This window comes from Buteo buteo, chromosome 8 (assembly GCF_964188355.1).
Source record: "Buteo buteo chromosome 8, bButBut1.hap1.1, whole genome shotgun sequence".
Classification (NCBI taxonomy): domain Eukaryota; kingdom Metazoa; phylum Chordata; class Aves; order Accipitriformes; family Accipitridae; genus Buteo; species Buteo buteo.
In genome coordinates this window covers 4,265,604-5,419,036 of record NC_134178.1, presented here as the reverse complement: position 1 = coordinate 5,419,036, position 1,153,433 = coordinate 4,265,604, and the positions used below count along the sequence as shown (strand labels likewise).

General features: G+C 38.0%; 2 protein-coding genes across 3 annotated transcripts; one reads left to right on the top strand and one right to left on the bottom strand.

Annotated features, from left to right (window-relative positions):
* Window positions 1-98,735: 98,735 nt before the first annotated feature.
* Window positions 98,736-102,125, top strand: NR0B1 (nuclear receptor subfamily 0 group B member 1). 2 transcript variants are annotated; one of them, XM_075034680.1, is made up of 3 exons: window positions 98,736-100,235; window positions 101,523-101,615; window positions 101,933-102,125. In XM_075034680.1, the coding sequence occupies exons 1-3, from the start codon at window positions 99,650-99,652 to the stop codon at window positions 101,944-101,946; spliced, it is 693 nt and encodes a 230-aa protein (XP_074890781.1). In that variant the 5' UTR covers window positions 98,736-99,649; the 3' UTR covers window positions 101,947-102,125. The 2 variants fall into 2 exon arrangements, with proteins under 2 accessions (XP_074890781.1, XP_074890780.1); XM_075034679.1 differs by lacking the exon at window positions 101,933-102,125 and having other exon boundaries at window positions 98,738-100,235; window positions 101,523-101,922.
* A 129,469-nt stretch (window positions 102,126-231,594) lies between these two features.
* IL1RAPL1 (interleukin 1 receptor accessory protein like 1) lies at window positions 231,595-872,480 on the bottom strand. Its single transcript, XM_075034677.1, has 10 exons — window positions 872,381-872,480; window positions 564,411-564,690; window positions 502,113-502,299; window positions 500,618-500,771; window positions 395,723-395,797; window positions 261,533-261,665; window positions 259,449-259,594; window positions 248,308-248,451; window positions 234,941-235,111; window positions 231,595-233,629 (listed from the first exon to the last, which is right to left on the bottom strand). The coding sequence occupies exons 1-10, from the start codon at window positions 872,460-872,462 to the stop codon at window positions 232,911-232,913; spliced, it is 2,091 nt and encodes a 696-aa protein (XP_074890778.1). The 5' UTR covers window positions 872,463-872,480; the 3' UTR covers window positions 231,595-232,910.
* Between the last annotated feature and the right edge of the window lie 280,953 nt (window positions 872,481-1,153,433).

The window sequence follows — 1,153,433 nt, the reverse complement described above, 5'->3', positions numbered from 1 at the left end:
AGCAATTCAAGATAGATAATTTCTGGCATATGATACCTCTAGACTGTGATCAAATGCAATTTACAAATAGAAAAAAAATGCTATTTTTAAGAGAAAATAACATTCATGGTAATGCAGAGGCATACATGTGTGCTCTGCATGCAAACTCCATTACCAACAGATCTCTCAAATCTCTTGAAACTCTCCTAGAATAAAAGGATACACTAGAATCTATGGAAATACAAAAGGATACACTAGAATCTCTGGAAATAGATTTTTGCTTGTTGAGGACAGCAAAAGCAAGCAAATAGAGTAATTTTTATGTCCTACAGGTACAGATTCAGGCTTTTCAAAACATGGGGCTTTTGTTGCTGCCTACTGACATTCACATCACCGAATTGTAGTAGCAAAAAGACGTAGCAGAAAGCAGCTTGCGGAGCTGAATGCATAATCAGTACCCTTGCTGCAAAACCCGGCACCTTCATCAGAGAACATAATCGCTTCTAACACTCAACTCTTCCCACTCCCCAGACCGCGTCCTGCGCCAACAAAGCGCAAAATGCAAAAATCAGAGGTCCAGCCCGTGATTTCCCCCCCCGAAATGGGTAAGCGAGACCCGCAGGCAGCCTCCCTTCTCAGAACCCACGCGGGGAAAAGGCGAGGGCAGCCGGAGAACGGGGACCCGAGGGTCTGCCCGAACCTGTGTGGAAATGTCTTCTCCTCCGCTGGGCTCCCCCCATAGCTGCCGTGCCAGAGGGCTGCAAGGCCAACTGGGGGGGTCGGCCGTCCCAGGACAGAGCGGCGGTGAAGAAACACAAATCTTAAGCGGCCGAAAGCACAGCTCGTGCGTAGAGGGCTCGTTTGATACTTAGGTTCGATTCAACAATCAACTACAAATCATTCCATTCTCGAGCAGCTTTCTTCCAAGCAGATCACTTAATGTAATCACTCCTACTTTCAAGTAAAGGTCTTACTTTGTGTTGTCAGGCTGACATTTATGAATTTTATTCGTGGAAGGGTCATAATCACTGCAGAAGCTGATTTATTCCAGGAAGACGGCATCAACCACACCGTCCCCACACGTGGTTATTTTCATTTCCCTGCCTAAATATAAATCCCCGTTTCATTTTGAGCCCTGTAGCGTAGCCGCTTCTCGCATGAATTACGCACCCGCCGCATCCCGGTATCTGAAGCGGTACAAAGTAGCTCTTGGATTTAAGGCAGTTTCTACGTACATAAACAACTATTTCTTACTTTCCACTGCGCTCAGCTGAAAATGCATTTATATCTCTGTCCTTCCTCCATTTAGAACTAATCTTCCTCTGCACAGGTGCCTCTCTAGGTGTGGCTGTTTCCTGCTAAAAGCACTTGGATAGCAATTAGGCTGCTATTACCGTGAGTCAGGTTGTTATCTAAAGCGATTATCATCTTCTCTCTCCTTCTCCCCCCCACCCCTCCTCTTCTGCCTCGGGGTCAAACGTTTAAAGAGAGAGATCCCAATTTTTTAGTAGCTCTGTTAAATAAGTCATTTTTAGCCAGGGGCGCATCATTTCTTGACACGAGCTTATCAAAATGCTGATGGAGTCCCAGTGGCAGGGGAGTGCCTGTTGGAGAAGAGAATTTGAATTCTGCCCTCACAATTCTTCCTAATAATAAGGCTATTTTAATATGACTAAGATCACTTAAGAAGGCAAAGAAAATTGTAATGAATATTTCAGTAACTGTTTGGTTGATATTGTGACCAACTGTCAAGAGGCTGATCTCAGAAGGATAGTTTATAACCACCTTCAGCATACTCTAGTAGCGTCCTTAGGCATTTTTTACAGAACATAGTACTCACTGCTGATAACACGATTACAGCAGCCAGGAGTTTTATTGTTTATACGTAGCGTGACTGTGCCCCCAAGAGTCCGAGCCCGTCGCTGTGGCAGATGAACACTACCTGTGTGCCTGCAGGAAGGCTGGGTGTGCAGCCTGACCAGAAAAATCCTTGGCATGGGGGGAGAAAAGAAAGAGAGGGAGGAGGAGGAGGAGGTTGTCAGATTTGTTCCAACCTGCAGCTCCTGCTTTTGGGTTTAACCCCTTTGCAGGCTCTGATTTCTTGTCCGTACCAAGAAGCGGCGGGGGGAAGAAAGAGGGATAGAACGTTCAGGCTGGGCTTTGTGCTGAACGTGAAAGTGAGCATTTCATGCTCCGGTTGCCGTGGTCAGATGAAGGCAAAAAGCTAAGCACTGAAACCGAAATACATGCAGTTCTGCAGCGCGTACTGGTGGGGTTTCACCTCAGGGATGCTGCTGCAGGGCAGGAGCAGGCTGGGACCTCCCGGCACCGGCGGGTGCGATGGAGCACCCCGACGTTCAGCTCATTCCCCTTCTACTGGTCTTTCGAGGGCTGAAGCAATGGGGAATTCTTTAGGACTAGCCCTTCCCTGAGCTTCTTTCTACCATGCCTTTCTCTCGGAGACGGGACCTGCTGAGGAGGTAACCAGCTGCCGGTACCAAGGTTTGGGCAGATAAAGGGACTGCAGGGTTTGTTACCATGTTGATCAGAATTGCTGTAAAATACCCTTGGTACTGGTGTGGACGGGGAGGCATCTCTTCTTCTCCCAGATTCAGGAGGGACCATTACCCATTTAGAGAGATCACCACGTTACGGCGATGACTGACTATGGGTTCTAAACCAGTATCGAGATATGAAAGGCCTTTTGCTGCACTTTTGCTAATTGGTGAAGCTGGTAACTTGCCACACGGCTAATTAAATACAGCCTGCGTGCCTACGACAGCTGCTCTGCGGCCGCTTGGCATCGCCACGTTCAGAGAGGCAACCCGTCTCTGACAGACTGATACGACGGCTACGGACGGTGCTCAGAAGGGGCAGGAATTTCTCCAGCTGCATTAATTACACCCAGCGCGGACACACCGGGCGGCTTCATTTGGTGCATTGATATCTGCCCGTGCAAACGGACAGGGCTGGCCCGTGGCAGCCGGCACGGACCGAGCCCCAGCTCCCGAGCTGTCTTGTGCCGGGTAAAACCATCCCTGTCTTAGAAGAACATTGACAGTTTAGAAACGTATAGCAAAAAAATGACTAACGTGCGAAGGAACGGAATTTTAGGGCAAACCAGAATTATTCTGTGCATTGCAGCGTTACTTCTGCTTCTGCTGTACCGGGAAGAGCTGGCTTGCCGTCTCGCCGGCATTAATGCTGACAGGATTAGGTTGACTTTTCGGAATATTAAGCAGGCTTTCTAAGGGCTGAAGGGAACAATGTTCCTGAGGCTCATTCTCAGACCTTCTTACATCTCTGTCAAGGCAAACGTTGGCCGAACTACCTTGTCTGAAGTGGAAATCCCCTCAAGGAATATTAGCAGTGCCTCATTTTGAGTTAAAATCTGATTATTACTGAACTCCATGCTGCCATTCCCTGCCCTCCCCCAGCATTACCCTCCCACTTTATCTTTCCACAAGGCTTCTCACTGCCGGCTCCTGCACTTCTGCCATACCAAACCCCCCCGGGACTCCCCCGAGGTTCCTCTCCCCCCTCCTGCCACGTTACCCCCCGTTTGGTGGTTTTACACGCTGCGTTTGGGCTGCTCCTGTCCTCCCTAACCTCCTCTCGCCCCTATAAACCCCCTCGCAGAAGATGACCCTGGCTTCCCGGACCACCAGAAGGACCAGTAGGACGGCACAGCTGGATACGGAGCATCTGGAGGGAAGCGCCGAAAAAGGGTGAGGACGGGGGACCCCCGCGGAGGCGGAGGAAGCCTTTGCCGAGCCGGGTTTGCGAAACGTTCTGGGAGACGGCCAGGAGCAGAGGAAAGAGGTTTCACAATTTTCCCGGTGAAGACAAGCCTGAGGGGCGGCAGCGTTTCCAGCCACTCCCTGGCTGGAAAGGAGCTCCTCCGTATTTAAAAGAGGACAGCGATCCCACCAGCTCCACCCGCGACATTTTTCAAGCTTAAAGCGTTGTAGCATCCCACGTGGGGGTTTCATTCCCTCCCTCCGCAGCCGCGGCTGAGCGGGAGACGTGAGGGACGCGGCTTTTTTCCAGGTTCATTTTTGTGCAACCAGCGCTAGAACTATGAGAATAAAATAGTAGACGGCAGAGTTGACCTTGGTATTTTCGTTGATGCGATTCTCTGGTTTTCATCTTCACGTGCAAAGTCCCTTGCCTAAAAGTGGATCCTGCTTGTAGAGTAGGAATAGAACAGAAAAAAACCAAGTAATCATTTGAACAGCACCATTCTAACACAGGTGACAAATTCCCATGCATTTCTACGTAGAAACTATTTATCAAAAGAAACATATTAAACATGTTAGAGATAGGCTTAGCATCAGTAGGATCACCAGTTTTAAGAAAGAAAGGTTAGAGGTTTTCAGTTCTGGCACTTTAAACCAATTAATCTCAAGGTGTTATTGACCTATTTAGCAAAAGCTGGCTCAAGTGCCACTTCAAAAGCACAACGCTTGACTGAAGAGGTACACCTGAGAAGTTAAAAAAAAATAAAATCTACTGAGCAGTCAGTTTTTCCATTAATAAGGTCATATTAAAAATGCACAGCCATGTTCCTTAACGTCTGGAGAATTCAAGCAGAAATTTGATTATTTGCTTATATGCACCTAGCATTTATTATTTCAGAAAAGCATAATCTAACAGGTAGGGAAAGGTTAGTCTATCAAAAGACTTTTTCCAAATATCAGCCCAGAAAAGACCAGCAACTGATCCCGAGAGGATCTAGGCAATCGCAAATCAATGCGAATTAATTGTTCAGCATCAGAACGTACGTAGCATGGTTTCAAAAGTGGCCCCTGCTTTTGCATCCATCCTTGGGAAAGAAAAGTGAACCGGGAGCGGGTGGAGGAGGGGGTAACAGCTCTTACCGTGCCTCAAAGATGAATTTTTTGCTGCTTCCTTGGCAGTCCTTGCGGAGATCCCCTTGCCCCCCGCGTGCGCACAGCTCCTTTCACCCAACGTGCTTTGCCGCCTTAGCAGTCCCAGCGTTGGGAAACGCTGCCGTTCTTAGTGCCAGCAATCCTGAACCTTTCTAAAAAAAAAAAAATAAAAAAAAAATCAATCGCCACAAGATTCGTGGTGTATTCCTGAGAAGCAGCATCACGCTCGTTGGCTGTGGCTCCCGAATTGAGAGATGGGTTTAACGATAAATAAGGAAGGAACGGGCAGCGGCAGCCGAGAGGCGGGATGAGCTGGCAGATGCAAACAGCTGGTGAGACAAAAGCTCATGTGGACTTAACCAGCATTACTGCTACATTCTCTCTAGCATGTTCTGACTCTCTTATTATCCTGCTTTTTGGATAAGCATCCAGTGTCCCCAGATTCTCTTCTTTATATGTTCATAATCCTAGTGAAATTCCAGATTCCTTCTTCCAGTGCCTCTTCCCAGATGACACTTATCCATCTTCTAGACATCTCAGCATCTTCCGAACTCAAGGAGAAATTTCCATACTTGTCATAACCCTGGCTCAGGACAACTTGTGACATTCACAGCTCACATCTACCAATACTGCACGTATCGCTACTACATCCCCTTATCCTGGCTACTCCGTGCACGTCTCAGAAATGCTTCACCTTGCTTCTGCAAAGAATTTGGACCTCCCCAGCTTCAGTCTCACAGTAGCCAAATTTTATCCAGACCTATTCCAGCCAATGTCACGAAACCTGTACACTCAAGGCCTTATGCAAATTATTTGGAAGAATGCCACTCAAATTGCTATTCAATTTCAGATGAAGCTGCACAGTTCATAACAGACAGCTATGAGACTAAGATTGGGCGGAAAGGTAGAGAGGTATTTATTAGTAGAAAAAAGAACTAGGGGAAGTTATATTTAATTCACACAACTACTTTTGTTTTCCTTCAAACTATGTTCTAAACCCCACAGTGATAAGTTTATAGTTTTAAATCCAATGAGGGTACCAGCTCTTAGTAAACATTCGCTTTATCAACTTCTCTTAGCAGCCTTGGTCTGTGAGCACTTATTTAATTTCATTTCATTTCCTCTAGTCTTGCCATTTTCTTCTTCTTTTACTTTGCCCTTTGGATATACCCCTTTGGCCTTGGCAACTTTTAATGTGCTCTTCTTTGAAATAAGGATATCACAAGTACATTAGACAGTTGAATCAATGATGATATACTGAGCAGCCCCAAGGTAGCTTTTTTTTTTCTTCTTTTAGTTCAGGCCTTGGCCAGCTAAACTTAGAAAAGAAACTAGAGATTTAGTAATTGGAAAACCAATTAAAATTAATCAATTAGAACAACATACGGTTCTTAGAGTAAGTATGGTAAAGTTTCTTTATTTCTGCTAGCCTATGGTCTATCACAAAAAAAAAAAATAAAATTCCAGACTAGACACATAGTCCAGAGGACCCCTATGGAAAACAGGACGTCTGGTAATAAATATACTTCTGAAGACTGGAGCAAAGGAGAATGGTGCCTGCTAGAATCACATTCATTAAATCAACTTGAAACAATTAAAATAATAGATTCAATCTTTTGTAAAATAATACATTACCTTTCAGGCAGGAACATGATCCTTTCCTAATGATTTCACCATATATCTAAGGTACTTGTGTAAAAGTCAATTAATGTGATGTCAGTTGTCATTACACACACTATAAGGGTTATTGAACCATTTATGTATACAAAATACTCTATTGCATTTAAAGATCGAAGGCAGTTGTAAGAAGATAAACCAGTCTGAGACTGCATTCAGTTTGCGTGCCAATTGTTGTATACTGGGAAATGAAGTTCATTGGCGACCTGTTTCTTTATTCTGCTCACAACACGATCAGCAGCATATTGGAAAAATCCATGATACATGTTCTTTTATCTAATGAAGTCATACAGCCTCTGATCCTTGTCTATTAGATGTGACCAACATACTTTAAACTGCAATAAAGCAAAAGAAGATGAAAAAGAATGTGTGATCTTTCAAACACAAATTGAAAAGACATGTTTTGTTATAGGCAAGTTGTATCTTCTTTACTCCAATTAGATAGCACTTTTCTTTGCAAGTCATTAGCTCAATGGACTGACTCATGAAACAAAGTATTATTCAGTTTAAGTAAGGGCATCAGATGCAAGCCTTTAATAAACGAAGGAAGAAAATTTCTCCAAAATATATGAACAGTAACTTCAGTGATGTGGTCATATCTTAGAGAGAAGCTCTGCGTTCAGGCGCTCCTACGCAGATTGAAGTTCCCAACATGAGACATCCAAATCTGATAATTTTGGTGGTAGCATGTTCCCATGCATTTGTTGTTGCTGTTGTTGTTATTAATTTATTTATTTATTTTGCTTTTGGTAGATGGGGTGGGGTTAGGCTGTGAGGAGATGGAACCCTATTTATTTTTATACAAGTTTGACGACATGGAGGCGGGATAGCAATGGAGGAATGAAGAGAGAAGAATGATGTGGTCAAAACAAGGAATTAGTAAAACAATCCTCGTAGAAGGGTGGGGAAGGCAGGACTGAATTTGTCAAGGCTGTTGTAGTGCTTGAGAATGCAGAAGCTGAGAACTTGGACAACAGCCATCTGTATCTGTTGATGGACAGCTATTGTAAATGGCACGCAGAATAAATTAAGGTAAAAAGAGAAGTGAAAGATGTAGGTGTTGGGAAAACAAATACTATTGAAGGGGTTTTTTTATTGTTATTTAGACAGAAGAGAATAAAACATCTTTGTACTGTGAAGGTAAAGACACAGAGGAGTTCAGAAGAAATGCAAAAGAAATGCAAAAGAAATGATACTGGGGATATGAAGCCATGGAGACAGACAGAAGAGATCAAATTAAAAATGAAAAATTGTAGGAGAACAATGAGAGCAAGAAAAGTTATAGTGTCCTGGAACTGAAAGGTTGAAATATAATTTTAATTTGGGGTCCTCAACAGTTCTTTTATGAATTAAAAAAAATGGAGAATTAAATAGGAAAAAGTGTGATGGCAAGTAAAAGATGGGAAAGGGTCTGGAGATGTGGTCAGCTGAGTTGCAAAAGGATAGTCGTTTATCCAGGAAGACTGAGGAGTCGTGACTGAAGCACGGGGAAAATCAACAATTATGCTCATAGGAGAAAGGAAAGAGGGTAGAAAGGAGGTATCTTAAGATGAAAAATTGTCATCGAACTGGAAGAACTGGGTAGCCATAGAAAAGTCGTGGTACTGTTGGCTAGGGACAAGTGGGAAAGAAGCCCAGGCAATGACTAGATTGGAAAAACACAAAGAGCGAGAGATCAGAGGAGGACCGTGTTTGGTGAGAACAGCCCTGGAGAGGTGATGGAGCTGCCGAACGGTGTGGTGAAACCACAGCAAAGGGGTCGCCTGGATAATTACCACGGGAGCTGTAGGCAGGGATGAGACCGTGGAGAGAAAAAAGTGAAATTAGAATGAAATTAGAGAAAAAGACTGATGGGTTCAGATCACAGGAATCGGGAGGTATGAGGAGAGAAGAGCGTAAAAAGTTGCCTTGAGATGAGGAGAAAGAGTGCAAAGAGAGAGACTGGAAATGTTGAATAAAAGAGAAAAACCAGAGAAGCCCAGGACGTGCTTTGATCCAGGATGCCCAACGTAAATCTGCAAGGAAAGGCAGCTACATGAGTAGTACCAATTTTAAAGACATGATTCCTTGAGACAGCTAAGAGCTGAAGGAGATGTCTAGAGGCTCCAGAGACATACTAACTTTTATAAATGGAGTGGTCATTCTACAGACAGTAAGAGAATGGGAGGAAATAGAAATGGTGTAACAGTTCTGATGTAACTTGTCATTCCTCAGATGCATCTTCCACTTTTTGACTAAAATGCAGATTACCACCTTTCAGTATTTCCTCTAGAGATTTCTCTAGAGATTTTCCTACTGTGGAGTCCAAATATCAGACTTGCAGCAAATCGAGTAAAGAGGTCATGATATCGTGCCAAAATTCTCCTGAGCTACTGAGAATGTGAAGTCATACTTTCAATTTTATATTACTATTCCAATTTTGTTTTACAGAGTGAGTAATAATAAAGGGAAAGGAAAGCCGTTGACAAGTATACTAATGTTACGTGGAAAAAACTTGATGTTCTGGGATGGGGATTTTCTGCAAAGTTTAAATGGATTTTTGGATCTGAGGAACGGTTTCCCAATGGAAGTGTGCCTAGCCCCGATGGCTGACTCCCAAGTCCCCTGTGGACAGGGAGAGCTGGCAACTTTCCTGCCAGTCTCCTTTTCCTGGATCTCTCCTCCTCTTCCTCTTGAAAATGAAGATGGAGAAGAGAACAGAAATAGCTGGTCATTTCTCATTCCTTACTCACACTTAAAAGAGAACAGTCACACTGATGGGAAAGCTTTTCCTAGGCAGAATGCCCCGGAGACTATTTTTAACACCTTGGAATTAGTTAAATTTCTTTTACATGTATGACATACCATGCCTGACTTCTCCACTTCTTAATTATCTCACTCTGGCCTGGGTGACCTGACTTGTCCCACATGAACTCAGCCGTAGTATTGCTTGCATCTGCTGCAGCGGGAGCCAGAAATAGAAATGCTTTTAAAAATCAGGCCTCTGGCTTTCAGCTGGCTGTGGGAGTGGGACACGAAGAGACAAACAAACAAACAAAAATGCTTCGGAGCAGCTTGTCCTGATTAAAGGCACGCTACCACAGAGGCCTTGGTATCCATTTCATGGAACCTAATCCAGCAAACACACCGTCCTTACAGCCTACTGTGACTGCATGCTGTTTTACAGCCTTTGAAAGAACAGATTTATTCAAAGCATTGATTTTGTGTTTGTCTTCATTTCTACATTATAGACAGCTGTGGCAATGCAGTCTGGAGGCAACGAAGTGAAAGGCACTATGTCCAGACCCACTTGCAAAAGGAAGAATTGAATTTGCTTGTAAGGTAGAGAGAACTGAAGACTCTTTGACACTATATTCTTTCATTGTTTAGGCTGAATGATGAGTTAAACTAATTCTGGGATTTCTCAGCACTTGATAAATAAAGGTCAGTATCTTTGACAGAAAGAAAGGTCGCAATTTTGGTGTTCCTTGTATGGCAAGCCTTGTAAGGGGAGCAGATATTCTGCCGAGTACTTCTGAATTTTAATAAAACTAGAAGCCGTGGTTGCTCCCTACCTTGCCAAATACCTGATATAGATACTGAAGAAGGAAAACAAGATAGTTCATTGCCTTTGAGCTGTGAGCTCTAAGGGAAAAGAATAGGTATGCAGCACTATAGGCAGAAAGCATGTAGAAGTTACCGAATTTTGCCTTTTCTTCTCCCTGCTATGAATTTGTAGCTGGATGCATTTTTATATAAGCTCCAGAGAAGCTGTACTATATGAACAATATTTTGAAGCCATATTTAGTACTGTTTCTTCTCCATGTCTTGACCTAAGGCTTAATTTTGAAGTCTTCTTGATGCACGTTGTTAGAACTAATTTGAATCAATTTTGTATCCTCATTCGGTTTGTCTGTAAATGAACAGAAGAAAGGCCTACTACTTCTAGCATGACATGTTTTGATGAATGTAAAATGTCAGCTGGAAAGCTTGTAATTTCTTCAAAGTGGAGTTAAATGTTCAAAAATACTCTCTAGAAACAGAAGACCTATTAGAGTGTCTATAAAAACAAGTAGGAACTCAGACTGATCCATAGCACCTTGGGGAATGAAAAGCCTTTGGATCACTGAACTGTCATCTCATAATTTTATATCCCTGTTCCAGATCTCCCTATGAAAAAAGACTAGATAGCTCCTCATTAAAAAATAATTATTTTAGTAGTATCGGTTAATTTCTTCATGCAAGTGAAATACGAGATGGTGTGGGAATGGAAGAGCGCTTTGACAGCCTTCCATTCTGTTAAGCAATTCTTCAGCCGTGTGTTGCAGTATGGAAAAGTAGATCATTCAGATTGGCTGACCTCCATATTTTTTTTTGCCTCTCATTAAATTTAGTCATGAGTGCAGTTTCGTTTTGCAAGAAATAAGGTGGGACAACAATCTAAAAAAATTATTATAAGGTGAAGATTGTGGGTGGGCAAAATGAAAAGTCTCTTCATCAGAATATTTAAAGCAGTTTGGTTTTATTCAGGTTTGGGGGATTTCTATATTTGATCTTTTAACTTTTGTGCCTCATGAACACGTTGAACAAAGGCCATTAATATTAATAAGAAGCAGAGTTATTTGGGTACTTCTCAGAAATGGAAAAAATATATTTAAGGGACTTTAGCATTAATATATGCAACAGCCACAATTGAATTTGGGAGCCAAATGACTAATCCTGAGGAAATATGTAAATAGTCTTCCTCACATTAACAGTCTGATTTAATATTGTGGTTATATTTAGGGCAGTGAAAATATATCTCAATGCATAGCTAGAAATGTATTAGTTTTCATGGTTCAAGCAATTTGGTTTTAAATTCTTTTTATAAGGTTTAAGTCATAATGCATTTAGGAACATGTTAGCTAAATTGACCTGTGCAGCAGTAATGTTAGTCTACAGCTCCTGTAATTGAAACATATTGCATAACACGGTTTTAAAGATGGAATATTTCTTGGCTTAGACGTGTCCTGATTGTAAGATCTGATTCAAGGCAATTTCCTTTGGGAGCTTTAGTCTCAGAAGGATCACAGTTTTAAAACAAACCTCTCGTCCTCCCAAAGAGCCGCGTGAATTTGACATAACTTTTCATTAGGCGCAAGTTCGTAAAGTACGGAGATGGGCATGCTGCTGCGATTGATTTATCGATTAATGTGCAAGTTTGACTGAGGCCAAAATAAATGTTTGAAAATGAGCAGCGAATGCTTGAAGTGAACATAGAGCTAGAGACAAATGAACACATCTTAGCCGCTGGTGTGATCATGCAAGAATTACAGCTAGCTAACTGAAAAAGTAATTTTTTTGTACAAAATGGCTGTGAAGGGAAGTTTGAAACCTGATGTGATCATAAGCAGTATTTTCTTATCTGAGTCTGCAGAGAGTCTAAAACAATGGCTCCGAGCAAAGAAGCCAGCGTTACATTTGCCAAGGGTAAGCCATTTTCAAAACTCGTTTTTGATGTGTAGAGCAGAAAAAGAGAGGAAGAAAGAGGGCAGCGAAACAAAATCTCCTCTGTTGCTGTTTCAAACCAGCCCAGCTTCAGTGCTGCGGATGCTACGTGGGGGTTCGGGCAGTACCTAGTCCACATTTCCAGTCTCTTCAGCAGCCTACCTGCCTTCGTTTCTTACTGGTTTCGCCTCGATGAAGACCGATGGACTCATGACATTGCTTATTTCACCACCAGCAAAAGGGTGTTCTCCCTCCCTCTGGTCACACGTGCTCTGTGGTCGTGTTGGTGGGGCAGGCAAGGCGAGTGCGTAAGCAGGGATGACGGGTTGAATGTCAAGGCGTGGAAATGGAGAAAGAAAAAGAAAAAAGTGATCATTACGTTTTGAACAATTTCTCTGCCCTACTTCAAGATGGGAAATCTGAGCCCGTGCCATCTTGTTACCTGCCAGATGCTAATTTCACCCAGGATAATTTTCTGGAGCTTTTCCCGTGCCTGTATTTTGATGTGAGGATTTCTGAGCTCTAGCAGCCCTTAATTCTAGTTCAAATACTAGTGCCAGGCAGCCCATGGAGAGGAAAGATCTCGTTATTTTTCTTTAGGATTCCACATTTGGCAGGAGCTATAGCAAATGAATTGTAAAAGGCTGGTAAAAGGGTGCATCATCATTCTGACATGCAGTTCACACACTGCTTATGTTAAAATGCTGTTACTTCTCAAAAGGGTTTTACTAGGCGGACGGATTTTGGAGGCTTTCTGAGTGGATGACACATGGTCTTACTGATGCCTGAAGCTTGCAGCTTCCAGATATTTCCAAAACCAGACTTTCCTGAACCTCCGGTTTATGTGGTGGAGCATTACCCTTAGGACTGAAGTGTCTGCAAATCAAAATGTAGGGACCCAAGGAAGTAAAAGGGCAGAAGAAACAGAGGTATTTGGGTACTTCTCAGAAATGGGAAAACATAATTTAAGGGATTTTAGCAGATTCAGGATTTCTTTATCTGCTCTTGTTTTTAAGGTGGTAAAACATTAAAAATGCCACAGATGTAGTTCACAGCAGGGCCAAAGGGAGGTTAAATTAATCTCCAAACTCACAACAGGGACGGTTAATTCTCATTTGTGAGCCGTGGAAGTGCCAGGTTTTTTTCATTCCTAGGACTTTACAAACAGAAGGTGAGAACAAAGGAAGAAAGGAAGACTCATTTGGTTTTTTTTGCTGATGTAGAAATTAATGTTCATCAACTCACTTTCTCTAATGACTCATTGAGACAGCAAGAAAGTAAAAGCATCTCATTTTCTCTGCAGATAAGGACATAAATATTCTATCTCCATGCCACTGTAAGAAAGAGGCATTGCACATCTCTTTTTTTGGAGTTGCCTGGCTGTGTTACTGTGCATAAGCATAATAACTGTTATTTTCTGTCATTTTCCAGTGTTTTTGTGTTCTCCTAAACACAGGCGCGCAGGCAGTTGAGCTCCGTTGTTTCTACTGCGAATGCAAACCCAGAAATCTTCACTGAAGTCAGCGACCTGGTGTAAACCAAGATGCACACAGAACAGACACAACTTAAAGACCCAAGATACAGGGTGCTACAAAATGGCAATAAAGCACATGTACGATGATCGTGGAAAAACTCCCCTGCCTGTCACCTTCCTGGCACTGCTGGATGCAAGAAAAATTCCAGCACCCAGGCGAGCTGGGATGCAGGTGGGGTGAGAGTTGGCATAAATATTTGGGAGGTGAGAAGGGGCTCGGCTGTGAGGAACTTGCCCTTGGCTCTTCTGCGCCTACATGAGCGCCAGCAAAGCAGAGAGATAACTGACAACCGGTTTAGTCTTAATCTGCGGAGCAAGTTTACAAGGACTGAAAATGGGAGGTGTAAACTGTGGCATCGTTGCCCCGCTGACCAGTAGTACCGCTCCTATCAGACAAGAAATGCCCCAGCAGCGCTCTGCCTGCTGGCCCCGCGTTGATGATTAGGCGTGGGATGCCCCGTGGCCGGCTACGAAGTTTGAAAGGTGGGAGACGTGGCCGAGCAACGCGCCACAGCCCGTGCTGCGGTCCTGAGCGCCGCGCGAGGGTGGTATTTTGGGTTTAATGTGTGTTAGACAAGCTCTGTGATTTTTTTGGATGTGCACTGCCCACAGCAGCAATCGCTTAATGCATCATTAGATTTTGCAATAATTGGCTAGTACGGGCTCCTTTACAAGAGGAGAAGTGATTTTCCTGGCATCATGTTTGATATAAGTGCGCTATTAGTCATATGCCGTTGCTGGTATATTTGACTTGTTTGTTGTCTAATGTTTGAGGTGAATACCATTTAAGATTTATTTTGTAATTTTCACTATGCCAATGCAAAACATACAGCTTGTTGCCATCAGGTTGGAAAAAAAATTACCTCTTGATGCAAAAAGGGTGTCAAGATTTGAACCTTCCCAGTGATAAATGACAGAGGCACCAAATATACCTTGTTCCTGTACATCACTTCTTTGACTACGATGTGCTTTTTATATAACGTTGTGGGTTTCATTCTTGTCCCCAGAATACCCTTGGAACTGAGGAGTGCTGTCCCAGCAATGCTATTATGCTGACAAAAAGATTTTAATTTTTAGACAGGTATAAAATATATGAATGCAGGCATAATGTTTTAGTTGCATAATGTAATACCAAGAATAGCTCACCAGTCATCTTAATCAGACCATCATTCACTCAAAATCCCAATAATTTGCGGTATAGCTTCCTTGCCTAAATGGAGGTCAGAGAAGACACTGGTAAGGTCAGCAATTAGTGCTGATACTGAAAGCTGGCACTCAGTAGATGGGATAGTAATTACAAACTGTATAAAACTTAAAATATTTTACATGAGAGGCTGCTACGATCTTGAGGTCTTTTTTGGCTCCTGTGAACTCTCATCCACTTACACTCATTAATGCTTTCTGATTTGAACAGGTCCACAAATTAAAGGAAGAGCTGTCTTCACATCATTAGCTCTCCGGTCTTTTTGAGTTAATACTGTTGATGTAAAGTCACTGTTTGCAAACCTTCCAAAATCTAATCAGAGCTCTAAAATGACATTGCACCACATCTGTTCCATTCAGTTATGCCTGTTTAAAATAATTATAATAGAAATTCCTCCTTGCTGAGAAAGCTCTGGACAGCTGGAGTCTTCCCTTTAACCTGCATAAAACTAACAGGCATCACATCTTTCGTGCTAGCGATTCTGCATAATATTTCTCCTGCCAGTGCAATTTAAAACACCTGGTTGCCTGAAGTAAGGTCAGGAAGATTGAAAAAAACAACAATTATGCTGTGTGCTTTCTTAATAATATGAATATATTAGATAAGTGAAAACGTTTATTTTTTCATTGTAAGAACAGTTACAGAACTAACTTGGAGATTTGCTTTATTCCTGAATAATGATTGTCTAAATTACTCCCATCATTGGAAAGATGCTTGCAAACGTTGTTAAACATCAAGAACAATTTTAGGTTAAAGATCTAAGAAAAAAACTGGTAGCTGAAAACTTAGCTCATCAATACTTCAAAATAGTTCTGGGGAATGTAATCTATTTATTGGCAATGCTTTAGCTAAAACTGTGTGGCTGTATGGGTTTGATTGCTCTCCTGTGCCACAAGGTGTCATTGTTTTACCAGGATCAGCTTTTAAAAGCCACACGGCAGGAAAAGATGCAAAAAATGCCTTTGCCTGGCGTTTTAAGAACTTGGAAACATACACAGATAATTATCTAGTTTTTAGCTGCTTGCGGAATGTAGAAAATGGCAACCTGTCAAAGACTAAATCAGAAAGATCTCCTTGACACCCGCTAACGCCCCAGCAAGCTCCCGAGGTCTTCAGGCTGGTTTGGTTCTTTCCTTCCTTGAGTAAAGGCCGTTGGATAGGCGGTAAGGAATTTTATTTTCATTCCGTTTCGATGGCTCGGAGGACGCCACGTGGCATTTTGCCCAGCCCAGGTTTCTCTCCCCGCCGCCTCAAGGCGAAGGTTGGGTTCGCGGGCTCCCTGCTCCACCGCTCGCTTGACGCCAGGATTATTAACTGGGATTATTAACGCAGCGCTTCGTATGATGCTGAGCCTCTTACGCAGACATCAGGTGGGACACTGCCAAGAAGAAATTCTACTGTTAAGCACACATAGGGGCAAAGGGGCTCCGGCGTTAGTACTACAATATTTTTTTTGCAACTGCATCAGCCAAATGAACCCCCAAGAATATTTATCCATTCAGGAGGTTTTCCAGACAGATACTTAGTTGGCAACACATGGATAAGTTTCTCAGAGAAAGCCTGGGGGTGGGGGGATCCATCACTTCTACGGGGCTTGGCTGGCGCGGTGCTGGGAGCTGGCTGCTCAACTGGGATTTCCCCTCTGTTCTGAATGGGAACCGCAAAGGGAGCTGCTCAGCCATTGCGCTATTTGCTCTGTGCTCAGGGCAGCCAGAAAAACTATTTCAAAATGAGTTCATTAGGCAAAAACCTTCCAAAAATCAAGGGGATGAAAGAGAGAGGGAAAAGGATGAGTTGAGACCTGGCATTTACTTGCAAGGCTGAGAAGAAGTGCTGGGAAAAAGGGATGTAGCAAGGGAGTTGTAAGGGAATGAGACCAAGATGATGGGCTGTGAGTTAAGAAGGCCAGATACAGCCATCCTGTGTGTATCCATAGGTTATAAAGCTAGCAAGCTATTGCTGTAATAAAATAAAATAAAATAAAATAATAAAACAGATATCCTAGGTATCCTAGGCATTAAAACATATCACTGTCAGCTGAAAATGGATGTTAAAGATGGTGAGTAGATCCTTCATTTTGTAAATCTGTCTTGGAAATCTCAGTGGACCTTCCAAAACTTCAAAACCATTGGAAATGTTTCTTCATCCTGGGATGAAGATTGCTGACAGAATGGCATGTGAAAAGCTTGCTGGAAATCGCTGCCTGAATCATTACCTTTTCTATGCATAAATAGTGACAGTCTCTGAAGAGCATTCAAGTATAGAAAAGAGGGAATTTATCCCCAGGAGTCTGCTGGATTATAGAAAGACATTAGACTATGTGCTTGATATCAGTCAGATTGCCATAGGCAGCGGAAAATATGGCTCTGTTGCCTCAACTTTTCTTGTGAATTTTAGCACCGGTTAGTTAGAGATATGGTTTTTGAGCAGCCAGAGAGCTAAGCTCTTAGTGAGGGTCCTTTGCGTAATTCAGTATCAATATTAAAAAAGTTAGTAGTAAAAAAGCACACTGATTCTTCTCTCTGGGAATCCTGCTTTGCTTTTCTTACCGGTGAATGTACCAAACCTATTTTATTTTTTTTTTTACTTTGATTTTGTATGCACAACAAACCACGCTTCTTTACACCATGTCTCTTACCAGGCTCTTCTGCGGGTGCGTGGCATCCAGTGCACTACGTGCTGGTGTCTCACCTGGTCCTGCTTTCGGCTCACACGGATGCACATCTTCTCAGGCAGGTTTCCGTGTGTTTAGCTATTTCACCCTGCTTTTATTTCTGCTTTCATTAGGTTTCACTAGCCAACATATGTATACCTTTAAGTATTTGAACTGAGAATCAGTCTTCACAAAACCAGTGTTTACAGTACTGGTAGTTAAAGCTCGTACTGGCAGAGAACCTGACGCCTGTCTCTGGGATGGAAGGTAACGTAGGATCTTTGTGAGCTGTGTAAAAGCTGTCAAGGGTGCCTATCACCTTTGCTAATGAGTCCCCAAGTGTCACCGTGTTAATGTTCTCTTTTCAGCTCAAACCGTAAGCCGCCGACTGTCTATTTCCAAGGAGATAGACAGCGTGCTTTGTGTATAAACGGCACCTCAAACCAAATGGAAAATAATAAATAGCAATAACATTTCTGATGGAAACTGCCTTCCACAGAAGGGCTCAAAATGTCATGTAATAGTTACAAAGCTAATGTCTCATCCATTATAAAAAACCCCCCACCAAACCAGGAGCTTTTACGGTGCACTTTTTTTGGTCAGCCTAGGAAGAGGTGAAACTTCATCCATCTCCTTCGCCTCCCTGGGTGCCAGTGCGGATGCAGCGGCGGTGGCTCTGGCCACCATTCCCAGCGGTGGCTGTGACAGCGTGGGGGGGATTTCTGGAGTGGGACCTCAGAGAGCTCCATAGTCCCAACCCTTTCCGGTGACCCCGTCTGCTGCCGGCACAAGGTCGGAGCACGGCTTTTCTTCCCCTGCAACCCTGGGGAGAACAGCCCAAGTGCCCCAGTGTTGCTTTGGCCTCACTGGAAACATTTCTCTGGTGTTCAGAGCAGCAAGGCAAAGAAACGCTGGTATTCTTTTCAGGGCTTGACAAGCCTCATTTCATAAAGGCTTTTTTGCATTTGCCAGATTTACAGTAGCTGATCAGGAGCTGTTTATGCAGGCGCAGCTTGGTCCCTGAATACCTTCCAGGCAGTGTGTTATCATGTACTCGGTTTGTATAGCCTGCTTTTTACACAGTGGGTATTCAGTAGATTCACTGAGTACAGTCAAGCTGTCACGCATCAAAGAAAGGGACAAAAAAAATCAAAGTATTATTTGTCTTTTCAGAGTCCTTCCAGGCTAAACAGGCTGCCCCCAGCAGCAGGCAACGACAACGCTCCATGCTCAGTCAGATCTTGCTCTTGAAACACGTATCCACGTACAATTACCAGGGACCACGGCGAGGGCTGGCGTGAGTCACGGTGACACGATGACAGAAACACTGGGGCAGTCATTCTGCCCAATTTTGGTACTCCCTTCATCATGTCGTGCAAACCAGAAGAGAGCTGTGTGGACCCTAAATGCAGAATCGGGGGGGTAGAAGTTAACTTCAACGTGGGGAAGAGAAAGTCAGTAAGGTTTAGTGGGGGCTGCCCCAATAGTCAAGTGTTGCACTCACTAGGTTTAACTTGCTTTTTCAGCTCCAACCAGGCTATTGATTGACTGGATGGGTGAGTCAAGTGGATGATTTTAATCTGTGGGAAAGATAAAGAGGAAATGAGGTGACCCCTTAGAATAACTCTTCTCAGTATGAAAAGGCTGTCACTGAAGACCACTTAAAAAACAGGTGTCTAGTGACTAAATTATTTTAATTCTATACTACTGTCATTATATTAATCAAAAGAGATACAGATGCTCATCTACCAACTTCTCACTAAGGTCAAAAGCACTTAACTCCTATTTTTGCCTTTAAAAATCTTCCCCCATGATACTTAATACATTTCCAGCAGTTCTTCATGCTCAGCATTTATCACATACCCAGTAATCCCTATCTTCTCCAGCTTCTGTGCTGACAAATGTTAGCCCTATATTTCAAAAAATTAATAACCACAGGGACACATTTCAACTTAACAGAAGCTTAAGATTGTCTTGGTTTCCCACAGCAACCATCAGGAATCCTGGAAGAAAATGGGTCAAATGAAAACATTATATGGCAAAACAGTAGGCAGAAGTATTATAGTCTTATTTCTGGAAGATGGCTGCACAGTTGCTAAGATGGGATGTGTTTTACACACCAAGTCCTCTAAATTATTCTAATTAAAAAAAAAAAATTCATACTGTAGGAACACTTGACCCATTTTGGATAGAGAGCAAAATTAATGGCTCAAAGGAAAGCAGCATGCACTTTCACTTCTTCATGGCATTTTAGCGATGCATTTTCTAGAAACTCAATGCACAAAACTAATTCTGTTTTTCCTGATTGGGGCATTGCCATAAAAATTATAAATTGGACAGTTAAAACAATCTATGGTGCAGATAACAGCAAAATATTGATCTAGGAACCACAGGAATTTGATTTTAGGCCAGCTTTCTCTAACACTATCCTTGGTTAGTAACACGTGAATACCTTACAGTTTTCTATTGCTTTTATTGCTGCTATCTGTTATTTCATCACAAAGTATTTGGGAGAATCTGTGATGCTCTAGAGAACTACTGTATAAAATACAGAGAGCAGGGAAGATTTTTTAAGTTCCTTATGGTCCTTCCCCAACGACAATCTGTTCTTTGCAAAGGATAAGCTAAATACATTAGCAAATGATGCTAACTTTTGAGAAAGCGTGAAACTAAACAAACAGGGTTTAAATAGATCAGGTACTTGGACAGAAAATAAACTAGGACTAAATTTAGAAATACGTTGGTTAATAAATCAAGAGAAAAGCCCAAATTTTCAATCACGTAGAACAAGCTTGAGAAAATATACGGGTTTAACATTGCCACCTCATTTTGAGTAGGAATTGACCGCAATCTATTGAATTCAATGAGGAGAGTAAACGTTCCTCTTGATAAGCTGACAAATTGAATTTCAGAACATAGGTGCTGTCTTTATAAGCTCAGGAGAGCAAAACTCTTCTCTCCATATAGTATATTGCTTTGGTTTTCCTCAAAAACCTTCCCATGGGAGAACACAACCAAATGCCCTCTGTAGAGTTTCTCATTTCTGATACATTAGCTGCTTCTGCACTGGATTGAATAGGGTGAGGCATTATCAAAGATTGGTTTTGTTTTGTTTCTTTTTTTTTTTTTTTTGGCTGGAAGGCATCATAATACCCAAGTCTTTTATTTCCAGTTACACGCATTATGAAACGAAGCCAAAGACGACCTCTTACTTCTGCTGATTCTGTTCAAAATTGTTGCAGGGGAGATGTGGCATTGAAATTCTATATTTGTTCATTTTGGTTTTGCTAATTGCTTCCTCCACCCTTTCTACACCTTTCTGTCCTCTGATGACAAACGCTAAATTACTGTCTAGGGAGTTCTTCCTCTTCGCCTTTGGCCGGGTCTTGGCTTAAAGCCTATTTCCCACTGGGGACCAGTCTGGACTGAGAGGTCCTCTCTTATGGCACTGAGTAACTCGTGCCCCAGGGCACATTCCCCTCCATCACCGGGACCTGCTCAGCCACCATCCCAGCTCCAGAGAAATACTGCCACAGGTCTGAGTGGAGGTGGGTGAACCCTCTTGCTTCTCACAGGCTCTCATGTCCCATATCACAAACGGGAGTCTTTGTTCTGATCCATGTCTTATGAATTTGAGGGTTACGAATTTGAGATTATTTTCTACGCATGATTTAACACAAAGAGCACGGTATTCTGCTTTTACAAATAAACAGGAAAGAAGTTAAACATTAGATACCAGCTGTTGAGCGTACCATCAGCTATTTTTGGAACAAACTGTGACTAAAACTATGTAACAAGGGGACTTGCATAATAGAATTTACTTTATTCTGCATTATAATGTAAATCTCTATGTTCTATGACTCCAACCACAGTATTTTATATCGAAATAGCTGATGATGCAAACCAGGTTTCACTATGGCTGAGACCTTGCTCTCTGATCCTTCTTTCATTCACCGGGGGAAAAAAAATACAATTTCCTTCCAAATGTCTCCCCCAAAAGCTTTTAAGAGATAAACATTTCCCCCCTCCTTTATTCTAATGTAAACTTGAACCCATAAAGTTTCATTAGAAGAGTGTAAATCTTTCCCCTCCAGAAGTTATCTGCCATGTTTCTTCTTATCCTTTGGATGACTGCAGTAATTTTTACACTGTGCTGTCAGGAGTGTAATGTTAAGTGCTTCATTAATGATGATTTGTGCCATTGAAAAGTTTAAAATGGGCAGATCCTGGCAAGGGCCTGACATTATTTATTTTCGCTCTTCGTATTAAACTCTGCAAAGAACATTTTAAGAGCAGTTTTGCTTCTATTTGGGGATGCTATAAGCAATATTTCACATGCCATTGCCTCAGAGACAGCATTAATCGGGAGAACAATAATAATGGCTGCACACATTGCTAATAAATATTTGCATTTATTTGTAATAAAAGGGATACATTTCACGGTGTGAAAGGAAGGAGATAAGTAGAGAGATGCTTGTCTGCATTTGGAAACGATGATGATTCCGGAGATTTGCTGCTTGAAGGGTTAAGAAATAATAATTGGACCTCAAGGACCCAGGCCCTGCAGAGCGTGGTGCAGCGGAAAGAAAATAGAACTGGGAGCTGGGGATTGCCCTATGGGACAGACCGGGGCTCCCTGGGGTACCTCAAGTAAAAGAAAATCAGGGGATCACACTTTCCTTTGGAGATAGGGAGGGATAGGATGGAGCCGGAGGTGGGACGGGATGTCTCAACGCTCTGACGTGCTGATGGGTTTAGCTCCTCACCTGACTCCTGGATTGGGACCTGCTCCTGGGTTTGGGGGTTTCCAGCTTGTTATTTGCCTGGAGAGTGAAGCAGGGGGCAGAATTCATGCTAAAATACAGGTGGGATAAAATAGTCACAGCACAACTTAATGTCCGGAAACTGAAAGACTTTTTTAACATTTCACTGTCTGTTGGAATATTAACTTTTTTCTTTTTTTTTTTTCTCTCCCCACAGTATATTCTAAGTGGAAACAGAGGCTCATTTGCTAAGCAAAATTCTTTGCACAAAGATCAACGCAGGGTGGTGTAAAATGCATATGTTTTTGTTGCTTGACTACAATTTTTGCAAGGTGTTGTAAAACCATGAAATTTATTGGAATTAAATCTGAAGGAAATGTAAATTTTGGTCTATTTGATCTAAATAGACATTTTACTACAGCTCAAATTTCACATGACCTCATTTAAACACCAGGCATAGGGAATGTCAAATGCTAGGTAATTTCATTTGTGTGTTTTAGTTCACTCTGACTATATTTCTCTAGGCAGACTAGGGCTTAAGTATGTACATTAGTAAACTGGAGAGAATTACTTCTGAAGATTTGAGGCTCTTGTCTGTGAACTCCAAGATGGCTTCTGAAAACAAAGAATGGGAATAAGCTGCCTTTCACAGTCAGAAAAAAAAAAGGTTAAAAGTGCCGTGTCCCAAAAATCAGTTTTAGGAGCAGTATTAAATAACTTTGCAGGAAAGAAAAGGTCAAACACAGTATTAAAAGGCTCTGAATTAAATACCCTAGAGAAATTAAATTGTTAATAAAGACTCTTACAGCCCCTTTACGATTAGTGTTCCTTGGAACTTCGAAGAGACCAGATTGCTTGTGCAATGTAAAATGTCACTGGAAAAATATTTATTTAATCAGCATGGACTAAACTATATGAATCTTTGCCTGGCTCAACTCAGCTGCAATAATTTTCCAGCCCACATCTGCAGCGGTCAGATACCAGCCTAGCTGGGTCTGTGGTTCATAGTTCAGTCATTCATTGGTTCCCCTGTACCGGAGAAACCCAGCAATCTGTTTTATAGAGTGAAATTCTACAGAAATTACAGTTGCCACAATAGAAATAATAACACAAAGTTAGATGTAAAGGGGCCCTCACCAATTTCAGTGGCCAGACCGCTATTTATTTCAGTATGACTGGGAAAAAAAACCCCTGCATGAATGGGCTAATGACAGAGGAATTATTTACTGCAGATTGTATTTAATTTTACACTTAATCAACAAGCATAATTTAATTTAGGGGTAGAGAAAAAGAGCCAACAAGGAGGTACTTGCCATAGGAGGAGTCTGCAGGGGGGAAGAGGAAGGAGGGATGTCCAGCTGGAAGAGCAAACTGGTGCCAGTGCCCGCGAAGGGGATAGAAACTGGGACCCCTCACAGCTACCGCACTTCTCCTCACAAAAAAGAGATTAGCTTCTCACTAGGTTGCAGGAAGCGGCAACCTTGACATGCTGCTGGTCCATGGGATGATATGAAAGACAATAAAAGAAGGGAATGCATTCAGTGTAATTGATAGGGAAAAAAATTAACAAAGAAGCAGCAAAGAAATTTTTGTGAACTACAGCTTGTCAGGGACAGGCCTGCCTTACGAGTTGTCCAGGCAGTGCTATTCCCAACAAATCCAATTAATCTGAAGTAGTGATGTTTATATCCAGGATTATGATGACCTCATGTCAGCAACAATTAGCTGGCAGCGTTAACAATGGCAGAACCCATACTCAAAAACTCCCAACACATTTAAAGCAACACAGATGTCATATGTCTACTCCCAGTGAGCAATACAAGATGTTAACAGGCTCAGCGATCAGTTTTTTAAAAGTTTTATAAAGCCTATGTACATCCATTTGCTTTTTGACTACTGAAACTGCCTTGAGGTTTCCTTTTCCCCTCCTGTTTTCTCCACCTAAAAGTAGCAGTTTAGGACTCCCATTTCCATTACAGATGCTGTTGGTGCATAAAAGGAGAGTGCTTGTGGAGAAAGCTCCGGATTAGACATGCTCCCTGTGGAGTGCTCAAAACCCATTTCTGATAAAACATCCTATTTGAGTTATTTTTCCTTTGTAAAGAATCTTCTGCAAAACCGTGCTGCAGCTTGGTCACGGTACACAAAGTGTGCGGTGCCCAACACTTGGTGTACAAAGAGAAGCTACAGCCGTGATGGGTAACGGCCCAAGCGCAGGGTCTGCTTAGGAAACTGCACAATCACCAATAGAACCATGTGGAATGTTTCAGATTAATAAATTACTCTCTTGAAATATATCTATCAATAAATCAAAATAACTTGTCAATGTGTGCTGAGTTTCCTAAGTAGTTTAGCATTCCACACCTTCCGTCCTCCCCAACTAGTACACGAAATTGCGATTTTTTTAAACCGATTTTTACCTTGTTCTTCTCCCACCATAAAGCTGGATCTGTTTGCATATTTCAGATTGACCATGCTGTGGAAATCTCGGTTGTTATATTTTAACATATTAGGGAGGTGGCTAGATAAGGCAAATCCTGTACAGGTCCACTTTGAAAAAAGGCTGAAGTAAATATTCAGTTTGTGTAAATTATCTAAGGGTCCACACACAGAGAAAAGAGGATGCATGTCCTGAAGGAGGGAAACATTGGGGGGGGGGGGGTTAATGCCTCATCACCTTAGTCATCAGAGACTCAACTATAATAAATGAATCCTTAAGAAACCAAATTTCATTAGTTCCAGTCCTCACGGCACTAGAATCTAAATAAAACTTCCTGACTTTTATGTGTCAAATGATGTTTTGAGGTTAAATGGATCTCCCCCTCTCTCTCACTGCCCCTGCCCCCCCCGCATGTACCACAGGTAAATATCCTGAAAATTAAAGAAAATGTTGAGTCTCAAATGCAATCTTCCTTACTTTAGGAAGAACACTGAAAAATATTTCTTTAGGGTCACCCAAATGTATTTTTTTTTTCCATTTTGTATTTCTTAACCATGATTTAAAGTATTTTATTTTCAGAGTTTCAGCCATAAACTGCAGTCCCACCTGCTTTGCCACAGTTAGTGCAGAACAGCATGTGTGGTAAAACTTGTCTTTTATTTTGTGTAGTGTCTGTAAAGAAATACCCATTTCTTCCCGTGACACCAGACCAGAACTGCTCCTTCTTTCCGAATCCAATGATCCAGAAGAGGTGGGGAGCACAGCATTACTTCGCGTGCAGTCTTCAAATTTGGGCAGGACTGGGAGCGATTATAGCTGCTCTGCCAGATCTGCCTCCTGTCTTCTGGCAGACAAGGTGATGCTTTGCAAAACTGCTATGTGACCGGAGAAATAGAGGCTGAAAGAAGACAGAAAACTCTGCCTTTAACTCTGATGTGAAAAAGAGAAAGGAAAGAACAAATAGGATTGGCGATGTGCTGTTTTAAACCCCTTTGAAGGCTAGTAATAGAAATCATGAGGCCTTTTGAATCCTGTATTTTTTGCAGAGAACACATCGTGGCCTTCTACAGGTAGACGTAAGGGTGCTCTGAAAATGCTGTTTAGTCTGGGAACTGTGTAGGTTCACCCGTCTCCTTAAATTAGCCAGCCTGCCCGCTGGAAGGGTCACTGCCACACTGATGGCTGCATGAAGGTGACAGATGATTTTGGCTCACGCCAAAAAATAGGCAAAGTAACATCATGCCTGTCTGCAAAAACTGTGTCCTTTGTCACCTTCATGCAGGCATCATATATCAATCTTAAAAATAATGAGGGTTTTTTTGTCCTTATCAACAACGGGAATATTAGTCCAGGGTCTCACCGCTCTGGAAAAGTGGGAGGAAAGCGAGCAGCAAACAGGTAAAGCAGTAAAAAAATGGGAAGAAATCATTAAAACAAAGGCGGGGGGTGGGAAAGGAGGAATGTCATCCTCATCTGAGAGGAAGAACTTGGAGAAACTGAGAAAGGTGCTAAAGCATGACATAGCACTAATGGGGGGCAAATGTAGATGTAGGTGTTTCTCCTACACCAGGAGAAACTTTGGGAGGTGACCTTCATCTCACCAAGTTGTGTAGAGGGGACAAGACAAAGGAACAAAAAGCAGTGTGCTGTAATGTGGCCTAAATTGGATATATATAATTTTTTTTTTTTAAGAAAAAGTATTTCTGAATCTTCATTTCCTAATCAGGGAATGTCATTGTTCCCTGGCAAATCCATGAAATACGACTTTGTCAAGACCAGTGATGATTTTGATAGCTGGGCTGAAAGCTTTTCAGTCATATGTTAAAGAAGGGGAAGAAGTTTATTAAAGGAATTTTTCTTCCAACTTTTTTACTGAGTAAAAATGAATTCAATGTTTTGTGGCAGTTTGAATAAAAAAGCCATATACTGTATGAATCAAAGTCATGCTCTCTTTCAAAGACTGGGTGTTTTTCTTATGAAAAGTATCTATATCTGTGAAGCCTGAATACTTTCCCATACTTTGACTACAGAAAATGGAGAAGACCATACAGATCTGGTATATCAACACGCCACACTCATGAAATGACTGTGTGTCTACTTTATATTGTAGTTTGAACCACGATCGCATTTTTGCCTCCGCTTACTACGCCTCACATCAGAGAATTGTCTTGGAGGACACAACCTAGATTCCTCGATGAAAGTGAACTGGCAGATACTGTCCTGGTGTCTACGTAAGGCACTTCAGCCGCTAATGAGCAATTAATCCATAAAGCCAGAGTAAAGCTCGTCTGGCATAACCCCCTCTGAAATGCTTATGGTACGTACGACAGGTTCGGGGCATCATCAGGAGACCCGCTCCCATTGCTTTGCATTATTTGCTAATGTAGTCATAGCTTAAAAGCGCCAGCACCCAGTGCCTGAGGGAACATCTAACCCACCCGGCTAAAGCACATTTCCCAGCTGCCCGTTCTGGATGCTCACCCTGGTCCTTTTTGGTCTGTGTGCCACGGCGGGACCTCAGCGTGCGACGTCTCGGGGGGATCTGGACCCACGGCCGGGGGCTGAGGTATGGTGTGTCTGAACAAGTACCTGGGCTGGAAAACTCAGGAATCAAGACGGTTGGGTGTGCTACGCCAACAGAGACCAGCGGGCCACAGCGGATGAGAAATAACTGCTCCTGTGCTGAGTTGGAGGCGCAGAGGATGAGTTATTTGGGGCCAGAAGGTTTGTCTTTATGTGGAAATATTTCTCCTGAGAGTCCCGCGTGTCATTCTGGATGGTTTCTGTCTGACAAATGTAAAGCTCTGTGCTTGCTGCTTTTCAGAAGTCGCAGCTGCCCTAGGCGAATAGGATATCTGTTCTGAACGTACATTAACCATTCCTCTAAACTCTGCTTGAAATTCAAATGAAACAGATAAAGTATGAGAAGCCATAAGTTACCGGTAATGTGTACAAGAATGTTGTACCTTATTCAAGGCAATCGCAAAATTAAGGAAAAACACAACAGGTAATACAGGGAAGGCCCCAATTTACTAAAATAATATTTTCTTTTTTTCCCCTCAGAAAACCCAGTCTGCCTCCTCAGGTGTAAGGCCTCATTCCAAGGGCTTTATTTTTAATGAAGAGAAACCACCTCAAGGTTAGCCTTGAAAAAACACATAGTAGTATATTATCGTACTAGACAGACAGCTTTGTTAAATGATTTTTCCCTTCATAGATTTCTCAGGCTTCTTAGACCGTATGTGTGAGCAATATAGCACATACAGAAAACAATTTCATTCTGGCCATAGAAGAAGGGGTCGGAATATATCACCATATAGACACTTGTACTCGCTCATAAACATACATGTATACTCACATGCACTGCCAAATAATCTTAAGCACCTGTCTTTTGCCATTCTGGCGTGCATACAGCTACAGAAGTATCAGTATCTATATCATTTTGACCATCTATATTTCTTTCTGTGAATGATAAATAATTAGTGGTGTAGCTATAAAGCTTATGTATTTCTAGCCAATGACACCTTCAAGGTCCCTCTGCTGCCTACTGCTTGACCTTGGTTTAAAAGCACACAGAATGGAAACCTTGAAACCAAGATCAGCAGGATTCATTCTGACAGAAAACAGATGCAGCACAATAGAGAAAAATACACATTTAATTTTAATCTTTTTTTAAACAGCCTGACTATTACCAGTTCTTAAAAAATTCTTAAGGTACACACTGTCCTTCACACAAGTAGCATACATTTTAATACTCCAATTACATTTGGATCGGATAACATCGCAACTACAATAACTATAGCAATGTCTGTATTATTCCTCCCTTTAGACACGGTAGCGGGAGAACACATACGTACCTGCGGAAGTAACATAACAAAGGGCTATGGCCTTAAGATGAGCCTTCTTAATGAAAGATTCCTGACTTCATAAAAGTACAATAAGAAGCATTTTATTTCATAATATTTGGACAGGAAGGTTACGAGGCTTCGATATAGACAGATGATACACAGTGATGTGACCTTAAAGATACCGCTTTTGTCTTATGTTACTTTTCAATTTTATGTTCTGTCTCAAGCCAGCTAATCTTAGACAGGGCTTAATAGGCTCCTCGTTTTCTGAACGGAACAAAAAGAATATCTTTACAAAGCGGGGAACAGAATTTGAGATCACGTGACACCACACCGGTGCCGGTCCATATGAAATGGACAAAACCAAGCCCGGTTCTCCAGCTGCGCTCGTCCGTGGGCAATGGTCACCGAGTAGAAGGCTGTTTCAAGTCTTCCCACCAGGACGACTGATTGCCCCTGCATTATTCCGTGCTTTTATCAGGAAGAAAATATAAACTTTTGCTGATATAGGTTTACAATGTCACAAAGATGAAAGCGGTGCTTAAATAATAAAAAGAGGCAGATCACTCGTACAAAGCTGCCTGGATTGCTTAAACTGCAATCCAAAGAAAGAATGTCTTAATATTGCTAGAGCATAGGAACGAAGAATATAGGACAATGTTTATGAGGTTATCCTGGAAAGCAGCAACACTTAAAAGAATTAACTTAGAATAACGGTAAAAAGGACTAGCATTCTAGTTGGATGAAAAAAGGAGAACATAATAAAGGAGTAGAAAAAGATACTTATAGTGGCATCTATAGGAACAATACTGGAAGCCAGTGTACATATCCAAAGTTTATTCTTCATAAGAGTATGTGGAGATGGTTTGTAAAGACAGGAAGGTCTTGAAGACCATTCTAATGATTTGGGTAATTTAAAGAATGATAATGTGAGCATCTGATTTTTGGAGGCACCTGAAAATTAACTACATTCCACAAATGGTTGAAGACTCAATGTAACAATGATTGTTGATCCTACTCTGGCAAAGTAAAAGATGGCTAACAAATTGAAAAAGTGGGTGGAATGGATCACTATGACAATTGAATCTTTCTGTCACGCCATAAGATATTTTTGCAACAGAAAGGACTATTCCTTCTTTTTACATGGGTAAGCATTGTAGAATCTGCTAATCCATGACTCAACCTTTCTCAATTTGTTGACATATAACCATTTTACAGCATACAGGCACAACCTTTTAGAAATTTCACGTATGCAAATGGTTAAAGAATTTCTGGACTTGTTCCCTTCCGTGAATTACACAGAAGCAGCACACAGGCTTCCAGAGGTTTCTTCATCACACTCTAAATATCACAACATTCTCTTTTCTGTAATGGACATCTTTATGGACCTCAAATCACCGATGTAGTCTCTTTCCAATCTCTCCATTTTTCTACTTATCCAGTTCAGTGCTAGCTTGATGACAGTCTTAGCCCTATAATTCAGCCCAATTTTTGCAAATGCAAGAATTGCCTGATGTTTCGTGACTCCTTCTGGTGTTTTCAGGCATCACCATGTCATGGCTGGTCTCCCAGTTTAGCACGGAACAAACTTCTCTTTTTGCCTTTTAATAGGAAAACAGAAACTTTAATTCTCCATTTCTTTAGGGATCACTGTCTTCAGGTATAGCCAGAGAGTTCTTGTTGTACCTATTTGAGTAAGCTGGTTTTCATCTTTGTTTCCATTCCTGCATACACACATACACAACATACATTCACACCCATACCTGGATATTTCTGAAGCTCAAAAAAGTTTGATTGTAAAGCTAAGTAGAATTGTGGAAAGAAAGTGCTTAATTTATTCTAGGAATATGGTTATGTATAGTTGAACAGGAGGCTTATCTGCTATGTTACTATACAAGGTCTTTTGTTTTTTCTTTTTATTTTCTTCTTTATAAATTGAACTTTTTTGTGGGAAAAAGTGCGGATAATAATGAGATCTTTAAGCACAAAATGTCTGATAATGACAAGAACAATGAGAAGACAAGCAAGATGAATAAGAGAATAAAGACACTGTAAGAAAGGCAGAAAAAATCCTGGAAATCTGCACACAGGCCTGGGAGCATATTATTGAATCTGAACCATAAACTGTATTTAATATAATTTTATCCATTGCACCTAACTACAAGGGTGAACACAGGCAGAGGTAGGAAATATTTCTATGAATTTTTACGCTTACTGTTTCTCTCTTCTATTTCTTTTTATTGTTAACCACTTGAAACTAAATTAACTTTTAGTTAAGATCCTTTTGTCTATAAAACTATAAATGCCCTATAGCATGTTTTTGAAGGCAAAATAAGCTCCTAACCTGAGAGACAAGTAAGAGGAGCCTGAGGTCTTTTCATCAAAGCAGCCTAAGAAATGGTGCATTGCGGACTTCAGCTAAGATGGTGCAGTTAAAGGGAAAGTCAACTGATCCCAGGAAGAGAAGAACTAATATCAACATTCTTTGTAAATTAGATTTCTAAATTATTGTGGGGGATTCACAGTTCACAGTTTTGGGAAAAGGTTAAAGCAAGAGATTTTGTTATGCAAGAACAAATCTCTCTTGGGAAATCCATTGCTGTTTAAATGATCCTCTGACCAGTTTTCCACCATTAGGTTGCTGGAACAAAGCCTGGGGACCAGTCTCCTCACCAGTGCTTACTGTGATACTGGTTAGGATATGTCATTACTTCTGCCTGTACTGAAGCACCCTAAATTAGCTAGCAAATTATGTATTTCACCCTTTAAAACAATGAAATCAGGTAGAGGTGGTGTTGTTTTTTGTTGTTTTTTTTTTAACATGAACTGGCCTTCACAGGCTTAGGCACTTGGCAAAACCTTTGTTTTATATTTTAGATTTAAACAAAACCTTTGTTTTATATTTTAGTTTTAGAGTGCTTCTTTAAGCTGCTTAATCATAAGTAGAACTTTCCCCTCAGAAGCTGCTTATGTTGTTTTTGAAGATTTATTCATGAATGGGGCAGGTGTCAACTTCTTATCTTTTGAAGTGGTGTATCTCAGGGAGTCTGTTTCAGCTTTGAATTAACCTGCAGCTCTTGCAGGCAAACACAAAGCACTGACAACTCTACAAATACAGACAACTCTATAAATAAAGAGAGACCAAGTATTCATACACTCCAAAACGTGTGCTGATCACTGAGAAATAAGAAATGGACTTCAGAATATTGAAATACATAGGAGACACTGTCTTAATTAGGTTCCTGTATCAATTTAGAGCTTAGAAGAACATTCTCAAAAGGCTTGATTCAAAAGGAAAAAAACAATACTTCTGATTTTCTAAGTAAGAGCTGACAGTTTCATTTTACTGACATCTTCTAGATTATAATTTGGTAACAGGTTGTTTTTTCTTTTTTTAAATGAGGGTCTATAATAAGTCCTACATTACAGTGAAATAAAATACGACTTTAGCTTTGGCTTTGTTCCAGGTCTTAAGCCAGAAATTGAGTTTTTAATAATATTTATGATTTATGTTGAAATTAATATATTCAAACTACTGTTTAAACATTAATTAATATTAACTTTGCTTCCAAAATAATACTATTTATCTAATACCTAAAAATACGGAGCAGAGCATGAGGCTCCTGCTTATCAGCTGAGTTAAGCTGTTCAGCGAGTTACACTTCAAGCATTTAGAAATTTTTAAGAAATTAACAACTCGACTCTATACTTCTCAATCAATGTGTACATATGGGTTTTGTCATACCTCTTTACCGATAGTGCAATTGTGCTGAAACTGTAGCAGCAGCTGAGTTAGAATCGGTATGGAGGCTGGCTGAAAGCTACCGAGTGGGCTTGTTGCAAGAAAAGAGTCCCCTTCCCTCCTTCTCTCCGCCTGGCTCGTGGTGACATCTCGTCTGGTCCTTGCCAGGCAGCTTCTGGGACTCCAGCATGTCGCCCTTGCGCTGCTTGAGAGCTTAGAATCATAGAATCATTTAGGTTGGAAAAGACCTTTCCAATAATGGAAAGAAATATAGCGGAGAAACTACAAAATATCAGCTTCCTCTGAATATAGTTAATGGGGCAAATGGCTACTGCATGCCAAAAAATTTATTTTACATGCTTCCTGAGAATGTGGTAATAAGATCAGCCTGCATGTCTTGAGCCATCAAAGAAGAGATTGTGCAAAATATGTCCAGCTCCTCTTTAGGTCCACAAGACCTGTGAGTGCTCAGCACCTTCCTCAAGTCCAGAGGGGATGACACAACCTGCAGTAGACTTCTGGTGATTAAATACAAATATTTAAAGTAAGTCTAAAATGCTTTCCAAAATCTACTTTTACAACCTTAATAGTTCTATTCAAGGCTGAAAATAACTTTTGTTCTTTCACCTGAAATTCATTAAGATGCTAATTAACAAATCAAACATAGCTCATTAAACAAGAACATAGTAAATGTCATTTTATTCAAAGTTTCACCTTGGAAAAAACCAACAATCTCTTCAGATGACACAGGACTTGCAAGTACTAGAGAATACAATAAGAGAGAACTCACAAAAACCATGCAGATATACTCTTTCACCACGTGCCTTCCCTAACTGAAAAAGAGGATAGAAATGAAGAGTCCTGTTCTCTCTTCTAGTATTAAACAAAGACTGATGACAAATATTATTGAACTGCATAATAAATAGTACTCCCTGTGATCTTAAAAATATTTACTTCAATGTCATAAAACATTTATTTGAAAAAAACCTTATTTTCTTTTAATTCTATGGGATTTTTCTGAAAGGTGAAACTATTTTGATACTATTTAATACACTTCAGTGAAAAATTATTCTTTCTCAGTAGAAGTTTCAGGGGATTAAAAGCTATCCAAACACTAATCTTTCATATCATGCATCATTAGCAGAACTAAAAACTTATATTCTACAAGGTTTTGGAGCACAGCTGTAGAATACCCAGAGCACACCTTCCAGCAGCAGAAATTAAGTAAGCAGTTGCATGGTTTCATACAGACCTCAGCTCTCTTATTCAAAGGGTTGCTTACTAGACCAGAAATTTCATCCTTTCTGTTCCAGACACCAGCAAATCAGGTAAGCAGATAATACTCACTTTAAACTCGTACTTACATTGTTTGCTGGATCAGGACCGTAGCTGAAGTTCTTGATCTTCAGCAGAGGATTATTGCTCAGAGGCACATGGAGATTCAGACAGCAGTGCCAGTGAAGTAGTATTGTATTTGTAGGAGCTGTATTTATTAAAAAAAAGCTGTTAAAGTCTTTTGTGATCTGTGAAAAAAAAAAATTTTAAAAAATCAAGAAACTCCCCCCCAGGAGCCTTTTTCTTGTTAGCCCAGAGTGCTGTGATTTGAAATATGGTTTCAGTAATGTACTCAGCATAGAAAATTCTGAGTATTCCACTGGATAAAATAAATAAAAACGCTAAAAGCTTCCTGCTAAACAATGAGATTTTTAAAGATATGAGGAGCATTCAGGCCTTGTTTATGAGGCTGAGGAAAAAATATGTGAAGGAAAATGATTACTGTGTAACTGTTTTTTTATAGGTCGGAATAATCTCCCCAGCCTTAAATAATTACTTGCACATCAGTGTAGCCTGCTTACGATGGAGGAGAGGGGAAGAAGAGGGAACTGGCTGATCCATCCCTTACAGCTCCGTGTAGGATATTTCCCCTGCCTCTGCTGACCATGTGAAATGGATTTGGAACTCCTCATCCTCTTCCCACCCAACACAGTGAGGACCCTGTCCTGCCACTCAAATACAGACACATTCTTGCTAGCTCAGGTAGCACAATTTGAAGCGGTATAAAACACTATCTCCAATGCAGTCATGTCAGCAGGACTTCCTAGTGAGTTGCACTTATACTGCCGAAACTGCATTTTAAAAATATAGCTTCCTTTCCTCAAAATTCATAGCTTTACTGTGCTGGCTGTTCTAATAGAAACAATCCACAGACCTACCGGTATAACTGCAACTGTTTTCTGCCAGGGAAAGCAGCTCCTAAGATAGCTTCCCTAAGATAAACAAGACAATTTATTCTAGGAAAAGAATGCCTACGTGGAAAATTACACTGATGTAACTATACAGATGGAGCAGTAAGTTTCCTCAAGACTGATCCTTCACTGTACTTTCAGGACTGGTTGCCTGAAGTTAGATCCCTAAATCTATTTTCTGGCACACAGACAAGTGACCTGATTTTCAGGAGTGCTCAGTGCTCGGCAGATTGCCCAGGAAAGAGTTTACTTTTTAGTCACTACTGCTACTTTCAGAAATACTGCAAGACAGATGAATCTGGGTTGCAGGGTTTCCTCCAACTATTTATATATGGTAAATTTTTTTTTCCTCTCACCTTGCCTAAAAGTAGAACAATGCTACCAATTTCATTAATTTTCATTCCTTTAATTAAAAAAACCTCCATGCTTAAACAGCATCTCACGTTATGACTCTTCTCTAGCATCTGGGAAATGGTACAATCAAAATGACATTCCTATCCCACGTGATATATGATTCCTCCAGAGAAAGAAAGTTGAGACCACAGATAATACATTCTCCCTTTCTAGCTATTACAGACATTATTTAATACTGCGCGCAACTTTTTGTTCAAGTATTTATAAATGTCTTCAATGAACTTTAACCCAGAATGCTTTAAAATGAAAGATACAGTCGTTATGGTTGGGCAATGGAGAGAAAATTAATAGTCACAGATAAAGAAAAATACGATTTACGACCTGTCGGTTGTTAACTAACTAGTACACGTGCCCGCACACACACGCACTCTCTCTCGGGAAGCACGGCCCAGGAGTGACGGTGGCGTGGGAATTGCTGCCTTCTGGCTTCTTTCCTGCTACGGGGCACCGGTCGGATCAGGGAATTTGCTGTGGGAAGGGAGGCGTTTGGGCAGTTCAGACTGTTTTCCCAGAGGAGCACTGGGTGATGCCACAGCTGCTTCGACATGGTCGGGGTCAACGATTTGCTCTTCAGTTGCGAACATGACAGTGCTAATACACGTTGCTCTTCATTTAGGATTTGGGGCACTGTCGCAGCCTAGTCCTAGTAAAATACGAAACAGTGCATTGTAGATTGTTACTGTGCTGAGATTTTTGGAATGGAACATTCACATCTTTTTATATAGTTTTACTTGCTGCTATTTGAACACAATGAAGAAGTCTGTCTGCTTGCTCTAGTTAACATTTGCTGTGGTTTTTTTTTTTAAGTCATGTCTGACCTTGCTCATGTTGTTTTGTTTAGTGTCCTTGAGCTTAGCTTTAATCTTAAATAAAAGCACAAGAAATGCTACGTTTTCAAAGACAAAGCTGCAAAGCCATTGACAACAAATATTGTAATATTTTTATTGCACTTTACTAAACTCTTCTACTTGTTAGGAGCTCTGATTGAACCAAGCTAACAAGGTTATCAGATTATATGTCTGTTGTCTTGTTATGACTTCCTTGGCTGAGTTCCTGCAGTAAACAATGCTGATGTGATGCTTTGTTCAAGTAGCAGAACTGGAGGGAGCTGGAGGGAGGGAACGGTGCGGGGACGAGGGTCATGGAGCTGTCAAGGCCTCCGCGGCGGTGGTGCGGCGGGGAGTGCTACCCGCGGTCAATATTAATCAGTCTCGCTACACGTGCTCTAGGTAGTCACTGCCGATCTGTGACAGCCAAGGACCCAGGTCTGGGAACCTGCGAAACATCCCCCAAGATAACAGAGACGCAAGCAAGCAGGACATTGCAGATATTATTTATCCGAGCTGACACATGCCAAAAAGCTTTGGAGGGAGGTAATTAAAACCATTTAAAGGCATTAAACCTATGCATTAACTTAAAAATACATTTCTACTCGCTTCGTCGTATGCCAGAGTGCCCGAGTTACAAAAGGGACTGTTTAAATTACCAGTAAAAAGGAAACATCATTGCACACTACCGTTTCTGTTCTGTGTAAATGTCACGTGCATTCAGATTTCCTCTAAGCACTGTCACAAACTTGCTGTCTCCCTGCCGGTGTAATTCATATATGCAACTATTGCTTTCTACATACCAGAGAATGCCAGGGCAGCGGCTGCACGGTTAGAGAACTCGCATTAGCGTCATGCCAGTTGGCTAGTAATTCCGGTCACTTTTTGGACTGTCACGGCACTTTGAGAAACAGAAGAAATATTAACCCTTTCTATAGTATCAGTTGGTAATATGGAAGTAACAGGAGTACCTCACAGGACTATGGCAGGATTTACAGCAAAATTCAGTATTGAATTTTTTCTGGAATGGTGTATGTGGAAGTAGAGGACACATCCTGGAAACCCTTGGTGCTCTTTCCCCTTCTTCCTCCTGCTCCCAGCAACTTTCAAGCAGCTAATGTTCTTGTTCACATTCTCGCCAATAATTAGTGATTAGTTGAAGACTCCAGTGAGTCCCTGTGCAGGTACCAAATAGAGATAGGAGACCTTGATTCCTGACGTCCTTCCACCCGCGGGGAGACCTCCTGGGGCCGTACCTGGCCGTCCTCCCCATCTCCCCCAGTCAGGACCCATCTCCTGCCCGTCCCCTTCTCTCCCCACGGCTGGGAAAGAGTCAACTGTGCTGAAACAGTCCGTGTCCATGCCCCTTGGTAGGACAAGAGCTCCTGCAGTTAGTATTTTAAAAAAGCCTGCTGTAAAATGCGCTTCCAGACTGCTTTTTTGGGTAGCAAGGTCCTCGCACTGTGTGCGTACCGTGCACAAGAATAGCGTTACGGTTTCAAAAAAATCCTCTGGCTCCCGACAAAGCCTTGCTGGGTCACATTCGTTTCAGGCCATTGCAGTAAGGTATTTAACTCTCAGGCTGTTTGATGTTGCTTGCTTCCTAACACTTCAAAATCTATTTTACTTTCAGGTCAAATACAAACAGGGCACTTACTATTCATTATAACTAGGCATGTGTTACTAGCATTGATAGTGAGTCAAATTTGACTTTTTCAAAGGGAAAAGTCACAGGATCCAGAAGGGTTTGTGTATGTATTTTTCTTTTAGATGCTGGTTTTCATCTGACCTTCACCTTTGGCAGTTCTCTTTGTGCCAGTACAGTTTCAGTGGATAGAGCTAAAACCAACTCACATGGGGACTTCACCAAAACGTCTTATCCCTACAGGAGCAAATAACTGAGTCCAGTCTTTGTGATTCAGGAGATGGTGATCTACACAAAGGGCACCAAATGCTTCAGCAGAGCCTTTAAATCTCCAGACCCTTTGAAGATTTGGTTTTCAAAACACAGGAAAATTGTGGCATTACAATTAGAGAGGCCTGGGTGAGCAATTCATGACTGCAGAGTACAGAGACAGCGTAGTCATTTGGGTTCTACAGCTTGAAATCCCTCCTGAAGAACCACACCTCTAACCTTTCAGATCAAATACTATGGCATCCTGTAGGACTACCCGTGAGACACCCACCCCCCCAAAAAAATCAAAATTGAGAGAGAAAGAGAGGGAGAAAGAGAGAAAAGACCATGTTTCACATGGGAACACCTGGCTAGTAGCAGTCCTTCAAAAAGGATCTGGGGACTACAGTGGGTGACAAATGGAATGTGAGTCAGCAATGTCCTCTTGTGAAAAAGGCATACTACAAATTAGGATGCATAAACAAGGCTATTGTTTTTAAGGCATGTCAAGGACTCTTTGCTCAGCATAGCGGGGAGTTGGTGGCATCCAACTCCAGACACTGTGCCAAAAGTGTAGAGAGTGTGTGCAGAAGAGTAACAGGATGATCAAAGTGGTTCTTGCATTGCTGGTAAGGAAAACCACAGCAAGTGGGTGCATTATTCTCCTTTCTGGAAATGACGAGAAGTCACAAGCTTAAATTGTCACCAAAAAGGTGAAATACAAGATGGAGGACTGTGCAGCAGTAAAGCAAATTGCCTTGGGAAGTCGAGTGATTTCTGTCCATGTAGGATTTTAAGAGCAGGGTAGACACACCTCTGGGAGGAGTGACATATAAAGCTTTGGTTTCCTCAGGCAGAAGAGGAAAACTAATCTGTGCAATTCCCATTTTGCATGAGAGTTTTAACCACTGAACTTCCAGGTGAAAGGGAACAAGCCGTGTTCTGTGAAGTCTGCTTCACGTGCTCCATTGGGTGTGGAAAGGGAGACAGTTGGGACATTATTTGTTTGCTGAAGTGAGTTTTCAGTTTTCTGCTTGGCACTGTCCAACCTAGGGGTTTTTTTCGGCACATCCTGAAGTGGCTTCTATGTTCCTGTGTATAAGTATTCATGAAAGCTAGTAGTTTTAGATGTCCTCAGAGGTAAGTTGAAAGCAAGCAGGAATTTTGGAGATCTGAACTTTGGATGTGGATACTTAGCAGCTTTTGGTCTCCCTGCATCCTTTAGAGGAAAGACTGTCTTGCAGAGATGGCGGGCAAGAAGGAAGATCTGCTCCCCTGCCTCCCTTCCCTCTCTCACTTCTATTATAGAACCAGGAATACACAGCATGAGTCCATAATTTATTTAATATTATTACATATGTTTCACAACACAGTCTGGCTGGCTTGTCATAGCTAAACTACTAATCTTCAGGGCTCACCAACAACAAAATGTATCTTTTACTTGAAACAAGTTTTAATTTGAATCACAAATTCTTTCATGTCTGATTTATCAGCAGTGTGTTGTATGCTAAGAGTATCCAGGAATGAATCACTTTCCAATTCAAGCTCTACAATACTACCAGCTTATTGAAATTATGTATATCGTACCCTTCAGGCATTTCAAGTGTACTGCTAAAATTTCAGTAGACAATTCCACAGCTGCAATATTATTAAGATGAGCTGGTGCTTTACTTGAAGTTCATGCCTATCAGCCATAAGGCTGTGCCAGGCACACAGTTCTGATTTTTAAAATAATCCTTTTTTAAGTTTTTGAAAGATGACTACCAGACTGAGTCATTTGCAGCTGGACAAGATGACATGCCATGACCTGATCAGTGAAGGTAACTTCTTCGTATACACCTTATAGAGCCCAACATAATCTTAACTGGGACAACCAAACCTTTAGGAGCCATCACATACAGGGCTCATGAACTAATTAAGAATAAGCTAACAAACTCTGGTGAGACCTGAGCTCCTGTCACATCTTAATCAAAACTCAAACCAAAGGAAAAATAACCATCATTCATGACACTAGAGTTTGGTACATTTTTTAAAGTCTCCAGCACAGTTTCCCAGCAGAACAAAGCTTTTGTGAGTTTGCCATCTGTCTGTTAGTCCTCCTTAAACACTTTTTAAATGTTGGACAATTTCAACAACAGTGATAGAGATTTGATGGCCTCAGAGATGTTGCATTTCTGTATCTGGCCCACATATTTTATTGTTCCAAGCTATCATTTCTGATTGGTCTCATGCAGGATGTGCTTCCTGGGCCAAGAAATGAAAGAGCAGAAATTCCATTTCTATAACATTTCTTCCCAGAATGAGATAGGGGAAAAAAAAAAAAAGTCCCACATGTATGCTATTCTCTAAGACTCTCAGCATAATTTTGTAGATTTCAGACCTTCATACACACCAACGCATCCACACACATCCACACACATGCAGATTTTAGTTATTTTCAGTGTTCAGTGGAATATAAAATATAAGCTTTAGTTATTAGTGTTCCTGTTTTTAGATCAGAGCTGCTGTTGGAATTAGATACCAATAAATATAATAATTAAATTCTGCAAAACTCTGGGCAAATAAGTCTTTATTGGCAGACCTCCCCTTCTGATTTCTCTCTTCTCTACTTAAATTGTAAGCTTTTCAAAAAAGGGACTGTCTCTAAATACATTTTTGGACAACCCTTAACATCTTGAGCTTGGTCCTCTGAGTATGAAAATAATAACACCCACACCCACACCCACCCAGTAATAATGGTTTTTTCAGACTACTATGTGGGAAAAAAGTAAAATCAGTTATACAGGTAGGATTAATATTCTGTTAGGGTGGTAGACTCATATCTCTATCTTGTGTGTGGCTGACTCTTGAATAATGTGTTTTCTCTATTGAGAACAAAACAGAAATCTTAATTTAAACCTCAGAAAAAAAAAGTTCTTATTTTGCCTATTCATTCTCCCATCTCATTACAATTCAAATCTTTAGGAAAGCCAAAATATTTCTACGGAGTCCACATTGTTTTGCTTAGCACTATTACAAAAGAAGAAACTGAAGAACAAAATATTTAGTAAGGATTATCTCTAAGAAATCAAAGTAGTTTAATGAATATGTTTAAACCCTTTAAGGCATTACCTCTGAGGCATGCCTTTTGCAAGCATTATTAATTTTAATTCTAGGGATGTGACGCATATATGTTTGACTCGATCATCTTTTTATAAATTACTTAGCCTTAGCCTGCAGACTCTGCGGGATGAAAACTGTTTTGGAGTCCAGTGTTTGCAGAGCCTAGCAATAAGCAATACAAATAATCATAATTTAGCCTGATCTATGCAGTTATAAATAAAGGTGATAGCTGGGTCATCCTGTCCCAGAAACATTTTCCTTACCACTGCCAAGCATTTTTGGCATTTCATTATTACTTTTTTTCTGTTTTTCTTGGGATTCATTTGCCTGGGAAAGCTTTCTTGAGGGGATTTGGCAGCAGGCTTGACTGCTGGGCGCTGGGAATGACTTCTTTTTCCTATCAGGGAGATAAAGGAATGGGACAATATAATTTCACATCATCTCAGTTTTGTGGGACCAGGGCTTGGAAGTGCAATATTCAGGTGACCTTCCACGGCAAATTAGGAAATAGTATTGTGGTCTTTCACTCTCTCAAGTGCCTAAGAAATTAAACTAACTTTGTGTAACGTATTAAGATATCTTTGGCAGTTATGATGAGTTAAAATATAGTACCCATGCGTACCTTTTGACTTTGGCCTTTTTTCTTTGGAATCTGACATGCTGGACCATGACTCAGACTGAGTTAAATCTCCTTCCTTGCAGCACACAAAGTCAAAGGTCAGGGGATCTGTGTACATTTTAAAAGGTGTTGAAAATGCCTGTGATGTCACTGCATGAGTGGGATGCATTTTTCTGAGATAGCATGCTGTAGGTCATGCTGCACTGTTATACTCTGTGTGATATACGCTGTAATATCCTATCTTGTCCTTTGTCACTGATTACCATGCAGGCCAGTAGAGGCAGGTGGGAGGCTAAGTGTATAGTTAGGCAATAACAAAATGTTCTTTTTAATTTTTCAGTGTGTCCAGTCTGTCTCTGGTGATGGAAATATGGTGATGAATTGTTTTCCTTCCCTTCCCTTCTGCACTTCTACTTATGTCGTTTTATAAAGAGGTATAGCCAGAGATGGACCTGAAACTCTTGCCCTTTTTCCCAGGTCCAACACTCCTGAATTTTGTGCATGTTTAAAATCAAAGCTGTATCTAAGAATGATAAACAATCCTTATTTTTAGAGGCCTTAAGCTGGAACTGTACACCACTGTTACTGGAAAGCATGGAGTTGGGGTGAGAAATGCTACCTTATACTATCTGAGGACCTTGATCCCATGCTGAAATCCATCAGGTTTCATCTTGAAATCCAGATTCATATTTGGTGGCTTGTATTTGTCTTATGCTTTCTGTGAGTAGAAGTTTTAAAGAACAGAAAACTACTACTTGGCTATTTACACCACAAGTTTCTTTAGTTTCTTGCCTATTATTAAACTGAACACTAACAGTGATTTTGTGAGATGCAAAGAAATCCTACATCTTACAGTTCAGTCCCGAAAGAAGCTCAAGAGAAGCACACGCAGCCTATCGCTGTTCTTCATATCAGTAGCTATATACGTTTGCATAGGTCCACTCACCTATGGCAGGTTAACAGCAGCTTCACAGTGTCTTAGTACTGGAAGGAAAATGACATTGATGTTAGATTGTCTTTCTTCCTTTTTTTCTTTTCTTTTTTTTTTTTTTTAAATTTCATTTAGTGACCTTAAAATTCCTCCAGAATAACATTTACTTTGGATTAAACTGTGAGTAAAAAGTAAAAGGTTAATGCATTAGCTCATTCTACCACTTATTCTAAGCTTTTCAGTTTTAATTATCTGTCTCCTGCTTCTTACAATTTTAACCAGAAATGAATGAATAGAAATACCAAAGCTGAATAGATAACGTTGTCAATCAGCTGACTTTTTTGCTTGTTCTGCTTCACAATTTTTATTCATCTTAAGAGGATGAAAACTCATACAGGTACAAATCTTTAAGGCACTAGGCCTAGCCTGTGATTGGGAGACTCATTCAGTTTCTTGCCCTGAAACACACTTCTTGTATGACCTCAGGCTCTTGTAAAATGAAGATAATGGCACTCTGTAGCTCACACAATGTTGTGAGAATGAATACACTAAATATTTTGAGATGCTTCAAATAGACGGGGATTAGATGGGTAATGAAGGTAAACCGGCAGGTGAATTTATATCTTGTTTTCTAAGGAGGAAACTAACGTTTAAAAGCACTGAGGTGATTACCTAATAAATCAGTAAACCTCAGTTTTGCAGTTTCAAGTTCATGTAAAGAAATTGGGAGCACAAATTCCATAAGAAGACAACAGGTTTAAGTTTTCAAACCTGTGGAAAAATATACCTTTTTTCTTTCTCTTGTCCCTATAAAATGTGAAAGATGGCTTTATTGCAACATAAAAATAATTATCAAGATTTAGAAGGAGCTTAATACAATTTCAGTTTTCTCAAGTAAGTTTTTCTGTAACACCACAGGTAATTTAAAATGTATTTGGACTTGTGTCCTGATAAAATAAGGTAAACCCTGGGTCGGATGAACGTGCAGAATGGAATACAAAAGTCAGTGTATTTGTTCCTTCGAGTACTAAACAGCAAAGTTTGGAGTATCACAGGAGACTAATGAACAGCATATTACATAAAAATGAGACCTCAGTGCAGAAGCATAAGACAAATGACACAATACACTGAAGAATCACAATTTGTTTTAGAGACAATTTCATTTGAAGGAGTTCTGTTAGTACTTGTAATTGATTAAGTATGGCCTTAGCATATTTGTCAGGAAGAAAAAATAAGCAGCTTGTTTTCATGGTATCTAGGTGAACAAGGTCAAACCAAAGCACAGAATAAGATAATACCAATCCTAGTGTAAATATGAGAACACTTTAGAAGCTAGTTAAAATATTATAATGACTTTTCCAAAACGCACCTCTCCTATGAGAGGTTTGAATGATATTTCTCTGTTCTCTTTTAGGGTACATGTTATCCACAATAAACCCAAGAAATTGTCCATAATAAACCCACAAAGTTGTACTTCTAAGAATAATCAATATTTATTGTTTAATCAAACCTAGCTTCTCTTCCTTGGAATGGGGAAATGCTATTTTTTTCAAACCCTTCAAATTCCTTACTAAGCAATGCCGCTGTTGACGCTGTTGCAGGATGTGCCTACTGTTATTAAAAAAAAAAAACAAAACAAAATAAGAAAGGAGACGGTTTCCTAAAATTTACTATTGAGTACTGCTGCTGATTGGGATGGCAGCCGAGCTATAGGCACTGCAAAGCGTGGCAACGTGCAGCTCTCCCCTTTGTTACCAGTGTGCTGGCTCTGATGATCGCTCACTCCGTGAAGTGCTTCAGATGAAAGTCCAGCGCTTTATTCTGTAACATGGCTAATGCTAGCCTATAATATATCATGGTGAGGAGGCTGACTTTTTGGTTCATGGCAATTAGTTTCTTCTCCAAATTATTAAGATGAATAGTTACTGTATTTGCTGGCTCAGCTATGGCAACTGCAGATGCTGTTCTTTGTACGTTGGAGCCTTTTAAAAACCTAAGCCATTTGCCTCAAGTATTTTCTATTTTCTGTTTGTTACCTTGTGTTTTCAGAAACTGCCCTCTTGTCCTTCAAAACAGGAAGGCTCGGTTGGCCCTCTCTGTTCTCTGCATTCTGTCATATGCACGTATCTTTTCTGTGCTTTCTTTTCCCAAACTGAATAATTAATCTGTTTTTTTAATCTTGTTTTTAAAGGGAAAACATGCCCCCTTCATTTCTGTTCATCATCCCACAGTCTTATTTTGCCTTTTTTTTTTTTTTTTAGCTCGGTTTCCTAAGGCTTGCATGTGCACTCTCTTTCTCTGTAGACGTCTATATACCCTTATATGTCAATTTATAATGGCATTCAATTCACGGACCAATTTTATCTAAATTTGTCAGGGGACAGAGTTCCCAAAGACAATTAGCTCCCTATAAATAACTTTTAAACAAGTGGTTAAGAAAATGCAGCAATGCGACCTCACTTTAGCAGACGTCAGAGAATTCACACCTGACGGGGCTTGAGAGCGCTCCTGGGGAAAGTCTCCTTCCGAGAAACTGGGCTGCCCACCTGCAGGCACTTACCAGGACCTCATGGAAGTACCTGGTTTTAATGAGGGGCATAACTGAGAAAGAACGAGGAGCTGCCAGCACATCTGGGAAATGAGCGCGTGTTTAATGCGCAAGCGTTAGGAGGTGTTTAAGCACCTCTTGAAATGAGTGCTACCTCCTAAACATATACTTATTTAGATCAAACCAGATCACATTTTTCGTTTTTACACTCAATCTAGTCTTCTGTTAATTCCGTAATAATAATATTACCTCTATTCTGTGTGTGCAGGAGAGTAAAAAGGGTCCAAATGGAGACATCTATCTTGTTAAACAACAGCCAAACCAGAAATACTAGAGGAGGTCAAAAAGGATGATAATGGTCTCTGTTTTGCCTATATGCATCCTTAAGGAATATTTTGCACTTCTTTTTTGCTCTTTTCACCTTCTGCCTTTTATTCTTACTACTATGAAATTTCAGCTTAGGGAATATACTTGATTATTCCTGGTACCGCTACATGCTTCTTTGTGTTAACCTTCTACAAGAGATGGCTCTAGTAAAAAATAATGCAAAGACAGGGCCTGTGAAACGGAATAATCCTTACTCATGTGAGCAGTCTCAGTGAAGAGAATTTTTCTAACAGCTGACTATTCAAGTACTTTTTGCTTTGTATAAAAATAAATTATTTTGTTTGCTTACGCTTTTTTCCATACAAAACCTGTTTTAACTGCACATGCTGTTTGACAAGTAACTTGATGCTTATTGAGAGAGGCTAATTCCCACAATACAAGCAGATCACAGTAAAGAATATGCTATTTTCATATAATTGGAAAAAAAAGTTTCCTATTTCCACTTGAAACAAACAAACTGCTTTCACCTTTCCAGTTATTAGTACTCATAAGGCGACTTCATCAGTTACTAAGGTAACATGGATCAGGAAACATATTTACTTATCTTTCAAGGCCACAAGGTTTTATCATAGTTAAGAGACAGTGTAATATTAACCTAAACATCTGCTGTGCATAACAGAAAAAAATCCAAATTATGTTTTGAGTGTTTACTATTAATTATAAATAATAACACAGCTTTTATTGTAATGACATCAGCTGTGATGAGGACTTATAGTATAGGGTGTATTTAAAACTATTCCACCCATTTGTATATATTTGTCATTGATTTTTCTTTAACATTAAATGGCTTTTAAAAACACATAATTCTGGTGTGCATTCAACTCCTATTGTGCAAAATTTGCCAGATAGGCCCCTCCTCAAATGCCAAGGGAGGTTTAGGACTGGTCTGGCAGGCCCTGCCAATGATCTGCTATCTGCAAGGGTTCTGCTGAATTCCCAAAGGAAGTCAATATTACCAGCCTGCTTAAGTTGGTAAGACTGGCCCTCCTAGGAAAAAGAAGACAGGTTTGACTTCTCTAGCAGTAGCATTGAAACAATTTTCAATATAATTTTTTATTTTGACAACTCCAATAAATGTCTTGCCTTGCTCAGAGAGATGCTTCTGGAGCAACATTCCCTTGAAGAGCCATTAGAATGACTATACCCATCAGAGGACCACATACATCTTCCCAACAGAAAGCAAAATTCATAAGAATAAATATAATTATCATGGCAACATCTTTGCAGGGCTCAACAAATCAAAGGCATTTTCTTGAAAAAATAACATTAGGGTCATATGTATAATCGAAGCAATATTTTCACAATTGGAGACGTGAATGTAGGCTTTTTTTCTATAACTCAATTTAAGTGATTTTGCCTTACATCCACAGCATTTAGAAGAGAGTCACGTACAAAAACCATCATACAGCAACAGATTTCTTTGGACCTGTTTCCAGAACTTGTCTTCATTTAATGTAGTTTTGTAGAGACAAATGCCCTGCTGCTAAAATGTCACAGCTCTCCTAAAGCCAGTGCTTCTGCAGTGGATTCCTGTTGAGGAAATATTTTATAGCACAAGATTCTGAGCATCTTCCATACACAAGTAGTAGCTATCTACATGGAGGCCAAGAGGTATGCAGTCCTACAGCTTTCCTTTGAACAGGAAAACCGTTTGTCTGAAGCCAGTACTAAATGAACCAGACAAATTCAGATCTATTAGGAAGAGCTTATATTTCAAAATGTGGCCATGCGCTTTTTTTGAAATTTATGAATACAGCATAATTTTATGTTATAATGATTTAATTATATCTATTGCAGAAATTTTGCTTTAAAAATAAAAATGTTTTAAAAGTTGCTGTAACAGAAAGACTGTCCCTTTCCAGAGTCAGTGGTAACACTCATCTGGTCATTGGGTCAACTTGTCTTCTGACAAGTTAGAATTTTTTGCGTTAGTCAAAGATCTGGGGAAGCGGATCATGGGAGAACAGTGGAGTGGTGATACTGTTCGGTGTCAGTGAGGGAGCAAAAATGTGCATGAATCCAGCAGAGACTCCAGTAAGGCTGCAGCTGGCCTGCCAAATGGACTGGGATCGTGAGCCTCCTGCCCCCAGAACAAGGTCTAGGCCTACCAGGAGCAACGTGGCCCTGAGAATAACATCTGCAAGACTCTTGTATCACTAGGGGAAGCTTGGCCAAGACACCAGGCAAGCCGCAGAAGGAACAAGGTGAAATACCTTGAAATGAGAGGTCTTGATCCAATGACTAGAAAGACTCTGCCTTTAGGAGTCTGTGGTCGTTAGAAGATTTTGTTATTTTATGAGAGGAGGCAAAGTCTGGGATGCTCCATGGACCAGCGCTCAGATGTTGTGCTTAGCAATGCCTGAAAACCACCGCTGGTGTTGGATGTGCTTTTTTAACCGAGTCTGTGATTTTTCCCTCTGAAGTTCAGAATTTGACACTGTTGGGTGTATTACAGGACAATGTATGTTGTGAATTACACCCAGCCGGGGGGCTGTAAATGCAGAGGCTGAATATGTGTGCTGCTCAGAGTAAATGGGTATTCCTTATTTGATGCTCATATGAACTGTATTTTTATAAGAATAGAAAGAAACACAGGTGATTCACAGAGCCACACAAAGATTTCCTCCTCTCAGGGCTTCCTGTGAGCACAGTGACAAGAGCCTGAATCCTGAAGCATTTTTGGGGGGATGAGTCACGGTCCTCAATTACCTGTGAAATGTCCACAGCAGTCAGCCCTCCACCACCCACCTTGCATGGTCGCAGGTGTGCCGTGGGTGGTTCCTGAAGTGGAAGGGTAAATTGAGATTTGGTATTTACCCAATCTGCTTTTGACACTTGAACTGGCTTAATATCACTACCTACAGTGGATTGCATAGTGCATGCCCACCCTCAGGCACTGAGCTCAGACCCCTTTTCCTTAGGGGATAGAAGGACCTTTGGTTCAGATTTTTCTCTGTTGTTTCCAGAACAGCATTAACTGCAACAAAGTATTATATTTCAACGAACCATTTTCTGGCCACTTTTCTCTATTTCCCATTTGATATTGTGGCCACCACTGAGGACAGTATCTTTTCAACTTATTTTTAGTCATAGGGTCCCCACCAAACTTATTTAAATTTTTCAGAATGCATCCCAACAGGTAAAAGGGCACTCAGAGTTGAAAATGTCGCACCTATTTATGATAAAAGGTTTCGTACACTCGTTTCCAATCTATTGTCAGCAAAGGCGAAAGGACCTTTTCTCCGCCACGCATCTACGTGTAGAAACACCAAGTACCAAACATCGAATACAAAATAAGATATAAAATCAAGATATTAATTACTATGCCTGCAGGGCTTCTAAATGGAGCAACAACCACACCCCAGAGTAAACTTCCCTCTGTACTCTTCTAATACCTCCATTTGGCATTGCACCGTTGAGTTGCTGGCCACCCCGGTGTGGAGAAGGGATCGTCCGGAGTCCCCGATCAAAAGTTTGGTGCACGCTAGAGTCTTCGTGCCATTCCCGCTGCCGGGAGTCAACCAGATGAACCGGGCAAGGCCTATGACTGTCCCATTTGGGGTGCCAAAACGTCGTCCCAGAACTGTGGGATCGTTCACCCGGTGTGCGAGCCAATAACGCACAGAGTCGAGGTATTAGCTGTTTATTGCCGGTTCTGCGCAGAAAGCGGTGCTAGGGGGTATCCCCACAAAGCTAGCACACCCAGCACTAAATCAGTCATTCATTTACACATTGCAAATTAGCATGTTTACCACACTCATCGTTTATCAGCCTTTTACGGGTGCCCATAATTCAGTATTTTAAAGCTGATTGGTGTATAGTGTCCTCATCTTCATTTAAAGGTGCACTGTCTTTCAATGTTACTGCACGAGCTCAGTGGGTGAGGGTCTTCAGGTGGAGGTGGGTATCCTAATTTCTAGAGGTGTGGTCTTCATATTATTATTAGTTAAGTTCACCTAAAAGGCATGTTTTTAACTGATTCATGTGGTATAGCCAAGCTTCCTGGACAACCAGCCTATTGAAGTTTCTGGTTCCTAGTTTTAGGTCAATTTGTTCCTTCTAATTCATTGTCTTGTCAAGAGTTACTTATCCAAGTGATTTACATTGATCACTTATCTTTTGTTCCCTAAGTTTGTAAAAAATTACGACCATAAAGATTTCAATATCAATGTTGTGTAAGAGCTTACTCTAGGATACCATGGTTCGTTTTAGCTTCTGTGAACTTATGAAGCTATTACTTAGAGTTGTAGTACTTGGTAAGACAGCCCTGTATTTTCTCTCATTAGCTGTTTTTCAATAAATATCAATGGTTTTGTGATGGATGTTACCCCCCTGAAGAATTAAGCATTAGATTTTTCAGTTTCAGTACAAAAGTCAGGGAAGAGGAAAAGCATACTGTTATGCCTATATTAAAATACTTTTACAGCTGTTTACTTGAGATGATTTATTGTTTGGGTCTTAGAACAGTGACTTTAAATGGGGCTGGAGGGCAGCTCTGCTGTCAAAGCTCTGCCTACCATGTATAGTATTCCCCAATCTGGATAAGTTTAAACAAAAAAGAAATCACATGTGTATGTGTTTCAAAGATGTGCTAGCCAAATTGACTTCATTAGAGATTATCAGAGTCTGGAAATTAAAATTTTTTTGAGGTTTCTTTGCACATGGGACACTGCTGCGCAGAGATTAGAGCACAGGCCTTCCTGATGGTGCTCACCTCTGGCTTCAAGCATCCCTCTGCTCTGGATAACAAAACTGGAAAGAGGATGTGTATCTCCGTTATGTACTCATCCTTCTCCCTGGCAGGACTCCAGCAGTATGGAGGAAAAGCAAGCAGCAGTTCCTCATGTTGCACTGTTTGACTTTGACTTCTACAAATAGCAGAAGTGGACATTTAAAGTAAGGAACACTGGAAAGGCATAAAGTTATGAAAAGGTAAGCTAGCACCATTCCTTCTTTTTCTTTTTGTCTTTTACCATAAAGCACTAGCAAAGTGCTTCTTGGTTGGTGATATTGCTCATCAATCGCTATTGAAAGTCTGATCAGGTGGTGAAGATACCCTTCAGCCTGCAAGAAGGATTGCAGTGACAATGACTGCTTTTGGGGGACAAAGTAAAATTAACTTCTAGGTTATCCCCGTCAAGGACCATTAAGTCCTGAACTATGAGGGACACTGTGAACAAGTCATATTTTAACCTCCCGTGAGCACAAAAGCAGGCAGGTTCTTCTCCTCCCCCCAACAAATCTGACCTTCGCTGAAATTTATGTGAAAATGAAAAAATAAAAGAAGGCTGTAACCCTGCCAAACTCTGATGATGTGACTCATTTTAATTACTGGTATTTGGAAATTAAATGGCCTGAGTTCCATTGGGTAGTTTGTTTCAGGAAGAATGATTTAAGCAAGCTCCAGAGTTGCAGCACCTTTTACAGCAGGTGTGAAGCAAGGCATTCATTTTCCTTTTAAAGGTGTCCTTGTAAGCATAATAACAATTAGGAAGCTAGGTCTTCACATCAGAATCTCCTGTGCGCTCTGACATTACCTCCTTGGGCTACTTCATCACTTCTAATTTTCTCAACAAGTTTCTCAAATACCAGTTTCAGTAAAATGACATTGAACAACATTAGACGTACATGATTTCTCTAAAATCAAAACATGTAAGAGACATAGACAGCTAGAACACATGCACTGATAATGTAAGCTTCTTAATTAACTGAACTTCTTTCCCTTTGAATGCTTTCCCCTTATCAGCTTCATTAAGCCAGAATATCCACTACACCTAAATAGTAATTCTTCATTCTATGTACAGAACAGCTGAGGAAATAAGAGCTGTCTTATGAGCGCAGTGGTGGGTTTCCTTGCTGTTGCTTTTTTTTACATAGTTTTCTTCAAATAGATAGAAAAAGAGAGAGAAAGGATCAGAGGAATACCTGGTAGCAATAGTAACACTACCAGCTAATTCTTATAGAAGTCACAATACATTTATTCTTTTTACAGCTAATCTAGCTGTATTTCAATGGAACGACTTTTCATATATTTAGTGTGTCTTTAAAAGAGCACAAATCAGCTTCAAAAGATACAGGAGTCTGCAGTGCTATCTCAAAGAGAGATGATGGACTCTCTTGAAGAGAATTTTTCAGTACCGTTCAGTGTTTCTGATAATTTTTTTTTTGCAGAAATATGAATTCACACATTCCGGAATAAGTAAATGAGGCACAGCTTTCAGATTTAGTGTGGAGCGGGGGGCTTAAAATGTTAATTTGTGATTCTTGAGTTTACTCAAGAATCCTGGAATTATTCAAAATATTTTAAACATGTTTAGACTATAATTTACACTGATGTTTTCAAATATGATCGTAATGACTATTAGTATTTTTATTACTGAGGAAATTGCACCAATTCAGACTGTTAAACACATCTTGTTGTCAGCTTTTGAAACTGTATTCTGTACATCATCCAACAACAGCAGAGGATAACCAAGGTATTTCTAACTGTTTGTTTTGTAAACTATGCTTTAAAAATCATTGGAGAAGTGAAGTTGGTACTTTTTATTAAAAGTCATGTTTTCCTCCTTGCATATCACACTGAAGGACAAGACCAAAGGACTGAAGTACATTTTTTAGACTGTTCACTAAAAGGAAATTCTTAAAAAGCATCAAACAACAAATCAGATTATAAATACAAACCATGAAGAAATACTGAGAATCTCTAGATATGAGACAGAAGTGAATGTATATGTCTGATGTGTGTTGTTATTTCATTTTGGCAATGTTATTGTAAAAAGAACAGCATATATCACAACAACAAGCCATATATATTTTGATATGGCTTATCTCAGCTGTGCACTACAGGTACAGGTTTTGCAAAATAAACTCATTTCCTCATTTTCCCATGTCCCCATTTCTGTGAGAACAGGAGGCGAAAAAATGTCATAAAAACTAAAAAACAGGGAAAGATGTAAAAGTGAGCTTTGTAAACAGAGGTAATGGAAGAATTTCAGGAAGACATCATTATAGTATATTAGTCTGTATGTTCTTAAACTTACATTTTGAGGACCAATTAGGAAATATTTATTAACGGAAAGATTTTATGGAAAATCAAACACATTTTACTGACAATACATAATTAACCCATTATAAAGAAGGACCTTTCATCCTCAGTTCCATATAGATTAAAACTTATTTTCTTTAAATGTTCTTCAATACTCTTGAGCCATTTCAAGTTAAATTCTAAGGAGGAGTTTATGAGGGTCATACTGGCTCAAGTAGAAGCCATGGAATAGTACACATTGCATATGACTCCAGTAAACTGCAGAATCCTGGACCATCTCCCTTTAAGATAATTTTTGTCCGCATATTTTAAAAATATTTTAAACAATAGTGCCTGGCTGAGATAGGTACTCCCTTCCCTGGAGTTTCTTCATAGGTTTGAGGAACTGCAGTTGTACTTTGGAGGAACAGCAACTCAAGCTAGTATTTAAAATGGAAATACATGCCTAACTATTGATCAGAAAGGAATTAAACCACACCTACTGTTCTTTTGGATAGACAAAATTTCTACTGTTATTGCTTCTTTGGGAGATCCTCCTCATAGCACATCTATTTGAAGGCTAATACTACCAGACTACATTTAAAATGGTAGTGCTACAGTTCCAATAGTTATGCTACAGAAAACTTCAGAAGTGAAGTATACTGTACCTGATCTCAGTTACGGAGCTACCCAGTAATTCTAGACCAAAATTCTAAGAGAGTCCAGATTTATTGATGGTCTAGTTAACCAGAGCAACAAATGGCTGAAAAACAAAGAGTATGCAATATGTACAGATTAAGGTAAGGTGCTAACAGCTGTACTCTGAAATGAGCAAAGTACATTGTACACTTAAAAAGGGGGATCAATACTAAATGGTCAGCAAATGCATAAGATGCCTTCTTTAACTGAAGTATTCCTTCAGTTATTGGAAGTGAAGACTATAATAGGAAAAGGTGGGAAAGAGATGGATATTGCAGCAGTGTTTGCAACTACTTTAGTTCTGAATTCAAACTATACTCAAAAATTACCTTATTTTCAGCGAAGGAAAAGCTAGGAAATGGAGCAGCAAAAATATGTTGCAATGGTTTCTAAGAGAGAAAAGATCTCCATTTCTCTGTAGAATGGTTATTTGCACTGTTATAACTACACTCACATTTCCATTCCTGCATTTCTGGAGAGCTGACGTTTTCCTGGTGTACAGTATGAATTGTGGGGAGGGTTAGCAAATAATCACAGAGGAATACACCCATGAAATGAGGTGAGTCTGTTATATGGTAGATCTTATGTTGGGTTGAGGGCTCTCAACTCCCAGTGAGCATCTGGTCTGCTCCCCATCACTACCGGGCTTTGGAAAAAAACAGAGGAGGGCATTACTTCATAATCCCTTGGGATGGAGACTGATTAAGTAGGAGCTTAATTTCCTTTATACAAAGAGTAGCTTAATCGTTGTTCTGATGACTCTACTCTGACAGCTGCATGCTCCATTGATTCATATTTTACTTGTATTCTTTGGCAGAAAGAATTTGATACTCAATTTTGAGTTGAGTCTATAGTTTGGAAAAAGAGTACTGAGCTAAGTCTGATGATTTTGTTCAGCTAGAGATTCATTAGTGTCAGGGGCCCTGTGATGTACACACCTGTCCTCTAAAGCTGTAACTCTGCTCTCAAATTCAATAACTGCATAATTCACAAAAAGCCACTAATACAAGTATCGATGGAGAGGATTTCTCCTTTGGTGACATACAAATTAAGGTATCTTATTAAAAATCATGCCACTGTGTATCCTAGCACTGGGAATGTCAAAAGACTGATAGATGTAGCTTTTTCCATATTTTCTGTTGAATTTTGAAAGATATTTAATTCAGTTCTTGTAATGCAAACTGTATCAGGAAGAAAAAAGTAGGGAAGAGGACTGGCCTGTGTTTATTGACACAGTGCTATGATGAGATATAGCCTGTCAATGTTAGGTGCATACTTATGTGGCCATTCCGATGACATGCACATGAAAAGAATGATTTTTCACATGAGGTAATCACCTTGAATTATTCAAAGTGCAGCTTCTTCCTTCTGTATCTATCATATATTACTGCTGGGTCAGATAAGTCGGTGTTAGATGGTGGTGACATATTTCAGTCCAAAGTAGGCTTTTAAAGATGAATTATAAACCCCTAAAAATAAAATAGGAGTTTATCATGGGACCTTCAACTACAGAAGCACTAGTAAGCATAATTAATACTGAGCTCAAGAATGGGCAATCTGCTGCAGTCCTCCACTGGAGAAGGAACATTACATGAATTAGAGTGCCTCATGTAATGAAGAGAAAGAGATCTATTATTACCATAAACTCTTTCTGGTTCCATTATCTTCACCTCCAAATCTGTATCAACTACCGTAGTGGTATCTATGGAAGGAATATGATAGTTGCCTCAGGAATTCTGAAATAAATACAATCTGTGCTAAAGCTACAATATGTAGTGAGATACCAGCCTTTAGTTAACGGTCAAAAAAGATACAAGCACCAGAAATTAATGAAAGGTTAACATCAAGGATGAAATTGGGATAATTCTACCTGTGCTATAGCTTTATGGAGGGATAAAATTGGACTGGCCTTGCCACTCAAGCTACAAGGACACTGATTAGACAAGCTGAGAGCAAGTAACAGGAGAAGAGCTCTTAAGATCAGACTGAATCATAGCTCTTTGGAGAAAACACGTTTAACAGTGAAGAACTCGGTAGAGCAGGATTTATAAAAGAGGAGCATCTTTTGTTTGGCAACAGCGAAACACTGAATGTCAAACCTACCTTGATCCTCAACCATGGATTCCTGAACAGTGGATTCCACTCATACTTTGACGCATAAAAACACAGCTCTGAGTTTTTCACACCCCTTGCATTATTTGTATATTCATATCTATAGTTCTTGTGTACTGTCACATATATTAGTCACAAAAGACAGAAGCAGCATTTTGCTGTGTTTCTAAATAGAAGCACAACTAAAGTTTACTGCCGATGGTATTTAAGCCAATAGTAGATCTTTAGTACCATTCACAAATATCTGCACAGGCTAATTGAAATAGCTGTCTAAAATGCGGGTAATTTTTCTTTGAAATAAAGCATACACAAAATATGAAAAATTTATTTTTAAACATGCCTACGTCTTATTCCTCTTTTCTTCTAAAGTGTCTTTAAAAATTAAGCATGGAGAGAGGGAATAGTAAATCTTACTATTTGTAAAAAATGATAATACAAAAAATGTTTTCACTTCTTTTTTAAGAAGATCCCCACCAGCCTGTTCTTGTTTCTTTAGCAATCTCCACACTAGGGCATGTGGTGCAGCTGTCCCTCACTTTCACATATTTGTCTATTTTAAGCGTCCTTCATCCTTTTTTTTCAGTTCTCATTTATACTTTCCCTGGCCACAGAACACCAGGATTCTCTCCACTGCATCATTTAAAATGATATAGCTTTCTTTGTGTGTAGGGTTTTTTTGCTGCAGTTGATAGCTATGGGTCTTAACTTTTTAAGTACAAGTTGTTTCACTATGCTTTCATAGTAGAGAAGGGGCAAGGTTTACAGGGAGAGGGCATATCTTTTACTAGAACAGCTGGAAAAAGTGTATGGATTTTCAAAAATACAATTCTCAAACATAATGTAATTGAAGAAAATTTCCTTAGATCATTACAGCTGCAACAACATTAAAACTGCAAAAATGCAAACATCAAAGTACAAGAATATGCATAAAGAACAAAGAATCTGAATCAAGTATCTTATTTCTGAAGGACGTCTTTTATATTTATGTTATACTCATTGACAGGAAAGTGTACCTAAAAGCTTATTTATTTTTTCCAGACATCCCAGTTGCTTTTAGTAAAAAAATTTTCCTTTAGTACTTATACTATGCCTTGCTTTTATCCATTGTGGCTGTAACAATGCTACTAATTTTGAAAATAGCCTTCACTTTGACTGAGCTTCATTCCATTGTTCCTCCTGTTTTCTATATTCTATAACTCTTACTGTACCAGTAACTTTGTAATGTGTTATTGCTATTTCATCTTGCTAAAGCATCTACATTTTTTTTCCTTCCTTTAAGCCACCCAGCACTTGAATGTATGAAGGCTGAAGCTTGAATTTTGGTACAGTTTAGTACAGTGTCCTTTTATCAGACAAGCATAACCTACTATAGGCATATGCAACTATATTATTGCTGTAATAATTCCTTTTTATCCAAAATATAGTGAAATATCTGCAGGTCACTGCAAGAGACTGAATGCCAAAGGGTGATTTTGAACATTTAAACATCTTGCAATGTTTAAAAGGTCCATTCAGCAGTCTTGCTCATATTGCACCTCAGAGAAGAGGAACTGGGGACAGAGCTTTCTTATTTTAGATCTATTTTACCTCCTAAAATGTCTTAAAAGTTTGATGAAAAAAAAAAAAAGAAAAGAAGCCTCAAGCTTATTATTCTGCTTGTGTTATGTTAGGATGCCTTATTGTGGGCCTTAGAAACAAACAAGGAAGAAAAGACAGATGCATGTTCCGTTCTATCTGCCATTTCATCTCAAAGTGAAACAACTCCAGGTGAAGCAGTAACTTCTCTTCTCTGCAGATAACATGATCTCAGCCAGTGCAAAACTTCTGTACTGGCCAGAGATTTCATCTGTCTCTGGAGTTTTAATAAGACGGTCACCGGGTCCCTAGAACTGCCACTCTGCAACACCTCTGTTCACATCAGCAGCAAATCGAGTTTGTGCAAAGCCTGCTGGGGATACCACACTGGGCCAGGTGATGCTCCATCATAAGACAGGTTAGCCAAAAACTGTTCTGCTTCCAGAACAGGTTCTACAAGTCTCCTCTCCTATACAAAATGTCTTTTCACCTGTTTTTAAAAACAGTTTAAGTCTGTGTTGAACGGTAAGAGCATTTATTAAATTGCCGCACTGGAAACTTAAAAATCTCTTCTCCTTGATGAGATACATGAAGTGAGCGGTCATGCCCTGTTACTGTCGGCCAGATGAGATCTGCATGAGTGAGGCTGGAAACTGCAGGAGCAGCTATACCGGCTCATTTGCCTCTGTGAAACAACAGACATTACTCCCCTGGCCATTACCTCCTTCTCAGAGGCAGTACAAAAACGTAGGCACCAAAAATACTTATGGAATGAGGAACCGGCCAGCAGAACGGGAAGCGAGAATACAAGCTCGTAGTACAAGAAGGAGGGCTGAGACGAGAGATGTCTCAAGGCTCCTTCCAAACTGAGTGTTGCAGAGTCAATGACAGCTCTACACATGCGGATCCGTAGTGGGAATGCTGCAGCACCAATGGACCCGGGCAGGCTGGACTGACTGCGCAGATGAAGCTGTTAAAGCAGATGGAGTCCTATCCTTACCACAATTATCAGGACGGTAGTGAGATTGCCCACCCAGGTAAAAAGGAAATTGGCACAGGAAATTGAGCATTCAACATGCGCTGTATGTATAGAAGGCATTTCACCTCTAGAAGCAACAGAATACACAATTTTCCACTTAGAAACACACATTTAATATCATCTGTGATCTTGGAGAGATTCTGCCGCTTGTTGCTGATGAGTTTATGGATGGTACTACTCCACGGACCCACCTGTGGACCATTTTCCTATTATCTACTGCTTTCCCCAACATTTTTTTGCTGAAGCTACTGGTACCTTTTTATTTGATGTCATGTTTACATTTCTTGACACATTTTTCAACTTCTAGCCACTGTTCCATCTTCCCCATCTAACCCGTTCTCTCCTCCACCAACAGATGTGTTAGTTAGCATTTACTTTCCTTCCATATTTCCCCCCTCCAAAATATTTTTGTTATTTTATATCAGTTAAAGCTTGTTTAGCTTGCTTTCAAGGAATTTCTCTTTTTCTTCCACCTTTTCTCAGTAATTTTTCAATCCCATCAGGATGTCACAAAGCCAGTTACATAGAAGGGTTACAAACGTAAGGAAGCTGTTTAACTTGTCACCCTTCTGAAAGCATACCACCACCTGTGAGAACATATTGTGTAGACCATATATGGCTGCAATACTGTTCAAATTTTATCATATTGCAGGTAAGATATCGTAGGCCACAGCCTTGACTAGACCATTCATAATGAAATGTGACAGAGGAGATGGAGAACCCTGTCATCCTTGTATTCTATATTACGCATTGTCATCCTGTCAAGTCAAATCTAATATAAATGAATCACATCAATCAGAAAATGTGAATTTCTGTTTGACAAGCTAAAGGAGCATAACATCTTCAATTAGACTAGCTACCTAAAATTAGCTACTGACACAAGCAAGTATACATGGTCAATTTGCCTGCCTGAAACTGAAAATCAAGTAAGACATATTAGATAATAGATAGCCCCAGAGTGAATGCAAGGCTGTAACTCATCCAATGGACCATGCTGACGTCACATGAAACCAAAATTAATTCAGCTATATATTCAGTTTAGGGTCATCTGCTGGTGTATGATTTATACTACATATTTTAACCTTAAATGCTCCAGGCTTTGTTCATCAATAATTCAGTTCTTTGGTTAGAAAAGGTGGTAGAAGCTGAGCTCCATCTTGCAGGTGTATTCTTAAATCTTGTGCTGCTCTGGGTTCCCAGCTATGAAAAAAAGATAGCAGGCTGGATAGGCCTTCTGTTTTTGTTGGTTCGGTGCACAGTAGAAACGTATTTTCCACAAGTTTATTAGGATGAAATAAATGGAGGAAAGAGGAATAGGGAGAATATACACATGAGCAAGGGCACAAGAGGCTTGAGTGTAGAAGATAAGGAAGGATGGTTTCTAGATGCACTCCCCCTGAAGCTGAGGGTAGGAATTGCTGAGAACCTCCCAAGGCAGGGTGCTAGCTCATGATCAGATGATTGCCCTGTGGCTGCCAAGTATTCTCCAGAGCCCTGTCCTTGGAGAGCTGTGGGTACGTGTTCCCTTTTCAAATGGACAATACAAGACCAGTTCTTGGCACCCTGTGCTCCACAGGTATCAGTGTTTAGACTATTGTTACCCAATTACTGACCTAGAGATGTGTAAATCTGCTTCTCAAGGCTATGTTAACTCTTGCTATCAGTGTGGCAGAAAGAAATTAAACACACAGTAGACTATTAGCAACAATTATCAGATATTTCTAACCTTTTCCACAGGGAGCTAGAGCTAAATTCAGAAGATAGATGAATTGCTTTTCTTACCACTTGCCTTCTGGATCTTCAGAAACTAAAACAAAATATATGAGGCTAAAAATCTGTAATATTTCCAGGTTTGAAAAAAATCTATCTTTCTTTCCATAAAGACCAGAACTATAATAATTATAGAAATAATAATTATAGAAATAATAAATATCAATTACAAACCAAATAATACTCCAGCACTTGCAACATCAGCTTCCTTTAGGCTTGTGCAGCCATGACTGTGTCTGATCAACACAGAAAGCTCTGTACCACAGCTAAATAAGTATCTGCTCTCTCCTTCTTCCAGCTCTCTTTCTTTCTAGGCTTCTTTTCCTTCTCTTTCACATATTCCTGGTGGCTCACTGTTTTTCATGTATTTTTTCTCTTTCTGAGAGTAAATTCCTCCAAACTGCCACAATCACTTTGATCTAATATAGGCTACTTCCATTTCCAGTAACAGCTCAAACTCCTTGATTAACCTAAAACTCAATTAGGCTGGCAGCTTAAGCACTTCTATAGAAATCTACTTCCAATAGAGAAGAATAAGCAGAATAAATACGTATAGATTTTGAGACCTGAAGAGACCACAATGATCTGCATCAGGTACTTTATCAAGCTTTAAATCTCTCGCTGTAGTCATGTGTTATAGAGTAAAGAGTTTTCTCTCTAGTTAGCTCTTCTAGTATGTCAACACCTCTCCTTACTGTGTGACTAGCTACTCATCTTCACTTTAAAAGGGAGGTTGATAACTACCACAACTTGTCCTTTGACTTTTCCAGAATGGTCCTGCTAATACATTAGGAAAGAAAAATGGCCACAGGCAAAGATTAAATACTTTGGGCAGAAGGTGGGCAGGCAAAACATTGCTTTCCTTATTGTAATTGGATAAAGACAAAAGAGAACAGACGAATCAAGAGACAGAAGTTCAATACACGATGAGACATCACATGTGTATTGGGCAGATGAACATCCCTTTCAAATGTCTGGCTGCACCTACCATAATACAGAAATACAAGAATTTTGGTCACATAACAGAGTAGAGGACATCAGGAAGTAACTTCAGACGCCAGAAGTAACTTATTAAGCCACCTCTGTCCATTCCAATACAATGGTGAAGGTACACCTGGAGAACAGAGCATCAGACCAGTTGTACAACAGACAAGTTGTTCTGGAATTCACCCATTCTGCAGGTTGCAGACCAGTCTGAAGAACTGCTTCAGGGCTCAGGCACATGAATGACTTGCAGTAGCCCACCATGAAATTTTCCAGATTGAGTTCATCATGCTTATCCCAGGACAGCAGTCTAGGATGAGATGAATGACGGCAAGGGTGCCTCTCTCTGCACTGACTCTCTCTGAAGGGAGCCTAAATTACTTTGATTAAGTCTGCCTTTTATCTGAGATGAATTTCACCTCCTGCTCACATGAGATGTGAGCTCAAACCTGTTGCACTGCTCAACTTAAGTATCAGAGGTTTGTGCTGAATAGAGGAAGGGTATCGTGCAGTTACGTTGACCCAGGTGATGAGCAGTAATATAGTAGGAAGCTACAATCAGACTGTCAGATCCTTACAAAATGGAGTTCTTACAACCCTTTAAGAATTTGGACCTTTGTCTGCCGTGTCATCCTTGCTTTGAGAGCAGCAGTTCTTTATAGATAGCACTTTCAGCCATAATTCATTTGAACAGTGTACTAGCAAAATACATAATGAAGAGCTGCAAAACTATATTTGCGATCTAAAACCAGAAAAAGACCTCTACTAACAACATCACTTATCCTTTTCTTGGCAGGGCTATGCAGTATCTTTGGAAAGCTCCAGAAAATACCGCAGCTACGGGAAGAATTTGACCCAGTTTGGATCCCATTGATAAATCATTCAGTGGGGTTCAGAGGAGACTGAAAATCTCACTGGGAAGTTTGCTTTAATCATGGGGAATATTGTTTTTCAGGTACTTGACTGAGAAACAAAGACTAATTGTATACATAAAAAAGGAGCGTTATCAATTTCCATTTTCAGTATCTTTACAGTTTTTAATCAAATACCTCCAGCATCTTTTGTCAGTTTTGCTTATGGTTTTTAACAAGTTAATTGAAAACAGAAACAAGCTTAAACAATGTTTTTACTCCTTTAGACTCTATCTTTTGTACTTTCTTCTCTCTGTATTTCTCGTAAGGATAGTACTACTATTATGAACTTATTTCTAGGGCTTCCTTGGCAGACTACTCCCCTCTTAGTTTCACTTAAGTTACAAGAAACCCTATGTGGAAGTGTGGAAGGAAGTGCCAGAAAGCTAACACAATTTATTTGAATTACGTGTGAACGATGCCATTTACTTGTGAATTATATAGCAGCTCATGTGAAGAGTAGGCTGCTCAGGAGTTCACTGCTGTATTACATTCTACCACAAAAAATCAGTTCCGGCCAAAACTCTGGGACATTGTCCAGAATCTTAATTACCTGCGTTATTAGCAACTAAAAGGGATTTCTACTGTTTTTATATTAATTTCTATAAGTAGCAGAAGAACTTTGTCATGCCTATTTTCTGACTGATGTTGTAACAGCCAGCCAGAAACATTTGCAACTCTATGCTGTTTGCATCTGTCGAATGATTGCACCTAGTTGCATTTACATACTTTTCTGAAAATGGGATAATAGATATGGTAATGTAAATAGGATGCTTTACAAGTTTTCTTGCACTCTTCACACACTCATTTTATATTTCATTAAAAGAAAACAGACATCATTGTTGTTGTAATGTGAGTTCCTGGTTTTGATTTTCATATTTCTTAGACTGATAGTGCAATTAAAATTACATTAAGAAAAGGAACAGTTAACATGAATCAAGGCCAAATGATGTTTGGGGCTTGGTTGTTTGATTGTTACTATACATAGAAAGGAGAGGATATTGTCTATACAATAATTCATGCTATTATTAGCATGGATCATTAAAACATACATTCATTACACAATCTTCTCAACCTTCACTGACATTAACAAAAAGAATTCCCCACACCAAAGACAAAACAACATCATCACAACACAAAGGTGGTGTTGTAAAGGTAGTATTGGTTTTTTTGGCAAGTTGACTTCTCCATGACAGGAAAGTCAAAGATCTTCATAAGCTAGCAAATGATGAGAAAATCATAAGGGCTCTTACAATAGGGATCTTCTGATTTTCAGCATCTGTGGATTTATCAATTACTAATACTTCACAGAACTGCTAATAATAAAAAGGAATGACTATGGAATGTTAATTCCATATATCTAAAGTGAACATTGAAAAAAAAATCAGAAAATATCATTTTGAGGATATAACTTATCAGCAGTGTCATTTCACATAGTTGCTGGAGCTACTATGAAGACTGGGCAATGGGTGTGATAAGTATCACACTAAACAATAAAAATCTCCATAGAATTTCAGCCTCTTGAGTGACACAATCTCATCTGTACACAGTATGGAGGATCTACTACTTCTGCTGATATCAACAGGAATGCAAGGCATGAGCACGTTGCCAAATAAAGCCTCCAAATCTCTACCTTGTCTGCTTATAAGGAGAAATGGGCAGGCCTGCCCTATTCCGGTCAGGTCTCTATGATTTTAGCTCATGTTTTAGAAACCTCTCTCTCCTGGAGTTTGTGTGGAAGGATTGCTCTTCTGTGGATTGCCTAGGTTTCAGAACACTAGGCTTATTTGGTAATAAAACCCAAATTTTCCACCATATTAAGACAGCTGTTAACATTCAACTTTGTATTCACAAGTATGGGTTTTTACAACCTTGAGAATAAACATATCAGACTGGAAACAATTAGAAGTTAAACATACATTCCTTTAAAATTGGTAATGACTGTACTGCTCAGGAAAAAAAGAAAAAAAAGGGACTTTAACTGCCTGTATGCCGATTATGGTTTTGAGAAAAAAATAAATACAAGAAAAATTATATTCACTTGACTGGTATTATCAGGCACTGAGGACAAAGGAAGTTTATAGGCTCATTCCAGGATAAGAGAAAGTTTGAAGAATTTGAACTACTGCTTCCATGACCAGTTTGTCAGATTCTGAATGCATGGTATTGTGCCAGCATCTGGCCTGAATGAAAGACAATACAGCTATAAAATTTATTAATTGGAGATGTCTGAGTGAGTCAAGAAATCTCATGTTTATAGAGTGTTTTTATTATGAAAAATGAAACATCTTTAAGTGTATTGAACACTATGCTTTCCTTCTCCCTTTTTCTTCTGGAAATTTGTCCCCTCTGGATCTCAAATTCCAGGGTTGAAGCGAAAAAACCCCAAACATTTGGAGAGGAGAATTCAATATATTCTTTCCCCAGAATTCTCTAATAAGAGAGAAGAGATAATTCTTAATCAGATACAGTCTCTGGTTTTAATCAAAGTTCAAAAGATAAGCCTGAATATTTTCAATGGCCAAACAAACAAACAAAAAAAAAGTAATTCAAATAGAAAGTAATTCAAATAGGACATTGAGACATCAGATTTTAAGTCATTTTCTTTCTTCCACTTGGGTACTGACTATTTTGCATAGCCTCACCTAAAGAGGGAAACACCTAAGGAAAGTGCTGGGCAGCCCTCCAGATCAGCAGTTGTTCTTGTTTTCCTGACTGCTGCAATTCTGCTCATATTCTTTTTTACTACCACTCAATTAAGCAACCTGTGTTTCAATTCCTTTACTTCAAAGGGATTTCCATTACAGCAGTATGCATCTGAGGATCTTCAGTTCTCACACAAACTCTGGAATCCACTGTCAGTGACCTCATGGATTAAATAAAGAAAAACAAAGACTGATAAAGCAAAAAGCAAATCAGCAACAGCCACCAATATCAAAATAAACTGTCAGACAAAGGAATTGCAAGCCCTTGAGCTGGAGCCCACAAGAAGCTTCAGAGCTCATATTGAACTGAAAAATTAATAAAACTCAGTGGGTATTTCAAAAAGGGTGATGCAGGTTTCACCTGTGTAAGACCTCTGTGACTTTAATGATGTGACTTGGTTTTATCTTCGTTACTGCTGGATCTCTGCTTACATGTAGCCCAGAGAATCAGGATATACTCTGATGCCTAGTTCTGTTCCACAAGTTTCTCTCCTCTGCAATATTACCCACTTTTCAGACAACTGCAAAAAATTTAGACCTCCTTGGCCTCAGTTCTTTGAGTGTACAGTTCCAGCTGTGACCCGTTCATTGATGACTGCAGCTTTGCTCTCAGCCTTTACACTTTGGCAATAAATTTTGTTATGCAATTTTTGCCTTTTTTTCAGGAACCTTTTGTACCTATTTAACTAGGCTTACAACAGGGCAAGGGTTGGAGGGCCGAAGCTAAAATCAGGCATAAAAATCTGTCCAAAGTCACAGGAAACCTGGAACACTGCATGCTGATGAAAGATTACAAAATGAGCTTCACAGAGTGGATGCATCTCAGCCACTGATAATGCTGAAAAGGTACTGTGCCTGTTTGCTGAATAAACATCACATGGAAGTCATAGAAAGCCCTGATATGGCTTATGCAAACACATCCCTTGCCCAGGGATTTTCCACAGTAGGTTTGACAGGAAATAGATCCATTTAATGAGCTTTCCATTCATTTACAATGTGATTATTAAGGGCAAATGAATGTTTCATTTTCTCAGTCTATGTACTTCAGGTAATATATCTCACAACAGCTGTCAGCGCCACTTAGAATATAATCTTTAATTCATAGGCGAACAAATAATGGAGGAGAGGTGTAGGTAACAGGTATAAACTTATTTTTGCAACTGATAGTTTGTCTGTCTCCAGGCACTGCAACTTCTCTCACCTCTTCATCCCCACAAACCCCATATATTCTTTGGTGTACCCTCAGTTTTCTCTTGCTGCCTTTCAGGACAGAGGGCTGCTCAGTAATGGTTCTCCATAGGATGCCAGTCCTTTCTGCAGCTGCCCTGCTGCTTGCTCAAACTGTGGTTTCACTCACTTTTAAAATTTCTAACAAAATCTCACTGGTTGCTCACAGGATCTCAGCTGCAGGAGGAGAAGCTGATTTTGATTTTCTTTGCTTTGAAGGAATTCTTGCAAGATGCAGAATTGCTGAAGCTCAATTTCTGCTTTCACTTTGATAAAAGCACTAGGTCAGTGATGTTTCCTAATGGCAAGGCTATTATTAAAAATCACAGGAGAGGTTTTTACATGAAGGCATTTTATTTACCTGCAGATTAACGGGAATTTTTTTGGCAGCTGCTCTCTTCCTTCTCACCAATGGCTACGAATGTCTATACAAATAGTTTTGCAATTGATAGAATTTATTCAGCCTTGCAAAAGCAAAGCAATAAAGTTAAACCATCTGGTTAAAACATATCCTTTCTGCTGACCACAACACGTGGTTTATCTTAGAAAATAACAATCCACAAGTAGTCTTCTGTCTCCTTACTCAGCCTTCTCATCATACTATCCTTAGCATGCTGTTCTCATCAGTTGCTGAGGAATCTGGCACAGAAGCATGTTGACCTGAGAGTAGACTGAAGGGGAGAGGAAATGGCAAAAATATAATGGACATATTAAGACTAGTATTGATGTGTGAAGAAATTATGCTCTTGTGAGACTTTGGCATTATTGCTCTTTGCAGGTAGGTTCTGTGGCAGTAATTTTGAAAGCTTCAAAATACAGGTTTTCATATGTTAATTTTTAGACATCTTTAATGCTTAATAAAGACTTCAGACCTACTGATGGGAATGGATAAAACAGATGTTGTGAGTAGCTTGGAAAAAAAGAGCAATGGCTGCCTGGAGATATATGGACCAACAAGATTTGCATATAAAGTCTATGTGAAGTACTTAAAAGACTGTTCTGGTACTTCTATCCAATGACATAATTCTGTGTGAAAATTCACAGTAAAGGTTTTTCAAGAAAAGAACTAGATTTATGTTTTGTAGAAAGCCTATTCTGAAATGTAACCTTAGCTGTCAAATCACTCTCAGAACATTTTGATACCTACATATCTTTGTCAGTCATCCTTCTCAGCATATTGAAGAACATACATCCAATCCCTTTATTTTAAATAGGATTGTACAAGTTCTCGCCTCTTTTTTTCTTCCTTTGCAGAAGTTTGGTTCAGAGAAGACAGCAGAGACTCAGTTGCCTTCTCAGAGGAAGTTGCACAAAGAAACTTAAGAAAAGCTTCTTTAGCTAAAACTGAGCCATTATTTTTGTTTCATGCTTATTACTGAAACAGTGTTCAGCATTCATTTTCATAGACCAAACAGGATACTTGCAATCTATTTATGATTTTCCACCTTGCTTCTAAAATTTTTTTAAAAAAAAGGACCCTTCAGAAATCACTAGATTTTTGCTCACATTTTACTTCCCCCCACCATCATTAGCTCTGGCTTTGACAATAAAATATATAATGTATTGAGAATATAAGATGGCAGTGTAAAGAAAACATCCTCATTTGTTTGCAAACTGATGTACTTCCACTGAAGCCAATGAAGCTATGTTAGCTTCCTGTCGATCCTAAAGACTTTTCAACTGAAATCTAGCATGAAATGAGATTACATACCAATTGGAAAAAATAATGTAGTGTTATTTCTTTCAAATAAATAGTATTACCTATCCTTAAAATGGAAGGTAATCTGCTTTTATACCACAGCAGAGAAAGAGCTATTTTAAGGTCATTAACAGCAGGCAGTACCTGATATAACACAAACTAATGAGGCTAGCACCATAAGAATGGCACAATCCTGGCAAAAGGCACCCTGTAGTGTTTTTTGACATTATATACGTGAGTAACAGAAGTAGGGACAGGTGACTTTTGAAGGACACTGCTGCTTGCAGGAATAGTTTATCATATATATCATATATATATCATATATAACCTATTGAAAGATAAGAATATGCAGCCTCTCACAGCAAAATATAGGAGCTATTTTGATTAAGTCCTGGGCAAAGTAAAATTACTTCATTATTTACTCATTGAACGAAAATCAATTGCTGCAACATAATCCTATTGACAAAACCTGCATGGACACATGGCCTATCAACAACATAAACAGTTACAACACTAAAATAAATAAGCATTCAGACCTTGAAAAAGACAAACTAGTCATTTTGGGTTTAGCATTAGAACTATCACACTCCTATGCCAAGCGGTCACCAGGTTAACAAGCTTTTATTTCAATTAATTCATGAGAATGAAAAGAATTCTGATTCATCTCTGCTGTCCTTCAGAAGTACTCCAAGCTACGACCAAAGGACTCTTAACACTGGTTGCTCTTAAAAGGAATACTATTATTGGTATCACTAGTGTGTAGCACAGGAAGCAGACAAGGCTATTTTTACTAAATGCATGCTGAAATAACTAGCACTTTCCACATTAGAGCTGTCACTATAGCTTCTGGAGTGGATGATCCAAACCAGCTCGGCAGCGCACAAATTTTTTAAGCAACGTAGGACTTGGACATTACAAGTCAGATCCATGAGCTTATACAGGAACATGCTTTAAAGTAGAATAAATTTGGCTATAATCCAGGGAGAGAGATGTGTGAAATATTTGATAGTCCATTATCAACTCTCACTCCACATGCATTTTAATCTGCTTCCCTAAGGAAAAAAATAATAACTAGGCAATCGCCCTAAACTTGCTCACCAGTCTGAGTGGCACTACCCCATCTCAGTAACTTTTAACTGTTTGTCCAATTTCAACCAAAGTTGACACAAGTCACAAAAACACTACATTCCTGTAATATGTGAAGTAAGTAGGTGGGAGCAGTGGGAAGGATCTCTGTTAATGGTCACGCTTCAAAAAAGGCTGGTTTATGTGTTTTTCTCTCTTTTGACATCAGAAAAATCTGTACTAGTACTTTACTGCTGAGACCAAGAGGCAGACCTTGTTTTATTTTTAGCTCACACTGAGAACACTGTGTGGGACGCGTGTTTGTGCCACAAGCAGGAAGTATTTAAACTCTTAGTCTTGGGGCTTTTGCCTTTCTGAACATTTCAGAAATGCCTCGCTCTCTGATAATCCTGAAAATGCTTTTGCAGTATCTGGATGTCCTCCAAGAAACAGTTCAGGCAGTCTTTGAAGATGCCATCCAGAATTTAATTTTGCAAGACAGATTCATTATGCTACTGAATACATTTTTTAATGCATTAATTTTAGCAATTCCCAAGAACAGCAATTTCAGAACCATACCCACAGTATTAGAGAAGCTAAGAGGCAACACTGTAACTTCATCTTCAGAAGTATAAGATGACTGGAGCAGCACTTTGGGAATTCCATCATCACAGGCCCCCGGAACTCATTTGCACTGTACAGCACCTATACAACGATCAAGTGTGTATGGATTTCAAAACTGTCTTCACTATAGAATTCTGGTTTGAATGCGTGATCACAATTAAAACATTTCTTGCCTTCAATACAAAGATCACAGTTCTTGGTAAGATTTCACTGTTCTCTTTAAAGACTTTTGAAAGGGAGTAGCATTATTTTTTGTCACGTAACAATTCATAAAAAATCAACAGAAGTCCATCAGCTTTTGAACAAATGATGTGAAGGAATCAAATTCAATCAGCTGTGAGGGATTCTTCAAAAGCCTCGTGAGCCATTTAAGTGCTATCACAAAGGCAAATTTCTTACAAACAGTACATTCGAAGCATAATTAGATCAAATCACAGAATTTACTGTAAATCTAGTACTCTTATTCTTTCATTTCCTTGCACTACCTGTTCAATGACTACATTTTCTGGATAATTCAAGAAAGCTAAGTACCTCTGTGTTTTTCACACCATGAAGGGTTTTTGGAATATCATACATATGTTCATCTTGCAATAAAGTATAACAGGTAGGAGAAAAAATGGTATTTAAATAGAAATTGGAAGTTGGTGTTGCATCCATCAGAGATTGCTACAGCATCAATAAGAAATATAATAAGATGAACAGGACAGCTGAGAATGCATGAGCACATGTACAGTGTTGGATATCAGAAGTTTCAAAGCAGAAATGGTGTGGGTAGTGTAAGGGTGACTTTGAGAGTTAACTTTCTTATTAACTTTTAAAAGTAAGCTCTGCTAAACTGATTAATGGAAAAGTTTTTAATGGCTCAGAAGTTTAACTAAATTATTTCAACGTGCTGTAATACCAATTTACTTTGTTGTGATTTATTTCACCTAAGAAGCCTTTATAACAAAGACTGTCAGTGTCTGTTGGATCAATCATTGGAGGAATAATATAATTAGGGGAAGAATCCATTTAGAGAAAATACTAAGTGACATGCAAATCTGTGCTTCAGACTTTTAAGGCTGTCCTGAATTTTGAATGCAGCTAGAGTTCCAACTGCTGTGCTCTCCAGAGCTGAATCTAAACTTGCATGCTACCAAAAAATATGAGAAAAGAAGGATGTAGATGAAATTCAGGAAAATTAAAACAAATTTTAAGCTGTACGCTATGGTTGGAATTCTTCAAACCATCTGGGCTAACCAAACTGGGCTAATTCTGTTCTCATTGTAAGGAATGCTGGGGATAATGAGGGGAAGGGATCACTCAGGCAGTGTCCAACTCCTGTTGCAGAGGACATTATTATACAGCCCCATATGTATCTGCTAATGGATGCAGAGTTAGGCCAATGCCAATGTCAAGGAAACCATTCCTAATGAAGATTGTGTATGAATCTCGAGGGAGAAATTTATGCCTATGAATGTTCTGGCTCTTCGTGGATTTGCTAAAATTAGAATTTTGTTAAGGCTTTTCACAGTGTCAGTGTCTTTTGTTGACTCCACACATTAAGGTTGTCACAAACCTGTCCAATCCAGTAAGCTACTCAAGAAACAGTATAACTCCCGTATATGTGTTTGTCATTGTGTGCAGATTCCTTATAAACAAGCAGTAACTGTTCATCTTATATATATTTGTGTAAAATGTGGTTTCTATAGGTGGGTTACAAAATATTATATAAATATATGGCAGCTGAAAAAGATTAATTCTTAGGTCGGGAGCAGAGTTTTACTTGGAGAAGATATGTTTTGTTTATGATAGTCCAAATGCCATTAGTTTTTTCATTAGCATCAAGTAAAAGTGCATTTACCATTATCTAGCTACTGTATTTAGCTGAGTCTGCCTAGCAGAAAAGAGCATTTCAAAGTTATTTTTATGTAACAGACATTCCCAGTATTACAAGACAAAGGAACTGAGACATGAGTTGATGACCTGATGAAATCAGTTATCAGATCTAAACAAAGGAAAGTCTATAGGTGTAAATTTCTCTTAAAAAGACCCTCTCAAGAAAGGGGTACCTAAAAGACTCCACATCATGTGCTTTCAGGAAAGAAGGAGGATTTTAAACATTATCAGATTTTCTACCATTAAACACTGTGCTTTTATTACCCTCTGGTAAGATACAAGTGCATCAGCCAAGCAGAAGCAAGTCAACCCTCTTTCACCTGGCCCCCAAGAGAGATCTTATTTACCTCCTAACTTAAGAAGCAAAGGCAAACCTTGAGGCAGGAGTTGAACAAGATGGAAACAGCAACATCTGCGATGACAAGAAGTGGGTTCTGGGGAACATTCTGGATGTTTGGGTGAGGAACAAGTTACCTGCCACAGAGAATCCTAGGAAGGGATCTTTCCTGCATCCTTCAACAATACATATCTCTGGATTTCACCACAGTATTAAGTGTATTAAGCCAAACCTAATTCTTTACAGTGAAGCCAGCCAATTTCCCTTGCACTTTCCCTTCCCACTAGTGTATCAACTGTGCCACTCAGCTTGGTGTCATCTGTGAACTTGCTAATGGTGCACTCAATCCCACTATCTACATCATTAAAGAAGTAGCTAAATAATAATTGGTCCCAGTACACATCCTTGAGGGACACCACTCATTACTGGTTTCCACTTGGGCATTGAGCTGTTGACTGTAACTCTCTGGATGCAGTCCCCCAGCCAATTCCTTATCCATTTAATAGTCCATCCATCAAATCCACCTCTGTCCTCATTAGAGGTAAGAATGTTGTGGTGGACCAAAGGCCATTCAACCAGAAATGCTCCATTCATGTAGTTCCAAAACATTGTTAACTTCATCTATGAATAGGAGCACTACCAAGAAGAGCGATCTTCATATTGATCATTCTGTATCTTCAAAATTTACTGCACTTACCACAGAAACATCCAAAGACAAGTGTTAGGTTTCACATTGCAGTCAGTTGATGATATTGTGAAGGTCTTAGTGATGTCGGCTTTGCTCTCCTGGAGAAATGTTCCATGTTTGGTTTTGCCATAAGGCTCTTGAGGGTAGTACAAGTGCTCTGGGACTAGGCTACAAGCATTTCAGCACTATGTGATATCTGTGGCTTGGCAGGTCACCACACAGACTGACTCCGTGTCTGCAAATGGTGGTACTTTTGTCCCAACCTTCAATTCAGAATCTTGCTCAACACCAAGTAAGTTATTTTTAACGTACAGTGAAGAAATATATAAGAAACTATGCCACAGAGAAAAACTGCATGCAGAGGAAGAAGCAGTGCCCTTGTGTGACTGTCTCTTTCCTCTAACAACTTTATTCTTTCCAAAGCCAAAATAGAAAATGTCGGAGAAAGCAAAGACATTGCTGGCCTCTGCCTGCATCTATGCTTTTTCTATTCAATCTGTTCCTGAACCCTGGTCTGGTCACATAAAACCCCTCCTTTTCTGAAGAGTTGTCTCCTACTGCTGATTTGTCTCTCATATGGGAGTTCAGTTTACTCTCTTTTTTCTCCCAGGGCGCTCTATATAATAGAGTTCCAAGAGCATCCTCTACACTGAGCAATTTTAATTGTTGAAATGTAGCCTTAACCTTCCTTCCCCTGGAATAATTTTGTTTCTCATGTCCATCATACTGGGATCTGCTACAACAGCTCTCAGGCAACAGCTGTGTGAGGGATGGATAGGCAACATTATACGAAGTAGAAATACAATCACGCTGTATCTACATTAGCAAGTACTGCAGTGCAGCACAGTGGGAGCCAATGTGCAGAACAGAACAGTTAGTGCTGAGGATTCAGCATCCATACTATATGCATTTCAGGGGTTTTACTTTGGGCTAGCTCCAGTTTGGTCTGGAGAACCAATCCCATTAGCAGCTGGAGAACTTCAGGTACATTCCTGGGGAAAATCTTTTCGTTTAGGTTCACCCAGAAGAATCTAGTTTGCACAATCCAAACCCACACTACAATGCAAATCAAGACATAGTCTGTGGGGATATTGAGGAGATGCATTTTGAGAATGTCCTTCTGAGCTAAACTAAAATACTGACTGGACTGCTGTATTAAGTTCCTTCCTTGAACTTCTTTTCTTCTTCCTTCTCCCCTTCTTTTTATCCTTCAGAACCGGGTGTGAAGTAAGCTCTCTAAGATAAATCAATGCAGTGTTCTCTTTAGCAATAGCACTTGTAATGGTGGAAGGAACAGCTGAGGTAATATTTTCAGCTCTATTATACTCTTCTTCTCTTGATTTTCTGCTTAATATTTGCAGAAGCACATAGTACAGCACTGTCTCAAAGAACATTTTCTTAAAAAGTATCAGGCAAAGACACATCACAAAATACTAGAAGAAAACAGCTAAATCATTGTGAAAGAATTTGTATACAGAAAAGCAAAATATATTTCAAATACCATCTTTAAATTTGACATTTATTGTGCCTATATACTATTTTGAATATTTCTGAACTGTTAGGGATGGCTTGTTCATTGGTATCAGAGAATTATCTGTTTCTTAAGAAATGTCATCAGTAAGTTCAAGTGAACTAGCAGAGCTGTTTAAGTTAAAAAGAAAGGAAAATAGTCAACCCATAACTGTCAGCAAAATTAAGTTAGGAAGGAATGGAACAGCATCAGCTATTAAATGAAGGTAGATTTTTTAAGAAGGAAAGCAAGCCAAAGATAGTAGGTATGTATTCATACCTCTCTGCCATCCTGGACAAGACAAATGAAGCAAAATTTGCATTTTAGCTGACACGCATGGTAAGAAGAAAGTAGAAAAGTGAGCGTGACTTGAAACTTGTCACTCAGAAGTTCCAGAAACCACGTACATCAATTAATATGCAGACAAAGGTAATTTTTAAAGTAACAGTCTGTAGACATGTAAGAAAACATATTCCCTTTAAAAACAGACCGATCTGTAGCCTCAAAAAGGGGCCTCAAAGCTCGCCCCTAAAGGGGTTTGCTGTTCTTACTGGAACTACTGCTTTTACTTTTCATCTCACCTGCACTCAACCACCTGTGAACCCAACAGGGAGAATGGCACAAGAAAATCCCAGGACACACTACAACTAAAGTCGCCATTTTTCACCTCAAGTCACTAGAATAAATTCTGAACAAACCAATTAATTAAAAATGAAGTTGATGACTTTTTTCCATCATAAATGTCACTGGCTTTATTACAATGTTACAAAATTCTTTATTGAGAATTGAATTTATTGAAAAAGGCTTTGTGAAAAAAAAAATAAATCAAAACTAAACCAAAACAACCTGCACTCTGACCAACTCTACTAGCTAGTCATTAAAGGATAGGCTTTATAATGCCCATAAAGAGTCTGCTGCAGAAGGAGAACAAAAAGGCAGAAGCATTTTCCATAAGGAAATATAACCCTTTTCATACATCTGGTTGCAACCATGTCACCTGCCTGCTGCTGCCTGCTCCCTCTATCAGAGGTTATTGCCCCCAGTAGCCTGGGGGCTCAGCTCTTATCCAAGCATTTGGTCCAAATCAGGTCAAGTTCTTTTTATGTATATCAATTTGCTCTGTAAATTCCCTAAAGAAACTAAGATTTCATATTCCTAATCTTTCATCATAATTACTTTTGAAATGGGGAGAATTAAACTAACCACAACCAAGGAAAATTTTAGAAAACATAACTCCTTATCTACAAAAGACTTGGGCTATTTACTAATTTAATAATCTAAAAACTAACTTCCCTCAGCAGTTTTTAGACATTTTCACTAGTGCAGACCTTAGTCCATATGTCCACATATTTTGAGGAAAAATGTGGTCAAACTCTTCAGAAATGCTAGAGCACAGGAGAAGGAAGTGCTATGCACAGATATACGCCAAATAGCTCTAAATGAGCTACCTTATACAATGAAATCCGTAACAGTTTTGATGGTGCAGCTTTTCAATCTGCTGCTTGGCTGAGCCATACCAATACAATTACACTGCTCAGTGCACTGCTATCAGAGATAATCAAGTGAGTGCCCAGATTAGCTCTGCCCATGTTAAACTGTGCTATGGAGACTATTTCACATTGAAAACCTTAACTCTATTATGGGAAACAGTTGGAACCCTACATTCAAATTTTGTCCAGTTCTGGGGAATTTCCAGAATAAATTCTGAAACCAAGGTGGATTCAGGCAAACTCCATCTGGATTTTCAGTAAAATCTTATTCACTTCATTATTTTCATTGTTTTGTATTTTGCTCAAAGACTGGTACTCCCTGCTAATCTTTTTCTTTTTCACTTAGATCTGTATCTTTTTTTAGGAAACAACAGTATTTTTGACACTGCCACATAACAGTTTGCTGTGCAAATACTGCCATCTTTAAACATGTTTTGATGGAAGTCAAAGGTGTGAATTATGAGACTGATAGCAAGAATTTAGGGAATGCCAAGGGCTATTAAAGTAGTAGTAGATCTCATGTTCTCTGACAGGTATGCAATTCTGAAAGCACTATTAGCAGCTAAAGGCACTACTGGATTAAGGTTAGTATTCAGCTCTGCAGCTGTGATTAAATGCACACAGAATTGAGCTGTTGAGTGCAATTATTTTTAATGTAGTCTTTCCTTATAGCAGACTTTCACCTTGAACTAGGCTTCCTCCAGAAAGTCTGCTGAACGGTTTTCTCATTATAACCACACAGCCTAAGGGGAAAATAACCATAAGTTCCATCCAGTCACAGTCTGCAAATATTAAACAGCCAAAATTCTTAATGTAACCACTTAAAATATTTCAGTCGCACCTCTTCCTATGTCCTACTGGCAGCTCATGAGCAATACAAACTGTGGATATCACAGTGAGCCATGACATCTTTTGCCTAACTACTGATGAAAGAAAATTGTGGCTTACAGATACAAGAAAAATTTACAATAATAAAAAAGCAATGAAGAAAGGGATCTGGTCAGGTTATCCACTGTCAGCTACATTTAGAGCATCTGGGCACATTATCTTTTACCTGTGTTTATCAGAAGACATGAACTCTTCCCAGATTTGCTTGTAATGCTTAAAAAGAAAGGTTAATGAAAACCAGAGATTGGTAGATATCAGTAGCTGAATTTTCTATAATTAATGAATCTTCTTCTTTAGAGATTACTAGTGCATAGTTTAGAATCATACTTCCAGTTAGAAACCCTCCATCAAACCTGTGCATTGCAGCCTTCAGACAAAGTCCTAGCTGCAAACAAACTTTCTATTTCTAGTCTCAAACATTTGAGAGCAAAGACTGTAACTGCTCGTATCTAACATCAACAAAGTGGAAAATTTCTTGAAAAAGATGCGTCTCCTTCCTTCCCTCTTTCTACTGGGTGTCACTTCTGACCCATACTGACAGACCAGCACGTACTTAATTTTAGTAGTAAGAGATGATTCTTCAGCACTGTTTGGAGTCAATCCTTAACCAAGCACAAAGTGTAACACTTTGTAGTTCCTGTCTGGAGTGTACTCTACAAAGACGTACTTTTATATTTTGAAGTCTGCACATGTACTGTTATCACAAGAACCTGTTAATAGTTGCCCTTTTATGTTCTTTTAAATATAATGCAAATCCTTATCCCATTTGGGATTATTCTGGTGATCAGAAGCTAGTAACACAGCCTGAAAATAAACTTTTGAAGTGCCATCTAATTCTGCAGTGTGGCAATATTTAGGTTTAAATTCATTCCTATAATTGGTCTTTGTATGGAATACCCATTTTGGATGGTGTGGTACCAGCTGAGGCCTGTACTAGTATGACCGTTTCCATTTTATACAGCACCGCAACTTTCTTCTTGCCAACAATAGCATCTCTCATCCTCTTGCAGCTCTTGTTATACAAGATGCTGGCTACCCAAAACATGAGGAAAAGCAAACAGAGCTGCCAGAACATGGACTCCGCATAGCAGCTAAAAACTTTGGGATGCTTAGAGAACTGCTCTGAAAACGAAAGAGAAACCCTGCATGTTAAAAAAGCCGTCATGTTCAGAGATCAAAACTGTTGACTGATGCCTACGAAAAGGCAGAGGAATACCTACTCCACAGTTTATTTTTAGTCACTTGCATTAGCCACCACTGTCTTTTACATATTTCAGAAGCTGGGTGTGAATTAGTCTCGAAGCCCAATACTGTCTGTCCAGGTTCTTTTAGATATTCCACACATGGAGGGTGTAATGTTTAATATCAAATTTAGTTAGTTAAAGGTTATGTTACATGGCATTTCTGATTTAGCAGAGTGATACAAAATATATTGCGTAACACAATACAAATGTAAGTTACACTTAGCAAAATGCTTATATAGCAATTGCAATACACAGTTCAATCACAATACCAATTCCCGTTATCACCAAATGGTGATTCCCACTACCAGCCTCTATAATATGCTCACTATCATGACGCTGGGTATTCCCAGTCACCAGGAAAGCATATGTAGGCTGAAGCCAGCTCAAGCCCATTGCTCTCTTCAAAATTCTTTTGTTAGTTTTTCAGGTTTTACACTCTGTGTTGGGCTGAGGCAGGTATTCCCTCCCCCCATGCTGGTCTGGCTAACTTAGGGAATCATTCACACTCTTCTAGTGAACTCAGGGAGAAACGTTTACACTGCCAGTTGATCTGCTCAACTGTTGATTGCTGTGTACCTAAAATAAAGGCCACCCTCTAGTCCCCTTAGTGTTGAGATAAGTCAGCTTCTTTGCAACAGCTGTGGTCAGTCACATTCTGCATTATTCCCTGAGCTTCATGGGCACAGCTCCTTGCCCATCTCCTCTGAGCCTTCTTCCATTGTAAGGCCTTAGTGGTCCATCACGATTAGTCTTAATTTGCAGACTTTAAAAAAATCATCAGGGACACTAAATTCAAATCCAATTGAAAAACATGGAACAGAAAGTGCTTGAGTCAGTGGATATGGAAAAAAAAAGTACGACTATAAAAAGATAAAGCTGGAACTTAGTCATGCTCTGAGGTGCTGTACAGGAGCAACTTGTTCTAGTAGGTGGAATACCTCCTTCCTAGGCACACTATTCATAACCTGTGTCACCGCCCTGCATTACAGCTGGCAAAACTATCAAGTACCTATATAAACATCACTGAATAACTGTCTCACTGTCATGAATAGACATTATTTTGAAAACATGCCTCTGTGGTAGGAAGGTATTCATCCCCTTTCACAGACTGGAAACTGAAGTCTGAGACAGACTGTTTTATCCAAGGTCAGTCACAGTATCTGCTGTCCAAGCTGGGAAATGAACAGAGATCTCCGTTGTGCTACACCAGTACTCTGCCAACATCCCACCTAATGCTATCATTATGTTTATATTGAATATGACCTTAATTTAGATTTCACATCAGCTTAAAATAAGCTGCTGCTTGCAAGCCTCCTTGCAAGCTTGTAAGGAGTTAACACGGTTGAAGCTAAAACTTTCAGTAAGTGCAAGTCATTTTAATTACAGCCCACAACAGTATGGTATTTTTTTCTCCAAACAACAAGGACATAAGTCTCTATACAATAACTTTTCCAAATAATTAAAGAGAAAAATAGGTCAATATCAAGGATTAAGTGGTACAGCAACACAAGGTTAATCAAAGTTAATATTTAATTCACCAGGAGAATAATCCCGTTTTGTTGTTTTCCAGGCTATACTTTTAAATGAAGTGCTAAAATGGAAATACAATAGCGTTTCACTTTATTCCTTTTCAGTTCTTAACAATTCTAACATGAGGTCTGTAACATCACATCTTCCACTGCTGTTAAAGCATGTAATACCACAGGGGTCCATGACTCCTATAGCACAGTAGAATGTGTTAGATCTAAAATCTGAAAATTTATAGTGCCAAATTCGTATCATTAAGCCAACTATATGGACCTTTATAATCAAGGTAACAGTTATAACGCTTTCAGTTTGTATATGCATAATTTTAATTTTCTTTGCATGAAGAAAAAACTTCACAAATAAAAATAGAGAAAACCTCTTACTTTATGCTTTAAGGTGCTGATTAACTAGAGAACCATTAATACATGGGAAAAAATACAGCATCTAATGGCAAGCGGAAAGATGAAACAGGTGGTAAACAGAAATAAAGGTACCATTAGGAAAACACAATAGGCAAATTTAATTCACTATTATATTATTGTGAATTTCTTTAATTCCTTCAATGCACTGCCAGCATTTTTGTTAAACAATACCTTTTTTTTCTCTCTGAGGAACATTATATTTCTATCGTCCTTGGTATCTCTTCAGATTTTGTTATTATGAAATCATTTCAGAAGAGTGTTTCCAGTGAAAAGGACACTTGGTTTGTCACTGTTCTTTGCTTTCTGAATAACTTACATCATGTTTTCAAAGGTCATAGATGGAACTTTTAATAAACAAACTTTTCTTTAGACCAAATCCCCTTACATAGGTGTACAAAGTCGTAAATATTTTTATCATTTTTGTTCACCAGACAGTCAAACCATAGACACTGAAATAGAAGCAGAGCTGTTCTGCTTAAGTTTTTGAGCTGACCATAACCATTTTAAATCTCAGAAAAATACACTCATAAAGCTCTCAATACAATCATTAAGTGAAGGAAATCAAGGAAACCAAACAATAGAAGAAGTGGATACAAGACACCTTTTTTCATTGATGAGTTACAAGGAAAAAGGCAAATCACAATACTACCAACAAAGTCCTAGTCCCTGTTGTCGCTATATGTTATGATGATGTAGCTAATGAAAGTCAGAGGAACTTAGGAACTGTTATGCACACTAGCCAGGCAAAGCTCCATTAATGCTAATGGAGCTCAGAGTAGCCTGGGACACCTGCAACAAATGCTATAAACTCCTCTAGACAGAGGTCTACACTTCCACAATTCAGTGAATTACCATACACATTTATAACATATTACAAATTATCAGTACCACATTTTAAATATAAAAGGCCTCTGCTCTGAGTGATTGCTTTTCCATAAAGAAAACCTATCAGTCTATTGTGTACTTAGATCTCTGGACCTTTGCTCTTTTACCTTCGGAGCACATCACAGTATAATTGCACACAACAGTATGTGTCTGTGTGGTATACTTGGAACCGTTCGACTGACAACTATGTACTGCTGTCTAAAAATATCATTGTTAATGTGCTGAAACATTATCTTGTTGAGGTAATTTAGAGCTATAACATGTTTCCCTTCACCTTCCCTGTCTCTACACTCTGTGGTGCAGCTCTCAAGCACTGTACTTCCATTGTCCAATGATCACCACAAAAGCAGGTATACAAAAAGGTGAATTTCAAGCAAACAGAAGTGAAAAATTCACTCACGGAACTGTGTCATAAAAACAATGGATGTGGTGCAATAGACATTTATATGATTCAACAAGGACCTGTGCAAGCTAATCAGAAAAAAAGTGATTTTACACACAGTTCATGCAGTATGGATGGACATAAAATTGAAGAAGTGGCTCTAACATGTAATAAGAGTTTACTTGCCTATTCTATTGCTTAAATTCTGATTCCCAAGCTGGTGGATAAATTTGGTTTTAATGCCATTCTACAGCAGATACAGTTTAAACTATCTGCTATTATTTTCCAAAGCCAAAAGAGACTATAGTCTTAGCAGAGCAGGATTTAGCATATTTAAAACTTTAATGATCTACTCTGAAACAGTATTTGTGAGTATCTATCTGGAGGGTTTATGTACTGAGAAACATGAAACGCTGCCGTATCCTTAATTCTGTTGTTGACTTGCTTGGAACAGTAGATAAACCACACATACCTACTTCTCTTTCTGTAATTTGTTATAAACAATAACGAAAAGGACAGGCTTTGTGTGTCCCTAATTTACAACATGTAAATAAGGAATTACAAGCAATTAGCAAAATGAGGCTCTGATTTACAGTGAAAAAAAACCCAAAACAATGAAACAAACCCCAACAGAAAAACAGAGGGGTAGAATTCCAGGATATGTTGGTTTGAGTGAAGAGAGACAGATTTTATTTCATCTTTAAACAGATACTGAGCTATTCACCCTCCACTGGCTATGCTGAGTATTTTTTCTAAATATTACTAGCCTTATTACTAAGACCGCAAGTTGCTCATGGTATTTTAGGAGGCATATTATCCTCTAAAGAATCAGCTCCAATTTTCATAGGGGTATGGGTAAATTCTTCTCTACAAATGGAATTTCAACAGGTAACTTACAGACAATAGGTATAGAAGACTGGGTACTCAGAAAGGGTGCAAGTCACCTACAGCTGCCGATATGCTAGCACCATGCAGTTCAGTAATGCTGGTTTTGTGCTTACGTGAATAGAATTTGCCTTTTCTTTGCTGATGTTCTGAGAAAAGCCTCACAGGCTTGTAGGAAAAGTAAGAGAAAGCCAGCACAGTTTCATAATGTGCTGCTGATAAGAATGTCTGAACTATTACAGTCTATTTGAAAATGTCCTTGGAGCTTTAATTTAAGCGTCTCTGGGGGAAAGAGAAGTTCTAATAGATCATTCTTCTAATAGTAATGATAGCAAATAGAACTGATATCAGTCAGCTGTTGTATATCAGGAAAAATTGCCTCCTGTTTATTTTAAAATGACATGGTCAAACCACATCTGCACTGTCTCATCTCACACATTTTCTGGAGAAAGGGCTTCTCCTGCTTGTTATTTAGTAAGGGAATAATAATAATTTGAAAAAAAGGCAGTGGAAAATGGGCACTAGAAGCCTTGCTGAAATAACATGTGGAGATTCATAGCGTACCTATGACAACACTAAGTTGTTTGAGACAGTAAGTGAAACGCACACTGTAGTCCCACTTCAACAGTGATGCATGATGTAGTCTGCATTTCTCTTTACCCAGTAATGACAGGAACATCCTACTGTCTACTGACTGAAAAATAGCACAGGCATTTTTGTTTACAGATGAAATTTTTTTGAAGGAGTAAAAAAAATGCTCCATAGTGTGGTAAGACAAATGGTTTTGAGTTAGGCTGAGTTAGGCCTGGCTGGAACAAAGTAGGGAAAAGGAAGCAAGAGCTGCAGAGAACCCTGAACTAGGAATCATAAGCGAAGAGAAGGCTGAAGATAGGGTTACTGTCTTGCTTTGTTTTCTGATTATCACTAGAAATTTCAAGTCAAAATCCAGGAAGCACATGTGTCCGACGCAAGAAAAAGTAGGGCTTTTTCACAATACTTTCTGCAAAGGCTGTTTGTGACGCACATCATTCTTGTTGAGTTGATAGGGTAAAAATGAAGAAACTTAATTCTACTACAGGTTTTCCAACAAAACAACTGCATTAACGATAGGAAAGAGGAGTCAGACTTACTTTTTATTTGTTTGAGCATGTAGAGAAGACTTATCTTAAATATAAGCAAAAGATTTAACAAATTAATATAGAAGAGCTTGAAAGGAAAAGAAATCCTCTAGGCTTCTATTAAATCCACAAGAAAAATGATCAATTGCATCACTAACACAATTGTCCCTGCTCAGAACAGAACTCTGGGACAGAGTCCAATCCTTCCTTGTGTGGAGGAAAACAAATACTCTTTGTTATTGAAAAATCACATAACTCTGCCTATATTTTTGTCCAGTAACATGCAACAATCTTGCCCAGAGGTTTATATCCAGTGAGAAGAAAGAGAAGTTAGTTCATTTGCTCTTTGCATGGAGACTAACTAAAGTATATGGCTTTTATTTTCCCCAAACCTGAATACAGGAGCAATCTGGTTTTACTCTTTACAAACTTCATGGCAAAGTCTTGCTCATCTCAGTACATCTTTTCCTTCAGATGAAATGCTAAATCAAGAAAAAAAACCACCATAAACCAAGAGCACAAAAAAATAGTGAATTTGCCTCATGAATCTTCTTGGTACAATTTAACCATCTGCTGATCAAAACTAATTGTTTGTGTAGACAGGAAAGCTAAAGACTAATGATAGAATATGAAACTGCATCAACAGATTCTGAGATATCTTCTGCCTCCTATAGGTCCTTACCAGTACAAGCAGTACTACAGATTTCAGAAGAAAGATATGGAGCACAGGTTACTAGATGTGACAAAATTCAGCCTTAAAAAAGAGAAAGGAAAGTTAAGGTTTTGAAATATGATAATTCTGTGGGACAAAAAGTATACTGAAATGGAATGGATTTCATCTATACACATTTACAAAGTATGTATATCTATATATAATTATGTACAAAATATATGAACATATTTCAGAAAACTGAAAATAAAGTCCAGTCAAAAAATCATCTAAGAAGAATGAAGTGCTGTGAAGACAGAATGGGAGCAGAAGAAGCAAGACTGAACCCTGAAGTGTACAAAACATGCAAATAAGACAGTTACATTGCCTTTAATAGCAATAAGCTGTAACAGCAAAGAACACAGAGAAACTTGTAGGCTTTGTCATCCGAACTTTGAGATGCCAAGAGTGTTTTCAAGGTCCTCAGCGTGGATGCACACTCCAGCTACACCCTGAATCCGAGACATGATGCGGTTGTATCAAGACATGATTCCATCCTAAATAATCCCCTCATCTCCAGTGCCTGGGCTCGGTGCTCTGTGGCACCAGAACTCAAGGACATAGAGGAATTTGTACTTGCTGCTCAATGTAGCTACTGAAGCTATCATCACCTCGTTATTTCTAATCTGTCCAATGTGTGGCAGAACCAAGGCAATTTGTGTGTCAGACTCTCTGTAACCGCAGGCCTGAATGTCATAAGGATGATAAACTTTTCTAAGTAGCAAAAGAACTATGTGCATGAAACCAGTTTCTGCCAGCAGTTCTGCAAGTGCTGCAACCTGTCAGCTATAGAAATGCATCTATTATTTTAAATAGTTAAAAAGTTAAAAATCAATACTGCCAACCATCAGGGTGGAGAGCATCCAGTTAAAACAAGTGAGAATGTACAAGACAGTACATTATTTCATTTTAGTAAATCACCCTTTTTTAAAAAATGAACTTAATACCCCAGTCAGACTATTTAGTATACACTAGACACAGTCTAGTGCCACATAAATATGGGGTGGGGGAGAAAGCAAAACTGCTAAGATCTCTAGCTTATCTGTTAGTGATCTTGGATTTTTTCATACACAACATATTGTACTGTTTCTACTGTTCTGAATTCTAAGTAACAGGATGGTCTACTGTTGTAATGAATATGCAAGCTATGCAGAATGTGTCTTCTGCATAGAGCTTCTGTTGCTCTAAGATCCTCTTTGTGCCATTCCCATCAGTTCCCAGTGAATGAAGCCAGGGCAGAAAAGGCCTGATAAGACAGTTAGATTTTCTCTGTTTCACTGGTGAAAATGTCTGTTAGCAGAACTGCAGCCAAGACATCAGGAATAAACCAAGCAAATGTCCAAAACTGTTTGAATCATTTGGTTTGACTTTAGGTATTACAGGACTAAATTGCAAGGCTATGATAAAGAGTTGACCTGAGAGAGAGAGAGATTCAATTTAATTTCATTTAATTTAATTAAGTCACAAAGGCATGTTCTCCAACACTCTAAGTTTGCAAACATTATGCTCAGACCAGATTTCTTGAATCCATGGAAAATAATCATATGCCTGAAGTTAAGCACTAACAGAACTTTCCACTAGTTTGGACCTTAAGTAATGCAGTTAATAATTGTGATAAAATGTAAAATGTGAAATGGAAAACTAGCAACTAACTTGACCCCAAAAGGTAGGATACAATTTATCTGAACACTGGTCAAGCTTCTGCTCCCCCTGATTACTGGCTGAGCACCTTTTAGGACTTGGCTCACCTATGATCTTTTTGTACTGTACAGACTCTGAATAAATGAATTAAAAAAATCACCATAACTGGAGGATTAAGTAGAAACTAATTCAGACATCAAAAATATTAGGCATAAAATAAAAAACTAGTTATTAAGGGAAAGGAATGGATGGATGGATGGATGGGTGGATAGATAAATGGATGGATAGATGGATGATGCATAGCTCTCAGAGTCAAAATAAAATGAGCTAGGGGACAAACCAAGGTGTTCACAACCTCTCAGAACAACTTTCTGATACAACTATTTGTCTGAATCACACTGCAGGTCATGAATTGTTTTTCAGTCACTCTTGTTATCCTGATGTTTTTTTCCATCACTTCTGCAACTCTATTTTCTGAGTGTTTTTTTGTTTGTTTGTTTTGATTTTATTTAATTTTTTTTTTGGGGGGGTGGTGTTTTTTCCTAGTTAATTTCCAAATGAGTGGATTTGATTCAGTCATCTTATTTTTTAACCAAAAGACTTAGGGCATCCCCAGACTGGTAAATTTAACATTGAGCTACCAGTTCAAACCATTGACGTATTAATTTTCAAAAATACTACTCCTGTAACCACTGGAAATGGACTTGTTATCTTATTATACACTTCTATCATGTAAATAAAAAAGAAAACCAAAGCTGGCAGAGAAGGTTTTATGAAAATCTTTAAATCTGATAATCAAATGAATCTGTGTTGCTCCATGATCTTCACTCTAATTGATTAGAGTGTTTTAAGAAAGCAATCAACTTTTCAGCAGTCATCAGATCTTGAACTTTTCAATTCATTAATACAGTCATGATCTGCTTCAGAAACACCTGCATTCAGAATGAATAAAGTACATCCATATGGTGAGATGTATGAATACATATTTCTGAGGCAAATTTAATATCATCCCTGGCATATAAATCTGAAATTTATGGAAATTGCTTTTTTTCTTTTGGCATAAGCAGAAAAAAAAAGCTGGTCTGCTTCTTGAACTAGATTTTCTCCATTGCCCTGAGTTAAGCACTTAGTTCTCAGCATCAGACAAAAAGGACTAAGCATGTAAGAACATATGACCATAGAGGTAATAAAGCTACTTAAAGGAGAGCATAACTGTACCAGTTTACTGAAAAAAAGTCAACAAAATAATTCAGTCAGAAGCACTCATTTAAGGGTGAATTTAATGGAACTAAAAAATTGCACATATTTTTCCGACTATTTGGTGTTTAATTAAAAATAAAACAAACACATATCTCTTGCATAAAATTAAGTACCAAATAAATTTTTTTGATATTCAGCAAACAGTCTTCTCTACTGGGAAACTGTAGATATGCTTGCTTGGACTATACAAATTTTGCTCTGCCTACTTATTCTACCTATCTTGTTTCCATTCCCTTCTGCATGGCTCTTCGCCTGCAATGAAGTAGCTAAACAAGTGTAAAGTTGTTAAAGCAAAGAGCAATGTGTTTCTCTGTACTTAACTCCAGGGTTCATTATTTTTATACCTGTTTTCATTGGTTCACTATGGGACTGTTAAGCTGTACTGTTTCACTGACCAAAATTGCTGGGCTAAGCAGAGTTACATGCCCTGATAGTAAATATGTAATATACAACAAGGTTATCACGCAGGTACAGCTTTAAATTGGGAAAACAAAGTCACTCCTCCTTCATTAAGCCACTATTTATCACTAAATTAAAACACTGAAGTTTTCACTCATTTTTAACAGTCAAATCAAGGATAGTAGAATGCAAATGGTGTGCATTAAGTTGGAATCTCACAATGCTGGCTTTTTTTTCCAGATGGTGTCTGTGAGTATATTAAGCATATGCTTAATTTCAGCATAATGCTAGGTTTCTGCATTGGAAAATCTCTGCCTTCTTCCTGTTTGTTTATGTTTTCATTTAACTTAAACAATTAACACAAAGAACTAAAATACCACTCTGATAGCTTTTGATGATTATGAAAGAACAGACCCTCCTATCCAGCTTTTCTAACCATATTTACTTCTTCCCAGCCCCAATTTCCCAGAAAGAGTGCATGTGTTCAAGAAATGTGACACAGATGTGAGATAGTATCTTCTATGTTTTGGAGAAAGCTACTATAGATATGAATGGATCCTGAAGTTAGGGGCCCCGTAATGGCTACAGAAGCATTTTCAGAGAAAAACTCAGGCTTTAGAGAACAAACACCTGCACGAAAACACCATACAAGGAAACAAAGCAGATTAAGTAAAGTGGAAGAGGAAGTTTTGCAGAATTTAATCTGCCCTGGAATATTTACGGGGTGGAAAGGGCTCTGGCACTTCATCAGCAGAGGACAAATAGGCCAATGTTGCCAATGGTGGTACTATAAACGTTGATTACTCCATTGATGTTAACTTCCACTATTTCTCTGAAAGTGGCACTTTGATCCAGAACATTCAATAGCCAGCATGATTCAGACCTTTGTGAATAGTGCTCACATTTCTCAATGCTTCATTGATGAGGAAATTGGCTGACCTCTGTTTCAGCTGATTAGAGAACCAAGTTTCCAATTTGTTTTTGTATGTTCAGCCAAATGAACATACCGTATTGAATGTGGCCTGTGGTATTTTAAAATAAAGTTGTATACTAGGCCTGGTGTGGAATGGGGAATGAAGCAGGGAAGCCATAATATGTGGGATGAATCTTAGCCTCATTGAATCTAGGGGAAAGTTTGCTGCTGGCTTAAACAAAGCCATAATTCCACTGATAGATTTGCTCCCAATTCTGTTTTTGATTTCCTAAATAACCTCAGGCAAATAATTTCACCTCTTTGTTGCTTGTCCTCTCTGGCTTTGATTCTCTTCAGTCAATTGCAATAGTCCCTGTGCCAAACCGTTGACAGTCTCTTACTACTAGCTACAGAGTTCCTAAGCACAATGGCACTCTTATCTCAGTCTTTAGTTATCATCATCCTACATAAATGACAATATAAAAGCCGACTGTGTCAGGAAATCCATGAGCACTCAGTATTTTCACTGGGGCCAGTTGCAGAATTGCTGGGACTAATGATGAGTACTTACACATGAACCCTCACTGAAGAGAATCTTTTGATAGCTACAGACAACAGCAAACACCTAATACAGAAAACTGCACTACTCTGAGACACATGGCATTGAAAACAGCGTATTGATACAGAGTACCTATAAACCAGACAATGTGAGAGAATTTAGAATAGGCTCTCTCACTACATTCTTTCCCTTGCACTTATAGCACAGATTACACATGATATGTCTGCTTCTGTGTCACAAAGCCTACTGCATGTCAACACTTACTCAGAGCAGGGCAATTTAGGGTGACAAGTACTACTTGAGGTATGTCCTTTAACTTTCCTTAATTGTCAAACTTCAAGAGTTATCTTAAATTTAATTTCGTTGCATTTAAGGTCCAGCTTTATGATGATATAATTTATTTTGGACATTACCAGTGACATTGTTCTGCCTGTCAAAGGAAACATGAAAGAATATCATTATAATGAATATCCATGGACTCACATAAATCACTCAAAATACTTCAGATATGCATGGAGATTTTCCATTGACCCTGTAATGACTTTAATAAAACTGTTTCAACATGAGCTGTGTCAGCAACAGAGAGATGAAATGATGGTGTTTCAGCAACACCACCTCAGCTTTTAAATATTTTAGAAAAACACTGTTAATTTTCTTTTAGTAGTGTATCATCCTTCCCAAATTACAGTCTCACACTATAGCATAGACACCATATGCCAGGAACACATGGGATTTCCTTTTTATGTTGCTTGATAACATCAGGGAGCTCTAGTTATTACTTGGATCAAATCAAAGGTATTAGAAGTATGTCTACTCATCAAAATGAAGATGTGAAACCACTGTAGCTTTAATTTAGCCTTAGGAATGAAGGTGGTATAACTGACAGCCTGGAGGACTTGGACAGTGACTGTCATTTCCATCACATCAGTGCTACTCCTTCTAGACTTACTAAAACTACTCTTGTTTAATTTTGCAGGGTGGATAAAACCTTAGAGGACTTTCTTTGAACAGTCAGAAGCACTGCAGTTTTACATCAGCCCTAACACTGGTGTAATTCCAGTAATCAGAGAAGAATGCCACAAATCGGGGTGGAGTTCAGCATCTGCCACGGAATGGAATCAGACTCTTCGTATCCTTTGGTAAACAAGACCTTGGAAAAAAACCCCACTCACCCAGTTTCAGTTACAGTAAGGTAATGTTTCTCTCTCTTCTTTCCACATTTTTAATTATAGTCTGACCTGCTTCAAAATGAACTGCTCTTTGCTTACCAGGAAAGACTGGCAAAGATTCAGGCTGGCTATGACATAGAAACTTTTATAAGAACTAAACTCCTCTGGGATTTGGAGGTGGAAGGGAAGAAGACTGTTGAGAGGAAAAGGAGGTCTCCAGGGAACTTCTGGGATCTGTGTGTGTAAAGGACTAACCCTTGTCAAGTCTGGTAAAGAAAAGCACACAAGTTTGCCTTAGGAGAAGTAAAAAGAAGCATCAAAAAATCAGATTAAGATTTCTATGCTTTATGTGGGAACTATTATTGTAAGGACAGAACACAGCTAATTGAAAGTAAGAAGTCATACTTCAAATCAGAAGTAAACATGGCTGTTTTACTCCAAACTATATCCCTCATGTAATTGCTAAAAGTTTTAGATATTAACATCTACAATCAGCAACATCCTCATTTCTCATTCTCAGACCATGCTCCTGATGTTCTGAGATTAAAAGTCCAAGGTAATGATGTGATTTACTGCATTACAGGTGTACAGAGAAAACTTGTCCTTGAAAAGAGTGAAAGATTTAAACTGAATATGGTTCTGGATGCAAGAAAAAGACAATGAAGTGTCAATGATGACATTTTAGTTGGGTTTTTTTTTCTCCTTCTAATGTGGATCCTCTGCATGGTGCACACTGGTAAACAAAATAAATTATGAAGGTATGAAAGAAAGAATTCCCAATCTTCCTCTTCTAAGGCTTTCCACTTCCAGTTTTCTAAGTTAAAGTTTTCCTCAACATGCCCACTTACTGTCCCTCATTTTCTATGTCACGTGTACATCTTACGGCTACTCTATCACCATCCAGTGGCAGTGCCTTTCATCCTTCTTTGCAGGGACCTATTCTTTTGCTTCTTCACACACTTCTCCGTCATGGGTGCTTCTCATCTAGCAACAACATACATGTGTTTCACTTGCTTGCCCCTCTGAACTAAAGGTGCTAGTATGGACATTGGAGACTAACAATTTTTTGCTCAGTAACTTTTCTGTTCAATGCTTTGCGTTTTCCTCAATATCTAGAAAAAAACCCTCAGCAGATGATTCAGTAATGATAAACAAACTTCCTCCTCTTTTAACTCAGCATTCAGTGTCTCTACCTTCTCCTTGTCATGGTCACTGAAAAACCCACAAATCCTTCATATTCACCAAATGTAGGAGTGTAACACTAGCCAATGCTATTAATTTGAAGATGATTAAATCATAAGAAGATTTTATTTCTTACTTCAGTTCCCTGAATCAAAATGAAATGAGAAAGTTATATATATACATCAGTGCTGTAGGCTCTTTTTCATCTTTGCTTCTAAGCAAATAAAAAAATCCTAACACATAACATGCGTTATCCAAAAGTTAACATAATATAAATGGCATTCTCTCATGGGCACACACTAAATTCTAGTTCTAAACGAAGTGCCTTTATTGCTTGATTAGTATTCATGGCAGAACATTCTAAACATTATTAAATTGATTGCCTATGACACCCTTATTGAACAATTAACTCTGAAATACCTTGATTCATGTGGGGGTTTAAGTGAAATCTATACTATTGATTTCAGTATTACTATCCCAGTATTTAGAGGTTTCAGAATGTTCTGAGAAGTGGACCTAAAAAATGCAAGCCTAACCACTCAAGTCTGTAGACATGAGAAGCATCAGAAGATTCAAACTCTCACAATCTTCTTTCCTGTACTTTTTTCTTTTCTTCTTTTCTTTTTTCTTTCCTCTTTTCTTTTTTCTTTTTTCTCTTCTTTTCTCTTCTCTCTTTTTCTTTTCTTCTCTTTTTTTTTTTCTTTTTTCTTTCATCTTTATCAAGTCTGTCTTCTAGAAGCATAAACTGCTAGCTCTTTAGGTGGTTCATACTTACTGCTCTGCTAAGACAGTTGTGTGGGTAAAGAGACCAAACAAGGGTTTGACATGAGGGAGAGAGACACTAAAGAAATGCACACTTATGAAAGTAAAAAACTTCAGTACTAGCCCTACAACAGAAGTTGTTTACAGAATCAAATAGCTTCAGTGCACGCCCTTCTTTAAACTGTTAAAGGAGTCTGAACTAGGTAGGCTACAACAAGGTAACAGCCAGGCACAGATCTCTCTCCTGTACTCTATGATCAGTCTCAGACACTCAAAAATGTAACCCTTGTTATTAAAGTATCATGAACAAGCCACAGCTTATTCACATATCTACCACTCTTTGAGAAGATACTGCAGTGTAATAAAAATGGCAAAGTTTTTGAAAGATGACAAAATGAAAAGATTTTAAACTATCAATGTATTACTCCCATTGTTTAATTAATATGAAACAGTAGAGAAAAGAGGGTGTATGTAGTCCAGCATGTAAACAGGACATGAATAAACAAAGACTTCTAAGTCCTGTCATTTTCTCCTGCCTTGTTTTTGCAGCTAGTGATAATGAGAAGCAAAATTATCTGTCCACATGACTCTGCTGACCTGGCTAATATTTTTTTCCTCAGAAATACTGCTTATGATGCTCTCTAATGATGCAAGGTCAAGAGTAAACATTGCAAGGTAGTATCAGTGTAAAGTTTGGGGTGCACATCTGAGATGAAAGTGCCTGGTGCAATAATACCTACAACCACCCATATTAGAAGCCACACAGTAGAAGACAATGTGTCTTAACAGCTCTGGAGATGCAAGAGGAATTATACTAAAATCGATGTACTACTGGAAAAGTGAAAGAGGGCATCTGAGAAAAAAACACATCTAGAGCTATTGCCAGGAAGTATTAGAAAGGTGGTGATAATAGCTAAAAAAAATAATATAGAAGTCAAACAATTAAAGGATTAGAGATAATGAAAGAAAATGACTGTAATGGAAGACATACATTTGAGTACCGTAGTGAGTCACTGTGTTCTACCAACATAAAGGTATTTTTAAAAATAATCGGCAAGTGTTGAATCAATGTTAATAGTTTTGCAATACTATTCACAGTATCTTAATACTTATCGCCTGTTTAACAGTTGATGATTACCACTTTAACGTTCTGAAATGGCTTGAGTATCCATATGGATCTTAATACCCATCACAAAGTGGGAAGAAGTTTGCAGCTTTGCCTGCATTCTTTACCAACCAAGGCTGATTTACAATTCAAGTGCTTCACTAGAGGCTTGCAATTCTGCTTGTCATTACATTTCTTAGTTACACTCTACCTGCAAACCTACCCAACTGCATCTTTGTCTAGCTGATTCTGAGAATGCCTAAATTGTCAGAGCCAAGAGTACTTCCGAGCTCTTTCACCAGCAATGTGCAGCTCTTGATTTGGGTGAACGCCAAGCATGCTGCACTTCTTTTTCCCTTCTTACTCCTGTACCTTGGTGCCCATGGGAAGTAGCCTTGTGCCAGGAAAGAGCAGGAGCAGCCTCCTCTGCAAGGGAAGGTGAGCCAAAGGCTGAGGATCACAACAAGGTGGACAGGGGCCATTTCCTCATTGACAAGGTGTGCATTCCCACAGTACCTCAACAAGTAGAGCGGAGCAGGTCCAGTGATGATGACTAGGGTCGGCCATAGTCCAAAGATCAGCAGGTCCAAGGCCAAGCCAGGAAGTCAAGGCAGAGGGGTCAAAGGCAGGTTGAGCAAAGTGCAGGGCCAGGCACAGGCATACCTACAACATAGCTCAGACAAGGAGCAAGGGTCTGAGCATAAAAGCAACTCCTGAAGAAAGCAACTCCTGAACAAAGCAGGGGAGGCCCCCAGAGAGGCTTCTCACAGCTCTGTCTCGCATAGCTCTGGCCTAAGGTTACACAAATGCACATATCAGAGCTAGCTTCGAGCACAGGCAGCTAAACCCTAAGGGTCTGGAGAAAGATGTTGCAGAACAGAACCTGTGCACCTCACTTACAGCCATGGCACCCTGCATGCATGGATTCTAAGAAAAGTACAGGGTGTTATGGCCAAGTCCCTGATCTGGACAAAGTGAACAAGGGGATGATGGAGTACAGTATAATATATCACTCTGCCTAGGTTCAGCCAAAAGTAACCACTCAGATACAACATTCTTTAGATTCCTGGTAAGGCATTTTCCTGAGTGATGTGACATACCAATTCAAACATCAGCACTATGCAGTATTAAATGGACAAAACACACTTATCAAGAAGAGTATTTCCATCTCTAACTCACAGGATGCCTAGGCATTCTTGGATGATGATGATCAATGGCGACGAGGAGAAGGAATCCTAGGCCAAGAAAGCTCTCCTCTTGGATTGCTGGACCTGTTCATATGAAATGCATTATAATGCAGACAAATGCAAAACTGAAACAAGAAAGGCATCCTACGTCTGTTAATAAACAGCTCTCTTGTGGAAAGAAGGAGATCAGAAAATTATTCAGGGAGTCACAGCAGGCAAGCAATCTAACATGAGTTCCCCGTGAGATAATGACTCAAAAAAGTTTATATGATCCTTTAATGTATAAGACCTAGAGTAATGAATGTGAGTTGAGGAATGACTATGTATCTCTCTATCGCACTGTTGAGAACAGCATAATTGGAATATTATGTGCATTTCTGATGTCCACTCTTCAAAGGGTGTTAGAAATTGGCAAAATGGCCACAAAGGACATCAATGGAATGGGCCTTCAGAGAAAAAACATGTTCAGAGTGTTAGTTTTCAAGCTCTGCCTGTAAGCTAAAAACTGTTTCACTTATTAAAAGATGAGTTACTACTGACAGGCATAATTCCTGTGTTCTTAAATTAGTAGGGAAAGGTGTATCAGGAGCCTAGAAGTTATAAGCTGAATCTGGAAAGTAGTAGTGCAGTGTTAATTTTATACAGTAAGAGTGATAAAATCCTGGATAAACAGACAGTGAGGTGGTGGGCTTTTACCTCTGGGACTGAGTTTTCAAATCAAAATTGAATGGTTTCCTGCAGAGGCATAGAGATGGGCAGAAGTTGCACTTCAGTCAACAAAAGCTCAGTGTTTAACAGTGCCTTTAGGAAGTCCAACAAGGGGAGCTGGTGGTTCCAGCCAGCCTTAAAGTCTCTGAATCTCAGACTAGCCAAGGATGTTGTCTGGCTGCAGCTGAGATAGATTAAGATGTTAGTACTTCTCACTGTACTTCGGGCTATCAATGACTGCAAGTACACTAGATGTACCAACATAACTGCCGGGTCACTCCCTAACCCAGTTTTGTTGAAAAGATCTAGGTTAGCAAAATCCTGTCTTTAAAGAGGGTAAGCTAACCTGATTATTTTGACAAAACTGAAGATGTAGTCTATCTTGTCTGCCAGCAGAACAGAATGCCAAATGATTTTCCTGCTAGCTACAGAAGTGTGTATTTTAGAAACCTGGTGAATTGTGATTGAAGCAAAGAATGTAGCTAAAGAACTGCAGATGTTATCTGAAGATTATAAATATTTGAGATACAGATTTTAGATTTTAGGATGAACCTATAAAACATTTAGGCATCTGTCAAACTCATGTATGAAGAATGGTAAAAAGGAAATAAATAATTTTCTAATACCATAACATGAACCTGATTTAATGAGAAATTATATCACTGATTCACCAGAAGGATGGTATTTTAAAATATCTAACTTGGGTGAAATATATCTGAATTAAAATCTATGGAAAGATGTATAGATTTTAAAAGCCCTCACATTGCTTTTCAGGTAAAATGCATGCTTACTTATAAGCTTATTTAAATGTAAATTTTTTATTAGTAGCATAGCCCATGATATTACTCACAAATGTAAGTGTATTTGTGAACCTGTCAGTCTCAGTCAATGGGCTGCAATAACATATGTATTTATACAGAAATGTCAACTTAAGAATTGGTGTAACGGATACATAGTCTCCTGTTGCCACAGTAGTGCTAGAATGTGTTTTATTCTTTATGCCACAACCTTGAACAGTGTATTAAAGAGCTTAATTTACCAGCTTTTTGCCTATTATTCATCTGTTGTTCTGTATCAGCAATGTACTCCTCAAGGCAAATAAATGTAATAAGCTCAGTAATTCAAAAGTATTTCTACACTAGTATTTTATAATACAATTCTCTTATTCATGTGTCATTAGGAGGAGTACAGATCAATTTCAGATGGCATTTAAAAGATTAATTTAAACCCAAAGATTGCTACAAGCCCTCTCCCTCCTACCCCTAGTTTTTCTGCTCTCAAGGTTTAGGGTTTTACCTCCCTGGGGGAGCAGTTCCACATGGTGGCTGAGTGGAATAATGGCTTGCAGCCATGGTCCTGCTCTTTCCCCTTTCTCCTCCCACTCCTGGAAGGGAGGTCAGGCCACTCCTTTCCACCTGCTCCGACACTGGTCTGATCCCTAGCTGAATGAGTTCAGTTCAGTGAACTGGCAGAAAATTGCATGTTTTTTCTTGATGGGCAAGACTTTTTGCTGATTCAGCCAAGCAAAATTCTGCCATATCACAAGTGTTACAGCTTGTCAGGTTGGGCAGAAACTTCAAAAGCATCACGGGGGAAAATAAAGCAAGGAGAACAGATTTCAAGGCTACCTTTCTTGTAATGACTGTTACAAAAATTCTGCCAGCTTAATAAAAGGATTTGGCTTACCTAGGAGTCACGTGAGTGCCAGAGCTGGCACAAGGAAAGCAAGTGCGCCTGTGGGAGTCACTCTTTCAGCTCCAATGAGCTCCTAGATTGGCTCGGCTGGTCTTATGGGACTGCACCCCTAAGATGCCACACTGGCAGATGTTTGGGAGCTGTATGAACTCACTTTGAACAAAAAAAAAAAAAAAAATTACTTATATTTAAACACTGAAATGGCCAACCCCCAATAGCATACCTAAATGGTTTTAGATTGCTGGGACCCACAGCTCTTTACAGAGCCCAAAGATCAATCTTTTTTTAATGAGGAGCCGAGTGCCTTTAACTGGAAAAAGTTGATAGTGTTGCTTCTCTTCCCCTGATTTTGCCTCCTCCAAAACATAGTTTCATTAGCTAAGGTAAATTAGCATGTGGGTGCAACAAAAAAAGGTCAGGGATATGTGAAGGCCTCCTTAAATTGGCTATCTGCCAGTGGAAATATGACAGTGAAGTGCATGGTCCAACAACAGTAAATTCAAATTCAGGATTCCTACTTCTGTATCCAAAATGCCATGGCTCAGGGAGCATCAATCAGGTTCTTAATATGATCCTCCCAAGGAATCCACTGCCCATCAAGAAAGGAGACAACAGTGCCATCAGGGATACATGGTACAGCATATAGGCAGAACATTACTCATGGCGATACTTTTCCTTTAATCCCCACTTATTTTCAAGTAAACACTCCAGTATAACAGGGGAACTGTGAATGGTGGTCAGTCTAACAAATGGACAGTCACAATGAGAAACACATGAAAAAGAGCAATATACTTAAATTCCAAAACCTTGTTTTAATGGAGGATCTCTTATACAAAAGACATCTTGCTGATCATATCCTTGTAACATATTCCACACTCAACCCTTTTTTTCCAGAGAAAAAGTTAACTTCTCTTGTGCTAATCACCAAACTGAGTCTCAGTTTTTCATCTGATCTTAAGATCAAATTTTATTTTTCAGCACTTATACTGGAAGGAATAGTAGGTATTTAGAGGATATCAGGATCCAATTCCCCATTGGAAAAAAGCTCTCTCTCAAGCTAATGATGCACTAAAGCACTGACAGCATAAAAACAAATGCTTGTTTGGTCTTGTTCTGAAACTGAAGTCTTGCCCTCTGGCCAAGAACCAAATGTGCTACCAGATGAGTGATACAGAGACACTGAAGAGCAACATGGAACAGTAAGACTGCCAAGACTGCACTATATCACCCTCACATCCAAGGCTTTTGTCTGAGTTTAAAAAAAAATGACCCACAACCCCCCCCCCCCCCCAAACAAAAACAACCAAAAAAGTCACGAATAAGTACTCCTTTGTCTGGAGGAATGTAAATCTATACATGACTGTACCATAAGAAGCTTGGTAACACTCATGTAACATTAGATCTTTTAGCAGAAATCTGACACATCCAGTTTTTGCTGAAAGTGTTTGTGTGCATTTTCCATCACAATTACCTGTCTGTGAGTTTTGGTTTTTTTTCTTTTTGGTTTTAAATAGAAAGCTTTGTTGCCTTTAATTTAGCTTGACTGCTATGGTCAGGCAGAACTCAGACTTGAAAATAAAGACTGTTCAAATTGCTAAACTTCAATGTGAAAAACACTAATAAGTATTTCTAGGACATTCTTCATCTTTTAGCTGGGAAAGGGATGATCTACCCTGAAAAAAATGCCATGTACATTAGGATACACTGAGATACATGAAGAGTTAGAAAGAGAGAAATGAGTGGTTACATGCAGTCATGAGAAAACTTATACACTTATAACTACAGTGATGTAATTTCTGGCACTGCATAGTAAATCAAGTTTCAGTTTCAGTATGGGATACCCATGTTGACATAGTTATCAAAGACAAAGCCCTTCTGTGTACGTTGGTTTAGAAAATAAACTGTGTCAGCAAAATCACTATAGGACAGTAGAACTGCATCTACATTTGAGACTTGGTTGAAAGAAAAATGCCTTGAAAAATTAAACACCTGCAACCAATACAGCTACATCAGGAAAAATTTCTATTGTAGACCTGGTATAAAAGCTAAATATCGCCTGTGTCTATGGCCCTGTGTAAGCAGCATCCTCCCATAAGAAGCAGAATGTTCCCACAATCGGAGTCCAAGGTCGAAACTGCAAGGGCAATGATCCGAGTCTCAACTGTACGCTTTCCCATAGATACCTTCCAAGTCACAAACTCATAAAAACCACAGTTAGATTCCACAGTTAGTCTAGTAATATGTACCTCATGGGAGAAGTGCTAGTCAAACCAACTAAAAGCTTAGGGATACTCATTTTCTAAAACTTGGCAAGATTTACCTCTGAAGTTAGTGGAATCCACCCCCTCAAAAAAAACCCCAACCAAACAAAACAAAACCCACCAGCAAACCCACAAAAAACTAAGAAGAAGGAAGAAGACTAAAAAGGTAAAAAGAAACCCTCTACAATCCCAACATAACAATGTTGAGAAAACACTGATGAATACAACAGGGAACAACAGAGAATGGCAAGGAAATGTTCTAGAGAAGTAAATGAGTGTTTTCCCATTACCAGCGATACCTTTGAATTGAAAAATTTGGTAACACTTGGTATTATTAAATTTCTTTTGGAATTCTAAGCATTTTTTTTTCTTAAAGGATGTTCGGTGAAACGTCATTGCTACTCCAGGGACCCAACTGACCTGTCTGCAAACTGTAGACATCACCTCACTGATGCAGTATAACAGTTCTCCCCTACTGCAAAGCCAATAAAGGGCTTTATCATATTTGGGTCTGTGGAAAAAATGCATTTCATAGGTAAAACCAAAGGTATAGTACTCCAGATTGTGGACAACCTGCATTTGGAAAACAAGGTTTACTTGAGGCAGATAACTCACCAGTGTTTTATATAAAAGTGCCTTTTGAGCTGTTTGTAAAGAATAGCCCTTCTGAGTCCAATTGTGAAGAAATACTTGGAGAGAAAGAACTATATACCTACGTAAGCTGATAGGGTGGGACTGACTTCACAGGGAAAAGAAATTGCTGAGATTCAGCCTGAAGTCATTCTGTTTCTAAGAAATCCAAAGCACTCAATGATATTTGCTTAAAAAACATGCATACTTTTATTGAAAGAAAATGTGGCTTTCCAGGGGTCATTTAGACATCCCTTGGTAGCAAATAGTGATGGAGCAGGTACAGAAGGTTGCTTGCAACTGGCTGCTTTCTCTACATCTGTGCCAAAGTTCTTCCAGATCACATGAAGCATAAAATGTTCCTGTTTTAACCAGCATGCAGCACACAGAAGTAATTCTTTACTGTACTCTTCTCTGCTGCACCTACTTTTAGTTAGGCCAATTGAGAAAGTAAATGTGCTTATTTTTCATTCAAGAGTAAAATGACATTTGGACAATCACTGTTCCCGTACCCCTCCTGTGTAAACATCAAGCCTGAAAGGATTATTTCCTTGCTTTGGAGTCCATATGCCACTCAGAGAAGATAGGCCTCAGAAAAGTAGGTATCTGAGTCTAGAAGGAAAGATTCACTTCAGGACAAGCGGAGCCTGAAAGGAAAATCAAAATGTTTTAAACCGATGGATGGAACAACATAAGATCAGAAAGATGAGCCATACATTGCAAAGCAGAGGAAGGGAATTATTCACGGGGGATGGTTTCATAGGGGACCCACATAAAGGCTGCAGGGGCACAAGCCCCACGACACTCTGCCGGAGCCTTGCTTGCCCCCCAAACTCACAGAGCCTCCCTGGTTGGGGCAGGAACGCGTCTGCTTCTCCCTCCCCGCACAACAGCCCTGAGGTGTTAATTAGGCGCACGGGAGAGCACTCCTTAGGACAGGCACATGTAAAAGCCCTTGGCATCATTAGCAGCGTCTCCTCTTTCCCCTCCAGCGGGAATTACATTCCTCGGACCAATTCCGCCCTCCCTCCCCTCAATACCCCTTCTCCTTCTCCCGCCTCAGACCGCTCGGCCGCACGCCGGCCGCCATTTTGCGACGAGGCCCCGCGGGCCTCTCAGGGGGCGACGGCGGAGGGCAAGAGGGGAAGGCGGCGCGAACTGCCTTCCTCGTCCCACCCTGCCCTGCTCAAAAAAGCCCGGCATAACAGAAAACGGGCCGGAGGGGGAGAGAAGGGGCGAGAAGGAAGGGGGAAAGAGGGCCGGCCGAGGAGGGGGGCGTTTGGCCGCTCGTCGCGCCGCAGCCGATAGACAGGGGCGGCCGGCTCGCCGGCTCCCTCTAGGCATCGCTGTGTCAGGAAAGGAGGAGGGTTTTCTTTTTTTTTTTTTTTCCTATCCCCCCCCTCCCCTCTCTCTTTTCCAGCCAGTAAAGAGTGTCTGCCCCTTTGAACCGCTGGTACAGCGCCTGCGGCTGCACACACACACGCACGCACAGCCGCCGGCTATAAATTAGTTACGAGCCGGGCAGAGGGCGAGCAGTGCGCGTCTCCCAGCGGGCCGAGGCGGCGGGGACCGCTGCCGCCCCTCCGACCGACCGAGGCTTCCACCCCGGGGTGCCATGGCGTGCGTGGAGCGCTGCCGGTGCTGCGCGGAGAGCAGGCGGCACGGCAGCATCCTCTACAACATCCTGAGGAGCGAGGAGCGGGCGGCCTGGCCGGCGGGGCAGGGGCCGAGGCGGGGGCAGGCGGCCGGCGGTTGCCCCTGCGGGTCGCGGCGGCGGGTGGCCCTGAAGAGCCCGCAGGTGGCGTGCAAGGCGGCCTCGGCCGTGCTGGTGAAGACTCTGCGCTTCGTCCAGAACGTGCCCTGCTTCCAAGAGCTGCCCCTGGACGAGCAGCTCCTGCTGGTCCGCAGCTGCTGGGCGCCCCTGCTGGTGCTGGGGCTGGCGCAGGAGCGGGTGCACTTCGAGACGGTGGAGAGCGCCGAGCCCAGCATGCTGCAGCGGATCCTCACCACCCGGCGGCAGGGCGAGCAGACCCCGCCGAGGGGACCGGCGCCGGGCCGGCCTCACCACGGCCCCGGCGGCCCCCACCTGCCCTCGGCCGGCGAGATTCAGGCTATCAAGGGCTTCCTGGCCAAGTGCTGGAGCCTGGATATCAGCACCAAAGAGTACGCTTACCTCAAGGGGACGGTGCTCTTCAACCCGGGTGAGTGACCGGCCGGGGCGGGGGTCTCTCTCTCTCTCACGGGCGGCGAGCGGGCTGACGGGGAGGGCCCGCCCGTATCCCCCGCGAAACGCGGCGGACCCGCGGCTTTTCCTCAGGGGGAAAGAGGTGGCGGAGGGGGGGGACGCGGAGGAAGGTTTCACCCGCTGTGCCCTCTTCAGGGCCGGCAGAGAGCAGTTAGCAGCCGCCCCCCCCCCCCCCCCCCCCCCCGCCGCCTGCCTTTACCTCCTGGAGAGCGTCCGGCTGCGGCTAGGTCGGGGGTCCCGGCGCCTTCCGCAGAGGTTTTCGGCGAACAAAACAAACCCCAGGCAGTCGCTTAGGGAAAGTTAGGAGTCAGGAGCGGTTCCCGGCTCGTTTCCCAGCGGGGCGCCTGGCGGCGTCTCCTCAGAGGCCGGGGGGACGGACGACGGTCACCGGCTGTGGCGGGTCTCAGCGTGCTGTGCCCGGGAGGTCTGCCCGCCGTGGAAAGCGAGCAAGGCAGGGCTCCGGGAACAAAGTGCTGTTTGTAGCATCTAGGATGGGGTTTTTGGGGTTTAGCCATCGTCTCTCTTTGTGGAGATTTCCATAGGTGCAGCTCTGCCAAGGGATTGATGGCCGTGCCGGTGACCTGCCTGAAAGGTAGCCGGCGGGTTAGATACGGCAATTCCGAAATATGCCACTACCGCGTGGAAGTGGGACGCGGCTTTTCTGTGCTCCCGCTGTCAAACTGTTAGTTAGACTGAAAAGGGGATATCCTGCACGCTCTGTCCTTCCGTACCCTTACTGTGGTTGACCAGGAAACTTTCTGTGGTACGCTGGAGTTAATGCTGCCTGCCAGCTGTAATCTGGAGCTACTCAGAAACAGCTGTCAAAAGATGCCTTAAATGTGAATGATGCATTTTGTAGGAGTGAACAAGTTAACAAGTTATTTTTATTGTCTTCCCCGCTGTTTACAGATCACATCTGTCACTCTACAGGTGTCTCGGGGAACAATCTTCAATCAAAGTTTTTGTTTTATCAGCTAATCTATTTAACGCTTAAGTGAATGTTGGCAAACATTTTTGTGTAGTGGAGTATTATTCAGCGTCCAGAACACCAACATGATAAGATTTTGAACTGCCCTGTAGAACTTGGCGTGTTGATTCAGCGTACAAGAAGTCCTCTAGCCATTTCATTTGTTTCATTCCTTGAGTGATAAATACAATCTGTAAGCTGTTAGTTGTTCTGTAAGAAGACTGTTATTTTGTAGACAAAACCTATGTAAGCAAAATAATTTATTTTTCTTTTCAGATCTACCTGGACTGCAGTGTACACAGTACATTGAAGGACTGCAGAGGGAAGCACAACAAGCTCTAAATGAACATGTCAGACTCATTCACAGAGGTGATGAAGCCAGATTTGCCAAGCTGAATGTTGTTCTATCCTTGTTAAGATCTATTAATGCTAATGTGATTGCTGAACTATTCTTTAGGCCTATCATTGGAGCAGTGAACATGGATGACATGCTTTTGGAAATGCTTTGTGCAAAATTATAAAGGCATGTAAAATAATGAAAATAAATCCAATGCAAAGGAAGCCCTAGAGCAGAATAGTGTAAAGTACTGTAAATAAACTAACTTATTGTTTTTACATAGATAGTATTTTTGTATTCCATAATAAAATATTCTTTGAGTTCTGAAATTAATTTTTATTTAACACAGTGTTTTTGGAATAAGATTACAGTCATCAAAGCAAGCTTTACGGTTGTGGAGAATGTTCATATCCAAAGTCAACTGGCTGTTCTTTTACCGTGTCTCTGAATAAAGATCACGCTTACGATATTGTACTTTCAAGGTGAGTAATCGCTGCTTTTTCAAAATAAGCAGCAGTCTAGGTTTACATTTTAAACATAGTTGGCATACAGAAGGGGGAAAGAACAAGCCATTTACTTCACATATTTCAGTAATATTAAAATAGGGTACCATAGTCAGCTCTGCTCATAGTTGGGATGCTGGCTCTGTCAAAGGCTTACTGCAGTCAGTGAACTACTTCTATTGACTTTAACAGAGTTGAAGTCTATAAAGAACATTAAAATATTCACCTAAGGCTTTCTTCTGTATGGGGAAAATGTGTTAGTAATATTTTGAGACTTAAAGTAGCTTGGCCAAGTTGTAACACTGGGAGTAAAACATTCTATTCCACACACATTGGGCTCCAGGAGAGGACAGTAACTCTATTCCCCAAAAGAGCAAACAAACAAAAACGCCTCTAAAAATATCCAAACAGCAGATGCCTAACGGGGTCAGAACTACTGATATGCACTCAGTGTTTTTCTTTGCTTTTCGTCTAGGTAATTGCTAGGTAGGAGTTTGAAAGCCAGATTCTTCAGGCTACTTTATTCCTACAGAAATACAAAATTATTATGCTGAAACATGGTGTACTGCTGGCACATCCATCAGAATTTGTCAGCTAGCATGAAGATGTCTTAATTAAGCATCAAGCTTACACGTTCTTTTTTCTTTGTTTTGTTTTGTCTTGGCCTTGATCCTTTCTCCCAAAGCAGTTGTGTTTATATTGAAAAAAGTCCTATTTTAAAAGGGAAAATCAGTGATTTAAGGGAGATTTCTCTCATGGTTTTCCTTTCTGTGTGTGCAGTTTTCTAGCCTTTCCCCTGGGGAATATTGGTAAAAAATGGAGAGAGAAGTGTGACAGTGTTCCTGAAGTAAAAGATACCAGCAACTCTATGTATCGTTCACATATACATTAACTACTAGCAATAGGAGGTGTTTTTTAAAACACAATTAATAAAAGTTGAGGCAGTTACTCTCCTTAATAGGAGGTGTGTGGGGAAGAGAGGAACGTGTTTGAAGAGCTTTCTTTTGCTGCCACCTTGCGCAAAGGATAATCACAGCTCCTACACTGAGGTAAGGAGCAGGGGGGACACTTGTTATCTTGTACCTGCCCTACCTTTGGAGGAGCAGCCAACCATTCCTAGGGGGACAAGTTCACCCATAAGTAGTATCACAGATGTGGATTGCCATGGCAATAAAAATCTCATCATGGACTAGGATACTGTCACTGAGCAAACAAAGCAATAAACACAACCTCCATCCTGAATAGCAATGGCATAGCTTATATGCACACTCTTTGGTGCTCACATAACTGGGTAGGGCTGCATGCCCTGAGGAGCTCCCCAAAAATGCCAAAGAACAAAAAGTATGTAAGTAACATGCTCTTCACTACCAGTCCAGACTTCAGACCATAATACAGCAGGCTTAGTCTTTATGTTGATGCCTTTATATGTACACACACATGCATGTAAACATACATAGCAAAGATAAACATATAGAGAATATTTACTGTGTATGTATAAATGTTTCATGAGTTTACAATAGCTTCTGAGCTTATCTAACATCTCTGTAACGTAAATATATGTATATGTTTCCCTCTGTGAACAGCATATAAGCTTACAATAGTTAGGATGTCAGTTTCAAGGATGCTGACAAAGCTCTTCACAAAAGCACAAAGCATGATGATAAAACTTTTAAGTAGTGGTTAATGGCAGAAGATGAATCTGTGGTAAAGACTAAAAAAAAATTCAACAGCCTCAGATTAAAACAACTTCATCTCCACTGAGAATTTGTTAATATGCACACTAGCGTTCAGGCTTTTCTGCTGAGTGGCAGAAGAGACTTTGTGGGAGTACTCCTAACAATGAATTGTAATAGCTAAACCTTGGTCACAGGCACGGATTTTCAGCTGAAGAGTCACTTTGAGACAGTTTGGATCTATTGTGCCACTAAATACAAAAGTTCTCATGACTCAGGTGGACCTGCTTACATCTCTAGGTTCGATATCTGAACAAATTCTGTATTCTGCTCAATTTTCTGAAGGTTGTAATGAGAAATGTTGCTTCTGTGCACAATGAATCCACCTTGAACTCTCTGTACTCATCATATTTTTCTTGGACCAGCAATACTGTTAGTCATTTAGCTGTTGTCTATTCAAATGGAAGCACCTGGGAACAGTAAGTAGGAAATCTGAATGGGAAAACCATTTTATCAAGGCTTTCCGCAGAGAACTGGCAAAGGATGTGTCTCTTCATAGGTCAGAGGAACAGGAATGACAAAGCAAGAAATTAAAAACAGACTTGTAGGAGGAACCAAGCTGAAGGCTTGGAGATCCACGCAGGAATGGGAGAGAAGAGACTAGTATGGTTCTGGAAGAGAGTGGGGAAGGGTCTGATTTTAGTGTGGGGACAATGTGCCAAGAGCTGACTGGAAGCAGGCAGAGAGAGATTGTAACTCGCAAGACGAGGCAGACTTTGGGCAAAAGGGTGCCTGTGGGAGGACTCTGTGTCAAGTCCAGAAAATATTGCAGAGCAGGGAAGAACCTACCCCAGGAGCTGACCCAGAGGAGGACACGGGCATCCTCACCAACCGGTCCAGGTGGCCTGTTCTCTTCTCCACCAGTGCCTCTGGTGAAGAAGGGGCCACAGTGGCAGCTGTGACGAGCGAGCTGCTCGGTCTTTGTGAGCAGAAGTAAGCAAAACTACTCTGTTGCCCCAGACTTTTGACGCTGGGTGCTCTACAGCACAGTTTTCCACTGTTTTCCACTGGCAAAGACCGCTTTCCAGTTCAGATATTAACATGGCTTTTGAGGATTTTTAAGCATTTTCTCTGCTCTCTATCCCCGGCATTCTGGGCCTGAATCTTCTCACGAGCACGGGGTTTTTTCAGCCCTCCGGGATGTTAAGAGACTTTTTAACTTAAGAGCAGCCTCCCAAGCAATTTAATCCTGCAATCCCCACAGTGACTGTCCCAGATAGATAGAAGCGGTGCTGTACAAAAAGCCATTCCCATCCCACCCCAGCGTAGATGCCCGTCGCTTGTGGTCAGGACCACCACGCTGGCAGTCCAGGCACCGGCTTCTAATCACAAAGCACCATTCGGCGGCGGTTGCTGCTGCGCGATATCCTTCCCTCTGAAGAGATCTGAGAAAGGATAATACAGAAGCAAACTCGCATTTTTTAGTTAATGTGGTTAGGAGTGTTTCTTTTAGATAAGAAAAAGCATGGCATTCATTTATAATCTCACTTTTCCAAGTTTAACATATAACCTTTGTTTGGGTAGTCTTTCTAACAGTTTATTTTAAACTTTGCAGCAGTTTGCTGTTGTGGATAGACTGTGAATGCTGTTAATGCCTAATAAACAGTAACTTTGCTCCCAAAGGAGGGGTTCTGCAACTTAAATTTTCTTGTTTTGATGTGACCTCATATACTGGCTTGAATTTATTATACTGTCAGTCATTTTCATTTCTCTTCAAAGACAGAATTTATTCCTCTAGTGGACCTTCTGGGAATTGCAATATATGGCAAAAATAAAAGTAAAATAATACAATAATAAAATAAAATAAGACAAAATAAAACAAAATAAAACAAAATGTCAGAAAGCCAGTGGGGGATCTGTTTTTCTTTCATTGAAAAACATCCCAAACAGTGTAAGCAAGTGTTATATCAAGACATTTTGAAATTTTGAGATGCAGCTTGAGATCTGCGCGTACATATTAACTTGGCACTCTTTAACGTTTGTTTTAAATTATGGAAGTCTAGTATTTTAAATCCAAAATGTACACAAGTAAGATTCAATAGCCAAAACAACTCGAGACTGGCAGAGGAACTTGGACAAAAATGTCCTTAAATCAACAAGCACTGTGAGGTCACAGGGCTATAACTTGTTAGTTGGCACTGTACGCAAATCCACAAATCGTTCACATTGTTGATATAAATCAGTAGTCATTTCACTGCTTATGTCAGCAATGAAGTTGGCCCAACTTCTTTTAGATATTGACACCCTGCCTAGATGTAGGTAAATAACCACAGGAGTGCTTATACAAGCACACGTGATACACAGACACCTTTTCTTCGGTGTGTACTTAGGTTATATAAGGAAAATTGCACTAGTTTCAGGTTCAGAAAAAAGAACTTGTCCTTTCATTTTATATAACCACTCACCGTTTTGTCGCATAGGATGAATTTCACCTTGCTTAAACTGAGCTGTCTGAAAAGTTGACATGCAGTCTAGCCAGGGAATCTAGGCTCTGCCTGGAGCGGGTGGAGAGGCACAAAGACCTCCCGATGGCGCTGGATCCCAGAATACCTCTTTTACGGCAGTGTCGTTGATTCGTACTTTGCAGAATAAGGCTCGATTCAGGTTATACACTGACCTATCAATCGCTACAGTTTGGCAAAGTGAAACCTGGAGCCTTTGGAGTCACTTCTGGCAACGCATTAGTCGTCTTCTCTCAGCTGAGACTGTAGTCCAGCTTCTCACATAGACATGTGTCCCTACACAGGTGCATATGAGTAGCAAAATATAGCAGGACAATTCATATCTTCTTTTTCTAATGGGGCTGGGTTAAGAGAAAGAACAAAAAAGTCAGTAAAGCCTACAAGAGTAGAAGAGAGGTATTTAGAAAGAAACTTTTCTACACATAGCAACGTTCATGCTAGGAGCTAGCAGGCCTGCTGCTCCAGGTTTTAAGTACGCAACTAATATCTGCCATCTTTAAATAAGAATTAGCCAAAGAAAATGAATTCATTTCTCAAAGAAAGAGAGAATCCAGTTTATTTTGTCTCAGTTGACAGATCTTTTTCTTATTTTTGAAACTGAAATGAGCAGTTAGGACTCAGTGACCAAATGACCAAAATGATCAGTACTGGAATAAGGATGCTTTTTTTTTCCCCTTCTCTCTCTTTTTTTTTTTTTTCTTTTTTTTTGTCTTTTCCCATCTCATCTTCACTGGATCAGGAAGCCGTAGGAACAGACATGACTCTGTGTTCAAAAGATTGCAACTTAGCAGGCAGTCATCCAGTGTGCTACTACTTTGTCAAGAACTCTGGTATCCCGGTGAACCAGAGCTGGATATGATCTTTAGGGAAGATTTCTGGAAAGCTGGGGAGCAGTGTTGCATTTCTAATGTCTGGAATGATTAGGTAGAAACCCTGCTTCTCAATCAATTGACTCTCCAATAAGGTAAAGAGAGCAAAATCCTGTTGCAGGTGGGATCTGAGCTGGGAACATCAGCTGTTCTGAAACAAGGTGAAATGGCTGAGGAAGCATTTATGACCTGTAACGTGTAAGTTATTTCTACCTAATTTCCAGACAAGCTAAACAGTGCTGAAGTTGAGGGATGTAAGAATGACAGCTGAATGGGCTCTGATAAAAAAGTCCCAAAGCTCAAGAAGTTACCACTTTTAAACTGATTTGCAACAGCTTCTTTCTATCACTTCTGTGATATTTGAGTTATGAATAGAAAACTTTCACCAGCATTTGCTGTGGACAAATTATCACAGCCCAGTTAATATGGAGTAACTCTTTAAATTAAGGTTAAGTGGATCATGCAGCTGAACTTTAAAGCACTTAACGGGAATCAGCTGGAACTAGTTACTCTATCTAGAAATTCTGCTCAGAAACAGCTCAGATGTTGAGAGTCTGGCTCAATTGGAAGAACTGTGCCCTCCTGTGCCTGAATGCACACCCCAGCTCTGCTCTGGGGTGAAACCACAGTGTGTATGCTAGCAGTTTCCCCTCTTGGTTCTCTTCCTCACTGCCTCACGGTGCTTTGGTTTTCACAGGAAGGTCATCAGGTATGTGGGCTGAAAGTAAGTTGTGATTTCTTCCAGTTAGGTCGTTGAGTTGGACAACTGTAGAAGGGTAATTGAACAAAGAAACCCTTTTTCCATCAGTTATTTTTGTACAGAACAGTAAAGGTGACAAGAAAAAAGATATGAAGAGAAGCAGAAAAGCTAAAACAGGTTATAAATTATAGTGGGTATATATTCTGTTCTTCTAAGTAGGTGTATGGCTGGAAGGGATTTCGGGTGATCATCTAATCCATCCTCCTGTCCTGACAAGATGAATTATATACCATGTTATACCTGACAAGAGCTTATCTAACCTGTCTTTAAAAGTTTCAGTGATGAGGTCTCTAAGACACCCCCATTCAGTCTATTTCTGTGTTAATACCCTTAAAATTTGAAAGTTGTCCGGGCATCTAAGCTGACCCTTCTGTATTGTAATATAATCCCTCATTTTCTTAATTTATTCACCAGCCACACAGATAAACTTTGTGGCAGAAGACCCTTGCATGTTTGAAGGCTATTCATCTTAAATTTTGTGGAAAGCTACTTGCCTGAATTCTTTCATTACCATTTTGGTAAAGCAGAACACTTTTCTAACCTTGTGGTTGTAGTACTTGACGTTAAATGCAGATATATTTGAAGTGTCTCTTGGATTTTCTTTTTTCAAGGTGGTCTTGACACTTGTGAAATTTTAAAACTTGACTAATCTAAACAGTTAGAAATACCGTAGAGGGACTGTTCTTAAACTGTCAGTGTGGGTGGGTGTGCTGGTTTTGGCTGGGATCAAGTTAATTTTCCTCACAGTAGCTGGTATGCGGCTCTGTTTTGGATTTGTGCTGAAAACAGTGTTGATAACCGAGGGATGTTTTGGTTACTGCTGAGCGGTGCTTACCCAGAGCCAAGGGCTCTTCTGCTCCTCAAGGGCTTTTTTCTGCTCCAGCGAGGAGGCTGGGGGGGCACAAGGAGTTGGAGGGGACACAGCCGGGACAGCTGACCCCGACTGACCCCAGGGATATCCCAGACCATGGGACGTCATGCTCGGCACATAAAGCTGGGGAAGAAGGAGGATGTGGGGACTTTGGGAGCGATGGCGTTTGTCTTCCCCAGTCCCCGTTCGTCGTGCTGGAGCCCTGCTGTCCTGGAGATGGACGAACACCTGCCTGCTCGTGGGAAGTGGGGAATGGATTCCTGGGTTTGCTTTGCTTGCCTGCGCCACTTTTGCTTTATCTGTTAAACTGTCTTTGTCTCAACCTATGACTTTCCTCACTTTTACCCTCCTGATTCTTTCCCCCATCCCACCGAGGGGGAGTGAGCAAGCAGCTGCGTGGGGCTGAGCTGCCGGCTGGGGTTAAACCGTGACAGTGGGGAAACTCGGTGGATGGGTAATTTTGAGTGCCTAATTGCCTTGAGTCTATGAAATGTGGTGCATTACATCAGTTCATTACAATATCAGCATGTGCCATTGTCTCAATGACCATTATTATGTTTTCCTGAGAGAAACAGGTTCCACTTACCAGTGGATTTTAATTTACTTCTTTAAACTGTCTTAAACAATAGAAGGGAAAGAAAAGAGGAAAAGGAACCAAGTGCTTGTGTAACATAGCAGGTCTTCTGGAATTAGTATGCAGAGAATATGAAAGGAAAGCCTCTAATCTTGTTTGCAACATGCCCAAAGAAGAATGCTTTACATCAAAAGTTAAACACTATCATTATTGCAGACCTTTTACTTCACAAATAACACAGGCTTTTATACATCAGAAATTTTGCTGGAGCAGAGGAAAAATGAAATAAAATAGAAAGAAAGCAGCAAGATTAAAGGAGCATATGATGGCTGCTATAGAGCCTGGCAAAATCTGCAACACAGCAGGTCTTTCTGTGGCTTCTATGCCATGCTCTGTCAAAAGCAGCTCCCAAATGTGGTGAAGGAAACGTTAACATTTCTAATCTTGGAAACATTCAATGGTGCCATCTCAGTTTCATCAAAAGCCTGTAATAAAAAGCATCCAGAATGCTTTCTCTCGTGAGAGCTCAGTGAAACACAGATGTTGCTGCTGTGTTTTCCCAGAGACCCTCACCAACTCCTTTCACAGAGACTCTGGGCTCCCCATAACCCCATTGCTGCCTCTAACAGCAGCCTGCCATTTCCATCAGCATTTTGCTCTGCAGAATTGCTGACGTTGTGCAACACCGCGCTTTTCTGCACATTAAACTCCTTAAAACTAAGGCAGTAGTAGCATATCATTGCTATTGCTGGGGAAGAAAGCAGATACTGCTCGTATGCATCCTAAGAAAGGAGAAGGAAAAAAACCCAACTGAAGCCTGTTTCAGAACTTCCTTACAGAAATGTAAAAACAGCACAGCCCAAAAGGCAAGGGAATTACACTAATCAATATTCACCTTATGCCCGTGAAAGAGCGATTGGGATCCATGCTGACATTATCAAAAGCTTTCTTTCTTGCTCATGTACTTTTCAATAACAGGCTTATTTTCCCTCTCTCTTGAGACTGGAATAGCCAATTAAGGCTTTTAAACATCTATGGATTTTTCCAGTAATCTGCACAGTGAATATTAATCATCTTCTATATTTTACAATGCTGCTTCATGAAAGTCAGCATTTTTAGCTATTATGTTCTGTGACATCCTTCAGTTTTCCTTGAAATCTGATTCTTTTTTTTGATCTCTATTGAAGTATTATTTTTTCCTAGTTTAAATAGTTTCCTCCCTCAAAATATTTTGCATATGAATATTGGTATAACACAGTGATTCCTGTTGAACAACACTTTCCAATACTGTCATATGCACATGCAATCACACAAATTTTGTGTATCTAAGCAAGTCCTCATTAATGTGCCTAGTTATTAATTTGGAAGAGCAATCACCGCTTACACGTGGAGTTTTGAAAGTTAGACGTACAAGGCAGTCTTTGTACCTTGAAGAACCTTTGTCCATTTGTAACTCAGCTCTGTCTGACCTTTCACAATCTAACACTTAAATGGCAGGATGTATTAAGATGTATTGCTGTATTTGAGTAGTTTTAATGGGAAATTTTAAATCTGCACGTTATGGTTGCCAGCCCTGATTGAGGACCTCGTGGCTATCATGGTGACCAGTGGTCTCTCGGGGCAGACGTTACTTTCGACAAGTGAAACAAATCTGTCCTGTCAAAGGGGAGAACTGCGTTCAGGAAGCTAAGCAGCAGACCTGCTTCAGACTTGTTAAAAACTGGTGTTCATTCTGTTAGAGGAATTTGGAATTGGAAATTCCGACTATATCATGATAAAGTATATCACGCCGGATCTGACAGCTCAGGGAGGTGAGGCTGCTGCCACTCTGTGTCCCCAGGTCCAACTGCTAGTGAGGCTGAAAATGTATTCCCAGCAGGCACACGCGTGCACCCCATGTATACAGATACAGACAGACAGCTGGCCGTGCGGGTCACAGACAGATGCTCAGGGCATTCACAAAACACAGGCAGCACCAGTGGCCTCATCCTGCTCCCCTCTGTGGCTGAGCAAGATGGAGGACCGTTAGTGGGAGTACACAGCCGTAGGTGCAAGGTGGATCCATCCAGCTCACTCCGTCTCCCCAGCTGATGGCATCTGGATTTATGAGCTCCCAAGACTGCAGCCCTGCTCCAGTTGCTGGCACCGCAGATCCCCAGACAGACAGACACATGCAGAGGGTAAAGAGCCCCTTACTGGAAAGCAGCTGAAGGTGGACTTTAATAAGGAGACAGGCAGACTGCGATGATCAAGGGCAGGGCCAGACAACTGCACTGACCATCCCTTGCTTACGTGCAAATGGCCCCTCCGTTTGTTCCTCCCCAAACTGCCTAAATCCCTTCCTTTTTCTCACCTCTGATTCCTCCCTTAAACACCCCATAGTAAATCCCGTGCAATCCTAAAATATTCTTCCCCCGCATCCCATAGCGTGTCCCACCCCTAGACAGCAACCACCCTTAGGTGATGCAGGGAGCTGCTCCCAGTGCCTCCTGGTGACGGGTTTCACGCCTGGATACTGGGACTGGGGCTTTGCTGGGGCAGCTCTGGGAAGGACCTGGACAGGGTTATACCCTTCCCGTTGAGTCTTCAGTTGGGGTTCCCCCCTGCCTGCTGTTGTGCCCTGGTGCTCCTCTGGGCTTTGATGGGCTGATGGCTCCTGGGATGGATCTGGCAGTGGCTGGGCAGGGTATTATTTGGGGTCCCCCCCTCCATTGTCTCTCTGACCCCCTTTGTGGGTGCACAGATGAGCTTTTAGAAGAGAACCTCATGCGTTCAGTTTGTCTTGTAACTACAGTGACCAAAACCTCAGTAAGACTGAAAAAATAGCTCAGCTGCAAGGGAATAAAAGAGTTAGCCCATCCTAACCACCTGCCTTCTGAGACAAATTTGATATCCCGTGTGCTTTTGTTTTAGTGATATACGATAGCTATAGCCATTCTATTACAGCTATAATTTGCATGTTAGGCTGGTTTATCTCCCATCTTTCAAAATGTACTCCCATCACTACAGAAAATACTTTTTTTTCTGTATTTCTTTGAAAAAGTGCAGGATGACAACATCTCTTGAATAAATTTTGGTAGATCATAGATAATTTCATCACCAAAATTACATCAGTTATCATCCTGTCTACATTTGATAGTTTTGGGGGCGAGTTACTGAGGAGATGTGATGATGGTGTGTCAATGTGTGCAAAGGCAGCTTTTGATTCCTAAGCACTTCATAAAAGTAATGTTCCTCCATGTAACTTCACAGTGTCATTCTTACCTCCTCCATTGTACTTTGTCCAACTCATTTTACCTGCAAGCGATGTGAAACAGAAAAAATTCAATGATCCACTGTGTAGTTTCAAAGCAATGTCAGTAGGTTAGTGAATTCAGGCTAAGGCGAGACCCTTAGTATGCATTCATTCAACGCCACTGATTTTTCTACAGGCAGAAGTAACTTGAGCAGAACTTGGCCCACAGCATGACCAACATTTCGCACAGCCATGGTGCCGCATCGCCCACCCCCCCATCCCCAGTGGTATTTCAGCATCGCTTCTGAGCACCAAACTCACTTTCCAGCTTCCATGCACAGTTGTGGCGTGAGAGAACTCAGTAAAAACCTCCTTCGTGTTTGAAGAACTTAACAGAGTTTCCTAAGCAACAAATGTGCTAGAAGTGGAGCTGAGAGCCACCTATCCCAGACTGCAAAGTAGTGTTAAAACTGATGGGTAAGACGTGCTGTCAAGCACCTGAAGAATGGCCTTTTCTACTCTGCCCCAGAGCGGTCCCTGTTAGTTCTTGTTCAATGTTTGTCTAATGGGTGTGCAAATGCTTTATAGGATGGTAAATTCTAAGTCATGTTATAGTTACCTACATAACATGCTGAAAGTATTCCTAGCTGCAGTGCAGCTTGAACTTGTAATTGAGGTCCTCTAGCACAACTGAAGTCCTAGTTTGAAAAATAAAGCTTGATTTGAACCGCAAGACTCAGGGTAATTTGAAGGGATTACAGAGATTATACTAACAAAGTAACAGTCCTAAAGTTATCTCAACAGATATGTATAAAAGTGAGCTTTTGCAGTTGATCATGACTAGTACCCAGAACAAAACCCCCTTTCTTCTAACAGAGGTAGCCTCAACTAATTCTCTGCAAAATGCAGTCATAGCTGTTTTATATTGACAGCAGTTCTAATTTGCTCCTTTTGAAAATGAAATGGGAAATAGCAGACAGAATATAATGGAATCGCTTGAGCTGGAAGCTAGACACGGTATCAAGGCTAGTACTAGAGAACATATAATAGGATTTTCAACTGATAAGGAACTTGATCTTATCTCTTATCTTCAAAGGAAATACTTCTAGCGAGCTGGCGTTTGCTACCGTGGTGAAAAGCACAGATGTAAGGAGCAGACCTGAGGGAAGCATACTGCCTAGTGAGTTACCAACACCTACACATTGCAGGATTTAGATTTTTTTGGAAGCTTCTCACCCAGATACTATCCAGCCCCATCTGTGCTCAGCTTGAGAGCTCTGCTGTAGCCAGAGCTCAAAGCTGCAGGCCAAATTGGAGATGCATGAACTGATCAAAATTTCCTCTAATCCTACCTCAAGAATAAGTGACTGAAATGAATTCCATCAACTCTATACATTTGCAGCCGTGCCCCTGGTGCATTTAAGCTGATTGGCTTATTGCCATAATGGTTTCAGAAATATACTGCACTATAAATGCATGAGTTCTTCACAGTAGCACGTTACAATCAAAATTCCTACACATCTACACCTGCCATTATTTAAATCACTCACTGCAACTCCATTGAACATGGCACTTTATTACAATGGATGCTTAGCAAGAAAATCAAATAGGAGAGGACAAAGGGATAAAATCGCAAGAAAGTGAGAGCACATAATCAAAGAAAAAATATATAACGCTTTGGGATCTCCACTTTTATCCTCACAATATTAAATCATTCTCTTCTAGTCTGTAGGGGAGAATCTGAGCGACTAAGAAGGCTAAATACAAGTTTGCAATGCTGAAATAGACCCTGACGGATGAAAGAAATCATGACTACTTAAAAATCATGATTGAGCCTCTCAGCAAATTCAGCATATCTAGGATTTTGTTCCAAGTGACTACAAGTGTTCAAAAAGGATTCCAAATAAGTTTAATACATTTTCTTCCTCATAACTTGGAGCACCATGTAAATCATACCCTGCCTCTAGAGAGGGAGGATAGATTCAAAACCATGATATATATCTACTGTATTTTTCAGAGTAAAATGTTTCTAGGGGGCCCATTCAGCAATCCAGCTGCATGAAGTCTTCTGCATCTATAGGTAGCACAGGCCTGTGCCTCAACTGATACTTTTGTTTTTTCCTAACATACAGGCCCTAGTGGCTACCTTTCTTAAGATGGAGCTTCTCAGTTGGAAGAGCTGAATCCGCTGAGAATGTGCTGTTCTATCAATATTAAAGTTTCAAGAATTGTGTGCGTTCTGAAGGAATTTTATTTGAAAAGAAATCCATGGAGTTTTTTTAATAGTCAAACATCCTTCTCAAGATCATTGAAACAAGAGATCCATTTTTGTTTTCAAATTGCTTGTCTAGTTTTGTCTTTAACTTTATATTTTAACTTTGATGAGCACCAATATGAAGTAGCAAGAAGCAGGATGGATTGACAGACAGCATTCTTCCCCGCCCCCCAATGAACTCTTTTGCAGCTTGTGTAGAAAAATGCTGTGTTTCATTCCAATTCAAAACAAAGACAATTTTGAAATTATCTGTGAAACAGAATTTCCCTATGTAGTACACCTTTTTCATTAGATATCTCATTCACTAATGGCAGGTGAAATGTTTGGACACGTTTGGAAAGTATTTCCTATTGGATATTCTTCCTGGCTAATGATTTTCCAGTTAGCCGATATATTGCCTTGCCTTGGCCTCTCTCAGGCATTCTAATCTTGGAAGAGACTCCTCAAAGTCCCACAGCAAGAGAAATTATTTGGTTTAAAACCTGTGGTGTTAAGGTTTCCAATGGCACATTAATACTTAGACAATAATAACCATCTTCATAGTCCATCTGACTGTGCTATTTTCCATTTAATTACCCAGTTGATTTATTAAAAAAAAGTTAGTGAAATCTAAATTCTCTAAATATCTAATTTCAGTGCTCTCCTTACACTGATTAGCAGAGAACTTCATGGTTGTGTAATAACCTGCTGCATGCCTCTTCTTTTGCTACGTTCACCCCCCTCTTTTAGGAATTCATCCACATTCTCAGGCATATAATAGGAACATATCAATTTCTTGATATCTTTGTCACTGTTACATTTCCATGCCGTCTTCATTGCTGACTGTTCTCAAGGGCCACAGTTGCTTTTTGCCTGTATTGTAATTCTTAGGCTGAAAGGACTAAAGCCTGAGATTTTGTCTATCAGGAAAAACATTTTGTTCCTATCTGGATATGAAATGCAAACAGCGTAATATGTCAGACTCTTTCTCAATTACTAAATATAAACTCTTTCTGTATCATATACAAGCTGCTCTGTATCTCAGCCCTTTCCAACTCTTTCTCTATAGGCAATCTGTATGGTATTGTTTTTCACAGCTTAAACTGCAGGCATTTATGTCTCAATAATGTTCAAGTAATCAACTTGAAAACTGGAATACTTCTCAGTTTTAGTATAAGTCTCTCTCCAGGAGCTGAAGTTATGCTAAAGTTAATACTGGGGAAAAAAAGAAAAAAAAAAAAAAGTGAAGAGTTGCTCTGTTGTCTTTGTATTCAGTAAAATCTTCGCTATAGTCATTTGCCCCCAACCCCGCCCCACATTTGTAAAGCACTTGTGGATGAATCAAATACTTGACATCTGAATTCTTTAAACTTTGCTATGAAAAAAGGTGATATTATTACTTAAACAAATATACTTTGTGACTTGGCAATACAAAAGGGCTATAACTGAGATCCATGAATTGCTAAACATCATTTGAATTATGCATGCAAAGTTTATGGGACAGCCTATCAACTGATCATCTCCTTTTTGTCATTTGATGCATATTAATTTTATGCTCTACTGCTTCAGCTGCTATTTCATTAGAATGTTTACTGCCGTTTAAGGTATATTACTTCACAACAGAAATAAAAGTTGTTGTTACATGCACATATTCTTTTCCCCTTCAGCATTGTAACCTGTGTAAAATTTATTTCCTTCAAAATTAAATACAAGAAGATAATGACTAGAGTGTTGTAACTTTTGTGATTATGCAGGTATATTGTTTTCTTTTCTTCCAAGTTTTTTTTAAAATTAATTTAAAAATCAACAATGGAAAAAATCCAGGACCTCCTTCGTAGGTTATGGTCTGAATATTTTTTTTTTTAAGACAGGGGGTAACGGGAAAGTTGGGAGCCAACAGAATTGACTTGAGCCAGGCAACACATAGACAGATGACATAAATATTTCACTCAGAGCTCTTGGATTTTTTAGGACTAAAGATGAATTAAATTAGAGATGTGGGATTCATATATATATAGCCATACCCTACCCAAACAAAGTCCGCCCCCAATCCGTCCTCAGACTAGTTTAAAATATCTGCAGTTTTTGAAGTGATATTGCAAGAAACAAGTAATTTTGCTGTGCACCTAAAAATCTCTTATTTTTCTCAATATGGTGCTGGGTCCAATTTTCAAAAAATGACTTTAAGTGTCCCTGTGCCTTCACACGACATAAGAGTGGTCAACGTTAGCAGTATTGTTTGGATTGGAGTGTACTTTTGAAGTGAATCTTCCAGTCGCTCCCATTTACCATGCCTTGGCTCACACCGTGGACTGGTCTCGAAGAGCAGGAGCTGGGTTCCCTTCAGATGAAACTAAGCCAGGAGGTGAGTTCCAGCTGCTTGCAGGCATCCAGTCCATGGGCCTAGGCTAGAGTTAGTTCAAAGTAAAATATCTTTACGGCCTATGGTGTGAATAAAAGGTCTTCAACATAGTGGTTTACTCCTCCTCTGCTGCTCTACTTCTAGTCTAGGTTTGGTCTTTGACCCTGCTGTGTCTTCGCTTCTACCCCGAGCAGGTTTTGCTGCAGTCCTGGCGCTTTCATCCTCTCCTGACACGCTCTTGTCAGCCATCCCCAACCATAATCCTAGAGAGCTGGTGGGGAAAACCAAACAAAACCAAACCTGGTGATAATTGGTTAGGTTAATGCTTTACTGAATCTGTTTTGGAAAAGCCAACGTTTCACATACTTGATGGTCATAGACATTATTTCTCTCTCTAAGCTCTGATTTTGATGCTATACCACAGAAAAGGAGAATGAAAGATCCTTTGATCCTTATTATGTCCTTTTTGTGGGAAACAGAAGACAATCTTTGCCCCGTTCTTTTCCTATTGCCTTCTCAGAGTGCGTGCACTGAACAGTCCTTGCGGTTGATACCTTGAATAATCTTCAGGATGTTATGGTCCATCTGGCTTTATAAACAGGCTGGGTCAAAGCACTTGCAAATTTTCTCCTTTAGTGTAGGTATGATCTCCTCCATTTTGTTATCTCCTTAGCCTGATGGATGGAAGCTGACGCTTCCAACTAACAAACCTACACATCCACAGGGAAATGCAATTACAAAGCCTGCATAAAGAGATGACATCTACATTTGCATGCCTGCCATAAGAAATTAAAAAAGAGAACTATCGGCTACAGAAAATACATAAATAAGATATGTAACCTGGAAAGCTGAGATGTCTTGGGGAAAGGAGGAAAGGGAACGCAGCTTTCGGTAATTGAGCACCGCCGGTTCTGGGGGTTACGGGGCAGGTGCTGATGTGGATGGGGTCAGTGGTCACCTGCAGGTCACCCCACGTTGGGCAGAGCGGCTGGGTCACAGTGGTTCCCTCCCCAGGAGGTCTGTTGAAGGTCACACAGGTTCCCAGACCAACAGAAAGTGAATTTTGTATGGCACACTGAGGCTAAAGGTCCTAGGAGAAGTAAAAAAAAAACACAACAAAACACCAAACAAAAAAAACCAAAAAAAACAAAAAAACTTTTCAAAACTGCTTTGTTTTGATAGTTATGCATAAACTAGCAGTGTCCTGTATTGCATATACTTCTTTTAGAATATTAGGCGTATTCCTGTAAGAAGAAGAAGGTATGCTGCAGCTATCAAAAGATACAGAAGAAATGAGGAGCATCTTCTTAAAAACAATCACTATCCTCAGAGGAAATCTGTGGTATTTTACTGTCCAGGTTTAAACCAATAAGAACACGGCTTCTCCTCAAGCAGTGTAATTTGTCACAAGGGACTTTAACTTTTTATTTTGTTTTCTCACACAGTATTTCATGACTGCTGTTTCCCTTACTTCAGTGGAACACTAAATTTCATGGAAGTGTGCCTTTTCCTTTCCAGTTGAAATATTAGGCAATGTGAATCACAGACTGTTTCAGAAAAATAAGCAAACCAAAGAGCTTAGAATTTTTTTTAATATAATACTTTCTATTTGTGAAATAAAACTTGTATTTTTAATTTGTTAAGGAATAAGGTGTCTGAATTTTCTGTTGTGAGAAAAAAATCTTCTTGAAATATTCCTTTTTATTCCAATAACGTTAATGCAAATGGGAACCACAAAAGGCATGAAAGGCGTAGTGAATCAAACTGCATACCCAACTTAGGAATACTTCAGTTTTAATTCTGTATCCTATCGTAAATTTCCCAAATGATCAAACCTGACATGAGATAGTTCTGTCATGGCTGCTTCTAATACAGGGAGATACCTCAAATACAGTTTACTAGATGAGTGTCCTGTGGAATATTTTTTTTTTTAAAGTATGTGGAAAACATAGCTCTGAAATTTCAATCAGTTATTTCAAGATAAGCATTTATATTTGTAAACTTGTATTTACTTTTCAGAAATACAAATATGTAATGCATTTATGTAAATATATAAATTTATTTTAATACAGCTATAAAGTTATGTGTTTGCATATATTTATATGATACTCTTGTAGTTAGTTTTTATGCTGGACTTGGTTTGGGCTCTAATACTGTACAAATAGTACCTGGCAGGAATAGCAAAATAGCTGAGCTTCTTGTTCTGGCTTTTGCAGCCCTGACCTCATGCTGCTGCACTGTGACGAGGTCTGGCCCCTCGCAGGAGCAGAGCTGCGGCACATCCCACGCGCCTCTTTTAATTGCTGAAGATGTGCCCGGTCCTGTCCACTCACTCTCTTTAAGGTCTGAGACCTCTAGTTTAGCTGCAGTGTAAATTTGGCTTTGATTTCTTACTGGAGCATCATATATATTTTAGGTCTGTGAAACAGCGGTGCAGGATAATGTCACTGAACGCTTACCCTGCAAGTAAAACTAGAGCAAACCTTCTCTCCTGCTTTGGGAAACTAAAGCTGCGTATTTTGTACACCCGCATCTGAAATTTTGATTCACGTCTTGCTCTGAATAAGAGCACTACCTTACACAGCCAGCTGGGTCCCACAAAAATATAGAAATGAGCTGACTGCATACAGGTGTTTGCTGTTTGAAGGGTAGAATAACCTGGCTTTATAACACAACTTTACTACCTAGTCGTGGTAAGGATCTGCCGGTGGCACCTCGCTGCAGACACGCTGCTGAGGAGCGGGGTACTTTGGTGTGCGGGTGGGAAGGGGTTAGAGGAGGAGGTTGGAGGATGCCTTTGAAATCCATGTCGAAATTGAGGACTAGTTCTTGTTTGGCATCCATTTATTATCATTATCAAAGCCTCCCTGCTTATGAGACGCCGTGCTCTCGTGTCCCAGGTCTAAATTCCATTGTCTTGCCCTCTTGGCAGATTTTGGACACTAATATACCACCGAGCCACATTTAAGACACTAATTTTCTTGTAAGCTATCTGTAGCCTACTGAGAAAGTACAACGATCCTTGCTGCACTTGTAGTAAAGAAAATAAAAATGCATTAAGGAGGTGGCAGGGGAGAGAACAGATCACTGCTTCTGGGAAGCACAATTAAACAGATTTTCTTCTCTTCTGCTTCGGTGTGGCAGATGTGAAATGTGAAAGTGGTAAAAAGCAGGTTTTGTACCGTAGGCGATGCTTTGAAAACCGAGCGGGTGTAAGAGGCAATGGGACGCTGCTAAAATATTGGGACGCAGGGCAAGAAGTGGGAGGATTTGCAATATCAACTTTTGACTGTACTTGAAGGCCCGGTAAGTACAATTTTGAGATAAGGAAACAAACAAACATATCCTGAAGCATGAAATTTACTGGGGACTGACAAGAAATTCTCATTAGCATATGGAAATGAGAACTTTGCAGACACATGGGAACAACAGCAGCAGTAAATGGTATTATTAAATGGATTGTTTATCTATCATCTCATCTCCTGTTCACCTTCCTCAACGTTTTTAGATGGCTTACTACAGCAATAAATAAGAGTTCCGTGTGCTCAGAAGGATACGAAATGTCTCCTTGCCTTCCCAATCTTAAGACTTAAGGATGTTATTTAACATAGACAATAGTATTCAGGTGCTATTATTCGTCAAGCATCAGTAAAATATTTGACTCCTCACAGGTAGCTCTCCAGATTTTATGCTTATTACTGGCTTTAATCTATTTTGTAGGGTAGGCAGGACAATTTTTGCTTTGTATTAGCTTCCTAAAGCCTCTGTATTTTTTTACCATTTGATTAATTATTCTCATAATTTTTTATAGATTTTCTAAGAAACGGTTATTACAAATTATTACAAGTTATTTTATTGTCTTCCTTGTCATTTTGTTAGGGTAGCTGAATACTTTTATTATTTTACCTCAAAGCCATCCTGTTTATGCTAGTAAGCTCTCCTTCCCCTGAGATAATATTGTCTCCATATCTACTTTTTAAGTCTATAATTTTTATTTTTTAAAAAAACAGAATTTGCACATGCCAGGAACATTTTCGGAACGCATTTCAGAGCAGTGAGAGAAAATGTCAAAATGTAAGAGAAATTTAAAAATAGCTTACCGTTTCGAAGGAAGGAGAAGCAACCCAACCTACAGCAACCACAGAGGGCAATCACCTTGCTGGCTGCTAGATTTAAAAGGCGCCAGTGAGAAAAGCATGCTGGGAATATCCTTGTCAGAATACAAAGCCATACCGAAACGTTCAGTGATACCTGCAGGGAAAACTAATAAAAGAGACATTACTGGGGCAGAGACAATCTAAGTTTGACAAATTGAAAAATTTGAGATGATTATGTCACTTTGCTTCTAGGTGCTATTATGATTGTGTGGTAATAAAATCTAGGTTATTTTAAACAAGTTTTTTGTAGTTAAAATTTAGTAGCATAGTAAGTCTCTTACTTTAGTATATGAAACTTTCATTCAAATACAGAACATATCGAAGTCCTTACCTACTTCACAATATGCTCAAATATAGGATAAAAATGCCTACTACAATACTGTATCTGCTCAAATACGTCATAAAATTGGATTTGTTTTCTTGTTTCTGCAAGAATCTTTAAAGACTTTAAAAGACCTGGCAAAATAGTTTACTCCATTTTAAGTAATTAACATTTTATAATTAAAAAAATCCTGTCTATCTATATAATTTACTATAATTAAGTAATCTAACAACTTGATTTCATCAATCATAACCATGATCCTGGGCGTCTACACAGATGAGTCTAAAAATCTAGTAGCATATTTGAAGAAATATTATGGTAAACAAGGAAGCTAAATAAAACTGGATGTTGTCATAGCAAGCTTACTTTTTTTCCCCAGTAGCAACTGAATTGTAAAGAAAATTAACATTTCTTCCATCATCTGAACTTTGAACTTTTGTTCCTGAATATTTCACTATTGGTTAGTTATGACTGTATTGTTTTTATACACTGCAGTACACAAAAGTTTTTCATTACCTATTACTCCATATATTTAATGATTCCCATCTTTTGGCAACCATAGACCTTCTAGCTTTTCAGTTTTAAAGGTCCACCATACTTTGGCAAATTATAGTCAAATACCTAATCTTCTGGAGAAAAACATAAACAGCCTGCACTGTATATATCATTATCATAACAAGACTTCTATTTGCCAGTTGACCTATTATGCAGGCTTACGAGATTCATTGGTAAGTCTTTTCATACAGTAATTACCAAAAAAAAAAAAGTAAATATATCAGCAATGTAAATTTATTGTAGGTTGAAAAAGATATAAATTATAGCCTACTAAACTATCCAGAAAGATTGCTAGGTAGGAATATGTAATTTAACAATAAAGATATGTAATAATAAGGATATGTAATAACAAGGGGAAGTGCTGCCTCTATGACCCTGTACCTTTTTAATTTCATCTTCAGTCAATTCCTTAGTGCATTCAAAACCCCTTCTTGGCTGGCAAGGGTTCACACTACTTTCTGATTCAGAGCGGCTCAGCTTCTAGCCTGTGAACCACGACCGGCTTACGAAAATGCACCCTTCAACCCCTGCGTCGTTTCAGCTTTCCAGGGATGTATAAGCACATGCCAGGGAATAATTATCCATTGCTCAGGTGGCACCTGAAAACTAATTTTTGAACAGCCTCCTTTCCTGAGCTCTGTTAGTACAGGGTTGGCAACGCTGCATCCATATGAGAAGAAAGGACGGTAAGGATAGTCATCATGTGTTTCTGAATGTGTTCCTAAAAATCTTTGTACTAGTTGTAGTCCCTAGTAGTTCATACTAGGTGTTGTTCCTAAAAATGGCACCTAGTTCCTACTAGGTGTAGGCAATTACTGACAAATAACATGGACTTGTATAACCCAGAATGCGTAGCATGCCTTGTAAAATACGAATAGTGTTTGTTCAGTCCTTCCTATCTTTGTGTTTCCAGTGTAAGGAGGGCAAAATCCTGACGCTGTTGAAGCCAAATAGCTGTTTTGCTTTTTCTCCAGCAGTTAGGCTCCTTTTTTCCCTTAGGAATGCAGCTGCATTCCTGCCTGGAACCAAAGCGCAGATTTTCAGCTTAACTTTGAGATAAAATTTCAGAGAGAACATGCATTCACCCCCACACATGCTGTAAACACCCCCACAAAACGAGTGTATATTAAGCATGATGGTGGTGTCATTTATTTCTGCATAATGAACAATATTTTAAAGAGGGAGATTTTCTGCTATAAAAATGGAATTATAATAATGACAGGGGAATGGAAATAAAAATTGATGACTAGTCAGGAACATATTTGGGTGTGGTGAAAAGATATTCAACTACCATTTATTTCAAGGTTAAACTATCAAATGCTCAAATATGTCTGCAACTGACTCAACAGCATTATAGCTGAATAGACACTATGCGATCAGAATACATTAGATCCCTACAGAGGCAGCCCAGGAGGAGTGATGCTGATAAACATGCCCAGATTAAGAGGAGTGACAGAAAGACTAAAAATAAAGCTTTTCGACAATGTAAAAGTGCATTTTTTCTAAATATTTTATTGAAAAAGGCCATATTGGATCTGCCAGCATAAAAGATGGTGTAAAATTCAGGGATTTCAGGTTCTGCTGCTTGTTCTGACAAAGCATCTGACTAAATTACAGCACCAAGCAAGTATTTCAGGACAGAAATCAGGCCTCAAAACAGCTTAAATTGTCCTGCAACGCTTGGTGTGATTCTTCTCGCTCTTCCCCCACTCTTCCACTCGTTCCCAGGGAGGTTCAGGAGAAGGCTGTGCGAGGCTTTTTCAGTTGACTGTAGGCAGCTTCCATACGCTTGGGTTTTCTTTCAATCCAAGCTTCCCTGAATGACAACTTGTGCTGCAAAGGCTCGAAAAGGGCAGAATCAACTTCTAAATTTTCATGTTTTCCCAGGCTGATTCAATAACGTTATCATCTCTAGCCTGATAGAGAGTATAAAATGAAATATTTATGGGTAATTTTGGCTAGTGTTAGCTTGTGTGAAAAGTGCAGCAGGAGGAATGTAAACTCTCTAAATTTTCAATGTTTTTTTTTCCTCCATTAATTTTCCGTTCTGCTATAGTTTAGTGTCTCATAGGTCACTTATGCAAATTTTACATAAACCAAAATGCTGTTGCAGTTAATTTGATAGAAAAAAAAAAAATAAAAATGGACCAGTCAAAGGAAAGGTATTAGATGAGAACAACCAGAGCAAAATGATCGGAACATCAGTGACTTTATAAACTCGTCTTGGGAATACATTCCTGTTCTTCAGTGTCTGAGCTCTGGGGCTCCCATAACAAACACCTTTGCCCCATTGCAGTTTGGATTCAGCTGTGACTGCAACTGTTTTAGTTTCAGTTCCATTACAAACCCATCAGAACTTTGAAATACGGTTTGCTTTTTGTTCTGGCTCAAGCCAAAAAGAAAGAAGGAAAAAAAAGACTGTTGCTTGTTCAGCTCCCTGTTATCCATTACTCTGAAATTTGTCTTTTCAAAACACATATATTTTTAGGTGCGATAAGTGGTAGGGCACTTTACTACTTCTAACAATGTTACTTTAAAATTTGAGCCTGTGGATTGTGTATTTCCAAAGAATACTTTGGGTGAGAATCAGTGTGTCCCGGCATAGATGAGATGAATAGGTAAGTAAAAACCTCTTCCATAAAGCAGATTTTATCATATTTGAAAGTGGCTGGCATATTTGTCAATTTGAGGAAAATGGAAGATCCATTCACAGCTCCTGTTTTTATCTCAGATTTTTATTCCTGTGGTAGGTACACTGAAACACATCCCTGATTCATCAATAAGAAGCTGAGTTTACACAAGTTATTTACTGTCAGTTCTAATATTAGGGATTTACCTTTGCATAACACTGACTACCTATAGTGGTACAAATGGTACTATGAACATGGAAAGGTCTAAGTAATACTGAAGAAAAAACGCTGAGCTTTACTTAGGTCAAATTCAGTAGACTATTAATCATCTGCTTCTGCCCCCACAGTCTGGTGTCTGAATAGTTGATTCTCTTGCATATCTCCATGTTTTAGCTATCTTCAGTTAGCATTCCCATCCAGAACGGTTGCTATGCTCTCATTCATAGCAGCTAGGGAATACGTGAACAATATTAAGGACAGCAGCAGGAAATGCAGAAATACAGGCAGAACATCTTCCTTGAAAAAGCAGCTTTATTTTTTAAGTAACCAGAAGCATGCATCAAGAATTGAACAAGTACACGAACAGCAAACAATGTGGCACACCATCGCCATTGATTACCACTTCCAGACCAGATATATGTGGCTCACAATAGAAAACATACCCTGCGTTAAATTTCAATTTGTTCCTAAAGTCCCTAGCAGGGACAAAACAGTTAGGGAAAAGGATATATATAGTCTTTGCAATAAAAATGGTCATTCAGTACTACTACTGTGCAATCTAATGATAATGGTGAGTCAAACATGAACATTATCAGTGATGATGAGGAGGAGGAAGGGAAATAGGGTGGCATCTTACAAACTGTGTAAAGCTATAAAATTTTTCTACCCTGGAAGAGCAAACTTAGCATAACCCTTGTCCCTAAGTAGTAATCAGTCCTGCTGATGTCAAACTGAGACTGGGCAGTAAAATTTGCATTCTTTTGATTAGGAGAACTGAGATTAACATTGGAAGTCTCCTCTGATTATATCTGAGAAAACGGGAAGTCCTGTGAGAACTCCAGAGGGAGTGTGATAGCCTCTAAATGAGCACATTTTAAATGGAAGCTATCAGGTCTCTCATTCCTTTGAAGGCAGAAAAAACAGAATAACTTGAGACTGGTACCATGCGAATCTCATGCAGTTTATCTGATGTTCACTAACCACTTCAGGGCTGCTGCCATTCTAAAGGCCAAAGGAAAATGCGATAGTAAGAAGCAAAAGAAAGTGGAAAACACTGGTGGTGGAATGTGGAAGAATCCTGAAATGAGTAAGAGAAAAATATAAAGCTACTTTCATGACTAGTTGTGCTGCTGTATTTCATGAGTAACAATGAGAATTTGCTTTTAGACATAAAATGAAATGAAAGAAAATACATAAATCCTACCCAACAACTTTTGATGAGAAGGAGTGGCTACTTTTCTGTCTCTTACAAGGCCAATTACAGACTCCTCACAACTTTAAAGAGCTGGGTTAAATGTAGGAAGATATCTATTTGAGTTTCCCAAAAAAGAGGTAATAGGCTTATTGACGCAATCACTTTTATCAATTCCTTTTATCACTATGCAATATAAATTCAGAGTGACAAAATCTCTTTACTGATGTCCTGATATCTTCTGTTGTGGCAGTCTTCTCAGGCTCCAAGCCTGCGTGCCTATCTTTTGGGGTTTTGGGGGAAACATCTAGCAAGATATACTGTTTCTTTCTGCACATGTTACAGCAGAAAAAGTTCCATGCATAGCTCATTATTTTGCTTAACAGGAATTATGGTTTACTAGACCTTTATTGGCTTTTTTTATTCCTTTGCATTTGAGATTTTATATTGTATTATTATTAGTTCCTGCAAGCATGCTCAGCTTTTTCTACAAATACAGGTGTAATGGATGCACTGACGCAGGAGAAAGTCCACTGTACTTGGGTATCTTGTCCCTATTAGCAGCAAATACAGATGTCTAGAGAACGAAAACAAGCAACAATGCACAAGAACTCACAAAGAAGCTCAGAAATTTAGGGATTTCCTTAAAAAAAATTGCATCCAGACTACTCTTTTTCATAACATTTAAGGACCAGCTCCTCCCATCTGTGCAGTGGTCTAACTCTTTTCTGAACCCATATGAACCCACAGAAACCTCTGGCAGTAAGTTCCACAAATCAGTTGTGCTTTTTGTTTCTTTGAATATTCTTCACAATCATTGCTTTGATGCCTACCAGGGACATTTTTTCTCCTGGTAGGAAATCATGGACACATGTTACAGGTTTGACGTCTCCTCACTGCTGAAGATTTGTTTTTTATTTTTAATTTGTGTTATGGAAAGAATTATTTTTCTTTCAACATTGAAAACTCTTGCTCAGAGCACTGTGCAGCCCTCCAGACATTTCAGTTCAAACCCACAAAGTAAAATACTCTTCCTTCTTCAGAGACACCCTCAGATTATTGGGCATGCTAGAAAGACCCCTGAGCCAGAAGAAACAATGGAAAATACAAAATTTATTCTGCGCATCCCCAAGAGGTATTCAGCTACATACTGCAGACTGCTGAGAGACATTTTTTTAGTCATACGTGGCTGTGCCTGAAGACGACGACCATGGTAACTATCCTGCTCAGGGATGCAGGAATGTAGTCTGTAGATGGCACTGCTCCCTCACTAGTTCTCTTTTCAAGTGAGCCATGACTCGCAGTTTGTATTGAAGACATTATTTTTTCTCCTAGGGACATGTTTACTTTGTGCATCCTGAGCCACAAACAGAAAAAATGAGCTCTCATTCAACGTGATATTAGGAATGAAAATGCCGTTAAACCTTTAAAGATCGGTATGGGCCATGTTTCACTTACCTTTTGCATCAGACTGCTCGTACGGTTTTAATAAAATTGCTCTTCCTGGTTCAATGGACTAAAGCCCTTGCTTTCTGTCCAATTTAGTGTGGAATTCCTTTGTTTCTAAAAAAAAAATAAAAGGCTTGCAGGAGCCCACTTTACAAATGTACAGACCTTGCAGTAACATGAAGACTTGAGTGTTTCTTTAAGAAAAAGAAAAATAAACTTTCGATTGATGAGCAAACAGATGAATTAATGAAGGAATAAATTTACAAACACACACAAAAAGAAAGAAAAGTAAACAAATGTGTCCTACTTCATGCAGCAGCTTATGTTTGATCAGGCTTTCACTGGAGATACAAAGCTAGCAAGTAAATTGGACAAGGAAGAATTTTTTTCTCTATTCTCTGCAGTGTGGCACCTCGGTTAAAAATGCTGGCTAAAATTTAACACTGGACTGTGGCAAGGGAAGCAGCATACTGTAGTAATTTGGTGGCTGCGTGCTCTCCTTTTATTTATCATAAGCAGAAATAGCAATAATGCTTGCAGTTAATGTTTCATAATGTTTTCAAGACTTGTTAGAAAAAGAGATGGTTTGCCTGAGTTACAGTATCTCCAGCTGTTTCTTCGAAGAGCCCTGTTGTCTCTGTTTGTTAGACAGTGGATTTCAATTTTCGCAGAGGACTAATCTTGAGGACGTAAAGGTGGCCATTACTTCTGCTTGATTATTTACACTGATTTGACCAGCTTATAAAGCTGTTCAAAACCCGTGTTCTTACATGTTTAGCAGAACTCTTCAGAGACTTGCTGTAAAAATCTTGCAGCATTCGATTTGCACTAGGCGTACACTCAACTCTACAGAAGGCTCTGCAGGTTGCCTGTCCTGAGCATAGCTTAAAAAACAGGAGCGACGCTTGCCGCTGCAATACAGCTCCTGACGCCGCACAGACAAAGTCTGCCGGCCTTAAGTGAACGTGCACGGGGCAGGAGACCCGCGAGGGATTTCTGTACCACATCCACATCTCGAGGGGTTGATACCACTAGTCGCGTTTAAGGGCTCCTAACAAGGCAGTGACAGAGAACCCGTTTTATCAGGTGTAACTGGGCAGATACGCGCTCTTTTTGGTCCCCGTATATGCGGTACTCAGTTCTGAGGCTGCAGCCACTTTACCGTGCTGTTTATCAGGAGTTTGCCATGCCCAGGCAAATCCATCGCTGCTTCTGCTCCTTCAGGTACCCAGAAGAAGAAAGGGAACACCAAACTCTCAACTTGTCACATTTCTTCCATGTCCAGTAAATTGTAAACCGCTGGCAAATTGGAGGGCATGTCTCCTGTTGAAGACAAACTCTAATGATTATTTTGCCCAGCCCTTCCTTAGCCAGCCACAACTACGGCTGAAGTTAACTAGCAGAGTAAAGCTGAAAGCAGATTGAATCTGAGATATTCCTGAGGAGTTGCTGAATATTTCCATCCTTTGCCTTTTCTCCTTACACTCCTGCTACTCTTTTTCTGCTCCCTGTTTGCTTACTGATGGCAGCTATTTCCCCTCTCCCCCCTCCTCACCACGAACAAACAAGCTTACTATTTTCTTTAATGTTCCTATTTGAATTGTCGCTGTGTAAATTCACCAGGACAATAGAAGTGTTCTTGTGCTATCTACCCCAGCTGTGAGTCTTACTGATTTAAACTCAAATATGCTAACATGAGTTTTAGATGATGATTCTTTGTTCTATTGTCTCTACAGAATTCACTGTTCTAAATGTGTTACTTTAGGAAGGAAAAAAAATTAATACCTTGTGCTTGAGGCACTCTTGGAAAAAGCCAGTGCCCCACACGTATAACAGGGAGATACTAATCTGAACAAAAATATGTCTGTTAGACGTATGAAGACATTCTCTATGCATTCTCCTTTGAAAAGCTGTCCTAGTGTCACCCACCCCACCTCATTTCCCTCTGGCTCATTCTAATCTGACTCCTCTGAAATTTCCCTGACCCTTCCTTACTACTCTGTCTTGTCTTTTCCATTTCATGTCTTTATATATGGTAGACAAAAAGTTTTCTTTGTACCTCTGACAGCTTTTTTTATAGCCACCCCTGTGGTTTTGAACAGCATTTATCTCTGGGCAAAATGGCTTTTAACTGTATTATTTAAAAACAACAAACCAATTTATATGATGTTCCAAATGGAGCTTTTTAAGCAAGAAGGAAAAAGAAAATATTTAGCAGGACTGAAAGGTAAGCACTTCAGATAATGAAAGCTGATTGACAATTACTGTTGCCTTTTAAAGGGAACAATTGGACTGAGGTACTGGGAACAACTATTGTATCAGCTAATATTATAAGGAAGAGAAAAGCTTGACTTACTGATGCACTAACAAAGGTAAGTGCTAATTGCCTTTTAAAATGAGTAGGTTTTAATACTGAGCAAAAGAAAGTTGACAGAGGACTTGACAAACTACAACACGCACAGAACTATGTACGTTATTTTCTCAATGGTGTATATAGGGTTGGCTTCAAGCATAAAGGAAAAAGACAGTTGAGTGGGTCAGCAGGGTAGGAGTAGGGAAAAAAGAGAATTACAAAGTGGCCATCCCCTACTGACTACTCTGCCTTGGTCGAGGACCTGCAAAGACGAGCTGACTTCTGCTGTGACTGTGGGAAAGTTTGGGGGATGTAGGGCAGCAAGTGTGGCTGTGAAGAAGTAAAGCTCCTCTTGGAAGTATCCGTTGTTCTTTCCATCTCTCCTGCCTTACTGCAGGTTGCAGCAGGAGCAGCAAACCTGGTTCTCCAGGATCCATTCAAATCTGATGCTTCCAGAAAGGAAAAAGTTTTTCTTTCAGCCCTCCTCTGAGACCACCCTCATAGCTCTGCCTTCTCCTCTGGCTTCTTCTGTCCCTGTGGCAAAGCTTGGCTCCACCACCTCGCAGAAGCAATTTACCAGTTCAGCTTGACTCTGGATTTTTCTCTTTGAAACTGCTGTGAATGCATTACACACTATATAGAAATAGATTATCAAAACTAGCAAGCCAAAGGCTGTCAAATGACATAATGAAAATTATTGGCTATTTTTTGACATGAATCGTTCTAATGTAAAGTCCAGAGCTTTCTGTAGAAAGCTCTGGTTCCTTCTCATCTCAGCCACCACTGTGATGATGTGAACACAACTGTCAAGCACTGAGATGCTATAATGCAGATAGCTATAGAAAACCCTGTGAGGAAATTAATAATGCTTTATTTTCGTAGCAGGGATTTAATAACATGCAGTAAACAAGACACAAGGCCACTGTTAAACAGCGAAGATAAATATATAAATACATATAAATGCACACAAAACACACGTAAATAAATACATAAATATGTCTGTAAAATAGTTGATTCAGTTAAGCAATCATCTATTGCTGTTAGTGAGGTTGTTCCTGTGGAAAAAAAGAAATAGTGTGCAGCATGTAAATAAAGATAACCATATCTGCAACATCCACAGCTAGCAGTAGGCAAATTAAAATCGTACACGGTACTCAATTCTTACCCAATCATTAACAACAATCTTCTGGATTTTTTAGGTTCTTGAGTTGAAATTGTCATTGTATAAAAAGAAAAAAAAAAGAAAACAAATCAGCTGGCTATCGCAGTCTGTATCTCTGTTCCAGAGACCTAGGCCCTCTGAGCTGACAGAATTGTGGAGGGAAGAGTTATCTCCTCATTGGCACAGCAACACTCAGCCAGGGGCAAGATGCTTTGCAGCGGGTTTCACAGTTATCAGCTGATAGCAGAGACACCTAAAAGTGGAGTCCTGTTTTCTGTTCCAAGCTCTGGGCATATGTTCTGCTGGGTTTGCGTTCCTCTGCTTGTTCTTCTCTCATATCATCACCTCTCCCCTGCCTTTTTCAAAATTTCCCTCCCCCAGTCCTGCCTCCTGAGGTTTAGGGCAAGAAAGTGCAGGGTTTTTAAATCACTCTCACAAAGTTTGAGAGAGAGAAAAGAGGGTGTTGTGGTTTAACCCCAGCCAGCAACTAAGCACCACGCGGCTGCTCACTCACTTCCCCCAACCCAGTGGGATGGGGGAGAGAATCGGAAGGAAAAAGGTAAAACTCGTGGGTTGAGATAAGAACAGTTTAATAGAACAGAAAGGAAGAAACTAATAATGATAATAATAACAATAATAAAATGGCAATAATAATAATAGGATTGGAATATATAAAACAAGTGATGCACAATGCAATTGCTCACTCACCCAGTTAGTTCCTGAGCAGCAAACCCCCCAGGCCAACTCCCCCCAGTTTATATACTGGGCATAACTTCACATGGTATGGAATACCCCTTTGGCCAGTTTGGGTCAGCTGCCCTGGCTGTGTCCCCTCCCAGCTTCTTGTGCCCCTCCAGCCTTCTTGCTGGCTGGGCATGAGAAGCTGGAAAATCCTTGACTTGGTCTAAAACACTCCTTAGCAACAACTGAAAATGTCAGTGTGTTATCAACATTCTTCCCATACTGAAGCCAAACCACAACACCATAACAGCTACTAGTAAGAAAATTAACTCTATCCAAGCTGAAACCAGGATAGAGGGTAAGTTTTCCACATTTAATTTCATTACCCAAGTTTCCTCCAGTGTACCTGGAAAAGTCCCTGCAGGAAAGATGTCCTCAAATCCTCCTAGCCCTTTGCTGCAAGCTGCTTCTCTTCCTGCAGGGAAGGTGCACTCCCTCGCTCCTCACCCATGGGGGTTGAGAGGGGACAAAGTTATTTCCAGCTGAACAACCTAAGTAATTCTTCACATTTTCAAAAGTTTATGTTAGTCCAGATGTCAGCATCTTTTCATGAGAAGGCTCATACAAATCACAAAAGCCACTCTTGATATTGACAAGTATGAAACCACAGCATAGCCACAGCATTTCAAATAAAATATTTCCATATTTTTTAACATTTGCTAAATAATATGTTTGCCGTAGCTGGGAATAGATCAAATTTAGAAAGAATATTACAAGCACCTGAAAAAGGGCCATCTTAGAGGAAATGCTGGACAAGTTTAACAGCAGAGGTTTTCACCTCCCCTGTGGTTGTTAATTAATTGATGACATATTTATTGTCTTTACCTGCATACCCTTTAACATTTTCTTTGGATTTGGAAGACATATTTCTAAGCACAGCTCTAAAGCTACTGGTGCTGTCCCATGGAAAGAAAAGGATAGCTTTGTAGGTAAAGGACTGAAAGGAGCACAGGAAATTAAGTTTTTGGAGCTCCTATCAATATAAACTTAAAGACAGCCTTTAATCTTTCCAGTCCTTGTTTGCCAAAATACAAACATTCTTCTGTTTACAGTTTATGCTGTTCTTCTAAATTAAAGGCCCCACTGATAAAGGAAAAAAAAGAAAAGTCATTAAAAACTGAGCTTACTAGCCAAAGTTAGATGTTAGACACCTCGTTCCTTTAGGCTCCTTTGGAACTTATAGATTTAACTTGCGAGCTTTTAACAGGACTTACTTTTTGTGTTTATTTGTATTTATTTATTTGGTTTTATTGTCCACTACTTTTTGCATTCACTGTAGTAGAGAAATGCTAAGCTAAGCTTAGACTGACTCCTATTGCAAAATAAACAATAGAGAACTTGCAAGTGCAAATGGGTGTTTTGATGTGTGCCTATATAAAATCTGCCTAAAAATAAAAATGTATGGTTTCTCACAAGCATATGTACATCTTCAAAATGCTGTCACAATTTTAGACATTCCGCTTGTAGTTATGTCCTCATTATCTTAGGTCTTTCAGTCTTCCATGTTTCAAAATAACTTGCTTTCCTATCTTAAATTACAGTATGAAAGCCAACTCTACAGCCAATCATGTTGTGAACCTATAAACGGTGGTCCCAAATGAGGCCCTTTGAGCTCTCCTGGACCACCACGGGCTGCCACCAGCACCTCCCTCCAAAGTGGACGGACGCCTCTCAGAGCTCACGAACTCTCTGGTTTGTGAAAATCAGAGGACCATGACTGAAAGCTGACGATGGGACGTGGGCTGAAACCCTTCACTCCTTGAGGCTCAACCCTCGCCTCTTGAGAAATGCAGAGACATTTGAAGTGAATATTTCAAAGACCTCCAGGGGAATTTTTAACAGGTATGCCTTTGTTTATATATATCTATATATCTCTTTGCATCTATGTGCATGCATGTGTGAATTGACCTAGGTGTCCAGCAGCTAGTGTAAATATTGCCATTTCAAATCTGTAATTAAGTCACTGTTGTGATTGTAGTAAATTCTACTGAATCATTTTGTAAATGTGAAGTTAGTCAATGATTAAGTGCTGCTAAATCTTGTGATCCAACATAAACTGTGAATGACCCTTAGACTGCTGCTACACACATATAATCCCTTAAGACACAAATGGTTGACCAAGTCCGGGACTAGGAGTGGATCCACCGCACCTAAGCTCCATCGGGAGTTTAGAAAGCAAGGGGGTCTTCTCTGAACCTCGTGACTCAACGGGAGGGTCTTCCTTATTCTTTTGCATCTCTGGTCTCTGTATAAATCATTCTAGTTTGATTCTAATTTGATTTTCCTTTGTATGCTTCATCCTTGATTAAGTAATAGAGTGAACCTCGCCATCGAACTTTGTGAAGTCGCGCTTTTATAAACTCCTGTTAAATCTCTTTTGCTCATAACCCTTTATGGTGATTCTTTAAGCAGCCCAAACCACTCATTCATGACAAATTGGCATAGTCGGCAGGGTGGAAACTACTATCACTGATTACTTATGAAAGCACAATATTAACCGAAACCACATCTTTTCAGGAGAATATGGGTCCGTGATAATTGGGATGAATGGGAAGCGATAGAGAAGCAATGGAATGATGCAAGGGATATGACCAAGGATGGAAAAGATAAAGTAATTATTTATAAAATGTTAGGCACCTGCCTAGAAGCTGCCTGTCAGAATAGGAAAAACCAAAATAGAGAGAAACAAGATCTGAGAGAGGAAATAGAAAGCAGAAAGGCAGCTGAGTTATTACTGGCCCTGAAAATTGAGCAGCTGCAGAAGCAGTTACAGGAAGAAAAGGAGAAAACACAAAAGTTAGAAGAAAAAATCAAGATGCTGCTTTGCGGGCCCCACACCAGCCTAACCCCATGCAAATTAAGATATTAAGTGTCCCCAGAGGACTGGGATGGTGATATTTGGGTGATCCTGACGACTACGATGAGGGAAATGATAACCCCTTGTTCCACTCAGATTCCTCTGAATATGAGGCAAGACCCATCATTAAAGCAGAATGCATTCCGATTCCAGCTGGTCTTCGATGACAACTACTGAAATTTCTGATAGATATGGAAGCAGAAATTTCAGCACTAACACAACGGGATGCTGAGAAGCTGGGTGTGCGACCCAGGCGGTAGAGAGTTAAAGTCACCGGAGTAAACAGAGCAAGTGTTATTTGCCAAACCGCAAAAGTTAATTTATGGCTCCCGGGCGAGAAGCGCATGCTGCCTACTTGCTTTGTAGTTAAAGATCACAATGAAAACATTTTGGGGTTTGATGTTTTAACTAGATGAACCTGGCGCTTGCCAGATGCCAGCGTGTGGCTCGTGGTACAAGTCCCGACCCCAGCCCCAGTAGAAACTGGGAGGCTGCAGTGTGTGTACCCTGTGCAGCCCCTGCGCTCCTGGATTTAAAGATTACTAATGTGCCGCAATACCCAATTTCTGCTGCAGCATGAAAGGGAATTTCTGAGGTAATAGCAGACTTGGAAAAAATGGCATATTATTTCCAGGACACACTCCCCATATAATTCACCAGTCTGGCCAGTCAGAAAACAGGGTGGGAGACAGCGACTAACAGTCAATTACTGGTCCTTAAATGCCAACACAGCCCCACTAGTAGCTGCAGTACCTGATATTACAACCCTAACAGCCACCCTACAAGCTGCCGCACACCCATGGATGGCAGTGCTGGATGTAAAGGGTATGTTCTTTATGATCCCTTTGCAGGAGGAGGATAAAAAGAAATTTGCTTTTACTTGGGAAGGTATACAATATACCTTTAACAGACTGCCACAGGAATATAAACACTCACCTACAATTGCTCGTGCTGCGCTTGCTGAACTCTTACGAACAGTCCCATTCCCTCCAGATATGAAACTGTACCAGTATATAGGTGACATCCTAATCAGAGGGACCTTCCCTGAAAAGGTGGGGGAAGCGGTAGCAGCAGTGTGGCAAGCACTATACAAAGCAGAAGTTGAGATCCCACCTGAGACATGTCAGGGACCAAGCAGAGACATAAAATTTTTAGGTACTAGGTGGAGAGCAGACAATGCAGTAATTCCTCCAGATACTTTAAGTAAAATAGAGGAGCTGCAGATGCCCCAGTCTAGGAAGGAATTACAACAGCTTATGCATACTTTAGGATATTGGAGAAAACACGCACCTGGTTTTCTATCATTGCTTGCCCGCTATACTCACTTTTATGAAAACGAAAACCATGGAGATGGAACTCAGAACATGAAAAGGCAGTCAAAACTCTGATACAGGAATTAAATGCTTCAGTGTACGCCGTATCCCCAATCATTGCGCTGGGGTTAAATCACAGCACCTGTGCAACTGTACTCTCTCTGTTAGAACATAGAGTATGGGCCCAACAAAACGGAAACAAATGGCAAACTGTCGATGTTGATGCATGCGTTGTACAGGAACAACAGGGATTCATTTGTGAAAGTAATACCCTTAAGGTCCAAGATATTTGTCTTGACACTGAACAAATCATTTGTCATTTTGAAATACATCCTGATGAAACCCCTGAGACTGTACTTTAATATATTGGAAATGGATGTATTTGTATGAGAACCCTTTGTGAATCTATATTTATAGACAACACCACTGTAGAGACAAATAATCACTCAAATATCTGTATGTATAATTTTACTGAAATTATGGGATGCAACTTTAAATGTTCAGCTCCTGTCACAACCTATCAATTGCTACAATCTAATGATACATCATATCATGACTTACTACCTACCCCCACTGGAATGGATTTTACATTGATGACAAAACTGTTGCAACATGATGACCTGAGTTGATTGCTAGAACAAATTCAGAACAACGGAAAAAAAACCCCTAACTACTGTCCATCATGATGCAGAGGAGATACACCATACCCTGGAAAGAGCAAAGAAAGATGGGGAACACCACTGGTGGGATACCTTATTCGGATGGTCACTGACACCAACAGGAACTTTGAATCGAATGTTACATACCATCGTAATTTTACTAATTTTTGTTACATTATGCTTGTTATTGAACATTGTTCTATATGTTAGAGTGTGGAGGATAACTAGACAAGTATGTCTGTTAAGAAAACCTTCTCTCATACATAACATTGCTTAGTCACAAATGTAACAAAACATTAATAATTAAGCAGATCGACCAAAAATTTCCCTCAAATTGCAGTTGGAATATGGCATCAATCTGTTATAGGCACAGAGGCAAGAGGTGACTACATCGGTACTCTGTGAGATAAAGACAGATTGACTTTGGTCACGGGATGGAATGTGGTGGTGCAGCCCCCACCCCAGGCCACGTTGCGATGTCAGGACCAGCCAACATTGTGTTCTCCTGCAGTGAATTGGGACAAGCTGGGACTTTCTTGTCCTGGCTATGGTACAGAGAGTTCAGATGATTAGGGACTCCCTAACTGCACCTGAAACTCCTGCTGATGGGATCATGGCCTGCCCTGGAAGGTGCCAGAATTACCTGACAAGAACTGTGGCCGGAATGGAAATACACTGACCAAAATCAATCATCTTGCGAACCTAAAACAGCGGTCCTAAGTGAGGCCCTTTGAGCTCTCCTGGACCACCGTGGGCTGCGACCAGCATCTCTCTCCAAGGTGGACGGATGCCTCTCAGAGCTCATGAACTCTCTGGTTTGCAAAGCTTGGAGGACAGTCGCCAAAACCTGACGATGGGACCTGGGCTGAAACCCTTCACTCCTTGAGGCTCAACCCTCGCCTCTTGAGAAATGCAGAGACATTTGAAGTGAATATTTCAAAGACCTCCAGGGGAATTTTTAACAGGTATGCCTTTGTTTATATATATCTATATATCTCTTTGCATCTATGTGCATGCATGTGTGAATTGACCTAGGTGTCCAGCAGCTAGTGTAAATATTGCCATTTCAAATCTGTAACTAAGTCACTGTTGTGATTGTAGTAAATTCTATTGAATCATTTTGTAAATGTGAAGTTAGTCAATGATTAAGTGCTGCTAAATCTTGTGATCCACCATAAACGGTGAATGACCCTTAGACTGCTGCTACACACATATAATCCCTTAAGACACAAATGGTTGACCAAGTCCGGGACTAGGAGTGGATCCACCGCACCTAAGCTCCATCGGGAGTTTAGAAAGCAAGGGGGTCTTCTCTGAACCTCGTGACTCAACGGGAGGGTCTTCCTTATTCTTTTGCATCTCTGGTCTCTGTATAAATCATTCTAGTTTGATTCTAATTTGATTTTCCTTTGTATGCTTCATCCTTGTATTAAGTAATAGAGTGAACCTTGCCATCGAACTTTGTGAAGTCGCGCTTTTATAAACTCCTGTTAAATCTCTTTTGCTCATAACCCTTTATGGTGATTCTTTAAGCAGCCCAAACCACTCATTCACCGCAATGCCCCACTAGTTAATACCTGAGTTTCCAGAAAAGCAAAACATTTCTATCACCTATTTGGTCAATTATACAATGTCTGATGTTGTGATATTGTCCTTTGTAGTTGTATTTCTCTATTAGCTGCAAATTGCTTTCTTTTCTGTGCCTTTAATAAGCCCAGTACAAATAATGACACATACTGTTTCTCTGAGACAGGCTGAGGCTGAGAAATATGCAGAGCATGATTAATTAGCCAAGTGAAAGAAACTACCCAGCTGACAAAAGTAATCATTGGCCCAAATGACCTTTGATGTCTCGGTGCTTTTGGCCAGAGGGTTTGGCAACTGCATGAGGGGGAACACTAAAATAATCTACAACTAACGCACATATTAACATTCTGAAGATAGACTATTTTCACTGCAGAAACAGCCTGTTTTAAGAGAAGCCATTTCAGTTGTTATAAAGCCTGGTGGATTTAGTATTCTGGTAAAAGAAAGAAGAATCGGTACCTTAGTTTTTAATAATATATTCTCCATCTCTACAGTAAAAAAGAAGCACCTACACTTTTTAGTACAGTCAATATATTTTCAGGCTCTGACACAGTGTTAAGCCTATGTGGTGGTAAATCCCACCATATGGCAGTCATCTATGAGAGTGATACTTTTTAAATAATGGTAAACCAGTTTTCACTGAACTGAAATATTTGTAGAAACAAGAAAACTGAAAGGCAGGAGCTTTGAAAACTTAAATAGTCAAGATAGTGATCATTAGCCTCTGTGGTTAATGAGACAAAAAAGCATTTCTGGAGGATGTTTCAATATACCTGTCTTAGACACACTTTTGAGAGTGGACTGAACAGATTCCTCGCTGTGCTGCTTTTCTGCTCCACTGCTACGGAAAGACTAGATGGCTTACCAAGACTAGCTACCTGACTTTGTAGGAGTTAACTTTGGTGAGATGAATCCACCCACAAGTACATTGGTGCAGTGATGTCTAATGTATACATGTATATACACATATTATACATAATTAGTGTATTGAATTAGCATCACAAGGCCTATACAATGGGGTCATGACTCTTAGTTGGATCTCTTGTCACCACAATACAAAGGAACAGAACCACAATACGTAGTATGTAGAGGGGTTCATATTTTGCCAGAACTTCTTAAAGGAGTTTGTGGGAATTGTGCTGGGAAACGGCTGGAGAATCCCAGTGGCTGCTGTTCCCATTTCAGGCATCTCAAACCACTACTGCTTCTCACTGAAGTTCAGTTTTGGTTTGGGAGTGTGGTCTCATCACATGAACTGGGTTCCTTTGGGGTGAAATTAAACAGGAGAAGGTGCTCCAGCAGTGCACCTAATGTGTTCCAGCCATTACAGGGCTGGAGTAGACGTAGCCTGAAGTAAAACTGCAGAGCGCATCCCATGTGGGTGCCATCCAGCTGGTTTTGCTCAATAGATCTGCTCTTGCAGGGCTGAGCAAGCTGATAACGTAGGCATAGCCATTACATACTAGAGATCATGCTTGTTCGGTCATGCCCATCCACAAAGTTTTACTCAGCACTGCATGTGTCACTTAAGCTTGTTTTATTGGAGGAAGCATGGTGAGTAGGAAGGTTATCATTCCGGTGATCAAAAAAGAGCCAGTTTGTACAGCTGAACCAGTCACTTGCATGCAAACAAAGGTCCTGCTTGCTTATAGAGGCTTACCTGATTATTTCAGTTCAATCCTGACATGCATTCAGTGCTTGGCTATCACCTCCTCTCTAGTATTCGTCATATATTTCTTAATATTTTACTCAGTAATTTGCTTAGCATACAGTCCAACTAACACCATGTGATTGCTCATGCACTTGCCACGTCTCTCTGAATGACACATTTTTGTCATTCCCTGGTGTGCAGATACCCTTTGACCCCTTCTCTTTCTGTGGCTGAAAAAAGACATTACAGGTACCCTTACGGGATTGGTACAGGCTCAACTTTTGAAACTCAGTTTGCTGTAGTCAGTGCCTTCCCTACTCTGTCACTCAGCTGTAAGCAGTTAACCACAAACATGACTTAAATCCTTTTCCACCCAATGTATAAGTCTCATCTCCCTTCTGCCAGTTCTCTATTAAATCGCAGTTGTGAGAGTAAAGTGCCCTGGGCTGCTGTGAGTCTGTATAGCTCACCCACCATATGAAATGAGACTCTTGGCTTTTATGTTGCTGCTGGCCTTTGCCTCCTAGCCTGCACGGTGTAATGGAGCAACATCCTAATCTGTAAGTGTTGAAAGATGGGAAAATGATAACGTTTGTGACAAGTGAGATAAAAAGTGCATCTAGCTTAGATTTGGACTGTGAGAAACAGCTGGCCACTGTTAGTACTCCAGCACCTCCTCCTGTACAAAATTGGTCCAGGAATGCATGTACCTAAGTATATACATGTAATGACATATACAAAGTTCAACAGAGTTAACCTCGTATTTCTTAGGAACAGCTGACTTACAAAGTACAGCTCAGCCTCATCCTTCCCTGCCACACACAGCTTAGAAACCTTTCTGCTAAAATAAAATTTAATCCAAGCACCTAAATCAAGTCCTACCGAGGCAAATGGCAGACTTTGAGAGAAGAGAGTCAGGCTGTATTTTTACTTTAAAGACTGTAACAAGCATCAGCTTTAATCTTTGCCCAATGTACTGAGGGACTGTATCACTGCAATGCCTCCATCGGAGAGTCCACTGACACAATTATATAGTCTGTGTCATCTTCGTTTTACATTCCCCAAGAATATAGATACAGTCGGAAGGCCAGCAGTCCCGGAGATATGCAATGCAGGAAATGGTGCCCATTAGCATGCAGCAAAGAGCAACAACTCTTTTACTTGCTTTGCTGCAGAACTCACAACTCTTTAAGACTGAAAATGTAAATGTTGTATTAGACACTTGCTAATAAACATAACGTATATTGTTGCTAAGATCCTGAGTAGACCTGCAGGTATAAAAATCAGATGGCATGACTTGCGGATGTTTTAATGAATCATGACTTGAGAAATTCTGTCTTATTTTAATATCATTAACTGACATTTTGTCTAAGGAGGATTTTTAATCTGGAAATTAGAGAAATTAAAAATGCCATGCACCAGCTATTGCTGTCCAACACAGATGTGTTTGATTTGTTGGAAGCTGACCTTTTTTGGAGGACTTACGACTCTCATTTGCTACCAGGAATGACATAGCGACCTCCTTGGTATTTAAATAAAGGCAAAGCATTCAAGTTTATATGGAGGTGGTCTTCTCAAAACTATAACATTTTCATCAATACTTTTGAAACTTGTGGCAGAGCTGGCAGATCAGCACCATTATGCTAACAAAGCCATTTTCTTCTCCCAACTTGTGTTGTCTTAGAACCACAGCCCTTTTTATGCTGCCCAGTTGGCCTTGCTCCTTTTTTTGTTTTTAGAAAATACCTGAAATTCTTTAAGTATTGAGGGTCAGAGAAAGGCCATTATTTCACTTACCTTAATTGTATCTCTGAACACCTATCATTAATTCCTTCCTTAAACAAACTGACCCACCCCAACCTACTGCTCAGATTTATTTTTTTTTTTAAATTGTGAGAAGGTTCTGCAGAACATTTGATGTTTTGATGGTTAACCTGAACAATACTTTGGACATTCTTCCTAATATACCTACAAAGAATCTACCTTGTGAAGCAAGTGAAAGAGCAGAAGGATAATTAGGATATAAAGAATTCCACTATGCCGGTGTTATTCCAGACAGCAATGTCTAATGAATGAGAACACAAAGGCATGCAGCAGCTGTCAGTTGAATGCATGCCACAGTGCAGAGAAGCTCTATAAATGCTTCTGAAAGATTTATAGACTTTTATTTCTATTCTGGTATTCTGTGAGTGCATTTTATTTGGAGGAAAACGTAGGGGGAGATGGGATAAGGGTGGAAGAAAATGAGATCCCGAATTAGATCGCAGATTAAGATGAGGGGTAGAACTGCTCATGAATTATCATGGGCTCATAATAGAGCTACTGTATATTCCATACCCCAGAAAAGCACTTAATACGTTCTCAGTGCCAGGATGTTTTTGGCTAAAAAAAAAAAAATTAAAAAAAAAATAGATGGTCTTACAGCTCGCCTTAGCTAAGTAGGCATTTAGTAATTAATGCATATTGGGAAGTGTTGCTCAGTGCTTCCTTACACTTGTGAAGCTGTTGGGCTGTCGTTCTGGAAGCCCGTGTGCTGGGATACACATACATGTCGCAGTATGTGCTCTCACAGATCAGAGCAGGGGTCTATGCATGAAGCCATGTCTGCAGGACCATTAAGGCGGTGACTATGACTGAAGCATATGGCTATGGAAGATATATTTGCTTCTTTTGAATTTTTGTTTCTTCTTGTTTCTGCCTGGCATTCTCTGACAAGTTTCCATGCTTAGCTTTGTCGGTCTTCCTTTCCCTCTTAAGGCTCACTGGGAGGAATTCAGCTCTGGAAATCACTCTCTAAAACTTGTTAAAATAGAGCTCAACTAAACCATGTTCAGCTGTACCTCATCTTTTTCGTGACAATCACTGAAATAGTAGCTCAGGAAAGGTTACCAGGAGTTATCTAGTTTATTACTCTGCACTAGGGTGGGATTTTCTCTCATTATGAAACCTATGCATGTTTTATCTAGTCTACTCCGGAGTATCCTTAATGGTGGTCCCCCAATTACCCCTCTTGACAAATCTCTCCATTGTCTAATTGTCCTTGCTTTTAGCATTTTTATTCTTTAAATCTAACCTAAATTAATTTTCTTTCTCCAAGTGTCAGCCCATTACTTTCTATTATATTACTCTTAATCACTTGAAGTAATTCCTCCCCATATTTTATGTTACGTCTCCTGAAGTAGTTAGACACAGTTATCATAGCTGCTCTTTGCCATTTTTCTCTCAGCTTACAGGTTACATTCCTTCCTGTCACTTTGTAGATCATGCCTGCTAAACTATGTATTGTTTTTGCTCCCTTTCTTGCCATTTTCTCTAATTTCTTCCTGTCTTTTTATAGTCGGGAAGCCCACCATACACAGCCAAAATAAAACCTGTTAAATAAGGAAAAGTGAACATGGTATCTCATTTTGTAACAGCCATTTTAAGAAAGTGTTTTGAAGGTTTATCAAGGTATTACGCACCTAATTAGTCACTTCTGTAAGTACTGAGTCACTGTGTTCTGTGTCAGCATAATTAACTTATGTTAATGTATCTAATAAGTAGTCTGAATAATCAACCTTCTTAAAAGTGAATATATCATTTAAGACATTAAAGTTTTTGTTTGGTGTCCTGGCAGAATCATTCAAAACCTAATTTAATCTCATGAACATTGCTGGATTTGTAATTATTCTGAGTTACACAAATAGTCTTGGAAAGAACAAAAATTTATGAATTAAGTGGGTTGCAGAGGACATTCAACAGGAAGAGAGCAAATTCACAGGTGACAAAAGTCGGCTGATGGCAGTAGAGATAACCGCACCTATGGCAGCGAGGAGGCAGCCCTCATTTCTGTCGAGAGTGTCTTTCATGCCGCTTCAGCTTGAGAAAGCCATATGTCAGAGAAGTCTTTATTAAAAAATAAGTGTTATATGAAAGTAAAGCTTTGATCATCTTATTTTATATGACCTTATTTTGCCCTTGGGCAGGCAATTTCAGAAAGCCGCTTTACATTTTAAAGCTGGTAGCTGTGTTTTAAAACCACACCAGAACTCCAGCCAACACAATTGCAGAGAGGGTCCGGAGCCCAGGCGGTTGTCTCTAATGCTTCTTGAGCAGTTTCTTATAATCCAGAGTGAACTTGGGAAGGTTTGGTCAGGAAAGCTGCAGCAATTAGGAGCTCTTCGGTGTTACCGTTGGACACTATCATCAGGACATTCTCTTCACTGAAGAGTTTATAACCTAAATATAAGACAAGGGACGATGCTCAGGAGACATCAATGGTTACATCTACTTTGTGTTCCCAGGTTCTGGTGCATGATGGATTATGTCTCTATTGTAGGGGAGGAAAGAGAGGTGGGCGCATGTGTCTTCCACTTATAATCTTGGTTTCCACTGCCAGAGAGAAGCCATGGTATAATCACAGTATCCTGGTGCTGGAGCATGACAGAGCTCAGCCAGGGCAGGAGATCTGGGCTGTCATCTAGGAGAGTTCAGAAATGCCACCACCCGTTGCAAAGAGCACTTGCTAAATTCTTCTTCGCTTTGTGTAAATCCCAGTGAAGTTTGTTCAGGGATTTCTTTTTCTTGTACTCCAGGAACAAGAATGATAAGAAGAAACCATCACAGTTTTACCCCAAACTGTTGCTTCTAGTGACAAGCTCCAGGATGCTTCATTGCATGGCTTTGATCAGACTGTGGTTTATATTTTAAAGAAACAAAACCAGCAAGACATACTAAAGTCAGAATGAGTTTTATGAATATGCATTTTGATAAAAATAGATTGTGTTTTCATAAAAATCTTTGCAACAGAAGTGGCTTTTGGCTTGGGTATTTTGGTTTTGGGTTTTTTTTCTTTTTTTTGAGACCTAATGCACATGGTGTCTCCCACGTTGCCTTTTTTTTCAGTGGAGTCATGCCCTAAACAACATCGCTTAAATAGGCATCTCTTATAGAGCGGTGCAATTACATGGTCAGTCTTGCAGCTCAAAGAATTTGTATATCCTCATTAGGAAATAAATTATAGCTTTATTCTCAGGACCATTTAATACTGCATTAGTTACACTGCCCAACCCTTGGAAGGTGCCAACTGTATGTGACAATATGTGATTTCTTAATTGAAATCTAGCCTATTATATTTGCAAATGCTATGCATGGCACTATAGCACACTGATCATTTTCCTCCAGCTGAAGCAATTCATTCAGGAGCCACGTGCCTGTTTGGCTGCTCACTGGAGCTGGCCTGACCCGAAGCATATGCTGTGTGGACGAGGGAAACAGGATGAGAATGCGTGGGTGGGAGACCAGACTGAAATTTTCCCGGATTCAGGTCCTTAGAAAAGCAGGGAGACCATTTCATCTAATTTAATGGCAGTGTACCATGCTGGCAGCTTGCAGTCATTTCATAAAACACAGTTGAGAGAAATGAAAAATCAACAAATATTATTGTCCATTTGAAAGCAACTATAATTCAGACAGAGCTCAGCAAATGGATTGCTGTTATTTAGGATCTGGGAAGAGCTGCTTATAATGCAGAGCTGAGCTATACAAGCTATTAATCCACACTAGTTGTGTTTCACACCTGACCAGGTCCAGATTTACTTTCAAGAACAGATAATTCTATCTGTAACCATCAGTCTAACTCTCCTTGCACATATGCCATTAAAGAAATAATGTATTTCATCATGCCCATCGGAAAACCTTGTGATTTGACTCAGAAATGTAGGTCACAATAATGCCCCAAGAACATGCTGTTTGCCTGATAGTCAAAGTGAGCATTCTCAATTAGTCTGAAAGAGAAAAGCTTAAAAAGAGGAACAAGAATTCCAACGTTCAACAAATAGCATGAGAGGAATTTTAATCCACACCAAAGTTAGGTTTCAGTAGGGCTACTGAAATAGGAGGTATGGCTAGAACAAAATCACTGTCATCACACTGTTTTGAAAAAAAAAATCTCTGCATGTGCCTCTATATGTAAGTCTAAGATAGAATACATCATGGAAAAGTCTGAAGGAAAAACCCATACTGGAGAGGATCTGAATATGGTGCGTGTTTCACCAAGAAATGCTGACAATACTTGGCCTCCCCTCTGTTAAAAATAACTCATTTGGCTAACCGCTTCATAAACTCAATATATAGAGAAAGTTGGTAATAAAGATTTTTTGTAGATTCATAATTAATATAAATAATTTTACATGAGAGAACAGATAGCAATTTCTGGATTAAGAAAAAGAAACGAAGCAGGTCTTGCTGGATAATGTTCTTAGAACTTCTCTAATTATTACCATTAATTCCTTCTGTCATTGTGATCTGGCAACATATTTAACAGTGTTTCATTGTGTAATTTCCATGGCATTGGCCCATGTGTATTTCAAACATATCAAGCATATTTCCAACAGTTTGTATTTGGTAATGATTTTAAAATGATTTTACTGTTGGTGGGGCCACAATTTTTCCAAAATTTGTTCTATTTGGAAATACAACCTCGACTTAATTGGTATTTGGATATTTGAAAATCTAAGATGGTCCTGTCTTTTCAGTGCTATCAGTAAAGCCACATTGGAATTGGTTTCTTCCAAATTTTTATGCATATATTTATTTATCTTGTAGTCAACTGCTGTAGTTCTGATAAGTAACTAAATTTGAATTTAAAATAATCCTTGCTGAAGGCCTTCGGTTGGCAAATGCCTTTTATATAAATAACAACTGGTTCAATTTAGGTTTTCATTATTTCTGATGGAAAAGAACTAGTAATACGCTGGAGCTGTGATAATGCAAATTGAACAGATGGAATTGGATGAAAATGGCATAAAATTCTGTTTAATTATATTTATTCTTTTTTTTTCTTTTACATGGAAAGAGCTTAGTTGTTTGTCCTTTAAATAAAAATAATGAAGAGGATTTTGTAGGAGATAATAAAATTTAATCATATTTAATATGAAATAAGGCATTGCAAAGTAACTCAGTTGTCATTGAGAATAACTTTGTAGGGAAGTCCTTCACTGTACTCTCCCTCAAGAATACAGATAGGGTACAAAAGAAGCAGTCTGTATTCTTGCAAAGTTTGTTGATATATCCACAATAAATGTTAATGTGTTCATCAGTCTCAGAATGAAGTATCTCTTGTTTTCTTTTTCATGTTCCACAAACTTGAAAACAGCAATAAACAGAATCATACTTAGATAGTAAACTCTTTCAGAATGATTAAGTCATGACTGTGCTCTCATTTGCGCCTTTATAACAACAAATTTATAAATCCAAATATTCCAGTGTGCATTATTCCCAGCTTACATTACAGAAGAAAAATTAAAAAGATCATTTACAGTTTTTCTTTTTCATACGGCATTAAGTAGAAGCCTTAATGATCTGTTCCACGGTAACATCTGGAAGTCTCAGTTAGATAAAATGCTTTTGTGTTAGGTCCCCTACAAACATACGGTTGGAAAAAGTCCAACTCCGAAGGAGCTTTCACTCTCAGAAATGCTCGAGGAAGGGAAAATAATGACTCACTTTTTGTAGCTGCAGACACGAATCACAGAAAGGTGATGTGACTTGCCCAGGGATATACATGCAACCTCTGGCAGAGCTGGGATTTACGCTTTCATCTCACTGCTCAGTGCCTTAATCAGAAAACCTTCATTCCTCTTGCAGCCTGAAAGTGACCCAGCTTTGCTGCAAAACATTTCTGGTTTTGAGGAAAACGTGTTGTCCAGCCATTCTGAGCCCTAGTGTTCCTTGGGAACTTTCGGCACGAGTTCCCAGACCCAAAATCTCCCTAGCTGAATTGGGCAGAATTTAAATTTGAGGGTCGAATTGCAGGACTCACAATACACATTATTAGAGACTGAGGGGCTTTAGCACAACTGTGAGAATCTATTTACAGCTGCCATCACATGCATCAGCTGTCTGAGATCTCTCAGTCATTAAATTAGAAAAAGTGACTGAGTTTGTTTTAAAAGCATTTCTTTGTTTATACTCACTTGTATAGCTCTTATCCTGTGTTCTTGGCAAGCTATCCTGTTCTTTTGTAATTAATAAATTTGTATTCAACAGAATATAACAGCTGGGTTTAGTTCTTGTTATTACAGTATTTCCGTTGGTTACCAGCCATTGCCATGCAATGAGGTTTTGATATCAGATCGGGGTGAGCGGGCTGAATTTCTGTGTGGTTGACATGTTAACAGCAAGGTTTGAAAGGGCAGATTTTTAAAACAGTGAGCAAAATGATTAACGTGAGACTGAAGGGCAAAGTAATAAAACTTTAAAACCACTAACTAAGCCTGGAGGCCATGTAGGAACATTGTAGTAGAGGCACAGATGGCGTGCATACCGATGAGCAGGAAAACATAAAAGAGAGAGCAAAACTGTATGGCTAAATGAAGAATTACGTAACTTTTACTGGGGCAACAGATGCATTATTTTCTAAAGCAAAACCCCACTGTAGACAGCAAAGAGAAACTCAGATGGAAAGCTGTAGTAGGTTCACTACCAAAAGAAAATCGGGGAGTGAAGCTGTGGAAGGAACAAATAACAAAAGATGGAAAATAATGAAGTGGCAACGGGAGATTTTGAGACACAGAAAGGAGTTATGCACCCGGTTAGCAATCCTGGGAGCCAAGAATCTCCATTGATGGTGTTAAATCTCAAGGTGTCTATAGTCATCTTGTTGGGTTGTCTTGGCTGAATGCTGAAGTATTGCAGACATCAGCCTGTGACCTCTTTTATTCTCATCTCCTGAAGCTTGTGAGCTTCTTGTCTTCTGCCTTTGGCACTGAACTATGTGTGTTGGTCAAACTAATGACACACAGAGTAATCACTCTGGAGGGAAATTTCTAAATCATTCCTTTATTTTCAGTCCAACTAAAGAATGGATACCTCCAACCATGTTATAACAATAATAAAACATTCTGCCCTCCTATTCTCCTAATAGTGGCATCTTCTCGATTTTAAGGTGCTAGCTTTTGCCATCTGCAGAGATGAAGCTAAAAGTACAGCAGATAAAGATGCAAATTTTCTCTTACTGCCTTGGAATAACTGCCACCGAACCTGAATTTTCATTCGAAAGATCATGGATACCTGCAACAGTTACCATCATATATACTCCCAGGTGATTAATAAAATGGTATTTTTTTCTGAATCCATGCTGCCAGAAAATCCTGAGAGCCACATTATTATGCAGCACCCTTTTCTACCTGAAAGGCTCAGGTCCGGATGGGAATACAGCCCTGGGAGGGTCAGCTGGGCATGTGGGAAGCAGAGCAATGGGGAAGGTCAGGCAATCACAGAGGTTGCTGATCCAGCATTTCCCTTGTTTCCAACAGATCTTCTGAAGCACCTAAAAAGCCTCTACTCATTGGTTAAGCTCTTAAATCGTTGCTGTCTCCAGGGAGCACCATCAACAGATGCTAATTACAACTCTTGGGTTGCTATTACTTAATCTAGCCTATCAAATGCATTGCTTCACAGCAATAGAAAAAGATTTTCCATAGAAACTGAGAAAATATCCTCAGTCCTCCTGTCCAACTTTTTAGATGCAGCCTGGCTTGCTTCACAGTCTGTCTTTGAGGCATCTCATCCTGGTCACCAGCTGTGTTCAGATCCTCAGTCAGTTCCTAAGTTTCCTTCATTTTTAAGTTTATTGCTATTCTGCCCAAACTTAATCAGTTCTTTTATCCCCCTCTTCACTGTTCGGTGCCTACATACGTGGAGCTCTTTTTGCATCTTCAATTTAGAAAACATTAAACATTAGCAATATCAGCCCTTCTGTTCTCAAGCTGACACAGTACTCCTTGACCCTCAGGTAGTTTCGGAGCTTCTCAGCTCTGCTTCTGAACTCAGCATGAGGAAGTGCCACGCACTATGGGAGAAGCAAAGAAAGGTGAAATTAATTCCCTTTCACATTTGTCTAATATCATACTGATAGCAATTGACTCGTGTCCTTGTGGATGCTGCACTTGGGATCTGCAGCTGGACTGTTACCTTATAAAGATGACTCCTCTTTTATTATCCATTAACTCGCTATGGTTGCAAAATAAATTGTCTAAGTATATGTTTGTGATAAACAGTACTGCTGAAATGATGCAAAAGCTTTAAAGATGTCATTGCAGTCTGTGTTAATGGACATGTTTTCAGTAGAATTTTGTTTTTACGTGTGGCTTCAAATTTCACAGCACTTTAAAACAGATTAACAATGTTAGAAATGTGGGTGAAATACACTTGACGAGGCTATTCTGTGCCAAAATGAAATGTCTGCCCTTAATTCAGTGGCTGTAACTTCTGAATTCTTTCCATATTTTAGGCAGGAGTGATGAGACCCAGTGCCACAACTGGGCCAGTGGCATTTATTGAGCTTTCTGCTATTGTGAAGCCATGTGCTAGTGTCTGAGGTCTGAACACCCTCTCTGATCCCTCTCTTGAGAAAGTCCGGTTATCTATAGTCCTCTACCTTCCACGTATAGTGGAGATACAGCTCACTGGACTGTGGCATCAATACCTCTCTGGACATTGTGGAGGGCTTTTAGCAAAACCGGGGCATGTTACCAGAAGCCTGCTATGAGATACGGTAGACAGCAGTATGAGTTGGGCTGAAAGAGCTGAGGTACTTATTAAAATGATAAACATAACTACATAAGTTGCTTGGTCCTTCCGCATAACATTTCTGAATTCACTAAACTATACTCATTGGGTGCCTTTTAACAGGCAACACATTTCTATTCATAAGCACGAGGTTTTAATAGGAAATACAGAAAACTTTCTTAGGAGACAAAAGCAGCAACAGTATATCTGAATGATTGCTAGGTGAATCACTCCTCCACCGTAATATTGACAGCAGTCTCTCCGTCTGTTTCCCCACCTTGCAACAGGCTTTTTATCACAGGCTTTCTCCGTTCTGTTTATAAATCACCACATACGAGCCTATATCTCAGGCGTCTATCATCCCAGCACCTAGCAATACATTTGGGCAATCCTGCTCTGTCGGAGCTCGCTGGGCTCTGCGGTTGCGGCGTAGGGCCGAGCGTGAGAACCTCCTCCTCGCCCTCCTCCGTAGGAGCATCCTCTCGCTGCCGCAAGGCCATTAGCGTGGGGAGAAGGCGGTGAGCACGATGCTCGGAGTTACAGAGAGTGGCTTTTTGCCACTTCATTTTTTTTCCTTCCCGATGCGTTTCTACTCGCTGACCAGTATACGGTCGTTTACGTTGACTCCCGAAGTGGTTTTGAGAAATCCTGGCTCGAACTCACTCCTGTGGGCACTGACACATGGGAAGAGCTCCTGATGAGCCCTGTCACCAGCCCTGGCTCAGCTCTGCTCCTCACAGAGGGACAAGGTCTGCCGGAGAAGGTCCCACGGTCCCTGCTGCACCCTGACAGGACACTCCGGGGTTGCGGGTGGGAATCCAGCACGGGTGCTGGTGGCTCCGTGCTGCTCATCGACCCTGAGGCTCTTTTCACAGTGGATCAGAAGAATACCCTGCGGGACAGTCGTATAGATTCGCTGTGTCTTAACCTTCCTTCCAGAATTCCTTCTTACGGTGACAGGATGATGTAAGCAGGCTAGTGATCATAAATACCACACAAAAATAAGAGAAAAGCATCACGGGCATAGATTCTGGTGGTTATTTATGGCAAAGGAATGGCATTTTAGAGTGGATTTTGCTGCTTAGTTCATCCAGCTCATAACCTTCTTTCCCTGCTTGAGTATCTTTCCCAAGAGCTCCTCAAAAACCATCTGCAGGCTTGACAAACTGCTCTGCTGGCAGCGACATCTCATTCTCTGCCTTTAATTTTTCCTGGGGGCCTTGTGATTGCATTCGATTGTACGACATGCCGAGACAGGTAGTCGTAAAGGAGAAGGGAATAAAAGGCCTTTGGAAAAATAAAGTCTAGGAAGGAGCTGCCTCTGCCGTTGCCAAAGCAATTATTCTGGGTCTTCCCTACATTGAGTCTCCGAGCAGCTCCCAGGACAGAGCGGGGCTTGTTGCAGATCACCTGGGTTGCTCTGCTGGCTGCAGCTCGGTTTTGGTTGCTCTCTGCTCTGGTAAACCTCAGATGTAGGCAGGGATGAATACCAGGATGAGTGGACTTTGCATGGAAGTTCTGGAAACGTTATGGGGTCCCTGTGTCCAGGGTTCTCCATAGAAAATGGTCTGTGAGGCTTTTAGATGAAAACTGAGCACCACTTGCCTCTAGCAACCCCTAAGAGCTATCTCCTGTTTAGACCCCTGCAGTGTCAGGTCCCAAAGACACAGCCCAAGGTCAGCATTTCCTCAGTTTGGGAGGGGTCTGCTAAATACTTCATGTTGAATTCCCTAGGTGAAAAGAAACTGCACCCTAAAATGTTTGTCTTCCATAAGTTACTTGTAATTGCTTAACTATTTCCCAAGCACTTTTTGTTTTTATGAAAATAACTGTCAGGTTCCTACCAATTTGGGGTGTTTCACTTTTATTGTGCAGTGATGGTTACTCGGCTTTTATAGATTGGCTAAGTGTTGATCCTTACTTGTTAATACAGGTGTTATTTAGCATACATAACATTAAATTCAATGTAACTACAGTAAGAGCTGTATCTTGCTGGGGGGGGGGGTGTCTGTATTATGTATGTATGCATCTAGTTATCTTACAGCAGATATAGTATAGTATATCTATATAGTTTAATGTGCAGATACTTTATAGAGGTCTCATATTCATGGTTTTCTTTTTCAAGAGAAATTAATAAGCCACATAATAATAATTCTAAACACATACAGCAAAACAACTCAACAAAAGAGGGTTTCATGACTAGAACTGATGAAGATGCAGCACTGTGTTGCTTTGGGGGAAAAAAAAAAAAAAAAGAAAGACTTGGAGTGAAAATTATTCCTGGATCAGAAAAAAGGCACAAGGAAACATGCTGATTAAAAAATGAAGTGTGCTCCATTTTTGATTGTTCAAAATTCTTTATGACCAAAAAAAAAATTTACATGCTTAAAAATTCTAAATATTCATCATTAGATAATATTATCTTCTGCAGAACACAACTACTGTTTCCAGCTGGTTCATACCAGGACTTCCTAAATGTTCAGCTCCCCACATCTTCATTTCCTCCTTGGCCAAACTTTAATGAATAAATAGAGTTAATATTTCAAATATTTTAAGCTAAGTAAACTAATTAACTTTGTGTAGTATAAAGTCGAGATACCTATACATAAAGCTGTAACTACTGTAAACAACATTAGTGGTACCAGGCGGTATGTCTTGGAAAGCACTTTGCTTAAATTTCATCAGTAACATTAATGAATTGCTTACCGAATATTACAATTGCCTAAATATTCTGCAGCTGTACAACTGAGAGCCTGAGCCTTCTCAGTTCTTGTGTTCCTTTGAACAGTGTATCTCCTCTTAAAATCTTCTAAGATTTTGAAAAAGCAGAATAAAATATTCAGTAGGAAAAAATCTTGAAAAATATTGGTTTATGGTAACAATATTAATAATTCTAATACTAAACCAGATCTTTTCATCTCTTCATGAAGAATTTATACATGAAAGCAACCTTTTTGATTATGCAGTAGTTCTTAGTCCTGCCAATGAAAATTCAGTTTGTGCTTTCATGTTTTTACAAGGTACATGCTGTGTATCCAAATATTTGAATACATATCTTCATCTTTTATCTGCATTGACATTATTTTTATATTTATTTTCAACCTTCATGTGGCACTCCTTTTTTATTTTAGACATTGGGGAACTAATAAAAAAGCTTAGCTTGTTCTATATGCTTAAGGACATTATTGTTAACTTCATTAATGCAATTCATAAAATCTTTAGCTTTTTGCCAAGAAGTGAATTTTTTAATTAATTCAGAAGTATTCATGGAAGAAGAATTGCTTTTCTTTGTATGTTGCTGCAGAAATTCCAGCTCCATTTGCAAAAATTGGACCATTGTTGTCTAAAATTTTTCATTACCCCTACTTTTAAATCTTGTAATTAGAAAAATCAAACTCTTCTCCCACTTCACAAGCCAAAATATTATTATCTTCTATTTTTGTGATTACTGTGAAAAGCATCTTCAATCCACTTCAAAGAGATAAAGTACAGCCACAGCAGGATTCTTGAACAACTCAAAAATCTTGGACACCTATCCTGTGAGGGGGAAAAAAATCATGTACGTCAACATGACTCTTAGTTGCAGAGATAACCATCCCTTTTGATATTTTTCAAGCTGCAGGGGGACCTGGTTTATAGCAGTTAATGGAGTTGTGGGGTTTGGGAAGGAGTACCTATTGCCGCGCTTCCATGCCGCTGACGGGAGCGACCCAGAAGACCAGTTAGAAAGACCCAGAAGACTGGTTAGAAATCCAGCCCACAACAGACCTGTTTGCATTGAAGTTTTGACGCAACACAAGGATGGGCTTGACGAGGTTACACCCTACCGGACCACAACTTATAGACAGCGTCTCTCGGTCAGCGCATCTCGCAACAGCTGAAATCCTTATCCCAGTGCTGGCTGAAGATGGAAACTGGTATTGTATACTGGGTTACAGACTTAATAGACTGTTATAATTTCTGCTGCTGCTTCCACCTCTGGAAGGGGACTGTGCCCCATGACAGAGCCCACGCTGTTATTTGAATTGGCATGTTGCGTGTAAAGGTTTGCTAAAACTAAGTAAACCCATCTGTGCGGTCCCTCAGAAGATCAGTGGGCTCTCAGAAGTATTTTTGGAAGATAAATGAGAGCAGTGCTGGACACGGTGGTGACTGAAGAGACAGCTAGTGAATGGCAGGGATCCCATCGCTGATGACTGATGCCAGGACAGCGTGGTACAGCTCAGCCCCGACTGAATGCCGATGACACCAGTCCATGCCCCACAAAATCACAGAGTGATTCAAGCTGGAAGGGACCTCTGCAGGTCATCTAATCCAAACACCCTGCTCAAAGCATGCCTCGGGATAGACCTCGTATAGACATATGGCTACAGTGAAAATAGCTTGTATGCTGAGATTCCTAAGGAATACCTCCTCCTCTATTTTGTTATACACTATGAGTTTCAAAACAATTTTTACCCTACCTATGGGTGTCTTGGAGGTGGTAACTGGCAGAGCACCATGCCAGGGAGTGGACCAATAAATAGTTCCCATGTTATATTTAAGTCAGAAACTCTTTCTACTTGACAGCAAAACTATTTACATCGTCTCCCAAGTAAAACATCCACGGCAATCATGGATTTTGCATGATGTTGGTAGCTGGATTCCATGAAGGATATGAATGACAGAATTATGAGCCACCATATTCATTTATGGTCTGACAGCAGGCAGGGCAGGCAAACCAGCACACCCGTTATAGTACTTTTTCGTTAGAAGAGTTAACCTTACAGCCACCTCTGAGCTGAGAGTCTGAGTCTGGGACACAAGCCACGTAACTCCATGCTGCTAGTTCAAATGTTGCGAGATACACGGCAATTCAGGCTGCGGGTGGTCGGTCGGGCATGCGGTGGGCGACCCTGCCTATAGCATCCCCCAGCCAGCGGGGAGAAGCTTCCACCTCCAATGGCCCGACCAAGTCCAGAGCAGGGAGAGGGCTGTTGCACTGAAAGGAGAAATTATCCTAGTTCTTCTGGCAGTTCTGATAAAGTGATCCCTACCAAGATACTAATTTTCAAGTTCTTGTTTAGTTTTGCCAATATGCCTGTTGTGTTCTTTCTTCCTGACCTGTGGAAAATTGGGTTGAGATTGTCATCTTAAAAGGCAGCAATAAAATCTGTCAAATAGCTTTCTTTCCAAATTTCTGTAGCATATCTTCTGCATTCTCACAGTTTAAATCTGCAAAGTAAAAAAACTCAAACAAACACGCTTCTCTCCCAGGAGTATAGGACCTGGGTAGGTAAGCTGATGCAAAAATATCTAAACATGAGCTGAAGCAACATTAGGAGGGGAGTGTATTTCATAAGCCAAATCATCCCAAACATCTTGCATAGCATACAGAATTAGTATGCTTATATCTACACTTTCAGTTTTAGACTAAAGTCTTTCATCACCCTTCCGATGCAGGCAAAATCTTTTTTTTATTATGTGTTAGGACCTAAAGTGCGCGAGAGTTTTGAGGTGAATCCATGTATATCTTTCCCATACAGAGAGCTATTTTATGTTCTAGTAAAATATGGCATTTTCCTTTATGCTTAAACTAGAATGATTAGCTTTCTGAACAGAGAAAACTAAAACTAACCAGTACGAAAAAGCAGTAACAAATGTCTTAAATGTGATTCTACCTCTATCCATTGTGTCCTTGCTTCTAGTCTTATTTTCAGTCAGCTTATTGTCTTGCTGAGTTTCAAGAGGCTCTACGTGCACAAGCTTCCTCTTGTGCCTAGAGAAATTTGACCTTGAGACCTGGTTTGCTTGCTACTTGCTGAGAATTTTATTCTCCTGCCACACTCTGCAGCACCTAGAACTGTTTCTCTCCTGAGCAAGCTCATCTACCCTCCAGGGTATACCAGCTGCTAATTTTTTTTTTTTTTCTTCAAGGGAACCAAGAGCAAACAATCCAGACTCCATTCATCCCACTCACATTTTTTGGAATAAAATTAATTATGTGCTGACTGCTGAGCTTATTTTTGTTGCATTATATCCAAGTGACTTCCCTATTAAAACCAAAAATATTCCTATTTCATTGAAGTCTAAAACTACCAGAACAAAAGTTCAGCAATTAAGATTTCAGTAAATTATCACATTAGGATTTATCTGTGTTGTACTGAAAAAGTGATAATAAACTGACAAACATACAACCAGCAGTCCAAGTAAGGCCCACTCCCTCAGAACCACTTACAAAGAGCTGCAGAAGAAAGAGCAAATGAAACAAAGCAAAACCTTCATTACAACACTCCCAGTCTGAATACAAGCATAAAACCCAATCATCCTGCTTTTTACATCTGTAGATTTTGGTATCATGCCAAGATAATCAAGATAATTGCCAGCTCATTTTTTTCTAATGTTAAAATAAAATCGTTCAGCAAGCTTCTTCACGGTAATCAGGAACACCTCACATCCGCATTATGAAATGGACGATTTAAAATGTTTAGCTTAAAGCCACAATGCAAGACAAATGGCATCCTGTATTTCACTCATCAAAACAGCAGGACACCTGACTGCAAAAAACCAGAGATCATCGCATCAGACAGGACAGCTGGCCATGTTTGAGTCGCAGATATGCTTCTCAGATTCAGTATTATCAGGTAAAGGCCAGGAATGCCTTCTCTGCCTTACTTTAGCTTTGGAAATGAGAAGGCTTTATCCGGATTTCTGATGAGAAATATTTCTTGATATCCCCTTTAGGGACTGCCTCAGAACATTGGCTGTGTGGAGGCAGAGGGTGTCTGATTCTATCAAAATACCAAGCATAAGCTCTCAAAATGATGGCACCTCCTCCCACTTGGAAGCCACCATCCCAAGCTGAGACGAAATCTCTAACCTTCTCCCAACCAGAGGGACATTCCTTGGTGCTATCAGACAACGCTAGCTCTCGCTGAGACATTGCCCCAGTCCTGTTTTGGGGGTTGGAGGGGGATGTCTGGGCTTTTGTGCTCTTCCAGATCCCCTGTCGCTAAAGGGCAAATGAAATGTCCACCCGCAGAGGAAGGCTGTAGCGTGCCTTTGGCACTTCTCCGTGCTGCCTAAATACTTAATTATTTCTTGGGTTTAAGAGGAGCCGGCACCTACTTGCTCCATATCCTGACGATACACAAAATAACCCCTGGATGTGGATGATCTGGGTTCAAATCGCCATTCCAAACCAGAAAGAGTGGGTCAGCCCCAGCCCCAGCCTTCTACATGAATGAGTGAGAGCCAATCGTCAGCCACGCCGGAGCTGCCTGAAGGCTTTTTTTGACAAATGTTCATGGAAAGTTTTAGCTGTTCAAAATTTCCACGTCTAAGGGACTATAAGCGTGGCTGGGGCAGGCAGCGGTGGGGTAGTGGGGCAGGGACCTCCTGCAGTGGCCCCATCCCAACGGAGGTGGGGAGCAGAATTGGGCTGGGGATGGCGACCAGGGCGAGCGAGGCAAGGGCAGGAGAGGGACTGGGCTGGGTAGAGGGCTGGGACGGACATAGCTTGGGCCAGGACCAGGGAAAGGCCTCAGCTTAGAGGCAAATCCTGGGCAAACAGGACGAGGGCATGAGAGGAGGTCACTGGTGGGGCTGGTCAGGGTCAGCAAGACCAATTCGGGCCCTGATAGTGAACTGGGTTCGGAAATACTCATTAAAGTCAGCACCAGACTAAACGTCCTTTCATCTCCTACCAAAGGGTGGTGGTGGTAGGGAAAGGAAGGGCGCAGAAGGAAGACTGAAACCTCTTGCCACAAATGCAAATTAAAATATGTTCAAAGCAAAACATGTGCATTAATAAAACATATCCTACTGAGATAATTCAGCATATGAGATTATCTATACAAGAATGCAGCTAACAAACTGTCTTCTTCATTTTCGTGTAAAATGAAATAAAGTAAAATTTTTTCAGACCAGTATGTAAATCAAAACCTAAATAAAATCATGCAGTTGTTGACCATCTGCTTGCAGAGAACGTTTTTGACTGTGATAAGCTATTTAATGATGTTGCCCACACTAACAATGCCTATGAATTAGAGGAGTCATGTGCCTTGCAACGATGTGCTCTTATGTGTCTTTTCCTAAGTACCTTTATTGTAGTTGTTATACACTGGAATTTATCCAAAGTAGAGAGTAATTAAAGCTGGCTGAGAGCTCGGTTCTCTGAGCAGAATGTCGAGCTTGGTCAGATGAATGCTGTTTCAAGCTCTGCCAATGACCACTGACTGGTATTTCAGCAAAAGGCAACATTTAAAGTAATATAATGTACCTGGTCATGTTTTGCAATACTGTCCACGGCTTATAAATTCTTACTTGAACCCAACGCGATTTACTTTATCCTCTGTCGCATGAAGTTTGATTATCCAGCTTATCATGCGTAACTGCAAACATTGCCCATAAGATTATTCACTTCTTTTCAAACTCAGCTGTAGCGTATGAAGGCTTGAGCTCCTCTAGCAGTGGATTGTGGAAAGCCTCTCTAAAACTCATAAGTTATATTCACTTTAAATACACACATTTGTTATTAAATGTATAGCATGGCTTACATGGTTGCAAGAGAAACTGAATAAGAGATTTTGAGTTTTCATTTCAGGACACAACATGAAAGAAGGTGATATTACTGTCAACACATGGCAGCAGCTGAAGCAAGCCCCAGGCTCAGGGACCTAACTCCCTGGGAAAAAGAGGAATGTCGACTCTGCGTAGCAGGATTTCTGAACTTGTGGATTGTACGCAGGATGAAATTCTCCAGACTTGTCTCAAATATTCCCAAAAGACTTGGGTTTGTAGCTGTAGAAGTCAGATTAGTGGGTTTTATGAAAGGGACGGTTCAGTCACCACATTACTAACAAAGGGGAAATAAAACGAAAATGAAGGATCCAGCAAAACTCATCTCCAGAAGGGTTCTGGGGCTAACACCATCTCATGGCACACTACAGTCAAGTCCTTCTGTTGTTAATTACTTGCTTGGCTTGCAGTAGAGCTGAACAAAATGTTCCTAGTAATACTCCAAATGATGTGAAATATGCTTGTTCCTCAGGTTTCGTTGCAAATGATATCATTACAGTGGTTTTGTTCAGATTCACAAAAATGTTTTGAGTGAAAATCGGTCTTTGTTGAGGAGAGAGGAATTGGTATTTATAGCAAAAGCATTGAAAAAATGCTAGTCTTTGCCATTCTGATGTGAAAGACAGTAGAACTCGCCTGAGCTTTATTTTATATTCTCTGATCCTTAAGATGAACCTCAGGAGTTATAAATATAGGTGGAAAAATGAAACATGAGACTAAATGATAACTTATCATGTTTCACCTTGCTTTGTTCCTACTACTTATAGCTAAATTAGTAAGAGAAGAGAATTAACTCATTAAAGGGGTAGAGATGATGCCTTACAGAACTTGAAAAATCTCATTACTTGCATGCAAGATAGAGTGGGCCTAATTTGCATTTATGTAAAACCACTGGAAGAAATGCAATTATACTAGCATAACTTAATGTGAAGATGAATCAAACTTGATGTCTTTCTTTATAGCTGTGGGGAAAAAAACTGGGTTTCACAAAGACCCTTTAAGGTGAAACTTAGGTTTCTAGTTGATGGGTTATTTCAATGTTTCTGCCTCAGGAAGGCAATTAAAAAAAATCCCCCCCCCCCTTTTTTTTTTTAAAGGTGACGTGGGGGATTTACTGGGAGTTGCTTTTGGGTTATGCACATATCCGTCACGTACACTTTGTAACTGAGCTAGCTGGTCAGCAAAGCTCAGGTTTGGTTGGGCTACCCTGCAAATTCCGCCCTTTGCAGCTAGTGACATCAGGCTCTTTTAGCAGGGACTCAGAGATACCTGGCCTGCCTGCCATCCACCCCACGGTGTCCCCTCAAACCCCGATCAGAGACCGCACAGTGCAAATGCCCTTCATCCCTCACCCAGCGCTCCCTCCCTCCTCACAGTCCCGTTTGTCCCCTTCCTCACAGCACCTTCCCCGCTGGGCTCTCCGAGCATCCTCCCTGCAGCCTTTTGCATCCAGAGCCCACGTAACATCAGTGATTATATCAATGCAGGGGTGGACAACCATCCAGGCAAATTTTTGTGCAAGTAAGAACCCATGTTTTATATGCTTAAAATAAATTTTTTCGAGACCAGATGTTTGAAAACAATAATCTACGAGATGCCTTTCTCTTCTCTAAATTGTCATTGCCAGGAAACAAAGCCCGGGAAACCTTGATCCCTGTTTACTGGTCTGAATCTCACAGAGGACTAGTTTTTTAAAAGAGGAGCTCTTCAGGACATTCCTCCATATTTTTTGCTTGCTGGAGTTATTATATGGTGTTCGTAGTTACAGCCAGTTCTCTGGGGAATTTTTGAGATGGGGGCAGAATAGGAAGAGCTGTCACTCATTGAAACGACTCCTTAGAGTCAGTGAGAAAGTAGTTATCTGGAGCTATATTATTTTCTGCATTTCAGACCAGACTTCTAAACCAGCATTTTGCAGAATGACTATGTTATCATTCTATGTCAGAAGCAAACATTTCAGTAAGTAAATTGGGCATTCTGTGTTCTAGAAATAAGGGTCAGGAAAAAGATGCATTGTCTCCAAAAGATCTAACCTGAACTGACACTGATGTTTATCTGGCTGCCTTTTTAATATATATCATATATATATATATTTTATATAGAAAAATGTTAATATATATAACAACATATATGAACAATCAAATATATCAACATTTACATATATATGTACCTGTATCAATATTCCAACAGAGGTATAGTATATTTATAGTATAAGTGAGAATAGAAGCAGCTTCTCGGAGCTGGTTATTTTACCCAAACAGCAATTCTACTGTTTCATTGATTTTAAGACCAGAAAGAAAGGCCATTAAGTAATCTCCAGCATAACACAAGAACATTCAGAAGCCACCTGTGAAGCTCATAAACATGATTACAACAAGAAGCTCTGTCTATGTTCCAGTGTAGTCAGCTTTACATTAGTTTAGCTCAGGTACCAGAAACAATCTCGTAAGATACTGAGCACATTTTGGGGTTTCCTCAAGGTGTGTGTTGCTGAAGATACACTATTTTTACGACTCATACTGGTGTGTTTATAACTAGCTCAGCTGTCTCTAGGTGAGGGAGAGGCATAGACAGGTTCCATCCTTTGATATGCTTGGTTTAATGCATTAACCCAAGAAAAAGAAAACCTAATGGGCACCCCCTCCCAATTGCCACAACACTGCAACAGCATCCTTGAAGGTGTTGCAGAATCCAACTGGAAGTTTCTTGTCTATGTTACTAATTCAACCCCATTTTTTTGGCAGGAAAATTTTAACAGGTAGGTAGGTAATCCTGTACATGATTTGTACATAATGTCAGAGACATAATAAAGTGTATAAACATAACTAGAAGAGTACTGTAGTTTACTGCAGTCTCAGAACTAAATGGGTATTAAATTAAGTAGCAGCACAAAAATCAACAATAGGAATGTACAAATCACCTGATCATAAATTGATTTTCTTACTACATTACATCTCAGCACAATCCCATAATCAAAATGCCAGATTTAATCAAGTTACACTAGATTAAAACTTCTATCAATTTTATATGTCCTCTTAAACTTATTTACCACTCAAATATAGCACACATGATTATGAAATTTTCATAGGGACTTTCATGTACTGCCTTATACAAGTAAACACACTGTCTTGTTGTTGTGACTTGTAAAATAAGAAAATGCGACGCAGAAATCATGGTGGGAGAATAAATATGGTGTCCTGCAACGCCATTTCTACTGCCACTTTTCTGTTACTGAGCTTTAAGGATGCCTTGGTTTTGATCTGTGACAGAAGAACTGATTTAAAGACAAAGTTTCTTTCCCCAATGAAATTACTTTTTTTAGGCTATTCTCCTCTGGCTACCAGGCTGGCTGTCCATATGTAATAACATGTGATTCAGGTCACCTGGGAAACCAGTATTAGCAGATGTAAAGGTCTACCGTTTTCCAGCTTTTCCCATTTCTTGTCTTACCTCATCTCAGAACTGTTGATACAGTACATAATACAATTCTTGCTACTGAACCAACAAATATAAAGATGTTATAATACTCAGGCTACTGGGGCAGAAAGCTTCCTTCTCCAGGTGTGCAGAGAAGATATGAAATGCACGAGGGATTCAGAACACACACATCTCTACAGCTGTCTCAGGAATGAATAGGGAAGATGTTTTTAGGATAGCTGCAATCAATGACAGTTCCAGCTACAACTAAAATGTTGAAAGCAGGGAACAGAAAATGGTGTTATGTAGCTATACTACAAAAGAATGGGTATAGGCTGATTAGTGTGGTCATCACACGCTAAACTTGTGCGTGGGTGAAAATACCTTCTGGTTGCTACAAAGACAAGACTCCGTGGTGCGCAAGTTAAGAGTCAACCAGAACATCGGTTCAAACACAACTGCTCTTGTTGTAACAAGAAACAGCTTGGAAGTTTGATTGCGGGACCTCTTGCTTTCAAGGGGAGGTGGAGGGAAGGGAAGCCGACAGATCTGTCGTTCTGCCACTCCTCGCAGAATGAGTTGTTCAAGAGGGGGATAGTGACAGTGTGTGTGCAGAAGAAAAGTCGCGTGTCCCACCATGAGATTTCTCTGGAAGCCACCGCATCTCCACAGCTATGTGCTGACCAGTATCTCTGTACTTCTACTTACCATAGTAATTACTGTACAACCAGGCATTGACAAAGTACAGATCGATCTCAAGAGCACACCGACCAATTGTGTTGCAAACAGGTATTTTTAATGAAATTACTGTTGGAAACTGGCTGTTCAATCTTCAGTTTGAACCAGTGACAAGTACGTGATATTAGCTAGCACATTAATAAGCAGTTGACCAATATTGGCTCCAAAACTTAACATAAAATTAAGTTAAATATAATAAAGAAGGAAAGAAAATGAAACTTTCTATAAGTAAATATAATTTTCTAAGTGTATCTGATATCTGTGGCATTGTGTTACATTTTTCCTGGTATAGTTTGTTGCATATTTGAGTCTTCTTGAGTGGGTGTGTGAGAACTATATAGAAATTCATTGAGTTATCCAGGCTTACTAAAATATAGCTCTTGCTACATGTCATTTCCTAGTGACAAAGGGTACATAGTAATTCTCAAGGCAATAGGAAAAGATTCATGTAGCCTATCTATGGCCGTGATTCCTGTGTGGATTTGATCTCCCAAGAATGCCTACAGCCCTGTCAGCATCTTAGAGTCAAGCACCACTGAGACTTAAATTTATAATTCAGCACATGACTTCCTGTCGTAGCTTTGATCTGAGATCTATTGTACCAAATACTGTACAAACACAATTTAAAACAATTCACAGAAGAGGTAAAATGGACATGCAGTGATGGAGTGTGAACTACACGGTAACACGGTGGGTTTGAGGGCTTCCCTTTCTATGTAGTCTGTCTTTCAGGTATGTGCCTTTTCCACTACTGGGGTTCCCAGGGCTCTGCCACTAGCCCAAGTATGAGCCTTCCCTAAATTCATTGTCAGTTGTGGGTGTTTATTCCATTTTTTATGCCTGCTTCCCTCACTCACCCTTTGTCTGGATGATTTAAAGGCCTAGTTCTCCCTTGCTAGCTTTTCCATTTCTCCTGCTGACACCTAATCTCCTCAGCTCCTCCTCCCTCCTACAACTTTAGCCTTCTTAGCAGTATGAAGCACACATAGCTGATGAAAACAGAAAGGGAAAATGGAGATGCAAACCACTAATTTAGTATCATCTTTTTTCAACTTCATCTTTTTAGAAACTCATCAGGGAAAATCATAGTGCTTAGGCAGAGTTTAACATAATTTTCAAACTACCCTAGCACAACTGAGCTGCATGATATATTCTGATATCTCCAGAGCCAAAAATGACCCAGAAAAATTAAAGGCCCAGATGGGGATCATGGCTTGGTCTTGAGCAGACTGTGGATTGAAATGTGGAACTTTACAAATTTGGGATTTTTTCTTCAACCTGAAACTTGAGAAGAAGGACACCCACCAGCATACTGTTCGTATCCCAGAAAAGATCTGAACTTTCCTTGCATCCCACCAGGAAGCTGCTCTGCTCCAGAAAGACTGGATTCCCAAGGTTTTCAGTTCACCTTAGGAGAACATGCTAGTCAAATACAGGGGAAAAACCGAGTTCATATAACAGTACAATACAAACCCCTGGTGCTTTCAAGTTAAGGGTCTGGCCACAAACATCTACCACTCCATACCTACAGAGCTGACCAGTGAGATCTGTTCGATGAAGGAGAGAGAGCACAGACAGAAACCTACAGCACTCGTGGTACTCCTTCACAGGAAGACCAAATGGCCAGTACCGGGGCTTGTTGCTGCAAATGAGGCTGAAATCCCATTTCTGCTCCTCCAGAAATCAAATACAGCAGACTCATGTTCAGCAAAGCAGCAGAGGGTTTCTCTTTTTTGGTAAGAAAGGCAGCTGAACCAAGCAATGAAGTGCTGTTGGTCTACTTTATTTGACAAGGAAAAAAAACCCACCCCAAAAACAGGGAACTTGGGGAACCTTGTAGAACAGTGCCAGAAGACAAGCAGGAACTAGCTTCAGAATAACTTTGTCTGCCCCCCGTCTCAAAAAAACCCACCCCACAATCCAGTAAGAGGAGACTGTGGGAGGAAAGAAAGGTCTGAGTCACAGTAGAAACAAAAAAGTGATGCAAAAAAACCAGCCTCCATATGCCATAATAAAGAGACCTCTTATGTCTTTAATTAGCTCATTATAGAAGGGTGTAAAGCAGATAAAGGAACCCAGTATGGAATTATTAAATCAAAGGGTATTAAAAAAGGAAGCAGGGAGGAAAGAAGTTGCTCGTGATACAAGTTGTCCTGATAGTGTGTCGTTCTAAGCAGAAAGGAAAAAGAAGGGATCTGTAAAGGGTAAGGAAGAAGGATGAAATGGAATAAAAAAGTTTGGACAAAATCTGCTGTACTGGAATTGTCCATAGGAAGTGAATGGCGACATTATATTACTGCCAACGTTATTTTGCTTAGATGTCTGTATTCCTGAAGAGGCTTCTCTTTCCATATCCATATTCACTTTCAGCTCTCCAAACACGGTAATACCCCAGGTTAAAGAAATGTTAAAAAATTATGTGGTGTAGCATGATGTGTCAAAATGTAGACATCAAGTGTAACATTATCCTGACATTTAAAGATAAATTACACCAATTTCATGCTGTATCTACCTAGCCTCTGCTGTTATATGATCTGCAATTCTGTAGCAAATGAAAGGAGAAGAGCACTTTAGGTACTATAAGTGTTCTGGCTGCAGCACACCATCAGCATAAGTTATACTTTTCAGCTCTATTGTCACAGAAATGACCTGCTAGATATTTTGGCACATTCATGCTTCGTGCTTCTTTATATTCCTTTGAGTTGCCAAAACAAAGCAAAAAAGGCAAATAGGCTTTAGAGACCATGGCATAATGCACTTAAACAAGTTCAGCAGCTTTTGGAAAAACAAGCAATCACAGAATAGCGTCGGAAACACAAAGAGCTGCCTTTGAACTTAGTCGTCTCCACTCAATGCAGATGGAGTGGGAGGGTGTTGTAGTAATGTCCTCTGTGCCTCTCGGTATGAGCTATGCTAGATAGTGGTTGGCATGACTTGGATCCTAGACGACAGGTATTTACTGCTTTGGCCCTTTTGTGGCTACACAAGGGATTGCGGGGGTTGTACTCTTTTATTCCTTTGGCCTGGTGAGCTCTTGCATGGGGGAGAAATGCAGGAGTTCCCTCTTCCAAGCAAGAAATGTCCTACTCATGGGTAGAGAGATAGGACTTCTTCCAATACCTCCACTATACAGTACTCTCTGCTGTCTTCATTAGCAATCAGAGTAGCTGAAATTATGGATAATACTGAAAAAATGATCTAAAAAGGGGAAGATGTAAAGTCTCAGCCTGAGGTGGGGCAGAGCAGGGGAAAAATTAGAGGAGTTCTCCGCTGGCAATATAGCCCTGGGTGCACCAGATCAAGATGGATGATGCAATGCTAATCTCTCCCTGTTGTACCCTATACTAGCTAAATTACAAATCTGACATCTTCCTGGAAGGAAACATAGAGCTTTCCAGTCGTTTTGGGTGTGCACTTAACAATAAATAAATGCTGCAAATATTAATACCTCCGAGACTGGCTTGTGAGGACCATCTCCTACCTTTCAGCATCTTTGCCCCTGTCCCTGTGATACATCCCATCTTGCAGAGGGACAATTTCTGGTTAGTTATTGAGAGAGTAAGCTACACGTGAGACAAGTGGTTTCTTATGAACATATGGTATCTGTATCAGTAGTGCAGGGACTTTGGTATAGAGTTTACGCTAAGCCACATCGAACTGCAAGTATGTGACAGCCTAACACTTCCCGTAGCTCTGCGGGTACCCTACAGTCTAACACTTCACATTTGCTCTGGTAGGAGCCGGATACCGAATAGGCAGTTGCTGAGAAATGGTGAACTCGATGTTACCCGCACATAAATAAGTGAAAGGATGCGATGCAGGTGAGAACAGGATCTCACAGTCCACAGTCAGGACTTGTGAGTCCTTTGCAGTTCTCTACACATTGCGTTTCTAAAGAATTCAGATAGGCGAAGCACCACTTACCTCTTGGCTTCAGTTCTATTTTCGTGTTTCTCTTTCCCCACTCCCTAGTCTCATCAGACAATTTATCCAACTGTAAGAAGGCCCAAAAGAGGTAAATTCACCCTAACATAAAAGCCATAAAAATTTCACATGGCACATAAAGCTGTTATTTAAATTGTATATGCAGCAAAATAATTTAAAATCAACTCCAGTTGTGAATTCAAAGTGTTGCAGTTAAAAATAGCATGGGTATTAAATTTCAGAATTAAAATATCATCAATTTGTTTTACACTAATTTACTAAAATTTTAGGTCACTGTATTTTGAATACTGAATTTGAAAATTGTTATATCTTAAAATTCCTGTCTTTGTTTATTTGGATAAATTTTTCTGATACTGCCTGGATAAGTCTGGAATTTTTATTCATTCCTCACATAAGGAATTTAATTTAGCTTTTAACTAAGCTGGTTACGCATACTTCATGACTTTCAAGAGAGAAGAAACTCTTCAACAGGAAAACATATTCCGTGGAGCTGCCTATGAATGTGACTTTTTGCTCCCTTCTTTTTCTTCGCTCTTGTATCTGCCAGAAAATGGAGACAAATGGGACTCTTCCAGTTTGTTCCGTCACCGGGAACTAGTGTTTAACAGGTGCCCAGCCATGGCTGAGAGCTTCTGGTGGTTTCCCATCTAATTACTAGACTGGCCTATCACCCCTCCATTTCCCCCATTCATCTTAGTGCAGTCAAAACCACCAACCCTTCTTATGTAGGACATTATAAATCACTGTCCGCATTTTCTGCAGCTATAGGACTGATAAACATAGATGCGTTTATTTATACAGTTCAGTGCCAAGAGCGCGGACCCAGGTTTGCGGCAGCCCAAAGTGTGGGCAGTGAGGCAGCCCCATTTCCAGCCCCCACTGAAAAAAAAGGCACAGCCCCGTACCTACACATCTGAATGGTGCTGAGCTGCATCCTCTTCGTTTGGAGTTTGATTAGGGCTAGCTTGAAACTCTACACACCCCTTTGGGGAAGAAGCTTGTTACGCTTCAGTGGCTCTTACCCATATTTATGGCTTATTCTGCCTCTTGTCAAACAGCATCACAGACCTCAAGGTCGGAGGAGCCTGTAGGAGGGTACCTTGCTCACTTCTCACCTGTCCTAGGCTCTAAGGCAATATCTCATTTACCTGGGGAAAAAAAAAAAAAAAAAAAAAAGAGAGAGAAAGAAGCATAGAAGCATAACTGCTAGTCTAGAAAAAGGAAAAAGCCCAGATGCTTTTAGACATTCAGAAAAAAACCCAAACCCAAACCCATGCTTTGGCATGTCAACTGCTAAAAGACCTCTTCTTTAAAATGTGCATTTCCTGGGGAAATGCTAGGAATTTGTAGTGTCTTTTGAAACCATGTCACACAGTTATCCTATTTAACTACCTGTGACATTCAGAACAGCAATATGGAAAATGTGAGATAAATATCAAGGGCTTGATCCTGCCCTTTGGTACAGCAGTTGAACATCATTTCCAGTTGTTTAAAATCAGCTTCTGACTGCATATGACCTCTAAATGTGGGAGGCAAAACAGGAAAAACTCCTTTGGCTGTGCGTATCTCAGCAGAAAAGGTGATGGCATTTTATTCGGGAATTGCTGCAAGTGATTTTACCTTAGTTTGTTATGTGAGAAATGTGATGTTCAGTTTTAATTTACGCTGCCAACACAGAGCAATAATGCCACCACAGCAAAAACGTAAGAACAGACTTTGTAAAGAAAACGAATCCACCGAGCCAAGTGAACAGTGCCCACGCAACTCAGTATCTCTCAAAACCACTGGCATTGTACTCATTTTCTCTCCAGAATTTTTCAGAGGTGTTGGTTAGGCTTTTTTTTTCTTTTTTTACACAATGCTCATTCCTGGCACCACTGAGTTTCACAGAGTTCCATATTGTCAGAAAAATAGTTTTAAAACAACTCATAAGCATAGTTTGGAGGCAAAACAGATTTATTCATATACCTGAAGATTCCTTCTGTGTCTGACTCTATTCACCCAAAAAACTCCAGAAAATTATGCCTTTCCTACATGTGGCCAAGAATCCATAATATCTGATGTAATGGAAGAAATATAGAGGGAGGGAGGAAAAAGGAATGAATAAAAGGAGAAGTGAGGCAGGACAGATTCAGAGAAATAACACTAATAAAATACCTAAAGAAAATTAAGGGGAATGGGATGAACAGAATAGAAGGCAGAACAAATGATGTACTGAAACAAGCTAAGCAAAGGAGTTAAAAATCTGATAAGGGAACAGAGATGACAGAAACAAAAAAGAAAAAGGAAAGAATTAAGTTAAAAAAATCCCAGAGGAGAAGCAGAAATCCAAGTGCCTGTTCCTTCATTTGTGACACAAGCATTATTTTTCCACTTACTTTGATGGGAATGTGATAAAACTCTTAATGAAAAGTAGAGAAATAGAAAGTTTTCTTGAAGATGAAGGAAGGGCAAGGAGAAAATGCTCCTAGAGAAAAATAATGAGAATTAATTCAACATTTTGAAGATGAAAAGTACTCTAAACCTGATATATATTATTATTGGGAATTGTAGAACTCACAGAAATTGGGAAAGAGAATTTATCACTCTCTTTTAACAACTTACAGTGGTTTCTCTTCTTGTCATAGAAAAAGCTCTCTGAAGAAGTGCTGAATCGCAGTTTACATTTCTGCCTCTTGTAAAGTTTTTGCCTTTTGTCTCTTCTTTCCTCCCTTCTTCCTGATAAGATCAACTGGAAATGGGTATCACTCTATGGAATTTGCCTGGTACGTTGATCAATGGGGTATGTGGCATTTTTATGCTCCTAAAGTATGCTCAGAGGGCACAGGAGAAATACTTGCCAGTTAAAGCTGCTTCTCTGTAGCCAATCTGGAAAAAGACCAGTCCCTGCCACAGCTCTGGGGCTGAAAATATGATTTTTATGATTACCCTCCTATGCAACAGTGTGGCATCTAAACATGATGAGGGAAGGGTGTTTTGTCACTGTCGTTGTACGGGTGCTCCATGTCTCAGTGCTCCCAAAAGAAGGGAGAGTGTAAGGACAGGAGAGGGAAGAAGTAAAGGGGTACATCCAGTTCAGTGGGGAGTTCAAAAGACACCCCAGCACAACCCTCCCTCTCACTCATGGATGTATTGGTGTCTGTATATTTCTTTATATTTTTATATTTTTTTAATTTATGTGTATGTTCTTCTATGTATATGAGACTTCTGTCCTCCCCTTCCCATTAACTTTGCCTCTCCATAATCGCACTTTCCTCTTTTGTAACTACTTTATTTCCTTCATAAAGGGTGATCGACCCCCCAAGTAATGGGGAATACAGCTAACTGACCACACGGGGGAAAATATAATGATTTGAGAAGCCCTGCAAGATTGCTGTGGGAGGGGAGGAAAGCAATGGACATCACCTGCAAAGGCAGAAGCGTGGAAGGCAGCAGGGTCTGAGTTGCAGAAGGAGGCAGAGAAGACAAAGAGGAGTTTGAATCAAATCCTTTTGCTGAGAGGAACGAGTATGAGCTGGGTTTAATGACAACGCTATTAAGTGAAGTGTTTCTGCTGCAGCAAAGAAGCAAAATGTTGTGGGAACACATGTTTTGCTGGTAGGGACAGAGAGGAATGACTGGATTTCTCAGATACATAAGAAAGAGCAGCAGGATTTAATGGCAATACTGAGGGGAAAAGAAATGAAGAGAGAAGTTAAAAAAAAAAAAGCACCGACTTTGTGACACTGATGACTACAGGAGATGAGAGAGTTGCCAGTGGTGACAAACAAAGCGGAGGATTTATGTGAAAAATGTGTAAGTTAACCTCCAGCAAAATGCGAAGTATCAGCAAAATCTGGGAAAGGAGGTAGCTACTGGATGATTTATCTTGCTGAGGATCATCTAGATGTTGTAGTAATTAACTTCTGAAATCCTCATCTTTGAAACATTTCAGACACCTGCATTCCTGGGTTTTACATTATTCCCCAATTAACCAGCAAAACTGGAACTTGACTAATTTTGGTTTTATCTGTGTGACTTCCTGGGAGCTGAGTGAATTGATGAAAGGAAAACGACATCACATAGGGTTGAACTTGAGAAAGTTCAGTCTCATTGTGAAAGTAATCACTTTAAAATAACTCCCACTGTTTTCAGTACATTTTAATCTAACTCCTGGCTAAAAGTCAGCCTGTCCTCAGTGACTCAGTTTTGCTGTGTTTCAAGTGCTCCTTGTTGGCTTCCAGCTGCCGTTATTCCTGCATGAACTGCTGTCTCATGATAGGAGGGGAAAGCAATTATATGGGAATGTCTCAACATGGCGTTCGCCTTTCTTCAAGACGCGTTTGCGAGAGGGACTTTGTGTTAGGTTCGGGTAACTAACGTCTCATGTAACGAAAAGACCTCAGATGTGATCGGCGCTTTGGGCTCTGATCCCTGTCCTAGTATGCCGTGCTGGAGAGGTACGAAAGCAGTCTAAAATATTATAATCCTTCCCAGGGAAGATCCCTCTAGAGCAGAAAGTGTGGAAATTGCCAGCAGCTCTGTGGAGTCAGAAGTTTTAATGACTCCTCCTGCCTCAGTTTGCCATTTGAAAAAAATGAATGCTAATTTACCTGCACTTTAGAGATACTGCGGGAGGTGACCTACTTAAAGTTTGCAAACCATTTTCCTTTATAATTTTTAAACAGTGTTATTTAGCTAGATTGAGAGCACTCGTGAACGATAGTAACCATGGGCTTGAATTCGTAATTGTAAGGCATATTTTGTTTAATAAATTCACAGTGAGAGCATTTGTGGCACCTTCACTGTTTTCAAGTACCTTAGCGAAGGCTCCAAACCAAATATACGGCTCCATCTTGGTGAAAGACCCTTCTTCTCTCACTGTTAACCTAAGATATAAATAATAATAACAACAACAACAACAATAATAGTGGCAATCATCATCATCATCATCATCATCATCATAATGAAGCACTCTGGTTTTGGTGACTAAGAATCTTCCCATTGATTCAAATGGATACTAGATCTAAGATCAAGTCATCTCAACCTCCTTGACTGGATCTTTGTATGAAACTTTGTGTAGAACTGTTGATGTCACTGTTGTAGCAGGAATTCACAAAATATAGCTTTCAAAGTCTAATGACCTCCAAAGATACTAAAAGCCACAGAGTCAATTGAGATATTGGGTTTGTGGCACACTGCAGTTTTTCCCAAGCCATTTCCCGATAACTCAGTGTTCCATAGGTGATAATTACTAATTTCTCTTTTTGTCCCGCAGGAGCCGATGACCTTATCATCTCTTCCTTTTCTAACAAACATCCCTTTTTTCCTGACTGATGCCATCCACATTTTTCTCTCAGATTGTCTAATTGAGTAGCATAATTAAATTAAACTCAGAGCAGTTATTTCCAGTCTGGAACTGCTTTGAAATTGCTACTTCTATTTCATACCTAAAAAATATCTATTATTTTCCTCTTTTTTTCCCTACATATTTAGCCATGTGGTAGTTCAAAAACAGTTATCACCTTTCTTAAAAATCTTAACTTGCTGAAGTCATTATCACCCTCATTATATAAAAGAAGAAGAAAAAAAAGAAGACATATGTATCCATGTTTTAGACTGTATTGTGAGTTTTTTGAAATGTTTTCTATAGTCGCAGTTGCAGTTTGAACAGTGTTGTTACAGAGAAAAATGGGAAGGTCCTGTTCTGTAAATAGTCACAAATCGTATAATGCTGACAAAAAAAAGAAAATGGAAATACCTGGGGACGGTCAATCAGGGCATCAATTTTCTGCTGAAACCTTCAAAACTCTGTGCCTGAATGGAAGTGGGGTTTTTTTCCCTACAGTTGTGGAAGGAAGAAAAGTTAGAACATATATCTAACCCCCAAAAGTCATCACACCCACTTTAAATCCAATGAGCACTTCTGACAGAAGTCTACATGTATATAGGGTAGGTATCATTTTATTATGCTGTATTACGTTACTCATTGTGACCTGAAATAAATATTTGCAAAACTTTCTGCTCTGGCTCAAGGACAGGACCAAAAATGAGAACGTAGGGAAATGTAAGTCTTGTAGAGGAAAACTACGTTTTGGACTAGGAACTGTTTGCTTGTTTGTTTGTTTGTTTCCTCCAAATTACATAGCTTTTTTTTTTTTTTTTTTGCTACTATCATATACAAATTCTGAGTTAGTAAATCATCTGGTTTCCAAGCTATGACACTTACATTATTAGTCGTCTTGGTTTCCAGGAAATATTCTTTCTCCACTGTTCCTCAGGGAAGTTAAAGAGCAGCCAAAAGAGAAGCCGCAGTTACAGTTTCTTACACCAGAGCCCACCCATGCAGCTGGTGGAAAGAGCCTGGCTTGAAGGAAACCTCTGGGAGCAGCACTGGGCCCAGGGGAGGAATTGCCCAGAGCTTGTTGACACCCATCCTGGCAGTTTCTGCTGTCAGCAGATCTCTCAAGACTGAAATACTGCCCCGTGATTACTCTCATTATATCTATTATCCCAGATCCAACCAGCTCAACACAGGAATAGAAAAAAAGTGATGCTAATTACTCCCTAGTTATGACTGTTGTGGGGTAACAAATTCTTTCGCCTAAGAAGACGTATCAGGAAAGCTGGTGAAAGTTTAAGAGCATATCAATAAAGTGCTGACTTCCTTAGCAAAAAGAAATTGTGTCTCATTCAGCTTTTAAAAGAGCAAAATTAGCAAGAGCAGAGAATCTCTCCTGTGTGTCTGCATGCCAACTCCATTTGTTTATTTTTCTGGCATGACCGAATATCCACTAACCCTGCTTCTGAAATATATTTTATTTTGGGATGAGAGTCTAGATCACAGACCTCGTGATAATTTTTCCAGTCTACCATGAATGACGAGTATCAGCTTGATATGCTGCCAGGTAATTCAGATACAGGTAAGCCCACCTATATCAGCTAGGTAATGTTTCCCTTCTCCCTTTTAATTTTACAACATTAACATAAGAAAGAAACTGTAATGCAGAGGCACGGGCATGTGCAAAACATGCTACGGTATATGAATTTACAGACAAGCAATTAATCTATAGTAACTGCCCTGGGCAGTCTCCTCTCCCACAATGTATTCTGGGGTAGCAAATGCTGTTTTCACTCGAAGGCAAACAACATGAATTTACATTTACCAATGAGTAATTGTGACCTGACTCAGTAAATTCACTCTCTACCTTCCTTTGTGGTAGATTGTTCATAATTTCATATACTAAAACCTGACTGCAAATGAACCTCCACATCTTCATCTCTCTTAGCAACGCAAGAAATTGCTTACATTGGGAAAGTTTGTTTGAGAAAGTGGGCAAGTTATGTCAGTAGGAAGCACTGGTACACTGGTATAACTGTATTTACACTGGAATTGTAGCACTATATTACTAGCCCCTTTCATGTGGCAATCAACGCAGACTAATGCAAAACTTGTGCATAGATTTGGTCTCATATATATGCTAATGTACAATAGAAAACTGCCCCTCCTCTGCTCAAAATGATGGAATAATAAACACACAGATCACCTCTCTAAGGAAAATCCTAGCATTTGCTTTTGCGTGGTCCCATGATTACTAGAACAAAGATGGATTAAAGCTAATTTGTACTTTGTCACCTTCATAGAATTAACTGCTTGTATTTTGCATGTGCCAAATTTTTTTGTAGATTAGAATACAGACTAATTTCTTAAAAATTGATGCACGTTATATGACAGTAAATGAACAAACAACTAATGAGCAGGTATTTTTTCCTCACTGAAAAGCAAACAAATACAAAATACATTATTTTCTTTATTATTTGAAGGGTGACTAATGAACCAGTTTCTTCTAGATTATTTGAAAGGCAAACAAATAGTTTTACTTTATGTGCTCCAAGTACCAGCAATTTAATGGTAGACATAGTCCTAATTTCAGCCCTGGTATTTTGTCCGTCTAGCACAATGTTCTCAAATGGAGGATTATAACCTTTTCAGGGATCAGGAAAAAAATGCAAAGAAAGAGCTGCAAAATACTAAAAAAAGCAGTACTTTTCTATTTGTCTAACACCTACTCGTATCAAGAAGAGGAGATGCTGCTGTCATTACTAGCTACAAATATTTATATAAAGATATGTCAAGGGTAAAGCAAAATGCCTTGGAGTGCTGTCCCTAGTACAGCTCCCACAGGGCAGAGGAATGAACACTTACACCCACGCTGCATAATTGCAGAGTTCTCACTTTCCTGCCCCGAGGAAGTTGATCTCCAGCCATCCCAGAGATTAGCTGAGAAGGGGCTGCTCTTCTGAGAAGTCTGAGATGCTCCAGTACATCCGACATAGCCCGATACTCAAAAAAGCCGGGCGCACGTAGAAGCAAAAAGTCAATGGCAGTGGCAAGGACTTGGCACCTTGGGCAATCAGGCCAGAAGGCATTCTCTTAATCTTCTCACAGGTGGATCAAGTGGGACAGAGGCCATGAATAGTTCAAAGCTCTTAGAAGAAGGGGTGTATTTTGTCATTTTTTTCAGTTCTGCACTCTCTCTCACCTTGCATTTCTGACATATTTTCTAACTAAAACAGCAACAGAAAGAGCCTGCCCTGTAGCTGGTCTCTCTAGTTTAATTAAAAGCTTTATTTCAGCTTTGTACAGATTGTGTGTGCTTACTCGCAGCAGTTTCAGCAAAGAAGAATACTGTCTTTGGTCCCACCGGTCATCTCCAGGTCAACAGCAGAGGTATGGTCCAGGGGACAAACAAGGACAATCGAGATTACTTTCCAGCTCGTCACTCACATACTTGTGTTTCATCTTCAAATTTGTTTCACTTCTTCCTTGTCCCTTTCTCTAAAGGGTAAAATCTTTCGCTCTGCATTTTTTATAACATGTGTAGTGGTTTCTATATAAATGGACACTCATTTCCCTTGTCACTGCCCAGCAACAGGCTCCCCTTAACATGAAACCGATGCCGTGGTTAAATAGAATTATTTCTCCAAATTCTCCCAAATAGCTTGGAGTGGCTACAGTCTTTGACGACTCTACAGCTGCGTCATACTCACCATAACTCTATCATGCAAAGGTGCCTCTTGCTCTTCTGCATCTCTGAAGGTTTAAAAACAAATTTACCAGGATAAAAAAAAATTGTATATAAAAAGCTCAACTGTGTTAGCATCCTAAATTCCAGTCAGCCATAATGGAATCTAACTGGCATGAGACAGTGCCCCACAAGGACTGCATGTGTTAAGATCTGAAATATTTGCAACAATAATAACACAAATGCCAACGACAGTTCCACATTTCAGCCGCTCACCTTCATTCCATTGCTCCACTACAGCTCCATTTTTTTTGTGGGCCATGCCAAAGTGCTCATTTTGCCATTCCTAAAGCAGGATGCCAAGTATCATGGACTAGCTTTCTGCTTGGATTTGATATTATCTCTCTCACAAGCACTCAATGTTTACTGCTAGCTTTGAATGGTAAGCTCAGTATAAAATGATAATTTTTTTGGTCTCAAATCTGTTTACTTTCTTAGTTTAAAATATGCAAATTTCACCTCGATCCAACAGATTAGTTTGAATAGCATTTATTTTCAGATTGAGCTTCTAAAATGCAAAAAACTTTAGCTTTGTGCAATACATAATAGATTTTATAACAGGTTCAAGGGGATTTAAAATGAATATTTTTTGCTGGACTAAAATTAAAATCAATAATATGTTAGTTATGCAATTCTTTCTGTTTTGTAACCCATTCTAAAGACATCCAGATGTTGTCCTGGGCAACCAGCTCTAGGTGGCCCTAATTGAGCGGGGAGGGTGGACCAGATGACCTCCAGAGTTCCCTTCCAACCTCAACCATCCTGTGATTCTGTGGTTCTTAAGGATTGAAAGGCAGCACAAGAAATGAAGGGAACATCTCAGTATTCCGAAGATTTTTTAAAAGAAATTGTCAAGACCGTGAAGATATTTGGTTGTTAGAACATAATGTCACTTTTTGTTGGTGGGACCCAGATATTGATGGGTTTGGGGAAGCAGAATGATGTTAAAAACAGGAGGATTAGGGCACTTTTTTGTATTCAATGAGCATTTTTAACATCAAGACTGTTTCTGTTCTTATCGCAAAAAAAACCCCAAACCTTTTAAAGATTTTCTCCCAGGCAGCCAGAAAGAGAGAGGCAAAGATCCTACTGCTTATAATTTGCAGCTGACATATGAGCATGTGTAAGTTCTATGCTATATTAGGACTTACCACCTTATAAATTGATATACTGAGGGCTTCTTTTGGGTTAGCCATTTCTTTTGCACAAGGCTGCAGAGCACGTTTAAGTGGATGTTTTCATGTGATACAAGGTTAACTGCAGGTAATGGTTCATCCTCTTCTATTTCCTCTCATCCTTTCTTTCCAGTGAAGGCATATGGCTGATGTTAAAAGAGTTCCAGCCAAGAAAGTCTTTGATTTTTGTCTCCTGAAAAAGTGAATGGGATTTCTCACTAGCAAAATTGTGTCTTGCCCCTAAAGGTGTTGGCGACATGGGGCACTTTATCACATAAACTCAAGAACTAAAAGCTGCTCCTGGATTTAGTTAAGTTAAACAGCCATGGATAGAGGACACTGAGGTTCAAGACCCTGGTCTGATTGACAGAATTAATTGGGAATGTCAAACTGTAGGTTTCCTCTCTTACCACTAAGCTACTGACTACTGTGGAGGTGTCTACCGGTGGGTGGTTGGGTGGAGGGGAATTCCAGCAGCTCAAATATCAAATTGGGAATATTTTCCATGCACTCTGAAAACAGCTAGGTTGTTTTTGACACATCAGCATTTTCTGATTAAAGATTTATTCAATGTTTTCTAATTGCTTCTAAAGCTAAACAGTTGGGACTTACGGGATAATCATATTAGGAGATTTTTACAATGATCATCAGTGTTAATTACTATTCTAAAAATTAAATGTATGCAATTACAATTCAAAACTAAGATCAACAGGGCATTTCCTACTACTACATGATATTTATTTAAGACACCAAACAGGTTACTATTGGAAGATATTTGAAAGGATGTTCTCCACAATGACAAATTCTGCAGTAACCAAGAACAAACAAAAGGATTCTCTGACAAAGAACAGATTTTAGGGCAGCTGCAAAATCACTAAGGACAGGGGTAGACACACATAACAAAATTAAACAATTAGCAGTAATTGTTTAGAATAATTCTGGAGTAGCCTTTTCTGATTTCCGACTTCCCTAGTGATTTTGCCTGAACAAAACCCCCAAAACCCCCAAATAATTACTGAAGAATCTCAACTACTTGCTGCCAAAACAAGACAGACACAAAAATGCCATCATGAGTTGCATCTTATAGGTGTCTTCTTCAATGCAACTGCTATGGCTGAAAGCCCTAAGTGCAGCAGACCTTAACTAAAAATATAAAAAAGTAATGGCTGCAGCTGCATATGAAAAGCAGACATGTCTCTTAGGTAACAGAGTGAGGAACAAAGCAATATAAAAAAGCATTTGTGACTGAGACTGTATCTTACCTCAACAAATTTAGTCCCTGATGTATAGATTCGTTTCAGAGAAGTCAGGGAACCAAAAGCTGACATTACAGCTTGTTCTGTCTCCTAGTCACCAGTCTGTCCTCAGCCCTTGTTTCTGCTGAAGCCTTGTTGTCAGGCCCCATTTTGCCACTTGAGCTGTGATAATCTGCTTCAGTTCTACATCCAAGACAGTGTTGTTTCTTCAGTTTCAATATCTCCAGGTGAGCAAATCCCTATTTCCATTCCTAGTTATCTTTCGCCTGTCCATAACACTAGCTGGAAGCTACCTTGATAGCAGTTTTTATCCAGGGCTTGGAAAGCAATTCTCTCAGCATACAGGCATCTTCAGGGCCACCAGAAGTGTAACTGTGAGAGCCTTTTACCTCCTATTGGCTTTTTCTCCCTAATAAAATCCTGATAAGATTTATATGTTGTCCCCGAATGATGTTGTCCTGGTTTCAGCTGGGATAGAGTTAATTTTCTTGCTAGTAGCTGGTATAGTGCTGTGGTTTGGATTCAGTATGAGAAGAATGTTGATAACACACTGACATTTTCAGTTGTTGCTAAGGAGTGTTTAGATTAAGTCAAAGAATTTTCAGCTTCTTATGCCCAGCCAGCAAGAAGGCTGGAGGGGCACAAGGAGTTGGGAGGGGACACAGCCAGGGCAGCTGACCCAAACTGGCCAAAAGGGTATTCCAGACCATGGGATGTCATGTCCAGTATATAAACTGGGAGGAGCTGGTCAGGAGGGGTGGATCGCTGCTCGGGAACTAACTGGGCATCGGTCGGTGAGTAGTGAGCAATTGCATTGCACATCGCTTGTTTTGTATATTCTAATTCTTTGATTATTATTGTTATTATTATCATTTTTTCGTTATTGTTATCATTAACATTATTATTATTTTCTTCCTTTTCTGTCCTATTCAACTATTCTTATCTCAACCCACCAGTTTGACTTTTTTTTTTGCAATTCTCTCCCCCATCCCACTGGGTGGGTGGAGTGAGTGAGCGGGTGCGTGGTGCTTAGTTGCCTGCTGGGGTTAAATCACAGCAGATGTATGTATTTCATGAGATGGATGGGAGCGAGGAAACTATTGGAGTCCTCTCTCATCGGTCCCTGCTCTGCATTGCTGGCGAAATCAGATGATCATGGTGACAAGTTCACTGTCTCCCTCCCTCCAGCACACTTGGTCCCCAAATCCCTGTGTTTTCTGGAGGAAAGTTTTAGTAAACGAGGGATCCGCTCCTGGAAGAAGAACAGCGTGGAGACAGCCCTCAGCTGAACCTGTGGAAACCAGCTGGGGAACAGGGAAGGAGCGTGGCAAGAATGCTGGCCTTGATGCATCATTCACAGGGAAGTCCGTGTGGGGACACTCTGATTCTGTGAACACACAGATGCTGGTGTAATCAGTGACAAATGAAGGCTGGTAATAACAATTATAATTGCATTCAGTACTATTTTGCTCAGGTGCAGTAACTTTTCACTTCCCCAAAACAGCTGCAAATGACTCTATTAATGAAGTGATTAAAAATGCCCCAAAAAGATCTGTGCATAATATGAAGCTGTGCTCAGAGCGCTGCCTGCAATCACAGGCAGGTTCAGTCCGAGACAAATCATACTGAAAAACCACTCTGATGGCACCTGATACTTCTCATAGTGTTTGGGGAGACAGAAATGACTTTGGACATTGGAATAAACATTTTTCTCTCTCTTTGCAATATAATTTATTAGTCTTGCATATACCCACACATTCATACATGCATATTCACATCCTCCCTGTCAGCTGTGGTGACACAAGTAAACCAACTTTATGATTAGTGAGACAGATTAACTGTATATAACATGAAGAGAGGAATTTGCCTGATCAAGTGGAACAAGGAACAAAGGTAATTTTGCCAATTCAAGGAGAGAATCTTACTGCACTTAGTATATTAGATAGGCATTTTGTTCCACCGTCTCCTCTATAATGCAGCTAAGTCTGTAATTGATTTATACTTGGAAGTGTCAGAGTTCATTTAAATAACAGTATAGAAGGGGGAAAAAACTTTACAGAGACAGGATTTAAAAGCATTTACTGGATTAAATCAAGGAGGGATTGTTAGTGAATAGGATCTTCTACAAGGAACAGTAATTTCAGTTCAAACAGCACCTCCTGTAATTGTGAAAAAAGAACACTTTACAGAGGGAAAGATCTTCTACAGTCCACAAAACCAGTTTTTAAAATTGAATCTAAGAAGTTAAGTGTTTTGGTCTGGGAAAGTTGCTTGGTAACGTCTGAGGTTTCCCTGACCTTTACTTGCTTAAAGGAAAGTTTAACTGGAATAAGTACCAAACTGTGCATGTGTGCACCATCATATATTATGAAATAAAAGCTTCCTTTTATCCTTTTATTTGTGCTTGTGAATAAAACATTTATAAAAAAATATACTACTTGATCTGAGATGTGATTTGTGTTTTGTTTCATGAAAGAGGCTGCAGCTCAATTCATCCTCCATAAAGCTGCCAGATTTGTTAATAGAATCAGCAAATATAAGACCCTGGTACATGCCAGCAGATATTTTTTACAGTGGCATGGGAATTTGAATGATAAATCCAAAAGAAATCTTCCTGTCCTGCAGATTGAGTAGATATTACAAACGAGCTCCTTAAATTTGAAGACCCGTTTCTCCCAGGAGAACCAGTGGAATCCCCAGTGCTCAACCCACACCAGATGTGGTCAGCAAAACACTGGAAAAGGTTGTAGGGTAGGGAACAAGTCTTCACAGGCCGGGGAATAGACTGGTGGACTGAATAGTCTTTGCCAACTCTTCTTTGATGAGATACCATCAAAAATCTACTGGAGAAATCACAATGGATTTAGCACCAAAATAGAATTTTAAAGAAGCTTTAGTGAAGAAAAATGTAATAAAAGTCCTTAAATACTCTTATCTTCTTGGCCTATGGATGAAAATTCAATGTAACAAATGCAAGTCTATTATTACATTTTTCTTCACTAAAACTTCTTTAAAAAGTGTAGGTTAAAGTATCAATATTTTATACTTCAGGTCGCATGTCATATCACTTAATTTCTATGAATGTCGTGGTTTAACCCCAGCCAGCAACTAAGCACCACGCAGCCTCTCACTCACTCCCCCCCACCCAGTGGGATGGGGGAGAGAATTGGAAGGAAAAAGGTAAAACTCATGGGTTGAGATAAGAACAGTTTAATAGAACAGGAAGGAAGAAACTAATAATGATAATAATAACAATAATAACTTGTCAATAATAATAAAAGGATCGGAATATCCAAAACAAGTGATGCACAATGCAATTGCTCACCACTCCCTGACTGATGCCCAGTTAGTTCCCGAGCAGCGATCCCTCGCCCCCGGCCAACTCCCCCCAGTTTATATACTGGGAAAATAACCTCCAAGTCCACATGCCTGGGTGGGAGCGGGAATTCTCCTTTTGTCCCAGAGCAACCCCTGCTCCTACATCCAGCCTGCCTCCTGCCACCTCCTCGAAAGCCCCAAATCCTTTCCAAAACACCCCAGACGGGCACCCCTTCCCCCTCGGAGGCTGCCTGCATGCCCTGAGCTTGGTCATACCCTCCCAGCCCCGTAGCACCCCTCGCAGACTGTCCTACCCTCTTCCCAAAATCCCTCATGCTTCCCGTGCCAGTGTCACCATCCGGGGATCTCCCCCCGGACCTGTTGGCCTGGGTCAGACCTCAGCGCAGCACAGAACGTCATGGGTGGGTGGTCTTGTGCATTTTATAAATGTGCTTATAAATCACGGTATATCAACTTAATATATCAGCTTAATCACACTTAGGGGGTGAACTGGAGGCTGGGAAGAGGAAGCGGTCTGGGTAACAGAAGATGCGTCCTAGCTCTGCTTTCACCGATGCTATGAGGCTGCAGCTCCGACTCTTAGGATGCTCAGTGTCGTGGCTTTTAATATTCTGTTACGCTCTTGAAAACTTTCCGTCAGGAAGAATATTAATCTGTATTTTGAGACTTTCAGTCCAATGCGGTTAGACGGAGAGGAGGGGAACCGTGAAGCATCAGATACAGTCAATCATCGTTGTGCTGGGGCAGATTTAATTTTCTTCACCGTAGCTGGTACTGGGCTATGGTTTGGATTTGTGCTGAAAACAGCCTCGATAACCCAGGGATGTTTTCGTAACTGCTGAGTGGTGCTTATCCAGCAGCAAGGGCTTTTCTGCTCCTCACCCCACCAGGGAGGAGGCTGGGGGGGCATGAGGGGTTGGGGGGGACACAGCGGGGACAGCTGACCCCAAGGTGTGACAGTCCGCCGGAGAGGGAATGGTAGGTTACGGCTCCGTGAGCACCTCCGCGCCTCGCAGTAAATTCATGCTTGCTTCCTGACGAACTGGCACAGCTACTTTGTACCAGGCTTGCAAACCCCGGGGGACCTACTCAAAGGAAATTTTTCTTTATAATCCAAAAGAATTATCATATAAATTCTACTATAAGGATAGGGCTTATATCCTCACATAATGTGTTCCTTTTCCTTTGGGGTTCCCCTGAATCACTGAAAGTATGTTAAGTATCTTCTAGTAACACTTTTCAAAATAAAAGTAAAGTTTTCTTAAAAGAAGTTTGCTTTTTCTGAAAAGCATGGTGGAACATTTTGGATCAAAACACTTAGCCAAAAAGGCCTACTTTTTTCTCTGTCTTAAGTCTTTGTACTTCAGTGCTTTCAATTCTTCACCTTTGGAAATGAAAGGAAAACAACTAAAATAAAGGTATGGGGAAATAAATAAATAAATAAAATACAAATCAGGAAATAATGAGTTGGAAAAGTTTGAATTAAACAGGGTTGAAGTGGTTTTTTTTTCATTTGCTTCATTTCTCTTAGGAAATCAACATAAAATCTTTCTGCTTTAAAGGGAAAAATCACTACAAATAGTAAAATTTTCAGCATGTTTGAAAAGTTACTTTCCAGCAAAGAAATCATTGATGGAAAAACTATAAATAATTCTTATTCCACTAATGTCTATAGCACTTAGCTGGAATCACAACATGCATTTTACAGATTAGCTGTAAATTGTCTAAAATAAACATTTCCTTTCATCGGTTTAGAATCTGACACTTGCAGTTGTGTAAGTTGGAATAAAGAAGAGTTCCAAAATGATTTGTTTTGTTTACCAATTCATTTTTATCTTGTTCGGTTCATTTCCGCAGTAAACGGTCTTAATCTTCTTAATGAATCTCTTTGTGACTTTTTTATGCTTATAATAATTCTTATTGTTTGCCACCGAACAGTCTCAATTGCTATAATGTTATATTTACTTTGGATAACCAGAGCCAAATACAGTATTCAATGTGTTGTTGTACAACTTTATTTGAAGACTTTATAGTTTGAGGATTATTTCTCTACCACTATTTATGCTCCTTGCAGATTCCCATGTGCATGTAAGTGCTTTTACTGCCACAGCCACAACTGGACTGAGGTTTATTTGGAACGTGAAATGGTCCTTTACGTTTAGCGAAGAGGTTAGTTAACTTAGACCCCACCAAATACACTGGGGTATGTCAAATTATTGTCTTGCGTTTATCAATATCGAACCAAGGCTGCCTCCACGCTCTGTATGAGATCTAGCCAAGCAGCTCCGGGGTGTCCCTAGCCTTGAGGGGGATGCTTCACCTGGGACTGATCTTGTCTTGCTCTCTGGTCCCTTCTCTAACTCAGGAACATTGCTACTTGGGTGTCTGCGATCACACCCCACTGTTACCCTTTCGCCTTACTGAAAATTGACCATTTTTTCTGCTTTGTTTTCTGTCTTTAGCTTTTTCTCATCCCTGACAGTACTTTATCTTTCATATCATGACAACTTACATTCCTTAATAGCTTCTTGTAATGTACTTTTTCGGAAGCTTGTGAATAATATCTGATGAATCACGGATTCAAACTGCTCTTTGAACGTGCAGGGGCTAGGAAACAAAAAGGGAATCGGTAGATGAAAGTAATTTTGCATTATGTCAGTAAATCCAAAACTGATTAGACTGCTTGCTTAAAGAAATACTCTGCCTGCTGCAGAAAAGACAGGCTCTGAAACATGAAATGGAGTCTGAGGATTTTATTTTGACATGGGCAGTAATGAACCAAATTGTTGACCTCTTTCAAAGCCAGTTGAAAAATATCTCACCTAAATGTCCAAGTTGGGTCTCTGTTTTTAAGGTTACAGACCTAGTGTCTGATGGGTGGTGCTGGGAAGGGAATGAAAACAGCACGTGAAACTGAAGAAGATTAAGCACGGTCCTCATGCTGTCAAAGGCTTAGCTCCACAGATATTAGTGACCAAGAGCCTTTGACAGGAGAAGATTTGCAGCAACACAGTGGGAAATATGATTCCTGCTAAGGACAGGCTGTACCTGACTGCCATGTGATGAACTGTTTAATATTTACGTTATTGTAGTGCTTGGGGCATCCAGGTAGAAGCCAAGTCTGCATTTCACTGGGTGCCTGCACATAGAAAACAGGAGTCTTGAGGAATGTTTCAGCCACCTGAGATCATTTCCTTCTCCCCTGGCAGAGAAATGGGAGCTGTGCACACTGCTGGGTTCGGTGGGAAGCTGAGGGTCACTAGAAACCAGAGTGACAAATTGGGCTGAACAGTTCCCTCCTTCCTTCATCCCCTTCTCTCACACGTCGCAGAAACTGTGGCATTTCACTGAAAAACAGAACACTTAAATCCATGAGGAAGTAAAGCGTATTTTACCATGAGATGATTTATCACCAAGTCATCTGACAGTTGTAGCTCATAGACTTGAGAACCTAGGTGTCCCTCAAGGGAGCAGTCAAATGTTAAGCTATCTTTTCCCAAATCCACTGTAGTTTCCTTACCGTGGTGGCCTCTGAGACATTGTCAACCCTGGGGTCCTACAACCAGCGTGTGTGAAGGAGAGGGAAAACCAAACCTAGAACAATTTGTTCTGGGAATACACTTGTCTTTCTTCTATTTATCCTTCAGGATAATTTAAGATTTCATTTAAGCCTTGAAAATGGTCTTCATCTCCCTTCCACTGTTCCTTTTCTTTTTAATGTTAATTCTGTAATGAGATCGTTTAATGCTCCAGCTCTCTTCCTAGATTTTTTTTTTTTCTTCTGGTTTCCCTAGTATTTATCAATGCAAACTACAAAATGAGAAAAATACAGACACGGCTGCCAGAATAACATCTGCAGTGGAGAACCTCTAGTAGTTGCAGATTACATATGCATACTCAAAGTAGCTCTAAAATTTGCAAGTTTGAATGGTAATAACAGCTGCTGCAGCTGCTAAGACCTATTGAACATCTTTTTCAACACCTGCAGAGTCCTTTGCTGCTGCTGCAGACTCACCCTCGTCCAGCGCTAAAACCACGATGAGTATTCAACTGGTCGCTGTGATTGCATTTCTGGGAGGTGCAATGGTACCTTTGACTACGGTGTAGACATAACCAACAGAGATGATAAATCACCACAAGTAGTAATATTGTCCATAAGTTAAGAATACAGAATGAAGCTGTTCTCACCTGCAAATTTCCATTACAAGGATGAGAGCTCTTCTAAAACAATATTCTTGAAGGATGAAAAGACAGTGGTTCCCATGGTGATGAGAAAAAGGATATTGGAATGAACATGTGGAGGTCTTTTGAAATAACTAGCAAACAAATGATCAGTCATGTTGATGAAATGGTGAGTAAACACAGAACTATGGAAATGTATGGTTGAATCAAAAGAAAGGCACAAGCTATGGGCTGCTCTGAGGGTCAGGAAACGCTTTGTTTTGTGTTGGTTAGATATATATGACTTTTGTGTGTGGGAAACCTATGTTCACTTCAAAATAAAAAGCATAAACCTCATTTTTATTGCTAGATATGGATGCATTTTTTTCCCTCTAAGTATATTTATGCTGAATTGTTTTGGTTTTAAAGAAAGAAAAATCTTAATTTTACATTAAAGCACTTTGGATTATGCTATTAAGGTCCTATTTTAACAACCTTTCAGAAATTGCTGGAATTATGTTGCCTTTTTGAAGGTCGTCAAATATATTGAGTCTGAATTTACACATCCAGGATTTCTAGAGATCATAGTAGTGGTATAAAGTTTAAGATCAATCTTGAATTCTTCAATCTACTAAAATTTTCAATATAGCACATCCAGACTAAATGTCTGTAAGCAGATATGTTGTTAACAGAATATTTCTAATAACATTTCTCCCCCTGGTTCTCCCCAAGGAGTTAGTGTATTTTAGAGATTGTATGTATTTGGACTTTTAAAACATATGGCTGCAGCATGGTAAATCACCAGCTAATTTTTAACTTTTCAGGCATGTTCAATCACCAGATTTGAGGCATAATGAAAGAACAAAAAATCGTTCTGTGGTTTTGCCAAAGAAATCAGGCAAATCAAATGTAGATATAATATTATTTGGTAGAAGGAAAAAAGTCTTTTAAAGGAAATGTAAAATCCTTTCCAGTGTAGGTGAGAATGTAACTGAGAAAAAAAACCCAGGGAGCTAGAAGAGAAGAACAACCTGAGATTACATACCCATATCCCTAACTGATCAAAAACTTTGGGGATTAATCTGGTTTTTGACACAACGAAAGAAAACTGTTAAAAAAGCACATCTCTTCTTTAAGTCTCTAACAACCTGGGGAGAGCACTGCAGGGATTTGGGCTAGCATGGGTGCTGTATTGTGCCTTTTAACTGAAGCTGGATCAAACTGCAGCCTCTTTAAAATACTACCAGCTTCCTTGCCTGCCTTTTTGTTCCTCTCCTGTGAAAAATGCACCTGACTTTGTCTTGGACTCTGTCAGCTGCTGATGGATTTAACCAGCCAGCCCTATTCACATCTTCCTGCTCGTCTGTTCTCCAGCTTTTAGGATCTCATGCAATTCCTGAGAGAGAGCATTTAGAAATAAATCTATCAAATGACCTCACACAGGAAATAATCCATTTTATTCAATTTCCTTTGCCATGGATTTAGCTTGCAGACTTGATATACAGAATCCTCATTTTGGTGTACTAAACAAGATCAAAGGTGACTGACTATTCCAAATTCCTTTGAAAAGCTAATCTGAATCATTATGCTTTAGACAACTTCTCTCCTAGGAGGCTTTTCTTTAATGAACCATTATTCAACATAGCACAGGATCTGCTCAACTAAAATAAACCCAAGCATCTTAGAATTTTACAGCTGCTGCAATTAAAGAGACATTGTCAGGCCAAACTTTTCTAAAACCATGGAGCAGAGTATATTTTTGTTAGATGTTTATATATATATATGTGTGTGTGTGTGTGTGTGTATTAAATTCAGTGTATCAGTCAAGAACGTTTTCAGAAATACTTTAAATCCAGATATAATTGTCTGTTGCCGATATGCAAAAACTGAATAGGGAACCTGATTCAGTGATCATTATGACCGAAAGCACATTTGAGTTCCTTGCTTTGTTCAAGCAGAAGACAAGAAATGATCTTATGAAATGTTAGGGCTTGATCCAGTGGAAGTGAATTAAATAGAACTGAAAATTAAAGTGAATGGAAATCTTTAAGCTCTTTGTCTTTCAGCAGGTGAGGCTGCAGTTAGTGGTAGCATTAAGAGCATCTGATTTCTTCTGAAAATATCTCTGGGCAGGAATATCTCTTCAGTACTCCAAACATGGTAGTTGTAGGTACTAAAACATTCAAAGTATTGTCATGAAAATATTCATAAGACTAGTGCTTGAAAAGACAAGAATCCATTTTCCATAAGAGAGGCTGATTCCATTATCTGATTTCCTTTAAGAAAATATGTGGGTAAGTTTTCATGTTTATTTATAGCTGCTGCTTTCATTATATCTTTCTTTCTTATGTGCCATTTCATACATTATGCAGGAGCAAAAATGAAACAAGACCCAGTGAAAATCTGGCTACAGAACAGCCCTGAATTTCACCAACTGAAATCCCCCGAAGTCTTTGGAAAAGGGAATATTTTCCGCTGCCGGTGAGAGAGGCATGGGCTGAGCCAGGGTGGTACCCAGGAGCGGGCTGGGCTCCCCATTGCCCGAGAAGGAGGAGGAGGAGGAGGAGGAGGAGGAGGACGTCAGCGCCCACATCTCTGTGGCGAGAAATGGAGAGCCATGTCTGAAACGTGGCCGTTTTCACGTACACAAGGGAACAGAGCACAGTGGCTTTCGCTCTCCTTATCCAGACAACCTTCAAGTATTACTGCGTCTAATCTCATGTACAGAATTTCCAGTTGCAGGCAATTGATGCCTCCTCGGGCATGCCATTGATAAGATGCCTTCACAGATTAACAGCACTGGGTATGATTGACCAACTCTTACATCCCCTTTAAAAGTCTAGGGACACCCTTTGGTTTTAACATCTTTTAAAATATGTATTTTCTCTCTATCTTTTCTTTGCTAGACTTCCAGGAATTAAAAAAAAAAAAAATCAAAAAAAATCACGCACCCTAATTCACGTGACTATTTCTAGTCCTTTTTAATCCAGCCAGACTTCAACCATGAGAAAGATAATTTTATTCTTTTAACATTTGGTTTCACCAGTGTTCTGTAAGTTTTCTGTTAGCTGAGAAAGCTCTTTAAGGCATTTTATTACAGGTATTAATATGACAACTGATTAATACAGCCACCATTATAATTACAAAGCCCTTGTTCCAAGAGGATAATTACATTTAATTTTCTTTTGATACAATTATATTAGTATATTACACTTGCATTTTAATTTTCTGTTTTTAAAGGGTTACATTATGATAGGAAAGTTTGCTTTCTCCGAAATTTTGAATGTTTTTAAAGATTATATTTGGTCTCAATTATTAGATAAACAACAGAAAACATATAGCTGTACATAAAAGAACCTGCTGGTTCCGACACTACTATATTTTTTTCTATAATTTGTTGCTTCCAGACTTTGGCCAAAATCCACGAGAGTAAACGAAGTGCCCAATAAAATGTTAAAAATTAGTCACTTTCTGCTACGTGGCAACTGATACTGAGCTGGCCAAGAGAGACTGGCTGAGGATATGGCAACCTTTGGTGTAGATTCTGTGAACAGAATGTGTCCAAATAATCATTTGAGTCACTTTCTGTTAAACACAAGAACATTATCATTAACATTTTAACCTAAGCAAAATGGTAGAGTTACCGAGAATGATGTGTCATCTTCAGCTGACATCTTCCCGCTATAGTTACTTGTCTCAGGCAGAAGAATGATGCTCGCCTTCAAAAGGTACGTGCACACACAAGAAATTTGGGGAGAACCTTTAACATAAATAACCTCCCATGAAAAATGTCATACATGCAACCTGGACTCAAATCTCACTCTCAAGGTGCTTCTGGCTGTGGCAAAGCTTTAAAAGCCAGACACCTCATGAGAATTTCTCTGGGCAGAATTAACAATGTCAAGATTTTCTGAAGTAGAACAACAGTTAGTTGATTGATGAAATTAAGGTTGTAAGCGTCATATGCAAGTTAGATTTGGGGTTTTTTTTATAACTTGAAGGCTTTTCCTTTTCCTTCCTGCCCACACAATCATTTTTGTTAAAACCCTTCCATAGGGTGTTCTGGAAAAACACCAGATTGACATTTTGGAGACATTCTGGTCTCGGCATGTGCACAGAACAAGGAACAGCACAGAAACAAAAGTACAAATATCAATGTACTGGCCCAGAAATGAAGTGTCAGTCTGACTCTGAACATTTATAAATCAAAGAAGGGTGAGATTACTATCCACTTGGAGTTTTCCCCTCCAGGGTACCCAAAAGCATGCCAATTAGTGCCAGTTGTGCTGACAGCTATTCATTAAGTCTATCAGGAAACTGCTCTGAGATTTAGGGGTTTCATTAATTCCTCTAAAAGCATCAGAGCTGGCGCTTTATCCATAGTGGGAAATCCGACTGCTTCCTTTTAAGATACCTCATGTATGCTTCAGTGTGGTCAATAATAATTTTGGTGAGGGTCATAAATGGCAGAATACGCTGCTTGCTTTGCTCTTGCCTGCTGAATTAAAGCAGCCGGCACTTTCGGGCAGTTCTGGCCCTGGCGGCGAGTCCTTTCTTCTCTACTCCCCGTAGCAGAATCTCACCACGCACCTACTCTGCCCCAGCCCGTGATGCGATCTGTAGTTTTCAGGGATAAATTCAGATGATACAGGCAAGCAAGAAGAACAACAGGAAGAGAATTGCCACTCTCAAGGATTTTCCTGCACTTCAGAGGAAAGCAGCTGGGGTTTTCCCCCCGTCCCACTCCCCAGATGGGTGCCCTCAGCACCAGCCGCCTCACCCTGCAGTCACTCTTCTCTCGTGAGGCAGTACTTATCCGTGCAGACCTCGACCGTCTTGTGTTCTGGGATTCAGTTGGCTAAATTCTCCCTAGCAACAGAAATTACTATGGATGATCTTCCTTTTTAGCTTATGACATGAAGGACGAGAGTTCAACTCTTGATACTTTTTTTCCTGACTGACACAGTATGGATGCTGTTATTATCCACGTAAAGCTCAAAGTTTCTTGTACGGCAAATTTTTGAGGTTTGAGTCCCAATGACTGCATTTTCCTCTAGAAAGAAAGAACCTCTGAACACTGTATCCAATTTTTACTTAATATCTTTCCATTTTTTGTCACCACTTACTCTGTTTTATCAAACCTGTGAATTTGTGATGGCAGCTGCTATTTTATATATCTCTATCGTTATGTATGCCTTGTATGTATCTCTATCATATAGCCTTTGTCTCGTAAGCACATTAAACAGGCTTGGCCATTGAAGTCCTTCACAAATTAATTTTTTAAATTATTTTTTATTTCTTTTCTCTTAATTAATTCTTTTTCTATGCTATAACTTAAGGGAGGATGGCAGAACTGAAAATACTCTCGGTACTAGAAAAGCAACAATAATTGATATAATCTAATCATCTCCATCTAAGTCCATCTCTATTTTTCTTTTTTCTTTCTTCATGTTTGCAGAACATTAGAGTTAAGACTTGAGACAGATAGAATAGAGTTTGCTTCAATGCAAATCATGTATATATGAGCGATATTTTTTCTTCTCATTTTTTTCCTTTCTAACAAAGGCATTTCAATTTACTTTTACTCACTCAAATTCCAAGACGTGTTTTAAACAAAATGATTCCCATACTGTGGTTTTGAATTCTCATCTTTCAAATCTTTCCAAATGCAACTGGCATATTTATTATTAATAAACCTAATTTCACAGCCTCCCCATTTGCACATCGCTATGATCTTACACAGCCTTAACTGAAATATGTGCGCGTATACCCATATACACATATGCATTACATGAAATCAAGAACTACTTAACAAAGATGATTTCTTTTTCCCCTGAAAACATTAAATATCTATCTTGATGGCATAGTTTCAAAAGGCATTGTGTAACTCTTCAGGATACACTGTGAAATTCCCATTAACGCTAATGGGAGAAGAATTAGTTTCATGAACCAAACACTTCTGAATTCCTTGTGAAGACTCCACGGGTACAAATGTTTGCAGGAACTGTAGAAGGGATCCGGGGCTTTTATATTCTCCATTTGCAATTTGTTAATGCATTAGGCTGTATTAACTCTGAATTTTTTTTTTCTTTCTTGATTTTTATGACAGACTTTTCTGTCACTTTTGCTCAGCGCTGGAAAAATAGATGACTTGAGCAAACATTTTACCATTCAGGCGAGTGTAACTGGTATCTTTTTTTTTTTTCTAGAATTTAATAAAACTTTGAGTTGAGCTGCTTAGCTCCTTCTTTCTTTTCTTTGTTATTTTGTAATTATTTATGCCCTTATTTCTTTAAGTGATTCAGAAGGTGACCTTGAAAACTAAAAGAGTACGGATTTGGAAAGAAATAAAAGCACTATATAAGCACTAAAGCCTTGTATTACGTATTACTATTATTAAGCTGGGCAACTGCCTTGCTATCACAGGTCTAGACCGGCCCTAGGGGGGGGAATGGGATGCCAGGGATGGCTCAGCTGCCCCTGGGTGCATTCCCCCTCCAGGAACCACTGCTTTAACTCTTTATTACCTCTAAAGTAGATTGTCCACCCAGGCTGCAAATAACCTTGCCCATCACGTAGCCCCAGGGCAATGCCTTTGACTTTCTCTAATTCTAAGACCAATTAGGGCCTGTCTCTGGCTTTTCCTACCTTCTGGCCTCCCTCCCCAAGCACGTTACAGAAGTGTGAAGTTAGGGACAGTTACTCGCAAAACTCATTCATTGCTTCTCTGTTTTTCCACCTCCTGTTGGACTCACCTCTCCAGTAAGACCCGAGCAGATGCAGTCCAGGGTCCACTTTCCTGAGTGGTGCTTTTGGGTGGGTTTTCCCACATGGAAAATGCCTATGAGGGTTCGGAATGGGACTGTGGCCATTTCTATCCAACTAACGGTAATTTATGTCCATTCCTTGATGGCGTTTGTTCAATGGTATCTGTGTACCCAGGTGACATCATGTATCCCCAAAATAATTTGTAATTCTTACAGGAAAACTGTTCCTACAAAGAAATGTAAAAGCAGGAACTAGCCCTGAGACTGGCAATATTTTGTTATAACCCAGATCTTTTCCACTGTAGAACAGTGAATTTCAGCTGATCAATTTATCTGTGAAATGCTTCCTTATGCCATAAAGTACTATACAGGAGGATGGACTCTTCAAACAACACAAGGGTACTGCTGCCAAAATGTCTTTTACTTAAATAGAATTAGAGTCCACATTTAATGATGAAAGTGCTTACATGTGATGAAAGGGCTTCTACAGCTGCATTGACTTTCTGATTAACACTTCCCAGCTACAAACCAAACTAACCAAAAGTAATTAATTTTATTTAACAGCTCCAAAATTATGACAGAACATAAGATTTACAGCGTTGTAAATCTTTCTCCTTCTCCTAAAAGAATGAAACACTTTGTCTAAAGTACTAAAAGCAATAATTTCTTAAGTTCAGTTGATAATGGGCACTTGAACAAAACATAACCAGAAAAAAAAAAAGGGGGGGGGGGAAGGGGAAAAAAAAAAGAAAATGAAGGAAGTTCCCATGACAGTTGTAGTTTTCCATTCTTTTAGGAACCACATCCCTGGGTCAGGTGTCTGTGTCCTGAGCCCCCCTTGCCAGAAAGGACAAAAGAACAAGCAGAGAAGTCCAAGGCAGCTAATAAGAGATTTTGAAAAGCAGGCACCTCGTTCTGACTGCGGTTCTTTCTCTTGAATCTGGTTTGAGGTTATTACCTTATGTTGGCCCTGGCTTATAATATACGGACAGTTGCATATCTTTTGAGGTAGAGAGAGCAGAAGTGGAGACGGGCAGAGGAATGATGAGTTTAGGAACGCGCACCACCGCGGTGCTGTTTACTCAAGCAGGGACGCTCTGCCTGCCTGTGTGCATGTGCCTGACTTTATACACAAGAATACTTTATATATAAGAATACTTTATATATAAGAATAGCTGAAGTTTTGGCCCCCTCGTAGCCTACCGGAGTTTATGCACCAACTTTAATGAAAATGGGTTTTCGGTCAGAACTAGGGAACGTTTTTCACAAGCACATTTATTATATTGGAATATAGTTTCTCATAGGAAGTGTCAAAGGCAATAATACTAATTCACTTCAAAAGCTTTTTTCCATTCAGCTTCTGTGATCCTATGAATATTTTGGTTTCCATTTCACTTACACTAATATATCTTTAACTTCAGCTTCAAGACTAAAAAATTACATGTGTTAAATGCCCTATTTGGAGAGACTCTTCCTTACTAAATATCACATACTTCATCAGATTAAATGAAGCAACATTTTGTTTAATAATCATGAAAATAATGAGAAAATTGGTGGTGCATGTTTAAATATGTAGCCAGAGCACTAGATCCATCTGATTGATAGAAGAATGTAATAAAATAGCATTTAAATTCTCAGTCTTATAGGCAATCATGGTGACATTTCTAAATAGATGTTACTAAATGAAGGATTTCAGTTTACACTCCCCCCCCAAAAAATCAAAATTTTCTGTAGAGGAAGTAATAGGTCCAATTTTCCAACTAGCACTACTTCAGAAAACTTCAATTATGAAGACCATTAGTCTGACCTCATTTACCAGCACAGAATTCACTTAAAACTGATTGTAGAAGCAACTTATCTGTCATGCTCTTTTTAAATACAAAGAACAAGAAAAATTGAATCAATGTAGTAATTATACTAGAATATCTTCATTTTTCATAATTGTTTTTACATGTTAACAAGCAAGAACAATGTAACCAATGAAGTAATTACTTGTTTCTATCTGATCCCCATTTTTGCAAGAAAAAAAATTAAAACCCTGACTAATTATTTTAAAACTCTTCTTTTACCCTGCGTTACTTTTTATATCCTGGAAACCAGAAATTGATGTGTTCAGTGAAATAATTAACCTAAATGCTCCTCTTTTCTGCATATATTCATGTAATGTGTGCTGAAGAGAGGAAACAACAAACGAGTCAATGAATGGACTACTGTAGAAACTGAAATCTTTCTATTCTCTCCTGTTTGGATGACTTATCCTGGGCTGAAAGGAAATACAATTTGATGCCTTTTCTAACACGGTTGTAAATAGGATTGCAGCTGGGCCTCACCAGCAAGGCGCTTAGAGGCGTTTGTATTCTGCTGCCTTCCCTCCTCCTATGAGCTGATGCTGTCGGAGTAGAGCGAAACACCGCAGGCGATGCTCAGACACCAACGTGGGTGGGGATCCGCGCAAATACTGCTCAGGAGAAGTGCATCCCCTGAGGTCAAGTGGCTACAGTTTTACAGGCCGTCACTGGTTTAAGCTGAGGTTAAAATGAGGACTTGCCTTAGACGTAGGTTAAGGGAAGAAACCTGCTTCAGGAGGACGCAATGTGGAGGGTAGGATCGAAGTCGGTGCTTGCATTCGCTGGTTTGTTGAACTGTGGGGTTGTCTTCTGCAGCGAACAGAAGTCTTAACTACGGCTAAAGGCAGTGCCAAATTTTACTGCATCTACAGCTGCACGGTTATAGCCGGATGCTGTACATCTTAATATCAGATCCAGGTCACCCCTCTTTATCTTCCAAAGTGTACGTAATCTATTTGTGTCGCAGAGACATGGTAGGACATGTAGTAGTGGGCATGGTGGTGTTGGGTTGACGCTCGGACTCGATGATCTTAAAGGTCTTTTCCAACCTAAACAATTCTTTGATTCCATGATTCTATGACTTTTTCAGAAGTCAGCAACAAGTCTGCATTCTGTGAAGGCAGCTGGCTTGAGTTCTACTTCCACGTTTACTAACACAGCCCACCTCAGAACCACTTCTTTCTTCAAGAATTTAAGGAATTACAGATACAATACGCACTGATTCAGCTCCTTCAGTTTGGAACTGTTCCTGAAACCTAACTTAGATTCAGTCCTAAGTCAAGATTTAGCTATGTAGATACATATATACATGTGTACATATACATATTCTACACATATATATATATCTTTACATATACACACACAAAGAAACACACCCACTCATGCAGCAGTGACCACTATTACCCTGGAATGACAACAAGGTATTCAACTTACTGACAATTGCTCTCACCCAGTCAGGACCAGCAATGAGCCTAACTCACTCATCAGTTCCTGCTCCCCCAACGAATCCCTAATGTTGAATTTACTGACATAACCTTGTGACGCCCATGTCCCTCCCTTAAACATTCCTGTTGTCACTAATCCTCATTCTAGTATCAGAATGTAGAGTATTATCCATGTAGGCACTTCTGGCTCCAGGCCTGACTGCAATCCCCACTAAAGCCAAATTACCATTACAGCAGAGGACCTCGTTATCCCCTTAGTTAACGGTAATACATCTTTACAAACCCTTACCCTTGCCCTGTGGTACTTGGGCAAGAAACCTAATATTTCAGGTTCTTCTGAGTCCTAACTCCAAATCTAACACCATCATCAACATGAAACTCGATTGCTTCCAGAGTTGCAGTAAATCCTGCCTGCTGTCAGAACTGTGCCACTACTTTTTGCACTTTCAAACAGGCTTCATGTGAGCCCTCAGATCCTTGCACTTCCCAACAGAAGACTGAGGTCTCTTGCATTTATCCTGAGCATCACCCATAATGCAGCTTTAAACATAATTAGTCTACAACTTTCCATGGGTTACTACCATATCTCTGAAAATCAGAACTGCTTTTAAATTATTTACTTCTGCCAATGTTCCTGATCCTAGCATTAGCAGCTTGAGAGGATCTCGAAATGAATGTACCTGATTAACCGCTGCTTTCAGCCTGAGACATGATCCATGTTTTTCCAGTATCATAGCCTAGTTGCACCAATACAAACTAGCACCATAAATCATAATCTCAGCCCCTGCTGACACCCAGACGGTTAACTCTATAAATTTAGAAGGATACAGATACAAACCTAACTCCTGAACTGTAATCTATATCTGAACGCCAAGTACCATCCTTTGCTTATTTGTACTCCAGCAACCTCTTCTTGTCCAGGACTACCCTTCAAGTTGCAACTACACCAGTGCAGCTCAGCCCAACCCTGCAGACCTTGTACCTTGCTTCAATCAAGAAGCAAAAACTTTTTCCTCTGCCCTTAGACCAGAGATTGTCATATTGCTTGTTACTAAATGTAAGCCTTTGTTTGACCAGCAATAATCCTAGATATTCAGTCTTTCCTGCCCTGAATCCTGAACTGAAGCTGAGCCACAGCTTCTTCATCCAGAAATTATCAGAGATGCATTACGATTTTCTGTAAGTTTTCAATGTCTTAGCCACGAGGATATAAGACAATTTAAGCAGTAAAACTATTTCTTTAGACATTAGTGCCTCAAACTCTAACTCTAATATGCTTTGCTGACAAGCGGACCCTGCCGGGTCCAGACAACAAAACCATATTTATTCCTCTCAGCCAGAGCCTTCTCACCAGCCTTGCATGACCCAGTTTATTCATTATTCTTCTTTCGTCTGGATTGTACTTCAAGACACAAACCTAACTGCAATATTTAACATAGCCCAGTGACCTAAAACCTCCTAAAATATAAACCTAGCCTTATCCTCACCCAGAAACAATTGCACATTTTAAACCAGTAATTGTTTTTCACATCTGTGAATGCTCTTCCCTCCTGCTTTGGCAAGCAGATGAGCATGTGGTGAGATCAGACAAGGTATTACTGTTGGGACTGGCAAGATTTGAGTTAGAACTACATTTTGCTTTACCATTTATGACAGCAGGGGTTGGGAGGGAATAAGCTTTAATATATGAAGGCCCTAACCTTCAAGCTAACCAGCATCAGAGGCTATTTTAGCTGGTGATGGCTCAGAAGATGAACAGGTATAAACATATAATCATGTGTAAATTGGAAAGTTGTGTAGATGCTTGTTTTTGTTGTTGTGTTAAACAGAAAAATTATAAGTTCTCTTCCTTTTTGGGGAGGGATTGTGGTTAGACTGCTATTCTTATAGCTATTTATATAAATTGTCAGACAAAGTGATATAAGTGGAAAACTAATGGGGAAAAGTCTGAAAAGCTCATCTAACTAGGAGTGCCTGCGGCTTGCTAAGGAGTAAGAATTATACTTCTATATATAAAACATCAACAGGGTTCAATATTTGTTTAACTTTTGCCTGAACAAAGGAGGAGTTAGCTGTTTGACTGGAAGAATGGTTCACTGAGCTCTGGGATTATTTGGGAGGCTGTGATTTGACAATCCAGACACTACTGTTTATTCATTAAATAAACTTGACTACCACTTCCGTTAAATATGCTTGGCTCCTGTCTTTATGAATGCTACCTGGGCCTCTCCTGAAACTGAAAAAACAAAAGCACATGTTTCTGATCCTGGTAACCTGTTTAATTCTATAATGCCAGTACGACTGCCTCCGGGCTAGCTGAGGGCTGTGGCTAACATGAAGTCTGAGGACTGGTAGAGAACTGGAGATATTAATGATAATGCTAGGATTTCATCAGGCAGAATTTGTGTTAGAGTTCATGATTAAGATTAGTTCTTATGGCTTCTGCCCCTCATGGGGGCAGAAGCTGGTTTCCCCCCCAAGTCTGTAAGAGCTAGGAGAAGGGACTGGTGCTATAAGCATATAAAAATTACATCCTCGCTCTGTGGGTCTGGCATGATGTAGAAACACTTGGTTCTTTAAATCCTGTTGCTTCTAGTCTTAATCCTAATGAAATTATAGTGCCACCACCCATCAATTCCTAAGAGTGTTTTAAAGCATTCACTTGTGAAAAACTCCTACCCTAGCCTCACAGGCGTGAGCAATAAATCTCCCAGTGCCTTCCTGCTCTCCTGTCCCCTAACTCTAGTCTTAATCTATCCATGACAGTGTACAGCAGAATCTGTCACTAGCTCAAGAATTAACATTAAAAGTCACCCATGTTAGTACTGTGACGGACTTCTTGGCAAACGTCCGAGTACTTTTTGTCAGGCCAGGAGCTGGCAAGAGATACCTGCTACCGCTGTTAGAGCTGAAGTAAGATTTAGAACAGTGGAGCCAGCTGTATATTTTGGTCCTGCTAAGATCAATAAAGGTCGTTGCTGGTACAGACAAATACGCTGAGTTCGGGAGGACGATGAATAAGAATGGGTTTCGTTACGGTTGGGGTTAGATGTGGAACAATCCCACTCTTCTGCCTGCCAGTGCTGCACGTCTAACTACAAGGAGCAATCTTGGAGCAGGGAAAGTTAATCCTGGGGTGTTTGAGGACTTCCAGATCATCCCTGGAAGAGGAAGGAAGGGTGGACTGGATCTTTCAGGATACAGGGAGGGATGTTTTTTAACCCAGGGTTAGAACTAAGGATAGCAGAGGCTGAAGAACTAGATTAACTCCTGGATTATTACTGCCAGGTTCAGTTTATAATTGATTCTGAGACTGTGAGGGTTAGTGCTTTATTCCGTTAAGGCTACGTTTAGGCTTGTAATAGCAGTTTGGGGCAGCTGAGTTAGGAGAATTAATGTTAAGTATGAATTCTGCATGGCACACGGAACTGGTCCTTTTAGAAATATTTTGTGATAAGGTCCAGGTTAGATGGAGATTATAAAGTGTTATATTAAATGTGAGTTTGGCATTAGGCTTTAGGACTAGAGGGAATAAAAATTATTGTATTGTATCAGGCTAAGTAGGAGTGAATTCCTACAGAGGTAAATGCACTGTGATTGCTGCCAAAGAGAGGATTGCTGGTTGACTTTGTTGAAGGCAGGGTGACATCTGAGTCAGACTTAATGTCAGTCTTTAGGAAGACAGGCTGAATTTAACTAGGGGTTAGCTTAATCGCTTGCCTGTATGCGAATAAGCTAGCATCAGGTGAAAACACAATTTGGTCTTAAGATCCAGATAACTGCCAGTGGAAGAAGAGTATGACTGGAAAGTGCTGAATAAAGGTGAGCGATATGTTTGTGATTACTGCTTGGGTTAATCGAGGTCATTATAGTATTATGTTCTTACATAATGCCCGAATTTGATTTAGGATTAGCATCAAGTCTGACAATTGTGGTTCACTGACAGATCCTACAAAGCCTGAAGAGCCAAGATGAAGGTCAGTGCCAGCAGTGGCATTTGGCTTTTGATTGATATTGGGACTCAGGAAGGTCACTGCAGTTGTGTGTTAATGGTTGTGTCAGGGCAGGCATTTGAAACAGCAGAGCGAGGTTTATTGATCAAATTCGCAAGATTACCAGGGCTAGGATGGTATTTTAAGCAGGTCATGCTTAGTGCAGGGTCTAACAAGAATTGTTGCTCTACTGTGTTAAGTTTGTAATTAGAATTTGCTGTGTCAAGGACTAAAGAGCTGAAGCCAGCAGACTGGAGAGGAATCAAACTGAGAAGATAGGCTTGTTGTTTGTTCTGGACATAATTATCCCTGGGCTGTGGGATACCTGATAGGATAACTATGTAGATATGTCTCCATTAAAAAAAAAAAAATAATAAGGGGGTGGGATAGTCCAGCTGATGGAATAATTCTGATAATAGCCATGCCCTGAAACTGATTGCATAACCTTACTTCTAGTCTATTACAATTTATAAAGCTCAGACTGCCTTGAATCCCCTCCACTTTGGAGCTGGAAATGTTGCCTAGCTCAAGTATAGTGTAGCAAAAACAGATTTATCCTGCTCAGGTACAGCACCGAATTCTAGCTAATAAGCCTTCTGAAATTCAGAGCAATGGACAGCTCTGGCTGAGCACAGACTCATTCTGCACCTGAGGTACATCAGGACTTATTATTTCAGATGTAGCTGAGATTGCCCTGAAATATTTTTCACTTGTAAAGCGTAAACTTCTGGTGAGTTATGGAGCAGATTTTGGGGAAAAACAATACAACACAAACCACCCAAAACTAAAAACCCTATGATACAAAAGTTGAGAACACATTTGCAAGTAACTAAAGAATAGGTTACTTTATAGCCATAGTGTAACTATTCTAACTAAAATACTACACATGTGGTAATCAGAGTTGCCTTCTACATACATGGAGTTGGAAGAGGACTTCTTTCTTAAAGTCTTCTGTGAAAGTAAAGTAAACAACAAGAAGAATAAGTGATATTCATAATTCCATTACTAGACATATTAATAAAATATTACTTTCTGTTTCAAAAGGAAGTTTCACTTTAAAAAAAATAAACCAAATATTACTAAAATCCTAGACATTTTTAGTTTTGCTTTGGCATAAGTATTCAATATATAGCCATATAGCAGTTGAAAGGATCTGAATTAATCTGTGAAATCATATAAAAGGAGAAAAAAATAAAGGTCCCAAACACTTTGCAAAATGATTTTAAACACTTCTCATCTGAGCATCAGAGAGCAGCTGATGTGAGCATTTCCAAGCATCTCAGATTATGAAATAGCATCTATAATGATGTTTGGTTAACAAGGTCTGGGCTCATTCTAGCTGTAAATGACAGGGATGAGGCTGGCAAGGAAGAAAAAGCCAGTGGTTAATGGTGAATGGAGTGATATTTTACACATGCATCCCTATTAAGTAAAAAAGAGGAAAGAATTAGGACTTGAAAACAGAAGTTAGAAGTGATAGATTTTTAAGGGAATTTTCTCATCTGCCACAAAAATTTTAAGTAGACACTGAGAATGGGCATTTCCTTACTGAACTATGGTTATCTCACTATTCAGCATATATTACAAGTTATGCTCCCTTTTCAATTAGAAGAGAGATAGGCATCCTTAGAATGGTATTAATTCCTCCTGGTTTAGCTATTGCATTATGTTTGGCTGGATTACTCTTGGAGACACCTTGGCCTCCAAAGTTTGTTTAAGATAATAACAGAACAGGGAAGACAGTGTGTATGTTTTTACATGGAATTACCTGTTTGATTGTTGGAGTTGAACCATAATGTTTCAGTTGCAAGTACTCCAATATTAGCATGGTGACAAGTTCAAAGAGGTCATAATCCTGTCTGAGACGTTTAGATAGTTTCCAAATTAAAAAAAATAAAAATAATCTGAGGACCAGGATATATTGTTTTGCTCTTTAATGTAGAGAGCCAGCTAGATTTTCTGCAGTGTGCTTCACTCCTCTCTCACAGTGCATTCATCATCTTACAAGTGCGTGCAAGTGCTTTTGAAAACAACATATGAGGGTTGATGAGGTCTGCTGTCTCTATAAAATCATTTTGTCTGACATTTTTATAAAACCTGCATCAAAAGTGCTCTCATGAGGCTGTACCCAGTTAGGTGAGGTCAGTATGTTCCTGCTGTTATACGGTAAACCTACTCACCTTTCTGAATATGAAATGATTTTCTAAAAATAGTCAATTGTAAACCAATCTTAACTGGGGTAATGCAGCCTGTGGTAATGATGGCTGTTCTCCAAATTTGTGTAATCTTGCCCACTTAAGTGAAAAGTAACATGTGCTCTTTCAAAAATGCCAGTCCAACAGATACTAAACAATGCCCAGTCACCCTAATTTTATGAACGGACATTTGCATTTCATTACATGTATATTAGTGTAGAACGATTGGCACTGACGCTGTCCAGAGTTCATGTTTGCAGGCAATCTTGCTCCCATTTCGTAACAACTTTATTTTCTGTAAGCACAAAGAAGGGAAAGGAGCGGCTGTGTGTCCGTTCCTCAGTCAGGCGCAGCAGCGGGAGCAGAGCCGGAGAGCAAAGCGGCGGGTGGCGGGCAGCCCACCGCCACGGTACTCCCATCTCAAGCAGGGGGAGGAGGAGGTTTCAGGCCAAGTCTTCTCTGGTTCCAGGGACTGACCCCCCCACTCGCACGTGGGGCACATTAAGTGAACTCCCGGAGAGTTCGCTGAAGTTCAGTTCCATCCAAAGGGAGTTCAGATCGAGTGCTGCGAGCCACCTCTGTGATGTGCACTAAAGCATAAAAAAGAGGGAGCATTGGAGGAACGCTTTGAAAGAGTACTCCTGACCCAAGGAAAAGACTAATGCAGACGCTCAATGCGAATAGGCCTCAGGAAAGTACTAATGAGAATAAAACAGACATTGTTTTCATCCCCTTTCAATTATGGAGATGTAAGAGTCAATTTACCTCTCACCATCACCAGCTGGCAAGTGAGATGAAGCAAACAGATTCCTTTCCTGTTTGCCTATAAACCTTGAATTATCTTAATCTTCTTTTAAATTCTGCTCTCTGGGATTATCATGGGAGATTTTGAGACTTAGACTAACGCTTCTAATTGCAGGCATAATACCAACACGTATCCAGATGTGGAAATACAGTCCTTATTAAGTAAACAGCTGCAGGAATAGTCCCTTTCTTATTGAACAAATTGCGAATGCAGAGAGTCAGGTTACCCTCTTCTTTCTTTATCAGCAGGAGAAGTGCTGGGGGTAGCAAGGCAGTTTGGGACAAAACTGGCAGGCACCCAAGGAAAGGTTTTTCCTTTGCGAACTACTGAAAAGTCAATGCTACCTATTCTATCTGTTCTCGCAAATCTTTGGTGAAATCATCAAACTGGTAGCGACTGAAGCAATGCGTGATGTGAGAAGCAGAATGTCATTCCAGTTGCATATATAACATCTGGCCTGAGGGAAAAATAAAATATGAGAAAATGAATTAAAAATAAGTTAAACAGAATAAATACAGAGCATGGAAGATGTCAGTGTGAAAAGGCCTTTTTCTGATTAAAAATTTAATTGAATTTCCAAATGCTCCTCTCCAGCCAAATGCTGAGGAAGCTCTGTTGTGTATTCACAATTTCCTGGATGTCCTAGAACTGATTGATGACAAGCGTGCTATCGTTTTGTCACAAGAGACAGTTATATATGGAAAGAAAAAGGAAATATTTTCTCAGCATGAAATCTGCAGGTGTATTGAAGAAGAAACTTGTTTTTAATACAGTGCCGTTGCATTTTCTTAATAGGTAGGACATCTGTGATCAATCACTTAGGCCTGAACACTCAAATAGATTTCAAAATGCTACCATTCAGCAGACTAGCCTGTAATTACACTGGGGATATGAGTTTAAATGCTCTCATTTAGTTAATAGTGACAGATTATAATGTAATCAATACACAGAAGCAATTGTTTACTGTTTGTGATAGCTAATGATGTTTAATTCTGAGAACTAATGACTTGGATAAAATGAAGAGTAAAAGTAGAAATCTAATTTGTGAGTAAGGCAAGTTTCAGTTTCGTAAAACTGCACACTGTTCAGAGAGTGAAAGACAAGAAAATGCCACTTCAACAACTACAAATATGTAATTTCAAATTGAGGGTGTTTTTTAAGTACTGCAATAAGCAACAAAGAATGATGAAAATTTGTGTTAGCCAAAGCACAAACCAGGTTTTTACCAAACTGTAACAAAGTCTCACAGAAGCCACTAGAAGGTTGTTTAAAATGTGCAGTTTTGGTTAATTAAATTTACAGCTCTCAAGGACATTTATTTTAAAGGATTTCATGTCACTCACAAGTCATGTAGTCAGACATAGTCCATCATGAAATTATTTGAAGTATTAGCATCTTTATCAGTTAATATTGGAGCCAGAATCAAGGGGTTTACCATCAAACAAACACCTGGGGTTTTTTTTGTGTTTTGTTTTGGTTTTTTTTTCTGCTTTGGGAAGATGTGCTGAACAGACCATAACCTCAAATGAAGAAGAAAATAATATTTTTGTTTTTATAGCTACTAAATCACACTTGCTAGTCCTCCCATGTCAACTTCCATTTTCTCATCTACAACCTACTGCATTCAGTTGTGATTTGCTATGAGCTTGGTTAGCTATCAAAATAAATCAAATATGTGATAACTTATTGGCACTAGATTGTCATTGTAAATATCAGTTAGAAGTGTGCTATTTTTAATTTTAAAAGGGTAAATCAATAAAAGCCAACTTCATGTTCTACTGGGTGTTCAGAAAAATAGGCAAACTGACAAATTTTTGTCTCTAAGGCAGAAGAAAAATGTAAGGTGCCATTGTGGTTAGTGATCTTCTGATACACTCTATGCCTGTGCTTTTCAGGAACTAATGGATCTGAACCTCTTTGCTATTTTAGATTTAAACTTTGGAAGAATAGAATCTGAGGGAACATAATCAAACACTGAAATTAACAGGATTCTGATTTATTTTCTCCTAAATAATGACATTAACATCTCTTTACAACAAGCACACCATTGGAACTTGTCAAGTCAGCCTCCTCTTAGGAAAAAAACTGGATTGGTGACATGGTACTAGGGTAAGTTCTCAGTATCACTTGCTCCATCTAGATGCTGTGCATGTCCTTTGTAATGTGGATGGTCATAAATGTCAAATTGCATTGGAAGTTGCCTCTTAGGTGGGGTAGGCTGCGGAGGAGGATGGGTGGCTGTGGGCAACCCCGACCATCACTGTCAATCTTGCTGAGATGCACCTGGGGCTTTCTTCAGAGTCCTCAGCTTTGACATAATACCCAGCGGCTGGAAATAAGTACCTCGGAAATTCACTGTGTTCTAGGAAATTAAGGCAGGTAGCTTTCTATCTTCCCATATCTGCCCTAAAGAACTAGTTATACAAAATCTAGTAATGAGAACTTTTTTTTTCCCCCAAAGCCTTACATGTAAATGCTACGTTCTTAGATGTAAAAGCTATATAACTATTCCCATCGGTCTTGTCTTCAGCAGGAAGGATGGAGTCGTGAAAATGAGTAAGCAAACACAAGACAGCACAATTGCTTTCATGATGATGAGGTTGTTCATGTTTTTAGAGACTAGTTGTACCTACAGCGAATGCAAATCGAAGCTGAAGAGGACTGGGGAAAAGAGGAGAGGAGAGGAGAACTGCACGGTCCCCGCTGCTCTTCCCGGCAGCCGCCCGCATCAGGGAATGGCAGAAACAGGGCTTGTGCCTCTCCAACACCCTTACGTGGATATGCGCTGTCTTGGCATCCAGTCTGCAAGACCTTCTTCAGGGGCCACAAGAGAATCTATGCAGGCTTCTGTGCTTTCGTATTTGGCTGTTTCTGCTCTAAATTGTAAGGATGAAGGCAATGGGTTAAAGACATCCCTCCTGTAACTGCTCCGAAGCGGAAGCAAATTCTTAGCCAAGGATTTGCAATGACAAAGATTTATGCTTTCTTGATAGTCTAAGTTCCTCCAAAAATTTGGAAAGGTATTTTTTACCACAGATTAAAGAGAAGCTAGTCCTGGAGACAAAAATCCAGAGGTGGCAGACTGAAAGGGTCAAAAAAAAAAAAAAAAAAAGAAGATTGGCATTGAGCTGGGGCTTCCATTCTCTGCAGTATGTATTTCTGCCTCAGCTTATTTTTAGTTGCTTTTTCCATTACTAATGTTGATGTTCCTGTTATTCCTGGCAAAACCAGAAATATTACCTTTGTCTCAGCTTCGTCCTTATCATCAGGAGTTCTTGAGGGATAATTGTCTCTCTGAGCTCTCCATAGAAGATAAACAGAAGGCCACTGCCACTGGAGCTGAAAGTCTCTTATATTTAGTCTGGTTATATCCGTGATATACTAGGAAAGTATCTTAACCAGCTAGATATATAGGCTGGTTTACAAAGACATTAAAGAAAGTACTGATGTACGCCCACTGTTGTTGGGAACGTTCCCAAAAAGACTTGTCACATTAGATCATTTATTCATGGCATGCAGCCTGAGTTCAGCTGAGTTCCAGCTGCTGACAGGTCCGACATTGCTGCAGCCAATATCAGGGGGTTTCTAGGAAAGGCTCTGACAGTCTTCTGCATCGGGTGCCATCACTGCAAGGGCATTTGGAGGTTTCACACAGCATCAGGAAAAACTATTTGGTATTGCTGGAAAACATCCCAAGGGACACAATACACTGGAGGTTTTCTCAAGGAGCTACTAGCATGGATTACTCCAGAATGTGGCAGGACCATAGGCAGGACAAGATAAAAAATGTAGTCCATGGAATTAGATACATATTTCACCTGAACCATACTCCCTGTTAATTCGCCTGTGTGTTAGGTTGGACCCTGAATGGCTGCATAAGCAGTAAGGAGGTTAAGAATCAGACCCACTGCGTTTTATACTTAGTATAGTTTTTGTTATTGTTATATATAGCACAACAGGGGCATCTGATGCTTGACAAGTAGGGAAAGAACTACTCTGTTAAAACTGTCAGCAATTTCCATACAGCTTTTTAAAAAAGTGTATGGAATTAAGCCAATAAAAAGCAGAAGTTTCAGAAACTTGGCGGTCGGTACAGCCTCGTACTGAAGATGACTCCCCATTGCAGATCCTTTGAGAGCTTCTGGCATGGCCCATCACCAGGCTGCTCACAGCCCTCCCTCTGTTTCTCCCAAACCGAGACCCTAGTGTTTTAATCTAGATGGTGACATGGTTTATGGTAATAGTCTATCATGGTGTTCATTGCTTTTCTGAATTTAGACTCTCGTCAAAGTTGTGCCATTACGTTCTGGTGACTGTATATCACATCTCCTAGTAAGGGTCAGGTCTAGAGTGTTGTGGTGACCAAATGGGATGGGGATGTCTACTCTGTTGCCTCTCTCTGGGTGCAAACCAAATGACAACCACAAAGTACGATTTAGTTTGCTGCTGTTTTTTAAAGGAATACGTGCACATAAATAGATAACATCTAATACCCCTGGCCACTTAAGGTAATTGTTTTTAGAGATATGCTATGTTAGTAATATTTAAATTCAGTCTGGCTTTAGTTCCATTTTCTGGACTACTCAACTGAAGTTTGGATTCTTTATTGTTATTGAAAACAGATATAAACTCCGATGATAGAAAGTGATTAAGCTATTTGTCTAGGGTAATTTAACATTTTGGAATTTTAGATAGTTCAGGTTTTAAATAGCTATAACAACTTCAATTCTTCTTAAAGTTATATACTTTTACATTTAAAATTCTACCAATGTTTAAGTTTCAAATAATAAAAACAATTAAGTTTTTTTAATTTAATAAAAGTGATGAAAGTGTTGTATTTTAAAAGATAATCTTCTAAGTAAACTCTAAAAACATGAAGTTTGCTGTTCAGTTAAGTAGGACCACTGAAAATTGCTTAGGTCACATATGCGTTATAATTTGGTAATTGCTGCAAAATTAGTTTGAGACATTCTATTAAAGATGCTCGAGAAACACAATGTACTGCTCATTCATGTGAACGCAGGAATGATCACAGAAAGAACTTAAAACTTTCGTTATACTTCTTATGAGGGTGCCGAGTTAGGTTATGCTTTATGGTAGCCTGAGAATCACTCTCCCTCTGTTACCAAAATAGATTTTTTCTTATGGGCAAGAAGATGACATTGGCAGATATGGAATAGGGAGGGGGGAACAAGGGCCAGATCAGCATTATATAAAAAATCATCCATCTGAAAAAGGAATGAACACAATTCTCAACAATATTCTCTTCTGAATTACCTTCAAAGCACATAGCCTCTTGTGAAATTTCACTCTGACCATCCTAATCGGCAGACTCCAATGCCAAGCGTGCTCCCGGGAGGTGTGTTCGGATTCATTACAGCTGGAGCAAGGACCGTCAGACAGAAGAGGCAATGTGGATGCTGAGGCTGAATGTGCACCATGAAGACTAGAAAAAAAAATAATTTTAAATTTATGTGGGCATACATTTTTAGATTTAGTTTTGCTGCTGACTTAATCTAACAAGAAGTAATGCGTCCATACGTAGTATTACTTAGAGCTACTTTGGAGTCCTTTTTAATATTCAGACACTTACCAAATGATTGTTTTATGCTTACGATGCTTTAGGTTGGTGCTGCATTTGCTTAAATCAGTGTCTGTTCTTTTATTCCCTTGGATTTTCTCTTTCTTTTTTATGAACCTTTCATATTTGCGGTACAATAAGCTACTTCTTGCAAGGTACGTCATGCATTCTGCACCCAAGAGATGCCAGAGAGCTCCAGCTGAAGGATGCTATGCTTGGTGTAAACATTGCTGAAACCACTGTGCCTTACTCATGTTAGATAGCTGTCAGATCTGAGATTGCTTGATAGCATGGAGCTTGGGCAGACCATGTTTACAAGGCTGTGTACAAAAGATATGCAAAACCTAACACGAGAAACTTAAGTCTGAATACAGACTTTACTTGATTTTCAGTTCACTATTTGTGGTACTAGTACAGTAGTCACCTCTAGTGTCAGTGAAGTACTATCCCAGAAAACAAGAAGCTAAGGATAGTAAAAATACGGGGTTTTCTGAAGACAAATACTAAGTCAGAAGCAAGAATTTTTGTCCTATTCTTGCTGTCCATACCATTGTCCTCTTTAGTGCTTCTGCCATCTGTGTCATGGTAAGCTTTAATAAGTTATGATTGCTGTGTTTTCTCCACTTATCTGAACATAAAAACAATGAAAAGCCCATTAAAATATGTATCTGACTCACAATAATTTACAAATTATTAGGTAGTCATCTTCACCTACTTTCATGTATCAGTTCTTGTGTTTGTTTGCATTATTATTCCTGTCATATAGTTATAAACTCTTTGTTCCTACTGGGCATGCTTTTTGCCCTTTAATCCTTCAGGAAATTCAAGAAGGAAAAAAAACCCCAAACATTAAAGTCAACCTGTTTACTTCTGTCCAAAGAAAAGAGCTAGCAAGAGATTCTGAGGCATTAAAGGCAAAAGGCACCTATGTCAGGCAAGGAGAGAACAAGAAAAAGTTTTTTATTAATGGATGTGAAGCATTCTATAGTTTTCTTTTTAATGCCTGAACAACTACAGAGTTTTTCTCTACTGTAAGGCCAGTAAATTAATGAAAAAGTACATTTGCTAGGTTTTTATGAAAACCGTCTACCTTTCCATAAGAACAAATAAATTAAATAGAGGAAAGCACAATAAAATAGTACGAGCAAAGGAGAAGGACTCCAGGGAGATTTTAACCTTTAATCAAGGCTGTAAGAAATCCCACCTGTTTGAGACAGATTCTGACATGCTTTTCAAGAGGCAAAAAATCCCACCTATGGGATTTTCTAGATCCTCATCTCCCGTTGAAATCTTTCCATGTTTAAGTATCACTTCTCAGGTATTAATCTCATAGTTTGTCCCATCCAGGCATATGTTGCATGGATTTACAATGAAGTCAGGAGGGACTTCTGGAAACTCAGCAATAATCTGGTGTCAAATCATTAAAGAAATTGTGTCTAGGTTTCTAAATCTCCACATAGAAACAAACTGGGGGGGGGGGAAACAACAAACCAGCAGTATTTATTATCTTGTCTTACAGAACTAAAATTTACTGCTACTAATTTACTTGTTTTGGAAAAGTGCATGTTTTCCTGTGAAACAATAAGTGACTGGAACAAAGAACATTGCAAAAAAACCATCTACTAAAACAAGAGGGCTAAACTCACTGAAAAAACCCCAATTTATTCTGGGATACAATGCCTTTGGCTGTCCCACATTTCTTGGGAAAAATCTAATAGTTAATTTGCCGGAGAGAGTGAACCTGCAAACTTTAAGCAAAGTGGGAACGGGATGAAGGTAAAAGGTATGTGAATTTAGACATCCTCTTCATAAACAAGCTCCTTACCCATAGGTTCCAAAGTCATTTTACCTATTCTTTCTTTGGACTACTGAATATTTAATTACCGTACGTGAAGTAGAACAGCTTCAATGGAAGGGATTTATCCTGCCTCAGAAATCCTTACCTGATAACACCTAAATCAGTGCCACCACCCTAGGCAGGAATGGAGGAGGAAGAGGATGAAGCCTTCACAACCCTCGCACCAGTCTGAGTTTGAGAAGGAGTTTCCATAGACGCTCAGCTCAGGCGTTGAATTTCTGTTGGGGACAGACAACCCGTGCTGGCCTGAAGGGAAACGTCTAACTCTGAGAGAGAGGTACAATTTATTATAAGTTTGTTCTCATCATTTTGTATCCTCTGGTGTAGACGTTCATTACTCCGTGTGCTATTTTCTGTGATTCACCTTCTTAAACATGAGGTTTTCTTCCTGCACGGTGCAAAGAACATAAACCCTTAGGAAGGGCTGTGGATGTCTCTGGGCAACTGTGTACCGTAAAGATGGGCAGTGCATTGTCAGTCTGCACTCTGAGACTAATTTTTCTTGACCAGTCTCAAATTCCTCCGTGAGGACATGACGTACGCCTGTGTTTTGACAGGTGGCAGTGACCCTGGCATTGAAAGATCCGGTGACGGGCAGACCATGCTAACAAAACTATACTTTTGGTTTTCCTTCTCCATCCAACTTGAGAGATCAAAATCAGTCCTTTCCAACCTCCTTTTTCATTCTTTGTAGTAAATGCTCTCCAGGTCAAATCATACCCCCCGTGTATATTGCTGCAACCCTACTGATTTCCCCATTCCCTTGGTGACAGCTGTGTAGTCACATTATCTTCATTTTATGTCAGCTGTGGCACCTAGGCAACCCGAGGACATCAGTAAATTGGATCATTGCCTCAGATTGCCTTAAACTGCAGCCAGTGTTACTTATTTGAGGAAGCTCCCACTTACACCCAGCTGTAGCTGGCTCTGCAGGACTGATAACAGCAGAAGCAATAAAATCTTACATTTGTTACCACATTTACCAGGTATTACCCTGAATAAGTATCAGAAATGATCCTGCTTCATAGGAAAAAAGAAACGTTTTTAATTTAGGCACTTTGCAGAGCCACCTCCCTGTTCTCCGCCCCAGTACATTTCAAAAATTTGATGTAAGTTGACAGAAGATAAGAAGATTTAAAATAATGCCTGACACTTCATCCATAATCCTCACTGTGGTGCCATCTTCCTGCCCTCTTTTAATTTAGTTTAATACAGTGGCAGGTGGCAAGGACATGTTAGGTGCCTTCACTTCAGATTTCCTGATTCTGTTAGACCACTGCATTCATTTGCATGTCATTGGTATACTTCATAACGAGAAACCTACTTCCTTCTGTGTGGAAAGACAATGAACAGAGCCACAAAGAACGAACAAATGAATTCTAAACCGTGGGCAGGGGGTTAAGCTAAGTAGGAAATTAGATAATTGAAAGGTGCTTCACCCAGGTGAAACAAACCAAGATAAAGTTGAACCACCTGTGCAGAGATTTTGTAAGGGAAGTATTGAAGAGTTAAAATTCAGTTAAAAGAACCTTAATTGGACAGACCTGCTGCTGGCCGAAGCTGAGCTGATCAGCAACGGTGGTAGCGCCTATGGGTTAACACATTTATGAAGGGTAAAAGCTGCTGCACAACAGCAGCTGGGAGAATGGAGTGAGAATGCGTGGGACAAACAGCCCTGCAGACCCCCAGGTCCCGGGGAAGGGACCCACGCTGGAGCAGAGGAAGAGTGTGAGGAGGAAGAAGCGGCAGAGATGAAGCGTTATAGACTGACCGCAACACCCGTTCCCCATCCCGCTGGGCTGCTCGCAGAGAGGAGGTAGAGAAGTTGGGAATGAAGTTGAGCCTGGGAAGAAGGGAGGGGTGGGGGGAAGGTGGGTTTAGATTTGCTCTTATTTTTCATTATGCTACTTTGATTTTGACTGGCAATAAATTAATTAATTTCCCCAAGTTAAGTCGGTTTTGCCCATGATGGTAATTGCAGCCAGCCAAAGTCAACTCACGATGTGCAAATATAGAGAAAACCCAAGATTCTACAGGAATAGCTCCACAATAAATAAAGAAATAAATATAATCTCCATAGCAGCATGGATAGAGATATGTGAAATAAGGGAATGATTCAGCAATACAGCAAATACAGTTCAAATTGGAAGAAAATATTTTCTGTACTCTGTCCTCAAAACTTGTCTTGAAAGCTACTGGTATTGGTAACAGTTGCATGAAATAGCATCTCAAGAATTCCACACTACAGAGGAATGCCTCAAGATAAAGAAACCAAACCAAAACAAAGCGATAGTTTCATTTTTTGGAAATCCTTTTTATGTTAATCCAGATCAGGAACTTTCTTAAGATATTCAAAATTCTTTTCAACAAAATCAAATAGTATGACTAGAAAAACATGGTATTTTTATGTAATGGGAGGCAGGGAGGCCTAAATCATGTCTTGGAAAAGCTTGTTGGATAGAACAAAAAAAATCAACCCAAACAAAAAAAATCAACCCAAACAAAAAAAAACCCACTGACCGTTGTTTTAGAGACAAAGTGCAAGATTTACTAATGTGTACCAGCTTTTTCTCGCTTTTTCTCATATTATACTACTAATAATGTATCTTTGTTTCAATCTGTGATCTAGCTGAATCTCATTTTTAGATGGCACGAAAGAAATCTCATGTTTTGCTTTCTACTTTTTTTGCTTGTAGTTGGCTGTTCTTTCAAACCCATGAAAAGCACGTTTCCAAATATTACTTGGGTTGTTGTTTTGTGCTTTCAGTTAATACATAGCCTGTCACAGTCTGATATTTCACATCAGAAGATGCTGCAGACTTTGAGAAGCATATGCACTGATTCATGTCCCAGTCCAGTTTTCTCTGGGAAAAGCTGAAGATCATAGTTAAATTAGGTTAGTAGATGGACTGAAAATGCAGAAGAAACTACTGAAAACACCTTTCTTATTTCTTCAGTCTTGATTAAGTCTACTGGTATAGAAATGAGGAGAAATAACAATCAGAGTTCAGAATACCATTTATGGAAAGTTTTGTGTGTATGTAGTAAGTGATATTTTTTTATTTCTCCACTGGTAAATTAAAAAAAACCCAGCCTATCAATTATATTATACTATTGAGCTGAAGGCAGCTACATTCTATATACTTTTGAATATAATATAACATTAATTCTTTTCGTCAAGTCAAAATATGTTAAAATTTTATTATGATACAATTTCAGCTCCTACGAACAAGGAGAGAGCCAAGGGTTCTCTAGGCCGTTCCAGTTTCCTTGTTATCTATTTGGGGACAGAAGATACTACGACCTTCGTACTTGACCCTACATACACAAGTAGGTTGACTGTCTAAGAACTCATCTGAAATCTGCTTGGTTGCGAGCCAGGGGATGCTTTGCTTAGCAACGTTGAAATTATATGAAGTCTGTAGTCTAAAGTGGTCTACAGTATCAAGTATTCAAAGTTCTCATCAAATTCACAAGACATTTACTATTAAATATGGAAATATTTCAGGTCTCTAAACCTTTAGTGTGTTGCTGCTTAGTGTTTTCCAGATGTTTTTTGAAATCGTGAAGATTGGGCCTTTTTTTCTAAAAAGGATGGTAAAATTATCCCAAAATTTTTCTTTCTGAGTGCTTAAGCTTTAAGACATGCTCCAAAATGTGTGAAACTCATTATAAGATTGTGAGAATTAGCAACTTTCTGCCCTCGTTTGCAGTGAATGCGAAGGAAGAGCTGGGGAACACAGTGACTCATCTACACGAGTTAATTAAACATTGCCTGTGGTGCTCTATTATCTCACTCTCACGTTGTTAAAAGGTTCTCTGGCGTGATTTTGCTCTGGGCCACCAAGGGCTTTTCTAGTCAGTGCCTGAGCAAGTCTGCGTGACCGTTCCTAATAGACAATTTGGATAAGGTACCTCTTTCAGATGCCAAAAGAGTTTAATAGTATCAATGCACCAGTTGGCCCCAGGGCCAAAGAATGGGCCCAGTCACTGTTTGATTTGCCAGTTTCAAGGTGACCAAAGTGAGGAAGACTTGTGAAAACGTACCTGGAAAAAGTATAGGGAAGAGCAGCAGACTCATTGGGAAAATCCCTTCCTCAAAAAGAATAAAAAAAAACCTCACTAAGGAATGGAAAAAAGAGACACATACTTACAAAGTGAACTTAGAGGTCTCTGGTCAGATAAAATCAACAATGGCAAAAGTCAAACTGAGAATTTGCAAATGAACTTATGCCATAAAAATAGTCATATAAAAAAACAAGAAAAGACATCCCACCTCCACCCCTGCTACACAATAAGGATGGAGCAAAGATTAAAGGCAGTGTCGGCATGAATCCAAATGTAATCCAAAGCTTTGCCTTTTTTCTGATAGGTTTGATGAAGGTGGCTAGCCAACTATCCCAAAAGATAATGGGAAAGATGGTAGGCAAATGGAATTACTAAGTCCAAGAATGAAGCAAAACTCAATTTGGAGATATCCATCCCAAAGGTCTAAAACCACTGCACACTAAATCTAGGTCAAATAGTAAGAGTTGTTAATGCATTTATGAAGTTGATAACTGTACCTCTTGGCTAAAGAACTGGAATTGTAATATCTACATTTAAGAAATGGAGAAAAAGTGAGAGCTGAGTACAGACTCCTTTATCTGACTTTAGCAGTAAGCAGGATTTTGGAATATTTTAGAAGAAACTACTGAAAGTTATGGAAGCAAATAAAAAGGAATTTGAACAGTGTGGGTCTATCATCTATGCATTGTGCAACACCATCCAGGTAAGCCCTCTCTAGGAAGGAAATAGAAATAAAATAGATCTAATCAATCCAGGTTTCAGTAAAACATTTAATATGATGCTGTATGGGAAATTATGAGTCAATAAAGAGAAATTGGTAAAAGAATAGATAAAGGAGATTATGTTGAAAAGCAAATCTTTCAGTCAGGAGAGGCTGGTGATGGAGCTCTTCTCAGGTCAGTCTTGTGGACAGTTTTATAGTCAGTGTCTGTTCTTAGCTGTGCTAAGGAAAAGTTCTGGTTCATGACTTTGGGATGCACTGTCAATAAATAAGTCTAAGAATAAGATGTGTAAACAGCAGAAGGCCTTAAGACTTAACTAAAGGCTGGAAATTGATAAGGGATTTTAACAACTGCATCCAAAAAACAAAAATGAAAAATAACCGCTAACCCCAAATCCTTACATATAGAGTTCATAGTTCATCATATGGCAGTTCTGAGTCATTGTCCTAGACATCCATAAACAAAAAATTATTGTAGTCAGGAAAAATATGTCCAAAATAGAGATAGACATATCGGTGACATTTTACAAAGCATTGGTGGGAGATTTCTTGCAGATATTAACAGGATACTGCAGGCTCAACCGTATTCAAGAAAGATGTTTTCAAACCAGAACCATCATGGAGAAACCTTAATTATGCTGAGGGGGCGGAGTATTATGGGAAGACTAGACTAGCTTGTCTTGTTTATCTTAATAACAAAAAAGGCTGAGAAGAACATGGATGATACCTAATATCCTATTACTCTGTGTGTAAATGCAAAGAATGAGAACCATTTCAGCATAGAAACAACACTGTCACAGAAACAATATATTTAGGATAAATGTTTAATGACTTCTGAACAGTAGAAAGTGATGGTCTGGAACAATATACCTAAGAAAGAACCAAGAACAAAAATTATCTGGATTTAAACTTAAGAAAAGCACCACACTGGGTACTTATAGTAAGGACTGGACTTGACAGCCAGTAGTGTTTGTTCTAGTGCAATATTTATAGGACTGTCCTTTATTTCTACTCAGTGGCACCTTCTAAGAGCTATCTGAAGTACGTACCAAGCCTTTTTTGGACATCTCTGGGCTTCTTTCGTGGAGTGTCTTTTTCATAATTAATAGAGGAGATTTACACTTCTACCCCACAGCTTTGCAACTTATTTTCTACAGTGGCCACATCCTACAAAGTATTTTAAGACAACAAGGATCTGAAGAGAGAAAATATTTCCCCAGAAATAATTTCCCAATTGAAGGAAGGGTGGGAAAATTACTTCACACCCACTGTAAATTCATTCGTAGTTCTGGGAAGAGGGTGAAGGTCTCTCCCTCCCACAGTTAAGGCACCTACAAGTAGGAGTCAGGAGGAAAAACCAAATTCTTTTCTGCTGTTTCTCAGTGGATATTTTTTTACCAAGTCTAATATAAGGATGAACAGTTGCATAAATTCCTCATCTGTGAGCATAATCTCTCTAGGAACAGAGCTCGCTCTCTCCACATTGAAATACAAGCTCCATAAGACTATAATTTGTGCTCCGGATTCTGCTGATGTATAAAGACTATTAGATGGCAAATCTTAAAAATTATCTACTTAAAAGTTAATTCAGCTCCAGACTACAATAGCTCTTGTAAAGTGGTCCATGTAGGTTTGAAGGCCAGACCTCATTTCTCAGCCCCGCAGGACAAACTCTGAAGGGAACCTCCAGCAACTGACATTTTATTTTAGCGAGAAAAAACAAAAATCAAGGATCGACTATCCTTCTGGTTTTTTAAGTCTGATGGCTTTTGTCACTTTTGAATCAAATCCTTGATGGTATTTAAGTATTTGCTTAAAAGAATTTCCACTTCTCCCATTTTTAATTAAAAGTTATAAAATTCATTATTTACCCAGGAGATTAGATCAGAGCCATTCCATCCTATTTACAACAAAGAGAGCCTATACTAAGTCCTTGAAACCCCTTCTAATCTATTATATACATATTTATTTAATCAGTTTAAAAATGCTAATTATTTACCAGAGAGACTAAGCCAACTTCTACAAAGTTGCTATGGATGAAAACACAGTTTTTGAGTTTTTTTTGAGAGTTTCATGTACTTTATAGCTTGAAACAGTTCCCTTACAAGATGCTCAAATCTTTTTGGCAAATGTATATTTAGATTGCTATCTGTTTATTGTATTTCACTTAGCTATAATCTAAGGAGAGTTTTTTTCCATGCATCTATTGATTACATTAATTGCTATTTGCTTAGAAGTGTATGTTCTGTGATTTCAGTCATTAGAAGAAATGCTGCTCTTCACAGTTACTTACCATTTTAAACTAGTCTCTGCTTTCATACTCCCTGTACTGGGTTTGCATGGCAAGGTTTTGGTAGCAGGGGGGTTACAGGGGTGGCTTCTGTGAGAAGCTTCCCCCACATCTGACAGAGCCAGAAATTAAACTAATTTCCTCAAGTTGTGTCTGTTTTGCCCGTGACGGTAACTGGTGAGTGATCTCTCCCTGTCCTTATCTCGACCCATGAGCCTTTTGTTATATTTTCTCTCCCCTGTCCAGCTGAGGAGGGAAGAGAGATCGAGCGGCTTTGGTGAGCACCCAGCATCCAGCCAGGGCCAACCCACCACACCACCATATCCCCACTTTTGCATACCCAAACAAATATCCACTCCTTAACTTTACAACCATTTTTCCATGAGAATGTCCTCTTAGATGTATCAAAACAAGCAGGATAGCAAAAGCAAAAACTATCTTCCCAGAAGACACCAAAATAATGTGGTATAATGATAGTAGATGAAATACTATGGCCAAGTAGAACATATCATTAGTAGTTCCAGCCAGATGAGTTTTGGAAGTTAACTTGGAAGAAGTCACCTCTTGCAGTAGGGAGTGTGGAGGTGGCCAAGCTAGCGCTGCGTGGAGGAATTCAAACAGCGTGGCTCAGCATTGTCCACCTATATCTCATCTGTCTGGGGCCACAAACTGGGATGAAGCAAGGTCTGGTGGAGGCAACAAGGAATTTATCGTGTGGGGTGAGGTGTCAACCAGCATAGGAGGAAAAGCTCTTTTTCTTGCATCCTCTTTCATGGTATGTTCCTTCTTTAGTGCTTTTATATTCTTTCCATTCTCTCCAGTACATGTGGTGCTACTGTGGGGTGCAGGATGGTGCTCGCTGGAGAACAAACAGCCTGTGGTGGTTGTTGGCAGCCTATCCAGTGCTGCTGACAGAGAAGCCACAGTATATTCCCACATCAAATATTTGGGCTATGTTGCATCTGACAGCTGCCTCCACTACAGCCAGTACTAAATCTGATGATAGTCAACACCTAATTTCTCAAGACAGAAATGAGAGTGCCATATACAGTAATCATAAAGGGCACAGGCTTTGTCCTGGCTTTACCTTGCTCAGTGAACATTCCTCTGCAATGTAAGTATGGAGAACATATTGAATTGGCTAAGGTTCATCAGTGTTCATAGCCTAGAAGAATAGTTATTTGATTTTGTTGCATGCATATTGATTTCAAAGAACAAACCCATTCTGAATGTAACTGGAAAGTCAAGCACTTTAAAGATCTCTGACTAATTTTCTGGAGCCTGTTTTTCAACCTCTAGACAATGCATTTAGACATCACTTCTATCTTACTCTTTTATCATCTCCTCTGTTAGCATTATTCTTAGTACTGTAGTTCCTGTTCTGCTGAAAAATATGCTTACTGTTCATTTTACTTTTGACATTTGCTTTCAGTGAGCTTTGAAACTAACCTGTCTGTCTGTAATCCATGGGTCTGTTTCAGGTGAGGATGCCTTTCCCAGACCTTTTGGAATCCATTTTGAAAACTCAAACTGCAATTACAGATCTACCTTGCATTGCAACGCCTCTTTTTTTTTTATTCTCAGCATCACCTTTTGTCGTATATGACTACCAGGGTGTCTTCTGTGATTCTTAGCAGGTTGTTTAACAGAAGACCTTGGATATAGTCCTCCAGTTGAAATAAACCAGCTCTTTACTTACAAACAACAGTTTTATTTGCAGTTCGGTGGATACCATAAATACCTGAGCATTTAATTTTCAGTTATGTATGTATTACTTCAAATGACATTCTGATGTCCCTGATGCAGTAGTTAACATATAAGCTCACAAGCGTGTGAATAGTCGTATTTCAGAGCTCTGTTCAAGAACGTATGTTTCAATTAGATGCCACAGTGAACTCCTAAGGCGGCAAACCTAGTACTTAAAAGATGCATATTTTTTCATTAATTACCAAATTCAATTATCTATGCAAAATAAAGTAAATAAAAAAAAAGAACACGTAAAAAAAGCACACTGGGAAAAATATAAAAGGGAAGTAAGTACTCATAAAGGAGAGGGAAAATCTACGATCTAATCAATGAATGAAGTTGATTATAATAATAATTTGGTAATCCAAAAAACCCTGGAAAGCAGAGATAGTTTCCTATGCTCAGGAACTTTGTTTCCAGTATTTGAGTTACAGTGTGCTGAAGGGGAGGGCTGTGTGAGGGCGGGAGCTCCTAGCAGAAGAAAAGAAACCATGAATGGTTCTGTGGTTTTGTCAGGAAACAGCCACCATGAAATGGAGTTCCAGATAACCACTCTGCGTGGTGGTGCGGGTCAGGAGCACCCAAAAAAGCTTTGCAGATGTACTCCAAGTATTTCAATCAGTACTGGAGCTTGTTGGTGCTTTTTCTCTGTCTTTCAGTTTGTTTGGCTCTGTCTCTGTCTTTATTTATTTTTTGGCACCAGGACTCAAGTGCTCTTCCAAGCAATCTTCTTGTTTACTTACTTTTTCTTGTGATTGCCTCTCTTCAAGCATGCAGCCCTATGTGGCTTCCCAGTCTGTTTACATGTGCATGATTTTGGGAAGGAATACAGCAATTAATAAAATTTCTGCATTTGTACTTGTCTCAGCCATGAGTCTAAGAATTGCGAGTAATGCAGTAAAGAATAGAGCATTGTGTTCTTGAATTTTTTTTATTAATGTCTGTTTAATAGCAATATTTAAAAAATGTAACTAAATATACATAAATATTTTTTGAATTTACAGTGGATACCATATTTCTGTGCACTTGACATGCTGGTAGTTAAGTAATCATAACTCTTACGACGTCTAACAGAATGCTAAATGCATTTCCTCCCACCATACCAGGCCAATGAATTGTGGTGATATTGGTGAAACCATGATCACTTAATCAGATGATCTTACTGATCTTTCATATAGCAAAGACAAAAATCTCATGAGAAGTAGATGCAGCAGACCGCTTCAAAGTTCGAAAAGGTGACTGTCTGTAGAAACAATATTTTGTAATCTAGGTCACCTTGACTCCACGCTTCGGACTGCAGGTGCAAAATACAGTGGTTATATTAAAAATGCATTTAAATATGAATTGCTGCAGGTAAACAGATCCAGTTGTCATGTCTTAAGTCTTGTGATACTCACCAGCTACAAAGACACAGGGTGGTCTGTGGCCTGGGAGCAAGAAGATTGCCAACTCTTTTGCCAACTTCAGCTCTAGCTACAGCATATGCTCAACCTTCGTAAGAGCTGCTGTGCCCTGGTGCCTGTCTGTTATTGCAAGACCCCAAATTCTTGTGTCACAGAGGTTCAAATTTGGAGCAATTCCCCTGGAATCTGAGGGGATACACAACTTAAAAAAAAAAAATACAACAAAACAGTGGGAACAAGTTTCTTGCATCTTTCAAAGAGTTGAGGAGATGAGGGTCTTGATAGGAAAGCCAAAAAGAAGGTGATTGCAGCTCATGCGACTGGTATAACGTGGTTATAAACCCGTTGCCTTGATTATCGACACTCCTGATTTATGCCATTGCAGTTGAGAAGAGAACCACAGAGCTCACAGTCTCTTCAGAAAACCAAGGACGGAATTTGTCCTGACCCAGGCATGATGCCATATTCAACAAACTTAAAAGCATTCATCCAGGCTTTCAGTAATGCCTTTTTGGACATTTTCTTGTTCGCTTTCATTTGTACAATGACAAGATTGCGTGATTTGAGCTATTTCTGTTCCAGAACGGTTCCTGTATCAGTCAGTGTCTTCCACTCTGCTCACACACACCACACACACTGCTAAAAATAAGTTATTCACTACCATGTTACTCTATTCCCCTGTCACCCTGTGGTTCCAGCAGACCTAAACAGTCATAAAACTTGAGCAATGCAGTAGTAAATCAAACACATATGTGTGCACCCATACATGCACACAAAATCTTTCCCTCAGAGAGTTATGAAACTGCACTACTTGCTTTACTATGAATAAATCCATAACCCTCCTTTTTTTTTTTTTTAAGAAAAAAGAACACGCATAGACTATATATATCCTAAAGAAATATCCTTAAGAAATTAAACAGCAGAACAAGAGGAAACAACAAGAAAGGAAATATTAATGGAGGGATATTTACTGTTAAAAGTATTTTTAAGCAAAAGGTCAGGTTCTCAGCTGGTGTAAGCTGGAGCAGCTCCATTGCCTCCAGTGGAGCTGTGCCAGTTTATCCAGTGCGTATGCTCTGGCCCAGTACGTCCTGCAAGTCAAATCACTGGACTGGAATCTTCAAAGCCTTCCCTATCATGCTGTTAAATTTGTACTGCTATTAGCAACAATTTCTTTTAAAAAAAGTTTGCATACGCAAATTATTCACATTGCTTTATTTTTTCTTTGTCAGTTCACAAAAAAGTATTTCAAGTTGTCATAACCTTGCATTTAGCCAGTGAAAGAATAATCTTGAAAGGAGAACATTTTTTTACAAACTGGACACATACCCTGTTTATTTTTCTCTAAAATTTGCACACCATAAAGCAAGTAGGGTTTTTAGTTTTGTTTTAAAACCTTCTTCAGATATTATTATACAAAAATATTCATATGCAAGTAATAAAGATTTTTGTTTTAAACATCCAACTTTTTTAAACCTAAAGCAAAAAGTCACACCAAAAGGATTTTTTTGTTTGTTTTTTTTTTCTGTGGTTTTTTAACCTAGACAAAGTACACCTTGTGCTTTAACAAACCTACGGCATCATGTGCTCTTTACAAGGATTCTGGTGAATATGCTCATGTGTCATTATTCATTAAATAATGTAAAACTTGCCTACTTTTGTGGATTTTATATTTCCCTTAATCATCTTTTTTTTTTTTCCCCCTCTGTGTTATTTGTGTTTGTATATATGTGTGGAAAAGTTAAGGCAAGTGCAATCAAAGTTACAAAAAAATCAATATTTCTATTGCTAACATGTGCAGCATTCATATTTACTGAGTGATGTCTTTTCTCCTGTAAGAATAAAAATTGATGAAAATACAAAAATGTTTAATATGTTATAGTTGTTACAATAAGCTGTTCAGTTTTATATACCAAGCTTGGTGAATTTTCCAAAAGTTAGGATAACATAAACCGTGTTCTTTTTAAAGTAACATACACTAAAACTAGGTAACATTTTGATCACAACTCTCTTGCTTCTCAGCAATGTGTATAATATTACTACAAAAATGCAGTTGCTTTTAGCTATGACCCATCTAATTTTTTTTTAAAAATAAATATAAGGTAATCTCTTCAGGTAAATTATTTAATATACAGTAGGCATAAATATAGGTTGATGACCTCTACTTAACTTTAGTGCTTCTATTTTAACTTAAGTGATATTGAACAACGTGTATAAAGGAAGAGGTGTATTTTCCAGTTTTGAGTCGTATCTGTAGCCTTAAAGAAAGCCTTGATAAGAACGCCTATGTTAATCTATGGTTTATATGGCAATAGTAATGAACATTTGGAAAAGGCAATGATGCTGAATCTTCAATTAAATTGTAGAATAACCAGAAATCCATGTTCACAAATTCTGGGCCTGATTCTGCTCTTTTTTGCACCAGTTATACACAGCCTTTATTCTGCTGACTCGAGTAGGATTATTTTTGACTTTTACCAACCACTAAGCAAATTGAGAAGAATGATCCCAAAGCCTAGCATGGCACTTGCTTGTTTCATTCCATCAATGCAACATGTTTTAAAGTTGGCAAGTAGATGTTTATACCTTCAGTGTATGTGCATGGATTTAAAAGGAGCTACAGAGCATTTCAACTGTGGTTGTTCCTAGGATTCCAGAAGGCCAGCTGAGAGCTTTATTAACAAAAAAGTGCTTTATCAAGATGCTTATCCAGCTATTAACTTGGAATAGCACGCTCCCAAGACATTACTGCTTGAGTTGTGTTGCTGTGCTGCTTATGGACAGCCAGCTCCTCCTGAGCTGAGTGAAGTAACGGAATAAAATTAAAGAAACTAAATCCCCTAGACAAATTGCCGCTGGTAAAAAGATGCTGCAGTTGACATTAGAATCAAACAATCCTCTACAGACCTTTGTTTCTTTATTTGTATTACATTTGCAGCTTTTTTTTGTAAAAATGAAGGTGGTGAAATTTTCCTTCTACTACCACAAGTAGGCACATGTTCTTTCTTACAAAGGTCTTTTTGGTCATTTTGTTTTCTTACCTTCTGAAAAAAGTGCAGTTATGTACAATATGCTAATAAAAATATACACCTATGAAATGGTGCATATGCTAAAGTTTATATATTATGAATAGTCACACCACACTAGTAACTGCACAGACTTTATAGGATGCTTTTCTTGCAAAATTGATGTGTGACTCAAAATTGTCAGCAAAATTGCAGTCAAAAGTGACAGCGGTGGATATTTAGATGTAATGTTGGGAGGATAATTTAATTCCATTTTACTGTAAGAGCTAAGATGAATATTTTTGCCTTTTAGCACCCTCAGCTCCCTAACTGTGTTGGCTGCTTCACCACTGCCCAGCACGGGGCAGCTGCCTACTTTATTAGCCGCTGAACAGGTATAAAATAAAAACGATTAACAAATCTGCAAACCTTTATGATGAAACCAAGATGTTATATTAAACTATTTCTGAGTTTGCTGACTAATATAGTAATAGAAAACCCCTAGATCACAATTTTACAGGGCCTGTAAAATAAAGTAGAGCCGGTGACTAGCTAGGGCAGAAGGACAGGAGGAGGTGTGGGACGAAGGGGCAGGTATCTGCGTTCTAGTCAGCTATTTGAAACAATCAATGATGACATTATACATTATTTCCATTGATTCACCTTAACTTTGAAACATCTGATTTTATTTTATTTTTTGAGTCTTAGGAGAACATTAGCAAGCCAACAGATGGCAATCAGAAGGCCAAAATGAGAAGGAAACCTCCGTTTTCTCACAGAAATCTCATCTCTTAGTGGCATCAGATTCACTGTGTCTGAGACTCCAGGTATTACGGCACCTGAAAGCACCATTTTCCCTTTCAAAACCTCTTTGTTGGAGTGCCTCTGAAGTGGAGAACTGCCTGACGTGGGAGCTACGGAAATCCGGCAGCTCTTTGAACAGGTAGGAGACTTTCAGCCTAGTTTACGACGACTTTTCTCTGGAGCTCAACTCCATTCTTTCTAATGTGGCTCTGCCATCACTAAACTAATGTAGTGCTATGGTATCTCAGTCCTGATGTCTGTTATGAAAACAACACAAAATAAAGCTAAACAACCCAAAAACCAATACAAGGAGCAACAAGGAATGAAAACATCCTTGAAAATTATATGCATGTGTGGTTCAGTCTGTCTCCAACCCCTTATGCTCTAGAGTGCTCTTCGCCAGGATTTTGAAAGCAGCATAGCTGGTAAGGTGCCCAAAATGACTGAGAAGGGAATTTTTCTTCAACATTCCCTAAAGAACAACTTTGCAAGTGTCATTTCAAGCAGATAGTGTCTTTGCTGCTGTTTCTCACACATCAAATATCTAACAGTAAAAAAAAAAAAAAGAAAAAAAAAAGGGGGTAGGGATGCTATTTGCTATATGTCACTGAGAGCTATTCACGATCTCTTTTGTTTAGGAGAGTGAAAAGGTAAGCGGAGAAAATAGGAGATGAACCGTACTGACTCTAATTATTATTTACAATGATAGGAACTCTGGCAGATGATTCAGGTAGATCCTGTCATCTAGAAAAAAAAACATTTCCTAGCTCTAACAAGCTTATATAAATGGCTTCAGATAGCACCCAGGAGGTGAAGGCAATACCTGGTAAATTCGGGTATCTAGTGTCCTACAGGCAAAGGGTGGCCGTGATCTCCCGTGGCAGCAGGACTAGATGAGTGCTAGTCAGGTACCACCCACCTGGCTGTGACACGACCAGGAAAGATCTTCGGTGTCCTTCGCCCACCCCGTGTCACCCCTAGCAATGGCCTGGTTGCAAGTTTGTCGTCTTCTTGCAGCACATGGAGAATGTTGTTCTGTGAACAAACCCAGGTTTTGGGGACCTCCTTGAATTTTTAGGAGAGTGCTACTTACTTTATTTTGTTGTACTGTTCTGGGATTAAATGATTAGAAGTTAAAATACCTATGTATAGGCATAAAAATGTATAAAGTGCTTTTTGTGATGTAACGAAGATTCGAGAGTGCTTATTGCAACAATTTTTCCGCAGGTATCTGCACATTCTGCAGATTCATGTGTTTTGCTGAGGTAGGCGTAGGTTAGTGATCTCAGAGAAGGAGCCTGATGTCACTGAACTATTTTGCTAAGATAGATGGAGAGACAATTTTGTCGCCGTTTTCCTCTCTGCTTTGTGTTTATGTAAATGTTCCATTCGAAGTTGCCTGGGTTTTAAGAAGATAAATGTACAATGTTCTAATGTGATGCTGAAGGTAAATGTATAATACTAATTGTTTAAATTTTCTACTGAAATGTCCCTAAGAACTTAATTAGGTCTGCAGTGAGCTGTTCGCCAGAGAATATTAACTCTGGCAAACAATTTCTTCTAAGTCTGTAAATTCATTGCCACTTGTGCTTTAAACTTAAAATGAAGAATGGGACTTTCTAAAAAAATAAATAAAATCTCCCTGTGATTTACCTGTCATGCAAAGAATTAAAAGAAAATTTAGAACAGTCTCTCACATAACTTCCTACAAAACAGCAGGAGAAAACAACCTTCCCTGAAAAAAAAATAAAAAGCAGCCCTTAAAACCAGGTTTAAATAGGGTTTAGTAATTGCATTGCTATTTTGCATTTCTTTGTTTATTTTTGTTTTTCGAGTCTGTGTGCAGACCCTGCAGCTCAATGGCAGATGCATGGGTGCAAATATTTTTTGCTCATGACTGATCTTTTTAAGACTTCCTTTTTACTTCACAGAAGGTTCAGGACAGTATCAGGATATGCCTTCACGTGAGCACTCTGCAGGGATGCGAAAAGTGGTGTGCGAACTGCGAACAAAAAGAAAAACTTTTTCCAAATCAAAGCTTTGCTCCTGTAAGGGTCTTCTCAGGAGAGAAGACATCTACTCACCCCAAACATCTCTGCAAAGAGTTTTTGGATATACCCCAACCTGAGGGCTCACAGCTAGCTTTGTGTGCTTGTACTTTCAATACAGCCTGCAAGGTAAACGGTGGGGAGAGGATGGGGTGGGATGGGATGGGATGGGATGGGGTGGGAAAGGATGGGGTGGGGATGGGATGGGATGGAGTGGGATGGGGTGGGATGGGGTAGGATGGGATGGGAAGAGACGGGATGGGATGGGATAGGATGGAAGTTGCTGTGAGGCAGCTCAGGTGTGGTACTAGCTGACTGAGACGGCAATTTCCCGTAACTGTCATTTAGTGGACTGCACTGCACGCTAACCCAGCAAACGAACCTCCTTCTATGCTCAGTGTTGGCTTTTATGGGAAACACTGCCATCTGTTTCTACTCTTTCGGCTGCTTTGCAGTAGCGTACCTGTACTTAGCCAGCTGACGGCACTCACGTTTACTGTCACTAACCTCAAGGCTTCCTGCTCACCTTCTCTGTGTGTTGCCTATAGCAGGTGGAAGAGTCGTGATGTATTGAGCCTATAGTTCCTGCTGCACCCACCTGACACAGGAGGAACTCAACACGACGGCCAAAGGGCCCTGTGCTCGCTCTCTCCGCGCACACGGTCTCCCCACTGGTGAGCTTCTCAGCTGCGGCCATGAGGTGCAGCCCCTCACTCGGGTTTGCACTTCTTTATCCGTCACCAAATGCGTTTGAGAGCATGGGCTCGGTAGGTATTCATTTTTCCTGGATGATTTTTGAGGGGGGCAGAGGGAGAGCTAATATTTGATAAACAGAGAAAAAGAAGGTTAAAAAGGACAGGCATTTTATTTTTGGAGTAATTTGTGTGTTCCTTCTGTCATGCCTTGACGGTTGAGAGAGATGTCGTTATAAAAAAATATTAAGAATATCTCCATCAAGTTCTTAGATCTCAGATTTTGCTTCAAATTGTTTCTCTAATAATAGTGACCCAGCAAAGAGATGTTTGTACTTTCTGTAAGGTCAGTACTAGATAGAGATTATCCACTTTATTTAACATATAGATCCTAAAGAATCATGTTACTCTTAATCCGCCAAAATAAAAATATTTTAACTGACTACTGAATATTTCTGAAATTACATTATATCTAGGGTATTGGCTATTAAATGTAAGAATGCTGATAGGCTTTTGAAGTGAGGCTGGTTGTAATAACAAACAGAATCATTTCCTTCAACAACCCTCAGTCTAAATGTATTCATTTTTTAGTAATCTGAGCAGCTTCAGAATTTATACATTTTCCAAGTAAGGTACCAGGCGTGCCTTTGTAATTTCTGCTCTGACTACTTCATGACTCTCTGGACTCTTGACCTTGCACTCGCAGAGCTTATTAGTCCAGAGCAAAGCTCCAACTTTGTCTTAAACAGAATTTAAACAAACAAAAAGCATAGGCAAACTCTTAATAGCTGAAGCGCTTCTATTAGTTTCTCTCCCCAGGGCAACATCTCCGAGTTCTGGAACAGCAACCCAAGGCCAGCTGGAGAAGTGTGATGCTGCCAACACGTCTTCTTGGAGGGTATAGCCAGAGTCGATGGGAAATAGCCCAGCAAAATTACATCACAAATGACAGCTCAGCATCCATCCTAAATTCAGTGAATCTCAAATGAAAGACACGATAGTGTTCTCCAACCTCCACTCAGTGGGCTATTTAGGACGTGAAGAGTTGTGATAATACAGAAAAAATGCAGAGGAACGTGCAGCGTTCATTATATGAGGCTCATTGTTATGAAATTGCTTACATTTTTTCTGATGCCAGTCATTAATCTCTGGCTCAGCTGAGAAATAGGTTAAAAAAAGTGTTCTAATAACAGCAAATCAGATAAGGGGTGGGTGTGAAGGAATCTAGTTACTCTGGATAATAAACTAAGCCTGTTACGGAGATTTTTTTAGCACTGACAGATTTCTGCCATCCTCTGTTTCATGACAATGGAAGACACACCAAAACCTCTCTGTGCTAGACTATCAACAAGTACAAAATCATTCAGAAGTGTATCAGACATACAGGGACATGTTTGTGTTGCCGATCTGTCTGGATGGGCCCCAAAAAAGCCAGTTGCTTGATGTAGGTGAGCCAGGGTACGGAGCTTTGCATGACAAAAAAAGCCGCGATACAGTCAAAAAACAGGTGTGTATTTTGACCTTTTTTCTCCATTGGCCTTTATCCTATATTTGAGCTTACTTTGCTGCGGTGATTTTTTTTTTCTTCTTTGGATTTTAATTAAACTCTCCTTAGGTTTGCTAGCTTGATATTTTCTTCTTTTTTTGTTTTCAATTTAAGAATGAAGAAAGCCTGTTTACCAGGCCAGTTTTCCCCAAATCTCACTGCTTTATCTATAATTTAAATGTGTCATTAATGCACAATATCCAAGTAAAACTTTGTGAATTTTAATCAGGCGGGTGTAACAAGCTTTCCAATTATTTTGGAGCTGATTATCACCCATTATGTAACATACACATGGTTCTCACAGCTGTGCAGTAATAGAAAAATCTTAGTTTGCATCTAAGCCTAACAGTATTTAGCGCTGAAGCAGATCATATTGGAAGTGTTTGATGTTGGCTGCCAGGTGAGAACTGGGTCCCTAATAAAATGCAGAAGACATTTTGCTGCTGCTTTCCTTGCGGCCAAGATTTCAGCTTGTCACAGACTGCAAATATGAATCCCTTTGCTTTTCCAATTTTCTTCTCTCACACAAATCAATCTTACACTCATTCAACTTTATTAGATTTACTCTCAAAATCATACTGCTGCAACTGAGAACAGAATCAGACCCAGCAATGCACTTTGCCTTCAAAATAATTAGCTGCATACTGTACAGTCCCCCATTTCTGTCCAGTGATATGTGCTGTCTGGAGAACCTATATACTGAATTTCCACAGGTTGTGCAACAGAGTCCTTTAGTTTTATATCAAGGACTACCCTGATTAGAGAGAGCCTTATAAAGACAAAGCACCGCACCTGGATAATTCATGTGCATAGACTCCACATACAGACCCGAAATTATTGACCAGGCAGAGTAAGTTGTTCCGATCATCACACTGTGCAGTTTTTAAAATAAAGTGCTATTTGTTTATGGCTAAACTTTATATGTGACTATTGCATACGTGCTTCAGGCTGCATTGTCAAAAACTGGAACACCTTCACCAGAAAAGGATGGAGCCTAAGCACTAGGGCAATGACAGGTTTGGTTGAGGTTTTGCTTTTTTTTTTTTTTTTCATTTTATTTTGTGTTCCAACAGAACTTTTGTCAAACATAAAGCACGTGAACACGCAACAGTTTCCTTCACTGTTCCCCACACAGAGCTGTTCGTAGAGATGGAATACTAAGGAAGAATGTTTCTGAAGCCATAGACAGCTTCTCCATTTATTTCAGGTTTCGTTTTGCAGTTTGTTTCTTTTGTTTGTTTGTTTTTCTTTTGTTTAATATTATGACAAAACATAATAAGAAAAACTTTTTTAAGTAGTGTGACTATCAAATAGTATCCATCAATCCCTGAATCATGCTATTCAAAGTGCTTAAATCTACACTAAAAACAGAACAACAGAAAAGTACTCCCCATGTGGCTAGGGAAACACGTACCGATCGTCTAAATGTGACTGCGGTCAGATAGTTATATCCTACATTTTTTCCACATCCCAGTCTTTACCCCAGGGCATGTAATGGGGAGGGAAAGGGGAAAAATAATGCATTGCTTTCAGAGGATACCAGGGTATTTGGCATCCAGGCGAATGAAGGAAAATGCCATCAGTGTCTGACAGGTGTCTGTAAGAGCAAATAAATAATAGCTTGCTTACACTAGGAAAATAACTAAATGTGCAAAGCTCTCTTAAAATTTTATCTGGCCTGGCAGCTTCATTTCCATTTTGTGGATGTTTTGGCACATGTCCAGAGGGAGACACCGTAATAAAGAGCAGATTGTAGAAAAGGACTTGAGCAAATTGTCAGAGAAATAAACATTTTTAAGCAAATAAAAATCAGCGCACATCCCAAAGCTCTATTAGCTTGTTATGCAGATACTGAGATTTCTTGACTTTCACAACAGGAGCATAGTCATTTCCTCCCACACTGTCAGTTCTGGATTACTCCCACAAACATCCCCCAAACTGCCGTTTAACCGCTCTCTACCCATCACTTCTCATTAAGAAGACCAAAATATTGTAAGCTGTACCTTTCTCATTGTGACAATCAGGATGACCGAACCCCACACATCCATTATATTGGCCAATATCATTCAGCTACCATAAAAATACCTAAAGCTAATTAATTACATAAATAGACTATAAGGTCTGTTTGCCAGGATACCTTTCTGCCAGGGTAAATCAAACCCGTGACTATACGACCGTGTGCTGCAACCAGTAACTCTGCCCCAGCTCCTCTGCTTCTGCTAGCAGAGACCAGCAGAGAGCTTGGCCTGAATACGTTGTAGAGCTACAGCACCGCTCCTCTCTCTTTCTAAAACCAGAAAGGACTTCTCCATTATTTAAAACATAAGTATGAGTAAGATGCTTATTTCATTTGTCTTAAAGATGCCCAGATGTAAACATAGTGTTGGTTTTTTTTTTCTTCCCTGGCAGCCATGGTACACGCATTATTTGCAACTCCTCAAAGATAGAATCATACATAAAAAATAAAACTAATTTATTTATTCATTAAAGTGAATAAATTTTTTTAATACTTCCAGGTCTGATTTAAATATTAATTTCGTATAAATAAAGTTTATTCTGAAAACAATGATATTTGTTGGTATTCATGTCATTTTTTTTCTGCCTGAGTTCTTACTGAAATCATGTTGAAATTAATAAAGTTTTACTTATTGTTACAAGCTAAAACCAAATGAAAGCAGATTTCTTAATCCTGAATATATCATTTTAAAGCAAATACAGTTTTTGGAACATTAAAATACAAGGGGACTCTGTAATCCACAGCAAAATAATGTTTTGCTCTTACTCTTTTAGAAAATAACACTTTCTGTAATACAAAGTGACAAACCATCTACAATACTGTCTTTTTATTCCCCTTTGGTTTGGAAGTCATCACTGTAAATATCAGCAGGACTCTCTGCACTTCAGTGCCTATTGCCTCACTTGTCTTACTCGCCTGACGATTGCACATGATCTTATTTGCAGGATTTTGAAAGGGGGGAAAGAAAAAGTTAAATGCTTAAAAATAAAATCCACAACCACATTAATATTTTTCCAGGAAGTGTTAAAAATAGGGTTTGCTTTTATATTTATAAAAGGGATACAATCAACTCATTCTCAAAATAATAATTAAAAAAAAAAAAAAAAAAACCAAACCCAAGAAAGCAAAAACCAAACCGTCTCTAGTTTCTACACACTCTGTAGTGACTACTGTGAAGCAACCGATACAGATTGGGTATATTCTGTTGTTTGACAGGTATCTACCAAGTTACATGTTAGATGATCAGACTGTAGTGTTACCCCGACAGGGGTCATTGTAAGGGCGGGGAAGGAGCAGTGTACATTACGGGAGTAGAAACGAAACTGGAGCTCTCAGTGAGGGATGGGGTCCTTCTAAGAACAGATATTCTCCAAAAGAGGTGAACTGCAGCAGGCATGGCCTTCAGGAATCAGGCTAGGCAGGCCAACAAAATGGATGGTGCTTCTGATATCAACATAGCTTTGTCCAAGCATTCCCAAGAAAGGTTAAAACCAAACAAACCAAAAGTCTAAAACTATACTAATGAAGCAAAAAAGTTTCCTATCTATACAGCAGTCTCTTCATTTAAAAAAAATGTAAATATACAAATTCCAATGACATATAAAACAAAGTCGAAAATGTGAATGGGAAGAGACATGGGTAAAACAGGAAGACTGATGCTACAAAGAAATTGCAAAAACCGTATGTACAAGACCCTGTTTTTCCTCGTATGTTATCGATTGTAATGCATGTTTAACAGCAGCAGTCGAGGATGTAGTTCCAGGCACTGGACTGCAGACTCAGCTCCTACTCAAGGGGGGTTGACGGCCCCTTGCATTTCGGTCACCAAATGACACTCGATATACTGGTCTCCCGTGGCAAAAGGGGCAGTATCGCACTGTTTGTGTGAGCCTCTTCGGGATTCTGCTCCCGGTTAGTTTTTGTCTGTGGCCGCTGACCGTTTATAAGTGTCATAGGGATGTTGCAGTAGGTATGCTGGTTACCTATTGAGGTAAGCGGCAGGGTGCCGGTAGGAGGTACATCGTATTCATAGCTTCGATAATAGTGTTTCTGGCGCATCTGTGAATGATATGTGTTATGAAAGGTGGAGCGCAGGTCCGGATGGGCAGTGGCAAGAGCAGTGGAGGTGGCAGCAGCCATGGAAATTGCGGAGACTGTCTGCAGTTCCCCAAAGGGCCCCTGCTCACTGACATCTAAAACCTGCTCGTGTGTGATGGGTTCAATCCTCTTAAAAGGCATTTCGTACTGTAAACGTTTCCAGAACTTGGAATTCAACTTGTTGCATTTTGGTCCGTGCCATTTAATGACAGTGAGGAGCTTGATGGTATGTTTCAGGGCCTCGACCTCCTGGTAGTTCATAACTCCTCGTAGTTCACTGCATTCAATCAGTATCACTTTGATTTCGCCCGTGACTAACATGTTTCGAAGCCGCGTTTCCAGTTCAAAGATGCTCCAGCCTCTTCGTACCACGTAATTTGGAGTCATGACGATGATCAGTCGCTTGCTTTGGTCTACACATCTTGCCACGTCTTCAATGTAGGCTACAAAATAAGACAATGGCTCAAAAATCAATCTAAGAAAACACTCTGCTCCCACAGACTGGGGAGAAACAACAGAGGCAAATCCCCGCTCCCAGAAGAGCTCACTGATATATGTAAAACCATCACTTGCAAACGTGCCAGGTTTGCTTGCCAGGACATGGTCCTGGGCAACCTGCTCTAGGTGGCCCTGCCTGAACGGGGAGGTTGGACAAGGCGACCTCCAGAGATCCCTTCCAACCTCAGCCATTCCGTGATCCTGCGAAACTTCTATTCCCTCATGCGCTATGGATTGTGAGTGTTTACGAGCTGTGGTTTTGTATCAAGATCTGTATCTTTATTGGAACATGTGTGTCCATCACCATTTTTTTCTTTAAAGAGGCAAAGTCGCCCAGGCAGGTAACAGAGCAGCAACTGTGTGCTTCAGGGGCTCAGTCTCAAACCCAAAGGATACTCTAAGGTCTACTGTAGCGTTAGATTCTACTTTTCCTTTCATGCCCCCACCACACACATTCACAAACCCAGTGTTGCCTCCTGCAAATTAATGTTTAATTTGCTGTAGATTCAGAAAACATCCACGTGATCATTCGATGTTGTGCTGTGCCTATACCAAGCATCCTTTCTTATCTTTAGGAAAAGGTACTGATCTTAGTAGTGGTCTGTATGGTTACACTGAAGTTATGAAGAATGCTAGAGCAACTTACAAAAAATCACTGTACGTGGGTTGTAATATGTGAAAGAAACATGAAAAAGATCTACTTGTACCAGCTGGAATCAATTCTAATTTTCAGTCTCTGCGAATGATCCAGTACCTCCACTACACATTTATCAGCAGTGGACACTAGCAGAATTCACTACTTGCTCTACTGTAGATGGTATTACTAACCCTTGCCTTAGTCCAAACACAACTTTTTCTTTCCTGTCTGAATTTCTGTAATAAATACTTAGAAACATGGCTATCTTTCCAGGTAAATTCTAAGGAACAGAAAACAAAGACCTCTGTATTCATTCCTAGATAGGCAAGCTCTCAAAAAATCTGTGAAAAAATGTTAGTCTCATTCATTTCCTTTACTTATGCATGCCCTTTCTGCACTGTCTCACCTTCAATCGACATAATACAAATACTAAAAAAATAATCCTCTTATCTGGCAAATACACATGAAGTATGTTTGGTGGCTTATCTTCACCATTCTCTAAGACAAGGGAGGAAAGGTGACATTCTGAAGGAGTAGGTATAGAAATGATACTAAAACAATCGCTGCAACCGCTGCATTTGCTGTTTAGGAAACACACCAGCATGAAGACATGACTTACTTCCTGTGGGAATCAAATCTCTGTCTGGTATGAACAATTTGTATCCATAATGCTTTTCAAGCATATCTGGGAGGATCTCAAGAGCAAATCTTTCTTCTTCTCCAGTTTCTTGATTCCACTGGTCAGGATCCACTTTGGTATAAGACAGATATGCATCATAGTCTTTGTTGTCTAAGGAAAGAGAGGAAGAAAGTAAGTTAGCTTATCCATTATTCTTGCAGATGTCCTAGATAATTCTCCAGGAATTATTTCTGGGATAATTTCCTAGGAATAGGAAATTGTTCAGATAAAAAGGCAAGCCTTCACCCAATCTCCAGATATGAATCCATTCACCTTTCCTGTTTTACCTGGTAGAGGCAATCTTTATTTACACAGATGCAAGGGAGAAGGGATCCATATCCATACGCTGAAGTCGGTTTGTTCATAAGCATTTGTGTAAGGCTCCGTATGAAGGAAATCCACTCAGCTGTGGGGTGACAGCTTGGGAGCACAGAAGAAAAAAGTTGCTGAAAAGAATTTGAATTCTTCTCTAGCTTTCCAAGGGAAAAGAAAAACATGGAAATATCTAAGCTAATGTGCAATTGTCTCTGTTGCATAGTAAAAACGTTTCAGTCTTGCCAGATTTTTACAATAAATTTAGGGCTTGGGGCTGGAATGTTCTAAGCATATGTGTAGCTTACTTGTAAAACTCATTAGCTTTCCAGGTCTGAAATTATTGCCAAGCTTAAATCTTTGCACCATCAGCTCCTGATAATGCAGTTTAAATCTCTTGAATTCTGTGTGCTTAAATTTGCAAATTTAATGTTGCATTAATGTACATTTCGTTACTTAACAGTGTGTTATTTCATTTCAATATGAGAAATAAATGTGCCTGTTTCTTAAATGTGCTTGGTGTGCATACTTGAAAGGCTGAATTAAAAGAGCCGTCATTAATTTTCATTAGGAGGTCAATAATGCCAAGTGCTCTGGAACTAATTCAGTGGAATAAGAGGTCACGTTTTGACTTTTGTTGTGAAGAAAGCAGAAAAAAATCAATGGTGAGAGTAATGAAATGTTAACATCCTTCGAACTCTCTCGATAACACTATGCACAGGCTATCGAGAATATCAATTGCTTGTAAAAGAGACTTGACTGAATACTCATCTGTGTGTCATAAGTAACGTCATATTCAGTCAATGCTGACTTCAGTTATTTACCGAGCCAATCCTTTCCTCATTTTACACCTTTTTGTACTCTGGTAACATTTTTTGGAAAAGCCTGACAAATACAGGATAGGTGCAAAGAGTATAAATGAAATTAATGAAACATCGCTAATCTTGAATAGTCCACTTCCTCTTCCTGAGGAACCATGTATACTATGCTCATTGACATTTGCAGGTGACAAAATTAAAATGGTAGAACTGTAACTACTTTCAAACTTTCCAAACCCATGAAATGACTGTGTGCTCATTCCCTCCCCTACAAAATACACTTTTTGTGTATTGCCTATCGGATTGTTATATCCCCAGAAAACAAAACAAACAAACAAAAACAACAACAAAAGAAAGAAAAAAAAAAGAAAAAGAGGACCACTGCCTTTTATGGTTCACTCTTCCCATTATTTTTCTTTGGAGTATTTGTGAAACCACGATCCTTAACAATAGAGAAGCGCCTAATGCCTTTGACAATGCCTTGAGATAACACTGAATGGATCAAGTATGAGGTAAAGGGAGATTACGTAGCAGGTTTTTGCTTCTACAGTAGGACAGAGCTAACCCAGCAAGCGAGTTAACACACAGAAAGGTCAGGAGATATATGGGGAAATTATGACAGCTGACAAAATGATGATAAGGTAATGCCATTTTCTGCTGTCACCTTAGTAATGGTCATAACCATAGCACATGCTCGAGAGCAGTGTTGCTCTGTTGGAAGTCTTTGAGTAAAGATGAGAATGTATCATTTCTCAAAGGGATAAATAATAAGAAATAATGCAGCATTCGAACTGTTTTAAAGGCTCAGGGTATTGTCTGTTAAGATGGTTTGCACATTCTTATTTAGAGGGAAAATTATTCTTGCTATCCCACTGTTTTCTTGCATATGTAATTATCGCACTGATGCATTTATTTGAAATATACATTTTTCATACCATGGAGGCTCCAGCATTTCCACTGACTACAACTGCGTTACCCGGTATTGCAGGGAACATTTATTTCCACCCTAGTCCCCTAGTTTTAACAGCATTTGAGGGGCAAAGAATGGCCAGGATCAAGGGTATGTCTACACAGATGGGTTCAGGCAATCATTAATTTATTCAAACTCCAATCCGCCAAGATACGTAGTCTGGTTTGGGAAGCTGCTAGATGCATTAGCACAGTGGTTTCCCTGAGCTATTATACTCCCCATCTGTCAAGTTTTTTTAATTTTGTTTAATGAAAAGTAAAAAGTTCAGCTTACAGCAGAATTACCTTATGTGGTAATTTTATTATCTGATGGGGCTGACATACCGACATGAGCAGACAATCTGCAAAATGTGAAATGCCTGGGATACGCAGGGGATGATGACATATGCCTTTGTTTTACTTCCATGATATTTATGTATTAGCCTGCTTTTAGTTAACTAAAATTATTTGGGTTACATTGCCAACTCTGTGAAACATTTTAAGAACTACAGCAGGCAGATAGCTACGCAGCCATCAGAAGCTATCTTTTCTGTGATGTGATCAAAGAGCAATGGCATTATTTACTACTTTCTCTAATTGTTACGGATAGTCAAAAAATGTAGAATTTCAGTTGTAATGAAAAAAGGTGAGAACTCATAAAATTGTTGAAATCTCCCATCTCCAGGCAAGTATTTAAACACACAGTAGGTAACGTCTCTGCATGTTGTTCTTCTCCGTTAAATGGTCCCACCTACTCCTGCAATGGGTGGGACTGATGCCTACATTCTAAAGAACATCTCTGATCTTAATGCAGGTTTTTTAACCTGCTGTCCCAATGGGCTGAAAGGAAAAGATGGGAGCCTGCAGACATCCAGATCTTACAGCTGAGTCAAACTCTGGGAGCTGGGGCTCGTATCTTGCCAGACTCTTGGCCACGTCATGTGGAACCCCTTTGCTCTCGGGCTGTTTTCCATGTAAGCCTTCCTTCGAGCAACGCTTCCAGGAGTGCCCAGACTCCCAGCAAGCATGCAGGAAGTCCATCACTGCTTTTTGTTTTCTTTGTCATTCACTGGAACAGGTATTTCACCCGTGAAAATATTTGGTGGCAGCACACCTGCCTTTTCCAAGAAAAAACAATTTCACCAGAAAACTCCTGATCTGTTCCTAATCACAAATCAAGTCATAAAGGACTTGATATTACTGCTTATATTATTATGTAGTATGATAATTACAGATTTGGCTATGCAATAAGTTCAGATACTGGCTGGATCTAATATGCAGTGTCAGAAAAAAAGGGCAAAAATCTAAATTCAGGACAAAGCTGGTGGCAAACTAAGCTTTTCTTTAAAATGAGAATGTCCTCATTTCCCTTCATCAGCAAACAATTAAGTCTTCTATCCAAGCATCTTCAGAATGAAAATGTGATTGATTGTTGCTTGCACTTTGGCTTTAGATATAGATTATGCCATTTCGAAGATTTATTTTTTGCCAGGCTCCCGTGCATTAGCAATAAACTGGAATATAGTTACTCACTACCTGTTTCCTCCCACACTTAGGAAGAAAAATACGTGTTAATAACCAAAGGCAGGGATGTTGATCATTTCATCTGAAACTTTTTTTTCTTTCCCATGGAGATTGAAAACAATTATCTACATGTATTTTTGTACCTGAAAGCAGTCCTCTCCTATTAACCATTTCAGGATTCTTTTTTTAGAAACATATCCGAATAAGTTCATCCTGAATTGCCTCCAGGTATGTTGCAGAGCTGTATTATGTTACGGCTGTCCTTTAATTTAGTGAGCACAACTGGATGTGATGTGCACTATCATGCAACAGCAATACTTTGAAACATTTTGGTGTATTACGTTTCCCCTTCTCATTCTTTGTGAATGGACAGGTAATCCTCTCCAGTTATGTGGTTTGTAGTTGCTTTCTGCTGCCTACAGGTAGTATACAACTAGGATGGAGCTCTTCAACTCAACAGCCTCCATTTCAGTGAAGTTTTGTTGTATTCATTAATTGAAAATATTGAAAAAAACCCTAAAGCACACCTTGCATGGCCAAATTCAGCCAGACTTGAGATAAAAAATTCTTTGTTATTGTACTGTAGACAACCGTGAGAGCAAGTGGAAGCTCTGGATCAGTTAATCACAATGGGGCCAAATACAGCCCGTGCTCAAGGTATGATGCATTCATTCCACAAACGTTTCAGTCAGCCCAAAACCACCAGTACTGCAAGACTGGGGTCAAAACAGACCGTGAGGTACAAACTTTGCCATATCATTTCAACTGTTCTATAGAGTTGAAAGTGAGGACACTGGGTAATGGCCATGGAGCTGTGTTCAGCCACAGATCTGACGAAATTGTTTGGATTGATCTTACGGGTAAACATTGAGGGTGAAATCCCAGCTTCATTAATAACAGACAGAAACTTTACTTCATTTAGTGGCCCAAGATTTTAGCCAAAACACCTGTTGCACCATTGCCACATGCATTCTTCAATGCTGTCCATTCCTTTCGGTACTCATTCAAACATAGAATATATTATCATATTCCCTGTAACTTTCTACAGTGTTAATCCAGCAGAAGTGATATAAACTTCTAGGGCACGAAGTTGTAAATGCTGCTTGTTATTCCAAGGATGTGCTCAGCAGCAGTCACTTAAAGGTTCAATGTAAGCATAAAATGAATCCCAGACTCTATACGCATCTACTTTGTCACATGCAAATGGGATCTTTGGGTAAGTAAATTGCTATCAGACATCTAAGAACTCATCTATATGCATGCTCTTTTAAAAGCTACACATGAAGAAATGGTAAGCTGGCTCCTACAGAAAGAGAGATGAAACTTCCTCTTCTACACGGACCAGCAAACAGATTCAACTTTGAATTTGTATTACAGATGTACATGTTTTCTAATGATTTCCATGCACTCAAAGAAGCCAGAAGTTTGGGCCTTTTATTAAACCTTAAGCATTGCAGATACTTCTCCTAGTGGGGGACAGAAGTATATATATGGATGAAAAATCAAAAATCATAGAGCCAGTTTTTTCTTATCAGTCATGTTCAAGCAGATGCCAAACTCTGATTTTCAGCTGGCATGATATATTGTAGCACAAGACAGATTAATAGATCAAAATAAAGAGAAATCCCACAATGTCATCTTTCACAGTGAACCTTATCTAATGAAGCTGTAAGACCGAGACACCAGGGTCAACCTCCACCTCTGCCCATCCTGAAATCCTCCAGAGGAATTAGCAGCGCCTTCAGAAACATCCAGTGCACCAAAGGCGGCTGCCTTCAACACATCTCCCATTTCTAGACCAATAAGGACCTGGAGAGCTGATTGCCCTCCTTCCTCAGAGCACGTCCCCGCCTAGTAGAGACTCAGACGCACGTTGCTGGAGTCTAGGGGCAATGCGCCGATTTAACTGAGTTTCAGGATTTCAAGTAGGGGTCTTAGAAATGACAGACCAGATCCTCCCGTTGCTGTAGGGAGTTGAGGTCAAGCAGATGCAGGAGGTTTAAAAAACGTGCTGTGTTCAGGAAAGGTTGCAAAGTACTGGGCTTTCGTAATTTCCCAGAGACCCTAGTTGCTTCAAAATTGTAATCACTATGGCATTTCATAATCTGCATTTGTTTCATTATCTGTGGGGCCATATTTAATGTACACACTGCAATAGTGTTCACCACCCTTAACGTAATAAAAAATGTAATTTAAATGCTTAGTTGAGTAAAATGATCAAATCCTAAGTCTTTCAAAATGCTTATACTTTTCCTCACCCTATTTACTGTTGCATATGAAGCTCACCATAACATTTTCTTTTATTTTTAAATGTCAAGTCCTTTTAATGTTAATAAAAATTAAGAACTACCAACACTAGCTTTTTCTGTGGCAAAGTATTTGTTAAGTGTAGCATTCCTAATGATAGTTCATATCCTTGTGCAGAGTAGGTAATGGCGAATTGGAGGCAGGTTTTGTAAATGAAACACTAGGGAAGAGGTTAAAGAAATGTAATCAATTCTAAATAGATTCTGGGGTTTTCTCAGCATACTGCAGACCAGAAAAAAAAGGGTCCTTCGTCCCTAGTAGGCACATTTATAAAAATATTAATGCAATGGACATGCGTTTCTTTTTTGGTTTTTTTTTCCTCCTTTTTTTCTACTTTTTTTTTCCCCCCATTAAGCCACACTGAATTTTGGAAGTCTAAAGAACATGAAAAAAATAAAAGAAATACCAATTTTAAATTTGATTTTATAAGAACATTTATGAAAACCCCAAGATATCAATGCTGCATTTGACATTTCTTGAAAATTAGGAGTGATTCCCAGCAGATAAAAATTCAGTCAAAAAATAATACAATGACATGATTTCAAGTGTAAAATAAATTCTCTCTGTAAGCTATATTTTCCCTGGTTTTCTATAATTACAGCTAAAGTTTGTCATTGATAGATACATAAAATAGAATATTACTTATTTAAACTGAATAACCTATTATTAAAGTTAATTTTTTTTCTCTTATATTTAGTCTGATTTTTTATTCCTAACTAAATGAAGAGCACATCTCAAATGTTTCTCAGTCATTCTCATTAACGTGGAAGTTTAAATTTATTACTACTACTGAAGACATTCTACTTTCAATATAAAAAAACCTGATGAAGCATTAATCTTAGAAGTTGCTCTTGACAGATATGAAAACTCAGAGATCCTTATAAAAGCTTCATAATATTAAAAAATTATGAAAGTTAAAAGATGGTGATAGAAATTATTCTCTTGGTTGTTATGAATTATCTGCAGGTCAAATGCCAAACTAAGAAAAAAATGTATTATTAGTAGATACTGAAAGACTGAGTGGTAACTACCTAGCTGGAGACATAGCATAGCATGGTAGTTATCTATGAAAGACTGCAAGAAACTAGCTACTATTTAAAAAAGGAGAAAGCAGGAGGAGGCACTAACAAAGAGTGTCATGTAAACTCTGAAAATGGAAGAAAATATTGTTTTTCTATACTAAAGAAATTCCTTAAATAAAAAGTGTCAAGAAGTGATGCTCTTATTATGGTCCTAAAACAACAAAGCAACTAGCTCTAGCTACCTGTATAAAATACATGCTCAATTTTATGTATATTCCTTAGCTCTGTTGATCTCAGTGACAGTACTTATATCTTATCATTGGGTTAAGTATTTTGGAGCTAAGACAGCCTTGATCTAGGCAAAAGCAGTAAAAAGTTAAGTAAATCGGTATAAATATAAAAAAACCTCAAGGAAGAAATGGCTTGGAAACAGACTTTCAATCTAAGATTCCTGAAATCAGATGCCAACGTGCTGTGTTCATCTCACCTACCTCCAAAATGTGCAATGTTCTTTGGCCTTTGATAAAAAACCTTCAAAGCTCAGAACCATTTGACAGAGCTGCTGGTTGAGGAACAGGAGATATCTCAGTCTTCACTGATTTATATATGGTAGTCTTTTTTTTTTCCTACTTTACATCTGGGCTTTCTAACCTATAACAATCTTCTAGTTATTTTATTTTGTAATATAGATATATATATATTACACATGTACTTTAGATGCTATAAAATAGGAGGAGAGAAAAAAGCAGTTATTTTTCTTTCAATTAGTAAGTTTCAAGGAAAGAATCTAGAAAATCCTATATTCAGTGGAGACATAAATTGAGATCTTACTGTTTGAATTGCATTTCAGATGTAAATAAATAACATAAACAAGAAGTTAAGAGAAGCAGTACTTTAACAATAAAATTGTAATTAAATAAGAGGAAAAACCCTTTTTGTAAGCAGTAATATTTAGAAAGATGAAAGCTGCATTTTTCTAAAGGTGATTTTAATAGAATTTGAAATTGATATTCATGGAGCAGGATTTCTTATTGCCACAATTTGCCAATAGCCAATAAGAATACGTACGCAGTGGTGAGGCTGCTATTGCAAACTTATTCTACGGGTCCCCAGGGAAGATTCTGTAATTGCAAAGTCACTAACTTCAGCAGTAATTTCAGTCTAGCTATACCTGCATAGCATAATCATTAACACAAGTGCTTTGGCAGTGCCTAAACTGTTGGTAGAAGTTATATTTGAAAGTTAGCAACTAAGTCACACTGAAACATGAAGAATCTCAAAGTGTTGCCTTTCCTTGCTGCGTAAGAGGTTTACTGGAATGAAACCCAGGAAACCACTAAGAAGTGTATCTTACCTGCTCTTGTCTTGTACCGTTAACAAGATATTATCTGGGCAATCCCATAGGTCTCTCCATGAACCCTGTTAGTCTTTTGCAGCTAAATAACGGTAAGGACAAAAATCATGATTACCTAAGGACTCCCAGGTGCAACAGAGACTTCAAGGCAGAAACGGTTTCATCAACCTCCTAATTTGAGCATTGATTTGCTTCCCCTCCGCGAGCAGTAGAAACTCATCTCTTAAGAAAGTGCAACCAGCGCAGCCAAGAAACAGCCACTATCGATGTCATGTACCGAATCCAAACAAGATTTCCTGAATTTACAGAGCTCATCAGTGACACATTTTAAGCACGTTAGAAGCGGGTTTTTTGTAATGCGGGAAAAACAAACAAACCAACAAAAAGCAGCAACGTGCAGAACTGAAAGTGAACTTTCAGAGTTCAAGTGAAAGTTCACAGAAACTTGCCAGCCCGGGCTCCCAAGTGCCTTAGAATCATAGAATCATTTAGGTTGGAAAAGACCTTCAAGATCATCGAGTCCAACCATCAGAAAGGAAAGCTGAGAATAAGATCGGGGACACAGCAGAGAGCTCCTGTCCAGTGTTGTAGAAAGAGCTGATGGGACCTAAAGGCACCAAGGGTCATCGCGACAGTCATCATATTAGCTGCTAAGCAAAGCTCTCACTTTCTAGTTATCAGCTACCTAGGGTTTTTTTGGTTTTGAGCCTAAAGCTTGACTTCTTGGCAGTCTAGCTGTGAGAAATGATATTTATGTAAATTTCATTAGAAAACTATTTACAGCACATTTGTTCAGACTTTCTCTTTAATTGCGACTTTTTTATTCTTATCAATTTTAATGCCAGCCTCTTAATGTAGAATTTCTTCTTTTTTATGACAGTGTTCACCCCTTGGGTATTAATTCCTTCATACAAAAACTTCCACGAATTTAAATGGTCACTAATGTACCCAGGTAATGGTAGGGGCTGGTGCCTGCAGACTGTTCCTGCTGCTAACTGTACCATATGGTCTTTTCTGTGAAACTGGAATCTGGAATGCAAATGCAATAAATACGTTCATGTTTTTGAGTAATTTTGCCTATCTGACCGTGTCCAATGGTTTTCAGTCTGTCAGCTGTAGACTTCTAGATTTATCCTCACTATACCTTAAAGCTGGAAACTCTCAGGTCTTGAAATGGCAAGAAAAAGTTGAAAATAGCCATTTTGGTGACTTTGAGCCTCCTGTCCACTTCAAAGCAGCATCATAAATGGTGGTGCTTAGGCAGTGGTCGCACTCCCCTCTCCACCCTCGCTGTGTCTGCCGGGACTCTCATGCCTGGGGACTGATCCTTGCACGATTTGATGAGCAGGAGCAGTCTCACAAAGGAGAAAGTTGTCCCAGGTAAAATCCTGGGAAAATTTCCATAGATTTTAGGGGGCCTGGAAGTCAGCTCGTACGTCGGCAAAGAACGGATTTTGATTTTTTTTTTACAGTGGTATTATCTCTTCTGCTACAAGTAACCTTCCAAGGTCACAGAGTGCAAGGTAGAAAGAAGTCAGGGCATGTATTGATTGCAGATACTTGTAAATGTTTACTTGCATTTTTACTCTTCTCTGTTAGTTAAAGTACGATAGTTTGTAGATCAAGCCATTTAAAAACTGGGAAAAGCAGCAAGGGAAGATCCTTTGAAAAAAAGAGCAACATAAAAAGTAACTGCTAAAACACTCAGAGGATGATCACGGTATAAAATTTCTTGTGTTGGAGCTCAATTACAGCAAAATAGAAGAAATCATCACTTCTAAAAGTGGTTTTCACTAACAATGTGTTAGTTCTTAAAGTGCACTTTATGGACAAGGCTTTTTAAAATAAGCTTTTAAGTTTAGAGCTCCAAATCTGAAAAGATTGCCTGACGTTTAACAACGATCAGCTCTAAGAAGTTCCCAGTGAAGCATCTATTTCTGAAGATGTTGTCATTTTCAGAATGCTACTGGACATTTCTTTGCATACCACTCCAAGGTATCACCTTCATCATGTGTGCGGGGAGATCTTGAACTGAAATTCTCCACTTAAATTTAGGAGTTTCCCACCACCAAACCGGTAGGGGCGAGGAAGCCTCACCAAACCTGTGGTGAGGAACCTACTGCTTTGCCAAGGGTCGGAGTGTTTTTCTCACCACTGTGCTCCAGCTCCCAGGGGGATCTGTCAGACGTTCCCAGTGAGGTCTCCCAACTAAACACCGGCACGTCGCGATGCTCCACACTGAAGGACACAACAGGGTGTCTGTCACACAGTCCCCCGGAGTGGAGTCAGCGCAGAGTGGAAGAAAAAGCGATAAAACAGGAGCTGGATTTGATTTTACCCCAATTTAGTAGGAAAGGCAGAGAATTAACCATGAAAACAAAAAAGGGGGCTTCGATGCCCCTTCCCAGGAGACATTAGAGGCAAGACTGAGCTAAAGTGTTTGCAGGAGAGAGAAAAGACCAGAAGGAGAGTCTAGTTCCCAGGAGAAGAGAGAAGACGGGAAATTCAAAGCTGCAAGTTAGACAAATGAGGAATCAGCAGCTGCGATCCCTTGCTTAATCTGCAGTACCCCTACAGAAAGTAATAAATTAAGTTGCATTAGCTGTAAGGGTTAAATATTTTGTTTTCAACTATTTTTCACAATTTACCCATACCTCCCACAGAAATGCATAAGCTGGCCTCAGAAAAACTGATGTGTCTAAGGCTTGGGAAAGGAAAGAGGAATTGTGATGAGATTTGACATCCTGAAGGGCTTGTTCTCTGATCAGGGAAGAAATGAAGCCATGCATTTTAAAAGAGATTTTCAACTGAAAATTTTAATTGGACCTCACTTTTAAAGTGTTTCGAATCCTCTCTGGGTACAATATAGTGCACACAAAAAAAGAAGCCTGTGATATTTTGATGTTTGCTTATCTACATGCTGTCCCAAAGTATGACAGAACATGGTGTAAATTATGAATAGCACGTGGGCGCTCTGCTGTTGCACTGCAGGAGATGCGGTTAGAAGAAGATTTTTAGAGTTCAGCATTTCGAGTCTGTCAGTAACAAACTAAGCCAAAGGAAAGGATCTGAATGTACGTCTGCAATTTATTTCTGCACAAGCCGTGGCTTGGTCTTCTGTGGGGGCATTTTCTCTCTGTCTTCTTGCCTTTGCAATAGTATAAGTGAAAGAGAGTAAAAAGCCCAACTGCAATAACTTCTTTGGCACAATGGGGTTTATGCATGTTGCTAGTACATTGAACACAGTAGGAGCTACAGGTTGCTATTAGGAATCTCCAAGTAGTATTTTTCTTCTTATATTGCTGCGGTTAAGCACCCAATCTATCAGTGCTTGCATTGATCATCTAAGGAGAATCCCTGCTTTATCTCCTTTAACACTGATCTTTGCTCAGAAGGATAAACTGAATGGATATTGATTTTCCTCCTTTTGAATCCCAGAACAGTATCCTTTAGAGGTCACTTTTGTGTTGTTTAAAACGTGTGATTAAAGTATTGTTGTTCCCAGGTGACCAGTGTTGGGGATGGGAGGAGACAGAGGCAAGCACATAACACCTGGTAGAGCAAGTTTGCAAATGAATTAGAATCTTTTGAGATAACAATAAATGACAGCTGTAAAAGTAAGAATTACTGGTGCCGAGAGAGAAAACATTAAATTGCATCTATTTAAACGATTATTAATTAAACTGTCTATTTCTGCGTAATATAATATGACTATCAAGAAATTCACACAATTCATACAAGTAAGCATGCCCCTTTAAACTGGGGGCTGCTTTGTGGAGAAGAGACGATCTCAGCTCCTGAAAAAAAAGGTGTCTGCCAAAATCCGCCATGAATCACAGTCCATCTGGGCCTCAGTTTCCTCCTCTGTAAAATAAGTAGAATAACCTGATTTTTTCCCCCCACTGAGCTGCTATATTAATGCATCCTTCTTGTAAATCCAGTAGAAGGATACAAAATGTTCTAAAGTTCTTGGGCTTGTTGTTCTGAGCATCTTCTATTTTGAATCCTTGTGCATTTTTAGATGGGAGGCAGAAGTGGGTCATTCCCTAGTGATCTTATTATGGAAATCTTTCCCTTATATAAGGACCTCTAATTCTTCTCACTTATCAGTGAGAGATTTGGCCAGCACTTGTTTATCAGTACGTATTTATTTTAATATGTCACAGTGGCTTCTGCCCACAGGCTATTACCTTGAACTGTAAAATAACTTTTATTAGCCTTTCAGTAAAAAAGAAGGTCCTGTCACCAAAGACGTAGTGGTAGCACAAAACATCAGGAACTCTGACCCAAGAAACCAAACCAAATTAATCAGAGCCTGCAGCTCAACCCAGTTCACTGTTCAACAGCAGTTTTGATTAGTAGGGCTAGAGGCAAAGAAGACCTTTTCCTTCAGTGCTTAAAAAGAGAAGGAAAGAAAATGCACGTATACATTTGACACAAGCCGGTGCATACGTTGCGGATTATTTTTGTTTAGGCTGGGTGTCCTTGAATCACCAAACAACTTTAATGACCATTAGCCGCTCTCTCAGTGATTAAGTAAATGAACTCAAGAAAATGAACTGCTGGGTACATTCCCAAACACTCGGTACAGTTTATTGAAAGTGATCAGTTTAAACAAGCAGTAAATTGAGATTCACTTCAACCTCTACCTATTCGGCGAGTACAATTAGGGAAGACAATCCCTAGCTTATGGAGAAGTGAAGCTGGCTTTTGGTACTGACAGAAAGTGAAAATCTTTAACGCGTCAGCGTTGCTAATCTACAGTCAGTGTCGGGAATAAAAATCTAAAAGACATGGGTGTCTTCTGGAGCTCCAGAGAGCAGCGCGTACATCAGCTCAGCAATCACTGCTGCTAATGTGCTGTATGAGGAATGCATATTCAAGCCAGTGCCTAATGCAGTGAGAAATAAAAATTGCAGTTGTTAACGCATCTTGAACTGAAATGAAATTTGGGCCTTGGTGGAGAGAAATAAAAGACAGGCATACTTAGAAAGTAGGAAACGTACTAAGAAGCTGCCTTACCTCCATCTAGTTCTTCAGCTCCAAAATGATTCCTGTAGAAGAGCATAATCTCTATCTTGTAACACTTGTAGATAGTCACTAAACAAACAAGCAGCAGCAGAATAGCACCAAGCCCACCAGCAAGCTCAACTGTGTACATCAGCTCTGCAAAGAATTACAAAACGCAATAACAACCACATTCCAAACCAGAGAAAGATTAGCAGCAGACCTCGCACTTATGTTAAGCATTAAAATAAAATAATGAATGATGCGTTATTTATGTATTTTGTGTTAGGGCCCTTGAAGAAATACCTAACTAATAGAATTTTTTTCCCTTTATTAAACTACTTTTTCCTCTGGTACACCATCTGAATTGCTCATTTAAGAAAACAACAATTGCTGGGGATGTGTGTGTGTGTGAGAGTATGTGCATATATATAAGAGGTATTTGATAGCTCTCTTCCTTCACGCTCTCTGTAGATAGATCACAGTTTGCTTTACACAGATAAATGTTGACATTCTACTTACAATGAAAGCAGAGGTGACTGTTCCTTTTTTGGGGACTATAATGCAAACACAGCTCCTCCCTTATTCCACATAAAAATAAGAAGAGTTTCAGTCTATGTGATAAGATTACACTAAGGATTTGATTTTTTTTTTCCAAAATAAAAATAAATTAAAAAAACCAAACAACACAAAAACTTGAGAGATGTGAAGACAGATTATCCCAGGAGCCCCACAGCCTCACATCTCAGTTGCGTGTTAATATCTTTGACACAGTTTCCCAACGATCTGCAATTCATCTTTATTCTCCCCTTTCGCCCAGTGGGGTCGGCTTATACGTAGTCACAGCAAACCATCCCAATTTGTCCGTTCTGACATTCCCAGTCAGACCGTGCCCCGCTGGTGTCTTTGCTTCACTTTGCCACTGGAGACTCACAGGATGGATTGAGCTCGTCGTCAAGTAGCTCTGGTCCTGAGGACGGGGACTCTGGTCAAACATGGCCACAACTGTCTACTACCAGTAGTATCCTCAGTGGGGCCACTTACCAGTGCACAAGCAATATGCCATCGTGGACTTTCACCTCCCTCAGTCTTAACCATTGCACGCTCATAGAGGCTCACACAGCTACGTGGCATCCATTTTGTTGTTACTTTTCATTTGCTTATTGACTGAAAACTGGCGATGTTAAAAAAGGAGGGTGGGAGGAGGAAGAACGTTACTAACAATTTTTAATCTGAAATGAGGAATAGATGGCAATTCTGAAGACCACCCATACTTTTCCAATATCACTCGGGTTTGAGGAACGCCAAGAAATCAAACCTTGGAAATCTAAGATATACAGTTTGCTTCATAAAAATCTGTGCCGGAGAAAGCTCAGTTCTGTCTTATTTTCACAGTATGCTCTTCCAGTGGGCAGCTTCTATCTGAGTGAAGCAGGGTAGCCCTAAAGTAACCTTTTTTTGTGTGTGGTTATGCAGATATGACACTCCAGCACAATACAATTCAATTAGAGAAAAAAAAGGTTAGAGGAAAAAGTGACAATCCCATTTATTTTGACTGCGTCTACTGAGAATCACACACTTTTTTTATTATTTTGAGGCAACTGTAAGAAGATTTCATTGCTCTCTAGAAGACACTAAAAATGTAATAAAATAAAATAAAAAGGCATTTATATTCCATGTCATTCTCTCCAAAACTGTGCTGGAAACTCCTTTGTGTTAGATATTTTTAAGACTGACATGGTTATTTCAGACTTTCAATACTTTTCTGGTCCAGAGAGGGGAATGTTATTAAAAACACCCAACAAAAAATTGTTTGCATAGACAAGTAATACAGTATTTTAGAATATAAATGGAAATGGAAATTACTCTGCGCTGGCTTACTATACCCTGTTTATCATTTTGTACTACAGGTGATGCAGCTGTTCAATGGTAACTAGAAGAAAGGCTTTAATATTTTGGGTTGCTAGGCACAAAATACTCTATTTATGTGCCTGCTGTTATGACTCATTAAAGGCAAGGGAAAACTTTACAACTGGAAAACAAAAGTTTTTCCTAAATTAATGATTTCGAGATTAAATGGAATAAATAACTGCAGGTAGTCAGCTGTTCTCTGTCACTGTGCATGAAATCAGACTGCACTGCATCACTTTTGCCAACAGTGCTTTTTCCCTCTTAGTTACCTTTTTCCCCGTAAAATAATTCAAGATCATGCCTACATTTTTACTTCAGTAAAGTCTAGTCAAACACACGTGAAACTGTCCTAAACTAGGCAATCAAAAATTCCCTAAGTCACCCTGTAACACACTAGAAATTACCTTTTCATGTGCTGCCACTGAGCCCATCATGATCACTTATGAGCACAAGGATAAGGTGGTTCTTTCTTAGACAGATTTGTTTGCAAATTAAGCTTCATGCTCTATCCATCTAGCATGGCAAACTCGTATTTTCCTCTGTGCTGGACAACATCTATCAGCACACGTTCGCTCCCTGTCTCGGGTGTTATTTGTCAGGGTTCAGAGGCAGAGAGGAGCAGTGATTAGCTTGGCAGACCGCTCCATCCTCACGCCCAGCCCTGCAAAAACCCGAGCTAACCCCCAAAGTGCTGGAAGAGGGACAGGCACATCTGTGCAGCGCGGTGGAAGGCGGGACGGATTGGTCCGAGCACCGTGCCACACCAAGTTGATGGCTTTCAGGCCTTGGGTTCGTGTTTTTGCAGGACGCCAAACCGTGCCCCAGGGGAGGGAGCGCTGGCTGGCTTCGAGCTGCCGCCGGGATTTTACAAACGGCGTGACCCGGTCTTGCGCTCAACTGAAGGCGCGAGGAGCGGAAGGCTCGGTCCTGCCTCCGCTGTCGGCCCCTTGGGTGACCAAAGCCGTTTCACATCTCTGAGCCTCGGTTTTTCCCAGTGTGAACTGGGAAGGGTGCTTCTGCCTCCTTCGTAGGAGAGGTTGCTGCTGGAAGGTGCTCTGCGAGCGCCGAGGGCGTTGGTGATGGGTATGTCAACAAGGACGTGGTGACTGTCAAAGCCAAGTTAAAGCGTAACAACAAGGTTAGAGTGTAAGGTTACCTGCACAATAACAATTGTTTCCGCTGCTTTATTCTGCCCTTTGCATTGCGATTTGAGCACAGTTGCTGCAGCAGGCAGTACGCTCCCTTTGAAGTGTGATCTGTTTTTCCTGCTGAAACTCAAGTTTCCTGTAGTGGCTACACGCTAAAAAGATTCCATTTCAGCAGAATTCCACATCAGAGGGGAGAGACGAAAAGTGCAAGCCTTTTAAAATCTATTTAGCCTCTGTGTTACATTGCTCAAATTACAGACCTGGCCCTCCTTAGGGAGCTGAGACTGAATGTGGAAAATAGTAGAGGAAAATTACTCGGCTAACCCTTAGGGGGACAGGCGTTCTGTTAAACACAACAAATGAGCGAGTGCCAGGGAGTTACATCCAGAAGCACAGCAATCATTTAGTTACAGGCAATTAACAATAGTCCTCCAGTAGCACAGGAACAGTTCTACTCCAAGGGAAAACACATTGATTACTGCAGCAGTAGTAGATTGGTTTCTGAATAAATAGCTTCAATTTAAAACAAGATTTGTTACAAGCATTTTGACCAATGGCTACAATTTTTTTTCCTTATCAGGAGGCTTTGGCCAAGCAACCCAGTGAAAGAGATGGCTAATTAAAACAAAGTACTCGTCCTCTCCAAATATCAGGCACGATACGGCTGGTAATAAACACACTCATTTTATACCGATTCTGTCCTAATTATAGGCACATTTGTAGGATAGATCTTTGATCTTCACCTGGCTTTAATATTTGATAAACTTCCTTTCACTATGTCATGCAGGTAATTCACTTATCATAGCTGGAGTTGTAACAAGAAAGTAAATAGAAGGGTGCCTCCAAAGATTCCTATCTTTTGACATATACGACATGCTTCAGGGACTTTACATTTAATGATCTGTGATAATTTAAAATTAATCTTATTCTATTCATTAGTCCACATACAGCTGAGCTACTAAGAAAAATAATTATATTTCAAACATTCTTTTCTTGTGATTTATAACTCTTCGAGGACATGTGATTTATATCTGTGTATTCAATTTCTGAGCCTGTTTCAAAATCCAATTACAGTCTATCTAAGGTTTCAATTTTGCAATCACTTACGCAGATTGCTTAACTTCATGGACTATAAGTAATCCCTCTGAAGTCAACAGGACAATTCACGGAGCTTCAGGTTAGCGCATACATAAATCTTTGCAACTTTGTGGCCAAAGCTTATTTCCATTCTCTGCTTGTCTTGGACGATTTAACTCACAAAGCTACAAGGTTTGGTTAGAGACAGCCCTCAGTTTGTCTGGGTATGCTTTCATAGACTTCAATTATGAAATGAAACATAAAGGTAATAAATATAATTTGAAAGGGGAGCAGCTGAAGACAATACGAAAGCTCTTGTGCCGACACTTGGGAGAAGGTAAAGGCGGCAGATGCTGACAACCAACGCAAGACCGATGTGTCGTCATGTGCAGTTTTGGTTGTAAATGGGTGTGTGTCTTCTAAAGGAAGGAGGAGGCTGGCTGACACAGGAATACTCAGCTGAGTCTCGTTTCAGACATCAGCAGTAAACAGTGGGCAGAGTTTAGGTTAGGAAGAAAGAAACCCATACTCACAGTTTAAAAATGGAGAAGTATGTGCTTTTTTTCTCTCTCTCTTTTTTTTTTTTTTTCCCCCCCTGCTTAATACAGTATTCATTATGGCATGGCTGTAAAACAATTTATCTTTCCAAAGTACAGCATATGGAACCACAGCTTTATACAGCATATGCATATCCAATAAACATATATATACATATATATAAAATCTATTTTCTACTTTTTAGGATTGTTTGTTTGTTTGTTTCAACGTTCTAAACAAAATCTGTTTGTATTTAAGGTACCTAGATAGCTTTATGAATACTGTTGTGCATAATTACTGATGGCTATTGTAGGACAATAATACTTCTGATACCAGTAGAAACAGATTTGGGATGTTCATTAGCTTGATTATGAAATAATTTCTTAGCACAAAGTATATGCTTTCTGCCAGCATAGGCCACGCATGCCTGTAGATATCTGTAGAGTTGACTTAAGGTGGCTAAATATAGTTACAGTTTTTAATATGGTTTTCATTGCAGTAGTTTCATTTTATTTATTAGAGCTATTGAGACCTAGTTATCTCACTGTATTTTTTAGACCAATATATAGTACAAATTTCTGATTCATCTATGAAAAAGAACTAGTCGGGTTGGGGATTATATCTACATATGTTTACATGTGTGCAAATACAAGACAGGGATCTTGTTAACCTATTCATTGGTATGGCAGGCAGCATATCTGAGCCTTGGTGCTGTTGTGTTTCTAGTGTTATTATAATAGAGATAGTAAATTATTATAATAGAAGTATATTCTTACCGATGACATTTTTACTTCTTCTGAGAAGTGTGGGATACCTGTTCCCAGCAGGAGAATAATTACACTGACTATCTCCAACAGTATGTTAGCTCAAAAGAGGATAAGGTTGAAAAAATACAGACGCTGCAATGTTGCTGAAGTTTACTACATTTAAATACAGAACACTGCATTTTAAAGGCAGTTTATATTTCAGGTTGAAGGAAAAAAGTGTCATGGTGCGGAATTGCATTAATCTCTGGTTAGCTTCCCCAAAGAAATGAATTGCGTATGACTTCAAACCTTACTGATTAGGAGAGCTTCTATTTGCTTATTGCACTACAGAAATCAGACAGCCCACACAATTACTTCTTTTAGATCTTCTGAAAGAAATGAATGTAAGAAGCACTGGGAGGTGCTAAAATGTGGGGAAAAAATGGAGTACCAAGTTCCAAGGATGTAAGATCATAAAACATACTGTTTACATTTTTTCTGAGGATAGCATTAATGAATAATTTAGCTCTGCATGGATTATGGGAACAATTTGTGACATTTTATTTTAAAATATTTTCATCCTTGCCAATCAAGGTTAGAACTGCACTTAGACATTATATAAAGAGAAGAGCTATGAAAAAAGTGGTACAAAAACCGTTTTAAAAAGGAATCTGTTAAACAAACCAACTTGTTTGACACTTTGTCAAAGGAAAGTTAGATTTGTCAGAGGAAAGTTAGATTTAGGCACATGCCAAGTAATCTGACTAACCTTTTTAAAGGAGATGTCTTAGTCCAATTTTCTAAAGGTAGCAAGAAACCTTACTGATGAAGAAGATGGTCTCATGAGGAGTTTCTGTCAGGCAGTAGTCTAGTATTCTACTAATTTACCGATTTTAGATGAGGTTGAGTGTAAAAAGAACAGTCACTTTTGGTTAGGTCTGGGCCAGGAAGGGAGGTGATATTCGCCTTTTGTCCCTATGTCATGAACCTCTTGGGCGACTGAAGCTTTGCATTGCCCAGCACAGCGACAACCTGAAGGCTTCTTCAATGGCCATAGGGGATGAAAAATCAATTCCTTTCAAATCAAATCACATCCAATTTCAATTCCAATTCTAAAACCTGGTGAGGAACTCAGAAAAGCTTTTCCTGCAGTGCAGAATAAAAACTGAATTCTTTATACGCTGGAACGTATACATGTGTAAGGTCTTAACTGACCAAGTGGGTCAGAGTTTTACAACAGTTTTGCTTCCACTGAGACTCAGAGATTTGCTGGAATGTTCAAGTAATTAGGACAAATTAACAGAAGTTGAAATATTAAATTCATTGCTCTCATATCTCATGTGATAAGCTCCCATTCCGAAATTTCAGAAGCATCGTGAAGCTTTATGGCAAAGGGAGCTATAACACCTGCAGTTGCTTTGCAGGGGTTAGAAAAGAACTAGTTTCTTTTCTCTTTTAAGTTGTAATTGCCATCACTACCACTGTGTGAAATTGTGTCCTACTGACTGAAAATGCTCATGAGACCATAAACTTAACATATTAAAGTCCTTAAGTAATAAACCAGATTCACTCTATTATGTGAATGACACTGTAATTTCAGGTGCTCATCAGCACTTCTGTTATCATTAATAACCATATGAAGAAAATTCAGAATTACTTGCTATTCAGAATTTGCTATTCAATTGTACAGGAAATATTAATATGATGTTTATGCATTAATAAATGATGAGTTTAAAGTATGCCTACCTATTTGTAGGTTTCCTCAAGATTAATTTCCTATAGGAAATATTAACTTGTTTCTTTTTCAAACAGATATTCTCACGGACAATTTCAAACAGGATAAATCTCTACCTCTAAACAATTTATTTCAGTGAAAGTCTTTTTTTGTCCCAACAGAGAAAAAAGTTGTTTTAGCCATCTCTCATTAGCCTATAGTCAACAAGACCCATATATGCCCATTGAGGATACCTAAAGCAGAGGAAAACAAACCCGAAACATAAAAGAGGCCCAGGAAATTAGCACAGAGAAAATGGGAAGAAAGGGAAGGAGATACTTTGAAAAAAATGCATAATGTATGTTACCTGCTCTTAGTTCTGGTGTCTGTCCCATAAAAATTACAGGTATATTATTAAGCTTTTAAAATATTATAAGATTAAAAAAATAATACCAAGATAGCAATTGAGATTATTTTTGCTTTGGTGTTTTAGTTGGAGACATCCAGACAAGAATTTCCACCAAAAAAAAATATCACAGAATTGGGTAATAATCTGTGTTTCCAACATAGTCTATGATTAAATGAGACTATGAAGGCTTTGATCCAGCATGAAAGTCATACTTCTCAATACATAACATTGTAGAAGAGCGTTCTTTCTCCTTATGCATTACATTTTTATGTACTACATTGATAGACTATGGGCTTGTCTTCTTGAATTAAAAACCTGTGAAAAAATAGAATTATAGTGTGTGATCCACCCCTTATATCATCTGCAATATGTGGTCTGTTGTTAATAAATTTGTGCTTAGCTGCTGTCAGTACCACTCTCAAAATTAATTTCTAGAAGGTTCCTCTACCTGCCTGAACATTAACCTGTAACTGCTACAGATGATAGATGATAGCTATCACCAATAAGTAACAAAATCAGCCTTAGATCATAACAAGTAGATTATTTTTTTTGCTCACACAAACGAGAAAATAACTTGATTATTGTAAAGGTGATAGAGATTTGGCCAACAGCTAGAGGAAGGGAATGAAAGTTAAATCTCCTGGGTTCTGATTCCTCTCTTTTTCTGATTATTTTTGGACAAATTTTGTGGGAATGCACCAGAAAAGGAAACAGCATTGCCATTGTCATGCTTAAAATGCTCTAATGCCTTTAGCTCTGAGTTAAATGCTCCCTATGCACAGCGTCTGAGGCAAGTTAGGAGTCTAAAAATGGTTAGCTGGCTGCACAAAAACATAGATCATAGGTTTTCCCCGCTGGTAGTCAGAAAGAAAAAGAAGCTTAGGAGAAAATTGGGGCTCAGCTCCCTGAGGTGCAGAGGGCTGGCGTCTGAACTGGGTTCTCTTGTCCTGCACAAGTGATGTTGTGTTCCGCTCCCCTCCCCAAATTCCTCTTGGGAAAAGGGATGCTCCGGGTTTCCATTCCAGTGCCGCGTCAGGGAAGGGGCAGAAGCTCCCGGTCCCTGGCTGAACGTGCCAGGCACTGGTTTGTGGTGGGGACCACCGTCGGAAGGACCCTGCTTGTGTTTTTCTCCGAGGTGAGTGGTGTCCCCACCGGGCTGAGCACTGGGAAGAGCGAGGAAGATGCATCCAGGTTTTTGCCGGTGATTTAGGCTCTGAACTTCTTGCCTTTTCGGGGCCTGTCTCATTGCAGGCATATCCAAAAGCTCCCTCTGGAAGTTGAAGTTTACGGAGAACATACTGACCAGGGTGAAGCAGCAGTTGCAAGGGTGTTTGAAAGGCTTAAATTTTGTACCTGAATCCCCGCTGCAGCGTTTAGCCCTAAATACCTCTTTTCCCAAGAAGGCTCTTTGTTCAGGAACAGAGCTTTCTGCTTCTCTGTCCCTTCTGATCCTGGTGATAATGTACCACACATGAAGTTTAAGAAGGATTATAATTTCTTTTTCAGGTATCCAGTGAACAGTCCAGATTCAGCATTTTCATCGGCTTATACTTCTGGGAAAAAAGATCGCTAACTAGAAAACCAGCCAAAACTGATACCTCTGCAAATGCCTCAGTGTTCAGGAAGAAAATGTACCTATTTGTTAGGTCCCAATTGTTCTAAGTGAGCCAATAATCAGAAATTAATAAACAGCTAACTCATTCCTAGCAGAGACTAAATATGGATCTAAACAAGGAAACCTAAACCGAAATGTTGTCATGGTGATATACAGGAGACTGAGCAAGCAGTGCAAAGCTCCTCTTCCTAGGAGACCTGAGAGACTAGCTCGAATTTTTATCTGTCATGGTTAATTTATCATTTCACTGAAACAGTTGTCAACATGCAAAGTATGTAGAAGGCTTGTAACAGGTACCTTTTGTTTTTCGAGGGCACGACAGATTTTGTTTCCAAATCACAGTTTCAGATCCAGCCTTACTTAAAGAGGAAAAAAAAAATATTTGGGGGAGTTTTTGCTAGGTTTAGCTTTTTTGGTATTTATAAGGGCAATTAAATATTGAGATTACTTCCTCTTAAGCATGTCATCATGATGCCACATACTGTGGTGTGTTTGACATACTGATTTCTCCAAGAAAGGAAGCAAGGAAAGTAGACCCTTGCAAAATTTATGCAGGCACACTGTTAGATTAAAAAGCTGCTGGTCACAGAACAGAAAAGACTTATGTGTTGTCAGTCTTGGAGCTACAGCTTGTACAGAAGGGAAAATAAGGACTCACCATCAGCACGTGACTTAATACACGACAGTTAATTATGTATTGGTTTTAAAGTAACTTAAGCCTTAAAAATTCTTTATTTTCAGTGTTCCATGCACTAATTTCATTATTGAAGACAAGCCATTGGATTTCAGTGTTTGTTGGGTTAAGATCTTGCTCTGGGTTCAAACGACTCTGAATTAGGAGTATATGGCGACTAGCCGGTAAACTGTCGAGGTTCAATTACTTAGCAAGTTAATTTCCCCTCTCAGTAAATTCAAGGAAATATGGCAAAGGCCAGGCTAAGCAGAACATCTGGTTATTTACATCTGCATCGCTTAAGAAGCAATGACAAGAGTCCAGAAAAATGGCTACAAATTAGTTCTATTCAATTAATTAGAGGTACCCCAAAATACGTTTAAATAAATGAGTCACACTATCTTGATTTATAGCTTCCTTTTAAACTTAGACAGACTTTGCATGCTACAAGACTAAAACTAGGGAAGACACCACTGCTTTGATATAAATTGAGATGCCACAAGTAGTTCAGCACCACAGTAAGAACCCGCTTTGCTCACCTTTACAAAGAGCCTAAAAAAAGCGCGGTAACGACAGCGAAGTACAGACACTGCTCCTGATTATTCTTTGCTCTCTTAAACCAGCGGGATGCTGCACGAGGGTGGGAAGCGTCAAGCCCAGGCATGTGGAGCACCCTCTGGGAGGTAAAGTGAACAAAGTGGATCTGGGAACCTTGCTTTGCAAGAGATTCTCCACCTCTCCGTAATTATCTCCATGGGAGATGGCCGTGGCCATTAGGCAGGCTGGAATCACGGGATGTGAGCGGTGAGTCGAAACAGGAAGGTCCTTAGAAGTTTCTGTCATCATACTGCACTTCAGAAATGTTGGTGTTAAACAAATGTGTTAGAAGAAAAATGTCCACAGCCGGGCTGTGCAGGAGCTCCCCCGGCATGGGGTTTAGGTGGCATTTCTGATAGGAATGGAATGTATTTTTGTTGGCTTTTCTAATATTTGGTTTTGTTTCTTACCGAAAATTATTACAGTTGTATTACCTGTGGCTTCCTATTATTTATTTCTCTATTGAGCCTTTATTAGTTTCAGAGTTCATGAATTATTAAATGTATCTTCTATATAATTAAAAGGTGCTACTGTATTTTTCCCAGTGACAGCCATAGTTAATAACAACCTTTCTGTTTTATTTTGAAAGTTGGACAAACGCCTGGGAAAAAATAATCATTGCCTATTAATATCTCAGTTAGCCAAAATTCATGCTTGCATCAGAAGGAATCTCTACGGGCTGACTGCCCCTATAATGGACCATTTCATGGAGAAAAGCTGCATATTTACCCCTTTTATGTAGAAGAATACTGGCATGTCGGCGTCCATTTCCATTCTCGACGTAGCACGAGTAATTCCCCAGGTCTGCCTCTTCCACAGAGTCAACAATCAACGAGATGGAAACCTCCTGCTCCCCAAGATGTTCCTTGAGAACCCTGAGGAAAAAAAGCAACCATAGCTGCTATTCTGCTTGTATCATAGCGGAGCATTAGACAATCATGACATAATAATGCTACTTACAATTCACAACTCTCTGGCTTCAAATTTGGCTATGGTTTGATGAAATCTTAATTGAATTATATCATGCACTTTTCTTTCTCACTTCTAATGAGGAGGTTTGGCTTTGTAAATGTTAATGAGAGCTTCAGTTAATTGTCTTCTTTAAGCAGGATGATGTGCACACTGATAACATATTATTGCACACTCTGATGGAGACCCTGATCGGTAGTATGTGAAGTCTTGAAATGTTAGAAGAAAGAAAAGTGAAAACTGTTATTTGGGGTTTTAGGGTCACACTAGGAGTCTGGACCAAACCCACTATTTGTGCTCTTTCTGAGGCTCTTCAACACGTCACTCAGAAACTGTGTGTTTATGGCGGGGTCTGAAAAATTATTTCTTGAATGTATTATAAAATTTGACCGTCTATTATAAATCAGGAGAAAGGACTGGCATACCAGATGCCACTCATTCATATAGATGATAAATAAAAGAGAAGACCTCCTGCCTAAGACTCCACTCCTCTTCGTATTGCCTTCTTTACCTCTTAGCACGTCCGTCAGCGGTTTTAGAAACCCAGCAAAGCAAATGACAAACCGCTCTAGGCTGCTACCTCACACTCACACCTGACAAAAGAAGTGGAAACCAGCCTTCCTGCTCCTCCCTGCCCAAAATGAGGTTCTTGTCACTTTTTTATCAGTTTTCAGAATGCCAGGTCTCTGGCTGAAGGGCTAAAGGAAAGCTTTAAATGTGAAATACAGCTGATCTGGTTGTCACATGCCATTTAGTGTACTGGTCTTAAGATTTATGGAATAAACTCGAAGCACACTGCGGGGAATATGCTTCCATTTTGCCTATATCTGGGGACATGGAGATGACCTTGAATGTCTATGTGGCCTTCTCGATTTTGGTAAAGGAATTGTCTCTGTTACTTTGGTTATGCTGAAGAAGTCCAAGCTGAAAATGAGCATGACTTCATGTCTTTTGATGAGATAGTAAACTCCTATGTAAGAGGTGAAGTGTAAATAAGCTCATTATGTTTTATTATAGACAATCACTGTAGATAACACATCTGTGATTATTTAGCTTCCTTTGTAATGCACTTTTAGATTTGCCTTCATTTCTGGGTTTATCCATGACATATAGGCACAGTGGTATACACACATACAGAATTATAAATGAAAAAAGAATCTCTTCAGATCTGAGTAGATACTTCATATTGGATAGAAGTTGGTACTCTATGTCAAGCATGTAATTCTCAATACAAACCCACTTTTTTCTTAATTTCCAAATGAGGCAGCACTTTCAGGAGCAGTAAAAGTACATGACGCGAATTGCCAGATCCTCTCTAAAACAAGTATTTCAGCAGATATAAGCAGCCCACATAACAGGATGCTTGGCTCTCACAGGCCAGATAACATCCCAGGAAACTCAGTTCTTTCCTTGAAGAAAAGAAATCAAAACGTTCCAAAAGAGAAGCCAGACTTCAGCATTTATTTAAGGCTCCATGTTTTAGAAGACTTCTTTGGAGTCATTTTCCTTGATGTATTTATCTTTCTTTATTTCACCTTAGTAACTGTCTTAATGGTTCCTATTGTAGATTGCCACAGTTTGAAAAAATCTCTATGCAAATTCCAGTCGGTGACACTATGGTGCTTGCGGAGCAGCTATTCTGCTTTTGCAGCCCTCTAACATCAGATCTGGCCGAGGCGTGCATTTTTCTGTTCTCTACTGGTGGAATTGAAAAGGTAAAGAATGGGTGTTGCAAAAATAGGGACCGGACCCAAAGTGTTCCTGAGCTAGTCTGTGATAACAAGTATCACATTAACTATCAAAAAAAGATATTGACTAAAGAAACAAAATGCTTTTTCTTTTACCTGATGTCACTTTCCCAGACTCGACTATCATCCAAGTCCTCAATAAACTTCTCCCCTTTCATCCAGTAGATTAAAGGACTGACATCTCCACTATATCCAAAGAAAGCTCGGCAGGTTAGATTAGCAGAACCGCCTGTTACAAAGAATGTAAGAGAATAAGTTATTTCAAAATTTCTAAAAAAAGTTTCTTTTTTGAATCAGTTGCTTTTGTTGATTTTAAAAAAAAAATGTATCTGTAGAGACCCTCAATTTCCAGCTGCTGTTGAAAATGTCCAAAAGTATCTACTTGTCTTGCAACTGTTGTTCAATGTATTTTCTGAAAATAAATACAATAAAAATGAAATTAAATGTTACATAAGAACAGGATTCAATTTTGTATTCTTTCACCAAGTTTTCTATGTTTGGCAAGGAAATGAAAGACTATGTTTTTTCAAAAAAGAGCTAACTTAACCAAAGATTTCCATGTTTTCACTGAAAATAAGTAAAGGTTAGGTAAAACAGACATGCAATCACATCTGTGCAATGGTTTTTGCAAAGAGGTGGGTAGATTCCTGTAGGGTACCATTTCCAAGGGACAGCCAGTTGAAAGATGTATGCTCATTGCTAAGTTATCTTTGCAGGAAAGTATTAAACACTGAAACTGAAAAAAGAAGGCATCTGAACTCATTCTGTACGCTGTGGGACACATCTCACTGTATGAATGGGAATAACCATTAGGTACAGGCAGCAAGGAGCAGAAATTCCATATATGTGTAGCATTACTTATTTAGTCATTACAATGAAAATTAAAAATGTAATACGCCTTCACTTTGGTTTATTTTCATCGTGTAGTCTTATATTGTGTTAGTACCACTTTGCTTTGGGGTTTCAGCTAGAGCACATCCAGGGATTGAAACTGTACTTTGCACACATTTTGTGTGTTGGTAAGATTAGATAAAACTAGCTATACTTTGGACAGCCACATAGTTAAAGATCTCCCATTCACTGCTGTAAAGATGTTTGTCACAATATGCATCAACCCTTCTAAACTGCTATGTGCATTTCTTCACTGGATAATTACACAGTGATTTAAAGAAGTGTTGTGATTTAAGGAATGTTCCCCCCCCCCGCCCCGCCCCGAGGAGAGTATTTTCATGGAGTTTATATTACTGTTGAGACCAAAATCATATTTTATTTACACTTTCAATTTTTGATCTTAGGATTTTAAAGCTGACTGACCAGAGCTCCTGGAAAAAACCCATACGCATCTCTAACACTACTTCATTCTGTACCGAGATGCCATGAGAAGTCCACCCGGGTTCAATGAATTTCCTTAAAAATACACTGCTTTGGGTCAGGACCGGGTCCTTCTCAAACATATGGCATTAATATCTGAACATCTTATTTACTTTTTAGTATGGCAACAAATGCAGGATGCTGTATAACAAGAAGATTAATTATTAAATAAATGTCTTCTTTATCAGAAATGATTTGTGGTTTTCTGCAACAGCATCTGACTCCTCTACCAGGAACTCACACATCCATGCCAAAAAAGGTGCAGAATCCAATGTCTGTAATCAAAATATGCAACGTCAAGGCAAGTACCATCTATGTTGCTTTTGCAAGCTGATTAGGAACTGAGTTGCTTTTAGTCTTTACATGAGCTTTTGGGTGGTGCCGCACCCTTTGCCAGCAATGCCTGCTGAGGAGACAGGAATATCCCAGAACTTGAAACGAGGATGGAGAGGAGGGTCTTATTCATAATCAAAAGGTACGAAATCAAATCTCTGACTAATGAGACATTTTGATAATCCCATCTCATTTAGAGCAAACTTACCAACTGTAAGCTGATCATCTTCAGCGAGAGGGCAAAACCTCTCTTTCTGAAGACAACCACAGCTCCTGTTTCCACACCCCGGGGACCAATGGTCAGGACCTCTCCCTGGAAACCCACCTCCTCAATCTCTACACAGCTCAAGAAGTGCCATTTGGAAGGAGAGAATTTTTTTCGCAGTCTTGAAGCCATTTGCGGGGAATGAGATGAGCGTTGGGACACCACTTCATGTGGGTCAAGTACATGAAAACTTGTAATGGAACATGATAAACTTCCTGGTTGTGCCCAGGACATTTTATCAGATGCAAACCCAGTTTCTTATAGCAGTTGCATAGCAGATATAAACTATCTTCTTTTTTTTATGATACATGAACATGTGAAAATGAAAATTCAAAACCTTAAAGGATTATGAATATCTTGGCCACAGTCATCCTATCTAGCACATGTTCAGGGCTGTGAAATGCCTAATAACCACAGCAACGGTGGACTCTGACCACTCCTGAAATGGGAGAAGGTACCTGCACATCTGAAGCAAAAGCAAGCTCCTGTGATAACTGGATAACCCACATGGCATTATCTACCAGTCCTAGAGGGAAGAGTGCTACCTAACCCATCACTGCCACTTCTTGGGCTTTTTCTGGAGCTTTGCCACCAACTCAAGGCCCGGTTGAAACTTTTTAGCTTTTAAGCATTGGCAAGCTCCCAGCTGGAGGGACTGTAGCTTCTGGCCAATTTATCCATGATTCACAGAGATTAGGCACCACAGGTACTGAACCGTCAAAGCTCTCCAGGCTCTTCTAGCTAACAGGCACCCACTGAGAGTTGACTTTCACACCGTGCAGGCCTCTAAGCCTTTTACAGGTGAATATTAACACTCGTAAGTTTGTTTTTTAAAAATAAACATCATTTGTTAAGGGCAAAAAATGTCAGGAAAAAAGAATTTGTAAGATTAAGACTTTCCTCCTCATTAAATTCGTAAAGAAATTTTCCCCTTAAATAAGACACGTAAACATATTTTTAAACACAGTATCCAAAGTTTCAAATTATTTCCGAGAAATAAATTAGGAAGGATGTAATGCCTCTTAGTAGTACTGTGTGGATTGCAGTCGCTGAGCAAAGGCCGTTAGCTTGCCAGGTGTTCAGCTATCAATTACCTATGCTGTCTACCTTGACCAATCTTCACAATAAGCCAGCGGGAAGTTCATTAGCAGGTCATCGAGAAAGATTCAGTGACCAGCTAATGACCAACTGTGACTATTAATGAGGAGGTCTCTTACTCCGGAGCCCACAGCTCGTTGCAGAGGGCGGCGGAGCTCACGCGGTGGAGACGAGCCGCTCGCAGCGGCGGCCACAGGTAAGGAAAGGGCAAAAGCTGACGGAAGGGCGATATTACGAGTGGACAGAGTATTTGGGGAGGATATCTTGGGCTCTGCTCCAGAGCTGCCCTCACGTGAACGAGTGTGCTGTAGGATGGGCAGCGTTTGTCCCTCGAAGCGCACCTTTGAGGTGAGCGGGCAGAAAATGCTTATTCTGGCACGGAGCGGCTGCTCTGCACTGAAGAAGAGCAGCATCTGTTTTGAAGAAGTCTGCAGATTATTAGAGACCACGCAAAAGTTCAGTAAATAAATACAAGAGCTGCTTTGCTTTGGGTTTAAGCGAATGTATAAACCAACCTGTCAGCCAATTAAAAGAAGTCACTCACAGTTAACCCTACGCAACTCTTTCCCTTCATGTGTTTCCTGTGCCGAGAAAAACTGTAGAAGTGATTGGAAAACTGTGAAAGTTTGATGAATGGATATGTAATGCTTTCTATGCCATTAATTTAAATTTTCCTGTAAATGCTGGATTATTGCAGCTTTATAGTCTGTCTCTGAAGGAATTTAAATACACCTTTTAAATTAACTACATGTTTTAAATTAAATTATTAGGGAAATCCATATCTCTCTCTCTGTCCCCTTTGCTGTGAGATGTTGTAAATTCTTGAGAATGTTCTGTCTCAAGTTATGTCCTGGGTAAACTGCTTTTTTTATGGACCCTGGAAAAGTCCAAAGGCATGAGATTAGAATTATTAAGTGAAACTGATAGTGTTGGTGTTTTTGTTAACCCCCTCCCCCAAATCCCCCCAAACCCAAACAAAACCCAAAACACCCTCAAGAAAGGATAAAGAGAAAAATGGCACTTTTGACTTCTTAGTATAATTATCTTTTTTTACCGTGAAATAGTGCAATAAAGGCATGTAAGAGAACACCTAAAAAGTAAGGTTCAGCTGCATATTTCTCCATCGCCCTTATTTCTGAAGATGAACATGCTCTTACTGTATGGAGCTGACTTCTGTAAAAATTGCGCTATATAATGCTACATGTTCCTGCTGCGCTCTGATAAAACTGCACTTTCAACTCTAGCCAACTGGGTTCAAGATAAATTAATCGAAAGCTCCTTGCCGTCTAAGCGGCGAACAATTTTTGTTACACAGGATGCTTTCAAGTGGAGCAGAACGCAAGGAGGAGGGACCACAACAAAGTGTACCTCCTTGAACCCACCAAATCCCTTCGGCAGAGCAACACACCAGTTTTGTGGCCATTTTTCTCGAATTGGCAACAATTCCTCGAATTAGAGGCACTTTGCAAACTACTGCTATGGGAGCCTGTGTCCAGGAGAGGGCACTGTCGAACTTCTAAACATTAAAAAAAAAACCCCAAACCTCAAAGTCAATTCCTAGTGTATAAGCTCTAATTAAAAACATCAGCCTGCTAAGAACCTGCTAGATGTAATTAGGAAATAGTGAATGTTTTGTGGTTAGTGAAATGTCATCTTGTATGGGCAGTCTAAATTACACTTGCACCATTAGTCATACAAGTTAGCGTACGCCCTGATGGCACCCGCCCTAGCCTTTAATTTGACAGATTCTTCAGTGAAAGACAACCATTTTGGTTGGAAGCAATGCTAATTATCAGGTATCATCTTCTGCAACCTCTTTTTAGAAGAATCCTCAAAGACTTTTTATGGCAGTGAGGCACTTGAGAGCCATGCTCAGCATTTGGTAATATTGAGGGCCAAAAGAGTGGCAATGTTAAGTGCACTGAAATATGGGACTTTCTTTTCCTGTACGTACCACATAAACCATTTAAACTTATGTAACATGTAAACTTATGCACAGGCAGTACCTACACACTTATAAGTATGCCATTTATTTGTAATATTAACACTTCAAAATGAAATTATAAAAGGCCAAGGCAGACGCAATCAAAATCTCTCACTCACAAATTAAATACCACTCCTTCCGTTCGCGTTAGAGAAAATGTGCTGACAAAGTATCAGTCTTTCAAGTGGAGGGATGTAAAAGCTGTTAACTTCCTAGCTGTGGCAGATAGGTGGCAATTCCTCACAAAGTCAATGACCAACTTATTTTGCCAATGTCATCTGCCAAGCCCAGCGGGCAGGTAGGTAGAAGCTGCTCATGTTTTCAGAGAAATCTCATGTCCTAAAACAGTTCAACAGTTCTTGAAAGCCTTGTTGTTAATGTGATTAAGGTAAAAAAAAGAAAAGAAAAAAATAAAAAAAGGAAAATAAAGTACCACTTAGTTTTGATCATGATCCTTCATATTCTCAGGATCTGTAAATCTTCCCTTAGAGCAGGATGAACTGCAGAGATTCCTCTTGATTCCTTCCTTGCCTATGCAAAGCATCACCTACTGCTATGCTGCCCTCCAGTTTACATATGTATTTTCACATCTTGATACATTGTACTCTTTTACCAGATCGTAACTGTCTTGCTCCATATTTGATACAGCAGGTTAGGCCAAATTTAAAAAAAAATAAAAAATGCTGTTTTCCAAAATATCACTGCAAGCTGGGAACTGCTAAATTCTAGTCTTGTTACTGAGTGGTATGTTGTGAAGCCTTTGGCAAGCCATCAGGTCTTGCATCCATACAATTGTGAAGATACAATGTGCAAATTCCCTCTACTTTGAATTCAGTGGATGTAGGTTTGAAAGAGCTGGGTATTATCATTCCACTAAATATTATCAGGCAAACATCATACAAAGTGGCTGAATGTGATTACACAGCTGTATCTCTTCATTAATAGATCTGTCCATATTTTGCTATGCTGCGGAGCAGAATGTTGATTGCATGGGACTCTGAATTACATATTGAATGAGTTCTTCAGGCCATAACTGTGTAAATTTACAGTACACACAACCATTCCTCCACAAATAAAACCCATCAGCTGAAGGTTTGCAACAAGATCGGAGAGAAGTTGTAGCTTTTGAACTTTCACTGAATTTGTAGCTATCACTACTTATTGGAGAGGTTAAAAAATCACTTTCTTGAATTTCTGATTTTTTTTTTTTTTAAATTGAAAGAAAGCCTAATTCTTGTTCATTAGGGTTTTCTTTGGGTTTTGGCTTTTTTTTTTTTTAGCAACTAGCCCACATTCACCATAGGGCTAAACTCATTGTCCCACTCTTAGTCCTCCACTGCCATATGAAAAGCCTTTTACCCTGCAAGGCTTCCAGCTGCTGAATTCCAGTTCAACAGCAGGACACTTAATGGAGGTGTCTGCTTACATGTTCCCTGCCCTGAGATATTTGAGTCTGCAACGCTTAATAAGGTGCTATACGGAAGTGCACGTGGTAAGATCCAAGATTAACCTAAGAATATTAAAAATTTTTGGTGGACTGCTTCATAGCTTGTGAAGGAAAAGAAACCCAAATCCTTTCTGCTTTGAATGGGCTCCTTAGCAGCAGGACTGTCAGAGAAAGAGTCAATGAAGACAGCGACCGCCACAGCAGACTGCAGAAAGAGAAGTGATGTATGGGACTTTGGGCTCGAAATGCCCAGAACATCTCTCAGGTACGTACATTGTTAAACTAACCTTCATTTCACAAGAGGTAACAAAACCCCTGAACCAATAATCTTGATTTTCCTAACAGCAGGCCTCTCCTCTTGATAGATGGTAATGTCAGGCTGATAAATTAGTTGTTCAGCAAGTATTTTTCATTCCCTCCTCTTCAGAAGTAGAGACTGGAGTGGGAGACAACTATCACAAGCATAAAGCAAGAGTTGCTAAAGAAAAGGAAAGTCACTGCAATTGTTTTATAAGCTTGACTTAACTTTTACTCTAGAAGCTCATATTTTCTCATGCTTTTTTTCAGACAAATGCATTTCTCAAACACTTTTTTCCTGTGTGCTCTCTGTCACAGAAAAATAATTTCTGTTTTAAAAGCTTAGCTGTTTTTAGATATAAGTCACAAGAAAATATCATAGGTAACAAAATATCTCCAACTGAAACAAAAAAAAAAAAAAAAGAGGTGGTTCTAAATGTCAAACTTCACATGTTTTTTAGCTCTTAAAGACTTACGACTCAGGAGCTTTAAATCTGTCCACACCGTGCATAGCTTAATATTGTTCAGTGTTTTGTTTCTGGATTCTTTTTCAACCATATCGCCTTTGACTATGGTGCTGTGGCTTTTGCATTTTAACGATGCTACATGGTAAGAAAACAAGCTTAGCTTAGCTAGCAGCCTTGCACAAAGGAGTCCCATACGGGTGCCTCAAAAGCGAGGCGGGGGGGTCGCGTACCCAGGGACGCCGCTACCTGCCCCTCACCAGACCTGACCCCCCCAGAACGGCCCCTTGTGGCTTTAGCTTTGTGAAGTCCTGCTCTGGGTCATGTTTTGGGAAACTCCTAGAAAAGCAGAAGGGGTTTCCTGGTTGTCTTTTTACATTTCAGGGAGGTTAGGTTAGGCAAAGAATTAAAACAATTCAATGTGTGTCATAAAAGACATACACATCATATTTATTGATAAGAAATATATTAAGAACAGTAACCTCCTGGAGTTCTGTAGATGACTCTGTGCCCAAGCAACTTCAAAGCTGGAATAATGTCTGTCTTAGTTAAGGAAGACAGTTTCAAGCCATTACAGCTCTCACAACATTTTCCTCCTTCCCATACAAAATCCAGAGGCAAAGCAGCAGCAAACCGAAAGTGGGACTCAGGCGGCTCCTCTGAGTTAGAACACAGCTGTTGCTAAACTTGTTTTGCTAAGGAGTTACTTAAAGTAATGATAAATCCAGCCCACTCATGCCTACGATGACAATAATTTTCTAATACAGCACACTTGCAAAAGCACATCTCCCTTTTCACTTTGCTTTCTTTTACCTGTGCAAGCTGTAGAAGTAACTGACCTTTTTTTTTTTTAACCTGACGAGTGTTGGCCCAACAAACGAAAACATTTAAATCTCTTGCCATGGAGGTTTTGTTATAAATCCTGTTTTCTTGTTCTTTCTGAACAGAATATAGTGGATTTGCTTTCGTCTCTAGTGTGTGCTAGTCCACATCAAAAACCCCTGCACATAAATCACAGCAACCAGCTGCAGCCCCAGTACCTTCTCCAGCCTCCCTCCCAGCTGCACCGCACAAGGCTTTCCATACAAGGGAAAAGCAGACTATGTCCTGGATTCTAGATAATGACAAATAACATGCTTTTTTGCCAAAAGAGGTTAACTCTGGGGAGCTGTAGCAAACAATTTACTGTGTCAGATCACACTTAAATGAAAATATCAATAATCTTAAGGAACAGGTTTGGCAATTCAGTTTACATACAAATTATCGGCTATTCAACCTCTTGCGGCTATTTCAGCCCCTAGCTCCTCAGCCAGTTGATTTCTTCAGGCAGCGCACTTAATGAACAGAGTTAGAAACTGTGTTTTACTATGATGTCTCATAATACCTGCTCTTTAACTGCTTTGGAAAGAGGGATTGTAGTGTTTGTGCAATCATTAGATAATTTGAGTATATATAGCAAATTCTCAGCTTTGGAGTCACACGTATATATTAAGTAATAAGTTGTGGGTTTATTTTCCATTGGTCAGCCTGACTACCCTTTCCCCCCCTTTGCTCTTTCTTCATAAGCAAGCCTACCATGGACCGAGTAGGTTGTAGGGAATTATTCGGGCAAGGAAGTATTCTGAAGAATACTGTAGAGATGCTGCATATGGAAGATACTTCATAAAAGTAAAACTTTAGGAAAGTAGCAGGCACAGTGTCACCTACACCTGCTAGGTGGATATTAAGGAAATTGGGACTCCAAATAACAAACAACAAATAAATGCTACATCTTCTTGTGGTGAGCTTTACTCTTCAGCACACACTGGAAACATTAGCCGTTCTAAGATTTTAATGAACTAACCAGTTCTGTCAGATCACACCGTATGATGGAAAAAGTCATTTGGAAAAGACCCAGGCTAGTTTGTCAAGGATGTGGATAGGGAAAACTACCATTCCCATGAAGCAATGTGGCACAACAGGATAAATACAATTGAAATAAAACACATCTATTACGTGAATCAAAATATTTCAATTTGGTTCAAAATGATGTGAAACCACTTCTCTGTTTAAATTTTCACCAGGAAACCCAGTAAGCACCACTGAAAATTGGAGCCCTGATGAACTGAACCTGTTGATTACTAACAAAACAGATGAATAAAATCAACACCAACTTTCCCTTTTACTGCAATAAAGCCCCTGACCATACGAAGGTATTTCATGCTTATTCATACCGGGGTTTTCTATGCAAACAAATGATATATGTATAGTTTAGATGTGCTTCTGCTTTAAATCTTGATGTCCCCGCCTTATGTCGTGAAGATATTGCAATGGACAGAGAAAATACTAGTTCTTAGCATATCCTCAGAAATAGCCAATGTTTGCCATTTAATTATCACACGGACTAATATTTGTTTATATAACTTAAAAGTCCTAACACATCAAATAATTCTACTGCATTAAAATGTGAATGCATGCCGTTTCTAACAGCACTGTTTTCCATTTTTATACGACAGCCATCACACCATGTAGTCTTTCCACTTCTCTTGCATGCGTGAGTTAGTCCCATTTTCCAAAGAAAGCCCTGAAACAAAATCCACGAAAACAAACCCCTCTCATCCACAAAGATGCAAATGGAGAAACTCGATTGCTTGTCCGTGACAAATATGCTATACTCTTGGACCACACACGTGCTGGAATCTACTGCTATTGATCAGCGTCCTTTCTACACGAAAGGCAGACAGGCTTTTTCAGTATATACCGCTACGTAATTGCATACTGAGAGACAACACTTAGTGAGGGCAGCTGCACAAATGCCACCAATGGCATAAAAAGAATCCAGTAGCCCTGTACACGTGCTACGTGATTTTAAAGGGAAAAAGGTATAGAAATGGGGGCAAGCTTGAATTCTCGATGCTGTACTCTGCTTTCTGACCTGCAGGTATATGAGTGGAATAGAGGACCTGTGTTATAACCAGAATTCCCACAGGAAAAAAGATGTTCTTGCACTACATAGGCAAGAGGGGAAGACGTGTTCTTGCACTCCTAAATAACACTCACTCGAGGGCTGGCTTTATGTCGGCGATCACTCTTTAACACGAAAATGGCCTGGCCAGGCTGGAGGAAGAAGCAGAGCCTGATGTCTTCATCTGTGTTTGAGATAGGCGCAATCCTGGGCATCATAAAACGCGCTTCTTCCAAAACAACTTCCTTCTCAAGAGCAATTAATCATCAAATTATTTTGGCTTCTTGCACATTTTTGTCAAGAGGAGATGCTCTTGAGTACTGGGAAGTCTGGGCAACAGCAAGGCTGAAATGATTTATCTCCTTGCAGCAGCCACATGGGCCTCATTTCTCTAGTCCACCTTCATTCTCCTTTAGTTCTAATTTCCATAGTTGCACCGTACAGGGTCTTGCCAGCAAAACTTCTGAGAGATTTAAGGCTCCTGTATCTGGAGCCAAATACCTGAGGTCACCAAGCAGGATATCAATCCTCATTACTAGCATAATTGTGAATTTCCTGATCAATTTGCACAACCTACCCTCCTCCTGCTGCACGCCCACTAATATGGTAATTTTTGTTTTAATTTTCTAAGTGCTCTGAGAGGCACGGGACTTGTGACATTTCTTAAAAGTAGAAGAAAGTGAAGGAAAATTTCACCTTGCTCCACAAAAGCCCCAGGAACGCAGAACGTTGTCTACAATGTTGTTTGTGGTTTTTAACAGTTTTTGCAGGTCTCAAAGCAAGGATTAAAAGCAGAGTTTGAGTGACAATAGAAATATAAGGTACGACAGCTGCTGGTTACAGGAACAGAGACAAATATTCGTTATGCAGTATTTATGATACAAACTGTGCACGGAGAGACGGGGCAGGCTGGTGTTTCTGGCAGTGCAGCTCTCTGCAGAGGTGCTGGGTGCCAGGCTGAGCAGCACCCCCACTGCTCACCCAGTCCTCTGCCCCTCCACACTCGAGGCTGCCAGTCATCCCAAGCCGCACGACAATATTTTTTAACGTGGACACCTGCCCGCGAGGGACCAGGGTAAGTTTGCAAAACCCCTTTTGTGACTTGGAGCTAGAATTTTAATCCAGGTCTGGGGAAGAAGAAGAGGGTGTGTTAACCCTTGCACTACATAGCCCATCATCAGGTCTAAAGAATACCGTTGCAGCTATAGGCTTTGATTTTTATTGATGCAATAATTTGAAAGTGCTGTTACAAACTACTGGGTAATAAAACAGTGATGGATTTTTAGAAAGGGCTTAGTGCAGTGTTTACTTTCAGTTCTTTGGCATCTAAATTGCAACCCTTTAAAAATGTGTTATAATTGCGGACATAGGAAAATGAGTATTATTTATAAAACAGTCCAAAATGAATGGCCTTAGGCATTAAATATTGCATGAGTACATGTCCAGCCAGTTTCCTAAATGTATAGTGTACACTCTCAATGGAGTTCAAATCCATACTATCTTAAATGAAGTCACATGGATTATCTAAAGTGAGAAAGGGGTGGGGGGGACGACGACCACTTTAAAATCCTCCTTCTTTCACAAAAAAAAATGTTTTTTTAAAATGTTAATTTGGGATCATTACTCTAAAAAACCACAAGAAGTGGGAAAGAGGAGAACAGCCACCCACAATGAATCAGAGCAAAGATCCACTATCCCAGCACCCTGTACCCAAGAGTATTCGGTAGCAGGAGGGCAAACGTCTAGATACGAGAGTCATAGTCCCTGAAAACAGCCTTAATTTTATGATGAAAATGTTGTCAGACTTTAAACTGCAGCAATGCCAATAATAAAAAGCAAGATCATATGGCTGTCCTCTGCAGGCAATTAAGCTGCCTGTTCTAACAGGATATACATATAAAACAGGACCAGTAATCAGCTTCGTTAGCACTAAGAGACAAGAAAAAATAGCCTTCTGATAGAAGTTCATCAATGTGCTTTTTAACAAAACATGTGCATTTATCTGAGAAGTTAAAAGACGGAAAATTTATTGCCATGATAAAAAGCAGCTAGGTGAGCTTATCCAGTTGAATGCTTTGCCCCCAACTTGCTATCTTTTATCTTCTCTGGGTTCCAGGATAATCAGAGATAGCTATGACTAAAGTTTGGCAAGAGTTATTTGGTGGCTTTGTTTTAATGCATTAGATTTTGGATAACAAGTATATTAAACTTTATTTTACATAAAGTATTCTCCTAAAACACTTTGTAGTGTGAGATGATAAAGTTCAAGTGTTAAATAATGAGAGAATTTAAGAGGCATGAAAAAAACAGGGGAAAATGATAAAAGGCAGAGGGAAAAAAGGCAAAGTTGTTTCCACCCTAGGTGGTCGTTTGATGATGAAGTGAGGATTTTTTTGAAGACTGTGATGGCAGGCAGCGTTTCTTTGGTGTCCAAGGCAGGTAATAGGATGACATGGGGTGGCTGGTCCTGTAACTTTTCTATTTCCTCTGAGTCAGTCTCTAAAACTAAAACCTGCCCTGATGAGTGTGAGAGAAAAGCTGACTCAGTGGGAACTGTAGTAACTTCTAAATGTCCTGCTGAATTGTATCCCCTTATACCACAGTAAGGGATTCTTGTAAAAGCTATTTCCATTTTTAATGTTCAGGTCAGTATTGTGTGGAAGGAATAGCTGGGAAGCAGAAAAAGATTGTTGCTGTTGAGATTAGGACCTGACCTCTTCGAGGGTGTGTATATGGGAAGCTGGATGATGGTAATGAGAGGATAATCTCCTAGAGATGGGCTGCTGGCACCTACCCAGTGACTCTGCAGTGGCTGAAAAGCAGGTTCTAGTAAAAGGCTGAGCTGAAAGAGGAGGATATTGCTTTTTCTCCTCAAAACAAAAGCCCACAACACTCCTGTTGCCCCACGTTTCCACAGTCATCCTTTCTCATCCCATCACCTCCTCCCCATCCCGAGAGACCTCCTGAAATTTCCAGCACCTCCAGGACTAGACCTCCAGCACCCAGCTCAGGCGAGAGGCAGCCTGAACCCTGTTAACATGGAGATATACATCTCACACCTCTGTCTTTACACAGAGTTACGAAGGCTGGAATCTGCTAGAGGAGTGATCAGGCAGAAAAAAAAACAACTCACAACAAAATAAAGTAAAACACTGCAAAAGAGATGTGGGAGAACTGGCTGACAGCAGCTACTTTCCTTCACCCATGAGAAAAATTCTTCTGCTGTAGGTTTAAGAATGGCATTACGAATAAGAACTAGCTAAGAGCAGCAGTTTGCCATCCTGAATAAAATGAATCATTCCTAATATGATTAGCACATGTTACATATTAGAATGAAACTGAAATGTAAGTTTGAAAAGAGCATTTGTTGAAAAGGCAGAAGAAAAAGGTTGACATGACATTTTCTGCATAAATGACTTTGAAGGGAAAAGAAATCTGCTTTTTATGTTCATTTTGGAGATATTTCTATTAAAAAGCTATTAGTTACTCAAATGTCAGTTTTATGAATAAAAACTTACCTCGGTGACATGGGTGATACTGCAGATGAGCTGTTGTTTGTGTAAAGAGCTGCAAGCCCCCAGATTTTCATTAAGACAGACAAAAAATGCAGAATTACTAGCTCACCCTTTCACTAAGTGGGCATATGAAAAGATCCAACAGATTATTTAAAATTACCAAGGCAAATCATTAGATTGGTTAGACAGGAACAAAACCACATCTCCCATAGAAGTTTTACAGTTTTACTTCTGAACTGACCATAAATGAGTGATTCAGAGACTGCACACACTGTGTTCAACAGAATTAAGTTTCTGTAGGTTAGACAGTGGGATGGAAAAGCAGAGGTTTCCAATAAAAAAAGGCTTGCCGTTCTGTTTTCTTGGATTTTTTTTTCTGTCTGTTAATTTATTTAATTTGAATGGACTAGCACCTCAGAGCTGTTTGGCCAGGCTAGTCCCCAGAGCAAGGCTGGCCCGTTAAGCCAAGATGCTGGGATCTCTCCCAGGACTTGCAGGCTCTGAATTCAAGTGCTGCAGGAGGAGGCTTGGAAACCCTGCTGGAGCTGGACCCACCTACGTTCTGAGAGTTTCTGAGATGGCAACTGTAGCCCACGGGAAATTCAGACTTCCAGCTTTACTGATTAGGTGTGAAAGGCCCCACATGAGTGTCGATACTCAAGACCGGGACACTGTAGACCTGGGGATCTCCACTGACTTGCCATAAATCTCAGAAGTTTGATTTGCCAAAATGCTGCGAAGCCCATTTGTTCTGGGTGACGCTATCTTTTACCAAAAATTTCTGACCTTGACATTTAGGTGCAGTTCCAGCTCTGCTACATCTGTTCTGCATGACTTTGGGATACTTACTGACACTTTCTGTTCTAATTTACCTGCCATCAGGGCTCAGAGAAATTCGTCCTCCCATCCTCTGTTTTGTTTAATTAAACTGCAAGGGCAGCAAGTCAATGAGATTTGGCAGTCGAGACTCCCCAGCATCAGCTGAATGAATGAGTAGGCCTGGGTATATTACATGGTAAAACAATATGCAGGTATAATAACTGAAGTCCTAAAAGCGATATAGCTGAAGTGCTGTATTACATCGTCTGTACTGCTTCTGTACCAGAACTTACTCATTCTGAACCACATCGGTGATATAACTGTAGGATGTGTGGCATACTATAGATCTATCATTACTTTTTCTTCTGTATAAACCAGATTAAAATTTCAATAGATCCTCCTTCTGGTGGAGGCCAGTAAATGTCGCTGTGATAACAAGTATTGCTAGTTACATTTGTGATTGTTCATTTCTTCATTCACTATTTCCTCGTCTGTTCCTCAAAGAGGTTACTTGTTTTGGCAGGCTACGTAAAGAAGTGTGAAGAAAGGGGAAGAGTTATTAATGCATTTATATAAAGGGTGTCAAGTTTAATTCAGTATAATCTGTAGGGCAATATTAGTTTCAACTTATTAGGAAAAGAATAAATAAAGCTTGAATGGCTAGACATGGGAAAGGGCTCTAAACAAATTGCTAGTGGAACCTTCGCAAAAAGCCCCCTTGTTATCACTCTGGTCTAGGCTACACTTCTGCAATGAGGAAACTGCTTAACACTCTGAAAGCTACGAGATGACTCATATGCTTCAAATCAAGCATTTACATAACTGTTTATAGGCTGGGGGCGTTGGATCATAAGCTTCAGGGTGGAAGAGAATAATTTCTTTCATGCTCATCACACACCTAAAACTTCATTCCTTTTCCAGAAATCTTCCTGCTTCTAGTTGGTATATCTTTGCAATGTTTGTTATAACATCCCAGATATCTTTTTGCTTCCTTTTCTTTTCACTATTGACTTGTAGCAAATATAGTGCTTTCTGGATGTTTTTGTTCTCGAAAGAAAGGCACAGGTAAAATGAAAAAAGGCAAAGTAGTAAAGATAAAAATCAGGGAAAACATTTTGTCATTTAATTCATTGTATTAGAGAAGGAATTATAAATGGAATAAAAACGTGTGCTGGTAACTACTTTGTAAATCTTATATAGAATCTCCATGTCATTATCCTACTATCAAGATGAAATCTATCTGCATATGATCTAGAAATAGATGTACATTCTTGTGTGAATGTCCACGTGCTATTTAATGGTCCGGGTACTATTATTTCAACAGATACCATGTTTCTTCAGTCAGTATGTGTGTAAGTCTTTTAAAATACACCCTAAAAGCATAATTAGTTGTGAGTGTTATTATAATAGGGATGAATTTGGACCCTAACAATATATACTGATGAGTTTTTACTGGTTACAGATGATATTTGCTAGAAGATACAGATGTGAAGAAATTGAAACATTCATCACAAAGTTAGAACAAACACTTGTCCTCTCCACCCCTAATTAAAATCATTCTCACTTCCATGTTATATAGCCAGTGTGTACCCCATATATTGATTCACTTTTTTCTTATTTCTGCAGTCCAGTGGGAAATTTCGACCTGTTTCCTTTCCCAAAATGATTCACTTCACCTCTACTTTTATGGATAGCATTTTGTATTTCTATACTGCCTTCATATTGACCATCTAAGATATTCGACAGCGCTGTTAAACAGCACAACAACTTTTCCAATACAAATGGCTGGCTTTACGTTTTCTGCCCAGTAGAACATAATGAATACGCTTCTGCGATTGCGAGCATGACGAGAAACCAATTGCTGAAGCCCTGCCCAGGCTGACAGCGAACCTCCCGTCCTCGTCTGGGATTTCACCCACTGTCTTCACAGCACCACGGCATTTTGCACAGTAATATGCCATCTGTTGATGGCTGGCAAAATAACCCTCATCATTACCACTGCCCAGCTCAACAGCTGTAGTAGTGTAATAAAATATAAGGCTCCTATTGCTGTGAGATAAATGCGTGAGGACAGTCCATACCACTCCTTCCACGCAAAAGCGTATCATCCTGGAGTCTTTTACTATGGGTGAACAGTAGGCAAATGGAATTTGGGTGTTTCTGTGGACTAAAAAGAAGGGGTTTAGTCAATCTTTCATGCGTGGGTCACGGAACAATTTTCAATGCTCACAACAGTTACTGATGTGCTCCTTGTACTTCTGGCTCGTGTTATCAAGGAGAGCCCTGTCGAATGCTGCCTGTCTTCCACCCTCCAACGTGTTTGTGATGATCACACAACAAAAGAGTGCGGTGAAGCGGGAAGAGGAATATCAAAGTAGCTCCTTTGAGAGCTGAGAAGAAAGATTAAATCTCAGCCAGCTAGAGAGAGTGAGTAATTGTGAGGAAAGACAAATCAAATCAACCCATACCTTGCAAGAAAGGAATTTTTTTCTGGTATTAGGGGATGAATACTTACTGTTAATACAAAAGGCAGTCATGGAAACACAGTGGCTGCAACAGAGAACTTTCAGACCACGGAGTTCACGTCCTTAGCACAGGATATAGTTTTCATACTTCTAACCTACTTAGTATATATTAAACTGATGTTTTAGTAGAGCTTAGCCAAAAGACCAGCAAGAAAGTTGCATAATTATGTGTGAGATTTGGACAGAAGCCAAGACAAATGCTTTTGCGTTAAATACTATATAATTAGTTTTTATTCACTATAATGCTTTCAAATTCCCTGGAATGTATCTCCTTTATTGGTAGATTGAAATAGATTCCCTTTGGGAGAATGTTGGAGGGAATATTTACCCTCATGAAGTAAATACTTATTCTCATTCTCTTCTCAACCGCCTGAGAACACAGTTGTGGTAATGGTTCTTTTGCCAGCTTTGCCAGTAATCTCCGTGGTTTGCTTGGATTCAAGTTATATCTTCTTGGGGGGGGATGGGTAATAATTCAGTTTAAAAATTAATTCTTTCTTCCTCTTCTTCTAAATTCGCAGAGAACATAAGGTTTCTACATGTTAAAGATGCAGTAAGAAAATCCTCTGGGTTTTTTATGCATAAAAAGGAGGACTATCCAGAGACTATAACATCGTGGGAATTGACCTATTTAGTAATGCTTCCTAACTAATTCTTATCCTCCTCAGAAAGTCATCTTAAGTGAATTAAAAGGTTCATGTATATAAATTGCCTGGAACTATTCAAGGATGATAATAAAAACAAGATGAAATTTGTACTTCTGTTGGTAGAGAGGGGAACTTTGTTACAGATGGGAGAGAATGGAGTTGGTAGAAGGCAGAAATACCTACTAGTCATGTAAGGTAAGACTACAGGCTTGTTCACAAACAGAGACAGGCAAGGTCTGTCCAGATGCTTAGCAGGGTGCATTAGCTCTCATTCAGACACTGCAAAGAACAAAATTCCCAGTAAAAGTCCATATAGAACGTGACTATGCCTGCTTCCTCAGATGTACACAAAGCTTTTATGTAATTCACTTTGCTTTGACCAAGGCAATGTTTTCTGCAGTGAATATCTAATTTTAGAAAACAAAGGAAGAAAGATGCAAAATTATTTGTGAATTCAGATGGGTTTTGCCTGACAGACTAAAGAAAGGTAGAAAATATCAATAGAGTTCTTCTGACATTTTCAAGTAAACTTTGTCAATATTTCTTATTCTAATTTATTTTATTTTGAGAAATGACCTACCCTGACAAAGGAAAGATTTTTCAAAGGGGATTAAAAAACTGGAAAGGAAATGCAACTTATTGTCTTGTGTTGAATGAAAGACTTGGCTGTTCCAAAATGAAACACTGCATGACATCATTGTTGCACCAAATATTCCTGAAAAGATTATTGAATTTCAACCCTTAGAATTGCACTCTTGTTTCTTACCCAAGTATTGAACCTTGGCAGAATCAAATCGTGAGGGTTGAACTGTGCTCATTAATGTGAGACCAGACTTCTTTAAGGTATTAAGCTCCTGTGTCTAAATTTTCCTTTCGCCATAGCCTAGCCTTTCAGGCAAATGGTATTTGGTAGAGCAAGAGGGAAGGGAGAGGTATTGCATCTCTAGATATTTGAGTTCTGTCAAGGGGTGAGATATGTAAACACAACATAACATAACACTTTACATGCCTTCACGTGCCTTAGACTTGTACAGAAACATGCAGAAAACATGCATAACTTCACTAAAATACTATATGTAGGTTTTTTTTCTGCCAGCCTTTATATCTCCATATGTGACAGAATGGGAGTGGTATGTAACTTAATCTTGCTCAGCATACACTTACTGGAAAGACCCCAATCTGACAGTCATTGAGAAATCTGCAGAGCAAGGATTGTCTTGGCTAAACTATCTTCTGTGAGTTCAAATTTCCTTTAAAATATGCCAAGTGAGTGATTTGTAATAGATTACGTGTTTGTATGGTCACTGTCATCCTGCTGGGATGCAGAGCAGCATGTGAACATTAAATTACACAGAGCCTAAGAAATCATGGAAGAGCCTGCATGGATTTTACTTGACTGCTCAGTATTGTAAAATCAACAGACTGAACCAAAGGACTTGGAGAAATGATATGGAAAGAGATTTTCTGTAGGTCCTGATTTTGGCTGGGCAACTTATCTTCAGAACAGCAACAAATTTTACAGTATTTTAGCCAAGAGAAGTTTATCTGTTGCTATCTATAACACACAAAAAAAAAAAAAAAAGAGAAAAAACCTTTTTGGTCATGTATCAAAATCGAAATAGACCATAAATCCTTAGGCTTGGAACAGTGTGCCACCACAGAACAGTTTCTATTTAGGTTACAGTGCTTTCGACAACTCAAGTTGAGGTCATTTTGACCTTTGTTTTAGCACTTCTATTCTAATATAAAGCCAGGAGAATTACTTGTGAATATCATAAGAATAGACAAAAGGTGTTAAAATTTGCTGAACCATTGAGACAATGGTTTGTATTTGGAGTTTGACTTGCATTTCAAATAAAATATTCTTTTCTGCCGTATTCCATGCACCTCTGTAATTCAGATTTAACTATCCCAAACAGAGTATTAACTGGCGTGACTGACTAACACTTGCCATGTGGATCATTCCACCTGTTTATGCCGTATGTACCCACATTGTATAAGCGAGAAAGAATGATATTTTTAATAAAGGTTTGCTTAGGGATTTTTTTTCTTTTTTTAATGTTCAGAGTACTTTGGATTCATATTACAGAAGCCGGGTTGAAGAATTGCCCCAGGCACTTGAAGGGCAATGCTGTGATTTCTGCCCTATGATTCATCAGAAAAGTCTCCACCACAAAATAAGGTTACAAAGAATTTATCAGTGTAACTGTAGAACTAACCAAGGACATATCAAAACTCTCACATAATGACATAAACAAAGAGATAATTTATTAAACCAAATGTGCAGCTGATTTTTCCTGATTCTGAGGTGCTATGAGGATAACCCAGTGATCTGGTGGAAATGGCAAACAGCCATAATTAATCACAGATGTAGGACACAACCTTTCACACTGATTAAGCCAAAATACTCTGGAGATGACCTCTTGTTTTATATCTTGTCAAGGTTTTGATTCAGCAGCATGGAACATGCTTTGAAGAACATGCTTTCAAAATCTCTGTCCCATCTCTGCTGCACTCACACAAATTAAATCAATTAGGCAAAACTCACAGTTTATAAAGGAAAGTACATAATTAAGAGCTAAATTGAACTGGTATCAAATTATCTTTATGTAAGGGGAAAAGATCATTTCTATCCACAAGTCTCAGTATTGGTGTAATAAACATCATAAAAACACTACAGAATTATAAAAAATACATTTCACATTTTTATCCTTGCTTGTAACAGTCCTTATTATGGATGTTAAACTCATTCATCAAAAGGTTAGAGGTAAATTACAGAAATAGATTAAAGATGTACACAGATGTATGTGTTTGCTTAAATTTAAGTACCTGGTTACCCATACTGAATTATTCAGATTCTTGAGGTTGAACAAAGCTTTTTTTTTGGACAAGTATCTCACAATATCGAATTTTCTCAGTAGACATTCTCTTTAATGAAAGCTACACCAGGCTTTTCCATTTCAATTGTTCTTAACATCTGGAAAAATCCTTTTATCCACTTTTAAAACCTTCCAAGAGTGGTCTCAGTCTCACTCATGACCACTGCCATTGCCTAATTAAGAATAAATGAACTTCATACATTAAGACAAGAAAAGTTAATCCAATAGAAAATTATACCTGGCAAAAATAATTCCAGGCTATTTTCAGCACTGTGAGAAAAAAATACTAGTTTGAAATCATACTGAAAAGTTTTTATTCATGGCAATTTCAACATTTTTCATTGTAGTTTGAATTAATATAGTGAGAACATAACCATGGAAAACAAATTTTAAGCACAATTGACCATGTTAGACATACCATATATCTGAGTATAACATTGGCTTATTTAATACAGATTTTCACAATAACAGGACTTTCCTTGCTAATCACAAGTCCCTCCAAATCTATAGTCTAACAATGTTCTTTTTTCTTGAATGGAGAATAATTATCATGTAACACAGTAAGACCTCTATTTTAAAGATCCCAAAGACAGGAACCTAAAAAATATTAGGCTCAGCTGTGCCCACATGCTACCCTTTGGTTTCAAATGGAAATTGTCTGTGAAAAGAGAAAGACATAGTCTGCTCACATGCAAGTTAGTCTGAAATTTGTACAGGTCTGGTTTTCAGTGACTAAAGGCTGAATCTTCAAGTTATTAGTATGTCTGTATTTAATGTGTCCTTTATTAAAGTGTGAATCATTTCAAATGACTGACAAAAATGTTATAAAAAGCCATTTCATCCTCCTCTACCTTTCCACTGCACCCTGAAAGGTAGGAGTCTATTCATATACTATTCACATGACACCATTCCTGAAAACCGACAACATTAGGCTTGAAGGCTGCTGTCATTAATAAAATTCAGAGCATAAGGTGATATGTATGCTATAAAAAGGGGATTTCAGGCAAATAGGTCTGAAAATTTTCCATCACTTTGAAGTTATTACCTTTGCTGTTGTTCTGTTAAAAAAAAAAATAAATAGTTGATTTCATCATGGCTACAATCTGGGTATGACGCTGGTTTTATATTGTTATAACAGGAAGTTTGAAATAGATTGACATGCTATGGTAGATACTACCACAATTGTTCTGGGACCAAAAACTTGCAGAAATGGTTCTGTTGCTCATGCATGCCATAACTTCATCTGAATGCCAGGTACAGTGTAAGCAGGCACAGACTCACTGGTCCCTGCTATGTGGGCACTGCAGCTTTTGACTCCTTGCCTGTTGTTTTTGAGCAACTTCATGAAACAGTTTCCCAGGGCAGAAAGACTGCAGGCAGCAACCCAGAGAAAGAAAAATATGACTGCACATCTTTCCATAGGCTCAAGAGTATGAAATGACAGTAACTTACTACTGTGGTCAGACATTGTATAGCTCATGGAAAAAAGTAATTAAGAAATCTAATAGTATGGAAAGGAATTTTATTCAAAGTAAATTCTGTATGGTCACCGTTTCAACAGTCTTCATTAAAAACCACGCTACTTAAAAAAAAATCCCACATGGACTTATAAAACATGGACTTAGAACACAGTAACTCTTTTCCATAGATGTCTATGCAATCATGGTCAACTAAAGAGAGACTCCATAATAATTTGAAATGAATTTACATTACAAGAGCCATTGGACATCACTGTCTCCTCATTTTCACTAAATGAAGAGATCTAATATTCTGTCTTAGCAGGTGTTCTGCTCCAATTATTGAACATAAATTGCAAATTCTTTGCTAGTCCTAGACTTCCTTTGACGTATGATTTAGGAAGAACAATGATCTCTAGTACCCTGGGATCTCTTTCAATTAAAATGCTGTAAACACACTGCTCATAAAAATGGAAAAAAGAAGACTCCACAGAGGGTAGATGATGGGGACACTAAAAGGGGAAATTACATTAAAGAACCCAAAAGGAAATAGCTTAACACCTTCAAAGATTTGGATGTTTAGGCATTTCTAAAAATGGGGAAGTCAGAAGTGGAAGTACCACTTGCTTTCTGCACCCACCCAAGGGACAAGAAACCATAACGTGTCCTTTGACTGATGGCAATTGCTTGCGTGTGACAGAAGAAAAGCAATTGTGAACAGATCCAGCTCTTGCTCTTTCCCGTGCTGTGAATGAAGAAGGTGTCTAAATCTTGTTATTTTCTTCCACGGCGTTTGTGATATCTGCCCTTTCCCAACATCCCTAACCTCTGAAGATCCACAATATCCCATCTAATTTCTACAACAGCCTTCTGTCTAGCAGTCTTGTAGAATGTTCTCACCCATTGCCATAAAAACCTGACTACCTTCTTTGAAAGCAGCTTTGACTATCAAAATCCTTCATGTCCTCACCTGCAAGGTCATTCAAAAACACTTTTACTCTCTCCTTATTGAATCTTCTTATTTTTTTCTGTTATCTAACAGTTTGCTACTCCTAAATTACTCCAAATAATGAAGTCCAGCACAATCTCTTAATAAGGTAAAAAATACTGGAAAAAAGAAATGGATGTTTTGTTTAAAAATAGAAACAAAATTTAAAAAGGACCAAATCTAACACTATCTTGAAAAGTTTTGGTTGACCTGACTTATCTTGAGATTTTAGTTCTTTAAAGCTTTTGTGATTTTGATTTATTTATTCCAATTGAATAATTTTGGGGAAAAAGGTCATTGTAGGTCATGAAAACTGCCTCTTAGCCAGCTATGGCTCCTTGTATAGATACTTGATTGTAAGTGGCTGTGTACACTGCCACTTGACAGAAAGTGCTTTTACTACTTCCTTTTCACCTTAATCTTTTCTATTAACCAAGTTAGGAGGGGTTACGCTGGCAGAACAGAAATGATTGATGCATTACCATGGTTTCAGTAGATTCAGGATACAAGTATAAATATCTAGTTCATAGCTTTAACTCCCTCCCTTTTGCCCAATGCTGCTGGTCTTAAGGATTTGTAGTACCAAGTAACTCGTATTTCTGGTTAGAAACTTTCTCAGACAGAGTTTAGCTGTGATAAATAAAGTTTACAACGGTCCAAGTTTTCAGTAAGGGAAAGACCCCGCTAGAGACTTGAAAGAAAAAGTAATTTAGAAGCATTATTTCTTCATTGCCTACTACTGGGCTTTAATCTTCATTAGCAAACGGATGAATGGATACAATTTTCATCTATTCATTTATCTATCCAGAAGTAGTATTTCAGGACATTTTTATTACCTTTGGAATTTGGGATGTTTACAACAGCTGTTTGATACCGAAAATAATCCTTTCTGCAAAAGTGCACACAACGAGGTGTACGGCGGGCAGAGCGGGCGCCGTGGAGGCACGGGAGCAGAGGGAAGGGCAATGTATTGCACAGAGCAGAGACGTGAAAGACAAGGGATGTTTAGGGCAGCGCACAGAAAGTCAACCAAAACAAATCGTTCAGCTCCATCTCAGTAACCTGTTGCTCAACTACTGATACCACGGGAGAACCCAGATACCCGATCTTTGCTAGCTAGGGGAGGATTTGCAGCCATTAGATCACCACCTGGTTGCTTGCAGAACTCGCCTACCGTCGCCGCTTTTTTCAGAGAGGAGGTGGTAACTCAGGAGTTAGCTAACATTGGAAATAAGCCATGGAAAACTGGCAAAACCTGATAGCTTTGCTGAGTGGAAATGTCATTTTTCTCAGTCTGTGGTGTTATAAGGTTGCAGGCTCATAGTGCCTTCCAGTCTCTAGGTCACGCAGGGCACTTTGAAAATAAAAAGATGGTTTTTACCTAAATTCCCAGTCCTCCACACTCACAGCGGGATCCACTACACCATTTTCACATGCTCACTGTTCAAAGTGGAACAATGTTGTAAAGGTTGTCTCGTGAACTGAAAATTTGACATACGAGGAAAATTCCAGCATAAGCCCCCAGCTGGATGGTGTTTATCTCTATTACACCAAGTCTTTGATGTCTCAGCGTTCAGCTTCATGCCAGCATCCCTTCACCCACTGTGGCCCCCTTAAATTAAAATTCATATTTGAACTACTTAGCTGTATTGGCACTTGGGTAGAAATAGATGACTTTTTCATTTTTTCCTTCAAAGGGTAGCTGTAGTGGCTCACTACGGAGTTAATCTCACACAAGTTTATCATACGCAAGATAAAATTTGAATCATTTAGACCAGTAGTTTTAAAACTGTACTGTTTTAGTTGTCCTGAAATAATTTTTTTTCCCTTCATAACAAAACTCACTCAAGGGATATTAATATTGCCAATTTTTTGAACATCCACTTGCAGTTTGAATAAGATGCAAATAGCTACACTCTGAGAAATGAGGAAAACTAGGCTGCCTTTATATTTTACAGCACAAGGTTGAAATTAAACGTGCCATTTTTCACCAAAATATTGTTTCCCATTACTGAAGAGAAGTGATGGGCCTGAGGGCCTCATGCATTACAAATCTCATGTGCTTTAAATTGCTAGTAAATCACTTGCGGTTTTGCCATTGGTAGTTTCTGCCGAGCTCAGCGTTTATTGCTTACAGCTGAATACAGCCACCTAAATCATCCATCACATTTTTATAACCTACTGTAGCTTTCCATTTCATACACCAAGGAACTGGCACGTCTTCAGAATGGGAATGGGCTAGCACACTCTATATACACTGAATAGTGCTATACGTGCAGTTCGATGCCGTGTTTTTAATAGCGGGGGGGTGTGAAATACCCTGGAGTTTCAGCCATCAGCAGCCGCCGGCGTTCGCACCCACCCACGGGGACAGGGACCCGGCGCCCGACCCTTCCCCGCACGCTGAAGTTCAGAGAGATTTTGTATCCAAATGGATATTACAGCCCATCCATTTACCCCAAAATTGTAAAGTCACTTAGACACATGCTTAAAGAGAACAAGGGGCTTATTTCCCTGTCATTTGATGGATCTGTCCTTTAGATGTTATGGCGATAGATTCTTACTGGAAAGGGATAAGTAGTTTTACTGCAGATACACTACAAGTGGAATTTATAATTATAATCAATAATAATTAATAATAGCTATTAATCATTAGTTGCTAGTCAGTATCAACTAATCATTATTTAGCAATTAATCACATTCACCTAAGTATTAATTATTCATTAATTGATCAGTATTAACCAACTAGTAGTTCATAATGAATTATTATTAACTACCTAAAAGCAATAAACTCTTCCTTCACAAAGGGACACTTTTCACATTTTTTCAAAACTTCCTTCATATCTCTTTTCTTCCTCATACTTTTAAGGGGGACCCCCTGCTCCCAAAGATATGTCCTCCAATCCTTTGGGCGCACAGTCTGTGTTTGGGTTAGTCCCAGCCTGTCACAAAAAGCCCTATATCCTTAATTTGTCCTGGTGAATTAATTCACTCCAATAGACAGTGATGCATTAAAAAAAAGTTTAAAAAAAAAAAGTAAAAAAGCGCCAGTCACTGAGTTGGTACTTCAATATTTGAATATAGCTTTTGGCATACTTCAGACAACTGAGTGTCACTTCAGGAAATTCCAAGACATTTTCAATCAAAGCCCTTCAGAATTCATTCTTTTTCGATGTTCTGACAGACACCTTTAGCTTTCCTAATTCTAAGTATCAAAGAAATATCTACAGTGGTGCTAATGGGATACGCCACCCAGGAATTAGAAGCCCCTTTCAATGTGCTGACTGCTACCCAGGCAGAGACAATCTGATGCTTAACAGACCTTGCAGATTAGTTTGTGGAGAAGTGAAGACTAGAGTATGTTTCTTCTAAGTATATCTATAGCTTTACATGTATTATCCCAGAGTGCAGAGTCTATCAGGAAATACGATCTCATTTTCTCCAGGCATGACAGAAAAATCTTAAATTTGTGGGAGTCATGCCAAGCATTTAGGCTGTACAATGCCTATGGAAATCCAGGAGTCTTCATCAAGAAGACTTTTCTAAGGAAAAACAATATTGAGTTTTTGTTAAGGAAAAATAATATTGACACTCATTTCCATTTTTTTTGTTCAAACTGCTTCTACTCACTAAATTCATATAAAATAGGATCCAAACAAAAGGAAAATGAATGTAATAAAACTGGGAACTCTGTGATTTCAGAAGCCAATATGTTTTACCCAAGGTTAGACTGTGTTCATAAATGCATGCACTTCACAATTTAATATGACTGATACAATTTATTGCTACTGAAAAAAACGTAAGTTTCAAAAACCAAGACAGAAATGCAGACTGGTATATGACGACCCATTGATTTAGGAAAAAAACCCCACAAAACCAAACACACGAGAACTAAATTTGCTCAGAACAAATTCTTATTTTTAATTGGTTTTCTACAGATAAAATGAAGATTTAAATGATCTTGAGCTGAATGTATCTGCTTATATAATAGGTGGTTGATGACACATAATGTGAGGGAGATCACTGGATCTCCAATTAACTGACTTCCAGTTGTAGTTTGGTTCTTGTCTTTTTCTTTGAGTAATGGAAATGTTATAGCCACGCTGGATCTGTTTCAATCTATGCTTATTCATCTGCTCTTTAGACCATAGTAGCTTTTCTGGCTATACCTTCATTCAAATATTGGAAAAAAAAAAAAATAGAAAGGATAAACATGCCTGGTCCACAGCTGGTATAAATCAGCACAGCTTCTCTGTCTTCAGTGGAATGACACCAATTTATAGCAGCTGAGGATTTGGCTCTTGGAGCCAAGTTATGAGCCAGATGAGCACAATGGGATGCAAAAAGAAGGCATAATGTGGCCATAAATTTGCTCAAAGGCTCTTCACATTTCAATGATAGTCTCTTTGTAGAATTCAATTAGCATTGCTGTTTCTACTCATAAAATATATGCCCTTCCTGAATCATTTTTTCTTGTTCTTTTACAGTATCCAGAGGCCAAATCTTACAGCTGCTACTGAGGCTAAATTCTACTGATTTCACAAGATGCCTTCAGTATATAGGCTGGACTATTTGAATAGCTATGTTAAACAATATGAACTCAGAAAGCAGTCTGGAAAGAGTCCTTGGAGTGCAGAATCTAACATTTGCCAGCTGTCTCAGCCCCTCACAGGTTCAACCCACAGGTTTGCCTTAGCGTAGTCATTTTATTTTTGAAATGTATCAATTACGTTTTATGTTGTGTTAGATTTCATGTGCTGTTTCCCTGATGTTGTATTAAAAAAGTGTATTTGTGTGTGTGAAGAGTATGCTCTAAATCAATAAATAAAAGAGTCAGAATCAAGTATCTTATTTACCGTGGGGTAATATTGTAAAAACTTGAGAGAAAATTATGGGAACAGCCTTTTTAATCTTGTTTGTTGTACAGCAAGTGAGAAAGTAATTAAAAACAATGAGTTTCTGTTAGTATGCCACTTGCAAACACCTCTGCCTTTAAAGGTTTATTAGAATTTTCAATATATGTAATGTTCTAAATTAAGAAAGAGAGACAAAGCCCAGCAATACATCGTTACTGTCTTCATGTAGTTTCCTGCCTATTTAATCTTAATAGCTAGTTTGAGCCTTTTGACTGAGTCAACAACCTAAGAGGAGCGGTAATTGTGATCAAATTACAGTCCCTTCCCTGTCATTCCTGGGCTGAAAAGTCATGGCAACTGCAAAGGTCAGACTGTTATCCTCCTTCCATGCTGCCATTAGCTGCATTTTTGAGATGCTAAATCAAGACTCCTTTTCCCGTCTACCGGAGAGTGATATCTGCATCCCCAAAGTGGCTGACCTTCTCGAGTCTCTTCTAGGTACCAGTCAGAAAGTTTTCCAAAAGCAAACTGTTCCTTGTGCCTACACTAACGTTCCGTTTGGGGTACGTTGTATGCTTGGCCTTTTTCCAATTACGTCTCAAATTCCATCTTTTCACTTTGCCTGTCCAACTTTCAGTCCACTTTTTCACCCAGTTGCTAATGCAACATGTGCCCAGTCTCTCCCCTCTCCTTTCGAATTCCTCCTCAAGAACCCTTCTTAGAGATCAGCCACAAATTCTAACCAGTTCCTTTACTGGTATTACTAAGGAACTGACATAGCATAGTCTAGCATAGTCCTCTGGATATGGACCTTTTTAAGAGCATTAGAAAAAGAAGATTTATCAGCATTTTTGTGTCTAATGCGTCTGCCCAGTCATTGCCCATCTACTTTGTCTGTAAATTTTTAGGGCAAGAGCTATGTCTTCTTTTATGTTCTACAGAATGTGGAGCTGGTTGTGAGTGCTTCCAGAAGATGGATAATCACAATAAACAACAAACAGCGCTCAGACTCCTGAGCAGTCCTTGGCCTGGGAACACATAAGACTTAAGAACATTCCAGAAGAAACTACAAGAGCTGGAGAATATGCCTGTACCACTACAACACAGGCCATTGAACTGTTGAAGAGAGACTAGATCACAGGGTGTAACATTTAGGAAAAGCACATCCTTTAAAATAAACATTTATAGTATATGGGAAAATTGCCTGGCATAGAAAGTTTCAGAAAGCTGATTTTATAACCAAAACTAAAGAGTATGAAAAAATCATTGGAAACAAATCCAAATATTAAACCATGACAGAATTAACAATATTCCAACAGTAAAAATAGTGACAAAATAGCACAAGAATTCTTTAGCAAAGCCATAGTGAATTTTAAGATGACCTCTATAAGATTTTCTGTTCCATTTTATCTGAGCAACAAAACCTTCTCAGAAACATTTTAATCGATGAATATAAACTTCCCTTAAAAAATATCCTCTGATTTAAAGGAGTAAAGCTGCCATTTGCTTTTGTGGTTGGTAATTTTTCATTCTGTCTGGTTTTTATTTTTCACATCCGGTATTATAATTCTGCAAACACAGAAAAAAACTTGCAAATTTCGCCTGTTAATTTATGCTAAACCAGTATTCAAAGTGAACCACTGTTTTTGTTTGGTGCTATTGACTTTGGAACTGGCCAGGCAGCTCAAAATGAATTGCAGCAAGTTTTGGATGTCCTAGTCAGATAATATTCAATCTGCTGCTTTAGCCATATATCAGGAATGGTATTTTTGTTCTTTTCTCTGACAATGGCAGTTACATACATGAGCAAAGAGCTACTTTAGCAAACAAAAATTGGTCATGTACATGTGATCTTACCCTGGCCTTCATTCTTCATTGCCTGTGGCCATTTAAGTCTGTACAAAAATGAACATAATGAAACTGTTTCATTTTGGCAGTATTTTATTCCCATACTGCTCGGTAAGCAGTCTTTAAGCAACAGAGATCCGAGCACATTCTTTCCTCTTACCCTCTTTGTGCAGCTAGGGTGTTAGTCTCAGGATTTTTTCTCTTCAACAAAGACAAAGGCAATACTTTTTAAATAACCTATGAGAATAAGGGCTAAATTTTAGTTTCCATTTCTTTTTATTTTCAGTGATATCAGTTAGGCTCAGAAAATCCAAACAAAACAGCCTTTAGTTTGGTTTCCCATACTTAAAGCTTTAATTCTGTGCCAGATTCTAAGTGAATTTATTCTACTGGCACTGCCTAGATGCCTGAAAAGAAATCACAGGAGAACTGACGAATTTCTTCTTCATCAGGCAGAAAAAGAAAAATTATCTCTTTTCCTCTCATCTTAACTTGAACTCCCTAAACTGCAATGATTGCCAAAAGAATGTCCTGCAATTCTATTTGATTTTTTAAATCTGATATTACTAACTACCTAAATTAACTAAATAGTGTGAAGAGACTAAAGGGGGAAATTAATTTTTCGCCAAAACCATCAGTCAGGTGAAGATCTGTCTTTCATATTTCACTGGAGGCTAACAAAGGCTGTAAATAACATATGGTTAAAAAAAGATTCAGATGAGCATAGCAAATAATTGGGATTCACTGATAATATGTACTTACTACGACAGTTTTCTATGGGTCTGGATTTTGATCATATGGCAATTTTAAAACAGGAACTTCTCTTACTTTACCAATTTACTTCCCATTACAAAGTTATAAATAAGACGAAATCCCAGTTGTGATTGAAGCTGTCCATTTTCATGTCCAAATTACTAATGTTTGATTAAGAGGAAATACTGATCCAAAGTTGCGACCATCTTTTACTGGCCTGATGATGGCTGTATGCTGGGGTCCCACAACTGACTATAAAAATTAAAATTATGATATTTGAAGGAATCTCTCACAGAAATGTCGAAATAAAAATCTCCTTTTCTTTTGTTAGAAAAGCCATTAGAGATTTGTCTTTTCTAGTGAATCAGATTATGAAGGTTTTAAAAGATTCTTTTCAACTTCGAAATATATATAACAAAAGCACTGATAAAGTCAAAATCCATCACTGTTACATGAGATTTTTTAAAAGAATTCAAGTATGGACTGCTATACAATTACTACCATCTCCCAGATATTAGAAAGAAATAAATGAAAAGCAAAAATGGAAAGCTTTTGAGAAACAGTTGCCACTTAATCGTTTTTATCTGCTCATTATCATCTCGGTATCTCAACCTCTGACCTGAAGGTAATGCTTTACATCCTTTCTTCAGGTTTTCCCAAGAGAACAGCATTTGGAATAGAATACAGATTCTGAAACCACCTTCTGAAGCTCACCCGAGGGCTTTGATTCCTCTGGCTCAGAAACAGGGGGAAATCATCCCCTGGATGTCAGAGCCCCTCCCTGGCATCGCTGAAATTGGGGCACCATGACGAACCCCCAGGTCCACGAAAAGTTGCCCTGTGAAATCTCCAGAGAACTGGTGTTCCCCTTCCTTGGCTCTAACAACAAGATTTGGAACTGCGTGTCTGCAGAACAGTTTATACATTTAAAACTACTTGTTTCTAAGTTGTTTTAATAAGTCAAGGATGACCTTAATATCATGAGTCTTGGTTCATTTTCTGTTGTTTGAGAGGTATTGTTCCATAATGTTTCAAAACAATTATATGCCTAATGTAATTAATTTCTTCACACAGAAACCTTTTTTGTCAAGGAAGGTTTCTTTGAACAAGAAGAGCCTTGTTCCTGAGGGATACATCATTTTGTATTGTGTGAGATGTGAAAGGAGAAGACCGTAGGTCATGTGCATTCTGAAACATATGTTGTTAAACATATACTGAGATGTTCTGCTAGATGGCATCTGAAATTCCTATGGCTACAGTAATATATGAAGGGATAACTAAAGAATATTGGCAAATATTTTGCCTTTTCAACAGCTTCCAACTTTCAAAAATGAAGGAGGAATGAAACACTGAATTTGCACAGTGACATTTGCCTAAACTACAAGTTCAATGAGCTTACTAGATTAATAACTGCTTTAGGAGATTTTCTTCATTTTTTACTTTACATTCTTACGCTCTTGCGGTTTTTGCATATGATGCTTCATTTTTTTGCATAAGATACTTCATCAAAGCGCGTCATGTATTGCTACAGTCGCACAGCCCTGTACTTTCTGTGCTTCTTTTGTGCCTTTTTTGCTGTTTTTACTCATAGATCTGTGACATATTCTGAAATCTGCAGCTGGAAAGAGACATCTCAGTGACCAAGCTCCCTGTATCTGCTTGTTGTCTTATTTTACACAGTTTTCCTGGGGAATGGTAATATCTCTGTAATGTACTTGCCTGTCGTCTAGTACAATTACCCCAGGGCACTAACACAATACAAAGAAATACATAAATAAATCAACAACAAATACAATATTGCAAGTCTGTTCAGACTTTTTTGATATACCACCTTTTTTGAAATCTTGTAGACAATTGGGATTAATAATCTGTTGCTAAAGTTTTCCTTTAGAAATGCAGAGAAATATTCTTGTGCATTGAATTATTTATATATATATGTATCTATCTCATTTGTTTTACTCTTGGGTTTGACTCCTTTTCTTATGTCATGCTGTCTTTGCTTTTCAGACAGCTCACCAGGATGAGACCACTTTTTCTCTAACTCCATGCATCGGTATGATTCTTTCCAGTCACTGAGTGCCACATAAACTGTGGCATCGTGGGGCACTGGACTCAGCAAATCTTCAGGACCCCTGTGTTGCAAATCTGTCTCAGAACAGCGGGATTCTATTCACAGGCCACCGATTTCACACAGGTTTCAGATAAACCCTATGCTTTCTCATCTTTGTCATTATATGACACTTATCTGCATGAAACACTAGGGACTCTTCCTTACAAGCTATTTCATAACTACTTTGGCTACTTTAAGTATGAATGATGTTCTAGCACTACTTTTTAACTATAAAACTGGCCTAATTAAAAGACATATGAAACTTGCCTTTTCTGTGATTGATTGATTGAACTTTTAGGAGGTAATTTAAGGTAAAAGGCTATACCTCAGATGCTTAGGAAGAGCCTTGAAACTGCCTTGGTTTCTTTCATTATGCTGTTAAAATTTTTAGTTTCAGGGACCTGAACATTTGAAACCATGCTATTCTTGATGTGGGAGTGCTGGATAAACTTTTGTCTGTAATAAGCCAAGATGTTTTTAGAGAGGTATGGACTGGTAATGCAGATTTTTCTTTGATAAATATTTATTACTCTCCTACATAAAGCTATTGATGGATCCTCAAGTGATGCGAGCTGTCTGATCTTTACAGGAGGGATCACATGGTGAAGATACAAGAAGACTGAGCAACTGGAAATATGTTCTCCTGACATATTCTCATTTATAATACCTCAATGGCAAGGGTAGAAACAAATGATGTTAATAAGGTAGAAAATACTGATGTTCAGTGAATAATTCCTAAGGGTCTCTAACTTTTATCATGGGTTTTTTGTGTTGTTGCTACTTCAGGTAATCTAATAAGAGGTATTTTTTCCTACCTCCAACCTCTAGTTCTCGATCAGGGCACTGTGACCACTGTCACACGGGGTCCTGTATCCTGAAGGATTCTGGGTGCTGGCAACGCTTGACTGAAAATAGCAAAAAAGCTACTTTGGGGCCGGAGTGGTGGGCTGGTGAAGAAGGATGATACTGTACTTCTCTTGCCTAAGCAGCAAACTTCTGCCCGGCTTTTCTTGGACAGCCGGGGAGCTGTGGTGCCCCACTTGCTGTAGGTAGGTAGAGCTACACACTGCCACAAGTAAGAAACACACCCGTGCCCCAGAACGAATTCATCCACATTGTTGTGGAGCTTTGCCCAAGCTAAAAATCTGTAATTCGCAGCCGTCCTGGGAGGTGCTGCGACAGCATGCTACTTTATCGTCCATATCGGCTGTGAAACTTCTCTCGTCTGCTTTTCAACTGTCAACGGCATGAAAAGCTTCATCTTGAGTTCATCTTTTAAGGCCATTATAATAACAAGCAAACAACCCGAGACAGTCATCAAAGATTTAGTTTTAAACCCTTTCAGCAGGAGGGGGACAGAACAGATTGGTATTTTACCCCAGCATTTTCAGAACTGCTATTTCTCTTTTGGAAGAGGTCTCTACCTTGCTCTGTAAAATCGCTGGGTTTGGTAATAAAGGTTTTAAATTCAGCTCTCACTGTGGATGATTGATAACTAGAATGAGTATGCAGAACAGAAGGATTATGGAGAAAAATACTGAAACGTGTAAGAGGTCTGAAGGGATTGACATACAAGAATAGATTAAAATTTTAATATGTGTAGAGTAGCTAAACAAAAACTAAGAAGGGATTGATAGTCATGCAGGGAGTAAACACAATAACTTGAGGCAACTGAAGGAAATTAATCAGAAGAAAAATTAGTGAGAAAAAAATTAGGAATAGTAGAATCGATTAATTTCCCAGAACAAAAGGGGAATTCCCAACACTCCAAGTCTTAAATCCAATATAGAGGAAAAACATAATAAGACATTCTCTTGGGAGAATTCCTGCACTGCAAACAGATATTACTTTCTGACCTACTAGGTCCTTTTTGTCACTAATTTGTCTGTGTATGTAATTAACTTTTGGAAGAATGCCAGAGAAAATACTGCAGCAAATCCTGTAGAATACTGTCTCCTTATTTTCATATGGGCAAAGGTGATAGATATTCACTGTGACATACTATGGGAAACATGTACTGATTCTGTGGTTTTTAAGAAAATGATGGTAGACTGTAAGCCAGGCTGGAAACTTCATGAATATTCAAATTAAATTATCTTTTTTTCCTATCCTCCCTGCTTTGCCACCTGTACATTGTAATGTCTGTTGCTCAAGAGGTTATCCAGAAACAAGCTTTGGGAATATATTGTCCCTTGAGAAATGTAATTAATTACTATTGTTTCCCCCAAAGGACTTCACTTTCAGATCATTTATTTTCTAAAGTCACTGATGAGCTGACTGGGAAAATGAAACACTTGAGTTTAATTACCAGTTAAAATTACAGCTTTCTAAGGAGGTACTTCATCTCATACCCTTTTTATAATTGTCTCTTCTTATGACATAATATGCAGTTATATCTGCTGCCTTTCACACTGTTAACAATGTCTTACTACCACTTTCAAGGCAAAATGAATATAAGATGATTGTAAGATGACTTAAGTGTGGCTTTAGAGTGCACTAAGCATAGCACAGTTTAATCTCTCACAGATGCTTACATATTTTCCCAAGACTGGTGCGGAAATGAAGAACGGAAATGAACAAGTAAATTACTTGAAATGACATGTTGGCATTACAACTTTAAGGTCTTTTCAAATTTTAGTTTATAAAATCTAATGCAAATGAGACAATGGATATAAACTGCATTATTAATTTCAGTGGTACACTTCAGTGACCTCTGAACGTAGCACTTGAAGCCCGATTCCCAGCGGAGGGACCATAACCTCAGGACCTGAGCTTTGACCTGCAGTGGGAGCATCCTCAAGGTAGGGTCATTTATAACAAAACACATATCAACACTGCTAGCCGCAGAAAGACTAAAAATGTCAAGAAGTAATATTTTATTCACCACTGGCTTTATAAGATCTGATTTTGTTCCTAAAAAAGAATAGCTTTCTCCTTTCTTGCTAGCTTGCTCAGGTGTTTACAGACATGTTTTGCTTTACATTGCTTATGCTGGATGATTAAATGGAGTTGCAGCTGAGTAATTAGCTAAACTAATAGTTTGGCAGTCTTTTGACCTCCATCTTCTTATATTGCCACCCTCATATTCTCTGGTACGGTCTTTGCAGCATTATTCTTTCTTCTAGGAGATGGGGGAGAGGAAACCAGTGTAGATGAAACTGTGAAAATCAAATTTAGGAATGGACCCCACCAGAAGCCCAGCTCTGCAGCTCAACATTTGGTCTACTCCAAGTAGGAAAACGTTTATTGCTATGATCTATACCTTATAAATCATCATTAATTCTGGTATGTATCTAAGCATACTTCAGGAGTCTTAGCCAGCAATTTTATTTTATTTTACATTTGTAGTTATAAATTAGAATTACTGGAGCTAAGCGAGCTGCTAATGGGATGGAGTTATCATGCAGCTAATAACTGCATATCTTCAAAGATGATAAAGATTTTCTTTTTCAGGCATGGATAAAATTTATTCTTATTAATTGCAGATGTGGATTAATGAGACAAATATTATGATTTGAAACCATGTCATATTTTCATTTGTGTTATCTGTTGCCTAGGGAGAGTGACATCTAAGAGAAAGAAATAAGACTATACAAGTATAAGGTCAGTTCTTAGGATGTTGACAAACCATTTGATAACATGCTGTTTACTGAGCTTTAACACATGCACACATCAATTAGAACTGAAGATCTCCAATACCATTACTGTTCATCTAACTGGCTTCAGACGACGCTCTTATCAACTTATTGTAATGCTTCCACAAATAAGAAAAATCTTTGATGCTCAGTTGTTTGTTTATGTATCATTGACTACATATCACTTTGCTTCTGCCTCCAACAAAAGAATTCTATGTGCTTTGATTCCTCCAGAATTCTCTGTCTCCTCCACTGAGAAAAACCCAACCCAAATCCACCGAAGACACAAATGTCTCTCCAACATACTGTCTATAAATTGCTGCACATTTCTTATTATCCACTTCTTCTGGCTAATACACATGGCCATAGGCCTGAGTTACCTCTTGAGTTTTACTTCTGTTGGTTTTGGGCTAATAGGAAAAAACGCAAACCAACAACCCCCCAAAAGACCAAAAAGTGCTGAAATCAGCTGTAGAGACCACCCAGAGCAAAAAAGTAACCCCCCACACACATCCCCCACCCCCCCTCTCCTTGGTTCTGGGATGTTTATTCCTTTTATTTTGATGGTGTAAAGTTACCAGCGTTTTTTTCAGTTGGGCTTTTTTCGGTTTTGTTTGGTTTTGGTTTGTTGGGGTTTTTTTGTGTCTCACACACAAGATATTAAAGTTTTTCACATATAAACTTTCTGGTTTTTATAGTTGTGTATTTGATTTGCTAGATTTGAGACAGGATACAGGTGTATCATGTGAGCAAATGCTCAGAATAGAGAATGTCTCATGGTGAGAGTAAGGGATGTTGTGGGTAGTTTTGCTTCTCCTCCCCTTCTGCCTCCCTGGTCTCCCCTTTAGTATTTACTATATTATGCTTTCAAATTTCTGAAGTTTTTATATGACTTGACTACTAATATTTTTGAAGGCAAAAGTAACTTCCTCATTAGCATTTATACTGTTTTACTTTCAGAAGACAGGAGAGATGACGTTAACCCTACCCATCAGGAAGGATAATAAAATCTTAAAAATACAAGGATCCAAATTAAGATGACAAGAAGCAGCACATTCCATGTGAATGTATTAAATTAAATAGAATCCTCTGATACATAAGGTCACAGCATATGATCTATCTTATAGAATATTTTGCACAAAGAATGGGCTACCTGTCTATTATTCAAGTTCTTTATAGACTCCAGCTAGATCAGCAAGGGCTTTAGAAGTGAAAGCACTCGGAGAAACTCTGCCTAAGATTTTGATCAGGAGTAATTTGTGCACAGAACAGAAGAAATGTCTTAGGTCACCAGATTTAATTGTCTCATCTTGTTGGCAAATAAAGCCAATAGTCAAAATGCAGCACCATTTCCTTAGGATGTGCAGTACCTTTACCTTCAGGTTTAGATTAAAAGCTTCACTAAACAACAGAGACTCAGGAATTCACAGTAACTTTTAACTAAGAGACAGAAATGAAAGAACTGGAAATGTGCCTGCTATCTGTTTCCAGTTATAATGAAAAACGGGGTTTGTCTCAATAGATCATTACTGACCCTTACAAAATGGAACAACCCTCCTTCAGAAAGCGAGATTTCTATAAGACATTTAGAAAGCCTGATTTCCAAAGCAGCTTCTCCCCTCTTCCCACTTCCATTACACCTGCAGTGGGTGGGTACTAATCTTAAGAATAGTTTAAAAAAACTTAAAAACCAGTTCCAGTCATTGCAGACACAGCAAGCTGGGAAATCTTGCCATCCATTTTTATATGAAGATGCAACAGTGTCACCTGTTAGGCCGAGCTAGAATCAGATAGTTTACATTAATCAAATGAGGAATACCTAACTGTGAGGAATTTGATCTGCCTCGGGCATTTTCTAGTGTTTGCTCAAAACCCTAAATCTGTTGTTTTTCTTAGTCATAAAATGTGCCAGACAGGAATGCAGCCATTTATATATTAAAAAAAATAATATCAAAACAAACTATCTTTTTTCTTGTTTTTCTGCCATAACAATGGAAAACAGGGTAACATCAATTTTATCATTATTATTTTTAATGTGGTAGCTAGGCAGGATGACTGCCACATTTCTGTTGGCAGTGCATAAGCAGAGGGACAGACATATTCCCTGCCCTACAACGTCTAAAGTCACAAGCCGTTAAGTGGCAATCAGGTCCCGCAGCTTCCCATTTTGAAATCACGGGATTTCAAATCTTAGGTAAGGGATTCTTTGGCAAAGCTTAGACCTAACAAAGCTTTCCTTTGCCTCCTGTTTTCAGGAAGGCAAACTCTCATCTGCTGCAATGTATTTCTGACCCGCCTCGGTTCCTGCATGGCTCACAGAGAGCTGCATTCTCCTTAGCCCAGCCTACCTCATTTGAATGTGCTGTTGGCACGATAATATACCATCGTCATTCATTATTAATTGAGGCGGAGTGAGTCAGTGACTTTTCTGTATTATTTTTTCAGCTCAGATCTTGCCCTGCAGAGGCAGCTCGTGAGCCATTAAAGGCAGCAAGATGTTACGAGACCTGTAATGCCCCATAACTTTGATATGCAGCTCTCCCCGACACCTCGTTCAGGCAATAAATATTTCAGAAGGGAAGCAGACAGATAAGCGAATAAGTGAATTACTTCATAGATTCTTATTTATGAAATGCTTGCTCCCAGATTCTGTTTAAAATTTACTTATTAGAGAAATGGCAATTTGCTTTCACGAAAAGACCATAAGCCTCTCCCCACTGTGGAACCCGTGCTGCGAACGGCACACGGGCGAGGGCACAACCTCCTCTTGAAGGGAAAACGCTTGTCCTGCTTCAGAGATCGAAAGCCCTGACAAAATTGTTCTAGTCTCATCGCCCCATTTGTGTGAGCAGATATGCCCATCGTTGAAGAATAAAAAAAAAAAGTCCTTTATTTTATTTATGGCTCATTACCCTGGGACTTTAATTAACTTGTAGAGGGTCAGAAATCCTGTTTATGCTTCAAATGAAGCTGCCTTTCCCCATTGAGATAGTTGGTCTCTTTCAACTTGTTCCCTGATAAACATACGGTTGCATTGATGCCACCTTATATGAAATACTCTTTCTTCTTTCTCTATCTATCTGAGACATCCCTCACTTGGAAGATTTTTTTTTTTGGCAAAACATTTATCTATCACTTCACTACTGGTTTTGATCTGTCATGGAAACGGAAAATATTTTCATTTCTCAAAATATTTCCCAGCGAGACCTAATAAAAGATCCTGATTAGAAGCCATGATTAACGTATTTTAGACCAGTCTGTTACATGAACTGAGTAGGACAGACTGTCTGGGGGAAGTCTTCCCCTGCCCCCAAAGCAACAGATATGCCTGCACCATGCAATGCAGGAATATATCGTTACTTCCAAAAAAGAGGATTTGTCTGTACGACACAGCTGTGCTGGGCTGGCAGCTCTTGTCCTAAATGTGTTACAGGCATGCTAGCAATTTGTATATGAAGTCTTCTACCCTGAATGCAGTTGCTAATGCTCCTGCCAATTCTCGGGCTAGTCCAGGTCTGTTGATGCAGATGTTGTAACACGTGGTGCAGATTTGCTCAGAGAAATGCCCTTCCTTCCAGCCAAGGCTATTTGCCTGAGTGAAAAGTGGTAGTAATAAAAGCGACACGTCTGAACTTTTTGACTGGTTTTTTTTTTTTTCCTTTTTTTCTTGTCCTCCTTTGACTTTGGATGTTTTTAAATTCTTTGTAACGGATATTTACCACTACTGCTTCCCATTTCTGAGCTATGACTCACTGAGTCCACTTTAGTCTGTATCCCGTAACATCCTTCTGTAATTAGCTGTCCCACGGTCCCTCTGTTCCACTGACATTTTTCCCCACCTTCTGTTGTCCTTGGGAATCTAGCAGCTCCCCTGTCTCTCACCACCTTCCCACACCTTGCGATAAAAGCACAGTACATGAGATACGTTCAGTAGTCTTGGGAACCATAGCTACTAATGAGGATTTCTCCCTTTGAGGTCAGTGCCCTTATGGCAGGACAGAGAATCATGCTCTTTCATTTGCCCTCTTTCTGGCCCAATAAATATTGCATTATTTCTTGAAAGGGACAGATAGTTCCTAGGAGCTTGCAGGAAACATCCAGTAATCTTTTGGAGACAAAGGCAAATTTGTGTCCCACCAGTTGAAGGATGCCTGGAGTGCAGCCTACTCCTTCCAGTGTGTGACGGCAGACGTAACAGCAGAAATGGTCCCACCAGCGTGTTTCAAAAGAAAGGACTGATCCTCCACTCCATTTTTTTAAAAGAACAGCTTCAGTTTCAAACTCTGTGACAGCGTTTAGATGCATGAATCCCAATCTGACAGGAATGCTTCTCTGCAGACCTGAGTTAAGTACCAAAGCCTCTGAGAAGAGTGACATTTAAGTTAAATCCTGCTTTTCAGTACTCATATGAGGCACTTGAGGTAGCTCTCTGCCGCTCTGAAGCTTATGGCAAGTGTCTCATTTTCCCCAGATAGGCAGTTTATGGGACTGTTTTCCACTTTGGATTCCAGTAACTAAAAAATAAGACGTGGTAATGTTTAACTCTGCAGTGCTTAAGACACTTTTTGAATTGTTTTTCAATATTCTTTACACTCTTTAATCTTCATATTGCAATCTTAATGTTTTCACTGATTGGTGCCACATTGGACTGACGAATCTCTTCATTCAGTCAAGCTGCACCTTATTTTTCAAATCAAAATATATATCACTGTCATCAGATTGATTAATACAAATAATTAGCCAAAAGAGACACCCATAGGGCTCTCATTGACCTAATAATTAGGACCATATACTCTAAAAAGAAGAATGAAAGGTGGTGGGCTAACAGGCAGATGATAAACTTAATTTTTTAGCTGAATTACAGTTCATTAGTTTTTCCCTGTACAAAGCTGAAGACAATAGATTGATTTTGCATTGACTTTTAACATTTTGCAGCAGAGTGATGTTAAAGTAGATACACAAGCATTATTTCTGTGAGCATAAGTCTCTGATTAAAACCTTGCATTATTTTATTTGTGATCACACGCACTGTGAAAAAATCCACAGGACATCTGCCTCTACAATGTACAGGATGAATAATATTTCCCTATGAGCAAATGTCCCATGCCAAATCTTCTATCTCTACAGTTCCATGACACATCTTTCATACCAAAACTTCAAAATAGAAACAACTGTGAACAGAGATCCTGGAGCTGAAAAAGTCCAAATTCTGAGAACATTAGGATTTGGGGTTGGGCCTTTGGAAAGTATGACTCACATTCTCCAAGTGGGTATTTCAACTGTCCTTTGCTTTTGATGAAGGAATTGGAGAACTTCCTAACAGTTGTTCTTACTTTTCAGTCCTTCTTATTTCCTTTTTAGTAAGCCAGTAACACTGAGAAGTGCTGGGTCATTGTAGCCATCGCTCCTTAATCAGTCAAGAACTTTTCATACTTCTGCTGTAACCTCTTTTCTTCTTAGGTTCCCTTCAGTTTGCAGCATGAACAACAAACACACATCTTTTTATGTGAATTCTCTAGTGGAGACTTTCTTTTTCTGAACTCATCCATGTATCCAGGAACTGTTACAACCATACAGTAAAGGTTTCTGATATTTCCTTCATCGTGCTCAAGGTCTTTCTTTCATATCCCATGGGGTATAAACCGACATTATAATTTTAAAAGAAAAGAGCAGCTAGGATCACAATCTGGCAGGAGGAAGAAGTAGAAAGCATTGCATGTTTGTTTCAGTGATATGAAAAGCCCTCAGCTGAACTGATATTTTAAGAGAGAATAAATGAGAGAATTCTTAGCCAGCTGAAATTACTTGATTTTATTAGAAAAACAGGACCATGGACTCATAGCTACTATAATCAAAAGAGAAGAACATCCATATTTTTAGGATAAATTCTCATTCCTTTTAGCAATATATTGCTATTTAAGTGTGCGTCAGTCAAATCGGATAGGCACTACCCTGAGCTGACTGAATCTGGGGAGAAAGACGGTTCTGCTATGTTGAGAACAGAGCTATAGCCCATTTACCCCTCCTTTTCCTCCTTTTATAAGTCTCCACTTGAAACAGTAATCATATTATCACACATTTTACGTAAAATTGAAAAAAACCCAGTTCTGCAGATTCCAAATGTCTAATGCATACGTGCTCCAAAAAACCTGCACGTCAGCTGAATTTTTAGTGCAAACTCTCTATACTTTTAAAATAAATCCTTGGAAAAAGTTCTGCTTCCTTTTTCCTGTAATACTACAAAGCAAAATAAGCAAGACACAGTACAATGCCAAAAAGGAGAATGCCACCTAAAAGCATATTAAAAGCAACAAATACTTCATTGTGAATTCACGGCAATATTTCATTTCAAACAATCTCCCGTACTTGAGTGCTAGAAATGACCCATTGTTGAAAAGCTATGTGATTTGTGACAGTGGTGGTGTGAGAGTTCAACATAGGAATCTGTAACACACTTCAATTCTATTTCAGTAATTGCTGAAACAAGCATAAAAGACCATTTTTAAAGATTTAGGGGTTTTTAATTTTTTTTCTGTTTCTGAAATCCACATTTAAGCAGACCACAAAAATCCTTACTTTTCATCCTCATATGGCACTCCTCACGAATGACACTACTCTTCAGGAGATCATTAAATTGACAACTTGCAACTAAAGCTCCCCCAAAATAAACACGTTGCAGTTTATTCAGGGATACAAGCATGTCTCACCTTATCAGCTTTCAGACTGTTGAGCTGAGAAAAATAGGTGCAACTTTCCATTAAAGGTCTGCTTTAAGCCTGGTAGTTAAGAACATAAAAATGGTACCTTAAAGATGGTTCCTAAATCCTAACTATGAACTGCTTAGAGCATTGATTTTCTGAAGTGCTGAGCACTCTGTAGTTCCCTTTAAAGTCATAGATTGGTCAGGGCAAGGTAAATGCCTAGTGATTTCTGTGTGTCCAGCCTTAGATGCCCATATATATATATATATGGTGCTTTTGTATTTAGGCTACATGTATAAGTGCTTAAAAGATAAGTGCTTTTTACTAAAGTTGTTCTACGGGGATTTGTAGGCTACAAAATGGCTTTTCAGGGTGTCAGATGGTGTGGTCAGCTACAAAAGCCCTGTTAAAAAATTTCAGCTGTGAATTCTGGGAATGTAATCAAGAAGAAAACATGCAATGGAAGCACAGTGGAGAATGACTGCAATTTGTTTCCCTTGTTTACCTGATGAGCCTTGAGTCTGCTGGTATTCATAGCAGACCTAGCTGTTTACATGCGCTTTCTCTGAGTAAGCTGTAATAGCTACACCGTGTGCTTGGTGTTTACACAGCATTTTACAAATGGATTGCAAGGCATTTTCTTAAAGACTCTGCAGTGACAGTCAACCCACTAGCCAATACTGGATGGGACGATTATTCATGATAACAAGAAATGACTGAAGGAAGCTTGCGAGTGGTCTCTGAATGCTAGGAAAGAACGCTGGGGGATGAGAGGATGATAGGAAGTCAAGAGAAGAAGAGGAAAAAAGTAAGGGAGAAGAAGGAGTAGGGAATGTGCAGATGAAGAGAAACTAGAAATAGAGAGATCAGTGAGATTGCAAAGGGTTTTGTCATCAAGAATTAATAGCTTTACCATGAAACAAAGAAGAAAAATAGTCAATAAATGGATTCAGAAAGGAGAGTGACATGATCAGACAAAGAGATAGGAAAAGAAGATTCCTTTGGCAATGGCACTGAAAACACATTCAAATGGGAGAGAGTGGCAGGCAGCGGGGGTGGAAAATTCTGGGGAATCAAATCCAGCCATGCTCAGCTCATAAACACATGGATTTCAGCAATGCAGTATTATAGAACCAGTGGCTTCCAGAGATGTTAGAGAGAAAAAATCACATATTCTAAGTGTCTGAGTATGGTTGTGTTTTAAAAACATACCACCAGTGGGTCTGTACTTCACTGGAAGACACATTTACATTGCAAGATTAAATTTCTTCCAAGAACCCTGAATCAAGGACATACTGCAGTCTGTCTTCTTGAACTCTAGCCCTCATTACCTTAATGGGTTTAACTTAGACCCTTAATCGCATATAATACTGTCCATTGCTGTAATGATATTCCTCAGTCATAGAAGGAAGATACATGGTTGGCAGCCTGCTAACAGCACCGCTGGCCACAGCAGGCTGGTCTGGAACTAATTTAGAACGAACTAACCTTCTAACGAACCAACGAACGTTCCTTTGCCATGGGGTCAGGGGGACACGGCCACCCCCCTCACAAGTCCTGCTATTCAGCAAAGATGATAACGAGGAAGCTGCACTCTCTTTGGTGGCCTGGCACCTCATTTTTCTATTTGCTAATTCTTTAAGACTGGATTAGGGAAGATCTGGGAGAGTTGTAGCTCTGCTCTGCCGGAGGTGATGCTGCTGCTTGGTGCTTCTGTTTTCTAAGTGAGTGAGTCCCACGTAACTGCCGTCCCATTTTACACCCCACATACACATAGCCTTGTATTGCTACTACGGTGGGATTTTCCAAAAAGGGGAAAAGGCATCAGGGGAAAGAGGTTAATTAGGCAGAGAAGACTTCTGTCCCTAAACACTGAAGCAAGTGCCATTATAAAAGTCAATGTAATGAGGCAAGTAGGATGGACTTTGACACAGTGATCATGTCAGGTGGGTAAAATTACCCTGCTTTCCTTGATAAATAATAAAATATAATTTATACTAACAAAAGTCTTAGCTCAATGGAAATCTTCACAAATATAGATAAAAAGTTGCTCCTTTCCCTTTTTATTAATTTTTAAAATGCTCTCTCCTGTGCTCTGAGGATGCGGCCCATGGGTGAAAGGAAGATTGCCATTCATTCACACCACCTGGTAAAAGACTTGGGCTGTTAATACTGGTGTTCAGTCCTTCGTGTCGGTGGTGTGGATAGTTATAATCCAGCCAACAGTTTATGTTTGGGAAACCTTAGCTAATTGAAACCATTTTGCTAAGGTGAGGTGGCCTTTTAGCTCTGCTGATGTCTATAGAAGACTTCTCTGTGAAAGTATTAAATGTAACTTAGCAATATGGTCTCAATTCAGAGAATCTTGTCCACTTCAGAACTGTTTCAGTAACCCCTACAGTGAATATTATTGATTATTCCAGCACTCAAAAAAAGTCAGTGAACTATGTAAGTACGTTATTATTTATTTTGTTAAAACAGACTCTCTAATTTTTGAAAGCAAAATTGGCAAAGCACAACAGCAAGGTAATAACAACCAAATTCCATCCCCTTTCAAAAGCAAATGAGAGGAGTCATTTTAGCCTAAGAGTAAATAGGGGGATAAAAAGTATCTGAAACATCTGAGGTAACCGGTAGTAAAATCAGGTACAACGAAAGTATTAAAACCAAAGTCGCAGAAGAATCTGGCCTTCAGGTGTCATCTCAGTCAATCAAAGAAATCACAGACCTCGCCATGCCAAAGCGCTGGCATGACACGACAGCTTCTGCTGTATCTGAACCCCAGTCAGGTTTCAAGGTTAAAGCCATATTTGTGTTTTCAGAGTTTTTCTTCATAATTTGTGAGGTTATATCTATGAATATTATAATATCTAATCTGAAAATTTCTAATAGGTTAAAAGGCAATCTATCATCATCTTTAAAATGTGATGTTAACAGCTTTATAGTTAAATTAGGCCATGAAAAATGGCTAAAGGTTGTCTATGAAAAAGCTCTTTTTTATGACAAAGATAATTGAACCCATAGAGAGGAAAGTATAAGCTGAAAATAATTCAGAAAATTTATCATGAAAGAGTGTCATTAGATTAATTTAGAGAGAAAATAACTTTTTTTTATTTACCTATCTCTGATGAATTAATCTTTCTCCATACAGAGAAGCTAGGAGAATGCCAAAATGTTAATGATGAACATGTCAAAAGTTAGACTTTAACCTTGTCATATTCTGTGTAAGGCTGAGCAGTTAAAAAAAGTATTTCTGACGTGCTTGTAATGCAACATGAGATGAATCTTTGTGAGCCTTTTTTTTCAAAATTTTTTTTTTTTTAAGGTTAAGAGAAAGATGTTTGGGAAAATTTGAATTCAATCCATTTGTTAGCTTTTCTCGTGTCAATGTATTATGCAATGAAAAAGTGTTCTAGGAGCACTGAAAATTTCACTTCAGCCTGCATATAAAATGACTTAAATTATTCTAAAAATGTGGTTCTTTATCACAAGATAATTCAGATGACAGAACAGAATATGAAGAAGGGCATTTCAAGTCCTGTTACTGGTTTTTAGCTGTGAATATTAGTTGCAGTGCACACTGACTCAAAATTTTTCCATTTTATCCATGTTTGTTGAGTAATTTATAGTCAGCACTACTAATTGCCCCAGTAATGAAACTGATGAGCATACTTCTAGAGTGAACAATAATGAGGCAGAACATCCGAAGTAATAGATGATAACTAAGCTGTGTCACACCCTGGCACGTGTAACTTCTTTTTAAAATGAGTGTTCAAATATCATTTATCTGTTCCCTTAGACATTTTTCATAATGAACCTTCATTTTAGTTCTTCATTTTCTTAGTGTTCAAAGATAAAAAAACATTTTGAGCATCTCTATCTAGTGTTAGGACTCCACAGAATTTTGTGAATTCTCATAAGAAACAGACATTTTCTCTTCATGACAAATGAGGAGTTTTAAACAATGAGTATGGGCGATATCTCATTTGTTTAAAAAAAAAAAGAAAGATATGAAACTAAAAACTTTATTGAACCTACTGGATATTTTAGTGACATTCACCACTCATTAAATAAAAATTTTGTAATTATTTCTATTTTACTAAAGTACTGATTCAGCCAGGAAATAAATTTTCCTCTTCAGAATGTAGTTGAAAGATCTTCTCTTTGGACAGGTTTTGTAAAAGAAGAAAGGCATGTATTCGGGGATGTTTAAATTTGAACTTGTATATCTCAAAAACTCCATAAGCATTGCAATGTATTAAGGTGAACTACTGACACTTAACAGTAGAAAATTGGGGCTGTTTCTGCTCTCATTTACATTGGCTTCATATGGGTATATGCTGTTTACTTCTGCTAAATACATTTTAATTTAAATAAGTGTATGTGAATGTAAAAAGGAGTCCATTTGGGTTATTTTTTTCCCCATTATGTGCATATTTCTATACATTTCATTATAACCAAATTACAGCTGAGCAGCTGTTTTAATGCACTTGGTCAAAGTTCAGGGTCGTTATGCCTCTGCTCCCTTCTCCCCCAGTTTGCTAAATAGAACAGACAAAAAAAAATCTGTTCAGAAAAGGAGAGGAAAATGAACTATGTTGTTCTGCCTATGCTTCTGTGGCATTAGCTGGATGCAGTGTAAAGGAATAACTGTGACGATGCTGTAACATCTTATTGTTCCTCCACAGAGCGAAAATCAATAGTTTGATCAAACCAGATATTAGGACAGAACACAACAAGTTCCTAAGATATAAGGAAGGAAATTTTTTACAATGAGAGTGGTGAAACACTGGCCCAGGTTGCCCAGAGAGGTGGGAGATGCCCCATCCCTGGAACTGTTGAAGGCCAGGTTGGACGGGGCTCTGAGCAACCTGGTCTAGTTGAAGATGGCCCTGCTCGCTGCAGGGGGGTTGGACGAGATGACCTTTAAATGTCCCTTCCAACCCAAACCATTCTGTGACTCTATGAAAACAAATTGGTCTGCAGAAACGGCCGCACCTATGCATTGCATCATTTTTTTGTGTGGATGGGGTTGTGTATACAAGGACACAAAAATAAAAGTATATGTCTTCCATGCTCAGTGGATTTAAATGTAATGTTTGTCACTGGGGTACCTAATTAAAAATACATTTTGAACCAAGTTAAAGTTCATACAGAAGGAAGTTTATAGAACAGCACACAAAAATCTCTAAATTCTCTTTATATGAGAGTAGAAAAACTATGAACTTACTTCAAAGAAGAAATAGTTCAATAAAAAAATTTACTTCATTACCTTTTGTCCTAGATGATAAAATTTTGCCATAAATGGAGGGTCAGATGAACAAAAGATATTATCACAAGTATAATTTGGGAATACCTTTGATTTATTTCCATAACAAAGCATAATGTATTAAAGATGAGATCTTCCACCCAGCACTTTTAGATGACATCACCTGGCTAGCTGCAGATACCGAATCAATAGCCCACCGCTTTATGAAGCTGAATTGTAAATTAATACACAGCCTTGGACATGTATTTTGAGATCTCTGTGTAAACACAAGAGAGCACATTTCAAAATAATAACTAAGGTGTTTATCATTATCAGATAGAAAACAAAAATACCACTGTTGAAAACAAACTACTAGTGAACTACTAGTGACCCACCCTCCTAAATTTAAATCCACAAAGAATGGTACAGGGCAAGAGAAAGGAGAATCTAGTAGTTTTGAATATGTTGTTCCAGAGACATAGACTGTTAAACCTGGTTTTAATTATTTTTCTTTTTAATTAAGAAGCAAATAACCTTATTAGAATAATGTTCTTCAGCCATTCAAACCAGTTTTCTCCAAGAAACTCAATTACTGAAGTCTCTGCATGAGTTACAGAGACGATTCCACCAATCAAGAAGCAAAGGAAAGGTCGGCTTTTATGTTTCATATTAGGCATACTTTATCAGTGCTGTTAAATTACTTTTCTGTGGATTAAATTCCTGTTAACTGGTTGATTTTTGCATTTCATTAACTCAGATCATTATTAATGTCATGATATGCGCTAATGAAATACAGCTTCTTTCACTAATAGACTGTCACGGTGATGCTCAGATAGATCTCTTCCTTGGTAGTCTTTCTCTCAAGTACGCCTGAGATGAGGAATAGCCAAATCAAGACAAGAACATGCTAAAATAATTGGAATGTATCCCTTACATCTACACCTTCTTTCATAAAGATCAGTACACAGAAGAGCCGGAAAGCTGTAACTCCATCCGTCCTCGAGAAAGGGGAGATAGTACACAACCTCTCCTCCTTGGCACAATTTTGCTGCTAACTGGGAATGACTTGGTGTACATCAATCTGTAAGTTTCTATGGTTTTTCCAAAGATGCTTTTAGGTCAATAAGCTGCATGTTTGGGAATGTAAAGAAACCATACAGACAGGGTGGTCATCATCCCTCAGACAGTCAGTGCAGTAAGCGTTTATGTGTATTTTGGGCACCATGGGTCTCTCTGAAAGGCAACATTGAAGTATATGTACATATATATCCTCATATGAATTTTAGACTTATCAGCATACCTACCGGGAATGGTCCTGCATCTAAGTAAATTTTTAAGATTTTTCTCAAACACTTCAGCCATGAAACATAATTATTGAATCTTCTTTACATCTGGCCATAAGTACAAAAGGTCTCACTGGATGACCCAGAATGTTGTATTGAAAGAAAAAAGGCCACAAATGCTAAGCTTGAAATGTGTTGGTGTGGGTAAGCTTCTAGTGGGCCCCCAAAATGGCAGTGCAGAATAAGCATCCTCCCATGACACCTTAACCTTTCATAGACAAAGGAACTGATAATCTAAAACTGTTTTTCTGAGTCAGGAAAAAGGCAATAGGTATAACTAGTTCGTACTGGTGCCTAGTTCAGAATGGGATAAATAATTTTCTGGAGTCCACTGTGTTGACTATACCTGTATTGACTCCACCTGTACTGACTACAGCAGGAATGTAGGAGCCTGGCTCACACCTAGACATGCACAGGTAGGTATCCTAATCTGTAAATTCATTATCAATAATGAAACTGTAAGATCTGAAGAATTATTATGAGGGAATTTACAATTTATGAGGAGATGCTGAGCAAAAATTATCAAGCTATGTAAGTACCCAGAAAATGAAGCAGTGTCCACAGCACCAGAACTTGAGCAGAATATTTATTTCTGAACCTGTTATATCTCAGGTATTTTGTCACAAAAAGCAGGGAATGCATGCATACACATGCATCCTCCTGGTCTCCTGGCTTTTAACGAAACAACTTGAGTGTGGAATAAATTGTTTAATTTTCGCAGGAAGACAAACTGAGTTCTATGGGACTATCTATGCCTCAGATAGTCCCAAGAAACTTGTGGAAGAAATCACAACCTGTAGCATTTCAAACAACTTATTTAGAAGCACTGCATGTTTATCACAACTTAATTAGTGACAGAAAAAATAAAGTAGTAGCTAATTCATGTTCAATCTAATACCCTGTGCATTTGCAAAACTAACCCCAAACCTGCTTTTCAGAGGAAGCATTTGGACATTTTGCTAACGAAGTTACTTATAAATCTCAGATTCTTAAAAGACATAGTTTCAAGATATGTTTTCAAAAGAAAGGTAGCATCAAAAAAAAGCAAGGTGTTTCTGGCTTTGCTTTCTCTCTTTTATTTTAACTCCTTTCTTACTCCCCCCAGTTCTTCACTGCCCAGACAAAATGCAGTAAAGTTGAATATTATGTTAACTGCAATTACCAATTTTTCTCAAAGAACTTGTTATTTGAGCTCTTTCAATTACATCTGAAATCATTGGAATCACAGTTCTCCCAAGGGCCTTGCTTTTTTGTCTTCTCTAACTCAGATCTCATTGTGACAGTCTAGATAGAGGAAGCATTTTGTAGCATTTATTCCAGTTTTTTCTTCTGCTCTTATCTCCTACTGCTCCAAGGGCAGCTTTACTAGAGTTGCCCGGCAAGTGAGAATGTTTCTTCTGGATTTAGTTTAGTCTTTCTATTTGCTTCAGATTCCTCTTCCCCAATCTTACTAAGTCTTTGGATGATCCATTTTATTGACTGCATTTCAGGTTTCAGACCCGTGGGTCTGTTGTTCCAATCCAAGACCAGTCACAAAGATTTCTATGCAAACAAATTCTAAAATGCAAACCCTGTTTCTAATTGGGATAAATTAAGAGAAATTAGAGTGAAGTACTATGGATCTAGGCCAAAGTGGCTTTTGTTTTCCACTTGAGATTTAAGAACCCAGTTCTCTGTATCAGTTCTCTACAGCTATATCAGCAAAGACCAGGGTGATGTTGCCCTGAGATGAAAATCTATTCTGCAGAAACGGGGACTGAGCATAGAATGTCCTGCCCTGTAAATCACATATTTCCTACATCCTGCTTACAGCCATGTGGACATTGGGGGGGGGTTAATTCTTTCTGCAGGTGACTATGTTTAGCCACGCATGACATAAGAAAGTCATGTTCTCATTCTGCCTTCCCCCTTTTTTTTCACATGGATCACCCCAAAGCTTTTATAATAGTGCCATCCTTATGAAGCTTGTCTGACAAAAGAAAGCACTTTTTTTTTATACAGTTGTACACTCCGATTAAAAGAGTTTAAGCAGGATACGCTTTACTGAATGGCACTATGCTACCACAGAACAACTCCAGCCGAGTGGTGATGACTTTAAGTAAGTGAATACAAATAAAGTTTCCCAAACAGAAATATTTAATGCCTTTTTTTGGTGCATTTCATTTACTTTAACTATTAAATGTAAAATATTTAAGATAAAAATATTTAGGCTATAAAATATATCCTAACATAAGTGATTATTGCAACAGCCTTTCTGTTATTGTGTTCAGATGGTTCAGGTTTAGAAAGAATTGAGAGCCCTAAGCAAAACCTTGTGCATGCTTAAATGAAGTGATCTTTCTTGAATCGCTTGCTAAACCACTTCCATGACTTAAGTGACAGTTTGCTCCTTTTCACATTCATGTTTTACTCATATTTCTACTCCACGATCAGCACTTGACTTCAGCGCATTTGCTGTCTGACTGCGGAACAGCGTTAAATTGAATAGAGAAGGATCTGGGTATCACATGTTGATGAAAAGTATCTGTACACAACAACTAGTACTTTGCTCTTGTCAGCGTTTGATCATTCCGTCACGGCAGGAGATGGTGCCTATGGCTCAGTTCAGATAGTAATGCATATGCCTCGAGTGCCATTTCAGTTGCACTTATACAAAACATTTGTGGGATTGGTTTGGGAGACCAATGTCCTTGCAGTTGCAGAATGAATGGGATACCCTAGGCTATCTCAAAGTACATAAAGGTGATTGAATCCTTCCCCATCTATCCTATAAGTCTATTCACCATCCACAATTTCCCCTTAGTCAAGAGTTAGAATTTTAAGCTGGTTCTTCTGTTTCTATTGCAGTAACACTTCCCTAGTTTTAAAAATAAGACTGTTGTTTGAATCTTCTTTTAATGGAGACTTTAAAACTCACCACCACCTATCTCTTCAAGGAAAAGGTTCTGCACAATAAACTAGAGCAGTGGTTTGGGGGTTTTTTGGTTTATTTTGTTTCTGAGATACATGAACTAGAATATGCTGGAAAAGACATCAGTCACTTCTGGAATTTTAATCACAATATAAGCACTATGAAAACAGTACCACTGTCTTTGCTGTAAAGGACTACATAGTCAGTACAGAGCTCAGGACACAAATTACATGCAGCCCGTGCTCTGGCAAAGTTTGGCACTGCTGATGGAAGTTCCAGATTTACAAAACTGCAACACTAGCGAGTCTTTCAGTGGTAAGTGGCACTCTCCACAAACAATCATTTTTAAAACATCTGTTTTAGAATGTTACTGTGATTGACTAGGGCTGAGACTGCTCAGACTAGGTCAGGTCAAAGTTCCCTCTACCCCGGTACCCAGGCACCACTGGGGGTAAACAGAGGGTACGGAGGTCAAAACCGACGCAGAAACTATGCTTGTTCTGAGATTAAGAAGATACCGCCGTGCATGTCAGGGCATGTAGGTGCTTGCTTGACCCTGCTCTCTATTTAAGCTTGTGAAAGTCTCCTCTTCCCTTAGCATTTAAATCCAAGATATTCTGGTTTAGCTCTTCCTCTGCTATTTTCTAAAGGGCGAGTTAATACAAGGGAGGAAGACCGTATTAATAAATCATGAATCTATAGCCCATTAAAAAAATTCTTCCTACAGGTTTCATGAGGCTGCTGAGAGCTGCAGTGCAGTTCTGCAGGCAGACCTCTGCTCTCTTATATTTACCAGGTACAGACAAAGTTTTCAGAGGAGCCTTGGTGTGAACTAAACTCTTTAAAGAGAGAACCCCACGTGTGCACCAGATCTGGTCCCTTTGGGCAACTTTGAGCCACATACGTGGAGGGGCTGTGCAGTCACAAGGACCGGTCTAAATCTATTCTGAAGTAAAACTCCAAAATATAAACACTGTCCAAATTCAGGCCTCAACACAAACCACCGCAGTCTATTGGACTACTGATACTGCCCCAAATTGTTCGTCAAAGTAGAGATACTCACTGCCTCCAAGCTTCCGATTTCAGTTTATAAACTCCAGTGTGAAAGTGATTTTCAGCTTCTTAAATCTCAGAATTCCCCACACTGGAAGGAAAACATTAGGATGGCGTATGTTGTATCTATCTTTCAGCTGTCAGTATTATTAAACCATTCAGGGGCACAAATATAGCTTAATATTTGAGACAAAAAACCCAAGCAGATAAATAGGACTCCTGATGGCAAATTGTATGCTAATAAGAAACCAAAAGATGATTTATGAGTTGAAGTCCTTCCCAAACACCTTTCAGATTACTCAATTCACTCTCCATTTTTCAGCTTCGATTTAAGCACAGAACACAGTATAGTTGTATGGAAGCTAGCAAAGTTGTACTGGAAAAGAATATTAGCTACAGATATAATATCTCTTATGGAAACAGGATAAAGGTAAAATTGATACATAGGAGACACAAGGGCACTTGAGAAAAGCAAGAAAGCCAGCAGCTTAAAAGCCTTCATGTGAACTGATCTGTGACATTTTGAGAGAAAAAAGAAATTAACATTTCTTCTGGAATGTGTAATATTCTTCCATGGGGAAAGGATGGAAAATGTTGTCATTTAAAAGTATACCAGATGTCAGATCTTTGGAGAAGATGATTTTCCTCTGTAGGAAAAAAGCATTGGCAAGAATGGTGGGTTACAGGAGCTAATTATTCTTTTTTATTTCTCTAATGCCTATAATTATATTATGACTAGGAAGTTATGGAAACATCGGCTACCAGCTTGCTGAGTGGCACGGTGTATTCCAGTAATAGCTATAGTGCATTCCCCTTTATAAAATTAATTAAGCTTTATTAAACCTAAAGTAATTTATTTCAGGAAAAGGCATATGGTACCTTGTGAAAGGAATCCATATAGATGCTGGAGGAACTGCAGTTGTGAACAAATATATCCAGTTTAAAATAGAATGTCACTATCCCATGGACACTCTTTGATAGGATAAAGAGGCTTGCATTCCCATCATTTGGGCTGGTGCTACTGCACAGGGCAATGGAGCAAGAGACATTGCAAGAGGATCTTCACATGCCAGGGGAAAAAAAAACCGTCGATATAAAAGTGACAGAGCAAAAGGTCACTAAGTAGTGGCAGTTATACAACGGCTTTTGAATCTTAAAGAGCAGCATGAAGGAGAAAAAAACCCAAACCACAACAGGCTACTGTGGTCCTCAGTCTCAGATTCCATCAGTAATGGAGAAAGAGGGAGGGTTAGTAGAACTGCAAAAATGAACAGCAGTTTTCTTGGTACCATTCAAGTTAACTTACTTAAATGGTATCAATGCAAAGTTGTTTGCTTGTTTATTTTGTTTGTGCTTTGGAGAAAATGTTCAGAAGCAATTCATCTTCATGTTAAGAATTTGCAATTTAAGATTTACTGTGTAACGTAGCCAGTGATAAATGGGTTTATCTATAACCTGCACATGTTAAAGCTTGGAAACATTTTTTAAACTTTTTTTCTCAGAAGAACTCTTTATTTATTTTTCTCCCTTTCCTTTTACTTCCTGGTTTAGACCAGTTCTTATTCTGTACTTGGAAAAAAGACCATGTTATAAGGTGCCTTAAATACAAAAGCTGGAGTCTGTTATCATAATTGTGGCCATCACTTCAAAGACACTAATCAGAAATCACATCTGGTCTCAGTTATGAGCCTATCATGAAATGAAGTATCAATCTCCTTTATTTGTACACATGAAGTTTGCAAAAATCATAGCTGTTGTTTCATATCTTTCTGTAAAATACAAAGTTCAACATATGGAAAAGACTTCCCATTGAAAAATCTGTATTGCTGTAGTAGGTAAGAAAGGACATTTTACTCATAGGTTAATGACTTGCTAATAGTTGAAGGAAGAGAGAGATGTCTGCACCAATCCCGTCTAAAGGAAATTAGCATTTAAAGAGAAATAAGAGCAGCCCACGACGGAAATTTCTTTGTGGTTAATTGCCTGTCAATATTTTCAAGGACAAGAAGAGATTTTGAAGTTAAATAAAAACATAAGCAATGGCATAAGTATGCAAGTTAGCATTCTCTTCTGTCCAAAGACTTTTCTCATGAATGTAGTCTGAAGACGAATGGCTGGCAGGAGGAACAAGTTCCTGACTGTGCAGGGTAAGTATGTGTCTACAACCTGGTACTAGTCCTAGGGAGAACTCCATCTAGGTTTACAGAGATTGGATTCTGAAATAAGCCAAATACTTTCTTTTCTGAACACTTCTATCTTTATAAACTTTGCTGCTCTTTTTTGTTTGTTTGTTTTGTAAATTAATTTGTTTTCCTAATGGCATGGCTTTTATTTAGAATGATTTCAAGATATATGGGTAACATAAACCTGTGGGATATTGTATACTTCCAAGATGTTCCTATGGCTTACCCAATTTCTGCAGAGAATCTGCAGCATACTTCTGCAGAGATGAGTTTGTGTGTCAGTACTGAAATGTCTAAATGGATCAAACATGAACTGGCAACTATTCTCAGCTAAGAAATTTCTTGTTCTGAAGGAAGTTACACTTAAGGTGTACACTTAATTCCTGATAGGCCTAATGGAGTTTATAATACAAGTATGCAAAATGAAAATTAAGATGAAGGACTCTTACAAAGATTAGATGTTTCACGTGTGTTGGATATTCTCCAGCTAAGTCAGAGGACAAAGGTGTCATTTTGTACTTCTGAAACTACTTATTGCTAGACTGGAACAACAGCTACTTTTCAGCTATATAAAATAATGAATCTACAATACTAATGCTAACGTTTTCTTCTGCAAAGGTTTTGTGATGCTTTCTTTTGCATTGCAGCATTGTTAAAGGTGACATAGTAAAATCAATAATTCGGGGGGGGGGGACGGGACGGGGGACAACCCCCATAGAGCCAAAAGTTGTATTTCTACCAAGACATGCCAGGTACATGAGTGCAACATATTTCAGAAAGAATTTACAATAATGTAGAGGAAACTCTGATATTTTTTTTAATTACTATTTTTAATAGGAACAAAATAATAATTATAAGCAATTTGGGAGGGGAATGTCTGTAGCTAACATTAGATGTATCAAAGTTAAGTGTCCATAGGTGAATGAATTCTTTATTGTTATATTTATGATTATTATGATTATTATGATTATTTTTCATCTCATAAGGAAACAAAGCAGTGTGATAGCCCAAGTCAGCAAATATTTACATTAGGCCATCAAAAGGTAGAACAAGGGTACTAGAGAAAGGAACAGAAAGGGCAGGGATATTACTGTCCGTACTGACTGCGAAGTTCTGGAAGGCTGCATGACACAGACTGCTTTGGAGACGCGGTGAGATTGTCTCCGCAGAAGAACTGCTCAAGGTGGAGCCAGCTGGGCTGCCTCGTACACGCAACACAGCTAAACCGCAACGCACATCATCCTCCCACCGATAACTGGGACTTCACTGCTTTGTGCATCCTTGTTATCACTACAGTTCTCTCGCTTTCTTTTATAATTAGTATGAGCTAAATATGGGCAAAGAACAATTTGGCATTCAGAAGACTTGAATTAGGCTATATTGCTGATTTGTCTATGACTGCCTAATGCATGGGATGGGAGTGGGTTTATAACAATTGCTCTCAGAAAATGACTAAGGATTAAGTCACTTTTAGGTAGGAAACCCTGTGCATTGTCTCCCTCGATATTTTTAGGCTTCTGCTGTTTGACACAAAGGGAAGTACTGAATGTATATGGAATGAGGCAGATCTATTATCGTAAAAATTGATGTTTAAAAGCACTAGATAGTTCAAGTGCCTACACGTTTGCATACCTAACTTGCTATCAGTTTTTCTAAAGGGCGCCTTGTCAAGCCTCTGTAAGCAGCCCTACCTTTCCCTTAAGCTACCTTAGCAGCACCTCAGTGTAGACAAAGAGCACATAAGTAGTTACTTTTGAATATCCAGGCCACAGTCTATATGAACTCTGAAGCATGAGAGTAGGTAGGGATGATGGCTCTAAACTCAATGAATTAATTCTGTGAAACCAAATGTCCTTTTCTTTATTTTTCCCCAAGAATTCCCAGTCTCCTAAGGGGGAAGACAATGGAAAAATAATATGTCACTTTTAATCCCAGGGAACAGGGAAGAACATATTCAAAATTTCAGGTCATAAAAAGAAAAAAAAAAATGTTAAGAAAAGAAAAGATTAAATTAACAGTGGCATCTCATTACTTCAGCTTGCTTTCAGTCTCAGTAAAACCACCAGTGGGAGGAGACACCAGAAAAGAACAAGAAAATACGAGGACAGGAAGAAAGACTGGTACAAGTCCTAGAGCAAAAAGCATTGTATGTAAGAATCAACAGCTCAGACAACAGAAATCATCATTATTATTAGCAGCAGGTTTCCCAGCAGCGTCAGGCTCTAAAGCAGATGAATTTGGAAAAGTGACAGTAGTAAATGGCCTGCAAAAATGCTAGTGACAGGAGGTCTTCCAGGCTGGTGTCCAAATGTTGGATGATGCCACATCAAAATAAACCTTATCTATCAAGAATTTCTATTTCAGAGATCTCCGACTTTTAAATTGTAACATAAACCGTACGTAGTCTCATGTACCAGTACTGAGCTCACAAGTTCTTGAACATCTGTTATTTCTTGCCCTTTTGTAGCTCTGTGTAACAGAGATGTGGGCAAATCTTCCCTTCACATCCCCACAGCTGAGATTTGAGCCAAGCCCTGCAGTGGAGCCCAGTCACCATCGCTTCTTGATCCAAGAGACTCGAAGGATCTTTAAAAAATAGTCTAAACTCATGTTGTATATGAGAACTACTGCCCTGGATCAGACCCAACCTTGAGTAAGAATAAGTAATGTGTAGAGCATTACTCCCCACCCATAATTCCAGTTTCTAAGTCTCACCAATTTAGAAACTTCCTGAGACAGCTCTTGCATCTGTTAAGGAGCTCTTCCACAAATTTGCTTCTGCGTTCTTGAAACCATTTCTATTTTTGCTCTCAGTCACATCCCAACACACTAATCTTACAGTTCCTCAGAGCTGGTCAATAGGAAATACTCGGGACAGAAGTACATTATAATCCAGCAGTGTTCAGATATTAACAATGTGCTATGATTTGTTCCCTCCCAGTACCCAAAAATCAGTTACGTTTGTTTTTTTTTTTCTTTAAAAAAGAAACTTAAACCCAAACACACCACCACTACCACCCCAATTTCCCTTGTCTTTAATAACAAGGACACTATAAAACATTTAAAGTTAAATGAGACCATGACTCAATCCACTCACTGCCAAATTACTTCTTTTGTCTCTCTTTTTGTCTCCTTGATATATAGGCTAAACCACTACTGGTTTGCTGTCTTGAAAAAACCTCCAGGTACAGGAAAAACAGAAAATTCCTCAGACTTTTACTTGAAAATTTTGCATGTGGGGGAGAGGAGAGAGGGGCTCCTGAGTTTAAGTTAATTGTGCTTGTGACCCCTTCATGAAAAACACTGTCAAGAGCCAGGGAATTTCATTTCCTTTCATAGCAAAGTAATAATTAAGACAGGATTTTACTTTTTTTAACATTTGCAAAGTCTACATTTACACAGTCTACCCCGAAGCTAGCTGACCCTTGGTCAATGGAATTAAATAAGGACTTGTAAGATGCAATTCATCTGACCTCCTGTGGACACCACTTGCATTTACTCCAAAGGACATCCAGATCAATAGATCAGAAGAAAATATCTACATTGCAGATTCCTTAATTTGTTCAGATGACTTTCACCCCTTCTTTGGATCCTGAAGGACTTGACTTCACTGTACGGCAGAGACAGTTCTGGGCACGTGTGGAGTCACAGATGTGGCTGGTAACTAAAACAAATAACTGCTCCCAAATAAAGCTGAGGCACTCCTGCTTGAGGTAGCAATGAACTGCCATTTCAAAGATTACAACTGTCTGTACAGGAGGCCTGAAGATCCACTACCCCTTTCAGCGCCTAAATTCATGTACCTTACCCTCTTTTGTAGGAGGGAGAACTAGGTTTTAGGAGGCTTTGTTGTTCATTACACCTTGTTTTCAATCTCAGTGTCAGAAACGGCCGCTACTGACGAGAATCACATTTGCCAATGTGTCAATACATTGCAGGCGAAATACTCAGAGGTTAATGACTTGACCCTTTTTCCATCCCAAATTATCTTCTAAGACTGTTCTACAAGCGTGGTTTTTGTTACTTCATCTACTTCTAAAAACTATATTGCTTAGCTTTAAGAGGGAAGATGAAGAACTATAAAAACCCTTCAGCAACCTGTGTATTTCCTACTATTGGGCAAAATTCCATTTTTTATTATTTTAATTTTAATATATAATAAAGATTAGAAAACCATATTCCCACAGAGATGAGCACACTCTAAAATTGGCACAGCTAGGGTTTGCTGTAGATTCTAAAGAAGACAGAGCTGCTTCATTTGGTTTTAAAATGGATACATTGAATATAGCACATGTAGGGAAGAATTAACTAACTGTAGCAAAATGTTTTTCTCAACTGCTTCTCTCTGCTGGAAATCCCACTATCATACTTAAAATCTAAGATAATGAGAAAGCCTCTAAGCTGAAAAAGCAGTACCTCTAATCATTTCAAACCCCATTTAATATACAATTTTATAAAACAGAACAGCCTTCCTTATCCCAAATTCAGATTGAAATATTTTCTTTTCAAATTTTAATATATTATTTTGTTGCATATTCTTACAACGCACTGCTACCCACGCTGGCATCTGATCAACAGCAAACAGGCTCTTGCTACGCTTGGGAGACAAAAGCGAACAGGAATGTACAAAAGCCCAGTGAAAAAAAACCCCAAAACTGGAGGTAAGACGCGGAGTACACGCTGAGGTGTGACAACAAGGAATACAGCGTGCCAGCAACAGACAATGACAAGATCACACGGATATACACGATAGCAGGACCTAATCTGAAATAGCTGAGCTCAGTGAGAAATACTGCCAACTCCAATAAGAGTTCTACTTAGGCGAGAGGAATTTCGTTCAGCCGCAGGCGCGCGAGACTCCGGTATTGCCGAGGTGTTGACTTTCTTCTGCTGCTTATGGCACCATGGGGCACTAGGGACAAGTACAGAGAGCAGAGGAGTGATTTTCCAAGCGTGCTAGTTAGCGCGCCTAACATTTGCCATTTAAAGACTGGCTGTCCACTTCAAAAGAAATCTAGGTTCCCTTTGTTATCACAAGATCTGCTCCTTGGGGGGAACTCAGCCTTTCCATGTTCATCTCTAAAATGGGGTAATCCTCCTTTGGGGCATGTCCCTCTCTTGCCCTTAATTATATAGCAATTCTAGATGCTTAACGTTCAGATAGTCAAAGCTAGGAAACGGAACCCTCTAAAGTTTGGGGAGGGGGAGCAAGGAAGCAGGAGGAGGGATGGAAGAGAGAAGGAGGTTTCTCATTAATTTTTATGTTCTTTTTCTCTAGTATCTAATACTCAACTAGTAAAGATTAATATTCATTCCTGCTAATAGCACATACGGCACATAAATAGTATCTTATTTGCAAAAAAGCCTCCAAACTTTTTGAGAAACATTAATATTTCAAAGTGATGAAGGAGTTCTGCATGCCCGAAAAACCTGGAAGCCACTTCACTCGTAAGTCTATTGACTGAAAGTAAAAACAAATTTCAAAATCTATTTCTGTTCCACAGGTTTTGTCCTATGAAGTGGCAAAATGGAAAAGGGAGTGTATTGCAATAATGCAGATGAGGTTTCTGAGTAAATCCAAAGCTTTCTGCACACTGTGCCGTCCTGACAACCCCTCCCACTGAGGTAGCATGCCAGCAGTTTGGCTGCCATACCGGGATATGGACTGGAAGTTTATTTAGACACGAAGTAGATTAATCTGACTTTCTGACAGACATGAAATTACATCTAAACTGCTTTCAAAGTAGCTGAAAAGGGTACTGAATGCCAGACGTGCTGGTCTTCATCGATGGGCTTGAAGGATATAGTTTTCATTGCTTGATGGTATAATAACTTTTCTTTAAAACACTTTTTTTTGGTCACTAAAGGGCCAGTGTTTATAAAAGTTTGATTTCACATTGTATTTGCAGAAACGGCATTACTGAACTGAATTATTCCGTTACTGTAAAGTTAGGCAAAACTATGTTTTCTCATTGTTTTGGTTGGGATAGTGTTAATTTTCTTCTTGGCAGCCCGTAAGTTGCTGTGCTTTGGATTTGTGACCAAAACAGTGCTAATGATAACACAGGGATGTTTTTTTAACTGTTGAGCAGTGCTTACACCGAGCCAAGGGCTTTTCTGCTCCTCAGCCCACCAGTGAGGAGGCTGGGGGGGCACAAGGAGTTGGAGGGGACACAGCCGGGACAGCTGACCCCGACTGACCCCAGGGATATCCCAGACCATGGGACGTCATGCTCGGCACATAAAGCTGGGGAAGAAGGAGGATGGGGGGACGTTGGGAGCGATGGCGTTTGTCTTCCCAAGTCCCCGTTTGGCGTGCTGGAGCCCTGCTGTCCATCTCTGCTTTCCCTGTTAAACTGTCTTTATCTCAACCCACGAGTTTTCTCACTTTTATCCTCCTGTCCCATCGCAGGGGGAGTGAGCGAGCAGTTGTGAAGTGCTTATCTGCCTACCAGGGTTTAACCACAACACTATGTGCTGTCTCATTACCACCTTTACAGAGGCAGAGGTTTTACATCCAAACATACTTTATGGAGCACAATTTCTAGTGCAAATGTAGCCAAGTTTTTGATGGATAGATTCTTGTAGTCACTCGTTTGCAGAACGTTCAAACACGAGTTTGTATAATTTTATATAATTATGTAATAATATCCAAATCTGGGAGCATTATTATTGAACTGCACAAAAATGTTTACTAGGATCAGATCTTTATGTAATGATTTGACTCTTTGCATTTAGAAAATAAAATAAGGAAACATTAAGTAAATATAAAAAATTAAAATAATGATTTAAATTAAGAATAAAAGAGATATCATCTGCACATATGAATACACTGTATGCATATGACTTGGGTTATGTGCTGGTTTTAACATTACATGCTTTAGATAGAGTAGCATTATAACGCAAGCATAAAACAGAGAGGCAAGTTAATAACGTTTGTGCAGTATGTCCTTTTAGAAAAAAGTATATGAGCTATTTCAAAAGCATGTTGGCAGTTTGCTAGTTATTGCTTCTGGAAATAGTCCCATAAAATGAGTGCAAGCTGCCCTCTAAATTATAATGTAATTTTCTTATTTTAGTGGAAGGTAAGCATTTGGAGTACCGTCTTGTTTATCGCAAACAGGGAGCACCACATTTGCTCGATGGAAAATTTTAATCAGTTAAGTGAAGTTTGTGAATTCAATTTAACCTTTGTTAGGAGTCTAGTTTAAATATTATACTATGGAATATATTCCTGTTCAACTGATGACAGTGACCCGCCCGCAGAATTATCACGATATAACACGTGAAGTTATGCGCTGCATGAGAATTTTTGTACACTGGAGTATCAACCCTGCCTACTGGACTTATTTTAACCAGTTACCAGGAGAACATTCTAGCATATAATAAAGTAGGGTCCCATAAAGGATAACGAGTATCCCGAGACCCAAGACATAGTCTTGTCTTTCATCTAGTTTCCCTTGTTTTGTGTGGGGATGGGAGAAGCAGGGCTCTGGCCACTTCTCCGGTTGCTGCACATTGGAGTATTTACTTGTCTAAGATGTGTGTAAGAGATGTTGGACCTACTGTACGTGTATACACTGATTAATGATTATGAATAACTATTCATATGCAGTTAATCCAATATATTTGCCAAGGCAAACTTAATGAGCATGGTAAGATCACTTTCTCTCTGAGCATGAACAACATCTACAAACCTCCCCAGATATGTCAGAGCCCTCTTCACTGCGGAGCCCTCTTTATTTTATGCATGTTTTGCACATAAGAACTAGGTCTTTTATGTCTCAGCATAACAAGCTCATAATATATGTGCTGTTCTATTCATGTATACGTGCTGAAGGTAGAAATATGGCAATCCTATCTGGAGAAGGTGAATCACTTCTCTGGGCAGTCATGCTTGGGTCCACTGTAAGTGGACCACAAAAGATGCCACTATCCAGCTCTTGTAGCACTCAAGCCCAGAGCGAAGGAAAAATTTCCCTGTAAAAGGGATGTTCCAGTGGCTTCACTGAGTGACACTCAGGATGGTTCAGTGGCTTCAGTAACCCTGGGTAATCAGGCTTAAAAAATCTCCAAGGGCTTTCTTCTCAGTGAGCAGTGGTCAAACATGACCCTGTACAAAGGTGTGCCAGAGTGTAAAGTATGCGGGCAAATAATGAACTAAGGACAGTACAACTATTTCAGTCACAATCATAATACATGTGAGGACTAACTGTCCTACAAATTTTAATGTTACTTTGCTTACTAGTGCTAAAACAGAATGAGGCTGCAAAGCAGTGTTCCTGAGAGCCAGAACCTGTTACACACACTGGCCATGCGGTGCCAATGCCTTCAAAAGAGATTAATTGCAAAGGAAGATAATGTTCAGTATGAGAAAGGACAACATAATATAAACCACAGAAGTTTCACAGGTTTGTATCCAGAGGGAACCATTATGATCATCCAAATTTGATTTCCAGCAAAACAGCCCCAAAAGCTTCAACTACTAATTCCTTCAGTGATCCCACAATTCTGGTGGAGTTTGAGCGTATCTTTTAAAAAGACAGCTAATCCTAATTTAAAGACTTTAAATGATGGAAAGTGCTCCACAACTCTCAGCAAATTGTTACACAGCTTAATTACATTTTACTGCTGAAGAAGTCTACCTCATTTCGACTCTGAATTTATTAAGCTTCTAACTCCAGCCACTGGGTCTCATTCTCCCTTCATCTGTAAGATTAAAGAGCCTTCCACTACCAGAAAGCTTTCCTCATGTGGGCAGCTGCGGACTACAAACAATTCACCTCTTAACCTTCTCTTTGTTTAGTTAAATAGATTGACTTTTTAAAGTCTTTTACAGTTGAGACAGGTTTTTCAACCTTACATTATTCTTTGCGTTCTTTTCTAAATCATTTCCAAGCTGCTGACATCCCTTTTACACTCTTGAAATGAGAACTCTACAAAGAATTTCAATAAGTTCTTGTTAATATCGTGGATAGCACTAACCACCTTATACCTACTTGCTACTCTCACCTTTATAAAAACAAAGTCTGTGTTTGGCTTCAGAGCCACAAAATCACTTTGTGACCTCAGGTTCAGATGCTTGTGCCCTGGGGCCTCCGACTGGTCTGCTGGAACAGGGAAAGGTCCTTCTGAAATTCTTTCATTTTAGACAGAGATCTTATTAAGCTATAATTCTAAATAACTTTAAGACAGAACCATATTAAGAAATTCTTATATATATATAAAAACTGTAGTGCATGGAAAAAGCCATCTACTCTTATGCATGTATTATCCCAGGAATAAAACCATTCATTAGCTGAATAGGCAATAATATAGTGCTAGTATAATTAATATTTTTATTAATTATAAAATTTTGCTAAATTAATTAGAAAAAATCAATGTGTTATAAATCATTGCTTACTAGAAACAGTTTCCACTTGGGTAATGTTAAATCTAAAATCAGGGGCTTTAGCTGAAGCTCTTATCCATTAGACACATAAAGAACCCTACTCTAAGCTAGACATGGAAGTTTATCCTGAATAGTACTGATGAACAGAGGTTTTAAAATACAAACATCAGTCCAAGAAATCAGTTTATGATTTTAAATATTTTCGCTGTATCTAGAAATTTTCCACTTACACTCAAACTGAAAGGACAGCATTACTCCTCCTCCAAGTGAGTAAGCAAGCCAAAAGGAAAACAGGTATTGTCAGATTTTCTCTTATAACATTTTTACCACCCATGCTTTGGTCCCCAAGCAGCAGAGAGATACTAGTTATAGTGGTTACTCATGGCTGGGTTGTTTAGGGCAGAGTTTCCATCTTCACAGAATTTTAATGATTTGTGCTACAAGACAACTTCTTAAATATGAATTAAATTTTGAATCAGTGGCTGAATTGGTTTTGTTCCAATGCAAATGATTTTAAACACGATTTTACAGTTCTTAGTTCTAGGGCTAAAGAAACATTGTTCTTGGCTTCTACTGCAATGATTGTCCATTTTCCTGAGGGCTAGACTGATCTTCTCCTCAGCATCCTTTTGGGGTTTCCTTCTTGTGAACGAGAATCTAGGGAATACATTTTCATCTGTATCATACTTCTCCCTAATTCCTTCTCACTCTGCTGCACTGTGTCTTTGAGGGAGGGACAACGGGCAGCAGTTAGTTCCTGCTACTGATTTGTAGCCTAAAAATTCTCCCTCTGCGGGACGTTAACTAAGTTTGTCAAGAACCTGGAAAGACAGCCATCTCCCTTCTCTTTCTTCCCATTCCTTATGGACACCCACCCACACAAACTTCAGTACAAGAGCCACCAGGAATGAACACTATCACTTTCCTATCCCTACTTTCCCTCTTACTGTAGACCTCTGAGGAGAACCTACAGGTTAGAAAAGCCAGGCTTGTGCTGTTCCATCCTCCACATGTCCAGACTGGTCCTTAGAAAGCAATACTGCAAAAAGCAATTTGTTCAGCAGCTCGTATTCCTTCAATATAATTGCTGACATTTTGAAATTCTGAGATAACCTCTTATTTTCACACAGGTGAGAGAAACTGCTGCACATCTAAGGACTAGTGACATTCGGTAGATGAGCTGTGTTTTTTCTATTCAGCTTCTAAAGAAATTACTAGAAATTGCTTCCATGCCACAAAACTGGGGACATTCTCCTTTCCTTCCCTAATACTAAGCTAATACTTAGAAAAAGTATTAGCTGCTTTCGCAACAGTTTGTGGAGCTGTGTGAAACTGAATTCCTCACTTGCTGGAAGCAGTGCATTCAGTTTCTGTTTGTTTGATTTTTTCATCAGTGTTCTGCTTGCGCACATTGAGATCTTCTCTGAAAGCCAGATTATGACAGATCCTAAACCTCAAACAGGATTGACAAATTTCACTTGCCTTTGCATATAAAACCATGTAAAGCCCTGAACTCCTCACAGAATTGCAAACAGCATCTTAGTACGTGGCTCAGAGGCTTTGCAGGGCAGAGCCAAATCTGGATGAACTCCCAGGGTCTGCGCAGCCCTCCAGTTCCCCTGTAACTTTGTGAAATTACACTTGTCATCTTAAAAGTTCTACAGGGTGCTAATGGGTAACCCTGTGTCATAGACAAATACGAGATTTTTAAGGTACTCCCCGTGGGGCCTATTTTGCAAATATCAATTGCAGTCAATGAAATAACTCATAATTATAAACAATGCTGTAGTTAGAAAGATATCTTGATCTTGGGTTCTATTTTTAGTAACAGAAAACAAAGCATTTCTGTTAAGAAACATTCAAAACCACTCAATGAATTCCAAGTACAACTACTTGCTGCTATTTCTAAGGATTAGTTACCAAAACATGGCAGGATGCTCATCTCTTTTGTTGTCCCACAGCAGTACCCTAGACTGAACCAAGTTCTGCACTGCTCCGTGCTGAGATATATGGAATGCCTGTCAGGCTCAGAATAAAGTGTTGTTAGCCTTCTGAGCACCTGTATTACATGGTAGATCGACTTCGCCCGCTGCCCATCGTTAAGGTCTCTGGAATAACTTTTCGAATGTTGCTAGACTTTGCTTCACGTCTTTAACTGATAATGTGTTATTTTTGCTGGAAGTGTATTTGTTCACATTTTTTTTCAAGTTGATATTTTTTAGGCTAAATTTCTAATCTCCATATAAATACTAAATCTCAATATAGATTTTATGACTTCTTTGTAGTAATGTTACCACTGATATTACTTCTCTCTCCTGTTCTATATATCATCAGTAAAGACCATTCATGTGAGAATCATTCCAAATTCCACAGCTAAAATTAAGGTATTAATCAAGATGGATAGTAAAATCTATTCCTGTGGAAAGCCACTAGACACCTCCAGTCAGCAAAATGCTATTTATCCTAATGATTAGCTTAGCTGTCTTCTGAACAACAAAAAGCAATTTGTTGACATTTTGTGCACAGAATCTTGCCCTCCATAAAACAACCAGTATCTGCTGTCAGGAAAGAAAAAGGGAAAAATATTTGTGAGAGTACCACAATTAGCTATTTATAGTTACTATGGAAACAAAGCAGAATCAAATAAGCACCAGAGCTTGTGTGATTACATTTTTGTTCATTTGACAGTGTATTGAACCATAGGCCTGCTTTTAATAGCATTTTCTTTCAAATATTGATATAATTTAGTGTGATGGATTTCACATTCAGGAGTACCCTATTTGATGATGATAAGTGGAGAGATAAGGAGGCTTAAATTCTGCTAAACTGTAAACATGAGCAATGTGCAATGTAGAAAGTTTTACATGTCTAAAAGAACAAATTCCCAAAGTAGGTTGTAGAACAGAAAATGTTGCTGCTCTTTGCCAGCTGTTCTTTACTACAAAAAAAAAAAAAAAAATCTTGCTTCTTCAATTCATGAAGATGATCTCACTATCATGAAAAAAAGCATTTATGTAGACCTTATTGGGCTGCATGGATTAACTATATCACAGATAAGAAAATGGAAGCTTCTCAAGCTATGCTGAATCTGAAGATTGTTTTTATGAATGGAAGAACTTAATCAAAATGCTTTACCTATTTTAGCTTCTTTTTGCTAATAATACAAACATCATGAAGACAATGATACATGGGGGAAAGATTCCAGACAATACTTTTGTTCCAGAATACATTTTTGCTTGATAATGAATACTAATCTGATCATTGCCAAGTCTTATTGCAGATGCTCATAAAATTAACTCTTTAGCTGTGTAACGAATTGACTGAGAAAAATAACTCAACTGTGTAAGAAATTTATAGCAACACCAACATAAAAACCTGCTTTCTTCTTCATACCTACCTACCAACTTTTAAACCAAAAAAAAAAAAAAAAGTGAGTTTCAGTTTTTCACATGGTTTTCAGACAAAAGACAACATACAAAGTATATATACACATAGAAATAAAAATTGCATATATAATATAAAATTTGCTTTGTAGTCCAGTTTTCAAATAATTCTTGCTTTCTCAGTTTATATTCTTTGCTTGTACTTATATTATATTATGTTATGTTATTTTACATATATAACTTGTGTGCAGTAATAACGTGTGTGGAGGTAGCCAAATAAAAGTTTATCCAATAGCTCCATCACTCTCACTAATACCACTATTTGCCTCAGATCCCTCTGGCCTCTCTTGATTATTTGACAGGGAGAGTTATTTAGTGGTATGTTTTTGAAGAATAGCACTTCTAAAGCTGTGAAGGATATTAGTGAGATTTGTACACAAGAATCTTCCCCGCAAACTGCAGAAACTGTTACCTAGTAAGGAAATCAAGGATTATTGGCTTTGATTTTTTGCATGCAGAAAGTTCACTGTCAGAAATTTAGGACTATCATTGCACATCATGCTGAATCTTTACTCATGAAGAAGTTAGATTGCATCATTTCTGGTTTGATTCTTGAAAGATTTCAAACAAACATAACTTTACTGAAATAAGCCCACAAAAAATACCTACGTCTTTTTGTCAAATGGAAATATTTTGTGATATGTTTTCACCAATTCTTTAGGAAGGAATTTTGCCATCTAATAACTTAACAAACAATTTTGTAATATTTGGTAACAACTATGATCTTAATTTCATCCAACTATGTAAAATGTAGTCATGAATATGATAACAGCTTATCTTTTGGTTTAACTTTTTTCCCCAACTGAACACTGAACAACGCATGGATATTTTATTTAAATATAAGGTTGTGCGTTCATTTCCACAATAATCAATGGTCTGGTTTTTTAATTCAAAACCCTCATATAGCTCCTGGAAAAGGTAACCCCACAAAGAACCAGGCAGACTGGAACTATTCCAGAAAAATTAACATCAATCATAAGCAGCTGCTACCTGTTGTAAATATTAGCTCAAGCCCTGGAATATGGCATTAACTTGAAAGGGAACTTGAAGTTATGTATTAAAAAAACATCTTAACATCAGTGTGGAAAAGGTTTTCTTAAATGTGGGAGGGAGGCTCAGAATGTCATACTTTCTGACACCTCAAATACATTTGCTTTTTTGCGCTCCACTTTTTAAGTAAAAAATTGTATAATTAATTTATAGTTTAGATTATGTGTTAAAAAAAATCTAAAATTTTACATTGTGCCTTTGTTCATATTTTTCTAAGCTCAAGATAGGCAAATCATGTGGCATGGATTTTTATTTTGGGATGGGGACAGGTTGTCCAACTATGAAACTTGGAGAGATGCTGACGCGTGAGGTAACCTAGAACACGTAGTGCTAATGTTATATACATGAGTTAGCAATTGTTGAGGAATTCAGTGTTGTTCCTCCCACAGTGTTATTCCCTGTCACTGATATGCTCCATGCAATTAGTGCACCTCCTCAGCTATCCAATTCATGGAAAACAAGGAGAATGCCATTCTGTTTCTTTGTGTTTCAGGACATTTACGTTCTATCTACTTTATACACTAGGCTTTTGCAAAACCCAAACCCCAGGATTAATGCTTAGGGGGAAAAAAAAGTACATGCTTTAACTTTTTGTGTTATGGTACATGTGAAAATAGGGTTTTATATATAGGATTGATGCACCCAGTCATATCAAATCACTAAAGATGAACCAAGCGGTAGATTAAAGGGAAGAGGTACTTAGTGATGTCTATGAAATATTAAAAAAATGTTGAGAGCACAACTTAAACGCATGAAAGTAACTGCAGCATTTTACACAGTCCTTAGATGCAACTAATTGTGAATATATGAATTATTTTGGAAATTATCTCAATTTAAGGGTATTAAAACAGAAAAAAGACAATACCGTCTTCTTACTGCAATTCATGTGTCCAGGCAGGTACAGGAGTGCCCCTGAGGCTCAGCACAGATTCAGATGTATTACATGTATTTACTACTCTCGCTGTTGTTACTGCTCATGGGCATTACCATGGCAGTAGCCCCTGGGCATCTCTATCATGAAGGACGGCCAGCAACAGGTTGCTGTCTCACACATACGCTATCCATCAGTGTGTTTTCCTGAGACTCCTTCTAGCATCTTAAGTAGCTTCTGATTTTTCTTGGTTTTATCTTTACTCCCTTCCTTGGAGGAGGAGGGAGTTCATCTCCCCACCGCAGACAGAGGAGCTGCTTCCCTGCTCCTTCCACAAAAGTTCACAGTAATAAAACGCTTTGAAAGAAAGACCAAGCTATGGATGAAAATCAGTGCCCGCAGACACAGAGGCCACGAGTTGTAATCGCAACGGTAGCTCTATGACAAAAAGAAGCAGAAGCTCTCGGTTACTGGAGTCCAACTTGCTCCCACACCCAGAAAGATTCCGACTACAACCTATTCTGTATTTATTTCAACCGATCAGCAGTTCAAAGATCCATTTCAGTCATGTAAAGAGAATTACAGTGATGGCAGCACCTAATTTTTCTAATTACAAGGGACTTGTAGGTACTGTAATTAAGACTGTAATCAAAGTTTTTGAAAATATTTTCACATCTTATACAGTGCACACATGACTGTGGTGTGGTATAACGCTTGTATTGTTACAGCTTTGGAAAGTGTCCTGTCTCCCTTCCTCCCCTTCACGGTGATGAAAACATCAAAACTCAGATTTCTTTTTCTTTACCACAGCTCTTCATTCTAGTTCCTCAGCTGGGCTTGTGACAAGTTCTGTATTTAAATCAGCTTTTCTGTTAAGAATGAAATTACTTTATGGATGATATCCTGGTTCAATTTACATCATTAGCAATATTCCTCTCCCTTCGTTGGAGTCAGAATTTCATAATACAAGCTTAAATTAATTTTAAAATTATTACTGTAATAAATGCAGCTTCCAGAGGCAGAATTTGTCTTGTTTCCAAATGCTTTTAATAATATAATTTTTCACACTTTCATATAAGTAAAGTGTATCCTTGTCCAGGAAAAACAAAAGGACAGTGAAAGAGAAAAAAACCCTCAACTTCCTATGGCGATACCAAAAAAAGGGGTAAAAGCAATAATTTCAAGAATAAATTTAGTACAGTTGTGTACCACAAATGCTGTAACACATTAATCAAACTGATGGGGTTTTGTAATGCTATTTCAGAAGGTTTTATCTATGACATATTTATATATGTCCTGCTTTTCCATATTTTAAGACATTGGCTTCATTTTCAGTATGATTAGAACTCCTGAATTTTCTCACTTTAGAAGTATCATAAAATCCTTGTGATGTACTTAGATAAGTTTCCAAAGAAAAACAGATTCTTGAATCTCAATTTAAATTCTTTTTTGGACTGATAACGTACTTCTATATGTTATTATGCCACCAATTGTTGACAAGAGTCAAAGACATGCTTGGAAAATATTTCTATCATTTGGTGATGAACTTGCTTGGGAAGTGTTGCTAATACCTTAATAAATTAATCACTTCATATCAGATTATTTAATTTAATTTTTTTTTTTCAAACTGGAACTGACATGCACATAAAGGTCTTTGAAGGCCTGAAATTTAATAAAAATAACCACATTTCTTAGCCTTTCTTTCAGGTCTTTTTCACATTTGGTTCTCATTTTTCTGCCATCTTTCTCCTCTAATTTCTGACAACATCATGTTTGATGAAATTGAGTGAGTCAGTAAGAAAGAATGTGTTGCAGACTTCTGTTTATAACCCAACATCTGACTGATTTGTAATATTAGAACATCTTGTCAGCTATGTGAGGAAGTACAATGTGTTTGTTAGCTGGATTCTTCGTTTAGAATGTTTCTGGGTTTGTTGATAAAAATCATTATTTTTCCAAATACTGTATCATCAGGGAAAGGAAAGACAAATGTTTCCTCAGCCTATTACAATTAAAGAAGGCTTTCTGCTGCCAACAAATGTACATGTGTTTGCTTCTAAAGACACAGTCCTTATGAAAGAATTACAATAAATACATTTTGGTTGGTTTAAACAACAGATGGCTGACATCTTTTAAACTTTCATTTTTCCAGTGCTATTTTACCACCATCTGAAAAGCTTGAATTGTAGCACTTCTTGTGGTTTTGTTGATTTTGTGATAGGAACCAATCTGGGAAGGAGTAATGACATCTCTGTGAAGGGTAAATGTTTTGCAGCAGTTTTCTGCACGTAAAGTCTGAAACAGTGAAAAAGAATAGGTAATCTAAAGAGTTTAGCTTTAGTTATGAAGCTTAGCTGGTGAGAGATTGGAGTGAAGAAAAACTGTGCTGGCAAGAAATTTCTAGAAAAGGCAGTGTGCCTCCTTTCTCCTTATTGAAAAATGTCAGAAATGACTGGAAAAGTCCAGTTCTTCTTGCTACACCAAGACCTTTGACTTTGGAAATAATTGACATTGTAAAAGCTCCTTTTTTCCTCTCTAAGCAATTTACAAAGTGGAAGATGTGATGGAAAGCGGAGTAAGGATGGAGAAACTGCAAGGTTTCTAGATGAAACAGAAACGTTTGGTCTGAACGCGGAAACTCCTTAGGCGTGGATTCCCTGGTGAAAGCAGTCGCATCAGTCGGTAGAAGTAAAAATCTAAAACTTTTTCCTTGTAAACAAGCGTGAGTATGCCCAACTTTCCCGTGAGAGGCGGAAAGTCACGCTACACCCAACTACCTTCATCTCATGTTTCTCAGGCGCAGGCAGCAGAAGGCACCCCGCCGGCTCCGTGTCCTCCCTCCCTGGCCTTCTCCTGCCTCTCCTCCGCACCCAAAATACCCTTCACACTTCTGCAGGCTTTAATCTGTCGCGGGGAACTCAAATGGATCCCGGGAAGGCTTACACAGCGCAGGTGATTGGCAAAAGCAGAGTAAGTTGCTTTAAAGCAGAGTTAGTCAAATCTTTCTGGCAAGGGAAATTGCATCAAAATGTTGTTTTTCAGAAAGCTGAAAAGCTGCCCAGAGATGTGTCAGTTTAGACAAAGATGAAATTTTTAATAAGACATGTGTGAAGAGAGACAGAGAGACACAATTCAAGGTACAGGCATAAATGTACCTGCGTTCTCACCCAAAATGCTCAGCCAGCATAACTGTTCTTTGAAAATGTTCAGGGGTTTTGTTTATCTTCCAACAAGCAATTTCAAAAGAAAGAAAGAAAAAAAAACCAAAACAAAATCCCAACACCTTAAATTTTGACACAAGATAGAATTGAGACTGCTAAATTTTGGACAAGTCTAGCTTAAGGTGAGACAACTGAAAAGAAAAAAGAAGATATTTTTTGGCAGCTTTCAAAAAAATCCTGTAGTAGTTTACCTGTAGCAGTGTTAAAATAGAACTTTTTAAGCTCAATTATTGTAGCCTTTAAAACTACAGTTCGAGAAAATTTTAATTACGTTACTTTCTTACAATGAGCAATGCAGGGAGAAATATCTAAGTATTACCGCCCTGTAAGAGAAAATTAATTGAAGACTGTGCTAATTTGAAAAATCATGTAATGAGGCAGGATGAATTATTATTGCATTTGAACACAGTGACATGTAGCTGCTTTCTTTTCTGTTTTATTTTTTTCCCCCATTTCTTGAGCAGTGTTCCTTACCAAAAGTATATCATGTTATCTGAGCTAAAGAACAAGTTGGAAGAGCGCTACATATATATCATAGTCTGTATAAGTTGTCATCTTTGGGGGAAGGAAAACAAGAAAATTGATTCAATGTAAAGATGTGCTAGGAACTATGGTAAGTGATCTGAATTTACAAGTCAGTCGGCACAGGAAGAAGTATTTTGGAGCTGAACACTTCCACTGCTCTGAGATGTATAGTGACATTTTTTTATGAAAACCAATTGGCTTTAAGGACATTGGTTAGAGGAGAGCAATATAGTGCACTAATCTCTGAGATATACAACATTTTGCAGAAGCTTTTGGGAAAAGCAGTCAGCTGTATTGATTTGGAAGGCAAAGAAAGGAACTTCCCAATAGGAGAAAAGGATAAAGAACTTGTACATGGCTCTTAGAGACCAGGGTAGAATCTCAGCTGCCCTATATATATACATAGTCATGCATATATACTGTTTTTCCAGTGAGAATTCAAGGTCACTCCTAATGTTTAAGTAGAAGAGAGATAAATACTCTTTCAGCATTTGGTTTGGGTTTGTGCTATTTTGTGGAAAGCTGGCTTGCCTCCCTTCTTGACAGAAATTAAGAGAATGAAATAGCAATGGTTGTAGAAACCCTCTAGAGATACATCCTGAGTGAGACTTGGTGGAGCGGGGACTAAGCTACAAGGAGATCACGAAAAAAAGCCTGTCTTCATATCAGATGAGCTGTACCCATGCGAGTTGGCCATCACAGTGATGGAGAAATGAAATGGAGTGGGACACAGCCCCTCTCTTTCCACGGCGTACAGAGCAGATGCCACTTTGGGAGGTCCTCCCTGGAACCCCAATGCACTCCCCTTCTCTGTGTCGTTATTCCATTCCAGCTGCAAGGTTTTGCGTTGAGCTTTGCTGAACTTCCCGAGTTTTTCTCCCACTCATTTCCTGAGCCTGTCGAGTGCCACCTCCGAGCCCTGCCCTCCAGCACATCAACTGCTCCCCAAAAGAGAGATGGAGTTAACGTGCCTTCACGCCTGATAGGGATGGGTTTTCCAGGCCAGGGCCCGAGTTTGATGGCTGTGTGCTTGGGCCGTGATAAAGACCGAAGATAAAAGTTGTCTCTTTATTAGCTGTTACACTTAAAACTAATTCTGCCTTTCCATCGCAAACCAGAAAAGGATTCACCCTTTGCCCATACAGAGCATCTTTCGGCGCAGCACCTTCGGCTTTCCCTTCTTGCCTTGAGAAGGGTCCATAGGTCATGTGAAAGGAGGATAGAGAAAAAGCAGGAGGCGGCGTTACGCCAGCCCCATTCTCAAGACAGCATTTATTTTACATTTTATAAACTGCTAAATTAAAAGTATCAGTATGTTATGCGTACAGCCTCATTAACACACAGAGCACAGAGTGGATTCTGCAAACAGCTAGATGAAAGGCCGGCTGCTGCCACCTCTCCCCCGATATCTTTCTACACGACTCCAGGAAAATGCATTTTGTGCTGCAAAATGTAGCCTTACAGGTACAGCACCGGCGGGTACTTGCCTCCATAGCCACAGACCCAAACTTTTATCCCTGGGGTCAGTGCGCAGTGAACGACAGTTTGAATTCATTGCACTGCTACCTGTGCAGGAGACGAGGTGTACATGAGAGAATGGGCATATACAAAGCATTTTCTTTTCTTCTTGTGTAAGCTCAGAACTGTCTCTATTTTTGTCTCTCCTAAAAAGACACTGGATAGAAATTCATAATGCAAATGATCGCCACAGCTAGAATAAATGAATCATGAAGATATACCTGTTCTTTAGCCGCTTTTGCATACTAAGGTAGCATTCTTAAAAATGTTTCTTTTAAAGTGTGGAAATATTGGAGAACTTTTTGGATTAAGTGGCTGGAGTTATTCAACAAAAATATACAAATTTAACAAGAAACAATGTGAAGTCTTGAAGAATATAATGCAAAGGAGTATTTTGATCTAGGACTTTAAAAATGAACTAGATTTAGTATACAGAAGTTATTAAAATGATCAATAATGACATGCAACTACTATTGTAATTGCTTTACTAATCATAGGGGTATTATGCAAAGTTCTTTAACATGAACAACATCATTTGCATGCATGCTATTGCTAATTAGTTTGATGCTTTGTGCTAGCAGAATGATCACACGCTAGGAGCGTATATTTAGAGTATTTGTAACAAGGAATTTATTAAAGTATATTCTTCTATGCTTGGTTATGATGGAAGACTTGGTAACTTTGTTGAACGCTGCATGCTGTCATTGCCCTTTCCTGACTATGATAAAGGAGGGCAATGCATTCTCTGTAGTGACTGATGCAAAGTGGTGACAAGAGCCATTTATGTAGTTAGGAGAAAATAACCCACAGCACTTTGTGAAAATGACATTAAGCAAACTAATATCAAAACCAACGACAGCTACAGGCTCTTGAAATTCCTATCAGTAATACCCTTGTTTTCCCCTAGTAACTTAGAAAAACAGAAGAAACACAGTAAGTTGGATTACACGAAAGGTCCTTTGAAACCTTTGGTTCTAGGGAAGGACACCATCACCAGGAGGGTGAAGTTGGGTTGGTATATTCAAGACACTCCTCCAGATGTAGGCTACAACCAGAGACCTATTTGAAAAGGTTAAGGAGATGCACAAGAACATCATGCTGCCATTAAAGAGTTTTCAATCTACTTTCAGCTTGGCAGAAAGCAGGTTAACATTAAATTAAATATACATGCTTACTATTACTTTGAATAAGGAATTTATTGTTGTTGCATTGAATATTTTAAAAACTTTCATGCAGTAAATACTGCAAAGAACATTATAGCAAACTCATTCATTTTAATTAGCCATGTTATAAATTATGCGAGTGACAGTGCTCAGCTGCCTAGCAGTTAAGTTAAATGCCATTTCTGTATTCACATGTAAATAACTGTGGGTGACAATTAAGAAAATGTTGATAAAGGAGTATATAATTACTGCTATTATCATTACACCTTAAAAACAATTGAGCACTGAGTTATACCTGTTAAAATAGAAAGCTCCTTTGAAGACAAAACCTAAAAGATTCTTTTCATATGCTTGTTTTAATCCAATTGATTATTATATGTTTAATGAATGCACAATACAAACCAGTATGGAAGACAAAGCAATAAGGAGCAAAGAAAAATATTTTTCTGATGACTGCATGGAATGAATTCTAACTTACTGTAATACAGTTTTTAATTAGTCTGTGTTTGATACAAGGTGAGGATGAGAGGCAACTGCCTTTTATTTAAGTTTTTCTTTTCTGTTGCCATATTTGATTTGGTAATTGTAGAACCTTGTGAATAGGTACGGATCAAACTTCTGTAACCATGAAATATTTTGTTAATTCATTTTGCAGTGAAAAACTGCTTAGATTAAAAAATGTATGTATTAATAAAGTCAAAATATTAAAACATATTTTAAGAGAGAGTTTAATTTGTTTTGTTGTTTTGCAGTTTCTTCAAATCTTATTTTAAGAAACATAAACAGAATTTATTAAAACACTCTCATTTTCATGCAACTGTCTTGGTTTATGCTTCGTTTGATCCAAAAATAGTAGGTTTTAATTGTCAGCATATTGAAGGATTTTGTACATCCCTATTTATATATTAACAACCCCAAGCTTTTACTGATGCTTAGGTAAAGACATGGGATTGCCTGCGTCAGTGTCACATCAGTGAGCTTTATTAAAAAGAGTCATCATATGTGTTGGCGAGATATTGACAAATGTTATGAAATGTAAAATAATTATTTTCCTCATGCATTGGCTGGGAAAAAATTACCACTAATAGTGTCAACCAGTTACATTTTTTTTTAAATTGTAAGTTGTTTAATTTCCATTGATCACATAATTCACATGGTACTTAATTCTAGGTCATGGGATGAATTAACCCTGTGTGCTCAGAACAGTAAAAAAAATAATACATTGGCAGCATGTCCTATCTACAGCGGCCTTTTCTGGTTCTTTCTGTAGTGCGTCCACATGAGGGACACATGTTATCTACTAATTTCCCCCTCCTCCCTCTCCCCCAAAAAATCAAAACAGGATGAAGCCACGGTTCTTTCCAAAGGACGCTAAGCCCATCTGCATCTGGGAAGTCCCAATTACTTCTCACCATACCAACAACGCCATCATGACACACGTTATTTATACTCCAACACTTCTGCCCCTAACTTCTGCAAATTTTCTCCATCACATCAAGTCACAAAAATACACTGAGGTATTTCTCTTGCTGCGTAGCGCGGATAGACTCAGCTGTGTTGTACAGGGAGCGCTGTGTACCACTAATGCATTTCACTCATCTCTTAGCATATAGGATGCTGAACTAGTCTTGTCAGTACGGGTCCACCCTCAGTTATGGGTCATAAAGCCGAGCCCAGTCACCACATTAAACTTGATCTGTAACTATTCCTGAATACTTCAGGTGTTCTGTCTGAAATATTTTTAGAAATACAGTAATTCAGGCATTTGCAAATTGCCCTACGCTTATTTAGTTGCCCTTAAAGTCTGATGTCAAACTGCCATTACTGATGGAAGTGCAGAGGAAGAAAATCTGTGCAGAGCAGTTCCAAATGGAAGCACTTCAAGCAGAAAGTTATGAGAGCTGCTGGGAGCCCTTGCAGCAGTGACGGATCTGGTTATAGACTGATCTCCCTTGTGCAAGCCAAGCCTGCTGTCAGCAATAGCTTGTCTCTTTTTTGGCTGATTTCAAAAGCATCACACAGAAAATTAGGTAAAAATGAAAGGTGATGCTTCTCCTTTCTCAATCCCACACAGTGCATGATACAGAACTTTGCGTGGTCTGGCAAATGAATGCAAAAGCAATGAACTTGCAGGTAAAATTTGAGAGTGCACAATGACTTCTAGCTGGGGAGCAGTGTTAGAATTTACAGTATCTGTAGAGACAAAACATGGTTGCCTACGGCCCCTGGAAATGGGGGAGGGAGTAGTTCAGGTAGGGCTACAGTAGTCCCTGGAGAAATGAATGATGACCAAGTAAAAAGAGATGAAAGAAAGACAGTCTAATATTTGCTTTTGAGGACAGAGTGGCGATGACAATATCCTGGTGGATCATTACGCTCCCAATCCAAATATCAATGGCAGTGGCAGAAGACTTTTATTAGCCTTACCTTAATATTAGCCTTATCTTACTTTTTGACATATAAAAGCCAAGTTTGTTGGAAGACTTTGGCTGAAAATTATTTATCTTAGCTGTTCCTTCAGATTCCTTCATTTTGGCAGAATTCAAAAGCTTCGGGAGCGGGCACGAATAACAAAGTAAATAAGTAATTTGGTCGGTAATACTCATTTGCCGCCTTCTCTCTTTGCTAACAAATGGTACAAATAGTAAGACCAAGACATACACTGCAGCAGTATACTATCAAACTTCATTGTGGATTCAAATAAAATGGAAAAGGAAATCAGAACAAATTCTACTTGTAAACTTTCCGTAAAAAACAGATGAGATGCCATCCTAAAAAGTATTATTTCCATGTTCTTTCTTTTCTACAAAGATGGAAGAGGATCATTAGGAATATATATAACCCAGCAGGCAAGCAAGGGACTGTTAGACACCTCTGCAAATAGTGCATAATAAATCAGCGAAGAAAACCCATGAAGACTCCACTCTTCAAAATATGTTTTTTTAAAAATCGCTACCCCTGCTATGACAGATGTAACTGGGTGGTCTAGCTTAAAAAAAATATCCCAGACAAATGAGAAAGGTTCTTCCCAGCAGCAGAGTCCTCTCATTATTTCAGAACTCAGGTTTGAGGCTTGAAGAAGCAGCAGTAGGGTTATTATCCTCTGTAAGATTCAGTCTCCTGTGACAATTTTTTGACAAACTCTAACAGGATAACAAGGTATGCAGGGCTGACACAGGAGGATGATAATGCACTTGAGATTGCCTTTTGAGTAATTACGTGATCCCAATTAAATTATTCTAGTTTAGAAAGTCTTAAAAGGCAGGTCAAAATTTGGTATTCATTGTCCATCTTTCTCTAGGAATTGAAGTCCTGCTCAGTACACTGCATAATTGCCATGAAAGTAATGATTAGAGCCTCATTGTCAGGCTTCATTACTGAGCTTCCTTTGCAGCACTCACAGCTTAGGTTGCTCCCCAGTTTTTCTTGCATTCGAATGCATGAGGTTCTGGTAATAAACGTCATTTAGGATATATGTAAAGGTACTGTCACCCCAGAGATGCCTTCAATCCTAATTAAGCATTTGCAGTATTTCTAGAAAAAAAAGGTTGCTATTTATGCTTGTTCTTTTAATAACTTATGAGTCTGGACCCTATACAGTCAAATATACCTTCTGATCATAATCAAAATGTAGATGCACTTTGGGAAAAGATATCCTTTGCTTAAAAATGAATTGCTTTGCCAATTTTGTCTCAGAAGAGTTTTTGCACTAGTATTCTAGAAGTAATCTTTCAAAGAAGCGCATTTCATCATGCAGGCATTTTTGATTACTTTTCTGCACAAAGTACATAGATTATTTGTCCTAAAGGACTGCAACTGACAGTGAAGACTGTTTCATTTACTTTAAAGAAAAGGATTAGCATTCAAAGTATCATGGGATCTTGGATGCTCTTTCTTTTTAGTGAGACAGCAAATGACTTGTGTTTGAATATATGCATAACTGCTGTGTAATTATTTTGATCAGTGAAAAATAACTAATTCAGGTCTACAAGAAATGTAGGCCAGAAATGGTCAGTTAATTTGTTTTCGTAATTAACTGTACCCTCTTACGGTTCTCTCTTCTTGCTTCTACAGCCCAAAAATATCCTTGTATTTAGCATCAGTTATACAGCTCATCATTCGAGTAGAAGAAATTGGTCCATCTACCAGCAGAGCATTTTCAGCTCAGATGTCAGAGAATGAGATGGCACCCAGCTATTCAATAGCAGATTGGATGCAACTCCCACTAGGCATGCAGCGTCAAATTGGTCAAGGCCCGCAATCATTACTTCACTTAAATGATGTCTTTCTATAATTTGGATCCCAAATGTCAAAAGCTTCATCAGCCTGCCTGTATACATGATGGTGAACAGTGTTTACCTCTTCGAAAACCCTCAAACCATACCCAAGCTAACAAGAGAGAAATGTGAAAAGGTCACTGGCAAAAAAAAAGAATATGAAAGGCGATCAAAAAGTATTTAATAAAATTTGCATTAAGTAACAACATCATGAGCTTTGATGTTGATTTTTTCTCCAATACAAATTGTTGCAAAATTACTTGTTCACTGAAGGAAGCTACTGGGAAACAATACCTGCCTTATTGGTTGAGATGGCTAATGCCTTCTTCTGGAAGGAAGGGGTGCTGACCCTTTTTGTGAATAATGTTGTAAAAATGACTATTTAAAAACACTAGCTTCTCATAAAATAGATTTCAACAATTTCTTTTGTGTATATATGTGCATATATAAACTTACATTACAAACATAATTTGGCAATGTGCTATACTGTTTAAGCAATATCTACAATGGTTCACACTTGTTAAAAAGCTTTCATAATCCCAAGTATCCTGTTAGACCAAACAAAATAATCACAACAGTGTTTAACCAAAAGCTTTTCTGAGTATACATATTTGGGCTGCAGAACTGGAAGCTTACGTCAAACTCAGAGACAGTGAGGGGAAAAGGCTCGAGGGGCTCGAGATCCGGCTTGCGACAACCCTTGACAATGAATTGCTACCGTTAATTTTTTAACTCACTTGTGAGTTGAAATCCAGAGGTGAAGCCAAGGGAATCTTCTAACTTCAAAGATGTTAACAGTTGGAAAGCCAGGTTTGGTGAGCTATTGTTCTTTCCTTAAATAAATTTTCAATTCTATTAAAAATAAATAAAATCCATCTTTTTAAGAGCACGTCCAGTGTGTGCAGCTGGAATTTTGTGATGGAACGAGCATGGTGTAACATTTGAGTTGATACAAGATTGGCCTTTCCCCAAGAGAAAATTATAGATTTTTCTACCAATCACAATGTAACGCACAGTTTGCCAGGCTTAAAGTGCTTAGCAATATTCTTGGCAAAGGCTGATATATAATCATCTGTCAATTACACTACTGCTGTGTGTGGGAAAAAGAATTCATTTTGACTACATTAAAATTTGAGCTCCTTAATCCAGGCCTTGATATCTTTGTTCTAGAGGAATACATTTTTCTATGCAACCTAAGATAGAGATTTCAAGCTTTTCAGATTATTCCCACCATGCATTACCTGGAGTAAAAATGGAAAGTGAGGGGAATACTTTGCCATTCAAGTTACAATAAAGCAAACTACTAGAAGTATAATTTGAATTTTCTTTCAACAGAGAAATGCATCAGTTTTAGTCCTAGCGTAGCCCAAAGAAGGAAATCCAAGATCATCCAAAGCTTAAGGGAAAAAAGCTGTTCACAGTATCACTTCACAGGCAACAGAAAGTTGTCTATTGCAACAATAAAGCATTATGTTTCCTTAATGCAATTTATGTCCCTCGGTAGCTGTGGAAAGCTTTGTGTTTTTCTGATTTTGTGCCTACATATGTAAGCATCCCTCTGTATTCATCTCTAATAAGCTAAACTTGTTTGTACTTTATGCTTGAGCTTCATGCAGTTGAAGAATTTGTGATTCAGCCATGGTGGTTGCTTGTTAAACTTCTGATCTAACTTGCTGCATTGAAAAATATTAATGTGTCCTCAATATAATGTCATTAAGTAATTCTGAACTCTCCTGAGCCTCCCTTTTTTCAAGATTCAGATTTGCCTCTTATAATCTAACATACCAATCCTTAGAGTTTTAAATTTGCTTTCTTTAAGCTTCTGTTGTGTCTCTGTTGTGATGTCTTTTCTCCTTTTTTCCTTGAGAATCATGAGGCCTAATGAGTCCACGGTCAGAGTCAACAAATTCATTTCAGTGATCAGAGTCAAACTGAAAAGGTCCTCCTGTTCCTCCCTTCTGCAATAAAAACCCAACAACTTCAAGCACTGTCAGACACCTTGTGCTTTGCTGCATTCTTCATCTTGTAGCTGCCTGAGTATGTCAAGTCCCCTCTTACTACCAAATCATGCCTTTCTTTAACTGCTGGGAAATATCATCTTCATCTGTAAGATACCTCCCTCCATCTGATTCCCCATTTTAGCATAAACACACGTCTTTCTTCTGTTGTACTAATGAAATGAGAACTCAGTGTTACTTCTGGAGAGTTTTGTTTAGCACACACACACAAAAATTAATAGGTATTTAGGATATCAAAAGATTGTAAGTAAACTTTAAATTCAAACCTCAAATCTTTGTCTTAGATTTGGAAAGAAAAAAGCATAAGTTGGGGAGAAAATACCTTGCTCACTCAGCACACTGAAATAGTGTGTTTAATAGTCTACTTCATTTTAATCCTGCAGAATATTAATGGTCTTTGCATAAACACTACTTCAAATTCTAGATTTTTATTTGCTTGGACACTATTCCATACAGTGCTGAGTTCCACAGACTATCTACATGTTGTATAAAGTAGAACCTCTCATTTTAAATGTGTTGCATTTTAATTTTGAATGGCCTCTTCTCCTTCTGATACTGAAAAGGGTTAATAGAATTTAGTCTGTATCATTCATGATTTTATATATCACACCATGTAAAGGTTTGCTTTTTTTCCCCACAGGAAATAGGATTAGTCTACATAATCTTACAAAATAAAAGCTTCTGCTGTTCCTGCCTCCAGACTTAATTTTGCAGTACTTTCCTGAATTTTCCAATTCTATTTATTTGTGAGATTAACTAAAATCAAACATGTTTTGTAATCAACACTTGCTGTATTTTAGAAGAGGCCACCCTACTAGTTGCATGGTGTTTCTAAGTGCTCTTAGTTCAAGGTGGGTTATTTTGGAAAATTGTGCTAGCAATTTTAACATAGAACTTCATAATAAAAAGTCGTTTTTTGTGACGGTTATTTAACAGACTGACTTGTAAGTCTAAATCCCATTGCAAATCATTGAGACGAGGTATTATTGAAACTGCTGCCTCAGATATTCCTCTCCTTGCAAGGTGAATATAATCTAGCATCTTTTGTCACGGACTAATGAACTTAATTGCACCACTAGCATGTTAATTTCAAATGCTTTCTTACTATTAGCCCATCTCTTTTGATAGGAAGGAAAATTTAGGAATTTGAGAAGAACAGGAGGAAGCATACTGGACTTCAGACCAGGAGACTGAGGTCCAAATCACAGATGTGATTTGAAGAAGGAAGACGTATTTCAAACTCCATTTCATTTACTTGTCCTTTCCTCTAAACAGCTTCAAAGGTCCCTGCTTGCCCTTTGGGTCTATCCAAGATGGGGTATGGTTGGTCGCTTCACCTGAACCTTATTTCTCCCTCTCTAACTGTGAAGAAGGATCTGTTCCTTCCTTTTCCGTAAGCTTTCTTTTCTGTCCTTCTTGAAGAGAGGACCTCTTTGAACTCTCACCTGGATGCTCGGGTCTCTCCGTGCCGGGCTGTACAGGACTATTTACCACTGAGGACCTGCAGGAGCCCCATGAGTATCCAGTCACCCATATGTGCTGTTTCCAGACTCCACGGTGTATCGTGGCGTTTATGGTTGGACTCGATGTTCTTAAGGGTCTTTTCCAACCTAAATGATTCTACGAGTCTATCTCTGCACAAAGGATGCAGCAGTGAGGCTGGCGCTAGCTTAAGGATCATTGCATCTTGTTCTGCTTTTATGTGGGCCATTAAGCTTTTGGTAGACCTTGCATAACTCCAAGAAATTGTCTGATTCTTACTCTTCACAACTTACTGTAAATCATATTAGTTGTGTGTAGCTGCATTAGTCTCTTCCCCCCTCCCCCCCAAAAAAGTTAAGCTTGAAGATGGAAGTCCCTGATGTGCAAGGTAATGAAGTTTAGGAGAATATACCGGGGAATTAATACCGTATGTATGCTCTTCTCTAAGCACTTGTTACAGTTTGTCTTGGGATGAGACTAAGGGACTAAAAAGATCTTTGGTTTGGTCTGGTGCACCGCAGACATCCTTTTGTTTACATAGTTCAATTCTTTCTTGAAACTTTCTTCAAATGTGCATGTTAGCTACCTCCCAAGAATAAGTTAACTGTATAATAATAGACGGCAGACATGCAACATTCAAGCACCAATAAAAGGAATAGAAATAACATATTAAGCAATCCCTCCCTACACACACGTGAGCGCAAACACACACAACGTGCACCAAAAATCTTGGTTTCCCCGTACAAGCAAACCTGCCATGAACTCTCCAGGACAATTTCCTGGCTGAGTGTCTGTATATATTTTCCCTAAGCACTTTGTTAAAACATAATAAAAATAATCATGATTTGGATTTAAGTAATTCACAAAAGCTGTTTATTGTTTAATATTCTGTCAACACTAATTTTATCCCTCAATTAATTTTCTTCCATACAGTAATATGAGAAAAATATTTGTATGAAGTCATCTTCTTAAAATGCATTTCATTTTCCTAGCTGAAACAGACCATCTGCATGAGCACGCTGAGAAAATGAAAGGAAAACTTCACATATTTAATTTTATAAATCAGAATTATTCATATGATTAAGCTTTGTTGAGTTTAAATAACAAGCTGATTTGACATGCTCCTAATCAATTTGCAGAACTGTTATCTCAGGAAAGTAACTGAGATAGGGACTGCCAGACTGTACGCGGAATTAAGCATAGGAAGCCTTGCCAGAGGGGCGGAGGGAGGGAGGGAGAGTGCCCTCCACTCTTTCTCATTGCACAGGATTTTATTTTTCCAAGGTGGGTGGTTGCCAGGAAACAGTAAATACAACTGAAGAAATGGATTCATTTGACGTGAATCCCATGAGCGGCGCGAGGGAGCAGAACACCATGCAGTGACTAAGCTGAGGATCGGTTCGAGAAATCCACATTTGTTCAGGTGATTACTGAGCAAGCCACACACAATAACTTATTTTCGCATCCTTTCCTACCCTGTGTCCATCCCCTGCAAAAAAAGGAAGATGAGTGTAGAGCTGGCAGCCCCATGGGCTTTGATGGCAGCTTTTCTGGGGTGACGCCTGGCACCCAAGAAGCATCGCTATTGCTCTCACGTGCCAGTCGGACACCAGGGTGCTCCCCGGCTCCGCTCCCACCTCCCGGACTCCTCTCCCTCCTACCCTGCTCTTCCCTCCTCCTTCACCTCTTCCTCATTCCCTCTCACTTAAAACCATGGAATTAAAGTCACATTTGCTTCCAGCTCTGCTTACACAACATTCATTTCCCATGCATCTATTTCATCCAGACTGAAATCGGCTGGATGCAGAGCCCATATCCTTCTTGGGATTTGGGTTTTTTTCGTCTGGTACAATCAGGCGCTATTCTTGTTTGTTGCCATGCATCATCACTGCAATAAACGTAAATAATAACAGTATGTGCAAATTATCCATGATTAACTGTTTCTGGGGTGAGATTATCAGCTCTCTGGGATACACCCCTCCTATAAGAAGTCTGTAATCTTATAGTAATATTAAATCATTGAAATGATTCAGAAATGTTAAAGCAGGAAGACTTCAGCAAGGGAAGCTGAAATCTGCAACTCCCTAATAACTGCTCTGACATTTTTCTGTAAAGCTATTTTTCAAAATACATTTTAATTGACAAATTTTGTTACAAAACTTGCAGATATCCTACCCTGGTAATTATATGTACAATTAATTTGGAAGTCTGCTGGAGAACAGAATTAGTGCAAGTAATTTCACTGTAAAAAGAGGTATCTGTGGAAAGACATAACTTTAAGACCACATACAAAAATATCCCACTTTCTTTTTTATCTATTCATTTTTGAATAGATAACTGGTGAGAAATTCTTGTGTCATGGCTCACATTTCTGACTTGTCTTTGCTGTAATGTTGTAGACACACAATATTCTAGGAAAGATGTTTTGAGTTGGGTAAAAGGATATGTCTATCCAAGCAGCTAGTTACAACTACTGTTGCTCCCAGAGTTACCATATTTTATTGAAAGACTATCAAAAGTTTAGTTAGTAACTTTGATCTAAGTAGGGGTAATATCCTTTATCTATTCAACACAAACCTGTAATTCATACAGGTTTGAGGACAGTAGGATCTTCTTGACCTTGAATTATTTAATCTCAGAAATATCAGGCTTAAGGACTAGTAAAAGAGAAGATTTTTCTCCAGTTAAAAAGAAAAGCTACACTTCACCTATAAGAAACCAAGTTCTTCAGAGAAATTGGAAATTCAAAAGTGTAAATATATTTTGCACTGTGTAAACAACATCTACATCAGTTTTAACATTAATGTATGCCCTCTTTTACTGCACACATTTTGCAGAGTTTAAGACTTGGAAAGAAAGATCAAAGCATAAAATCGAGTCGGTAATTATACAACCCAAGCCCATGGGAAAAGGGGGAAAAAAAAGCATAACTTCTCATGAAGTCTGGCCAAGAGCTGGCTGGAGGTCTTTGGTGCTTTACGGAGCTAAAAAAGGCACCATTTCCTGGAAGTGGAACCTGCCTTGCTGCCACGGGAATGTGTGCGATGGAAATCTGGTATACGCTTACCCCGAGTAATGTGGATGTCCACCAAAATAAAGAGATGTCATAGATGTGCGACTTACCCCAAGTGACTTTCCTCATGTCAGCACATATACTGTCAGGAGCACAATGAGCAGAAATCAAAATTTCCTGAATTGCAACCCTGTATTACTTCTCTCAAATCCCATTGCCATAAGTGTTTACAATCTTTGCAGGAAGATTTGCCATAGGGAACTACTATCAAGGTAGGTCACACTTCAAGCCTAACAATTTTGACAGTATCCTTTCAGTACATCTCCTTTTTCAAAGGATCAGTGTGAGCTACTGCCACTTCTTATCATGTAAGAACACTTGCTGATCTTACTACAACCAACTTCTTCTTTGCATTACTTACTGGAAACGTAGTGACAAGGTAGAGCTGTCAGGAAACCATGTCCTCTACAAGTATCTCACTTTAGCAAAGTGCTAATTCGTACTATATCCATACTATATTTGTATTATATAAATATGTATGTTCCAATGCACGCTCAATAGATAAAAACTATTTTTTATACAATACAAACAACCATGGAAAATTTGTTAAATTTCATGATGTATATACATAGTTGCAAAAAATATATCTTTATAGAGTTTTATTATTGTTACTTTTGTTGTTGGGTTCTTTTCTTTTATTGTTCTTACTGCTATGAAATATTACTTTGAATTAAATAAAAACACCCAGTAAATTGCCTATTAAGTGCACGCACATATGTGCATATACACAAATCCCTGGAATGATGAATACAAGAACCTAAAAATAATGCTTGTGCTGTTTCGGTACCTTTGATTTTCTCCTGTGTTTATCATTGTTCTCATCATGCTTTTCAGAATACCACCCATATTGTATTTTATTTTTTATTTATTTTTTAACATGAAAGTACTTTAAAAAACTCGTCAGTGTTATTATTGCCATTTTGTTGATAGGAAACATGAGGCAGAAGATAAACTGACCTACTAATGGTCATACAATGTCAAGCATGGTCTTTGTCATGCCAGAAGTTCACCTTTCAGTCTTCTACACATGACAAGGTGTTGCTCTCCTCTCTACCTCTGTCCTCAAGGAGCTCAGCATCTTTTCTGGACTGTTGACTGGAGTAATTTCTTAAAAAATATTCAGGACAAGAATCATGCAGAAAATATAGTTAGGCAGGTAGAATTACACTCATTCCCTGCTTCCTGATATTGCTCTTTTCCTAACTTATGTCACGAGAACAAGGCTGTGCATTCTTTCACTCCTTTTCTTGTCCCTGCAATATAGGAAATGCAATGTCACAGCTGTGCAAAATAATTTCATCAGTCTGCCTGTAGTGGAAAAGCCTGGGCAGATTTGACTCAATAATCCAGAGATGTGGGTGTGCTGAAGTGAAGCAGATGTGGGATGGTAGAAATGCACTGGAGGGAATGGGAAGGGAATGAAGCAGAGGGAAGGGGGAACCCCATTTACTCTGGCACTTTCTTCTAGCTGCTGATCCCGAGGATACAGATGTCAATAGCATTCTTGGTCTGTTCAAGCCAGAAATCTATTACCTGCTGCCCTGCCAGATCCACTTAGATCCAGGACAATCTGTTCCTATCGTTATTCCCATTTGTAATTAAAATCAGACCTCTATCTATTTAAGCAGTCAGATACCATAGAATACTTGATGGTGGTAGTTTCATTTACTAGTGGTATAACCTAAGGCTTATTTTGTAAAATAAAAATTAAAAAAATAGTATTTGTAATTGTGTTATTAAAAAATACGTATTCTTTCAAAATACACTTTGAGAAAAAGATATTTCTGCTTGAGAAGAAACTAAACACAGCCACATGCTAACTTAATAAAGGAATCACGGTATTTCCAACTCCCCTTTACAAATTTCTGAATTTCTTTGTGGTTTGGAAAACCTATGTCAAATCAGGAGTGTCTCTAGGTCAGGACTGACAAGCCTGTTGCAGTTCAGTGTGCTTAATTATCTAATATAAAGAAGAAGAGGAAGCTCAGTCTATGTACATTTCATGCTCATGTACCTTTTCTATAAACTACAACACTTGCTCTTACTTCAAAGATTTTTATAGAAAAGCCAGATAATGTCATCCTCCACTGAAATTTGGCACAAACATCAAATGTTTCTGACAGCACATGTTCACCTTGCATGTTACTTTTACTTTTTGTAATATAGTATATAATCAATGGCTGTAGCATGGTTCCAAAGCAATTTAAACTACAGCCTGATTTTAATTAACCAGGGAAAAGAAAATCAAAGCAAGTTCTCAACAATTTTTTGGCTGAAATGATCAATTTCTGTCTCAGTAATAAGGGATAGGTACTTAAAATAATTCAATTATTTAAAATATTTATGAAAAATTAAGAAGTAAAATTTGCTTCCTTTAAATGAACATTTGACACAAAATTACAGAAGAAATTAACAGGTCTCTGGACTAAATACAAATACCCAGATAAATATATTTGCATATATTTCAAAATATCCGTAAAAGCAGCAGTAAGTGTGTAATCTTAGCTTTTCAGAAGCATACCTAGTAAGGAAACTGGGGTCCATTTACGACCAGATTTCCTCTTTATTACGGGCTTAAACTGCTTATGATACTGTAGTGTAGTGTGCGGTGAAAGCAGAGAAAGTATAAACCAGCAAGAGTATTAGAAAAAATACGTTTCTCTTCTGAACTCTGCTGAGAATTTATTCTGGAAGGGAGATTGCAGGCTGCCCTTTTGCAGTTACATACCACCAGCTTGACGTGACGTAAAACCAATTCATAGTCTCACTGGCATAAATGTTTGTGTCTCAGCCATTGAAACTGGTACTGGAAAAACTCAAATTAAAAGCTTGCTGATATCAATCTGGGAAGTGATATTGGTATCATTGTTATCGATATGGTGTGAAATAAGGAATACAATGACAATTTTGTAACTTTTTTTTTTTTTTAAATTCAGTTGATTTTAAAGGATTGGCTTGTGTGGTGGGTTGGTCCCAGCCAGCAGCTAATCACTCACACAACTGCTCGCTCGCGCCTCCTCCATGGTAGGATGGGGGTGGACAAAAGGCGAGAAAAGTTGCGGGTAGAGATAAAGACAGTTTAATGAGTCAAGGAAAAAGAAAAACCCATAAGCAATGCAAACTGCAAAGGCTGAAAGCAGCCACTAACAATCCCTGGAAGTGAATGTTCGGTAAGAATGGGAGTGAGCAACGGATCAGGTGAAGGAGCAAATAAGTCAATGTCAGGACCAGCAACAGAAAGCAACAGCCTGCCAAGTCACAGCTAAACAGATGTAGCAGCTATAAATTCAGGCTAGCACACCTTGATCAGGTCTGTCATTATCTTGAACCCCTTGAGCACCACTTAGGGCATCAAGGAGAACTGTGGTGGGTTGACCCTAACCAGAAGCCAAGCACCTACACAACCGCTTGCTCACTCCCTGCTGCAGCAGGTCAGGGGAGAGAATAGGAAGAAAAAACACTAAGAAAAGTTGTGGGTCAAGACAAGACAGTTTAACGAGTGAAGGAAAAAGACATAAACAATGCAAAGGAAATCCCTCACCACCTCCCATAAGCAGACTGATGCCCAAACAGTTCTGAGCAAAGGCCACCATGGAAGCCAAAACAAAAATCCCTTCCTTTTCCTCTACCTCAGTTTTCGTTGCTGAACATGACGTTACATGGCATTGAATATCTCTTTGACCAGTCTGGATCAGCTGTTCAGGCTGTGTCCCTTCCCAACTTCTTAACCCCCCCCAGCCTGCCCACTCGCTTGTGGGGAAGAGGACAGAGTGGGAAAAAGAGAAAGCCTTGATGCTGTGCAAGTACAGTTCAGCGAGAGCCAAAACATGTTACCAATACTGGTTTAGTCACAAATCCAAACCAGCACCATACGGGTTGCTATGAAGAAAGTTAAGTCCATCCCAGCCAGAGCAAGTACAACTTGCTACAGATGATACTTAATCACTTACATTGCAAAATTAGCAAAAAGATTAGCAATTAGCAAAAGGGGACTGTTATATATGTCCATCAATGTGACAGGGTTTGCAAGCAAAGAGGGCCAAACCAAGAGCTTCCCAGTTCCTAGAAAAGTCCCAGGAGGTTCTCGGAAAAGCCCTGAAGGCCTCATCACCTGCAAAGGAGGAGGAGGAGGTCGTTTGAAGAAGTACTTCCCCACGTGGCAGGTGCTTGGATGACTATAGCATGAGCTGATCTGATCTCCCTCACATCCTGCTACGTAAGTCTCTGAGTTGATACAGAGGCTGGATTCTGGGCTTTCTTGAATTTGAGAGAATGACACCGGTCTGTTTAAATGGGAAATGCAGTGCTAACGTCACCTGACTTTTAAGTGCCATCTTAAAGCTAGGTGATCAAGGACCCCTCAGTAGTCACTGAAGGGTATAATGTGTTTCCTTAGGGAATTCAGCCAACTACTTTACAGAGGTGTCTTAGGATGGGATGAATCATCCACTGTAGGTACTTATTGCTCTCCAGGTATTGATGTAGTTGTTCAAGTGCCAATATGCAGGATGAGAAAGAGAAACTGTGAATATCACAAACTGAAGAACTATCTTGAAACAAGGGTGGAGCTCCAAAATATAACATTTAGCAAATCTGCCCGAAGTAGTCACAGTTCATAACTGATTACACTTTTTTTGCTGTTACTGACTGACTTCAATGCTTGCTGTCCAAAGGGGAAATAAGACCCAAACGACAACAACAAAAAACCCAAACCAAAACCAGGATCAGGAAAGATATATGAATGCAAAACCAGAAGACAGCTGGACTTTTCCAATTGTAAAGTGAATTTTGGCCACCGTTTTCTGTCACTTGAAAGTGGTTTTGCAACACTGGCAAAATCTGGACCAGTCCTTTGTATAAAGTGAATTTACTTCAAACAAGCTGAATTGAGAAATTGTACAAAATGAACTCTTACGAAAACCAGGTGAAAAAGAATTATTTTAGGTCTATTACCCAAGATATAACATTTCTAAATATTGAGTTAATATTTCTGAAAATAAGTTAACTCCTTTTCCTTAAGTTGCATAAAGAAATAGCTGACAAAAAGGTACTTTGATGGTTCTTATCAGATTCCTTTACTCCAAACTCTCCAGTACATTTATTGCCACTAATTAGTATGCTGCTATACTGTCAGAATAGTAACTAACTTACACAAAATTCAAGCAAGTCTGGTAAACAAAATCACTGGCTATTACAATCCTATATGCATATATGCTAGAATCATTAAAGGTGAGCTGGCAAACAAGATTATGAAAGTTTCATCCACTTAACGCATACTCACATGAGCTTGGTGAAGAGACTCATTCAAGCACAAAACTGAGACAGACTGTTCTTTCCTCAGGCTTCAAAGACTTTTTGTTTTCACTACATTAAACCCTCATGCTGTTTGGAATTGTATTAAAGATCACAGCAGTATCACATGGTTGTAAAAATAATTTGAATTATTCCAAAGGATCTAGCATACAGCTGGGATTGAACGAGGATGGGGAACAACTATTAAAAGTTTACGAATATTACCTCAGCCTCCCCTGCTCTTCCTTTTAGTCTCTATCTTGCTAACCTGAACTGGGGGTGCCAATAGAAATGAGAGGTATGGGCAAGGTTTCTTCCACCGGTTCTGTTTTTTATATCAACAGTATTAAAATACTTCTTGATAATTAACCTGGATTCCGGTAATTTCTTGGTTTTTAAGAAAATGAATAATTCATCTCCGCAATTATAGCTAATAAAATAGCATTAAAGAGAGGATAACAACATTTTTACAAATTACAGCTGAATTTTTTTCAGATGATAGTGACAACACAGAGATGCTTTACTGCTTGTAAAACAAAAATAAATCGCAGCATAGAACTAAGAGATCTTTTTCTTGACTGATTGTTCATGGTATTATGTTTTCAATTATAACCTCATCAGTTTTATTTTTATTTTCATTTTTTGGCCTCTTTTTTTTTTAATATTCAGTAAAAGGTAAAAATGAAGAAATGAACAAGTTATAGTTTCATTAATATGTACTGCTGTAAATACCTAACTCTGGGAAAATAGTCTGTAGTCACTAAAGTAAGAGACCATGAGGAAAATAAACAAAATATAATCTATACTGTTTCTGTAATATTTTCCACAGTTGTTCCAGAAGTGTTACATGGTCTGTGAGAACCTGCAAATGTTGCAGACAAAGTGTAAATGGTCTAGTAAATCCCAAACCTTTCATTTCACAGACTATCAATTGTCAAATGTGTGGGCTGAAATATAAGCTTTACAAGGCAATAATTCCATTGCAGAGTGTTTTTGGAAATGTGACATTATCACCTGTCGGCTTTTTTTGCTTTTGGTAACTTGTGTAAAAACTCCAAGCCTTTTCCATGATGCAGCCTTTATGAAAACAATTTTCCATAAACTGGTTAGTATTGTATCTAAAATTAATGGTTCTCTTCTATGCAAATATGCAAGTGATGCTTTTGTAATGAGTGTAGAAGATAATAAAACACTTAAAATTGATGTGACTGAGAAACTACACAAGGCTCATCATACTCCCAGAGAAGCTGTTCAGCAACTACTAAAATGAAAATCAGTCCTCTCCATCTTGAAATTTATGGCCCACTGCTTCTGCTATCTTTAAAGATACCATCCTCAAGGGTCAACATATTTCCATGCAATGTTGGCACTTCTCTGAGAACAGGCTATACTGCAACTCCTAAAGCAGGCATCCATCCCACGTGAGCTCCAATCTTTCCTATGTGCTTCACTTTTCACTACCTGGAAAACCTAAACAAAATCTAGGATTTTAATGGCTGTTTGATAATTATATATGACAAAATAGATAAGATTTGACAATTAAATTTACTGTATTTTTAAGTTCAGACTTCTGAAAGATGTTATGGATGTTCATCTATTTCATCAAGTTTGTAGGTAAAAACAGTTTATGGCTAAACTAAGATCATTAAATTGCTGGGCTCTCTCCTCAACTCTTGAGATTTAATGGACAAGATCGGATTTAGACTCCTCAGAAGTACAGCAATTAGTATTTCAGTGACTATTCATTCTCTTCCAGTGAAAGATACAGCTCAAGCACAGTCAGTCTAGACAAAACATGAAGTAGATGGCACATGAACAAGCTGATTTATTCCTAGTCAGTCAGAATGAAACCACTACAATTCTACGGGAAATTTAGAAACCACTACCAGTTCACCCCAGAGTGGTATCCTCTGCATGGAATTTCTGAATCATCCTATAGAGAGTATACATATCTATAAAAGGGATATAATTTTTAAATGAATGCTACAGGATCATCCAAATTTTTTAAATTAGTTTCAAAAAACTGTTGGACGTCTGTTGGGCTTCTATATAGAACAAAACATTGGCTCAAAGAAAAACAGAGGAGTTCTGTTCAGGAAACAAAGACTAGGGTTAATGTTACCTAACATTAGCTGGTCACACTGCAGTTGTTGACACCTGAGCTAATAATCCTGTTTTAGCTCTGTAGTGAATTGAAATGATCACATTTAGGCTATCGGTCATCCGACCTCTATTAGTCATTGATATTAGGATGAAACATGTATTTCTTTCTGTTGACAACACAGAGTTCATACAAGTCAAAACTCTGCTTTCCAGCAGTCCGCATTTGGCCAAATAAATGATATCCTTTATTTCTAAGGTTACTTTCTGTTTGGTGCAGTTAGAGGAACCAGACGGATGCAAAGTTCAGAATCTACCATAAATAAAGCGATTTCTTTATAGAAGACGATCAAGGAAGAACATTTGTAGAGAGATTCTGGTATGTCTCAAACTCAACAGAAATGCAGAGAGTTAGGGAATATAGTAATTCTCTCATATTTTGACTTTTGAACAACATATTGAACATGTTGAAATTCTTGTTCAGATTCAAGGTATTATTTTAGAAATTTTGTAGTTCCTAGAGTCATTTTGCAAACTTCAGAATTTGTCACTAATATTTATATGTTTTATATGTTTACTTTTCTTCACACTTTTCACTGTATATTTATATTAATATGCATTAATAAAAATAGGGTTTATTACATGATTTTCTGGGTTTCACATATGTCTCAGCGGTATTTCCTCCTTTGTCAAATACACTGATTGATATAAAATCTCAGCATTCACCAACAACTGTTTGTGATAAAGCAATATTATGTATCTCAGACACGTGAAACAGAAGTCACAGATTAGGGTGCAAAAATGTATTACAAAGATAACTTAGATAAATAAAGATAGGGCATGTTTTGAGTAGTTGAGGGATTTCTGTGAAAGGTCATTTCAGCTGTTAAAAATGAGACTCCACTTCACTTTGAAAGGGGATCAGACTGATGTTAAGGTCTTTGTTCTACAAATTAAGCATCTGTGGAATATGTATATTAACCCTTCTTTGCTTCATGTGTGCCTTAGGAGTCTTCAGTGCTTAGAAAACGTTAAGATTCTTGAGTACATAGTAAGACAGCAGTGTAAAGCATTTTTCCTAACCCGACTAATGTGACAAATGAGCTCCTCTTTAGAGTATTTTAACAGTTTCAGTGACCTGCAACAGGAGGTGAAGAGACATCCCATTGTCCCACCCGTCTATCTCAGGGACAGATATCAGGATGATTGATTACAAGAGCTTGAACCCAGCCTGCAGCAAAGGAGCAGCAGTTTCTGATCACTAGGGAGGGCTGGGCTGGGCTGACTAACAACTTCACTGAAGTCGATCACTTTTACACAAAGCATCTGTCAGGACTCTGCTACGAGACATTTACAAATCGCTGATCATGACAAGTACAGAATGTTCCCTGCTTCTGCTTCTGTTTTTCGCCTGGTTGAAGTTAGCAGGAAGATGATTTGTATTCAGTACTCTTGTTTTTCACCATGTCACACCCTATTTTGCTTTAAGTACAGTTCAAAATTTCTCACCACATCATAGCCAAATTAACTCAAGTTCTTCCCTGATTTTGCTTATGTAAAGGTACTGTAGGAGGGACCACCGGGAACAGACACATTGCACTTCTTTAACGGTGCACCTACAAAAGTTTTTTTCCTCTGCCATCTCTGCCCCATAAACTGATTTCAGCGTATCTCCTGAAGCCAAACTCTGCCACAGAGCTGACTTCATAGGTCGTGGTTAGGGGAAAAACATACTATATGGTACCAGTTACTTAGCTTCTCACTAAAAAATATCACCATTTTGACATGCTCATTTGTCAAATCCTCTGTGTTCCTCCATGCTTTTATCCAGTCTTTTTCTTTTAGCAACTTCTGAATGTGCTAAAATATAATTATACATAATGAGATACAAAGTATAGCACTATTACTTTATGATAGTTTTCAAAATTGCATTTAGAAAACCGTATGGGCTGCCTGTATGAATGCACTTCATTGCTGCCCCACTGAATTTGGCACTAAATTTTGCTAATGATGCTTTAATGGAAAATCAGGAGATTAGGTATCAAAATATAAGGACTCATATAACCCCCGATGTTTTTAAATGGAAGACGGTGAGCAGGCCAGAGATTTTCATACTTAAAGTTAAAAAAACATGTCATAATTAATCCATTTAAACTGTGCTATACTTCTAGTATTTCACCCATAGGGTTCTTCCTGTTTATTGTAATGAAAAACACTAGGGAGAGAATTGGTAGGGCACTTCCATTATCATTTAAAATGTGGTACATACTTCATAATGCAATGTACCACGTATTCGGTATGCTAAATGAGAGATAAATGACTATAATAATGTAGAATGAATCATGCTGGATATCATATTCTTGACGCAAGAAATCAGAATGTTTTAGCAATTGTTAAAGCTACAAAACCAGATTACATTTTCTAAAAGCATAGCTTTACCCCAGAATGAGTATGCAAAGGACACTTAATTTCTACTATTCTTATACTGGGAGGTAAAAAAGACCCAGAAAACTAGGTACAAAAGAGTTTTATACTATTGATGGATTCATAAATAGGTGTAAACAAGTCTGGACTTGGCTGAAATACAGAATACAGACCAGAGTTCCTTCAGTGTGGATGTTAGCACCTTTACTCATTCTGACTTTGTAAAGGATGGGAAAAGCGACAATTGTCAGTACTTATGCAACACTTTGTCAAGCATGAAATGTGCTCCCTGCCAGGAAGTGTCTTTTCAGTTTAACCTCAAAATGTCAAAATTTCTCTGCTTCCCAAGTTTCCTGATCACCCCTTTTCCCAGCAAAGCCTGTTCGTAGCAGAAGAAAGGAAAGACGAATTTTAGTCTGCAGCAGATTGCATCTAAGGATAAATATTCTGACACTGATTTCAAAAGCTTAGGTATTGGTTTCCTTACACTGATTTTATAGTCCCATGTTATGTTCAGCAGTGATCTTTGGGCCATTAAGCAGAGAACAGTTTAAGAACACTGAAACTTAAAATATATATAGTTGCCAAAAAGTAAGCTCACGGATGGAATACAGTATATTTCTTGCCCAAGAGCTGACAAAGAAGAGCTGAAGGTTTTGGTGGTTTTGTGCTCTAATTGGAAAAAGCACAAAGTGTGCACTCCAATTTCAAGAACTGCATCCTGATTTCAACTAAGAGATCACATTAGTTCGAGACAATTACCTAATTAGCCTTCTTCCAGTGTAGCCAACAGATGAAGTATTCATCCCAAACTTAGACACAGGGAAAAAACAAGGCCGACAGCAAATAATGCTGTTTAAGGGGTTTCTTTTGTATTGTTTTTGTCCTTAGTAACGAGACTAGCTTTCCTTCTGTTCAATCATTAGTACACAAGTTACATTGCAGTTAATCTCCTGCACTGGCAGATTGAAAGAGTAAGAAATACAAGAACTGTGTTCTCAGGGGTGATCCCAGAAGTCATTCTGCATAAGTTCTTAACTAGAAATAAATAAAAATGATGGACATTTCCACAGTTGAAACAGCTTTTCTAAGTAATTCAGCTTTACTTACATTAAAGAAAGGCCCAGTATATTATTTCTTGTGAAAAAGGAACATGTTGAAAGAATTTGCCTTTGTTCATCTCTCATGTACAAGCTTTGAAATGAACATAGCAGAAAGAGAGGTAATTTTAGAAAGGAGGTTTGGATTTTTCTACTGCAAACCTAACGCCAGTAGGGACACAGGAAAATCTAACCAGGATATCAATAATCAGTTTTGTACACTGGAGCCAAACTTTTTTGCTCTACAGTAGGAAACAGGCTGCAGCTCAAAACCACTGAAGTCACTGCAGTTGCACAGATTTATACCAGCTGGGAATATCTACCAGTATTTATTAGGCTGGCAATATTAGAGCTTTCAGTTTGCCTCTTTTAGGCTTGAATATGGGTCTTCTTACAAAGAAAAATCTTTCCTAAATTTGTTCCTAAACTGGTCTTTTTTGATAGGATTTTTAAAAGACTTTTGAAGGGGGAAACATCACGTATATTTTTCCCAGTAGGATATTTGTTTAATGAACTATATTGGCTGATATGCCATATAGCATTATTATTCTTAATGCATTATTAATGATAATGGTTGCACCATCAATAATGCAGATTTGTAAATATTTGTATTTACATACACACAAACATACATGTAAATATACCTGTATATGTATACATATGTACGTATGCGTGCGTGTATATATAGACGCACTTATAGTTGTATATCTAGAAAAGCAACTATGTGTATAACCGTATATATACAGACAGATCCCAGAAGCCTCAAAGTCCTTAATCTGAGAAAGTGTGTAAAAGCAGACACATAATTCCTGTGGCAGCCTAAATTATACGCTGTGCCTGATAAGAGAGTCAGTATTACATGCATCTGTGACATGACAGATCACAGATTGCTGGGACTCTGAAAGAAAAACCCAAGCCTTTCTTATTTTGTGTGTTCACTGTATTTAAGTGTAAGTGTATAGTATTTCTCAAAAATGTGTCAACGTTAGCAACTAAAAGAACCTGCTGACTTTTATGGAAGAAAGTTATTTCTAACAATAAAATATTTAATTTTCTTCCATTTTCATTTCTAAATGAATAATACCATAAAATAGTGAATTTCAACATAATCATAATACTGACATGTAATGTAAACCCTGATGGAAAAATACATACTATACATAAAATTTTCCACAACAGAGATTTTAAATCTTACATAAATGAGTAATTTTACATTTTGTCTTTAATGTGATTTATGACAATTATTTTTCTTACAGAAATAAAAATATATTAACTGAAAATGAATTTATGTTAATAAATACTAGTTTGAGTAAATGTTCTGCCTCTATTATTTGTACATATGTGTTTATCTGAGAACTTAATTTAAAAAAATTTTCTTCACTATTAATTATTATATGAACAAGATAAAAAACCATAATAAAAAAAAAAAAAGGAATGAAACCATTATTGATTTAAAATGTTCCTTGAAGAATAAGAATATACTAGATACCATATGCTGTTTCCTTATAAATTGGCTTTTATGTTCAAGGAGGTGGAAACTATACCACAGTGGGGAAAAAAAAAAAAGGAAAAAAGAAAAGGGGATGCATATTCAAACATAGTTTCCTTTAAATTTAATTCCAAAAGGTATCTCTTTTCCCACGACTTCATAAACTCGAGTAAGAACATAAACTGCCATTTAACACCGATACTGCGTAGGTTAATTAGTCTCATGAATTGTTCATGTTGTATCAGGACTTCTGTGGCTCAGAGGAGACCACCAATGGCACTGGCTCTTTTTCCATAGATGACAAAGGGCCTGGAGTAAATCCTTAACTTCTAAACCTTACAGAATAAGGACAGCTCTGTGATCATCAGGGGGTGCAAGGAAAGCTCACTGCTGGCCTGGTTATTCCACATTTTGTCCTACACCGAGCATTCTCGAGTTTTCCTTGGAGACCAGAGTCAGAAGGACCTCTGATTTGCTCCAGCATGGTAATTCCCAAACTGCTACAAAGTCTCCATAGCCAAGAAGCTCTCTAATCGAAGGAACAGAGGAGCACGTATTTTTGCTAGTGTTCTGCTCTGAAAGGTATCAGAACATGTCCTGGAAGAAGACAGCAAACCTGTCGGGTGACCAACGCGGGCCAGCCCACCCTTCACGTGTGGCTTTTCTGCGATCGTCCCACCCGAACCATTTCTTCCAGCCCGCACCCCATTCCATGTGGTTACACGGCAGGTCGGTGCTGCCGCAGACATCGTTTCTGTGACGACAAGCAGAGCTGATCAGCTCTAAGGGCTACGTGGCTTCACTTATCACCTTTCCTCTCAGCCGTTTGCTCCTAAACCTCTCGGACGTCAGTCCCTAGTGGCAGTTTCTTCCCCACCACCTACGGACGTCCGTGGGACCTGACTTTGCTCACAGTGGGCGCGAGCACTCGGGGGGCTTATTGTGCGGATTTACCGTGTCCATCGGTCTGTCACGCTGGCCTTGGTCTGCACAGACTTCGCAGGGGTGGTTTATCTCCATGAGATCACCCTCCAAAGTCCTTCATCTGCCACTGACACCAGGAAAGACTCTTCTCTCTATTGGGAAGTTCTCCTGGCCATTCCTCCTATTAAAAATAGCGTTACTGTTTAAAATAGCTCTCTTCCACGTGCTATAGGGCTTCAACTTTCGTCATCTAATGCAACTGAATTTTTTTTTCCTTGTTCTTTGACTCTTTTCGTGGAGCAGGGAGCTCCTTGGAATGCTTAGCTGGGCCTGAAAGCGTTCTGTGTAAGCACCTCAGGAGACAGCGTCATCTCAAACCAACTAAATACGCCTCAAATTAAAACCAATAACAAGTCTTCCTGTCCTGCTGTAACTATAGGCTTCTGCAACAGTCAAGGCAAGTATAGACAAGGTCTAGGCAAATATATGCAAACTCAAAATATTCAATTCCTTTCAGCTTAAAGACACAAAAAGTACAATTAAGTATTAGCCACCTAGACCACGGAACTTCCTCTGCTTCTGTCTGCAGGCTAGATTTGCTTTTTACCCTTAATCAGAAACAGAGACTTTGCAGCAAGGAAAAATACCTATCCTGTGGCTGCATTAATTTTTCAGTGGTTTCTTTTCCTCCTAACAAATTGAATCTCCTTTGTGGGCAACTGCTGCTAAAGGAGTTCCACTTGCTGTCTTGAAAAACGGGACACCTGAGTAAAGAGTTAATAATCCTGGCTTCTAGCCGGTCTCTGGGGGAACGGAGGACCAGCCCGAACGGTCATAGGCTGAACAGAAAATCCTTGACGTCACTATCAAAACTTTATGTTACGCTACGTAGGGCTCCAACCTGTGATACCACATCAGGGATTGCCTACTGGGGGGGAAGCAGGAGGAGGATGTTGGTCACAGCAAAGAAAGTTACCTCAGAGGTACTTTTGGCTCCGCAAAAGGCAAGTGTTTAAGCCATAAATAAAACTGGTCGTTATATTTATCTGACAGGGAGGTTTCTTCGCTGTGGGAAATGTGGCAAGCATCCTGCGTGGAGAATGAGTGCGAACGTGAGAGGTGTCCGGAGGTTGGAGAGAAGAGGTGCCCTGGTGCCGTCCCGGTCACTTGTAGATCCCAGGCTTTGCTCCTTGGTGGGACAAGCACCTCCCAGGCGCAGGGACAGCCATCACCACCACTGGTAGGACTTGCATTCTAAACTATTATTTCAAGTGGAGATATTATCTTTTAGGAGCTTCTTACATCTAGCTGGTTGACAATTTATAGTTAAAAGCCAAAATGCCTGACTTGATTTACAGACCTTTCATTAACATGAGCTGATAGTAAAATATAGAAAATTAAACAGCTTCTACAAACATTTTAACCTGAACGTTCACATTAGTTACCTGTGCATAAACCTTAGAGTATCTATTCTGCAATAATTATTTGAAAGAAAACCAACAAATTGTACAAAGGAAAGTCTGCAGATAACAAGAAAAATACAAACGTAAGTTTTTGACTGAACACGTGTTCATGCCTTTTTTTCCCTCAATATTCATTGAACTCCACTGGCAAGCTTTAGAAAACCTTGCAGAAATATGTACAGAAACAAACCCAATTCCCCTGTGTAATTCACCCCTCCCAAGATTTTGTATACATTGCTTAGATTTCTGTACACTGTGTGGAAGCATGTTGCTGGAGGGGTTTTTGCAGCTCTTTTTAAACTGAGATAACCTTTCAAAACAGACTGAAACATTTCCTGACTGCTAGGTTGCAAAATTTGTTGATTTTGGAATATATTATATATACTCATGCTCAATTTATATGGCTATGAAAACCATAATAAAATAAAATAACCCTATTATTTTGCAGTTATTTAAATAATTTAATATTAAGTATATGTATTTCAATAAGGTTGAGTGCATGTGATTTTGGTATATTCTGCCTGAGGCTCTTTAAGTGCTTTTCGGACATTAATGCTTTCTCACAACACTGCAACAGAGATAGTAAATTATTTTCCTCCTTTTGCCACAGAGCAAACACATTAAAAAAAACAGGTACCTTTTATTAGATGACAGAACCATTGTATAACTTTGTGATGAAACATTTCTTCATCAGAACAGAAGTTTTTTATTTAAATTCTTTCCTTTTATTGGATATTTTTTTTAATTGTCTCTTTTTTTTCTTCACCTGGAGGGATGGAAATCTGGCCAAATAAACTTCTGGTCCTCTATAGGTCTGCATGTAGAAATAGCATAGATAAATATAGCTTTATGGTCCTGTTTGATTCAGTTTGCCTTCTCATGTCTCTTTTAAAGAGGTTTTACTGTGTGTGAATAAAACTACTTTTTTTTTATTTTTTAGGCAGAAACAGGAACTCGCCCCCCCACATCACACAAGGCTTTTCAGAATGAGGCAACTGAGATGAGGCATGATCTTTACTCATTGCTGACTTTTCCACAATGTTATAAACAGCTTTCCTCCCCAGTTGATGAAACCTTAAAACATTTTATGGAACAGCATTCTCATGTTATGTTTTCCAGCTTTTAGCTGTAAGTGCGGGGGAAAATTTCCCTATCTCTGGGCTCTGACAAATGATGATAATTGACATTACCATAATGTCTAAGAATTCCAGCCATGTAGCAGAGCATTATCATGGCAAAGACTACAACACTCATAGATGGTCTTAAGCTTGATGATCTTAAATCTATAATCTACATTTAAGACAAGAGGCAACAGATTGATATAGGCAGATGGAAAAATGCAAGGGAAAATGAGGCGATGGCATTAAAACCAGCAGTTTTCACATACTAGTAATCTATTTTCCAAATTTCATCGCAGCATCATAGTAAAGGAGAGTTTTAAGGAGGAATTTGAAGGAGAATGATAACAGCTCTGCAGAAACTCTTCCTAGCAGCAGGGACACCACACAAAAAAACCAACAGAAAACACTTTCTTGGTAATTTGCACCAGGTAAGTGAAGCATTTGAATGAGGGAAGAAGAAAAGGTCTGAAGTCAGGGCAAATGTGGACCAGCCTGCAAGTCCAGATGGGGATAGCTAGCCATAGATGACAATGGACAATGAGACTTGCAAAAGAAATCAAAAGGAAAGAAGTAATAATGAGAATTTAAAGGGCAGCACAAAAGGAGCAGCTTGCAACTGAGGAGATAAAGGATCTCGTGCCCATCAGATCCCATCCAACTCCAGAGTCAAAAATGACAGCCCCGTCTCATATCAGTCTCACCATTTCCCATACTTGTTTTACAGTATTTCCAGGCAGATGCAGACTTGCTTTGCCTATGGTCTTCACCAGCCAGATGAAAACCTACTCTGAATTGAAAGGCAAGATATATTAGCTTACTCATTCACTGTGCCAAGTGCAGCTGCATTTCTGGCTAAGCTGTCATTCAAGTAGGTAACGCTGGCATCCGTTCAGAGCGTGGAGGAGGTGGCATTATGCTTCTCGTGAAAAGACCTTATAGATATGTCATAAAAGTCCTGACTATGTAATGTCCAGACTACATTGTTTGTGTCTGGTATGTAATTTGCCGCACAAAATAGTTAACAGTACCTAACACCAGCACCCAAACAAAAGTATATCTTCTTTTTTTCCCCCCCATAGCATGCAATAACAATGTAAGTGTCACCACTTGGCAGAAAGGTGCAGGGTTTGACTTGACCTAGAGGTAGGAAGATGGATCACTGCAGGTGAATCATTACTACTTTGCCTTAGTAGATGGCAAGGTGCTTCCTTGACTCCCTTTGGGCTTATGTTTGATCTGAATGTAAGAGAGGAGCCGTCTGCCAAAAGGTTACTAGGGGTTTCCATAGAAAATACTGTATGTCCTACCTGGTAGCTGAAAAAACATTTACTTTTCCTTTTCACAGCACTAATAAATACACTTTGTACCAGTTTCTCTCTTTCACCCTTTTTCACTTATTTCATCAACCTACTTAGTTTGACAATCTGGAAAATTTGAGTTCTCAAAGGTCACTGTAAGGAATGGAAGAACATTTGGGCAACCTCAGAGCATTATTCAGTGAGAGACCAACCGTGTGTCGGAAGCAGAGCAGAAGATGCTTTGACTCCTAAGCATTGTACTATGACAGCAGGTGCTGCCACGAAGCCATTAACAAGTGGGGAGCACGGTAGGTGAAGCTGTAGAGGCTTACGGAGAGAGGGGGAGACAAATATGTGCAGAGTTATAAAGGAAGCAATCACATTAACCCACAAAGATAATCCACAAGTAATTAGCCCGCTTAAAATGTTTAATCAGTTCTGTTCTTCTAATAAAATAACTCTACAGAGCAACATAACTTTCAGATTTAAACATGTATAGGTACACAGAAGCACACAACCAAAGACGGTGTATGAGGGTGCAGAGTTTTCACAGTATTTGTCTGCAGACTATTCGCTTTATCAGTATGTGTGAGAATAAAGATGCCCTGTCAGCAGCACAAAGTTTATGTGTATATTTTCTCAAATACTGTGTATATAATTTAATTGTAATTACAAAGTACGTACTTGGTAGAAATATTGATAGAATTGACTTATAGCAGACGATGTGAAGCAAAGTTTAAAGAAATATATAATTTATGATCATCACTGCCAGTGAGATACTTATTTATATTGGCATTTGTATTTATCCTTTGGCTTAACTAAATTCTAATATAAGGCAAAGAAAAGGATATATATGGTTAATACTAAGCATTCATGATACTTTAAATATTATTAAAAGATCTCACCCACCCAAATGTTTGACTAAGTTCCAATTTTGCTTGCTTTTCCTGGAAATTCTGTTAGACATTAGAGAAAACAGAAGCATAACCCATTAACTCACACTATGGTGCCCTGACTAATTCAGATAACATAAAAAATATCTGTGCTTTTTGCATCTAGTTCCACCTGTATCTTAAAAAGATGGGATTATTATTATACCGCAGAGGGTCACGCATGTTAAGGAATGCTTTCTTGTTCTTTCTTTATTGAGACTTTTAGTCAGAAAACTTTTACAGAATTGAAGATTTTTCAATTTTAGTTATAAAAATTTTAGTTCTGAAAGAAGAAATGCTTTGTTATTGGGTTTTTTTCCCTCTGAATCCCTGAATTCTTCTTTAAAATGGCAAATTTGATTATTTAGAGCCTGAAGGAGTCTTTTACTGCCTTGCTGTGCAAGTGAAGGTCCTGTAAACACAAACTTGTCGTGCATGTATCAAGGTGAGCACAGATTCTTCTTGTATTTGGAGTGGTTAAGCAAATTATATCCACCATTGTGCATCAATACTAATAGGAGAAATGTATGAAACATACCAATTGAAGTTTGCAGGTGACGCTGCAGTTATCATATAAGTTCAAAGGTGCAATTTATGTGAACAGCTTGTTCTTGATACTAAAGCGAGAGTTTGTCATCCACTCCCACGGACTCCTACTAAGAAAGGTGGCTCGATTTAAGCTTATCTCCTATCAGCATTATTCTGTATTCCTACACACTGGACTTCTTCCATCTCCTTTTCTAGCATTTCAAAGCTGACATCAACCCTTCTTGATAAAAGATGCTCTACTGGATTCTTACATGTGCCTCATTTTCCACCCTATTCCACCCTGTATTCCTTATCTCCCTTTCACAGTATGAGGCTGGTGTGAGCTCTTCTGAGAGATGTGAATTTTACCTTGAGTTAGTCCCTTCTAGAATAAAGGGACGTTAACCTTGCCGTAAGGTTTATCAATGGGCAGCTACACTCCACTGTGAGAATGTGCTGCTCTTTTTATACTGACTGCAACATCGCTTTGTTCACGTGCATACTTCCAGACTCTGACATCCAGGACCAAATTTCAGTCCACGGTTTCCTACTCCAAGCTTTACTTTCCTATTGGCACTTTGCTTAATCTTTACGTCGCAAAGCCAGTTGAAGAAGGAGGCACGGTGTCTGCACAGCCCTTCTCGTGAATCTAGCCCCTATCTGCGAGTCCTGCGCAGAGAGCGCGATAAAATCCCTGCGACGGGTTACATTCCTTCATCCCACAAGTCACTATGTGGTTTGTACAGGATGGACAGGTAACGGACAGGTAACGTGGGAAGGAGTAGGTCTTGAGATTATTAACATGAGGTAGATAAATAGCTGTGCAATTTATGGGGCTAACCTCCCAGGTTACCTACATAAACCAGTGGAGAGAAAGAGGTATTTCCAGAGAGTAAGAACCTACTCAAAATGTTCTGTGCCGCCTTTTGAAATTTTTTGGCTCTCAAGGAAGATGAGGCACCTAAAGAGCTGCACAGAGGAGGGAAGAACAGATATCCAAAATCCTTCTGAACTTTGAAGAAACAGCCCAGAGCATATCCATGGGTGAGAGAGATGGGTGAAAAGGTCATATACAGAGTTCTGGGTAAAAGAGCTTCGGGCTTTCCTTATAATAATGCAGTTCATTACTGACTGAGAATAAACCGTACTCTGTCATCTTCCCTAAGGACAAGACACTAATGTGTGGCATGAATCTGTACATTATGAAAAGAAGGTAGATAGGCAGCCCAGGCTTTTGGGCTGTTTTGTCTGCTGTGCTGATATTTCTGGCGTTTTTTTTGAACTGGGAAAGAAGAGATAATCCCCCTTGCAGTATCAACACATCCCATAAAACTCATTATAGAAAGCTTATGTTCTTGAACATTAAGAATGAAAGATCATTTAAATGCTAAACAACGACGGCGTTTGACCTCAAAGTTAAAAAATCACTTTAAAGTACAGAGTTTATCAGATGTCAAAATACTGCATGTTCTCAGTAGTAAAACTATGTTATTCTCTAATCAATGTAAGCTAAGAATAAACATTTTTATTGATGACTGAAATTTATAAAGCAAAATCCCATGAAAGCAAATTTCAGGCCCTAATTAAGAGATAAAATGAAATCTGAAACCTATTTGGTTATGTTATCACAGTAACAAGCAAGGATTTTTCTTCTGTCATTCTCTATTGTGTTGCAGGGCAGTGCATCACCTAGCCTAGAGCTGAGGAGAGAACAACAAAGCGAAAAACTGTGTTTTGTTTTAAACTCTAGTTGTCTGTATGTCTCTTCTAGTTTCATTGTTGGTTTCCAGAGTACAAAGCATTCTTATTCTTCCTCCCTGAGAAGTAACAATGTCATTTCTTGATAGTACATCAAATACGTTCCCATAAAATCTATTTTAGTTTTGCCTGCCTTCTTGCCAGACTTGAAGTCTGCAGGTTTGTCAACTCTTTCCAATCCCGCTGCAGGAAACAGAGAAAGGGCGACTGAAACATTTCTGCTGCCCTTTTTGTCCTGTCAAGGGGAAAAAAATCTTTAGCATTCCCAGATGTTCAGGTAGACCCCTTCACTGATCTCCTGTTCTCTGAAACACAGCAGCAGTGCAGTACAAAGTTTCAAGCAGACATTGATCTTGTTTCATCACTATCCAGCTCTGATAACTCTGGGTCAAAATAAATTCCAGAGTGATTTGAACATGCACTTTCATTTATATCTTCCAGTTCTGTAACTTCCGCAATAGCATATTCACGTAAGGCAGAAACTATGCATTGAAATCAACAGCAGTATGGGAAGGACAGTGCATTTGGCCTGTAAGTCTTCCTCATTTAAGCTTTTCTAGTTATAGAGATCATTATCCACTGAGTGACCGCTATGGCCTACAGTGCTAATATTGAGATGGAATACATAAAGGCTCCTGGGACGGTTGTTTGGGTACGTGGTGAAAAGTTTGCTTTTATCAGTAGAGGTACAGTCACTAACACTATGGAAACTACAGCTACAGTGTGAACATGTGTACAAAGCGCTTGTGTGATTCAAAGAATACTCTGTCTCTTACTGATTGCTCTGAATGACTTAAATGCAACTACCAGATCACATAATCTGCTCAGTTTTTGCATTTCTGTCTACACTAGAGCAACTCATTTTTCTGCAAGATTCACATATAAATGTATTATATTAATACTGAAATAATTGTGTAACAGTTTGCCCAACAAGGGCACACCTGAACTTTGAAAATCCCATTCCCATGAGCCAATAGATAGTACCTCAGTCTCAAAAACAAGGCAAAAAAGACTGTCTATGAAGGCAATTGGCCACAAAAAGTGGTTACACAAAAGTGGTTATGTATTTTGCCTATGTCTAAACCTAGGTCAGCTGAAACTTTTCCTTAATCTATTAATGCTAGTCAGATAATATAACTGTGCCTATCTCATGGCTGCATGTCTAAGTAAATAACAATAAATCAAGGAAATACGATCTTTCAAAGAATGCAAAGAAATCACTTCCAATTACTCTGCAAACAGAATTAGGTATTGCTGACAGTTTTCAAATCTATGAACTTAAGCAGGAAAGGATTCATTAATATTGCATTCTAACTTCATAGATTTAAAATTAATTTTTCAATTATCTTCATACATTAAGAGCACGGGAAGAGCTTACAAAAAAAGAAGACCCCTCAGGAAAATAAACCTTACATACTTAGTTAATGTATCTGAGAGCTACATTTAATTTCTTCAATTCATGCTTGTGATATGTGTTATTACATCTGCTTAGGCAGCAATTAAAGTCTAATTAATCTATCATGGCAATTACACAGAGAAATTAGAAAGTTTAACCTGCTTGGCCAATGGTGGCTTTCTGTCAACTTTAGGTATGAGTCTGTTTTTAATGGTTTCGTTATTGTTTATTTAATCTGTTTTTCTATTCTTTCCCTTGCAAAATTATCTCACCAACCTGTGAATAACTCCCACGCCCCTCTTCTTTTCTTCCCTTCTGACTTTTAGTTACATTGGTGTTGCCAGTAAATACATATGGACTGTATGCAGGTAGAAGCCTTCTCTGCTGTTGTAAAAGACTCTTCAGCACGCAGAAGACAGTTACCACTGAGATGTTTCATGACATTCACACCCTCCCAAACACCCACCACCACCGATGCTATCAATGTTATTTCTTATTGAACTTCTGGCACAAAGGACCAAGGCAGATCCGGGAATGAAGGTGTACTGTGGCCAAGGCCATGTCTGTCTCATCCCTAATGTCCTTAAGAGTCGAAGATGCCCCAGGGGTAAATTTCTCCCATAGCCTATGATGGCACTGGCGGTCCCTCCTTCCCTGCCCTTTGCTCAAGTTATTGCACTCTACCCAAACCATCCTCAGGACCCAGAATCTTCCCCTGGATGTAGCAGCTCCAGGATTTTGCTGAGGAGCAGCATAAAGGCAGCAGAGGGGAAACAGCAAATCTAGCTTCTGCATCCCCCACTCCTGGTATGGGGTGGAAGTGAGAGGGTTATTGCTCTAGATCTCGGGAAAGAGAAAAGGCACAGGACAAGGCTAGCCTGCAGGGTAGAGCATGGGAAGAGCATGGGACACAAGCTGAGTGGGACACAAACTTGCTTTAGCAATGAGCAAGTCTGGTGTCTTTCAGGTAACGCAAATTTAAAATCACCATACTACCACCTTGTCAACAGATTGCTTGTCACTAGTTTAACAGGTCTTTGAGACAAACCATAAAACAAATGGTAAAAGAACAGCTTCAGAAGCGGCCATAAAGCCAAGGAGAGGAAATAGGAAAAGAAAAGAAATCTCTCCATGGTGGTGACAAAACACAGTATGAACAACATGGTGGAAGCATCTACCCCCTCAGTGTTACTGAGCAGCTTGTATAAATAAATAGAGCATGTGGCTACAACATACTATTCAAGGAAGTCAGTAACTATTCATCCGACACAAATACTCAGAGATGCAAATGGCGGCAGGCAGAAATATTAAATACTTTTGAAGAAAAAATGGACTACAACACAATTGTTCATTCTATTAATTTACAATATGAAATTATTGAATACTTTGATTGCCTATCTCCTCTATAAAACCAGAAGGACATGATTATAGTGTTAACTACTGAATTATGATTTGTTGACCCTATTAGAGCGACAGACAGTTCCTATAGCTGTTATTCATGAACAGCCATGTTGGCCTTCTCTTCCCCAGGCCACTTGGACAGATGACACTGCAGACACATCCTCTGGTCCTTTACAGAGCACGTGGATGCAATGGAGCAGATGGAAGCTATTTGCTAGTGTAAGAGAAACACTGATATCAGGTTCAACAAGAGTATCAGCAGGTAGGCTTGCACAGATAGAGCTGGAGTGGTTTAACAAAATACCTCTGTTACTCTAACATGCACAAATGTAGGCATTAGCATGCCGCATGTGGTGATCTCACCGAAGAAGACATTACATTAAAGAGGGTTAGTCATGTTTACCCATGTGGATGGCAACCTGAGCTAAGCAGTAGAAACAATCAGATTAAGGTAGATCTACAAGGAATTTTTTTTCCCCATGTTTTCCAGTTAGTTTCTTTCACTCCTTCATCTGGAATTAGGCATAGACCTCAAGAAAATATTTCTAATACAAAGTTTAGAATTATTTATGGGGTTTAAGAAAATCCTTGTGCACACAACACATGCGACTGATCCTTCAAATCAAACTGTTTTATTTAGTTCTGTAGAGAAAATCTGGCTAAAAGTTGGAAGACATTAAGGTTTTCTTTAACTTTAAAAACAAGAATCTAATACAAGAGTTATATTTGCTACACTAGCAGGTGCAAAAAGTAATTTATGTCCCCATGATTCAGGACATAGGAAATAGAAAAACCCTCAACTTTTCTGCTAGAAGGGAAGGAATTTTGTCAATGCATCTGGGGAAGCATTGTTTCAAATGCTGAGGACAAAAGTAAATAGTGATTTATTTTTCCATGGGGAGGCAGCATGCCTACAGCTTCTCTAATGTCTGTGGTGTGTGCAATAGAGCTTCATGTCCCAAGTTTTCCCAGCACCAGCATGACAAGTGAGCTTTCTATCTCCTTTTTACTCAGATTTTTACTCTGTCTAAAGAACACAACATCTTTCACATACTGTGAATCAATAGAAAGAATCCCATTTCCCCCCCCCCCCCTTTTTTTTGTCCTTAGATCATGTTTTAAGAATTCATTCCTCATCCTCTGAAAACCAGGAAAGATCACAGAAAATATAGCATATGGACAAACTATCTGATAATTATTCTACCTACACACATGCACAGGAACCCATAAAAGCCATGCGTTAAAAATGAAAAGAATTTATAAATATGTAATTAAAGCTTACTTTCTAATTGCATTTTTTACTGTCTGAGGACATCCTACAATAAGTAGCCACACTGAAATAACTGAGGCTTCCCATTGTGCATCCACACTGTACTTCTCTGATGTTACCCTTTATCCCTGTAAAGGTGCTTTTCTGGCAACACAGCGATTAATGGAAAAGAGGCAAGTTGTTAAAAATTTAGCTTTCATGTCTTGCATTCTCTTGACAGAGATCTGTAAGAGCCTCACGTACTACAAAACCCTTTGAAATGTTGCATTTATAAAATCATTTTCTAAACACTTTTAGCAATTAAAAATTGAAAACCCAGTAGTTTTATGTATTGTGAAAATGTCAGTAAAGGCTAGGAAGTTATTATTATTTATTCATTTATGTTTAAATCAGGAGGATAGAGTGCTACCAGTAAATATAATATGCCCAACACTATCTCCTGTAGCTTTTAGCGAACAAAAATTTCCCAGCTATCAAACCCTGCAGGCATAAGAGGAAACGACTACTTAACCACAATTTTCTAGTGTTTTCTTCTTTCATCCTCTTAAAATATGTCTTTTTATTTTGAAAGTATGATTTTATAGTCTTTGTCCATTAACACCCTATTCTATATAACCACTTAGAGACAAGCAGCATCAGTGTTTCTCTTTCTGACGTTGTGTCTCATAGGTGCATTGCCACAAACGAACCTAGTGCTACAGGGCACTTTTTTATCAGCGTTTTTCAAAATAGATTATTACAGGGAGACCGAAGAGACTCCTCTCAACTGATGACACCACTAATTCTAAAAAGACAGCTCTATGCAAGGAACTGATTAGTCATTAGTAGCTCCGCAAGGGGTCTTTCTGCTCTACCCTCTTTTCCGACAAGGGGATAGCCCTGAATATGTACAATAAAAGTGGATGTGTGGCAGGGAAGGGAAAGTCACTTGCCTGCTGTCAGCCACCAGGCTCACTGGGGAAATTGTCCACAGCTCCTGACCCTGGCCCGTCTCCGTAAGTGACAGTAATTCATTTTCTCTAACTAACCTAAGCCTTTGCCTTTCCGTGAGGACTGCGAAATGAATGCTGATGGCTTACAGTTAGACCCCATGTAAGACCCTTCACTTATTGCCTGTTGAGTTACTGACTTGGATTCATACAAGCGTCTCCCAGGAAAAAACACCATATATTTCTTAGCTGTTCCAGTCAGCTGAACCAAACTTTTAATGAAGAATTACCTCCTGGAAATTCCAGGACTCGGGTTATCAAAGCTTTGCTTAAGTGAGGATTAACATGACAAATTGCCTGACAAAATTTCTCTTTATTTAAGAACTGTTTGTGTGCTTCAGTGGGTGAATGCATGTATGTAAAGGGACAGGGGTGGATACTATAAGGTCAGGAACAGACTCTCTACCTGATGATAATTTCAGAACTACTTCTGTCCTCTAAAGGCATTCCTGGCCTGCATGGATTTGATGATTGCACAGATTTTTGCTAGCAAACAGAGAAGAAAGTGTGAGCAACAGAGATAATCCAGCATATCACAGCTCAGTACAATACCAAATGCAATATCCCATGGTCAGCCCAGAGAGGTAAACAGTCACTAGAAGGCAAGCGTACCCTTGTTACAGGTAGTGCAGAGTTCTCCTGGACAGGGTCTACATCATCCTCCGTAGTTGATTTTAGTCATGAGCAGTCATTCTCACAAATCTTACATGACAGTAATAAGCTTAAAACTGAGAAAGAATAGTTAACATAAAAGTGTATGGGACCACTAGAGCTTTAAAGGCCAAATGAAGCCTGCCCTATCAATCATTCTCAAAAGACAGAGCACTTCTTGACCATCTTTTCCATCTTTTTTCCTCTTTTTCTTCTCTCTCTCCTTTTTTTTTTTTTCCCCCCAGCCAGGAAATAAAAATATCGTGCTTTCTGATACATGCATCATGTTTTCTGATACTTATTGAAATCTGCTTTTATGTAAAAGTATTTAACAGAAACACAACTGGATAATTATAACACAGCATGGTCTAATATAATCAGAAAATGAATATATTTCCTGCAACAGAATTTGTTTACATTTCTTTCCGTTCCCATTTGACAAACAGAAGGAATCAGAATTAGCCTTGCAGGCTGACATTAACCCAATTAGAAGATTATTAAGGACTCTCTCATTTGGTATCCATTATAATCCCGGCAGCACGAACAAGACAGATTCTTTCTGCTATGCCCTTATGCCCTTCCATTACAGACATAATGCAGCCGCCCAATACACAACCTCCTTCCCTTCTGCATTTACCTGCTTCTTGTAGAGTGATACACTACCCCAATGAGGGACTCTAGGGATTTCCCTTTCCTCTGTCACCCAATGGGGACCATGTGTTGGATATTCTCCATAAGGGATATGTTGTACCCCACGATTCCCTCCTCTTGTTCTGCTGTTTCCCAGTCTTTGCTTGTTTTTCCTCAACCCCGTGAGGACATTTTCCTTGTTAGCAGAGGCTTTGTGAGCTTCCTGCATTGTCATCGCCTGACGCCTGAACTTCTGGTTTTGAATAGCCTTGATTTTTCATTCTGCTGGAGGCTCTCTGTTTATGCCCATTATACCTAGTCTCCCAATCTACTTCTTATTTCTTACGCTAATTACCATACACATCTTTTCTGCTTTCTCAGAGCCAGCTGTTTGGTTAGAGGTCTTTGAAGGATACCTTGCATACCTTTAAAGTTATTTCTAAAGTTTAAGCTGTGCATTGAAATTTGAACAGAACACCAGGCACAACATATTGGAAGATTTCAATTCCAAATATCATACCTATCATTAAAAATCAACATCTGATAACGGAGATAAGGAATATAAGAAGCACTCAGGGGAAAAATCTGCCATGAATATGGAACACAGCAAAAGATGCTGGGAGCATGTGAAAAGCTCTTGCACGTTTCATTAAGCATTTCTACACAATGGTTCTTTCCATAACTACGCAAACTGCTAATGAGGAAGTTTGTGTGTGATGTCTTGCAAACTCATGTATGCATAGCTCATTAAGTCACAGAAACTATATTGCTGATACAAAGTGGTCTAACAAAAGGCAAGCAGGTGCTCTGAATTCAATAGTATGCATTTTAGCATTTCTCATCAGTTTAGTCCATTCCAGAAGTAATGTAGTGCCAGAGAGAGAAACATGTTCTCTGTATTGCTGAAACATGAATAGGCTTCTGCCTGCAAATAATGATTATTTGGGATCAGTGTGGAGAAGACTACTGACAAATACTGCCTTGAAATCTGTAATCACTACACATAGTTTTTACTGCACATATGCATGCAAAAGATTTTCTTTACATTTTATTTCCCATGAAAAATTGTAGCGTGGATAGATGGTGGATGCACCCAAACACATGGTCTGATCCCTTGCAAAGCTGCTGAAACAGCAAATGAAAGCTACACTAAGCAGCATATTTTTGGATCTTGGTGCAAGGACTCCTTCTGAGATTACACTATGACCTGACAGTTTTCTGTAGCCAGAAATGTCAAATGAACAATACAAAGGATCACTGGTGGCTTCTACCTTCATAAGAGTCCTGTGGGGTACCTGGCAGCTGCAAAATGTCTTCTAGTAAGAAGGTTATTGAATAGATTGTATAGAATTTTTTATTTATCTAGTAGCATTTTCAGAGATATTTGTACTGTATGGAACAAGTTTTGTCCTCCTTTTCTTCTTTGCCTTTCTTTATGTTCTCAGCTGGGAAAATAGTGGTGAAGGCAGAAGGAGAAGACGGTGTCCTTTACAGGGTTGAGACCTTTATGGGGTTCATAGAGAGGTCAGCACGCTGGAGAAGAAGAGTCTGAGGAGCAATAACTGAGGAGCACAAACAATTCTTGCTATTGTGATAACAGCTACCGTAACTAGGTATCACTAGTTGGGCATTGCTCTAGACAGTCCGTACGTAGTAGAATAGAAGTCTTTCCGCCAAAAGCTCACAGTTTTTGTTTGTGATGAAACAAACATATGGATAAACATGTAGAGAACTGTGAACCAAGCAAGTTTTAATAATTTCAGTCGCAGTTTGGTCTGCCTGGCCATCCCGGGTAAATGTATTTCAGCAAGAAGTAGTCTGGAAGAGGATGATAGCTGCATTAGCTTTTTTTTTGCCATGTATGAAATATACAGGTATCTGAGTGAGTGTTAGAGGATTTTTGACGCTCCTGTGGTGAGTTCAGGTAAGTATGTGGGAAGATGAAGAGGCTTCTGAGATAATGACTTCCTCTTGTTCAGTGACTTATCTGTCACTTTTATGGAGGATCCCGGGGAAGGAGAAAGTCTCTTCTACTCTCAGGATATTGGGTGAATCTTCAGCAGGAGAGGAAGCCCCTTTCATTACGGGAAGTACCACTTGCAAAGCTTCTGCTGTTCCAAAAAACGCTCTTTCATGCAAATCTTTCTTGCTTTACTGCTACGAGAAGTGATTGTCGCACCTCTGCTAGCAGTACAGCCAAAGACTAATTGGAAGCTGAAGACTTGTCTTTTAAATGTCTCTCAGACAGACAAGTGGAGAGCAGTCCATCACTGGCAGGCAGTCTAGCACTGCAAAAGGCACAGTGTTTGAATCCCAGATAATCCTTTGCAGTTACACTGGAATAACTCTAGGGAAATAATAATAGTAAGACAAGGCAGAGCCCAGACTAGAAAATCACCATGATTCATTACAAGAGAAAAACATTTATGGTAAGGGTGGGTAGGCACTGTCTAAATAGAGCAAGCCAACTATTTGCAAAGAGAAATGTAAGAAACAGAACTGGAACTGGCAGAAAATTTGGTGGCTTTGGCCTTTATGTGAAGGATACGTATGCCAACAGTATTGCATGTAAAAGTCTCTATCTCCAGCATGCAGGGAAGATTACTAAAGAGAAAAGTGTGCAGCCCTCTAGAGAGTGAAGCCTGGCAAGGAGAGAAGGCATATTTTACATGTAGATAGAATAAAATGTTGAGAGTGCTTTTTAAGTCTTTTTAAAGAAACAATTATAGTGTTTTTCCAATACAGAATTGATTCCATTGTCTTCAGGCTTCTGAATCATTTACATCCATAGAGAGATGCAAAATCTTGAATCTCTACTTATCTTATGTAACTAGAAAGGCTTTAAATTGCAAAGACATCTGAAGTTGATTGGCTAAAGAGAATCAGCAAAAGTTTGGGACAAGAGAAACTCTTAGAATTCTTTTCAATGCAATAGTTCTGAAATTAGTTTTATCATTACTTATGTATGTCAAACTTCCGCCTCACTATTTTTTTGTACTTACTACTCAAAGCAGTATATTTTTAAAAAGTTTTATGAGAAACATATATAATTTAAACATCCTTAATAATATTATCTACTTTAATCAAAATTCATGTAAAGATTCTGCCAGAGACACTTTTTCCCAGCATTAGTAATTATTAGAAAAAAACCCTTACATTAATGCAACACAAATTTTTTCCTTCAGCTGCACATTAGAGATTGTCCCTCAAGCCACCTACTTCCACCTTATTTCTTTTATCATCTTATGGTTTTAAAGAGGCAACACAGATCTTTACAAGTCTTGTCTTTACTGATTCTTTTTCTGTCTTCCACCCCCACCCCCTTTCTCAAGTCTTTGCTTAAAGCAAAATAAGTATTCTTTGGATCAATGTTTTCAGTAGGCAGAACTCAGTAGCACAAGTGCATAAGGAAGAATAAAATCAATTGAAAAAATTTTCCTTTTATTGTATTTCTCCAGTTTAAGTTCCTGTATTAAACTCCAGATTTAACAATAATGTATTTATCTTTTTTTCATATTTATTGGAAAACAGTCAATAGACAAAATCCAACTTCTCCCTGTCTCTTAAAAGACTTTCGTGGCTTACTGCCATAAGGACAATGATGCAGGATGTGTTTTTTCATCTCTGTGTAAGATAACATGTCTTTTATGGATTTATTGTTATTCCATACAGCCTGTAAAATCTAGAATTATGTTAATCTGGTCCTACTGGTGCCTGTAATCTACACAGGCAACATGTGGATGGCAGAATCCTACATTTTCCCTTTAAAAATCTACATTTAAAGGCAGACTGCTGGCTTTTACAATATATCCGTCTATATCCTTCATAAAAAGAATAAAAAGTATTCTTTTTATGTATAGAATTTACTAGGGAATAAAACTGACGATGCTTACATATCATGTTGGCATTTCATTATTTAGACTGTATAGTCTTACATTTCCTCTAGCTTGAACTGTAAAATTACAACAAAAAAATTAGTTTTACTTTTTTTCAGGTTTTGTTCCTTTTGTCTTCTGACCTAGCTGAGTATATTCAGTGCTGCAAAATATGAGCTACAAAGACAGCTGGTAATAATTTTTAGATACTTGTATTTGGTTGGTTGTTTTTCTAATTAATTTGAAAATAAACCCGAAAGTTTACTTCAAATACACTATCATGGTGAATTTTAATAAACAAAGTAAATTTATGTACATATATTTACCTGTATGATATATAATGCATTTTGGGGTAGGTAAATTACAGATGTTTACTGTATGGAAATACACCCTTCAAATTTGATATGTAAGTTATCATTCTGTAGGCAAAGGTCATAAAAAATTACATATAAAGAGTCTCCTTTATTGAATGTGCTTATAAGATAGAAAGACTTTATGGTATGTCCCTGCTTTAAGAAGAGCTAAGAAAAAAAATGGAACTTCCTAGAAATGGCATTCATGTATGATAAATTGCTGTACTGCTAGCAGATAACAGAAGTGAATATGAAAGAGACTTCAAGGTTTCGAAGTAGAATATAACTTTTGATGTACTTTTGATGTACACTGCAATGTGCATACGCTTAAAATTCAGTGCTTTCCAATAGAAGTTAAAATGGTCCAGACAGTCATTTCTACTAATTTGTCATTACTAATTGTGAAGGAGCTGTATTTTGTTACCTTCTGAAAAGACAAAATAGATATTAGAAAGATAATTTAGGAAGGATTCTGTATTGTTCTCTAACTCACAAATGTGTTATCACAGTTTAAGGAATTGCCTCACATCTTCTGTGCCACAGTAAGTGAGAATGTGTACTGTTACCCATTTGAAAAGCCAAGAAAATCCTGCTGTCTTCAACTTTGGCAACGCTTTACCTTGCATTGACAATACACTAAATACACACCACAGAAACTGCTGCTAGGGGTCAGTTACCGAGGCTCAGCTGATCTACAACTCAGTCGCTCTCGAGACCCCAATTAAGTGACTTGGAAATACCCAGCAATTATACATACACCACAGCTTCCATCTTCAGCCATCTCTAACTAGTGGAATCCTACTTCTCATCTGTGGATTGCTTGTAAACTGCTACTGGCAGTGCAACACTTTTCTCTGTGTGTGGGTTGAGGAGTTGTTGAAGTAGCACCTAACACACCCGGCATTTGTACTGAAGTGGAATCAGCTCCATTCCCAAATTTTTTTGGCATATCCCTTACCTACTTCTACCTGGGATCAAGATTATCAAGGAATCTTACACTCGCTAAGCACCACTGTCGGCAGTCTGGTAGTTAAGGCTTTTCCTATAGGGCATTAGATTGGTCCGCAGCCTCTCTCAGCTTTGTCTTTCTACTCTCTTCTCCATCTGCCTGAAATTTCTGCTGTCCTGAGGATTTCGACAACTCCTTGAAAAGCTCAAACATGCTGAATACAGACCTAGAAATAGGCTGCTTTAAACTCTCTTCTTTCCAAGAAGACTTAGACTCATTTCAACCCTAAAGCATGGGCTGCCATCCGGAGGGTAATCCAGCCCCCAGATTAATACGACCTTTATATAAACCGTGCTTAGATCCGGGGGAGCCTCCTCCCCTGCGGCAGCTCAGAGCTGCCTCCGGGCACAGCGCCGGCACTGATTTATCCCGCCTGGCGGAGCGACTGCCAAACACCCGCGTGGATCCCTTCAGCCATTAGGCTAATTCTGACAAGAGCGTACTGAATTTAGGACACCAAACCTCAAGAATTACATTTCGTGCCTTGGGATATTATAACAGCTTAGAGGAGTTGGTCTACACCCACACTTGTTAACAAATTGCCACAAAGTAAAACGGGAGATAGGGGCAGGGACACTGCAGAGTGATGGATCGATCAGTGACACCATCCTGTCATAATAAGGGTAACGCTTCTAAACGACACGCAAAGTTCAAAGGAGGAGATGCTCAAGCTCTGAGAGATACTGACTTCTCTTGGTACAGTCTTTTGATCTGCTTCAGGCTGGAACTCTGCTTCTAATTACATAAAAAGCTGAAGCAAAATGGAGTTGAGAAAAAGGATGTGTGCAGACACTTGCTGAATGCAGTGAGGGTGGGGGTTCGGTGGTTTGGTACCTACAGCAGCTCACTATTCTTACAGAAAACTCTGATTTCCACTGTAAAAGGGAAGAATTTCAAAAGCAAAGTGATTTGCTTTTAAAATGATTAATTTGGAAGCATTTTCACTGATGATTGCCTATAACATAAAGTCAGACCAAAGTAAAAATAAGATATCCCACAATCCTAAGATTAGCCATATGATACCTTTTCAGTGTATTGTACAGATAAAGTGGAGTCAATAACCTTACTTGTGCAGACTGTATTAAAGTCGGTATATTTTTTCCATAACAAAGCAGTATTTCAAAGGCAGGAACAATCTTGAGATTATTTTTTTAATGCCACTAAGAGGAGCAACTAAAAAAAGTCTGAAAAAGAAATCTTTTGGCATGACAATATTAAAAGACTGAAAATTTCCAATGAAAATATCATCTGCTAAAATTAAAATTGCCTTTGAAGTTTGATGAGCTGTATGACTAAAATCAACCCTTAAAAAGTATTTTTTATGTTGTTCTCAGTATCACTAATTCATCATGTATACTTCTGCTGAAAAGCAAGAACCATCAACCAGTATGCTTTTTTACTTATATAAATGAGTACAAAGGAGATGAAGCAAGAAAAACCTGATAAACAAAATTAACTGAATGTCTAATTAAAGAGTTGATATGACTAATATACTTTTTTCTTTTATCACAGTAAAATGTATTCCTTGCTCTCAAGTTTCTGTAACTGGATACCAGATAGCCAATTAAGTAACAGTGTGATTCATATCTAGCTTTAAATAACATCAAAATAATGATGGAATTATCTCTTGTGTTTGGTCATGGTAAATCATTAACACATCTCAGTTCATGGAGCTACATTTCAATGAATTTAACAGTCAAAAATACAAACACATTAGAAGACTTGGGTATAAATTTCTATGATATACCATACCTATGACATTTCCAGTTACGAAATTCATGGTGTTAAATGGTTCAATGTTAACTGTTTCTGAAAGCTCTACTTTAAATATTTTTGAAAGCCTGGCATTCACCTGCTGTGTACAGGTATCATAAAGGAAGATATTCACACACTCCAACTGCAGGTATGTCATCCCGGATGTCTAAACAAAGAACCTAAAATCCTGCACAGTGAGCGGAGCGAGTTGTCAGTGTGCCAAAGTCCAGACAAAAGCCACCTGGATGGGAAGATCCAGGTAGCTGCAGAGCAGTTCCACTCTGATGTGATAGGATTTATGCCACACAGGTGCCTCTTGATCTATATCGACCCTATGGGGAGCCTACTGTGACCAAGTATTGACTTGGAGTGATGTTTCCTAATTGATTTGAGCCAAAACACCTTTATGCTGTCTTCTCCCCACTCTTCTCCCCAGCTATGCACTCCCACTCTCACCATGTCTTGGCACTAGGGTTTGCTGCACTCATGTCACCATCAGCACAGCAAGCCATCTAGCTTAAATTGGTTTTCTTTCCTTTTGGATTGCTTTTCAGCTACCTGACGAACCTTGTGAGCGTAAGTGCTGAAGCTGGCTGAAAGAAGAGGAGAGTGAGAGGGGGCAGGTGTCAGAGCAGCACAGATTTACACCGCATTAAAGCAATCCTGAAACATCACACCATTAATGGGTAACGTACCTGCCAGACGAAATTGTGTGCCCTCGAGAGGCTCCACTGACAAATTCAAGAACCTATTTGAGCCAGAGGTCTAAAACCGCACAAAGTGAACACTCTTCCTAATATATAAATAGCAGGAACACAAAGGTATTGATAGCAGAAGAAGTTAGGCATCTCAATGTTTTTTGTGCATCTGACTCTAAATGGATTTTTATGTTTTTCATAGCTTCCTCTTTCATGGTCACTGTGTCAGAAGCATTTTAAACGGAAAACAACAAAAACAAGGGGTTTGCATGTCCAGAGATTGCAGCAAACGGTAGCAAAAATTGCCTCCTCCCCAGACTTCTCTCTTCTCTATAAGTAGGAGCTTGTACAGTCCCTTCTCTCTTGAGCTGCTGGTGTGCTGGCTCAGACTGCCCTGGGAACCAAACTCCATTTTCTTCCTACCCTCTTCTCCTTACCTCAAGGAGAGACTGATATAAGGAACTCTACTCCCAAAATAAAACAGCTCTGGAAAAAGATGCAAGTATTTATAAAACTAAAACAGCAGGCAGGGAACTGTAGCAGGTACCACACTCTTAGAAAAGTCTTTCAAATACACAGAGTTATTCTTTGTATATGTCCTTCCAGTAAATACTACAACAGCATTTTAGTCCTCATTTTAATTTTTGCCTTAAATGGGGTTGAAATGTTATTGTTGGTAATACGATAGTGTATGTGTCTAGTATAGTAAGTAAATTATTCTGAACAACACCCTGGACAAACTAAAGATCGTTCATTCCCTAATAGTAATTCCAAATAATTTCAGTCTTGAACTTCACCCCTGTAAAGGTAACTTTTGTTTATTTGTTTGTTTTTACAAAGAAGAATAATCTCACTAATTTGAATACTCACATGATGGGATATATTTGCATTTATAAGCTTTTAAAATGCCTGACCTTTCCCAGGCATTGGGAAACTAAAAATGGCACCTTGGATACTGTATCTATGATAAAGTATCTGTTTTGACATGGATTACCACTTGAGAAAGGAAAAAAAAAAAAAAAAAGATTCTATAATATTGGCTGCTTTATTTGTAAGTCATCTTTCTTCATATGGGAATTGAATATCTATATGAAAAGTAGAAAATGTCTTCCAAAAAGAAATCCTCTAATTTTGACTAAAGTGGGATGAATGCTTTGTTTAAAAGAACCTAGTGAGAGATTAAAAACACACACAACAAACCCACAAAAAATCTTTACTAATATTTAAACTCTAACAAACCTGTAGGTATCTTTAGTATCAATCTCTAAAAGCATTATAAAATCAGTACCAAGAAGCTAGGCTTCCTATGATTCTTAACGAGCACAAATGTACCATGCATGCTTTTAGAAATCCCATGAAAAATCTGACCGTGAATGAATTATTAAAAATTACAAGCATTTATTACTTCAAATGAATTGCCTAGAAAGCTGTGAAAGAAACAAAACATATGACCCTACAGCCTCATATCTCCAATCTGTCCATTACATTAGTGTAGAGAGAGGTAATTTTGTAATGCTTGTTATAATTTTTTCTTAATAACCCTAATGGGGGTTAACTGAAGTATGTGCTTCATTTGTTTCTGTAGTGAATATGAATAGTCACTTCATATGTTTTATTTATTGGTAAGTATGACGCTTTTCTAATATTTCCTTCCCTACAAATATTTTCAGTTGCACGCTAGTTATTGGAGTGAGATCAGTATACTTGCAATACAGCATATATCTATTTAAAGGATACTTTAAGCAGTTGAAGTGACTGGTACAGTAGAAGGTGACATTTACTACAGAGTTCAAGGTAGATAACCAAGTCAGGCCTTGCAAATAACTAGATCCTGAGGTATAAAAAATTTAAATTCTGGTTTTACTGAACTGGATGCCTTCTCTCTCTTTTAATTCCCTAGCTCCATGGTTCTCAAGAGTTACCTCTGAGTTCAGTGAAGCAAGTGCTTAACACCAGTTTCTTTGTATTTGGACTTTTTCTGTATATACATTCAGATCGGCATGAAACCTAAGTGCTGAATAAATCTCTTGTTTCAGGTGATATTTTACTTTCTTGTGTGGAAACAAGAAAAAGTCACTAAACAGTCCGTTGTCAGAACTTTACCTTAGGCAAAAGGATAAGAAATTGAAAGAGGGCAGATTGTGGAAAATACTGCTGTTTTATCTTTTGCTTATTGCTGTCTAGAGCATTCTGAGAAGGATTTAGGGTAGAAATTATGATTGGCATGTGAACGTTGAAGCCATTGCTGGTAATTTGTTGTCAGATATGAAATTTGGACCAATAACCATCTGTATCCCATTATCCTCAAGCCTAACCCAAAGCAAAGAAGTTGACTGACCTACAGTTCTTGATCATGCATTCATCACTACTGAAGTGTTATATGAAGGTTTCCAATACATGCCATAAATAAACTATTGTTAGAATTTTTTTTTTTTAATCAGTTATGCTATGTAGCATCAAACTGAATTTCCACGAGTCTTTTTTTTTTATTTGCAAGTTCCTCAGATATTAAATACGATATAAAATTAAATAGCTAGTGAATTGGACATTTATAACAAATGTGTGTTGATTATATCTAGGGATAATGTATCCTGTGTATTCATCCATAACATGCTATGTAAGCAGACAAGAATAGCGCTTCAGTATGCACAATCTGAAGTTTCAGTGTTACACATCTGTTAACAAATATAAAAAAGATCCTGTTCAACTGATTGTTTCAAAATATTCATACTACTATGATGTTCTAAACTGTAAGAGTTTATCACGAGCATTTAAGCCCTTCAGCCCCTTAGTGTTCCTACAAATAACTTGCCATTTTCTATTGACATAAACTGTCAGATCCCCGGTAATTATTGCTATTAAGAATGCATGTGGATTTAGATGGATTTTTCAGAATGAAACCTGTGTACAGCACTAAATCATAATACAATCTATAAATCCACAGTACATCTCAGACAAAAACAACGTTCAATGCAGCTTCTTGTAAAATTACTCCTCATTTGGACTGCATATGTTGACTTCACCAATAATGCTGAAAAGAATTTATTCTAGAATGGGAAAGCAGACTAATTCCTGGGAGAAAAAAACTGTACTAGTGTTTGTCATTCTACGGATAGCCTGAAGACATCTTTACTGAGATCAGCTTTACACGTGAAGACCATTGCTGCTCACAAGAGATCTGTATCTCTAGAGCAGAATATTCTGGAGGAGTTCATTAAGTTAAAATAGTTATCAATTATAAGTACTTAGAACACAGTATTAAATTTTGATCTTGACTTTTGCTACTTAATATTTTATATGCTTTTGCATAGTACCATTAAGCGATCATTTTTTTTGTATGCAAGGAAACACTTGTGTGTCTTTCAACATTAGATACAATGAAGAGCCTACCTATAATTTAGAAACACAAAGTACAGCTTGAAGCCAAAAATCTGGCTAAAATGATCACAGAACAATGTGATTCCTGATGTTTCAAATTTACACAATTACAGTCTTTTTAGGACTATAATTTCACAGGGTGGAAATCATGTACAGTATGTGCCTATTTCCAAATTGCATTTCTTGGTATATGGTATTCTGTATCTATTATGATCTTGGTTACAGTAAGTTACATCCTGCTGACTCCCACAGAGGATTCTTACTGAAGTTTTGCTGTATCTGATTATATTTTATACTGCTAATAAAAGACATATGATTTTTGATTATTTAAAAAAGTCTTAAATAGGAAAACAAATTTTTGGATGATTATCCAACTGATATGGGAAATCTTTTGAGTTTCCAGTCTTCTCTGATATTATAAAAATCAACTGGATGTTTAGCTTTTTAATAAGAAATGTGAAAAATTGCACAAACAATCTGAAATAGAAAATTCTCATGTATCTAATCTGTACCTAAAGAATGAAATGTACATAGTTGCAGAGAGACTGAACAGACACTTTTTATCGCATTAAATCCTATTTAGATGCTTAACATAGTGCCTCAGATAAGTATGGTTTATAGTATCCTCTAGAGCAGACATTTCTTAATGGATTATAATCTAACATGAATAAAGAAGTTTTATTATTCCATCATTAAATCAGATAAATGTCTCCCAGACAAAGCATTAATAAAGTGAGATAAAATTTGAACAAATGCATTGTCAAATTTTGTCTATACATATATATGTTATATATATATGGAGAGATTAGGCATACATGTATATATATTTATTCTCAGATACACACACAGATGGAGAAAGAGAGAAAAATAAACATTTAAAATACGTAGATATGCTATTTCTAATATCTGAACTCTGACCTTTTAGTGTTTGTTTAAATTAGGAAAAAGAGTGGAAGGAAAATCAGTCGATGTGTTGTCACTGAGCTGTAACTGCCAACTTAATGCAGTTGAATGTTTCTGACTCGCTTATTGTCTCTTTTTGAGTAAACTCTGTTTGGCCCTTCATGGACAGCCTCAGCTACAGAATAGTTCAATTAATGCAATCTGAAGGTTGAAAGTCTAAAGAAGGGACTATGGGGTACTTAGGAAACATTTTTCTTTTTTCTAGTAATCAGATTTTAGTGATTAAAAACTCCCTTATTACCATGCGGTTTTCTTCTTTGCTAGATTCCCCCCCCCCCCCCCCCCCAGCCCGAGTCAAGACCTTTGGAAGACCTCAGTCCATTATTTACTCTGGGAAAATAGTTCTGTGCTAGTCTTCTCTTTTTGGAATTGGAAAGCTGAGCTGAAAATACCAAGACAAAATTTGAAAATTATTTTCTCTCTTTCCAGTAGAATGTGTAAAACAACACGTATGAGATTTTGGTCAGCTTGTATCTGGTTAGATTAAAAAAACTACATGCATGGTAAAATAGGTATTCTGAGTTTCCTCATAGCATTGCTTTGGAGAAAGAAAGAAACCAGCTTTTTGATCTTTCCTTCCCTTCCAACTCTGCCTCACTGAATGATAGTGCTTGAGCACTTCTATAAAAAGCAGAAGATAATACTTATATTTACTAGATTTACTTAAATTGACTAAAACCCCCACTGCTGTTATTGCTGTTTCTGATACTGCATGGTCCCCCCGGTTTTCCATGAGTCTCTCCCATATGGTCCTCACTGAGCCTACAACAACAGGGCTTGAACTGGTTGAGGTATCTAGCTATTATCATTGACAAAAAAGACAATAAAATTAATAGCAATATAGAAACTGTCACCCGGGTCAGAGTTAGGTAAATATTGTCCGTACATGATTTTCCTAAATGGTTGGTTTACATATTGATGTCTATCTCTGTAGGGAAAAATGATCAAAGACACTTTTTTTTTCCCCCAGATGGTGAGAGAATACATATTCTTCATCCATTTACACCCCATTTCAAACATTTGAGTTTTCATGAACCAGTCTGCAGTTAAATCATTAACCATGCAAGTGAGTCTTTAAGCAAAGCTTTATCCACTGAAAGTCCTACAATTTGACTAGGTGAGTATATGAAACTGAACTTTAGCCCACAAATTATGATGTGATATTTAAACAAAGTATTTTAGAACAGTGAAGTTAGGAATTTCTCAATGAAAACTTTCTTTTAAAATATTGGTTTGTTGAAAACTAACTTTTTACAATAAATAGTTCAAACAGAAAAAAAAAAAAGGACTTTATTTTTTTTACCTTTTTAAAACCCCTAGTTGTGTGAAAGGAAAACCCCAGCTCTCAGATAAATTAAAAAATAGATTATATGTGTGAAGAAAATTTTGAATTTACAGTTTTGTTTATTCCCATGTGAAACTGTTGCCCATATTATGTTAATCTAATCATAGAATATATCAAAGAACCAAAGTGTCCAATTGAATCACATGATTGAAAAAAAGCTCAGTTTGGTTTAAAGAATGTTGGTGTAATCAAACAGATAAACTTAAAAATCCCTCCATCATAATGAAAAAAATGCTGTTCCTATTACAGAGTGAATATAGCATTTAGATGAAATGTGTAGAGGTAAAAATTTATAATTGTAGTTATTCTTTCATTTTAATTTTCATCCTGAATGGAGGCACAGATTGCTAGTTAGTTCATATCACTTGAGTTAATTTATTTATACAGCTACTGATTAAGCTAGTTAAGGAGGGCTTTTATCATTAACAAGGTCAATTTGTGTGGAAGATTTTAATGACAACACAGTGCTATAAACGAAGTAGCATTCTACTCTCCCTGATGATTTACCTCTGGAACTTCTTTGTATTCTTACTTAAGAAGTAATATATTAAAAGCAGGTTTAGTGACATTTTTTCTTGAATATGCATGGGGAAGGGGGAGAAAGAAGCAAGCCCCAATTAACTAGGTGATAACAGTCAATTTGATTTTCTTGAAATAATGCCCTAAAACAAATAGGAAAAACATTCACTGTATATTTGCTCACAAGATTTTTTAGTGTTGGATGAAATTCAGGAAAATGCATTTCATTCAGATGACAGAGAAAGTGTTTAGGTGCCTGTCCAAACTTATGGTTTAGGTCCATTCATATAGTGCTGGAAACCCTTTATTCCTTTTTTCTTTTCTCTAATGTCAAGCCTAGCTAAAAATAATTGAACAATTGCTTTATTTTTCTAGGTGAATGTTGGCATTTCAAGTTACAGCCTTGTGCAGAACCAGGAAACGCATTGAAAAATGGAGAGGACACAGGCTAACTAGCTTGTGAGGAGGTTAAAGTAATTATTGTGTGTTTTGCATTTTTTTAATTCAGATCCATTACTGCCTGTTGTGGAGGCACACCTATCTTCTTTAGTAACATGAAGATGGACTAACTGGATACTAAAATCACATTTTCTCAAGTTAGACTAAAAGTATTCTTCCTGTTTCCTTGAGGAGGACAGATATTTGACAGTGCTGATGGGAAAAACAATGTTACCTGAAAGACAGGCGAAACTGAAAAGACTCAGAATTTACCAATAGAGAAAACAGAACATAATTTATATATAAATATATATATAATGGATATGATATATTTATATCATAAATATATAACATCTACATGAATCTAGAGTTAAAAATAGAGTTATCTGACGTTTTAGGATTTTTCATGTGTAAGAAACAACATTAATTCCTTTCTGAACAGGTCTGAACAGAAAGGGTTGTATTTTTATTATTATTACAAGGGGTTGTTTTATGTTAGCAGGGATTTGTTCATTTGATTTTGTTAGCGCGTTGACGGTAAGAGGAAGAATATTGTGGGATGCGGTTCCTTGGGTCATTATGTTGTTCTTCATTAACCGTGCCTTGCCTCCCATTCATTGCCTGCTTTTCTCCCCTCCCGGGTATATGCTGCTGCCAGCCCACAGAGTGGCTCAGTGGAAAAACACTCATCTCCTTATAGTTCCAAGCTTCCTGCAAGGCTGCATACCTCTGTAGGCTGTATTTGACATAATATTTTATCTGGAGTCATTGTTTCCAGAGAAGCATTTTCTATTGAGGTCACCACAGCTACCTAAGAGCCTTTTTAACAGGAGAAAAGCTTAAAAAGAAACCAGTATTTTTACCCTTGCAACAGGATTAAGTTATCGATTACAAAATTGGAAGTGAAGTTACAAACAAAAAACATTAAATGCAGAACAGGGTAAGTCGGGAACTAATCTTTCTTTCCTCATCTAGGATTTCTCTGCTTCGTGCTTTGGCTGTCTCATGCTGTCTTTTAAGAAAAGCCTTTGAGAAATGAATTTCTCCTTCAATTTCTATCCTGTGCTGCTATCCTGTGCTTTTCTGGTTCCTATTCAGTGTAATAAAAAGAGATTTGAGATGAGGTCTCCAGATTCCAGTGACTCTCTCAGGTGGCTCGTGGAGGCGATCGGCTGCAGGGCAGGCGGGGAGCGGGGGATCGTGGCGTACGGGGGGGATTCCTGAGCCGGGGAAACCCCAGAAACCTGCCAGAAGCGGCAGGTCCATGAGGGAGAGCAGCTGACGAAGCGTGGGCAGGGCCACGCGTAATGGCGGCCGCCCCCTGCTCCCACCAAGGGCGGCCCACGGGAGGGCGGCGAACGGAGCGGGCAAACAGGCCGTGGCACGTCGAGGCAGAGCGCGGCGCGTCAGGCCAAGGCACGGCGCGGCAGTTGGCGTGGGAGAGTCCCTCGTCGAAGGTTGGCCAAGTCCACCCAACCCAGCAACCCTGGGTCCACACAAGGACCACACAACCCAGCACACGGCTCTGTGTCCGAGTGGAGACCAGCGAGGAGTGGAGTTCCTCGGGGGTCGGTATTGAGACTGGCGCTCTTTGACAACTTTGTCAGCAACACGGACAGTGGGATCGAGTGCACCCTCAGCAAGTTTGCCGACGACACCAAGCTGTGCGGTGCGGTCGACGCGCCGGAGGGAAGGGATGCCATCCGGAGGGACCTGGACAGGCCTGAGAGGTGGGACTGTGCCAACCTCATGAAGTTCAACAAGGCCAAGTGTAAGGTCCTGCACGTGGGTCATGGCAATCCCAAGCACAAAGACAGGCTGGGCGATGAGTCGATTGAGAGCAGCCCTGCAGAGAAAGGACTTGGGGGTATTGGTGGATGAAAAAATCTGAATATGAGCCAGAAAAGTGCAGTAGTAGCCCAGAAATCCAGCTGTACCCTGGGCTGCATCAAAAGAAGCGTGACCAGCAGGTCGAGGGAGGTGATTCTCCCCCTCTACTCTGCCCTGGTGAGACCCCACCTGCAGTACTGCCTTCAGCTCTGGGGCCCCCAACGTAAGAAGGACATGGACTTGTTGGAGCAAGTCCAGAGGAGGGCCATGAAGATGATCAGGGGGCTGGAGCACCTCTCCTATGAAGACAGGCTGAGAGAGTTGGGGTTGTTTAGCCTACAGAAGAGAAGGCTCTAGGGAAACCTTATAGTAGCCTTCCAGTACCTAAAGGAGGCCTACAAGAAAGCCAGAGAGGGACTTTTTATAAGGGCATGTAGTGATAGGACAAGGGGTAATGGCTTTAAATTGAGAGAGGGTGGATTTAGATTAGATATTAGGCAGATGTTCTTTACTGTGGGGGTGGTGAGGCACTGGAGCAGGTTGCCCAGAGAGGCTGTGGATGCCCCATCCCTGAAGTGTTCAAGGCCAGGTTGGATGGGGCTTTGAGCAACCTGGTCTAGTGGAAGGTGTCCCTGCCCATGGCAGGGGGATTGGAACTACATGATCTTTAAGGTCCCTTCCAACCCAAACCATTCTATGATTGCAGTGCAGCCATGCTTAACACTCTCCCAAACATCAGGTGAATAGCAGGACACCTTTCCTACAAACAGCTGCAGATAGCTTGAGCGTGATGGAAGCCTGTAGGCTCATAGGACTGAGGTATGCAGATTCTACAGCTCTCGTTTCTTTCCTTTTGTCTTAGCAAGTCAAACTGCCGTTGTTTGGTTATGCCATAAGACTCTACCAGTCACCCCTTAGAGAAGCTCCTTCCTTAACGTGCAATCACCTTTTGGTCTGATGCTGTTCTACAGAACCCATGTAACACAATAATACAACAGGCCTGTGGTCCCGTGACACTAATTTTAATTGCTGTTGTATAGAAGAGACCAATATATATCAGCAATAAATGTCAGATATCTCTGTCACTCAGCAGTGCTAGAGCCAAATAAATGAGATATGCCTGGAGTCTTCCCACCTTGATCTAGACACTGCATGGAGGTGCCCTGTTTAAGAACTGAACTCCAGCAGCTCCTTCAGCAGCAAACACACTGGGGTTACTGAGGGCTTCCTCAAAAGTGTGCCCAGCACCACTCCCCAGAAGCCTGCCAGCAGGGGAAGATTTTGAGGTGAACCATCACTCCTGACGTTTCAGCACACCATGTGCACCTGCAGACGCACACACATCCCTGTAAATCGCATATGTGCCCCCCAAGCCATGTCCTGCCTGACACCTGCAACCTGCTTCATTTCCAACTCAAGGTGGAGGACTGCAAGGTGAGAAGTACAGAAACGTGGGGGGAGAGCGGGGATTGCCCCAGCTCCCCACCTCACCAACTGGTGACCTGCTAACGAAATCCCAGACTACCTTAAGCTCCTAGTTCCTTGCTCTCCCTTTTCTGTGCCACCCATACCACTTCTTCCCCTTCCACCAACAGGTTTATTTTCCAAATAAGGGACAAAACCACCACCCCAAACACATTCTGGAGGACTAACATGTTTTCTGGCAGTGTCTAGACCAGTCTGCAACATGTGGTCACCCCAAGCCTCAGGTGGGTGGCTTAGGTGGCTCTCTAAGGTTTGAGCAAGTGAATTATTCCAACGCTAAAATATTTTGTATTTTTTTGAAGGGTATGAACTCGCCCCCTGAAAAGAACGCTAGCTTTCCTCAGTGAAAGTGAAACATAGACCTTTCAAACATTGTCCAGCAGGACCAAGACATTAAAACTAAGAGTGGAACAATATAATTTTCATGTCAGGGAACTATCATTTTTTTGCACTTGCTCCAGTTCTCACAGGCTTTTTCACAGGCTTTTGAACAACAAATTAATATATTCTTGTAACTTCTTGATATAAAGCTAAGTATTGTAGCTTCACATTCGTTTGCGGTCAGACTTTCCCATCTGTGTCTGAAAGTGACATTTTCAAATTAACTCCTTCATATTCATAGGTATTTAGTTTTCTGAAAAGTGTCTTTTCCAAGCCCAGCACTTCTCAAATTATTTAATCTGTTTCTCAGAACTATGAGAAATCAAAGATATGATTAATTCTAAAAATCATAGATAAAAAGCCTCTAGCTAGCCATTAATAATTACAGTCTTATTGAAATAGTCTCACCTATGCAGTATATTTAGCAAGACAACATCAAAGCCCCAAAAGGTTCTGCCTTTTTTTTTTCCCATCAAAAATATCTCAGTAAGTAACACTAGTTGGGAAAAAATGTGTGGAGTCACTTTGCTTTCTCTTCCTTAGGCTTGTGTTCAAATGAAAAGGTAAAATCATCTAGGATTGTCATATAGGAAAAGTTTTCTGAGTTGGTATATCAGAAACAACACATTCCGAACAACAGAAAGTAGCTCTAGAAGGAAATATGTTACATCTCCCCCTTTCTATACAATTGTTTCTGAAAACATATATATCAGCATGTAAGAATATTACCTGAATAGCATGAATCATTTTAAGTAATATTTTATGAATATCAAAACAAAGATTAATTATTCTCTGGCCACTATTAGCCATAAGCTGGCAAGCACCATAAAATGTTCTGCCAATGACTGTCAGAATTAATTTGCAAGCCTTCTGCTTTTTCTGGTGGTGTGCTGCAGAATGTACTGAGTTTTGCTTGCTTTATTTCTTTTTTTTTTTTTTCTATGAGATTTAGACAACCACCAGATTTGTTTCCATTTTTTCCCTGTAGCTAACATGCTAGAAGATCTATCAATAGGTTACTGTTCTGACACAAAAGCATAATTCCAGTGTAACCTACTGAGGACTGTTTGTTTCTTACAAGTTGCCCTCTGTGTCAATCCACAAAGGAGATGGATTGTAATATCCTGCAAACCGTAGTAACTCATGCACTTAGCTTTGGAGCCTTAATTACCTGCACGGCGGTAGGAGACCACAGCGACAAAACATACCCACTATCCACTAGGCTAGAAAAAGTGAAACAAAATGGTTTCTTCATGCATCAGTTTCTCTCCATTATTCTTTACATATATATTCATACATTCAGAATAATCAGATGCTATTATGTTAATTTCTCGCTGTTTGCTGTATGTTTTTTAGACCAGCACAACATTTATAATTACAGAACATCTTTGCAATTTCGTAAGTAATCGCCAAAGCAGTCTTGCAAGCAGAATTTAAACCACAAAATCCTACTGAATCCCACAGTAAGTATATATAAATATAGAGAAAAGAGGAAGTTTAGCAAGAAAAGCTCACATACACTTATAACTACAGACTTTCAGCAAAGGTGAAAACCAGTATCATTAATATTCAAGAGCTTAGTATTCAGTGTTAATTACTACCAATTTTTTCTGCGAACAACAGTCTTCTAGATGGTGTATGATACATCTCAGCATGGAAACAAAGTATGTTTAATGCCTTTTAAATGAAGTTATTAATGCCAACATACCATCACATGACCATCATACATTGACACATCTAATACCTTCATACGATTTGAAAAGAAATTATGTGTTTGCTACTTACCTAACTGGGTCTCCTGAATTGTTAGCTTACTCTCCAAGGGGTGTAAAAGCTTTGGTGGTTTATCTGTTAGTGGTGCTAGAAAAGAAAGAAATTCACATATATAGTTTTCTGATTATTATTGGGTAGAATAAGACTTGATTTTATGCCTATTGTTTCAGGAATGCTTCGTTTTTTTCATTTGTTTAAATAAAGTTCACACCTTCAGTTGCTGTAAATGTTTTTTTTTTAGAGAGTAAATATAGCAGTAAATTTAGAATCTTTCACATGCCAAGGTATTGAAGGCACTTGTGTTAAGTCATCTCTTTAAACCCTCACAAAAAACATGCACTGACATGTTAAAATTTTGTATTTTCATAAATATTATCCAGCATTTCATACTTTGTTATAATATTCAATTACCTTTCTATTAAATATAGTCATTAACAGAGAAATAATATAAACTAAGTTACTGTAAAACAATTTTGAAGAGTTGATGAAAATTTTATTTAAAAAGATATTACCATCAGTGAAAATTTTGAAAGTGGAGTACTAGAAAAAGGCTCAGTTCTCAAAATCCAAGGGATGGGTACAGTGAAATAATGTCAAGATTCCTAATAGGATGACTTCCCTCCTCCCTTTTGATCTACCCTGAAATAATATTAGTAGACTTATGCAAATTGTGGAATAGGAAGAGTTTGGTAGTGGTCAAAAACCTTCTGAAGGTTGCTGAAGTGTGTTCAATCCATGCAGCTAAATAGTGCTGCTATTCTACTAGATTCATCATCTGTATACTTAATTCATAGCAGTGACATTGATTATTACTACTTTTGCTGTTGTTAGCAAGTGTACTCTTTACTGATCTGACAGATGACTGCATGTTATATGAAAAAAAGAACATTCATTTATTTTTTTCTTTAAAATTGATAGTAAATGTTCATGGGAAAGCTCCAACTTTTGTAGTCACTTGGAACATTTTGATATTTTGCTTTTCAACTTTCAGTCTTTAACAGAGATTATGGGCTGTCAGAGATTTAAAGTGCATTTGACATTTTGATATAAGTCTATAATATTTGTTCCCTCCAACTTGTCAAAATCACTGTTCCCTTTCTTACTGACACACACACATCCACATGTGTATGGGTTTAATCTGCTAAACACACTCATCTCCTGTCAGTTGAATTGCAGGAGAGCTTTAGTTGCATTCTCTTTACTATGTTTCCCCTGCTCTTTGATTAAATTATCAATGCCCTTTAAAATCTACAATATTAATTTGAACTGTGCAGCAACTATAGAATGGATTCATTATCAACTCATACATTTCTGCTTTACAGATGTCTTCCTTTATCTGACCAGAGCGTAAACCCACCCAGTTGGTGTCTGGGATGTTGACCCATCAGATCTAGGACTGAATCAGAATATCTCTTCAAGGATGGGAAAAGAACTGGATTTGGTCCACATACCCTCTTTCAGTTCATTCTTCCAACAACAGCTTCTACTCTCTACAGGAAATCATTCTGCACTACAGACTTTGGAGAGAGCCACAGCTGTGACAGACTTTTTGGCAACATCTCTGCGTTGTTACTTTTCTTTACACCGATTTGAATGCTTTTTAGCTCTCTTTGTCTCTCTTTTTTTTTCCTCTTTTTTTTTTTTCTTTTTTTTTTCCTTGGGGGCTAAAGTGGGTGGAAGGGAAAAGGATTTGAAATATATTTTCCCTTAAACTGCAAAATTAGTCATTCCCATTTCTTAACTTCTCTGTAAAGGCTCATAATTTATCAGCACATTGACATTTTTTAAACATCATCCACTATGAATTTAAATTTAGTTTTGCACTTCTGTCATTCTCAACAAAATTACCATTCATCAGATAATGTCTTCTGAGTCACTGTTGTTCTAAATCTGTTTTGAAACTCTTTGAGCAAACAAAGTTCTCTCATTGTAAGTAAAGATATAGTAACTGGTAGAGTTAATCTGAATGCAACAAATAAGTAGATTAGAAAACAGTATTTTTCTCAGTTTAAGCAAAGATTGACATTACTTTTGTGGTCCCATACTTCAGGTCTCTAAGAGGCTTCCTACTTTTAAATGAATAGGCACAGGATGTTAATGTATGCAGATAAATCATCCTTCAACAACAGTATGAAGTTATTATAAAATTTGTGCCCAATTTAATTTTCCCACATCTTGTGAGGTTCAATAGATAATTTAACAGAGAAAAGGTTACTGAAAATAACAAATTAGACACATAACTGATGTATCAGAATCACAGGAACATGTAGACTAGAAAAACCCTCTGGAGGCCAAGTGGTCCAACCTCCTGTTCAAAGCAGATCCAATAGGACAGGTTGCCAGGACCTCACCCAGTCATGTTTTGAACATCTCTGTGGATGGAGATTTTACCACCTCAGGTGTTCCAGCCCCCAACCACCTTGTGGCATGCACTAGACTCAATCCAGTACATCCATGTCTTTTTGTACGCCGGGGAGCCCAAAATTTGTCACAGCATTCCAGACGCGCCGTCACCAATACTAAAGAGATGCGAAGGATCACCCTCCTGGACTTGCTAGCTAAATTCTTGCCAACTTGCCTTTGCCAACTCATGCTCAACTTATTGTCCACCTGGGCTACCAGGATCTTTCCTGCAAAGCTTTTTCCTTTTCAGTCAGTCCCTGGTTCTGCACTGCTGCGTGGGCTTATTCCACTCCTTGAGCAAGACGTTGCATTTGCCTTTGTTGGACTCCATGACTTTCTCCAACTCAGCAAGGTCTCCCTAAACAGGAGCCCTGGCCTCCACTTTGTCACCCATTCCACCCATTTTGCTGAGAGTGCGCTCTGTCCCATCATCCAGGAGTACATAAAAACCCTAATCAACACTAAAACAAAGATACACCAGGGGTGAACTGTGTTGTATAGTTATTTTAAAGTGATAGTTACCAATATTTGTGGCCAGGAAGAATTCATGCTTAATAAGACAGTGCACCTCTAAGCTCTCTAAATCGAGGCAAATATCAGTATTTCAGTGTTGCATTTCCTATTGATGCCTACCAACCTGACGCTGTTGTGGGTATGTCTATACTACAACCAATCACATCTCCCAGGGCCAATTCCTTCACCCATCTGGAAAAGCGAAAGCATCCCTGGGTGTTCTGCATTCCAGAGTTTTAGGCTATAGGGAAATACTGTGACTGGGAGTAATATAGGCAAGGAAAATAATTTGAATAACTTCATATACTTAAAATATCAGATTTTCAAAGGTGATTTGAAATGTGCCCTCGGTCAATCACCACCTTTAGTGTCTGTTATTTTATCTATTTTTTAGCCTACAAATGTATGAATGTTTTCCTGGCAATTAATCCAGGTGGACCGAGGCAGAGGTGGACATTTCTCCAGCTGCCTCTCTCCCTTTCAAGTTTACACTCTCCCCAGATAGCAACTTTAATGGACAGCAGAGTTTCTGCAATCCTCATTTAGTTTAGAAACTCTGACGTAGACCTATGCATCTGCTATAAGCTGTTTCATATCTTTCAAACCAGGGGGTGCAACTGGGTCAACCCACCATGCAACAGGCTATTCAAAATTAATACAATTTTCAGATGGATATATTGAGGCACAGTTATCTACTAAATTGAACAGCAAAACCAGAATTTAATCCTTTCTTCCTAAACGTTTACTAAATAGCAAGAATCAAACAAAAATTACAAAAGTCACAACTACAGCTGGTCTTTTAAACAGGTTAAATACTTTTTTTTTAAGTGAATAGATGGAGGAAGGCAATAATTTTCATGTCCTACAAAAATATCCATGATTTCAAAGCACTTCCTGTTCTGTACTGTATGCAAAGAACCAGAACTCTTTTGACTGTGTTTAAAAAAAAATAAAGAGATGGTCCTCTTCCCACCAGGTAGTAGTTATCAACATGGTTGTCACACAGGAGGAACAGAGTGTTCAGATTCCTATTCTTGCATGAGAGAGTTCTCAAGTCTCTTGGCAAGAATCTTAGTTCTTGGATATTATTATCTACCGATGCACGGGTGCACTTCTCCCTCCCTCTCTCCCCCTTCCACCCCCCCCCCTTTTTCTCTTCCTTTCTTTCTTTCTCTATCACTGCCTTTTTTTTTCTTTTTTTTTTTCTTTCCCACTTAAGAGTCGAGAACCTTATCCCAGACAAAGTTAACCAAAACTGGTATATTCCTCTCAAAAAAATGGGGTTTGACAGGTCAGATTCTTTCAACGAAAAGCTGTTGGATCATAAATCAAGTTTACAGCCCACCTTGTATTTGATTTCTGAACCATCACTGATGAATGGTTTGAAAACAAATATGTGTCAAACTTGTTTTTCATTTGAAAGAAACTAAAGTTTAAAAAAAAAAAAAAATCCCAAGTGAAGTAACCGATTCTGAAGCTGTATTAAAAATATCTGACTTCAGAGATACCATTCAGCTGCAGACATATTGATCCTACTCAAAGAGGAAGTGCCTAAATTCACATTCCATGTCTATCAGATTGGCTGTACATTTAAAACATATTGAACAATTTGTCTTGCGGTAATGAAACTGAGAGCCACCACAATCAGTCACCCAACTGGAAACTAGCCAGAAGATAATATTTTTACATCAGCCACCTACTTCCATACTCCTCCTCCTAATCTGCTGCTTTAGCTTTAGATGTTTATGGTCACATGATACATTTGCTCGCTGCAAAATTCTGTTATTTGAAGAGACCAGCCACCTGTTAGAATTTAACACAGCTAATGAAGAAAAGCTTAATCCAAACGGTACATCAAAATCTGGACATCAAAGAAGGAACTGCCTCAAAACCCACAAGCTTTATAATAGAAAAATAATAATACCAAAGATCTATGGTTATGCCTGTCTTACAAAGTGCTCTCAGATTCGTCCTTGCAGATAGTAATGATTACAAATAATTTTCAGTTTTAGAGGCACACAGGGCTGTGTGGAGTTGTCTGCACCTCAGAAAGCCAGTTTATTGGCTGGACACTTCCCACAAGGACAAAAATTCACAGGAATGGCTGCCTTACCTGGCCAGTCCGAGTTATCTATCTTGTTCAGCTTTTTTATTGAACTAAAACTTACTTTCCAAGGATGAAAACCCTTCTGATCTTTCTGAGATTGTAGATCATACAATGAGATTAAACCTCTTATGTTTATGAACTTAGACCACTTTTAGAAAAAATGACTGATGTCCCTGGAAGATATTGCAACTGTAGCACAGGGTTGAATGGGGGAAAGAATTCATTAGTATGCTAAGCAAAATGTTCCTATACTTTGAAATCAAAGGAAACCAGAGAGATGGAGTTCCTGTCTTGAGGTCCACACCATTTCTTTAATTCATTCTGCAGTTCAGAAAGATTCCTCATCTCTTAGTTTGCCCCTAGAAACTAAGAGAATTCCTCATTACAATTTATTTTCCTGATGATTTTCTGAGCCTGGGTTTCTTTTTGTCCTTTCTTCATTCTGCTATTTTTGGCACAGGCAAATGACCTCGGGGACAAGGCACCTCTGTCAGAGGAGGGATATTAGGTCTGATTGACTATAAAGCTGAACCTTCAGGCACTTAGATTGCTAAGTGTCCACTTCATGAGAGGGGTCTTGAAATAAAGCACCGCCATTGGAAAGCCATCATTTATGAAAAGCTGCCATAGATGGCGGTATTTAGGAATCACAGGTAATTACAAGAATAGGAGGAAAAACTATAGTATTTCAGCTGATAACTGCAGTACCTTGGAAAACACTGATGTATGCTTTTGGGTTTGCTTTATTTTTTTTTTTTTCAATAGTAATGTCTGTAAAAGAAATAATGCAGTAGCAGTAGTCTACAGTAGGGCTGCAATAAAATTAATTATGTGCAGCCTGAACCTGCAGTCTTGAAACACTAATATACACAGTCACTGTCCAGATGAATATTAATATTGAGAACTCTGAGGTTTCTCAGAGCAATCGTGAGCAGAGCAAAACTTAAGTAATGCAATGCAAGGATGTTGGTTTTTTTTCTTTATTTCTCCTAAGTATAGCCCTATGTATTCAGATATATCACTAGAGAAATCATTGCCTTTTAAAAAATAAATACATGGCAAGGTCTTCCATAAAAAGAGAATCCTTTATACCTGCTTGAGACTTCTAACAACCTTAAATCTCATTTCTCAGTTACAATCAGGTTAGTTTCCATTCGCAAGGGCATCATTTAAAATCACGTATGCTATGAATTGCACAGCAGCCCTGTAAGAATATTCTGCCTCACTGTGTGAACAAGCCTGGTTATACCCTGAATCAAGCAGTTCAAACTGAGGGCAGATATGTATAAGGATAGTAAAGATACATGTGTGAAGCCATAGGCATATGACCATAAATGAGCTGCCTAATGTGACTTAGTTATCACTATGACTGATTGAAGATCAGCTTTTATCTTCTGAAATGTTCCCATGAATCTTGCATTGAGAGACAAAAAGTCTGCCTCTTCTTTCAGTTTATGTCTTTCTCATTGTCTTATCCTTACCACATATTAAAAAAAAAACCCAACCCTATCGCTTTGAGCATACAAATGAAAATGGTCTTTATTTCTCATAACTAAACCTTTCTTCTGAAGTTTTTCGCAAACTGAAGTTACAGTCCTCAATTTTTTTATGTAAGGAAATTTTCCTAAAAGAACTATGCAATGCATTAAACAGAATATTAGCACTTCCTGTGAGAAAGTGCAGAAGCAGATAAAATGGTAATTAATAAAGAGGCCATTATTATGCAAAAGTTTCAATGATGCATATTGAGAAAAGAAGAGGCATTGCTAAAATGAAATCGTAGAAGATGGAAACAATATTTCCAAGAAGTCTTTTAAAATGTTTTGAGCTTGTCAGTCCCCTGTGATTAACAACAGGTTGAATACTGGAGGAGAAGAGCAAATGCAGCCAGATGTTGGCGTTTTCATTATCTGCTCATCTCTAATTGAATCTGATGTGACACTTGTGCTACCCCTATGATTTCAGAGAAGATCTATGTATTGCTCTTTTTTTTCTGTTAGTTTTCTTGAACACACAGTGACATTTCGCAGTGGTCTCCAAGGAAAAAGTACAAATAATCAAAATGCTGTCATCACAAATGTTAATGCAGTCTTGAAATACAAAAGAACTAAAGATTATAGGTAGTTAAAACTACTGAGTGAAATATCAGCCTAACATCTTGACAGTATTGGTCTCTTTGTGTGGCAGATTTAGAATTTATATTTCGATCTTACAAAGAGGAAAGGAAGGAATAAAGCAAGGCTTTGATCCTAAAAGACTTTCTATTATAGGGACAGGATTCCCCCTCCCCCACAAAAAAAGAAGAGACCCAAAATACAAAAAGGCATATAAAAATATTAAAGGATCTAAAGTATCCAAATTATATTTTTCTCTCTCTTGCATGAAGTTCCTCTGCATTACACCATGGTTTCTGTACAAAACTAATCCCCAGAGCAAGATAATGGAAATGAGATTTTCTCTGTAGGTATATGAAAAGGATGTCATGCTAAAGCTTGATCTGTCTGTATGGGCTATTAAATTTGTCCCTCCACTTCCATCTAAGGGACATCAGATCATCTGAAAAAAACCCTGAGAAACAGTGAACAAGTTGGTTGCTGCCGTTGTCGCTATAAATAAGCATGTGATACATTATCTGTGTGTTTAATTGAAATAAAAGCTCTTAGCAATAGAATGAAACCATGCATGCAGGAGAACTTCCACCAGGAGATTCTCTGAGGTTTCAGTTTAATGGTGAAGCTCACCAGCATTTCATTCAGCAGGAATTTTGCCTGTTTTGCCATGTCTATAGTACTGGCTCATACGAGTCCTCTAGGTCAAAAGAGCCAGGTCTCGTCCTGCCAGAGTGCCCTAAGTGGATGCTTTGTGTAACCATTTTTCTAATTCTGGAGGAGGGCACCCACACCCGTTGCTTGTCACACGTGACAGGGCACTCTTATAAAACATGTCAAAACGGGAAATGGCATTTTGTGCAGTCTCTAACTCTTCCTTCTGCCCTTCTAGTGACAACAACTAGCAGACAAAACAACCTGAGGATGGAGAAGACCACTACAGTTGGCATGTTTTAGTACTCATGCACTACGCTCCTGGTTTGACTTTGGCTTTTTCTCCAATTTTATCTACATGGAGCTTTCCCTAAAACATCCTTGTCTTTACTACTGTGTGAGAACAGGATTAAGCAAATCCAGTTCACCTCAGTTAAACCGTATCTGCTGCAGTTTCTGCTATTGTTTCTATTCCAAGACAAATGAGAAGTTCTGGGAGGCTGTTTCCTAGAAATCTTAAGTCTGGAAGCCCATACTAACGTTTTTTGGAGGGATCTATATGGACCATGACCCTTACTATAACTACTTGTAGACATACTTATTTGCAGTTAGAACACGAGAGTATTTTTTTGCTCCTATATCTACATGTTAGGTTATGCCTTTGTTTAGAAGAGTCTTCAGTGGTGTGTTGTATAAATCTTGTATAAGGCTTGTGAAACAAATAGAAACATGTGCAGTATTCTTAACAACTGGGCTACCTGAATACATTACATATTCATGAAGCTAAACAGAGAGTTATATAAATCATGAGGTTTAGGCAAACAAGTAAGAAAAGCCAGACTCACACATTTCACATCAAGCAAGCATTCTGCAACACACACTATTAAAAATTCTCTGCATATCATCATAGATCTCCTTTTCACATTGTTCTCTCAATCTATTCTCTTTTCTTTTTTCTCTAGGTTAAAATATAGAAAATAGGGGAGCAAGTATCATAAAGTTATGTTCTCTGTGACTAGACCAAACACACATTGTCTTAACAATGACTCTATTATTCTTAACGGAAGAAAATATCATTTAATTATCTGATTAATTAGGGATACCTACGTTTTCTTGTTCAGCCTCACTTTCATGCTTGCCAGTTGAATCTTAGTGTTCACTATTATTTCTCTTTCTCAATCTTTTCCCAATCATTAAAATTTTTCTCTGAAATTTATCATTAGTTTTCATTTTTGGCCTATTATTTTGTATACACTGTCTCAGATTTAGATTTCAAACCCAAGTAACTGGAGTGTATTTTCCCTCATTGAAAGTCATTTATTGTAGGACACCGATATTAGGAACTGAATAGTAATATGTGTGAATCTGTTCCTGCCTTGCTTTTATTATTCTCTCCTTTTTAGAGCGTTAGGGCAGACAGTTCTTGGAAATACTGTAGCTCATGACCTTTGAATACAAATTCTAGACACTCTATGCTTTTTTTTCATAATTAAATCTTTCTGCTGATAATGCTGACATTTCAGAATAAGATTTCTCAGCCTCTGAGGAGGCCTTGTAAAGGGAATAGGACCTTATGCACCCTGACCACTTCAACTCTTCCAAAGAGCTGACATTTAAAGGCCTTGCAATTAAATTTTTTACATATTGCATGGAGTTTCCTCTTTCAGGATTTGTAGTCAACCTTTTAATTCTGTTGCTCTATTTCAAAATCATCTGATTTAAAAGGCGACCTGCTCTCATGCTCTCTGTTCCAGTTCTGTTGTAGACCTGCACACCTCTTTCATTTGTTCTCCAAGTCATTTCAGTGATTTAGTCTTCTGAATCTGTCTTTGCTCTGCTAGAAATTTGGACATACTATCCTTTCTTGTGGCCCAAAAAGTAAGTGTGAAAAATCCATAATTTCTACTTTCGTGAACACTATGAGGGTTTTTTTTTGCTTTCTGTATTTCTCTTTGAGTGCACATGAGCTTTTCTGTCCACTTAGGCAGCTACTTCTGATCTGCTCCATTCAAGCAGGCTTTTTTGCTTTTAACTTGAGAGATTTTGGACTGTAAGAAAGCAAAGGTCACTCCCATCTTCAAGAAAGGCAAGAAGGAGGATCTTGGGAACATAGGCTGGCCAGCCTCACCTTGACCTGCAGGAAAGTGATGGAACAAATAGTCCTGGAAATCATTTCCAGACACGTGAAGGACAAGATGATGACTGGGAGTAGTCAGCATGGATTTACAAAGGGGAAATTGCACTTAACCAACCTGATAGTCGTCAGTGATGAGACGGCTGGCTCAGTGGACCTGAGGAGAGCAGTTGATGCTGTTTATCTTGACTTTAGCAAGGCTTTTGACACTGTCTCGCATAACATCCTCACTGACAAATGGATGAAGTATGGACTAAGTACATGGACAGTGAGATGGGTTGAAAACTGGCTGAACTGCTGGACTCGGAAGGTTACAACCAGCAGCACAAAGTCCAACTGGAGGCCTGTACCAGCAGTGTACCCCGAGAACCGGTGCTGGGGCCAACACTGTTTAACTTCTGCATTAGTGACCTGGATGACGGAACACAAAACTGGGAGGAGTGGTTGATGAACCAGATGGGTGTGCTGCCACTCAGAGGGACCTTGACAGGCTGCAGAAATGGTCTGACAGGAGCCTCGTGAAGTTCAACAAGGGGAAATGCCAAGTCCTGTCCCTGGGGAGGAATAACCTCAGGCTCCAGTACAGGCTGGGAGCCAACCAGCTGAAAATCAGATTGGCAGACAAGGACCTTGGGATCGTAGAGAACAAGTTAGACAGGAGCCAGCAATGTGCTCTTGCAGTAAGGAAAGCCAACAGCACCCTGGGACACGTTAGGCAAAGCACGGCCAGCAGGTTGAAGTAGGTGTTCCTACCCCTTTACTTAGCTGTGATGAGACACATCTGGACTGCTGGGTCCAGTGCTGGGTTCTCCACTACAAGAGAGGTGTACACATACTGGGAGAAGGACAGTGAAGGGCCACAATGATGATTAAGGGTTTGGAGCACTTTGTACAAGGAGAGGCTGAGAGAGCAGGGACTGCTCAGCCTGCAGAAGAGAAGGCTCAGCAGGATCTTGTCCATGTGTAAAAAAAACTTGATGGGGGAAGTAAAGACAACAGAGCCAGACTCTGCTCAGCAGTGCTAAGAGACAGGACAAGAGGCAAAGGCACAAACTGAAACACAGGAAATTCCCCTTAAACATATGAAAAAACTTCTTCACTATGAGGGTGGTCAAACACAGGAGCAGGTTGCCCAGAGATATTGTAGAGTCTCCATCCTTGGAGACATTCAAAACCCAACTCGACATGACACTCAGGAACCTGCCCTTGCTGACCCTGCTCTGAGCAGGGGACTGGACCAAAAAATCTCCAGCAGGTCTCCACCTGCTTTTTCATTTTTAGCAAATATTTACACTTACAGGTTTAGAAAGTCTGGAGAACTCCCAGGGTGTCCTGAGTAGTTAGTGTCTGTGCAGCAGACGGGATGGGGGTGGAGTTGGGGGACATGCCATGCAAATTGCACTGTATATCTCTACGGTTTATCATACAGATGTTCTGCCTGGTTCTGTACTGTGTGTACAGACCCTCCCATTATAACAGCAGACAACCTGGCACAGGGGACTTCAGGTTTGCATTATCTCCGTACAAATCTTGCCTGAAGTCTAAGCCCTGAACTTTTAGTTTCCATAGCTTTTCTGTTTTGTAACATGGTAGGAAATCAAGGTCTACCATAGGATATTAAAACCAAAAAAGTTACACAGTCCATGTAAGGGGAGGGGAACATGCCTGAGAACAATAATATCTGGTGCTTATTATCCATTTGATGTACCGAGCTTTAAATAAAGCTCACTATACAAACCCAGTATGGCAGATGTTATATTAGCACATATCATATGGTTACTTGGCAACAAACAGAGATTAGACATCATAAACATTTGGTCTGCAGAAATGTTACCAGAGCTGGTGGTTACACAACCATAATTTAATGCTCGGTGCATTAAAAAAACACCCTAGTTGTAAAAAAATAAGTATATACTTGTATATTCAAATGTCTGTAAAGCAAGCTCCAAAATCAGAAAAATCTTGTTGAAAATAACACTCCTATTACATATTGTTTTAAAAGAAAACAACACAAACCCCCCTCTTTTAATTACAAACAAAAAATAGCATCATTGCTGGCAAACAATGTAGATCACATTGAGTTGTTTCTTTTTCAGATACTGTAAGTGGGAAAGGATGACAGTCTTCTATCTCTTTAGCTGAAATTTCTTAAAAGAAATCTTCTCTTACTTTCCTTTAGAAACAGAAAACAGTGGTTGGATAAAGTTCACTTTATGAATTAAGGAAATTAATGCCTATTAAAGCATCTGCACATCAGATCATCTGGCCGTTTTCTTCGGCCAGAAACATGTTTTCTTTGGCTAGAAATCTATGCTGTCCTATTTCTTTGCAGAATCTCTACCATCATAAATTCACAATAAGTCTCTTGATTGCTATTACTCAGTTCTCTTCATAATCAAATATCTTAGGCCAGAGGAAGTGGAATTGGAAGGCCTTCCCTTATTTTTCCCCAAGCTTGTCATTTCTTCTGAACATAAGGAGGAATTTGTAATGGCATGTACAGATTGTTTACACAGAAAAGTAAGGGTTATTCAGGAATTTTCTAATTCAGGAATTTTCAGTAGAAATGTCTACCTTCCTTGACAGAAATATCTTAAAACCACCACAACACATTGTTTTGGGGTTTCTGGGGTTAAAATAGAAGTGTTCATTTTGGATACAACATTTAGAGTAAGGTCTCCTTAATATTACTCTTTGCCTGCCTAGGTTTCTGCTTCTCGGTTCTCGTGGTACAAACACATTCTATTTCACAATACTTTGGTTTGAATTAAGGCCAAAGTTAAAAGATCAGAAATACTACAAACTCAAATTTCAACCGAGGGACTAGCTAGCTGTGTTAGCATTTCCTAATCTATCTTGGAGTTTGTCTACAAGGCACTATTCAGTGTCATACAGAGCTGTATGACCCCATTAGAAAGAACATATTAAGACACTGTTGTGTCTGGGCTAAAATGCTCTATTTCGGGAGTTTAATGACCTGTGCTGGTGAGCGAGGGAAGAGTGCCCTGCTAACAAATCTGTGCTGCTTCCAGCATCTGAGCTAACTAAGTGCAACTGCATAATACGTCACTATAACATATCATTAGTGATTTAAGAGCCTTAATCCAGTTTTCAAACATAGGTATTTAGGAGCCTAAATATCATGCCAGTTCTCAAAAACTCATGACATGATATGGATCCCATTTGTTTAATTCCTATGCTTATGAAAATCCCACTTGGTACCATAATCCTTGTGTAAATCTAGGAGCAGGAATCTAAATCCCTGGAAAGCAAGTGACTTGTCTGAAAAGCTTTCTTTGGCTGAAAACTCAATTTTCCAGCAAATTAGACTCTCTCCCAATGGATAAGAAATCTGTAATGGAGTCTCTGTAGCAAGTATCAGCGTAACTCATTTTGCATAGAAATACTCTTTGCTTCTAGTTTATATGGCTGACTTCCCTTGCATGTTCAAAGAAGTGCATAACCTGCCATGCTGGAGAAATGAAAAAAACAGTTGTCACTTCAGCCACAAGATAATAAAACCAAATCTATTTAGAACCTAAAAATGTAGAGCTGTAGCAACCTTATAACAATTGAAGTTGTTTTTACTGGGAAATAGAGAAAGAAAAAGATTGAATCAGAAATATTGCAGCTTTTACAGATGCCAAATAAAATTATAGAGAGAATAGGGAAAGTTTGTTATCTTGAGAAAATCCTCATTCTTATATAGTTTGGAAGATTGTTGCTTGTAAATATTTCATCCTTGTAGCTTCTATGTTCAGTTTTGATAGTAAGGAACAAATTTTCATCCCACAAACAGCTGTGGGAAGTACCTATTACATTACACGGCTCCGACTTCTTTAAGCAGAGAAAGAAGGCAAATAAAAGTTATTACGCTATGTAGTGCATTGGCTAGGAGCGGTCGGTCTGCCCAAAAGACTGGGACCTCTGTTTAATACTCTTAAATTCTCAGCAATCACACAGGGTCTATGTTGCTATTAATATTTAGGCAGTAAACATTAGGACACAATGCCTCCCCAGACAGGACAGCAAGTTGCTCTGTCAGAGGAAGACAGGAGGTTCTTCTGAGTCAAACGAACAACAGATGATACTTTCTGCTCCTACATTACGTTCCAAGACAAAGTAATATAATCTCAGAAAGAAGCAATGCAGCCAACAAACCCCGAAAGACTAGCCTCACCACTTTTTCTTATACTTTAAATAAAAACAGGTATGCACTAATTTAGGCATAACTTTATGGTTGTTTTAAATTCATAGTAATTCTATTAGTAAATTCCACATATTAACAAGGGTGAGGGACGAGAAACAAGCATTTTAAAGGTGTGTATTTTAATTACTAAAATATGCAGACAGCTAGATGCATTTTCAAAGTCTCTGGATACCACATTCCCACTGTACCCCACAGGCACTAGGTATTTAGGAAAACTAGGCACTCTGTATCAGGTATAAAGAGTCAGAATATGTGTCAAAAGCATAAAGACTGTTCTAATATTTTCTTTCTGACTCAGTTATATCTCAGTAACGTATAGTCACCATGTTTGTTGTTCTCTTCCATGTAACCTCTCGCACAGAAGATCCAGAAATTATTCTCTCCCTCAGAAGTTTAATCTACCTGTAACACTTGTTGGTGGCATGTATGGAAATTTTCTCCTGTGCTGTCTCGTACTACCATCCAGCTACGACGGCATAGTTTTTACTATTACAAGTGGGTTTCAGTTGGACTTCAAAAGCTATCACAGGCTCTTCTCATGACTGATTCATAATATATAACCCTGGGAAGAAACACTGAAAGTATCAGATCAGTGCCAAAAGTACATAATGACACTATTTTTCAAATCAACTAAAAAAGAAAAAGGTAATTACTATTACTTTTTTTTAGCAGTTTGAGAAACACCATGCTTACGGCATTCCTCTCTGCTTCCTTCCCCTCTGCTCAGCTTTCTGATTTGTCTAACACAAACCCAGTTAAAGCCTCACTGTAGTTGTTTAGAGCTGATCGTTGGGGAACACCCAATAAAAGGCGACGTAGCAAGGAATGGTACCTCACTAGGGTGGTGACAAGCTAATAGGCTGTAGTGCACTAACTTAAAGTAGTCATCGAGTGAACTAATTACAATTGCAAATGTAGACACCGCCACAATGCAAGCTCAAAAGAAAGTGAAAAAGCACTCCAGAAAAAGGAAACTTGAGAGCACTTTCTGTTAGGAATATGTATCATTTTCAAGCATACGCTGCGACAGAGAGGAAGAGAATGAGAAAGGAAAGCAAATCACTCCCAAATTCACTTTGCATACGGAAGAGTGGAGGAAAGCATGACAACATCACACATTTCTGCTGAAATTATCTGCTTCATGTATATATGCAAAGCTTTGAGTTCTTGCAGCACTTGAAGCTTTCTCCCCTATCATTACTTTGCTACTTATTTTGATAGAAGTGAATTTATCAAGTGTTTGTGGGGTCCCAAACCAATTCCATATGTATATATTTACCCTTCATGTGTATTTCAAAAATATTCATCAATATGCTACAAGTTAAGCATTGTTCAGCCAGACTCACTTCTGATAAATTTGAAATGAATATATTTAATTCATGACAGCAACAGAAAAGCAAGTAAAGAAACAAATAATGAAAATAGTATGAGGCCAGATATATTATTCTGTGTTTCTGTTCTGGAAGTACAACTAGCTTCAAAGTACAAGGTGGATTCAAGCTACCAGAAATCAATAAGCAAGAAATTGGAAAAATTTGTGGTGTGGAAGAACCCTGGAGCCATGCCATAGCCATTTTCCTGGGGAAAACCTCATGCTAGGAAGTAATGTGGAAGGCAAAAGAAGTCACAGTGAATGTGTGTCCCTTGATGTATGCACAACTTTTCTGCTGCTCCCTCCTTTTTTAAAGGGAAGAGTGAGAAAGGAGGAGATTTAGCTTTAATACGTACTTCAAACCAAACCAAACCAAACTATATCCACCAGCTAACAAAAAATGGATTGCAAAGAAAAGTAAAAAAAAAGAAAAATTACAAGTATATAGCAAATCATGCTAGAAAATTATCATGTGCAATGTTGGACAGATTTCAAAAAACATATTTAACAATCAAATATTGTAAAGATAGTAAAAGCAGGCTGCAAAAAATCTTTTTGAACAGAAAGTGATGCTGAAAGATTTGTAATTTTTTGCAAGTATTTGGTGCCTTATATATTAATCAGAATGCCTCATCAATATGTGGATATTTCAGAGAGAGTTTCTAAGAGTGTAATCATTGTGTGAAATATCAGAATCATAGAATGGTTGAGGTTGGAAAGGACCTCAACCTGGAAGTCACCTAGTCCAAATCCCCTGCTCAAAGCAGGGTAAAATAACCAACTCATGGTCAAGGGACCTTAAAGAAATAATCCTTGTTGTATTAGCAAATTTTTATCTTCCTAATCACATTGCTGTATTTTCTATAATAAAGATTTTGAATGAAGAAGGGAGGCTGTTTTGTTCCCATCCACCTCTGCTTTGCCCATGACAGAACACCCTCGCGCTGGAGTTCTGACACAAGAACTCACACGAGAATGAGACTCTCTCATACTTTCTTAAAACAGGTTTTTGACTGCTAAACTTCTTACAAATTTACTTTAACTTTTTACAAATTTTACAAGGGCCAATTTCTCTGCCAAGTGTTGTCATTTTTTGAAAAAACAGACTTACTAAAAGCTGCTTGTAAGTGATAGCCAAGTTATTAATAGCTGAGCATTGGCAGCAGGCTTAGGAACATCTAAAATATGTTTTTAATCTCAAGAATTACTTCATACAATAGACTTTATTAATTTTATGAATCAACATCAGAAAAAGGTACTTGGAAGTTAAGAACGATCAGATACTCTGAGATCATTTGCACACGTTAGCATTTTTATTATTGTAAATGCACCTTAAGATGCACTTACTAAAATGGATTTACCTCATTAATAGGCATTTCTACTTTTGTACTCTTCTGTATAAACTGTTGTCTTCACAGTCTGCAGATATGTTTTAGCTTCCCCATTTCCCATCCTCCCCAGATATTTAAGTAGCTATAATATGCATTTTCTGGGGTTTTGGAAATACACAAATGGAAAAAAGACAGGAGTTGAACACAGAAAAGATAGGCAGATGTCTGTGTGCTAATTGTAACATAAATAATAAACATTTCTATAATCCTAGGATGGCTAAAAGTTGGAACAAGTAGTAGCACATCCTACTGACCTCTAATGAAAGTAGGAGATTCAAGGAAATAAAATAGACTGCCTAATAGCCTCTATTAGCAGAAGAAGAGTTGTTTTTGAAAAATGAAAATTAAAATGTGCAAAATGCCCATCGTCCTTCTATCTGCTGAGAGTTATTTGCTGATAGAAGTATTAAACCACTCTGCCATAAGGTAACTACTTAAATATATTCATTTTTCTTAAAGATTTTCCTGCTGCTCAGCACTTTTGTCTGTATTTTATATTCAACCTCATAAATATTCATAGCAGTCCATATTGAACTCCTCGACAGAAATCATTCCCACAGAAACCATTTCCCGAAGTGGATCTGGATGCAGGACCCACAGTCCCACCTGCGACTCTTCAGACAGACCTAGAGGAGTTTGTCCTCAAATCATGAGCAGTTGGTTTGACTTCCCTACTGATTTAGAGAGAGCAAGCTCTGCCTCTGGGCCAGTTGGTCCAGTCCGAGACCATTCTCACAACGTGTCACCTGGTGCAAACCCAGTGGGCTGGTCTTCTGGGTTATTTGTAGGTAACAGGTCCACCGAGCAAACTAACTCATCAGCATGGAGCTCCCCTTAAGCAAGTTGGTTGTTTCACTAGGAATGGAAGTTCAAGGTCCCAGAACAAAACAAAAAGGGAAATAAATGTTAAGACTTATAGGTAGACACTCAAAACTTATTTTCCCAGCTATACTGCAGGGACTACAGTTGAGGGGATGGATGGAGGAGGAGAAAAGTCTTAAAACCACCTCAGTGACATCAGAAGTGATGGCCTGAAGTTAGCCTCCTTATTTACTTCCTGCTAGGCATCATTGGCTTAGGCATTTTGAAAAAAACCCTTACGTGATAAATGAAAGCTAAATGCTTAATTGAAATTTGGAGTGATCCAAGAATCATCAAGAGATCTACATTTCCAAAACCTGTGAACAATTCTGGGTGCAAAACTTAAAAAAAAAAAAAAAAAAAAAGAAAAGAAAAGTTACCAGTTCAGGCTCACAGTGAGAATACAGGAAATACTTTATAGGTCTTATCTACAAATTTCTGGATCTTCTCATTCAAGCAATCAACATGAATAAGCACAGTTTTCCCATCTGATTTAATTAGCTGTAATCATGCCCAACTATTGTAAGTTGGGCATCAAAGTTGTATGACACATCTTTTCAAACACATGTAAAATTATTGTGAAAATGAGTGTAACAGTAGCATTCACTAGCCCAAGGCAATTACAATTATTAGAAGTGTTTGTTTGGTAAAAGGTCACAATGTGATGTCTTGCATTTGACTGAAATAGGCCTGTCACTGCACAAGCTCTAACAGTGAAAGCATATTTACAATCAACCACGATTTAGTAATTTAACTTTAGAACTAATTCCATGTGCTTCTGAATATTTTAACAGTGAAAATTTAAACTATATTATCTTGACAGAAACGTCAGATTAAACTTTTAAACTGGTTTTTATTTCTGTACTCAAGCAGTTTATACCTTTACCTATGGGCATATTGCTGAATAAAGCATGCCGGTTTTATGAAACAGCAACGCTACGACTGTGATAATTCCTTTAACGCGATGTGAACTGCTATGAACTTTTTTAACGACCCTTTCAAAATCACGTTAATCTTCAAGTTTCTCCCCACTGTCTCCTGATTAATTCACCCGTGTTTTGCTGGAGGCTACTCGCGTAGAGCCTTTGCCTTCACCTGAAAGGCTGGGGAGGCTGCTTTCGGTACAGGTCACATCACATCAGTCAAGCACCAGCGCTTTTCCTTCATCCAGCCACGGAGTATTAGTGACCTGGTTCCTGAAGCTGGGATTCTCTGCCAGAAACCCGTTTTCTAGCCTGCATTGTAACGCACTACATCTGTAGAGGATGTAACGTAATTAGTCACTTTAACATTTGCTGCCAGCAGGTTGTCAAACAGCATTTGGGGAGAGAGGAAGGGGAATAGTCTAGAAATTGAAAGAAATCTTAAAGTAGAGTATTATGAAAATAATTATTTTTTAAGCACCGTGTGCCTCAAGAAGGAAATGGAATGAAAATGGAAACTAAGGTGGCTCTTGTTTGAAAAACATGCAGAAAATGACAATGCATAAAGTTCCTGGTTTGCATCATGAATTAACCACGATAAACCTACCAAACCCATTTAATATGCAAAATCTATTTGTGTATAGGGGGGAAAGATATAATGATAAAATGATATCAAATCGATGAAGCATCCCTACTAGATAGAATAATGGTTATTTCTAATAGGTTTTCCCTACTCTATAGTAAACTACAAACTTCTTAGGAGATGGCTTCATTGCTCGGGTTTTCTCCATTTTGATTTATGAATAAAAAGCCAAATAATATGCATAATTTAAAGATGTCATTACAAGCTGCTAGCAAAAAGTGCTGCAATATAGGTGCGTACTGAAAAAGGATGGTTCTCTCTTGTTGACTGCACGTACAGGTGAAATATAACACAGAGTGCTGTGTTTAAACAAGGCATAGTATACCAAGGCACAGTACGGGTATTTGGAATGATAAATTATCTTAACTGTACGAATAAGCAGAAGAAAGAGAATGCAATCAGAGAATTTACAAATTAAATAAAAGAATCTACAATTTACTGAATTAAAAGTCTCTTACTTTGCATAACCTGTCACACATGGTGACCTGTGTCATTGTTTTAGGGACATTGTTTCATCTGTTTCACCTCCTCCTTATCCTTTCCAGCCATGTAACAAGCACATTGAACACCACCTGCCTTCCTATGAAATCCTGTATCCTTGCAAACTTCTGGTTTGATGAAAACCCACATACTTTATTTTCCTTTGGAAAAACAATTCATCACTATCTGAAACACCGCTGTAGTCTTAAAACTTAAATATATCCAACATTTAATATACAAAATACTTTATCTTGTCTCCCAGGACAAACAGCAAAATATATTTAAAAAGCCATATTTTTAAGTTTCCCAGCTACTGCCACATATGTCCCCTGGGAATTTTCACACAAAAGAAGAGGCTTTTTTAGCAACAAAACCAAACTGGGGATTTTGTTGACATCTATGTCTTCTGAAATAGAACCAAACTGTAGACTATTTGCTATTGAAATAATGTAAGTGTCTAGCTACTTTTCTCTATGATTAAACTACTTATTGATTCACAGACAGACACATTGTAACTAATAATAGCCTTCTACTTCCCTCTGTACTTTCCTGTAAAGTAAAAATAAAATCAGGAAAAGTATTCAATCTTCTTATAAAAATAATTGGCAATGATATCTGAATCCTTTATTACCTCTACAAAAAAAAAAAAAAATCACATTTTTCCACAGGATATATTCTTCTGCATAAGAATCTATAATCTCTGTTTTCTCTAAAAAATGGACTCAGTTCATGCATGACTTATAAAACTGTCTTAGTATTTTGAAATTATTTATCTTGCTTAGACACCCAGGACAAACAGTGATTACTGTCAATGCACTTCTTATTCTTAAATAAGTACGGCAAGTATTATAGAGCTACATAAGTGAGAACAAGTTTGTGAGCAGCACAGGAACGTCAGAACAAAGCTACATCAAGTTATTTATTTATTCAACTTCTTTTCATAATATCCAAACATCTGGTCTCATCTGGAACTGCTGGAAGTGGAGCTGTTCAAAACTTTATTCATTTGAATTAAAAGCAGCTGCAGTTTGTCTATAGTTTTTCTTAATTACATTTAATTTACTGAGTGCAATGTTCACAAGAATGCACCTTAAGCTTACATGTTTGTTTACCAATTCCAGTTAAGCAATAGCTGAAGAGGTGATTCTCCCATCTTCATCAGGTAATTAATCTAAGCACAAATGAATCCTCTCCAAACAAATTTTAGATACAACAAATATCAGATTGGCCTCTCTTTCTAAGTAGCCAGGTTACGATCTTGAATGTGAGGTTGCCTTTCTTCTGCTCCTCAGAGAAGACAAAACTGCCACTCAAGAGTTTTGTCTTTTCTTCTTGGGGCGGGGGGGGGACCCACCAAAAACCTCCTGACTACTAATGTTGTTTCCAACACTGAAATGTCAAAGCTTATCAGGGTGCTGCTTACCAGTATTGAACTTATTTTCATAGGTATAATGGATAGAAATGCCAAACATAAATGTAAAAGTAAGTCAAAGCAAGTAAGCAACAGAACAGCAAACAAAGGAGGACCAAAATCTGAATATCCTTCCTGTTTCACACAATATCCAAGTTCCATATTAGTGTTGAAATTTATAGCAACGACAGTGGTGGAAAATATCATCAGCATATGCACAAACATGTGGTTTTGGGGCACATGACAAACTTTCATCTGCTTAGTAATATCCATACGATTATATAACGGAAAGGACTCATGAATCCTCAACGCAGACAACGACCCTTACCTGATGTGCAGCGAGCATTTTGGAGAGTTGTATTTTTAGTACTTCATTTATTTTACTGCTAGATAATTAAAAACCAGACAAACATACATTTCAAACCCAAAATATACTATCTAGATTTCAGGTGCTCTGTTGCCTGAATGTAAGTGCTGTTTTTCTTTAGAGACGCTAATTGAGGCAAAAGCATGAAGAAGACTTTAGAAAAAAACCAAAACAAACCCAATACTTTTAGTACCAACGCTGGGAGCACCATTTCCCTGGACTGATGGGGAAGCAAAGACCAGAAATCGTAGTAAGGAAATATGCAGGCACACACACCAGCTACTAAATGAGACATTTTAAGGGGGGGATGTCACAAACAGGTCACTGGCAGGTTCTGAAAAACGGTTAAATACGAGCTCTAAAACTAACGTGACTTTCTATCACTGGCCACAGATTTTGAAATGCAGTCACTACAGGCATTCATAGGAACGGTCTGTCACAGGGTGAGCAGGAATCTATAAAGATTTGTTCTGCTGCACAATATATATATAAACACGCATATATGTAGATATATGTATATATGTTCAAAAACATATCTGCAAAGAAAGTTTGCTGCAACTCAAATAACCCATTTTCTGAACAACGGAGGATCAGAGATATCTGAGCACTGGAACTGCTCTAGATTAAGCCCCAAACAAGGGACACTCCAAACTTCTGACCTTGTGAAAGACACAAAGCTCACTTCAAAAATACGATTTTTCTTTCCAAAGAAGATTATAGAATTAAGGTTGGGATACCTGGCACAAGACTCCTGCAAGACATATCTCTTTACAAATTTTTCTCTATGCATCACCATCCCTTCAAATAAACATGCTCCTAAAGTGCAAGATTTCTTTTAGAGGGAAAGAAAGAACATTCTCTCTCTTGCAATTCTGAAATAACATATGATATGAATCAGAAATAAACAGAGCAACAAAAGCAGTCACGCCTCTAACAGCCTGAAATCATAAATGCTGAAAGTATTATGTGCTCTGATTCATCACAATGAATTTCACCAGGAATCTGAAAAAGGTCATTCAAATTATTAACATTATTAAACATGCTACTGTTTCACTGAAGACAGCCTCCACTAAAAGCAAACTGTACCTCTAGTCTATAACCCGAAAATGGAATCTCGGCAGCCAAATGCCCCGATGTGCCCGGTTGCAGCTTCACTAATGCTAAGCTGTCGAAACTTCGTTTTCTTCCCTAGTGCCTAAGCTACAGCTAAATGTTATGAGACTGCTAGTGGTTAATAAACCTGTCAGGAACAACTTAGGCATTGAAATCTGGGGAGTTATTTGTAACGGAGAACTAGAAACTCGTAGACTGAGGTGCACCTTGCTCCCCCGGGGCCAGGAGGGTAAACCTCTAGAGCAACGATCTCTCAAATGGTTCAGTGCCCACAAAGTGCTCACCAGCCACCCTGTAGAAACAGGAATTCAATATGCTCTGGGCTAAGGAAGCTTGTTCCAAGTTTCATAGGACTACAATATTCAAAACTGTACACGGTGCAATAGATGTCTGGTGGCAGGAGCTGTACCCGTGGCATCCCACCTGGGTCCCTCGGCCCCCTCTGCCCACGCACGTGGAGAGGTCGGCTGCAGACCTGGCGCGTCCTGCCGACCAGGTGGAATTGTCAGTTCCCGTCTTAGACTGACTTCTAATCACAGTCAGACTGGATTAAACTTTTAAAAGGTTAAACAGATGAGCTTGAGTAGTTTTAACTTGATGAGACGCTCTTCAGATCATTACGTCCTCATCAAAAACCACGGGAGCATTATACTGTCATTCATTCACCAACAGGTTGGGATGGAGACAATAGCAAATGTCTTGAATACAATTTCCTTGATTGCTTTCAAATTTGCTGCCATATACTACACACAGAAGACATTCATTCATCGGCTAATCAGATGCCAGCAACCTTTGATCTTTGCTACCGATTATAAATTATTAAAAATACATTTGTCAGTGAAATCTGTCTTTAATAGAGCTCTTCGGAATCATTCAAAATATCTGAAAGAAGAGCACGATGTTTTTATCAAGTTTACCGTGGGGACTGAATTTCTACAGTTGTAACAGTACTATGGCCTATATTAAAGCCCGACAGATAACCATTGCCATGGTAACCAAAAAGCTTCAGAGAGCTTATAAGAGTTTCCATAGGAGAGCTTCATAATAACGAATTTATACTTTTTTTTCCGAAGAGTCAATCAGCTCTAAGCAAACAGTTGTTTTATATATGAGTATGTATAAATAAATACATGAAAATATGAAAGCATCTTGCAAAATTAATGACATACGTGTATTTATTGCTAAAGTAGGTAGATGGTAGATTCTTCCTTGCAAGAAATCTAGATTTTGCAATAAAGTTAGAAAATTGATTCTCTCATTTAGTCCAATAGGAAGGTACTTATAATTAGCTCAAAGCTATCTCCCACCATGGGTCACAGGCAGTTAATAACACATACATTATACAACGATGCTTGACTTTTAATGGTTGTACTGTTTGTCAGCAATTATATCAGCAGATTAGGTTTTTTTTAGGTTATCAGAAATTGTTTAGGCATGCAGTACCAAACCAAATGGGATGAAGATGTATGTCTTTGCTGCAAACACTTAGATTCCCATCACTTTGCTGTTTAATGTGACTCCAGTTGGGAAGAAGAAAATTTCAATAATTTGATGCAAACTTGGCTAGCTCTATAAATCACGGAATTCATTATTTAACATTTCCTACTGGAGCAATTTCAGACACTCAGCTATGATAAATAAAGGAATAGACAGGTTCCAGCCTCTCTTTAACCTCAGAAAATATGTAAGCCATATTTTTAAAAATACTTTTCTCCTCCAGGAGTTGTTCTAATGTATATTCTACACTTCACAAAGCTAATATTCTTTTTAAAAATCAGCAAAATAACATACATGTATTATATATAAAATTGAGTATTTTAGCTAAAAGCAACCTTGCATTTGTTATCTATCACGCTTACAGCTGTAATAATACACCTCTTGCAAAGCATGTGGAACACATTGTATGCCTTACATTTATATCCCTCACAACATTCGCTATACTTACAACTACACATTCCTAAACGTGATCTATTCAGTTTCAAAATCATAAGCATCAAGGCATAATGATTTATATTAAAGCTCAAATGAATACAATAAGAATTTCAGCATCATACAGTGGTTATAGATTATCTTATCAAATACCCATAAAATGCATTGTTATTATGCATCTGTAAACAAGCTGAATCGAACAAAAAATGGATTTCCCCTTGAATGACCAACGAATGTTCAAAATGCTTGAACAGAATTTAAAAAAAACCCTCTCATATTTTCAGTTCTTCCTTGTTCCACTTCTCCTTGTTCCAGTCTAATGAGAAGTGAAGGGAAAATTGTTCTTCAAGGATTTCCACAGCCATGATGCAAAAGTGGTGTTTAGAAGAACACCCAGTAAACATTCAATATTTTAGAAGTGTATCGAATCAGAAACATATCTGAACTCTGTGAAAAGCACGCTAGCAATAATTTCTAGATATGTGATAACTTACAGCATGCAGATGAATACAGACGCTTTACTTTCTTTTTTCTAAAGTCAACACTGTCAGTCAACAGTGTTAAAAGAGTTGATATAGGGAAAAATCATTTAACTACTGTTTCTGTACTTCAAGTTCGTCACATAGGTTAAAAATAAGAGCTATTTCAGTGACGTGGTTTTGATGACTTTTTAAATAAACAGTTGAACACTCATGCTCTAAAATGATATGGTAAAAAGCATAATGAAATGCTGAAGTATTACAAAATTATGACTCATTTGAAGAGTAATAAGCTGAAATCACACCATCATGCATGGCAATCGTATCTAGAGATTTCCTGGATTTTGCATATAAAAAACTAGCGCTGTGTAACATTAGGAGTCTAATATAAATGGGCTCCTTGCATATTCATTAATTATCATATATGCAAGTGGAAATGAGAAGCATTTAAAAATGTGACCATCTATCATTTTCTATTAGAAACCCACAGAGATTTCCCTCCAAAGTAGACATGGAGGAGTACCTGGTTCTTGGCCTCATGACCCCCCACTAAAAATCTCCCAGCTATCAAATCATGATGGCCAATGACATCTTGGTCCACCTCAGAATACAGTTTTCCAGGGGCTGTCTTCACACCAGACAAGACATATAGAACAATTCTTTTCTAAACTCCATCCATCTTGTGTGCATCTGACTGTGTAAGAAGGCTCAGTGCTTAATATGGACACTCAGTCATGATGTCGGTGCTTAGGGCCTATTTTTAGGTGTAGGAACACCCAAATTAGCTGCTCAAATCAGCTACAGTCTGACAGAACTGTCAGCGCAAAGCCCAAAGTCGGTAAGGCGCCTTCTTCTCAACTTCTCTGCTAAACAGAAATGAAGCATAGCCCTTAAGGTTCGTTCTTTCTCAGGTCGTTCAAACGATAGGTCCACAACCAGGCTAACTCGGAAAGGCAGACAAATGAAAGATGAGAGAAAACAAAAGCAAATAAACCCCCAGCTTTCTTTAACTTGGGGAGATTTTACAAATACACAATCAAACAAACAAGCAAGCAAGCAAAAGATAACTTTTTTTCAGAAATGACTGGACCCCAATAGAGTATTAAAAGCTGTATTTTAAAAGCAAAAGGAGTATTTGTTCTTAAGTCAATATATGTTTATCTTGTGCCAAAAAGCAAAACATCCCTGAGTGGCTCAACACACTCTCACTATGTTTGTGTAGTGTTGCTTTTTGTAAGTACGCTGCTAATCAGCTAATGATTCTGAAGTGTTTTTATGTGTTATGAAAGAGCCAGTTACCAGTATAGTTATATTATTATATTATGGATCACTTAAAATACACATGTATACACATTTTTCTTTGTTTAAAAGTATCTAGTGGTTTAATTTTTAGGTTCTGAATTGCAATAGGAGAATGACAGAAAGTTGAAATCCCTCTGGAAACCAGTGAATACAGTTCTGTTTGGACAACAAACCTAATGATGCTTTTCTCAGTGTATTTGTTTAACCAGTTTGTTGTAATAGACATATTTGAAGGGGAATGATATCCTTCTCTACCACGTCCTGTACAAGGCTGAAATCACTACTATATTTGAAATTTTATATAATAATAATGCTTATACTAAGAGCAAAGATACATAGTTAGAGCTATTTGAAGACTAATATATTTAATAACTAATACCATGTCTCACAAGGGACTGTAGACAACAATTAAAAAAACGGCATTCTAGTTCTAAACGTTGTCCTGCTAGAAGCAGATTTCTCGCTTATACCTCCAATCATCATGGAAACATGAGTTATTAATTACTCTTCACTGTAATTCCCGACATAATTGACTTCTACACACTGATATCTTGGCTCTTAGTAAAATACCACTGCTCTTAGACTCTTGAAAGTGTGAAACCATCTTTGACCACATGATTTAATGTATCTGAAATGAGATGAGTTATTTGTACTGAAGTATTTGAAAAATCAGGTGGTTTACACTTACTGGAATGCTACTGCCAGAGTCGCCAAACCTAGATCAGGGTATAGGACTGTATGTAGCTAGGCACAATGTCCAAAGATGTATCAGTATGCAAGCTGGTGTCCAACCCAAAGAAAATGGGAACTTTTGTGACTGTCATCACTTACACCAAACAGTTGTAGCCAAAAAAGTCCCTGCCACTGTGGGACTAACTCTCTGTGTAGAGACCAGGGTGCATAAATCCCCCAAATTCCCCCCCCCCAACCAAATTACATCAAAAGTTATTGTCAGTATGAAATCAGATAGTACATTATTTTTATTTTTTATTTATTCTAATTTTAGTTCTAGACAGGGTAAATGATAAAACTTATTTTTGCTTTATGGCTTTTCAATTTTCAGCCTTTTTTCAAACTAGCTGTACTCATGAGCATTGCCCATCAGAGTTCAAATGAACATCATTAATAGTAGAAACATCAATCCTATATTTAGATTTTCATAAAGGTTATCAATCCACATTTCCTGCTAGTTGGAAAAAGCACGCCGCTTCCAAAAAGCATAAAAAAATTGAAAACATGGTGATAGTCATAATCATGGCAAACTGTACTTTTTATTTTACAACTCATTATTTAAGGAACTCTTCTAGTATGGTCACAGTAATTGGTGATCACACAGTGTTAGCATATCATCCACCTTGTTCTGAATATCCTGAAGCAGATTTTCTGTGTATCATCTGCTGAGGTGATTAAGCTGGGATTTTTCCTTTCTACTAGACTTTCCCGCACATGTGTAAAATCAAACTGGCTCAAACATTAAGAAAAGCACAGGATTTTCCTACTGTTTGAGCCAGTTTGATCTTAATCCCTTAAATTGTTCACCAGATCTACAGAGAAAAAAGTACAAAGCTAATTTTTTCATGCTGGAGGACCACCGGTACATTAAGCAGCCATCGATCGCTCAGGATGAGCATTTGCAGCAATGCTGCTTCCACTTTCTCCCTGGTCCTTTCATAATTTCTGGTCTTCCCGTCCTCATGCCCAGGAAATGCTCCTTTCCCAGTGTCAAAGAACTTACTCTAAAAGACTCAGATATGTACTGCTCAGCAATCCTCTCTGAGTTTGGAAAGCTAGATATAAAATCTTCCTTAAAGGGGGTCACTCACTGTATGAACAGTTCATTATTCTCCTCCCAGACAAGAGTAAAATTAAATACCACACCAACAGCTTCTCTACATTGTTTTTTACAGTTTGAAGGCATACCTAAGCTCCACCCAGAAGCAAGAAACACGGACAGTTACAAAAACTATGAAAAGAAATGTTCAAATGTTGGCTTTTGACATCTAAATGAAATATGTATTATATTTAAATAAAGCTTTAATGCAGGGTTGAAATTTATACTGCAGAAGGGCATCTAACAAAAATATTCCCTACTCAGACAAATGTTATAGGTGAAGATGTTTTCTTAGAGAATACGTATGCCATTTCGTGTCTACTACTCACACGGCCAAATCACTCCCACCTAATAAAAGCCTTTTCTCAAACATTTGCCTAAAATGAATTTTTTTCCCCATGCAGTTTCTCCCTACTTAGGGAGAAGCAGAAGTGATGCTCTGTGGAACAGCTATTTTAAAGCATGGTATGTGCTTACGTGAAATGAACAAAATAGACCACTTTTGTGGGTTTTTTTAAGTTGCCAGTGGCTAGTAAAAACTGTATAATATAACTTACAATCGTACAGAAGCGGTTTACATTGAAGAAAAGTGCATTAGAAATACATCTAGTAAAAGCCTTTTGCTTATCCAATTTATTTTTTTGCACTAACAGAATAGCATTTGCTTCGCTGCTCAAAAATTAGTCAACATTTCATGTAGACATTGTGAATGATTTGGCACAATGAGATATGAGCTGAAAGTACTAATTTGCAGGTCAAAGGTAAAGACTTTTTATACAGCAGCATCGCTGGATTTTCTTTGTGCAAAACCAATACTGAAAAGAGGATATATAGCTAGGATATATCTCAAACCTCCCATGACAAATTCATATTTTGTTGCTTACAGCTTACAGTGACAGGAGCTTGTGTCACGAACCACGTATTCTGTTTGCTAAAAGCCTATATAACTTGTCAGTTGATGTCTCCTAGATGCAACTGTCTCCCATGCCAAATACTCAATAAATCAGATAAAGTCTTTTCAGAGTGCAGTATTCACCCTGTGGAAGTTTTGTAGAAAATAAATAGTAATTTCTGAATTGTATTTCTAGCTCTCTGATGCGAAGGAGCTCTAAATAGATTTTGTACAGCTTTTCTGATTTACTTGGATTGGAGCTATTGATACCAGCTGTGAATTAATAGAGCCAGGAGACACAGGATAGCTATTTGTAGAGTTCCTCACGAGGCAGGTATTTCAACTGTACCGGCGTCCCGTTGGCTGGTCATCAATGGCAGCTGTTCTTAAGTAAATGTAACTCTGCAAGACCGTTAGAAAAGTAGAAGAAGAAATTCTACACAGCAGTTTTACCCATAAAAGGAATAATGTCTGCCTCCGTGACAGATATAACGGCAATATTACTTTTATCTGCCATTTGTGTCGGAATTAATGATTTTTTTTGTTCAGGAACTTGCTGAATGCTGCTTGTTGTTTTGATTACACCTTAAGGAAATATACTGAATTCCAGCCTTTCAGTAACCGAAGACAAATATTAAAAAACGCTCGACTTTACAATGGACAATATCATGAATTAAAGTCTCACTAATACTGTGCTGGACAAGGTTATGTTGGCAATCTTACCATTTTTCCTCACTGTGAAAGAGTGAAAAGAAAGGAAACAATAAATCAGAAACATAAGAGACTGTCCCTCTCATCACAAAACCTAATGCTGCACAAGCTGCACCACTTTAAAATGAATGGTGGAAAGATTAAAGATGAACAATAAGCAAACAGCCAAACACAGTGAGATGGCAGAAAAAAATGTGTACAGCAGCTAATTGCTTAAAAAGGCTAACTGGAAATAGAAGAACAAAATCTGAGCATGGTTTCTACTTACATTGCTAGCTGAGCTTCTGAACAACCTCAGACTTTTCTTTCTGACTCATGCATTTCACTGAGCAGTATGTAATATGAATAAAACAGGTCTGAGAGCTCATTCTTTCATGGAACAGTAAAAAAAACCCATTATGATGTTTTCAAAGAATGAGCAACCGTAAAAATAAGTATCTGACATTCCAGATGGGGAATGTTCCTGTGCTCTTCTCAGCTTTTTTGAAGGAGGTCGACTTTCACAGGATGATCAGCACAGAGGAGACCCGTTAAAAGCTTTCTGAGAGCAAAATCCTACCTTTTTGCCTGCATTGACTTTTGAGTATGTTTGCTACACAGAAAATGCAAATGAAAGTACTATGCACAATTTTTTTGGAAGGAGGTCATATAAACCCACAAACATAAATGAACAAGTTTGCTCGAGACCCTTCCTTAAAGAATATATTTAGGATTCTTTGGTGTTGAAGGACTCCTTCAATTGAATGCTCTCACTGAGACTCATGTAAAAATACTCATTTACACCACAATTTTAAAGATTCAAATACACTTTACAAATGTGGGCTGAGTTTAGGCATCCAATTTTAATTTACGTGTGACCCTATCATACTAGGACTTTACTAACAATCTGTATTCAGACCTACAGCATTTCCAATGTACAGGCGAAGACCCCGGGAAGGTGCTAGTCACAATTTTATTCAGTTAACGTGACACATTTTTCAGAACTTTGTCCATGACAATCCCATGGAATTTTGTAACATCTTCCTTTTTATTTTTTTTTCCTCATCTCTATGCTGACAACAAAAGGAATGAGCCTGCCTAGAATAATTATTATAATAGCAACTGAAAAATCCCTCAAGTATTATGGTACATTGGAACTACAGCAGAAAGTAATCACTCCATGTGCACATGTCTGTATACATTTATGCATATGTTACTTTGCCCCATGGACTGAAGACTTATTTTCCTTTTTATAAAAAACAAAACATAATTCTACTTTAATTTTCATTTCTGAATTCACTGCAGTATAACAAGTTATTACAGAAACTATGTAATAGAATTTCAAAAACGCTATCAGTTCTCTCTGGCCTTTTTTCCATCTGTAGCCTGTTCCTATAATCCCCTCCAGATGAAGTCTTGCTAGGGAACTGAGGGGAACGGAGTGACTAATTTCAAAAGTGTAAGTGATAAACACAGGACGTCACACTCACAGCTCTCTGCTCCTGTTATAGCTAAACAATAAAATTTTATGCCAGCAATTGATGGCGCTAGCATGGCGAAAGTTTACCACATAATAAGCTTATTTTGATAGTAAATTTTTTTGATTGTAGTTTATCTCGATAAAACTACGCTGTAAGGCTCCCCAGCTCCCGTACCATAAAACAACCTTCCACAAGTGGTGCAGGACAGAACCTTTGGATAATCTGAAGTATGCCTACAAAATACGTCCTTTTCAAGTCGTATTACCACATCATCAATAAAATCCCACAGCCATGTTGCACCGTAATCAACTTTGCTGTGATGTGCTACTATTAAAGAAAGTTATTACGCCTGCTTTCTTTGTTTCATCCCTGAAGTCAATGAAACCATCAGGATACTTAAGTGCAACTCACAGTTCCTCACAGCTTTCCATTCCGATTAAAGTAGTTGCAAAACCTGAATGTAACCAGAATGGAAATCTGTGGGAAAAAAAAAAAAAAATAAAAAATGTAACTTAATAGGGTTTCTCCGTTACAGCTAACGAAGTTGTTATCAAGAAGCGTCATATTACACACACACCCCAGGTATTTTTTTTGGTTATCGGTTTCTGGGGTGTTTCAAAATGGTTTTACTCGGAATTTAAAGGGCCTACCGCAGTACAGAGAGGAAAATACATAAAAGGCAAATTGTCAGGTGGGGAGAGACAGAGAAGCTGTCCTACACAGTAAAGAGGAGGTACTTCATTTCTAACCAGTACGACATTTATTTAGCCAGTATTAACTCCTATAGAGGAATAATGTGTGTGAAGTCGCGGGGACAAAGGGAGTATATGAAAATGAAACAAAAGGTTTCTTTCCAATCAGAATTATTTTACAGGGTAAAATCCACCTGCTGCTGCCAGATTATGGCATTCATCTTGTGGATCTGCACCTCGCCGCAGTTTGTAAAACTCTGGAGAAAGAAAAGGCAGTGGAAACGTTCTGTTGCAATGGGCTGACTGAAATCACAAGATCTGATGTTCTCTGTTTTCACAGATGCTGGAAGTTGAAGAAAATCTCCATCTGTACATTCCCCAAAGAATCGAGCTTAAACTACATATATTTTCAGAATGTAGACATACCCTACGGGATTGTCAGCGCCAGACAGGTGCTTCTGCACCATGTTTTGTCTCCTAAAACCAGGCAAAACGGAAAGGCGAGTTATCCAACATCGCGCATCGACACCTAGGGCCAAAGCGGCACTTTGATTACGCTCTGTGTTGCAGTCTGGAACTAGAAAAACCAGAGAGTGTATGCCGAAAACGGCAGTCTGATGCATCCACTAAGGGTGCTTCATTAAGGTATTGATGGAAACATAATGAGATAATGAGTATGCAACCTCCACAGCAGGATCAATGACTTTCCACATGCTAGCCTGTGGGCTAATCATCAATGAAGAAAGATGAGTCTAGATACAGTGCTGTAGCTTCTCTTTGTAATGACAATAAGCTATTAATTCTGTTTAGATGAGAAATAAATTATACCCGTACAAGCTATCTGAGAAAATTAAAATAATCAAGCATAGTATAAAGATTTATATAATCTTCAGTGAAATGAAAAAGCAAACAAAATGCTATGACATTTTTTCCTCACGGAGGAATCAGAGAACACAAAACATGGGTTTATATGATTTTTTAAATTTTTTTTTTTTAAAGAACTGAGATGCCCTGAATTCTGCATTTTCCAAGTACTTCAGTAAACAAATAAATTCTCTCCTCAATAAAATTGCTCAAGTACATTTGGATAACATATGAACTTATGGACAGAAGTAATGACTCTCTGTTTCCACTTACACAACAACTCACGCTATGTATGTTTGAAACTCTCTGATTATATTAATAAGCATATATGTTATATAAGCACACAGTACATCGTAAGATATGGCATATGAGGTTGACAGCTGCATTACTTCCTCTTTGTAATGGCACCATGAAATAAATACACGATTATGATTAGCGCATAAAAAAATGCCCCAGATTCATTAAACTGATTTTTATGGCAAATTTCTTCATTTTCCTCTCTGATGGTATCACTGCAGGGCAGAATTGAAATACGTCTCCATCCCTTCACATACTTTAGATTTTTTTTCACTTAATCTAAGCAATGGATTTTCTCAGTTTACAAGTAGAGTTCTACTAATAACTGCTTTATGGGTTTCCAGGCACCGCGACTGGAACATCTGGTGTGGGCTGGAGCGTATCAGGATCCCAAACCCTGTCATGTTAATAACTGGATACTGGTTGTAACAGCGGCTCTGTGTCTGAGAGACAGTGAGACTAATTCTAGTTTAAATTGAAGGAAGTTTTGCCCCTCAATACCGGGGAAACTGCTATTGACAACTACTTTAATGTGTATGGTAGATCTAGACGGATAACTAGAAAATATTTTTAATATTTTAGGAACGCCTAAATGACATTTAATAGCTCAAAAACAAACAGGAGGCGTGCAGTCATTGCTATTACATCGAACAATACAAATATTATTTTCCCAATAACCAGTATTTATACATGAATAATTAATTAAGCAAAGATTCCACTAGGCAGTATTTTTGAAGAATCGTTTGTTCACACACGTATTGCTTTTAAATGCTTGATTTAAGTGGAATTGAATCTACTGATACATGATTTTAAATCAAACTCTGTCTTAATAGCATTTTTTCTCTAAATATAATGTAAAACTATTGAATATATTTGCAACCCATATAAAGTGGAAACAAATGCTAAACCTCCCCTCAGAAGACATTATGCACTCAAGTGAATAAATAGCTTTTTATGAACTGTTTGGACATTAGTCAATTATTGTAAAATTACTTAAATGTATGTTCAAAATTTCATAATCACTTTATTTTAAAGACCTATTTCTAGCTGTCAGAACTGATGAATTGATATCTTCTGTCTAAATGTAGAGTTACACTTTATTATTGAATAACATAGCGAATTTCCTGCTGAATGGGAAGTAAACTGCCATATGCAAGAATAACGTACTAATGCAATATGAAAGTGATGAGAGACATCAGTTGTTTTTACTCTGTTTATAATCAGCTTCAAGGCCTCAGATTTTCCATACTAGTACTTCACCTTTCTCACCTGTTTTCTACGTAAAATATTCATCGAAACAGATACATCAGAACATGCATCTCAGGATGAAGAGAGTGTGAAAATTGAAATAAAAGCTTCATGTTGGTGTTTTTAAAAACAGCAAATCCTTTCAGGAGTCTCAATCAATATTAAGAATGATATAGAAATCATAATACCTTGACTAAGAGTAAGGGATTGATGGCTACAGCAGGATAAAAAGGAAATATCTCTTTCAGTTGGAGCTGCAGGTATTGAATACACCCAGGTGTAGCAAATAAGAACATTGATTTACATTTGCTTGGATGAACTAATGGAAATTCTGATCAGAGCACTGATATTGCCATCTTCTATTTGACAATACAACTTTATGTGTTTCGAGAAGGCCTGGAAAAAGCCAAATAAAAATGATTGCACGTTCAGAGCCAGAGATAAACTGTAAAATCTTTGTAGCTATATAATTAAATGAGAAAGTTCCCTTTTGTTAGACTGATCGATGAAAAACTCCACTGTTTTTTACCATCTTCCAAAGGCTGAGATTACTGTGTACGTTTTAATCTCTAGAGGATAGATGTCCAATTTTTACAAGAAACTGATAAACTCCTCTGTTCCTATAATATTCATAGCAAATCAATCCCTATAGCAATCAGGAAGAACACTTGTCACTCAGTTTCTCTGAGACAAGGAAATAAGATATAAAGCAAAGGCTTAAGGAACAAAAAATAACATAAAAAGCATAAGCTTTTGAAAATGATTACAACTAAAAGACTTAAGCAAAGATAATTCGTCCTTTGGTACTGTTAGTTTATATTATATCATCTTCATTTCACCAAAATGCTGTAGTTCATTAACAGGACTTAGAAAAGTTGAATGCAAAGACTGGTAAGCCAATGTAACAAGAAAGCTGATGAATGAAGCTGGCATATTCCATGTCTTCAGTTATTAGGTCTTTCCAAATTTTTAATTTGTGTGTGAACAAATGTCTTGATGCAGACTAGAAAGAACTAAATCAGAAAGAACAGAAAACACTTAATTCTTTATGAAAATTCTGTCCCAATCAATTAAACCAAATCAAGATTGTCTGCTTTAATCATGGAGCCTTTCTTTAGGACCCAATCAAAATAAAGGTAGCAGAACAGACAAAAAGAGAAAGCTACACAAAATCAAGCTAAAAGGAAAAAATAAAATAGGTGTACAGGATAATGGATTTTTGAATTTAATAAAATAGGGTTTTAATCCTAATACAGGTTTTACTGCCAAAAACTTGACTGATTCATCACACATTCACAGAGCAAATGTTTCTTTGTTTCATTTCTAGTCATGATGGAGGTGCTTGGAAGCATCTGCACACAACAGTTCTCTTAAATGAACAGCCACAGTCTGATAGGATAGATTGCACTGCACCTTTAAATAAAGATTATACTATTATACATACACACACATACCCACTGCGCATATATGAGTGAGAGACCTCATCTGGATATATTTCAGATTTGTTCAGTACATTTAAATATTCCCCTGCAACATGCCAAAATAGCATGAAAATAAATAGCGACAAGAAAGCATCACCACTTGGATAATTTCCCATGTATCGTTTTCAGCATGTTTCACTCAGTGTTTACCAGACATGAGTATCCACAAGATAGAATTGTTCTCTGTCCTATCTTGTACACAATATGTGGATTTTCTATCACAATTTCATAACCTGGAAAAACATACTTTGAAAAAAAAAAAAAGTGTTTATGCTGAAACACAGTAGCTTTCTTTCAGCCTACATTCATTACTACAAGAACTCAGTATTACTAAACATTCCTATCTTTTAATGGCACACTTTCTGTTAATAGATGTCCAGCATGAAAATTCTAAGAGCTACCAGAAAAGGTAGAGATTGTATTTACGCATTGATACCATGCCAGCCTGCAAGAAAATGCAAAAAGGGATGGCAATACATATCCCTGCATGAAAAAGACATTAAGCCAACCTAAAGAGGTAAAGAATAATTGAGACGCAGTCATGTGAAACTATAATAAAATTAAAACCCTGAAAACAATCCTTCCTCCACCTTCTCAGGTTGAAAGCTAATTGCAAGAACAATAGCTAGGATGAAACAAAATTATTTTGTCTAGAGCTCAAAATGGCAAAGAAAGTTTTCTAACAAATAACAGGAAAATCAAGATTAAGAACAAGATCAAGAGTATTTTCTTCACACTTAGAGCCAGATTTAAGTAGACAGTAATTTCATAGCATCAAATACCATTTATATGTAACTTGGCACCAAATACTTTTTGACAGGTTATATAATTTTTTTTCCAAAAGAAACAAGCAATATGAGAATTCTGAGATTTAAGTAATTAGATTTTTACCAAAATAAAAGGCTTTTGTACATCGTCTTTGGATGCAGTATTTTTATTCCATTTTCTTAATCAAGTATTCTCCCTGGAGCTATAGGAATAGCAGCGCAGTGCATGTTTTTTAGATTTCTCTCTTAAAAATCTTTTTAACACACACATCTCGATGATTTATTACAAACGTGATTCATTATTTCCTTAGACTGGTGGGGACATCAGTATGTGCTACAGCAGTACTCAACCATTTCATCTCTCCTGCTGGTTCACGTGGAGGAAGAAATTTTGCATTTGTTTAGAACTTTTCATCTTTCTTTCCTTTGCAGCTGTGCACTTTGGGAAGTTGTATTACAAAAGAAATTTGGCAACAAAATAGAAATTAAAAATACAAATTAAAAGCAAAAAAGGAACAATACATTTTAAGTGGAATAACCAGAGCACTTATAAATTCAGATGGTCTAAATAACTGTACTTTAAGAAAGGTTTTAGTTGCTTGTTGGTTGGTTTGGGGCTTTTCCCTCCTTTAATTTGATAAGTATTGATAAACAGTCTCACACCTTATTTGTAATTAGACCAGCTTCTCCAGTTCAGTAGCAGGATTTTGGATTCATCTCCCGGAGTTAACTTTATACTTTTAAAATTTATCTCATTTTTTTGCAGCTGGAGTAATGCAGTTCAAATCAGACATGGCCTGGACATAAGAATTCTCCTGAGAGAGAATTCTCAGCCCAGTTTCTCACGGGCAGAACCCTCCAGTCACTACATTTGAGCATGTTTCAGTACTATGTGTTTTGAAGTATCTTGTCTCAGGAGAGACAAGTCTAAAGTGGCATGAAAATAGGATTGTCACTCAATAATAAGTGGAACATGTCTGCTTCTCTTCCTCAGGAGTGTGATCCCAGAACACCAAATTTAAAGGTGCTCACCCCTAACTAATCAGAACAAAATAAATAGCAACAGAATATTTTTGCCAATGTCATGCTTTAGTCTTTGAAAATAAAACTGTTTGTATATAATACAGAAGTCATGGAAAACCAAACTGAAGTATTTTTCTGCTCAGAATTGTAAAGGCAAGGCATAAATGAAAGACAGGACTTAATACAGGAAGAACAGCGTATAGTAACTTCTATAGATTTAATTTCTCCACTTCAAGTTTTATACTTATCTAACAGCTGCTGTCCACAAATAAAATGAACCTTTTTCAATGCACCTGCAGGATGACTCTCCCTTAAATAATGATTTGTTTGGAAACATATGAAAGGGAAGTAGGCTTTAAGGCAGTATACACAAAATGTTCCAAACCAAGATTTCTGGATAATTAAAGAGAATAGAAATGTCACTGAAGGGTTTTTGCACGATGAATAAGTAGAATTTTTCCAAGACAGAAATCTCACAGGTTTTTTGACATGAACTGTAATTTTTCAAGTTCTAGTCTAATTTATTTTGTGATAATTATACATTGCTCTGGTAAATAACAACTATTAAATCCTCATACAAGATAGTGACATTGCTGTGTCCTCAGTGGAAGCTCACAATGCCTCCAAACACTTTGATTTGATGGATCTTGCTGAAAAGTTAGTTACGTGCCCATATATAACCATGGTAACAATGAACATGTTTATCTAGCTAACAGGTTCAAAATTAGAAAACTGTCTTCAGGAGAGAAAATTTTAACCTTCACCCACTAGCTTGATGTTTTATAGGAATAAGCTAATTAGGAAAATTTTAATATTCAAATCAGAACACATTTGCATATGCATTCCATAGATTAAAATATCAAGAAACCAATTGAATACGGTGTCAAAAGATAGTTGCAAACTATCTGATGTTGTTCATGTAGGAAGTAAAGATAAATAACAAAAGAGAAGAAAATGTACAATGTTATGTTTACAGTTTGAAGCTTTCAGAAATTAACTTTAAAAGATTGTCAGAGTTCCACCCCCTCGGTCCCCCAGTTTCTTTGCAGTAAATGTAGCAGAAAGAATGGCTCATGTATACCTCACATTTCTTATTGATTCGTTAGCATTAAATGTGAATGGTTGTGACACAGTAGCAGTTAAAGACTGTTTTACAAGGACACAATCAGCATTTTATGTAGTAGAAAGGTACTAATAGAATAGATGCTGGTTTGCTCGAGTCATTTCACTATTACTGGATTTATAGTAAAACAGCAAAATACTGTACAAGATTTACATAATTGCTACAATGGATTTACTAATTCAGCCAGTACTTTCCCAGGTCATTTGTCTGTACAATGTAGATTTTGAAATATTTTTTTGGCTTGCCTTGAGGAAATTTACTTACTTTAAAAAAAAAAAAAGGGGGGGGGGCAAACCAAAACAAAAACCCAAAGAAATATTGGACTGTACAAGATGTACGAAAATAATTTCAACACTGTAAACTTAACCATACAGGAATTTAAAGTCACAGGGATAACTTCAGCTACATAAATGTCACTGAAATTTATTAAAAAGTGGGAGTATCTTAATTACATTTAAAAGTATTTTCTACGGAGCAAATCACAGCTCTGAGCTTAATGACTGTAAACGGACAAAAAATGAAAAATATTTGAAAACCAAAATCTTCTGTTTTCATAGGAAAACATAGTTCATCTGTGCCATAATAAATAACATTTTATGGTCAGACTAACCATAAATTCAAGAAAGGTGCAAAATAATGTCATATTCAGGTCTACAGTACAGATTAATCAGTACAAATTAAAAACAAACAAACAAACAAAACCCAATATTATTTATATTAGAAGTTTTTTCACTAAAAATATTTTGCAGTAAACTAATACTAAAGTATTGAAAAAGCACGATTCAAGGCGACAAGATCTTACCCTTACATTATTAAGCTCCAGAAGGCACTTGAGTGCTCTGAACTTGCAAATTCCTTTTACTATTGAAGTATGTAGAGAGTTGTGGTGAAATAACTTGGGTGTTATGTTTAGTCCTTAGATTTTCCTCAGTCCTTTTCAATGGAAATGATGGAAGTGAAACTGGTCTCAGTAGTTTATAACCCTTCCGTAATGAATAAAATGTTAGATGACTGTGAAGATTTCATATATGTCAGAGACTTCCATACATTTTTGATGAAGTAGCATCAGTATAATGGGTCTTCCATAGTTAGATGGTAGTCCCCCGTTCTTTTCTCCAAGAATATCTTGGAGGATGATAATGATCACTTGCTCACAAGCAGCGATATCTCCCCAGGTTTGGGAGCTGTAGAGATTGTATCACCTTTCTGTTTGTTTCCTATATGAGGTTGTTATTTGTCTAATTGCCGCTGTGTGTTGGCTAAATTGGGGCCTTCTTAAGTGTTGAACTGGGACGGAATCTGAATAAGACTGAATTGAATGATAAACAGGTAAATTATGATGAAAACATGGAGGAAGGTTGTTTTGGCCACTTTGTTCAAAAGACCCATCCTCCTTTTGAACACACGTCAAAAATAGTGTTAGACTTTGGCATGCACCTTTTGGCATCCGTGGACATCTCTCTCTTTTATCAGTTTTGCCTGATGAAATTGCTTGAAAAAATTGCTCATGTTGAAGGCTTTTTACCAAAGCCTACTAATACAAACATGACAAAGCAGACATGATATTGCAGCTCAGTGTCATGGCTGTGTCTACCGATAACCAGGGCATCCCTGTGAGCAGGGCTGCTCCAATGCAGATTTCAAATACAAGCAAGGAAATTCAACTACTCCAAATCTGAGACAAGTCATAAAAACAGTTTGCCTGGCTGTAATCCTCGAGCCCAACGTGCAAAGCACATAGTGGAGAGATGAGATCAAGCAAATCTTACAAACAACATTATTCTCATGGTACACCAGAGAAACTCCCTTTGGTTAGGGGGCTTCACTTCAGACCTCCAGGATTCTCGATGGGCGATGCACTCTTCCACGTATTCCCCAATCTCAAACACATTGATTGTATCTAATTACTAATATTCCAATACCAAAACTCCTGTCAGATCCTCCCAAAATTTGCTTTGATCAGCAGTACTTTCTGCATCCTAAGATATAGCAGTAAAGAAGGAAAGGATTATGCCTTTTTACATATTACTACACAACACTGCTGATCTCCAGGATCTGAAACACCGACCAGCTAGATTAACATGATTTCTCACTGACACAGACAAAAGAAGTCACCGGAACACATTCCCATCCCTGTACATATTTGGAAGGAACTGGGAAAGGAATGAGAAAAAGGTAGCAATTTCATACAGATATGCTGGAGGCTGTTGGAGGAGGGAAGGAAGGACACTGGGGGCAGAGCTGGGGTAGTTCTGGCTCATTATTGCCTTCCTAAAGTGTCCCTCTCTCACATATCATCCATTTAAAAGAGAGGAGAGCTTATCAGAGCCTTATTAACGATAAACAGCAATTACCGTTTTGACAAAAACCAAAAACTCCTGATAACAATTTGTTTGTGAAAATTACTCACTGCTCTTTCATTTCTTAAAAAAAAAAAAAAGTCACAAAGGTCTTTTTTTGTTGCTGAGAATATTTCCATTTTGAGCAGGTTTGCACACAAGAGAATAATTCTACTCAAAGGGCTGTACTGAGTCCTGTTCACATCTTTTTCCTAGTAAAAAAAAACCCAAACAAACAAACAACACAGAAGTATCCCATGAAAAGGATCTACAGGCAGACCAATCTTCTCCTAAGTACAAATTACCTCCAACCCTGATTCCAAAACCCACAGTAAATCTCAAAATGATGCGTACATTTACACATTTACAGTAGACTGAAAGAACCTGGAATTCATCCAGCCATCCAAAGAACAGTGATGTTTCCCTTTCTTTAGTGGAGATTTGTATACTTAGGTTGAACCCAGTGGAACGTTCTTTCCTAGATAACTGACAACATAAGAATAACGACCAGCGAGGAGAGAGGAAAACAAAATTTCCTATCAGTTCCGAGTCACAAAAAGCATAAATAGCTCTTTTATGGTGCTGCGTGCAGACAGGAGAGGCTCCCACGGTCCGCTCTCCAAGCGCAGAGCAGGAGAAAACGACTTCTTTTCATGTTCCCTGCCATTAAAGAGGATGGAAAGAAGGGCATGAGGCATCTGGGAAAGCATAAGGAGTTGGCAGGAGGGCAGCAGCAAATCGCCACGTATATCTGCAAGGCTGGAGGGCTGGAAATACATCCCCGCTGGTGGGGCAGCGCGTACAGCACCGACACCGGGAGACAGGTCGGACTGGGAAGGCAGCGGCGGAGGGTGGGATACCCACGGGTGGTCAAATCCACTGTCAGCCACTGTGAAAGGGAAGTTTTGGGGGATGTAGGGATGAAGGGGAGAGAACGGGCAACCTAAGAAATGGAGAAGAAGGAGGCGGAGATAAGTCTTCTAAAAAATAACAGTTCTGGTACGTAACCAGGTCTAGTGCCGCCTGTACGGTTTGTACAACCCCCGGCTACAGACGATGAAAGCGTGACAGCACCAGGCACTCGCCGGTATTTTCTCCACATTGGATTTCAGTGCAGAGCTACCACTACAATGCTTGGAAAATGGATGAATCGTTCATATTTAAAACAGAATCGGATACTAGTGTTACTCTATGACCAGGGAACTTCACAATGCAATAGTGCCTTATCTCACACGTGAGGTATGAAATCCTCATTTTGTAGGTAAAGACTCAGGTTCAGAGACTTTAATTCATGTACCCAAGGTGCTACAGGAAGCCTTTGGTAATACTGGAAAGCGAGATGTGTCACACTCCTATGCTAGCGTCCTGAGTACTAACCAAGCATTCCAAAAAACCATGGTGCAAATTCAGTTAAGCACTCATGAATATACTTGTGTTTTTTCCTCCATGCTGTGGAGACATATACTCTTTCTTCATTTGGGTCATAAATGTAATGTAAAGCATGTGTAATCACAAATCTTAGATGGAAATTTGTCAAGTAAATTTTGAGGGAAGAAAAGGAAAAAAAAGGAAAAAAATAATGGTATACTCTCATGCAATTGCCTTGCACTTATGCCGACCTTATCGTCCATATGTCGGAAAAAATCAGTAATTAGGAATTTTCTGACAACACATTTTATAATGAAGCCCTTATTGGAAAACATTTTTCCTATCAAATGTGTGGTAATAAGTTCTGCAGCCAGAAAAAAGCAGTATTTGGCAGTAATCAAAGACATCAGAGATTCTCTTTGAACTGCCATCAGAAGAGGAATATTAAAAAAAAAAAAACCAAACAACGTTACAAACTAATTGTAAAATTCAGTGAGAATGTTCTCCAGAATTCATTCTTGTGTTTTCCTCTCACAGACGGGCAGAAAAGACCTGTACCAGCCACGGTTACGCACCTTCCTCCAGCTGCAAGGTCGTCTGTATACGGTGCTACGGACCTACGCAGCCCAGGGAACTGCTGCAAAGGGAAGGTGCACTGGGGATGTGAAGGGACAGCAGCAGGCAGAATAAAATGCCAGGAGGAAAAGGATCTTGCTGTCACATTGAATCAGGATTAAACTGGGGCATATGGTATCTGCACATGAGATGTTGTACCCTCTTGGCATGGACCCTGGATACAGAAGTGGAAAGGCAGAGTCTGTGTTTAGGTATTGGGCCATGCTCTGTACCAGGGAAAGAGAACTGGCTTGGAAAATAATACCTAGGAGAAGTAGTAGTATCAAAATATACTTTTTTAAATCACCTGTCAGAAAACCTAAAGAACTTTCTTAAAAAAAAATCCCTCTCTATTTCTTTTTTATTTCAACTGAGGAAAATTTTACTATTGGATTCTCCCAGCCAACCCACCTCATTAGAGCTTGAAAAGGGAGGAAAAAAACATAATAATAAAAAAATCATCTTTTGCTCTGCTTTCCCCAGGGGAGTGTCCATATCCACATAGCATTTGCAGGCAGAGTGTCACTGCACCTGAGACTCCTGAAATTAGGCACAGCTGGGTGACTGGAGCCAGCTTTCAAGAAGTGACTGCCAGAGTGGGTCTCTAGGCTGAGGAGGGAAGGAGCACGTGAGATGAGAAGTGAACTAAGCCAAAGATTCACTGGAAAGCCTGGCTTCTCCATCTGTCTTTTGCTTAGCTACAGCTATATTTTCATGCTCACTTCAGTAGTTATGGACACAAATACACAGTCATGTAAGAAATAACTCCAGTCTCTTTAGTGGTACTAGGTTGCTAGCAAGCTTTTCTTATTTCCAATGGCCTTATTTCCTTCTGGAGCCTGGAACTAACTCACGGCACGTGTACTTTTTCCGAGAGGAAAAAAAGCAGCACCCAGCACCACGGCAAGTGTCTTGCTACCCGTGTGTTACACACTCTCCAGCTCCCAGTCTCGTTCTGACTATGGAACGAGCAAAAGCACTTCGATGCTGCCCGGAGAAGCTGTGGCTGCCCCATCCCTGGCAGTGTTGAAGGCCAGGTTGGATGGGGCTTGGAGCAACCTGGTCTAGTGGAAGGTGTCCCTGCCCGTGGCAGGGGGTTGGAACGAGATCATCTTCAAGGTCCCTTCCAACCCAAACCACTCTATGATTCTATGACACACAAGGATCCAAGGTTTTACATGGCAAGGCTATCAAGTTCATATTTTCTGCCCCATAGGTGCTTTTCTTTTTTTTCCCACATAGATTTTCTTGTATAGGTCATTTGAAGTAAGGATGTCAGCTTTACAGGAAGACAGACGCAAAAGCATGGACCTCAAAGGTAATACTGAACACGCTGTAAATCTAAGAAAAGGGTGCTACTGAATCCTCTCCTTAATTCTCTGAGGTGGGATGACTCATTAAGGAATTATTTCAAGATTAGGTTGAGAGCAGGGAAGCGGCACCTGTGGCTCAGTGCCAGAAGAATGGAGAGATTCTAATAGGACCTTGGGTTGGAGACCTTGAAAAGAATAATCTTTGTGATGTACAATGTAATTTTTCTATTTCTTTTCTAGGAATTCTAACAGCTGTCTTCCCAGAACTGTTATATACCATTTATTTTAAAACACTTTTTCATTTCTGAAGTGAATCATTTGCTATAAAAGACTTTGTAATGACATTTTTGGGTCCCTCCGTAAGAAATAAGGCAAACATATTATTGCATTTATGACATATAAAATGTAATTCTCACTGGACTTCCAAAGTGACTTCATCTGTGCGTTAATAATCTTTTCCTACGAAGAACAGGAGAAATTTAACATTTTCTCACCAAGTTTCTTATGCAACCCATTTGTTGTGGTTTAACCTGGTGGGTAACTAAACACTGCCCAGCCGTTCGCTCACTCTGCCCCAGTGGGATGGGGAAGAGAATTGAAAAAGAGGTAAAACTCATGGGTGGAGATAAAGACAGTTTAATAGGACAGAAAAGGAATGGAAAAATAATAATAACAATACAAGAATATAAAAACCGAGTGATGCCTAATGCAATTGCTCGCCACCCACTGATCGATGCCCAGTCAGTCCCGGAGCGGTGGGCTGCCACCCCCCCGGCCAATTCCCCCCAGTTTATTGTTGAGCATGACGTCCCATGGTCTGGGATATCCCTGGGGTCAGTCGGGGTCAGCTGTCCCGGCTGTGTCCCCTCCAACTCCTTGTGCCCCCCCAGCCTCCTCGCTGGTGGGGTGGGCTGAGGAGCAGAAAAGCCCTTGACTTGGTGTAAGCACTGCTCAACTAAACCATCAGTGTGTTATCAACATTCTTCTCAACCTAAATCCAAAACACGGCACTGTACCAGCTACTAGGGAGAAAATTAATCTCAGCTGAAACCAGGACACCATTTTAAAAAATACTATCTTAGCAAATAAACTGCAAATTAAGAGTGTAGTTTGAAAAAAAAAAAAAAAAGGAAAAAAACTTAAAAGCAAGTTTAGGTGAAAACAATGATAAATTCCTCTTTTCAGACACAAATAAAAGAAAATAAGGGGATTCTAAAACAATGACATAAACAACTTTCCTTTTTGATTTTTTTTCCTTAACTAAGAGGTAGAATCTAAAAGTTCCCTTCAGTCAACACTAAGATTCTGAAGGTGTTTGTTTTTTGTGGAGAGATTTTTGGAAGAAAACCTAGTTGGAGAGATGCAGAAAGTGTAAGGATGGAAAACAGGCTTCTCGCTGAATGCACTTTTTACTCTTTTACTTTCTAATGTCTAGGAAATGCTCATAAATTCAAATGAAGATCATATTTGGTCATCTAACATTATTCCTTATTATCTGAATTTTGAATATTGCCTCAATTCACATATATTTCACAAGACCCAGCTCGCTTTAACCAGGCTAAGCCGTCATCTGAAAAACTTATAAACAGTGAATGGCAGTAATTTTTTAAAGAGTAAAATCAGCTTAACCAAACAACTCCCAAAGAGTACTTGAGAACACAACCCATCGTGCCCATAACTTCCGCACAGCTTTGAGTCTGGCCAGCGGCAGAAGGGATTCCCACATTACCCTCAGGAGGCTCAGACTTTTTGTTGAACGATCATCTTTAAGTGTAAGAAAATATACGTGCTCAGAAAAAAACCTAGCGCAACAGGACAGAATATGAGGTAAGAACTGCTCAGCGTGGCGGCTCGCCCGCTGGGAACCCTGGGGAAACCGTTCACCTCGCTCCACATGTGGCTAATGCAACTCCGCAAAGGTTCCTCAAACTAATTGGCGTGGGGGCATTTTGATTGCAAATATAGTTGTTAGCAAACCTGCATTTTTACAGAGTTTCTGTTTAAATAGCTCTCAAAGTAGGGCATCTAATTTGTCCATTTTTTATAACCTTGGTTAAAAAAAGATCGTATCAGCAGTGAAGGGAGTGCAAAGAGCCAGTGAAATAATGAGATAAACCAGAAAAACCTTGTAAGGATGACAAGACAGGAAAGCCTCTGAAATACCTCTAATGGATGACTGTGGTTCTAAAGCACAAGTTATGTTTTAGAGCAATGCGTGATTTCAATTGACAGCTGCAAAATAAAGTAAGAGCAAGTATTTATGTGTATATTTATGTGTAAGAGATACACAATGGATACATAACTGTATGTATACATAACTACAAAGATACATAACTATAAGCTCAACTCTGACATCCAAAGTCACCTTGTTCTTTTTTTTTTTCTGATTTTACTCTCATCATAAATCAACTTATATTAGTGGAATCTGACATATTAAGCACATATCTCAAATCAAATTAATTGAATACATTCCATTTTAGGTGTACATTGCTTTAGTTTATGTTTGTATGCTTACATCCTTAAATGAGTTAAATATGTCTCAATATTACGATTTTTGAAAAATACTGGGATTTTAGTTAAAAAATCAGAGAATGACAGAGTTGATTTAACTGGACATCTTTTATGTGGAAACTGCACAAGGTGTAGATGAAACAGAACACTTTTAATTATTATTTTATTTTTTAATTAGCACTTATGATATATTCCTTCCCCTATCTTCCCTATTCAAATTGTGGAGTGTTTGGATACTAATCATTTATTTCAAAAGTCTGGACACTGTGGTAATATTTAGTTTGCATCTTCTAACTTTATGGACTAAAAAAAAATAATCAAAATATTCTGAAAATACATACTTCATCTAAAAAATATTTTTATATGGCTGTTGAAAATTCACAAAATAGTATAAATTATTAGAAAGTATTGTTTGACACTGAAGAAGAGAGAATGGAAGGCAGGGCTGGCCAAGCATTTATAACAGTGCTAATGGAAGGAAGGTTTTCCACTTAATTTCTGGTTTGATAAGGAATGGAAATAAAGATGGTGGCTTTGAATATACTCTAGATGAAGCAAATTTAACAGATACTAAAGGAATTTGAAGTTTTGCCTTACTTTGACCTTTCTCTTTTTTGTCTTCATGGTATTATCTTTGTGAAAAAAAAAAAAATCACAGATTCTCAGGAAGAAGATTACTTCTGCTCAACAAGGATTTAATAATGTAATTTCACTCAGTTGGAACCAAGTTGGTTAAAAGAGATATATAGCATAGAGAAAGAGAAGGAAGGCAGACTGAAAGAGAAAATTAATCTTTTTCTGTGGAGGTCATGTACAACATTATAATAAACACAAAAAGTAATATTTTACTGCAATAATAATTCCTATTACTAGCTTGATAACCATTTAGAAAGGTCAGAATATTTCTGTATACCACCCAAGTTATCCCCTACTGATACAAAACATGAAAATATTATTTAGCATGTTGTTTTCTCAAGAGTTAACATTTACAACCATGTTGAAGCATTTAGAATAACATATCATGTCTGAGGCATCCCAAGATATCTTCACTGAGCCTAGTACTTTCAAAGTTGAGTGTAAAAGCAGCCAAAAAAGGATACTGCATAATAGATATGTAATTATTAAAATTTGAATATCAAGAATAAAGACATAGTGGGTAGACAACATAATGACACCTAGTGGATTGAGTTAAAAGAAAAACCTTGTCATCCGGAGGAGCTATCTAATTCAATAGCATTTAAAGCAGTCCCATGACTTTATGACATAGATACACCATCTGGAAAGCAGTTTGGTAAGGTTGCTTTATGTACCACAGCAACTTAAGCCTGAAATGCGTAACAAAGTCCTTGGACTTATTCTGGACATAGTTTGGGTGAAATGGACAAACCCCATAAGTACAAAGCAATTAACGACTGCTTAACAGACCAGACAAAAATCTTTTGTCGGAAGAGCTGGGTGGCTCTGCCATAGGTTCTCTGCTGGATGTCCTTCAAAGTGCATAGGCGTCATTTAAACTTTAGACACAAGTTCAAAAATGATATAAAATATCATTATCAGCAATTCAGTTCAACTGTTCACCGCATGTGTGGATTGTTGGGTTTTTTTATTATCTTTCATTCAGTTGATTTTATTATGTTCATGGTTTTGATTTGGTTTTAATTTTTATTTTGTTGACAGTTTTTAGCATGACAAAGCTGTGTGGGGGTTTGCCTACAGTGTGGAAGGGACTGAAGTTTGTTTCCGAAAGTGGTGGAACTAGCGTGAGGTAGGTGGCTTCGGTGCTAGACCCGTTGAAAAACAGCTGTGCAGAACTCACTATGGGCAGCAAAATTTGCCTTCTGAAGTTAGTGCAGGGAGATAAGGAGGTTTAACTGAGCTGGGAACAATTTGCTCTTGCTTGAACATACAAAGGGAAATTCCTGAAGGTACATGGCTTTGTCTTTAGATGCCAAAATGTGTTAAAAATGCAGTTCTAGCAGACTGTTCCAGGACAGCTGACAGAAAGCTTGTGGCAGACCATGGCATTGTGCCCAAACCCCTCATACTACTTTGTCTCATCCGTCCAGCAGACTGAAATTCTTCTGGAAGTTCTGGGGTTTGCACATTTTATCAAAACTATTGCATAAGGCAACACTCAGTGATCTAGACATGTGTGTCTTCACAGCCATGTAAATATAGTTGTCTATGAGCAAATATAGAATATCTTCATATTCAGACTCTTGATTGACTACATGAATCAGTGCTAAAAATACAGTTAATCACTTTCTACTCTTCTGCAACTGACAGACCAAATGTGACAAAGATTAGCCATCATAACGTGTTAAACATGCTCAAAAGTTCCCACTGAAATGTATGATTCAGCTGCTTTGATATGCACATTTTGCTGAAACAGCACAATTAGTTATCTTCGGGAAAGTATACAATTGAAAGAGCAAAGTCTGCTTTTGATCACCACTTTGAAAGCTTCATTAGCACAATTTTATTCAGAGCTGCAGCTGCTTCTCTTTGCTGGTGGAAACTAATCAATCAAACTGCAAACTTATACTTCTGAAAGACTACAAAGCAGCATCCAAGTATCAGTATATTTTTGGTGTGGCTTTAAAGCACACTAATAAGGAACAGAATATGTAATTCTCTTTATACTAAATACACTATTCACAGCAATGACAGTTAATTAGCAAGTAAAACACAGAAGTAAATATTTGGCAAGATTACAACTTTTAAGAAAAGGAGTATAAAGGAACTACTGGGGTGAGTAACAGATGTTTCCATATTGTGTACCTGACAGGAGGGTTTTTTAAATGAGGTCACTGACAAATTCTTTAAATTATGTTTTTTGTTTTCATTCAGGTCAGAAAGGATTACTAACTTGTCCCCTGTGATAGTCTGTAATTTATTAACTGGAAGCTGCTCTACAGTTGTTGGGTTTTATCTCTTGACTGCCTCAGGCTACAGGCATAATTGAGGCTGCCAAAAAAACAGAACTAACTGGAAGGAAGTTGTGAAGAAATTTGTCTGGTTTTCCATCAGCAAATGTCTATGTACTAGTATGACCAAAAATTCTAGCGTGATCTTTGGCTGGACAAAGTTGCCTTCCATCACTTATAAGGAAGACGATGACCCTTCATACAACTTTGATGAGCACTTATGAATGTATAGCAAGCAGCAAATTCTATTTTGGATACTCCTTTGCATGCAAATGTTATATAATCTCAATTAGTTCAATGGAACAGTGCAGATGTCAACTGTAGCTGTATATTAATTGGTTATAATACAGATATGGGTCAGGTACAGGTGTCTCTATACGGCCATGTGGTGCACAATGGAAACACATTCCTTGCTAGATAGAACAGGGCTGGAAGGAGAGACGCATTTTGCAGGACACGGCGTCCTTAGAAAAGGGAATTATAAATTATTCAGGAGGGAAAGTATTGTAATTTTGGAATAATTAAGAGGGGCAGAATTAGCTTGATCAAGCAGCGTTCAGCTAACTCTTCTGCAGCACTCAGTAAGCTCTATTTTACCAGTAGAAAGGCAAACATGGGCACAAAAGCAGTTTGGTTTGATGCAGACCCCGAGCTGTGCATAGAACAAGCTTGGGTGCGCCTGATGGGTGTCGTACCATCACCCAGAGCCCTGCAGAGAAAAAGACCCGTGGGGATCCAGGCTGATTCCGTGATGACTTGCTCGGGATGCCACTGCATTACACCTACTCATTTCATCTGGGCATCTCAGCCCCTCTGATACAGCGAAATTTGAAGCAATGAAAAACAGCAGTAGGAAGGAAATTTTGCGACGCTAACAAAGTATCGAACGCTGTAGATAATCAGTGCAACACCATCGCTGCATGGCAATTTAAGATAATGTAGATGCCTCCTTGTTTTCATTACATGCATCCAAAATAGGTACAGTGAGACTGAGGACAGCTGAGACTGCAGACATGTCATATTCCTTGTTCCAAAGCATCTTGAAAGATGCAAAAAAAGCAGATATACGAATTCATCATTTTTAGGCTGGTGGCTGAGAAGTTGCAGTGATTTTAGCAAAATCCTTAACATTCTGCAGTCATTGAGCTAGTTGATAGTGTCAATGCACTGTGAAATAATGTAACATGACAATAAATTCTTTTATAGATCTACAGGTCAAAATCATTGTGTATCCTTGCCTCTATTCTCTGAAAAGAAACTGTCTACTGATGAGATTTCCTTTATGATAATCTGTTTTATGGTACCAAAGCCACAAACTGGTAGTGATTTGTGGTATTCTTTTCTCAACTTCAGCAAAGAAGGAATAATAAATCACCTGAACCTAAAAATTGTGGCCTGTACATATTAGGAAGTTACAAGCCACTGAAAAAAGCTTTTCAAAATGGACAGGCAATACTAAATCCAAAAATACTTTCTTGGAAGAACTTATGCAAGTAAATAATCCTTGTTCTGATACGTAGCTGAGCTAGCCCCAGGAAAAGTATATGCTATGTGAATGAAGAAAAATTTGTAGCTTCTCAAATAGAGATTTTTATTAACATAACGGGTATATGAATAATGAGGTAAAGCCCTCCCTTCTATTTCCCCCTCCAAGACTGTTTTCAAACAGTTATTTGGTTCTGTCATAGGCAATCTAATAAAAGAAGATATATTCTTCTTCAGATACTATTAAAATAGCCCGTATAATTTTTTTAAAAGCAATTTGCAACAGACATTTTATTGTTCCAGAATTTTCATAGATGCCAGCTACTATAAAATAATGGGCATGTTACTCACAAACACAGGCTGCAGACAAACAGTTTTCCCAGAAATCCTGATCTCATTCTGTCATTCAGAAAGAACTCCCAATTTTCTAATATGTAGAAATCTTCACATTTAGCACAACATGTACACCTATGATCAGAAGACGTGTTAATTCAAATGAACAGTAAAAGGTCCGGCAGACTTTGACCCTTTTCACTGATATTCCTTTGAGGATAACATAAGTAATGAATGGGGGGTGATTTAATTAAAAAAATGAACTCTTCCTGGTTATGCATGATTAAGTTCACAGACCAATAAAGATTAACACTTAACATTTGCTTGTTTTAACAATGCTCCACGGGCCTGTAGAACTGTGTGAGGACGGCATTTTCTCCTGTAAGAGCCAGCCGTATTACAGTGGGGGATCCAGGCTGACTCTGAAAATGGCTGGGATGTAGAGAAGATTTTTAGGGGAAAAGCTATCACGGGCATTAAAAATCATTCTAAGACTTTAGAAAATTTCTTTTTAGATTTCAAATGAGAAAACCAAAACTGGACAGGCGGTGTTGGTGTCATCCTTCCCATGACATATCTCACCACCAAAGTTCCAGCATATATAACTGTGTCAACAGGGAAGGGTTTCTTATCCTTTCCTGTTTATGTGCAATTTCATACGTATGCTAGCAAGTCTGGATTAACAAATGCAAACCCCATTTTTTTCACATATATCCAGTGTATACGTGATCCAGATAAGAGAAAAATTAAATCGTCCCTATTGCTGGAAATTAGTTTAACTGCTAACAGTTCGCAAAAAAAAAGATATTGTTCTGGTTTAGTTTTTTAAGCATACATAAGGCTAGATAATACTGTCCTCAACACATGCAAAGAGGAATGAACGACATCCTGCCCATGTGAAATTAGTGTTTATAACCTCATGAAACACTGCATCGACACAGAATTCTAAAGCCCTAAAGTTAAGGCAGCACTTGTGCCTTTCAGCTTCAGGGATACGAAAGGTACACGACTCACTTAATGTAATCAGCTGATATTCTTTTGGAGTTCCTAGCATCTTAGCACCCTAACATCCTATTAGATGTGATGAACCCCTTGTAGACATGCCTATCTGCCTCTTGTGAATATTGCAGGACTCATACACCAGATTTTGTGTGTTCAACTCCCATCACAAAAACATACATAGTCCTCAAACATATTAGGCTATTAGACCCTCAAATGTCTTTTACTACATATCAGACTATAGTACACTAATAAATAACTATTTGTATAGCTTACAGATTCTAGGGAAAGCCTGAGTTACTGTCCCCAATATAAAGAAGATCTTTTCCGAGTATGAAACAATTGTTCAAAAACTATTAAAGCTCCTAAATCATGCTCTCTCTAAACAGACTCAGAAAGTTTGTTGTCTCGTAAGGAAATCTGAAGAGATTAGCAAACAACTGAAAAAGTCACAGTTGTGACTCAGCAGCTTCCACAGGAAATTTCAAAGTTTATGTACAGCAATAATTCAGGAATACGCTGCAATATTTGACCGTATCTGAAAGTCCCTGCTGCTTCAGGTGATGGAGTTGCTCAGGGAGGAAATTTTCATGTAGCCCATATAACTCCAGAGCAAGCAGATCTTTCATAGTAAATGGGCTTTTCTGTGAGTTGGCGAGCGCAATGCATTCATCTTCCAAAAGTATTTTGCTTTCCAGTGGACTGAAGCTGGACATACAGATAGCTTACAGACAAATTATATGCTTACACAAAGATTTCCCATACTGGACTTTAAAACTTTACCACCCATTTCGCACACTTTAAATGAAGAACAAAATGTATACTAAATATCTGGGAGGAGTTCAGTTCTAGATGAAGCCTTATCAGGATGACAAAGCTCTTTACTGGTGCGTCTTACAGTGATGAAAGACTCTTCACAGGCAGCACCGATAATGGAAATATTTGTGTAGGAAGGGGCTTCTGCCCAGTAATCTGCTCTCAGGATTCACTTCCATTGTATTTTGCCAACGCGTCCTCCCTGGGCAACATGATACATTGCTGAAGTGTTCTCATTGGTGTGAAGACATTCTTAACATTAAATCTAACATTTGAGCTGCAGCAGTTTCCACTCTGGATGACAGAAGTCTGTATTTCATTACTCCTATCCTCCCTCTCCCACTGGCCTGGTGTGAATTTGAGTGACCCAGACTTTTATTTTATTTTCAAAATTCCGCTACCTCGTTTTAGTCTGTACCACATCTATCTTTAAAGCTGCTAATCCTTATTTTCTCCTTGTCTTTGTACTGAAAGCAGGATGCAAAAATTCAGTTTATCCATTTTCAAAGCTTTCCCTTTACAACCAATTCCTTTTCAAGATTTCCAGTGGTACAACAGTAGCATCTCGTTCAGTCATATTATGCTGGCATGTAAATCCTCTGAGGTTGACAAAGAAAGCCAGGATCTGCTTGCCCTCCATAGCTTGTAAGAGTAGCTACTGGAGACGTAGCATGCTTTCCAGTCTCTCTATGCCACCAGTGATGTCCACAAACAGAATATATACATATATTGTATATCAAAAATAACAGAGGATAGGGATGCATTTCACAGTCATTTACTGAAAAGTTCTCTACAGTGATTGTGTGAGGAGGTTAACAAATCTGATAGTTTAATCTTTGGTGAGATTTTTCCTCGATCTTTTATTTACAGGAAACAAGAGTTGTGGGTTTGGCTTAGTACAGACCCGTGCATGTCAGCTGGGTACAAATTTTTTGTTGGAACTAGAGAATTACCTGCCAAGCTTAATGCACAGTAAACATCACAGCTGGACGCAGACTTTGTGTGTTGAAAGACAAAAAACAAGTGCAAGAATTGTGTAAAGCATCCATGCAGACATCACTAATTACGCAACATAAAGTTGTCTGGGCTCCATACCAGCCTTAAACTGCATCAGGAATTTTAAAAGAGCTGCCAAATCTGATATGCCACTAAGCAGAAACTTCCAAAGTTCTGCAAATTCCTATCGGCAATAAGAGATGCAGCTACGAAACCCTGGTGGGGAACCCAAAAGAAGGCGAGCGAGGGCAGCGTCGGAGCCCCGGAGAGCTGCGGGGCAGAGCTGGGCTCTCCTGGGCAGGGAGCACCCAGAGGAACCCGCGCAGGACCGGAGCCCTCCTCCTGAGCTTTGCCCTCATACAGCAGCTGAGCGGAGCGGCCAGTGACGTCTGCGGGAAGAAGGTCATAAGGAGCTTGGCTGCCAATGGTTTTCCAAGAAATCAGCAATTCAAGTAGCTTACCTAGGTTCTGATGAGGCAATGGAAGACACCAAGTACTCTAGGCAAGCTTAAAGAAGACTCAAATACTTAAGATTAATTTTAAAGAATATTTAACAAGATTTAGCATCCCAATTTTTACAGATTGTGCTATTTAGGGAATCATCTACGTATCACTTATATATCATGCACTCCCACAGATGGTTGCATGCTTAAGTTCACCACATCCTCTTTCATTGATACGCACATGCTCATTGACGAAATGGGGGGAAAAAACTGGCTAAAGAATAAACTAAGTTTTGATAGAGACATTAGAATTATATTTAAAGATTTCATCAGAGTTCCTGCTTCTTCATAAGAAGAGACTCCATAGCAACAGCAGACCAAAGTTTTGCTGACTTGGCAGGAAATTCAGGAAAACATTTTGCTGAAACACAACCAATAATTGTGACAGGAAAGTTGGCAAGCCCAGTTACACTAATGGCCTCCCTCTATCTTGTGCGTTGAGAGAATGAGAGGAGCTATTACCCTCCAAATGAACTAGTAAATATTAAAGTTACAACATTAAAAGAGAAGTTTCACTTCTCCAATTTAGACTTATTTACAAAAAGAAAAATGTGTAAATCGATACAAAGTTGCTTATAAAGGTTTAAATGTGTACAAGAGCACAACACTAAATACAGTGATGGGCCTATTTTCTTTTCCCTCTGGTTTGAGATGTACAATGGCTGTTAAAATTTTAATTTACTCCCAGTTTATCATTTATGATCTCAAAATATGATTCAGAAGCCCTTTTAAATCTCTTGCTACAGTGACTTTACAAATAAAGTTAAACCCCTGCAGATTTAAAATTGACAGAAATTTAAGCAATAGATATTAACCACTTACTTTTGGGTTGGTTGGGGTTTTTTTTAATTATCTTTTGGGATCAGACTGCTGTCACCAAAATGTATTGTTCAAGAGCATATGCCACTTTTTTGATTGACCCCCAAATTTCTGAAAGCATAGAGTATTCATTACACATCTGAAATCAATTTAAAAAAAGCAAAACACCACCCCATAACTAAAGCAGTTGACTTGTGTATATCTCCAGAGGATATCTTCCTGTGGATTAACTTGAGAACTATTCCTATGATGAGGGAAGATGGTCTGTTCATGTATGTACAGATTTTACATACTCAACAGGATAATTTTCACTTTTGGCTTGCTCTTCCACAGGGGATATTGAAGCTGACGAGAAAAAAATGCTATGGAAAAAAAAAAATCCCTGTAGAAAAATGAAGGAAGTTTCACTGCCTGCAATATTTAACAACTGCAGAGGGCAAAACACTAAAAGCTACAACCAAAATAACCCTCTCCATAGATGATCTTGATCTTGCATTCCTTTAAATAAGTGTCTACTGACTGAGAAAAAAAATAAAAATCGCTAGCTCAAGCCAATATTCAGAAAGGAGATTAGACAAACAAGCTAACATGTTAGAGTATGCAGATCTCATAGAGACTTGCATCTACTTAGTATCTTATACAAAATTATATCTTTATCTTCCCCTTGGCTTCTAAGGCGACTGTAGGACATTAACAACCAGAACACTTGTTAAAACTTAAGCAAGCTGTGGTTGCATTGATGTTTGTGGAAAGATTAGGAAACAGCTTCCAAGACTATGGTGACGGCCTAACTTTGGAAGATGGTTATGGCTACACCTGCCCTGTGACACCTTCAGGATAAGTTGAGGGTTTTGCTTCTCGATTCTGCACCGGTAAAGGCTACTCGGCTATCAAAGAGAGCAAAGCAACAGCCCACACCTGGCCGAGACTTCACACCTTCTCCTATCAAAGTCCTGAGCAGACCACGTATTTTGCGCCACGAGGCTCGATTACTCCAGCTCAGCACACCCAGGTACAAAAGCACCCATCTAGAAGAAAAGCCATAATTAGCACAGAACGCAAAAGACCATCTGCTTAGCAACTCTGAGAACACGTTATCCCTCCTTCTGTCCGCTCTCTCCCAGATGAATGGAGGGATCAGCCCAATCTCTCTGTGCTGACACCTAAAGCCATCTGTAGTAGCTGCCTTCCCGCGGCAGCGATCATCTCTCCCCCTGCAACCTTCTGCTGCGTTCTCCCATAATAATCAAACTGGTGACCCACACGAAGCCCTGGGAGCACAGGGAGCGACCCTTGTATTTCAGATGGAGTGGAGTATGACATTTCTGTTGCTAAGATGCAAGGAGGACACCGAATAGCGCAACTTCCAGAACCCAAAATTCAGTATTTCCAAAAGGCAACTGTCCTTTCAAAATCTTTATGTAGAATAAAACCCAGCCTTATCCTCCCTGACATAAATCAATGAACTAATAAAGCTAATTTTATAGGCTAGAGATATTTCTATTATAAATTCAGACAGCAGAACTTTGTATAATATAATCTGACCTCTTGCACAATAAAGCCCAGGAGACTTCACTGAATTTTCCACTTGAAATAGAAATTATCTTCTGCACATATTAAAAAATCAAATCCTCATTTAAATGGTATTAATAATAATAATAATAAAAAAACCTCTAATTGCTATTCTTTCCAGTCAAAAATTAATATATATTACAGGAATTCAATGTTTTGATAGAGCTTAGATTCACTTTATTCTCCATGTCACTGCTTTTACGTAAAATATTCTCTGCCAATTAAAAGAAGTAGTAAAAAATGATTACTTGGTAAAATCAATTTTGTATATGCTAGACTTCTAATCTACACCCCTCCTGACCTGGAGGTTCAGAAAGCATGTGGAAACAATATGGAGCTAGTTGCAAAGGAAGTTTACTTATTTACCAGACAGAGAACGAAATTTTTAATTTAAAGTGCCAGTACAAATGTAATGATGCAGCCATTTACAATGAGGTACAAGCAGCAAATCTGAAAACTTATTAATCTAAAAACACAAAGGTGAGAACTATGTCTGTCCTAACTGAAACTTTTAAATAATAAATAATAAGGTTATAGTAAATGACTGGACCAAAATCCATTAAGTTCTCAAAATAACCGCTGACACCCACCCTTCCCCAAATCCCCTCTCCAAGCCTCCCCATTTTTCGATTCAAAAAGCGCTTTGCTTTATTAGATTAAAACTAGAAGGTTTAGGTTTTTTCAAATAGAAACTTAAAGGCATTAGAGAAGACAGAGCTGCAACAAGAGGTTTTCGTCCTCCTGTGCCCTTCTGCATGGCAAAAAGCCCCAGATTTCCCCATCTTGGTCCATGGAAACTCCTCTCGACACCTGGGGGGTGGATGTCCCGCTCACCCACCAGTACCTGCCCAGGTTTTCTGGACAGAATTGAAAATAAACATCCATGCACTGGCATTTACATGATAAATAAAAAGTCGGAGCCTATATTCCACACTGGCCTTTTAGCCTGTCTGGTTTTTTACACTGCTATTAAGGATTAAAGAAAAACTTTCATCTTATCTATTTTTCTGTGGATTTTTTTCAGAATACAAGTATAGTATATGGCATAGCTCCATCTCAGTATATTAGAGTAAATATATAAAGAGAGGACAAAGTAAAACATTCAGGATTTTCACTATGAGGATTCAAAACTATGGAAACATTTTATCAAGAAGTCTTATAACCTTAGTATCTTTATTTATATTGATACTGTTTTCTTGTCCTACAAAGACATTAACCATAAACACAAATGGGCCATGCTTTAATGATTTACTGAAGTTGTTTTTTATTACATTATCCCTGTTTTCATTTTGAGGAGTTTCATGAGTCATTAAATCAGCCAACAGCGCGCACACAATAGAATGTCAAGTAAGAGAAAATTATTTAAAAGAGATGGAGGTTTGTTAATAACAGCAACAACAACAGAAAACTCACTCTAAATGTTAACTTCTCATTAAAAATTGATTTTATCTCTACGCTATTAAATCTTTTTTTATGCACTGCATAGTCACTTCTCCATGTCAACACAGGATGCTGTACTTCTTTCTGATCGTTGGCCCATTTACAATCCACACCGTACTAAAATGTACTCGCATTTTAACTAATGAGGATACAATTTTAACACAAACACAGAAATCCTGTGCAAACCTGAGAACATTTTTATTTAATTCCTTTGACAATTAATCTGCACAAGATGATTCAATTTAAGTATTAGCAATTTGATGTGACAAAGATTAGAAACACAAACTGCTTAGATTAATGTTAAGCCTGGACGCTGGAAGTGCAATTATCTTTTGCAATCAATTGTCATCCTTGTTTCATTTGAGATAAGTAGTAGAAGTCTAACAATTTTAATTTCCATACAGAATTTTGGAAGAAAAAAGGCAAGTGCAAAGTTACATAACCAAAACCACAGATAAAACTCTGTTGTATTAATAGTAGCGATTATTCCTTTCTCATAAATTTTAGCAATATTTAGCATTGCAAATATTGATACTAGTATGCGAATATCAGAACCCAGCAGTATGTTCCCTTAATTGTATATAAATTTTAAATAAAAATGGGAGAAAAAAAAACCAAACTAGCTACTAGGTATTCAGTGGGATACACTCCTAAAAGGGTGTTAGTGCTAAATATCCAACTCTCCAATGCATATTATATACAATTATTTGAGGGTCCTTTCAACATTTCCTGAAGGATACATTAAAAACTCCTTGTGATTTTATAATTAATTCTTCACATAATTCATAGAAGTAATTCTTTTCTATAGAAGCAAGAATTTGGCAAGCATACCATGATGTAGAGATATACAACAGATCAGTCTAGTAGGAATTTATGCAGAGGTATAAGTGTAATATGGGCTTGGGGAAAACTTTGCAGCGTAACAGATAAGTCCACAGAGATATTCAGCAAAAACTAAAAGCATTGTTATATGTAAGGATGCATTTATTGTCATTAATGCAGCCTTGAAGAAGTGGGTGTTAAATAGAAGCACACTTGTGTAAATTAGCTTAGGAAAAACATTCTGTATGCAGGGGATGACTTGGAAGAAAGTGTTTTGTATTTCCAGACTGATGCTGTGCCTGGAATTCAGAAAGGGGGATAAATGATACTATGAGACATAAACTAAGTGCACTTTCAGGTGTTTCCGATGAAAATATCTCAACAAAAAAAGATAAAATGAAGTGTTAGATATAACTATTATGCGTGGCAGACAATCGGTGCTAGAGTGGATTCATTTATAATAGATTAATTTCTGCTTAAATGGGAAATGGAGGGGTTTGCGTAAATCATGGCCTTGCTAAAACCTTTTTTTTTCCTCATGGCAAAAGTCTGGATTTATCTGGATGTGAATTCTCTATTTGCTGGTACATATCTGAGATACAACCAGATACTCCATAACCACTTTCAGTCTGCATAGTTTGGTCTAACTTTTGGCAGATTGCTCACATCAATCAAAATCTTAGAGGCTATAGAGATCTCCCCCAATATATTTGCATTATCATGAAAAAAATCAATGTGTAGTTTATATATGAACATAGCTGAACAAAAATAACAGGAGCAGTCCTTACATCTGTACTACAGCTAGCAGTACAGACCGATAGAAGAGCTGTCAAATCAAACAGCTGGTGCTGAAGACCCGACACACACACACACACACACATATTTCAGGGGTTTGTTTTGTGCACGTGGATGATTGCCCTTTTTAAAACACAAACCAACCCCTTCAGATTAGCCCTATTCTGAACGCACAGAGTGAATGACTATTTCCAGCTTTTACAGCTGCAGCGCATCCACGTGCTCAATGTAATGTGAGAATTGATGTTTACGGGTTGGAAGACTACTTAAGCTCAAAGCTTCTCAGGTATTTTTTTTTAATCCTTTTCTCATCAATGTAGCATTTAAACTAGGTAGATGACATCAGAATTCTTTTCTGGCTTGCTTGGACTAAGATGGTTTGGACATTTTTGTCATAATTCTGTATGATGTCCCAGACTTCAAGGTTATCGCTTGATCAGTCACTGTTTAACAACTCTAGCATAAAACCAGTAATGGCAATATATTGTGAAATGGGGCTGGTCACAGTGTCTCTGCTTCTTCAGACTTATACAGACCGTAAAGAGTTATGAAAACTTTTACGGTACTGCAGTCTAAATATGGAAATCCATTATGGCATTTGTATTTACATGACACTTTTAGATCCGTGCATGCTTAGTGAATTATCAATGTGTGAATTTCTATTTTCTGTTCAAAAAACAAGCAAAGAACTTTACTATGATGTGCTTTTGGCTAGCTTTACATTTCAGCAGAATAAAATAAATAATTTTAGTTTTGGCAAGCTTTACATTTCAGCAGAATAAAATAAATAATTTTAGTTTACTATTTTTACTGTGTAATAAAATTGCAGTGATATAGGTTTGTTTCCAAACAAATTACTAAACTTAAGAGTTAATTTCTTTTAAAAGTGGAGAATAATATAAGCAAATTGTTACAGAACAAAAGAACAGAATAAATAGAAACAGAACCAGTTGTTTATAAATGACTACCAGCTATTTAAACGTGAGCTGCAGATGATAGTTAAAAAGAGCATAACAAATACCACTCTATAAAACATGAAATGTAGTTGTGGAGAAATTACCCCTAAACCCACTCTTTTAATTGTAATATTTTTGTACTGTAGTGCATATTAATTAGTCTCCACAGTACATTGTAAAACTAACATTTTTTAAAATAAAAAAATAAATGGAAACAGCCTTAATTTTAAAAAAATTTTGCACTATATTTATATTCATTATAGCTTTTTTGTGCATACTGGGTAATATAAGCACACAGCAAAATAATAAGTAAAACTGATCTAAAAGCCAGCACATAATACTTCAAACAACTTTCCCTCCCTTCTTTCTAAAGAGCCTATTTTAATGCAGTGTCTAAATTTTCCCTCCATCTCATCTAAAACCCTTAGGTTAATCCAGCAGACAGTTATTTTGAAGCTGATAGTATATTCTACTCTGGGTTTACAGGTCTCTAATGGTCTGTTTTGTTGAAAAAGCAGAAAAAGAGAGCTTTATCACGTGATATTTTGAAATGGCACTGATTGCTCGCTCAGTGAGCACTGCACTAAAGGCATGACGGTTATAACTCATACATACCATCAGCTCCCCAAACCCAGACAGTTTTCTGAATACCTGAATAAAACTACTGGACTGATGCAGCCAAGTTTAAGCCAAGTCACACATGAGAAAAAAGGGCAAAACCTCTGACTTATAAGAGAAAACAGCTGAAATGACCCCAGTGTACAATACTCTGCTGATAAACTGAATTTCCCCCCTTGCCTCCAACCCACTGCCCCAGCAGCCCCGTCTTTGGCTATCATCACGTTTCTGCTCAGAACGGCAGAGACTCGCCACAGCTCCTGCGAGACGTGTATCACACCGTCAGAAGAAAAGACTGCTCATTAATTCTAGCGTTTTAAATTATCTTGCTCTAAATTCATTGTAATACTTGTGCTGAACAACACATGGACAGGGTCCATGCACTCTAGCATTTGACTGAAAATCTTAACTGAACTGAACACATTAAACAGGAAAAATATATTTGAAAGCAGTATTTCAAAACAGTGAAACTTCTCCAAAAGCTACTGAAAGAAAGTATTTGAGACAGTTTCCTCTTACAATCTATTTTTAAACTTCAAGATCTAAAATTTAGTTTTTCGCATTGGCATAATCACTCAATATCCCTGCTGTCACAAGCTGTGACTATTATTATCACTAAATATCACTAAAATTTCATTATTTCAGATAACTTATTTAAAATAAATAATATTAGTTTGTCATTTGGGCAACAGTATGGACTGGATTTTATTTTTTAACCTTGACTACATATAATAAATAACTTATGCCAAAATGCAAATGTGACTTGATCTTATCTCATTACAAGCTATATTGTCACAGAAGTCACTGCTTATAAGTTGTTCCACATTGGATCTATTCAGCAAGTGATCCATTCTGACATCTCAAGAATCACAATGTGTTAGCAGCATACTCCAAAATTATTCTTGCTGCAATTTCTGAAGGTTATTGCAGCCAGCTACAACTTTTAGTCCAAATTGCTTGAGAAATACTGTGTATCAGTACCTAGGAAAATCACAAAAGGAATGATAATTGTATTTTACGAACCAAAAAATGTTTTGGAAAATGATTAAATGTTTATACTGAATGTTAACTTCAACTATTTAACTATAGATGCGCTCCTCTTAGGTTATGAAAAACTATATATTTAGTTTTGCAAAACTGGAATAAAAATTCAAGTATACAGTCTAAGACTTCGAGCAGAAACTAACATTCAAACTTTATGAACTTGGATGAGCTTTTTTTGCAGTTTCCTGACTGAATTAAATAAAGCACTCAGCCAAGAGCAGATGTGTAATGCGGCACTGGCAGTGGGGGCAGGGGAGCTGAGAAGTAACATTATTTAGTGGGTTTTCTCGTCCGTGGTCTAAAGAATAAACTCTTTCATTGACTGCAGTACTCAGGACTCCTTCAGAATTTTCAAGGCTAATTATTTAACAAATGATTTAAGAAGTTATTCAGACATTAAGCAGTACAATACATTCAAAACTCAAGATTGGAAGAAACTAAATATTCTGTTAGATAGAAAAATTTCTAAGTAACAACATCCCAATTTCAATGTGATTCCATGAAAATGTGTTTTCTTGTGTACATTTAGGAATCCGTATCCAGAGAAATGCAACAGTCCTCATTAGAAAAATCAGAAAAAATCTGCACATATTGCAAATTTTCTTCTTGAGACGGTAGCTTACCAAAGCATTGCACAGAAATTGTCCTAGAAAAAAAATAATAGCATCCTTGCCTTAAGTATGAACATTTGAAAATTTAACTTTAAAGGTAACAGAGCCTCCATTCAGGGTTACAACAGTTCATCCACCAGCAGGTGTTATCTGTTTGACAGGAGGCTTATACTCCAAATAGGACTGCCAGAGAGAATGTAGAGGGAGCGAGAGAAAACACAGGGGAACCTAAAAATGGAAACCAAACGAAATTCATATGGGTTCATGCTCTATTTAGGACATGTATTTTTGAAAGGGACTTGGAAATAAATAATAGGATCTTGAAAGACAACAAATATCTACTGTATGCCACCACAGAATAACGAAACATTCAATAACGTGATACTCTAAAAGACGGCAAGTTACGTAGCCTAGATGAAGCTTGAGCTGGCGGGGCGTTTTGGTGCTCATGCTGTTCCCCACACAGTTCATTGCTGGATTTTGGTATTTTTTTTTTATTATTATTATTATTTTATGGGGAGTTGGGTTTTTTTTGGTCAAAATATTTAAGAACTGTTTGTATTAGTAAGTTTACTAGGCAAGAAAAAGAGACACCAATAATTTTCTGGCTGAGATACCTAGCTAAAAAAGATACAACGTGAGGTAATTACCCTATTTTTATATATTACCATTTAAGAAGGAATGAGACATGCCCATTCCAGAACAGCAAATCCCTTGTGTTTACTATAGGAAGCTTAAGTTCAAGTCCCTGATTTGGATTTCTAACGTGTCTTTTAGTCAAACAGATTTTTTCAGGAAATCTTGGCCTGCCCCAGGCTTTCCTAGCACAGTTACTTTCCAGGGAGTACTAAACAGAAAGTAAACATTTTCAGCCTTCCCCGGGTTTAATTTTTTAATCCTTTCCCGATGTGTTTCTAAGTTTCCAATCTGCCTTGACGCACAGACTGGCTCCTGGACTTTGTCTGTTCTTCTTCCCTGTCTACTTTTAAAAGACCGCAAAGGCAGCAGACAGTAATACTTTCATTACCTGTCCATATTCTTGTGCTCCTGAGAAAGCTTTTCTGGCTCCCATTAACCTTTCCTCCCCCAGTGTGGGGATTAAGTACTCAATCCCTTTCACTCTAAAACATATTGCTTCTGCTCTGACAAAGGAAAATGTTGCAACCTTATTTTTTTTTAACAGTTGCTAACAGCAAAATCAATAAAAAAAGGCCATGGAAAAAGTTCTAAAATAGCTGTGTTTAAACAAATTTGTACATATCATCTTTATCTTTTGGAGGTGTAAAGCCTATAATAAAACATAACTGCAAGGTTGGTAAAATGCTGAGATACAAACTGTTTATGATAAAAACTTGGTATACAAAATGCATTTTGCCATCGCGCCTTGTAAACAGCTACCATGCTGATTCATTGGTCTTTTTGTCTAACTTTCATAAAGGGGAAAAAAAACCATTTCAGTAATCATATGTTCTCTGAGGTACTTTCCACAAAAAATGTACTCTGTTAAGAATCTGCTAGAAGATCAGTGGACTATCGTGGAGGAAAAGGAAATAAAGCAAGCTTGACTAGATGTGTTTGCTTAGTCAGAATCTGTTTTTTTTCTAGAAAGCTATGTGGAAAATAAGGTAAGTGCACACCGTAATCTCAACATATCTGTAATGTGATGATAGTTACATATTTTGTACACTTAAATGTGCCTCCTATAGATCATTCAAATATGTTCTTTCTGCTTGAGCTTTTCAAAAATATGTCTATATAGAAACCCAGTATTGCAGACCAGATTGCACCACAGCCAGACCAAGTCAGCCAGAATTTCTGGGCCCATCAACTGTATCAAATTGCATTTCAGAGAGATGATGGTCACTAGTAAGCTACTAATGCTCATCCTTCCAATTCTGATGATACATTAGACAAGGATATTTCTTAGGTGAACTATTATTATTAAATTTTTTAAATTATTATAGTTTTTTTTTAAATGAAGAGAGAAGGTACTTGAGACAAGCTAAAGGCTTGGTGCTTCCCATGTTCCTCACAGATCCATGAGATCAAGAAAGTGTACCCAGTTCAAGGAGCAGTTGGATTCTTACAGTACAACGGTGTGCATACTGCTACATACTGCATGGATGTTTACAACAACGGTTATTATGATTGCAAGTCACGGCAATCAGAATCTCTCCTTTCCTATCTTTCTGCTAGTTGCCATCCACTGAACTTGTTTCTTCTCTTTCTCGCTTTTCATTATAACCCCTGATTCACGTTTACTGCATGCTGCTTTGTTCTCAAAACGTGTTTCACTGATCCTACCTGCCACAAGAACCGTGCCACGATAAGTATTAACAACGCGGTGTGGCGGTTGCTGCAAGCACTCCCAGATCCCTTAGGATGGGCACTCCCAGTTTCCCGAGTTCGCCCCGACCCGTGAAGGTCCGCGAGACCCCTGGGTCAGCCCTGCAAGCCCACGTGCAGGCCCAGGGCATCGGGGCGTCCTGCCGGTGTGCCAAGGCTGCCAGGAGAAGGTCTTCGCCCACCCCCGTATCAGTCAACGCTCAGCGCCTGGGGTCTCCAAGGCTCTTTCTCCCCTGCTCTTCCCCACCCTACGGCAGCCTTTGTGCTGTCTTTCTAGCTCCTCTCCCTCCTGGGACCTACAGTTTTATGTCCTTCCCCAGCTTCTCCTGACAGACGGTTCACCGTCCCCATTGAGCTAGCTCTGAGCGCGTTCAACGCAAATTCATCACTTGGTCCTCCGTTGCAGTTCTTCATCCTGGGGTTGCAGCTCCAAGAGTGACCCATAGATAAACAGTTCTGCAGCTATCTTAGCCATGATGGTGTCACCTTGGCCCAATAAATCGGTAGCGATGTTCATGCAGTAATTCAGCAAGCGATGGTTAGCTTTTGTCTTGCCACAGGCAATTCTAAAATTTTGCTGGGTTGACCCCAAAAATTTTTTTGCAGACCCTCCTCACCTCAGCAGCTGCCACTGCACCTAACTATGGGTCAGAGGCCTTTCCTGATATCAAAATAGATTTAAATTTCCTATTGCAGCTTATCATGCCAAATCTAAATTCCTCCCTACATTCCTCCTTTAATTTTCACTCTCCTCAACTGCATCTTACTCTAAGAGCCTAAGAAATGTCCAGCTGTGTCAGGTCAATGTTGCATCTAGCTCAGCAGCGGCAACAGATGTTGTTCAGAGCCTTGCCACGTTCTGCAAACCTTTCCCCCCCAGAGTTTATTGCCCCTTTTCCCCTTTCACACCACAGCACACACATGCTCAAGTCTCCTGCATTTTCTAAAGAAAAGCGCCTTCAACTTTCCTCTCCGGCAACTCTTTTTTTGCCCTTTCTCTTCAATTTCCATGGGCACAGAATATTACAATGTCTACCCCTAGCTGGCTTTCCATATATTTTCCAGAAACTATTAAAACAGAGCCCTAAGTATCTTCTGTCCATAGAAAACAAATTTACCTTCTATTGTTACATGGCAACACATCCCAGCACTGTAGTCTTGTCAAAAATTTACCACATGTAACTTCAGACATTTGCAGTTTACATATCTTATACTTGTGCTAGTAAACCACATCTCTCCTTACTGCCATTTCAGAAAAAAACCCAACAAACCCAACATTTTTAGGGACTGATCTGTTTCATATGGCTTTTTTTGAAAGAATGGGTTCCTAGTTGTGTCTTACTTCTCTCAGCTGTAAAAGAGCTTCTGTGGTTAACTCAGATGTTAAAGTCAGATAATCCCACTCAGGCTCTGATACATGATTTACTGGATGCCTGTCTGTAAGCTTAAGTTCTGTTGTCTAAAACAAACTTTTTCCCACTGTGTCTCCTTGCTACCTTGTTCTTGTCACCAAAAGCCTCTATCCGTCTCCATTGATCCAGGCTTTTAACTTGGATATCATCTTCAAATCATATTTCTTACTTGAGTCATCACATCTAGGCTACCTATATCTTGACAAGTTTTATTTTTACAATTAAGACAATTTTGATTTCTTTTATCATTTTAATCTTTCCTAGTATAAACCCATTTTTTTCCATCTCAAATGAAAAGATATTCAAGAAGCTTGTGCCAAATTCATAATTCACTCTTATAACTCTGATAATACGAATTCCCTCTTTTTATTTATCTGTTGAATTCCTCTACTGTATCATAAACAAAAGCGGAGACAAAAGGTTTCACAGTATATCGACAGTCTTATCATTTCTCCTTCAGTATCAGGGATTCGCCTTGCATTTCCCACTTACTCACAAAGCGCTTCCTTCTCCATGTCCTCAAGGGCAGTTAACTATTTATAGTTAACAATGTCTTCTTGTTTCCTTCCAATCTAATATGTATTAATCATAACGCTCTTACGGATTCTTTTTCACTCTTATATGGCAAGCTATTTAGGGAAAGAAGAGCTTTTCTTCATTATACAAACACCTTTTAAGTGAGGTCTGGATAAGACCTCCTTCTACCGTGAGAGCAGAAATACAAAATTATATAATTATATAATTACAATCTATTTTGTTTTGCTCCATCATTTTTGGATGCATACTTTGTATAACAGGAAAGATTCATATCAAAAGCTCTTTCTAAGACAAGGGGAGCCATTAGCTGTCTTCCTCAATGGATGTTCTGTGGCCCACGGTTAAGTGGATTAGCTTCACTAAATTCATATCACCCAGTCCTACACATTAAATTCTCAATTGCTATCTAAAAATTACTTTAGTTGTAGTAACACTTACAAAATACAATCCATAGGTATTCTGTGAACTGTACTATCATATTATGGCAATTACTTGGTCATTTTTACTTTCTAGGATTCTTTTCATTTGCAGGAAATTAAGTCATTCCAGTATTCTGCTGGGAAAATGAAATATAAGTTCTTTTTGCTTTTTTTTCCCCAGTAATTATGATGTAATTTTGAATACTAAAGCAAAGGGTAAATGATGGAAACCACTTAATTATTTGATCCGTTAAATGAAATCAGAGCAAACAGTCCAGAAGGAATAAAGCACTACCTCAGAGTGAAGAAACTTGTTACAATCTGCATTTCTTTCCTATCATTGGAAGGGTACAGTAAAGAGCGTGATATCAATAGGCTGAAATCATGGCAAGGTTAAAACGATTGCACTGGGAGATTATCTGAAATATTTGTACAGGGAATAACTCTACCACGGCACGATGCAATACATGAGATGTGCGTGCAAAACCACCGAAAGGGCAAGGCACTGTACACTTAGACAACCTCCCACCAAATTCACCCCCTTGGGGATTCCCATCAAAAAGCTGTCATATGCGGGTCGATTACTGATGTTCTGAGAGGGGCTTTATTTCTGGTAACCAGCTTTAAATTCACAACTGGACTTAGTGTCAAGGTGGTAATTCAGCCTAGGAGGAGACACCTACGAGACTGCCAGCCCGGCCATCAGTATGATGGAGGAACCGTTCATATATGGCTGGTGTCATAGAATTGCGTGAGGCACATGTCGAGAAAGCACAGCCGTGTTTCACAGCACCAGAGCAGGAAAAGAAATTTTAACTGAGAGCTCAGGTACCATTCTTGAAGGGCATCTTGATGGATGTTTCCATTTTCTGAATCCTGGTTAAAAAAATTATGTGCTAACACCTGTAAATTATCTGCAAATCAGATCAATCTTTATACTTGCATTTTGTGAGATATATCATTAATGGATCAATTGATATTTCCCCCCTACAATTTCCTGAGTAGTTTGTATAACATACAAAAGCTGGCTCTGGGGATAGAGGGTGGAGGCAGGAGGTATATCAAATTTAACATACAAGTCTCTGAGTTTTCAGAAAAACTGAAAAATAAAACTGATGGTTGATTACAGATGTTTCCTTGCAACTTACAGTTTGAAACATCTTAGTATATTAAAACTAGAAGGACATTGCTTAAAACTTATGCCTGTTATCAACCTAAGGTTGAAATTAAGAAAATTACTACTTTCTTTAGAATATTTTTCACTGTACATATAAATTAACTTCTATCCCCATCACAATTTGTTTTCACAGCTGGTTTTTTGACTTCTAATCTGCAATTTGGCTCCTGAACAGAATACACAATTCAGGTTTTTTTGTTCAAAATTCAGTCCCTTTCCCTAACCCCTGTCAGGAACAAACTTTTGAAAACTAGGATTGGAAAGTATATAAAAGAGTATTGTAATTGTTCATTAAAAGCTTTCTGTGTAATTTTTTAAGTACTAGGAGATCAGCAAGAAAACCACCTTCCACGAACCTGTGGATTTTCACACAAAGGTAATTTTGCAATCTTTTCTAATTCACTTTTCAGCAACATTTACCAACTGTAATAGTCTATACTTAAGACAACATATAAATGAAAAAGTTTTCTTCATAAGTACTTCATTTATATTAACTACATCTTTCTCAAGATGGATTAATGTGGGTAGACTAGTGAGAGATGATAAAATACTCTCAACAATATTTATGCACAAAGTTCATAAAACAAAAATATGAAACAGATTTTCTTTTTCTTTTCTTTTTCTCAGAGCCCAATTATCAATATTTATAAACAATAAAACTCTAATAATAACCATTCTGTAAAAGCCTGTTGTGGTATTGCAAGGAAAAGGACTTTAAAATTTCAGATTTCAAAATAAAAAACAGATGTAATTATAAACTTTCTTTGTTAGTGGCAAATAGAGACTCATGAGAAATAAAATAAGCACAATGTATGAGAGATTATTTGATTCACAGACTTACCAAACCTCACTTTTACTTATGTAGAACATACCAATGCATACAGACATACAAGACATTGCATTATTACATTAATGAGTTATTATAATCACTTTCAATAAGACACATGAACTTCAGTTCCGTTCTTTGTTTCAGTTTGTTAGCTCTTCCTTTCCATCAGCAATTACCAAACTAGAGCAATAATAAAAACACATGTTACTTTATCTTATATGAAATATATTAGGTATGCAACTTGTCAACTTCTTTCGGATGATGATGAGAGGTCCAGAAGTATTTTCCTTACTTATTCTAATGGACTTTTTTCTCTTTTAGCAGATCAAAAAAGATGCTTTAATTTTCATGATGCAGTTTTTAATCTGCCTTTTGTTTGAACCACAAACCAGAAATTCAAGAAAAAATTGCCCATTCTTTCAGATTCAACATCCGAGCAACTTCAAAAATGACATCGTGTGGATTTTAAGTATATATTCTTTCATCATTGTTTTCCAGTTGTTTTGTTTACATTTTGGTTTTTGGGTTGGGGTTTTGGGGTGGTTTGGTTTTTTTTGAAGTGTAGCTATTGAATAAGCATAATGCCTACAGCATTTCTGGTTTGCTCCTCCAAAGGAAGTATGGGAGCTGAAACCCATTAATCACGTAGGGGCTGTGCTTTACATCGTGACATTGGACATGCTAGCCCCTGATCGACCAAAAGCACTGTAGGGGCATTTAACTCAGTCTGAGGTCTAGAAAGGAAAACCATACATTATTCAGAGATGTCTGGAACTTGAGGTCAGGAAGACAGATCACCCAAAGTAGTGCAAAATTAAAGGAGTCTTAGGTTCTGACATGGATGCAATAACTTCAGAGAAAAGTGTGGAATAACAGTAATGGAAAATTTATTTATTGACCAAAAACTGTAGTACAAGTTTCCTATCTTAGTGAGCTATCAGATAATAATGATCTTCAGATGCAATTGACCTGGGTGAATTTAAACTCGTGACCCGAAGGTGACAGACCGTATATCCCACTATGAGTTCTTGAAGACAGCAATCTGGCTTTGGGAATTACTTTCTTGAAATAGATAAAAGCATAATAATCTTTGCATGGCATAAAGAGGGATCACACAATAAATGCTAAAAGCTTTGTAAAAAAATGTTGATTTTCAGCAACTTCTTTCGATAAAGAGAAAAGATTAACAAATTGATAAATGGCCATCATATAACAGAACTATTAGATATTTGGTCATGAAAATTATGAGGAGGACACAAGTTGAGAAGCATTCATACAGCCACCAGCTAAATTCCAATGATTTCTATTATACAGCTACTCAGAAATAGTTTAAAAATTCAAATAAAATTTTTTTTTTTAAAGAAAAAAAAAAGCAAACGGTCTGAATGAAAGGCATTTTGATGAACTGTCATTTCACACTGCCTTTACATCATTATACACTTCTGTAAGTCCTAAAAAAGATTCATGGAACAGGGCTAGCTTCCATTTCCCCCTTCTCTCTTTTTTTTTTTTTTTAACCTCTCTTTTTACCTTTCCACTGCCATTATCTCCTGGATTTCCCCGGCTGAAAGTCTGTATAGGCCCCTGCTTCATCCAGATTACATCTATAGCATTCTAGTACTAATTCTACTCAAAATAATTGTACAGATTAGAAGAAAATAAGCAAATTGGGGTTTCTGCTTGAACTGAATTATAGGAGTGGCATTTGTTACCTTATTGGACAGATAACGACATTTCTCCCAAGTGTCTTTAACATGATGTAGAAAAAGTGGCAAATGCAAAAAAACCCAAACAAACAACAAAACTTCCACCTACCATTCATTCACTTCTACCTACTTCTACAAATATCTATGTAATTTTGCCTAATGAATGTTCTCTAGATGTCTGTTTAAAAAAAAACACCAAACAAACCAAAAAAACCCAACGTAAAATATAACTAGTAAGTTTGTACATATAAACAAAAATCTAGGTCTTTCCTCATCTTTCTCATCACTCATTTTCATTTACCAGGCCTCCTCTTATAACTATATCTCCAATGCCTCACTGTGTTACACATCCAAATAAGCTTTACGGGATCAGTTCTACAAAAGTAACTCTATATTCCAGACTCCTCGACTGTTGTATAGCATAGAAATTTCCACCAGTGCAAACACTTATTTCAGAATGCCATGCTGCTACCTTCCTTCCGAGATTAAAGCTGCTAATTTTCTCTTCTTGTGGAATCCTCTTTCTTTACCAAATTTCAGTGCTTGACCTCTCTTGTCACGGCTGACAAGCTTGCCAAATTTTTTTCAATGTGTTTTATGGAAGGGTTACCTGAGGTGATCATTATCTTGGTCTGAATATATTGAATTAGTCTACATCCACATGAACAACCATTCTGCAATGCTGGTTATTATATTCCTACATCCAATTTCTTTAATTGGCTAAAATGGACAGAAATCGACCTTTTCAGCCTCCAGAGAATATTCATCACTCCAAACAACTTGTGTCTGCTTTCTTACTGAAAAATTGATGGTACCAGCTGACCAGTCATCTCTGATCAGGTAGCTCATATTTAAACAAACTAACAAACAAACAAGCTCTCTTCAGGAAGATTTACATGTACAACAAATAAGAATACCAGATAAATCTGAAATGAAAACATACACACAGTAAACATTTAAGGCATAACAAGTTATATCTATCAATTTTTCTTTAGAAAAAATTTACTAATTCCTTCACGTATGTTGGAAAATTACCACTTAGCCTCTCCAGATTTTCTCAGCTAGTCTGCTTGTTTGCATTTATTTATTTGTGTCTGCATCACTATTCATTGATAAGCAAGTAAAACATCCTTTTCTAGACATTTCAAGGTCACAAGCAGCACTTAAAAAGCATGGATACCAAACAGTGTTCTTCTTCAAATATGCAGGTTGTCCTACTAAAAATTTTTAACAGAAACTGCAGCTGAAAAACCTCAGGTCTTTATTTTCACCTAATTTAATTTCTAATTGCCTGGTTCCTTGTTTTGGTTTATCTGACAGACAATGACTGACTCTGTTGCCTGTTAAAAACCCTGATCGAACCTGATCCAAGACAGCTGGACCCCTTTCTCTTTCTGTGATGCAGACTTATGCATAATAAGACAAAACTTGATGCCTTCCAGCATTTCATTTGCTCTCAAAAACTGTCTTGGTAATGAATTGCCACTCTTTCAATTTACAAAAGAGTAAAATAACAAGTGGGGTTTTTGTGGGTCACTATGGATGAAATGCCACCTCCAGGTATCCTCTGCTCTGCCTGTGCTTTACAAGCACCAAGCACTTGCTTAGTGCACGGCAAACAACTGTCAAAGAAAAAAGTTATAAACTTGCCACACGGTTGGCACCTCTTTTTCTAGTCGGTGCTTCATCACTTCCTCCAGTATTAGGAAAGTTTCACAGAAGTTTAATAATCCCTCCATTAAAACAGGCCCTCCACAGTAGCACAATATTTGTCTTCCAGAATTTCTTGCAGCTTGGAAGGTGTTTCCAATATTCTTATAATTGAATTTCCATTTAAGTCGATGTTATTTACATCATCAGGACACAGAGATAGAGATGCAAATATTGAGAAAATCTCTTTCTCATATAAAGTATCTTTACGTGATAAATTGATGAACATTTACAGAGTTCAGCCAAAGCTCAACAATATTGATATTCATTAACTAAGCCGTGCTAAAAATTAGTAACTGCTTCACCTTCACGAATCTTGGGAGACTTCATGAAGCAAAATCTCATATATAGGGAATATATCCATGAATATATCCAGAAAGTTAAAATCTTTCAGCAACTGCTCACATAAAGACAAAGATTTACTTAATGATTACTGTCGCATTAATGCATTTTACAGACCACCAACAAAGGGGCCACACTGGCGTACAGCGAGAGACAACATGTTCCTTTAGTCACTACTAATGAAAGGTCAAATGAAGTGCATGTCCAAGTTCTTGTCTGTGTGGGACTGAAGAATACGGGATATGTTTCTACATTTATTACAGTGGGTGCCCTATAATGCATTTGTTTAAGAGATTTATCCCTTCTTTGTTTAAAAAACAAGTGTTTCTTAAAAAAGGCATTGTACGATATTTTATTATTTAAAGGGTTCTATTTCAGAGAACATGAGCGGTACTAAATTCATCAGTGTCTCCCTATCATCTTTAAGCAGAAGGATTAAGCAAAGAAATATTTTTTTTTTCTGTGCCTTATCTGCAGTCTCACAGGGAGAGGACTATGGCAGACCTAATTATATTCACAATGAACTCAGAGGAAAGTGGTTCAGAGGTGAAATTTTCATTAAGACAATTACTCATATCTCCATATGCTAATTCATATACAGATGCTGAACTGTAGAATGAGGAGTTTCTAAAATATGTATCAACTGTATTTGAGTGTTAATGAGCTTTCTGAATACTTGTCATGAGAAGTCATGTACTCAGAAATTTGATAAATCCCAGTGACAGAGAGGAATAGACCCATTCAGACAGTGAACCTTCAAATTACATTCAAAGCGTGACATTTTCCTCCATGAGGTATCCGAATTACCCATTAACCAAGGTAAGTGGAAACAACCTGACACCGAATGTCATCAGCAGCATGCAAAAAGGTCATTAGCTTGTTAAGGTTATTCTCAGCACTTGAGCAACATAGGGTGGTATTACTTGTATCACATGCCACAAGAAGGATATTTTTTAAAAAAATGTTTTGAATGAAATAATACAGGACAATAAACATCGTTTGAAGAGAGTTGCAAGTGACTGTTTAATACTAGAAAAGAGAATGACAATTACTGTCCTTCACATTCAGAAGTTAAATTTTAAGACACAATTTTTGACATAGAAACCCTCTGCAACTTGATGTTAAAAATTTGTTAGCACTTTCCTAATGGTTATCTTGAACAGTATTTAGTGATACCTAATATTGCATGGCAACATATATATTTTTTATCACATTTGAAGTTCAGGTCTAATAGTTATTTCTCATTGACATGACTAGGGCATTGCAAACTTTAGCATCTTTCTTCAAATCAAGTAATCCCTTCAGCCTGGTTGATATTGCAAAATCTGCCCCAGGCATTTTCTTTTTAGCACCATAAATGACATAGTGTTCAGCGCTCTCGCATACTTATGCTGCATATGAAAGTGGGGAACATTTATAACTATTGCTGAAATAAAGTGATGCTAAAAAGTTTAAATTTAACCTTAAGAAAAGTGAAAAGCGATGCATCCGTTTCTGTATTTTCACTCAGATTAAAGACGCTTACAAAATACAGAGGATCTGCAAATGCCTGGGTGAGTTCAAAGAAGCATTAAAGAGTCCTGCCGTCCTTAGCTGTATGACTATGACCAAAATCATAAATGAGATTAGGCTACCAAGAGGCAGGGAAGTTGTTCCTACATTTTTAAAGTTTTTAGTGAAGTCAAATGCATATAAAATTATTGAAAAATACGCCATTTCTTTTTAAAGAAATAATAGTTTATAAGTTTTATTTCTTATATAACCATCTAGGCTCAGATCCTCAAATGCAATAGGCATCTAATATTAAACGTGGTTTAAGCAACTGACTCACAGTAAATATAGACTGAAGTGAAAGGCGTCTCAATACCTCTGGGAATCTGAGTCATGGTAAACAATAACAAAGCAAACTAAATGAGGTTCATAGTGTCAATCAGAGACAGCTATTTCAGAGGAATTAAAAAAAAAAAGAAAGAAAGAAAGAAAAGCACTGTGGACAGTGATAAATACTGTTATTTTTTCCACCAAAATCAGTATTCTTACTTTAGGGACTCTGTTGTCAGCACTTATGCACAAGCTCAAGCCAAAACATGTGGTTTCCATGAGTGATTTATATCTTTGGGAGGAAGCACACAAGCAAATTTCAGAACAGACCTACAGGCTCAAGCTACGTAGTAAATTTTCTCTATGCTCTGTGTTGGAAGTATATAGCTTCAGTCTCGTTTAAAAAGACAAATTACTTTTCCCCACCAACCTCCCCTACATTTACCCCTGCAAATCAGTGGTTGATAGGTATGTCCTCTCTGCTATTTTGCTTTAATTTTATCTTGTATTAAAAATGTAGTTTGTCTGAAAGTGTTCTATAGAGGTACACAGGCATCCTAGATTCCTGCAGTATTGCTAAGGTTGTGCCCTTTAAAAATCAGCTTCATTAGGACAGACTTAAAGACTTTGAAGTGGCCAGTGACATGATGGTACACATTATTTGCATTTTTCAACAAAGCTGCTATAACCGTGACACAGCCAAGTTATGCCTCCCATAACTGAAACACGCCATGCTTTCTGCTGCCGGAGAGCTGAGATATTAGCTGTTCTACTTGCCGCTCTCTAATTCTCTTTGAAATACTTGGGAAAGCAGAGAATCTGAAAACGATTAAACCATTTATCATAAATAACTGATAAGCTATAGTGCAGTTTTTATTTAGCAATAGCTTGTAGTAAGAGTAGCCAATTGTGTTAATAAATACGCACACGTGTACATCCAGAGAGAGAGGAGAGGGGAAAGGGAGGGAAGAACCATTTCATTTTCTACTATAATACAGCGTTCTCTGGAACAAACTGAAACAATTAAAAACGGTTCCGAGAACCGCACAAGACCGGAAGTGAACACCGCAGCCAATTACAAGTGCAGGGGCTAATTACTATTCGGCAGACTGTAATTAGCCCTGCTGGAACCTATCCAGAAGACAGGCTCCGACTCAGCAGCTCAGTCAACCCGAAAGCTGGCTCCGAAGAGCGAGTGCCCGGGGCCGAACGCTGACTTTCACGCAGGCAGCTACGTGCGAGCTCGGAGGTAGCCCCGAAAAAGCCTGGCCAAGGCAGCCTCCACAAGACCGGTGCAGCAAAAAGAGATCGTCAGCTTCTAGTGGGCGATAATAAAACCTCGTCTCCAGTTTTTCAGGCACGTACTCCCTCCCTGCGCGTCAGCTGACTGAATTACTGTCACAATTAAAGGTGCTTCGGTTGATAGACATGCCAGCTGATTGACAATTTCAATGAAGTTACAAAAAGCCAGCACTGACATAACTTTCTCTTTTTCCGACTGGTATCACCAAACTTCAGGAAGGTATTATATTGACAACCAAGTTTAACCTGACATTTTTTGAATGCAACTGTCAGACATTTTTTTTTTTTATGGCATTTACATTTTATTTGTCCTGCGTACAGCTGCCTAAAGTCTGTAAAGAACTCTGTAAAAAAGGAACATAAAAAGTTCAGACATAACCTCAAGTCAGAACTTTTGTGCTTTTCTACCTCCTTTTGCATTTGTTTGCAATGACCTCAGCAGCCTCTCATTAAATAAAAGGGTGAGGCAAGAAGTACGGCACAGCACAATGCTTAACAAAGGCAGGATTCTTGGACTGACACTTCTTATCCATATCTATTCATTTTGCCATATTTTGTTCGTTAATATATTTTCAAAGACTCCCAGAGGCTGGAAGGCACCTCTGGAGATCACCTGGTCCAAGCCTCTGCTCAGAGCTGGGTCCACGACAGCAGGTTGCTCTAAATAAATGTATGAACATATTTTGTACGTAACTAAGTTCTTTAACTAAGTTGTTATTTTTGTTATCCATAATTACTCATTTTACTGTGAGTCTTCCTTATTTCTGCAACTTCCTTTTGGTTTGTTCCATAATGGAAAAGGCACTTTTGGTACTGATGATTTTGTATATGCCACTATATATGTAATAACTTATACAAACTTTTCTGATTCATTTTTTTCATGTAAAAAAATCTTTATAAAAGAAAAGGCTTAAAGGCTATTCAGTCTCAAGGTACATTAAACTGCGACAGTTTTATGAGTTTTCCTCCAATTTGTTGCTGAGGTAAAAGAATATTTGTAATGAACAATGAATGGGTTTGTCACTGTAAAAATATATTGATTATATGATACCTGAGGGTTTACTAATGTGTTTAGAGCTTGCATTTACTAGTTAATATATAAAATCATAAATGTACCTACACCATTTTCTCATCTAAGCCCCAGTGTTTGGTTTGCCTTTAATCTCAGAAGTTTCAGAGTTTCCAGAAAAAAAAAAAAAAGGATTTCAGGAGGAATGAGAAAGGTAAAGGGATAGAAACGCTTGTTATAAAGTAACAATACCGATGTATTCTAAAGTATGTAAGAACAATATAATTATAGTCATGTCTCTTTTTCATCATGTTTATTGAAATAAAACATTGGCAGAATTAATTACCATAAGACAAACAAGTGCCCATAAGAATTACTGTAAGTGCCTATAAGAATTACCATAAGTGCCCATAAGAAATTAGGTGGTTAATTGAATAAACTATGTGAAGCTTTTCTTTCCCTTCCAGGATGGATCTAGCAGAGAGTATTTTGGAAAACACAGTAGGTACAAGGGTACGTGCTGCCCTGTTTGAACCCCTCTGACCTACATATGGGAATATATTTGCAAGAAGAGAGCATCAGGGAGCAGTGCTGCAGACTGGACTTCCTCCGTGTGAGGGAGGTGACTGAGAAAGCTGAAGAAAAAACAGGGCGGGGGGTGGGGAACACGAGGGAAAAATAAATGAAGAGTTTGAAAACTAGTATTAGGCATTTTGCTGTGCTAAACACATTTGTGACTTTTATGGAAAATTTCTTTGCTGCAGTAAAAATTATTTCACATGGCAAATTCAAGCAGGACTACTGAAGACTTTACGTAACGTTTCAGGATGGCATGGAAACAGTTTAAAAATACGCCAGAGAGCTCTGGGTGGATTTCACCCCTGCTATGTTTTACGACTAGCTGGGAGCTGTTGCTAGTATTTATCAAGTCATCATACCAATTACAGACCCTTACTGAAGATCGCATGTCCTCTGTGAGTAAAGGAACAGAGTTATGTTGCTCTGTATAAACAAGAATGCTTCTTCTGCAGATGGTTCTAGAGTATCATCAAAAAAAGGTTACAACTTCCATCTAAAAATGCCAATATAACCCACGTTCTCAAGCATGTATTACAATGGAACCATATCAATATAATGCTGTCACTACATAATCTATTGGATTCGCTGCTACCTTCTCTGAAAATCACATACAGTTCCATTTGGTATTGCTAATTTGATCATACTTTCAGTCACCTGGTATTTCAGCTTTCTCAAAGGTTAACAAGGACATAAACCGTAATCATAAGTTATCTGAGATTGAGGACCATCTTGACAGCATTCAAACCCTTCATAGGCTCTTACATTCTGAAAATGTACTCTTTGCTCAGTACTCTGCAGTTCAGTCAGTAGATGCTCCTCCTACCAACTTAAACAGCAAAAAGCATTGGGAAGATATAGACTATCTTTTCTACTTCCTTTAATATGGAGCTAGATCCTTAAGAAACCTTGCTAATGTCACATCAGGAACTATACATGCAGAGATGACAGTTTGGAAATCTGGACTATGTACGTTGGATTGCAAGCACCTGTAGGCTGCTGCACATCAATGGGCACAGTGAGTTTAAAAAGTTGCTGCACAGACACATGTCAGGGATCTTGTGTGGGAAGCCAACGAGGAGTTAATGTGGGATTCTGCCATTGGTGTGTTATTGTATTACAGGTTAGGAGCATCTAAGCTAATTATTTTGTCTCAGGGAGACCACCTAATAATAGCCACTTTGTTTTCAAATAGTATTGTTACATGGAGAAACCAAATTAGAGACCTCAAAACCTTTTTTTTTTCCTGACAATGTTTTGTACCTTATTGGGAAAAAGGAAAACGTCTATACTGCTTAACTGATTTCAACACAGAAGAGTTCAAAAGAATTCAACAAAGGACTGACAGTTGTTAAAAACCTGTAAAAAACCTGTAAGACAGTCTCTCTTATAAGCATGACACTCTTAAACATTCATGCCAGTACCTGAACTCAGTTTTTGCAATTTGATTGATCCCAGTAAGAGATATACACCGCTTAGTCTTCCAGGAGGGAGATATACAGGAAACAACAGTTGAAAATATGAAATAGGGGCTCAGTGGTTAACCACAGAAACTAATGATAACTAGATAAAATTAAAGTTTTTGTGCTCATATGATGGTCACCAGATGAGTATTAAGGAGTAATGACTAAAATTTACCTTGTCAACTATCTCTATTCTACTGAATTCTATTATTTTATTCTACTGAAGAAGTTATTATAAAACAGGATAAATTACATTTGAAAAAAATAGTTCATGGTGGTAAACTCTCTCCCTCTCTCTAAACACCTTTAAGAGTGGCAAAGGTAAATGGCAGGGTTCACAACAGAGATACTTTGAAATCTTCATAGATACTTGATTTTCTGCTCCTAGCAAATCTTCAAAGCCACTTCTCCATCACCTTCTTTATGGATGAAAAATTCCATCCCAGGCAACTAATAACAGCAAAGGAGAATGGTGAAGAGAGAGATGAATTTGGGCACTGTTCTTACCACCACCTTTGTTTTTTGAAAGCTACTGAGCTTCCAACAAGTCTGCATGTTTCAGTACAGATTACAATTTTGTAGCTGGAAAACACTGAGAGATATAGTGTTATAGTCCAAAAGTATGATCAGTGAGAGCCAGTAAGAAAATAATCATTCTCTGGTCCCAACTGCAATTTTTATTCTTCATGCCTTATGAATTAATCAGCAAAACTAATATGAGAAATTTATTAGGAGTGTCAAGAATTAAAATATGTCACAGTTTTAATCCTTGAAATTCTTATTATTGTCTCTATTTGTATTTGGAACAGATTTAAGGGTTTCATTACAGAAATTCTCCAATATTAGTTGCACCAAGTAGCATATTTTGTAGGCACCAGTGTTTAATTTTCAGACATAAGCCTAAGCTCCATCTATTGAGTATTTAATGAGGTTAAGGTACATATTACCAGATGGGAGTATTTCTTATTAGCATTCTCCTCATACTAATTGTGTTGTACAACAGCAACACTGTAAATTGTTGATCAGTTCCAAATCCTGGGCTAATATATTCTTTTTGAGTAGTCATCTTATGTGACAAGATCTTGATAAAGCTTTAATTCCTATATGCCATGGCACCACTACATGGGAAGCGCATGGCCTACATCTCTCCAGGGTGCTACTATCATTATTTTACACTGGTATAGATACACGAATGAGAGTGAGGGTAGAGTGGAAAGAGGAGGAAATTGATAAAATAGAAAAACTTGTTCCAGTTTTACCACATGCTGGCCCTCTTTGTCTTGCTTAACGACAACTATATGTTGGTCATTTTCACTTAATTTAAAAAAAAAGGCTCTTCATTTTTCTTTATTTGATGCTGACTACTGTAAAATCCTTTCACAAGAGCAGCATTGAAAACTGTGGATTTGGATATTCAGATATCTGAATAATTCGCTGTGAGCAACTTGGTATTTAGTTTGCTCTCCTGCCCATTTCTGGGTTGGGAGCAAGAAGAAAGGAGGTTTAGATGAAATACTGATGATTTCTGAGAAAGGTGATGTATCTTAAATCCAGCGTATCTGATAGGGAACACTGTCATTTAGTATTTATGTTGCAGAACTTGCAAGAGACTTCAACACACAGTAAAAAAGTAAAGGACAATCTAAAGAGATATACTGTCTGACAAACAGGAGAAGGAAAGTACAATTGTGCCCTTTTTTCAAAGGGAAACCGAGGTACAAGGAAGGTAAATGTCAGAATGAAAAACAGTAGCAGAAAGCTGCGAGTACTCGAGTACTTCAGCCATGAGTCTGCTTTTTATCTCAGAAACAAGAATTGAGTTGCTCTCAGTTCTAAGTGACTGAGGATTTTTGCTTACCCTGAATGGATAGAATTGCACTCTGAATGGATATAATTTCACTAACCACAGCCCTGTAAAGTGTATACAGTGTCCCGTAACTGAGGTAAGAGAGAAATGGACACCCCAAGCGTGAATCAATCACAAGGTGTCCTCCGTCATCCCTTGCTCCTCTCTCTCCACTGATTACGGCAAGAGCCTCGATGACTCGCTCAGACTAAATACCTAGTATTTTTCTAGCCTAGTGGCTAGAAAAAGGTGAGAAAAAAACCTACACGCTGACTGCCACCATACACGTTATATGGATTTGTACTTTTGTGGAGTTTATTTCTCTTCAAAGTCTTCAAAATAACTTCAGCCTTTGGGAGCATAGCTAGGTGACTGCCTTATACTACTAGTATTTTAAATTGATTGCTATTTTATCTGTACACTCTAACTTCTGTAGCTCTAAAAATAATGAAAAATTTAAGTAAAGCTGAGCATAAAAGCTGACAGATTGAAGAAATTGAAACCAGCCAAACAAATACTGCCTTCACCTCCTCCTTGAGCACATTTAAAAACCCAGGATGCAGACTTCTTGTGAATTTGTAACTCAGAAAATTATAAAGTATTTTCACTGGTTTCAGCACGCTTTGCACTACCATTTAGTTGAAAACGTTTCAAATCACGTTCTTTTAGATTTGAGAACCAGAATATCCTATAGCATGACAACAGCATCTCTTTGAAGCCTCAATGTCCCAACTGTAAAATCAACTTTTTGATGTTCAGCAATGTAAATTGGACTAGAATTAGTCAGTCAATAACTATTGACAAATATTACATTTCCTCTGAATGGCGTGTACTGATCATAAATACCAGTTTTACAACTAGCATGCCTTCAATAAGCGTCTTAACCTTCGAGCACTAAAAATGACCTGTCAAGATATTCAGCTGGACAGAATAGGCACTTATGACCATATATATACACAATATTCTTATCCTGTCCTAAAGATGATACTGGACTCACATGATGAGAAGAAAAAAGTTTTAGATTTTTTTCCAGATGAATTATTTTCACCACCAAAAAATCCTAAACCACACAAAACATGTACAGAAATAAATTAAGAATTATATCAGAAATAACTTAAAGTATTTATTTGATCACTAAGAGATTAAGGCAATATAGAAAATTGAAAAGAAAAAGAAGGCACAGGTAATGGAAGAAGTGACAAATCTCAAGTAACACGTTTGATCTTGTAGAATAACTTCCTCAAATATTTGTTTTCAAATTTGTATAGCTGAATATTGTTTTACAGACATACATTCTTATAAATTTCTTCAACATAAGAAGCAATGCTCATATGAGGAGTAAGTAGATAATCTGAGACTTTTCACTCAGAAAAGAGATGGCTGAAGGCAAATAGTAGGGAAGGCTATAATAAAATCATGAGTGGCCAGAAAAGCTGGGAAAGACCACTCACTAGTTTTTCTTATACAAGAACTGAAGAGCATCAAACAAAACTAACAACAAAGTTTCAAAACAAACAAAAAAAATCGTTTTTCACACAATGCTTAGTTAAAGTAGTGGAATTCCTTCCTGCAAGATGTTGTGGAGGCTTAAAGGGTACATAGGACTGGTCAAATAAGCGATATAGAGATCAGAAAAAGACTATTATGTACAGTCAGCAGTGGAAGAATTCCTGGAACTTCAGGTAAGAGGAAACTGGAGGATATTCTCAGGAAATGTCATGCTCATGCTTACCCTGTTCTTTCATTTCTCCTTATGCAACTACTATAGTCCCCATGTGGAGATATGTGTTAATTCAGAGCGGAATTAGTAACTTGAACAGCAGCTTCTGAAAAGTTCTGTAATTAAATCCCAGAATCCTCTAACTGAAAAACCTTTTCCCAAGACTAAATATGAGAAGAAAGCTTACTTCCGCGAGCTATAGTACATGATAAAAGGAGTTTTAAATATTAAATGATATAAGCAACCAAGTATAAATACATTCCGTATGAAAGTGCGTCCTATTTAACTTTCTCAGCATTTGCCTTCCATGCAGACTTCAGTAGCTACTTCATTTGTCTAAGAGAAAACTTAAACACACACTGTAACTGCTTTCTTATTACTTCGATGAAAAATTCATGTCTTAGGCTACAAATCTATGTTTTGTTCACTAAGTTTGCTATCTATTGGGAACTTAGAGTGTTGCAGCTCTGCAGTTTGAGGTTATTTGGGTATTCAGGGAGAAGGTTAAGAGAAAACATGAAGGAAAGCTGATTAGTCATCTTGTTTTACATACATTTAATCCAATACTACTTGTATATAGTATTTATTTGTAGCTCTACAGGCAGTACCTACAGGTCAATATTGCCAGTTTTAATATGAAATCACACATTATTTAGTTACCAGCAAAACACAAGATATAATTCTTCTTTTTTTTTTTTTTTAATTTGAAGTGTTCAGAGTTATTCAAAGACTCTTAACCATGCTAAAAATATAGCAAACAGGATTTCTGTCTAATTAGAAAGGGATGGAGGTGCACATGAAAAGTCAAAAAATTAGTTACATTTCTTGAAACACTATAATGTTAAAGCGATAGTTAAGGCAGGAAAACTTTATAAAAATAAAACTAAATCTTCAATAAAGACGTTTTTGGCATTACTATGAATTAGTACCTTAGCATTAAATATAGATATATATTTGGGTTTGTAATAGAATATATTGGGTCTGTAAGTCATGTCGTACCTACTTGTCTAGAAGCTACTAATTTAATACGGACATTCAGCTTAAAATATATCAATTTTTATCCTACAAGTTACTTATTTAAAAGTAAAAGCAAAAGTCAGGCTAGCTTCCTTGTATTACTCTTTTTCACTACTTTATACACTACTACCATTTCACAAGCAGAACACATATCCATATTGTCATTACAATAAATGTAAATTTACACTTTGTTGTGATTTAACTGAAAGAATAGAGTGGATGGCAACAGGGAAAATAAGGAATGTAAAACCGATTAATATACAATGCACATAGTAAATAAAAATATTATGCACCTTTAAAAGTTATATTGCATACCTATCCAAACAAGTGGTTGCGGTTTTATAAAAGCTCACGTAAAGATCATTAATGCTCTTTCTTCCTTAATAAAACTATCTAAGAGCCCTTTCAAACTTTATGATCTGTGCCGAAAATACTAATAGATCTCTGTGTGTTACACATCTCCTGGTTGAACTCAAAACCTAAAACTCAGTAGCCGCTCAAACTGATGCTAGCTATTGGCAGCAGACTTTTGTGGTAACGGGGACGTCTACTCAGCTGGATCATAGGTTTATTTCCCCAGAGAGGATCAAGCTCTGCTGAAAGTAACTGATAGATGCAAATATGAGTCAGTTCCAGTGCCAACTAACAAATAAAAGTCTCACATCAATACAAACCATTAAAGATCCTTTTGCACAAATATATTTTTTTTTTCTAATGGGAGTTTAACAGAGTACAGAGTTTCTGATGGATATAAATGCCTCATGAAGGAAGCTGATAATTGTGGCGGGGATATCAGTATAAACAGGCGCTTTATGAGACTTTTGTTTTTTCCCTTCTTATAGCTAAACCTTATCTAAAATCAGAATTAGGGCCCAGCTAGAGATCGTATGCTTTGAAACATAATTCTGATACACACAGGGTAGCAAGTTCAGTGCTTCTAAGGAGGCAGCCACCAATCAGTCATGCCAGCGAGGTTTGGTTTGCCAAAGCATGGCCCTACTATCCAAAATTAACTTTACTTCCATAAAATATGCTACTAATATAACATGTATGCATCTGAGAGGCAGCAACTTTCAATTCTTTTCAGAGAAGAAACGCCCTACTGACTTCCATCTCTCACTACGCGGAAAGAACCGTCGTTTCTCAGATACTGTGATATAATCAAAGGGAGGAAACTGATGTCAAAGGGACCTTTAACGCCATCCTATTTTTGTCAGCACAATTCTCCTCTTTGAGAATAAATATAAGATTATACACAGATTCATGCTCCTTTTTTTCCCCCTCTATTGGCCACTACCATTACTACTTTAACATCTACACATCAAACAAAGCAATCAGAAAAGAGACTGCTTGGAAAACTTACTGTAGAGTGTCCTAATAAAAATATTAGTCCAAATTCAAAATGAATTATTAAAAAAAAAAAAGGCAAAAAAACAAACAACAAAAAAAAGCCTGAAACAAAAAAAACCCAATGATTTTTAGAAATAACAATTTCAGCAACAGATTAATATCTCTAATTAGAAAAGTCTTTTGCCAATCTGAGACCTATTTTAAATACCAAATACAGAGGAAATATCCCTTCTACCTTCAAGCAGTCATTTCTGCTTCATATTTTCACAGTTCATTACATTTTATTACAATTTTTGTGTAGGGACTAGAAATAAAAATATTCTTCCTTTAAGGAACAGAAGAAAATGATGAAGAAAATGTATTTAGCCTAACAACATGACCCTTCTTCTTCTGTCACTCTATTTTTTCTTTTCTTTCTTTTTTTTTTTTTCTGTAAGGGACTGGAAACTATTGCAAACAGATAAAAGATGCACTGTTTTGAGAGAATAGGACTGTCATTCTATGGCTACTTTGCTGCACAGCCTCTTTCCAAATTGATTATTTTTTTAATCACTTCCTTCTGTGTTTATAAAGCTTATTTATTTACTTACTTATTGCAAAGCAAATTTCAAAAGATCACTCCCTTTTTCAATGCAACGGATAGTGCTACTCCACTTTGATTATGTTCTGCTTTTTCAGGTGAACGCAGTTCTAAACTTATTCTATGAATATTTAAGTGAAATCATAGGAGAATACAGTGAAGAAATTTATTTATTTCTATTCTGCTGGTAGGTGATTATAAACAAGCCAGCAGTGCTATAGTGAAGGCAATGTCTAGAACCAACTGGGTATTTACAGTTAATATATTAAATGTCAGAATCATTGACAGTTAAAAGTGGTTGCTAAGAGCCCAAAGTACCATGACTAGCACCAGAGATGACCAGGAAAGATGTAGTCTTTTCAGTTTGGGTCAAAATTAGGGAGAAAAATTGGTTTCATAGGAAGCATGTTTCAGGTCCGAAGACCCGTATTATTTATTCTTGCTTCTTTGTATCCGTGTGTGTACCTGTGCATGCATAGATGGATCTACGAATCTTGTGCCCGTTTTTCACTTCATAAGTATCTTGTTCCTCGATAAGTAAGAGTCAGAGAGGAAAGGGTTATCTGGAGGAAAGTCCGAGTTTACAGACAGCTTGCTCCTGATCCAAGGGCAATCTTTTGCTTGCCCCAAAGCAGCTCTAATGGCAGAGAGAGGTATTTTTTTCACGCTAAGCCTTGACCTCCTGGGGAAGCAGAACGGCAGTCCCGTTCGTCCAACCTCTTCGCTGCCATGTGAGGGGAAGGGAATGTAGCTCTAGAAATGGTCTGAGGGTCAGCGAGGGGCTAATTAAAGTTTTCCATGAAGGATGATGATCCAGGAAGTAACAGCAGCCTACGCTAGTATCCAGAAGATATTTCATATCTTTCCTTTTCTATGCCTGCAGTTCTGAAACCGAGAGCAGTATTAATTCAAAATGCTTTACTTTTTGAACTAGTTGGTTTAACTTAAAAAAAAAAAAAAAAAAAATCTTTCTATAAAACATTCAGGGTGAATGCTGCATTACTTTGATCTCCACATGCTATTTGGAACATAATAAAGTTATGAACCTAGCTAGACTTACAGAATCTGAAGTCAATACCTGGGGACTTTTCTTGCCCTCAGAATCTGATCAGAAGAACTTGTGACTGGAAAGACAAGCACACAAAGAAGCGTTGCGTGTCTCTATCTGTAATAAAGCAAATGAAAGTTGCTTTGGAGAAAATTTTCTGCGCTTTACTGAGTACAAAGCTAATGGTTAGTCCTAGCACTGCCACATCCAACCTGTCTTCATAAAAGCCTGCAGCTGACTAGGAAAATCTCCATTAGCTAGAAATGAGTGGCTCTTACCTGCCAACACCGCTCCGCGAGGTTTACTTGTTGCATCAACAGCATAAGGGTTGACAGTCGTAGGCAACGGCGTACTGTGGAGTTTTCACTGTCAGTTTGACACCTCGCCTAGTTTGGAAGCTCTGTCATCTTTTGACAGAGAAACGATTACCAACTGGGTGCTGCTGGGAAGCATTTTGCACATAGCTCCACGGAGCAGGGCTATGGGCAGCCAGAGATCCAGCGGGGAGAGAGACAGGGAGCAGCGCAGGAATATTTCGGCTGACCTTTCTGGAAAATTTCAATGTCTGTCTCAGCTCTCACAGCAAAGTTCAGTGTTTCGTTTGACGAGATTGGAGCGGTAGCAGCGCGCTGCAGCCGTGAACTTAAAGGCAACGGCTTTAAATTTGGGCAGAACGCTGACAGCAGAGTACAAATGTTCTGCCTTCCCTTCCCATTTTGGGAGAGGCAGGGCAGGCTATCACTATCAGTTATCTTGTTAGTTGGCAGGGGTTTGTTTGTTTGTTTTGATGCAATACTGCCTTTCTGAATGCTAATACTGATTTTCACCCTATAAATTGCTCTTTGAAAACAATTATCCAAAACCTGAGTAAAAGGATTTACAATTTAACCAGTTTAATACCATTAAAAAAATACATCTACCCACACCAGTCTCATAATAACTGTCTCCAACTTCATTTTAAACCTGCAGAATTATTTTGTGAAGTAACGCCTCACAGAAAATACCAAGTGAACTCTAGGATCGTGATTACAGCAATGATGAGTTTCAAACGCAAGCAGCAAAGACTGATCATCTCTTCAGGCCATCATCAAGAGTTAGAGCACAGACTGATGCCTGCTGTGAGCTCCTCAACTATGTGGCTGCAAAATACAGCTGGGCTGAAGGGATCTTGTAGTGACATAAGGGAATACTGCAAATATTTTCTTCCTTTCTGTGTGAAAAAAAAGAATTTGAACCTAGCCAATGCTTTAATAACCATCTTGATCTGACATTCAAGAGTTATTCTTCCATTCCTATAAGAGCCGCAGGCAAACTCTTGAAAAAAGTTTAGAAACAGGACACAGCCCATTTAATTTTAAATGAAGTTACTTGTCCTGAGTAGCGAACGACCACGGTATCGTGAACCAAATTCTTTTATTTATCTACAAACCAGAGCAGAAGAGAAGGTTTCTCCAACCTTCCTTGGCTAATGTACTTTTGGCACCCTGCCTACCCGTGAGGCTGGTAGCGCAGCCTCCAAAACTATTCAAGTCTCATCTTCTGTGCTGAGAGCACCAGTGAGGGTGCCAATTATCGCAGACTGTCATGGCATTTTCTGTGATTTAGACGTTTGTCAGACAGGAATCACAATGAGACGAGTCAGTTAATTTATAAACAGAAATTTAGTAACTTTTTCTCCCTCTCCTTATGAGTCTGCTACAGATGGCTGAGAGATTAAGAGAGATTTTGAGGTTTGAGTCAGAATTCATCAGCAGTGAAACTAAAGAAAATTTTTTAAAAGATCTCCAAATCTGGAACTGTCTAGACACATCCAGAAAGCTCCTGCCTTTTACTGCTGTTGTAATGCAGTATTACAGCAGCTGCTTAGAACATGTTATTTATTTGTGGTGCTGGTAACAAAAATGTGTTTTTCAAGAATGACTGCCAGACAGGGGTGACGCTTCACCGACTCTAGCAGTGTCACAAAAGTCATCATTTGATGGAATCACTGTGCAAGAAACAGAATTATGTCACTCAGAAAAAAGATTTTGTGAACAGTGTGATCTTTCAAGCAGCACATCCTAATAATTAATCACCAGTAGTATTACTAAGATTTTTTTTAAGCCTCATTTGTTGCAGTATCTGCCTCCTCTAACATATGACCTCCTCCCAAATTTCCTCACTTCCACACAGGTTAAGTTCTCAATTATACTTTTTTTTCCACTTATTTTTGCATTCATATTTCATTGACCATTAAGACTTGACTCATGATTCTGAAAAAAAAAAAAACAAAACCTAAATAATTTTAGCTAATTTTTCCCGCTGTGTTAAGCAGAAATAAATCTCCTAGAAAGAAAACAAGGCATTAGCAAGCAATGTTAAAAGCCTGATTTATAATGTAAGCGTTCACTTTCTTCCAGATGACATATGAGAAAAAGATTAGAAGAATTCTAAGTGCTTGTCTAGTTGTTGAGCTGCTTCAGACTCACATTTAGAATTTTTGCAGCTTTCGATCTAACCCCTATAACAATGCCCGAGTGGACTACCAGACACGTGGAATCAAGTTCCACAGGCCAGTCAAGGTTATTTTAAAACAATGTGATATGTAGATGCAAAAATCTCACCTTACTTTTACCAGACAAAATAAAAATTATTTCTTATTTTGCCTAGCTAAAGTGTTGGGCTTTTTTTCAGTGCAGCAAGGGGAGGATGGAGGAGGGCTTACAGGCTGTGACAGGTTATTTGTATAATAAAGCCACATGAAACATTAATTTCATCTTTTAAAAACCTATTCTGATATTCTTTATGGATTTACATTTCAATATTATTTAACATTTATGCATAAGATGCACAGGTATTTCTCAAATGTCTGTATAGTTAGCCACCATAACCTTAGGGAGGAAGAAAAATAGGGTCATATATTTAACAGTGGTGTTTGTTTTGCTATAATGCTATTCCTAGATTAAAAGCGACTAAGCAAGTAAACCAAAACCATGCAGTACATTACGTAGTAATAGTTTCAAAGGCAATTTGGAGCCTCTCACTTGTTATGTTACTTAGAATGAGGACAACGATTATAAAGCTTTTTAAACAGTAGAAGGCTGCATAATGCAGTTGAAATATTTCATGATGACAGTTAAAGGCAAAGCTGACAGGTAAAGGCAAAACTCTTCAATGGATTTCATATAAATTCTAAAATGATTGTGAACACTACCCTTTGGGGGGAAAAAAAATCATTATTTATTAAATAAGTAAATGATGCCTAGCTCTGCTTTTAGCTGATGTTTTCACTGGATCAATCTACACAAACCTTGGGCAGTAAACTTATATGAAAGCATCATTTCAGTGAGATTCAGGTAGGGCACGTTCTTCACCAGCTGAATGCAGAAATACATAGTGTAAAAAAAATTAAGTAAATATCCATCACCTTTGAACTTCTCCCAGAATATGACTACTAATAATTTCAACTGAGCAAATCTTGTAAAATACTTGTTATAGAGCCTGTTGCTATATAAACAACAAATTAAAAGCCTTACATAACCTTTTTCTTTTAACAGAAATTAGAATCAAAATTCAGTGTGATATCTCTGATAATCGTAACAATATCTCAATTTACTACCTCAAAAATGAAAATCCATTTAAAGAATGCCAGATAGGCTTCACTGTAGCCATAGCAGTATTTTACCCTTCCCATGTATTCATACCTTTAATTACTTTTCACAGCAGTTTGCCCTCTTGTTTTTCTCTCTATCTGCTATTTCTTTTATAAATCAGTTGTACAGAGTAAAAAGAAGTCTAAGCATATGCAATCCACTTATATTGTTTTCTTTAATGGAATGTCGACGACTATTGTACTTCTGAAGAGCTCCATTGTACCATGGACTGCCGAAACCTGCAATGGGTTTCAGAAGCTGTGATTACAGCAGCCATTCACGATGGCAGGTACAACTGTATTCACTTAAATATATTCCCACCTTCTGACTAGCTCACCACAGTCCCCAGCGAAATACCACCGTGTGAAAAACGGTACAGATTCCTGCAGTAGGGAAAATCATAAACACATTTACAGTAGGCCTTCTTTAGAAAAAAATTACTTTCTTCTTTGCGTGTGTTTTTCTCATCTACTAGTGGAAGCTTCTTCCTCCTTCCACCTTCGCATATTCATTTTCTCCCATACACACTGAATCTTTCAGGGTGTATTGTTAAAGTCTTCCCGAGCTCCCATTCCACGGTAGAAGGAAAGATATGTTTGTCTCAAACAAACACTCTGTTTATCCACTCTTGAACTACTGTCTTGGTTTGAATTCACAGCAACCCTTTCCTCTGCCCTTGGCAAAACCATCATCTTATTTACGAAAAAGAGTTGGTGCATCACTATAGGCATGAAAATCTGCTTCTTATCTCATACAAGAGCTTTCTAATAATATACTCTAAGCAAGATTTTAAAATTATCTTTCTCCTGTTAAAAGTGTCTTTTCCTTCCAGGGCGGAAAGTTGCATATATTTCTTCAAAGACGTGTTACTCAAAATTTGGTAAAAGTTAAATACAGCTACATACTGCTAAAAATATGTTTGGTTTTTTTCTCCCCACAAAACCAAACAAACACACAAGGAACTTATTCTCCTCTCCTCTCCTCCCAGATAAAAAGTCAGCAAAGATTTTGGAGAAGAGAGGATTAGTTTGAACTGGGAATGTTTTCTGTTGACTGGTCAGCTCCATTCAGATTTAGTGAATGGGTCTGTGTATGTGTTTAATTATAAACATCTAAATATTTTTAATTAAAAGCACAGCAGGTAAAACTGATTTTAAAACAGTCATGTGACTATGCTTTATATTTGAATAAGTAAAAAAAAAATCATCAAATGTCTCTTAGCTGTAGGTGAATGCTCTTCTTGGGCTCTTTCAAATCTTTTGACCTAACAGCCCACCACTGCAGCGTGATTTTTTTTTTTTTTTTTTTTAAATCCTGTACAGACTACAATAAAGCAGGAAAATGCAAATAGTGTCAATGCAAACCCACTTCAGTATTTTGATTCCATGACAGACCTATTCCAGCACTGGCCTAGCTTCTCTTTTAAAGGCTGAAATTGCAGAAAACAACTTTTTTCTATCCTAACATGCCGATAATGCTGAAAGGCCTCTAACAAAATAAACACCCTTTTACTATGCATGGTGAAGAAACGATCCATATCCTGAAAATTTAACGGTATTTCAGTTAATTTAACTAGATGTTATCAACTGCCATAAACAAACAAGAATTAAGACCCTCTCCAATTCAGTTCTTGAGTCAGAATTGCATTTTGTACTCTATTTACTTCATTTACTCTTCCATAATGTACCTGAGTAGGAGCTATAAGGACTTTCTAAACATGTAGCTATCCATTCTGTAAAAATTTAATTATTAAAAAAGTCTCCTTTCTGCTCACAAAATCCTTTTAAAAACCCAAGAGTAGATTCATCATTTTTCTATTGACTCAGATAGTATTTTTAATCAAGTTAATGCAAGTTTTCTGTCCTTTGATACTATGAAGCACTCAGTTTAATAAGGAAACTAGGTCAGCTGGCAAGTTTTATTAGAAGAGTTACTTTACCATACATTCCAAAATGGAAAGAAAATTTTCAAGTCATGAAAGTCTTTCAATTTGGCCTGTAAGACCTAAAAGCGTCATTTATATTGTTTGGGTTTGTTTTATCTTTGCTGAATTAAGGAACGTTTTTCAGAATTGCTGTTTTAAAACGATAGGTCAGAAAAAAAACAAGTAACACTGACAACTAAAAGAAATTATCATGTTTCTTACAGAATTATTAAGTAATAACGGGACCCTGAACTAGTACGTAAAGATAATATTGTCTTCCAATTCACATAAAGTATAGCATAAAGCAAGACATTTTCAGTGCTTTATGCTTTCTGTCCACCCCACAGCAGGCATATATACCTGTATATCTTTCTGAGAGGAGTTTATAAATCATTATTCCCTCAGCTTTATGTTCATGTCAAATCTACTATGACAGATCGCGAGGATGTTCGTGAACCACATAGACAAGACGACACCTAGAGCAGAACAGTACAGAATTCAGCTTTTGAAAATATGGAATGTAATCTGCCAACTAGCATTTATAATATATTAGAATAAGGCATCACAGAGCACATGCAAAAGTCTTTTGAAACGTCCTTGACTTTTCAGAAGAGCTCTTTCAAATATTTTCCTCCTTCAGTCTTTTGAGCCTGTCTTTGTCAGAACAGTAGCTGTGTAGGACTATTTCCTATTAAGCGTACAGCTTTTTATTTGTGCACAAGAGTAGGCAAAAATAAATGCTTTTCCTGTTATGATCACATAATTTCCAGTAAATGTCACATTACCCACATTTTGCAAGTGTCTTTTCTGCCTTAATCTCTGTTCCTGCCCTCCTATTCATCCTAAGAAACTGTCATTCCTCAAATGTGACCAAAAAATCTAGATATTGCTGGCTGTACAAAAATGACAAACAGTTCACCTAGCCTTATTTTTCTTTTTTCCTGAAGGTGTCGGAGTAGCTCCTCAGAAAACTGAATTTGCTCATAAAAATCTAGATTTTTTCTTTTTTTTTTAAAAAGCATATGCAACCCACACAAAGGAATGAGCCTATTTCTATTTAAATTAGCTTATCACAATGCATTTTTTGCCCTTTGCCAAGTTATTCATGAGTGACTTTTTGAATTCTGAATGCTAGCTCGAAAATTCTAAAAAACTAATGGAATTGTTTTGAAGGAACGAACCACCTGAAAAATCAAACCAGGATTTCGGCAATGCTCTGCCGCTGCATGGAGGGGCGACTGCCGCCTCCGTTGCTCGGATGGAGGTGGGTACGCGCTCCCTTCAGCCCCGTGGAAGCAACGGTTCCCGCGGCCTTAAAAAATATGCAGCGGGTTAAAAAATAACGGCAAGTTCACAGCGAGTAACGTTTGCCTCCCATGCCGTATGTGGAAGAGAGAAGGCTTCCTGGCAGAGCTAGATGACACCAAAATAATCACCTCTCTCCTCAGGTTCTTCACCCGCCTGGGCATTAATGCCAGTTGATAGTGACATTAAAAATGCCCTGTTGGAAGACTCACGTAAGGAGTGAACAGAAGTAGTAGTTTAAAATAAATTTACCACCTCAACACTGAAATATCATAACCCACCTACTTACTAATAAAACATTTATTCTGTTTACTGCAGCTCTCCAATCAAAACCTTTGTTTTCAGAGAGGACTCAATTCTCTTTAGGTTTAGGTTGAGTTGTATCCAGAATAGTGAAATATAAAAGGAAAGCTTTCAGTTGTCTTGTAACCAGAATCATCACATCAAGGAAAGAACAGAATGGAAAAGGGTACACTCTGCGTTACATGTGAAGCACAGTTTATTCTAGCTGCCAAAATGAATCAAAACAGTAATATCTTAATAAAAAAGCCTATACTTATTTTGCACAATGCAGCTAGCTTAAAGAAATGCATGCTGTGATTCCGTCCTAAGAAAACTTAAATACCATGAAAAACAATAATAGTAATGTTGTTGTAGACATGATGGCTTAGACAAAACAAGGTAGAAGCAATATATTTTATTAGACCAGCTGGTATATTAAGCCCCTGAGATCTGAAGACAGCCTTGTACACCCAAAAGCTTGCTTATTTTTTTCAGCTGTACATCTCGGTCTAAAAAACAAATAACATTCGCACTACAGATTTGTTCTTGTCTGCTTCAAAAAGCTGTCATTAATTTTTGGACTTGTTTTATAACAACAAAATATTATGTAGAGCCAGCTTACCACTTTTAAAGATCATAAACATAACAACTGTGAAACCTTAAAGTAGGATTCATATAATTTAGATGCCTATATTATAAATCTACATTTGAGTTTGTCACCTAAAGCTCCTTTGACAGCCAAGAGGTGGAAGTGGGACTTTGTATAACACAACTCATGTCATGTTTCATGCATTGGTATTAAGAGGAGACAAGTCATGCCAAGGAATTACTATGAAGAGCAATTACCTCATATGCAGATGGGCATAAGTATTAAACTTAGGTGAGAAAAATCTCACCTCTAGAGAAAAAACACACAACAGATCACATACTCAGCAGAAATAAACTTCCCACAACTTGAGTAGAATTATGCTGTAGGACTGTTGACTCCATAAGGGTCTTATTAAAGACTGAGAATGTTTCTTGTCATACGCTGTGTCTGGAGAAATATCATCATCTTGTTTAACATGGGAAGGATGCAGTGAGGAGAGATGGCATGATTTAGAAAGGGAGAAAACTCACAGGCATCTTTCTATTCTAGTTCCTCCCTCTCCACTTTGTTTAAAGAACATGGAGGAAATCCACTGATTTATATCACTCCTCAATCTTGTTTCTATGAAGTTATATCTCATATTTTTAAATTAATGCAGTTCTGGATGTGAATATAATACTCCAAAGTGAAAGGAAAAACTGTATTAAAGAAATGAAAAATGTCATTGCTAGTTCCAGTTTCTTTCTCATATTCAGACAATTACCGTGTGTTATCAACTTCCCACAGCAAAAAATAAGTTGGTGAAATTGTTTTCCTATATTAAGCTCTCACACAGATAAGTAAAACATCAGAAGGTAAATTATGATATAATTTTGATTTATTCATTCCTATTCCTTTTCACATATCTTTCGTTTTTAAGCTTTTCAGATAAAGTACCCTAGAATAGAAAATTTGTTCTCTTGGCTGCTTTATTTTAGCCCTGTATCTTTTCCAGTAAGCCAGTAGGTGCTTTATCCATACCGCTTCCAATAAGAATAGGATGAAACTATTCACCGAGTAAATTAGGAAGAACTATAGTTTCAGCCAGATCCAAAAAGAAACCTGTATTTTAGAGTCATGTAGAAATAGATGGGCAGGTTTTCCCCTTTTATTAGAGTAAAAAAAGATTTCATCACTGTTCATTCTGTTTTGGATGGTCACTATGCAGCTATCATGCCTTTTTTCCTGTTACTAAAACACAGTGATGGTATTTTTAAATTTCTTTTTGAAAAGTAACTGATTAATTGAAAGAAATTCCACGAGAGAATAACCAATAAATCATCAAGGTGACTTGCAGAGTTGTATTTTTTTTAAAATCTGATTTCACTTTTTGAAATGAACTTGAGTTCTGAGCTTTCTTAACAGAAAAGTCAAAAGATGAAATATTGGCTCTGTTAAGTCAATGGGCAAACTGCAACTGATCTCAGAGAAACCAAGATTTCACTCCTGATTCACACTTGCAAAAGAATTCCAAGTAAAATTTGTTTCTTAAATTTGATATGCACTGGTTTTCCATTGTTTATATACTATGGTATTTTAGATGGTTAATTAATAATGTGAAGCAACAACATGAAAAAAAGCCTGATCACTTCTTTTTTTGGGGCTGGTGCAGGGGAGAGGACAATATTTCTGAGGTCATCTCAAGACTTGAATACTCTTTTAACATAAGTGTACTTTCGATATAGTGGAATACATCTCAGATACTTTCTATGTGATTTTGAGGCTACTATTCTCTTAACACTGTATCCAAGCAGGTAACGCTGCAGTAAAAATGAGATGTCTTTCTTCTTCTTTAAACAAAGTTTTTCTGCCTGTAACAACAATGGCAATGATTTCAGATAGATACATTATCTGGAATTTCTTGCTGAACATATGTACTACCAATATTGTTTCACTTCATAGATCTGAGTTAAGAATTTGACTAAGCCAATTGAAAGATACTGAAAACAATGGAAAATTGCCCTCCATTTTAAAGCTAAATACTCAGTGTAATTGTGTACAGACTGTTTTTAAGGATGTGTACAGATTGTCTTTAAGTATAGAGGCAACACAATGTCCATATGCTATTGTACTTGTACCTTTGATACTCTAGTTTATTAAAATACCATCCTGGAAGACTCCACTGTACACATAAATTATCTAAAGCTTTCAAAGAAAAGCTAGGGAAATGATAAATGCTCAGTTAGGACAATATTGTTGGATTTAACATACTCTAGGGGAACATAAAAGTAAAATGAAGTCTTCTGATTCCATAGCAATAATGCGAAACATTAACATTGAATGTCATTTATCTACATTTTAAAAGGTTGCTTAACAAGCATCTTGGGTGCCTTAAGAACAGATTTATTTAATTTTTGTAACATCTTATTGAACTAAGGGTTTCTAAGACTTTTATGTCTTTAGTAGTCACTAACATGTACAGTTTTGTGATAAACACTTTTGTCTACAGTTTCTTTCTCTCTGCAGAATGGAGCTCATCTTAATAACTTCGCCACACTGAACTGAAACAATGGGAAGCAGCACCATGGTAACAACATCCACTCTAAATGTTTATATTTCAATATTCTGATATGACTCATGAAGAAAGGGAAACGGACTCACACAAGCAAACTTCCATCACACCAGGAAATGGCATTTCCTTAAATTTTTCTCAACTGTTGCAAAAAAAAAAAAAAAAAAAAAAATTGTTTGAAGTTCTTTTTTTATCTTAGTTTTTTACCTTACACACAAAGCCACAACTGAAAAAAAATCTGAAGAGAAAAAAAAAAGTCTAACATAAGTTTTAAAAGTCATCAGGTTTCTAATAACACCACTATGGACAGAAATAAGCAAAAATGTCATAACTTTAACAACAGTGTACACAGCAACGCACCGCACTTGTTACATAATATCGAATCTACGTGGAATTCTTCATTTTTGTTAGGGAGTAAGAAAATTTCTTCTACTGATTACCACATGTTAAAACAACCCCTTAACTTTTACCAACACCGTATTGTCAACAGGGAGTGCAGGACTCCAAGAGAAGCCATGACTGTACCATCAAACACATTGTAGCATCTGTCCAAGTAACTATCACAAATCGTACGTATTTTTCCCACTCATTAACTTTGTACGAGATAAGGAGAGGCATCAACGAGCATGACAGATAGTGAAAAAGGATGATTAAAATAAGCTTGCGAATACTGAAATCTACCGTAATGTACTAAACCCAAAACTTTCTAATATATCTTAGGGTTTTATAACTAATGTTTTATTTTTACATTATCCACACAAAAAGCCACAAGAGACTGATCACCTCCTCTTCTGAAGATACGCTATCAGGTAGAGAGGAAAACCCAGGTTATAGCAAGGAAAGTGCAAAATATGGTGTACTTGTACAAAAAGCATTAGTAAAATTAGAAAACTCAGCAATAGTGGCCATGTCCTGGAGCATTTTTTGATAAATAACAGAAAAAGATAGCAACTAAGAAGGAAAGAATGTTATAGAAGGTATATTATGCATGAATTAGGACTTTGTCCAGAATGATGAGCATGTAAACGTATCACCCAAAAGGAACAAGTTATTAATCATATCTAATTTAGCCAGAGGAAACTCTACTCCTTCTAAAGCCCATAGAGACTCTTTTATAAAATAAGTTCTGACCACCCAACTCTGTCTACTTCTCTGAATTACTGTCTGGAGGAGCTTCTCTCTCTTCAGTGACCACAGATGGGAATAATCTCCAATTATTAAAGTTGGCCTTTGTGGGCACCCTAATTTAGCATATCATAAAGGTAGAAATGTCAGAAGGTCACCAGCAGCAAGGTTCAAAATAGAGCTGGGACTCTGTCTCCCTTTAACTTTTGCATCCGTTCTTTTGCTAAGTTGCTGAAGTTGGTTTTCTAATTCATAATTTCAATCTATAACATACAGTACATGACATCATTTGCACTTACTCTGAAGTAAATTACATCAAGCTTTGCTCGTTGCTGTCTTCATATAAGGCTGGTTTTGCATAACCCGCTAATCCCATTTGCAATGAATATGTTAAATGAACATTTATAGAAAATGTTTTAATCAAATCTCTACATAGCATTCTGATTATTATTACTTAAACGCACACAGGATAGTAATTCAGACCCTTGTTTTCAGCCATACAAAAATGATTGTACTATAAAAGAAGATCACTAATTTCTAATTAGAAAAAAACCCCTCCAACCCACTCTTCAGCCAGAAATTTGTTAAACCTACAGGATTTTATGTATTATAGAAATGCTAGGTTGGTATTTTGAACATGCTCCTTTCATAATAAGTCTATTGTTTGCTTTATATTTTATTAGTCTTTGCACAGAATAACGGTAAATAGTATTTCTATCTGAGTATGTTCTGGAGTTGAATTAAATTCATGACGAACAAAAGGAATGAGCATCAGCTCTGATAATTATTAGGATCAGCTGAAGCAAGGAGGGGCTGGGTGCATTCAAAATGGTTCATCCCTGTCATTAACTGCAGAAACCAAGCAGTGTGTTCTCAAGCTCTAAATGCTTGGCAAACAACTCTTTTTGTTCTTTAACACTTTTCTCACTTAGCACCTGCTAAAAATAAAGAGGTACATGCTTTTTGCAGCACCTTTCTGCATTCCAATGTGTTCAGTGAGAAAGAGCAGAACTGGAAAGAATTAAAGCCAACATTTGGGGGAAAAAAAGGGTGCACATTTTGTCTCACACAGTTAGAATACAGACCACTTAAAGCAGGCTAAAACCTCCAAAGTTCCCCCTGCCTTCTTTTTTTTCTTCACAAAATATGGTGACTGGCCATGTATATAAGATCCAAAAGTAGAGAGCTGTGAGGCTAGGTATATAATTTAATTATCATTATTTCTTCATACTATTTATTTTCACAGTGGAGTTTTCAGCACTAAAAATACGTATGTACATATAGTCATTTAAGATTTTCTGCTATGCCGGTGAAGACTAATTCTGTCAGAAAGCAAAAGAGACAAAGCTTATTCAACAAATCCCAACCTTTAAGCAACACTACAGAGTCAACTACTGTATAACTGTGAAACAGACAAATTACATTCCTTTTTTTGCCTAAAACCCTAAGGATGAAAAAAGTCAGGGGTAGCAGATGGAAAAGAGTAAACTGGCACTTTCAAGAATATTACAGAAATATTTTAAACCAACCAGGCTAAATTTAAATAAGACGACTTGTATCAATTTACATTAAATTTAGTATTGCTATAGCTTGCCTGTGAACATGCCCAAATCTCTAAATCTGAAATCGTGCTCATTCCAGCAGGAGTTGTTTTCAAGGGGATTTTAAGGGGACTGATCAATGAGTAAAGACAATAAAGTGTATCTCCGAGGAAAGGCTTCAGGAGTAAGAACCTACTGACGAGCTCTGGTTCCATCTGTGAGGTGTAAGGGCTTCTTACTTTTAACAGAATGGAAACAATATTTTAATAGTTAAAACTAAAAAAGTCATGGAGGAGTTGAATAAGTAATGCTCCAACTGCAAGGCCGATGGGTTCTGTTTGCTTTTTGATGTTCATCATGAAGAACTATTTAATATTGCAGTGGGGACACACATACTCTCTCTTAGACCCAAGCTGGTCTTCACCAGACCTGAATGAAATTCTGCAAGAGCAGAAAGAGTTTGTGCTTGCAAATGTCTTGGTACTATAAGTAACAAAAAGAATATTATTAAACCTAACATTTAATTAAAAGAAATCACTGCTGGAAAATATTTTTGACCCATGTTATGCACTATGACTAAATTAATACTATGCTGTTAAAATATGATTCTTTCTGAAGTCTGAACGTACACTTAATTAAGTATGTCACAGAGAGCAGGTATGCCTTAATTAAAATTCCACATATAAAAGAAAAAACTGTTAATCTGACCATTCTGAAGGTATAAATGTCTACAAATGTCTTTGTACATTGCAGGACTTTTTAGAACATGTAATTACATAACCACAAACCAAGAACTGCCAATTACTCTGTTTATGTGAATATTTTCATTAGTTACAAGCTAGAATAATCAGTGAATAGTTTGTATTTTGCAAAGCAGATAATTTCTAAGTCAGATCTCAGAACAATAAGGCAACTGATTCAAATCACTATCTGATTGTGTAACTCTACTCTCTGGATATTTTGCCTGTTTCTCCTCGCCTCTGCTAGGTAGAAGAAAGGACAAGAACCCTGCTTTAATCTAGATCTACTCTCTGCTTAACACGCTGAATCCTCTTATGTCAACAACCAGATACCTGTGATTTCTTAGCAAAATAATTAACCGTTTGATTTCTTGCTAGACGGATAGTCACCTCCTATGGACTACTACAAATGTGTACCTATGTAACATCTGGCTCAAGGATTTCTTGCAGCAGAGGTGAGGTTCTTTCTGTTTCTAGAGGAAAGGCAGTACATTCCAGGAAAGAAATGTAGTAAGTCCAAATTCCAGTCTTACTTAAACACATACATGGAAACATAGCACACAGAAAATGGAAAAAAAATAAGTGACTCTGTTTTCTGATCATGGGGGTGCGATGCTGGTACACCCACCATTACCACACAATGTAATGCTAATGAATACAGAGAGTTATTTTTCATAAATCCCATTCTGATAAACACATTACAAGTTGATAAACACATTACAACTTCCCATATGTTCTGACAAGCCTGAGGCAAATTGGTAATTCTTACTCATATTTTTGAATTTCATTTATTCTAACTAAAAGTATGTTTGGCAGAGAAATTTCAAATATCTTAGAAATAATTTTTTCCCTTCCTGTGGAGCTGGGATTTATTGATGGAATTTGTTCTTAGCAGCGGTTCACACAAAAGTCATCATTTATGGACACTGCCTGGAGACTGTATATCAGAAAGATACATCATTCCTTTGTTTCAATTAATTATGTTTTCATTAATACAGTAAAGCAATCAACTATCAATTTAATTTTCTACTTTTACTTTGACATTTGCAACATTTATTTCAGAGTTCCTGAATTAAAGTTTAATTCCTTTTTGAAAACAAACAAACGAACAGTCCCTTTCAAACCCCATTTAATCTATATACTCCTCAATGTATGTCCAGGGCAACTCAAATTGTTTTTCAGCTCACAGAGAAAGCGTAAGAGAGGCACCTAAAGCGTGAATCTCTTCCTCTAAAGCACTGATTAAAAGTCTTATCAAGACATCGATGCAGATGTAGTATAAAAGTAGTAGTACTATGAGTAAACCTGTTTGTTCTGTTTACTCACATAATATTATAAAGGTGATACGAAGACCTCCAGTACTACCCAAGCAGTTTACTAATTTGGAGGTTGTCCTTATATCTGCTGGGGTTTGCAGAGGTGGAAACTGAATAATTCCCTCAGTATGCATCCATTCATTTTTAGCACATCATAATCAGCCAAGTCTCTTTCTGTCTCTGTCTAGTTAAACATTAAATACTGAACTCCTACCTACACCACAAGTGATGAATTACATTTTTTTAAACTATTACTACAAATAGTAACACGCATCTGGTTCCAATGCTTTTTTTCTTTCTCCTTTCCATCAGTCTGAGCCTGTCTGAAATACTGTTGTGCAGTGGAGCACCAACCATAGGGACAGAAGGGATCACCCGAGAACTGAGGGACTATGGACTCTTTGAATCCATATGTCAGGTATTAAAAAGATAATTGACAACCTCCTGGTATAAATCAAATTCTTGAACACTTTGTCTCTGCTTTCTTCATATGAGAGTCAATCAAACAGAGTATATGGATGTTTACTATGAGGTTAATCACTAGACAGTAATTGCCTGTCTGTACTGATCAAATAAATCAATTCCATACAAAAGAAGAATTATTAAGAGATCCTGGATTTTGAGCTTAAATAAGTATGATTGATTACTTGAATTCTCTCAAAACAACATAAACAATATGATTTCCAGACTAATCTACTACAGAAAATTACAAACCATAATTCACTATAATTTGTGATAACGTAGAGGGCAAATGGGATACATCAAAATAGAAAGCAAACTTTTCACCATAAAAGGAAACTTGCAATTCAGCCTAATGCACAACATAAGTGCTGTTACTAATTGTTGGAGGGCAATATATTTATATATTAGATACTAAAAAGGAACAAGAAAAGCCCACAAACCACCTTTTCTAAGATTTGTTTCTCGGTTTATTAGGTATTTTGAAGGTGCAAGAACTTATATATGCAAGCATCTTTTATCAGCCATATGAATCTAGTTCACCTCCAGTTCGCTGGGAAAATCCTGTTTCTGCCTTCTTTTAGGGAATATACTGTGGAACTACGCTGTATTAGATAGATCGTGATGTACTCCAATGTCATCCTATAATCCTAGAGGCCAAACTTCTACCTTAGGTATATGTTCAGCTATACGCTTCACATGTTTGTAAAACAGAGGTTAGAGGTCTGGCGAGGAACTGGAAATTTAATGGAGCATTCTTCATACTGTTCTGCCGCTCCGGACATTACTATTACAGTATATATTTTGTTTACATCTGTGATGGATTTTACATATTGATATGGTAGTTTTAAATGCATATTATATTAAAAGCATCTTCTTCAATTGCTGTTTCCTAAATTGTAGAGTTTAATTATGTTACATAATGACTCTGTGGAACTTGATACTTCAAAATGTTTTTGAAGCCAAGAATAAATGGATTAAAAAAAATAATCAGACTAATGGAGAATAGGTTATTTGGTAACCACAGCATATGACGATTGAGATCAGGAAATTCTTGAACTATGAGCTACAGAAAGCTGGGAGAGAATACCAGAGGAAAAATGCTACCAACCTTCAGCGATGCGCTGCTCAAACACTAACCCCTCCGTACCTGTCGCCCAGGTGCAATGGTCTCACTGGGCTACAGCTGCTGCTGTGGGGTTGTAGCTACAGCCATTCTTATGTCCCAAGGCATTTAAGCACATGAAGAAGTGTGATAGACTTAATGATCTTTTTTTCTGTTAGAGGTAGTGCTTGCTGAAGTTGCCTGTTCCTTGACCACATTTTCCATTCAAAACCAAGACCTACCCACAAGCTTTTGGAATAGACCAAAACTCAGCCTTCTTCAAAATGTTACACATACTACTGTGAAGTGTTCAGGACAGCTTTAATGTATCAACCATTCATACCTAGGCACACAACAAAGTGGTTTACGTAGGTATAGCGACTCAAATAACCACAACTCAAATCACAATATTCAATGTTTGTTCTAAATATGAGATATAACAAGAGCCTGTAATTACCTGTAACGGTTAATTCCGTAGTTCTTCTGACAACAAAGTATCCATATTTTAACTCGCAAGTGTAATTTCCAATGTCATCCTCTCTAACTTCCCGAATGATAAGAGTGTCCTTTTTAAACACAATACTTGATCTCCACGTCTTTGACTTGCATTCCTGTTCAAAGATAATATAACACGTCAGTGACTCTGTTCTTACACTTAAACTGGTCCACTGTTGACAATGCTGCTCAAAGCCAAGGCAGCTAGAAAGAAGTCTTTCGATTGACTGTCACAAAATATTTTACTTTATTATCTTAGCATACTCATTGTTTATACATTAAGGGCTTTTTAAAAAATATTAAAGTATAAGAGGTTGTTTCAGTTCATTCACGCAAATGCTGCCAATGACTCTTAAAAAGCCAATCTTCTGAGCTCTTGTTTAAGTCAGCCATAGTTTTAAATTTGATAAAACTTCAGGTATTGATTGTATTACAAACACAAAATCCAAGATGAGTGTAAGCAAATAACTGGTTACACATCTCCTATCTTAGACACGCTGTCAGTTAATTTGGCCAGAATCCTTCTAGGCCACAAGTTTTTACTTATTAGATAGCATAGTTTTGTGTACCGTATTTAAAAAACATTTATGTTATCAGGTAAATTATCAGACTTTTAAAAAGTAATTTGAATGCATACCAGCACATACTTAAACTAGGACTTCCTATATATACAGACATCTGTAGATGCCTGTGTAAACAAAATACACAGAATCTAAATTTCAGATTTACTGAACTGTTTGGGGACTTTAAATTGTGTGCATTAAATACTAAAGTACTGAGTATTTCCTGCATGTGGTAAGAAACGCAGAGCTCAAGCTGCTGTCCAGGGAAGTTCTAGTGTGCTGCCCAGAGGCAGCACTATTTGCAAGAACTTGGCCCTTAAGTAATGGTCTGGAAATCAGTACACAATCTTGAAATAAAGCTATTGATAAAAACAATGAAATTACATTTGCAAGTAAAAGTTAACATGTAAAGACCAAAGTTCTGGAAGTCTTTGCTGAATTTTATGCTGCAAAATTAAGCCATTCATTCAGATAATAGCAGGCATAGCTATCCTATTTAAATCTTTCCAAATAGAGTTTAGGACTGAGTTTTTAGAAACACACTCTTTAGGCTGGTATAGCACAAGCAGTTGCTGTATAAGTAGCTCACATGCCTTCACCTTAGCATATCAAACCAGACTGGTAACACTTTTCTTTTTTAGCCCTCTTGTTAGCAAAAAGCTGCCAATTCTTTGTGACATCCATAAATGGATATTAAGAAAATACCAGCTCTAAAGTTTACTAAAGGAAGCATTTGAGTCTCTCTCTCTGTTCATTCTTTTCTATCCTTCATTCTGTTGTCTGTTCTTAACACATTTTAAAACAATCCAAACTTCATATCATATATAGATCATAAAAATCATAAGAACATTGCATAATATCTTGTTGAAGGAGAAAATCTTTTGCATTCCTTACCTTATACCACAGAATTTCAGGCTCCCTAAATGGAAATAAAAAATCCTCAATTTCAGGGCATGAGATTTCCTTGCTTTTGCTAAGTTCAGCTTTTTCAAAATATTTCATCTTTGAATTGTAGCAGAGTCCAGTGTCATTTTCACCCACCGTCAGCGAAATGGACACTTTCATACAGTAAGTTGAGTTTCTGTAATGCAATAAAAATAGAAATAAAAGTCCAATATGAAAAAAATAATAAATGCCAATGTACCTAACATTGTTTTTAAGTCATTATTTTCATTCACAAGCAAAAGACAGAAAATCAGACACTGTATTTTGTGTGTATTTTATAGCTGCTCATAATTTTACTTCTTTCTCAGCCACTAACTACAGTATTTAGAAGGCGTTGGTCGGCCTTACTCTACGACTACAGGTTTATCTCTCCTTTTCATCAAACCCCTCCTAACATTACTGTCCTTACTGTGTATTTGAGAACAATTTCCCCAAAAGTAAATACGCAATAAAAGCTCCACGTACTTATCAGTGAAATTAGACAACCAACACCCCGACAGACACCATTCCGACAGCTCTCGGGGACAAACAGATCACGTTGTGGCACCACGGGCAAATGCCAAATCCGAACTCGAGCACCACACCAAGAGCCACCTATTCCCCAGATCTGAGCGTGCTTTAAAGTGGAAGTGGAAACTTTTTTGCAGCCTTTAATTAAAATGAATCCTGTGACCCTTCCAATTATAGAAAAAACAGATGTTTTAACCTAACAGACCGCTAACTCGTTTACCTTAGCCTTCAATTCCCATACTCCCAGGCCAAAATGTTGCTTCTGCATTACCTACAGCCTTCATCAGTTTGGGCTCTCTCCTGAAGCCTGTGACTTCTGCTGCTGCTGCTGGATGTTGCTATGCCAGGCAGCCAGAGATGAGGGACCATTGCCTGCCTTCCCACATTTCACTATGCACTTTAATTAGGCTCAAAGACAAAATTACTTGAAATGATTTTTTTTTTTTTTTCCCCCTGTTTGAGTTTCCAGGTGGGCAGCAAATGAGTGTGTAAAGTTGAGTTCTCCCCAGGAACACACTGCGACAATGCAAGATTTCTGTCCTACTGTTTTGTAAATGCATTTGACCCCTGATCTGCTGAAAGAGGATCCTGCAGAGAGCACTGAGGAAACATTCATTTTCTTGTTTCCATTCTCAAACTCTATGAGCTGATTGCTGATTTACAACACTCTCGTGTGTATTGGACATGGCAGAATATCAAAGATGGCTACATTTTCTCATTCTCTTTAGATTTCTTAATATCTGTTTCTTTTGCTGTTCAAGAAGAGGGGACAGAAATGCCTAAGGACAAAGAATATGAGGAATTTCATTCAAAGAACTCTATAGCCCCATTTTCTAGAGAAAATGTAAACCTGAAAAGGAAGATATATAAGTAACTATCAAATCAGAGAATATTCTTAGAAATGTAAAATCTGGAACAGAATGACCCTTAGCTATCCAGCTAATTCATGGACTTGTAAGGAAAACAAACACAAAATTAGTCCCTTATAATGAAGCTGTAAGTATAATTTATTACCCCATTCAAGAATCTGGCAGCTTAAAGCAAATAAAGTTGTTTAAACTTTATGCAAAGAATGCATCCACTGAATATGGATCACTCTTGCTCCTTTTAAGCTGTTTAAGAGCCGATCACCATTCTTACCTGTACATGTAATTTAAAAACATCCAGTATTTTAAAGAACACATTTTATTACTGTACATTACATTATTCCTCCATTAAGGTGCTACTTGGAATACTTATTTATTATGTGGCTTGAAAACATCATAAGAAGTCATCCAAGCTAGTTTTTCCAAATTAGTAAAATAATCTTTCTCTGTTCTTGAAAGACTTATCCCTTGGAAATAGGAGGATGGTCTAAACAAACCATCAAGCTCTGGGGGTCAAGAGTACAGTAACCAGATGAGAGGATTCCATTACTGGACGACAGAGGTCAATACATAGGGAGGTACTGGTTATTTAATTTGCACATTTAAATGTACTCTTTTATTCCTTTCCATGTGTTTGAGCATTACGTTGTGTTCATGTTATTGAATCTCATGATTTAAAATTTTCTAGAAGGAGCTGGGATGGAAAAAAAAACCCACAAAACCCACTTAACTGTCATCCCATTCTCTGAGGAAGCAAGTTAAGTAAAATTTTCATATATGTTTTTTTGTCTTCCTTCAGTTTTCAGAGTGAATTGGCCAAAAAATCTGATTTATGTTTTGGTCTACTAAGAGCTCTGTTCTGCAACAGTGGTAATGTCAATTGCCAGAGCTAGAATTCCTTCTGAGGCACATCCAAGTTTCCATCGCAACAGCAGATCCCTTACCAGATGCAGCTTAGGCTCCCTGCTCCGTAAGAAGAGAGGTATTTTGGAAATTTCTCAGAATGTTTAAACCCATTGTTTGAGGAGGATGTTGGTATTTAATGACTCAAAGTTGTGTGTGTCTATGATTTGAGTCATATGGATATAAGCCTCCTGCAGACAGAAGCACAAATTGGCTGAGCTTTAAGGTAATTATGCTCTAAACTGTCAGCTATAAGGTACTGAAACATTTTGGGTGGGTATTTTGCCAGCTGAGTTCCCTAACAGAATTTTCTCTCAAAAGCCCGAAGCATCATCAAAAGAACTTAAAGCTCCAGGTGCTCCCCGGTGACACAGACTTTCTTATTGTGACTCTAAATACTAACTGCGCTGTCAACCTGACTCACCCCGTACTCTGTGTCAGAAACCAAGGCTGTTGGGATGAAACAAAACTCAAAAAGAATGATACAAAAGGTAGAGCAACACAAACAGTATGAGCAAAGGAAACCAAGCTAATGGGCTCACAGAACAGGAAAAGAGAAAGAAAATTAAACAGTCCCTAGGTGGGAATGAAGAAGGAGGTGGTGAAATTGCTAATTACAACTGAAGCATGATGGAAACAGTAGATGTGGAGCCCCTCAGCTAGTAGAAAAAGTAGCAGGCAGCAGAGCCCTCCAGCAAGCATGCATACACTGCAGAGGCTAAAAAACGTTTGTGTGTTAGAACTAAGAAAATTTTCCATATGTCTCTTACTGGAGGCACCAGATCAAACAAACAAATAAACCAACAACAACAAAAAATGTCGTGAATTTAAGGAAATTTTATAAACCAATGGAAACCCAATGTTACATTCATTATTAAGAGCAAATGCTACAAACAGTTTTTCTCCTTTTGCTCTCCAGCGTGGTCCAAACTGTGGATCTTTATCACCAGGCAGCTACACTTCAAAGCAGTACGAGTCTAAAAACTCAAATCTGCAACAGCTATTCAGGTAATTAAAATCACACAGGTTACGAATACATTGTAGAGGACATACTAGAACTCCCTGTATTTCCTCATTCTTGTCCACAAGACTGAGTTGCTTATTAGGACTAGGAAAATATTCATCCACCTGCTACCACTGATGAATAAAAACTATTTCATATGGTATGACAGAGGGTGCCCCATTGTTTGACATGGACCCATGCGGTCATCTTCACCCTAACATGTCATTTATACACTACTAGTCTATAAGTAAAAACAATATAGCAATCATATCTACTAAATATATTGATTCCATTATAGGTCTTTTACTTTTGTAGCCATTTATCATCCTTACAATTTTAAAGCCCCGTAGCAATGGATATGTGATTGAATCCTGTGATAACGATAGGACAGAAAAGTGTATAAATGGCTTAAATTCTCCGTGACTTCTATATCCCAGGAGTAGTTGCTCTAATGCCCAGCTTTCCACAGTTCCCTTGAATCAATGGTTCACCTTTTCTTATCTAATATTATTTCACCTCTTGGTTGTACAGTAGCCATGTGAAAGCATATAGAGCACCAACTAACACGACTCTGTTTAAATAAGAACAGAAGACTTCTGCTTTTACCCTTTCCTCTGCTTGAAATGACATCCACCTCACCAGTTCATCAGTACCTGTATCACCTTAATGTTAGTTGATTTGCAACTGTCACAGATGTACATTCATATATAGGATATCTGTCAGATGAGATACCTCGATATTCACACCCTGTGCTAGAGAAGAGTGCGACAGAGAGAAGAGCGGAAAAGCTCTACATAGAAAACTAAAAGAAGGCGATTAAGTTTGCAGAAGAGCATGAAGTATGGAAAAGTCTTGTAAAGAAAACAACAGTACAGCTGAGCAAAGAGGAAATCTTGATGAAAAGCAGGAAAATGTAGGTTAAACAACCACAAATACAGCCACGTTACAAAGTCTCAATTCTCCAGACAGTGACCCAGAAGTCAACACCCTGAAGATGCTGCTTAATTCATGACCCAAGTTAGTAGTTTCTAAAATAAGATCAATTTTTATTTACAGTCTTCTGAGATTCTCAATTACTATATACAGCTATATTTTCCTTGAATTAAATGCAATTATAGCAATTTGTAATAGACGGGCCTCTGCAATACTTCACTCTTACGACTAAATTAATTAGGTAGACTGCATGTCAAAAAACTTAGCATTGCAATTAACTATTTCTACAAAACAAAACTTGAAATAATTATTAGCCACTGAAACTGTTTTATGACTATCACACATTCATCAGCTCAAGGAACTGCAGTACTTGTTGCTATTTTAAAACTTCATTTTTCATATTATGCAATTATAAATTAAAGTGAGCCAGTGGAGTAAAGCTTTTCATCTACCTACATAAGCCATGCTTTAGCATCAGTATAATTATCAACAATAACATTATCAAAAGGTTTTCTTCAAGTGAGCTTCTGAGCTGAAGAACCTCCTGACATTTTGAAGAAAAATATTGCTTTTCCTATCTCTGTTCCTTTTCTCTGCTTGAACTGACATCCACTTCGGGATGCTGTTTCTTTGAGATGCAGGCTGGAAAATACACGTATGCATTTCATGGTTTTTTTCTTAATTGAAAAGAAGATGGTCAAAGTAGAAAAAAAACAACGGAATACATCTTGCATTTTAGGTATGTAGTCTAGAAGCATGGCCCACCTTATTCATGTGGATCTCTACACAAAGGAAAAAAAAAGACAACTAAAAAACACCTACAGGAAAGTCTGTGTGGAAAAGCATGGGACTGTCCTGCTACAGTATCATCTGTCTCTGTTGTTGTTCATGTCTAGCAAAACAAAGACTTTTGTGAAGTTCATCACAAAATAGCTATGAAATCAACAGTGCCTAAAGATCTATAGACTACCAGGATGTACAGGTAATATTCTCTAAATATTTTCAAGGTCTTAGCTTTGGAGTATTTTTTCAAATCTGGAAAGGCAAAGACATATGTATTTCACATCCAGGTATTTTTTCGTTTGATCAAGCACTGTGATTATAAGAATATCATAGAGGATACACTTTTGATCACTATCAGTCAGTCAAGTAGCAGAGAAGAAAATAGGAGCTGTTGGCAAGAATCATGAAGGGTGAATAGACCTGCAAATACAGAATTTCCACTGATTAATACAAGGGTGAGAGCTTGTCTGTTTAAATACTTGTGAAGTGGGTCCTTATTAAGTACAAATGATAAAAGCATACAAAAGATGAAAGCATACATCTAAAAATCTTATTTCCAACAGATTTTTTTTCTCTTTTTAAAGAAAAAAGGCAGAAGTCTGTACTGTAATCCAAAATATCCATGAATGGACATAGATCAACTTGTCAAACCTCAGACAAAAGTCTATACAAAGAATAGCTTTGAGAAGCTTAAAGAAGGTGGAACTTTAGGAGTAGAAAGATTTGAGTTGAGAATGAGTTTGCTCTAGTAAGATTAGATTATCTTTGTTGGTTGTTTTAATTTCTTTGGGGTTTTCCAAATGCTTTGCATTTACAAAGACATGACAAAATCATCTTTCTGCTTCATAAAATCAGGTTATTAATCTTCTCTAATACTAAACAACATAACACATAACATTAATTCACTCATAGAAGAAAGACATGAGAAATAATTTGACAAATAAATAAGACAGGATGTTGGAAAATTCTTCACAGCAGCCTGTGAAGACAAATTTCACACACAGCTGAAAATTAACATTGCCTTATTCTGCCCCATGTGAAAGAATACAAGGAATATGGATTAACCATATTTTTCTAGAAAAACAGGAAACTTGTCTTCACATTCAATATATACCTCACTTCTCTTTTTAAGGGTCAGTATATAAAAATCTCTTATAACTGATTTCTATTTTTTTTTCCCCTTTTTGTAGTTGTCAGGAGGTTTCATGGTTTTTTTTCACCTGCATTTTTCATTCTATCCTATATTTCACCTGTAAACAAGAATTGATTACATGGAAAGTATCTCCTTTAAACTTGGTGAAACACGAAGCAGAAGAGAGAAGAAAAAGGGATGGATTTATCACTTTACAGAGAAAAAAATATTTATCTCCAAAAAATGGCATTTGTTTTCATTTAACAGTAGGAGGGAGGAAAACACACACACACAAACCCCACAAATTAACTTCTGAGCCATCAAAAAACTTTATAAACTATTTTTTCAAATAAAAAATTAATAGCCACATTACCAATAAAATAGTAGAAATAAATCTCTTACAGATCACATATCGAGTCACTATATTAAATTCTTTGTCAGGCAGGCAATAGACAATAGTAAATACTTCCAGGTTAAGAAAAAAAATTAAAAGAGAGCAGTATATAAAAGACATCTATGTTTTTTTCGTTTGGCTTTGCTTTGCATTTCTGTGTTGCATGTGAGCCCACTGAACGTATGTGATCAGGAATATTCTGCATATCACCTTCATACTCTACCTTTTGCCAGGCTGCTGAGTTTTCCATGCCACTGGAAGATACAGAATCCCACAACACTGGATGTGGGATGTATGTATGGATTTTTTGCCCTCTCATGGAAACCATCTGGGGGGGCAGCAACTTATGCATCATCACAAGAAAAATCAGGGAAGGAAATTATTCTTATACTTCTAAATTCTACCATGTCAAATATTTCCAAGACTTTTCTGACCTTCATATAAGACGTCGCAATTACATTTTTGTACACTTACATACGCTTAAGAAGGGTCTAAAATAACTCTTGAATAAAAACACTGGTCAGCACTGACTGTTGCAGTAGTGTCAACACCATTTTGAAATTAATACTTTCCTAGGCTTGCCACCATGCCAAAAACTGTTTCTACTTTCCCTATCATTATAGTAAGCAAACTAATAAAAACAAATAAAAAAAAATAGACTCAGGCACAGATGAGATATTCTTCAGCAGTAACATTAAAAAGCTTGGTGGTTTTGATACAATATGTTACTCGAGACTTTGTTTTAACACTATTGTACATAGTTCAATGTAGTATCAGTTAATCCAATACAAAAGTGTCAATACAACTGCACAAGATGAAAATACAACAAATTATTACATTAGGAAAGAAAAAAAAGACACATGTATTTTAATTCCTACTGTTATACTCAATTTTGTATATAATAGCACTATAATATGTAGCGCATAAAAAAAAATCAAAAGCCATTGTAAATTCCATATAAAAACAAACTAAAGGAGGAGGTGATAAAGTTACTACAAGTCTCACAGTCACCATAATGTTCAATGTTTAATGGTTATTAATACGCTAGAGACTCAGTCAAGTTGCTAATTTCTGTGTCCAGGAAGAGAAGAAGGAACAATCAATCTGAATGAAATTTATTTCATTTTTGATACAGATAGATAATGAAGAGAATCATCACAGAATACTAGTAATTACTAATAACACATTACTAATAGTTTTTTCATTAATTACCACTGACTAGTGATACTTGTACCATGTTACCAAATGCAGTTATATTTAAAGCAGTAACAGATCCATTTCATCTGAATTAAGTTACATTCAAATGCTACAATATTATTAATAACTTTTCCATACACACACACAAATGTATCCTAACTGTAATTCTATCTGACTTGCTACATTTATATAGGACCATTAAATTTAAAAGAGGCTAAAGCAGCAATACTGACCATCTACTGATGTACAGATTTGTGTTATAGCAGTCGAGAGCCTGTGGGGCAGAGTCACAAAGAATCATAAGATTAAAAGAAGATTCCCCCCCCCGATGTCTAATCTCAGATTTTGTCTAGTCTCAGTCAGTCTATCTGCCGTGATGTGGTTGCTTTGAAAAAATGGCACTGGGTAACCTGTATTGGCTAAACTAACTGCTTTAACTCACTTATCACATGATTTTTTTTTTTTTGGGGGGGGGGGGGAGGATGTTCTGTTGTTTGTTTATTTGTTTGTTTCTGAACAGGGTAATAAGAAGAGTTGACAAGCTAGTCAGTTAATTGTAGCCTACTCTGTCCAGTCACAAATGTTCAGAAGTGTAAAATTAGCTAGAACATTTTCTACATATAAGTGAAGCTTTTTATTTACCTATTTTATTCAATAGATTTTCAAGCAGTAAAAAAATGAGATCTAAACAATACAAAATGCAAAAACCAGAAGCAAGAAGCTGTTTGGGGATTTTTTTGTTTTAAGACAACAAATCCATTTAAATCAAATTTATCTGAAAAAGAAATTAAATTAGCAGGTAACTTATCAGAGAGAAAAAAACAGGAGGAGGAGGAAGAGAAGACACAAGGGAGAAAACAGACAAGAGAACACACACAGAGCAAGAATAGTTTCTCTAAAGTTTAGCACTTATAATATTGACATCTACATTTAAAGGAATTTCTTAGAGAACTAGACGCTTAAAGCATAATTTCTGTATAAAATACATCTCTAAAACAGGCCAGTTGGGTTACTCTTACAAAACTCCGCTTTTTGCCTGCACTGAATAAAACCCGGGAGTTGTCAACCTCCTCCTCAGCCTCCCCACAGAGAGCTCGGCGGTGGATTGCCACAGCTGGGTGGATTGCCACAGCTGGGTGGATTGCCACAGCTGGGTGGATTGCCACAGCTGGGTGGATTGCCACAGCTGGGTGGATTGCCACAGCTCGGCCCTCCCCAGGCAGCATCCCCCATCATCCCTATTCATGACAGGAGGGAAACTGGGACTCTGGCCGTTGCTTGTCCTCTCCCGTGCTTTGCCATGCGTAGCCCTCACCGGCAGGGTAACGCGGGCGAGTATAGCGTGTGGCTTATACTGAAAACACGCCGTCTCTGGGACTAAAAAGAAGTGCCCTTTGGAAAGTCCTCACCACCCTCCTGAAGTGGGAATTTTAACCCAACCCCTGTTTTGTGTCGTCGTAGGCTGCAGCCAACTTGCTTTAAATGCGAAGAAGCAGTTCCGCTCATCAAAGGTGTGGAGGAGAAGACGACCTAGTACACAAAGGCAGCACTTGAAGAAGAGCTGAAGAGGGCAGACAGACCTCTGTTGACCCCGGCATCAATCACCAGGCACAACAACACCTTTCTGCAGTTCTAAATAAGGTGTAACGGAACCGCTGTGCAATAACGATACCCACCAATGCAGCCAGACCCTCTAATAAAGTTTTTTCATTTAAGACGGCAGTCTTAAGCCTTTGCATTCCTCTGCATACCCTTTATTTCTGCTTCATTTTCAAGGGATGTCATACCTGAAGTACAGGGCCTGTCATGACACTGATTTTTGCAGGGTATATTAAACACGATGACTAATCGGGAAGTTAACTGGCAGCAAAGTAGACATGTATTTTCAGTGTACATCATGAGAGCAAATTCTTTTTTTACCCTTTCAGTAGCATTACTAGAAAAATTGCAAGTTTTGCATTAATAGAGATCAGTTATTTGTACTGACTTATGTTACAGTATTATGCTATTTACCAGGGTAAACAAACTGGAGAGCAAAGTGGAAGCAAAAAAAACCTCTTTTATGTTTCCCCTCGTCATACAAGCTGAGTTGGGAAAGCAATGTTATTGCCAACTCCTCCAAAACTGAACATTAAAAAAGAAAGTCTGAGAAATGCCTTTTCTTCACAGTATTTTAAGTTTTACTAAGTAAACTTGGCCACTGATGTCAATATTCACTTTCTATAAATGGTCCATCCCATTTCAGGGGAAAACTTTTGTTGACTTCATTAATTAGGGTTTTCATGGTTTTGTAGACACAATTTGGTCCTTTTTCAGTCCAACTGACTACTGTTAGAGTGGTTTGGATGCCTGAAAGCTGGAGAGAAAAGCATCCATTCAGGAGAAACACAAAACCACATTATTGATAAGCTACTTGCGCTCTTGGCCAGTGGCTTCAAAGGCTCTTTGTGAGGTTTAAAACTTTCGCACAAAAAATTTTCAAGCCTTTAGATACCAGCGGGGTTGTTTGAGGACATGCCTGAGGTTTTGGGCCACGGGGCGAGGGAGGAAGGCCAGCGTACATCCCCTACTGCTGCCAGAATTGCTGCCGCGCAGCGAGGTCTTCTTGGTGGCGGGGTCTGATGCCCCCAGCACTCTGTGGCTTCTGGCCCATTTGTTCAGTTTTCTAACTTTTTCTGCAAGGTTCCCTTTTGTTGTGTGTAGTGGTGGTTGTGTTTTGGTTTTTTTTTTTTTTCTCCCAAACTCTGGGATGGCTGGCTCCCACACTCCCTGGCTCTGGTAGCTGAAATCACAGATTGCCGTTTCCACAAAGCTTCCAGAGCCAACAGAGCCGCAAGTGCTGGGGCTGCAAGAGCTGCAGGAGCGGGGGAAGAGAGAAGAAAAGTGGAGGGAGACAGACAGAAGCCGGCTGGAATTTTCCTCTGCGCCTTCAAAATTATCTCCTGCTTCCACAGCCCAGGGGGCCAACCCAGTTTGAAAACTGCTTTTGACCTCAACTGAATTACATAAGCACTGATTTCTTCCCTCAAGGGTCACCTAATTATGTGCTTGATCCTATGAAATAACCCACGGCACATGAGCCTCTACGACTATTTGAATATCAATGCTCTGCAAGATACTTGTTTTAATATGTTTGAATTAGTCACACCAGAAAATAATGTTTGGCTTTAGTGCCCACTTCCACCCTTGGAAGCCAACACTTTCACATTTTTTTCTTCTGACACAAGTGGTACATGCTGCCATCCCAAGTTTCCCCTTCTCCTCTCCAACCCTGCCAAAAGAGAATGTCAAAGTACAAAGTCTAACTGCATTAGACTAACGCTCTCCTTGTGTTAGAGAAAGCTACTGACTGATGTGAAAGGCTTTTATTGATGTTCTGGACAATAAAAATGAAATACAAATTAGCCTTTAGAAAGGGAATTGAATTTTCTCATCCTTATAATACCTTAAAGCTTCTTCTGTGAGTAAGCTAGAAAAAAATATATGTGTGTACACTTTTATGTTATTGACTTTTCTCTATGATCTCTGTCTTTTTAAAGTCTAAGTGAAACTTATCCCTTTGTGAGAGCTGGAATCAATCTGACATTTATTTCCACATTTTAATAAAACCTCACTTTCTTAGTACAAAATGCTTCAACAGAACTATGACAATAACCTTAATTAAGAACTTCTACTGGCAATTACATGGAAGGCAAAATTGCATAAAATTAACTAATTTCCCCATAAAATATATTCGTGAAAAATTAAAGCTTCCTTTCAGATAAATTAAAAAATAAAAAAATTCCATACTCTTGCAGTACAGGAATATCTAAATATTCCTATAGTGTAACTCTGTACTACATTATAGGACTATATATCCAAATACATTTTATTTGAAGTTAAAGCTTTCTTTCAGGTAAGTTTAAAAGAAAACTCCCATATTCTTACAACATATATTCCTATTCTCTACATGTCTATACATATATATATGTATAAATCAGTCATATGGATGTATCAGGGATTCCAGTAATTGTAAAACTAATCAGAGAGAGTAGTATGTGTTTTAAGAAAGTTATCATATAAAGGTTTTTAAAGCATATTAATACTATACCTATATGTTAATCACTGCGAGTAAAGCCCAGTTTTTAAAACAAATTTCTATTAAAATATTTGGTATGTGAACTCCTTCAGAGAACAGCACTTATGTGTGGATTGCAGATAAAAATGTTAGAGGTGGTTAAAAAGGACGGGAACCAAAAAACCTATTGTACTTCACAGAGTATATAGGGTGAGTACAATATGGATTACCACCAGTCTGAATTTAATAGTACATTTAATATTTTAGTGCTACTTACAAATTTAGTGCTAAATTAGCTACTCATTTCAGTGAGGCTACTCATTTCAGTGAGGCTTCCCAGGATCGTTAGTGAAGAAATTTTGGGCCAGTGAGTCATAAAGCGCTAAAATGGAGACGTGTCAGAATGATACTAAACGTTTTCTCTGCGGCAGATCAATGTATATTCCCAAAGGAGAAAGAAGTATGAAGAGCTGTGCAAGTACACTCTTATAGATGAAAATCCCTTTTGTTTTCTACAAACTGTAATAGGGAGATAATACCTAACATGAAACACCTCTAGTAGACTATCTCCTCAGAATTCAGAAGATGATGGTAATTGCTGGTTTTTTGGAAACCAATGGTCATAAAGAAGAGTAAATTTTATACCTTCCTTAGAACCATACGCCAGAATAGCAGAAATGGAGTACTGTGGCTTCTTTGCAAAATGACAAGTTAACAGAGTTTTATTATTCCTCCCATTTCTTTCGTTTATAGAATCACAGAATCACAAACCATCTGAGGTTGGAAGGGACCTGTGGAGGTCACCTGGTCCAAACCCTGCTCAAGCAGGGCCACCACGGAAGGGTTGTCCAGCACCCTGTCCAGCTGCTTTTGAATACCTCCAAGGGTGGAGACTCCACAACCTCCCTAGGAAACCTGTGCCAACTCCCAGTCGCCCTTAGAGTAAAAAAAGTGGTTCCTACTGTTCAGAAAGAGCCTCCCGTGTTTCAGTTTGTGTCCACTGTCTCTTTTCCTGTCACCGGGCACCAGTGGAAAGAGCCTGGCTCCATCCTTGCACCCTCCCTGCGGGTATTGATGGACATTGATAAGATCCCCCTGAGCTTTCTCATCTCCAGGCTAAACAGTCCCCGCTCTCAGCCTGTGCTCGGAGGAGAGATGCTCCAGTCTCTTAATCATCTCTGTGCATCTTCGCTGGACTCTCCCCAGTCTGTCCGTGTCTCTCTTGTACTGGGGAGCCCAGAACTGGACACAGAACTCCAGGTGTGGCCTCACCAGTGCTGAGTAGAGGGGAAGGATCACCTCCCTCGACCTGCTGCCATTACTTTAACACAGCCCAGGTTGTCATTAACCTTCTTTTCTGCAAGGGTACATTGCTGGCTCATGTTCAACTTGGTTTCCCCCAGGACCCCCAGGTCCTCTTCTGCAAATCTGCATAGATCGCTATTCATGGAACACCTGTTTTCTAGGTTTGGGGTTTTTTTACTGGCAGGGAGCGGAGGGCAACTCTTAAAGGAAAATACTTTTTCAAGGATTTATATAAAAGGGACAGAAAAAAATAACAGTTGGTATGAGAATGAATGGAAAAAAAACACTTACTAACTGAAGCCAGAGGCCCCTAAAATGATCTTTACCATTTGGTGCAACAGTGCACGCCCGAGCAGCTGTGCCTATGCAGGGTTCTGTGTTCAGGAACAACTGAGTGTTACCACATCCTGATGACTCAGAAGGTCATCAAATATTGGAACATCTTTACCACCAAATCATCCCTTTTGCCAAAGCAATCTGTCTTCTTTTATAGTACCCAGACTGAAAGCATTATTGGAAACAAAGAAGATGCTGAATGGCTTCTCCCTTGTTCCCTCTCTTTGCTTGATGAATTAGCACAAGTGCAACCTACAGTTCTCAACTAGAGCTAAAGGAGGACAGATCCTATCGTTCAGTCTCAAATACTAAGTTAGATTCTTGTGTTCAGCTGTTAAGCAGCTGCATAAAGAATATCCCTTGAAGGTTTCTGTCTTGTTTCTGAATGATTAGGTATTTATCTCTTGCTAACTCTGCATGAGCATGTCTTTTTCTGAATAGAGATTTCTCATGTTCCATTAACACAGTTACTCATTGAAGGTAGATATGGACAGTTATCCAACAATTATAATATTTAGTAGAGATATTAGAAGAATGACATTTGCACATGAATAAGATTCCTTTGAAATTCTCTCCATAACTCTTTCCCGTATCTACCCAGTAAAAATGGGAATAACTACGACTTGCTTTGAAACCAGACACTAAGCGAGAGAAAAATCATCACATTTATTAGATTACTGCTTCAAGGCTAACTGTTTCCTAGCATACTGATGCCACTTCTCCAGACTCCTGGAAATTCTCTAATGCAGTTGTATTACAACTCTCAGTTTAAAAAGTAAATAATTCCAATACTTATGACTGCTACGTTTGTTAAGAAATAGTTTTAGCTATTCCTGTTTTACACTTACTTTCCTATGAAGAAACAACATTTCAGAAATCAGTCTTCTCCACCAGAAGCAGAATTAGAGAGAAGGTTTCTCAAGTAGTATGACATCCCAGAGATGAATGTAAGAGTATTGCTGTATGCAGATTGAACTAGAACTCAAAAGAAAGTACCAAGTTTCTGCAAAAAAGTCAGTCTTTGGCAATGCTTGACCTGCTATCAAAGCAGAACTTTAGAAAGGTGCAAGACCTTGATGAAACTTATACAACTGAATACCTCAGAGCAAGTCTTGAATTCCCAAATAAGACATTTACATGCTGAAAAGAGAGCAGGATTTGAAGAAACAGATCAATAAACAAAGGAATATAATACAATTTGGATGTGTCTTTCATCCAAGGGCCATAAAGTACATAGGAAATTTATCTATTAACTATTTTTGGCTGTGTTCATATGCAAAATAGTTTCCAAAATTGCCTCAGTGTGATCTGTATCGACACAGTAAATATTTTTAGCTCACTCTAATTTAGAGCTCTAAAACATGATCCTGATCTGCTTCAGGCTGTTGCTGAAGATCAGAGTCACGGAAGCTCAGGAAACAGAAACCAAAACTCAAATTTTATGCATGTTATGTTCATATCAACAGCATCCCTGAAACCAGTAGGCAAGCAAGCACTTCCACCCAGCCCAGGTACCTACTCTGCCCAGTGTTGAAAGCGTTAGTTCTCAGTCCAGCCTCCAGAGCTTCTTTCCAGCCTGCCTGGCTGCCCTTAAATGTACTAAAAGCCATCTTTATGCCCACACGTTCAAAGGAAAGCGTAGAAATGCACGCTTTATCCAGCATCAAAGCACTCCTTCCCTAGTCAAAGCCATAAAATCTCTTTTGCCAAAGAGACAGTGTGTCACTATTTCTTCTCACGCTGACACCAAGAAGAACTGTTGCCCTATGGAGTGCCTCCTGAAAACACAAAACACGTATCTGCATGTTGTCCGTGGTCTCCAAGACTGTAAGCATAAAAATAATCAACTTCGCAGAGAAGAAAAGAGAACTCAGCCATTTTAGGTAAATGGCACTCAAGGATTCCTTGGAACTAATTTCTTGAAGTGGCTAGGGCAGCCAGAGGGGCACGCTTTTTGTTGCAAGGCTCTCAAAGCACAAGTTGAGACTCCATGTAAAAGAATGAGTCATTCTCTTGTTCTGCAGCATCCTCAAGTAAATTCTTTCTTGTTTTCCTGATCTTCTTGACACGATGTAAAAAGCTAAGAGCTGTGCACCTTCATACCTCTCGATGCCAGGTTTCCATCGCCAGTGGCCGGCCCCAAGCAGAATGTGATGCATTTGAGAATTCAGCAGAGCCTCAAGTTTCAAACATATGAAACCATACTATTCTTTGTCTCATATTATTATCAGCCACCAAGCTAAATAACTCTGAGTTGAAAAATGAAAAGGTTACAGAGGCTTCAGCTGCCCCAACGAACAGAGAGGTATGAGGATAAGGCACAGAAAGGTGCCAGACACTATGACTATATATTTTCATTTCTTGTTTTAGTTTTCACCATCCTCACAAGCATGAATCATCCAGAATATCCAGACATGAAAATCCAAAGTCATGTGAGCAGTGGCAAAATGAATGTATGAAAGCGTTTCTGCACAGACAGCTTTGAATAATTTTACCTAATTCGAGCGTGCCTGTATAAGCTATTTTATTTTGACAAAAATGAATTTTTGCTTTACACATTTTAATCCACATCTCAAATGTAAAAGGTAAACTGAAGGAGACTAAATACATTTCAGATAATTGAAAGTCACTGGCTCTTCTTTTTCACTTGGACCCTGGCCCAACCTTTACGTGCCAGTGCCTTTCAGCAGAGATATATGAGGGACAGTAGCAGAGACATCTCACACATTATTTTTTGGGGTGGTCTCACAGAAAAGCCCACTTTGCTTGTCAGAAATGCAGAATGCCTACTTTGGCACTGCTGGCTGCCTCCTCCTGTAGCAGGACACAGCTTCCAGCTGGGCCGGTGCTGCCAGCTTAATCATCTGCTGGTCCTTGTGACCTAGCATCACCCCCAAATTCCCCACCATCTAAATATAGGAATAGCTGTATAACACGGTTTAGTTCAGTTTATAAATACGCTATGGCTCAAACCCCTGCCATCAGTTTGTAAATCAGTAGAGAATTGAATGACTATATAAACTCCTTCTGAATAGAAAATTTATTGTCATTTATGTACCACATTTTCTGTTTTATATTTTTGTTTCTGCAATCTATTTCAGTCACAATTTTTTTCTTCAGATTGGGCAAGAAGAACAAAGAGAAACTGTAAATTCCTGTACTGATTAAACATTTTGTCACATTTTCCATGGCTGAATTCATACCTATTTGCAAGTATTTTAATATTCACAACGATTTGAGTTAGCTAGCTATTTTCTAGCCATTTGTTCAGAAACGTGACTTTTGCTTGCACTCTTGATGCCTTTGTTGGAGGCGGTTGAACCCAGTAACCAGAGATGAGACGATGCTGCAGGTCTGTGCACCAGGTCCAGCCAGGCTAAACAGCCGATACGTGAGGGTGCGCAGGCACACACGCGTGCACACGTGTGCACACACGCAGCCGGTCACGCAGGCAGACACCTACACAGCTGCACAGCGCTCGCAGGGACGTGATCGGCAGAGCTGGCCCAACGCAGCTCTTCCCCTCCAGCTGATGAAGCCGAAGTCGGCTAGCGGAATGCATAGCTAGAACAAGGAGCTGGCCCCAGGTCCCAGGGCTCTCCCCAGATGCTGGCACTGGCACGAGAGGTTCGCAGCCGCCAGCAGCTGCTGGAGCTGGGACATCTCCTCCTCCTCCCCAGCTGAAGTTCACTAGCACGCACCACACGGGACAACGCAGCCACACGGGAAATAGAAATGCCCTTTAATGAGAAGACGGGACAGACTGCAGGGCTCAGACAAGAGTATTCACCATCAGCCTATTTACGCCGGACAGCCTTTTCTCTCATTTCCCCCCCGTCCTTTTGCCTTTTACCCTGTATTCCATCTATTTCCCACGCCTGTTCTCAATACACTTTAGTCTCTTTCCCACCTTCCCCTAAACATTCCAAAATAAGTTCACCAGAATCCCTTCGAAACATCATTCAGTGATATTTTTTACATAAACGAAAAATGCTTTTCCTCCTGCATCCCATAGTAAGTCTCACATGCCCTTCAGCCCGAAGGCCTTTGCGAGAGGGAGCCTCTCCAAGTGATTTCTTTGGGTGGTTTTCCACTCACGGGTCATGAGGGTTTCTTACCCGTTACTGCTCCCCTGACCCTCACTGAGCCTTTGTGGTTTCCAGGGTCATCTTTAGGCACTAAACAATCTACCGTGACATTACACGTGTGACAGCAGATGAATTATCAGTAGATTTATGTTAAAACCAAAGCTCGTCAACCCGTTCTCAGAGACGAGACAGGGTGACAGTCTTGAAAGGCCACAGACATCTTCCAGGTCGTCTTAGTTTTCCCAGCTGGGTCTTTCCCTGCATCTCTTCCTAACTGGTCTCTTCTGCTCGCTTGGTCACTCTCCTGGACAAAACTCCCATCAGGTTTCTCTCCAAGACCATTTTTTTTTTTTTTCTATAAAGTGCTCGCTGTTTAATCTAAAGACTTTCAAATCATGGCATCTTGTGGTAAAAGCAACGATCACACTCACAAACTGTCACAACTACATTTGAATGCATCATATTCTGGCAATGCTGTTGTCTAAAGATTTTCTGAAACTTTCCAAAATCAAAGAAAATGCACAGAAAACCTCTAATCAGTTTCTGCATCTTCCTAGAAAACTTGAAATACAACTTCTGTTTTCTTAATGTTCAGCTTCACAGTGGTATTTCTTCTACCTGGGTTTTCTCTGAAAGTTATGATTTTCTTTCTACCTACCATTTCTACCCCCACTCTATTTCAAAAACGTATTTGTTTACACTATGAATCTCATTATAAATATATAGATAACGCATCAATATTAATTCCTTAAGTCCTAAATATTCTCAAAACATTTATTTTTTTAGTGGCGAAGAAAATAACAGAAATATTTATCTTCTAAGTTAACCAGTTTTGGAGCTACTACAAACAAAACAAACATAAAATAGGAGCTAAAATACCAGATAAAATTCTGGGATAGCATAATTATAAAGGTCACCAAATTGTACTGTGAGGAGAGGGAGAGAGACCATATTTCAAAAAAATCAGAAAAATCTGTTTCTTTCTGAGCAACTTAGGGGTTGTTTGTTTTTTAACAGGGCTTGTTATGGGAAATCTTCCATTGTAATTACGGATTAGCAACTGCTACTCCATAACACTGAAGCTTTCTGTGTAATTTCTCTCTCTTTCCTCTTGTTTGAGGAGGAAAATAACTCATAAATATTTCAATTTGCAATTACTGAAAGATAAAAAGCAACACTGAAACGCTGAGATCTTGAATAAGAGCACAAATTGTAGTACACCACAGAAAATATGCAAGGAAACGGTTTTGTTGAACTGCCCAAAGCACCGACGCAACACAAACATTTTGAGGAAGACGATTTTGAAGCACTCATATTTTGCTTCCTTCTTCTGCTGGTTGGAATTTATGAGACTCTTGCTGCTATTGAGATCAATAGCAGAAGTCCTACAGTCTTCAATCTACAGAGGTGGATTCTTCCTTTTTACATATATACATTGGTGTTAGGGACAAGAATATCGTATGTTATTGTAAAACGTGTTTAAAACATAATATTTGGCCTTTAAGAATTTATTTGCACCTTCTTTAAGGATGCACATACAATTACGGTCTTTTCCTGTTATTAAATCAAATGCATAAATATATGTATATTGAAATGTAAATTGCCTCAGAAATGAAGGATGTGTTATCAAAACTGGAACAATAAATGGAAGTTTTCTACATTTTCTGTATGTTTGAATCAAGGAATGAATAAGCTCATTCCTCATAACACAGTCAAAACATCTGAAGCAAGGCAACTTTATGTAAGAAGGCCAGAACTCAAAAAAAAAGTTAAAATATATTACATCATAAAAGCAAACATCAATTTTAATGTATGATAGCTCTGACAAACATCAGTATTACCCCAAGAGCCCTCTAGCATGACAGCAACCCAGTCTATTACTATGAAAAGAAAATAGTTATAAAACCAAAGTTGTTTTCACACAATAGAAAACACTCGTAGGAAAACAGTATCGGAACAGCTTTCCTGGCTTCATATGTGTTTTTTAGTTTCTACAGCTATTTTGCAATCAGTGTTGATGATATTACTCTTTCACAGTAAACACGGCGAACTGCAAAACCTAATAAACCAAACCCAAACTGCACCGATCAGTACTATTAGCACTTGAGTATTATTTGTTAGAGCAAGATGGAGGTTCACTAGGAATAGAATATTTGATTATTCCTTACTCCTGCAGCTTCTCATTGCAGACTACCCAGCTAAACCAAACTACTAGGATGACTTAATTCCACAAATTGTGGGTTTTGGAAGGTGTTTCTTCAGAGCATCATCATACACAATTATTCAAACAAGATATATGTTTGAAGGAAAAGCCATATCCCGCGGTTATACTTCGGTTAGAAATAGTTGAGGCTATCTCAGCTGTCAGTATGTATAACCCAGTCCCAGAAAGCCTTTGAATTTCAGGGCACTGTCCCTCCTTTTTAAATTAATTGTAAGCTATCAGTTCTGGACAAGCAAGACTGAACACCAAAAAGCAAGCCTTGTGTAGATTTTACTTATTTGAGCAGATTTTCTCAATTTTGGTGCAAGCTAATACAGCTCCGTATCAGGAGTCATGAATCTCCCTGCAGAGAACAGAATTGATTTTTTTTTTTTTTTTTTTTTTTTTTTTGTGGGCAAAGCTGTGTAACGGAGTTCTGTTTCCCGTATCAGTTCAGTGACAGCTCATCATTACTTTGTGACTGAAGGCTGCGCTGAACACTCGGCACAACTGGGCTTATTCTGTTGACAAAGCAGAATTTCGCCGCAATCTGCTGAAACGCCTAACCGGAGGAGAGATGGGCTGCCTCTTCCAGCACACAGATTCCTCCAAGACAGCTTCCTCCTGTAGTTTCCCTGCACAGCTGGACTCGTGGCTTAAAGAAAAATATCGTCTGTGGTGGTTTCAGACAGCAACATGGTATGTGATATTCAGAAGCAGAGGGAAGTCCCTACAGTGGCATGCAGCATATGCACATTTATATATAGATAGATATTCGATGTTTTAAAACTAGGAGAATTTTTACAAAATTATTTTTAAAAGCATTGCCTTGATTATGATGAAATGCAAAAAAAAAAAAAAAAAAAAGAAGGCCCTGACTTAAGTGGTAACTATATGCCTTTAGCTCTACCTTTCTGTGTACTTACAGTATGAATCACTTTAGTTATATGAATATACATTATTTTTCACTGTGAACTTCGCTGATTTACACACCCAGTATAGACCAGTGTTTCCTAACTTTCCAACGCTTAATGTATCAAACTACAAAACTTTCCTTTCGACGCTTTCTCTAAAAAGCTAATTGTCAATTAGTAAACGTCATTGGATATGTTGGAATTCAGAGCTGTGGCTATGAGGCATGCCATGGTGGGGCTCAGGAGCTCCTACAGATACCTCGGTTTACTCAGGAGGGAAAGGAAGGGGAAAAAAAACGGGGGCAAAAGGGAAAAAAGAGGGGTAAGGGGGAAAAAAAAAAAGAAAAAAGAGGGAAGCTACTTCAGGGCAGAAAAAAAGTGACATTATTCTCCAGAAGGTCACCTGGGCTACTGACCCCCCAAGTTAGAATAGAGGCATGGAGAGACCCTGTATATCAAACGTAACTCAAAAGAAAAGAGAGTGGTTATATAAACCCTCCATCCCCTCTCCCCACCAAAAAATCCAAGAATAAGATTGTTTTTGAGGGGAGAGTGACAGATCTGACTGCAGCACCACTAAAATATCATTCTTTTATCACTTGCCCTCATTTCAGTTTTAATAAGCTCTCTTGGCTCTCTTATCTTTTTATGTTCACTCCGCAGCAATTAAACAGAAATGCAAATGTCATACCCATTTTTATAACAGCGCCTCTTATAAAACTGCAATAAAGTCAGCAAATGATATATTTGTTAAATGATCTATCGTCTTTTTGTCAACAAAATCTAGCTAAAATGAGGATAATGCCTCTGTATGTACCATATGTGTGTTTGCATGTTGTATAAACATGGGAAGATTATTAGTTACAACTCTAGAACAACTTCCGAGGAAGCATTAGATTTTGAAAGCTCAAATCAGTTAAATAAGACAGGAAGAGAGTTTATGAATATTCAGTTTGGTTTTCAAAACAGCTGTTCTATTTGACCATTAAAAAAATTATCCCTTTTTCATTCAGTATATGCAAACATCCAGTAAAGTGAGATTACGTTCACACAAATATCTGGTAACTACTTTAATCCAGACATGTTTTCATACAACCCTCTTCCCCCTTTAAAGGGAAGACTCATCACAGAACAAACAGGAGAATTCAGATTTATTTTTTCCCTGTTTTTCTCCAAAACCAATCCAGCAATTGACTCAAGAAACCGAGTATAGCACACAAAATAATTCAATAATCATCCATCTTGAATAATGAACAACGTGCTGTCGCAGCGATGACAGCTGATCACTACCGCCAGCAGAAAAGACCTCACCCAAAGTACGAGGAGTACGCGTTGCCACTAGACATATTTTGACACAAAATGCCATCCGTCTCCAGCTCAGGTATTTGCCTGTGACCTCAACCAAAGGCAGCCGAGTGTTTCGCACTCTGTAATACATTTGCCTCATCATCCATGAAGCGTAAAAGTGTTATTTTGCAGAGGAGTAACTGACATGGAAAGACTACGTCCCCACTCCTCCCCATAGTAAGAAGACTAAATATCACAGAAATAATTTAAATCCAATTTTGAACACTTACTCTCCATACAACTCTATTTCTGAATTAGTGTGTTATAGGGTGAAGGAGCAGGAGCCAGAAAGAACGTATGAAATAAAAAGCTGCATTCCTATTTCACTTGTAGCGTACGAGTACAACCCTTCCTTGTGACTCTTATCATTTTTTCCTCCACCTGTTCAGCATTTACACAAACTATTCATAGCCATGTGTAACAGCAGGAAAATGGCAAGAGTGAAATCAAGACGCAGGTAGCCTAAATAGCAGTGACCGAGCCTCTGTCAAACAGCAGCACATGTGGGTAGATTAGAAGAACCAGGCAAAAATAAAGGGCTGTAGTGGGTTTTCAGGGCAAGGTGTTGGCAGCAGAGGGCTGCAGAGGTGGCAGGGGAAAAAGGTGCAGAGATTCCCCTGCAGCCCGTGGGGAAGCCCACGGTGAGGCAGGCTGTCCCCCTGCAGCCCAGGGAGGTCCACGGGGGAGCAGATCTCCACCTGCAGCCCAGGGAGGACCCCACGCCGGAGCAGGGGGATGCCTGAAGGAGGCTGGGACCCGTGGGAAGCCCACGCTGGAGCAGGTTTTCTGGCAGGACTTGCGACCCCGTGGGGGACCCACACTGGAGCAGGCTGTGCCTGAAGGACTGCAGCCCGGGGAAGGGACCCACGCTGGAGCAGTTTGTGAAGAACTGCAGCCTGTGGGAAGGACCCACGATGGAGAATTTCATGGAGGACTGCCTCCTGGGGGAGGGAGCCCACAGTGGAGCAGGATAAAAGCGTGAGGAGGAAGGACCGACGGAGATGAACGGTTAGGAGCTGACTGCAACCCTCATTCCCTGTCACCCTGTGCCACGCCAGGTTGGTGGGGAGGAGGTAGAGGAGTTGAGAATGAAGGAGTGAAGTTAAGCCTGGGGAGGAGACTGGGGAAGCTGTTCTTAGTTTTGTCTTTGTTTCTCACAATCCTACTCTTCTTCAATTGGCAATAAATCAAATTAATCTTTCCCAAGTCAAGTCTGTTTTGCCCGTAAAGGTAATTGGTAAGTGATCTCCCTGTCTTTATCTTGATGCCCAAGCTTTTTCATCTAATTTTTTCCTCCTATCCTGTTTAGAAGGGGGAGTGAGAGAGCAGCTGGGTGGGCATCTGACAGCCAGCTAAGGTTAATGCACAACAAGGGCAAAATATTAAGTCCTATTGGCACTCAAAGTAATTTTGAATCCCAAAGGCATGAGAAAAAAAATTGGTTTTAATTTTTACTGCCGCTTATTCTCTAGTATTTTATTAGTCTACTATCCTGCTCTGCAATATCCTCATACATTAAAAAATGACTTTGTTTTAGATAGGCTATTATATACTGTAATCTTCAAAAAGTACATTCATTAGACATGAGTTGCATGATTTTCTGCAGAGTTACAGAAAAAGGAGACAGAACCAACACAAAGATGACATGGTAGGCAGGAGCATCACTTGTTCGAGTATCACTTGTTTAATCATCACTTTTCGAGACTAGACAAGAACATTACTTTGATGTACCATACCAAGTATTCTATTATAATTTTGAATACTAAAAGGCAGAAAAAGACCATAAAATGTAGCATGACTGAAAAGCTGTCTTTAATAAGACCAGAAGAACACTATACTGCAAAAGAAACAGTTTGAATCAAACGTGGGGACCACTATGCACTGAGAAAGGATGACAAAATACATTTCCTACAGCCAGCCCAAGCCAGAGTTCTTTTCTAAATTTGAAGTACTTTATTTTGTCTACTACGTTTTAAAGGTGTTTGCTACTTTCTCTTCTTCTGGACTATGACTCAACATTTTTACTTTGTTGTCCTAAAACCTATGGTTTTCTCTGCTTTGCTATGACTTTTTTTTTTATTTTTTTTTAAATCTACACTGCATCAATAGCAAAACCATCTTGAATCTAATCCTTATCTGTCACATAATGTGATGAATGGAAAAATAAATGCAGACTCACATAAGTTTTCAATAGTGCTTCTCAAACGCTTTCCAAAACACGTGTAGCACAAGCTCAAAGCCTCTGTGTCTTGAGGTAGAGGAGTAGCTGTAGGTACAAAGCCATGTCTCCAGTATGTAACAAACAATAATAGCTCATGAACAGACGTTAAAAAATGTGGGGTTTTGATAGAGTATTTGGTGTTTCTCATAATAGACTTTCAACCTTCACTTCTGTAATTAGTAAAAATAATAATAATAAAAAACAACTAAAAGGCACAAAAATAATTCTAATCAACACCTCATCCAAAATAAATTGCTTCCAAAAAACAAAGCAATCAGTAGAGTAACTGAATGAGTAAGTGAAAAAGAGACCAAGCGGCAGTACGGTAGAGCAGAACGAGCACAGACCGATTCCTGCTTTCTGTCCCGAGAGGCAGTAGTGTTCCGCTGCATGCCAACAATCTGGCCCGCTCCCTAGCGAAGACGCCTGAAAGGGACGTATCATTCAGTACTTCTAAGAGGTTGAACCAAGGGTTTGGATGCTTTCATCGTCTAGCCAATGGAAGGAACCTGAATGCAGCTGCTATTTACTAAGCAGGCTGGCCTTTATGATCTCTTTAATAGGTCACAGTTAGATACTCAACGGTAGAGGCATATAAATGTTTACAACAGAACATAGATTTTACAAATCTATCTCTCTCTGTACACATCAATTTTAAACCCATTCTTACAAATGCCTTTATACTGAAAATAAACTGAAATCCCACATGCTTTTCCTGTAGTTCAAGTCTTAGAATTGTAACATATTATTTGTATTCTAGTAGTGTCAAAATGCTCCGGTCAAAATGAATGCCTCCCTGTTTTAGGTGTTGTGTATAAACACTCAAGAAGAAAGCCCTTGACTGAAAATCTCACATTAGAAAAGAATCGACCTTTCAAAAAGAGGAGGAAGAGTGTTTAAGATACAAAAGCTACATGTTTTTTTTACTTCTTGTTTCTGAAATTTTACTTCTTTTTTTTCTAAAATTGCAAAATAAGTGAAGACAAGTGTGCTTAGACTACAACTGGTGACAGGTAGACCATTGAGAAAAAAACCCTGAACTTTTAAAGAAGTGTTTGAAACAGTTTGTGTCTTGAGAAGCAGCAGAATACAGGCAGGGTGAGCAGAAAGGGTGGCCGTGAGGAAGCCCGGCACCGAGATGAGTGATCTCTTAAGCATCACAGAAAAGGATTAAGGTCACTTTGTTCCTCATCTAAAGTCAGTTGTGGCAAACAGGAACTTTTCCACTTAGTTCAACAGACTTGGAGCAAGGCTGTTTTCCACTAAGTTTCTTTCCTGTCTGAGGAGGAAGAAAAGGTGGAATAAATTCTTTCAGAAGTCAGTCAGCTCGCAACCATGTGCCTTCACAAGGGCTTAATTAGACTTCAGGTGTCCTCAGCTCACCCTGCAAGAGCCGATATCAGAAACGGGAGTATAAAGCCTCCCGAGTCGTCTCTGCGCAACTCGCCCTGCAGATGCCGTCACGGAGGTTGCACCAGCCCCGCTCCGGGACCAGGCACGCACCGCGCGCGGCCTCACGTAAACACGGCCGAGGACCGCTGTTCGAGGCCATTTCTCAGGTTGCTTTTCATTATCCTGAAGGGAAATAAATCTTGTTACAATTGGTACAGTGGTAGGGAATTGGATTCTTAAGGAAACTATGTCTCTAACCCAAGTAGTCAGCAGATGCTGGTGCATAATATCCTCATTTCCAACAGCATTTCTGTCTGAAGAGCTGAGGATAGAAAAATGAAAACCCTTGAAATAATATTAAATTGGTTTATAAAATAAATCCATGAAAAGTTGCTGCGGAGCGTAAAGACCCATATGCCACTTGCATATTTTAAGTAGATAGGAACAGGATCAGCTGCAACATGAAGCGGACAATGTGTCCCAGAAACAAGGAGGAAAATATGGGTTTGTCCGGGTGTTTAAGTTATAATTAAGCCAGCATCTCATGAGACGGAGGTTAAAGAAAGATTTACACTTCTGGATAGAATATTTATAAAATGGGGAAGAGAATACAGAGAAGATATGGCAAAGACGTGCTAAGACAGCCCACTCATGTGGAATACATTTTTAAACACCTTTCTGTACCACAGTAAAAATGCTGTGACTATACAATTTCTTGTTTTCAGATAAATGAAACAAAACAGTTTTGAAAGCAGAGAGAAAAAACTCACTTTGAGAATTATTGCCTGTGTCAGCAGCTGTTACTCAAATTTCTTACATATGGTGCCAAGAAAAAACACGGTCTTCAGACATATTATAGTACATTGCAGCATTGTGTAATTTTGACAGTCTGAGAGATATTTATTTCTTGAATTCTGTTTAGAAGAGTACATATACCAAAGCTGAGCAGAATTTAAAGCTATTTAAAACAGTCAAAGCTAACAGAGTAAAGGCCCATATGCCAATATACAACCCCACCCCAAAAAATAACAGTTGCGTACACAGACACAAAATCATACAGGACATGCTATAAAAAACAAGTCTTGGATGACTGCAGGCAGACACTCTTCCAAGGAAAATCAAGGAGTAAAAAGAAAATTATTTTTTAGTAAGAAAAAAATAAATAAATCTGCGATTGCTCTAAGGAAAACTAAATAATGTTTCCAATAACTAAAAAAAAAACCCCAGACTGCTTTGCCACTAGTCCACTCGAGTATGCTTCAGAGCTACTCCTGTGTGAAGACCGTTCCCTATGACTTGCAGCAGAAGGTACCCTCTACAGGGAAGATGGATAATTTCAGTAACCTGGTATTAGAGCATTAACCAGGACCATGAAGCTCAGCTATGGAACTACTCAGAAATCAATACAGACCACGGAACAAAAATTCAAAGTCCAACCAAGCAGACAAATGGTGCAGGAAGCACTAAGGCTTTAGGTGAGAAGGTACAGACTCACGAGATCTGGTTTTTAATATATTTTTTCCTCCACTGCCTTTACTGGTCTGTCCTATGCTAAACTGCTTTTCAGTTTTCCCATGAATCAATGGGTAATAGTAACACTTACATATTTCAGATAATAGAAAGACCTATATAATAGTTGTGTCTATTCAGTCTTAATCTTCCAAAGACATTAAGGGATGGTTTATACTGAAAGAAAACCAACTTGCAATCTTGCCAAATGCAGAAGGAAAAGGAAACTTTTTAGCTTTAGCAATTCCTTGATCTGCTAAGAACATAATGATAATTTAAAAAAATGCACCAAAGCATTTTCTTTGATGACAAAAATTGTTTTGCAAAACTTAACTTAAATATTTCTATTTTTAAAATGAAATAGGATTCCTGGGCTTTGCTGAGTCTGGAGTGCAGTAGTCAGAAATGGTGATAACTACAAAGAAAAATGATCACCAGTTATTAGAAGTCTATTTTTCTTTGACAGACCTATGGTGTTAAAAACCTATGGTATTGGGACTGCAATATTAATCATCAGGTAGAAACGCTTTACTAGTGTTCAAGTATATACAAGCCAAGTGCTTTGTGATTCTCTGTGCCTAACGTTTCTTAAAGCCAGTTAATAGAAGGTTTTCAAAGATACCAAGCTATAGGAATTATGGTCTCATAGACCTTTCTGGGAATTCCAGCAATTAAATATAGTTCTAGAATATGCTAAAGTACAAAAAAAAAAAAGTAAAAAATTGACTACTAATAGTAAATTTCAGTAGATGAAATTGTAATAGATGCCTCAAGTTTATTGAAAAATTTAATTTAAGATTTTAACTATCCATCTACTATATTTTTCAGGCTGTAAACTCAGGGTATTGCTGTTATACCGTACTGATATGAAATACGAATTGTAAATAACATTTCATTTATTTTCCTTTCAAAGACATGCTTAAAAGGAAATTATTGGGGGGGGGGTGGTGGTGGTGGCTGTAATATATGAAACAGCGTAATTAATAATGCTGTGCCAATGCATCTTATTCCTTTCATAACCAGACTCCATAACCTCCAAAATTCTCCATGCAGAAGCAGTGTGGACGTCTTCAAAATACATTTCCATGAGTAGAAACACTGAAAACCACACTCCACTACAATGATATAAGCACGGTCACTGCTGTTGAGCCATAGTTGGGGAAAGACACCTCATTTGCTAAAATCCATGTTTCCTTGTTTGGTATTGTCTTCTCAATACCTCAACTGCCCATTACTTCAAAGTGGAAAGAACTCATTACAATTATTGCCACTAGCCTGAGAGGACTAGGAGTCTTGCACCATCATTTATTAGCGATGTTGGTCACACCATGTGCGGTTTAATAATAAATGTGAAGTTTAATACCTTTCAGTGAAACTTTCTTCGTGCTTAAAGAGACTAGCACACCAACTTTTTCAACAAATGCCGAGTAGTACAGTGGAACAGCATCCTAATCTGACGTAATAAGCCGTAACAAATGAGACAACACAACATAGACTTTCAAAAGGTGTATGGGCATATGATTGACATGATGTGTAGCATCATTGTAGTTTAAGGCATAAACAACACAACATTTTCCATTGTGCTTCCATGCTTTTCTCTAAAAATATTAATAATTGTTCTGAAGAAGAATACTAGCCTAAGCCATAACCATGCACCTCAGATTGGCGAGTCCCTGAATGAACAGAAAGCTTCTGTTGGTATAAGCTTCTACCTGAATAATTAAGGAGATCAAATTATCTTGTTATTAAACAATACCCACATGTATGACTAAAGAACTATACTTGTGAATTCTTTTAAATACTACCTAAGTTTCTTTACAAGATATAAAATAGAAATATATTGACAAAATCTATTAATAGAGAGATTTACAGGACTGAAAAGACATTTAGACACACATCTAGCTTGTACTTATGTAAGTTCCAAATAATCTTTTCACTTTTTACCTGTTCAGTTGACAAATTGAGGAAGAAATGCTTCATAGTACCTTGGCTGAGGAGACTGTTGTTCTGCAGTCCACTATCTTCATGTTACTCTCATTAAGAATGTCTGTTTTGCAGATAAATACAGCTTTTCAAAGCCTAGATTAATCTTTAAGGTTATTCAGGTACTAGATCTGTACATTTCCACATCAAATTTCCTGCTCTTTAACTTTATAACCAGAAATTTCTACCTGTAGATAGAATATTATCTGTTCATTCCAGCTTTAGAAACCAGCATGCTTTTATATGACAATGAGCAATTATTAACTGGTCAGAGAATAGTAAGGACAAATGCCACAGCTTGGGGACTATTAAAATAACATCAAAGAGGTAAGACTCACATTCTCATCAAGGCAATATAAAAACCTCACTCTGAAACCTTTCAAAATTTAATTTGATATTTTGCATAAAGAAGGAAACTGACATTTTATAAGCATAAAAATGAAATTGATGACCTTAGTTAATTTATATAGAATATGTTAAATTCAGTGAAACTGAGTGAGCATTTGAGAGGTGAGGGACTTGGATAAGTTGACCCAAGATGAATAACAATAACAATTAACAATAAAACTTGTTCGGCTACAACAGCTGAACTATGCATTAAATACCCTTTTGAACCCTGAAATCCTTATTCCCCTCCCAAAAAGAAACCAAAGCAAGAGAGTGCCTATAAAGCAAAATGCTCAGTCTTTTAAAGTCTGTATTGGGGAACTGAAACTGCCCTGAGGAGCTTTTGAGCGTTGTTGTTATCAGACGGAGAAATTTCAGACAGAGCTTCTTATTACAAACTGCGTTGGTTATTTTTTTCCTTTCAGACAAAAAGTTTTGAAAAATATTCCTCCATTTTCCTCCAGAACAACAATGTTAAAATGACAACAGTCTGTTTGAAACAGAAATCACAACTTTGGAATTTGTCAAGTTTGGATTTTAGCAGTGTTTAATTCAAATTACTTAGCTTTTCTTAAACTCTTTAACCATAAGACTATCTGAATAAAGTGACTGAGTTTTTCAGAAGGAATGGTGCACTAGGAATCCTCAAAGGCAGTTGAAACACATTATTTTCTTAGCCATGAATATTCTTCATTGGCATCTGAATCCCTTCCAGGGGAAGTTAGGTATATGGGTAATGTTACACAGTACTTCGCTAGCATAGTCTGAATTTTTTGTTTTGTTTGGAGCTCCCTGCCATCCTCAGACCAGGGATTCAACTGTCTGATCCACAGCCAAGTGCGTGCAGTGCAGCTTCGAGCCTTTGGCTTAGTTCTGCTGAGAGAATCGTTTTAAGATGTGAGAGTCTATGTAAACTAAAGCCATACAAGATTGAAAAAATAAGTGTAATTGTCGAGAAAATAATAGCTAAAGATTTCCAGAGGAAAGACGCTACCATGAAAGTTCTGATATCTTGAAAAAAACCCGATAGAAACGCCAGGAACAGCACAACTCGGCGTGCCTAAGGATCAGCCCCCCTCAAGGAGCAAGAGAGGCCAACTCCGCCCTATCCCGTGGCTGTCTCGCCATCGGCATCTCACACACATCTGGGGGCTCAGTCACGGTATGGATATATTAAAGCTTAACACATTACTGCCAGTTGTCTCCTGTAGGCATTGGTCAATAAATAGCTGCTGAACTTCTCTGTAGTCTTAACCCGTGCGTGTACTGTACGCAGAGCCTGCACGCAGCAGACGATGTCTTACCGACCGGGACCCACCGACAAGTAATTTCTCTCTCCTCGGTGAAAGCTTCTCTGGAAAACTGAGTGCTCTTTTTGCAAAATATAATTAACCTGACTATTGGATACGTAAATGTCTTTTGAAGATCTGGACTTCAGCCTGAAAAATGATATCCTTGTATGTTTTTATAGCCTTGTCTTAAAAGTTAAGCTCCTCAGTAAATGTTTTTTTGAGAGGGAGGAAAACCACAGTTAATCAAGGTGCTGCTCTAGGGTTTCAGCAGAGGCAGTTTCAAATTCCTCTGCCACCATACATTTTCTGAATGATTTTGAGTTAGTTCAGTTAGATACTTTTAAATGTTTCAGCACTTGAGGTTCATACAAAGCAATGGGATTTAGGGTCCTACATACCCAAATGCAACCTGCCTCGACTGTGGATCAGGTCCCTCTTCACTCCCTCTGCCTCAAAGGAGTGTTGCAAACATGAAAGATTGAAAGTTGTTTGGATAATGTACAATACTATATACTACATTGAAAGTACTTAAAATCAACAGTCTTGGGTCAGGATCTATTTTGAATGGTATTTCAGTGACTAACAAGGTTTTTTAAACTATCAGGGGGGGGAAAAAAAACAACACCTAAAGGCTGTGTTGCAGAAAAAAGTTGCCAAAGGAATTCAGATACGCTGTTTCTAATATTAAGGAGCATGATGAATATGGTCAGTCAAAATACAGTAAAGGGATTGAGGAAAGTCACTTCCCATGTGAATTTTAGACCTGCTTATTCATCTTCTCATTCCAGTCACTTCCAAAAGTTTTCATTCCTGAAAGTTTGTCAAGTATCCCAGGTTGGCACCTGTGGAATAAGTACTTTTGATTTAATTCCAACAGCTACCTGGTCTTTACTGAAAGTTATGAACCGCATATGGAATCATAGTTACCAGGTCCATACAGCCATTAAAAAATAAAATAAAATCATTCTGGTGTTTTACTTCACCACAGCAAACAAAGAATCACAGAATAATAGAATCATAGAATCATTTATATTGGAAAAGACCCTTAAGATCATCAAGTCCAACCATTAACCTAACACTGCCAAGTCCACCACTAAACCATGTCCCTAAGTCTCACATCCACACGTCTTTTAAATACTTCTAGGGATGGTGACTCCACCACTTCCCTGGGCAGCCTGTTCCAATGCTTCACAACCCTTTTGGTGAAGAAATCTTTCCTAATACCCAACCTAAACCTCCCCTGGCACAACTCAAGGCCATTTCCTCTCGCCTTGTCACTTCTTACTTGGGAGAAGAGATGGACCCCCACCTCACTACAGCCTCCTTTCAGGTAGTTGTAGAGAGCGATGAGGTCTCCCCTCAGCCTCCTCTTCTCCAGACTGAACAACCCCAGTTCCCTCAGCCGCTCCTCATAAGACTTGTGCTCCAGGCCCCTCACCAGCTTCGTTGCCCTTCTCTGGACACGCTCCAGCCCCTCAAGGTCTGTCTTGCAGTGAGGGGCCCAAAACTGAACACAGCACTCGAGGTGCAGCCTCACCAGTGCCGAGTACAGGGGGACAATCACATACAGTGAACGAAACTCTTTAAATGTTATCTATAAAAACCATATATGGACTAAAAAGAAAGAAGACCTGTTTGGAGAGAAGCCACAAAGTTCAGCAGGCTGGACATCAGAATCAGTGAACTTTGATAAAGTGAAACTCGCTCACAAAATGCAGACCTCAAATGAAAATGTAGTGAATGAGAGTACTATTTCTTTTCAGTTTAAAGGAGACAAGAATGTTGCAGTCATCAGAACAGAGAATTTGGATATTTTATAAAGGGGAATCATACATCTCAGTATTTTTATTTTTTTTTTTTTTAGTATTAGTAGTTGCAGTTTGCATCTTTTGCAAACACAAATACGTAATTTTAAAAATTATTGGAGAATACAGCTCTAATAAACTTTGTTCATGAACATGTGTAATGTTTACAGAAAAAAATATCTTACATAATTGTGTGTGTTTGTTTTTAAACTATCAGGAAGATTCAGAAAAAGCTCAGCAAAAGACTAAATGTTAACAAATTTCTGCTGCTTCTCCAGCTCATATCACATCAGGCCACTTTGCACATCGTATTTTGAAGTTTCATGGTATTTAAAAATGGAGACACGGCATCTAGTCTCACTTTTCAGTATATTTTCTGAAAGAAAACAAGGAGACATTCTCATATGCCTCTGTTTAATCCATCTTATCTACTTCATGCACAAGTGAAGTTTGTCTGTGAAAGACTTGCAGATCCTTATCTGCAAGGCACCGTACAGCAAAAATTACTATTACCCACGATAATTGGTTGTAATGGTATTCATGCACTGCACTACCAAACAAAATTATTGACGGAGTTTTGTTATAGTGTTTAAACCATTATTAATTTAGGATACTTCAACTGCTAAGTACGAGATGTGGGCAGTTCTGAGCACTCTTTTCACATTGATTTTTCGGATGAAAAGCCTTTAAAGATGGCTTACATAGAGAGAAGATGTTCTTTATTATTATTATTCTTTTACAATTAAAATTTCAGTAATATGTTGTATCAGACTGTCTAGAAAACTAAGCAACAAAATCACTAGCATCTAAATAATTTTTGTCCACCACATACTTCTGTTTCTTTTTTTCTTTGTTTCTTTTTCTTAAACAATAATAATTCCAAACTCTGGAGAACTGCACTCTGGTTCTTTCCATTATTACAGGAGAAAGTAACAGAATCAACTAAAAACCTGAAGGATCTCCTGCAAAGCAACAGAATGTCATCAGCGCTAGAAAAAGCTTTGCTGACTGGGCTGCTGTCTCCTCTGCAGAAGCCTATATTCATTATATCCATCAAACTCTGTGCTTGTGTATCGTGCTCCATGAAAACTTTCTTCTGACATTATCCTACGCTGAGCATACAGCTGTGATCGCAGCTCCTATTGATTTTCCCAGTTAGGGACAGGGATCAGGCTGTACACAGAAGTGCTGTATCATGTCCCCTTATTGCTCAAACAGGGAAAGGGAAAGCAGTGTGGGAAAATCAAATCCTTGTGGGAGATCAAATATGAGAAAAAGAAAAGGGGTGAGGGTGAGAAATGAAATCTTAGGGATGCCCAAGGATGTGACATAAGAAGTGAAAAAGTGGGATCTCCCCCTCCTGGCCCCCGCCCCAAACTTCTTCCCCTTTGTCCTTGCGTTTTAAGGGAAGGAGGAGATGCAAGAGATGATGGGCTTTCAAAGAGAACTGAAAAACAAAAGGGGAGGAGAAAAGCATAGCCAGCAACTCAAGAAGAGGTTCCAGAGAAAACGGGAAGGAATTACAAAGCAGCGTATTCAATACCTGCGTGCACTAGGGCTGTCTTCTCCCTGCAGGACAGGTAGGAGATCCTGTGAGAGATGTCATGAGTTTACACCTACTGCTCCAGGACAATTTACTAGTTTGTACTCCTGAGCTAATTAGACCATTACCCGAGCCATGGTATTCAGAGGCAGCAGAAGCTTGCCCACCAAAGTGCCCCTCTTGGACGAGAAGGGCAGGACCCAGGAGTGAGAAAACAGAAGCTATCACACGCAGAAGGGTTTCCAAAGACCAACCTGGGATCTGACCAAGTGGGTGTCACACCACCACCTAAGGTAGTTTGGGGGCCCCAAACGGATGCCCCATGGGTGTGGGTGGGGGCTGCTCTTCCCCAGAAGACCCCAGGCACAGGGGAGGACTGCAAATTCAAGCAGGTCCCCACATGGCCAAGCAAAGGGTGAGGGACTCGTCAGGGTCTTCAGTGCCCGCAGCCTTCATCTGTGGTGGGAAACCTAGACAGAGGATGCTTTGTGGCTGCTTCGGGCCAGCTTCGTTTGCAATAAGAGAATCACAGTCTGAAACTCTCATGGGAAATGAAGCAACTCTTTACCCTTTTCAGTCATTCTGAGTTGTCTGACTGCATTTATGGGTAGGGAGGAAAAGAAGGGATAGAGAGAGAGATAGATATACAGATAGATCAATCATAGCTGTATCATCACCTACTAAGTCCTTTTAAGGCACCATCATTTCAACTGCAAGTCATCAAGCCAGTCTTTAAAGTGGTGGGGAATGAACCAAGTTTCCTATTCCATCTTTGATATAACCATCCACTAAAACATTCAGCCTTGCACACAGTTCTCAGTGCAGAAGAGTTGGATTCGAGGTAATTCTGTAGCTCCTTACAATAATATCCGTCATACGTGAGGGAAAAATAATCAAAAGCAAAAGGTTACATGAGGTATCCATACAGAGCATGGATTCACAGCTGTACTGATTTTCTATATTGTCCATCCCTTTGGAACTGCTGCATGGTTTTGGCTCTACATAAATGGCTTCATATCAGAAATTAATTCAGACCAAATTAAGCCTTACTGTTTTGAATATATCGTAACCAGATATTCCTATTTCAATCAGATTACCTAAATCATTAAATCTGTATTGCCAGACACAGAACAGTATATTCTTGAACTTTTTGTTGCCAAAGGGCCATATTGCTCTTCTGTCCTATTCACAATATGTGGTAATTGATTCTAAATTTAGTAGTGATTATGTTTTGTTTACCTTACTAAATAAAAGTTATTTTCAAGTTTCCTGTACTGAGATTTCAGAAAACTTTTTTCCACTTACCCATTATAATAAGGATGCTGATAGTTTGGTTTTTTTAAAGCAGGGGGTGTGTGTGTGTGCATGAGAAGAGACCAAATGCCAAATATTTAACCTTTTTTTTTTTTTTTTTTTACAGTTAACATAAAGCCTGCTTAGTAAGTCCTATCAGGAATATATTTTTATTTTTGTTAATATCACATGGCTATGACTACCTTAGTCATTAGTAAATACAGTAGAACAGATTATAGCATTGAATAATTGAACTTGTACAGAGACAGGTGTACGCTGTACCTTTGATTTTCTTAATTAGAAATTTTAGTTAAACTTTTAGAACATAAAAAGGTATTTGATCTCTCTGCTGCTATATAGGTAAGCAGATCATTGATAGTAAACAATGATAAAATTGTTTTTCACACACAGGCAGTTCCACACTATAAATCTGGTTCCATGCTGAAACAAACATCAGATTTCCCTCATGTGATTGCTTATATTGAGTGATAATAATTGATTGATAACCTCAGAAGCTCTGTGCACTATAGTGAAAAGACAAAGTATATATTTTTGATGGTATGAAATAAAAATTTCTGCAGGTTATCAAGTGACTCACAAAACCATCCCTTTCAATAGGGGCCTGGTCATAATTCAAAGATAATATGTAGAGTGGGGAATAGCCAAGTATGGTATTAAATGTATACTGCCTATACAGCTGTTACTGTACTGATTGGCACTTGAGCATGTGCATTGCATATGGATAAAAAATAATTAGTGTATTCATTATAATGAGTGATTCACAATAAAAGATAATTAGGAGGTAAAAATCATGATGCAATGCCTAAGGAAGATTGTACAAATAATAGACAAAAAAGGAGGAATCCAGGCTTGGATCCAGGCTGTTGGATAGTTCGACTTCACTGAGCACTACTAATTTCATAATGAGAAAAAAAAAGTATGTGTTTGCTATTAGCCATTGTGTCTGAATAAGCTGCCCTGTGTGACAAGTCCAGATTTAAACCTGTCTAAGGTTCACCAAGTAAGCTAAGAATCTTTTTTCAATGGCAGAGGAGAATACTGGAGTGATCGGTACTAATAGTAATTATTTTCCAAGTGGCTGATCCTGAAAGATCCCAGAGTAGGACAAGACCTTCAGTATGCTAAGAGAAGTAGCAGCCAAAATCCTAAATTACAATCCTATAAAAGGACTGCATGAGAAAGATAAGCCTGAATGCCTGTTAAAACATATATATATATAGTTCAGAATTTAAAATTCATTATGATGAAAAAGTTTTCATTAAGATGTTAACACAGGTCCTGTCAAAACATTATTACTGCTTGTGCCAGGAGAGAGAACACTCAGGCCATCTGTGACTTCAGAAGCGTGGGCTTCACCATTACTGGAAAAAGGATACACTCATACTCCAGCTACAGCCTTTTATCATAGGTTTTGAGGCACAGCTCAAGTGAAGAACATCTCACCTTGCCTAAAAAAAAATACTTGAAGAGCAGATATTGCAAATGGGAGAAGCAGCATGTTCGAATTAAGGGAAAAAGCAATAACTGTTGTGGACTATTTCCCAAGATTGAGCCATTCATTTTTTGAAAACTCATAAAACTTCTTTTAATCTTCACGTTTGCTAGGGTGCCCTCAAGATCAATCAATTTCTTAAGGCTGTATGATGAATTAAAGATGAAATTGCTGCTATCTGATCCAAAATTATAGAAACACACGCCCCTTGCAAGTAAATATACATGTAAATGGTTATGACAAAACTTGAAAAATTAAGAAGAATTTATCATAGTCACTTTATAGATTTTCTGTAAATGCCTCCATTGACTATACAGGCAATGTCATTGCAAAACTATGGAGACATCATTATTTGCATGCTTTTTAGAGCTGTTTTTGTGTAGCATTATGACTGAAAAACAATTAAAATTCAGGTCTTCAGAGGCCCAATGGCAATGCTGTCACAATGCGATTTTAGACAATTCAATTTAGATGCAGCAGCTGCTTTTCAATGAGATTTTGATGTTTACCCAATTTTGCTGCTGGGTTAATTGAGTCATATTGAGGTCAAGTGGCTTGTCTGCAATCACCCAGATGTAGGCTCTGTGAGAATTACAGCTCAGGACTATCACAGCTATAAACCTTTGTTTCCTCCAATAGGGCAAAAATACAAACAGAAATAAAATTACCAGTGAAACACTGTCAGTAGAAAACTGTCAGCTGCCACAGCAGAAGATTACTTGGGTTACTTGTATTACTAAAGAATAGCCATTAAGTAAAATGCAAGAAAATACATTAACAAGAAAATGAGAATAAAAGCAGAGCTAAATACTTTAGAATTTATTTCGTCTTAACAAACTGACTTACTTTAAAACATGGTAACAAGTTAAACTTGAGCAATAACCTGAACAGTAGAGCTTAAATAAAATCTCTTCCTTTTGCCACAGGACAAAATAATTTCTTACTGAACTCATTACATAAACTGACTGCTCTGTCTCAAAGCAATATCCAACATCGTAGGCAATGTGAAAAAACAAATGCTCAAAGAATAACTTGAGCTTCTCAAACCCATTGCTGAATTCTGGGAAAAGGTGTCACGGAAAATGGTTCTATGTGCAGCTGCAATCTCAGCTGCAGCAATAAATAATTAAAAACTCTAAGTTTTACAGTGGCACACATAAATAATTAAGATTAGCATATTTTCACTCTGAATATCATATTCCTCTCACAAAGCCATATTTTTAAACTGTTAAGGAATCCTAACTTAGCTATCCATGATTAAGCTGCAAGCTACAGTATGCATGACTAGAGACATGAGTTTTGGTAGGGTTTTTTGAATGAGTGCATTCCCACGCATAAGTACAGGTAAACAGGTACTCCAGGATGAAACTGATGGCTCAATTAATAGCAAATGTGATGGACAGAACACAGCTAAAAAGTGCCAGGTCAGAGAAGCAGAAGCGGTGTATCGTTTAGAGGAAGAAAAGATAAGGAGGTGGTGGTGTCACTAAGACAACAAACTAGCAGCAGTAGTATTTCAAAAGGCCTTAAGATAGGTGACACAGTTTACACCAAATGAGGAAAAGGACTCACAGAGATGAGGGAAGGAGAAGAGCAGCACACCTAGATTAGCATTTTAATTTGGATCAAGAGGGCACTTTCAAAGATAACTTCTTGACCATGCCTATTGCAGTCTCCGAACATACAAACCAGGCTCTTTCAGAGGAAACAAAACTGAAAGATTGCTCCAAGATCACACTTAATGTGCTCCAGCCACCACCAACAGAAGTTCAGTCCAAGGTGCTGGACTGCATCTAGGCTAAAATAACACACCAGAAATATATGTATAATAGATGTCAGACCCACAGCACCAGTTGCTTCGCTCTCCATCAAACCCTACAGCCCTGCATTACCTGCAGGCAGACATAATCCTTTAAAAGCATTTAGGACTCGGTAGAACCTGAAATAGTTTCATTTGGGGAAAGCTAGAGAAAAGCAAGGCAAAATTCTTTGCAATTTGGGGTGAGCATCATCTTTTTAAAAAACAGAAAAGAAGATATAATCGCTATAACTCTGAATGGACTAATGTAGTCATAATTTAAGTTGACCTTCAGAGGTCATCAAATCCAAACCCCTACTCAAAGTGAAATTTAATAACGGACAAATTTGCAAGCTCATCATAGCCTACTCCAACAATCTGATTTTTCATGAATAATCTTCATGCTATGTATATTATCCGTCTATCATACACCTATATGTACATCCCTCAACACTTACTGACAGCTATGGGGTTTATTCCTTTTTTAAGAAAAAGAAAAGTCCAGCTTTGTTTGAACAATTATCTAATCACCCCAAAGACACTTCAGCCTCCATACTTCTGTAAATAATGCCTAAAAATGTACCAAAAAAGTTTCTTTCAAAAATACATGAACACCATTCCGTAATAAAGCAAATACATATCAATATTCTTTTGGAATTTCCTACTTTTGTTGCAACAGTTCTTGGAAATAGCGCTGAATCATTAAGTAACGCTAGTCCTTAGAGGCCTAGTTGTAACACTGAAACATTAAAAGTTATAATAGCAATTATATTTTGACATAGTAACACCTACTTTTTACTTGCTGCAAATCAATAGTTAATACACTGATGAATGCAAAGCTATGCTCAAGAGGCAAGGAACAAACTAATAAAGAAGCAGAAATCAAAGTCTGCCACTACCTAGTTTATGTTTTCACACACACATATGTATATACATATTAGCATACATATATAAAAACATACACGTACATATATATATATACACACAAACACACACAAGCATACATATATAAAAGATACTGTCAGTATTTCAACAAACTGTTTTTTTCCAATGGGAAACATTTTTCTTAAAGGTAAAAATATAGAACATGCCCATATGTTTCCTTTTGGGCTAAGAAACTGAAAGTAGTACGGATTTCAGGTGAAGTATTAGTCATACACTCTCTCATCTTGAATCTCATCACTTGAAATTTGTATCTGTGGCAAAATCCTTTAATTTGAACTCATGCTTTCATGAAAAATCCCAACAAACCACTACTAAATTTCCCTCTGTTTTTAATTATCACAATTACCAAAAGTGGGCCCACTCAAAAACTACTTTTACAATATAGCGCATAGCTCTGCTTTTATAATCCTATGACAACACTGTCTCAAAGGCGATGTACGGAATTAAAACTTAACACCATACCGAAGCAGGTAAGGGCCAAAAAGTGTTTCTCCTCGGAGATATTCTCGAGGTGGCTGGACATGGGCAAGCAGCCGCAGGCAGCCCTGTGTGAGCTGGGGGGTTGGACCAGATGAGCGCCAGAGGTTCCTCCAACCTCAGCCCTTCCGCAATTCTGTGAGTCTGTGATTTAATCTGAACTGATGTCTAATCAGATGTAGGAAAACCACCATCATATCACAGCCTGCACTGCTAGACATGCTCTTAGGAGTCTCCAGAACATCTGTCCTACGTTAACAGAACGAGAACTTCACTCTCCGATTTCTTTTCTGGTGCAATTACAGCACTGCACGTAGGATAGCAAGCTGCATCGGGGTTCAGGAAACATGGCTTCTATTAACCCTCCTCCACCTGCTCTCTGATCACGCTGTCGTTACGAACCCCATCCCCACGTGGTGTAACATGTCAGACGCCACAGGGTTTGGTTACAGCGGATTAGGATCTCTGGCTTGCAAACAGCTCCACATCAGCAGGTTTTAAGTGTGACGGCAGGAGAAATAAAGCCTAACAGTAACTGCCTGTTCTTAGCACATCTCATAGACTAATTCCCATGATACATGCTTTGTACCTTTTGGGGAGTACTTTGGTACGGTTGAAGAAGTTCAGTTATTCTGGATGAGAGAGGATAAGCTGCTATTTTATTTAATTTTTGCCCTTCTAACTCGTGTTGCTGATGCCTCAAGACTTGGATGGGTGCCCCTTCTTTTGTCATCACAATGAATTCATCAGTTCCTGTGTCAGAAGAACCAGTTTCAACCAGAAGATGCAATTGATCACAATTTTAAAAAATGTAATAGGAAACGGGGTGGAAAGCTTATCATTCTGACCTTGTAAGTGAATCATGAAAATAATGTTCAAAGGGATCTTCAAGAACAGTGTTACATAGCACGCGCTGTCATTTTTTAAAGTTGTATTAATAACATTTGAATTTAACTTTTCAACTGCAAACTTTGAGCTTTGCTAATGAGGAATACAACAGCAGCAGAGAATTCCTCTTTAGGAGAGTAATTCTCTTTATTAATGCATGATAGCACGCTCTTGTCTTGACTTTTAGGTACACAGACAAATGTATGTATACACAGACAATGGATGTATATACAAAAACACTTGAGGTTTTTAGCCTGCTGACTCCAGAAACTTTAGCATTTGTTTTGTCTGTACTAGTAAGATGAAAGGATAATATTCATGTAGCTTGGGTATGCTAGGCAATAAATTGTTCTGGCGGTTGATTAAATACTAGACCAAAGCCAAGACATTTAATCAATGCATAAAGCCCTTTGTTGCCTGCACATTCCACCGTCATGAATTTAACTGCTACTCTGACAAAAATAAAATACTTATGGACAACATGATCTTATAAGCTGCCTCTCTTTATAAGCTCCCTTTCTTATTTTCAAAGCGTTACATGTGATGTGATAGTGACACAACTCATAATCCACAATGTTCTCCACAATCCAATCTCAAAAGATGAATCTATCTGCATACATAAGATTTATTCATTGATTTCATTTTATTTTTGTCCCTCATGCATACCCTCACATGTGGAAGAAAAAAACAAAGTACATTTTCAGATAGAATTAATGAGGTTGATTCATTGTGATTTTATCTGCATTATATGTTTCATTTCAAAGGTCCATAGGCTACCTTGGCTGCCTGTCCATTAATTTCAGTGAAGCATCTTGCTAAAATCATCTATGAAGTTTTGTCTTTTCATGCATAATATGAATTATGTACAGATCACAAATAACACACAACATGAGACAAATGCATATAAATTCATGATCTGGTAAATATTTGCAAGGATCTGCCTTAGAACTCCTGAAGTTTTTCAAATGATGTATGGAAATATATTCTATGTCCTGGAATTCTTTGGAACCTTTTCTTTTTCTTTTTTTTCATTTGCTACAACTGGACATTTACATGTTATCATACATACATCATATCATCCTTCACTACACTATTAAAAAAAGGATTGAATGAAAGAGCAATGAAGAATGAATGAGACAGAATGAATAACAAGGGTACTGGTCAGACAGGAACACTCATTTAGCACAAGAATACAAAAGAACAACTATTTCACAGCATTACGCCTGTCCCTTTCTTCAGGCCTTTCAAAGCTCCTTGTTAAGTTTCCTGGATAGAACTATTGTAGGTTCCTTCTCAGGGAAAGATCTGTTTCCTAATAAGGTGCATTTTGAGGAATAGAAGCTGTCATTCCATTGTCAGAGATTCTATTTTTTTTAACATCAGAAGGGATCATACTATAACCCTGTAGTTTCCCACCACAGAACCTCGTCCTGCCTTTTGCTGAGCCATCCTACTTGATGTTCCCACCCTCTGTCACGTATTTAGGTACTAGATGCAGAAACAAAACAGGAGCTCATGTCTGCTGAGCATTATTTACAATAACTCCATAGACCTCTTCAGTCACTGCACTCCTAGGCAGGGTTCCTTATCCTATACATGTGATGCATACTCAGTTCTAGAAGTTTTAATGCATGTATGATGGGATGAAATAGTCACATTTTGGAAGAGACTCCACATTATGAGAATTAAAATCGGTGTCTACAACTACCTAATTTGTCATCTGCCAGATGTAGATCTGCCAGGAATAATTATGTATTTTCTCTAGAAAATGGAAATCTAATGGCCAGAGAAGGGATTGAAATGTTTAAACAACCCACTACAAATATACAGTCCTAACACAGCAGGGTTATCTCTGACTGCTCTCTGTCTATGAAGGGTCTCAACTTTATCCCCATAATTTCCTGGAGGTAATTTAGTTTATTAATTATCTCTGCTGGACATTACATAACTGGTACACTTCAATACACACTTTATTTCAGCTGAACTCCTAATATTTCCTCATTGGAAAAAAATATAGAATAACAAGCAACTGCGTATTTATAGACTTGACTACGCACTTAACCTGTTGGAAAACAAAATTTTCAAGTTAATTGCAAGATCCTTGTCTGCTAGTTTTTCAAGTTTGTAATAGTGGTAGCTACAGTAGGGTTTGCACAATACAGGAAAGCATAAAAACAGGGATCGCGGTACGGTTTTGTAAAATAGCTGTTTTCATATTACAGTACTTTGAATGTAATATATTGCATTCTTGATTTCACTTGGACTCAAAAGAGCAGTATATAAATGATCAGACGTTGTTTTCCACAATATATTACTAGATGGTTAGCGAGATATTTTTGGTTTGTTTTCTTTACTGAAATTAAAATTATTTTGAAGGCATGAATAAGATACATTTACAATATATTAGGTTCCCTAAAGCCCATTAAAAATCATTACAATTAAATAACACAACAATCTCTAAACTGCTTAAATCACCACTTAAATCACTTAAATCATCCTTCTCTGAGAGCGCTACATACTAGAAGAACTAATGGGCTGTGAACTAGAAGACAATACCTGCAACTGTCCTTATGTCAGTGTGTGTTAAGAACATATATATTCTTGATGGAATTCTAAACATGTATATCCTCCTCTCCCTCCTTTCCTATACATACCCTAGAGAACTGGAAACATTTTATGTTACTATCTGAAGAGGTCAGTCAGTTCTTCAGCAGAAGCCATTTATTCTAGCAAGAAGCTAACCTCTCAAATTTACATAAGATAATCATGCCTGCGCATAATGCCTGTTCTCCGAGTCATAAAAGATTAAAAAGAGGAGGCATCATTTTTGTTGCCTCTGAGGAGAAAATATGTATCTTCAAGGCTATAGGAAGAAAATTCCACAGAGATCATAGAATATCTCAAGTTGGAAGGGACCCATAAGGATTGAGTCCAACTCCCTGCTCCTCACAGGATTACTGAAAACTAAATCATCTAGAGATACACTGGTAAACATAGGAATTTTCAGTAAATATAAATAACGTGAACTCTCATATCCTTATTTTTTGTGATCTTTGGAGTTTTGGCTCGTTTTGAACAAAATGGAGATTGGCTTTTGCGTAATTTCCACTTCCATCACTTATCTAAATGCATTTTCATATAAAGTTCGCGACCTAGCCAGGATCACAAATACTGTAAATATGGAAAGACCTTTTTGACATACTCTGCATGTCAAACCCCTTAAATTTCTTTTAACTGAAGTAGTAATTTGCTAATTAATGAAGCTGAAATTACTGAAAAATAGACCCTTTAAGCACTTAAAATGATAACAGAAAAATAAACTGCAACAATTCTGAGAGCGTAGTACAGGATGAGTAAATCACCCCATTTGCTAGTGATTGCTAACTATATTGCGACATCGAAATCACTCTAAACACATGAAAATTACTTCCTTACCAATTTCTATCAATTGCTGCATAACAGTAACTGTTATTGAATAGCAGAAGATGGTCCCCTTGCACTTAATATTTTCTCCTTTTCTTGGTGACAGAAAATCAAAACCGTCATCCTACTCACAGTGATTATTTATACTTTTAAAGGAAATAGCATCCACGATGCAATTCAGATTTACATGAATACAAAGACATATCATTTTCTGTACTGTAACTTGCAAAATTTCCAAATTTGATATACAGTGCTTCAACAAACATAAATTTGGCTCTCACACCTCTCCCAGATAGAGCTATTAAAGAATCAGAAAAAGGTAAATGTTGCTGCATATAAAATGCTCGAAACTTTATTAATCATGTAGCTGCTCACTCAAAAACATTACTCCCCCTTTAGCAGTCTTCACACTGCTAAAACAAGAGTCTGTAACAGTCATTCTGTCACTCAAATTAAATTTCTCTGATGCATTTTCTAAACACCAAAGAGTAGAACATGGTGGTCAAAGTAAGTACCGCATGTCGATGATTTTTCTCAGTGGCAGCAAAGGACTGAAACACTAGCAGACCGCTCATTAATAATTACTGTTTAAACAAGACTTTGAGAGGAGAGACTGGCAGTAGGGTTCGCCCTAGTTTCCCAAAGTTAAGGTTTTCATGCAATATTAGAATATTACACCACAGGCTGCTATAGAGCCTCATCCACATTTTCACTCTGCCCTCCCATCGCTGTCGAGGGAAGACACACATGCCTGGATAACCCCCGTATCCCACATAAGACAATGCCTGGTGTCCCGTGTAAATCACTTTATGTCAAGTCTTATGTGCGAGACCCAGCAGGGACCCACTGTCCAGCACAGCTTAACTCATCCAGCAACCAGCCGTGCCTTCTCTGCCCTGGAGGGACTGGGGGACTCTCATTTTCAGGGCTTGAAAAATGCCTCAGAAGAATCTGGATCCTAACATACTTTGCTCATATTATTTTGTCCATGCAATTATATCTTACTTTTTTCACTGACAGAATGTAACTGTCATGAAAGCTGGCTCAAGTCAAATTTTCAGACCATATCAAGTCCACTGAAATGGCATTTACTGATTCATCTTGTTGGTCTTATTATTTTGGATAGAAGCACATGTTAGAAAAGGGAAGAAAAAAATTCATCCAAACTCTTCTATTTTAGCTGATTTCACTTCATTTGCCCTTTGCCAATTTTCCTCATGCACTGAACACCCACAAGATTTGAAGACGTGTGGGAGGATTTTTCTCATAAAGAATAGGAAAGTACAGCTTAAAAGTACCACTCTAAACAAATGGTACATTATTACATACACTGCTGGTTTATTGCTCTAATTAACAACTAGGTATTTTCTCTCTGGTGAACCATAGAAGAGGTTAACAGGGTCCCTGTTTTCATTCATTCCCTTTTGAAGACTCCCTGTGACCAAAAAGTCTAATGCTGGGACTGGTATTGTTTTAGAGGGATTCTCTAAATAAATAAAATTTCCTACAAAAAATAAACAAACTGATACAGAAAACTACTCGTAGTGGAAAAACTGAACAGTTTTTCAAAAGCAAGGGGCAATATTTCAGGGCAGACAACTGTTCTAATACAATACCCCTTGAAAAATGAACAGACCTGAGCTTGAGAGGGCGTTCCTGGGGGTCATAAAGGAGTCTGCACGCTGTTTTGGCTTCAGCACTTGAGAGCCAAATGGAAAAATTAGCAATTTCAATAAGCACGAATGGAGTATTTACTGTCAGTGTATCATAAGAGTCCAGCAGACCTCACATTTACCCGAGGCCATTCTTCTCATTTCAAGCGATGAGTGGATCGATGCAACATTGCTGTCAGCAGGAAAAGGGACTGTCACTTTCCAAACCTGAAAGCAACGCTACTGCGAAGGAAATCTTTTGGGGAGAGGGTATTTCGGCAGGCAGCAGCCAGAAATTTGCAGCGGGGAGACTGGACGTAGCCTCGGTGCCACTGCCGGCATCGAGCGTGCCCACCTGGGAACGCCTGAACTGCTCATTCCTACCTGGGGGCTTACAAGAACAAGAGGACCTAGAAATGGGAAAGCTGCGTGTGTCACCATTAAATATCACCATCCTAGAGAAGTTTTTAAGGACAAGGACTCAATATAATTCTGTATAACATTAAATCTATACAATTTGTTAATAACTTTCCTACCTATAGTGCTGTAGAGCCTGGAGTAAAATTTATAGAACAGAAGAGTCGGAGATGACATTGATTTCAACAAGGTATACACACCCCTTAAAATTAAACCCGCACAATTCTACTGCCATGCAGTCTGTAGATTTAAAATACGTGAACCAAAAACGTGAAGTAAAAAAAAATGAGATGTAAAGGAACGCAGTAATTAAAGTTGCCTTAATCCTGTCACCCTGTGTGCCTATATTACAATGTTATCTTTAAATACCACGAGCACATTTCTTTTTCCCCAGCCTTTCCTCCAGTCAGCCACTTCCTCTTCTTATTTGGCACCCTGGATGTACAATGGATGTACAATCCCCAGTAAATGTGCTCTGATCTCATCTTTCTTTCTATCTTACCACTCAGTATGCAGGTCCCGATTTTACTTACTGCATATCCTGAACTGAATACAAAGGATTTCATTTCCTTATAAGCTCGTATATAGTTTTATCACTGCACTATCCAAGTTTTTCATTAACCTTTCACCTTTCAAACTAGAATATTTGACTGCAGTCTCCCAGGGAAATTATTTTTCCTTTTTCTGCCCTGTCCTGAAAACTTGAGCCAAACATTCATAAAGAGCTAGTTGTTTTCACTGGAGAGTTAACTGAAATTTTCTGTTCTTAGATTAACTCCTCTCAAATAAACCTTGACTGAGTGAATGTGACCATTAAATGACATGTACTTGGAACGACTGCATGAGCAGCTGAAAACTCTTAGCTTATTCCATATGTAACTTATGTAGACTCAATTCCTGAGTTCCAGCTGCTTAACTGAGTACCCCTACATTCAAGTTAAGACTCTATATGGTTCACAAGGACATTACCAGCAACACTTGAATTATACTTCAAATGAAAACACATTAGCGATGATAGAAGGAAAGAATGTGTTTGTATTTTTTAACAGCTCTGCAGCTTTTAGTGTGAGCTGATAACTCCAGTGGGACCTGGATTTGCAGTTATCAGCCAATTTCCAGTGACTAAGAAGTCAAAATCTCAGTCAAAACTCAGACACTTTGGGAGGGAACAGTTTTCTATTGAAAAGTACTCGCATTTTCTACACTTTACGAGCATAACCCTTTGCTTATTGGGGAAAGAACTGTTCCTAAAGCAAATGAGCTGCGGGTGCCTTGAAGTCAAACAGTGGCTGCAGTTAACGCCGGGTTTTGCTGCAGCATTAGGTTAAGTGCACGTCCTCAAGATACTCTTTTCCAGCTCAGCTGGGAGTCATGGCAAAAACTGCCTGTCAGTGCTGGAATATTGCTTAGCCAGTGGTCCTGTAGCGACTTGAGTCGAGAGGTTTGTTTGGAAGCCTCATCTTTTGATTTTTACACTTTATTATTACTGTTATGCAGCAACATACTGTAGGATGCTGCATCCCACGTGTCCCTTGTCTGTATTCCAGTCGAAAGACCTGGGGTTTGCTGAGGATCTGCTCTGTTCAGGAACTGAACAGATACAAGCCGTTATTGAAATACTGTCCCATCAGTTATTCAGGACATGTTTGGGTGCTATAACACACAGTGAGACCAAGAGATACCATGCCGATGTCTTGTATCTTTTTATTTCCCTTCATGTAGTTTTTGTAGGCATCTCACTTGGGTATTAATTGTGTAATCCAAAGCCTGACTAATACCATACAAAAATCCTCAACCTGCCTGGCCTTGGCCTGAGGCTAGGTGCCACACATCAGAAAGAAGAACTCCCTTCAGTTGTCGTATTGTCATAAAACCTCACAACAACACAGCAGAGTTAGAATGAATATCGAGGCAGAACTACACCTGGGACCAAACACTGAACCAAGCTGTTTATATTGAATGGGGTTAATTATAATGTCCAGAAAAGGTAGACAGACATGTCAGGGCAGGGGGAACAAAATGCCACAATAAAAACATGTCATGAAAGTGTCATTGAAAAGACATTAGTACTTGTGCTCATTTGAGCAATCTCTGTCACTAATAACCCACAGTTGAAGGTGATGAACTTTAATCTGTACTCTCTGCCCTTAGAAGCCAGCCAACTTGATCTTAAAAACTCAAGAACATCACAGAAATGAAGCTGATCGTGTAGTTGATTATTCCTTGCTGCTAAATCTATCCAGTTCACCTTGTGCTTGAAAATGGAAAGAGTTGTCTGAAAGGGGGGTGGGGAACCCATGACTGTCCATTATTTGTTCTTTTCACTACATATTGTAAATAACTGAAAAGAGAGTATATTAAAAAGCATTTTCTGTTCTTCAAGACTATCATAAAACGACTTAACATATCAGGCAAAAGCCAATCGTTTATAATTTCCTTTTTGGACTATTTTTTAAAAAGTTTATTTATTTTTACATACAACCCTCTAACTAAATTTCATTACCTAACTGCATTAAATATAAAACTTTGGGATCTTTTTCACTGTCAGACAACAGGTATATGTATTAAAATGAATCTACATAAAACAGCTAAACCAAAAAAAGCCACCTTATCCCCTCATATGTTGCCATGTATTTTAAATGGCTTATGTCAGGATTTAGCACGCAAGGCTGAAAAAATAAATGCCAAAATCATGGAAAGGTCATATTATAAAGATTTCCTGCTGATTGACAAATTTAATTTGCATAGTTGTTATTATTAACATTATATCAAAGAAAAACATGAAATAATGTCTTACAGGGGTTCTTTTCAGTGCAGTCTGAAAAAGTGTGGCCAGAATCCACAGTGCAACCCCAAAAAGAGGAAGGCCAAACTCATTGGAATGACTTGGCCATTTTCACATAAGAAGTCTGTGACAGACAAAAATTAAATCCAGTTTTCAAGCACATCCTCATCAACTGTATTCTGACCATCCCTTCCTGCCTTTAATTCTCTTTCTTGGTTCACTATGTACATATATATATCTCTCTCTATGCATATGCTGGTGTGCAACTATGGATATATATGTGCATGCGCACATGTGCGTATGTATTAGTGTGTGTATTTACATGCAGACATTAACTTCTGGAATAAGGGAAAACACAAGCCCTCTTCACTATCCAATCTTGATTAATTTTCTAAATGAGGTCCAAATTTAGCACTCAAAGGTTATACCATAATGCTTCCTGCATTAAAAGGCTGAATTAAGATTATAGAGACAATCTTGACCTTTGATCATCTTCCCAGCCTCTGCAATTAAATACCTCAAGATCTGCTGGGTCAGCCTCGTCACCTTCGACATTAGCAGCACCAGGCTACGTTACTTTGACAGACAGTAGCACTAAGCAAGCACCAAATATGCATATGTCATTAGTTTTCCTCTATAGTGGGAATTTCTGCACAATATTACTTTCAGTGTTACAAATAATTTTTACTTGCTAAGTCTGCCTGTAAGCTTTATGTCTGGAAGATATAAAAAAAAATAATTGTAAATTCACTGATTTCAGACTAACATCAAGTCTGGATATATTTACTACAAAAGAGCTACACTTTAGTCATTCTACACTCACCACTGGAACTGACGAAAGAATTCCTTATGAAATATGGTCATTGCAAACACGGACCTTTATTTATCTTATGCTTACATGTGAACTCTGACTTTATCATAACAGAAAAAGAGAGAGAAATATTCTTTAAATCCAAATGATTTAAGTGTTACAAGATCTCCTTTTATTACTTCTAGCACATCAAACCTAAAGTTACTCTGAGGTCTTGTATGGCTTCTCCAAGCACTCTACCCTCTTCACACCAGACTATTGATTCATGTGCATCAGCACTTCTATGGAAAACCTGCTCTTTGACACTGCCAGACTCCGTAAGTAACTTGCTTCGCCTCATGTCCTACGTTTCCAAGGCAATCTTTCACCAACATACAGGCTGTGTGAAGGAGTTATCTGCTGCTTTTGTCCGCCAGTCCCTCCCATGCTCACCAGCTATCAACTACCTCATAATGCAATCATGAACTGTTTGGGTCAAATGCCTTATCCATATATACATTAATGGACATGAACATTTGAGAATGGATGCTACTAAAAAAATTTATTATTGACCAAAATATTTTTTTAAATATTTAATCCAGATCCCCCTCTCTCTCAGTGTCAGGAAATATACAAAATGTAATAACATCCATTAACTGTTTTTCGAGTTATTTACTATCTTGAGGCTCTGGATCTTCATTATTCTTCAGCAACAGTGTTAATAATTAACTATACCATCTCAGTGAGATGAGCAGCATCTAATTTACATTTTAAAAAAGAAACAAAAAACCCCACATAAATGCTAAATGCAATTTTTAGCAGAACAATGATGCATAGTCTTTCCAGTAGTAGTAGGTTATAACATATTTTATATAACTATTATTAAAAAAAAAAGTATAACAGAGACTTCCCTTAGCATCTATTCTCAAGTTTCTGTTTTTATTAGTAGACTTTCAGATTACTAAAACTTGATTAACCCATCTGTGACTATTGGAAGATACCCTTAAAAACAGGGATAATGCATCTTAATAGCCATCACTGTTTAAAACAATTCTATGTAAGAAAACCTTGACATAGTGAAAACAGATAAAATTCACAGGCTTCATCAACATAATCCACTCCAAAATTATTTAGAGACATGACTGGAGAAACAGAGGGATTTCTTTAAGACTTTAGAGACTGAAAAAACAAGCAAAACAAAATTAAGTCAGAAAGCTGCTTTCCAACAAGAGAATATTGATAGCTTGCCTTCAACATTCTATAGGCTAATACATTTATTCCTCAATTTCTTCTCCACTTGCTTATCACGCTCCCCTCCCTGCAACTCATCCCGTTCTTTCTTTTTGATTAGAGATACCATTTTTCTTCCAAAAGGATAGGCACAAAATTTCTGATGTCCAAAATCAGTGAGGTAAAGTCCTCAAAATAATCAAGACAGTTTTTTAATCTCCCAATTATTCCCTTTATTATTATTACTTCTTTATTTGGTCTTCTTACATTTAAAGCTTTGAATTTTGGTCATGTAGTATAGCTGATTAATTTTCCTTCATATGTCTTGCTAATGAGAACCAGGTACTTTTCCCCTGCCAAAAAAAACCCCAAACCAAAACCGCACAGAGAAATCTAGAGCCATGTGCATGAGCTGAGAGATATCTTACAAGCTTTCTCCAGTTCTTGCATTTTTTTGTTGTTGTTAATGATTCACTGCTTTCAAGATTTTCTCTGGAACAATATTACCACTAAAAGTTGTTTAAAAAAAAGCAATCAAATAAACAGAAAAACCCAAAAAACACCACACCTGAAAATCTCTTACTAGTGCTTTTGTCTAGGAGCCAGAATTTCAGTAAAATTATTCACTGGACTGCCAAAAAAAAAGAATCTGTTAGACATACTGGAAAACTTAAATGAAAACATAAAATTTATTTAAATACATTCTACTTATTTTTCATTGATACTTTCAGCACTGGTTTCCCCCTCAATGATTTTGTTTTGCCTACAAGTTTCCAAATGTCCAGCTGACTTGGATCTAAATTTTCTTGAAATATTTCTCCTCATAGGTAAGAAATTAAAAAAAAAAAAAAGAAAAACAAAAAAACCAAGCCCAAAATCCCCAAACATTTTTCTCTTTTTAGATTTTTATCACCATGCCATCCTCTTACATTTACTGAATTTTACTGAATTTTCCATAGCACATATGAACACCTCCTTGATAAAGAATAAAGCCCCAGCCTGAAGACTTGCACCAAAGATGTTTCTCCTTCCTTCCTAGATCAGATAAAGGGGAAGGCACAGGATTTTTTTGTGTTTTGATCAATAGAGGAGAAGCTTGAAGAGAAGAGAAAGAGGGGCAGAGACCTCCACCTTTCCAATCTTCTGTATGCTGGGGACCACAAAACCTCTTCCTCATTTTTGGTCATACTGGCTGCCTTTGATTTATGAAGGGAGAGGAGAAAGAAGCACGGATCAGAACAAGGACCATGAAAGAACTTCTGAACGCTGCTAGGACTGCTTTGGATCAGTCCTGGTTTGGGGGAAATAGTCTAATGGCTGGGGGAAACAAGGGTTGATCGAATTGTTCCGAAGACATCCTGAAAACATAGCACCTTCTTCCCATCTTTACTCATATTCCTACCACAGCAGCACCAGAACGCAGTCAGTAGGCAGGTTCTCTCCTTTCTCTCTGCTGTATTTGTAAACTTTCCGGGTTACGGCGCACACGCCCCCTTTTCAGATTCAACCCTCCTGAAAAAGTCATGCAAGACTTCACCACAGATCATCTAATATTTGATGCTGCTTGGAGTTTGACTAAAGAATCTCAGCTGCTGCTTTTCTTTCCCATTCCTAAAGGAGCATTTGTAATATTTATTTGTGCAGAAACCTTGGAAATGTTAATCTAATTACTGAGAAAGAGCCTTGTTTGTTGAACTGATGGCTTTTAAGTCAGTTTGATGAATTTTGGGAGCCTCAACCACTATTTCAGATTTGCATTTCAGAAGAATTTAGATTATATGTTAATTCAATCACATTACATTCCTACATTATAGACTCTTCAAATAAGTTTAATATTTTAAAATGTCAGTCTCATGACATAGCACTGAGTACAGAGATATGTCCCTTAACTTTCACATCAGCCAGTGCATTTCCACGTATGTGATGTGAATACACAAATGAAGTTAATTTAGTTTGGGATTCAGTTTAGGACATTTCAGTTCTGTGATCCACTTACATTCATATACCTGTTTGCTATGTCTAAACTCCTACTGTAGCTGTCAGTCTGGTTGATGGAGCCTAGCAAATGGTTTAGCTGAAAAGCTACAAAAAGCTCATTTTATTTACCAAAGAGTGGGTGCGTGGTGGCATGTGGCTTGCCGAAATGTATCCCACATTCAGCCTCCTCCAGATCCAGTGCCATATATGTCATTCCCTTGCAAATGTCTTGGAAATGCTCCTACTGCCTCTAAAATAGTATTAGACACCTATCCCTGTGTAACTGAATCAAGTCTTAGCTATATTTTAACGTCAGCTAAATTGCTCTCTGGCCGGAGAACAATGGGAATTAAAGAAGAACACAATTCTCATGCAGCTATTTAGCATCTAGATGCTTAAACTGAATTCGATGCCCACAACGCAGAGGTAAGCATTTGCAGGACAGAGATTCAAAATACAATTTGAAACAAGATGTAAAGAGCAAACTTAAATGATCATACAAGAGATAGGAGGCCATATTATTACTAGCTACACAACTTGGTTGTTTTCAATTCTGTTAGAGGAAGAAAAAAACCAACTATAAACAAATTTTGGAGACAAAGAAAAAATTGAAGCTATTGTTTTGAAAACATGTGCAAGTCAGTTTAGTTCTTTGCCTTTGTGTTCCATTTTCTCTAGTGCCTGGAAGAAAATTACCTACCCTTGACTTAACATCTGCTATATGCAATTAATTTTACCTGTATTTTCTACTTCTCCCACATTCGCTAAAAGGACAACTGATAGGCAACTTTTTCCATATTGTTACAGGGCTTTTGCTCTTTTCCCAAAATGGATGAAGTTAGCAGGAGAGGGTAAAATGGACAAAATACCACCTACTCTTTAACAGGAGAGAAAACTGTGTTTCCTGCTACAAACAATGCATATTAATGCAACCTGACTACATGTTAGGACTTTTCCCACCAAAATTACAGCTGCAGAAAACCCCATCAACAGTCATATTTTACTATTATACTGAAATGAGATCTGAAACATTACTTTTTTGGTCAGAAACACTAATTTAGTTGTGACAAGAAGAACTTTGACAATCAAAGGGCAAGTGAAACTCATTTACTAAGAGCACTCTTAGGGAAAACCAAACAAACCTCTAATAAAATAGTGGAAGAAAAAGTCAGACTAAGTTATTTGTTACATTGCTGTATTTCAGCAAATATCTCAACAACAAAAGGATTAGTAGTGAAAGAAGATTGGTAACACATAGAAGGCTTTCCTTCAAATAATTCTCTCCTTAAGCATTGTCTGTGCCATTCCAGTAAGTTCAGAGCTGTTAGGATGGGATATTAAGAACGCCTTCTGCTCAGTCACATCCACCAACCTCTTCTTTTCCAATATCAACATGCTTCCCCTATTCTATATAAGTACAGGCATTACTTATTTTCCCCTCAGAATAAATTAATATATCTTTTAATAGAGTCTTACCTAAAACAACTCTCTGGACTAGCTCTTTTAGCACTCAGACTTGCTTACATCTGGTCCACCAAGACTCTTCACTTAAAATCACAATTACACCCCCTGTACAGATCATATTGCTCTTTTATCTACTCACCACCGCGCTTGCTTGTTTTTCAGTGTCCAGTTCTCACTAAGCCAAGCAAATAACAAACACAGGCTGGAATTTAGCATTATACGTAGCTTATATCAACTTAACCACGCGAAGAGCTACCCTGCGCTCACCTGTTTCTCTCTTCAGTATTAGGCATTTGTTTTGTCCTAACACATGTGAAAGGTATTTATCATGTAGATAACGATGCTAATGTCAGACAGCTGACCCTCCTGCAGGGTCAGAAGGACAGGGGGAATGGTAGATTTCCATCACCTGACTTCTAACAAGCATCAGCTTCAGGAAAATCCCAGATCTCATTTATTTCTAAGAACTAGCAACTGCTTTTTCCATCTGCACAGGACACTTAATGTAAGCTCCAGCAACCCAACCTGTATAAATTCCTAATGTTAGCCTGAAGGCTTTTTCTACTCACCAAGGCATCCCTAAGTCGCAATGAAAAATTTCATGGATGTCTGGCTACTCTACCAAGCTTACATTTGAAAAGGAGATGGATCAAACCTTGATCACCATAAGAGACATTCCTAGTCAGGGTTACCAGACACTTTCACAGAAAGACCTTGGAAAAAGCTCAGACAAGCTTACAAATGGAGCGTAGGAATAATGAAGGCACAGTCAATTGCCTTCCCTGCTGTCTACAAACCAAACCGACACGAAGGAGGGGACCAAGGAAAGTCCATCTCCTGCGTGCAATAAATGTTCTCCTGAACCTGCACACCACTTCGAGAGCCTGTTAGAGTTGTTGACTTCTGTGCAAAGACCTGTAACGGTGGTTCAAAGATTTTAATAACCCAAATGCTGCAGACATCTCCATCCTCATTTTTTTTTTCTCTTTTCCTTTTCCATCCCCTCAGTTTTCTTGCCGTATGGCTATGAATGCCTGTTTTCTAAATGCTTACAAAACTACTTTCTTTTTTTCTTTTTACTTTGTGGGCCAATGCTCTAAACCAGGACTTCCAGGCTTCACTCAAAAGCATCCCAATAAACGCAAATCATGAAAACTTGCAAATCTGCATTCCAAACTACTTTGGAGTCATTTTAAATCTGTTTCTAGCTCTTTTTCTGTTAATTACTTTACCACTGTGATGATACTTAGTTAAAGGAATTAATAGAATAGCAGGCTCTTCTGAGAGTTATTTCTGTGTATTGCTAGCACATTTGGTCTTCCTTTAAGAAAGCTTACTTCTTCTATCCATTGTCAGATTTCTTTGTTACTAACAGAATTAAACGTAACCAGGGATCCCGTGCAGATCTAGGGAACACCATGGTTTTGAACTTGTAAGATAAATTGCTGTAAGGCTTCATTTTCAGATCTTTTCTCTTTTTTGTTGGTTTTGATTTTCATTCAGATTTACCATCTTGTTATCTGAACACTTACTCTTTCCTTAAGATAATCATTGGTAAAAACTTTATAAAGAAAAAAAAAAATATTTGTAAGTATATATGGCCAGTGTAAAAGCCCTTCCTACAGTAAGACTGATTATAAAAATGGCTGGTACCATGAAATGGTAATTCCCATATGTAAATATGTTTTACATTATTCAGGAGGATGAAGAAATGGTGCTTGCACAAGGTTTATGAAAAATTAATTGTATTTCTTTTTTGCTCACCATTTCCTTCACTGAAGCAACGGTTTCCTTATACATTCCGTATTCAGGATTTCTGATAATGCATTAAACAATTGTGTGTGTACATACTATAACTTCATGCAATGTATGGGGTTTAGGAACCAACAGAATGATACATATAGAAATAGATAATCTTCTTAAAATGAATAGAACAAGACTTCATAATATCTGAAAGAACACTGGTAATTCAACAAGTTACTGCAGGGGATGGTTAGGCTCCACTGTTTATAAACAAACAAAGGACTGAGGGAATTTTCTCTAAAAATAAATTGCATCTATTCTTATTTTAAACTTCATATTTATTATCTCTATGTATTTCACAAAATAACTACGTGCCAATAATAATGCATCATTCATATAACTGCAATTATTTTAAGTAGCTATACATAAACAAACAGTTAAATAGTTACATTAGTTAAGATATAATTGACACAATCTATCAAAACCAGATCTATTAAACTACAGAAAATCAATATTTTTGTATTTGAAGATGATCAGCACAGGAACACATCCTACCTAACAGAAGAAATGTATGCTATCTAAAATTAAAATGAATTTTCACATCGTGAAGATAAAGGAATATTTTTCATAAGTTCACAGCAATCTCAGGTTTCCAATCATGCCTAAGAAGAAAAAAAAAGAAGTATTGTATATTCTCCTACACTGTGATGCTTTTCAAAGGAAATCTGAAGAGTTTTGGTTGAAAATTTTATAGAGAAAATTAATGTTCTTTTATTTAAAATCTCTCTAAAGGTATTCTATTTTATTTCTGTCCTAAAAAATGATACACTAACTGAACTATATGGCAGGGAAGTTATGTGATGCAGCAACATAATGTCTGTAGGTGTGGATGCATGTGTATATCCATGTGTAAACATAAAAACAAAAAACACAACTGCTGTGAAGTTGAGCAGAGATATTTAAAACACAGCTGAACAGCAAAGATTGAAGCCCACCTTAAAAAATGAGTTAGAAACAGGTATGTTTGAAGCCTCTACCTTCAGATGTGCAAGGCCATAGCAGGGGTAATGAAGCTGAATACAAGACTGGACAAAAATCTGATTCCTTCCATCCTTCCTTCCTTCCTCTCTCTCTTCTTTCTTTCTTTCAGAAGTGAATCCAGAAAACTCTAAATGCTTTACCTCTTTGTCTCAAGTGCTAGAATGTGTGTGACTAATAGAAACAGTTAAAGATTCCCAAGCAGATGCTCAGGTTTGTTATTGACTGCGGCTGCAAAGAGATTTGAACCATCTCCACAGTTGCTGTTATTCCCAGTTTGAACCTGGCAGTCAGGTCTGAATTTGAAACTTCAAAACTGAATATGACTGAACGAACTATAGGCAGTATTTTCATGGCTGTTAAGAACCTAATGAATTTATTTTAAGTGTGTTAAAGTTGGAGAAGGCTTTTGATCTGTAATGTAATTTATAATGCATTATTTAAACTCCTATTGTTACCTGGTTTTGTCTGGATCTTGTGCTTACTTTATAGCCACTCTCATGCTTCTGAACAAGACTTGGTTGCTTGTATGTATTTTTCTCCACTAAATATTTCAGCTTATCAAAGCAATTCATGTTTGTAAACATCCAAACAGAGAAGTCTGCACAAAGACTCAACTACAGAAAAGTAAAGGGGCTACTACCACCATCATTATTAAGGACAAACGGAGGACAAAGTAAGATGTTACATGTTTTAAGTCCAAACTGATTTCTACAAGGGAAAATATCTTATCTCTAGCTCTAAAGTGAGAATTTCTAGTTACAGATGTAAAAGCAACCTGATTTTAAAACATGAGTTTAAAAACAACAAGGTCATTAGTTAGTGTGAGCATATTCAGATTCAGAAAGATGTCTGAATTGCTACTTACACTGTATGCAGTAATAAAGATGATTTCTAAACACTATTTAACTGATATACTGATGCAAAACTCTGGCTGAATGTATCATAAACCCCTATTTTGTCTTTTGCAATACAACCCATTGTAGCACTTTACCATAAATCCCAGCCCAGCCTTCCTCTCAGGCTCCATTGACCTGAGCTGATGTTAGGTTGGGCCATTACTGGAGATACTGTAATAGAAGTTTCCAGGCAGGGAAGGAAGAGATGAAAACACAAAGGAAATGTCAGTTTAACAGGAACAATATTTCAGCTTTTTTGTAACATTGAAGGGGGCAGAAAGTTTGTCAGAAACTACTTAGTACTTACTGTTATCCCAGGTGAATATATATACATTATTTCTGGGAGCTTGAGTTGAATATATATATATATTAACTCTTTGTGCAGCTTATCTAGTTATATTTACTGCCCATATATGATAAACAAGAAGCAACCAGGTGATGTGACATCTACTGAAAGACTTAATAATGTATATCTTCTGCTTCCTTAAAATTGCAGCATACAGAAATTGCAGCAGATTGGTACAGTGCTGTACCTGAAATTAAATATTATTTTCTTCCTTGAAAGCAGAGTAAAAGCCCATAGATTTTCTACCAATCAGCTCATAGTCCCTGTTTTGACCGTAGTAAGCTGAAAGGTATTTCTAGCTGCCTATCTCCTCTTCTCCAGCTACGGCTGTGCAGCAGTGCCTTGATAATAAGGCTCAGTCTTGATTTTCTCAATTCCTCTATAGCAGCCAGCTTCCCGTAGGAAGAAAAGCAGGGATAAGAAATTAAAGGTGAGAATATTGTGAACACTACCGGACAAGGATGAAGGTCATTTCTTTGCTTCTGAAGGAAAAAGAGCCAGCCTTCACTACTATCCCTAGGTTAATTTCACTGAAAACGTGAACTTTTCTACCTAATAAAACTCCATGTTTCTACTGTAATGTAGTCACTGTAGAAATTAGTTTGGTCCACTACAGTCTGCTCCAGCATGTTGTTCTCCACATATCCCATGTAATAGATATATTTCTCTTCCTCACTGTTAGCACAGGTAGCAAAGGCACAGAACTGTGCAGAAAGGAGCTTCCGAGCAGAGAAAATAGTAAGTACTGGACTGTTCCACCCCTTCGAGTAAGTTTGAAATAAAACTAGGCAGAGCCATTTATTCAAAGCACAGTTCGGCTTTTGCTCATTTACCCTTTACTGCCTGCCCTCGTTACCCTGCAGGTCCATCTCTTCTCCCTGCGCTCCTACTCAAGTGACTGCAAGCATCGCACTCAACACAAGTTTGCTACTAGGTAATTTTAAGCTTCTTAACAGAGCTTCTCAGTTGTGTCTTCAAAACTAAAATAGCTTATAACATCATTCTGAAGGCGTTTAAAGCCCTTGTCATTAAAATAAACAAAAACTTCAAATCTGTAAGAAAAATTTCCTAAATCCCATCCCTGCAAGCTTCACTTTGTTCCTTGAAAGAAATTACAGTTCTTGTTCACTAATCTTTCTCCAGATTCTCTGGTATAATCTACCAGTAGCCAAGCTTAAAGTGACAGTGGGGCTGAGTATTCTGATTTCAGTGATGAGACTGAAGAGCAGTAAACAGCAGTAGACAGCTATTTTACATGAGAGGTTTTTCTAGATATTTCTGGAGCAATAACTTTGGAAGTACAGAGAGAGTACATAATTTTGCCAGATGGCATCAGTTCAGCCTCTTATATTTTTCTTTGTCAGATAATCACTTTATAACGTAACAATCTGAAGGAAGGAGGGAAAAAAGGGAACCATTATATTGATGAGTAATTATTTTTATATATTTCAGATTAAAATATCAAATACATGCTTATCTCAGGAACATAAAGTATTAAGTTTAAAATTTGATTCCAAATGGTCATTCAAAACTATCTGAAAGTAACCTTTGACTGTATGCTCAAAACAAAAAAAATATTTCTCTGATACTGAAATGAGGATTGTGACTTCCACCAATAAGAGTCTTGATCACACTTTTGAAAGGTTCCACCCAACAAATCTAAAACTGAAACACTGATAGAAGAACAAGCACAGACTCCTTAGTACCAACCCTTTAACAGATACTTGCTTATTCTAGTGGGTCTCCTCAAGGTGAAAGGCTTTGTACCTGTTCATAAAAGTATTCAGGATCACAAACTAATTAGTACTGAATTTTTAAAAATCTATCATCAATCTACACATATAAGCACTGACAAATGGAAATTAAACATGTGCTATGAAAGCAGTATGTAGCTCAAAGCAGATTAGAACATGATCTTACCCACCTCCAGATTAAAATCCATTTAGAAAAAGCATGAATAAAGATTGAGATGAAAAAGACATTTTTAAGTACGTCTGATTAGCTAAATTCAGCATTAACTTATACTTGCTGAAAAGTCCAATATCAGCTATTTAAAGTTTTCTTTATCTAAATAGAGGTGATTCATTATGGCATTTTAAATACCATTATGGAATAACTGACAAAACTGTTGCCATTTTCATGGCTACTGTTACACTCTTAGCTGAAAAAATATTAATTTAAACATAACTAAATACTCTCCTAAAGTAGCTTAATGTGTAGTTTTTTGTGGTTTTCTTTTAAAGAAAACCATCATCATCATCAGAACCACGCTGAAATTGCTACAAAATGTCTCACAGGTTATGTAAAGAGCTCAAAGAATAAATGTTTTTAAAAACACATCATCTGGTAAAAACCTCCTTCACCACACACAACCCAGACAACATTCCTTGCCTCCTCCCTCTCCCCACCAAAAAAACAAAAACCCAAAAGGTAGACACTAAACATCTCCAGGTGCTGGTAAAACAATTTCCTTATTTTCTTTGCAACATTGGAATAGCTTCATCGTGCATTCCTTTTCCAGCCACTCAGCCTTACTCGTTCTTTTTGACTCTTTCTATTGTGTTTGAGTAGCAAGACCATTTTTATAGATAGGCATACAGAGAGGAGCACTGCTTCATCTGTTCAACTAACCGCAAACCCAACTTTTTAAAACCTTTGAACAATTGGTAGCGACTCTTCTCCGTACTTTCTCTGTACAAATTCTAATTTGTGTCATTTTGCATCTAGTGAAAATCTAGTATAAGGCTGTGAGACAACATGAAAGCGCCTAGATGATCTTTCTGACTGCAAAGGGCTGGAAACAACATCTCAGTGCAAACCATTTTAAAGGTGCAAAAAGAAGCTGAACACCTGTTCCGGAAAGTGGGAAGCAGAATCTAGTCCAATGTATGGTGCTGAAGCTTGGTGCATCGGCAGGTTAAATACCTTTGGAAGATATCTGGCACTCAGCCTCTATTATCAGGTTAGGCCAGCTGTGTTTCTAGAGGATGTATGTCTGTAAAAATGCTGAAATTTCACCTTCCATTTTCCTTGATGCAACTACTTTATATCAAATAACAATTTGTTACAGAAAAAAAATGAATTAAATGAAACCATCCAATAAAATCCATATAAAATTAAATCTGAATGTGAATAAGAAACTTTTTACACTAGGATGGTGACTGTAGGAGTTAAACCAGAATCAGAAGGAGGAACACATGACTTATGCACCCAGTCCCACCCCTCTTATAAATTTTAGATTTTGCTATAAATGACTTAAATTTACACCAAAAAAATGATTTAAAAAGTTCAAGACACTCAATAGTAATTTCTACTTAAGCGTGAAACACTTCAGGGAAGGGAATACCAGGAGGAGAAGGAAAAGCAACACACTCAGAAAACATTTCTCTTTGGCACAAAAGTCTCACTCTTAAGAGCCTCGTTTCATATCTGGTTAACTAAAATGCAGTATATTAAAATATAGTACCTTATAACACATGCATAAAGCCCGCTGTCTTGTACCACTGTCGGTCGGAACCAAATGGAGTCTTCTTCCTTGCTCATTCTAGTTCCATCAAAAGCTATAGGTTCCTCAAAATCTCCAGGTCCAGAGCTTTTGTACCACATCAAACTAAGTCCAGCACTTTGGGCCAGGGAGTAATTAGCTCTAATATATCCATAAAAGAGTGCACATTTTATACGAACAGGTTCTCCCACTAGAACTTGATATTTCTTGTAATCCACAGACCAGTCAGTGCATCCATCAGCTAAAAGAGAAGAGAAAATGACAAAAGATTATCAAAGGCTTCCGAGAGCACTATTCACACAGCAACCTTTATTGTGGGAAAGCATTGCATTTGAGAAAAGCTCCATTGAGTGACTAGCAGTACTCTTTTGATCCCTGAAAAATTAACTGCATTTTCACACCGTTAATGTCTGCACTTGTCTGTGCAGAAGAGAGTTATTATGAGATTTTTGTGTTAAATGTTGATGATTTCTGAGATAACTGAGCAATTGCTCTTTTTTCTTTTGTGGAACTCCAGCATGACCAGTTATAAAATACTGGACTGAAATCAGTGCAACAGAGAGGCCATGTGCTACACAGGGTGTCATAATCTGTGAACTGCATCAATCAAATACCTCCAGGGTAACCATGTAAACGAAAGAAGGTATTACTCAGTGTCAGAAGACATTAGGACAAGGAACTGTGGCCTGAACCAAAAAGTGTGAAACTTTGGGTTACATTTGGAGAAGAAACTGTCTTAACAAGAAGAGCAAATGTGCAAAATGATACTGCCAGGAAAATTACTATCAGTATTTTTAATGGATTATTCAAGAACGACATAAGCAGATCTTACTCGAAATTCCTGACTTTCTAGAAGTACATTACAAATTAATTTAAATTAGTAATGTTTTTATTTTCCCCTATCGTGATTAGCAATAATTCTAGAATAATTTTCATATTCTTCACCTGTTGAATAATGTCAGCCACTACCAATACTGTCCCACAATAACTGTTCATCAGAAAATCACACTAGATGTTTTTTACTTTCTCAACCCCAGCAACAAAACCAAACCCGAAACACAAAAACCCCACCCAACCTCCCTCCCTCTTCCCCATTATTTTTAGTTAAGAATACCAAAACAACAAAAGGAGAACTGATACCTTCTACAGTGGCTTGCTTAACAAAAGCTTATGGGTTTTTTTCTTAAGGAATTTCCACCATGGAAATTCAGCATTAGGTTCATTCACTTAAAAATTTGGTGTCCAGCCTCAGCTAGTTAATCAGGCCCCTGATCCACTCAGTAGAAAGCAACCAGTACATCCAAAGGCCAATTTTTTTCCATCTTACAATGCATATCTATGACTCATATAAATATTTGGTCTTTGAATTTTCCACTTCTTTTCATTAACTTTAAAAGAGCTTGGACAGCTAGCTAGCTTAGAAAATCGACTTTTGCAAAGCTAAAGTCACACCAAATGCCTCTCACCCTAGAGCTGGTTGAATACTGACTTTAATGGAGAATTCAAGCTACTGTGCAAGATAAAGCAGTATTCGTACTTTAAACATAGACAATGTTTTCATCTCCTATTTGGGAGAATAGGATGCCAGTTAGTGCTTTTTGCAATTTAAATTTGGATAATACCACAGTACCCACTATACATAGCAAAATAAGAAAGACACAAACATCTCCACACATCACTGTAATAACAGTATTACTGTAATAAGTGATAACCTAAGTTGATACAACATTGAAAGATGGACAAAAAATGAATAAAATAAAAATATTAGAATCAATTTGCATTGTGAACAGAATTCACATAGAGAAATATTTCACATATCTTTGGATTGTCTCCTCCTGCCTTTACTTTTAAGACCAGAAAGGGACAATAATATGTCGCTGTTCCAATTTTCCTACTCAACAGTCCCTAAAAATTAGCAACCTTTACAAGACCCTAATACGACGTAGATATACTCTTGCAGAAATTGAAGTGAATGGTGACAAGGCTACGCTATTAGCTTCCCCATAGGCATTAAGAAACTAACTTCCATTTATATCAGAATTCATTTACATCTTTGATCATTTCATTTTTTACCTTTCTGAAAGAGCATTCTCTCTCTGATCTGATTCCATTTCTCTCTGCTTCTAAATCCCCATGCCAAAAAATGAATTAACAGGCACCTCTAAGCAGTGTTAATTCCATTATGTAAGTTACCAGGTAATAGCTTCTTCATCATACTTTATTATCAAATTGTAATCTTGCCTTTCACTGCCTAATTAAGTTAGTATACTTTGGTTTCTATTATTAGTCTGCTAGTCATGTTTTCTCTCTCAGGATATTCAGTTCTAATGGTTCCCAGTTCCTTGAGCTTGATGAATCCATGAGAACATATCATATAATAACACCAACTCTATTTCAAGCCTTCGTATTGAATGAAGGATTAACTATGCAAAGCAGATATCCTTGACTTTATTTCGCATGCTATTCCTCATAAAAATTGCTAAGGATCACCTGCAGTCTAGTTTAGTAGGCTTAGGCAAGCATGTTAGCAAGTATTCTATACTCATATGCTAAACCAGAGAGAACTTTATCAAACTTTTGAAAATCAACATTATCAAAGTTCAGTTCCTGAGTCTTAAGGAGAATGTTAACAATAGATTGAATGTGTAGGCATTGTATTTACATTAATGCTCTGTGAAATAGTTATTCCAAATATATAAATTGGATGACATTTCTATGGAAAGAGAATACAAATCGAACACTCCTAAATGCCTAGAATCATCTCAAGTTTCACATTAAGGCTTCATATCACAAAGTACAACCAACATTACATTTTAAGGTAACTATTTACTGAACTATTGGATCATTTGTTGGCACTAACCACATCAATATGTCCCACCAGATAGCTTATGAGAATATCAACTCAAGCAAATATGAATACTGGCATGCTCAAAATATTACGGATTTGTATTTTATGTTTTATCTAGTAGTGTACTCCAGGGGTGAACACTGGGCCCAGTCCTGTTTAACTTCTTCAGTAATGATCTGGATGATGAGGCAGAGTACCTTCAGCAAGTCTGCTGATGATACAAAACTGAAAGGAGAGGCTGATACACCAGGGGGTCATGCTGCCATCCAAAGGGTCCTCGACAGGCTGGAGAAATGGCCTCATAAGAACCTCATGACATCCAAGAAGGAGCATTGCAAAGCCCTGCACCTGGGGAGGAACGACCCCAGGCACCTCGATGTGCTGGGGGACACCCAGCTGGAAAGCAGCTTGGCAGAAAAGGACCTGTAGTTCTGGTAGACGCCAAGTTGAACATGAACCAGCAATGTGCCTTTGCAGAAAAAAAGGTATGCTGAGCTGCAGCAAAGTAATGGCAGCAGGTCGAGGGAGGTGACCCTTCCCCTCTACTCAGCACTGGTGAGGCCACACCTGGAGTTCTGTGTCCAGTTCTGGGCTCCCCAGTACAAGAGAGACACGGACAGACTGGGGAGAGTCCAGCGAAGATGCACAGAGATGATTAAGAGACTGGAGCATCTCTCCTCCGAGCACAGGCTGAGAGCGGGGACTGTTTAGCCTGGAGATGAGAAAGCTCAGGGGGATCTTATCAATGTCCATCAATACCCGCAGGGAGGGTGCAAGGATGGAGCCAGGCTCTTTCCACTGGTGCCCGGTGACAGGAAAAGAGACAGTGGACACAAACTGAAACACGGGAGGCTCTTTCTGAACAGTAGGAACCACTTTTTTTACTCTAAGGGCGACTGGGAGTTGGCACAGGTTTCCTAGGGAGGTTGTGGAGTCTCCACCCTTGGAGGTATTCAAAAGCAGCTGGACAGGGTGCTGGACAACCCTTCCGTGGTGGCCCTGCTTGAGCAGGGTTTGGACCAGGTGACCTCCACAGGTCCCTTCCGACCTTAACCGTACTGTAATTCTGTGATTTATCACGGTTACATTCAGTGATAATCTTAAGAAAACATATCCTCATCTCAGTGTGGTCTTTCAATGAAGTGAACATGAGTGTCTCTCTTCCTGCCTACAGAAACACCAGTTAAACTCTGCCAACACTGACATTCGAGTCACTTAGAACTGTATTAACCTTATTACAGCCGGAAGCTTTAATACCTCAAAAATCTTCCAGAAAATACCTCACACTACTGCTCAGCCAATGTGCCTTCATCTATGAGAAGGTGCTAATGCAATTTTGACAGATGTAATAGAAGTTCATCATTCTCGTCATAAGACACAGACACCCTTCTGTGATATTTTGTGATAACAGTGATATTTCAGGAGATAACTGTCTATCTGTGCTTAAAATGCTCCTATTCCCCTGTAACTGAGGAGTATAAACAGAGGCTTAAAACCAAATAATGGAAAGAAAAATAGACTGTCATGTCCTTAAAAATGAGATTACTGTGAACACTCAGACAGATGATAGCGTGCATGCACAGTGACTGACACGTCCTATGTGCACTCTGCACATGGCGAGTAGAGCACACGTGCATTCTTCAGTCTAGGAAAACTTGGGTGTATCAGAAACCTAATTAAAATCCTGATTTCCAAATTCCTTGAAGCATGTAAAGATACATTTTCAGAGACCCAAAGACTAATTATATTCATGATGCCTTTTACATTCATAGAAATCTTTAGATTTTTCTCTTGACATTGGCAGCTTAAAAATGTTACATATTTGCATGTTAAACACTTGTGTTACTCCCTTCATAAATAGGGATAGAAAAGAGCAAAGGCTTAATGTTCATTCAGACTTGTTAATATTAAATAGATTGAGGGATTTCTGTTCAGTTTTGTATTCTAACTGTGGTCCATTTCTATTTTGACTGGATTTTCTTTCTTTTCTTTGTGTATAAGTAGGGCATTGACCAAAGAAAATACCTAACACTTCCCTTCTTAGTTGTGGCTGCTGCCGACACACAATCAACACCTACTTTTATGCTGGTTCAAAACAACTGTGGGAAAAAAAATTGACTCAAGACTTTTCAATGTTTTTATTTCTATCGTCACATCATCAGGCAGTCAATCATCTTTATTTTATTTTATAAATTGGAAAGTACTTGAATAATTCAACAGTTTTGAAATTTCAGAACGGCCTTCAAATGAACGGTTGTAGTCCCTGATCTCTATTTTAATATGCTGCCAGTTATTGCTACACATAATAGCACAATACAGGGTCCAGGATGAATATCATTCACTCGGTTATTTCCTTGAGTGATTTCAGGGTATGAAATAAACCACACTACATCACTGTCCTAATAATGAGATCATTCTGCTGGATAAACAAGCTTCTTGCAGGCTGTACCTGCTGATAGGATCCAGCACACAGAATATTTAACATTACTGAAAAGGTCTTCCCCTTCATTTTTCAGGATCATATGTATCATTTTCAAGGCAAAATTCAATGCTAAAAAGGAGGAAAAAATAAAGCTAATAACTCCTGGGTCCACTGCTACAGCCTGGCTTCGTTCAAAAGCTTCAATTCAATTTGTAGGCTTCAGAGTTAGTAGAGGTGTTCAAGTTTCCAAAACATTGGTGGAAATCTGAATTCCAGACATCTAAGAAATTTAGGTCTGACAGGTGAAAACAGTTCTCCTAAAACATTTATAACAGTAACAGCAAATTCTCCTAAATGTATTGCACTTAATATTTATTTAATAAAATAAAAATTAACAGGTTGATTTTTTCCTGCTTATCTGTTTGTAGTTCTGTTCTTAATGTCATTTCCTACAGAGAGGCTTATGCAATGTCACTGTGAATTCTATTTATTTGTCAGCCACTTCAGGATTTTTGAACACATTACCAAATCTGACAAAGAAGTGATCTCATAAGCTGTGAAAAATGTGTAAGTAAGGGAGACAGCACCAGGTCTTGTTCCTAAAGCTGGGAACTTGTCAAGGAGGGCATTGGCGGGTGCAGAAATAAGAAAGTAGTATGCAGGGAGAGTCAATATGATGGGTAGAGAAGGCAAACAAAGGACATTGTAGCAGTGCGGCTAAGATTTTTGGGCAGGGTGGAGAAGTATGGGGCATAATCTGTCAAGAAAACAGGTTTCCCTTAACCGGCTGTTCATAAAACAACTTTTCAAAAAGTTTATCAAGTGATGCCTAAGACTCGAGGTTACTTTCTTTACAACAATTTTCACAACAATATTTTACCATCAAAATCACAGTCTGGATTATCTCTTTTCACCCTGGTTGTTTCTTTTTGCTTGTCGCTTAGACTAGCTAGCATTAGAAAAAGAAAAAAAAATCAAGATTTTATACTTTATAGCACAATTATTACAGTGCCTGAGCCAAATAACTCTATGCAACATAAAACATGGTACTCTAGCATCTATTTTTGGTTTGTGTATCCTTTTATTTGCTGTAAAAATGAACTCTGACAGGAATGAAGAAGCAGAGCTTAGAAATGCAACGCACTATGGAGATAAGAAAGAGAACATGGTCAGTTCTATTATTAGACCACTTAGATTTTGTACTTTCAAAAAGGTATCAGTATAAAATCGGAAACATGAAAAAATATGGATTTACCATTACTACTAATGTTTTCAAATGACCACGTCAAGTATGTTTTATACACGATTAAATTTCCTTTTGCACTAAGACTGCTATTACAGCTTTGCACATTACTATGCTGCACTTCTGTTTGAGATAGCATTTTCATTTCGAAATGCCATTTTTCATTCTCCTGAAAACTCTTACAAAAATTATGTTGTAGGCTAAAAACTTACATATTTCATTCTCAGTCTAGAAGTGTGTAGTGGCTGGTATCAGGGGGTGCCAGTAAGGGAAAAAGAAGTTGAAGGACATTTGAGGGAGACAGAAAAATTATTTTGGATACCATCATCTGCTAAAGAAGTTAGCTCCTAAAAATTGCAATTGTCCCAGCCCCACCTGAGAGAAAGCTTTAAAAGTGGCAGATTTTGTAGTTGAGGAATCTTGGCAAATGCACTAGCCCACAGGAAGAGGAGTAATGGAAAAAGAAAGCTATGGTTCACCATAAATTAAAAAATAAAAATGCTGTATTTCTTGTCTTCAGAATACTGCACTAACATGAAACAGAGTACGTGTGCCTAGATATTGGACTACTTAGAGGCAGAATAAGCATGAAAATACCTTTATGTCTATCTGGGGGGAAGTTTTTATGTCATTCTCTCTTTTCCCTAAACCAAGCCAAATTAAATAGTATTTTTGTCTGAATTAACACTAATCCTTTAATTATCACTATTATGTTGTAGTAAAAGTTAAACCATGAAAGTTATTTTTAAGAAAAAAAACCAGAATAAATATACTACGTAAGACAGAGCACCCAAAGGAAGAACAAATGCATGTTGAACTTCTTAAGTTCCTACTCTAAAACAAGAATTCTTCCCTGATGCTCATTCAGTCCCTCTCGCTTCTTTCAAACCCTTCTTTTCTGGTTCACCATGCCATATAAAATGGGAGGCTTAGTAAACACCCCTTTAAAGGTAGCCTAGCCCATACTGACCTACCAGGTTCTGGTGGGGGGACCCCAGCCAAGCACCCACACAGCTTCTCAATCACTAAGCCCCCCATGCAACAGGACAGGGGAGAGAACAGGAAGGGCGCAAGTGAGAAAATTCATTGGTCAAGATAAAGATACTTTAAGAAGTGAAGGAAAGAGAAAAAAAAACACCCAAGCGATGCAAAGGCACTCACCACCTCCCACAAGCAGACTGATGCTCAGCTAGTCTCTGGAACTGCAAACGACTAAACCAAAGAGTAACCCAACCTGAAAAGAAACTACCATGGGAAGTGCTTACACTAATTTCTAAGAATTGAACAAGCACATGTAAGGACGTCTTTTGGAAAGATTTCCAAGAAAAGAGAATCTCTAGGCCATACTGGTGTATCATGTTTTATAGCAGATGGCAAATTATTTAATCCCTTCCATAATCTCTTATTGTTGAAACTGCTTCTGAAAATACATTCTGTTCTCCAGTAGCTTCATTTTGGAGATTACGAGGAAGATCAAGGACTTCTTCATGTTGGAACTTCAGTAGCACTTGAGTAGCAGCTGCACTTTATACCTTTAGATCTTTTTCCTACAAAGAACAGAACTGCTGAATATCACAAACAAGCTGCTGAATATCAGCTGAACTGTGATAACTAAATACGTGAAGACTCACTTGGAGTAAATACGAGAAAATTCAGCAGGTTAGTTCATAATACAAGAGGATTAAAATTAAGACATGTGCATAGGAGAGTGCAAACACCTTGTTGCAATGTCTTAGCTAGTGGAAATTTCTAAAGCTCCATTATCATGACTATGTGACTAGGACTGTGCAGAAATGAAAAGAGTTGCAGTGAGTGCTTCAGAAGAGCTGAGACCAAAAGAAACACTATTTATTTCAAACAGACAATGAGTCAAAGGATCAGTTTTTACTGTAAAGTCTCAAAGATTAAAAGTTCTAATCATATAATTATTAAGTATACATAGGCCGTCAGGTTGACAGCAATAGTATATATTAAAAAAAAAATTACATATTTCTGTTTATTAATCTGTTCTACATTACCTTCATTCTTAAAATACTGGAAGAGAGTTGATATATTGAAACTGTGCTCTTGAATTAACAATATCAATATACTTTGTCAAGGCATATGTTAACTGCATACAAGTCCTGGTGATTTTGATGACTATTTATTGCCTACAGGCAGTCCTACTAGACTCAAGCTGTAGACAACAGATTTATTTACAGCTGTCAGGGCACCAAAGCATGGCCTGGCCATGAGCACCATTGCATTGGCAGACAAGAGGGTTTTTCCACGGGACAGGTCAGACCGGGGTCTGCATTGCCCTGCCATCAGACAGGGGTAAATAATGATTAAAGACGGGAAAAAACCCCACAAGCTGCACCTTCCATGGAGCTGTCTCTTAAGCAGGTGACACGTGTACTTTAAAACAGTTGTCCTTTTTAAGAGAGATAAGTCTATTTTATGTTGTGTGATTACATATCTTAACAAATTGAAAAAATATACACTGTTAAAAGATATTTCTAAATATTTGGTGTACTCCTTTGTGTACATGTATACAAGCACCCAATGTCCAGAAAGGAACACATTTTCCTTCTCTTTTGCATTTCTTTTTAATCCCAAGAGCCCTTTAAAATTTTCTGTGTGAACAGCAAATTGGGAAAATAAATTCTTGACATTACTCTGAAGCTTACTACCAGCACACAATACATCAGCCAGTACCATAACAATTAGAAAATACATACTAGCCAAGATAGGAAATGTAGCCATAGTCAGTTTGGAATTTGTTAACTAAAGTAGATCCCCTTTTATATAAAAAATACTGTTATTTAATGACTACCAAAAGTGGAATATAACAGACTGGGGGGGGCGCGGGGAGGAAAAAGTATGCTTGTTCCATAAAACTACAAGAAAAGCTTCCATATATGTGCAACACTGGGATAATTTATCATCAAACTGCTAAGAAAGAACACATTTGCTTATGAAATAGAAACTAATTTTTAATTGAAGAAGTTTTTATGATATATGCTCTTTTCCTGCAGATGTTACCAAGTACAAAACATGGTAGTTTAAAGCCAATAGGAACTTCATGAAAGACTTAGCAAGGAACAACAATATTAACTGAACTTTAAAGAGAAAATATTAGCTACAGTAAATCTGCACTCCATGGATTACAAAAAGTCATTATAAATCTGTTTGTACACTTTTTTCTGTTTTAGAAGAACCCATATTATTATAGCATCTGGCATTTTCCTTCCTTTTTTTTTTTTTTTTGTCCATATTAAGTCTAGAAGCTAAAGCTTATGAAAGATATTAAGTTTTGTAAATCTTTGCTCCCCAGTTTGACATTTCCTCTGTTCCCATATGCCACATGTTTGCCACACTTGAGGCAGCTTACCAAAGAGAAAGAGGTCACCAGAGTAACACAGTAGTTCAGTACTTTAATCTCATTAGGCAAAGGAAATGAAAATCATTACTATTTGAGTTTGAGAAGAAAACTTTGCTCCTTTCACCAAAGCTTACTTTAAAGCTTAGCGTGAATGTTTTGGCTGAAGCAAATCTAAAGAAATAGAATGGATTTAATTGAGTTAGGAATCCAAATCTCACAAGAACCAGATAAAAAGCTTCCTCGGGTACCTTTGTGGGTCGGGTAAGCACGCTGATGTGCCTAGCAGCATTGAATTTCAAAGGTGAAATCAAAACATCAGAGCATTTCCCTTTCCTTCCTTATGCTATATCCTAGCATAGGTCCAAAACAAAATTAAGACTTGTTAGATAAAGCAAAGAAAATACATTCTTATTATTCAAATACATTTTTGCATCCTGACTCAATGCATACCATAGAAATATTTTTGGAATGAAATATTGCAAACATTTTCAATCAGAAAAAAATGTCACCTTCAGTTTAAGGACAGATTTTTAGTATATTATAAATAGACTTTTCATTCTGGATTAGTGAACAAACACAGAATATTTATTTGATCGTGGAACCGCTTTTTCCTACAGTGCCATTAGGACTCATGATCAGGTCAGACGGCTCAGGTTTGCCCTAGCAGGTACACTTCTTAGTGGTCATCTCATACAAGATCCTTGCAGCCATAAAAACTTTTGATGAATGATGAAAACCAAATTATACCACTAGACATACGGTTCAGCATGAAAGTTGCACAGGAGAAAGGATTTGGACTTCGGTCATCCAAATCACAGCTTCCAAGGTAAAGAAGGATAATGCAGTTTTATGCTGATTTACTTCAAGAATTGTTTTGGTAGCCCCATACTAGCTACTACAAAGAAAATTAACTCTATCCCAGCTAAAAGCAGCACAACACCAAAATGAAATTCCACAGATTGGGGCAAACCAACTTCAAAAGATTTTATGATGTTTTAACTGTTCTTACTCTAAAGCTAGGTAATGTAGCAGACACTTACTGAAAACTTAAACCTTATAAATCCCACTGAACAGAAAGGAAATCCATATGTATTTCCAAAAAAGAGAAACTTGCACTGTCTCTATAGTTCTAAGTTTGCATGCCAGACAGGCAAAGTGGATCCTGAATGGTCATCGACATTTCTCAAGGCAAGAAGTAAAGAATTCAGCCCAGTGGTGGTCTCCAACTCCAGACTTTTTCCTGGATGTTTAACCTCCGCAATCAACATTTGTACGATACCTTCCTACATTTGGTGCTAACCATCAAGAGGCCAAAGAGAAGGCTTGTCTGTCTTGGTGTAACAATTTGGCTGGGAGAAGGGACAGCATTTGCTAGGAAAGCAGTGGTAACTAACCATAGACAGAAAAAACCTAGGGCAAGAAGCACAGATATCTCTGGAGAGAGTAAAGTTCCGCAGATACCAATTTATGTGCCAAAATTGAGAAAAAAATCATAGATAAAGTTGGCATCAAGACATAAATTTCAGATTAAGGCTGGGGGGATCTTTTTGCTATTGCTGTCACGTTTGTTTATGCTATGCAGCATAGATAACCTCATCAACAGGCAGCAACAACAAAATCCCTGTGTTTTAATTGGTTTTAGCTGTTCTAAACCTTAAATTTTCCTTAAAAAGGCTTTCCAGAGGAAAAATTACAGTTCTGATTTTCAGAATGCTACCCCTTTGCTTCGAATAAATTGAATCTCATGCTGCATTTTCTTCCACAGACTAGAGAGATTCCTTAGCTGACCTGTAACTATTTTCTATGAGACATTAATCTGCCCTTTCTTAGCCATTAGGTGGATCCTTACGGGATATATCATCCAAAGATGCCAGGCACACAAGACCAACAGGACTAGGAATTATAGGTTCATATACGATGGCAGCAATATTCCCCCCCCCATCTTTTTTTTTTTTCTTTAAAGGAAGAATTATTTTTCCTGTGAAATGCAAAACACCCTAAAATAAACAAAACTAAGTATAATAAACTATGCTTTCAGTTAAGCTTAGTACTCACATGGCTGTCTAAAGATAAAGATGTTTCTTTAGTCCAGAGTAGGCACTAGGCATGACTGCACTAGATAAACATCGTAAGAAATTTCTTCTCTCTATGCTTTTAGTTAATTGTATAGCATATGGTCATACTTGAGTTACATGAAAAACTGAGCTACTTTTAATAAGTGAACAATTTTTCTGAACATGTTCAAAAATCCACTAGTGCAAAAAATTAAATAGAAATGTCTATGTTTTAAATTAAAGAAACTGGCCTACAAACTCATACTACACCGTTCCAGTCACTGAAGGAATGAACTTTTTTATAAAGGAATTCAATAAAATTAGAAATGGTTGTAAGAGCACCTTATAACCCAAATATTCCACCGAGAGTAACTTTTATTGAGTGATGCTTCACTCTGTTTGATCTCTGTGCAGCCTTTTTGCTACCTCAAATGCACCGAGGTAAAGAAAACGCTAGTATATTTTTCAAGATAAGGTCACAGAGTTGAAACAGACTTTGATCTGTGATTATTTAAAATTTCTTCAGGGATTGTTCAATTTAGTAACCAATTCACCTTCTATCTACCCTCGCTGTCCTCCTCTGCACATGTATGCACAGTTAAATACACGATTTAATTATTAATGATGAATTTCACTGCACAGTGTAAGGAATACCGATGAGAGTGAGATCTGAGTGCAAACTGGAGCTGTGCAATTTGAGGGTCGTTGGTGTCATAGCCTGCTGCTAATATCCTAGGAAGGCAACACGTGGAATGTACAAACATTGGCTCAGATTTCTGCCAGAAGAGAGGAGATGTGACTGAAGCAGACAAATAGATGCAGATCCCATCACCTGTACAGCCAGAGACGAACTTGTGTTTTTATGTCCAGACTGAGAGGAAAAAAGGACTTTTTCTGTCAGAAAAAGGAAACCGCTTCCCTCTTTTTCTCTCCCAAACTAAAAGGAATAAAACTAAGGGGAATTAAGTAGAAAAAAGAGGATTTTAAAAGTATCCAAGAGAACCAAGACTGGCAGACACTGAAAACCAGAGAAGAAGACATATGAAGATACAACACAGTTAAAAAAGGTTAACGTTTGTTTATGAACACTAGAGCTTGTACTACTCCTTGTTTTTTTGTTTTGGTTTTGTTTCTTCTCAGCATCCAAATCTTTTTTATATAAATTCAACAACAAACAAGTGAAGTTCCTGGAAGAGTTCATATTATCTCCCCAAATTTCCTTTTCTGGGGTACATATATATCAACTTCGAAGACGCTCCAACAATAAGTTCATGCATGAACATGTTTGACTGCTTTATGATGTGTTAAGCTTAACGTCTCTCTCTTATTTTCTTTCTGGAGAGGACTGCAATTTCTGGTAGAAAGATAGGAGAAGATATGGAAGAGCCTAAAATTATAACATTCACTTCTGAATTTCTAGCAGTTCAAATATGGGGACGAAATTTCACCTGAATACAAGATCCTTTTTGCTAATCAAGTTACTCATTTTGCTTGGACTTCCTGCAGTTTCTATGCCTTCAGATGAAAATACTCGGGACATTCTGGTTGCTTCAATGGGTGTTTAGACACTGTGCTAACTGCCTGAAATGCGGATACAGCAGGAGAGCAACAGTCTACCAGGACTCTCTAAGGAGCCAGGAAAAAAAACCCAAACAAACAACATATGTAAATATACACATATACATGTTTTCTTTTTTTTTCCCTCCCCGCCTCCCATATAAATATTCATACCTATTCTGAGTGAAAAAAACAGTTTACATAGATTTATAAGGCAAGATGAGGTTGGCTGAATTCAGCCTGCCCTGAGTTGACTGGACACAAAACAGCCGAATATTAGCACAGCAGAGTGCACAAGCTGTTCAGTTTTGTACTTCAGGTTGGGAGCAACGCTGTGCTAATGAGACCGCGCAGCTTCCAGCCTGGAGAGCTGCAAAGCTCAGGACTGTCAGTGCCGGCATCTCCAAGCAATGCATAATTTCTCCTTCCCTTTCAAAGATCAGCTCCGTCTCTGAAAGCAGCCAGAGAAGTTACATCAACCCCTCATTCATTTTTTCACCCGCGGCCCCCAGGGTTTTGTGACTAGTGCCATTCATTGTTCATTTTATAGTGAGAAATCAGTGCCGCTCCAGTAGCTCAGGAGGGCTGTTCACGTGGTATTTTTCGGCATATTAGCCAAACAGTAGGAGAAGTCATATGTGTCTCCCATTTGACACTTGAGTCTCATTTTCCACTTGGGTTTGTAAAGAGACTCAGAAATAATATTTATCAAGCTTTTCCTCAATACAGTCGTCTTACTATCAAAGGAAACTTGTCTCTGAGAGCTGAGCAATGTTTTCTACACTGCTGTGTTGCAGTCCTTAAGTAAACTTAGCTCTTAATACGGGTCATCAGCAGTTTAATTACCACCTTTCTCTAAGGCTCGATCTTTAATGGCAATAAACACACCTGAGGAAAAGGTTTAATTTTGTTTGTGGCCTAACCTTAGCAAACAATGTCTTCCACCAGCATGTATAAAAAGATTATAGCTTTACAGAAAAGACCTGATTAATGTGAATGACCCTGATGTGGAAGATGTTGATATGAATCTCTTTCTCTTTCAGCTAACCTTTGAAATTAAGGCCAACATTTTTCTAAAGGATTATTTTTATTTAGAAAAATCCATATTATAATACCCAGAACTACAAACAGCAAGACAGAATAAAGAAAATCTAAGGTAAGATTATACGCCTCCTGAAATGGCAATTGCAAATCAGTTCTTTAATGTGTCACTAACCAAGAAGGGTAGGCAAGGAAATAAAACCAAAACTAAAACACGTCCCGTGTAGTACGTGTGAAATTCGATGGGATTAAACCTCACTGTATGGCATATGGTGTATTATTTCACACATGTAATAGAGCAGATAAATGGGATGAGGCATGTAATAATTAATCCCAAGATTCTCACAGCCTTCATCCTCAGCAGTCTTGTTTTCTGTTTCCTCAGAAGTGATTTTGCAAATGGTGACAGAAGAAAGAAGGAAAGGCTATTTTTAATTGTACAAACCAAATGATCAAAATTAAAATCCAGGTCTCAATTAATTTGGAGCACTTCACATGATTATATATGAACTCTAGATGATATGACTTTTTTATTATTATAAAAAAATTATTAGTAACTCCATAGTTAGGGCCACATTGAGATTTGCACTGAAAACGGGATTAAAATCCTTTCATTTCACACTTCATTGACTCAATTTCTTTTCCAGAGTTAACACAATATCTTCAGAGCAGAACTGAATTTTTTTTTCTGGAAAATACTACCCCTCAGAGAAAAATTCATAATACAAAACTGATCCCTTCTGGAGTTCTCTTTCATGTTCTAGATGCCTGTTATTTTTCTTCTTGAAATCACAGTAATCACACAGTTCAAACTTACATTATATAGGCATGTATATAGCCACATTTTAGATAGGTCACGTTTCAAAGCACATTTATTCCATTTATTCATTATAACCCCCACATAAAAGTGGAATTGCAAACCTAAGAGCTTCTTTTCTCTTTTCTACTATTCAGCATCTCATCCTATCACTATGACTAGTTTGTCTCTTCAGCTTTTTGAAGAAGAGATAACTGCAGAAGCTTCAGCAGAATTATCTGTTCAATTCGCTGAAATCAGGGTGCCTGCGAAATTGGGTCAATCTTAATCAAAAAATCTTTTTTTGAAAGAAAGTTGGAAAAGAAAACAAGCTGACAATATTAAACAGTAAACGCAAGAATATTTTCACTTTTCCTCTAGAAATCATTATATTTTGTATTCATAATACTGGCACAACAACATAGAATTTAATAAAATATCAGCATTTGAAATAAAACATTTACTAGACTTGAATTTTTTCTCTTTTTTTTTGGTGACAAAATAGTCAAACATTGTTGTTCATAACAAATCCAAGTTTTAAAATGAACCCTCCTTCACAAAATTGTATTGCCAGCCTCTGGACTTGCCTTATCCTGTAAAATCTCTGCTTTCCTTTCATTGGAAAGCTCCTCCTCTATAAAGAAGCTCCCCAGCTCGACACTCAGCCAGGAGTCACTCAGCTTTATTCTCCAGGCAGAGTGGAAACTTTCAGCTTGACAAGAAAATTAATTCACTTTCACTTCATCTTTGACTTCTCCACTTTCTTTCTAAGGGATTCTTATGCTTGGTTTTTTTTTTTTTTTCCTTTCCCGCAGATATCCAACATAGCACTATAAAGTTACTGAATATTGTCTGCAATGAAAAATTTTCTTTAGAATATCAAATAATTCCTATTATGATACAAATAAATACCTTGATAAGGAATAGAAAAAGTTTTTAGAACTAACACTGCTATATGCCCGATATTTTGTTCCCAGCCTGAAATAGCCTGAAGATCTATTGTGGAAAGCCTGTTTAAAGATCCATTTGAATATCTGGTCCCATCAAGGCATTCAAACACGTAGAATTATTAATTCCTTTGTGAACTAGGCCCTATTGAAATGGTAACTATGTAATGTAAGAGTAAAAGAATTAACCACTGCAGATAAAAGACATTGAAATTAAACTCTAAAATGTTAGAAATAAAAAACTTACATAGTAAACATATGGTAATGAAAAATCATGGAAAAATAAATAAGAAACTGAAGATTTCATAAATTAATATTTCGATCTTTTTCTTGAGTTGCCAACAGCTGCTTAGCTTTTAATTTAATCTGCATATAAATGCTTTTTTCTATCATTTATTAGAAAGTTCTTGACATCATAAGATCCATTTTACCAAAATGAACATGTAGAGATACTGGAGGTTAATGAAAATAACCTTTCACATGAAAATATGCAATATCTGCTTGAATACTAAATAAAATGAAGTATACACAAATGGAAATGAAATCCATTGAGTTGTATCAGAGCAAAACTACTCCTAGACACTGTCGTATAGTTTGCCTACTAGGTACAGACTTTGAAAGAAGAAAAAAATGCCCACTTTTTCTCTCCCTTAATGAAATCACCCACTGTTCTTAATGGCAGGACTGGGCCAGGTCTTTTGAGCCACTGGCTCTCGTTGTCTATCAGTTCAATCAATGGAGGAAACAGAGATTCTTACATCAATTCCTATCTCAAGACCACTTAAATACTTTTTTTCCTGAAACTCCTGCTGGAAATTGCTTCATAATCTCCTTCCTCTAGTGTTTAGAAACTATCTTGTAACTCATAGCCCAAATTTAATTTATAGCTTACATTCATCTGTAGTCAGTTTCTATTTGCATTTTGTTGTGCAATCGTACCTCATTTATCTTCTCTTATTTATGACTAGCAATTTGGAAAAGCCCTGCAACCACCTTATGATCATCTCTTATGCCGATCTGAAATGCAGAGGGGAGAAAAAACAATTCAACTCATCAATGTGTACCTTGATCACTGTAGTACAAGGAACACTCCCTTTTGAAGAGGTGGGATATTACTAGTAGTACCAAGAAGCATATTTGTAGCATAAAATTATATTAACAAAACAATGATTTAACTTTTGAAGATACATTAAAAATCTTGGAACAAGTGTATTTTAAAGATGAAATTACAAAACAGGAGCACTGAAAATAACTGCTTCAGCTACTGATGCTACACGTTGGCCTCTATCAGATGGGTCTAGCTTTGTCAGAAGAAAAACACAACTGATTTTAATAAATCCTTTAAGAAATCTCTACCAATATGTTTATCAATACTCAATATAGTCACATCAGACTATATTCAGTTATTTCCTTTAAAGGTTTCTCCAGTTTGATTAAAACAATTCAAGTTTTTACTACAGTCTGTACAGTCCATACAAAAATGTTGGGATGTCTCCTTTGCTTTATTTTTCCCTTGTGTTCCTAACTAAGCAGATACACAACTACAGATTCATAACTGAAAACTTGATATGCTGCCTGGCAGAATCTGGCATCACTCCATGAGAACAATTACATAAAATCTTCTTTCTCTGTTTGGTCATTATGATATATTCTTGACATTTTAGACCTATTGTAAAAGTACACACAGAGAAGCAGCGGATCCCAATACAGCAATTTGAAAGATCGGAGAGATGCATTTGTAAGAGAGAGAAAACAATGTCATAAGCAGTATATTTCCTTCATTTTACCAAGAGATGATTCTTAAGAAAAATCCAATTCATATATTGTAAAACATATGGAAAATCACCACTTTGGAGACTAGTCAGATTGTCTACTTCAAGTATCTAACTTAAGCGCCTAACAGAAACGTGGTTTTCTGTCTACTCAGTAGAGAAGGGTCTGTGAGGGGGCAACCTGGAATGTGAAAATTAAACACTTAAAATCAGGTGGTGACTAAATTGCCTGCGTATGCAGACGGAGACCCTGAGCACTGAGTCCTGGGAGGCGAGACCTCACCTTGGGGTGGCAACGGCAGCCCCTGCCCCTGCTGTCCTGTGCTGCAGGGACAGATCATCTGCCTGCCTAGGAGCTAATGAACACAGACAAGTTACAGCACAACAGGTGAATTAAAACCAAACAGATGAATTAAAACCAAGCTCATTGCCAATTTATCCAATGATACTTCATTATGAACTGGGATGGGTCCTGCAACAAGGGGAGGAAAATGCAAAGGAAGGTTGTGCTGCGTAGCCACAGATAATAACCACTACAATTTCTAAGAAAAAAAAGTCAGCACTTGTACAGCAGAGCACCCACACGTGTTTGCAAAAGGACTTTTCCTTTTTGCTATAAGGACGGAGTAAACCCCAGTTTCCCAGTGAAAGAAAATCACATCCATACTCACTACCAAGACACTCCTCCCTTTCCCCACACCCCTGCCAAGGGGAGGGCTGGAGGGCAAGAGACAAAACCGAGGTGGCATTGCATCTGAGACCCCTGGTTGAGCATGTTTCCTCTCCTTTCAGCAAAACACAAAATGACTCCCCCCCCCAATGAGTATGAGTCTTCAAAAATCAGCTCCCAGCAGCTGCCAAGCAGGAGTCAAGCCAGCGAGCCCGTGTGAAGGAATCAGGCAACTGAGCCAACCCAGGGGCCGAAGTCAACCCTCAGCGCTCCACAGATATTCTGCTCGAAACCATTTCAAAATCCACACACAAATACATTTCAGCAGATTGCTTTCACCCAGTGAGAAACAAATTAACGTCTATCTACAAAATGATGCTCTGTTGTACACTTTGTCCTTCTCTGCAAGTCCCTCTCCGGTTTTCATTCAATTTTAATTCCTGCTCAATTCTGTTTTTCTGAAGAGTGAACAACTCGGGGATTGCAATTCTGAGCTGCATGTTTTTTAGCTAGTGAAAAATGTATGTGTTCCAGTAGGTGTTCTTGCCAAGACAAATACAATGCAAAAACATAGTGATTTTCATTATTAAGCCTGCTTTGTCAGATATGGGATTTTCAGAGTCCCTGAATTCAGTCATAATATTATCTGCTATAAGAGATTAGGTAAGCAAGTACTAATTAAACTACTGGACAACAGCCAAGCTATCACTGCTAAACAAGAGTTACCTGAACAGATGCATCTCAAACAAAGGCAAGGGATGCTACTTTAAATACCTGTCTGGTTTTTCAGTTCATCAAACCTTTCAGATGTTACAGTCTGAAGCTTACAAAGCTAATGAATTTTGTCTTTTGATTTTGAAAAAAAATTAACAAAAGAGTTGAATTTAAAAAAACGACAAACCACAAACCAATACTCTCAAAGGATGTGTGATTTCTGTAAATTCTGTAAGTTTCTGGAAGGCAATCTAAGTACCTTGCCCTTTCCAGCTGCAGGAAAAGTTTATCTTTTGCCTCGTCGTAGATCAATGTAATATAATTAGTTAGAGAGTCGGGATCTTACCTGCTAATTCTAGTACCAATTAAAAAATAAATAAATTAGAACACAAACTATAGGATGGTGAAAGCAAAAAAATCACTCTTTCACAGACATATAAGCTACCACACTGTATCTCACTGATGGTTTTACACAGGTCACTAGCTCACGTGAATTCAGAATCTAAAGATATCTGTGAGTAAGGTGTTACAGGCAGTTTCCTGTTACCCATTGTGAAAATCAGAAATGGGATTTCAACACTATGATCGTTTGAAGTCTTTTGAAGCTCTTCACAATTTTCAACCGGATCTTCACTTTGATAGCTAGATCAGTTCAGCACTTTTTACATGTTTTTTGTAAATGTGATGCCGTGCTTGTATTGATGAAAAGGAGTGCTTCAAATGTGTAATACTCTCTTTCTCAAAGAGTAAAGATCCCACATATATTTTTTTAAGATGGAGGCATTATTTACCAGGCCATCAATCTCGTCTGTACACAAAGTATATAATAGTAATTAATGAAAATGAATGGGGATACTAATTAAGTGGGTTTGAATACCTGCTTCAAATGCATAAATCCAAATAAATCAAGAAGTTGTAAAACCAAAGTATAAAAAACCTCCGCACAATAACCAAAGTTGCTCTGACGTGTGCTGCCTGACAATTTCCTAAACTACTGAAATACAAACAATTGCTAAAATGAAAGCAATGTGAAATCAGGCCAGAAATGAACGGAGAGGGAAAAAAATGTGTGCCAAAGTGGACATTTCTCAGTGTTCTAAGTGGCAACCACCAGTGGAGAAGTACGGCATTGGCAAAAAAAAAACCCTCAACATTTTTATACTAACCAACAGTACTTTAAAGTGCCAACTTCTATTCTGTATTGGCAATGTGAGCTTTGCTTTTTTTTAATATACACTGTAGCTAGTATTTTTCTTTTGATATTTAGAGAGAAGGACAGAGGATAATTAAAAAGTAAGTTTTGGTTACTACCAAAGTGTTTTCTTAACCTTCACCTATGCTTTTTGACCTTCATGGCAATAGCATGATAACAGCAAAGTAAGAACTAGCACATGGTTTTTGGTACCTTGGTATCTTAAAACATCTGTGACAGAGTTTTCAGGAAATAATTATTTTGATGATCTTAATTTTCTACTGAATATAAAACCACTTCATGACATTCCCAGCTATTAGGAAGGTGAAACAATTAGGTTATTTGTGAGCTACTGCTGCTTTTTTGTTTTGAGAAGTCACTGCATCATCATTAGTTTATAAGTTGCTATCAAAGACGCTACTAGGAATGAATTAAATCTGTATACGCATTGATGTTTACTACTTTGCACAGCAGAAATTGCCATATCTATACATATTTTAGTTTTGGTATAACCTCAATTATTCCCTGTTGGTCAACTCCAGGCATCCAGCCCAGTGACAATCAAATATAGTGTTAACCAAGAAACAAAAATGTGTAATAGATAGCCTTTACAAAACAACATTGCTCCAATGTATGTGAATATTGCATTATTAGTTAAAATATTAATAATTAAAATAATAACTGCAATATATTAACCGTATGGCAAATGAAGTATCACAAAGGAGTAGTAATACCAAAACGTACTTTCTCTCCTTTGACAGGGAGGTTGAACTTCACAGGTATAGTATTTTAGGGGGACTAATAAAAGGACTCAAAACCTCGTAACTTTTCCTTATTACCTACGCTTACCTCATAATTCCATTTGTCTTCTGTGGGTTCAGAAATCCCTAAACTGAGCATTTCTAACCCTTCAGTCTCAGTATCTTTTTGCTTAAAGAGAAGTGACCACTTACAGCTTGGGCTACTTACTGGGTTTTAAACAATAAAAAATTAACAATGCATGTAAACAAGCTTTTATCTGTATTCAGTTCCCCTTTTAGAAAGAATGATTAGCTCAATTTTCATAATTTCAGATGACAAGCTGTCAAAAACATGCTTTTTCCCCTCCTGATTTATCTTGAAAAAGCACTACCTCTCTCCTATTAAATTATTCAAAATCACTAACCAGAATATTTAGAGTGCTTTAAAACAAAAAACAAAAAAAAAAGAAAGAACAAAACTTACAAAAGAACAAAACAGAACTTACTACTGCAATACAAAGCTGTGTACGATGTATATGAGTTTACACAAAAGTGCTATTTTTCTTCTCCCAGGCATCAGATCGAGTACTGCAGATATATGTCAGGATTGTCAGAGGGTAGCAAGAGAGTATCTACAGAGAACAGGTGAATTAATGTTGAAAAACCCAAAGTATTGATTTATAAATCCAGTAAAACAAATCAGTGAAACATCTATTTCTTGAAATAATTCTCATCTTTCCCACGTGTCCTAAAAAGACATTTTAGATATTAGATGAGGCACTGTGCAGTGCTGATACCCATGTAGGAAAAAAACAGTCTACTCCCACTTTGACTGTACTATGCTGGTCGTTAAGAGTTCAGGAGGCATACAAAATACTTGGGTTGCATTTCTATTTTCCTCTCCAAATTTCTTTCCATTCACTAGAAAGTGTATTTCTCCTTATTGAGTTCTGTTCGTAGTTACATACATTTTTATTAATGTCTGTAATCTGGCTTTCCCACTTCAAGGGTTTGCTAAGGCGTCTCCCGGCGGGATCTGAACCTGACAAGGAATAGGAGGACGAGATGGACGCGTAGCTGTCAGCGAGTGCCACTTTGCACTAACTGCCAGTCTTGGCAGCCCTTCTCAAGATATTAGAACTTGGATCCTGCAATACCTACACAAAAGCAAAGCATATTTTAAAGAATTTGAATGGCTGAAGTTAATAAGACCTCCATGAGCTGAGGGTTATGCAGATGTCAAACACCTACGAAACTGAGACCCAACAGGCTCTCCTCGGCTTCTTTTCTTTCCTGCTTTTCCACCCTCCCTTCTTCCATTTCAAGCAGGTAAGAAGCCACGAAGCAGATTTGATGCGGTAATACACACGAACACAGGGAGCGTGTTCGTGAACGGGATCTGCAGTTTAAATGGGATAGGCAGAAGGTGGTCTGCCTCTATCGGATATTCCGCTTACTGAAACCCACACCGCAATTCAGCATGCCTTCCCATACGTCAGGGAAGAATCCCGTTTTCTGAAGCTTTTGCCAGAATAGGCACAAATGAGCCAGCACCACGCAGCACAGAGGCTCTCCAAATCTTTCAGTGCCTTACACATCGGTAATTATTTAGTCAGGAAGCATACAGAGGAATTAATCCCTACCTGAGAACCGTTTGTTGTTGCAGCAATAAAACCCCTTATAGCAGCATGAGTTGTCCATACTTTCATAACAGAGCTCTTTTTTTCCCTCTAAGCTTCATGTAATTACGTACTTAGAAGAATTCAGTGCAGCAGACTTCAGATTTACCTATCATATGCCTTCCAGACCTCATTAGGAAAGAAAGGAATTGTGTGAAAAAGCTAATTCAGTTTAAGATTCCAAACATTAAATTTGCAGGTGGATGTTAGAATTTTGTATCATTTTTCTCTGGCATATATAGTCATTGTGCCTATATAGTTGTAAGTATAAGTGTAAGTATATGTATGACATAGGTTAACGAGTGTTAAAGGTGCTTCTAATCTGGTGACGATGAACATTAAAGCTAGCACAGGTTTTCTATTTTCTTCTATTTCCTTCCTAATTTCAAAGAAGTCCTCCTCTCCCCCTTGTTCAAAAAGTTGTTTTCTTCTCAGAAAAACAAACACACATATAGACAAAAAAACCCAATCACCAGGTCTGAGATTCAGAAATTAAAAAAAAAAAAACCACAAACAAACAAGATCATGAAATGGAAAACAGCTACTTGTATATAAGCTTTTCCTTTCTTGGTGCTGTTTCACACACACACATTGGGTTTCAGACTTGGGTTATGATTATGCAAGTACATACATAACACTTAACTACATCCTTGCCTTTCTTCCTCCTATTATATTTAAGCTGTGCCTCATTTTGTACTATTAGTTTTAATCGCAGTCATGAAAAATCCACAAGATTCTCATAAAGTCTAAGAAAATATGGTTAAAAAAAAAAAAAAAAAAGGAAGGAAAAGCTCATTGAGTTTGAAATGATTGATTCATCCAACTTGTCCAGCAGCTTTTGTCAGATATATTACAGAGGTATCAGTAGCAACACCACAGTTAATGCTGTATTGAGATGTACACATAAAGCAGGATTAAAATTCTCCCATTTCACCCTTCAGTGATTAAAATTAGACTCCAAATGATGTAGCAACTTTTCAAAAGATAAGTATGTACCAGGCAATTTACAGATGAATATTTGAAAATAATTCCCTATTAAACATTTTCCCCAAGAGCCTTAATGCACTAGCATCACCTTAATACCACAAATGTAATGATTTTTCACAAATATACCCTAATCTTAGAAACTTTCAAATTCAAAATGCCTTTTAGGTAAGCATTTAAACATTGTTATTGACCTTGTTTCTCTTTTTTCTTGTACAAGTCAAACAAGATCATGTGCTGAATCTTTCAGCTGTGTCTAAGCCATGTAAATACCTCTGTGCTTTATTTGCGCTACTGCCTGGTCACCTCCATAGCGCTGACTGTAGTTTTTACTATAATCTTGTTACAGATTGATTACGAAAAGAAGAAATTGATGTCAGCACTGACAAGTCCTTAGATGTTCCCCAAACTTGTTTTACTGGAAACCCCAGAAAATTCATGCAATTCCTAAAGCCAGGGAAAAAAGTATCATGAGGCAGTGTTCAATTAAAAATAATAACAGTCCTGCATTCTATATTGCCTTCCTCAAGTACTCTTCCTCTCTCGGATGAGGGGTGTTCTGAGGTAGCGACGCGTGTGCCCAGAAGGGCTGCGATAGCCCAGTGGCATCTGTGGGCAGCCATAACGAACCAGAACAATTACAATTCGCCTCAGCCACCACGCCATATATTTCCCATGAACCAGATACCACAGTATCTTCAAAATCAGTTCTGACATATTTTAAAAAAACAAACAAATGCAGTATTTCATAATAATATTCAAATCTTTTAACTAGTTACAGGGGTTTTCTGTTTCAGAGTGATGGTATCTTTTGCATTGTGTTCAAGTAAAGCAGCAAGGAATACTGGGAAAAAGCAAAGCTTTTACACTGATAATACTCAAAGGAATTAGAGGTATTGAATAGAACATTGTGAAAAACTTATGCAAATCTACTGTGTTGGTGAAATAACTACAAATAACTCAAGGTATTTTAAAAAAATCTTTCTGTGCCCTATAGCAGAAAGGCTTTTTCCTACAGAAAGACTTTATTAGTTTTATGAAATGACTGTGAAGCACATTTTAATGTGATTATAGTTTCCATCCACAGATACCAACATAACTCAAGTGACACAAGTGTGGTATTGAATTTGTACTGTCCTTTATGTTGAAGCCCCATGATGTTTGCCAAAATGATTAAAAATTAATACCAAAGTAATATATTCCTGCAAGATTGATAGGATCTTATCTAGTAGAGTCACCAGTGGTTCCTTGAACATAAATCCTAAGTGGATTTACACTGTACAAACTGTCTTAAATCTCCTTAGTTTCTTTTAACATCTCACCATGCCTATATTATCTGTTGAAACATCAACAAGTTTCTCTCTGGGTGGTGTGCAAGATCACATAATAAAGTCTTCACAGTAGCATCATACTGTTCAACAGATGGATTGTTAGCATAGAGTGCAATTTTTTTTTTCCAATATACAATGCCTTGTACGCAAACATTAAAGCCAACAAAAACCCTGTGACTTTCATATTGTTATTTTGTCATAAAATAAATTTTATTCAGTTTAGACAGTCTTCCAGTGTGTGTGTCAGGGTGAAAATTACCAGTAGAATGCACAAAAGCCCAACCTAAATACTTGCAAGACCACAGTATACAGTATTTTAAAGAGAAAGACAGTGGTACCTACTCAATGGTTGGAAAGAATCATTGCAGACTGTGAATCTTAGGTGCTGTATAAGAACTCTAATTACTTAACAGTCAATATTTGACTTAAGGCTTACCCATCAACAAGACTGCAAAAGCTAACTGGTAAGCACCAGACTGTTGTGTTTTGAATGAAGAGTCACAAATTAAGCTTTGGACTTCTCACGGTGATCTTATACAGGGCTTCCCCTAGAGAAATGGTTCTGGTTCAAGATCTTCTGAAGGAAAATTACATAAGCTGAAAGACATTTCATTTTACTCACTTTATTTAACTTGTAATTGATTTGTGACCTGTGGAGGTAGTAGGATCCTCTCTTCCTCTGAGATAAAGTTCTCTGAGTATAAATTAGTTGGAAATCCTGCCATGCCACTTTTTCCAAGGGGTTTTAAATTTTGCACCCTGCTCTAGGTCTGCTTAAGCTTTGCATTATCCCAAGGCAGCCGCAAAGTCGAGTTTTAAGCAACCTGACATCAAGGCAAATAAGGATGTACTTGACTCAAGCAGTACCCCAATGGACCCCAAAGTGTATTTCTTATAGCTGTTCCCCAACAGATGCCAGATCGTTCGCTGACGAGTCTTTCGCAAAACTTTCCAGTATTGCAGTCTGCCTCCCAGCCTATTCAAATGCTACTGATTTCGAGGACAGTGAAAAACCACCACTCTGACATACTAACATGAATTGGCCTTATATGACTATTAAAGTACTTCGCCATCACAAGAAAGTTTTTTTGGTTTATTTTGCTGCACTCAGGCACTCATGCTGCCAAATACCAAATGGCTCTGCTGGAAATCATATAACGTTCCATAGAGATGGCAGGCTTTTTTAATTTTATTTAGAGAGAAGTAATTGTAGAGGCTGCTGTGCTTTCCAAAAATAGATATCTGCAAAACAAATTAATTTTACATTTGCATTTTATAGCCTCTTCACTGAAGAATTTTCCCTCAAAATATGTGAGTTCAAGAAAAGTAACACATTATTAGTCACTTTCTCAAAAACACCAAACATGCAATATATATTATCTAAAAGCCTCTGCTTTATTTCATAGCATAAGTTTTCTCCTTTGAAATGTTTTACATGAAATACATGACAGAATTGTCACCTTATTTTGGAGTTTATGATATAAACAAGGTCACTGTATAATTCAGAGCATAAAAACTTGTTTTCTGATGGGGAAAAAAATGGAGTCTTAGTGTCACACTATAAAGTTAATTGGACCGCTGGGAAAATATATTTCAGATAAGTAGCTACAGTAGATATTGCTTTGCTACCATGTATAGATATTTTCTCTGAATCCATCAGTTTGGTTACATTGTCTCTAAGAGAGTAATTTAAATTATGCATAAAGCTTCTCTCTAACCTATTTTATACTAATATCAATACAACATGCGAGTCTTCAGCAAGATGCTCTTGCTGGGAAGTGAAGTCCACTGCAAAAGGCTAAGTTTACAAGGAGTGGTGAAGGCCTTGTGAAGAAGCACAGAGGTTACTACCAGATCAGCCGAGCCCAGAGCGATTGCTCCTCTTTTATTACTTTCAGTAATAATAACGTTCCACTTTAAGCAGAACTATTGATTATTGGTCACGTCTTTCGGTAAAGTTGAAAACAGAGGAAGAATTAACTCGAGCTAAGCAAACAGGTGACCGAACCCTTATGAGGTACGATTTATCCATGGATGACTCTCATGACTAGGATTAAAACTTACAGCAATGACATCATCAGATGGCTCTGATGTTTCTTGTGATGCATATTTAAAAAGAGAAATGCCAGCTTAGGCTGGGGGCACATAGCCAAGCTTTATAGTTCCTTTAGCTCTGCCTGTTGATCTGACCTTAGCCTTAGCTGACTTGCTTAACTTGCCAGCCTCCAGATGGAAATAACTTCCTGAAGAATGAAGAGAAACACCAGCTTTAGGTTTTCAGCAGAGTAAAGCAGAACATGGAAATAAGGATAAGAGATTTTACACATCCTGTAAGAGAATAGGAAGGATGGATTACTCAGAAGGATTTCTTCCAAAGCACTAACATAGCTCTTAAAGCTTTTGCCAAAACACACCTTTGAGCAGGGTTAAAAAATATTTATCTATCCTTTAAGAAAGTATGCAGCAATCTGTAGAAATACAGGTACATGTTATGTATGCAGCATTTCTGGTGCTAATTGCTTCAACTAGATTTTTCAATTTTAATATTGGTATAATATTATGAGGTGCAATCTGGAATAAAAAGAATGGCTGTGAGAGCGAATAGTAAGTTGCATTAAACAGTACTTCCAGCTGGCAATACTTTGCCTTAAGTGATTCCCTGAAAATGCAGTGTAAATTAAAGGCCAGCTCGTGTAACAGGACTTGATACTAGTTCATTGATTATTTTTTTAAATACAAAAATTCCTGTCTATGAAAGCTCTTATGTAAACATTTATTTCTAGGCAAACATAATCATGCATCTTCACAGCCATACAAATTAAAGAGGAAAATAAAACATTATAATAATGGATAAAGTTTCAATTTACATTCCATTTTCTACACACATATGGGAAAACCGCATATCATTTTATACAGGACAGTCCTCTTGATACGCGTGTACATATAAGAACAGTCTCTCCACATCTTTCCAGTTGTTTTTCCCCTCTTCACTCAACTGACACCTTTCAATATTAAGACTGAATTATCAGGCAGTGAAGGTCTAGCTGTATTGCTGGAACTGTCATACACGAAACCCACAGATGGACTGCAAACATCTTCTGGATAAATAAATTTATCATGTACCTCTGAACTTTTCACCTGCATTATAATCACTAATATAGCTTCCCCTCTCCCAATTCTTTTAACAATGCCAACCTCTCCGCATCCGTTAGGAAGCATCCTGTTACCAAACTATTTTGCTTTTTCTCTTCCAAATGTTGATTTTTGCCCCCCGCCAGTTCACATTATTGTGAAATCTAGGACAGTCATCACTCAGTCCTGAGCCTGAAAAAAAACGGAGGATCTCTTGCTCCTGCTGAGTCAGAAAAGGTTTCTTTCTGCCACAGGAAGGGAGTAACTGACAGCTTTAAAATGGGATTCACTACAGGGGGGAAACACAAAGCGGAGGACTGACTTCACGCTAGGTACACTAGTTCACTGGTTTCGATTATATAATGTTACTGGCACATAAAGAAAGAAACTCAAAGGTGAAGCAAATCCTTTCAAGATTATTGGAGAAAATACTTGTAGAATTAATTATCTGATTGCTAAAACTACGTTCACATAAGGAAAATTCACCATTAGTCCCTTGCTGTGAAGCAATATAAAATTAAATCACGTCACATCAGGCACCTCGAGGTTGGCACAGAGGCAAAAATTCTCACATTTTATGTTTGATGATACGGAAAATGAATAGCAAAGGCACTTTGGGTCTTCCTACCTTCAGAAGGATGTCACTGGTAGCATTCGGTAGAGTCCGACTACTACAAGCTTACATCGCAACCTTTAGCAAACTCTGCCCTTCGTCAGTTCTTCATATTGAAAATCCTTCTCTCATAGCTTTGTTTGGTTTTGTTCCATGAGATTTGCAAGGTATTTAGGGCTGGGACAGTGCCTTTATGAGTATGTGTACACTGCTCACCACTGCCAGATTCTGAGCTGTGCCAGACACTGTAGCAATACTAGGATTATGATTTATCATACTCCTTTCATCCACGAACAGTGTTACAAAATTACTTAAAATTCTCATTGCTTTTGACACCCTGGTTTTTTTTCTTATGACAAATATGGGAAGACACTTGTAACTTGGTTACAGCATCCTGAGACTTACAAAAAGAACTAAAACCCCAAAAGACATAATGAAATGCTGTTTCATGATAGAAACACAAGTAGGCAATTATGAGGAATGGAGCACTCCTTTTAAATCCCCTCTGTCAAACCTGAAAATTATTTGTTTATATTTAGGGTATACATATGAAAACTATTACTCCAATAAGGATGGAATGCCTATAAAATGGTATTTCTGTGAAAAGAAAGTCCAGCTAAAAAGAATGGTACTGAAAGAAGTGTTGTGTAACTTCTTTATTTTTAATAAATTTTATTGTCTTGCTTTTTAATTTCCAGTAATCTACAAAATCAGTCTACAGGCTTCAGCACTCAACAGGGTTGGTAAATTTGACCTAGAACTGGCTTCCAACTGAAAAATAATGTTGGATCAAAGCCACCTTTTTGCTCTCTTCTTACCCACAGAGACGCTATATTTCTGCAAGTCAAGCTGTACATAACCTGTGCAGTGTCAGAAAATGCACTCGTGCACTCCCGCTGTGCCACATAAGTAAACAAGAGCAGTTATAATCACAATAATGCAGGACACCCCCACTCACTAATATTTCGGCTTCTCCCTTGATTTGCCTTAAAGAAAGGGGGAAAATCCACAGGAGTTATTGGCTCTTACTGTGATCATTTGACATAAGACACTCAGGTTCAGCAACATCTTACCTGACAAGCGGATTTTACTGTTATATATCCCTTATCAAGACCATCAGTGTTGTAAAAATTTTTTCTTATCACAGTATGTATTTCTACAATCTCTGACCTCTTTGTGCTCTGAGCCCAGAATAGTCCCATATCCTTCAGCAGCAAGTCTGTACTTTCTTTCACCAGGTATGACTGTGATATACCTTCCTGTCAGCTCTTGGCAGGCTGCTCGCTTGCAATTTTCATTTGAACTATAAATCTTTTTTTTAAGTAGGTATTTGTTTAGCTTATGTACTCAACAAGTTGCCTTTGGGTTTTTTTTTTCCTTTTTTTTTCCTCCCCAAAAATGAGAAAGTCTGAAATAGATATTCTGGAATGTGTAAAATTTCTCTCTTTTTTTTTGTTTGTTTTGGTTTGGTTTTTTTAAGCTGTGAAGTCTGCAAACCTTGTTGACATATCTAAGACTATTAATTTACCTTCATTGTAATGTCATATCTACCAGACTTGTTTAACAACTTCTTGGCTCTTCTCCTATCTTTTTTTTTTTTTTTTTTTATTAACATGCTGCTCTCATATTTTGGACTTTCAACCCTGTGGCCAGGACCATCTCTTTGTGCACATGCTCGTGCCACAGCTACCTGTAACCGTGGATGTACTAACGCTATATAAATATGAAAGTGTAACAGTAATGTTTAAACACCTCTTAATACCTTTGTCTCCTAATTTTGCTCCTACTTGTCTATCCACATTCAGTAAAGCTGATGGTTTACAAAGCATTTAGATAATGAACTTTACCACCAGCAGTTGTTCACAAATATAATCAAAAGCACTGAGAAAATAATCATAATTTAGCATCAGCAACCTTCTAGAATATTAATCTCAATTTCCCCCAAAAAGTGAACCTTCCCTCCTCCGTCCTGTATTTCTTCAAGAATTCTATCAGCTTCAAGATAACATCAAAAGAGCTACTAAATCTTTCTTCTAGAGTTTGAAAGAGACATTGATTTGAACTGAAATTTGACTGGATATTTTCAGAAAGGTTTGGAGGTGTCTCATTATTGCACTTGTAACTGGGTTGACGATGCAAATCTGAGTACAAAAATCTCATTTGAAAGGCAAAGCATTTTTCTGCCCAAAGTTAATTTTATCAGCACAAAAATTAAGGTCAAAAGGAAAGTGCCTTCCCTCCTTAAGTCTCAGACTGCCAGAAAACACAATGTCTACAGTGCATTCTCCACTTAAGCTGACTACAAAGCCTTCCATTACAAATCCCATATTTTTACCAGAATGCTAACACCACAAACCATGACAAAATAAAGTCACACAGCTCAGTAAATATATGTACTACAATACACTGATGTACTACAATTCCCCAGATTCCCAATTTTTCTTGTTACCCAAGGCTAAGCGGTAATGTTACAATAAATTTTCTATGTAACTTCTAAGAGGCCCACTGGACTCAATGATCATTTCTCTTTTTATGTAAGAAAAATATGTACTGGGGAAAAAAATTGGCAGGTTTAGGATTTTAAGATGTAGCCTAGTTATAAGTTGTTACCTACTTGTAAAGGATTCTTCCCCCCAAAATACACTTGTTGGGTTTATTCCAATCATGTGTTTTGCTTTCTTTTCCTGATCATTTGTACTTTCTTAGCTAGTTTACTTTGCAATTTATGTACTGCATTTATTTTTGCCTGTATAGAGTTCCTCCCTTTCCTAGGCTCCCTTCACAAGGGACTAAAAATTTTCTAATACGGCGTACCATATTACTTCTTATCTCAGCATTCTGGCCATGACCTTCAAAATTAACACCCAGGAGAAAAAGAGATTGGTGAAGCAAAACATATATTTGCAGTAAGAGATACGCAAATACAGGAATACCTGTATAGTCCACTTGAGGCCTATCTATCACTCCATCAAAATTCTATAAAAAATTCAGAAAGACAAAATTCTCGCCTGTCATCCTCTTACATAAATCTTCACCTCCTGCTAATCTGTTTAAGGTTACCAAAATTTTGCACACAGGCTAAATCTAAATAATTGATTTTTCCATACTATATCCATAAACTAAATAACTGAGCACTCTTTTGAAATAAGTATGTGTAAATTAAATTTTTAGTGATAAAAACAGGGCTTTTCCACAATAATGTGGACTCATAAAATACATGCCTAGAAATTATCCAGATTAACCTGCATAAGAGGTTGTTTTTTAACAGTAGTGTAAGTGTGCTCTAGGGAAGAAAAAACCCCACATTTACTTCCCTTGTATAAACTTCTTGTGGGCACACTTTAAAAAAAGAAGTCCTTACTCTCAAACCTAGCCTGCAAATGGAAGGACAACTTGTTATCTTCAAAACCAAATTATCTCATACACAGATCTAAAAAGCTGATAAACAGATGTTGAGACATCAGCTGCAGCAACTAAGAGGTTTCTTCATTGTAAAGAGCAGAAGATTGAGTATTATGTTCCATAAAGAAAGACAAGGACAATGAAATGCTCTCACCAGAAAACTGACAAAAGATCTACTGCAGATTTAGGGGGCTCATTTTTTCCTTTTCCCGGGGTGGCGGGGGAAAGGTCTAGGAAACGATGTGCCATTCTGCATGCATGTATCCAATGGGATGCTCATAAAAGAACTGTTAAAGAACAACTTGTCCTACGCAGCTAAATAAAAGAGCATAAATAGGCTCTCACGATGAATCACAGCCATCTGTGCAGGCCAATGTATGTAGAATTAAAAGGTGGTTCTGGAACTATTATAATATCCCATCTTCAATCTATGGAGAAAAAGAAAGTGACCTACTTCAGTCTCTCCCTAGGTGGATTAGATGGTCTTTTCCTTGAAAAAATGGGGGAAAAAAAGAAAAAAAAAAAAAAAGACATTTAAATTACTATTGGACAAATGTTTTTCTAGTTTTTAAGATCATGTACACAAGAGCATAATTGTCTCTGTCTACCCATATAAGCCTGGATACCTGTGAATTTGACCTAGTTTTCTTAATATACTTGCAGAAAACCTTCCAGCCTCCATGTTGCTGCATAACCTTAACCCAAGACTGCTTTGACCTAGGGAAAGCACTAAGGCTTTGAATAAAATATTTTTATATTTACATTTATTTAACTACATCAGGGAGTGAGAATTAGCTTCCATTCATTATTTTTCTTCAGCTATATTAGGCTAAGGCAGAACTACATTCTTACCCATTGGAGAAAAAACTCACAGGCATTTTTTTTAAGTAAAATACTTAAGTCCTGGTGGATTGCATGACTGCCAGGAGAAGCTGCCTAAGGAGGGCAAGCAGATCAAAACTTTGGCAACTCAGAAAATGAGCTATAATTTCTCAAGTTCAAGCACCTGTTTCTAGCTCAAGCTTACCAGCACTAGTCTGGGGACCAACTTTCCTTTTCTTCTTCTAAACAAGCTCTTCTAATTCAACCTCTTCAGTGCTCAGCAGTCTCCACATGATGGCACCATAAATATCTGAAACTGCTTTTCTTGACTCTGAAATAAGGCGGAAAGCCTGGTGCCAGTGCATCAAAGTGTTGGGATCATTGTTACGCCATACCTCTACCCCAAAACATTGTATCTGGCTACTGGTTTGTCCCTAATATTCTTAAATAGTTTTGAATGTTCCTCTCTAGTCAAGAAGCAGAGTAACATCTTGATCATGCTTTTTTGTTCTTTGACCAAAATATTTGACAAGCAAAAATTTTTCCTCTTCAAAGACAAAGAATCTAACTTCAGTAGTTAACCTGAAGATTTTTTTTTCAATAACTGTTATTAGCCAAAAGATTTTTAATAAAATGAACCAGGCGGAATAGCTTACAGGTAAAGTTGTTATTTGAATTATGCAAGAGGACTATTTTACGTTTTTTAAGATAGAGAAGTTGCTAAAAAATTTAATTCCCTCCAAACCACTCAAGTCAGCCGCAAGCTGACAAACAGCTTTGTAACTATTTCAAGCAATAAGGAAGAACTGTTTATCTTTCTACCTGACAATCAGGAAAACTTGGTAATTTTTGTTTCTTTATTTCTTACGTTGCTTCTGATAGCAAATTTTGCCTTACCTAAACTATATTTAGAAGTTCTATGAGTCAGACCTTATCTGAAGAAAATTTTTATCTTGCAAAGTTTGAGATTTTCGATTTAGGAAAAACCAGAGACAAGATTTTCAGAATAAAGCATGGAAGATTCCTGTATTCACAGCAGGCTCCAGACAACTTCAGAGAACTTTCATCGCAAGGGTGGAAGAGGGTAACTTTCACTTCAGTTACTCAGTCACTTTCACTTCCTTCATTCTCCCAAATACAGCCCACCTTCCACACTTGTCTTAAAGAAGGTGATTAAGTAAAACAATTTTTAAGTTGGCACCAGAAAAAGGTCATCAATGGCTTAAAGAATTTATAGTATGCTACTGTAACAATGGCTGGCTACATCAGAAATACAAAGTATGTGATTTACTTTAATGAAATTAGAAAGTGGTTTGAAAGAAATCCAACAGTTTGTTTTAACCCAATGACAGAGCACTGGATCTTTTGATGCCCTGTCATTTTAGGATCCAGAATGAACATTTGGTGTACTCTTTTCCTTCTGTCTTTTTTTTTTTTTTTTTTCTTTGTTGGGTACCTTCACTGGGCTGTGTGAAGTCCCCTGTCGGGAAGACTAGCTTTATTTAGCATCAGTAGATCTTTCAAGAAGGAAGTGACTTATGAAGAGGTTGAGTAAAATGTTGATCATACAGTGCCTCAAGCTCACCCATTTGTGTGATGTCCAGGATCAAACTACTCTGCCCTCCTCACCCAAGGTTCAGAGCATAACTCTCCTACTGACCTTTTTAAATCTCAAATATTTCACCCCATTTTTTTGTTGAATTATATAGGTACTGTAGGAGCCCCTCACAGAACAAAGTACATTATAGTATCTATCATCACTGAGGACCATGTCAGCACTAAGAGAAGGGTTCTGTGCATACCTAGCTTGTTTCTGAAAACGAACCCACAGTAGTTTCCATCAGAGGAGCAGAGCTGTTGGAGAATGTCCACGTCATGAGATACAACACAGTTTGTCCTCTCATTTATGGCAGAACTCAGAGCCTTTTAGCATAGCCTACAAACACGATCCACTAGAATTTCCACCCTGAAAATATTTATACAGATATGTAACAGCCACAACTAACCCAAGATGTGACATTTACAGTTTCATAGAACTGCAACGAGCTCCCCGGTCCCAACTGCACCAAGTCTCTTTGCTAACGAGCTGCACATCTTCTCCTACTGAGAGCCATGTGTGAAAGCAGGAAAGACTTTCATACTGTTCCAAGAAGTTATTCAATTGTTTTAATTGCCTCTAGTGTGTCTGCAGGGCAGTAAGTAATTTGTTTAAATGCCTGCAATGATTTGGAATATAACAGGAAAAATGGAAATAAGATGTTCATTAACTTGTTGAATACATTTGCATTAACGTCAGTTTGAAGGCATGTAAAGTGTAGATCTCTAACTCAATATACAAGGAATTATCACAATATATTAGTACAGAAAGCACAGTGACAAAAAGTTAATGTCAGTAAAACCCAGCACAGCTTATTATAAACTCACAGGCAATTTGGAACATGAGTTTAAAATAGACTCTTTCAAATACAGTTGCTCTTGAGTGACTTATTTTATTTTTGCTAATGGAATAAGGTTAAAATGACATGATGATAAGGAGTCTCAACTTTTTAATTATGTATCTCCTCTCATTTTAAGCCTCCATTCTAGTATAATTTCTCTTCACTGACACACAGGCTCTGGCTCGACTGCTGAAAGCAGACTCCATCTGCCCGCATTCATCAGCTGCGCCTTTGCTGCCTCTGCCCGGGCACGGGCAGGCTGGTGCCACTGGGATTGGAGACTGTGGCTCAGTTCTGGAAATGCAGCCTTGTTCCAGTCATGCCAGGTCTTGTCTAGGGACATCACGGTCCTCCTCCTCCTCCTCTTCCTCACTGAACCCAAAACAAGTAACTAATGTATTCCCTTAGGCAGAAGCCTCGCACAGTCCACCTTGCTGGAGGGTATATATGAGATCATCAGCCATTAAAAATAGAAAGGGTTAAAGTAGTGCTACTTTTATGTAAAATGTAAGTATTTAAACACTATATATATAGTGCCAGGACAACCCTAATTTTGAACTTAAGTAAATTAGCATATATCCTAACCATTTTTATTGAAGAAATCTTTTTGAATTTTTATGATTTATGCATAACTTCCTCATTTATTATTAATTCTCACTGAAATACTTCACTTGCGAAGTGGCAAAAGGTATATTTAAGTTGAAAAAAAGGTTAATTCACACCCATTTCTGTCCTTCCCCTCAAGAAGTTGGAGGAGGGAGAACAAGGGTATCTTTACATTCCACGTTTTCCCTCTCACGTTTGGGTCCCTTGGTCCCCCCTGCAGTGACAAAACAGTTTCTTAGGTCATCCTCAGGGAAGCTCCGAAGTGTGGGAATGGTGAAATTCCGGCAAGAGGTAGCGGGAGCCGAGCGCTGTACTTTGCAGAGGCGGGGGTTACCCAAGGGTAGTTAATTCTAACACAGGACATGAAACAGCTCCCGACAGCTGAGTGAACACATGAGGAAATCCTCAGCGTCCCCCCGCTTCATGCCCTACGGGGACTGTGTTGATTTTGACAGGCCAGGCCACGGAGTACCTTGCCAAGTCAGTCTGTCAAAGTGTCTCCTAGGACACTGGTTTACCTCGCGTGAACGGGAAACATCCGTGGCCTAGAAATAGCAAAAATGACTGCCATCATCCCACCCAAGACAACCGCCAGCTTGCAACAGGCTATCGACAAATTCGCTGTTAGAATATATGTTCCAATAGCGTATTCCTTGAAGTACTATCTGCTGACTCAAGTTTCAGTCCTCTGTTGCAAATGCATTCAGCATGGCTTCTCTAGAAATCCATTCGTATCTGAGAAAGTCAGAGGAGCTAAACACAATGCTGCTTTCATGACTGGAAGCCCTATCTCCTTTCTTTACAACATGATGAAATCAGTTATTAGTGCTTTGTCAAAGGATGGTTCCACTTCCCTTTCACTTGCTCCACAGAAAATGTTTTCCTTTCTGTGAATAAAGGGAAAAGCAGAAATATTGGGTTTGTGATTTTATTGCTATGGTTCGTGGGAGCTGCAGTTCCAAAAACAGCCACACAGCTGCAAACAGCTGTTTCCCAGATAGACAAACATCTCTTGATTTACAATGAGTTACAGGAGATACACTGGATTCCAATGCTAGAATAAAACTGAAATAGTTGTGTAAGATAACATGAAGACCACCATAAATACACACATTACTTTTGCTTACATATATACATTGTCTTCCCCAATCAGCAAAATTTGCATTTGATTTTGTGAAATTCTGAGGATTTGTTTTCATGATTTGGGTTTCCTTTTTGTTTATGCTCATGTTTTCCTTTTAAAAAAAAGTTTATCTCTGAGCCTAGTTCTTTGTCAAATATCACTGCAACATTAAAAAAAAAAAAAGAGCTCTACTTTAAACATTTCATATTTTATTAAGACTTTTTATTCTTCCATGCACTTCTAAATATCATAAAGATTTAAAGATTATGATGCATATGAGAATTAAGTGACTTCAGTGTAAAAAACCCCAACATATCATATCACTTCTGGTTCATAAAAAAGAAACACCATTTATTCCTTCTTCAATCAATATATGTACTGCTTTTAAGAAAAGTTATTATATTTTGAAAGTTTTCTCCTATGAGACAGTAATCTTAATCCCGACAGGGAAATAGACTCCCCTAACAATAGAAGCAGTGGCAGTTCCACTGATGTCAACAGTCACTTTTCAGTATTAGCTGGATATATAATTTCAGTTATTTAAATTCAGATGTTCTTGACCTAGTTTTCTTTTCTTTTTAACCTAAATAACTAAAATATCTAGAAAAAGGCTGCAATGTTTCTATAGAGATTGACAACATTGAGCATATGATTACATGCATATATTTCCTTATATGTTGCCACCCTGCTTGAATATAGAAAGCTGAATCAAGTGAGGAAGGTAAGAAAAAGGCAAAGCAATATCAACGACCACATTCCCCACACTGTTTCATGGCAGACAGTTAAATAAGCCTCAGCCTGACACCTGCTCAGGTGGTAAATTTTCCTCAAATGGAAAGAAACACTCCAACCATAAGGATGCTGGTCTGGAAGGCAATGGAACAAGAGAGAGGTGCACCAGGGCTGAGTTACAAACAGCCCACTGCAAGAAAAAGTCATTCTACCCGAGGAAGAGATGATATTAATTGGGTTAAAAGGAACTGTCAAAATTAGGCAAGGAAGGATCTCATTTTACGGAAGACTTGTAAGTATTCTGTGCTTTTTGGGTTTGATTGCTTTGTTCTGTAGGTTATATAACGTGGGATGAATGAACAAACAATACTTTATGTGGGAAAATCTTGTGGTTGGTTGGTTGCTGAAAAACTGTTTCACCACACGTTTATTTTTCGAAGGCTCGTGGGCCAAAACTGATTTGACTTCAGGCTAACGAGTTTTAAAAGCAGCAAGATTTCAGCCTAATAATGCATTTAAAAGCTGCTAGGTGGTCTGGCCTCTCCTCAGAATGAGGAGCAGAAAACAAGATTTGTCATTAGAAGGTGCACTCAAGAGTAATTAAAATGAATTTGAAGCATAGCCCTCTCTGGTACTATAACATCTGTTTTGTATTACCACGTATTTGGAGTAACAGTTGGTCTTTGCTCTTTACGGCTTTCATAATGAAGTGAACCTTAAGAACTAATTCCTAAACATCACCAGCTTGGATTCCTAAGCATGCTCAATTATAAGCCTTCTCATGCCCAGAAAGGGCTACTATTTTCTTATTATGGATAAAATGTATATATGGAGGGTACCACCACTTTTTGCCAAGAAAGTATGTTTTAAAAGAGATGTTCATATATAATTTCTACTGCATGCTACAGCTGAGACTGTAAAACAGCAATAAACACTTAAATCTCTAAACCCACCGCCTTTTGCTAACATGAAGTAGGAATAAACTGTCATTTAATCACATGACTTAGAGTGGGGTATATTCCATATAAACCTTAACATTATGAAATAATGCTAGTTGCCAGAAGGGTCTAAACTGATATACATTTTTAAACCAGTTCGAAGCAGCATTTGATTTGTATCTTTTGTCTGATTTGAAAATGACCAATGGGTTTCCTTAAACTATGAAAACCTGCTGAATGCATAGTTCTTTGAAGAAAGCTTTATGTTTTTAGAATATGCTGGGCATCCATCCATATAACTTAAATACAATGTTTCACGCAACATTTTTGAAAACTAATGAAACGCAAAAGTGATCTCTCGAAATACAGAGGACAGTATGATGCTTCTGCTTAAGGAGTCAGTTCAGTTTTCAAAACACAAAATGTTTAAAGAAGAGAAAGGCAGGAAAATGAAAAAGAAGCCACCATTTTAAACTGATTTAGTTAGAACTTTATTTTATATTCATTGAACTTCACAGCAAACTCCCACTGGCATCAGTATTGCTGGATTAGATATTAAGTGACACCTCTACACTCTGCAGTTAGACTGCCAAAGCCAGTGTGGTTTCCTACATCGCTTTTAATCTCTATTTCATTACTTCTGACCACTTCTTATTGATATTCCTTAACCACCAATAATAGTTTCCCAATTTTTAAATTGCTGAGGTCACAGAGGCTTAGTTTTAAATAGTATTACTCTGCATCAGTTACCAGCTCATCTCTTCCTCTTTTTCTATTACATTCAGTACACCTAGTGCATGCCACCATCACACATTTTAAGGAGCTGCAGACAAATATTTTCTTGCATTCCTTTGATTTTTTTTTAATTTAGATTTAAAATTTGTGTTTGGATGTAATTTCACAATGATAAATTGAACTAAAGCTTTCTTGGGTTTGTTTTTCTTCTTCTGAAATGAAGAATTATATCCAGAGTGGAAAAGAGTGTTCCCCTTCACAGACTGCCTTGGTGAGACTTCTTATAGTCTTAAAAAATGAAGAAGAAAAATAAGCTACTTAAGAAAACTAGTTTCAGTGGAGTCTCTTCTTAAATTAAATACTTTTCCTGATATATTTTGATAAAGTAAATATCCTCATTAGTGATTTAAAAAAGAAAATCAACAAAAAGTTCTGGTAATAAATTTTATACATCATGTGATTCAGCAGCAATTCAGAGAGCTTTCAACCTAGCTTTTGTGACTTGTGCCTATTCCTCCATAGGAGAAGATCAGCTTCGAGAACATCTAAGGAACCTGAAGGTGCACAAGTCCATGGGACCTGGTGAGATGCATCTCGGGGTCCTGAGGAAACTGGCAGATGAAGTTGCTATGCCACTATCCATCATATTTGAAAAGTTGTGGCAGAGTGGTGACATTCCTAGTGACTGGAAAAGGGGGAACATAACCTCCATTTTTAAAAAGGAAAAAAGGAAGACCTGGGTGAATACAGGATGGTCACTCTCACCACAGTGCCAGGCAAGATCACGGAGCAGATCCTCCTAGAAACTATGCTGGGGCACATGGAAAATAAGGAGGTGATTGGTGACAGCCAACAGGGCTTCACCAAGGGCAAACTGTGCCTGACAAATTTGGTGGCCTTCTACGATCAGAGTTACAGTGTTGGTGGATAAGGGAAGAGCAGCTGACATCACCTACCTGGACTTGTGCAAAGCATTTGACACTGTCCCACATGACGTCCTTGTCTCTAAATTAGAGAAAGATTGATTTGATGGATGGACCACTCAGTCGATAAGGAACTGGCTGGCTGGTCACACTCAAAGAGTTGCAGCCAACGGCTCAGTGTCCAAGTGGAGACCAGTGAGGAGTGGTGTCCCTCAGGGATCTGTATTGGGATCACTACTATTTAACATCTTTGTTAGCAACACGGACAGTGGGATCGAGTGCACCCTCAGCAAGTTTGCCGATGACGCCAAGCTGTGCGGTGCGGTCGACACGCTGGAGGGAAGGGATGCCATCCGGAGGGACCTGGACAGGCTGGAGACGTGGGCCCATGCCAACTTCAGGAACTTCAACAGAACCAAGTGCAAGGTCCTGCACATGGATCGGGGCCATCCCAAGCACAAATACAGGCTGGGCGATGAGTGGATTGAGAGCAGCCGCGTGGAGAAAGATTTGGAGGTACAGGTGGATGAAAAACTGAATATGAGGCAGGAATGTGCGACAGCAGCCCAGACAACCAATCGCAACCTGGACTGCATCAAAAGAAGGGACTCTCCCCCTCTACTCTGCCCTGGTGAGACCCCACTGCAGTACTGCCTTCAGCTCTGGGGCCCCCAACATAGGAAGGACGTGGACCCACATGAGCAGTTCCAGAGGAGGGCCATGCAGATGATCAAGGGGCTGGAGCACCTCCCCTGTGAAGAGAGGGTGACAGAGTGCTTCTATGAAAAAATGATAAACCAAACTCTTTCTGCTGTCAAATAATTGCATCAAAACGTTGTCTGCATAAGATATCTGCAATATAAGGAAATCAAAATCCTAACCTTCTGTGAAGAAATTTAAAAAGCAGCTCTTCACGAGCTAGAAAGTTTGCAGCATATACTATTTGTACATACATGTTTCAATTAATTGCCAAATATATTGTTTTAATTTCTGAAAGGTTTTTCTTTCTTTTTGTTTTTAACATGTTCTACAAAAATCTCCCTACTGGGAAGACTGCAAGTGAGCAGACATATAGAGTCATAAGTAAATACACTGTATTTTAGAAACTGAAATTTATATATTAAAGTCAAGGAAAGATGTCTGGATGTGTTCTATAACATTAGAGTTTTGCAGACGAGTTGTGTAGGACTGTGTCAAACTTAACACATTTGATGGAGGTCACAGAGTTGGTACATGGCTTTCAGGGGAATTTTTAAAATGGGTAAGAAGTATGAATAGCAGCTTTCTCCTGATGTAGACAGCCAGCAATTATCTAATGGAGTTGCATGTGGTTCTCCGTTCTAATTTAGCAGCAAAAAATCCTCTGAATTCAGGATGCACATCAGAAGTACTCAGTCTCCTCAGCAAAGAGAGGCACCCCTTTTCTGTCTACCTCATCTTCCACTACCACGTGACAAGCATAGGGAACTTACTTGCTTATATGTTTTCTATCCACCATACATTTATTTCTATGACAACTTCACTGGCACTCAAAATCTCATTCTTTTCCCTCTAATTTGGTTTGTACTCTTTCCCCAATCGTATTCCTTTATAGAAGTTCATTCCAGTCTAACCCTCTGTGGTTAGAAAGATTTCCACCACCACATTTTCTTATTGTGAAAATGTCTTTTCGTAATTATATTTTTTTCACCCCAAGTTTCTTTGCAACCCGAAGTTTTATTTTAGAAGCATTAAAGCATGCTAATACAGAGTTGAAAATAAACAGAGTCAAAGAAAAAAACATCCCACAGAATGCCATGATGCCCAGGACATTTGCATGATTATACAGAAACTTCAATTTCTATCTGTTCTGCTGAATTCTGCAGATGGGTTTTTAAATGAGAAAATTCTCTCATGCGTGTCATTGTAAGAAGCAGTGGTAACAACACCCACCCTAATTCAGTAACTGTTTATAGGTGCAGCTCTGTCCTACACTTGCTCAGAGCTCCCTTGACTCTCAGAAGTTCTCAGCATGGATACTGCATCTTATACATGCTCAGTTAACCGCAAGTCCAGCACCTTTGCCAGTACAATTCTTCAAAGATGTCAAGAAAAAAAAAATCCTTGCCTTATTTAAAGTACTGGCAGAAATCCCACCGATTTTGCTTGAAGCAGGATTTCACCCCAAATGTGGCAGTTAGCAGGTTAAAGAGCAATGGTTTCAGTTTCACTCACCTCATTCTGTGTTAGTAACATGCTAGTCCAAGACAGTTGCATGAGCTTAAGTTATACACTTTTACTTTCTGATACCAAAACACAAAATTAGCACGTGTCCTTTGAAGTCTCAACCTGTCTTCTAATGGTCTGAGATCACTCTTGTTTGAAAAGTATGAAAAGAAACAAATCAAATAGGCATACTAAAATTACTGTGCCATAGCATTTTATTCACTATAATATCTTTATACCTAAACACGCTGTAATACTGGTGTTGAAAATGGAAACATTTTTGCAATTACTTTCCCTGAAGAACAGAGTTTCAAACTTGACATGGTCATTCAGTCTTCCCTGTGGTCACTAATGACAGCATAAGAGTTCTTAGGATGAACTCATTTTAATTACACTTTTGTCTTTTTCCTGGGGAAAAAGATAATACTGTGTTCTGTTGTGTTAGGAAGTAATAGTGAAGATAAACCCTCATACTAAAGAAAGCCAGTTTCATTTGTCTTAAATTATAATGAAGTGAGCAAAGAAATTCCGAAAAGAATTTCTTGAAGAAGGGTTTTATAAATAGGAGTGAATCTTGTTAACGGGCAGAAATGAAGTTTTTCAGTAAAAGAAGCCACCTCACTGAACACATTTTTTGTTAGCAGCTTTCTGCAGGTTTTACTGGAAAAAATGTAGTTAAAATCTAAATATAACTTTACTTTTTTTTTTCCACACCAAAAAAACCACAAAATAGATATCTCCCCGCCTGTTCCCAAGGTAAGTAGCCCAGAGAACTCGGCGAGCCCTACGGATTTGCAGCACGCTGGAGCCGGCCAGCTTTGGGGTGAGCCAGCTGAAGACAGAGCCCTTCAGGGAGCCGCTGCTCAAACCAAAGCGCAGGCGCCCGTGTCGCTTCGAAGGTCGGCGCCACCGCAGCCACGCGTGCCCGGGGACCCCGAGCATCCGCGATGCTGGCGACGCAGACAGCCCAGCTCTTTCTGCCTGGGCAGGACTCAGTATTTCTCGCGGAAAGGACTCGTGGGGAGGCGTTTGGCTCGGGGCACGCGTTTTTCTGCCCGAGAGCAAGGGGACAAGGCTGGAGTCCAAGTTCATGGCTGCTACAGAAACCCCGGCTGGAGACAACGCGGGGCACGAGGGCTTCATGACCGCGGTCACTCTTTTCTGGGGGGGTGATCTTTTCTTTCGCCGGGTATTCTGATTACTTCTTTGTAGAGGAAACCCAGGTGCTTTGCATTTCCTATGCGATCAAGTCTTCTGCTTTAACTCCAGCCCGTGACACGGACACCGCTGGCTATGAACTGCTCTTAACGCTCCAAGATCTCCTCTCGGTATGACTGCACAGCCCCCAGCACCTTGTGATAACACACTTCGTTTATACGTGACTTTCTTTCCTTGCCACTTCGTGCAAAGATGACAACATCTTATGAAACTTGAGTTAAACTGCTGGAGAGAAGCCAAGCTAGAAACATGAATTTCACAGGCTTGTACAGATAGGCAGATCGAGTGCCCTAGGAAGGGCTCTGACATATATATATATAACTCTGCTTATCAAATCAGAGAAGGTAACATTTTCAACAGGCAGCTGGGCAAATCTTACAATCTGAATACCAGAAGGGCACCTTGCATGAGATGAGATTCTTTGAGCTAGGAAAATAAAGAATAAAACCTGCAGCCTAAATGGTCCAACAGACCATACCCAACTGAAAACTCAGAATGCTCAGTTTATGGAAAAAAAAAAAAAAAGAATTTGCAGTGACTAAGACTGGAGCCATGTTATGACCACATTATCCTACCATATTTTAGTATAAATGAAGTGGCTTAGTCTTAAATTCAGAAAATAATAACAGTCACTATAAATGGGGAAAAAAGGTTTACTTCTCCCATCCTTCCAAAAAAAGTTTTTGTTTTTCTGGTGGTTTATTTTACATAAATTTTCAGTACTTTGCAATGCTATATGATGAAGTAGATGAGATTCATCATTTGCCCTGATAAATATGTTTGTTTGCAATGAGAAAAATTAAGCTGCCCTTAGATTCACTTCTGTATCCTGTGGCAAAGAAAAATCCAAATGCAAAATGAAAGCACATATTCCATTTCATCTCTAGAAGCAATTTCAAACAACTGAAAGTACAAGACCATGTTGCTATAGTTCTAATTTTAAAGCTAGAACTACACCTTGAATACAGCTGCTGTTACAGAAAGTACAGAATGCTGCCTTAGAATATATTATAAAGAAAGAAGAGTACCAAATGTTTTAATGTTAAAATAAGAGATCTTTTAATCTTTTAAAAGAGAGAAAAGCTATACTTGAACGTTACCTTCACTGAATAAAAAAAAAAAGTAGCTGCTGTTTTATTTTTTAATAAAAGTCAGATAATAAGGTAATTGCTTATGACTGTTTTTTCAGCTTTCTTATTTCTGAGCCTCCCTCTCAAATGTGCTATTAGGTCTTATATAAGCACCAACAGCAATAAACACTACAATGCTTGGTTTAGTAACAAAGCTAGAGGTTTCCTACAATCATAATTTCCCAAATAGTATTAGGAGTCTATGACATGAAAAAAATCACAAAACTAGAACATAGTTGTTCACTTCTAGCCATTGCTGCCTAAATGAAATCTGTCTGCTTACCAGCAGCTCTTTAGTTGCAACTTTATGACTTTGCAGGGGCTCAGTACGTTTCTCCACAGTATACCAGGAAGATGATGTACAGACCAACGCTACTGACGTGACAGAAAAAAAAGATCACTTAACTGAGAAATAGGAGATTCAAACAAGTTGCTCGTTTCACCATCGCCAATATAATACAAAATTAGCCTTCCCTGATTTTCAATTTGCTTGCAATTTTCCTCTAAAAAGGACATGCATTTGATCAACACACAAAAAATATAGAGAAAAGTAAATAAGACTGGAAGACTTTATTGCCCCCGTGACTTTTTAAGAAAACTGCAGAGAACACCAGCATAGGCACAACCCCTGCCTGCAAACACATGCAAGTTCATCCCATGAGGATGAGAAGTTCCAAAGACAATTGGGTTCCATTTCTTAGTTCTTGATAGCCAAGGGCTCAGTCTAGTAGTAAATCATTTTACCTATTGAAAGTATTACGTTTATCATATAGAAAGTATTCTTTTGGCACACATTCCTTAGTAAATATTTTTCTGCATGCTAGAACTTCTTTAGAAACTGACAAACATTTCAGTTTTCAGATAACGTTTGAGACATGGGGAGTCAATCCAGATCTTAGACATGTAAAATTTAAAAACACTGCAGTCCAGGAGTTAAGTCTTCCCAAAGCCAAGAAAAAAACGCCAACCCAAAATCTAAATTATTATGTTTAATAGCAGAAACTTTATGGAAACTTTATCTATAATAGAATCTAACTATAGCCCATGTCAGCAGATTATAATATTTTCATGCAAATTGAACTGACAATAAATCTGTCTGATAAAGAATCAAAATTAAAACTGTAATCTTAGCAACAGTTGCATGTAATTTGCATACACACTGTTCATTTCCCAAGCACGTTTCATTGACTAAAAGTAGAGGGGGTTTTTAATGTAAATGTGCGTGTATATGTCTATGTGTGTGTGTACACATAAAACTCCCTTAATAGAAAATGTAAGTAAAGAGTATATGAAAATTGGTAATTAAAATAGTTTAGTATTAGGAATGTAATTGTGTAACAAATCCCTAAAAGTAATGTTACAAGTATCATTAAACAGGAATCTCTAACTAACTAAAAGAGAAAGGTTAGGTGTATTTGCAAGGTTACAAATGTATAATTGCTGGTAATGCTGTATTATTCTCATAGGGAAGAAAAAAAGTTCTATGTGTTTTTTTAGAACAAAAATGGAACAAAGTTATTAAATTGGCTATGTTATATTCTTCCCCCTCCTGCAGTCGATTTTGATTCTTGTAATACTCTAGCTAATGCTCCAAGATACAGACCTCTATGCAATTACAAACAGTGTCAGCTGGCAGTTATCTGAGCGAAGCAGATAATCCTGGTTCACTTCTATTACAGTCTAAAATCTATTTTTTCCTTTTTCTTTTTTTCAATCAGATGCTCTGTGTCATCTAAAGAAAACAATTTGATCACATAGGAATGAAAATCGCTATGAAACATAAGGCATGGCAAATGAAACAGACAAGTTCCTCATTTACGAATATTTTAAACCAGCATGACTATCCAAGCAATGTCTTTCTTGAGTTCCATGACTTTCCATATTTCTCACTTTTCCTTTTTTTCTTTACATTTTCTTCTCTGCCATGTCTTTATTACTAAAACAAAAACGACTCAACCCCCCCCCTCCCCAAACCCAACCCAGAACCAAAACTGTATTTTTGTAAGATGAGTTGCTGTTTAATGCCAGTCTTAGATTCTGCTTAACAGTACTGGGTGCTTGTTGGTGAGTTATTTTCATGAGATGACATTTGCATATGCCAAACACAGATAAAAGAACTCCCACAATTAAGCATCCTCTGAAACACCACCTTTGTAAGCTAAATATCAATTAATTAGACGTTGACCAAATCCATGCATTTTGTGGGAGATACCCAAAAATCAGCGCAGTCATGGTACCATCTACTTTTATGTAAGCTAATACATACGCGATTGATATAAGGACCACACAACATGAAAACGTTACCAAGTGTGCACAGATTTTAAAAACTAAAGAAATATCTTGTCACAGTGCATTCAATACCACTGAAACTAGGATTTAGTAATGTACATCCAATATAGAGAGAATTCTGGAAATAATAAACCAGCCAGGTTTCTTAAATGTTTAAAAGACAGGTATGATACAGAGGATTTGCTTACTTAATTCAAGACTGTTTAAGGGAATCTACTGCCATCAAGCCTTCCACACCAGAGAATGCAGTTTCCTTCCCCTCCCCAGCATCATAACCAAGGAAACGTTAAGGCTTAGGAGTATAAATTTCCTGCTACATTCTAAATGCTTTTCAACTACTTTCTGCCACTGCCAAAATATACTGAGATGACATTTATGTAGAGGACAGATATAAATGTACGTTGAACACAATGTGTTTTGGAAGTAAACCTGAAGTTCAGTGTGGGATAATACAATAAAAAAGTACGTCTGAAGCAGTTAAGAATAAGCCAAAATATTTTATGTGGTTGACCAACAGGAAAGGACAAAAGATGTCTTCAAATGGTAACGTCAGCCTGTTTTTAGACTGTACTTAGAACCTTTGTTGCATTTACATTGTGTTTTGTATCTGAAAACCCTTGTTTTGAGCTAGCTGTGTGACAGCTGGGATTCGTACTGATGAATATGTCTGATGAAAGAAAACCTGATTATTCAGTAGAAACTTTTTTTTTTTAATATAGAGGAATTATATAAACTCTTCAAGTTTCATTTTAAATTCAGTATGTTTGCCCTATAATTCTTCTCAGAACACTGTTCCAAAACTTTCAATACTTAGAAAATTTGTCAGTTCTAACACATTTGTGATCAATTTATAGCCACTTAATCCTGTACCAGCATTGTTTTTTTTAAATTATTTCCTTCTTCCTTGATATTTACCTTTTGGACAGAAAATCATATAAACCCTTAATCTTTAAGAGGACTAACGACTTGACTGTTTCTTCTCATATGAAGAGCCCTGACCAGTACTCTTAACCCATTCAGTTTAAGTTAATATTTTTCATTCTGAAAACCTGTAATTGTACATAATGTTCCAGACAAGACCTTGCTAAATTTAAACTTATTCTATCTAGACTTCCACAGTATCCCTCTTCCTATCATGGCAAAATATAGCAACATCTAAACTAGAGAAGAGATTCATGCAGTCTAATTTATAAACTTCACAATTTAGTATCTTATCTTCAAAGAAAATCCCAAAGAAATCTAAAAGAGCAGTGTAAGGAAGTGCAGGTTTCTCAGTGGATGGCATCTTCCTTAAACATGCAAAGTTGTGTCTTGTAATTTTGTTTTCATCTTATCTCAGAAGCTGCGGGAGATGTTATGAAAAAAAAAAATTGTTTTGTTTTGAACTGTCAAAAAAGTATTTGGCTTCAATTTAAAATCTTAACATAATGTGTTCCGTGTTATAATTATGCAGCATTCAAGTTCAAAACCAGCATTCAGTTTCTTGACACTTACAAGGTTAAGTTCTCAAGCTTTTGTATCACAAGAATATGAAATTAAGAGATCTAGCCTAGTACTGTAGAACAGCCACTTCTCTCCAGACATTAAAAATAGATCTGATAATGTTCTGTTACTTCCTTACAACATAGTAGGTAGTTACAAACTTCAGATATGGGGATGGCCTTTCTAAGTTACCAATCTATTTTCTTTTGAAACAAAGCACATTTTCATAGGCAGAGCATAGCAGAACACACAATACAAATTAAATCATCTATCAGCAATATTTACATCATGTACACTCATGAAACAAGTGTAGAAAGTTTTTAATTCCCTTATTAATCATTATTATGATTAAAACCAGATCTCTTTCCAAATGGATACTTAAGGCCTATAATGTGCTTTTACTAACTCAGCCTTTTTTACCTTGATTTTAAAAAACCCATAAACTTAACAGGAAGGACTAAAGAAAGTGCAGGAAAACAGAATTCATTTATAATGTAGCAGGTTAGAGATATGCAATGTATAAGCACTTTTCAACATTCTGCTCACAGAAATGTATCTCTATTATGACTTTAAAAATTTAACTATGCCATGAAAATAACTCTAAAACTTAAATCTACAAAATTAAACAATAATTCTGTAGGTTAAGAATTTAATCTCCAACATTGATAGTTCTAAAACTTTTTTGAATTTTTTAAACCTATTTTTCAGTTTCAGATTTTTTTCTTCAATTCTGTGGTGCTGATAAATGCTCAGCTAGGCACCAATTTCTATATTCTTTCCACCACCTGAGGCTTTCGCATACCTTATCTTGGTATCTTGTTTAACGTATTTGCAATTGCTTCTAAACGCATACCTAAAAAAAATATAAATTTCATGGGGATGTCAATGCCAAAATTTCCATACTAAAATTTAAAACTGAGGGTTACAAAATTGTTTCAAGTTTCCATCCAAGTAACTAGATTGACCAATGTTCTACATTACATTTCCAGACCTCTACTAGGACATACTCATGGCATAGATCAAACACTCTCTTCTCACTCCCCTATACTTGTCTTTCCCAATCATACCCTTATTATGAGAAACATTTCCTAGAGAAAAAAATTTTTTAGGCAACCTTTTACAAGGGCCAACTACCGCTGTAGTGGGAAAAAAAGGCAAATCCAAACAAAAAAAGTAGAGCCTTTTCATATGGTTGTACAAACACAATTTTTTAAGTGTGATTTCTCTTGTTTATTCTGATACAAGGAGAATAAATCAGAGAAACAGAGTTTCTGAAACAAATACTCTCATTAAGTGAAGTAGAATCAGTATGACTCCATTACATTTACAAATTAGTAACAACATAACATTGTGATATTGAACTAACATAAAAATTTCTCCATTACCTCTGAGTGAGAGGAATTTAACTAATCTTTACAAAGAACTGCAAGAATTTCTCACAGAATTGTGGTAGGTTTAACCAAAGCTTTGGATAAGATATTCTTTAACTTCATCATATTGTAATGCAGTACAATGCAAATGACTGAATAAGAGATTAAAAGAGAAATGTGTCCAAGCACTTTTTGGTTGTCTTTGGTTTTTTTTGTCTGTTTTGGAGTTATAAAGGAACAGAGACACTTATTTTCTGTTCTGTGACTGGGTATGCTAAAGAAGATAATCTGAAAGCTAAGGAATGGAAAAAGGGGTGATGAAAAAAATAAATGAAAATATAAATGGGGTAAAAAAAATTGCAAATCTTGTTTATACTTTCAAAGCAGCAAAAAAGCATTAATTATTGAATAAAAAGAATTAAAAATGCTAACACAAATTACTGAAACAATTCAAGATTTATATAATCTTTAAGCATAAACATGATTTAAAATTTTCAACGTTGTTGTAAAAAATATTTTCAATTAGGTCTGTTTATCTCATGAAAAATATATTTTTATTGACGTGTCAGCTGGTAGTAAAATTAGGTCTAACCTCATCAAAACTTTACAGTGTTAGGAGACTTTTTCATATTTTGTTTTATAAACATCTTTAAGTATGAAATTGTAGCTGGCACTAATGTCACAGATATTATGTCACAGATATTATCAGTTTTCCAGAGCAAGGGACTTTGAAACAAGACAGCATCCAAATGCATAAAGACTCTAAAACAGAACAGAAATTATATTCTCAGTATGATCCAAAAGCCATTTTTTAGAAACATGTTCTAAACCCAGCCCCAGAAGAAGGTAGAGAAAATGTTTCCAAATCTCAATTTATCATCCATCATGCTGTATTTTTATATTGTTATACTCCAAAGCCCTTCAGACTCCTTTCAAAACTACTAGGTTAAATTTGTCCTGTCACAGGTCTCTCGTTAATGTAATACAGATACTTTCTTCAATACATCATTCACCAAATATTGGAACAAGATGTCCAAGAAATCCATATAATCACTAATGTTTTACTTAATGTGTTACACGACTGAGACTTGTTAAAGCTGAGGCTTCGTTGAGTAACTACTGACATACTATCTCAAAACACTGGTTAAAAGCCATGCCTTTCTGACAGTTGTGAAAACACTGTGAGCAACTTTCTAATGTAAAGGAGTAGTCAGTCACTTTCACCATCCCTGCAAGGCTACTCATTCCAAAATATTACATTATTATAAAAAAAAAAAAAAAAAAAACCAAACACAAATACTTATGTTGCAGTCAGAAACTTGACGAGGTTAGCGTGTTGCTTACAATTATCACTTAGTAGATCTCTGCATTTTAGGATTTCTGATTTCTAGCATCAGCCTTTTTAAAACATTTAAGGAAGCATTTTACTTTCTTTAACAATAGCCATGACATATTGTGCATATGTATAGCTTTCCCTTTTCTTCTGCAAACAAGTGGTTTATAATCATATTTTAAGATAAAAATAAAAGTTCAATCAATAACAAGAAATACAACCCCCCAAGTACTCGGCCTGTGTTAGAATATTAGGCACTGTATTAGGCAATTAAAATATTACAGTTGATACTTCCTAGCTTAAAACTAATTGTTTACAATTCTGCCTTCTAAATGCCTCCCACAGGTGGACACCTGAGGTTTGAAATTAATATCTAATGAGAATAAATACACCAGGATAAATCATGCTGAGAGGCCACTGTATTTACTTCAGCTTCTGTCAAGAGAGGAAACCCAAATGTGGACACAGTTCATACATTTTATGCCACAAAAGTTATAATATAACAAGTTAAATTGTTACTGTGTAATTAAGTAGAAAATATTTTAGCAAAGGTATAAGCAACCCCTTCAAAAAAAAGTTTAGCAATGTTTATATGCCATAAGCAATCATCATGCACTGTCTTTGCAGCTCTCCAGAGAGCTTAATTTTTTTTTTTTTTAATTGGGTAAAACAACAGTAAACATCTTTTTGAGGTGTTGTATGTGAAAAGAAACTAAACTTTCTGTTTTGAGTGAGCTGATTTACCGTCATCATAAGATATTAACGTATTAGTATTTATTATCCAGATATCAAGGGACTAAACTGAACAATTAAAAAATTATCCTCCCCCAGTTGTAACAAAAGGCATTTATGACTGTAATTTAAAACCTTCTTGTGTTTTTTCAGTGTTAGGTTTGGATTTTTTTTTTCTTTTTCTTTCTCTAATTAGAGCTTTATCAAACAGAACACTCCTCACCTGTAGAAAAAAAAGAACTACCTCTGCTTTGCACCTCAGGGCACTTCAATGGTGCTAAACACTCAGGACCTTTATTAACAAAACTGCACAAACACAAATGGCCCACATAAACAGCTGAATAAATTTCTGTGTTTGTACCTGTGCTTTCAAAAATCTGGAGTAAAGCTCTACCTTGGCAGGAAGCTTGCCATGAGTCTCCCTATGACCCACAGTTTCACCTGTTTTCAAAGTCTTAATCATTTCAGATACTGAAAGAATACACAACAGTTTTTTGAGCAGGTGTCATACAAACCTGATGGACTATAGCTTCATAAATCTAGAATTGAGACAAGCGACATTGCTCTAATTTGATAGCTAGCTTTGAAATATAAAATTCTGAATCCCATTTTTGTGAGAATCAGTTTCTTCAGGACAAGCATGAACAGGACTTATCTAAATGAGCCATAAAGTAACTCATATCTATTATTAGCTATCACTTCAAAAATGGTGTAGCTCCTGCTGAATTCAGTTAAAAGATGTGAAAGATTCTCTTCATACACTGTTAGGAAAAAAGCTGTTTATCACTCCAGCTGTCTGTGAGAAAATCAGTATCTTCTTACTCTAGCCTGGTACACAAACCCCACCATCAACTCTTCTCTCAAAGATTATTCAGTTAAATCCTTCTAAAAAACATTAAAAATAAAACTTTTGTCATAACACAGTCCTCTTCAGAACCAGCAAAAGAAATCATTAAAATATGTGATGAAATGAAATATTTACTCTTACATGCAAGAGAAAGCCTACTGGTATTCCTGACAAGAAAGCACAAATAGGAGGGGAGCCGAACAAGAACAGGAGCTTCCTCCTGTACATCTCCACATGCGTGTGATTAGTTCACAGGTATGTTTGGCAAAAAAAGACTTTTGCATTTTGAGTTTCAATTCTGGCTGTTCAAATGTCCCGAATCTTTTGGTTTCCGTTGCTCAGGGTACAGGCGATGCCACTGTTTCTTTTTTTACCCCCATTGCTTTATTATCTAAATTAATTAGATTAAAGCCAGACAGTAGTATTCCTGGCACCCCCCACCTTTAACAGCCCAACTGGACTGACCTGCAAAGAGTAAAAGTGAGCTCTGGGAGCTGCCGGTGATGACAAAGAGTTACGGAAAGGAGAAGATGGACATGGCAAATTTCTGTAGATGCAGAGACTAGATTAAGTTACAAAAAGGAGAAGATGGTCATGGCAAATCTCTGTAGATGCGGAGACTAGATTAACTTTCTTACATGATAAAGGCGGAACATTTATTTTAAAAGTGGTGAACATAATTATGTGTATGCTTTTCAATTTACATTTATTTCAATTCATGGATATGGAAAAAAATAGCTTGATCATATACAAAAAATACACTTATTAATTATCCTTCTATTGACCTACTACATTCTCACTGGGTGAGATTCATCCCACCCATTAACTGGAACACGTGAGTATGACCTATCATACACGATTTAGCTACTCAGAACAGTTACCCTGTGCAAAGCAGATCCTAAAATCATACTACAGGTGTGAAGCAGAGATGTGTAAGAAAGATGACTATACATTCATCACAGAGTAATAACGCAGCAACTGTTAAGACCAGTTCACATCCAAGTGACCTCAGGGGACATTTCCTGATTTATTTCAGTTTGGAGTGGGTTTTAAAACCAGGTAGCTAAAGATTGGTCATGCTTTCAGTTTGGGGCAATCAACAATAAAAGAAATATTCCACTTTATTTTAGATTGTGCAATGATTTCTATTGAAAGTTGGCAGCTGCCAGCATTCCAGAAAATGAGCCTGCTAATTTATATGCCAAAATAGGAGCATTTAGCTGCTGAGAGACTTGATAAAACTATCTCTAAATGACTATTTGCTAAATCAAGTACATATTTATAATTGTGTAAGATTATATTATTTTTCCCAGCATGAAACTAGGAATGTGAATTTCTTCTGCATAGGAACAGATCCACTGGATTTAATCCGATCTGTTGCTTAATGCTATACTGCTCAAAATGTTCTAATGATAAGATCCAGGCCGAAGTTACCCAGATCTTGTTTTCCTATCAAAATAGCCAAGGAACACTTTATTACAACAATCAAGGATACTATTTAATGAGGCAAAATTTAATTTAGAGTTTTGACTTAAGGAATAATGCTAATAATACTAGTTTACTGTCCTTAATGGTATCCAACATTAATAACCGAGAATATGTCAAAAGACATTAGAATGCATTCACCGTACAAGTTACAGTAAAAATTACCTGGAGGTTTCAAGACTAAGATTTCATTAGCTAACAAATACAAATCAAGGCACTTCAGTTACTTTGGAAATATAAACAGTGACAGAAAACATGTAACATACTGGATTAGAGTCCCTAAGCTTAAAACAATTTTTTTCTTATTACCTCTTCTACTGATTAGTGTCTGCAGAATAAATTGAAGTTAACGGGATAAACATACAAAACCCAATTTAATTTTCATGCATGTAATAATTTTGTATCAAATTGCAGTGGTAATAATGAATGTTAAACTTCTAATGAAATTAAGTTAGTTCTTATAAATTAAATACGTGTAAGTTGTCAAACAGTAATACCCAAATATTTCATATGTTACAGCTGGAGATGAGAGAGTATTCTGCTAGATTCCTCTAGTCTTATATTTAAGCAACATCTGGTTTAAATGCAAGTTGTTGTAGGAACCTTAAAATGAACTTTTCAACAAGTTGGTACTGCACAGTTTTCATTTGCAGTTGTTAGAATACCTTTTTTTTTTTTTAATTATTTTTATGTTCCTGGTTTAACTGTGGTCCTTGAAAGCAACTTGCACCTAAGACCTGAGTTGCACACAATTCCTTTTACTTCAGATCATTCTAGATCTATAAGAATGGAATTAATATCAAACATGAAATGGTGGGCTTATGCTAAAGCAAAGTTGCTATGGAATTATTTCAAATAAGTCAGGGATAATAGATTCACAGTCGTTTTCCCTGAAAGCTACTTTGTGTCACCAAGCTTGACTACAGCAATAGTTTCCGTAAGTGTCATAAAACATAGATGGTGTAGTAGAGTGGCTGGATATAAGTAAGCTACCTCGCCTTTCTGCACTGAATTTGCTGAGTTTCCAGAATTTCAGTTCCTCTGAGAGAGCTATAAATAAATGGTCTCTGGTGATTTCACTTGCTTGTATAACTAAAGGTGCAGTCAAGTTTGGTAATCATGACTGGGAGTGGGTAAACTGATATCCTTTCTTGCAATAACTATTATCACAGACAACAAAAAAACCCTGCACGTTGTTCCTTCTCTCTCTTTCCAAATGGATCTCTCATTGGCCCACTAGTTTTACTCAGGATTGTAAGGTCACAACTCATACTGTACAACACAGAACCAGCAGCTCATAATTCCACTATCAAACGTGTAATACCTTTGATAAATATATACACAAACACACAGTGAAGCAGAAGAAATACACAACTTGTTAGAGAAGAGAATGCAAAGAAAATGCTGTGTGTGTATACAAACACATTTCAGCCTTCGCCTGATGATTTATGGAGCCTTTCTTCTTCAAACCTGATGGCATAAACCAGGTTGATAACTACCTTGAACATCTAAATTAAGATAAGGCTTTACAAGAAATGTATAGACAGTAGTGAACTTATCTCTGTTTTGAGTTTTTCGGTGAATTTATGTGAATGTTTTAAGTAAGAAGACTACAGCAAGATTTCATTCAGTTACATTAATAATTTTAGACTGATGAAGATTTACTTTCCATAAATACTTCAGAATTCATACTAGATATTTGGATTTCACTACAGTACCACCTCTTGGCATTGCAGTAAATACAATGGCAACTGCTAAAGTCAGTGCATCACATGAGGCAGTTGTTTTCAGTTATTTGGGGACAGCCTAAAACTGACTATTACTACTTAGGATAGAACTTCAGTAGGACTTTTCTTTAAAGTGTTTAAACTTAAGGTCATTACAATGTTTCTCAGGCAAATTCATTGTATTCATATACAATTTCAGACAAATTTAATTTTTTTTCTTGTTTTGACTTATCATTTTCTCTATAACTTGATACAGTATATTTTTACAAGTTCTATGTCCTTTTTTTTTTCTCTTGCAATACTTCTAACAGACTCTATTTCTGTTTTTCCTTCTCTTTTCATTATCTATACTAACTCTGCAGGATTTTGCATATGCCGATTAGATGTTATCTGCAGCACCAAGCTTTTGCTTAAAAGATCTTTCTCTTCCCAGTCTCCATAACCGTAGAAAGCCACTGAAAGGTATTTTACAAATATACTCTTGAGTATTTGACTTTCTCGTCTTACATAGACCAGTCTCCTCAAAAATCTTATCTAGCAAAGTCTCTATTTCTTGTCCTTACTTACCACGTTTCCTGCATTTTATGCATTCCAAGTTTTTCTTAAACCAACGTTTCAAAAGATACAACTTTCAATTTGACAGCCTATGAAAATCTCTCAAATTTCTAATTTCTCAGAGAACTCAATGTTCTCTTAATTAAGTTGGCCTAATTATGACAAAAATTAAAGAGAAAATACTTCACTTTTTGAAGTGTCTTTAAGGCACTTTAGCACAGAGCTGGTATTTAACTAAGGCATTACTAATGAATTCAGGTATTTAAGCCCATCCTAACAGTTCAGGATGTTTTAGGAGCTTAACACCTAGGCACAAGCTAGTTAATTCTCATGGAATTAATCCTTTTATGAAAGCCCTTTAGCTAACATTGTTTCATTTTAAAGGTTTAAGGAATCTGTTTTGATTTAAATTAAATGAGTTCTTGAGTATTTAAAGTAGTTTATCTGTTATTTTTCAGCTTTTGGGAATTCCAAACGTGAGTCTCTTTTAATAACAGTTATTATAAATGGCAGAAAATGCTCAAGATATACTTCAAATTATTTACACCTCAAGTTCTATCAACGTTAAATAAAAGAAAAATATATTTGCCCTGCTTCCCCCCACGATTAAGCTGATCTTCACCCACAAATACAAAGCTTGTTGACGTCGGACAATGCCTTCTACACCTGTGGAACCACAGAAAAACCTCTCGGCAGCACCGCACAGGGACAACCCGCGAATACAGAACCTTGTTAACCATGCTAACAGGAATTTGAAGATTCACGAGCTAAAAGAAAACTTCTTCTTACCATCCCTGGGCTGAGCTACATCTATAGAGTTGATTACGTGACAACAGTTGTCAAAAAGTAACGCTTGATTTCTTTCTCAAAGAAATGAGATGTGATAGATAATATACAAGTAGCAGATCTGATACTGCTTATGTAGGACTTTCTTAATTAGGTCCCAGACTGCATATCAGCTTAATTTAATGTGGTGAAACTCAATTAAGTCGTTTTAACTCAGCCAAGCGCTTGAACCAGTGTAAGTCCTTAAAATGGTGTACAATTTACTTTAGAAGTTTAATGAGTGTAAGGTAGTGATTCAACTTCTAAAATGTGTCTATTGACATTTAGCATTTTTCCTTTAAATAGGTCTCACAAATATAGAATCATCATTTATCTACTCATTTAACTGACTAAGCTAGTTTTACTTTTTTTCCTGTTTAGTTCTGATGGCCCTGCATAGCTAATTTGCTGATGGGAAAGCCAGCTGGAACCTCTTATGTTTTATGAATGTTAAGGCAAAACTCTGACCTCAGTTTAAACTGTGCAGGATCACTGATACCAACAAGAAAAAGTGGGAACATAATTCAAAGACAAGTGTTCTGCAGTTGAAACGGAACAGATAATTTGGCTTGGTTATCTATTTTTGTCACAACATTTCGTAGTTTTCCATGCAAAAGCAGCAATCCCACAATATATTTTGAATTATGCCCCCCCCCCCCGCCCCAAAAACCAAACCCAGAAGAAAAGTAAAGCTCTTGGAGGTGAACACGAACTACTTCGAACAAAAAACGGTTGTCTGCATCTATAGATAGTCATTAAACACAATACCAGCAGTTTTAGGTTTATACAATGAAATGCATTGCAAAACAAGTCAGAACAGAGCAGGATTTTTTCTTGCAGGGAAAACAGTTTAAAAACTTTGTAATACCAAGTGCAAATTCAAACAGCTTTGAGCTGAAAGTCAATGACATGCAGCAAATATGCAATCCCCAAAATGCCGAATTAGGAAACGCTTTCAGATGAGAGCCACTTGTGAGCAGGAAATGCTGTCTTAGTAGCTAAAAAAAGTGCAGCTTGTATTCAAAATCACTAGCTTCTTCTGAGAACCTAATAAAAGTCAGGACCACAGGACTTAAAGATATAATGCAAAACACCCATGCATAAAAAGACTGAACAGAATTTCTTCAGTCTTCATCTTTTCCCCTTGAAAACTCAGAATTTTCTGATTTATTTTTTTCTAATTTTTCCATCTATAAACCTCAGGTGTAACTTGTCTATTGCTCACATGCCAATACCTGGAGAAGACTATGAAGTCTAATCTCCTTAAAGAAGAATTGGTGCTGTCTCTCTGCATCCTGCTCTCTTCTTAGCCTACTGAGAACCTTCCACCCGACTGTGGAAAGAGAGGACTGGGGAGCTAAGTGCAGGGCTGCACACAATTCTTCTAGTCCCATTAAGAAATTTCAGTGAAAGCCACAGCTTGTATCAACTGCATTCATAGCTGAAGAAATACGGCGGCCAAGTCTCTAACAATACTGTTTCACTGGAACTGGAGCAGTAAGAGGGACCAGTCACGTCTACAACCTGCCCCATTTGTCAGTCTGATGAAGAGCCATGAAGTCTTCCTACAACCATCACCCCCAGCAGAGATCTCTGAGAAATAGTAGGAAGGTTTCTCAACCAGTCCTTGTCACACTTTAGGCAACGGCTAGCAGGCTTTACTAATTTTCTGAGCTGGGGCTAAAAATCAGACAGGGGCTGAGCACTCACAGTATGAACCAGTAAACTACCAGCATGTTTTAATAAAGACTTACAGGGATGAAGGTTTTAAGTCACAGAATTTAGACAAGTTCTTGAGCTTTAAATAAATTTTTCATGTAATTTTGAGTAAGAACACGACACTGAGCGTACCCAATGTCTTAGAAAACTTAACTACCTACAGCAAATTCAAAATTTATAAGGTTTCCCCAATTGTGAACAAATTCTTACTGAATATGCTGTATAGCTGAATACCACGTTTTCTGACGGACATTAACAATTCTTGACGGACGTTTCTGCAGAAGCAGAAATAGAAGGGAAGACAAAAGATTGCATTAGAAAAGTCCAATAAAAATAAATCTGGTTTATTATTTGGATAATCCCTTTATTTTGTGGGATAATCATGGGAGAGAAGAAAATATCCTCAAGACTTTACTAACATCCAGAATGCTTCTGTAATTAACAGTCCTGTTGACAAATCCCTAATATGCAAAAAACCCATGTCTTGTAAGTGTGGCAAACACTTACAAAGATAGGTACAGCACTCCGTATTCCATTTTTTCCTTTAGAAAACGGAAAGAGAAGTTCCAGCCAGAGATATAATTTTATCATATGAAAACTGTGTTCCTTGAAAAATGAGCTGGGAAAGTAAATTAAGCTATTTGTAAACCCTACAAGAAATGAGTGGCACTCAGGAATTGTTTGGACTTGTGACTATTACCTAGCATTTTAACGACTAGCTTTACATGATAAAAGTGTCAAACAAGATGATGTTCATGATTCACACATTTGTTAAGTATTCAACCTGCATAAGTATAGTAAACCTAACAGAGAAATGACTAGCCTACTGAGGAGAAAGACCTACAGTCACACTAAATGTTAGCTCTTCACTCTCTTATCGTGGCATGCTTCCTCTCCCGTGCTTTTTCTTTTTGTTTGCAATAACTCAGAGAAATAATGCTCCAATAAAGATTCTCATTTCCAAGTCTTATCCCATACTCTGTGACGGTTAAAAAAATCTTCAGGGAGACAAAAGGAGGTTTAAGAGCCCTTTTTACAGCTGAGAACCAAGACACAATATAGCCTTCACTTTAGCTGCCATGAGGATGAAGTAATTGAGATTTTTGAGGTATTTGGATCCTTTGACAACAGAAGCTCTACAAACTCATAGTTAAAATGCTGCAGTAGACAGCTTCCTACCTCTGCCAGTGGATGCCATCTCCTGCGATCACACATTCCCCCACAACATTTTAGAGGGGAGAACAAGCAGGTTAATCAAATGAACCTTGCCATGTTTTTTTCGTTTTGTTTTGTTTTGTTTTTTGACAGTTTCTAGTGTCCAGGCTCTTGAACAATTCTGAAAGCCTCTTGCTTATTATACAGGATGAATTTCTACTCAGTTTCCATGCAAAATGCTTAGGATGTCATGATGTGGCTCGATAAAAATGCATTTCATACCTTCTATATTGCTTTCTCTTTCTTTTATAATCTATGTCCTAAAAACTTTTTCAGTTACCGTGTTCTAGCAATAAAAGTTACAGTGCTATGCAGAGGCAACTTATCAAAGTGACAAAGAAAACGTATGATGAGAGAAATTGGTTTTAGGTGTCTGAAAGGCAAACACTTACAAAGATAGGTACAGCACATGGTATTCCATTTTTTCCTTATATTAGGGAAAAGGAAGAGTTCCTGTGAGAGAAAAATGAGCTTGAAAGCTTCCATACAGACCACGCTCAGTACGTATTTTCCTTCACTTTTTCCCTAAGTGCCTTTTGGTATATGCACACCTTTTTTCACTGTTGGAAACCTTGAATAGCTTTTCCCCTCCCACCTTTGGTAAGTTTTATCAAACATGGTGTATATTTCCAATTTTCATTTAAACATATCTCACAAACATGTTGACAGAATTTTCTGGTCTGTCTTTCAGGTCATATAAGCAAGTATTGGGAAAAAAGCATCCTGGCATATTAAATGTAATGTGGGATGCTTCCTGTAAATATCATTATGATCTTAATTCTGAACACCATTTTTTTCATAGAGATTTGCATTCCTTTTCGAAGTAATCACTTCTATTTAAGAGGAACTGAGGTAGCTTGGATGAAATTTTAGGCCAGACTAACAAAACAAAAAGCAGCAGAGATGGTAACAAAAATTAAGTTAATTCTTAAAACCAATAAAATAGCCGTTTTCTAAAACTCAGCTTTTTCTCTCTCTTTGCCTATGCACCTTCACCTTCTTGCTCACCTCTTCCGCCTCCAGTCATTTGTGAGCCTTCCTCCAAACCAGAAAAGTTTTACCTGGCATCTTAAACTGTATTTATGGTGAGCTAAGACGCAGAAGAGAGAGAAGCCAAACTGCAAACGTCGAACATATTTTTCTAACGCCTATAAAATACTTGCAGCAATTACTTTTAAAGGGGTTGACTGCTTTGGTTTTTTTTATGTGAACTAGGAAGCTCGATGCCAGGAGTTACACTATTCTTTGAACACACAGGTGTGCAATAAGGGACTGGAAAGGGTGGAGAAGGTTTGGGGACCACCACGAGGAGGAGGGAAACACAGCCACCACCCACCTCTTGGTGCTCCAGCCCACCACCCGCTCCAGCGGAACCCGAAAAGGTTTCTTTTCCCACCAGCCACTTTGCCTGCTAAGAAGATCCCAGCAGATCCTAGTCAGTACAGGGCATCCTCTTACTGCTCTTACTCACATTCACCCACCTGAGCTTCTGCTGGAGCTCACTGGCATGAGTCTTTAGAAACCACGTTCATTTTCTGTCTGGAAAGAGCTGTCTCTCTATTTCCTTTCCCCCGCCACATCTGAAGGCAGCTGTTACAGCCAACATGCGCTGTATTCTCATGCATTCCCAAACCACCACAAACATCAGAGAAAAAAAATGGCTTTTTAAAATACAGAGCAATCCTGTCTAGTGTGTTATTTCTGGTCTAGGAAATCACTGGAGACTGCAGAAGAACAACAGAGCAATTTTTTTTTTTCTTCATGTTGCATTTCAAAAATCCTACATATTGAATGAATTAACCCTTAATTGTGTTTGTTCTCTATTCCTCTTCTGCTTATGTGGCAATGAGACAAACAAATAAAATGAGTAAATGGACCAATACTGCCCTACTAAAGAAAATGTATTATCTAAAAGTCAGGTGTAGAAAAGTTCTAAAATTAGAGATTAAAACTAAATTGTATAAAGGAGAATTTTGAAAGGGCACCTATGTTTTTGTACATTTTTTCATTTTACAGACAAAACAGTTACTAAGCATCTGCAGTTACGCTGATTTCAAATATTTTTCACCTAGTTCAGGCCTGAGCTTTAAGCTACATTTACTCTGACTAAATTCCAAAACAATGTGGTCTTCCTCTGCATACAAAAGACATGCAAAAAACCCCCCCACAGGTTAGGTATTATCTGATATTAGCAATGATATTTTCTATTTCCAGGTTAACAATGCCTTCAGAAAACTAGCTAATAAAGAAACATCCAGAGCTTTTTTCCAGTCCATTAAATCATCACCTTATGATTTTATGGGTGATAAATAAGGAGTTTTATTTTAGACACACTGTCAGGAAGATCTTTATTTATAAATTCATATTTATATATGCATTCATTGAATAGTAAATTCTAAAATGATGGTACATGCTGCCCATAATTTAATATGACCTTGTGTTTATGCTCTCTGAAGGGACAAAAGGTGGAAGCTTGCATTTTAAGCCGGGAAACATATGATCGCCCTTTTATAAACCAGGGTTCCAATACAGTTCTCACTTAACTCATTGTAAAGGTTCTTTATGCTTTAAAAATTATAGAAATTTCTATGCATGTATTAGTTTCTCACACCTTGCTTGTGGACAGTATGATTTGGAAGAGAGGAAAGAGGATTTGTTCTCTGTTTGGTCCTCACCAGCATTACAAAGCATGAGGAAAGATCACCTTTGCTTTTGTCCTTATATAGGGACATCACAATACCCCTTCTGGAGAGTTTTCAACAATGACAAAAATTTTTTTCACTACTGCAGACAGGATAAATAAGCAGTTTAAGCTCCTTTCAGTGCCGCTACAGGCATCCTTGATCTTCATGCTCTTCCTCCAGAAAGCCCCAACCTGCTCATATTTTTCCAGTACCACCTTGGTTATACCTTATAAACTCAACACAAATCGAAATGCTTAAGGGAATTGTTTATCTATTTAGGGTGTTTACTTGTCTCTGGCATGGGGAGTGCACCTACTCAGTTCAACCACAGCAACCTGCATTCGACATGGTAACGTGTACCGTGTAAGCAGGGGCTGGTCTGGCCATGCCCTGTGCCTGGTCTCCCCTGTCTTCTCATTAAACTCCATTTTGGGCTCTTTTCCTGTGTGAGGGACTCTGTATCTGCGTGCCCGTGGGTGTGGGGGTGTCCGCGTGGCAGTATCTGGAGTGGGATCCGGGCTTACGGGGCCGTGTGTGCCCGCCGGCCACCCACGGAGCGCGTGGGGCTGCGTGTGTCAGGGCACGTCACCAGCGAACATCAGCCTGGACGGGTGGTGGGTTGGGGAAGCGTCCCGGGATCCAGGGATCCAAGAGGCCGTAAGTCTGGGGAAAGAGGTGGGAAGACCAGAGTCTACTGGAGGGGCCAGGGACTCCACACCAGCTACTGGAGAGACCTGAGAGAAGCGTGTGTGTGTGTACGTGTGCGCGCACATCCGCACGCGTGAGCAACTTGGGTTGAGAAGGCCCAGGGCTCACGACTGGGTAGACCAAGTCTGACACTCCATCTGAAGGCCAGTTTTTGGGTGTACACACGTGTTCATGCACCTGTTTATCTTTTGGTAGAGGCTGGACCCGTAGGCACAGAGCTGTGGCAGCTTCACCTCTACCAGGTTCAGCTTTCACACGATTTATGCACATCTTCTCCGCGTTTAAGATGTGTTTGCTATTACAGCCACGGCAGATTATCTTTGTTTTTCAATCTTTTAAAACACAAGGGTTCTACTTGGCACACAAATAATTTAAATAATTCATTAACCTCTTGACCTCAATCAACACAAAATTATTCTTACTTCCTCCTCAATATAGCTTTTCTAATCTTCAGACATTTCACTAGATCATATGATACAACGAGGAACGAAGATGAATAAGCTCAGTAAGACACAACACCAGTCTTAACCAACACATCTTAAAATAAAGGACAGATGGCCTTCCAGAACACAGGACACACAGTTTTCTCTCTCAGTTATTTGTGAAAAAAAACGTTAAGGCTCATGAAGAAGGATAGAAGATTGTCTTTTCAAAGCACCCAGGTACTAATGAAAAATTCATTTTTCCTTCAAAATCACACTGTCTCAGGAAAGAAGAAATACTAATAACTACATAAGAGGCACCTTACCGTACAGGGTAAATTTTATGTTACTGCTGTTCCACTATTTCCATAACCTAACATTCTCACTTGCAGTGTGATCATCCAAAACAAACAAAAAATCATCCCTTGCTTTTAAAAAGCCGGAACACAACAACAAAAACTCACTTTCCAAGGAATTAAGCTATTTTATCTGTTCTGGCAACTCTTCCATAGCTCCTGAGCTGTTCTTTACCTGGAAAATGATCCAGAATGGAGGACAGAAATGTTGTAAAATTAAAGCCTTTGATGAGAAAGGGCTGTGCTAGTTAGAATCACAGCTAGGTCCAGTAAATGCAGCAGTGGACCTGATTACAACCAGTCTAGAATAACTTTGAAAAACACTGAGATCATTAGACTGATTCAAGTAGTTGTAAAAGGCTAAGTATAGATAGATAAATTTTATTTATGCATATACATATATATACATACACACACCCAATAAGACTGCAGGTAATCTATGGGAAAAATAACTAGTAAGCCTATTAAGTGCTAAATAGACATTTTTAGATTTATAACGTCAATGTTTACATCTCTATCTCTGGTTAGCAAGCAGCATGTATTCTCTTTTAATGATTATCCCTTTCTGACTTTTTGTTTTCTGTTTGTTCACATCAATTTGTTACATCCCTCTAATGACAAGCCAATGCATTGACTCTCAGACCACAAAACCATGACACTATAAAATTGGTCCTAGCAGGAATAAAACATTTGAACTGCCTTATAGATGGCCAATCAGACCCATATTAAAAGCGTCTGTGCTAGGGAGGAGGGCAATGATCTGAGGAGGGTGAGAACCTCCAAGGCACCTGAACAAAGATTTTAATTAATAAGAAGTTAGTACTCCCTTCAGCTCCTGTCTCTCTACTGCTGGCAACTAAAAACGTGAGGATCCACTGCAACTTAATACATGGTCTCCTTCCCTTCACCAGGGATTGTCCAGTATCTCCAGGTCTCAAAAGTTCTTATTAGACCAAATAAGATAGGAATAGGAGTCCCTTTTTCTCTTCTTCAGCTCTCTTCTTCATTATTTGTAACTGCACAAACTAATATTCCTCCTTATTCACCCCCCCCAAATGGCTTTCACATGCTGATTAGATGTTTTTCAGCATTTATTCTTCCCTTCATCGTGGGAAGAATAATGGGATATGGGATATTCGTAATGGGATAACCTGACAATGGAACATCTAAATATTCATAAATTATAAGCAGAACTTGGGTCTGACAAAATATAAGTGCCTGCATATGCAACACAAAGAGTTTAAAAGTGAAGCTGTTTTTACTGTGAATTCATTCAAAAGGGCAATGGAGATAATAAAACCAGCTGAATATTGAGTACATTTTAGACTTCTCCTATTATTAAAACCATTACATGTAATATAATGGTAGCATTCAAATCATGAATCCCCTTTAAATACAATTGCATACTATCACAGCAATTTAAAGCAGACAGTTGTTCTGCATGTCTCTTGAGATCTCTAATGTTTTAACTGTGTTTGTCTTGAGCAGATACTGTGAACTGCCTAAACTTTCTGGTTTACAGTATGTCATGCTATTACAAGGTTAGTTATCTTTTTTTTTTAGTTTAAAAACAGGTTCTTCAGATTGCATTTAAGATCAATAAAATTCCACATCCTTACAAAAATTAAAATAATAATAATAAAAAAATCTTGCTTATAAAACATTTGAGGATTATTTTTGCAGACCTTTCCATACATGTAAGTTCTTGGTGCTCACAAAAGGATTATCTGGTAACCACAAAGCAAGAGATACTGGTTTTATTTACTTAGCTTAAGACCTGCTTAATGAAAGCCAAGAAGAGATTCAGACTGCCGTAAAGGGAAGAAACATCGGAGAGCACTGAGCAGAGAATGTGGGGGGGGTTTGTCACACCAGAGCCAATGCTCAGCGTGAAGTCTGCAGCAGCAGTGGTTGTTGAACAACTGCCTGGATGTAGTGGTTCAGACCTAGTTAACTCCAAGAAAGCAGAAACCATTACTTCTCTGCCGTGAGAGTTTCTATCTGAATTATTTTTTTAAATCTAGAAATAAAACTTATAAGAAGCAGCACTAAGAGCAATCACAATGTTTTATCAGTTCTAGGAAGCACAATTTTCAAGGCATCTCGCTTAAGTCATTATTATAGAGAAGAGTTTTTACCTTTCCCCCCATAAAATACTACATACTTTCATTTCTAGCATTTTTCTCCAGCAATATCACTCAGAAATGCTCAAGTGGTTGTGCGTTTTTAGCCAGGGTATGTCATTCTCTACAGTATCTTGGCAAGGGAGATACATAGTGAGTGTGTGAGTGTATATATACATATTATTGAGCGCCCTTAACACGGTCTCATTTCTGGACCACCGCTATGTGTGGTGTCAACTTCAAGATGTACCAGAGTTTGGAAGGTCCCACCAGAGCCTTTCTAAGAGAAGACTGAGCACAGCTATGGCAGAGAAAGACAGCAAATTCCAGTCATTCTGCAGTTGGCTACCATCTCACAAATGGATGAGTAGAGGGAGCAATTTTCCAAAGATGAGTTAAAACATCTGTTGCTATTCATAACCTTCTTTATCATGTCGCACTAACTCCTCTGTGAGGGAACAGAATGAATCATCCGCCTCCGTCATTTTCAGTATAGACCCCTAATCTACAGAGGTATTGTCGAGGGTCAAGGTCTTTAATATGGTCAAAATCCATGCCAATACACTGTGGGATTAAAAAGAAGTTGAATTTCTAACTAGAGAGGCACTGCAGATGGCACATGTGCATCATAACAGACTGTTTTAGAAATTCTGTTCTACTTTAGAGTACAGATAGGTTTTACTGCTGCCCCAGATGACCTATTAGAATTTCCTAGATTCATTTTTTTATATAAAAAAAAGAAAATTGTTGTATGGTAAATTTTCAGAAGCAGCCTACAAATTGAGTTTTATAGGTGTAAAATTTGTTCTCACAAATATCTATGTGATGTTTATTTGCAATTGTTGCTTGTTAACATCATATACATATTTAGTGACTTGATTCACATGCATCAATAGCCATCCTGGAACGACCTGAGTATAAATCTGGAGGAAGGCTATAAAGTTTGTTTTCCCAAAATATAGAATAGTTTTTCTCTCTTCAATCTATCCAGCTTTTTGAGAGCAATGAATCCTTAAAAATCCAGTGCTTTTATTCTCTACCAGCTCTATTAGTCTACCTCTTTGCAAAGTACTTTCACTCAGACTTTGTATAAATCAGAAAAAGAATTTACTCTGTCCTATCAGAGTTAACAACATTCTTCCCTTTCAGTGAAACTTTGCATTAAAAAAAAATAAATGTTAAAAAGCAGCTGGATTATCATCACCCAGTTTTCTTTCTTTGTCTCTATTTTGGAAATATTTGGAAGCATTTTGTTATTAACATCTATCTGTGCAGTCATTACATTTGTAAACAATAATTTCCTGATCATATCTCTATATGTGTGTATGCATGGAAATGGAGAAATAACGATTAAACTGACAAATTAAGATGGAGAAATAGTATTCTAGGAGCAAAAGTCTGTGTGTCTTCTAACGTGCCAGCCTTGTACCTCTACACTGCAGCTGGACTGTAAAGGTGTATGGTGACACAGTTGACAAATTAGACCTGCCAACAGCTACAAAGAGAGGAAAATGGAGGAGATTTCACTACACAAGAAAACAGCATACTTTCTTCTTTGAACTGAATTTACAGAGAAACCTAGTGCGTGGTTTAAAACAAACATATGTAAATAGAGGACTTTTTACGGAAAACAGTCCTCAGACAGAAACCCTTCATAACAATAGCCTGGTGAATGGAAAATTGAATTGACCCGAGTACAAAAAGCCTCCTATCACTCTCTCTTTCTTTTCCTCCCGATCCAGCGAAGCAGAATAATACCTCACCGCCTGTACAGTCTTTCCATTCTAGGCTAGGAAAAACATATACTACCTGACAGAGCACCAGATTCCCTGGTGCCAACCTTCAATTTAATTATACAGACAGAAAGGATTCTGAAAAGACTGATGTGTCAGTAGCGATCAAGATCATTAAATCCAATCCCTATGAACAAAATGTTGAGTCATTTTCAAGAGGCTGAAATGGAATGGCTCCTGGCCTTTAGCAAACTCATTTTGAATCAGCGCCCACCCTAGCTCTGCTTATCGCATACAGAATCTGCTTTTATAAAATTTCGAGCTGAAGAAAAGTGTTTGGGCCCCTTGTGAAGAAAAGGCTCCGGGGCTGCAGCCTGCACACTGGCAACTTATTCACCAGGTTTGCTCTATTTGCATCCACGCTTAGATGAGCTCATTTGGTAGCAGAGCTCCCAGGTGTACATTACTTTGATTTCTGGACCCTGTGACTAACCTACATGCATCTTCTAAAATAAATTAAAGTCTGATTCCATTTCCTGACTTTAACATTTCCAAAACTAATGCAAATTCATTATTGATTAAGTTAGGGTCATGAAAAATTTTAACTCCTCATTCTAGTTTCATTCTGGTGTTTCTCCAGTATATCACCATTAAGACTACTGGAGTCACTCTTGATTTATACAGACACATATAAGAAGATTTCTGACACTATGTTAAGAGCAGATATAAGCACTGGGCAGAAAAAACTATTTTCGTGCACAAAATTTAATTGAAGGCATCCAAGAACCTATTGGCATTTAATCATTGATTCAATTATACGCCTCCACAAGCCTGAGAATATATAGGTTTTTAAGTGAAAAACTGAGTACCTCATAGTATCACAGAATGCAGTAGACCATGTTTTTATTTCAAAGCTTTAAAATATTTCTACTATACACAGCCACAAAGAAAGACAGTATAAGGAAGAAGAGAGGCATATTTTCTGGCATGTGAGAAAGAAGAGAACGCACTAATAATCAGTTGAATTCTAAAGTTCACGTTTTCTTACAGCTTTTCATAGTGTTTTGCTGCAGTTACCTTTCAGACATTTTTAAAGAGAATGACCCTGAATATATTTGAATGCATGGCTTCCTGTCACAATTATCCTAACCAAGATTTCACAGTTCTCAGCTTGAAACCTATAGACTTAAATGAAGCGTGTGCCCAGCTTGAATGAAAATCTCTCCAGAATGCCTGTAGAAGATTCAGAGAGCTGAGTCAGTATATTATAAGCAATATGCACACATATTACTTGAGGTCGTAAGTGATGTGCCCGCTTCAGCCCTCTCCTCTAACATGTGGAGACAACAGAAGGAAAGAGCATGATCAGATCATGTCCTATTTCTCCTTTTCTTGTGAAACACCTCGCTCCAGTAACAAAGCTTTAATATGAACTAACATGGAGGTTAGATAGTCTTTCCTTCGTATTGTATCCTCATACTCACTGTGGGAAACTGAGATCATTATTCTAATAGAAAAAGACAACTTTTTTGCATGTTAATCTACCCATAAAAATAATTTTTAAAAAATTGATAATTACAAGGGAAAGAAAGTTTAGTAAATGTATCTTGCCTCTACTACTTTTGTAACGTGTTTGTGTCCACAACCTTTGATCTACTTATTCTTGCAATCAAAGCACGAGACAATTTTTCTATTTTACGAAGACTATGAGAGGTATAGAGACTTTACATCTGAGCTACAGGATTTGGGAGTTTTTAGCCACATTCTGTATTCATATCAGAGTAAGCCCATGTGTGCACAAGTTCCTCCACCTCTCAGCTGAACCACTGATTCTATGGAAAGGAAGTGCAAGTGTATGCCTTGGATAGAAATCCTAGAGGGTACGTGCAGATGCAGCTAAAGATGCTAAAGAGCGTGTCATCAGTGTCTGGAAGTCCTGGAAAAGGAAGCTGGTCATGTGTAACCCAAGTTCAAAGTACATTCTTTGGTATGGATGAAGAGCAACTTGAAGCAAGTAAGTGGAATTTCTCCAGAATTAAAAATGTGTGAGAACACAATTAGACTTTCTTTGTCCTCTGTAGCGAGTTACCAAAATAAAAACTGTAAATATAGCTTCCATTTTAAATGCAGCCAGTTGAGATTAAAAAGTGTGCCAATCTTTTTCCCCCTATAGAGCAGCATCACACATTAATGGAAATTAGGTCAAGAACGAACTTTGCGTATCTGGTCAAATCTCATCTATTACAGGACATTACCTTTCAACAATGTATTTATCTCCTAAGTTTAATAACTGGTAGGTAGTTTTCTCAACTAGATAAATACACTCAGTATTAAAAAAAATAGGCCTTACTTATTGTATGAATTTGGCGCCAGCTTGTAGGTGCTGACTCTTTCTATACCCTTCTCCCTTATATTTCCTCTACATTACTTTTCTCCATACAAGGCTATTTATAGGATAAAACAAAGTTACTACTTCATTCATTTCTTTTTTAAAGAAAGAAAAAGCTGAATAGACAGTGCCCTTTCTCAATGGCATTTTCACCAGGTTTGTTAACCTCTTCTGTGGGTTCATTTATCCTCTAGTTTTCTAAATCCTTCAAACAACCTGATGGTCGTAAAGGCAGAAATATTGGCCACACTTGTGCTCTGCAGAGAGAGAGAACTGAGTGTGGATTGGAAAGTTTTCTTTTGGCTCAAAGTTTATTTTCAGCCTGAGGTTGAAAATGTTATTTTCAAACTTTGTTCACCAATATATTTAGAAATGTTACTTATTATTGTTGGTTTTATATTATTCCAGGATGTAATCATGTATATTGCAAAAGGATATCATGTCAGGGTTGTATAATATGACATAATATAATATCCAAATTATTATGTTATTTTAAAAAAATAAAGTAACTTTCAGCTGGTACGATTCTCCCCTTATTTTCTACTTCAAATTATCTATAATTTTGAGGTAACTAAATATTAAGTCACTTTTATCTTTCAATAAAATGAAAATGTGCTGAGAGGACTAGGATGTGGAGAAGTAGTTTTCAACGGTCAAGAAAATAATCCAGGTTAACACAGGTATATTGGCAACATCTGTTCTCCTAATTAGTATATTTAGTGATTCTTCTGCTTCACTGTGGAAAGTGTCAAGATGTCAGAACAATTTCACACCCAGTTCCAGTAGCTAAACACCTGGCATTTCATGTCTGTCACTCCACTCTTCCATGAACTGCCTCCAGATGCTTCTTGGTCTTCACCTCTCCCCATAAGAAGCTGTGACAAATGAGCCCTCCTTGTATTTCTTAACAGGTCGGTGGAAATAAAGGGGATACACCTGAATTCACAATGGAAAGGGAGATCCTAATATACAGAATTTGAGTTCTACTCTCTGCCTTCCATCCCAGCTTTTCTCAATGGATGAGTGTCCTTCTGAAACCAGAATATTATGCCCTGGTTAATCCATGTTAAATGCAGAGCTTCAGAATCAAATACACTATTAATGTGGTAGGAGGCACTCGCGTATGCTTATTGACTTCAAATTAAGCATCACCAAACAGTTAAATCAATGAAGGAAAAAAAGATTAAAGGCAGGGCCTAATTTTCCAACTGTGTTGTAGCAGAAATGCTGATCTAGATAGTAACATCTCGTCAACCTGCTGACTAATGATATATTTTCCACCTATAGAGTTCTTATGCAGCACTGTTACTCCTATGCAGTAAACACAACACGTGTTGCATGTGGCTGTGAAAAAGATCTATGAGTAATGGAACACTGTTTGAATCAGAAAAAAAATTCCCTATCCATCAGATTTTTGTCTTTTTTTAACATTCTCTGTTATTAGTTAATTATGCTGTACATCATAAAACCAACAAACTGGAAACGATTAAAAGAAAAACATGTAAACAACATTGTTGTTCCATTAATTTATTTTGCTATACCCAGATTATTGTAAAAATAACAGCTAAAGTATATTTTGTGACGAGGCCTCTTGTACTGACCCCTCAAGAAGCCTACTCTCATCCAGTTTTCAACTTGCTTTACTCTCACTATTGCAAAATAAAGATTCACTTCCTGCTTTACCTTTTTTATCTTTCAAGTCTAGCGAATTTGTAAATTGGAATCTTAGAATAACAGTTTCGAGAAATTGTCTCTCCTTAACAGCAAAAAGATCTATGGGAAGAATAAGAAACTGGGAAGTTTCTAAAAATAAAGGCAAAGCCAAGGCCATTTCCATGATTTTAAGAGTTGGGTAATGATTCTATTATAAAGAGGAAGAGAATACAGCAATCTCTTGAAAAAGGTGATTAAAACCAGGTGTAGTTTCTCCCTCTGATACAGGGAAGAACTTGTGATATTAATTTTGTAAACTATGTCTTAGTGGTTCAATTCCAAAAACAAAATTCTAAATGAATGTAGTGAACACTACAGACCGAGTCTTCATTCTGTATTATGTTCTCTTTCTTCATATTAAAATAATTCTTTCTAGTGCCACATGTCGATTTGGGCAATCTCAGACAACCTAACTGGAATATTACAGCTTCCTATGTAGGATAAAACATGTGAATGACTTTTTCTTTTTATCCACTAAATCTTTCAGCTTAAATATATATCTATTTCAACTCCCACATACCTCCCTTTTCCAAACATGGCTAAGATAAAATATATCTACTTTTATGTCTTTTATGTTTCATGCAAAAGTATCTATTTCTTCCTTGATTTTTTTTGGGGGGGGGGTGAGGGGGGGCAGGGGGGGGAGGCAACAGGCTGAAGAAATCTTTATTTTAACTATCCTTTTCTTGTGATGGATTGGCACAAGTAGGTGCAAGTAGCAGCAGCTCTGTTTCATTTCTTTTCTCCTGGACAATATACCTGATTTCCTGTTATCTGTGGCTATAACAAAGATAATTTTCATATTGACCCATGCGATAAACATACCGAACAAAAATGAAAGCTATTTATCAACTATATTGATATAAACTAGTTTGCACTGATCCTACGCATAGATAAATAAGTAGATAACAGAGAGTAAAAAAAAAAAAGGCCGGGGGAAGAAAACTATTTAGGCTGTATCATTATAACTGTGAAAACAGTATATCCATAGTTTATCTCTTGGAAGTGACATCTCTGGTTTGGAGATCACCATGTTATTTTAAAATGTACTAACTGCTGCAGTAAACTTATATAACATTGCTGTTTGATGAATAGAAAAGAACTTATGCTCAAAAAACCAGCTTGCTAAACAAATATGATTCAATTACACTATCACTAGCTATATGTAATATGTTAAAAAGAAACTATCCTGGAAGAATCTTCATTTTAAGTTGTTTTGACAGTATTGCACATTCCCAGCTGAAGTTCTCAACTGAACTATACTATAGATAAGTGCAGGTTTTAACCAACTCATGCAGTAAGTGTTTCATTTTTATGTTTTCCAATAAACTAATTTCTTGCTCTATTTATTTTTCCTCTTTTTCATAAATGAAAAGATTTTTTTTTTTTAGACTGATTTTAATCTTTTCTTGGAGCCTATAGTACACATAACATTAATATCACCTTACTTTCAGATAAAATTCAAAGAAGGGGGATAAACATTTTTATTAAGGGATAGCCCACTGTCCTAATGACAATGACAAAAATTATTAAAAATTACTAAAGTATTACCAAACTATTAAAATAATATTTAGCAGCCATTAAAGCATCAGTAATAATTTCATAATAAATACATTATTATAATTAGTAAATTATTTAAAATTAATAAAACAGGGGCTTCCAGCGTGATCTGAAGGTCATACACATGCAGGTAACACTATGCATCCTCCTCCCAACTTCACAAAATAGAAATAATTGAGAGAAGCGTGTCCTTCTAAAATTTTTAAAATATAAGTTCCTCCCTCATTGTAGTACAAATATTCCAGGATCCCAAGGACTAATTTTATTGTTTAATAGATAACTTTATTGCAGCACACTCCCCAAACAAGAGGTTTCAGCTAATTTAGTCTGCCACTCAAGTTTCTCATGAGGTCTGATACATTCCACCCAGATGGCAAATTACTCTGTGGTTCTGATTATGACAAACCCGTGCATCTAACAAAATAATTGTCTACCTCCAAATTGTCTGCTTACAACAAAAGTACTCCTTTGAATAACTTCAGTGAATGAAGAATGATCTTTTCCTTCTCCAGCACGAACAGTATATCTGTCTTTAACAGGAAGCTCCTTCGTGACTTTTGACATTTACAGTGACTGTGTTCTTTTGATCCACCCCCACCAAGAAGCTGAGGGGGTGGGTCATGAACTTCCTTCCCTGTGCTGTCGGAACACGCTATGTATATTATAAAACTATCTTTAGCAATACTTACTGCTGTTATTAGTCTTTTATCTAAGTTTCTCAACAGGCTTTGGTGAAGATATTGGGCTTAATCTGCTCCTTTCTCCACAAAGCCTGTCTCAGAGCTGAAGAAAAGAGGAACTTACATTATTCAGAGAAACACCCAGTTCTAGGTTTTTTGCTCACATTCTGGTTTTGTCTTGCTGTGTTTCTTTCCATCAAAGCTTTTCATCCTTTTTGTTTCTCAGCAAGGGACTTTTTTTACCATCTTCCCTGAAAACTCCTTTATCAGATAGAAGGGGTCAAATTCCAGCAACAAATGGACCAACACACAACTTTAATTTGAGACCAGAGCTTTGCTGACCCTCATTACTTTTTCAGATACAAATGCTTTGCTTTCCTTCACTCTTTCATTCTCCTCTATCTGCCCCTTAATGTCAAAAGGAGGATGTTCTCTTATCTCTCTCATTAATCATCTCTGACACTCAGCTAGAAGCCTTATCCACAGCAATCTCTCTGTAGCATGCTATAAGCTGGGTTCACCTCACCGTAGAAGAGGACACAGAGTCTTTGACGTCGTGATCTACAGACATAGTCTAGGTGGGCTCTTTTGCTCTTTCAGTGGTTTTTATGGGGAATCTTCATCATACGATGTCTTGTCAACCTACATTACCTAAGCTTGACAAGATTAAAGAACATCAGCCTTGAGTATGACGGACAGGAAAAACCTCCACACTGCTGTGTGATGACACTGACTGATAAAACTGCTATAATGAAAATTATCAGGCTTTCCTCAATGTAATTTCAAAAAAAATCTTATTGCATCTTGAACAGCTCTTGCATATTTTTTTCCTCTCAGAGACAGGTAAATAAGGTGTAATAAGAATGTTATTACATATCACATACGCAGCTGCTTATGTATATTTACATAAGTATATGTATGTATGCAAATGTATGCACATATGTATATAAGTATACAAATACACACATACTATATGTATACACTTGTATTTATGAACACATAAATTTGTATAATGTCACCTACCAAGTATCTAATACTGCAAACAGCTTTATATACTTAAAATGCTTTTTTGTCTTATGTGGGATGAAATCCAACAGGATCTCTGACCATGAAAATGTCACAGCTAATATAATTGGATATAAAAATCTGGTTTGGATTGTCAAAAGAACATAGACATTCTCAATGTGTACCAACAGAAGAGAAATGTGACTAATCTATGAAACTTGGGGATGTGATCTTACCTGTAGCAAAGGATAAAATTCATGGTGTTAATACCATTTAGTACACCAAAGAAAATATTGCATATTTAACATGTTAATTAGATTTTCTTCCCCAATTTACTTTGTTTGTTCATGTTGCAGGAGAATACTACTGAGTTGGTTAATTAGTCTCAATGTTTGCAACAACAAAAGCATTAATGCCCCTGAGTGGCATAGAATACTCATTGGAAAGCTATGTTGCAATGTTTATTACTTTACAGCGTTTCAGAGTTACTTTTATTAGACTTAAAAAGAAGCACATCATATCAGATAGATAGATAGCTTTTATATAAAAAAAAAATTCTGATATTTGTCTAGTATATTTGACTATTAAATGTTTTTTTAAAAATAAAACAGTAAAAAATGTATTTTCAAAGAATGTTGGGAAAGTACGTTTTTCAAAATAATGGTATATTCACCATTATTGTGCACAGAAAGATGTGCAAGAGGACTTATGATCAGTAATAACGAGAACTTTCCCTGTATGTGTTTAGCAACTGTTGGAAAGACTAATGTGCAAAGACATAGGAAATATCTAAAGTATGGATTTGTATTTAAACGAAAATAAATTCTGTAATATCTACTATTTCAACTTTAAGAAATAATATTCCGAACCTGGAAGCAGGCCAGCTGTGGCCCCGCAATACTGAACAGAACCCCCCAAAACTAGGTTGCTTCCAGAGAGAAACTGCCATCTCTACAGGACGCTGTGCTGGGTGGATTTACCAGCTCCGATAGCTCCTAGCTAAAGATCAGCAGCTATTTAAACCGCTCTCTTGCATATGCACTGGAGAAAAGCAGCAATGCTTACCCAGTCCATTAATTAGACTCCCCTGTGGGACTGGTAATGGGCTACAATGAAAATCACTTTTGGATACACAGCATTGTGCTTTCGCGAGTTTGGTGGATGACTGCAAATTCATCGTTAGTCCCAAGAGGCAGAGGAAGTGTAGGATCACGTGCCTTTGGCAATCTTCGGTCAATACGGCTCCCAGACATCGTGAAAACTAATAACGTTCATATCTGTGTAATCAATTTCTAATGGAGAATAGCAATTGCTGCATCAACCGATCTCTTAGTATGCGCTGAAATAGAAAACGTGCTATTTTTGTACAGACCTCAATGTAATGGCACCGTATGGACAATATTCCTAAAAGTACAAACCAGCAACGTTTAGAGATTTTTTTTTTGTAAGTATATTTGTCAGGAAATATCCTTAGATTGATTATTTGATAATTTTTTTAATGTATCTCATGTTAATCCTTCAGGATACGCAAGGCAGGTGAAAATCAATATCAAGCGGCTATTAATGGTGGCATTTACACTGACTGAAAGATGGAATACCTTTTTGGTGCTTCTTGAAAAAGACATAATTTTCTTTTGTAGAGAAAAAAAAAAATCTTTCATTAAACTTTTCCTTTCTGTGTGCTTCAGGACCCTGCCATAGCCCATGCAGAATTTAAAAAAAATATAGTCCTAAGAAAAAAAAAAAAGCAGATAAAAGAGCACCAGTTACGAGTCATTTAATGATAACACAAGTCAGAGTCTTTCCGAAAACACTAATCCAAAACTAACCTAAAAATCTTTTACTCTCAGGCCCTGAAGCATTACATTAATATGACTAGTAGCCCATACTGAAAACAACCAACCAACCAACGAACCACAACAACAAAAAAACATCTCATGATATTCTGTATTGGCAAAGGGAGGGGAGGGAAGGGACTGTAACTTGAGTCACACCAATATTATGACTGTTGATTTCTAAAATGTATCACATCTGAGCAGCCAGAGAACTATCCTTTTGAAAGAAGAAAAGACATAGAGCATAACAAAAAATTCTAAGTCATTATGGACCTATCAAAATGTCATTAACAACTGCAATATAAATAAAAAATATGGCCCACAAGTGTTGCAGAAGGAGTCCTCATGGACCACATTAAATGTAAAAATAATGCTAAACAGTGATTGAGAATCGGAAAATCCAGTTTCCCACCAAGGACATAGCAAAAGAAATATATACTGCCTAAACCCCATAACTCATGATTCAAGGCATTTCTGAAGTCTTTGTGTTTTCCCAAACTAGCTGAAGTGTTGTCAGTTCCTAAAATATATTTCAGAACTAGGCATCATTTAGGAAATATGCAGTCATTTCGAAATGTAGTGACCTATGGCATATTGAATCATGAACATTTTGACCTTTGGTCTATTACATAATACATCCTTTGTGTAATGCTTTTGGACAGTGTCTCCAAAAACTATGTATACAAGGGCATAAGTTTAAGACTAGAAAACAGAGAGGCTTTTAAAATGTAAGCTGTTATTACAGAATCTATCAAATAATTAAGAAAAGGATAGGGACAAGTGCCATGTAACAGAAAAACTGCTAAAGATTTTCTTGCCTATAATATAGATATATTCTAATAAATTTAGTCTGTTTACCAAATTGAAGAATATGGAAATGAATACAATGCATCATATTAGAGAATAGTGACAGGAATGTAGGATTCAGACTTCACTTTTTAACTACTGCAACATGTGCCTGAGCTACAGAAACAGAGTTCAAGAGTCTTTAGTTTCAGTAGGTCAGACAAAACTTTCTGTCCAATTAATATTTTGACAAAGCACCTTTTCTCTGAACGACACTGACAATAAAATCCTGTATAATATTAGCAGCTTGTATTTAACAGTCTTAGATTACTTCAAACTTTCCAGTCATTCTCAAATGTTACACACAGTCGTCAGTTGACACAAACGGACCAAGTAACATGGTCCAGCTGGAAACAGATATCCCCAAAAATGTTCTTCCTCCGTTGGCCTGGTTCAGCTGTAAGTCTGACCAACAGGGCCATTCCCAGATGCCATGGTCTCCCAGAATTGCTCCAGATTCTTGCAGAACATTTAAAGCAGAAGTCATCAAACCCAGATGACTTAGATATTGCCCAGCAAAGCTGTTTCTATCAGACATACCGCCAGTGATGCCCTACTGCAGCCTGGGAGTATTGTGGCTCACACAGCCACACTCCCAGTGACTGCTGCTCTCAGAAATTCTCCTAAAAGAACCTTTCTCACACAATTACTCTCAGCCTGGCCCCAGGCTTTACCCATTTCAGTTTCCTTAGTTTCTTGTGTGAAGTAAGTCTATGGGAAAATCAATATGAAATCCAAAGATAGGACACAGTAGGATCAAGGAATTTTGCCTTCTTTACTTGAAAAATAGCGTATACAATATTTTCTCTATATAGCAGTGCAAATGGAATCGCAATCTGGTCTAACACTTACAGGGGAGTCATAAATAACTCAGTAGAAATACATTTTTGTATGCTGGTTTTTCCAGCATTAAACTGATTTTCTTCCTTTAGAGAGGTCAATGTAAAGTGTTTACATTATTGTATCTTAGCATTTTCCATGTGCTTCTGGTAACAGCGATGAAAGAAGTTACAAAGTGTGAATTGTGTTGCAGACATCAGTAAGATGTCATTGCAGTATCAGATTTTTTTTAACGAGAGAGCTGCATTTCCCTGGAAACAGAAAAATTCAATGAAGTTAGGTTTAGCGCATGAGTCATCTAAGCGAATTAACTATTTCTCCTGTATATAAAACATTACTCACTTAAAGCCATAAATATATCATTAAAAATATAACAGTCTACAAATAGAAATGCAAACACATACTTAAAAGTTTTGTACAGATAGCTCTGACACCTTACCTTAAGCATATCAGCAAGCTACTTCAGTAATTTCAAAGTCTGTTTTGTGTATTATAATTACTGTACGGAAATGTACTCAGGGTATTACATGGCCAGTAGCTAACCGTTCATGTGAGCAAGTCTATTAGGTTGGCAGAAACCAACGAAACCCCAGAAAGCACCTGTGTTTCAGTATGAAAATCTAATTCCGTAGCAATAAAAGTAAGCTAATATTACATTCACCGAGTTGTGAAACCACGAAAAGGGGGGTCAAAACTCGAGCCTTTCACGTGACGGGCCCCCGCAGCGACACAGCATCAGGGCCTCTCTGTCAACGCTTTAATTTCTTCAAACTTAAATTCCCCTGGGACAGCGTGCCGTGCGGTCACAGGGCATGACAGTTCTCCGGGCAAAAAGAACCAAACTCGATTACAACAGGTAACGCGGGAGAAAGCCGAGCGGCGCTGGGGACAGAGGCGGTTCCGTTTCTTCATCCCCGAGTCTCGGCGCTGCTCCCTGTTTTCAAGCCGAGAATGGGGAGGGTGGAGAAGGAAAGTCGGCGTCTGGCTCTGCTGTCCCTCCTCTCCCTCGGCTAACGGAGGTGCCGGCCATGCCAGCAGGGCACGCTGCACCGTGCTAAATGATAAATGATGCTCCTCGGGTACCTCAGGAGCCGAGGGCGACGTTCTGTGCCTCCAAAAGCAGTAACTCCCGGTGGCTCCACAAGGCAAACAGAGATCTGCCTCACCCCGACTTGATCCATCCCCAAACAGTCACGGTCTGGCGCCCCAGCAACCAAGGGACTTCCAGAATGTGACACAAGCGCTTTCTTTCAGCGAAAGTAACAGGTTTCTCTAATTCATTAAGAGAAAATGAGGTGAAAAATCCCCACAGAAGAGGGTGTCATTCCAAAAGGCACTACTAGCCCATGCTCCCTGTAAACTAATCCACACCAGGGAAACAACATCTGAGTCTTGTTAAAGAAACTTTATTTGAACAGCTTGATTGCTATTATGAACCTTGCCGTGGGAGTTTGGCTTTTAGCATACGTGAAAGTAAGCACGGTGTGCTCTGCTTTATGCATATAAACAATTTCGCATAGTAACATAGCAGAGACTGCACAAACGAGGTATGGCCACAAAGCCCGAGCACCTCCTTTGAATGACTCTCCTTGTTGAGCAAGTTTTAAAACAAAAAATTGTTCAATAAACTGCTGTTAAAGTTATTGTGGGTATAGAAAGGGTACGTATATCTGGGGTATAAAAGGGGAAGGCAAGAAAGCATGAGAAAGATCTCTAGCTTGTGACTTAAGCAAAAGACAAACTAGTGATGAGGGGAATAAACAGACCACACTGTGGGGTCCAGCACATTTATATAGGCTTGCTATGTAAGGGCACTCGTACAGAAAGACTTTTATGCTGGGGAGGAGCCAGAACTGTGTGCATGGAGCGCTGCTCATGCTGCAACATAAAAACTTGAGCAGAGAGTACTGTACGGGCTGCTGAAGGAAGCTGCGCTTCTTTTTAAAAAGTAGGTAGTACCTCAAAGTTATTAAGTAACGCAGGACACGCTGATGCACAGAATGCTCATAGAAGAAAAAACAAAGGTGATGTTTTTAAGCACTTCAGGGCTCTGCCACCCTACATATTTCAGAAGTATTAGAACATTGCCCTAAGCGCCAAGAGTCCTGCTCTGCATTACTGGAGTGCCCTCAGAAAAGGGCAAGGAAAGTGATCTCCACTGGCACTGGCCAAGTGTGCAGGGATGGGTCATGGTTCAAGGCTCTGAGGATGAGAATGCACACCCGCGATTGCACATGATTTCAAAGTGAGTTAGGAACAGGAAGATTTTAATACCCTAGCAGGCATCTATTCAACCTTTGGATGGCTAAATATCTTGTAAAATCTGTTCTCCCCTACCAGACAAACAAACAAAACCAGGTAACTTTTCTGTATTTCACTGCTAGCTACAAAATTTCTCTAAGATGATGGAAACCTTTATACCCCCAACACAGAGGATGGGCCTTCTGGGTTTTGCCAGCTACCTACAGAGCCTTCTCCAAAAAGGATTAAGAGACTCAAACAATCTGAAAACAAGACAACTTTATTCTTTGAGTTGTAGGATCAATCATGCACTGTTACATATTGTGCCCCCTGTGTCATTCTTCCCTTTTCCATGATTTTTATTTACTACACAAGTTTCTTTTCCTTGTCTTCTGCCTTTTTCTTCTTTCATAGGATGGAATAGCTGAAAAGGATCTGAACAGGTCACCTAGTCCAACCTGTTGGGTCAGTGTCAACTAGCCAGCCCCTGTGGGTCTCTTTTTCTCCCTTTAACTCCTTTTGCTGAAAATTGCTTCTTCCTTCTCTAGATTGACTGGGTAATTTTACAGTTTTCCAAAACATAATAAAGCTTTTCAATCACTTGTCTGCATATTATGAAAAAAAACACTAAAAAACTAGGTTATCAAAAATTCAGCATCCAAAGACATGCATGGCTTGTACTTTATTAAACTGAACAAAACAAAAACCCCTCTGAAATAAGTACTTAATGTATTTTGCACACATTCTTCCTGTAACAAAGGAATATTCATTAATATGTGCATCTCTCTGTTTTCTAAGCAAATACCCTACAGGCATTGCATAAAAAGATTTTGAATGTGCTATGTCGCCCCAGTATCTTCAGACAGTAGAATAACCAGTGATTTATGGACCGAGAGAGTCTGAAGAACTTCCACAGAAAAGAATAAACAATGGCAGAAAAGGTTGACAATGATGTATCAGTCAAAGCATTTTTTTTCTCAGTAGACAAGGTACAACCATTTTTCTTGTAAATAGGAATTTCATCATATCTCTGGTCAACCTGGTGATATCACCCTAGCCTTGATAAAAAGTCTATAACATGCCTGAAGGATAAGTATCAGACACTAAATCAAGGCTTCTTTGTGGGTGCGCTGTAAGGCAATAAAATATCTTCAGAGCAGTATTTCCCAGATTTCTTTCCTATTTCTAATTCTTTGAAACAGAGTAATTTAGATTTGTTTAAAAAAAAAAAAAAATCTAACTTCATAATACCTGGAAGTTTCCAACAACTAAAAATCAGAATAAAATAAACATTGTTCTATGTTTTACACGTTTCAGTTTTCATTGTCCTTTATTTTGTACAAGTTTCAACTTTGTACAGGTTTATACAAGTACTGGGAAATTCTAAAAACTCACCTAAAACTTTACTTAGTTTTCTTTTCTAAAAAAACACTGATGTGAACTCACTTCCACATGCTTAAAAGCTTGTTGTATGCATAAGCATGATGATGGATTAATTCTGTGACTAATTAAAGATTCAGGTTTAGTTAATCATCTCATAATTTCATATTCTTCAAAATCCCTCAAACTTTAATATTGGAAAGAAAAGCTGAAGTGATATCTTTTTGTTTATTTCCCAATCAGCCAGAACGAAGGCCTTTCATTAGCGCTTTTCAGGCAGGGAAAATTGATGAAACAGGGAGAGTTTGGAGCAGTATCAGAGAAGTAAGAGAATCCGATTTTGTTAGACCAGCCCATGGAGATGATGCTATCCAAAGATACAGAGAGGCAGACAAAATGGGTTGTTTGTGTCCTTTAAGGTTCTTGGAGCAATGCCTTACTCTTCAGTCATATAATGAGCAATAACTAACACCCCCAACCTGTGTGCCAGCAGTGGTCAACCTTGGCCTAAATGGTCAGGTGGACAAGGTGAACACTCCTCAGAACAGAAAAAAAATTAGTAGCTCTAGAAATTGCATCCATTTGCCATATATAATAGCTCTGAAAGCAATGCAAAGCTTGCTTATGTGTTTTTCACTTCACATGTATGTCTGTATTCTACGGCAGGTTAGGTAAATAACTGTATTAAAATGATACATGCACTTTGATACATCAATGATTGTTACAGTTTTAGAAAATTATGCAAAATTATATTTCTTTTCAGAAGTAGGCAAAATGTCAAAGCTACATAAACCTTAAATCCAATTTTGTACTGGATTTAATGAAAATTTCTATTTATTTAAAGTGCATATATAATTAAAAGGTATTAATTTAGTTTTGTGTTGAAGGCTATTTATACAAAGCAAAAATTGGGTGAGCTCTCCAGCTAACATACAAAAATAAATGAGAGCAGGTTCCGTGATAATATAGCATAACAACATTAGGGCTAACAGGCTAAAATTGACTGTTTTCCAACCTAATAAGGTAGTTGTAAGTTCAAAGTAGGTTCAGAGAAAAATATTTTGACCTAAACTTTTAGTTAGTTTTGATTAGTTCAGTGGGTAAAGAGCAAAACCTTTCTGGTTTTGGCATACAGAATATGACAGTAGAGAATGTACTTGCACTAAAGGAAAAATGGCCCATTTGATTTCTGCTGCGTTCTCTATTTCCTGAGTCCAAACATGACTGTATTTTAGGTGTCAAGTAAAATTATGTTAGACAGGTTTTCCTTGTCCTTGTTTGTTCACATCACAAAATTGGCATGTTTTTCCAGTTCAGCTGGAAAGAAACAAGAGAGTTGAACTAATGGACTCAGGTTTGAAATGATGACAGTAAAAGAGCAGTATTTTTCTGCACCATACTTAACTGTAAAGTACCTTGCAAAAAAATCTACTTTAGGAACAAAAGGCTAGTTCAGAGTGGCCAATAACTATATCCTGAATCCTTGCATGAAGGAAAACATGACCTAAATGCTTTACTTTGACGCCATATGGTAAAAAAGCACAGCAAAGCCAGGATTACTCCCATCTCCGATCCTACAAAGACGTAGTAGAAAGCACACAACACTTGACAGCGGCTCAATACAACATATCGTTTCCCATCCCACCTCCAAGCAGGCAGTTTGGCAGAATTCTGACATGTCACAGTTTTGAGATGTTGCTTACAGAGAAGTGAAACTTTAATAAACCTTAATCTAATAATCTCCTAGTAAACAATCTTTTTCTTTTCTTTTTCTTTTTTTTTTTTTCCTAACAAATTCATTTTCATTTGGGTTTTTCAATAGCCTAAAATAACTTTGAGTTCCCAGGGCTTGAAAGTATCCAAGTAGTTAGCATCATTCTCCTAACACATATTTCCAATGTGAGGGACCAACGGAGGATGTATCTAGAGTTATCTGGACATACCTAGAGCTGTCTAGATATATGTAGAGATATATCCTGGAGAGGTGGGAGAGAGGAAACCGAGGAGGACAAAGTGGCATAAATTTCTACTTCCCATGTCTCTTAAAGGACCTTCCTGTCTCTTTGCTCTCTGGAAACAGCTATGTAATGACACTGAGATAACAGTTATCTCAAAAAGACAGATCCTACATATATACCCTTAAGCGAACATATCTCTGATTGCACTGCCTTCAGTAGTAAACCTCGGACTGACGCGCACCAACCCAAAGTGATAGAAGACTACTGCATTCAGAGTGTTCAGTACCACCTTTAAAGCGTAAGTGAAATCTTTACTTTTGTAAAGTTTAATGATCTTCATTTGCTAGCAACACAACTTTCCAGCCCCTCAAGTCAGAATGCTACTGCATGTGTTTAAAAGATATTATTTTACTATCCTGATGATCAACATTCTCATCTGCTTCTGCCCCGCAACCAATATTGGAAAATATGTTTTGATGTAAAACACTTCCCCGACCTGTGGGGAAACACAGGGTTATTAATCATAAATATGCTCTCTAATGAAGCAATTTCTTCACTTGACCAGTGCCTTTTGTTTGTCATTGCTGAAGATTGACTTGGATTCTGACCTACAACATTATCTGTAAAGGATATTGAAGAATATTTCAGTAATTAATATGTTTCATTTAGAGACAATGTTAGTTCACAGTCACATTAAGTCAAAAGAGAATGTTTTATTACCCTTACATTAGTGGGGTGATTGATTTTTTCAATGTACTCCTGAAAATCATTAAGTATTCTCACACACAATATTGATGTCTCCTTTATGAGTTTGAATTTGTTGTGTAGAAATGTCATTCCTTAAAATTTTCAATGGAAAATTCACAGAATATCAAGAGCAATTGCTTTATCTTATCTCAGTCAACATCCCATCCCTGCACCCGTCACTTCAGAGGAAGGTTCTCTGTATTGGACAATCAGAGAGTAGCTGTGAGGAAGGTTTCCTCTTAAATCTGCAAAGCCAGAGAAAGTCTGACTTACGCTCTATAGCTTGTTTTACACATTTCCACATTGATAGCTTAAGTTTTAACACCAAATAGTTTTGTATTCTATATCAGTGATTAATCCTTCTTCTAAATGCCTGGTAAGACACAGTGGCCATGAATTGCACATTTTGTGGGAAAAATGCTTTCAAAAACATATTTCTTCTTTCAATTACTATTTTTTCTGTTATTACTATGGGGGGAAAAAAATCTTTACCTTTCTGTTTTACCTTTCTTCTTTCTAATGTAAAATAATATCTTCCCAGTCTTTATTTAATGTCTTCATCTCTTTCTAATAAGTTTATTCTCATTTCTCTAGTTCTCCTATACCTTTTTAAAGTGGAAGATCTAATAACTACAAAATATTTGAAGTGTAGACTGTGTGGACTACTAATTTATTGTTTATTGCCCCGCCCCGACTGCTCTGTATGTCACTCATGTAATGCATCTTCTGGAAGACTGTAACATTAATTAAATTTCTTTCAGCCTGATGAAGGTTCTTTTCATTGAATCTAGTCAAACAGACTCTAGATGATGGGGAGAATTTTCTGTGTTTGATTCACGGATTCTGCATTTTCCAAAATTACTATTTAACCTGGAATAGAAACTTTTGAAGTATCTGTTTATTAAGAGGAAACCAAAATGATATTACAGGAAGGAATGAGTAGATTGGCACTGAAACACAGTATCTGAAAGACACCATAGGGAATTGGGGCTGCATAAGAGGTTGATGTTGATGATACTGAGATAAGTAGCAGAAATGGAAAGAAATGGTTTAACTGAAACGTTTGAAATATATTTTTTTATTGGATTGTTGCTATTTTTAAAAACTTGAAAACATAAATCATCATCTTTAAATTCTAACGCAAAATTGTGTAAATTCTTTGTTCCTATTCACCTTTCATCTATCAAGAGTGAAGTTTTTTACTCAGCGTTGCCAGTGATTTCATAACTCAGAGTCCTTCCCTCGGGGTACCTGTGCGTTATGGATATGTTATGAAGGGTGTGGACAGAACTGTAATTCAGACAAGACCTGAAGAGTAGGTATTAAGGAAACTGCTGCTCCAGGAGCGGTTCTGAGAACGTCTGCCCCTCTTAGACGAGCCTGTAGGTCATGATTCTTCCATTTTGCCCAGTGTTAATTTATGACGTGCAAATTTGGATTCAGCTGTTTGAAGCAGCTATAAGGTGGGTTAAAGCCAAACACACCCTGGGTGTACAACCTTGAGGAGATCTCTGAGGACTCATGCCTGAAACATAGAGACCAAGCTGCAGTCTAGCTCCTCGAATGCATCAGAAATTAGTGAAAGAACGTAGAAGACAAACTCGGTTCTACTTCTTTCCATCGGCTCTTTCAATAGCTTACTGCATAGGCTTTTGCACATACCTTATCTTTCTCCATTTTCCCTATCTGTAAAACAGAGATAGCAGCAGATGTACCACAGGCTGAATACAAATCAGATTCTTCTGAAGAACTTTTTGAGATCCTGAGGTAGAAGGCATCTTGTAAGTGCTAAATATTATTATAATTACAGCATAATTATACGTAGTAGTATTATCTTTTTGTCACTATGAAATCACCTTACTACAGCAGTATTTTCCTAATTGCCATATACCCTGGTGGAATCAGGAATGTGCCATTTGACCAATTGTCCTAATTATTTGAGATCCTGAGAAATATATCACACTGGGAGATTTTTTTTAATTACTGTAAAAACAGGCTTAGGTGATGGAACAAATACCTTTCTCTATTTACGTGCCTGGTAACACCATAAAACCAAATCACACCAAAAAATGAAGTCAGAAAGAGTAATGCATTTTAAAAACCTGGGTTGAAGTATGTTTTATTCAATAATCTTCTCAACGGAGTGGGGAAAAGCTCAATTAAAATAAAAGACAAAGTAGGGTATCTGTGACTGTGTAGAAAGTTGTTCCTGTTAACTTCAATGAATTAACTTTTGCACTAGAGCAACTGTTTTGCCATTTAATCAGACCAACATCACCTTCATCCACTGCTTTTAATTAAAATACCCACTGCACTGTTACTTCATTTTGCTGCTTCACCTGTTTCTTCTGAGTGTTTCGCCTGGACTGGGAGCTTTCTCATTTAGGTATCTTTAAAGCTCTGGCAGTTGCGAAACCCTCGTATTTTATGTATAAGCAGTTGCAAGGCAAATAAAAGCAATACCAGAGTACCTTAATCTCTTCAAAGTAGTTCTCTTTATTAGAGTATTGCGTCAGCTTAATTATTTCATACCAAAGGACTGATATGTTACTCTAAATAGAAGTAATACTATTTTGTTTTATTACTAACTTGCTTCTAATATACTGGTAGCATTCCCCGTGCCTCTCTCCCTCTCCTCCCTCCCTCCCTTCATGGCTTCTTTAGGAATTATGGGAGTAGAGAAAGACAATGAATACAAAAAGAAGAATGAGCACCTCAGAAATTCATTCTGACGTTGAGACTTTGAAATGAGACCCATGTAGACTAAGTCTAAAACCTCAGAGTCATAGTCCCGTTATGAAGAAGAAAAAAAGCAGGATTTAGTTTTGTAGAATCTTGCAGACACAAAGCATCCGTAAGCGCTCATCAAAGCAGGGCTTTAGCTACCGCACTGCCTGTGATGGGTAAGCAAATAGAGAAACAGTTTCTCTTCACATAAATGGGGACTTTAATGAATCTTTTTAAGAATACTAATGCTAGATAACACACAGGGACCTTCCTTGGGCTTCCCTCCGCCTTCTTAAAACTAAATACTTCATTATTATTATTATTATGCTGGACAGTCATTTTGAAGCAAGGAAACGCATTCCTGTGTCGTACCCTAAATTATGCAATTTCCTAAATTCTACTTGGCATGGGCTGACCCCTCCGTGGCAGGGGGAATAAGTGCCCCTCTACTAGTTGCAGATGCAGAAAAATAGAGAAGTAAAGGTCTGGAATATGGTTTCTATAAGTCACTCAAAAGAATAATTAGTTTAAAATTACATTTCAGTAAGAATGAAAAAACATCTGTGTTTGTTGGGGAAATAAAAAAGTTAAAACCCATTAAGTACACTGCAGACAGTCTCACAAACACCTTCCCATCCTGCTTTACATGCGAGAGTATGACTACCAAAGAAAGCGGGCAAAGGGCCTCTAGGAACGAGGCTTCATATCTTTGCTCACTGATGGGGTGTCTCCTTCCCACCATAGGATATGTCGCTATTAATTTTTATTTCCCCTTTAGGAGTCATGCTGCGGTCTCAGTCGCAAATTTGCATAACGTGTTATGGTACCTGTTCTCAGGGACTAAAGGGAATACCATCCTGAAAACTATCAAAAAATCCAGTTACAATCACATAGGTCCATAAGCTCCACAGCCTAAATCTTTAAGCACCCAGCTCAAAGAGCTCTGACCCAGAGCCCTGAGGTCAGCAGAACGTGCAATAAAAGATTCAAGAATCACATTGCCCCTGCGAGGAGGAGGAAGACACACACCCTGGCAGATTCCTAAGCCAGCAGGTTCCTGAAAGAGGAAATCCTTTCTCCAGACAGTGTGATTTTTGCTACATCGGGGGAAGTTCAGATTGGAAATTAGGAAAAGGTTCGTCACTGAGAGAGAGGGTGGTCGGTCACCAGAACAGGTTCCCCAGGGAAGTGGTCATGGCACCAAGCCTGCCCAATTTTAAGAAACGTCTGGATGACGTTCTCAGTCATACGGTTTGGTTTTAGGTAGTCCAGCAAGGAGCAGGGAGTTGGACTCAATGATCCTCATGGGTCCCTTCCAGCTGGAGGTATTCTATGATTCTGTGATTCCATAAAATCCTGTGATTTCAGTCACACCTCAGGTGAGACAAAGCATCCCTTTTCCTGGCTTTAAAAATACATTATTTCGGGGCCTGTAGACATAAAATGAGCTGCTTACATGTCGCCAGTTTGTTTGACAACAAGAATGTGTAACGTCCGCAAAGAAAATTTTCAGTTTCCTTCTATCAGATTTTTCCTGTTGCTTACCAACAACAAAAAGCATGCAAGCCCAGTACCAATCTACCTCCGGCAATTTAAGAGTGGGGAATAGTGAATTTCATGCTAGTTACTTAGAAGAAAGACAAAACATTCCTGATGCATGTAGAAAATATACAATTATTCCTTCAACCTGAAAATAGGACATGAAAAATGATGAAGCTAAGCAAGTTTATAAAAATCACCAGTTGCCTGTTAAAAAACCCAAAACCAAGAGTCCCTGGAGCTGTGTTACAAGCCTCTTGTACATTACCTAGAAGAAGCCCCCCCTTTTTTTTTTCATTCTTTTTCTTCTTGTAAATCTGAATTTTAGCTCAATTCCTCTCTGTTTGCCTAAAGTATGTATTAAGGATTAAGCAGATCTTCCAAAAAGCTGCATAAAATAATTACTTATGATTAGGATGTATCTGGTGAATTGGCTAGTTATATTTCTGCCATTCTAAACATTAGCTAAAATATGCAACTAGTTGGTTAATTCTAGTCTACTATTTCATATAGTTAATGAATTATTCATAAGTTCATGCAGCTGCTGAAGTACTGCAAAAGTTTAAATTTAGCACTCAGATGGTACACGTGGCAACTCGGCAATTTTTATTTTTTGGAATATGGCTTTTAATTTAAATTCATATGTGATTGATGTGATATGACACACTGAGAGTACAACAGATAGTTTAATCAACAAATGGTCCTTATGAATAATGTTGATGGTAAAAGTTCTATTCAATTTCATGTCACTTTCCTCATCCTAAAAATGAATTTCAGTTCTTGTTCAGCTCTTGACATTCAACGCGTTGTTTTCTTCCATTGCAAAACTTCTTAAAACACTGAGGGAGGATGGACAGAAATGCAAATAGGAAATACATTATGATAACATTTAGTGTTTTCTATGAGTTTCATTTCCATTTCTACTTATCTTCACTGGCTTGGATTTGGACCAACATTTTCTACCAATTACAATGAGGTTTTAGATCAGACCCTATGATCTGTCAATATATATAAAAATATGGAATAGAGTTGCCTTAATTGGCATGAATATGTTTCTTTATCGGAAGAGGTTCTAATGACGGTTAGTGAAGTTCCTTAATTCATAATGGTCAAAATATCATCAAGAGGCTGAGCACTTATTTTCATGACACTGGAGAGGGGTTTGCTTTCAAGATATCATGGCAGCAAGAACCAAATTCTTAATTAGCTAGACACTTCCATGGAAACATAAGAGTGGCAAATGTCTTTCACTCTAAATTGCATAAACTCTTGTAAAAGCTAAAATTCAAGTACCTACTTCTTTTAAAAGCAGAGGAGATAATAAAGGTAGTATTATGCTTCCTAGCTTATAGTGTAGGAAAGGTAGAAACCCATGTATGATTTTCACATATGCAGGTTACTGGAGATGCAAAATGTTACCTCCAGAATAAATGTTATGCTGTCATTTATAACTCAATAAATAACTGGCAAACCTCAAAAATACTAATCTAAAAATGAAGATGACTATAGATATCAGAAAAAAAATCACAGAAAGTGACTGACAAGCATTACTACTATGCTTTTGCTCACTGCTACTGCGTAAAGACATTGGGTAAAACAGACAGTAGACTTACTCTGCCCTTTGGATACTGTCCTGAAGACGTGCCCTGTCCTTCGGAAACCCCTTCTCCCACTGCTGTGGGTAGGAGCTTGCAGTCCTCCCAGCTCCAGGTGCTGGGGACACTTCTAGCATCTTTATTTCTCTTGTCCCCACTCTTTCTCCACCCCTGTTATAGCACTAAAGCATGTGACTGGCATCTTTCTCTAAGAATAAGAACTAGGGTCCAAATATGTGCTTGGTATGTTGCTTTTTGTTGCAGCTACGTGTCCTATTAAAAGCCATAATTTGATGTTTTCAGTATGACTGGAGAGTAACACATACCAGCTTTCCAAGTTACGATAGATATGAGGAACTAATAGGATTTAAAGACATCACAGTGAAGATAAATCCATTGGTGAGGGTAGATAAAGGCTAACAGGTTTTTTTTAGGTATTGCTTCTCTCAGCAAAAAGCTAGAAAAACATTTTTAATAGTCATCTTGTTCTGTTCCATCTGTAAAACTTAACAGTTCTACAAAGATTATACTCAAATCAGAAAAATGAATCCTATTTCCTATGCTGACTGGGAAAAAAAACCCATGATCTTCTAAATACCTAAATTTTAAGAAAATACAACCTAAGCTTTCACAAGACTATCTTGTTTTTCTTTCGTTAAGACATTTTCACAAGTTACACTGAATATTAATTTTTTATTTAATTAATTATTTTATTAGTATTCAATCTTCAAAAACATAAATAAAAATAGAGAATCAAAGATAAGGAGGAGTCACTTTCTTAGACTAATTCTGCTCCTCTGTAAGCACCTAAATGAATAAGCCTATTTCATGAAGAACTTACTTTTCTTTAGTAACAGTGCTGCTGGAAATTTTGGTTTTGCCTAGAGGTAGGTAAAAGATGAGTATTTCAAGCATTTGTAGATGCTAAACATTTTTTTGAAAATCTCAACCTTAGTCTGCCCAGAACAAGGTAATCAGGGCTAAGAATGATCTTGAGATCTTAATAGCCACTGTCAAGTATCATTTTATAGCAACATAAAAAAAAGTAGAGAAAGACATTGAACTCTACGGTTGTCTACCATTTGCTCTTTGGGAGCAAGCACCTGGAGCATGGATGTTCTGCCTATCGCTTAGAAAAAAGTACCTATTCAAGACATTGAAAAATGCAACGGCATAATTTGCTAGTTAAACTGACTGGTTGAGAATTCACACTCAAATAGGTTGAAGAATTGTTCTACGCAGGGAGTCTCTCTGAGACACAGAGACTCCTCAAGTGCGTGAGCATATGGCACGATCTACACTTCAGTGTAGGGGTTGCATTCTCTGCAGAAGAAACTTAAGGTGTACTTGTTATGCTCAAAAGCTCTCTATTGGCAAAAGGAAAAAAAAAAGCAACCTACCTTTTATGCAATGTCAAGAATTTATTGGTTCTGCAATTGAAATTGCACAAAGAAAGAAAAAAAAAAGAAGAAAAAAGAAGGGGGAAGAACTCTATTTCAGGGGAAAGTCTCAATAATAATAAACTTATAGTGTTATACAGGAATTTCTTAGTTTGTACCTCTTTCTGTGGGGTTATTCTCACCCTTCCACTGCTTCTATAGGTCCTACAGTCTGCAGCATCAGTCTGGGAGTGGGGGACTGTAGGTTGCCATCGGCACCCCATAGTGCTTCCCCGAGGACTGTTATGTTGACATTGATAGCTTCTTGCTCCTCATTTGAGGGTCAATTGTATATGTTTCGAACACAGTTTTTTGCACCTTGATTGGTTTTTGGTTTGATTTGTTGGGTTTTTTGTTTGTTTGTTTGTTTGTTTTGTCTGGAAGGCCCCTACTATATCGCAATCTACTATATGTCAAACACCTTTCCTATCTTATATACTTGTGCTTTGTTCTCCTTGTTACTTCTAAAAACCAGTTCTACCCAGCTCTGAAGGCTGCATTTCTTTATCAATAGGTAATTGACCACTGATGAGTTGTTTATAGCCCTGGGACTTGTAGTATCACCTTGTGCCACCTCTGTTATCATCCCATCCCTGTACTCTCCCTACACTACATGCTGTTTCCCCACTTCTAAGGGCTCTGCTTCACTCCCATTCTTTTATTCCATTACACTACATCACTATGGTAGGGTCATAAATAGTTCATTCTACACAGAATAATTACTTTGTAGTACTATCTATATAAAAATTATGGTTATACTACACAGTTACACAAAGCTCAGCAAAAGTAAAACAAATTAGGAAATAGCCATCTGGTCATCAGAATATTGCTTTTACAGCTAAACAATGTGAAACATAGCCCTGAGCAGTCCAGGAGAAGTCCTGACAAAGGCTGAAAAGTCCTGAGGCTTTGCAGAGCTACTATGAAGCCTGAAACCTGTTATTAGCAAGGTCAATACTGTATTTATTAGGCTACAGGGCTTCATTTTTGGATTGTCTCATATACATTCAGAATAGCAAGACTTGCCTAGAACATATGACTGATTTTTGTAGGTTAATATAAATACATATTAATTGACTTGGCAATGCAATGGAATAATACACAACAAATAATTACTGAAGGTTTACGATTTATGATATGCTACCCAAGAAAGAAAGATAACTGAATGGCTCATCTACAGTGTAAACTGAATAATCATAACTGGATATTTTTGCAGCAGAAAATGATTTTGATTAAAGGCCAAGCTTTGCCCTTAGTTACATATGCACAGCTGCTACTGATGCCAATTGTAGTTATGGGTGTGTGTATCTGAAGGAAGGATCTGTCTCTGAATAAGGATGGAAATCATATTATTATTTACTTTCAAGAAATAATAGCATTCTGGAACCTCAGATATTTCATACGTAACAAAAGGAATTATTTGGTAGGGCTAAAAATGAATTGGAACAGATTCTATCACCTTTGTGGAGTAGTACCTATCTACCTATTTGATAAATTATCTTTCTGATTCAGTAGAATTACATTCTATACAAGAAGTATTCAACATGAATAACAGAAAGAAGGAAAAATGGTCCTAGGAGCTATAAATGTTTCCCAAAGTTTAAGATGTATTATTATACGTAAAAAGCAGAAGACATTAAAAGAACTCATTTCTGAAACTCTTTTTATAAGTCATGTAAATTCATATTCAGTCATTTTAGATGCAGGTAGAGCTCTCATGAATTTAAAGCATTCTAAATTTGAAGCAAAACCACTTTGCCACTCACATTACAGAAAATTACCAGTACGTATCTGAGTTGTATATTGCCAATTAGGCATTAGAAACTCAGAAGACCGGAAAGACAATAGCACAAATAACTTAAAAGATCTTTCAATTAAAAACACATGATCTTGCTCTTACTTGCATTTCTGCGATATAAATAACACACCAAAATATTTGGGTTTACACAAACATATATTTTCTTTTCTGTGTAAAAGTAAACAAGCAACTATGGAAAGTACACCTAATTCGCATTACAGTAATTTCAAGCCATATTTGATTGTTAAAAATTAAATTATACATTTAACACTCCTCCTATTGAACATACGTTGACATACACAGAAAACAATTACTAACATTTTTCCTCTCCTGTGAAGTTTTCTGCTAGCTGCTAGCAGGAGAAAACCACGACTTCTCTACCTTTCTTTTAAGATCTGCTATGTTTCTCCTTAATGTTTGTCACAAGTCTGAACTTTTCAAATTTCACCTGAAAAGTTCACCCACTCTGCAATTTGATAAAAACATCCACATTCTAACATGCAGCCTGTATCTCTATTTTCTCATAACTTAACTTCCAATGTCAGCAAAATAAGAATGCCTATTTGCAATTCATTGTAATAAAAGCAGTTTAATACAAACAAATCAAATACTCATTTTTCTTCAAATGTAGATAAGATCTTAAACTTCATGGATCGCCACCAAAATCATTTTAATCCAAGCATTTTGGATAATACAGTCACTATTTTGCTGAGTATACCACCTTTATGCAAAACAATCATTTACTTCAGTCACCGAGCGGGAAGTTGCCCACAGATGTGCTTTATAATTCAAAGTTTCTCAGGTATTTGTGCTTTGTTACCTTTCTAAAATATACCTGCTCTTCTTTTACGTGTACTTTTGCAGCAGAAACGTGGGGCCCTGAATTTATTGGAAGTCTTTCTACAGAATTGAGAGGGTAAATGTGGAGAGGTAGAGAGTAAGGTTCAGTGATGCTCTACCACTTTGCACAGTTGCACATATTCTCCTTACGCTTCTCCTATGTAATAAATACATGTGTGTGACAATTTGCTATACTCATAGTAAAAAAAAAAAAAAAATAGAGATATATTTTTAGTTTTGTTTTTAGGCTGGTCGTAAGAATGAGAAAGACCTTTCTGTATTCTCAGCGTAGACAACTGTAGCGTTGTCACACAAAAAGAGGCAGGCTGCTGCCCTCCATTGCAATCCCAAGTTATTTTTACCTTCTGTCTTTATGAGTGGGAATTTAATGGTAGAGTTGAACTGGTAGAAATGAAGCAGGACTTTGGGGCTGATGCCAGTGAAGACAGGAGGAACAATAAGACTTCAATAGTAGCGGTGAGCTGTTGCAATAGCTCAGTTGTTTGTGGAACTAAGGTCTTAGTCAGCAATATGCCTTAGCTGACATGAAATTTGATGGAAATAATAAAAACAAGGAGTACCTGCCAAGCTGACACAGCTCATTCCAGAGCTATGGAATTTATGTCCCATTGGGCCTCTGATATTTAAGGTGCTGAGACTGTTAGGTGTCATGGGCGTGCAGAGTCACTCATGGCAGCATCCACCTTTGTCTGCATTCTTAATTCTTGAATTAATTAACAAAGGCAGGGAGATGTGACTTTAGGTCAAATGCCTGATTTTTCTATAGTTACAGTGAAAATCTGTCCTTTGATCTTCAGCATGGAGGAGTAGTAGGCTTGGTGTACACGCTCCCGTTAGCTATGCAGACAGGGATCCAGACTGACAACGACTTCCAAAAAAAAGAAATTGTTTGAAGGAGTGTCACTGTGAAAGGAAGGGGAAGGAGGAAGCTAAAAAGAATATGCAAAACAAGTTTGCCACATTATTATGGAAATATCGTTCCTATGGTAATACCTTGCTGAACTGATCGGCAGCACTAGACTTCAGAGACAGCACATAGCCAAGGACAGGGCAGTTCACGAAATACCCAGTAACGGTTTGGTTTATCTCTGTTTCCTCTGTGCTTTCAGACATGCTTCCACACAGGCACAACCTAAATATTTTGTAATTTGTCAACGACAATCCCCAAAAGAAAAATTCGTATTTTATCAAGTCCCTCAGCTGAGGTTTCTATCAGCCAAGCTGGTATAGTCTTTCAAGGCATTACATCCAGAAAACAACAGAGTCTACATTTGGGTATTTGGTTGTTAGATTTCTACTTTCTGTTTTAGCCACCTAGATTTAAGTATGCTATATCCTATTTTGGAGAAGACAAAAAAGAAAAGGAAAAAAAAAAAAGTGAATCTGTGGCCAGCTGTACCCAGCAACTCAGGTAAAAAAAAAAAAAAAAAAAAAAAAAAAAAAAAAAAAAAAAAGCATTAGGCACTACCTAACTTTCTAGCTTAGCTACTAGCTACCAGTGTTTAAAGCATGCGAATGTGTATGTAACCTCAGGATTTGGAAGCTGCACAGCTCTCTACTGGCATGTCACGTTGCAAACAATTAATTTGTTCTGGGCTTTACTATGCTGTGCCAAAAAAAAGGGGTATTACTCCTCCATGGCCTACTTCATCAGGCTGCTGGGACTGTCTGCTGAAGTATGTAGAGGACTTTAAAAATATATAATGATAGGGAAAACTTGTTATTTTAACTGAACGCAGAAACAGGATTTTGAAAAACAGAAGGGAAGTTTACGACCCAGAAGAAAGTCAGTGGGACGCTTCTTAAATTCTCCTCAATATTAATTTGTCTCCTTACTCTGCTGTAGATAGCTAAGAAATAGGAAAAGCAAAGCTCTGTAGTCTAGGTTTTTGTTGGTTTTGTTTGGTTTCATTTGCTTTTTTAGCCTGCGATACCTTCCTGTATCTTTGCAAGCAAATAATTTCAAAGCTAAAGTGCGGTCCTTTATCTGCTACTGATACTTTGAAGCACTGACCTTAATAAATTCACAATAGAATAAATTTAGATGTTGCAAAACAAGCTATTTTGACTGTAATCTCTCTCACACAGAAAAGATACCTATATGTGTTTCTAAGACAATCTAAAAATCAAAAATTAACTACATCATATTCTCTTGTTTAGAAAATTGAACAGAGATATATCAAGTTGAGTGTCCTATGGCAAAAGTTACTTATTTCTCTAATCCTGAGGGGATAAGTCTAGCCAAAAAAAGCAAAAGTAGACATTAGAAAATATTCATAGTAGCTGATTACAGGGGGGGTTGTCTACTCTTAAGAGTTAAAGATGCAAACAGAACATTTTTTAGGAAAACTTATGCTCTGAAGAGAGCTGATGTCCCTCTGTTAACCAGTAGTGGATTATCAGGCTAGCATCCCACTTGGTAGTAAGCCACTTAGAGATGTCAACAAATAAATTTATCTTGTTAGGGAAATCGCCTTGAACAACTGCGATCCTGAGATACAGAGAACAATCTCTCCAGACTAAGCTGCTTTTAGAGATTCAAGAGTCATCTACACACCAGCAGATCTAAGCGAAGAGGGAGTAACGACATATTGGACAACCTGCTTGAGTCTTGAGTAGTATAGCTTTAAAAGGCAGATAGCGAAGGATAAACAACAGCTCCTGGTTTTGGAGACCTATACTAAAATGCTTTAAGCAGAAGAAGTAGAACTACATTGTGGCATTTTGTCTGGGCATTTGAGTTGGAAAAAAGCCCTGCCCATCCAGGAGAAGTTCCTGCTTCTAGAGGAGCAACATACAACCACCTACAGTTCAGCACAGCTCAAATCAGTCAATGATTGCACCAGTAAAAGCAATTGGCAAAGCATGTTTAGAGTGTTCACCTGAGGAATTCTAATAAAAGTAGCAATTTAGGGTAGCTTCTTAAATATATACATTCTCCTGATGGAACGAAAGGAAACTCTGCTGCATGTTGGAAAACAACAACAAAGCGAAAGTAGTAGAAAGGGACAAAGAGGGGTAAAGCACTGTCCCAGCTCTGCTTTAGTAACAAGCCTGAATTTTATCTCCCTTCATCCTCTGTGTTCAGTCCATATGTTTTTGCAACAGCTAGGTGATAAACTGCATTCTGTTTTGTTTTCTTCTGTTCCAGTAGTCTGGCCTATTTAGTAGTCACAGTAAGAAAACACCAGTCCTCCAGAGAATGATAGCAGCCATTGAAATGATTCTGTTTGGGAACTTAGAGAATCACACACCAAAAAAAAAATAATCTAAAAGTAAGACCAACCATCATAATTATATTGAGATAAATAAAAATAAAAAAAAATTAAGCTAATCTGCTGGAATATCTTTTCAGGTTTTATTATGCTAATCTTTTCAGGTTTTATTATGCTAGAGTTTAGAATGTCAAGATTTTCAGGGTTTCTTGAACAATTAGTAAAATAAGAAAATTCTTTTGTAAAAATCTGCAAATCAAATTAAGAAATCGGGAAATGTTTTTTATTTTATGTTATTATTTTATTTTTATTAAAAGTCAGTTCTAAGTGCAATGGTTTATAGTCTTCCCATAATTCAGGCTTCCAAGACAAACCAAAAATTGGCAATTGCTATTAAAAGCAGTCATTATCTTATTCCAAACTTTATCAGGTAGCTTGCCATTCGTGAATCCAAGAAACTTGAAAAAATATTATTTCTATCAGATAAGAATATTTTTTCTCTAGGTAGTTTACACAAGTTCTTTATACCTTTATACCCTTTAAGTAAACTAGTATGGAATAAAATTTCAAATGAGATAAGTAGAATCTATTCTCAACATACAAAATGAAAGCTAAGTGTTCAATGTTTATTATGCTTTTGCTTTCTTTAACCTCACTAAGCAAATCCCATATAAACTTTCTGCACCCAAAAATAGTATATGTCTCTCTATCCTTTTATGATTTCTAGCAACAGGCAGATAAGCAGGTACTACTTCTGTATATATAAATGTTGTATAGACCATTCTCAATCAAAACGCAAGACCTCAGAAAAAGACACTGAAAAATTAAGTGTGTGTGGAGTGTGTTAATGTTGCCGTTTTTTTCTACCCTTAAAAGCCTTCTCTCAGAAAACAATACAAAAAAATTATTTCTCTAAAAAGGGCTATGTAATAAGTTCTGTCCCATAAACAAAACCTCGGAAACGTATGGCAATGGGGAAATATTTAGTCAAAAAAGGCGGCTCTGATAAATAACAAAGAAAAAAAGAGAAACAATGTTTCAGAATCAATGTATTACATAGGTTGAAAAAAAGTAAAGCTTTTTTTTACAAAGGTTTGTACGTAAAAAATGACAGATATGCAATTCTGTGAATTTTTGTAACTTTCCCATATTTTAAGGCTGACAACATTCCTTAGACATATTGAAGAATGAGTATCTGAAAACTACACTGAATTACCTTTTTTTTTTTTTTTTTCTAGCCAGCTAATCATTACAATGATGCCAATATTAATACACAGTCAGGCTGACTTTCTCCCTTGGAAAGAATAGACCGAGTGCTAAGATGTATCTCAACCACCTTAACAATGCATAAACCTAATCCAGGTCTTTAGGGCATTTAGGCACAATGGTCTCGGAGGACCTACAGCACAAAAAAAGCTTATCAATGTTTAACAGACCTCAGGACAATGTTGAATATAGGATTAGAGACAAACAGGAATGCATATCACAAGATCCTTAGGGTTTCTGGCCACCAGCAGCTAAATTTGTCTGTAATTGGTGCATATGGAATAAAACAGAAACATAAAACATGTTTATTCTCATCCTTTTTCCTTCTCTCTCTTCTTTAACCAAGAAGAAAATTTTACCTACAAATTATTTTATTTTTCACATTTTTTAGCAATATGTGTGTCAGGCAAGAGTACGCAATGGTAAAACTGCTGATCACTTCTTGCTTTAGGAGAAAAAATGTAGCTTTAAGATTGGTCATTGTTCAGGCTCAATTTCAAAGTAGTGTTTATTAAAGGCTTTTTAACAAAGGTATTTTCAGAATAGCTGTATAGCACAATGCAAAAGATTATGCCTTTGACAGCTAAGAAGATATTTTCAAAAGATGTAGGACTCTTGAAAACACTGATAAAGCTGAATGAAGCTATTTGCTCAGAGATGTAAAAAAAAAGGTTGCAAAGTAGTTTTTGGTTTATTTGCAGCACTTTCTAAATGCTTTGTGCTATATTTTCGTGCCCCTAACTGTGCCAAAACTAGGTTTTATTTTTGCATTTGAAATTGAAATGCAAAGTTAGGTGTTTCTTTCATTAAATACAGCCAGTGTATGTAGATTTTTCTAAATGCAGATACACATGCTTAGTATTTGACACAAAAGGATATACTCTCAAAGTAGAAAGAGTTAAAGAAGTAGAAAGGTTGAAATTACAGCAGAATTATTTCAAATTAAATGGTATCTGGAGGGCAATATGATAATAAAATACACTTCTGAACACATGAGAGGGGACTGAAGTTCCAGGAAATTGGCTTAATTCTCCTAATATACATATTTTTTTCTCCTTAGGCTTTATACACTTTCCACTTTTGGCAGGAGGCAAAAGTGCTGCCATTGCTGTAAAAAGCATTTCTACAGTGTTTCAAACATGACCCTAAGGAGGGTACACTACAGTTCACATGAATTAATCCTCCTAACTTTTTAGGCTGGCTTTGAAAACTTCATCGACCTGCGACAGTTGGGTATAATTAATTGAAACTTCAAGCTTTGGATCAATAGTCTGCATTGCCACGCCTTTGAGATTTGTTAAACTGTTGTCTTAAAATGCCATAAAAACTCTGAAGTTCTTGGTGAATAATTTATTCAAAGTAAGTTCAGCAAGTCACCGTACAGTGTGGCTTACTGATCTCAAAGCACTGCATGAGACATATTATGACTTGGCTGAACTGTTCTAAAAGACATCTCAGAAGCATGAAGGTTTCTTCTTCCCACTCTTCTTCCCATTTGAGAAAGAGATGATGCTTGCCATGATCTGTGCTAGCTTCCATTTTTACAGCAAACTTTTCACATATTCCGTTTCGCATATTTTAAAACAGAAATTCTGCGTTAAAGGCAAAGCTAAATGTTTATTCTAGTAATACAATGAAATATCTGTGAAGAAACTTAGGAAGTACATCATCAGTGCTTATCCTTTTATCTCTTTGAAGTTACTGTGAAGGATTACAATTATCAAACTGAAAATCTGTTTAGAAAATATAACTTTTCACAAATCAAGATTTAAGATTTCACTTAACATCCCCCTTTTTCTATCTTTTCTTGGGCGACTCCTTTCCACTGGCTGCCTGTTTAATAAACAGAACTGTTGGATATAATTTAATTTCAATGTGAGGAGTCCCTCAAAAGGGTTTCTATTTATTTTAGTTAGATTAGGAAGACTGGGCATTTTCGGTTATTATGTTTGGCTGCAGGCCAGAATATTCTCTGTTGACAAACGTGAAGAATTTTTCAAACTAGCTTAATCCCTTATAGGTTTTGAAGTCACTGTGTTCATCATTAAGCACTTAAATAATCTTATTAACCTCATTCTTAAGAGTCTGAATTCCAGTTAGGGGATGGCAGCCAAATACTAAAATCCTGTTTATAATGGGAGGTAGTCTAATAAATCACTTATATAGTATTGAAAATATTGCCCTGATGAATAGGTTTAAGAGGAATTTTCTCTTATGGGCACATCATGCAGAACTATCCATTACGAGGTTTTCTCTTTCTTCAAAAGAATCACCTCTGACTCCTGTTCCAGTTTTTCGCTCAAGTCTTATTTTCCTTATACCTCCTTAGAAGTGAAGGTATTAGAGATCATTCTGATACATAGAATAATTTATGTGAGAAGATCAACTGGATGTCAGAAGATCATCCGATAGAACCTTCCCTCAAGGCAGAGCTAATTTCAAGGTAGAACACGTTGCTTTCAGTTTATCCAGTTGAGACTTCAGCAAGTCGAAGAATGGAGATTTCACAGGCTTTCTGGGACAGCGGAGGAACAATTGAATACTTTACTACGTTAGCCAAATAGTCCTCTTATGCCATGACTAGTGGAAGTGCTTCTGCTTTATCAGTGCTTGGATGATCGTTTGAACACAGACAATAACCACTAAACTTTCAAAGATTTCAAATTATGGGCTGTGTTCCAAGAACCCTTTTTCATATTCCTCAGTCCCTCAAGACTATTGCTGTCTTTCCATTCCAGAGCTTTCTCATTGAAACAACAGTATCGGTGTATCAGCATTTAAAAAAAAAAACAAAACCCAAACCTCTCAATACAATTCTGCACATAACTCTATTACACCAACACTGCAACGTACAGAGGATGGACAGATATTACACATAAAAGTATAAAATGATATATTAACAATTTAAAGTTAATTTCTTTGTTACTGTGTTGCCCTTCCCCCTAAGAATTTGCAAAAATTTTCTTGATATAATTGTAATACTTACAGGAATATACTCAAGTTATAAAACAGTAGAGTGAAGAAAAAGTCCAAGATAATGTATTTTAGTCATTTGAGTTAGAGAATGGAGTGAAGGGAAGAAGAAAGCTAGAATACTTTTCAATGTCTTATGGGCTTGATGGAGACTCATAAACAGATATACTTCTGAAATTTCTCTTTCTCCGAACTTTTCCCAAATAGAAAACCAAAACAACTATGTTTTACTAAAAATGAAAGACACTTATACAGGCTCCTCTCTTAAAGTTGGAAAAAATAGCTTTGTGGGTAAAGTATATGAAAAATTATATATATATAAATGAGGAGAAATCATTGGTCATAAAGGTTGTCAATGTGTTTCAAACCTGGCCCGAAAACATGTCATTGGGGAATGCAGGAATATCTTTGGTTCTAAATTTCTAAAAGGAAAAAGGAAGAATGAGCACAGTGCCTGGAAAGGCACCCTCTCACATCTGCAGCCATTCAAGACAATCAGTTCTCCTGAACCAGTTTTTGACCTGGTGAAAAGAAGCGACGAGGACTCCAACAAGCTGCGTGAATTCCTCAGCATAGATATTGCTGGTGGCACGCACAGTTCTTGAATTTCCTCATTACGGCACTTGCATGCCGTGATAGAGATGGAAGGAATAATTCAGAACATCTAGTTTGATTTTCACTCTTTTCAAATCTGAGGGATACCTAGCTTAAACATAGAAACCTACACACACATAGATATATAGTACATGCGTGCACATATGCACACGTGCACACACACAAACATCCATCTATAATACAAAATAACGCCACAAAAAGTTTTAATTACTGCTGCGCTGAATATAGATTACATTTTCGGTGTTTCTGTATTTCTTGCATGTCCCTCTGTTTGCTTTGTTTATCCATCTTCATAAACGTATATTATGTACTTGCAAAAAAAAAATGGCATTTTGCTGCACTCCTGAAACCTTCTGGACCGCCATTCATCCAGAAATCACAACACGATAAACGCTGCTTTACACAGTTTGATGAAAGTAGCTCATTTTTTTTCCTCTATTGAAGCCAGTACACTGCACTATTTATATACATCCTTCATAATAGATCTTTCAGTTGTCCTTGCTGAACGGTATTCCCGAGGTTTAATCCAAAACATAATCCTACCAAACCACTTGGAAACACAATTATTATGCAAGCCCTGCAGATCTTTCTCATCGCATTGACTATGACAGAGACCAGTCTCCCGTGACAATTTGTAGGCAGAAGGGTAGGAAAGGAAGCTGAACTAGGCATTAGATGCAAGCAGGGACAAATTCGGGATTTACATGGAAATGGGGGCATATATTTCCCTTAGCGTCTTTCAAACTTTACAGACAATTGCTGAGTGACCACCACTTAATTAGCAGGAAAATAAAGAAATGCTGGTACTACGTCTACGAAAACAAACAGAGCTAAACAGCTACAGTGGGCTGTGCTGAGTTTAACTGGTACTTCATTTGATTACAACTTTTTAATAATTGCAGATATTCTGAGCAAAGACAGTCATGAACTGTACAAACCCGAGTCTCTTCCTCTCCTTTCTTTTCTCTATGTTGTTCATCATATTCTCAGATCAGGAACCTAACTGTTACCCTACAGGTCTTTTAAGAACTTGAATATACAAATATTTATATTAGCAATGATACTACAGTGTCTGTACTTCTCTGTCTGCACATGTTAACCGGTGTGCAGAGCCACTGGCACAGTACAGAGAAGGATTTGTAGGGTGATTAAAGAAACAGAAACAACTATTAAATGAAAGAAGGATAATAATGTGCTGGAAGGCTGATGTGTGGCTAGCTTAGGCTACGAAACCAATGGGGAAAGACGGCTTGTGACATTTCCTTCTGGCAGGGAGTGGGAAGGAGAGAGGGTGAGAGAAAGGGAAAAGCAAAGAACAGGAAGCGAAAGCTGCTGTTTAAACTATAAGGACAGGACTGGTACAAAAATACATGGATGCAAATAGCCAGGAAGACGGGACCATGATTTTGGATGAGTCTTCTAATAGGGCAGGTAGACGACAAAACTAAGGTGGACCTTTACCAATTGCTAAAGGTGTGATATCCCAGAGTTCAAAAGAATTTGACCTGATTAACCTGAATGTCCTCTTGTCCTGAAGAAGCAAGATTATCAGAGTGTCTCTTCTTTTAGATACCAATAAAACCTAAATACTGATTGTCTGTTTGCTGATTTAAGTATGCTTGTGGATCTATAATTACCAAGTATATGTGAAGCATTACAGTGGCAATTTCCTAATATGATTTGCTACCTTAAGTAGTTGGATCCTGCCTGACCACAAGTCATAAATAGAGTAAATCAGCCATACATTGTGTACTTGGATAATACATGCAGACAAAACAACAGCTTCTGTAAAAAAAGGCTCATGTGGGCATCGCAAGGAGCAGGGCTTACTTGAAGTTTGGTATTAAAACCTTTTCTGATGCTGTATTAACATTATTTGCAGATATACATAACACTTCCTTTTATTTCTGTCATCCCTCTCCTCATTATTACTGTACTGTCTAGTACATTGTCATCTTCGACAGATGGAGAAATCTTTGCTAATGTTTGATTTGCAAGTGCACAATATGAACAAGAATAAGAAAAGTCATCTGAGAAAATAGCAGCTGAATTTTAGTCTAGTGCAAGAGCTCTAGCAGGTAGCATAAAGAAGTTTCACTGCTGAAACATCATTGAACTTTCTGATAAAATAAGAAAGAGGATTGTGAGAAAAGTGCCTTAGTGCAAAGAAGCCTCACAAATACATAAACACCCAACAGAACAATACAGGAAAGGTCAAACTGGCTCACTGTGCTTGGAAGGATACAGGAGAATACTACTAATACACATCTATAAATGGTGGAAAAAGACAGCTGATCCAATAAATGCTAAATGTCCCCCCCCAGGTCCTCAGGGAACGCATCACTTCATCAGAATGCCTACAGCACTTTGCAGAACTGAGCAAAGTAAATATAAAAGCATTCTGAACTAAAAATAGGGTGACCACTGAGCTCTGAAAAGGAAGACTAACGTAAACTATAATAACCTATCTCTTTACCGTTTGACAACAATGTGCCTTTTAGATGACCATCTAGTGAAAACTCATTGACTGTTGCATGCTGCTGAGTTAAAGGGAATCAAGGTCAAGTTGTTAAGGAAGAAAAGAAGAAGGAACAAGATCCTAAAATCAATCAGTGCAGTCCAGAACCAGGGAAATAAAAAGGAATCATACATACAATAAACAGTGAACAAAATCAATTGTTTTCACTTCTTCCAGTGATGCCAGTAATTATCATTTTATAAAAGCTCAACATTTTTTTCTATTTCTTTTCTTTAAAAAAAGGAAAAAAGAAACTATGAGAATCTGAGCTTCTCTTTTCAAAGCTAAATTTCTAAATTTTATAGGTTTGCGTATCAGTTTGAAATACAGAAAACATGAAACCTAGGAGCTCTAAAGTCCAACACAAAAAGCCAATAATATTATTTAAAATTGTCATCCTTTAAGATCAATGTCATGATAATTAGTTTAAAAATTACTAGTTTGTGATTTTTAGAGAGGTTTTTTTTTTTTTCATTGATGGGGAAGAAGAGCTTTCTCAAAAATGGCAGAAATGGAAAAGACAACTCAAAAACTCACGGAAGCATTTAGATCTGCCAATCAAGGTGGCAGGCAGACTTTTTGTAATACAATGGTTTGGATATAATTTTTTTCACAAGCAATGAATGTCAGTTCTACAATGTCACATGGACCTTTCCTCAGGAAAATATACTGGTGCCAATACTGTTCAGCATTATCATTAATGATCCAGACGATGGGACAGAGCACACCCTCAGTGAGTTTACAGACGATACAAAACCGGGAAGAGCGGCTGATGCACCAGATATTGGTGTGCTACTGTTCAGGAGGACGTCAACAGGCTGGAGGAATGGGCCAAGAGTTTCACGAAGCTCAACAAAGGGAAATGCCAAGTCCTGACCATGGGGAGGAATAATCCCAGGTCCCAGTATATGCCCCACCTGGAAAGCAGTTTGGCAGGGAAGGCTCTGGGACCAACACCAAGCAGGATACTAGCCAGAAGCTTGCCCCTGTGGCAAAGAAGGCTGATGGCATCCTGGGCTGCGTTAGGCAAAGCGTTGCCAGCGGGTCAAGGGAGGTGATCCTTCTCCTCTACTCAGCACTGGCGAGACACATCTGGAGTGCTGCGTCCAGTGCTGGGCTCCCCAGTGCGAGAGAGATGTGAACCTACTGGAGTGAGTCCAGTGAAGGGGCTCAGGGAGTGAAGCATCTGACACACAAGGAGAGGCTGAGAGAGCTGGGACTGCTCAGCCTGGAGAAGAGAAGGCTCGGCGTGATCATAAATACCTGCTGTGGGGAGCAAAGAGGACAGAGCCAGGCTCTTCTCAGCGATGCCCAGTGACAGGATGAGAGGCAATGGGCACAAACTGAAACACAGGAAATTCCACTTAAACATAAGAAAAAAGTTCTTCACGACACAGGTGGTCACGCACAGGAACAGGCTGCCCAGAGGTGTTGTGGAGTCTCCGTCCTTGGAGATACTCAACCCTCAACTGGAAATGGCCTTGAGCAACCTACTGCCGTGGACCCAGCTCTGAGCAGAGGCTTGGACCAGGTATCTCCAGAGGTACCTTCCAGCCTCAGCCGGTCTGTGAGTCTGTCATTCTGTGTTTTAATGCACAAGTCACACGACTCAAACTTCTTTTCCAGAGGACTAATTGTATTTTTAGATCGCAATCTCTCCTTCCATGCTTCCCTCTCATTAAACTTGTCAGTATGACCGATGTTTTTATAATGCTGATAACAAATTTCTACCTACCTAACACATACAGCACTGCGTAAGTCCGGGAAAACAATTCTGGTAAACACTGGCAGCTCCACAGCCACTACACTCTTCCTGCTTTCCATCATAAAAAATGAATGCTGATGACTTATTATCTAAAGGGAGATGAAATAAATCTTCATAACCCTCTTTTCTTTATGCCTTGTGTTTCAGTATTTTGATGCTACATCCACACTGGTCACTGGCAATGTATGTGTACTTAGTAGAGGGAATGCTCCAGCAGGCACTAAAGGCATGACTGATCTTTCTCAACAGATTTAGTTGTCAGTGTAATACAAGCACATATCAGTTATTGTACCTCTAATGAGTCATAAGATAAACAAGGGCTTTGGAAGAAGATTTATATTTATAGAAAATTTTTGAATACCTAAACAATTAAAAACAGTTTTCAATGGATTCAGAGCTAAACATAAGATATACGTATATATTCATATATAAATAAATATGTGTAAAATATATCCAAGTTATGGCAAACTCCTGGAAGTGAAATTGGGAATTTGAGCACCACAGCAGGTAGAAGAGTTGAAAGAGATTTTTAATGTAACATCACATTCTGGTTGTGGTTTTTTGGTGTTTTGTTTTTTTTTTTTTTTTCCATCTGTATACAGCATGATTAAAAAGCACTTTATTCAAGATTTAAGACCAGGTTGGTTTGTGTCCATCTGACTAATATCGGCAGCCTAGACTCTAGTATTGAGAGCAGGGCTGTTATTCCCAGAGAAACAGAACTCAGCTTGATCTGACTAGAGACTTCGTGCTGACTTGGACAAGGGTAAGGTAGGTTGCTCATGTGGACATGGTCCAAGTCTCAGATCAATGCGAATTATCTTGTGCATGCACCCGTTAAAATAAAATCAGCTTGTCCAATATTGGGAAACAGCTGTTGCAAGTGAACAAGTGAGGTTTGGATGTCTGTCTTCTGCAACAAGCTCTAAAAATTGAGAAAGGAAAAGGACAACCTAGCCACTGTGTATGAGGCAAACATAGAGACAAGTTGTGAGAAATCCAGGTTAGTCAGGACATGATGATTCCAACTAGTATGAAGCTGTTCATAAGTTTACCTGATTGAAGAACTGCTCACAGCTTGTCAGAACTTCAGAGCTCTGTAACAGAATTGAAATGAGTATGTAGCAGCTTTCATTACACAGAAGCAAAAAATAATTGACATCGACCACCTGCTGAGAGATCATCAGCACTAATGTAATGAACTTCAATTTGCAGAAGACAAAAATGCTTTGCCACAGTGATGAACAGATACTACTATACACTTGACTTCTGAAAGTGGTGTGAAAAGCTGGAGTCCTTGAAAAGACCATAGAAAGAAAATCATACTCCATGATAGTTTTACTGAGCTACCCACTCTGACAGCTAGGGTCTGTGTGCCTCCTTCTATGCCTAAATATGCTATTTTGAATATCCATAAATGCATATTCTAAATATGTTTATGCATATACACGTGTACACATATCCATACGCGTGCATACACTTATGTACACGTGCATATACACACATATTTGTATATTCACACACAAACTTATGTAGTCTCAGTATATATTCATCCAAGAGGGCAAGCTGGAAAGCACAATGAATGGTCATGAAGAATCATCAAAAAAGAGCTCATAGTTCCTAGAAAATCCTTGAAAAAGAACTAAACTATACATGAAAATATAAGAATCCTCAAAATAGATGAATACAATTATGTAAAGCTTTGCAGAGTCTCCAAGTACATGAGGAGTTCCAGTAATAAACATAAAAAGAGAAAAACAACATCAATGTTTGAAAATTTGGTACGCCCTGATAAAGGAAGGAAGAACTGGGAGGAAGAGTGTGCTCTGTATAGCTCTCCAGAACCAACACACAAATGCAAAACTAACAAACCTACAAATCAACCTGTGGAAGATATTGAGAGAAATGACTCCAGAGAATAAAAGGTCACTAAATTGTTTAAAAGTCAGTCATTCCTTAAACCAATGGCAATTAGAAGACAGAAAGTATTTCAATATTTGTCTACACATGTCTATGGGCTGAATTCTTTAGAACTGTAGATGATGCTGATAAATAAATCTACGTCACGGGAGCACCGCCTTTAAACCACATGAGGATTTGACCCACTAATGCTGAAGAAGTCTCACTGGAGATGATTCTAGAGAATTATACTTGATAGAAAGTCAGAGATTTTAGAAAACAATGAATTACAGTCTGCGTCCTTAACAGTGTATTGTCATGAAAAAGCATCCCTGCAGTTCTAACTGTGGGCTCTAATGCAAAAGCTGCTAAGAGCCACCAGCATTCTGGTAAGCACTTCTAGAAAAGATTAGGACTGAAGCAGCATGACAACATTTTATTTTTATTTTTTAATATACCAGTGTTTTTTTCCTTCATCTAACGTGTTTCTTACTCAAGCTGTGCTGCTTATTCTGCTCTACACCCTGAAGAACATCACAGCAGATACCCCTTTCTTACAGAATTTTCATACAGACAGACATGTTCTGTCCTGGCACACAGGCAAGTGAGAGCAGAATTTGGATTATTTCTTCACCGACAAGGGAACTTGCACAATATTTGGTATTCTGAGCACACTATGTTGGTTAATAAGACTTTAAGTCAGCCTTTGATAGTTAGGCTACCTTTTGGTACAAAATACTGAACATGTGTTCAAGTTAGATATGTTTCTTTTCTCTGCACTCTACATAGAAAAACTATGCCCAGGGATTTCTGTCTGCAGTGGAATCACAAGAAACTTTGAAAACTAGAGAACACAGAGATAAGGCTAGTCAAAGTATGTTACATAAGAACATGCTCTTAAAATAATAATTAACATAGTGTGTAATCAAAACCGAAGACAGTCACCCCTCAGCATAAGGGTTTTTCTAACAGAAAAAAATCCCAGTTAGAATTATATGAGCACTAATATTGTAAGTAACACCATACTGATAGACAAGAAAGATGTACCTTATTTATGGGATACTAGTATCGTCCTTCACAGGAATATGTAACTCTGTATGGCAATGATATCTGGAAATGGCTTTTGTTCAAATTCCTGTATTATCTACTATTTAAGATAATTTGCAGAAATAAAAAATCTGTGATTCAGCAATTAGGTGAAAATCTATGTAGAAATAAGCTGATCATTTCCATAAATCCACACAGATTTAAAAAGGGGTCAATAGTCTCAGAAGTTCAATGCAGAACTGAACTGCTCCACCCTGCCCTAAACTCTCTTCTAAGTTATTTTCAACTGTGATTATTATAAGGACACCAAATTTAATTACCGGCAGATTAATCTACAAGAGATATGAAGATACTTTGCAGAGCTCTGGAACAACACGTTTTGAAATATAAGACAATGAACAACTGAATAGTCAAATGCAATATGAGAAAAAGTATCTTGTTCAGTTACATGTTACCTAATTTCCCAATTCAGACAGAAGGAAGGTATTCAGGTTTGGAAGTGATGTAAGTATTATACATGTATTTCTAGAGTAAGAGAAACCGAGATAATAGACTTAATCCATTTAAAAAAATGATAAACTATATTCCTTAAAAATTTAATCTTAAGTGTCTCATGTTGTTTTGGATGTAGACATGTTGCCATTTATAGCTGGGACTGTATCTTGCATGATACTCCCTCCTATTCATTGGTCACACTGGAAATTTTAAAGTAATGGCACCCATGTCAACCCCCTTTTCCTCCCACAAAATCTGCACTGTGCCTGTCTGAAGTGTTGTCACATTGTGTAGAAAAACAACCCTTGTATTAAAGCTTGAGCTCCTGTAATTCACATCCATTCCATGGGAAATAGTAAATTCTCTCCTGATGGCTTAAATTCCAAACTAGGGTCTTTTTGGAAAATGTGTGCTAGTCAATCCGCAAGTCATCCTGTAGTCAGACAAAATTTAAAGCATTTCCTGAAGAAGCACCTTGACATATGGCTTATAGACAGTTAGATGAAATGACCTAACGGTCTCTTCTGGCCTTAAGTCTATAAGACTATGAAAACTATAAAACAATTTAAAAAGTCAACAGAGGAGTCAAGATCATTTCAAACACTTTGAATCTGATTCATAGTACAGCCCCAAATACATGTAAGCTATCAATATATATTTGACTTTTCTGGTGGATCGATGTCTCTCTTCTGAAGCAGTTTAAATAAAGGACACTTGAGGATTTTGACTGAGAAAACCATGCTGGATTAGGATGATCACTGCTCTCAGATCTTTAATCAGATGACCACAAGCGTGATTAGTGGTTTTAATGTATCTATCACACCACCTCTGTGAGTTAGAAAGATATCGTTGTCCCCATTTTTAGTTGGCAAGCAGGTGCTAAATGATTTACTGAACACAGAACAGAGACTTACTCAGGATGGAGTAGGAAACTGAACTGTCCCAATTTTTATTTGTTTGTTGAAAATATTTTGTAGACAAAGAACAATTATTATTTTCAGTTATTAGACTGTCACTTTTAAATTAAAGGAACAGTGACAGCAATCTGCAATGCCAGTCTGCGGTTGTCTTCTCCATTCCACAGACAAGGAAAATATTTGTAACAATAATTGTAAAGCTTTTTCCCCTAACAAAGTTGTGTGAAAATAGACAAGTCAATAACCCTGGCTTCCAGCAAAAAAAGTATTAATGAATACACGCAAAGCTTGCATGAAGGGTATGAAATCCTATATATATAATATACCAGTATGCATATTTTTATATTTTATATATTTATATCTATTCATGCCAGTATGTATATTTATACCAGTATAAGGTATAAATGACTTACAAGTACAGTCTATTGGCTTTTTGATATGCCTTACTATGTGTTTTCGGCTGGAATTATGTACTATGGACAAGAAATGCTGTAGGTACGCTGGATCATCTGTTACCTTACAGGAACTGCTACGCTGGAGCAGACCGGTGATGGGTTCAGCGCTCTGTCTTTAACACTGGCCAGGGCCACATAGATCAGAGGAAGATGCGACGTACCCATGGTGGAAAATGATGGAGTAATCTGCCTCCTTAAAACATTATCTTTGTGCTCTTGTCAGTTAAAGATTATCTTGTGCCCTGAAGAGCGATGTTAATGACTTCAAGGATGAAGGATTGAAGCTTCTTGTTTCAAGCTGCAAAGTGTGACAGATATAAAAAGAAATACACTCTCCGAATGGGTTGTGAATATGCCTGCTACAGTACTCTCTGAAACATATTATCTTCAATGGTACCAAAGAGAAAATACTAGACTAGATGGACTACTAGTCTGCTCTTGTCTGCTTGCTATTTCCTTTAAAATATGGAGAATTACTTACTATTCTTCAGTTATTTTACTATACAATTTTATACTTATAACAGTAGCCAACGGTGGTAAGGATTAATATTTTGTAGACAATTATCCTCTAGGAACTGGGATAAGATATGTCATGTTGCTTTACTGTGTTAAAAATTTGCCAATGGCAGAGTTAAAACACTAGATGGAAATACCTCTGTTTATTTTTGCATTTAAATTCTGAAGCACATATTCAAACCTTAAATGAACAGGAATAATTTTTTATTAAATGAGTAGTCAGAATGTTGAAAAAAGCGTCAAAAAGTGCAGAAGAGTAATGTGACAGTACAATAGATAAACCAATACTGAAAATAATAAAATGATGCACACTGGATAAAACAATCCTGATTTTTTTAATGTAAACACTGAAGAGGACTTACTACTGGTAGTTAGTAACTACCCACTGTTAACCTTACTACTTAGACAAAGATACTGCAATTATGATGAAGAGTTCTATGAAAATATTAGCTAAAGGCTAAGGAGTTAAAAAACTAAAGAGTAAAAAATAAAACCAAAATATTTAAGAATGATAAGGAAAGGAAGAGAGAATAAAATAGTTCTGGTCCTCATATCCCCAAAAGGATAATAATACTTGAAAAGAAGCAAAGAAGGGCAGCAAGGATTCTCACAGATATACAAACACTTCTGTGCGAGAACTGACCTTTAAACCTCAGGCATGTAAGAGAAGTCTGTAAAATCATGGATGACAAGAAGAAGGTGAATAAGGAATGAGTGGCTTTTGTTTGTCATAAAACAAAAATGGAATTAAAGGACTGAAATCATCAGACTGGAGGTTCAAAGTAGGAGATATGCTATCACTTTGCCCATGGTTGAACTCTGTGCATGCAGGTAAATGATTGCCTCAGTTTGCATAGGCTCGAAACATTTCTCCTAATTCATGGGAGAAAACAATCATAAGGAATGATTCAAGATAACAACAGCTGGCTAATGGACAGTATGAGTACACCTGAAAAATATAATAATATGGTTGCCCCTTGCTTCTTCCCTGTCTGCCATGGACTGGTGTCAAAATTAAGGTGCTGAACTAGATTTAATTTTTTTTCTGATCTGGTATGGCTAATCTCATACAGTATTATAGTAAGTTTAAGCTATTACAATGCCATTTCCCAATCTCTGTTTCCAGGATTGCTTCCTGTATCTTGTCCTTTACTAATGTATCATCATCCTTGCTTTATTTCCTTATTTTCTTAAGCTACTGTATTTAATTCAATCTTTTGGGCTGTCTCATTTTCAAATGTTACTATACATTTACTAAAATATATGTTTTATACATATGGATATATGTATCACATATATGTATATAATATATATGCACACACAGTATATACACTACAGTGTCATAAAACTTTATAATTATTCTTAATTTTCTGCTTGGTTGGAGGAACATTTTCCTATCACGAGGAACTACTAGGTTGTTTAACAATAATAGGTGGTATGGTTATAGAATTCAGTTCTGAACTTTAATGAGGAATTCATATCCTTGTTATATCAACTACTGAAATTCCAGGTGTCAGGAAAATAGGAAAATAACTGAGAAGAACCAAATCCTCAGTCATAAGATAGTTTTGGATTCTGTTGCAAAACTTGACACTGATTTGAAGCAAAGCATTTTCCCTTCTGGCAAAATATTACTGCTCCAAAATAACAACCATGAATGTCAAGGAGATTCTTCCAGCTTCCTGTAACAGAGTTTGTCCTAAATTCTGAAAAGATATGCAACAGAGCTGGGTTATGACTTTCCTGTTTTCTGATATAGTTATGTCTACAACTGATACTCTAGGCCAATATTTTAAAAGATACAGTTGCATTTTTCTGGCTCAAAAAGAATATTTTTTTAATATATAATCTGTAGGTAGAATGAAGGAAAATATACTTAGTCCATTGACTTTCAACTTCAAAACAAGCCAAAATGTTTATTGTGAACTTTCCCCTTTCAGGTAGGAGTTCTCAGCTTTGTCTATTGTTCTCTTGGAATAAGAGCCCATTTTTTAATTAGAAACAACATACAGCTTTAATTAGATAATAAAACCACCTCATTTTCCTTGTTGTTTCTCTGGTTTATGTTCTAAAATGAATGTGGTACTTATAAAAGTTGCCTGATGCATTGCTCTCTGGAGATTGTGTTTGAAAGTATGTGCTCTTTATCCTATTTGTGGTGATCCAAGACATACCATTCCTTACTGGTTTAACAATTTGAAGCAGCAGCAATACCTACTTATTTTAAAAGCCATCAAATGCAGTCTTTTCACTATAGGCAGTAAAATTATGATCTTTAGAGAACCTTGTGTTTTCTGCAAGTCTTCTCTATTCAGGTATTTATTATACCTATACAGGGTAGTACTGCTTGTTTTCTTCACAGAAACAAATATATGTGTCTTAGTCACTCTTAAATGATAAATGATAACTGACAATCTGAATTCACTTAAAGTCTTATGGAAACAAACCACTTGGCATTCTCAAGAAGATACCACCTGGCATTCTCAAGAAGATACCATTCTCAAATATACTAAAGCACAAGCCAGATGAGGTGAGCAAAACACATACACATTTGTAAGTGACAAGCTAGACATAAAAGAACGTTTCTGGTTGAGACTTTAATTATGACCCAAACACAAACGTGGAAAATTATGATGAGCAAAATGAATAAAAAGTAAGGCTATTACTTGAATTCTATTTTGTTTATACTGGAACGTAATGAGACAGGAGTAACGTAAGCATGTTTTTCAGCATTTATATTTTAAACTTAAAGCTAGAATTTCTACACGGAACAAAGCAAAATTTCAGTCCAGTAATGCAATCATGTAAGAGGTTTATTACGTGTGTAGTCAGCTAGCCTGAGCTCAGCTCCATCCTACCACGCTTATCAGGAACACTAGAAGCACGCTACACTAGGAACAAAACCAGCCAGCTGATAAAAACCCAACCAAGCCGCGCCTACACTTCAGCGTAAGAGTTTTTCCATTATTCTCCCCTTTCCATCTTTTCCACTTACATCCTCAGAGTATACCAATTAACTCCAATCAAGAGCCTTTTAGAAATCCTTATATTACATTCAGAATCACAGCACTGCCCAGCCCAGGAGCGGACGGACGATGCCCACGGTCCCTCGGAGCGACTGCGCCGGCCCCGTCCCAGCCCCGACCAGCCGCTCTGCGGCCGTGGGTCACCGCTACCCCTGTGTGGGTGAGGGCACCCAAAAGAAGGGCTCCTGTGACAGTTCCCACGCATTCCACTTGCAACGCGTTCCCTCACTTTTGCCTTTGAATGTGCCGCTTCCTTGCAACCACTTTTCAGTGGCACAGTAGAAATGGGTTTTGGGTTCCCCCCGTCCCCCTTTTCCTAATCTTAAGGAAATTGTAAGTATAAAATTGGATAAGTTTATAAAAAGTAAATTCCCCTGTTCTTATTGAGAATATGCAAGAACATATGAAGAGTCTACAGCAGGAGTGTTTGTCCCTGTAGATATATACATGAAGCATTGCCAAAAATAAACAACAAACAAAACCACAAAACAAATAGCAAGGAAAAAAGACACCCCAGAACTCTCCTATGGAAGTTTGTTTTTCAAAATGTTTATATTTATAGAATGGCTTCCATATTGTTGTTTTGTTTACTTTCAAAAATAAATTTAACAAGTCCATCTGCCTAGTTACCTGGGTGGTCTCTTCCTGGCTTTGATTCAGCTAAGTATCATTTTCCAAGGAAATTCCTATCTCCTTTTATCCTCAGTAAAGACTGACTGGATGCTCTTTCCTCAACCCTGACAACCCAACGTGACATCTAAGTGCCTGCTGCAGCAGAAGAAATGACCATTGTTTATTTGCCAGGTGGCCTGTAGCTTTCCAGTTCTTTTTACCAGCTCCAACTTAGCACTGAGCTGTGCCCAAGCTGCACATCATAAATGGGTCTGTAAAAACTCCTTTCAGATCCATCAAGCTCTTTTTCTTTGAGAAATATCAGCCATAGCTTGGTGGACATGGTCTCACAAAGGCCATCCCAGACTAGCTGTTATGGTCAGCCACGTCGCTTTTTGAGTTGGTTTACGCTGGCTGGGTGAAAGTGCTTAAAGCAGCATAGAAGAGCAATGAGAAACAGGCAATGCATATTTTCCAGCTCTGAAAATTTATTTTTAAATTGTTGCTTGTAGTTTTGCCAATTCAGTGGGTTTACATTTCACTGCAATATAGAAGAAAAGGTAAGCATGTCAGTGGTGGTCGGTTTGATAATGCCAAAACTTAGCTTCCCTAACAGAATTTGGCAACTTTTTCTCCACTCGAAAGCCTGACTTTCCACTCAGAAGTAAATAGCTTATATTTAATGCTGTTAATAAAGCAGTTGTTTTATTCTGAAGAAACTTATACCAACAATATTTCTAATACCATAGCATTGCTGTCTCACAAGATAACCCCCAAAACCAACTGGAAATACACTAATATAATGAGTGATTAAGTTCAAAAAATCACATATAGAATTCCAATCTAATGGATTTATAGATGGTAAAGTGAGAAAGAAGGTAAAGTGTTAAGAAATTGTAATCCCTTCCTCTTCTGTTACCCACGCAGAATGTACTATATATACTTTTACATTAACTGTTATATTCCCTGCCCCTCATGATTTACAGTCTAATAAATGTCACCATATAACAAATTTTCCCTTACATTTAGCTTTAATCGTCTTGAACTTTTGCTGGGCAGTTAAGGACATCAGCATTCCCAGGACAAAACAAGCTTTCAGTCTAGAAACCTTGGTCAACACAAAATCATCTGCCGCAATGGCTGTTGACCATGGCATGACAGACTGAATTTTTTGTTCGATCGCTTGCATGGCACTGAGGTAGAGTAGCAAAAGGTTTTATGATTGTGAGTCCTATTTCTAGTACTCACACAAAACCAAAATATTTTTTTCATCATCACAAAGCTAGCAGCAGGAGAAAAAGTGCTATTAAGCAGAGAAAGGTACTGATGAAATATGAATTTGAAGGTTAGGTTTGAACCTTCTCAGTTCTGTCAGTGCAGCACTTTTAAGCACAAGAATTTTTGATATTTAATACTTGTAAGTATCTGCTGCTAAGTGTCTAATGAAAGTCACAGATTAGCGTGTCATGAAGGAAAAGATTAAACACCATTTCTTTGATTCCTCACTTCCAACATAATTTCAGCATTTAGATTACAATTTTCCCTTCTAAAGTTCAACCTATGGCTCAGAATGAGAGCTGTGGTGAACACAGTTCTATCTACTGTCTGTTTGAAAGTAATTGGTAGCCTGCCATGTTGTAATTCAGCATTTTAAACCTCAACAGGCACTAAACTATTTTTTTATTGTTGTTGTTATTATTATTAGTTGTAGCTGAAGGAATATGTGCACAGAAGTTGGTAGCTTGGCACCAACAAGGAAAAAACTGCAGGTGATGGCATACTTTTGAAACAGCTGGGAAGCTTACTTATTCAAAACCTCTCAAAAATACAACAAATAAGAGATAATCACTTAACTATGCACTTATGGTAAATGACTTCTGGGAAATGAGCATGAGCAACTCACATCAAAGATTTATAATCCTTATCTTCATAATTCAATCTGAAAATTTTTCCATTTGAAACAAATACACTCAAAGAGAAGGATAAGATTTCCACATTGGAAAGCAGCCACTATCCTTTGCATTCTGGTCCGTGAGGTACTGCTTACTTTAAAAAAACACCTTCAACAAACAGAAATACCCACATAAAACCCACAAAGCCTTATTTCCTTATGGCAGCTATGCCCACTCCCAAAAAATAACTGGGACCTGACAGCGATGGTTTGTCCTTTGGTTCATGCACCTCCACCTCCGTCGGCCTGTTGGGAATGGGCATTGCTGCTGCTGGGGAACGGGAGGCAGTCTCCAGGCACAGGACAGATCTCATATATGATAGCGACAGTTAATTACAAGCGAATGATAATCAGATGGTGACTAATTAGAAAAGTGGATTACTTGACCTTCTGGAAGCATCTACAGGATATTGAATAATGTTATTAAAAAGGTCCTGTGGAAGCAGAAGCAAGTTCTAGGCTGCTAATTGGCTGGTTTATTATAAGAAAGGATGCATCATTTCTATATATTAACAAATCATTAGAATTCTACAGACTATCTTAAGAGGAAGATAAACAACTATTTACAAATATTCAGAAAAATTAATTAAATTGTCCCCAAAATAGCAAAGCCATATCTGAAAATACCTTTCTTCCAATACTGCCATCTTCATCTTAACTGAGACAGGTAAGCATTGCCACATCTACTTATGGTGATAAACTTAAACTATATTAAAGCGAACACAAATAATCCAACCTTTAAGGGAGGGATAGGTGAAAATTCTAATGGTGATAAAATATATTAAAATTTATTCATTTTTATGTTAATACAGAAATTATCTGTAGTAACTTAGAAATACTGTAGCATGAAAAACTACCATCCCTGGAGAAACCAATTTTTTTGAGCATCTAATATTTTAAAGGACATATCACTAGACCACAGATATTTCAGAGTTACTTATTAAAAAATTCTGTAATTCTTTCTTGGGTTTAAAGATGTTATTTTGGGGAATGCTATTTCTTTTCATTAACGAGTGCTTCACTGCTTCAGTGACTTGTGATAGTCGGGCAGTTACAGATAAATTTGATAGACTTAAGGTCTTGATTTTTTGATGTAAAATAGCCAGGCATTTTTTTCCCCAAAATTTATTTTTTACTATTGTAAAAGAAAGTCAGACAGTTTTTTTTCCTATTAAGTTTTCCTGTGTGCCTTTTTGCTAGAAAGTCTTTGTACGTCCTGAAAGTTGAAAAAGACTTTTTTACTTCATTAGCTCTTCATATTTTTATCACTCTAGCAAAGACAGGAAACGAATTGACCTCCAGACTATCCTAAGGTTTTTTTTTCCAGAACTCTTGAGCTACAACTGCCTTTTCACTTAATACATGGTTCAGATATTTTCAGGACTGTATTCAGTATACCAAACAAAAGAAAAACTGAGGCTATCTTTAGAGGAAAGTATCACATTTTCTAACACTAATTGTGGGGTTTTTTTAAGTCCACGCACAAATAGACCACAATAGAAATTCTGTCTAAATACCAAAATATATAAATCTAATTTGCAGAAAAAAACCCACGACAACTAGAAACACACCAACAATTCTGCAAGTTGCATAGTGAGTCTGCAAGGATGCTGGAGATGCCAGCTGAATTCTACACGAAACACATACCAAATAAAATGTGCACCATGAGCACCCACTAATGCATTACCCATTTTGCACAAGAGCTTTCAGGGCTGAGGACAGTACCGGGAGTTTTTTCTTCCCTCACCTTCGCTGCTTCTTGCCAATACGGTCACACTGCGGAGAGAAAACCGCAACAGCCTCCTGGGGTACTTCAACCTGCCACTGGGGCCACACTCCAAGGAAGCAGGAGAGGAGAAAAGATTCCATTTTTTCCCTCTTGATTTTCAGACTTTGGACTAACTACACAAGAATTAGTTCCTTCTTTTTACAGGATTCTCCTTAGGACTCCCCGACTCCCAAGACACAGCCCCTCTGCCCGACACAATCCTCCAAGAGTAGTGCTGTGTATACAACAGTCGAATCTGTACTTAAGAGTTCTGGTATTGTTTAATATCATACACACATAAAAATGCATTATATTTTCTCTCAGAATCCTGTCTTTAAATTTTTTACACCAATATACCAGCAAAACTTGCTGTCTTTTAACCAACACAGTGCCAAAGAGTTAAAAACCCGTCATTTTTGGAAGGGCTATTGCTATTATACTTCTATTGACATGAGAGCTCAGCAGTTTTAGAGGTGGAGGAGGAAAAAGAAAAAAGACTGATCAGAAAAAATTAAAAAAAAAAAAGTGCTGCTTTCATCTGCATTTTGTGCCACCTTCCAACACTTACATATTCTTTCCCTCTCTCCTTATATTCTCTATGCTCCTTGAATTGTCCACTTCCTAATTTTTGTATTCTTCCCTCATTTTCTGTCCCCTGTATTTGTCTCTTTCTTTTTCCATGTCTCTTCTTCCTTGGTTTGCGGTTAACCTTAAAGCCTTCTTTAAGACCAGCTCCTTCCCACGTATCAGCTCCCCCGTCATTGCTGAATTATCAGGCAACAGAGACAGAAGGAACAAGGAATGCCACCCAGTCTAGCACAGGCAAAGATGGGCGAGACATTTTTGTTATCAAATGCACAGAAACAATTTCACACAACTTGATAGATGCAAAGAAACAATATTCCTTAACCACAGAGAAATATTAAGTTAAGAGCTATTTGTAGCAAAATAATTTTATTCTTTGTTCAGCTCAAAAATGATTTCAAACTGATGGTGCTCTTTTCAACTTCATTTCACCCCACATGCTCTAGGCCCCCTGGTTTATTTATGTTCAGTGTTTCCAAATCTGATTATCATTATTATTTCAAGGTTAAATTAGTGTTTGCTGTTCTTCTTCTTACAGTTTAAGCTGACTCAAAAATATTACTCTGAATTATTTATTGCCTTTTTTCTTGTAATATTACATTCAGAAAGTGCTAGTTTGTTCTAAAAATGAGTGGTGAAACCTTTGCCCTTACTTTTTGGCCTCATATGACAAGGATCAGTCAAAAATTCTCATCTCCCTCCTAACATGAGCTATTCACCATTCCACTCTGTGCCATCAAGTGTTAAAATGGGTTTTACAACCTGGTCTGTGCTAGTGCATGAAGAATGGTTAACTGGCTGAGAAAATAATTTTATTGCTGTTTTGAATCAAATTACACTGTTAGTACAGGGGAGGCGAGTGTTTCCGGACCCATTCCCTGTAAAATATTCTCCCTTCTCTTTTTGCTCTAGCATGATGACGTGATTATTTAAGGCCTTTTTATTAGACATAGGTTATACATATATGTATATATACATATTTATATGCACCTATAAAAATTAACCACCACCCCCAGCTCTTCTCATAGGAGTTTGAAAAAGCAGAGATTGTCATAAAATGTGTAGTCATGCCCCAATTTTACCAGTCCCATGCTGAATTCAGCACGTAATAGCTCATACAGTGGAGAATGCTGAGATGCCAACTTGTCAAAGACTAAATCAGGGATTATCTCGGTGATGCTTCTGTTTCTTTGAACAAGACTCTCTTGGTACTCGGCCAAGCCGTTGTTAAGTTACATATTTCCATGTCTGTCGGTCTCTTTTAGAACATAATGAACTACGGAGTTTTGTGAGATTTTGAGGATTGTGATTTTTGCATCTTTCCCTACATATTAGGCAATTTATAATTATATCCTTACATAAGGTATGCAGCCTGGGCTCCTTTTTTTTTTTTTTTTTTTAATTATTATTTTAGCAGCTGTCATAAATACCACAGAGTAAAATGTGAACTTGTTATTCCTTTCTACTTTGCATGCCAAGAATTATAATTCTGCAACGCTTAACAAGTCTAGCAGAGAGTTTCATCTACACTATACTTCACATCAATACATACTGTCAGGATCAAGCTTAGTAATGTAGGTAGTGCCTCCCCCTAAGCATGGGAAGGAATAGATCTGCAAACAAAATGGCATTATTCTCCACTCACTCTGCAGCCAGGGAAGTCTCCTTCTGAACGTGAGTCGTGCCTTCATACAAACCACCCTCCTCTGATATCACACCCTGTTATATTACGTATGATTTCTAGACTAAGGTCCTTCTGCATCATTTGTTTGGTTTTGCAGGAGAAAGAAAAACATTTCCTTCGTAGAAGTACGTCCAACAACTTGCCTAAGCGAGTTAGGATCAATGCTATTTTTCTTACTTATGCACTATATAGATTTTTCAAATACATACAGATCTAGATGACATTCCTCTATCAAAATTGTAATCATGTGGGTCTCAGTACTTTTTTACTTGACTTATAATGGCCTTGCCAGGGAATCCTATGCTTTAGTAGACAAAATGTCATCCAAGTACATTGGAGAATAAATCATACCAGCCTACCCCTCTGAAGAGTAGACGGAAAGTCCGTAGATTTAACAATACATTGATTAAAATGTCCTTCTGATGGAAAAGGCGTAATATAATATATCACAAAACCACGCCATTTTTTCACATACCCTGATATCTCAGGGAAAGCTCAGTTTCTATCACAGTTTTGTGTTGTTTTTTTTTTATAGGGATTAAGTGTTGAGATAGTCCAGTGCTGAAAATGATCAATAAACTACATTCCTTCCTGTTAACCCTCATTTTACTATCATTCTAATGTGGGAGAACATATGCATTGTACTTAAGGGACAATGCAGAGAGAGTGGGGAAAAAAAAAAGAAAAAACAACCCTAATTTTTCAAATGCTATTTATATTTTAAAAGCAACCAAGGAAATGAATTTTTTTTTTTTTTTTTAACCATCATGTCTAAATTTGATAAACTGAAACAGGGGAGATTTCAACTGGATTTAAGTTAAAAAAAATTTGCTGTGAGGACAATGAAGCACTGGATAAGGCTGTCCAGAGAGGTTGTGAAATATCCATCCTTGGAGGTTTCCAAGACCTGACGCGACAAAGCCCTGAGTGACCTGGTCTGAATTCAGTACTGTCATTGCTTTGACCCCCTGGTTGAGCAAACATTGTGCTAGAGACTTCTGTGGTCTCTTCTTTCCCGAGTGATCCTATGATTTGTCAATGAAGTAAGGTGTTCAGATCATTATTCATATCATTATACGGCAAGCAGTCAGTAGCTCAGCATGGCATCGGGGATAAGCTGCTCTAAGTTTGGACTGCAAGAAAGCAAGCTTTTACCAGTAACAACATTTTCACATTTCTGTCATTCTGCATTTGTAAATCCTTGTTCCATTTTCCTAGTGCTTTGATTCCAGCACCAGTAAATTCACTATGATCTTAAGGACATGTACTCTCTGGACTAGATGATTATTTGTCTATGTGTACGTGACTTTCTAACCAATAAAAGCGATACCCATGTTTTTAAAGCTCTTTGGAAACAAACAAACAAACAAACACAACCAAAAAAACCCCCACACTTCAAAATAAAAAGAAAATAAGAATACATTAACTGCTTATCTAGTATGATGCTTTTAGTGATGATTTAAAATAAGTTGGGAAGATTCCTAAGGTCTGAAGGTCATATTTTTGCAGTGACTTAGATGACTACAAACTGGGCTGTTTTCCAAAGTGCCTAATTACTAAGATTTAATGGGAATTATTTGCTCACCCCATTTCATTTCTTCTGAAAAATACATCTATCCACTCACCTTCATTTTAATGAACGTATATACATTTCAAATTAGCCTTAAAGTAACTAGTGTTTGAATTAAAGGTTTAAATTTTTCATTACTCAGTTTAAAATCCTTTTTAAAAGATCTATTTTTTTTTTTTAAATCTACTGCTGTAAAATTTAGCCTTTCTTCTGTCTTGCATTCACTGTTTAATACAAATGATTGAAACTACTACTTACTTTGGAAAAAAAAAATAATCTTGGCCTTATAATTTTAGGTCTCCCTGAAACACAAGTGACCAAAGGCCATTATTTAGCCTCATTTTATTGTCTTACACTTGGTAGGCCGTAGATTTTTCTAAAGCAACAAAGTTTGTTACCCAATCATCGGGTATATCTTGTTATCACAAGACACAAGGATGAATTGGAAGGGCGGGCGTCAGCTTCTTACGCACAGATTAGGCACGTCTGATGCTGTTTAGATTTCCTGAGGTATCTGGTAGACACGGACTGTAGCAGGAGTACCTCACCTTCTGGGCAGGCAACTGGAGACCAGAAAAGGCACTATAGAATGTCTAATATAATCCTAAATGCTTACGTTAAGGCAAATGAATTACTCCCTAATAGCCCTTATGCAAGATTAACTCATTAAATATAGTGGAAAATAGTGGAATGTTAGTTGATAGACTTTGTCTGTGACTGCACAACTATTTTATTTTAATTACAGAAAAAAAGACCTGACCTTTGATAACATCGATGTATGTTCACTACAAAACAAGTAATATACCTTAATAAAATATTTCTCACTAGTTTATATCATCTCCTTGAAAAATTAACTTATTAAATAGAAAATAATGAGATTATAGAAATAAGTTATTCAGTGACCCTCCAATTGATACTAGATATATCACCTAACGGTCTCCCTTACAGGTCATCTTTCATAACTCCAGTGGTTTTGTGATTGATTTGAGATCGTCTCTTAAAGACCACATTTATTTCAAAACTCCTGTAGTTACAGAATTACATAGCAGTCCACAATTCTCCAAGGAGCTATTATACTTGTGTCAGTTCTACCACAGATTTTGTTCTTTTGTCAACATTTTGCCCACAAAAACTTAACCAGCAAATGCAACGACTGTGGGTTCGTCCAATGGATAATACATCAAGCTCCACCTTTTCTGAGGTGGAAGATGCAGCAAAGTGCTCTTTCATTAATAATTCCTTCCATCCTTCATGGGCTTGTAGCATGTGAACAACAATGGCGCTTTTTTTTTTTAACATGTATTACCACAGAAGATAGCATTGTAACTACTTTGTATCCCTGTTATGAGTTTGATATGTCACGTATTTATGCGGGTCCATCACACGGGACAGAATATCACATAAAACGCAATGTTACACCCTAATTCCAGAGCACGCAAAGGCAGTCAGTGAGGTTTGTCTCCCCTTCAAGTAAGCCATCCAGGTCAGAGCTTTCTTTTGTAATTAAAGAGGTGGAGAAAACTAGTCAGCCGCTCTGCTGACCTTTCCGTCTGTCTGCTTCTAGAGGTGCCTTCTTTTCCATGGACTACAGAGCGAGCACCAGGTGACTGCATCTTATTTCTAGATGATTACATCTGGCCAGATGAATCCTACCTATATCTTCCATACCACAAGGAAGACATCACAAAAATGCATTCTTATGTTAAATGTTATATTGTGGCAGAAATAAAACATCAAACACAGTAAAACCTGGTGGTAAACAAATTCAGATTTGAATATGTCTTTTTTCTTTTTCGGAGGGGGTTCTCTACCTTGAATTGTTTGCTGTGGTTGACACCACTGGACTATACTGCAGATTAATTACTTTCCATTCTTTCAACTAATGAGAAGCACTGATGGTGAGGAAAAAACCAAAACAAATTCCAGCCAGTTGCACACAGGGTGCACACTCTTCACACGCTCATCACTGAGGTGTGTGTGTATGTTTCTCTGATATTCAGGTACGTAGACAATGACGAATTAATTTCAGAAAATGATATCAACAATGTCTGATAAAATTATTATCTGTTCCTTTCAACTAAGAGTTATCTTCCCAAATCGATTAATCTTGAGACTCTTATGTCCAACAAATCTATCATAGATTAATTTATTATTCAACATGCTACTGTTCTCTATGAAACCTAGCAAGACATTTCATGACAATAATGCAAATTTTTAAAGTCCCTTCTGTGTTTATTGTTCCATGAACCACCAACAAATAATAAATAAAGTTGTCTCAGGGCAAGTAGAGTTCTGCTGTCTGCAGTGAAGACACAGCTGAATGAAATTATATGGGCCTAATAAATAAAAACGTAACTGTGTCCTTCCAAATATAAAATGATAAAACCCAAAAAACTAGCGAACACATTGCTTAAGCAAATGCTTAAGCATTTCTATCCAGATTTAGGAATGTTTTAATTATTCTTTACGGAAATATTATTTATTTTAATTATATGTTCTACCTCATTTTGGTGGTGGTGGTCATAAGTGATAGTCATTTTTTTCCTACCAAAGTAACATGCCTTTTCACCTAAATAGTGATTTTCACATTAGATTCTGTAAAAAGGAGGAATACGGAGTTTTTCCAGTGATGCCCTTTTGTATTGTATTTTAATTGATTTCACTTTCCTTTAAAAAAATAAACTGCACTCATTTTAAGTTTAATCTGTATGCAAATCATCATTTGCTTAGATGTCAGAAGTTTTACTTATGTTAACATTGAGGTCTGGCCTGTAGCTCTTTGTGCTTGAAAAAATGCATTTCCTTGTAACTTTTTCCAAGTTCTCAAGTACTCCTAACAAGAAACTTGCCTTGAAAAATATAAATCCCTAAATATTAATATTCCCTGCTCAAAAGAATGAGGTCAAATTCTTGTGGTGATCAGCTTATTTGGAAAAGTACTTATCATGACTTGCTTAAATGTCAACTCATGCCTTTGAATCTGAGTATTTTATTTAAGCTTTAGAGAAAATCCTAAAATAAAATGAGGAAAAAAATGTGTTAATAAACAATTTTAACCACAAAATAATTACATTAGTGTAAGGTGAAGTGAAATATCCATATTTAATACAGAACTAATTTTTTCATGACTCAATCTACCTAATACAATAGATATGATATAGTTATTGGAGAAGATTAGGTATGATGCTACACCTTTAAACACACATGAAACATATTTAGGCATAAATCTATGGTTTTAGAAAGTAACTGTAAGTGAATATATAGCTTATTAAAATAAATAACTCATAAATTGACAAATTTCCCCTATTTTCACCTTTTTTTTTTTTTTTTTCATCGGTCTGGTTGCTCCTGTAAGTTACGGAGACACACCATATACTGTACCACATTCACCGGGGAAGCAAAGAAAACATGCCTTCAGAAATTAATTTTCTAGCTTACCCTGGGCATAAACACTAACTATTCTAACAGTAACCAAATGCATTAGTGTGCAGATTCAGAGAAAACCATCAAACTCAGGTGCTGCCTCTGGCAGATACTAGAAGAACATCATAGAGGTGACAACAGGTATATCTTCCTACCACATGCTTAACAACAGCAAATCCTCCTTTCTACAGAAACTTCAATAGCCAGAAAGTACTTTGTGATTTTATTTTTTTCTTCTACTTGATTGCTCAAATAGATCTTTAAAGAAGTAACAAGAAAATTAGTTTTTGTCCCAGGAAAAATATATTTTGGAATTTGTATTTTCAAATTTTTGAGTCAGAAGAATGAACAGTTTTGGAACTGATCACAAAATGAAATGAAAAATAAATATTTTAAATCAAAGCAATGCTTTTGAGAAATTCAGCACTTTATAAGATTTATTTGGATTGACTTAACATTTTCTTATACAGTACATAAGGATGACTGCTAATGTGTCTGTTCCATAATAAGAGTTACTGCAGCAGTAGATTCTACATGTGCTTGCAAACCCCTGTAACTGAAAAAAAGAGCCACAATTTTTACAAAAATCAATAATAAAAAAGGATTTGGTTGTAGCATGCAAATAGAACTTGAAGTAGTGCTCTAAACACATAATTTCAATTTCCACCATTGACTTCTGGAAGTATGCAGCCCCTATTGCCTCGCTGGGAAAACAACAGCCAAAATGTTACTATGGGATTTTTTTTCCTCCCCTAAATGTGCAAATTGCTCATGCATCAAAGAGTCTGCAAGAGGCATTGGTAACAATGCCAAGTGCAAGAGTCCAGAGAAACCATTTTAACAGAAAATGACTGATTTCTGAAGTTGTTTCAATGGAGCCAGAGCTACAGCCGTACACAAAGTTCAAATGCTGTGCGCTGCAGAAAGCTGGGTAGAACCTGTGACTTGTTACGCTGTACTCTATCTTAACCGCTTCTCCTGGAAAATACAGCTTGCTAAAGCTAACTGAAAAAGAAGTTCTGGCCCTTTTACATAAAATAACAAATGAGATGTGCTTTACACGTATGATCACTCTGCGCATTGGTACTTTTCTAGGTGGGTAGTTGCTATAGCAGAGTACCAATTAATCAATTAACTTTAATTAACTCGAGAGAAAAGAAAAGACGACAAAGTAATGAAAACACAGCTCCCACAAAACCAAACAGAAGACTTGCTGAGATACATGTGAAAGTTGGAAGGGGGCAGTTCCTCACAGGGCACACATATTCTGCGTCAGTGATGGAAAAGTTGCGCGAGGAGATGGAGGTAAACAAAAGGGAGACAAATCGAGTGGTGTACGCCAGTGGGACAGAGCTAGATACGGGGGAAGGAAACGAGAGCAGATGATCAAAAGAGCTTTTGGAAACTTATTCTGACAGGAGCGGCTCCTATTGCTTCATCCTGTTCCACCATCTGCAATGGCTTGGTCCCTTGAGAGGTGTCCAATGTTTTCATGGGTTAAAGCATGCAAAAAGCATGCCCTGTTCCTTCGTTGGTGTGAATGCAAAAAGCACCACACAAGTCATTGGGAGTGAATCCTGTACATCTACAGAGAACCTACTGTGTCTAACGCATAGTTATTAAAAAAAAAAAGGGAATAAAAACAACAAGGTGTTGTGTCTTTTCCATGAGTTAGAGAAGAGAGGTCAACTCAACTGCTTAAAAGATAGCAAAGAAAATAAATATAACAGTCAAGAAAAAGCTAAAACATAGGAGGGAAAATGACCACTGAACTCCAATATGGCAAAGCACAACAGGTGATGCAACATTTCATTAACTTTGTGAGGGTTATGGTAGGAGTAACATTTTATAAAGGACAAAATTATCTTGATCAGTTTTTTCTGTTTTAGCACCAACAAATAATCAGATAATTTAGTATTTAACAGAATGAAATGAAGGTTATGACAAGTAAATGTCCTTCTTTTAAATAAAAGCAAAGAAAGTTATTTCCATCACTTGCATTAATAGCAAAATTATTAAGTTAAAAATATATCTACTGCAATGCACATCTCCACGTTTACTTATGTCTCATTCTCTTCAGATGGTTGGTTATCTGATATTGTACCAAGTTTGCTATAAGGCAGTGTCTTTCATTTTTTAAAGAAAATCCCCAAACCTCCTGTGATATCAAACCCAGTACTTCACTGCACTGAAAGTCCTCCTCCCCACCAGCAAAAATGGTAGGACCTATTTGCACCAGCATTTCAGCCCAGGTGAGGATATCAACCACATGTAAAAGTGGGGTGACTCAGATTACAATTATGCATGCCTAATTTCAAACAAGAAAAATGTCTATAGCTAGAAGAAAACCATCAACTGCAGAAACTTTTGAAGGGCTTTCTTAAATGGGTAAGCATATTGACCAATAAATGGAAAAAGAATGTCTATTTTTTCTATGTCTTGCTACATAACATTACTATATCTAAAATTATTTGTAATCATTTGCATAAATTTTGTTACTATACCAAAACCAAGGAGTTTTATACCATGCAAGCCTTTCTACAAAGCTTATAGGATAATGAATATCTAAGATTCTCTCTTTGATGTCAGAATTTCTATGCATTTCTACGCATAAACCTTGTATTTCCTGTGAAGTAGGTGGAAAGATAGCGATGGAAATATCATGTGCCTAGACATTTCTACTCTTAAAAAAAAAAAAAATCCCTGTTTGGGGAATTCCTTAGCTGACAGCAGACTTTATCATTCTCTAAGGTTTGGATCAAACATCTAAGAAACATTATTTCTTGGTTTCATGTAAACCCATTGAGATTCGATGAAGTTGTAGTATTTTTCATTTTCATGGATGGGTAAAGTACATAATCAAGCAATGAAATATTACAGTAAAACACAGCTATTAAAGAAATAAAGATTTTCAAGAAATGCTTTCCTTTTAAGGATTTCTCTTTGTAACCATATTATCATTTTTTTTTCTTTTCCCCATCTTAAAGCAACTCTCTGTACCTGTACTTCCTCTTCCTGACCAGATCTAGAGATGCTTTTGTAACAGAAAAATAACTTGTCGTTTCTTAGCTGGGATAAAAGACTATTCCAGTGTGCTGCTCAACAAAACAAAATATGAAAGGGAAAGCCTGCAAATGTATTACAGAAGAAATTCAAAGTCTATTAGCACAGGAGCAAAGACTATGACCCTGGAAAGAGAGAGAGCTGTTTGGCAAACAGTTCATTAGAAAAAGAGAACACAGTACTAAGACTATAGGTGGTAACCTAAATTCTTCTCTTTAAAAGCATGGTATCCACACTGTTTCCTTTCATCTTGTCTCCAGATAACTGTGTGGAAAAATCTTTATGCACACATACACAAAAGACACCGTAAAGGTGATTATCACCCACTAGTAATTTTAATTTTAGATCCCTGAGATAAAAGATCTGTGGTCTCTTCTTCCACCTTAGTTCACTTATGGTTGGAGCACTGGTGGTTTTTCTTGTATAAAATGATAGTGCTCTGTGTACCAGCTGGGAATTTTTTCAGATTTGCTAAGAATAATGCTGAAGAAGTGCCAGTGTCCCTGATTTTAGCCACAAAGATGAGAATTTTGTGAACTGTTTTTATAAAAATCACTATCATTCTAAAAGACCCCACTGCAATTTCTGTTGTGACAAGCAGAAAACAGTCTACACCAGAATAGTTTTTGCACGTTACTCTTAAGAAAGAGAGGGAAAGTCCACAGAACTGTAGAGGATCTCAGATACAGGTTTACAGCTGCAAGTTGTCAGATAGAGTGGAACTGAGAGGAGAGGTATTTTGATAAATGAGGAATTTTCCACCTCAAGATGCTCTTGGATAAAGATGACTCTGCAGCCCTGTTGCCAAATTTTGCAGATAAGCAACGAAGTTCCGTGGCAGCTCATATACGCCAACGATGAGCAAATACAATTTAATAATGGAGAAATGTCAGTACCTATATTTGGCCTGCAGTCCAAAAAAAAAGATGTTGAGTAATTATTTTAAAATTTAGCATGCACTGGCAATGATCTGATCCATTCAAATATTTTGCTTTCCACGCTGTACATGTTCCTAATCCATTTACATTTGGTGAAGATTTTCAAAGAGTTAATATAAAAATAGTAAAGATTGAAACATATCGATAATGACCAAATTTCACTTTACCTAGTTTTAAAATAGTGTATAATGATGAAGTAACAATATAATAACAATATTTTTATTACACTCCAACTCAATTGCAGAAAAACTGTCATGAACTTAAGGTTATCCACTGATTCCTTATGTACAATCTATTTCTGAAATGAAAAGTTATAGCAAGGCAAGCTGAAATTTCTCAGTTTAATTTGCCTAATATCTTTTCAGTAGTACTCTACGGGCAAGGCCCCAACTTTCCTAAATCTGAACACTAACCTGACACATACTGCTGAATAAGGCCAGTACAGAATGCATGAGCTTTTTAGGATGAAGTCCTAAAATTCAGGCTTATTCCTGACTACATTTGGCCTACACAACCTCCACATAAAGCATTCAAACTTAAATCTTAATACTCTTTCACTACAGTACTCAGAGTTCCTGCAGGGTTTTAGTCTTTTATTTTTATATATATATACACATATATATATATATTCTCTTCAGTGCTCACTAAATCCTGGATAATGTCAATCTTCATGGTAAGATCCTTATATTTATAGTAGCCAGCATCGAAATAGGCCACATATACTTCCTTAATATATGTTTGCGCCAACTGCAGCAAAAGCTCTTCTATTCTGTCTCTAGTGAGTCCATCATTCAGTACGGTTTCACCTCAGAGTAACACATCTATAATACATGTTACTATCAGTTTAAAGACGACTGCCTTTTCTTTGTATTTCCTTGTATATTTTCCCCATTGCCTCATAAGTTTTTTCCAGCCAGAAAGCACAACTAGTTCATGCTATCCCTTAGCAGAGCCTGTTGAATTATTACTGCTTGTATGTGTTAAACTTACCACTTTCTGACAGCCTCTCTTCCCGACATGAAGGCTGCAAGAGATGAGGAACCTGTCATCAGCTGGCAGCTTGTTAGCCTTTGAACCTCTCCTTGTTCCTGGTATGAGTTCCAGAAAAAACAGGGGAAGGAGCCGTGTTTTCCCTAACTTTGTGTTCTCCGAGATCTACATTTGTGTTGCCTGAACTGAGGTACAAATAGCGCCCAGAGAAGAGGAGAACAGCGAAGCGGTGTGGCCATGAAGATATTCCCACAGCGCGTAAGAAAGAGCATAAGTAATTGATCAATACTAATGGTGGGGAAAGATGTCAGTCTAGATATAGAGTCTTACAGGAAAAATCTGTGCTTCCCTTAATAATTCATTTTCTGTTTTTTAGAAGTTCAAATTTAATAATTTCTTGCCCTCTAAGTGTGCGAGACATGACTGAGCAATTTTTATTGTGTCAACAGCGTTTTAAAGTAACAATCAAAATGACAGGCTTTTATTTGGATTTTAATCCACAATGCGCTGTAGAAGTGATTAAAGAGGAACATCATGAAGTTGGTATTACAATCTCTTCATATGGCAAGAGATATCTATTTTTGGAGGGTGCTGCAGAGCACTTGATTACATGATCAACATTAAACAGCTATAATACGCTCCCTTGTAGCCAAGTAAACCACTAAACAGAGTCTCTAGATGGATCTGAGAAAATCCACAATTCTGCAGTTGTGATTTGCAGAATGAGAATAAGTGGGAAAAAGAAATAACAGTAGCTCAAAATACCCATCGCCCAGGGAAAGGACATACAAGCCTCCCAGTTCCTTGCTAACATGATGTTAGGAAGCAGGCACTATTTTTGTCCTGGAGGTAAAAAGCAATCTTGCTGTATGTATGGGGATGGACATGATTCCAGACACTGGCAAACACCTGTAGAGCTGGATGAAGAACCAGCCACCCGGCAGAATTGCAGCTAGAAAGGAATTAATAGGGAGTAAAGAAGGGAATTAATTTATCAGGTATAATAGTTCTACACTTCTGTTTCTAGGAGATTCTTGAACATCAGTATTTTCCTTTCTTGGTATGATTTTGAACAGTTCAGCTCAAGCTTTCTGAAAGCGTGATTCCCCTTTTTAACTTGCCATCTTTTTGTAACTTCCTAACGGCACAAACTTATAAAATGTCACTGTCAAACGATTAATGGAGAAAAAAATCAGCTTACTTTAGGGATTGGTATATAGTTTAGTGATAGATATAGACAATAAATATAGATAAAAGTTCTAGAATGCAAAAGGGATTGTTTTTAATTATCCCGGGGGAACTCCCTTTGGACCGTGTGAGCAGCATCAGCAGGTAAGCTCTCTCCTTGACTGTTATGGAGGAACCTGTTTTGGGAATTCGGAGGAGATACTTGTCTCTTGGAGACTGCCACCTGGCTGGAAATTTCCAGTAGCTTTATATTAATTGGCATTTGAAACTAGTATAAGGAAAAAGAAGACTTTATGAGAAAGTTCACACCACTAGATTTTGTTTGTTTGTTTTCTCTCTCTTTCTGTATTTTTCCTTGCAGGTTCGTTTTACCTATGACCTAAACAAGATCAGTCTCAGCAAGAGGTACTTCCTGAGAGGTATTTCAAAAGTACTATAGGTCTTATGAAAGAAGATTTTATTTGCCATTGAAAATGTACTGGATTTTATTTAAAAGGACCAAAAGAAATTAGTGTTTTTCCCTATTCATGAGAATTCCGCTCTAAACACTGGTTTCGAGCTTATTTTCAGCACATGAACTCCCACTAACGCAATATTTTTTTTTATAGAGTTCATACTGAAAGCCTCGTATCTTCACTGTTAAGTCTCCCAAAATCTGCTTTGTGCAGCTGAGCTATTTTTCAAAATCCAACCAAAGCCTTAGAGAATACTTTTGAACTCCAAAACACCTAGTTTCTTATCAGTTTTTTTCTTCTTGGTACAGGTTTGCACCAATTTTTACTCTCAGCTTGTTCCTTAGACAACCTACTGTTTGAGAAGATTTTGGCATAAAATACAGCTCGGGAGAAAATAATGTACATTAAAAATAGCAGGGATTTAGCAGACATGAAAGGCCTGCACTCACTGGTATTTACTTGGATTTACTTTTAAAGTCTTAATTCCAAGTTGTAGATGCTTTCATGAAACACAGAATAACAAAATCATAACATACAAACTTACCAACCACCTTTAACTGCGTGTTCCCCCACTATGTTTCACATAAAGCTATTTCTTACAGAGACTCACTGGGTTTTTTCTTTTCTATTTTCCTTAATACCTCATTCCAACCCATCATGTGTAAAATGAACAATGTTATAATATTACTTCAAAGTCATCAGATCTGAGTTCTGTCACAGCAGACTAGTGAATTCCTAAATCTAGGGTACCTGGCAGAAAAAAACAAGCCATCCTGAAAAGCAAATTAATTTCATGTTACTTGTATTTCGTTTTGAATGCAGTATTGAAATAATGATGATCTTACGCAGTGAATAACACAGTTTGCATTGAAGGCAATTTCAGCGTGTGACACTTTTAATATTGTAATTTCTTTTCCATTTGACATTTTTGTGTTCTTCCTCTGTGAGTCAAGTTTATCAAAAGGGGTTTTGCTTTGTTTGCTCTAATGTATCTTTGGATGCATTTTTTTTTCCTACGCTGATGGGCAGTAGCCACTGGCTTTGTGTTTATTAATAGTCATAAGAGATGTGGGATGGTCACGAAGTAACACCCAAGGTTATGTGTAGGCCTGGACCTATTGTTGAAGAAATATAGCAGATTAACATTTTGTAATGAATGTCTTTCCGAAAATTTTTCAAAATAATTTATAGAGAAAGACTTTTGTTGATACCTATCATTTTCAAAAATGACTGAGAAATAAAAAGTTGCTTAAATCTTATCAGGACCTTTCCAAAACAGGGGGGGGGGAAGAAAAAAAAAAAAAAAAAAAAAAGGTGAATTGCAAGATAATGAGTAAAAGGAAAAAAAATAAAAAAAACCACTGTTAACAGAAAAATATTGGGCTCGGTTTAATGCTGAATCAAGATACAATGAAACATTTTGACTTGCCCAACATATTTTAAATTTGGCATTTTATAAGGTATGTGGTTAAAACTGTTCATTTTTTATATCTCTGATACACTTAAAAACATTTAAAAAAAAAAAACCCGAATTGAGTTTTCATTGGGTTTTTCTATTGTAGCAATAGGCAAAAGCTTTTAGAAAGACATTTTTATTATAAAGGCTTGTGGTTCTAGAGGTCAGGGTAGAGTGTAGTAGTCCCAGCATCCTTGTTCTCTTTTCCTCCCAGTGGGGGGAAAACAAAAGTAAAGCTGTACAGTTTAATATAATGGTTATAGAAATCTTGTAGCTAGACACTGCTGACAGTTGTTTCGAGAGCGCGGCACCACCAAAAAGGCCCAGCTGACCTATCAGAGCATGGCTTTGGGCAATCGGTGTCCTCGGCAAACAGCGAGATAGAGTGAAGCAGATTCTTTAAGCTCAGCTCTCGCCCTTCTTTTATTTTTCAATCACTTTGATTAAAATAAGCTCTGGATCATTCCTGCCCTGTGGCTAGCGGAGTGCACATCATGCCGCAGCTCGGACGGCACAGGACAGCCACAGCGGTGTAGCACCAGCAACAACATCCAAGAAACAAATCTGCCACCTGGTCACCTTCTGACTCTTCTTGAGCATTCCTCTCTTACTCAGCGTGCCAGCTCCCCCAGTGCCTTTCTATAATCAGTGATTGAATTATCCTAGTACCTACCCTCATTACCAAAGACTGATCAGCGTTAAAAGGTGGAAGTTACATTATTATTAATACAAAACATTTGGTTCCCTCAAGTTTCATCAAATTAAACAGAGAACTGGACTGACCAGTAATTAAACTAGGCAAAAAGCAAAATGCACAGTAGAAATCCACACTTTATATTCTTTTTTTTTTTTTTACACAGAGGAAAAAAATATACGGTAATAGCACAGCTGCTTTGTTTTCAGTAGTTCTTACTAGAACTGAAAGGAATATGATTAGATTTCAAGAGATGAAAAGTTTTCACTGGTGATAAAACATATATATACAAATATGTATTCACCTCAGTTCAACAAAGCCATAAGCCTGAACTTAAATTTCTCCCTGCTTAGTAAAGTACATAAAAGTGCATTTAACTGTTTAAGGCATGTAGAAGAGCTATTTCCTTTGTTGCTGGCTCATTTGCTGCTCACAGAAATAGCAATTAAATGACTGATAAATCTCACACTTCCCACTCATTCAGTACCAGTTAAAGTATGTCCAAGATGCATGAAATGGAGTGATCTGCAGTGATTTACATGGGAGCGTGTGTGTGCTGGGAAAACCTTAACCTGGTTCGAGCCGAGTCATTGCTGCACTTAAAAAAATGACAAAAATCCCTGACAAATAGCTAAGTGATGCATCCTATTTGTATTTCACAAAATTCCTACAGCCAGGGAATTGGGGGTGGGGTGGTTATCCCCTTATCCTTTGCCTCTACCACTGAGATAGAGGGATTATAAAGTTTTAATTCTGGAAAGAATTCCATTCTTCTAATTTGGACAATAGAGGTTATCTGTCTTCCACCTCTTGGGACCTGGAGTGCCAAAAGTGCTCATCGTCAGATTATTGTGTTTATGCCTCTTTGCCCTATTTTATCCTGGTCACGCAGCCATGCTGACCTACTGTTTCTGGCTGTGCATCCCACATTCCCTCTGAATACCTCCTTCACCCGTTCTTGCTCTGCAAGTTTGCCCAGCATCTTAGGAAATGTTGCGCCTGACCTTTTCAAAAGGGCAAGGCTATAGCTTCGTTTATACAATGGATATCACAGATCTCAAACAACATGTCCACCTCTGTTTCAACAGAGCTAGAAATGAATATCCTACAAACTTTATCAACACTGTTCTCCCAGCTAGCAATCAAACTGTTAAGGTGTTGTGGCAAAGTCAGACATTTTTCCTCCTCACATAGAACATGCTTTGCACAAATTATTTTCTTCCACAACACAAGAACCTCTTCAACTTTGTCAACTAAATTCTTCCCTGCAGTTCTTCCTGTCATTTCTGCTATTTTTACCACTTTGAGTATTTGTTTGTATTGCATCTGCAACAATTCTGTATTTGCAGTTTGAAGGCATATGAATTTTACAGCCTATGCTTATATCAAAATATGAAATTCAGTGAAAAAACAACAGGCACCTTCCCTTCTTTCTTCCCCTAAAATGTTGACAGATCCAACAGTTTTTTTGTCAGATGGGTTTTATTTTCTGTCCTTCATGTGTTGAAGGTGACAATGAGTAATTTGAAAGTTTTTTTCATTCAACTGGAGTTGAAATGTATGTGTGTGCGCACGTGTGCACACATGCATGCGTGTGTATAGATATGCATGTCAACTGAGGAAATAAAACCCAATATTTATTGTCATAGAAGATTGCAGCTAATTAGATACTAACAACGTTGAGGAGGAAGTTAGATCAGAAACCCATGAACTGCAGGGTTAGGCCAAATATATAATAGTAAAACAGAGTAAAAGGCACATCTAATCTTGCTGATTAAGAACTAAATAGGTGATCAACCTCTCTATTTTTTTACTTTTTCTCACTTGATGTATAATCATGAATGCAAAAAGGAAAAACTCCCCCCAAGCCATTCCAAATTATATTCAAGGAAATTAATCCTCATATTTGAGCTTGCTTATCTAATTTATTATATATTTCTTGTTCTCAACATTAAATATGTTATGACACTGTAGGAAAAAAAAAGCCTTCAACAAATTTAACAAGAACTATTATTGTTGAGTCTCTTCTGGAATGGTAAAAGACTAAAATACACTTACAAGAGAGGCATACATAGTGATCCTACCTGGAGGACATTGTACACTGTGGAGTTAGGGATCCACGTAACAGCTGACCCGAGCAGACATTGGACAGAGGATAAACTCGTTTGACTAAGCATGAAGGACATTCTGCACATGCTCCTACTTGGAACTGGGCAATGACGCCAACATCATACCCTTGTCTTTATCTCAAATCCGTATACTTCCAAGAAAATACTATCAAAGTCCAAAGTCCACAATGTTCTGAATCCTTCCTGGACAGGATTTGCGCAGCGTGCTATGCCCTGACTGTACAGCCCCAAAGCTGCAGAGCTCGGGGTTCCCAGCGTCTGAAGGGACATAAGTTATAGCTCCAATAAATAGTAGTTTAATCCCATACCTTATGGAGTACCTTTTTTACTGGCATCCAGAAGGAATGCTAGCATTGGCGCAGTACAGCATCAGGCCTCTTATTGCAAGTCTTACCTCACAGAAGGAGAAGGAATAATCTTCAAATACCCAGAAAGTGATGTATGCATGTCTGCCCATGCATTAGCAGCTCATTTTGTATGTTAAATAATATCTATTCCTACATATTATATACATATATCTAGAAATTATAGAAAGGTAAATAAATAAAAGATAGATACTAACAAATGCATATTGTGAAGGAATTAAAGTATTATCAGTTCAGCTCAGCAAATCAGGTTTCCTGGAAGTGACGTGCTTCTATTTTAAAACTTATCAGATCACCTTTCAGTCAAAAGGTACAGGATTTTGTAAGTCACGCTGAGTACATTATATTAACTAAAGAAATGGGGCAAGCAATATGTCTGATTTAGATTAAGTAAAAGACAACCAAAACAGAATTGAAAAAAACAACGAACTAGGCTAATGCTGGCTGTGGGCTGTGAGATGCATATGCAGGATGAGCAGGTAATAACTGAAATGAAGAAATTCCAAGGAAAAAGGATATTGCCTCATATGGTATCCTAAAGTGATAATTTTTATACATTTAAGTATACACTGCTACCTTCATATTGAGACATAGTATTTCTTTCAGCAAAGATTAGAAAACAGTGATTTATAAGATGATTAAACTTTTAAAAAAAAAATGTCCATGTTCATATACAATGACATAACATTTAAGCCTCAAGGAACTTTCTCACCTATGGAAAAATCTGACATCTGGGGAAAAAAAAAAGTCAACTAAATGTGATATCAAATAAGCTGTTCTACTTGCTAAAAGAACAAAAAATAGTTGAAAAAATAGGTTAGTCTTCATTTGCATGAATAAATGCAGTTACAGTCCAATTACCATGCTAATCTAATTACTACTGGACAGATCTCTGAGTACATCTGCAGACTTTTTGGTCAGATCTGAAAGAAAAAATAGGGAAAATGTGACTACCTTTGTATTGTCTAGATCCCTTGGGCAGCTGCAGCCTAATTTGTTTTGTAAGGCAGAGCAACCACGAAACTGCTCCAAATCGTATTGCCTAGTAATTGTCTCACAGGGGCTGTTACATTGCCCTCACCTACCAAAGCACATAGGACATTAGCTGTAATGCCTTCATTTTAGCCTAGTATTCTGCAGCCTCTAAGGAATTCTTAGTTTTTCTATTTAGGAAAATTTCTGGCTCCACATGCCATCAAGGTTTGATATAATTTTGTCCTATTTGACAGCATCTCTCTTTAAAAATTCCATTTCATTTCTGCTTGTGACAATGGAAACAGGGCAAAGGAAAAAACTAATTCTTCTGTGTCATACTGAACAATATAATTTTAAGTGCTTAACCTTTCCTAATATGCTTAAAGCATCAAAAAATAAACAGTTGCTGTCCTTATTTTAACTGTTCTTTAATTAGATAGCACACTGTATAGAAAACCAGATTTTATATGAGATTACATCACATTAAGTCACTCTGAAGTCTACTGCAGATATTTTAAAACTGTTTCTTTTTACTTAAAAGGAAGCATTTGTCAAAAAGTTCAACACATACTTAGCAAAAGCATTCAGGGTATGCATTTATTTTAAGCCTGGATTGTGCGTATTAAACCTGTTGGATGAAATCCATTTGCAGTCTCCAAAACTCACTTCTAATGCGATACCTCTAAAACATGACCTAGGATGTCACGAGTTTCTTTGTGTCTCTTCTCTTCGGCACAGGATACTTTGCCTTCTTACCTTTTAAAAAAAAAAATCACCCACGATGGGTGACTCCCACCTCCGAGCGGAGAGGGGGCAGGTATGGGCTTCAACCGGTGGTGCTGCAGAGAGCAGAGCCCATGTCTCCCACTGGGTGGGTTCCCGTAAAGCACCAAGAAGCTTTCAGATGAAAGCAGAGGGACAGAGCACTCAAGAAAAACAGGACTAAATTCCCACTACAGTTTAGAAGGGACACATTATCTCTGTTCCATTTTTCAAAGTAACTTAGGCGCCTAAGAACAATTACCCAACAGCACAGGGTATTTCTACACTCACAAGTCCTACGCTGAAGACCCTCAAAGGCCAACAAGTATTAAGACGTACCCCTGTACCTGACATTTCCCACTAACTGAAAATTTAGCATACAAGCTGTTACAACTTTCTCCCTGAAATAACGCTCTCCAGACCTTGTACAAGAAAAAGCCTAATTAGCCGAACCAGTTACATAGATGCGGATCCCAGTTTCTTGGTGCTCTGGAAATACTCAGACCAAACGCTCCTAAAAGTCACCTTCTGAAGGCAGGAAAGGGTTTATTGCATCTGTACAGCAAGTGCAGGTCTGGCGTCCCACAATTTTGAACTCTCCCATGAGCTGTGGACCGCTTTGGGACCACACATCTCTGTGTCCTTTCTGTAGAAACCAGGGCAAAAAGAAAAGATTGTCCTGCCTGCATGGGGACAGGATGCAACCCAGACATTCTTTTAAGAGATAGAAGCTCAAAACTGTTCCAGTACACACAGTTGAAACATAATCTTAGAGAATCAGTTTTCTTAAAAAAATTACAGAAACATGGCTATATTAGGCTAATACGGCTAAAATTTCAGTAATGAGAATTAACAGGTGAAACTTCACAATTTTATTTTAGCTTAACATTATTCTCATCTAGTTTATATAATTCTAAAGCAAATGTACCACACAGACTAAAAGCTAGAAATTGATTATCAGCTTCTGTTAAAAATGAAAGTATTAATAAATTTCTCACTTTTATCGAAGTGACATTTTAGCCCTAAATTGTGAGATTACAGATTTCTTAAGAAATCTAAGTATGATCTAATACCCAACAAGGAACTTAGCAAATACAGAAAGAAAAACTGGGACCAGTCATAAATCAATATGAAAACAGACTTTTCCAATACTGTTCCTACAAATCCTTCCAGGCAACGACAAGCTCAGTAATTAGATATCTGACCTTTCCCATTGTTCACACTGTGAGTGTTAAACTTCCCACATTACACATTACTGTTAATTTTAATGATTAGGTCAGCCAGATGTACAGCATATTAACATTCTGCCCAGAAATCATAATGTTCCTTCTTTCACCCACTCTATTTCTGGTAGTTTATCAATTTGCATATGACAGTATTCCCTTTTTACATGAAATGTCCCCGACTTTTGGCTCAAATTTGCGAACGTTCAGAATAAATTTCTTGTATGCATCATTTCATTGCTGCAAGTTGTTGCATCAGATTGGAATAATGAATTTGAAATTAGTAGAAAATATTACAAAATAATAGATTGTTTATTTCACTCTGAACCCTCCATGTTCTGACTAGTTTAGCTATGGAGCATCCAAAGTTTGCTTCCTCAGATAATTTTTTTTTTCAGGAGAAAAAAATGTTCTGTACAAATAGGTAATTATTATTATGAATAATAGTTAATATTATTCAGAAAGTAGAAACTGCAATAACAAATTTTGTGTACGTCACGACATTAAGTGTGAAGGACCATTTATAGCGAGGAAATACAAGTGTAGTACACTCACTTCCAGTTGGGCTGGAAACATGACTTAAATTTGCACAATGAAGGAGTTTTCAGCAGTAAAAGCTGAAAAGGGAATATATATTGCAAATGAAACAGGAAATTAAAAATAAACAGGAGGCTATAAAAACTCTTACCATCTATTCTGTCCTTATACCTCAACTCCTTATCCCCTCTGATTTTCCCCACCTCATTTGAAGATGTAGCTGCAGCACTGACAACAGATTATGCCTTATGCAAGGAATAGTATGTGTATGACATTGTTCAAGTTTTATTTTATGTTTGTTTTTTTTTTTAATTGTGTACAATGCTACCTTGTTTAAGGTTTTCTTCAGGGACAATTACTCATGTTGCCTCTGTAGACTAACATACCTATTAAAGGGAGCAGGAAGCTTAATGAGATTGATCCACACACAAAAGTGAATAATGTTTTCCTACATACAGTTTGACCTTAAAAGTTCATTATTCTGAGAGACCTACTATCTCTGGAAACATGGAACTCTTTTATCTTGACCACTTCTATGATTTTGAATGTTTAATCAGTATACTCCTTGGAATGGAAAATGTAAATGAACAACGTTGTATTTTGTTGATTATATTTCTTTGCGATTCTGTATGAATTCACCCCCACATACAGACATACACCTTTGCATGCCTCATTTTCTTGGACACCCATCAAGATCAATCAGAAGTAACTTTTAAAATGGATTAGTTAAACTATATAAAACTCCTGCCTGGACACTCTCATTCAGAATTAAAAAGGCTTGCATTTGGTTTAATTTAATTTATTCAGGATGTGAATCCACTAATCTACTTTAATTATGGTGCTCTGAATTCACAACTTTAGTCAATTTGGGTTAACTTTCCTGATTGCCTTTATGTAGACAAGTCCTAATGCAACTGCAAACCTAAAGGAGGATTACCTTATAACTAATTTACATATTCTCACTGTACATCCAAAGTCAAGATAAATTTCATGTGTTCCTGGATGGATTTCATGGGTTTGTGTAGCTAGAAAGGCCAAGATGCAATCTAAATTCACAGAAGACACAGCATTTCTCTCGAGTCCACCAAAAAACCTGTTCAAACAATCTGCACTGAGGTAAATGCTTCTAGCTGGAAGATAGGTGTGATGGACACTTTAACCACGTGGGTCACTACGTATCCCATAACACTTTTCACAGGATTAAAAGTGTTATTCCTGAGATACCCTGAGTAATTACCTTCTGTCTTCCTAACTCCCCTTGCAATCTCAATTGGATGCAGCATTCTCTGCTCGGCAGTGTACGAAAGGCAATACTGCTATGGCTCCTGAGCAGCTGCCACTTTGCATTTCAGTGGCGGATTGGGTGACCCGTATAACCAGTTGAAATATGGGTAGCAACCTTGGAATCCTCAGAAAGCAAAAATATATAATTATTTATACACTTTTTTTTTCATTTGTTGTATTCCCTGAACTGAAGAACGCTACATATTGGCATTTCAGTAAAAGGGAGATTTGACAGCGGTTCTGTTCTTTACAGTACATCAAATACTTCCCTAGATATTAGAAGAAGCCTAAATAGGCATTAAGGAAGTCACTATTAAAATTATATTAATTGGAAATTTAATTAATATATTAATTGACTTTTTAATTACATATCAATGCTTAGATTTGTTAAATACAAACTTTAAGAAACCTCAAAAGTTTAAACAGTATTTTTAAATTCCACCAGCCTAAAAAACCTGAGATCTTCTCCAACTACTGAAAATAAACATATTTTTCATGCCTGTCTGTCACTGTAACAACAGATTTTGATGTTTTCTTACGCCAAAGCCTTAGCTAACACTATACCTGCTACAACAAAGCAGGAGGTGCAATTGTTTCAAAGTCAAAAGGTATTTTTGTTCTTGCATCTAATCGCTTCAACTGATAAAAGAAATACAATGTTATATAACTAAGCATAATGGCGAAATGACTGGACAACAATACTAAATAAAATTAACTGTATTTACAGATAAAGTTATTCAAAAAATGAATTACTGTTTAGATCCTGAGAGCCTCAGGATGACACCCCCCCCCATACACACACGCACAGACTTTGGCACTGTTTTCTAAAAACCACTCAAAACACTCGAGTATCTGCTTTCTCCTTTTAAATAAAGTGTAACTATTGCAGTTTACTGTACTATAGCGTGTTGTAAAATTTGTAAAGTCTGAAAGAGTCTCTAAGTAGATAGAAAACATAATAGACAAGAAATTTCAGATATATTACTGTTTTAATCAAGAAGCAAAAAAAGCATCTTTTTTAATTTTAAAAGACATATTAGAGTTTATACTTTCAAAAACTCTTGCATATTGCCTATAAAAATAGCTTATTGTTTTCTTCACATGGAAACAGCTAAAAGCAGCAAGGACACTGAAGTCAAAGTCCTGGAAAAAAAAAAAAATCACCTCTGTGGTGATTTTTCTCTTTTCTCTCCTCCTAAGTATTTAACTTACTGCCATTAGAGTAGCTTTTCTGATTTTCATCCAAGAAACAGTCAGGTATTTTTGGAATTGCTGCTAACATTACTAATAATGTGTACTATAGCTTCTTTTTTTTTTTAAAGTATTATGTGATGGCATGGACATCACAGTATGCTAACGTTTCGAAAATTGGTTAGGTAGCAGGCAAATGGAAACCTTGATCTCCTAAAAGCCTAATAAAGGCACTACCTACCTTTGAAATTGCTGCTATGAGCGTCTTTTCATTATAAATGCAGTGATGGTGAACATAATGCTTCTAATTGTACAGCACATTTTAGTCCAGAGATCTGAGTATAGTACACAACAATGGGTAAGTAATCAGTATTCTTTTTTTAAATACAGAGTAACTCCTGCATGGAGAGATTAAACATTTCATCCACAGTCTCACTAAATGGCTTATTCTCCATCACAGAACGGCTCAGCGGAGGTTGTAGAACAGGACACCGCATTTCGTACACCAAGAACGTTCATTTTCCTACGTAAGTTGTTACCATCTACCCGTCACATAGAGCTGCTATCGGGAAAACGATTCCAGTTTTAAAAGTTTAGGATGCAGGCATCTTTGAGTTAAAAACGCGTTCTGGGGAAACTGCTCTATCAGCAAAAGCTCAGAAAGATTATTAACGGTAGCACTTGAGCAGGTCAGCTCTGGTAGGGACGTGACGAATCCTGGGCAGAACAACTAAATCGGTCCCTTGGGAGGAGAACAGGAGGGGTCCACGAACGTAGTGCAGAGGGAACTGAGGATCTCTAGTTGGACCACTGTGAAGTATTATGAATTTACAAAAGTATTGCATCAGATCTAGGGTCTATACACAGGTCTTGGTCTCACTGAAGAAACCAATGAGAGATAACAATGTTTACGAGCTGGTATTTTGAGTCTAAATTCCCCAGATGGATGATATTGGTCTTGTATTTTTAAATATAACAGAGGGACTTCTGCCTACTCTGGTCCCTCTGCCACTTATTTATCATTTCCTGTAGCATTTGAAGGATTTACAAGGAGGTTCTTTTGAATACTTTTTTTTGTTCATTTCTAAAGTCAGTCTGAAGCTTCTGAGCTCTGCTGTATCTCCAGGCGTTGCGTGGCACTTCGTCGTCTGATCCAAATGGGCAGAGGAAGACAAGTTACCATTAAGTACAGCTGTCACTACTGGCCAGTTCACAGGAGTCGTTAGGAGTAGGAGGTGGGATTTCTCTGATATAAACCCTGAGCATATAGCCCCCTGAGGATATAGTTTATAGATATTTTTGGATTTACATGAAATGCCACTTATTTTAATTGCAACTGCATAAGACGTTGGTCATAACAAGCAGTGCTAATGTGGCTTTTGGTCTGTAAGACCCCAGGAGCAGGGACTATTTTTTCCTCTTGGTGTAATAAACAAGAATGAGGTATCATCCCCTTTATAGAAACTTTTTATGCTTCTGTATTAATTATCTACTGAAGCAACCTTAACCTGCAAGTAGTCAAAGTAAAAGCTTAATAAGTAACCATATTGGCATTGAATTTTTTTTTTATTTTTTTTAGACATCTGAATTTTAATGGTATAAATCTGCTTTAGCAAACTACATATTTACATATTTCTTAAAAAGTACTGTATTTCTGGGATGTGTGTGCATATGTAGGAGGCAAGGAATTAACAGACCTGAAAAAAACTTTAACAAAAATGTCACTATCACTATAATTTTTTTCTATTATTTTAATTTTCACAAATAGAAATTAATCTTTCCTTCTGAGCTATTGGTGATAAGATAACCAAATCTATTTAAAACACACACATAAAGAGAAGGAGAGAAAGAAAAAGAGGAGTTGTTTGGTGCAATACCCTTATTTATGTTGTCAGGGAAGCCGATATTTGTCCTTTTGTCCAACTATTTTAGCATCTGTTATTCCATGTAGAACAGATCTTCAAAACATTCATATACAAAATCATTTTTAAATAAGGAACAATGGGAAATTCTAAGTTCTGACTTCCAGGAAGAGAAAATAACTGGTTGCCCTCTGAAAATAATCTGTATGCTTATTTTTGGTTGACTCAGTCCTTTTTGGAGAAGGTCCATGAACAGCTGAAACTATTTATAAAGTGAAAAAGCCTTAAAATGTGAAGGAAATAGGGATATACATTTCTGTAACAATCATATCTTTGTAGTGACTCTCCAGATAATACATTGAGATTGTATCGCAAACTCACATATATCCATACACAATAAAGTCAATCAACCCATTTACAGTCTCAAAACAGCACGGATCACTCTGATGATAAAAGTTAAATCCACTCAAGATTATTTTTCCATTCACTAAAATTACCAAGAGGCAGGTGAAGTGAGCTTGCTGAACCACTGTTTGGGATACCTCAACAATATCGTTAAAGTGTAAATTCTAACACTGTGCCATCGATTACTCTTAAAAAGCCTATGACTGAAGCCCACCTAGATTGACCACAAGGACTTCTCAGGAGAAATACCATTCCATGCAGCTCTAATAAGTACACTTTTCATTAGAGCAGCAGGCAAGAGGAACTGGTTGCAAGCAGTAGTAACATGGAAGGAAAAGTGTCTGATCCTTTAAATGTATATAGGGGTATGTGTGCATTTGTGTGGGTGCACCTACAACTATATGTATCTCTCCCCCATTGAAACATGTATGATATTCGTACTTATTTTGAAAGAGATATACTTAATGCAAAAAAAGAAGGGAAGAAAGAATCTTAGTTTGGACATGATTTAAGGTAATTTTCCTAACTAAAGATTTATTATTTCCAATAATATAAAAAGGGACCTTTTTTCCCCTTTAAATGCTTATGCAATTTAATATTGTTGAAAGGTGGTTTGGTTTTGGTTTTTGTCTCATTTTTAAGGTTTTAAACTATTTTTGTAATAAAAACATGAGGGCATGGATTTTACCAAATATTTTTTTTCTTTTTTCCCCCCAAACTGGGAAGTTTTGTTACAGCAAGGTACATTCACTTCAGTATTCATAAAATCAAAATAACAGGTACAAACTATACCCTAACAACACTCACTGGTTTTGACAGAGGTATATGCAAGACGTTAGGGCTGGTTTTTTTGTTTGTTTGTTGGTTTTTTTTGTTGTTGTTGCTGCTGTGATGAAGACTGCTAAATCATCACCGAAGCAACACTAACCAAATGAATTTAGGCTGATCACCTACAGCAATGCTGTAATCTACGACGGGAAGCACAGTAGCTTTTAAGAAGCAAGAAAAGTAACAGAATATGCGCCAAATTGAAATACTAGGAAAGAGGTTTTCTCATTCACAACCACCTCAGGCAAGACACTTCGTTGTCTGTCACAAAGAGTTTTATCAATAGGGAATGTAACAAAGTTATAGATAGCACCGATGGCTTTTCCAATCAGTGATTGTACAAATTCATGTTTGTTAGTGATTGGCTGCAAAAACTGAGGTGGTTTATCTAATTTCCTTTGTCAGGCAGTTTATTGCTCTGTACTAGGAAAAGCTTAAGATAAACTCTTCCTTAACATTTTGAGTGTGCAAAATATCATTCTTCAATAAATTTTACAATTTCAGAACAGAAGCGATCTTAAAGGTTAGCAGCCTCAGATCAAATTATTTTGGTTATTATTTTGCACAATGGCTTTGCCTAGTCAGCATCAGTATTCAGTTTTGTATTTGCTTATTTCTTGTAGACAGTCACTCATTAGCAGTCGATACAGAAGGCTAGACATAATGATGCTGCTTAATCTCACAGGTTTTATAGCAAACTGTTAAATGTTTACCACCTTGCTGTAGCTGGGTCTGAAGATAGCAGACTTTACAGCTTTGTTACTTAAATCCAGAGCTGATTTTCAGGCATAATTTTGAGATCAAGTCTGCAAAGGAGTTCAAGGTACTGATTCTTCACCTGCCCTGTAACAAATATTTTTTGTTCCAGAACCATGAGTAAATGACCTTAAGAGAGCCACTGAAGAAGAGCCTTTAAAAAAAAGCAAACAGCGAACTACCATCCAGCTTAATGCCACATGATTAGGCTCAGAAATTTATTTAAGACTGAAATAGATAATCTGATCCATCCCTGCAGTTTGTCCAAACATTAGTCAGTGCCTAGTTCTTTAACCAAAAGGGCTTTCAGGTGATACGGGAAGCCAAAGATTTAGAGAATGGTCTAGCAGTAGAGCAATTTCTCCTGTCATTTCCTATGTGTTTCATCTTGACTTGAAAGTACATGATTTAAGAGAAGACAATTAGCAACTTATATGGAAGGCAGCGTATAGTATAATGGATATACATATACAGTTCCCGGTATAAAATAGAATTTGAAACTGGAATATAGATTCCTCAAGCCATTATGCAAAAATCAGTATTCTTCTTCATTATATTAATATAATCATACAGAAAATCTCGTTCTTTGCAAATAGTAAGAAAAATATTAATTAATATTACCTGAACCATAGAACTGCCCAGGTTGGAAGGGATCTTAAAAGATCATCTGGTCCAACCTCTGATGGGAAAGGAAGCCCAGATGAGATTATCTAGCACCCTGTCCATTCGCATCTTGAAACCCTCTAGTGATGGGGACTCTACCACGTCCCGGGGGAGGTTGTTCCACTGAATGATTGCTCCTACTGTAAAAGTTTCTTCCTTATGTGGAGATAAAACCTGTCTCAGTGCAACTTGTACCCGCTGCCCCTTATCTTGTCCATGTGGCTCCTTGGGAAGAGACACTGTCCATCCTCTTTATAGCCACTCTTTAAGTATTTTGCTTTTGCTCCTCAGTACACTGGTCCAACACACTACATTTCATTTATTTTCTAAGAATTTTGTACCAAAATGCATCTACATGGGACAAGATAAGTGACAACAAAGCCCTTGAATATCTTACTATTCTAATTTATTATTTCTTCTTTATTTTCAAATTAGTTAGAATAATTTCTTTTTCAATCATATCTGCACCTTTGTCAGTTAAAGTTCCTCTCTTTTTTTAGCTTCAGAGACTGGAATATACACCATTATATAAAGGAGGCCTTAACAATGCCTAAAATCATGACAGAGTTTTTGAGGGGTATATTATATTTGCAGTTTGGTTATCCATAAGAGACTGATTAAACCAGAGCTGTGTCCTGAACTGCCACCTCTAATTGATGTGCTTTCGGTTTGTATTTTTTTTTCTGATTAGCTATGAACTGCCCTGGTTGCCTTCAGTATTACCAAAGTCCCCATTGGCATATTTCTTGTTCTTTCTGTAATGCCATTAATCAACATACTAATGAGGATGAATCTGAAAAATTATCCTTCAAAAATTTCATTACTAATCCTTATCTGGAGAACTCTTCTTTTAATATAAACCCTGTGCAGTCTCTTGCTTAGCCAGTTCTTTATCTCCTTTATAGCTCTGCTCTTTATTTCCATCAGCTACCCCTTAAGTCACTCTACTTTAGCAATTAAGTAAATTATCTATTTCAATCTAGGTAAATTAGAAACCCCACATCATATCTGTCTCAGATGTTATTTTTGTTACTATAAAAGCATATTTAAATAATTAGATGTCATTTACCTTTGATATAATGCTGCAGTTTTTATCACAATTTCTATTTGTTCCCCTGTGAACATTTGCTCTCCTTTAGAATCTGTTAAAAGATGCTTGAAAATTGGGCACCTAAATCAATGTATTTTTTCAAATTCCTGATTAAATGACCTATGTCTTCACATGTTAATCATCCACTTCAAATAGAAATAAGTCTATTCTGAATTTTAAAATGAAGATTGTGTGCTCAAATTTGAGTATCACAGTTATTTTGCTTAATAAAGTCTTATTCTTAAAAATACTTGAATAATAAATATTATAGCCCATGAAATCAAATATATTTGCAAATATTTTACTTGCATTTTTCTACCATTTGACTTGTTTCTAATCACTGTTCTATAACAAACTGGCTGGGAGGAACAGCAAAAAAATTTTAACCTGTTTTTTGCTATCTTTACTTTTGTAATATTCTATTCTATTTGCTAATAGTTCTTTGCAAGTCTCTTCTAAACAGTAGTCACCAGTGATGTTCCCACGATATGTCAAATACTAATGCCTGTTAAAGAAGCAGCAGGAAAAGAACTAATAGGTTTCTAATGACCTTAATCTGAAAAATTTGAAATATTTTTAAAATTCTAATTGGACTATTTTTTTCTTTTTCTTTTCTCTTTTTTAAATTAGCAATATGACTGGGGGGAAATGATAAATACATCCAATTAGTAAATTTCAGTTTTTCATCATTTTCAAAATTGATAGCATTTTAAAGATAAACTTTTCTTTAGAAGTAGACTAGTTTCAGTAATACTCTCTGTGAAAAATGACCAATTTGAGTCTTTATGTTCTTTTTCAAATTATATAAAATCATATCAATAATGGTAATTTTTAAAACAATTTCATTAACTTTTTGGGGGCAGAAGCACAGAATAGGGGATACAAAAGCTCCATTTAGGGGTCTTTAATCAGCTCATAAATGATGTGACCAATTGACCATAAGATGATATGACCAATTCAGATACGAATTGAAACCTATTTTCAAGTTCTTCAGCTGACTGTAATCATGTCATTTGCAAGTTAAATTTTTCCCAAGTTACAGAGGCTGAGCTGAAGGGTTGCAGCAGGGCTTGCAGAAGCAGAAAAAATATTTTTGTATATTGTTGCCTTTGCGTAAGAACTTATACTCAAATACTGATCAAAGTAAATTGAATGTTAAGCAATAAAGCATAATTACATATCCAGAGAGCTAATAATAAAGAGCAAAGTAAAACAAACTGTAATCCAAACACAAAGGCAAAGCATGCAAATGAAACAAGCAGGTTAAAAATGATGAATTGGCAGTGTTAACAAAGATTTATAGAGAAAGAACATCATTTAGCATAGCAGAAAAAAAAAATCTATTAGCAAATATAATCTCCCTGATGCACTTCCTTTTCAGTACATGTTAATTCTTCCATTAGCAAATCTCCAATGATTTTGCACTGAATATTCAAGGGAACTGAATCAATATTAGGGAATCATATTATTCCCTGCCAGAAAGGATTCATTACAGCTACTGAGAATTTATTTAAACATATGAAATAAAAAAAATGCCAAGACAAGTGATACAGGATCCAAGTGCTCGAGACCTATGGAGTTCTCACGGTAACCACCACTCCTGAATCTAGGATGTATGAGGTCTGACCTGGAAGCAGTCTGCCTCATTGCTCCTGCCTTAATTTAGATTTTTGTTTCTTTCGTTCAACTGTTATGTTATGAAGTACAGCCAAGCTTTATATGTACAATAAATCCAAGAGATCAATATATTATATATTAGATCCTAATGAAGAACCACCTTAGTCAGCTCTTGTGTGTGGCAGAGTACCATGCTCCTTTTCTGGTCTGGAAAGATTTAAACCCTTAACTACTACAAAATGATATCCCTACCTCTTAAAATGAGTACAGCTAAAGCACTTTGTTGGATAGAGTATGAGAGACTGATTTTCTTTGTCCACAGATAAGATGAGCATAAGTTTACCTTTAAATGAAGTTTGCTTTTGTATTTAAGAAAAGTCAAATATAAGAATTCAATATACATCCACATACTATCCATATTTTAGAAAATCTGGCAGAAAATCCTTTCTCTTTTTGCGTGTCTCTGTGACTAGATTTTGACTCACTGCAATTAAAACATACCTAACTAGCAGCACCTAAAGTAGAATACAGGTGATTTGATTTTTACTTGGCATAAATGACTGGACAGCATTTAGATTGCAGGGTGATGTCTAGAATTATTCATATACACTGCAATATGTTCCTCACCGTTGATAATTTCTAGCCAAAATAAGCATTAATTACATTCTGAGAATGTTTATCATACAGGTACTGGGATTCTCCACTATCAAGTAAGACACAGTGTCTACTGCTTCAAAAACGCTCTTCAGTCTGAGTTAGAGAAGGGCTCTGCTCCGTAAGGTGTTAACATTTGAGGTCCAAGCTAATAACCACAGCCAACTTACAAAATATGATTTCCTACTATCAGTTCTGTCACCGTTACAGAGGGAATATAATTTTAGCTAGAATTCAAATATTTGAATCTGGAACACAAACTGGCTTATAGTTGGCACAAATCTGTAAGCATTTAATCTTCCTAAAGGACCAGAAATTACCCCAGCTTTTCACGCGGTATCCAACACTGCCAGCCTGCGGTTACTGCTGAAAGACTCAGCACAGGACCTGAGCCCCTTGAAACCCAAGGGCGATGCTGGGCATCGCTGCTTTGCCGTTCCCCAGGCGGGCTTCTGCCCACTCCCCAGCGCTTCCAACACCTTTTCACTCCTATTTCCTATTCCACACCTAAATGAGAACGCTCCCCTTAGCACTTAATGACTAGGGTAAGGGGCAGGTGAGGAGTAGAGAGCACAACTGATAATTTGTATAGCTCTAATAAAGCTAAATATGTCCATCTGCTAATTCAGTTACGAAAAAATGTTCCCTCTATAACCTTGTTCAGAAGAGCACTTAAACATTCAAGAGGTCTCTCTGAAATCTGTGGTGTTATTCACACTTTAAAGCTAAGTGCTTTGTTGGACAAGGGTCTTCATATAGATAATAATTTACCTATTCCCCATTCCCATCCAGCAGCTGAGGAAATTTCCTTTCAGAATAACTAAGAAAATTTTTTTAGAAAGCCTTTTTACTACAACAACAAAAAATTATTTTGACTTACAAATAGGATAGAAAATTTCTGCCTTCAGTGAAAAGGCTAAGTGTTTCATCAGAAAATTGAAACCCAAAACCCAAATACTGTTGTCTTCTGCTTTTAGGTGCCTGTTTTCAGTACTTTAGAAGAAAAATTTTTTTTTTTTTTATATATATATATTCAGCCAAAATTTACATTTCACGGGAAGGAGGGAACAAAGCTATGTGACAATGACCTACTTCAATCAATTAGAAATTGTAGACAGTGGTTTTGCACTTTGAGAAGGGTTTTTCATTGAGCTAGCTTTATTATGTCAACAGTCTCAGCTCCTGTAAGAGTCATTGCATTGCTACCATGGTGAACGTGTTTGAGGGTCTGCATGTGCTTTCTGCTTTTCTTTCTTGGTGGGAAAGAGAAAGCTCCTGTGCTGTGACAGCTCGACTACTTACAGTCATCCTGAAGTCACAACCAGAGAAACAGTGTACTTGGCAGTGTGAGGAACAACTGAGTTACTAAAAACAGAGTATTAAAGTGGAATCACAGAGGTAGAGGATCAGCGAACAGTAAGATACTCTGACATTGAAGTTGTTTTTCACACCTCTAGTATAGTGAATACATTACATTCATTCATCTGTGGCAGACCTTACTGGTCAACCTGCGTCTCTGGGCTCACAAGGCTTTTAAAAACACTTGTCACCTGAACTTGTGCACTATTACAAGTTTCATTAAAAGCATATTTAAGACAAGCCAAATTGGGTTCTTGGTCACCAAAATTTAACGGTCCATTGCCTATTTATCTTGGCAGCCAGCTAATCAAATGCAACGAAAAGTGACACAGCTATGCCTAGTCGGTGAACAAACACATGTGTTTTTAGCATTAATAAAGATCTTACAATACTGACTACTGTCAGACTTGGCTGGTGGTGAGAAATAAAAAAAAAAAATCAGCTCTCCTTACTGGTGTGGAGTCTTATTCGCATACATAGATGTTCTAATAACTTGAGTTCTCTGTATTTCTTGGGTGTAACAAAACCGTAATAAGTTGGTGATCTTCTAGGTGTCCTTCATGGAAATATCTAGTATTTCTGCAAATAGAGATTAATCTCCTAGCTGGTACATTCTTTGCACTGAGTTCAGTGTACTGTAGTAGTACTACTACTACTGTACTGTAGTACAGTGTACCACAGTGTAGTAGTACTTCTACTACTGTACTGTAGTACAGTGTACCACAGTATGTAGTTGTACATACTGCCTTGGTGCAAGATAACGAAATATTAACCAACAAAACAGAAATATTTTCGTAAGCCAGAAACCATAAAATCATAAACAAAATTCAGTATATTTCATGCTCATAGCTATTAAGAAACTAGTCTGCAACTGATAGTAGTCTTCTGTCACTGGGTCCATGTTAAAAATCTCCCTGGAGCCCCCTTTCCAGCAATAAAACTCCTTTGACCTGGTATTCAAACAGTACTGTGGGAACAAACCTTGGTAGCGTGCGCTTTCAAGAATCATAGTTATGAAAATATAATGCAGATGCAATTTCATGTATGTTTTTGTAGGCAACTATAGTCTAACTGTAGGACAGATTTCAAGCCACTTCAGTTCAAGGCAAATCAAAGCAGAGAGGAATAATTTCCTGCCTCTTTGACAGGGACACAAACTCTGAACAGAGTACAGTCACATTCTGCCTGGAAACTGTAACAGCTGCAGCAAACATATGGAGCTGCCATGGAAGAAAAGCTGTTCGGTTTGTGGAGTGAGACCCTAATCAAAGTGATTGATGCTGGATATGATGCAGAAATGCAGCAGATATCCCTTTTGAAGGAAGATACTTGAGAGAGAAATACAAAATGCTCTAACAAATAGGACAGGCTGAAACACCTGTAATACCTCTAGGATACATGTTAAAATCACTTAGAGTTATATTAGCAATGAATCATTTTTGCTAATACAAAATATAGACGAGATAAAGTAAAAATGAATCACTGGTCCAGGACTAACCACAACATCTGGATTACAGTCATTCTATCTCCCTGCTGCTCATATCTGATTTTTTACACTATTAATTTATCCTTTTGTGGTAGTTGGAACTGTTACATTACTTATATATTGGAAAAAGGGGTGATACAGTAATTTATTTTTAATAGGATACAAAAGTAGGGTGTAGTCACTGAATCTTGTGTTAACGGCCAGATTCTGGTAAACTTGCTTTCATTGAGTAATACCATCAAAGAGAAACTATATTAAAGCCACTGGACCTTTTCCATTGCTGTTGAGGGAAACACCCTTTTCTTTTTGAGTAATCGGAGCAGGATTCTGCAGAGAGAAGGGAATATTTCCTCCTAATGAATCTACTGTACATAAGTATGATCAGTCATGCTACTTTTCATCTCTGTTAAATACACAGTAGGATGAGTGATAGCAGTTGCAGTTTCACAAGTTCATTAGTGACTAAGAGAAAAGCTGAGAAAGGTATTACTGACATACTATTTTCATGAAGAGTTGGTAAACTCAGGGTCCCTCTGTTCCACACATATGTAAACTGAAAAGACTGGGTTTGGGTTAAAATGCCATGTGCTTGTCTTCTAAAACAGTTCTGGCTGCCATTCATGCTCCCCCCCCCCATCCTTTATTTATTATCATATATAAGGAAAATGATAATCCATTCTTATTAGATGTCCATTTAACTGGATAGGATGCTATATAAAACAATAAACTGCTAGACCTTAATCTACCTCTAAAGAAAATTCTGTTGGTTCAAGTAAATGATTAAATACAATCTCAAGCACAGCAGAAGTATTCTACTGTGTCTTCAGCTCTGAGGCCAACAGATGGGTTTGGATCCAAGCAGACAATGTTCTGTGCATCCTCAGACCCTCAGAAAGTGCCACCTTGACGATACACCTGCTGCTCTGCTAGCAATAGTAGGCTATAGGTGAAGAAAAGACATTTAGCAACTACTATGAAACTGGATAAGCATTGCAAGGAATGTGTCTGGATGAATGCTAGGATGCCAAAAAAATCTGAAAATTAAAAGTATTGTATTTAATTAAGGTGAAAACTATCTGTTATATTCCAGGCAGGAAAAAGAATAACATGGCTACCAGTAAAAGTTAATCAAGCATTATTAGAATTTCATGACAAGACTCCATACTGTGAAACACCAAAAATGTTCTGTTTCTCTGTTGCCTTTATCTAACTTCTGATCCTTGCTTTTGCAATATATGGAAACAAGCTTCTAAAAAAAAAAAAAATTCCCCAAACTTTATTCATATGCGTTAGATCATGCATATGCACTGAGCCATAAAATACTACAAGTACATAACTACAAATGCATACTGGTATTTATGGAATTTTCAAAGAATGTCTTCTTAATAAAAATGCAGAGTAATGGATGTTTCAGCATAAAGTGAATTCCCAACAGTAAATATAATCTCTAATAGACAGAAAAGCACATGTGCAGATTTCAGTAAACCTATAAGAAATCTCCCAGTCAAATGACTCTCACCTCCTCTTAGATCACTCTAGTGTACTCAAGTTTCAAATTAAAATAGTCAATTACTTCAGCTGCCATACAGAAGAATAGACTTACAGTAAACATTAACACTTCCTTTAATGCTGCTATTTTTTTCAGCTGGATTAATTTTCTTTAATTACAGTCCTATTTGGATTACCAGTGAAGGGAAATATATTTTTTATATATCCAATGTTAGCCTGTGTTTCTGTCATAAAAGGTAACAAAAAAATTAGTATGCATGTGTAGCTTGGGAAGATACAGTTGGACAGACACATTCAGAATTAACTAATTTTCAGGCTGCTAACTTAGTTTAGTTCACTCCATCTAACTCTAACTATTTTGTTAAGCTTTTAGTCTAAATTGTTTTTCTAAGTATTCCAGCCATTTAATGAGGACTAAAAAGGCAAGGAAAACAGAGCTGAGGTATCTAAAATGAGTGAAATAAATTTACTTTTTGGAAATTCTAGTCTCCCCTTGACTTTAACAGATGTCTACACAGCTAACTTAGAACAGACAACTAACTTCTAAATAGCTCAATTCAGGGGAGATATTTCCCAGTCACTGCATCAGAATAAGAAAGAACATGTTTTCTGTTAAAATAGTCCAGCTGGTAAAGTGATTGGCAATAAAAACTACTGCTTCCAGATACAGTGGAACTCTTTTATGTATTTATGATATTTGGCAAATGTTCTGCTCTTAAAATCCCGGGTGCATTTACCTCCCACTGAAGTAATTGAAAGCCAACAATTCTCAGGATCAGTAACTATAGGACTCCATGAAATTACTTCAGTTAAGTCCTTTCTTGTATAAACAAGCTTTTCCATATTCAAAATGAATTTTCTTTCATAAATATTTTAATCACATAGCAATCTGACTGATATCAAGAAGTCTTTGCAATCAAAAGCAGCAAAGGCTTTTTGGGCAACCAGCAAAGCCTTCAATTTTTCCTTGCAATACTTCTGCTGTATGCTCCAAGCAATTATATATAATTTAACACATATTACATTCTGAAAGGAAAGTCAATAGCTTGCCTATCTTCTGAACCTTTAAAATCTGATGAAAAATATCCATGACAGTGGCAATAATCCTGTATTTGGCCAACCATATATTTAGGGAGAAGACTACAAAAAGGTTTATATTGTAATTTTCCTCCACTCCATTCCTCTAAAAAGAAAGATTTATTTAGTTAGGGATATGCAATCACTAGTTGTGCCCTCACTGCACACACACTCACGTTCCATCCCCACCTGAGCAGAGAGAATAGCTTACACCCAACTCCTCCTCCCTTTACATCCTAACAGCAAAGGGAGCCCAATTTCATAACTGGTGGAACTCACTCACAACCGTGGGACCCTCGTGGTGTCCTTTCACTAATAGAAACGCAAATGTCAGCTAGTAAATTGTACCTAATTTTTGAAGTAATATGGGAAAAAAAAAAAAAAAAAAAAGCCCCATTGCACTCAAGGGTAGTTCTCCAGAGATTTCTTCTCTCCCACATGCAGTTTCTCACTTTCAAAAACTGTGAAGAGTCCTACTGATGAATATTGTGTTAAAAGCTTGTCTTCCATACACTTATTCTAGATACACTTTAGTCTTTAGATATACTAGAGGCTCTTGAAGTACTTAGGTTGCCCTCTACATCAAGACATGGATAGAGTGTGAAGAGCTGTCTCTGAAGAATAGCCATGAGCAGGCTGAAAGCTTAAGGGTAAGAACCAGAGACGGAGGCAACAAAGGGAACCTTGTGGTTGGTGCCTACTACAGGCCACCCGATCGAGGGGAGCCCGCTGACGAAGCCTTCTTACCCCAGCGACAGGAGGCATCGCGGTCACCGGCTCTCGTCCTGCTGGGGGACTTCAACCCCCCCGAAATCCTGGTAAAAGCAGCACGGCGAGCTGTAGGCTATCCAGCAGACTCCCGGAGCGCATGGAGGATAACTTCTTAAGTCAGGTAATAGACAGCCCTACCAGAGGGCATGTGATACTGGACCTGATGGTCACCAACGCAAGTGAGCTGATCGGTGACGTCAAGACTGGAGGCAGCCCGGGCTGCAGGGATCATGCGCTGGTGGAGTTTCCAGTCCTGAGGGATACAGGTCAGGTGAAGAGTAAAGTCAGGACACTGCATTAGGAAAGCAAACTTCCAGCTATTCAAGGAGTTAGTCAATGGGACCCCCTGGGAACCTGCCCTCAGGGACAAGGGAGCAGAACAGAGCTGGCAGATCTCTAAGGACACTTTCCATAGACCGCAAGAGCTCTTGATCGCCACGTACAAGAAATCAGGAAAGGAAAGCAAGAGACTGGCATGGCTGAGTCGAGACCTGCTGGTCAAACTAAAGGGCGAGGAGGATATGCAGAGGCAGTGAAAGCAGGGACAGGTATCCTGGGGAGAGTATAGGGACGCTGCCTGGTTGTGTAGGGACAGGGTCAGGAAGGCCAAGGCACAGCTGGAGCTGAACATGGCAAGGGATGCAAAGAATAATAAGAAGGGCTTCGACAGGTATGTCAACTAAAAAAGGACTGCCCCAATGAGCAAGACTAACAAACTGGGAACGGCCTTTAACGGTCCCTTCCAACCCAAACTATTCTATGGTTCTGTGCTTCTATGATACTGGCTGCAGTATAGCCCCATGCCATGTGAGGGGAGTTTTCTCTTGGATCACTAGATCCCAAATAATTTAGTAATATGAAGGAAACTCATCATTCAAGACTTTCTTTGTGTATAAGCAGGAAAACCCTTCATATTTTTCACTTACTGAACCTCTAAGGACAAAGAATGCAGGAGAAATCACAACCACCTCAGGAACAAAATACTAGATTCTCTGACTGAATACAGTACCTACTGGGATCAACAAAAGTATAGCACCATGTCCACTGCAGATCATTAGAGACTTCTATAAACTCGGTTATAAATGCAATAGCTTTGGAATAAATAGACAGAATAAAAGAAGCGACATGAGTCACAGGAGGTAGGCAGTGAGGAATTAAAACATTTGGTTTCATTTCACTTAAAAATGGCCACTGCCTCCACCAACAAAGAGTACATAAGTGCTTTCCTTAATGTTTTACAAAAAAGCATTTTCCAAAACCTCCGTGCCCCAAGTCTGAATCAATCTTAATAAAAAAGAAGAAAAGGACAGCCAACCAGTACTAATTAAGTTCAGTATGACTATCACAGCCTGATCTATCTTGATTCTCCTTAAGAACATTAATTAACTTTACAGTAAAGACATAAGCATACAAAGACATATCTTTTAAAACAGGACATGTACTTTCAAAAGACATAAGTTGCAAAATACTTCACTATATTCTGACTGTATATGTACAGACACAACTAGGAACATGTGAATGGTGGACGACTTTGAAATGAAAGGTTCATCCTTGCTTATCAAAGAAAAAGTGATCATGTTACCTCAAGAGATAGTATTTCATCAAAATGCTACTTGAAAAAGCAGCTTTTCTTTTATACAGTTCAGATTTTAGACAGCACATGTGCAAGAGCTAAGTACCAACTAAGTATTGGTAGGAGTACTGGTATTAGCAGCAAGCATAGTAGGTGACTGGTATTCTTTCCATAAAAGATAAATAGTCACAATACTTATAAGGTAGTCAAGTCTTGTTTAATCTTTCTTTCCGAAGGAAATTATTTTCTTTTTCATACAGCCAACAGTTGCTACTAACCTCCATTTCTCAGTGCTGTCTTCTTTTCACTATCTAAACATCTTATTATTTAACTCTTACAAGTCCCCTAACTCAAGGTGCATTTGTTGCTGTCTAATTATGTTGAAGATTTAACAGAAAGTGGTTTGCTTGTTCTTTTAGGATTTGGAGGGGGGGGGGTAGAATAATTTGTTTCATTCTAGCAACACAGATTTAGTCAAAGGTCTGTATGAATCAACCAAGGGAATTCTGCAAGAGGAAGGAAAAGACAGACAGCCTAACTCTCAGATATCAAGCTTTCTATTTAACGCTCTTTATTGCTTTTAAAGTAATATGTCTGTAATAGGTTGTCATAGACAAATGAGTTTTTAGGGACCTGAATCAAATTCATTGACAGGTAGAAATTACATTTGTGACCCTATCTAAAGCCTAATCCTTTCCTAAGACAGTTCCTTCTCTTCCTCCTCTTATCTTTCAGCTTCTTATACAAGCTCCTGTAGCTTGCATTGAATTGATTTCCTTTGTCCAAGGTTTCCCGGTTTTGCAATACAGCTTTTTTTCCTGAACGCCTGTAGGTTTGCCATCCTGACCTGTCCTCATTGCCGTCTACATGTTATTCATTATGTTCCTTAAAACGGTTCCTATCTTCAGTCAGACTTTCAATTCTTTCAGACTTTATCCACCCCTGTCTCTCAAATATCATTTACTGTCCCAAATCAACATAGCCAAAACGCAACATCTCGTCAACGCTTCCTCTTTCCATCGTGACTAGTCTTTGGATCATTCTCATCCAAGGTTTTATGAAGTTTAAAGATAGACAAACCTGGACTTAGAGAAGTTTAGAATACTGCTTTCAGCAAAATACTATTCTTTTTTTAAGTACTGACATATGATAAATATCATTCTCGGATATGTATCAGTATGTCAAAGCTTGAGAATATTTTGGTGCCAAAATTCCCATTGGATATATTTAAAATGTGCTAGGATACTGACTGTTTGAAGGACAGTTGAATATGGCTGACATTTCTGAATCTTTCATTCTTATTTATTCTTTGCCTATAAAAGATATAAATTCCCAGGAAAGTCTAAACTTGAGTTAGAATCTCTTTTTCCTCTCTATTTCTATTTCAACAGCTTCCTATTCAATCTCTTTCTCCTAAATCCTTATATTTTCCTGTTAAGTAGAGTTTTTATTTGTGAATGGTTAAATGTCAGATACATGATTGCACCTTTGAGTTAACATATGCTTGTCTCCCATGACTCACTTGGGTTCCAGAAAATTAGAAAGCTGATTAATTATACCAGGAACTGAACTTCATTATCTCTAAGGAAAGAATGTACTACATACATACATAGTTTTACGTATACACTTTATGTACAATTATTATGTACAGTTAAAAAGGTATTTGAGTTCACTTAAAAAAAAATTGTAATTATGTCTTGCCTATAGTCCTGTAGAAAACAGAAGTTATTGGTTAATTTTCAAGGGAGTTATCATTAACAGAAGAAAGGAATGTGAAACTCATAACCAGCAAAACAAACGAGGAAATAGATATTGGTTTCAGTAGTAGAGTTGGACCTAAATTTGATAAACTAGTAAGTACAAGATAAGATTGTATCGAGGGTTCTCAAAGAACACTGAAGTTGAACGTCCAACTGTTTCCATCTGGTTTATTTGCTTTGCTCCATTAGTAATTCATCCTCTTTTGAAACAGGAAACAAAATCAAAGTACAAAATCTTCTAAACCTAGTCAAGAAAATCATATGAAAACTAACATATGAAAATAGCCACACTTTGATTTCGAACTAGGTTTCTGCACACATAAGTGAGAGGATAATCACTTATGTGAGAATTACAGCTGTATTTATTTGTCCTTACAGATTTTGAACAAATGAGACTTTACATTTATAACAGTTTTTGACAATGTGCTATCTGTATTGTGACACTACACAGATCATTAGCATTCATTTTTAGCCACAAACACAAGTCGTACTGCTGAATATATCAAAACCTGTAAAGCCTATTAATTAGTAACACTGGCAGTTGTGTGATATCTTATTGTCATTCATCACACAGCTTTATTTTGGTTTAAAATTATGTAACTAAAGGGCTTTTTTCCTCTGTCATTCTTCATTTACAATCTCAAGCAGGGACAAACCCACACAGACACAAACCCACACATAATATGGCCTTATTAACTGAAAGCAAATGCATCTGAAACAAAAAATCTCTGCTCATAAAATAATATTTGAGCAATTTCTGACAATACAATAGACAAATTGCTAATCCAGCAATTCAAGACGATGCACATCCTAGAAACAAGTGACTTTAGCTGATAACATTGTAAAAACTACATTTCTTTTGAAGTAACATTTACAGGAGTTATTATCTGTACATAAACCCCAATAATATAGCCTGAGTGCTGACTGTAATAAAATCAGACTTTTTTTTCTGTATCCATTAGAAAAGCTTCCATCTGTTTTATTTACTTGGCTTTGTTAGTAATTCGTCATCTTACCTTTTGAAACAGAAAGCAAAATCAAAGGACAAAATATTCTAAACCTAGTCAAGTAACTCTGCAGTTGTACTGAAAGAAAACCCAGACAGGCTGTAAAGTTAGTCCCTCAGTTTTAACATGAAGTCAGCAATACAAAACCATGCAAACATAAGAAACCAACATTTACAGATGCTGCAGTACGTGCTGCTTGCAAGAACTCACAACTCATGCTAAAGTCACAAACCTCTTTCACTCGGAGAGGAATAATCTTGTTTAACGACAGAACCTTCTACCACAAAACAGTCATATGCCTTTAAACAGATGTTATTAGGTAGCAGTATTAACCAGTGGGTCAAGCATTGCATTGGTAGTCAGGAAACCCTTAAGAGTAGTCTGATTTAACTGCCTAAGCATATGCATCTATTGCCAGATGAGAGGTATCCCTCCTTGACATCACCTGTTGGTCCCAGAATGGTGCAAATCTCTGCAGGCTGTCACACACGCCAGCATGAGGATGTCTCGCATAACCCAGCACACCTCAAATAGCAATAGATGGCTACGTGAAAATACTACCCCGAGTCAATACAGGCAGTGGTCTGAGGCAGAGATTCACTTTACTACTCAGTGTGACCACTTCAGAGGGAGAGGAGTTGCTCTTCAAATACACTGATTTTATTTAGCTGGTCTCCACTTACGATAATGAAATTTTGAACACATGGCAGAGCTGTAATTACCGGTGTAGACACCTGAAGAAAGGTATCTTACTCTTGAATGGTATCCCTGCCTCAGACATCCAGTGTCTCAGTAGCCTATCTAGAGTCCCCAAAATAAATACCAGTACCAGCAAATGAATCTTAAATGCAGTAAAGATTAATGAAATGTTTACAAAGCAGTATAAAAAAAAAAAGTGAAATTATATAAATTGGAATCTCGATTAATACCGAGTATGAGTACGTGAAATGAACAGAAAATAAAAAGCTCCAAGAATGAATGACTTCCAGACTATGGAAGAAAAATGTGCTGAAAATTATCAATGTAATAGTTGAATTGTGAAGGAGCTGGGAAAAATTACTCTTTGGGAGGCAGAAAAAGAATTGTTATTTTCTTCTATTTATCTTCCGAAGTCTTACAAAATGTAAGCATTTAAAGGTCAAAAGTAGATCCCCTGGTGCCTTTTTCCTTCTCATGAAGAAGACAGAAGTTGTATTTACCATTTTAAGTCTAAAGAACAACATAATTTTGAAATATCACATCAGAAGTTCATTAGAGAAGCTCGATTTCAGAAAAGTCTTCCTGCTGCAATATATCACTAACATTTCTCAAAATAACTGTCTTCAAAAGAAGGAAAAATTCTTTCTTCTAATGAGTAGAAGCACATAAACTATGCAAAAAGCTAATTTGATACAAATCCAAATGGTGGATTCCTAGCTAAACTTCTTCGGGTTTTTGACAGAAAACTTAACAAATCATTTGGCGAGAACATACCAGCACCTAAACCAAGCATCTCCATATTGAGATAGAACTTCTAAGAGCTCTCCCTCTGTAGTGCTAAGAAAAAGAAAAATGTTATGAAACGTCTTCTGCTAGAAACCAAGTATTTGTACTTAGCCAGTAGTTGAAATAGCCCAGCAGAAAAAGCCCTATATTGTTCAAAAATGTGTACTTAAACAGAGCCAGAAAAAAACCTACCCCAATTTACTTGTCCTCTATGATTTGTATAATAGTTCAGTAACTACCAGACTAATATTTCAGTTTTCATCTCATAAAAATCTGTTTTCTCTCAAGTAGCTGTTGTATTTCATAGAATGTAAGAAATGAACTAAACAATGCCTCGTGAATCTCTATTTTACCACATTGTGCACAATCTCCGATTTCCTTATGACCTGTTAAGTGTCACTCAGTGCGTAAGAAGTGAAAAACACATTTGTTATGACAAGTATTGCCTCTGGACTCTGGAGTACCCCACTTTCTACATAAGTTTTGTCACTGTGTATAATTTTAAATATTTGACTGGGAGTTGTCATAGAAAAAGACTGAATGTGTGGTCTTGCACAGTGACATTATACTGGCTTATTTTCAAAGATGAATACCTTGAAATCTGTTTAAAATGAGATGATGTTCCACGGCGATATATAACAGCCAGTCTACTGGACAGGTAGAAGAAAACAAAGGCATTCATCACAAAGAGATCTGATTGCTTAAAGAGAAAAAGGAAAAGCAGCACTGATACATGCATTTATGTCCACAGGTCCAAAAGCAGCAGCAGTTTTGCTCAAGTCACAGACTTTGAATTTGAGTTATTCCTAAAATGAAATGTTGAAGTAGAATCATGATCCAGTGCTCTCTAAGCCTGAAGTACTTCACTGTCCCCAAATTTTCCCTGCCAATTTTCACTGCCTGCATTTTCTCAGGAATTGCTCTAGTATATCTGTCTTTATTTTTGAGAGATGAGAGGAGAGAGAAGGAGAGAAAAGGAGAGAAAAGGAGAAAAGACATTATTCTTTAAAAAGTTAATTGTTGTCTTTCTGCTTGAAACCACTTTAGTTGACTGAAATTATGAACATTAGAAAAGGACAGACTAAGACTATATTCTGCAACTCTGCAGAGGAAAAACCTAGTGAAGAGAAGTAGAGGCACTGTCATGATACACCATAGCATGAATTCAGAATTGATTTTCTTTACTTGCTGGACAAGAGCACATTTTTATACAAAGCTCTGTTCATGTCCCATAGCTATTTAGGGTCTGTAGGAGGAAATGTTGACAGTCTCTTTCTTAAGCCTTCTTGTAGCTAATACTGCAGCCACTGCCAACTTGGCATTGCTAGGCTTCTATTGGACTCTGTGTAGGATTTGTAAAGCCCAACAAATCGAGAAAAATACTTGCCTCACAGCAACTACAGGATTTTCTCTTAGGAGATAAGTATTATGAAATGTGTGTTGCTTTAATGATTAAAAATTTCTAGCATTCAGATAGGCCACAAATCTATGGACTTACTGTGATTAAAATCTATACTTTAAAATACATCTTTGTGTTGGAAAAATCAATGTTATATCTTTTAATATCTCTGCAGTGAAAATACATGAAGATTTGCAGTGACTCTGAAACAAAGAAGAAGTAACAAGTGCCATTTCAAGATGCTATACTATTTATTGTTTTAATTAAATTTACAATTAACATTATAGTACAGTTTACAGAGGTTTAACTTTTTCCTCTTTTCAGTAATACTACTCAAATGGGCCCTTGCAACACAGAGCAGATAACTCCACATCATTTTAAATATGAATCTATACTAGAAATACAATTAACAAATATTGCCACTAAGAGCCAGTGTGCTGCATGCATTGTTGAGCTCCAGAATGGTTCAATATTTTGCATTTTGAATAGGCATAAGGTTCATGAAGAAGCAGAAAGTGGGGAGAAATTACTGACATTTTTGCTGCAGAACTTTATTCTGTATTTCTGGATTCTCTTTTGTGTCATGAAAGATCTGCTCATACTGTACTGAACACATTTTCTGACGGTACAGAAGAACACAGAAATGGCTGTGTTGAGTCAGATCAAAAGCCCATCAAGCCCAGCTTCCTTCCCACAGTGGCCAATAGCAGATGCCTAAATAAGAAAAAAGTCACCACAGCATGGTACGTGCCAGCACTCTGCCAGCCTCCGGCACTGCTCTTCTGCAAGGAAACCTTTGGTTCAGGTTTCATGAGAAAGGAATAAATGTCTAGGTTGAGTATATGACAGGTATTCACTGTCACAAAGTAATTGCTGACCTCCTTTAACTAGCACCAAGCAGGAACTGAACACCAACAGGCAATAAGAACAACATTGTCAATTGTGAAGGGGAAGGAAAACAGCCAGAATAAAAGCTGCTTCTTGACTTTGTACTTTGGAGTAGTGTTATGTCCTCAGGTTTTCATTTACCTGTAAAAATCCTGGGGGAATTAAGGAGCAGAATGCTGGTGCTGGGGGCAATGATAACTGTGAAGACCCTTCTGGCTTTCCAGACACTGCGTGTTCATTCAGGTGAACTTCTAATGTAATACCGTATTCCTGCTTATATAGTTTAGAATGGACTTAAATCACAGTACTGAAAACTGTGGCATATGGTTAGGTCATTGATCCCCCTCCTGGTATTCCAGTGAATACTAGGATGCAAATCTAATCCTATGCTGTATCTTCAGCTACGAAACTGTTATTTTAAAGTACTGGTCTATTGCCATTCAGAGAGTAAAGCCATTTTCTGAAATGCTTACCACTTCACAAAAATGTTTTCAGTTACACTATATTCAAAGTTTTGTCAGTTCATAAAATCCTGTGCTATTGAGTCTCCTCATAGTCTTACCTTTTCTTTTTTTTTTCTCTTTTTTTTTAAAGCTGCTGCTGTTATGAAAATGAGATCAAGCCTTTAGGGACGTTGGGACCTGTATTTGGCATAGAAAAATCAGCTGCTGCTTTTACATGCCCTTGTCTCTTTGTTCAGAGTGAAACCCATTAGTGGCAAGAATTTACCTTGATATGCACCTCTATTTTCTCAGCAACACAGTTGTTTAAAAATTTAAAATGGCAATTATTTGTGAACAGCAACAGTAAGTGGAATCGATAATGAAAATATCTCCTTTATTAGTTCTCTAACTGCTCCTGTCTCTCTATGTGTCTTCTGTAAGCTTGATACTCTTTCTTCCAGGTTAGATGAATGTTTCAGATTTGTAGCATTTGGTGTGGAGGAAAAAGACAGTTTATCATCACCCTAAACTAGGTGCCTGAATTACGAAGCTAAACTGAATCACCCACTTCCATCACTTCCATCATGGAAGTGATTCTATTTTTCCATTGCCTATAGAAAGACTGAAATGACATTAGGCTTATAAGTCTGTTACCAAGAGTTAGGCAGTGTGAATATGTAATGCACTGAAACCTGCTTAAACAACCACAATGATGCCAAATAGACCCTGTAAAGTATTGTGCATCTTACAACTCATTAATGTTTCTGGGCACCCAATAATCTTGCTCAATTGTACGTATACATGTTTACAGAAGACGGTAGCCATTAAAAAAAAGGAGGAGAGATTTAGTATCTACAGTATTCTAAAATGACTCGGAATTGTAAATTTATATATATACATTTTTAATATACATAGATATATATAAAAGAAGACACGACTACAGAATATAAAAATCTATGTGATACTTATGTTCAGGCACACCCCAAAAAGTTAGCCGATGAAACAGTTATTTCAGTGTTTCCAATCCCAGCTTTCATGTGGAATCTGCTCTCCAAAAGCTATACATATATTACTGAATGTTTACTTCATCATCTTGTCTAATAACTAAAACTAATTTAAGAATTCATAAGTTCCAAAGACCTTGTAGACTATCAAAAATACATCAGAGAGTTTCCTTAATAATATCTACCTAATGCAATAATTGCATTTACTCCTTTACTGTTTGTGTGGGCAGGAACAGATTTAATTGTAAAAGCAAAAATGTGGAGCTTTTAGCAAATTGCTAGTTTAATTCGTTAAAGAAAAAATAAAATAAAATGTAGGCCAAACACTCTTGAAATCACACCCCCCGGTTTCTTAATGCTACAACAAATAAACACACTACTTACTATACATCTACATATCCAATAGAAATTGATGCGGACAGTCAAACAGTTTGTGTTGCACACCTGACATCTGTGATGTACATTTTTTTGCGGGTTTTAGTTTAGACTGGTTCTAGTCTAACTCCACAGGCTGAACACGCAATCGTGACTGGAGATTTTAGTTTAATGCAAAAAGCCCAACTGTTCATTCCAAGGCTGTTCAAAGATACGAATCAAAGTACAGTGTGTAGGGAAAATAAGGACATTCACTTAAAAAAGATCCCTCCTAACTTTGACTAAAACACTAAGGTACATGCAGATTAATTAACGTAACAACTCCTATATTTATTGCTGCTTTAGTACTACTGTAAAATGAAATCTCCTCACTAAGTTATTTCATTTAGTTTGGGTATCCATTTAATGAAAGGGGAATTATTCTAACCAATTACAGTTTACAGCATTTGGTTATACAACTCTTGGCTATTTATGCCTCTTTCAATGTGACACTTAAATTATCAGAGCAAAGGCTCAAAGCTGCAATACCTGAGTAAACATCATCTACTTCAAGAATAAATAAGATCTATACTCTATAAATCTGGAATGTCTAAAGACTTGCAAATTTGGGCATAAAAAATTGCAACCATTTTGAAAAAATATGTTGAATTTTATTTGTAATTTAGAATTCTGCCTTTAAGCACCAATCAGCTAAACATGAGACTAAATGAAGACAGTATATGAAAAGACTAATTTTTCATTCACAGGATAAGAAAAGGAAGCTTTAAATTTCTTAGAACAATTGCTGAAACCAATTATCTCTTTTCAAATCTACGTATAAAAAATTGAAACGCTCATCTTCTCCTGAAGATACCATTAAATATTCTGGAACAGTCTCTTCTAGTCAAGCATACGCCCCAAGGCCTAGAGCATATTCCCGTGCTGTGCCATCCTCCCCAGGGTGCACCCACGCTGTCAGGTAAGCCCTGTGGGCCCCTAAGGGTGCACATATGCCCTTATAATTGGAAAGAGTAATTTGATGTTCCTTTTTTTATTCCATTGCCAAAAAAGATCCAACCTCCCAGTATTCTTGTACTAAGCAAAAGGTCTACTTAGGCTGCATAAAATCATATAAATGTCCAGTTCAATAGGACAGAAGCCAATTAATGTCCAAGCATTTAGGGAAATGAGTCATCATTATCTGCATCCCAAGTCATATCAACGACTGAAGAAAATGTTTACACTTTCATTTTTTTCTGTCTATTTTCTACAGACATTAGGACATGATCATTTAAGCAATTTTAGCGCAATCTCATATAATCAAATATGTGTGAGTTTGTTTGGGTAAGGGGAGGAAAACAGAATTTCTTTCCTATTTGATACCAGAAGAGACTGGTAGCACTGAGAAAGACAAGCCTTTTCACAGGTAGCAGTAGGGTCCTGGTCCTTCTCCACATCTGAGAAACTTTGAATGGCGTATAATTAAGTGTCAGTTGGAGGGAGGGAGAACTCAGATCAGTTACTGTTATTTGACTGTGAAACATTTCAATTGTTTACAGGTCAGCATATCATTTGGGGTAACTGATACAGAGGGAGAAAAAAAGTTATTGACCATAGTCATCTTCAGGATGCCATGAAACCGTGCAACTCAGAGTGATAGGAGACTTCCGAATGAAAACAGATTTCACTAAACCCAGAGGCTGGGAGCTACAGAGGCCCCAGTGAGTTAGGAGCTTTGATAGAGGATTTTTAGGATCTCTGCAATGGAGCCATGTGCTCAGCCAAGCCTCTACAATTTTAGTATTTGACATCTTATTTCAACACACCCTGAAGTGCAGCCGTAGTGGACTTACAAACTCCACGCTATGAGCTGGGAAGATCTTCCCCCCAGCCCAAGAATCTAAGACACTGAAGCCAAAATATTGAAAGCCTTGAATGCCTTTCTAGTGCCCCCAGATCCTGGGAAGCCTTGTCATGCATGTTCTCTTGGAATTTTAGATTTACAGTACAGGTGATTCCCTGCTCTATTCTTTCTCTTTTTACTTTGGCTGTGGCAAAAAAGTACAATCAGCTATTTTCATAACCAATTTCCCCTTCCAGAATGAGGATGCTCAGTCAGAATATTCAAACAAACTAGAAAAGGTAGCATGAAACTACTTCTGCCCAATTAACTATAATATCCCCCCCTTTTTTTCCTTTATATAAAATAGCATAGATTGCATAAATTTTGCTGCCTGCAACTTTGGAGTACAATATACTAAGACTGCGATATGAAATATCTAGTTTATTCTTTTCTATTTCCCAGGTGGCAGTACTAATAGTATTATTCAATCCAAATAAAATGTAATAAATAAACAGTATAAAGGTAGTCCACATAGCAAAACATCCATAAAGAACTAGTAGCTACATTTTCCTTGAAAGTTACATGTTCCGGTTCCTAGTAATATAAATCCGCAACAATTTCTTCCAGAATATAAATATGCCATTCATACACACACACATATCTTTTAATAATATTGTTTTCTATTTATTCAACTGATCTTCCTGACAGAAGACTTATATATGTGACTCATTGTTAATGGGTAAAAAAGTGCTAAATATAACTCTATTTGATAGTCAGATTATAACTAGGGGGAAATTACCATACATTAATGTCACAAAAATCGTAACAAACTACCAAACTGAAATTTTATTTTCACACAGTGCTGAATCACTACTTTTTCTGGCTATTATCTATATTCTATACGAGATACTCTACCCTATATTAGGCTGTGATTTGAACAGAGAGAAAAGACATATGAAATTTTACCATGAAGAGCCATGCATAAATTTGAAAGATTTTATGAAGATACTATTATGAAAGCTTTTATGATTTTCTGCTGAAAATTTCTATTTAAAATGTAACATGCCATTCAGAAAGTTTCTGAGAAATAAATTAAAAAATATCTAGTGCCATCTCAAGTTTAGCTGTCCAGGTATTTAACTGCTACTACTAGGAAAAAAACCCAAAGTTTTTTATCTGGCCTGACAATGCCTTAATTGCAGTTCTGACAATCAGATATTCTTTTATTGCTATTTGACATGTCATTACTCTCAGGCAAATCTTTTTCATTTGAGTGCTTACCCTCCTCATGCAAGGCAGCCATCTTGCATATCTTTTGGATGCATTAAATAGCCTCTTCAGTTTCCTGCCATTTCATTAATTTCATTTTCATCTGAGACCTATATAGACATGCAACTTTTTTTTTTTTTTTTTTTTTTTAGAGTGGCCTGACTTTTATTATATTTTCTTTTATGTGTTATTATGTGGTAACAGTAGTTTCTTTGAATTTGTATAATATGACTTAAAAGCCCCAAACTCATAGCAAATAATATTTTTAACACAATGAATTCTGAAGAATTAAGTCCACAATATGTATTAATGACCACACACCACATTTTGCATTACTCTGTTAAATACCCCCAAAGCTAACTCATAAGGAGGAATTGCGTGGGTAGAGAATTTGTTCTTTTTTTTGTGAGATAGCACTTGTCTTTAAAGTACCTGCCTTTTTGGGATAGTTTTGAAACAGGCAATTGCTAGAAAGTCTATTCCTGCCTTTAAATTCAGTCACCTTATGTGCTAACAACAATTGATAGGCAATCTAGTGATCCTGTTCCATTCCAATCAGTAGAATTATTATTAGTGACTTGAACTGCAAATGGACTGAATCCCAAATAAACATGCTGTAGAAACAGATTTTACATGCACCATTGAAACTTATACAATATTCTAACCCCCCCAGTCACTAATACAGAAGTTCACAGAACATTACAATCCAGTCATTTGTGCCACAATATTTAGAAAAATGTCACGGAGAGTTAAAAAACCAAACAGCTATTTTTTACTGGAGGTATATAATACAAAAATCCTACATCACCTCCCCCCTTTTTGTGCGTTGTACTCTGTTCTAGTACCTAATAAAAATAATATTGCTTTGAAGATGTTAAATGAAGACATTCAGTACTTCAGTTTTATTTGTGTAGAAAAAAATTAAGAGCTTGATGCTCTATTTCTTTCCATTTGCAGATGCATAAAGCAGTCACTTCAGAAAATGAACACTGTTAAATTTATAGCTAGTGGGTTCTCATTTAGTCTAATCTCTGCTGGCTCAGCATAACATGCTGCCTTTACAGAGTGCCTACTAGTAAATGCGCCCTAACAAATTTTGTAACAGCTAAGGAAGGAAAATCGTCCCTTTAAATGTTAGTATACTTTACAGAAATAAAACGGTGTAATATTTGCATAATAAAGGTATCATTAGAAATAAAATAAAGTTATAATGCAACTTTTCATTTAGTAGCTGAGCACCTGGACACAGAATTGTTATTTCATAGCAGATTGATTACAATGTTTACCTATTTATATTAACAAGGACGTAATTAATTTTGACAAAATCATTAAAGAGCCAGATAGTATACTGTCAACTGTCTCTTGTTCTCAGATACAGTAAACAGCAAGCTTACATCAGCTATAATCCTTGGAAACTCCTTTCATAGTTATACATTGCAACTCTGGAAAATTATCTTCATGAATAGATTAACCTGTCGAGATGTTGGATGCCACTGGTTAATCTGCAAAACAGAGTTTTTCTTCCAGCCTCAGAACATGAAGAATGTTTACTGTCTAAATAGTTTTAACCGGTAAGTACTGAACACCTCTGAAAAACTTTGGTATTTTAGATAATTTTTGCATACTGGCATGTTCACCTTGCCAGAATGCATGTCTAAATAAGCTTATCAGGCAGCAATGACATTTCAAAATAATGTCACTGGTTGGATCAAAAACAGATATTAGTACAAATGTCCTTAGATCACTGTTGCGTGGAGATTAAAAGCTCAGCAAATGTTAAGTACGAAATTGGCTTGAACTTCAAAGTTTTCTGACTCCTGCCTGTGTGTTCCAGACTGTACAATTAAGAACTCGCATTCCTGCAAATCCCCTTTTCATATAAGTTGCTATGAGCATCCTGGACTCAAGCCCTAGCTAAAATTATGTTTCCTTCTTCATGTCCCAAGCAGCCTAAACAGTCTTGGAATCTTTGTCCTTGATAAAAAAACCCACAAACTTCTAAGATCTGATGGGGACAGCAGATCTGATAAGGTGCAGATCTCTTACCACTAACAAAAATGGAGATCAGAGGAAAATTTGGCCCTCGGTATGACAATAGTCTCTGTTTATTCATTTGAACATTAATGATATATTTACAGTTCTGATGATTCGCTTATATGGATCAGAAAATACAGTTTGAATTCTTCATGTACTTTGCAATAAAAATTTTGAAAGATTATGTTTTAGATTCCACGTGGGGAGAAGAAAAGGTTAAATCTCTTTATCTGAATAGATCATAGCTATAAAAACAATACCAAAAGAAATAAGAAAAAAACCTATTTCAGCTAGAAGAGAAAATGCTGATTTTTTTCTTAGAGAACATAGACTATGAAATACATCCTTTCATTTATCCTCATATTATGTATGATTGAGGGTCTAGAAGGTAACCATGGAGTTCTAGGTATGAGTAAGTTAAGCTGTCTTCCTTATCAAGAGATTCACCTAAGGGGTACTTCACTTTGTTTAAAAAAAGCGACAACAAGAAAAACAAACCCCACCTTTCTGCACTACAGAATTTCAACCTTAAAAAATAAAATGTTCTCAGCATGTTTTCCTGTTATTTTCCACATTTCTGTATCTAAACTATATACTAAAAACATGATCAGTTTTTGTAAATCTATGGAAGGGATGCTTGACTGGCAATGGGAATATTTGGTATCACTTTTCCATTCTTTTTGATAGACCTTGTTTCTGTAATAATTAAGTTGAATTATCATCTCTGTTAACTAAAACATTAAAATAATTCTCTAATTTTGGAGACTATCCACACTAACCAATCTATGAACACCACAACCAATTAATTCTTTTCTGCTCTTAGCTTTATATTTTTGAACTCTGTAACAATCAGACAACGCTTGATTAAAAATACAATATTTAATAGATGTATTATCACTAGATCTTTGCTCTTACATAATCACAATTATTTAAGCCCAGGAAAAATGCATGACAAATGGTAGTCTACTATGCATATTCTAAGTAGTGGTATAAAACAAGCTGATTTGATTTTCAATGGAGTTTGGTAAGTTTAGGAGAAAATATACACAGTTGTAGCAAACTGAACTTGATGACTCCTTTGGAAGGGGTTTTATATCAACTTCAGACTTTTTGTCCCCATACACTGCTCCTTTGCAGAGTTAGTTAAAACTATTATAATAAGAAAGCACTAGAGGTTTGGGGTGACATCAAGAGACATTTCAAGCATGTTGGGAAAGCAAATCCTTAAAACCTCACAATTCTCGAAGCAGGACCTAATTAAATTTTGGTTCATTGGGGCTGTGTGGTTTTCTATTCTATACAACAGTCATGCAACTGCAGGGAAAGAAGACGTAGCACCTTAAGGTTAAGGGAGGAAAGAGCAACTCTACACCCACACATGCACAAAACAACTCCCCCAGGCCCCCAAACATGAAAAAAGACGAATGTTGAGTCATCTTTGTCATTTCTTTTCTTAATTTGCTTGCCTATTGCTGGGAACATACCATACATGTTTCTGTTACCTTTGAAAGAGCTTCCCTATGCCTCCAGTACACAAAATTGGTATGTCTGAATTCTGTTCTACTTAATTTAAACTGAAGTATAAAGATTGAGTTTTAAATGGTCTCCCAACATATTTTTTTAAGAGAAGCACTATTGATGTGAGCTTTTAGGGTGAGGTAAGTTATTCTGCTTTTAAGCAGATAAATTTTGAATGTAAGTGATGTAAGAAGACTATCTCACCCTTCCCATAGTTAGGAAGGTTGAATTTTGGCAGTGCTTTTGGATTACATAATGACTAACTTCTAGAGCAAAAATGTCTCAAAGAACAAGTTCGGGAAATCACCTGACAAGAGTGGATTGATACTGTTGTGGGATTGTATCAAGCAGAACCGAATTAATATTACAAATTACTTTTAAGAACAAACAGAAGTCCTTGTATGGTGCTTTTACATTACATTCTAGGTCCTCTGACTTGACGATAAAGAAAAACTGAGGTGATAGTGATAGTAATTAATAGTAATTAACAGCAATAGTATAGCTATCTTATTTGGTTCTTCTTATCTTCCAAATAAGAATTAGGAAGAGGGAAGGGACAAAGGAAAGGCAAGAAGAATGGAAGAAACAAAGCTTAACATATGGAAGATGTCTCCTTACCTCAGTAATCTGTCTCAAAATAACTTGGCCTCTATTCAATGTTTTTAATAGGGTCTGCCTACCAATATATTATGTCTTTGTTTTTCTCTTGTCATGGATACTAATATAACCATCTGTATTGTGCGCTGGGGATTGTTTCCATGCTGTATGTCCATTATTTCTTTTTAATACTAGATTATTTCAATAGCTGAAGCAGAAAACTTAAAAAATACTAGATATATCTGATAGCAGACGAAGAACAAAAAGCTACTACTGTTATTCAGAAGACATATTACTCTCATCTTATTTACCTGAATTAGATGAAATAAGCCCTTTGAATCTGAAAAACTGAGTTACAAATCTAAGTTTCCATACTGATTATAATCTCAGCTCAAATAATAAGGCTGGTGACATTATAAAAAAGTTTAACAGTAGAGAAAAGACAATCTTCTGGTTTTGGTCAGTACAGTTTGGAATGGAAGAAATTTAGGAATATTTATTCCAACATCAGCAGCCAACACATCATGATCTATCAGATCTATCATACTTGCTCTGTGAAATAATTTCTTGATTCATAAATCTAGAAGAAATACTGAAGCAACTACGTTATATTTTACAAATACATTACCCTTCTTAATTATATTAGAAACACTTTCTATGCCATAACAACTTGTCTCCCAGCTACCTGGATACAGCTGATGATGACCAACAGTTGATCTACAAACAATCAAATTAATGATCAATAGACAATAACCAAAACTTTCTGTAATGTTGGTTTAGGTCATGCACAAGTCATTCAATCTCTTAACGGTTCAGTAATCACAAAGCTATTAGGAAAAATATGTGCTTCAATTTAAATCTATGGGTCAGAATCTGCTGATTTGTGCCTCAGTACTTTCATCAAATAGGGCAGTAGTTTTGGTCCAGTTCAAAATATGTAAGTATCCAACCCATAATACTTGGATTAGCAACTACTGTGATGACTGAAACAAAGTTTGCACTTGTATAAAAGAGAGCTTTGTTACTCCACTATTAATTAGTCTGCATTCATAACTTACAGATGGTAGTAAATACTTATAATCTTTCAGAAGCTAGTGCTAGGAAAAAAAGAGGCTAATAAAATGTTTATTATTGTTGTGGCAGTTAATTAAATAAAATTTCTCTTATATGAAAGCCCACTTTTCTAAAGCACACAGTAGCATACCTAAAGGCAATAGGTAGCTCTTTAAAAATGCTGATCAAAGCCTCTTGCCTTTGAAGGCACAAATAATCTGTGTAGCCTCATGTACAGCTTTATTCTTCTTTGTTTCTCCTGCAAGACAAACAGGTCTTGACCTCGAACAGTTCAAACAGTGACATATGAAAATACCTATTTAGTTTCATGTCTGAATTTCTGGAAGTAGTTTATATACTCAAGGGTAAGTACACCAGAGATGATGTGGTGCTGGTAGCAGCAACATGGAAACTATATTTGTGAAAGGTACTAAGAATCAAGACCCCTGGCTTTTGTTGTTAGTTTTGACTTGTATTGCCTTGGGCAAGTAACTTCATCGCTTTACATTATGTTTACAATAAATGAAATAATAAAAACCTGCTAAGTTGAGAGAATACAGGATTCTGAGAGAGCTGAAGTGTACAGGTTGCATTCCCAAACTATCATGGTGGAGATAGAAATCAAGTGAATCCAGAAATCACATGTTAGAGTTAAATTAAATTGTAAAAAAGGTATTCTGTTAACTAGCATCAGGTATGAAGCCTGTGGAAAGTCTGTGGTATTGGTGGATTCTGAGGCCTTTTACAGGATTAATTTGATAGAAGGTGGTGTTGAATGCTGGTTTTAGTGTCCTAGGATTTGCAAGACATCTGTGTAGGTCTAGCAGATATGGATCTCTGAGACCTCCACTGCTCTGGAATCAGAACCCGAATCCTGATAGGATAACCTAGAGAATCTACGACACTAGACACTGAGGGCAGCGCAAATTATGTCCTCCTTTTATACTAATATTTACTATATTACTTCCAAAAGTTTCTCTTAACACATCTCATCACCATTTGTTTTAGCAAACTTGAAGGGTAAACTCTCCTAGAAAAAAACTCTCCTATTTACTATGAATTTTCTGTCCTCTTCTTGGGCAGTTTGCATGGCCATCAGCACCCATGCTGCAAATTATGATAATAATGCTCAATGTAGACTTGAGAGTGAAATACAGAAAATAACATCATAGATCAAAACTCATTTTCTCAAGCCCAAATGACACACACACACACACCACCACCCCAAACAAACAAATACCTAAGTAGTAGCTCTAACCAGTAATAACCACTGGTATATTCCATTTACACACAGCAGTCAGAGGTTAGTGGATGTGACTTCTGCAGAATGTGTGTTCACAAGAAAAAATAAAAAATGAACATGACCTGGGAATTTCAAGTTTCATTATTTATCCCATGTTTGTGGTATGAATTTCTTCCCACTGATAGCATTGGACGGAGAGAGATTTTGTAAAAAGGAAAAATGAAAATAAAATCTAAATACGAGGCCTTTAAAAGGGCAGCAACATATGAAAAAAAATGTTAGAAATAGACCTATATTTCTGCTCCCAAACTTCGATGCTACTGAAGTGTGAGGCAAAGCTTGGGTCTGACTTTATAAGATGATTCTTTTAATTTGATTGCAACACTTATTCTTGGGATCCAAACTTCTGAAGAGTGAGTTGTTTGGGGTTGCCAAAGTGGTGTCATTAATATTTTACTCCAGTTCTACCTGTTTATGATAACTTTAGTTTGAAGGAAATTATGTAGCATCCAGAAACTAGGTGTACTAACTAGATCTGTAGCTATTCTAGTGGAAGCTTTCATTATTTAAATCCTGTTCTTTAATTTCTTTTAGAAGTCAACACAATACATACCACTACATTTTGAATTTTATTTTACTTCTAAAATTTTAGAAAAATCAGGTCTTTTCATTATGCCGGCAGTACACAAATGTGTCTTTTCACTTACATCATCTTGTTTTCTCACCTGCAGGCTTGCAAATAGCCTTACAAGGTGGAGCAGATACAGGAACAGGGAGCAGTCGGATGAATTTAGGACATTCACACCTAAACCTTCTACAGTCCTGCTTTGTGGCAGCTTCTTTCCTTAGGAGCTGCAATGAAGGAAGCAGCTAGAAACAGAACCAGATGATTTATGAATCCAGGATGGTATGGCTGTTAATGGCCTTAACAGGATTTTTTGCAGCATGGGCATGGTTGCAGGGGTCACAAATGATTTACTTGTATCATCACTCATCTTGGAAGGATATGTAATCAGTTTGGCTGCAGGAACTGGAGAAATGTATAGACACTCAATTCCTTGGAATATTTTGGAAGAACACAGTTTCCACAAACAAGTGTCTAAATGTTACACATTTTGGGAATCCTGCCATCAGTTTGAACAATATAGACATTAGACCTAGCAAAATCAGAGAGTATTTCAACAGAGAATGAATTTAGCAATAAAACTAGCAAATAATAACAAACAAACAAAACCCCAAACGGTCTCTAGGAAGTGACTTTGTTCTCAAGCAAATATCATGCCAACATGATCTCTGAAAAAGAGGAGGTAGGATATATGTTAGAATATGTGGAGGGAAAGGAAAGTCTTTACGTCACCAGAAGCAACAAAGAGGGACAACTGGATCTTTAAATACTCCATTTTCCTCTAGATAAAAGTAAAGGGCGTTCTGTAGCTACCACAAAATAGAAAAAAAAAACCAAACCAAACCATAGGAAGAGCCACCTAGCCAAATGGACACTGGGAAATAAATGTATAGTGTAAGCAGCTGGAGATGGATGAAAGAAGGGTCTGTGTATGGTACCAGGCTAAGGCATTACATGTCTCAGGTCTTAACATCCGTCATCAGTTTTTATATGCAGGTAGCATTTTAAGAGCCATTTTTCCATGAAGTCTTATTAAATTTCTTTTTTTTTTTTTTTTTGGAGAAATTTAAAAGTGAAGCATGGATTGATTGATCGGAACTTCACCTTCACTTCTTAAATATTCATTAAGTTAACCACTGTTTTCCACTTTTATAAAAGACATTAAATGATATTCAGTTCTAATACAAACAGGATGAATGCATATGAGTTCTGGAACATAAAAACTTCTTTAAAAGTATTCCACAAATACTTCTTCATATAACATTTAAATCTGTCTTCTGAGAAGAAAAAAGTAATATAGATATTGTTAATTTTGTTTCTCAGTTCAACTGTAGTACTTATAGCATTGCCTGTTGCGATAGGACAAGGGGTAATGGTTTAAAACTAAAAGAGGGAGGATTCACACTAGGCCTGAGGAAGAGATTTTTTTTATGATGAGGGTGGTGAAACACTGGCCCAGGTTGCCCAGAGAGGTGGGAGATGCCCCATCCCTGGAAACGTTGAAGGCCAGGTTGGACGGGGCTCTGAGCAACCTGGTCTAGTTGAAGATGGCCCGGCTCGCTGCAGGGGGGTTGGACGAGATGATCTTTAAAGGTCCCTTCCAACCCAAACCATTCTATGATTCTATGAACACAGTATTAATTGCATAGCACATAGAATTTTTTTAAAAAAACTCAGGTCTGCAAAAGTGAAGGTGAGACACAAGAAGTGTGAAGTTCTCCTAAAATTGAAGAGCAGATAAGTTAAGATCTCAGACTTGCACCTACAACCAAAGCCGCCAGCTGCTTCCCACACTGACCTCCTCATTTTAGCATTGCATAAGAGGAAAAAAAAACCAAAAACAACAACAAAAAAACCAAACACAAATAAGTAAAATGGGTGGTTACTTCATTAAAGAAGCAGCAGCCCTGTATTTAACACATTTATGTTTAGCACCTATATATATGTATAGCAGCATTAGCTATTGTAGCTCTTTTTTGAAAAGATCTTTCATGTAAAATGGAAAGTATTACCAGAATGATCCCCAAACATTTCTCATATTTAGGGCTGTATTAAGTCTGACAGACTGCAAAACACTGCAGATGGAACATTGTGAACATACTTAATGCTTTATTATAAAGAAAAGAAGGATGTTCTCATCTGAAAAGTTTGCAATGTCTGTGAAGCTAATCTAAAATAATAAAATGAGAAGAAAGAAAAACACGCAACTAATATCTTCCCTAAGGACTGAGTAAGCTTCATTACTAAGTAGAAAGTTATACTAATCTTTATCATTTAGTGGAAAGATTATTTTAATGTATAGAAATACAGTATCATTTTCTCTGATTGATGTAGTACTAAATAAAAAAGAAGAAAATTATAAAATATTTACTAGATAAACACTTATTTCTTCCCTGGAACTACACTCCATCACAAAAACACTCAATCTGAAGCTCTGAAACTATAACGATTGCTTGCATTTAGAAAAGTACAATATATGAAAAGAATCTTTGTAACCTAACCAAAATGGGCAGGATATTTCAGGCTTAAAAGAAAATAAAAACTGGGATCTTTCAGAAAATGAAATTAATCATAATTGGAAGATTTAATCAAGAAATGCCTAGCTTTGTACTCAAGCCTTTTAGTGTAAATTACAGATGGCTAAATAAAATATAATAGACTAAATACTGTGAATCTGTTGAGTTCAATGTAGAAACTCTAATAAGAATCAATAGCAACCTAGTGACATCATTCCTTTCGCTTCTCAGAACAAACTTTTAGATTTTAAGACATGAAAATCTATCAAATTATTTACTGAGATATTATGATGGTTCCAACTCTCTCCTGTGCCCACAATGCACAAGAACTGTACTGCTAACATAGCCGAAAGTTCATGGGCAGATTCTCCCCTGCAGGTAACAAAGATAGTCCAGTTTATGGCAGTTCATTATCTGGCAAAAAGAAAGCCATGCTCTGATAACTGTAACATAATCTGGAGTGCCTTTTTTAAGACACATCTTAAAACAGAAGGTATGATTCCGAGATATTCAGCTTATCTTTTGTTTAACCCTGAAATACTGCATTTAGTTATTAGTATCATTACTTCTACCTGAGAAGCTTCATAGGACCTTCTCGTTCTGATGCTCCCTCTACATTTGAACTTGCTCAGCAATACCTTGGTCCTAGATCAGGAATAAAATCACAACACGATCCAGGAATTTTTAATCCTAAGGGAATGTGGTATGGTATTATGACAATTTGTGGTATCAGATACAGTTGTATTTTAAAGCAAAGCTGTAAGAAATGTTTATAACTACTAATTACGATTGTCCTATAGAGGAAATCCGTATCACTCCTCTGTCTCACATTAAGGTGGGTCACCTTGCTGAAAGGAACTCAAGTATCAGAGTTACAAATAGTGGAGAAACAGGAATCTGACTTTGTTGCTTAGTGGTAAATCTCTTTATCTGGGAGAAGGGAGACATGGGATCTGATTCCTAGCCTCTTGGACTAGTTTCAAATTAACCAACTAAATTTTGATAAATTTATCAATGTCCCTGGAAGCAAGGAGTAGATCTGATCACTCTCCTAATCATCTGAATGATCCAACCATTACGCTACTGGGAAAACGACTGTCTTTCATATTATCTTCCTAGCCTAATGAAACTTCCCTTCTTCTGCAGCACAGGACAGCTGTAGGGAGGAGGTGCAGAGCCCCCTTTTTGCACAGCTGGGGGATGAAATCCCCCCCAAATGTGTCAGACATATAATCTGAGCCTCCTGGATGAAAGCTCAAGCAATATGAAAGAGCTATCTAGGCTCAGGAAAAAACACATATCGCATTTGTGTCTTACTGGATAGTTCTAATAAATGCACTCATTTTGGATGGTTCTCAGTTAGCTTTTTGGTGGTTTATGATCCTACTATATAACATGCTCAACCGTTCCTGTGCAACATATGGCACAGTTCTCTGAAAGAGAGCTCTGAATTTTGTTCTTGTGATTAGACTCTGTATGTACTATCACTAGCTTTCTGGAATACACAATACAGAATCTTTAATGGCCGTAATCCTAATTATTCCCGTACCAAACAGCGTCACAACCTGTCCTACCGGGACTGCAGTGGTCCTACAGCGGTCCAGTTAACCACCATTGGGATACATCAGCCCAGTGAGATGGGATGTCACCCATTCTATTACCTTTCAGCTATGGGACAGAAAGGATGGGAAACCCAACAGCTGAAAAATCTGCTTTAGGCCTGATATTTATCACTGTATCCATGTAGCCCTAACCTGGGATCTGGCCCTTCCTGCTGAACAGATTGGACTTCCCAGTAGTACGCAAAAGGATGATAACGTCCTTTCTGAAGGTATTGATTCATTCTCAAAAAAACTGAACATTATTTTTGTATAACTCTGTCCCCGATTCCTGCCGCATTATAGATGGAAATACATCAAATATTGAAAACATCCTGGTTACTTGCATTCTTTACTTGTTTAGGACATCCAGAAAATTTATAAGGCCTTCCCATGCATATAAGCTTAAAAGTCTGAATTCATGAAAAGAAATTATTTTCTTTTCCAGTCTTAATGTTGTTTTAACATATTTAGGGGTTTTGAAGTTAATTCCCAAGTTTACAGTCTGCTGTTACAAGAGTGCTTGGAATAGCCCATGTTTTATCTTCTGCACTGTAAATCTTAACAGTGCAGAGCACTCCACGTTTCACACACAACGTAAAAGATACGTCGTAGCCATTAACCTTCCCCTTAGTTGCTGATAAAGTAAAATAGGCCCATTCTTTACAGTAACAGTAATGTATCTGTTCAGATAAATATTCCTCTTGCTGCAATAAAGTGTAGTATTTTACAGCTGCATACCATCTTTGCAAACTATAAAGTGGCAATTAAAATTGAATATGAACAGAATACTAAGTGAAGATTTGAAGGCAAAAGGGACGAAAGAGCTTTTGCTAAAACTTCCCTCAGCAAAAACTGAAGTTCAACATGTAAATCAACTAATGTTTGCTTATGTGATCTTTGAATCTATAGCAAAGATATAATATTAATGAATTCCTGGTAATCACTTTCTGAAGGCTGTTAATTTGATATAGTTAAGCATCTATCATTTATATGCCTGGTACTTTTTTTATTGCACGCAAGCTAGTTACATCAGGAGGCTAAAGGACCGGTATAACTTAAAATTTAAGAGGCTGTTTTGTAAATATATAAACAGTGTTACACTTAACAATATCAATAATTTAATAAAATGTACTATGATTTCACAATTGTTCATAATATTAAGTCTAGCAAGAGACTGAGATTCAGGAGCTCTGACTTTGTCTCGTTTCCCACATAGCCTCATGCAAATCACTGACAGTTTCTCTAGGATGCCCACATCAACAAGATGTACTTTAGCATCTCGCAACCAAGAAGCATATTTAGGATCAGCTCAACACTGACTATGAGGATCAGCTCATCACACTCACACACTAGAGTCAGTTGGTGGCCTAAGACAGTGAGATCCACAAAGTTACAGATCTCCTCTTTCTTCATATTTTGTGTACATGGCACATTCATACATCACTGATCCCAGATAAAGACTTGTGATGCTATAATGCCCGAGAAAATATGCAGGATTTGCACTATATAGTAATATTAATACTCCTGAAAAAAAATCCATTCATGGCTCTCATTATATAATCTTATAGCCACAGAAAATTTTTACTGGGTGTGGCATGAAAACAGCCAAATTACTTGCCACCTTCTTGCATGTTTTGCTCATGACTGTTATCACTGAAAGACTTTTTGACTGACTGACTTTAACTAAAAGTTAAAAGAGATTCTGGAAAAGAAAATAATAACTTCAGATACAAAGTAGCACAAGAAGACATGCAGTTTACCAGTTTTGGAAACTACTGGGAAATAAATGCTCAAATACTGGTTTGAGATATTTTTCTATTCAGATATCACTGTCAGTATAATTTTAATCTCACGTATCAAAATCCACTTCAAATCAGCCAAAAGATTTTTCAAAACAATAATTTATAATAAATTACGTGATCAAAGTAAGAAGACAAATTCCTTTTTTTATGGCTTTCTAACCACTTTTCATATAAGGCCACAGACCTAATGCCACACAGAAACTATGAAATTTGAAGCCATACTGAACTAATTGTGAAACAATTCTCTTCCCTTTTGCTCTCTGAAAAATGTAATTCCCAAAATTACAAAAAAAAATAACATGAAGAAGTGAAATGAGCTATACCTAGGTCACTGTCAAACATACAAGATTCAAAAGAAAAAAAGAAGAAAATGTGTATTTTTGCCAGTCAAAACTATTCCCATCACAGTCCTGTTGTGCTTCTTGCCACAGTACCAGATGAAAAATAAGCAAGCAACATAACAACCTTCCCCTGCCCAAACCCCTCAACTCTTAAACATTAAAATCATTTGAACTGGAATGAAAATTATCAAAATTTATTATGGCATTATTAAGTGATTCAAGCTATACATACTGGGGTACAATAAGCTAAAACATTCCCTAAAATGACACACTGATTTTTTAAATTGAACACTTAAATATATATTGAAATATACTTTAGTCAAATTCCACCTTGCAGCTGAATAAAATAACTAATTTAATATGAAATAAGAAATTGTTGTGCATCAAGAAATAAGAAATTGTCATGCATCTGAAGGTAGATTAAAGCATCATGTACACAGTTAGAGACATCTAATATGATGCAAATATAAATTAAACCCACATGATACATACACCCATGTATGATAGATATGCATATGTATGGTATGATACACATTCATGATACAGGTATGATAAACATATATGCAGGTTTAGCTCAGGCAGCCTGTACAGTTGTAAATTGCTCCTAAGTACTGCTAAACTGATTCACAGATGTGAATATGGCACAGCGCTGGAGCTGTATGAAAACGAATATAGAGGGTTGTAGGGGTTTTTTTGTTTCACCTTGGGATTTGTTGCAATTATGGAGTACTGCGTATACTGCAGAATTTTAGAAGGGGATGTAGATTTGACTAAATTCCATAAAAATACGCTCAAGCACTGGTGTGGGCATTATTAAACTGTAGATCTTGAAATAGTCAAAGTGCTTGAAGTACGTATTTACTGCTTCACCCATGGTCTTCACCTGATGCTTTTTCCATTGCTGTACTTGCAGGTGCCATGCATTCTTTTTCTGTTTTAAACATACCTGAATGCAGACTTTTTATCTGAAAAAAACCCAAACCAACCGCAACCAACCAACCACATATTTTATTTTTAAAAGATTAAAATAATAATAATAATACCACCCTCATAAACAATAGGCATCCATGGCCCTGACTGCCAGAGCTTTTCACCACACATGCCTCTCTCTGACTTTCCTGTATCACGTGTGAGTGCTGTGGGAACAACTTCCATCTTTTTTGTCCAGTTCTCAATTTAGTTCATTATTGTTCTTGTAATTTTCAAAAAAAAAAGAAAATACAAAATATAAATTGCAGTTCTAACAAGTGAATGCTACCGGAACAACTAGGAACAACTTTCAGCTTCTGTGCCTCAACCACCACTTTTTCTTTAAACCTTAAACTATTATCAACTATTATTAAACTACTATACTAACAGGTTTCTGTTACTCATCTCCCAGCACTGAGATGGAGATTGGAATGTTTAGCTATTACCTGTTGTGAATTATACTGTAGATTAAAGGTACCAAGGGTTATAATACCTGTCATTCAAAATCTCTTTTTTTTTTTTACTATGTTATACTGGCGATTTATGCTAATTTCAGCCATGAGTGACAATTTGCTTGCAGCCAGATAACTCTGAGAGCTTCCTGATGGTGGCTGCCCTATTGTTTCAAGGTGACCTACATCTACAGCGTTGACCGAAAGATAAAATCTGACTTCTTCCCTTGTGCTGGCACAGGGATTTGCACACCAGCCCACTGAGTCAGATTAGCGACTTGACATGTCGCTAATCATTTCTTTTCCATTTCTTCTTTAGTTTCCAATTTAGTTTTTCTAATAAGGTCTCTTTGGAGAAATTAAAGTTAAAATGATACCTAAGAATAAAACAAAACTCAGCCATATGCCTACGCTGTTTTTCCCTCATAATTTGCAAGAAGTTATATGTGTTAATCCCAGACAAAATTGTACCCCAAGGAGTTAAGAAAGCATCACTAGTTATTAAATTTTTCTAATGTTTTTATGAAAGCAGCCGAAGAGAATGAAAAAGCTTCACAAACTGGTAAAATGCTTTGGGACATATTGTTCTATGTAATTACTGTGGAAACCCTGGACACCTGATTGGTAAAAAACAACCTTTTAAAAGATGACAGCTGCTGCAATCATGGAAGGAAAAAGAACAAAGCAATTGTGAGCACTGAAACAGAAAACAAAATAGTCATTTCTGTAGTTAGTACAGCATTTTTGATGCTACCAGCACATCAAAGTCCTTTTTTGCTGCTTTTTTTTTTTTTTTTTTTTTTTTTAGCAGCTTACCTAACATTCAAGAAAAGAAAATGTACATAGGGTACAGTCATTTATTAGTTCTACTGACAATTGATTTTACTTCTCCAGAACGTTTTATTCTCATGCACATTCTGGCATAAGCAGGTCTAAGTTGCAACAGATCCTTCAGAAGTGAACTGTTAATCACTGGTTCAGTACCTATTGCATTGCAGTTATTCATAACACCAGATTAGAAAGGATCAAGAGGAAAGGCTAATTACAAAAGGGAGGCAGCAGAATAAGCCAGTAGTTAGACCCCCCATCATTGAGTCCCTTAGCAGAGGCAGGACAAAACAATGTGCAATTTCTTATGTTAGATTTTGCTCATTGTAGCATTTTGCACCTCTTATCACTTCTTTACTTTTACACTTCTACATAACAATTCTACAAGACTGTGGTTGTAAGTAAAGATCTAAATAATTGTTTCTGCTTGAATCACAGTTACAACTTGACATTAGTATCTCACAAGTATGCACATCAGTCTACAACAATAGTATGACTAGGATGGTTGAAATACAAGATTAAAGAAAGACTGCAAGTCTTTAAAAAAACACGTTCTGGTTTATTGGTTTCTGTTATCTGGGATTTCCAAGAAGCCTCCCACCCAAATGCCAGCAGATAAGGGACTGGCTGAGTTCGAATACCAGATACATTTAGTTTGGTATGGCACGGCAATCCTCTGTTGTTTAAAATTTAATACAAATATACAGTAACCATGTCCAAGATAAATTGCAGCTCAACTAGAAGGGAAAGGCTCAATATAGAAAAATCTTCAAGAACCTCCATCAGTGGCATTGCTCGTTGTATGCTACCACATTCTTGTGTAAGGAAAGTCTGATCGAATGCAACTGTCTCTCAGTTTAAATGTTACAGATACACGTACATATCTGACTGTTTTACTCTATCTGTATTAAAGGCTAGATCTAACTCCATTCCCCAATTCCACCAATGTCTCCTTGTTGGCTTCTAAAAGGCAGCAGGGTCCTGATGCTGTAATTACTTAAGAAAAATCCTATTTCAAGACAGACTCAAGAATTTCATGCTTAGGAAGACAGCTACTTGTAGAAGTGAGGAATTTTTATCCTGGAATATTACATTCCATACTCCTGAGGCATGCTAAAGTCAGCTCTCCACTAAGCTATTTGAACAATCTTTTTCAACTTCTTTGAACTGCATTATTTTCAAATTTTATCATAAAGTATTCAATGTAAGTTTACAGAAAGTATTTTTGTTACTGAGCAAGCAGAGCATCCAACCTAATATTATTCCAATGCTCAGAAAAACAGGAAATTATAGGTTATTTTACACCTATGTTAATTCCATAATGAAGTTTTCAGAAATAAATGCGTAAAAATAGCTTTAAGAATCTGTGAAAATATTCTAATTTACTATGGTCAATTTTTAACCTTTAATGCATTGGTCACAGTTTACTTCATGTCTTTCTCAATGCATAAAGAGAACTGAGGTAAGCCTTGTTTTTAAAAATCTGACTCTTTTCTGAGTCTTCACTTTTATCTAGAAAAATCTTGCAACAAAGTGATCCTTTTACTGATGGTAATTAACTGTACATGTTATCAGAAGGCAATTTAGGAAAAATAGTTAGAAAGAATCTTTGTTTATAAAGATTTACAAGACTTTGCATCCTTAGTCACGACTTGTGGAAAAAAAATACTGAATGATAAAGGATAGCTTTTAATCTGAATTAAATGTTTAGTCACAATTTGTAGGCAGTACTCATAATCTTTTAGCAGCTTGGATGCTTAGTCATTTTTCTTATTTAACAAGATCCTTCCCTACACTTCAAACCAAAATAATAAAAACCCAACATAAGCTCTACAATCCCCTTTTATTTCTCTCACCATTACCTGGAAATATCCTAAATGTCCACTGCAAGATGTTTTTGGAAGCATTCCTAAGACTGTACAACAGTAAGGCTGAATGGGGGAGGGAGAAATAGCCAGTGACTGAGAGCTGAACAGTTACCTAGAGAAAGATCTGCGCTTTGCAAATCTGTTTCAGAAAAGCAGAAGTTTTCATTCAACAAAGTCCAGATTACATTTGCAGAAAACAGAAATGAGAAAATGGCAGATAGGTGACCCACTCCCGGGGAAATGCGCGGAAGCTTCATGCTTACTTGTTCTGCTGTGTCAAGGTTTATGGAGTTCACATAAATAAGGACTCCACTTGATTCTCTGTTTATTTGTGAAAGTGGTATTATCAGGAACACGTTAAGTTATTTTACTGAACAACCTTTTTAATCTCATTCAGTCAAAGAATTTAAATCTATATGAGAATTTTTAATCTTCCCATGAAGAATTATTTTTACACTGTTCTTATTGTTAAGTATACTTTCTTATATAGGATATATTTATGTGGATTTTGATTTCTCTTGCAAAACATTTATGATTCCAATTGTACAAGCCAGTATACAGATAACGAATTTTAGCAACTACTAAACTTCAAAGCGAACAATATGTCATAAACTAGGAATACGTCTTTCCCCGTGTGATATTTCTATCGCTCTTTATCTCTAAATCAGCATTTTTCTTTCTAAATCATCCCAAGGTTTACTCCCTATGACAAACATCTGATTCTAGAAGTACTGTTCAATAGTGACGCCTATTCCAACCTAAATGATTCTATGATTCTATTTGCTTCAGTTTTTGCTGGTTTCTCCTCTTTTGCTTTCTCTAGTTGTTAAAAAATGGCTTTGTTTGCCAAAGTTTGCTCTCTCAATGGTATTATAAAAATCTGTTACTATAGTTGTCAGTTTACTTTGTTGCAGAAGATACAGAATGGTACAACTGTTCCAAGAGCTCCCTTTTTGAAGGAAAAAAAACCAATAAAACTTTAGCCAAGATTGACTGTCAGTGTAGTGTTTGCTAAGAAAGCAAACAAAATATTAAAATATCAGTAGCACATACCATGTTACAAAGCTAATGGGACAAGGATAATGGGACTATCATGAAGTACAAGACATAGAGGTATACTGTAAATGATTTCTGATACAGAGCCCTGGCCATTCAAAGTGATCATGATGAATTATTATTCAAAAAGAAATTCTAATTCTGAAGAAATAATATGGTCCAAATAACATTTTTCATGAGGGGGTGATGAATAAGCATTCCAAAGGTATTTAAGATATGTGGGAAACAGTAGGGATTTTGTAACAAAAGAAAACAAGTATTTATAAAGATGTATATACAATTCTAGTTTGTCAATCAAAACGGAAGTAGCTGCAGGAAAGGCTCCTTTTCACATCTAATGTTGAAGAACTGTAACTTACATAATGCTAGGAGAAACCCAGAGCTGGGATCATACAGTCAAGAACAGCAGATAAAGATAAAACCTGAAGGAGTAACTGGTCGAGCTGATGTATTACCCACTGAGGGTCTGACAGCATTGCACTGCAAAGCAAAAGTCTCATTTTGCAATTTTTAATCCACAAGTAACAGACAAAACCATGTGCAATTCTCTCAGTATTGGGAATAAAGTATATACAGCATTGTTCTTAGTTAGAATTATTTAATTTCAATTAATTAGAATCATAAAATCATACATTGATAAGAATAACATATGCAGAGATTATAAATGAAAAAATCCACAAATTTGAATTTTATCACCACAGAAAGCAGAAAATACTTAAAGGAGCAACTTCCTACTTGATTTGTGAATAATGGGAACATTTGCATTATATTTATTGTTATTGTATGCCTTTATCACTTTTATTGTTGTGCTGCAGTATAGCCCTTTGAAGGTCTGCCAAACCACTGCGGCTTGCTCAAATGCAGGGCTGAATTTTAATTAAGTTTAGCAAAATACTTATTGAATTTGCTGAGCCTGATTAGGCCAGTCAACCTGATAGACGTGCAGAGGGCATCTTGCTTACTTGGTTTAATAACTGACAGAGGCAATTAATAGATTTTTGTAAAATAGTTAATGTGAAAAATACAGGCTATCATCACCTCTTCTCACTGAGAATCTTAGCTTTTTTGGTGTTTAACATGGCTATGAAAGATTTCTTGGAATTATGAAGTGCTGAAGGGTAATTCAGTATTCATATTTGTGAAGAGTAACTCTAAAAGATATGCATGTTGTTTCGCTAAAGTATTCCCCAAATATCACAGTCCAGTGAAAAGGAGTTTCCATGGTCTCTGCACAGTAATGATAAATATGCATGGAAGTGGATGACTTCTTGCAGACAACTTTTTACTTTTTCATGGAAGTGATACAAAGACCTCCTTCCAGCTTATGCAGTTAGACCAACCCCTATATATATCTATATCTATATATCTATCTTCAATCTTTCCTGTGAAGTATGACTACCAATTATTCTTTATCTTTTTTTCTCTGTGACAGTGACAACTTCACTTCTTTAGAAGTTCAAGACACAGGTGGGTTTTGACATAGTAGCAATGTCCTTAGGACACTGCTTAGGAACATTGGTTTTGCTGTTTTCTTCTACCTATTCCCTCAGTAAGTTAAGGGGAAAAAAAGCTTGTGATGTATTAAAAACAAACGTATAATAGCTGTACAGCTATCCAGCCAGTTATTCCTAAAACATTGTAAGAAAGGAATAATACTAGATAAAAAAGGCAAAGAATACCTAGAAGGATATGTGACAGCATTCACTGTAAGATGTTCTAGATCCTAACTCAGATATGAAACATTAGTAGGGTACTGAAGTACCCCAACCTTTTGTATGGCGAGCAAGACCATTGATACTCTTTAACTTCAGTCTTATTGTCAAGAAAGGATATGAAAAGCGCACCAAAATTAATAGAGAGAATTTACATTGACTTCGAGGGGCTTGGTATCCAGCTATAAGTAAACAAATTTCTAACTATAAAACTAAAGATTCCTTTTTCAGTGACTGAACTTCAGTGATCAAAAAATCGCAGAGAAAACGAGAGTAACTTGCAGCAGAAGCAAGAGTAGTAAATAAATTACCACAAACCACAACATTTAAAGACTGAATTACAGAGACCTAAGAGCTGTCCTTCCTCTGACTGAAAAGTTAAGAAAAATAGAAATGAGGAAGATGCATAGTTGAAAGAGGGAATAAGTATAGTTAAAAGAAGGACAGTAAATTAATGTTTTAGTGTCCTTCAGTTTAACTAACAGTTTGCCTATGCACGCAGAAGTAAAGGGTGCAATAGGTGGTGCTAGTGTTTGATTTCACTGCTCAGTAGCAATTTCCTTAAGTTTTGGTGTGCAGAATCAAGGTTGATGGTACCAAAAATACAGAAGTACTTGGAAAAAATATTCCATTACAGGACTTTGTCTCAGTCTACAGACAAATGCCCAGAAAACAGAGTAATATGTTTTTCAAAAATATTCATTACACATTTTCAATGCATTACAATTTTCAAAAACTGTTCATTACACCTCTTTCCCAGCCTCTTTTAATTAATCTTCTCTGTTACCAATCAAGTTAAAGACACAAACCTATGTTATCCTTACTATTACCTTATTAATCTGAGTGTTTCGATGTCTAAGCAAAGGATTTGTTTTTACTAAGCATATCAGAATTAGACAACAACAACATCAGAAAACAAACAAACAAAAAACGAACCCAACAACACAAAGCCCTTTTACTGATTACCTAATCTACTGATCGAGAGAAGCTATATGGCAAAGGATTGTATGAATTACACAGAAAATTTCCAGCAACATTGGCTGTCAGAAAATTTTGCTTGGGGTCAAGTATTTAAACTTATTTTCTGCAATTCTGTTGCCACATAAAAGAGGAAACGAACACTTACATGTACTGTCATCACCATGTTCACTGCTGCTATCCATGGCATCCTCATGTTGTCACACTTAGAAGGGTCAGCCATATCCCCAAGCTGGTGTCTTAATTGGGGTGAAGCGTTTATTGTTCAAAGGACTGATGAAGTGTAGAAAATAATTAGCATATTACAGACTCTGACTTTACTATGTTGTTTACAGGAATCTCCCTTTGAGAGCTATATCAATTATATGCAAATTCTTTCCTGTATCACTGCCTAGCTTCAAGGGTATCAATCTAAATTTATAAAGCGAATCCTACCATTACTGGTTTTTTATCAAGATATATAAGCTTTATTGAGCTTAATGCAGCTCATTATTTCCATTTTTCATCTTATAACTCTTTGCCACACAGATATTATGTATTTATTAAAAAATCTACATGATTAAGATAAATATTGCATTATATTGTTCAACAGACCGATCAAGGTCACACGATAAGTAAGGAAAGTAGAAGCAGCATTTACCTTCTCAAGAAGCTTCAAATAGATAATAGTTGTTTATCCTTACAAGTTTTTTCCAAAAATTATCTGAAAATTGCTAGCATTTTTGGTCTATGTCCAGAAGAATGATGGCATTATCCAAGACATTCAAGAATCATTCATGGAAAAATTAGTTTGATACAGTTATAGACAGCTTTGCCAACAGTAATGCTTTATCTTTTGTTTTTCCACAAGTACAAATACACATTTTTTTCAAGAGATGTTGTGAATTAATTTCAAAGATTCTCTTTGAACATCAAAATACTGAATCCTCTTTTTTCCTAAAGCAGCATTTCTTATTGCAAATTTTGTGAAATCTAGGCACCTATCGAGCTATTTGTTCACAGTAAGTGCCTGCCCATCACGAGCATTAAAATTTTGGCAGGCTTCCAGGACAGATACCCTCCATCTGTTACTGCTTCATAGAAATGGTACCTTTAGGTCCACTTGACCTATGACCCCCTCAGACTCTCCAGCAATTTAATAACATTTTTTTTCCTCAGTCAATTAAGTTGACAAAAAATGCTGCGTGGAAACATCTCGGGTTCTACACTTTATCCACCCAGAATTCCCCAAATCCTGGGGTTTTCAGGACTTCAACAAGCTAAGACTTTCAGACTCTGCCTTACGGCAAGAGTACCAGAAAGCCCCAACAAAAGGTGTCAAAATTTTCCCTGAACCTTAAAAAGAAATTAACTCAAGTATTGTAAAGCCTGGGGCTCTCGTGATCCAGGGTTCTGGTCTCTAATGACAGAACATGGAAGTGCTGAGGTTGACAGACTCAGCTGGAGGCTTCGGGCTTCTGGGGTCCCTCCTTTACAGCCAGAGGTTTGGAGACTGCCTTTGAGAAGAGGAATAAATGTTGTAGTTTCACAACCCATGCATTTGGTGGGACCACTTTAGAATTACAAAGTTAGGGAAACTAACATAAAAAAATTCTGTTACCACAAGCATGAATAATTCACAAGTGTGATGGGATGTTCTGCTTCCCAACATTTAACAGAGCACCAAAACCAAGTTCTATTCAAAAATACTAATCGTACTGATACATAACAAGAGATTTAAGACGTGACACCACAGAAAATGTGCTTTTATTGTTCTGATAATAAAATGCATAAGGCTTCTGCATGCATGACACGTTTTCTGGTCATCGTTTCTTTCGCATTTATAATAGAGAATCTGTTGATGAATACATATTGCAGAACTATTCTTATTTCAGAGGAATCATCATGTCACAGGTTCAATCAACTAAGAAAATCTAAAAGCTGACACTTTGACTTGGGACATTCCTATGTTAGATTTCTGATTTGTTGGCAAAGGCTAATTGTTTGATTGTGGCATCATTTCTCAAAGATTGTGTCCTGAGTTGTCTGGTTACCTAGTGAACCTTAAAACTTCCCGTTACCCTACAGCAAAATACTAGGAAGAGAAAGAGAATAGTAGGAATGAGGTTGCTCAACTCTGAAGGTCTGGGCAAACACATTAGATGGGGAAGTGAATAAAAAGGCAAGGGAGGGGAAGGGAAGGGGAAAAACAAACATATAGAGAGAGGGTCGAAACAAGCTAAGTGCTTCATCTTACAATTCAGAAATATTCTACATTCCCACCATCAGAAACAAATTCTGAAAATAGAATGCGTATTTTTTAGCATGTCTACTTTACGTCTTGCGAGTATCTGTTGTAGCCTAGTTCCAATTATATTAATGAGAAGAGAAGCAGTCACTGACATCCTGATATAGTTCAATACCATCAGTCTTCTTGGCAAACAAGTAAAGAGAATTTCCATTATTTCAGGATCGCACAAAGCCTCAAAGAGGGAAAGGCTCACACGCACACAGATGCACACATAGATTATCTGCAGTCAGAAACTGTATTAACAGAATATTGGCTTCACAAGTATTAGATGCACATCTTCATAGAGATTACATTACCTATTGCCAATTTTTCTAAAAAGGGAAGCCTTAAAACTATGAAACCAACTTTTTCTTAAAGTCACTCTTCTTATAAAGTCATGTGGAAAGTTTAAATAATTTTCACAAACGTTTCTAAGTGTTTTTACCTACTACAAAATATTTTTTTACTTACGAAATAATATGCATGAGTCAAGCTGAAGTACATACAACAAACACAAGTCAAGCTGAAGTAGAAATTACAGTAGAGATTTTTAGGTTATCTATTTTTATACATGTACTTGCATGGATGTGCATGTCCTTGTGCACAGAGGAAGAAAAAGAGAAAGAATATGCTGCAGCAGAAGCTTGTTCTGAGGAGAGATGTGGGAAATCATCGCTTACAATGCAGCAGCTATCTAAGAACTGCATCTGGATCTACAAATGAAGGTCCCAAGTCTTACATAAAGAGAAGCTAGTCTACTTTGCTGAGAATGATTAGCCTTTTTTTTCGGAAATACCAAGGAAGAGCACTGACATTTCAAAAGTTTACATGACAAAGCAATAAAACCTACAGCTTTATTTTCAAACACACACAGGAATTTTATTCAAAAGAATTTCCTTTTTGTTACTTATATCAAAAAGTCCTCATACTTTAGCTCTTGTATCCAAATGTCTTGTTGGCAAATACATCAGTACTATAGGAAAAAGGTGAGGAATCCAATTTTGTTTAATGTGGCTGGCTTTTTTTGGACTTTATAAACAGAAGTACATGTTCCTGAAATGAAATCCTGTCCTCAACTGCAGTCAACTGCAAAACGTTATGTGACTACCTTACCATCCAGACTTTATAACAAGACCCTTTTCTAAAAACATTGTGACTGACAAATAAACCCCTACAGTGGAAGAAGGCTCAGAGGAGATGGGCAAGGAGCTGTGCCCATGAAGCTCAGGGAATAATGCAGAATGTGACTGACCACAGCTGTTGCAAAGAAGCTGACTTATCTCAACACTAAGGGGACCAGAGGGTGGCCTTTATTTTAGGTACACAGCAATCAACAGTTAAGTGGATCAACTGGTGGCGTAAACATTTTTCCCCCAGCCCGTTAGAAGAGTGTGAACGTCTCCCTGAGTTAGCCAGACCAGCATGGGGGGAGTGAATACCTGCCTCAGCCCAACACAGAGTATAAAACCTGAACAACTAACAAAAGAATTTTGAAGAGAGCAATGGGCTTGAGCTGGCTTCAAGCCATACATATGCCTTCCCGGCGAGTGGGGATGCCCAGCATTGGGATGCTGAGCATGTTATAGAGACAGGCAATGGCAATTGCACTGCCATTGTGATTGAACTGTGTATATTGCTATATTTTGCTAAGTGTAACTTATATTTGTATTGTGTTATACGATACATTTTGTACTGTTCTGCTAAATCAGAAATCCCGTGTAACGTCAACTATCTTCATATAAGTAAATTTGATAGCCCTCCACATGCAGAGTATCTAAAAGAACCTGGTCAGAGAGTATTGGACTCTGACAAGCGTATGTAAAGAAGGTAATGCTCAAAAGAGTAAGACAATTATTTACAAAACATGCATCCCTCAATTTGCCATGCAGAACAATTACAGCACATACAGTTTTCCTAGGAAAGTGCCATGGACAAGACAAACTCATTGCCTGAAGAACATAAATCAACTTCGAGGAGAGAAAGCATTTCTATACTGAATGACAGAAACCTATGTCAGTCTCTGGGTAAGGCTTAAACAATATACAGCAAAGGTTTGTTCATGTTATCTTCACAGAGCTAAACATACCTACAGGGGAGGGTATGAAACAATTTTATCACACTGGAAAGCCTGTAGTGAACACTGATACTTGTTACTAGCTTGAAAATCATGCAAACAAAACCTACTGTAATATTGAAGTGCCAATATAGAAACACTTTTTTTTTTTTTTCCCTTCCTTCTCTGACCTATCATAATTACTGCCTGGTTATACAGAGAGTGAAAAAACCAGGTGTTTGAGGCCTTTCAAAATGAGGGCTCCATTCTATTTCCACCAAAATACAATATTTCATCTGACATTAATATGAACAGAACCAGTTCCTCAAAGAAAAAGGATCTTGGGGTGTCTTAGGATATTAGTGTATCACAATAGACTTATTCCTTTCTATTCCTACAACTTTGCTCAGATTTGCTTCTGTTTTATATAATAGTTAAAATTAAACATAAAATAAACAAATCACAAAGAAATCATGGTCATGAGTAAATTGTAGGAATAATGCTGATTGACTTCAAATAGACATGGATTTTTTTTATCCCTCGTCTCTCCTTTACCTCCTTGGGATAACTGTTAAGTTTCAGGAAAATATTGCTAGAGCCTTTTTTTTAATGACTTCAAAAAGAATAATTTTCAGGAAAATACTGACGCTTACACTGAACATTAGGAAAGAACCTTGCAAAACTGGTAGTGTCCTATAATTCAAAATTTTAGGCAACACAGCATAAAGGAAAGACTAAATCTCCTAAAATCTCATCATTTTTCTAATCCAAACTTTTAATTGATTTTTTTAAACAAGAAACTCAACAATATGTCACAAACCTGAATTCTAACCATGTATGTATTTCATCTGGTCTTTTTTTATAATTACTGCTCCTTAGTCTCCTATAATTTCCAAGAATCCGGTACGCATCAGCTGTGGTAGATTTTCTCTAACAACTTCAGCACTACATTATCTGAAATGCTACTGCTATTTCTTATGTTAGCTATTGAGAAACACTGCAAATATGATGCTGGGGTAATTGATAGCAAATGTTGACATTTTAATAGCAGCTACAAAAACAGGTGAGATTAAGGCCAGAATGGATGAGCTATTACTTCTGCACCCTAGATATAAATGGCATTCCTATGATTTATGAGTAAATTTAATGGCTTTCCTCTTTATTGTGCTCGACAAGTAAGGAAAATAAGTGAAAATAGAAAAAAAAAATCAAAATTCACACAACACAATGCTTTAAAAAAATCTAAAGCTAGAACATTCTCATATCCTTTTAACAAGAATAGAAAGTAAGACTAAACATTAATTTTTATTGCAAGTAAGAATAATGACTGCTTGACAACTTGTTCATGACAGATAATGGGGCAAAACTTTCCTTTCTTTTTCTAGAAGTAAGACTTATTGAATGTATTCCATTAACTGCTCAGTACCTGGTCTGAAAACCTCTTGACTGTTCCATCTTTAAATACAAAACACCCTTAGCAAACCTCTCAGGAAGTCTACTTAAAAATGAAGAAGTAATACGCAGTGTCATACTTGCCTGTAGCACACTCAGTTTCTGTCCTAATGCTTGCACAAATGCACACTCAATGCGTGACTGTGAATGCACAGAGTAAGAATTGCTTTTTCTTCCTCCCTCCAGTATTTATTCTGTGCCTGGAGCTTCTGACATGATAATAAAAGTAAAGAAAATTAATAGCATACATTATTCCCCTTTCCAAGAAAGCTTTACTTACATAGTGCATATATCAACTCAAAGGCAAATACAAACTAAATCCATTATCTTCGCCAGGTAGCGGACAATTTAGTGATGAACTAACTGGTAATGAAGTAACATGTGGTCTCCAAACACTATCATTTGATTAGATCTTCTGTGGTCATTTGAAAATCTGTGACCAATTTTTTTTCTGACTTTACGTAGCAACAAGAACATGACAAGAAAAAAACAAGCAAACAAAAAGCACACAGGTGTAATCTTCCAGATATGTAGGATAGGACCAACGTATGGAAAAGGAAGGAGGGTGGGTAAGGAGACACGTTTTCAACACGGACAAGAGTCTGCCTCAGTTCTGACCAATCTTTCACAGAGACGTACTATAAGCCTTATCTGAAGTCCATGCCACCAACTCACAGACAAGATGAGGCAGGAAGGCACCTCCAGCAACTGCCTAGTCCAACCCCCTGCCCAGAGCAGCGTCAGTGAGAGCAGGTTCCTCAGGACTGTGTCCAGTCGGGTTTTGAGTTTCTCCAGGGGTGGAGCCTCCACAGCCCCTCTGGGAAACCTGTGCCAGTGTTTGCCTTCAATATAAAAGCATCTGTTGTGTTGACAAGGAATATGATGAGTTTTGGTTTGTGCCTGTTGGTGCCTGCCCAGTCAGTGGGCACCACCGAGAAGAGTCTAGTTCCCTCTGTATTCCCTCCCATCGAGTATTTATACGCACCAGTAAGATCCCCCTGAGCCTTCTCTTCTCCAGGCTGTCCCAGCTCTCTCAGCCTCTCCTCGTATGCCAGATGTTTCACCCCCTTAATCATCTTTGTGGCCCTTCACTGGACTCACTCCAGTACGTCCATGTCTCTCTCGTACCAGGGAGCCCAGCACCGGACCCAGCACTGCAGATGTGGCTTCACCAGCGCTGAGTAACCAGGAAGGATCACCTCCCTCGACCTGCTGGCAAGACTCAGGCTCATGCAACCCAGGTTTACCCAAGTAAACCCCTTATTTGCTGCAAGGGCACACTGCAACCTCATGTCCAACGTGGTGTCCACCAGGACCCCACGGTCCTTCTCTGCAGAGCTGCTTTCCAGCCACCCCTGGTCTGTACTGGTGGCTGGGGTTATTCCTCCCCACGGGCAGGACTTGGCGCTTGTGTTGAACTTCGTACCGCTCTTCACAACCCTCTGGGCCCAGATGTTCAGCTAGTTTTCAGTCCACCCCACAGGCCCCTCATCTAAGCCACACTTCATCAGCCTGTCGATGACGATGCTGAGAGACCGTCTCAAAAGCCTTACTAAAGTCGAGGGAGATGATAGCCACTGCTCTCCCCTCATCCACCACGCCCATCACCTCGTTGTTGAAGGCTATCAAACCGCGTAAATGGAAGGAAGGGTTTAGTTCAGGCGTTTGGTTTCTAGGTGAAAGGAAACTAATGGACGAGGTGAGGACAAGATAAAGACGATTCAGACCAAGTACATATTTTGCAAATAGAATTTTGTATTGCTAGATTACTAATATTTTGAACTCAAAGGGGCGAAGAAATGGGCATCCTCTCCTCTCCTCTTCCCTCTCTTAAGTAATTAACCAGGACATTGAAATGTTGAATAAATACAGTTCCAAAAATCAGTACTGTTTCTCAGCTCAGTTTCATGTGTTATGAACAAAGGAAGACAAACATCTTCCTATACATTAATATCATTACACAGGTAGCTGTTTTGTCCCAATTCAATAAATTAAAAGCATTTCAGTGGGAAAAAAAATAGCACTGCATGTACTTTTTTAAAAAGAAAACATTAGTGAAATGTCACTGTCAAAGAATTTCAGAACAGTAAAAAAAAAATATATATACCTTCAATATTTAGAGAAGTGCTTCTTAATCAATTAGTACTTAAATCAGTTAATAATAAAATGCTAGTTTTGCCAGACATTACCAGTACTCTAAAGGAAAAAGCTGACTCCTGTAGCAAGAATGTAAATTCAGCTTGACTATTCTATATAGCCAACAGCCTCCTCTGAAAGAGTAAGTATGCCAGAATGGGATGAGAAATCTCTTGGGTAGCAGATAGCTAGACTCAGATTTGGAAAAGGATTTGTCCATTTATTTTCGTGACTTCTCTGCTGAAGGACTTGGACCATGTGTTTAAGTGCTCTACTGACCAAAAGAGCAACAACCTTGTATTTTGCTTGTGTGCTTGACTGGTTGATTGGTTTTGTTCCTTCAAACACACCAGTTGCAAAATTAAAACATCTGTCTAGTTTTGATCTGATACTGTGATAACCATTATTGTATCTGAATGCTAGCTACTTTCCATGTTGAAACAGATCATGGCCTAATCTTGTACCCTTACAAATTCCTCTGGTTTTCATCTGCTACATAAGGATTTAAATAGGCAGATTAGTATATTATCTTTCATTAAATAACAATCATTCATTAAATAAAAAAATTAAAGCAAAAAAATTTAGATAGATTCTCTTTCTTGGCTGTTTTCTCAGCCTTGAGATCTCCACCCTGCATACTTTGTTCTCAGGATCACAAGTTTTACTAGAACTGGAAAAAGTCTTTAACCTTCGGAGACATGGCAGAGAGAGATTTCATTAGGTGTCCAGGTCTCTGGGGAGAGGGAATTGGATTGATTTTGGTTTAGAAAAAGTAAGACTGCAGATGTGAAAAATAGAGAATTAAGCAAGAGCATACATTTTTGCTGGAATATCTGACTCTGCGAAAAGCAGAGATAAGAATCTAACAAAAAAAAAAAGTCCTTTAAGGTAGGAAAAATATTTTTAATAGTAAATCTGTAAGCTTTTATTTATTTACTGCCAATATACTACGATGAAAATACTAAATTTTAACTCATCTTAGGAATTAAAAGGGTACTTTAAGGAGGCATTCCTTTGTGAGGCAAATCTTCTCTCCCACACCCATAAGGTTTTTTTTCTTTACTATCTTTGTACTTGAGATACATTTTAAATATACTTGGTGTATATATATTTAAAATATTTACTGAAACTTGGCTAAAGCACAACTATGTTAAAAATATGAGGACATACTGGAGGAGTGATTAGAGAAAGGGAAAATCATGAGGAGAATAAAAGCACAGAAGCTGTGAAAGAACAAGATTCAAGAAAAGAAGCGTGTTCAATTGTGCTGAAGGCACAGGAATGATGAGACTGAAGTAATAGCTGTTACCTGGAGAGGAAGAGGTCATTCGAGTATAGTGCCAGGGAAAAAAGGCAAATTGGAGAGGGACTGGGTGGGGATGAAAGGAGAGGAGCTCCAGACATCCATTAAAAACAATGTTCCATGAACTTAAGAGATTAAAGCAGTAAAAGGGATGGTGTGGTCACTGGAGAGGTAAATCAGGTCAAGTGTGTTTCCTTTTCTGCCAGGGAAACTAGGACATGTTTACCTTGCAAGAGAAGAGTACCAAGAGAAATTGAAATGTTGAGGAGAAAAATAAGGGAGAGGGAAAGAAAGGCACAAGAGAGAGCAGCATGAAGTTCAAAAAGAACCAGCAACCATGACCACTGAAGAAGGGACAGAGAGGGCAGGAGCCCACGAAAGAAGATAAGAAGTCACCAATAATCTCATACTAAAAATCACAAAAAGGTCAAGGTACTGATTTAAACAGTTTCAATTTTACCTAGTCTTTTCATTTGCTTTGTAGCTTTAAGCCTTCAAAGGTAGTTAGTGAGGAACAGTGAAGTCAGGCAAAACACAGAATTTAGAGGGTGTGAGCCAGCTACTGACCAGGCTGACAAATCAATAACAAAAAGACCAAAAGTCTTATCAGATGAGGCTAGTGGAAATGAGGGACATAGAGAGCATGTAGCTAATGCAGGTCTATCCGAAGTTAAAAGTGAAATAACTGTTATTAAAAAAAAAAAAAGAAAAAAAAAGGAATAAACCAGAACTTCCAGAGTCAGGCCTGAAACGTGTATTATGCAATTTTTTTTAAAATGCACATACAAGTTGCTGAATATTCACAGTATGTCCCAGGGATAACTCTCCCTATCTGCATTCTAAAGATATAGAAATATATATAAAGATAGCTACGATTCTTACTGGAATTAGAAATTATTAACAATGGAAACACTAACATCATCAAAAAAGATTGGATTTTTTACCTGAATAGCACCCAAGATGCAGTCTCATTTATTTAAAATATAAAATGTGCAATTCCTGTCTCTGTGTTTTCACATTCTAAAAGCAGTAAGAAAAAGAATCTCTTGGAGTGAAATCCTGTTACTAGCTTCACGTGGATGTCAATAGAACCAAGATTCTTAAGTAGAGGTATTAGCAGTTCTCTGTTATATCTGTTTAGTTGTACCTTTAGTTGTGCCTGTGTAAAGGAGAAATTAATTTTTCCTCCTCTGAACATGAACTATGAATAAAGATACATTTATTAGATATAAACCAACTATTCTAAAAGAACACTTACAGTATTGCAAAACTAACTCAGGCCTGAATATTCAAACCCTCTGCATATACATGTTTTAATGACATGACAATATAGTATTTTTTCTTCCACAGAATCCCTGCTGCATTCAATCATATCATGGGCCGTGCTTGTTTAATGATAAATTACTCGACATTCTCTTTCCTCCTCATTGTTACACCCTCCAAACCATTTTCTGAAAACAAACTGCAACATCCCATCAGCTTTTTTGACTCTTCATAGCCATCAATAAATAATTTCTGCACCACTATGAGACAAGAGTGCACTACTGTGCCATTCTACAGAAGAAAAATAGAAGCACAGAAAGAAAACTAAAAGCGTCTTCTAATTTCTTCTAATATTTTTACAGAAGATTCATAATAAATATGCAAATGCAGCAGAACTGAAGCTGCGAACTTCCTAATGACTTCCAATATTTCTACAATATTAATTAAAACAACATTAAATCTACTGGTTTACTACATTTTATACACTTAATTTCTATGATTTTAATAACAGTAAGTGGAACAAAATGAATCAAATTAATCATGGCTAAAAATATGAATTGTTCACAGATTTCTGAAACAGAGTAACTAACAACAGTAGCAATTTACTGTCTACAAACTATATAGTGAGACACTGTGCTTGAAAAACATGTCTGTCTTCTAATATCAGAGGAATGGTAAAACATGGGCTTAGAAGTGTCTTCAAACAAATATAGACTCTTCTACCCCATTCTCTCTGACCTTTCACTCAAGCCTCTGCTCCTTCCCTCAGACTCATGCATTTTTCCTTAAATGCTTCATCCAAACACCACTTTTCTAGATACCATACTGTTTCCTAGTTTCTTCCCTTTTCTTATACAGTCACTCCCTCGTTTTTGTCCCAAATACCTTGATCCGTGTTCACTTGCCCAGATGCTCCATTCCCACATCTGCTTCCCCAAAACTGCCTCCAACAGTTGTGCTCCTGCTCACATCTCCCCTCCCAGGCACTACCCATGCCCACCCACTAACATCGGTCTCGGTCCCTTCGGTCCCTTTCTCCATCTGGGTCTCCCCATCAGACCCACCCTCCTGAATGCCTTCTTCCCTTCTCTTCCTCCTCTTCCTCAAGTTTCTCTCCCAGCCTTCCAGTGGGATTTCAAGGACATCTCCCACGTCTGCCTGCTCCAACTCGCCTCCCATGAAAAGGGCCAAGATTGCTCCCTGAGTTTTCCAGACAATTTAAGCATTCTCCATTCCAGTCACACTTCAGAGAGAACTATCACTGGCTGCAGGAGAGAGGGAAGGAGACAGGACCCTCCTACAGCCGTTCCCTGCTGTAAAAATGACGGAGTTCATGGAGCTCCACAGTAACCCTAGAAAGATGGGGTGGGTTGCTTTGGAAAACAGGGAGGCCATGCAGCAAAACCACCGAATTGCTGAGATCAGGCCTGGGCAGGTACAGCAAGAGAACTGCAATCAATAATATTTCATTATTAATAGCGTCAACGTCTAATACACCAGACTGTTGTTGGTATTACGTACACTGAGAGCACGGATATGAACGTATTGTCTGCACAATGCCGCCCATTACTTAGCATAGGAGGTTCTTACTCCCAGCACAGAAGAGTTTGTCTCCTTCTCTTACTTGCTTTTGGTTCAGGTGCCTGAATCTAGACTCAGCACGACCCAAGGAAAGCCTCCCTCCGCCCCAGCGGGCCACACTCCGGGCAATCCGGGGCTCCCACCGCACCAGCGCCGGTTGGGCCCCATGCAAGGCTCACGTCTTCGTCAGCCGGGCTGCCGAGTCCTGGGGAAGACCAGGAGCGCCAACCTCTACAAAATCCCCGGCAAGGGTCAAGTCTCTCCCCTGTAACACGTGCTAGACCTTTCCAACAAACCGCTGCCAGAACTATTACTTTTAAGTGGGTAAAGCTGTATCTTTTTCCCTGCTTTTTGTCTTGAAATCTGCTCACCAGTTTGGACCAAAATGAGTCAAAACTGCCTTGAGGTGGATTAGCAGTTGAGCACAAATCCCTGTGCCACAAAATCTGGAAAGTAAGTAAGAAGGCGAGGAGAGAACTTCCTCTGTGTTATTGCAGAACCAATTTAATTTTCCTTAGGTACGTACTCTGTACATAACACTTGTACACCTATAAAACCTCCACATCCTTTTCAACAGTAGTGGCTGCATACTGGATCAATAACTGCTCATCTAAAGAGTCTCAAGAGGTTTGCTTCACATCAGCTTTACATAAAAACACAATGTTTTGTTTCTTTGTTTTCACTTAAATCACTCAGTTTCAGGATTAGGGGGTACATGGGCCTGAAATTAAGGGTTTTTTTCTTCTTTATAGTTATGTTTGGATTCCTTAGCAGGGTAAAAGAAATGCCATGGATTTCACTTCCTTTGCTTAAATAAAAATAGGGAAACATAAAGCGCACTCTCCTCAAGTCTAGCAGGCTGTTATTGGTCCTCACAACTTTAGTATTTTTTCTTCTTCTGATATCATTCCATTTTTTCACATACTGAGTGTATGCTATTTTCTGAAGCATATTTTCTCTTAATCATTGCACTGATTTCTATCAATAGTTTTGGTACGTGTTCCTCAGTCACAAAACCTAACCTAAGATCCCTTAATCACCCTCCTACAGGCATTTTGCTTTGTCTATGTGCTCATGAAAAACTTAGAAATTTCCAGATATTTCTATTATTGTCAGTAAACTCTAAGTTGTCTTAGAAAAAGAATCAGGTTTCTCTCTAGCCCCACTATTATTTTAAGATAATAGTCTATATTTTTTAATTTAGTATTTGCAGGTTGAATAATTTAAAGTCGTCATGTCTTATGACTCACTAATGGTTAACAATTCAGAAAGCAGTAATTAACATTCTGAAAATTCCACTGACAATTCCAATTATATACCACTGTATTCTCATTTGACTACATCTCAGATTATGAGGTGGAATGAAAGGCTGTACTCCTCATTCTCTCTTTGTTTTGGGCTCAGGAGGAATAAAAGGGTGGCTATATATTTATATCATTGTGATTCCATGACTTGTAACTCCCTGGCTGGAATGTAAATGATCAAAAACCTAATTTCAGACTTTCTAAATTTTTGCTTATCTTCCCCATCTTTCAGAATAAGAAAGGCACTTGGGGACCTCCATGTAATTTGGCATTGTCAGTCTATTTTCTCAGTTCACAAGTGTTTAATGTTATTTCCACTACTGGTTTTGATATGCATGATCTAAATCTGTTGAGACTGGTCAAAAAGAAAAGGGAGTTATGAAACTTTAAAATGAAAGCTCAAAATTCAAAACATACAAACATGTAAAAAAAAAAAAAGACAAAACAGATATTCTGGCAACCAAATAATTTTTTAAGAAAATATACCTTCAGTATGTGTTTTCTGTGAGCCAAATATCAAATCTTCAGTATGAATCCAGATATCTTTTTTTTTCTTAATGACTGTCTTCATAAGCTACTAGTTATATTCCACTACATACAGTGAGCAAAAAGCAGGGATTCCACTGTGTGTGTGTGATTCAGCTTATTGGATGAACTCTTGTTGACTTGGTGAATTTATTCTTCTGCATTATGCTAATTTTTGCTCTGCTATTTGCCTGGCTCAGGCATTTGTTGTTTTGTTAAGCAGAATAAAGAAAAAAAGTTTTCTTTCAGTATTTGAGAGTTATTTCAGGATAGTTGGTACAATTTAGAACCTGAGAACAAAGCTGCAAAACTGTCAAACCTGAAAAGTATTTCACATTAGTTTATCAAATACCTATGATCAAATTATTTGCAAGCAAATTGTACATCTTTTTATATATTTTCAACTATAAATACTGAGAAAGAAAAGTTGTCAATAAGATAAACATTGGTAGAAGTTTAAAAATTCAACATGAGAATAAATATCCAAGCTTGAATAAACCCACTGAGGATTTTAAACTACATCATTATTTTGTTGCAAACATCTCTCACTGAAACACTAACCAAAAATACTGATGTAAGAGAAAAGTTTAGCTGGTATTTGCATCCTCTGAAATTATTGGCAATTTTTTAGCTTTTTTACTGGCGTGTGATTTAACACCTCTACATTTAAATTACGAAAGAAACATTAAAAAAATGTCGGAAGTGTGTTCCCCTTATCTTATCACAATAGTTTACATGCAGATCCAGTGGTGATGAACATAACTTCTCCTCGGGAAGGTACCTCCAGGTATCATCTCATAGTATAGATGTCACTGCTGCTCTACTCTTCTCACATAAATTTTGGGTTAAAATGTTGTCTCAGAGTAACACAGGCACTTGAAAAAGCATTGCACTTTGCTTCAGAAGTCTTTCGTTGCATTTTGATCAAGTTTGCTTAAAAGGCAGAGGTTGAAAATGCCACGGTTACACATCAGTTTGTATTGAGGACTGGTATTCCCAGGGTGACTGAGTATCCTTAAGGCTCAGTGTAGAGATTTGGGGTTTGGAGCTTTTTTTCATGAATTTTATGAAGTTTAAGTCTTACTTTGTGATGCCTGGTTGCACAGTTTAGAACAGCTACAAAAGACTTAGATAAAATACAAAGAGTAGCAACCAAAACGGATAAAGAGGATAAAATGCGTGAGGAAAACTGAGAGATAAAGGAACAGAGCGTAGTCTACAAAACCTGAAAACTTCAGGGGATGGATCATATCTTCAAGGTAACAATACAAATGAAGGAAATAAATGACCCCATTTCTGAAACAGTAAAATAAAGAACAATTGCCCACAGAAGAAAAAGCGTGGACTGGGATAAATTACAAAATAAGAACATTATAAATGAAAGTGGGTAAGAAGCATCATACAAAAATATTTACACACAGTATGGATGTAGTCACTTAACTGACAACGGTAGTTGTCCTGCAGTGGCCAGAACCACAGACAAGACACCTCTCATGTTCTACAGTTAATAGATTAATCCTCTATAGGCACGATAACCTTCAAACCACGACAGCTCCCACTGGGAACAACAGCATCTCTAGGGAATGGGAAACTACAGCTGAGTCAGAAATACTTGCTTGCTACCTGAATCAACTCAGAAGAAAGAAAAAGAAACAAAAAGAAAAATAAAATATGCATTACCAAAATGTAATGACAGTTCATGACCCTTTTCAGAAAATCATCTGAAAGCACTTTGATGTAATTAATTAAACTGTGGCATCTTTTGGGGACTAGAGCAAAACTGACCTCAATTTTGTAGTTTAAAAATTTTAGAATGTGTTTTCTAAAGAGTCTTTAAAGACTGAATACTTAAATACGCCCCTGAATCCCTCTCTTATTTCATCATTAGATATTTATAATACTAATGTTTCAACAAAACTGATACACAAAAATGTGCTATTATGGACTGCATGTTCATTTATCATGATGTCAGTATTTATATTATGAGGGCTACGGGGAATCAAAAAAACCTCCAAACCCAATTTTTGCATGCCTGTCTTTTCTGGAGCTAAACTTTCCCAAAGTGATACCTCAGAGGCAGCTCAGTTCTAAAAAAGATATGATTCTAAAAACCCCTGACAGTGCAGATTTATCTGCTTTTATTTTCTCTTCAACTTTATATTGAATCTTCTTATTTTCCTATGGAAAAGTTATTGAGCTGTTCAGACCTTTAAATAATATGGCAAACAGCAAAGAACCACAATACCTCTTGTTATAAGAAAAAAAGTTCTGACTTGAGTCATACCTCTTACAATATTTGTGCAATATTATTCTTTTAAGACAACTCACCCGGACAGTCTTTCAGAACATCTTAAAGGGCTACTCATGAATAAGGCACAAAAAAAAAAATCAGTATTAAAGGAGACTTGTGTGAATGTAAAAAATTATCCTCAGGTTAATTTACAGCTGGTTGATAGTTATCTGTCAGGAAGCAGAAAAGACTGGGTTACAGCCTCACAAATATCGGCCTTAGTGAATTGGGGGAGCTCGCAGCTGAGCTGTGCAGACAGGACGCGGGAGAAGGAAGCACGAAGCAGACCCAGAGCTTTTCCTTCGGCTCCCTGGGCAGCCACACCAGTGCCACTACCTCTGCTGATAAACAGGAGATGCTCATTATGTAAAGTAACTGCCCAGCTGCTGTTCACTCTGTTGAATAATAAACTAGGGCCTTCTAAAGTCACTTTAATTCTGAACGAGATAGTCCACAGATGTTTAAATACCCTTAAATTTACGTATGTTCACTTCACATCTTGAGGGTTTAAAGTAATTTTCATTAGGCTTATTGACTTCACCCATGAAGATGATTCACCTGATTTCTCTGAATCTTGGTCCTAGTAAGACCAAGCAGTAAGGTGTGTTTATGTTTATTCTCCTCACAAGAGAGGAAGTGCTAAAATAGTTAATCCCATAATTACCCTCATAGGTAATGAATAATATACAGCAAACTTGGAAGACTGGATCTGAAGAACTATCATGACATACAATTTAAACCAGTATGAATAGAAATACATTTACAGAAAGAAAAGAGTTTTGTTTTTTTTTTTTTTTAAAGCAATCAAGCATGCATACAATTCATCTGAGGGGAAAATTTTATACCTCAGAAATCTTGTTATTCAGGAAAGAGATTTCCTTCCCAGTTTTTGGAATACATTGTTTATTATTACTTGTTCAAGCTGCAATTACCATGTGTGCCAACTATACTGAGGAAAACAGAAAATCTATTTGCTTGAGATTAAACTAATTTAATTTTCTATTATTTTATACTCACAATTTATTCTGAAAGTAACACAAAACATAAGAACTTCTCCCTGTATCAACTACTTTGATAAAATGCAGTATTTGATAGACAAGCAATGGGAGAGAGAGTTCTGTTTTGGCTTAAGAACTCCTCTGACAACACAAACAACATTCAGCTGGCTATTTCAAGAGATGGCATGGAGAGAACTAAGTCAGTGTGGATGTTCTCACCATATTTTCTATTCAAAGGATTGTCCCCAAAGTCAGTAACATCTCAAAAAATCCCTGATATGTTACTTACTACTAGTGACTGACTGCTAAGTAGAATACCACTCAATTTTATGGATACTATGAGGTTTTGAAATTTGCTAATCACCACACTGCAGTGTTATGGAGTATTGTGACTCTCAATCAATTCCTTAGCCTCGCTCCACATCCTTTTCTACGTTTTAGTTACAAAATTCCATCTTGGACCCAAGAAATAATCCTAGAATATAAAGAAATGCTTTTATATAAAACAAATTGTTTGGTAAAATGGAAGTTTGGAATTCCTTGCTTAATTCTTCACGTCACCATCCTGCTTCCAACCTCAAATAACATATCATAATCATTTAGTATGGTTTAAATAAATACAAAATAAATGGATAGGTCCTCTCTCAAACAGTTTACAGTTTAATGATTAATATATCATTTATAATTTGCATGTGTTTTGTTAGGATAACAACTATAGAGGGTTGCCTGAGTTTTCACCAACTCTACAGAAAGAACAGGATGTGAGAAACAAAGATTAGGAACTGTGGAAAAAAAAATTAAAATAAAGGAACAACTTATCAGTGATTCTGCCCTTTTAGTTAATAGAGAAAAATGCATAATAATTTAAAGACTAGCCCATAGCTCTCCACAATTTTCAGTACCTGCCTTTCAATTATTAATGTCTAAACGGTGTCAGGACAAAGTCTTTGAAGTATACATCTGAATGAAAGAAGGGAAAGATTGTGCTTGGTAGTTTGTTAGTTATACTGGTATTATGGATCATTCCCTTTTGGGGTAGGAACCATAAAAAAACTCTAATGCTGGCTTCAATGTGAGTAGCTGAAATGTCTAAAAGTTGTATATAGAGATCTGTGTGGTCTTTTGGAATAAAATATTTTTTAAAGGATTTGCAAGCAATATTGGACTCAAAGATAGGAACGTTCTATTTATTTTGTAAGCACAGCATATTAGCCATAAATATGGCATAAAAATTATGCCAACTGACCTTTTGTTTAACATAAATTTTAACATAAAATATGGGTTTGTATATTCTTTGCTGACATTTTGATGCATTTATTAAATACCAATATTTTAATCTGTGAGGGTTTTTTAGGTAGCACGATGTACATGATGCATCAAGTACAGATATACTAATTCTGGAATGCTTACACTGCAGCTCATTTAGCTGTGTAAAACGCTTTCTTTCATATATTGCTCCTTCTTTATAATTTGCTCAGTAGCCAGCCATCAGCAGCAGGAAGAAAGAGGAACTCATCTCGCAATTAAACACTAGGTAACAAAACATTGCTAGGGATTTCCTCTAAGGTTTGTATTCCTTGCAAATCTTGCCCTTGGTCTTACTTTTAAAAATAATTCCATAATTACAGGAATTTGTCTACTCTCTGTACCATAATTTCAGTATTTCAACTATTTGAACTTTTTGAAGTTAGTTCCTACAGTGAATTTATTTTCTATGCAGTATCTTCTGAAATGCTTATCACCATAGTATTTGAGCACTTTCATTACACCAAACAGTGTCCTTACCCAAAATGATGCATAGCTAAGGAAAAAAGTTTTTCATGTACTAAAAGTACATTTGATTATAATCTCATTATGGAAACACGCCTTCTGAGAAGCAAAGATATATCATTTTTTATTTACATGCTGTTTTTTTAAAAACCAGGCTTATTCTGGTTCAATTCCCAGACATATGTTAAAAGTTCTTTTAAGCTGTATATTGTTGTAAAAATACATTACTGTATGTCCCAGAGGAGACAGTCTAAAAGAATAAGTTTTGGGGGAACTTTTAATAGCTACTCTCAGTTGTGCCACTGATGTGCGCTTTGGCCTTGGGCAAGTAAAACCTGTCTGCCTTGGAATTCCCCATACATAAACTGGATTACAAGCAACCATGAGAATGTAGTTTTGATTTTTCTTTAGAATTTTCTGTTGTTTTCATCATGAGAGGTCCATTTCTCTAACTAGTTTCTATAGCTCTCTTATTTTACAGTGCACATGCTGCTCTAATACATAAGCAGCTCTAACCGTAATTTTAGTACAGTTAGGTCTTTGTAGACCTTTCAAAAATATGTTGGGGTTTTTCCTTCTTCTTTTTAACTAAGCCAGAGATGATACAAACGTAAACACTATGGTATGTGATTTCATCAACTAAAGGAGATTCCCTACAAAGTTATGTTTACTGGTACTTTTATTTTTCAAGCTAGATGAATGTGGAAACACATGAGTCACTATCATTCATAAGTGTTCCAGAAACATGTCTCTGGCTTCTCCAGAAAGCAAGTATCTGCAGCCAGCTACATTGCAATCACAGTCAAAAATTCAACAGAAAACAACAGAAATAGGGTAGGATCAGTGGAAGGGGGAGATCCCATTGCTAGCCTTTCTGAATTTGGCTTTCCTTTCTAAATCTTATCCATGGAAAAAAATGTGGTTTTGACTGAATGAAAAAACAGCAACATGATTTTAAATTCATATTTTGTTTTTAGTCTTGGATTACAAATAGCTGCAGTTACTATATGTTCTACTACTGATGTTCACAGGGAGGTTTTTTTATATTTATGCATTTGATTATTACTTACTAACAACAAGACATCTGCACACTATAAAAAAAATCACTCATAAAATATGGCTCAGCAGTATATGAGCAGCGGTTGCCAAAACCAAGTTCTACCAGTGTACTTGACAGAAAAAGTCTTAAACATTGCTGTTTCTTCTTTATTTCACCAGGGCAGTGGAGATCCATACAAAACTAGCAGATAAAGTACAGGCAAATCCCTAGAGGACAGAAGAATATGCATGCTTCACAGTTCCACAGAAAATTAGTGTCCTTAAATAAGAATATTTTCCAAACTGTATCTTGTTTCAAAATGTACGATGGTTCAAATATTGGGGATTGGGGATGCAAACTGAATCACAGATTATGAAGTAACTCGGATGTTATCAGTTTCTAAGTTTAGGTGAGTTCTTAGTTTAATATGTATGTAATACCAAAGTGCTCTTACATGTAACGCTACTCCTTGATTCCTTATTCAAAGCTTTGTTGTTGTTGTTTGGGCAGTGGGGTTTTTTGTTTTGTTTTGTTTTGGTTGGTTGGTTTTGTTGGGTTTTTGTGTTTGTGGTTTTTTTTTTTTAAATGAGCCATACTCAGGTTTCCTTCTTAAAATGAAGTTTCCAGAAGTTCATACTTCATGACAAACTTTACAATGTTGAAAAAACCTCACATATCTAGATTAAACATAATTTGTTATTTAAACCCGTTATGTACCGACTAGAGGTAAGAAAACTGAGTGCTTTTTAATGTTATTTTAACACCTACTGCAAATATAATGGGCGCTGAACAAACTTATAAAGGAAGAGGAAAAGATAAGGCTTTCTTAGAGGCTTTAAAATGGAAACAAAAGTTTGAAAGGTACATTTGTCTACTAAAAGCTTTTTTTTAATATATTTCTTTTTGCCTAGTGATGAACAAATACACTAACAATTTAAGAAAAACACAACATACTCTAATATGTTTTCCTCCTTAGTTCCCTCTCTTTCATTTAATTTTAACCTTGATGGCTCAAGGTTGATTTCTTTTTATTATTTTTGTCGCTATGTAATATATGGGAGTACCCATGCGTGCTTATATTTGTTTCTCTAGGATGGTTCTGAAGTGCCTATGGGCTGTACGTTTACTTTCTGTTTGACCTCATGCCTAGCTTGTTAATTTGCTTTCCTTCAGGGGCTTTCTTCTGCTTTTATTTCTAGTTTATCCTAAACCAATTGAAATGTAAATTACATCAAGGATATAAAGTTTGAAAAAAAAAAAAAGTGCCTTAAAAATAGTAATATATTCATGTGCCATGGATAACCTGTGCACATGGAGCAGCAAAATTTATGGAAAGAAGTATTTTTCCCATCTGCCCACTCCTGTAAAAAAAGTTCACTTTAAAGAGATCCTAGAAAGACCAATCCAGAAAGGGCAGAAGATATTCATAAAATATATGTATTTCTGCCAATAACTATCTGAATAACTTGATACTGAAATCATACTGCAAAATTTAGCAACTACTTCACTGTACATAAAAATTAAACAAGAGATTCTGAAACAGATAATTTACAAAAAGCAGCAGCACACAGAATAGTCTGTAACAGATACAAGTTAGAGATAATTTTTCATTTTTCAACACTTTTTGAAGAAGTCAGCATCATAGCTGAATCTGGGAAAAAAATCTCAAAAAATTAATGGATGAACTGTAAATAATCACATAAAAGTTTTATATATGAATTTTCTGAGAAAAATAAGTCACCATTTCTAGAACAAATGTCACGTCAGAGCACAAAACACCCTACATCTTTGTAAATTTGTTAGGATTCAAAACTCAACAAGAGCACTCTGTAATTAAAATATTGTAAAGTTTTCAGCTGGATTCCACAAAAAGCATAGCTCATAGATATGCCTGTGATGTGGCAACATGAACAAATATTCCTGCATTTGGAAAAGCACGCTAGGGCTGCATGGGATTAAACTGCTTTGCAAGGGTTTGCAAGCTTCAGCAAATTCTGTGTATCACAAGTAGAGTATGACAAAAGTGTTTCTGCGTTAAAGACCTCTCCACAGAGAGAATGCACAGGGGTTCAGCAAAGGTGAGGAAATTATGGTAAACTAGGCACACACATCCCATTATGGAATAGGTTATGGTGCCATATAATGTAAGTGTATATATCACTAGTGTATAGTGATATTAATACCGAGAAAAAAAGACATAGTGAAAGGTAACTGGGTTAAACATGTATAGAGGTGTCAATTAGGGAAAACGCATTGAGAATTTGCAAATTGTGAACATACACAATAAGAACACCTTACTGAGAGAAAATCACATCTAATTCTTTGTTTCATTAAAAGGATGGTTTCTCTTTGAAATGTGTTTATAAAACGCATGAGATAGGAGAAGGGATGTCCAGCTATCACTTGGTAAATCAGGAAATTTCAGCACAGTACCATGCAGAACTGGAAAGGTCCACTTACCTGACGTCAAACATTGTTTTCAGTCAAACGACATTAACACTGTTTCTCTTACGCCAATCAAGTGACTATGAAAAACTTAGCACTATTACTAGAACAGCAGACAAGCAAGCCTCCTTTAAGGCTAGAGACAAGTATTTATTTGGAACTACAGATGCACTGTTGAATTCTGGAGAGATATGGGAGGAATAAGCAATCTCACAAAAGAGTGTTTGACAGGAAAGCAGAAGAGCAAATTTCAGAGCTAGGCTTTGGACACTTCCAACACAAAGGGAAAAATAAAATCTCTTTGCTTTGACTGTTATTGCCTGTAATATCAGTTACGATGGAACTCTGAAGAAAATAATTAAGGATAGCAAGAGTGCCTGGAACACTGCATTCTCAACCCTTTTATCAATTTAACACAGAGAGAGCAAAATATAAGATAGAATTTTACTTAAAGGCACCATGTTATTGATTCTTAAAGTGTTACAGAAAAAAATGTGAAAATTTTATGAAATTCACTTGGATACTGAGCAAAACAGGAGATAACATTTCATAGTGGCCTCAGAAAAAGTATTGCTTTTTAAGAAAGATACTGATGCTTGTTTTGTGTAAGCAGAATTCAATCCACATTAAGCAAAGGAATCCATGCTCCTGGCACACAGCAGTGGAAGTTTTACAACACAGTTCCTTCACAGTAAGCTCTCCTAAATAACATAGGGAAGGTGTTGAAAATTAGTGTGCTTTCTTTGTTCTGGTCAATCTTTTATTATAAAGCTGCCTCTCAGTTAATAAACATTCTGAAAAATACATTGTACATATGATTCTCAGGGATTAGCAGAGTTTTTAGAGTCTTCAAATTATTTAAGTTTCCTATTTTTTTAAATACTGTTAAATATAAGGTAAGGCTTCAAAAACGACAAACAGTAATTAAGCTGAAACCTTCAATGAAATTCAGACATCTGAAAGTCAGAAACATCCCCCAGATCCAGTTTTGAATGGGTCTGATTACTTAAAATGTGTGCTATAGCAGTACTTAATTTCCCACATCAGAAACTGCTCCTTATCGAGTAGCTGGTATTAAAATGCTAAAATTTTAGTCTTTATCCCAAACAGATTCTAATCTTCTAATGAACACTGCAGGACGCAAAATTTATAATTTGCAATGAACAAATATGGTTAAGAACTGGTATGGCAACGGAAAAAGGTAGAAGAGGTCTGAGATTACAGTTTGAAGTGTGTAATGATTTACTACCTGCCAGAAAAATGTTACAAAAAACAAATGCATTGCAGGACTTAATCTAATTGACAACAAAATACCTAAACTGTAAGGTCTTCACCAAAAGCAGTGTGAGGGTTGATGTTTTTTTTTTTTAATTAGGACTGCTGTGTTAACCTGTAACTTATACAGTTTTAAACTAATTTCTGATAAATTCTGGTAGGTATTAAATTTATCCCCCAGGATGGTGGAAACACCTGGATACACATGAATTTGTAGGGCTGTAATTCTCAGAAGCATGATGAAGAAAACCCAGTCTAAATATTCACATACTGTGAATACTAAAAAGACAAGTCTCCTTCTCTACCCGACTCCAGTACACTGCCTATTTGAGAGACTGTTTTGGCTAGACAGTACAATTATTTTCTTATGACTACCTGCCTGTGATTTATAGTTCTGACTAATCTTTGTTGAAAGTTCCAGAACAAAGAAATGAGCAGAAGGAAGAGACGTATTTTGTTCAGACAGTCTTGGCTTAGGCAGAATTGAAGAATCAAGCTAGTCTAACTTGAATCATTCCAATTTCAAAGGAAGGGTGTTTACCACCAGCTACCAGTTGCTAGAGATGGAAATGAGAGTCTCCTTACCACCATGTAAAGAGATATGCCTCATCTGATAAGCAGCTGGGACTTCATAATATCTGCAACCAAAATACCTGTTAGAATTAGTCTAAAGTATCTATTTTTAAACATTTGGCCATCGTTTAACTTTTAGGATTCAAAGTCATTTGGTAAAGAAGTGAAATCCCATGTCTAGCCTTGTAGCTGCTTTGGAGCACTTGCACAGTGGCTTTAATTGGGCACCTAAAAGCCAACAAATCACAGACATTTCTGAAGAATGTGGAAACTTGAACTGCAGAGAATATGGGTGATAAGTCTGGACGTCCTGGAAACTTTTAGCCTAACTTTCACTGAATACCCAACAAATGTACACACATTGCTATCCAGAAAATCTCAACAGTAATACGATATTCCCAAATATCCCTGTACTCTCTAACTTCTCAGGCAGCAGTGCTTAATGTCCTACCACACATAGTGAAGTGTATTCTCACACCTTTCATCTCATCTGCTTCTTCCTGCTGGAAACCCAACACCTCACACCAAAATCTCCAGGTCTTTCTCTGGCTTGGAAAAATCCAGCCCCATGCCTCATGTCCCATCTTTCCTCTCCCACGATGAATTAGAAGTTCAGGTCCCAGAAAGGGATATGACAGGGAAAATGTACATCCACTCAAATAAAGTGTGAAATGAAGAGGTCAAAGTTTTGTGCCCAGCCATCATCTTATTCCTGCTCTCCACACACAGTTATGAATGTATGTCTTCCTTTTTCTCCTACTAAACTTTACCAGAAATTAATTATTTCTCCTTTTAGTTTCTGAAAATGTTCATAAAGAGCTATATAAAATCAGTGTCCCTAGTTTAATAAAAAATATTTATCGGAATATAATTAAAACTGTAATAGATGATGGTGTCTGTCTTTCCCCCCCCTTTTCATTTTTGGAAGGTGAAAAATATATTCTGGATTACAGAAATGCTTCCTTTCACAGTTTTTCTCAAATATTCTATAGTACATAAGCTAGTTTTACCCTAATCAATGCATACAGTTACACCTTTCAAATGCCTTGAGGGGAAAAAAAGTCTGACCTTTTGTTGCAAATCTGGAAAAAATCCACGATGAGAGCAAATGGTTATCATCACCCTGTCTGCTGAGTGATTGCTGATTAGACCCATGTTTTGAGTACAGATGCTTCATCCCCAAGTTCATAGTTAATACAGAAATACAGAATGAAGATTCTCAGCTGTTATAAATCAACAGATCCCCAACAAACAGGGCAGGAGCAGTAGGTGGCTGAGAGCTGGGCTTCTCTCCCCATGGGTAAGACTGTGACGGCAAGGACCCAGCTGGCGGAACAGCCCATCGCCATCGCTGGCCAGTGGCCCGTGCCCAGCAAATGCTACGAGAACACCCATATCCCAGCACATCTCCAGTTAACCCTGTCAGCTTCCAGCCATTGCTGGCTCAAGGACTTCCCAAGCCCGTGGTTGTATCATTTGGTTTTAATATCCCTTAATGGACTACTCTTTCATGTGCTAATCTTTTTGCAGCCAGGCAAACTTTACCAATGCTCTGTAATGAATCACTTCGGTACCTTTGCTCTGTCATAAACAATCCCTGAGGATGGTGATGAGGGTCTTGCAGAAATCAAAGAATATCTTTTTTTGTGATCAAGTATCTAAGCACAATGTCTATAAAAGCATAAACCCTTAATTTGTTAGTGTAGGAAAGCAGCGTGAAATGAATGGAAACCCAAAGAAGACTTTGACATCCAATTCAATTATTATGAAGTAGTGAAATTTTAGTAGCACTATTTCAGTTTTACACAGCTACGCATTCTGTGATGTGGGAGTTACACAGAAAATACTTATGATGTGAAAAAGTATTATATGAATTCAAAGATACTTTACTTTCAATGGAACAAGGAAGAAACACCATTATTTATTCTGAGATTAAAAAAAGTAATTTCGTTATTCTCTTCTGCCTAAATATAACTTCATGAAGTATCAAACAGTATTTAGAGACAATCCTAAGGATTTTTTTAATTGAAAAATAATTCTGAATTATTTAAAATGTGACAGTAATTTTTAGCTAACATTTATGTTAACAGCAAATCATTGCACTCCTTTAAGACTGATTTGACATTTTTGATTACTAAGCAAGGTCTGACATGAGTGATATAACAATACACATTTTAAAAACTGTCTGAGGTGTCTGGATCAATGAATGAATTTGACTTCTTTAAATCTTTATTAAGTATGTAATGCTGCATATAACTTTAAAACATAGTAAAGCATGTGCAAAGGAAAGATTCAATTTCAATCTCTGCCTCCAAAGACAGATAAATCAACGTATCAAAGAAGGTAGAGGTGAGGAGAAAAATGAAATATCAGTGCAAACTCTGCTCTGAATTTCAATATGCTTACCAAATGACTCTTCTATATTTGGATGGGATTGCTTCAAGTACAGGTGCCTCTTATTAAAAGCAAACAAGATTCTCTGTTTCAACATGTTACTTCACAGCAGCTAATAACTGACAGAACACGCTTATCCCATGTTGTAATTCTGATAGTGCACCAGTGGTGCTGCTGTCCCTACTAGATACTAACAACAAGATGGTACCAAAGCATTCACAGAATCACGGAACGGCTGAGGTTGGAAGGGACCTGTGGAGGTCATCTGATCCAACCCCCTGCCCAAGCAGGGCCACCCAGAGCCGATTGCCCAGGACCGTGTCCAGGCAGCTTTTAAATACCTCCAAGGAGGAAGACTCCACAACACCCCTGGGTAATCTGTGCCACAGCTTGGTTACCCTGATGTTCAGACAGCACCTCCCATGTTTCACTTTGTGTCCACTGTCTCTTTTCCTGTCACCGGGCACCAGTGGAAAGAGCCTGGCTCCATCCTTGCACCCTCCCTGCGGGTACTGATGGACATTGATAAGATCCCCCTGAGCTTTCTCATCTCCAGGCTAAACAGTCCCCGCTCTCAGCCTGTGCTCGGAGGAGAGATGCTCCAGTCTCTTAATCATCTCTGTGCATCTTCGCTGGACTCTCCCCAGTCTGTCCGTGTCTCTCTTGTACTGGGGAGCCCAGAACTGGACACAGAACTCCAGGTGTGGCCTCACCAGTGCTGAGTAGAGAAGAAGGGTCACCTCCCTCGACCTGCTGCCATTACTTTGACTGCTGCAGCTCAGCATACCTTTTTTTCTACAAAGGCACATTGCTGGTTCATGTTCAACTTGGCGTCTACCAGAACTACAGGTCCTTTTCTGCCAAGCTGCTTTCCAGCTGGGTGTCCCCCAGCACATCGTGTGCCTGGGGTCGTTCCTCCCCAGGTGCAGGGCTTTGTACTTCCCCTTGCTGAACTTGCTGTACCTATATGTTTCTACGTGTCTTCTGATGGATCGCTATTTTTGTAGTCCCCAAAAGTATGAGCACAAGATACAGACAGAGGCTTTGAACCCGGCAAGCACAAGATGTATCAGAGGCCCAAGGGCTATCAACACAAATCATAAATAGTCAATTACTGTTTAATGAAAGACCTTGAGAGCCTCGGTAAAGATGGTTTTGGGGATAACTGTTAAAGAAAGATCAAGCAACCAGGCTGTGTTATCAAAAGTATAAACACGACCCCAGGCAAATCTGCAACACCCCGCAGCCACATCACGCTTCTACTGGTGAAGGACTGGGAACACAGACCACTTGCTGAAACTCTGCCCTTTTGCAATACTGCTTGTCCATAGAGAAGGCTGTTGCCGTTGAATTTGGGACCCAGAGGATCAGGAGAAGGGTAAGCATAACAACAGAGAAAGGGCGAATATGAGAAAGTGTTTCAGTTTTCATTGTAACGCTATTGAGAATTAACAATATTATTAGCTAAGACAATCTGGAATTTGTTCGTTTCATTGCAATTTGACCTCCACCTGCCTTCTCCTAAAGCCTGTGGCATTGGGACACTGACCTAAAGCAGAACTGCACACGGCAAGCACGTTTCCTGCGTGCAACAATTCAAATCTGTTTTCTGGTTTGGTGATAACCACCACCAGCAGAACACAAGAAATTAGATTATGTATCGAAAAGCAATGAGGCGATGGTGACCACTTATGAACAAAACAAAGGAGCAAATAAAGGAGGAAGAAACTTCAGCCAGGTCAAGTCTGGACTGATATAAAACCTTGCCTATGCAACTTGCAGAGCTCACACTGTGCTGAGGCTCTGCTTGCCCACACAGCCCAAAAGGATCTAAGGATTTTGGAGCACAGCCAAACAAGATCCAAACATCAGAAAAATCATGACTTGCAGATAGCAACATCTCCTTTGATCCTGAAGTAAAGAGAATCCTCATGACCTAAGAGCCTAGTCTATTCAAATTAGCACTACTTGGAGCAATTTGTAGTAATAGTAATTTTTTTATTAGAATAACATTGCATTCTCAACTTTGCATACAAGGTATGCTTCTTTAGTTTTCATAAATTAGACAACATATTTAGTTTGGTACCCTGCCCAAAAGAACCAGTTGTCAAATCTGAAAGCAACACCAAACCACACAGCAAATCACAAAAGCGTCCAATCTTTTTGGCTCTAATAGGGTCTAGTTCTAACTTGAAGTGCCTAGTTCTTAATTTTAAAATCACTTATAGTCTTGAACATAATTTCTTCAACAAATTTATACTGCATCATTATAATTAGATGCATGCATGCATGAACTCCTTAATCAGAAATAGCTGAAGTCAATAAAAACACTACAGATGCAGATAGGTATAATTCAAAGTGAAAAGTTGTCTTTCTACTTTTTTAACAGTAACAGCATCGCTATATCCTTTCTCAAGACAACAAATTATGGGTTTTAGCAAACACATTACAGGAAATTGGAATTTTAAAATTTAAGGCAACCTGAAGTACAATTTCTGGATATACAGCATACAGAGAACATGTTAAAACACTGCACATTTGACAATTTTCAAAGTCAGCAATGATGTGACTACCAGCATTTCAAGGATGTGGAAGTCCCTGAACAGGAATCTATTGTTATGACTGAGATTATTGTTTATATTTTTATACCTATATGTATATATATTTAAGTTAGGAAAAAAAAATCTATATTCTCACTGAAATTCAAAGTTGGCTTCAAGAAATAAATGATAGGGGGTTTATTATAAATATTTTGTATAATCAAATATTTTGTAATATATTTCAGACTCAGGTGTATACATGGCTCTGAACGTAACTGCATACTTAAATAATCAATTCTCATATTGAATACAATACACAGAATAGATAAATTTATATTTCCCACTTCTCCTCTGAGTTATAAATATCACAAAGCCCACTAACCTACGACAAGAACATGAGGGGGCAAGTTAAAAAGTACATTCCAGCAATATTATTTTTTTCCAGCAATATTTATTTTTCCAAAGGGGAACAGTAAAGAAGCATGGGTGATTTTGTTTCTTAAGCTTTGCATGTCTTTGTTTTCTGAAATGACTGGAAAAACAGAGACTAAGCATGACAGGACTCCGGCAGACTTGCAGGGCAGTTTAGCTCGTACTGACATCGAAGTTGAAACCCTAAGCTATCACTCTGGCAGTAACTAAATAGACCTTGCTTTTCTTACTGGTTTTGAGCAGAAATTCTACTCAGAGAATCTGAGAAGCTTCATCATGGAAATCTTGAAATTCTCTCTTAGGAAATTTTCATTTTAATAAAATAAGTTCTCTGGTGAAAATTCTTAATACAAAGAACAAAACAAGAAAACTAAAGCTAACATTTCCAGCAGTCTGCTCAATAGTTTAAAGGACTAACCCTCAACATACACTATTTCCTCACCTGCCACCAATTATAATAACACAAAGACAAAGAAATACAAAACTATTTATGTCATTTAAACAGAAAGTACAAAATAAAAGCATATGTAATGGTACAGAGGGCTTTGGGCAGGCCAACTCCAATTTAGTCTTGTATATTTTACCAGAGCTTTAATTGTCTTCCCTCATGGACAATGAAATATGGCACATGTGACATCTTCTTAATTACTTCTTGGGCTGAGATTAGTTATTTTATTACGTAAAGTGTTATATTGTTAAGTTGTGTTTCATACAGATTTATAGATCATTAGCTAATTATATCTAGTATGAAACAGGGTAATTAAATTGTCATTAATGACAGTTAATTTGATGTTATTAAAAAAGTGGTAATTTTATTCTACTTAATTTTAATGCAGGAATGAAGTTCACTATAGCTTAGTTACAGCTATGCAAATAATTAAAATAAAATAAGAAGTCAGAAGTGTTCTAATAATAGCATCTTTTCCCCTTTAAAGGCACATTTACTTATTTTGGTCTTAGTCTGAACTTCAATAACTTGCATTGTACTTCCTTAATTAATGAATAATTCAAGAAATCACAGAGCGTGTAGTACTGAAAGCACTGGACATAAAATGTTCTGGTATAACATACTGCTTTAAGCATTTCAATATAGTAGGGAACACAACTGCTCTCTCTCTGATACATCAATTCTATAATCTGTTATTTGGAAAGGAGTATTTCACACAATTCTCTACCTCTTAGATGAATATATAATAAATACAGAAAACATAATGCAATATAGATAGCACTGAAGACATTCTATGTTGTCATAGTCATTGATTATTCCAGGAAACTTGCTGACATGCCCAGAAAATTTGTATTCATTGGTTTAGGATCTGTGTCTGTACTCTTCTGAGGAGCAATGCGTTGCTCCTCCAGTTATCTTCTTAATTTCTAAATTAAAAATCTCTTTTAATCTGAATCTATAAACCAACTTTACCTAAATGAAACGACCCAAACAAACTCTTTGCCTGTATTTACTATCTAATTTTTTGCTATTTCTAAGGCCAGGACATTACAGAACTGCAGAGCTCTCTAGGTCTGTGCAACACCTTAAGGAATCAAACAGTCTGGCTGTGTACATGCCTGATCCAAACACTAATTCTCAAAATTCCAATTTGCAATTCACTAATTCACTTATTTGCAAAAATGGAGATTGAAGTATCACCCCAGATGATCAAATGAAGGAGAAATCAATGTCTCTACTTTGGCTAATTATACCTATGTTCACACATAACATTAACCATCAAATTACTGGGAATTCACCCATGAGGAATCTATACAAAAAGAGTTTCCACACAAAAAGTAACATTTCATATTTATACTGAATACACATGATTAATAAAATCTGTCAAGGTGACCTCTGTAACACGAAGAGTTTCATAATGGAAGAGGCACATTATTTCATTAAATCTCACTGTCACATAAATTCAGTAAAATATGCATGCTTAATGAAACTATGCATATAAACAATAAGCAGGACTCAGTTGTATAATTAATTATTGTTTAGTAATCATGGATGAATGTTCAATAATCACATTAAAACAAACTCTTTCTACCATGATGCATTATCAAGAAGACATCAGTGATTTTTCCCTTCTATCAAATGCATCTCACTGATTTTTCTTGTCTACAGTTTCAGTTCGCCCATCCAAAGAGTTTTAGTGCTTTCAGAAACACTCTTGATCTACAAGGATTCAGTTTTGTGACAATCTTCCAGATGATATGAGGAAAAAATAGAATTTACTAAACTTAAGGAAAACTGAAAAAAATTCAAACATATGACAGCTGCAGTTCAAAATCTCTCATTAATCAAAATCTATCTGCACTAAAAAAACCAAGTGATTTCATAAGCCATGTTTTAACCCAAGACTTTGGCTAAGGACTTTAGTTCTGCTACTGATGCTGAAGAGCAGAAATTTTTGATAGAAACTAAAGCAAATGGATTTTTAAAAAAAAAAAAAACCAAAAAACAACAAACCCACAACATTTTTATTCCAATGTTAAATAGGCACAAGGGATGCCTATGAAAAAGAGAATATAGACTGTAATTCAAACATTCTTACCTAAGTTTTCAACCATAAAAGGAAAACTGTATTTACCAGGAGAATACACTTTAAGCATCAATGAAATCTTTTGTAAAATTATGCTTGTAACTTTTTAAATAAGAGACAGCATCTATCTTTAGTGATTGCATGTAACTAAGGATGTAGCGTTTCCCATTTCAGAAAATAATTTTTACAAGCTGCTTAACAAATGCAAACATTTGAGCACTTAATATTAAATATTTGATTTTGTAACAATGATTTTTTTCATGCTTCTTCAGTTACCACTGAACATTTTCATATAATACAATTCAACAGCAAAGACTAAGCAAGCCTGCTATAGTGTAGGTCTCAACCCAAACCAAAATGGTCAGGGTGGAGGCTGGCAGAGAGGGTACTTTTCTCCCTGAATCAGTGAGAGAAGTTCTTTTCACATTTTCAGAATTCAGGACTGTGGGCTGCAGTTTTTCTTTCATAATGCAATTTGAATATCTAATTATTTTCTACCTCACAGCTTGAAGCCATGAAGTGTACTTAAGTCCACTAACGGATGGTGAACAGTAGTATTGCAAATTTATCAACAAATCAAGCATGAACTCCTCCATGTAAAGACCCTGATCATTGTGACAGCTGAAACTGGACAATAAACTTTATGCTGTTGCAACTGTATTATGTTGAAATGTTTTATAAACTAAAACCAAATCCAATTTCCTGAAACTTAATTAGCAAAGCAGTTGCCGCTTAGTTAATTTTGCAACTCTATCCAAAGCTCTCCTCTACTGTGAGAGTAAAAACATTTTCAAACATGAAAAACCCACTGGTTAAGCAGAAATGTGTATGTTGGGTAATACAGCAGGTCTTAATGACCTAACAATTTCAAAGCTTTTTTAGGATCATGAAGGCTCTGGTTCAGAATATTAAATAAAGGTAGAACATTTCAGATTATAGTATATATACAAATTAATCCTAGGGTAACCGGTGAAGCAATATTGCTGTTACGAGTATTTTCAAAAGCATGGGTTGCATTTTGGTAAATCCATTTGGTAAATCAGATTTACAGGCACACTTTGCTGATAGTTCTTAGAAGAAAAAAAAATTTAAAAAGGGAAGCATATCAATAATGTGGCAAGCAAAAGAGAAATAGAAGTTGAAGCCACTGCTATTTTCTTGTATTGTGCCTATTTTTTTCCCCAATAAAATTTGAATCAAAGATAGCTTAGCCAGATCCTCACGCAATTCAAATGAGCATAAAATCTATTAACATCAACAGGACTATGCTACAGAAAAATCCTCCTTCTTTACTATGGCCATGCAAGAAAAAAAGAAACCAATGGCACTTTGCCTTACAATTTGCATCCAGAAGCTGGTGAGATGCCACTGTGCAATACTGGAAAGACATGAATTGTAAGCACCGCACGGACGCAATAGGAAAGGAAGGGTTCATAATTCATGAGGCTTGATAGGGCTGAGCTACGTGATCTGTATTTTAAATACTGCAGAAATCTGTAGATAACTTCTTGGGAAACCAAAGTTATCTACAGAAAGAATTTGGACTTCACCTTTCCCAGACTGAACTCCGGCTACTGTGTGACTACTAGCAGACAAGGAAGGAAAAAGATTACATCATCAATAATGTCTGTGTTCTCATTCCCTTTTTCTGTGCAGGAACAAAGAAGTCAGTAACATATTTTTATATACAAATCTTGGAGGCACAGTTTAGGACTATGTTTATAGAGTACACTCTGGCCCAGAAATACAGGAATACACAATACTGTTCTGAAATGCTTTGTTCATCTTGCTATGATACTTACCTTTATAGCTTCTCTCCCTTTTGAGTCAAAAGGTTATAAAACACATTTTAAACAATTAAGCCTAAATTAATGTTTTTATCATGCCATTTTAATTTTTTGTGCAGTGTTCATGTTAATTTAGTAAGTTAAAAGAAAAACTCATTAACTTATCATAATATGAAAACTAAATTTGTCACAGTGTAATATTTTCTGAAGTTAGTTATGTAGTCATGAAATGTACTACTGAAGGTCATCTCAGAGATGAGCTCATGAGTGTTTAAGTGGCTTTGGAAACTTCAGCTTACATACCATAATGGTTTTGTCCTTAAACTGACAGAAGAATCATACACCTCTACAATGAATGTATGCACCTTCATATAATTTTTGTACACATTAAAATATACTTCCTTCTTGAGTCATTTCACTGCAACTATTTCTTTCATTAGACAGATTCTAGAAGAACAAGGGCAAGATTGTCAAAGTAATTTAGGCACTTAATCATGGAGTTCAGCCATTGCTAGGTCTTTGAAAGTATGAAAGTCACATTCCTGCATGCAGGAAATTGTTTCCTAATAGACTATGGTAAGTTTAATATTTTCATGTGAAGCTTCAGAGGTCTAGCTCCTCCTGCAAATCTATGATTCAGTGAGCCTCTGGTAATTTTTAAGTGCCTAAGATTTTGATTTTGTTATACTAGTTGTTTCCACAGCATACCAGACAGCAGCACTGTATTAGAAGAAATGCACAGTGTCAAATATAGACTCTGACACATGGTACTTACCCCTCTTTTCCTATTTTCATTTGAAGTAAGGAGAAATCTAACATCTTGTAGTGGCAGCATAAACTTGAACCCTGACAAGGTATTACCTGAGTGTGAGGTTCTAAACCAAATATAAACCTTCTGCAAGAAGGTTGAAGTAGTTGATATAAATGAAGAGACACATTGATATAAAGGAAAAGAAACAGTCGATAACTACTTGTAAGCAGAAAATGTTGCTCTGAGATGTAAATGGATACTTTGCATTGAAATTAATGATCTTGACACCTTATTGTTGTAACTAAAGGAACAAATAGAACACAAAATACAGTGAAAAAATCTCAGGGAGCAAGGTTTTGGTTTGAACGGAGTGCACTGGAGCCTCTTGGTATTCATGAATTCATAAAACTTCACAACTGATCACTCAGATTTGGCCAAACAAACATTTGTCACCATGCATGTATTTTCTACTCCTTCCAGTCTTAAAACTAAGAATATAGCTGAAGTACTTTGCAAATCCTCAGTGTATTGAGTTTATACTGATACTCTTCAAATGCTTTCTCAACCAGAGATTCAAGAGCAAAAATTCACTAATAATCAAAAAGCATAAGAAGTGAGGATAGTATTCAAGTGGGAAGAATGAAAAGAGGAAATTGGTAAGCATTAAATTTTGCTAAAGAGTAGCTTATTTGGTTTTGCTTCTGTATCTGTATGTTTGATCACCTGTTCAAGACATCCCTAAACAAATCCCAATACCTCTACTGAAGCCAGTTACACTTTACAGAAATCATAAGATAATCAGATCCTCATAAATACTATAGCAATTTCCTGTTGGTGCTTTTGTAAGTGGAAAGTGAAAGAAATAAAGATTACTCATTTTTAATGCCATATTTATGAGGAGAGGAAGACTGGGGATGTAAGAACCAGTCAGTTTTCATTATACCAAACTGTCCTGCTGGAGATATATGCCCCTTATCAGCTGCGAAAACTTGGAGAAGCAAACATGTGACCTAGAGCTTTTATCAGACTGACCACTAATCATAAATCAACTTACTCGAAGGGTTTTACAGATCAGTAGAACAAAGGCTTCTTAACCCTATTTAAACAGGTTTGATCAATAGAAAGGAATACTAAAGATGAAGAGGAAGGAGTTGAACTGTTCTCAGTAAGAAGCCCGAATCAAAGTCATTTTGCAGAAATATTGTTGTTTGCTGATTCAGGAGTAAATGATGGAACCATTAGGGGAAAAATGAAGAAGAAACAAATACAAGGATACAAAAGATGATCTAAAAGACTATTCTAAAATGGTACATTATATATGAAACATAACTTGGGCATTATAACCACATTAGTATGGTTTTGGTTTCGTATTAAAAAAATCTGAATAATGCAGTTTGTCTCAGGATGGCCAACTATCTTCATAACACTGTTAAATAACTTCAAGATAATTATGAATTATAAAATTAGTCAGCCAGTGAGATTATGAAATTATACTTTAGTTTAGAATTTACTCTGAGTATGTAATGGGCTAAGAGTTATTGAGCACTATTTGCAGTATAAACATCCTGTCTAGAAGGTATGCTGTATAAAAGTCCTAATAACAGTGGTCATCAGTGGGATTGGAGTACTTAATTATCTTTTACGGTTCTAAAAGTGCTGGCTTTCTGCTTCAGTGTTCATTTTATTTCTCAAACTATTGTCTAGAATGTATATATGTCAAATAATTTTTCATATGGTTTGTCATGTATTTTTTTCATCTACTTATATTAAAATAACTATACCTAGAATGTCTGCCGTATGGAAAAAGAAGTGGATACACTTCTATACCTATCTAGATTTCATGCACTGGTGAGGTTTCAAATGCAGACTAATTAAAGAGAGACATAACTGAGAATGAGGAATTAGAGAGATGAAATTGGAGGAACTATACTTGGTTTCTGGAATAGAATTGTTTCAGTTTTGCTTTTTTTTTTGTCCCCCAAGTTGTCTATGGTTTAATCTCCCTGTATGTATTTGTCATTAGAGCATGACATTTTAGAAGACACATTTATTCTTTATAGGAATGAATCATAGGAAGTCTCTCTATAATTAAAAAAGTCTGTTATTTTATCTATAGTCAATGAATCTATCACCTTTTTTTTTATTTTTTTTTTATTATAATATTAATTGCTGGTAAAAGCCCAGTAAGAGAATGCATCAGCTGTGCATTGGATTTATGAATACATGAGAAAATGATGTTAATTACCCATCTAACTGCTGTTCTAAACTGTTAATGACAATACCGGTTCTACAATAACATTTGGACTAAGCTGTGCTCTGAAAAACATTAAAGAAAATAAAATTTCTTTTCATGAAAATATACGTATTATGCATTTCTTGGTTTCCTTAATCTTACCAACCTGTATACCATTGCAATGTGGACACCATCTTTTGTGGTCAGTCATAATGAAAAAGGTTTTTATTCCTCATTCATTTCTCTTATGGACTTATCATCTAAACGACAATTATCACTGAGAGACAAAATGTATTGCATTATACGGTGCTAGAACCTGTAGCACAATTCTGGACATGATTCATAAGAGTTCTGGTGGTTTAGCATATTCTAGGATTAGTCCTGTGTGGGAAGAGCCCAGGTCTTCCCTTAGGCACTGGCATTTTTTAGTTCAGAATTAATTGTGCCTTGTGGAAATTCTGAAGAGGAGAATGAAGTCTTTTTTATGCTAAATGTCTTCAAGGGGCTGCAGTGAACACAGATGACTTCTCATACAGTGAATGGGAATTCAGGTGTATTTGTTCATGTGTCTAACTCTACTGTTTTCACCTAAATTTCATTCTGATTAGGTAAAACTTTGGTTATATGGACAAAATGTAATCATGTTCATCTGTCAGGAAACTTCTAATTTATGCATCTGTCAGAAATAAATTACATTCTTTCTGAATTTGTTCATCTTTTGCAGGTGAGTGCCGGTCTGTATTACTGATGGGACTTCAGCATTTCCCTAATAGGATGAAATTTTATTCTTTGAAACAGGCAGACCTTTTCAAGGCCTTAAAAATGGAAAGGATATACAGAGACTTTTAAAAAGTTATTGTTCTTTGAGATACTAATAAATGATACATCAGCAAGGCTACATATACTGACAGTCCTTGGCCCTGACAGCAGAACTTAATTAATCCATCTAATTTATTAATTTAGATATAAAAACCCTTCAAAGCTAAAATCAGCCTTTCAGTCATTCTGAGTTATGAAGGACAATTTATTACATAACTTCCATAAGAGAAAAATTAAAAAAAAAACAAACTATCAGTCATCTAAAAGGTGCTAGCCAGGCTGGTAAATTTGTTTCTAAAAGCTCTATTGGACTTTTAAATTTACAGTAGCTTCTATTTCATGTCAATTTGTAATGGAAACAAATCTGCTAGATTAATTACTTTCTATACCTTTTAAATGGTATGGATAATAGGTAACTACAGTGTTACTAATGTTCTCCAGTTAGGAGGTTATACAGCCACTCGTAGACTTATAAAAGAAAAATCCTTATCTAAAGTTTTAAATTGTACGACAGAAATGGTTTCCAGTACTTCCTCTGAGACTCAAAAATTCTCAAGAGAAACAAGGAAACCACATGTTCCAATACACCTTGACACTTAAAACATAGTGTGTATTTTAAGAGGACTTGAGTCCCAGCAGTTTCATGTACAGATGAGTCAAATAAATTGCTATGTCATGGCTCTTTAACAAAAATAAGACATTTTCAAAATGCCTTTTATCACAAACACTTATCTGTGATTCAGTTTCAAAGTCCATTCCACCAGAACAAGATTGCATCAAGTATCATATCATGATAAAAAGATGCAATATAAATGTTTACCACACACACAGACTTATGTATTAGATTAACACAAAGATAGGCATTTTTTAAAAAATACATACAACTTTCAGCACTTCAATTTAATTCATGGAATTATTTCAGCCTACACTAGCATCTTAGTCGCCAACCTTCCTCATACACTCAGAGCAACACCTAAATCTCTGCAAGTCCACTAGCAGAACTCTGAGTCTAAATTGCACTTTGTCGGTTTTTCATGCCTCCCTGTGCTGAAATAGCAAAAGATAAGTTGTGTTATTTACTTCTCGCACAGGCATCCTCTAAAAGATAACTAAATACTTATTTAAGTATGAATTTACCCTGTGTCAAGACATGACACAACCCTTTAAAATAAAGCTCATATTTCTCCCACACCTAGAAAGGAAATAATTTCTTTAGAACACTGTGATATTTCAGTGAGGTTGGTATTATAGAAATGCAGAACTGTAGATACGTTATCCTCCATTTGATGTGAAACATTACTGGGATTTCTTTTATACTGGCAGACTGTTCAATTGAAGATAATGTGTCAGTATTATAGCATAGTATAGAAAAATCATCTGTCTCCATATGTTCTCTTAATGACTTCATTATTCTTTTCAAGATCTATGAACAAAAAAGAAATTGATATGTCGCATATTTGAAAATTTGATGACAATAAGTGTTGTGAACACAAAGTGAAAGACTGGTAGCATAGCACTTTGTAACAATGAAGAGCATCCAAGTCAGCAAAATGTCTAAAAAAACCAGGAAACGGAAGGTAAAAGTAGGAACACATACAAGCACAACTTGGCTTTGCATCTTGAAAGAACCAATCAATCAGAGCTGCCTACAGATTTAAGCTCTGTTAACATTATTACATGAAATGATGCAGAATTATGATGAGATTAACTGAAATAACTTACTGGAGAATTGTATATATACACATATTTTCCAGGTGGTTGGATTTAAAGCAGCCTGGTTAGATACTGCTCAGCACAATCCCACCTTACATCCCTACAAGTCAATCAGATCACAACAACTGACAATCAGGAAAGGACGTCACTTACAGTGTCCACACGTGAGCAAGGCAATCTCTTTCATTGCCGATCATCAGTTTACAGCCCTTTTTTATTCCTTTGGAAGCCATTTTATGTAAGTTTCCTTAAGATAACCGAGGAAGGAGAAATGCTGTTCACTTGATAGAATAACAGAAACTGGAGACAATTTTGCATACAAACTGAGTTTAAGCTTGATGTTTTTAAATGAAATTTACAGCAACATTAATTGTTTAGAAAAAAAGATTTCCCTGCCTTATAGTCACCTGCATTTGGAGAGTGGGGAAGTGGGAGGGGCACGGCTAAGTAATCATTTAATTAAATGTATCTTTTACTTGAACATAAAGTAGAGCCCTGAATCATACGCTGTTCTGTCTGTCACTACATTTTTCAGGGACCATCTGAAATAGTCATCTGGATTTATTTAACATTCAAAACCAGAAAGGAAATAATTTTGGTTTCTTTTTCGTAAGAACTGTGCTCTGACACACAATTTCAGTTAAAGCAAGATAAGCAACATCTTTGACGCACCAGTTGGCGCTCTTCACATAACAGGTGGAGAGGCCTTTAGCACTGTGCAGGTTGTTAAAGGATTTCCTCTGCTCTAGGAAAGATGCAGTTATATGACAGGAGTAAAGGCCAGAGGTAGTTTTTAAAGGCATCCCTAAAAGAACTAGATGACTTCTAGTTGTATAACAGATGAGCAGGTGAGATTGGATGAAATTCTGCTTTCTTTGAGGCACTCTCCTTCACTGAATTGTTTCCACAGAAGCCAGGAAGAAACCCTGGGATGCATCCTTTTGAAAGGGAGCCTACAAGGTAAAAAGGAATATTGTTCCAATAGAAAAAGTAGCTGGGAAAAAGGAAGGAACTTTATCTTCTGAAGGAGGGTCCTGCTTAGAGAATTCCTGCAGCCAGAAAAGTATGTGCATGGCTCTGTGCAGCCAGGTCCCAGCCGTACCTGGCAGGTCCTCCAAGGGTGCCCGGACTCATACCAGCCTCCAGTGGTAGATTGCCATTGGCATAACGCTGGACTTAAGTTACAAGTCGTTCACATGCCAATATGTGTGTAATCTACTACATACCAGTAACATAACTGCTGCGGTCAGTAAAAAACACTGGGACTGTGGGGGAGAGAAAAGCCCAGAGCACAAGGTCAGAGGCTGGGTTTCAAGTGTATGTAAAGCAAGACAAAGGTGGATTTACATCTGAAACCTTGCCATCACACGTGAATCTTCTAATCACTCATCTTTTTTAATGGACTGTGTCTTTCTCTTTTCTTCCTTTATGGCATGCTTTTCTTTCTCTAGTCCTCAGCTTCCAAACACTGCCAAATATTTGTTCAAAATGTGTGCATTTCTATATGAAGTGTTAGGGCAAGCAGAACTTGCCTACAGAAGTTGGTCAAGAAAATGACATTCTAAATTAGTTAACAAAACAATAAGGGCAATCAGGTATAGTTGCACTACTCAATAAAAGATCATTTAGCTGTTAAAGTTGTTTGGATATCCTCTGAAGTCAGAGCAAACCACTACACCCATGTCCTGTTATAAAATATGTAGAGATTATCACAGTCCTTTTAAAGGAGATTCTGCATTCTGCAGTAAAAGATGGAGGGGAAAAAAAAAAAAAAAACAAACCTTGATCTTACCATACTTTATATATATAAGCAATGAATATTGTATGCCCCAAATAGATTTGCTATTGTCTTTACTAGTCACTACATTAATATAAACAATAAAGAATAGACTAATAAATGAAGCTTTAGAATTAAAATACTTTATCTTAAATAGTGTGTCTTTCAGAATGCAATGATTCAAGTCTCTGATCACTTTTGCTCTTTTTCTTTGAATACCAATAATGGAAGGAGGAGAAGATGATGCAGAAAATGGATCCAAAGGCAGGGAGAAAGTAAGATCCCATTTTGGTTTCAAAACCCTTAGGGGATTGCGTTCTCTCAAAACCACAAGACTAATCACAACAACTACTGAGTAACTACCACCTACTGTTATTGTTAACATATTACAAACCTAAGTACTGTTTTTCTTTTTATTATAACAGATCAGCTTAGGAATATTTTAAGGCAGAGAAGGAACCCTACTAGCCCTATCATGCTTACCAAAATCAGAAGATTGGTTAATAAATATTGCAAGGTATTAAATTATTATACTGATATGGTCCAACAGAAATTCTTCTTGATATGGAGAAGAAAGCCATTTAAGATCTAAAGGAAAAAGTCATTGGAAAAATGGAAAATGAATTTCCATTTTAGAATAAACTCTCAGTACCACTAAAAACATTTTTAAAGTGACAATAAAGAAAGAAGATTTAAAAATTCTGTGTTATACAATGTAAAACACTGGTACTACTTCATTAGTATATAGCTGATTGTGCAGTACAAAGATACTATTTCACTCTTTTCTTGGTATTTTAAACATTAGCATTAGGAAAGAAGTACTCAGAATAACATTTAATCCAAACACTTCTGTCGACATGAAAAACTCCAAAACACGATTTTTCCACAAAATGTTTCCAGTCTTTTTCAAGTTACATCTGTTGTTGATACTCCCATTTTTGACAATGAAGTCACATGCTAGTGGAATAGTTTATATCCCACAGAAAAATAAAATTTTGTATTTATCAACAGCATATTTAACTAGTGCATTAGGTTTTGTTTAACATTTATTTCCTGTTTCATTTTTTATTCCTTATCCACACACATATAAACAGATTTTGTGTGTCTCTTCACAATATACTACCTCCTGCTAGCAGCTCTCCATTGTGAGCATTGGTAATATAGTTCTGGCTGGTAGCAACATTCTGCCTCTTTTGATTATTGTTACTTAAAAACTGTTTATGAAAAAAATCACAACAAAACCAACCAAAACCCCCCAAATAATATTAACAGTTTCTGTAAAAGGTGCTGAGAAAAAATTACTTCTGACTATAATGAGATGAGAATAGGATAATCAAAGATATAGTAACATAAAGATTTTTATACATGTTCTTAATATTAAATAACTAAAAAAAAAAAACCTATTAATGAAAAAAAGAAAGGCAGCACAACTTAATGAGGAATCCAGTACTCTACCTCAATATAATCACAATTCTGTCACAAATATCTAGGCATGGGAGAAGATCAACTCCAGTAAATAACAAAGAAGTTACATTATTTTATCTATGTGTTAGAACAGTAGCTTTAAGAAGAATTCTTGACTAAGGAGCAGTACAGTGAGTATTAAGCAGAGCTACACCCCACTTTAAGGAAAATACAGTCAAGGGCATTGTGAAGACAAGCAATGCATCCTTTTATGATGGCAGGCATCCACAGCAACCTACACATTAGGATTAAAACAGTCAATGTCCTTGGAGAAGCTGAGCCGACAGTTATCAAGAACAGTGTAGAAAACAATAAGGCTTATGTTGCTTACACAGAAATCTAAGAGGAAAGAAAAATGATGTGGTGAAAAAAGCTGGTGTTTTCTTCTTCATTTTTGATGTTTCAGTTACCGTGATGGGATCCTCTTTCATAGCCCATTACATGAGATACATACATATAAACACGTGTCTGTAATGCAAATATATTACATATGCATTTACATGAAAATCCATGTTATATATTACACGTAATACATACATACTTTACATTTTTTTCTCAGTATTGCTTTATTCCTCCATGTTAGCTTCTAAATTCCAAGGTCTCTTATGACTAGCTGCAAGTCTTTACATAAAAAAGGAAAAGTGATACTATTTTGAAGAAAATGAAAGCTTCGTTACCATTCTATGCAGAAGACATACAATCAACATATCTAACTTCTTATTTAGACAAAGTCAAATTATAATTTCCACTTTATTTTTTATGTTACAAAAAAAACATATACATAAAATGTCTTTGAGAATCAAGAAAAGTGCTATTAAACAATCTCTACATAAAGTTCTCTACATAAAATCATTCTACAAAAAAAAAAAATAATTGAATGATGTCTGTTTTCCTCTGTCATGTGAGAAGTCCTTTTGAAAAAAGAAGCTATTTCATTACTGTTAGATATTAGTTGCATGAAAGACCAAGTTCCACTGCTACCACCAGAAGGAATTAATTGAAATGTCATTTTTGGTCCTTTGTCCTTGAGTCTTTACTTAAAGGCTCAGTCTTTGTGACTTTGGTGTCAAGTCTAAACAGGGGCCTTCTAATTGTTAAACTCAGTTAAAGTTTGGATAAGTATGTATTTGAAGTAGTTATTTCTTCTTCAGAAACGTCTAATTGGGATTTGAACTATTTTTCATTAAAACAAATTTGGTAATTCAACATATATACTGGAGCATTAGAAATGTATATGGAGACATTCATATACAGTATAATACATATCTACTCATTCTCTGTATACGATTGCTTTACCTATTTTAATAACAATTCATTCTTCATAATACAATGCCTTTACTTATGTATATTCCTGGTTTTTTCCCATTGTTTTGGAGACTGACTTAAGAGGAATTTATAATTAAACTACAAATTAATATTTAAGAAAATTTATCACTATAATGCACAAACTCCTAACTTTTATTGGCTAAAGCTAAAACTCAAACACTTTATTTAAAGTTAATCTAATTCTCTTTGGAGCAGTTATAAAATTCAGTAGTAATTTTTGTATTGGACACTGGACATTTATTATGTGCAAAACACAGGCCAATGAGTAATCAGAATTTCTATAAAGAAGCATTTCTTCACATTAAAGTGATTCTTTGATAAAGGATGGTACCATATTAGAGAGATGAGATTGCAGAAATACTAGATTTAGTGAAAATATGGAATAATTACACATGAAGAAAAATATTGAAATCTTTCATAGATTCAGAAAGCATATGTGCCTATGCTATGTAAGACTGAAATGGAAGAGATATGGACAAATGAGGGAAAATGTACCATACTCCCTTTCTTTAGATTTGTTATTTTATTTTTACAGTGAAGGAAAATCTCCCAACTTCCAACAACCCATTTTTTGTTTTGTTTTTCCCTTAAAATATTATGGAGGAACATATTGTGGCATGAGTTTGACATATGAGAGCATCAAAGTTCTGACTGTCTCCTTTTCATCTCAAGCACTAATTGGAATGACTAACACATATAAAAAGTCTGGTGTTAGCAAATATCTCAAAGTCAATCATAGCTCCAGAAATATTCAAGCGGATATTTTTTATTGCCCTAAGCTATTTAGAATACAGTAACATTCTGATCGTAAGTAACAAAGTTGTGATGAAGCATGTTCTGCACAGGCATCTCACCAAATATGTTTCTGAAGCATTGCTGTCATTGCACAAGATTGCCGTAGATCATCATCATCACTAACATTTCTGGAAAGGCTTCTGTTGAGTGTGCATGAAGCAAAATGATAGCACCAAAATGACAAGCAGCAACTTAAGTTTATTCTTGACTGAAGAGAAATACATTTTGTTTGCATGTTTTACAGGCTGGTAGAAACAGACAACGTAAAAGGGGAGAAAATTACACACAAATAACTTGGAGGAATATAGAATTCATTCAAACATGGTCTTAAGTTATTTGTTTCTTCCTAACATTATTAATAAACCACAGTGCCAGACGTATCATCTAACCTGGCACAAAATAGCAAAGGCGGCTATAATGAAACATTCTATCCCTATGAATTAGCACAGTGTAAGAGATAATTAGCGTTTGACAGGCATGCTCCCTAGAATATAGTTTACATTAGATATTCTTTTGCCAGTGTATCTGAGCCCATAACTGCCTGAATATAAATCACGTTGGGTGAAATATCAACAGCAGTGATGGATCCCTAGAGCTCTGATTCTTGTATCATGAGTCAAATCATCAGTTGTTCTGTATAGGCTTAGCTGATTTCAGAGAACAGACCCCTACATTGAGAGACTACTGTACATTCCCATTATCTTCATAATGTAGCCCTCTGTATATTTTTCTTCCAGTATCAACCTGAAATAGAATTTATTTCCCTGCAGATAATTTCTCTTAGCACAGTTGCACGTACACAGAAATAGGGTATTTTTTTTCTCTTTATATACGTAGAGGCTAGAACAATGAAGTTGTTACACTTGACTATGACAGCACTACAATAACACTAAGGAAGTATTTTTCCTATTTCTTATCCCATGAGGAGCAGCAAAATCATGTAATCCATTAACAATTTAAGGTTTTTATTTGTTCCTAAAAAACCTTTCATATCTGTTTGAATATCACAGTATTTTCTCCTACATTATTTCCTCTAAGTCAGAATATATTTACCATAACATTTAATAACTGAAGGAAAAAACTACTAATTTTTTGCATTTTTATTATTCTAGGGTGCTTAGCAGCAGCTGTAGATGCTTGGACACAGGTAGAAGAATGGTTCAAAACTACACAGAACAAAAGTATCTTAAAACCAAGTGAATTTTCTGGTTGTATTTTTGACACTGAATGTGATAAAATTGAAAAGATGATAAAATATAAGTAGGGAAAAAAATTAAATATGCTTTTGTTCGGCTATGATAAAGCTATACTGGGACAGTGATAGATTAGGCTTACACCCAGCACATCTAAGTGGAAAAGACTATCAGAATTACTCATCTGTTGCGTTTCCAATTTTCAAGATTTCAATGCTATGACAAGCAAAAGCTAGACTGTCCTTTTCAAAACCTCTTGGAAATCCCTCACCGTGGCAGCTGAATCTGCCTTATTGTTTTCCTCAGCTACATCATAAGGAGAACCCTCGCATTTCGTTTAGAAAAAGAAGAAATACATCACATGGTAAATAGAGGAATTGAAAGAAACTGAAGTAAACTGAACCATAAGTAGAAAACTAAAATAATATTCAAGACCATCAGAAAAACACAATCCTGTCAAAGAAGTTTGCATGAGCAATGATGACCCTTCTCTTCATTCTGGAGTACTTTGTCATACAGCAGAACACCACACTGTGCTATTCCAGGTTTGGAATGTTCATCTTTCATTTTCAAGATTAAGGTAATTTTTTTGTCCTGGTGGTGATGTACTAGAGTTGGAGTTCTACACTCAATTTCAGCAGCTATTGAGCCCAGCCCTATGTCTCTGGAATTTTCTTTTTGGTATTATCCCATCTACAAAATGAGTAAGAGTTTAATTTCAGGAAAGAACACTAGCCAGAGAAATAAAAAATGACTGTCATTAGAGAAGAGAGAAACCCAAAAGGTCTGTTGGTGAGGAAGAAAGGAAAGGCAGAATAAAGAGAAACAGAACTGCAGCACCTAAAGACATATCAGGTCACTAAGGAAAACTAAACATGTAGAAGAGAGGCTTCTAAACTTTCACATTTATTCTTTGTGTTATTCAAGTGAATATAGACCGCCATTATAATGTGGTGGAGGAGGATAAGGAAAAGGTATTCCCTAACCCAAGGACTTTGCAGAATTAATGAACAAGCCTAAACATCACAAGAAATTTTGAATTATCTGTTTAGAGGACTAACAATAGTTCTGCAAAAAGGCTTTCCAGTACAAACAAAAAAGAGTTTGTACAAAACACAGAATCTCCTCACGCTGAAAGAATATGAGGATGAACAGAGCTTTTTTTGTCTGTTAGCTTGTTTTTTGTTTAGGACATCTGTGTCTAGTATAATAAGCTGTATTGAAGAGACTCCTTACCGTAACAGAAATTTTATAGATATTCATGAAATCCCAGGCTTGTGTGTTATGTATATACTTATACAAGGTACCAATCTGCTACCAGCCCACACACATACATCACACACAAGCTTGTCACCAAGATGGTGATTAATAGAGTGCTTCTTATTAGCATTCGACCAGCTAACTTTTTCTGACTCATGTTGGCAGGTGTGCCTCTCTTGCTGGAGGCAACTGCGATAAAGACAGGGAGATCTAGAAGGAATCATTAAAACAGCCAGGTTTGGGAATGAAATCAGAGATTTGCAACCTGTTATTATGATTTCAGTGACAAAGGGAATAAATCCAAGGGTGAGAGTTTGAACTTTTGCACCATTCATAGCTCTTATCTGTATGAGAATGCAACCCACCCAAGAGTTTGGTATTTTCGCACACAGGCATTGTGAAGCTTTATTGTTGCTTTTGATAGCACAGGGATTGTGAGACTCCATGTGGCTCTGCCCCAGAGGCAGCTCTCAAAAGCCCTACTGTCTCAGCTATGAGTCACTGGGACTGCCTCTGGCGCTCAGAAAAGCTCAGAGGTGCTGATGATACCATGACTCTGCCATCCAGATGAGATCAGTCCTTCACAGGGATGCAAAATAACAAGAATGAAATGCTTATTCACTAGCATCCCTCTTCCTGCCTAGGTGTGTACAGCAAGAGGTAAAAGCCAGAAACTGGCCTGGATTAGCAAATGAAAAGCAGAAAAAAAAAACCACACTTAACATTAAGAATGAAATAAGCAACATATGATCTACCTACAAACCATGATGTATAAGCTATTCATACTATTCTACTCTTATAAATACATAGGCAAGAGACTTCTGATGCACAGGGAGAGTATCTCTCTGAATAATTCAGACTGGACTTCTAAACACCAAGCTGACACACAGTTACCCTAGCTGGGCACAGGAAGCACTCATTTGGCTACCAGGAAGACCAATCACATGAGCAACAGCTGGAATTTACATGGAGTGTTAATCCTACAAATAGTAACAGATACCACCAGTCTGGTGGTTTTTCCCAGGAGAGGCAGCAGACTGTTGGCACAGTAGACAAAGATGGTCACACTTCTCTCGCATGCTCAAGCTGTGCTTCACAAGCCATATTGCCATTTCACAATGAAAAATAAACTGACATTATATAGAGTGCTGTGCAACCAAAGACATTATTGTTTTTCTTCTTCTGAATTTTAAATTTTACATGGGAACACACAGTGACATAGGCCTATATTTGCTTAGATATCGGAGGAAGTGTCACTGCATCTTTAGAAATGTTAACCCAATTAGTAAACTCCAAATGTCAGAAGACTAAAAGAAAACTGGGAAAGCCTAGTATGTATAAACAATGCACAGAGCTATAGAGCTCATAGAACAAAAAAAAAAAAGACCATCAAGTTCATGTGCTAAAAGGTGACTGAGATAGAAAGACTCCCAATTAACATACATTGCTGGTATACCATTACGGTCTTGTAATGAAGGAACTTTTTTACTGTTCTGAATTACTTTAGGATTTAATGTGCAGAATATGTTCAACAGAAACAGTTTTTGTACCCATACAAAAATTTTAAATGTACATTTTAAGTGTGTGTCAATCATAACCTAGGGAAAAGTTTGAATAGAACCTTCAATTTTTTTTATTCATTCGTTTTTCCCATCAGACAAGAAGGATGGGAGTGCAAACTTTTTTTTGTCCTTGCCCAAAGACAAAGAAATAATCAGGAGCACTGGATGGATGGACTTCCATTTACAACCATTAAATAAAAGCCACTAACAGTTGCTTGCAGGCATGAAAGACACCTTTGGGATTAGCACTTTATAAAATTCTTTTGGCTTAATAGACAAATGGCTGTTTATATACAATATATATAAGCTCCTATTCCTCAGACACTTAAATCCTCTTACTCAGAGAAAATGTACATGCTTTGTGATTACATATCCATTGGCACATTTACCAAGCAAATAGTCATAAATAAAAGTGAGAGAAGGAAGGCTGTATTTCAGGCTTGCAGATGTTACCCAAATTTGCGGCTAGATTTCAGCCAGTTACTCATACTTTTTTCCCAAAATATCTATTTCTGTTACACAAATTGATTGCATGTCCTATATTTGGCACTGAAACTTCTTCCCCCTGTTCTTTGCAAAACTACAGCAAAGCAAAAATGGAAAGTATCACAAACTTAAATCATTAGGGTTTTATTTGAATCTCAGACCCTGAGTTCCTGAAGTAAAATGACCTGAAAAGAAAAAGAAGAAAGATGACAGCCCTCCAATCTGGCTGAGATGGAGTGAAAGAAGGGGGTGGCAGGGAAGAGGATGAGCCCCTAGTCCAAGTCTAACAATGCATTTAGTCACTTGCATTTGGAAATACGGGGGGAATCTTGGGATGAAGATGAAAAAAGGAGGGAGAGATTAAGTGAACCCAGCCAAAAATCCAATAGAATATATAGAAAAAGGCAGATTTATTTTAAGCTTGATATTTCTAATCAGAACTTAAATTTACAGAGATCTGTAAGATAATCACAGAGCTTTGAAAAAATACTGAGTTCATCATTGTAGTATTTATCATGCGTCATAAATATAAGTATACTTTTTCAAAAGATTAACAGACTGAATTGGGAAAGAAAAAAATGTTCTTTGACAGTTAGAAACATTCCCATTGAAAATGCAGAAATACAGAAACTACTTTTTCGTATCTATTGAAACTCTATGCATCTTGGGCAGACTAGACAAAGCAATGCTGTATTCATTCTACCTTTTCAAGAAGATATTATCCCCCCCCCCCCCAAAAAAAAAAATTAGGGGTTAAAATATACTGGAAGAAATGTGTAAATGTAGTTTTGTAATACTGTGGAGTACCATCTTCAGCTTTGAGAACAACCTAAAACTGTCAGAGTGCTGCTGTGCTGTGTTTATCAACAATTCATAAATACTGAAACAAAAAAGGTCCATTAATATGGCAACATATGTGGCACATGTATGGCCACACATATACATAAAACTAGCTACAGGACACTTTTGAAGTAATTCCTATTTGAACTGGAAAATGTTTTTAGGAAGAAAAAATTCCTTGTGGTGGGTTGACCTTGCCTGCCAGACAGGCACGCAGCCATCTTTGTTAAAAAAGAGAATCCACCACCATCACTCTTCCACAGGTTAAACAATCATACTATAAAAATGTCTGCTTGATAGCTAATCTGGTTTTCCAGCTTCAACCTGCAGCCATGTTGGAACTTTCAGTCTTCATGATTTTTACTGCTACATCATGGATATTTGTATTAATAAATGTCAGGGCGTATTAGAAAGAATGATGCTTTTAAGCATTCATTTTCATAAATTCATTTTGCATTCACTGCAATAACAGCAGTCGGAAGAAATTTGTTTTGTAGTAATGTGGCTGTCATATCTATTTTCAAAAAAACTTTGTTCCAAGCTAGCATGATTATACTATTAAAATTAGGTGCCACCAGACAGTTCAATAAAGATTTATGATGTAGATATGTAATGTAAGCAAATCATTGCCTGATTATTAGTTTAAAAAGATACCATAGAGGCTGTGTAGGTCATCTCAAAACTTACCATCAGGAAGGTTTTAACTGATTAAATTCTGGAATAATTTCTTGTAAGAAATAAACAACCTGCAGCACTTAAAAATCCATCCCTGACTCTTCAGCTTCTGCCTAACAAATCTGTAAGTCTGCAAAATATACATATAGAATTATCAGCCTGTCAGCTTTGAAATACTAAAATGCAATGCAACATCTGCCCTTTCCTCTGAGGCTGTAATGAACTCCAAAGATCCCTTCTCACAGTCATCACATCCACTTTACTGAAGAAAGCACTGTTTTGCCACACAAACACTTTTTTTTTTAAACACAACAAAATAAGCAGACAAGCACAAATGCAATTTGTTTAAGAAAAAAAGTTAATGAAAATGAAGGAATAAGCATCATTAAAACTCCTGTTTTAAATACCGTAGAAAAGTGATGACAGATCTCTGAGATGCATTTTTGGAGACTTCTCAGTCTTGAAATTTCTCCCAGTACTTCAACATATTTTTTCAAACTTTGTCTTTTTTTTTTTTTTTAAAAAAAAAGGAATGATTAAATGCTAGAGGAATAAAAGGTTTTGGTTGGGTTTTTTTAATACATAATTACCAGCTCTTCAGAATGATTTAAATGTCAATGTCATGCTTGTTTTAACTAAATCTTTCACCATCACACAGTCAGTGAAGTAGAAAACAGGTTGTAAAACAAATGAGGAAAAAACTGCCCTCTACCAGCTGTTTCAGTGATTCACTGATTAAAGGTTTTTAAAAAAAGAACAAACCAGAATTTCATGCCAGATTGCTCAGGTTAACTAGTTTCTCTGAAGCGTCAGAGTACAACCCGAGTGACAACATTTAGAAGGATGAGTTATCTCTTTACCACAGTAATCATTAGGACACAAAAATACACAAATCTTATGCATGATTAAGACTGACAAGAAGTGGCAATAATTCTACAAAAGGACCAAGCAGTTCTGCAAGTCCATGCAACAAGCAGTGCAGCAGAAAAACCATAACGAACTTCAGTGACCCGAACAATTACCGAGATTAGATATTGGGGGTAGAGGAAGGAATAGATCCAACAACAAAAAATTCCTCACATTCAAAACAGTGTAGAAATAAATTTTTACAATGGTGAGGTTGTTGATCTGCTCTCATGGGAGGTTTCCAAAGCTGAGGACACCTCCACTGAATAGAAAAGCCACTACAACAGGCTGGAAGCAGAGCCTTATCCAACAGCCTCCAGAAACTCTTCTTCTACTACAAGCCGCTGTGGATGTTTTTGATTGACTGGATATCTACATCTCTGAGGAATTATTTTTTTTCTTTGTTGAATTACAGGTATTCATGGAAATATGTGGGGTTAACTGAAGATTTTTCTAAGCAAGCAACTTGACTGTGTCTCAGGAGGGTCTGTTTGGTTCTTCCAGTACTTAGGAGCATCATGTATAATTACAGAATTTAGATTTAATGCAGCCCGTGTGCCTGAAGTTGTTAATAACCAACGAACTTCATAAATGTCTAAAATCTGAGTTGCATAACTTGAACATTAAATTTCCATTATTTTAGTTTCTTAGCTATTGTGCATTGCCATTCAGAAGTTTCATAAACAATCCATTAGCTACTGAAAGGATGAAATATAGAATTGAATGGTCAGACTAAATAATTTTGGCTGTCTTAGAAATATTGATGATTTAGGGTTTCTGTTAATGGCAAAAACATCAGGCTTCCCACACCTGGCACTCTGTTCCCTGCCAAAGCATGACAAATGATAAAATATGTTCTGAATACTAACATACCCATGTCCCAGATCACAGCAGAGTATTTTCAATCCAACAGGAACACCTGTTTAAAGATTACTGTATGCTTATTGCAAGAGCTCGGGATTTTGAGTCACAGTTGATTACCTTTCTTTAGAGGTGAATCAGACTAAAAATTAGGGGCTTTAGGTTTGTTTATGGGTTTTATTTTTTTACAAGCACATAGTAGTACATAGGCAAAGTTTCTCCTTCATGGTACACATGATCTAGAGCCAAGCTGCTAAGATGTGCAAATTAAAGGATTTGGACAGGACAGACGCCAAAAAAACTAGGTAATTTCTGTACAATGAAAAATATTAGTGAATTAAAATACTACTAGGTTAGTGCAAAACATGGAAACGACCACATTAATTGTACTAATAAGGAAAGACATTAAACAATAAAAAAATATAAACAACTGAAGGGTATTCCTATTTCAAAGCTATTAGGACTCTGTATGATATTAGAAAGGTAAATACAGAATACAAATTATATTACTTTTAATGAAGACAGGTGCTGTCAGCTTGCAACGTATTTTTATGAGAAGGGGATCTATTTGGTATGGACATACATATCAGATTTCTAGAGGATCTCTAAATAGCATAACTTCTGTTGAATGTATTGAATCATGACAGACAAGGAACAAAGAAGCCAGAATATATTGTTATCAACTGTTCATTTGGATCGCTGTCTCTTGTCATTTCTGCAAAGAAGGAATCTACCACATTCCATACATAGTTCTCCCCCAAGGAAAGTTAAGCCAAAAAACCAAATTTAGATTTCACTCTTTTTTTGAAGGTAATTCTAATGTTGAAGTAAAATGGAGGTATTGGATAAAAAGATGTTTGCCTGGTTTTCTTCAGGAATGAGGTACTGATTGAGGAAAGAAAGAAACATGAGACAACTTATGAAGGGAGAAATAATTAAAGATATAATGACATATAATTATTTGAATATAGGTTCATTAACAACAAACCTACGTGGGTTTTATTTTTCTTTCTCCTTGTATTTTGTTTCCCATCTGATAAAAAATAATTTCCACAACACATTCAATTTTTATAAGCCAGAGTATCTTTCAAGGATTTTGTTACAGTTGACACAAAGCTCACTTAAATTCACACACTGTTGCAATATGAAAGCCTTCTCCTTAAAAATCACTAATCAATAGCAAAGCTTTCAGTTTGTCTGAATAAGTGAAGAAATTTCAGCACACACAAATGAAACCTGACCAGAAGAGGTGTCAAGCCTTGATGCATTTGTCAGAGAGAGTGCATGATTTGGCTTCATAATTGACAGACCTTGTAGCGATCTGGAAAAAATGAAGGAAAAGATAAAAAATTGGAATCCGAGCACATCATCTCTTCGCATTCTGCTTTTCCTCCAATGGAAGTTAACATCTGATAAACAATTACCTATTTCTAGTGAAACAATAAGCCACAGAAATGCTGTCTGAGTGGTTTATGATGAAGAAATGTCTTACAGTAAAGGTATCTGTGCAAGGCAAGATGCCTGGAAATATTTTTTTTACTGTTTTTTCCCTATATTTTTAGCATTGCTGAAAGTGCTCTATCTCTGATCAGGTGGTTTTTTGTAAAATGCCTTTTCAGCACCTCAGGGATGGAAAAAAACCCAAGGTAGGAGCGTGTTGGAAGGAGAAAGCCGTGGTTCCATTTAGGATTTCCTCCTTAACTTTGTGGAAGAAATCTGGAAAAAAGAGAAAGGCATAACCTAAACCGGGCCGGTTGGTACTACTCAAAGAACCAGGGAAGCTGTAGGATTTTGACTCTTATGCACAGATGAGCAAGAATAAACAAGAGAAATTTGGGTCATGGGAATAATTCCTAGATTGCCTTAAGGAAAGTTACTTTGAAGAATGAGAAGAATGAATGTCAGAAACAGATCTGAATATGTTCTAGATTTATCAGACTGTGCCTGATTATGTTATTTTAAAACCTGGATAGTTAGTGTAATCAAATATGACCTACCAAATAGATACAGCAAAGGCTTGATTACGTTAAAATGTGAATGGACTTCAAGGATGCAAACTGCAGTACAAATCCAGAGGGCAAAATATGTGATTATGAGCAATCTGATAATATCTCAATAACTAGTCCTCCTATTTGCTCACAATTGATTTGTCCCATGGTGTTTAGCATGAGTTATACTGATAAATACTCATGGATTATCAAGTTAGCAAGGACGCTGAAAAGTTGCCGTGAGCCTTTTGAAAATGTTCCGGTAATTGTTTTTAATTTATTCCAAAGAGCTATACTGCTATCGCATTTATAGAATCAGTTTAGTACTGAATAGGTTTTAATACATTTCAGAAGAAAAAAAGCTTGTCTATGATTTGCCCTATTTTTCAGGATAAATACTTCAGTGCAAATTCTTCACTGCCACTGCATAGACAAACTCCAAGCAGTTACTGCTTGGATCTAAGTTATCCAAAAATCTAACTAATGCATTTAACTTTGTTTTCAGTTCAGGTGTTTCCGAAAAGAAAGCTTTAGGGAAGATGCTGAAATAATTTTTACTTTGTATGCCTGCATGAAAAACAAATAATACTGTTCAATGGCCCACTGTCATGGGACTAGATGGAGGGGACGAGGGGGGTCAGAGGGGAACTCTGTTCTGCTACTATTTACATTAAGGTAACCAACCCTGTGGCATGATCCAGTCAATACATCCAGAGCATTTGCCAGTTCTCTCACAACAACGATTTAGAAGTCAACTTTGTGCAAAAGCAGAGACAGTCATAAGCTAAAAATTTTAGTCTAGTAAAGACACTCAACCTCAACCCTTAATCTTAAAATAAAGAGAAGGGAAAGTGTGCATGAATATGCAAGGACTTAGTCTCTTATATTTTCTTTTGGGGTGTTCAATTATTTTACCTATTATTTCTGAGAGCACCTAGGCACCTGCTCTATAACATCAAGTCTGAAAGCAAACACTGTGCAGGCAGAAAAAAGTGATTATGTATCTCTAGTAGTATGTGAATTATTGTCAAATGGGTCCTAGGTGAGAGAAGTTAATAATATTCTGACCTAGTTAAACTACAGACTGTGAATCGTAACTTTCTTCCAGTTTTCTAGTCAAAAAAAAAAAAAAGTCATTGTCCTAAAGAATCTACACTCCAATCAGTGATTTTTATAGCACTATTTTACATTTCCCTGTAATGGCATTAGTTGCAAGCCAATAATAATTCTGTTCAAAACCCAAGGTTTTTGGTAGGACTTGCTCCCTCAGCAATATAGATACCTTTAGAATTGCCATCGTCACAGCAGCAATACTATGCATAGGTAATGGTATCAATATTCATACAAGAAAATCATTGACACAAAACCAGCACTCTATACAGACACATTATGTTGCAAAATATAATGAGATACAGGCAAGACAGTGAATGCCAGAAAAAAAGGCTAAAGATGCAGATTTCCATTTGGCTGGAGTTCTACAGAAAGTGGAAATAAGAAACAAGGGTTATGTCACTGTTTAGCAAAAGCAATTTTTTGGCCCATTGGCTCCGTATATTTTATTTTAGAGTTTGCAACTAAAGAAGATAATTTTTTCCTCCTTCTCAGCCTGCCTTAATATAATTTTTTGTCTTGGTTTTTATGTCTAAGTAAAATGGGTTGGTAATTATTAGTAATGGAAGAAATAATTATATGTTCACAATTGCTTCAGTGAATAAACTGTAATCATTGAGCCTTCTATGACAACACATTGGACATTAAGTTCTTCAAGTGTAAGTTATACCATGTACTCTTGAACACATGATTGTATTTCTTTCTGAACAAGTAAAGGGAAGTGTTGATTGGATTTACAGTCTGTATCTTACACTATTATGGTCTATTTCTTATATTTACAGCTCAAAGAAAGCTTCCTGTCCCAACCCTTAGTAATATAAATTGTCAACATTTATTGCAGCCAATAAGTGCAGTGAATTTATACCAACCGAAGATGCATTCTACCTTTTTTAAAGGTTGATTTATAAAGTAACATATAAAGGAATTAAGATAATCTAGTTGTAAACTTAGTTTTAACGCTTTGAAAATACACCAGATCCCTTTGTGAGAAAAAAGCAATGAAAATTAACAGGCAAAACAAAATAGAAATATTTTGGATGGATACTTATACACTTTTTCAGCTGAACCATAACATAGTAAAAGACGGGTACCATTTTAGGAGTTTAACATTTTAGTAAAAAGTTTTCTTTTAAATAGCCAGATTCAAAGGAACGTATTTTTCACCAATTTCTTTTGTTTCCTACACTCTCCTTATCTCAAAAATACTTTGTAAATGAGTTACTATCTTAGGTGTGCTCTGCAAGCCTATTTTCCCATTCTGCAAAGTGAAGTAAAAGAATCCACTTGAGCGCATTCATCTCATAAAGACATCCTCTGTTACCACCTAGGAAATGGTACTTCTTGAGTAAGTTTCTGTAAAGCATGTGCTCTGATAAATTTTTTTACAAAGGAGAAGACATTACATATACGAAAAGTGGAGAGTATAAGATCTTGATTTAATGAATAGAAAAAAATTCAGTTAAGTGTTTAAATGATGGGGAACTTTTTGCTGCATTAAGAATAAGGGGTTTAGACTACGCTGCAATGACATAACAGCAGTACATTGTAAGCATTATTTCATAAACTGTGTTTTCTTTGATCCTTATGCTAAAGGAAGCCCTAAAACCCAAATATCCTGATCATGTTCATACTTAACACAGCAGTTTGACCTTAGGAGCTCTTTCTCCTTCTCTGACCTTTTCCCATTCTTCAGAGAGAGAAAAAATGCAGGAAATAGAAAATCTGACCTCTAGAAAGACTCTGCTTCACCATGTAGAAAGCATAGTTTGTTTTGGCGACAGCTTTATTCACACAGCAGGATGGAAAAGGGGCAACATGTATCCTAGGCTGGGTGAGGGATGTCTCTGAAGGTTATTCTTTCAGTGTGTATGTATTGGGTGTACCTGGCAAGGTTTTGGTAGCGGTGGGCTTCTCTACATTCTGTGAGACGATGCCAGAAGCTTCCCCCATGTCCGACAGAGCCAGTTCCAGCTGGCTCCAAGACAAACCCGCTGCCAGCCAAGACTGAGCCCATCAGTGACATTGGTAGCACCTCTGGAAGAACATTTAAGAGGGGAAAAAACTGCAGAGAAGCAGCAGCTTTCACCATACAAACTATCATCTCTGAGAAAGTACTGAAAAGTCAGGTTCTATGTCTAATATTCTGAATTTGAAACTTGACTGCTATATTTTGAATTCAGATCCTTTGTGGATTTTTCGCTATGACAATGAGGAGTTTCCCACAAAGCTCAAAGCGCACACTTTAAATACAGCGCACACACACACCCCCACTCACAAAAAAAAAATCTCCCAAGCCCCACAGCCAGAAGACAGGAAGAGAGCCAATTACTTTAGACTATTAATACTAAACATCAGTCAAGAAGCAATGAAAAAAAGGACATAAACCGAGTCATATTTACAATGAATTACCCATTCTGCTCTTTCAGCTCATGCCACACTGGACTTTAGTTAATAAGTAGTTCCACCAAGATGAATTCACTAAACACTTAGAAAGACTATTAGTAAGACTCTGAATATTCTTGGCAGCAGGAAAGAGTTTGCTTACATTCCTCTGCTTGTCCAGAACCAAATGAAACAGAAAGTGTTCCTTTCCCCCCCATCTCTTTTTTAATATCATTATTACATACTTTTATCTCTACTAATTCAAATAAAATTCTTCAGATTTCTTATGCCTTGTTGATTTACTAACTTTCCCAAAGAACAGACACAGGGAGTGTTATTTGTGTCCCTTACTATGCATGATGCACTCGCACACAACAAAGAAAAGTATAGATTGCTCAAGATAGTAGGCACATTTGTTGGCTTTCTCATACTTGTCCTAGGTCTACATAACTAATTATACAACAAAATTCTCTGGTTTTTAGAACCTGTTTCATTCAGTTATTTACAAAATTACACAGACAGAAAACAGCTCTTAGAGAAAATTGTATGTTCTCTTTCCCTTAAATATAAAATGGACTTTGTCCATTTGTATGGTATGTATGCATATTGCATCAGGAACTAATTGCACATAGTGGCATTTTAGAGAACACATCAAGAAGACACTGATACATTAAAAAAAATTCTGTGATGGTGATAGCCTTTTTTCACGCAAACATCTTTCACCAACTAACCCATTAGAGGCCTGTTATTCCCTTTTCTTTCTTACTGTTAATATTGAAGAATTCTTTGGGAAAATAAAATCTACACAATCATAGATAGTAGCGGTAGATCAAAAAAAAGTAAGATTCATACAAAAGTTAGTAACTTTAAGGTCTAAAGCTGAATATGAAATGAGTCAAAGGCCAAAGGCCCAGTTTTGCCCTCTGATTTTACAATGCACTGTATTTTATAAGCCATTTGCACATATTGATTAAGATAGAAAAAGAACAATACTCAAGGAATCGCCCTTTCTTTCCTAAGTAGTATTTAGGCTGAAGTGCTAGGAGGCCCTTTTTAGCTTCAGAACTGCAGCGGCTGAGAAATCTTCACAGCATTTTTGCATAAAATAGCGAGAATAAAATATGTATAAAAGTCATCTTGCCTCTTTGATCAACAGTGAAGGAAAGGAATAGAGGATAGAGAAGCCACAGTAAGATTTCCTCAGTTCATCAAATTAAATAAAACCAAACCCACAGCAGGGCTTGATGTTTTTGATTTTTGAAAAAGTCAGAGTTACACAGATCAAACTCTAGAACACAAAATGCAAAACCTCCACGTTATGGATGAACCGCCCACATACTTGGTACTGGTGAACCACCACTGGAGTGGAAGTTTATCTCATTGACATCTCACTGAGCTGCAACATAGATCTGCTTTATTTGTTTGTTCAGCATTCATTGTGTATGCACTTGTTTTTTCTTTTTAAGGGTGAGGCTGGACACCAGAAAGGCAAGCTGCTTTATCCTGACTGCTGCCCTGTGGCTCAAATGGGACACTTCTGGGGGAAAAGGGCATCCTTCTCTTCTTGAGAGTAACTGAGTGTGCTCAGAAATAATTTCTGGAGTGCAAATGCACAGCACAGAATAAGAAAGACCATAAACATGGGATCAGTAGAGGCAGCGCAGGCAAGAAGTGTCCTGTGAAGGCCAACAGTCCCAGAGATCTCAGAAGTAATGAAGATTATAAAATTTTCCTAGGGATCCACAGGACACTACAGAGTTTTTGTAAACCCATGAGCCACTGGAATGAGAAGGACCCCTCCTGAAAGGACACAGTGGATTAGGAAAGCTTATTTTCAAACATCTTGTATTAAACTGACAGATCCAGAAGATCTAGGATTTGTCTATTGACAAAATTGCCTTTTGCAGTTGAATTCTAGCAAAGATGTACTTCTGGTAATTAGCCCCTTTCGCTGTGTTATTGGCATCCATACTTAAGGGAAAGGATGGGGCTCTTCCCCCTCAAAGTTTGGTGATTCATGATCCCATCACACATCAATATTAGTAGGATAAGCACCTTCTTAACGAACTGGAAAATTTGGTAATAGTTAACAGGTGCTCATGCTGGTATAAGAAGCCTTTCCAGAAAAGGGGTGTGAGAAATTAAGTGGAAGAATCTATTCTTCTGAAAACAGAAATTCTCCCTATATCATTCTTCATTTTTATTTTTTAGCTGAACAAAAGTAAGCCTTTTTTTTTCTGCCAAGAAAAATAGTATCAGTTTATGCCTTTAAACTTTACCCATGACAGAAGATCACTACTTTGTAAGGAAGGAGTTGCAATGAGGCTTGATGCCAAGCTGAGGACAACAAGGAAAATGTGACAAAATCAGAGGCTGCAAAGTCAAGGGATAATCAATGTGAAAGCTGGAAATTCACAGAAGGAAAGTAGAAAATTGGTCGAGAGAAAAGTCTGTGAAAGCAATAACCTCCACGAATACTGCAGTTGGTAAAGGCTCTGCTTTGTGATTTGCTTCATCCTTAGATGACAATACTTACGTAGCCTTTTACACTGAGCATGTCTGTAACTTTTCTTTAAAAAGTCCTTTTCCATCTCAAAATGGAAACAACCAACCTGACACACTGCTGAATAAAAGCCTTTCCTCATATGTAAGTATGGAATGTTGACTTCATCCTAGTCTAAAGCCAAAAGTAGGTTTTTTTTCATAGGAGACCTATTGTATCAAAATTGTATGGAGAAGGCCATGGAAAGAAATCAAACTCATGAGGTAGACACATTTTTCTTGCATCGGATCTGTTTGTCCACGACAGTCATGAGATGGCCAGATACTGTTATCCAACAGCAAGGAACAGCAAGTCACTATGACCCCTTTGTACTGGGAAATCAACCACACTGACTTTCTGTGCAAGAACAGTAATAGATTGATCCATGGAGCAGATTTCTTCAAATGGGCTTCAAATAGCTCACAAAAAAAAATACCATAAAACTGCATAAAGTTTTTCATACAAGTGGTTTACATAATAAAAATTTCCATGTCTGCGATGCAGCAATGTGCTGCAATGTGCTGCAACAGAAGCCAAACACTGATAAGCTCTTGATCAAACCTTTGCAAGCCTAAGGCCTTCTTGGATATCGATATTTTAGTTGATACATAATATATTAGCAAACACTGTGGTCTGGACTGGAAGATCATGAAAGAAACATGAGTGGAAAAACAGTCTGCAGGAACCACTATCACCACCAGTTATATTCTTCAACCTGGCATCCAAGCAAAGGCTGATAAGCCTCAGGCTGAATCTTCTTTGCAGTCTGTTATATAGGCATAATAATATGCATGCAAGTCTTACAAGGAATGATATCCTACTAGGATGTGTTAACAGGATCTGTCTCTTTCCACTTTGATTAGCACTCCTTTTTTCCTAGCCAAGTCTGTATTTTCAAAGTGTTCATCTGTACCAAACTTGGCCTGCAAGCAGCATAAGGGAAGAGACAGGCACTAAGGAATGATCTGCTTCATCCTAGGAGAAGGGAAGTCCCCACCTCTGGATAGAATTTTCTCTCTCCAGACTTCAAACAAGAAGCTGGAATGACTTGCTTAAACCAAAATTAGGGGAGATCAGTATCACTGCTCAGAAACATCTGTTTCCACCAGCTGATCAAGCCAGTCATGACACATGCTGATTTAGGTATAGCTTCAAATGCACGCAATTTCAAATATGTATTTCTAGAGATGACCCCTCTGCAATTTGAATACCTTCTGTACATTTTTATTTTCATTTCAGGACTTTCCAAGATGTCTGCAAAACAACCTTCCTGACCAAACTGTCAGCTCACAAAACCACTCTCAAAAAGGGGAAAGAAAAAAAAATTTGCTTCCCTGCCTTGCTGATACACCTTAGGGTTCATTCATATCATCCATATCTGGGAGGAATGTGTGCATCAGTGCATTTGATACAAGATTCCTGTCTCTTTTTAGAGGCTGTTTTTAGGATGCCTGTTTGCTGGGAAGTGGGCTCTACTCATTTTATACGTGAAGTAAACAGTTGTCAGTTCTGAGGCATCAATAACTCAGCCAGATCTGACGTTCAACTTTTCTGTGAAATATATAATCTACGATTATAATATTTAAGATAATCAGCAATTCTTTTAAATATTTTTCAGACAACCTGAAAGAAAAAAAAACCATCTTTTGAGCATTATACCATGCATTTTGCTGATACAGTCAAGCCTATTAGGAAGTAAATATTCATGGCTAACTCCCACACCCTCTTTGTTCCAAGAGAGTGAGAAAAAAAATATATGTACATTACTGCCACAGTAGGATCGTTTGAAAAGTGAGTCATGGATGAATGAAAAAGAAAATATAAGATACCCAAAAAATGCAGCATGCAATGAGGACTGAGATAACACCCCAAGCACTATTATCTCATTATCTTTCCAATATCTGTACAATGTCCTTGCATCTTTCCTACTAAAAAAAAATTAGTAAAAATTGCCTTAAACACTTAGGGTCACATACATAAGTAACCTAAACAGCAGTATATATTACTGACAAACTGAATAGTTTGCTTTATTGTCTTTCTTCGGCCACATACACATTTGATCTCAGCATGTTGTGCATTTGTTTCGTGTCCAGTGTATAAAACTCAGTACAACACATATCATTTGCAGGTGTCCTCTCAGCTATTTACCTGTGATAAACAACAGCTCAAGCCACACTTAAAGCTGTTCTTGATGTTAAATGAAAGCTCTGTCAGAGATAAAATGAAACAAACTGCATTTTGGAGTTAAAGCAGAAGACTAACACAAGAATATATTTATTCACTTGCGATGCCAACACAGTTCCCTTTAGTAAACTGAAGTATTGCTATTTTTCTTCCTCCAACCTTCTCACACACTTCATCGCCTTTCTGCACAATCTGCCTGAGATGGTAAAATAATATAAAGCACAACACACGTCTCCTCTTAAAAATCATTTTGGCACAAGCAAACATACTTGCCAACTTCAGGCTGCAAAATCGCATTATATCTTAATAAAGGAGTAAAAAAAGTTCCATTTACTCATCAACACAAGTAAGAAGCTCCACATACCAGGGTTATCTTTAAATACGTAAATAGATACCACCTGGTGGTGAAATTCCAGGCAATATTAGGTTCTTTTGTTAAATACTGTATTTTCATCAGTGGTGGTAAACATTTTGACAGTCATCCTTAAACACAGCCCTCAGAAGTATTACAAAATCTTGGAGGCTCTTTAAGCACTAGGAATCTTCCAATAGGCCTCTTATTTTATGGATCCATATTCCTAAAGGCTTTTTGGCACAGTGACTGGCAACTGCTAATATCCAGCTGATGAAAACAGAGAAAATAGCTTAATTTAACTATATGGGTTTTTTTCAAAAAAACAAAGCAAATCTGCAGGAAAAGAAATCCTTAGTTGTTTAATGAATACACTCTGCAGGACTTCATTTAGTAGGTAATCCTGAACGTTGAATTAACATTAAATACTCATGTTAAACATATTAATTTTGTACAAGTCAATGTCAATATTAGTATCAATTTCAGTGTATACTGACATCAAAGCAGGATGCAGAAAACAACTTGCAAAGGAAAAAAAGAGATACAAAGGCTGGCTATTTGGACTGCTGGCACACCCATCAGTGCCTGATATTTCTTTTTTTTTTTCCTTATTGATCTTTAATACCTCTTTCTAGCATGAGTCAGATGGTGATATTTTCAATGACTGAAATCAGTAAAAAATGTTATTTCTTTCACAGATATCTATGAAGAGGAATAAAGACAGAGTTTATTTTAGTTGAGATCTTTTCACTAGGAAAATTGCTCCTCATACTTACCTAAGGATGCAACATTTGACTTCGAAGGGCCTGACCAAGCATCCACTGAAGTGTACTACATTGATTTTCAACAGACTTGAGTTTAGCCTCTAGAAAATTGGCAACTTTTACTCAGAAAAAGAGTGCATTGTTATAACGACCTTTACACTTACAGTGGTTTGTTCGATTGTTTGTTTTTCAATTCTCAAACTGTTTCTTCATTACTTTTACCTTTCCCAACTCAAAGCTTTTCAACCTACTCTATACCCATTCAATCACTTCACAGAACTAAAGTTGCCAGGGGAGAGGAACCTCAAGCCATGCCACTCCTACCAGTTTGATGCCAGTGCCAGCAACAGATACCCAGAGCCTGGAGAGGGATCACAGGTCAGCAGGAGAGCACCTGAAGAGCAGCACAAAGGAATTCCAGCCACTCCAGCCAGTAAGGCAGCTTCATCAGGGGCCCAACTTAAACACCTTTATGCAAAAACACATACCATGGGGAATAAATAAGAGGAATTAGAGACATGCGCATGCCTGCAGGGCTATGATCTTATTGGCATCACAGAGGCATGTTGGGATGGCTCCTATGACTGGAGTGTTGGAATGGAAGGATACAGGCTCTTTAGGAAGGACAGGCTGGGAAGATGAGGAGGGAGTGTCACCATCTATGTCAGTGACCAGCTGGAGTGGCTGGAGCTCTGCCTGGGGATGGATGAGGAGCGACCCAGAGCCTACGGGTCAGGATTAAAGGGAGGGCAGCGACAGGTGACATTATATGGGGGTCTGCTACAGGCCACCCAGCCAGGAAGACCGACCAGATAAAGCTCTCTATAGACAGATAGGAGCAGCCTCACGTTCACAAGCCCTGGTCCTCATGGGGGACTTCAGTCACCCCAATATTTGTTGGGGAGACAACATGGCAGGGCATAAGCAATTCAGGAGGTTCCTGGAATGCAGTGATGATAACTTCCTTCTCCATGTGATAGAGGAGCAAACGAGGAGAGGTGCTATACTAGACCTTGTTCTCACCAACAAGGGGGGCTGGTGGGGAATGTGCAGCTCAAGGGCAGCCTTGGCTGTAGTGACCGTGAAACGGTGGAGTTCACAATCCTTAGGGCAGTGAGGAAGACACACAGCAAGCTCACTACCCTAGACATTGGGAGAGCAGACTTTGCCCTCTTGAGGGATCTGCTTGGTAGACTACCATGGGATAAAGCCCTGCAGGGAAGAGGGGCCCAATAAAGCTGGTTAACAGTCAAGGATCTCCTCCTCCAAGCTCAGGAGTGATGCATCCCAACAAAGAGGAAGTCAGGCAAAAACGCCAGGAGGCCTGTGCGGATGAACAAGGAGCTCATGGACAAACTCAAACACAAAGAGGAAACCTATAGAGGGTGGAAGCAAGGACAGGTAGCCTGGGAGGAATACAGAGAAATTGTCCAAGCAGCCAGGGAACAGGTCAAGAAAGCTAAAGCCCCGAGATAATTAAACCTGCCCAGAGATGTCAAGGGCAAGAAGAGCAGCTTCTATAGGTATGCCAGTGATAAAAGGAAGACTAGGGAAAATGTGGACTCTCTCCAGAAGAAAATGTGAGACCTGGTTACCCATGACATGGAAAGGATTGAGGTATTCAACTTTTTTGCCTCAGTCTTCACCAGCAAGTGCTCCAGCCACACTGCCCAATTTGCAGAAGGCAAAGGCAGGGACTGGGAGAACAAAGAACTGCCCACTGTACGAGAAGATCAGGTTCAAGACTATCTAAGGAACCTGAAGGTGCACAAGTCCATAGAAGCTGATGAGATGCATCCGCAAATCCCAAGGGAACTGGCAGATGAAGTAACTAAGCCACTATCCGTAATATTTGAGAAGTTGTAGCAGTCCAGGGAAGTTCCCACTGAATGGAAAAGGGGAAACATAACCCCCATTTTCAAAAAGGGAAAAAAGGAAGACACAGGGAACTACAGGCCAGTCTCACCACTACACCCGGCAAGATCATGGAGCAGATCCTCTTGGAAACTATGCTAAGGCACCTAGAAAATAAGGAGGTGACTGGTGACAGCCAACATGGCTTCACTAAGGGCAAATCATGCCTGACAAATTTGGTAGCCTTCTACAACAGGGTTACAGCGTTGGTGGATAAGGGAAGAGCAACTAACATCATGTACCTGGACTTGTGCAAAACATCTGACACTGTCCCACATGCCTTTAAATTGAAAGAGGGTAGATTTAGATTAGATGTAAGGAAGAAGTTCTTTACTGTGTGGGTGGTGAGGCACTGGAACAGGTTGCCCAGAGAGGTCGTGGCTGCCCCATCCCTGGCAGTGTTCAAGGCCAGGTTGGATGGGGCTTTGAGCAACCTGGTCTGGTAGAAGGTGTCCCTGCCAGTGGCAGGTGGATTGGAACTAGATGATCCTTAAGGTCCCTTCCAACCCAAACCATTCTATGATCCTAAGTGTATGTTCAGTACCAGAAAACATCAGTTTCACAACAAATTTGGCAAACTGAAGTCTTTTCTCAGGGTTAGCATAAATTTCCCCCAATGATCTTAAAAGCGGTAAATAACAATACAGATAAGAATTCACTGCAACCTGTGAAGTATCTCAGTTTGCACCTTATAGACAAAATTTCCAACATATTCTTTTGTAGAAATAAATACTTAAAGACTTATAATTAATTTACCAACAAAGATGGGAGATAAAAATGACAGCTATTACAGTTCAACTATAACTTTCAAACAGCTGTGATTATCTTAAAAGCCAATTCACCTGCTTTTGTCTTAGAAGAGAAAAGTTAAGGTCTGGAGAACTATATATTTCCTCTTTCAATAAGTTACGTTAGAGAATCTATGCTGCACATTTCAAGATACAGGGTAAAGTTAACATTACTGCGTTGATCAAGCATAATAAGGAGACAATTGCCCTGTGATGTCTGCTGCCGATGTTCAACGAGCAGAAACTGCACAGTTTCATGCAATACCATACACCTTAACTCTATGAAGTAAATGATGTAGCAGAGAGGTAGCTTACCCTTAACTATCTTATTTTTAGGAGAGAAACTGTATAAACAGCACTTGAAACTAGAAAGAATGTAATGACCTAAAAAGACATAAAAGTATACGAGTTCACAAAACTTTGTGTTCATTCCCATCCCCTCCACAAACAAGCATCTGAAAGTTACCTATTAGGCCCTATTTAGGAACCTTAAAGTACATGATTTTCAGAAATGTGCAAAGAGCACTTCTTAGATGAAATAAGCTTTCAAGTTCAAGATTTATTTTAGTATCAAATTTGATTTACCAAAAACTTCAACTGAATTATTTCCAAAATTAAGATCTTCATCAGTACTGTAAAAAAACGGAATTTTATTATGGAATTAAGTTTCATAGGTAACTGAAAGTCCATGAACATTTTTTCATTTTCCTCAGAGAATACTGAAACAAATATTTATAGTGGACTGATTTCAACATTTGACTTAAATTCAAGACATGTAAATATCAGGAAATACTGTAATCATCATGCAGTGCATTCAATTTGATAAAATCCAACCAAAAGAACTCTTTTAATAATAAGTAGCAGTCACACTTACATTAGATAGCAAATAAAAATTACAACCATTAAAACTATAGGGTCTAGTGGCACACACATTTTCACTTGGGTAGAAGGAACTGAACTGATTCCCTCCATGGGAACTCCTGGTGGTTAACAGTAACTGGGAAGTAGCAACTGATCAAGATTAATACAGAGAATGCGGAGACTGGACCAACACTGAACACATTGAAAAGTTATCTGAAGAAAAAAGTATTAATCAAGAAACTGAAACCAGCAGAATTCAGTCTCCAATAATACATTCATATACTGCTGGAGAGTGTAAACACTGATAACTGCAGGAAAATATAAGGGAAAATTAACCAGGTTATAGAAAGGGTCTCTGAACACTTTAAACTGAGACCATAAATTACCCTAGATAAAAAAGTTCCATGTTCAGCACTGTCATTGATTGGTACAGGAGGTACTAGTGTCTGTATGATGACATATCTGATACAAAACTGTACTGGTCAGGTATCATTTCGGGCATCATAATGATCCCAAAATACTATCTTCAGACTTGTAGATGTGCTGCCTAGGTTATACTGAACTTCCTGCTCCATTGCTGTTTAAGATCTTTCAATCTACTTAAGAACTTCAGGGTAGTACCATGACTTTGTCTTGTTTGTTTGCCATTCTCTACATACTTACTTGACTTTTGCATGAAACTAAGTTAACCTTACCACTCTTCTCATTTCTTCTTCACAAATAGAATCATTAAGTTTGGAAAAGACCTCTAAGATCATCAAGTCCAACTGTCAACCCAACACCACCATGCCCACTAAACCATGTCCTGAAGTGCCGTGTGTACGTGGTTTTTGAACACCTCCAGTGCTAGTGACTCCACCAACTTTGAACAAATCCTATCTGTCCTAATTGGGAAGGGGGGGCGGGGGAATGACCAAAAACAATCATTTTATTGAATCTTTAAAAAGAAAACTGTGTGCCAGCAACAGTTTAGATTTTCATTTCAGTCATTTTATGCAACCTTCCTGAAATGAAAGGATAAGCATCTAAGGGTATGATTACTTCAGATTTTGGCTTGAAGACATCTGGGTGTTTTTTCCTATCTTCAAAGCTGTGACTCAAGTCATAAATTTGACAATGCTTTCAAAATTTTTATGCAGAAAAGCCTATATTTTCCTTCTCTTTCAACATTGTGACCATGACCTTGGATTCTTCATTCCCAACATGACGACAGCAAAGGTAAAATGAGTAATCAAGAATGATGTGAAGATAATTGTAAAATTGAAGGTAAAACCACAGCTGCTCTGAGGAAATAAAAGGTACCTTATGGCCATTACTTTAGCATACTCTGAACGGAAATTGCTTTTGCTACTCTTTCGCCACAAGAAAAGACTTCTTTTAGAAACGTAACAAACATCCTCACACCCAAGTTGTAGCTTATATAATGTACATTATATTCAAAAGAAAAGTTTTACTCATCTATTCAATGGAAGATTAAACAACTTTATAATGACTTCAAGTAACCAGTAGAAAGGCTTAATTGAAGTGAGAATTATTTTTGTACACTATTTTTAGGTTCTTAACCTCTTGGGCCAATGCCTACTCAAGTGCCCTAGAGAAAATCATAGCTATAAAATGCTAAAGACTACTACTATTACTATCTTCCTAAAGCACAGATTTGTCAGCAGGATATTTCATTAGTTGTCACTGACAGAGGTTAGAAACACGTGCTCAAGTTAATTCAGAAGATATAGTGTCAGAAACTAGGTTTTGTATTCTTACACTAAAGGGTGGCATCTCTTTGCAATTTCTTGGTAGAGCTTGCAAGCCATATTTACTAGGTAGAGTACTAGTGAAGCTGAACAGTAAGAAAATGCATGCGCACTATTCAGATTCCTAGTTGGAACTTAGCAATGCATGCAAGAAAGTCATCAGCAGTTAAACTTTATTTCCTTTAAGGAAAGATAGCACAGTTGAAGTTAAACAGGTGTCCTCTTGACCCAGTTTTCTGAAAAAGATAGCCCAAGCCTAATAATGAAGGCTTTGGGAATATTCTAGAGACCTGTGACCTAAAGGAATGGAAAAAGGTTCAAGAGTAAACCTAATAGTTTTAAATTATTCCCTCGGCCATGCTCAAAAGAGTCATGGAGTCTTTATGTGCACAGATATTATTCCACTGCAAAAAAAATAAAAACAACATTCTCAGAGTTTGTATAACACCAGCATCCTTCCTTTTCCTGTTTTTCGTTGGAAGTTTTAATCTAGAAAGCCCTTCCACAAGGGACAAATCAAAAAAAATTTGTCATTCACAGATGCCACCAAAGTTAGCAAAGACTGCATTCTCACATCACACAGCTGAATATTAGAATTTCTCTGATAATCATTAGCTCTCCATTTAATCTCTTTCTTTCTCTGAAACCACATAGCATTTCCTTTCCTACTGGAATCAAAGTGAGACAAATAAATCATTACCTAGTTTCCATAGTAATAGGAAAACCACACGGAAACACTCAGAGTACAGTAATTCCTGTCTTGGTCTTATTTCCAACAGTTTTGAAATTCTTCTCTATTTGAATAGTATGTCTACAATTTAAATGTTTTATGCAAATTAGAAGTTAGCAAAAGAGAGAAAACTATCTAGTTCACCAATGAGCCAGTCCTAAGATCTCTCTCATTACTCACTTCAGAAGAAAACTGATTTTTTTTTTTTTTTTAATGCTCCTTTTTACTCCTGTTCTCCCCTAACTCAGAAATGGGTAGTAGGAAAAAAAGAAATCATTTGGGCTATAATCCTGCATATATGTAGCTTTTCACTGTCCTTACAGTCATTGGTAAATGAAACCAGTGAAAAATGTGAAAATTTGTAGGATCAAAGTCTGTACTATTTGCTGGAAGTCATCTAGATCAGTAAGAGCTATCAAGAAATTAAGGAAGGCAGTTTAAATATTCTTTTAAATAAATCAATTCTAATTGCCACAGTCCTAAGATTAAGAACATGTTGTCTGTCTCAAAAATTATACATTAAAAAAAGGAGAAAAAAGTTTTGTTAAAACTATTTGCATACTAGCTGATGAAAAAAACACAGGCAAACTTAGGTTACTTTTTTTCACAGAACACCGATTACAAAATTTAGAGCCTTTCAACCATCATTTCAAACAGGTCTCTTCGTAATATCACTGAATCTTCATTTAGTTTCATTACTGATTAATAAGTTGATCCAAATCAAATAACTTATTCAGTTACAAGACTTTTGTAATATAGGAAGTTTTCTGATAATTTTTGTTTCAATAATTGCTGGCTTTGATAAAATCCAAAATACACATAAATATCAACCATCACTTAAGATGATCTTAATCACTTGGTAGTCAACACATGACTGTCTCTTGTTTCATTTATATTCATTCCTGCTGACCTAAACCAATGCAGAGATAACATGGGGGATAGTGCAATGGTTCTGAGGGATGGACAATTTCTTTAAAAACCCAGTTTGCTTTTAGGCATGAAGTGGGTGAAGTCACACAGAGGTTGCAATATTAATATGTCATACCAAACACCCAGAGAGAATAAATGTCATAATATTTTCAATGTGTATCACTAATGTATTAAAATATTTATTATATTCCAAATTAAGTCCAGTTAAATCATCAAAAGGCAACAACTAAAACGAGTGTAAAAATGACAGAAGTTGAACATGTATTTTATTTTTTAATATTTTTTTTTTTTAGGTTGTAAATCCAGAAAAATTAATAGTATTGAGCAGCATGAGTAGTGAATCACCACAGAAAAGAGATTCAAACTGTTCCTGACTCTGAAGAAGACTTTCAAGACTTCATAATTTTATTCCTTGCATTATTCACATCAGTATCCACTGGTACTGCAGCTTATCTATATGTACAGCAGTGATAATTTACACAAACTTAGAATTTCAATCATTATAAATTATTTTAGTTGGTGGATTTATAAAAGAATTCATACACTAAAATAATATTTGGTCAACATTAAGGATGTCTGAGTAAGAATGAATCACTACCCCCATATCGAGTCAGCAGTTCTATTACCCTGAGGTAAACTGCAAGTAAATATTGTATAATACAGCCATCAGTAATCTATGGGTCTGAAATGCCATTTCAAAGTGTATAATATTTTTTTTCTAATTTTAGTGTCTGCACAGTACCTCTTGGTGAAATCTCTAGGTTTTGACAGTAAAATTACTGATTGTAGATTGGTATTCTCCGCGGTGATTCATGCTTGCATTACATTTTTCATTATTTCCTCAAGCTCCCATGAAACATGGTGGTTACAAGCCAATTGTGACTTTTTCAGTTTTCCTTCCAAGAAAGTTAACTGGGTTTTACAGAGGCTTCTCTGTGAAAAATACATATTTATCAAATACCTGTACTTCCTCACACCTTTACTGAAAAGAACTGACAAAAAACCCATATTTGTCAGCACAAGAAATAGCAGACAGATCCTCAGATGATTGCACTGGGCTAAGGGAAGCATTACATGCTTCACCACTGCAGGTTCACACCCAGAAATGAAGCTAGATCCTGATTTTAACTCTACACATCCTTCAGAGGTAAGTCAAAGTGTGCATGTAGGGTCAACTCCACAATTCATAGCCACGCTAATTGAGGAAAGCAGTTGCTGTACTTCATTTACTCCATCCTTGTTCATTCTCCTCTCAAACTCCCAGTCTGGAGAGAGAAGATTTGGCAGAGCCTCCTTTCCCCATTCAGCAATGGCCTGGGCAGCTCAGATCTGCCTTTGAGGGAGGAAGAGGCAAAGGTCAGAATTTGCTCCTGAAAATTATTATTCTGATAATAGTGAAATAAAAGGGACTATTGCAGGGACAAAGATGGGCTTTGAAGGAAGAAACTTTCACGTCTGTCTATATGGTAGGATTGCATCATGTGAGCCTTTTGACCTTGAGCATCCTCAGGGCATCCTTGCCTCTGACACATTCACTGCAAATTTTGAGGAAGTAAATTTATCATCCAAGAGAAAGGAATTTTGTTCTGAGGACACTGACTGGCTTTTTTCATCCCAGAAGTAACATGGACACCCAACGTGCAACAAGAAAAATATTTTTTGTAGGATGAAAGCTAATAGCCAAGTCTGACAATTTTTATATCAAAACCAGGTTTGTATTCCAGATGGATTTCAATACCAGTTTCCAACATCTGTAGTCAAACACATCTCTTACAATGCTAGTTCTTACCAGTCTAAAGACACTCCTGCAGACCAGACATTAACTTCAGCAGGACTAAAATATCTTAACCTCCTTCAAGACAAAGACACAAATCCATGACACACAGCTACTACACCACAAAGTCATCAAGATCCCTGATGTTGGTGAATCCCATTGCTTAGAATGGCCCTTCAGCGGGAGGAGGAGTGTCTGCATGCCCGAGTGAAACACCAGAGAAACCCAGTCCTAGGACAGAGGGATCAACTATTAGCTGGAATGCATCTTAGCAAGGATGCTGCTGCTATCGTGCAGTCACTATTGCCGGATGGAAATTCTGTCACGAAGGAAAGACAACTAAGCATCCAGTAGATTTCTACCACTAAGTATGAGTTAAGTCACAAGATGAGAAAGTCAGCATTTTCTTACAGCTGAGACAATGAAACTCATGTCTTTCCAAAACAATGGTACCCTGACCTTTCTCTTCCGTTTTAAGAAAATACTTATCATAGGTTCATACAGATAGGCTGTAGTGTGAGAGTGTATATAGAAAACATTATAAAGGTCATCTGCAAAACAGTTGCCTTTTAGCTTAGACCACAGATATTTATTAAAAAGCAAGATCAAAACATCAGCTGCTCTTCTAGCAATTGTTTTTCCACAAATTTTGGTGTAGTAATTATATCAAACTACAAAAAATTCAGATCACCATACTAGCAAAGCAATCCTCACTACTGCAGTAGTCGAGTACAAAAACAGCATTTTTATTGCATCAGGAATTGCAGAGAGCATTTGTTCATAAGGTAAAATATGCTTAGTGTTTAAATCCTACAGTACAATATAGTAGTTACAACGCTTTCACAGTCTCCAACTCCATAAAATGCTCAAGGGTGAATTGAATAACTGTAAATGTGTCTGCTCTGTAGTCTACTGGAATATTAAGCATCATAGCAGACTTCAATACTATAGATACTGAAAAAAATTATTGGGGGAAAATGAAGGAAAAAAGGTCCTCCTTAGAAGCTTAAAGTATCAAAAATACTCAAATCGTCACATTTTTACTAGAACTCCAAACATTCTTTTCCATCTTATTGAAAAGTTGTCCTTCCCCTAAATATCTCTGGTAATTTTATGGTATGTCTCCTGCAACATAATAAACACAATGGAAGCAGAAAATAACTTAATACAAGAATATGGCAGCATATGCAACAAGACAACATGCCTGAAATACACAAGCCTCTGACATAAATGGCATTAAAAACATGTATAACTAAAAAAAGGGGAAAGAATCACATGTGTTTGCATATGTATTCCGAGTTTCATCCAACTCACTAATATTCCTTTTAATAATGGCAGTATCTCTTCCAGATAAGTGGTGGCTATGAATACATCATTTATGAAGGGCTTCTTTGCCATAGAGGAATGATTTTAATCTTTCTTAATTGGAATGAAGAACAACAAATTCTACTTATGCCTTCTATTTTTAAACGCCTTTGTGCTCATTTTCTATTACAACTGCAATTGTATCCATTTGTTATAGATTTCTTTCATAGTGAAAGAACTATGGTGCAGTTACTTTGGATAATGTGCATCCTATCCAGCCAGAGTCCTCTGGCTACTACTTCTTTGACCTTGGGAAGTCACAAATTCTCTGAATAGGAATTTCCAAACAGATATGGTTTATGAATAAAAAATTGACTAATCCCCTCCCAACAGTTTCCTGATTATTTCTTTTAATGGCAAGTACCTAGTTTATGCAGAAATGTCCAAGCTATTTTTTTTTTCTCTAGTATTTCTATTTTAATACATTGCTGTAGGGTTTCAGACAACCATGTATTTGCTGTTCCATTCTTCCATTCTGTTTTATATAGCAAACTTCCTAAGTAATCTACCTTTTATCCCTTCATGAACCCTGGAGATGTACAATTTTCCATTCTGAGGAAAGAAGATGATTGGGTTCAGAGTCAAAGACGGGGACTATGTACATGATGAATATGGAAGTACAGAACCTATAAACTGCCAAACATCCCCAAGGAATTCTTTTCAAGCTTTGACTGGCATATTCTAGTAGAGGAACATTTAAACACAAATGTGTATATATATACACAGATGTACAGATACACAGTTCAGCAGAAAGTTAGATCTCAGAAGCTTTACTTAGAAACATGTGAATTAAAAAAAAAAGCCTAGATGTAGAATTGACCAGAAAACCAATATTCTGTTACATAAGAAATACCAACATTTTAGACATTGTTATAAATTGCTAGTAACAGAAAACAAGAGACAGATTTGTGGGTTTTGTTTTGAATTTATCCTTCTGTAAAAGGGCTACTACGTACTGCCTCAACCATTTACATAAAACATAGGAGACTCAGATTCACGTACCTGTTATGAAGTAGACAATTAAAAATTTCCTGTGCCATATTTCTTTCTTTTGAACTAATATTCTATTTCAGCTCTGAAAATATTTCCAAAGCTTTAAATTTATACATCAGTATTTCCTGCCAACAAAAGAGAAAACCCAAAACCTCAGAACAACCCCCCCAAGCAAACAAAGTATTCCTAATTTGCCTTTTTTTTTTTTTTTTAATTCTACACTTTCTATTTCAGGACCTTAATCTGTAATCATAAACTATATGAATATGCATCATATTCAGGGTGCTGCAGGCTTTGCAATATTTTAATGCTTGAAATTTTTCTTTTGCTTGCCTCTTTCAAAACATAAAAGATGCCCAGTGGCAATGAGTTTTGTATTATAATTAAACAGGTGGTTTTTTAAGCTTTTTTTTTTTTCCAAAATAATTCTGTTTCCTGAGAAAGGTATTTCTGATATTCATGCTCAATTATATGTAACTACATCACCTACTTACCAATTTTTAAACAAAGAGACCAAAGGTTTGGGTAACAATTGTGTCTTAAATTCGTAGTTAATACATATAAAACCTATGATTCCTTTTTGCAATGGAATTTGCAAGAAAGAGACCAGAGACTGCAGAAGTTCATGTACCTAATATTATTGTTCTTTTCACTAAGTTACATGGATCTAGTCTTGTGCATAAATTTACTTACATACTTCTAAACCACTTACAAGGATCTAAATTCAAGCATTAATAAACTGCACGAAATGAGACTAGTGGAAGAGGGCAATGAATTATTCTCTATTTTTTCACCTCTTTCTGCTCTCCTCCAGAACAGTACTGTAGCGCTTAATATTTTCAAAGACCTTTACATCTTTTATCTTTCCTACAACATTGCTTTTAAGAACGTCTGTATGTTGTATATTTGTTTTAAATTCAAGGTGCTGAATTTGAACTTTAAATCCATAAAGTAGTATGGAAATACTTTCCTCAATACTTTACTTCAGAGACCATAGCTCTTAATTGAAAAGATTGTCTTTCTTCTGTTTCATACATAACAGAAGTTAGCTAAGGGAATCAAACATATGCATAAAGTAGATTAAAATAATATTACCTAGATGTGTCTTGATGATGGGGGTATATCTAAGGTTGAAAAGGCTAAAACTGAATACTAGAATGAATGACAAGACTGTAGAGTTTTACTGAAAATTGTGTTAAAGAAACACACTTAAATTATTACTAATTAGTTAACTGGCAGATCTGTTCTGATTTAAGAGTATTGCACAACAAGAACCACAAAATGACTTAGTCCTAGGCTATAACTCAGAGGTTGCTTAAATGAACAGAATGAAACTCTATCCTTGATATAAAGATGAAAAGCCAAATATTTTTTCTATTAGTTGCATCAAGATTTTTTTATTAAACAAAATATCAGAATTCTTACACCTTCAAGTACTAGTTTTTCTACTGTAAAACTACTAGACAATCCTACTGAAAATACATTCCGAGTTCTATATATTCTATCTGTATTTAGATCCATTTCTGTTTCACTCAGAAACAGAAATCATTACAGCAAAGCATATATTCTCCATTCTGATCTGTAGAAGTGCATTTTTGAGATGTGCCTTACTCTAATCTTATATCTCCCATCATTTAAGCAAAGATGCTAGTATTCAGATAACAGAAAAGTACAGCGATACTAATCTATGAAGTAACATGTAAAAATACCATCTTACTAAATTATGACAGGTCTAAGATGATACTTTTTTATTTCCATATGTTTTGAGATAAAGTTTTACAAATGGTTCGATATTATCTACCTGTGAGCTTTCTTCTCCCTATTCCCAATCCTTTGCCATGTATTACCAGCTGTTCTTCATTATAGATTTTGGGTTCTTCCCTCCTGTCAGATTAGTCATCCTATGTGACCCTCTGCATGGACATGCAATTGCCAGTGCTTATACCAGAGGTAGCAGGTGAGGTAGAACCTCCTTTTCCAGTAGCAGCCCAAGATCAACAAAAAAAACCCCCAACCTTAGCTGTGACATCAGGTATAAAGGAATAAAGCAGAAGAAACACTGAATTCTCTAGGGCATTTGTAGATTCTAACCAAGGGCAGTATGACCAATGGCCATTACAATGTCTTGGCTATATAACTAATGAATCAATCTACAATATATATTTCCTGAAGAAAAAAATGAGGTCTATTCCAGAAAGAACAATTTTTATAAACAACTGTTACATACAAATCATAAACCTGAACTCTGGAAAGTTTATACACACACACACACACATAAAATCACATATAAGAATTACACATACACATATATGCATGCTCCTTCTATAAAAACAATGGTAACTCTCCTACCAGCTGTATTTGTTACTTGGAAGCTAATTAAAGTGTTAATATAACACAGAAAATGTCAGAGTTATCTAGATCAACTTTCCAAAAAATTTTCTCCAGTATGCCATATCAAATGGTCAGGCAGAGGCTCACATACTCACAGTCACTCAAAATTTCCCACCTGTATGCAGCTTACAGATGTGATGCAGGAGCAAAGGGAGGCTCTGCTTTTCTGCACAGGCAGCTGGAGGCCAGGCTAGATTCCTCAGGGTATCTCAAACAGTGCTACACACTCAAATTTAGGCACCTGAGTAGAGCCCTAACAGGCTGTTCCAACATCAACCAAAAAAAAGTTCTTAAAACTTATATAAATAAGAAAGGTCCCAGAGATCACTTGTTTGTTCACCAGTCGAAATACTCAAACTTCATTTTGTTTATGGAGGACCATTATCCCTAATGTCAACAATATGTTCTTCTAAAACATATTTTACCACCACTAGTTAAATTTAGTTTGAGGTATCTAAACAGCTTTGAAAAACTGCCTTTAGATTGCCAGCTATGCCACGATTCATAAAAGCAGCCAAGGAGGAGGAGGCAATCAGCTCCAGGTCTCCCCCTATCCCAGGCTGGTTCCCACTTAGATTCCCTCATTCCACTCCAACATTTAGTGTGATAAATTGGCACATTTAACTCATCAGTGCTGATTCTCAGTGGCTGTATCAGTGATATAGCAATGAGCAAAGGGTGACACCAGGAACATCAGGAAACAGAAACCTATCCCTAACAATTTCTGGTTTGGTAGGTGACTGGCAATGAAGTTGTTTGTTTACTTTAAGAAGAGGATTTTCTGAAGAGAATATTCTTTTCACTTTTAATATCTGGAGGTGAAAAATGGCTTAGAGCCACAACTCACTTCTATGACTCACTAAGTGCATTTCAGTTTATCCTTTTCCCTACTTCAGTATTTCTTTGGTTACACACACAGCTTCAGAAGTTCGTCAAATACTTTTTTCCAAATTGTAACTTTTTAATTATTCATTTTCCCTTTTAGTAAATACAGATATGCATATGTATACACAGTGTTTACAGTAGTGCATTATTCAGTCTATGTACTTAAATACCTACTAATAATTACAAATGTACACACATATTAATAGGAATATTGAATAAGAGAAAACATCAACGGGTGATACAGCATATCCACTACAAGAAAAGAGGCTATAAACAATGAAAGTAGAAGAAAGTTTTGCAACATTCCACCCTTTTGGCATACTTCCTGGCAGTCTCTAGTAATGACTATATTTATTATGAATTGCCTTCACCACACTCACATGAGAGTTATATTCAGCTTCCTGGATTCTCTCTTATCAATCTAAAAGCAGCTGCTTTAAGCACCCTACCAATTCTCAGGTGCAAGACACCTAAATGCTTTTAAAAAAAAATAAAGCCCCCTGAATCTCAAATACCTATGTGCTTATAGTTGTCACCCTCATAGTAGCACTTCTAGAAGAAAGCTATTTGTTTCAGGGTTTTCTTTAAAACCTATTTATCCTAAAGTGTTCTGCTTTTAAGAGTATGGCCCCAATTTTTATCCTGTTATATCATTATATAATGAATTAGGTTGTGAAAGGTCAAGAAAATGCCTAACATGTTTAACTAAAGAGTTAGTAAACTGGATGGCATGAAACTCTTTTACCTAGAAGCTTTTCCCAGTCAGAGCACCATTGGTCATTTTTCTCTTGAACTGGCTCCAATCCCACAGGGTTCTTCTATGACATGAAAGAGCTCAATAGATAACAGGAATGGGCTGTTGAGGAACAATACACTGAAAAGCAGAAAAATCTAGACAGGATAGAATCTACATAAACAAGCTTTTGTATTAAATTATCAAAGTATTATATTCAATATGACTGTTGATGGGAGAGAGATGACATTTCTAAAACATCTGCTTTAATGACCTGAGTGTTCTTTTTGTACAACTGCAATACAAACATTAAGTTATATAAATACATTTTGAAGAAACTTTTCTGGGTGAAGCCAATGTTTATGATAAAATACCTGCCTATGTTTGTTGTTTTGTTTTGTGGTGGTTTTTTTTTTTTCTAAATAGTTGTGGCTTCAGGATAGAGCATATTCATGGTTTTTGTTTAAAATGATGATTGTTCCTGCTCCCTGTGTTACTGAAAATAATCTCTAAATGCATATGCTGTCTACCTAGACTGATCAAAAAACTGAGCCTGGAATTCTCACAAGGGATTTAATATGCATGGCTGTTCTTTTTATTTCTCCAGAACACTCAAAAGTGTATTTTAATGATAGAATTTTAAACATGTCAACCTACAGCAAGAAATTTCACCTTCATGAATCAAGATCAAATTGTTACATGTCAGGGAAAAAAAAGTCATATATAGAAAAGCAGACAGTACTATGTACAGGATTCTTGGTGGGAGTTCCCAGTACTATTTGATCTGCTTCAGCCAGCGAAGTTTTGACATGATTACTTTAATTTTGTTAGTCAGTGCCTGTCTATTTGGGTTTTGTTTGTTTCAGAAGCAGCATTTGTCTTTCACCCTCTGAGATGACAGGCTCCCTATGCTCCTATTTAGGTCTCCAGCTCCAGTCTCAACACTGCTGGCTCCTGCCTGGGGGACTCTCTAGCTACCATCTGAGTGCCTCCTCCTGGGAGGGAGGTGCAGCCTGCTTTAGCACTGCCATTTAACAGTGTGAATTAGAGAGCAAAGAAGAGACTCAGCATGGAAATCAGTCAGCATGGTATTCTGGCAAAGCATTTAATTCATCCCATCAGGACAAGAAGAAGGAGGAAAGAAAAATAGCTGTGTCCATCTCTATGAGAGACATTAAATGAACACTAAAATGTAGCATTGCTTTGTCTTTGCCAGTGTAGTTACACTTCCTAGGGGGGAATTATTTTTTTTATTAAATGGTGCTTTATGGATGCATAGGTATTTTCGGATAGGAACAGGAATTATGCTGGTACAAAACATTTATATTTATGAAAATCCTTCCATATTAAGGCTCTTTCAGCATGGAGGAAAACGAAATTATACCACTGTTTAAATTAAACAGCAGTACTTCAAGTATAGACACTTCATTTAACACAAGAAAAGGAAAGGGAGGCAAGAAGTTGATATGTGAACTCCGCATTGAGTTTATTACTAGGATTTACGCAAGAGCAAGAAATTTTCACCAGGTCATTTGATTGTCTTAATTATACTATCTTTGTCAATGTGCAATTTTATTAACTGAGATCCACCATGAATAGAAATGCAGCAATAAATCTTTGCTTTATGTTTTGAAGAAATCTGATAAAACATCCTTCCTTGGCCAAAAAGAATATACTTGGTTTAGAAAAGAAACCTTGCATAACATGTAATAAACAACTCTCTTTGGCTCTGGAAAATCTGTTGGAGGCATAGATTACTTCAGCTCTACAACTTTGCACAGATTACTTAAAACATCCTCAAACTGATTGTGAATATTTTTAACCCTTCCAGTCTTTGAGTTGAGTTCACAGAAAGCTATCTCTTGTTGCCCTAACCCGCATAATCTTCAAGGCAGGAAAAGTAACAAATCAGGTTTAGTTTCAAGGAGCCTAAGTCAAAGAAAAAAAAAATCAACCAAAAAAAGACTGATAACAATATGTCCACAAATAACATCAATCTTTATGCATTTGGTACTGAATTAGATTCTTAAATTCCTGATCTTTCTTGAAACACTCAGATTTTATTCCTTTTTATGGCAGTGGCAACCTTCAAGATAGAAATTTTCACAAAACGTGCTGCAAAACATCCACAAGAATACAAAAGTTTCTGAAAGATAAAACCTTAATTTGGCCCAGGCAATCCCAAAACACTTTTGTGAGTACAATAAGCATAGCAGTGAAATCTTTTAGTCACTATATACAAAACATGAATTAAAGCATCTTTAGTATAATTTCTTGATGCAAAAAATTCCATCTTGTACAACTTTTGAGTAAGACCACTTCTACTGAACATAAAGTTCATAATTTTGCCGTCTTTGTTTAAAAAATAACATGATTAGGCAGCATCTCTTATGCTTTCTGGATTGTTTAAAACACCATCATAATCTAGGATATTTTGTTTACAATAAAAAAGTAATTATTACCTAACCAAGACCACCATCACAGCCCATACTGAGGACAGAACAAACATCAGTTCTCAGTCAAAACAACGATTTGTAGAAGTTAGGTATGAACAAAATTCAATCTGTACTCTTTCACAAAAAACTATTTACTTTGCTCTTTCATGGCCACCTCAGCTATACTCATAGCTTGTTACTTCAAGAAGCTATAATAAAAATAATTCATTACAATATTTTTCAGTGAAGTAATGCATGTTTCATGAAAAAGAGTACATAAATTAAACAAGCTCAGTTACATTACCTTATTTAACTCAAATCAAAATACCACCATATGGCAGATTTAAAAAGTCTTGAGAGCCTCAGAAGTGGAGCATGGAGGACATCCCACAGCTCCCAAGCACTGCCAAAAGCGTAATTATGCTGTAGAAAAGGCCCAAGTTAAAGGATACTCAATCTACTCTCAGCAGTTCTCTCAAAACACATTTAGTATGAGTATGGGAGAAACGAACAACCCAGAATTAAACATGAAACATAACTAAAACAATGATCTCTATTGGAGTGAAAGATAATAATTCAGTCTAGCTGAAGAGCATGTGACTGATGCAAAGGTGACTGCTGCAAAAAACTCAGTATCTTTAGGGAACGCTGCAAGTAACTTACTCTCTGTAGCTCCTTTTACTTTGGTGGTGTACATGTGTGTATGATTTTCCTCCAGAATTCATGCCCTGACACACAGTCATACTCTGAGAGTACATTCAAAACAGGTGTATTATAGTGTTTCTGGAACTGTCTCAAGCAATTGCAAAGAAAGAAAATGAAACCCTTCTGTGACAGCCTTTGTGACAGCCTATGGTAAAAGTCTGTGAATGACCAGTGAATTTGGGGGATTTAAAAACAATGAATTTCAATGTTAGCATCATACATTGTTCCATAAAGCCATATTCAGACCAAGAGAAAATATTAAGGAAGGCACAGTTTTAGAGTGTTTACTACGTACACCTCTCCTCAATAAAGCAGCATCTTGGTCCTAGCTACATGCTTTGGATTTTATAGGTTAAAATAATTAGACTAAACTGCAACCTTACCCGCATTTTAGAACATATTTTGACTCTTTTATGGACTTCTGTGATTGAAAAAAATTAACTTACATCGCTAAAGAATTTGGTTTTAAGAAGCTGACAAGTTCATAGTGTTACTTGATTTCACAATGAAAGGAGTTGGTTTGGAGTTGGAAATGTACTAGGTTGAACAGGATATTGGTTACGATATGTTCTTAAAACTATTAGATGTTTTTAGATTTCTTCAGTGAAAAATATGAATTCCCAATTGCACTTATAGGAAAAGGGGTTTAGCAAAGAGAAAGAAGTGCCTAAGTAGACTCAGTAACAACTCTACAATAGCATTCAAATCCTCATACATTGACCTATGTACAGACATATTCCAATTTAAAAACACAATGCATTTGTTTTTCAAGTGTGAAAAAACAGCAGCTTATTAGTTCAAAAGATTACTGACTAGATACTAATGTATTCAGAAAGCAGTAATGTAGTTTAGCTTTCTGCTACTATTTATACAAGACATGACTGCACCAAAAGCTGCAGATGTGTCCTCTCATCAAGATAAACAGAACTTAATCCCTTTTTTGTGACTTTATATTTTATTTTATTCTTTTAACTTGCTAGTGGGGCATTAAAAGATCAAGAGAAAGAGTATACTTTCCTTGTCCCTTGATTTATCAGTTCATTGTTTTTCTTTTCCTCAAAGCCCAGCAATTTCAAGAAATAATGCTTTTGTCTTATTTCTGAAAATTTTGAACCAGAGGAAGGCAAAACAGTAACTATAATTCTGGAAAAATACATTCTCATCACACAAGTAGGCAACTGAGTCCAGAAGTGACTATATGGAGCTTTACAGTTTGCACCATAAAAGATCAGATAATGTAATATTCCCCTTCAGGCTTTAATTTCATAGATTATATTAAAACAAATCTTTTAACTAAAAAAATTTGTCTGGTGTCATAGTGATCACTGGGATTTCACAGAGTTATTTAGAGAAGGTTATTTTTTGATTAATCTATATAGAGAGTTTTATTATTAAAAGCAAAGTACCAGTTGAGGACTCTGTTTTCAAAAAACAAGTTTGAACCCATTTCCTCTGCACTACTAACCAAAAAAAGCAACAATAAGTGTATTTTGATCATCATGCAAGATGACAGCAGTCTAATTAGGAGGATCAGGCAGGAAAAGATGACACCACAAGAATATTTTTTCTACATGTGAGAAGAAAAAAAACCATGGTCATTACTGGGTATATTACTACTTAATGAAATTTTAATTACTGAATCTGACAAATATTGCTTAAGTGAGTTACTTTTAATTAAGCTAGGAAAAAACAGATAGTAGATACACTAAAATGTTAACGTTATTGAATATTTGTAGTAAGAGATTATAGAGTCTGCACTGTAATTACTTCCCTAACTTTATCCTACCTGCACTTATCAATAAATAAGTCTGTTCAATACTGCTGACAGGAAGATTTAATTAAATGTATGCATTGCTAGAGCATAATATAAAATGTGTTCAAAGACCTTGCCAGTAAATGTAAAGTTATGGGATTTCCCCCCCCCCCCCCCCCAGATTTTGGGGAAATGATGGAAAAAGATGAAGACTTCTTCATATCCTTTGATTTTAACAAATGATTGAATAAGCTAATTAGGTCATGCAAACTCTCTGCACACTATATTGAACCTCTTCTTACTACACTTTAAATCCTTAAACAGAGCTCTTAAACTAAGTAAACAGTCCTTTAATTATTAATTGCATGTGTAGTCAATTTTGTATTGTAGCAGCAAAGTCTAAAAGGACAGGAAAGGCTAATTTACTACTGCATAGATGTCACGCAAACTAAGATACTTAGACTGCCAAATTCTGAAAAGTCAGTCTCATCACCTGGACTTTATCAGAATATTCTTGCAAAGAGACAGTCCAAAGTAAGTGTTAAAAATTGCATTATGTTATCATGTATATAAGATTCAATTTGTATTAGGATATTTTTTTATGCAAAGCTACTGTGATTCAGTCCTTAAGTATTTCTCCACAAATTTGTTTATCTCCTGAATTTTATGTTTTTAAAAATCTGGATTTCAACATGTATTGGCTGTAACTTATTTTATTTATAGACTATCTCAGGGTATCAGGCCTCATATAGGAATAATTCTCAGACCATGCAAAAATGTATTGGTAGAACGAGAGGTACGTTCTTAGACAAGACTTGACCCTCTTAGAGCAAATCTTGCTGAGCTATTCATTTTCCAACAGAGCTAAAAAGCATTATCTGTGTTCTGGTGGAACAAAATGCTTTTTACTGTAGTAAAGGTATGCAGTGCAATACTCTTGAAATATATTCTTCAAATCTCAGGAGAGGTTATGAGGATCATGTAGCAACATCAAACTGGCTATATATCCTTAGAGATGCTGCTAAAGAGGATGCAAATTTTAATTTTGCCAAAAATTGTTTTTTTTAAATTCCCCCTACCGTCATGTTACCTAACATTTTAAATTGTTAGTATACTATTCATTAAGCATAAAATATTTTAAAATATGACCAAACACCAACTCTCTATTTTTGTTTCCACTGAATATAACTAGAAATATCTGAAATATTTCCACGATCAGAAAAGTGTATACCAACTAATTTGATACAGCCATACTATGGATAACATCCATATAGTAAACACTCTAAGTTAAATGAATTTATTTTCTTGAGTATCATCTAAAGAATATTATACTATCCAGCATCAGTGAAAATCTTCCATATAATCTGGGAGTGGTGCAGGGTCCTAATGAAAAGAAACCCTTTACACCCCCCCCCCCAACTACAAAAGAAACAGAAGTGCCACAAGTAGTTTATACTATACTTTTTCTCTCTCATAGCAGGTGCTAAGATCCATAAATACTCTCTGGTAGCAGGAGTTCACACTATTGTCCTACTTGTCTTAAAGCTAAAAAAAAGCCCATGCTTCACTTCTGTCCATGAAGTGATTTCCCAATTATTGGTGCTTCTCATTCTCTGAAAACTAGTTTCCTAAAAACTGATACACCTGAATCACTCAAAAATGTAGAATCACACACTACCTCCTATAAGAACACAGACTGTAAATATTTTTACTGCCTCCAGCAGTTCCTTATGAATTTGAGGATACTTTGGGAAACATGCTACTTTGCTATAATTGCATCTTTACTCCACTTTACTGCAAGCTGATGAAAATTCATACAGCATGTTAAAAAAAAAAAAAGAAAAAGTTATCCTCCACTTAATTTTCCAGCGTTACCTTATCAGCCTTTTGGAAAGAGCAAGTACACAGCTCTGACCTAACCAAGCTTGTACCCACACTGTGCCCTCGATCAAGGCAACGGAACAGGAGAGTGGGAATTAGTAAAGTATGAAGAATGCATTCTGTTTCTGTTTGCAAATTTTGTAAGGAGAGCTGCTATAGATTTTATAATAATCAAAGATTTGAAAATGGTTTTAATGATGACAACTATGGATGAAATTAGGGAATTGCAATCCAGATTCCAGTTTTTTCTTGTGATATTTAATTTTACCCTAAACTTGAGAGCACCTCCATCTACGAAAAATTAATCTTGAAAACACAATGAATCAAATAAATGAAGAAAATAATTCTGCATTCATGGACTCATATTAATAATGATACTCATGTAAGCCCTTTCTAGAAAAAGAGAACAGCAGCTCTTTAAATGTTTTGGTTCACAATCTGAAAATGAAGAGAAGAAAGCCAGATAACTAATGCATTCTCATTTCATGACTCTTATAACAACTTTGATATAAGACAGAAGAGTCTGATGGGTTTTTGTTTTTTTACTTTCAGTATTCATGTATGTGAGTCACACTTTTCTTTTTGCCCATTAAGTGTTCTCTACCTTAACTGAAACCCTTCAGAGGCTAACATACATGGATTTTTTTCCCCTTCCTTTCTTTTCTTAGTCCGCATCATCTAGTCCATTAATTTTGAGTCAGCTGCAAATAACAGAATTGTATACTATAGGGAAAAGGTGAAGTAAATCTATTTTAAAAAGTAAAAAGTAAGTATTTTAGGCACTCATATTTAGCAACATAATACTGTAAGACTTAAGAAGAGCTTTATCTTCCTTATTTTCTCCTTTTCACTACTGAGCAGCCATATGAGTAAGACCATAGTCAATTTTCCGTTGCACACTTCAGTGGAGCAGTGTTTTCTTTACCTCCAAGCCTTTATTCAGCAATTTCCTCTTGCCCCTTTTAAAGTTAAGAAGCAAATAGCTATGTCAAAACAAAATGTTTTATTCTGTGCTCATGTACAGTCAGCAGTAAAAGTTCATGCCCTATTCCCAGAGCTATATTACCAGGGTGTAAAAAAGGAAAAAAGCAATTCTTAGTGACTGCTGATTTGTGTCCCCTCTGAAAAAAAATGAGATTAAAAAGATCACAGTTTACCATATCTGGAAGGACAATATTGACGAGAATAAAAAATATATTCAGAAATTCACAAGAAGGCACTGTCAGTAACAAAGAACAAATACAATTAAAAAAAGAAAAAAACATCTTGGCACACTGTCTTTCAAATTATGCCACATGGGTTTGAATTCTTCAACAAAAAGTCATAAGCAAAGATTGTTACTCTCTGTTGTTTTTCTTTAAGATATTGAAAAACCACTTAAGCTTTCAGAAATCAGGAGTCATTAGTATTGTATACAACAGGGGAAAAAAAGATACTATTAATAACATGCTCCTCCTTCTATTATACCCAACTGACAAAGACACATGACTGACAAGAAGCAGAGAAAATTGTATACCATGTGTGGATCCCGGAGTAAATTATTTGCATTTAGACTACACTAAAAGGAAATTCCCCTGTGATGACAAGTTAAATCACCAACCAGTTATCTAGCCACTTTTTTTGCTGAGTGAATAGGCTTTATAGTTTTTATTTTCCTGCATGCACTGATTGGTCTAAAGATAGGAAGGAGATTTTATATATTCTATGGAAAAAATCTTCAACATCATGACTAGAATTCAAAACAAAAAAAAAAAAAGAGCATTTATGCATTAGTAGAATCCTTTCTATTGGTTTATGAAATGCCAAGGGATGTTTTTGTGAAAGAACAGCAAACCTTCCAGAGTACTTAGGCACCTAATGTCCTGGCCAGTTTCCTGACATTCACTGCCATCTAGAAAGGAAATTAAGCTCTTCCTGGGTGTTATTCAATGACTCTGGTCATTCATGCTGGGTTCTTGCTCTTTGGAAAATCTCTCTTTAATGATTTTAAGACAGCAGATTAGCAGACAGATGATTCAAGGCTGGGGCACTTCCCAAGCTTTTACCACTCAATTTCCCACTGTGCTAGAGGTAGAACTGACAAATTTCTCCTCTTCTCTGTCTCTTATGGACAACTGGAAAAAGCAGAACTCAAATCAATCTAAGAAAAGTTTTAAAAGTGTTTTCAAAGAGTTTGGGGAAAGCTTTTAGTGACATTCAGTAAATAGTCACTGGAGTTTGAACAAATAGTAAAAAGATTTTACAAATTTAAATTCTTGTGATCCATCAACAAAAAAGTCAATAGTTTCACATTGCAATGCTAACAAAAAATGCAGATACTTTTTTGAGCAGAGATCTTGTTAATAATAGGTAAATAAGTATCTTGAAAATGTACTTGGTAACAAAGGATCTTTCTCCTTAAAAAGATAAAGCTAAAACTACAAGTCCTACTAGTTTCATACTCCACAAATGGCACCTCCAGGTCAGGTATAAGGCTCACATTTAACTGCATTTACTACAATTTTCAGTTTCCTTCCATTTCTCAAATGCTTTCACTTTCACTGAAAGAGCTGAATTCTGCTTTGAAATATGAACCTTAATTACTGACAAAAGCAAAGACCATGCTTCCATCAAAACCTCTTCAGCCAACTCCTGAATTGTCCTACCACTATTGCAAAGCTTTATGTTTGTAGGCAAGGAAGAAAGAAATTCTGATTCTTGAAAAAGGGTAATTAATTCTATTATTTTGACACCCAAATTAATAGACCTTTTTTCAAATACAGCACTATTTTATTTGTTTTCAGGAATTAACTGGGAAAACAATTATGCTGCAAAAAAATCAGGAACTGCTTTACTCTTCTCCTTAACCCCTTTTTTAATTTAAACCTTGAAAGGAAACATTGCTATGAAACAATTTGACATTTATACAAAAAGAAGAGTGACAAGCTCAACTATAATGATCTCTTTAAAAGCACTAAAAAAATAGGCATAACAGAGTCTGGATTTGTCCTCAGATTCTTTAAAACTCTGCACACTCTTCTGCTTCACTCAGGTGGACAAGTCTACACCACTTTTCATTCCAGTCCTCAGTTAATGAAATCTCCGAGACTGTTATGAGGTATGCAGCAACCTGATTTATTGCAATACTGTTTTTACAGTTACAAAGACTAAATTATTATTATTGTCAAAATTAAAACCAGAATTGACTACCACAGGAAAAAAATTAAATCTGACACACACATTAGTGGATGGCTGAAATAGAACTGGTTGTGTGACTTGCCACGTTTCTAGAAGACAAACTTTGAAATAAAATAAATAATCTTATAATATAATAATCTTAGGAAAAGAAATTAAATGAAGAAATGATTAGAGCAAAACATGTGATTTATTCTTCTTGTAAATTTGCATGTCTTCACCTTAAATTAATAACATGTAAAGGCACTGCAGCATTTCATTTTCCAATTTCTATTAGCTCTGAAAGACTTTTTTTAAAAAGTCATTCTACTGTAAAAAAAGTGATGATGCATATTTACTGTAGCATCTCTTATTTCACAAAAACTTGAACAACTAAAGAGCTGAGAATTGTTTTATTTCTAGAGTTATACACTGAGTTCACATTTCCTAAATCTGTTGGAAACAGCAAATGTCATACTACTGAAGACTTCTTTGGTTGTATAGTAAGAAAGTATTTATATTAATTTATACAAGCTTTACAAACTTTAATTTTTTTCCTAAGCACTATGTTGCTTTCAAAATTAATTCCACAGCATAATTTGTTTGCCATTTTTCTTAAATTTATTCTTGTTAAATGGATTATGCACAAGTGTGCACACAGATGTTCAGAGTTTGATTTAGCACGAACCCACAGATCCTAGAAACTTAAAACAGACACACAGATTAATTTTATCATGAATGTGTGGATAGAAATGACACGAACACAGCTTTTGTAAATGTTTCTGAACACATAGAAGCTAATATCGAAAACCATTTAAGAAAAGTAGTTTAATTTGGTGAAAAAATGTAATCCAGTTCGATTCAGAAAACTACTCTGTGTGAATCCATTCATATTGTTCAGCACAGGAATTACTGCTGTTTTAGGTGCTACAGAGAGCATACATGGGAAACAGAAGCTCTGGAAAAATAAGGTAAATACCCATATAGAAAGTGGATCAAGCACAACTGAATCTGTGCATCACAAGTCCAAGTTGTGCCAAGGATCATGCTATAATTGATAACACTTGCTGATGATACTAAAACAGCAGTGACACCAAGGAAAGAGAGGAGGCAGTAAAACAGAAAATGATTTAAATTGCACAGGAAAATAAGCAGCTTATGCAAATTATCATAAAAAAATTAATGGAGACTGGGGGAAAAAGGGGAAGGAGGTGAATGCATTCATTGTTCATGCTACAGACATACTGGAAGACAAAAAGAATCTAGGAATAGAAACAAAATTCACACTGTTTTGCACAGCACATAATAGCAGTAAATAAAATGACAACAAAATTCTAGCATGAGTAAATAATAATATTGAACATATCCCTGCCCATTCTATTTTAGGACTATAAGAAAGAGTAGCCAAGTACAACAGGAAATACTATATTGCAGTTTTGGCATGTGCATTTATGCACATTAAAATGAAAATCATAGAAATAAATAGCATAGAATATAGAAACTAGAGGCTTTTAACTAACTGAGGCTTAAGAAAGGAAATAAGGTATTTTAAAGAGATTTTTCCAGTTTTTCTAGAAATCTTGGAAACTACACGTAGTTACTAGAAGATGCTTACAAGAAATCCCAGGGATTACCACTGATGAATAGAAAAATGAGAACACTGGAAGCACACTGGTAGTCTAGCAGTGTTATATCTGCTGGTTAATAGAGATTTTAAGATACTTTGCATGCATTGTGGAAAAAAGGGTAAAACAAGTAGCCTAAATAATTCAAGATCTTCTTGCCAAGACACAGGCTAGAACTATGCAGCACAGTGTTCGAAAGATACAGAGAAAAGAGCTCCAACCTATGCCATCCTGTAACCGTAACTAAACCTGTCTGTAGCAGAAAAGGTCCTACAGCTACTGTGGTTTTACACCATAGAAGGTCTTTAATGGTTGCTCACAGTTATAAAGAACCACTTCCACCCTGGCCCATCTAGAGCGAACTACAGCAAACACAGGATAAGTCTTCATATGCCTCTGAAGACTTGATAATATGTAGTAGAACTGTACTTATTGGATTACCTTCAACGCCTTCTACTGTGTTTCCTTAGGGCACAGGATCAGTCCTCAGTGTTAGGATAAGTTTTTACATATGCAGCAGATAAATACTTGAAATCAAGCACTGGGGTATCAAAGCAATGAAATGATGGTAACAGGTTCCCAAAGGGTTTATAGAAACATCCAAAAGGAAAAAAAAAACAGACCTAACTACAAAATAGAATGGTTGAATAATCCTCAGACTGCGTCTATTAAAATAGACTTTAAAAGTACCAATAATAAGAAGGAATGTAGGTCTATGCTAAAAAAATCTTGTTCTTTCTTTGAAGACTATGTCTTAGACGTGTATATTCCATTTCACTATTCTATTTCTTGTATCATTTGCTCCTCTGAATCTCAGACAAACCCTTGAAATGCACTATAGAATACTTAAATTACACTTGCTTGAACATAATTCGATTGCAAGCCAACCCAATTCATTTAAAACCCCTGAAGATTCAGGTTAGACTTTTTTTTTAAAAACCAAATCACTGGTATCACAGTAATTTCCATTGACTTGTCTCTAGCACTTATTAAAATACATAATATAACAATTTAGTTTCCTATTAGCATTGCCATATCAGACCTTTGTCTGAGGGTCTGACTCACAAGTAATCAGCAGATGATAACTCTATGAAAGTCAGGAAGACCCTGTTAAATTGGTGCAAATGAGGAGAATCAGCCTACACTAGAATGGTCTTTTAAAACAAGTCTCAATTATTTTTTTCAACTCTTTGAAGCTCTAGGGAAAGCAGAAATCAGAAGACTAAATCTGGCTTCCATTACAGCATAATAAACATGAAAAATCTCCATATGTTGAAGGAAAAGAAAACATAGGAAATAAAAAATTGCCAGAAATAAAAGCAGAAGTGATTGAAACTAACTTGAGTATATTTAGACATATAAGTAATCTGCATAACTGAAAAACAAAGTGTTCCATTATTTTTAGTGAATGTAGTTAAGTGAGAGAGTATGCTAATACTGATTCCAGAATATAGAATCAAATACAGCAGCATGTATAATCAGATATCATATAAACTAAAACTCAATTTCCATAATGTCATAGTCAAGGAAGAAAAATTAAACCTAAAGAAATTGTAACTCCATGAATTTTCTTACACCGATTTTGACATCAGTGGGACAAATGTGTACCATGTCCTCTTCACATTTGGTTTATAGCATAAGTATTTTTCCAAGAAAATTGAAAGGATCATTCCATGAATTTTTCAGTATCTAAAAAATGAATTGGGAAGAACAGGGTTAATCTATTGATTAACAGCTTGCTTTCTCTACTGGCTAGTAGCTAATGAATTCCTAATTAACTGTAAAAGAAATCATCCCCACAGGCATGATTCAGATGAACATTGGTCTTGCAATGAAGCTAAACTGGCTAAAGATAAATTTAAAGAATTAAATAAGGTTCACAATAAGTTTAGTGGAAATTGGAATGGGTGGTGTCCTCCATTCAACAACTGAAGGGGAGGTTTCTGCGGTAAATGCAACAGAGTATGTTGTAACTAAATTAATCATATTTTTTTACTTCTCACTAAAATAACGTGCCAAGTGGTTCTTTGATGAATCCATATGTAGCTTCAAATATTTACGTCTTATTTACAGCAGTGCTCAGATATTGTTTTTTGCCTCTGACCTAGCTTCTGCCAAATTCCTTGGAAAGATACTTGCACAAAATACCTGCGAGTGTTCCAAGCGTATTCTCTATGTGCGCAGCTTAAACTTGTGTCATCCTTAGTGAAAACAATCTTGTTGCTTTTATTCATATACACGGGGAAGTACACAATCACAGATAGGTGTATACTTCTGGAAACTTTAAGGTAAATGTCTACTTTAATAAGGTTAAATAAAAATTTTAAAAAAATAAAAATAATTTTGTTTCCAGAATTTGGCATTTTATTACTTTAAGATGTCACTAAAGCTTGCGTTGGAAAAATAAAGTTAAATACATGCTTCCTTTTCTAAGGGACAGGACTAAATTAAATGCATCCTATTTCTTCCAAAAGCAGTGAAAGGATTGGATAGATACTCCCAGAGTACACCAAAATAGATATGATTAGGCAACATAATGCTCAGGACGCACAAGTGACAAATCTGGATGGTTTGTAAACCTATTGGAATTTTATATAGCACCCTATGAAGCTACTTACAGTGCTTGGAAGTAGAGAGATAATAAGTATAAATCTTCCCAAAAAAAGAAAAGATACTTTTTGTGGAGGTGATTTGTTTTCTATTTCAGATGCAGAATTTAAAAACTGATGTTCATAAAAAGATGTAGCTTTTAAAGGCAGTTTTGTAGGTATGCTTACTTCAAAGATAAATGAATTAAGTAATCAAAGAAATGAAAATATTGAAAAATATCAACCCTTTAAAGAAAGCCTGGATTTTAAAAATTTAAAGTCAACTTCTGAGGCTTTGAATAACTGGTAGTTAAAATTTAAGTGAGACATTTCCAGTGATTTTCATCTTCTCTTCACTCTGTGCATGTAGTTATATAATTACAGTCCAGGAAAATATTTTAAAATATCATATATTCATAGTAAGCAAACTCTGAGAACTGTAGCTGAACAAAGGGAGACAAATGTATTTTAATAGTCAGTTCCTTCCCCGGGGAAAAGAAACATGAAGCAATGCGCAATGCAGTCAGGAAGCCACAGTTAAAAAACAAAGACTTTTTTCTTGGGACATTGAGATGAACTATTACATCATATTACTCAGCAAAACATCACTTTCATTAGACCACTCAAGGTTCTTATGTGCAATGAGACAGATGTTAGATGCTTTAGAAAATGCTAGTAGGGCTCACATTGCTGATGAAAGATGAAAAGTAAGTTTGAATAAACAGCACTGGTTTCTCCTCTGCACATACATCATGGAAGAAATACGTCTTCTTTGCAGACAATCAGATGGTTATTATCAACTGACTAAATATTGGAGGAAGGGAGGGAAGTGCCTCAAACCACACATGGAAACATATGGTACTGGCATCAATGAAGCTTAAATCTGCTATGGGATGCTGGGAAGCCTCTATGGCTAAAGATCCATAGAACTGTTCTACCACATTCCCTTCTGAACAAGGTGCCTCTTCCATTGCTTCTCTTAGCCTTTGTGGAATTGAATATTGTCTAAACCAGTCCTATGCACTTGATGGTAAAACCCAAGAGCTTCCACAAAACCACCATTGCTCAGACCTCAATCACTTTTCTCTGCATTTCTGAACTTTCTCTGTTTAAATGAGCATAAATTTTTGAAAGGTCCCCAAACAGTTTCATATATGATAGCCACATGCATTATAAAATAGTTCATCACATCCAGACCCAAATATAAAATCATTGCCTTTAAGGCAAGTAGTCTTTAACTCCTCTCTCAAAAAGTGAAAAGTGCTTGTATGAAGCCTCCCTTACTTAACCATGTTCTGTTGGTTTTAGTACCACATTGTAAATGAAAACCTGCTACAACACTACCTGCTTAACTTTTTAAAATTAGAATTGATAAAATTTATCTCTAGACCAAAAATAGTCCATATCCCCAAATCCTAGCAATAACACAGAAATAAGAGAATTCTGAAATATATAAAAAACTGGTGGAGTTGAACAAGATTTTTTCCTTCATGCATTAATAAACTCAATACAGTAACAATGTCTGTTGGTTTTGGGAGAGCTTTTAACATTTCATTAACATTTCAGTTTCATATCTGCTTTATGTGGACTGTGATACTTAGAGCAATTTTTTATAAAACTAAGTTTATGCCCAAATCCGTGTTCCAATCTTTCCTTCCCTGCTCTGTTGAATACAAAGTCTACATTGACTGCCACTTTTATTTTCAGAAATTACTATAAATCAATTCTTTAGCTGATGGTAATTGACAGGATCTCTACCATATGAGCTCCCACACCAGAAAAGGATCAAAAATAGTTGAGAGGCATGTTCTGAGATAATTAAACTGAGAAGCACCTGACTCCAAAATGCTATGTAACTTGTGACTTTTAATATTTAAATTTTGTCTCAAAGTATTTTGTAGAACCTGCCTTCAGCTGAAGGGTGTTTGCTTAACTTCTTTCCTTAGTAATATAACACTGCATGGCCACAGCTTTGAATTACGCTACATTTATAAAAGTCAAACATCAGAAAAGAAAATTACTCCTCCCTGTGACCATAACATAAATTTAGAAGTGGAGCCAAATTTTATGGGATTGAAAATGATGTGGCTATTAATTTAATAAAACGCTTTTGTAGAAATGCCAAACATATCATGCAGTCTGCCAGACTGCAGCCCCGCCAGTCCTCCCCACCACCAATCGAACAGGTTATCCCGTTGTGTTATTTTTGATCTACTAACATATTTCAGACTAGAAGGCACAAATATACACTACACTGAACAGAGGAAATAAATGTGGTGCCATATAATAGAATCTCTCCTAGAATCTTAACATTACAGAAAGTGTTTTATTACTTTTGAAAAAGTTCTCAGTCAGCATATCAGGGATGTACAGTGCAACACAGTAAAATAAAAGGTATATAGCCATGCACAGAGAAACAAACAAATAGAAAAATCTTCTTTGATGGTCAAAAGGAGAATTTCAGAAGTCAAATACTGACTTCTGACATTTGACATCTAAAAAAACATTTTTTTTTTAAGCAGTGAGTTGGACTCAGTCCATAGCTCCACTGATTTAAATCTGGATGTGCTGTTTTGCAAACACTGAAGGAAACCTAGCCCCTCCCTAAAGATTAGAAACTTTCTTTAAAACATTAAGTGAACACATGAAAAGTGCAAAAGTTGAACATTCATCCCCAATTTAGTTGAACTGCAGGCAAAACTAATTTAACTTTAACATCATCACCACTTTGTTACTTGTCATTTTTTGATATGCACTTATAAATGTCAAAACACTCCTACTGGAAACAGATTAAAATTAAAGGGCTCAACTGTTACTGAACAAGGCACTTTCTCAAGACTAATGCAATGCAACATCTCGCCTCATTCTTTGTTCAGTCTGTTGAAAGCATGGATCAGGGAGCATTTCATGGCCAGAGAATTGAAGCTACACAGATAGGAAGAGATGGTAGAGGAGAAACTGGAAACTTTATGCTAGTAAAATTAGGCCAGCAGCAAATTACTACCTTCCTTGCCCAGAGCAAGGATGATACAGGAGCTGTGACTCAGATGTGTCTGAATTTTGATGCCTCTAGGGCATATCATGAAATAATTCCATCCAACTATTGCAACCTTCTATGCTTAATAAAGGCAATACAATGCTAGAATCAATTATTGGGAGAAAGTATATAAAAGTTCAGGCTATTTTAAAATACATGGATGATCCCTAAGGGCTATAATTGATGAGTAATTCGCCATTTTGTTTCTTGTGAAGTAAAAGAATGAAGTGTCATACAATTCACTGGAAATCTACTGAGTTTCTTGAAACTGAAAAGATTTATGTCTGTTGTGAATGTATTCTAAAGATTTTTGAGGAATTTGATTGTCAAGAGCAGTGATCTTGAAAAGCAACTAGAGGAATTACTTTCTATTCACAGAGATTGTCAAGTTGAGAAGCTCGATAACAACTCAGAAGTGAAGGGGGAAACTTGCCAAAAGAGCTGGACTGTTGGACAGAGCTATTGTTGGATAGAAACAAGTGAGTATCCAGAAAGGAGGAAAGAGTACATTGGAAAAGGTAAAGAATATTAACACACATTTAATTAAAATCTAAAAAAATTATCTTGGTAGACTAAAGATTGAGATTTTTATGTTCTCTGCTTTTTTTAATATTATTTTTTTTTTAAATACACACTCCTCATAGAAGTACCTAATTTGGTAAGTTAACATTTTCCTTATATTCCCACATGAAATATTTTATAATTGCCATGTTTAACTATACTAAAGTCCCTATGTAAATTACTTCTTTTACTTGTTCAGGATAAATAACATTTCCCAGATCTTCCAATATCTGAAATACACTAATGTAGCTGACCTTAAATAAGGATGGCTTGGTTGTTACACACAACTGATTGGAAGATTCCAAATCTTTGTATTTGGAGATCTCTTCAAACCAATGCTGCACCTTTGTGTGTGTCCCTCTCTCTAAACCTGCAGCTGGCTCATCACATACGTGAAAGCAGACTCATGCCAGCGATGCTCTGTGTGGGGCTTGCAATTCAGTACAAGGCAAGTTTAAAGATGCTCATCCAGATTTTGTTTTTAAAAAAAATCAGCTCTCCCTTCATCTCAGAGTGCTTCACCTCTGCATAATCCCATGCTAGCTGCCTTCAGCCAAGACTGAAAGTCAGTAACTGAATGCTTCTAAAAACCAGTTAGAAATCTCAGCTTTAAATGCGAACCACTCTGCTTTAGGACTGTTTTGTTTATGACCTTTGTATTTTATTTTAAAGTGTTTTTCCAGACACAGCCCTATAACTGTCTTGGGAACTGAAGAAAATGGAATGTTACACAAAACAAAATGAATTCAGAATTCTCTTTTTCATTTTGGTTTGTCTTTTTGTTTTTAAATCACCTCCTCTCCTACCTCTGGCCAGAGCTTTATCTCTTTTTTCCAGCAGAAGCAATTCAACTCCTCTTTAGGACTCTGAGTTTAGCTATAGAAGTATCAATTTAATTACCTGTGATTAGCTTCTGAGCTGACACACTACTCCCTTTGGATGTCAACCTCAGAAAGCAAGCAAAACTAACAAACAAAGCAAACCCCACAGAATCTGACCACTGTCTCAATGGCCCAACCTTGACCTATATCCTATAGATACCAAGCAGAGTCCTGAAGAAGGTATTAGAAACCGGAACATCCCATTCAGAAGACCCAAAAAGTGCTCTTTCTACCCTTTAAAGCAAAGTTTAAGTTAAAGATTAAAATGCTGTTGAAAAGTCAATTGTGGCCAAGGAGATTTGGTCTACAAACATTTTAGTGCTTACCATGAAAAAAAATTATCCACTGATCCCATCTGAAACAGACAACATCCCTAACCATGCTGGAACTTCTCTGTCCCTCCACTCCCCTACAGTTTCCAACAGTCTGCATAATTCTATAGTTTTAAGTCATATATTGGAAAACAGGACCCTACGCATGTAGGTAGAGAATTTTTTTTTTTTTTTAGAAAAACAAGAATATTCAAAAATATAATGTGCAGAAAAATAATGTTCAGAAATATTTACTCTATATGCAGGAGATGCAGGTAACTATAACATAAATTACACAATATTTAAGGTAGGCAAGCTTTTGCTTGGGAAAATTTTGTTTCTCAGGGACAGGAAAGTCATCCTTACAGTAATAAAGCTCTAAGGAATTGTAAACTTGAACATGTTTACTTCTGAATTATAAAGCCCTATAGAAATGGAATAGTTTCATGATAGTCCAGCTTAATCATTGTGTCCACTGAATTTGGGTTAACTCCTTAACAATTTACTTTGTTTTCCAGGACACCCCTTCATTATATATACACTCTCCTCCAGGTGATCTGCTGCCCCACATGACCTAACAGTGACAAAGACAACCTTCTTCAACAAAGCACCCATTCATCTAATAGAAGATATTGTGCTTCCTAACAAACCTTTCCTTGTCTATATCCTTAAACAACCAGTGCTACAACAGTACCATTGTAAGTTATTAAAATTTACATGAAAAAATATTTTTTACATATTTAATTAAGAGCTCTAATGGATTTCCCAAAACAATAACTGGTAACATTGTGCTGTTAAAAATTATGAAGAGAAGCTTTACTGAAACAATAGTAACCAATACTGTTAATGCAGCTGTAGGCTCTTATAACTGGACACTTTGACATTATTGCTGGATTCCTACGGTGATAAGGATGGGTCCTTTTGAATGATTGAAATTGTGTGATTTAGTATTTTTGTACCTATTTCCTAATTAAAAGGAGTAATACGAGTTAAGATCTCTATCCAATACAAAAAAAAATCATTTTTTTTGTAGTTATTTAGGTTAGGTTTTTTTCAAAGGACAAAGTATAACGATGCTTATTATTGCCCTCTTTCTAAAAAAGTCATAGAAGCTAGCTAATTCAAACCTGAGCTTGTTACTCAATAATTAGTGTCATTCATTGTTTCAATGAGGTATTCTAGTACACTAGATATGTATCAACTTAAAAACAGTTTTTTGATAGTAGAGGTTTTATTGCCAGAGCTAGCAACACTTCTTCAAATTTAAAGGAAAATATTTATTCTAGTGATCAAAAGAATTATAAAACTTAAGGCATTTTTTAAAATTCTATAGAATTCTTCCCAATCACACAGTGCGTTTCAAAGGTCTTACTCTTAACTACTAATATATTAAAAGAAATCAGAATTGTTATTTAAAACCCCCACATATCATATAATACATTTTGAAGATATTGCAATGAAATTAAATACATTTATATGTCAACAAAATAAAAAATGGAGTGGTCCATCAGGCTTTTAATCACATCAGGAATTTAATTTCCACTAGCCTTTAACAGAAGCAATTAATTGCCCTAAGGAAAAGAAAGCAAAAAGTTTAGATAAAAGAAAAGCATACATATGGAAACAAATTATGCAGAAAGTTGAACTAATTGTATATTAAATTCTCTCTTTTGATTTCATCATAGAGCTTTTTTAAGGAAAAATTTAATTTATTTATATTAATTGTTTTTTGGTATTTTACTGCAAATGAGTTATCAATCAAGCCTATTATCAACTAATAAATTTTGCATGTTTTCTTGGTTTTTTAGGTTTTTTTTTTTATTTTGGGGTCTACATCAGGCATAGTTTTTAATTCATGCATTAGCTCATTCTGAATGATGAGAGAACATTTTATAATAGAAGAGCACTAGCAGAAGGCAAGAGGCCAAAAGTAACTAAGTCAACTCCCCAGAGAATATGTGCAAGCTCTATCCCTGGAGGTTTTAAAACACTCATCATGTAGATAAAGCCCTGAGCAACCTGGCTTGATCTCAGAGCTGACCCTGCTTTAAACTCAAGACCTCCAAAGGTCTGTTCCAACCTGAATTATCCTACAAATCTGAAAAATCAAAAGTATTACTTGACTTGGCCAGCTTCAGCTCATTACTAACTCCTCACGCCAACAAAAACACCTAAATTTAAAAAAAAAAAATCATCTTTTGTAGTCAAAAAGCACTTCAATATTATTCTACTAACAACTGTACCACAGGAAATCCACACCAGTTACGTCTCACATTTAGTTGCATTTCCTCACAGGCCTATCTTTAAATCATGCTGTTTAACCCTATCCTTATGGTTTTCAAAATTTGATATAGTCTACTTAAAATTAGTAATTTGGGGAATATTTCTATATAGTTAGCATCATTACATTATTTTGTTTGAGAAGTTTCTCAAAGAGTATTCCAATAGTTTACTTACGCATCAGGTTGGTTTTCTCTCTAACACCTTTGTGACTCATATTGGGAAGATATATGAAAATAATAAAAAGAAATGTGGCCAGCAGGTCAAAAGAGATGATTCACCTGTTCTACTCCGCTCTCGTGAGACCCCACCTGGAACACTGCGTCCAGTTCTGGGGCCCTCAAAATAAGACAGACATGGACCTGTGAGAGCAGGTCCAGAGGAGGGCCATAAAAATGGTCAGAGAAGTCTCCTATGAGGAAAGGTCGACAGAGTTGGGGTCGTTCAGCCTCGAGAAGAGAAGGCTCTGGAGAGACCTTACTGCAGCCTGCCAGTACTTAAAGGGGGCTGATGAGAAAGATGGAGAGAGACTTTTTCCCAGGGCCTGCAGTGACAGGATAAGGGGCAACGGTTTTAAACTAAAAGAGGGTAGGTTTAGATTGGACATGAAGAATCTTTTTACAATGAGGGTGGTGAGGCACTGGCACAGGTTGCCCAGAGAGGCTGTGGCTGCCCCATCCCTGGCAGTGTTCAAGGCCAGGTTGGATGGGGCTTTGAGCAACCTGGCCTAGTGGAAGGTGTCCCTGCCCATGGCAGAGGGGTTGGAATTAGGTGATCTTTAAGGTCCCTTACAACCCAGACCACTCTATGATTCTAACTAAAACTAATATTTTTATTTTAATGAAAGTGCCATGCATATGTATAAAACATATAAGCAGTAGCATATATAGATATATGACTCCTTGTAGTCTGAAATACTAAAAGCTGTACAGCTTCCCACCAACAACCAACCTCATTTTTGCATGCTATTTTTTCTTACCTAAAAGTAGGTATAATCACAGTTGCAGTCTTTCAAAATGTTTAAAGATGTTTTCAGCTTTATTAGGTTGAAAATTGGAATGCATCGAATAGTGATCAATGTGTCAATGTAAAATTCCTAACAAGCATTAGAAAAAAAATCCTCAGGGTCAAAATGTGGACCTCTTGCTCAGGTTAACTAACCAACTATAAAACGATCCTACTGAAGTTATACTTAAAAAATTTATCTAATCTTAGTAAAGAGATCCAACTTATTACAATAAAAACAGACCTAAGTAAAAAGGTTCATGGTAATTAAATGAGTCTGCATCTATTAAAATAAAAAGCTAAATAACCAAACATATGTGAAAAAAAGGGTAATGGATAATCTACCATGCCATCTGCAAAAAACATTAAAAGGTCAACAATGACTGAAAAAATTATTTATCTTTGTGAAGCCTCTTTCTCAGAATATTTGCTGTTTGTGTATCTTATCTTTTTGTCCTAAATCTTGCTGTGTGAATTTCTGTTATTCATTACTTCAGGTTCAGGACTGAAAGCTACACAGTATGCATAATTTACCAATAGGTATAAGACAACTGTTTTCCTATGTGTTTTGGAGGGAAGATGCATCTTTATGTGGAACTAACCATCACAAGTACAAAATGTACAAAATTTAAAAAGTAACATTACACAAGAACCTGCTATGCTACTATTTCAGTAAAGTTATAAAATTACAAACTTCAGATTTAACAGTAGCTAAAAGTAATTTGTGGTAGAATAAATATTTTCTCCATTTTTACCTCATTCAAATGGAAATTATCAACTCCGTATTTGTTTATTTTCATATACACAAACAACTTTAATCATTTGTATTTAGATTAGGTTATTATGCTCCTCTAAGTCAGAGACTTGTTCAGCAGGTATTACAGTTTCCCCCCAAAATGACAAAATATACAGCACTGTACTACTTATACCCAAACTAACTATAATAAAAAAGAAATCCAACCCCCAAAATAATCCAGAAACACACAATAAAGCCCAGCAAAAAAAGAAAGAGGTCTTCGAGAAGGGGGAAAAAAGCAAGAAGTTCACCTTTGCTTTGACTGAAGCAAATGTAAACAGAAATTACTCTCACATGTGACTTGTCATTGAGAATTCATCACAGCAGCAAAAGACTGTGAACAAAGCATACATAACACATTACTATGCTCTCTAGAGTGTGATGGAACTTGATGCCTGACCTTTCCCCATAAGAGAGACAAGATTTAAAGCCTTCATACTAAATTTGGCCTAGAAATTAAGATCAGGCAAATGGGAGAGAAAATAAAGAGCTATTCTCCATGAACTTATTAATGAAATCAACCTAATAAAACAGAAATTAAATTCAATTATTTTAATAACTGCAGGTAGAAAAAGAAAGGAACTGCAAAGTTTTCAGAGTGTAACAAAGCAGCTTTGATGTAAGCAAACAGAGAATCAGATACTTGTAAAATTACATGGCACAGTGTGTCACAGTAATTCACTTCCAAGAGTTTCTATATATTGCTAACAGCTGCAACTGCCTATCAGAAAACTAGATTCCTGTGATTTTCAGTTTAAATAAAATTGAAGTTCTGCTTGACAGAATTCAGAACTTGGACATAAAATCCTCAACAGCAACGTTTTTGAAGAGGACAGTTGTTGCACTGTCTACAGCTATGTAGGAAATTACGTGCAGGAGACAGAGGCCTCTTTCTATTGATCACAATTGTCAAAACCTTGAAGTTGATGAATACATCTTGGCACAGAAAACCAGCTTTTAAGCCCTTTCTTAGGTTTCTCTGCCCAGGAACATCTAACAATTTGCTGTTCAGTGATGGGCAACTACCATACCTTGTTACATGTTTCAACTTGTGTGTCTATACTGAAGGAAGGAAATGGGAAAAAGTCTTAAAGTACCATGGAACATGCATTTTTTCCTCATCTCGCTTTTAGTGAAAGACTGAGTCACAGAGAATAACTAAACTCAAACAAACAAACAAAACATCAAGCCTCGTCTCTCCCCAAAGTTATTAATTCTGGAGACTTAGCACAGGACTTTTGATCTCATGGCTAGACTTAGCAGAAAGGAAAATTTTAGTTATTTCAAACACACAATACATTGATGGTGAGAAAGCAGCTCTGCTGAATGGTCTTGTTCAAGCAGTTTGAAATGAATGACTGATTCTCCCCACTGAAAACAATAGCATTTGTAGGTATGAGCTATCATGAATCTTAAGTGCAGCACCTACTCTAGATTTGGTATCAACAGCAGCATTTTAACATAACTGTCTTCAATGCCAAACACACACAAAACATTCTGGCTTTGTACATGTATGAGAATAGCATGACCTATTTTGAAATGCAGATTTATTACACATGCATTACTTAACAGTGACAAAGTGAAACAAAATCATGAATGAAGCAGTCCACCTAGTTAAACATGAATAAAATTTCAATTCTTTTAAGTCTGCCTGAATTACAGAGAGCATGACACCAGTCACATGATAGCAAGGACAGCTGCTTTTGAGGCAAATCTTACTGTGAAGGAGAGTTAACAGCTTCTCTAGGCACTGTAAAAGTGTAATCGCGCTGGAATTCAATCACTGCATTACCTCCTAAAAATTGTCCTCTGCTTTTTATAGCACAAAGTCTTTTTTTCTGGGGGGTGGGGCAATGACCTCTTGTATTTTGATGTACTGTAGTAGTAAACTCTTACATTGATAAACTTTTAGGTTGTTAATGACATCCTGTCCAAAAATTGTAAAAAAAAAGTTCAGATAATAGTAACAGTTGGTGGCTATTTCAAGAGAATCAATAAAATTTATTAACAGACTGAACTATGTTTGTCATGGATTTGTCTTCTTAGAAAATTTGAGAAGTAATAGGTGTTTTCCTTACCACAAATCTTATGAATTATTTTCAAGTGGTTTTTATGGAATGCATTTCAAATATATAGAAAAATTATTACAATTAAAAAAATATAAGCCATCTTATTCTATCATTCCTATTGTTTCTATCAAACCAGAAGCAATTTGTTCCTCCTCTCCTTGACATGACAGCTACTTTTCCCAATAAAACTGCATTTTCTGAGAAACATGGTTTGCCACGATTTCTTCCCAGACTATTTTAAGTTTCCTACTTGATCTGTTAATAGCCCCATTTTGCTAAAACTTCACAGCAAGTAGTATACTATAAAATGAATGCATGTATATTTGAAAGCTTGCTATTCTGCTGAATAATTGTTTCCAAAAAATTTTATTACCTAACCAGAATATTCTATTACTGACCCTTATTCAATTTCCTAGAAAAATACAAAGCTTAAAAACTGCTGATTTTTTTTCTGTCTCAAATTATAAAAATATATTATATTTAAAACACTGCCAATGGCAAAAATAAACCTACAATATGAAAAAGTGATTTTGTTGCCGAGTGCTTAAAGTGGCCTGGCACAGTCAGCAGAATGAAAGCAGGGCATTTGCTGGCCTCCAGGAGGCCACAAGGTATGCATTAGTCACTCCTAGAAAAGGCAGCTTGACTCCTTGTCATACTTGGCTCAATCTATTTGATTAGAAAGGGCTCAGTTTGACAGTATTGTTCCGTGTTTTCCATCCACCTTTGCTGTGCTGCACCCAGGCAATCCCCCTATGCAACAGCTTAACAACATCTATATAGGCTCCATGATCCCTAGGAAGGAATTGAGCCTTCCCTCATAGCACAGATACCTATGCATACATATATAGAGATTTTGCATTGCTCCTTGTCCGTCTGTTTTACCTTCAGGATTCACTCTGGGTTATATGGCAAATGACATTCAGCAGAAAATTTGGAGTTTCAGACAAGCCAACCTTGTACTTAAAAAAATAGTAACAGCTTTACTTCAGGCTGCACTCTTATCATCTGGACAACCCATGTATGTTGCTGGTTTTCTTGAGAGTTGTTGACTTTATGGCCTGCTCTTTAATTTTTAATATCCCATGTCACTGCCTTTGTTCTACCTACTATGACAAACCTCACTAAAAAAAAAATCAGTGAATTATATAAAAGTGCATGAAGGTAGCATTCCTACTATTAGCCAATTACTTTTACCGTAAGAAAATACTATGTTTCTTGTATTATCAAGGATATTAGCTATGGCTAAATGTGAGGTGGCAAGGGAACAGTAAAACACACATTACATACACTCATTTTTCCATGGTCTTGAAATAAAGACCATAAGAGCAAAAACAAGCTTGAGCAAGAATGGCAGAAGATTTCAGTACTGCAATATAAAGGACGACCTTCTCTTTTCATGCAAAGTTACTTCCCACATATCCGTGTATGCAGCACTGACAGCACTTTCTCCCTCCATCTTTCAGAAAGAACAACTCAGTAAGTATTTTAATCTAGGACAGATTTAATCAATTTTAATTTGCTTTACATGTAGCAACAAAACATATTCTAATGGGCACACTTATTATCACAGCTCTTATTTCTGTATTTTAATAATATTTCACAACTGAGTACAGTTAAATAAAAAAAAGACAAGTCTATCAGACAGTCATCACTTGTCCTTGAGTTTTTGTCTCCTTATTCTCCACAGTCATTACTCTACACAAAATTGACAGCATAATATTCAAATAAATAAATCTTCTGCAACAGCTATTTCTGATCAAAGGTCACTTGTTCTTTTACATCTTCTAGGCCATTTGCCATCAGATGCCAATCAGTGAAACAACCACTAACCATTCCTCAGGGAAAATAGGGACTGTGGAAGCAGAGAGTCATTCTAAACAGCTACTAAAATTCAATGACCGAACTATGTAAGAATATCTATTACTGTCCTTTTGGCTTTAGATTTTGCTTTGTCTCCTTTACTATCATTAGTCATTTCTTAATATGTATTGCGCACTATAAAACATTGACCCTTTGCTACCGCAAAGACAGTCTTTTCACATACTGTGGTATTATTCACCATCTCCCAGGACTCTGAAAAGTATCAGTATGGATCCTAGCAACAACAAAAGGTCATATAACTATTTTTAAAATGCCAGCCATCCTGTTCATAAATGCTCACAGGACAAGTAACAGTTACTGCTTTCATAGTGCCTCCAAAGTAAGTAACATGTCACAAAGGATTTATGCTTCCAATGCAATCATTCCTTATTGCTCAAATCCTCTAGCAGCACAGAATTCTGTTTCCTTCTTTCTTTATACTATAGCTCCCACCCCCTCTATAGTAAACAATCCGCATCATTGCTGTTCATTTGACATATTGAACAGTGTCCTTAGCTTAAAAAAACAGAGACCATTGGAGCTGAACCATCCCCATGGCCAAGCATCTGCTTAAGCTCACCAGCGAAACTAGTATTCTTTCCAACAAGATTATTCTTCAGGGTTTTTCAAATTAAAACTATACATTGAAAATCACTCCATAGCAATGCTACACATGCAACATTCTGTAGCTAGAAACATGCGGTATTGTAAAAGATTATTCTTTTAAAGAAAAATACACACTTCCCACATACAGTTAGCATAGACAAAAAAACAGGTTCAAAATCATATACTAAAGGAACCCTTTAATTCCCTGAATATGCAAAATGTTACTAAATAAGTTAACAATTAACTCCTACTTTCTTCCAGTATTCCTTGATTCACAAAAAGCAAGTCATGCTTTTCTCCTAACAATAATTAGGTGGGTTTTTTCCTTCATAAGTTAAGAAAGGTGGTGAGGATCATGTCAAAACTGGCATAAACGGCTTTTCCAGAAATGGCTGCAGGATGGGGATACAGATACTTTTGCTGTCTAAATAAGGTGCTCAAGGACACTAATGGCTCTTAACATCCTGAGTCCACGTAGAAATAGCAAGTCACAACACTTTTCTGTGGGCTATATTAATTCCAGGAGGCCTCACGGTTCTGTCAGACAGCAAAAGTTCAGGACAGAGTGAAAGCATTTAAGGGGACAGAGCATTTACACAGTCTTCACATCTCTAGATCATCTAGACCTCCCTCCCAGCAGGCAGAAGGCATCATTCATCTCCATTGACCCCATTACTATATATTTAGGCATACTGTTGTTGAAGATTTTCTATCTTTATAAGAAGTGTGCAAGTAAGAAAGCAAATAACACCCTCCCCCACTGACACACACTATACAAGGTGTATGCCTTATAATTAGGCAAAATCCAAGAAAGTGGATACACTCAGTCAATTCACTGTTCAACTACAAAGAAAAGGTTTTAACATTAAAAATAAACCTTACTGAATTTCTACTACACATTAAAACGGGGAGGAACAACCATCTTTAAATTGGAACAAAAAGGGTGCAAAAAGGAAACAAAAGCATCTTTTATTCTTAGGATAAAATGTGGAAGAATATTAGTGTTAAAATCAATATGGAATGAATGAATAGGTCAGGACATAAGAAAGTTGCCTGAGAACGAACAACAAGGTATCTCCATCGTGGTTTTAACTGCTTCCCCTCATCTTTCTGTTCTCCCTCAAAAAGAAAAATGTTTCACCATTTTTCGCCATTCAGTCCCACAGCTACAACCACAAACAAGGCTGCATATTTATATACCAATTCAAAATGAGTGTTTTGAAACAATTCTCATATGAAGTAAGGTTCACTTAATCAGGTCACAATGCAAAAATATTCCCATCCCCTCAATGAAATAAAAAAGGTACATACATCTTTGCTTAGGACTGACTTTCACTATACTTTTGCTTCTTGTCACCAAACAGAGAAACAGCAAAGGGTTTTCACTGTAATAACAGTAGTCTTAATTGTTCCAACTTAAAAAAATCCTTGCTCATAGAAGTTAATCTTGTACATCAGATAGACATAGATAGACTCTAACTATTATTTCAGGTTCTGTGTAACCACCCAAAAAGCCACAAGCCTCATCAATTAATAATGGAAAACTAACATTCTGTAACAGAGTGAAAACAACAGCTAGGGGCCATTAATATCAATTGACACAAACTCCTATTGCTTACAAGAAGCATATCCTTTAATTGCTGTAAATGCTTTGCTCCAAGCTCAGTGTACTTGGAGTACTGTATATGTGAGTGTTCTGCCTACAAATTGTGTAAGAAAAAGAACAGATATATGCCTATCCATTTATTTTTTGAACCATCCAATTACTATTCAACACATATCAGATCCAATATGACATTCATCAACTAATTACCTTTTGACAACAATCCAAAAAGAAAATACTTAGGCAATCAAAACACAGGCAGAATGAAAAAAAGAATGGCACCACTGAAGGAAAGACACTAGGAAGAATAAGATGATCGATGTAGTACTATGCACTTAGGACACCAAGTCTCACCCAGAGGGTTATAAAAAATAAATAAAAACTACAAATACTCAAATACTGGGTACCAGACCTTTGCTAAGCCTCAGCACTTAATTGTGTGCAATTTCTCAAAGTGTTTTTGCCACGTAAGCTGGATTCTATATATAGATATTAAATTATTTTCTGCAAAATAGTGACAATTCAATTATTAGGTACAAACAAGTAAACTAAATTCAAAAATTCTTCCTATCTGAAAAAGAGTTCTCAAACTGTCTTGACTTCTGTAGGTATATTCCTTATATATAGCATAGATGAAGATTTTTTTTTTTTAAATGAATTACTGAGCTCTCATTATGACATTTGTCATGAGGTGTAAAATCTTGGCTTTGTTGATGTTAAGGCCTACATTGCACAGGTCACGTGTTCCTTTTCCAGTTAAAAAATGTTTTTGAAGAACTGTCTTGTTTGTGCAGAGATATCCTTTATACATCTGATATTATGCTCTAAAATATACTTATTCTTACATGAGAAATAATTCACACAAATTCAGAGAGCCATAATTTAGAAAAATGTCTGCTTATAGTTCTTAAAGGGTATAGAATTTATCAAAGAAAATAACTACTTGAGATTTCTACTATATATTTCCAGTCTGTTCCTCAAAATTCCACTCGTTTTAGAACCAAAAAAAATCTTGAATTATTTTTACCTAGTTAAAATTAGTATTTTGCTCCTACAAACTAAAATTCAGAAATAGCAACATGACAACATCAAAGCTCTTTACTTCCTTTTTTCATAATGTTTATCTTCCATACAACTAGAACCACCCATATTCATTCATAATAGCTAAGGCACAGAAATACTAGACATTAAGAAGAGAAGTAATCTTCTGCTACCTGACAAGATATATCTATAGACTTCAATCTCATCATAATGATGCGAAGCATCTCATACATATCCTAATACCCCACCACTGGAAAGAATGTCCTTCCAGTTAAATTATTCCATCACAGAATAAATTTGACCTAGAAAATTTCCATTCACAATAGCAGAACTGAACACCAAATATTAACTCATAAGGTATAATAATCTGTAGAAAAACAGAGAACTACAGACAGTAATAACAACTCTCACTTTTTTTTGATACAAGGCAACACCAGCTTGCTATTAGGCAATATGAGTGTATAAAATGCCACTACGCTAATACTGTCTAATTGTACTAATCAAGTTATAATTCTTAATGTAATTTAAAAAAATGTTTTTGCATACTTTTCCCCCCATTCTCCCTTTTAGCAGATTTTTTTTTTTAACAAAAAAAAATTAATTTGCATTGTGTATTCAGCATCCTTGGAAAAAACCACCAGATGGCAATGCAGTGTTCAAGTATTCTATTTAACATACATGTTACAGGGAAAAAAATCTGTATGGATCAGCATGAGGCTCCTTCCTAACCTACTTCCTCTTTGATGAATATTAAATAATTCATAAGTAAAAACTCTATTCACCACAAGTGATCAAATACCACTCAACCTGAAAAGAACAGACTTTAAGAAACCTGAGTTTAAGGATGAAAAACCACATGGGTTAAAAAAAAATCCACAATTTAGTTCAAACTATGAAACAGGAAAATTTCAGGAAAAAAAAAAATCACTGAAAGGAAAACATTTAGAACTGCATTACCATAAAGTTCTCAAAATACTATCAAGGACTGCATTGAGTAACACTCAGTGGACTGCACAAAAAGTAAATCTATGCACTTTTTAGGTATATTGTAAATTTATATGAAGTTTCACAGCACACTAAAAAACAGGCATTATTTCCTATGCTTTTGAGGTTTAATCCAATTCCAGTAAAACCACGTGCTGAACAAAATCAAAATGTGTAGGCTTTAACAGAGGAACTGTTTCATGAAGCAAGATGCTTTGAGATATTTCAAAGGCCAAGAAGTAGTGCAAGAGTCATCTTCCCATTTAGCAGATCACATCTGATATCCATTATGTGACAAATGAAAGTTCATCTTTGCAGTTACTGTTGCAGGCTCTGAAGCCTCTCCAGAAGTTCACCGGGATTTCACCAAATACCTAAAATACCCAGTTAACAACAATTACATCTACTCTGAAGTCAGTGGTTGGAAAGGCAAGGCTTAAGGCAAAGGATCTTTTCTTTCTTGCTTGAGAAGGCATTACAACTTGTAGGTGTTGTGCATTCAACTATAATTGACAGGGAAAGATTAGGTGTGCTTAAGTCTAATTTAGTTTTCACATACATGGATATAGGAAGAAGTTTCTTGCATAATTTGCATTTATTAATGGAATTGTTACTGGAACTGCTCATCCAGCCATTCTTATGTAACAAACAGTTATTACATGCTCTAAATGTAAAATAAATCCATTCTATGTTAAAGAGTAATTTGAAACTGTTCATTGTATTACAGAAATTATTTAAAACATTAACTGGAAAAAAAAAGATGTATCTTCTGTCAGATAGGAACAGAATCATACATACAAGATAAAGTGTTAAACAGGTACGTCACACAGCTGTGAGCAAGCTAATTTAAAGCATGTTTTCCTGCTAATGTAAAATTTGATTAATATGCTTCCCTTTATACCCTGTATTATTATATTTAACTGATGAATAGCACACAGTGGTAGAAAGATTCAAGGACTGCCTTTAAGTAATGTCATTTAAGTGCTTTGCATAATGACAGCTCTCATGATCAGATATTTAATCCAATGCAGCACAACCTAAGCTTTCTCTTGTGATGTTTTTTACTCTGCTTTTCAATCAACACAAAGAATACTATATTGATCCTAATTGTTTACATATATAGCTAATTATTTGATATAACTTCAGTCCTGAAAGCCAACAGACAGTTGGAATTGTTATCCATTTTTAGAAATAAAACCAGAATTTGAGCCTATAAATTATTCCACATTTTTGGCATGCTGTGAATCCTCACTGACTTTCTGAAGGTAGGTTTTCATGTTCTTGACAGATCAGAGAAGTGGTTGGAAATGTAATTCTACCAGATGGAGAAACTCATACTTTTATTAATCACTATCTTTTTAGCACAGCTGATAAAAACTTACAAAAGAAGAGAGCTGAAGTACTCTAGCAGGAAAAATCCAACTGACAGTATAGAAAAGATGTATGTCCAAGGATAGATCTCTTTTTAACATAAAATACTGAAGCTAAATATATAAAGAACACAAGTTCATGTTTGGTACTTAGAAATAAGCTCAACAAAAGTGAATTAGAAGGAGTAAGTCACAATTAAGACAGTTATTTAGCATATTGATGCAACAGCTTCTTTACTTCGAATACATTCCTCTAATTCATGACAGAGGAGGAAGTACATAAAAGCAACACATCTCTAAAAGGTGGATACTACTAATCCATATTTGTAATTATAACATCTTCTAAGTATAAAAATATACAAACATATTTATTTTCCTATTCATTTTACTTTAATGCTGATATTTCAAGGACAAAGCGAACTCACAAGTGGAACTGACTAAAGAGACATAAACCATGTCCTCACCATCATCTGCTTCTGGTTAACATGTTCACATAAAACTAAAGGTCTATTTTCTAAGTTGATTTTTTTTCCTACTTCCAATTATAAGTTGCATTAGTTTTAGGAAACCATTTCTGTTTTCATATTACAGATAAGTGAATCTTATTTTGCTAAAACTTCTGTTAAAATAAATAAGGTTTTCTCTGTTGAAACACTTCAGGATTGCAAAATAGGCCTCCCAAGCACCCAAGGGAGGAAAAAAACAAACCAAAGAACAACAACATAAACAAACCAAGCAGCATCACACATGTTACTACATTCCACCTGCTTCTGTGGAAGTTCTTCAAGTCTACATGACCAAAGGCAGCAAGATCTGAGATTTCAGTAAATCAGAGATTTTTCCTTTGCGCACATACGGTATGACAAACAGCCCTCTTGGTGGTACCACACAGGGTAAGCGGATCTCACGGGAAAACACCAAGAACCCCATGCTACAGTAACGTATGATCCAAAGACTTCCATTACAGTTTTCCCTTTTCATTACAGCATCAGGATGAGAACACATTCTTTACATCTTAAAAAGTACTGTATGTTCTTTCTTTTGCTGGACAGCAATTATATTACTTTCCCAAGCAGAAATTAAAATGTATATTTACCACTTTTCTTTGCATTGGTTAATCAGAGGAATCAGTCCATATATTCCAGCTTTCCTGAGTTTAAATAACCCCAAATATATTTTAATCTCAAGTTTTGGTTGAGGAATACCTTACTTTATAGTGGTACATCTTATTTGCCTCCCCTCCATCTACATTTCCAGTCACTAAAATATTGGAGACAATCAGTTTCATAATGTTACAAATACATTCCATTGACAATACAAGATATGATTTAAGCTGTTGCCCAAAATGTATAGAAGAATTGTGTCCTCCCTAAGCACCAGTTTACAACAGCTACCAACCAACTTGTTGGAAACAGATTTTAAAAAAATACAAAAAGAAATCAGAGCCAGACTTCTGGAATAGTACCACAAAAGCTACCTAAAACACTCCAATGAAAAAAGGAAAATGACTAGTAACAAACCTAATTAACTAATTCCATCAACATGGGAGTAAGACTTCCATCAAAGTTTTAGTGTCCTTCAGTGCCATAAAGCAAGACAGTTTGCAGAAGTAGTACCCTATAATTTTTTCTTTATCCAAAAGTGAAAGAGGGGAAAATTAGAATTTCAGGGTGACAGACAAAAAACGAACCCAAAACCACCCAACCGTCTCAGTATTGGTGTTCACTTCATTTACATATGAAGATAATTCATCTATAGTAACAGTATGAAAGATGTTTGGTAAACATGTCACCCTCTGCTTGGTTTCTGAAAAACTGCTTGTATTTTCTTTGCTGAATTAAACTCTTCAAGCATGTATCAGGTAGCCCTTTCAAAAACACATTTTGCTGTTCACTTTTCATGGTTATTAAATTTAATGTGCTTGATCTATTTGTTTTATTACAAAAATCAGCAGCCTAAACCAAAACTGCATGATCTCCATTTCCAAGAGATTCTTCATCATAAAGTATATAGTCAAACAGATAAATCTAGCAGCTCACATTAACAACACTGACTGCAACAAAGTCTTTTAAGTTAAACAGTTCTGGGAATAACTTTCCTTCGGCAGATGAATTGTTACTTGATTTCACATCACATATCCGATTCTAACATTTTTGGTTTTTTCATCAAGTTCACATGACACGGCATAGTCTAAAAATATAGAGAAGCTACTAATTTTTTTTGCTGCAGAATTTGAAATCCACTTCACTATGTTCCAAACCACCATAACAACACCTTAGTATACATTTGCAAATATTAAGCACTTCTTTCCAAAACACATTGTAACCACAAAGATAAAGATTTACTTACCTGATCCCCTTTTGGTCACAACCTTCAAGCTCTGAGTTAGAGTAGCATACAAGAGAATCAAGTTGGGAATAGGAGCTTTCATCTTCTGTCTTTCCGTGACTGCTTCCTAGAGCACCAAAAAGAAGAAAGAAATACTGATTTTATATTGGTGCGGAAACAAACTTGAAGTAACTAATTATAATATTGACATCATGTAAAAGCTGAATACAGTGTTTGTGAGCAATTTAATGCACCAAAAATGATCTATTGCTCCTGGAAAAAAAAAATATGTATACTAAAATCACCATCAAGCAAACACATGCACACACTACATTTAACCCTGGAGCTTAAGTTCCACTTTTGTCTACACATTGAAAATTCATTGGGTTCCTGTTAAAACTTTACAACAGATCTCCTGAATGAAACAACTTGGATCAATTTAATCCATGAAAAAAAGTGTTATCTTTTCACTAAACCTGCAAAATAACATCTAGTTCTTTCTTTTTATCACATAATCTATTTCCACTCCCCCTCCCCTGAGGAAAAAGAAAATAATGCCCTTCTTCATTAGTTTTGCTTCCATTTATTAATTCCACAGATTGAGCACAAGATTCACAATGCAATGAACCATTAATTAAAAACAAATCCGGTCATCATCTTAGGAACAGCAAAAAGCAGAAACATAAGAGTGCACCAGAGAAACCAGCAGGGACTCCTGTAACTTGAAACTGAGCTGAAACCTCAGGAGCAAGTTCAAACTAACATATTCACTGCACTAAATCAGAAGTGAATGTTACTAGTATGGGAGAGAGGTGGATCACAGGTTGTGGCTCAGCCTCCACCTCCAAGATGTGAATAAAAGTTTTGCATTTCTGTTACTTGTGTCCTCTGGGGATTAAGTGGTATGAGCAGCTGGTGAAAGCAGGGACTAAACATTCTCTTAATTCCCCATATAACTAAGAGTGTGTCATCTAGTCATGGTGATTATCAGCTTTGTTCTGGAATGGTTGATAGGACTAACATCTCACATTTCAACATGTTAAAAGGTGAAAGGGAGGCCAAATGTGGGAACCAGGGAAAAGAACCATGTGATCAATGGTTCTTTAATATTATAAAGACCCAGAAGAAACCAATGTGGTTTTGATATTGACCTCTGTTAATCACAGCACTGTACAGCAACTGAAAAAGTTCTCAAAAGAAACCACATAGTACAAGCTTTGATTTCAAAAGAGACCATGAATCTTTTGCATTTTCATTGACAGTCAGGTGACTGAGTACCCGAGACATTTTTGAAAGAATCTTAAAATATCTTAATCTTAGAACACATTAGAAATAAGAAATCGTGGGGGTGTAGAAGAGCACATTATGGGAAGAATTACTTAAAACAATGATGACTTCATATAGAATCCATGTTATAGCTTTACAGTTTCAAGACATTTGAGAACTAAGCACAAACCTACTGCATTCATGATGATGGCTTTATTAAAGATGAGGGAGTGAGAGAATACAGTTTGACAACAACATTTTGTGATAGCTTATTTTTTATAACAATATTTATACTCCCAGAGAAACACACAAGCATCAATATGTTTGCTCATTCATTGTCTGCAAACAAACTTTAGCATTTTAGCATCACAGATGAAGGACTATCATTTACCTCCATTTACATACAACTTCAGAAAAGTAGGCAACAAATTGCTTATCAACATAGAAATTAAAATATGAAATACGGGATTTCTACGAGTTAAATTATGTGCAATGGTAACATTTTTAGTTAAGTACCATGACAACTGGCAGTTATAAATAATATAGATCCTTAGAATTTTAGAAGCTAGAAGTGAAGGTTAATTTTCCAGGGGCACAGTGAGTAGATATCACAAAGTGTCATGCCATATTTTACTGCAGACCTGAGTCGAGCTTTCTGAAATGAAAGTCTCATTTCTCAGTCACTGCACTAACTGATGCCGCAGGAAATCCTGAAGCTGATATCTTCAGCCTCCAGGGTACTAGCAAGAGTCAACTCCTTGCTCTGTGTGAGCCTAATAAATACTGTCCGAAGAACCACAGGATCTTACTATGCAATTACAAATTCACTAAATAGGTTCTGACTGTGAAAGCAGATCCAAACACATCCTTTTTGACCATACATCAAAAGGTGATATTGCTGATCACTGTGAAAGAAATGCAAATATATACACACAAATGCATATATGTATGTATGCATGTATCCCTATGTATTTATACATATTTTCGTAGGGAAACCATGCAGTAGCTATAAAGCTTGAAGTTATCAAATAAAGGCTCAGTAAATACAATAATATCAATAAAAAACAGTTCAGTCAACTAAATCCTTCTTTTGGTCCATGCATATATCACTCATTTAAGTTGTAAAGCCAACCAGGAGAACCATATTTATTACAATGGTATAGCAAGGACTGCATTTTAAACATGCGATGCCACTGTGGAAGCCGTTGTGATGTACACTTATTCTCAGAGATTCAGGTCTAGCTTTAAGGCATAAGCAAAACTGGCTGTTGCCTACATTGCTTGTGGTAAATCCCTAGAAAGTAAAGTCTGCTACTGTCTCTGAGATACCAGAAAGCACATACTGCTAGAGGGGAAAAAAAGGGAGGGATGGCTCCCAGCAGCAGCCATTGCCTCTTTGCAGCAATATGAGCAACAAATTAGATCTTACATGGGCTCTCCCCAGAGTTTTCCAACTCTTCTCTTCTGTTACCACTCCCTTTTCTGCAGGAGAAGGTTTTCTGCTCTCTTCTTAATTTGAAAAATCAAAAGCTCAAACAAAGAAAATGGAAAGAGTTAAAGGTACTGGAGCTGGTGCCTTATGGCTTTGGAAGTTGTCTGGGAGGTTGGAAAATCAGCCTCATCTCATTTGTATGACTGATTCAAAACAGGTACTTAACATCGCATGTCCCCTGTTCCAGGTGAACGCCTCAGCAACTGGCTTTTCTAGAAAATGGCACCCTAGTGAAATTGGTTGTAAAAAAAAAATAGGAAAATCAGAAGAAAAAAAAGAATCATCCCAAGGGAGATCCCACAAGTCCACTTGTGGGAAACGCCCTCACTGCTGCAATGAGTATGCCTGAGGCCTAGACCCTGTAACATTGACTTAGGTTTTAAACTGAAAAACAAAATAAAAGGCGTAATTTTGAGATGTCAAATGCTTAACACTAACTGGAGAGTGATATCTCATGAATTGGAAACAGTGTTCTTTCAGCAATGAATTTGTTAATGAAGAGACTGTTTTACTAGTCACCTAGCTGCAATTTAATTTTTTAGAATAACATTAAGAAATTCTGATTTTAAGAAGTAGAACAGGTCTGCTGTTTCTTTAAGCAATAGGCAGATAAACAGCTTACATACACGTATACAAAAGTTCTTTTTTTTTTTTCCTCGTTTTCAGTTACCTTCACCAAAAAGCTAAGACAATGTATGGTAGTTATAAACTTAATTGCTGCTTTTTAAGTTGCATCAATGTTGGCATGTTTTACATGCTCTTTGGCTATAAGACTACTAGACCCCATGGGTGAATAGCAGACTAACAAAATCTTTTAGAACCAGGGATTTTTGGTTGCCCTTTCTTTATACAATAGCAAGAATTGAAATATTTTTCATCTTTAAGCAGTATTCAAAACTTCAGATTTTCAGTAGTGGGTTGTTTTGTTTGCCTGAACCACAACACTGAAAACGTGTTGAATATTCCTGGATAAATATATTCCACACAAACACTAACTGGGCATATTATTAATTTTTTAAAAAGTCTCTTCTGTCAAAGGTGTCATTGCTTGACACAAAAATGACATAGAAAGCCTCTAGCATCTGTATCACCAAATATCTCATTTTCCAGTTGAGACAGAAATGGAAATACAGCTGTATCTCAACACTAACATTCTTTGGGGAAATGCCAAGAATGCTTTTTATCTTAAACTGTCATAAACATTCACTGTGAGGAAAACGCATACACATATACACATGCTTCCCAAAACAGCTCAGCAGAGATTAAATTAACAATAGTAAGGCAATTCCTGATAAGGCAGGAAAATGGAAAAGAAAATTCTCATTTCCTAATTTTACTTATGTTCATTTTGGGCCTTTCCCAAAACTTGAATTAAACTTAATTGAAGTAAGAAATTTTCCATTGGCTCAGTCCCTTACAATAACTTTAAGGGGTTGATTCTCAGTTAGCCTATAAATGCTAGCTAGCTTCCATTACCTAATTATCTGAAAATAATTTTTCTTCCTGTGCTGCCTTTCTAACTTTGAAGAATGTTCTTTTATACATGTTCAAAACCACTTCATTATCTTCCTCCATCCTATTCCCTTCAAAGAAAAAAAAAAAATAAAAAATTGCAGGATCCTGTGAACCCTGTTGGTGGTGTCATGAAAGTGCTGTTAGCTAGCAAATTAGTCTGCTTAAAAAAAAAAACAAACGAAAAGCAAAACATACAAACAAAACAAAACTAACTCTTCACTTAAGCCTGTGTATTTTCATGCAGCAGAAAAGCCTTTAAACAGTTGTAAAAATCTCAGTTTTCAATTTCCCTTCTTGACAAGTGGTAACTGGGGTACGCATTGGAAGTTTTTTTCTTGGTGCCAGTATGGTGGAATAAGGCACAAAACTATCCTTGGTAAACTATGAAAGAGTAACAAAATTACAAGGAAACATCACCTGAATACATAAGAAACAACAAAAAAAAAAGCCTGTTCAGTGACAGTCTCTTTTTATGTGGCAGTTCTTTACAAATCTCTGAACAGCATGTCATTAGATCTCACAAAGCATAAAGGACAGTACAAAATATTAGTATAGTATTAGTAAGTATCTTTGGTACATCCAGAACACAACTCAAATAGCTTGAAAACAATTGTTTTAAATTCTTAAATTGCAAGGAAAAAGTAAAATTAGAATCAGTGTGATTTCATAAACAAGTGTCAACTCATTGTCATGATCTGCTATGTTACTGCCCTAGAACAGAGAGCAAGCCCTAACAATAATTAAAATGTTAGAGGAAAATGCACCTGTTTCAAAGACTGAAGTCCATAAAAACAGTCCTTTCCAGAGTCCCAGAAAACAAAAAGATTCAGCAATCAATTTTTGAAGAACTCATGAGAAACCAGTCATAAGCACCAGGAAGGCAGTAAGGTACTGGGTTTCCTTTGCAAATCACCCTTGTTCCTCCATGCTAAGCAGCATTCCTAAGTTCAAGAAGGCTGTGACTGTCATGACAAAAAAAAAAAAAAAAAACAAAAGGAGATGATTAAAAAAGCAGTAAGAGTTGAAGGAATGGTGACAGTGTTTTAAGCAGTGATAACCAAAAGCCAATATGCCACCTGTCCAGCAGAGCAGGCTGTGAATAGGAACTCAGCAGAGTCCTTTGGAGAGGTTTCCAACTAACTGCATCATTGCATCTCCCACTAAACCTGGCACTCATTACTGCTTTCTTTTAAAAATACTTTTTATTGCTAGGATTTTCATCTCCTTAAGACTCCATCCATCAAGCAAGGTACAGTACACATGGCAATTTGGCTGGAGGAATTTAAGATCGTTCCATGTATCTCTCTATATAAAAATATAATCTGCCATTCCCCGAAGTTTCTGTTAAGAAACATGCATTACTTAAACATATAAAGTAGTTAAAAATTATTCTACAAGCAAGAAACCTTCTGTCGGGACCAGAATCCTGATGGTCTGGCTCAATAATTATTTTCCTAGTCTTGTGTAAAACAGTAATGTCAAAAACAGCACTTGCACTTAACATGATGGACTGGCAAACATTCATATTTTGCACACTGTTTGCATTGCTTAATGTGTTCCTAATTACTTCATTAAGTGACTTTTTTGTGTGGTAGGTAATGGATAAGATTTCTGAATAGTGCTTTTTCTATTAAGAGACAAATAAATTGCAGCAGATTGCAGATACCTGAAATGTAACATATCATATGCTTGAGAATCCTCTACTGAAGAAATAGTTGAACATCTTGTCCCTCTGAACTATAGATTAAAATAGTTACATAGCTGAAAACCATCTAACACATACTTTGGGGAACTGCTGTGGCTAAGAAGAGAAAGTACAACTTCAGGAGAGACATAAAAAAGGGAGATGACAGTGGCTTCCCAATGGTCTCATAGCACTTTGTGGGATCCAGGTCAGCAGGGTGTCCTTCTCAGTTCCAGATAATTCACCAGGGTTGGCTCAATCAGTCAGAAGTGCTAGTGCAAAAAAAGGCAGGAAAGGAAAGCCTTGGATAGCATGCCAGCGAGTTATTTACTCTCACGGTAAGGGAACAAGGGATTGACAGGAGCCTCTGTTCATTCCTAAGAGCCTTTACATAAGATATAGAAATACATCAGCCTAGGTTTAAAACAATCTAGTATTGTTAGTACAAGTACATGCCTTCCTCTTCACAGTAAAGGCTTTTGCAACAAAACATGTGGAACCAAACTGGACTGAAACACTTGATGGAAACAACATATCTAGTAGAATACATAAGAAATGTGTGGTCATGATGCTAATTAGGCCAGTGGGTTAATGGAAAATTTGAAGCTGTAATCTCTTTTTCTGGAAAAAAAAACAAAAAAAAATAGCAACTTGGCAGCAAAGTTACAGACAATACTCAAAAATTAGCTTAACAGCGATGTTTAAAGCTAGTTGGAAAACAGGTGCACTATTACTTAGCTTCTAAAGGGAGATAGACTAGCAGTGTGCAAGAGAATAAATAAAACACTTCTCCCTTTTCATAGTCTAAAGTACGTAAAATTAGATGAAGACAAAAAATTCAAATATGATCTTCAGCATGGCTTTGAAATGCTGTCCTTCCAGAAGGGAAAAAAGCCTTCCTTCCAAATCTGTGTGCATGGGTAACCAGCACTCAACTTATTATGGCATGGTTTTGGCATGTGAGATATCTAACCTTCACCATCTGCTCTTGCACTGGTTCCTTGACTATTCGGTATCTTTGCTTTTTGGGGATGGGCAGCCTTGTTCTTGTTTCAACCTGAAATTCCATCTCTGCCAAAACTGACAAAAAGTTTTAATACTGCAAATATCATTTCATTGGATAACTAACTGGCTGTGTTTTCAGGCAACTGAATGAGCTGCTGAAATATTTACCATAGCAGCAGAATAACCTTGCTCTGTTAAGTATATTCACTATACGTGTTTGTGGAATTCAAACTCCTTTTCTACATATGGCAAATTTCCAAAGCTATTTGCAGCAAAACCAACAGCAGAAAAGCTGGAATTCTGTAGTTTCCTACCAGTAGTTTTCTCCCATTTTCTACTCAGCAAAGAGTAGGAGTTATGCAGAAACATAATATGTTTGAAAAAATAAATTTGCAAGATGTAACTTAAAGTAAGAGAAGAACTCTAATTTTGAGTTTAAGTTAGGATAAAAGCACTTTTTAAAAAGTTCAGTCTTCCTAAAATTCTCTGAATAGATACTTGATAAAATAAGCACAATGTTCCTCTGACATTGACAGAAGATTCTAGGCATTTCAACTAGCAATAAGCATTACAAGAATGATTTAATCCCCAAAATTCTCTAAATAGTATCTCCCATCTGATTCACTAATGAGAGAGATATTTTCCCTCAAAACGAAGGACAGAAGGATGTGGAGGATGAAGCTCCACTGTGGATATTCTGACAGAATGTTTACATACAGGATAATAAACCCCCTCACCATCACTAAGATTATTGGTTTATATAACACCAACATCAATTGTTTTCTTTTATGTTATATATTTTCCTTTTTCCAATGTTGATACTTGTAACACAATCTAACTAATGCAATGTAATCTTAGACTCTTAGAGCATGACCTGTTTCTAATTTAACACTTACTCTACCCTGCCGCATTAAATGTTAGGAAAGTGGTCTGTAATTTACATTACACTTCATACTGCATGAGCTCACTCTGGAGTTGTGAAAAGGGATAAATAAGTGCTTCATTGTCATGGTTTAAACCCAGCCGGTAACAAAGCACCATGCAGCTGCTCACTCACTCTCCTCCCAGCCACAGTGGGATGAGGAGAAAATATAAAGAAACACCTGTGGGTCCAGACAAGGACAGGGAGGGATCACTCCCCACTTATAGTCATGGGCAAAAGACAGGCTCAACTTGGGGAAGAAACAAAATCAATTTAATCTACTACCAATCAAATCAAAACAAGGATACTGAGAAGTAAAACCAAACCTTAGAACACCTTCCCCCCACCCCTCCCTCCTCCCCAGCTCAACTCCATTCCCAGTTCTCTCCACCTTCTCCCCCCAGCGGCACAGGGGGACGGGGAATGGGGGTTGGGGTCAGTTCCTCACACCTTGTCTCTGCTGCTCCTTCCTCCTCAGGGACAGGACTCCGCACTCGTCCCCTGCTCCAGCCTGGGGTCCCTCCCATGGGAGACAGTCCTCCATGAAATTCTCTATCGTGGGTCCTTCCCACAGGCTGCAGTTCTTCACAAACTGCTCCAGCGTGGGTCCCTTCCCCAGGCTGCAGTCCTTCAGGCGCAGCCTGCTCCAGCACGGGCGTTAACATGGAGTCCCGGCCATCTTGGGGGGCCTCCACTCCCCTCCATGGGCTGAGGGGGCACAGCCCGCCATCTCACCACAGGCTGCAGGGGCATCAACCTCCCCCCCACACCTCCTCCCTCCTTCTGCACTGACCTCGGTGCCTGCACAGGGGCTTCACATTCCAATCTCCTCCCCAGCTGCAGGTTTCCCCTCTTAAATCTGCTCTCCACAGGTGTTTCCACTGTCGCTGATGAGCTCGGCCTGGGCCAGAGGCGGGTCCCACCTGGAGCCGGGGAAGCTTCTGGCAGCTTCTCACAGGAGCCGCACCTGTGGCCCCTACACCACTACCAAAACCCTGCCACACAAACCCAAAACATTCATTTAACCCTTCTCTTTCAGACGCTAACTGACAAGCCCTTTACACTTGTCCAAACCAGATTTTGACAACCTGCGGTCAGACCCCGAGAGCACTACTGGGCCTGACTCTGTCTGCCCACCCTCCCCTGAGCCTCCCCCCACGGGCCCAGGACCCCATCTCAGCTCGTCGCGGGGGCTGTCGGTCCCTGCCTCGGTGACGCCGTAGGACTGCTGGCCTCCAGCTCCATCTCTGACCCTGCCTCCTGGATGGCATCGACACTGGAGGTTGCCCGTCTCAGCACGGACCCCTCGTACATGCGCAGTTTCCAGCCCTGCCTCTGCCGTCATCTCCTTGTGCTCCTGGCTAGAGGCTCTGGATGGCCCCTGGCCCTGGCTCACCGCTTGCCACGCCAGGGGCTGTCGACGGAGCCGCAGGCCCTGCGCGAGGGCAGGGGCTGTGCCAGCATCGCCCTTGGGACCCGGCTTCCCGCTGCAGGGGGGCGGTCAGCCCCCATGGCACCCTGACACCTTGCTCCTCAGCAGCGCCTTGAAAGCCAGAATAACTGTTCACCAATGTCTCGAACCTTTTTATTTTCCAATGGGAGAACATTGCTCATGTTCTAATGCTGTAAATAACCTGGGAAGAGTCGCTACTTCCCCTTGAAAATGCAGGGATTTTGAATAGTTTTTTGTTTACAGAAATAACAATAAAAAGCTTTGGAAGTTCACAATTTTACCGATTTCTTTATCCATAATAAAATTATTTTAAGACGTCAGCCCACTATAAGAAAGAGGCTCACATATAAAAGCATTTGGGTAGCTGCAATTCAGCATCTGTATGGGATTTCACAGGCAAGCTACTGTCTGATAAAGACAAAAGGATCCATATGATGAATTTACTGTTTGTACAAGAACAACAAGCACCTGAAGATAAATTAGCGGACAAAGGATAAGTCAGCTTTACCATTCAGATACAGCATCTTGTGTATAATAATTAAAAGCAGAACAATTTCTACCAGGATCACCATCATTAAAATAATTTGTAAAGGATTCAAGCATTGATGATATAATATATGTCTTTGCAATTTATTAAAGTTGTAGGGAGAAAACTTCAAGACTGCATATGACTAAAATTAGTTATGTCTACATGACAACTTGTTATGCCACGTGGGACTACCCAACACAGTGGCTGGAAGATAATCACTATTTCAAAGGAGAGGGATTCCTCAATTTTGTTTTATTTTCCTACAACAATGGTGGGTATAGCCATCATCACAGCAGCTCTTTCTGCTCTGTTCTGCACTCCATCACTGCGAACCAGCTTGAGTACAACACTGACAATCACATCACAATTTCATAAGTTCTGATCTTTTACTGTAAAAAAGAGCAGAAGGGTATAAGGAAGAAAGGATTGTAAATGGTGCTAGAGCTCCTCCCATTAAAACTGGAAAGCGTTTAGCTGCACTGAACGAGATAACTTGGAAACTGCCCAGGCCCATCGTTCAGTGTGAAATGACATTTCCTTAATCCTACTTCATTTTTAGTGTTGATTTTGTTGCTTTGTTTGGCTGGTTTTTGAAAAGCATGTCTTGATGCCTTTAATTTCTTAGCCAAACTCTGCTCGCTGCTTCACTGCCCTAGCACCAACTAGCTACCTAATAATCCCAACACTAAAGAAACTTTCATTGCTTGAGTAGAAAGTAGCAGACCTATGACTCTATTGCTTACCTTCAGCTGTGATCTAAAACTGTACTGAGATCCAAGGTCAGACGGGGGTGACGCTGGCCTAACCAACTACAACTTTTAAGTGCTGCTGAATAGTACTGCTTATTAATAGCTGCAATTTATGCTTTGACACTAAAAGGAAGAGGACATTTCCAGAAGAGGCAGATCTTCCTGTTTACCGATGACGTACTAACAATGTGTATCCATGAAATACACAATGTACAAACTTAAAGCTGCAACGTAAAGCTGATGGATAACACTAGCTGTTCCAAAGCCCTCAAAAATTAATTTCAGATTATAACAATGGAAAATATAAATCAAGTAAAGATTTACATATATCCAGGTCACAGGCTGAGTATTACACTGTAATTGCAGCACATTCCGTATGTTTCTGGCAATTTTCATAGCTGGGAGCTATTACAATGACATTCTTCAAAATCTTCATTTGAGAATAATGATCAAAAATTACTTTCCTCTGGAAATTAGGAACATTGTCTTCCACCATGACAGGTACTCATCTACCCTGTCAAAACTGGGATTTCAAATACTCATGGATTAGGAGGAGACTGAGAACCACTTTGCTCTCAGCTGTGGTAGATCAGACTTGGGATTCCAAGCTCCTAATTCAAAGCTTTTTGTCTTAAAATGGATGAGATGCTTAACAGAAATAACAGAAGAAGAGACTGGAATCCTGGGACGCTTCCTTTCCTACAGGAGTGCCATAACTATTAAGCCAGAACTTGTCTCCTTTTGCTTCTTTTTCCAGGCCCCTGAATTTAGTATGCACAGCTGCACAGTGCCTTGTTTTCCCCAGAAATTATAGAGATTGCTGTCATCAAAATAATTGGATGAGGCATTTGGGAAATGTGGGTTCAAATCCTTCAAATCAAGAAGACTTACAAAATAATGCTCCCATTTCCTGAGCATGTGCTGTAACTCTGTAACACATATACACATTGTGTGCTTTCAAAGGAGTAGTTTGCACTGAGTAAAATGTTATCGTGTAAAATAAATGCAGCAAATGTTTATGGGTAGCTCATTCAAAACTATTCAGTTAATTTCTACCCTGTTGTACAGGGTAGAATGATTCTCATCATATTCACTAAACATAAAAGTAGAGCATTCCATAAAACTTTATCAGCTCCTATTGTGAAAGCCCCCAGGAAGCCTTAAAACCTCACCAGAAATGCATCCAGTTTCCAGAGAATTCAAAACTGAGCATAAATGCATTTGTCCATGAATCCATCCTACTGACTGACTACCAATAAATTACATATACAGAATCTATATTCAGGATAGCACTGCTGAGGTTTTACCTTTTTGAAAAATGGATGTCTAAAATGAAAGATTTTAGGCACATTCTAAAAATACATGCATCAACAGCTGACGGTTATAATATTTCCACAGGATTTTTAATTCAGGCACATACTCCTCCACGCACACTAAGAAAGAACATGATCTCTCACTCTCTAATAGCAGCCATCCCAGCCTCAGACAATGAACTGCGAAGGCAGTATTTTTTGGGTTGCTGCAGAAGTACCAGAAGACCCGCAAGAAGTGCCAGTCATCCGTCTGTTCCTGCCTCTTAATTGTTCGAGGCTGTTGTGCTCACACATTAATTGGGAAATTAGAAGTGGATACATATGCGAGGTAAATTTATTTCACAGGCAGTGAATTTGATACCATACATACAAATCAATTAACTCTTTGTTGGTTATAGCACGATGATATTAATAACAGCTATTACAGGTATTAAGTAAGCTAGAAGTAGAACAGTTTATGGGGTTCTAGTCCTTTCTTCTTCTTTTTTTTCCTTTTCCTTTTACATTTATTTAATGGACGTTATTCTGGGGAAGGAGTTTGACCTAGGGCTTCCAAAAACCAATTCTGGCGTAAGAGTCTTCCATTGTTTCATCAGAATGACCAAAGGACAATAGTTTAGAAGGCCAGATACCAAGTGGACTTCTACGCAGCCTGTTGTTAGCTCAGTATTATTCATTAATCATTCACATGATGAGAAAAATATTTTATTACATTTCCAGATTAAACAAGGTAGAATGAATTCCCTAAGTGTTTGAGATCAGGGACAGTACTGAAAATTATCTTGACAGGCCACAGAAATAATATGAAAAAATAGAGAAAACTCTAGAGAAACAAGTATAAATTATCAAATTAAGCAGATGTAATCAAACAAATACAGAACGGATGAAGAACAGCAGGCTAGATATTGGTTCTCTAGAAAAGGACCTATCAATTATAGTAGATTAGAAGCTGAATACCAGTCATACTATGTTTCCTAAAAAAGTTAATTGCTATCCTGGGATGTGCACAAAGCAGGGTAATTGTGGAATGCTTACCTTTAAAGATCTAAGGATCTTTAAAAAAGTACATTTAAAGTTTACACACATTGCCTCAGTACAGCTGACCTTGACATTGGGCAGTGGAATAGTTTTATTCCATGCTTTTAATTCTATGAAACTTCCTCTGAAAATAAGAGTGGGATGTCTCTGAAGTGAACATGCTCTGGAACATAGTCCTTCAAAACAAACAAACAGGGAATAAAAGAGTCGTTAAGAGAGAGCACAGAGTACAGAGCATAGATAATCATCAGTTCACCAGTATTGGCAGTAGCCACTGCTCGGAATGTATTGTTTATAAACAAATGATGGTCCTATAAGGACTCACTCACAAGTTAGTGCAGCCAACACGGGTTGAAATACTGGTTTTGTCTGACCTGTTCAACATTCAAAGACAATAAGCATTCCTAGAATAGATACTGGCATTGCTCATGTTTGCCCACAGTTTAGGGATAAGAAATTCTGAGGTGGATCTAAAAGCTACATGTGTGTTTCATTTGTTATGGCATTGTGGCTTATGACAGTGTCGAGCCTGGCCTATCTGCGAAATTAAAGCCTGTGAACAATGCAGCTTAGCTTGTGCACCACACCTCAGCAATAGCCACACTATCAGCTCATCTCATATTTTGTGGTAGGAAGGCGACCTTCACAGGGTTTCCTATTAAAAAAAGAGAAAAAAAAGAAAAGAAAAGAATCAAAAGAATGGCTTAGAGGAGATGAAAAGACACTCAAGGAAGATGATTACATCAGTGTCATTGGTTTATGGTAAAGCACAGCAACATGTGGCACTGTGAGTCCAGGCATCACAAGGTGTAAGGGGTATAACTGGTGAGTGAAGAAGTAGGCATTTAGCTCTGGAACTGTGAATCAGGCAAAAAGTAGCAAGGAGGAAATGTGAATTGGGAAAGTAAATCAAAAGTAAGAGAACTGCTAAATTACAGGTGAGCAAAACATGAGGTTTTTACTTGTGGGTATTGTGTCTAGAAGAGACCATCATGCTTGAAATGCCCCCACAGTGACTTTCATCCTTAGCCATGCTGGAGAGAATATAGGGAGAACATAAGAATTCAGGGTGAGCTGTCTTTCAGATATGCATTAGATCCACTTTACACAAAAGGTGTAAGTATAACATCCTTGCTCCTTGCTAAATTACCTGTTGTAGCTTAATATTTACATCTAGCCATTGCCTGCTGTTCATTGCCTTATATGTCCTGCTCACAGTTGTACACACTTTACGGTGTAATGCCTAATAGCTGCAATCATTACATATAATAGGGCCAGCTAAAGAAGTCAGAAGAGTACATTCCTTACTGACTATTGTCCATTCAGGACAGAAACCCATTTTCTGTTTAATGTGCATGCATTGTTAGTAATTATGTGCAAATGAACTGTCAAAGGAGACAAGTGTAATAAGAAAATCCTTAAGTAAGCAGAGGTTTTAGCAAGTGCAGAATATTAGCACAGCTCTAATGGAACAAGTCTTAGATACTCACCAAGAAGCTTTTAGCTCTATTATATATAAGCCATTAGATACTGTCAAAGTTTTGGCTATCATCTTGTATCAATCAACTAACTTGAACTTCAATTTTTAATACAAGTATTTAATAAAACGTCTTTCAGCCTCATGTGAATCAATTCATCTCCTGCTTTCAAAGCAGGGGACATGATAAGGGTTTAGCATTCTCAGGCATACTCTGTTTTCTGTATCTGCCATCAGATAGTCACTGAAACTTTATATTTTATACAGAATCTTCTCAGCACATGCAGTATTTCAAGGTATTTCATACAGTCTACAATATTTAAAAGACATTAATCTGCCATAAGGATAATTTTGTCTTTGAAGTACATGTATTTGGACAGGTAAGGTAATTCTCCTAGTTTTATACTGTGTACAAGTTTTAGGCTTTCTTGCAAACTTGTTCAATGAACAGAACGTCAAAAAACTTTGCTGAAACACGTACTAGCATGAGCAGAGGACAACTCCCAAAGAAATGGAGATGCTGTCTAGCCTGACAACAAAACCTTCATTGTACGGTTATTTTTAAGCAAGTATTAGCACTAAGCATGTTCAATATTACCTAGGCAGAATATTCCCCTTTCAATGCTACTGATTTTAGGGCTTGACAATATTAATTACTTTGTCCTGAGAGTGCAGGGGTAGGTGAGGTGTGTATACCTCCTGCTTAGCGAGAGAGCCGATGGCTTATGCTGGGCACTGCTACTAAATCTGCTGCCCACACAGACACATGACAGTAATTTAATTAGCTATGAAGTATCTAGGGTTCTCAACTGTTTACTTACTGCAGTTCAGGCAACTAATAAAAAGGCTGCCTCCTGCACAAAAATCCCTTGCCATTTTGCAGAAAGGACCGTTTTTTACTTCTTTTTTTTTTCAGAAGAACCCATTTAAGGTATCACTAACACAGGGCAAAGCTACAGTTTCAGTGACGAAGCAAGCATCCCAGCTTGTGTTAAGAAACCTTCATTTTCTCCTTCTCAGTTTTACGATATGGTTACACAAGCACTAGAGGGACATACATGGCAGTTAAAGGGAAAATAATGTTTAAATCGTTTACTAAACTGCATTTCTTCTTTAAAAACATTAAGCTAACTGTGTGAAACAGCATCTTCTGCTTTGACTGAGCAGACTTACCCACGTCACAGCTCCCCACGGTCCAGCACCTCAGGGCTCTCCACGCGAGGACCGTCAGGGCAGGCAGGGTCCAGCAGCCGGGGCCTGTCCCACCGCCCCAGCCAGGAGCAGGGCACCCGCCATGGGGGCACCGGGGCAGCCCCAGCCCCGGGCATCTCCCCCGGGTTTGGGCCCAGCCGGGCCGTGGGCCCACGGGTGGGCCCGGCTCTGCAGGCCCCACGGTGGGGCAAGGGCCGAGGTGTGGCAGGGCCTGCAGCTCGGGCCCCACCATGGAGCCTGGGGATACGCGCTGAGGAAAATCTATTTCCAAATTTCACTTCGATTTAATGAATTGATAGGGGTCCTTATTTCTAAGACCGTTTTTACTCTGTCCTCCGTCACGCTCTGTAAGATGAGACAGGCGTTGTACCAAGGGTCTTGTCAAGGACTAGCCTGACAGCAGCATAAATATATTCTTTTATACTGAAGAGTGTAAGGGCTACTCAGGAGCTAGGAGAATAAAAGTAGCAACCACATCACAGAGAAAAAATATTTTCTCCAGCCTGTGCCTGCAAGTATGCTCCAAAGCATGGCACTCCCCCCCAAAGCAGAATTAAAAACTGCTCTTTTGAAGAAAAAGACAACCCCCCCCCCGCCAAAAAAAAAAAAAGCTACAGGACTTGTAAAGTCCGAGAGAAAGGAGTCTAACAATGTGAGGACACATATGGCAGAATCAGAAGAGGCGCAGATGTAGGCTTGAGGCACTGCTGCAGACGCTGCAGTCTTAAAAAGGTGCCTTGCTCCATCACCCCCTGCCTCTGGTTCCCCTCATCGTGTATATGCATTTTGTGCTAGTTATGAAGTTCTAAACACTTTAAAATATTTTCTTTGACACCATTCTGGTGCATCCCCAAAGACAAGACAAGACTCCACCAGAGGCAACAGGGATAAATGTGGTGGTGTGGTAGGTAATTAAGCTTTGCGGAGAGGTCTAAAGAGAAGGTGGAAGGCAGCAAAGTCAGGCTGCATGATCACACTTCAAATGAAGTGGCTAATTAGCATTGCATGTGACAGAAGGCATAGCAGAAGCCAACGCAAGATGCCACTTTGAAGCACAGCGTCTTAATATGGTGAAACTCTACAGCTGTTTGACAGGTGTCCACCAAAAGAAATTTCACTTAAATTGTCACAGGTAGATTAAAAGATTGATTTGTTAGAGTAAAACAAATCAGATCCAACATCAAGATTATAGAGTAGGTACATCCCTACGCTTACGTTATTAGATACTTGTCTTTCAAGCATGTTGTTGAAGGGACCCAAAGATTCTGTTGATTTTACTTCTTAATTTTTTCCTCATTTGATTCTACAGTTGAAAAATAACTACTTGGCAGTTCTACTTCCATTTTTGCCCCCACCCTTTGTGCCACCATTTAGCATACATTTCACTGAGCTGTGTGAGTATACTATTCACTTTTGCTCTGAACAAGGAATCTTCAAGGAAGGGTCAGATGATGCAGGAGGGAAAGAGGAGATGGAAGTAGGCAGCATAGCTACAGCTGTCAGCACTTAGGTCTCCTTAGACTGTCACTGAAGCCCTGGCTTAAGTCACCTACAAAGTTCATGACGCCATCCTTCTATCTTGCTGACTAACCTGACTTACTGCAATGTCCGAGTATAGTTTTGCATCAGCAAAGCAAGTAAGGTTAGTGTGCAATGCACTTATTAATTCTGGATTAATATCCTGTGATATCAAGCAGCAATGAACTATCTATATAGTTCACATAAATGAAGCTGGCTTCAGACAAAACAGTCATCCTGGAACAAAACTACATATTCAGCTTGCTGAGAGGCCCAGACCACCTACATAAAAAAGAGCTCTCCCCAAACATCCAGTACGTGTTTGTGAAGTGCAGTTTCTGAAATGAAAAGACTGTATTTGGACTGACTGAGCAAAGCCCTTTAGCGTGGATTTAAGGGCATGCTTAATTAGACCATTATTAAACAAACTAAATAATCTTAGTTCGACTAGTCTGCAGTTTTTCCACTTTTTAAGTAGATGAGACAAAGTATTTTTCAATAGATGCAGCTTAATTTAAGTAACGTTATAGTGGTATGAACCAGAATCAAATCAGAATGCTTCTCAAAGTCAGATTTCTTTATTGAATTTTTACTTTTCAATAAGATATACAATTTGAGTAAGTCATTTAACAATTAATTGCTTATCACTAAACATGTATTTAGATGGGGAAAAAAATCATGACTTGTATCTGAAGTTGTTACTGTTGTAAGAAGTATTGTTAGAGTATTGCACACTCTCTTACAATACCAATGAACTACAAAAACTTTACTGAAATAATTTAATGGAATAATACCTTTACTGGAATAATTACTACTGAAGTATTAAATATACGTATTACGAGTTCAAATGTACAAGCTTTTTGTTTTGTTAGGTTTACCTTAGCTGGAATGTTTTGTGCATCTCTTCCTCTAAACTTCCACACATTAAATGGAAGCTTTGCATATGTTAAGTAGACTAAGCATATGCAGCTTGTATGCTAAGGACATAGAGTTAAATATGGCAGTTAAAGATTAGCTAAGATTTGGGTTGAATGTTTTATCCTGAGAGTCTTCTGCCACTGTAAGTCTGTCACCAGTAAAAGTCTGTTCTGACTTTTGCCAAAAAGAGTTAAAAATCATGCCCATACGTTATCTTTTCTGGTTTATCATTCATACCAATTTATCAGCAATTTTGTGAAAATATCAGCATTACAGCCAAGAAAGTCCTTCTTCTGAGTGTCACGAGTTTAAAATTACTTGTTTTACAATGTTCTCAACAAGGCTAATTCTCCTTTCTTTGTCAATATGTCTAATTGTCAATGGGAGTTTTTTATATAAAAGGGATGACTTGCCTCAAACTATAGTCTCTGTTCATCCCGGTTAGTTGAAAGTTTGGACTGGAGAGGAGCAGACTGCAGCTCTCATTTAAATTCATTAATACTGTTATGAAATCATTTAGCTGTTTTATGTATTACAGCAGCTGCTAGTGTAAGTTAAAATAAAATGGGAAGGGACCATTCTGCTTTCAACAGAACAGTCTTTACGGGCTTGAATTTGGTAAAGACATCATGCTATCTTTTGATGACTGTTCCCTGGATGACTATCTCCCTAACAACAGATGATGCTTGTGTAAAATCGTCTGAAACAAAGGGGCTTCAGTTTGTAATCCTATTCTCTGCACAGTTTGATTAACAAAACAGGCAAGACAAGGAGCCAGATTACTTAAAAGTATCACCCTCTCACCACCATCCCCCCCAAAAATCTGAGGTTCTTACTCAGAACATTTTATCTCAGCTTAACCACATCACTTCTGAGTACAAGAGACCAGTTTTAGGATTAACAGATCTCTCTTCTTGCTTTTCCTTACCCTTTTTAAAGGCAAATTGTTTCCAAGAAGATGAGAACTCCTGTTTTATTCCTATAATCTGCATGCTCACGGAAGTCTCTTAAGACCATCATCTGCATAAACTCCACCAGAAAATATTCACCCACTTTGGGTGAGATCATAGACATAAAATCTCAAGGACTTCTTCACAATTGATTTTTTTGTCACAATCACTTTTTGGAATTAATACGTTCTCAAATGCATCTGTTTTCCAGGTTTCTTACCCTTCATTTCAATCAGGAGTCCAATAAGGAAAGGAAGTTTTTAAAATATCAACGGTATGCATCGATGTTTTTCTGAAAATCTAGACATTTCTTTCACACATTATGGTTAATATATATCCAAAGATGTACCCTCAAGCCACTAGCTCATAGTTCTGCTGCTGAGTAATACTCCCAATAAATATAACTATATCTATAATCTTTATGATTTAATATAAAAAAATGAATTTTTCATTTCTATAAGGGTTGCACACCCACTTCTTTATTTTAAATAGCAGCCTCTATCCAGAACACAAAGGGCAGACATGAAAAGAGCATGGAAATGCTCTCCGATAGCTGAAATAAAAATGGTAAATTAAAAAGGAGAAGAAAAAAAAACTAAGAAAAAAACCCAAACAACAGTATTTGCCAGCTTCCCGCTTATTCAAAGGTTGGAAAATAACAGCAAAGCTTATTTGAATATATTCCAGATGACAGCCCTTGTGAGGGACTGAAAGGAGTTCATGAGATTTAATAATTAACCTTCACAGAGGATGTACACCATGCCAGAATGTTTTTACTCTTCCCATGCTCTGTTTTGTGCCTTTAGATTTTTATACTTTAGGCAAACAGTCAATGAGGTACAGGCTTCTCTGAGAACCCACTTAGAGACCCCATTTTCATAGAAAAATACATTTGCCAAACAGCATCACTTATTCTTAAGCAAAAACAACGAGTCATTTAGGAGTCTAAATTAGAAAAGATCAGAGTAATAAAACCTTTACAGGCTGTCAGATGGTTCAGTGTTTGGGCATATGACTTCTATGAGGGTAAACTTGGAAAATCCTGAATAATTCTGCTATAATGCTGTTTGGAACAATCCTTAACCTTTCAACCAAATAAATTATTTATGAAAGAGTGAATGCTTTGCTTACAATTGCATCTGTATTTTTAGGAAGTGCTGGAGTAAACATGATTTTGGTGTTTAATACCAGCCTAATAAATTCTGAGTGCCACAGCAGAGTGGACAGGAGAGAGAATAAATTCTCTGAAGTTTTAATTAAATGCTAATGTGTTTTAAGATTGTAAGTGTGTTTTGATGAATTGATGATTACAAAACAAAGAATTCAATTACCCATTCTTGCTTAGATTTTACAAATGCAGTAAGTGTGTGTGGAAGGAAAAGAAATTAAGTAACAAAAGGATGTCATCTGTCAGATCTACTAGGGACCTAAGGGGAGGAACGTGCTGAGCCTTGCAGGGAATCTCCATTATAGTGCATCATTCCCTGCAGACTGTGCGATGACATCTGCAAGAATGCACTCTGAATTTATCTTTTATACCTAGCATAGTTCTGAGTACACTCTTCCATTTGTAGAGGATTTTTAGATTCATGTTAAATTGCCAAATTCTGACCTGGCTTTACGAAAGATGTTTTACATTTAAAATAATAACAATAAAAAAGCAAGTTTCTTTTCAAACTTTTTATTCTCTGTTCCTGCTTTTTCAAATGCAAATGAGTAAATGGTGAACTCAGTTTCATGTTGAGGATCACAGAAGGATTTAGTTTTAATTTCTGGTTAAATTATACATGTGCACCCATCAGTTATTAATTTTAGCGTTGAGTGTTTCCCTTAATGTTTCTCTATGTCCTTAAAAAGTTTTCCTGTGCTTTAAGATTTATTGAACATCTCTCCAATTACAAAGTAGATATATTTTGGCCATTTTTAGACAGAAAATATTTACTATATAGGTGTAAAAAGGACATTACATGAGCTAAGTACTAGTCTATCTACTTTGTTGATACTCAGCGATAAGAAACATACTCAGTAGTAGAAACTGGAGTGAACAGAAAAACTGTGTAGTCAGGGTTAGCTTGATTTAACAGAGAAGCCTTGTCCTTTTAATCTGCTCCTTAACCACTACAAAGGGCAGAATGCTGGGCTGGCTAAGTATATATATGTCAAGTCACAGCAACTGTCCTCATGGGAATTAAGACTGACCTCCATAGCACACCTTATTCCTAGATAGTCCCTGCTAAATTGAAATAATTTTATGCCAGTTTAACAATCCAAAGGACATTTTGTATTTCTTCTTGTACATAGCAATAAAATAATACAAAAATTACCGAGGTAAGCTTTTAGAAAATCAACAATGACCCACTTTATAAAAGAATGTTACCACATTGTCTTGAAATGCTTGCTCGGCTTAGAAGTTTGAATAACTGCGGTGATTTTTGTAAGGAAGTGTTAATTTAAATTGCTAAGCCCACTGAATAGCCAGCAATCATAAAAAGGTTTTCAGGTTTAATGGCATTATTTATCTTCATGCTGTGAACTGTACTTGGCAGCAGATTTCTAATGTTTAAAAGATACTCAACTTCTCATAAAAGCAGAGAATAATCTTCTAATGTAGGAAATGTCTAACTTTTATACTAGCAGCTGTATACTCTTTCAAGGGCTATAGCAGAAGGATGAGACTGGAGAAATCTAATCTAATAACAGAAACAAGGGAGATCAGCTGGAATCATGACATTCCGTAGACTTTATCATAATGCTGCTTTCCACAGGATTGTAGGGGAAAAAAAAAAAAAAAGCAATGCAGAGAAGAAATGCTAGTCTTTTTTAAGGTATAACCTCTATGACAGTACTAGCAACAGCTGTTCATTTCAAACAATAAACAGTTTCTAGACCAATCTGGTTTAGTTCATTCCTTTTCCCAAAGAAGACCATTAGGTCCTTAAATCCTGCAGCAGAATAAAAACGGTAAAAAACACGCCCTGCATATACCAAAGTAGGTGTGAGGGAGCCGAGTCAGATAATAGTCTGATAGAGCAGTTGAGATGTTCCACTGACAATACCTCTTTGGTGACCTCTGGATAACATGTGCTTCTGGGATAGGAATCTCAATATATTCCTCTAAGGAAAGCCATACAGCAAATTGCTTGAGTGTATTCCCTTTTCTTTCATTTACTTGAAAGGAACTTGACCAGATTTTTTTTTTCCTCTCTCTCTGTGTATTCTCCCAAGGAGACAAGAAAATGAAAATAATGTTGAAATAGTCAGACCTCTCTGCCCTCCTTTAAAAAAATGAAACTTTCTGATGGCGGTTGGGTATTTTTGAAGGTCAATACAATATGAGATTCTGCAATAATTTAGTTGATTCCTTATCCAGAGGAATAAACTGTACAGTTTTCTGTTACATTTTTGCAAATGAAGAGCTGCTTCCCAGCTCCTGGACTAGCAGTTGTCTTCCTGACTTCTGGCTATCTTACTTAGAAGTTGTTTATATAAAATACAGTTGTTCCCATCCTCCCCAAACCTTTCAATTCCCAGACTGACATCCCTGGTAGTGTGCGTCCCATGTATTACTGCAAAGTAATCATACCGCATCACGAAATAGTGATGAAATGGAAGTGGACCAAAGGAGTAAGATCCTGTCAAGAGGGATATACTCATCATAGATGCATGTGGCTTGGAAACCATATTTAACTATCTGGTGTACAGGTGAAAAAAGCTACATCAGGAAACACAGAATCAAGGATTTAAGCTACTTCAGCCCTTTGCCCAGTGCCATGTGTCTCTGTACTACATGTTACATGGTTACATGTTGTTTAACACCCTGTACATATGAGAGTCCAGTCTGCATAATATAACATTGTCTTCCATTGACTCCTCAGTGAACAGGCTGATATACTGAGATTTATGTTTTGATGCTCATTTTTCTCAATAGAAACCTGAAAAATTACATTCTTGAAATACTTTCTTTTCTATCCATTCTTTCCATACTTTCCATACTTTCTCTTCTGTACATTTCCCCCAAATGTGATGTAAGGTATGACATAGCACCAGGTCTTAGCACCATAGTTCAGACCAGAAAATCACCCAGGTCAAGCCGTAGACCTCAAGATATTTGGGGGATACACACATGGAGATACAGCAGAAGACACCTGAACTGATACAGCCCCTGAAGGGACAGCAGTTGGTGGAGGAAACCATGCTGGAGGAGTTGAGTGATAAACAGGGAGCAGCAAAAAGCAAAGAAATCACAACACACTGACCTCCACCTCCTCCTGCGCTGCCCATCACCTTACCGAGGGGATGGAGCATGAAGTGCTGCAAGGAGATTAGAGAGCAGGGAAGAGGGGTGTCTGGAGTGAAGCTGAGCCATTTTCCCTAAATGTTTAATTGTTTATCTATTTATTAATACCAGGATCAGTAATTAAAAGTTTATGCTAACTGGCAATAAATTAAATTAAGTTAAATTCCCCAATTTGAGATTGATTTTGGCCCATGACAAGTACTGCAAAGAAAAAGGTTGAAGACTATGAATGTACTTTATTTCCTGACTTTTTTACATTGGAAGAAAAGACAGTTAGCTTCAGAGAACTTGTTTAGTTCAATTATACAAAAAAAAAAACCAAACCAATTCTGCAAAACCAGATTAAAAATGTTCTTAAGTATCTGGAAGAAAAAAAAAATCATCCTTTATTAAACACTCCTAAAAAACTTATTTCTCTTGCACTTCAAAGGTTATAGGGCCACCCCACAAATGTTCAGATTTGAAACGATGACCTTTTATCCACTGTCTCAACTTCTGTGCAGTTTAATATTCCTATTCAGTAGCCACACCCATCTTCTTTAAAAAAGAAGAATAGAGAAAGAAGAATGAGGCAAGGGTAAATAATCTTTCTTTCTCAAATTATTCTTGCAGACCTATGATATTTACCAAAGTTTTAAAGGCAAATAGAGCTCAATATCACAACCATTAAAAAGATAAGAGTATTATTTAGGTGAAGCTAGGTGGCTGGCATTCATTTAAAAAAAAATATGCTAAGACTGTTTAAGCAATTCTGCTGGTCACAGAGCTCTGCAAATTACATTTTACAAGCTGTCTAGTGCAGATGAGCCAGAAAACGCTTTATCAAATGATTTTTAATACACATGACTCATATTGAACAAACAATAAATGAATCCAAGTGAATAAGACCTGATGTGTGTAAACAATGTAGTTCAACTGTCCTTATTCAGTATTTCTTTCCTATGTTATAGTCAATTTTCTGACTATTATAATAAAATATTCATGAAGTAAATAAATGGCTAGAAGTTTTTCATTTATATGTCTTTTTTTTTTTTTTAAGTGTTTAAAACAATAAAACCTTTCTGAATTACAGAGCACAGTACATTGCAACTTAATTCAGATAGTTTTCTTGGTGTGATAAAGCCCAAGTTAGTTTTGTGGGTAGAACAGGAAAGGAGAGGCAGAGAAGGGTAATAGTGTTGCATGTGACATGGAGCAGGAGGGTGCATTTTTTCACCATTGCCATTATTTGTAAAATGGCACTTTCACCTTGGGAAAGTTGTTCTCCATGTGTATCAGCATGAGATAAGGGTAACACCAAGCTTCAGAGTTTAGCATTTACATAAGCATGCACACATACACACATAGACAAAAGGTAATTTAACAATTCAATAGTACAGCAGCCACGCTTAAAACAGCCTAGCAAGGATAGTTTATGATAACTGAGAAATAAAATGATGCTGTGTCAAAAGCTTTGTGCTTGCCTGAATAACACAAATCAAGGATCACAATGATCTCTGCAGTAAAAAGTTCCTCTTTTTTTTTTTTGGTAGGGGGAAATGGAGTAGAGGAACAAGATATTATCGCCTTAGAAGAGTCTTGACACGTACAGCAGTAATTATATAGCCTGCTAAATAGATACATGGGCTAAATAGAAAACATGCTGCAGCCAGCTGATATTAAAAATCCACAGTAAAAAGTGTACATCTAACAAGGGGACACGTACTAGCTTAACAAATATTTGGGTCATAGTGTTAATGGTATAAATTTGCGCTATTTTGCTGACTTGCATGGCGCTGCAGAAATTTCTGTGAGCTGGAGTGTGAGCCAAGGTACACGCTCATTTTACAGTGAGTAATACACATTTGATTCAAACAGCCATGCAAAGACAACGGACGCTCTATGAGCTGACTTTACAGAATATAAATAGATAGTGAAACACCTAATTAAATCCGTTTCCGTAACATTTTGTCTGATGTACTTCTATAATCACTCCTTTGGAACTGACCAAATCGGGAATGGTGTTTAGATACCTCACGATAACTCCCATGCATCGTAAGATATCCTTGCAAGGTAAGGGCACAATACTTTCTCTTCCATCAGCAGCACATCTCTGTCTAATACTGAGATCCCATATGCTCTTTGCTAGCTCTTGCCAAAAATCCCACTGTACTGTGGAGCAAAATTCAGCATGGAGAACTGGAGTTCCCGAAAGACAGTAATACTCTGAGGGGAAATGCTTCATCGGTTTGGCTTGTAGCATTGGGTATTTGCGGGAAACCAGTCCGTAACTCAGGTTGCTCAAATAACAAAGACGACACCCCAGCTCCCAGCATCACTCCCTCTCTGTCTCACACACACATACCCTCACTCACTCACAAGCATACCTGCATTCCAAAGAGTTCTTGACTTAATAATTTTCTAAGAATCATTTAATTACATTCAGTAGAAGATGGGGATATGGGTATGTAGTTCAGTAATTGAAAAGAGAAAAAAATAAAAGGAAACTCCGTTTCTTCTTCAGTTGGCAGCTTTGTCTAAAAGTAAGGCTGCCTGTGAAGCACAATCAAAAAGCCAGATTATATAATTAGCTAATAGCCACTATTGACATGTAAATTCAATTTATGACAGCTACCCTAGCAAAGCCAAGCCAGTTTAATGCAATAGATCGTGCACAATTCACTTTTAAAGTTTAATCATTGTTGGTATCGTAAGGAAGATACATTATGCGTGTACACCCAGTATGCATATGTACAGTAGGTACCCAGAAGTCATGACACAATATAACCTAGAATGCAGCCAGCCTACGTACTGTCCTCGAGAGACTAGAAAATTCAGCTTTGGCACTGGCATTTTGCTAATAGTTGTCTCCAGTTTTGAGAGCAGAACTCTTTGGTAAAGTCTATGCTGGGACAGAGCAGTGCTGCAGAACGGTCTGGGGCTAAGTGCCAAACATGACCTCAGTTCTGGCCCCAACAACGAAGGTCATTGTTAAGGCTAGTATTGACAAGGTTCACATTTTCTTTCTTCTTTCTCCTACCATCAGCAAGAAACCTATAATCAGCCATGTCTTTCTTGAGAACAAAAGCTGTAAAGTGAGGTAAACAGCAATGTTCTGAAACGTTGAAAAGAGAGTTATATTAAAAGCAAGCTAGATTTGCTTTTTCATAAAAATTGTGCAGTTTATAATTGGCTACTTCTTAAGCCATATACTTGTCAGCTTTCAAAATATATATTCACAGCAGGGAAGCATTCCGCTGGAAGGTTTTATCAGATGAAACTGAAGCAAGCCTTTAGCTGGGGGGCAGAATACAGTTGTCAAGATCCATGCAACCTTAAAGCTTGTGAGTAATTGCATTGTATCTGGGAGTTTTAACTTCTACAGGATTGCTTGTGCAAGTAAGGATTATACAAGTCAGTAAGCATCGGTAAGTCAGTCCCAGTATGTACATTCTTTGAAGTGCATACATTTCTAGAATAGAACTGGGAACATCTCGTGCATGCAGAAGTATACTACAGGTTTTTATTTTGCAACATTGAAGATGTGCTAAAGCCAAACCTTTTACATGAAATTATCATGTTATCAGAAACTGTATCACAAAGATATTTTTTCAAACATGTTAAAAATATTCTCTAACACTCTACTGTTACAAAAGTTATTGGGACAAATTTAGTGTTGTATATGATCTCCAGAATTCCACCTATTTCAGTGAGATAGCAGAGGATATAAACCAGCACAAAATATGTTCTTTCCGCATTCAGTAGGCACAAAATGATAGTATCAAGGAGACAGGAATAAAGTTTTTGAAAGCAATTAGGAGGGGGAAATAGACCTATATCTGCTTTGTAGGTTATGAATCTTTACGAGACTGATAACATTGAATGAGCACTGAGGAAATAATTTAATTTTCTGTGTACATTGATTTTACTCAGCTTTCAGATTAGTGTTGATAACAAAGCAAAAGATTTCAATGAAAATTAAACTAAAGATACGGTGTCCCTCTAGGATGGAATAAATTAGTGCCTTCACTGGGAAAAGCTATATAGCATTCAACAGAAAGTAAATTCCTCACCTTGAAACAGCAATACAAGGTAAGTATACAGAAAGGTGAAAAATAAGAATCGATACAGTCAGACAGAAGAATTAGAACTAAAAGCTAGTATGCATTGGGGTAGAACTCTCATCTTTTCCAGTGTTTTCCCCAAACTCTTATTTTCCCTTGGCTGTTGAGAACTAAAGTTTGCCTGGGATTTTGTTAAGATTCATGATGTAACAATTTGTATTCTCTCCTCAGAGGTTAAATATTTTTCATTAAGCATTTCTACAAAGGCAAGCAAAACAAATATTTGTCTGTTAATGACAGCTGTTCTTCCTGTGACCAGGAACATCTCAAAGGACAAAAGTACTTACTCCAATTCTCCCTGATATGGACCAAAGGCAAATAAAAAATATTTCCTAAGTGTATTCTTACAAATCCTGGGGAAATTCTATCTCCAGACAACTACAAAAGTTTTAAATTCACATTCTATTTATCATTTCATGTCTGCATGATCCATCATTTTCCCAGACCTCTCCCACTCACATCCCCTGGCGATCCATGCCTTGTTACCTCCATGGCACCTCCCGTTCCAGCTTGGAGCCGCTGAGAAACAGAAAGTGTCCACAGTGTCCCTATGTCCCTTAATCGTGTAGGTGAGTGTGTGTGATGGGGTGGAATGCACTTCAAACTCAGCATTCCCTAAATTTGTCTGAACTGAGCTGAGCTAAGCTATGGCTGGCTGAGAAATTCAGTAAAGCTTAATTATGTATCCTAAGGACTGGAATACCCTAGAGTTTACCAAGTCATTCACAGATGGCTTTATCAACATGTATCAAAGATGACTGTTACTTATCATTCATCAACACAAGCTCTGAAACGAATACTGAAAACAAAAAAAAAAAGTAGAAGACGAGAACACACTTGTAGACTTTATTTCATTTTTATCTGACCCTGCTGCTTCAGCATCTTGCAGCTACCTGGTCTCCCTACAGTACCCCTCAAGCTCCCACCAGAGTACCTCTGCTCGTACTCCCTCCAAAGCTCTCAAGCAGTAAGGCAAATTGGCAGCATTATACAAAACGTGGCCTTCTTACTTCAATGGCTAGGCTCTCCAAAACTGTGTAAATGAAATGAAACTTGTAAAACCAACTCTAGATCTTATCCCAAAAATTGTATGGAAATATGTAATGGAATTTTTTTTGGATGATGGATATAGATACTAGATACAAATGATGATTGCACAATTGGCAATGTTCTAGAATAGTGTAAGATTGTAGTTATTCATGCTAAAAGGGAATCTTAATGTTGTTGAAAAAGACTTTGGGGACACAGAATTTATATTCCTTCTCTGTTTTAGGCAAAATGAAGCAATGACTTTGTTAACATAGAAACATCCTAACCTTGAATAATCAGGTCAGTGGACTTTATGTCAAAAAGGCAGTAAAAGGTAGCAGTACAAAGTTGCTAACTTCTTTCATAGAGATTTACTGGAGTGGCAACATGAGTTTTACCAGTAAATATCACAGCTCTTTAATGGAGCTATTTACAAGTCCACATTTCCATGACTGGCAAGTATCAGTGCTTTAATATTTATAGAATAGTTTCTTTGTCCCCTAACCTTTTCCGACATCCATAGCTCTTGCTTAGTCTTCTGTACTTCTGTCCATATTCCCAGAAGCACTTGCTGCTGATCTCACTTCTGTCTCCATCTACCATACTGTTCATATTTCCTTCCTTCCTTCTGCCACTACACAATTATAGGTTTTTTTGTGTGACCACAAATATCCTTGCCTGGATCTTCGAGCAGTGCAGCACCTCCTGCGGGGAACAACTGCAACATTCAACTCCTGCAGTCAAGCCACATGAGTTCAGCATAAAAATGCTCTATAATCATGAAGCATCAGGAGATTTTTCAGATACTTTGAATGGCAGAAGTCTGTGTAGCTTTATACCATATGCAGACTGATTAACATAATATGCTCTTTCACACAGGACATGCTATATATGAGGAAACCACACTTTGCAAATTTTAGACTCCTCTTCCAAAGCATGGAGATACTAGAACATTTAAAAACATGCAGTTTTAAACTTTTTTTTAAATTGTGTTGCATAGTCTTGCTAAAGGTGATTTTCAAGTCTAAATATAAGTAATTTTATAACTACTTGTATCCAGGCTCTCAGATATGACTCTGTAGCATAAACTAGAGATAAAAGTTACACTAAGCAGCCATATTCAGAGGAAACATGAAAGCAATAAAAATAATTCCTTAATGTTTTCTGTTGTCCCCTGTTTCAAAACTTAGTCTTTTAATACACAATAAATTTATAGAGAGTTTCCTCTCCTTTAATATGAGAATAAGCAGTAACAGACAGATCAAAGCAATATGAAGTATTATGATTTCACTCAGTTTCTGGAAGCAAAACAAATTTTTATATGGTACTTGTAGAGGCACGTGTCCTCTAAGCATTTTCTTTAGCATAGTTCATGTTACAGCTCAAAATACAAAACCTGGAATCTGAAAACATCAGCCTGCTGTGGTTGATGGAGACAGAAGTAGTTGAAGTCACATATACACAAAATACATTTCATATATATAAAAGCTGTTTTCTGTATAAGAAGTCATCACATACAGATTGGTAATGCTTTAAGTTCACTGAAAAGCAACTGAATGAATGCAATTAGTTCTCTTTCCTTACAGCTGAAGAGCTATTATCAGATTTTCATCAACATAGTTTGGCCTCCATTTAGGCTTTACAAATCCTGCCCTTCTGAGGATGATGTCTGTTCTCTCCAAACTGTTCTCCCTCTTTCAGAGCCTCACAGCATTTCAAGAGTCAGAGGCGTTAAGTGAAGCTAATTCAGGGAGCTCCGAAATCACGTTTACACTTTCCTTCCCTTTTCCTCCAGATCCTTATTCTTGGTTGTGGGGGTGAGAGCTGGAGGGGAGGGGGGGAGAAGGAGGAAGGCAGAGAATTCAAAAGTAATGCCTTTTTTCCAGGTCAGTCAGCATTCATGGTCTTCCTCAATCATCAGCTCATGATTCACTGATGACTTTCTAGCCAGCTTTTTTCCCTGAAGGGAAGCACATTGTCTCTATATTTTTGCCTTTAATTCAATGCTTTCTATACACTAAAAAATGCCTTTTTTTTGTTTGTAACTAAGCCTGAAGGTTATTACAGTTTGCCATGCCCATCATCGACAACAAAAGGGGATAAGGCCAGCCATTAAGGCTTTTTGCACTCTTTAATAACTTGCATAGGTGTCTGCACACACCTGGATGGATTTGCAAGCTTAATTCTTACAGATAAGGCTTGTTTAAAACAATTTCTTTTTTTGCATTTTCCTGCTGTACAGTGTCACTCTCTTTTCGTTTGAGTGATTTAGAGTAATAGAGTTTTATCTTAAACTGCAGCAGTTAAGCACACATTGCAGAAGGATAGCAAGAATCAGTAGACAGTAATAGGAACGGTGCAGCCTTCATTCATTACTAAGGCCGTTCCTGTGATTCCACACAAAATGGTTATGAGAGGGGGAGCTTACACACAGGCCGAAGAATCAAGTTCTTGAGAACAGATAACACATCACCCCAATAACAGCACTCAAGGCAATCCAGGAGAGGGCTTGTTATTATGTCAGATTTTCTTCACTCAACAAATATTCACAAAGGCAAGGGACTGCATTCCATACCTTATTCTGCCTCTGAAAGGCGCGAGTCATTGCACTTCCTAAACCTTTACCTTCGTTCCCGGTGACTTCTACCTGTCTGAAAAGCTCTGTCTTTGTGAGGTTCAGGAAGGAGAGAAGAGCAGGAACCCAGAAAGTCTTTGAAACCTATTATTTAACATAATACATAGAGAACAGAGCACACAAATGCCTCCCCAATTCCCACCGAACCCCTGCTTTTTGAAGTACCCTCTCGCAATTTAAGCCACGCAGCCCAGTAGGAATACAAGAAATTAAGTTCCACGCATTCTCCGAGGCGTTCATCAGGAAAACACGGTCAGCTCACGGGGGAGCCCGGCAAATGGTCAGTGCTGGCAGCCTCTGGACCTGCTCGCTCTTAGAAAGGCTTAGCCACACCTGTACAGTATCATGGGCATTTTAAGCATTAAGACTTGTAAGACATCAGTGGGGAGGTTTATTTAATTCAGAGGCGATACATCAATCAGCATTATAAATGGCAATCCGCAGTGAATTGAACTGGGCACGTAATCTAGATCAGGTGCTACGGCAATCGGTCTAACGAGCTGCTGGCCTGCAGTTCGCTGTACCTGGGTTGTACTTTCGTACCGCTGGAAAAGGCGTAAATAGCAGCACAGCCAAGGCTGGCTGTTGGCTTGCTCCTTTTACTCTGCTCCAGCGCCCAAGAGGAGAGTTTGCCTCCCTGAGAGCAATTCTGCATGTCTGCGCATCCTTCCTTTGGAGAAATCTGCTTGGGAGGTGCAACAAGCAGACGGCCTCTGTGGGAGGTACGGACGGTCCTGCAGTGCTCCAGGAGCTGTAAAGTAAATCCACGTGTGTCCTGATGTTCTCCTACCCCTACTGCTGCTTATCTGAACTGGGAGGCTTTCGAGGGAGACAGAGTACTGCCTGCAAGCGGGAGCAGATCCACAGCAAATTTTCAGAGGCAATGGAAAGAAGGAGGGATCCTTACGGAGCTGGAGGTACGGCACAGCGTTTGGTGAAACTAGAAACTCACTCCAAGTTTTCAGCCTGAGACCAAGACTGAAGGAATGGGTTTTTCTTGCCATGACAAAGCAGACATGGGACAGGCTGGTTTTCAAAATTGCTGTTATACACGACAAGAGAAGAAAGCGGTCCTTCAATTATTTCCCTACTCAACCAAAATTTTAAAGCTAAAGCAAATGGAATGTATGCATTGCTGGGGTACTATCCACCTCACTGCTATTTAGGTAATAACAGTGCCAAAAGAAAACCTTTCCTGATTCACCTTCAAGTTCTGACCTTGCAAAGAATTGAAGAAATAGAAACAATACTGTAGTTTCCTTCCCAAGGACTGAAAAATCAGTTTATTACGGAAGTGGCAGAATTACTTATAGTGACCAAAAAAATCACTATTTTTTATTAATGATAGCAAAATGTTCACCGTGGTTGTGATTATAAACAAGTAAGATACGGTAAACTATTTTGTTCTCCTAATTAAATTACAACTATTTCAGCTTACAGTTTTGAAGAAAAAGAGCAATCAGAAGTCTGCTGCACTCCTTTATATCATTCCAAATTACAGTTCTATAACAGCACATCTACTGTTTTAGTTGACTTAAGAAAAGGCAAAGGAAGACAAATTAATTCATAATTAATTCTCAATGATCAGACAGTTAATATACTGTAAAATGTTTCCCATGAAAGCGTGACGTCTGTGGAACATGGAAAAGCAGTGTGGTGCTTTCACACTATTTTATACATTAGTATTTTGTACCATTACATGAATTACTTGCAGGTTCATTAATCATTTTTGCAACTGGAGTGTTAAATTATGCCGAAAGTGAAAATGAAGTAATTAAACAGTTACAGTCCTTTTGTGAAGAAAACAAGTTAAGTTGGTGCTATACATATATTCAGTGAATTGGGTATTTTGTTAATTCATTGACATGCTCCACTCTGTGAACTATGTTTTACAGTTCTGTGAAATACGTTTTGCAGCTACATCCAATGGGTAACTACAGTTCACTACTGAATCTCTATAGTACCCCTGTAAGACAGGTGATGGCTATTCCACCTTACAAACAGAGCTGCTGCAGATTATTTATTTTTTTTTTAATTATTTTTTATTTTAACTCTGAGTGGTTTAAGCAGCCCAAGTAACCTATACGCAGCAATGCCATAGCAGAAGATGAGAATTTATGACTCAGCATTCCAGGGTCAAACCCACCAGATTATGTTGTTCTAGGCGGACTTCACAGGTCTGGTCTGTTCAAGGCTATTTACAACTGGCCATTCAGTGTTGGTCATGTAATTTAACAGAGCCCAGCTCAGGTATAGAGAAGAGCTGGAAAGCTACTGGGAAAGAACAATGTCTGGGTTTTTTGTTTTGTTTTGTTTTGTTTTTAATTTTTCCATGTATGAACTATTTTAAATTAAAAGGCTGAGGAAAAAAATTAACTTTTATATAAAGGTGGCTTTAATGTTACTACTTTAAACATTTCAACTACAAATTATGAAGTCATAAAAAGTGTAGCCAAATACATAGTTTATCTAAAGTAAGAGGTAAGCATAAGAAGTTTGGGGTTTCTGCATTTCATAAATTTCAATTACATTTCCAATTACTCTCTGTATACATTACATCACACTGTATAAATTATTCTCTTTTTTAATCAGTTTAATATTCTTTATTTATCTGGAAAAAAAATTCATTGTAACTTCCTCCTATGGGCTCAGTAAGTCATAATAGTCAAAAAGATCAAAACACTATACGTATTTGAAACTGAATTCAAATTTACCATCTACTTCGTAGTAGGACGAAGTTTGTCATTAACTGGTGATGGAATCTTTCTCTGACTATTTGAGTATTTTCAGAATATTTTCAAGCAGGGAGAGGAATAAGGTAAATAAGTTGGCCAAGAAAATAGCCTTGCCTCAGACAAAATGTATTTGAATACTTCCTCTTATATGATAAAGATCTGGGTGCCCTATTATGCTTTTTTAATGTCAGTCAAGGATTTATACACCTAATTAGCACTTTGATAAATTCAGATGCATGCAGTTAACAAAATTAATAGACTAAAATGTTCTACGTGCAATGTTCCCACATTTGAATAGGTAAATATCTCTAGAGAACATTATGATGTTTATTAACCAATAATGCTATGCAGGAGGGGTCTTCTTTTATTCACAGAATGTCTTCTTTTTGTTTATCTTGATTTTTAATCCCCAGTACTTCTCCTGTTCCCCTAGTTCTCTTCCTGGGTAACCATAACAGCTGAATCTTGCTAGCTCTTTTACATAGAATGCACTATGCTTTCCTTATTAAAAGATATCAAATGTTTGAAAGCACTTGCTCAGAGATAATGATAATGACTCGAGTAATGTTATCAGTATATGACACATGTAGAGAAAAGTCTTCATAAAGGCAGAACAGATTAATTCATATTTCTTACAGACACTTTCAAAAGTGCTACACTGTTATTCCCTATTGCTAGAGAAAAAAAAAAAGTAAAAAACAAAACAAAACAAAACAAAACAAAACCCCCCCTCGCCCACCCTTGAATTTTGAAACCCAAACCAGGCCAAATCCTGACAGGTACTGAGCTCTTCTGTCTCTTGACTGGAGCTACCATTAGTATTGATTGCTCAGAACCTCTTGAAAGCTTCAGAAGGATTGGGAAAATATTGGCTGAGATGTAAGATGTTCTGTAAGTAGCGTACTGCGAATCCAAACCCATTATTATTCTGTTTCTGCATTAAATAGCACATTCATATGTGATGCTTTATGATTGCATATGAATGTCAAAAACTTTTAATAAGGATGCCGTATCTGATTTCATAAACACGGAATTGCCAGGGTGCTGAGTGCTGTGAGTTGAAGCCAAAATATAAGGGTATTAATCGCAGTAAGTCAGCTGTAGCAGTAGACATGTTCGGTTTTGTCTTACAACAACTTTTGAGCTACATGTAGCTACTAATGGGCTTTTTATTCCTATGCATCAATTTCTTGTCTAAATATTCCACCAACAGGAGATTTATGAGCTTCAGGCTTATTTTTTTCTTTTCTACAGCTATATCTGCCTATAAATCTTGATTACATTTCTTTAATATTTTATTTACATTTTTAAAAAAAACAAAACATAAACCAAACTAACAACTGTTGCTTTCATTTGAGACTAACTCCTAAGCTTAGAAATGCTACAATCCCTCTTCCTGTAGAAATGTGTTGTTCAGAAGAGTTCTCTCCCTTTCTCTCCCCTTATTTGTTATATTAATTATTCTTGAACTAAAATTCATACATCTCTGTTATCACTTGGCTGCCTGGTAATATACCTATCTCTTTCCCTCCCACTTCTCCCTTTCCATATGTTACTTTTTCAAATAATCTGTGACAAAACTGTTTCAGAGATGATTTCACTCATACCCACTGTTGTGTGAGAAGAATGGCAATCTACAGTTAAAAGCTTATAATGGTGATGGAAATTTAGTTTGGTTTTCATAATCTACTGAAGACACGTGCATAGTTAAGAAGCTTAAATTATACTTAAATCCTGGAACACACTAATCCTTTGTAAGAATACCACCAGGACTGTATTCCTTTCTTTTTGTTAGTTGTTATCCCACTGGGGACAAGCCTGAAACCCAGAACTGAGCACTCCAAATCTAAGTAGGAGTTAAGATTTGAATCTAACCAAGCCTAACCTATATTTCAGCTGCCAACCATGCTTGTTTAGCTATTCTGAAGTACAAAGCTGTTCCTGCTGAATGCTGCTGCTTTTCTTGCCTTTCTTCTGAAAGGTAAATGATGACCGTTACAATAATTCTTTTGACATTTCACCAGTCACCTTGTACTTCTCTGCACTTGCAATCCAATAAAGTTTTTATTCAGAACTATGAATGAAATATGTCTCCATTAAGTTATCCTAGGTGTATAACAGTTCATCCTTGATATGATACTCACTGGCCTGGCACACGAGCCTTTCTTTTGTGCAGCACTGTATCAGCGCTTCTGAAAGTCCACGTACGTTCGGTCCATGCTCTCCTCTGCCTTTGCTCCCTTTCCACGTGCACGCACGAACACACACACACGGACACAAGCTTTGTTAAACATGAGCCTCTCTGCTCATTTTGTACCTCTTCACCTTAATTATATCCTACCTTCGGGAGGCAGGGTGGAATACTGTGGTGCCTGAATATTTCTTTATTTCTTCCATTGTACTGCAGGTAAGGGTCTTTGTATCCCGGCAAACTGTTTAGTTCCAGTGAAATGTTATGTATATTGTTAACTCCCAAAGGTTGCTGCAACTTTTTTAGCATTCTGAATATGCCTCATCCATCTTTGTCAGTCATTAGACATTTTCTTGATCACCTTTTTTCTTCCATGAACCTGATTACTGTAATTATTTCCCCATACTTTTCCCAAGTCAGGTATTACCTCTTTTAGTATATGTCACTCATCACCAAAATTTCCAAATACCACAGCAAATAACTTGCTATTTTTATTCCAATAAGTAGATGTTATGTTTACATGAGAAGAATCCCAAAGCACCTAATCTTTAAAACAAACCACAAGCCTCCAAATAGGCAAGATTTCTTTTCCCACTGGACAAAACATCCAGAGAAAATTACTCATCTGCTGTCCATTCTCCTTTTTCTCAAAATCACTGCATTAGACATGACCTTTCCTCTACGACATGATTCCTACCCGATAATATATTTACTATTATCTGCCTAAGGCACTTGTTTTGTCTCCTCCTTTCTCCCTTGCCTCCAGAACTGCTACGCTAGCTTCATGTACTTAATTTTAAGCCCCTTTCTGAATCAAGATCCACATGAGGAGCATTTTCAGAGGAAATTTGAAAATGGAAAATCAGAATTCAAATTTTGTAGTGGTTTTACAATGTACGATATCAGAAATGAACCACAATTTTGCAGATCACTAATTTCAGACTCATTTTTTGTGACTTTTAATGGAATTTAACTGAATCAGTGGTATTTAAATGCTATGTTTTTTAACGAACATAGGAAAGACATTAACTTTGTCAAGTTAGAAAGAGAAAAATGCACTAAGTGATTGAAACTAGAACACAAATTAGCAAGCCTGAATGTAATTAACAGTGTGACTAGGACCTTCTTTGAAAACTGCCTGGATACTTGGATCAAGTAGCCTTTTCCTCCTTATGCTGTATTAACCCTGAATATTATTTCTGTCAGGAATCCCACTGACTTATCACAACAAGATAAGCTATACAATTTGAACAGTTCTAAATTATTACAGCCGAACATCTTCTTAACATGCTTGCTTAAATGTATGTTGAACACTGACTCCTTTGAACTGCAGTTTCAAATAATATTTGCCCTTCCATCTTTTGCATGACAGTCATGGGAATTCAAGTAATGGTCTACCTGGCTAGGACATGCAAAAGTTAAGTTTAATACTTTGTAGTAAGGTATTTATACATGACTGTGACTGACCGTGAAAGGTGAATTACTTGAAATCTCTAACAAAAGGAGTCCAAACCCCCTACATTTGCCTGCTTCCTGTGAATTTCTCTTCTCTGGTGTGGTGGGTTGACCTTAGCTAACTGCCAGCTGCCCACCAAACCACAGTATCATGCCCCCTCCTCAATAGAACGGGGGAGAAAATACAACAAAAAGCTTGTGGGTCAAGATAAGGACAGGGAGATTACTTATCAGTTACCATCACAGGCAAAACAGACTCCACTTGGGGACACCAACTTAAATTACTGCCAATCAAAATCAAAGTAGGATAATGAGAAACAAGAACAAAACTAAAAAAAACCCTCCCTTCCAGGGCTCAACTTCACCCCTGAATTCTCTACCTCTTTCCCCTGAGCAGCACAGGGGGACGGGGAATGGGGGCTACGGTCAGTTCATAACGCTTTGTCTCTTCCATTCCTTCCTCCTCACACTCATCCCCTGCTCCAGCCTGGGGTCCCTCCCTTGTAATCTTTGAGTATCCTTAGTCAGTTGATTTGGAAGTTAAACGTAGAAATTAGCGCACAGTGGTTTCACTTCAGAAAACACAAATTCGGCTTTTAATTTAGGTCGCTTTATCTCTGCTTCCTTCCCATGTACTCACTGTCAGAAGACTGGAACATAATGTGACTCAGCTTGACTCTTCTGGCAGTATCTCCTCAACAGAGGTTCAATGTTAAGACATTTGCAGGTCAGGGCTGATGTATACTGGTGGAGCACTGCAAGCACTAGTGTGCCTATCTGCCTGCAGTCAGAGCTATCAGTGCTTTGCTTTTTATCAGGAAAAAGTTCATTTCTTTTCCTATTTATATATCGTTCCAATAATTAACTTCGTAGTAACATAACTTCAAAGTGACACTTCTATTTGCTTAACAGCCCTTTTTTGACCCAATTCCAAATATTCCTGCAATCATTAACCCTTAGCCTGTGTTCCAGATTAGCATGTAAAAGACTTTCTGCAGCTTACTGCTTTAACACTTTACCAGTCAAATGTATTATTTCTGCAGTTAACTGGCTTTTAGCCTAGAAGTGGGTCAACTGCATCTACCAATCTAAATTGGTTATATGCAAACATGCAGGAACAAAGGCAGGGGCATTTGTGTGTCTCTGACTTGTTTGTGGAGCAAAGGGGTTTGGATAGTTAAAACTGCGATTCGGGTCACTTTTGAGAGCGAGCTCTTCCATGGCGGGGATATAAACAAATATCCAGCTCATCACTTTTCACAGCCTTCTCTTTTTAACTTTTCCTGACATGTGCCTAAAGGAGTGATCAAGATACAAGTGTCACTTTGAGGAGAAAAGTAGTAAAATGACATAAGTGAGGAGCGAGAAAAGAGACATCAGATAATACATCAAATAGAAGCTGAAAAGCCACACAGACTCCAGCAGCACAAAGCAACATCAGTACATGGTCGCCCTACACTGAAAAAAAGAAAGCTTCAATAGAACAGTGACAGCATGAAGTAACAAAACAGAGTTGCACAGTAATGATTTTATGATTTCTTTTCAACTTCACTCAGGGACAGGCGGGAGTGCTCTCCAGCTTTTCAAAACTGAGCACTCTACATCATCAAGAACTTGCCATTTTTTTTTCTAACAGATTCATTCAGTTTCTTGTTCTGAAAGATAATCTCAGCAAGATTTGTATTTTTTAATTTTTTTTTTCAATTATCTTCCTATCATGTTTTTTTTAATCTAATTGTAAAGTTGAAACTCATCTTCTTGCCTAAATGCATTAAAACTTTACCAATAAAAGCATGTTCATGCCAGTAGATGTACAAAAATCTAATTCAAAGTTTTCCAAGTAAAGCCTTGAACACTACTGTTTTTTTCTTAATTTTGAGATAAACAAGTTATAGTAGTTTGATACTTTTTCTCTGGGATTCATCTACTAGCTGATTTTTTATACTTCCTGTGATTTTACATATTATTACAACTATGTCAAGCTATAATGGCCTTCGGTTACACTTTACATGACTTATCGGCATGTTCTTTTACAGTGGGGCAGCAGGGCCACAATGTAAAGAATAATACAGGCCCTAAAACACTATGTACCACCGCTGAAACAATCTCTCTGATTTCTGTACAGTGCCTCAGGACTTGTGGCTGCGCGGAGTCAGCACAGCGAACCTACACACTGAGAGCTGTCGCACTGGGCTTTTACAGCCCTGCCTCTCTGCCCTGACAATTTGCTTTTCTAGATCTCACTCTAGGTTCACACTATTGCTCATCATTCTCACTAGCATGTCACTATTACTCAGGATATCCTTCCTACGTCTCTAAAGCAAAATCTATGTTCTACACCTCTTATTCTTGATTTAGTTATTGACCTTATGAATTCTGCAGAATTAATACCTCTGTGTTTGTAGTATGCTATGCAAACTACTTTCATAAAAACTCTGGGTTTGAAAAAAAATGTGTTAGAGTTGTCTCAAAATATAACAGTGTGCTAATCATAACACCAGTTGGAATGCAGTGCCCTGAGATCAGAAGAAAGATCTTACCAAAGGACCCCTGTGTGATAATTTATGTTTATTTACGAAAGGCAATTAAGTTGAAGGTGTATTTTGACAAAAGAAACTGCAGATTGTGGATACGTCCATATAACCAGTGCTGCTACAGAACACTTCAGTAATTGCAGTATAAAATCAACATCACACAGAGCAATTAGTTTCAATGTAAATAAAATATTAGTGAAATTCTAAAACATATACTCAGATCCTTAAAAAAACACCAACCAACCATAAGAAAAAAACCAAAACCCAAATCATAGGAAACCAGAAAAAATAGCACAGCCTGTTAGTGAGCACTATCACATCACTTAGGTACTTCTCCTTTAAAATACTAGTCCAGTGGAACTCACGTCTCTTCTGCTCATTGGGCAAGTGTAGCCTTACTTCATCTATTTAAGGTTTATTGCATACTTTCTTCTATGTTCAATCAATTTTCTTCCAGCGTAGAGACCAAGAGGTGAGAAAAGCACAGGAAGAAGCTTCATCACAATCACTCTGATAGCAACGGTAGCCTTAAATCAGGCTGGCGTTCAGGTAAGTGGGAAAAAATATGATAACCCTAATCCCTGAGCTATGAACATAAATTAAAGAGGAGCTAGGGAGGGAAAGATTTTTTTTTTTACATCCTTTCTTTCTTTCTTTTGTACTTAAGAGATTCATTTTAGAAACAGGCCCCCAAAGACTATGTTTTCAAGAGCATTTACTGTAGTTTTTAAGGATATTATAACTTGTTAGATAGGCAAGGTAAAGCTCATTTCCTTTGAGCTCGAAGTCCTGCTTGCAGGGATCTTTGCAAAAAGTTAGAGCTTCAATTTCTACATGAACAGTTTGAGTCAGTGGTTTTCTGACAGATGTAATTTGGAGAAGGTACTTCGCTGTCACTTTCTGTTTGCATCTGCTTACGCCTTCTTGGTTTCAGGATGTTTAAAATGCTGGTGAAGTTTGCATAGTCTGGAACAGCTGAAATTTTACGTGTTTCACTGAAACTCATTCCACACCCTTATTGCCTGAAGGAGATTGTTCAAGTTCAAATTTATCACACTTTAATGTTAAAACAGTTCCTACTCCTACTCTACTTTCCCCCAAACTGACTTAAAAGGTAATTTGCATGTAAAGATTTTATAGACAATATAGTAAGATTTTCATCTTAGTAAGAGGTTGTATTTACTGATAATTGTGCTCAACACGTTGGTATATTCTGGGGTTTTTTATATATATGTGGTTGGTATTTGGTCGTCAGTGCTTTGGTCTTGTGTGGCTGCAATGGAAAACCATGATTTGCACATTAAGGGTTAGCTTTTTAAGAAAAAGTAAAGATGAAGAGTGTAATTGCTTCAGCGCTGTAACTGAGTCTTTCTGGTAGGCATGGATATCTCTTAATATCATAGTTTATTGTAAATACATAAGAGTGTTTGTTTGTTTGTTTGTTTTTCCTGGTCTGTTAATATGTGTACTGAAGAGGAACAGTTTTAAAATATTTTTTATCCAGTTTAGCCAGTCTGAAATGACAAGTGAATAAAAATCTCACTAGAAAATTGATTGAGGAAAATCCACATTTCTACGTACCTAAATTTAAGCCTACAGAGACATTGACTCACGACACTCAAACATTGTATGACAGAAACTAAGGTGTGACTGTGTTGCAGCCTGCAATTTTATGATCATATACGTGTAGTCACGCAGTCATATGCCTTATCGAATGAGTATAGATGATGAACATAGCTGAAAAGCTAGTCTGTGTGTCTCCTGAGGTTTCCTTCCTCTCTTCTCCTTTGAGCAAAATTTAAAGTCCACTACCCAATTCCCCAACATTTCATTCTATTGTCTGTATCTCAGCTCATAAGAGATTCATACTGAATCTCTTGCTTCTTAGGGCTGGCCCTTTGCCATTCAGCTGAAACACACTGTATACTGCATAGAAAGACCTCCTTATTGATACTATGCTTGGACAACGTTAAATTGTTTTTTTTCCTTATATTTAGTAAGTTCAATTGGTCATTTCACAATTTAAAGAGATTTCTTTTTGCTTAATCTTTAGCTGATAGATGAACTCCATCATTACTAAATTTATCCAGTCAACCACAGTGTATTTCCTCGCACACAATTTTTGTACTCTCAGCCACGTTCACAATCTAGTATTGAGTGTCTGTCACACTCTGATGATGAATCCTTGTCATCCAGCACAGCACCTACCTCTCAACTGCATCACTGACTAGATCAGATACTACAGCACTAATGTAACCTGTCCAGAGCAATTCAGGAAACTTCTTTTCTTTCCCACGTAATTCCATACCAGTTAGCTTTCTGAAGTTTTTCTCATCCCACTGAAAATCTACATCAGTTATAGGACTTCACGGCAGTAAGTACTGATGTTGGTCTTGTCATCCCATGAAGGAGATACAGCTGTGATCCCACCGGCCCCGTGTAGCCATATAGCCACATCACTATCTTATGTTTAAGGAAAAAGAGGGCAATTTTTTTTTTTATCCAGTTCTTCCTACCAAGGTATCCCTGCTATTAAATGAAGAAAAATGTCTCTAATTCACTTGCATACTGATGGCCTTTTATGAGCACCCTGTCCCTCTTTAGAAATTTAGGGTCCAGCATGACCTGAAATTCCATATCCTCACCGAAATCGGACCATTACTTTTATTACACAAAATAATATTCTACTGTAACGATAACACTATTATATTGACTCAGGAGGAACCCCGTGCTTCCTTGTCATCCTTCATAGCTCTGGTCACGCTGAGATGACAAAGTGTCCCTGTGCAACAACTGCAGTCGGTAATCTGCCCAGACTGCCTTGGCGAGGTGATGCTACCAGGCAAACACCCCAGTAGTACTGCGGCTGGCAAAGAGTTTCCTAACTGCTTTCCACCTTGAAAATGAGTTGTTTAATTTGCATCGTGAAGGAGGTGGGATTTATCCAGTGCTCACTGCAAGCCTGTTCCTGCATATTTGCTTCAGTGCTGGCTCCTTAAATCTGTCATCTTCTTTCCCTGTTTTTCCTCCTCCTCCTCCAGAAGTGCTCTGACTGCATCGAGCCCAACCCTTCCCCCAGGATGCTAACTGGAGGTCTGACATCCGAACAGGTTAAAAGCCAGAATCGTGTCTGACTTCTGTAGGAAGCAGAACAGAGGCTTAGCGCTGCGCTTCGCCAGGACCCCAATTCCTGATTGTAACTGCAGCCAAGTCAATGAACGATGAGTAATAGCCTTGAGCAGTTGTGAATCAATGCTATCATTGACTGAGGATCCCCAGAGGTAAGAAATGGACGTGGGCTCCCCTGGCACTGTCATTCTGGAAACCAGAGCCTCATGACTTTAAAACCTTGACCAATTTCCCTCCCCACAGATACCTCTCCTCATACTCTCTCTACGTCCCATTGTTTTTAGCCCTTCCGTTGACTGCAAATCTCTAGCCATAACACAACATCTGACCTCTTCATGTTACACTACATAAGACTGTCTCAAAGCCTGCCAATAGAGAGAAGATTTGTGTATCTGGTTTTGACGGCAAATTTTTAAGAGACTTTTGTCAACACTCCTTCCAGCACATTGTTGTTTTTCTCTTATATTCTCCTGGCTGTTATCCCTTCCAAACCCTAAGCAACTGCCATTCACCCCAACTCTCCCACATGCTCGGCTGTTCACTTTTTTTCTTCCTGGTGGTTTTCATCCTGCCAGCCCCCAGGGAGAGCTCTGAAACTGAGCCCTACCTGCATTTGCTCAGCACCCCCTTCCCCACCCGCTGTTTCCTTTTTATTGTCTGGACTACTAGTTGGGGCAGAAAAGCGTACCTTCTCACCCTGAGGAGGAATGGTTTGACTGCTTGACAAATAACCATCCCAGTAAAGGTCTGGGAGCATGGGGGAGACACATTCGGTTGATTATACACCACGAGATTTCACTGTGCTAAATTCTACAGTTATTGTTAACTGAAATTGCAACGACCGCATCTAAAATGGTACTGGAAGAACATCCTTCCAGTATCCTGGTCAGCTGAATCTCAGTTGCTGTGCTGACAAGTCAGAAAGATTTGTGAGTCTTGCTCCCAAGGTGTTAGTGTCAAATGAGACTGGTAATATTGATGGTCTTGATGTCCATATTCAAGGCACTTTGTGTCAGCAACTTTGACACAGCTGACCCTGGCATTAACCCCAGTGAAATACTGCCACGTACCAGCCATTTGCTTATCCTCATACAGGTATCACTACAGAGGGTTATGTCTGTAAAGTCTCCTGAAGAAAAACGAGTAGCATTAATAGCCATGCAGCAAACATATGGCGCCTCAGAGCAGCTGGGAAAACACTGTGCTCCAGCTTTCTTGATGGAAAGCACTTTTCCTCTGCCAACTGCATTTTGTAAAACAGTTCAAAGCCTTTTACCAGCTTTCAGGGAGCTGCTTGCCACAGGGAAATGCTTGTGAAAGGAGTGGGCAGGCAGGCACCCAAACAGCAGAAGTCATAAGATACCTAGCTACATCTCCCCATCTTCCAGCTTCTTCACAGAGTGCTGGGAATAACTGCTGAGAGCGAAAATTGCTTACAGTATTTGGATACAAGCAAGCCTCCTACAACCACAGGATGGCCGGTTCACATCATGAGATAAACTGGGCATCAGCCTTATAAACACGCGTTCTCTAGCAATGGTATTGCTGAGTCAGCCTCTCCCTGCCACCCACTTCTTTTGACTACGCCCCACTGAAATCCTCCTTCTTCTTGGCCCACCTTTCTTCTCTGTGGTCAAACACCTCCTGATCCTGTATCTTGCCCAGTCTGTATTCATACTGTTAACTTCAGGTCTAACGTTCAAGCAAATAAAACCCCTGGCTAGATCCAAAAGGTCAGTTGATTGGCATCTAAGAGCCCCCTTCCACCTTCTCCTCCAAGGGCAGCCACCCTACCTACATTTCTCTACTAGGTTCTGTCAAATACTGCAGACGAAGTTCAGGTAATAACACTGTCTGTCTGATTTCTTGTCCTAGTTGTCATAGCTCTCCTTCAGACTCAGAACCACAGAACAACAGAACAGCCCAGTTAGAAGTGACCTCAAAAGATCATCTGGTCCAGCCTTTTGTGGGAAAGAGAGCCTAGAAAGAAAGGAAGACTTTAAGAAAGGAAGAAGAACGTTATGAGCATCAAGTCTATCAGTAGAAGCCATCATACAGAGAATAGGGAAAATCTGAATCATAATCAAAATATTTTCTCAGGTCTGCTCAATATAAAAATCCCTTTCATGGGACAGCCACATACCATTTTACTTCCCAGCTCAGAACAGCAGCATTGTGTGACAGCTGCTCCCTCAAAGAGTAAAACAACTGGAAGAAATATAGGATTGCCCACAGGAATCATATGTTCTCTATGTGTCCTTAGTTAGTATTTTCCCATTCAGGAAGGGGAACCATATTACATATTCTGAATCCTTGCTGAACATAAAGGAAAACTGTAAATCACAGTTTTCCCTCAAAATAAATGAATATATCCCATGATAATAAAGCATCACTCTGAAACATTGCAGTGAGACCAGCACCTTTATCGAACAATGTATTGAAATTCCTCTTCTCTCTCAAAATGTTAAAGAATAGGAGGAAAAAAAGGAAAAGGTACTGCTGAGTCCTACAAATCAACAGATACAGGCTCCAAGAGATTCAGGGAGCAAATTCCTTAGAAAACAACCCTTTCCTCCTTACCCTCCAATAATAACAATTAAAAAAAAGATAGCTTGCCACCAACTTACCCTTTCTCAAGCAGGGGAACTGATTTCAGCTGTGACTGCACCACATAGGTGGCCCTGAAACCAGACCCTAAATCTTACTGGGTTCCGTAGGTCAAGATCGGCACCTTAACCTCTATCCAAAATCTAATCGGCAGTCAGTGAAAGCTACACAGTACTATATGAAGTAGACCTTAGAAACTGGCCTTCTGTATTCTCGACTAGTTCTATTTCCCAGACAGTGCCAAGATGTTATCTAACTACTTTGTACAAAGAAGAGAGAAAGGCGCTACAAGTATATTCAACTGAATTCTTACAGTGTGAAAGCAGCTATTTTCCCTCAATACCTCACAGACCATATAGTGTATATTCATACATTTATTTTGAAAAAAATCTGGTTCTTACACTTAGAAATTGTGGTCAAGAGAAGAAGCGGCATCCTTGCCTGCAAGAACAGCTACTAGAGGTAAAAATGGACTAACCGTGCTCCTACATTTATTCAATTCATTGTAATCCTTCTCTTTTCCTGAATGTTCATATGAAGGGAAAAAGTTGGATCTTAGTATGGAAACTTAGTTAATATAACACTAATTGTATAACAGCAGGAATAGTACCTTACTTTGAACCATACTGTCTCTGGAAAATTAGCATGAACAAAAACATGTATTTGTCCTTGAGATGAAACGATAGGACCAAAAATCAAAGTAACAGGGAGCATCTTCACAACATGAACTTTAGAGAAAAAGTGCTCTTCAGTAGACAAATTGTGTCAACGCCTACAGGAGTAAAAGAGAAGTGAGTGTATAATGAACCTCATTCTCTCCTTAGCACTATTAGTATAGGAGTCTTAATTCAGGTAAGCTACAATATGAACACCATAAGGGAATGGTATGGCAAATCTGCAAAAGCTTTTGTCGCGGATGAGCATGCCCCATAGTCACATTTAGTCTTTGAGTGCTGCCAACTACCAGGAGACCTAGACTGAGAGCTACACAAGAGCCACACTGGAAACATGATTATGCTGTATCCTGACATTTCATCTATCTCCTGATCTGCTTCTGCGCTCCTCCTAGAGCACTCCGTTGGGTCTCACCTTATCCCAGTGTGCATCGTTGCGGGAAAACTCTATGTTTCGTGCTTCTTTTAGCACTGGTAAATATATGAAAAGTAAAATCATGAAGATGAACAGACAAAAGTTAAAAAAACTTCATGGATGATATTTCAAAGCTGTATGTGTGCAAATGTGCATTCATTTCTAAGAACACACGTATCAGCTAGTACTGATGGCACTAAAGATTCGTGTGTCTGATTTGGCCAGTCCCAAACATCAGGTGTTTATACTCATACTGTCTTTTACATCTTCTTTAGTTAAATAAGAATACAAATTGTCTACCAAGTGTTTGGGTCTGTGAAACAGGCTGGAATTTCTGTTAGTTAACAGAAGAATTGTTTCTCAACTCTTAAAATGTCGGAAGACTGATTACTTTGAGGCAAACACCCTTTTTTGCTATGAAAAGGTGACTCAAGCTTGTACAACTCCTATCCAGACAAAAATGCTGTGCTTTTGTAACCCACTCATTGTTCTGTGATCCTAAACCCAGCCAATACACAGTCTCATAACTACAGCGTTGCAAGGACCTGCATTTTCTTAAAATCATTGCAGTGACTGCATTGAGACATAATGCCATTGTTCCAAAGAGAACAAAAACTCTCCAGATTTTGGAAAAGGAATGATACCCAGTTGACATAGCTGAGGAAATGAAAGTCAACAAAATATAATTTTCTGACACAGTAATTGGTTAGGGCAAGCGCTATTCTTCTAAAGCATCCCATACAATCTATAACAACCACTTGAGGGCACCTCTTTATTTTAAGGTTCTTTTAAAAGACAACAGCTTTCAGAAGCAACTTAAGAAGAGATTTTGGTGCTGAAAATATTCAAAGGAAAGACTGCCACCTACTGAATCTTTCTGTCCCTATTCCTCTAAGTCCTGAGAACATTTCCCATCCTTTAAGCACTGGGAAGTCCAACCTTTTCTTTGCTAAACTTATTCATCGGGCAGGATAACATCATCACCAAAAGAAAAAAGAAATAATGGATTTATTTTTATCCTATTGAAACTTCTATAAAGAGGTCAAAATTAAATATTGGACATGTGACCTTGGTTTTTAATCAGTTTCTGTTTCGTGATTAAAAAATTCTACTTCAAGGTGTAGATACATTATGTGCTACATATAAGTACTCTTAGTTATATGAAGCTAAAAAAGCCTTCCTAAACCACAGCACTTCTACAGTAACTCCAAACCTTACAAAATAACCCATTTAGAATCTGTATTTGTTTTCCTCCATTTAGTTTTCAAAATTAGCCCAAGGCCATTTTTCAAATAGTGCCTTGGCATATTCTTCACCTTATATTCTTAAAAAAACCCTACAGTTCCAATGGAAATTATTACATCATGGCTTCTTAGCAGTAAAGACAACAGCAAGATTATCAGAATAAAAACACACTAGATTGGCTTTTGCCATTACATAAATAGTGATAATCAAAGGACATTAAAACTGAAAGTACAAAATATATGATATGTTTGTAAGGTGTTAGATAATACTCCCAATCTAGATATTACTGCTCATTTCTCAGGATTATAGATTCAGGTATAGATAGTATCCAGGGCTGTTACGGACGTGAATGAATATACCTTGATCTTCCAAACTGGGGAAGCTTTTTCTTTCAGTCTGTTAGCCCTCAGGTGGATATACTGAAATATTCAGATCTCCATGAATTACAATCATTTATTCATTATCTAACATATAACCAAAAAGCTATAAAATTGCTTGAAACTGCTTCACGTTAAATTCTATAAAAACATTCTCAGGGAAAAAACAGGATTTGTCCCAACAAATTTGGAATGCAGGCTCTTTGTTTCCACACCCTATTTTATATCTCTGATATATCCATATTTAAAGGAAGAAGTAAATGTTTCTTTTACTGTCTAATTTGAACTGAAGCATTATGAAGCTTTTCTTAGCATCTTTCATTTGTTTCTACTAGTGCCTAGACAACTTGGATCAAATTAAATAACTTTAAGCACTGTCTTCAGTCAAAACAAATTAAATAGCTCTTTTGTTACTCACCCTTTCTCTAGTTTGCACTATAGACACTAATGAGAAGACCACAAAGTAGGTTTCATAGCTGAGGAATAACTAACATTAGGTTTTTTTCTACTTTTTTTTTTACCTTGCACTTAAGCTTGTCATCAGTGCATAGGTCCTTTACTTAAATACAGGCTATACAAGACAATGTTTATACAGAATAAAAGCTACCACCTTTTCCTATGGAGATTGCATCTCATGAATAGATCTGGTAAAACAATTTTCACATTGGTGATTATTACAACTTTCTCTTCAAAATATTAAATGGTGGCAAGGAAAGGGCAGACAGTATGCCCAAAGAAAGTTTGATGACTAAGGATGGAAGACCAGAGAAGGCAACCCTCCACATAATTTCTGGAATCAGTGATGATCTAGCAGCATTTCTACTGACATATTTACTGGAGAAGAGTTTTAAATTGTAATTACCCTTTCAGTGCTTACTGTGGAGAACCTAGTCAAGGTCAGTAGAACAATAAATGTATCACTTGAGAGATGTGATCTGATAGCTAGGAACTGTTTCTGATAATCCAAGAAGTCCTCCAAGTCATTTGTTCCTAGAAACTACGCCTTCAGAGTCAGTGAAAGCCAGAGGTTTATTATGAGGCAATGAAATCAACATGTAGATACCGTGATGTGCTCCTTTGCTGTGTTTCCACAGGATTCACCGAGAGCAACACCTTGTGACTTAGTAGCTCTGAAAGTAATACCGTGTAAAGGGATGATGTACCTGAAATGAAGATATCCATCTGCACCAAAATTGTGATTTAATAATCTAATAATATTTCACATATACTATTTTGCTTCATGGACCAATAAATCCTAAATTTATCATTACAAATACTTCTCTTTTTTTAGGGGGTGGGACAGCTTTCCCTTAATTTTAGAGTCCTTCCCCTCAGAGAATCCCAATCTATCAAAAAGTTTTGAAAACATGGGAAAAAAAGGAATTTCTGAGCGTTCTGATAGAAATGGTCTTGCAAGTTTTTCAGTTTGATTTATTCTTCTACATAAAAAGACATTCCTTTAGGTTTCTACTTTATCACAGACCCACATATCGTAGAATGCAATGATTCTGAACTGAAGCACATTACTGTAGCTTTGTTAACACAAAACTGTATTAATAAGGCCCACTTTCTCCCGATTCCTTAGCGGGTAGCATATATTAAGTTGTAGAGAATCATTTTGTGATTCCCTCATCAGAAATATTCCGTGAAATATTCTGACAATAATTTCTGCGCTGAGCTAGCTTTCTCTTCTTATCAGTCACTTCTTTCCATAGCTCTCTTTACAGGACAATTCTTGAAGTTATTCAGAACCAGCTGCAGAACTATATTCAGCTCACCCAGATGCAGACACTTCCATCCAAGCACCAACTTGCTCTCTAGTTGGCATTGACTGCGTTGACCAGATCTCTCCTGACTACACTGGAAGCACAGATTTTCAACCTATCTAAATCTGGAGTTGAATCCCGTACCTATTGTCTTCTCTTTAGCTGGCCTATAACAGTTTTTATACTGACAGGGAGGAGGGGTGGAAGGAGGGAAAGGGAAGGGGTCTGACTGGCAACCTCTTAGTCACCATGAAGATCACTAGACTTAGTTAAACCTTTTCAAAAAACTAGCATATTGGTATATATATATTCCCTGTCATAACAACATATGTTACATAATCTGAAAAGTCTAAAATATCATAAATATCAGGTGTCCCCAAAATTTGGCACTGCAATACTACAAATGACTTGTCGATAAAAGAATGTGGTTCCATTAATTGATAGATCCTATATACTTCCACATAAGTACACCAACATATCATCAACAACTCTGACAAAAGGCCATAAAGTTCACATAAAATGGAAAAAAAACCCTATAGTAAACTCTATACACATATACACGATCAGCTCATTAATATTGTTCCGCTCTTATCACATTCTACATCTAAAGGGGACTAAGCAAGGCACACACTTTATCTTCCACCGACAAATGCTTTGTTCCTGAGGTCAGAGCTGGTATCTGGAGACTGCCTGATAAGAGCTGGAAGGTGTTAAGAGCTGGAAAGGATTTTAGCACTGTATACTCAGAAAGCAGGTAATCATCTTCAGATGGTGACATAATGAAAGGCAGAACGAAATCAGATAGAAAGCCCAGTCAACAAAGAAATTCAGTCACTGCAATCCAAGCCTTATAGCGTTTCCCCTTAGGCAAACTCCTGCCTAGCAGAGTTTGCATGCCTGACTTAAATGAACAGGTTCATCATGGATGTAAGGAGATACTTTCTGAATCTTAAGCCTTGCATGCAAGTAAAGGTAAGAAGAAGGTAGATTTAGGGACCACAACTAAGTAAGATATTAAAGTTGAAATATGGAAGCTGCAGTGAAAACCTGGGCAGAACCAGGCTTAGACCCCACCTCTGCTTAAACTGGAAAACAGACTTTGAGTTTACGTCACTCTCCTGCCAGATTAATGTTTTAACCACCAGACTGTTAGTGTATTCTGACCATTTTCCCCTAAAATACTCTGATACTGTTTAAAATATTCCCTATCTGACCCACTGGGCCTGACAGATAGTAAGTATTTTTTAGTCATGGTACAAATCCGGAAGCAATACTTAAGTGTTTTATCCAATGGAGATTACATTTAACAGGTAACACTAAGGAATTATTACCCAGAACATCCTGTTATGCAGGCAACCGTTATCCATGATCAAGGTCAGCCACTTGCTCCACAGTACTTGCTCCTTTACCTATGCAGAAGGGATATGAAATGTTCATTCCATGTAAGTGCCTGAAGCACAACACGAGGAAATTCATCATCTACATCTCCAGAATGCTTGTGTCTGGGTGAGTCATGCTCTCCTTAAGGGGCAGGCAACAGGAACAAACTGAAACGCAGGAGGTTCTCTCTGAACATCAAGAAACACTTTTTGACCGTGAGGGTGACTAAGCCCTGGCACAGGTTGCCCAGGGAGGTTGTGGAGTTTCCATCCATGGAGATATTCAAAAGCTGCCTGGACAACGGCTCCAGCTCACCCTGCTTGAGCAGGGGGTTGGACTCCATGACCTCCAGAGGTCCCTTCCAAACTCAACGCGCTGTGATTCTGAGATTCATTACTGTTGAATCTGCCTCCTCTACAGTTTAGGTGAAGTGGAATGTCTGTTTGGGGAATTTTGACACTGTGCCTCAATGGCAGGAAAATAAGCTTTAAGATCTTTTGTTACTTCCAAACTATCATGTTACTTTCAAATTATCACCACTAGGTTAATGTTTTGACAAATCTTAGAAATATGCAAAGTTGCATTAAGGGGTTTAATGTGACTGTTATCTACAGAGTTTGTAGTGGATTTATCCCAAAATGAATGACAAAGAAATCAGAAATATTTGTTAGACTTCAGTCTACACAACCAAAATACGTATAAGGAAATATAAAAGGGCTGGATGGAGATAGGAGAAATGGAAATTTTACCTTCAAGGATTCTTTCTGAGATGTAACACAAAACGTAATGACTATTAAACATTGCAGTGATCAGAGTAACCATGCCCCCATTACATTTCTCTATCCTCTGCTCCGATCTGCTCGGTCCAGGAGAGATTTGTGTTTGGTGACAGCAGGTAGTGCTAGTGATGTCATACTAGAGTCATTTCTCCATTAGAAAATACCTTAAAGTTACAATAGGGATTTAAAATGAAGTTTCAAGCCAGGCTGTCGTAAGGAATGGAGACACTAGCGCTCTGGTCATTCCCCAGGCAGTGAAAGGCACTTGTAGGGCCGTGAAAGGCTGCTCCAGACCTGACTGTGATCCTTCCTCCCTCTAGCTTGTCGCTGTCTCAGAAAGCCTATCCCGTACGAGGTAACCGGCAGAAACTGGAATCACCAGGGATTGAATGCTATTCGTGTCAATGAATGTTGTTTTCTGCCCCCTTTGCATTACGAGACACACAAATCATGTCTGAAACTTGAGGATACCCGATACGAGTGCAGTAGAGGGACAATGTCATTGCTGCTCAATGTTCCAACACTTACTTGACTTGCTGAAGCTTCTTTCCTTTTCTTGTTTGCTTGCTTGCTTTCCCTTCTTTCTCTGTCTCCTTTTATTTTTTTCTTTCTTTCTTCCTTTCCCTCTCTACACCTTGATTACTTAAAGGATATGCAAAATCACTGCGTCGAGCACTAAATGATGCATGAAAAAGAAATGGCAATATACTTGCCCTCTGTGTGGTGCTATGCAATCACTGCTCTGCTGCTAGGCACTGCTTCATATGTGTAACTGCAATATTAAGCTCAGACTCATGTAGAAAGAAAATAACTATTTTCTTGTCTCTCACAAGCAGCCAGTCTAAGCTCACTCTGAAGTCTTCCAAGCAACACAGGAGTGTAAGACAAAAATGCCCTTCACTTTTGTGGGAAGAGAGTACATAAATCTAAGAGATCCTTCTTACAGATGAGGATGGCAGAGCCACTTTCTACCTCCTGGTTAAACATTCTGAAAAGTATTTCTCATGCTTATATTTTGAATTTGGTTCCATTTCTGACAAATACTAGAAACATCACACTCGCTTGCTTACAAGCTAAACAGTGACACCGACAAATTGTTTGGCTAGTCTGCAAAAAAGGAGCTTTTACACATTCCTCTGTTGTTACACCCATCCATGGCTGGCTGACCTGTTTGATGAGCATAAACTAAAAAAAGACTAGGATTTTTTTTCTTTACTTTTTCTTTTTTTTTCAGAAATGCTATTAGTGTAGCAGCATTTACTAGTCTTGATTCTGACTGCAGTCAGTTCTATACAATTATACATTATTACAGCTCTAATGACTTCTATAAATTCTCTAACAGATGTGGAAATCTAGCTTTCTCCCTGTCTTCTTTAGCTTAATGTGATGGAATTTCTTGTAATAAGAAAACTGAATTTAATCCAGGATAGTAAGAATCATAAGTAAATATTTAAAAGTTTATGTGTGACACAGCAAAAAATGTCCTACTGAATGGAAAAATGAAGATTTTATCTCTTGATTCAAACAATACCTTTTCAATCTATGTGCTTGTTTGCTTTTTAGCATTCACCAGGACACAGTCTACTTTCAGAACATGTTCATTCTGTGCTTCTTGCTTTAGCTTCAACCTGAAGTACAAAATACCAGAGGTGTACATTTCTCATTTGCTAACTAGACCAACAGCAGCAGAATGCATTAGTAAGCTGGTGATATTCCCATGCCAACTGGCAGGTCTGAAAGGCTTTTGATAAACTTTGGCAATGGGCTTCCCAAAGACGTGAATGAATAAACACAACCTTTAGAAGTTCAACTATATCTCAAATATGCAACATCCATTACATGTACTTGATAAATTAACAGTCAATTTGTAACAAGCACTTGGAGAAAGAGAATAATGTATGTGTGGGGAAAAACAACACACTTCAATTGTAAATGTAGAGAAAGCACAGAAGTAACCTCTCTGGGGTGATATTCAGATAACTGTTGTGATTTATGTCCATACAGCGAGACATAAGAGACAATGAGTGTTTTTGTCATCTCTTTCAGAAAGAAAACAACAACAATAATCAGGTAATATATTCTTATCATGAGAGAAGAAGGGGGGGGAGGGGGCATTGGTAGGTTGGTTTTGTTGGTTGTTGCTGTTGTTCTTCTTCATCCCCAGAATTACCCCTTAAAACACATGCTGAAAGTTCAGTACATTCATAAAGAATGTGTCTGTGTAGCATAGCCTGTATTTCTTAAGTTCTTGCCAGGAATTTCTTTAAACATATAATAGAGCATCCATTTCTGGAATTATAAGTACTTTGGAAAACCCTTCTGGGAGAAAAAGAAAACAATGGTCCATAAAGCTCCTCTTGCTATGTGAAAATAAAAGCATCTGGTAGTATAATGAGTGTCTTGTTGACTCAGTGCAGTTGATCATCTCTGTTCTCACAAGCACATGCACTCCAATCAATGGAAATTACTGCAGGAAGTACCTGGGGACGCAATGATAATTTGTCCACTCAAAATGTGCATTTTATTCAATAAAAGGTAAATGCTACGAGAAAATACTGGAACTTTAGCTAGCAAGTGTATATAAAAGAAACTCAGGTATTAAATAACTTTGAACGTGGAAATAATTGATATCTTCACAACTATTCCTATTGATAGAAAATTGAGAAGCTGAGTTTTAAATGTTTTAAAAATAAGCAAACAAATGAATGGAAGAGTAAATGAAAGAAGGACATAAATCAGGTGAGTCAGCTTTATCCCAAACCCTGGAACTCTGTATAGAAAGTTGTAGCTGTGGGATTAGATGAACTTCCTTATCAGTTTAGACGTAGTCTACCTTTTTCTTCTTGTTTAGTGTAATAAGGTAATAGCTGCTTGTATTTGCAATTTAAATATATCTCTCTAGTCTGAAAAGTGATTACAATGGTGTAACATAATTATCATTTTCTTGCCAATTATTTCCAGGTCAAACCCTCTCGGTTTTAAATGAGAAATACGACTTTTTGCATTGCTAGCCCTGCGTGTACATTCCTGAATCTGAGAGTCAGACTGTTCCTCTCCTCCACATCACCCTAAGCTGTGGTTTTTTCCTTTCCGTACTTACCATCTTCTGCAGGTTTTGTAATAGTATCTTATCCAGAAGTTAATTTCAGCAGCCTAGAATAGCACCCTGTGGTTTTGCCTGAACTACATTGAATACACAGTGCCAGCAGAAGTGAAAAGTAGTCAGAATTATCTCAGCAAAGTCAGCAGAGGTGACACACATAAACACAAAGGACAGGCCTGTTGCAGAAGATTCACTTTTCGTCACTTTCTTCAATCTAAAGAAGATTAAAATACTTCCCTAGAAAAACATCTCCTGCTCAAAGAGAAGCAAAACATGGTTGCTCATATGTTCTCAGAAAAAACAAAAAAGAAGAGAGTTTATTAGAAAAAATTGCTATTGCTACTGTCTTAATCCATATCAACATGATATTTCTTGTACCAGATGACTGATAGATCTTGGAAGTAAATGCATATAGAGAGATTTTAAGCTTGCAAAAAAAAAAACCCAAAAAACAGTTTGATCCAACATTTAAGAGTAAGACCAAACTGATTTGGCTTAAAGATTTCTGGAAAAGCTACACACTACTGAAATTCCTCTACTATCTAAGCAGTCCTTCCTTACAGCAGGAGTCCTGAGCCAGAGCAGTCAATAAGCAACAAGGGATCAGTTTGATACATTCCTGAGCATGTGCCTGGCTTTCTAATAAAAAAAAAAAAAAAACACATTAATTTATTTTCTAATCCTCTAACTTATCTGTACAAGGATAGGAAATGCTGCTGCTTGGAACAAGAGATACAAAGGGGCAACAGAATGAAACTGAAAGAGGGCAGATTTGGATTAGATGGAAGAATGAAATTTTTTACAATGAGGGTGGTGAGGCACTGGCACAGGTTGCCCAGAGAAGCTGTGGCTGCCCCATCCCTGGCAGTGTTCAAGGCCAGGTTGGATGGGGCTTTGAGCAACCTGGCCTAGTGGAAGGTGTCCCTGCCCACGGCAGGGGGGTTGGAACTACATGATCTTTAAGGTCCCTTCCAACCCAAACCATTCTACGATTCTGTGATAAAGTGGGGCTTATCAGGATCTTACCTTTTCCCCAAATGTTATATACTTTTAATTCTACCATCTACCTATACCCACATTTTCCTTCACATATATGCTAATGTTGATTCAGAATGCAAAGCAAGTTAAGCATACATTTTGCTGGATCCTAGCCGTAAGTCTTTTAGATGACTACATGAAAATAAGCCTTTCTGCTAGAGAAACTCTGATCAATAGAGGTCAAAAATGTTATCCTTGCCAGCTCTCAAAGTGGAGTTCTTGGGTACAGTTGTAATAAAATGTCTCATCCTCATAGGTTCAAGCCCTAACGGTTGTGAAGATGAGAGCTGTGATGGCAGAAAAGGATCCTCTAAGATGTTCACCAAGCTATGGGGATCCTATCCATGGAGAGCTGCCTTTCTCTACAGCGGCGTGCAGTCCACCAGCTCTTCTGCACACACAGCAGTCAGGTCTGATGTATTTATGAAGCCTTATCCCTTAACGCAAGCTGTAGAAATTGCACCAGAAGCCTGATGTCCCTACATTAGCAATCAGGTTTGCTCTCTGTAAAACAGTATCGAGCAGGGTGTTTCAGTAAGTTGCAACCAAAATTAGCCATAGTGTGGCAGACAGGAAAATGTTAACAAATGCTGAAATGGAAGTTTTATCTGATGGAAGATAGTCCAATATTTGCAGTTGATGTGTTCTGGTATGGAAAGGCACATATTTTTCATAAGGGAAATAATTAGAAAGCTCAAAATAAATAGCAAGCTGATTAAAAAAGCGGTGAGTGAGGGAAACAAACAGCAAAAACCAAGCAATGCATGCAGAACATGTATGCAAATAATAAAAGCTGCATTATCTCCTGGAAAATCAGTCTATAAATGTTTGCATTTTGGGGAGGCTAATTCCCACCTTATCTAAGCATCTCTCAAAAATCATGCTGTAACTGTTGGTGCTTAACACTGGGAAAAGGACCTCAGTGGTCTTGTTTTCTTTTGGTTTTGATGTCATCTGTGTAACCCAGAGCAGCTTGGAGAATCCACCTTCCTTTCTAAAATTCCTGAACACTGGAGGAAAGTATTATCTTACTAGTGTGGGGAACAAATCCCTGCTATTATTTGCACTATGAAATTAATACCTATCAGTACCTAGGAGCACTAGCTACATTCTTTTGGCATTTTCTAGAAAGATGTGAGAGACCCTATTTGCCCCCAAGAGACCTATTCAAAATACACATGGTGGTCAAAGAACAGGAGAAGATGACGTAAGTCCTGATAAACTATATGTCCTATGTTCCAGTCAAAGTACTGCTCTAGAGCATAGGCCATTAACAAAAGACACATCTCCCTCTTACCAGACCTTTGCATCATCAATTTCATGATACTTTGGCTTGGTGTGTCTGATTGCTTTGCTTTGTATGCTTACAGCAAAACGTATTAAAGACTCTAGCCTGTAATATTTCACATTGGATGCTTTGAAAACATTAGCATAAATATCCAAGTATAGGAATAACAGATAGATTTCTCTTAAAATCAATAAGCATTTAGGAAAAGATTATGAGATAGCATACTTTAATACCGCTTGTAAAGTACCTCTTAAAAATTATGTGATTGCATGCCTTTTTAAGAAAGGTAAGGCTGGAGCCCCATGTTGTCCATGAAACACCGTAGGTGTTTTAAATAAGTTGCTAAATATTGATCATATTTTGTATGAACTTGTATTTAAGACAGGATAAATATGCATATTCCTGGACAGGAAACACTGCTAAGCAGCAGTATAATAAAGTTGGAACCAATGAAGCATCGTGATTCATTATTATTTTAGTGTACGTTACTATAATTTCTCTGCTATAGCATAGGTCTCTTGACCTGTTCTGCTCTTTTGCTATAAATTTTCATTGAAAACTCAGCTGTGAACATATGCTGTAGAATAAAAATACTATGGAGATCATTGTTAAGACCTCTTGCATATTCCTTGTTTGAAGTTTTAAATTAGCATATTTGAATGTTTGAGCATCACAATTAAAGGCGTTCAATTTTTGAAATGATAACTTTTCCTATTTTCAAAAAATGCTAATAAAAAACCACTAGCATAAAAACATACATAAAAACACCCTCTTTCTTCAAATACTATTATTTGCATTGTTAGTTGCATAAGGTTGTTCCCCACCATGATAGGCTCTATACCAACAGTTCATCCTCTGATACCTTTCACTCTGAGCATTACCAGTTTAGGCCTAAATAAAAGAAAACTAACTTCCAGTGAATTTCCATTAAGCTGTTTTGGGAACCCAGCCTCCAATAAAAAAACCCAAAACCTGTAGAACTCTCTGCCGTACTGTTGCACTAATGTTTGCAGCCCAGTTAAATTACTGGGAAGAAGGAACAGCTACCTTTTTTGTTTCTTATTTTTTTCTTTTACCATTGATGCAAGCTAAACAGAAGCCCACTGAATACAAAACCTGAATATTGTACTCTTGCTGATTTGTATTGCATGAAAATAAAAGGCAATTCCTCATTTACTAAATGTCATCAGTTATCAAATATCTTCAGCTGCATAGGTAACTGTTAAAGCACTTGGACTGGAGGCACCGCATCTGTGAGTCATGCCATTAAATCTCTTTCAGAAGGCGTTCAGTGTCTGTAAGGATACCAGACCTTGGCCCTATAACCACTTATCCACATGAATAACCTCAGTTACATGAGACAACCTGATGAGCTTGGCAACGTCATTAAAAACTCATAAAACTGGCTCTGAGCCAACACATGAAAGCCCAGCTGATATTTATATATCAGTAGCAATGATCTTCACTGGTTTTCAAAGGCATCAAATGAAAAAAATGAACATATTCGCCTTTTTCCAAAATCGTCTGCCACGCTGAAAGCGAGCTCCAAGGAGCTCCCGGGGATGCTCCTGCTGGGGTGGGAGGAGGAGGAGGGAGCCCGGTCTTCTTCCAGCTCAGCCCACGGCACTGGTTGCCCTTAGCCCTTCCTCCGTCACCCCACCAAGGGGGGTGAAGGGGGCACACACGGCACGGTCCTCGCTTCTTCACCTCCCGTTTTGCCTTCCATTACCTCACTTCACTGCCCCGCTATCTCTCTGGAAAGAGATATGTCTACGTAGTAAACGCAACAGCAAATACAGATACACCTGTAAGACGTAAATGTATGGCAAATTGTGTTGCAGTGTAGAGATGCTAAAACCAGCACGAAGAACTAATTGCGAGTGTCCTTAAAGGTTTTAATAACAGGCTATGCAAGTGAAAAGAAACTTTCTACGATAGTAAGTAAATAAATATAAAAGTTTCAGTGCTATTTAAATAAGGGTACCCTGCTCAGGTCATAGATCAAAGGAGACCTTCTTAAGGGGCCAGAGGCAAAATAAAGTCATTTGCCCTATCTGTAAACTTAACATGGGTTATACACAATTGTGAAACTTTCAAATGAAGTAAAACTGATAAGGTTTGCTAGTTCCTAATGAGGCTTACTTTCAATCTTAGTTCATTTTAAGTTGAATTACATTATCTTTCTCAAACGTTACTTTATAGGAGATATTTCAATTCACTGAAAAAAAAGTCATAGCAGATTAAATCAGCAAAATTGTCACCTTTTGAGGTCTGGCAACAAAATTTAAAATAAACTTTGTAGTTGTGCAAAACATAAGTCTCCATTAATTTTTGCATGTTTCATCAATGTATTTTCACTGTCCGTTTTCCATACAAAGAACAATACCACTTGTAAAATAATATATATTGATATATTTTCAGCTAAAGACTAGTTTTTGAGAGCATATACAGACCATCTTCAACGTAAAATGCATCTTCTACATAAAATGTAAGAACTACTTGAGAAAGTCTTTTACAAGGTATTTCCAATCTGAATACAGCAAAAAAAGAAATGTTCTTCAGGATCAGATATTGAAAGTCACCTGCTCTGCTTTGGGATAGTGACAGGGAACCACCAAGCATATCCCCATCCTTGACTAATGAAAGTCAAAGAAGCTAAAGTAGTTCTGTCAAATGGCTCATCCTAAGGCAGTAAAGTAAATAAAACAAGCTTATTCTCGTATACTAACTATACAAAGAAATATGTTAGAATTATGATTTTTTTGAGAACTTTATTCATATCTCCATCCAGCAAAATTCTTGTCTACTTAACTCCAACCACAAAGAACGCCTGAAGGCTTGAGTGAAGCCATTAATGACTTGAGCATGTGCTTTGTTGCATGAAAGCTAGAGCACTTGGCAACCTGTAGAATCACTCTTTCACATATAAGAACAAGAACAAAATCCCTTGTTCTGTTCAATAGTTACAACCAACCTCAGTTACAGTTAAAAATCAAAAAGAGTTAACCAAGACATGCTGGCTAAATTCAGGCTGCTACAGTATTATCTTTTGTTTCAGGACTGCGACCTATTCATCCCCTCTTTCTAGATTGGTCATTTTCAGCATAATGAATATTCAGCACCCTTCTTCAAGAATATTGATCAAGTACGGCATTGTTTTCTCTGAATGGCTATTAAATAGGTAAGCACAGGTTCTATTTTTTTCATTTGTGAACTAGGCCAAAAAAACTATTCATAAGAACTATTTTGAATATTTTGTGTAATACTTGAATAAATTTTCACTTTCGTACTACATGAATTTCACATAGTTCAATTTTTTTCCTTAGTTTTGTCTAAAATACTCTTTAAAAAAATACTACTTTTTTTTTTTTGTTACCATGAATTAGGATTCTTTAACTCATTAAAATGGTTGTCAAGGTTAAGTTTCCTAGTTGGAAATGTATCATACCGGAGATCCCAAGACCCAGAGAGTACTGAACGACATACCAAGATAGTACAAAAAGGCTCAAGAGCTTACGATCCAGGTAAAGTTACTCATTTTTGGCCAATGTAAATGCCGTTTAGCTAATGCAAAATCTTCTTTAGAAACCAAACAAAAAGAAACACACAGAGCATCAGTCTTCCAGATTTTTTAGCTCCTTGAGCTATGCCAGGTGCGTGCAGATTTGATTCCCAGCAAGAGGCAGTAGGTGTGCAGGGCTAAACCCAGGTCTGCTCAGACAAGCTCCAGCCTGTCCCAGCGACGTGCTGGGTGCACCCCTTTCCTACCGGGCTGCACGGGAATTCAGGCTGCTCAGTACTGGGCAGGAGCGGGACCCACCTTCGGGATATTTTTCTTTTTTGGAAGAGTTTTATAGTAGTGGCTTAGGAATGTGTTTAGTGAGACTACAGCATGGCTGGAAAGCAACGAAAAAGGGGCCGGAGAAATCAAGTGTAACTGAACAGACCACTCAACGGGAGAATCGGATGTTCCGTGCACACAGGGTACGAGGTGCCAAGAAACTACTATGTACTCAGGGCTCAATAGCTCTTATTAAGGCAATAATAAAGTAAGCCTTGTTTGTCTATGCAGCTGGCGAAGTCTCCTCAAGTCGCCGTCTTCCAGTTTCTACTCTAACATCTCCTCCCCCAGCTTCCCTTCAGTAAAGGAATGACCGTCAACTAACCTTATTAAGACAAATGGCATTTTAGAGTTAAGTAGCGAACAGAATTTGTGTCAATAAATTCTTACGCATAAAATACCATTAAATTAACGGAACTGCATCTGGACTCAGCTTATGGTATTCAATAAAGCAATTACTGCAATTAAAAAAACACGGACAACTGCCATTTGAAAAAAGCATTTATGTGATGTGTCTTTACGGGAGAAAAGTTAAAATTTAATACATGCTTTGTATTTCTACTATTAAGACATCATGCACTACTAAGACAGCACCGACTATTGACTAATTCTTAAATTCAGCTGGACCTAATCTACTGACCAATTTAGGACTCCAAATTTAAATTTGGATATGAAACAAATAATGCAAATAAATGCAACCTTATTATATAACTGCATACGCATCTCCAAAATTTCTTAGGTCTTTGTAGATTTTAGTAAGTGGCGCTACTAGAAAAACAGTCAGAAATGAAAACAAACAGATGTAATTTTGCAAGTAACATATTAATTGCAAATATCATAGTTCAGCTGTACACAGTTTACAGCTGCCAAAATCTGTTGTCTTTGTAGTGCTGTTATTCTAATGTTGCAGGTCAAAACCAGCCAACAGCTGTTCAATATCTGAGGATTTTACTAAATAATGCAAGACTACACAAACAAAGGGATATGTACTGAGCCAGCCTCAGAGGAAAACAGAAAATGGGAAAATAATTATTTTTAATCCTGTTATGGATTAAAGGGCCATGCGATATAATGAATTTCTTATGAAACCTGACAAAATAGTGCTATGAAATGTGTAAATCTCCTCTTCCATTTTTTTAAATTTCTGTCTTTCTTTCCTTTTCTTCTTGTGCCAAAGTGTGATTTCAGCAGTTTTAAAACTATTTGCAAAACTGGGTCAGATTCAGTAACCTGTTTCTGCTTTAAAAAGTTTGGTTGTCAGATTTACAAACTAGCTGAAGAAGCGGAAACCTGCTTTAACCTAGGAGGGCAGGAGGGGGAGGCTGGAACACGCATGCACACAGTCGATGCTCCCGTTTTAACAGGAGCAATGGCAGCTCTAGAAACAAACTTCAGACTGAGCACTTTAAAAAGCCTAGCCCACGAGGCGGCACTTTGTTAAATTTTTATTTAATTTGCTGACAGATGGTTTTACAGGATTATGTGAATGGTAAAAGCACTTACTAATTATTACTTATTTTCATTTTTTACTAGGAAGCTAATTTTGTCCATAAAGGTAAAAGGGCTTCTTCATTCTACTCATTCACTTTATTTTACCAGCCCGCATACGATACCCTTCATGCATTTACTACTGTCCTCATAAACTGCCTGCTTTTCACTTCTTCTGGTTTCATATCATTGGGCTTTTCACCTTTTCACAAAAAAACCCTACTCCCGTATTATCAGCTAACTCATGGCAATCAGAGTGAAACAATAATTGGAACAAACCCCGCGGCATGGAAGCCCCAATTTCTACACCGTGCAGTAGACTGCATTTCAGAATAGATTTAATCTGGCCCTTGGAACCAGCTCGGGGCTGTCTGGAGGTTCGGTCGGGGGTTTCGATCCGAGGTGCAGAGGTGGAGGGAGCTGCCTCCGGTGCTCCGTCCTCCGAGGAAACCCGCTTCGTCCGCTCCGAAAGCTGCCGCCGAAACTGAACCGACGCGCGGGAAGTGCGAACGGCCAAGGGATTTGTTTCGAGATTGTGCTAAGGTAGATCGAGCCCAATGCAATGGAGAACTTTTTTGTGACAGTCAGCTTAATTACCATTCAGCCCACAGCAACATTCGTTCTGACCCAGTACAAGAGCGGGCAGGGTTGTTTGTTGTTGGCTTTTTTTCTTGGTTGTTCTTTGGTGCCCTCTGTTCTTTGTTCTTATGAATTTTGAAGAAATTATCTCTGAGAGAGAAGTGCATTAATTCTCTTTAGAATCTCATGTTGAGGAAACCGTACTTCATCTACAATATAACAATTGACTTTTTCTTGTATCCAAGAGTGGCTTAAACTTTACTTCATTGAACAACATAAATCCTCTCTCACCTTTGCAAACTGGAGAAGAAATATTGTGAAATTACTACTTGGGGAAACATACTCATTTCCTGTATTCTCCATGTAGTTTGTTTCCTCTAGTGATATGGAAATGTGCATGTTGTTTACCTTGAAAATATTCAAAATGATGTGTAAATGCCATGAATACGATCACCTGGCATTTATTAACTTGACTAAATGCACAACATTAATTTCTGCAGGGGAAAGTAAAATCAAACGAAAACAGTATCTAACAAACATCTCTCTATTTTTTTCCTGTCATTTTTCTTCAGGTGGTGTCTGGGGAGACTCATCGGGCACGGCTGTATTACTACTAGCAAGTGACAAAACAGTTTTACCTAAGGGGAGGGGGAGAAGACATAAGCCTGAAAAATTACTGCCCTTCCCCTTGTGGAAATACTATTTCTCCCCTGGCTAGCTCCTCCACACTTCTGCAGGAGCAGCCTTAAAGCAATCCTTCTTCCCCCCGCTGCTTCCCTGGGCAATTATTACATCCTGCGCCAGGATGAATACACCTTTGCCTAGCTGCCTAAATATACCCGAGATTAGTAAGAAAAGCAATTTTTGCTGTGTGTCCAGTAGTGAAACAGAAGGGGCTGTGAAGGTGCTTCCCGTCTAGATGTGTCTCATTTGGCTCTCCTCTGTCTGCTGTAGGTAAGAACATACTGTTTCTGGATTGCTTTTTCCTATCTGCCCTTTCCCATCTTACTCATTAACGAAGAAAAATGATACCATTTTTATGCAACGTGGGACTTGTTCCTATATTATATCTTTAGTAATTTCTTCCTTAAAACTTCCTCATTTACCTTAATAAAGAATGTTACGTCAGTATCCTCACCGCTGCACCATATATATATATTAGGACATCGCTAATGCCCTTGATTTCTCCTGCTCTCCTTCTGCGGCACACTGTAATTTCTGGGGCTTTTTTTTTTATTCTAATTAATTATAGGATGTTGGGAGTTATTAGCTTGGACCTCATGACATGTCAGTGGTGTGGGGTTGGTGCTCTGTAGCCCTTTTTAAACTAACCGCGTGTTGTGTCTTCGCAGCCAGCTAGACTCCCTGGCTGCACCTGCACTAAACGAAATAAAGCCAGGAAAAAAGCTCATGTGCAGCCGTCCCCACAGCTTCCCTGGCGTGGCTTTGGGGTGGGGGAACCGTGGGTCCCTGCCCCGATGTGCGGGCATCCCATTAGGCAACACAATTATTCCATTTTATGCTATGGAAATGCCAGGCTGCCAGGCTGCAGCAGTGCCCTCGCATCACACCCAACATCTTCAACCGAAAAAAAAAAAAAAAACAAAAACAAAAAACAAAAACCTCTCACAAAACCCAATAACGATGTCTTAGGCAAGAGGATTACCCCTTTGGGCCATAAATTACAGAGCAGAAATACAGCCTGGCCTTGTCACTTGTGGCCTCAGGGCCAGGGAATGGTCCATGGCTCTGTTTTATTCAGCAGTACAGGCACGGCCACTTCTCCAGATGGGTTTCTGGCATCTTAATCCTACAATTTAAAATTATCTGATACACCCTCCCCGTCTTACTGCTATACTTAAAAGCCTTTCTGAAACACTAAGTGCCTAACGTAACTGCATTTTTTAATACTGGTTATGCAAATTTGAGATGATACAATCAAGGCTGGGGGTTCCTAAAGTAGTTTTATTCTTGTGTCTGACAGATGTCACTGTCATTGATGATCATAACTCACATTGGCTATACTGTAATTTTACATCCGCAGTAAAGCTTAACTGTATGTAAGATGGAGAGTTTTTTAAGGAAAATTTGGTACACGACAAGGCCATGGGGCTGAGGAACTGCTAATGAAATATTTAGGATACCAAACACAGTGTTTGCCACAAATACTCTATTAAAGCTAACTTTCATTACTCCTAGCTAAACTTAGCCAAAACCTGGTTTTTATACTTAAAAACATGCTGATATTACACTTTACCATCACATGACTTTCCTAGAATCCCTTCTTTTGGAAGCTCACACTCTTCCTATGCCACGTGCATTATTCTTCTATTTCTTGACTTTTTAATAATGAGGTATCTGAGTATTGCCTGTCCTAAACATATGCCATGTGAAGTTTCTCTAAGTCTGAAATAAAAAAAAACCACAATTTTTCTTAGCTGCATTTGTGACTTGCATTGGAATGCCAGATTTGCTGGCATGGTTTTACAGCTGAGAGGAGGGGATTTTTAAATAGTATCTGATAACCATAGGAACCAATGAGAAATACAGTGTAAGATAAGACATATTCTGCGAGGTCTCTGCCTCACGCATATCACTATTTCTGGTGATTCAGTGAATGTGCTCACACTCCATGAGTAAAACTGACCTGCTCAGTCTTACAGACCTATATATCAGTAGCTACCACGATATCCTGTATAATATACCTACGAAATAGCACTGAAACAGGCAATCCTTCTGGTACCAGGATGAATTTTTAAGCAGGCTTAAGCTATGAACACTTAATGCCATTTCCCACATTGCCAGAAGAAAGACCGCTGTTAAGAACGCTTACAAGAGCAGAGAGCGCAATACTTTCGGCGACTGTTCAGGTTCTAGGCAGATTCTCAGCGTTAAATACATACTTAAGTAAGAGTGGTAAAGCATTACGGACCGGCTGGGGCAGCCACAGACTCCCAGTAAAGCAGAACGCCACTACACGCTGGGTGTTAGAAAAACCGTATGGGATAAGTACAATCTTCTAAATGACAAATCAGAATGACATATCGCTGAATAGCTGCAAATTTAGCATCTGTATTTTTAGACAGGTATGTCGGAGAGCTACTGCATATGGCAGTAGCGAGACCTATTCTGGTATAATGCAGAGGCTTCTGGCCAGTGTTCTCCAAAAGATGAACCCAGATGCAAAGACGGCTGCTGAAGGACATAAGGGGCACAGAAGTCTAACTCAAACAGAAAATTTTAGCTTGTTTATTGTGATAAATATCAGAGAAGTTATGACTGCTTTCTGTATACCATTAGGGAATACACATGAGTCAGAAGAAAAGCCATGTCAATTAAAGGGCACTAAATCTGAGCCATCCAGCAACTATTTTGGCCTTGAAAGCAGAAACCAGAGTAGGACAAACCCAAAAGCAAACTGTTTTAAGAAGGACTAGGGACTGCATAACAATGAGGCCCTTTACTCTGTTCCTAAGGATGGGTACATATATTGAGAACTGGAGTATATCCTGAGTAGCAAATAATAGGGTTTACAAAATAATTCACAATTAAAGTTTATGTATCACTGTAAAATAGACCTTAAAAAATAAACACAAAGATAACTTGTTCCAGGAATCATTCATCTGCTGAATCATTTTACTGTATTAGGGTAAAAATTAATGTGGCACCAGGAACATGTATCTACAAATTCATGTGATGGTTAGCACATGTTCATCAGTGTCCTGTCTTACATGGAAACAGCTAGACAGAAAAGAGAAATTAAATATATCTCATATGTGAATTATGTTAATTCTTACTAGAAATAGAAAACTGTATTATTTTTTTAAAGATCTAACAAAAAAACTTTACAAAGGGGCTTTGAATAGCCGCCTTCTTACTCTGCTTTACTGTGCAAACACCCATCATTCAGAAGACATCTTTCTACAAATTTCTTTCAGTAACTTCTGTCTAGCCTGGTGATGGCTATTGGAGGACAATTAATAGGTCAATGCATTTTTCAGAAGCAGACATCATGGCCTATGAGCAATACTCACAATTCAATTAATTATTTCTGACTGATAAAGGTAGTAATGATGATATACTCAATTTAGATTGTCATAAGGTGTTTCATTTGGTACCATGTGACCTTCTGATTATTAAGAAAGTAAACCGACACAAGGTCTGCATTAAAAATTAAATATCCTTCAAATTCAAATAGATTAAAACTTGCTTATTAATAAGAGGTCAAAAGTCTATATTCAAACAAGAGCCCAAATATTTTACTTAAATACTCTGAATACTGTGTAATATGAAATTATGCTTACCTCCCCTCAGTGATAGTCTAGTTTTCTGTTTTCTAAACTTAAAATGTTGGGATTTCACTGACGGGGCAAAGATTTATGCCAGAGAGTTCTGAAAGGCTCACGGGAATTTGTGCAGAAATTTCTTCTTCCGTAGGTAAAATCACCTTACAGAATCAACATGATTATGAGCAAGTTGATTGTTTTGATAGCCCAATGAAAACTGGGCTATTGGTTGTTTTTTCTTAGGTGACATGTGCAGGTGGTCTGGCATCGTAGCAGCTTTGCGCTCTTCCTACAGACAGACCTCACCCTTTGTGAGAATTGGCTGCTACAAAATTAAGCCTGAAGTAGCTTTTTATAGCCTTCCTCAATCATTCAAGCAGACTAAAAAGACGGTGAACTCCAACCTCTGTTCCTTCAAATCCCTTCTCTACTGCGATGCCTACGAAAAATTGAGAAGGCAGTGGTAGCTGACGGCTACTGTCAATAGTGTTGCCAATATGGTTTTGTTATTACCTCGTGCTCCCCAGCTGCCCCTATCCAATTTCTATCTCTTGTACGCTGCATGGTATGGGTTCTGAGCATGCACAACGCGGAGGGAAATGGATACTGGGCGATTATGGGCAATCTTGTAAAAGGAAGAAATAATAATAATTCCTCCACCAGCACTAAAATCCCTATTCCCATCGAAACCCTAAGCGCGATGCCTGCCTTCTCCACCAGCAGACACTATTGCCAATTCAGACAGGGCAAGGTAAAAGAATTTTTTTCCACAACTTAATCATAAAAGCTTTCTAAGGATATAGGCAGACGCACAGTTTGTCTGTATAAAGTCATTGTATGGAGTTAAGTAAGGAGAGGAAGGAAAAAAATCTGCTGTGGAAAAAGTCCAGCTTGGCCTTTAAAAGCAATAACACCCTTAATTAAAATCTGCTGAGCAAACATGATCTGCTGGAGTGCCGAGTGCATTTCAGTTCTCCTACAGATGGGAGTTATGGCTGTGTCAAATTCTGCTTTTCAATGGAATTGTTTTACCAAACCTTTGTCTCACCGGCCCTTTTTTGGCAGGACAATTTGTGGAAAGGAGTGTACAAGACCAAGAAGCTTTGCAGCTCGCTTCCGAAGAGCAGCTGTGGTTACAGAGCGATACCCCAAACGGGAGCTGCGCTGGGGACCAGTTTGCCTTCCCAGTCCTGGTTCGGAGAGCAGCAGGCGCACAACTCCCCGTCCCGACGGGGATGAAACAGGCCGGGGAAAGGTGCACAGCTCTGCACTGACCTGTCTCGACAGCGTTAGTGATGGGAAACGGGTTTCTGAGGCTTTTCAAAGGGCAATAAAAGAAGAGGCATAAGCATCTTATAAACACTGATACAGCCAGACAGCGCTCCAAAGTGTAAGGCTAAGAGTGAGTGAATTTATTCTCAGGAAAAAAATACCTGTTTATAAATATGCTCTTCATATTTAGTTAGATTACCCCTCTTGATTTCACTCTTCCCTTTCACGCGTGCATGAGTTCTACAACGTAATAATTAGGAAGTACCATCTGCATAACAAAATCCCCCAAAACAACCGCAGAGCCTGTGATTATTAGCTTGCATTTCAGAGGAAGCATACAGCATGCATTCGTGCTTTCCTGAAGGAAACCCATCCGTCTTCTCGGACGGGACTCGACCTCCTGTGCTCTCCTCACACCGCGAAACACCGCATCTCACCCTACCGTAACACCTCGCTATCCCCTCGGTGAGCGGGGAGAAGGGCTACCGCCCCGTTCTGCTCGCGGGAATGGAAGTCAGGCAATACGCCCGCACCGCCGAGTGACGCGGTCCTTCAGTAAACTCCCTCACGCCGTCCCCAGCCCACCCACGCTGCCTGAAGTCAGGTCACGGGTGGTGTCTCCTTGGAGTCAACAGATGAGGGAAGACAGGACCTCCTCGAACGTCAAGGGGACGGGCTTGGTTCAGTCTGTATCGAACTGTGCCCCGATACCATCCCACCCCATAGCTTATCCCTGCGCGTAGTCTAGGACACGCAACATCTACCACCAGTTCTGTGCGTGGAAAAGGTCTCACGTTGAGGGGGGGGGGCTGCACTTCACACGATCGAAGCTAAAAATACTTGCAAAACCTACAGAAAACAACAACAGTAATAGTAATAACTAAGTGTTGGGACCACCACAGGCGGCTGAGAAGAGACCCAAGGCCAAACGATAAATCCCGTGGTCCTGGCCAACTTCCTTGAGAGCGGATGGGCACCGGGACAGGTGGCTCTGAAGCGCTCTCCACCACCTGGCCGTCACAGCCTGGAGCACGCCGTCCCTCTTCTCGGCGCCTGGCCGGCCGGCCCCAAAGACCTACGGTGGAGGGACGGCCCCCCCACACCTCCCCAAGACAAGCCCCCTCCTTCGCTTGGGAGCTGATGTTAAGCCAAGGCTTGACATTGGCCTACGAGGCAGTGACGGGCTCCCCGGCAGCCAGTCCACAATTTGCCTCTAGAAAAAGGCTGAACTTTGTCAAAGCCAGGCACACGATCTAATGGCGGAGCTCCCGTTACGTTAATTGGCAGGTAGACAGCTAATTTTCCATCCGGGTTATGAAATCTCAGCAACGACGTACTGCACGAATACAGTATTGTCGTATAACGTAAGCGATGGGTGCAGAAGGGAGTCGCAATCACTGTCAGTGACTGCTGACAGCCAGAATGTCTCAACAGATAAAGTTAAATAAATTCCACATAATTAATGTATTTGTATATCACAGCACATAAGATATAGGACCACTTAAGGATATTTATCCCTATGGCTTTGTTTTCAAGTGAACTTTAGTGTTCACTAAAAAAGAGGTGTGGCCAGCCGGAGAAAGTGAAATCCCCATTTGCTCATGGAAACTGATAAAATAGTTCTTGTTTCGTGCATGTATTATAGATTGTGGTCACCTTAAAAGCTATGCACCATGCGCATCATGTAACAGTAAAAGTGGGCTAGGCTTCCAGACATCAGCAAAACACAACCTCCTGCTGAAATCCATACGTCAAACACCAACAACTCTGTGTGCTATAAAACTTATGCTTGAGTTCCGTAAACTAAATTTTATGGAACCCCAAAGAAGTATATACTATTTTGATACTAAAACCAGTGATGGTGCTCCCTTCTGTATTTTAACTATTTCTGACCGTCTAAAGGAGAGTGGATGTTGCTGGACAGCATGTTTTGTTTAATTTTATTCCTTGATAAGGACTGAGTAAAAATTGGTCCCCATCATACTGAAGCTATTTTAAAAATAATCTTTAATAGTAAGAGGGACAGTCTGCCCTCTAAGATAAGCAGAAAGACAATTTGCACTTTACAAAAAGTTATAGATTTAAAGAAATGTGTATCTAAATTTAATTTCCAATCTAGTTACAAAATGTTATCTCTTTTCTGGTGTGCCCCTCTCCTCTGCAGGCGTTTTTTTGTGTGGCTTTTTTCAAGTCTTAATAGATAATCCTTAAAACAAAATCAAAAGTTTCTGGGTGTAAAAAAAGTGATGTTGTTTGAACATGGTCTTACTCTACTATTTTTCCTCTATCCTGCAAGAACCTTTAGACTATACATTTTCAGTAAAAGAAGAAAAAAGAAAAAAACCCTTCCTTTTCAAGCTACAAATACCGTGCCAATTTTGGTCAAAAAATTACAAGATAGTGCTATAGGAAACTGTCTCCAGTTACAAATTCAGTCATCCTCATTCATCACAATAAAGCATAAGGTTAAAAGCTTATTTGAGAGTACTCTGCAGGGTTAAAATCACAGAACCAAAAAGAATAATAATAAAAGCAAGGACTGTAGAACTACAGTTCCTGCCAAACAAACAAGAAATTTACTTATTTCCGTGTTTCAAGTGGCACTGATACAGCCTGATACACTTTGGACTACATTGTATTTACATTTCCATTTTCACTTTCAGGTTTTATTATTAGGTAAACCACAGTCTGACTATATATGTTGCCTTCAAGCAATGGTTTTCACAGTCTGTGTCAGTGTGGGATTAAGCACACCAAAATACGTGTTAAAATCTCGACTCCTACTGTAATCTAAACCCATCTACGCAGCAAGCAGCTCCTGCCAATCTATGAGATATACTGCCCACAGCTTCCCCTATTTTACGAAACACCGACTCCCTCTGAGTTATGAATTCAGGACTAACACAGAGCCAGTAGCCTATCTTGCACATGTCAAGATACCGTCATTCAGCTGACTGGTGGCCTCGACTTCTTGACTTTCAGAAACTTTGAACCAGCTCATGTGGTAACGCACGAAGGAGCCCAGATGGAAAAACACATGTAGGTCTAAACTAGACATACAGGCGAGACTTTGCGCAGTGGGTCTTGGTCAAGTATTGCAATGTCCAATTCAGTGCTCTTGAACTCCCCCAGAACAAAATAAAGGAGCATTTTCTGTCTAACCGTGAGTTGGACCAGGCAGGAAAGTGCAAGAAAAGGGGGACTCTTGTGGTTAAACAGCCCTTAACTGCATAAGTACAAGGATAAAAGTAATGGTAAAAGGTAACATATGAAAATTGACATTATGGCTGTATTCTTCAATATTAACACCTCTCATTTTATAGTAAAAGACAGGTATACACATGTGCACCCCTGCTTATATTTATATATATGCATATATATATACATCAGCATTCTTTGAAAGATGTCAAAATAAACACAGATTAAAGCTAAAAGATTCATTTTGATATGAGGCATTTGAGATGGCTGGCAAGCCTTATTTACACGTGTCCTGTGGTTTTATATATTTAAAAAACATCAAAGGTTTTTAACAAGAAAATTATATTCTCACAGCCATAAAGTATGCTCCTGTGATTGCATTAGAGCGGCTGTACAATATAACTTCTTTGCTTGCTGACAATGGGGTTTGCTATGTTAATTAAATAAGTAATGTGTCTGTGTTCTTTATTCATTAAAATTAATGCAATAATATCTATGTTGAAGGTCCATATTGGACTCAGCCTGGCAAGCCGAGTGAAACGGCTTCACTGGAGTTGCTCTAAGCTTACTCTTGACGTAAGGCAGAGCTCTGACAGGAGTTTCTGCGTGAAATCGGTTTACCCTTGCTTTGCTGACTATTATTCCCCATCAGCAACTGGGAGGGTCTTCGGAGCAGACAAAAACGCCTCGTACTGAACAAAGCTACGGAGACCGAGTCTCCAGGCGTGGGGCGAGAGGTCGTGCCAGGCGCGGAGCCCGCTGGCCGGCTGTATTCGGGTGTCCGACCGTGACGGGGGGAACGCTGCCGGCATCGCCGCTGAGCTCCGTGGGCCGGCCACGGGCGAAAGCCGTCGGCCGGAATTAGCCCAAAGGACGGCACCGAGCACGGCTTGTCCTTCCTAGTAACGAGACTTGAAACAAAGGGCAGAGGTTTCACGTGTGAAACCCAAGATCCCCTCGTTTCGCCGGGATTATCTCCCGGCAAAAAGGGAACTGCCTTGCTTCGGCATTCCCCTTCGGAAGAGCTGCTCGTGGTGACGGTCCTGCACCGACCCGCAAACGCACCGCGTGAAGCAAGAGAAACTTGCTGCTAAGGTTTTAACATTCCCAAATCTAATTCGCTACACACCGAGACCAACCGTAGCCTTGTCAGCAACTCCTCCGGCGCTGGATTAAGATCTGATGAATAGGAGCAAACATGGCATTAAAGTTCAGCATCTAAACCAGCAAGGCCTATTACTATTAATATTTTTGTTCTGTTAACTCGGTGGGTGGTTACACCTGAACCCTGGCAAAAAGGAAAAACGCAAGCTACCTGTGATTTATGCCCATCCATATTTTATATACAAGTAATTCAGGCAACGTGGAAAAAGAAGATGAATAGTGAGGTAACCTTAAATTAAAAAGGCTGATTAATATTTAGGAAACAGGCAGCTGACCCAGCCACCCCCAGTAGTATGACTCACAGTACTATTTTCATATTTGTATTATTTAGCATCTGAAGACCTTAGCTGAGAGTCCTGTTCTGCTAAGAACTTGCATTAAGTATTCTGAAATTATCTTCCCTGATTAATTTTCTACAGAAAATAAAATGTTTTCATTAAAATTTTATGTGTAAAATGTCATCTTGATTCAATCCTCCCAAATCTAAGTACTAAATACAAAAAAAAAAAAAAAAGAAAAAAGAAAAAACCTCACCCTTTAACCAACATGGAAATTACTTTTTTTTCTGGAGGAAAGCAAATACTTGCCATGATTTTCACGGGCTGGCAGAAAATCGAAATTTCCACTGAGGTAGGGAGAAGGAAGTGACATGAACTCTTCCTCTAACCCTACTCCACATATAATAAAACAGAAATCTTAAACAAAGAGTTTATATCATAAATAGATGAAACACTTAAAAAGACAAGAAGGCAGGAGGTGTTTTTGTCTCCCTGAGTTTAGAGACAGGAAACTGAAGCATGGATAAATTTAGGAAAGTTTTACAGAGAGGAAATATTTGGAACAAGTGAAAGGGACCAATTTCAGGCCTTGGAGGTCCAACACCTTCAATTTAATTTTATTAAATATCAACAGTCCTGGGAAAGTAGTATGGTAAAGCAGTAACTGGAGTTACATGACACTCATCTATAACTGTAGTTTTATTTGTCTTGTGTTGAAGTACTCAAAACTCATTGCCAAAGACTTGTTTCTTTGCTCCTACCAGGAACATTCTGACAGGGAAAAAGTTGATAGTGACACCACGGATCCTAAAGCTAGCGTCCGGCTCTCAGTTGTCCCTGGAAGCACGTCTCCCTTCAGTAACGACAGAGAGGGCCTCAAGTTTTGTGAGCCTTCAAGGAAACCCATCTTCCTTTGCTACCTAACCTAATTATTGCTATTATTTTTGTTCCAAACCTGCAAAACTAATTTTAGGATGCCGAAGAAATAAAAGACATACATTACATTAGCCAATATGGAAGTCTTAAGCATTAAGTGCTACTACAAACGGACACAATCCAGAGAAAACACTAATTAAGGAAGGTCCCTTGTAAGTGAACAGCCATAAATAGATGTACAGTGTCTGTCCATTGAGCCATGTGATTGTCCTTTAATAGAACATATGTTATAAAGCACTAAAGAGGCAATAGGAAGGTGGATATGTTAATCTAATTAAAGAATAAAACATATCTGTAATTTGATTAACCTGCCGAATTTTTAGAAAGAACTAGCTCAGGATGTACAACAATACCACATATATTTTTAGTGATTATTTTTAAAGGGCTTTATGATCTTCCCATCATAGCAATTGAAAGCACCAGAGACTAGCAATGACCCAACAACCTTTCAAGAATCTAGACATTCCTTTCTACAAAGAAATCAAATATGAGGGTTGCATATCTTTTAATGATGGAAAGTGATGGGACTGACTGTTGTCAATAACATAGTGAAGCTTTATTGAATTCTATTAAAGTTTACAAGATTTTCTTTTTCTAATCAATGTTAACCAATTAAAGATAAGCAGTTTCACAGAAACTAACAAAAACGAGGAAATTAGACGACAAAGCTGGAGATTGATCCAAAACCTACTGAGTGCAGTGGGCATCTTTCCATTTCCTTCAGCGGGTTTTGGATCAGGACTTTAGTAATGAGGACTTAAACAGACAAATGAGGTTGCCCAGTCAGTACTAATAAAGTCTTTCTCAAGCTGTGCCGCAACTGCCGGATTTGTAAACCGAATAGGTAGTGAAGAACTATGCTCGCAGGAACACACTTACAGTCCATCTAGTCAGACAGCAGACCTCCAAGGGAAACTCGTAGCAAAACCTTTGGATGAAGCATCCTTTAACACTCTAGAAATCCCAGACGCACACATCCATTGATTACACTATAACTGGAAGTTAGCAGGTGGTCCTTGGGGTACACAAGGTGATAGCCTTCTAATCTATCTGTTACACAGGCTGATAATCTTCCTATCTAGCTACCTATTACCATGTAAAATTTTAACATTTTGGTTTTATTCATGGACTTACTCAAGCTATTCTATTCTACCAGACCTTTTTCTTCACTGTATCCTTGCCAGTAAGAGAAGAAGAATTTGAATGAACTATGTAAAAGAGTGCTTTCCTCTACTCATTTTAGATTTGTCACAATAGCATTTTACTGGTCATCAGGAAAACAATATATGAGAACCCAAAGTATCTGTCAATAGCCATCAGTATTCCCCACTGCATCCCCTGTTCTCCCATATCATATCTTCCTCTTTTTTCTGAATAATACAAAACATTCATCTCTTTCTTCAGATGGGAATCTTTTCATGTGGGAGTCTTTTCTTTTTGCTGTCATTCTCTGGTCCTTTCTTCCTTAATAGCTTTCTGAGTAAGAAGTGACCAAAGGCAGACGCATTATTCATACTGAATATGAGAGTCAACAGCTGGTAAAGCAAGTGTTACACAAGAAATACTGAACAAAGTTTTGCATTCCTTTTATAATATATATAGCTTTCTTCCTTCTGCTATGAGCTGAGCAAATACACTGATCGAAATTTTCCATAATAATGGACAAGAGATTTTCGCTAGTATCTGTTGTTCTGTTGGAGAGGTATACAGGAGTCACTCAGATTGTACCTTCCAAGGCGTTACCATGTGTATTTCTAAAATAACAGATGATACCATACAGCCCTGACTGGTGATATTTGATAGTCCTTTCAAAGTATGTTTTAGTTTTGGCATTCCAAAACAAATTTGTGTTGTTTTCAAATAAGCTGCACTTACAGACCGTTAAAAAATAAATTAATACTAAATCAACCCTCAAAAACAGCTACCATCTCATGGTATGTTTGAATCGTGTTATGTTTCCTACAGTTAGCCTAAGAAATAACTAGGCTACTTTCTCTTTATGGCTTGCTCTCAGTCTTCCTATGTGGATGTATGTGAGTAAATGCATATGTATCTGAGTAAATGCATATACATGCATATGCATATGTAGGCATATGTATGTGTGCATGTGTGTGTGTACATAACTAAATACCTATATATGTATGTATATACGTGTAAGCATACCAACTTCAGCTATGGGAACCCCCAAAGAAATGTCTAGTAGAAAGCTGACAGGCCTTTTCTGCTTCGTAAGAGATGCTGAATAAAATAAACTCTATGTATAATAAATATGCAGATCTTACTGATAGATCGATACGTAGATATACACACATATCTCCATCATACACACAACTTGCTGAAATGGAAGTGCCATGCATTTCCAGCTACGTTATTCTAAAATGAGCAAAGGTAAGATTTCCTGAAAAAAAAAAAAAAAAGTTTTCATCTGGGAGGAGACAGCCAGAAAGCATTGAAGAAAAGTCAAGGATGCAGGAATGCCAAGGTGCTATACGGTAACAGCTGTGCTCTGCTGCCATCCTGAAATTCTGTGCACTGAACAGCAACCTGACAGACACAGGGCTAAAACTGTTGCCAGGGATCAGTGCCACACAAAAGCATCCCGGCCAAACACGTCCCTCTGCAGACATTGTGGCTCCATCCCAAGGTTTCCATCACACCGACAGATCTTGGTGTAGGAATTACCCTTGAGGCACAGGATCCACTGAGCTCGGAGTCAAATCCAGTGGAGATGCCTGCCAAATGGATGTAGGCAGGGACGACTGTACGTGCAGGTCCCTCACACCGTTCAGGCACGGCAATTCTCCGTCTGAGGCAACTGGTCTGGCAACGCAGACGGGTCACTGCTGCTTAAACTCACCGCTAACTTCACCAGCAGAAGCCTTTCCCTGTGCATTATAATGATGCACGTTACTTTGACTTCATTTTCCTTGAAACAGTCTAAACTTTTGGCTGGGATTGAGTTTACAGAAATTGCTACTGACAGTCCGAGCACACATTATTAAGTGGAATTTAATAGATGAAACTGAGATATCAAGGTTTTAGGCAGCAGTTGCACTAGCTTTGTAAGAGGCAGTCTTGTAAGAGCGTTGTGATATTTTTGCTGGAAATTCCAATGGTTTGTGCTTTGTCAGAGGAAAATTTGATTCGCATCAAATATCTGCCTTTTCTAAAACAGCCAACAGGAAACATTCTTTCTCTCATGTCCCTGCCACAAATTTATTATTTTATGGAGAAGCACGTCAAGTTACCTCAACTGAGAGATCACAGCCTCATTACATGACTGGAAACACACATGAAAACGAAAAGGTGATGGCCCTCGCACTGAAGAGTTTAAGAATTTAAAGCATCTGGGTCTCACTAGTGAAGAACAGACAAAAGGAATATAGAAGTATACCCCATCTCTGAAGAGACAGGAGCTACATCACCAATGTCTGTATATTTATACGCTTCTCTGCCCCCTTTTTTAACCCATTCTGCTAGTCTCCATCTTCTTCCTCTTTTACAATGCACTATTCATTGAGGACAGCTGTGAAGGACCAGAGAACAGAAAACTTTCTGACACCACTAGCCATCCTATCGCCAAGTAGTAGTACCCCTTGTCTGCCTGTTGACTGTATAGATTTGTATAGATTTTATCGGCCTTCTCAACGCATGAATTAAGTTTCTGTGTTTCTTTTCAGAAGCTACACTGAGCATTTCCTAAATTAGGCCCGCAACTGAAAATAAAATGGAAATAATATCTACTGCATTGGCAAAAATCTAGATGTTTTCATTTTCTCCCTTTCTCCTTCTTCACCCCCAATCAAAAAAATCTTTGTGGGTAATTGCTGCAGTTGGTGTTACGACCATTGAAGGACTATTTTATGTTTGTGTGCGGTTCTTATGAAATTTCTAAGCACAGAAAGCAGTAAGACTGATGTCCTTGGTTCGTTTGTTCAGAGCTAGTTATTGAGGCATAAAGAGTGTGCTGTGTAGCACCATGAAATGACCTAGGAGTGCCTATGATACACAGGTACAGTGAGACCTAGAAAAACAGAGTATCCAACGTTAAAACAGAGAACCAGCACTACCTGATTTCCTTGCCCTGGTCTTACACAGCTTTGACAAATAACACAGGATTTTCCCCTTTTGCAATAGATGGAGTTCCATATGTGACTACCTTCAAGGAACGTGCAAAGCTTGAATATTAACACGAAAACCCCACAACCTTTCATCTTCATTCTTCCCCCTTCCCCTCCCCCCAAAAGAGCTTTCTTCCAAATGTGCATTAATTTTTAGCTATCACAAGTAAAATTCATTGTTGCACTTGATCTGGTTTTGTTTTAAGAATATGAAAACAATACGAAAGTACATGAAAAATGACAGGTTAAATGTTCCCTCCTGAGTCACCGTGGTCCATCATCTCATATTTAATTACCTTTTAAAATGAAACAGGCATACACTTGAACTGATAGAGCATAATGGCTGCTTTGGTGCTGCTGTAGATGTACATGTCAAGACTTAAAGAAACACATGGATTACTGACCTGACAGGCCATGACGGTAATCCAAAACAGCCGTTATGGTCTCTACTGTAAATTCTTCTTATTTCATGGACCCCTGACACAACGGATGGCAACAAGATAGAGGTTTATAATAGAAATGCTGACACAACCTTATCTATAGCTGTGCAAATGGTGCCGCTATAATTAAACTTTACAACTTGAGCACCACTAGATAAGTTGCTAGTTTTTAATCATATTAATCAGAGCTTGGATGTTTCAATTGCCATATATTATCATGCAGCGTGCACTATAAAAATAAGATTCTCAGCCACTAAAGATCATAGCTGTTATGAAACACAGAAGTATAGCCAAACACTTCTCTGCAAGTGCAAATACACTGAATGTAAACCTCAGTCGGTTATCCATTTTTTGCTTTGTTTCCCAATACACGGGTTCGACATAATAGCCACAGAAAGTACTCCAAACACATTACAAGAATATCACTGAATAGTAAAAAAGCTTCATTAAGATCTGCCCCGTATGTTTCAAATTTTCCTATCAGCAGTAAAACAAGTCTACTGTGTTCAGTGACGACAGTCAGAAGCCTGCTCTTTCAGAGGGAGGCACTGAGATTATTCTTCATGCACTGCTGTTTTCTTTAAAAGCCGGCGTTCCAGCGCTAGCAAGGAGTGGGTGGTAAAACTCTCACTGCTTTCAGTGGTCTGAGATTTGGAGCCTGGGAATGTTTTATGTAAATATTTCTCTTCACATTTTCTCTTCATTTGTCCGAGTGATTTACAGTTTTACTTCAGCAAGGAAAGTTTCCTCTCAAAGAAGCTATATTTGGTGCAAACTGAACGGATATCGCATTGGAGCTGAAACCCTCTATTTTTACCGAATGGGTATTGCTAACTACAACAATGAAATTAATCTATAAATAAAACTTGGTTGCTTACCGGTCCGGATTACTCTGCATTTGCAAATCCTTGCATGCTGCATGCCAGTTTACATGCACCACGCGATATATTCCCACACTGTCAATGCCTGCTCTTTTACAGCACCGGTTTTATAACACTTTCTGTAGACAATTGTGCTTTCCTTTAAGACGGGTGGCACAGGTATGTAGCCTGTGTGTCACAAGAAGTCCCATAAGGAATTAAATGGAGAGAGTATGCCCATAATCATGTGTGGCGGAACGGAGTATGCCATGGACATTTCTGAAAATTTTAAGAGCTGTAGCAATGCATAGGAGTTGCCATAGTGTTATTCTGACCCCTGAAGGATGGAAACAGAGTTAACTTCATATCCTTTTTTTCCAATTTACTCAGTATACTCTATGAATGTCAAACTCTAAACTACATTAGCAGGATTTATTAGTGCTTGCCCAGAGTTATCCTCAAGAAATATGAAAATAGTCACGAACTAATGGTGAACCAACTTTAAAATACTGATGTTTTCAGGGAAGCAGAGGAAAAAATGATTTTTCAGGCTGGTTCCATGGTAAAATTACTGTGAGTTTGATAGTGCATTAAATCTAGTAGGTATGTGACGATCATGTTTATCAAGAGATGTAAAACCCACTCTGCCCTCACCTCTTCTTAACTGAAAAGTATTTTAGTGAAAATTTTTCCAGAATGAATTCAGAGTGAAGTGGGGAAGGACATAGGCCAATGATGATAAGATCACTCATTTCAGCTGAGTTAAGATTTCATCAGGCTTACATTCTTCAGAAAATGCATCCATTAGAGGTAAGGGGCCTCAGCAGTGCCTTTGCAAGCTTATCTCTCCTCAAGGAGTACTCTCCCCCCCCCCCCCAAGACACCCCCCCTGCCACCCCTTTCCTCCCAAAGAGATAGGAATAGCGATGTACGATTCTAAAATGGATATTAAAGTGAAGTATGTCCTGATACTACTATCTTTGTGGACAATTTGCTAAACAAAGTCCACCTGAGTTAAACCGAGGGGACTCCTGTCACACCTTTGCTCTTCACCTATTCACTTCTGGGATGCTTGAAACGTGTCAACGGACCACCTTTCAGGTTCCCTGCCAATGTAACAGGTAGATTAGGCTGTTCTATCTGACAGTACTTTTTTCTAAAGTCAGCCACGCTTGCACTCTAAAAAACCGAAGCAGCATCCTGCTAAAGCTGCGAGGCAGCCGTCGCACACACGGAGAGAGCCGACGCTAGCCGTGTTAAGCGCCGCAAATACTGGGGGCAAACCGGCATCAGCTCTGCCTCGAGTGCTGGAAGAGGGGTCGGTGGGCAGAACGATGCCTTCGGAGGTAAGGCGACGGTGAGGAGGGGAGGAGGATGAATTTTAATTTCGGGTTCGTTCCTCCTCTCCTCAGCTGTTGCCACGCTCCGGAGTCCCAGGTTGCAGTGTGACCTTGCCGAGGAGCAGGCAGGCGGATCTGGTCAATGGGACCATTGTGCAGCCCCTTGCAGGGGCTTTTCTGGAGCCCTCTCTCCGCGGGTGTGACGGAATTAGCGACTAAGGCAGCCTCCTCCTTGGCGAACTCCCTGTCCCGGGGAAACTCCAGGCTGATGCAAAAGGCAGCCTGCAAGAGGCAAACCCCTCGTCAGGAGCTGAGCGAGGATCTCCCCTCCTCTGCCCGAGTCGGGAGCACTACAAAGTTAACCCAAGTGATCGATACGCTATATGAGCATATTATTCCACTATCGGCGACCGATGCCACTGATGTAATCAAGTTACATAATCGCCGTCTTTGCACAAATACATCCATCTTCCTACAGACAGATCTGCATATCTTCTTCCATCCATTATGCATGAACCCACCAGCAGTACATAAGGGTATATATTCTCACACACACTATATAACTTTAGCATTGCAGTGCATTGCACTGCACAACGTCATCACTATCGATTCCCTCAACCTTCCCCCGTTCTGTCTCTCAGAGTTGATTTTGCGGAGAAAGATCAGCAATGTGCATTGCCTGGATCCCTTTAAATCTTTAAAGGCTGAAGTGCTTCCCTTGCTCGCTTCTGTTCTTAAGAAGACGATCTTCTCTCTCCTTTTCCTCCCTGTCTCGCTTCACACCACAACTAACAGAGGAATTAATTCACACACAGTCCCTCAGCCAGATGCATATATGTATGAAATACCGAAGATAGCATCTCTGTTTGCAAATCTTCAACTCCCATACACGTGGTCTGAGGTTTCGGTAGGTAAGTTATTGGGTGAAAAAAAATATTTTATAAGAGCAGGTGGATGAGAGATTTTTCTGGCTAGTGTCATTTATGGTATTTCTCTGCTATCGAGATGGGATTTTTTTTTTTTTTTTTTTTTTCCCTCACCGTCCCTCAGTTTATCATTTCCTTGCCGGATTTACAGGGACGGTTGTAATCCCAAATTACCACTGGCATTTAACCCCCTTAGCACCAGAGCACCGTACCACAATCAATAAGGATAGCCACCTTAAAGTTTAACAAGTTGAAAAGCAGGCTTTCTCTGCCTCCATTGCAGCTATGAAATGCAGCAGACTGCTGCACAGAGTTGGAAACATTTGTTTTAACCAGCGGATGGGATCCGACCTCCTGTTAAACAGATTCCATCACAGGGAGCTTTACTATCGCATACCCTTTCCAGTCAAAAATATTACAACCGGGGGGGGGGAAATAAAAGAAGGGGAGGAAAAATGAAAGACTCCTTGCTCTTACAGTACTCCCCCAAATCCAGAGGGTGCAAGAACAGAGGGAGGAGATTTTTAATTATTTTATTATTATTATTTGCGGCCGAAAAGCACTCACCAGAAGACCTACTGCAGTTATTCCACTCAACTGCCAGCGAGGGCTGGAGCCCCTCGCACCGGCGTTAATGCAGCAATCCCCAAAGTAACCCGTTCCAACCACCCGCCGCCAAGTTCAGCCACGCCGGGCTTTCGCCTGGTATAAAACCGACCTTACCCCACAGGAGTCTCCCGAAACACGTCCCTCCGGTGACGATCCGTCAGCGAGGCGAGTGCCGGTCACCACACTGCGCACTCGGCCGGAGAAGCCCCGTGTTTACTCCAGGGGCTGAGCTGGCCGCCGGTGCCGCGGTCGCGGCGCCCATCCATCCGCCGCTGCCAGCTCCGCCGCGGGCGCAGGTAATTCCATACAGACTTCGGCGGCAAAGGGAAAAAAAAAAAAAAAAAACCGAAAAAAAAAACCTTCCCCCCCGCCCCCCCCCCAAGTCGCCCCTTCCTTCCTAGTTCACAAAGTGCCCGCGTCGCCGGCGGGAGGTACCATCCAGGTGCGGCGGGGGGGGGGGGTGGGGAGGAGGGAGGGAAGGGGAAGGTGGCCGCCCAGCGCGCCGCCGCTGAGGGCCGGCTCGCTCCGGGCTGCCGCGGAGAAGTATCCGGCGAGCGGCGGTCCGGTGAGGGGGGGTCCTGGTGCGGGGATGGGGAGGGTGCTTGTTGGGTCCTAGCACCCTCGCCGCCGCGCAAAAAAAAAAAAAACAAAAAAAAAAAAGGGAGGGGGGGGCGGTTGGGGGGAAAAAAAAAGATCTCCAAAGGGAAAAGAAGCAGCGAAAAAAAAAATAATTAAAAAAATCGGTTGTCCGCTTGCCCCGAACGATACTAATCCCCGGTGAAAATGACAAGTGATCGGCAAAGAAGAGGAGGTCTTGACTGATAACCACAATCCACCCAAAATATCCTAAGGAGCAGAGGGAGAGAGGGAGCGAGAAACTGCAGTGCACGAACGATCCCCGCGTCTCTACGAGCCGGGCTGGTTCGGCCGAAGGCGTCCTCCGCCGGGCCGGCACCGCGCTCCCGCTGCTGCCACCCGATGGCTGCCGCCGCACTTGGCCCGGCCGCGCACCCACGCCCGGCTTCCAGCGGGCTGGGAGGAGGAGGAGGAGGAGGAGGAGGAGGGTCTTGGGGAAGCGGATCCCGGAGAAACTCCCGGGCAGCAGCGGGGCCGCCCCTTCCCTCCGCCCCGGCTCCGCCCGCCGCGCTGGGGACGCGGCGCGGTGCGGCCGCCGGGCGAGCAACGTGCGCGGGGAGCGGGGCGGGGGGGGGGGGGTCAACCTGCTTCTCTTTTCCTGTTGTGGTTTATTTCGGTTTGGGTTTTTTTTCCTTCCCCCCTTTCCCCTCCGGTTTCCGAAGCGAAGTGTTGTTTTAGGAGAGATGATACATTATCTATTCTTGGATTTTTATAAGGCAAACTGTGGGCCTCGCTGTTGCCATGGGATCTTCTTTGTGCGAACTCTCTGAACTGTGTGGGAACAGTTTTATTTCCTTCCCTTCAGATTTTTTTTTCCCTTCTCTTTTTTTTTTTCTTCCTTCTCTGTAACTCTTCTGAAGATATGTATCAGAATGTAACTGCATTATTGCCAATTAAGATTAACAGCAGCTGCAAGGTGCATCTAATTAGGAATGTTAATTACTTCATGAAATAAATAGTCATTTGCAGATGTTTGTAATACTAAACAAATGTTCTATAAAATGCAACTCTCAAATTCTGACGTTCCCCTCCAAAAAATTTGATCCCATTCCTGCACAAAGGCACAGGGCAGTAGGCACCCCCTCTTCCACAGCACTAGCCCTGCAGGCGCGCGCTCACGGGAAAAGATGAGCGGAGTTGCCTGTACGTAGGTGGGCAGTCGGGTCAGAGGCATTTCATACTCCTGCAACCCATTGTGTGGGGCGGGAGGAGAGGGAAATATCTGAGCAATGCGAGATAAACACATATGTATCTGTTTATGTCTGTGTAAATGGCGCTCTCCAAAATGGGGAAAAAGAGACTGGGCGACTTTCAGTTACCGCTGAATCCATCCTGGCTTCCTCGTAGGGCCATAGAGAAGAATCCAAACTGCTGCAGTTGTTAAACCCCCAACATCTTACAAGAGAAGAGAGAAAAGAAAAGCAGCACGTGGGAAAGTGTGATTTTATTACGGAACATGATAAAGGATTATCGATAGGCAGATAATGTGCCATGCAGAGTCAGTGGGTTGCAGGAGCGGTGGGAGCTGTTGCAGAATTTGTGGAGCTCGCTCACATGCCACCCAACCTCTCCTTATGATAAAAGAACAGCATTCTTCATGTTGGTTAAAAAAACAGAAAAGAAACTAGAAATGAATGCAACAACCAGTAGTCAAAATTCCGTTTTAAAACACAGAAATTAATGTGACTGGTTAAACCAGGCATTCGGGTAGTACTATGATGAGTGATCCATTCGCGTGGGTAGGTAAAAAAGACATGGAAACTTTATGGGATTCTCTTTGTGGATCAGTACAGGGCATTTTAAGTTAGCTAAATGACTCATACCATCTACTTTAGAGAGCTGGTTTGGGTGCTTGATTTAGAAACCCAGGCTTCCTAGCTGGTTGAGAGAAAGAGAGGCGGGCTCCCAACTTTGATTCTCACTGTTATCCTTTGGGAGAGCTGCTTTCTCACCGTTGAGGAGCGATGCCAGGCTCCCAGCGCAGGCACCTCCATTACGCAGCATCAAGGGTCTTCTTTGCGCCCGGACAGAGCAACGAGCACTCGAGGCTGTTCGTGCTCTCCAACAGGCAGGAATTAGGAAGGAGGTACTGGGGGTTACCACATCGGCCAGGCACTTGGCGTGTTTGCCTTCAGTTCCTGAGGTTTTACGGATTTCTCTTCCACTGATAGGCAAGTCATTTAATCTGTCTGTCCTTTTGTTCCTTCTCTGTATAATGTGAGTTAACACCGTTCTTATTCACAAGGGTGCAGTGAAGATAAAAAGGCATTAATGTTTGTGAGGTGTTCGTATACAGCGGTCATGGGAGCTATATAAGTTCCCAGAGAGGCTGATTAAGGGTCTGGCAGGAGAAAGGGAAAATGAAAAAGGGTGGAAGCCGCAAGATGTGAACAAAATACAATGTAATTGCTAAAATGGCTGAAACCAGACTAATAACACAGAAAAGCTGTAGACCATTCACATGTGCAGAATACAAAGCGCCTGCGTTCTTGGGTTAAATTCATCCCTGGGTTAAGGAAACGGGATTCAGTTCATTTCTCAGTTACTGGATTGCTATGAATAGCAATGCAGTTGTATGGACACAAGTAAAAGAGATTTTAGATAATTTTTTTTTTTCTGAGCCACAAATTGAATCTCTATTTGGCTTCGTCCTCGCGTTAATAAGTATGGCATGTGTAACATAGAAGAGGATCTCCTTTGTCCTCCTCATGACTTGAGTATTTTCAAGATATTTCACCAAAGAGAGAAGCAAAATCTTACCTGTTTTCTAAACATTGTTCTAATTCCGTGGCGTTCGATGCGTGCTGAATGGGTTAATACGAATGAGTAGTGTACCTTGTACCTGCACCGTGTGCACGATCTTAAGGCATCGTGTCCGTTGAAGTAAGAGGCACAAACCACATTCTCATCTATACTTCAGTAAGTGACTTTAAAAGGATTATCCCATTTAATGTGTATTAAGGAAAGCAAAACAGTGCAGTCAAAGTAAACTTCCTTTTCTAAAAGTAATACATATTTAAAATGAAAGGGCTGACAGAGCGTATAGCTCTGAAGTGTGCTAACATCATGCAGAATGCTTTTGGTTAGTAAATTCAATCTGCTCGAATGGGTAGTACCCAAGAGCTAATACCATCCCTTAGCTGCATGGTATCCTTTAAAACTTCCTGGCCTCGTGCTCACCTTGCTGGCAAGTCTGTCCAGAGGGCCCAACGACTGGCCGGTCTTGATTTCTCGCTACCTACTTGTGGACTTCATGTATTAAGTAATGTTTCCATTTGTGTTTTTAGCTTACATATTTTAGCAAATGCAATGGGAGAAATGGGTTAAGTAACACGGAACACCAGCACTTGCACATTCTCTTGCTTAGTGTGCATATGTAATAGAACTATGACATGATATAAATCTAACAGCATGGAAAACAAGCATAGTTTTTTAGATGAAAAAAAAAAAGAAATCAAAATTTCCAAAATATACCTTCACTCCCCCAGTAAAAACACCAAACAGAAGCCCTGCTCATGTAAAAATCTACATCTGAACCCTGTAAACAGCAGTCTCAATCTAATTACTAAACAGTTTCAGTAAAGCAAAAAGGTCAGCATTTTATCTATCGGGTTTTTTTTCTTTTCCCCTTTTCAAAACACAATTGCATTGATCTTATTAGAAAACAGCTTCCCTTTTTGTCCACTTTTGGCATGACTAAGTACTCTGGAATGCTTCAGAGAGAGCAAGGTAAAACCTGAAAACTGCTTTCTGGTTAACTTCTCTGATACTCCTTGAATTCTTAAAAACATATTTTTTATGTTTTTAAGTTATATACAATTACATTTTATTTATGTTGTGTGTTTTATATATTGTACATTACATATTACATACTTTTAACAAGTCCAGGCAAGAGTGTTCAAGAGAGCAGATATTTTAGAAGGAATAATCCGTAATTCCATGTCATGTGAAAATTTCAAAAGCAATTTCCTCTACAGAGAAGCCCAGCTCTAAAGAGTACATATCTAGTCAGGGAATAATACTCATCTCATAACTAAGAGTTTTAATCACAACAATTCTTGTTTATAGTCTTAACTGCAGTTATATGTTTCTCTTCCTGAACTACATGTACCTTTCGTAAGTCTAAGCATGCCGTACTCGGTGATGAGCTGTGTTGTCCCAAATGCTACGGTTTTACCCTGCTTTTTTTGTCGGTACCATTTCTGTGTGACTAATCCCGCAGCTTTGTGCAGAGCATGTCAGACAGCTCAGGCTATTTGATGCGCAGCTCTGCCAGGGCCTCGCTGTCTCTATATGCAGCTGAGACAAGCCTTCCTATGTCGAGTAGGCATCAGTTGTAGGTGGCCTGAACAAAGCACGACGACACCTATAGATGGGAAGTGACACTACATAAAAGCTAGATACCTTGCTACTACTTGGGTGGGAGGATACTTTCATTCAGAAAGCCCGCCCTTTGAAACGGGCATTTCATTGACTCTTAATATTTGAAGAAGATGGAATTAGATATATAGAGACATAAAAAATTAGCTTGGTTGTCCTGCAACTTGCTGCTTGAACCTAATTTAGCAAAGGATAATGTCAAGATAATTAAATGCTCATCTCTTGCACATTTTTAATTTTGTAGAATAAATGGTTACTTGCTGTTCCTCTAGTCTCTCATTAGGGTATCTCAAATGAAGATAATATCCATCCATAAGCTACTTAGAATATATACCTCATCTATTTAATTAAATAGTACTCTATCACAAGATGAGAAAATAAAAAAGATGGGGTGCATTCATGCATTAAAAAAGATTTGTATGTTTCATTTCAGAGTTGCCGCTTTTGGGTTTTTTCCCAAAGACCTAACAGAAGGCAGTAATGAGGGATTATTTTCCTTTGAGGGTCTGTTTACTTTTAGAATATTCAGCAATGTAAATCTCATCCAATACCTATGGAGTCAATAGAAAGGCTCCTACTACTTCAACAGCAGTTACGGCAGGTCTTGCACTACTGTTATCCAGTGAAAGATGATAAACTGGAGATTTTAAATATAAACATTATTTGGAAAAAAGCTGCATAGGGACGATTGACCTGAGTTAGGAGAGTAATGCACCTCGGCCAGCGATGTACGCCCAGCAGCCACCAGAACCGAATGACAGCGGGTGAGAAAGGCAGGGCTGAGGAAAAGCAAAAGCGATACTCGTGTAATATACCTCCTGACTTCTGACAACCGTCAGTTCAGGGATTTTCACTTTTCTTCATGAGAAAATGCCAATCACGGATATGAAAAGTGTTAGAAATTGAGAGACAAATGTGATCTGGGAAAAAAAAAAACTAAAGGAAAAAGCAAGAAAGCAAGCAAAACCTTGTTGAGTCATCCAGCTGCTTTGTGAAAAACTGACTTTCAGTCTTTCCTTTTCTCTTTTTTCATTCTAAAAATCGCCAGAAGGTGGAAAATGTGCCTGAGAGAGCAGATCCCGCAGGCCACAGCTCCCTTCCCGCTGTGTGGCTCCGCTGCCCGGGACACCACTGCCCAACACCTCTGCCACCCGCTCTGGCCCGCTGAACCCCTCTGTCACTGAAAGATTTTTTTCAGAAGAAAAGGGATTTTGGTGGGCGCGGGGGTGGGGGGCCAGGCCAGGGCGAGCAGCAGTGTGGCAAACCAGGGCAGGCCGGGGCAGGTGGCGGCAGGCCAGGCCAGGCCGGAGCAGGCCAGGCCAGGGCAGGCAGCGGGTGGGCGGCCTGGCAGGGACCCCCACCCCAGCAGCCCCGTCCCACCAAGCCCAGAGGCAGCGAGCCGAGCTGGGACAAGGACAGTATTTGTGGCCCGCCAGCTGTGTGGTGAACAGCAGGCAAAGGCAAGGGCCAGAGTCAGGCCCAAGGGGAGTCCGGGGCCTGCAAGGCTGGGCAGGGACGGTCAGGCCTGCTGGTGCCTTCAGGGCCCGGCAGCGTAGGAGCCTGGGGGTGCAGAGTGGGTGTTAGGTGCAGTTTAATAAATTTTCGTTAGGCAGTCCTGGACGTCTGTCAAAACCCGCCCGTTGTCACTCTGAGATGCAATATTGGTACTGTTTGCACGGATGAGGTTCGGGTGGTCGCCATGTCGTTAATGGGTGCGTAATACAAATTTTCTTCCTTTGACTGCAGGGTCTTCTGTCGAAGCACTCACTCGCTGCTGAAGTGACTTTTGCGGCTTTGGTGCAGGTAGACCAACCAAAATGTGAAGTCGTGTAGGTCGGTGTAGCAGTGGGACTACCAGAAGCAGGGCAGTAAGGTGTTCACTCAGGTGCAGCTCCATATGAGCGAATTCCCAAAGGAGTACGGTTACTTCCATCCTGAAGTACATTAAGTACTGAACTTTCATATATCAGAGAGTATGACTGACAAAAACAAAATCAAATCCAGAAACTGCCTGTGTAGATGTAAACCACTTTGACAGGAACAGACCAAAATTTAACTGTTTTAACGTTCCTGAGTAAAAATAACCTTTTGGAAAGTTATGAAGTAGAATAAGAGACTGCTAAAATCAAAGCTGTGTGAATTACCTATCTCACAGAGCTCATGAATCAATTACAATAAAGCTATACATGTCAAAATTAATTAACCTAAGAAATGTTTATTATTCAGTGTTGCTGATTTTCTGTCTGCCTCCTACACATGCACACATGTGTGCATACAGAGGCACTTGATTTTGTGCTTACCAATGCACCCGATTTAGCAGCTGCAAAGGTTTATCCCAGTTATTAATATAAGTTATTAGGGTTTATCTGCAGTCAGTATGTTTTTTAACTTCATTTTGCTATTTGGATGCCATGGGGAAATCTAGACTTATACATAAAGGTATGGCCTGCGCACGTGGGAATAACTTACCCGAAAGCAAGGCAGGGACAACACACAAAATAGAAAAAAGGAGGGGAAAATCAAGGTCTTTATTAGATGGGTGACAGATCTTGATTAAAATACCTGGATGGGAAGAATGTACTAATACACCTATATTATGGACCACCTATCTAAGATGGTGACAATGACTATAAAGGAGATTAGAAAGATTATGAAGGCAAACAAAACCCAAAAAAGATGGTGATACAAAACCTCAGTTACTGTATGTGGACTAGGTAAGTTATGGTGGAACATGATGTGGCAATTAAAGTTTAGGACATAAGAAACAGTTGCTCTTTGGAACAACTAAGCAGAAAACTCACAAGAAGAGAAGCAGCTCTAGTTTTGAACAGTGCACAGGACCCAGTTCAAGAGCCAATTATTTAAGTGCCACTGTACAGTAATCACTGTGAAGTATTCAAATTCCTGGAGCAAATCTCCCCCGATCCCTCCAGAAAGATACCAAAACAAGCTCACCTTCTCTTACTGAAGCATTGCTTTACTGTAAAGAGGGGCAATACCTAAAAACATGGAAGTTAGGTAAAATGAAGTTAAAAAAAATACCCAAAAGGGTAAAAATGATCATTGGTGCAAAGGACACTGTTCAAAGGCATCATGTTACATGTTCAGTGAATGAACCCATCAGATCCTTAAAAAAGGGCTAGCTTGTTTCAACAAAAGAGTAAAGGGTCTTTTAGAAATGAAAAAAAAAATTTTTTTGAAATATGAAAATCACAGCCCAATAATTGAAGATTTTGTATAGTAAATTAAATGTAAAGCTATAGCAGCTCAGCCCTGACAAAATTGTTGAAAATCATCCCACTAACAGCATACAGCATAGAGAAAAAATATTTTCAAACTCATTAGAAGATGAAGCTTGTCATCATTGGTAACAGCAGATGATTCAGTAGGATGAGAATCAGTAGAAAAAAATCAGTGAACAGAGCAGTAACAAGCTGCAAAATATTAAATTTATAGACAATAATTTAATTGTTTTAGTACATATGAAATAAATAACCCTAAGGATGTTAAAACAGTTATTGCTACCACAGTTTGAACTGGTTTTGATTCCACAAAAATCTGGTAGTACTCACAAGGGAAACTATCAATATCACTATCAAAATTTTTCAAAAATGTCAGCTTAATGTTTAACAGTCTTCAACAAACAATCAAACCATCAAGAATGATTGGGACAGGAAACAAAAACAAAACTGGAGAGAAACATTATGCCACTGTATTAATCCATAGTGCATTTGATCTTGAATATGACACATGATTAGGTCATGCCGTCTCAAAAAAGTCATAATTAGTAATTAGTATTAAGCAAAGCAATTAGGAAGGTAATAGCCAAATACAACACATTTACTCAGAGAGATGGAGGAACACTGAACAGAGTAGGTCTGTTTGGTTTGCAAAAGATGATACAGAGGGAATGATATTGAGACCAGTAAAGTTACAAGTAGTGATAGGACCAATGTTTTCATTATACAAGAATGAGGAGGCAGCCAGTGAAATTATGATGTGGCATGTTCAAAACAGATGCATAACAAATAAGTAAACTGTATAATTCATTCATTGCCTCAGGATGTTTTGAAGGCCAAAATATGAATCAGTTCTGAAAGATTAAGTACATTCTTGTTGGAGAAGCCCCTCTTTTGTATTCAACAATAATCTGACTACAACTTCCCAGTCAGAAAATGCCTAAACTACACGTGGCCAAGGTGGAAGGACACACCAGCGAAAGATCTCAGTCTGCTTCACTTGTTTTTTCACCCTTTGCCTAGGCTGCTTCTACTACTCATTCTTGGAGACAAGATAGTGAGCTAGCTGGGTCTTTGTGCTGACTCTCCATGGTCATGTTTTTTTGCTTTTATGGTATATGGACTGTGAAGGTTTTGCATTATTGAAGAGTTAATGCACATTATGCAGGATTAATGCAACACAGAATCTGGAAACAAATGACAAGGAATGTTGCTTGCCTGGGTGTAGTGTACGGGAATTTCATTTTCCACTGGTGTTTACTTCCAGCTAAAAAGGGAGTAAAAAACTACTACCAGGTAACAGTTTCTGCATTGATTCAATGCTCCTTTTTACAGGTGTAAGTAAGCAGACATGAATGCAATAATAGGCAGAAGGCCAAGAGATCCTGAAAAAGCAGGAAAGTCAGGCTGAATTTCAGCTCTGTCTATCAGGCCTAGTTAATAAAGAAATTGAGCCGTATTAGGTATACCAGTTAGTTCAAAAATGGTACAAGTTACATTTTACATGGTTGGTTTTTTTTAAAATCAGTTTATTCCTGCCCTACAACCTGTAACCTTACTAGCAGAGCTGCTAGTGTTTCAGGAAGGTTAAAAATTCTGTTCGTAGGACAGAAACCTTCCTAACATTCCCTCAGGATCGTATGGACTAAAAAATGCATTTGTAGGTGACGGCAGCATGGCAGGGCCTCTGTGGTATCAGCAGCAAAGGGGTTAAAGAAAACTGGTTTTAACATGGCTGTGGGGGAGTTTCTGTTGCCATCTGAATCTTTCTTCAAGTCTATAGAGAAACCTGTGAGCCTTGGTGGGAGAATATTGTACACTACTGAAATGCTCTGTGGCTACAGGACAACTTTACAGCATAAACAAATTTGAGGCTTTGCACAGCTTAATAAGGGTGCCAGCTTTTCCTGATGTGAATGTATAAACAATTTTGTCAAACTTTTGTCATCCATATTCTGAAATTCAGATTTCCTGGATCCAACATCTTTGTTCCGTCTTTATTTCTTATGTTAAATATTCTCTTGAAATAAGCAGCATAAAGAAATGCTACAATTTTAGCATGATTGTTACAGAAGATCTGTGACAGCACAGAAAGCAAGCTGCAGACAATGAAAAATGGAGCATCATCAATTACGAAGATTTACAAGAACACTCCTGTGTAACTTTGTTCTGTGGACCTGGAAGAAACGTAACTTCAATTTTAATGTGTAGTTTTGCCTTGCTTTATCTTAAAAATGCCAGTTGGTTTCAAAGGCCAGTGTTTGTTCTTCTTACAGCAGGCAACAAGCTGTTCCTTATGAGAGCAACAGTGACAGTGTAGCATTTCCTGAAAGAAGAGAGATGACTGTCCAATGCAAAGGAGAAAGTTTTGTTTTCAGCGGTGGAGATGATAGATGAATCAGAACAAAAAAGAAGAATAAAGGCAGAGGAGAGTGGCAGGGTCTGAAATGAAGGCAATGTGATCTGAATGTTGATGAAGAGGCATTGACAAGATGAAAGATCTCTCTCTGTCACGCTTTCACCCTCTCATTTCCAGTGTGTAAAATCTGTCCTGTTGACACACTCTTGCGCTCTTTTTATATCGGAAAACTGGAACAAACGGGAATCACAATCGGTGGTGGTGGCACAGTCCCTGTGATAGATACTTGCTAAGGGAAGGGCTCAGCAGCTGCCTACCATTCTCCCCCACTTTTTGAGACCCTTCAGTGCATGGAACTGGAGTTCATCAAGATTTGAGAATTCTTCTCTGAGTAATTCAGGCTGAGTACAAATAAGGGAGGTCTATGAGGTAGTGACAATTCACATCCACTATCCAGAGAAACATACAATATAGTTAAATACATTAGGTATTTTACCTGTATGTAATTTAAGTGTATTCATGGTGTAACATAGCTCTCTGTTGGATGTCAGTACTCAGAGGAAATCCTGTTTTGGGGAAAAAAAAAAAAAATCCCAATCAGACATGCCATGTTTGAAAATAAAAGGTTGCCAAACTTTAAAAAACATAAAACACCTTTACAGTAGGTACACTGACAACTGCTAAGGTTCTTGCTTCAACACATGCTGCTGCATTGGGGAAAATTTCACTTTCCAGCCATAAAGCCATTGGCTTTGATGGCAGTTCCTTTCAAAGAATCGGAGTCTTCAGATGAGCATGGGCGTTGCTCAGAACAGTTTGTATTCTCCCAGTAATTATTTTTTCACAGTTTAGGTCCAAATATAGTGACATATATCAGCATAATAAGGACCTAAATGGGTTGTCATATTGTGAAGTACGCAATATACAGGCCACAAAATTGTACAGCGAGATAAAAAAACATTTTTCTAAAGTTTACTTGCTGAGGCAGTATCGGCTTAATTGTCCTACTGTATAATGGCTTTTTGTAGTACTTCTGAAGCTTTTTAGTTTTTCCCTCTCTGTAGTACAGCTACAGGGAAACTGTGATTTCACTGGAATCAATCAAGAAAATCAAGGAAGCCAAGGTGCTATTTCAAATCCTGCACTCTTTCATAAAAGGCATGTTCACTTTTGTAGCTAATTTGCCTGACTAGGAAGTAAAGAGTAAAAATTAAATTATTTTATCTGCATGATATATAGGAGTCCTGAGGTTTAGTTAGTTAATACTGGTATTGCTTTTCATAAAGGTACAGTACATTTGATAATTGTTTCATGTTTAACAGTAAGGAGTAGGCAGAACAGGTTAGTTGTTAGAATTTTTCAAAGGCACTTATGGTAGGTTTCCCTGAAATTCAGTAGGTCTTGGATGCAGTAAAGTCTGATTTACTGAGATACTTGAATCAAGGCAGATTTGTTACCTTGATACATATCCGTGTGTGTACTCTTATTTCAGCATTAAAAAAAAAAAAAAAAAAGGTGGTTTAAATTTGCCTAAGTGCAGTTTCAAAAAATAAATATGACTGCAGTGGATGCAAAATTGCTACGACATCCCAGACAAAATTGTTAGCTGGTAGGCAGTTGCCTGGAGCATCAGACTTCTGGGTACTATAAAATGGCTGTAGCCTTGCTTCCTCCTTTGCCGTGTTAGAGCCTCAGAGAGCCAGGTTTGCTGCTGATAGTGACCGTGTGGTAATGTGGACGTGTGGAAATGCCTTGAATATGGGCCCGTCATCTTCTGGGGAATAAAATTCAAAATTAAGTATTCCACCGAGAAGCATAAATTTGCTCTAGGAGAAACTGTAACTGCCTAACCTCACCTCCATCTCCTTTTACACTTAAGATCAATGTGTTACAGTACTATCAGTGCAGCCTCATATCCAAGTCACACCTTAATCTGATCACACCTGTGTTGAGCAAAAAGCATGAATTGAAAAAGAAGCTGTTAATGTTAATGCAACCCTAATCTATTATGATAATTAGGAAATTCTAATCTTTGTTATTGACCGTGTTTCAAAGACAAGGAAAATACAGGGAAAAAAAACCCCAAAACCGTAAGCCAAACGCAGTTTCTTTGGATGAATTCCTATTCACATTCTCAGTTCTGAACTGAATACCTGTCAGGTAGAAGGACAAATTCAAATATGAGTGTTCAAAGGCAGAATGTCATCAAATTGGCTGCTGTTATGTCTTCTACATCAAGTTATGATAAGGATAATTAAAATTCCTTCCAGGCTGAAAACACTTAACAGCAATATCCCATTTACAAGAAAAAAAAAAAGGCATAAATCACAAAAAGAAAAAATGTACATCTTTTTTATAACTGCATCTGGTATTAGGGTTTGGAACAAAGAGCAGTTAACTAGCAATTCATTTTCTCAGGACATGGGGGTTTGGAATTCATGTGTCAATGAACACTTTGTGTATTTGCAATAATTTTACTATCTCTGGTCAGTACATTCACACTATCACACACATTTTCATATTGGGTAGTAGGGACCTCTTCTTGCTGATACACAGAGATACAATAGAGAAGGATTTAGCATTAATAATAAATTGAAGGATTATAGATTGAGAGGTTTTTTTCAGGTCATTTGTTTCCTCTCTCCTCTTTCATTTCCCTGCAGTTCTTCCCCACAATGCCTTATCTCTAACATATTTATTTTGTGTGGTTTGACATTACATTAAAAATAAACCCACTGAAATAAATGACCAAGATGTTACTGCCAGGCTGTTCTGAATCTGTGACTTATGTTTGACTGCATCTTTATGAATTTTTAAACCAGACATACTTACAGTAAAACCACCAAACAAAATTTGAAAAAAAAAAACCAAACCCAAAACCCCAAACCAAACCCCAAACCCCAAACCAAACCAAAACCCAACTCCTCCACAAATCAAAATCTGGTTTAGTGCTGTATCAGCAATGATGGAAACAGTTTCAGGTGTTTGCACATGGGCTTATAGTGTAATCCAAATATATTTTTATATGTATATATAAAAGAAATTACAAGGCAGTTTCTTAAAGTGAAACATTCTTAAGCTAGTCTTCGATTTTAAATAGAGGCATGACTATCATTAATGACAGTGAAAATATTAAGCTTCTTTGTCAGAGGATCACAAATTGAATAGTTACTAAAATTGGTTTTAAAAGATTTGTCAGAGTGAATACCAAGAAAACTTTGTAACAAATTAAAACAAATTTTCTGCCACGGCAATCTGTGATGCTAACTCTGATAATGAAGGCAGGATTAATCTTCCATAACTTTAGGCACTCCGAGTGTCGTCATCATCCTGAGCTCATCATCCAGACTACCTTTGTAGGCACTGGGGAGAAATAGGAGCTGGTTTAAAGTGATTCAGCTCATTCTAGTGTAGACAGCTTAAGTGAATCTCACCTTTGAAGGACCTATTTCACTCTCTCAACTAGACAGAAAAATAGATGAAAAGCTTGGAAATAGAAAGTATATGACAGATGCCTAAGCCTGCATGAGGTTATTCCTGTCATTAATACATAAACAGGATGTAAAGTAATAAGTAGAAGTGAACTTGTAAATTTAGAAAGTAAGGCATCACAGACCAAAAATAGTGATTTTCCAATAGTTCCAATAGTGGTAGCAAGAAATACTAGTAAAATTTATGGAGATTATAGAAAAAATATATCTTTATTTTTCCTGTATTTGTGCCCTTGCATGCAATACAAGGATTCCAAAGGGTTGCTAAAAAAGCTACTCACTAGCAGAAATACCTTCTTCTATGCCTAGAAACATAGAAAAAGATAAACATAATTTTTTGTTGTTGTTTTATGATGCTTTATAATAGCATACTCATACAGACACTCAACAACTTTTGCAAAATAGCAACTCGATACTGATATCCTGAAATCTCTAAACACCTGAAGACCAAATACGGGATTGTGATTAAAGGCCATCAGGTCTAAAAATAAAACTAAAAGCACAGGTTTTCAAACCCACAAATAGATCTCTTCTTATACCTTGTGATTATATCTGGCATGATGGGCAAAGCCTTATAGGAGAAACCTAGGTATTTCTTTAAAAAAGGAGAATCAAGTGAAGATTATAAACTTTCTAAGGAATCTCACTGTTGAAATGTGCTCCAGCATCTACTGCGCTCTGTCAGTGGGCGTCAGTGAAACTCAGGAAAACATTTTCACTTATTTCAGTGATTACTGCATCTCCGAATGGGAAAAACTGAAGTCACTGTCTTTTCAGGAACAAGCTGTTTGAGACACTTTCCCTGATTTCTTTTGTTTTAATTAGCTGTGGTGGGGGAATGTCAATTCTGCCCTCAGCTCCTGTACTGAGATTCCATTCGCGGGAACTCCCTTAACAGCTTGTTTACATGCATGCAAGAAAGTTAAGACAAACCAGCTTAAGATATCTATTTCAAGCTGTATTTATGTTAAAGCACATTGTATGGATAGTTTACATCAGAAAGTAGGTATTAAGTATGACATACTTCTGGTTTTGCATGGGATTATTCCTCAGGGGTTTTAACTCATTTCCTTCAAATTTACAACTTAAGTTGCTTTAACTTTTACTGGTGATTCTAAACACTTATCTAAACTATGTCAGAGGTGATAAAAAATAGACCCAGAACTGGAGAAAGACTCATGTATCTCTTACTTATGCCTACTTCTCAGGACATAGTCAAATAATCAACAGCTATTACTTTTCCTCAGGGTTATGTCACTTTGGCTAGTATATTTTAATGACTTAATTAATGACTTAATAATAAATTTTAATTTCTTTTCTAAGTGGCAAGTTGCTTCAGTCTTCACTGGGACAAGAGAACAAAATTGGAAAGTTTCAACAATAAGGAGTATTTATCGAGTCACCTTCTTTTCCCTCTTTTCTAGACTGAACTTGTGCTTGTGCTCAGAACATTTATCTAGCTTCAGAGATGATCACCGCTTGATGTTATGCCACAGTATTAAGAGTATGATGGGCTGATAGGAATCTACATATATAAACAAGGTATGATACTGGAGATTTTACCTCCATATGATATAATACTGGCATCTAATGCCATCGATGGCTATTGTTTCATTGCGAAGAAATTAGCAATCTTTAAAGTTGTTTTATTACTTGAGATTATTAATTTTGACAGTTGCCACTGTAATTTTTCCCTGCAGCCATATTTGCAGATGTTCTTAAAGGTAATTATAAGAGAAAAGAATCACACTTTTTAGGGGGGAATGTCACCTTTGTCCATAAGAACCAAGAGAAAAAAAATAATGAAAAATCTCCAAATTTCCCTCCTCACCAAAAGGACAACATGACATAGCGTGAATAAATTCTTAACTAAGTATAGTCTGTCAATAAACTTCCAATTTCATGGATACTGAAGCAAAAAGTCATCAAAGCTGAGGTTGTAACTAATTTGTTTTGTCAGGAAGTGGTTGCAAGAGCTTAAGATATCTTTGAATTGTAATCAATGTTCTTTTCTCTCACAACTACACTTCTTTTTTTCTTGTGGTTACAACTATTTGGTCATTAATTGATTTTTTTTAAAGCTTGGTTAATTATAATTTGCCTGTAAAAGTAGCAAGTTTAGACTAAGGTAGAGAGAGGCTCCTCTATTAAACAGGAGAAGGCAGAGAAAAAAGTATTTTCTGAAAATGAGTGTATGCTTATCATCATCACCAGAGGTCTAGAAAGAGTAAAAGAAATTAAGGAAATTCCTAGTTCACGTTTGAAATTTTTATAAGGCAGGCCTTCCTCCTTACTTTTTGAACTCTGAACACACTCAAACACACACCACACATACATACAGGCACTCTCCTTGCATTAAACTAATTTGATTTTTCACCGAATTAGTGGTAAAAAGTGGTGGAAAGGACACTTTTAGGAAGAAATTCCACATTTTGTTTTGGGAGAAGCTGATAGAAAATAAAAAGTGAAACACGACTATGAGATAGGTATTGTGAGGGTAAAGGTCATCTGCTGGCAATGTCTATGGAGAATAAAGTAAGTACAAGGCCCTATTTCAGAAAACGGTTTGTAAGGTGTTGTTCCAAGTTATTAAAAGCTGAAGTGTTATGAGAACTGACACAAAGTGATGACAATTTTGCAGTTTCATCTTCCCCATTAATTGTATTTAGAGCAGACGTATTTGTGTCCATTCACTTTCAGGTTGATAAACCTTCTGATTTCTCTGATACCCAAATTTCAGCACACTTTGGGAGTCCTGAGAGTGCTGACACTTTCCATTCATATTCCTAAGGACACATAGTACAATTTGCACATATTCTGCCCTAGTATTTTTTCATGATCACTGTGTGCTGTTCAGAAACTCCACGTGCAGACAGGATGTGCAGCACTCCAACACCACCACGGTGAGTATTGGATCTGTTCCTGACAGTATTGAATCTATTACAAAGTGCTGAACAGTTTTTCAGTCTCTTCTCCATATTGAAGGAGAGTTTAGGACTTCAGTTTTGGAAACAGCACCCTCAACAGGCACATAAGAGTTTACTAACTATCTAGCTTTGGGCTAAACGAGCTCTGCGAAAATGAGAAGCCACACTTACGCCAATGCCTGAGAAAAGAGAAAAAGTGTAGGGCTGCTTAAATTGTGAGCATGAGATGTCTCAGAAACTCCTAATCAGGGAGTCCAGCATACAGCCTGTGGTCATGGATCAGTCCACCTGAGTGGATGAGCGGGAAGTGCATCTCTTAGAAGAGAGGGGAGACAAACAGTGGCTGCTAGAAGACACTTTGCCCATCTCAGGGTTGAAGAGTGGCTGCTCTGTGGTTGGTGTTCAGGCTGGTGTCCCTGACCACCCTTCTCACCCTGGAGAAAAGGTAGCAGAAGGCACTACAGCAATGCTGCTTCTTCACCCACAATAAGAATTACAGGCCCTGCCTGGCCAAACCCATAAGGATCCTTGCAGCCTCTTGTCCCTGTTTGTCCTTTTGCAGTTTCCCAGATGACAGTTTGTCACAGAAAGGGTGTGCAGCAAGTTCTGTGAATACACTGACATGCAAATGCTTTCTATATAGGGGAAGACATGGGACTAGGTATGGACCTAAACTGTAGTACAGTGTAAGTGCTTCTTGAATTTCCTGGTGTAGCCACAAAGGCTTGTGCAGTGTGTCTTGCACCAAGAGGGGCTGTGCTTTCAGTGTTTCAGAACTACTCCATGAACGTGTCATGCTGATGCAAGTGGAAAGGTCCAGACTGAAGCAACTACTACTGTCTTTGGGAATGTCTTCACTCCCACGTTCAGCTCTCTGTATTTAAAATGGAGCTGAAATTTGTTCAGAGACCTCTTATCGTTCACTATATTTACTTACAGCTCCTTTGAGAGCTTCTGAATGGGAGAAGGGCTAGGGCATGACACCAATATCCTTGCTTGTACACCCAAGAGGATGAAAGAATTTGATGGCACCAATGTAGAACCAAGTATTCCCCATGTCATCTAAACCCTGACTAGGCAATCTCTGTTTACAGGAAAAAGATTCAGCCAAATCTTTATCACTCTCCAGCAAGCACAGTGTAACTCAGGATGTTCTTGGCCCAGTTAAGCAGTCACGCCTGCCCTAGATCAGTGGGAAGGCTGAAGCCAGAATGGGTCTTCTCACTTTTATAATATTTAAAATGAGCTACATTTGAAAAGAGGGGTTGTAGCATTTGTTAAAAGGCTGCATTTGAACTGTGGAGAAGCAAAGGCCTTTTAATCCTTTTTCTCCTCATCTTTCCCTTGGAATTGTTAGCTAAGAACACACAACAAAGAGAAGATATAAAACATCCTTCAACTTTTCTGTGAAGCAGCAGGGTTGCCAAAAATTCATGCTCAATCCATCTCCAAATAATCCTCACTAGAGCAGTTTTATTATCCCCCATCCCTGAGGACAAGGTAGCTGAGAGTAAGGTAGCTATATCGTAGCTCTCCCTCCCTCAAGGTGTCTTTAGAAATTTCTCACTCAAGAGAACTAGGCCTGTGTGACCAGGGGATCAAGACAAAATGCATGGCTTCATTTGGCTCCATGCTATGGAGCTTCCTAGCCCCAGGATTTGTTCCACAGCCATTTAAATTAACATAGCATTAAAATATGACAGGATTATGTTCTACGGACTCATTAACACATTCTTCTGGTGCAATGGGAGACAAGGAGTGCTTGAACATTCAACCACCCGAGGCATGTATTAATGTGACTGACACCCCCTGCAATGTCTCAATACATTAAAATACAACTCTTATTGAATACAACTTTCAATTTACATGCAATTTTTCAAATGTACTGTGAAAGTATTTATCTTTTCATTCCACCAAGTAATTCTCAGGTTTGTGATGGGAGAGAAAGCATCTCTGTGAAGCTACTATTAGATTGTAATATTTTCCTCATTCATGTGCCCTTCCCTTCTGTCATAATTTTCTTGCCTAACTCCCATGAATTTAGCAAAGCAAACTATGATACTTCAGGATTTTATTTTTTTCCCTTGATGCCTTTGCCTCGCTGCTGCACTCAACAGCCCTTCAAAGGCAGGCTGAAATGCTTTCTAGCTTGTTTGTAGTTAGAAAGCTAAATGGAAAGCTGATCGCTGTTCCCCATTCAGCGTTTAAATACAAACAGCTCCGTATTTGTGTTTGTAAATACAAACAACTATGAAATCAACTAGCCACCTCTGAATCTCTATTAAGCCTACAGGCAGTGGAGGATGCAAAAGCTTGGAACCAAAAGAAACCAGCTGTAACCTGCACTTACCTACAGATCATTAGGTGGCACTCTTCCCTCTGGCTTAGCACCGAATCCAGAAGGGCAGAAAAAGCAGCCTGGTGTTGGAGCAGACATTGTTTTAAAAATACTGAGAGACAAAACTGAGATTATTAAGATGTGTAGTCATTAAAGATGTCCAACCGTTTTGAAAAGAATAAGGTTGTTGGGCACAGTATTTTGACCACATTCAATTAAGAAAGTTTCTCTATTCCTGGACATACCATTTTGGCCTCAACTGTTGTGCGTGTTACCGCAGATGATCCTGTAACAAACAAATGAACACGTAATATATGAAATGTGAAAATGCATGGCTGTAACTTAAAACCTAAGTACCAATTGTTACATGTGCCTACTGTGAGATTCATGTTCAATTTATATTGTTATAAACAGGCAAGAGTCCCCTTGAACAAAAATGAGCTTCTTTCTAAAAACCCAGACATTTGAAAACCAAAAAAGAGCTGAATATATTTCAGAGAACAGTTTAACACACTTGTGTATACTTTTTTTCTCTGCACACATATGTGAACACATAGCAAATCAATTACTCTAAGTCATAATTTTCCCTCAGTATAGCATATTTTAAAGCCTAAAGAACGCATGAACTTATCTTCTCCTAGTCCTTGGGAGATAAGATGGATAATCCCCATTTTGTAGAATGTTTAAGCATTTTGCCAGTGGTCAATCAGATAGTTTGTAGCAAGGCCAGGAGTTGAAGCAGGCCCAGATGTTCAGGTCTCTCCTTTCCTTATCTGTTATTCCCTATGACAAGAAAGCCTTCAGTGCCCTCTGTAAGATGTTATCCAAGTAGAACTTGATACTGCTTGCACTTTAAGTCTATGTTTGAGCCCCTGGGTATCTACTGAGCTGTTTTATCCAAAACTGAGAAGGAGAGTTCTCTTGCTGTCTTTTGCTGTAAATGCTGTCATTTACAACTGTGTCTTAAGTCTAAAATTTGTCAATGGAAGCTGGGAAGTGTTGATTTTATTGGACTAAACCTTTTCCTGCACCGTTACCTGTGACTGCAAAAGGCAGGAGACCTTGAGCCTTCTGGTAAATTCTAGTCCTATGTTTCTGCGAAAAAAAGTTTTTCAAAAGGTTTGTCTTCTATAATCACTTTTTATCCTGATCTGCAACACAGCCTGTTTGCATCTAGAAGAGTGCATGGCAGACAGCATCATACTTTGGTCTTCCTTTGGGTTTACGTTGACCTTTTTAACTTTGTGGGGCTGTAAATCACACTGGAGGGTTCATGAGTTGAGAATTGTCGCCTGACAGAAACAAAGTACCTGGAACCTCTCTTTAAAATACAGACAGAAAGCTGTGAGTTAAGCTTCACAGAGGGAAATTGGATAGGACAGCAGAAATGAATTAGGCCCTATAGAATGAGTGAATAAAAAGTTGAAGGACATCCTAAGTTGGTGATATTTTTGCACTTAGTTTCCCTTGTCCTACATTATTACCTGTAATACAAATACATAAAGAAGCATAAAGCCTGTGATAAAATGAATGTCTCAGTCCGCTTTTGAATTTTTTGATTCCACCATGAGTATGTTTTATTTTAAAATCACACCCGTTGACTTCAGTCTGTGTGTGAAGTCAAAAAGCTGTGGGATTGTTTGCAAGTTTGAGCCAAATGTAGAGCTTAAAGATTTCTAGCTTTCGTTATACCCTGAACATTTTTAGCCACTTCTCTCTACATTTCAAAATAATGAAGGTGAGAACCTACCCTTTTGCCATCAACAGGTGCTCATTTTGCAAACAGCTGCTTCAGTTAAAGTCTTTAACACCATCCATATGCCTATCATCTTCAGCTGTGGTGGTAGAAGGATGACATGAGCAGTCTGTAACCTCATTTACATGAAGTAAGCCAGCTAAGTTTATATACCAAAAAGCTAATTTGAGTGATTTACTTGTCTTTGTCTCAACTACCGACAAAAAATTTTATGCTGCTAAAGGTATAGAAGTACAACATCCTGTAGTGAGTGTGTGGTGTATACAAATAGAAGTAATATCTTCAATCAGCTCTTTATCTTCAATAAGATATTTGTCTGCTGAATTATTTATCCTTTGTTATTATTTATCTGACTGCAAATGGGGAAAGTAAAAACTTATCTTGCTTGGAAATTGAAGTTTTTACTTCAAGGATAAGGTATTAAGTAAATGTTAAAAAAAGTTAATGCATTGCTTTAATTCTTATAAAGTTTTAAAAGAGCTTTGCTTGGCTTCTAATTCATTACTGTGTAGAATGCTTAATGTTTTAATTTTGTTTTTAAGGGGGAAATTTCATAGTTTTTTAGATTTAAACTAATATAAGTAAGCCTTTATGTAACAGTAAGACTTCAGCAAGCTGGGTTGCCTACCCATTATCTCAATGGGCTTTTCTTTGACAACACATCCTCCCCCAAATTTATAAAAGTATGCATGGTAAAGCAAACTTTTCAAAACAACGCCATGTAGACTTAGTTGTTCTTTATTCTTTAAATCTTTCTTGCCTGTGGTTTTGTTTGTCTTTTTATTTTTTATAGGATCAAACATTAGTTCCTTGCAGTTATAGTACACCCAATATCCAAGGGCAAAACCACTCCATCGGTTCTAATGCTTGTTGAAATGAAGTGATGTAGACTTATGCTAAAAGGCTGAAATAAAGTCTGAAAAGAGGGAGTTAAAAGTACACATATGATGAAATACTAGATGCCTTTTCTTTTTACTTTGTCTGCTTTCAGGCCTTGAGCTGTTATATGTAAATTCAATGATTTGTAGTTTTGAAAGTCAGTTGTACTTCCTGTCACCAACACAAAACAGTACGCAGGAAATATTTGTTCTGACTGGCCAAAGAAATTAGAATTAGCCCGGTTAAAATGTCTGTTTGGCATTACAGATATGTACAGTTTGTACAATGCAATGTTGGGAACTGATGCATGATCAAACATCGTGGCTGTGGTCCTCTTTTGGATTCATGACCGTAAGACCCTGGTTATTCAGTGCACACTATCAGTTTTAGTGGGGTTCCCTCTGCAAGAAATGTAAGCTTAGTTTTGCTAATAGAAGAAGCAAACAGCGTTGAAGAAAAAAGTGTTTGTGTTGGGGGACAAACCATCAAACTTGTTTGTATGTGGTAATTTTTTTTTTTTTAAGAACAAAGTAGAATATATTTCTGTATTTCTAGACTATCTTTTCATAAAGACACTTGAAGTTATGTTCTTCAAATCAAATTAGGCTTCAGGGTACCTTGCATATTCTCTACAATATGACTGGAGATATTACATCCATGATGTTTGATGCATGGACACAAAGGCTTTTCCCCATTCACATCAGAAAAGAAAATTTAAAAAAAATACGGAAGGTTTTCAGAAATAGTCACAAAGAGAGATTCTTTACTAAAAGTATTATTACCTAAGTACCAAAGATAAAAAAAATCGGTCTTCTCATGGATATATGAATATAAATATGAAGAGATAGATATATATGCCTTCAGTTTGTGTATATGCACAAGCTTGTCCCCTCCTTTTGTAAGTAATGAAGGAAAAAAAGAAAAGAAAAAAAAACAAGAGAAAAGAAAAAAGAAAAGTAATGCCTGCCTGTCATGTCATCTTTTCTCCCAACTGATAGAGTATGAACCTTCCTGTGTTTGCCATACGTTATTTTTGAGTATAATAAAAAAATATTCTGAAGCTTGCAGTAAGAAAAAAAGCTAGACATTATTTTGTGAATACAAGAGAAATAGTCGGTAGCAGAAGGATAATTAACCTTGCCCTGACTGGCCTTGCTTTTTAATTAGTACATTTAACTATATTTAGTAGAAGTATTGTAGCACAAAGTATCCTCACTAGCAATACATCATTTAGACATTCCAGTGCTTTTATAGACTTTAAAACAATGCTGGTTTAATTCTGAAAGAAGTACTTCTGTGGTTCTTTATTCATCAGATTGTTTCTCTGAGAGTGGTTTGACCCCCCTCCCCATTGTCCCAAAATTTCCATAAGAAGTTTATATCTCTAACATTTAAAATAGCCTTTCAAATATTCATGCTGAAAGGAGACCACAAAGAGGAAGATTTGGCTACCTCCTGATAACTGAATAGTTATCTTCGAAAACATTCCTGTAAATCTGCTGAAATTATACTGACAAACTTTATTTGCTTGCGATAGAGGTTGTAGCAACTCAGAGTTGTTTTGGGTTTGTGTGGCAGGGTTTTGGTAGTGGTGTAGGGGCCACAGGTGCGGCTCCTGTGAGAAGCTGCCAGAAGCTTCCCCGGCTCCAGGTGGGACCCGCCTCTGGCCCAGGCCGAGCTCATCAGCGACAGTGGAAACACCTGTGGAGAGCAGATTTAAGAGGGGAAACCTGCAGCTGGGGAGGAGATTGGAATGTGAACCCCCTGTGCAGGCACCGAGGTCAGTGCAGAAGGAGGGAGGAGGTGTGGGGGGAGGTTGATGCCCCTGCAGCCTGTGGTGAGATGGCGGGCTGTGCCCCCTCAGCCCATGGAGGGGAGTGGAGGCCCCCCAAGATGGCCGGGACTCCATGTTAAAGCCCGTGCTGGAGCAGGCTGTGCCTGAAGGACTGCAGCCTGGGGAAGGGACCCACGCTGGAGCAGTTTGTGAAGAACTGCAGCTCGTGGGAAGGACCCACGATGGAGAATTTTGTGGGGGACTGTCTCCTGTGGGAGGGACCCCAGGCTGGAGCAGGGGACGAGTGCGGAGTCCTGTCCCTGAGGAGGAAGGAGCAGCAGAGACAAGGTGTGAGGAACTGACCCCAACCCCCATTCCCCGTCCCCCTGCGCCGCTGGGGGGAGAAGGTGGAGAGAACTGGGAATGGAGTTGAGCTGGGGAGGAGGGAGGGGTGGGGGGAAGGTGTTTTAAGGTTTGTTTTTACTTCTCAGTATCCTTGTTTCGATTTGATTGGTAGTAAATTACATGTATTTTGGTTTTTCCCCAAGTTGAGCCTGTTTTTTCCATGTGACCAGAAGTGATGAGTGATCCCTCCCTGTCCTTGTCTTGACTCATGAGCTTTTTGTTATATTTTCTCCTTATCTTGGCTGGGGGTGGGAAGAGTGAGTGAGCAGCTGCATGGTGCTTTGTTGCTGGCTGGGCTGAAACCACAACAAGAGTGTAAAAGAGGTGTTTGCAACTTTAGGTATAAAATATCAGAGTGTTCACAAGTGACCTTTTTCATCATTCTTTTTGCACTTGAGAGAGAGAAAATATAAAATATTGTTATAAAAATATATAGAGAAAATTTTGATTACCTAATTATACATTTAAAGTGGGGAAAAAAGACAATTGTGATGTATTTTCATTTATTAGAAACGCTATATTGCTTCCTACCTGTCCCTCCAACCCCTGGCCCATACAAGAGTGTTTGACTTCTTGTTTGGAGTTAATTTTATTCCTGTGCTTTTTGTTTATGTCCAGGCATGAAAGAACAAAAGAGGAGGAATATAGTTGATTCCTTATATACTATTTAACAGAGGAATACGATAATTCTGTTTTTCTGAAAATTTTCATGGAGCAGTTTTCAGATCTGTTATCATATACTACTTCTCATTAATCATGGGTAGTTCTTAATACTTCCTATTCCTTCCATGTGTAAAGAATAAAATGCCAGAATGTCTTATTACATAGCATCATTTCTTAAAGCAAACATGGTAAATTATGGACCTCTTCAATCTTCCACTAAAGAAAAAAAAATAGAAAGATTACAGTTCCTGCCAGGGATCTGACTAAGCCTCCAGCTGTTAGGACAGATGGAAAATTCTGTAAGTCTTTGCATGGTAGCCCTAAGAATTGTGAATTTATAGCCAACTTTTCATATTTCATTATTCAGCCATCCTTGACTGAAAAGATAAGTAAGAGGAATAGAGGCACAAAGAAGAATATTTAGTGTTGTCATTCCATGCCATTGTGGCAGATGAAGAAGAAAACTAACACAGACTACTGATAAGTCCTTTAAGTTGTCTACTGTTAATTTTGAATTTAAAAAAAAAATAGGAAAGCTTATTTGGGGCTGCATATACAGCAAACAGAAATTGGCCAGTTTCATCAACTTTAATTGAGTTATATGGATTTTTATCAGATGAGAGTATATCCCATTGCAAAGGTTTCTGGTCTAATGCATCAACAATGTGTTTCTAGTAACTATTTCTCCAGAAGAACAGGAGAAATAACAGAAACGTAACAGGAGATATAACTGAAAAATGAAACAGCTTCTATATTCCACCTCACTGTAAAATAACTAGTTGTATATTGATCGGCAAGTCATATTGTATAAACATCCAACAATACTTGGCATCTAATGTCAGCTTCTGTTTATAATTCTCATCCCATGTTAGTTATTCTAAAAAGACTCTTATTGACTTAGTAAAACTGAAAAGAAGGAGAATGCATATTTTTGTCAGATAAAATGCAGAAACTCTTGCAGTTAGTGGATTGTGACATGCTAGCGAGGAAACTGCTTTGTTGCTTTTCTGAATGCGTTTTTATTGGAACAGTGCAATTTATGGGTTTTATTGTGGAAAAGAGGCAAAAATGTTATGACTAAAAATTGTTAAATACACAAAGGACTTAAATTGTTATATCTGTTTAGTATAAAAACGTGGGTTTGATGTATGCTTATGTATGTATGCTTTTTTCTTATCCTTTCACACTCAAATATCTTCCTGATCAGCCAAACTCACTGAAAATCTGCTTTGGACAAAGAAGGTTTGCTTTAAGACCATGTTTTTAGTCTACCTGGTAGATTTATTTAGTTTTAGACCATCAATTCACAAACTGGGCACTTAAATTTTATTTCTGAATTCAGAAACTCATATATGCTACTTTATTGGCTGATTTACTGGACATGCATTTTCCCTGTGTCTTTAAAGGCAATCTAAGGTCATTAGTTCAGACTTTCCTATTTGGAAGTTAGAGTACATGGCTCTTTGGTTAGCTATTTTGCCCCTCTCTGATAAAGGAAATAACCATGCCTGTTTATATGTGGTTTTAGTTCCAAAATCTCAGTGTGGTTCCCATGTTCCGAAGAACCTTTAACTAAGGTTCATTTCTATGTCCTTTGTGTAGTGTTTTACTACTTTGTTTCACGGGAAATTGTTACCATACAATCACTAAACATAAGAATTAGTAATGCCATTTTAGAATAGCTGTAAAATTGGTCAGCCTAGTCTGAGGAATTCCAGATCTATTACAAAAATGTTACTGTGGTTACACAGTGTTTGTCTGTGCTGCTTTGTGATAGTGAACGCTCTTTCTGTAAATTGCTTTGCCTTCATCATTTTTCTTCTCAGATTTATAATATGTGCTGTATCTACCCTACTTATTTTCTCCCATTTTTCTTCAATGACAGGTGGATAGATTTCACCACAACAGAATTCCTGCATGTAAAAGAGCAAAAAGTGCAGTAGTACAAAAATCCATCCATGAGCTTGGACTTGTTTCACTGTGCATTATCCATTCCTAATTTCCACAGGTCAAATATACAAACTTCAAATTCATTAGCTGTTAAGAAAAAGCAGACTGGTGAAATACCTCAGTTGATAACTTCTGAGCAAACCTAAGTACAGAATGGGCTCCTGGAGGTCACCTTGTCCAGCCCCCCCTGCTCAAACTGGGCCACCTGGAGCTGGTTGCCCAGGACCTTGTCCCATCAGCTTTTGAGTATCTCCAATGATGGAGACTCCACAACCTCTCTGAGTAATCTGTTCCTGTGCTTAGTAATCCCCACAGGGTGACAGGTGGACTACTAGTTGTCTATTAATTGAATGCTGAAGACCTGAATATAAACTAATAAAAACATATAGAGAATGTAATCAAGTAATAAAAATACATAGATTGGAATAACAAAAAAGAACATGCCAATCTAATAACTGCTTTAGTAAATTAAAATTTATCCAAGGGCAATCATCTCTGGGTTCTCGTTGGGTTATCACATGTTGTAGATAGCACTATGCAAAAATAACCCCATCTACCTGAATAATATTCATAATTCAAGAAAAAATAGTAGAAATAACGAAAGCCAGAAATAATAATAAAGTTACTGTAATCTCTTTGTATATGTCCCCAGAGAGACGATTAGCATAAGTCTACTGCACTGTCAGATTTAGTAGACTGTAATTCAAATCATAACATATGGAAATAAACGAACTTTCAAATATTGAGTTTGAACATGTCACTACTGAAAAATCTTTTGGACTATCTGAAGTAACCTGAAAACCTATAATTCTTAAGTAATCGTGTTCAATGGTATAAAACCATCAAGGGTGTATAAACCGAGGTAAAAAAAGTCACACAAAGCATTGTCTTGAGGTGATAAGAGGGGAAGAAAATAAATAATTTCAAGTTAAAATCTTACCATTTCTTCTCTTCCAAATTTGCTTCATGTACCTTCTCCAGGATTACAAAATGTAAAGTAATCTGGTTTCTGAAACGTTAAAATCTTCTCTATTAAATTACAGTAATGTTTCTGTATTTAATTAGTTATTATAGGCAAGAAAAAAAAATCAGTGCTATGGAAATGCACTGCAGCTTCATCTTAACCAGCACCACTGAAGTCCTGGCAATGCTCTGAATCAGGAAGTTGCTTTCCCTTGATGTTGAAATGTACCTTTTTTAATTCTCTCTTCTTTTACCTTCTTTGTTGTTGCTTGCTGACCAGTGAATATGATGAGCTTTGATTAAAGTTGTAGAGTATACAGTAGGAGCAGAGGGGAAACTTCTTGTTGAATTCATTTTTCGTAGTGTCTTCCCAATCAGTTTGTCTTTTACAGAGGAGAAAGAAAGGTACACCTCTGTCATACTAGACTGGCTGCAGAATTAGTTTTTTTCATTCTCTTGTTAGCTCAACACCTTCTTAGGGGTTAACATTTTTTCAGTAGCAGATGAATAGTTTGAGGAAAATGTGTAACTGTGGGAGAAGGATGTGAGAAGAAGGGGAAAAAAAAATAATTCTCTTTAGTTCTAATAAGATCCCCAGCACATGAATGAATGTATAGTTTGCTTAATGATGCTCTAGCTGATTTTTAATAGGCATTGTTCTTGCAGAAAGTTTTCAGGGTATTCTCAAAAGTGAAAGGAATGAAAGAAAATAAACTCCTCCTTAGCCATTTCTTACTCTCAAGACTTCAGTAGGAACTGAAAATCTATTTTCAGTGAGCCCAAACAATCTTACTTTTATATAGAAACTTTTATCTTTGGGGAAAAAAGTCCTTGAGAGTGAAGGAGAATACGATACTTAAAACATTTCTTTAAAGTATCCTTCTTCAATTTATGTGGAGGTGACTGAAATTTTTCTAAAGGAAGAGGCTTAAATGTTGTCATATTTTTTATCAGTAGGAATTAATATTGTGGTTTTCTCCCTAAATGTCTCCATAAAACCACCCGTTGTGACTGTGCGTAAATGTACATAAACCAATTCATTTTTATCACAGATGATGAGAAAACTAAAGTTTGAATGTTGATGTGATGGAATACAATTATTTATACATTTTAAAGAAAGGGTGTTATCTCACACACAGAAAGAAGTGCTAAGAACTGCACTGTGGCTCAGAGATATCAAAAAGGTAGTATAATCAACATCTGTGAAAGATTTCTCACCACAAATTTTCTGTTTGCAAATTAAAGATGCTTAGGTACTTCACTTCTAACTGGAAAATATATATACTTATGCTGGAAATGGCCTACATAGTTTATTGACTTGATTATACATTATTCTTCTAAAAGACAGTATTTTCTAATAAGAGGTTTGTTCTTTAAAGATGATAAGGTTGGTTATTTGCATATTCATATTATTTAGGTATTGATACAAGCTTTTATTTTATTTATGTGGCATAAATTTTAGCCAGTGTGTTTATACATTTTTTCCTAAACTAAAAGTAGAAAACATTAGTGAAGAAAATAATTAAGATAGAACTTACAAAAGCTGATTCCACTGCTTGCATAAATACATTTGGGTGTTTTATGGCACTTGAGACTGTGTTTGGGTAACAAAGCAGAACTCTCCTAGAATGTGTTTAATTAGCTATAACATTTGCCACTACATTTTGTAAGCATTTTATATATAAGAATAGTGTTTGCATCCTCACTGAACCCGTATGGCAGTTTGTGCTTATTTTAATGTGTGTGCAGTTGTGTATGTTTTTTTAAAAGCAACACTTTTATAAAAACATTGAACTTTTTATTCTAACACTTAATCAAGAGCTTTCAAATCCCTAAAGAGTAGTGGAAAAATAAAATGATTAATCATACTTACTCTACCTGAATATGTTTGATATAATTAATCCCTTTAGTTTTTGGAGGGATCTATTGTGTAGGCTATTTAGCATAACTTAAATGGTGTTAATATTTAAAAAAACATTGAGACCACACCTATACCTTTGCAATAGTGTATTGAAAAATTGTGAAAGTGACAGGGACAGTGAAGCAATATTTTTTTAAAAGACAGAAGAAGCACTTCAAACATGAATGAAGAACAAACCAAGAAATTTCTCTTGTTAGTTCTTATTATACCAAACAAACTGAAATACTTGTTTTAATGGGAGAGACAAATAAGACTGAAGACAGAGTTTAAGTCAGTAAGGGACTTTATTACTGTATACAGAAAAAACTAGTCTACTGAAAGAAGAGTGAGAATTGACTAAATGCCAAGTAATTCTAATGCTGAAAAGGCTTGCAAACATGTTCAGCAGACCTGAAAAAGGGCTTTCTACCCAAGAGGTGTTGTTTTTTTTTTTTTTCCAATTATCTTAGCTGAACTTATAAAAAACATTACTTCTTTACTAACATTTCAACATCTAGCTTAACATGTTCCCTTGGCACTAGGTAGAGTTAATCAGGGTGAGGATACTCTTAAATATTTTCTAGATTACGACCTAATATGCAAGCAAGGGGTCAGCATAAAAAATAGTTTCAAATGCATTTCAAAGAGCCATTTCAAATTCTCTGCAGCAGAAATGCAGAGATTAACACAAAAAAGTAAACAGTTAACATAAAAAACAAAAAAGCAAGTTATTGAATCCTGTAAAGAAATCACTTTTTCCCTAGGTCTGTGATCATTAAAGTAATTAGAAAATTTCTTTGGTTTTTAAAAGAGTTCCAATTTGGGCAATATTTCTCCAGTGCCCAGAGATATCTTTGTCACTCCAGTGTGTAAATCTACTGTGGATAAAGGATGTAAGCTGCACTGGGAAAAAATTTTATGTGGTTCTCTGTAGGTCTATTCTGCATCTCTAGTTCATACTGGTATACAATAATGCAGACTATTATCTGACTTAGAAAGCACATTCACTAGGAATGGATTAGAGAGTGATGTGAAACCAAGTGGAAGTGAGCTGTATAAAGAAATATTTACATGTGAGTTTAGAAAGCACTGACTGCTCAACGGTTTTGGGAAAATCCTTTCACAACAGTCTTATGCTTGTAATTGAAAATGTATTGGTAAATTGTGATCATGATTGGGAAAGAAGATAAATGCTTTTTTTAATCCGTGCCATCATGGCTGTAACAGGATGCTATTACTAGTATCAATATGTCTGTTTGAATGCATTATTACCACAATGTATCGATGCTGTGAAAGCCACACACTAAAATTGCAAATAGTTGGATTGAAACAAATCATTTCAAGTATAAAACATTGATCTAATTGAAACATTATACCCTCTCAAACTATGTCAGGATATGTTCATGGAGTCAGACTGCTGTGCCTCTGCTGAACTACGTACACAGGCATATAACAATGACAACCAAATGTGTTACTCGCTTGAAGCAATCAGAGATACAGAAGCATTTACCATGGCTATTGGCTAACTTCCAGGTTAAATGCCATTTGAGAAACACATTTATGCCATTTGGTGCAATCAGTTCTTTAGAGCTTAAATTGAGCTTATTTAATAAGGACAAACTGTCTTATTTAATAGGGACAATCTCCAAATTCAGTTGTTTTATCCTCTCATAGGGAAGTCTGCCTTTACTTCACAGCTTCTCTCACCCACCTGTGTGTGACTTAATCAGCAAAGGACACTTATGGAAAGATGCAGACATCTGAAGTGAATAACCTGAGATGAGGGACCAGAATTAATAATTCCAAGCATTGAGTGTCTTACTGATGTTGAATCTTCAGAACTCTAATGAAGCCCAAGTTGTCATCTAGAAACAAATAGAACCACCAAAACCACAGAGATTTCTTCCTGTAGGTAAAAAAAAAGGTTTAATTTTGTTTCATGGTCTATGGGGCCAAAAGTCTTGGGTAAACAATTTTAATGTAATTTATATGCAAATAAGAAAGCTATCTGTGCCTTGATTTCCTAAACTAAGAAATAGTTTTAACTATAGTCATTCTAAATGTCATTAACCTAAGCACCTTTGCAATATTGAAATATGGTTTTGATGTTTAGCTTCTACAGCCATACTAAAAGCAGCAGATAAATGTATTGTTCCACATTGCAGGAATGTACAGGCTCATATTTCAAAGCACAGACAATTCTTACCTAAGCAACAGTTACCAAAACTGCAGATGAAGACAGTTTTGCAAACAGAGCACCAGTACCTTTGCCTTCAGATCAGTTATCCTGCTCCAAAACATTCATTCTGTTCCATGGAAAAAATATATTCTTGTTCTGGATGAATTCTGGTGCCCCCCCCCCTCCCAACCCCCTGAGGTTTTGCTTTAATAACCCTGTATTTATTGCCTTTTTAAGGGCTTTCACTTGGTGGGAACATGAGACACAGCTCTGTGTTGCAGTCACCACTAAGACCTCTATTTTAGCCACTCTAGTCCTATTGACTTGGGTCTTGGAGAAGGTCTGAACCTTAGGACTCTTCCCTTTCCCAGAGGTGTCCCCTGAATCACCAGGCTGCAGTTACGCCCATAGGTTGTCTCTCCTCCTTTTACTACCAGCTTTGCTTAATGAATTTGCAACTACTAGCAACTTTCAGAAATAGCAGTCATAAGTGTGCATCCCTTTCCTTGTTGCTGTGCTGTGACCTCTTGTTATCCAGACATTTTCAAAGAAATGTGTAAACCTCTTCCCGATGCGTTCTTCCTGTAGCAGATAAACTGGATCATTCTGTACCGACTACATGTGTGCCTCATGATCCTTCCATTACTGTGTTTGCATTTACATTTCTGGGCAAGGAATGGAGAGAAATAGCTACCCCGATTACTGTTTGGATGGTATTTAAAACCAAAAGAAAAACAAGCTGCTCCCTTTCTAGAGGATGTTCTAGGTTCTGAACCTGACAACTGCATGTGAGTCAACCTGGATTAGAGTGATTGAATGCAACAGAGCATTCACTGGCAAATAAAAGACGCTGCAACATGATATTCAGGGTTTGGGCTAGTTTGAACGATCACTGAAGTCTCTGGATGCATTTCTAGACTGTAGCAAGTAAGTTGGTGAAACCGGGTGTGAGGGGCTGAGAGAGCGAACGTCTCCGAGGCCGCGGCGGGGCAAGTTCTGCCGGCGGGCGAGGGAGGGCTCTGCCTCCCGCGGACCCCGGCCCAGCGAGGGACCCCAGGGGAGCAGCGGCCCCTCGGGTCAGCCCCGACAACCAGCCCAGGCCGGCGCTGGAGCCAGGGCCGGGGATGTCTTCCTCGGGTTTTTCCTCTCATGCTTTCTTTCTTTCTTCTCCCGTGACCCCCAGGCCTCAGCCCTTCAGGCACAAACCTGCTGTTTTGTGACCGAGCCTGGAGCGGGAGCGGGTCCAGCCACCCCCGGGCCCTTCCCTGAGGAGGAGCCTGGAAAGCAAGGGGGTCCGTCCGCTCTGAGCCCCTGACCCAGCGGGAGGGATCTCCCGATCCCCTTCCCCGAAGCGAGATGTGTTCTTCTCGGAGGGGTTCGGGCAGGGAGGGTTGCCGCGGGTCACACGGGCCGGGTCCTGTGATGGGAGACCCCCGTCTGCTGGGACAAACTCCCCACTTCGGGCCGCTTCTGCCCTGAGTAAAGGAAGCGTTTGATGGACCGTTTGGTGTCCTTTCACCCCAATTTCGCCCAAGGGAATTCCGAACTTGACATGGCTCCCTGCTCTGTCCAGCCCAGGTTGTGGCACTGGCCCAGTTTTATTTTAAGTACATCTCCCTCTGCATCCACAGAAAGGCATCATCTGGTCTCTAGTTCTTTTTAGAAAGCAGATGTTTTTACCATAAGGTTTGCATTTAGCTGTTGACGTTTCTGAAATATTATTTTTGCGACTTTCTTCTGTCCCAAGACTTGAAGGCAGAAGTTTTCATTGGAATACTAAAAATAATTGCCCTGTTTATAATTAAAATTTTATTTTCTTTAGTAGATCAGAAAGCTAAATTTTGAAGCCCTAATGATACCTATTTTCAAGCAGGCAGTTTCTGAAAAGAATTTGGCTGTGTTCCTGCTTGTTGAAACGCTGAACTCAAACCATGAAACAATTAGTTGGACCACAAATTAAGTAAGAATCTTTTTCCATTTTTGTAGTTACTTCTTGAATGCCAGCTCAAAAGGAATGAAATGGGCTGCTAGTGTACCTGTTACAGACAGTGATAAACTATCTTTCAGCTTTTTGCCTAACAGTTAAGATTTAAGCAGCTGATTTGGCCAAGCCTGTTTAAAGCAATAACATCTTTTTTGTACATAAAACAGTACTTCATTCCACATGAGCAATGAACTGTTTCACTGATTGTGAAGATAACTATAAAAAAAAATTAGAAATATTTTGCTAGTCCTTAAAATACAACATTGAACCCAAGATCTACAATCTGCTCCCTTTCCAGTGTTCATTCCGATAGATGTTAAGAGGCTATTTTTGTATGTAAAATGCTAATTAATATGAATAGAGGTGATACAGGGTCTTTGTACAATACCTCGCCTTCCAAATATTAATAACTTATGCAACATTTGGCAAGAATGGGAGCCTGGTCCTTCCGTAAAGTGTTAACGTTACTGTGTTTTTTTGTAACTAGATAAAAAAATCCAGGAATAAATGCAACTGTCGGGTGGGCTGTTGCTTATAGTTACATGCTAAAACGCTGACTTGTAAATGCAAAATCATCCCCTCTAATCCCCAACTCCTTGGTATCTTATGTCAAACCACATTACTCATTTTGTATGATTCAGTTTATGAGGTGTTATTGTTCAATTGTTTACTGTGCACCTTTCCTCTTTGTAAAATACTTTTTTCCAATATTTGACAGACATAAATGCAAAGAAGACTCAGAATATTAATATCTGAATTACTTTAAGCTTTAATTTATATCTGGGGCCCGTGAAGTTGGCTGGAGAGGCAAGGGTAGAATACCTTTTCTCATGGTAGCTTTTGGACTCCTGTCTCTTGTAAATGAAAAGCTTAGGTACGAAGTGGATTTGTACCAAAAGGGCAATACAGAGCACGGTTAGTGTACTGGATCTCAGAAATAAATATCAGGCCTAATCTAGCTCTCATAAATGTGAATGGAAATCTTCCACTTTATTTCAGGAGGAGATGTATCAGACCCATGCTGCTAATTTCATTTTAGCCTTGAGCAACATTGGCCTGAAAGTTAGCCCTGGGCACTGCAGAGCTCCATGGCATAGCTGTAGGAGTTCAGAAACTTGGATGCACACGTTCTTATCCATTTTGACACAAATAAATTTATGATTAGTCTCACATGGAAAATAGTTTATCTGTAGGCCTTAGAGACCTGAATACTTTGCTATTCAGGGTTATATCCCTTGGCAGGGAAATTTATTCCCCTTGTCTTTGGCATTTGTCATCTCTTGGTCATAGTTTTATCTCAATTTTTATCTCTGATCTAGTGATTTTTAACTCCTCTTCATCTATGCTTCTGACTTTGTCTCTGTCCAGATGTCGTTTTTTGTGATTAGGTAATGAAAGCTCAGCTGCCAGCTTTTATGACAAGAACAGTGCGCTCTCATATGTATTCTAGTATCCTGCATCAAAGCAGACTTTCATTTCAGCACCACAGTAAGATGCACTTAGCTTATTTTTCTCCATCTCCGTAAGTCAAGGAAGTATTCCACATACCTTTCTGACAAAAAAAGTGTATTAGACAAAGCCAAATGTACATGCCTATAAGCAGTGCTTGCTGCTTTAAGAAAATCTAAGCTAGTACTCAGTGAGGGTAAATCATGCAAAGTCTTTGTTACTGAGCAGGTATTAATGAAATAGAAGTTCAAATGAAGAGGAAAAAAGTCTCAAATTACTTATGATTTTGAAAGCTTAATGATAAAGCTATAGGAAAAAAAATCTGAAGAAACCTAAAAAGGCAAATAAGAGGGAAGGAACCCCCCCCCAGGTGCTACATCAAAGGAAATACCTCGTCAAAAATTATGTGATTAAGTCTCCTTTTACTCTAATCTGCACTCTTGTCACTCAGTGTATAATAATTTTTATCACCTGATTTAACCTGCTGTGAACTGGGGAAAAAATCAGGTCCATCTGTCAGCACAGAAAGGTTTTGATGGAGGATTAAAAGATTTATTCAAATTGAAAAAAAAAAAGGTAATTACAGGAAAAAAGTTCCATCCTCCATGTCTGTCTCAGAGCACTAGCAGTTCTGCCATTAATATATAAAATAAAGTGTTTCCTTTCTCTAACAGATACTGAAAAAGAGAGGGCTCTACTAGTTTCAGTAGACTTAGTATCTAGTAGGTACTTATTTCACAGCAGCCAGAAGAAGAAATCATCACTGCTTTTTCTCCAGAGGTTAAAGCACTCAACCTGGGTCATTTTCTTCTTTCACCTAAGAAAATTCAGGCAATCATAACATTTACCTATAAAGTAGCGTTCTAATGAGGTGATCAAATGAAGCTAAACCGCTAGGTAAACAGACACACTTTCTGCTTTTTCTGGTGGTGTAAGAGAAACAGGCAGAAGAATCCTTCTGAACCGAGCTCTGAAGGGGCTGCAGAGGGAAAACTAATATAGCAAACCCAGAATGAATTGAGAATGAACTAGACTGGAACATGTCAGTATCTGTGAAGGCTGAATCATGTTTCTGGGCTCATGCAGCAGCGGAAATTGAAGTGTCTGGAAATCTTGTAGAAAACTTGAATGTGTCAGGATGACTGCTCAAAGTTACTTCCTCCCTTGTGATATGAAGTGTCATGTGTCATGCTGATGCCTGTTGGTGTCATAGATGGTGCGTTTCTGTTCTCCAGGTGCAAAGTATCTGTAAATTCAGCCTAACTTGATGATATGCCCTTTTGTAAGGGCTTCAATGTCATGAGAACAATGGATTCCTGCTGGCGTGGTCTAGCAAATTTCATCCTTTTGCAAGCAAAAGCAGCTGTTTGGAGCAATATGTTTCACCTTCTGGGTGATTAATTTGCTAATTGGAGTTGTTCTGGTCTGCCTCAGTGGAGCTTGGATTAAGTCAGTTCACCACATAAAGGGAGGAAGACTCCTTGTCCCCTGCACTCAGGAGGAACTCTGGCTGACTGGTACTCAAGAGATGCTATCATCTGTACTTACCATATTCTAGTCTTGATGTCTAAAGCCCCTGCTTGAAAACAAAAAAAAATGAAGGTCCCTTTTCCATATTAGTTTTTGCAGTTGATGATTTTTGCAAAGCACAGTGAGATCTGATGAAAAATCAACCTAAATAAAACCATGTGAATAGGTCTCAGTTGCCTGAGATACTGATGAAGTTAGCCTTTTTGTCAAAACTAAAACCAAAAATCTATTCTGGCTGACTCAACGAATGATAAAAGTACATACTCAGAATTCTAAAATATCCATTGCAGTAGGCAACGGTTACTACATGCCAACAAAAAACATTAGTATGTTCAGCTAGGATACAGGAAGCCTAGATTCTCTTTTCATTTTTGCTTAATTATTCATGTGTGTTTTCCTAATGAGCAGGAGCAACCTCAAACCACTGTGTAAAAGACTATTGCACCACAGAGCTTTCACTTGCTACTCTGTTTTGTACAGTTTAAAAGTGTTTATTGAAGAGATGCTTTTTCTGTTGTCAGCATGCATAGTATAATGTAATTAAACTGGGAATTCAGGAGGAGAATACCTTATGTCCCATAGTTTCAAAAATCCAATCCCAGTATAATTTTTCAGCTGAGTCGTCTTGGCCCGTTGAAGCCAAATTTACTAATAGGTTCCAGGGAAACATACTAACTTGTTTTTAATAGCAGAAGGCTGGAAATCAGTTAGTTGGTGTATTTATAGATACATGGTTCTCATGCATATAAATATATGCATACATATATGATTCTTGAATAATTCAAGCCAATGTGATGCTTGAACACATCTTTAATTGTGTAAAGATTACATAAAAAGGATCATGACAGAGCCATGAAGAAAAGGTTTTTGGTGTTTTATCCTTAATTCTGCATTCACTTTGCAAAACTTAACATGACTACCATGCCAGGCAGTAAAGTCCTCGTCCCTGTGCCAGAGCCAGATGCATTGTAAATGTTCGTAGCTGCTTTGAAGAGCCACAACAAGTTCACCCTAGCTAGAATTTATCCCTCCACTGCTCCCATGCACTTTACTAATGGGAACCAAGTACTCTTTTTCATGCATGTGACAATGAAGAATTGATCCCTAGGAGTCAGAAATGTTAGATTCATGTAAAATGGATGAGGTTTTGTACTGCCTCTTTTTTCTTTCTTTTTATTACTCTCTATTTATGCCATTGATCACTTTTGATGGTGCTCAAAGTTGTTTACCAGTAATGGCAGAGCAGCACCTCCATTGCAGGCTCTGTGTAAAAGAGTGCAGTTTGCGTCAACTATTATTCCTTTTGCTTTCATCAGTTGAGGTGGTGGCTGAGGCTTGAAAACCTTCCTCACTATGGGCAGTTGCTTGAAAGAACACTCTTCATATATATCGAGTTTCAGGTGAAGTGATCTTCAACTCTTTCTGGTTTCTGACTAGAATTCTAGGAATTAATCTACTGCCTTTCAAGTGCATTGAGCTATATGTGCTGACTCTGACTGAACAACCTTTTGTTATTTGTGTTGGTTCAGTTAAGATTCTCAATACAGTGCAGTAGCAGAGAGAAAAGGTTCCTTTTAGCAGCTTTTATTTGGGAGATACATAGCCTCTTAAGAGTGAACTTGGCAGCTTGCATCTAATGTAAAATGATTGAATTTAACTACTACACTGAGAGTAACTGAAGTCTTTGAAGCTTTTTACTTCACATTGAATCAGGGATGATTCCAACCATGAAAAATTGATCTGTAGAGATCCTGTACTTATTGTTAAAGCAAACATCTAAACCCTGCTTCTTCTTGTGTTACAAAGTACGTAGATTGAGATTTATGAGGTGGAGGAATCACTCACTTCTTTAAAGCTCAGATTAAAAAAAAAAGTATTATTTACTTTTAGTGGTAAATGCAGTTTTAAGAACTATGCAACATAAGTATACCAAACTAGAGAAACTGGGCTAGTACGCTTTATTAAATTAATAATCAAAACAAACTCAGTGTGGGCTGAACTTGTGCACATGCACACACACTACTGAAAAATGGATAAATTATCAGTAAATGTTCAGAATATATTTTTTTCCTGCTAACATACTGGTGCAAAAAAGAATTTACTTCCAGGATAGGTTGTCACAGCTTAAAGTCGGTCTCAGTAAGCACAAGCTGGTTGCTTCCAGTGCTGTCCACGAAGCTGTGCAGGTTAAAGTAGCTGAAAACCTAGCCCTTGTATGGATGAATACTTCAAGTTTATAAAGGTAGTCTTGGTGCTCTGACGATAGCAGCTTCAAAGAAATATTACATGACAGAATAGTTATCACATAGCTTGACACTGCACTGTCAACTGTTCGTCATATCTGATATTTGATGGTGCTATTGCTGATATTTTCTTGGTGGCTTTCAGCTGCTCCCTATATTACGGAAGCTAGCGATGATTCCGTTGCCTTAGTTTCTCAAATGACTTCCTGTTACATTAGCAAACTACAGAGGAAAATAGCGCTCAATGAAAGCCACCAAAGTAATGTAGACTGTCATTAGTGCTATAGTCTGTGATTTTCAGGTTGTATTTAAAAAGTGCTTAAAAGCCACAGTTTTCTTTTGTGGATCTGCTATCTGCTACACTCCAACAACTCCGAGTTTCTGAGGCCAATGACAAGGTCTTAGCCATGTAAATGAGGAAAGGAAAACAGTGCAGGCCTAGTGCTTTTCCTTCATATGTCTATACAGCACATTCTTCATTGCTTAAAAACATCAAAACTAAAAGAATCTCTTAATTCTCTATAGAATTAAAATTGGAGGCTTTAAAAAGCCTTTGTTTTATCTTATCTAATGAAAAAGTCCTTTTGCTTTTCTACCACACAACACACATCTTCAATTATTGCCCTTACATACTGTTAAAGAGTGTTCTTTTACTGGTAGCAATGTGATTCCTCTACAATCTCAAAAGTAAAAATAAAGGTATGTTTTCTCTCCTCTGCTAAAGAGCATTAAAAGCTTGTATGCACATGCAAAAGCATATTACTAAACCACATCTTGTTTTTTTTCCTATAGTTCTTTGTCTTAACTAGCAATCTTTTCCAAATACGCTTGTCTTCACATTCTAAGTCAGAGACAATCACTTTGGTTTGTTTTCTATAGTTGCAGCTTCAGCCTGGTAGGGTGGTGGCTGACAGAAGATACTGTCACTACATGCTTTTTTCCTTAGAGCAAAATTTATTCTTTTTCATTGGCTTCCTTAACTTATCAATAGACAATACTGCAGGGATTAACATAACTTTTCTTTCAGAAGTACATTAATCTCTGACCTAAATTCTTTCCGAAGTTCAGAAGGGGTGCTTACAATGTGTATGTCCAGATTGAGAGTATTTAGGGGATGTAACTGGTGTTAGACAAAAGGCAAAATACCTGACTATATGCAAGACCAGTGCCTCTTAATTTACCAGAGTGCTAATATTGTACAACTATTTGCCTTTCCCACATTCTTTTATCTTTTACTGAAAACTTCTATGATGATAGTTTACCAGTGTAGACCAGGAGTAAGTATGTGTGCACTACTGTCTCTGTTGCCTAACGTAGGTTCCTAAAACACCTCATATATACCGTGGAAAGAGCAAAGCATGCCCCCATCTAGAAAAGTCAGAGCATGAAGATCAACGAAGTTAAGCAGTACCTTCATGTTTAAGTAGCATGGAAGTATCTTCTGAAGTTACCTCCTTCTGTTGACTCCTTAGGATGGCTAAGAAATTATAGTCCTAACTAAAACACGTGGGTGAAGTTAGGAAGTGCAAATATTTGCCTGTGGTACAAGAGTGCTTCCACCATTAAGCCCAAAGATGAAGAAAAGGTAAAGGAAACTGTGAAGGGAAAGAGCATAACTGCTAGGTTATCTGATGAAAGGCTATACAGAGCAGAGTCAGAGACCCTACAAGGATCAGGGGAACAGTGATAAGTGGAGGACCTCTAGGAACCTCATCAGTGAAAATGTAATCAGTGAAAATTACAGAACACTGAATGAGCTGCTCCTAAAACTATCAAAGGAGAAGGACTGGACCACTGAACCTGGTGTGTAACCCACCAATATAAATTAGTGAAAGAAACTCTCTTTGCAGTACCATGTAAACTGAAGTGGACTATTGCCTATGGGATGCAGGAGGGAAAAGCGTTTTGGGATTGTGTAAAACTTTTTATGGGATGTTTTAGGGGGATTGTTTGGGGGAAGGAGCAGGGTAGATAAGAGAGGAACAAACATGAGAAAATAAAAGGAAAAGGAGATTAAAAGGGGCTGGTCATGTGCAAATAGGTTACTGGTCAGCATGCTTGTCTGATTGATCCGTGCACTTCAGCACAGTTTATCCTTCCCTCTCACTAAATCCCATTTCCAGCTATTTTCAGCATATGTGCACTCTGTGTTATGGGTCTGTGTGCACGAGCACTGATGAACACCAAGCTGGCTGAAGGGTGGGTGGGTGAGTGGGGGGAGAGGTTAAGCTGACTGCCAGCCCTGGAGAGAGGCATGAGGCTGAGTGTGCTGCGGGGCCCTGGCCAGCAACTGGGTATACTGGGTGTTCAAGAGCAGAGAGTCCTCTCTGTGTGTGTGTATGTGTGCGTGGACTGGACGTCCCTGATGCAATGTGAAGCAGAAAGCTTCAAAGGCTTCAGTTACTCTCAACGTAGTAGTTAAATTCAATCATTTTACATTAGATACAAGCTGCCAAGTTCACTCTGAAGAGGCTATGCATCTCCCAAATAAAAGCTGCTAAAAGGAACCTTTTCTCTCTGCTACTGTACTCTTTTGAGATTCTTAAATGAACCGTCAGATGGGGATGGGAAAATCTCCTGCATCCTGGAGTCCATTGGTTCTGGGTACCTCTAGCAGTAATGAGCCTGTGCAATTACTTCCAGGGTGGTGTTGGGGAAAAACTGAACCAACTGATCTTCTGATTCACACCATTACCCAGTATCTTCATATTCTTTTTTGAAAGTAAGAATCAAACTACATCTTGAAAGACTAGGGAGGCCCAAAGCACTAGTCTTCAGACCACAAAATGTGTCTATTTACCAAACGAAAAAAAGATACAAATAGACTGAAATACCTAGCCTAGGTGACTGAGAAAACCTCAATCATTAGTTTTATTTTAACTGCTTAAATATTCCACTTCTTTTACCCTTGCCTTCAGGCTTCCAGCTGATATAACTCAAATGCCATTAGTGTAATTATTCTGATTGAGGCACTGATTCAGCAATGTACTTAAATATACTGCAGAAATTAAGCAAAGCTTAAACTGTGATGTGTATTGAGGGAGAATCTGGTTTTGTGAATCACGAAGAAAATATTTTTATAATAGTTTATGCATATATTTGTACTTTGGATGGACATTAATCTTGCCTCCAACAAAGCATCATCAGGTGGGGTATCTGTCCTTTATGTTGTTAAATCTGGGATATTATTCACAGAGTAGTGATATCTGTTCCTTATATGAAAAATGGTGAATTTCATCTGGACAATTTTTAGGCACTACAGTTAAAACATCTGAGACAGTTCTCAGCTGCCAGGTCTATTGTCCTTTCTTGCTGCACTTTAGCATCCTGTTGACATTTTGTAACACCCATCTTGGTTTTATATTTTAAAGGGATTTTTTGCAGTTCTTACAACTAAAAAAATACTACAATATAATGAAAGGTAAGATTTGGGAGAGCATACAGGGCTTTCAGATATGAGCCTGGTAAGAATACATACTTGTGTACTGTTTGGGAGTTTGAATTTATATGTGCAAGTCAGAGATTCCAGTGAAGTCATTGAGATTAAGTGTGTACTTAAAGATGTGACACTAAATACTTCCCCAACGAAATATTCCCATTCCCCAAGGACTTTTCAGTGATAAGAGTCTTGGTTCTGAGATATGATATATTAATATATAAAGATACTAAAATTTGACACTAAGGTTGTTATCCAGTTTGAAAAAAAAATTAATTGCAATTTAGAAGTAATAACCAACGCTATCTGAAATTAGAAATAAGACCTCTGTCATTTGTCAGGGACCAAATCTAAAGTATAGGTAGTACCCCTTTCCAAAACATAAAATACTACAAGTGTGTTGTGTCCTTTCCTGAACTACAGATGTTAACTGCAACACTCTCACTCTCTTCCTCTCCACCTGCATAGATACACACACATATAGATATATACACACACATACATCCACAATGTCACTTTAAAACAAAAATCGGATCATTATTAAATGCAACCAAATAATATCTCTGCTTATGCTTCTGCAATATACTTACATTACATTTCTATACTTTTAAGTGTAGACTCTATCCCTATTCAAATAGGATGCTCTGTAACTTCACAGAAAGTTAACAGACACAGCTTGAAGTACATATCAATATAAAGAACATCTCATGCACTGATTACAAGATAAAATATCAAGAGGTAGGAGACCTGCATGGGAGTTGACTGATTAAAACCAAAAGACAAAACAATTCTAAGACATAATTGCTTTCAATTAATTTCCCAAAATGAGCAGAAGTCAGTAGAGGTGGCCATTTAATGGAAACAATTCAGTGCCCTAGAGATTAGCCTTAATTAAATGGTTTTTTTATTCAATATGTTGTCCTGGGGGACAGGAGGAAAAAGATACTGCTTCTTATTCAACTTGAAATGATTTCCAGGTATCTCATCTGTAGTAACAGAATTTTTCAATTTGTGATTATGATATGGCCTTGGCCTTTGTGTAATTACCTTGATTTTTCAGACATGATGAATACTTGCCATTCACGTTAATACAGTGTTTCAGAAAAGGAAAACAAAAATAGAAAAATCAAACTTGCTGGAGTATTTAATAGCATAATCTCTTGATTAAGCAATAAAACCTATTCACAGCCATTTGGTCAGATTAGAAACAGTTTGCTAGTGCAGTTGCTGCAATGAACACTCAGGACACTGCCCAAGACAGTCCTTAGCTGATGGTTTGTAGGAGTGCTAGAAGTCTGACAAAAACATTAATAGCAGAATCCATCTGTAGCAAGGCAGCTCCTAAGAGAGTTATTGTAACAGTTTATGTTGTCACCTTCCACTCTTTTAAAGCTACTCAGGGCAGAGTGGAAACACCCAGATTCCTCTTGCTTAAAAGCAGCGTGATTTCAAGGGCAGATCAAAGTTAGGTTATTTATTCTCCTGTCCTTTCTCATTTAATGCAGTGTAACTGTTTAAAGGGAGGCAACAGAATGGAGACATACAAATATCCTAATGTAGAAACAAATAAAATAAAAACTCAGGTGATAAGTTAATCTTTTCCTTTCTAACTATATAGTGACATATGCATAATTCAACAACAGTTTCCAAAGTGAGGATTTTCACACAGTATGGCTTAGCTGCTAAACAGAAATGAAACAGGCGCTGCCAGGGTGTTGTTAAAATGTTGCTCTGTTTTCAACTTGACTGTTAATACAGAAATAAGTAGCTCAAACTTTGTTTTGCTTCATTTTCTTCAAAGAAAAAAAGGTGACGGGGAATTTGCTTTCTCTAAATACAAGCTGTGCAGCTATCTCTTGTTATCAGAAGGTGAAACAATAGGCTTTGTTACTTACCAACCCACCTTCCCGTGAGATACCTTTTGCCCCTTGCTTACAATAGTAATACATGGCATTTTAAGATGATTGTTATCTTTAAATAATTTCATAGTTATTCATCTGTGAGATTAATATTCATTGTTATGTAGTACTGATGTAATGTAGTAATGAAGACCTAACAAACAATTTTATTTGACAGAAATTGTGACACAAGTTACTGGCGTAGTTCAAAGTAGATCTTAAAGGATGCTGGAAGTCAACATTAGGTGTGGCACCAGGTTGTGTTTAGGTCAAGACATATAATTCTTGACTTTCCTGAGAAATTATCAGGTAAAATTAGAGATCTAGTCTCTGCAAATATAACTACACACAACTACTCTTCAACACTTAAGTCATTCTTCTTCTAGTTGCTCATTTTGTTTGTGGCAATTTCCACATCTACTACCACGTTAACAATTTCATTAAATTTCAAGGTTAGCTATTTTAGTTTTGTCCTTGTAAATCTACAAAAACTCTGAATCTTGACCATATTCTTTTCCTACAAATTGAGCTATAACCAGCAGTATGTATCTGTCCCCTAATATTATTGAATAACTTGATCTGTTGGATTCAATTTCTTTGTTTCTTGTGGACCAGGGGCTCTGATGACTCTTCTAGAACCTGTTATTCTATTGCCGTATTAGGACTGACTCCATTCTCTGACTTTTACCATCATTTTGATGACACTTAGATTTCTTATATGCCAAAATATTTCTGACATCATCTTTATCAACTGAATTCTGAAAACACTTGATGTCTCTAACACCATTCTTTCTGTCATGCAGGCCTGTAATTGATTTTGGTTTTACCTGAACTTTGCCTTTGACATATGCATCTGAGTAATCTTTAAGTATTTTTGATCCATCTGCCATAAGACTTCTACGATGTGAACTTTCTTCTTCATGCAAATACTTTTTGCTCTGAGTATTAGAACTGTTTTAAGTAGGTGTTTCTGATATCACATACTTTCTTGGCCTTCCTTGTCTTTATGAATTTTTTTCTGTAACGTGTTGAAAAAGCCACTCATCTCCACAAGGCACCTGTTGAACATCCATTTCTCTCCTCTCTCAGCACATATTGCTCTGAAACTACAGTTCCCATGACAGCTTTAGCAGATGCATCTAGCTTCACTCTGTATTCAGCTGAGATTGCATTTTGCCTGAATTACAGGCAGTCAGGAACTTCCAGTACACTTTTTCTAACACTGTGTGCTCATTGAACCCCAAATAGCAGCCCAAAGCTGCAATATACTTCAGGGCTGACGTGTGCCACTTCAGTCGTTGCCAAGTGCCAGGAGTGCCTGCCCTGTCACTTGCCTTACCTTACTATAATCCTGACATTAATCGTTTGCATAGAAAGATGTCTGAAAAGACAAGAATGTATATTTCCATTAATGACTGCTAGGAGAGGAGTTACACCTTTGCTTTTGTTTTCTCCTATTCAGTTGTCTCCTTTAGTTCTGCCTTCCTTCTTTTAGGTAAACTCTGTGGATAAGAAAAAAAACCCTAACACTGTACACTTGTCCTTAGGGATAAAGTTAGTGCTGTAGAAGTCTCTTCAGAGACAGGAGGAGAGAGACTGGAACACCTGTATGTATCCAGATATTATTTTTATGAACACATCACTGTCCTGTAGCATTGTTTTACTATTTTTATAAAATACTCTCCACAAGTTCCTGTTTCTTTGAATCAACTGAAAAAGAAATCTCCGCAAAGGGAGAAATTGGTTTCCTTCCTAGCAGAAGGCATTAGGGAGATGCATACCACTAGGGCTATCTGAAAGGAGATCCCTTCCTGGCATCTTCACACTTCTTAGTGGACGCAGGTCCTCTGCCCTCTTTGTCTTTGTAGGGAGACACGGGCAGTGGTGCACAGTGGAAATATGCAGCACTGAGGCATATGTAAGGGCAAAGGATCTGCTGAATTGTCTTTAGAAAAACTTGGGTGCAACAGCTGGTGCCAGGCCTGCTTCAGTCAGGTCCATGCTACCCAAAGCGGGTGGTGAAATAAGCCCCTCCAGCACATGCAGGTTCCTCTGCCACAAGAAGCTGCTGGTGTAAGCTAAAGCAGACACCAAGCACACAGTATCAGATAGATGGTATGCAGGATGGGAACGGTGATGATACAGATATTTTGAGGAGACTCCTAATGTCATACTATAAAACCAGACTATAAATACTTCTGCCCTGAAAAATACCATCTCTATTGCATCTAACCAGATAAGGAAGTAATTTGTACCTAAAAACATGAGCTCAAATCCTTTGTTGTTACTGGAAAGAGTCTCCAAATCTTTAGTGTGCTTCACTCCTTGTAATTCTTAAAAGTTTGGGTGTATCTTCAACCCCAGAAATCTTTTTGAAGTTGAAGACAATCTTCACCCCATAATTCAAAATGGATTTTGAATCATCTCTTCTCCTGTCCCCCAGCTTTTCCTGTACATGTGAATGTTAAAGGTCATAACGTGTTTTTTGAACTTAATACATCGTGCTTTCTGGTGCTTACTTTGTGAAACATAAAACTTCTAAATTATACATTACTTTATTTCATAGCTATTCACATGGTAATTAGCATTGTATAATGCATGAAAAATCAGTTCACTGAGCTGGACTCAAGTTTTCAGTATGGTTCTGACATATATTTTATTATTAAAATTATTTTTAAATGCCCTTTGTGTATTTGTGTAACAGCTTTTTTCACAGAGGCAATCCGAGCTTCTGCGCTGCAATGGAAGCTATGGCTTTGTGGCATCCTGAATGATTTTTTTCCCTTTGACCTCATCTTTCCTCATGATGGCACTTAATCCTGCACAACAAAGGAGACACAGACCAAATTTAAACACTGCTTAACACAGATTGTTCCTGTCCCCACAGGCCTTGCCTTTCCACCTGAGAACTGAATACAGAAGAGCTATATAATGCCTGACTTTGAGAAGAATCTCTTAACTTCTGAACATTGAATGCACTGCATGGTTAATTGATTTTTTTTCTGTATTGGGATTTGAAAAGTGGAGTGTACTGGCATAGGTATAATGTCAAGCTTGTGCAATTTAAAATTATAAAAGTGACAAATATTTTTGGTATCTTCCTTTTTCTGCAGTTAAAAAGTGTATCTTGTCAAGTAAATGAATCAGTTTGTTTTTCTGGCTTCTGTCTTAACATGAAAATGAACACAGTTGCTATCTTTTCTGGAGAGATACCTGCCAGGAAGGAAAAGGAACCTGAGAATTTTGTGTGGATTAAAGGAAATGTCCTCTCAGACTTTTCCTTAGCCTCCATTGCATACAAAACACTAAAGAAGATCATATTTCAATGTTGGATGGTGAGAGGAAAAAGCATTTCTGCACCTTCCCCTGCTACTGCCAACTGTGCTGGGGGGAAGATGCAGTTGTCCCTTGTACATCTGTCCTGAGTATGAAGCTCTCTTCAGTTGTGAGGCAGCCTTACTGACCTTCATTTAGAAAATATTTTGAATTACATTTTTGGTATATCACAGTGCTGGCCAGCTCTGAGATTCCAGACTCAGGACAGAATCTCTGAAAGTGGCATGTGTAAGATTTCTAGTGCTTTTATTTATGTATTTATTTATTTGTACTTTATTCCCACTCTCCTCAAAGCCTGTCCCAACTTATTCAGGAGTAGGAATTGAACTGAAAGTTCGCAATCCTTGTAAAAGCCGTTGAATTTTCATCAAGCTGATGTGTTGGGTCCTCAAGCGCTGAATCTTTGTATGTTTGCCGAGATCAGTAAGCAGTTCCTCTGGCTCCCTTCCCAGGCATAAGCTTTGTTTTTCTGATCCCTTTATGAAAATAAGACTCTAGAGCTGACTCCTCAGGCCTTTGTGGAGCATGCCAGCTTGCTTTCCCCAGCTCACTGTAGTTAATGTTGTTTATGTAGATTCTTGTCAGCGATTCCACCCCTAAGGATATTCTGGATTTTTAGTTTAGGAACAGGTTCATGACCTAAAAAGAATCCTTAGATGTAGTTTCCCAGCTTTACCTTTACAGAGAGCTATAACAGACTTTACATCTGAATCATTGGCTAGAGTTGTACCACTAAGTAAATGGATTCTTCTCTTTTCTGAGCCCAAGTGATGTGAGATGATACACATCCACTGTACATAGCATTCAACTATCAGTCAGAGCCCCATGTGCTGCATGGCCCTAAGATATAAGTCATTTTTGTAAGTAGTTTTTTCAGTCCAGAGTACCTACAATAACGTGAGGACAATGTTTCAGCTTAGCAGAGTGTTAAAACAAAAGGGAGGGCATGCAGTGGTGTGCTAAGATGCTAGGATACTATTAGAAGACACTATAGAGCAAAGAGAAATGAAGCTGGTGCACATGTGTCCACTATACCGAGTGAGAACTGGTATCCCGTTCATTGGCCCCTACTGGTAGACGCCATTCTGCTAATCATGTTTGGGCATTGTCCTGCAGAGAGCTAGTTTGCTTCAACCACGCTTGTGCTTCGTGAAAGTGTTAGTAATTAAGTTGTAGGGGTGATCAGCCCCACAGTATTGAGCTTGCTCCTGTTTTAAATGTAGGCACTGTGCCTGTCACCTGTCTCGGTGCTGCAGCATCTTTGATGGCAGCTGGCTCCTCGGGCATCCGTGTATGTGTGCCACCGCTCACCCTGGGGTCCTGGGCTTCCCGGTGCCCCCCGATAGTAAGTTGTGGCCACTGCGTGCCCAGAGGAAGGGTGGAGTTACCTTATGTGGAAACCAGAGTGCAAAGAGAGAAGGCAAGGTGCTAGACTCTCTCCCCGCCATGGGAGCAGACATGACTGGGGTATGCCCCTAGCACCAACAACTGAAAAACACATCCAAGCCCAGAAGTGCAAACACTGTCACAGTTAATCAGCGTGAACTTGCGTAGACTTCTTCTTTGCCCAAAGCTGCCTCTCTTACTCTGTCAGGCCCTTGGGTTTATGTCCTATCATGCACATTTGTTTCCTTGCTTTGCTTTTGTGCATTTTCTAGTGCCGTTTCCTTTCCCTGTAGAGAAACCAGGGGAACAGCATCTCCTAGATTAAGCTGATTCATTACTCCAAAGTGTTTCTACTGAACAATGTTGCATTATTCTTTGTCTGACATAAATGACACACCTGTGACACACAAAGACTGACAACCCTCTGAGATCTTCTGTGCTGTAGCATTATCTATAACATCAGCAAGACTCCATAAGGTGCTAATAGGTGGGTTATACAAAGCAATCAAGTTCCAGAAAGCATTAAAATTACTTCTCCATGGGTTGTGCTGTGTGCTTAGTACAAATAGGAATGTTTCAAGGTGCTACAGCAGTCTTGGCAGAATGGGCCACTTCTTCCATTTTCTCTAATAAAATACAAAGCTAAAATACTGAAACTTTGCACTTTTAAATCCGTCCCTGTGCCTGTCTTTCAATTTCTTTCATGTTTGTTGAAATCATTGGTTTTTTTACTCAGGACAACACATGAGCACGGTTCAGTGTCCCTCCCCATTTCTGACACCAGCAGTTCACACACCACCCACTCCTCTCAGGGACTCAGGGTCACATCCTTGTGGGTGACTCCTTCTTGGCATCACATCACTCATTTCAGACGAATTGTCATCATTGCTTAACTGGGAGTGGATACTTCTTTAAAAAAAGAAGCATTTCGGAAGGGCTTATTTACTAAATTGTCGAACATTTTGAACCTATCAATCTCTCCCATCATTTCATTCCACTAAAGTCAGTTTAAACATAATTTCTGACTGTACAACTGCTGAACAGGAAATTACACAGGAGCAACATTTTGACTTTTCTCATCACAAGATGTACTACACTTCCTCTGCAGACCAGGATTTGTCTTCGTTGCTTTGGAAATTTTTTCATGTGAATAATATTTTTGGATTCACTGAGCACACTCTTTGTTTCCTAAGTCCCAGGATGGCTGTCATTCTGTGCTAACATAACCCTCTGATGTACCCTTCTAAAGATAAAAATTATATTCATGCAACATGAGAAAATCTAAAGATAGGAAAAAGGTCCTTATAATGTTTATTGATGACTATCAAAAAAATATTTTCTGGAGCGATGTAGTTTTTTTTCTTTATCAGATATAGAAGAAAATTTTCCCCAGAAATAATTATCTATAAAATGTTCTTTTCTCTACTGTAACAAAAGAACAACAGCAGCAACAGCAGCAGTAGCATGAAGTCTTGAAAGCAATTAGTATAGGATATTTACCAAATTGTATTCTTGGTTGTAGAGTCCCCTTTTGCTTAATATCTTGGTGGCAAGGAAGAGAAAAAAAGATATTAAGTAAGCATTCTTTATTTTTTCTTGATTGTCTCACACTTCCATGCTAAATTTTGTTGTACAGTTATTAAACTAGAAATTATGTTTGACCAGCTATATGTCCAGCCAAAACAGTTCCCAATGCGTGACATACTTGCCTGAAAAAGGACAACATTTAGAGGTACATCTATTTCTTGACATTAAATTAGAAAGTTGTTAGACATTCAGTTATCTGGATAAACAGAGACTGTGGGGGTAGTAACTCAATTCTATCCTAATGAAAAGTTGCAATTTTAAGAAGTAAACTCTGGCTATTATGGGTACTGCTGGTAAATTCATTGCCTAATACTTATATACTGTAGTCAGCAAATCCTTGTTAAAATCTTTAATGTGTCTGAGAGGCCAGATAAAGTGAGGCAGCAATAGTCTGAGCAATTAAGTGAGTGAATCTTATTAAAATTTTCTCTGACTGGAAATTAAATGCCAAGTGAGTGAATGGAAATGTGTGATGAAGAGAAGTCAGAAGGAAAGCTGTATAAACAATTTGGCTGTGCCTACACTTGTCATTCCTAATACATTTCTCAGCGTAGCTTTAACGGTACTAGAGGTGTTCGAGAAAATGTTCAAATACAATAAAACATCCAGAAGTACCTGCAGAAAGTTAGTGAAGATAGCAGTGAAGAGACACAAGTGTCTGAGAACTTGAAAGACTTTTGTGCCTGAGGGTTTCATGAGAAGCAATTAAGTTCTTTTTTAATTTGCAGCATCTGTATATGGAAAAAATATTTCTGAGCTTATAGTTTTCTAGTTTTCAGGGGGGAAAAAAGGCAGATGTTAAAGCCATTTGAGCAAGGAGATAGCAGCTTCCAAAGTTGAAGAATTTTTGGAGTACAGACAGACTACCTAAATTTTAGTAAATTTTAGACTTCTAATTCATGTAGCTCCCATATTTCAGTTAGACAACGATCTTGGCCTGTAATGGTCATAGAATCCAATTTATTGAAAGATATAGGTGCCAATAATTACCAAAAGAACCCGGCATTAGCTGCCAGGCATCACAAGGGCAATGCTGAAGCTCCTGGTTCTGAACAGAACATGTTTCAGCACCTTTTGGACAGCAGGTGCTTCGGCATTCGATTGAGCTAGGCACGATGAACTTCTCCAGCTCATGCTTTAACCTGTCTTTTTGCAAGTGCAGGAGAAGTAAGGACAGTGACTTTTCCCTGTGTGAATTCCTTCCTCTTCTGTCAGCAAAGCTGTGGGTGATACCCTTGCATAGTAATTACAATCAACTGCCATTAACATTTTGGTCACTGCCAAGGCCAGAAGCAGTTGTATAGCCATTTCTCCACCAACTGGAGGAAACTATGGCACTGCATCCTTGGTTCTCTCCTCTGTTAATTCAATGGCTTATTATCTAATTTTTAATAAGGGTATTTTTTGTGAGGTAGGCTAATTGCCATAACAATGTTATAACTGATTATAAATAGGAGTTTTATGTGTAGGCTGTGTCTTTATTCTGTTTTCTATATCATTAATCTACTATTATCTTTTCCATGGAAGAATGCATTGCATAAGTCTAAAATTCTGCCTGATGCTTTCAAATAGTCTTCAGATGCTTCCATGCTGTTTCTTCAAATTTACTGTATAATTGTTGTTTATTCTCTTTGCCCGTATTTTCCCAATTGCAAACCATTTATTATGACTTTTTTTTTCCTTTAGATTTTCAAATTCCATTCAGCCTAGAGAAGAGAAAACTCACGGGGGATCTAATCACAGCCTTCCAATACCTGAAAAATAGCTACAGGGAAGGAGGAGCTACTTGCTTCACAAGGATGCACAGGTCAAGAGGCTGTAGGCACAGGGAGAAGTTCTGTCTAGATACATGAAACAATTCTTCATGGTGAGAACAATTAAATATTTGAATAAGTTACCCAGAGAACTGGTAGGATCTCTTTCACTGGAAATACTTGTACTTGGCTTGCCAGGGCCACAGATAACCTGATCTAAGACCCTGCTTTCCATAAGCAACCAGACCAGTTGTTCCCCAGGGGTCCCCACTATCCTGGGCTGTTCTGTGATTCCAGGGAGGGCTCAAAGTAAAGCTCTGGCATAGAAGAGGAGGGTTGAAGAATCCTCTTAGGCCTTTAATCTATCAGGAGACATACCAGATAATCGGGATTAATGAATTTTTAAAATGCTCAGAAACTTTTCTAGTCTGAATCACACAGACCTTGCCTGAGGCACAAGTCCTGGAAAAAAAATGATGCTATGTTTATTGGCAGCACAGTTTAAATGTAATTTTTTCTTGTCACATTGAGATAAAATAATTGCTTGCACATTCCCTGGTTACAAAAGGTTCAGTAACATTCTTGCCTGGCTCATTTGTTTGATTCTGTGCTAATTCTTTGGCAATGACAACAGGACCATATCCCCAATTTGTACAGTATGTAAAGCATTTTTCCATCCAGCAGGAAATATATCAAGGGTGTTTCATTAGTTGGATTATAATTTTCTGTCTTTATCACAATCATTGATCCAGAGTAATTGCATGAGAGTTTGAGGCCCCAGTTATTCTGGATGTGGCTGGTTCCTTGCTCAATTTAATCAACACTGTATAAGTCTAAACCTAGTGGTTTTTAAATCTGTGTAATTTAAATCTAGTGTCTTCAAGGGGGCAATATATGTTATTTTGGGAGAAATAATTAAAAAAAAAGTTTCATTTGAAAAATCATATCAAAATCTCTTTCATTTTGCAAGGCTTGTTTCCTATCCATTTGTATTTCACATTGTAAATATTTTGGAAAAGAGCCTTGATTTTCCATGTCAAGATTTTTATTTTGTTTTCCCCCTCCTTTTACCATCTATTCTACTTCTCGCCTTTTATTCCAAGTGAAAAAAAGCAGAAAAAAAGAAACAACAAGAAAAACCAAAAACCCGTAAGCATTGAAAGTGTGGAAACTCATCTTTTTTTCCTCACTTCAGTGTTTGAGGAAACAACTTTAAAAGAAGTGCAATAAGAAAAAAGCGAACCAGAAGGGATCTGTCCTGCTTAATGCCTCTGTCAACAACCTGGATGGTGGCATAGAGTACACTCTTAACATGTTTGTAGATGACACCAAATTGGAAGGGGGCAGGAGGAAGAGCGGATATGCTCAAGGGCAGCGTTGTTTTTCAGAGAAAACTCAGTTGGAGGGATGGGCCCGCAAAGACCTTATGCATTTCAACACTAAGTCCTGTTCCTGGGAAGGAAGACCCCCTGGCAGCTACAGGCTGGGGGCTGAGGGTCTGGGGAGCAGCTCTGGGGTCCTGGCGGGCACCAGGCGGGACATGAGCCAGCAGCGTGCCCTGGCACCGAGGGCACCCAGCAGCACCCCGGGCTGCATTAGCAACAGCACTGCCCTCAGATCAAAAGAAGGGACCATCCCTCTGGAATGCTGCCTCCAGTTGGGTCTCCCAGTAGAGAAGAGGCTTGGGCAAACCAAGGCAAGTCCAAGGTTACCCCCAGGATGGGAGCAGTGGCTCTATGAAAAGGTGCCAGGAGAGCTGGGCTTCCTGCGGGGCCCCAGCAGCCGCCTGCCCCTACCCGCGGGGAGGCTGCTGAGGCCAAGGACCCCAGCTTTTCTCAGGAGGGTGAGGGACAGTGGGCAGGAAATACAGGAGGTTCAGGCTGGTCCAAGTGGTCAAGAAGTGAAGCAGGTGGTCCGGGGAGGTCGTGCAACCTCCGTCCTTGGAGGGCTTTCAAGGAAAACGCCCTGAGCTGCCTGCTCTGATCTCATACCTAACAATGCTTTGAACAAAAGCCTGGACTAGAGACCTCCCAAGGTCTCTGCGCATCCGAGTTATTCTGTAATTTTATGATACCCAAAAAAAGGGACCACGTTAAAAGTGAAAAGAGAGAAAGAGAAGTGAGTTTAAAACATACTTCTGTGCACATATGCCCCCATCCTGCAAAGGAAATAGAAATTAATTTCTACTTTAAACTTTAAAAAAATGAAAGAAAGCTTTAAATTCTAATAAAATTGGAGCACAATTTTCCATCACAATATTGTGTTTTAAATTAAAACACCTCCTGGAGAAAAAAAAATGTTTCTGTTCAGTTCTAGTTTCTGAGTGCTTACTAAAACCACTGAAAATCTTACTGGACTCTTGTCTTGCAGTTAGACTAATCATACACAGTGAGCGGATCATGAGTAATCTGGGACAGGATCAGACCCTTCCAGTTTGGTGCCTCTGTGTGTTCTGGCTCTGGACCGGATTCTCCTTTACCTAAAACTGTAAGTGGCTTCTTTGAGCATTTATACTGCAACATATGCATTTACACCAAATGAAATCCTGTACTTCTGAATCTCTCTACAAGCAGTTGTATTTGTAAATCCCAGTGAGCTAAATATTTTTAGTGGAGTGGAACAAGTCCCAGCTTTCCAAAATAAACATACTGAATCTTTGAGTGGAGAGAGGTAGTTTTTCTTTTCATCTTTTTTGTTTGTTTGTTTGAATGGTAACATTCAGCTGCCCAGTGAAAATTGATAACATTTAAGATGATTTAATATATTTCATAGATTTTTCACAGCTGGAAAACATTAAAAAAAATCAAATTGAACAAAGGGTGAAGAAAATGCTCTCATTTCTGAGTGATAAACCATTCACTTGAGCTCATTCCACTGTAGAGTGCATCAGGCATTGGAAAGTTAGACAGATGGCATTGAAATGATATCTTGATGATTACTTCTCACAACTTTTCTTAGCTATTTCAAGATTTTTCTTTTAACAGAGGATGATTTTTATGGAAACCTCCCTTACTGAGTCATTTGCAAGCAAATTATTTCATTCTTACAAGAAAAGTGTGGTGCTCCTAAGACAATTACCTGAATATGTGATACCGCTTTCAGTTTATGCCAGGATTTCACACAGACTTCTATAGACATATGAGCTCCTTCTTCTCTTCTTTCATATGAAAATGTCTTCCAAGCATATCTCCTATTTTATGTCATTTGCAAACAACTCTTCTAAAATCACTACATACAGTCAAAAGCTAGAGAAAATGGAAAAATGAATTTCCCAGTGGAATTCTTTAGATGAATGATTTCATATTGTTACAATTTATCATACAAAGTCTTAGCATAAAATCTCACAGGATGATGTGAACTAACACTAGATTTCATTAGTAGGGGCCAGTTTAGATTGACTGAAAGGTGTCCTGAGACTTCTTGTAAACTCATGTATCCTCTTATAAGTCTTATGATTTACACTTTCACTCTGCAAAAATCTATAACAAAAAGATTGAAAGAAAATATCTAATTTTTTGTGACCACAGAATTTAAACCCATTTTCCATTTCTGTCCTTCAAGTTATGAAGGAACTTAGCTGAGTACATAAAACAGAGTATTGGTATCTTTTAACAACACATGCCTCATATTGTGTCTGTGGGTAAACATGTGTCTTTGCCAAAGTCTGATGGATTGTTACTTTTTGCCATCACAAGTCTGTATCTCCCATGAAAAGGTCTCAAAAAGCTTTAGAAAGAAAGTAATATAAAACTATCTAATATATCCCCATACATTTTTTGTTTTTATCCATCACTTTTTGAGACTGTTAGCAGGAATAATATGATGTAAATAAATATTTGTTTGTGCCACTAAGAATATCTTTTTTAAATATTAAAATTTTGCAGCTTTTCCTTTGGCCAGTAGCAATTCTTTTACTGCTTTCTGATAGTCATGGGGAAAAACTGCTCTAAATCAAATCAGGATCAAAGCAGTCTATTGATTTCTTAAAAACATGTAAATAACTGTCAATCAGTGAACAATAAATTCAGGACTGATATCACCAATACAGTAGATAATCTGCAATATTAGACACTTGCAAAGTAAATAATAACAAACAAAACAACAACAACAAAAACAACAACAAAATAATAATAATAAAAATTTTCCTAAATCATCTTCTATAACTAGTCCCCAAAAATTCATATCACATATGTGCACACACACACACACAAATGATGTTCACAGCTCCCTTCCCTGAGGACATGTGGGTTACCAGTAACCCCCCACCCTCCTGGGCATGGGGGCTGCCCCGCTTGCATTCCCCTCCTGTGGGAGACGTAGAAGCTGCAGCTCTGTGCGTACCCCTGCTGCCCCTTACAACCTGCTAACACACACACACACACACGCTGATGGGAAACGGCCCCCCCCAAGTCTCTTACACACACCTGCGGTGGGTCCCCGCTTGTTGCCCCTACCCCACGGGGAGCAGCCGCTTGCTGGGGCAGGACCCTGAAGGCTGCTCCCTCTGCCCTGGGCAGGGGCTGTGATGCTGCAGGGCGACTTCTGGCAGCGCCAAAGCAGATTTCACTCCTGTCGTTTCCACCGCAAAGTCTCTCCCTCTGGTTATGAATTTTCATGCTTCTTTTATACCACTCCCAGTGACTCCTTCTTTGTATCAAAAAACTCTTTATAATTCCCCTGTTACTGTTTAATCCAGCTGACAATCACTTTATGCTTGAGCATGAGCAGTTTGGGGTGAATGTTCCAAAAACCAGGTTTCTGTATTCAGTATGTACACACGCGCACACACACACATCCCCGCTGTTCGTGCTCACATTCCCACCAGAACAGGTCATTTGCCAAAGGTGGGCTGTGCAGACACCCCCCCACTCATCACCACAGGAACAGCGTGTGACTTCTCGCTCTGTGCTGAGGTGATCAGGATGGGCACTTGTGGCATTTGGCATTAAGTAGTCAAGTAGCTAAATTTGTGAATTGGTTAAAATATTTCATTTGAAACCAGAATTTTCATCTATTCTCTTCTTCCCAAGAGGAGAAGAATCTTTCTTACCTCCACCTATTTCTCTTCTTTTCACCAAGGTCGCCCAAAATTTCAGCAAAAGGAGTAGGAAAATATTTATTTTCTTTACTTTCAAGCAAATCTGGAGAAAACATATTTCAATACTGGCTCTCCAGTCAGTTTTACCATGTAGCCTGAACAAGAGCTTGCAGGATGAGCAGCAACACCTTGCTGCAATCTGGCCAGTACGAGTTGCACGAGGAGGGCCGCTGGGGCAGCCTGGACAGCCAAAGGGGCTGCAGAGACCTCCGTGGAGCCCTGAATGCCTCAGCTGTGATTGGAATCTGTCCTGGTTTAGTTTCATCCCCAATAGTTCTGGGCCAGGTGGATTATGATTGTTTAAATAAACAATGCGAGTAATTCAGGTTATATACCTGAATTGTCGCTCTTTTCCTGCATTCAGGACAGACATATCCAGGGCAATTTCACTGAGAAAGGAAGCCAAATGCAGCTGCAGGATGGAGTAATTTATACTGCCCAGTGAGCCCTTTAGGTTGCTGGTAGGATAACCACATAAACCTGTTCATCTGTCCATATCATTTTGTTTCTGATCTAGTGGTAACTCTGGCATCATGGAAAAAATCACTTCTGAAAATCCTTGTGGTTATCTCCACATCAAGAACTAAGCAGTGAAGCAGATATCACACTTGACTGGTAGGCATAGATTTTTAAAAAAACTTCTTAAGGTCTTCAAAGTACAGTAATGACTCACCAATTTCTTTCTAGCACACATCAAACACCATTTAAAACTCATTTCCATGCACATTGCAAAAGTGAGAGGCTTTCCATCACTTTTTTAAGAGAACATTCCACTGTCTTAAAGGTCTTATTGTTAAGAAGATTATTTTCTTCATGTTTAGCTTAAATTTGCCACTCCATTTTACCCTTAAATCCTAGTTCTATTTGCTCCATCTAATTTATTCCCAAAATATGATTGTCCTTTTCCCTCTTTGGATTTTCAGGGATGCAGGAGGTATAACTTGAGGACTAACACATTTACCTGTAGGATTTTCTAATTTAACTGGAATCAGGCCCACCTGTGAACCAGTGCTTACCTTATTCCAATTTAAGATGTATCATGATGTCTTAGATTTGATATGGTAGGGAGGCCATTTTTCTCAAGGTCATCTCTGTTTCATTCTAGAAACTCCCCTGTTAATAAAAATGGGTAAGTCTCCATCTCTGAAGCAAAAGCTAGACCTCATATCACAGAATCATGGAATGGTTTGGGTTGGAAGGGACCTTCAAAGGTCATCTAGTCCAACCCCCCTGCCATGGGATTTTCCACTAGACCAGGTTGCTCAAAGCCCTGTCCAACTTGACCTTGAACACTTCCAGGGATGGGGCATCCACAACTTCCCTGGGAAATCTGTTTCAGTGTCTCACCATCTTCACTGTAAAGAAATTCTTTCTTATATCCACCCTCTTATACTTTTATATCTACCCTCTTTTAGGTTAAAATCGTTGCCTCTTGTCCTGTACCTGCAGGGCTTGGTAAAAAGTCTCTCTCCACCTTTCTTATAAGCCCCCTTTAGGTACTGGAAGGCTGCTATAAGGTGTCCCTGGAGCCTTCTGTTCTCCAGACTGAACAACTCCAACTCTCTCAGCCTGTCCTCATAGGAGCAGTGTTCCATCCCTCTGATCATTTTTGTGGCCCTCCTCTGCACCCATTCGAACAGGTACTGCAGGTGGGGTCTCATGAGAGCAGAGGGGGCAAATCACCTCTCCTGACCTGCTGGCCGCACTTCTCTTGATGCAGCCCAGGATACGATCAGCCTTCTGGGCTGAGAGCACACACTGCTGGCCCATATCCAATTTTTCATGCACCAGTATCCTTTTCTGCAGTGCTGCTCTCAACCCATCCATCCCCCAGTTAGTACTGATATTGGGGATTGCCCCGACCCATGTGCAGGACCTTGCACTTGGCCTTGTTGAACTTCATGAGGTCCACATGGACCCACTCCTCAAGCCTGTCAAGGTCCAATCTGCAGGTTACAGTCTTTCACCTTTTTTACTCCTCTTTCACTTCTCATATTTTCCAGGGTAGAAGGGAGTTTAACCAAGATATAGGAAGAAGGTGGTTTAGTCTTGATTCTGTGTATTAATTGCCATTGCACTTGAAGTATGGAGCATGAGGTTGAAATGGGGGAAACACACCAAGAAAGCAGGGCATAAACAGCGGTGTCCCTTTAACAGAGCTTGATTGTACCTCTAAATCTGCTTTTACATTTACAGTGGCTAAAGAAGAAAGGAATGAGTTCGTTAGATAGTATGTACTGATTAAAGTGAAAGATACACAGCTGCTTACTGTGTTTTTCTTTTAGTAAATAACTATTCTCTAGAACCACATTTTTCATTCATTTTCATCACAGTAGCCAGATTCCAAACACATTTCATTTCCTGAGGCCTAAATCTCATAATATTTTGATATTTATAAATATATTGCTAAAAGTTGACTAAGTGTTGGAGCCACCATTCTCCACAAGAGTAAAGGACAAATGATTCCACAGTATAAACATCACAAGAATATCAAACTTAGTGCCCCAAAGAGCAAAACACTAATGTGCAAATAAGATTTATCCAGATGCTGCCAAATCTGAAGCCACAGGGGACTGGTTGAAATACTAGCTGATGTTTGCTGCACCTGCTAATTGCCATACTTACTGTTGAATACTGTGTTGTTTCATTTTGTCTGAAAGATCTGTAGTAGCTAGCTTTATTCTCAAGGGGGATCAGGATGCTTCTAGATTTTCCTTGAACACAGCTGGATCCCACAATAGACTATGTCCCCCACCACGCCTTGTCTAGCGTTAGACTACCATTCATTACAGTTTTTCTATAACTTCACCAAACACGCAAACTGCTCTGGACATGCTGTTTTAATTTCTCCACTTGGCTGGACCTGGGAAATCAGGACAGTGGGACAGTGGAGGCAGAATCCAAGGGCTGGGGGTGGGAGCTGGATCACGGTGGCCTTGCAGAGAGTGTCAGCGCTGTCATGCTTGCGTCGTGGGCAGGAAGGGCATCAGTGTCCTGGCAGTGCATCACCAGCAGGTTGAAGGAGGTGATCCTTCTCCTCTACTCAGCCCTGGTGAGACACATCTGGACATCTGTATTCAGTGCTGGGCTCCCCAGTACGAGACATGGACATACTGGAGTGAGTCCAGCAAGGGCCTTAAAGGTGATTCAGGGCCTGGAGCATCTTGTTATATGAGGAAAGGCTGACAGAGCTGGGGCTGTCCACCCTGGGGAAAGTAAGGCTCAGGGGGATTTATCCATGTGCCTGAAGTGGGGAGTAAAAGCAGAAGAGCCAGGCTCTTCTCAGTGGTGCCCAGTGACAGGATGAGAGGCAGTGGGCACAAGCAAACACAGGAAATTCCACTTAAATGTAAGAAAAATACATTTTTACTATAAGGGTGATCAAACACTGGAAGAGGTTGACCACAGAGATTGTGGAGTCTCCATCCTTGGAGATACTCAGAACGCGACTGGACGTGTTCCTGAGCAACCTGCTCTCACTGACCCTGCTCTGAGCAGGGGGTTGGACCGGATGATCTCCAGAGGTGCCCTCCAGCCTCAGCTGTTCTAGGAGTTGTTAAAACATTTCTTTAAGATACGGGTGAGAACCTTGGCTAATATAAATGAATTTCCATCTGTGAAGGTGAATGGCTCTATGTCATTTTACACACAAGCAATATATTCTGTTAGGAAGACATTTGGTGAAAACTTAAGTAAGCAAGATTTTGAAATAGATTAATATTGTATCCATTGTTGTGGAGAAACATACAGCCTTTTCTTAGAACTTCTGCATCTACATCCCAGTCAACCAGACACACTGAGAAGAGGTAATATTGCAGGTTTTTTTAAACAACAAATGCCCTTGGGTAGAGTAGAAGCAAAATAAAGGTTACAATTAAAACAAGGCATTAAAACTTGCAGTAAAAATTTGATCACTCAATTAACTGTGTGTGTTCAAGAGAAGAAGCAGAATTGTAACAAGGCTACCAAATTTTGAAGAAAAATCTACATCTACAAAATGCTTCACCTTTTTTACAGACCTAGGATTTTTTGCCATCCATATGCATGAAACCTCATGCACCTTACAGTTACTATATTTTCTAAAGATATTTTATCATCTCTATATATCTTTGTATGTTCCTTTTGATTTTCAGTGTGGGCAATACCCATAAAACCCCTAAAGAATGCTATTTTTCCATGTAAAAGAAACTGCAACTGTGTCAGTCTCATTCAGTTTATTTTATGCAGAGAAGCAAACTTTCATATCATACTAGCACGGCCAGATTAGAGCTCTAAATTGGTGGACTATAGCCCAGTCACTAAACGCCTATGGTAAAACAATAATGTGTTGCACATGCTGCTGTTTCATTGCTTCTCTCCTATTCACATTAATTTAATCAAAATGTAAGAACCACTTTGTTGGCACTATCAAAGAAAGTAAATAAGCCAAAGAAAGTTATGATGCAAATAATTACATGATAATAGAGGTTAATCCACTTGACTTGGTCTCACCTTGAAAATAAGTGGGGAAAATAGAAAATGCAATTTACATACTTTTTTTCAGAAACGAAAAAATATCTGATGTGACACTTAACATGTATTAAGTAATGAGAATTTTACAGGAAAGTCAGGCAAAAATGGCTCAAGATATAGCTGTCTGTAAGGCCCATGAACATACTTCCCATAGCACAATAGCTATCTCTTTTTTGTTCTTCTGTATGTTACATGTTTCTCATCTACTAATCTCCTCCATTGCAAGATTGTAACTTCTATTGTCATGACTTGGTGTCCTGGTTTTGGCTAGGATAGAGTTATTTTTCTTCCTAGTAGCTGGCACAGTGTGTTTTGGATTTAGTGCAAGAATAATGTTGGTAACACACTGATGTTTTAGTTGTTGCTAAGTAGCACTTATCCCAGGTTAAGGATTTTTTGGTTTCCCATGCTCTGCCAGCAAGCAGGTGCACAAGAAGCTGGGAGGGAGCACGGCCAAGATAGTCGACCGGAACTACCCAAAGGGATATTCCATACCGTCGAACGTCATGCTCAGGATATAAACTGGGGGGAGTTGGTCAGGAGGGGCAGGTCGCTGCTCGGGCATCGGTCAGTGGGTGGGGAGCAATTGCACTGTGCATCACTTGTCTTTTCTTGGATCTAATTTCTCTTAGTTTTGTTACATTCCTTTTCATTATTATTATATTTTTTAGTATTACAATTGTGATTATCATATTTTAGTTTTGTTTAGTTAGTAAACCGTTCTTATCTCAACCCACAAGTTTTACTTCTCTTTCTCTAATTCTCTCCCCCATCCCACTGGGAGCGGGAAGGAGCAAGCAAGAGGCCGTGTGGTGCTTAGTTGCTGGCTGGGGTTAAACCATGACACTTGGCTTACAGGGAACTTCTGTTGATCTGTTCATATGACAAGAAGTTGCTAGGAATTTATCTTCTTTACCCTAGATGTGCTTTAATTGTAGCAGTAGATGCCTTCAACTTAATCAAGGACAAATTTTTCTCAAAATGAGTCCGTAGAGGTGGTCTCCTGAATATCCTTCAATGTTGCCTAGCTTTTTCACAGTTACTGTTAGAGGGCTAAATATGGGAGATGAATATATGGGTGCACGTGGATTCCCAAGAACTTGCATGGAGGCCACATGGCACTTGGTAAGGAGGGCTTGGAAAGGTGGTATGAGAGTAGAGTCATGTCATGTCTTGTGCTGAGTCACTGAGACTTAGATATGAAAAGCAGCTCAGCAGTGTTGGGAAGGTAGTAGATCCAGGCACACAGAAAGCATGAAAATTAATGAATATGGGTTTAACATTTTCAACCACTCTTTCATGAGTGTGTGCTACTTTTCCCCTTAGTAAGAGAGAAATATTTTCTGTGCCATAGGGAAGCACTCAAGGTGTCCTAGGAAATGTCAGCTAGTTCAGCAGTCTCATGCGATCCCTGTGGAGAAATGATGGCCTCTCTCCCTGTCTCCCTCTCTCTCTCATTTCCTTTGTGCTCACTCTCAAAAGGAATTGTATTGCTGCACCGAATATGAAAGAGTAATTTAAAAGAATGATTCCCCCACATGTAAGATGAAGGACTAGATGACCTAGTAAGGGCTTCCTATTTCTCTTCCAGGAGGGAAAAAATACAAAGACATCTTCTACTGTTTCTTCTTTAAAAAGACACCAAAATTCTTGATTGTTAATGTTGAATATATTTATTTAATGTGGTTTACTGGTTTTTTTCCAGATTTTATGTATATGTGAATATCCAGACATATGCTACTTCTTCATCTCTAGTCATGAACGCAGGTGAATCACTTTTCTTTTATGAATTCAACCTTCTATTTACTGGTTTTCCTTTGCTGTTTCCCAATTTGATTCATACAGTGGAAAGACAGAAAAATAACAGAAATGAAAACAAGTTGTGTAATGCTGCACTTTTTTTCCCCTACTCTTTAGCAATACACTCCTATCTTGAAGGTTTAGGGAAAATTAGAATTTATGCATGATAAAAATCTCTTGTGTAAGCTGTTCATATTCACTGTGCTCTGTGAATTCACCTCTGATGCTGCAAGCTCCAGTGTTATACACAGAAGGATTCAGCTTCCTGCAGCCAATATTGAGCTCATCATATCTTTTTAAATGAGTCTGGAAAAATTCCCCAGTTATGCATATGCCTGCTTTTCTAACCCATACACCAGAAGGTTAGGCTGGCTCCATGTATTCCTTGAGAATTGACTTCTCTCACTCTCTCTCTCTTCCCGCTGAAACATCTGCGCGTGATTTCTATTTGTCAGCTGGCGAAAGGAAGCTGAAATACCTCTGTGACACTTATTCACAGACGCACAGTTTGTATGATCCATCTGTAAAAAGTACCATGTGTCATCTGCTTTCCACCGAGGACCAAGGACTAGATTTGCAAAACTATGTAGGTATCTAGCTCACACTGTAATCAACCATTTTGGGGATTACAAATAACTGCCCAAATCTACAGTTTATACTTGATCACTATTTAGTTTTCTACTGAAATTACTGTGTAAATATTGCAGGATTTGAATTTCTTCACAGTAAAGAAGAAAATACGGAACAAGAGATGCAGAAAAGGGGAAAGAACATATCTGATAAGAAGTGACTCTCATGAGAACTAAAACATATCAGTGGTCATGGAGTGTAAGTATTTCTGAAATCATGTTTTACAAAAACAAAGCTCAGGTTCTGATATTTGTTTTGAATACTGTTAAGGTGAACAAAGTTTTCATGGGGACTGAATGATCTTGACAACAAGCTTTGTTATGCTTCCTATAACCTCATGCTCATAGGATCCAGTGAAGGTAAAACTTTTTTTGAAGCTCACTACATCATGGGTGAGGACAATAATCTACAAAAAATCACAATGAGCATGATCTTTCCCACACAGGCTCATTGAATGAGATACAATTCCTGTTTTAAGAGCCTGAACCGGGTTTAAAAATTGTGCGTGATAAATAAGCGTTAATAATAATGTAAAAAAAAAGGTGGAGGGAAGCAGAGGGATTGTAGAGTTATCTTATGTGATAATTTTGACTGGATTGAGATGGGTAAATTGAGGAGTCGAAGGATGCATGTATGAAGGTCAGAGTAAAGAAGTTAGAACAATGCATGGAATGGAAGTGTCCTTGGAGTTGATGATGATGAAGCAGCTTACCCCAGTGACAAGGCTGCATAGCTGATCATTACTGGGTTCTGTTCTGTCTGGTGTGTTAGTATAAATCTATAATAAAAGCAATAATATGTTGTCCTAAGGGATGTTATCCCTAAAATAAATACTAAGCTGTCTTCTAACTTAGGTGCAGGTCATTATTCCACCCAAAAAGATTGCACTGAAGTCAATTCTCACTGGACAGAGAAATTATCATTATTTTGCTCCCTGACTCATGCTATGGGAAAGGCTTGTGAGTGGCACAAATAATGATAGTACTAAACGCAGTACTGCACACTGACTGAACCTCAGTTAACTCATTTTCTAACTGGATGTTTCTAAGTTTTTAAAATTACCTAGCTAAATGGAAACAATAGCAAAAGTGACTATATACAGTTTAAACTGTATTAATCTGGAGTAGGTACTTGATCTTCAGTTGTTGTACATCCTTGATTTTATGTTAGTTGAAAATCTAGGTGTATTAAACATTTGAGCCATGTCTGGTGTTTTAATTTTTTGACTCTTGGTTTCTTTGATTGAATGATGACCACAGGGGGTATTTTTGTTGTATCAAAAATGTAAAAGAGAAAGAACTGCTTAAAGCAAGCCTCTCAAAAGTTAGTACCTGCTGTGCAATAAAATAGAAAATTGCCACATTAAAAAACACTTTCTAAGTATAATCTATTTTCCATGATTCATTAATATATACTGTCAGAATTTTGATTTATGCACATTAACTTTCAGAATCAGGTATATTGCTCTAATTTATGTATGCTGCATATAAAACTTATTTAAAAATCTTAAACTTTAGAGTACTGATTTAGTATGTGAGTATATAAATCTTTCTGTTAAACTTTCAGTTTAGTTTCCTGATTTATATACACAAGGTTTCATGCTATGTATGGATCGTAATGTTAAAACTCTAATTTAATACTGTAGTTACTGTAAGAAGCATTAGTACAATAAAATATGCAATAGTTAAGAGGCTAGGATGAAAATAATCAATGATTTCTGCAGACTGCACCTCTGGCCCAACTTTAGCTGGTGTAAATCAAAATAACTTCACTTCAGGAACTTTCTTTGGCTCACAGCGTTTATGAATCTTGCTCTTTAGTCATAAAATGCAAATATAATTAGAAGCATTGCATTTGGAATGGTTTAATGAAAGGAGATGTTATATCATAGAAATACCTTTTCTCTTTGATCTCAACTCTTCATGATCTTAATTTGCCAGTCGTCAAGGAAAATATACCTAGCAGAGATGTGCTGTTACAGATGCTCTCATGAATGTTTTGGTACATTAGCGTATACTTCATTTCAGATAAATGAGATGTTTTGATATTCATCAACTCTTAAAAAAAATCATAATACAATTCTAGGTCATAATTCACTGCTATGTTCAGTTTGCCCATGAGTTCAACTGCTATACTGCTAATCTTTCTTACACAATATAATACAGTATAATATAATAAACTATCACTTTTTGTTTTAAATAGGCAATATGAGTTAGTCAAAAAAACAAACATGAAATCATCCTTCTATGCAAGAAGAGATATTAAAAGAGTTCAGGGTGAAACACTGGTGAGAATTATTTCCCAAAAAGCAACTACCTGCTTTTACAAATCCATTTCACAGCCTGAGAAGCCAAGTAGCTGAGTGTGTAATGGGCAGCTGTGAGGTCTCCCAGGCTAGAAGGACTCTCCTCTCTCTAACAACAATGTGCTCAGAGATTGATGTAGAAGTATCTCCCATTCCCAATCAATTATGTCTTACCTAAAATGGTCAAGGAAACTAAGCTATATTCCTGACCCATAAAGGGTCACATAACCTCAACTTACTCCTACTTTTTGTGTATGATATGTCTGGAGTAATTTTGTCTCTAAACACCAGTTTTACACAACAGACTTTCCACAGGCATATAATCAGTTCCTTTGTAACTGAAAATATTTATCTTTATTCAAAACAGGGAGCTGACCATACTCAAAAGGAAGAGCATAATGTTCCTCTGTATACCACTGAATAGAATCACAGAATAGTGGGGAAAACGTATTTCAACAAATTAATGCTTCAGAGACAAGCAAAGCTTAAGTTATCCTATCTCAGTTAATTTCCATAGTCTAACTGAAAAAAACAGTGGCAACAAAATGTTCTCTATTTTCCATTATACTGTATTTTGTGCTTAGGATCTTCTTCCGGATCCCATGTAAACTTCCTATATACTTATACATTCCTTGTTTTCTGTAGGCAGATGAATTGCTTTGTTTCTAACCCCTGGGACAGATCATCTGGCAGGGAAATCCCCAATTCTTATGTTCCTTGCTGCATAAATAGATGCCTTCACTGTGGGAGTTGCAGACTTCCTACAATGACCCAGTGTGACAGTTCCTCTCCTTCTTCATGAGTGGAAGTGGCAGTGACAGAAAATCTTTATCAACCCTTCGCTAGTGTGGCTGCAGTTGGACAACACACTCAGCTGAAGAGCTGAGCATCCTGAAGTCTTGTCTGTTAGACTAAACGTGAGATCCTGGCAAAAATACTTTTGAAGCCAAAAAGAGAGTAGCCCAAAACATATTTGTCTATGCAGTTTTAATCAGCAAGGATACTTATAACAGACTACAATATGGTTGTTTGGGTTTTTTTAATGTTAAAACTTTGCTGTAAACAGCCCATCAGAGATGTGAAAAATGGTCATTATTAAGGGTGCACCTGTGAGTAAAAATAAGAGAAGGAGGGTAGTGATACATTGTGCCAACTTCCTTGCATTTTTCCACTAAGCAGTCTTTAAATCCTCTTCTGCTTTGTAGATTTGAATGTCTCCTGCATCAAATTTAAAACTTCATGTATCTACAGAAACAGAAAAGTGATAGCCATGAATTGTACAATAATAGTGGTTTGCTTAGAGACTTGGTTAGCAGTAGAGACTTGGTTAGCAGCACCTCACAACAGTCATTTCATGCAGTCTTTTCAGGCACTCTCACACATGATTTCAGGACCAATAATTTTGCTATCATCAAAAGCCTTAATTAAATGAAGAAGAAAACCAAACCAAACAAAACAAAAACCAACCAAACAACAGTAAGTACATGGGTTTAAAACTGTTCCTTTGTAAGCAGGAGCTGATAATGCAAATAATGACTTGAGCAGAAAACATGATTTCTGGGAAATGTATATCCATAATATAGAGTATTCCAGTGGAGAGTGTAATAATCCTGCCTTGCCAATGTTTTATAGATTTAGTCATGCAGAAGCATGCATGCACACACACATGCACAAATGCTATCTGAGACCTAAAACCAGATTCCAGTGATTCCTGTGGGGGTTAGTTTGAAAAAGCCAGCACTGCCTTTTATATTAGAGCTCATTTTCAGCAGAAGTTTTTCCTGACTCAGAACTGCTGGCTTCAGGAAAGCCAAGTGTCAACGCCTCGGCAACCTGGTCATGCATGACCATGGCTCATCTGGATCCTTTAATAGCCGGAGCTGCTTGAGCCAGGAAGCTCCCTTCCTATTGCCCATCAATCGTTCAGAGACAGTACTGGATGACGTGATTCCAGGCACTGGTCTTGTCTGAGCAGCTTCAACAGCAAGACTTTGGGAGAAAAGTGGGAATAGACTAAAGGACTGGAGAGGGAAGAATCTGCAAGGAGAAGAAAGCACTAAATTTGGCCATGAAAAGAATAAACAGCAGAAGAGTTTCCAGAAAGGAATGAATTGAAGGACAGGAGACTGAGGCATGAATGGATAGTAATGGGGCAGGGAAGAAAAGGAAAAGAAAATTATTTGCTAATTTTCAAACTAAGTCATGGATTTTGTTAAGTGTATGAACACTTTTAGCACTGCAGAACATCGAAGATTCAACTTTTAAATAGTAACTCAAAGGAAGCAGAAAGTCCTTGTCTGTGATAGTCGTATTTCAGATTGTCACCAAGAAAATTAAATAAAAACATACATAAGTTGAATTTATGCTTAACTTGTGTTACTTTCCTGCTGATTAACAAAAATTGAGAGGATCAGCATCATTATCAGGGTTTCTAATAATTTCTCATTAAACACATTTAGACAAAAGATCAAAGTTTCTTGAGAAAAATAATTCTTTAATTAGGATTAGAAAAAAATAATATTTTCAGCAAACCTGGAAATGTTCTTTTACTGAAATATTTGGTAAATTCTGAAGAATTGCTTTTACTAAACTGTCAGTTTAAAAGCAACCAGACATTTTTACTTACCTTTATGCATGCATGTACGTGTGTGTACATTTGGGGGTGATGTGTCTGCATACAACTGAAATCAGTATCAATGAAGAAAGTAATTCTAATAAATTTTTCTGATTTTACTTACATATCCTCCATACAGGGTAATTGCAGATACTTAATTCAAGTTAACAGACTGAGTATAAAAGAAGTGGTTTAGTTAAACTGCATAAAATCCCTGTGTGAAATCTGTAATGAAAATTAAACAGGGTTTGATTCAATGAGTTTAAATCACTTCCAAAGTAAATCAAGCCAAATCAAATAAAGGTCAATACAGTTTTCTAAGAGACTGTCCAATCAGGGGTTCAACCCAGATTAACCACTTCACTTTAATGAGTAATTCAGAATGATTTTTCTGGCTCTCCTTCCCTGTCCAGACCAGCCCTTTGACTCGGTCACCAACGCCTACCTGTGGGGGCTGCCCAAGCAGGCAACCTGCCTGCACTGGCAGAATTGCCTTCTGCCTGCTAGTTGCCCTCCACAAAGGAGTTCGCCACAGGAGACAAAGCTGTTCCGGCAACATAATAAAGTTCACTTAGGATGCTGACGATTATTTATATGAGTGCTGGCATCCCAAACTCATCGAGAGTTCCCTTTTCAAACCTGGAGACTGCCTGTATAAAGGCTTAAAAAAACAAGCTAAGAAGACAAAAATGCATTTAAAATGGCAGCATTCTTTGAAGTTCAAGTGTTACATTGCGAGACTTTTTCTCTAAATGAAAAAAGGACTGAGAAGCCATTCCCGTGCTCTAAGAAATACACATTTCTTTAATTATTTATTTATTCATTTCATGCTGGTTTATCCCAACCTAAACAACGCTTGAAAGAAGTGAAGTTGCTGCCCTGGGGAAAAGATCTAATTTTTATTTATCCCCATTTCTTTTCCTTCTTGTTACAGACAGAAGCACTATGACCACGAAAAGCTACGCCTCCACAGCTCTTCTGATGGATGGCGCTCTGATTTCCCGTCAGGCCGGGCAGTCGACAGTCTCTGGGTGCAGTGCAGGTGTGTAACTACCCAACGCAGGCGGGAGGAGCAGCGGCGCGAGCGCCTGTATATGCCCTACACGCCCGAAAGCGTAAGCCGCTTCTCCCCCAAGGCTGCTCGACGCCGGCGCCGCCGCGCGTGCCAGGGGCCGGAGAGCCCGGGGCGACGGCGGTGGCCGGCCGGGCGTGACGGCGGTGGCCGGCCGGGCGCGGCGTGGCGTCCCCGTGGGGCTCTGGTGCCTGTGACAGCAGAGAGGACGCATCACAGAGGGCCGAGGCCAGGGGTGCCGGCCGGCGGCGCCGGCGCTGCAGTCCGTCTCGGGCTAGCGGTGAGTGGGGCGGGCGGGGGGAAGGCTCGGCCGCCCCGGCCCCCGGGGGGGGTTCTGAGGCCGGGGCGAGGGCGCAGCCGCTGCGGGGAGCACCTCGGGCAGGGCGGGCGCCATCCTCGGGGCTGGGCGCAAAGGGGCCCGGGGCTGCCGGCCACGGCGAGCGGCCGGGGAGGGGCTGCGGGGACGTGCCCCCGTCCCCGCAGCCTTCGCCAACCTTCCCCTCGGCCGGCCCCGGGCCCCTGCGTCTCCTGGCCCCGCCGCCATCTCCCTCCCGGCCAGCCCCGCTGAGCCCCTTCTCTCCCTCCCTCCTCCTCCAGACCATGGCTGTGGGCATCACCCACGTCCTGACGGTGCTGAGCATCGCGCAGTACGCGCTGAGGGCGGGCGAGTGGACGGACGCCGCCACGCGAGACCTCCTGCGGCAGCGTGAGGAGGAGCAGAGGCAGCGGATGAGCTGGCTGCCGGAGGAGATGGAGCAGAGGAGCCGGGAGCCGCGCGGGTTCGCCCAGCAAGGCGCGCTCCTCGCCGCCTGCCAGCACTGGTGGTTTTGGGCCTCTGCCGAAACCCTGCTCCTCCTGCTCTGTGGGCTCTACTGGCTGCCCAGGCAGAGGAGCGCCGGCTCGGACGGCGACGGCCAGCAGGGAAGCGACGGCGGCGCGCAGGCGGCGGAGAACTGCCGGGCCCAGCCAGACCCGTACGACAGCCCGGGTCGAGAGCAGCCTCCGGGCGAGGCGGGGGCCTCCGCCGCACGTGCTACGCGCTTCCCGAGAGCGACGTGCTGAGCCAGGGGAGCGGCGGGCAGCGCCGACGGAGAGCGGAGCGCCCACGAGGACACCACCGCCGGCCGAGCGACCACCTGCCGCTCGTGCCCCCGAGACCACCCCGGGGCACTCCTTCCGCCGGAGCTGGGCAGCGTGGGCCCAGGCCAAGACGCCAATAAAGTAGCTCGTTTGAACCAACGCTCTGTCCGTGGATGTCTGGGCAAGGCTGTGTCAGGGGCCGGGGGCCCTCCGAGGTGCTTCCGTGCTCCGCTGCCGATGAACCAGGAGAGTGTTCTGTGGAGAAGTGGGTTCGGGGGCTCTTTTTTCACCCACTCTGTAACTCGGGCTCCCCGCCTGCCCTTGCTCCTCCTTCAGGGGGGAAAGCTGCGTGGGAGAGGCCGGCACTGGCGTGTCCCAGGAGCTGGCAGCGCTACTGCCAGCGTGGGGGCTCACCTGCCTGCCAGGGCTCTGCTGGACACGGCTGGGAGGCGAAAGCCTCTTTCTCCTGCGGGACCTAGTGCTCCCACTGCCCCACTTGCCCTCCTCGAGCCCTCCTCTGGCTGGCAAGGGCCTTTCAGAGCTGCTTTTGGTGGGCAACTAACCTCCCCGGTGCCCTGAGATGGCCAGGGAGGAAGCACAGAGATGGAGTCACCCGGGGCACCAAGAGGGCAATCCCACCTCACCTGGAGCCCTCGGTACCTGGATCAGGTACCAAGATGTACCTGCACTTATGCTGCTCCTACCTGCAACCATGTGGCTGTCCAATTTACTAAATGCTCAGACTTATGTTAAGGTATAGTAGAAAGCCATCATCTTAATATCTGCGCTTGCCCTCAGCCCACAGTCTTTTGCAAATATTTCTATCCAGCTTCTGTACTTAAAGGCCAATCAAAATCTTTATGATACCTGATCCCACAGAAGTAGTTACATTTTTTTCTATACACCTGACAAAGCTCATAGGAGATGTTTTGCACACAGCAATGAGGCTTCGTGAACCATATCCAAGTAGTCATCTGCCTAATTAATGCTTTATACTAGCCAAGGAAACAACTAAGAGGAAAGAAATAAATGAAAGCTTATTTGGAGAGTACTCAAGCCTATGTCAATTGTGATAGATTTCAGGTATGCCAGGTGTAGCCATGTATGTACTGCAAAATGTCTGTCCAAACCTGAAACCACACCATGAGTTAACAAGTTCCCTTAATGTCTTTCAGATCTACTCAAGGGAGATTTCTGGTAAAGATGGCACTTGCTGTTTCTTACCTCTAGCTGGGACCTGGAGCAAAGGAAACATATTTTAATGCTAATTTGAGAGCTTCACACACATTATTTGTCTGCTCTTTTTTGAACTGGTAACTCCTCACTCTGCAAAATCTCCCTGGCTATAGCATTTCCACAGCCCTTGCCTTACTCCTTGTGAGCTTTCTTCTTGCTGTCTCTCTTTGCCAAACCATGGTGTTAGGCGAGTGACCTCTCTTTCTGGAGTGAATAAGGGGTGAAGGAGAAACGGCGCTGGGAAACCGGGCAAGAGGACTGCTGAGTTTTTAGTGGAGCCTTGGATGGGCAGCACGGTCAGATTCAACAGCCTGCTGCTTAAGATTACATCGCCAATAAGCAGATCAAGCAAAATGTGCTGTGAGGTAAGACTGTAGCCAAGAAGATTAAGTTGACACCCAAGATTGCAGCCAGTGGCTGTGGGGAGAGAGGCTATGTGCTTAGTCAGAAGAATAAGATTTTGTGGGAAGTGTAGTTTCATGTGAGGGGCGATAACTAACAGCATTAAATGTATGAGGGTGCACAGCCCAGGATGATATCTAAGGATCACCCAGATGCTTTTGTTGTTGCCCACAGACTATAAAGGGACCTCAGATGTATTATCTGTAATGGGCAGTATTATTTACAAAAGGTAGATCTCTCATTTTAAGCAGTGCTTATGTTTGGACATATAATTTTAGTTGTATGAATATTCCCTAAAAAGAGTTGTTTTATTTAACCTGGCTGAAAAATACAGACATTGCAACTGCAGGAGGAACAGTTACCATGCTGTGATTTTTCACCTTGCCATACAGGTATTGGAGGAAAAAGCTTACAAGTTATAGGAAATGGTGCAATGAAGCAATCCGAGTTTCCCAATTCATATGCCCCAATAATTAAACAAAGCCGCCCCAACAGGTAAATGAAGCTTACCTCATTCATAGAAAAATTATAGCAAACATTATTTCAAAATGCAGTCTATCTATATAAGCTTCTTTTAATGAAGTCAAGGTGAGTTATCTGTCTAGATCTGGTTTTTTTTCCTCTGAAGTCCATTAAATTGCATAAACATTACAGTTTATAGTTATGCATAGTTTATACATGTAAACATCACTGCATACAGAATACACATAATACTACAATATTTCTTTTCTGCAGGGCAATTTCTCCAATCTTTAAAAGGATGACTAAAATGGGTGAAAGTATTAAGGATAACTAACTTTGTCCAGAAACAAAATGCGTACAGGGCAAAAGTTAGGCAACAGGAAAATATTCTATGTATTCCAATTGTGCTGTTGAGTCCAACATTATGCAAGATAATTCAAAGACTGATATGAATTTATGTTAACATAATAGCTTTCAGTCCAACAAAGAACAAAAATCCTGATTGGGTCCTTGGGCTATAATATAAGCAATCATTACAATAATAAATAAGTTCTGCATTATTCCCTAATAATTATTCATTAGAAGTTCAAGCAGGAATAGCTTATACAAAAATGAATCAAACATCAAGATATACAAAATATTGAACATATTTTAATGATAATATATGTCAACAATTGTTTTATTTAATCATGCATATTTAGAAAGCCAAAAATACCATAGAAGATTTCACAATATTCAATAATTCAAGAGAAAGTGTCTCTGATTTCAGCAGAAATTGAATGTGACCCTATCATTGTGATATAGATACAAAGAAAGAATTGCTGGTATTTTGGCACTGCTCAGGAATGGTTGTGAGGAACTTGTATATGTATGTACAAGTGCCTGGCGTATACATGGACTGGATTTCTTGATCATGGTCAGAATTGTGTATGTACTTCTATTACAAAAAGCTGGAAACACGAAGTGTTTAAGGAATGTCTTCTCTTGGTTTGTACCTGCATACCTCAGCCATGCATGTAAGTGAATTCGTACTGTAATTCACAGAGATGGTAATCTCTGGACTGTGGCTGCTATCTCAGTTTAGTACAGCAACATTCTGGGACTTCTAAATGTGTTATGCAGGATCCTCTTGACTTCCTCTTTGATGAGTCAGTTCAGGCTAAATCGCAAATTTTACTCAACTATTCTTCAGTTACTCTAAGTGGCTTCTAAGTGATGCGTCCAGAACTCCAGCAGAAAACTCTTATTTTTAAGATACAAACTATTCAAACACAAAGACTATGAAAGGTTACTTACTATTTAAAAAAAATATATATAAAAAAATCCATGTAAGAGCTAGGCAGATTTTGCAACATAATATGCATTAAATAATAGTTTAGCATAATTCAGATTTGAAGTGACAGAAAGATATCTGTTATGACTTGACTACAGGTTTTTTTTAAGTTCAGTGTTTGTCCATTTTCACTAAAGAAACCACAATAAATAATACCACCTACAATTAGAGGCACGAAATTCAAGTGAAATTATGAAGTAGCTAATTCTGAACCAGTTACATGATTGCCTAATGGTAACTTCACTGGGAGGATCTCAACTGTAACAGGTGAAAACTAGAGCAAAAAGTGTTTGAAAATTTGCCCTTACCCATCTTTAGATTTAAAACTTGTATATTTTTGCTTCCATTCTTACATTCACACCTATAGAAATGAAAAAGAATTAAAAACTAAAGCATTTTTTATAAGTGAAATAAGGCAAGGAGGGAAGAGGAATCATCGTCACAGTTCAGTACACAATCCTTTTAGAAGCATTATGATGTAATTAGTTTATATCACAAAATAAAATAATTTTTAAAGATTTTACAGCAATCAGCTTAGCTTTATTTATACATCAAAGAAAAAATATCTTTCTGTTCCATGGACGTTAAACCTAGAGGGCCAGGCAACATGAGCTAAAGAGAAATATTTTTTCAAAACTGGAAAAAGATGGGGTCTTCTTATCTTCTTTAATAGGTTTGTATCTGTATGTGTAACAACTAAGCAAAGGAGCCAATTCCTGTTATCTAACATCACATTTGGTTAATAATTCAATCTGTTTGTTGTCTGGATATAAAGTTCACATGGGGTTTACATTTAAAGTTCTGTTAGCTTTCTTCCCTTCATGTTGCTTAATAATATCCAAATTAAAAAAAAAAAGTCTTTTCTGGAATTAGTGGCCTTTATGTTTAAAAAAAAAAATCTCACTGCACTGAGGGTAGTATATCAATTGCCTTAGGGGAGGATGGCATGTATGTGCACACAGTACAGTCAGATCATTGTCCCAAGAGACGTGGTTCTTCATGTCAGACTTACCAAACTGGGGAAGCTCAAAAAGATATAGAATTAACACCAGGAAATCTTTCAGAAACTATAAAGCAGTCTGAAATCAAACGGTACCTTCATCTTGTCAGACCTTTGTATCACAACAGAAGAACTGCCATCATACTAAATTGAACTGAAAGTTCATTTAAAACTATACTGAGCAGAAGTAGAGGTTTAGGAAAAGAATATGGAAATGTCACTGTCCTTCCTGTGTACTACTGCATATTACACCCTGATCGCTTTTTCCCTGGGTTTTATGATTTTATATACAGCTCTATCCTGTGATAGTCATTTAATTTCTAAACCAGAGAGCTCTTGTCTTTTTTGTCTCTTCTCATTCAAAACCCATTTCATACTTGTTTCTTTTTTTGTGTACTGTGTCTAGCTCTACTATAACTTTCCTGATATAGAAGAATGAGAACTGCCTGGAGAAGAATTGCAAAAGGAATGTGCTGTATGGATTTATACAGTGATACATACCATGGTGGTTTTTGTTTCTTCCTTTGCTATTAATTTTTGAGCATCTATCTAATATTTTACAAATCTAAGCACAACTGCTCAAATCTCTCCTGAATGCCAATAGCTAGAGTAGATCCTATGATTTCATATTACTTTGCTTTTAATTACTTCAGGCATTTCATCCCCCACTCAATCACTATTACAATATCTTTCATAAACTTTCATACTGAATTATAGTTCCTACTTCCTTGAAAAATACCATGCCAGTAAACTTGGTAACCATCATACCTTTTCCCAGATCACTTAGCAATATGTTCAATAACATTGATTCCCATGGATCTCTCCATAATGGTAAAAACAACCAACTTTTCCAATGACTTTTTTTTCTTCTTTAACTGCTTATTAACGGTTACAGGAATATTTTTCTCCCTGGTCCCATGGCATCCTGTTTTACAGAGGGGATTTCTCAAAAGTATTTTGCAAGACCAAGTAGATATACCAATCATTATCTTTGCCTACTTTATTGCCTTCTTTATAGAGAATTACGTTACATTTCTGAGGCATCACTACAGAACCTGTTGGCTTCCTACTACATCATATTTACTCCTTTATTCTTAATCATAGGTTCAACAGTTTGCTGACTGCAGATATAGACTTTCCATTTTATAGTTCTCCCAAGCCCTTTTAAAAAATTTGTATCGCATTTGCCATTTTCAACTCCTCCCATACAAAGGACATTTTAAGTGATAGATTACACACTATAGTTAACAGCTCAGCACTTCCATATTTCATTTTCCTTAGAACTCTATGTGAATACCATCTGTTTCTGGAAGTTTGCTGCTATTCATTTTATTAATTTCTTTGAAAACTCTTATTAACATTTCATCTGAGACAATTCCTGAGCACTGACTTCTGTTACAAAAAGCTTTCATATATGACACTCCTTGCACAATGCGATAATTAATTCATTTTGGTTTTGTCCTATGGCTTCATTTTACTCAGACACCCCTTATAACATATTTATCTTTGACTATACAGAATTTTGGAAGACTCCTTGGTTTTGGCATTGGAATTTGTTTGAATACATTATTATGGAGGTTAAATATTTTCCTCAAACAAGGTGTTTCTCAAAGTCTTGTTTCAGCTGTTGTAGTACAACACAATTTACAGTTAAGTTATGGTTTCATTATTTGTATACAATTTCTCTTTCTTAAATAAGACTTTTCTAATTTCTAATGCTTTCCCTCAATTTGTATTTAGCCATGCCAGCTTTTTGGTGTTCTTTATAAAAGATACTTTTTTTTAAAAATTAAGAAGTATACTTTTAGACTAAAATTCTTATATAGTAGTAACATTTTTAATACAAGCATTTTATCTTACAAGAGTTTCATCATTTTGGCTGCCTGCTACTGCTATATTTTCTTCATCTTTACAAGAATGTTATTTTTGACATGTTAATATATTAGATTCTTTTTCCTACTTTTTATTTCTTTACTCCTACACTTATGCTAAATGCATGATAGTAATTTTTCAGGTTAGCTTTTTACTAATTATGTCTTGATCCAGGTCTTGTACATAGATTGAGACTACCTCATCTCTTTATATTTTCCAATTATTTGTTTTAAGGTGAGATCATTTAAGAAGAAATGCCTTAAAAATTTTGTTTGTGCATGATGTCCATTCTGACATGACTCTTCATGAGAGTAACAGTTTTCTGAGTGTTGTCTGCTCTCACAGCTTTTCTGATTTTTCTTAAGATGCCATAGACTGGTTCACTCTTCTGTCTAGCTAGCCTAGCTAGTATTTATCTTTTTTAGTCTAAATTTTCACATAGCACTATGTTCCATCAATATTCCTTCATCATTTTTATCCACTGAATACTGCAGCAGGGGACTCCAACAGTGTAAATGTAGGTTGATATCAGAGGCCTTGAAAGTACTGGGACATAGAAGACCTCAAGGCTATAAACACAAACCACAGATGATCAATAACTGGGCACTAACAGATTTCAGCCTGGAGAATCAGGGTGGACTTCTTTCAAGGCATCTAAGAAAGAAAAAACTGGCATATGCATTCAGTAAATAAAAAAACCAAACCAAACCAAACATCAAGAAAGCACAGTGCAGATAGCAAGAGGGTAGAAAAGACAATCAAATATACAAGAATGGAAACAAAAGAAAAATAGGAAGAGAGGAACTGCTCCTACACCGTACTGCCAGCCCACTCGGGATGCTGTGCCTCATCGATACTGCTGCTTATCCACTGCAGGTCCTTCCTCTACTCTGGCTGAAAAAGGACATTGCTTTCTGTTTAGCTGGTCTTGGTCTGGTTACCTACTTCTGTATGTTATGCTTGTATGGAACTTTCACTATTTTTTGCTGTTCTCTCCCAGAGTTTTATTCACCTTTAACTTGTTTTCTTTGGAGGCAGAGGTTGCTGACTTCACTTGTACAGAGTGTATCATTTAGCTCTTTCCATTCTTGCATACTTGTTAGGTTTTATCTTTAGCTTAAGCCTATGGAAATAGTTTTTGGGGGTTGTATTCTTTTTATTTTAGGCTTAGCAACATAGTTTTATTGTGTTTTAGATAAAGCATGCATGCCCACAATAGGCTGTATTTATTCCAAAATCATTGCCTTATTTGCTGCTTCTAATTCTTGCCCATATGTAGATTTTCTGTCTCTGGACACACTAGTGCAAATATTTCAGAGAAAACTTCCCATTCAGTAACTTACACGTTCTTTAGTATCTCTTTTCATCTCCTACATATGCATTAATTCTCCTAAAAGTGGACAGAAGGAACCAAGACCTGCAATAAACCTGCTAGATATTTTACTATGGTACTAAATGCAACAGCTACTATTTTTTTTCCTGTATTACCAAGAAATTATTTTCTGTTGTAAAGGAGGGAAAGTAAAGTCACTACTTGATATTTGGTCTGTCTTTTGGAGGTATTCCTTTCCATTCACTCAAATTAATCTCGAGAGGTTCTGTCAAACACAAAGGTCACTGGACATCATCTTTACAGAAGTGCACATAAACATAAATGCAGTAAGTTGTGCGTAAACTCTGCATTTCTCAACTTACTTTCACACAGTCTTACCTTTCAGCTTCTAGGAATAATAATCTATCTTTAGGAATATCTATCTTTAGGAATAATAATTCTATCTTTTAAATCAATACAGCTATAGAATGCTTGTTTTTTTAAGTAAAAATACTTAAGTCACTATTGTGTAAGGCTTCAAAACAATACTAGTTCAAATGTATCTTATGTATACCATTTTTTATGCACATTTCAGTTGCTAATAATTTAAGTATCTATACTTACCCTTATTACCATTGTGCATCTGCCCTGATCCTTACAACATTATACAGATTTGCTAACATTCATTTATATACTGTCATTGTGCTAACTCCATTTACATGTTAATTATGTTCTTTAAAAAATATGAGCTGTCCATTTTGCATGTAAATATGATAATGAATCATTCATTTTAGGAGTAACCTAGTCTTACTAGTAATTCAAGAAATCCAGTACAGTAATTGAAACATAGATCAGGAACAATCAGCAATCAATAAAGACTCTCACAAAAGCAGATAGCTGTTTCTTTTTCTAGAGGCTATATGGCTTTATTTGCCACATTCTCTGAGAAGATCACAGACAGCAAAAGGCATTATACACACAAAATCTAGAGAGAAAGTGAAATAATAATTTAATTCCAACAAAAAAACCCTAACATAAGATAAAGCATAATATAGTCATAAGATTAAGTATTCACATACTCTGATCTGAAAGACTGCTGAAGTTGAAAGTTCAGTGTAAGCTTTGTGCCCTAGTTCCTATTTATATAAAAAATAATTTATACATAGGAAATGCAATGTATTGCTGACCTCTGTAAATATAATACTTATGATGATGGCATCCTATCAGGTAATTTGGCACTTTCAAAATTAAAAATATAGAACATGAGTTTTACAGGATTTCGGTACCATTTGTATTGGTGCTTTGCAATTTAAAAATCTTCAGCCTTATTATAAGACTATATTATCAAGCATTAGAAAAAGCATTGAATTAAAAACACTCTTTACTTCTGTATTCCTTTAACTGTTTTCTTTTTTTTCCAAGATATTATTTTATTTGATTTACATTATTTGTGCTGGAGTCTAGGGTGTAGGACAAAATGTTTAACTATACAGTATCACATGCTTGCATACAAAAGTATTTGGTTTATTGGTAAACAAAAATGACAGAGTCTAAGTCACAAGTAGTTCATCCAGCAGCTGATGCTGGTCTGTCTTTATCTCCTCAGTCTTTGTGACACTTAGTCAGCTTTTACTAACACTTTCATGTCAAGATATTTTAAAATATCACAATTTAAATACTGCAGTATGATATTTGAAACTCTTACCTCAAGTGTGCGATCTTCTAAGCTTTCTTTACACTAATGTTTCCGAGCATGCATCTGTGTCAAACTTTTCATCACCTGAGACAAGCAAGCATCTCTTTTGTGATGCTGCAGAGTCTGAGTGCCTTCAGAGACTGTTAATAAATGTCTACAGAGATTATAGTACCTTACAATACCATACTTTCTCTCTTTATTTGTAAACACCTACACATATATAGAATCATATTTCCAAAACTGTCAAAATCTCTATGTTCCAAAATATATATTGCCAAATACACATTTTCAGAAGTGAACTGCTTTATACACTTGTTTCTCTAAGAAAGACGAATACATTTTGTTTGCAAAATGTCATCCTTTTAAAGTCTTACAACTGTACTTAGAGGCAAAACAAATGCAATGCTGTCCCTTCAAGATTTTCAAAATTCTTGAACTTGAAAGAGGAAGAAAGAAGCTATTTTTAGGAGAAGGAAATTAGATTGCACGGTGAAATGTACTGTTCTGCTTGCTACCTAGTAGGGTGCCTTTGTAAATGCTGATAAAATGTATTTATTCCAAACATTACTGTTAACAGGTCACTGCCTAACTGAAAATAGTTTCCCTCAATAGGTGCCATTCTGCCCAAAGTGAATTCAAGCAATTGATCTGATGAATGCAAAGATAGCACTCAAACCATGTAATGATGAATTGTATATGAAAGTTACAAGTAGTCTGAAGCTGTAATGTGCAAGCTGTAAAGACTTTATAAAATTATTATAAGCGAGGAAAGAAACTACCTTTACATCATCACATGAAAACTTATTTTCTATTTTTTTAAATATGTTTACATAATTACCAGCTAATTAGGACATTCTTCTTCAATCTGAATAGAACTTAGGTGTGGCCATAGACACATCACCATAATATTTCTATGGCAGCAGTATGAATCCAAAATTGTGTATATCTTCATATTGATTATGTTGTTTAAGACATGAAGGACTGTCTTCTGCAACCTAATTCCATTCAACTAAATTTATCTAAATATGAATGAAATAAAATCAGCCTCATAATTTTGTTGTTTTCCTGTCAGTACCATTAGGTTTTAAAATTTTATTGCTTTTTTTTTTTTTTTGAAAAATATCTTATATTGGTTTATAAAGCTGTAGACTATTTTCTTCTAACTGAGAACTTATAATTCATGGCATATAGTGTAGTACCTCTTACATATATACACTTTACCAGGCTACTTAATTGAAATGTATCTTGTTTAGTTTTCCATAGAAGTTGTGTTCCCAGAAAATGCTGCACTAAGTGTCACATGCTCCAAAGAGTGGAGAATGGTAGATTTTCCTGGAAACACAGAAGATGTGTGTAAGATATAAGTCTTAAAATATAAAAGTTGGTTACAGTTTTGACACTCTTATCATGTCTATTGGACTGAATACTTTGAGAGACTTCTGACAAGCAGCTGAGTCTCTTCTTTGGTGAAAATACATACTGAAATGTAGTCACCACATCAGGTCCCATGCTGCTAATATATGTAAGTAGCAAATTCCCTCAAGTGTACTGAGATACTAAAACCAAATATCATATTTTAGGCCAGAACTGTTTGCATACCTTTAACAGACACTAGAGGAAAATCCATTATTTATAAGCATTGACTGTGTTGGTTGTTGGATGTTTTTTTCAATACATTTTTTAGTCCTTATTAGCACTGTTTAGAAAGAAATACCTACAGAGCCCAAACATTGTTGATCTTGTGCCAGCAGAATACCACAGTCAAGTATGGGGTAATAAGGTGGGTGCCAAAAGACATTTTGTAATACGTTCTCCATCTATTTAAGAATTTATTGCACAAAAATTGTTCTCTGTTCTAAAATATTTCCATGAAAAGACAATTCTGTAGTGCGGTTCTGGTCCTTTGTAGTAGTAGTTTGTTTCTAGAGAAAGAATAATTTCAAATTATACTGACATTGGTCAGGGCATGCAACTAATCTGAAGAACATAAATGGGCTATTATGCATGTGTTCTCCTAAAAGTGGGATGCAACTATGCAGAATTTATTTATGTATTTTTTGCTTTTTAGCATAAATTTATTTTGTATGTCACACAGGCTGCTACAAAAGAAGGAAGCTCTGTTTCCATTGTCAAAATCTGATCTCCACAATTTTGATAGGATTCGGGATAGAAAAAGGTGGATAATACCCTTGTAATCTCTTTTATTCTATTGTAGAATAATTATGTGAAACTTAAGAAATAATAGTAATAGTACAACAGTTTTAAAGTTGGTGTTCCAAAACTTTCTGTATTGCTGTTTTCTGCAAAAATAATCTTTTTTTTCCTTCTTTTTAGCACTGTCATATCTTTAAGTTTATACAGCTGATGTCCAAGTATTTTGAGATTTGGAAAGAGGATGTCTGGGGATGTGTTCTTTGATTTGAGGGGAAAAATGAATAATACATCATTTTAAGTGTTGATAATTGTGTCAAACAGGGACAAAGGTATTGAATGAGTGCTTAGGAAAGCATGTGATCTAATGGCAGAGTCAATACACAGCAAAGACAGTATGAGATAAACTTTTAGAGGTTATTTTAACACATGATACTTTCTAACAGAGGGAGCTGGAAAAAGTCATAGGTAAGCATCATATGGCAACAGCAGACAATAGAGAGAATGGTAGTAGTAAATTCTTCTCCACTGTGAAAAATGTCAAGTATTCATCTATAATTTCCAAAAAGACAGACATCAAAATCAAATCTGCTTTGCCAGTTTTCTCCCACTTCTCTGGGAGTCGCCAGCCATCTTTCAGCAGTTGTAAATTACTCAATTGCTTCACATTATAAGTCTCCATTGCCACATAGTCTTGCTATTCTTTTTACTCTGTCAATTTTCAAGTCCTTGCTCTTATCGTTTATTGTTTCAATCCAGTGTTGAGAGTTGTGTACAAGCATTTTAAACCCTGTGCTGGAAGAAAGCTCACTGCCAGCAAGCAGCACTCTTGATTTAAAACAAACACTGTTCAAGTGCTGCTGCTGCTGCTGCAAGAGCAAGGTTTTCTTCATTCTTTGTAGCCAATACTTCTCAGATCATTAGCCTGCTAATTCAGAGGCTTTTTAAATTTTTTAAAATTTTCATTATTACTTATTAACCATGGAATCATTTTATAAGTGCATATGAAGTTGGTAAAAACTATTAGACTTCGTAGTAAATTCCTGTGTGCCTCCACATGTCTGAGCTCTCATTAAAGTTAGCGAAGAGCTACTCAGTGAATTTATAGTCTATAGCATGGTTCAATTCACCCTAAAGTAGACAGCTGGGTTTGGTCAGCTGAACACAATAGAATAATCTGTTTACTGCATCAGCAATATCTCCACTGAACTTAACAGGACCTAGAGCACATGAAGACACTCAGGCTGCAATTTAGCTGCCTAAAGAGAAACATTTAATGCCATCTGAAATACCCTTGGGAATCCAAGCCCTTGACGTAACCCTGACAGGTAGGACTAGCGAGACACCTGTGTCCTCCTCTGGTGGTGGCTGAAGCTAGGACAGATGTGTAAAATGGCACCAGACACCTGAATCCTACCCCTGCAGGGAAACACATATAAATATCTTAATTTGAGCTCTATTTCTTGACTAAGCACTGACTTCCAGTACCACTCTAGATGCCTTAGATTCTCCCCTCTTGTTTCCATATGCCACTCCAGAAACCTGTGAAACATCTATTGATCTTCTAGCTATTCTTCTGGCTCCATGGGAATGGCTTGGACACTTAAGGACTGGATGTCTGCCTTCAGTTTGAATTAGATCATGGATGTCCATGCACACAGTATGGGCCAATTACCTTTCTGTATTGCAGTAGCATGCTGTTATGTTCTCCATTTCAGTAATGTGATTAAAGAGCTTTTGAAGGAATAGCTTGTTGGAGCAGCTCCTTCCCCTTAGATATAGATTTAAAAAAAAAAAAAAAAAAGCTTTGTTATTCATTCTTCCTCTTACCTAGGTTTGTTTTTCCAAAATTCATGGAAGATGGAATCTAGGGTGATTGCGTTAGCATTTCCTAATGCGAATGTTGTTTTTTTTTCTAGGAACACACACAGTTCTGGGGGGGGGGGGAAATCAGGAAAGAAATATTTCCTCAAATTTTCAGAAGAAATCAATAAATACGGTGTGTAAACACTCTTCAGGTATGAATTTATAGTGTGCTCGCAAAAGCCCCTGCAAGTACATACCTATATGCTTTTTCAAGCTTTTTCTAAACAAAATAGACTACTTCTTTCCCAGGATCTTGATTTCTCTGTGTTCTGCACTGACTGATGCAGGTTCCCAGCAGCATAACTGCAGCTGACAGCAGATGACCTGTTCTGCACAGTCTGAGCTCTAGAGTTAGAAACCTGAACACTATTACGGACCTATCTAGGTTTCTTTGTTCAACTGAAGCTTTCATCTCTTGCCAATTTACAGCCAAAACCAGTATATTAACTAATACTAATTAACAATCTTAGTGGATAAGAAATACAGACATATTTGAGAGACACCCAGGAAAGTATAAGAGAAAAAAAGTAATTTTTATATATTGAATAATAGATTTACATAGCAATATTAAAGGCCTGCTTTTAAAAATCTGTTGCGAAGATCTGTGTGTGGTCCTTTCCTGTAGGAAGCAGGTGAGAAATGTTTTTGAGGGTCTGTGAGGAGAACAGACAGTCCAGCACGCAGAAAATTATATGACCGCTTCCAGTTTTTCAGGATTAAGCAAAACTGAAGTCTTGGTTCTATGACTGCTACTGAGCAGAAGGGCTCCATACTACGCACTAAATGGCAGACAGAATTCCACTGCTTTTGAATTACATTTTTCCCTGTAACTACTTAAGAGTGAAACAAATAAGCACAAATCCAAACAGCAACCAAAATAAAATAATGAATTAGTTTCAGCTCTCCAGCTAGGGGAAAAATTAATCTTGGCTTATCCAAATCCGTGAAGCTGCACTGCAGATATTTGGATGCATCCTGCATGATGTGCCGAAGTGGCTCTGCACTAGTGAAAGTTCCTGGAGTCTTTCCTATTTATTCTGCCAACATTCCTCCAGGACTAATGGGGTAGGACACAGCAGAGCATGGGCTGCTAAACAGACTGAGGTATGCATTCATGAAAGAAATACATAGGCTTTTCAGGCTACATAAATGCTAGCTTTGCTTCTAGATAATGTGTAAACTCTGCAAATTATTGAGAGCTCTGAAGAACTTTATGCAATGCACTACAGGAGCTACATATATGTATTACATTTGAAATAACAAGTCTTCCTGTCTCATGGATTTCACAGTCTAGATAAAGAAACTAAACAAAGGTAGGCAGAGGGGAGCATGAGTGTGATACATATCTGGCAGGAACTGAAGCTCTGAGAATTAAAAAGACCTGCCCAAGATCCATGAAACAAACCAAAATGTAGTATAAAGTAGCTAAGTCCCTGCCTAAAATTTTGTTTTCCCCTGCTGAGGACAAATAGTCTCTCTCATCCTTTTTCTCATCAGTCCTTTTGATTCCATTAGCATTGCTTAAAGGAGGCTTTTCATTTGTCACCTTAGGGATTTTTGTCTTTGGGGGGGGTTTGGGGTTTGGTGGGTTTTGTGGTTTTTTTCATATTTCCTTAAGCCTGTGATCACAGTACCTTGCATTTCTAGGTAGTGTCCTGTATATATGAGCATTAACTAACCATAAGACTGCTTAGCTTTTGGCATGAATTTTGATTGGGATGGTGAAAGCAAGGGAACGCTGTGCAGCTAAAAAATACTTTTTAAGCCGTATCATTTTCACTCAGCTGTAAGTACTGTGTACGTATTGTTAATGTAAATGATTATGTTAAATGTAAACAAGATGCTTTTGCAGAGTATAAATTGATCTTCTGTGCAAAAAATGCCATTCTTTTGATGACCATCGCTATCAAAAATTTCCCTTTATATAATCCTCCAGGAAGAGTAAAAGAAAACCAGATGTTATTGTACAGTACTACGGGTATGCCAACAATTTTGCTATGGGGTAATTTCTAATGACCACAGCTCTTATTAAGCTTACAGACTTATGATAGAGTTGTGATAAACACTGAAACATTTTCCAAATGCTGCGTGCATGAGTTTGAGTGAATAGAATCATTCAAGACTCCTGCTTAGAAGCTTTCAAACTCTAATTATGCTCTAATGCAGGCTATTGAAGGAAAACAATATTTGACTATGCATTTCATCAGATAGCTTAATCAATTATTCACTGCTCTAGATCACTAATATTTGAGCTAATCCACAAGACAGTTTATATTGTATATGTGCTTTTACTAGAGGTGAGCCATGAACCTCAGTTAGGTTTAAAAAAACCTACAAAACTGAATAATCTTCAGCAACTCTCTATTTTTCATATTTAATACCATTTAAGCAACATCCTCTTGCAAGATACTCACAACTCAAAGAACGACTACAGCCTAGGTACAGCATTGCATCTCTAAGAAACCCGCAGACGATATTGTTCCTCTGCACTATAGTCTTCCTAAGTCTAAAGCCATACGGTAAAACTAGGCTAGCATCTAGGTTCTGCTATGAGTATGTATTTAGGTATTTCAGTACTCCTTTATTTTGAATACTATTTTTTAATCATCTCTTTACTCATACATGATAGAGAAAGGAAATAAATTAGAGCTTATAAATGGCTCCAAACCAAAAGACTCTGGAAATTAAGTGGTACACAAATACTCAGATCCAAAAGAAAACATTTCTCTGAACATTTTTTTGCTTTCTTTTTCATACCCCTTGAAAGCATGTGTTGTTTATGGTTCTCTATTTCCTCTAATAAACCAGAAGTATTGTAAAACTTGATTGAGGACACATCAACTCAAGCTGCGTGCCACCAACATTGTGTGCAGTTATGCATCTGGACAGTTGTCTCAGTACATACAGCCCCTGGGAAATGTTAATTTAAAATGCAGTCCTGAAATAGTGAAAATGCTAACTGTCCTGTGGGAAATGATTACCATTTTTACAGACACTGGAATGTATTTTGCAATGGAGGACATGCCAGATTAAGTAAATGGAAAGGGAATATAGTAGCACATAATCAGGAAAATGTCATGAAAGTATAATTGCCAAAATCCATGGGGTTTGTTTTGGTTTGGTTTTGTTTTCATTCATCTGACCGAGACAGCTGGATGTTTGCTTGCTTGTTTGTTTCTTCCACTCCCTGAACATCTGAGATGTGGGTATCTGCAAGGTATAATTTTAAAACTGTGTCTTTATGGACTACCATATATTTTGCATACATTTCATTAAAGCTGCTCCTCTTAGTTTATCTTATTCAAGTGCCATTTTGTATTATATTTCACTGACACCTGTAAAATTGCTTTCATAGTGCATCTTTATTCAGAATATGTCACAAATGAAATAATCATTTAAAAGTTTCCTTTGGTCTGCTCAGTGACTGCCATGATTCGGAAATGTGTGGGATTCTTTTGGAAAGTATAGAAAGTAGATACTACTAAGAAGAAGGTAAAAGAAGAGAGGAACAAAAGAAAAGTATTCTGCAAGGTAAAAGCTCCTTCATGTTATCCAGTATGCAAAGAGCAAAGGAAGGTGGTTGAGATATTACTACAGACTATGTAGAAGGAGATGTTTCGGACTGATAATTTGAGGTCTGTTTCACTTCAGTTTAATGTGCATTTGAGATTGTTGTCTGGACTTCCTTTATAGTTATTGAGAGAGGAATGAACATTCCTACAGTACAACAGATATCAGTCTAAGGTGGGGAAACAACATAGATGAATCAGCCCCTCGAAGTCTCCATGGAAAGTAAAATCAATCAAATTAGTAGTAGCTTTGATGCAGATGCCCAAATCTGGATAGATGAATCCTACCTATGCTGTCCTTTTTCTTGCTATATGTCCACTCCTTGCCTCACTAGCTTAGGGGAACTCATCTTCGTTCAAAGCAGAACTAATTTTCTCGAGAATTGTCAGTCCTTGAGTAGAACTGAGTCATGAGCCCTTTGCAGTCAAGGTGAAATAATTAGTGTTTTGAAAGTACAAATGACCCATATTTGTGTAACATATAGGCGTCCAAATTCAGTTACCCCTTTTGGATGTTTTTCATTACTAAAACCAGAGAGACCGAATAATGAAACTGGTTACTTGAAAATTACAAATTTTGAGCAGCTAAAGTAACGTACTGGTTAACATGATCATGGGTCTGCAGTACAAGGTAAGCCAAATACTTTCTGCTGTCATAAGTATTTCAAACCATTTGCTCAAGCATATTAGATGCAAGTACTTCTTTTTACACAGTAGAGGAAAATAATCTAAGGCGCATTCTGAGGTAAGAGATAAATTAGACTATTCAAATGCTCCAGAATTAGAATAAGTATGGAAATATTAGTAACCCAGGGTCAACTGATTCATTGTTTTATCAGAGAGAAAGAGGGGAAAGCATTTGTTAGGAAAAAAATTAAAATGTCCATATAGTTGACAAAATTGATAGTGAGATGGATTGTTATTAAAGTGATTCCTTTTAGCCCATTGACATCTTATAAGGTATTAATTAGTTTAGAACTCCTTCTGAGACCAGCCTGATATAAAATATTCAACATCCCTCCACATCATGCCAAAAATATTCCACTAAAATTAGAGTTAGACATCTTTAAAATAATTGGCAATATCAGCTTTGCACAGGAAAGCAAAAGGACTGGGAGATTTAATAATACTTTCATTGATCTTTGCCTATGAGAGTAATCCTCTTTGGAAATGAGGTTGTTAATGCAGGAATGAGCCACCTTTTTTTCTGGGGGTACACAGATTAAAGACCAAATGCTTCTTCACAAAGTATTTCCTGTAAAAAGGAAACCAATGCACTGTGTATGAGAGAGGTAAAAAGAACCTGATATCTGGTTCAAAAAAAATCAGATATATCTGACTACTCAGAGAAACGTGCCTATATTCCAAATACCTTTTTGATATATCTTTTTCTTTTTTAATGCCACTTTTATGGATTTACAGGAAAGTTAGTCCTGACAAAGCTGGAATTGAGCTGAAAACTTTAAATTGTGGATGAACAAGCTATCCTAGGAAAACAATTGAAATTAAATCAAAACTTCATTTAAGATAAAATGCCAGTGAATCTTTGATATGCTCTTTATTCATTCATTTGATAAACATCTTGGCACTTCCTGCATGAATTCTTGAAGCTGCCAGAGATTGACATTGACTTTTCCAAACAACTAAGCAGACTCATGAGATTCCAAATAGTGTGGAACAGATGTCAGACTTTTACTATTTATTCAGGCAGCATCTCCAAACCTTGATAAAAAGGTATGTGACTATTTAAAATGTTACATGTTTGCAAAAGTGTAATTTATGAACAAACACTTAATGCGTCTTCAGCTGAGAAAGGACAGCACTTCATACACTCGCACTAAGATGACTCTGGCAAAAAAGCAAACAAGCTCAGAACACATTGGGCTATTGAATAAGTATTGATTGCCACCACCTTAACATTTTCAATAGTTACTATGTAGTATTATCAGTGCTTACAATGTGCCAAAAGAAAGTTTTCGTGACTGGAAACAAGGCATAACAAGCACTATTCCAGGACAGGCTCTATTTGCTCTGCTTTATAACTCTGGTCATTGCTGGCTGTTGCTAATAATACTAAGAGTCTACAGTATAAACATCATCTTTCTAGTCCAGGTGAAACTAGTTTTTACATAGACAGGTACTGCATCTAATTTAAAAGCTTACTTGCAAGCCATATGAACCAAACATAACAAGGATGCAAGAGAAGGACACAGAGTTTTTGGGAGCCTAAGTATATATATGACTTGAAATAAATGTGAATTCCCATGTATTTACTGTCTGCACAATTTTTTGACGTATTAGCAAACACAATACAACATATCACGGTATATATACTTTGGAGTGGGTTCTAAACTATGTTTTAATCTTAGTTCCTGGAGACATATAATTTACTGTCTGTAGTTTGGGCAACAGTATTCCAATAGCCTGAATAAAGGAAAAAGTGACAATTCTGGTGCGAAACTTTTGGCTAGCAAGGTGAGAGATTGCAGGAAATTAAAAAAAAAAACCAAGCAACTAAACAAACGAACAATAACTCTGGGTAGAGGTGAAAAGACAAAAAAATTTCCTCATTTCAAAAGAGGCAGGCCTCAGAAGAGATGTAGGGATGATCTAAAGCTGATCAAAGAAATAAGAAACTTTGTATTGGGGAAGGCATCCAAGAAGAGAAAAGGGAACATTCCACAGAGGCAAAGGCCTTATATTGGCTATGGTTTAGTCATAGTGACCTGACATTTGTAGCTCATTGCACTCACTGACTATATATTTTTGAACTTTAAATATACAGTTAATAAAGTTTAAAGCAATTTTTGGCATAAACAAATGGGGACACAAAATTTAAAGAAAGAAGCAAAAGCTGAAAATAATTTCAGCATTGTGCAGCAGATGCCAACAAAATCAGTAAAAATAAGGTAAAATTTCCTGAGAGAAGAGAAAAAACAAGTGAAAGAAAACCAATGCCTAACAGAGTTAAAGAAAATAAGAAATCATTTTTAGAGGGAATAAAACCAAATGGAGATCTGGCCTCATTAGAGAACTGGCAAATTGTAGATCATAAAATCGAAAGTAGTAAAGCAAAAATCTCTCACTAGATTCTGCTTTGTACTTGGATGAAAATGTGAGGACACATCCATTGTGGATGACATTATGAATTAAATAGGAAACTCAGAAAACACATGATGGAAGTGCCCTAGCTGACACTTAGGAAAGTGTCAAACATCTATCCTCCATTCAGATTAAGAAATCTGGTCTGTCCCAATTGTGCCAGTATTGCTTCAATATTTATTACAATTTTTTTGAAAAGTAAAGACAATATCTAACATATTTAGGATGGTAGGAATTAGTGCCAATTTAAACATTGAAGAAAAAATAAGGTATTTAATTTTGAAATCCAATGACAATCTGTGGACTTTTAAAAGCCTTATTTCACAGAAGTTCACCCTTCAAAAAGAATCTGATTTATAATTTGGGTTTTTTTTGGTAACTTCTTGTTAGAAGTCTTTTGATGTACTCTGATCAGGTGTCTGAAGGTTCTCTTAAAACTTGCCATATGCAGACATCAGAGGCACATGTTGGATAGTTATATACCTGGGTGTTGCCATCTCAAAAATGTCAATAACTAAAAAAAATTAGCTTATACAATGATGATAGTGGTTTTATTAGAGACATATGGCATAGTTTGGTTGTTTATCCAACAATGTTTATTGTTTTTTTATTGGAGATCTGCACAACTATGTGTTGTTTGCTGTTAAAGTATATGGAAATTTTCTAAAACATTGAAAGAAAAGATTGAAAATAATGATTGAAGGGCTAGGAAAATAAATTTTGGTATGTCAGATTTAAGAAAATGAATCTATTCAGACTACTTAAGAGAAGATTTGAATATGACAGTCTGTGAAAATGTTGTCTAATAATAAGAAAAAAATTTGGGCTTGCTAACAAATGCATAGAAATGTCTGGACATTGAAATTAGATGAATTGGTCTTGAAAAAAAGGTTTATTATCTTCTCAGTGTGTTTACAGCTGCAAGTTGTTGAAGTATCTGTTAGTTATGACAGCTTAATATTGCAAGATTATTCTTTTTTTAAATATATCTTTTCAGTATGTACACATATGATGCAGCCAAGCAGTGGGATATTTATCTTCAGTTCACCATCAGCAACCTTTGGCTGTAGCATATCTACTTATTTTCTTATTTTTATATTTCTCACATGTAATAAATTGTATTTACTTTTGAAATGCTATCTGCAGACCATGAAACATGGTGAATTAACATTCTGAGGTAGCACACAAATCTTGCTTCCCACATCTTAGACATCTTACTTCCTTTTTCAATGTCAGTATAAAATTGATGTTTGGATTTGAAGAAGCAAACAGTTTTGCTGTAGGCTACAGTGGAAGGCTTTGTCTTCCTGAGCAGCACAGACACAATCTGTGCAGATCACCAACTGGAATAATCCATGCACATCTCATCTCATCGCTTCCTTCTGTGCTCTGGTGCCTTCTAAGTTTGCAACACTTCAGTCTCCCCTGTCCTTTGGAACGTAATATTTTTGTCTTCTCAAATGCTTTGATTTACCCTAAATTACCATGGATAGTACTTCTTAGGTTACGTGGTAAAAAGTTCATCACCATACACATGAAGGAAGGCAGAGGCACGTGGTCGGGGGGAACCTGCCTCAGCTTCTCATCTCCCCGAGGTCTCACAGGAGGTCACCAACCCCACAGCCAGGGTGGACACCCATCACCATGGGGCCAGGGAAAGGCTTGCAGGTACCTTTGGGATTTAGAGGGGAAGGAATGAGTGTGGGAAAATAGAGGCATAAGGGGATAAAAGAGGCTAGTTGTGTAAGCAGAGACTGGTTACTGTGCTTATCTGGCGTGATGAGCATGGACTGTCCTTTCTTCTCATTAATCTCCATTTCTGACCATTTTCCTGGGTGAGGGGCTCTCTATCTGTGCGCACAAGGGTGTGGGAATTTCCGAGTGGCAGCAGCCGGAGTGGGACCGGAGCTCAGCGGGGCTGCGGGCCACCGCTGGAGTACGTGAGGGTGCGTGTGTCAGTGTGCGTCACCAGCGAGCATCAGGCTGGACTGGCCCAACAGTAGGTCAACTAGCCCGAGAGGCTGCCGAGTAAAGGTGTGCAGCAGCTGGAGTGCAGCCGTGGGGACTCGTGTGCCAGGTCCCAGCAGCTGGGCTGAGCAAGGTACCAGGACAGCCCCTGGAGAGCCCACATGTCGGAGCCCAGCTGGCGGGGGGATCTGCATTGGACATATATGTGTATATATTCCCACTGAGAGACCTTCATCCTGATGAAGGAAGACCTCCATCCTTACTCAGAGAGGAGGACAGGATGAGGCCACTGGCGCTGTTTGTGATCGCATGCGTGCCGCGCGCCCTATTTGCATTGATCTTGCGCCAGCCTGTGTGCACACATATGTATGTGCTGCATACGTGCATTTGTGTGTGAGCCTATCGGGAAGATGTGTCCAGCCTCACCGCTGACCGGACCTGGGAGTGGGGACCTGCAGCAGGGCATCCAGGTTCAGCGACCCCTAACAAGTACAAGGGTAATAGGGATGAGCTAATGTCCCACCTCACTCGGTAGAGCGCTTTCATTCTTTTTTTTTTTTTTTTTTCCTACAAGCTCCGTAAACTACAAAATATTTAGCACCTCTCTAACTCTCTACATTAAAAAACCCCAAACCTAGACCTCTGTGACATAGTCATAGTGCACTCATTTATTGCACCCAAGGCCAAGTGCAAAAGGAGGCTATATATTTGAGGGTTCAACAGTTAAGGTTAAGACCCAGATATGTGAAGCAAAGTAAATCCTGTGGATGGATTTCTCTCAGTGATTTATTCATAAGATTCCAGTTCCTGTGGGGTTAAAATTTAATTCTTAGGACAAGACAAGACTAATCTTTAGATGCTATTTTTCCATTGTAAGCAAAACATGGAGAGAAAATATATTATGCATGCCTCCTATTATACCTTTGACATGACTGGAAAATGTAGGAATTTTTGACTATGCAAGTTCACATTCCCCTATTTTATTTTTATCTCTTTTTCTTATGGTACTTAGATGTGTATTTCACTCCCCTTGTTGCACAGAAGAAAGAATAGGACACATTTACCATCTGAAAACATTTATCCAGTCTTGCATTTTATAAAAATACTTTTAGGGTTAAGTAGATTATTTTGTTGACCTATTAGTAACACCTAGTGTCTAAGGTTATTCCCAAACTTGATATTTCCTTAATCTCAGAATGGAAAGAGTTAGAAGCACTGGCATTTTTCCTAATGATGAAATTTCAGCATATGTACTTGTTAGTGATCCTCAGATCAAAATTTCCTTTCTGTGGTCAGACCTAATACTCACAATGCTCCATAAAGACCAGGAGAGTAGGCCAAGTTAATGGTCTATGACTCAAAAGAAGAATTCTCTGTGCAGGGACTAGAAAATCTCTATCACACAGACGATCTAGCTAGTCTCACTCCTAGAGGGGAACCTTCCCCAAAAGAAATTGAGAAAACCCCTCATCAACCATTCAGTTTGATGAAGAACAGTTGATTGTTACGTATAGATTCAGTGTTTTGCTGAATTAGGGCCTACGAGAGAAATGGCCCATGTTTTAAAAAAATGCCCTTGATGGAAATAAGAGACAAGTATTTGTGTTGCCTGCATAAGTTATCAGGCATGGTACAGATGGTGAGGGACTTTGCACTGCAGATGGGAATGATTCAGAAGATGATAGAAGTGCTAAATCCAAATCCTTGCTCCATCACGATCTAGGGATAGACATTGTTAAAGGAAAGTTTACATATAAAGTTTACTTTCAGCAAATATGCATACTTGTGGGAGTGAAAGTTAGATGACAAGAAAATCCAAGCTTATCCAATGGTAATGGGAATTTTTTTTGTACTAAAATAATAAGTAAGCTGTTTATAGTATACAGCTAATACAGCTCTTCAGATGCTGTGAAGATGATATTATCAGCAAACAAAACTGCTTTGGGTAACTAACCTCAGCAGTTAGTAGTTTAAGGGCATCAGGATGAAACTTTATTCAGCTCACTAATATGCCAAATCTCCACAGTCTGTACTGTGCTGGAGAAATCTGCTAGTTAAATACACAGGTAAAATACAGACATTTCTATGGCAACAACAGTTGTACCATATATAACAATGCTCTGAATAACTAGCAAATTAATACCGACACTTAGCTTCAGTTTATCAACTGATTGATTACAATAACTGTTTATATGAAGGAAAACAATGGGAATGGGGAAACCCATTTTTCATGCCAGGAATGTCTTCTAAAAAGGCAAGCTATCAAAAATAGCAATACAACTATACAGCTTGGCTTTTATTTTCTTTGACTAAAATCATAATAGAATCTTTATACAGAGGAGGAAAAGATTGTTCTTTCTTAGGTCTTTTCTTGGCCAAGACGTACAGCTGCCCTAAAAGAACTACAAACTTGTATTTACAAAATTTCTTTCTTAAATTAATTTCCTTTTCTTAACTTTTTTTGTAGCTGTCTTGTAATATTACTGAATTTTAGAAAGTTGAAAAGACCATTCTGAATAGTGAAGGTGAAAAACAGAACAAATATCTTGTTCACATAATTTAGACATTCTAGGGGCCTTCAAAAAATCACTTCAGGACCCTCCAAAAAGTCAAGAGGTAAGTATGGCAAATATTTCACAGTAATATTCTCTGTATGGGGATAATCACAGTAGATTTTTCACTATTTTTGCTTGAAATTGGAAGTGCGATGTTTCTTAGAATTTCTGTTTCATGTACAATTTAAAATTTCTTCAGTTTTTATTTGTTAATTTGCTATATGCATATGAGTCTACATTTAGTAGAGGTAGTTTTTTTTTAATTTTCTAGAAATAGACCTGCAACTTTCTCTCTAAATGGCATTCATACCTAGAATGAAACTTTGCCAAGTTTCTCATGAAGAGAAAGGTTCAACACCATGAAGCACTTCTTAGGAAACTTCTGTGTTATTATGGATAAAATAGTTTATGTACTAGAATATATTAGCAAAACTATCAGTTCTTACAGTAGAATGTCTCCTAGTGTTTTTTGACAAGCAGTCTTTTCTCTGCCTGTTTGGTTAGAACTTCTGGTGCACAGATGTCCTTTTCTTTCTGGGAACAAGGAGACATCTCTAAAGTTTATTAGCTCTGGCTCATATAATTAATTTCATTTTGAATTATTGAGAAGTGAAATCTAGGTATGCAAGCAGACAATTAAAATAACAAGTAACGTTCAACTACAGCATTCCAGGGACTGACATAAAATGTTTTCTTCTGAGGAGTAAATTATATTCTATTTATGGAGATACTTAGAAATCTCTTAAGACAGTAGTTTACATAATCAAAGTGGCTACTTATGCAGGCCTAAGTGTATTTACCACTTACTCATATTCAAAGTGCTTTGAAATATTAAGTAAAAAGCACAGAAAATAGTCCCATGAAATAAAGACACTATTTGGGTGATATTACAGAACTGTAAAAAAGGGGTGTGTAAGAAAGGATGGCCAGTTGACAGTCAGAAAGCTAATAAAGCCTTTAAAAACCTCTGGGTATCCTGCCCACGTAACCTCTGTGCAAAGCTCTACATAGTCAGTACACAGAAACAAATTCAAGATTCACATAGTCCCAGAGAGAGTTCAAACACCCTCTAGTTTAGTTTTCTTGGCACTTATGGATGGGTGTAGGGGGAAGCTGGAGAAGACTGTGTTAGATTCTTATTCTGTTCTTGTAACCCCATAGGCATGGTAACCAGTGACTGCATAATGTAAAATTCAGAATGGCTTTTTTCATGACCACGGTTCTTGAACTCAGGTGCCTAAAACGTCTGTGTGTCTACCTATAAACCTCTTATGAGAAGACATTGAGTAGCAGAATAAATTAGCTTGCACAGAACTACACCAGGCAGATCTACAGGATTGCTGCTTGTACTAAAGCTAGCTAATTAAAGCCAGCTCAGATATCTCTATAGTGGGTTATTTCTGAGACTGCGCAATGAAGCTATTCCCTCCAGCTGGCACTGACTCTGGCTCTAAACCTTTGTCTCCATGAATAGAATGGGGTTGCATCACTTCTCTAACCAGGAGGGATTAGAAGGTATTGTTGAATGTTAGCCAGCTGGTGGTGCAGACAGCTTACATTTCAGATTTTAAGGTGTCAAAAATCTTGGATGGACAAAATAATGTAAGTATTTTACATGAGTAGAAAAAGCATAAATAGAAAAAATCAACCAATTAATCAATCAACTTTAGTCAGTACAGACTTGTCCTAGATGATTCAATCAAATTTGTTCCAAAGAAATTAAGTAAATAAACAAAATAAACAAGTAGCAGACCTTAAAATTTTAAAATGTATGACTTGAACTGTTGTTGGATTCCACTACTCAGTGCAGATTCTAGCTAAGAGCTATATTTATATTTTCCAGTTAATGTTTGCCTCTGTATAGCCTTCATTATTATGTTGCAGTCTGTGTTAGCTGTTTTAGGCATTACTGCACCCATTTCATTTTCTATATCTAGCAGATAACCTCTCCCAGAAAATTCCATGTTCCTTTCAGTGGTATACTTCAGTACAAGGTAGTACAGATTTTTTGAATAAAAAAAAGAAATGCTTTAGTAAATATGTCAAGAATCTGCAAATCTATGATCATTTTGTCTATGTACGCTCAATGGATTTCATGTATTGCTTTCTCAGTCAAGACATCCAGATGTCAAGTTTGATCTTTCATTTTCTGTGACATACTGAAAATCCAACCCACTCCTCTATCTCCAGTAGCAGTAGATCAGCTCCAGGTGTTACATCCAGATTTAGAGCCTGGTGAAATCAGGTGAAAGCATCCTCCTGAAGATCAGAGGCATGGTTTTAAAATCCCTTAGGGGCAGAGAAGACCAAGAACACATCTTCTGTTTCTAGGATAACTACTCTAGATGCTAAAGAGTGTCACAAGACTTGTTATGAATGAGCTCTACCTGGTGGCTTTGTCTAAAGGAACTTTTTAGGCATGTAACGCCAGTGAAAGTCACCATCACCATCTATAACATGGACATTGATATCCCTTTTGCTTTATTCAAGTGTCTGATTTCTGTGGTGGGGTATTAGCTAATCCTGAAAAGCTCAGACCACACTGTTTTGTGCATACCATCTGCTTCCCTCCGTATGTCAAGCTGGGAACCTACACACTTCACGGCTCTAGATTTCACTCTAGGTTGAGACATTTTACACCCTTTGTAGTGAAGAGAACCACAGGATGAGGTAGACTGGAGGGGATCTCCAGTCCAGTCTCCTACTCAGAGCATGTCTGGTTAGAAAAGGTTGCTCAGAGCTTTACCCAGTTGAGTTTTGAGTACCTCCAAGAGATCCTGGAATCGCTCTCAGCACACGTTCTGGGATTTTACTAACCTATGATTTACATTGTTACTGCTGTTACCTTGCACATCTGTTCCCTCTTGTCCTCTTACTGTGCACCTCTGAGAAGACTCCTGTCTTCTCTATCTCCTTCCATCGGGTAGCTGAAGACAACTGTAACATCTCCCCAAGCCCTCTCTTCCTGAGAGTAAGAAAACCAAGGTCTCTCAGCCTCTCCTCATACATCATGTACTCAAGGACCAAATGATCCTGGTGGCCTGACAATTAGCCAATTTTGCACCCAGTTATCAGTCTGTATTTCACCGAGTTGGCTATGTGAATACTAGTGAGGGCCATGTTGAAGGCCTAGCTAAGGAAAAGGCCTTTTTGGTTCTGAGTTTTCAAGAGCAGCAGGCAGGGCCTGTGGAGCAAGAACATGTTGGGACAATCATCACCCTGACAGTCCTTTATTGGAGTTGATCTTCATAAAATTACATGTATGTATTGTCTGATGGTTAGCTTCAGTGTGGAAAATAAATAGAAAATGCATATAAGAATACTTACAATTATAAATATTTTCAATATCACTAAGTGCAGAGGAACATCCTGTTCACAGCTATCCCAAATTACTACCTAAGGAAGAATGTATTTGCGTATACAAAGAAAAAATAGAAGCCTTGTCATGCCACTTTTCTCCCAGCAATGATTCAAAGCTAGAATATGATATGTTGATTATCTGCCATTGGAAATTTCATCAGTCAAAAACATTCTCAAAGGGTTAGATACAACAACTTTACGGCTATTCTGCATCACTATAGTAATGAAAAACAGAAAGAACAGGCCCATGTTGTGATACTCATTACACTATCTTTTTTTTAATATATATATTTTTCCACAAAAAATGCTTAAGACAGAGTTAAGTGGGAAGCCCACATCTTTTCTCTTTGATCACACTATATTTTATGTCTGTTACATGAAAAACACAGTGGTAAATGTACTAAACCTCTTTACATTCGAATTAGGTAAGTGGTCTGTTTTGTAAGTGTAAATGAGTGTTCATGCTTCACTTATTACAAAGTAATACGCCAGTAGAAAATGAAAGAGTAAATGGAAGAGAAAAGAAATAAATAATGCAGAGAAAAGTCATAGAGCTTACGTTGATGACAACGCTAGTGCAGGTTAACACTATCTTTATGACTGACAGCTTAATAGCAGCAAACATATTGTTAACTATAATTTCATTGCTCAATATGTATAACTGAGATTGTCAATGGAACATTCCGTTTTCATTTCTAAACAAATTGGGGCTCCTCTTTGAACTACTGCAAACACTTTATTTTCATTTATGTAGTCTAGGTACATGGAAACAGGTCAGTTTATCTCAGTTAGGAATTTGTCTCACATAGCTTTAGTTTGTTTTGTTCTCCCCCAAAAAAGACAAAAGGTTTGGACCTGAACCTAGAATAAATATGAGACAAATTCTGTAAATGGGTTATTTCAAACAAAGTGATTTTTCAGTGGTTACATTAATGGTTAGAGTATCTGCATAAATAAAAGCATGCATAAAGCTCAGCTTTGCATTTTTCTCATTGAAAAATAAATTAATACTTTACAATAAAAAACCTAGTAAGAATCTTGACATGAATCTCTCAAATAGACTGGCTCAAGACAAGAAAGATTGCAATGGCAGCAAAAGGGTTGGTAAAGCTTGACATTTTATCTAGAATTGTGAGTGTGACAGCCTAAGAAAGATGAACTGTTAGAAACAGCAAAGGCCTTCACAACATCACATCAGAACAAATAAAGTCAGAACAGATTAATAGAATAATAACCCTGAGAAATCTGAAAAAACACCCACAACCATCAGATTATAGTCAGACTGAAATTTGATTATGGCATATGCCAAGTAAAACTGCACATAATCTATGTAGAAGACAATTAAAAATTTGCATGAAATCAACTTAGAAAAAAATACGGGATCTTTGACTCTGAAAATCTCTTAAGACTTTTCTTTTTCAATACAGAGAGCAATAAATGAGCTAGGAAACTCAGCAGCTGAAACATTCCAATGCATTTGTTTATGTTTCAGACTGTCACTGACAAAATGGAATTTAAAAAGCTTACCCACTGTCTGTGTGTGTGCAATTCAAGCAGTATCAGAAAATCGTCAGAAGACCTTTTCAGATCATTACATGTGGTATACAGAATGGAGACAAATTAGTCACCTTGTAAAAGACAGCTAGTACAAAGCATTAGACAAAAACTAATGGGAAAAGCTTTTACAGCCTTCGAAGTGAACACTGAGTAAGACTAGAGTTCTGAAATGCCACTTTCTCAATGGACTGGAAATAATTTGCATTGATTCTACAGTAGACTGAGAACATCTAAAAGTTTTTAATGTTTTGATGACTGTCAGAGAGTTTTATAGAAAATTGTTTTATCACAGTAACCAATGGATGGGTCCCTCAAATTCACCATTGCAAATAGCCTTAATTGGCAAACTCAGAACAGAGTTTATAAAAACAACCGGTTCAGCTGAACTAAGGAAAACCAGAGTCCTTTTGTGGTTGGGACACTAGTCTAAGAGTGGTAAGAATTCCTGATCTGTCAGGTTTCCTTCTGTGACCCTCCCAAATTCACTCAGGCCCAGATCCCCACAAGGATATAAGTAGAACTCAAGCATCAAAAGCGTAAATTCTCAAAAACTCTACTTACTTGATGGCCAAAGACAGAGGAATCTGACTTTCATAAAGCACACTTGAAACATTAAAATTCTTCCCTTTTACCTCTGGAGGCACCCAGAAGTGTCTCAGCTGGAGAACATTTGAGCTACTTTAGGTACTTATTTTATTTCTTGCTAGAATCAAAAAATACAAAGGGTGACAATGCAAATCAAAACAGGAGTTGGTGATAACATGGAGATATGGGAGATACACAGACTTAGGTTAAACAAAGATTACTTCAGATGAAGTTCATGTACATCCAACGTAATAACATTTCAGTTGTGTTACCCATTCAGTAGATAACAGAAGTCAGTATGGGCCATAGCATTAAATAGTGGTAAATTAATATTTGCCTAGAAAAATAAATGAGGTACACATGCTGAAAACTCTCACCTCTGAAGGCAGTTATAAGAAAATTCAGATATGACACCGAAGAATAGTCTGGTGTTAGCAGACTTTATGCCAGCATGTTACCATAAACAATACCAAAGTTAAAGGCATTTTTAAACAAACACTAGAGAAGCAAGAAGCAAGACTCAGTGATCCAGCTTGCTTCTATTTCAGGACCTTGAACTCCATGACTTTATTTTACCTTAAAAAACAGAATCTGCTGCTTGTATGTACACATTTATAATAGCAAGTTCTTTGCTTCCCTATTAATCAGTGTCAGTTTCTACTGAGAAAACCTATCAATGTATATCATGAATCATCATGATCAGAAATTATTCTAATAACCCTCAGCTATTAAACAAGATTTAAAGTTATATATATATATATATTACATATATGCACATATATATAGATACAGATGGAATGTCAAGCAGATCAATGATAACTAATTTGTACAGTCTAGGAAATTATATCTATCTACTTCAGGCAATCAAAGATTTCTTTAATAATTGCACTGGAACCTGTTTTTTAAGCAATTAGAACTCAGTTGCCAGCAAACATCTTAGATTAAAAGAAATGGTATTTTAAAATTACATGGATGAAAATTAAATGGAAATTAAGACTACCGTTGTCTAATAGGCAATCAGAAACATAGGAAGATAGGAATTCCCAAGATTATTCAAGTAAGTTTGGTTCTGTATTTCTCAAGTCTTTTGGAGTACCGTTGAAGTGATATCATGGGACTGATCTTGTATGTACTCATTAGCAGGAGTTCCAGTGCCTTCAATGGGAACTCTACATACCCCACACCTAGGAAGATGAGTCTATGGGACATAATATTTCTTGTCAATTCTTAGATGTGTACAAACCAGAGAACTGACACAAAAACTTTCATTTTGATGCTATTTGCTGCTGGGGACTTATCGTTTCTTGTAACCCATGTTTGAAATCTATATGTGCTGCAACAAGGTTTGAGAATCCTGCACTGATAATTGAACTTAAATATTATTTATTTATATTAAACTTGGCAGCCAATAGTATAAGTCTCAGATATTATGTTAAATACATTTTCCCATAGGATGCTTTGAATATTTTCTTTAATATTTAATGTGCTGTTAGTATCAATGTTGCAGACAGAAAATGAATTAAAAGTCCTAATGAAAATTGGGTGGGTTTAGATAATTCTCCAGTGGATTTGTTATCTTATAAAAGTGGTGTTCTGAGGCATTTTGATGACTCAAGGGATCATCAATAAAATACAGTTCCTCTCATGTCTTGGTTTCCAAACCATTCCATGTTGTTAGTGCCTGAAGGTAGCACATAATGACTATTTAAGGCCCATAAGAATTGAGCAGTGATCTTGATCCCATTCCTGAAAGAATATATCCTCTGAAAGGTGGGAAGATCCTAGGAATTTAAGAGTTAGTCTGAGCTCTAAAAGAACTGTATTGCTCTGAGGACAAATCTGACTGACAAAGAATAGCCAGATGCCAAGGCAATTTGTTTTTTCCAGGCTTTAGTTCAGCTAGATAGCAAATGTGGTGCTGCAGGATTTTATTATGAATGGATTCAATTCTGATAATGGATGGACTGGTATTTATTAAGCTTTGATAGTTCTGTAACCTCCCGCTAGGGGTTAGAATCTGTATGGAGAAAAGGCAAATAACTGTATATGTTGCAGCGACAATGAAAGTTATTTCCTACTTTTAGAGGAACTGAAGTTTTTTACATCACACTTAACACTTAGGCACTTGCCTAACTGTGAAGTCAATAGAACGGGTCACATACTTAGAAGTTAAGCTTGTAAGAAAATATTTCCATGGGTTGTAGTGAATAAAATAAGTAACATGCAAAGATTAAAAGGAGAAAAAATTCAAAGGGCTTTATAGATAAATGCATTTTAATTTTTATGACAATGACCAAGTAAGAATCCATCAGTCCTAGCTACTACTACTGCCCTGAGAGCTGTTATTAATAATGGACTTAGAATAACAGTTGCACAGCCTTTGATTATAGCTGTGTATGATGATTTGAAAGAAAGTCTTCAGACTATTATAAACGTGTTTCGTTTTTAAAATCAAACTATCTAACAGCATTTTGGGGGAACAAGGTAGGAAGTGAAAGAAAGAAATGCAGGAGGAAGTATTTGCAGGGATATGAATGCTACTAGAAGATAAATAATAATTTTCTCAATGAAAGAAGTATACAGAATGAAATTCTAGATCAGATTAAGCCATTGGACATTATGTCAGCAATGTCAGAGCAACCACAAGGTTTCTTATAACGAAGCTTAATGAAATTTGGATTTGTTTACATTTCTGGGACATACTACTTCACAAGAAGATGTTACAGCTCAGGGGAAGCAAGAAATTCTTTCAAAAGTAAGATGGCAAATTGTAGCGTTCGCTACATATCAAGGTGCCACGCTTAGATCACTGGTCGGCCCGGACCAGGGAAAGAGACAGATAACACACACAGTGTGAGCGCCAACTTCCGCCTTTTATTGTGCAGTTAACTCCTTTTATACTAACAAGGGGAGGTGGGGTTACAGGTACATCACAAGGCTGCGACTAACCCTCTAACTTTCCGTGACATCGTGAGATCTTCCGAACGCCGAACCCTACAGCAAATAACACTGATAAGTGTAGCCTACTTCCTCATATATACCCATAGTCTCTCTGGTCAGTCATAAATTGTCAGAAAGTAGATTTTACTTCACCTGCTATACTAGCAGAATGACTGCTGTCCAATACCGATGTCCCATCACAGCTGATTCAGAATACTTTTTGCTATGAGTTTTAATTTATAACATCTTATCTTTCAAAATTTCAGCTGTAATTTATACAAATTGTCACCAAATCCTTGATTTTCCTATTAAATAATTTTCTGACTATATTCCGCTTTTTGTAATATGTATAAAAATCTAGATATATTCTGTAGATGTTCTGTGCCTTGCACCTTAGAAAAAGCAGCTTGTCTTTCTAACTATTTAGGGTATAAATATTGTCCTGTAAAGAGTTAATTCCCAAACACCTTCCTTGCTGTAAAAAAAATAAGCCTCTTTCAAAATGCCACTAGGACTTTTCCCAACCATGTATTTTGATATAACTCTTCTGGAAGTGACTGACAAATCAGATCTAATGGAAAGACTTGCAGGCAGATATTGAGGACATCAAAAAACCAAAGAGAAAACAGAAACCGTAACTCACATGTTTATGAATCATCTGCAGCATGCTGTTCACCTGTTTTATTTAATTGTTAACTCTCAGGAAACACGCATGCCTCAACAGGTGTTAAAATTTGATCTAGTAGGCTAGCATGAACACTCCTTGGTGTACTGATGGAAGAGATTTATGTCATGATACATTTAAATACCAAATAAAATTAAAAATTCTGTTTCAGCATGGAAGGAAATAGCCCAATTGTCTGTTGTGATTAGGTTGTTTGAGAGTGATGGCTAGCTTGAAATCTGCTAGTGGATTCAGAGAAAAATCTAACAACTACACATGAATTCTGAGTGCAACTTGGAGAGTTAGAAGATAGTCATTACTATTCTCATGCAGCAAAGTTATAAAAGCTGGTGAAATGCATTTTTTTGCAGGGGTTCATTTTTGAGGACTTTTGTCACATGCTTTATTTGGGAAATGGAATGTATATATATTCTGCTTAGCTTGGTGAAGAGGAGAATGGGGAGATAACAGGGAACGAGAGAGACTGTTCTGAGGCAAGCATTGTGCAAATATCTCAGCACCAAATTTCATTGTTTTCTTCATTTGTTTTACATATGATAACCGAAAGAATTAAAGGAAAAAAAATGAAGACACCCACAAAACTGCTGCTCAGAGATGCACTGTGGAATTGCTAATATAACACCCAAACCAGAGATAAAGCAGAGAGAAATATCTTCTCAGAAATATATGTAAAGTAATATTAAATGTATTTATTGTGTCAACATAATACTTGCTCTAAGACTCCATCTCCCAAGTCATCACTTCAGAACGATTAAGTCAAAATACTGCAACAGAAATAATGTGCTAAATCAAATCTTTAAAAATAACTCTTTAATTAGGAAAAGTGCAACAGCAAGAGCTGAATAGTCATATTCACAATGTTCACACTTTGTTTCTCTATGGCTACCTTATGTGTTTGAAAGATATTTATAGCCGTAAAAATTAAAACCATTATACAGTATGTTTTCTCCCAGTCTTGATATTCACAATCAAATTAAGATGGACAAAGCAATATGCATTACCAGGTACACACGTGACTTAATTTATTGGTATTTTCTTTGTCAGAATCATATTTAAATGTGTGACTAATTTTGCACAGATAGGAATTATGGTTGAGAGAACAGTATGAAAACTAGTCCCTGATTTTTCCTTAGCAAAAGTCCATGGTTCATGGTTTTACTTCTTTCCTGCTTGTCTAGATAAGCCTAGTATCTGGTAATACTTGATCATTATAATAATTTTCTTCCAGTTATTCAAATTTAAGTGGTTTTAAACTTCATGCATGCTTGCACAGAGGTACATTTTTGCACTATGCAGCTGTTATAATCCTTCATCACTAGGTGCTGTGTCTTTATGTCCTCTCATCACAACCCCAGTGTCAGTGTGAGGGGATACCTCTCTTCATATTCTGCTGACTGGGATATATATGCTCTGGTAACCTTTGGCATGAAAGATTTATCTTTTTTTCAGGGAATTACACAAAAGCAGCTGTCTTAGTAGCAAGATGTTTTCAAAGTATGGATTAAATGAGATTATCTTTTTTTAGACTGTAGGTAACAGTCTTAGATTTACCATACATCCAACCTGCCAGTGCTTTCTTAGCTTCAGCAGAGAATGACAAGTGGTTACACCATTACCTTTCTAAAAAGAAAATCACTCTTTGCTTCTCTCTGAACAGGATGCTGCCTTACCTGATGAGAAGGGAAAGGTTAAGTGAAAAAATTGGTCCTATTTTGAAGGTTTAGAGAGGGTCTGGAAACATTGTTAGTAATATATCCTCATACAGACAGGGCACACTGTCAACATCTTTCTTGATAACCTTCAGGCTCTGCTCAATTCAGGGTAGACACGGAAATGTATTTTCATCTTCTTGCCTTCAAATACAGCCACAACGATACATGTTCCTATGCTATAGGCAGGCAGCCTTATGAGTCAGATTGACATAATTCTGTTCTGCATCATCCTTATGGTCATGAGTTCATCAGCCCAGCTACTTCCAGGTACTGTGTTCACCTCTTAGAAGCAGAATGAGAAATTTAGTATAAATTATTCAAGCTCTTTTTTTTTTCTTTTTTATTTAGTATAAAATACTGATTGATTACTGACAGATCTCAGACCCCCATCACACCTGTATACTGACTACATCTTCATACCAAGCTAAGGTAAGGTTTGCATTTCTAAGTAGCCATTTCTTTATATGAATTATTGACATCCTATCTCACATTTAATCATGCTTCAGGGCATCATTTTCACCTCTTAGTGCTTTCTCTATTCTCTTTTTTTTTATGTCACTATTTGGCTCTCCTTTTTTTCCTCCCTTCATTTATTTTTTTGCTACACCTTTATTTGTTTTCTGCTCTGAAGAACTTTAAAAACTTGTACCTGTGCATTTTCTCCTTTCCTACTATTGTTTCTTGTTTGCAATAATCTAGATGGTGACAGACAAACATTGGCATTACATTAACAGCTGTGCAGAAGTATGCTAATCTAGTATTCCAATCTAAAATTTGTGAAGTCAGGTGTCTAGATTATTCCCCTAGAAACACAGCATTTATAGGAGGTGTTCGTTAGGAGGTTAGTCTTTACTCTCCCCATTGTCAATAGCATGATAGGGGAAACTCAAAGCAAGTAATCTAACCGGTACCATGAACTACCATACATTTTTTCATTAACTAGAAATGGCCTGAATTTAATTCATGGTCCTTAAAGAATGAAATGATCCCATTAGAAGTCCAGATGGAGTGTGCCTGCTGCCTTCATGGAAACACTGCTGCTGGCTGATGCAGCCAATCAGCAAGATTCCTGGACTGGCTTTTGAAAATCTAATATTGCACATTAGACCTTGTTTTCCCATTTTAGGGTCCCTACTGCAAACATACAAAACATAGCCCTACAGGTAATTTGCAAAAATGCCCTATGTTTGGTTAAAAAAACTATTTTAGACCATTTAGACCACTTCAAAATTGTCCCCATTTTCTCACTTGTGTTTTTATTTAGTCTCATTTCTCCTCCTTTTCTGCTTCTCCAGCCAACCTTCTTTTGGTTCTTCATTATCTTCCTGTTTCTTTCTCTCATTGTCTCCCCATCTCTCATCTGTCAACATCCAGCTATGTCCTTTCTCCTGAGCCAGCCAAAAGAGTCAACCTTTTGAAAAGGTTGAGAAAAGAAAGAGTAAAAAATGAGAACTTTAAGCAAAAAGCACTGTCATGTTTAGAAAGAATTTGCCTAGCTCCTGGGATAAATACCTTTGTTATTCAATGTATTCATTCTGTTCCCATGTAAAATAATTCTTAAATTACCAAATTAAAATTACTGTCATTAATTTTTGTATTAAAAACCCCTTCCTTCCTCTGTCTCTCCTTCCCTTTCTCCTTCCCCTTCCTCTTCTTTTTCTTTCCCGTTTTCTGACTCTCCTTCCCCTTCTTTCTTTCCCTCTTTCTCTCCTTCCCCCCTTTGTTCCACATCTAGCTGATGCCATTTTTGATGTTTTTACCCTTATGCAAAGTTTACAATGTTTTTCTATGAGTGGCAAAGCTAATATGCTCACTTTTTATCTGGCATTTTATTTAACACTGTGCTAACCTTCCAGTGGGCTCGTTGTGCAGCCTGATCTAATAAGTGCTCCACACTATTGATGTCTTTCTTTTGTTGTCCTCATGCCCTGTTTGATATCATGCTTCATGGGGAGAGCAGCTCTGCTTGAATCCTCGCATTTTTCTGCTGGTGATATTTTGTTAAATGTTGTTCAATGATTTTTGGCATTGCTTTGACTTTGATGATATTCTGAGTATCTCCTTTCCTTGATATTACTGCTTTTATCAGAAAAATTCAGTTTCTTTTTCACCTGCTTCTTTTTCTACCTAAACTCATCACATGGTTCTGTTTTAATGTACACCTCTCTTCTTTTTTTTCCTACTTATTACTGTTGTCAAACGTATTGTCTAAATTGTTGAGGTTTCTGCCACTTGACCTATGGCCCTCAAACACTCTGCATTAGCTCAGACTCTGTGGCCTGCAGTATTTGCCAGTGGGTATAATTTTTCTTCTTCATTCCCTACCTTTTATTGCATGACTCTGTGTTCACTTAGCAAGCTGAGAAGCATTTAGACAAATTCTTAGGAGAGGTTTTTGTAGAGAATGTGACTCAGGAGCAGAAAAATGAATGTGCAGGTTCTGAAAAGTTCTAAACAGGTTAAGTCCTGGGAAATATGATAAATGAAGAGACAGTAGGAAGTCAAGAAGCACCCCAGTCTGAGAAACTAACCTTGCTAAACATACATGTCTAAGTAACAAGAACAAATAATTTGCTGGGGTTTGGAGCGTGGGGATAGGGGGTGGAAGGGGGCTGACTGGCCCTTGTGAAACACTTTTTGAGGAAAAAAGAAAAGGAAATAAAATATATGGAAGTAATGTATAAAAATCATAGCTTAAAGGCATGTAGACAACAACAGAAGATGCTAAAATGCATCCCACATTGTAATTGCATGAACATTTCCATAATCATGTTTCACCCTGTATGCCTCAATTTAATTCTTATTTCAAATATTCAGGTTCATTCATTTTGTGAGTTAAAGTTGAAACATGCTGTTAAATATATTCTTGTGTAGTGATATATGTAATTAAAATTGTTTTAAACTTTCAGTGATTGAAAAACTTGGGGGTTTTAATATGCTTCGAAGAAGTAGTTTCTTTTGAAATGAAAATTAACTGGTTTTTTTACTCCCCCCCCCCCCCCCCAACTCATAGTTTACACTTTAAGTATGAAGCTAGACCCAATGTGTGGCAGTCCAAAGTACTATCTTTAGACATAACTAAAAATGAACGGAAGTTAGATATCTCAGAATTAGGACCCAAAACGTTGAAAGAAAGATCACAAAAAATTAGTAAACTCAAATTACAAGTTCCAAATTCTAAGTCAAAGAGACAGGTCCTGACAGCACATGACTATGACATTTGTGTCAAACAATTAAACCAGGATTTGCTCCTTATTTTGTTAGTATAGTCACTAGTATAATAATGTCAATGTATTTACATATCTATTCTACTCTTAAACTCCAGTGTTCATTCTGTAGACTGAGAACATTTGAATTCATACACTACTCACAAAGACAGGCACAAAAATTAGAGAAAAAGCAAAACATACCACCACTAGTTTTAAATGTAATACACTGAAGATTGTACCTTTGCTGTAAAATTGTTAGTTGTTCATATATTTTAAAAAGTCAGAAGGTAGACAGCAAGGGGTGATATTCATCTTTCCTATATTATCTGTGCAAAAGTTTCTCTAATCTAGACATCTGATGTTCTGTCAATAGTTAATGGAGAGAAATAGCTATATTCATAAGTTAATTCACTCTTTTGGTTTAGGCACCTGTCTTAAGGGAAGATGAAAAACTTCTCAGGTGTCCATCTGACCCCTGTTGGCCAAATCCTATTAGACATTGTCTTAGCCTGGACTATGTTGCAGGGAAGGTGTCACCACGGTTTCGCATCAGGTCTGTATCACAATGTCCCACTCCTTTGCCACTTTACAGCGACTCTATTCATGATAGTGTGCTTAAAAACACTTTAAAAATGCAGCGAACCTAGTTAAATCTATACCAAGTTCTTCTTAAAAATTTGATTGGGTGTTGATATGAACCACCAAAAGAAAGATACAACAGGGCAGCTGCAGAAGTAGAACTTTCAGAGAGAGGGGGTGCGAGAGAGACTGTAATTTATGGGGTTTGGGGGTTGTTTCACATGCCCTTATGGACTAAGTTTGGGCTTTTTTAATATAATAAATTATTGGGTTGGTTTGTGTAAGGCAATGCTCTCATGAGGAACTGATTATCATAACACTATGGATAGTCAGCTACTTCATGACAGTAGCTGTAGCACAAACCTGCATTTCATTCTTAGATTATAATTATTATTTACATTCCATAGATTTAGTCACAAGGTAGTCTGGGGAATAGGTAGTACCTGATTAATGTTTTTCAGGATTGCAGTACTAACCATAAATGGTTAAACTCTGTGCATATCAATAGGCTTTTGTTATGGTTTTTTACATTTCAGTTTTAAATTGCATTCACCCCATACTAAATGTGAACAGAAAATCAATTTGGGGTAGGTAAGAATTCAGAGCATCAAACATTCTTAATGACTGATGTTTCAGTATACCTTCCAAAAACATCTAGGAATTTTTTAGAGATGATATATAAATATTTGAAAGCTACCTGTTAAGAAATAGGTGCGAAACCTCTAGAAAAATAAGGTTTAAATTATTTGGTATATGGATTTATCTCCCAAGTAGCAACTAAGCAGTGAATTGACAAAATGAGGATTTTACCAGCAGCCATGTTTATATAAAAGGAAACGGCAAAGTCAAAGTCACTAAAAATGGGAAAATTTCTCTAAAATTACTGACAGACTCCTGAGAAGAGCTGATTACTTCTGATTCCCATTCAAAGTTCAAAATTACCAACCATGAAGTCTGGCTTTTTTTGTTATTTTTCTGCAAAAATGAATTCAATGGTCTCAGGTGTTACCCTCTGTAAGTTGGTGTACTCTTGCAATGAGCTGTGCTTTGAGTCAATGAATTGAGAAACACCTGTTCTCTATTTTTTTGCAGTTTCTAAAGGATTTGACCTTGAACCAAAATGACATTTTTAACATTGTGTTTCATTAACATGGAATTAAAAAGTAATTCATGCTACTCTTGGTATAATTTCTGCTGCAACCCTTGAATTCACCTTTTATGAGCTACCAGGCAACTACTTGGCCTTTTCAGTACTAACCCACCCTAAAATAACAATGCTGAAGTGTATTTTATGGTCAGATCAGATACACTGGGCAGCTGATCTTGGACTGTTACATTCTGTTTGCTGCCCAGGAACAGATTCCACCATGAGTTGTATAAATTCCTGACCTGACCAGAGCCCTGTATAAAACTGACAGGGCCCTGCCGATTTATTCAATTGCACTATATGCTCAAAAGTAGTTTTCCTTCTTTTTACTCCATTTAAAAATGTAGAAACACTCTGCAGCCACCAGTTGCTGTGGAAATAGATCATTTTCATAAAACTTCTACACTCCTAAAAATGTTGTCTGCTGGTTTATTAGGAGCTGCTAGGCTACACATCAGGTTGTAAGTTTTAACCGCCATTATACTTCACAGAACCACTACCTTTTTTTCTCATGGGTTGTACCAATAACCATTACCTATTATTCCACTCTTTCAATTATAGGTGACCACCTCTCGAGCTATCAGAAAAATCCATTTTCCCCAGGTGCCAAAAACCATAACGCCTATTTTTTAAATGGAACAATCACAGCACCTGAATTCTGCAGCTTCCTTTTACTGCCTGTGTCATTATATCACCTTTCAATAGTCATTTCTGTTTCACAGCCCTGGTGAAGATCCTGTCCTCCTATCTCGCTTTGTCATGCCCTTTGCAGAACAAAATGATACTGATAACCCTATGTGGCAGAGTGGAACCCAAACCATTACAAACCTCACTGGCTGTTCATTTATCTCAGGACTTAGAGAACAAAATAGGAGGACTTACAGCTGCATGAAGAGATTTTTAAAATGTCCTCAGTAGCCCATGTAAGTACTTCTTTTCCAAAGTTATTATGGTTTGATTTAGAAGAGGTATGTAAAGCATTAGGTTACATACATTATGTAACTTCATGGTATGAAGAAATGAATAATACTCATTGTTTTTTTCTCTGTTTAGCAGAACAAAAATAAAATGATCAAATAGAAATATAAGAGTTTCGACACACCCCTTCACGATGGTGTTGGTAATCAGTGCACTTAAAAGTAGTCTCTGTGCATGCTATGTTCTACAGAGAAGCACGATACAATCCTATGCGTTGGCTGGAGATCAGATGAGATGACCGAAAGTTTATTATAGGAATGAAATGAAATACTGCAGGAACAGTAAGCAACTGAAAAATCTTCAACAACAAAATGCTCAGTGGTTCTCTCAAGAATATATCCCTTTTGTATTCAGCCCTGTAGAAGGCAAGGTAAAAATTGTGCTCTAGAAAGCTGACAGTTAACTAAGACTAGGCACTACAGCAAGCGTACAAATTGTTCAGAAGAGACAGGTCAAGAAGTCAACTAAATACAGATGTTTTATGATGTATATGAGCCTATGTCATTCTTACAGTGCAAGTAAATGAAACAATATGCCAAACCACTTAATCTGGATCTAAACTTTTATGCAGTTGGTGGGTCAAAAAGGTTAGAACCATGCGACTTTTTCTTGAAAAGTGATCCATACTAATATTTAGAAAACTTACTGGAATAGAAGTATCAATGATGCCACTCCAGACATAAGAATATAATGGCATTTTTGATAAGAATCAGGTGGAAATAACACCTTTAATGATGTGATTGGAAGGTTTCTTCACCTTTTTAGCTATTTATTTATTTATTGGTTTTGTACAGAATGGTATTGATTTTTTTCATTGGTTTTGTAAGTGCTATCTTGGGCTGCTGCTTGGAGATGTTTCAACATCAAGGCTAGATAGATTTTGCTTTATGGAGAGGGAGGGAATTGATGTTGGTTAGCTGAATCACGCTACAGCTTTTATTAGTGTGCAACATCACTGCACATCTATTCAGTTTTAGATTACTACACATAAGGTTACTGTACGAATAATTGTTTGGTAAGGAGCTGTTATCACAAAGACAGCATTATAACTAAAGTCAAATAATACTATTCCTTTCGTCTTTCACTGGCAGTGTTCACTATTTTTTTTATAAATACTACACTTTTTGCTTTTGGCAGGAGAAGCAAGACATTTAATCTTTCTCACTATGTAAAACTGGCATGAGTTAAAAAGTTACATCCCTGCAACTGAGATAAACTGCAGATAACATAGCATGCTATTCTGCCTTTGCTTTTTTTCTTTTTTTTTAATTTGTTCTTTTTGTTTCAATGTTTGTTGAAGCTGATGTTAAATAGGCCTTCCCAACATAAGTGCACTGAATAAATGCTTATTGCAAGTATCAGCCCAAACTTGCAAAATCTTTCTGTTTCTTAATAGCTATTTATTTAAAACACTACAGAGAATGTTCTCAATTTTAAAAGAAATTGTAACTTTACATATCACATTTGAGAAATGAGATTGATTTTATTATGATACAACCATCCAGTAGGCACACAGTATCCTAGCTAGCAGTACAAAAAGAAACAGAATATTTATACATGCTTCATTAAGCAACTATCACTGCAAAAGTAGAGTGATTTATTTTATTTTTTAAAGGGAGAAAAGGAGTTTTAGGAGCAAAAGGAGCAATGTTTACTTTGATGTACATAAGTACATCATGTAAAATAGATGGTTCTAGAACTGTGTAATGTTATTATGTTTTTAAGTCAATAATACTTATTAATTGACTAATCACATTTGCTCAGGCTTTTAGCCTGGAGTAAATTATTTAAAGCCATGGAAAATGTCAAGCCTCAAAAACTGTTTTTCAAATGATAGGTGTGACAAGTATAATAATCAACCTTCTGTTTTCCTTTTCCTTTTATCTTTTCCTTTTTCTTTCCCATCCCCATTCTTTTTGTTGAAACTATACATTCTATAGGTAGAAATAAAGTTGTAAGAAAAAAAAAACATTTTGAAAACAGAAAACAATTTACACACATCTCTCTCATTTAATGTTTAATCATTTCTTAATGGCAATTTAAATTAAATTGCCATTTCTCAATGGCAATTTGACAGACCGTAGTTTGAGTTCCCAAAACTGTTGTCTTATTCATAGCAGAGGATCAGTTTGAATTCTTTCTTCCACTATTGCCCTGAATTTAAAAAATTTGACCTTTTTAATCAAAATGCATTTTTTACAGTTGGTTGGAAGAGAGACTAAGTCAATGTTGTTTCCTTTTCTTCTTTTATTTCTATTTTTTCATTAAAAACAATGTTTCTATTATTTTTAGCTATATCTGAAGAGTTTGATGAAAAGTGGTACCCATTAGTCATTCCTTTCCTTCCTGCTTGTTTTCTTAACCACGTTTCCACTGGTTAATAATAGATCTATGTAGTAAATATTTCATTAGCCATTACATTCATTGGTAAATATTCAATTTTTATTTTAAAATGTCCCTAAGTCTGACAGAAAAGACCCAAAATGATCATCTGCCATTGCAGGAGATTAATTTGTTTGAGACTAATTTGTTCGAGTTTCTTTCTTAATGATTTTTGTATTTGCTTCTTGACAACCTGTTTCTAATTTTGCTGGCAATATTAGCACCTGTAGTTTTGATTGATGATCATGCTTTGGGAAGGCATTTATAATTTATGTCATGTCCCGTAAATGAGTCCCTCATTGCCAGCACAATATTGCTGTAATTTAAGACATATCACTTTTAATAATTACATAAGTGTTAAGTACATGTAATAAATACCTCCCTAATTACACTATTATAAATGCTTTAAACTATGTGTTAATTTGACATTTACACTGAATATGAAAAAGCACAGATCCAGATTCATACATGACTGCAGACTGTGCTAGGAGAAAGAATATTCTCTACACTGCAAGAAAGTGGTTGTGACTTCTGATAGTGACTATGAGAGAGAAACACTGTCATTGCATCTGAAAGGACTTGACACAGCTCTTCAGAGGTCAAGTCAGTCCAGCTTCTATGAAATGGTGGGATTTTAACTGAAGCCTTCCACAGAGAAAAAAGAAAAAAAAAATGCTGTGAGGCAAAAAGTAAGTCTTTTGCAGAAGTAAAACAAGGTTCTGAACCAATAGTATTCGATAAATCACTTGAGTGTGCTCAGAACAGATGACAATTCATTGATGGGTTTTTTTGACTTTGAGGAATAGCAAAAGGGTATATGAAGGAAACTAAAATGTAATGGAGTGTATGAGGTACTAGATGCAATTGTAGCAGATAGAAAACAAAAATAATCATTCTAGCTATGAAAAATGAAACATATCTCTTAGTTCTGTAGCAGTAAAGTTCACGCATGTTGTTTCTGTCATTTGTCATCAGTCTGGAAAAGTAGCTGACCAGTGACATAGTCAATGAAACAAAAGAAAAAGACCAACTGGATGGGTAACTTCAGGGAACCATCAAAATGAAATGAATGAGTACCAGAGGTGTATGCTTAGACATGCCAGATAATTCATATTATCTGGAGAAATACAAGATGCTTGGGCATCATTCTATAAGCCAATTTAAAATTACTCTGTATATCTTGCAAAAATTATGACAGTGATGTCATAACAGATTAGACAGATGTAGAAGAGAATAGAAAATAACAGTAATAATGGTACAAGTTTGTCCATTATGACACATCTGCATCTGAAAGAGATTGCTTGGTTCTCATTCTATTTAAAGAAAAGTGGTAGGTGAAATGAAAATGTTTTAGGATTGGGTGACAATGCAAATAAAGGCCTAGAGGATCTCCAGAAACTGAGATGCTTGAAATGTTTACCACAGGTGAAGAGAGAGAGGCTTTTGCAGGCTACGTTTGTATTAGTAGTTCATTGAAATTAGTTACTCCTGATCCCACAGGAGCAGATCAGTAGGTGAAAGCTGATGGTTCTGTGGTTCCTCATGTTTCTATTGTATGTGGTTCATGGAGTTTACATGAGATAAAGCTGGATACTTGGGCCAAACATCCCTTTACACATATGAAGTCCTCTGATGGATATTCTGCAAACCTTTGTTTCCTTGACTGCACACACCTCCTCCTATCTGCTGAGGAAACACAGTGTCATCTGTTTCACACGGATGGCTAGCACATCAGTGCATTTGTGTGTTCCCACCACCATCTTTATAATCCTTACAGAACTAAAGCCTCATTTCTGTTCATGCTCTTGCTGTCGCTAACCAATATTTCAAAATGAGAATGTATGGTGGCTGCTGCCCAACCCAACTGTCCTCTTCTAGTTTTGTCAGTGACAAAACAAAAGAGTTAGAGTGGAGCTTTCATCCTTTGACTGCAGCAACTAATGTAGGACACTGAGTTATTTGATGCCAGCTCTGTGTCACAACCTGGGCTGGACAGACCAGGGAGGGGTTGTGGTGAGTTCAGAATTCCCTCGGTCTAAATTGGGGTGAAACAACACCAAACGGTCCGTCGAACACTTCATTTACTCAGGGCAGAAGCGGCCCGAAGTGGGGAGTTTGTCCCAGCAGACGGGGGTCTCTCACCACAGGACCTGGCCCGTGTGACCCGCAGCAACCCTCCCTGCCCGAACCCCTCCGAGAAGAACACATCTCGCTTTGGGGAAGGGGATCGGGAGATCCCTCCCGCTGGGTCGGGGGCTCAGAGCGGACCCCCTTGCTTTCCAGGCTCCTCCTCAGAGAAGGGCCCGGGGGCGGCTGGACCCGCTCCCGCTCCAGGCTCGGTCACAAAATGGCGGGTTTGTGCCTGAAGGGCTGAGGCGTGGGGGTCACGGGAGAAGAAAGAACGAGAGGAAAAACCCGAGGAAGACGTCCCTGGCCCTGGCTCCAGCGCCGGCCTGGGCTGGTTGTCGGGGCTGACCCGAGCGGCCGCTGCTCCCCTGGGCTCCCTCGCTGGGCCGGGGTCCGCGGGAGGCAGAGCCCTCCCTCGCCCGCCGGCAGAACTTGCCCCGCCGCGGCCTCGGAGACGTTCGCTCTCTCAGCCCCTCACACTCTGTTGTACTTCCCTTTAGTTTGAAAAGCAAAACAGTAGTTGCTAGATCTGCCTTTCTAGTGATTTAGTTGAGGTACTGGCCCAGTTGGTGCAGAAACGTTTGGCAGTGAGGGGACAGTGGAGGTACCCTACCATGAACTGGTCTTTGGCAACCTCCCTTCCAATTTCCAGAGCCTAAATGTCTCTTCAAGAGGGGGGCTGCTCTGGGGGTGAATTTTGCAGCCCGTGGCTCTTACCGCTCAGCGGCAAACCAGCTCGCAGCGGGCTACTCTGTCATAGTCCCGGTGATGGCCGAGGCCTGTGAGATGGCGGGGCAGCTGGAAGGGTCGTTCCAGGCTCATAAATGAGCTCATAAATGAGCTGAAGGGTGAATGATGATGAGCGCAGTGCTTGCCCCTTTCATGAAGCACAAGAACCACTTCTGGTTGTCACAGGGGCTCAAGTGCCTTGTGTTGGCACGTGCACAAAGCCTGTTTCAGAGTACCCAGTGGCCGTATGGCCAGGACCCAGTTCACAGCCTGGTGTTCCCACCGAGAGGTAGAGAGCACTTAGATTGTTTTTTTGTGGTGAAATTCCTGTTTAACTTCTTCACAAGGGAATATGTGCCATACAACAAAGCTGGTCTGCAAGCACGCTCTGCAAACCGAGTACAGAAAATGGAGATAACTGCAGGATTCTCTTCAAAAGCATACTATTGCCTCATTCCAAGTTGTTAATGTAGACAGGTCTATAAAGCTATAGAGGTCGAGAAATGATAGGTAAATCTTAATCTAGTTCTTTTAACCTTTTTCATTATACAATGAAAAAAGAAATTAAGTGAAAATGGAGGGTAATTCGTTGAAAACTCATTGTCTCAAGATATAATTGAGGCCAAGAGCTTAGCGAGATTCAGTGAAGGATTAGACACACATGTGGATAATAATAACATTCACTGTTATTTCACATAGAATAATTTTCTTTTTTTAGAAGGGATTTAAACCTTACAAATTCTATTAACTGATATGGATTAGGAAGAAGAAACTTCACCTCTTGGCAGATCATTTCATTACTGGCCACTACAGAGTTTATTTTTGCATATTCCTTTCATGACTTTGCCACAGATCACTGTCAGAGACAGAATACCAGACTTGACTGGTTACGCAAGCAGTGTAGTACAAGAGTTCCAACATGCACTTCACTATGTCAAGTGTTCTATCAATACTGAAAATTTTAATTACAAAAAGTGAAACAAACTTTGTTTATGATATATTGAGACATACGTAATAAAATGTGAATCCTGCTCTCAGTATTCTGAAATAGTTCTTAAGTGATTCCTCCCTCTCCTTCCCCAGTTCACTAAACATCATATAAATTACCCTTGTGGATAAATGAAAAAAGGATAAAAACAGCTGCAGTTTCTAATCCTGCAGAGGTAACATTAGCAGGGCATGAAATTCTACCAAACACTGGTGCAGCAAAATGTAAAAATGTAAAAGTACATTTTTAATCTGATATTTCTTTATTTCAGTTTGCAGAGTTCTCTACCCTGAGAATTCTAGATACTTTTGAGTTAGTGCCTGGAAAACTATACTGCTAGTAGTTTTATTTTCACTAGTTGGTTTGATCTAACTAAAAATCTGGAAGTTTAAAGCTGTAGGTGTCCCATGTAGTTAAATAAGTCAGTTATAATTTGGGATTTTTTTTTGAGTGATAGATCAAACATATTCTAATTCATTCAATAGTATTCTACATGTGTGCAATCTCTTGTGTACACCATTTTTAGCTTTTTATTCCTGAATGAAAGAGCATAACAGTGTTAGAATGAAGTTTCATCATGACCTATCCAAGAAGTGCAGTATAAACAAATGACAGAAGGCAAGAGCTTGCTACTTAGTAAATAAATAAGGGGGGGGGGGGGGGGGGAGCGAAGAAACTCAGTCTCTCTTTTCTCCATCTTTTGTGGGAATATTAAACAATCCACAAACATCTTTTCGGGGGGGTGGGGGGGGGGTGGGGTGGAAAAAAAGATAAAATAAAATAATCCAGTGCTGTATTTAAAGTGGTAAAAGGTAGTGGGAATTTTTACCTCAGTTTTCATCATGAAAAATCTATTTTTAGGAATGTTGCATTGCTGTGAGCCTCAAACAATCAGTCAGCACTCACAATTCTGTTTAGGAATATATAAGGTCTTTGCTTCAGGATACAGACTATCTTCAGAGTGGAAATCCTGTTTTATGAAAGTCAAGTGAAGTTTTGGAGTTTGGAACATGGATAGAATTTCAGGGTTTTATGGGCTTTTGCTTTTTGAGCACTCAGGAATAAAACAATAAACAGATGTCCTGTATGTTTTGTTATTACACTTCTACCTGGTAAGTCACTCTGCCTGCTTACACTGCATCATCACTGCAAAGCATTTTCATTCATTAAAAGCATATACTTGAATTTAGTGCAAATGGATATACATTATTGGAAAGGAGAATGCACAGATGACAGTAACACTGTTGTTTAATTTCCCATTAAGTCTGGAAAATAAGAAATTGGTTGGAAATTTCTGCTAGTGATCTACACCAAAATGTGAAAAAGCAAATCCTTACTATGTGATGAAAAACAGGAACACACAGTGAACCTACTTGCATTAAACAACCGGCTACAAATATATTAGCCACTGATACTAACTTCTGAGCCTAGATTGTGAATTTGCTTAGCAAGTACCTTAATTAAACAAGTGCAATGTCAAAGTTAGTCTGAAAGATAAAAAATTATAATTCTGACCTAAAAAAAGGGGCGAACAATTAGGTCAGGTTTGGGTTTTGTTTTTGTTTTTGTTTTTTTAACTAAAACCGTAAGAAAATATGTACAGGTTTTATTATAAAAACCTATGTAGGTATCCACAGATATGTCAAAAGTCACACCTGTCTTTAAATCTTGACATTAAACAAGATGTTTTTGCCTATAACATTAAGACTATAACATTAAGGTTCTCTAAGTAAGACCCTTTAGTTTTCAGGTTAGGTTAATAAATTGTGAACATTGACCCTGGAACTCAGCTGTTGATTAATCCTGGAGTGGACTCATTTAATTCAGCTTTTTAAAGGTTGTGCATCTGGTTTAAGCTTTTTAATCAGTGGAAAGGAGTGTCCCCTCAAAGGCTGATTATTTCCCTCCTACAACAGTTCAAATGAAATACTCTATGGGTTACCTAGGTACTCTTTTAATCCTAAAGAACTCCCAAGAAACTATTGACATAGCAAGGATTTAAACAGATTTCCCAATTTTTCATTTTTAGACTATGTGCATACTTTTAATGGGAGCTTTTTTTTTTAAATGCTGCTAGACATATTTCTATATACTTAGATACACAGAGATCTTCCTGAAACTGGTCTTAATTTAGTAAGGATTTATCCCCTTTTCTTCCCTTCTGTTATTCTAACAGTTTTCAGTGCTTCTGTTTCATCATGCATACAAAGTAATTAAAAGTTGTTAGGTTTTCTTGGAGGTTTTTTTTTTTTTGGGGGGGGGGGTGTTTGTTTGATGTTTTTAATTATAGAAAAGACACATTTTCAGATTGGTGTGGTGCAGGACTAACTACTAGGTTAGCTTGAGATATGTGAATGTCCTTAAATGCACAGACTTCATCATTAAGAAAAAAAAAATTATATCAGTTCAAACCTATGTTTCTGATATTTATCCAGCTTGAACTTCTGTGCCACAAATTATCTACCTTTCACCAACAGAAAATCAAATTTTTTGTAATAAATTCCATTTAGTAAGCAAAAAGAGTTCTGAATTAGAAAATAATACATAAATGTTAGCAGACCTTTAGACATCAGTACTTCTTCCATGTTTAAAGATTTATCAAAAATGAATGACCCATATGCTAAAAAAGGGGGTAATATTTCCTGAAATTCTTCAGTACCTTGTTATCTGTTTTTTTTGATTTGTACTTTCAGTACACTTTTGGTACAATATTTTTAAGATAACATTTTTCCTTGAGTTAACACAGGGGACAATGAATCTTTTAGTCTATTCCTATTGTTTATTTATATACAAACCCAGCAATATATCTGATGCTTTAGAAAGGATATATGAAATCTAAATCCCTTCCCCTAAAGGTGTGCAATCTATGGAAAATTGTCATGCTGTCTGTGCTGTCAAGCTACCATTGATTTTTATGATGATTATTAGGTGCTTTTGGGAATCTCATCCAATAACTGCAGTTTCAAGGTATTGGATATTTAGTTGAGTAAAAGCAAAGTTTAGTACGTATTGTACTTTCTCTCAAATGTGGAATGTGCTAGCTCTCATACATACATTCCATTCATTACAGGAAACATAAAAGTAAAAATGCATACATGTATTTTAATTATATTGTCAATGCTATTTAATATGCTGATTTGTTTTTCCCCCATTTAGTGGTCAAAGGAGAGGAATATGTCAAATTGTTGTCATAGGGCATCATACAAGAGTACTTACTTTGTGTCAACTTGCTGAGACTTCGTTATAGTGATACTGTTACCAAGTATCAAGATACTGTTATAGTGATACTGATATCAAGTCAAGATAAGGATTAACAGTAAAATCCAAACACTAGCATGTTGAAAAATATCCAAGCAAACAAACAAACACAAAGTTTAAGGTTCTACAAAACAAAGACTGAATTCCAGTTGAAATACACACATCTGTATTCAAATACGGCTCTGCCTTTCAGCATGACTCTTGTTTACCTGCTGGATAACGATCATGCAAACTAAAAATGGTTGCAAAGCTGAGAAACTGCTAATCATTCAGTGTGGTCTACTTGCTGCAGGATCTAAAAACAATGATCTATGAGGAAAAGAACTGTGGTTGTTTAGTCTGGAGAAGAGGAAATGGAACATGGACATGATAACGGCAGGTGCAAAGATGAAATAAAGAAACCGCTGGCCGTGAGCCCTTCTGAACAGGATAAGCAGTAGCAGCCAGACTTATGCCAAGGAAGATTTTGAATATAACTTAACAAAATGTTTCTGAGTTAAAAGAATTAAGCACTTTAATATACAGTCCAAGGGAGCCCATAGAATTTTTTTCTCTCAGAAACTTCTAAGAGCAAACTAGGCATGTGCCAGGTCCATTCAGACATCTCAGTGATTCCTTGATACAGTTCTGTAACACAAATTTTGAGTACTATATAGTTATGTTATGTATTATAAGAGCTTCCCCTTGAGCTATTTGTCTATAAATGTGTGTTGATACCAAATAAGTAGTTTCTAACCATCTGCAACTTTGGTGAATATTACTTGTGACCTATTCTGGCAAAATCAGAAATGATTGACTGTCACAAATGTAACACAGTGACACATTTTATTGTGTTCTGAATTTCTGTTACAATTCCTTTTATCTGATTTTGTTCCATTTACTTAGGCTCAGTAGATAACAGCTTTCTGGAATAAAATCTTATGTGATTTCTATGACTAGTAAAGAACATGAGTAAACTGAGCTTTTGTCAGTAGTAGAAGCAGTATTTGTTAAGCGCCACTGAGATTCTGTTCAAATTAAATAGAGATTGTTGGAACTGACCTTTTTCCCCCTGCAAAAGTAAATTGTTCAAATAGATTAAAATCAGACTGGTAAATCCTCAAGGTCAAAATATGTATCTGGCATGTGTCTTTGATTCATACGATACTTCAGCCAATGTGTGATTGTTAGAAGAAAAAAACCCAAACAACAAAACCCCAACAACAAACCACAGAAACTTTCTTTTCACAGGTGTATTAAACTGAGTATCAGTTTCCTTGTTAAAAAATATATGGATGTTCTTTTTTGTAAATCTGTGTGCTTGCTTTTGTTACTTATAACTGTACTGAAATAAAATGTGATTAATTCATGAAATGATTAAATTGCCCAGTGTTTAAACTGTGGCATTTATGTTTGGATATTAAAATGTTTTACTAAAAAAATTTAAGTGTAGGTTCCATAGCTCAAGAAATAGCATGATTTCTCTAACAAAAAACCAATTTAATTTACAAAATATTCAGATATTTCTTCACACATAGCTAGTATTAAAATATACAGAGCTAGGCTATCATTTGTATTCCACATAAGGGGTAATAAAAGGAAAATTGAACCCTTAATAAGGAGCATTTCATTAAAAAATTAAGTATGATTATGCTCAGTATTGCACTAGAAGCAGGAATGATCAAATACAGTTTTCTTCTGAAACTGGTGTCTAATTCAAACTGTAATAGATTTAAATATAACTCTCTAAGGATACACCTATAAAATATGCTAAAGATAGAGACAAGCCAGATGTGAGCACAATTCACTGTAAAGTCATCCTGCTTGAGTTACATTGGATGGGTTCTGGAGCTTGATGCAGATGAGCGCAGCCCACAGCCTGCATTTCAGCTTGTCCACAACCACTGGGCCAAAGACCTTTGACACATCAGTTAATATTTTCTAATAAAGATTGAGGAACAATATGAGGCAGAGAAACTTCCAGGGGTTGGATCTGAGGATACTGTGAGAAACATCAGGACTGAGAGTTGTGGGTATGTAAATTGATTGGAAATGACACTATAGATACACCAGCTGCAGATCAGGTGATACTTACCCATACAATGTGCTCTTGTGTCCATGCTCTGTCAAGCAACAAAGACATATTGATACGCACTAACCCTAAGCGCACCAAAGTCGAGAAAAAACAAATTGGGCAACCAGAGAAAAGTTAGAACCCACTGACTATCATGAACTTCTGACAACATTTGTGCCAGATATTATCATAAAACTGAATGTAACAAACAACAGGTTGGCCAAAAGCTACACAATATGTTTGCGTTGTAAAGTTTGGTGGGTATTGTCATTCTTCTTAAAACATGGTGCTAGTGGGAAACATGGTCTCTAACACGGTCTCTTTGTATTGAAATTCCTATAAATTGTAGCAGACATGAAACATTAGATCTTGATAGTATTGTGAGTTTTGCTCCAGATTTCAAAACCTTGAAGGTAATTCTAGGAATCTCCAAAGCAGCTTGTTCTCCAAGAAAGGCAAAATATGGAAATGTACGGATTCCAGAGAGAAAGGAATTGGCACTAGGGTGGAGCAAAGGCAGATTTCTGACATATATGCCCTGAGCTGCAGGGTTGCAGGTCACCCCTCACCTGTTGCCCAGGTCTGGAGTCCTCTTAATTCTTTGCCTAGAGTTTCTATGATTTGGACATTTTGCTCAAAGCTTTGTTCAGCTCTTAAGTCGTGTACTGAAAACTCATACCTAGTTCTAATCTTCTTGTTCTATTATTCCTTCCCAACAAATTTACTTTTCTTAAAATGCAATCTACCTTGCATTTATTTCTAGGTCTTTTTTATTATACTTTGGGAAAAATAAGGAATTTCAGTGCTTTCAGTGTTGATCATCAATCCATGCTTTTTTATTTCTTCTTAAATGTTAAAAGTCTCACATTTTAAGTGTACAAGAAGTTCATCTAAGAATATACAAGCGTGCTTACAAGCAAATGTACTATTTAAATATGTGATGTGACTATTTAGATAGTTATCACACAAAAACATAGCATACATGCTATTTCTTAAGCAGGCAGTAGAATACGTCTTCTAAGCCTTTTTCATCCTTATATGTGATGAGAATTCTAAGAATGCCTCAGTCACAAAAATCAATACATTAAAATAGTGTTCCGGTACTTAGTATGCAGTTTAAGCATGCACCCAACAGAAGACAAAATCTTCTAATAAGTAGTTATATATAAAAAAGTAAATGCACAACCCATTAATTCTCATTTTGGGAACAGGAGGACATCTTCTAGATTTTCAGGACATTCCTGAAGTTCAGAGTTCCTCGCTAACTGGTAATATAATTGTTACTAATAGGATTGCTTTTGTTCGTACCTTCTGTGCTCTTTCCCTGATGAAAAGAGGGGTAACCACTTGTGGTGGGTTGATCTTAACCAGATGGCAGGCAGCCAGAAAAAGCAAGACCCAGTGATGGATCAGCTGATTTCAGCAGCATCATTTGAAGCAAGTACAAAGGTGGTCCAGGGCATGGGAAAGGAGGCAAGGAGGAGATGTTGAGAACACCAGGAGAAAAGAAGGTGGTGCTAAAGGTCTAAGCATAACTGTAACCACTGCAAACGTAAAGTCGAGCACAAACTTCATCTCACCCTTATTCACATGGGGGATTTCAGTAGTGAGGAGAAGCAGCAAGACCCCAAGGTGGAACTGCTGATTTCAGCAGCGTCCTTTGAAGGAAGTGTGCAACTAGAGAGGGACTGTGGGAGTGGGTAACCAGAAGGCCAGAAGAAGAGAGAGGAGACAAGGAGGTGCAAAATGCCTGTACATAAACAAAACCACTGCTAGCATAAACTCAAGCACAACTTCCATCTCTTTGTTACAGAGGAGAGATGGACCAGGGTGTAACAAGTGCTGGCTGGTAGCAAACACATGGAGAGGATGGGTGAAGAGCTGCTCAAGAGTACCAGCAGCTGGACTTACTGCAATGGGGAAAGCAGCAAGTTAGCGAGTAGATGTAACGTGCAGCAATGCTGAGGGAGGGAAACGTCCCAGATTGGGGAACTGAGATACCTGTGACAATAGTTAGTATTCTCTCAGTCTCACATGGCGAGCACAGAGGTAGCAGGGAGTGTGTGTTGCTAAACTTTTCTATGGCTGTGGTGGTGTGGTGGTCTGATCATGTGGGCATATCTAAGGAGAAGAGGAAACTTTATCCTAAAGACCAACCACCATGGCTGGCAGAATAAATGGGGAAAAGAAAGGGAGGAGCAAGGAGAGAAGAGAAGGGGAAATACAACAAGGAGAAGAAAAGAAGAGGGAGAAGAAATGGAGAAGCAAGAGAGGAGAGAGGAGAGGAGAGGAGAGGAGAGGAGAGGAAAGGAGAGGAGAGGAGAGGAGAGGAGAGGAGAGGAGAGGAGAGGAGAGGAGAGGAGCGAGGGCAGGCGGGGAGCCCGAGTTACAGAGTGGGTGAAAAGAGAGCCCCCGAACCCGCTTCTCCACAGAACACTCTCCTGGTTCGTCGACAGCGAAGCACGGAAGCGCCTCGGAGGGCCCCCGGCCCCTGACACAGCCTTGCCCAGACATCCACGGACAGAGCGTTGCTTCAAACGAGCTACTTTATTGGCGTCTTGGCCTGGGCCCACGCTGCCCAGCTCCGGCGGAAGGAGTGCCCCGGGGTGGTCTCGGGGGCACGAGCGGCAGGTGGTCGCTCGGCCGGCGGTGGTGTCCTCGTGGGCACTCCGCTCTCCGTCGGCGCTGCCCGCCGCTCCCCTGGCTCAGCACGTCGCTCTCGGGAAGCGTGTAGCACGTGCGGCGGAGGCCCCCGCCTCGCCCGGAGGCTGCTCTCGACCCGGGCTGCCGTACGGGTCTGGCTGGGCCCGGCAGTTCTCCGCCGCCTGCGCGCCGCCGTCGCTTCCCTGCTGGCCGTCGCCGTCCGAGCCGGCGCTCCTCTGCCTGGGCAGCCGGTAGAGCCCACAGAGCAGGAGGAGCAGGGTTTCGGCAGAGGCCCAAAACCACCAGTGCTGGCAGGCGGCGAGGAGCGCGCCTTGCTGGGCGAACCCGCGCGGCTCCCGGCTCCTCTGCTCCATCTCCTCCGGCAGCCAGCTCATCCGCTGCCTCTGCTCCTCCTCACGCTGCCGCAGGAGGTCTCGCGTGGCGGCGTCCGTCCACTCGCCCGCCCTCAGCGCGTACTGCGCGATGCTCAGCACCGTCAGGACGTGGGTGATGCCCACAGCCATGGTCTGGAGGAGGAGGGAGGGAGAGAAGGGGCTCAGCGGGGCTGGCCGGGAGGGAGATGGCGGCGGGGCCAGGAGACGCAGGGGCCCGGGGCCGGCCGAGGGGAAGGTTGGCGAAGGCTGCGGGGACGGGGGCACGTCCCCGCAGCCCCTCCCCGGCCGCTCGCCGTGGCCGGCAGCCCCGGGCCCCTTTGCGCCCAGCCCCGAGGATGGCGCCCGCCCTGCCCGAGGTGCTCCCCGCAGCGGCTGCGCCCTCGCCCCGGCCTCAGAACCCCCCCCGGGGGCCGGGGCGGCCGAGCCTTCCCCCCGCCCGCCCCACTCACCGCTAGCCCGAGACGGACTGCAGCGCCGGCGCCGCCGGCCGGCACCCCTGGCCTCGGCCCTCTGTGATGCGTCCTCTCTGCTGTCACAGGCACCAGAGCCCCACGGGGACGCCACGCCGCGCCCGGCCGGCCACCGCCATCACGCCCGGCCGGCCACCGCCGTCGCCCCGGGCTCTCCGGCCCCTGGCACGCGCGGCGGCGCCGGCGGCGAGCAGCCTTGGGGGAGAAGCGGCTTACGCTTTCGGGCGTGTACGGCATATACGGGCGCTCGCGCCGCTGCTCCTCCCGCCTGCGTTGGGTAGTTACACACCTGCACTGCACCCAGAGACTGTCGACTGCCCGGCCTGACGGGAAATCAGAGCGCCATCCTCAGAAGAGAAGCCTAGAATCAATCCTAGAATCCTAGAATCTCATGCTGCCTCCCAGGCAGTAGCACTTCCTGCTCCCGGGATGTGCCAGCACCAGCCTCTCCCACCCAACTTTCCCCCCTGATGGAGGAGCGAGGGCAGGCGGGGAGCCTGAGTTACAGAGTGGGTGAAATGAGAGCGCCTGACTGGTCTTTTTGTCAGTGATCTGGATGCAGGAGCTTAATGCACCAGTTGCAAGTTTGCTGATGCCACTGAACAGGGAGGTGCTGTTGACTCTTTTGAGGGATAAGTGACCCTGCAGAGGGCTCTGGATAGACTGGAGCATTGGGCTATGATTAATGGGATAAAACTTAATAAGTCAAAGTTCCAGATTCTGCACCTGGGTTAGAGTAACACCAGGCACAATTATAAATGGGGAGATGAGCAGCCCTTCAGAAAGGGATCTGGGGGTGCTGGTTGACAGCAGGCTCAGTACGAGTCAGCAGTGTGCCCTGGCAGCCAAGAGGGCAAACCCCATCCTGGGGGGCATCAAACACAGCGTGGTCAGCCAGGCAAAAGAGGGGATGATCCTGCTCTATGTAGCATTAGTGTGGCCTCAGCTTGAATACTGTCTGCAGTTCTGGGCCCCACCATTTAAGAAGGATGTGAAGGTCCTCGAATGCATCCAGAGGAGGGCAACAAAGCTGGTGAAAGGGCTGGAAGGAATGTCTTATGAGGAGTGGCTGAGGTCTCTGGGTTTGTCGGTTTGTCTGCTTTGGAGGAAAGGAGGCTGAGGGTTGACCTCATTGCTCTCTACAGCTTCCTGAGGAGGGGGATGTGGAGAGGGAGGTGCTGAGCTCTTCTCCCTGGGATCCAGTGCCAGGACACGTGGGAATGGTTCAAAGCTGCACCAGGGGAGGTTCAGACTGGACATTAGGAAGCATTGCTTTACCGAGAGGATGGTCAAACACTGGAACAGGCTTCCTAGAGAGGTGGTCAATACCCCACGCCTGCCAGCGTTTAAGAGGCATTTGGACAATGCCCTTATGACATACTTTAACATTTGGTCAGCCTTGAATTGGTCAGACAGTTGGACTAGATGGTCATTGTAGGTCCCTTCCAACTGAAATAGTCTAGTCTTCTATTCTGTTCTGTTCTGTTCTATTCTATTCTATTCTATTCTGTTCTGTTCTGTTCTATTCTATTCTATTCTCCAAATGTATGTGAGTACAAAATTTTTAATTAACACCAATGGAAAAAGAAATCTTTCTAAATTTTAGGCATGTTATGAAACCATACTGCTTGGCTGAGTTGTTCAAGGCATTGCTGATGAGAGAAAACATGGAAGAAATTATGGAGGAAATGCTGATTTTGCTAGATGAATACAATGGGAATTTTTCTGATGCTTTTCATTCACTGGTTTTATTTTATGTCTAAAAAAAACCTTTATAATTCTTCCATTGGAAGTAAATGCCTAATGTAAGAAGAATTACTGGGGTTTTTATCTTCTACAACTGAATTAACATCTTTTTACCTACCTAAACACATCTAACTGCTAAAGATTTCCTGGGTGAATATTATCATGTTGGCATTCCACCATTACTGAGAAATAAATTATTTTCTTGCATATCTCAGCATATGACTCACTTTGCAGTCTCATTTCAAATTAAATTGAAAGCTTTTATACAATAGCTATTAACATTAACTTGGTAGGTTCTCAGCACTCTGTGAACCTTTGCATTCACAACTGTGTCACTAATTTTCTTGGAATAGCTTTTGTTCATAAACATGGAATAAGAAGGAAAAAAAGGAAGGAAGATGATAGATGCAAAATTAAATGTTTTGGTTATTTCTGCTGTATGTCTCATGGTATGTTTTTGATATAATATTCTCAACAGTAAAAATAGCTAAAGTATGTTCTACTTAATTCTAGAATCAGCAGCTAAGATGAAAATACGCAATATATAACAAATAAATGTAAAAGGCACAAGTGCAATGGAAAAGGTGAAAACCCAAGTATTTCCACACCCAGATAACCTAGGAAGAGGGCTATCCTTTATGCCCCGAGAATGGAAAAACCACTGACCTACGACTAGAATATGAGAAGACGAAAAAATCCACTTTGACTGTACAAATCTGGTCTTAGCTTCCAATTTAAGTTTGTGAGCTGGACGTAAGAAGCCTAATAAGAACTAAATCCCTTTAGAAGAACCTGTCCATAACATATATAGATGTAGTCAATAGCGAGTACCTGAGAAGAGATGAAAAAAACCCAGAAACCTCACTGTGGATCAAGGAAAGGAGGATTCTTTCTTTCTCCAGAAAGCAACCAATAAAAACTTTGAAGAAGAGGTTTAATGGTTTGTGAATGTAATGCAGAGCAGTCAAGAACGATTCAGAATGTAACAACACAGTGGAAATATCCCAAATGTAACTCATCTTCAGGCATTCTCCTTTTAACTTACATGTACTGTTTGCCATTAATTTGTCAAGTTACTTCCTAAAAAAAGACTTAATTCCTTACTCTCACCATTGTATTTAGAAGACTATTCCACTACTTGAATGATTAAAATAATTTGATTTGATTTTGATTGCCAAAGCGAATGTATTTCTGAACAGTATCATATCCCTTCTATACTTGTTTGGTTAGGCTTAACTGAGGCATCACCAGTGCAGTGGTACCAGTGAAACATGTAATTAAGTTTCTTTTCCTTTTTTGAAAACAGGGGTGTTTTAGTGAACACCAGAAGTGTAGCCATACAATTAAATGAATAACCAAGATCTAAAAAATGCATTAATAGATGAGATTAACAGTACTGGATGAAATTAATAGTATTGATAAACATGTGTGGAGCAAAACATTATGAAAACATTACATGCAGCATGTATTCTTCTCAGGAGGCAAAGAACATGCATGTGTTAAATGCAGTAAAAAGCAGACAGTGCTCCTACCAATCAGACAGAACTGTGTCTATATCAGCCATTAAGGAAAAAGCCTGTTGCAGTTCAGTGGGAGAGGAGCTGTGGAAAAAAAGTAGCTACAACCCAAATTAACTTCAAAAAGCGTTTCTAAAGCTTGGGGAATATGACCTGATTATATAATCTGCTATCTCATATTCTGTCTGGTATTGCTAGCATTTTTTTTTCCCTCTGATTGCCTAAAATAAATTGAGATTACTTCTCAATATTTTTCCTGGGCAGCTAATCATCTAAAATTACAGACTGGGGAGTAAACGGGCCTCACACTCACTTCCATGCATAACTCAGCTAGTGGGAGGGACAAAATTAAAATGGCTAAGGCTAAAAGAGATTAGGGACTTGGTTTTACTCTCACACTATGTGCATACCAGTTAACACCTGCAGAATCATCCTTGACTTACCTAAAGAAGACAGAAATCAGGCCTTTGATCTTGTCAAAATTTGTACTGTTCTTTTCACAATTGGAACCAATTTAAAACTATACTTCAAATTTTCATTTCAAAATAAATTCAGGGTCAGTTAATTTTTTTTAGCCAGTTAAAGTTTTGATAAATACTTCAAGGGAATGGGATAAATGCATGGTGCAGGATACGTGGGAGTGAAAAGTACAAGTTTTTTGGTTTTAATTTCCTAACAGAATTTGTTCACCTGTTTCCACTTAGCATTTCAGTATCTCATTTTCTTCCCCCCACTGTCTATAAAACATGTTTTTGCTAAATTACACTGATTGCATCTATACATTAAGCAACAGCACATGAAAAATAAAAACATATTTTGAAAGTCTCAGCTCACTTGCAAAATTTGCCCTCAGTGTTGGCAGCTGGACATATCATTGAGTTAATTAGCTATGAATTTGGGAGACAGTTTGCAATTTAACAGATTTGTATTTTAATATGCCACAGGGAAAAAGGAAGGTACTATGTCTATTGCCTAGAATGTCCTGAATACTTTTTATGGTCTTGGAACTTCCAAGGAAAACTTTTACATAGATTTCGATTTAGAAAAAACCCCAAACTTTACATCTTGACTTTTTGGATATCCAAGTATATTAGTAATAAACAGGACATTTATATAGCTTTCAAATATTTGCTTTTTAAAAACATGAATTGAATTAACCAGATAAAATATGTAAGAGCTACAACAGCAAGTACTGGTCTGGATTATTCAACTGGATGGACAATTTTCCAGTACTTTTCCAGGGTAAGTCTCAAACTTAACTTCTTCTATGGGTTGGAGAAAAATGGAGACATTTGTTAGAATATGTAAACATTATTCTAGGGAAAGACGAAGGAGTTATCTTTAGTATCTTTGTTAACTTTTAACACCTACTATAATTATTTCTATATGTATCTATTGGCACAGGGCACTCAAACACACACACGACTATGATTTGCAACCCTGATTGACAGTAGAATAATGTGGACATGCAATGCAAAACTTAATGAAATATTGTAAAGAAATGAAAATATGTTACTATAGACTCTATCTCTTAGGAAAAGAAAACAGAATTCATCTGGAGGTCAAATCCTGGAAGAATCTAAGCTTCATTATCCACCCCCTCCCTCTGTCAGCTGCACTTCTAAACCTGTTCACATTTTAAGAAGCATGGGAAATTTGGTGTAATATTTTTGTTACTTAAGGCTTTCTTTTATTGAGGTAATCCCTAAACCTGACATAAATACCGAGTAAAATAATAGGAACACCTGCACCTTTATCTCCAAGATGCATTCTGCATTAAATGTCAAAATGCAGTCATTACTAAATCATGTAAACATCGTATTTTTTTTATTATCAACAGATCCAATCTTTTCATGTAACTGACAGCAAAAATAAAAGTTATTTAGTCTTCCCACTCCTGTTAGAACTGTAGAAACAAAACAACTCTCACAGAATAATCAAGTCTCTGACTCATTTGCCAGCAGCAGAATTATTAAACCATGCAAACAATGGCCTCAGCTTACTTGTCTGCATTGCAGCCAAGGGCAGGATTTTGAAAGGTTACACACAGAATCATAGGGTATGGCAAGCACTAAAATTGTCTATCTTATCCTACTGAACAATTTAGAAGGATGTAATGAGACTTCATTTCCAAACTTGAATTTGAAATGGGAATATTTAGGAAAAAAATTCTAATCTGTGAGGCAAACAACAATGAAAGCAACAGGATCACCAACGGAAGTTGATTTTGGTCTGATCACAAAAATCACTGAGAAATCAATAGTGAAACTTCTTCTTTTATATTTTTCTTAAAAAATCAGTCAGCTTCAATGAACTGTGATCGAGAACAATATTTTGTAACTGCTGTTCGAAACCTTTAGACTTTCATCATCTATAAGTTGTTGTATTAGAACTTTCATTTCACAAAGGAACAGCAAGTAACTGCTGTAGCCAATACAAAGAAACATAAAACACAAAACCAGGGAAGAAAATAAGTTCTGCTCTTCCTGCATAACATATGAATCTCAAACCAAGGCAAAGCTAAATAAAACCCAGATGCTTGTGGCATGTAATTCTGAGCCACTTATCACATGTCATTTTTTTCTGGGCTCATTTCCTACAACTAATCAGCTGAAACAATGAATATCAATGAAAGTTTTGGCAGAAATGTTATGTTATTAGCAGGAAAGAGTTCAGACAAACTAAGATAGGATAAGGAAGCATCTGATGAACCTTATACACTTTTTGCTTATCTGCAGGTTTCTGTGAATGTTGGCAAAGTGACAAACAGCTGAGGCCAGAGGAGTTACAAAATACTTCAAGGTTCAGACATGATAATAATTGAGTGTCTTGTAGTTGATCTTTCTCAGATGTGTCACAGGCTTCTGTTGCCCAAGTCCCCGGTGTAAACTCACAAAGCTTCACTTCCCTGTGGGGAAAATGGGAGAAGACAACTACATTTCTCCATTTTTGTCTGGCTTATGTTTCAGTGGTCATATTCTAGCTTTTGCACAAGGCCAGCCAGAAGGATAAACAATAGTTTTAGTAATAACAGTCATATTCGCCTCTGTTACTCTGAACTGGGAGGATGTTATCTGTCTCAGACAATTACCTGATGTAGATTAGGTCTTCAGACAGAGTGTCAGGGCATTCACTGGGTATATGTATGTTTTCACCTGATCTTCCCTTTCTTTTTTCACCTTGTCAGTAAGTGTTTTCTTTCTCTCTCACTTTAGTCTGGGATGCAGCTGGCAAGTGACAGAAAAAGATGATGTTTTCCATCTCTTACCTCTCTGAATAAGTACACTTAGAGGACTAAACTGTCACCTTCAGACTGAGAATTCAATCTAATATTACTATGCGTTTATGTAGTGCTTAGTCCCAGGAGACAGGATCTCAGTAGGCACTCTAAAGTGCATTGTATAATGAATAAGAAATCAAGATGCTAATTATCAAGGGATTCTGATCTATTAGAAAATGATGTTCCTGAATATTGATTTATGTCCTCACATGACTTCAATTTCCCATTTCTGCAAAACTGTTTCTTGTTTGGTTTTCTTTTGCTTGGTTGTATTTCTCCTCAAAACCAAACACTGAAATATAACTCGAAACTTATAAAAATGTTTTATTTACATCACTTTAGTTGTGGACTGTTGGAAGATTGGAGAAGATGACAAAATTATTCTCATTTTGTCTGAGTCATGTCTCAGAATCATACACAATTGTCCCTTGATCCTCCTTCCCTGAAGGCCTTTACTTTCAGAGAGAGAGAAGGAGAAAATAGAGAAAGACAATCAAAACTTCAAAAGTTATTGTAAAACACAATAGTTGTCACTTTCTGGTCACCATCTGTAAAAATACAGCAGCTGAGCAGTAAAGGACAAAGCATGCTGTTTGGGCTGGTTTCACATTATTGACAAGAATATTATTGATATATGGGCTCTTTTAGGAACTGTTTTTCTTTGTACAGATTTAACTGATCGACAATATTTTATTTATATTTGATTCTACTGTTTTTCCTACTATATTTCTTTCATTACAATGAAATAGCAAAAAAAAAAAAAACAAACCCACAAACCCTACACCTAGATATCATTCTGATTTTATAGTCAGGTGTAACCACATTTTAACTTTTCCACATATCCTCTACACAAAATTCTTATATACATTATAAACCTGCTATCCAAGGTTCTTTCCTGACTACCAGCTTTCCTTTTCTCCTAAACCCCTCCTAAATCCATGTGCCAACCCGACAGGAGTACAAAAAATAATGATGCAAAGTAAAACTTACGTCTGTAAAGCCAAATGCAAAGTTAGCATGTATAAGTTGCTAGGATCAAGTGAAAATTGTGCTTTATTCTGTCAGCTGGAAAAGAGATTAAACCTTGTAGATATATTTTGTTATGTAATTAATTAATTATAAAAATGTAAGTACATTGAGTTGCTAGTGAGTGAGACAAGTAGGTGACTTAAAAAACACTTTAAAAGTATATAGAAATAGATGAAATAATTCCTTTATGAAAGATCACTGTCAAAATGCTGAACAATCCCTATGTGCCAGCAGAGATCTGTTTCAGTCAAGTCTACAGAAAAGATGGACCTGCAATATACGGTGAATAATTCAGATGTATATCACCATTTTTAAGTACTGTGTTACTTTGTGTCACTTAACAATGTGTGCTCCAGGAGAGGTTCCCTACTCTGCTGATGTTCCTGGCAATTCAAGTAAAAGACAATTTGTCAGTTGTCTGCATTTTTGGAGTTAAATGAACAATACATTTCTTAAAGAAAGTTTTCTAACAGAAACATCAGTGTAAATGAAACTAACATTTTTTTATTAATAAAAGATTAATTCCAGAAAAAAAACCAACCCCAAAAGACCTTCCAATAGGAAACATAAAACACACATTTCATTTCACAGTATGGGCATGGGCAAGATTGTTTTGAATGGACTTGGACTAAACTTTTCAACTGAAAACTAGACAAATCTAAAATAGATGTAGTTACATGGGGGCATGTGATTGGATCATTTCTTTTGATTCTAATAAATTATAGGTTTTTGTTGGACATTTCACAGTGGATATAACCACAGTTGCCATCAAAAGAAAAAAATAAGAGTAGTACAGATCACCTAAGGCTGATTCTCTGAGCCCTCATTATTCAAAATGCACAGATAAGCAGCTTATTTCTGACCATTGAGAAACAATGGCTGGACCCAGGAACAAGAGTAACAGAAGAATGAAAGAGAGAAGGACGATGAGGGAAGATGTGAATGGAGTCATTTTTTTCCTATTACCTAAGCTTATATAACATGTGAAGAAGACCCAAAACCTAAGCAAAATTAATACATATATGCATGTGCATGCCTATTCTTCTTGCCTATGCACAAAACATTTGTGTATGCACATATAAACATATATGTACATATTGACACACATTCTTTTATATATGTATGTAAAAAACCAAACCAAAAAAACAAAGTGGTGCAGCAGGAATTCATATCCTACCTGGGAGGAAAAAAAAAAAAAAAAGTTTTCCTAACTGAGAGTGAACAGGAAATTTGAGTGGGCAACCAGAACCGATGAAAATCCAACAAGGATGCTAAAATGTCCTGAATTAATTGTAGAAACCAAGCAGAAAGCCATTTTAGGGCTGAAGTATGTATCTAGGTTGTCCAGGCCATCTGCCTTATCCTCATCTGACTGTACCATGAAGGATATGTTTACAATCAAATACTGATACATTTCCTGTTTTGCAGCCACCACTGAAATTACAGAGATTACAAAACTGTCAGGCGTTGTCTTTTAAGGAACTTCTAATTACTAGCAGGTCCAACAAATGCATAACTGCTGAGAAAACCTAGAAGAGTAAATTACATGTGTGTCAGGATAAATCATTAATTTTCCAGCTATTTTTTCTGCTTTGACACAGTTTAATTTTTTTTTTAGAAGATGACATATCAAAATGTGAAGAAAAAGCATAAAAGATTTTTTTTAATTTAAAAAGATACTCCTTAGATAGAAAAATGACAAGCTGTGCAATAAAATGCTATTTTAACAAAATATCAGACTGATTAAAAATACCAGAGGAACAGAACATTGTTTCATAAGGCCCTCTTTTCCATGTGGATCGTTAGTGTGGGAGAAAAGCCTTGTAATTCTTTGCACTGCTCCCACACATACACCTACACATATCATCACTTGACTTTCAAACTAACAATAGAAGTGTTAGTAGAGCTATCACCATCTGCAGAATGAACTGTGCATTTTTAAGGCTGCAACAGTCTCAGACATTAGCAGCAGTAGTCACATAGATGGAAAGTAATACCCTCTTTCCACAGGAAGAACCACAGAGGGGTCAGTTAATAGATATGTTTCCCCATTAAATCATGCATATAAGTTCCTCCGCATTAATAAATTAATGTTGGAAGCTCTTTTTCAGTTTCTGTGGTTTAATATGAAAAAAAGAGCATCCACCTAGTATTGGAGGGAGCAATGAGATACACCACTGCAGATGTCTCTATACTCACACAGGTAAATTATTTTGCTCAGTATTTTAATGACCTTGGAGGAAACCTTACAATGATCAACCAGTGATTATTGCAAATAAAGCTGTATGGGGACTGGAAGTTCAATTCAGTAAAGGATTCTTGTATTTACTATCTTTTGGTTTTTTTCTAATTAGGAATTTTGACAAATCTACTGCCTGCTACGCCCCAAAATGAAATGTGTGGTACTCATTCTTTTCTCTAAATGTCTGTGTCCTCTGGTTATTTTGAAGAAAAACTTAGGGCTTCACAGGTTTGAGTTCTCTAACTGTATGTAAAATTCTTGTTGCAGAAGGACGAAAGCTTTATGGTGCAGATTGAAAGACTACTGGTGTGGTAACATAGGCTGCTTGCTTTCTTTGCTGTATTGAAACCATCAAGAAATCCTCAGAGGAAATAAATATTGTCAAAATGTTGGAGTCATGCAGGAAAGGAATACTCAGAATTTTGCGAAGATGATTACACAGGAAAAAAATCAAGAAACAGAGTAACAGAGATAAAAATCAGGCCGCGGAATAACAGAGCTGGAACATAAACTCAGTTCCAGAATGCTGAAGGTGTCCCAAAGAACCACATCAGCATTGAAGAGCAGCAGGACAACTGAGACTTCCAGCAGACAGGAGGGATAGACTGGGACCTAGACGGTCTGGTCTGCACTTCCAGCTTCTTCCTCTGCCAGCTACTGCTTGTGTCAGTCAAGGCACATCATTTCAGGATGGACTTGAAAAACAGCTGCACAGTTTCTATTCAGTGACCCGAGATTTCAGTCTATTTAAGATATTCCCGGAAGAAAAAGAAATCTGAGACAGCCTTTTATAACAGTGTAATGGCTAAAACATTAGCCCAGCATCCTCATTGTGGATATATAATAAATCTGGGGAAAATTTGAAGAGTTTCACATACACATTTTCCAACTTCAAGATTAAACTTCAGGGATGCCACAGACTGCTCCTAATAGTTTTGCTTTTGTATAGTATGGAATTTAGGGGTTCTCTGATCCAGGGAACATGTGCTATTAGGGTCATTTGTATACAAGTGTCATCCTAGTCATTTCCATATAGAAGTGGTGAAAAGATCTGAGCTTGCTCTGTCTGTATCAAAACTGTGCAGCAGGAAACAGCAGGGCATAATTTTTTGGGCAGTGCACACTAATGCAGGCATGTGATTTCTGGCCTAGAACAATGTACACCCATCTACCACTGGAACTGTAGCATAAAGCATTCCCATGCACTTCATTTGCAGACTAGCAGTGTGGGACGATGGATGTGCTTGTCAGGATTACCTGAATTTAACTGAATGCATAAAAAGACTGAAATCCTCCAATTTCTAATCACACTCCCCTAAACATCCTTGAGGATAGTTATAATTTATCCAATCTGAAGTTATTCTGTACTAACTCAATAGAAAAATCTTTTTGTGTTTGGAGAATATTAAGGTGAAAAAAATTTGGAGTAAGGGACCTGCTGAGCTGGGAAACAGGTGAGAAGGCATTTTCAAGACATTCAGCTTGGACTCTCTGCCCATTTTCTGCAACATACTTCTTTAAGCACTTTGTTGTGCCTTCCCTTCCCTTCCCTTCCCTTCCCTTCCCTTCCCTTCCCTTCCCTTCCCTTCCCTTCCCTTCCCTTCCCTTCCCTTCCCTTCCCTTCCCTTCCCTTCCCTTCCCTTCCCTTCCCTTCCCTTCCCTTCCCTTCCCTTCCCTTCCCTTCCCTTCCCTTCCCTTCCCTTCCCTTCCCTTCCCTTCCCTTCCCTTCCCTTCCCTTCCCTTCCCTTCCCTTCCCTTCCCTTCCCTTCCCTTCCCTTCCCTTCCCTTCCCTTCCCTTCCCTTCCCTTCCCTTCCCTTCCCTTCCCTTTTTCCTTTCCCATCCTTTTTTCCATTCCTTTCTTTTTTTTTCTTTTTTTTTTTTTTCTCCTTTCTGATCTGGTTTTTTTACCATCCATAATCAAGGAATGAAAACACTTCACTATGTCCTTAAGCATCTTTACCAAGAACAAAAATTCTGTAATATATGTGAAGAGCTTTAGAGGCTACAATGTTTTGAGAGATGTGTGCATGGAAGCTTACACTGCCTTGAAAGGTCTTGCTTACAGCTGGCATTGCTTTGAAAAATTGTGTTTCATTTGGCTGCTACAACGTGGTGTACTTGATAAAGTAGGCATACAAGTGATATCAAGGTTATCTTGGGTTCAGCAGTCTGCCACTCCTCTTTCTTTTGACCTCCCTCTTCATCACAACATGATCTTTCCTCTAGAGTAGTTTTTGTTTAGATTTCCAAAAGAAGTCAGCCAATTAATGATGGGTTGGGTGAGTATTATGACAATGTAATACATACATAAATACATACATACATATATAGGGTAGGTTTTATAAAATTCAAAAGTGAAATCTTTCAGTCTTAAAGATAAATAGCTGTAACACACAAACCCCACCCTGTATTACTCTTCTTCTTTACTACTTATTCTCACCTCCATTTCCAGTAACTTTTGTCATCAATGCTACTATACAAATTGAATAATTTTGGTTCTTTTCAGATATTGGACTGGTATTATTCACCAAATAAATGCATTTTAAAGAAACAAAATTATTTGTGGGGGGAAATTAACTGAATTCAGACAAATTAAGGTTTTTTTTAAAAAGGATTTAAAATGTCTCATGTCCCCATCTCTTCTATGAAGAATGGAAAAAGATTTTAGTCAAAAATGAGATGAAGAATAGAAGGCTTATTAATGAAATAAAAGTAGCTATGTGTACTCTCATCTGAAATCATTGTGAGGTTTTTTTCCTTTATTTTACTATGTTGGTTTGATGATGCAAACCCTATCTTTGGGCTGATCTGAACTGAATAATTTTTCAGTTTGCTCAATGAACCAAAAAAATTATGCCTGCTGTTCTTCTTTTAGTATGTCAAGGAAGTACTTGGGCTACTATAGAAAAAGGGAAGACCCCATTTCATTTGAAATGTTTTGCCTATGTTGTAAATTAGGCAGGTCGATTTTTCCTTATAATTTGGAAAATCTGGAGTTTTAACTTGTGGGAGTCTAGGGTTTCTGTGTTCCAGAATCTCAGCTCAATACTCAAAGGAAGGTGGCATCATCATCCATGGAGTTATCAGTTTCTTGGTACGTGTACGTGACTGAAATTTAGGAAAGAGAGCAGTAAATCTTATGTTGAACAAATCTTAAGGAAAACATGTTCTGAGGAGTTATTTGGACAACTCGACTGGAGAGAGATGCTGACATGCCAGGTTTGGGGAGATTCACATTAGAAGGGATTGTGTTATTGTACCTTCTCCTCTCTTATTCTTTCATATATCCAACACTGATTGTCCCAATAATATTTTCACTTATAAGCCTGGTTGACTTTCTCCTCTGGGTGTCTTGGAGCAACATTCCAGGAAGGGAGCTCAGGCTCAAGCTATCCAGAACATAGCTTGTCACTGTCCTTACAAAAACAGACACTCCGGTTACCAGTCACCCGTGAGGTCATTTCTGAGACCCCTAACTGCCATACTCTTAAGAGTGAGGTCTAGCTGTTGTTACTACAGCCACAGGTTTAAGGGGATTTTTCTGTTGATAGCCTTTTAGAACAGGGCTGAACAAATACTCCTTTTACTGCCATTCTCTGCCTCTCAGTCTCAGTGGCAGCAGTCTTTCCCTCTGCAGTTACATTTATTTTTACTAGGATATGATTGACTTCTGCCAGCTGAATATCGTGCAATAAGCCACCACCTTCTGCTCCCTGCATACTTTGGTAGATGCAAAAAGAAGCTGGAGCTAAGCAAATGTGGCTGTTGTTATGGGTAGGAAGATGGATTTCTCATTAAAGTGAACCTTAAAAGACCTAGATTCAATAATAAAATCATGTGCAAATCTGTTACCTCCGAGTATGTCACAGAGGCCTCAATTATACTGACTCATTCCCAGAAGGAGATCTTTGGGATGAAAGGGACTGGAGAGAACCTGATGACAGGGAATCGCTCAGATGAACATTTCGCATCAGTGTAGGATGGTTAGAACAGAGGCAAATAGACTCAGAGCTCCTGGATGTGGCAAGAGATAGATGCACCCTGCTATGGCAATGCCAGCTCAATCACTCCTTCCATTGCTTTATGTTTGAATGAATTCAGTGTTGGACAAGGACTATAAAAAATCCTTCCCAGATATCAGCTAGAGCTGTGTGAAAAAATAACAGAAGAATCCACTGCCTTATGCATTTATTTTAGAAGCATAATTGGATGGAGGTACAGATAATTGTTGTAAGTTTGATACAGAAATTTATGGCTTTGTAAAACCAGTAGGAGTTTTATATAAATATATAGAAATTAACAGCAATAAGTTATTGTTGACATTGGCTATGGAAGCACAACATTTCACAACACGTGAAACACAAATTATAACCTATTTGAGTTATTTCCTGTTGATACTACAAAAATACTATGTGGTTTACCCGAGACAACCCAAGAGCAATTACTTAATTTAATCTTCACAGTCATATTTTTATCTGTGGTAAAACATAATTAGAAAGGATGATACAGTATAATTTTTTTTTATAGACTATATTTCACATATGGTTTATAATTCAAACTGTTACACTATATTTGAGCACCTAATCCTCAAGTGGGATCAACTTCCATAATTTCCTAAATCTGCTCAACATGTCTAGAAATCAGAATTTGCATAACTGAGGTGTATTGTCTTTATTTTTTCTTCACCCAATGAACAAATATCAGGCCAAACTATTTGTTAGATCATTGTCACTTGCCAAACTAGAGTTTAGATTGCTGAAACATAGATTGAAAGTTTAATGCAGTTAAAATAAAGAATTTATCTAAATGTAAATCAACTTTATGAATACATTCAAATGAAACACACCTATGGAAATGAACTATGTAGACTGTAAAGTTAATTACTACCATGTATTAAAATGTAAAAAGAAATTCATATTTCTTACTTGAAATAAAAGATCATAGACTATGACAGATGTGAAATATTTTTCATTTGATCAGTGTACAAATGTTCAAATACTTTTAGTTTGCTTAACAGTGAATGACACTGAGAACTGTTGTAAATAATTTACTTCCTATTGAGTGTAATAAATTAGTGCATAACAATGTGCTCTGGATCCATTCAATAAGTGAAATTTTATTTTAAAATGCTTATGTAGGGTTTAATGGTATAAATGCCACTAAAAATTGAAGTATCATCCTAGTCAGCATCATCACTAGACGTAGTCATGCAGAAACTTTGTGGATCTTCAGGTAATCTGAAGAGGAAGGGTTTATCTGGGCACAGACTTCTTTCATCTCTGGCTTTCACCTGCAGATGTGGAAAGGTGAATTTTGGTATCATCAGTGTAGGTGTCTACAGGTGGGTACAGTCTTTATGCCTCTGTTATAATTTGAGCTGCTCAATTTATCCAAAGAGGCATTTGGTTGACTACCTAGTCAGGTATCCACCTGTAGGTAGCTGAATGTTTTTCTCTAGGATCTATTGACAACTGTGATTAGATCTCCACTTGGACTAAGGAGAGGCTAGATATGCAGGAATGTGCATCGACCCTTCCATACAGAAACCTCAAATCAGGGTGCAAAATCTCAGTAGAAATGACCAGTGATTGGGAAACCAGAAAAAAATTCTTGCACGCCCTCAACCCCAACTATGCAACATTAATAAAAAACCCCAACAACAACCAAACAAACCCAAAAAAGAGCCCCCCCCCCCCCCAATATGTAATGACTCTTTAAGTCAATAAAATGCAACTGGTTCCAATATCAGAGTAAATAATCTGGAAATAAATTCACAATCCTTCATTATCTTGTTCAGTCCAAGTCATACTGTAGCCATGAGTTTGTTGGTTTCTCACCTTCAAATGACATATTGAAACAGGGCGGCTTTAAACAAATGTATCGTTATCTAAACCAGAACGCTGAACAAGTTAAACAAAATAATAGTCAGATGGCCATCTCTCAGTTTGAAAAATGCAACATCACAGTCATAGAAGACTCTGACTTTAGTAATGGGAAGTATATTTAAAGAGAAGAGCTGTAATATCTGTAAGGATCTGGAGATAAAAATCACAGTTGAAGTAATTTGATATCACTGAATACAGTTTGTCCATTGTAACTGACTAGGGACATTATTAAATGTCAATTAATAAACAAATCCTCTTCTGGAAGGGTTGGTTGTTTTATTATCTAAACAACTTTTTTTTTTTTCAGTGACTGCAAAATCGCTCAGATATAAAGAGATAAAACTTTTATGGATTTGAAGGAATAGAGATCTGCTATTTTCACAGGATTTTCATAAAAATGTTCCCTTGGATTTCTTTATTTTATTTTATTTTATTTTATTTTATTTTATTTCATTTCATTTCATTTCATTTCATTTTTATTTTTATTTAATTTTTTTTTCACCATAAAGTTCATTTGCTTGTCAGACTATTTACAATTTCACATACTGAGCTACAGGAGGAATTGCTGTCAGCAGCATTTGCTTTTAATGCGGCATATTTAAACAGACTTGTTTTTCAGTCCTTGTCTGAGTGAATATGAATCTCAGTTGCTTAGAGAACACATAATCCTGTATGCCAGTTGTGCATTTATTAGAAGGCAGCTATAAATCTATGTATACTAGACCCTAATTTTCAAATGCTGTCATTTTAACCGTGATCAAACTAAAATAAGTAAGACCAAGAAGCCAGAGCTAGCTTCAACAAAGTCATGCTGTCTATCAGCTGATTATTTGGCTCATAAACTACTTAAGAATACACACAAAAAAAGGAATTTGGTATTTACTGGCTTTATGTTAAACAATGTTGGCTCTTTACCTCCTTATAGCTTTGTATTGTCCCTTACACTGCCAGGGGCAGCAAGTCACAAGAAATGTCCTCAAGTTTTAGTGACTGCACACTGGGCAAAAAAGAGTAAAGCTCATTATGCATACTAAGTAACCAGATTTCCAGAAATTATTATTGTCTTGTACAAAACAATTTAATCTAATGAAGTATGCTAGTGGAAGTTCTCACAGTATTTGGAAAAGCCTCTGTTACCTTATCAAACCCTTTTTATTGTAATCCCATAACACTTTCCCATAGAAGAGAAAAATGTGACTGATTCAACTACAGTAGTAACTTGGAAGGTAGGCATAAGTAAGATTCATCAGTTTGGCAAATAGCTTTGTTTTTATAAGTTTGAAATATTGGAAACCGCTCATGAATGTTGCTTGATTTTTCAAACCAGGTTTACAAAGATAGTATTTATGATCTATGTTTGCTTTCACAGAAAACTTGCAAGTTCATAGAAATGGTGTATTTAAAGTACCATGTGAAAATACACAGGTAGAACTGTTTTAGGAATTTAAATATGCTTATTTACATTAGAAACTTAATTGTTGTTTATAAACAACACAAATATTCTAAGTAATAAATTCCTGCAAAATCTGTTTGCCATCAATAATGTCACATGCCAATGATGTAATACTGATTTATTCTGCTCTGAGTGATAAATAAAAACAACTTTTCTCAAATTTGTGTACTGTATGAAAAGTGACTAAGTTAACCAGACAATTTACACTGTGAATTATTTGTTGATGTAAATGATGAAGCAGAGGAAAAGACAGGGAAATTCTACTGTTCTACTTATCTCAGGTCTTCAAAACTTGCTTGGAAATAAGTAATACGATTTTGTTTTTCTAAAACTGAATATTGCTGAAAACAAACCCCTTAATTTTCTTTCAAAATACCTTTGTCAAGCATTTGAAAATGGAGATACTCAAACCCTCTAGCTCTTATTGAAAATTAATTTGATATCTTCCCTCCATTAATTCTGCCATAGGTACATACCTAGTTTCTTGAGTTCCAGGGACAAACCAGGGAAAGAAATGCGATTTAACAAACATTTGCTTCCTTAAATTACCTGCAACTATATATAGATTTGCATTTAGAAGAGAACACGTGAGTGTGCAACAAGGATTGCAGTCCGTATGGTGTGGATAGGTGTAGAAAGGTTGGATAGCTGGAAATGGCTGGTCACTATGTGATAACCTATCCTCCTTCTACCTTTCAATGCAGACTGAAACAATTTTACCTTTCCTTCAAACTTAGTGCCTAAATGGTAAAATGTACCCTTTGCTAGATAATTACATTAATAAGGGAATATAGCATCTTTGAAGACACTGAGGTACCATGAGACTGTGTAAATGGCAGGAATGACCTTTAAGACAACATTCAAATGACTAAATCTCTCTTAATGCAATCTTCTCTGCTAGGGTTACCTGGACACAGACATTATAAGAGTCTTTTGGGAGAGGCAATTCCGTTCTTCTTGAGTTAATGTCTAAAAATAACGTAACTGAATTGAGGCTTTTTGTTTTCTTCTCTGCCAAGGGGACTTCAAATACATTGGCTATTTCTTACAAGACCTGCAAACACTAAATCATTTGCAGACAGAACACCAAAGATAATGTATAATATCTCTGAATCATTGTTCTGTTTAAAGAGATATTTAAATTTTTAAGCAACGTACACATAACACAACTTAAGCAATCAATGGACTTAGTAAGTATTGTAACTATGTTACGTGGTTTCTCTGAAATTTCTTTGGAGTTCTGTAACAAAACCCATTTTGGAACAGCAATAAAATGCAGCATATTCATTATTCAGCCTCCAGTTCAACACACAGATGAAGAGAGGCACTAACTCTTCAGTTGGGTTAGAGCTGTTTGACATGTACCTGCGTTCTCTGCATCGCTGACAGAGCTGGAAGCAGCCAGTCAGTTCTACACAGCGTTGATTATGCATTTTGTGCAAGAAAAAAAATTGAGAGAGCAGAAGAGTACTTTTTAAGATGTCTTTACTATACACACCATGCCAGAATAATATGCAAAGAAATAAAAAAACCCCAATGCAATACAACTTTAAAACAGGAGTAAATGGGAGCAATGTGTTCTCTCAAGAGATGTTTATATGAATTAGTTATGTTCTGACTGACACCAATCTGTGAAACACACTGATGGTACAATAATTTTTATTAGAAAGCAATGTGGAAAATACTTTGAATAAAACTTCTGTTCTTTTCTTCTTGCAGATAGAATGCAAGGAAAAGGTCAAAATAAGGTTCCCAACAGCCAATTTTTGAAAAGCAAATATCCTATATAATGTTCTGATTCTTTCCTCTTTCTATTCTGCTACTGGTCCTTCTCTGACATTTGCAGATGAAGTTTCCATCTCATCCCATCCTCAAGCCAACTTACAAATTAGCTGTTATAAAGTAAGCAATTCATGTGTAATTCAATTTAATGGAATTGAATTCAATTTAAATAAGGGAGCAGACATGCAGGGTATATGCAAAACAGTTTTCATGCCTATCTGTAAGATAGCCAAAAGATACTGGGGCATTTGGCACTGTGAGATTTACTGGCACAAAGTAATTCACTGTGTCCCAGTTTGTGGTCACATATCAGTATGAAAGGGATTCCTAATTACTCCTCAGTGTCACAGCCTGGAAATGTTTTGAGTCTTCTGATGGGCATGTGCCCCATTTGTATCTTTTAATTTTTACTTCTAAAGTTTATGTAGTCTACACACTAGACATAATTTTTACTATTTTAATAGCACAACTGAAGACATCCTAGAGAGAAGTTTTGAAACAGAAATTGATGGGAGACTAGCTCCTTACGGGAAAGTGGTATAATTGCAGCTGGCATAGGTACTAGAGCTCTTTTAATTATATACTTTTCTGTTTGTTTTCAACCACCCTTTGTGATATATGATGGTATCCCATGATTGATAAAAAAAAATCTAGGATTAGAAGAAATGACTAATGCAAAGAACAAATAATTTGACCCCAAAATTCTATGTATTTTAAAGAATTGCATTCCTGGAAAAATGTTGGAAAGCAGTTCAATTATTCTCCCTTGCTCTCACAAATCAGATTTTGTTGATCTACTGTCTGTTTCAGGAGTTCCATTCACCTTTCTACTGCTTCTCATTCCTGACATTGTGGAAGACATAGTCATCCTTAAAATTTCCCTTGAATATTTGAATGAGCAGTCAGTGGGACTGTCCACTTACTCGGGAGATGTAATTCTCCACATGGGGGGAAGCAGAAAGGGAGAACAAACTGCTCCTTCAGATCATTTACTCGCATCGCCTGGAAGGCACAACTCACAGGTCCAGTTAGTAACTTTTTCCCCTGTTACTCCTCTCCGGCTTCCTACTACTGATTCAAAGAAACTGCAAATTTTTCCTCCAGTTATACGTTTTTTCTCAGGTCTTTGTGAAGAACACTTTCTACTTTGGCACTTTTCCATCTATATATCCCCAAACTGCTTTATCAAAGTGCTTTTTGTTTGTTTTCCCCAAATGTGCACACCACTTAATGTTTCCATCTAGAGAACATGGAACATAAAGCGATTTTTTAATTTTTTTTTTAAGAAAAGTAGAACACAAAACTTTAGGGAAGAACATTGAAATAAAGCAAAGTAAATTGCAGTGAAGCAGAGCAACTTTGCTAGACGGGACCAGAAATGTCCAGAAGATGATGAAAATAACAGGAAGTCTTCAATAAATTCCTTGACCCTGTTTAGAAATCTGTGATTATGGGCAGGCAGGTATGAAAGTTTTTCATCATATGATGCTTAAGCACTAAACCAATCATAATTCAAGACTGGAAAAGGTCATAAATCTGTTCATAACACAGAGTGTGATGGATTTGAGGAAGACACATCAACAGCAAAATTAAAAACTGGAGGAGAAAACAGTTTGGAACTTGGAGAAGTTTTATTTCAGGTAGGATGAACTTACTGCTGCAGAAAGGCACTGACTTTCTTTTTGTAACTGCTTGCTAAATTTCTAAAACCTTTTTTCCTATTTTGAATTTGAAGCTTTTGAGAGCTGGAGAAGCTACTGTTTAGAGAGAGGGGGGGAAATGTTGGTGAATTTTTGTTAGAATTAGAGTGAACAACAACAAAAAGTATCAGAAAATGAAATTTGCCTTTTAAGAAAATATTGTTTTCGGCAAAAATCTTGTTCTCTGGCTGTCTAGAAAACCTTGTTGTAATCTTCATTCCCATGATTTAGGTGTCTGTGATCCAAGGTTTATTTTGATGCCTCATAGCTCTGTGACCTTGGCTCAGTTTTACTAATTGTTACAGTGTGTATTGGGTTTGCGTGGCAACGTTTTGGTAGCAGGGGGGCTATAGGGGTGGCTTCTGTGAGAAGATTCCCCCATGTCTGACAGAGCCAATGCCAGCCGGCTCCAAGATGGACCCGCCGCTGGCCAAGACTGACCTGATTAGTGATGGTGGTAGCACCTCTGGGAGAACACATTTACGAAGGGGAAAAACTGCTGCACAACAGCAGCTGGGAGAAAGGAGTGAGAACATGTGAGAGAAAAAGCCCTGCAGACCTCCAGGTCAGTGCAGAAGGAGGAGGAGGAGATGCTCCAGGCACCGGAGCAGAGATTCCCCTGCAGCCCGTGGGGAAGCCCACGGTGAGGCAGGCTGTCCCCCTGCAGCCCAGGGAGGTCCACGGGGGAGCAGATCTCCACCTGCAGCCCGGGGAGGACCCCACGCCGGAGCAGGGGGTTGCCCGAAGGAGGCTGGGACCTGGTGGGAAGCCCGTGCTGGAGCAGGTTTTCTGGCAGGACTTTGTGACCCCACAGGGGACCCACGCTGGAGCAGGCTGTGCCTGAAGGACTGCAGCCCGGGGAAGGGACCCCACGCTGGAGCAGTTCATGGGGGACTGTCTCCCGTGGGAGGGACCCCAGGTTGGAGCAGGGGACGAGTGAGGAGTCCTGTCCCTGAGGAGGAAGGAGCAGCAGGAACAAGGTGTGAGGAACTGACCCCAAACTCCATTCCCTGTCCCCCTGCACTCCCGTGGAGGGGACGAGGTGGAGAAAATCAGGAGTGAAGCTGTGCCTGGGAAGGAGGGAGGGGTGGGGGGAAGCTGTTCTAAGATTTGGTTTTATTTCTCATTATCCTGCTCTAATTTGATTGGTAATAAATAAAGTTAATTTCCCTGAGTCGAGTCTGGTTTGCCTGTGACAGTAATTGGTGAGTGATCTCTCCCCGCCCTTATCTCAACCCACAAGTCTTTCATTCTATTTTCTCTCCCCAGTCCAGCTGAGGAGGGGACTGATAGAGTGGCTTTGGTGGGCACCTGGTGTCCAGCCAGGGCCAACCCCCCCTCAGTGTGAGGTGTGCAAGCTGAAACCCTGCATAATAGAAAAAGACTGATATGCAGATAAGTATAATTGCTGAGAGAGTAGTTAGGAGCTCAAGGATTCAAGAGGAAAAATACAGGCATGAAACACATCATGGAAAAAAATATCGAATTTAAAGTTGGCAATTCAGCATCACCAAGTCTCAGCACATTTCAAGGGGAAGCAGAAATGCTTTCCCAGGTGACTTCCTGGCTATCAAAGGCTCTCTGGCTATCTCACCGGGAGTGGGTCAGCATATTAATGCTTAGCTTACTACCTCATTAGCCCTTCATGTTTTTGTGTACCCTTAAGATAGGTATATTCTGCTAGGGGAGTAGCTCTGTCCATCCCTGAAGAAAAGGGACCCAGTGGGTGAGTGCTACAGTGCATTTTTTACTTTACCAGTGCTCTCCTGAATATTTTACAAGGCCCAGAATTATTTGGCTAGCAATAAATGGCATCTTCCATAAAGTATCTTTTGACCAATAGGACTAGCAAAGGATTTTTATACTGAGTAATACAGGAAATTACCAAATACAATTGTTTTGCTTGTTCTATTTTGAACTAAGATCTCCAGATCTAAAATTAATTGTACACTTTTTGTTACACCTGGGTCATGTCAGCAATGTTATTAGATGAAATAAAATTAGAGTTATCTAAATAACTTTCAGCTAAATAACAGTCAGCTCTAAATTCAAATGCACACATTCTAACTCTTAAATTTGAGCTTGGAAAATTTCTTAAAGAATAAAAACTTTGAAAAGTATTTGTGGGAACACTAAGGAGACGCACAACCTGTGTGCCAGCATGCATCTATGGACACACATGCAAGGTAGCCTTTACCTCTGATCTCACAGTAGAGGAATTCACATTGTTCACATCAGAAGCAGTTACTGCCTTAATGCAACTGTATATCATGATTTTATTTTGATAAATATAAGAAAAGTCCTCATGAATAAATTTGTGTGTCTCATTTTTATATCTGATGCAAGTCCTGCCCTCCAGTCTTTCTATCTGCTGCTGCATGCTGTGAGAACGCTGATACTGCCTTTATCATCTTTTCAATATTGTTTCCACAACTCTGAACTCTCCTGTTTTATATACCCCTTCTCTATCTAATCCATCCACCAACTTTTTATGTGTACTGCTGGAGGCTTCTTCAGGAAGTTAAACTTAACATTGCCCAAAAGAAACCACTGATGGTCTTTATAAAAAAAAATAAAAAATTATCCATTTACTTATTTACTCCTTTTTTTTTTTTGGCATTATTGACAATATCATTGTCCTTGATCATCCAGCTCTTTCACTCCTGCTCTCTTGGTTTATATATACCCCTCCAGAAGTCCTGGGTGATTTGAGGACAGTAATTCTGCATACTTGCATTTTGTTGCTCAGAGCAAGCAATAACAACCCTGTGAACAATTGACTGTTGCTCACATCTTAACTTTACCTTCCTTTTTCTTGTGCTGTCTACTAACCTCAGGTACTCATATTCCAGTCTGTCCAAACTTAGCTTCCATTACCTTGTTGTCTGGTATGATCATTTCTTTGTTTCTAACGCTAGTCTACACGGCCCACTAAATCTGGCAATTACAACTGCTGTACTGGTGAATGCTGTCAGCCTGCGTCACTTCATCTTACCTCCTCCGTGCAAAGCGAATTTTGCATGAAACCCTGTTCTCAGTGAGGTCTCTGCTCATTATTCTGTTCATGCTTGACACTTATGAATGATACCTCATTATAGCTGCCAGCCAGAAAACCAGTGGAATATGTACATATACATATATCTGTATATGTGTGTGTATGTATATATATATATATACACACACATATGTATGTATGTGTGTATGACTGCTGATTTCCTAGTGGTGTGGGGATCATCATGATGTGTTTAACTAACCAACACATGATTATATAGTGAATACAATTCCGTGTTTATAGCTATTGTTAATCTATTCACTTCTGCTCTTCCAACATGTTGTGCTGTGCCCCTTGAAGCAGGAGCCATATTTTCTTATGTATTGGTACAAAACCAAATCCAGTAGAATCTCCACTTTTATGTCAGTCTCTGGATGCTACAAGGACAATAATAAATAAATAGAGATTCCACCTGGGGATGGAGTTCAGTATTTACATATGTTAATTTGGGAAAGTGAAGGCTTTAAAAATATAAACTGCTTCAATCAATTTGCAAGAAAGGAAGGTATCAAACAGCTGGTGTAGAAATAGCTATCATCATTTTCACAGAAAAAAAAAAGGTAACTGTTTTATAATGTGTATTGTGGTTTTGCAGGTGACTTGGCAATGAAGAAAATGTCATTTTCTCCAATGAACTGCATTTTATGTAGTTGTCTGTTGTTACATCTGTTGAAAGATAATCACTATTTAATTGTATTTACTCTGACAATTTCCACTGTAGGTGATTTTTATGTATATTCATTAGCTGTCGTGGTTTAACCCCAGCCGGCAGCTCAGCCCCACGCAGCCACTCGCTCACTCCCCCCCCAGAAGGGTGGGGGAGAGAATCGGAAGGGTAAAAGTGAGAAAACTCACAGGTTGAGATAAAGACAGTTTAACAGGTAAAGCAAAAGCCGTGCAGGCAAGCAAAGCAAACCCAGAATCCATTCCCCCCTTCCCACGGGCAGGCAGGAGTTCGTCCATCTCCAGGACAGCAGGGCTCCAGCACGACGAACGGGGACTGGGGAAGACAAACGGCATTGCTCCCAACGTCCCCCCGTCCTTCTTCTTCCCCAGCTTTCCATGCTGAGCGTGACGTCCTTGGCTCTGGGTAAGCCCCGCTCAGCAGGAACGAAAACATCCCTGAATTACCAACACTGTTTTGGTCACAAATCCCAAACATAGCCTCATACCAGCTACTGTGAAGAAAATTAACTCTATCCCAGCCAAAAGCAGCATATTAGCAAAAAATGCCATTTTCCCCTTTTATAAAGAAACAATAAACATATAAATCGTAGAGTTATATCTTTTGAGTTACTGTTGTAACGTCAATATTAATGGTCTTCTACACAGATGGGATCATCACAGTGAAATTATCTCTGACCCTATGCCTATTTAGTTCTGAAGGTCTGAAAGAGAGAGGAAATTTAGCCATCCTTTGTGTTTTGAGTCTGTTGCTCAGTTTGCTCTACTAGTTATTTTGGACAGCTATAGGCTCTGGTTTTCTCCTAAAACATTGTTTATGCGAAGGCTGGCTTACTTTAGATAACAGAATGAAAAATTATAGCAATCCAAAGTGGTCTAATGATCTAATCCTTAGCTAGAAATGTCATCCATGGATCAAAGAGCATTACTAAGTAAATTACATATTAGAACTGGCCAGAGAATGAAAACTTTATTTCCTTTCACTGTTTCAAGTTAAGTGTTGCTCTGCTGTTTCTTTTTTTTTCTCTCTTTTTTCCTTTGAACAAAACCCACCAACATTTCAATGTTTTCATAAAATGGAAAAGATTTGAAGTGTACACCTCCAAATTGAAAAAAGGTCAGTGTTTTCACTCCGTTCTCTCTGGAGAAGCGACACAGGGATTTTACTTTGGGCCTCAGACACTTTCTATGTGAAACCTTGCTGAGCATCATGAGCTTGGAAAGCTCAATATCTTAGCCTCAGCATATTTTGATGAAAAGGCATTTAATCAAAAATTCTCCCATCTGTGCTAGTAATTTGCTATTACTTTTCAGCTATTGAGGAGAAAACCTCGTTCTCTGAGACATGAGGCAACCTGAGAAAGATTTCTCCATGTTTACCTCTTCACTCAAACACAACAAGGATTGTAACTGGATTAAATACAGCCTCAAAAAAGCCCATATTACTGCAAGGTGTCAAGTCGGCTGAACTACCTTTACAATCATCTTACTATCAAATACTTCAAATTCTATAAGTTCTGTATGAATAGTGGTCAATTACTGAAACTCTACTTCTTGTATATAACAACAAAATGGGTATTTTGGAAAAGTTAATTTTCTTAAGGATAACAAACTGTTGCAGGTGTCATTCTACAAAAGAAGTAAAAACTATTACTTTTAAAATTTGAGAAGGTTAGATTTTGCACTAGAAGATATATTATAGGGTCGGCCAGGCTTTGTCAGAAAAGATGTGAATGAAGCAATGTTTACACAAAAGGATGGAATGTGCTCAGCATATTTGTGCTCAGCAGTATGATGAACTTAGCACTAGTATTTTTAAAAATAAAGACACGCTAATTTTTGGTAGTGACTACTGACTTCAGGTATATTTTCATAAAAATAGGCGGAAAAAAAATGTAGGAGCTCTGAGAGTAATAATTGGGAAAATAAAAAAAAATACCAGAAGAAATGCCCATATACACAATGAGCGTGGAACATTTCAGGAATTTTGCCAGTACATAAGCATGTTTGAATAATGAATAGAGAAGAGAGAATAATTTCTTCCTGCAATAATAACAACAGGTTTTGCGCTTTTTTTTTTTTTTTTTTTTTTTTAGGAGACAGTGTGGCTTAATTGTATGAAAGGTGGTTAGGGAACTAGGGTCAGCCTGGGGAGTGATTTCAAAGTTTCTCTGGTTATTCAACAATACAAATTTCTGTTAAAGGGAAAGAAAAGATATGGCTAGCATTATGCCACTGTGTCACTGGGAGATGGCCACAACTAAAGCTTACGTGTAACTTCATATATTCACATAAAAGGTACAATTATTATTCCCTTGAAGTTAGGCTGGTCCATTAAGAAATTACTTGCCTGTTTTACCTCTGACCTGGCAATGAGGGAAATTAGTGCCAACCAATAAAACTGTATCTGTAGACCAAACCTGTTAGTGCTGATGACTTGACTTCCATATTATCAGAATTTCAGAGAGTTTTTACTACTGCTGTCTCTAGCCTGGTTTTGATGGATAGGAGTAATGGAATTGCTCTAGGTGTGCTGCTGGAGAACATCTGATTTACTTGCATCCAAAGGAAATCCAGACAGTGCACTCTGAGACTACGCTGTGATGTGTACGAAAATATGATGAATGGGAAAACCAAGCAGTTTGCTTCAAATAGTACCTTTGATACCAGATAAAACACTAATGTAGATGCACCTATATCAATGTTTTCAACATTTTCAGCTCCTATTAAAAACATCTAATTTCAGAAGTGTTGCCTAAATTGGTAGAAATTGCTTTTAAAAACATCACCCATAACCCACATTAATTTGTTGTAGTCATAGTCACATAGAAGATGCGACAAATATGTCACTCTCAGTCTTCTTCCAGGGTAGAATCAACATTTAGGGGAACAAAATTTTAATTATCCCTAACTAAGAAATATCACATAATAACACATCTCATGGCCTCACTCAAATCTCCAGACATTATGGAATTCACATTCTGATTAAACAAATATCAACTACAGAAATCAAATCCCCAAATTTTGCTTAGCCATTACTGAGGGAACTTTGAAATGCAAAGGATCAGAGAAAAATCTTTGGCTCTCTTTCATGCTAATTCCACTACTCTGTTTTGCTTTGTTCTTTTTTTTTTTCTTCTTGCAAATATACTGATTTTATAATAGTTTTTATGCAGATTTCCAGGATATATTTGTATTACTGAGATGGAAAATGTGTTGGATTTTTTTCTCTTATAAAAAAGAAAGACTGATAAAAATTGAGCTATGACCTTATGATTTAGTTCAAAGTGGGCAGAAATCAAAGCTAGCACAATTGTTCTCTATTGATGTGTTAGGTGAAGAGAGTGTAAAGTGCACACGTGAAAATGTCAGAAAGTAAAAGGGACTATGGGAAAGAAAAAAAAAATCTGTTTAGCTCAGACCACCTATGTGTAGTGTGAAAAGGTTAATTCTGCAGTGAACACTCTTTCATGATACCTAGTTATACTAAGCTGGATCAACAGCTCATATAAAGTTGCTTCATTGCAATTAAAATGTGCTGAATTACCTCAGGTAAGATTCTGTTCCAAGTGACTAAGAGTTAAACTTCTGCATCAGCTCTGGGAGAGTGAAGTGGCTCAAATCTTAAGTACAACATATTAATTTCTTATGCAACTACAGGCTGTAAGCAAACTTGTCCAGAGAGGACATGCAGAGTAACAGGCTGCTTCTTCATCCCTAGAATACAAGATGAGGGCCAGACTCAGCAGGGAATAGATTAGTTAGTGATCTTAAGCCCCTGAATGAAATGTCTAGTCTTCTTACAGGTTTATGTCAAATTCTAGCAGGATCATCTCAGTTCCAAGATTCCTTCTCTTCTACAGGGACATTAATGAGAACATGGCTTCTTTTCATTGATGTAGTGGCTTGACATGATACTATTGAATCAAAAATGAACCTCCTGCCTCTTATGTTGCTGTGTTGTTACTGTCACTGACAGCCCTCGGACTTATTTCTGTGGACTAATAAGGATGAAGCATAACAACAGGAGTTAAATAATGGAAAGAATAGTATTTTGAAACAAATGCTAGTACTCTGCAAGACAAAAAATGTACTTTGTGTATGAATAATATAACACCTTTTGTGGGCACTATTATGGATGCAATATAATTGTCAGATAGATCTTGAGAGAAAATATATTTCACATGATCCTATATGACTACTAGGGGAAAAATTCTTCAGAAAAGAAAACCACCCTGCCCTCCTGAGCACTCATTCCCTGTAATTGTGTGCACTCATTCTTGGGGGAAAGGTGCATGAAGCTGATTAGATATTTGAAAATAAAAATGTCTCCTTAACAGCATTGGTTTGTCAAAAGAGAAGATCGTCACAAAAACATGTCTGCATGACACTTCTTATAGGCTTTTCATTACTGGATTTGGTTTTCTGGTCAAACCTGTAGTGAATGAACAGGAATCCAAGGCAGATGATAGCTTTAAAAGGGTTAGACCACTCCCTTATGAGAGCTACATTCAAGTTCTTGCTCTTTCTAATTCACAGGGTTGATTTATCTTCACTAATTTTGATGTCTTCTTCCTACCGTCCTTGTTTGACTTTACATGGCCCCAGCCTCAGGATCTTTTGAGGTGAACCAGGTACGGGTACATCAGTAGATATTCCAGCATCTTTCAGGACTTGATAATTCAAAACCCCCAAGCACGGTTATTCTCTTGGGCCACCTGCTTCCCTGAGAAACCTCAGCTCATAACAAAATCAGTGCAAGTAGTCACACTGTTTGGAGACATGCTACCAGTTGCTGGCACAAACGGTGCTCACAAAACCTCAGCTACTGTAAGGTGTAGACCTTTAAAAGTAGAGGTTTTCCCTCATCCTAAGCCCTCTGCTGATCCAGACAGCTTTCCCCCCCCCCTCCCAAATGCACGTATTTTTCAGGCTGTAGCTACAGTCCCGACCTAGTTTTCCTGTCATCAGATTTTGGATAGGAGAGTAGCACTTTGCATTGGGACTTATCATCACATTTCTTGTCATGAGAACACGTGTGAGAAAGAAATATAGAACAACTATTGGCATGAGTCAGTGTTTCACCAAAGTTTGAAGCTATAAGCTACCATGCACATATAACAGGATATAGAGGACAATCATACTTATCGTTCAGGTACTCTGAGGAATGTTTTCACTGACATCCAGTACAAGACATTTTACTTGTGTTATGCTGCATACTTCATATACTGTTCAATTCTTGTTTACCCAGAATTTTGTTGCAGGGAGTGGGGAGGAGGTGTGTAGAGAACAAGCAGTAGATGCATTTGGAAGAAGTTAATATAGCAACAAACAGAACAAATTTTCAAGTTTTACATGCAGAATGATTGAAGAGCCATTAAACAAGCAATCAATCTCCTACCCCCCAAATACCAGGAAGGAATATGCTGAATGAATCATGGTACTATTTTGCGCAATGAAGTATTACAACCTGTTAGAATATGGTTTGAAATGTTTTATTTTAAAAATTAGACTTCAAGATGAAAAAAATCAATCCATAAATTCTAGTGTTTAGAAATCAAATCTGGGCCTACACTTTCAAATAATAGGTTTGTGTACTATAGGCTAAGTCTTCCTAAGGTTGTATGTTAGGTTATGAAAGTGCAAAACACTAATTAAAATGCTGAACTGCGGATCAGTGAAGTACTTATATGCAGACATAACTAAATGTGTAAAATGAGGTTGATGTGAGCAGCCATAAAGTTGGCCTGGTTAGAAGGGGAAACTTACTGAACAGAAGAAAACATCTGCTGAAGAATACTGACAGAGCAGTTGCCTGCCAGCCTGGGAGCTGTGAGCCCAGGACTAGGCCTGGGAAGCAGAAACATCCTTGAGAAGTGGAGCTGGCCTCTTTGAAGTACAGCTGGGGTACCTAGACACCAGAGATATCCTCAGGTACCACCAGTAAGTGCAAAATCAAGGAGCTGTAATGGCAACTTATTGTCTGAAAAAGGGGCAACAGTCTAGGAAAATACAATGGGTCTGAAAGAACAGAAAACAGCATTGTTATAGGTGAAAAATCAAAATTAAGAGCATCTATTGGCTGTTCAAAGGGGTGATGTCCTATGCCTTTTTATGTCTTTATGACAAGCATTTAATTTTTACCCAAAGTGGAGCCTCTCTCCGAGAACTTCCCGTGCTGCACACACTTTCCCTTTCCTACACAGGTTGGACTCTCCATGTGAACTTTCTACGAGATCTTGGACTCTCACGGGGGACGCCCAGCTGACCCCAGGCTCTGTGACATGGATCACCTCTGAAGTGAGACCCTGCCCGCTGTCTTACTGGTCCCCCTTTGGGCCCACTTTTGGGGTCAGTTCGGTTTGTCCTTCTCCCCTCTGGGATGGTTGGGTCCCCCTCTGGGATCTGTTTGTCCTCCCTTCTGGGATGGTTTGGCCCCTTCTGAAATCTGTGTAATTCACTTGATACCGGTGCTAGATATCCATAGAAGTAATCTGCCATAAATACGTCTGCTGTGATATTGTTGACAAGTTTACTTCACTAATTATAAGTTTGTAGTAACTGCAATACACCTTACTGGTTTTGCTGTTATTCGTTGTTGCTATAATATTGATTGGTACTATATTATTGATTGCTGATAGTAATTTGTAATAGCTTGATATAGATCAAGATAATCACAGATATACTTGCTAGTGGTGATTTTGTGGTAGTTTACTTGCTAGGCCATGATATATTGTATACGCATATGTACACACACATGTTGTTTTAAAATTTTCTGGTGGTCGATATTACAAGTACTGGAGAGCTAAGAGATCACAAACCACGGAATCCAGGTGTTCTGAGGTTTGAATACAAACCAAAAACTTGAGAAAACTAAATAAAAAGAGGAGGTCCTTGAACTGCTCAATAAACTAAAGCAGTTTTAGGGAGACAGATGAGATGCAAGCTGGCCACAGTGGCAATCATCTTATAATTTTGTTTTATCTGTTTTGCAAATAACAAAATAAAGGAAAATACTTTCTCAATACAGAGAGGGGTTTAAGCTTTCACAATATTCGGAATTAAATCTTAATAGGTAACTAAGGAGACATTTACTTGCATGTAAGAAAACTAGAAAAAAGATTTCCTGTTATTGTTTAGAAGCTTAACCTGTCAGTTTTTATGTGTAAGAAGAATATGTACACAAGTTATTCTCGGTAGAGGGATTATCATGAAGTGTGATGGCTGACCTACCGCTCGCCGAAATCACTGGTACGTTTCCACTTACATAATGGATTTTAGATGTCACTGTGTGACAACATGATCTCCTGTGGAAATAACTTGTGAAATAGTAGCCTTCTGGAAATACCATTTAAAAAAATGGTATTATTCATACTAGTGATCTGTAACACCATCATACTACTTGGTGCCGGTTTTATCTCTCAGGAGGCACTTCTTGATTAGGACCAATCCAAAATGGAAACAGATTTTTCTTCTCTCCGTCTTTTTACATATATGGATGAATTATAAATTTTGGGATCCCTAGAGGCATAAATAAGTGTCCTGCTTTCTGGTTTCAGCCATATGGTTACCCTAGGCAGGAAAATGGAACTTTTGCACATTGGCTCAAACACAACCACTTTAAATGGAACATCCTACCCTGAGCAAGATAATTGACCCCTAATCAATTTTTAAAGTCAGTTTAATTCTAAAATTGGTAGAGACAACACAGTATTAATAATAATTTATCTTAGTGGTTTTGGCTTTGCAAACAGACTTTATAAGGACAAATGAGAATTACTCCAGCAGTGAAAGACTGTAACTCATCAGGCAATACACTAATATTTTGTGTGAATATAAAATATTTATTATGATGGAGAAAGAGAGGAAGTGACAGAGAGGGAGCATGACATTTGTTTTCAAAATATGCAAATCTTTTTGCAAAATGTCACTCTGAAAGAGAAAGAGAAAAATAAACCACAACTAACCTGTTATGTGATCCATATTAAGAGAAAAACAGTTTCAAATTCACTGAGTAATTGTTCTATGACAGAACCAAAACTTTGCTAAATGACCATGAAATTCTAAACCTTTCAGCCTGAATTCTTTAGTAATCAAAGCTTGTGTTTGCTAGTTTGCTATTTTGTCCTTCCATTCTTGATTTTGTATTGATGTCCTTTATCCCATAAAAGTGATCACTAGCAATGAATACTACAGCTTTCACAAGAGAGGCCAGTGGAGAGATTTTAATTGACTCAATCACCCACATGGAAATGTAGAGATGAGGTCTCATTGTGCTAGTTTTCATAAAGCAAAACAGAGTTTAAAAGGCTGGGAAAGCAATAAAGCATAATAAATTGATATAAGGGTGGAAGTGTTTTTCTTTTTTAGTAAAATGCATGTGTTTTATTGCTTGTCTTTTTTTCTTCAAATCAAATAAGTTATGCAGTATTAAATGATTCTACCAGTCATTCCAAAGAAAATGTATGCAAGTGACCTGAGGCAGGGAATAAAAGGAAATATTTCAACCTTATCTGATGGGAAATGGCTGAAGACAAAAAAAAAAAGGTGATTTTGTATTTGATAAATATTTAACCATTAAATACAAATTCTGCATTTAATCTTTCTTCCCTAACTTTCTCTTTTTCTTCTTATCTGAGGAATAAATATATCTCCTGCTTCTAATGGTTTGTCTTCCCCTGATAATATATGGTGGGACCAAAGACAACATAAACTGTCAGAGATGAAGAGTGTTAAAATGTTGCAAAAAAGCAAACAAACAAACAAGTCTTTCAATAAGATATGCCATATGTCATTGGTTAAGCATGTAGGGCTTTCACTTCTTGAAAGTACTGCTTGAAAGTACTGCTAAGAATAACCATCTTATTTTTTGTTGAGGACAGCACTCACAATTAAAAACACCGCAGCAAATTAAAGTCTCCATTCAGATTATCCTGGACATCAATTTTAACTAATACCAGACCTCCTTCTGTGTCTCTGTGCAAAGGAGAAAGGAGAATTAGACTGGCCTCTCCTCTGAGACCTGGTTGGGAAAGTATTTTTTTTTTTATGACTAATTTTAAACCTTTTTAATTTGATTATTTTTTTTTTTTTTTTAAGGATACGTGTGAAGAATCTGAAGGCTGAAAATGTTATCTTTTTCAGCTTTTATTTTCAGGAAAAAAATGGTTAGCAATTGTTTTTAATGAAAAAATCATTTTGTTCAAAAGCCATTTTACAGAAAATGAGTATTTTATGGAAGATTTTCTGTCAATTGCCATCTGTTAATATATGTGAGACAGTCAGATGCTATGGTAGTTAATGCCACAAAGATACCTGCAGAGATGTGAAGCATTGGGGAAAGAGGGGAAGAGCAGAGAGAAAGGCCTAGTGAAACAGGGGAAAAAAAAGTTTTATATATTTCTATACATAAGCATAAAGGTTTTCTGTATTCAAAACCATTCCTGTGACCACATCACAGGAAGAACCGATGGAGGGAGGACTCTATTATTTAATTATTTGGTAATTCTGTAACAATAACCCTAGTAGTGTTTCCATATACATAAGGGAAGTATAGTCCTATTAGTTTGTGGGGAACCGTTGTCCTCATGGGAGGTCCAAGTTTATCATAGAATGAAGAAAGGCTTTAGCACAGAGAAATTTTCAGAGACTGGATGCTCCTCTTCAGATTCCCTTTTTCCATCTCAAATAAACAGAATTACTTGCTTTTTATGTGCATGGCACTCCAATCTGTCTCGTTATTTGAATATATAACCACAAGTCCTGTATTTAAATGACTGTACAGCTTTTCCTTTTTTACCGTTTAAAAGCATGTTCTTGTCTTATAGACAGAGCCATAGGATTTTGTGATGATGTAGTGAAGATTTACTGTACTTCAGTGGTAGCAAAAGAGAGGTTGGGAAATCATTTCCATAATCTCTTGTACACGGTACTCTATTGCAGCGGAAGCCTCAGTCATATAAGAGCTTTCAGGAAAAGACTTTTTGGCTCTTGACTATACATGGCTATGTCTTCCAGTTCCTGAAGGCATGCACAAACTGTGCTCCAGAGCTCATCACAACAGCGAGTACTGGCACACATTGCAGTTCTATTACAATCTGAAGGAGGAATGATATTGGAACAGGCAGAAAAACAGGTTTTCTCTATCCAAGCTGTAAAACCATAGGGGTATATTCTACATGAGGACAACTGCAGAAATGTGTCATAGGATAACAATTCCTGACTATTTCTAAGGGGGCAATCAACAATAACAGCTAATAGTTTAACATAAGCACTACAAAACCAAAATAACCTGCTGTGTTCTCTTCTGTTTTATCTCAAATAGAAGACCACAGAAGGTAATTATTCGAAAATAATGGGGTTGTTTGAACACTACTAGCTCTACTCACATTTTTGACTCTATAAGCTTACATAAAACTCAAACACAAATCAACATATATTCTCGTCAATATAACCGGGAAAACAAAGAGCTAATACTGTTATGGCTCGTATGTCAAATGATGTGCCTGTCTCATAAGGTATAAAGGTTCAAAAGAAGTAAATGAATGTTGTGTGGATAGTCTGTTTCCAGTTGGTAGATAAAACTGAATTCTGCCAGAGGTTTCAGTCACTGTCATTTCAGTCAGCTCTACAGAACAACTACCTATATCTTCAACAGCTCTTGTTTTCCTTAAACCTATTGAGTTAGTAATTATTTCAGATTAGCGCATGTCACTTAAAAATACTACTCCGTTCCATTTATTTGATTCATGGAATTTGCCATTAACAGTGGATTCTGACCAGTTTCCTCACTTGCAGGCGTTTCCCATTCTTCCCACTGATGGAAACTCTGTCTTTGTCAATCCCTTTTCTTAAAACAGACTTTTGTTAATAACACAGCAAGATGTTTACACTGTTAGCAGGGAATTTCTGAAGAAGATTTAGAGCAAAAGGAAGCAGTAAAGCTAGGATGATGAATAATAAAGCAAAGTTAAGTGGATAAGCACTGAGACATTTGGGATGTAAGTCTTATGAGGGACTGTGTTAAGCCCTACATGAGTTTGCAGAGTGCTGAAGGACACAAAGAGAAGCATGTGGGACTGAAAGGGCCATATGAGTGATGGTGGCTAATTTATCCTAGTGCCCTCATTCCCTAGTTGCTGGTAGAAACATGGATCAACAGATGTTTAGACTAAGAATTGCTGAAACATGCCATACCTGCAAAACCCCTCCATTCCTCTGAGTCTATAACAAAATATTAAGACCTTTAGCTACCATTAAAGGAAAAAAAAAAAAGAGTCAGTAAAGCCAGATACTCAAAAAGTTTCCCTTTAGGATTGCCATGATTTGTATAAGTGTTTTCTCATCAGTACTAGTTCAGTCCTTTCAATATGCAGTTTATAGCAAAAACATAACACTCTGCAGATAGACGAACCTACATGGCTTTTAGACTACCCTTTTCTCCCAGGTTACCTGTCCCTGCTTCCACCTTCTGTATGTTTGAGTTGCAGACAGGTGTTCCAGAAAATTTCACTATTTGAAGCGGGAATTTGAGATTAAGGGTCATGAATGGGTGTCTTGCTCGGGCTTGTCATATGACATTTAAATTAAAAAAAAAAAAAAAAAAAGTGAGACAGAAACATTTCCATAGCCTGAAACACTGAAGAACTATGCTTTTACAGGAAAAGGTTATCAGGTTAGATAAGGTATATATGGGCAGGCAACGAATTTCATAGACATTTTCCAAAAAGCTGTAAATCCAATGCTTTAAGAATAAGTTTAATAAGAATCAGAACTTATACTAAGCCTTTGCTTCTTCCTTTTCTGTTACATTATTCTAATAGCAATAAATGTCCAAGTTAGGGACATCCACAAGCTGGAAAGAACTTTGAAGACTGTTTGGAATTGATAAATGACCTTGGGGAACCCTGAGTACAAGTTTCAAGGTGTAGCTTGACTCCATTACATTATAATATCTTACGAAGAAAGGTGCCAAACAAGGTGTAAAATGGGTATGAAAACCCATAGCTTGAAAGACTGAATGAGCATGAAGGAAGAATTATAATAATTTTGGAAGCAACGGAATGCAAAAATTGTTTCCACCACTGGGATATAAAGGGAGATGGCTTTGTTTGTGTGTTTTTTATTGAAGTTTGTTAAATGGTGGGGAAAAGAAAAAAAAAAAAAGAGGGCTAATCAGTTGCTAGGGTTAAAAATCCACAGATTCAAATGTATCCATTTGGGTGGTCTGCACTTATTAGGCTGACAGCCACCATATATCCCCTTTCACAGAACAGAAACGAGCTATTTCACCTTGTTGACTTTGTTTTCATGCTCTCATTTTGGGTAATAAGAATGAAGAATAAGAGTATCTAACACACTTTCTCAGCAACAGACAGGAAAAAAAAAGAAGCTCCTAACTTTAAAAAATAATAGTTGGCTCAGGCAGGAGTTCTCAGTAACATTTTTGTTTATTATTTCTGATCTACTGCTTGGATAATATTGCTATGTTAGGAATACAGATAGATTGCGCTTTAAGGTAATGGGAAAATATAAGCAACAGATCTTTAACTGAGTCAAATGAAATGGTTATTTTGAGGCCTTAACTATAAAAATAAATTATAGGAGTTTATAAATACTATAATAGAAAAATACAGTCACATCAAAAAGAGGAAAAATGTCTCTTTTTTCCTATGTACAAATCATTAACTGCAAAATTAATAATTAGTATATTAATTTTTTACTATTAAACCTGCTTCCTTGTGAAACTCAAATTGATGACAATGTTTAACATGGGTATTCTAAGAAAAATACATTAAAATAGCTGTATGCATTTGAACGTTAGAAAATTGTTACAAAGATTAATGTTTTTATACAAATACTTGTGCATTGTCTGTACAGCTTTTGTGGAGATAATTCTATACTAATGGCACAGTTATTAAGTGAAAATAGATGTTGCTGGCTTAAATAACATTTCTGCCAAGAAATTAGTATTAATTAAAGAATTTACAATTAAAATATATAGCATTAATGTGTGAGAGACATCCATGGATAAAACAGTTTATAGAGAAGTAAAGATGAAGGCCAGCTTTCTAGTAGAAGAAAAAAAAAAGAAACTTGGTCTCTCCAAGTTCAACTACATAGCTTTCCACTTGAGACCTTTAGTAATCAAGCCATTTGCAGTAGAAGGCAAGCATTGATTAAAATTGTGCTGTATGTATATGGGGAAATAAATACCTTTGTAGGAAAAGCTGAAGAAAGGCAAAAGCATGCTACTTCAAACAGATCTATAAAAATTCTATTGACTCAGTTTAGGCAGCATGGTGGAAAATGTACATTTACTTCAACACAGGAAGGATAAAATTAAACCATTTTATAAGAGTAACAAATCTGGTTAAATGAGTCAAAAGAAGGTATTAAAAAATACATCATCTGTTAAGCCACAGGATCTTCCATTTTGGAACATTTAATTAAAAAGTTGGTAAGTATGTCCTATTTCCAGTACATTTAAATAATTTTACCATATCATGTTTTTATTTTAGAAGATCTTTTCACTGGAATCCATTTTAGTTCTGCTGATACATATATTGTCTGTTATAACTATTGCACAAGAAAATATACTAAACCTCATGTTAACTACATACGTATGGAAATAAAAATACTAAAACTAACATGTTGAAGAAATAAAAAAATTCCAGACTTTATCACACTTTAAAATAAATCAGCAACAAACACACATAAAAAGTATACAAATACAGAAAACCAAGTTCTAAATAAATGTTGAATGTTGTATTGCAATTAACTCTGCCAGAATATGGGAAACACCTCTATAAAAAGAGTGCATTTTTTTGCAAAAATAATGTATGTATGGCATCTGGTAGTACAAAGGACTGAAGAAATATATAGAACAGGCTGTTCAGATATTGTGGCAGTGTGGGCAAGTGGAATTTCTTATTCATAGCTTGTGAAACTGCCAACTTTTAGCAAACTTCACTGCCGAATATCACAGACTATGACATTAAGAAATCTCATGACCTTGTCCATATGCTCCCCAAAACTGCTTCCTTGTGCTGGAGCACTCAGTCATGTCCACGTTACAAGAGGCTTTCCCGCTGCCCTAGTTAAAAACAACAACAACAACGGCAGCAGCAACAAAACGGGATGTGTGGAAAAATGTGTCATTGCCGAGCTCAAGACTTACTTCACAGAAGCTTGTGGCGGTGCTAAGGAATCCGTCTTGCACACCCTCTTCTTCTTCATTTATGCCTTTGGCTCTGACACGCAGCCCTTCAAAAAGGGCCCCATACAACAGTGTCCTTGAAAAACCTTACAAGGCTGAGAAAATATGAGGAAGGAAAAAGGGAGCTCCAGAGAAGAAAGTAAATCTGGCAACTAGCAGCTTCTCACTCTTTTTTTTTGCCTTGCTTATCACGGTCTTCTTCTACCAGCTGTGATTAGTATTGCCATGATACAAAGCAATACTTTGCTATTCTTCAACTTTTTAGTAATATCTTTGCCAAGTTGCTGGATGCTGCTGTCACCCAGCTTAGCCTGGTACGTCCTTACAATTCAGGTCACGCATCAAAGCTTCTACTTGCTTTTGACCAAGGTGAGATGAGCAGCAGCCTACAACTAATTTGAGGCTATAGAAAGCCACATCAGGTCAGGTGCCAGAGCTAGAACGGGCTTGGGAACAGCAGCATACTTGTTTCTGGTACCTTATTGCGGCTGTGGAAACTGTAATCAGTGCCTGCTGAAATCCAGACTCACTAGACATTTACACGTTTGTGAAACAATGGTTTAGCTTCAGTATATCCACTTCAAATCCATCAATACATTATATACAGGAGCAGGCCTGTAATTACTTTTATTTTAAATGGGTTTATAGGCTGTATTCTACTGAGCTCCAGTATTTTGTCAGTCAATAGAGGCCATTTATTCTTTCCAGCGATGGCTAAAATGTCTTTGGGATTGACGGTTGTTTCAAAAGCACAGTGTTTATGTTTGAGGACAATATTCTGCAAAATGACATCAAAATTGGGGATTGCAAGGTGCCTGATTACTTGCAACAATGGTGATAATTTTTTGTCCCATCACCTTGCTGTACTCAGCCTTACTATCCCCACAAGTAGTTCACGTGCATCCTCAGGTGCTGCAGTTGAATTAATTGGTCATATAAAAGTCAGCTGCAGATTCTCAGTGTTAGGAGCTGCCAAATCTGGTAGAGATTGATAGAGGTGAGGCTGCTCTGGATCCATTACCCCACATTATAGCAGGTAGACAAATATACAGCTCTGATAAGAACAGTTCTCGCTACGGTTAAGAAACAGATGTCCACATATGAAAGATTTAAACAGCTACCTGGTTTGACAAATTGTTACTATTTCTTTTCTTTTTCTTTCTTTCTTTTCTTCTTTCATTTTTTTTTTATTAGAAGATTTATTTGTTTTATATAGCAAAGTTCTCACCTAAGCCAGTTCTTGATTGACACGGCCTTATTTAAAATGGCCAAATAGTAACTTCTACAGTCTTTAAGTCTGGATATAATTGTGATTTATATAGTTGTGATTTACTGTGGAAATAAGGGAATTATCTTTTTTTATCACCCAAGTCACAGGCCAACCCTGCAATATTTGGATGACACGAAGCTGGGGGAGGGGAGCCAGAAATACTGTGAATGCCTTAGCAGCATGTTTTTTGGAAGAAGTTGACACTCCTGAAATTTCTTAGGCCTTGAAATAAGGTCTGTAAGTGAAAGATACAACTAGTAAAGGTCATGTTTTGCTGGGTTTAGATTTTCTGTTTAATCTAATTAAATATATGCTGATAGATGTTTTAGACTGACAAGCATCTGTGATTCACAGTCAGTGCAGAACTCTTCAGCCATGAAACAAGGTGACAACCAGCAGGTGCAAGATCAGTTCATTTTCGGTGCCTTGTCAATCCTCAACCTTTCATTTGGCAGCAGCAGCCTGCAGCCCTGTAGCCTGGATTGGCCTTGGCACGTGTTGGCTCCTGCTGGGTGTCATGGGTTTGGAAGGAAAGGGAACAGGCAAAGAAGCAAAGGACACAAGAAAACTAGATTTTGTTAGTCTACTGGGTATCAAGCAATTTGTTTCGAATGACAAATGATATAAAAATTTAGGGGAAACACAGTCACTCTGAACAAACTCTCAAAATGCTTAAAAAATATGCAGTAAAGAAAAATCTTGAACAAATTATTGTGTATATTGATATGATTTTCAAGAAAAAAATTTTCCTGCTTCAGACAAACATTGAGAGTGCCAGATGGGTGGCTGAGAGAAGATATTCCCTACCTTCAAAACCAACTTAAATGAGGTTTTAGTGAAAAAGACCAGCTTAAGTGGCTAAAGTATATAAAACCAGTTACATGAAGGTCACTTCAGCAATTAAAAAAAAAAAAATCAAGTGCGTGGTAGAAATATTTTAAGTGATACAGAAAGGATTTTGTGTACATGCCATCAATGGAGACAAGTCAAAGATGTCAGCCTTTAGCTGAATAGTACAGCTTTGTTTTCATTAACTGGAAGGGAAGCATGCCTGTTTCCCAGGTTCATTTTCACCCTCCTAAAAGAACTTTACTGAAGGACATTAGAACTATACATGAGATTGTACATACTAAATCTGTTTTGTTTGTTTGTTTTTGTTTGTTTGTGGGGTTTTTTTTCCTAGGAGTTTTATACTGAAGCAAATAATGTCTGAAAGGGGTAGAGAAGTTTAGAAAGTTTAGGTTCAAGCATTTTGTAAGGAAGTACAGATTTAGACACGCACTCACTAGCCACCATCATATTCAATTCAACGAGTTAGAAGCAAATAGCATGAAAATAATAAAAAACCCTGACTGAAAAACTCTGGCAAGTCAGGCACATATTTGTTAGCTTTGTTAAATTAGACACTAATACCAGTGAAACAAGGCTTGTCATTTTGAATTTTGTTTAACTGAAGGTGAAATGGTCTGTAACAGTATCTGCAAAGAAATCAGGGGTTTGCAAGAGTCCCATAAAGGCAAATCCCATGAATGGGATCTGCTACCACGTCACAAGTATGACTAATTGTGTGGTATATAGTTGCTTAAATATACATGTCAAGTGGTATTTTGGAAGCTGTAAAGTATCTGGGACGTGTGCAGGTAGCTGGTGTTTGTGACATAGGAGACCTACAAAAGACTTGCTCCTTTCTAGAGCAGTAGGTGAAGGTCAGGTGGGATTCCACAGGACATCTAAAATGACACCAGGTGCCTTTATTTCGGCAACTGAAACCAATCCCCTGTCTCTGACAGAAATTGATAATAGCAAGACACAGAGGCACCTATTCTTGCTGTATGATGAAGCGAATTTGTTGTCATTCTAGACAGACACAATGAGTAATACAATAGCTAGACTGAAGGGAAAGAGGGAAAAGAAGACACTGTCTTTTCTCTTTTACAGCAAAATATCTTAGTTCTGGGACAAACAGCCTGGTTTAGATTGGGGAAAAAAAAAAAAAAAAAAAAAAGGAAGGCTTGCTGTCTCTGGGAAGCCATAAGTCACGTCAAGCATTGAAAAAACATTTTCATAAGCTGACTTAGCGTAGATGTGTTACAATTTTGAGATTGTAGTTACACGAAAGTTGTTAAGTGCAAAGCTTAACTGAAGAGAGAAATTGTGATAAAATTTCTTGGAAGTAGCAGTTATCAAAATCTTTGCTTTTGGAAACTGGAAGCTTGGGGAGGTTGCCTACGGAGACAGTGGAAACATTCCAGTGACGATTTGTCTGTGGGTCTATGCAGAGTTGTGGAATAACTGGCACACTTTCCCACAGTTCCCCACAATGTAACCGTTAAAGTGGCTGAGGGTAGTTGAACATTGACACCCGTCTCTAGAAATCCTGGAGCCCAACCTGGATAACTACAACAACGCTATAGCTGTGGGTATGCAGGCAGGAATCACAAGGAAGGATCTGAATGAGGATTCTGCAGAGAAACTTGGCAATCAGATACTGCATGAGCAAGTGCTATGCTAAGGATACAGCCTACAATGATGAATATTGTAACTCAGAAGATATAGGAACAAGGTCTAAAGAGCTACAGATCTTTTACTTAGGTCAAAGAAACAGAGATACAGGACTGTTTCCTGTCTGTGTATTAACTTCATGCTTATCCATTACTAGCAAAGAGAGAGAAGGCAGGAGAGGGTCTGGCAGGACACGCATTCATGGTCATCAAAGGACCTTCACGTTTAGATTTAAGCTATCTGGAGTATGAAAACTGAATGCTGACAGGGCAAAGACAGAAGAAAGTGGTGTATATAGTTCTGTAGAAGTTCTATAAGTCATTTATCAAACCTGCAGGCTTGTTTCTCAAACACTATACATTGAGAATATTTTGAATTACACATAATCCCAGATTTATTGTGACTTTATTGCTGTAATTGAGAGACCCAGACACATGACTTTTAGAGATCAATACATGTATCAGACTTGGTACAACATGTAAAATGTCCTAGATACTGTTTTTCTGATGTATTGTACCAAACAAAACAGTCAAGAGAGTTAAAAGGAGATCTGACCACAGTGATGTTCAGAAAGAAAATGTATTTATTAGCTAACAATTAACAGTACTTTATTGATTTATGAAGAAAGCCACTTTGTATTTTGGATTAATTCATGCCTGCTTATATTTTTTTCCTTTTTAAAATATAAAGCAAGCTTTATCCCATAGGACTCTTTCAAGTAGATCTTTGGAGAAGCCAAAGTCTGCTTTGCTGAAGTCCAAGGTTATGATCTTGCTTTTTGCCTTACTCCCTCCTCTCATGATCCCAAACTCCAACATCTAATGGTCACTGCGTTCAAGACTGTATTTGGCTTTTACATCCCCAAAGAGCCCTTCCTTGTTGATGAGTATGTGGTCCAGCAGAGCATATCTCCTTGTTGGTTCCTCTATCACTTGGGTCAGAAAGCTGTCACTGATGCTGCCCAGGAACAATCCAGAGAGGAGGTTATTCCCTGCTTTATTTTCCAGCAGATATCGAGGTGATTGATGTTCCCCATAAGTACCAGAGTCTGTGAATGTGAGGCTGCTTCTATCTGTCTTTAGAAGGCCTCGTCTGCCTCTCCTTCCTGGTCAGGCAGTCTATAGCAGACACCAACTACAATGTCACCCATACTGTTTTGCTCTTTAATTCTCATCCACAAGCTCTCAGCTGGCTCCTCACCCATCCATAGGCAGAGCTCCATGCATCCCAGGTACTCTCTTACATAAATGGCAACTCTACCTCCTCATTTTCCCAGCCAATCCTTCCTAAAGGTATTGATTCCCTCCATTGCAGCACTTCAGTAACGTAAGCCATCCCAACAAGTCTCCATGGTCCCAACAAGATCGTAGACCTGCAACTGTGCAGAGATCGCTAGTTCCTCAAGTTTATTGCCCATGCTGCATGCATTACTGTACCAGCGCTTCAGAAAGGCACCCCAACATGCTGTTTTCACATAAAGGGTCTGCTGGGTTTTTTCCATAATGATGTCTTGTAGGCACTTCCTTTCCTACATGTCAACACTTGTGGTTACCATGCCAAAGTCCTGTTTTGTTGATTTTGTATTCCCTTTTGTGCCCATCATCACCCCAGGCCATTTGCTTGTCAGTCCTGCCCATCACTCCCTCACGGGGCTACTGGTAACTCTCTCTCTCCCTTCTCGTTCCTAATTTAAAGCTCTTCTTACCAGGTCACCCATCCTGCTGGCAAAGATACTTTTGCCTTGCTTAGTGAGGTGCATCCCATCGATCCCCAGCAGATGCTGATTCTTAAATAGGGTCTGGGGTCGTAGAAGCTAAACCCTGTGCCCGACATCAACTCTGCAACCAATTGTTGGCATAGAGTATCAGCCCCCTCCTCTTTGCACCCTTTAGCCTCACCAGCAGACAAGATCGAGACCACCACCCGGGCCCTCAGAGCTCTGTAGTCACTAGTGATACCCTCCAGCTTGCCCTGTTGTTGCCCACAGGGAGGAAGATCTGGGGTAATAGCCAGAGGGTTGGACACACGTCAGCAGTCTCTCCACAACATCCCGGATCCAGGCACCCGCAAAATTCTTTAGAAAACAGGTCAGGTTGGCAGATGGGTTCTTCAGTGCCTGGCAGCAGGGAGTCACCAAATATTATCACTCACCAGTTCCGCCGGGTGGTCTTCCATGGGTCAGGGTCAGCTAGATGCCTCACTTGAAAGCACACCCAACTCTTCCTCAGCTTTGAGGGCAGCGAACCTCTTCTGTAGTGACAAGCCACTTACTTTTTGCTCTTCTTCTATTTTATTTTCCTAAGTTGCAGAGATGTGATTTAAGTATTATCTGAGTAGTGTAACTTCTCACTGCATCATATTTGATACATTGGCGTGCACTGTTTGACAGATGAAAGAAGTTCCTTTCATTGGTTTGTGCTCCTGGCCATTGGCATGGCTGGTGATGAGACAATTAGCCATGTAAAGCTTTACATAAAACCAGACAGAGCTACTAGTCAGAAAAAAAGCCTCATTTGCTGTGCTTGCATGCATAGTCCTATTCCCGGAGATCAACAATACACCTTTCTATGCCCTGGAGAATAAATTATAAGTAGTTTTAGTCAAGACTACTTAAAAAGTAAGCACTATGGTTGGAATGTGGGGTTTTGGCAAATGTTTCAGCAATGGCAAAATACTTGAATATTCTTGAGCATGATGGAATGTTCAGGTTTTGATGAAAGCTCCTGTTTCAGTCAATGACTTGTGGCTGTATGGCAAAATACAGTGTGCAAGTAGTGGCTGGTATTAATAATGTTTGGCAGTGCAGTGGATTTACTTATTTGTGGTTTGTACATACAATTTTTGATTACCAAATAAATTGGCCAGAAATACTGCAGCTTATAGCTAAGTTAAAGCATGCCTGAGGCATCACTCCCAAAGAATGTCTTCTGTGTGAGACTAGATAGAAGAGAATACAACTGTATTTTCAGTTTCCACATGAATACATCATTTTCCTCTTTTTGAGGGGTTTTGTCATTCATTATTGCTATATGTGGCCTTGATATATGTCACTCCCGCATCCTCCATTAAATTTGTTTCTTACCTTGTGTATTTCAAGGTTATTGCTCATCAAGGACATAAATAAAAATATCCTTCCACTCTTTTTGCATTTATTTCCCCTGCATATTATGCTTTCCCCACATCTTTTATTTTTTCTAATTCTCAAGAGTTTTCTGCTAGTTTTCAGCTTTCAGATTCAGACCTTTGCTATGCTCTGGTAAACCTTTTGCTTCTATCCTTGGAACAGTGTCCTTTTTGATGAAGAAATACTTTCAAGAATAATTTCTCTTCACACACATGAATAGTTATACAGTACGTTCTCTTCTTTTGATGTGTCCTTTCTATTTTAGATTAAGGTGCTAAAGATTCAATCTATGTATCATGGAAACTTATGACATGATTAATAAATCAATCATACAAATAATCATCTCGGTACTTCCTAAACTTCAGAATACAGTATTCAATAAATCAATTTAAGTGAATAATTTGCCATATTTGCAATAGGTGTGGAATGTGTTATTAAAAAAAACCAAAAAAACCAGATCTACTGCTTTACCAAAGTTTATAATGGTTAAGGGAAGTTTCTGTCTTTCATAGTGATACAATATATCACATATCTAAAAAGAATAAAAATCAAGTATACATGCTGTTCACATAAAAATAGAAACATTTGGGTTTATTTATTGTTTTGTTTGTGTTCAGACCTTCAGAGACAATTATGAAAAAAAAAAAGGTTAAAACCAAATATAGCTAAGATGACTGGAACAAAATTGTTGTTTGTTTACTGTTATTCAGACTTTCTAAGGAATAATGCTTTTTCAATATGACAAGTGAGAAATAAGAGAATTTATGTTAAAATCCCTGCCAAAATAAAATGTGTTGAAAAGGTTAGATTTGTAGTCCTGCATCTGAGTCAACAAGTGTAGTTTTGCATCAGTGGTAGTATCTGAAGCAGGAGGAACTTATTTTGTATATCTGTATCAGACCTGGATAGGTTAAATTGCATTTGCAGCTTTTGGAAGATTCATTGAAATGTCCATTCTTGGCAAAATAATCTTGCTCCTTTATATGATATAAATCCCAGAAGATAATGCTTTTGACCAAACTTTTGCTTCTGAAAAAACATTTTTAGTGCTATTTCTTTGTTGTATCCTAATATCTAATTTTCTCCCTGAAGTCAGCTTTGGTGGTGGTGTGGAAACACTTCTTCACATATCTCAGAGGCCTGTCTAATCTACCATTGCTCATTTTGCCCTGACATTTATGCAGCAATATCTACTTGGAGTTAATATAGTTAGGTAAGTCTGGGCAATGTTCCAAAAGCAACCATTTTGCTTTATGATGAGGCAATTCCCACTCAACATGATTCCAAAAATATCCATCCTTGGCTGGGTGGCATATTTATGATTCTTCAATGTTATTTTATTTTTGTGAGTTCCACCAGTATTTGTAACATCTGTTGCAAATTATTTATTTCAGTCAACAGCATCAAGGCATTTGTGAGGCCTTCTGTGTTCTCAGACTTTGTGAAATAAATCAATACAAGGGAAGGATTTTTTTTTTTTTCTTCAGAACGTGCTTCTACACTGTATTCTGACAGAAGTCCCTTCCAAACCAAATGAGCATTTACCCAAGGAAACTGTATTTTGATTCTGTGTACTTTTGAAAATTAGGCACTCCCAGAGTTTGATAAAGAGTTGTGCAAGCTCTTTCCCTTTGGCCATGATCACATGCAACACCTATCAGCCACTAAAGAATAACAGACCTTTCTGGGACTAACAGTTTCTCAGGACAGAGGGAAAGACTGGGTTTATAGAACTGAGTTCTGGAGTACAGCAAAAGGAAAATGCAGTATCTCTGTAGTAGTACTATCATTCAGAGATATTACAACTCTCTCTTAATCCAGCGAGATATTTGGATATAGAACACTGCATGCCAATCAGCAGCTATACAGAAAGTCATGCTTTCACTTATACATGGGTAAAAAAAAGAAAACAACAACAAAAACCAGGAAAGCACAGATGTGTTACTGAAGGATGAATAAAGCCAAAGGACCTTACTTGTAATCTCATCAGCTCCAATACTGATTCTTTTGGGGTGACCTGTGTCAAGTCATTGAATTTAACCATCAGCATTACTTCAGGCGTAAAAGGTAGTAGTCATGCTTAACTACCTGTATGTCCTGGTTTCAGCTGGGATAGAGTTAATTTTCTTCCTAGTAGCTGGTATAGTGCTATGTCTTGGGTTCAGTATGAGAAGAATGTTGATAACACATGAATGTTTTCAGTTGTTGCTAAGGAGTATTTGTGCTAAGTCAAGGATTTTTCAGCTTCTCATGCCCAGCCAGCAAGAAGGCTGGAGGGGCGCAAGGAGTTGGGAGGGGACACAGCCAGGGCAGCTGACCCAAACTGGCCAAAAGGGTATTCCAGACCATGTGATGTCATGCCCAGTAGATAATCTGGGAGGAGTTGGCTGGGAGAGGTGGACTGCTGCTTGGGAACTAACTGGGCATCAGTTGGTGAGTGGTGAGCAATCGCATTGTGTATCACCTGTTTTGTATATTCCAATCCTATTATTATTATTGTCATTATTATTATTGTCATTATTATTGTTATTATTATCATTATTATTATTTTCTTCCTTTCTGTCCTATTAAACTGTTCTTATCTCAACCCACAAGTTTTACTTTTTTCCCCTGATTCTCTCCCCCATCCCACTGGGTGAGGGGGAAGTGAGTGAGCGGCTGTGTGGTGCTTAGTTGCTGGCTGGGGTTAAACCAGAACATTGTATCATAAGATTCATGAAGATTCACTAGTTCATACTTGTGGCATTTGAAGATATTAATTTTAAATAAATACTTTCTTATTAAATACTGACAGACCAGTTTTATTATATCTCTAATAATCTAGCTAACAGAAACCTCTGTGCATTTAGTCCTCTTCAAAACTGTCTGCTCTAAACTGGTAAGCATGCTTCTAAGTTCTGTAGCTGGAACACAGAAATACGTTGAGAGTGTGCCCTGTACTCCAAGCAGTATCTGGGTACAACTTCTCCTCAAATGTATGCAGACTAAACCATGTTTCAACTTCTGGTTATAAACCTTTGTTCTCTATTTAGTTAGCACAGTATCTCTGGATGTTTACTGGCACCTGTCCAATGCTTCTCTCTGACTTTCACATGCCACCCTTGTTGGTGATTTTGTTAAAAACCTCAGCTTTTCAGGGGTTTAAAAATCAGGTGTACCTTTTGATTTTCAAGTGATTTATTGGGATATTCTTTAAAGTTATGAAATCACAGGTCTCCATTTAATTTAACATTTAGTGGGTCTGTACATATTAAGTAGTTTACATTGATAATGGAATGGTAAATAGGTGGTCATTACTATTTATAGTAATGGCCTGCATTTTAGAGGAAAAATAAATGTGCATAATAACCATTCCATTCAATTTTAAGGATTAGCCAAAGTGATTGTTATCTTCATCTGTTAGCGGTCATTATACACTTGATACATGTATTACATATCCACTACACTCACACTGAGACGAGTGACTGAATTTCTACAACAACAAGAAAAAATTAGGATTTTTATGCACTAAAATTGTATACAGTACACAGTATGCTCACTGCAAGAACCCAATTCTGCTCAGTGGGTGTTAGGTGAGTACTTGGTGCTTAGCTTAAGGTGTATCTGTCTTAATATAGATGAGAATACATAATAGGTAGCTCTAGATATGTAACCTGTAATATCTTATGAATATCATTGTTGGTTGAGTAGTTTGAGATGTTAGTACATGTATGAACTTGATTCCATAGTAGATGTTTTAAAATAATACAGGCAGTTAAGAATCACACTTATTCAGACACTTTGAAAATCCTTGCCAAGTCTGAGTCATCAGAACATTGGATACAATTCTTTGAAAACAAATAGGACCAAGTTCACAAACAATGCAGTAATCATTAGAAACATCCTCTTTGAGAGCATCCTCTTGACCAGTACACAAAAGAAAGTATTCAGTCCTGGGTTTAGGGTTTCTAAAATGATCGGAGTAGGATTAGAAGAGTCCTGAAATCAAAGAGGATTTTTCTCTAGTAATGAAAGGAAGAGTAGAAATTAAACATGTAGGCAAGCTATTGACTGTTTTACAGAAAATATTTATTTATGTACTTATGGATGCACTTTCCATGACTCACTACTATGTAAACATTTTGCTTCAGGAGCTGGCTAGTTGATATCCTCTGTATGACACTTCCAGAAGGAAAATCAAGAAGGTGTCGTAACTGTGATGGCTCACACAGAGCTAAAAAAAAATGGTACCTGAAACACAGTGTGCTTGGACCCGGATCCATGGGCTGAATTCTCAGATTGCCTTTGGACTGGTCTCGTTATACTGGAGTTGCCTGGCAGTTTTGACTCTAAGCTGTACATGGTTGCCATCACTGACCTCCTCTCCTTCCCTTGCAGGGTTACTTTGAGCCTGCGAGTTTGCTGCTTGTTGTCTTGCTTGGCTCCCAGCTCCCCTTCTCATGTGGGGCAGCCAACCTTCGCTGCTTCCTGACACGGTTGAGATTTCACTGGAAAAATCATAATGGTCCACTCACAAGAAAATGGAATATCCCAATACAAAAAGATTATGTGCGTTGAGACAGGGTAAATAGATCCTTTACTGGTCTTACTCCTAAGTATCAACATCCATATATGAATCCTAGCCTCAGAGTCAAAAACCATGCAAATGTGTTGAATAAGACATATTATGTAACTTGTCATTCTTGGCTGAAGTCTCTACTTCAGGTATAACCATACAGACATTGACTTCCAGTGATGTAAAGTTTCTCCACAGTACAAAAAACCCCACCACCAACAAAAAAGAAACAAGGAGAAAATTCAACCATTCATACTGTTTTGCAACTGTACAATAAAGTGAATTAATTATTTCTCAGAAGCATGTATTTTATTAAATTATTAAATTGACAGCATAAATGAGTGAGATTTCAGAATTTTAGACTGTTTTTTGGTTGGTTCATTGATGTACTTAGTAAATTAGTTATTACGGGAAGCATGAAGACAGACCTACTCTGGTGATATCCAAAAAGGTAACTAAAAATCATTCTTAAAGGCCTCATACTTTTTGCTGTTTCCTTCTCAGATTTGGGATGCTGTTCCTCTAGGGTTAGACTTATGTCAATTTTTAACAGCTCTAATTGCCTAATTAGCTGCTCCAATGCAAAGGGAAAGCTTCTCTCAATATTCACTATTAATTTTTCTATTAGTATAAAATATCATAATTTGGAAATTCTTACATTGGATTCCCAGAACTCTCATGAAAATGTATCCCTGCCTGGCCTTTTTCTTTATGCAAGTGCTAAAAATTTCTTTAGGTCCTTAGTGACATCAAGATCATCTGCCGTTAATTTGAACACATAGTCCTTAATGTTTATATATCAATACAGTGAGTTGTTAGCTTAACTCTTTCACATCAAAACAATACATAGCCATTCTAACTCACACTTTGTTATTTTATATATCCATGAATGCACCTGTTTTTCCATTGCAGTCTTTTTACTCAGTGCTACGGCTAAATTGAGGAAAGTTGAAAGAAGTAAAGCAATTTGCCCGAAGTCACAGAATGGATCAACCCAGTGAATGTTAGAATAAAGGACTAGCAGCCCAGAGGCAAAAAATCAAAGCAAACTCCTTTCTATTGTCTTATTTCAAAATGTAGCTTCCTTCATTTTTATACATCCCATATAAAGGAATGAAGGAATTTTTACAGGTTCAACTTTTTTTTTTTTTTAATATGGATTGTGAGCTGATATTTTTCTTGAGTTGACAGAAATACTCTGGTGATTAAGACAATACAATAACCTCTCAGAGATCAGAGTTTAATTCAAAAGCCCTGTCCTTGTGTCTTTATTAAGTTTTTATGAGTCCCTATGCTCTGATCTGTAAAACTGACCACTTAGCCTTTGTTTCTCTTTAGTACAGACTTAAAGCAGCCTTGAACAGTTTTTATGGAAAAATATCATGACAAATATGTTGCTGAGTATTAGCAAGAGCACTTAAGCAAATTTGAATTTATTGGCATATAATATATTTATATTATAAGGGGACCAAAAAAAGGCAGAAACACCCAGAAACAAAATTGTATCTGGAAAGTGTAAGAAATACTGTGCATATTGATCAGTGATAATGCATGATTGTAAGTGAATAGCAGTGGTGTTCACTGAAAATTTCCTTGTGGAACTTCTCAATCACACATTATGTTTTAAGAAGCAATAAGAATCTTGAAAGAAACTGAAAACTGTGTGCCCATTTACCTTATATTCAGTTCCTGTGCATATCAGAAAATTAGATTATGTAATTTGAAATTTTGCCTCATTTCAAATTAAAATACAAGCACCTCTTTATTTAAAATTCTTCATTAGCTTGAAGTTTCAAAAAATCTTTACTAAATGTTGTATCACCATGATGCTTTTTAATTTAAAAATGTTACAGAAATTAATCTAAATATTTGTGTTGTGGTAATACACATGTGCTTTCACATGTATCTATCTGGATGTCATAGAACAGCTGCAATTTGTTTTCCAGTTCATAGCAGACATTATAAAGACCTCATAGAGCAGTATGAGCATGATTGCTGAAGAGTGGCATCCACAGAGCTTGGTTCACATTCAATAAATATATTTTCTTAATGTGTGGCTGTAAATTGACAGAAGGATATAGGTTGCTTTCAAAGAAGATGGAACTCAGTGTGGAGAATCTTAACAGAAGAGGCATTACAGAAAAAAGAGGAGTGGAGAAGCTGTTCAAGTCCAAGTATGGTAACATAGTACTAGGAGGAGTGTTTCAAGGACTCCATGACTGAACACTGTAGATATTCCTCACTGAAAACCTTGCCTTCCACATGAAAGGTGAAGCCAGTCAGCTCCTCAAACAAGTGTTCTTGATTTAAAATATATTACAAAGGAGTGAAAAATGCTGTATAGGTTTCTCTCTCCATCTTTAGCTACAGGTTCATGTACCTAACGTCATTTATAGACACAGGCACTTCACCACAATTAATTATTGACATGATCATTGACATTATAGTGTTCATCAACCACGCTATTTATCAATTTCTTTTCATAAGAATATTTGAAGAAACTTCCAAAGGCTCTTCCTGACCTCAAAGAAAACAAAGCAAAAGCCAGATTCTTTCAACAGTATTCTTAATAGCGGACTTATAAATTTTAGCATATTTTTTATATGAATCATTATAGAAATTATTTTTCATACTTAAATAGATATATTTTAGTATTTATATATCTTCAAAGTCTTAATTTATGCATGGCTTAGAAGAAAAAAAGAATATCCTTAAAGAAAGCATTGGATTTTATTGATTAATATTTTTAATTCTACTGAGTTATCAAACCAATGAAAGCAAGAAATTTTGGTAGACCATTTTCCTCTGGACACTGTTGCCAAAATCTAGTAATTGGATAATATGTGGTATATTTCTCAAAATCTTATGCGAAGCCACTATTCATATTGGAAACTCAACATTTCTGAACAAGAATGTAACATTGATCATTTTCTTCATGTTTGTTTTTGAACTGTAACAGTTGTGCGCACCTTAAATGCATAAAACCAACAGAGTTTCAACTAGAACTAAAGGCAATCCTGAAAGCAAAGAACATATGAAATGGACTTTGCATTCTGCATCCAGAGACTGCAGAACACCCTTTGAATCAAGCTTAATCAAGTGTTTGATTAGCCACATTGCTCCAGGGCCATTCACGGAGTAAACAACGGTAATTTTTGAAGTTATGTCATTTAATTTGTGATATATTTCAGGGCCTGAATTAAGTCAGCAGGGAACTGTGGAGACAAAGTGAAAAACAGAAGCTGAACAGAAATATAAAAGGGTGAAAATCAGTTTATTACCACTAGTAGATAATGGATGTAAAATGATGACACGACAGGACTCATAATTGTGCTTGCAAAATTAGCCTAAGAATGTAATAGACAAACTTTCAGGATGATCAACCTGAACTTGAGTAAGAGACTAGAGTGAGAGATACTTTTTGTAATTAACAAAATATGAGGTAATGTTTTTCCCTGGCCTAACTAATTCATGGGTGTTTACCAAATGTTAATTAAATTGTATGTCGACATATTGAAATATATTTAAAATTAATCCATTAAAAAAAAGCCAAAGCAAACCAACGAAACCCAAACCAACCAAAAACCACAGAAAGACAATTAAGAAATTAAAAATTAAAAAGAAAATGAGATAAACTTCCATTATGAATCACAAAAGCTGCTGGAACCATCAGCATCCCTCCAAAATTTCTTTACTTATCTACATTTTCCAGAAAATATTTAATTCTTGAAGAATTTCCATCTCCTGTCCAGGGTAACACCAGATTCTGCAGCTCTGGTTCTAATTGATGCTGTCAGTAAGGACATTACAATAATACTCATACACAGAAAGAGATAACTAACAGTGTATTTATAAACATTCCTGAGAAGAAATATGTTTTTATCTGTCTTTCCATGTGGAAATTTACTAACAATCTTTAAATTTTAATTCAGCTACTGCTGTACATGATAATTTACATACAAATGACTATAAGAAACCAAGAAACATACCAAAATAAGCAAAGCTGTTTTGTTCTATGATGGAAGAAGAAATTATGTGCAGGAATGAGTTGGACAGGGAAGAAGAGAGATTTAGAAGTATTTTTTTCCTTACTGTAGCATACAGGGCAATGGTCTTTCAGACAACAAATGTCAGTTTAAGGGACAATCAGTGTGGATGAATGAGGACATATATTTGCCATCATTTGAAATTTTCATGAGAGAATCCAAAACAGCCAAAGCCTGTTCAGATTTGACATTCATCACAGCATCATTGAGTGGGACGATTTTAAAAAAAAACAACAACAAACAAGTAAACTGTGTGCAAAACAAAATCCTACTGTATATAGCTGTCTAGTGCAACTTCAGTGTGTTCTCTAGTTAAGCCTTGCTATCTTCCCTTTAGCACCCGCTTTCCTTAAAAATGCAGCTAGACACCCCCCCTCCTTTTCAGAGCCCTCCTTAATTGGCTCATTAAGGTTACAGAACACATCTGCCCACGCTAACTGAATCACAAAGCACTTTACTTGCCTTTTCTCACACCTAGATCAACCAGACAGAAAGCAACGTGCAATTACTCACTCCTTAGGAATTCAGCACTGTGGGATACCCAGACCCCAGAGGGAACCCCTGTTGATCACCTCATTTACACTATAACACATAAAACCTGTCTAAAGTGTCTTTAACAGTCTAGTTTGGTTGTAGCTAATAAATTAAAGACTGTTTGCCTGAATGGCTGTATAAACTACTGGAAGATTCAGTATAGGGCTGAGGGCCGTGAACACTGAAAGATTTTTTTTTTTTTTCACTGTGAGATACAAATAATGCTTATTAAAGTCAGTGGAAGTTCTTTTATCCCAGAAAATAGGACTCTCTGTTATAATCTCTTCGCATTGTGTAGCTTTTGATTGCTGTATGTCTCAGATTGCCATCTGTAAAATGGGGATAATAAAGCCTAATTACATTCCACCTACAGCTGTTGAGGTTGTCACCTTTCATATGTCAGAGAAGTGCTGAATGTAAAATTTTCTCAAGAGTTTTCCCAGCTTCCAAATAAAAAAATGACATTTTTGTTATCAGCTTTTTTAATCTTAAATTTAAGAACAAACCCCCTTTTCAGGTTGTAGAGCCCATTCCCTTTAATTTTAATTCAGCAACTGATTTTGCCCAGGCTGTTTGATATCACGTCAGACTGAAGTGTGAGAAAACTGGTACATTCACTGACTGTGATGACTGACATTGCTAGTGAACAACAGTGATTTCAAGCACGCACTTATTAATGGTTTTTTCCTTTTTTTTTTCTTCTTTTTTTCTGTGATGCAGTGACTGCAAAACCTCTTTGGAAGTTCTTCCAAATAAGGGATTCTGTCATAGTCTATGCTACTATGACACGTCTGTTCTGTTAATGTCATTGCTATGCACAAGCATTCACCGGATTCACTAATAAACATGATGAACTTTTCAAATAGAAATAATGTGTTGGTTGCTTGACCTGTATTTACCTTTTGTTACCAAGTTTTTAATTAGAATGAGAAAATACTTTCTCATTACGAATGACTTGCTATTAATTAGCTCAAATGACACAATCACTTGAACAGAATGAAAAGATGGAATTTTTAATTTACTTTTAAAGGCTGGTTTCTTCATGTTAAAAGTGGCCAGAATGTCTGAGAGCAAGCTCAGTAGGATGAAATTTCAAGAAAAACAACAAAAGACAGAGAAAAAAAAATACCATGTAAGTTTCTATCTGAAGATAATTTTATTGGCTGAATTGTAGACCCTGGTAAAAATAGGGATGTGTGTATAAATACATACATATTTATAAAATGGAAAAACTGACAGAGCTTAACTATAGCCATGCTAGTGAAACTGTAATTATAATTCCAATAGACTGATTATAGTAGCAGAAGAAAAAATTATTTCAGCCATGAAAGACATTAAGTCCCTGCTACTCATTGATGAAGTTTACTGCAGCTATTTAGTATATAGCTGTGTTCTATTTTTTTACTCATAGAAGATATTAAAAGAGTCAAAGGATGTTAAAAACCAAGCTTTTGCCTCATTTTTCTTCTGGCCAAAGACATTGCTGCAATTAAATTTCCAGGACCAATGCACCTTCATTTAACCTACCCTTCCACAAATTAGAAAGAATAAAACTTTCAGTAGCATGCACAATTTGCAGTCATTTTATACCATTCTGTAAGCACCTCTGAAGCCAAATTCCATGAGGGTCTGCATCGTCTTTGTCTTTGCATATGCCTGGGGTTTTCATGAGTGCAGCTGGGAGGGCTACATATGGATATGACAAAGCACAAACCACCAACCTTTATGAGTCCTGTACACCTGCCCCCTCACATGAGACCTGGACAGACCTCGGAATGCCCATTCCTGGACCCTTCCACATTCAGGAATACATGTCCCAGTAAGTAATAGCATTACAAATTTTTTTTTTTCCCACACAGTAACTTAATCCTTATAAAGATTCCGTCTTTGGAAAGGCTTTCCATAGCCAGGATACCTATGTTTCTTATGCACTGAGCTACCAAAGGTCCATATGTGCTGGTGTGCTAGCCAGGAGGATTGTTCTAGGTGAAACTTTTCTATAGAAAGGACTCTGCATACAACTATGGTCAGAGGAACATCCCATCTCAACCCAAAGCTGTGACGAGAAAGAGCTCCAGGTTCCCCATTCCCTTTGCCTCTTGTTGTCAAAGATAAAATCTACCTTTTCCTTCCCTTTCTTTTGCTAATCCTCCTCTCCTCAGTTCCTTGCTGTGAAAATGCATCCGATTTAGTAATTACCAGGTAAATAACCAAGACTGCTTAATGCTCATATCACAGCTCAGGGCATCATCAACTATAGCACATGTGTAAAAAATTTAAGACATTTGCTCTTGCGTAAATATGAGATACAACGATTATTATATCACATTTGATGACTCTTCAGCCCTAGTTCCAGCCATGTCTCCAACCACACTATCAATTAACTGACCTGCCATACTTTTCTATTAACTGCAAGGAAGAAGTACTACTACTTCTGAATATGGAAATATACAATAGCTACCTTTTATAGCTATCTTTGCTGCCTTTGCGTGGGAGATAGTTTGGGAAAGAAATTTGGCAGCTGTTCTTCTCACATCCAGAAACAGCAGAGTTCAGGAATTATGTAGATTCACCAGAAATGTAAGTTTAAGAAAGTCTTCGTACCTTAGACACTCTCCAAAGCAAGCTTTAGCTGGTCAGATTTTAGAAAACCCAGAATGCATGATTTTCCGTGGATTATCATAAAGGAATTAAGTAGACAGAAGCCTTCAGGGCTCAAGAAATGTTTTAAACCATTGGTATTTTTGAAACTCACTTTGAATGAAGATTTGATATGTCCTTCTATCTAGATCATTTAGCTGAGAATGAGGACAGGCAACTGTCAAACTTGGTGGGATGGCTAATGAAGAAGACTTGAAAGGCTGTGACCTTCTTTGACAAAGTTCTTGTTTTGTAAGGTCAAAAACTCTTCACAAAGGGCACAGCTGTTTTAGGTGACCACTTTTGAGCATCATATGTTGATAAACTCTCCTTATCTTTCTTAGTCTGTCATAGAGTCCCGATGCCACAGGTTCTCAGGGAATAACGAGGGTGGGGTTCTCCCTAATCAACAGCGAGCCAGAAGCTGAGCAAGACCTGAGCCCGGACAGTGTCCTCAACAAAGGGGTGCAGTCCCACTGGGTCTGAATACGAAGGGCTGAGCTGGTAATGGACACACAGAGAGCAAGTGATGAAGCAGCTCTGGAGTCCTTCCAGCAGGGTTCAATCAGGGGCAAGTGGTGAAAAATAACCTTGAAAAAAGGCTACAACATGGGTCCGGAGTCCACTCAGGAGATGGAGCCTGATAGAGGACTGGAGACAAGCTACTGTGTGCGTGCAAGGAGTCCACCTGGGAAACAAGCCACCTCCAGCATTTGTCTGAGATGCATCCAAGAGACAAAGCCGGAGACAAGCATAGTGGGCCATTATGGTCTACTGGTGTCTTCAGAAACATGGAAAGGATCACCCAGCACAAAAGCTTGCTCCATTTAGGGACCTGTAGACCAGAAATTATTTTTCCCCTCTCTATGAATGGTCTGTGCTCATCCTGGGTCTTGGTAAGCTCTAGTGATTTTGGAACAGGCTGTAGGCTACCTACAAGGAGTGGCGGTGATGAAGGAAGTGTGTCCACATGCCAATGTGATTCAGCTTTGGAGTTTGGGAAGAAGTGGTGACTCTTTTTTTCATAGTATGCCAAATATGTAGGTTCAAACAAACTCTGGAACTGCCTTGGAAGTGGCTGATACAGCTACGTTTACAGGTTCAGTTCCAGTTCCTGGTCCATGATTTCACTCCTCCCCTCAGCCTTTGGGCCAAGGAACTCTAGAAGACAGTCAGATAAGGACTCTTATTTTCATTGTGGTTAGGTGTGTGCAGGTCACAGCATGCTACAGAGCGGTTATTGGAAAGACAGATGTGTCTTTCCAAAGGTGCTGCCATGGCTGTAAGATAGCTATCTCATTTTAAAGAAGCCTAGTGTTGGGATCTTCTTGTAATCAGGGTATATAAATGATGGTGTGAAGGCAAGAGGGATATCTAAATCACTATGTCACTGGAGAATAGATCAAAAGAACACCAGCGTTTCCAGGAAGCCCTGACATTATTTTAATATTGGTCAGGGACAGGATTCAGGCTTAGCTGATTATTCACCTGTACTATCACTTAAGATATGTAAAGGCAAAATAATTCATTTCTTCACAGAGAAACATACTCTTCTGATTCTTCTTTTTCACAGTAAAGAAGTATAGAAGAAAATTTGTTTCTGAAGTGACTGAAGATAATACACATTCTGTCTAAAAGCTGAAGATATGTAAGTTGTCCAAAGCATTTCAAAATCTTAGAAAACTCCAATGTGTAGAACCGAGGACATAAAACCTGTATGCTGCTCTGAAGTTGTTCCAACCATCAAATCTGTGGCATGATTTTCAGTGGTGTGAGGATTGCTTTGGCACACATCATGTCACAGAGTTGTGCCACATCTCTCTGTGCTTCTCCCGCGCAGATTCGGCTGCATCTCTGTACATCCAAGAAGAGTCTTACACACTTCATTCCAATATTTGCAAAGCAGATGGCAGGACTTCATAGTGAACAGCAGGGCTCAAACCTGAAGTTCTCCAGTGTTACCCATCTCCACATTTATAGTCAGACTGGCGCTCAGATGCAATATGGGTTTACAAGGTGTCTATAATTTTGAACTTTTTTTTTTTGACCTACATCCGCTTCTTTTGATCCAGATGACACATTCTTGGAGAAAATAAGGTTATTCACTCCTGTGACACAATTGTAAATGCATTTCAGTAAATTCAGAGTATTTTCTTTGTTTCCTATGTAGTTAAATTCATGTTTTACTCTGGATTTCTTTTCTATCATTTACATTCAATAGAAAATGTTGCACAGAACTGTTTTAGAGTGGAAAAGTGAAGACAGCAGGACATAAAAAAATTACATGTTTGTCAGTGTGAGCATGCCTAATTAAGAGCTTGAAATAAACACGATGCATAGGAATACAAACAAAAACCTTTCAATTGCATTTTAAATTCAATTAAACACATTTAAAAAAAAATCCAAAACCTTCAAGATAAAAAAGAAATTATGACAAGCTGTATTTTGGTATAGAATTATTCTAAAGTCCTTGGTAAAATCTTAAATCTTAAAAAAAAAATAATCAAGAAATGCATGTAAACCACCATAGTTTCGAAGAAATAAGCCTAGTAAACTAAGAATATCATTGCCTACATAACCCAGTATTTGAAAGCTGTAGCCTCTTCTTCAGATAAAGACATGATCTTTGTTTCTCTTTAGCTTTAAATATTCTTGTGAACACATAAAAAATGAAAGCTTGCTTTCCTTTCCTGATCCATGGATAAAAAGTAGGTTAGAAATGCTGAGACCTGAGATTTGTAGAATTATGTGATGATAAAACTGAAAATAACCCAACTCCCTCAAAAACAGATGAATTCATTAATATTTTCTTTTAAGTACTCCAGGTTTTTTTGAAAGCAAAATATAGTTTGCATTTGTTTTGTATCCAGCATGTTTAAATTTTATTGAAAAAACAGCAACCAAATTTTAGGCGATTTTTTTCCTGCACTTTTAATTAAAATACAATTTCCTTTCAGGAACAATTTGATAAAAATCACTACAAAACCAAATCTTTAAAATAACATTTTTAATTCTCTTTTTCTCAACATTAAAAATTCATAAACTGAAACAGCCAAATATAAGTTAAGCTTTGTAATTGCTTAAATATGTAAATAATTCATCTTTTTAGCAACCTAATTATTAATTTTTTTAGGTAATGAGAGTTAAAAAAAAAGAAAGACTCAAATCACTTATTAAAATCTAGAGGGTGGGAACTGATACATCCTACTTTTGCCTAAATTGTGAACTACATTCATAAAACCCATTCAGTCATGAGAAATATTTCTCCCTACTTTCCAGAATCACCTAATTCTGTTTATATTTAAATTCAAATCCCGGATAAGGGATTTTTTCTTTATGAAAAAAACCATACCTAAAATACATGTAACTGTCTAGCTGTTAGAGTAGATGCAGAACTCGGCATAGATATAAGAGCTGGGATAGAGTCAGACTTTTCTATATTTGTTCTGTTTGAAATTTCATATTTGCAGGAGTATTACCTGAGAAGAAAGGCATCGTGGTTTGATCAGTCTTTAGGGTTGAGGAAGGTAGAAACTCAAGATTAATGACATCTAAAACCTAGTCTAAAGTCTAAAAGAGTCATTGAACTGTTTTGTTAAATACAGGCACCAAAGTTCCTGCTGTTAGGTAGGCTATCTCAGAAAACAGAGAATGCAACTGAACTCAATAGTCTTTTTATACCCAGTATTTTTATATAGATATATATATATTCTGAGTGAAAAGTAAACTATTTTACTTCAGATTGACTAGGTGACCTATTGCAGCCTTCGGGCAGTTAGTTGCCTATATATGTAGAGGGGACTATGAAATCCCTAGTTCTGCAAAACTGAAGAAATGTATCTCTGCCAAGATTTGTAACTTCGGAGAGACAGTATCAAAGTTTTGGCATCAGAATTACCTGTAATTAACATCAGAGACTGATGATTTTTATCAGTTGTTCAGGAGGGATAAGTCTAGGTTGTTTGCATGGAGAGAGCAATAAGGGAAAACAGACACAAACTCTCACCATCACTCTCACCATCACTCCAGCATTCTTTGATGGTGAGTAGTGTCCTAAAGAATATCTTTTCTTCTCAAGCTATTTTTTTTCCCCTATGAATTTTCATTTTCCATCCCAGCTGCTAGCACTCATTATTACCAGAAACTTCTAAATATCACTAAAGAAGCAAATTTGCAGTTTCTATTTTTAGATTACATGAGTAGGTTTTCAAGCACTTGTATTGACTTCTGGTACTAATTGCTAGCTCAGTGGAGGGTATAACAGGCCAAGAAGCACAAATAAAACTTAGATACAAAACAATACATAAATGCACTCCACCTTCTTTATATTTCTAATAATTAGCAAACATACTTTGATTTTGTTCTAATGTGAGATGTTCTCTTGAACACTCTTTTATGTTTAATTGCATGAGTTGAATTTTATTTCTGTATTTAAATTCTTTTCCTTAATTGCCACTGTCTTGCATTACAAAAATAGCACTGTAATGATTTCCACACGAATGTATAAAAAATTTAAACAGTGCATTGATTTTAAATGTCCCATAGTTTCTTAAGACCAAGCTGTAATTGCTGCCAAGTTTTTCAGAATTCTGAAGAGTTCTTAAATTTTGGAAGTAACTGAATAATCTTAATTTGTTCTGAATTTTCATAATCTATTGCTTCATTAAATGCTAATGCAAAGTTACATCAAGCCTTTTTACTTTAATTTCTTCATATAAAATTCTAATATCGCTTTACAGATATTTAATACTTCCTCTTTACCAAGAAAGGGAGTCATTAGGATTAAAACTGCACATTTGGCATCCTTCCATAATATCATAAAAGCATCTACAGGCTCTATCAAAATAGGGCTTTACTGTACACATTGTAATAGCATATGACCCTACCCACAGTCCATTGAAACAGGTAGTATTTCCCCCTACCCTGCCCTTTTAGTACTGTAGAGCTGCAATAATAGGTATTTTCGGAAGAAATTTAGAAAATAAGTATGGTGAGATGCAGGATGGGGTTACTAAAGTATGAGTATATTTTGCTGTATGTAGAATTTGGAGATAATGGTCTTTTTAGTCATGGTACTAGTATGAGATTCTTTCTTTCCAGGGCAAAGCCATCAGACACTTTCAAGAGATATGTGGAAGGAAGTAAAAATCCTCAAAAGGCTCTAAAGGTTAAATTCACCTCTTTAAATTCTTTTCTCCTCTATGGTATTTTACACTTCTCATGCTGATGGCCTGACGTAGTCTTATGCAAGGAGTAGCAAGATAACAGAAATCTGTATATCAGGCATAGGATGAGGCACGAGTGAAAACTTGAGTTTGACCTTAAATTTAGCAATCTGATATTTGAATGCTAGCTAGTTGAATGGACCTTTACCTTCTGAAGTGTTTAAATTAGAGAGGAAATATCTTTCTAAAAGATAATTTGACCTCTGGTACCAGGTATGAAGGAAGAAGAGAATTCCTGAGCCTGTCTTGTGTGGGGAATTTAATGTGTCTCCAGTATTAAACTTTCATGCCATGATGTCCTCTGAATGGATTAAATACTTTCTCCTCATCTTTCTGATTTATATGTGTAGAAAGAAGCATTCTGAATGAAGCTTGGGTATAAATAGGAGTTGAAGCTGTATCAGTGAGGTGGCATGGTGAGGGAGAGGGATGATACTAAGTGGGAGGAATAGGAACCCTAAACAGGAGCTGACACACTTAGGTATTGGCTCTGTGGAAAAAAATCGTTTTTACAGGAGTTGGGCTTTTTGTTGTGTTTTGGGTTTTCTTGTTTGTTTTGTTGGTTTGGTTTTTAAAGAGACTGTTATACCTTGTTCCTTTCTTCTTAATCTCAGCAGATAGAGTGCAAAAAAGTTAAAAACAGCGGAAGAGGACATAAGTAACATTAAAAATCCTGTCTCTGATGGTTAATCTAGGGTAATTTGAAGCAAACCTTGTCGATGGATTGAAAAAAAAAATCAAGCAACTCAAATGTAAATAGAGTATAGGGAAAGAGACAAAGTTCAAGACAAAACCTAAACCCTCTCCCTTTATTTAAATCATTTTTGTTTCAATCTAAACACACTTACTTAATTCTATTCTTATTTAAAATGCATTCATAGTATGGACAATGTCAGTTTGCAGTTTTTGCTACTTGCACTGTTTTACCTGATTTGTATTTCAAATATGAGGACAAGGAGTTCTACTTCTGGGGGAAGACAGCGTGGGCAGCAGAAGACTTATTTCTGTGCTTCATTTGTGCAATTACATGCTTTTACTATGTTATTTAAGTGGCCAAAAATGTAATCTCTTCCAAGAAGTATTATAATTTTTAAACTGTTTCTCATCCCAAATGGATAATTGTTTTCCAGAAAGCAAACTTTTTCCTTGAAATATTTCAGTTTTGCAAGCAGGCCTTTTTCCACCAGAGAATCTTCAGATACAGGTTTTCTATCAATTTCTACTGCTTACATTTATAAAAGCCACTCATACTTGTTAGCATAAAGAACTGGTTTTGAAGCTAAAAGGAAAGAACTTTTAAAGTTCTGTTCCCATGAATATATACCATACTTAGATATTAAAGTAATTCATAGAGAATATAAAATATTTTTACATATATATGTATACTCTTTTACTTAGCTGCATACACTCTGAAAATGTGCAAAAGATGTTAGTTGTCATAACTCTCTCAACTCTTAATACACAACATGGAAAATGTAAACTAGAAACCAGATATTGAATTGCAAACATATACTGGAAATTCTAAATGCTATGTTGAATTATTTGCTTTTCCTTATTTGTCAACAAACAGATGCTTTAGGGATTGCTTTTCTATTCTGTCCTTAATGAAAACCAGCTTTTTTTGCTCAGAGAAAGTGCTTCCCTCAATAGAAAATCTACGAGACATTAATTTTCTGGAAGTGCATTTCTATGTAGAAAATTTGATGCAAAATTCACTCCAGGAGAGCAGTACAACGACATCAGCAGATGCTGGTAAGGCAATTTTTCAGACTAGTAATTGCTACTTATTTCTTGAAATTAAAGTAAAATAATAGTCAAATAATGCTTCAAATACATTTTTTAAAATGTATTTTCTTTGCAAAATAGTGCGTGTGGTTCACTGGACAGTATATAAAGAACAGCTATCTCTGCTGGTGCTAAGCTGGGAGGCAATTTGTTTTTATTTCTCTCAAAAGAGAGCTTGTGCATTCCTGAACATTTCACTTTGATCCACTAATTCTCACCTGTTATACTGTGATTACATGGATGAATTGCAAAGAGGCTGTATCAGTTAAATTGCCAGGTGAGGAGCATGGTGGTTTTCCCAAGAAAAAAAATACTTCAATTTAAAATTCATCAGAAGCTGACTGTGTGCACAAATATTTCTCACAGTTTTAAAAGACTACAGATGGGCTGTTTGAAAGACATCTAATTATGCAAAGTGCTAGCCATCCCCCTTTCCTCCAGACTATAGGAACTAACCCCAGGTGTCTGTTTTAAGTGGTGGCCCAGCCCTTTCTCCTGGAGCATTACCAAATTTCTTTGTGGTAACTAGCACTCCACCTCTCTGAAAGGTTTCCTAAGTCTGAGCTTGTCTCCTTTTGTAATTTCACTGGCACGGTTTCTAGGCATTGATTTGTCTCTTAATTCCCCTTAATAGCAAAGGGACCCTGTGAGCCAACTGCAGTAGACCTGCAAAGATCACCACTGACATCTCTCTAGCATCTTCAGCCAAATCCTGGAGTTTCAAACATGGCTTGTAGCTCACTTCTGCAGACCCAGAACTAACACTTGAAGTGAGGAAATGGATTTTTAGAGGATGTTGTAAAGCAACAACAACAAAACTCACTCTGCAATTTGGTCAATAAAAACAATATCCTGGCTTTGGCAAAGAAGCAATTGTACACAAAATCCTGCCTTAGCTTGCTTTTCCCTTAAGACAAATTTTGTCCTCTTGAAGCACCAAAACCTTTCTTTGAGTCTCATTTCTCCAAGTCAAGATTTCCTAGAGCTTTGTGGGGTGTCTCTCTGTGCTAACCATCAGTCTGAAATGTCCCCCTTACCCACCACTTTAGGGAAAGAGGCTTGTTGTCCTGAGAAGAAAACAGTACACATGGTTTTAATTATAACACTGATACTTTCTTTTTGTTGTTGTTCCCTTTGTGGTTAAATTCTATTCATCCAGTTTCCCCCCTACATGCAAACTTTGCTGAAAACTGCTTACCCTACCTCTTATTCTTCTCATTATGATAAAGTGTTCCTGTTTGATGGAAAACTGTAAATGACTTAATTCTTGACCATACAGTCACACCTCCATGGTTCACAGCAAAGTATTTGTTCTATATAGATCATACCTAACTTCCACAAAATCTACAGTGTTTTCTGCCACCCTGAGTGGGTGGTGGGTCAAAACCTATGAAGCTATCCTACTGGTTTAGGCTTTTCTATTCAATTAACTTATGCTTCACACTGTCCCAAATCACTATATATTCTAATGTACTCTTCGGTCTTGGAAAGTCTTAAATCTCCAAAACATGTATCAAAAAGAGGAAGACCTGATATATTTTGCAAGTGGTGAAAATTACAGGTTAATGCAAGTGGGTAGAATAAGAGAGAAAAGTAGATCTTTTGAGTACTTGCACTTGAGTGTAAAAATTGTTTCTCCTATGATTCATAAGTAAAAGAAGCAAAAAAACCTCCCAACAAACCAATAGAATAATTTTACAGCAGGACAAAGGGATTGAGTAAATGCTCTACTTATGAAGAAGGGTGAGACACACAAAGCAAATAAATATTTTTTTTCTTACTCTTTTGGCATTGTTTAAATATTCTGGGCATGAAATAGCCTTATTTTTTGAATTTTCTCATTTTATCACTTAACAGCCAGACATATAACTATGTTAATAGATTAGATTTCATACAGTTTGTTTATATGCAATTGGATTTTATACTCACACTCATACACACATGTGCATACCCACACAATCACGTGTCTGTTGTATGCAAAGATGCCCTTATCTCACTTATTTTTTTCTCTCTCACATTATTGTGTTCATGCTATTTCACATTCTTTTCATCTGCAGTTTTATTTACAATTTTACTTTTTGGTTTCTTTCTGAAGACGGGATGACACAATGCTGGCTTCAGCTGGTAGTAAATGAACTTTAAAAGTCCTTATTCTGAAGCTGTGGAGTCTGAAGACAGCAATAGGAAGCCTGTAACCTTAAACTTTCTCCTTTTTGGCAGCAGGAAATTCAACCTGTGTCAAATTTTGAATAAAACCAGATCTTTCCATGTGCATATATGTGTATATGTTTCAGATATACGCTATTTATTCTGAAGAAAAGCGCTCAGATTTTCAATATAAAGCAAGAACTCTCTAAATCTTAAACAGAACACAAAAATACATATCTGTTGCTGTATGCATTCTGTGCAATTATAGGTTAGCTATATATAGGTATGCTTGACCTGACATATCCATACAAAATAAAATTCTTGTCATTGATGCCTGGGGCAGTGTTGGTAACATAAATGCATGCAGTACAGAATGGTGACAGAAAGCAGCACAGATGATGCTGTTTTTAGGGAGCAGAAAACGATATTGTGTAACTTGCTGCTGCAGTTAGAATGCTATACTTTGTCCTAGTGCAACTGTTAGGTAGGTTTTGCCTCTGACCCTTCAGCTGCTGTCAGAATGGAGATATTTTCCTGTTTGTCTCATTTCTGTAAGGATTTCCACATGTACCCCAAGACGATGATCCCCTAATTTCAGCAGGCACTTTTGCCTTATCACCATAATTTCCTTCTGTTTATGTACACAGCCATCCAATAGGTTTGCAGTCTCTACTTGTAACCTAGAGGTAAACTTATATATGTGCATATGGAAAGAAAAAAAAAAAAGGAAAAGGAGATAGGAAAAAAAGAAGAGATAAAGTACTGCATTAAAAGAGAAACAGGAACTGCATGGCTAAGGTCTCTCCTGTTTCCTCTTGTGTCTGTCATATACAGATCCATCCCTGGGTCCATGATATCAGTAGGGATCACATTATTTTCCTACTACCTCAATAGGGCATCCCAGTGCATAATAGGGCATCTCTTTCTACTGTCCCAAGAACTGACGGAGGTCTGACTGCTCAGAGACTGGTAGTGCACGTACGTACCCACCTGGCTTCCATTTGACTAGTGTTTCAATAACTGACAATAAAATAAAATTTGTTGTGTTTGCCTCTTCCTTGCATACGCATAACATTAGTCATTGCTATCACTCATGTGCAGTCCTTCATATTAGCATGTGTGCTTCTACTACAACTCTGCTCCTACCTCCTCTCATGTTTTTCTGTCGGAAAAACAGTGACTGCTAACACAGATGGCATATTTGTTTGTTTATTTTAAGTCTTTGAATCTACTTCTCTATTGCAAAAACTCTCTAGATCCCCATCTTGCTGGCAACTAAAAACCAAGAATTTTTTTCTTACTAAGTATTTTGACAAAAATTACTTCCTCTCCTTCAGCTGCTTCTCCTTACCTGCATGTACTCATCTTTATTTATTTTAATTGTTCCAATATTGCCCATTCTTTTAATTATAATTTTTTCCATTTGTTAGGATGACTGCTGCCAATCCTCATCAGAACTTAAATATATCCACAGTTCTGAAACAAAATTCAGGATACAAAAATATATTTTTTAAAGTGTTTTTCAACTTCCCTTTGATGTCTAAGAGCATTTATATACATTAATAAGCAAAGACTCTTCAGGTTAATAAAAGCTGTTTCTCAATGTCAAAACTAACACAGCTGAGGGGTTTGAATCTTTTCAAGTGAAATAAAAACCTGGTGTTTTCCTTTCACCTGTAAAGTTTCTTCATAAAGATATATTTACATATGCACACTCTTAGCATATTATTGACTTGATCTCATTTGAATAAATGGGGCTAAGACCTGCAAGAAACTCCACAGGCTCCCTTTGTAAGCAGTGGAAAGACATGAGGCATGATGATTTTCATCTAAAATAGGTATTTAAAACACTCCAGATGATCTGTGCTGTAAAAGCACTTGTGTCTCTCAATTGACTATAAAAGGACGGCTAAGACAGCTAAGGTGTCTGGCTCAAAACTGGGCATCTCTCTGTAGACATTCACAATTAGATTAATTACTTTCCATTTGTCATATTTCTAAACAGAGATAAAAGAGGCAGAAGATACAGATTCCCTTTCAGCCCCAATAAAAACTGTTTGTATGTACTCAACTCACTATCCTTGAGAAAGCTCCCATAGATACATGATAAAAATTGTGTTCCCACACATCTGGTATTATATGACTGCACCTGCTTTGATGTTTTAGTGGACGTCAGGAATAAGCTTTTGAGTCACATCTCCAGATCACTGCACTTGCTGTGCGTTTGTTTGCACCATGGGACAGTCATGGAGTATGTGAACTGGATTCCTTTCAGATGAAACTAGACTAGAAAGGGTGCTCCAAAAATACATCTAATTCTAGCTGCAAATAGGCATTTAGTCCATGGAACTAAGCTGAGATCTGAGCTAGTTTAACAAAAAAGTCCTTGGGAAGCTCGGATGACCGGTTCTCAGCACCACTGTTTCCCGTGATCCACATCTATTGATCTGCACAGCTTTCTGCACACAAAGTGCAGCTATTGATAAGGCTTTGGGCAGAGGAAAAGCAATCAAATTTCTGATTACTTCAGGAACACTAGATGACAATCAATTAATGTACGTTGTCTCTCTTGTAGTCTGGATATGAAGGATTCCCCTAAAAATATGTCTCTATTTAACATCGTTCTTTGTTATAACCTGGTATTATTGGTGTTTAACTTTTGGTTTTTTTTCTTAATTGTCCAGGAATGAACTCTGAGCTCGCACTTTCCATTCATTCAATCTCTGCTGTAAACTTTGAATGACTAATCTACAACCACACTTCATAAATCTATATAGGAAAATCTCTCAAGTCAATGGATCCTTGGGGAACTATGCTAGAGTCAAGGAAAAAGGGATCACTGCTGCATGATCTTTTTTTTTGTTTTGTTTAATATTGTACTTTCAAGAATCATGTAGTCTACTTCTAAAGACACTGACTAAAAATGCCTACATCTGACTTCCTCTCCTTTTTTTCCTGTTCCCAGTTCTCACAGTGTTCATTATCAATGATATTTTTTTTAATGCAGGACATAAAATAGGGAACTTTTTAACACTTCTTACCTGCCTCTCTACCTTTGAAAGATTTTCTCTTCTTCCTTGTAATTTCACTCCAAATATAAATTCCAATTTATATTTAGATTGTCAATTGTATTAATGTATTGCACAACCTATATTGAAGCACAGCGTAAGTGAAAGATGCTGTATAAAACAAAAACTTTCTTAAATTGTATGACAAACTACAACTTCAGCTCTCTATTTTCCTGCATATATTAATATGAGTTTCTATTTAGAGTTAACCTTTTTAGCAGAAAAAAAAAATTGGAGACAGAAATAAACAATTCCACTGCTCACAAAATATAAGCCAATCTTAACAATTAAAAAAAAAAAAAAAAAGACATTTCAGTTGCAAACTCTGTTTCTTCTTCTATGAAAGCTAAATCCTTTCCAGCCAGGCAATGGAATAGGATCTATAGGGTATTGTTCATGCTACAATAAGGGAGACAGAAAAAGCAATGTTTGGTGAGCAAAAAACCCCGACAACACAGCTACAGTGGGCGACAAACACTTCCATATTTTGCTTAGACCAAGGGAGCTTTTCTTTGAGAGAGCATAAAATTGAAGTAAAAATGCCTTCACATTCTC

Bases quoted from the DNA above. Each gene is read 5' to 3' on its own strand.
- NR0B1 (XM_075034679.1), top strand. From the start codon at position 99,650: ATGGCGTGCGTGGAGCGCTGCCGGTGCTGCGCGGAGAGCAGGCGGCAC. The intron at 100,236-101,522 runs GTGAGTGACCGG...TTTTCTTTTCAG, and splicing joins GACGGTGCTCTTCAACCCGG to ATCTACCTGGACTGCAGTGT.
- IL1RAPL1 (XM_075034677.1), bottom strand. From the start codon at position 872,462: ATGAAAGCTCCTATTCCCAACTTGATTCTCTTGTATGCTACTCTAACT. The intron at 395,798-500,617 runs GTAATTACAGGC...TTTCTTTTCTAG, and splicing joins TACGGAATTAACCGTTACAG to CACCACTAACAGATAAACCA. The intron at 233,630-234,940 runs GTAAGTCATGTC...CTTATTTTGTAG, and splicing joins AGATTTGATTCCCACAGGAA to CCTACATTGAAGACGTGGCA.